The following is a 1,023,983-nucleotide window of genomic DNA, read 5'->3' as shown; positions in this document are numbered from 1 at the left end:
TTCTATGTGAATTTATGATAATGAAAAGTCTTTAGCATAACTCACTGAGAGTAATACTTCTGTTCGTAACATCGAAGATGAAATCCGAAAGAGTGACAACTCAGCCTAGCTCGGTCGACTGTGTCTCAGTACCGCTACTGGGTTTTCTTCTAGCATGCCACAATAAGCCTTTTTAATAAGTCCTCTATATATATATACAGGTGGGTATGCAAGTATTTGAAGACGGTGTATATGTGGTTGAAAGGGTGCTTAGGGGTTTGTTTGTATGCCTAACAGAAAGATAACCATCTAGGTAATTGGTGTACTGCGGTGTTCAAATAACGCAATGACGCGTAAGAATGTGGAACAATGATGATGTTAGCAAAAAGTTCCCATCGCGGGAGAAGTAAATGGTGACCTTGAACTTAAAATCTGTCTGTCATTGTACATTACTCGCGATGGGGAGTTGGTGATTTGGGTAGAATTTTAAATTCTCGACAGTTACATTCCAGCGCAAGGACGTTTCGATTGACCAAGAAACCCTGTTCTGTCAGGCATTGGCGTGAAGCCAACTCCCATGTATGGAGGAGGGGGTCTGGGATCCCCCCCACCCAAAAAAAGAAGAAGTTAGAAGTCAAATTGTTCATTTGAGGCATATTTAGACTATAAAGTATACTTTTTTAGATACGGAAGGTTGTGCTAATAAAAAGTAATAAATTCAAACTTTCAGAACCTCCATGAACCTTTATGCGAAAGGCCAGAGGCGAATCAAGGAGTTTATATTGCAGGGGGTGTTGCCCTGGGGTCATTGAAGACGTCATTGTCAGGAGATGGGGTTCTCCCCCCCCCCCCCGGATTTTGTTTTTACGTAATATGGTGCATTCTGAGGTATATTTAGACTATACGTAAATGTCTATAGATGTTGCCCTAAAAGCAAGGCTTTGCTAATACTTTGTGTGAGGTTGAAACGGGTGGGGAGAAGGGAGGATCAACCATAGTAGTGGCCCGAGTCTTCCCCGACAGAATGCAAGAACCCTCCGACCGTGAACAACACCCTACCCCCCCCCCCACCTCCCCCAACTGACGATCAGAGGCACACGAATGCACTGCTGTCAGGTGGATTGTCGGAAATACCTGTCACACCCCATTCCCCTCCCCCGGTAATGGATTCGCTGCAACATCATGGGTTTAAAGCAGATTTTATAATGACTGCATGTGAACGGTTGGTTAGTGCTATGAAAAATAATAGTTGAAACAATAAGACAGTCTAAATTACTTTACAATGTCAGCCAGCTCAAGTTACGTCAATAAGGGACATTCTTTAGCGTACAGTTGGTACTAAGCTTACCCATCAGATAACAGTGTAACATAAGCCATATATATACTGACGCCATTGCCTTATGATTCAGATTATTAGGGAACTCTAGTCCTCCATTAATTTTAAGCGTTCATAACTTTTAGTTGTTTCAACATTATCTAAATTTTCTTGTTTCTTAACGATGCTCCCTATTTTGATGGCAGTCCATCGTCGTATACTTCTACTCATTCTTAACTGTTCAACGCGTTCCCATGTCATATATTTCTATCACGTTATGAAGCATATATTTATATATATATATATATATATATATATATATATATATATATATATATACCTTCACCTCACCTCCAATATCTTGAAAGTTCAGTGAACATTCATAATTGTTGGACTGACGATTGATAATGGAACTGAGTCTTCCTTCCTAGTCATAACTCTTGTTTTTCTTTTCATGAAATCGAGTAAAAAAAAATGAGTTCTTTGACCGATTGTAGGAGTATAGGCCTAACTATCGTAAGTTCACCATCCACACGGCAGCTTGTATATAACCCTCGTTACAAATCGGAAATGACAGTGAGCATGTAAACAGAGAGTATATCGAGGGAAACGATTTCCACGAACGGGTAAATCACGAGTGGTTATGTTCGACCATTATAATAAGGGCAATAGTAACTGACAATATATTGCATGTCACTGGGAACGTTCCCTAGGTTGAACATATGTTTGTCTGTAGTACTTCCGGTTGCGTACATATCCACTGTCATCGCCATGCAGCGATATATGCTTTCTGCAGTTCTGTAGAATGCTTATACACATTAATGAACACACGCCACCTGTCAACGCAAACAAGAAAAGTGACTATACATTACGTAATGTATAGGCGTTAGAAATATACCTCCTGTTTCTTCAGATGGACGCTCATATACTCACTCACACAGATAACCTCAGAATAATCCAGCTTTAGGCCTACCACGAAGTTAAAGAATCCCTACAAATACAATAAAACGTTAGAAAGGGTTGTAAGTTTATCGAATGAGATTAGATATACATTGTATGATTGTTGTCGCCATACGACGCAATGGCGCATGCATTTGGAAGTCGTTCCGGTGGGTTTTATGTCAGCCTAATAGCGGGAGACATGTGATCATCAAAACACTACCACAGAGCAAACTAGCCATAAATTCTTTAGCAACGATAAATTTATGGCGCCCTTTAAACCCCACATTGACATTAACAGTTAACTACCTACCTACCGTGGAAAATTTGAACTGGATAAAGATGTCGCCTGTTTAATCCCCGGCACCTGCAGAAGCGTTTACGCATAGTGATTTGTCTGTGTTTGACGACAATGAAACATGAATCGCCGAGTAATGCACGTATTCTTCATTGGTTTCAGGATATGAAATAGTTCGCAAGGTTGATTCTGGTTCAAGAACATTTCCGAAAATAAAACTCTTTGGACGTTTCCTTGGAGCCTGTTAATCCTACATTAGTTATCTATCGGATTAATATCACTGTAGTTTAGTTTAAACTTTCACTGAACTTGTTCCAAGCGTATATATGGCCTTCTTCGCCGGCTTATTAAGGTAGGTAGTTAACTGTTAATTAAGGTAGTTAACTGTTAATGTGTTCACAATTGCATGCTCAGACGAAGTCTTTCAAATCTTTAAAATAAAAAAAAATATGAATTTTTATAAAGTAATATTTCTGCAGGATGTATTTGACCCCGAAAGAAAAACGCACTGTTCTGCTTTAACTGATGTTCAACGCATAACGTATGAGTTTGACTTTGTTTCAAAGATTGCACCGGCAACCAAACGTTGCTATGAGAATTTCACCAGTAAAGAAAAAAATAGATCAATGCTGTAATTTATGTAGTCTACTGACATTGATGAAAGTCATAAGCCATACATTCTCAAATTTTGTTTGACCACAACAATTCAAACAGCGTCTTTTATTTATTTTTTGTTAATTTTTTTTTATGTAATGTCATCTCTATGACCTCGCACGTATACAGTCCTTGTAGGCCATCAGCTGAAGCTCAAAATGTGGCTGTAAAATCAGTTTCGTTCCAGCAACAACGGGTCTAGACTTTTAATGCATTTTTGGGTAGTTTAATGCATCACAAACATTATATCAAAAGTTCTCCAAAAAATTTCCTGCAGTATTTTTGTAAGAAACCCTTGAAATTGGGTATGTTATGTAGACATTACGTGCTACGATGCTATGTATTAGGAACACATGTGCTAACGTTAGATTTGGTACAGTGGTGCATACATACCACTCTTTTCTTATATGTTAAATTACGACTGATATATTTTTTTTTGTAAAATAGTTGGGTCAGGGTTACAAGAATGGTGGAAGAGGATTCTGGTCTAAGGGTCAGTGAGGGTTGTTTTCAGGCATTACAAGTTGTGCCCCCCCCCCTCCATTTTCGCCAAAATGGTAAAAAAATCACATTTTCAACTTTGAAATATGAAATACAATTTTTGCACATTATAACTTAAGGGTTTTAATTATAAAAATGTACAACTTTTAATAAACTCAGATATAATGCTTTGTAATAAATCAAATATTTTTAGATTTTCCCCCTATGTTATGAATGCATTTCGTCTGTGCATGTATGCGTAAATATACACATATAATGAAAAGTTCCTCTCCATAATTGTTACACTCCCCATCCAAACTGTTTTACAAATGCGACCCCCTCCCCCTCTACTTTACATGTAGCTAAATCCCTAGTTACAATGAGATGTACCAATGCCCCAAGACCAGTGAGCTATTTCTTTTGTATAAATCAATATATAAGTTGGCACACTAAGACGTCATGGCATATCGTAGATGTGAAATAAAGTTATAGTCGGTATATATCCGTTACCTTAGTACTCTTTCTACAGTCTTCTGCAAAACTAGGTACTTTCTCCTTGTTACTGAAACGACATGTTTATAATTCGTATTCCTGCAAAAAGAGTTTCCAAGGGAGTTAACGTATAAAAGAAAAGATCGACAAGGTTTCGAATGGTATTTTGAATAATAATAGTTCTATATTCTACAAATAATATGAATAATAAAGGTGAATGGTACAAATAAGTGAATAACAAAGACAGTTAACTTAAGCCCCAGATAGAAAGAAATAATGTATCTATTAAGACTGGGTCGATACACTCAATGGTGTAGTAGAGCTGGGCCTTTGCGATGATTCAAGATACAGGTTCTTCATCAAAAGGCGCGGCCGGAATTAATAAGTGATTAAAAGTTCATCCAAGGACAGTTGTACTAGTCTTAACAGTATCCACTCCAATTCACTGCATGGAAGTCAGATATGGTATGGAAAAGGGAAAGTCTATTCCGTAGTAGAGGTGAAGATAATTAGATGAAATAAAAGTCACTAAAGACTTGAATATCCTTCAGTCAAAACTTGAACAGATGCACAGAACATATTAACAATATGAATAAAACAGGTAACGAAATGTTACGGCAAACAATAAAGAACCGTGATATTGGAACAGGGTCAGAGGAAGGTTCCCCAACAACAGTATATAAACCTTTGACTGGTTTCAGGACGCGGTATTTGCGTCATCGTCATCAGTAAATGTAGTTGTGAATATGCAAGAGGTAAAGCATGCCCATAATACCCTCCTCCCCCCTCCCCTCCCCTCTCAAAAAAAAGTGTGATTTGAAGAAAATGTGGATATTTATCAAAGGTGTCTGGTAGGTAGGGTAATCTACGTAAAACTACTAATAGCTAAAATGAATATATGAATAAGATCATGTTTTCTGGTTCCTTTAAACTCTGGGGAACAAAATAATGACAACATGACTTTGAAAAAGTTAACCCTCTTCACAAACTTCAAACTTGATTAAAATTTCAGACTAAGATATCAAGATTTAACACCATCACAGTTCATCCTCCAAATCATCTTCCCCTGCATCAACAATCTCAACATCTTCTTGGAAGTTGCTGCAATTTCTATATTTACATAGGTCTGTACACGGTAGTTGTGCATTCATTCAGGAACATCTTCCTTTAAGACATTTGCCGACTCTACAGCTACTGCTGACACACTGAAGCAAAAAATCTGGGTCAGGTGGCTTCGTCATCCAAGTGATTATAAGGTCATCATTTTCAAGTTTCCATCCATGTCCCTCTGGTGAGAGTGCATCAATCCTTTGCTGCAATGCCCTACTGTGAATAGCAGCCTGGTTGGTGCAGCGCTTAACATGCTGGATCAGAGCATCTTTTGTTGGTGGTAAACTCTGCTCTGAGGAGGAGATGAACAGAACACCTTGTACCATGAAATTCGATATTTTTGAGTCTCACATTTTATGATGGGGTACCAATATAATTTCAATTCAGCTAGAAATATGTTGCAAATTACTTTAATAATTTCAATGGAAAGATTAACCTGATATTGCATCTCAAAGCGTTTAGAGAATTTTTTAATTTTCCTTGGGGGAGCACCCCCATATTCCAAAAGTCCTAGATCCACCCCTGAACACTCAATGAACCACACATTGGAGAGAGAGTACTTTACCTTTCAAGATCTGTATGTCTTCCTTGTCAAGAATTGTATCTAGTTTCTTCAACATAGAGAGTGGTACCTCACTTCAATGGCAACACGGTCTTTTCCTCTAATATTCATAAAATCTGGGCTCATCTTTTTTCCGCTCTGCTGCTTGTCGAAGCAATACCTTAATAACATGAAATAAAAAAAGCAAATTGTTTTGCATTTTCTGTTGATCAAAATGTAAGTTTGAACAAATAAGAACTAAGACAATTTTATTTATATACCATGTGATCTGCTCATCTTCTATGGACAAACAAAGACACATTCAAATTTTGCAAACCAGTGTCATGCAAAAAAAGAATTAAAACAGGCTTTTTTTGACAAACAGTACATTATCTCTTAATGTTATCCATTATAGATGGTTTAAATTATACAATGGTAGATTATATCTGTTACTAATAATAAAGGAGACAGATACTTGTTCATTTTGGTAAAGCTAGACAGGCTGACCATAAGACCTTGCAAACCTAACCTTATTGCACCTTTGTTACACTTATTTTTCTAACTAATATAATATCTCTATCATTCAAATAAAGGGCCACAGTAAGAAAACTATGAAGCCTGTATTTAACACTTAGGCTAGTGCCCAGATGGAGAATTTGAAACAAATTTCCGTTCCTACCACCATATAACAAAACAAATCAGATGCCCATGCCACTAATTATATTATGTTCAGGTCCAACACTGTGCCCTTTGACTTGGATTATATCCCTTAAGAGCTACTGATCTTGCATTATGCAACTTCTCTTAACACTTCAACTATGCCACAGAAGTACAAGTAGAGTCGTGTAGTATGCTTAGGCTTACCTCCATCGAAAGTCTCTGCCTGCTGCAGCTTGTCCCGTTTGCAACGCCTAGTAATGTATTGTTTCTTTTCCCACATATAATAAATTGAACAGGCAATACACCAGAGCTTCTGCTTGGTTTCCTCGATCTTTTCCGTCAATTCTTCGTTTAAAATCATATGGGGTCTCCTCTGGAACTGTCCGTTTTCTTGCAGCAATGTGCTTGCTATCAATGAACCGCCTGTAACACTTATCGTGGAACCCCATCATACTATGCTGTTGAACACACGCTTGATCGTAGTAGGCCATGGAGTAATCAGTAGTACGGCGATATCACTGTCTCCGCCGCTGAGATTAAGCCAATCTTTAGCGCAGGAAGTAACTTTAGTCCATCGTTTATTCGTCAGTGCCTTGAATGCTTCAAATTTTACAGATTCAATGTGCACTGAGCACTGTAGATTTCCGTGTGTCGGAGACTGACTGGTGCCCGAGGGAGCCGCCATGTTTGTTGTTTTCTACAAAGATTGCACACAGAACTCATGGCTCATTGGACAATTCATATCACATGGTACAGATATCTCACTGGCGCACAACTTTTGAACGTAAAACGGCAAGTTTCTTAACATACGCAATAAAAAATATAGTTCGATCTTTCGAGCGGAATTGCAAAAAAACTGCAGGAAAGTACATGGAGAACTTTTGGATCATTAATCTTAATTAATTTATGTATTCAATGCTGTAGAGAAATTTTAGACCCGCAGTTGCTGGAACGAAACAAGCGAATTTCGACCTTCAGCTGATGGCCTATTGACCCTATAATTTGATGTGCCGCATATAGTGTTATGATACAGATAAAACATGGAATTGATACTTCTATGGATAAAATATCATATTATTGGACGTTGTGGATCCAGCCACATATCCTGCGTTATAGCCTTGACCACGTGTCATGCGTTATGCAAATCGCGTAATCTGAATACCTGTGAAAATAGTCCATGCACGAGTTTCTGCTCGTTGCAATGAGGATGGACAAAGACGAATATCAGGACTGTATTAAAGGCATTGAAGACTCGCCCCAAACCGCGTGCCACCCTCTGAAAAAAAGTTAACTTTCCGTTGTTTAGGCTACAAGTGAAGTTTTCTTCTTGTCGCTACAAAATGCAGAGAGTAATGAAATGTGATACCTTGTTATCTTTATCTAGACCTGAAATGTCCATCGCTGCTATGTACACTGTGTTGTGGGTATTGACCGTAGCTGCATGTACTATTGACTGTACACTACATGGGCGTCAGCAGGTTTCAGAAAGTGGGGGGGGACACTATACTATCTAAGCGGAGCGCCACCATTGGTTGGCGCGTAGCGTACCAGAAAATTTTGGGTACATAAGACCCCCTAGATCGCAGGAGACGGCCTTCCTGAGTCGTTTTTAGTTACATCAGAACCAGATCTGTGAGGAGAAATTTTGTCTCACAAAACTAAATTCCGACAGAAAGTACTGGTAGAAAGATGCCGTTCTGACACCAAGGGAAACGAATTACACAGCGTCCATCTCAAACGAAATATTTTCGGTAGTTTGGTATCATATAATACCCTGCATACAGGCAGAATACTGTCTGTAGGGCCTAAAATATATGATATTACCTTCCTGGTGGGGTCTTCGACTTGTTTTCAAGTTGAAATGCGTCGTTTTCTCTGATTCACAGTGTAGGGCAAGGGGAATTCCATTTCTGGCGAGAAGGGGTGCTTCCACAAAACACTCTAAAACATCGTTCAAACATCGCACAAACTTTTATCAGAGGTCTCGGACGAAGCGGGGAGGGTGAATATCGGAGGAAGGGGGATAAAGGGCCAAGCACTGTTCTAATTTCCAGTGCAATTTATTGATAATGATTCTTAAGTTAGATTCTACTTGAATCAGCTCAGCAATTGTGATAGAAAATCGCGCATATGCATGTGATTTTTTTAATAACTGCTCTGAAAAGTGGGGGGGACAAATGATATGATATCCCCTCCACTTTTGAAAGTGGGGGGGACATGTCCCCCCCGTCCCCCACCTGTTGACGCCCATGGTACACTAGTGTCTAATTACCGACGGTAGCAAGCTGTGTGTGTATTTTCTGGGATCGATGGTGGTGTCTAACACTTCTGTTACATCTCATTCGAAACTAGGTCAGATTACCGGCATCAGACGTTTTTTTGTGCGCGAGTCTTCACTCCCGTTAAAAACAGGCTATACGTACCTTGATGAAATGCCTGGTTGGTTATTCTATACTTATACCTCATTCCATTTGAAAAGTGACGAAACCTGCCCATGCTTTATAAATAACTATAAAATGCTGCATTAAATAAATACACTAATGAATAAACAAACGTGACTTCAGACAATACAATATTCTTCCTCAAATAACCATTTCAATTATAGGCCTACAATAAAAGGACAATGGACGATAAGAACTGAGGTGTACATTAAGGAATTCTCACGAACTCATCATATCTATAGTTCTGCGAACAATTAATGAATTAGTCTGTACTTACATATACATATATTGTACAAACATTTGCATAGACCATGTGTATTATGTCTGTAAGTCACCCATCCTGTTCTTGTGACAAACAGGACGCGAGCAAAGCTTGTCAAAGTTGCGCTACAATGAAGATTGACACATGTTACATCATAAAGACGTGCTGAGTGAAAATTTAAAGGTAACTTCTAGCGACAAACAACGTAAAACTTATGTTGAATATATACGTTGCACACTGCTAGTTTAAAACCCCATCTCAATATCTTGGCCCTATATATCTCGAGAAACGTTTGATTGAATGTAACCTAAATTTAACTGGCTAAACATTCAGCTATTCCAGGAAGTTGGATCACAGTATAGGGGGTCTGTGATGTCATCTGGGCTCTTCCAAACGCTTTACTTACAGGCTACTATAATATTCGCGTTGATTTTTCCATGAAATCTTATTTGCTGAGCTATCAATTCTCTCTGTTAGGATGTCATAAAAAATGCATCCTTTTCGTATAACATATTCCTTTCCTCTGTGGGTAAATGGCAAATGCAAGAAAAACAATGACTTTTTCAGAGTCCTGATGACACCATTCAGTCTGCTGTTGGCAGATACAAAATTTACAAAAATATCATAAATCTTCACGATACAAAACGCTATTAATGATGAGGTTTTCGCTTTAAAGATGACGAAGATGTTAAGCAATACTTTCTGAACAATCAACTTCAGCTAGCGGAAGATTCCTGTAATCGGGAGAAAAGGCTTGCATAAGTGATCTTGGCAGCGTGAAACTTAAGAATTGAACCTTATTACCATTAGCTCATTCCGATTGACCCAGGGAATACTGTCCCACCATGTTCTGTGCCACGCCCCCTCCCCTCGGAAATACAAAGAAACACACAGACAAAAGGTGTAGGCCGCTAGTACACAACCACTCATTTGTAATGCAGTGTGTCCCCTCATCGCACCCCTGTCACATTTTCGATTCCACTGTTCATAATTTTCATTAGACTACGTTACTAAAGTGAATTTGAGAGCAATTATTTAGCTAGGACATGTGCATGTGATTCGTCACAGTGACTTTAGGATATGTAATCATGTGCTCTATACCAACTGATCTATCCAGCCCGCAGTAGAGCACAGGATGTTTAATCCTGTGCTCTAACTAACTGCTCTATCCAGCCCGCAGTAGATGGCGTGCCCTATATACTACCCTTGTCTTATGCTGGAGTATATGCCACAGTATACTTTGCATATCCGAAAGCGACAGGTGAGGGATGTGCTCAATGCATTCCGGCTTTAATGAACATGCATAAAGAGCGAATCGGAAACAGACAACAAATTGGAATAACTGTAAACAATTTCAAATAGTAGATTGGTTTAGAGCGGGATTCTAACCAGCAGTATAGCATTACGGTAAGAAACGATCTTCGGTGACTGAACACTACATGGATTAAACTCCGTGAAATGGCTTTCTTTGGCCTTCAAATAACGGACAAAATGAGTGCTACATGTCGTGCAATTGTCTGCCTCGATTCTGTCAGGCTTTCCAATCTATATGTCTCACGCAGTTCCGATCATCCAGCCAGCAATCTTCAATTGGAATACACAGGTTGCCACTTGACGGGCAACTTACATTTATCGAGCGCGTCACAGTATAGTAGGAAGAAAGGAAGGGAGGGACCTGACGGTCTCTTGAAGCAGTGATTGTTTCCCTGTGTTTATGAGATGGCTTTACTGTCTGACACGAAACCTTTAAAGAGATGATTTAAAATAAAGTGACTGACTGATTGATTTGAAATGAAGTTGCGTGTTCGGTTATCTCCATCATGCCGAAAGGGGTGATAAGCAGATCGCATGCAAACCGTCGCGATGTCCTTGCCACTGCCAACAAGCAGGTCTCAATGACATCTGATTGAACATTGCACAGCGGTTGATAGGAGAAAAGAAGGCTGTGTTGGGGGAAGTGAAAGATAATGTCATATCCCAGATTGTATCGTTGTATTTGGCAGGTGCGGGAGGTTGTGCAGCTGTCTCCCGATACCTTGATGCTAATTGTTCGTGACTGAAGCGCGTTGCTTTGCACAGAGGCAAAGTCAAAACACTAAGTTGCACTGATAATTTCCAGTGGTATTTCGTTCCTGTATACATGGTTTAATGTCGCTATCATTGGGTGTTGTCTTGAGAATGTCTTCATTACCCAATGTTAGCCTCTACCTTTAATTTCATCTCAATCTAAAACAAAAGAGGCGACAATTCTTATTGTGATGGGCAGTCGGCCATCGCTATTAAATATCAATTATTGGTAATGAAAAAAAAGAAATAAGAAAAATAGTTGAACATATATTTACCCCATGCATAACTCATTTCCAACAAAACTAGTAACGGTTACATCTCCGCTCCACGTCTCCATGGTTACAATAACTGGTAAGCCATGGGGAGCCAAATCACATGATGTAGTCATAATGTGTGAATTGCCACCAAATGTCTAAACTTCCAAGAAATTCTCAGCCTCAATCTGCACCAAGGTGCACATTTACAGATGTTCACCAATTCATGTTCATATACTTGTGTTTACTATATATGTACGTGCCCGAATGTAAGTCTCCTTGACAACGAGTGATATCATCATGAATGGTGTTTCAAACATCATCATTGCCAGTCACGTGACACTCATTGTTTTGTGAAGATTAAACTGGGCACAAGAAATACGAAGACGAAAAGGAGAGGTTCCCTCATCATAATACTACCGAAAGACTACGCTAACATACAAGTTAACAAGGACGGTAATTTGTTGAGGCATAGTCCTATATACTTCCAGTTAACCGTGCCAAGCCTTCCCCTAGTGCTGAGGCCCAAATTGAATGCAAAAATTCACCAACTGAACGTCTGACGCCCCCTCCCCTCCCATTTGTGCACGCCACTGTATAATCAATGTCTTCTTTGGGGGGGGGGGGTAACTTCCTAAGAACGCGAAGCTATAAATAATAATTAAATGAGTAATGTTATAATATGAGATAGCATCATCATAGCCTGTGACATGATGTCAGGATAATACTAGAATATTATTATCAGAAATAATTGGTATAGTTCTTCAACTGCTGTCGAAAAGAAACAAACCAGGGCTAATATGATTCCAGAAAACCCGATTGTTGTAACTTCCGGTAAAAGTGATGAAATGACCTAAAATGTGATGAAGGTCATTGGCAATATTAATCTAGGTTGTATCATACATACACGTATACGTATGACAATTATTGTAACACTGCTCTCGGAGAAATTCATTGGGTTTTAGAAGTTTCTCTTGATTTATAAAGCTAGAAATTACGGATGTGCTAATCAAGATAATTACCAATGTACACAAGTACTAGTTACTTGACGTAACATCTGATGAGTTTTGCCTGGCAGTCGTGTTTGGAAAATCAAAACATATTCTGCTTCTTATTCAACAAATCAGATGAAATTGAAAAGCGTCAGGAATGAGTAATGTTTTTAGTTTTTACCGAAGTTTGAAAGTTGTAAGTTGGCCTTGATAAATACATCTACACATACCTAATAGAGAGTAATAAATTAGCATCGGCGTCACATGACAATTTGTATCTTTATATTGACACAATGTTGTTTATAGTCTTCATGTTTACACTGTTCACTTATCTTTTGACAGTCACACATATCAAGGCAGCAAACTCTATAATGATATGTTAACGTTTATAAATCAATACACAGATAACAGTGCTTCAGCTAGCTCTTCAAGTTCCTTAAATTTATAACGTCAAAAGAAGTAGCTGGATTTGTTGTAAATTATTGATCCCAAATTTTCACTGTCATAAGCTAAGCCGCAGTATGAGGAGCTGAGAAGGACTATTTCAATGCGAGTGATGGAGTTGGGGGGGGGGAGGTCCTCTTGTTAGATGGATGGGAATAGTTGGGGGGGGGGGTTAGAGCCGTCTATATTGCCTTCAAGTGGCTTGCTCTAATCATGTAGTAGTATATGGGGCTTCAAGTTTAAATCTGAGCCTACACGCGTTTCTGAAAGCCGACCGGCTTTTCTAGTTTTTATAGACCTTTCCTATAACACAAGACATGTATCAACTTGGGTTTGATGCCGCATTACCCTTTCATTCAAACTTGACATTCACATAATGCATGTAATACATTGGTAGGTGGGATTCGCTGACATACATCTCAATGCCTGACTTAATTCAAGCCATTCAAAGTCAGCTTTGTGAAAACCTCACGTTTTGTCATTTTCTTTATTGGAGGAAATGAAAATAACCTTGGGCCAACCATTCAACTGTTTTTGATCTCACTTCTGTTTCTTGACCTCTCTGTGTATATTGAAGAAAATGTTTTTTTTTTTTTGTCCTGCCATATCGACGAGATGCGTTTTACTAGGTATTGCTATCCTCACTCAAGCGGATTTCGAACCAAAGTTTCATTAATTTGCAAGCAAGTAGTTCAAAGCCCCCCCCCCTACCCCACACACATCTTTTCCCCTCACCTTATATCCATAGGCTAATACACTACTTTGTGCCCAAATTACAGAACTCTTAAATTGCGATAAGTTTTTTAAAAGTACCTCTTGATCAAAATGATAAATTGTACATATTCCCATAAAGAAGCACCCACGGTTGGTGACGATGCCATAAGAAGTTGTTGCTTTTTTTACGTCGCTCTTGGGCAAGTACGCTAATGTACACCGTGTCCATACCTGGGAGAGGACTGTTGACCTCATTAATGCAAACACACCCAAGCATGCAGGTACCCCCTCCCCACCCCCAGCCTAGCTAGATCCCGAGACTAGTGTCCAGGGAGTTAACCGCTTTACAGATTGTTTATGTGCTATAAGATGTGTCTGTAGATATTAATATGTCCATTTCAACATCGCTTTGGGCATAAATAACTAAATAACAGATACACTACGTTATAACATTTAAATGTTTCAACTAAGAGATGCGACGTGAGACTTGGTTGGGATTGCCATGTTGAGAGGGAGATTGGGACTGCACATACATACAAAGCGTAAGAGAAAGGTGACCGGAAGGGACAAGGGGAGGGGGCGGAGGGCTTCGAGAGGATTCGCGCGGCGGCGTGGTTTATACTGTGGGACTCGCGCCGCATGAACGAGGGTTAACTGAAATACTATGGACAAGTTAGTAATACATTAAGTGAAGAAGTTTGTTTTACGGTTTGCAAAATAAGAAGGAAACGCTCCTACCTTTCCCTCACGTCGCTGTTTGGACATGTAAAGCACGTTTAAACAGTCGTTTTCGAATATTGAATTTTCGATCGTGACAGTAATCTTCTTCTTCTTTGCAAGGCTGGACGGTCTGTCACCATGGCGACACCTTGAGATGAGCTCAGTCATTTTGTTCATTCTGTCCTTTGTGTATCGTAAAATTGTTAGTTGTTGTTTCCTTCTACGCAGAGGTTGCACTGGCCCGATTCTTGTTTGTGCGTGTTCGATTCCTTTATTATCTCTCAGCTTATACTGTGGCTAATTCCCCCTCCTTTTCAGGTTCCATAAGTACTTTCACAGTTCTGTTTCTTTTCAGTACTTTTCGTGCTCCAGCGAGTTTGTGTGGTTGTTGAATCGCTGATTAAAGGGTCCTACTGAAATACCGATGTAGGACTTAGATTATGTGTCTGATGTGACTTGGGCCTTTGCATGTATATATATATATATATATATATATATATATACCTACATATATATATATATATATATATATATATATATTATATATATATATATATATATATATATATATATATATATATATATATATATATATATATATATATATATATAGGCTATACATATATATATATATATATATATAGGCTATACATATGAAGGTTATAAATATTTATATATATATATATAGGCTATACATATAAAGGTTATAAATATTTTTATATATACAGGTGCATAACGTAAATACAAAATTCACCAAGACCTGGATGCGATTTCAGCTTCTGACAATGCACACATGGAGGTGTGACAATTGACAAATTGTAACTGAAATGAAGCCTAAACAGAACTCAACTCTTGAAACCTGCATTTCAAGGCTATGTATGCTTGAATAATGAATTATAATGCGAGGTGTTTGCACAGCAGGGTGTTGGTATCCTATCAGTTGCTCCACTATACCATGTAGTCTATAAATTGATGAGAAGAAGAACTTGTGAAACCTTTGACGTGCACCTTTATATAAATTTGTAGTGATCCTGCAACAAACCATTAATAGGTTATTCTTTTCTCAGTAGTCAAGTTCGCACAACTGACACGCAATATTGTTGATGATCATATCGGGGATTGAATAACAATATATACTCGCAGGAAACCACATTCGATACGTTTACAAAACACCATCGATTGTTTGTTGGGAGGAAGTTAAAACAGGAACACCTGCTTTCACATTTATGAAGATATAACTCAACTTTTGTGGACCTGCACTTTTAAGTTTGTTCTACTTTGTTGGACATTTAAGTCAGTCCAGTCTCACCATGCCGGAGCAACCGCCCGCAGTCAACACATACCGGTACTACTACTTTGGGTAAGGACAAATTACTGTATTTCACGAAAAAAACAAATGTTTCTCCATGGTATTAGAAACACAATAGCACCAATCAACATAACATGAATGTTAGAACTTAAAAGGGGGATAAGACGTTTTTGTCTTATGAAGTCAAACTTTTCCATAGTACACGTTGGTTATATCATTATGACTGTATGGTATTATAGTTTGCTGAAATTGTGTTGCAAGAAATCAAACTATATAGACAATACTTGTTCGATCTTGCGGTCTCTATTAATGTTAAACACATGCTTTGACGTTTCCTGGTGTGTTTCAGTGAAACAATTGAGAGTGTAAAGTTCACAAGTCCACGGAATGTTGTTAATGCTCTCAATACTTATTTGGTTAACCTTGGTCCTTCCTTAGCATGATCAGACTTATATGTATCTGTAGACAGTCGGAATTGGTAATCTATTTTTTCTCACATGTGTCCGAATTTGAAGTTCGAAGTTTCTAGGGTAACCTTTTCATAACCTATTCATCTCTCAGCTTTGCAAACTGGTTCTGATTAGCTCCGCCCTACTATATTCAAGCAAGTTATACATAATGAAACCTTGGACTGGCATATTTAACATGCCTAATACTGGAGTTTCTCCGGATCGCCTTCAATGTGCGTGCCAAGGGTGTATATCATTCTTCCAAAAGGGTAACAAAAGTTTAAGTACCAATTATCGTCCTATCTATATCTTGCAATAGTCGACGCATTGACAACACTTTACAAGGAATTCGATGTTATTGAAATTTAAGCAATTAACTTGAGGATTCTAAGGCTTTAAATGCAATGGTTCATCATGTGTCCCTGACTTCCCCCATTGTAGTATATTAGAGGAAAAACACGGAAGTAATACCCAATCTATCACCTATATACTTCCTAGTAAGTGCAGGCTATCACAATATTCTATACTGGGAACCACTTTTATTGAGTATTTACACAAATGACATTTGTCACATGTCTGATATACACATGTTCGCTTGTTTTTGTTTTTTGTGGGTCGATGTTACCAGCATATACCATTTTAAGAGACGGTTATCTTTGGATTCTGGAATGTCACTGAGGTATCAAATGTCTCTGGGCTACTGAACTTAATTTTGAGAGTGGTTTGCTGCAAATAAACAATATCTATCCCTAATATCTCGGCAAAGCAGAGTACTGGCTTTTCGTTACTTTTAAATACAACTTTTGGGTATGAACAGGGAGTTGTTCCATAAACAACTCCCTGGTATGGAGATGTCAGTTTGAATGTTACTTTACTACGGAAATTTCATAAATGCACGTTGTATCTACATATATGCGTCGTTATTGATTCCCAACTATCATGCCGGGACGGACCATATCAATCATGCAAACTAAATAGGTTTCTAAAGGCATTGGAATCTTATCTAAACTGAGGAATGTTTTCCCTAAAAAATGTATTAAGAACAGTTTTTACTAATCTCATTCTTCATCATTCGTACTGCTGTTCACTCTAGTTTGGGATTTCGAAAGAGTGCTTAGATCAGCTTTTGTACCGCCAATAAGACAGCGGTATATACAAGGCACTCCACTTCCTCGTATAGCAACACAAGTCATTTATTCTCTGGTTTGTTATGATTATTCACTCTTATATACTCCTTACGTATATAATATGTACTGTCTGTGTCGTCTTCAGGGACTGATCTTTATACTTGTAAAACCCACTAGAGTTTTTAGTTCACTCAATACACTTATATAGACACTTCATATTATTATGGTATTCTGTTTGATATTTAATACGTTGGGAAAAAAGGGGTAATAAACGCAACTGAACCGAACATATACGTACGTTTATTCTTGGTTGCATTCACAGAGCAACGAAGTACGACGTGCATCAATAACTTATATAAATAGTAAAAGTACCCTTTGGTATGTAGGATTTCTTTTGTGTAGATGTGTTTTTTTAGGGGTTTTTGTAAAGATTATTTCTTACGCAAGTCTCGTCCCAAGATGTAGGCCTACTGTACATATGTACTTAGTATATGCCATACCTGAGCGAAGTAACAATTGTAGGCTAAGAGAAATATATATCAAGGCATCGCTGTGTTTAACAAGAAGTTCGAAAGAGTCCACTCATGACAGGCATCATTGTAGTGATTACACGTATACGGTAGCCTACAAAGGACATTAATTGTTATTGTGTGGAACCTTTATATACCATCGTCGCAGCATTGATTGGATTGTCTTTTACTGACTCTTGTAAATTGGGCGGGTGGGGGAGGGGGTGGGGAGAGGGGATGTGGGGAAGGTTTTGGCTTGATTACAGGGCGATGCCGCCTTTGATTATAATGTTGGTCACACGAGATAATATATACAGTTACCCATGATAGGCTATACTTTTCGTAATGTTTAGAGCAGTTACCTAGATACATTGTTTGTCACAACACACAGTTCTCCCATATGCAATGTATCTATTTTAGCCTTGATACATCACCTCCGCTGATTGTATTTCCGTCAAGGGACACTTTTCGCTCAAATCTATTTTAATATCAGCTTGAAAATACTAAACAGGCTGTACACTGTACAAGTGTAGCACGTCATTGATGTTGCTCTGCGGAAGTTCTCAGAAGTACACTTGGGGATCACCGTATACTAGAAATGTAGGGCCACCATGTTTGGGTGTGTGTGTATATATATATATATATATGTGTGTAAGTGTTAGAGAGTCTGGATGTGTGTGGTTTGAAGATCGATTGCCTGTTAGATAGTTCGTGGATAACTTAAAAGTGTTTTAACAACTTACTGAAAGGATAATTATCAAGTGATTTCATCAATATTGAACAATTATTTCTACTGTGAAGGGGTCAGTGTGAAGGGGTCAGTGTGAAGGGGTCAGTGTGAAGGGGTCAGTAATTGTGTCAGTGAAAACAGTACAAAACAAAGACAGCTTGATAATTTTTTCGTGGTTGACATCACAGATGACCGTACTGAGGTGTTATAATGAACACCTAGTGTATTTATCCAAATAAAATGAAGAAATTTGAAAACGTGTATCTCAGCAAAGGTGCAACTTTACTATCGAGATAGGGGTTGGTACATTTCGTTTCATTTAACAAAAAATTTTCCAAACCTTCTCTGGTTTACTGCTAGAAAGAAGGATTGAAGGGGCGGGGGGGCGGAGGGGGGGGGTGTACATTCGTTCCATCACAATCTAACACTCATATATCGCACATTTGTTCACATGTATGTATTATGTAACTATTTCGAAAGACCTAACATGACTCCTCGATTAATTTCAAATATAATCCAAAACATCTCAAACAACAGCTCAAAAAGTATGAGATGATTTGATATCATACTTGGTGTGTAGATTCATCTTAGTAGGTTCAATAGTCTCAATGTCCTTCAGAGAGGGCAAGGGTCAACTTTGATCACTAGAGGTCAAAATCTGAAGCCTTGTTAACATGGTGAGTCCATACGTATAGCATGGATGAACATCCTACATATAGCATGTAGCTGTTACAGGCTCTTGGGGGTCAAGGGTCATTTGAGATCAACAGAGGTCAAAGTCTGAAAACTTTGTAAATACCGTGAATGCACCTCATCCAGCACAAGGAATAGATTCCGTAAAGGTCAATAGAGGTCAACCGCTGAAAATTTTGTAATTACGTAGGATAATATCAGAAGTAAAGTTTGGATAAACACCATACTTTGATATGTGGATTCACCTTCTTGAGTAAAATAATGCTCATGTCTCTGTGGAGGTCAAAGGTCATTCAAAGTTGAAAAACGTCAAATTTATCAAACTTTGTTAATGGAATAATTCCCAAATTAAAATTTCATATTTTGTACGTAAAGCTGTCTTATTCAGGGCAAGAACCGCCGTGCGTACACTGTTTACATAAGTTGTACTCTTATAAAATGTGGTAAGGACTTTGCCTGTAACTATCGCTTTAAATAGTATCCCTTAATTGAATAGTAATAGTTCCTTGTCTCACTAACAGATTAAAGCAGCTTACCGAGTTTTGACATAAGTTGTACTCTTATAAAATGTGGCAAGGTTTTTGGCTGTAACTATCGCCTTATTAAATAGTATCCTTTAACTGAATAGTAATAGTTCCTTGTCTCACTAATAGATTGAAGCAGCTTACCGAGTTTGTCGGTATGTTGTAATTGTAACATGATTGGTATTGAGCAAAACAGGCAATTCCCTATGATTAATTTTGACAACATTTGCGGCCGACACATTTCGTTCACGTTATACACAATCTCGGGAAAAACGCGGTATAAATCCTGAAAACGCTTATTTCTCTTAAGTTTACTTGACCAAAGTTTCATACAAGTCAATGTTGTGTTTCTTCTTTGCCCAACGTTTCAGTTGATACATAGCCTCAACAGTTGATGGCAATAATACCCTTCAGCCCAGATTCTTATATGCAAAGTAGGCTAGGCTGTATACCTGCATTGCTATGAAAGTGTGGCTGTTCTAGAGTATAGGCTTAGTGTTTTTGAAACGACACATAACGTCTCTATGTTGTAAACACCTGATACAAGTTAACACTAACTCACTCTTCTCACTAAATATATTGACGAGCGAAAAGAAAGTTTACTGCATGCGGCGAGGCCGTCTACTTTAGAACGGTACTTGACCAGCAATGTTAGTACATTGCATTTATAATGAAATTAAAACCTGGAAAAATTTTAGTGTGCATCTCATCATTCCGTTTAATCGGTCAATATGTTTTATATACATTTCTATGTTCTATCTGGGAGGTTTTCGGTTGGTGGAAACTGCGCATGTCTGTTGGTTTGCTGGTGATTGTTTCACATTACAGAGACAATCAGAGCGTGTTTTTTACTTTTTTATTTGCTCCAGTTCATGAAAGATAATTTGATAATTTTTCTCGCGGTAAACTAAAGGGAAGAGCCCATCTATAGTTTTGTTACAGTAGAGAAGTAATCTTATTTGAAACAGCCGGCGTGGCTATTCATAATGTTACGTGTGTGTCATAAGTGTGGCTGTGCGTTTCTCTATTAGGCAGGAAAAACATATGCTGAACATGCAAAGTCGTATTAACCAAAAGTCACCAAAACGTTTTCTTCGACAAAGAAACTCGACCAAAAAATTGTATGTATGGTTTTTATTTTTTTTTTATTGTATGATTGGACATGACCATAAAGCCGTGCACTCAATCCGTCAACTATATGTGGAAATATTCTGATGAATAAGAAAATCAATAGATTTCCTTAGTGTGTTCTTCAGTTTCAAGTGGCAATACTCTCAGCCCAGAAATGGTGAACTTCCATAAAACCAGCAAATTTGTTAGCGGGGGAGATTTACGGTTTGTTCTCTGCGGTAGTTATTACGGCAAGACACTTCAAATAATCTAATCTGGGCAATTTAAATATTTGCAAAAAATCGTGGGGACTTCACACCTGTTGTCAGTTGCTGTCATAAATTATCCTATACAGTCATTCAAGTCACGCGAAGTTTGGAGTGTATCACTTCAAAAGTGTGATAATGGCTGTAAATCTCAAAGGATGTAGCGACACACTCATGGACGTAGTATTATCCTGTCCAAGGTATAATACCTCCCTGTCTTTGACATCCTCCACGAGTACTTCTCAAAACGACAAACGAACTTCCTCTAAAAGTTTTCATGATACTGATATCTGTATCGCTAATTTCATAATAGAATGTTCAATGAAAGGTGACAGGCAGAAGATGTTTACTGCCCCCATTTAAGATGTATCTTTCAATGACAATAGTATTGTTCTTTCAGTAATAAATACAACTGGTTTTGCTCTGCAATACGTGTAAGCAACTCCATGTGTGACCACTAACCCATGCATATGGCAGACGTATACTGCGTATAGCAACTCTTTGCCTTGGCCTTGCTAAAAATATATATTTATATATATAAAAAAAACAATTCCGATGCAACTCGGTAGTAAAACTCCGAAACATTAGATTTTCCAATATGTTTCTTTACATGTAGAAAAAATCGTCTGTACGAAGAAAGTTGATATCCCAACGGAATCATCAAGTAGGCTCCCTTATTAATCTTCATTTGGCGTAAAACAAAATAATGCAAAGGTCTTATGTTGATCGATATCAGTCTTATATTTAATTATTCTTGTCATGTGTTGGTAAATTGCTGACCAACCACAAGACAGCTCTTTGATAAAATTGATAACGCCACTCACTTTGTGTGGTGGAAGAGAACTATTATAAGTGATAAACGCTTAAATCATTGCGTAATATAGCCTACATCGCTTATAAACTCATGTTCTACTTCAAAATGGCTACCATTTGATCCACTGTTTGATGCCAGTATAATTTGAATAATACTGTGGATACGTCATATATAGACTATTTGAAGTTGTGTATAAAGGGACCTGCATTTTGAAACACCCTCTCTTTTTTGTTCGCATTTTCTTGTTTGTTTCTTTCTTTCTTTGCAGTTCCCCGCCTATTGCGATTTGTCCAATGTACCACTCAGGGCTAATCAAAGGCGATCTTTTATAGGTTTTCAACCAACTAAAGATTAATGAAAGAGTTGTTTATGATTTCATTCGGTTCTCAACATTTTGGCCATCCGGACTGTATGCACTCTTGTCGTGTTAGGCTACTATAGTCACAAGTATAGGCTAAACCGACATTCGACAAATGGTATGACAATTTGACTAAACTAAAAGCTATCGATGATCTAAAGAGGTCCGCTTATTGACAGGTCAAACTAATAGAACGTATCGCTTTCATTTGACATGCCAAGCATATCAAAGCAATTGCCGCTTATGTTTTTAATGATGTCGTTTCGGTCATAATACAATAACGATTAATTCCTTATGGAAAACACATCATGAAAAATATTCTAAAAACCCAATAAAATATATTTCATCAAGTCTGGCATACCTGCCTCATATCTTTCAATTTGTCTGCATTATTCATCAATTCTAAATGTAATAGCATGGTAAAGACATTTTATAGCCACTTATGCCTTATTAATAGTGGTAATATCATTACTTAGAAAGATATTAAACTTTTTCTGAACCGTTCTGCTTGTCACAAAACAAGACAAGCATTTCAGAGAGAGAGAGAGAGGGAGCAATTATTCTTGCAAAAGAAGAAGAAACTTCGCACTATCTAACATGTCCTGGTATTCTTCCTTAACTTAAGAATAGAACGAATTCGGTACTCTGATAAAAGGGCTACAAATATACAATTATATAAAGTGCATATATATATATATATATATATATATATATATATATATATATATATATATATATATATATATATATATATATATATATATATATATATATATATATATATATATATTCACCTGTTGCATTCCACGACTACTATGCGCATTCCAACACGTCGACGTGAATCCCCCTGGTTCTTGTGTTGTCACCCCATACGAAGAAATTATCTCTTCACACTCCGAGAAGGATTAATCGCTAAACTTGCACCCAAATTTGGTATTCGTACCACATCCAACCCCTCTTCTGTTTAGAACTTTGCAACGTCTTATTCCCCGTTTATCGCCAATGGGACCTATAACCTAATTCAGGGCAGGGAGGTGAACCTCAGGAACAATTCCGAGTTTTCTGTTGGGCGCATGCGTACGGCCTTACATGAAAAGATAAACACTATTTTGGTGTCACTCCGTCAAGTAGAAATACTTTTCTATGTTTTCCATAACTTGAAATGAACAATTGCATGCATGGTCCATTTATTCTGTTGGGTGTAGTTCAATGTATCTCTCCCTATGTACATGTTTCTCTCCCTATGTACATGTTTCTATCCCTATGTACATGTTTCTATCCCTATGTACATGTTTCTCTAACTATGTACATGCTCTATTCCTACGTACATGTTTCTTTCCCTATGTACATGTTTCTATCATGATGTACATGTTTCTATCCCTATGTACATGTTTCTATCCCTATGTACATGTTTCTATCCCTATGTACATGTTTCTATCCCTATGTACATGTTTATATCCCTATGTATAGATTTCTATTTCTATGTACATGTTTCTATCCCTATGTACATTTTCCTATCCCTATGTACACGTTTCTCTCCCTATGTACATGTTTCTATCCCTATGTACATTTTCCTCTCCCTATGTAAATGTGTCTCTCCCTATGTTAAATGTGCAGATATGTTGGTACAGCGAGATACCATACGTCAACTACCCGCTGATATGCAGAGGATCGCACCAGTTCTCAAATGTTTTGGAATATATGCCCTCATGAATACACGAGGTATAATACTGATTCCAGAGAGCTGCTACTTTAAAATCTCGCTGATTATTCTCTATTTCTGGAATCGTGTCTGATAACTGCAGTTGACGTTTGACAGCAAACCCAACAGATCCTCGGTAAAACCCCGTGATGCCTTATTCTTCTGGCAGGATTTGTCAGGAAGGTCGCCTTCGTTAGACCTTGATTTATGAATCACTAGGCGGATCGTAAAATCTCGGAATTATTAGAGAATTGGAAGGCTTTTTAGGTCTATTTATTCTCCATTAACATATTTTCACGTAGTACTTTCCATCTGCCGGGAACGATCACTTTTTACCTCAAGTTTACAGTCTGGCCTTTCGTCGCCAGGAGTCAGTGATCTGAAATCTGTATTTAGCCTGCATTGCTGCCAACCACTTCACATGTTCACAATTCCCTTCAGTTCTTCGTCGCTGTAGGAATGTAGCAATCCTTCTCGCGTGCTAAGACGTAGGAGGATTCTACGTAGACATTAAGTACTCAAAATATATTAACATGTAATATCTCCAAACGAATTAAGACTTTAATGACTTCACCAAGAGACCCTGATTACTATCTCGCACGTTTACTCTTCTGTTGAATTGTTATGTTGTAATAACTTCCATACATAATGTGAAGTTGAGTTTAATCTTTTGCAGCATTTGCTCATGTTTACCTCAAGTGAAGTTCAGATAAGACAGCTGCCAGATCAGAATGATTAAAGACATCACCTTCGACCAAACTGTAATACATGGAGTAGTTTACTGACAACAACTGAGGTTTTTGGTGAAGTTTCAAATGTTCAACGTTTTCTTTGACCTTGACGCTACATTACTGCTTCATGAAGTTAGACAAATAAGCGAATGGTTTTTGGGTCATGTTTACAGCCCATACATGTAACCAACGCACATAAGCAAATTTGTGTATGTGTGTCTGTGAAACGAATCGAAACAAAACGACTAAAGTACATCATGATTGAACTTCAGACTTGCTATTGCGATTTGTCTCATTGAGTACAAGAAGTCTATGGTTTTTGAGTAGGTCAAAGGTAATTTGAGGTTAATAGGTCAAAGTCTAAAAATCGTGTAAACACGATAACTCAAAAGATACATTTTGGTATGTTTATCCCTTTGGTAAGTGCAACAACCCTTGGTTTGTTTTGTATGGAGGTCAAAAGTCATCTGAGGTCAAAACCGTGCCAATACAATAACTCCAGACGTAAAGCTTGAGTAACTTTGCTCATGGTATGTACATTCACCTCAGTGAGTACAAAGACCGTGCCATTTTATGTAGAGGTCAAAGGTCATCTGAAGTCAACAGAGGTCTAAGTCTGAAAACGTTGTGAAAATAATAAGCAAAGGAAATTCAATCTGGATACTTGTGGGCCATTTAAATGGGAGGGGGCGGGGGGGGGGGGTTACTAGGCAGAAAACCTAGATCAAAGTGTTCTCTAACTTCAATCCAATCAGTCCAATGACATTAATATTTGAGCCTCTACACTATATCTGTGCTTGAATATTAAAGTGGTTGTCTAATTATCCAAAAATGTAGTTATTATTGTCCGTTTGACTGACTCAGACTTTGAATGTATATTGTCCGGGTTTGTATTCTGGAATAGGCCGACGTCATTAAAGGATGTGAATACTCGCGCACAAAGAAACGTCCGATGCCGGTAATCTGACCTAGTTTCGAATGAGGTGTAACAGAAGTGTTAGACACAACCATCGATCTCAGGAAATACACACACAGCTTGCCACCGTCGGTAATTAGACACTAGTGTACAGTCAATACATACAGCTACGGTCAATACCCACAACACAGTGTATATAGCAGCGATGGACATCTCAGGTCTAGATAAAAGATAACAAGGTATCATGTTCATTACTGTCTGCATTTTGTAGCGACAAGAACAAAAAACTTCACTTGCAAGCAACGGAAAGTTAACTTTTTCAGAGGGCGGCACGCGGTTTGGGGCGAGTCTTCAATGCCTTTAACCAGTGACCTGAACATGTCGCATTCCATGTAGCCTACTTTATACCTCAAAACAATAGAAAGCTCCCATTACAATCTGTAACGTCGTAATCGAAAAGTTAGTTTTGAGAATCTCTGTCATATTCAATATTTAGGTTTATTTTGGAGACCAGCACGCCTACACATTTCTCAGAATTAAAGCATTTCGCCGGCATTCCTGGTCTAACAATAGTGCTACAGACCAAGATGGAAATAAATTGAACCAAATCCGAAATCATACAAACAGTGTGTTTCGTACAAAGTTTCAGTTCAGAGGCGTGTAACTAGCAGGGAGTCCTGTCCACCTTTCACCTACAAATCTTTTTACTCCCTTCCCTTTATACCTTGTTTTTTTTTCCTTTTCTGAACAATAATTCAATATTATTAAATTTCGTGTCAAAATACGTAGAATAAATGGCGGAGCGAGGACGCATTCAAAACACCCATTGAGGCTTCCCAGTCCTCGCAGGAAGTTTGTATCGGATTAAGTTGGTTACGGCCACTGTTACATTGACCTTTTCTCTGAAGTATAATTTATTGATACCATTTTTATCGACTTCAAAGAAATACTATGGCTGTTTCTGCATACAATGAAACTTATGGGATCCAAACGATTGTCTATATGTTAAAGAATTTTAAGAAGTGAAAGTTAAGAAAGGTTCTAACGGTCGGGTGATAAGAAGAATGGAGGCAAATGTCTAAATAGGGCGGCGACATATAGTAATAAGCAACTTCAAAATATGATTATGACTAGAGATTAAGTTACTCTTTGTCTATTTTTTTATTTTTTTTATTTTTAATTTTATTTTAGGTCATGCTAAGCCCTCGTATCTGATTAAAATATTTCTGTTGCAATTTCGGTATTTATTAAATCACTTGCGAAGGTGATATTAATTTCCACCTTTTGACAAATTGGCAGCGATTTAGATCTCACTATTTGGAAGAGGAACACCTGGGGTTTAATTTAGGGTCAAACATAGAAACATTCCGTGTTCGAAGTTTGGGCATATATGTCATGAAGGCTGTGGTATACTTTAAAGCGAGTCTCCCTTAACATAAGTCGTTTTGTTGTATCCACATACCTTAAAGACTGACTTTATCGGCAGCACTAGTCTGATATGTCATAGTTCACCGAAAAAGGGCAATGAATGCTAGTAACGTATCTATATATCTGCTCTGGTTTTCAAGATGCTTAGAAAATATGCTAAATGACTTGAATTTTCCGTAATATGTATGCTATATATATATATATGTATATATATATATATATATATATATATATATATATATATATATATGTGTTTATATAAATATATATATATGTTTATATAAATATATATATATATATATATATATATATATATATATATAAATATATATATAGATATAGATATATTTTCATGAATAACCATTATTTCAGATAGCCTATAGGCCTACTTATCATTCTACTAGTACTACTGTGGCATTTCGCCAAGTCTCAAGTGACGCATGCGTGTAGTTTCACTGTTCGAACACAGGGAGCTGAAACCTGCAATAATTCACCAAAATACCGCTCTGCATTTATCAACAATTCATGTCTATAGTCCACCATTCCTTGAAGTTTTTGGAATTCCACGTTTATTTTTCTGTTTGGTAAATCTTACACCCGGAAAGATATCTTTTCCAATGAAAATATCAGAGGACTATAAATATTAATGTAATCGAAGGTTAAACAGTCAACGGTCAAAATCGTTTGTTTTCCTTTCACGGTAATCTTTCTTATAAGTTTTAACAACTATTCTTATACAAGTAAAGATATGATTTGAATAGGTCCGTCCTTGATATGGAACAGCTCCCACATATGGATTTAAGCATTTGAGTAATACAATTCTATAAATAAAAGATAAACGAAAACAGGCATAATCTAACCATCACATACCGTAAACGTTCATGGGGTATGTTGTCTATAGGTGGGAATATTTTGAAAGAGCGATCAAAGATATAAGTTCGTCCGACAGAGCAGCGCCCAATATAGTCATGTGCTTCATGTATATATACTTAGAGGCAAAAGAACCCTCCCTTCATATTACGGGTAATCAGACAAAATTAACGTTGTTTGTTTGTATAGGCCTGTTTACATACAATGGCAATTCATATATTCTTGCGCTATTTTATGTCTGAAACGTTCGCCGTTTTAGAGGGTCACGGAGTTTTGCTGATATGATTTATGATTTAATACGAGCTATACGTGATGTTTATATGAAACACCTCTTTGATTATGCTCATTTTTATGCAAAATAAAGTGTATAACTGGAGATAAAAAAGTTTATTAAATAACTTCCTTCCGAGGAGAACAATGACAAAAACATCCTTCAACCGGATAAGATGTGTTTACTGGCAGACTTGCAAACTGTCAAAACTCGCTGATTTGAAATTCCCAGGGTATAAGCTCTCATATTAAAAGTTTGTAGTATCGGAGTAAACCATGGGCATGATGGTCAAATGATACAAACCAATAACTAAACAATATGACACGATGGCGCGCCTAGATTAACTATGGCAAGTTTCAGTTATTATCCATACTTTATAATGAGCTGATTGCGTCGGGTGAGACTTGCATTAGTGCTGAGGGATCTCAGCAGAGGTCGTCTAGGGACTAAGGGAAAGCCGTCTCAAAAAGACGGATAGATGGCAAGTAAACGATTCTCTGGGCAAAGGACCTCCGCTAAGTTAGATGAAAATTAAAATAATATGTCCATAAAAGGCACATTAAGAAATCAATCAGGGTTGGCGGACCACCGAAGTTAGCCCTCTGTACTATAGGCATACCCATATACAGGCGCGTAGCCAGGAATTTGCCAAGGGAGGGGCGAACCTGTAGACAAACTATCAGAGCCGTATATATGGCTCTGCAAACTATCTAAGCGTAGCGCCACCATGATGTTGGCGCGACAAGAAAATTTTGGCCGAAAATGCCTCCCAGATCGCTGGAAATGGCACTTCCCAGGCCTTGTAAGTTACATCTAAGCATTTTCTATTTTGAAAGTACTAGCGATATCATTAAAACATACAAAAAATATATGCTCAAGGGGGGGGGGGCGGTCTCCCCCTTCGCCCCCCCCCCCGGCTACGCGCCTGCCCATATATGCTGCTGCAATGATGTTAGTACCGGGCTGTTGAAAGCTGGAGGACCGTGGGAAACTTAGGCTATATGAAAAAGCAAATGACCTTTATGTTATCGCCAGTTTGCTTGCCACAGCATTATTTACATATACGTCTAATTCCGAAGGTCTTGAATAACGAACGTATTATGTGCTTTACGCGCTCATGTAAGTTAAATCGGTCTACTGAATGTCAATCCTGGGCCTCACGGTTCTTGCCTATAAGGGCAACCTCAAAGATGCTTTTTTATTCATTATATACATCTCTCAAACAAGTCTGCAAACAATACAGTGAAGAGTGCTTTGTCGGACATCATGTCCGGCGGAGTGTAGGCGGAGTGTATAGCCTAGTGGTTAACGCCGGCGTCTCCCAGTCATGAGATCCCCGGTTCGATTCCCCGCCGACAGCAAGGTGTGTCGTCTGGCAAGGGTGTTGTTCAATAACAACTTCCCGACATGGACGTTAAATGGATGTGTGCCGAGAGATTGGCTTCGGTCAGCTTGCGAGTCTATAAGCCTCCATGGCTTCTTTCGCGAGTTCCTGCTTGCGGGAAGATCACATATACATACATACATACATGTCCGTAATTTGTGCTATACTCTATGTAGATGTACGAGCGTCAACCCAGTTTCTGTACTGTAATTTAAATTCATCTTTATCTTAGCACTCAAGGCGTAAGATAACATAAGACGGTGCTTTGATATTTTTTGTTGGTATAGAGTCATGTGAGGAATGAGATTAAACGAAATTTCTCAGTTACGGTATGCTTCCATCATTGCATGGGACGCCAACCATGTAAAAGACTGTAATAGTTACCCGCAGGTATAGTACCTCATTTATGAACAGATCTTCTCTTGCTGTTGAGTTCCTTTGCAAAAAGGGGGCAACAAAACGTGCAAAAGGCCATATATTTAGTGGCGTTCACATGATTTCAAAGTTTGGGAGGGGAGGGGGGGTGGGTGGGGTGGCAAATTCAAAATTTCATCCGACTGATTAATGTAGAGGGGCTGACCTTTTGTGGACGGGCCAGAGGAAAGTGAAAGATTTTATTAATGATGAGGATTTCACTGGGTCATTGAGGCCGACTCCTATGTAGGGGGTATGGAAATCTTCCACCAGAAAAAACTTAAAACGTCAAATGGTGGATTCTGAGGCATATGTCTAATTGAGGTCTACATAATTAGCTCTAAACGGAAGGTTGTGTTAATACATTATAAAGTCAATTCGAAACTTCCCCACGCAGACTGGTCTGGGTATAGTGACTTGAATCTTTATGGGAGGGCCAGATGCGATTAAAGTATTTTACAAAAGGGGGTGGGTGGGCTGGGCTGGGGGTGGGCTGGGGCTGTCATGTCGTCATTCTACCCGTCTCCTTCGTACGAGGTAACGTCTTAAATGATCGTCTTCTCTATAGCACGACCCTTCTCTCATGTGAATGCATGTCTAATATGTTCATGAAAAGGTTCCCTTATAACCTCTCCCCCTTTCTCTGCCCAACCTCCTTCACCACCCCGCCCTACCCCACCCACCCCACCCCACCACCACCCCACCCTCGGCCCCTGCCGTTGATTAAGATCTTATTTGCCCCACCCCTATCATTAAAGATAAATATCCCAACTGATTCGGCATTAGCTTCACACCAGGTTTGCAAATGAAGGGGAAACATCTATAAGAAAGAGTTTCTTTATATTTAATATATACGCATGGCTTACATTATAGGCCGTGTAACCCATTTAAAGATTGAAACCCACTATCAACCTGTTTTTAGCATTGTTACACATAATTCTAAGTTGACCCAGCCCTGAACCTTGCCAACACGCTATGGTAATTCATTCCACAAACCTAATTATCTCCAGATGGCTGATTGCTTTACAAAATTAAAGGAAACACAATTCAGAAGTATATTTCATCATTGTTTCATGACCTTAGATTCGTATAAACGCATCCGCTCATTTCTCGGTTTGTAATTATCTTGTATTGACTTCCAGGAACTAGGCTAAAGAGTGTAACATTTATTGCAAAATCAATATTGCGGAAACTCTGCCTTTTTCCTCGAAGTTCAGCCTTTGTTTAAAGGTGTGAATGATTGTCTCAAATCGTTATGGATAGTTTTGTTATTTATAATGTTCACGGCCTTTTTCGTGATCCTCGTTTCCGAGGGTGGTTGACTGTATATGAGCTATAACAGTTAGTTTCAGCGAAATGTTCATATGGTTTCTCCTGATTTCATTAGTAGTGTACAAACTCAAAAAGAACACATGGTTTAATTTAAGCGCTCATCACCTACCATGCACGATCGCGGATGCGATGACCGTGCGTTTGTTTCGGTTTTCACGAGTTTTGTTAGAATATCAATAAACTTAACATGCGTGAACAGTGTAGCAGTCTATAATGTGAAACTACGATTCATAAATATAATTATTACGTAATATATTTTATGTAGGTGCTATCGGTTTCCTTGTTAGCCCCTATATCAGTGCCCCAGTGTTTTAACTAAGAATATTGAGGCACAGTCCCCTACATGGCCCACTCACTCAGTTCATTTGGGCACCCCATTATAGGTCCCTTTTTGACATGTAAACCAAATAATGATAACACAAACCTAATAATTAATTTACTCCTAACTTCCCCATATGGCTTCCCCTCAGCATATATAGGCTACGGCTATCATCAGAATGCCATAGCGAGCTTTTATATCTTCAATTACCTGTGTAAAACAATGTATAAAACGGAGCTATATAAAATAACGTAAAGCCCTAATATTCCCCTACAAAGGGATTTTACCGAATAATTTTGTTGGGAGTTAAATTTCTAAAAAATGAGATCTTAAAATAAAAATTGATTAGATGCTAACTAACAATGTATTGGAAGTGCCATTTCCGGCAGTCTGTGAGGCATTTTGAAAAATAAAAAACTATTGCGACGCCACCAGAAAGGACCTCCCCCCTTATTGCCCACTTGTAGATAGCCTCCAGAATCTAACTTCCTTGCATGGACCAAACAATAACCGTTCTTCGTCGCACTTCGTCATTACCTACATGGACAACGTAGGTCCCTGAAATATCGGTAATAGACCACATATGGCTGATATTAGTCCTTAATATTGGACGTTATACTTTATGCAGTTGTTATACGTGACGTGGTATATGCTATACCTTCATGGAGTTATTTCATATATTAGCTTCATACTTATAGGCCCTATATATAACATGCACTGTAGTAATAAATAATAAATAAATATCCATTAAAGCGTGCAATCAGAAAACACTGAAAAAGTAAGTATAACCGACTTATTCTTTAAATAAGCCGATACATCGGTGAGGTCACTAGGTCAAGGTTCGCATTCTTCTCAAGTCACTGGCTTTCTTTCTTTCGTTGTTTACAACTTGTCTAAACAATTTCCTCCGAAAATATACCTTTATGGATCCTTCATAATTTGTCATTTTGGTATTTCTTTCCATGTATAAACAACAATTTTCTTTGAATTCATTGGATTCGTATTATTACCTTACGTGTATACAAATCTACTGAAAAAAATGTCGCCAGCATTTACAAAATTCGAAATCGAAGAAAATGTCGAATCTATCATCTCGATAGGAAACAATACTGACCAGTTTTGATATCTATATACCAAATGGAAACAGTAATAAGCTTTAGAATATCGATATCGATTGAGTGACTTAACAATTAGAAACTTCCTTCATAATTGTATCCGATTCAGGTCCCTCTTTCTGTTTACAAAATTTGCAAATAATCTTTAACCTCTGACCTCTTCGAAAAAATTCGGAAAACAATCATTCACGCCAAGTCGACATAGGGTATGAATATTCACAAGATTCTTTCATGAGCAGTCGCAGTCAATTGGTTGTTACTTATCCTTTGACGTGAGTCCGCTGGACTTACGTATTATTTGACTTGAGTTGGCGGACGTCACATACCCTTTGACTTGGGTTTGCTTTAGTAACAAGCGAGGGCCACATGAACCCGTATACACACCTACTAACATATAGTTACTTGCTTTAAGACCGATGCAACTTGCAACTTGTGTACTATGTGTTTACCAATGATAGTATAGGTCTAACCCGAGTCTGCGACTTGGTCGGACTGGGACTCGGACTAGCTGGACTTATGATTGTACTCAACTAACGAACGACCTGATAGTAATATGAAAAGCCAGGAGCTTTGCAGTTTCACCATCTCTCTGAGCTCTCTGGTCCAGAATGATGTTAACCTGTTTGTCGGCCTTTTGGCTAAGATCATGTGTAGTATCTGTTCCCTTTCGGGGGGAATGGTGATGCACACCCGACGATGATCACACAGTCACAGTCTCGATGCAAGGGGACTGGGCTTGAGAGCGGATCAGTGGTTCGGTAGTTGGGTTTTTGTGCCCAGGTTCTTTCCTGGGCGACTTTTTCATAAAAAGTACCTGTTTGTCTGTTCCAGATTGGGCAGGTGTGCAGCTGATATCACACATAGTCATACCACTACGCCAAGCCACCGATTGTATTTGTTAGTTCGTGTGGGGTCGCATGGTGACGGTAACTAAGGAGTTTTTATCAGTTAATATCGTAAATGTTTGGTTCCATGTTGGTATGTCGAAAACTCTCTGTTCCGAGGCGCGGTCATCACCTTTGTCGTGTGATCAAGGACGCTCTTAACATTTGACAATTTAATTTTCGAGTCGCTTCCTATTGTTGCGCTTACACCCACTCGAAATATGATAACACGCATGTTCGTTTATCTGTGACTTTATGAGGTATAATACTAACATTCAAATACGATCGTGTTTTCTTAAGGTATGGTTATAATCGGATGTACCAAATCAACCGTGCTGTTGAATGTATATATAAGGTTTGCTAATCATATATAGTGTTGGTTCCATGTGGCTTTCTGAAGAAAAGTGCAAAGGAAAAGTCAATCTCAGCTTATTGCAACCCACCCAGTATACAATGAGAATAACAGCACCAAAAATGATTTGGTAGAATTTTGACCCGAAAGACCATTCCAATTGGCCATCTGGAGTTTGCCTATGTCTATCATAATATACCCTATTCGCATGTAGATCCATACCATGCATTTCTTAATTTTGTTACAGCTGTATGTAGCAATGACATATATGTTTCGCTATGTAGCTTACAGTGGAGTCTCTATGTAGACATACAAGAACTCTATAGCTTGGCAGGAATGACACACCTTGTCCACGGAGAAACAACATGCATGGCACCCTTTGCGTACCGAGGTTCTATATCTTGTGTCACTTTTCTTCAAAAGTGCATCGTTGGCAGACTGTGTATGCATGCAATGGCTGTATATGCTGAGCACATATTTTCTAGATCATTTTGTTCTTATAAGAGGTACCGGTCGAATTGTTGTATAGTGTGGGCTGCTTTTACATACGCTATCCATGATCATTATAACATTGCATTAACGACCCGATCATTGTAAGTCACCTTGAATGCTATAGTTACCGTGTGTATTTCATACGCTTTTCCCTGGAGAGGCGTTCAACATTTTACACATTTTCCATATCAGATTTTAATCGATTCTTGATCTTGTTACAATAATCCAGGTAGTAAAAGACCTATCATTTCTTGCCGTGGCTTCCAATCTGCTACGTAAAGCAACGAGTATTGACATAACAGTAAAGTCAACATAGTGGTCTCGTCATTCTGGGTGCAGACGACTCTCACTTATTTCAGAACTGGAGATCGATCGAGCCTCTAGCGATCCTTTCACGCGGGAAACGTTGATCGTCTTAAATCCAGCCGATTGAAAATGAATAACACGGGACAATGGTAATTCTAATTGGGGAGTTATGAAGACGTGTCATTAACCGATAGTTCAAGCCACTGCCTCTTTTACTGACTGCCGGAAGCCTTGTTACTATAGGCCTAGGTGAAGAACTTATGGTGTGTGTATAGGTATATATAGTGCCAACACACACATCTCTTATAAGGCAATAGGTCCAAATGTTAACTGCAGTTAACACAGTAATAATTACAGTAAAATATAGGTTAGCTCACCTAAATTGAAAACACCAAAGAAATGGTGGAAAGTAATACCATACTGATAAAACGCGCGTTCATTTTCATGTTGATCTGTATAGAAAAATGCATGGATGCTTGAATCCTTGCTCAAAGAATTGTACTACTAGTGGTTTAAGACACGGGATAAAATACTTCCCTGGTTTCGACTATTACACTATTACATTGTATATCTTGCCTCAATGTAAGCTATGAAAATCACATCTGCGAGTTCCCGTGATGTTGGAACACTGATATCCAAAATGTTTTCATAACACACATTACAAAAGAGAATAGATAAATTGCTTATGAAGCATCAATTATGAGTAAATATTTCCTAAGTTAAAATTTAATCTATCCCACAAAGCGGGCGTTGCCTTTTCTCTTTGAAGAACCAAGCATGTGGGACTGTCAATAGATGCATGTAAACTAGAAAGGGTAATCGTGCCTCTTCAATTAAAACGCCTGGGGTGCTAAGGTGATACATTTTTTGGAAGTTAGTTTTCACGTTGTCTGTTTTAAAGAGATAAGCCGATGGCGATATAATCCAAGAACAAATGAAAGTCGGTGTAAATACAACTCTGACTGTGTTTGTGTTAGTGTAAAACAAAAACAAAAAACGTTCTGTGCTTGCAACCGTTCAGTTTTTACCAGTTATATTTTTTAAACCGTTTGCTCAAAGCTATATGTACATATGCTCTGTAGTTACGTTACTAGGCCTTTCAGAGGGCAGAATTGCAGAAAGGTTGGAAAGCTTGGTCACCGAGTTTGTAGCATGACATTGGTGGAAGGAGATGGTACATTTTACTGGCGATTCTGAGAAGAATGTCTTCATCTTACTTGGATGAATACATGCGTCTTCAGTTCTGTATTCTTTTCTGTTCGTAGATATCAGACTTGTAGTTAGTCCGTGTGCTTACTCGTATATTAGCGTAGTAACCTGTATGAGTACTGACTCGTATCTTAGCGTAGTAACCTGTACGAGTACTATACTCGTATGTTAACGTTGCAACCTGTACTCATACTCACACACGTATATTAACGTAGTAACTTATACTCACACTCGTATGTTAACGTAATAACATATACGAGTACTCATAATCGTATGTTAACGTAGTAAACTGTACGAATACTCATATACTCGCGGATTTGTAATCATACTATGGTAGTATATGTACTAGTACAAAACATGTACTCCTAAACACGTAGATCCTTGTACTAGTACTAATATCAAGACTCACACTGCTATACTCCTACACTATCATTTTACACTATAATTTATTTATTATACTTTAACATACTTTAACATTCCAGAATACATACTCAAACACATAGTCTATTTGACACTTTCAATGGTAACTTCAGCGTGAACGATAATACAAAAACAGGTTGGTACCGATGAGGACATAGGTATTGATTAGGTATTAAATAGTCAGAAATCTGTCCATTGAGCAGGGATTAAAAGATCATCACTGTAGCTTTAATTGTCTGTTGAAGGGTCATACTCTTCTACACAGTGTCGAATTCACCTTGTGAGACAGTCACAATGCGCCGGCTCGTATCACTTTCAAGTAATTTATCATTTTGTTTCTCGCGCCCCCGTAAGTCAGTAATCGATCGCTTAGTACGAATTGTTAATTTTTGTTTAAGCTAACCTCTTGCAGTAAAGCGATGGCAAATCTTTGAGGCGCGTTTGTTTCGAAGCTGTCACCTTGTCGGTCTTCCAGAGTTATCAATGAAGGTTACCCCCGTCATTTAAGAATATAATCCTATATTTGCTTCTGTAAGTATACAAAGTTATACAGTTTTTATTTACCTTTTATATCATGATTAAGTTAACTTTAAGTTAACGATAAGCTTTGTGTATCCGTTCTGCTGCAGTGTGTCACGTAAATGCTATATGCTCAAAGTTGACTTTTCTAAGCAGACGATAAGGTTTGAACAGTGACGTCTATCATGCTTAACTAGAGCTTTGGTGTTGTTGTTGCATGTTCGGTGCTTTGTCATCAAGTCCATAAAGAATTTTTGCGAAATCCCATGCTGATTATTTTAATATAATATAATATTTTAATATAAATCAGTGTGTCCATACATGTAATGAACTGCATATTAAATGACGTCAAACAAATTGAAGTTAAACACCGGTTGCAATTCTCTCCTGCATTACTGCAGGAATTTTAACCTTTGAGAAGCCAAAAGGCAACTCCCACCAGACCTAATTAGTTTAATCGTTGCAATCAGAGTATTCTAAAGATAATCTAAAAATAAATCATACAAAGCTGGAGTTTGTCTTGTAAATATTCTAATCAACCCCTCCATGAACATTTTAATGTTATGTGAAGAGATATACGTCACACTCTCGAATTGGTAATGGTATCAGATATCATGACGCAATAACAGTCCTTCTTTCGTTTTATACGTCAACTTGAGCTGTAGGTTATACCAAATCATAAGCCTTGATAAAATTGAGCGGCAAGGGAGGAGACGGGGGGGGGGGAGCAGGATGAACTTCATCCCACTAAAGGCGTTATTGCTGTTGAGGGAATGTTGGTTAACAACTTACTATCAAAGAGGTGTTGTCTCATGGAGTTACTCATAAATTTCAGGGAATTTTTGAAAGATAAATTATTACTAGAATATTTAATGGTTGTAACAATTATAGTCTGGTGTACCCCCCCCCCCCCCCCCCCATCTGATGTACTCTGTCTGACGGAAGTTGTACCTTCTTGTGACTCATGTCTCATAATGAATAATGAGTTTTTGCCGAATTCCAAACAATATTTTGGCTGATCGAACTAAACATATACAAGATCCCTTGTGTGAGAACGCGGAACGTTTTGACATGTATATATGGGCCCCTATACCTCAGGTATAAGAAACATAGCTCTGAAGATTCGCCTTCCTTTGAGGGAACAAGCTTGAGAGACGTCGGTCTCATGTTCCGCCCGAAGAGCTAATGGTCAACAATATACCGTATTAGGTATTACGGTATGACCAGCACAGATCCTCACACAATTCTACTGGCGTATCACTTGATAATCGCGCTTACCCTATGGAAGTTCTATATTTTATTTCTATTTTTAATATGGTTTGCGTTGTTCAAATTTGATGGTATTATACATACGAATATCGATTATAAAAACACCAACGATGTGTACATAAGACTGCAGTTTAAAACAACACGCTACCCAAAAATGGTTGGACAAATTTCGGATTTAAATATCACATTGCTAGTTTTCACTGACTGACACTGACTCAATACGAAAGCCATTTTGTGCCAATCAAATTATTCTCTTATTAGAACAAATTATACAGTTGTTATGACCATTTTTTTCATAGCAAATTATTAGTTTGTTATTACAACATAAGGTACCAAAATCCGACTAGGTTGTGATACCTGTCCTATCCTATATGCTCACTGTACGAACACGTTTAAAATATTGCAGTTTCGCAGTGGCAATAGTGTGGCGTTAGATGCAATGACCTGCTTTAGCTGCATGATATATGTATATGATGTTAGCATGGTTTTAACGTTGGGAGCCTCCGTGGTCGGGTAGTGAAATATCGCGATTGCAAATATCTTTCATAAATACACGATTGCATCACTAACTGCCTAAGACGGGAAAAAATACCTGTGACTGATATAACTTATAACACTACGGTATAATTATAATGTACCGTATGTCACAAACGGCGGGCCATAAAGTATATCCATATCACGTGATCAACTTAATAACTTGCAGTAACAACTTCAGAGTTTGTAACAACAAAGTAATCATTTGTGCCAATTAATAATTTCTATCAAAGAAAGAAAGATAAGTTTACAGTTGTACTAATAAAGCATATCACCTTCCATTAGGTCATTCAGTCTGGCACGTATTACTATTATATAAGTCTACAATAACCTCCTATTTATCAGTGACATTATTAGAGAATTGTTATGTTTTAGCCATTCAAAAATGATAAACCATATGTATATGTTCATATATTATACAGTGACACCAATCGTTCGGTCAATCAGTTCGACGCCTATGTTGCATGAAGGTACTATAAAACACGTCAGTGCTTAAGCGTACGTGCAAACTGGAACGATTGTATTGATATCGTATTCCTTAAATAAACCGAGCAAGTGGCTAAGTAAATATATTCTGCATGTGTAACTTAGCGGTCTCTTGGTTTTCACCATTCCTACCATTAAATCTTTCGGAACACGACGTACTCTTTGCATTTCAGGTAAGCTGAACATGTTTAGTTGGACAAACTTGACTTTTTTCTTTCCGGGGGGGGGGGGGGGGGGAGGTATGGGAGAACACTTCTATTTAACACAAGTTTTGATCGATAAGGCGTAATCAAGGGTCTCTTTCTATTGAACATCTTTAATTTAATTAAATGGTAGTTGACGTCATTGACAATGTACAAGGGCGTAATGATACCGTGACTGTAGGTAGGTAGGTAGGACTATACACACATTCCATTTGAAACTTGTGCAAGAGAGCACATTGTTGTAACGATCATGGTTTATGCAGTGGTAAGCAGTTAGAAGTCTGTTGGCGTTTCAACGTGTGTGTGTGGGGGGGGGGGTATTTAGGGGTGGTGGTTGGGGAGGGTTACCGAGGAATGGTAGATTCCATATGTAATATATATTCAATTCAGGGTATTTGGGGGCAAAACATACCTCAAAGCATTTGGTTCTTACAATTTTAACTTTCCATAACTGGTACCGGTAGTCTGTTCATTCTTTCGACAGTTTAACACAATTAGGTTCTGGACGTACTTGGTGTATCCTAAAGCATTGTGTAAGGGTCATTGTCTGTTGTAGGCAAATATAACCTGCACCCGGACGGGATGCAGGTGTGTGCATCGAAAATAAAAAACAGTTTTTAACATTATTTTAGCTGTAGAGAAGTTTCAAGTATATCATTTAATGACCATTAATCTCACAGCGATAACAGAGTCTGAAATTTTAATGTATAAGGTATAATACAAAACCTGTAAAACGAAGTTGCACATTGATCTAACTACTAACATTCATAGATTGTTCCGTTGTTGAGAATATGGCAATTGATTTGCTATGTATGGATGAGTGATGGCTTAGTAATCTATAATGATATGCAGTGTTACACAAACAACCGTTGTATGTTTTAAACAGTGATTTCCATTCTGACGGAGTCCTAATGCAGCAGTTCAAACTAAAAGACAGTGTAATGTGGTGTCCATGCATATAGGAGGCATCTTCGAAAACCTAAATTCCTTTGACAAACCCGGGTTTTATCCGAGTTGTTACTCTGTCTTAACTTATAGTCAATGCTGAATATGTGATCGCTCCGGCTCTACGAGTCAATCAAAAAATAGACAAATAGTATAGTTTGATCAGCCTGCAGCATTTACGAAGTAAACTATAAGCTGATAAACTGACTGCGTAATCGCTTGGCTGCGGTTCAAGATACGGACGAACGGCCTCATCATTGGTTCCCAGTCTTGTTCGCGATCTTAAATGCTGCCACCATTTAATGTGTACCCACATTTCCGGGGCCTCACACGTTTGGACACCGCGATCATGATGTCATAGAAAACATGATACGTGCTAAGCTGTGACAGAACTGATTGGATATAGTTTACTAGTGTCGTAAGAAGAAAACAAATGGTGTCTAAAGGTGGGTTTGGGTAGAGCAAAGATATGATGCAGTTAAAAAACAGTTCATAAAACTTGACTAATTTGTGCTATATAAACAACATCCCACTGTGCCGGGTGCTGCCCTAGTTATTTGGTCATATCATTGTATTAGTCTATTAAATATTATCTGTGTCATGATGTCTCAGCTGATTACAGGTAACCTGATGTAAACAACACTGAACCATCTAATTAATACGCTACTACACCTTCCAACGGGAAGAAACAGTTAAAGGCACTTCCTAAATCTCACCAGGTGATCTTCTATGCATTGGCACTCATGACTCTACTAGATGCCAACACTCGGTCTCACATCACAATCTCGTGACGTAATCTTACATCCCGATTATGACCGTTCTACAATTTCTTTTATTCTGGACCAAATTCAATGTATTCTTACAAAGGATATATTCTGGAAGGATCAGCAAATCGAAGACGCTTTATGAAAAATACATTCATTTGATAGTAATGGCTTTCAATATCGAAGTGTTCGTCCTTTGTGAGAGGTGGATGAATATAGGCCTACGTTGCGTGAAAAACTCTTTTCGTAGTTACGTTAATGTTATGCATGACTTTATAACTTCATACCGTAAAACAAAATGAATCAAAACACATTTATAAACAAATGCATCGGTTGAAAACAAACAACCAAACATATTATATGAACCGGCCAAACTAATTTACCAGTCAGCGATTTGAATTGCCTGCGTAGCTGGGCTCTGTGTCAACAGCTTGCTCTCCAACCCAACAAGAAATAAATCAAGTATGCTCTGCGCGATACTCTGCGCTGAAACCATTCGCTAGCTTGAAGATCCAATTCATTGTGCAATTCCTGGCGTTTACTTTGCACTGTGATGTACATGTTAATCTTTAGTTGCGTCGGAATCATGCAATCTTTTGGTTCTTGTGACCTTGACACCGAAATACACCATGGGAACACGACCCGAATACCTCTAAGCTATTGAAATTGCCCAATTTAAAAGTCGATTTACGGCATTTATTAAGATATGCAATTAATCAAAACTTCCTTAAAATAATATAGAAATAATTGTAACTTGATGTTTTCACCAGATGAAATTTGAAGAGCAATTATTTAATGGATTAAAGTGCGTCGATCCTCAACCATGTGTCGCCCATACACTTTCATAACAATTTTTAATCACATGATAAGAAACAAGTTAAAAATTCCTTCTTTTATTATTTTACTCTTATTGCATTTCACTAAATCAAACTTGAATAGTCTAGCTAATAACCAGTATTGTAATTGGATGCTAGTATTGAAGAGCATTGATATTAATTTTAAAAGTCAAGTCAAACTGTTGCTTTTTAGAACAGCAACAGGCGTAACCAGTTGTTGTTTAGTTAATAACAAATACAATAAGTACATGCGCTATAAGAGCTGCAAACATTCCAGTATTGTTTATAGTTAACAAGAAACATAGTAATACATCATGTAGATAAACCATATGAATTTCAGTATCAATTTAATCTATAGTGTAGTTAACAACAAACACAATAAGTACATGCTCTATATGAGCTGCAAACATTCCAGTATTGTTTATAGTTAACAAGAAACATAGTAATACATCATGTAGATAAACCATATGAATTTCAGTATCAATTTAATCTATAGTGTAGTTAACAACAAACATAATAAGTACATGCTCTAGATGAGCTGCAAACATTCCAGTATTGTTTATAGTTAACAAGAAACATAGTAATACATCATGTAGATAAACCATATGAATTTCAGTATAAATTTAATCTATAGTGTAGTTAACAACAAACACAATAAGTACATGCTCTATATGAGCTGCAAACATTCCAGTATTGTTTATAGTTAACAAGAAACATAGTAATACATCATGTAGATAAACCATATGAATTTCAAGTATAAAATATAATTTAGAATAGTTAACAACAAACACAATAAGAACCTGCTCTATAGATGAACTTTCTTAATTTCATTATTGTTTACCACATGTGACCCACACGACGAATATTCCCACCACTCCTGATTCGAATCATCACTTTTACACCAATCAACTTGTCACGATCGTACATAATAACTTCCGTATAAACTGGAGGCGAGCATGTGTTTTTTCTGTTTCTCCATGTACAGTACGGGATGTCTTTATTGCTTATATTGTAAATAAACTAATTGAGCATATGCACTCTGCTTTCCGGAGTAAATGTTTGAATAAACTCATTATAATACGATTGGTTACTTGGTAATGGTATTTAGCGACTTAACATCGATTGAGGTCAGCTGTTATTTGTATACATTACAAAATGGTATACCCTGCTTGTAAAAATGACATGAAAAATGTGAGCTGTCGTCTTTTGTGATTTGTTGGCTGATGTTCATGTAAAAAACCTCCTTTTGTGTCACTCTCATGACATGTTTCGGGTCTTAGTTAGACAATGTGGGAGCACACATAGTTTTTGACATGGTGTATGATATAGATCACGATGTTGAATTTGATGTAAGATATTCCCACAGTGTGAAGGCGATCTAGAGCAAATCCATTGAGATATATATTCTGCTTTATGTTTACCCACCTTGAACACCTATATGTTTGAAATAACTCATGATAGATTACAATGTTTATTTTTTTATTTTTTATGATATGCCTATACCGACAGTGTGAAGTGTTTGTCGTTAACAAATACAAAGCTCAATATCCCACGTACATGTCGCTTACTTCCACTGATCCAGTGGTGTGTTTACCTGTCATAGCTGTTATCATTTGAAATATGTTTTTTTTTCCGTATTCTTCTCTTTCCAGCGGTGGAGCTTTGAAACAAATGTGGCAATCCATTGTTAACGTAATCGGCGGTTTCTTCGGAACCGGTAGGTACCGTTCTTATTTTGTACTCTGTGCGCAATGTATCCAATAAGCATGTATACGGATAGTTATCACAACCCCCCCCCCCCCCTTTACTTGTTGGGAAAGGTCAAATGTCACTTAAGGTCACTACTGGTCAAAACATATGGAAAAATATTGTAAGCAATATTGTACGAAACAAGTACAGTATACTTGTGAATTTCATAGGTCGGAGGTGTATAGGTTCACCGAGCTAATGTGAACTCGCCTTCTAGAGATTTGATACAGGTCAAAGGTCATTTGAGGTCATGAGTAGTCAAACTCTTAATCATCCCTGAAACATTACTGGTCACGTAAATTGCAAACAAGAGTGGATTCCGAGTGACAGAGATTATGCCCCACCTTAAATACCCAAAAATCAAAGAAATTTGACTAAACATTCATCCGTTTATCCTAGTTTGCGTTAGTTGGGTACCGCTTTCAGCTAAATATTCTTTTTCAGTTCAAATTATTACCTTCTGTGACTTGTAAAGTGTGTTACATCGTGGTCGTAGCTATAAATGGTTACGGTAAGCTATATTCGGTTGATACTCGGTCTTATGTTATTGGCCAAGTCCTTTGCCGGAAAGGGTCAATAAACCCTTTGGGTATGATGTCTTTACGTCCTGTTATTTTTCATAATGAAATATGAGATTGTTAACAAACACCCGGTCTCATATTTCCTGAGACATCCTTTTTATGCTAAGAATGATTATCCCCTTTTCTTACCAGCCTTGTTGTTTATGTTATAACTGTAATTTCCGTCCTCTGCCGTTAGTCAAAAGACCATACCTAATGAAAATTGACAGGTTTAGCTTGATTCAGTGTTAGACCATTTGATTCACAATGGGTTATTGGTCACTGCACTTAACTTATGTCAACAAGGTGGAACGGATTTAAAAGTTCAATGTGAATTTTATTTCGGAACCAATCTGCTTATTACAACCAATTTGATACAATGTACTATAGTTAGTATTATATAAGTACGATGTTATCTTACCCGCTTTAAACACCTTCTGGGCTACCCACCGTTCATTGTGTACATTGTAATGCCTTGTACCATATATGAGGGAAAGCCCCCCTAAAGCTATACGTTTAGACCAGTGTATTCGCAGCTAACTCATATCTCCCATCAGAGAGTTAAAATATACGTAATATCTCTAAAGTTAAAAAAAAATCACTTCTATAACGTCTATAGCGTACAAGCCTTTAATCGATTAAATTTTAAATATCGCTGCCGCTTTTGGAGAATTTTTGATGAGCATTTGAGACGATGATTGTTGGGGCCGTGATCAAAATTTAAGGTTCTTAAGAATTTCTGATCAAGACATCTCATCGTTTAAAAATGTATGCATAAATATGTCAATGAGTGACCGTTTGGTGTGTTTATTAAGGGACTTATAGGTTAAGTAGTTTAAATACGTTATGGCATATGAACTGTTGAATATATATATTAGGTCAAATGACGAACACAATACATATAGGTTACCTATTTGTGCAACTGATTGATTGGGTTTCAGGGTGTTAACATTTTACATATCACGTTCATAACCGTAATTCCAAAGTCAATGGGTTTTTATTTCAACGACTATATAGTCTACTAGTAGACCTATGAATTAATCGATGTTTAAGCCATGGGCAGACTTGCTGGTCTGAGTGGTATAAGAAAAGAAGCAATATTAGGTGTTACGTGTGACGGTCGGTATACAGTTAAAAGTTGAATTTAGACACAAAATTAATTTTGTTGAATAGGGTGATAACCCCCCCCCCCCCATCCCACACTAATATCAGTCCATATTGTGTTTCTAATATTTTGAGAAATAACCTTTGAACAGCTGCAGCGATTCATCAATTAAGTAACTGGACTGTGTAATCTTTAGGATTCCAATTCAGGAAATACAAAACTGAATTGTGACTATAGAATTCAAATACAGGACAAATACAACAAAGCAACATGTTACCCTTTTGTCCATTTTTTTCTTACGACGGAGACACGATTTTTGCAACATTGTTGATTCATATACATTATGTATACCACTATATATATATACATGGTTCATTCTTTTCACTATTGGTATGCACATAGAATGCCCTTCATAGCGGTCATGTATATAATATTGACGATTTCGTCGTAGTAAAGGTATTTTTGAATTCAATCTGCGTAATTCCATTTCTCCGATGATTAAATCGAGTTATCTCGGTCAGACTACTGCACACCTGAGGTTTGTGTCGTGACGTAGACGACAAGTTTGACATGCTGCGTGCGTTACTGACTGCGCAAACAAATAGTTTTGGAAAATTATTTCCGTCAATTCTCAATTCCCGGGAATAATGTCAACGAACATAACATCTCGGTATAAACTAATGACATATATAGGCATACCTATCCGGCACATATGGAGAAAGGTATTTTAATATACGTACGTATATACACGGTAATGGCGTTATTCAATGTGTTAGAGTGTTTGCTGGTCGTCGATACAACCGTGTGTCGGTGTCAGCAAGGTGTCGAGTTGCTATAGGAAATGAGAAGCAGTTCTATATTAATAATAAGATGTGAAACGTCATCGAGAAAAGTACCGTTTTATGTCACAAACATTTTCATCGCTTTGGCAACAATCTAGTTTGGAAACATTGATCCTGGCCAATGTATAGTAAACTTAGATATAAAGGTAGAGATGTGTAGCCTATATGTTAAGTGGATTATTACAAAATATATTGGAGGGTGCACGTACCCACATCCCCACCCCCCCCCCCCGCCCCTCAAATGTTCAGGTTCGATGTCAAGGAAAAACATAGGGTGCTTTTACACTATGGACCCGGATCTGATTTCCTGACCTTAATTAGAGATCGTATTACCAGTGAACCATAACATGTTCTTGATCCTCTTAACTAGAGATCGCATTACAAGTGAACCATAACATGCATTTTGATACTCTTAACTAGAGATCGAATTAACAGTGAACCATAACATGCATTGCCAAGATTCAAATCGGAGGATCAGATCCGGATCTGATCTGTATTAACACTACAACCTTGATCTCGAGCACAGGAACTGATCCTAAGCAGGAGATCAGATCCGGATCTAATGTAAAGCTCTCTTAGACAGGAAGACACAACTTTTTGACGTCCACTAACTATAATGTATGTTTGGTGATTTGAAGCTGATATAATGTATGGGAATGATGACAACTGCAAGTGTTGGGGGGTCCCCTGACCCCCTCGAGGGCTCTATGGCGGCCATCGACTCCACGCCAACATTGCTTCACGCTCCACGCTCGCACTGGCGCCTCTGGCGCCAAATTTGCATCAACCTTATTATGTATCCCCCAACCCCCCCCTCCCCCTCATACAAAATGTAGCTCTCAGTGTGCCCACCACCACCACTCTCAAATGTCTAACGATGCCACTGCTCCCAACAAGGGGATAACAACTCCCTGCTCCCCAATGGCGATAAATTCTTATCATTAAGTAAGTGAGATATAGTTGCATAAAATATATAATATTGTCAGATCTATCAACTCCACAGAGAAATCGAATGACCAGATCAAATTAGTACGGTAATAGATTGGGAGATAAACAACAATGAGAACACTTCCTACTGCGGCGCTTAGAGCAAGTATTTCATCTCGAATTTGTCATTTGGATTAGCACCAACAGTTCAACAATATTCTCTTTGATAAGAAACAGCGACAGTGCGACTCACTAAATAATCACGTTGCAAAGTTTTCATACTTTTGGCGCTTTTCTCTACCACCGTGCAGTTTTCATTTTTTTCGAACGATCATTTGATAGCTTCTATAGTTTACAGATTGTCCCCAAAGGCTATACTTGGTGTCCAATAAATACAGAAATATCCCACCTGTGAAATAAATATTTTAAATTATACTGGATACAAACCGTATGGTCACTGCTTTTGTATTCCCAAGCCCGTTGATTTATAGCTTACCTTGTTACCTCTTTTTAATGCTACGTTCCATCAGTTGCATACACGCTTTCAAAGGTAGGGGACATATTATAAAGTCTCCCCCCCCCCCCCCCCAATGATCTAGGTAGAGGCAGAAACATTTACGGATAGGACAGAGGCAGATGCAGGGTTTGATGAAGGAGGTGGTGAGGCGGTGTGGTACTGGGATCGTTGAAGCTGTCCCCTCTCATGTTCTGTGAGTCCTTCCTTAGCAAAAAGTTAAACTGTAGGCATATCATATGGTAACATTCTGATGTATGTTAAGACTACAAATTAGGTCTATTATAAAATCTTAATACCAGGAGGTCTAATTCTTCTTAAAGCTTAAAGTGTTATAGACATGCAAAGTGGACTGGCAACAGTGCTCTTTGTCTACAACATATCAACATTAATTGTACATTGTTCTGTGTTTTGTTGTTGATCGTAACGAATGATGAAGGTACAGAGTTACGACAAGGCGTATGTATAATACTGTTGGCATCGGCGTGCCTTACATTTACTCAATCAAGCAACCTCGTTCCGTTTAACATATACAAATTGTGAACAATTATCAAACGAATTACTAAAACTTCATCCGCTGATCATCTGCAAGGTCCCTTCCCGTTTGATATGTTCCAATTTGCTCATGTATACTACCCGTTGAGCTATAATAAATGTCTTCATAAGAAAAATATCCTCTCTCTACAGTTTTCATTATCACGACTCATTGTATAGGGGTGTCTATAATTACCAGCACGTTATACATTTTCATATGTAAAGAACATTGCACTTGTTACATCTGGAAGTATAGAATATGATCTGTAGCTTTTACTAAAGGCAAAATAGCCAACTATTTTATAGGTATGATTCTAAGAGAGATGATCAATTACATTTCATGTGATACTTGTAAAGTTCGTTCAGTTCGTATATATGTCAGAAGTCCCATGCATATTTTGCCCACTTCAGTTTAAAATTCAGTGCTTAAATTTTCTCCAATCCGCCGCGGAATAATTCACACTTTTTGGAAAATTATGCAAAATCTCTTTACAAAATAAGTCATGCCTGATATGTAACATGTCCATCCATTCCTTGGAGTACCTGTCAACTAGATTTTAGTAACGATTCTCAAGCCCTTAGGCAAGTGATGTTGTCAAAATTATGCGACGATATTGTGTATAGGTTGAAGAGTTAAAGGCATGTTATTGCGTTAGTAATATACCTCTTGTGTAAACACAATTTAACGCGGTGTATAGATTTCAACTTATGTGAATATCGATAGTAATGACTTTACGAATGTTAAAAGTGATCCAAATATATGGTTGCCGACAGTGAAAATAATGAAAAATGGTTATTGGCTTTTTTTAGTGGTTTAAGCAATCTGAAGCTAACAGAATCAGGAACCTAAAAGCGGCCACGATGGCGTGTGTGAACGTATTTTCATATGTGTGTATATTTGCATATGTACGTGAGTTATAACGCTTAGCTTGTAAACACGATATCCCAGGAAATATACATTGGATTCCTGCCATATATGCAGGTGCACTGATAGCCATTGACCTGCAGATGTGCACTCGTGGTTTTGTTTCTCTCGAAGTAATAGCATGCACATTATTGAGTGGGCTGAGTATAAATGTAAATATGTTGAAAATAACCATATTTATACGTATTTATTTCCTTTCATACATGTCATGTTATCAAGTGTGTAATATCGATAGCTGCAATGGCCCGGGGCTCGAACTATCTCATGCATAGGGTACTGACTTATTCTTGGATACTGTAATTCAGTTTCTCTATCAGACAAGTTTAATTGAGTGAAACATTTATGACAAGTAATCACAAAGCCTCCCGGCTTTTTGGTTTGAAATGTTGGTGAAAAGAATGATATGTTGAGCGTAGATCATCTGCCTGGCAAACCAGACACAAAACCGATCCGACAGGTTACTTCCAATTCAATTTTCGACAGAGACGCAACTGACATGAAAATAGACAAATTCAAGGAAATGAAATACGAAGCGCTGTCAAAATATGATGGAGGACCTAAAAATAGGTCAACGAATCCCGTCGTACGAGCAAAGGAACAGATATACATAAACATAGGTTATAAAAAGTTAGTTACATATTGCACGTGCGGGTATCTGACAGTAATGTACAGACCTACCTTCAAACGCTGTTGTGGCTACAATTTCTGAAAACAATATTGTAATAATTTAAACATGAACAGAATTATCAAGCTCCTTATGTATGCATGGTTACCGACATCTTTGTTTCAAAAACGGCGTCCCAACGCGAACGTCTGGTTTGATTTCAAGAGAGTAAAACTATTACGTGAAATAATTCTCAATAAGATTGACCCCAAAGTGCTAGAAAGTCAATTATGGTTGACTCACGTCCAACTTCAATGAACATTTTACTGCCAAACCAAAACATGTGTCCTAGGTGAGACATCTTATCGTCTCATTAAAATACACCCCAATGCCTGGAAATAATATTGGGCACATGTCGAATTTCTGTTATATGAGTGATTGGGGTCGACTGTCGGCACTCAGGGCCGAGGAAGTATGTATGTATGTACTTTAGATCCCCCTGCAAGCAGGAACTCGCAAAGAAGCCATCATTGGCTTATCAAAGCCGCAAGCTGACCGAAGTCAGTCTCTTAGATTCATATTTAACGTCCATGATTATGAATTGGCAACAACTCTGTAACTTGGACGACATACATTAATCTTAATTGGAGTGACTCGAACCGGGGACCTTATGATTGGAAGGCACCGGCGTTAACCACTGAGCTAACACTCCGTGTCTAACACATGTCAAATGACGTCTTCGCAAATACTTCAAGAACATACTTGCTACAGTAGGAAGAATAGCCGTACAGTCTATTATTTAACACAATCTGGTCAGTTGACTGCAAGTAGCATATCAACACATTTATGACAACGAGAGGATAACTGTTTATAATGACATTTATCACAACAATTATTAGTCACAACCAGCATCGTAACTGAAAACATATAGCTATGTTGCAAGATCTATTTGTTTCCCTAAGAATAGACCAATGGCGGGCGATAAGTCCTAGATTTACGACGACAACTTTTTATTAACAAATCTGAGAACCAATACCATCAAGACGAGTAAAATAAATAACCTCAGAACCAGAGGAAAAAAGGAACGTGCTGAATCTAAAGGATCAAAACAGGGGAACATCATTAAAATCAAAGACAAAGCAATATTAATGCGATAAAAGATTTCATACTCCAGTTTATACTGTACGAACATAGTGAAGAATTTCTAATTACTGACTATTTATCGTTCATTTGTTTACGATGACCAAGCAGACTGTCTTCGATTGATACATTCCAGTGCTCTGTGTCCGCAACATGGTATGCTTCCAAACAGAGGCTTATACATATACGTGCTGCTGCGACCCGCGTATTGGGTACAGCATTTCACTTTCATGGCGCTCACACGATCAATTAATTTACCCCTCCCCTCCGATTAAGTATCCCTTCTGGGGCGGGGAGGGGGTACCATTTTTTTTGGTTATTCCTTGCCGGAGGCAAAATGAATCTATGCGATGGTGATGACGCCGTGTGTATGTATGTATCACAATTGCTTGTAAACACTATAACTCAAAAATTGTAATGGTGGATTAATTTCACAATTGGTATGCGGATCCATCTTATTGAGTACAAGAACCATATTGTTTTCTTTGAACTTATATATCATTTGGGGTCAACAGAGGTCAAAGTCTGAAAACTTTGTGAACACGATAACTCAAAAAGTACATCTTTGTTGAACATCATACATGGTATGCAGTTGCAGCTTGTTGAGTAAAACACTGGTGGAGGTCAAAGGTCATTTGCGGTCAACATTTAAGTCAAAGTCTGAAAATCTTGTAAACACGATAATACAAGAAATACATCAGTTTCTTGAACTTCATATTTAGTATGTAGATCCAGCTTGGTGAGTGCAAGAACCCTTCTGAAATTGATAGAGGTCAAAGGTCACATGATGTCAACAGGTGTCAAAGTCTGAAACCCTTTAAAACATGATAACTCAAAAACTAAAGCTACAATTAATCTATGAATTCTCCAATGCTAGGATGTTTTTTTGGTGAACATAGTTTTGTCAAATTCAGTTCAGTTTAGTTCTGTGAAGGCGCTCTATAGGTCTTCAATGAAACATACCTGGCATCCAGGTAATAAAATCTGGCTTTAAATGTGCCCTTAAATCACTAATCAGTTGTAAACCTCTGAGCTTCAAGGGGTCAACAGGTTATCTCAAATGTGCAAACACTGGCTTAAGGGGTCAACGGGTTATATCAAATGGTGGAAACCTTGGCCATTTTCTAAACTATTTCACAGTGTATAAACAATGTCATGTAACTCTCAACAACTATTAAAGGTATTTGCTCGCTCAAAATTGGTAAAATATATTTATATTTCATATAGAAAGACTGTTCTAGTTTCTGGATATTGAAACATTTTGGTTGATTTCTATATACTAATTTGATGGGTTTGAGGGATTTCTACAAACCTTTGTGGTTCTCACTTAATTCTTGGACAAATTTTACTCACTTGCTCTACATTAATCAGATATATATTTTGAATGGCAAGGAATCACAAAATTTAACCGGTATCTGGTTCGGTTGATGTAATGGACTCAAAATTGGACTTATATCATCAGTCGTAGCATGTTTACGACAATCAGCTGTTTGATTATCTATATAGGCCTATAGTTCATTTAAACCATCCGGCTGTCAGTCTGAAGAGAAAGACTGCTTTACTGCCCGATTTCCTAAAGGAAAGCCACACTTATGTATAATGCTCCAAATAATTGTTATTTCTATAACATGTCATATGAAAGTGACATATAAATTCTAGAGTCTAATTTAGGATCATTTCGAATACAGAAAGACTAGGGCATCCGTTTCACCCCGTCGTTGATTTTGTTAATGAAGTGTTTTTCTCTTAATTTTACAAGTTGTTTACCTTGTTTTCCAATCCGGAACGACAACTTGGCGGTTAGATTGCCTTGAGCAATTATTACATAGCATGATTAGCACTTGTAAATGACAACGATTGGAATCTACGCCGGCGTTAAATATGCAATTAGCATTACGATCTATTTCTCAATGGCATTTAAAGATATTCAAGACTATAGTAGCACCATAAATATAGTTTCATCCAGGGAGGTAGGACTCTTCCAAAAATGGGGGAGGGGCAAAACCTCAGAGGGGAACTTTCTCATTCCACAACCACTACTCGTTATGCTATAAACCGATACACACCGGCCATATCAGGTTGAATATATATGTTGTGTTAGTATGCTATCAATACTATTATGGTGCACGTGAATAATTAAAATAAACTATTAAAATTAACAAAGGGTTAAGATATCCAAAAGACAGTTCTTCATCAAAGGGGCACATTTTATTGTCAGTAGGGCACATTTGCTATTTTGGAAAAATTGGGGGGGGGGGCACGTGCAATACCCCCTGGTTTCATCCATACACTGTCTGCAATTGCGACAAGTTATTTCTCTAGATTCATTCGGGGAATTTTTGATATTCAGTCAATGGCTGAGGATAAGACCATTTCAATAAAGGTTTGTAACCCTACCTAAATCAGGGGGATTTAGAACCCCCCTCCCCCAACACCTTTGAAATACTGGGGACATTACTGCCTTCTCTGCATTTCATATATCTTCCGTGAAATTGTCGTATATCGTTTTCTTCTCCATTTCTACAACGTGTACATGTACAGGAGTTACATTATTTACACACTGATATATCATTATCGATTTATTGTCAGTGTAGGTCGTTGTTATATATATAGATGCATGGTGAGTCCACTATAAGTGGGAGACATGACCTATTTAAACTTGTTATATAACGATTTAATTATAACAGCTTCGTCACGAGACAATTACGTGGGCCTTTGTTTCACGTTTGGCATTAATTGTAACTGTGCATTCGGTATATGATGGTTGGACAAAGATCTGTAGAAAGTTTCCCTCAAAAAATACAAACAACTTTTGATAATACATTGTGAAGTTCTTTAGACAGTTTTTCGTCATGACCCTTTTCATCAACCAGTTCCCCCCCCCTGCTCCTCCCCCTGTAGTTCAGGACATATATTTATCGACAATCACCCCTTTTAGACGGATATGGTCCGTGCAGTCTTGTCAATCCACTGAGAGGTTAAGTTTCCGTATGTCTTTGATATGTTCAAGCCAGCAAGTCGAGACCTGATGAAGTCCAAGGGGAGAGTCGAGAGCCATATAGTGTCAATCAACGTAAACCCTTTTGGACATTTATTTTACACTTTTACTCCATGAGTTGATTTCGATACCAATATGATAGTTCTTTTTCCGCAGATCAAAATGATATTGATGAAACGACAGGTTTATCGGTTTACGAGAAAAACCTTGTTAGGTCGTCATGGGAACAAGCCATGAAAAACAAAAAGAAGTTCTCTGTTGACATTTTCATGAGGTGAGTTAGTTTTTGGAATGAATTGATGAACGCTTAATACTAAAATCATAATATCATGTTGCAATGTGTGTCAGGGAACTGTTTCATATCCACTTATCACTGATATGCTACAATTACTACTATGTTTAATGATATGAACTGAATATCATCAATTGTATAAATACATAAAAAATGATAAAGACAAAAAAAAAAAAAAAAATTCTCCGAAACCTCATTTCTGTAAAGAGCCTCGCTAAGAACATACGTTTTAGGTGGAATATTCTTCTGTGCGGGATAATATAGTTCCAATGATAGGCTGCCTATATGATAGGCTGTCTCTCTCTCTCTATCTATCTGTGCTATACTGCTGCCAGACAGTGTAAGGATGTCTGGAAGATAAAGATTCCGTCTGCTGCAGTGTCGATACATACATCGTCGCCTCACCACGCATTCCTTGCTCTGGTGTCAGAGATTGGTAGGGTGTCAAGGGCACTTGGACGAAAATAACTGCAATAGTTCAAGTTCATGTTTCGTTTCTGTGGTTGTCCGACTTTCGCTTTATTTCTCCTTTGATAACACCTGTCATAACCGACAGGTGAGTTGATGGGACGTCTGACATCAATACGGCTCATATTAAATCGATTCATCGCGGCCACAGACAACGGAGCTCTGTAAAACGACAACATCGAAATGGCAAATAATAACCATCATCCGCCACCTGTACAGGGGAAACACATATTTCGTTAAATTGGTTCTTCTTGCCACACATCAGTGTAACAGTCACGCTATATATTCATTAAATCAACGTTGTGTTAGAACTATAACTCTAGATGATATGTAACTAGGCTAGACTAGGCCTACTGTGCTTACCTGCTATGTAGATGTACCGTGGCGTGCATGATCTACTTTTGATACCTTGCTGAAAGCAAATGCAATCATTGCGGTCATGACGCTGCGTGTGCGTGTGTGTGTATGTGACACTTGCTTGAAAACACCTTTCCTCAAAAGCTTTAATGGTGCTTCTTACCGGTATGTGGATCCATCTTATTGAGCACAAGAATCTTATTCTTTCCTGTGAAGTTCAATGGTCATTTGGGGTCAACAGAGGTCAAATTCTGAAAACTTTGTTAACACGATAACTCAAAAGATATATCTTTGTGTTGAACTTCATACAGGTATGCAGAATCAGCTTGTTGAGTAACCCTATTGAAAATGGTGTAGGTCAAAGGTCATTTACGGTCAACATTTAAGTCAAAGTCTGAAAATCTTGTAAGCACGATAACACAAGAAGTACATCTTGATTGAACTTTATGTGTAGTATATAGATCCAGCTTGGTGAGAATTCTATTCAAGAATTCTATTGAAATTGGTAGAGGTCAATGGTCACATGAGGTCAACAGGTGTCAAGGTCTGAAAACCTTTGAAATATGATAACTCCGAAATTAAAGCTACAATTAATCTATGAATTCTCCAATGCTGTGATTTCTATTGGTGAAAATAGTTTGGTCAAATTCAGTTCAGTTATAGTTTTGTGAAAGGGCTCTCTGAATAGGTCTTCAACGAAACATACAGTCATTCAGGAAATGAGCTTCAACGGGTCAACAGATGATCTCAAACGGTGCCCAAAAAAATTGGCCAAAAGCGATCCAACAGCTTATTATATGAAATGGTCTGAAAATTTGACACTTTTCTGTGATTTTATACTAGATGACTATTACTTTGCAGTAAGTTGTGAAAGTATTTCACAGTGCATACACAATTTCATGTAGAGCCTTCACTCATTAATAACAAGTATTAAAGGGATTGGTGGAGACAGAGCTGAAAAAATGGCAAATGTCCTCATATTCATAGTACACTGATGTGTCTGGAAAACTGTTCTTTCTGGATAGTGAAACATTTTAGAATAAAAATTCTACACTGTAAAATCCTAACTAGCGGAGTTAAAGGGCTGAAAATCTGAGCTCTTTTCTTGGTCTCATTCTTGGACAAATTTAACTCCCGTGGCCCACCTTAGTCAGATAGTTCATTTTGTACGTATGAAAGGAGGGCACTAAAACACCATACAAGACGCAGGCTATACAAAAACAGACGTGTTTATAGTCTTCCCATTGATTATCATAAGATAAGGTTCTTAGGCATTTCATGTTATAGGATGGTGTGTCGTGCAGTGAAACTATATGCGGTAGTTTACAGAGGGTCAGTGCAAAGTGTATTGGTGTCGTTTTGTATGTACGAATGTATGTATCTATGTATTTTAGATCCTCCTGCAAGCAGGAACTCGCGAAGAAGCCATCATTGGTTTATCAAAGCCGCAAGCTGACCGAAGTCAGTCTCTTACATTCATATTTAACGTCCATGATTATGAATTGTCAATTGTCAACAACTCTGTAACTGGACGACATACATTAATCTTGGAGTGACTCGAACCGGGGACCTTATAGATTGGAAGGCACCGGCGTTAACCACTGAGCTAACACTCCACTCCACCATACCAAATTTCCCAAGTTGAATTTAAAATGTTACCCAATACATTTGGGAACTGACATGTAATATAAAAGTCACTTATTTAATAACAAGTAGGCCTATTATCAAAGTAACATAGCGACTGCTAAGAGAGAGAGAGAGAGATAGATGGGGGGGGGGGGGCGGGGGACGGCCTTGTTAAAAGTACATGTGCCCTGTCTCCTGCGGATGTGGACTTAGTCTGCGGAATTGATTTCTCACGTAGACATGTAGTATAATGTATATATACAGGAAGGAAATCAAGAACCAGGGCACGTTATCATGTATTTATGATATTCATGTCATCAGTAATTCTGATCAGCATTTTAGCAAGACGGTCTACTGGAAATAGTTTTCGCTTTGAAATAACAAAATAAAACAATAAAGACAGTTGGAAACTTAATTGTCTTCATGTGATTCATTAGAAAAGGGTCTGAAGAATGAACTTTCATTTAGTTTAATCAATTACCGTCTTGTTTTGAGCAATATTAGCCAGGGATTGTCAAGAGGGTTCAAACATCGGCGACGAAACATTAAAATTGCTGTAAAAGGTAATCGAAGACTCGAGAAGAATTACTCAGCTTCTTGCTTAAATATAATATGAATATGTTTTTGTTGTCTACGATCCTATTCTTCTTTGCGTGTAGATTGTTCACACAAGATCCGCCTTCCCAAGACCTCTTCGATCAGCTCCGAGGGATCCCATTGGACGAACTAGCAGCAAATCGTAAGATGAAAGCACATGCCTTTAGAGTGGCTGCCTCTCTGAACACGTTAGTAGAGGGCTTGGATGACATCGAAGTACTAATTGAAATGCTAAATAACGTAGCCAGAACACACTTCAGTCACCAGGTCACCAAACAACATTACGACGTACGTTAATTCACCTTCACTCTATAAAGGATAAACGTATACCTTTCATCCATATATATATATATATATATATATATATATATACTTTCTCAGGATTCCTTTGCCCCCAAATCGATACATCTGCGGAGGCCCTATAGACAAATCACTATTTGACTAATGCTATTTTGTAATAAGTATCACTGACTCTATTTGCATCGAATGTGCGTAGTGGCTCCTAGGCATACAGCGACGTGTTATCCTGCTTCATGAATACCTTGAAGTATAGCTTTTTGTTTCTCACTTTTGTAAATTTTTATATTATTCTGCGTACACTGAAATTTCACCACAATGTAGTTTATTAGTTTGAATAGTCAATTTTCATTGAAAATAATAAAGAAAAACTCAAGACAGAGCATGGGAAAGATGATGATATGCATTTCTGCTCTTTTGGTGATCTATTAATAGAGCAAAATCAGTTCGAGTGGTGGTCTCCTGCCACACAATACAATGCAATGTATTTATAAGCACGCGATAGGTTACAGTAATTGCAGGGCAAATTAAAAAAAGAAAGACAACACGTGATCTACCTAGGTGTTGCTTAGGCCTATCACAAGATTGAAAATGGAGAGATATGATATGATGTGATGTGGTGTTGGAATGTGATGTGATGTAACGTGACGTACGCGACGCGACGTGACGTGACGTGATGTGACGTGACGTGACGTGACGTGACGTGATGTGATGTGATATGATATGATATGATATGATATGATATGATAAGATATGAGATGATATGATATGATATGATATGATAAGATATGATATGATATGATATGATATGATATGATATGATATGAGATGAGATGAGATGAGATGATATGATATGATATGATATGATATGATATGATATGATATGATATGATATGATATGATATGATATGATATGATATGATATGATATGATATGATATGATATGAGATGAGATGAGATGAGATGAGATGAGATGAGATGAGATGATATGAGATGAGATGATATGATATGATATGATATGATATGATATGATATGATATGATATGATATGATATGATATGATATGATATGATATGATATGATATGATATGATATGATATGATATGATATGATATGATATGATATGATATGATATGATATGATATGATATGATATGATATGATATGATATGATATGATATGATATGATATGATATGATATGATATGATATGATATGATATGATATGATATGATATGATATGATATGATATGATATGATAAGATATGATATGATATGATATGATATGATATGATATGATATGATATGATATGATATGATATGATATGATATGATATGATATGATAGATATGATATGATATGATATGAGGCTTGAAAACTGGAGACAATGAAATTTAGTGAGTTGATGATTTTTTTTTTAAACTTTCATTTTCAGTTATAAGTCCATCGATATTGTAAAGTTTTGATATTTGACATTGATATGCCACACCCATTGTCACATAACATATCACCTCGCGTAACATTATCGCATTCAACATAATGACGTGATATGTGCCTTTCAACCTTGACCTAATCTGTTTTATTACATTCAGCTCCTTGGAAAGGTTTTGATGGAGGCTTTTGAAGATGAGCTGAAGGATAAATTCAACCAAAGGACAAAAGATGCTTGGTTGAAAGCATACGGAGTCATGGAAAAGGTCATGTTGGGTGAATACATTGAGCTTGCAAAAACTGCGAACAAGTCCATTCCTGACAGCGACAAACATAGAGGTGAGACGATTGAATGAGGTGGCGGAGAACTAAATTTTCACAAGCACGTCCATGTGTGCGACGGCTGTCCTTTGATAGCCTGGGTGTTTTTAACCATGAACTGTTGGTGTGTATATTATGATTAATATAATTATTATTCTTATTATTGCTTGCATACACTGTGCCCATGGCTCTGACTGGCTATCAATGGATTGCCAAACTGAGTACTTCTTGCAACTTCTTTGCATGTTTTTCCATTTTTGCTCACTACTTTGTGTTTATTAATCAGATTTTTCCTACAAAATCCGTTCACAAAATTAATTAGCATATTATATTTTTGAGGTTAATAGTATATGCAAATTGGATAATCGAGTACCTTGATGACCCCGGCCTAATAGACAACCATTCACATTTGTACATGCACGTGTATCTTTACTATGCCTTAGATTCCATTAACAAGCAACAGTGTTTATTAGCACAACAGCAAAGCCCAGTTTGAACATTTTATCAGCAATATACCTTACTCTTGGACTGTTAAGTGAAGAAATGAAAAATTCCAATATTCAGCCAGAACAGATTTGCTGATTTTGTCACCATGACAATTAAGACTGTTGAAAAACTATGATTACCATGGTAATTGATGATCCAAAACATGACTGGTATAAATGCTCAAACATGGATTATTAAGTTTTGAGATTTTATGGCTATTTCAAAATAAAATGTCACATTCTTTGTGTCACTTTACAGTCCTTTTAAAATGCTTCATGGCGCGAAAATTTAAACAAATAACTGCAGAACCATGTTCGCTGGTTTTTCTGCGAAATGAAGTGCCACGAAAACGCCGTACTACTTACAGGCTTAAATTCAGGCAGGATCATATATTTCTGCGCATGCGCATCTCATTCCTTCGCATTCCTTTATCAGTTTTATAATGATGGTACTTAATTTTTATACTTTTTTTTACATACTAGCCCAATGCCCGTATTAACTTTACCGTGAATTTAGTAAGTTGGGAGCCTTATCTCAAAAAGGCCTAGCTATGGCAATACTGTGGTGTGTATCCATTTAGCGAAATTAAGATTATTCAGCCGGAAAGTGAAAACATTATTGGGTAAAATTCCTGTTGATGAGACAATATCTTCAATAAATAAGATCCTGATAAGATACTCAATAACATTTCATTTTTTTTTATACTCTTTCAAGATATTTTAAGCTATAAGGTTTGTATTAATCTTTGTATTGAGATAAAACTGTACAAAAAACGATCAGATTTGAAGTAGTTATCACTACCTATTTAACAGTAGATATATGCTATGTATGTATGCGATTGCAATTTTATATACTCATGCCTGTAAACTGTAAAAGATTTCAATGCACTTTCTTGACAAACGACTGTACTTTCTTTGTAACATTTTGTTCATTTTGCCATTATCTTTGCTGTGAAAATGAATTGATGTTATCCCTGTCGTGTGAATTTTTTTCTCGTAATTTTACTAAAGTTTGATAGCCACATGTGTACAGAAAATATTGAAATAGGCTGTAGATTTTCACTTGTTAGTACGTTTAGCCTATATGGACTTTAAGCCCTGACCGATTACCCAATTTAACACATAGACTTGACTAACATTATTGCTGAATGCATGTACTAGTTCTGTGTTCCTGTCTTCATAACATAGATAATGTTGTATGTTATTCTTCACATCTATGATCATGTAACCACATCATAGCCTAAAACAGAAACGTTGACCGCCAATCAAATAAACATTCCCTATTACGTGGATAGCTGTTGTTTATTTGCACCAGTATCGGCAATAATCATTACCCTAGGAGGGGAAGGGGGTGACACACTATTATAATAAATAATTTTAATAAAATAATATTTTAAAAGAATGTCGCAAATTGTGACAATAAGGTGTCGTAGCCTTGGGGGTGGTAGGGGGGGGGGGAGACAGTGGTTCCACTATTACTATAGCCTGAATGGTTAATGGTGTTATTTGATAAGCAATTGGAGTTATGGGCACTTTACTTCCAGCTATCAAATCTAAACTTCCTCAAAGTTGACTTTGACTATGTTTCTTGAGGTATAACAATATGTCAATTTACACAGATGAGAATATGTAGATTACATTTTATTTAAATTCAAAGCATACGTTGACGTAGATCGAGGTTTATTAATTGCTATAAAAACTTGGCGATTCATGAAATTCCTTCTAACGAATCACTTCATGAGTATCATGTCGTAGAAATTGCGGCCATCAATAATTTCTTACTAATATTTTAAAAGTTGTACTTTCTATTCTTTTAACATGGCTATATGGTAAGTATTTTGTTGTTTAGTCCTACTGTGGGCCTTCATTTGACCTCATTTAACAATTGTGACTGTTATGTTTGTAAAACAAAATGTTGTTTTACTAACTGCTGGAGGTCATGAGAGGTCAACGTATGAAAACTTTGAAAACACGATGGCTCTAAACTAAAGTTTGAATGAACTTCATACTTGCAATTGGAATGCGCATTTTCCTTTAGTTAGTCTAAGACTCCTCTGAATAATTATAGAGGTCAAAGGTCTTTTTAGGACACCAGAGATCAACGTACGAAAATCTTCCAACAACCTTAATTCCAAAAGCAAAGTTTGGATGTACTTCGTTCTTAATTATGTGGATCCAATTTAGAAAGTTCAAAAATCCTATCGGTTGATGTAGAGGTCAGAGGTCATGTGTGATCGCCAGAGGATAAGGTCTGAAACACTTGTAAACATAATTAGTTTAATAGGTTAAGCTTACTAGATTAATTTCATTCTTGGTATGTCGATCCACTTTATACCAGAATCATTGATAGTTCAAGTTACACAAGTACAATAATTCTTTAGAGTTCAAAGGTCATTTGAAGGCACCAGCGGTCAAACATTTTAAACACAAATAACTCATAGAGTAGCACTTTTCATGACCTGCGTACTTAATATGTAGATCCACCTCAGAAGTCACAGCTGTTGTTGCAGAGTTCATAGGTCATGTTTATAGATCACCGGAGGTCAAAGTAAGAACACCTTGTTAAGCATGTTAACTCCTAAATGAAGCTTGGATGAACTTTGTACTTGGCATGCAGATCTGCATATAAGTACAATGATTTCCAGTGTTTGTTGCTATGGAAGTCAATGTCGTCTGAGGTCAGAGGGAAGGAAGCTTGTAAACAGGTTTCCATGATTACAACGACCTTGCTGATCAAGTGAATTCAGCAGTAATCAAACAACTTCAAATTTCATTGGCTGCAGTGTCACAGTGAATGATCTCATATGACACGTGGCGGAGAAAATAAGGAAGCCATTTTGTCTTTCTTGTTTACGGTATCCGTCTCATTCAGTTAAAAAAAAAACTAATGGAGGTCTGTTCTAGTTAACCCGCAAGTCAGAGGATTTAATTACCGATAAGAAATTGTAGGAAGATTTGTTACAGTCTGCATCATATTAATTTATAGCAACTTATATATATATAAATATAAATACTTAACGCATGTATGAAGAGAGAGATGAAATAAACAAATGAAACGAAAACACACAGTCTCACGGTCCTTTATCCACGCCCAAATGAGAAACAGGGGTCATGTAGCAGGAATTGAGACAGAACGGGCTGTTTATTGAGAAGTATTTTGTATAGTGAAGTCAATGTCTCTAGAAGGCATATGGCTGACGAATTCGCTTGCAGAATTTGAGTCTTTATAGGACTCCATTCGTTCCTGGCTGCGTATACTGAGCTAGTCGTGTTATTTTACTGGAGACGATTGATATAGTGCATTAGTAATGTCAAGTTTACAAATAGCGATATACCTAAAGCAAACGCCCACAAACTGTTGACTGCAATTCTAACTATTGCTGATGAAAGTATATGTAAAAGGGGTTATCAAAGGGAAGGGAAGGTGGGAGGCCGGGAGGGGGGAGGGGCGGGGGTGTTGAATTTACAGCACTTTATGAGACGCATTTCTAACTGAGTGTGTGAGAAACCATGTTATTTGACAATAGGCATGAACGTCGCTATACGTTTAGACTATGCGGTAAGTTTCATTTGCGGTGAATCTTGTGGTAAATGTTTAACTTTCAATGTATCACTCGTAATGTGTCGTAAAAGGTCATATCACAGGTCATCCAAGTACCCATTACCTGTCACTCTATAAGCAATGCTTTTCAGATGTTACCTGAACCCCACCCAAAACCGTCACCATGTCTCGTCCCATCAAACTTCACTAACTAGTAGGGATGTTGTGAAACGACTGGCCGCATCTCCGTTGATTACGGCGTTCCTTAACAGACCGGGAAAACAGTACTAACGTTTGAACCATATTTCAGGGCTCCCATCATCTCAGCAAATCCTCACGATTGTCCCAAGATTTCATCATCACATTTTAAAGATTTTCGCACCTACCGTAAGTCAAACGAGAATCCACCAATTTTCTTAACCAATTTCGCTCATATTAAAAGTTTTAACTTTCCTAAACGGGCATATGCCTGAGGGATTCAGGGAAATAGGTAATAATCTTCCTCGTTGTTGTGGTAAGTTCGTTTACCTGATTCAGAACCAGATATACTAAGCTACAAGCCTCGTACCTTTCTGTCTATTGCAATACTATGACTTATTCATTTTGTAGACCCCTCATGTTGCCTTTGAATACCCATCTATTCATATATACAGTGGCGTAGCTAGGATTTTTTGAGTGGGGGGGCCATGGGGGGGCTGTTCTTTCTAGTGGGGGGGGCCGGAGGTTACTATCTAAGCGGAGCGCCACCATGGTTGGCGCGGAGCGTACAGAGAAAATTTGAGATTTTCAGCACCCCCCAGATCGCAGGAGATGGCACCTGTGAGGCAAAATAGCAACCAAAAAAGATGTGCAACTTTGGTGACAGAAATGCAAAAAAAGTTTTTTCTCTTTCATGCTGACTGGCCTTGCCAACTCAACCAGACTTTTAACTTGAGGGAAGTTGGCATCATTTGCAGGAATTTCAGAATTCCCAATATTTTATATCTCTACCAGTAGTGGAAAATCCTGTTTCGACAGTTTCGTGGCCATAAAAAAGTTGTTTTGTGGAATATTCAATGACATATATTCATTTGACTCGAGGCAATATATGAATACCTGCACGGGCGGCGATCTGTTTCAAATATTAAGGGGGGGGGGGGGGACATCTTCTTGGATGTAGGCGAATTACTGTCAAAGCGGAGCGCCACCATTGGTTGGCGCGCAGCGTACAAGAAAATTTCTGGTTTTGATAGCCCCCCAGATGACCGGAAATGGCACTTCTCGGGCTTGAAAATGACCAACCAGATGTACACTTTTGCCTGAGAACCAAGTTTTTCCTAATAGTTTTTTTTTTCATTCATAACCTTTTGTTAAGATTGTCACCAGTCACACATCATGTTCGACCTCATTGCATTTGTAGGTAATTCTACGTAACGCCCCACAATACCCGTCAGCCCCACTTTTCAAGGTTTTAAGCCCATTATTTGTTCAGAATTTGAATAATAAATTCACTTCAAAACATACCCATAATGTTGCACTAAATTTCATCTATGGACAACCAATATAGAAACCCCCCCCCCCCCTCAACCACTAACAGACCGGTCAAAATTGTACGAGTGTAGAGGGAAGTATACTATGATGAAGAATGTTGGTCAAGGAATTTTCGAATTTCAGACACAGTTAAATTATTGGTGTACAAATATTAAAACCTCTTATAACGGCTACTATAAAACTTCGATATCATAGAAAATATCAAAAAAAAATATGCTCCATGGGGAGGGCGGTCTCCACCCTTCATCCCCCCCTCCCTTGGCTACGCACCTGCAGTTAGAAATCTCGTAGGAAACAGGCCAAATGGAAACCCAGTGAACCCATATCGATGTGGATCCTATGTATGATTGTACGTACTTACACTCATACACAAGATGCAAACCAAATTTCATTACGGATGCGGTCCGTCTAGCTATTCATTTCGAGAGAAAAAAAGTAAAAACTACTTTCGGTCATATATAGTAACAAATTGTGACACGGTTAGACAGGCGCTTTGCGAGGAATTTGCCAAGGGAGGGGCAAAGCTTGTACCCAGACTTTCTAAACGTAGCGCCACCATGAGTTGGCGCGAAGCGCAAAAGAAAATTTTGGCCGAAAATGCCTCCCAGATCGCTGGAAATGGCACTTCCCAGGCCTTGTAAGTTGCATCTAAGCATTTTCTATTTTGAAATTACTAGCGATATCATAAAAAATACAAAACATATGCTTAAAAAAAAACTATGCCACCAAATATTGGGGGGGGATATAAGATACTATATCCCCCACCTGAAATATTGGGGGGACATGTCCCCCCCCGTCCCCCCCCCATGATCGCCACCCATGAATACCTGATACCTCGGCTCAGAACAAACGGAGCCAATCTTTTGATAGATTGTTGCGCTAGGTGGAAGCACTGAACATATTTTCAGCAGATATCGCTATCACGCAGCACAACAAGGTTCGTGGTGTATGGTCGCAATCGTCGCATCGACCATTGCCATGCCATGCTGTGTGACCATTCTCATGATTACTACAGATATTGTATTATTCTTATTCTGCCAGGTGCAGACGAGAAAATTGTGTAACTCTATTTCCCAAATTATTGAACAAAAAATATTAGCGAATCGCACTGATGAGTGTTTTTTTTTTACCCCATTCCCAGTGGGGGGGGCCAGTGGGGGGGCCAGCCGATTTCATGGGGGGGCCTCGGCCCCCCAGGCCCCCCCGTAGCTACGCCACTGCATATATATTCATACAGCAATGCTTTATGTGAGAACAACTAATTGAACATACACTCAAGGAAGACAACATGCAGAAGTAAAAAATATCAAAACGAACAAACGATGAAGTCTGGTGAAAGAGCACGGATAACAACTCGTATCCATGACAACCTTGCAGTATAAACGTGTCATTTGCGACTTTAAAATGCAATGTATTGCTCATGACTTTTTGACTTATTTGACTTAAAATGTAATGAAAATAAATGAGAGCGAAATGATTTTTTGACTTAAAATAATGTAAAAATTATAAGCAATAGCTGCCCTCTATATCCTCTTCATTATCCAAATAGCTTGCCATATGAATATATATATATATATATATATATATATATATATATATATATATATATATATATATATATATATATATATATATATATATATATATAAATATATATATATATATATATATATATATAAATATATATATATATACATAAATATTTATATAATTAAACATAATTATATAAATAATTATACATAATTATATAAATATTAATATCGTAGACAGACAGTGTTGGGTTACGGTGAGAGTTCTTCTACCAGACTTCATTATCTCGTCCATATGTATCTTACAGTTTTCACAAGATTCACCTTATCATTACGTCAAATGGCTGAAACGTTCCCTTAATACCAAAAACCAAACTTGATACCAACTATACCCCCCCCCCCCACACCCACCCAGATGATGACGGATTCGTTAATCCAGGCCTCTAATGCTTATGCTGATCCAGATCCAATGTTTTGCAAAGTCTAATAACTCTGTCGAAACGTATTCTATTTAACATTCCTAAAACAAACGAATACGTGACATGTTCAGCTATGAAATGTAATCGGACGTTCTGTTACTTCTGATAACCTCACCAAATGTTTTTTTTTTTAAGTTTTAGACTAGCGTAATTAAATAATGAGCTTCTGATGTGTTTATTATCTTTTCTTTAAGAAAAGGGGCAGTGTTATATAGACATATTAACCTGTTAGGTATTGAATTTACTTGTAATGGTTAGTACCATATCTAATACGTTCTGTTTCTTAACTTATCCATTGAGAATGTTGTCGTGACTCAATAAAATTATCTAAAAGAAGTTAAACCGTTATGGATTAAAAATTGACCTACAGAAGAGAATCGTTGAAGTATTCACAAACAATACTGTATAGGTGTTTCATGAATTGGTTACATTCGTGCCAATGAGTAAACTATTAACCAAAAACAAAACCCCAACTGTGATTCTGTATATATACTTACTGCAGACGTTTTCTATAATGAGTACAACTCTTAGATGAATATGAACTTTTAATTGACGTGTCCTAAATATACCCGTGATCTTACATAGATAAAATCTGGAATAGACCAACCTCGAAGACATCGACATCTTCATAAGGTAATAAAGAGATCAAGGTCTAAAGTCTTCGTGCGGTAATCACTCAAGATTAGACTCAAAAGATTACTTTATAAAGAAATTTAGTCTGAAATACCAAGTTACAAGAAAAGGAAAGAAAAAAGGTTAGTGCTTGTAATGTTTCTACACAGCTATTCCTGTTTGAAAGGTTTTCAACATAGGCACATGCTTACACTCTGGAATGCTCGTCAGTTTAAGGCTAAATCGAATGTGACCTCGCCTCCCCATCAGTGCATCCTGTGTGAATGTTAATCATTTGTTTTACAATTTCTAATTACTCAACCAAAACCAATCTTCCAACTTTATATAAACAACAGAGCATATGCAACACAATTCGTCTTTGATACATGTGCAATGCATTGTAAACTTGTTATACTTAAGTTCATTCTATGTCTTGTGTTTTTTATCGCATCTGAAGAACTGACTTACTGCATCGGTGTATTAGACTAAGTTGCCCACGGTCAGGTATACAAAGTGCAATTTCTCAAATGTTCTTAAAAGTGGTATTGAAATTCAACCTGGGTCTCATAACAATGTTTTGAAGGGTCTATGACATTAATGTCGCGTGCAACCACTTTATGACCGACACCGTTATACTAATCCTCAATCATGTTAACATGCCTCCGTTACAGGCATAAATCATGGGTTTAATACACATTCAATTGGGCTGGATAGTCAACTCTGATATTGCTCGTTGCTATAAGCCATTACACCTGGACGCCATGTTGATTCATGTGAACTGTATTAGGCCTACATATATCAAACTCATTTACATCCATCTCCGCGTCCCAACAGTGACTATTTAAAACAGTCAATAACCCATGCATGATTTAAAGTATAAAATTGTCGGATGTTTTTGTTGACCATTACAGAAATATACGAGGTCGAGGAGGGTCAAACTAATTGAGAATTCTGACGAGATTCGGGAAACGAGGCCAAATTTGGCAATCTTCGCTGGGAGCATGTTAACCATTACAGAACAAAAACGAATGATGATCCTGTAAATGTTGCGATTACCGTAAAACTAATAACTAATTAACTAATAGGTACATGACGATCATGTGTATATTTACATCTTTCATCCTTAAAGATGCCTGAAACAAAGGACAGCTCCTATACACTCATAAGAGGAGAGAGAATTGCTGCTTCACGATTTATAAGTAACAGGAGCATGACGCGATTTTCTAGGTCAAAAATTATGGTAAAACGCTTTACGGCCGGTCAGCCTGCAGTCAAAATATAAAAAAACTCCTTTCTTTTTAATAATCATCATCTTTACAAGCGCAAACTTCCTTTTGATGATTTCCCTCGTTAGCCAAGCAATGCTCTCGGGAGCCAGTGAGTATTAGTTGGATAACTTGACAAGTCCAATAGAGATACTACGTGATTTGTCAACCAAGCTGTGCCTACTTTGAGTGACGTGTATAATACGCAGCCCAGATACATATATATCTATATAGTATTATAGACCTAGTGCAAGTTAGCAGTCAAAATGTCGTTTCGCTTCACTTCCTTCAAGCTGTTGGCTGGCCATATTTATTGTTTCAACAACCAGTGTTAGAGTCATATTTTTCGACGTTCTGTTGTTGGTGGAAGAAAGTTTAGCGGGTGTGTTTTCTACTGGGTATATTAACTCTGTGACAGTTTTTCATTTCAAAGGCGTGGAAAGTAGTAACAAACCAACCATAATGGGGGCGTCGGAAACAAAGCCGCAGAAAAGTAAGGATATATTTGAAATTGGACACATTAAGTTAAGATATTTATTAAGTTTTGATAATAACATAAAGATTAGCATACTTAAACGTTATTTACATTATTTTTTGTTATTTCATGTCATTCAGGAAATCACGTTGAAGGCCGTTTTAAGTGTTGGTAATTTTCAAATTCAGTGTTGTAACTGAAGGCAAGCTAGAGAATTTCTCATGATGTCATATGAGAAATTCATCATTTTCGACAAAGTTTCCGCTGTTTAATTTAAGTTGTTTTGAACGACCGTATGAAACGTATCTGGGTACATTACATTTTTTCATTAGTGCAGCGTATACAATCAAGTACCTTTGTACAATAGTGTGGTCGAGTTTGGATGGCGCTCGGACAAAAAGGGAAAATAAGTGCACGATTTTGCATGGGTGTGCGGTATTCTACTAATCTACGGAAAAATATTTCCGACTTTTGGGTTAATTCAATGAGGCAATTAACGTCCCCCGTCGGCTATAATTAAGGTAGTCTATTTGCCTTTAGCAACTCTTTTATATTCAGTTTCAAACTCGTGGGCATTTAACTATATGTTAACCTATATAGATTTGAAAGCGTATATGATATCAGTTACGTATGACAGTCCAACAATGCATGATCAAATTACCGTATTGCTCTTTAATTGTTGAATTATCACGATGTTCGAAATATGTGTTTATCTATAAACAGGAAGTAAATAAGGATGTAAATAATTATAAATTAATTTAACTTAAATAACTATTGAAAATTGAACTTTGGTGTGCATTCCAGTGTTATGAATAAGAGCTGAAATTAATCTCCTCATGGGAAAATCGTAAAATAATCGTACTATACTACCCCAAACCATCGTTAATGGATTTAATATGTAATTAATTATAGGTTATTATGTAGGCTACGATACCCTTCTAATTTCAACCAAATATTTAGCTGTGTTAGATTTTAATGAGCTAATACATTGTTATTAGGTATCATAACTGAGTCAAAAGCAGACCGTTTTTGGTACTTCAGAAAATTAATAAACGTTGCAAATATGGAACTGTGGTGTGTGTTATCCACTATGCAGATAACGTGTAGATACGGGATACATAAATTTGAAGCTTGATTCTGAAAGACACGTAATAAAACATTCTTTGATTAACTCATCCCCAGGCAGGTTTGACAAGAATATATGACATTCTAAACAGTTTTGAGTGGTTTTCCTCCCCTCCATGCCACTCAAACATACTTAAAGAAATGAATCTATACGAAGGAATTCTGTAAGACAACAACGTAAGTGTAGTTAGCGACTCCTGGTGTTAAGTGGCCTTCACACATAGGATTTTTGCTCCGTGGGAAACATTTAGTGTAACGACGCACCCTTCTGTTAATATATATAGTGTAATAGCCAGACTCAACTAGTAATATTATTTAAACATGTGTGCCAGTAACTGTAGATATTAATTAATATCAATAATTCAATATGGTATACGGAGCCTGAGGGCAACTCGTTTTACTCCTCCGAAAACCCCCTGCAGCTGTGTCCACCTGTAGGGAAACCTGTGGTGTCGTTGTAAAGTTTTCTTATTTGCATAACAATGGCAGACATGTACAAATTGAGTATATCCGCCATTCATTCATAACATTTATACATAACGGTTCATATGTGGACCTGTCTCTTGCTTATATGGCTTCGTGATACGATTTAATATTGGAGGTATTCTGATATATAGTTTTACAATTTTCACTAACACGAGTCTAGCTGAAGCTCCACAATCGTGTTGTTCGGTGATCATGGACCAATCAGATATGTAAGGTATACCACACGTGAATCTCTATCGAAAAACAATGCACTTATGCCTTTACAGAAATACAAGGTCCGTGAAGTAACTATACCCGTGGAGGAATAATTAGAAATAACTATAGTCAAGGGCCCGGTTCCAGGAACTTGCCGACGGCCCGGGCCATTGTTCTGAATTATTTTGGTGCACTCAAAGTTAGCTGTAAACATAATGTTTTGCTCACTGAAACAATAAATTATTTATCTTAGGAAATTTTAGCACGCTTCGCGCGCGAACATTCCTTCGTTTTTTTTACCAATGTTTCTTATGCACCGCTATTTCAATAGTAATTAAAAATGTTTACAGACATTTTCCTGCCGATCCACCACGTTATCTGGTCATAAAAATGTGTAATTAATGAATTTCTTTTGTCTATATTTCTTATTCAATTTATACTGGAAAACAATACAGTCGATACTATATACAATTGTATTTTACACGTTAAATGAATGTATGATATGTTGTATAAAGTGGTGCAAAGAGTTTATTTCTTATCACTCTTCTGATGATGTTTTTGCAAGTTTAATTTGACTATTCTCTTTCGTCAGCAGGTTCTAGTGATGTTTGTAAAGTGACTGGTCTAAGTACAGTGGAAAAAGACCATATTCGAAAAAGTTGGGCTGCTTTGATGAAGAACAAAAATGAAAATGCAACGTTACTTATTGTCAAGTAAGTATATGATCAGTTGTAACTTAGTGTTTCTATCTTCACAGTGTTAGCCAAGTTGTTAGCATAACTTGTTTAAGCCTCTCGGGCTTTTAATAATAACTTTAGGCACTATAATTTTATTTTGATGTTATTTTGGACCCGGGGTTCATCAATTCAAGTGATCGAACTACGTTATTTACAGACCTTTATAGGTCAGTGCCTCAGACGCAGCACAAAACTCAATGGGAAAACAAAACAGTTTTATGGCCTCAAATGACAGCTTTAAACAATATGTTACAAAAACTTTCATGGACAAATGGACATGTTCAATGTCTGACATGGATCCTTTGTTGTTCATATGAAGGCTTTTTAGGTTGAATTATTAAAATTGATCAAAGAATGGATAATATTAAGATGTAGGCCTAACGAACCGACGTCAATATATATATATAGCCTATATATATAGCCTATATATATAGCCTATATATATAGCCTATATATATAGCCTATATATATATAGAGCCTATGTATATTTATATATATAGCATATATATATATATAATTATATATATAGTCCTATATAAATATATATTAATATATATATATCTATATATATATATATATATATTTATATATATAGGCTATATATATAGGCTATATATATATAGGATATATACATTTCAAAAGTGAATACATTGAAAACCGGAGTAGCTTTAATTAATATTACTCGCACACATCCTTTTATCATGAGATGTTGTTATTAAAATTATGCCTAAACTTACGGTTTATCGAAGTTGTTAATCTGGACAACCATTTTCTGTTGAAGAATTACTGCAGCACTACGTATCAATTTCAACAAAAGATCGAGTGGGAGGGAATCGCGAAGTTGTTTACAGGGGTAACAGAAAATTAATTAATTCGATTGTAAGCTCGTTGAAGGGTGTCAGGACCATTGATCAAAATCTGTTCATGCTTAGCCACACACCACTTATTGCGGTAACTATTTGGAATTGGTCGCATTCTTGCTTATTGTTGTTAACGGACTTGTATTGAATCCGTCTCCTGCATTTTGGGGGGCTGTTTGCACAGTTTTAGAAGTAGGCTATATACAAACCTCTTTTTCAATAAACTTAAAAAAAGAGGCATAAATAAACGGAAGCAGGGTTTTCCACTATTAAATTATATAAGAATTTCTATTCGACGTTAAATCTATTATAACTTTAACCTTTTACTTCTACCTTGGATATTTTATTTTATTCAAACCTTTTACAAGTGCAGCCAAAAACCTTTTTTTTTTCTTTCTTCAGTCAAGCATGTTAGCTTCTCAATGATGATAAGTATAGGTACACCTCTGCTTTAATGGCTAATAAATTGGTGAAATTGCAAAATCAACTTTGCGACAGGGAATCCATTTGTACAAATACTAATATATCTGAGACGGTAAATCAAAGTTCCCAATATTTGTCAGGTTCACAATGATTCATTCAAGTTGATAAACAGATAAAATTCAGAGCAATATAACATTTAAGTACACAAAGTGCGCAAGCTGAGCTTAAACCAACAGTAAGAGGACAGGCACCGTGTTAACGCCCTTGGCAATGTCATTGACTATTGCCTATTGGTATACTTCCAAAAATATGTTTTCTATTTGATACGGTACCGTGTACAATTACACTGAATAAAACACAATAAACGCTATATGCTAGCTTAAACATCGTCTTTCACTTCCCTTGTCATCTTAGCTATTGTATTTCAGGACAGTTCTTCCTGTTTGTTGTAATATTATCTTTGACTCTTATTACATAACCTACACCGTATAGCAGTTCATAACCTATACCATATAGCTGTTTGATATAAATATAGCCTACATATCCATTCCTGCAAGTTGTACGAGATATTGTAGTATTTTCGCGCCAATTGAACTCAGACACAAATTCTTATGCAGTTGTTGATGCAATTGTTGTTTTCAGCGAATCTATATAGAGCTCTCCCGTGAAGTTGATGTTGTTGTTTGGTTGCTTGTTTTGTTTTGTTTTCTGTATTAATATACTTGAAACAAAACTTAAGGCACATTTTTAACTTAAAAGCAATTTTTAGGTCTTGTGAATTATTGTTAATTGATATTCAGTCGTTGTACTCGTCCATTAGTCACTATCTACTTGGAGCTAGTTTCATGTTCAAAGAAAGAATTTATTCATGACGAACTTAGGGAAGAAAACAGTCCTTCATTCTCTATTACTCTTCTGAACACAGCATAGGGTGCTCTACAACTTCGGGTTTTAATCCTAGACTGCAGTTATAGCATGCATTCAACGTTGCCTTAACGACACGGCAAAACAAAAAACTCACCAAGTTTGGTCAACTAGATAAAACATTAAAAAGTAGAAATGCCTTAATGGATGTACCCCCAGCCGCGTAGTAAGTATTGGTAATACATGTTTGACATGCCTATCTCGATTGGATTGGACGCAATGTTATCATGTATAAAGGGGGGAAAAGTCAAAAAGTGATGGCCAAATTCTCAAGAATGTTGATAAATCAGACAAAATAATGGTGTTGGCCAAACATGAATGATTAACTCAGACAGATGGGGACAAAGATGTTGCGAGGGTTGTGCAAACTGAGTTGACACTGCAGCCCAGTGGGAGCTTTACCACTGGCTATCCTATAGACCTCTATATATATATGTACGTAGCAGCGGTATACGTGATCGGAAATTCCTCAGTGACAACAACAAACAAGGTTTTGTTGTGAGAGTATCATAAGGACATATATTGTCTTGCGTCATAGCACACTTCTTGCTTTGGAATGTAGACTGAAAGCCTAAGGTAAAGCCAACCACCGAGTAGGCATAGCCTAACCATGGTCACAGAAAATTGCATTTCTGTATAATCGTGATCTAACGATCTTTTTCGATTATGTAAACATTTAACGGATGAAAATTCATATTTAAGGATTGTGGTGGGCTTTATACGCGCTGTGTTAATGTTTTAATATTTGCTCGCCAGTGCGCCCTTGGAGGTATTGTCGATAGCTATTTCATACCTTAAGTGATCATAAATAATCCCCTCACGGTCTAGGTCACGACCTTAATCATTCTACAAATTGGAAACCAAAGGGATCTATCAACAACACGCCAAGGTATGAAAAGGAAATATCTTTTCGGTCATATTTCCTTTAATTGGTTCGAATTTGTTTTGGAGATTTGTAAACATTGGCCACTAGTAACCGCAGTCGACCACCCACAGGCATATTGTGACGTTTTTAGAGTGGTCTTACATGTCGTAAGTGTTCAACACCTGTTGGTAACTTCTTTTTTTTTTGGATCGAGTGAAGCAGACTACAAATGCAGGCTTCAATCGGGCTTACAGAAGAGGGAGCTGGAAGTCCGACGGTCTCTGTATCGTAAAAAACAAAACAAAAACAACAACAACAACAAGAAAACAGGTTTCTCGTCAACATCCACTCCATTTTCCTCTTCCTTTAATCATTTTCGAATTATTGTTTACTGTAATTTTTCTGCAACCCTCCGGAAATTTTAATTAATTTAGTTGTGGGTCAGACCTAAAACAATAATTGTCCGGAGTGTGATTGAGTAAATGCCAACCTGTTGAAGTCATAGATTAGCGGTATCCGATTGTGTATGGACATGTGCGTAGACCTCTATTTCTGACGGTTTTCATGGTGAAAATGAAACAGTCTTACAAACCAACGCAAATGTAATGAGATTTAATGGGATATATAACAATTGCCATTTGCAACCATTAATTTGTATAAAGTTTTTCAGTATGTCAATTTTTTTCCGCAGAAAATATTGTTTGTCCTGCAATATCGATTATAAACTTTGATCACTCCTTAAATACTTTCATCCGACTGTATTTAAATCACCTAGTAGAACAATCCTTTAGTTGATAATCGGAAGCTATTTAACAAATCCGCGGAAGAAGATGGGCTGACATTATACTGAGTTATGTCTGTAAATCTGAAATAGCTTATAGAAGGATCAACTGAACCTACATATGTAACACGCGTCATAAGGACGCCTATATCATGGTCATTTGAGACTTGATGAATCTAGCATCTTATGTAAGTAGGCCAGTTTCTTACATAGTGCAACATTGTTTAAGATGTATACGTCATTTTAGCGCAGCATTACTTTATTATTATATTAAGTTGTACAGCATTTCCCAAAATTGTCGTATGGACGCACTGCTCATTAGCCTGCCAGAAAGGAACTTATATAACATACAGCACCATCATGGCGTAATGAGTCAATGACTGAGGTCACCAGGGTCGAACACTCCCTGTACCCCTGATGTAGGCCTATCTGCTAGTTTATATATATGGAGATTGCCAATACACAGGGTCAGTTCGAACTAATAGAATCATGATAATATCCCACAGGTTTACTGACAAATTTCCTGGCATATGCTCTCAAATTGCTGACAAATCCTCCTGACATAAGCTACCCCTCCCAAACGGTGGTATTATTACATAGGGCTGTCCGCAGCTAACCCTCTTCACAGATGATATTATTACAGAGGGCTGTCTGCAGCTAACCCTCTTCACAGATGATATTATTACAGAGGGCTGTCTGCAGCTAACCCTCTTCACGGATGATATTATTACAGTGGGCTGTCTGCAGCTAACCCTCTTCACAGATGATATTATTACAGTGGGCTGTCTGCAGCTAACCCTCTTCACGGATGATATTATTACAGTGGGCTGTCTGCAGCTAACCCTCTTCACAGATGATATTATTACAGAGGGCTGTCTGCAGCTAACCCTCTTCACGGATGATATTAATACAGTGGGCTGTCTGCAGCTAACCCTCTTCACGGATGATATTAATACAGTGGGCTGTCTGCAGCTAACCCTCTTCACAGATGATATTATTACAGAGGGCTGTCTGCAGCTAACCCTCCCCACAGATGATATTATTACAGAGGGCTGTCTGCAAATACCCCTCCCCACAGATAATATTATTACAGAGGGCTGTCTGCATCTAACCCTCCCCACAGATGATATTATTACAGAGGGCTGTCTGCAGCTAACCCTCTTCACAGATGATATTATTACAGAGGGTCGGCTGCAGCTGATGTAAGTCGATTTGATCGGTGGTGTCTGCTGATAAATCGAGGTATATGTCTGTGTCATGTCAGAGTACTTGTTAAACAACTAGAATAATCCATAAATCTATGTCATTGCCATTTCTTAAGTGTCTGTAAGATGAATTTAAATCCCCAAAGTTCAAACTGAGTTCTTTCATCTAAGACAGGCAGGACCAACCGAGAGCTTGAAGTCAGCCGTCGATGCAGGTTCTTGACGAGAACTTTCTTTAAATGCATTGAACTCCAGAAATCCCAAGAGATATGTCTTATTTGAAATTAAATTTGCAACGAAATGCATGTGTTTTACTCAGGAAAGACTTTTTCTTTTGTCGGGCCTTGTAGAAAGGAGTTTTACTGCCCTTCGGAGGACACTTACACGTTTTGACAGGCATAATGGAAAGCCTTATGAAACAATTTTATTTTTCAAGACGCTCCACGGGATTATGATTATTTCGGATATCACGCCAATGTTACAAGAGATGTCATTGCGACAAAAACATCCACATATTACCTGCACGCTATGATTTGATTTACGTTGGATTTGAGCTTTGTTTTTCTGTTTTTATCACGCAAACAAAAAGTATATGAAACGGAAAAGATTTGACTGTTGAGCTTTTATTTTACGTAACAATCAGTTTAATGGCAGGTTTCACTAGTGACGTGTACCCACTTGTCAATATGGCAGTTAAACTTAACTCACTGTTGCTCCCTAAATAGGCCTATGCTAGAATGTCCAAATAATGGGCAAAATATGATCGAAACTTCCATTTCGCTCCCTTCCCTTAAAAGGAATTGTTCTTTTGTCCAACTGAACAATCCTAAAATTTTGTGAATGATGATAAGGTCAGTCAAAATGTACTCTTCTATATTCTTTTGCGATCGTTCTGCGAAGTAGGTAGGCAATGGGGTGTAACCACGACAATTTTGCAAAGGTTGGTGTTCCACCCCTCCCCCCGCCCCTCCTCCATCTAACTAGCCCTCTTCACCGGCACCCTCGACAGGTTGGACGTCTGCTCAGTACCATTTCATCCACAAAAACATTTTGAAATAACCAGTTTGCTGATTTATTCCAATTGCTATATGACGGTTTCTTTGTGCAACCAAACTTCAGAACCTTTGCGAGGTCAGCTAAGCTTTCCAAATTGTTTTAACCTTTATTATCTCTGGAATGTCCCAAAAGCGCGGAACATTAACTGTCGGCATCTATCTAAGATTTCATCAATGTTGTTGAGATAAAAGTCTGATGTGCATTTCATATCCAATTTATTTTGATCTGTCGATTCGGATACAAATTTCAAGACATGGTTCTCGTCAACATTATTATCACCATTGGGATTGGGTAAAATAGAAACTAATATAACTAACTCTTATTTCCCAAATGGTTAGAAATTTATTCTTACTATTAAAAAAAAACCAGTCAGTCTAGAAAAATATTACCGGAGAAGATGAAATTTAAATTTTTGCCTGAGGCAAAGGGCAAGGCAGTAAGAATGACCAACGGTGTGTCAAAGTACGCTGGTACCAGCGAGCATCGCATATTTAATTTATGAGTGTTTTATGTCTGTTCTTCTTGAGATTCAAAGCATAAAGTACTTCTGTGACTTTGTTGAATCACAAATCGTTCCCTATGTGTTTCGTATCAAAACGATTGCAACTACCTACATTTGTATCTGCTGGGTATTTTTATCTTCACACCAACCAATGTTCTCCACTCCTTCCCTCCGTGGCAGAACGTGACAGGAACCCTTCAATTGTTTGCAGGAAAGTTTGCAAAAGTACGCTCAAGAGTGTTTTTCTTTTTCCAAAACACGTGACACAAATTTTTGCCAACAAACTAACAAAAGTGTCTAGCAAAATTGAATGTTATTTAAGTTAGGAGTCATCTGAGACACGTTGTGAAATAAATTTGGTTTGGGTTCTGAGATTGACGAAAATAATGAAACAAAACAGATGAAAAAATATCCATGTTCATTCATACCTTAATATTCCTTCTTTGTGTTTTTTATCATATTTTTTTTTACAGCCTTTTCAAAATGAGTGAAGGGGCACAAGATGTATTCCCGAAGTTCAAAGGCAAGAATCCTGACGAGTTAAAGAAGAGCATCGGGGTGCGATCGCATGGACTAAGGGTGTTAGCGGCTCTCAACTCAGTGGTAGAGAATTTGGATGATATCGAGTGCCTCGTTGATATGTTGCAACATATTGCTCATTCCCACCATCCACGTGGAACTAGCAGAAAACATTTCGAGGTAAATGTGATCCACATTAAAGGGGCGGGGTGGGGTGGCGAGAAGGAAGTTCATGCACCATCGAAGACCATGGGTACATTTAGGAGTGGGAGGAACAGGGTGACGGAAACCTTTTCATTTTTTGCTTTTTACAAGGTCAGTAGTAATACTAACTCCGTTGGCGGAAAAGAATGCTTGACAGCAGTTTTTGGTCCCTAACCAAGGGCGGCGGAACCGGCGGGCACAGGGGGCACGTGCCCCCCCCCACTTTTCCTCAGGTTAAAAATGTGCCCTTTTCCTACATAAAAATTGAGGTGTCTCAAGTTAGCAAGAGGCTAGGGAACCAGAATGAACACTCGGGAAGTTTCCGCCATCTGAGGGGTTTGTAAAACCAAAAATTTTCTTGTACGCTCCGCGCAAACGATGGTGGCGCTCCGTTCAGATAGTCGTGCATACAACTTTGCAAATCTTTGCTACGCCCCTGACTTTTAATGAATTTCTGTGGGTCAAACTCAAAGCTATTTCGAATGGAAAAAAATTGTTAAGATATAAACAAGAAATAATGTCTAATTCGGAAGGTTCCTACACTAGCAACAGGCATGATATCACCTCATTTTGTCTCAAAAGAAAACTTGTTTCCCAATTTGCACATTGGATATTGCAGTACTAGTATGCATATTTCTTTGAGGGGGGGGCCTTGATGGAGTGATGTGTATACGCATATAAGATAATACAATAAGAGTTATAAAGGGTACTAAATATAAGGCTGCATCAGTGCAATCGAATTTCTGCAAAGTGCCCTTTAATGTCGGTGCCCCCCCCCCCAGATTAGAAGTGCTTCCTCCGCCCTTGTCTCTAACACTTTGTAATCGAAGCATACTGTTCTGGGTTCATATGATAGTAGACTGCTTGAGATAAAGCGATGTACAACTGACCACACCCCACCGACTTGCATCATCAGTTGGGAAATTGTAACGATCAATCGGTAAGAATTACACCTTTCTTCTGGACCTAACGCAGTATGGGTAAAGTTTTCTCTCTTTTTCCTCCCTTGACAGGATTTAGGTGGCGTCGTCATCGCTACTTTCGAGGAGGCCTTGGGAAAGAAGTTCACGGATGACGCCAAAAACGCTTGGGCTAAAGCATACGGCGTTATCCTGGGTGTGATCAAAAGTGAATATGAAAACATCGAAGGTAATGCAAACGAGGAGAAAGCCGAAGACGCAGAACTCGCAAAAGAAGAAGCACAAACAAATGGAGAGGTTGCAAAAGAAGCAGAGGCACAGAAGGAAGGGACGGAGGAATAAGAAAGATCGACGGCGTGTTGTTTTTTTTTTGTGGATCAGGTGTACAGGTTGCACGCGCACGGTGGAGGAACAACAAAAGAACCTATTAAAAAGGAAACTACCTGTCGTCTTATCTCTATATATAGCGAACTTGAAGTAACGTGTTCGCTTCGACAGGGCAATTGGATATTTTGATTCTACGAAAACTTTGTTACAAACCTTCATCGGCGCTCTATCAAATACAAATCGGCGCTCTGTCAAATATCCCAGCGTTCTATCAAATACATAGTAATAATTATAATAATAATCGGGGCCGCCAAGAACAGAAAGCTTCCATTTCATCACGTGATTCGTCAGCCATTCCATTTTCTTTCATTTGACCTCCGATAATATTCGTTTAAGTGAGCCCAGTCCTCAGGGTGAAGTAAACCAACGGCAAGGCAACAATACCTAGGAGCCGACTTATTGCGTCAACAAGCTCATTATACACAACGATGCTATTCGCTTTACAGCAGACACGGTTTTCGTAGCAGGTTTGAACTGTGAAACACAATCCTGCGTACGCGTCATCAAAACTGAAACGCACTGGCTTTTAGCATGCCATTTGAGATGACTTTAACTGTAAAGCGCGTTGCTGGATTTGGAGCTTCCTGCAGTTTTAATGTAGCTGTGTGTATCGCGGGAGGGATTCATCTTTAATTATGTGTCTATAGCAACGGATGCGACTTTCCCGTTTATACTGAATATTGGCTACTCTCCAACTCGGTCAATCCTTCAAAGGAACTTAAACACTGAAAAAATTGATTATTTCATCTTTGAGTAATGCTATGGAAAGCTTTAGCAAACTTGTCTTCAAGATACTAACAAATGCCTGATACATCTGGCTACTCTTTAAATGACAGTGAACAGTTATTTTGCCGAGAATTTTACGGGCAGGGGAAATTGTAGTTCACACTATCGTATACAATTTTTGCATTTAAATGATAATTCTACAGCATAAGTGTCATATCATACACATTGAAGGATCACGTAGTTTCTACTTTCACGAAGTGTAAAATAAGCCCAGACTACCGTTGCAGGTTTGTAACAAACACTTCCCTGGTTAATTTCATGTTTAATTATACTTTCTATTACTATACATTATATTTAATCTAAATGTATATATAAGAACACACCAAAGCATTACTTTAATGGTGTATTCTGGCATTCGTACATTCTCCTATATATCTCAAATTGTCACCTTTTTAAATCACTTTGGACTATGGGAAGTACTCTGCCCTATCTATTATTACTAAATATAGCTCGTTTGTTTCCCGTTGCTTTTATGCATGTTTTACCAGCTGGGGTACTTACTACATTGAAAACCGATAAAGCAGCTTGTGGCTGTTTACATTTGCAGGAAAAAGCTACAAGTGTTACATTCGATAGGAAGTGGGTAAAAGCCATCATAAGATAGGTGCTATATAATGACATCCTGTCTAGTACAACCTTCTTCTAGTCACGAGGCCAAAGGTAACAAACTTGGAAATGGGAAAACATATGTTATTAATCAGAGAATCATGTGTCAAACATTTGGGTAACTAGTATTTCAGGTTTCATTGGCTCCAAACGTCTTTCAGTGACTGGGTTGTAATTACGCTACAGTAAACCACTGGGATCAAATGGGAAACTATCAAAATGATGATTGAATCTATCTTAACTTATCTGGCCACCAGGTGTGAGAATGTTTATTCTTGCCCTGATGGGCTCTGACAGGATTCATACGTATGTATAAGCAGTGACTATACAAACCACCACGCAATGACATCAAATGCTTCCTCTGGAAAATTTATTATCCAACTGATAGCAATACAAATATTTACATCATTTTCCTTATTTTTTGGTAGCTGGATTTTCCTTTGTAATGGATGAGAACAATTATTACATGTACAGTACATATTAAAATGTTCTATCTCCTTCTTTTCTTGTCTTTTCCTTTGTTCGAGTTCCAGCAAGTTAAAGACTACTATCAATAAAACTTAGACACTGTTCTCCTTAAGAGTGCAAACAAATAGTTACTTCATAAGCCCAATCAATTCAAAAGTACCAGGTACACCGATAACATAAATTTGGTGCACAATAAAAAATACAGACGTTGAAGTATTTATCGAATTATAAACTCTTGACCAATTGGCATGCTCATATTTTTGCAGCTGATTCATGAAGTTATCATCTTGGTATATAAAGACATTATAAATACACACTCACAAAAAGATGATGATTATTCCCAAGCAAGAACACCGACTTAAAATATGATGCCATTTTACAGTCCAATGTAACTAGCAAGATTTTGTGAAGTGATGCAATTAAAAATGATCGTTTTCAGTGAAACTAACACAACTAAAACATAGATCTACTCTGTCATTTTGACCTCAAAGGGAGTGTTTCGATAGGAAGGTGTTATGCCGCCCTTCAAAACAATTTTGGAAGAAACAAATACATATAAATGAAGCCATAACTGTGTCCTTGAATAGTTATGGCAAGTTTATCCATAACTGTTGCCATACACGATTGGTAGAGGGACCATTTAAATACACACTGTTACACGCTGTTGACATACGGTATATCTGATATACCTGCATCTTGTGCTGGAATATTCATGTTACCACACAGTTCTACTGTCCCATAGATACACACAATCCAGCTGTTCTATCTGTGATGTAACAAAATCCATACAGTTTTTCAAGGTTGATGTAACAAAAGATATCCACATTTCAGCTTATTATATGTGACACAAAAATAAAGGTATCCTTGGTTTCCATCTCACTGGACAGGATCAAATTTAAAACTGGATAGCATATTTACAATTCTCTGTTACTGCAATGGAATTAACTATTTGCAAAATGCATACCATCATGAAAACAACAAAGCCCATATACTTGGTCACCTCTGAAAGAAGGTCACCCAAAAGAGAAAAATAGAAGGATGAATTAACAGATATGAGGTTGAGTAGTAAAATTAATACATTAGTAGTAATGAAGGAATCTATCCAACCATCCAGTGTTTAATGTAATGACATGGGTACATCTCTGTATGGCAAACCAACCCCACTTGATATGTCCCCTAGTAAGTTATTTACTATTCATGGTTCATACTTGGTTTAAAATGTACAGTTTTAACAGTAACAAATCTTTAATCAAAAAGCATTTCAAAACCATCACTTCTCAGGACTAGGTTCTTCCTCTGGGGGTGGGACTCCCTCTTCTTCCTCCTGTGCCTGCTGCTGCTGCTCCTCCTGCTCCTCATGTTTGGGACTTCTTGAAGCAGCAGCTTCATTGGTCTCTTCCTCCTCATGTTCTCTGTCTCTACTCTTCCTCTCATCTGATGGAGACTGACGTCGTGAATGAGAGTGGGAACCTGACCTTCTCCTTCTCCTATCACGGGAGCGTGATCGTCTCCGTCTGTCTCTTGAACGTGAACGGCGTTTCCTGCTTCTTGACCTGGAACGAGATCTGCCAGAGAAAAGGACACAGAATTTGAATCTGGAGAGGAATCTTGTCAAATATTTGAAAGATAACATTTTATTGGTTAATCAATCACCTTGAGGGTCTACAACAGGTATGTTCATTTGGCAAAATAACTTCTCAAACCACACAGGTTAAATTTACATGTGAGAAAACAAGCGTGAAATGCAGTAGAAGTTTGTTGTGTAAATCTACTGTAACTCTATCTATCTACGGTAACTACTGTATCCATCTATCTACTGTATCCATCTATCTATTGTAAATCTACTGTAACTGCATCTATCTACTGTAAATCTACTGTAACTCCATTTATATACTGTATCCATCTATCTACTGTAACTCAATCTATCTACTGTATCCATCTATCTACTGTATCCATCTACCTACTGTAAATCTACTGTAACTCCATTTATATACTGTATCCATCTATCTATTGTAACTCAATCTATCTACTGTATCCATCTATCTACTGTATCCATCTACCTACTGTAAATCTACTGCATCCATCTCTCTACTGCATCCATCTATCTACTGTATCCATCTATCTACTGTAAATCTACTGCATCCATCTCTCTACTGTATCCATCTATCTACTGTAAATCTACTGCATCCATCTATCTACTGTATCCATCTATCTACTGTAAATCTACTGTTACTCCATCTGTCTACTGTAACTCTATCTATATACTGTAACTACTGTATCCATCTATCTACTGTATTCATCTATCTACCGTTACTCCATCTGTCTACTGTAACTCTATCTATCTACTGTAAATCTACTGCATCCATCTATCTACTGTATCCATCTATCTACTGTAAATCTACTGTTACTCCATCTGTCTACTGTAACTCTATCTATATACTGTAACTACTGTATTCATCTATCTACTGTATCCATCTATCTACTGTTACTCCATATGTCTACTGTAACTCTATCTATCTACGGTAACTACTGCATTCATCTATCTACTGTATCCATCTATCTACTGTAAATCTACTGTTACTCCATCTGTCTACTGTAACTCTATCTATATACTGTAACTACTGTATCCATCTATCTACTGTATCCATCTATCTACTATTACTCCATCTGTCTACTGTAACTCTATATACTGTAACTACTGTATCCATCTATCTACTGTATCCATCTATCTACTGTAAATCTACTGTTACTCCATCTGTCTACTGTAACTCTATCTATATACTGTAACTACTGTATCCATCTATCTACTGTATCCATCTATCTACTGTTACTCCATCTGTCTACTGTAACTCTATCTATATACTGTAACTACTGCATCCAACTATCTACTGTATCCATCTATCTACTGTAAATCTACTGTTACTCCATCTGTCTACTGTAACTCTATCTATATACTGTAACTACTGTATCCATCTATCTACTGTATCCATCTATCTACTGTTACTCCATCTGTCTACTGTAACTCTATCTATATACTGTAACTACTGTATCCATCTATCTACTGTATCCATCAATCTACTGTATCCATCTATCTCATATTACTCCATCTGTCTACTGTAACTCTATCTATATACTGTAACTACTGTATCCATCTATCTACTGTATCCATCTATCTACTGTAAATCTTCTGTAACTCAAACCATTTTAAAATCTTTGGTCTCATGATTTGGTGTCATTAGCTAGGTTGCATCTCCTGTTACCATGTACAGTAAGTGCTATATCATACATACTGTATACCATACAGTAGCCTGTATGAAATGTTGTGGGAATGATGTACTGTGTGGACAAGGAAGCAATAGACCATTCAAAGTAGGATAGTATGGAATTTGTAAAGGTCTCAGATGAGTAGAATAGAAAATGGAGGTCATTAGCTGTATAACATAAATAACTGAACTGGTTTTAATAGCCTAGCAGTAGCGAGAAAATATAGAAACATGAATGTTGTCCTGGGAAATGTTTTTGCTTTCATGTTGTCTTTTGTCACTGTACTGGCATGCTACCAGGGACAATGGTTCCATGACATTGAGATCTGACACAACACACTCAAGTTTGAACCACTGTTTAACTCAATTTGCTCAACTAGGCTCTTGCACAAATGAAAGTCGACCTACACACCAAGTATGATATGTTTGTGAGCTCTCAAATTTACAACGCAATTGGCACTGAAACTCTCTTCACCTCAAATGATAAGAAGTTCACATCCACAGAGATGACCCCTTCTACTGGGGCTTTACGAGTTTGGACAACTTGCCAAAAATCATTCAAGCGTGCAGAGAGCTATTACATTTAGAATGTTTCTGACCTCAAAATACTTGTTAACCTGAAATTAAGCAGCTGGTCAGCAATGTGGTTATCATTAAAATGGAAGAGCTCAATGTAACACGTTACCTCCTTCGATGGCTTCTTGATTTAGACCGGCTACGAGACCTGCTCCTCCTTCTGCGATGTCTCGATTTAGATTTAGAACGGGAACGCGATCTGCGCCTATTCAAGGACAATCGGAACAGATCGTGACTTTAGGACAGTTTACAATAAGTGTAAGTGACACACAAACTCACAAAGTAAACCAACAGACCTTCACGGTTCATTTCTCCAGCAGTAAATAGCAAACACTGAAACTGTTTACAAATACCCTTGCAGAAATAACAAGGCAAGAAATTTATTGGTGAGAAAAAGACACCTTTCAATAGAAATGACCTCTGGTGTGAATTTTCTTTCAAATAAAACCCTCCTGCATTGGTAAACTACCCAAAATACTGAGCAACAATAAATGGCTAAAGTGTTGTTTATATGAGATTGTTCACACTTGGTAATGGCTAACAGAAACTGTAGCTTATCACAAAATAGTGAAGTGTCTATTTCCTTCCAAGCAGCGTTTTAAAGGCACATAAAGGAATACACATGCCAATGAGACCCCTTGAGTTTTGGCCAATCAAGAAAAGGAAAAAATAGCTTGGGAAACTAATAAATATAGAATAAGTTCAATAAAGACATTATTCAAGAGAGCACTACAAACAGAAATAACATGAATAATGGACAGGTCTGTAGGAAGGTGGTTCCTATGCCCTAACATATTCATAGTGTGGTAAAGCCATACATGTTGATATTAAAATCTATGCTCACCAAAATTAAGATGGTGAAAAAATAATCTGTTGACTAATGCAGCAACATATAAAGGAAGGTATCAGGAATCAGTTGTCATGTTGACAAAGTCTATTTAGTGAAATAGTAGTTTGTGATTCCTGGCCATACAATGTGCTCAAAATTCAAAATAACTATCTGACTAATATAGAGTAAGTGAGTTATATAGACACCAAATGTATGCATAAAAGGACATTTTCTTTTACCAAGTTTGAGCTAGCAAATCAGCTCTGCTATCAACCATCCCTTTAGTAATTGTTATTCATTCATACTTAGTAAAGATTCCTAAATCCTATTGGTCCATTCAGGTCAGCTGACCGTGGTTAATCCTGTGAGTAACGCACGGTAAAATTACGGGGCATCACTTTAATAAATCTTTGGTTATATGTAACCAAAAATGTTTTGTTTTATGATTTTTCCCCCACACAAATGGTAGTATATGAATGAACGGGGTTAATCAACGGTCTAGCGTGCGTTACTCACATGATTAATGCACTCCGGGTGTTAATGCTATCGCTGGATGCACTCGGGCTCCGCCCTCGTGCATCGCTTGCATTATCCCCCGATCGTGCATTAATCCTGTGAGTAACGCACGCTAGACCGTTGATTAACCCCTTATTAATGATTGAGAGTTACTTGACATAGTTTATACACTGTGAAAATATTTTCACAACCTACTGCCTAAGCAAAACTCATCCAGTATAAATCACTGAGGAAACTGCCAATTTTGAGACCATTTAAGATAAGCTGTTGATCCCCTGAGCCATTTTTTCCGCACCAATTGAGATAACCTGTTGAACGTTCGAAGCTCTGAGGGTGAAAACTGATTAGAGCAGTTTAAGTGCACATTTAAAGCAAGACGATCAACTCTCTGAAGCAATGTTCATTCCTGGATGACTCTATGTTTTGTTGAAGTCCTATAGAGCCCCTTCATAAAACTAAACTGAATTTGACCAAATTATGTTCACCAAAGAAAATCATAGCATTGGAGAATTCACAGATAAATTGCAGCCTTTTAAGTTTGGAGTTCAAGGTTTTCAGACTTTTACACCTGTTGACCACATGTGACCTTTCACCTGTACCAATTTCAATAAATTTGACAGAAGTTGACTTGTTGATAATGACATTGTCAAACATTTTGTGTGGAGACTAATTGGTAGGCTTTCCTATAACAACTGCCTAGTCATTGGAATCAGAGTGTCTTAATATGACGTACTGCTCGTTTCCACGATCTAATTACCTTTTCTTTTCTCTCTCCTCTCGCTCTTTCTCCCGCTCTTCTCGTTCCTTCTCTCTTTCCTTCTCACGTTCTGCTCTTTCCGTCTCCCTTTCCACAGCTTTCTTGGCAACGAGAGCCTAACAAGACCATAAACAACAACACATGTATTGGCATTATTAGTACAGTGTTATCTAGTATACTGAATAACAAATTGACTCATTTTATTTGTATTTTATCCATATTCATGCTTTTTAAACGACAAAATTTTTAGCAATTAATTCTGTACTGTCACAAGGCTTTCACACAACCTCCACCAATCCCTTTCCATTGGTGTTGCATTTGTTAAACGTTTGAAGCTCAACTTAACCATCTTAAAAGACAATTTTAGCTGTGCAGGCTTATTACCACCTGTACACTACAAGGATTTAACTGTAACATGTTGTTATGGAATTCTTCCACAAAAATGCCACTCCTTTCATAGGTTAACAGAGGTCTATCCTTCATATATTGCTAGTCTCCGTAGCTTAACTACTACCCTCAACTCACTAGCAACAACACTAGCTTTAATTCTATATTGGCTATTTATCTGAAATAAAGCTGCTAAGTATGTCACAGTTCTGTTACCTATTTTAACCAGCTGCTTGTATCTCTATGCATATGAAGTAGATTCCAAAATGTTGATTTCAATGTGCATTAATATATAGACTTTCGTATTTCATATAAGAAACTTAAACATCGCTATGAGACTTTTGGAACGTGCTGTCATAATGACATAAAATTCCATATATTCTTATTGTGCTTGTGTTATACAGGTTTACACGATAAACTTTCATGACTTTCATGACCTTTGTCCAAACAGATAGTTACACACAGCTTAATGTAAAGTTCACAAGAAGAAATCTTGAGAAGTTTACCAAAGTTACACAGCAATCAAGGATGTGTTAGACTTATATCCATTAACCAGATGCAGGCATGACTCTGAGGTGCAGTGTGCAAAATTTCCTAAAATGTGGTATTAATTTCATAGCCAAAATCAGTTCAATGATGGCAATTGAAATAAAGCTAGGACTACCATCATCACATACTACAACAGCAACAAATTTAACTGAAGTATAAACAATGTCAGGTAACAGTGTTCGTACACGTAGTTGAATTTTCTAACGTACTAGAACTATGACAGGTGTCATAGTGCATTGTCTAGTATGTGTGAGCTGCTCAGCTTGCTGTCTTAAATATGTGGTGTTAATGTGGACATAAACTTCACCTTGAACCACTTTCATAAGGTAACCTTCCAATACACATCCCTGCACAATACACGGATGCTTCTCATATATATAATATTGATTAATTAGCACCTTTTTTCATATTTTATTGCTCTGGTCTCTGTGCTAACCCACCTGAAGTTTCTCGTGCTTCTCTCGAATTTCAATGAAGCCCAGATGTAACTTGCCACCAAAGTGATCTGCCAGTCGTCTGTCGTTATCTTGTAATCCGAGGTATGCACCGCATACTTCGCAAACTCTCAGCTTTTGCTGCTGGTATGTGGATGCTGGCATGGAGTTCCTCAACTCCTCCTGTTAGTGTTAGGAGAAAATCACATAATTAACAAACTGAGCACATATTGCTTTAGACTGATATTCTGATATGACTCCAGTGTCTAAAGTATGATCAAACAATGAATAACCTTCTGTTGTCCTGAGATGCAGACTTAAACACACAACTTCACAACAATTTGTTTATTTTATCAAGGTCCCCAAAACTTACTGGAATTCATATATATATCTTGACAAAATTTGCCAAAATTGTTAAGTTGTGCGTTTAACTAAAATACAATCAACAGAATAATGCATCCATTGTACTGATTCCTTACCAAGTTCAGGAATGATGCTAAGCATTGCTTAGGGTCCTTGGGTAATCTGAGATTACTAATTTCTTGTTGGACAACCAAAGGTTTGTTTGATGTTGTCCAAGGAGCCATTGAGCATCCAGGAAAGAATGAATTGAGTGAATTTGTTTACATCATGATTTTTTTATATTGGCCAAGAAACACATCTGTTTATATCTTCATCCTAACATGTCCTTTAATATGCAGTAATAGTATTTCAATGAGTCATTACTGAGTGATAGTTTTAAAATGTTATCTTAGGGAATCCATTGGATAATGTTGATAAATACCCAACATGACAAACATAAAACTGTCATATTTGCAGTACCACTCTTTAACAAATGTGATCCAATGTGATACAATAGATGAAGCTGATAGTAAGACTGTGAGAATATAACAGTGTTTCAACAAGTTTGTGTCCTGAATGAATCTTCCACACTATCGGGGCAAGAAATAAAGCTCAGTAACAAGGCTACTCGACAACTGTTTTTGTTCTTTTAAAAATTTTTGATCAATAGCCTACTGCCATTATAGCGTGAGGCCGGTTGTTTACTGTTTCTTATGATTAACCCACAACTTGACCTGACAGGTAAGCAGACACTGTTCAGAACAACATTAACCTGTTTGTGATACGCTAATGGAAGACAGAGGGAATAAGCTTACGAAAGCAAATATCTTGTGCTTGACCTGTAATAGATCCAGTTGTTAGTTTTATACTATGATATATACCACGTACATATCATATATATCTATATCTATCTATCTCTTTCTCTCTCTATATATATATATATATATATGTGTATAGCTTATATATATATTAGCTTTTGATACAACTGCACGTCATCAACATCAAGTCAACGAGAAAAAATGACTGTTTTGGATTTTTGCCGTCATTTTAAATTGTAGATTTGTATTTGTAGACTGTCCAGATGTTGTATACTGTAGTTGTTCCAAGTGAAACTGATGGCATTAAGGGGAGTGTCATTGCTGCATTTTCTTCATCCAATTTCCCATAGGGACTTTAACTGTCAGCATTATTAACGTTTTTGAAACAGGTCTGAGTAAATGTCCTATAAACATTATGATCTGCACATGTAGACATTTCATGTGCGAGCTGATTTTCACAACCTGATTGCTATATATCTAGGCAATAAGTTTAAATAATTTTAAGCTAGAGTAAAGCACTGATATGATGGCTCTTTCTTAAAATGAGTACAGACCAAACAAATCATCAAAACATATCAGTTGCATAATGAGCAAATCACTGATTTTACCAGTTATTGTAATCAGATCAGTGCAGCTGCAATGAGAAAATACTAGATACACACATTAGTTTAATGCCTTGAGTATACCTGCACTAGTAATTTATCACTGGTAGGATGAAATCCAATTCCTTCCACTTACTTCACAGCAGGAATACTACTGTATTGTACTGTAATGTAAATATGGTTGTAATGCATCAACCATATTATGTCATGTTCTTCTAAAATTGACTTAAGAAATGTAGGTGAAACCAGACTAGATTTGTCAAATGTGACTGTAGAAAACATTATATATACACAGTATACCATGGGCAAATGGTATATTATTGCATGAGCATGACTTTTACACAAATTTCTGAGGCAAAATAGATCCTCTTTCAATTAAGTTGATAACTACTGGATTCAAATTTTAAACAGTAAGCAAATGTAATGGGCAGGATATCCAGCTTACAGCCAGACAACACTGTACATACTCACTGTATTAAACATAGTTACCATACAGACAGTTGAAGCCAGACACAAGATTAGCTTAATTATAAACATTCAGTTTATGACATCCTCTTCTGCAATGAAGTGACTCTAATATTCATCTCCTCTTTTATGTTTAGAGGGTTAGACAAGTAGGGTAATATCACGACCAGGTTTCTATGAATTAACACTGCATCAGTGAAGCTGATGTAATACAATATGCTTAATCACAGGTGTCAATTGATCGATCACATTTTAGGGAAATCATGTGACCTTTCAACTGAAAAGGAAACGTACTGTAACATACATGCTTAGCTATGGATAATTGGAGTTCAATTGCAAATGAGTGGTTCCATATCAAATCATCAGATTTAGCTTACCACCCTCTTTAGGTGATAAGAGCACCATGAATTAAGCATACTGTGAAAATATCAGTTGCATTGCCTCAAAATTGTCTGGTTTATGACCGTTTCAAATTTTGCAGTTTACAGGCCAAGTGATATTTTGTTGATTTTTGAGGTGCTTTTTCTCAGCAACTGAACATCCCACTACCCTCCTATTGCAGAATAACCAACTACTATAACTTTCTCCTCCTTAGTAACATTTAAGTTTACTCTAACCCTACTACTAACAATTCTTTCTCGAAACACCAGTTGGGTAACATCTGCAATTACATTTTCCTTTACCTGAGGTTTCAAATCATAAACAAATTCAAAACTGCTTCAGTAACAGTACGGCTTGAATATGCCAAACACTGTACATGGGGAAAACCTCTTGAAAATATCGCTCCCATTAATATTCTTTATGTATAGTAACTTTGTTAAATAGGTTCCCATTGATGACAAATATGATTTGAAAAAGAGGGTCATTGACCACACCTTTTCTCCATTATTGAGGCATGGGTTTTGAAGGGTTCTTAAAAAGAAACATTCTCTCTTAATTGCATTCAACCCTAGGAAACATTAAAAGTTCATTCCTGAGACACATAACAATTGCCAATTCCTGCACGGAAGTGATATGTTGATAAGAATAGCCTTGGGTTAAACTTTCAATGAGTGCTTCTTCAAAGTACATATGAGAGTTTTCATTCAGGCTGCCACTCAATATGTAGGGCACGCTATGAAGGAGGCTGCCTTTAATTTAGGTCATAGTCTGACATGATCAGAGACTGCCAATGGCAATCTATCTTTGTCAATCAAGATAACCAATTCACTGCATTGGTCCAATAAGAACCAGAAAGCCAAGCTTAGTGATTCCTTGCCACATTTACAGTACTGTATATATATGAGAACATTTACTTTACTCTGCACAGACAGTTCTTATAGAATACAGTCATAAACTGGATCCACATACCAAGTGTGAAGGTTTACTTTGGAGCTAATATTGTGAACTCGAGTGATATTCAAGTACTCACTTAAGTAGACCAAGATACCACTTATAAAGTTCAGCCAAGGTACCTTCTTGAGCCATCAGGCATACAAGATTTTCAGACTTTGACCTCTGCTTATCTCAGATAACCTCCACAGACAACAATATGGCATTTGTACTTACTATGGTAGATCTACATGCCAAAAAACGAAGTTCATCCAAACTTTACTATTGGACTTACTGAATTTACGAGGTTTTCAAAATTCGACCTCTGTTTGCCTCAAATGACGTTTGACTTCCACACGAAAGTATAGGATACTTGTACCCCCTAAGGTGGATCCACATACTGAGTAGGGTTGCCACTGTTAAACGAATGAATGTACCGTTTAACATTGACAGAAATCATGTTTCCGTTAAAAGGGCCAATCAGGTCTGTCACCTAACATTTGTAGCATTTTGTTAAGAACAACTCTTCTGTGATATGTTCCAAACATGAATTTGCCATTTAAACACAGCAGTTCAATTGGCACAAGTACATACTGTAATGGCCACTTGGCCCACTTTGGTTGTAAATGCAAAAAAGTATCACGAACATCCCTATTATGTCATGTAGTACCCTAGACTGTAATGTGTGTCGGCAGTTAACATTCACTTCATAACCTAATTAGTATTTGGACCCACCTTAGTGGGTATAAGTATCCTATACTTTTGTGTGGAAGTCAAATGTCATTTGAGGCAAACAGAGGTCAAATTCTGAACCCTTGTAAGAAGATTTGATCAAATGCATTGGTTGCCATAGTATGTGTATACTGTGCTGTGGCCTATGTAATCTTCTCATATTAGATGCTCACATGCTTTGTTGCAATAAACATGACCTATTACTCTAAGCAACTCAGCATAGTAAAATCCGGCTACATCTTATTTTTAGCTAACAATCCTGACCAGAGCTGTACATAAATATGAGACGCATTAAAGAATCAAGCAACAAGTGATTGTTCCATTATCACACAACAGACAGACATCCCAATTTAATCAGGCGTGATTGAAAATGTTTCCACAAACATTCAAGTTGTCAAACTAAATAGCCACAAGCCTCTGAAGCACTAGCCATAGTGCACAGCAAAATGCTAAAAGGATAAGTTACAGTCATTTAGGCATACATATCACCAGAGTGATCTTGAGGTTTATGTTCAATGTGTAATGAACAAGTCCTTGGGAACCGGAACGAAATTAGCCAATGGGTATCCACGAGAAAATCTCGCCATTAGTTCTGTTGCTAGCGCTACGACCTCAACACACCTCGATCAGCACTGAACACAAATGAGTTTTGAATCAATCAGTTTACTGAGTTAACAGTTTTTATCCTTCTGCAGTGAAGATTTTCAATGCGCATCATAGTCGCTAACTTATTTATCACTCCCTGTATCTTATGTCTTACATGTTCTGAATTCTGTTTCATTGACTTAGCGCTCTGTTTATCGTACAAGTATACATTATATGGTTCATGCCGTACATATTTCTTATCATTCGTACTTTTTTACATCGTTATTTTTATCGCAATGTTTTTATACCATTGTCGATAGCCTACCGGTATTTATTACTCATGCAATATCACTTTTATATGTTTTTCATCGTTATGCGTTTTCAATTTCATGTCTGTTTTAGAGCTCTTTGAACAATTTCCATTGTATTTTTATGCATGTGGCTGAATAAATCATCTATCTATCTATCTACTGTATCTATCTATCTATCTATCTATCTATCTATTATAAATCAGTGCCTCTTTTGGGTTTGTGATTCAAAACTATCTAGACATTAGTTTCAGATACTAACAAACTTTCTTCATAACAAGTAAATAATGTTTGCTGATTGAAAAATATAGCATTTTGCTGTATTTTGGTGGCTTACTGTGCATCATGGTGAGGCCTCAGGAGCCAATTTTGAAAGCGAGTGTATTAAGTCAAACAGGAAGCGGACTGAAGAATGTAAATTGTCTTTGATCCCTGCCATCGTTATTCCTTCAACTTGCAATCACATTACTTCTAAGGATTAATTTTCAAGCATAAATTTAACTAACACTTTCAATGTTTATGGCATTGGTGCCCTGCCACAAAAAAAATGTTTTTGGCCTTGGTGCCTGTGTAAATGGCCTTGACCCTTTAAACTTAGGTGCACACCAAGACCAAACAGCCATGCCCTACAGCTGACTTATTTTCTAGGCATGTTCTTCAATAAGAACTCAACAATGGATTTGTTTCAAAGTTTCTGTTTCGACACAATTTGCTGTTTCACTATGAAAAGTGATGAAACATATCATCAACTTGCCTCCAGATCAATATCCATATTAACTAAGCAATCTCAAAGTGAAGCAATTTTGTAAGTTACCTCTGCTGATATTTTCTCCTTCTTGAGATCCTCGACTTCTGCCATCTTTTTCATCGACTCCTCGACAAAGCCATCGTTGCCAAGTTTTTCCGCCTCCGCCAGCTTCTTACCGATGTGCTCCGCAAATTCGTGGACCTTTTCAGCCTGGAGGGAGAACAGACAAACCAACTGCTAAGTATCAACCCTGTGTGAGTCACCTACCATTGCAAGATGGACATGCAAGAGGTAAGGAATGGTGGGCTGGCGATGGCTACTTCCTGCAGCTCAATACTGGGAGTGTCACATCAAAACAGGAATGATCAGGACCTTAACACAACCCCCATCACTGATCTCTCTCACAGTCTTATGGGATATGCACAAGTCACTTTGTAAAACTCTCAAAGAAATCCTTTATTTTATCTTTCCATCTGGAAATTTGATTTTTTTTTGTGTTCACAACAAGAAGGCAGTACAGAACAAATGTACAGGCAAGTTGTAAAATGACAGCATTTCCTTGCAATCAGTGCAGTGAATACCCTGAGGTTTTTTTACTTTGTCATCCAATTAACCATTAGTAGCATGGGAGGTGAGCTTTTCATTTTCCAGTGAAAGAGATCAGTGAAAGTGTGTTAGGTTGGTGAGACTGGTAAGATAGAAGTGGCCATACTTACATTTGACTCATGTAGGGCCCTCTACTGAACCATTACCTCCTTGTGGGGGAAGGAGAGGGTGCCCAGTGTGGTGAAGACACTTATATCGAGAAGATCAAACAGAAAAAATTCAATTTCATTTTCTTCAAACTTTTTTCTTTAATTGGTGAAAAGCCTTCCATTTGGGGGTCGAAAGTTTTTTTCAGAATCTCAAACTGTTTGTGATTGAGAATTTTAAATCACTTTTCATTGTTGTAAAGTAATGTATTATTCCTTTTTAAGTAAATAAAGGATGTCTGAAGACTCAAACTAATTCCTCCTCCCCTACGGCTAAATAAGAGACACCCCACAATTGTTTAAATTCTTGGAAATTGCTAAACACACCTCTTCTCTTTCAATTTGACTCATTCTGATTGAATGCAGTCGTACTCTGTGTACTACATGGATGGCATTATAAATCGCCTAAATTGTTTCCAAATGCATTATTAACGTTTTTTGAGTGTAACATCAGTACGTAGAGGGACATTTATTACAAAATTACAGGGCACCTTTAACATCATGAGACATTATATAGTTATCATGTAGTACTGTTCCTATTATTCTCAATGCAACTTACAAACTCCTTATAATATGTAAGACATTCGCAGCAATCATGTAGGCGTCAAGAGGCTGACAATCTGTCCAGGAAAAGAATGATGAACACAATCAAATAGGCTGAACAGCACTCAACCTGCAACCACAGTACACCTTACCTTGTACTGATAGTTGCTCCTAAATAATACACATGGACAGTTTGCTCATAGTAAACATTGAAACGGATCACCCATTCTTTTGTCAGCCACACAAAGTCACTTGACCCGCACAATTACTACAGCCAGGTTGAAAGCCAAAAAGCAACTGATATGGTTTTGCTTGAAGAGCAGCTTTCCAGCTTTAATTGTACCACTGTGGACGATAGATCTCCCTAAATTATGACATCAAACAAGGGACTTATTCTGTTGACCACAACAGGAAGTGGATTTTAACACATTCAACATTGCTGAAGCTGTCATAAGAGAACTATTCAAAGGGTGGAGAATTAAGAATAATAACAGGGACAAATACACGCTCCATGCTGACTTTACTTCAAGGAACAAATACACGCCCTATGCTGAATTTACTTCCAGGAACAAATACACGCCCTATGCTGAATTTACTTCCAGGCAACTTCTTAACTGATGATCCAAAGAAAGTTGTATATAAGCAGAAATCAAATCTATTATTTCACTAACTAGTTCCAAACACAAACTCATTAGCAGAGTCTGCTTGTCTCTCTCTTTTATTTCTGTATTTTTCTTTCTTTGCTTTATTAGACTTTAATACTTTGTTGTGTTCTCCAAAGCTGCAAATTTAATTTATCAATGATCAATTCAGAACAATTCCAACCTGCAATGGTAGCAGGTTGATGTATTAGTTGTTGCCTACAAATGAATTTTTATTCCCTTTTAGTCCAGAAACAAAGACAAAAACAAATTGTGCTTGGAAAACAAATTTCAGTTTCCGCTGATAAACATAGGAGCAAGTAAATTTTGAGTGCTGGTAAAGTAAGCAATCTTGATATCCAAATACAGTATTCCATATAATCAGCAGGCACCACAATTGGAGAAAAACCCTGCGTAAAGTTTTACTTGAAAATAGATTAAAATTAATACAAGAACTATTAAGTTTTCACGATATTTATTTGACAATAAATGGTTCAATCTCAGGCAAATTGTTCAGTAATTTATGTTTTACTCAAGAAATTAATGAAGAAGGCATAAAAACATAAAAGGATAACACAAAGTGACAATAATAATATGTAAGACTACTCAACTATCTAGGGCTCACTCAGGCCATGTGTGTCATTTCACACAGAAATGTATAAACAATCTAAAACTATACAAACTTGGTAATTAAAGCCCTATTACTTTTCTTGTCATTTCAAAAGACTATATGTGGAATCTATGTATCTTATGCTATTTGTCTTATTCATCTATCCCACCCCCCCCTCCCCTTACCTAACCTTGTCCTGTGTTGAACAGCTAAAATACAATTCATATCACAATGCTCACACATTTGAATATGTTCAAACCTATTACTTGTTATGGTAGAGAGTATCCTAATGGCAGTATATTGCTACTAACAGTGCTGTTTTTGGGTGTGTAATATGTATCCTGAACAATGAGCTTGTTTGTTATGTCATAACACAGTTTATGAATGAAAAGTTCACATCAAAAATGAATTTACCTTAGCATTCACTTCGGCACTCAGACTTTCCTGGGTCTCAGCTAGTCGCTTCTTTGAGACCTCGGTCCTTCTGTCTATGTCAGCAAGGAAAGCATTAAGTTGGGCAAGAGACTGAAATATAACATAAAGAAAGGTAGATTCTGTTTAAAACATCTCGCACACATTCCAAATCTGTGCATTACAACCAAAGGCCAGCACAAAGTTCTTCTAGAAATGACTAGCCTTTGTGAGTTAATTACCCTCAATTCTAGGGTGTCTACACATTCAAGCATATGCTGAAGTCAATACCAACCAGAAAGCCAAATGGCTTAGTAATTCCTTGCCACATTCCATATGGTCATACTTCATATGACACTGCTGGTAAGATGAATTTTACACTGGGCATGTCGAGCCACAATTAGTAAATACAAGAACCCAATCTATTGGATGAACTTCGGTCTTGATAAGTAGAGTTGTTTAAGTATTTACAATAATTCCATTGTTTTCTGTGAATGTCTCGGACTCATTCTGATTCTGTTGACAACAAATGACCTTCAACATTGACAGAAAACAATAGAATTATACCCCTAAAACTTCATGAATAGCAACTGCCTTAATGACCTGCACAGTGGTTTTAACATGCACTGATGATGTAAGTTATATCCTTGACCCATGTGGGATAATTCTGACATTGAATGACTTATTTCCCAATCCAATTAAAAACTTTGTGAAAGGAAGTTTTATGGTTTTCATCTCCTTAGTGACAAATTGGGGTTTTAACATTCCAAGCACATAGATATTCTATAGAAGCTATCATTCAAAGGCATCTCAAAATGATTTGTGTGGAACACAAAACATCAGATCCAACAGTGTCTTCAATTCATTCCTTGTGTTTATTACTCAAAATATCAAAGGACCTCTCATATAATGTGCAACATAGCAACCTTTCTGCAGTAAAAATAAAAATTCCATTAAAAATTGCATGTATACTCACATCATCCTCATATCCATGTTCCCTCAATTTTGAAGCCATCTCATAGTCAGCTCTGAGTGCTGGATCGTGGAACTTTGTACAATCACCCAAATCTGCCCTCTACAAAAGATGAAGAAAACAGAAACAGGTTAATCATTTCAGATTTTGTGTTTGCTTCATTTTGTTGGTCTACAATGTTGTTCTACAGTAGGAGCCAGAGCATAACTGCAAACAGGGAAGGCTACAGTATGAGTTACGGACAGAAGTTACCTGTAAATACACTAATTATGTACAGGTTGAAAAACAAACAATCCGGTTAGTAATCCAGCATCACTGTTGTCTTCATTACATGTACAGCAGGTTATTTTTGGAACAAGTTACATTATACAATGGAGATGTTGATCCAGTGGGACAGTGTGTTTCTTTTCACTTTGAAGTGTTCAATACCACTTTGTCAAGTTATTTTGATAATAAGAAGACCTGAAATGATCTTTGGCATTTGCTATAGTACATGCAATTATTGTCCTCACATGGAGGTACTGTACTTAAAACACATTATAGTACCTACAGTACAGTAAGTAACACATTTTCTTGTCACAAAATATAACATGCACAATTATACTACAAGAAGAACAAAAGAACACCTGGTCATTTACACTTAATTCTCCACAAATTGAAACCTCGCCGTCCTCTATAACCACTCCCTGTAAAAAAGCACTGTACGACCAAGAAATATATTACTGTAGGTTGTTATGATATAATTTATGATGTTAAGTGTCGAATAGATAGTGACAAATCAATGTTTGGAACTACAAACTGTTTGTAGAAGCCATCAAAGAAGCTCTGCAGTTGCATGAATGAGTGCCCCCTTAACAAAGTAATGTGACTAAGACCAGGAAAACTGCTCTGAAATAACAAATGTTGGGGGGTAATACTTACTGTGCTTGCTAGTATATCATGTGGACAACAGTTTAGCAAGAATGCTCTGCACACTTTGGCATCAGTAAATCGAGGGCGAGCTGCTCCTTCTTCGATGCCTATAGTGTTACAAAAAATCAAGAAATTTCAGTACATATACATACTGTATGGTAAGTATGAAATTTGAGCTTATTCAACCAACAGAAAGTGATGAACAATGTAAAACATGTTACAAAATCACTAATATGATGACTGCACCTACAGTATTTTACCGGAAACAATTTGGCCACCGTTCGCCTGACATGAAAATGTCACTGTATATCACAGTAAAGCCCATACCACCCTGGCAGTTGAATGCTTTGACAGTGAGAATATTTTTATCAAAAGAGCAAACAATCGTGAATTATGATTTGACTTTCATCATATCAGCTCTAAGAGGTCCTGGTACCATTGACATAGGTATCATAATTGGAAGTAATTACTGTAAGAGCGCTTAAATATGTAAGCATAGCAGGCCATTTCCACATGTTCATTAGAAGTAGACTACTTTGGCCACAAGTAATATGCTCTAATGGAAATTTTAGAGATTACATTCGCATAGCCAAGACGTTATATGGGAGTACAATCAATTTTTGCAATAAGTGTAGAAATAAATAAATGTAGCCAGCATTGAGGTCTACTGTACTGCCTTCACCAAATATTGGCCCAGGCTAGTGTTGTTTTCAAATAGCTCCCAACTTTGACTTTGAATGCAAAAACCAATACGAGGTCAACAAGTTGCACATTGTTCACCAATTATAGGCCTAGGCTGGCGTCATTCTCAAAATGGCAGTTCCACTTTGAATTTGTATCTGCGGAGGCACTTTGAGGTATTGAAGCTGGACATAAATTTAAAAGTATTTATTTGCCTCTCAAAGTGGCCGTCCCACTTTGACATCAAATCCACAGAGCCACTCCAAGGCTGGTTGGATTTAGAAATTTTATCAAAGATTGCCTATGTACATTATCCACTAACAGTGGACAACAGTGAAGCCATACTTTTTATAAAGGAAATAACCAGGCATTCTGCAACTCCAATCCAGATGCTACTGTAGCCTAGGCCTACAGCCTGGTCCACTATTGTTAAATGTTATGTTAGGCCTCGGCTACTCAGCAACGAAAATCAGCAACATACATGAACATAACACGCGAATGATATGAACATGTGAACTGCAAAGGTGTGATCAGTTTGGCCTAATTCTACAATAGTTAAGGCTACTCTCACAAAACTAAAAAAAGCATCCATCGAGGTACATGCTGGGGCAGTTCTCATTATAGGGGTATATGCCTAACTGTGGTAGGCTAAAACTTAGGCTGCTGTATTACAGTGGCGCCTATATTATTAGCCTAACGCCAGACTACGCGATTATCGAAAGAAGGAATTAACAGTAATGCGGTATTTCACAGACACCTCTGTAACTTACCATTTCTCGTCGTTCCCATCAGCTCATCGAGCATCTTTCGCATCTGCTCTTGGGCAGACATGATATTTTTCTTATTTTCTACTGTTTGTAATTTATGATATATCAACCGGTATCAACAAATAATCTTTCTAGAGATCTAACATAAGGTCGCGTACCGCGTACGGTACCTGTCACATATATAAGGCAGTCAGTCATATTTATAGAACGCGAAAACGGCAAATTTTATGTGACTATGCTGTCTTGCAGTGATCATGCCAAATAGCGTAATGACGATATGAACATATCTTGTGATGATGTAAAAATAGGGTGTGATAACAAAAACGTCTCTTGTCACAAGAGATGCAATATCGGGTCCAGTGTCAATAAGGGAAACAGGAGGACCTTTTGAGACGTCTTGGAAATTATTGGATAGAGAATACCACCCACCCCCTACCAAAATTCGAAATTGTAACAGCGGGTAGAGCCATGCAAATGAATGGTGTCTTAGAAATAAATTCATTTTTTTTAATCACAGTCGTACGCGAAGTTTGCGTACACATTCCTGTTTATTGTATCAAGGCCATGCTTAGAGTGAGATCTGATCGATTCTGACCAATGTGCCACACTGACGTCACGTCTCGAAGTAAGTCAGTGTTATATCGAATTTCCTGGCAGGGACGGGCCAACATTTCAAGCACTATCACAGAAACTAAATTCATCACATGGCAAGGTTTAGGGCGATACAAAGACAAAAAATAATATGACCGGAAGGACTGAATCCCATTCTTCACTAAAAAAAATCCACTCTGAACTCTAAAAATGTGGACGAAACTTTGGCTTTTCCCCTTTGGCACACCAAGAAGGCAGGCTACACTGATATTTTATCTCAAGACTTTCGGGCCGGACGTTTGAATTTGGAAATGTTGACGTTCTTTCCAAACAATTGTTACATATACCAGTGAATTGCGACATTATAGATCGAAATGTCGTGGGTTTACCTGAGAATTTGAAGTTTCCTATCGAAATTTCAACGTTTCATCTCTAAGTTGTCGACATTTCAAAGATTCACCTATAACTTTTCACTATAACGTTTCGACATTTTAACTCATTAATAATATCACGAAGTTCATCCTATCACTAAATAAATATTCACTGTTTCTAATGATTTTGTGATATCATATAGGCCATTTTTTTTATCGCTAAAGAAATGGTTTCATGATATAATGTATGAATTTGTTGGTTCCACTAATTTGATGAATTTAAATGAATAATTTAGTGACAGCTTAAATTTATTTTCATCAGGCACTGCGCTGGTAACTGATTTTGGAAGCATTTTCAGAAGATCTGATACCCTAATATCTGGGCTCGTGTCGATATTTCGTCAGCACCGCTACAACACTAATTTACTACGTAAATACATACCCGCAGTTATTGTCTTCTTCGCAATATCTCCTAAATTTCAGAGTTGTAAGCAAAAAATTTGGTAAGTAACAAATACTTGGTTCGATGTCATTTTTATTTTATTAGTAATGCTAAATTTTCTTCGGATTTGAAAGTATTGATTTGTTTCCTTGTTGAAACAGTAGCCTACTTAATAATAGTGGTTTGGTACTTAGCCCAGGCCTAACTTATATCATATTACGGTAATACTAACACAGTACCAGAACCCTGGTGGTAGTATCAGTAGACATAACTTTAATTGGAGCTCCCAATGTATGCGACACGGTATTTATATGTAAAGCTCTCAAATGCAATCAGCTTGCATGTCGTAAGTTACGGTTTTCAAAAACATAAATATTTTTTAGCACTTTTTTAATAAACGCTATGAAAATGGTGTCTTAGCAATCTCATTCAGAGTCAGACATTGTATAGTTGTTGTGATTTTTTGTGAAATTTTCCATGTTTTGTTTTCCAAACAAATGATGTTGTGATATATCATACTTCAAGGCAAACCCATCCCCCCCCACTCTACAAAATCCAATCAAAGTGGGGGCTTCTAGCCAAACTACTTGGAGAATCTGATCAGCTTCTTTGCAAACAATCATGTATCAACTTAGGACACCAAACATCTTTCAAGACTCCTTAAATTTTGGCACATTATGGGAAGTACAACATATATATCATGTAGAAAATGCCAATAATGAATCAATCAGGTAATAATGGCTGCATCTTACTAAGTATTCATCTGGAATGAAGCTTGTTTCCTTAGTATTGCATGTCAACACTCTACTGTTAATGTATGTCAAAATGAAACCAAACCACCTCCCAGTAACATGAGCTCTACGTGTTTGAAAATGTTTTTACCAAAATGGCAAATAACCATGGGCTATGGACTGCATCCATAAAATATCAACCTTGAACTGCTTCTACTGTACCAAGTTGTTGAAATATGTAACCAAAACCCAGAATATAACATGCACAGACAGGTGTAAGGTTTCTCTTATAGAGAGTTTACTTTGGAGGCCAAGGTGTACTTGTTGTACTGGGACTTAGAACTTTGAATAAAGCAGCAGTGTGATGCATTATGTTTAGGCTAGTAATAGAAACTGTTAGTAATCTTTTCGGGATGAGGGAGTGTGGAGGACTTCCTATATGTGCTGCCAGCTAATAATTTGTAAAGGTGAACTTAAGTTAAAGGCAAGAGGTAGAACCAGAAAGCACCTTGGGTTTTTTCCAGATAACAGGTTATAGTGAATGTTTTGCAAACGAAACTGTATTATCCTTGGCTACAGGTTGTACATCCTAGGCATATATACTTTCGTATTCAACCATATCAAGTGAGAGAGCTTTAAGAATTGTTATCATCATTCCATAATTGAACAAGAAAGCATATAATTTAGGTAGTTTTATCTCACATACAAGATGTGAACAAAGTATGCTGTATAAAATCACAAATTTTTACTTTGCATTTATATTACACTGGAAACAATTGCTATACATAGTTGGCCTACCATCCTTTTAGTCATTAGTGATATGTGAATCACCTTGTTAACTGTCTAGGTTTCTTATCTCATCGTATTGAATGATGGAGTCAGGATTCACACTTGGAGTTGCAAATCCTAGGGCCATGCACACCTTAGATTGATATGTGTACGGTATATATATTGCCAATATCGGAATATCACAACCAAATTAATCTATAAGTTAATTGAGAATTAGGTAAATTCAGAGTGGATATTGTACCTTTTTGGACTGAAGCTAGGATTTATAAAGGTCTTTTGGTTTTTGCATCGCAATGATTAGTGCATTTTCTTTAGTTGTTGCATGATTAGGAGGACTTAAACTTATGACTGTAAAGAATGCCCTTTTGTTTCTACTTTGCACAATAAAATCCACTGGGAATATTAAAAAACTATTGTACAACAGTTGTAGCTTGTTTAAAAACTGATAGATTGAACATGCCATGTAAAAGTAGGACTTTCTATAGACCATTCAAGCAGATCACATCAAGCAGGTCTTAATACAATGTAAGTGATGCAATGATGTTGTTTTGCCTTTCAAGCAGATTTGTTGTGAGTGTACAGTACACAACCATGAGTTCAAGGGATATATATATCTTAAGTACAAGTACAAAGCCAAAATACCAAGGCCTTGGTTTTTACTTTCTCTGAGTACAGGTACAATTACAAAAGCATGAATTTGAAACTATATGTAGTGATAAAGATAGAATTCAAAATAAAATAAAATAAAACTGTTAGCAAACTGCTTATCCACTAGAGAGCCTGTGTAAGAGAATGTGTAATAGTAAGTTGGCCTGACGTTTCGATCCTAGCAGGGCCTTTGAAGTACTGTAGATCCTGCTAGGATCGAAACGTCAGGCCAACTTACTTTTACAAAAAGATGGAATTCGAATAAAAAACAAAGTTTTCTGTTTACTTATATCCTTTGTTAATAAGACGTCCCTCCTTGCACAATCATCAATATTGCTAAATAATGTCCCCTAATTATCATACTACTGTATAGTTGGCATGTCACATGCTGATCCGTGATGTATTATCCACTAGCACATCACTACTTGAAGGTAGAATACCAAACTAGTGCTTTAAAAATGCTGTAATAAATACACAGAGAAGAAAGTTTGCGTTACATGTACTGCAAGCTTCAAAATTTGGTTATGCTTCGCCTGGCCTTAAACAAGTTCAAACTGGTCTTAAATTTGTGTATACTTATTGAATAACCCACAGCAAGAAATCGTAATTCAAGCTAGTAGCTGAAAGATTCTCCAAATAATTATTTGAGTTTTATTTTGCATGGATAGTGTGTATATTAAAGAATCAATTGCACCCAAAATCAATATCGATATCACTGACCATTAACAACTACTACTGTAGTGTGCTTGCCCAGGGGACATTTCAATACCACCTTTAATCTTGGGGACAATTTGACTCTTTAATGGAAATGGCTGAGTCATGTATGTAGATTAGTTTCAATACTGTATGCACACATCCCATTAGCTTGGCTCACAATTAATGTTCCCTAAAAGCAGGAGGCGTGGAGTGTTAGCTCAGTGGTTAACGCTGGTGCCCTTCAATCATAAGGTCCTAAGTTGGAGTCACTCCAAGAATAATGTATGTCATCCAGTTACAGAGTTGTGGAAAATTGACAATTCATAATCATGGACGTTAAATATGCATCTAAGAGACTGACTTCGGTCAGCTTGCAGCTTTGATAAGCCAATGATGGCTTCTTCGCGAGTTCCTGCACTAAATACATACATTCCAAGGAAATTCAAAAGATAAAAACTTGCTGGTATGGAATACAGTACATGTTTCTACTATGCTTGGCAAATTTGTGACAGACATATGAGGATTGACGTCATCATTATACAATTTCAAAATAGATATGGAGATAGGATATATATTCAAGTTGGCAATTTCCCATTGATGTGCAGGTCTTCAATTTACATAGAGGGTTTCCCATGATACACGGTTTAATATGTTTGACAATGAATAATTTGAAAATTTTGCAAATGAAGTAGGCTTAGATGGTATTTATGGTGCTAACTTTCTCCTATTCTGGCACTCAATTCTGTGCCTAGTATTCACTTAAATTTTTGGTAATGGTAAAATTTGTTAAAGTAATCTTTGAAAAAAGTGTCGGGCAGAAAAGTTTAAAATACTGTTTGTGCTGGGCGGCATTCAGAACTGCCCGGCGTGAGCACATCCATGTGTTAGTGTGGATATGACTCTCTGTAACATTAGTGCTTGAGTTTGGACAACTAATCTAATTGTATCTTGTTGTTATGGCCATCCATCATGCAGCTGTGCTATACAGTATAAAGTGGTAAACTAAGTACACACTGTTCAGTGCACACATTGATCTCATGGTGCTTTTCACAGAGGCTCTGTGTATTTAGATAGCACAGTGCAGTGTTGCAGTGTATATATAACTGGCAGAACAGTCAACTAATTTGAATACAATCGAACTGTATCCAAGTCTATTGATGCTAGGTTTCCACACGTGTACATTGTTGTTAGCGACCTTGTGAACTTGATTGCAACAGGTGATGGCAGTGTTACTGTGCACCATAGTATCTTGTAGGTTAAGTTAATTACCAGTTGGGACAACTGATGAGGCTTTGCTTGCTACTTACCAATGGGAAAATAGTACAGGATGTCAAACCCAGCAACAGTTGTCACCAGATTTACATTGAGAAGTAGTGCAATGTTCTAAACAAGTGTTTTTGTCTCCAAAATGGTGCAGCACTAATAGTTATTTGTATCCATTCAAGTGCAAGGCAGAAACAACTCCACACAGATTCATAGAAATAGTCAATGTTGCATCCCTTTATTTTTGTGATAAGTGAGATTGATTCTAATGATGTGTTGAATATGAATATAGTAATAATAATAAATAATATTTATATAGCACCTAAGACAAAACTTTCTAAGTGCTTACATTTATATCAATAAGGTAGTTTTAGCCTATCCCACCCACCCAACCTCCTCCCCCCCCCACTCCCATCTCCCACCAAGTACAGTATTGCATTGTACACATATTATTCAAAGCAAGTACTTTCCTTGATTTTTACATTTATGTTCACCAGTCAAAGTAAAGGAAAACACTTCCCATAAATTAAGTTGTCATATTTATATTTTTCCTCTCTCTCTATCTCTCTGTCTGCATCAACCAGCCTATATAATAATTTTGACCTGTCACAACTAATATTCCAGCTACTTAACTACTCTCTAGTTGTTACAGTTCACACATGTAGTGTATAATTAACAGTTGTGTTCATCTCATTTGACAGCAAAATGCCAGAAGACAACGTGGAGTCTGAGGGCAGCTACAGTCCAATACCGGAGGAGAAGATGGAGACCAAGGAGGAGAAGACGGAGACCAAGTATCTCTCGGTAGATACAAAGATAGACGAGCAGAAGGGAGAGAAATATCTTGCTCTTGAAGCAGAAGAGGAGAAGACATGGTGGGATAACCAGACCAATAGGACAATTGTCGCAGTCTTCATTTCCATTGCCTTCATTGCCCTGATTGCAGCATTGGTCTTTCTGTTACCATGCACCGAGGATAACTCTGAATTGACAACGAATGAACCGAACACAACCGTCTTCACAGAAATCCTGACCGGCTATGAAGAATGACCTGGCAAGCAGCCAATCCTACCCACCCAGGCGTATATGCAAACTCGCAGGCAGCCGATCCTACTACCCAGGTGTATGCAAACTCGTATCGTTTGGAAAAGTGGAAAACGAGGGGAGTTAAGTGCCAGTACAGAAAACTTTTACAACTGGTGAAAGGAAGCAAACTTTAAATAACTAAACAATATCATGGTTCATGCAAAATGCATGTCTATGTTATAAGATTTGTTTAACTTTTTTTTTCTTACAGTAGGTGGGGGTTGATTTCTTTTTGTGGTGACTTTTGATACTACTATCAGCATGTTGCTTATCTTTTATATAGTCTGTTGCTTGGTCAGTGGTTTTCAAGTTTTAAAATGCCCTCTGCATGTCTCTATGCATTCTGAATAGCTTTCACAATACACCGGAAGGCTTATACTTGTAACAGGTCTTTATAACTATGAATGTTTGAGCGACTGAAACATGTAACCAAACCACCACTTCTACTTGTAGAGGCTCTTGTATCGCAAGTCTAGACAGTAAGCATTATCAGTTTAAATATTTTATTGCTACTAAGTATGTGATGGATTTGCCTGCTCCATGAAGGACAATGCATGTTGAACACCACATTACCGTTAAGTACACGCCATTGAATTGGTCATAGGCTGCAACCTTTGCTCTTAGCAATATTGACAGATATCAAGTGTTAGCAATTGCAAAACATGATTTGATGAACCAAAGTATATGATTGTCTTAGTCTCCAGAGAGTTAATATAAGAGGGTGTCCAACTTCCAGTTACCCTCAAAGTGTTGATCAGTTTTTGATTCCTTGCTGAAGGCAGAACTGGTTTGGGGTTGTTGTTGGTATTGGTCATAAATTGTTAGTGCAATAACTGTGAAAGTATAGTTTTGGATGGACTTCATATTTCTTACATGTATATTTACCTTAGTAACTGACTGCAAGACCCAGTGAATGTCAAAGGTATTTGAGGTCAGTCTAGGTTGAAAGAACTTGTAGATATGTAAGCTTACATAGAAAGTGACACATGGATCAACTTCTTATTTGGTATGTGATCCACCTTAGAGAGTAAAAATCTAGGAACCCCTAGTATATTCTGTTATAAACGTTAAAAGAGATCAAAGTCTGATATCCTTGTGAACAGGATAACCTCAAAAGAAGCTGGGACTTTACCCTTGATGAAGAAGTTCCAGACTGATGCAAGAAACTTGCCGTCAACAGTGATCAAAACTTGAAAAGTTTACGTGCAGTGAACACTTTTGTTTGTTGTTATGAAACACTTTGAATTTTAATGACCACATATGTTCCAGTTTTATGAGCTGATTAACATCTTGACTGGTTAGAGAAATTTCTCAGTGAGTGGGTGGTGGACCTACAGCATAACTTTTAATAATGTGATACTTTATAAATAGTCTTCCAGTTTGAAAAGTGGTAAATACAAATGTTTTTCAGTGAATTTGCATTTTATTATCATTGAATCTTTCTTGGAACGGATGGAAATTTCTCATAAAATTTTGTGTTCAGTGCCATTTTGTTTCCTGGTCTTAGTGTAGCTGGTCCCTCAAACGTTGCAATGAAATAGAACAGACCATGCAATAATAATTTGAATTCAGAAAATGAAAGTTTAGGTTGATCAGTGTATCAATGCCAATACTAATATTTCAGATATACAATATATACCATAAAATCGAAACAGCTATGTAAGTATTACTTATCCAGGAAGACTTACTGAAAATTTGTTTTCAAGGATCACAATGTTTATCGAACTTCTAGCCAATTGAATGTGTAAGCTGCTAGTTACTTTCTGTTTAGTCCTGTTGGTTGATCATTTCATTTTGAAGAACAATGCATTAATTTTTATTAAAACATAAAGACTGAAATGCTTTGTCTTGATTCTCATTTCTTCAACGTGTATACTTTGAACCTTGACTGGGGGGGGGGGGGGCACGTAAACAAACAGGCAGCAAGTTCTCCCTTTTATGAATTAATCCAAGCTTCACAATTCAGGTTTAATTTTTCCAGTCATTTACCTCTATTGACCCCAAATGACCTGTGGTCTCCAGAAAAACAGCATGGTTCTTCAACTATTTCAGATTAATTCAAGTACAATGTTTTTTTAAGGTTTAATATTAAAATTATGACCCCTTCTAAACCCAAACCTAATGGCTTCTTGTATTCAATATGGTGGTTCCATATGCAAAGTAGGAACTTTCAAAGATATTGTGCTGACAAGTTATAGCATCACACAGAAATGCACATGACCACCATCATATAGATTTCCATTGTTTTCAGCAAGGAATCATTGCACTGTATTAGATACCTCCTTCAGTACTGTGGGACATCAAGTACATGCATTCGAGAGGGCAGTTTCAAATAGCATTTAAAGTAAGATTACATTCAAAGAATTACACAAGGAAACTCCCTTGAACATTCATTATTCAATGGTTATGTGGAAGACAAAATCATATAAAGAACAAAACAAAGAATGGAAGTCATTTTCAATTTTTTTTATTTCTTTACATATAAAAATATAGCAAGGACTATGTGGTGAGTATGAAAGTTAACATTCTGTGATTCTACACTTCATTGTGTGTGCAACTTGGTTCAATTTAATTGACAGACTATAAATGTTGAGATAAAATTGATAGTTTGAGCACAAAACAGAATCAACAACAAACAAACTGACTGGGGCATCACAAGCTTACCCACAGCTAGTCTAGCAATTACAACAAACATATTTAACTTGGGTAAAGAAAAGTTCATAACCTTATTAAGTTTGTAAACCTATTGTAACTAACATGTAATGTATTCACTATGTCCTCTATCTGAAAAATGTGTACAGCAGTCCATAAGACAAGATATCTACACCACTACATAATAATACAAGTATTTGTAAAATATTGCAGCATCCTACACCATCAATTCATATGAAGTAATTAAATAGCACAAATATGGACTAGTGGGCAAACATACAGGTGTAGAGTTCTATGCAATAATGTTCAAGGGAATCTGAATCTGTCTTACAACTACGTTCCTAGTAATAAAGGAATATGACTTTCTTCCTTAGCAGAAGTGGAACAGATTAACACAATGCTACATGAACATATAGAGCAAAGTTTGGAAAGCCCAAGTGATGTTACTGTACTCAAACCAAATGAAAATGACCACCAAGCTACTACTTGTATGAAACTTCTTACAGAAGTATGCTCTCTGTTTGTAATCTACATAAATGAAATGGCAGTAGTCAATATCCAAAATAGTTTACAGGAAGACTTATACTGAACACAAGATAGAGCTCGTGTGGTGTTAAAGGTGTCATGAACAGTTCAACTACTACATAATGTATTATTCACTCTCCAATCAATATTACTTTTCCATCCTCTCCAGTCTCAGATGAGTAAGGAATGTTTGATCAGTGGAAACACAAGATGAAATTAAACATCTCAAATGTTTCATTCACAACATTTGTAGCATCATTGACAGGGATGGTTAGCAATATTACTCCTTGTAAATAGCATAGAGAGAGAGGAAGAACCTAACTCACTTCCATGCTAGCAATGAACCACTAATATACACAAAACAACAATAAGTACAATACCTTGAAAGATTGTTGACTTTGGGTACAGCTTGTTATAGGATATAGCTAGTAAGGTTTAAAGTAGCCAAGCAACATACAGAAGGATAGCAGCACTTGTTGCATTAATGTTTAGATGATGATGTATGATACATCAGCAAGACAGCCCAACTATGCTCTTCTGATACCTACTCGGAAGTCAAACTAAGTCTGCTCTTCCAACACTACATGGTACCCTGCAATGACATATGGTAAATGACTTTGCTATCACAACTAGAAGATATATCATGTTGGCAAACATAAGTTATAATTGACTGTTAGCTGGTAGTCAAGTCAACTAGACATTCTTGTGTGATTCTTCTCAACCATGTACATGACCTAGGTCCCAAAAGTTACTTCCAAGCTCTGCAATGTCTGCCTAAATCATAATACCATCAGGATTCTTGAAAACCTTCAGGATAAAAAAGAAATCATAAAAGACATTAGCAAACTGCTTCACTCATTGACAAGAAAACTTAACAAGTCTAGCTCATCTGTGTGTAAACCCATTTTTCTTACTGATTTATAATTCCTGCTGGGATCAAAACATCCATCTATAATAGCCTTACAGGTACACAGTTTCCTTGCTTAGTGGAATATGAAAGTGTTGTATGCCATCACCAAATATCATAATATTTATGCCAACATTTACCAGCTGTATTCCAAGTTTTTATATAATCTGATTTAAGGTTGTGGAGTCATGCAATTTAAATTTTGGTCCCTCCCCCTACAAAAGTTGGGCCCAGCAAAATTATGTGCCCACATGGTCCCCAAAGATTGTGTCCCAAGATGTATTTGAGGTGAAAATAAAATCTGGGCCCGAATGGCCTATATGTACCAGCTATTAATCAACAACTGTATACCAAGTTTGGCTACAATCCGACTTGCAGAGTTATTTCACCTTAAAGGAAACGTGGGCCCAAATGGCCCTGAACATATTTGGCTCCACAGATTCGGGCCCACAGAATGTGTCCCAAAATGTATTTGAGGTGGTAATAAAAATGGGCCATGCCTTTTTTGGGGTCTAGATAATCCCCAAAAAGGTTAGTTCTATATGTCCTAGCTATTAACCAACAACTATACAACTTAAGGTTGTGGAGTTATTGCAATGTAATTTTTTTTACATTTGACCCTATAATCCCATTAAATACCAGTCCAGCGCTAAAATCGATAGGGCACACTTCACTATATGTAGATTCATGGCAAGTATGACAAATATCCATCACTCTATTTTTTAATTAACTAGGAACCAAGCAAGTGTCACAGACGCACACCACAACCCGACTGCATAGGTTCTCTTACTTCCAGCAAGGAATCTAAAACCTTGGATCAGATATTTTTACAATTCATAAAATAATAAGTGAAAAGCCATCAAGGGAACTCATTTCAATGTATTTCAAATAATGGTTCTAAACCTTCAAAATTCCTATCATAAACATAGGATGGAAACTATCATAATTTTCTGTGAAGTTCTAGCACTGCTTCAATATGATACATCCTGTTTGTTTTCATATCCAGGATTATCATTTGCATCACATGCTTCTTCGTCAGCTTGACCTAAGGACACACCATTCTTATTGAAGGTGACCCTGTAGCCAAAATAAACATATATATGCACGTCCATATTTATTCAGATTAAGGCTTAGAGCATAACTGTGTGCTTAAATTCACTATGCTATCACAAAAGTCTATTTATGACTAAATCTGGCTCAGAAAGTTGGAAGTCATCAAGGGTATTTATGACAGGGATAACTAAAATCATCATAGCCAGAAGACTATAATCTTCTAATATGACATTTGCAAAATGAACATGACTATATATAATGTTACATAGATGTACACAGTTAAACATTCAATTTACCAGAGTTTAAGAAGAGAACTGCTGGTGAGCACCCCGCTGAGCGTGGTTTATTCTTCCAATTAATTCTTCATCGATTCTGAAAGGAAAGCATGCTTCATTAAATACCATTTAATAATCCTTGCAGGCTTACAAGCGTATCCTCTTATACATCAAATATAAAGAACAGGAGACTGGTTCTCTGCACATATTAATTCATGTAGAAACTTATAACATTGGATAGCAGTAATGTTACACATTCCCTTTCCACTATCACACAGCTGGTAACAAGTCAGCTGAAGTTGACAAATAGATGGCTTGAGATATGAAATATTTTCAGTATCATCGATCAATATCAATACTTCCTGCCAGATTGCAGTTTATGTTTGATACCGTAAGTGATATCAACTTCAGCCATTTATTCAAAAAGTAATTAAAGGAAAAGCTGTAGGTCATTTAACAACAAGTTGTTAAGCCACAAGTAGGAAACACAGTTAACAATTTGCAGATGCATAGAGGCCAGAAGTCTGGAAATGAAAAGGTAATTGGATAAAAGAAGCGTATTTTTATACTATAGTTTACTATAGTTAGGTCCTGCAGGGCCACCACCAAACCTTGCATACATCAACACTGCAGTGCACACTGAAGTAACAATAATGTAGAACCGTGCATTTCACTATAGTCAAATACACAAAAAGCACAGAGCTTGTGAAAACAAGAGAGGGAGCACTCTACCTGTTCATTGCACTACAAAACCAAATGTTGTACATTTGAACACAGAGACAGACTTTCAAGCAGTTACACATTGTTTGCTCACACAGCTGGTAACGAGTCAGATAAGTGATTTCAAAGGGTTATAATCACTCACAATCATTGCCCAGTGCTTATCATCATTCAAGCCACACAGCTGACAATGACACTGCATAAAGCCTAACATCACTCAAAATATAGACTTACTCATTGGTCTTCTCATCTCTGGAATATCTTCATGCTGGAAGGAACAAAGAAATAATACATGTTATCATTTTATGCACATAACAGTACACAAGAAGGTATTGTAGGTACAAAAGGACAATGTCACATACATTGTATTTTCCCCTCCAGCTTGGCTAACCCTATATATAATCTCTCAAGGTCCACCTGTTTAGACTATCTGATGAATATATTCCTTGTGTGCTGTAGATAGCACCTCAGTATTGATTTCAATTATGTAACCTGCCATACCTACTTAGTGTAACACTTGTTCAATGCCTGTTGTGGATCCTTGAAGTGAAAACTTAAGGTGGGGTTTCACTTGACACAAATGTGTATACATTATGATGACCCTATTCAACATATTACATCATGATATGATATATAACAACTCATGGAATCTTAAGCATTCAGATATCAAAAATGGCTCTTTCAAATTCTTAATAAATGTATTAAACATGGAACATCCAAAAATCTAGTACTGATAATAAGTGTGAATTGGGATTGCAATCATCATTGGGAGATTTTGCTGCAGAATACTACTACAACAACAATTACTTGCTCACGTCTGGCTCAGAAAGTTAAGTCATCAAATATATTATGACAGGGATAACTTTAATCATCACTGCCAGCTTACAATCACAAATTAAACTTGGGACAGTTGAAGTGGTGAACTATACAATTATGTAAGACCAGACAAAGATTTCTGGACACAAATTACCAACTTGTAATTTCACAGTGAAGTTAATTGAAAGCAAATATACTGAGATACTAACCAAGAGTTGAGCACACTACAATAAGTGTGCCACTGGTTACTGCATTGAGCTTCATCTTCAAATGAATTCTGAAGAGAAAACAATATTAATAGCATATTATTTTATTAACTTAGCAAGTTCACAGGCAAATTGTCATAGTTCTTCTGTATCTTTTATAAATTCCTAGAACACCATAACAAACAATTGTTCAGGTTTGAACCATTGTATGAATAGAGTGTGTTGCTAAGACATTTTAATAATGTCACAGAAAGCAAACATGAAAAGCGGATATTACTGAAATTAATATCATCTGGTACAGCTGGTAACGAGTCAGATAAGTGATTTCAAAGGGATATAATCACTGACAATCATTGCCCAGTGCTTATCATCATTCAAGCCACACAGCTGACAATGACATTGCATAAAGCCTAACATCACTCAAAATATAGACTTACTCATTGGTCTTCTGTCTCTGGAATGTATTCAATCTGGAAGGAACAAAGAAATAATACATGTTATTATTTTATGCACATAACAGTACACAAGAAGGTATTGTAGGTTCATAAGGACAATGTCACATACATTGTATTTTCCCCTCCAGCTTGGCTAACCCTATATATATACTCTCAAGGTTCACCTGTTTAGACTATCTGATAAATATGTTCCTTGGTGCTGTAGATAGCACCTCAGTATTGATTTCCAGTATTAAACCTGCCATACCTACTTTGTGTAACACTTGTTTAACACCTGTTTTGGATCATTTAAGTGATAACTTAAGGTGGGGTTTCACTTGACATAAATGTGTATACATTATGATGATCCTAGTCAACATATTACATCATGATATGATATATAACAACTCATGGAATCTTAGGCTTCAGATATCAGAAATAACTAAGTTCCACCAGTGGCTCTTTCAAATCTTAATAAATGTCTTAAATAATAATAATAATAATAATTGCTCACATCTGGCTCAGAAAGTTAAGTCATCAAATATATTATGACAGGGATAACTTCAATCATCACTGCCAGAATTTAGTGACAAATACACATTTGATTAAACTGTCAACACTGCTTCCAATCACAAATTAAACTTGGACAGTTGAAGTGGTGAAACTATACAATTATGTAAGACCAGACAAAGATTCCTGGACTCAAATTACCAACTTGTAATTTCACAGTTGAGTTAATTGAAAGCAAAAATACTGGGATACTAACCTAGAGTTGAGCACATTACAATAAGTGTGCCACTGGTTACTGCATTGAGCTTCATCTTCAAATGAATTCTGAAGAGAAAACAATATTAATAGCATATTATTTTATTAACTTAGCAAGTTCACAGGCAAATTGTCATAGTTCTTCTGTATCTTTTATAAATTCCTAGAACACCATAACAAACAATTGTTCAGGTTCGAACCATTGTATGAATAGAGTGTGTTGCTAAGAAATGTTAATGTCACGAAAAGCAAACATGAAAAGCGGATATTACTGAAATTAATATCATCTGGTACAGCTGGTAACGAGTCAGATAAGTGATTTCAAAGGATTATAATCACTGACAATCATTGCCCAGTGCTTATCATCATTCAAGCCACACAGCTGACAATGACATTGCATAAAGCCTAACATCACTCAAAATATAGACTTACTCATTGGTCCTCTCCTCTCTGGAATTATTTCATTCCTGAAAGGAACAAAGAAATAATAAACGTTATACACACTGATCACATTTCATGCACCTGTGTGTAACAAATAACACATATAGTAAGGTAACATTTTTTTTCTCATCTGTCGTGGTCCTCCTGTTTGCACTACGATTCCATTTAATCTCTTAAGGTCATTCTGATTGAACAGCAGCCATACCCCACTATCAAACCATATGATACTTTATTGACAGGTACTGTACTGTGGCTTCTTGAAGTGATCAAGTATGGTGGGGTTCCACAAGATATACACAGATGTTTACATTATGAAGGGCCGATTCAACATAAAAGAACAGGTTGATAGAAACTGACATTTTTGTTACCACCGATACCGACCAATACAATACAGAACCATGTTGCTCAGGAAATCTGAAACCCTTCAGATATCAGGAATAAGTATGTTTCTGTCAGTGGCACTTTCAAATTCTTGAACCAACAAAAATTCTATAGATAATAAAGGGTGCTTTGGAACATCGATCATAGCTGGAAGATTTCCATGCAAAACAACAATTTCTGATAAATAATTGGCTCAGACAAGTTACTCATCAAATATATTATGACAGGGGAACTTTAATCATCACTGCCAGAATAGTTACTAGAATACTATATTTCTAGGACTGTCAACACTGTTTACAATTATATGAATTCATTAAAACTATAAGACAATATGCATAGGGCAATAAATGACAATGTTGAGACTGGGACAATTATCACAGCCAGTTAAATAGTTTTCAAATGATTGCATCTTTGTTTCCAAAGACTGCAAAGATGCCAATGAACACCTTTAAAAACATTATCGAATAGGCATATACAATGGTTACACTTTGACAATGCTGAAAATGTTTGAGTATTTTGCACAGAGCCAGCATGACAGACAAAAGTAATGGAATACTAACCCACACAGTAAATGGGATACCAGACAGCCTCAAGACAGAATTAACAAGATATCTTCCACCCTGTATAATCATCTGCAACAAGAAAGGTTCGGAGATCAAATGTCATTAACTTAATTTTATTTAATGGTTTCACTTATTCTTTACATTGAACTTAATGAAATCTTGCTTAAGATCCACATATTTTCTGAGTCAAAATTCCACCAAATATTTCATGGACTGCATTTATCAGCTCAGTGAGCCCACAATGTCTGAAATTAGTTCAGATCGTGTGGTTATCATCATTGCTGACATAGGGAGCAGGGTTGGGCAATATGGAAACAAATATATTTATGTATTGGTGCAAGCATGTGCACCTATGGTAACAATTGGTATACTGTCAATTACATCTTACCACTGTATATCTTAAAATAGTACTGAATGGATTATGAGATTTTACAGCATTTTAATTAAAAGAGCTAAGTTTGTGTTCCTATATGCTCAGTAACTTGATTTGTTGAGTCAAGACTTTTTTGCTCCAAGTTTTTCTCTCCACTCATTTCACTGCAAGGTAATGCAGCCACAATGAAGTATAATGTACAATAACCAGCCATTCTTAGAGCATGTCAATCTTCATGTAAACAAGCTTGACAAAACATCAGCAGCTACATGCTTATTGTATTGAACTGTTTTACTGTAGTCTGGATTTAAATATTATCACATCAGCCCTGGATATAACCAGAAGCTGCAACATCCAAGTTATAACTTGTAAAAGTTACACGATTTGCAGTTATTTTACACTACGTTGCCTATTGAGCACAGCAGCCTACAATATTGACTATTTCCATACTGAAGACTTCCAATTCTAACATCAATATTAGCTAGTGGACAAAGCACTTCAGGAAACAAATCTAACTAAACTTACTTAACTTGTGAAGATTTTATGCCTCATATAACACGTACTGACATGACAAGCTAAAAGTGTAACTCTTACTGAGAATCCTTGATCAGAATGTAACTGCACCACATTAATTGTTGCATGATGTAGCATTATTGTCAGATAAGTGATAAGATGCATCGGGCTATTAAATGAACTGTAGCGATGGACTGTTGTTGCTACAGCAAGCAAGACAATGTTTTATTATATCTCACCATTAAAACAAGTGTAGGGAAACCTTTCACAGCACACATGGAGCTTTTGTACTGAAAGAAAACAAAAATCAAAGCATAAACAACACAATTGCATAACAATTTTAGTCAATGGTTGTCATTTGCTTAGATTTATACCATCATACATTGCTTCATCACATCTCACATGGGTCCACACCAAGTTTTAAGCTAGCTAAGAAGATTTTGTAGGCAGCAGCGATCATGTGATGCCAGCCAAGCTAAAGCTATGACAACCAATTCAAAAAGTTTTGAGTCATCTGATATTTGTACCAGTATACCAGTTTTTGTTTTATGATCAGCAGCACAAATCCTGCCTATTTTTTGTTTATTAGATTCCACACAACCATTTCCAATATATCACCCAAGTTCACCACTTTCAAGATGCCAAACAATTGAAATACACCAATACTGTAAACTCCTGACAATCCATTGACACTCCAAAGTCACAGTCTGTTCAGTGAGATGTTATTTAACTGACCACACTGGAGCAAAACCTATTCTTTTTAACTACTAAGAATTTTTTTTTATATTCAATGATGTGTGACCAAAGGTACACTACATTTAAGGAATATAGCAGAGGCTACTATCCAACTACACCCACGTAGAAAGAGTGGTGCTGGTGAAAAACCTTGCTTTAATTTAGCACCTAAATGATCTCCAGAACCTTAGAGGAGACAGGCCGAAGATTAACGAAGGTGCAGACATGTGAACAAGACAGATATTCTTACACATTGTGGCACTACTATCAGTCTAGTGCTTACCAAATGCTCTTTTAACACCAACTGGGTTATCTTCTGGTGGTTACTTTGAGGTGAACTAGCATTCCAAAGAACAGTAAGATGCTGACCATCCTATACCTGTCAATTCAATGTCTGTCATTCCTGGAAGAAACCAAAAAGTTGAGACATTTTCAATAGCTATATAAGTACTTGGTGCTCCTCCTTATTGCCAACATAATGGATACTGACATGGTGTTCAAAAAATGTTCAAAATTTGTTGCCTGACATGTTAGCACGAGCTGCAACAGCTCAGTGGGCCCAAGATTCAGACAAACATTACAGATTGCAACCTGACTTAGTGGTACTGTGGTGACTTAGTTTTCCATAATCATCAAGACCCATACACTTACTACTGACCCCACATGACGGACTGGCGCACACTGAACAGCTGTTTTCTGTAGAAGAATACTTGTGTAGGTCACATGCAAATTATTTCCCTATGACCGATTACATTTATTGAAATGGTAATTGTTAGCCACCACACCTGTTCACTGACAGTCAGGAAAATACTACATGTGGGGTTTCCCCTTAGCTGGAGCCAACACAATCCGAAACTGCCTAAATCTTGATTAGTCATAGTTGATAGCACAACACAGTCAAGCTATCCACAATATTATGATGGTAGAGTTGATCCAGGTTGCTTCAGTTGGCTTAATGCCACAAAGTTGCTCAATAGATGATTTATCTAATCCTAGGACACATGGCTCAGAAACAGAACAATGAAATTTTCATCACAAGTGATCAAAAATAATTCAGTTTCATCATTGACATGTCACAATTCAAGACAAATTCAAAGTGAACTATGTCTATTTTGTTGTAAGGAAGCGTAATGGGAAAGCAATCACACTGTGCCCCAATCATCATTTACAATATCCTAAAATGAAAAACTTAAAAAGTAGGACACCTGTCCTTATGGTACTCACTTTCCTGCCACATATCCTTGCTATCCTGGAAATAGTTGATGAGCATTCATCATTGCTGAAAGTGAGAAAAGGCACATCAAACTTTAAATTCTTCAGCAAATCTCAAGGAGTAATTCATTAAGTTAATACAAGAAAAGTTTTTAGTGTCTAACATTCATTTATCTTTTAAGCTGTAAACTGTTACATCCGCATCCTAATTATTCTTGTTTCTGTCTGCAGTTATTCCTGGTGGAAAATGCTGATAAATATTTACTCAAATGTTTGCAAGGAGATATGGAGGGGTATGGGGAAATCTCAACATCCTCAGACAAATGCCTCGAAAACTATCAAAATCATATGCAGATAGTAACTAGCTCCTGAAAGATTAAACATGATCAGTTGTAAAACACAAAAGACCAAAATCTTCCAGGTGTTAGCTCTTATCCTCTGACTCGTCATCTGTTCATCACAGGATGTTGAGAGGTTGAAACCTTCACACTTTAAAATCTACTGCTGCTTTCATTTGATTGGACAATTCTTTTAGTAGCTTATTGGCCGTCCAGTAGGTGAACAAAGATGTCCCACTCTCAAAAAATAATTTCATTTAAGAATAAATGAAGTTTCTTATTTGCTGTCTGTACCAACTGTAATGGTTAGCATATTATAATACACAGCCTGCACACAAATTGTTTTCATCCCGCAAGCTTTTCAAAACTCTCTATTAATGCAGTATCATCAGTTCACAAATTTGATATTTTCATAATACAATATAATAATGCGAAAGAGATTTAAGTACATACAATGCATCTTAAATTAAATAGCATTGCCTAGACAAACCTGAGTGCAGTGAATAGTCATCCATCCTCAGAGAAACCAGCTAGTTCTATCTAGTTCCTGTACTATCGACAATCCATATCTGTGGCAATACCTCGACTGGGTGCTTAGGTGTACAGTTATTTCCCATCTTCCAGTTCCACCTTTATCATCAAAGCGTTGAAATCAGATCATGCAGATGACTCTTGTACTGAACATGCATTGTCCTGTCCAAACTGTGAGAAACAGTGGATATAAACACAACAATCTGCATGGGAAAAAAGAAAACAAAAAGTTGGTACACACATTCCCAGTACCAATTTATTCAAGCTGTTCTTTACCTTCATAGACCTTGAACCTTCATAGACAAAATAGAGTTCTTGTTCTTAGATTGTTAAATCTACATACCATCACATCTAACAAGCTTGTCATTTAAGCTTACTTTTGGAGTTATTATGTTGCAATGTTTGCAGACTTTCAACTCTGGTTACTTTAACTGAAACATCAACCTCTACCTAAAAAATATATTAGGGTTCTTGTAATCAAATTGATGGCTGCCATTTATAACATTCATCCAAGCTTTGCTTGCAAAGTTATCATATTAACAAGCTTTTCAGACTTGAATTGATACATTTACAAGCCAGGGTGTCTCACACACAAACACACATTTTGCCTTCCATAAGGAACCAAAGACCATGATCCAGGTGATAATATTAACTGAAACAATGACATAGCAACTACATGAGGTGTTAGAAATACAGAAATGTCACAAAAGAAAAAAAGGCAACATATTTATTCACAATTTTGAAGGAGGTAAGTTCAGGGATGGGGAATGGGGAACATCCTCAGACAAATGCCTCGAAAACTATCAAAATCATATGCAGATAGTAACTAGCTCCTGAAAGATTAAAAATGATCAGTTGTAAAACACAAAAGACCAAAATCTTCCAGGTGTTAGCTCTTATCCTCTGACTCGTCATCTGTTCATCACAGGATGTCATGGGGTTTTAAAGGCTTAAGTTGCTTAAGAACAAACAGGTTTAAACTACTCATGTTAAAACTTTAACTCTAAGCCCCACCCACTCATTAATATTCATAAGATGGGAACCAAAACCATAGGACAAATCTACTAAACATAAGACATCATTCAATTGCCAGTTACTTCATGAAATATACTGTATCTCTTGTTTATCATTTGGTGTCGTTTACATATTTGTTAACTGTGGCAGTAATAATACTGTGGGTTCACATGTATTGTACAATCAAACAATGTTGCTATTACATCATCAACCATTACCTCTTGACTGTTGAACCATCTGATTACATTGACAAGCTGTGATGTTACTTCTTCTCTGTAACCCACTTTTCTGACCGATGTCACAAGCGGGATGAAATCCAGATAAGGAGAAAGCTACTTTGATAAACAGATGCAAGGGGCAACATTACTGAACCCAATAGTTTGAAATATTCAAACTGACAGTCATGGTCTAAAGAAGAGGGAAATGATTACCTTGACAGGTTTATTGTTGACTGTCATCACTGCTGATTTCATAGCGTTCATTTCGGAATATAGCGTACTCCCCTATTGTCAGAAGTCTGTGAAACCTGCAAAAGATAGCGTATTTCTAGTATTAGGGCTGTTAACAGATTTAGTACACTGTGAATGCAGCTGAAATCCTGTTCTGCCACAAGAGGTCTATTCAGTACTCAGACATTTCAAACATATCTTCAAAACTGTTGACAATTGGTCACGACTACATGACTGATACCAATTGATGAAATCTCTGACGTCCTCAGACAAATGCCTCGATCAATAATCAAAATCATATGCAGATAGTAACTAGCTCCTTTAAGACTACAATGATCAGTTGTAAAACACAAAAGACCAAAATCTTCCAGGTGTTAGCTCTTATCCTCTGACTCGTCATCTGTTCATCACTGTACCTCACAGATTTCATCATCATGATTTGTATAGCTCTACAAATTTTATGACATTAAAATGATCTTTTGAAACCTCCTCAAGAATTTACATGCCTGTGAAGAACATTTCTGACAGCCCTCTACAACAAGGAACTCTGAAGAGCATTTCTTCAGGAATAAAGATGCTCCATGTTAAATATTTATACAGCTTGGTCAAGTCACAATTTAGCTGTCAATTGTGCCACATTACAGTAGGATAAACCTGGTCACAGCAGAATAACTATAATATTCAGATTAGCACAGAATGTTAAGCAATGCTGTGTATTGAAGGTTTGCAACTGATATTATTTTTAATTAGCCACTACTTGTAATATTACTACAACTAGCCGCATTAAGGCCTAGGCTACCTTGTTTTTATTAATGTAATGAGCTAGGCCTAGGGGAACTATTCTCTTCCAAACATTAATCGGGCACATGGCAATTGAACACATGGCAATTGAATGGACTAGTCAGCCTAAGTTAGGCCTACCCTATGTTAGGCCTAGTGTAATATGTGGCAAATATCACCGCAAAATTGATGAATAATTTATTTATAGAGTGAATTAGGAAATAGACCTCGCATGTATCCAAGATTGAGTCTAAATTGGCTAACGTAGGCCTAGGCTAATCAATCCGAATGACATGATTCTTATTCTTATTCTAGTAATCATCAGCCAACTCCTTTGGGGTTCTTAAAATCAAACAATGGAAGAAAAGAAACCTTTAAACAAGCCTGAAACTAATAGCAGCATTTACATTGAAGAAACAGGAAGGATTGGTGCCAAAGCGAAAGATTTTTGATGATGTTTCCCTATTCTCTCCGGCTGCTCTCTCAGGCTGGATTACACCGTGACTTCCCAATCGCCGCAGTACCGTGAAATGACAGGATAAGCATGCAGCAAGCTAAAATGAATGCCGCGCGTGAACCGGACCATGCTTTACAGATCGTAGAATGCATGGCTTCGGATGGAGTAGTGCCGTGTGTTTATGCCACGTGGTAAATATAAAATGTATTGCCCAATCAATGCACACCCTGTGGCCCAGTAACACGAAAACTACAAGCTAGAGCACATTCCATTTTTCCCTCCAAATTTGGGTGTAGTTCTATTTTGTGACATTTAATTGTGCTGGGAAAAAAACATCAAAATATTATATATTGCTCGGTTGCTATAGAGGAAGGCGTTTTGCCATTAAGTAAAGTGACAAATCGCCCGCTATAGCTAGGCCACAGGGAAGTGAGCATGAATTGCAAATGTACATGAAGTCAAATTCAGAGATTCTTGCATCTGTGTGAAGAACGAACTACACCTGACACACATACGAAAAGAGAACTTGTGAAAAGTTTGTTTTGATGGTTTGGTCTCGCAAAGGCTTGGTTCCGGGCAGTGGCGTAGCTAGGGGGTAGGGCACGTGCCAGGGCGCCGAATATGGGGGCACTGGAATGGGAGAATGAGCAGAGCCGTATATAGAGAATGAGTGTAAAAAAAAAAAAAACACTTTGTAGATCAACATGACGAAATTGATGTATGTCGTCAGGCATGAATATTTACTAGTTACTAATAAGAATCTGAATATAGTTGTTTTTATTGACTAATTTACAGATTGTGATTCTTTTCAGTCCATTTCGACCGTTTTTTTTAAAAATCCTGTTCTGTAATGACAGGTGCGTATCCAGGGGGGCGTTGGGGGCGCGCGCCCCCCGGGTAAGAAAAAGAGCAGAGAAAAAAAAGAGAAGAAAAAAGGAAAAAAATAGGGGAAAAAGAGGAGGAGGAGAGGAAGGAAGGGAAAAGAAAAAGAAGAAAGAGAGAAGAAGGAGAAAAGGAGGGAGTAAAAGAAAAACGCGAAGACACCGGGAAGAGAAAGAGGAACAGTGACATCATTACAGCCCTGAAGGGTAGCCAGTGACGGATCAATGATTTCGTAAAAGTGTGCCTTACCCTACCCCTTACACCGACAACTCCATTTTTTGACGTTTCCATTTTCCTCTCTCACTAATGATCTATATAAATACTATATATGGTCTATCATAACGCGTGTGTAGAATTGTGCTATGAAACCAACTGTGGCTGGTCTCGAACTCGACCGTGTCGTCGGGGAACATGACGCATTTTGGAATGGGGGCGACCGCCCCCTCCCCCCATTCAGCATTTTTTTAAATGATATCGCTAAGTAATTTCAAAATAGAAAGTGCTTAGAAGCAACTTACAAGGCCTGGGAAGTGTCATTTCCAGCGAAGTGGGAGACATTTTCGGCCAAAATTTTCTTGTACACTTCGCGCTAACAAATGGTCCTGGGTAGTGCCATTTCCAGCGATCTGGGAGGCATTTTCGGCCAAAATTTTCTTGTTCGCTTCGCGCCAACCTATGGTGGCGCTACGCTTAGATAATTTGCCTACAGGCTTCGCCCCTCCCTTGGCAAATTCCTCGCTACGCGCCTGTTCGAATTTGTAACGCAAACAGCAGATATCACATCATATCAGTGAGAATGAAAATAGCGTTCCAGGATGAAAATCCTCAAAACTGTCCGACTTGCCTGAAAAAATAACCAAAAATTTTCGCGCGCGTTCAACGTGTCAATGTCAATATCATATAAGCAAGCATCGGTTATTACATCGCATGCCATCATGTACCGTACGGTCCGTTAAAATTGCGCAGTATACCGCGGGATGCTAATGTAAACAACGACATGTCTCATGTAGATGTATAAAAAGCATGGAGGTCCAATTATGTCAAAACTCTCTTTTACATTAGTAATGGCGAATTAGGGGCTGCACCCCGGCTGCGCAGTGGCGGAGCGTCCATACGGTCAGGGGGCGGATGCGCCCCCTGACGGACTCAAATGGACTGCTGGCGCCTTTTTCAGCTCTTTACCACTTTTTACTTATTCTAGATTATTGACTTTTTTATTGCGCTCTCATCTACTTATTGACATTTGACACATTTTGTTGGTGTAATTTGGCGATGACACCCTATTCTTCGTTTATCTGCAAATTAGCCAGGCCCTGAAAGGGTCATTTCCGGCGATCTAGGGAGTATCTTTACTCAAAATTTGTCTGTGCTCTACGCGCCAACCAGTGGTGGCGCTCCGCTTAGATAGTGTCGAAAGCGCCCCTACAGACCATTCTCGCCCCTCCTGACCAATACCCCTAGCTCCGCCACTGCCGCCGCGCCTCCTACGCCTATGTGTGTAGTGTTCAGTTTCGGAAATATCTGCTATTTTTTCATTTCCTTCAACCAAGTTTTATAATAGCCGTTATAAGAGGTTTAATATTTGTACACCAATAAATTAACTGTCTGAATTTTCGAAAATTTCTGACCAACATTCTGCATCACACTTCCCTCTACTCGTGCAATTTTGACCGGTCTGTTAGGGGTTGAAGGTAGTTTTTCTATATTGGTTGTCCATAGATGAAATTTTGTACAACATTATGGGTATGTTTTGAAGTGAGTTTATTCACGAGAAATGTGAATTTTCAAATTCTGAACAAATTTGGGGCTTAAAACCTTGAAAAGTGGGGCTGACGGGTATTGTGGGCCGCGACGTAGAATCACCTACAAAAGCAAAGACCCACAGGACATGCGATCAGGTCGAACATGACGTGTGCCGGGTTGACAATCTTCAAAAAGGTTATGGATGGAAAAAAAAAACTATTAGGAAATACTTGGTTCTCAGGCCAAAAGTGTACATCTGGTTGGTCATTTCAAGCCCGAGAAGTGCCGTTTCCGGTGATCTGGGGGGGGGGGGGGGGCTATCAAAACCAGAAATTTTCTTGTACGCTGCGCGCCAACCGATGGTGGCGCTCCGCTTAGATAGTAATTCGCGCCCCCCGGGTTAGAAAATCCTGGATACGCGCCTGAATGACTACATGTCACAGAAATTTCGGGTATTTCAGTATACAGTTCCAAAGGCACTAGGGGAGTGTATACTACGACGTCGAGCGAGACTATCTGCTTTGGCACTCCTTAGTATTGAGCGCGATGAAGCAGACAACATTAATTAACAGCCTTTGATCATTACATGTATTTGCTGATACAAAAGCACGCAAAATGCAGTTGCGTGTTTAAACAATGTTACAAATTCAGCAACTTACAAGACGCTATACTATAAGATAAATTAGAGAATAAGAATACTTAGCTGTATGCGATAAATACAAGAGCCTTACAACTTAGGATAATAGTAAAGTTGTATATACAACTTTACATAGGTTCTCTCTTACTATTGAAACTGACAACTTTATATATATAAAGTTGTCAGTTTCAATAGTAAGAGAGAACCTATGTAGCTATAGCTACTATATCTATGAGAGAATAATAATAGTTATTCGGGTTTAAATAATGTTATTTAGACACTTTATCTATTTTTACAGTGCATGGTACGGTACGGATATGCTTAAAGCCTATACAACCAATATCAATTTATTTCACAATATCATAATTATAATTGGGGGGGGGGCGCAATTTTCTATACTCTTGCACCCGGGCGCCAAAAGGCTCTAGCTACGCCACTGGTTCCGGGACCAAACGTTCTAGACAAGTGACGTACAAAAAGTAAGGCCCGGCTGAGCCTAGGCCCATTTGTGGGGTTGGAGGTATTTCCCAGAAGAATTTTAGTTTTGTCACATGACTATGGCTGTTGGTGCTTAGGCCACTACGTAAGAAAAGCGTTCCATCGATCGTTGTTCGTTGTGACGTGTTATCATTTCTACTCCGACTAATCGGAATTCATCAAATAAAATATATCGATATTCCATCCCGAGAAGACATATCCAACAGCAGAATGCAGATGCATGCACGGGTGGTCCAAACTGGGATGTTGGAAGTGTCAACTTTTATCTCCGAATTTCCCCTAATTCCTTATAGTCTGAGCAGGGAGTTGATATGGAATAACAACTCCCTGGTCTGAGTTCAAGTAGTCAGTTACATTTTATCCTCAGGTTTCGAAAGTTTTCTCAAAATTAGGACCATCATCATTTGCCAACTCTTTGTGTCAAGTTTCTTCCATTTGCTATCAAAATTTCATTAACTCAATATTCTACATAATCATTCTTCATGGCTTTTTCTCGAAAATTTATCGTTGTACGAATGAGTCCAATTAGGCCTATATAGGCTCTACGTAGTACTATAGTAACAAGCAGTGACGTAGGAAGGTACTTTTGTGTGGGGGGGGGGGGCTGAAGACTGATGGCCGGCCTGGGGGGGGGGGTCTAAGGGGAGGGGGTGTCCCCCTCCCCTTTGGAATTTTTTGCATTTCCAGGTGGCCTTAGATGCAATTTGGTGCAATATAGCACACTTCAACACCCACTCCATTTTGTAAACTTAATTTGGCATTTTCACCTGGCCTTAGATGCAATTTGGTGCTCCAAATGAGATTTTTTTTCTCATTTGGAAATGAAAAAGGGGTTTTCTGACTTGCGAACCGGGGGGCGGAATGATACTTCCGCCCCTCCACATTTTTCACTGGGGGGCTGGCGCCCCAGCCCCCCGGTTCCTACGCCCTTGGTAACAAGTCACCGATAAAGTTCGACATTTCGGTTCGAAAATTCCACTGTTTCTTCTAGAAATGTATATTGCATATGTTGCATCAAACTTTCTAGTATATTTACAATTATTTTTCTCAGTCCAATGGCTCTGATACCCCCACCCCCCCCCGCCCCTCAAAAAAGAAAGTAATCAGTCATATTTCAGAAATGTGTTTTTGTGTAAAATCGCTAGTGGAAAATACAAGTTTTGTAACATTCAGTGTGTACACACAGTTCAACTTACTTATGTGGTACTTAATCCATGAACAATTTCTCGAAATTTCGAATTTATTTTGCCTTATTATTTTGGAATAATTCGTCTAAATTTACATTTTCCTTTGCGTTTTATCTCCAAAATATAGCTTTCATCACAAAATTCGTTGGTTTATCTCAAACTTTCAAAAATGTGGCCTTTTTAAGTTCACAAGATGCCACCATTTGCCATGTCATAAAATATTCTGACTCTTTTATCTCATAATTTGTATCTCACACAAGTTTATATTGATATTCTAATAATAGGCAAAGCAGTATTTAAACGTAACTTAATTTGACTTGGCTTGACCACATCTAACCTTGTATTTACCTGTGTACACATTTGTGAAGCTAATAACCTGGGGCAATAACTTACACAACTTTCTTGAGAAATTTGACTAGGGTTGTTCACAATAGCATTAGAACTGATGTTGTCATTCAGACAGATACTGATAGATGGACACATATTGCTTTGACATAAGCTCCATTGTCTACGCTAATTAGTTAAACACAGAACTGTAAGGCATAATGACCTTTGACCTGAAATGACCTTTTACGTCCACCATAAACAATAGGCATATTGAACTCACTCTATAGGGTATCCGCATACCTACTATGAGTTATCAAATATTCCTCTCTTGAGGTATCATGTTCACAAATTTCAAAATTTAACCCCCATTTAGCTTTGACCTTCAGTGCAACTATGTAGGGTTCATCTACTCACTATTAAGCATCCACATACTAAATATGAAATTCATCAATGATTCCATTCTTGAGATATCATGTTTACATGATTTCCACATTTTCAACTCTGCTGACCTGTCAAATAACCTTTGACCTCCAACATAAACATCAGGCTTCCACATAGCATGTTTACAAGCAAGGCATCACACACAAACCATCATTATTACATTAAAAAACAAAATGGACCCCTTGGTTAATTGTTCATACCCCTGGGTCAGCTTTCATGAAGCTTGAACTAGGAGTTCAATTCAAGACTTTGTCAGGGCAGAGAGATTTTGTCAGGCAAAATGCCCACCTCCCCCACAAACCCATGCTTAGTGATCCAGTGAGAGGGGATCATACGAAATGTATTATTATTTTGGGTTGTGAAGCTGTACTTGTATTCAATACTGTAAACAAGATTAGCTGGCTCCTAAACTGCTTTGTTAACCATATTAATTCAGTTTCCATATTAAATTCCACCATTGGTGAAATACGGTGCAACTTGAACTGCTATATGGTGGAGAATATGAATAACATTTCTCTGCAAATTCAATTTTGTAACCATTTGCAAACTCCAAGAAAGTGGTATCTGGAGTTAGTAGCTACATGTTAATTATTTCCAGACTTTGACATCTCTTGACCTCAAATGATCGTTGACATCCACAAAAATCAAAAGGCAGCTAGAGTTCTTGTCCTCACTATGGTGGCTGCTCATGTCCAGTATAAAAGTTCACTCAAGCTTCACTTGAGCAGTTACAGTCCTAACAAGGTGTTTAAAATTTATTAATGGTTGACCTCAAAAGGCATTTGACCGCCACAATGAAAAGTAGGAATCTTGAACTAATGTGTACCCACTACTACTAAGTACGTGAGTTAAACCTGCATGTACTTTTCGAGTTATCATGCTTAAAAATCAAGGTTTCACACACACATCATAATTACCATCACACTGATTCCATTCGCATGTATGCGATCTCAGAACTTGTGTGAGGCAACTACATTTTCAATGTAACCTCCATTGGTATTTCAGGGATGCACAGGAAATACTGCATATCCTTAAATACTTGCAATATATTTATCTGATATTTTTCTTTTTATACAGTTAGTCTCAATGTAGTGCACTAGTTCATCAATAAATACACAAAAATTTTCTTTAACGCAGAAGTATATTAAGGAAATAGAAGGACAACTTTTTTTTTCATAAGAATACCTCAAGTATTTATTCAATCGATTCACTTCAGCTTGACATAATTAATAGAATTATCCACAACTCATTAAATCTCCCAAGTAAAAAATCAAACAAATCAAAATCACAGCAAACAGTCTAGCAAGATCCTACACTCACAAGTAGACCATATTTTCATGTGTTAATAACTCTTAATGTCAGAGTTGGCACTCACAACAATACTCTGATGATTGACATCTGTTACTTTGCCTAAGTTACCTTCTTTTCTTTTTGTTGGGAAGGAGGGCCTGATATTGCCTAATCTTGGGATATTTATAGAAAACAGCCAGGCACTATGGATAGGAAGGAACATAATGTTCTGCAGTTGTGATCCAAGCAACATATGCATCACTAAATCAGCAATACATGACGATGTTAACACAGATTTCTCAGACACTGCTGGACGTGTAATATTTACGTGATGGTGGTAAGCTTCAGTGATCCTTTGAACAACTTTGTATCATCCTATGTGAAGATTTACTGTATCAGGAAACTTAAATAAATAATTACACTGCCATCAAAGACACTAGGGTGTTATAACTGTAACTAGCTACAACTACTTGTACTTTAATAGGCTATAGCTGCTACCTTACAGTTCAGTTGCATACAGATAGGACTGTACATACACTAAATCTTACCATACTGGCAGCACTGTTGAGACCTTGTTGGTTGTCTCTTATGCTTATATTTGTATATAAGTGCAGCACCCTTCTACAGATATTCCATACTTAATATCACTTAGATGTGCAAAAGCAACAGCTGTGATCGATGTAGTAACAACAAGACCTCTTCTATGTAAGAAAAAACAACAGAATCAAACATAGTCAAATCACAATGCAAATGAAACAACAACATTATTACCATCTTAAAGGAAAGAAAATAGCTGTCAAAATTTCACATCTGACAGAAAGTGTTTCCATTTGTGCTGTTCCTGTCTTTCTCAAGATATTTGCAGCCTCTTGGTGTGCTGGAGCAACTCATCGCAGTAGATGAGGCTACGATGCTTCTGTCTGACTGCTTCCACCTCTCTCTCCAGCAGTGGAGGATGAATCACTGCTGCTTGCTTCAAGACATCTAGGGTTGGAGAAGTGGAATAAATGGTAAGGAGTATCATCCACGTATATGATCATTAGTTTACTGTAACTGAGAGATTGAACAAGCTTTAAGGCGTTCCTAACATGTATTTCAGTTTTGTATTAAGACAATATCCTATAAATTGAAAACAAACAAAATTAAATGTAATTAGGCAACATATGTGGACATATTCCTCAACTTGAAGGATCCGATGTAACTGATAGTTAACATTTATTTAGTTACTGGAAAAAAGCAGCATAACTACACATCACAGTCACACTCTGCAAATACACAATACCTTCTTGTCTTGATAATACTAAGACGTATAATGCTCCAATTTATCCAGGTGTAAAATAGTTGACATGTTGTCTTGATAAAACATAGTGTTTTAGCTCAGATACTAGTATTACTGTCAAGGCACCTCTTTTGTACTATTCATATTTGAATATACAGCAAATATACAGCATACAATATACAGCAAGTAATTCTAAACTTGAAAGCTAAAATCAAAATAAAATAAAACTGTTAGCAAACTGCTTATCCACTAGAGAGCCTGTGTAATAGAATGTTTTTTTTTTTTTTTTTAGCCTCTGAAGAAGATCTTGCTATGATCGAAACGTCAGGCCAACTTACTTTTACACAAACTTGAAAGCTGTAAGAGATACCAAGAGATAACACAAGGGCTTCAACCCTTTAATTTCAAGTATAACAATCGTTATGCAATTGTGACGTTGGAAACACTGCCTTTCATAGATCGCTTGTAAACATAGTAAATGGCTTTACCTAGGACAGCTTGTTGTATGTCTGTATCTGTATCATCCATGTGCACCAGTAGCCCTCTGTAGAGAGTTTCAATGTGTGCCTTGTAAAGTACAACATCGTATTCTTTTTGAAAGCATCTGAAGAAAGTCATAAACGTCTTGGTGACGGACAATCTGATCTCGTCGCTGCTGTCGTCGAGTCGTTTGAGGAGTTCCATGTACATGGTATGTAGTGTGTCTGGGTGCAGCCTCGTACCACAAATCTCCAGGATACGTTGCAAGACACGACATGTGATCAGTCGAGTCGTTCGAACGTCATCCTCCAGAAGACTAGTGGCTTGCGGAAGAAGGACGGACATCATCTCCAGCAACTATGAAAGAACACAATTAAATAATGCATCGTTTGGTTTTGAGGACATACCATTTGGAAGATTGGTCCATTTCTGTTTATTTATCACACCTGTAAATGATAGTCATTTATGGGAAAGATGGTTTTTATTTCCTCTTCTTTCCTTTCCTTAATCTTGAATAATCCATACAAAATAAACTGGATGAGCTAAAGGTATGTACTAGATACATTAATGAATACCAGGAGGCCAGCTTTATGTGTTACGATTACAGGTGCCCCATACTAAAACGTCCAGGTTCCGTAATTCTTTCTTACCTTAGGCAATATACTAGTTTATCTCGCGTGCAAAGCAGTCTGGCCACAGTGTGTGATCTGTCACTTGCAGCTCTCTGTGCTGCTTCTGTTACTGTTTTGGTTCTGCTTATTTAGTTTTATTCTCGTAGTTGTTCACTAATACCTTGTTTAGTGTATGGTTTTGTTTGTATTCACTACTGTTTTATGTTTAATGTCGATGGGAAATAATTTTCCGTTTTTGTTTTCTGAAATGGACAATAAAGTTTTCTATCTATCTTTAAGGAAAGAGGTAGGTCTTACCTGATCAGCAGATATTAAACCACTCTTTAGCAAGGCCCACAGGCAGGACACAGCGGTGGTACGTACTGCAGCAGCCGTCCTCCCTCCACACCAGACACAGTTTGGTAAGATCATTTCAAGTACCACCACTGGTACTAAAGCATTGAATCGGTGTTGTGAGTCTAACGTCTCACTAGCATTGACTAACAGTTGCGCGAGCAGAGAGAATAACTTAAGTCGAAGTTCCGGATCCTTCTCGGGATTAAGGTTTGTCAATAGCACAGGCATGATGTCGTCCAGAAGTGACCCTGCAACTGGACCTAGAAAGAAAAACAAATGCATAAGTTTAGAGTGTACTGGAAATGTAATTCAAATGACTGCACTTGCTACCAATAAATGACATAGCTGTGAAACAAATCAAACCATGTTACTCTTCACATATTTCTATTCTATATTCTCATGATAACATGAGTTACTAGTGATATAACCTCACGTACTATCCAGAGGACACAATGATAACAAACTGACAAGACATGTTGTCAACTTCATACCAAATAATTCTCCCTGCATTTTGTATACAAACTATGGGAACAAACAGGTAACTTTTCACACCCAAATCTTCCATTGAAACTTAAATCCCATAAGTGCTTCTAATCAATGCCAATTATGTCTAAACTAGAATGCTTTTCATAACATGGAGACAATAGCCATTTCCTTTTTATAACCCAATTAATAAGTCATCCAAATTGGCTCTACTTCAGTAAGTTTGTGTAGTAGGTTTACATGTAATACTGAGAAAGTATGTAACATGAAAACAAATTTCAAACTTTGCTGCTGAGAGACAAATATCTGTTTATATCTAGCAGCCATGTTACAAGCAATTGCTGTTATAAATTCTAGGCAAAATCAATATCAGTTCCTCAACATATTCCTCAGAACACTTGTACCTTAAAACATATACACAGAGAAACCTGCTTAAAGTCTTACTTCTCTGTATTCTCAATATCATGTGTTATGACTAGAAAACACCTTTCTCCTCCCGAGTGTCTAGTGTTGTGAACAGCTTAATTGGCTTACTGTTTTACTACATGTTGGGAGAACAAACATTGTTTTAAAGAAATAGAATGAAAATAATGCAAGAATATTGTCACTGTTATAAGTCTATGTTTGGTCTATGTTAGCTTAAATTCAGTTGATGATAGATAAGACAGATTGACTAGTCGTGGTTAATTTGTGAAGGCCTGTAGGCTACTAATATTTACCAATTAACTTTTGCGCATAATTTAGTTAGCAATGGAGAGGAAGGATGTACATTAAACAGCCATTATTGGATCACTTGATTTACAACCAGAAAGGATTCCTTGCCACATTTTACACTTTATGAGAACATTTCATGTAAACTGTGCAAAAACAGTTTTTACTACCTGATAAGGGGCATCCCCATGTGTGAAAAATTAGTCGTGTGAAGTGAAAATAAATAGAATCTTGCAACACTATTTGTAAATGATGACTTCTACAGGAAATTTAGCCAGAAAACATATCTAATTGCTAAATAAAATGAAAAAGAAGGCACCCTTACCGGCCTCAAGTAAAACAGTATCAAAAATTGCTCTTTCCACAGAAAAACTGGCCCAATTGGTGTAGTTTCCCTTCAGTTTACTGATCATCTGTTTGGCATGGGCAGTGAAGATGTCACTGTCACTCTCCATTGATTGCAGAACAGCTAAACGATGCAGGCTGTCTTTGATCTAGACAAATCGTGAAAAAATTTAAATCAAATTTTACATACATGTCTTCAAAGATGATTCAAATATTCTGAAAGATTTTAAATCTGTCATCAATATTTAACGAGAGTGAGAAGCTTGAGTAGGGAGATATCTTGTAAATTACTCTTAACATGGTTTGCCCCATCACAAATAGCATAACCCCAGGCATGAAATACATAATTGATGGCTACAGCAATATGTTTGTTATGGTATTCTTGTTTGTTACAATATATGGTTTGCCATTACCCACTTAGCATAACCCCTGTCATGAAGTGAACAGTTGATGGCTAAAGCATTAAATGTTTCCACTTAATACCAAAAATGGTCCATGAAATTTCTAACAATTAATTAGGGTTGAAAATAAGCATGGTTTATTTAGCAGCTAAATACTGTAACAATAACTCCACATTTTTCAGTGAACATGAATTGGTTCTCTGAAGAATAAATTCACTAATTGTTGCCACGTGAAGCCAAGGTGATTTGAAGGACATATTGTTGTATCCCTGTACTGTCTATGTACCTAAATAATATGGCAATCAAATCTGTCTTCCAAATTTATTTTTAACACTTCTCATTTCTCTTTCTGAACTTTATTTTGCAAGATAAAGATTATAAACACTTTATTTTCTATTAGATATCTTAATAAGATAGAGGTGAAGAGATAAGTGCTTTGCCGATACCTTCCGCTTCAGTGGTTCCTCTTTTGTCTGGGCCAAGAGGGAGATTAGAATAAAGAAGAGTTGAAAGCTGACTATTTCACATCCATCACCGCAGCAAGTCATGATAGCATCAACGCATGCTAGTAGCTGTACCTGGTACATCATCTGCATAAACAAAAAATAAGGTGCATTTAATGGCAATTACCAGTGGCAATGCAATGTGACATGTTTATAGCAGTATGTAAGATCCATTACGTGCACAACACTTGAGTTGTCCTGTTTGAAATTAGATCAGTTTGTTCTATAAACCTTTAGTTAATCCTCTAACATTATAATCACTTTTTTTGTGTAAACTTTTTCTTTGTGAAGGAAATGCACAGAGCTTATTGCTCATCTGCCATCACTCACTTTCCTGTTGTAAGATTAATTAATAGAAGTTAAAGTTAACCGGGAAACCCAGTGACTTTGTGATGCAACGGCGAGCTGTTGGAACTAACCTGATCACTGCAGTATACGTCAGATTGTGTCAGCGTATTGCAGATCTCGGTGACGAAATTTTGCAGCCGTGCTTTCGAAGTACCTTCCAAGATGGCGCTGAAAGTCCTTAATACTCCCCATGATGGATTGGAGACTATGTAAGGCAGCACCAGCATGCAATAGACATCAGGTCCAATGAAGAAACCTACCAACTTGGCTGACTCAATTGCCTGTCAACATATGAAATGTTAGAATTATTCAAATATGATAGAAGTACAAATTTCATGCTCTTCAACAAAACAGAAATTGGTTACGGAAAGAATCTCCCAACTAAAAGGGCTATCAATGATAATATATAGATAATGCATAATACTTACTGTGCTTTTGCTTTACCAGCAGGTTTAGACATAATGAGAGATGATTGTTTACAAGTAATTCCAACCGTACCTGGTGTTTATAAAATGTCCACTTTTGTATTGCTGTAACATCTTTTGTACATGCCTGGATGTACATGTGATGCATGCATACAGGGTAAGTATTGCATTGTACATTCTGCATGTGTAGAGCACAATAGTTATGTTGAACCACAGCTATGTCCATACCAATGTCTAAATCAGATCAGCTGTTAAAACTTTGACAAGAAAACACTATCACCTTAGCCTTAAATATTTCATCATCAGTAAACCCAAGTACTGTTCTAATGTTGTACCATTTATACATGAATTCTTCTTTGATAACGTTTGGACTATGAGAATCTTTTTTTAATTTTTTATCTCCACCACAAACAGACAAGAATTCTTGTCGGGACATTGGTGTAAAAGATAATTTCATATATTGATGTAAATTTTTACCAAATTTTGATTGGATAACAAACTAAAGAAAGTTTACAACCTCTTTAAGTTTGAACAATTTTGATACCTGCAAGCATACAATTGTCATTCCAGATGTGATGTAATTTAACAGTAACTTAGTTTTAAACTTTTGAGAAAGCTGACTGTACACAATCTGTTAACATCACACCAATGCATTGTAAACTTACATACAATACCTGTTGCTTCTGACAGGTTTCATTTTCAGCCATCCATGAACTAAGAGTCATGATGGGTTCTTACCTGGGTCGCAACCTCTTCTTCTTCATCAGTGACAGCTCTGTAAAGACCAGGGAGAAGCTTGGCTATGTGTTGAGTAGTGTGATCTTCTGCATTCAACAGAAGCACTCTCAATAGTCTCGCAGCCATAATGCGATTCATCACAGCCCAGTCTGCCAAGTCATTAAGCAGACCTGGTAAGATCTTTGAAAGGTTCCGGTATATAAGGGTTCGACAGCCAAGGTTCGTTCTCTGCACTGCAAGACCTGTGGAAGAGTTTGAGGAATAAAGTTACACATCATATCTACAATAAGGGTTGCGCAAGGCTCTTATTTACTGCTTAATACAACTTTCTTTTAAATGTTGATTTCATTCGGTTTATAAACAACTAAACATTGGTAATTACCACTAAGGGAGTGTTAGCTCAGTGGTTAACGTTGGTGCCTTTCAATCACTGGATAAGGTCCTGAGGTTGAGTCACTCCAAGATTAATGTATGTCATCCAGTTAGAGAGTTGTTGACAATTGACAATTCATAATCATTGACGTTAAAATATGAATCTAAGAGACTGACTTTGGTCAGCTTGCGGCTTTGATAAGCCAATGATGGCTTCTTCGCAAGTTCCTGCTTGCAGGAGGATCTAAAATACATACATACAATTACAGGTCATTACATAAATGAGTATATTAAGCAGAACGAAACATAATTTTAAGCAATATTATCATTAAACTTGGTAGCAATTGAAACCATCAAGGCATATCCTACCTTCTCCCATGCTGTGCATATCTCCTTTATCATCATAATGCAATTCATCTTTCAGCTCCTCTTTATTTTCCTTCACGTACTTTTGTCCAACACTGTCCCACAGTTCATTTGCCTGTTAATTTAGAAGAAATATACCTTAAAACCAAAATGTATACAACCATCAAAGGCTGCTAAACTAAAGGTAATAAAAGTGAACCTTCCCAGTGCCTGAAAATTAAGGAACAGAGATGAATTTACCCACTACCCATGCCAAACAGAGACAAGTTGAAGTTGGTAATTATAGAGGCACTATACCACCTACATATGAGTGAATAAATGAATGCACTTAAAATTATTATTCAAACATTGCAGGGCTGTTTGCAGCACAATTACATATGGGGACGCCTTAACAACACTGTCTAATAATTCCTAGTTTTGTAAACTCCATGACTGTTTCTACAAACATTGTATGAACCCTTATTTATAGTACCATCATGTCTTCTGTAAGCAAGCTAGCTTTCATTTCCAGAGTTCTTTTGTTTTTATTACTTTCATACATCTAATTATGGTTATAAAAGCTGATCATTTACCAAATTGGAAGCTTTGCTCTTATATGTTTTTTCACATACAGGACTTTAACACACAGATCGCAGGTAATTCAGCTTTGATAGAGATTGATCTGATGTAAATTTACATCTCAATTATGATCTAATATTTTAATTATATTTCTAATCATTGAAATTGGAACACTCGTAACGATCTGGTATCCGTATTGTGAAGTATTATTAACTTCCTACAATGTGAAAAAAATACATTAAGGTTCATTCTAACACCTGAAGAATAATGCTGCTGAATTGAATGAACAAAAGTAACTGTCAATGACCAGTTCTAATAGAATTATTTTAGTTTCAAGTACTTACCCTTGCAGCAATTTGTGGAATTTCATCTGATTGGCTTGTGAGAAGGAGAGGAATTAACTTGTGGTGATAAGAGTATCTGTCAATGTAATCTAGCAGCCAGTTACCGACGACCTCAGTTACAGCTCGACGGACAACGGGAGAGTCATCAAACAATCTTTGCGCAAGATGTGATATAACCTGCAGATGGTCGGAAACAATTTATGTAACTTTTTATGTAAGTAAAGTTGAAAGGTAGAAAACTTTCAATTTTGGTTTTTCAAAAAGATTTGTTGAAGTGCACTAACCATGGTTCATTATAAACAATTGTTATCCTAAAACTAACTGCTAAGGAATGCAGTCCAAATATTCATATTTCTTGAAGGAAGGCTCCAAGCTAATGGAGACCACTTTCGCTCAAGGATCTAAAACTGACCATGGAATTATAAATGAATTAAATTAGGGATCGCCATCAACCTAAGTTATGGATAGCTTGTGATTGAGGGGACAAAATTTTCTGAGGTTATTGATTCCAATTTAATTTCGATCATAATTCTTTGCTTTCTTAATACATGTTGCTATTTAGATAGCATTTGTATTACTTGCAGATACATGCCATTGTTTACAAACTGAATGCCATAAAGAGAAAACAAAATTACAGAAATTAGATAGATGTCCTTCATGTTTTCAGGTTCATTGCCTAAAACTTTGATATACATGTAATGATATATAAGGTGGTGAGTAATAATATCACTTTTAGCTAGACAGGCCTGTGTGATTGAGATATATGGTACAGTCAACATTTCAACTCTTAAACCAATCCAAATCTTGCAAAATTAAATGCTCAGACTTCTTGTAGACAAGACTTGGTTGGCTGTCTTCAATTGTTGCAGTAATGTTTCCTTACAAGTGCCTTATCATCCACCAAATGACTAAATTACCCTCTGTATTTTTTTCACTCTTAATAATGACCTTTTCTCAATTGCAAATTATAGAGCAATTCATGGTTAATTAAATACTAAAACAATTATTGCTATTATATTTGGCACAATCTCCTATTACGTAAATTTGCATAGCTAACTCTCTGCAGGTTCAAATATGACTTAAGTAAATTTAGTATTTTTTTTTATACTAAGATTAGGCCTATGTCTACTTCTTGTTTAAATTTTCTTCTGGTGTGTTTTCCCTTGTGGACACTACCTTGATAACTTGACCTTGGTACTTGTGGTGCTTGCCTTTTATGAGCTCTATACTGTGTGGTATACATTGGGTGCCCCAGTGCTTAGCAACTGCATGCATTGGTGGGTCTTACTTCAAGCACACTTTTGTCATGAATACTTACTTTTTCCATGGGTTTGGGGTTACCAAACTGTAAAACATCCCCAATAGTGTAGATGCAATCAGCTCTTACTTTGGAATGTTGGTGACTGCTGGACTTCAACAAAGGATTAATGAGGGCCTCTGATTGTAAATGAAAGTGTTGCGGAATATTCCTAGCAACTTTGCATACACACTGACAACTTTGCTTTCTGACATCTGGAAATGGATCTACAAGTGTTTGTTGAAATATGTTGACTAAGTCATTGACATACAGTCCAAGATCTTCACCCCACTTTTCTATCACTTTAAAAATTGTTTCGACCAGTAGCAACCTTATTTCTTCCGCACCTTCTGTGATCTCTTTTTGACCAAGGCGTTGAACCGCACAAGGAATGAGATATGGAAGTAAATTGCCCGGCGTACTCAAAATGTCGATGAATTCGTTCACAAGCTCAATGCTCAATTCCCTACACTTGTCAACAGGGTCACTAAAACACCGTAACAACGGTTTTCGTAGGTCGCTGCAGAAGATTTCTTCCAAAACATCGGTATCGATGGATTGTTTCTTGTTAATTGTGTTTTTCCGTATGAATTCTAAAGCCCTTCGTTTTGCGCTGCGGCTGCCATCACCTAAACAGCTGATTTGTCGGGAAATTGACTGCCTAATATCGGCGGATGTCGAGTTCTCTGCTGCTATGGAGGTCGCCATGTTGTTTCCTAGACGCTCACTGTATACAAACTCATAGAAAGTAAAAAAATACTTTATGATATTTGTACAGTTGCAAATTAATTTACCCTTTAGGCAATCATAATATCTTAAGTAATTGTTTTTTACCTTATTTATGATTTTTGGGTTGTTAATTGTGATGTTTTTGTAATTGTACCAACTTAATGGTGCTAGCATTTTATTGCACCTGGCGTGATATGTGATAGTCCAGTGGCGCTATTAATCTTTACATGAATGCATTAATTAATCTTAATTTTGAGTAATCATGCTGCACCAGCTATAGTATAAATTGAGTGTATGTATGTATGTATGTATGTATGTATATTAGATCCTCCTGCAAGCAGGAACTCGCGAAGAAGCCTAATTGGCTTATCAAAGCCGCAAGCTGACCGAAGTCAGTCTCTCACATTCATATTTAACGTCCATGATTATGAATTGTTAATTGTCAACAACTCTGTAACTGGACGACATACATTAATTTGGGAGTGACTCGAACCGGGGACCTTATGATTGAAAGGCACCGGTGTTAACCACTGAGCTAACACTCCGTGATTTTGTGTGATTTTTTTGCATTACCTTGAGATGAGGATTCACATTTTTGTGACATCGATCCTGTGCAAACATATACACTGCTAGAAACATACCGTAACGTGATGATTCTTACCTATACGTGCGCTAATTTCCGATGGTTTACGCGATATTCTTAGTATCGTAACTAGTAGTCAGGATCTCTACCTTAGTTTGAATTAGTTTTTACAATTAAATCATCTTTTACGATAAGGAGTCCAAGTCCGTAGCCAGGCGCGCATCCCGGGATGTGTCCCTCGCTCTGTGAACCCCCCCCCCCACCCCCTTCAACATGGTTACGTACATGGCGTCCCATCTTTGTGCCACCACCGTACCGTAACTTCCACAAGTCTCAGAACACTTACATGTACATAAAATCCTATGATAACAAATGATACAATATGTGTATATTTTTTTTATATATTGTTTATTGTTTAGAAACTCTTCTGTATTTCTTTTTACAAGTTTTCGCCGTGTTTGAGCGTAATATAAAAGTTGGGAGGTTGGTTGTGCGATCATTTCCGTAAAGAGCGCGCGTATGGAAAGCCATTTTAACATTTAATCGGGAATTTTAGATATCTGAAATTGTTTCTTATTTCAGATATCTGAAATTGAATTCGAGATATCTTAAATAGATTTCGAGATATCTGAAATTCTAATTCAGATATCTGAAATTGAATTCGAGATATCTAAAATAGATTTCGAGATATCTGAAATTCTAATTCAGATATCTGAAATTGAATTCGAGATATCTGAAATTGAATTCGAGATATCCGAAATTGAATTCGAGATATCTGAAATTCTATTTCAGATATCTGAAATTTAATTCGAGATATCTGAAATTGAATTCGAGATATCTGAAATTGAATTCAAGATATCTGCAATTCTAATTCGAGATATCTGAAATTGAATTCGAGATATCTGCAATTGAATTCGAGATATCTGAAATGCATATGCATAAATTTCCGATTAAATGTTAAAATGGCACATATGGAAAGTCATTTTAACATTTAATCGGGAAATTTCAGATATCTGTAATTGAATTCGAGATATCTGAAATTGAATTCGAGATATCCGAAATTCTATTTCAGATATCTGAAATTGAATTCGAGATATCTGAAATTGAATTCGAGATATCTGAAAATGAATTCGAGATATCTGAAATTTTATTTCAGATATCTGAAATTGAATTCGAGATATCTGAAATTGAATTCGAGATATCTGAAATTCTATTTCAGATATCTGAAATTGAATTCGAGATATCCGAAATTGAATTCGAGATATCTGAAATTGAATTCGAGATATCTCGAATTCAATTTCAGATATCTGAAATTCCCTGGTATTTCGAGATATCTGAAATTGATTTTAAGATATCTGCAATTATTTGTAGATATCTTAAATAAATTGGAGATATCTGTAATTTAATTTGAGATATCTGAAATTATTTCGAGATATCTGAAATTCCTTATTAAATGTTAAAACGGCTTTCCATACGCGCGTGACGATGACGAATTGTAATTTCTGTGAATAACTTCTGTGCTGTGATTGCGCAAGTCTGTAAATTTTTTTTTTCATTACGTCATTGAGCGGAACTTCAGTTCGACGATTGATATAACGCATCAAACCAGGGAACTACCAAACACAAGTTATGGCCATCAACACCGCACACAGTGGTGCAGGGATAATTCTTTTTGGAGGAGAGCAGTAAGTCAATCATAACAATATCCCTGAAAAGAAAACCTGATCACATTCTAAAGTATATTGAACATAAACGCTTCATCCATATAATTAAAGCATAGGGTTAATGTGTGAAGTAGTTCCACGACTTCGTTACATACAATTATAAATTTCCGGGGGCGGTTTGGACATAAATTCTTAACCCATTCTTATTGTTTTCAGGAACCCACATTCCTTTTTAATGTAAAGTATAGTTTCATAACACTCAAAACTTTGAAAAATGATGTAGGCATTTTTTATGTCCTTTATTTTGCAAAATTTTGGCCCATTTGCAGAGATTTGAGCGAATAAAAGTATTTATTAAAACCAAAACATGGTGTCTGGTCTTTGGTAGCTGTGTGTTTTAGTAGCTGTGAAACATGAGTCGGAGATATGAGCGGTCAGATATATTGATCTTTACTTTCACAAATATACTTTAACTGTACTGGCATAGATAAGTATTTTATGCAATCACCATGCCTACGAACGCAAAGTAATGTCTCTCTCTTTGTCAACGTTCGTGCAACAGAGAGAGAGAGAGAGAGACATTCGAAGGACACACTACACACAACACTCATATCTAGTTATTAGTTACTTTCTTGCATGTAAGTTTTTTTTTCTGCCAGGTAAATGTTTTAGTACACAAATAGAGATGTGTTTGAACTTTTCATCTGCTCAATCTCTACTAATGTGCCAAAAGTTTACCAAAAAAGTACCTTGTTATGATTGTGTGATGATGTAGATCTCTTATAGTCTCCTAAACTGACCAAACTTAACGATAGTATCAACGCTTGAATAGGGTGGAAGTCAGTGTTTAATGCCACAAAAACCAGATGGTTACAATTCCTTGTGGATAACATTCCATTTTATCCTTCCATGTTCAACAATTATTTTAGTTCATGTACAGCTTTAAAGAGAGCAAACATAAAACCTTAGTCCTTCTTTCAATCTTATTTTGTTTTATGTTGGTGATATCTTTAATAGTTCCACTGAACTTTAAACCTGGATAGTTGAGTTGGATGAATGTTTGCATTAACTGATGAGTACTTTTAATGTTTTTTACTTATGCAGACTCTTACGGAAGGAGGACAATGTGGAACTTTCCTTTGAGAATGCTCCAAAGATTGACCACTTAAAAGGAACGAAAAAGGGAGACATTTATCTTACCAATCAGAGAGTAGGTTCAAATTTATCTGATACCAAGTGTGTGTGTGTGTTAGATTAGGAGTGAAGTATTCGTTAATATAATGAAATGAAAATTAAGTTTTATGACAATTTCTAGTTTGTTTATTTGGTACATACATGGAAATTTTGGGGTTAAACTAGAATTGCACTCAAGACTACAATCCTTGTTCCCCTATCTGGTTTACACAGCTTTTAATTTCGATTATAATCATAACCTATGTATGTAGTCATGCAGAGTGTGAGTGTGTGTGTGTGTGTGACGCCTTGTTTGTAATCACTATATCTCGAGAAGGGAAGCTTGGACCAATCTCGTGGTTAGTATGTAGTTGTAACACGTTAAGAACAAAAGCCTATTGTTTTTTGTGGAGGTCAAAGGTCATTTGGAGTCACCACAGATCAATTTGTGGAAACCTTGTTTTATAATCTATCGTATTTCCCACCGTCCACCCTATTAGATAACGTGTGTTACAACTCATAAGAGTAGGAGGGACTGTTGGCAATTTGAAAGTAGCTAATGGGCATCTGTAGATAGTTTCAGCAAACCTGCAAACCAATTTTCATTGAATTAACTGTGTCGCATCTGCACTCCGTACATGCATGTGAATAAAGGTTCATGTATGGCTTGTACATACAACGGTAAAGTGAAATCGAGTTCGTTAACGCAAAAGCGTGAAGGAAAAAATGTTTCGTGTCAGAATACCAATACACTTATGGTGGCTAGATTTTTAGTTTAGGTCGCCAAATGGTAGAAATCATGGATACTTTTCATACATGGTATATGGATTTGCCATGTTGAGTACAAGAACCCTGTTGCTTGTGATGTCAAATCTCATTTGAGGTTAGGGATGACTACAATTCCTTGTTCCAGTACCTGGTGCACACAGCTTGTTGTTAGTAGTGGTTAGGGATGACTACAATTCCTTGTTCCCCTACCTGGTGCACACAGCTTCTTGTTGGTAGTGGTTAGGGATGATTACATTCCTTGTTCCTGTACCTGGTGCACATACTGTAGCTTGTTGTTGGTAGTGGTTAGGGATGACTACATTCCTTTCCTGTACCTGGTGCACATAGCTTGTTGTTGGTAGTGGTTAGGGATGACTACATTTCCTTGTTCCCCTACCTGATGCACACAGCTTGTTGTTGGTAGTGGTTAGGGATGACTACAATTCCTTGTTCTAGTACTTGGTGCACACAGCTTCTTGTTGGTAGTGGTTAGGGATGACTACAATTCTTTGTTCACCTACCTGGTGCACACAGCTTGTTGTTGGTAGTGGTGAGGGATGACTACATTCCTTGTTCCTGTACCTGGTGCACATACTGTAGCTTCTTGTTGGTAGTGGTTAGGGATGACTACATTTCCTTGTTCCCCTACCTGGTGCACACAGCTTCTTGTTGGTAGTGTTTAGGGATGACTACATTCCTTGTTCCTGTACCTGGTGCACATACTGTAGCTTCTTGTTGGTAGTGGTTTAAAGGGATGACTACATTCCTAGTTCCTGTACCTGGTGCACATAGCTTGTTGTTGGTAGTGGTTAGGGATGACTACATTTCCTTGTTCCCCTACCTGGTGCACACAGCTTGTTGTTGGTAGTGGTGAGGGATGTCTACATTCCTTGTTCCTGTACCTGGTGCACATATTGTAGCTTCTTGTTGGTAGTGGTTAGGGATGACTACATTCCTCGGACCTCTACCTGGTGCACATACTGTAGCTTGTTGTTGGTAGCAGGGCTCGAATTTCGTAATTTCTAGGGCAGGCCAACTGGCCTTGGAATACATGTTTTTGGGGAGGGCATCAAGGCCAACGCTGAAATTGTGAGTAGGGCACCAAGGCCACTTTGAAAAATGACGCGAAGAATGTCTCAATTTGTAACCTGTTTTATTTTCCTCAGCAAAAATTACTTATCGCAGAGAATTTCAGTTTAACACCAGTTTATCACCTGCATTTAACACCATGGGAAAGCCTGTTCACTCCACTACTCAGAGGAGTCTGAAACACTGTCACTGAGGGGATCTTCCTCGATCAGGGGCAAGTCCCTCGGCTTACGGGATCTCATATATGGCCTTCTGACAGCCAATCCACCTGACCACCACCTCTGCACCGCATCCTTGAAACAGATGGTGCCTGGTGCAGGTCTCTCGCTGCACACCCTCAGCAGGTCTTCCACGGTCTGGCGGCCCAGGCTCAGACGGCCGTCACCCTGAAATCTCTTGATGAAGGAGAACTGTCTTTCCACCTGTGCCGTGGACACAGGCATCACCAGGATGATGCGCACCAGGTGCAGCAAGTTGGGATATTTGTCTGCCTTATCCTGCAGCATCTTCTGGAACAGGGGGATGAATTTGTCTTTTCTGTGATGCCTGCCAATGTCCACTTTCATCCTGGCCCACTCCACTTTTTTCCCATTGGCGCCTTGCACTTAGCCCCACTCGATTTTACAGAAGTTTATAACAATCCAATATCACAGGCGATATCACCCGTACCACCGGGAATGATTTTTTTCCGAATACACGCAGGCCCCCTCCCCCCCCAAAAAAAAAACATCGGGGAATATATGCTCGAACTTTCATGATCATAACCGAACCCGCTACAGTTTGGGTCCTCAAACCGCCGCGTAACACTCCTTCATGAAACAGCATTATTATTATGAAATTCATACACAACGCCGAAACACTGTCGATAATACAACTTAACTGCATATGCTTCCAGTGTACAACTCTCCACTTCATAATTATTCGTTCTTCCGACTCCCGCCTGAAATTGGCTGTACTTGTAATTGCCAATAGTGACACACCCTCCCGAAATAATCCTGTGTAACTTGACTCTACTGGGAATTTCCCAGATTCTACCAATCACCTCGCATTCATGTAGTTGTTAAGCCAATAAGCGAGCACGATTCTGTGACGTCAATCAGCCAAAGCTGTATAATGGTACTACTTTGTGCAGGTGTGGTTTGACCGTAGCTGCTACTGGTTGTAAACTTTTGTGAACTTTCTTTCAACGTGAATGATATGGTTAGGAAGCTAAACATGTTCTCTCTCGGAATATGATGATTTTGTTCACATTGTTGTCCCTGGAATAATTTCTTCGCGATTTTAGAAACACTGTATTGCATTACGACTGAATTTCCCACTGAACTACGTTACGAAAATGCAATGATAGCCCGCGGAGCAGTCGTATATTAATCAGTTGGATAGGCTCACATTCTTGTACCGTTAGAATGCGGTACGTTTTCACACCAACTACCAAGGTCAGTACTGTGATGATGTTCAATTTTCGATCACAGTTTGTTATTCACGTCCTGTGACCGCGATACGCTAGCATGCTCTTCATCATTTTCTGCGAATAATAGCCACGCTTTTTCGGAACATATGATTCGTTTTTTTTGTCATTCTCAAAGTCGCATTTGTCCAATGCCTATTCCTGCAAAAGGCACGGAGGCCAATGGGTAAAAAGGGCAAGGCCAGTACTGGCCTTGATAGTAGTAATTTTCCCTTGGGCATCGCGGCCAGTGGCGAGGGCACCCGCTGCCATGGCCGCACTGGCCGCCGCTTATTTCGAGCCCTGGTTGGTAGTGGTTAGGGATGACTACATTCCTTGTTCCTGTTCCTGGTGCACATACTGTAGCTTGTTGTAGGTAGTGGTTAGGGATGACTACAATTCCTTGATCCAGTACCTGGTGCACATAGCTTGTTGTTGGTAGTGGTTAGGGATTACTTTCAAAAGTCCATACTCTATTATATCTCTTTTCACTTTTGGAATTAAGAAACTTTGTCTTGAATCATATAAATCTGGTAGAGGGAGGAACATTTTCAATGATTCAGTGTTATTACAAATTGTTTGTTTATTATATTATAGTTGGTGGTTTAATAGCGTTGTCAATTTTGTTTCAAATCTTGCCCCAGCTTATTTTCAAGTCATCTGCTAACGATCTGCTTCAGTCATTTTCTATGCCGTTCTACTACATGAAAGATTTTGAAATCAAACAGCCGACCTTTGGAGCAAATTATCTCGGTGGGAGGATACTGGCTCAACCTGGAGGTAATGATGACACTGTATTTTATGAAAATAAAAATAAAATAAAACTGTTAGCAAACTGCTTATCCACCAGAGAGCCTGTGTAGGAGAATGTGAGGGTGTCATTTAGCCTTTGAAGAAGATCCTGCTAGGATCGAAACGTCAGGCCAACTTACTTTAACACTGTATTTTATGAGTGGTTTTTTTGAGACAGTATTCGCTTGCGAGGTATTTTCTTTTGAGAGTCTGCTTGTACAGATATCAATTGATTTGGTTTAATGCAAGTTATAGTGCTCTTCTGTTTTCAGTGTAGTCTGATGAGTGATGGAGGCTTTCATGGCTTAAAATGAAACAATAGAATAACTGACAATAACTTATTGTTTTTCATGAATACACTTCCTTAATTGTGTGCGTTTTTGGTAATGTTTGCTGTATCTCTAAGCATACATATCGATATTTGAAAGTTATACACATAATCTTATGCAACATTGCAAGTGGAAAGTTGACCATTTATCGAATGAGAATGAACAATGCATAGTTGGATGGCATGGATATCCATAAATTTGAAACCAGATTCATTGAAGTTAGGATAGTAACAGAAATAGTAAGTTGAAAGGCATGGATATCAATAACTTTGAAACCAATTTCATTGAAGTTTGGATAGAAACAGACATAGCAAGTTGGAAGGCACGGATATCAATAACTTTGAAACTACATTCATTGAAGTCTGGGTAGGAACAGACATAGCAATTCAAAGCAAAGATTTATTAGCATTCCTTTGTATTATATATGTTGATTTGATAATACATGTTAATGATCCTTTCTTTAGGTGATTGGCAAGGAGAGGCCAGATTCAAATTAACCTTTAAATCAGGAGGAGCAGTAACTGTTGGTCAGGCACTCATCAAAATTGCGAAACAAGGTTAGTAGATTGTATGTACAGCATCTCAATCGTTGTGCCTTCATGATACTTTTCTATGAAAGATTATATAGGTGAAATTCTGTTTAGTGATGGTGATAACTATGTAAAACAAAATACCATGATTTAGTGTGGTAACAATGATAATACTAAAACCCTAATAGAGTCACTCTTTGCAGATGCCCATGTGGATTGAAGCCCATAATGTTTTAAGTGAAATCCATATATTGAAATCATTTGTCCAGTCAATCTTTCACACTTGTACAATCAAGTCTGATTCTAATGTATCGATTAGGATTCTTGGTATCATATAGGTCCCAAATGTTTCCCTTCCTCTCTTCCTCATGTTAAAATACACAAGTTTTAAGTCAGTCTGATTAAATTCTCATTAATACCCTAATTGTAATGAGAATTAAAATGATAGAGTTGTGTTGGATGTGATAGCTTTCATGATAAAAAGTGTATGGAAGTTAGTGGGGAGAAAAGAATTTCAGATTGTTGTAAGTAATTAAGCATTGATGTAGTCTAGATCTAGGATACTTAATAAAGTTACAAATTTGATTAAATTAGAAGATATTAAATCCTGGATGAACATCTTTTGATACACACCAACACCACCATTGACTTTCCTCTACAGCACCAACACAACCACCACCTCATCCAAAGGCGCAAGGAACAGCACCACAACCTGCTGCCCAGCCATATCCACAACCAGTTCCACAAGCATATCCACAGGGATATCCCCAAGGGTATCCTCAACAACAACCATATCCTGCATACTATCCTCCCCAGGGCCAGGTACCACCCCAGGGATATGCATACCCCACACAACCCTACTATCCTCCTCAACAAACAGCACCTCCAGGTAAGTTTGATGCAAACTGGTTTCTTTTGCCTTGGGCAATATCTGATGAAGATTGCGGTGAATGTAAAATTCAGCAACAAACGTCTTTAATATTGTTTTGTTAATGAAACAGGAACATTTATCCTAAGCATCCAAGTGGAAATTACAATTCCTACAAGTTTAGCATTTTTAAGACATTTGCAAATTGAAATTGTCACAGTTTGTACAATAAGTGAACTTGAAGCAAACAGGACTGATGCCATAGTTTGCATTCTAACAGCAAAGTGTTTTGTTTGTGGTATTTTTTTCTATAATGTTTCAACCATTGATTGGATAGGTTCCAATTTGACCTTAAGGGAATGAGAAGTTCACAGTATACCAATTATATAATGTATTCATATTGAGATGCATTCCAATTTGAAGTGGAAACTTGGATGTAAATGTTTTTTTTTAAATTGACTATATGGTCAGTGTGCTTCTTTGACATCACATCTGGTTGCTTTGAGTTCACGCTTGGTACAAAACGTACCAACTTAAAATGCTGTTTACTTAAAACCAATTCATTGGAATTGAATGAAAAACTCACCAGGATGCTTAGAATTTGTTTCTCTTTCTTACCTCAAAAATAGATTTGCACCTGGACGATCCTTTTAAATTTGGGCCAAATTGTGCCCGTCTAATTAGTTCATTATTATTAATGGGATTTCAGAGTTGGCCTCATGACAGTAAATATTTAGTTTTGCAATTAAATCATAAGGAATGTTGATTAGCAGGAAGAGATTGCTTGTCCATGCTGTAGTTCTCAAGTTTAATCTTGTAGGATTGTTCAATTTCATTGCTAACTTTCATCAGGATTGCATTACATGTTTTCTGTATCTTTGTTAAACCATTTTGCAAATTATACAGGAGCCCAAAGTATGGTTATAGTATTTCATTAATGTTACAACAACTCATTCACATTTTGAGAATGTATGTTACATGTCAATACAACCATCAGAATTATCCATTGGCCATGATTACACTTTCGATAACTTATAGACCCACACTCCCAGAGTAGACGTCTATACTAGACAGAAACACTACATGTGTAGCATTTGAATCAAATTTGTATTGAAATAGTTAGTTTCTTGACTGAATCTGTTGGTGAGTGGAACGTGAATATGTTGGTGCATGTTTTTACTATAATGCATTTTTTTGGATGTCCAGTGCTTTGTAATCTTGAACTGGAGGCAAAGAGTCTTGGAGTACTAAGACTGTAACTATATAGCAATAGTGTTCATCTGTGCAATGAAAGGTGTGTTTAATGTGTTGACAAACGAGTAGATCAAAACTCATTTTTTGTTGAAGGTTAAAAAGGTGGTTCTTTTCATTAAATGAATAACTGTGTATTCTTTTATGAACCGCAAAAAAACATTTAATGTTAACATACTCATGTATTCATGACAAATATAACATGGGATTATAAAACAACAAAACTAATTTTAAGTACCAAAATTTGATATTCATCAAATTAATCCCATTTTTTTTTTTTAAATAAAAGAATTGCCAACCCAGATTTTAGTCAATATTGCTTGACTACTATGCAACCTGTATGTAACCACAAAAACATTTAAAGTTAACATACTTATGTTCTCATGACAAATATTACATAGAATTTTAAGAAACAACATTTAAGTACAAAAACAAATCTTATTTAAATCAATGTGATTTTTGTATTTCAAGAAAGAAAGCAAAATAGGGGAATAAAAGGAATCCTCAGAGCTACTTTATTTATCCTTACACACCTCCATCTATATATGAATTTCTTCTCTCCATGATCACTTTAACATCATATCCTATAATGTGTGCCATTTATTTTGTTTTACTTTGCTGCAGTTCCACCAGGTGAACTGCCTCCACCCTATGAGTATGCTGTAGGTAATGGAATGCCCCAAACAGGTATGCACATAGTACATGAAATGCAAGATGATAGAGATATATATGTTGAAATATTTGTAACTTTTTTATTTCTCAAGAACTTTACCGTATAATCGCTATATGTTTGTATGCTTGTTTGTTGTTATAAGTTCAAGGTCGGTGTGAGCTGAACCATTATCCGGCATTTCAGAATTGGTGTTAAATAACAAGCTGGGAAGCAGGGACTGCATTTCTCATCGAAACACATCATTTGTCTCCTGGAACGAAACACATTTTGCCTGTAATATTTCAGCCAGCTGTTAGTTTCACTAATATCCTGCTTTGCATGTTTAATGATGATTGTAATCAATTGTTTCCTCTGAACCTAAGTTTCATTTTATGTTGTAGTTTTAATTGTACGTTCATGTGTATAACATTAAATGAACTGTCTGAAGGCCATCTAAGACTTACAGCAGCTTTCAGTAGTGCTGTAAAGGTTCTGTGTGTAGACATAGCTGGATATAGAGACATCTTCCTCTGAAGTTATAAACACAGTTAAAACATTGTTTAAATAACTTTATATTTCAGATAAAGTTAAATTTGTATATATTAGTGTTGGGAGAATTGTTTTGGCAATCACCTGTAATGGAAGTTTGCATTATTTATTTCTCCATGTAATCACTATTGAATAGCAAAGATGTTCAGCCTGGATGGTATTTATTTGGCCTGGTTTTGGCTTTAATCCCAAATTTCTCACTTCTCAATTTCTTCACTTCAAGTCTCTGTGACAAAATTGCAGGTTGTGTCTGTTGGAAAAGGTCAAACTGACCAAGAATGCAGTCTACATTGGTCCTAAAAGGAAATTGAATTTGCTAAGTTTGTATTTGAAGTATACTATTTGATTCAAGTACTAGTTTGGGTATAAAATACCAAGTCTGAAGTTTGCAATAAAACATCATGTTGAAGATTATTCCATGTATTGGGGTCACCAATGTATTTCATTCACAATGAAGATATAATTCTGTGCAATGATTTCACTAAGTAAGCGATCAGGGTCGTCATGTATCTATTCTTTATGTTTACACCAGGCAATGCCTACTACACACCAACAAATCCTGGACAGGTCTATGTTCCTCAACCACCGACTGCTACCCTCCCAGTGAGTGCTTTTCCATTTATATCTTGGCTTTGTTTTGTCAAGGTTGTTGTAGTGGTTATCTGTCCTAGATTGTGTACATCACATTTTGATGGGATAGAATGAAAGCCGATTTTATTGACCACCAGTGACCATTGACTATCTCTCTACCTAATGCCAGTCTCTGCTATGAGTGAATAAGACTAATATGCCACCCACTCACACAAGTATGTGGCTCCACACCAGCTTTAAATTTCACTGTAAGGACACTATAGGGAATTAAGTAAGTCTTGTTTTGTTTTAAGGAATACCAAAAGTGGAGTGACAACATTTATAATCAATTGAGTTACTACAAAGCTTAGTTGTTTAATTTGAGTATGTGAAGCAAGCAACTAGCTGAGGTATATACTCATCATCATCATCATATATTCATCTCTAGATCTGTTTACACATCACCAACGCTGTGTCTTTACTTTTAAGTCTCTTAATTGACATGTTGTGCCAAGTTCTATTGAAGGTATGCCTTATACATAGCATCCAACATGTTTTGTTTCAGTTTGCTGGATATCCCTAAAACATTAATTTTAATTTTTTAACTCAATACATAAAATACATATTGAGATGTTGTTATGCTGGACGGGGTTGCCGTTTGACGTCAAGGTTTTTCTTTCAGTGTCAGAAATGATTCATAAAATGTTGCGAAAGTTTGTCAGGAAATGACAATTGAAAGTAACTCATTTTGACAGTGATGATCAGTCAGGAAGACACCTTTTATGTGCAGATATGTTTTTAATCTCTTTTCTAAAATGCTGGTTACTAGCGTCACTGGCAGTACTGCTCCATGACACACAACAACTCCTAAGAGACGAGTACATTTCAAACGACTGTCTTATTACTTATTTGAAATCTATCCTCTTGAGTACAATCTGCATGTTTCTCTACAGAATCTGCATTCATTCATATCTGGAGCATGCATGCAATTATACTTGATTGGCTAAATTGTTAAGATCAGATGTAATTTTCGGTATTTCACCACTAACTGTATCAAATCAAACAGGCATATTTATCTAGGTCTGACCCACTGCAGCCAACTCTTCCATACTGGCATATATCAAAGATTATAGACAGGGTTTATCTGTGTATAGGGTCCTGTCAAGATTGTGACAGCAAACTATAGCCCCTTGTCCAACGTTAGTTCTATATTCAAATTAGATTTGGCCTTTGTTTTTGAAGTTCATAGTTGTCTCGGCATTCCTGTATGCCATGAATTGGAAAGTATTTGCATAGGATATATGGTGGGTCTGGACTGCTTATTAGTGCATTAGTCAAAGCTACATCAAATTTGGAAGATGGCATGAATGTCACAATGTACAGTATATGTACAGTATATTGTACAGTACAATGTGCAGTATATGTGTCATTATGTACAGTGTATGTACAGTATAATGTACAGTATAATGTACAGTATATGTACAGTATAATGTACAGTATATGTACAGTATAATGTACAGTATATGTACAGTATAATGTACAGTATATGTACAGTATATGTGTCACTATGTACAGTATATGTGTCACTATGTACTGTATATGTACAGTGTAATGTACAGTATATGTACTGTATAATGATCAGTATATGTGTCACTATGTACAGTGTAATGTACAGTATCTGTACAGTTTAATGTTCAGTATATATGTAAAGTATATGTACAGTATAATGTACAGTATATATACAGTATAATGTAAAGTATAATGTACAGTATATGAACAGTACATATACAGTATATTGGACAGTATAATGTACAGTATAATGTACAGTATATGTACAGTATAATGTACAGTATATGTATGACTATGTACAGTATATGTATGACTATGTTGAGTATATGTACAGTGTAATGTACAGCATAATGTACAGTATAATGTACAGTAAATGTACAGTATAATGTACAGTATATGTGTCACTATGTGGTCTTACATGGAACTACAATGTACTGTTATAAGAGTACTGAGATTCAGCAGTATTGCTGCTCTAGTTTGAGTGAACTTCCCCAAATAGCTAAGAACAAATTTATTCCATTTTAGAGATATCAATGATTTATAAAGGTTCTTCACAAGGCTGAAGACTTGATCAAGTCTAAATATGACATCATCAAGCCTCATGTGCATAATTTAAAAAATAAAATGTTTTTGACAATTTTTATTTTCTGTAATGGACATGGGTTTTGCCAATGCTTATGCTAAAACATTGCTCCTCTTATCATGGCCTAATGATGGCATTAGTTTCAGTTTCAACAGTGTTAAAATTCTGTCTTGAAAATATGAAAGAAAACCAAGGAGAAACGTTTCAGATCCTAGTGTCACTAACATCACAGGTTTACAAATTGACAGCTCCCAGACACTACTTTAAATCTAGCGTATCTTTCAAACGGAACAAGAATTTCTTGGCTGTTTGAAAGACTTGTTCTGCACAAGGACCTCTGTCACATCAGCCATGATGATGGTTGGGTCGGGGTTCCATTAAATAGATGCAATATGAGTGGTAAGACTTTTTAAAGGGAGTGTCAATTGTCAGAGGTTGTTGTTTACTCATTTTCATGATGACTCTGTATAGTTTACATGAGAATGTGTTTCCTGTTCCACATAACACAGAGCTTGTAAAACAATGGACGTCCATTGGTCCAAACATCCAACTCCCATCTTCATAAGTTGTTCTGTTGTCAAGGACTTGAGGTATAAAAGGTTGAAATTTATTCATTTCATTTGGAAGTGTGTACACTGATTTATGCTATAATCTGTGATGTCACACACGGATGACACCATCCGTTATTTTTCAGAAGTGAAATGTTTGTATAACCTTAGAAATAAATAGAACCATGTGAAATGATTGAAATTAAATGCTAGCGTAATCTATGAATGAGTTGGATAACTGTGTTCCTATTTACTTGCCCTGTGTAGTACATTGAGCCTCAATCATACTTGTATCTGAAAGCTTTGAGTTGCTTGAGATAAGGTTGTCAGTCTTAGATTTATCTTGTTTACCCTTCTATGTTTCTCTACATTGCAGACGGCGCCACCCGCAGATGAATACCAGAAACAAAAGTTTGAATAATTAGCCGAGGGCTCTCATACCTGTGATTGATGTGGAAAGTCATCATGAAAAAATTACTTACCAATCTTGCTCAGAGTCTAATACTTGAAATTCATTACTGTTGAACATTGACTGATAAATGCTGCCTGTTACAATATCTACTTTTACTTCCCAGTGCATGAATATGTTACATATAGGTTGCTATAGGTTAATGTTTCATCAGGTTTAATGGATGTATCTATGAATGGCAATTAGTATAATGTCCTGGTAGTTGTTGCATGACAGTGACAAACTAACCTTTATTGTACATAGTTTGTAATTCACAAGTGTTTTCAATAATCTTCCTGGCATAAAGCATACGATGTTAGCAGCTTCTTATGTCTAATACAGTGCTTGTAACTGAACCTAATGTCAGTAGTTGTAGACAAGGGCGGCGAAACCGGGGGGGCACAGGGGGCACGTGGCCCCCCACTTTTCCTCAGGTTAAAAATGTGCCCTTTTTCTACATAAAAATTGAGGTGTCTCAAGTAAGCAGCCAGGGAACCAGAATGAACACTCGGGAAGGGCCGTTTCCGGCCATCTGAGGGGTTTGTAAAACCACAAATTTTCTTGTACGCTCCGCGCCAACCGATGGTGGCGCTCCGCTCAGATAGTCGTGCATACAACTTTGCAAATCCTGGCTACGCCCCTGACTTTTAATGAATTTCTGTGGGTCAAACTCAAAGCTATTTCGAATGGAAAAAATTTGTTAAGATATTAACAAGAATAAAGTATAATTCGGAAGATTCCTACTTTAGCAACTAGCATGATTTCACCTCGTTTTGTCTCAAAAGAAAACTTGTTCCTTGTTTCCCATTTTGCACATTTGATATTGCAGTGCTAGTATGCATATTTACCTTGAAGGGGGGGGGGGCGTTGATGGAGTAATGTGTATACGCAAATGAGAGTTATAAAGGGTACTAAATATAAGGCTGCATCAGTCCAATCGAATTTCTGCAAAGTGCCCTTTGATGTCGCCGCCCTTGGTTGTAGACATACCTTCATGGAGTTGATTTTTGAAAGAAAACAAATTATCTATCTTATTTTAGAGTTTTTACATGTTGTATATCACAAATATTAGAGCTGATAGTATGGTATCGGAAGTTATTAACAGCTAGAGCAGTCTTCTATTAATTGTAATCTATTGAAGTAAAATTTATACTACATGTAAATAAGAGTTTAACGTTATTATGCTGTGTAGGATGTTTGGTATATTGGTGGGTATGGACAAACCCATTCAGTTTATTCTGTGGTGGGTTGACGGGCCGGAGAAGGGGGGGGCGGAGTGTGAGGGGGGTTCAATGTGAATTTGTGGTGGTGGTGGTAGCATGTTTTACCCAGCTTTCCTTCAAGGTTAATTTAAGAACAATTAGGAGAGCATTCACACAGGGTAAGGATTTATTAGTTTAGTTATATTTCATCTAACAAACAGGATTGACATATTAAACTTCATGATTAAATGATAACATCACTGTCTTCTACTATCATGTATGTGCTTTACAACTCTCTTTGGCTTCAACAGTGAATTCTACGTTTGACATTTTTCTGTCCAGTCCACAGGTGGAATGTCTGGGACGTATATGGTGGCATAACCCTTGGGGGGCAGGGAGTGGGAGCCCCAGTCAAATGTCTTGCCCTCCACTTACCCCCCCCCCCCCCCCCGAAATGACATTAGTGGCCCCCAAAAATTACAAAATGCATATTAAGGTTCATTTAAACCAGGGTTGTCCAACCTACGGCCCGCGGGCCACAGTCCGGCCCGCCGCAGGGTTGCGTCCGGCCCGCCGGAGATGCTCTACGGTGTGAAATTTAGTGAGCAGATTTATTGATGACAATTTGAAGCTTTATAATCAATCATTAGAACCTTCTGGGTCCAAAAATCTGAATACAGGTCAGTTTGTGTGACACTCTCTCAGCAGAGGGGAGGGGGGGGGCTGGACTTTATTCATCTGTTTTATCAGGAAGGAAAATATATCAGTGCGCTCCGCGCGCAGTGCTCACATTTTGTTGCCTTAGGCTTCGCGCAAAAAAGAAATCGAAAAATCGAGCGTAGGGTTCATGCGGGCCCCGCCTTCATCATAATCATTCCATGTGGCCCTCCTCTGCAAAAGGTTGGACAAGCCTGATTTAAACCAATTCGCGGTTGACGTTTATCCGTAATTGACAGGCATGCTCAAATCAATACCAGCAAATTCATCTTTAAGTTAATGATCATCCTATCATTATGCTTTCTGTCATTGCTACAAGGCCCCCCCCCCATCTACCTCCCTTTGCCACCCACGCTACCCAATGAGATAACCTACTACCATGCTTGTTATATCATATGTATGTTGATAACTTTATACCATGGTTATAAAGACCGTCCAAAGTTAATCGGATGGACTGTTACTTGGAAGGTGCAACAAGATTTATTACGTAATTTCAACATCACACATATGAACTCACCCCAGGGACGTAGCCAGGGGGGGAGCAGGGGGAGCGACCGCTCCCCCCCCCCCTTTCAGTGTCGATTTTTTTTTTAAACTGTTGTTTTTTAGCATGGTATTTTGTCAGTGCTCTTTTGATCTTGAATACTCGTCAGCTCCGTTAACTCGATTATAATCGTAGTAACATTCACGCCTACTGATTCAACTACTAACTTAGTTTGGCAGATGCAATTAGCTAAATTTAGCCTATAGCCTATTACAAGCCTACAGTTGGCTACTGCGTAATAAAATACATATTGCCTACATAACCGCACTCTATGGAATGTCACGAACCGTATGCACAACAACGTCGACAACGTTCGTTCTCATCCTTTCTATGATTCGTCCTAAGTTGTGCACGAACAGCATGTTATGAAGCTAAGCTATAGCAATCGTACGTGATACGCACTTCCTTTAAATAATGATTACACTGTTAACGATAACGATATTTGTTTTTAGGCCACTGCATATCTGGCTATATTACAAAATATGAAAGTTTATATTGTCCATCAGTTAAGTTCGTCAAATGTATTAAAGTCCAGACATTGGACAATAAACAAGAATCATCCTACTGGAAAAATTGTAAAAGAGCACTATGTTTGTCTTTCTGATATATTATGTAAAGAACATGTAGAAGAATTCAAACAGGAAACAAAATCTGCTGATAATATGATATCCGTGATCAGGGGCGTAGCCAGTATACGTAGCACTGTAGACCCGGGCCTACACACTTGTTTTGGCCAAGTTATCTATTTTAAAAACATCCATATTTCAAATCCATAAGGTTGCCGGACGAGTTTAAGAGTCCAGACAGGAATAACTATTGAAATGAACGTAGCAAGAATATGGCTAAATTAGGTGACCTAGTCTTCTAATTTAGGCTGTCATTTCTATCGCGTGCCGTTTCATTCAACACTCTACCCGCCGAAAATCTAGAATCCGATCTTGTCAGTTTTTTTAACATCTAGTTAAGAACCCGTTTACGCAGAAAATATTTCAGTTGAGAAAACAGTTGAGAAATTTGCATCAGATGGCAATCGCCGGATAGCTCTCGCCTTCTCTAATATTAGGCTAACTTAAACATTTACAGTTGTATCAAAGACAATTACTGGCTATAGTTGTATCAAAGACATTTCTGGCCTATCTATATATGTATCTACAAGTATCAGCAGTTGAAAAGTAAGACTACGCTGTACATGTACTTTGCTAATTTTAAATACCGAACATTATGTAGTATTGAATTACGTACTATTTTAACTCGTTTGTTTTTTGGTTTAAAAGTGATATTGAATGAGGTGTCTCGAGTTAGCAAGAGGCCATGGAACCAGAATGAACACTCGGGAAGGGCCGTTTCCGGCCATCTGGGGGGTTTGTAAAACCAAAAATTTTCTTGTACGCTCCGCGCCAACCGATGGTGGCGCTCCGCTCAGATAGTCGTGCCTACAATTTTGAAAATCCATATCAGTCGCAAAAAGTGCTCCCCCCTTTCAAATTCCTGGCTACGTCGCTGACTCACCCAGACTGATCATTGCATTATCACATCTATAGATACATAAAAAATAATAAATAAAATATATGTAAGTTTCTGTAAGTGATAAGAAACAGATTTGATTGATAAGCTGAGTGTCATTTTACAGATTCGCTGATTTGTTATGTTTTATAGATAAGCATGGTTAACTCTCAAAGGGAATATCTGGCTGGCAGAAAATGTGACAGCTGGAGGCTAAAGGAGAATAAAGTATCCCAGCATTTTGACTTAACTTTTGATATGGTTGTTTGCTTGTGTGGTTGGGTGTGCGTGTATGCGTGTGTGTGTGCGTGCATATACAACACCTTGGTTGCTATACATTATTTTGACACCATAATGAGTGCTACACTGTGTATGAGGTCAAAGGCCAGTTGAAGTCAACAGGCGGAAAATTAGCTCAATAATTCTAGCTTTATGAATCTCTAACTTGGTATGTCGATGCACCTTAGTAAGTTCTCGGCTGCTTTTGCGTTATTGAGCAGACAGAAGTTTGATGATATTAGTGGCCCCCAAAAATTACAAAATGCATAGTTTGATGATATATGAAATTCATTAATAGTTCTAAATTAGGATTAGATCTCTTACTGAAATATCGCTGACCTAATAAGGTGATCAAAAGTACAATTTTTATGTAGAAAAAGGGCACATTTTTAACCTGAGGAAAAGTGGGGGCACGTGCCCCTGTGTCACCCCGGTTCCGCCGCCCTTGTTGATAAGATATTATCTTGTTATCTAAACAATTTACTGCAAAATGTTGACTTATTGTGGCAAAGTTTCCTTATGTTGATGGCACTTTTAAGCTTCCGGCCTTCTACGTAGACAACTACGTAAGCACACAATTAGCAAGAAATAACTCGATAGAATTGGGGTATTTTTGGTTTCGACTAGTTTAATTCATTGATTTCAACTTCATGTTTAAGGGTACTGGAAGAAGATAAAGGCGAACAAAGCTTTTGATCGTTGCAAACTTTACAACCCAATATATCTCTCACAGTATAAAGAGTTTCTTTTTCGATGAAACACCGAGATTTCAAGCTACAGCAGTTTATGATTAAATTGTAGAAACTACAATATAAAAAACAAACCGTAATAGAAAATCTGTTAGAAGATAATAAGTCGAAAGTTTGAGATCAATTGCCTCTCAAATTTTGGTCCTATAACTTTCGAATAATATAAAAACAAATGCAAGTAGTAGATGCTGTAATTTGGGAAGCATTTTAGGAAGCACTTTATGAAAATCAAAATGTTGTACCCATTTGTAGTAAATATGAACGGTGGTTGAAATTAGAGTACTGCATCTATAACTAAGCTGGAATACCAGACTGTCACTCTACAACGATATCGGATCCGAATCCGATTTGCCGAAAAAATCGGAAGAGTGGGTTTCCTATTAGGACGGTCACACTACAACGATATCGGTCCGGATAGTCTTCCGATAAAGTAGTCCGAACCGATTTATATATTATGATTGGTCAGCAGGGCGATTTTTATCGGACGTCTGTCCGATTTTGTCCAATCAGCGTTCAGTTTTGCTGAGTTTTATCCAATCAGCGCCTTTGTTTATATATGACGTCACAACTTTGTAAGGCCCTAACTAGTTACCGATCATTATGGCGGGCGAGGAAAATGAGAAATTGATTGAATTTGTGAGGTTGAATCCCTCACTATATGACAAAACTGACAAGAATTTTAAGGATTCTACCCGGAAGAGAGACACATGGGACTCAATTGGGAGACACGTCGGTATGAGTGGTTTTCGTGATTTGAAAACCCCGCATATGAACTCGCATATTATGCATTTTAGTGTAGTCTGATATTTTGTTATACCTAGGAATATAGGCTTTATTGTATTGTATTGCGATAGCTATGCTATTAAATTAATTAGTACTATATACTTTATGACCTTCATCCTCGGGCCGACCAACAACATTGCGTCTGTTTGCTGCTGCGCAGTAAAATTCGACATAAACTTGCAACCTTTCATGAAGTAATCATTCTAAGCTTGTGGTTATGGCAGGCAAAGTCACTGTTTTATTGAGGGAATCGTGAAAAGTTGTTTTCCAATTTACGCAGCCTAGGACTAGCCGAGTCAAACTCGAAGTGAAGTTTGTTGCTTTTCGTGGAATTTGCTCTCTGTACATGTTTAAACTGTATATTTTACTTTCGCTAAGACCAGGGTAGGCCTATCGAACATTACACTTTTTGAGTATAATGTCATCAAACACTCCCGAAAAACTTGACAAGTCAAGCCTTGAAATGGCGGAGATATTGTAGAAGTTAGGCCTAGTGAAGGAATGTTTAATAATGTTTTACACAGTGTTGATAGAACGAAGTTGTGCTAGTAGTAGTACTGTAGTAGTACTAAGGGATTTTGTTCCAAATATGATGGAGGTATGGTTTAATTGGGACTCGAAAAAGTGAGGGTAACACTATGTCAAGCCATGTTTGCAAGAGAGTGAAAATGAACAGGAAGATGGCCTTAGTATCTACTGCCACATTGGCAATCATATGTTGATTTTTAAGAATAATTAATCTGCAGTGAAATTCTTTGAGCAGGACAGAGGAAAGAATGAGTAAGCATCCAAAATGTGTAATCATTTTAATATCTATTGACAGAATTGTGTGAATCTAGTGCCAAGAGAGTGAAAATGAACAGGAAGATGGCCTTAGTATCTACTGCCACATTGGCAATCATATGTTGATTTTTATGAATAATTAATCTGCAGTGTAATTCTTTGAGCACGACAGAGGAAAGAATGAGTAAGCATCCAAAATGTGTAATCATTTTAATATCTATTGACAGAATTGTGAATCTAGTGCCACTGTCACCCTCAAGAAAGAAAAGGAAAGAAAAAATAGAAAGATAAACTGTTCTTTCCCATCTCACCACACCTTCCTTCAATAAAGGATAAAGTTAACTTTGTAAATGGTGATATATGACAGTGAAAATTACTCAATTTTAACAGTACTTGTATTTTAAACGTTGCCAAAGCATGATGACCTCTGCCATCATACTGTACAGAACCAGCTTCTGAATTAAAATAATGCTGGAACTTCTCTCTTGTATTTATAGCCTCATGGCTAGCATGGCAACCTTTCATTTGCATGTCTTGCAAACTGACTGCACTCTCCTGAGCGTTTACAATCTCATTTGTTGGGTCATCTGTGCGGACTGTGAAGTTTTCTGTAGAAAGTTGTGCAAGGCACAAGTAGCTTTAATAAGTCTATCCACATTGTGTGGTTGCAGCTGAATCCTCCTCTGGTAGATCCGCCAACGGGCTGCAAGGATTCCAAAGGCATTCTCTACGACCCTCCTGACCCGTCAAAGGCGATAATTGTATATTCTCTTCCCTTTACAAAGGTGTTGTCCAGGATAAAGCCTCATTAATTTAATTTTCAATGGGAAATCTTCATCACCGACAACCACAAAAAGGTAGCTTTCCTATTTCAGGAGCTCCAGGGAGCTGTTGGCTTGGAGGTACATTCAGCTCATTGCTGTCCATTTGCTATCCTATTTGGCTCCTGGCAAAAATCCCTCCATCACTACATGATCCAAAAGCACCAACATCGATGACAGTTAAACAGTACATGTGGTTAACTATAGCCATGAGAACTACAGAAAAAGTGTGTTTGTAGTTTGCCGGTTTGTAGGTGCCTGGATAACCACATGCTTGCCATCAATTGCACCAATGCAGTTTGGAAATTGCCATCTATTGAGGAATCCTTCCGCTGTTGTCTCCCAATCCTTTCTCTTAGTTTGGAACCGGCATGTACAGTGATTGTAACTTCCTCCAGAGTATTCGCACGTCTCTGGAACTATGCCAACTATGGTGGATTTTCCAACCCTGTAACTGAATCCAAACGACTTGTACAAGTCTCCTGTAGCCAAAAACCTACCAATTGAAAGACAACAATACAAAAATTCATTGTTCTAATTATGTTACTTTGAAGTAAAATATCTATTTATTCTTTTTAAATGGGGAGGCAGCGCAGAAAAGGTGGATGAACTTCTGTAATTCCTTCAATAACTAAAATAAAAAAATGAAGGGCCACAAGTCTGGGGACAAATGCAGGAAAATAAAAAAAATTCAGATACGCTAATGTCCTGCAGTTCCTATTGCCTTTCCTTAAACAACAAGAATAAATCATTGCAACGCATTATCAAAGAGAAGAGCAATAATGATTATTGACTTACTATTACCCAACATGAGATGAATTTTAATTACCAGTTAACATTGAAACAAGTGTTTGCAGTTCTCATCTTGTATTGGATTCATGGAAATCTGCAAAGTATTTTATTTATTTTTTTTTCCATTCAGAACTTGTGGAAGATGATAGATCTGTGGAACATCTTACATTTCACATGCAATCCACTACTGCAGGACTGGATATGGTCTTAGAGGAAGCATGTGGGAGTAATTCACCAGGCCAATCACCCTGCATTCCATCTCCCAAGGTACCTATCCGCACAAAGAAGAAGCAAAATCAGGAGACAGATTCTTTTATCCTGGAATATTTTAAAGAGAAAAGGCAACATCTGACTAAGGAAGATGATATCGATCACTTCTTCAATCAATGGCATGCACAGTGCGTAAGTTCCCTGTGCACCTCCAATCAGAAATTAAATTTGAAATTCATCAGATCATTCACAGAGTAGAAATCAAAATGTTAGATTAACCCCCAGAGCCTTGAATATGAGCATTCATTTCCATTAATTGTATAAAAAATATCAGCAGATCAATTTGAAGAAGCGGATCGGTATCATATTTCTTATAATGCTGATATTATTTATTCCATTTCTGTCATTCTTATATTTCTATTAAATATGTGTTAGTGTCTTCTCTCGAGTCCATGTATTCAGTAAAATATACAGTAGATATACCACAGACTTAGCAAGGTCTGACACAGTGCCATATTAACTTTTTATACTGGCAGATCACATTTATTTTAAACGAGGTCGGCCAATTTACCTTGTTTTAGGGGTAGACTCTGAGTTTGAATGCAGATCTCCAGCCCTCCATGTTACACTGTTCAATCTCTCGTCTTTTAAGACTTAGGCTTACTTCCCAGATATCGTTTGATAATATTACGCAATGGCGAAGATAGTTCTCAAAGCAGCAAGTTTTGCCTTAAGTAGACTTCATTACATCAATATCAACGCTTGCTTACCTTAAACAAATCGACAATCTTTGAAGAGCAGAAATTTGTTTTCAGAGCTGCATCACCTGATTTTGAGATCAACTTGTACTAGCATAGGTCCAAATTGTGGTTAACTGGTCCTGGTTCATTCTAAAGTCTTGGTCTTGGTGTGATACTGCACAAATCGCCCCTGATGTGGCTGTTGACGTGCAGTCCTCCAAGCTGGCTAATGGTGCTGCTGACTTCCCAGCATTAACTTGAAGGAGGCGGTGTTTGGTGCTGAAAGTAGTTGTAGAACTTGTCCTTGTGACTAGACAGTTCTCTTACCAGACTGTGGTACTTGCCAAGCTCCTCCACCATTTCATTCATTTCAAATGATTTTCATGTTCCCACAATCTGGGACATCTTTCACGTTTCCTCCTCCATTATTGATAGAGGATCATCTCTTCGTCCATTTCATCGACTGCCATGTTTCCCACTTAATAACTGAGTTGCATTGACGTACGTACAGTCGTAGGCGCGCACACATGTTGCTACCTAGAATGCACACTGCGTTTAAATTTCGCTGTAGTGTGACTTATTCCCCGAATCCGATTTACAGGAGCGGTTTTATGTCGGATCAGTTTCTGGTCAGATATCGCTGTAGTATGACCCCGGCTTACCAGACGGCTGATGATGAATGGCAAAATAACGATCTATAGTTGCACTTGCAACCGTTCCTTTTATAGACAGAATTCGACAAATTGATGTCTGTTTGAACATTTTGGGACGAAACAACAACTAGTCAACTATGCGTACGCATGTCGCCTAAGAAAACACGAGTACTGACCATAACTGTACACAATAATGTGTCAACAAAATTCGGTCAGTGTTTAACTAGCATGTCATGTTGTGACTTTCACGGTGCCGGTGAGATACAGGTTAACTATTTTGTGTGTGCCCGCGACCGCGCTGTTGAAATAATTAAATTGTAATGCAATCACTTTCACGAGATAAATGCTTCACCTACGGATTTCTTACTTCAACGTTACCTAGGATCAAACCTATTCAAGTTCCTTTTCTGGTTCCCATGTTTTAATGATGCTTTGCCTTAAAATGATAAGGTCGGATGGTTTGCGGTTGTGCCATCTCCTATACCTGAACCAAATTTCAAAGTGTTAGTACCATTTCCACGAAATATTTTCTGCGTTATTCCATCTCAAATAAGATCAGGACGGGTTAGACTATAACGTTGAGAGTAAGAGTTATTTTACTTTCATGTGACAATATTCGTCCCTGTGTATTCACTGACGCAACTCAAGCTGTAGCAGGCCGTTAAATCATGCGACGGTAACCCAGTAGTTTAAAGATTGCATGCCATAACTAAAGGTTAGGGCTTAGGCTAGCCCAGAATAATTTAATGCTACACAGCTAGGGCCTAGGCTTAAGTTAGATTAGAGCTAGCACTACCTCTCGAACATCAGGAAGACTTACATAAACAGGTACAGATTAATTTTAGTAACAATACTAAGGAAAGTTTGAAACACATTCCCATTACCACTTGCCCGTGTTGCTGAACTGTCTTACAACTGTAAGTAACTGTCACATGTGACGATCATACCAGGCATTGCGTATCGCTAACATAAACTGTCACTTCAACTTCAAGGTACTGCTTTTCATAGTCATACTGTTGTTGTTTCTTCTGTCAAAATTTGCATAGAAATACTTCGATTAAACCTGTGGGGAAATATTAAAACAAAATTTCTTCAAATGTGGTGTAAGACAGACTTAATACAAAGTCACCATTTTCAAAAAGTTGCCCTGACAGTAGCAGTCATAAAGATGCCACTACACAATATTGCATAGAATAAGCTATAGCTTAGGTCTGTGAATTATGTATGGAGAACATTTTATGTTAGCTGCCATCATAAAGTTACCACCCTACAGTATATAAAACTGTGATTACTATGTTTATCATTGATTTTCTTATATATTATACTGTACCACATGTGGTAACTGCAGTTACATAAGTAGTTAGTTAGAATATAGCTTCAGGAATGCCCCAGTAAATCACAAGTTAAGAATTCATATTTTCAAAAGTCTGGAGAACTTGGCTAAAATGATTTCTTTCACATTTCTTGGTCCAAGCAAAGAACTTGAAATCCCTTTTTTTTAGGTTTACTAGTGCATTGTTTTAGTGGACAAACTTTTTTGTCAGATAGATATATTTGGGAAGAAATATACTCTATTCTGGTATTTCATGTGAAGGATATAGAGCTGTATGATAGGTGTTTTCGACCTTCTTTGAAGTTCTTTCGTACAACTTTCAAAGTTAAACTGAATACAGCTTGTTCTTGGAACAATTCATGTTGAAATTACACAAATTCTGCTAAACACAACATTTTATTGATGCAAGATCATTGCAACATGATTTGATGGAAGTAGAAGTTATTGGGGGGGGGGGGAGGGGGAGATGGGGCAGGGATAGTAACTTTAGATATTTATAATCCCTGCACATTCATCTGGAGTATACCATTCACACCACTATCCCTCTGTTAACTATTGCTGAATGTCATGAATAATTATAACAGTTCTATTGAACTTGCCTTAAAAAACTAAAATATGACTCCTAACATGTTATTCCATGCTTGTGCAACAGCCAGTCTTATAATGATTGCTTGATTCCATAGCCATATGGCTGCCTGGTGAATAGGACTGACCATAAAAAGGCAAGACTACAGTACCTTACCCCCTAATCCCAAACTGTCAATATTGAATGTCAGTAAATACACACATTCTCTACTTGAAACTGACAATTTAGAGATTTAATTGATATATTATCAGTATACATAAGATCTGCTAACCTAAACATTTACAAATTTCATATTTACTGTCGATTTGACTGTCAATTTGAAGTTAATGCATACTGTAAAGTTACAAGTCTAATAAACTTAATGTCCAATTATTCTTAGTCTTCAAGTACTGATTAATCAACAAAGCACTTCATTCTGATACCACACATGTACACAATTTACAAATATCCTTAGCCATTGGTGAAGTGTCTACTAGTACTGTGGCATGTAGGCCCAGCAGAGTTCCCAGAAAAGCCAACTTAACATGCTAGTGAAATATGTATGATATCAATTAGCAGTGTAAAAGGCAGTGGAAGACCACATACATTTGCAGTGTTGACTTTACAGAGTACAACAACATGATTTAAAAATTCAGTTCAAGGTGTTAGCCAATAAGAGGCTTGTTTACTGGCTTGCATGCTAAGTGAGTGGCCAAAATAAGGCTTATCATTTCCACCATGTTGAATTGCTAGATGTTATTCTGTTTACAAGAAAGTTTTAATTCCTATTGTTAAGAGGGTGAACTTGGGAAGAGGGGACTATTGGTTGATTACAAAGAATTTGTGAAGTCGGAGGATTTGAAAACGAGCTGATGCTGTAACCAGATAGCATATATTCAATATAGGCAGTATATTTATGGGACTTTATTTTGATGGTTGTTGGAATAACAATGGAAGGAAGTGTACGTGGAAGTCAAAATGTGGAGGGGAGAGAAGGGGGGGGGTGGATAGGGATGGAATAGGAGGGGTATGAGAGGGCCTGAATATGAGAATTAAATTGGCAGTACTGTATGATTTACGGGGCTTGAAACTATTAGGGATGGTAGGAGGAATGGGGCTTTACAGAGAGCCTAAAGAAGGGAAAGGGGGTGGGGAACGAAGAAAAAGAAAGAAAAATAGGGAGAAAGGGAATAGAGGAGAGCATATGTGACAGATGAGAAAGAGTGTATACAGTAAGTCAATGTTGTTTAAAAGAGCTTGATGTAAATGAGAAATTGATGACAAGACAAGAGGGATTGAAAGTGTAATGAATGGGAAGGGGGAGGGTTGAAAAAGGTTCAGTTTAAAATTATTTAAACAGTTATAAATGTGTGGGAGGGGGAAAGAGCCTTGCTAGTCACGCTGGGATCCTTAATTCTGATTTTTTTCCAAATTTTGTGCATTTTCAGTGAATGACTGTAAGTCTCCAAGGGGAGAAAGGATTAATGAACATACTAATATCAATTTAGTTGATTGGTAAACATTTGATAAAAAAAATTCTATTCAAGGATAACAAATTTAATAATTTTATTTATGAACCCCCACCCCCCCCCAAGAAAAGAAAGAAAAATAATTGGAAGTACTAATTTGCATGCTTCCTTCTCAGCTTGTTAACTCACAATGTATGCCCCTTACATATGCAGTTTGTAAGCTTACTTCTCCCTTTGCACACTCGTAACTTTAAATGTGAAGGCATTCAAGACGAGAATTTCTGCACAAGACTGGAGATAAAGCATGAAAGTTGCACACAGTGCAGTACTTAAATTAATCATTCACTAAGGTAATCAATGGTGACAAGGTGGGTAAACCTTAAATGTTGAGATGTGGGGAAGGGAAAAGTGAGGGAATGGGGGTTACTGTATAGAAGGAGGAAGACTGTTCTAGTTAAATCTGGTGTATTGCGCCAGTAATGAATTTACACAAGATTTCTGTTTAGTCTGTTAATTTATCTCTTCACATCACCAATTAGTGGCAAATTCTGTAGATGTAATTCTTGTTATTTCTACAGCTTCTGTAATGCATAAGTCCTTACACAAATGTCAATGGAGAAAACCAACTGGACATGTCCGATTCCTTTCATCTCAGCAAGACAGCAGCTTCCGTGTTTGTGTTGTTGGTAGTGGTCCAGCTGGATTTTACACTGCACAATCACTATTAAAGGTAAGACTGTACACATGAAATCATTTGTTCACCAAAAGTGGTTTCATTGATCAAGGCTTAAAGTTAAAAAACAGATAGTCCAGTTAATGGCATTTCCTTTTCTGTATGCAATAATGCAGCTATATCATTTTGTGCATCCCCTACTAACTACCTGCGTTATCTTTGCTATGATGATTATATTTGAAATGAGAAGAAAAAAAGCGTCATGTTTGTTGGCCATAGAATTTGAAGGTCTTGTTTACGTCTCCCCCCCCCCCCCCTCTTTCTCAACATAAAACAAATAAAGAATAAAACAATGTTGCAAAAACCCACACATTGCTTTTATGGTTGCGACTTTACTGAATGGGAAACAAACTGACTATCCATGACAATCTATTTGTTTTTTAATATTTATGTATTTCATCACAACTTTACCATCAGGCCTACAAATACCAAGGTAGAATCAGAAAGATTGTGTAAACACTGCCTCATGTATATACTTTTCTTTTTGAATATATTCGATTTTAAATCCACCCGAGTGGAACTCCATTCTGTGGTCCTCTGTCAAGTATTATCAAAACACCCATTCATTGAAGGATGACTTATGCATCAAAACAATCTTGATTTGTAAATCAGTGCACTACATTTAAACAGCCTGGTTCAGGTTTGTCCTTTATATCAACAAACCTCTGAGTTCAGCACACAGACCATTAGGTCAACTCCTGACAAGAAAGACAAAATCAATACTGAAAATGTTATGGTCCCAAGAAATGACTAAGCAACTTGTTACATTCTTTGTCAAGGACGAAATGATGGTGAAATTTATCCATTAACTATTTTGTTTTCATGCTGTGTAAATGCTTGATAGAGCTAGCAGACGGTTCTCTACATTGTATCATTTTTGTAGGAGAAACATATACCAACACTTAAAAACTCTTGAGTCATTCTGTTATCTTATGTATGTGGATAATTTTGAACCATTCAATTGAAATCAAGTTTGTTGAGTAAATTTAAAACTTAAAATTTAAAGTAAACTGTTGATTGTATTTGCATAACAATTATCTCTTTTACTGGGAATGTTTTTCATTGTAGAATAATCCAAATGTTACAGTGGATATCTTAGAGAAGTTACCTGTTCCATTTGGGCTCGTGAGGTACGGTGTTGCACCAGACCATCCTGAAGTCAAGGTATCAGTTTGTCTTTGAATAGATTCTATTGCAGTATAGCAGTATGAAGTGTTATTTGGTTTTCATCTCTTTTTATGTTTAAAGTGATATTTAAATTTGGAACCCTGTAGAGCTTTATGGTACCATCTTTTTTAAATTCAAACGAAACATTGGCTGTTAAAAGTGTTTGTACAGAGAAAATTCATGAACATAGACTGTCAAGCTAGAAGCAGTTAATTTGTTCCTTATTTCTTGGTGGATCTAATATAACCTTCAGTACTTTCAAAGTACCAATACTCAAGGAATACATGTTTCTATGTCAGCTTTCTTTGAATGTTAGGCATTTAAAAAGTTAGCAAACACTTTGCTTGGTGCATAAACCACCCAAGTGCTCATTTAAGTTAGTGTACAAATGCAGGCTGTCGACATTTTCAGCTGTGTTTCAAAACCTTCGAACTTACAAGAGATTACAAGTTTCTGTTGGTGTATTTCATTCTCCATCTGTAAAATTGAAGCAGAGACCTCATTCCATTTCATTGTGTGCTTGAATTGGTCTATGCCTGTCTCAGTCATGTACAACATAGCATTATAAACCATAATTAGAAGTTTAAAATTCATGACATGTAGGGTAACAACCCTCGCAACTCAACAGAGTGATACTTAATCTAAGCCCAGGGGCAAAATTGTCTCAAAAATAGCCTCAGAGACTGCAATAATAAAATGGGGAAAGTTTTATGTTAGTTTGAGCAGAACTTACACTCTCCCCTCTTGTTTCTCAACCAGTGGTTAATTCAATTATGCTCCTAAATATGAAGATGAATTGGAACAGAAAAATATTTTGAGTGGGAGATTTGATGATCTGAATATCAATTTTAAGGTCTTCTGCTCTCTCCTTAAAGCTGTGGACTTTGTTAACCCTTACCTGCCTGCTGGAGGATAGTAACTGATCTGTGTTACTAATACCTACTCCACAATATTGGTTTATCAATAGCTCACACCTAAAAACATTAATACAAGTGAATTTGTGCTTTGTCAAGTGCCAATCACGACAACATAGGAACTGAAAAAGATCCTGAACAGATCGGCAGAATTGATCATGCAAAACCGTCTTAGAGTAAAAAAAAAATGATATTCTGCGAAACTTAACCGTAGATTAAGTGCATGTGGAGAGTGATTGAGATGAAGCAACCAAAGGGGTGAATAACCTTATATTGAGTTCTCCATGTTAACCATTGAAACAGATGCACACAGACTGTACTTTACAGCACCATGCAATCATATTTATGCTGTAATTTGTGCATAAATAGTTTGCTCAAGCAGAAGTATTATTATATAAAATTCATAAGAAGCTGTCTCCAAGAATGTTTTAACAATTTTTTTTTTAACTCAATGTAGCTTTGAATCAAAATCTTCATTTTACCAGAAAGACTTTGCATTAAGCTCAACACTCGATAGATCATACAACATTGGAATTTGGAAATTCTGTATAGAGTACTTTTGCACATTGCAAAATTTATAACATGTTCAGTGTGTATGGTAATCATATGGTTTTCCAAATACATTTGGATATTCCTTCAGCCTACGAGTGTTTTGTTGTTATGAGTTGCACAAGCCTTCACTGCCAGAATTGTGGATCTCATGTACATATTCAGCTCTATTTGTGTAGATAAACAATGTATCCAAATACTCTGTGGTTGATCACTGCAGAGGAGATGGGAACAACCAGTTGAGGTGTATGTCTGTGTCATGTTGTTAGTATTGTTTCTTTTCTTTTCTTACAATTTTCTATCAGATCTTTAAACTAGAAATATAACATTGTTTTTGGTGATGTCTTTTTACTATTTAAGCATTTGTCTCATTTACGAACATTCTTTTTCACATTTCATTTTCAACTCAGAATGTTGTCAACCAATTTACAAATCTAGCTCAAAGTGGTCGCTGCAATTTCCTGGGTAATATAAACATTGGAACAGATGTCACTGTTAAAGAACTGCTTAATGGCTATAGTGCTGTTGTATTGGTAAGTTATTGCTGATCTGAGCCAAATATGTGTCAACTGGCATGAATTTATTAATTGAATCATTGCATAAGACACCTATTTGTTTATATGTACCACAAATTTGGCCAGCACTCAAATACTCTTTAACCTCATGTACATTTTTAGCTTGCTGTTTTAATTGATAACTTTGGAGAGTCTGTTACTTCGAATTCAAACTTTAACATTTAGCCTAGGCCTGTGTTGTGCACTTTCAGATCAGACAGACCCAGCCATGCTTACTTTCAAGCATCAAGGAGGTTGATACTGCTATCAATAAATGTTAAGTTATTGTTTCTTAGGCAAGACTTAGCAGTGGATAGCATGTTAATGTATCATAGCAGTAGTTATTTGGAGTGAGTATATGTTGTGGGATATGGTTAATATGTTAGTAATGAAGCCTTATCAGCTATTTCTACATAGACATGACTGCTGATGGGAATTGTCATTTGAAGTGTTGAAGAGACGTACATGACTAGTCAATGTTTTCTAAAAGCTCAAATGTTTGACAGGATAGATCAGTAACCAAAGTTTACATATTATCGACCATTGGCAGGCTGCTTTGGTAGGTTTTCCAGTGTTGGCTTACTTAAAGGGTATAATTATAGATTTTGTCCTAATCAGTGGAGGGGAGCTTACAAGCCCACTAACACTGGATTCTGCACTGGAGGTGACAGATGAAACATATTTTAAGCACATGATACATAGGTTGTCAATTCTAGTAGTTTCTGATGATTCATAATACTGCTAGGCTAGACTGATTTCTTTAGTTTATGGCCTGGTTGTCTTTCAAGAGGAAGATTGCTGGCTGTTATGACTTTTAAATAAGAATCTATTTGTCAATAACCTCAGGAAACAGATACTATAATATATTATTTAGAATGGAAATATTCCTACCTTAGGAGAGATATGAGGTTGCATGCTCAAGTTCTTACTAAAAGTAAATTTGAAAACTTTTGAGGTTTTCAGTGCTTGTAGCTTATCATGATCTCTGTTTTTCATATTTCTGTTCTAGGCATATGGTGCAGCAAGTGACAGGAGGCTTGACATTCCTGGTGAAGACTCAGAGGGCGTCATATCAGCAAGAAATTTTGTTGGCTGGTACAATGGACTTCCCCAAGATAGCGAGGTGACTACTTAAAAAATTAAAAACTTTTTATGATCTTTTCATAAAACCGATGGCAATTAATTACATTAATATCAAATATCAATTTCTGTCTGCGGATTTGAATTTATAGATTCTACAATGATGATTGATAATGAGATGGGTAAAGAGTACCCATATCTCTCTGGTTGTGGTTGATTTGTGGTTTCCTGCCTAAGGGGTACATGACTCTCTATCTTAGAGAGAGTATTGTAGCTCAGTTAATCAAACTTGTCAAATTTTAGAAATCCAGGACTTAAAGTTCTCCATAAATTGACGGATGCCTTGAAGGCAGATTACAAACCTGCAAAGAAAACAAAAGATGTGGATTGTAAAACATATTTCATAACTAGTTTACCCATGCTCGCATCGTGCAGCAAGATCGTGCATACTTTGCTTGAGAATATTGCACATGTATATTGTTCATCATACAATTAGTTGCTTAAAATCCTTCCATTCACTAGAAAACAAGGAAGATTTTTAAACTGTAATTGTTTGGTACAAGAATATGCAGCTGTTGATCATCCATGCGTTTAGGGGTATTATATTACTTTTCTGCTTTAGTAAAGAGCCCCTCCAATAAAAGCACAGAAAGAATTTAAGGGGTGCTTCCTATTTTGTGGATTGACCTCCTATTTACCATTCCTGTGTTACTTTTTATGCTAACCAGTCTTTGACAAACATTGTAAACTGTTTTCCAGGTTAATACTAAAATGTTTTGTGGCCTTCATAAGTAGCATCCATTCTTTCCTCATCATTGTTACTATCAGTTCTAACTAGTTCAGTAAAACTAAAAGGGAACTTTCTGAAAAGTTAATGCAAAAGGAGAAGAAAATATAGTGTATAAATTTCAGCCATAAACAATCCAAAATATATAACCTTACACACATTTTGTCAAAGCTATGCTTGACTCTCAAGTTTATTTAGTTGTGATCAAGCATTCGTGTATTTTATGTTGTTTTTTGAAGCAAAGGAATGTTATAGAAATGATGGTATTCAGATAAACTGTAAGTTTTTATCAAAACATTTCATACTTGCTACTATGCTGTTATATATATTTTTGCAAAATCTGTTGGTTTACAATTTTTATGTTGAAATTGCTATAATTAACAGACACTTTTTTTTTTCATGATAGGCATTGTATTATCGTGTAGTCAAATAAAGGTACTGTTAAACTGAAACTTTACCAGCCCTTGGGTGACACAACGTTAGTTCCAATGTTACAAATTTTCTGGAAGCGTGGGCATTAAGCATTATCTTTGGCATGATGCTAACTCAAGCTGGAAGGGTGGGCATTAAGGAAGGGTGGGCATTAAGTAGGATTATCATCATCCAGCTCACCCGAAGACATGACACTGGACCTTTCCTCTGAATTAGTTTTATTTAAAGGCGCATGTGTTAGGAACACTCTCAGTCTAAATTTGTTTAATGCAAGGTCTCCCTAATTTTACTATGATTTGTTTCAGTTGAAACCGAATTTGAATACAGACACAGCTGTGGTTATTGGACAAGGAAATGTAGCTCTAGATGTAGCTAGGATACTCTTAACACCGATTGAAATACTTCAGGTGAGTTGAATGTTATGTTTTCAAAAGGATAATCCAAACGAAAGTTTATTTCCTGACAAATGAAAAGGAGAATAGGTACTAAGCATCCTGGTGTAGTTTGCATGCAATTCCTACGTAAAGATTACAAGATATTTTCAGTTGGAATTGTCACAGTTTGTATCATAAGTGAACTTGAAGCAAACAGGTGTGATGTCAAAGTTGCACACTGACAGCAAAAAGTTTTTGTCTAAGTTCTTTACATCTTCTGTTTAATGTTTTGCCTCTGGATTGGATAGATTTTCTCTTTCATCAACCGAGAATAAATTTTCACCTGGACTATCCACTTAATTGCTTGTTTTCTTTGCCTGAACCTCTCCATATAGTTAACCTGTTCAGTCTTTATGTTAGGTTAGTACTTCTGTAAGGTACAGTGTTAGTCCCATCGTTATATTACATGAATGGGCTCATGTAGTCGTTGGCTAAGAAGTCCGTCACATGGTTGGGAATATTTATGCCTCTTAGTTGATACAAATCATGGACAGCACAACCCTTGTGGCTTCACAGCTAGATAATATACAAATGAGCTTATGTCAACATTCACCTAAAAGCTTCTACAGAGACTGTAGCAAAACAAAACACAGTCTGGAGGAACAGACACCCCGTCTTGGGGAACAAATAAACAATCAATCAGAGAATATGTGCAGGGCAAAATGTTGTGCCCCCTTTTCCAGGTTCTTCCTTGGACAACCATGTCTTACTCTTTGGTTGTCCCAACAGCATATTTGGTTGTCCCAAAAATGTAGCAAAATAATATAGAGTGATCATTATGTACAAAGTGGAGAGTCGTGTAGATTTGGTGAACAGAAAATCAGCTTCGGTCCAGTTAAACTCCTCCTCGGGTGGATCATAGGCCTGCCACTACCTTTGTTTTGTTTCAGTATCTCCAAGGGTGGTGGAAGTTGAAATCAATTTATCATTTTACCTATCTGGGTAGCCTCTTCAGTTAATAGCTAAGTTTGTTTGTTTGAGACCATCAGACGATCATTAAACATTTGCCCTGATGTGAGTGCATCCACCCTGTGATGTATCTTGGACTCTTCTCTGAAAAATGATTTCTGAATTACAGGCAAGATGGCAAGGCCACTTCAGAAGATGTGTGTTTTGTGCCCTCTATATTGTCCTTTATCAAAAGTTGGTTATAACTTGAAAGTTAATTTGTTGGGTGGCCACTGCAGGGAAACCATCTGCTATCCTTCCTGAATTTCTGCAGTTCAATACAATACAAAACATCACAGATTGAGTGTTTTTGTTGTAAATGTAGTATTTGGTGTCACTGCCCATTTTAGAGAAGGGAGGTGAGGTTGCAGCAGAGGGAGCATTTAATTGTTGCAGGTTTAGCATATATTATGTCATAGTTATTAGCTATTTTTTTGTTCATAAGAAGTCAGGAATTACACTGGCGTCACTTCGGTTTGTGAAAGATTAACTTGCATGGAAGTTTTGATTCCTTGCAGAGTACAGATAACCTCCATTAGTTGACACGAAGCATGAAGAGAAAAGGAAAATTCATTTTTCCCCCCACATTTTCCTTAGGCCAGTGATGGCCCAACTATTTTGTTGTACAATGGAACACAGATAAGTTATCTCTCCCAGCCAGTGATCACAAGCTAGCCCATATATGAGGGAATGCCACATTGGTTTGCTTTGAGATATTTAATAGATAAGTTATCACTCCCAGCCAGTGATCACAAGCTAGCCCATATATGAGGGAATGCCATTTTGGTTTGCTTTGAGGTATTTAATAGATAAGTTATCACTCCCAGCCAGTGATCACAAGCTAGCCCATATATGAGGGAATGCCATTTTGGTTTGCTTTGAGGTATTTAATAGATAAGTTATCACTCCCAGCCAGTGATCACAAGCTAGCCCGTATGTTGAGGGAATGTCATTTTTGTTTTCTTTGAGGTATTAAATAGATGAGTTATCTCTCCCAACCAGTGGTCACATGCTAGCCCGTATATGAGGGAATGCCATTCTGGTTTGCTTTGAGGTATTAAATAGCAACATTTTGAGGAAGTCTTGTTTGGAATTATTTTAGTTGTCTCCTCCTCTTATTAAGTCTTTTGTTAAGTCAAAGTAGTGTGTGTCATATATGTGTGCCTCTTATAATATGATTGAAGCTAAATTAGATCCTGACCAATGTATTTGCCTTTCTGATTCATTTTAAGTATTACCGATTTTAATTCTCCTTCCATGACTGGTGGTCAATCCATTGTGCAAACCAACAATTCCCTTTCATTGTCTTTTGTTAACAGTTTGTTTACCTCTCTTGCTTGTGAAGTGAATAACTTAGTATCAAGATATTATTAAGAACAGTTTTAAGTTCATAGCAAGCAAAAGAAGAAGCCTGCAACTTTCTGTTTCTTTCTCTGTAGATATTTTCATTTGTTAGTTCCACCTGCCTTTCTTCAGAGCAACGAAACCAATTTATGTCTATCTGTCCAAAACTAGCTGCCATCTGTTATCGAGATTACTGTCTATAAGTATCCTCATCAAGGCTAGGTTATGTTTATCTAGTATTAGTCGCGATACAGTTCAGTGTGTATTTGTATTCAATGCATCTTTTAATTTGCATTCTAATCGCTTGGTAATGGTAATTGGTCACAGTATTGTGGTTGAAACAATAAACTGGTTTTTCAATTCTTGTGACAGTAATGTTCCTTTCGGTATATTACCTACTGTAGACAACTATGACAGATGTTGTTATGTGTACAGTGGGAGTAAATAGCTCACGATTGAGTCAAATGGTTGAGCAGGAAACCCTGCTACGAGTCAAAAATATCCAAATAGGTCACGACCTGTAGCTCTGATGAATATAAGATCATCATCAATCTGAGCCCATTAAATGAAGGGAACTGTAATCAGCAGTAGGTAGTGTTGGTTATCGTTATGGAAGGAGGTTGTGGTGGAGGGACGGGGAGGCTTAATTTGACAGGTTAGTTTTCATCAGAGTTCTTTAAACAATTCTCATGTATGCAGATTTAAAGCAAGATGTTATTTTACATTGTTGTCAGACACAGCAAACTAACAAACATGTTTTATGAGTGATTACTTTGAAAAGGATACAAAAATACTTGATTCAAATGCTTTAGTTAAAATACCATTTTGTCTTATATTTTTACACTGTTTCAGCTTTGTCACTAATGAACTATATAATGCTCTTACAAATCTCACTACAAGTCTCTTTTACCCAAAAATTGGAGATAAAGTTTTCCTACCAATATTTGTTTCTAAATGATAGCAGAAAAAAAAATAATAACCATGGTTATGATTGGAGAAATATATTCTTGCCTTATATTTTTGCCTGGCTTGCATCTTAGATTACGTTACCTATGTACATAATACTTTTTGGACGTATGTAGCACAAGACTGTAATCTTGTAAAGGTGATGACAAAACTTATATTTGTTGTTTCTGTTGTTGCCCTCACAATGTTTGGCTGCCCTGTATCATATCATAGAGGTCACTTCCGGTTAACTTTAAGTTTTACTTAATATTAGGTACTTTAAGTTACTGGGCATGTCTATCCAAGGATCCTATTAACCAGTTCCTGGCTGGGATCGCTGAGCCACAGTTATTAAACACTGTGTTTTAAAAATTAGTATAAACCCAAGTATAACCACTTTCAATCAATGCAACCCAGAAAGTGCAGGTGAAGGATTTCAAGAGCAATTGACATACATGAAAACAATTCGACAGACAAATATGTTCAGGATTGTAAATAATGATTTAAGAATTACAAGTTCTTGTGGATCTACCAAAGCAGCTTTAGGTTGGTGCATTTCAGTTTGATTTAGGAGTTATAACATTTGAGACATACTTGTTAATGAACAAAAACATATTTGGCTAGAAGGAGATTGTAACCAGTGGCCTCATGGGTTAATATTAGGACTATGCAATCTTTCCTTGGAACTAACTGAGATATAGTACTTGTAGTAATAACGAACGCTGTGCGTACTGTGTAGTATGCTAATGTCAGCTTTTGATCCCTTCAAGTGTTACTTAACTGCTTGCATATATTTCTTGTTTTACCTGAATGAATCTATGAAAGCGTTGTATCTTCAAAGGAGTTTTTGTGTGTTACACATTAACAAACAGGGGTTTAGACAGCCAGTTGTCCAGCCGTCTTTTGCACCGCCGGTTACGCAAATTGGCTGCCTAATTTTCAAGGCATTGCTTGCAAAGTATATATGAAGCCATGTAAATTTCTCACAAGTTTTCTCAGGTTGATGTCTATAGCTAGTAATGCAAACTGGTATGCTAGTAGTAGCCTAATGTTAAGGCATCCGTTGTTAGGATAGTGGCAGTGGTGAATTGAATAGAGTCAATTACATGCTTCAAGTTTACATTGAATATCATGTGCGAGCGAATCCTGATCGATCATCATTTGAACACTTTTATACGGTCAACGACCCTTCTCCATTGACTTAACTACATGCGGGAGAATTCACACACTAAAGTTCCATTGACTTTGTCGCGCATGTCGCTGGAAATCTATCTTGCTGTGGTCAGTTGAGGATTAGGAGCTTAGTGACTGCTGTATCATATTACGAACTTGAGGCAGAATGTTACTACAAAATACCTTACCAGAAGTAGTAACTTCCAATTAAGAAAAAATGTAACTGTACAGCTAGCGGAACAAAATCGTAAAGTATTGTTTCCCATGGCACATACCACTAAGGCAAAGGGGTTACTTAAGCACATACGTACATGCCGTTAGGACTTTGAAAAAAAAGAAGTTGTGTCAGGTTTTGGGCAAAATGTGCCTGAGGGTGTTTGCATGCATTACAAAATACTGCTGTGCCACAGAACTACTGAGAAGTGTTGCCTAACTGGTCACATTTTTAGGGCTTTTTAGGTGCTTTTGGCCCCTTGATTTGATCATGTTGTCCCAAGAAGGTAGGACATCAACTTTAAAAATTTGGACACCCACATCTACCATTTTTACCTCAACCCCTGCCAACAAATGTCTGACAGATGCTCCTTTCCATCTGTCATGGATGTGGTTTGTTATTGATACACTTAATATGCAGATCTATTTTTTACATTATTATTGCCCTAATTTCATGACCAGTAGATAGTCCATTCACTGTTCTACATTTAATGTAAAGCACAACTAGATTTCAGCAAGCTCTAGCAGTAAAATTTAATTTGCTTGTAATTCTGAAAACATCTTCCATGTTTTGAAACCAATTAGATGTTCTTTCCTCGGTGGATAGGTCAATAAAGATGGGCTCTACTAATTCATAAGTATTACTAGAGTATTGTAAGGAGAGTACCATCTGAAGGTTTCCTTCATTCGCTGCTGCGCTAACCAAGTTCATGCTTATTTGTATAGACTGTTTCCTGAGGAGAGTTGCAAAGATTGTTTATCACCACTGGTAACCATGGCAATGAAATGGTTGTCCCAACTAAATGGCTTCAAACTTGCACTTTTTTTATGAGATATTAATAAAACATTTGACATCATGTTGTTGTTCAACTGTGAAGCAATTTCACTCCCTGAGTTGATTTAATGTGTGCCATAGTGCTGTTCGTTTTGATGAGCTTAAAGCAGCATTTTGCGTTTGGTCGCCGTTTTCTACTTTTTTGACATGTCCATCAAGTTTTTTACATATATAAATCACAAAACAGCAAACTGAGATATCAGCCAAGTTTTTCCCTGCCAACATCGTTAATTGGCGAATAATTAAGGATATTTGCAGATAATGAGAAAAGTATCCATGACAAAATTCCACATTTAAAATTAATCGCATACAGTTCCCCCAAACCCACTAGTTTGAATTCAACCAATCAGAGATCCAGGTTAAGTTATGAGCCGTTGCTAAAAATAGATTCAAGACTTTGCGTTGGTACAACCAGGGAGTTGTTATGGAACTCCCTGGTACAACTGCCATTTAGACTGTGCACAAATCAAGCTTGGTGTTGTATTACGTATTGGTCAATGACGTTCGTAGGGTTTAAATATTCATATTATGGGCGAGGTTTATTGGGATCCCAACGGAAAATATCTTGGAGAAAAACAGTGGAAAGTTGCAAATTTTTCGACTTTTATGCCATCATTTGAAGTAAGATTTAAATAGATAAGTTAGTTATGTATGTCGTTATGGTATAGTGGAGTCAGTGAGGTTGAGAAATATCATAGAAAAGGACGCAAAATGCTGCTTTAAACATGTTCAATGTTCCAACCTTTGTCATCAAGTTGGTCAACGTTTAATGTTTCCAGTACCTGCATCTCAATTAGATCCTAGTAATCAGTTTGAACCCTGCTGCTCTGCTCTGAACCACTGCTTCAGTTTGTAGTCAAGCTTATTATTTCTTCAAATTTGTCTCTTATTTGATTGAAGAACTCTCATAGAGACCTTTTTTAGGTTTAATTTGGATTGGGGCGTGAAAGGCTTTACAGTCATTTCCATATCTATATAGTTTTTTATTTAACATCTCAAAGCCATATTTGTTTGTAAATATAAATCGTGAAACGGCCCCTTGCTGTGTTTATTACTACCTTAATACCCAGTCTTATTGATGTAACTTACGTTTGATAACATTGTCAAATCCTAATCAGAAATTGATTTGAGAGATTAGGCTTTCATTTTGAGCCATTCCAAAGTATCCAGAATCAAGAAGATGCAAATCTAAGTGAAGTTTCTATGTGGAGGAATTTCATAACTTTGTTTTGAATTTCATCTGTGCATGGGTTATTCTTTTTATCATTACTCGCATATTTCTCTGATCTGGGCGGTATAATCTGCAACGCAAATTGAGCATCAAGATTGTAATCAATCTTCCATTTTTTGTAGTCACTTTCCAGAGTGTGAAGGTACAAGAACACAAGTACTCTGCATTTACATAGCAAGCAGCTAGTAAATACTGTGATTTAAGATGAGACAGATTTAGTAATAAGGTTGTGTCAGCTGGATGCCTGTTTGATCATATCAGCCTGTTACAGCTATTATTTCTTTAGAAGTTTTGTTGTACCAATGTTTGTTTTTAAACTTCTTCACTAGATGAATAATGAATGCAGATTATATGTTTGTAAATTCGCTCGTCCTAGAGCGAGACACCAACCTTTAATAAATTACTCAAAAATTCTGCAGTTTGTGGCAACAAAATTACACTGCTGCAAATTATTGGCAAAGTTAATATGGATCTAACTAGCAAACAAGTAAAAGATAAAACCTATACTAAATCACAGCAATTGAATAAAACTGTTTGTGATAATTGCCTTTCTTAAGTTAAGTTCGAAAGTTTTCAAAACTGGTTCTTAAATGATTTTTTTAGTGGCAGTATATAAAAAAAGTCCATACTTTTTTTATCGCCACAGTCCTAGGGGATTTTTGATCCTATGGTTCAGGAGAAGTCAATTTTTTAACCTCGCGCCAACTTATTCTAATATATTTTGAACAGTGGGGAAAGACGAGTGACTGTGACATCATCGCAGCACTTCGTTTCAGGGGCTGTGGGGACGCTATCATTAGCAAGCTACACTGTAGTGAGGAAAGTTCAAATTTCTGAAAGTGAAATAGCAATTGTAGATGGAAAATTCTGGGTGAAGTTGCAAATTAGCAATCTTTTGGAGATTTAAATGCGTTCCAGAATTCCCTAACTAGGTTTTCTTCATAATATGTTGTTCTGGTATTTGTAATTGAGAGATTTTCTTAATCACAGCCGTACACGAAGTCTGTACACATTCCTGTGTATTGTATCAAGGCCATGCTTAGAGTGAGATCTGATCGATTCTGAACAATTTGTTGCACTGACGTCACGTCTCGATGTAAGTCAGTGTGAGATTCAAATTTTCTGGCAGGGCGGGCCAACATTTCAAGCACTCTAACACGGGAACTACAAAGGGCAGGCATAGGGCAATAAAAAGACAAAATATGATATGACCGGAAGGACTGGATCCCATTTATCACTAAAAAATTCCTTTAAGTCAGGTGTACATATAGTACTCACCACTCTGGCCGCCATAATATGTTGCAGTTGTGAAAAGGTCTGTGAAGATGTACAAATGATCTGACTTTTTGCCATACAATGCAAAGCGCCCTCACTTTTTTCAAGGCTTCACTGTGGGTCATCAGTCATGAGTGATGATTTAGTTGCTCATGTGTATACATGTTCACTACTGTGATGGTGCTAGTTTGGATGCAAAGAGGGAACTTTGCCAGTGATGTGTAGCAACTATTCATTCTAACAGTCACATACATATCAGCATTTAGCTGAACAGGCTTGCCTCATTAGAAACATTAAAATCTAGTTATTCTATGGAGAATATGATGCAGCTCCTTGTCCAAAAGGTGATCTTAAAGTTTGTTTCATCATGACAAAGTGATATTTTCATGTATATGTTAGGCTACTTGTTGTTCTCTCTGTTGAGTGGGTCCTCCAGTAATCAAATCAAGTGCTAGAGTTTCTGGCCTCAGCTATTGGAAACCAACTTGTAGTTTTCCTTATAAGTAGATATGACTGGTGCATATTCTGTCTTTGGTTGGCCATAGACACATTAGTTCCTCCTTTAGTTTCTATTTTTTCCATTTTCAACAAGTTACAAGTACTCTTACTCAGATATTGAGCCCTGTTGCTTGTGTCATGCTTGAGATGTTGACTGAAAAAAAATCCCTGTTTTGTGCATCGCTGGTGTTTATCGATTCCTTGAAAAGTGGTAATTTTACTCAAATATCGCATATATTGTGCATTATGAGTCAAGTGCGAGAAAGGAGAAGGTTGGTAAATTTAAACTTTAACTATAGTCAAGAGTTTGTGGTTGATGTTATGTGTTGTAAGAGAGGCTAGTACATGTGGATGTTTTATATATGAACAAAGTCCCAATTGTCAGACTTTAAAAAAAATATAGATAACTTCAGTCACATATTCTTGGCTTAACGGTCAGTTATAAATAACAAGAGTTTTTTGGATTGATTTTGGTATTTAGTTATTTTAGTTAGATTCTCTTCCATTTGTTAGCACAGCATCACTTTCATTGTCTCAACTATTCAGGTTTCTCTTGACATAATAAAAGAAAATGTTCAAAAGTTTGCCAATTTGTGATTTGCCTGTAGTATGTTGTTAATACTATATTATTCACAAGTATCCGTTTTTTCCCCTTTTTTGTTGTTGATGAAATATAGTGTGTTTGTCAGGAGTGATAAAAGTAGTACATGACAAAGACATAGTACTACTGTTGTGGTTTTGTTTTGCAAGTCAATTAAATTGACAAGTTTGACATGGAACCGAAGGTTTAGCTGAAATGATTCAACTACCATGTGGTGGAAATGTAAACATGGATAATAGTTTAATAACAAATGCATATGTATAAGTACTGCTAGGCCATTAATTTCATATAAAGCTTTTTCTGTTGTATTTAAATGCTTCTTTCTATCTTCCTGTAAAGTGAAGTGGCACACAGTATTATGAACAGTGGCACACAGTAGTATGGACAGTGGCACACAGTAGTATGAACAGGGGCACACAGTTGGTATGAACAGTCGCACACAGCTTTAGTATGAGCAGTGGCACAAAGTGTGAACAGTGGCACACAGTAGTATGAACAGTATCACATAGTAGTATGAACTGTGGCATACAATAGTATGGACAGTGTCACACACTAGTATGAATATTGGCACACAGTAGTATGAACAGTGGCACACAGTAGTATGAACAGTGGCACACAGTAGTATGAATAGTGGCACACAGTAGTATGAACAGTGGCACACAGTAGTATGAACAGTGGCACACAGTAGTATGGACAGCTGCACATATTAGTATGAACATTGTCATACAGTATTATGAACAGTGGCACACATTAGTATGAACAGTGGCATAAAGTAGTATGGACAGTGTCACACACTAGTATGAACATTGGCACACAGTAGTATGAACAGTGGTACACAGTAGTATGAAAGTGTCACACACTAGTATGAACATTGGCACACAGTAGTATGAACAATATCACATAGTAGCATTCACGAACTGTGACACACAGTAGTATGAGCAGTATCACATAGTAATATGAACAGAGGCACACAGTAGTACGGACAGTGGCACACAGTAGTATGAACAGTGTCACACAGTAGTATGAACAGTATCACATAGTAGTATGAACTGTGGCACACAGTAGTATGGACAGTGGCACACAGAATATATCAAATGGTGGAGTGCTGAGGGTTAGGAAATATTTTGGCCAGGAACACAATGAGCTGGAAAGAATACTTAAACAAAGGATCATGATTTACCATGTGAATACAGAGGAAAGCATAACACACAGTACAATAGGAAAATTGCAAAATATGTAGGACACTAGAAAACAGAAATACTGTTAATGCTGTTAGTGACCGTAAAAATAATAATATTGTACAAACATTATAAAAACATTCCTGATAACTTAATATTTTTTCTAATTTTAACGAAATTATAAAGTGTTAGAATGAAGGTGAGAGATGAAAATTAACAACTTTGCTGCTTGAACACCATCAGATCTAAGTAGATTATACATACTAAGTTTTTTATTCACCTCAGCGGCTTTTGACAAGCAGTACTCAGGACATGCAGATTACTCCTAAGCACTGTGATGGTCGAAATATGACAAATGATTGAGTTGAGTGATGCATTAAGCCAATAACCAACTCAATAGTGTATACATGTTGCATAAGATGATGTTAAAACTGTTGTTGAAAACAAGCTGAAAAGTTTTAATATCAATATATTGCTTATAATCATCCTAATCTTTGATTGCTAGGAAGGTAGCTCTGCTTGTTTTGATTAATCAAGACACGCTAATACGGAAATTTAATTTCAGGAAATAGCTTTCTTGTAGTGTAGTGGTTGTTTTAATTACTTACTATTTCAAGTTTGAGCCATTCTTAATGATTCTTTTTTTCGCCTGTGGATAAAATCACTCAACACACCGAAAACGAAAATATTATACTGGTGAAAACTACTCAAAATTGATACCTTCAATCCATTGCAAAAGCAATAGTGTACTTAAAATACTACATTCCCTCTTCAAAACATAGCTCACATACCTTCAAACAATTGCCGATTTCCATTTAATTGAAAGTTGTAATCAAGGCTACGCAGTGTTTTTTTTTCTTTCTGCAAACCGATGGTAGGCAAGATTTCCCATTGACTTAGTGTGGTGTTAGTCTAAACATCCGATCAAGTCAATGAAATCTCTCATTAAAGGTGTCAAAATAAAAAACTACTTTGGCCTTCTAAAGAATGAATACTGTAGCACTTAAATAGTTCAATTAGATGTTTTATCTCGGACAGCAAAGGAAATTGCAATCATCATGTCCACCACCTCTTTGCTTTGATGTTTATTTACATTTTAGGGTTCTCAATGTCTTTAAAACCTTGTTTTTCTTAGCACTGTCATCTGTCATAACTCTCTGGGGCTTGTAGTTTGGAAATTCCATGTTGTTTAGAGCCTGTTTGCTAATTTATAAGTAAAGTGCACTGCAGAGAGTTCTGTATTGAAGGTCCTCTGCAGAAACTTTGTGCTAAGTAATCTGGTAGAATGTAGAGTCAGGTATTGCATACCACATCCCAGTGTTGTGTCCACTAAACACAAGATCTCACGAAGGGTACGTAGCTTTGACGAATCTCATATTTCGTGTGTAAGAGAACCACTTTTAGGATCAAAAGCCTAATGCTTTTTGTGGAGGTCAAAGGTCATTTGAGGTCACTAGGGTTCAAATTGTGAAAACCTTGTAAAAACTCTGTGATTGTATTTGTGCTAACAAAGGAATTCTATCCTACCATTGGTAGTGTAATTAAGGTGCAATGAAGCCTAACCACTTTGACAATTACATGCTCTGTGGTTGACATTTTATGACTAAAGTGGTAAATAATTGTGGAATGTGGCTTGATTCATTATCATTCCAGTCCCCAAAAGCTTTGGTGCCACTCATTCATAGATATTAAGCGGCCAAAATTTGTGACATCAGGTTGCAACTTGGTAAAACATTACGTGATTGTAGTGTTTCATGTTATTATTTTTTTGGGTACAGTATATATCAGAATTTTGTGTTTTCATCATAAGTAGGCTTTTTGTCTACTGAAAAAACATTTGATATTTATCTTATGGCAACTAAAGGGCAATGAAACCTTTGCAAACAACACTGGTGTATTCTTATATTACAGGCTGTAGGGTCATATGTACTGATTAATTCAAACTTATTTGAAAGTTTTATAACACATGTGAAAAGTATGGTGTATGAAGTCACAAAAATTTGACAGTTAAGTAATTTATTTATAACATTCGATAGCACTGATAGGTCTAGCCTTGAGACATTTACGGTGTGTCTATGTGACATGTGTGAAGTTTCATGAAATGTACACGCATATTGCATTGACAAATGTCCTTTGGCCAGCAAAGATAGTGCAAGAGAAGTGTCTTATCAAAATCTTGGATCATTACTCTGCCCTCATTTTCAAAACTAATATGGTTGACTGTTATCAATTATAGAAATCTATAACACTTGGCGAATCGGAAGTACTGTTGATGTGACAAGTACACAACGTAATATAAACATTGGATAGATTTGCTACGATTAGTTGATCTTTCTGCAGTAGTCAGTATAGGCCCCAAATGATAGCACACTATAATTGCTAGAAGTTTTAGAGGCAATTTACTCTCCAAATTGTTCCCCGGCCTTTTTAAGGAATACACAAGATGACTGAATGTCCCAGTGAGGAAAATTTCCTCAAAGGTTGTAATAAAAACAGTTTAAGAATTTTGACCAAAGGTGACCATATTTGAATATCTAGCATATTTGGGGCCAATACAGCATACCTTTAACTTGTGATGATGGCATATGCACTATGGGGATTCCCCTACATTAAGTTATGCGGGAATCCAGCAATTATGCACCTTCATGCGAACACTGATTTAAGGAACTTTTGTCTTACAACAAAAAGTACCTGCATGAGGAAGGGTTTCTCTGTGTTTCCCACTAGACTACAAAACCTGTTGAAAATGCTCAAATGATGTTTAGCTCATGTAAGCACGCATCACAGGTACTTTTTACTCCATATGTCATTCATGGTAGTTTAAATTGATTGTTTAATTGGAATCTTACATGAAATTTGCCTGTTTTGTTTTCTCTAATAATTGAAAACCCATTTAGCCGGTTATCTGCAAGATCACTGACATTCTTTGCTGTGTCCCCTGGTAATCAGATCAATATGCACTACTATGACTCTCATCTTTCAGATGATTGGTTAAGTAAGCATTGCACAGGGCTTATTTTTTCTGGCAATCGTTTAAATAAGCAATCTCAATGTCATCCTTATTTCAATGATGATCAGATACTTCAGCTGTACTGCAAAGCTTAGTTAACCCTTATTTGTGTGATTATTTGTGTGATTATGGTGTAAATGGACACCGTCCTTTAATTTATGCCTAACTTTAGGTTGTGGAGGTTGAGTTTGTCAGTCTTCCCAACAGTAGTAGTACTCTATTAACCATGGTTTTGAGGTAGTGTTTGATGTGAACTGATGTATTCCTGTATTCAGAATAATTTGTTTCTGTTAATACCATGGAAGTTTTCTCGGACCGACATCTTTATGGAACCACTAATCCTTTGTGCCATGATGCAAGAAGTTGGCATAACTGCTCCTGACCTTTGTTTCATACATTCCTAATACCTGAGATGCTCGAAATTGTTGTCTAAATGACTTCAAGCATAGAGTCAGATAACAGACTGAGAATGAGTCTTTCATGCATGGAAAGTATAGACATGGTATGCACTCTTCTGGAGCATTTCATTTGTTTATTGTTACTAAAGAACTGCAAAGGTCAGCTTTGGACAGAACTTTACAAGAGCAAAAATCTATACATGTGTTTCTTTTAGTTTGTGAAGAAAACTGCAGGAATACCTACCTGCATAGATATTGAAAGGAGGAGGAATTAAGCCTTTCAGCAAGATCAATTAATTCCCTACATCAAAATCTTTTGGCATTTAAATATTGACAAGCAGGTGACTTTTCAAGTTTCTATTGGTGTGAATGATTAACATCTGGTGGCATCTTGTGATTATATTGTTCGAAGAAATTCATCACACATGCTGTTACCAATTTTGTTTGGTGCAAATCTTCCGGTCAGAGATTCAAGGCAGCTATTGAAAATGACCAAAATGTCAGTTAAATCAGGTTTTGAATGATGCTATCAGCATCATAGCTGGTCTTGATGTTTTTGAAGAACTGTGTCGTTTGCAGACTTCCCCATAGAAAATCCAGCAAAGACAGACAAAAGTTGAGCATGCTACAGTGTATAAACCAAACATATACAATAGTAATCATTGTAGATATGTAACAGTGTAGGAACCAAACACAATAGTAATCATTGTAGATATGTAACAGTGTAGGAACCAAACATTCTCACCACTAGTCATCACTTTAGACAATAACTTGAGCTTGCTACAGTGTATAAACCAAATATTTACACAAGCAATCATTGTAGATATGTAACAGTGTAGGAACCAAACATTTCCACTAGTAATTATTGTAGATATGTAACAGCGTATGAACCAAACATTCTCACCACTAGTCATCACTTTAGAAAATAACTTGAGCTTGCTACAGTGTATAAACCAAATATTTCCACAAGCAATCATTGTAGATATGTAACAGTGTAGGAACCAAACATTTCCACTAGTAAACATTGAAGATATGTAACAGTGAGTGTATGAACCAAACATTTCCACTAATTATCATTGTAGATATGTAACAGTGTAGGAACCAAACATTCCAACTAGTTATCATTATAGACATGCTACGGTGTAAAAACCCAAAATTCCCACTAGTTATCGTTCTAGACAATAAAGTGAGCATGCTGCAGCAAACACATGTACCACCAAACATTCCATATGAAGGATGACCGGGAGTTTGGACAGGTTCTTCTGAACTTGACTGTTTTCATCTCAGGGTACCTTGGGCAGTGCACCTGGCTTTCATCAATTCCCTCAAAAATATGTTAAAAACACCATCCCAGAGCTTGCTTTAAGATGTGCTCAATTATCTGTATTGTGTTGTCAGTGGCACACGTCCTTAGCTTAAATGCCTTGTTTCAAGCATAAATTGACCACAGAGCTACTATTTGGGTCCCTGGCATGACAAAAGCCCTGACAGGCATATTCGATTGCTCTGCTGCCTTGTTCTTGGTGCATAGTAGAATTTAATGAAGTGTAGTGTGAAAGTTGCCTTGTTGGAATGGCTCCTTAGTGAGATAAGTTAACTTTGTAACTAAATCACAAAAGATGACTATACAACCTAAACATTTCTTTGATCATTGATTTGTACTTTCTGTCAGTCTTACCAGTAATTTCCTGGTCATGGTTCTCTTCAGCAGTTTCCTTTCATTATACTAAACTTTATCATTACGTCAATATTGCATCATCAGATCCACTGTGTTCGATCGGCCGATCTATTTTACAGCACACTTGTGCGACCTTGGCAATAACATGACCAGAATGTAAATACCTGGAGTTTCTATAGAGAAACAAGTCAAAAATGTATGTAACTCAAAATACAGTTTAATACACTTGAAGGCAATTGAATAGATCTACAATATACGTAATGGCAAATAGTTGGGAGACTACTGAATATTCAGTGATTATTTTAGTTTTGGACCAACTAGAATTTGGATTCCCTTGAGGCTGTTTATGTCTTACATTGATCCATGTGCATAAACTGTTTTTATGTAGTAAAGGTTTACAAACTTTCAGATGCAAAAGATTTCACTCATTTTGAAACTATTTTATTTTGGAAGAGCAAAAAGTTAATTATAAAAGAGGAGTCAACCCGATGAACTCAGGACTGTGTTTTCTTACGTTTGAATTTGTATTGTACTTGTTAGATCAAATAGCAGTGCAAAACATGTTAAAAGAATATATGCTAACGAAGCAGTTTGTTGCTGTTAGAGTCCTTGGCAATTGTTTCAAAACAATCAATTTGGCAAGAATGACTAAAATTATACAAGATGTGAGCTCCTGTCCTAAAAATTACATTTCTAATACAGTTCTTGAGACAATACCCCTCCTCAAAGGACCATTTGTAATATAGTTCTTGAGACAACTTTCTCTCCTCATAGGACCATTTTTAATATAGTTATTGAGACAACTCCTCTCCTCATAGGACCATTTGTAATATAGTTCTTGAGATAACCCTCCTCCTTTAAGGATCATTCCAAATAATTTGATATAGTTCTTGAGACAAATCGCTTCCTCAAAGGTATATCATTGAAAGGAAATAATATCAAATTGTAAAACTTTTGGGTATATCATGTGTAATTTTCATACATCATTTTAACAACCCTAAAACTAGGAAGGTTTAGCTCAGCTTCAGTTTTGTGAGGATATGTATAAAGCAGACTCTGGAACTCCTAATCCCTGAGGCACAAGAATCATGTCTGAATCAAAATGGTTGTTGAAGATCTCTTAACTGCAGAGGGCACTTACGGTTCCTTTCTTGGAGGTCATTATTTGTGAATTTTGACCATTATGTCAATTTCCACACTTGCAACAAACATTTTTAAGTGGGCATGAGCAGGTATTTACCATCATTAGCACCTACAATAAACATCCTGTGAAAATCTATTCAAAATTTGTCTTGCTAGATCCAACTGTATACATAAGATAAGACATCTCTAGCAGTTCATATTTTGCATGGTATAATGAAATATTTCCAAAATTTCTTAAACCTCCTGAAAGTCAGCAATGCTTAAAAAATTGGTTGGATACTTTATAGGTTTAATACCTACAAACTAGAAATGACTTAGTCGACTGGCATGGCTGTAAACCCCCAGTATCTTCCAGCTGTAGTCTGCCATTTTTTTTCAACCAAACTATTAATATTCCTCCAAGAATGTAAAACCAGTCATTATTCAGAAGAAGAAATCCTTTCACAAAAATGCACCTGTTGGACTCCTGAATGAGAACTTTGAAATGGAGAGTGCAATGACCCTGGTCATTGGGAGCACAGTGCAATGAATATTGCCAGTTCTTAGGCCAGGGTAGATCGGAGTGCGTACATGGAGACAGGTAAGAAATGTCCTTCATAAATACCCAAACTAGTTTTGCGATAATTAAGTATGAATAATATGACATACTACACATACGGAATGCTCAGTTTGACCCTCTTTAGCATTAGAGTGAATTAACTCTATAACCAGTTCGGTTAATGTGTTTATGGGTTTGTGTTGATTACATCAGTTTACTGAGTCCTATCAACCTGGTCAAGTTTAGTACTACTGCATTGCAGCATTATTGTGGTAAATCACTACCATATGCTAAAGCCAGACTTCAATGATAGCAAATAATTGCCTTGAATGGTGATGATTGCAAGGTGGCATCTGAGGCCCTTGCCTTCTATATGCCCTCACTTGATTAATGCTGACAGACAGGAAGACCCCCTTCTCCAAACTCAAATATAATCCACATGTGAATTGTTCAAGAAACTGAGATGTGAAATTTGAGTATATTTAATTGGTAAATACAGGCAGAGAATGATCAACAGGAGTAACACCGGACAGTTTTCTCGCTTTTTGGAGAGTGAGAAATTTAATTACACGCACCATTCCTACCCAAGATACGAAAACTTACCAAAAAACTGTAAACATTTGCATTTAGTATCCTATTAGGATTCAAAACTATCTGAAAGTTGTGAAATCGTCGACGTAATTCTGCCTTCCTGGACATAACCAGCTTACTGTGAATATGTTAAAAGTGTCGCTTTGAGTTTAAAGCAGCATTTTGCGTTGGGCCGCTTTTTTCCACCTTTTTAACATGTGTATCGATTTTTTTAGATGTATCAATCATAAAACAGCAAACTAAGATACCATCCAAGTTTCACCCTGCCAAGAGCGTTAATTAGCGAGTAATTAACGATTTATGTCGACAACGAGTAAAAGTGTCCTCGACAAAGTTTTCATATCTCCAAATCCACTAGTTTGAATTCCACCAATCAGTGAATAGTATGTTTATTCATGAGCATTTTGCGTTTGGTCGCCGTTTTCTACTTTTTTGACATGTCCATCGAGTTTTTTACATACATCAAATCACAAAACAGCAAATTAAGATATTAGCCAAGTTTTTCCCTGCCAAAAACGTTAATTGGCGAGTATTGCACATGCAAAATTAATCGCATTCAGTTCCCAAACCCACTAGTTTGAATTCAACCAATCAGAGATGTAGGTTTAGTTATGAGCCGTTGCTAAAAATAGATTCAACACTTTGCGTTGGTACAACCAGTGAGTTGTTATGCAACTCTGCCATATAGACTGTACACAAATCAAGCGTGGTGTTATATTACGTATCTGTCAATGACGTTCGTAGTGTTTAAATATTCATATTATGGGCGAGGTTTATTGGGTTCCCAACGGAAAATATCTTGGAGAACAACAAAGTTGAAAGTTGCAATTTTTTCGACTTTTATGCCACCATTTGAAGTAAAATATAAATAGATAAGCTAGTTATGTATGACGTTATGGCATAGTGGAGTCAGTGAGGCTGACAAAAATCATAGAAAAGGACGCAAAATGCTGCTTTAAGATGTGTGAGCTTGCTAAAAGTGGATATGAAGCATCTTAAAATAATGTTTAGGATAAAGTTATAGCAACTAATCCACAACATATGTGTAGGTTTGATCGGTTACTGATACAATCAGTTTCATAGGTAAACTATTGGTAGCAGTTAACTGTTCATTGTAAAAGTAGTAGATTTTCTTTTTATGACATATGTGAACATAATAAATTGCAACTCAGTCTTGATATACTCATGCAAATGTATAATTTTACAGCAGAACTGTGCATACAACTTGATCTGATATTGATAAAATATCAAATAAATACAGGCCTACCAATGTGCAGAAGCTGAGAAGCAGGTAGTTCCTAATGTTTATTGAACCAATGAGGCACTCACTGGGATCTCACTTCGTTTTCAATGTTATTTAAAGTAAATTCAGATTTGAAACAGATACTAAGTTTTATTGCCAAAAAAAAAAAAACAGAAAAATGAAAAAGGTTCTTTATGGCATTCTGTGATTCTGCGATCATGAAAGTGTGTAGTAGTAGTATAGATAATATTGATCTACAGTATACTAACGTAACATTAAACTGATGACAAATAATTGTTATTGCAACGCTAGCAAATCCAGTCTTGAGCAGTAGGCAAACGACTGGTTTGTTGATTTCATAAACAACTATTCTTGATGATGTCATTCATTATGTTAAATTAATTGTTTTTATCATATGATGCATTCCATGGGTTATGCCGCCTTGAAGTAGTGTATGATGACTACCAATGTAAATCATCACAGGTAATAATACAAGATGTATCTTGTTCAGTGCGGTATGCAGTATCTTGTCTGTTTTATATGGAGTTAATGGTCTATGAATGCCTCGTTAATTAGAATATGTAAAACAAATGAAGAGCATATAAGCAGTAGTAACTCAGATAGTCGTCATGTATGGCCTTAATGGCACATCCAGGAAAATTTTTAAAAGTGAATATTGTGAAAACCAGACGGGAGATTTGTTAATTGGGCTATGACCTTCAAAGACTAATGATGTGTCATCATTTGAAAGTATCATTGTGATGTTGGATAGGAAATTATACTGTTTTTAGTATCACTTTAAAATCCCAAGGCTTAATTTTGTGTGGAAGTATGCATAAATCATACATATTATCTTTGAGAATATTTTGCACCTGAGGGAAAACTGGCTGACCCCAATAACTGTGATGAATGGAACATCCTAGCTACTCATAAAATGGTTCAAGTGTCCTTGCAAGGCTGAATATTAAACGAAGTATATCCAAGGCACTGTAACTTTATTTTCTTTATATCATATATAGAGCTGCTATATATTTATTGAATCCATGGCACAGTTACTGTATTCTTTATACTATATAGACTTACAATGCTAAATCGGTACATTTTAGTATTATTTACGGACTGATCTTGCGCAAAGCGCGCCATATCATCCAGAATGCAAAATTCATTGATGTTTCGATGACGTCATTGCACTAGACTTCTGCTTGTTAACCAGAAATAGCTGTCACAATATAAATGGCCCGAACAACTATTTTGATGTACAAGTAAGCTATGGCATGAAAAACGCAGGTCAGTCTACTGTACGTTGCAATACACACCTCCACCAAAAGCAATAGGATGGTCTTGTAAACAATGTGATGCATCCACACACTAAGTATGAGAAGTATCCACAATTCCCATCGTTAGATATCGTGTAAAAGGGTTTTCAGAGTTTGTCCTCTGGTGACCTCAATGAGATTTGACCTCTCAAGCAACAGGTCCTTGTACTCAATATGGCAAATCTATATTGTATGAAAAGTATCCATGATTTCTACTATGAGAAATTATGGTTTTCAGGTTTTAAGGCCTCGTCACTGAAATATTTATAAAAGTACTCGCTATTTTGCGACCGTGACCAAAATGCAAAATTCAGCGCAAAATTTAGCTCTACACAACTTACAAATATATAACATGAAAGCATTGTAATCCTTATTTTGAATTGTTTGACCTGGACAAAATAACATAATAATGTACAGAGTACATTAGTGCTAGGTGTAAACATTGTCACTCATTGTCCTTATCCAAAAAGATCCTAACCAAACCAAACCCTTATTTAAGTACCTTCAAATGGTGTAAGTGCATCCATCATAGAAACAGCTTGAGACGATGCTACATGCAATGGCGCTTGTATTTTGAGTAGTACGCAAGGCTAACCGTTCTTTGCAAAATGAATCTGAAGCTTTTGTTGTGAAAGTCGTTCCTGTTTCCCACCTTCCTCAATTTATGAATGGGTTAAAAACAATTGAAAGGTTTAATCTGACACCTGTGTATCTGGTACTTTTGTTAATGTTTAACAATTTGAACTGTAAGATAAGTGGATACATTTACATTAGGGTTGTCCAACCTACGGCCCGCGGGCCACAGTCCGGCCCGCAGCAGGGTTGCGTCCGGCCCGCCGCAGGGTTGCGTCCGGCTCGCCAGAGATGCTCTACGGTGCGAAATTTTAGTGAGCAAATTTATTGATAACAATTTGAAGCTATATAATCAATCAGTCGAACCTTCTGGGTCCAAAATCTGCATACAGGTCAGTTTGTGTGACACTTTCTCAGCGGAGGGGGCGGCTGCACTGTATTCACCTGTTTTATCAGGAAGGAAAATAATTCAGTGCGCTCCACGTGCAGTGCTCACATGGTGTTGCCTTGGGCTTCGGGCAAAACATCGAAAAATCGAGCGTAGGGTTCATGCGGCCCCCTCCTTCATCATAATCATTCCATGTGGCCCTCCTCTGCAAAAGGTTGGACAACCCTGATTTACATCTACTGTATTGATTACAGTACCCCAGTAAACCCATCTCAGCAATCAAGTGAACATGGAGAAAACATGTAATCAATGTTGGGTTGTACATTGTGTGGTTCATATACAATTTTGTGTAAAGTTGTTTTTTTTTGTATACTGTACTTTGAAGTGTTTCACAAGTGTATGTATGCGTGTATGTATTTTAGATCCTCTTGCAAGCAGGAACCTCGCGAAGAAGCCATCATTGGCTTATCAAAGCCGCAAGCTGACCGAAGTCAGTCTCTTAGATTCATATTTAACGTCCATGATTATGAATTGTAAATTGTCAACAACTCTGTAACTGGACGACGTACATTAATCTTGGAGTGACTCTAACTCAAGACCTTATGATTGAAAGGCACCAGCAATAACCACTGAGCTAACACTCCCTTATGTATTTGCACATTTGAATTAAAAATACTTTGATATACAAAGATATAAAATCATAATAATGTTTTGCACATTTGAATTAATAATACTCTCTCTACATGTACATGTATTGATTGGCATTCATTTAACAGTAAGGTCTTTTAATTACATTAATTAAACCAGAAACAGACAGCACATTGCAAATAATATTTTGTGTATATGATGCCATTGAAATCTGTACAGTATTGAATTGAATGACTTATATAAAGTAAAATATCCAGGCTGTACTTTGAAGTGTTTCTAACATGTTTTGCACATATGTGAATTAATAATACATTCTGTTCTTGTATACATAATTGACACCAATTTATCATTAAAATCTTTTAATTAAGTGAATTAAATTAGAACCATACAGTACATTGCAAATACCATTTTGTTTTATATGACATTGAAATCTGCACAGTATTGAATTAAATTTGACCTTTAAGTACAATAACCAGGCTCAAAAACATGAGGAATACCAGAAACAGGCCAATTTTTTTTTTAAAATCCCAAACTGTGAGGATTTTCATTCAAAATTCAGGCTAAATACCCTACTGATATTTGTTGGAAAATGGGGTGGTACTATATTTCTTCTAGAAAAAGTTATCAAATTTTCCAATGTGACACGTTTTGAGTTATTGACTGCCAAAGACGGAATGACCCTATGATATCCATAGCACAATTACTATATATTATATTCTTTATAGTATATAGAGCTGGATAAATTTAATATATCCATGGCACAGTTACTGCATATTCTTTATACTATATAGAGCTGGATATATTTATTTTATCCATGGCACAGTTACTGCATATTCTTTATACTATATATAGAACTGGATATATGTACTATATCCATAGCATAGTTACTATACACACTGATAAATAATGTTTTGTTTTCCTTTAAATTTTACGTCTAATTTTATACTCCACAATTGGACATCCATGATGTGAATGTACTGTAATGCGCCGTCCTCGGTGGTGAGCGCAAAGAAGAGTGGAAATGCAGGAACACAGGAATGAGGCTGTCGACAGGAGATATTAAAGTTTCCCGTTTATTTATGATCTATATACATGTCAAGATGGTGCTCAGTGGTCGTGCATTACAGAGGCAATTATTAAATATGAAAGCAAGTTTTAACACATGCTCAGAGGTCGGTGAAGTTAAATACAACACAGTACATTACTAATGGCAGGTCTCGACACGGAGGGCAGAACAATAGACTTCGGCGCTGAAGATTGGGCTATGGTAAACAGCGGCGCAGTTGGCGGATTGATGAACTGCGGCGCAGTTGGCGGAATGGTGAACAGCGGCGCAGTCGGAGGAATGGTAAACAGCGGCGCAGTTGGCGGAATCGTGAACAGCGGCGCAGTCGGCGGAATGGTGAACTGCGGCGCGGTCGGCGGATTGGTGAACTGCGGCGCGGATTGGTGATCGGCGGCGCAGTTGGCGGATTGCTGAACTGCGGCGCGGATTGGTGATCGGCAGCGCAGATTGGTGAACTGCAGCGCAGTCGGCGGATTGGTGAACTGCGGCGCGGATCGGTGATCGGCGGCGCAGTCGGCGGATTGGTGAACTGCGGCGCAGTCGAACCGAAGTGTTGAACCTGGTCTTCTAGGTTATTTTACTCGTCGTCCGATCCGACTTCCTGGGCTGTTCCACCACTGTTTTTGCCAATAGATGACTCGTTCGTCTCCTAACTCATGGTCAGAATCGTTCTACCCCTCCTATTCCGAGCCGGGAACCGCCCCTCGTCCGAGCCCGCAGTTGCTTTTAAACAGAAACTACTTCCTATACCTACAACGTGTGAACCTACACTTAACCCTACTTGTAACAAAAACCACGCCCAGTCTACAACCATCAACCAATAAAACATGATTAAATACGACATGCGTGCTGGTTAAGATTTACCCAGACCTAACATTTTTGGCCCCGCGGAACGTAAACTAGACGTCCTACTCAGTAACCTCCAAAATCGGTCAACAAGAGAGAGTTTCCCCTTAACAGTTGTTCATAAATCAAGCAAGTGACACCCCTTATAAGATTTTATCTAACAAACAATTCCCGTAAAGCGTCTAATAATGTAAAGAATCAACCCAAGTTAAAACAATTGATTGGAGAAAATACTTGTTAACGCTAACGACAAACAATGAGCTTTGACTTGTCGTTACAGTACCATAGGTATTGGTATTTTATAAACTTTAAATCCCTTTTACATAAACTAGTTACCATATCCAATCCAAGATCAAATCAATAGACTGGAAAATAAAGAAAATACAAAACATTATTTGTCAGTGTCCAGCTATGACATCACACCTGTTTGCTTCAAGTTCACTTTTGGTAATGTTTAATAATATCACATAACCCTATAGCTTGTTGAGATTTTGGTATAAATGGGTTTGATACTCCTTGACCTTAAAATCGAATAAAAACCCATCAACTTTGAGACTTGTCAAGCTGCAATGTAAGTAATGTACTAAAAGTGGAACATGTTTTAAATTTTTCAATATACATTTCACATGTGATTGATACTAAAATGAAAGATGTCTGTTGAAAGATGTTGAGAATATGAATTGCATCAAATTCATAACTTACTCATTTCATGTAAAAGTCTAGGAAGGTACAGTATCTCAGATCAGTTTGATCAATAGCACTGTCAACTTGAATAATACTCTAGGTTTTATTACAACTACAACCCAAGGTCAAGGAGCTCTTTGCTTCAAGTCTGCTTATATGGTAGATGCTTATAAGAGTATATTCATGAATCACCAGTAATAAATAACTTTTGTGTCTAAGAATTCCCTCTCAATGTGGATTCGTTGCTGGGCATACAGGAAATAGTTTCCCTTTCACAGATGTCAGTGGATATTCACCATTTTGCTGAGTAGCAAATTGTTTTGGGAATTTGGGACTAGAAGGTCAGTGGTCATCTTATGGGTGACTTAGCCATTGTTTGAATATACACAAAACATTTCTACCCAAATGCATTGACCAATGAATGTTGCTTGTTGGAATGCCTATGGATGCAAATGGCTAATTAACAACATTAACAATTGGCATCTAAATTATTCCAGACTGTTTTAAACCTCAATAAGCCGGTATTGGCTTTTTCCTGGTATTTGTTGCCTGCATGTTGAACTTAGAAGAGAAGTCAATGTTTTGAAGGTAGTTTGGAGTTGTGTTTATTAACCTTTCTGTGATATGGCAGGTTGAAATGTAACATGAGCGAGTCTGACGGTGTCATCCCGCCCACCTGCTCTTTATGGACAAGAAATCAATAGCAAAGAGTTCGATAGAGTCTCAATTATTCTCAACATATCTAAATATATCAACAGAGAAAACTGCACAGTTGTCCATCAATAGCTATATCTCATATCCTTGTGCAATGCAAATAAGGGGTAAATTCTTTTTAATAAAGAAAGGTATTTAGTTGTCATTGATTGTAACTAGAATTTGAGATTTAAATGCTGGCAACTGGTAATAACATCCACTGCAGACTAGATGCATGTATGTATGTAGTATAATAATACAAAGTCTTTTGTTCAGTTGTGTTAAGTTTCTTGATGGGGAGATACAGGTATCATTCCTGATTTGGCCTCATTTACTGAGACAGCTGTCAATGGACTCAAACAGAACATGCATGTGACATTCAACGATGCTTGTTGATGACATTCAATGATGCTCGTTGAGGTCTGATTGAATCTCAAGAGAGATCATTGTATGATCTGTTACTCTCTAATTTGACTGCTTGTCTTTCAGTCTTCTTCTTCTGTCTTAGTTGATAAGTGTTTAATTTCCCTCTTCTTTGTTTTTCTTCCTCACAATTCCCTTTTTCAAGTGCATTAACAAAGGTTCTCTTTCTTTATGAGGGTGACGAAATTTGTTATGATGTAACAAGATGGCAAGTATCTTACATGTATGCCACTGGGTTTTCAACTTTTCACTATATTAGGCCAAGTAGTTTTTGTGAAGTATTCAAGCAATCATATTTGTGGGTTTATTCAGACTTGGTCAGGATACACTTTGTTGATATTACATAATTACTCTTGTCAAACACTTTCCACACTTTGAAAGTTTAAGACATTTTTCGGATTAAAGACAATAACAGAGAAAATGTGACTGTAATTTCAAAGAGCTCAGTCGGTACAGTATGCTACATGAATTTTAATTGTATAAAAATGAAGTAAAATTTGTGATATGTGCTGTATTGGGGAGTATATATGTTTGAAAGAATATAATTTCTGGACAAGCACTTTTGTATAGCATGTTCCTGCTTAGTAGAGTTGGTACTGACTTTAAATTCTTGAGGAGAGACATTCTTACTTCAAAATATGCTAAAGCATTTTTATAGAGAGGTGCATGAGACATTTACAATACCCATGTACACCAAATGTACCAAAAATCAGTATGTAAAATTAGACTCACAATTTCAAGATTGTGATGGCATGTCAAGCATGGCTCCAAGGTATGCTTCTGCATTGGAATTATTTGGTAAAATGCCTGATGTTTATTAATTCTCCTTTAAACATGGTCTTGTGTGTGTGCTTTTCCTTAAAACACAAATTAACAGTTTTTGTATTTGTTGCGATGCATGATGATACATAAGAAGGTTAAGTTCAACTTGTGGTGATTATAGTAGCTTATAGTAAACTATGCAGTAAAACATGGATTAACTGAACCTGTATGTTTTTTATAATATCCTACTGATATTTATACTAAGGCTTAACACACAACTCCCACTTTCATCAATATGATTGTTTTAGCAATGCAACAACAACCAGATCTTTTGTATAGGTATTTTGTACCTACAGTGTCACAATGGAATGCTCCTTTAAGTAGCTGATTTGGGTATTCATCATTCTAATATTCTGAAATCCTTTAAACATCAACTAACGTCAAATATCATGTTTAGTCACATTCATATTTTGTCTTTTCAAATAGTGAACATACATTTTGAAAATGTGCATGCGATGATTAATGCCATGATGAGAACTTGTTTGTGTCTATAATTCTATGGAATGATTAATTACCCAATACTTGATTCAGCAAATTATCTAGGTTGGTGTCTCAGTTTGATCAATTTTCATCTAATTTTGACCCTGTAAGTAGGGTGAAACTGGCGACACTTTGTCACTTCAAAGATGACAAATTAATCCGTAATAGAGGGAAAGGTTTTCAACTTTGAACAGGACACAATGTAAATTTGTTATATAACTGATACTGTTCATTCTGTTGAACATGAAACAGATAGCTAGAAGTCATAAAGATTTGATAGCAGATGTTGAAAATTGTGAAATTCCTTCAGTAAAAATTGGTCCATACTCAGTATTATCAAGCATTATTTTAAGTTGCAGAATACTTTTCTGGCTCAGGTACTACATAAATAGAATAATGGTGCATTCCCCTGTGACTCGTGCTGCTGCTTCCCTTTTAAAAAAGATTTTCAGCGCCCTTGTTGTTGTAAAGCAAACATGTGGTTACTTATTATTATACATAGTGCACAAGAAAAGATATTCTTGAAATTTCAGGGAAATATTTTTTTTCTGACTAGTTGCTTAACAGATGTTATTAGAATATTATTCTGTAGTATGTGTTCATTGCCAAACCCCAAGGCTGTCATTTTCTTTAAATGATTTCAAATGAACTATCCTCTAAAAAAATAAATGGCCTAATAAACTCAAGATTTTTTAAGTTTATTATGTCAAAAACAATTTTTTCCTTTCAATTTAAGAAAAATCTCAAACATTGTTCTTACCAAATTGGTCTGCAATTTTAGTTAACTTGCTATAAGGATAACCTTTCCATGATAATTATGCTGTACACTTTCCTACATTTTTGTATAAAGTGATTAAATTTAACTTTATAATGTTGGAAATGGAATCAATGCAATAGTATAGTGGTGTGTATTTGGCGTGTGTGGTACACCTTGACGAAGTGTGCATTAAATAGCTGGAGAAGTATGGTAGTTATAACATCATACTTGGTATATTGCACAACCTAAAAGTGAATACAAGAGCCCTATTGTTTTTTTTGTGTGCTGAGTACTGGTGACCTGAGTACTGGTGACCTGAGTACTGGTGTGCTGAGCACTGGTATGCTGAGCACTGGTGTGCTGAGTACTGGTGTGCTGAGTACTGGTGTGCTGAGTACTGGTGTCCTGAGCACTGGTGTGCTGAGCACTGGTGTGCTGAGCACTGGTGTGCTGAGCACTGGTGTGCTGAGCACTGGTGTGCTGAGCACTGGTGTGCTGAGCACTGGTGTCCTGAGCACTGGTGTGCTGAGTACTGGTGTGCTGAGTACTGGTGTGCTGAGTACTGGTGTGCTGAGTACTGGTGTCCTGAGCACTGGTGTGCTGAGCACTGGTGTGCTGAGCATTGGTGTGCTGAGCATTGGTGTGCTGAGTACTGATGTCCTGAGTACTGGTGTCCTGAGTACTGGTGTGCTGAGCACTGGTGTGCTGAGTACTGGTGTGCTGAGCACTGGTGTCCTGAGTACTGGTGTCCTGAGTACTGGTGTCCTGAGTACTGGTGTGCTGAGCACTGGTGTGCTGAGCACTGGAGTGCTGAGCACTGGTGTGCTGAGTACTGGTGTGCTGAGTACTGGTGTGCTGAGTACTGGTGTGCTGAGTACTGGTGTGCTGAGCACTGGTGTCCTGAGCATTGGTGTGCTGAGCATTGGTGTGCTGAGTACTGGTGTCCTGAGTACTGGTGTGCTGAGTACTGGTGTGCTGAGTACTGGTGTCCTGAGTACTGGTGTGCTGAGCACTGGTGTGCTGAGGACTGGTGTGCTGAGCCAGCAGTTATAGCAGTTGTCTCTTCCCTGAACAGATGGTTCTTTTTCTGCTGGTAACATTACACAGCAGCTTGTGTAGATTAGGTTTTAAGGTTACATCTCTATGTTCCGACGTCTCTATGTTTCGACGTCTCTATCCAGTTCCGACATCTCTATGTTCCGACGTCTCTATGTTCCGACAATTTTTTCGGACTCAATTTGTTTTGGACCAAAATTGTTGACCAACATGTTTTCAGACCAACTTTTTCGGACCAAAATTATTTTAGACCAATATATTTTTATGACCAAATTTTTTTTGGACCAAAATTTTTGACACCAACATGTTTTCGGACCAACTTTTTTCGGACCCAAATTTTTTTGACCAAACTGATTTTGGTCCCAAAAAATTTGAGTACAAACAATTAAATTTCGGGTCACAAGCATTTTTCGGTCACAAGCACTATTTGGGTCATAACAAACTTTGGGCCCTTTTTTTCCTGAAAAAAATTTGGTGCGTCCAAAAAATTTGTGTCCCCCAAAAAGGTAGGTCAGAAAAAATGTTGGTCCAAAAAAATTGAGTCCCCCCAAAAAAAATGGGTCCCAAAAAATTTGGGGCCCAAAAAATTAAGTCCCCCCAAAAAATTTGGTCCGAAAAATGGGGGACCAAAAAGATTTGAGTCTCCAAAAAAAAATTGGGTCCGAAAAAATTTTGGTCAAAAACAATTGAGTCCAAACAATTTGTCGGAACATAGAGACGTCGGAACATAGAGACGTCGGAACATAGGGATGTCACCGGTTTTACAAGTCACTGTGGCCATGTAATTGTTTTTCTCATGTCGCAACTTTATCTGTACTTGATTACCAAAACATTTCGTAGCTGAACCATCATTGTTTTTTTTATGGCTTGTGAGACTTTTATTTGCTACTTTTTTTTTTTATATTATTCTTATGTACTTCTTTAGTCCAATGGTTATCCATATGGAAAAGAAGACAAAACAAAACAACATTAGCAGAGTGTCCCAGACAATTGAATTTATCAAGCAGAGTTTTTGTTCTAATCCAGTAAAGCAAGTTTCATCCTTTCCTCTCTTGTCATATGCCAAGTGTCTCTTTATGCCTTGCTAACTGAAAATTAACAGAAATGTCTTCCAGTGGTATATCCATACCCAAGGGTGTTGCTCTGTGATAACAAGATTACTCAACATGGTCTTTTTCATTTTAAGAGCAGATTTTAGCTTCCAGAAAGAAAACAAGGGTGATTTATATTTCATTATCACGTGGCCATGACATGGCATGACTCAAACTCAGTTTGGTTCATTAGATGCACTTGCACAGTAAATTGTATTATCTTCCTGCCTAAATTTTGGAGACCGTCTTTTTATCGACCTTATTGCCATACTTCTTTAGGGTTGATCTACAGGTGTTCAAACATGACCGCATTTTGTTAGTTGTATTCATTTGCAGGTCAAAGGGCTGGATGTATCTGGTGAAACCAAAAATACTTTTTTCTTTTCTTCACCAACTTAATTTTTTTGCTTTACAAGGGGAAGCTTTCTTCAGATATACAGTTAAAGTTGATTAGACTGTGGCTTGTAGAGCACTTGCTGTCTCAAGTGACTGAAATACTTTTCATCATCTTTTCAAGAAATTATTATTATTTGGTTGGAGAAAAAAAAAATCTATGAAGATAAAACCATTTACATTATCCCAATAGTGTTTTGATTGGTATTTTGAAATGTTGCATGGAATTGAATTTCCTTTTAGTTTTTAATGGCTTGCTGAAGGCAATGGAATATTTGCAATGGGTGATGGTGTGTGTGGGTGCCTGTGGGTGTGTGTTTGACGCTTTGGCTTGTAAACATGATAACTAAAACTATAAACTTGATATTTTGTATGCAGATGCACCTTAATGCCTTAATGCCTATTGAAATTGGTGGAGGTCAAAGGTCATTTGAGGTCAATAGCTGCCAAAGTCTAGAAACCTTGTAAACACCATAACTCAATAAGGGAAGCTTTGATGAGCTTCATACTTGGTGTGACGATGTACCCTGTTAGGTACAAGGCATGGTATGGAAATTGATGGAGTTTAAAGTTCATTTGAGGTCAACATAGATCAATGTTTGAAAACCTTGTTAACACTGTGATTCACAAAGTGAAGCTTGGATGAACTTCATACAACCTCCTTGGTATGACTAAGCCTGCAGTAGTGAATACAATTTCCACATAGTGTGTGGATCCACCTTATTGAATACATGAACCCTATTGTTTTCTGAAGGGGTCACAGTTCATTTAGTTCAACAGAGGTAAAAACTTGAAAATCTTTTAATGCAATGTGCTTGAAATCATATTATTATATCTATTATTATTATAATATTATCATATAACTACATGAAGGTTCCTCATAGAGAGAACACCATTCCCTTTAGGAAACCACTTTTATCCACTACAAGGATATTTCCCTCCCATTGAAAGGTGTTTTTACTGATCCTAAGAGACAGGGGACAGGGTTATCACTCCTGTTTGACAAACAAGTGTTACAGTGGCCAAGGGGCCCACTTAAAATGAATGGATACATAGCTTATAGTTTTATCATACATACTGTATCTTTGTGATAAAGAACTTCCTCATACAAGGCAGGACACCCATCAAAACAGTATTGAAATTTCAGTCATTATTAAATTTAAAGGGATTGTCTATTAGCAGATTGGATCTTATTCAGACCATATTTTCAAACTTCATTTTCAGATCTTAAAGGTTTTTGTATAGATTCCCCATGAAGTTTGGCATACTGGTTCCATAGACATGGCATCATCCCTGCAGTGCTTGCATTGTTTTTTGTTCTGTGTGTTTGCGTGCATGTGTGTGTGTAACAGATGATGACAATCCAAAATGAATTCCAAAATGCTCTGTTTGCATAATCTGTAATTTGTTGCACTTTGATAATAACTACTTCTTGAAACCAAAATGGAAAAGCTCTGCTCAGCTCATGAGAGAGACCATTAGATGCATTCATAGTTAAGCGTAGTTAAGCTGGAAACTTTCAGATACTGTCATTCATTGTATAATGGTGCTACTGTGATCTTGTAGTTACTAGTAACTGCAATTTGTGATTGAACTTAAACACACACACACCAAAAAATAGAGAAATGGCCTTGAAACTAGAAGAATGTAGATGATTGAAAGCATACATTGAAAACGTCTATGCTATGTTCGGGCAAGTGCGTATAAATGTATTCCTCACAGAAACGTTGACAGGGAATGTTTATAATACAGTCTCAATCCCACCAATAGTGTACAGTATATATGTAATAATAAGTAATTTCAATTTTTCTGGCGGTACAGAAATTTATTACTGTAATTTTAAATATATGTATCTACCAGGACAAATAGAACAGTGTATGTGTCTTGTTATCACAAGACTTTGCCTAATACAAAAAGATCCACTTACCAAAAGATAAACAGAACTGAAGTATGAATTATGAGTTGTTTTGCAAGTAACCACATGTTATGATAGATAAAGCTTGATTTATGAAAGTTCAGTGAATCTCTGAATATTATTTTAATTTTTCAGAGTAGTTTCTGTGTGTGGCTTATTAGGCTACTTCTAATTGATTAGATGAGGTTTAGAATATACGCTCGACATGATTCCTATGATGGTATTTTATCATTCCCTGATTCTTCATGGCTATGCATGACTGTTTGCTCAATCATGTGAACTTGATACAAACCTGCAGGTTGATTTTATTGCTCACTTAAATAATGATTCCAACAGATTTAAGCTGTACTTTATGTTCTACGCACTAATGAGTAGACCTTGAGAAGATGATTTCTCTGGTAGCAAGTTACCTGCTATCATGTAATGCTTCATCAATCAAACCGGTCACTCAAAGTGTGAAAAACTCTAATGATGTGATACATCTTTTTTCTTATCAATCTTGACATCGTAGCTCATAATTAATGCAGTATGTGGTAAGGTGGGCATAAACTATTTAAAGTCTTTTAGCAAAATAAATAATCTTGTACCTGATTTGGTCCTTATCTCACTCTTTTATTCACTTCATATCTACCCTCACTTATTTAACATTGGTATGGGGTTAATAACCCATACAACATCCATTCACAGGCTCTTTACTCTACAGAAGAAGAAAGCCATCTCTATTCTCTGACTACTCACCACACATTCATCTTATTTTGCAATATTTTAAAATTCTAGAATTGAAAGATGGGAATCTTCCCCTCTGCAGAGTTTGGAAATTTTAGGTTACCCAAACATTAGCCCTTGTTGTCCTGTAAAGTTGTTACCTGTCTGAGACTGTTTTGATCAATTTAACATATATGCACACTGTTCTACCTAACTTACAGAATGTGGTTACTTGTTAGCACCATGCACCCCGCTTCTGCTTCTCACCCCCCTCCCCCCACACACACACACCTCCCACCCCCACGTGGTACCATTTATCATTTACAAAGTTTATAAACAGATATTCTTGACATGATTTTCATCTTCTGTTTCATCTACTGGTATCGTATTGGTCATACATTTTCCATTGTGTTTATGATTGTACAAACACAGAGCCTAAATGCCTATGCACAGTCACATGTTCAAGAAACATTTATACTGATACCTAGGGGAATGACCCAAATTGGGAAGTGTGAAATTTTGGTACAGGTTTTTAAATGTGTTTTTTTTATAGTATGCATGCCTTATGGCATTCCTTACTATACATTAATGCATATAGGCAGACATCACAACTTTATCAGCATATGAAAACAAAGTTAAACTGTCATCTCAAGAACACATTTCTTAATATGTTCCCAAACTGCCTTTGAAAAGTAGTAGACAGGTGAATACATATTTATAACTTTGCCCCAAATATATTTTATTACATGTAAAGTTTTGGTTTATCAGACAAAGTAGATCACAGAAGACCCTAAGTTCTTTAAATTTGTCCTGTTCAGGGCAACTTTTTGTTTAAATGCTTATGTGTATACCTACCAATGCTACCATATGTAATCATCAACACACTTATTCATAGTGTTCGACCAATTATATGACAATCGGTTTTACCGATTAATTCCTGTGACAATCGGATGATGCGGATTACCGATTACTGATTATTTCATCATTTTCATGGAACTGGCCTAAAGTATGATTTAGTGTAATGCATGATTACCAACTTCTAGGCCAATACAATCAAAGATGTAAATGAACGACTTAACGTTTCACAGTTAAGATTAATGGAGTAAGTAAAGAACACTGTAATACTACTAAAGAGAAGTTGCGACAGGTACACAGGCTGTTCCAGATGATGAGCACAAAAGGTGAGAAGAAGTAGTTTATACTGAATTCTGTAGCTTATAGGGAGCCAATGAAGTTCCTTCTGAAGTGGAGTCATCTCGAGCCCAACTATTTCGTGTTAGGGGTTAAATATTTCTTTTGGGTAAAGTGTGCAAACATTTTTCCTCCAGAGTTGTTGGAACAAGTACGCACACAAAGTCGGAATCTCTGCTAGAATAATACTATTATTGTTATGTTTTCCATTTTATTTGCTTTCAGTTTGGAAACTATGAATGATTTTTTTACTTGAAGGATTTGTTTACGTAAGCCCGCTACAAGTCGTACCACCCAAAATATTGCTTTCCAGACAGATCAATGATTTCCTTGCGCAATGCATTGACTTTTTCAAAGCTGGTAAACGTCGGCTGTATCGGGAAAGTCCTGGTAGAAAATAGTACATGTGCACTGCTTTGGATGATGTATGCACATGCCAAAAACACTCACTGCCTAGCTGTCAATCGCTGCTCGTAGAAAATAGTAGGTGTGCGCTGCTTGGATAATGTATGCACATGCCGAACAGACTCTCTGCCTAGCTGTCGATCGCTGCTCGTATTTTCTGATGGAATAATCTGTTACAATTGTGTAACTATATTCTCTGCAAGATCGTGGATTTGCCGCGATTTTTTAGCTTCGTCCAGACTGTCTTACATTGAACATTTTCGCCGAACACGTAGTCATACAAATACAGTAAATGCCTAATCCTTTGCCCACACTTGCAATCATTAAACTGGTAGTTGAAATAAGTTTTTTTTTTTCCGACAGAAATCGGATGCTATGCTGATCACATTGAATACCCCCTTAAAACTATGCCCTTATAATGAACAGAAGAACAGTGCCTATAAAGTGATACTGAGAATATGTTCAGTATAAAATAGCGATATATTTCCCGTGAACCTGATTTGGACGTTTCCCAAGGTTTCCCAATCATGCAGCTATGCCTTGAGTTAACTTGTTGAAATGCAGGTTTAAATTGCAGGGCTTATCTGCAGTTTTAATTTTAGCTCTACCTATGCATGCTTGAAGCAAGTCCGCATTCGTGGGAACGGTCTAATAGTTTACATCTATAGCAATATGAGCTACTGAAGAGGTTTTGGGAAGAAACTTGAAATAAAATAATGAATAGCTAGCTATATTTGCTGCACTGGCAACAACCAAGGATAAAAGGTGAAGATGAGGTTATTTCTGTATCTCAGAGACTCAGGGAATACTAAAAAAATCGTCTGTGTGCAGGGCTCTTGCATAGATGCAGCATGTTACGGGTAGCTAATTAGAGTGTTAATCAGGAGCTATATAAAGACAAGTGCATTTGTGCAGGTCCCTGCTGAGAATACTGTCACACAAACACGCGGACTAACACAAGCATTTTTGAACCAGATGTACTATTACCTGATTGCTCCTATAGGGAGTGATGAGATATTGTTGTCTGTTGGTTATAGGAAACTATTATGACTGTTTCAGCACCATAGCAACAGATGCCATGGTAACAAATAATAATCATGATCCCAAGGATGTGGGCGAGGGGGGAGAGGCGGAGGTGGAGGGGGTGTTGTGGGATTCACCCATGGTACAGTAACTGTGGACAACAGGAATTCCATACCTAGGAGAGCTAGGGTTAAACAGCTGTCTGTGTGTGTTGTAGGATGTGTGTGTGTTAGGTGTGTTTGTTGTATGTACAGTTTTGTGTCAATATTCTTTCTGAATGGCTGGGCCAATTTTCTTCTTGGTAGGAAGCTGCCTCATATGTCCTATGGAACTTTAGATCAAAACCTCTAAGGTCACATATAAAGGCAAAAAGTAACTCTTTGCTATATCTCCCAAAGGGAAGCAAACTTATTCAGTTTGTTCCACTTCTAATTGGTGAAGAACAGCCAGTAGTCATCATCGTTCATTGTGGAACTAACAACATTATTATGCATAACACCAGCGAGATCATCAATCTTCTTTCAGAACTTGATTCTACCATTAAATCCCTTGTCGTGGAGTGAGAGTGGCTTTTTTCAGGTCTGACTGGCAACAGAAACTGACTGTTTCCACACTGATGTTCAGATATGCCACATTAATGACAACACTAAGCAATTTTGTCATGAACACAATTCTTCATTTATAAATAGACAATTCCAGTTTAAAATGATCACATATTTCACGTGATGGCATACATCTGAACAGGAGGGGCATCTTGCAACTACCCATGAATTTTATTGCTTACCTAAGCTCAACTGTTAGAGAAGATACGTGTAAATCACCAAATTCACAGCGCGTACTCCCTCACCTCATATAACCTATGCATTACCGTATTAACCTCGCTCTAGCATCTGGCAATTGTCTGTATGTGAGTGTGGCCATCTCCCTTCCGTAATTGCCAGCCTTTTGCGCAAGTATCGCTCTTTCATTGCTCTTAATAAAGCTTAAGATTTCAATCACTTCGTATAATATTATCATTGTTTTTGTAGTTCTTTTTCATCTGTTCAACGTCCTGCACGTTTGAACTGCTTCTTGTCTTTTAAAACGTTTTATTTTTCGTGATTTTCGAACGTTTTTGATTGCCTCGTGAACGTGGTTCACGTAGAGTGGCTAGGCCCGCACTTTAGTGTAGCGTTGTCCTAGCGTTTGTTTACTTTCACGTACAGCAGTCGTGTACGTTGTCACACTTACAGTCAAGTAACTGCTTTGTTTAGTTCTTTCGTACTGTTCACGTACAGCAATCGTGTACGTTATCATTTTGCAGTCAAGTAACTGCCTTGTTTATTCTTTCATACTGGTCTAGATACGAATTTCATTAGGTTTCCGTGCTGTTTCTATTTTAGTTTCACAGCTTCGAGTTTCGTGGATTTCTCAAAAATTTTCCAAAAAAAAAATTGTTCGAGATTTTTCCGAGGATGGAAAACTGCCGTTCCTGCAAGCAGTTCCGTCCGTTCAAGGCATGGGACAAACACGATCTGTGTCCGAAGTGACGCCCATGCGGGAGCAAACAGACTTGCTCCATTTGCCAGGACTGGATCCAGGAGCGCTGGGATTTGATCGGTACCTGGCTGGCGAATAAAGCCGAGGAGAAAAGAAAGAAGGCGGCTTCCTCAAAGCAGGGAAAGAAGAAACCGCCGGCGAAGGAACCCCAGGCGGCCATTCGAGATTGCATAAGCCCTAAACATGGGGAACATGGGGGAACAGAGGGCGCCATACGAGATGGCCCAAGCCCACCCCAAGAACGGGTATCCATACGAGATGGAGCTAATTCCCGTGCGGCGTCGGCACAGCCACGGCCGCGGCCCCAAGAGGGTCCGTCCACATCAGGTCATGTGGAGTCCAGAAGCCCCCGCAGGCAGGCGGTGGCGGACTTATTTACGTCTACTCCGGGGTCATGGGACCACAACCGGAGAGATTTCTCGGGATTTTCCCCGGAAAGTACGGAACGGCGCCGAAGCCGAAGTAGGAGCTGTACCCACAGCCGCAGTCGCGGTAGGAGCCGGGAAAGACACCGGCGACCTAGACACAGGTCGAGGTCTGGCTCGTCGCCCTCGTCCTCGAGTGGACATTCTTCTGGGCGGCACAGAGCCAAGAAACGCCATAGGAGACAGTCCCCAGACTCGGGACAGGCTCTCCTTTCCCAGGTCAAAGACCTCCTGGGACAATTACTACAAAAGCCGAGTCAACAGGACCCGGAACAGCAGGTGGCACCGTCCATTCCACTACAACCGGCGCCACCGCCAGCACCGGTTATGGACGATCACGCCCCTGAGGAGGCCCAGGTGGATCCCTGGGACGACGCCTCCTCCAGAACTGACGACGCTCTGTCGATTGTAGCTAGTGCCCGCCTCCTCAGTGGAGATTCCGAGGCGGACGACGAGGAACCCCTACGGGGTACAGAAATTTCGGCGGAAGCCTTTGAGAAGGCAACGGCAGTCCTCCGCAGAGTCCTCGGCTTCGAGGAAAAGGTGGATGCACGTGCCCAGGAGGGGCCGGCATCCAAACTCACATTGAACGCTGCCGCCCAAAAGCCTCGAGCCTCCATCCCGGTGGATGTGGAATGTAGAGAGCGGTTCGAGGCGGTGGCACAGGCGAAACGCTGGACAGCCTTCCAGCGATCAGCCCATCGCACTTTCCATGTAGGCGATGAAGACTGGGAAAGTCTTTTTACACCGCCCCAAATCCCGCCTCAGGTGAAGGAGAGACTTCGGTCGGCGGGTGCTTTGGATGGCAAAGACAAGTTCAGGGAGAAGGGTGCACAGACCCTAGAATCCTCCCTGTTTGACGTAGATAGGGCCTCCCGTGCGGGGATGAAGTACTCGTCGGCCTTATTGCTTGTCGCCGAGCTGTTGAACAGATCGTTCCAACAAGCCCAGGAATCGGGTATCTCCCGTAAAGATACCGCCGCCATCATTGCCCTCCTGGGACCCATTTCCAGGATGGTATTAGACCAGTTTGCCCGCGTCTCGGTTAAGGCCACCTTGACACGCCAGGACCTGGTTTTGAACTCCCTGAATTGGTCGTCCAGATCCACGGCGGACGGGTTCCGCAACTTACCAATCCTGGGCAGTGACCTCTTCGGTGGCAAGTTCGATGAGAAACTCCGGGAGGAGGCAGAGAGAATGAAGTCTCTGAGGGAGGCAGACAAGCACATGTCCCGCTCGGCCTCATCCTCGCGCCCACGATATGACTCACGACAAAGTAGCCGCTTTAAGCAACCGAGATCCAGCTTCAGTCAGAGTCGGGGCGCCCCGCGAACACAGCAACAATCTGCTCCTTCGCGGCCCGAACACAGGCCGTACCGCCCGCAATACCGCGGAAGCCACAGCCGCGGTAAACGGCCCTAGGGATGCCCACCCCATGGCCAAGGTGGGGGGCGATTAAGAGTTTTTGGGGCTCACTGGGAGGAAATCGACCCAGGAGCCTGGGTACTGGACGTGGTAAAACGGAGCTACAAGATGGCCTCTTAACAACCACGCCAGTACCCGAGATATTCGAAAAGCGGGCCGCCCTAGAGGACGAGATCAACAGTCTCCTCACAAAAGGCGCCATTATGCGGGTCACCGCCGCAGATGCGGACGGCCCCCTCTTCCGGTCCTCGTTCTTCCTCACGCCGAAGAAGAACGGGACCTGGAGGCCCATCCTAAACCTCAGACCTCTCAACAGGAGGTTCGTCCGACCGGAGAGGTTCAGGATGGAGACCCTCACATCAATCCTTCACCTGCTGAGCCCAGGGATGTGGGCATCCTCCGTCGATCTAAAGGATGCCTACCTACATATTCCCATCCGACGCGAGGACCAGCGATTCCTCGCGTTCAGGTACAAAGCGATAGATTACCGCTTCACAGCGCTACCATTTGGCCTCTCCACGGCACCCAGGGTTTTCACCAGGGTAACGACGGCGGTCCTGGCTCACCTCCGTCGAAACGGGATAATGGTGTTCGCCTTCCTAGACGATTGGATAGTACTCGGCAACTCCCAGCAGGGAGCACTCGCCAGTACAAACGCCACCGTCTCCCTCCTGACGAGACTGGGCTGGTTAATCAACGTCGAGAAATCCAGCCTCGTGCCCGCTCAATCGATCATATACTTAGGGGCCCGTCTCGACCTCGTCCGCGGCATGGTCTACCCGACGGCCGAAAGAACGGCGAGCCTAGTTGCCACGGTCAGAGAAATATTAGGCAAACGGAATACCCCAGCGCTCACGTGGCAGCGCCTGTTGGGGAAGATGGCGAGCTTCATAGACCTTCTGGACCTGTGCAGACTCAGAATGCAGCCGCTCCAGCGGCACCTCCTCAAACACTATGCCCTGGACCGATCGTCTGCGGCAACGCCAATCCCACTTTTCACGGTGGATGGCCGACCTAATACGTGCCCACACGCAGCCTGAGGAACCCGTCCGGGCGCACGACATCCGAGGCCACGCCACGTCCAGGGCGTGGTTCCCCAGGAAGATATTATGAAGGCGGCGGCCTGGAAGACTCCGTCCTCCTTTGTCACCTGCTATCTCACAAACACCCCTGCCACAGAAGGGGATTTTGCCTGAGCGGCCCTAGGTCCGCCGCCCGCGAGATCCTCCAGGGCTCCTGTGTCACAAATGCATAGGTTATATGAGGTGAGGGAGTACGCGCTGTGAACTCCCCAAACCTTACCTGGTTTGTGAATTAACGAGCGACGTACTCACCTCATATAACATCCCGGCCCGCCTCCCCACTATGGGGGACCTCGCGGACGGAACCATACAACCACGTCGGATACCCTCCTCGGATACCAGGGGAGCTGGCCGCACAGATATGACCACGTGACGGCCTTTCCTCCCAGGAATTTTCGAGGGATGTCGTGGGGGTCCGCCTACACCCACGACGACCCACTCAGGACCCACTCCAGGCCCACTCAGGACCCACCTGTCACCCACCACAGCCCACCAAGGGCTCTTCAGGTGAGAATGATTTTTTTGGATGTATCCTCGGGGTTTCCGCCCCTTGGTCGGTCCTCTCCCCCTTCTCCGTTCGGTGCCGCACCAGTGCGGCCTGGAAATTACGGAAGGGAGATGGCCACACTCACATACAGACAATTGCCAGATGCTAGAGCGAGGTTTATACGGTAATGCATAGGTTATATGAGGTGAGTACGTCGCTCGTTAATTCACAAACCAGGTAAGGTTTGGGAAATTTTTGGAAGGAACATTATTACCAACATGCGAGAACTCATGTCCAGAATTAACTAATCATCCAATTCCTGTTTATATTACTATTGGCAGGAGAAAGCATGTTAATACTATGGTCCAAAGTAATACAAATAAGCTGATTGAATGCCTATCTGTTCCTGTATTTCACAATTTGAATTTCTCATTCCTAAATGCTCGGTCAGAATGCCAAAAGACATCCACAATATTGGACTTTGTTCATAAATACCAGCTGGACCTATTTGCCATTACTTAGACCTGGTTGGCTCGAACTGGTGATGACGTGTTAATTCGTGCCCTTACACCACCTAACTTTGAGTTTATCCATGTGCCACGTGGATCACGTGGAGGTGGTGTCGGCTTCCTCTCCAAGAAATCGTTTAGTTTTAGTATGATTTCTTCAGTTACATATCATTCTTTTGAAAGTCTCGAAGTTTTTAGTGCACTAGCAACTCTGAGAGTTGTGGTTCTCTACCGTCCACCTGCTTCTACTACCAATAGATTCACAGGTAATTTCTTTCTGGAAGAATTTACTGATTATGTACAGTTTCTCAACACGACTCCTGGAAAATTACTCATAGTTGGTGACTTCAATTTTCATATGGATAACTCTGAATCTCTTGACGTTAAAAAGTTTACATCCCTTCTTTACTCGGGAAACTTGTGCCAACATGTTACTACACCAACACAGAAACATGGTCACATTCTTGACTTAGTTATTTCTTGTGTCATGGAGCAAGTTATTAATGACATTTCTGTATTTGATCCTCATGTATCTGATCATATGATTATTACCGGTAACATTAACTGTGCAAAGATCGCTGTTGTGAAAAAACCAGTCATATGTTATCGTAGGACACAAGATATTGACTTGGTTCAGTTTAGATCTGATATTAATGACAGCCCAATTTGCAGGGTTGATCAAAAGGGTTCACTCCCTGAACTTGTGTCTACTTATGACTCATTGAGTATTATCTCGATAAACATGCCCCTGTTATTAGGAAGGTCGTCAATTTCGTCAAACCTGACAAGAAAACTGAACCATGGTTTAGTCTGGATATTGTCCAAGCTAAAAATGTTAGGAGACAGCATGAGCGTCAGTGGCGCAAAACAGGGTTATCTGTCCATAGAGAACTTTTTAAGGAACATTGTAAAGTTGTGCTGAACAAAATTCATATTGCAAGGAAAATTATTATGCTACTATTATTGCTGATACATCATCTCCTAAAGATCTTTTCAAGACTGTTGATTTTCTTTCAAATAAACAGAAGTGTGCCATCCTGCTGAACTATTCCTGCCATACTGAGTTATCTGAGAGATTCTCCCTTTATTTTTCCAAGAAGATCTTGGAACTATGTACTATGTTATATCATCAAAGCCTTCATCTATCTGCAAATTGTTTGACTGAGCCATTGCCTGCATCTTTGTTTGACAGTTTCTCTGAAGCTACTGAAGATGAAATACTTAAAATTATCACAAACTCTCAATCAAAATCGTGTATGCTTGATCCGCTTCCAACATGGTTAGCTAAAGGTTGTTCAACAGAACTCATTCTTCTCATCACGAATATTGTCAATACTTCCATGTCAACAGGAACTGTACCTGATTCCTTTAAGGTTGCTCATGTGACTCCTGTACTTAAAAAGACCAGCTTAGATAGAAACTGTTTAAAAAATTATCTCCCTATTTCGAACTTGAGTTTCGTTTCAAAGGTTTTGGAAAAGACAATTTTATCTCGCTTAATCGATTATCTTACACAGGAGAATCTTCTTGAACCATACCAGTCAGCTTATAAGTCCGGTCACACTACGGAAACTGCGCCCAATGCAGTTCATAATTTTAATACAACCCAGCTTGATGAAGACTGCTTTGTCCTTTTAGTTCTTTTAGACTTATCATCAGCTTTTGATACAGTTAATCATTCCATATAGTTAAAAAGACTGCAGTCAAAGTATAGATTATGTGGTACTGTTCTATCCTGGTTCAATTCTTATATTACTGAGCGTTATCAACAGGTGAAAATTGATGATGTTCTTTCGTCTCCTCGTCCAATAGCTGGTGTTCCACAGGGATCTGTACTTGGACCTGTTCTTTTTTTTTTCTTTGTATCTTGCGGAGTTAAGTGATATTATTCGGCACCATGGTGTTCATTTCCATCATTATGCGGATGATACTCAATACTACTTGCTTTCGATAAGAATGATGTGCCCAATGCTTTTATAAACTGGAAACCTATATAAGTGCTGTAAATACTTTGCTTACAACTAATCAGTTCAAACTTAACTGTGATTAAACAGAGTTTATCATTTTTCGATCACGTTTCTCTGAAGTTACGCTTAATTTTCCACCACTCTCTGTTGGTAAAGACTATTAATATCTCCTCGACTGTTAGAAACCTTGGTGCATATTTTGACCAGACCATGTCACTCAAAAATCATGTTACTAATCTCTGTCGTTCTGCTAATTGGCAACTGATGAAAATCAGTCTGATGAGGAATTATCTCGATAATAAGACTTGCGAGATACTGGTCCATGCGTTTGTAACATCAAAGCTTGACTTTCTAAATTCACTTTCATTCGGCCTTCCTGATTCGACCATCCAGAAACTTCAAAAGATCCAAAACACCGCTGCCCGTATTGTGAAAAGGAAGGGAAGAAAGGCCGAACCACTCCACTTCTGAAGGAACTTCATTGGCTCCCTATCAGCTACAGAATTCAGTATAAACTACTCCTTCTCACCTTTTGTGCTCATCATCTGGAACAGCCTGTGTACCTGTCGCAACTTCTCTTGCCATATACTCCAACTCGCACACTTCGTTCCTCCAACAAACTGTATTTAACTGTTCCTAAATCACGCTTGAAGACCTATGGTTACAGAAGCTTCGAATAATCTGGCTCTTATCTCTGGAACAATTAAGTTACCAGATCACATTCGAACATGCTCTAAACTTTCTACATTCAAAAGTCTACTTAAGACCCATCTTTTCACTTGTTCTTTTGTAAATTAATCTGCTTTCTCTGTAAAGCACCTTGAGCAGTGACTTTTGTCTACTGATTTTGGCGCTATATAAGTCTCATTTATTATCATTATTAATATTGAATTAACTTGCAATTTTCACATGTATAATGACTACATGAAGTATACACAAAATATGTGATTGCCATGGAAGCTGAGGTCAAAGGTCAACCAAGAGTCAAAAGTTAAATTTTTAGCAAAAGAGACTTTTTGTTATACCCAAGGGGAAAAGCGTTGAATTGACTTACAATCTTCAATACTGTCAGAATATGGAGGTACCATGGAAGCTGGTCGATGGTAAAAGGTTAGAGGGTCAAAGATCAAAAGAATAATTTCAGTTCAAATTTGTGTATAAAAGTATATTATGACATTTTTCTTCAAATTTGATTGGAAGGTGCCCCATGATGAGATTTTGTGTCTTGCAGATCTTAGATTAGATGGTTAATTGTAATGCTTATATAAAAACTGATTAACCACGCAACCAATAACCTTCAGATGTCGTAGAAAGATGCCCCATGATAGCGACTTATGTCTTGAGAACCTTTAGAATGAAAGCGCAGAGGTCAGAGGTTGCATGAAGTGAAAAGTGAAACTTTTTTGCTATTAGTTTAATTAAGGGACAGACTTTCAATATATGTGCAACATTGCAAAAGTTATGCATTATCAAGCTATATAGTTACAATGGAAACTGAGGTATAATGTCAAGGGGTGCAAGAAGTTTATAAATAAGCAGTGTGAATTTTAATCGTGCTATTATGTAGCCCATATTAGTTAAGCAATTATTAATCGAGGATGTTTGCGATATATGCAACTTTGTGGATTGCCCTGTTGTTTTGATAAGTTGTGATTTGTCTGCCGTTTTTTGAGAGTATAGTTCTAACATGATTCAATATCATGTGTCTTGCATTGATTAGTCCTCGCAGGCTTAGCCTTGATTCAAGTTATTCTTTTACATCCATATAGGCAACAGTGAACAATTTTAGGCTTCAGCTAGCGGCTATTAAATTTAAATTTGAGCTATTTCCCAGTTTCTTAAAGTTTACGAAATGAATTTAACTTATATAATGAATAACAAATGCCATATGGGAATTTCGTTAATACTTGTACGGTGTAAAAAACCCATTTCTTACATTTTAGCTATGTACTTGATGACAAGTCCGTTCATTTATCAAAGCTCCCACTCATATACAGTACAGGGTTACTCAAGGGGCTAGGCTTAAGTTACCTGTAACATGGAATATTTAATCATGGAAGTATTACCCTGAGAACTTTCAGATTGGCACAATCTCTCATCAATACTGTAGCTGTCTATGTATTGCCTACGATGACACACACAAACAGTATGCAAAATGGGGAGATGCTGTTTGAGGAAGAAGCAAGACATGCCATAACAACTTTCATTCTTAGGAAAGAAAATATGCCGAGAATCATGCATAATGCAATAATCCTTCAGGATTATCAGCACGCAAGGACGTTTTTTCCAAGACCTTAAGCAGCCTACATAGATACCTTTGGGAAATGCCAAAGGTTGTAGCTAACACTTTATGTTAGTTGGCAATTCAATTAGCTAGTTTATCTCACTTTGGATTTGTTTTGTTTATGGGGAAATTGAATTGTTTCTGTAGAATAAAACCCAACCTTTCTTTGACTGGCTTGGGCTTGAGCCCAGTGTCACTGTCTTTAACCACTCGACCATGCACAGAATTGAGTGTTTGCCTTGAATAACCTCCAGAGAGCTACTTCAACTGCTCTTTCAAAGTAAGAGCCATTAAAGTGTGTATCTACTTAATGGACTTTGGCCCCTGTCAGTGTGGTCTTCTTTCCTTTAACTTTTAAAATGTTAGTTGGTTATTGATTGTGTATGTTTACGCCTTCCAATGCCTCTTGTTTACACTGTGTTAAGCAAGATACGATGTCATAAAGTGCTTCATGCATAGTTTGATGTGTCTGGTCATTTAAATGAGGTACACAATGCAACACACTTAACTTTACCTCTGCTCATCTATATACTTACAAAAGAGGAACGTTAAAACACGTCTTCTTATGAACCAAAGCAGAGAGTATACATGTTACAGTATCTGCTACCATCTGTTACCAGTCATTAATTGTCAGAGAAACCCTCAAAGGATATAAAGTTTAAGCCAATTCAGGGAAGGTGTAAAGAGCAGCTATACCTTGAAAGATATGCGGTTTAGCCAATGCAGGGAATGTTTGTATAGCAGCTATACTGTGAAAGATATGAAGTATAGGCAATTCAGGGTTTCAAAGTAGAGCATCTTTACTGTGAAAGATATGAGATTTAGGCAATTCAGGGATTGTAATAGAGCAGCTATACCTTGAAGGATACGCAGTTAAGCTAATGCAGGGAATGTGTGTATAGCAGCTATAATGTGAAAGATATGAGGTTTAGGCAATTCAGGGATTCAAAGTAGAGCAGCTGTACCTTGAAGGATACGAGGTTAAGCTAATGCAGGGAATGTGTGTATATTGCAGCTATACTGTGAAACATATGAGGTTTAGCCAATGCAGGGATTCTATGTAGAGCAGCTATACCTTGAAGGATATAAAGTAAGGTTACAATTTGATGTTTAAACATGGCAACAACATTGTCTATCAAAGCAGTTACAGATGTAGATAACACAGGGCAGGGACTCAGGGTACATGCGATATTACAGTATACAAACATACTATGCATTGGCTCAAGAGTATGATTGTCTATGTGATGACAAATATTATGAAAAATGCAATCTTGAAATTTTCCATCTCCATTTTGTAATTTCTGTGTTGATGTGGATGAGGAAAGGAATTGTGGTTACCACTTATTCCTAAACATGCTAACTGATCTTGCACTGATCTGATCTATGTTGAGTTATAAGTTAAACAACCAATGACATCTAGGTACAGTCTCAGGCTCAGAACTAATTTGCCCACCCTCCTATGAGTGGGCCATATTCATCTGACCTTTGTTATACATTCTCACAGCCAACTCATAGGACTTTCGATGTACTTGGTATTTATGAAAGTTGATATAGTGAACATAAGTGGGTGAAAATGACACAATATGTAGTTGAAGTTTAAAATGGTAACAACTTACAAACAACTCAGAATCTTTATTCTACAAATATTCATGATATGATTGACACAAAACTTATATTTAGGAAGTCATTATGATCCCTAATTAATGTTAAAACTTGTCTCTGAAGTTTCATTGCATAATTCTTAGTTTCAGGTTATTGAATCAGCAGTTAGTGACCTGTTTTTGTTCAGATCATAAAGGGAATACCAAGTAGTTTTGCAGTTTGTAGTATATGCTTCGGTTGAGTAACTTTCACCCTTTCTCATTTTAAATGACCAGTTGTGAAGTCAGTGAAGTGGATTCTTAATTAGCATGATTTATACTCCATGGGTGACCTTCTGTCCTCAGAGACTAATCTTGAAATGTCCTATAAATGCAAACCCATTGTTCGGTGGGGAATACAAGCTGGGAATCTATAAATGCGTGGTAATTTTATGACATAAATTTGTCTGCATCTGATATTTATTGGTTCTTGAAATCGGAAAGTTTGATCAATAAGCTATTAGTGAGCATCTTCACATAGGTTGCGGTTGTTTGATCATTGAAGTGAGGTATAAATGTGTCAGATTTCATATAGATGGTTTTTTTTTAACTATCCAGGAAAAACATTGACCTAACTTTACAGAAATAATTTTTACTTTTGTTTAAGTGAAAAATAAATTTAACGGTGAACCAGTTGTGCTAATTTAGCTAAGTAGCAATTGCATCAAATTTTATTCAGTAGATTTCTGACATAGGTTCTCAACAAATAAAGATTAATTAGTGTGTTTCAGTTAAAGATGACATGTTTTTGAATGATTTCAAAATGGTGAATAGCTAATGATCAAGATCAAATTACCAATAATACTTTAATTTTCGGTAATTTGATTAACAATTTTGTAGGTTGAATGGATAGTCAACAGTTTTAATTGATTGGATTGTTATTTTCAGTTATGCCTAGGGTTTTTGTACCTCCACTGATTTCAAAGTGCCCCCAACCCCCCTCCCCCCACAAAAAAAACTTGGTAATATAAAGACATCATGACATGTCCAGGTAAGCACTTGACCAAACTATAGCTGGAATGGTGAGAAACTTGCAGATAAAGATAAATACAAATTATGATTGGAAGACAATTTAGTCAGTTCCACAAGGGTGTCAAAGATACCAGACCATGGATAAGTAAACACTTCCTTTGGAAGAATGTTAATGGAAGCCCTATAAATAAGGGGTAGCTAGTTTTAGGTGACCATATTTTTTCTAGGAAACCTGGGAACATGTTGATGTTGGCCCTCTGATGCTTACATCAACTATAGTACCTAACTTGTACATTAAGAGGAGGGGTGCAATTTTGAGGGCCAGTGTTTTGGTGGTTCTAAGCCAGAAAGAACCTTCGTGGTTCTCTTTTTTAAATGATGAAGGCCAAATGGCTAAGGTTAGAACATCTTGTCCAGAAACAACTATTTTGTCAGAGATAAAATATCCAATTCCAAAATATGAAATGTGTTTTATGTCAGTTATGAAATCCAGGATATGAAATTATTGAATGATCTGTGAGTCTTAACATTTACAATTGTGGATGATCACAAATTGTCCAAGCTGTTTCTATGAAGGGAAGGCCAATCAGTTTAAATTGATATTCAGTACCTTTTCACAAATTGTGGGAGATTATCAGGACAGTACATTAATCTGGGGACATTTCAGAGGACATGTTAAACCCAGCCTGGACAGTACAGGAAATCCAGAGACTATCCTTGAAAATAGGTGACATCTGGTCACCTTGTTCTAATATAATTTGGTGAAACATTATTTTTTTCCGTTAATAATGTTTCATTAAATGTCTAATATGTTTCATTGAGATCATGGAGGTTTCTGAAACTAAAATGAGTACCATTGAGTTAGAGTCACTTACAATTAGCAAGAAAAAGATCAGTCATATTCTGTTTAACAAGATTTAGTCACTTTAAGAGTTTTAAGAGATGTACTCCTGACAATTTGACATTACTTGAGCTAGTTTCTGCTTTAATTAAGCAAGTTTCTCCTGATTAGGTTTCAAGAAAATGAAACCAACTTGATTTCTATGCGAATCTGGTAGTCATTATTCATGAGAAACAGAGATTTAGGTTCAAACGTTGGCACAGAAATGTCCCGCTGCTGCTTTTAAGATATTTTATCCCGTGTTTATTATGTTCATATTTTGAGACATATGTATCTCATAGGGATTACACTTCTGATGACATGACAAGTACTAGCTTGTCATCTGTGGTTCAACATTTAGTAATGTCTTCTCTATGTCAGAGAAGAAGGACGCTTTATGGAGGTCACCAAGTGCTGTAAATTGTTTCTTTGGAACTTTGCTTGAGAAGCAGCTAGGGGTTTGTTGTAATTGGCAAGGGAATCGTTCAATTATAAAGGAATTGAAATTGATCTACACATAGTTTTAAATAAATATTTTCTTTGATAGGAAACACTGGTTACAGGCCTTGAAGTTTTGGTTTTCGGACATATCACTGTGTATTATTTGTAATTTAAAGAATGAAGCAGTTGATGAATTGCCTGCAAGCGATAGGAGAAAGTTTATACAGGTAAACCTGTCAACTCTTCTTGACATTAACAGCAATGTATACATTATATAATGTACCTGGAGGGAACATTGTGCCAGCTCATATATACATCCATGTAACTTAGATTTCATTTTGGAAAAAAAAAGGAGGTGGGGTAGACCATAGAGAAGGGGGGGGGGGAGGAGCAGGAAGGAACTTATTGAGATAATGGTTTGTAGCTGTATTGTAAATAAACTGCATCCTCTAACCGTCTCCTCTCAACATACAGTATGTATTCCAAACTGACTAGTCTCATGAGAAACTGCAGAAACCTGTTAACTCTGCATCCGAATTGAACAATTTCTGATTTATTGCCAATAATAATAATAATAATAATAATAATACATTTGATGGAATGCACATAATATTCAGGTATGTTTGTACAGTATTAATACTAAATTACAACAGTGTACATGATCATCATAGTTTACAGCTATTGCATGCAAGAACACAGAGCAATGCCCAAATACAGTATTAATATTACAAGTCAGATGGTTTGTGCTATAAATGATTCAAGTCTGCAGTATATGGGCAGCTTGTACCTGTTATACTGACTGTTAAATACACAGAGATATTTACTGAATTAAACATGAACTTGAAAGATGTTATCAACAATTTCTATGAAATATCAAGTGTAACACATTATTAGTTTCTTATGAGGCTACATGTTTTTTTGAGTGGGTTGGGGAGGGGGGGGGGGGAATGAGGGGAGATTAAGTTTTTCTCATGTCATGACAAATTTGAAGCTGTGATGATTGTTAAATTGTTGTTTTAAATTTTTAAGTTTTTTTTGCAATAGTTGTCACTCTTTACTTTTGTATTTTTTAATAAAAAGTACTTGGATAACATATACTGTTTTAACAGTAGATATATATCAAAGAGCAATTATCATTTCCCTGGATTATCATATTTGTTTCTCAGTGGAAGGCATATATTGTTTACTATTATACATATAAATATCTCCTGCTTCAGATCAAATTCAACACTGTTGATACTGAAAGAGTTACTAATAAGCACACTCAAACTCTTTCCTGGCAGCAGTCCTTCCCCGAGGGTGCAAATATTGAATTAAAGATGTATAGAATCAGTCTTCTTTATGTAATTTATATTTGCCTGCAGAGTGTAACATAAACACTTCTGATTGGAATGTTAGTAGCTTTATAAAGAAGCTTGCTACTCTGACCCATGAGAGCTCTCAAAGTAACAAATTTAATTCTTGGAAATTTCTTCCTCTAACTGTTTGTCAAGGAGAGACACAGATATGTGCTGCCTGAAGTTAACCCAGCATAGATTTGATGAATTGTGAAGTTGTAGTAGCTGGAGACACCTGTGGAGTTGTTTGTCGGTAGTGTACAGCTAAAGCATTGGTTTGTTAAAGTGTAGAGGATACCTACTAATAGACCTCCCAATGAAAGTTATTTATATTCCTCCGAGAAGCAAGATGAAAATGACTTCTACTCAAGTAGTGGCGTCATCTGTCCTTTTGAGTTGTCATGGAGAACGATCACTTTCAAGGAAGTACCATGATTTATCTCTAAAACTTTCATTTGGCATAAAAAAGATTGAAGTACTGGGGAAAACCTTATTTAATACGGTTCAAAGGACATTTGAGAATTTCATTCCCAGATCAAATTACAGGTAGGTAGAAACAGGGGAAAGACAATTGATCTGAGATGAAGCATTTGATATGACTTAGAGAGGTGTTTGGACATAAAACCTCTGGGACTGTTGAGATGTGACTACCTCAGACATGAAAATAGCCAAAACTTTGGCCCACTAGTGACATTTGATGCAACTAGAAGAGCAAGCAGCTAATGTCAGTGAACCCCTTAAACTAAAGACAAAGGGCCTCATGTCCCAGATCAGAAAGAGCACTCAACTGAGTCACTGACATAATATCTGAATGACTGATAGAGAGCCAGTGTTTGTCACCAGAGAAATCAGTTGAGAATTATAGTAGTTAGCAGATACTAAAAAGTCATGCATAATTGAATAGTCACGGTCATAGCGTCGTTATGTCATTTGAATTCACACGTAATGTTGATGGCAGTCATACACACGAGTACGGCATATAAACCAAATTTTGATAGTTACGGTTTGAAGTAGCACTGTATCAAGAACCTCCTGTTTCCATGTGGTCAATGAAGTGTTATACCGATTTTGTTGTTTGAAGGCTAAACCTAAGAATGCATGTATATAGTCAAGTTACATGGTATTCTGAAAATAAGTTGCAGTTAACTATTACAATTTAAAGTGGTTGTGTAGATATCACTTAGCTTCCTTTTTTCTTAATTATTTGGTGAAAGTTATTTGATAAATGCAGACACTAGATCTTTAGTTATCTAGCTGTTTTCATTTCACTAAATTATATTAGAACTGTACAATGTAGTTGTGTGCAGATAAACTCAAAGTAAACCCAATCAGTGCTTTCATCAATATGTTTTAATATGCACCATCAAGATCTCCATTAGTATCTCAAAATATGTTATTTTAAAGATTAGTTCTGCATTGAGGTTATTATTCCTTGGAACTTTGTTTGTTACATGCACCTTGTTAAACAGCTCAATAAACAGATCAAAATAATTAGGTAAGAGGTCATATTTTCATGTTCATGTTAAAAATATGAAACCTGTTTAATGCACACATGTTTATCCCTAAGAGGAGAAAAAATAATATATATATATATATTTTTTTTTAGGCTGCCCGAATTTTTCAGGACTTTTGCCCGAATTTCTTGTCATCTGGAATATAAATATGCAGTAGCTTGCCCGAAACTTTTTCAAATTTTTGCCCGACAATTCCATGATTTTCTTTATTCAGCATCATTATGCCCGAATATTTCCGTGTAACACCATCGTAAGCGCAGTTCATCTGGGCTACCACGCTTTTTGCAAGATCAATTTTTTTCTAACTAGTCAATTGTTTACCTGGACCAAGGGCGGCGGAACCGGGGGGCACAGGGGCACGTGCCCCCCACTTTTCCTCAGGTTAAAAATGTGCCTTTTTTCTATATAAAAATTGAGGTTCCTCAAGTTAGCAAGAGGCCAGGGAACCATAATGAACACTCGGGAAGGGCCGTTTCCGGCCATCTGAGGGGTTTGTAAAACCAAAAATTTGTATAGTACGCTCCGCGCCAACCGATGGTGGCGCTCCGCTCAGATAGTCGTGCATACAACTTTGCAAATCCTGGCTAAGCCCGTGACTTTTAATGAATTTCTGTGGGTCAAACTTAAAACTATTTCGAATGGAAAATTTGTTAAGATATTAACAAGAAAAAAAACAGTCTAAATCGGAAGATTCCTACATTAGCAACTAGCATGATTTCACCTCATTTTGTCTCAAGAGAAAACTTGTTCCTTGTTTCCCAATTTGCGTATTGGATATTGCAGTGCTAGTATGCATATTTTCCTTTAGGGGGGGGGGGGCGTTGATGGAGTGATGTGTATACACAAATAAGATAATACAATAAGAGTTATAAAGGGTACTAAATATAGGGCTGCATCAGTCCAATCGAAATTCTGCAAAGTGCCCTTTGATGTAGGTGCCCCCCCAGATTAAAAGTGCTTCCGCCGCCCTTGACCTGGATATCCCCAACATGAGTGTATATAGAAGAAACATTTTCTTTTTCATGGATGGTGGGGGGGGGGGTGCCTACAAGCATAGAAGTACGGATTTATCATATTCTTTGTTATATTTTATACATTTTTGTGAGACAAATTGCAGTCTCACCCGACACAGCGACATTATCCCGCTTACGTGTCGTTGAACAATGGTTGTTTTTCTGGAGGTAGCTGAGTACTGTGTTAAAATAATAAATAAGGTAACTAAATAGGAGCTTAAAAAATATACTGTCCCATTTTTCCCCTTCAAAGTGATGTTACCATTTTTTCTTCTTCTAATATACCAAATTTTTGGGGAAGTGTAAATTTCTAAAACGTGAGATTATAAAATAAAGAATGTTTAGATGCAACTTGCAAGGCCCCAGGCCCCCAGAAGTGCCGTTTCCGGCAATCTGAGAGGCATTGTGTGCCCAAAATTTTCTTGTACGCTACGCGCCAACCGATGGTGGCGCTCCGCTTAGATAGTGTCACGGGAACTTTCGGGCAAAAAAAGTTCTGCCACCCCCACACTGAAATGGTCACGTACGCCTATGTCTGGCAGTGTACACTTATAGTCTGGGACTAACTATGATTGAGCACTACAAACTGTTTGAGATCGATCACTTACTAGAGAAAAAATTAATGTTAACTGAAGTGATTAGACTTGTTGGTATAGTTGGGAGTTCAAGTCACACAAACAAGTAGATCAAGTTGATCCTATGGGCATTCATGTTTATAATCTCACTGAAATGCTGGTCAAAGTTGGCCATCCACTTCACAGATGGTATACTATAGTTCAAAGGAGTGCTTAAGAGGAAAGCCATTGGGATGTTCTCCTTCGGTGGATCCCATCAGATTCTGATAATCATTACTGTGTTGTCAAGAACAGCAGTAACTCATGATGGGATTGCCTAATTTATGTATCTGGTACACGCAAATGAATTTTTTTCCCTCTTTATTTGTGAAAGCAATAAATATGATACCAGACACTGGGTTCATAATTTCCTGTGTGTTACTTTTGCAATTTGCTAGTCACTATAGCTACAACATTATCTTTACTGTTATTAATATGCCTTCTGGTACTGGGCAAATCATGCTCTTCTAGCATGGTTATATTTAATACTTTCATGTTGTAGGAGTGTCACATTTAAAGACTTGCTTACCATTTAACCTTGCTGACAAATCTGTTCAGCAGTAACAACATTAACAGGAAGGAAGTTGAAACTTATTTGAATAATTCACATGTACTTAAAGACTGCAGAGAGTTAATTTTGGAAATTGTGAAATTGAGTATCTGTAAAGGCCAGGCTGTGTTTCTTAAAAAAGATGGATATGTCTAAATTATCATACAAATGTCACCAAAGTGCACTGAATTAGACCAGATTTTATGGTTTGTGCACATTGGCCTGAACCTTAAAACGTTGATGGAGAACCGTTCCTTTTGATCTGTTTGAAATAATTTTGCTTATTACTTGTTGAAGTCATTTTTAGTCAGGACAAGTCTGTGTTGCCCTTGTTTATTAAAATTTGTATTCATGTTTGCTGAAATTTCTACAATTTGTATGGACAGAACTTGCTTCTCTTAAATCATTCCACTAGACCATTCTTAATTTGTAATTTGCCTGAAATCAATTTACTACAGTTTTGCTAGAAAATGAGCATTCATTAGATTGTGATGAATCTATAAGAAAACTTTGCATGCATGTAAAAAATGAAACCAAACATAGCTTTCCAGTTGTGTACATACTGTTTAATAGTCATTTTTCCAGCTGGTTAATTTAAATAGATAATATGTTATATAGCAACCATTCCAATTGAGAATGTGCTCAGAGAAATCAAATAAGGAAGAGTAAAACCTTGCATTGTCTCTGTGATAAGACTGATAACTGAAGGATTTAGCATCAGATAGCTAGCTGTTTACAAAAAAAAAGAATTGATTCTATGAGTGAAAGCTACTTTCTGATAGCATGCTTTGCTGTGTAAAAGTAAGTTGGCCTGACATTTCGATCCTAGCAGGATCTTCTCCAGAGGCTAAAAAAAAGAAGGATCCTGAAGAAGATCCTGCTAGGATCGAAACGTCAGGCCCACTTACTTTTACACATTCTCTTACTCAGGCTCTCTAGTGGATAAACAGTTTGCTAACAGTTTTATTTTACTTTGAGCATGCTTTGTTGGGTAAATAGGAATGTTTATGTGTATATCTGGCAACAGAAGAGTGTGTATCTTCAGGATGCCAACTGAATTACACAATATTGCTGTTTTACTTTCCTTGTTAAACCATTAATCCACAGAGGAGAGATATATATTCTTGCAATATTTACATATGTATGCTAGTAACTAAAAGCAGAAACTGACTGGGAAAGTCAATTCAAATTATGAATGTTTTGAATGAATTTGGTGATTACTAAGGGTTTTGTGACTTTGTACTCACAGCTTAATAGTGAACACTGCCATCATTTAGGATCCTGATGTATCTAATTTTTAAGCTCATTCAAGTCAAGGATTTCTTTCTCTCTCAAATAAATCTACATTTTGAGAGTCATAAGCATACTACATTTCAAGGAAAAACTAAAATATGAGAGAGAGAGAGATGTCCCTTTCAATCACGGCATCTAGTTAGTCCCTGTGCAACATGCAAGCTACTTGTAACATTTTCAATGCGTTTAGCATAGGACACATTTGTTCACTGTGATTTATCATTTAAAGTCTTGATTCAATTTTTAGAGGTTAAGGTATGACAGAAGAACAAACCTGTTTCGTCTTAAATGTACTAAAAATTCCTGTGCATAAATTTTCTAAAGTGGCTACAGATGTGAACATAGGTAGTTACGCACTTTCAAGTCCAAAACCATATCTCAAATCACCGTAAATACTTCACTCAAGTGCTGCTTGATTAGTCCTCCATTTCTCAAGTCACAGTAAATACTTCACCCAAGTGCTGCTGGATTAGTCCTCCATATCTCAAATCACTTAAGTCATTTCTATTTCACCTAAGTTGTTTCTATTTCCATGTAGGTTTTGGAAAAGAAAACATGTTTCTGTAGGATCTTGAATCCTGCTTTAGGTAACTTGGTCACTACTAATAATTGCACCATATCAAATAAATTAATCCTGTTGATTGCATGCAGTATGTAATGTGTACAAAGACCGTTGTTTCATGGAACCTGTATGAGGCCTTGTCTATCAATGGGCAGTGACAATTTAAGATAGATTTGTGCCAAAAATAACTATGACTAGCCAGCCTTTCACAGTCAAATATCATCAATTGATAGGCATCACATCTTGCATCAAAACTAAGGTTTCTGGAGTCATAAATATGTCAATTGTTATTTTTCAAAAAGGAACAGAAATTTTAACTATCCCTCTGGTTTAGAGTAAGAGACCATCCAAGGTAGTTCCATTTTCCACATTTTCCAGGAGTCATATCAAGTTTTGCTATGCATTGCATTTCATGGCCTACTACAAAATGGAACAGTGCAGCCATCTTGGCACAGGAAGGTCCACAGAGATTTCAGTTATTAAAGAGATATTACTCATTTACCTGCTCACATGGGTCAATTTATTGAGGCTTTTTTACATGTTAGGGATGCAGGAATTGATATGTTTTCAGTTTGATTTTGATTTGTAAACTTCCAGTAACACTGTGTTTTCATCACAGCATGGTTCTATGCTGTCATACTCTTTGTTTGTTGTGTTATCCTGCCTCCCCCCCCCCTTTCCCTCCCCTTTCCCTCCCCTTTCCCATCAAACATACTACAAAAATAAAAGACTTATGACAACATATAAAGGATCTTAAGGGGTCAAGGCAACTGTATTAGTGCAAGATAATAATTGGGTTTGATTTTCATTGAAATTGCAGGCACCACAGCAGTTTGTCAACTTTCAAATGGGCATAACAACAGTATCCATAATTAGAAAGTGCACTTTTCCAAAGTGAGAAAAAATGTTTAGAAATGTCAGAAAACAGGAACAAATTATGAGATGGTTTGTGAACTGTATATCTTGATCTAGATGTTACTTCCTGCTGCTTATTAGCTGTTATTTAGGCACTTATATCAGGGCCAGGGTTTCAGACAACTTTTGCACCCTGAATGGAGATAATCATGATAATGGCCCCTACGGCAACTTCATTTATTAAAATGGGTACTGTAGATGATTTTTAAGGGTATTACAGCAAGTTGTTGGAGTACCGAATGTAATCCGTCTGTTAATTCAACCCTTGGTCTTTGTGTTTCACATTAACTATGCCTTTTATTATGAGACCATTGCCATTTTACATGTTGAATTTTGACCTATAGACTCACCATTGAACTTAAAACAATTTCATCTTTTTTTAATTAAGTGTAAGTTTAACTCCATTTCATGCAATGTATGTATATTTACAGTTTTGCATGATCCTACAAGTAAGATTTCTTCATTGGTTTAGGAACAAGAGTTCCTAATTGGTTATTTACACACCAAGCCCAAAAAGCAAAGTGGATTCCAGAGAAGATGTTCATGTCTTATACACCAGTCTGTGCTGTAAATAGGAGCCCATTGTTTCCTCATGGATATTAAAATATTTTCATTGCTGTAAATATGAACCCAGTGATTCCTCATGGATGTTAAAATACATTCATTGCTGTAAATAGGAGCCCAGTGTTTTCACATGGATGTTAAGATACGTTCATTGCTGTAAATAGGAGCCTAGTGTTTCCTCATGGATATTAAAATACATTCGTTGGTGCTTTGGCAATTTTCAAGTATTTTTGTCAATTTCTAATTATAGAAAGGCATGTTAGTGTAGTGTTAATGCAATATGCTTTCATCATAAACATCACCATAATAGTAACAATTTCATTTCATTTCATTTAAACTACAGTCTAGATGTATTCCTGTTACCATTTAAGTTCATTCTGGTCAATTTACAACGAAAAAAACATCTACCTGTCAAGTTGCTAATATGTTACCTATTTTTAATTCCACAGAAAACTGATATTTCAGAAAATGCTATCAGTGCTCTGAGAAGAAGTAAAGTGAAACAGGTATACTTGGTTGGCCGACGAGGTCCTCTAGAAGTTTCTTTCACCATCAAGGAATTGCGGGAAATGGTCAAGTTACCTGGAACTAAGCCTATTTTAGACAGGTCGGACTTTGAAGGGATTGACAAACTCATTCCAGGTTAGACACCTTTTTCCTAAAATTTTGCAGTTGATTTCTGTTATCATATGAAACAAGAATGAAGTAAGTTTTCCAATAGTCAAACAAGTTCATTTTTTTGCACTCTTAGTATTAGTCAGTAAGTCAGTGGAATGGCCTGACGTTAGCTGTCGTGAGGCCATCAGAAGTAGGAAACTACTAGAGTCATTTGTGATCCAACTTTTGATATTGAGGAACATTCGTAGGGGAATGTTATGGTTTAGATGAGTCACCAGTGGTAGTGACTGCTCCTTCAAAATATCAATCTCATAATTATCGAAGAACATTTCCCATTGCATCTAAGAAGAAACAAGGTTTAATTTGTGGTTCTCGCAGGACACATTCACCTACATACACACACAAATAAAAATAAATAAAAGAAAGGGAAAGGTATTAAAAGAAAATCGAGAAAGATAAGCATAGTGTTCTACTTTCCATTTTATTGTAAAATACCCTTTCTGGTATGATTTTAACCTTTGTCCGATAATCCAGCACTCATTGAAGTTGTACAGGGCCAACTGTGGTACAGCTCAATGGAATCATCAAGGCTTTGGCCAGTCAAAATAGATTACATTCAATCAACCATCTTGGGTTAGGAGCAAGATATTATGTTGGGGTGTTTTTCTACTAACAGTGTCGAATATTTTTCTCAGATTACGGTATGTGTCAGCCTGTCTGCCACCAGAGAATCCCTTTAATGTGGTAAATGTGAGTTTGTTAGAATGTTACTTCACTTTCACTCAGTTAAAGCTTTCTTTAGAAATTAATTCTGAGTGATATGATTGAACAACATTGATGTGGATAGGAGGAAGCATGGAATATGTGGCCAAAGTTCAAGCGTCAAGCAGCAGTTTCAAGTTCATCAGACCCTCACCCACTACTCTAGTTTCCTGTTGTGTATCATATAAGTGTGTTAAAGATATATTGTTTTCATCATGCTCAACAAATTTAATAATTTATCGTATTTCAGATTTGAAAATGATCTGCCTTCCTTTAGTGTATCATGAGTCATTTCTTGTCATCTAATACTCAGTGATATTCATTACCGAAACAAGACAGTACTTTAGCCACATAATTTCTATAGAACTTGCACTATTTTGATTCCATGCTGGATGCAGGAGGAAGCTATGCATGGTTACGGCTTGTATGTGGGTGTGTGTGTGTGTGTGACACTTGCTTGTAAACATGGTAACTCTAAATGTTCATTGTGGATTAACTTCATACTTGGTATGTGTATCCGTCTAATAGAGTACAGGAATCCTGTTTTCTGTGAAGTTCAGTGGTCATTTGGAATCAAGAGAGGTCAAGATCTGAAAACTTTGTAGACATGATAACTCAAAAAGTACATCTTTGTTGAACTTCATACACATACATGGTGTGCAGATCCAGATTGATGAGTGAAAGAACCCAATTAAAATTGGTGTAGGTCCAAAGGTCATTGCGGTCAACTTTGAAGTCAATGTCTGGAAATGTTGTCAACACGATAACTCAAGAAGTATATCTTTCTTGACCTTCATACTTAGTATGTAGGATTCACAGCGCGTACTCCCTCACCTCATATAACCTTATGCATTACCGTCTTTAACTCGCTCTAGCATCTGGCAATTCTTTGTATGCGTGTATGTCCATCTCCCTTCCGTAATTGCCATCCTCTAGGTACAGCATCACACTTTTACCGCTCGTGATAATCTTCATCAATCCTTCTCATCTTACATCCCGCTTGATGAGTGCAAGAACCCTAGAAGTAGAGGTCATAGGTTGCATGAGTTCAACAGGTGTCAAAGTAAAAAAAGTTACAATCATGATAAATTCAAATTACAGCTACTATTAAGTATTCATACAATAATCTTTGACATCTATAAAGCTGTGCGTGGTCAGATGTTTATATTATTTCTGCACAAGATTTGGAGAGTAAATTCAAGAAAATGTAATTAATGTTAACACCCAAGGCACTTGATGCTAATATGTAGTATGGAAACTGTTTATTGTAAACGAGAGTACCTGCTTAACTGGTTTTTTTAAGCTTCAAGTACAAGTCATTATACTGGGCGAAATGACTTTCACAGATTCTTTAATCTTTATTCAATTCATAGCTTTGATTTAAATTTAGCCTTGAGATACATTTAGATTGTAAGATGATATTTTCTCTGCTTTATACTTATACCTCCATTTGCATTTATTTACACTAAAGTCAGGTTTATATAGGTAGTTTATTTATTTATGGGTGATATATCACCGCACGTGGTCAACAAGAGGTACTAAACGTGGAGGAAAAAATTATTTTTAAGTAAATGACAATGACATAATATGCCAGACGTATGTGAAATGTCATGATCTTTATTCTTGTTATTCCTTACCAATGGTAAAATGTATCTCTGCAATATTGAAGACATGCGTGTGTATAGGTTTGTGGCACCTAGGTAACATGTAAAATGAGTTTTAAAGGATTGGTTCAGGTGTTTGACATGTCTATTTTGTATGAAAGAGCACAAAAAGACAAAAAGAACAGTGAAGAAACTACCATGATAGCATGCTCTGTTAAGGAGATATGACACTTTGAAGATATCAAAATTTCTTTGAAAACGACTGGTGTAGAAAGACTTACTGTGAGGGTGTGACGTCACATCCTCACTTCCTTAACATTGTGAATATATTTATTTAAAAATTATTTACATTTGAAAATAATATAATCAAAAATTCTTCAGATGTTTAATCTCAAATACTTCCTTTGACAAATATGAGATCTCCTGACATATCTTTTGATTGAAAGTCATGAAATCTCACAAAATATTTAGAGAAAAAAACAAAGACTTTTCAGGAATGTGAGGATGTGACATCACAGCTAGTCAGATTTCAGCAGTTTCTACACAATCTGATAAAACTTAACACTTGAATATCTCTTTAACCGAAAAAGATATTTGAACAGTTTTTTTTTCACCATTGTGTTTCTTTTATTGTCCTCTTTCATATAACATAAACATGTATGACAACTGAACCAATCCTTTAACTTATTGAGTTGTCACTTTCCAAAGAGTGATTTAGAATTATCATAACAGAATGCACAATCTTCCTTAAGCTTTGGAGTGACACAAATTTGATTTACATTTATGAAAATCTTACAGTATCACAACATCTCTGACAGAAGCCAAGATGTAGAAAAAGTTCACACAAGTAACATACTTAACTTTTCATCTGTAAGACCTTTATATATTAAACATTAAGTGGTATTAAATGCAAGTGTCACGCTGTGTGCAGGCGAAGCTCTAATACAGAATATGGAGTGAACATAATTTGAGCATACACTGTTTTGAAAGATTGGATAATTGTGAATTGAAATTACCTTAAAGGATGACTTTAGGCACATGTTTTGATATATTATAGACCATTTAAACCACAATGCTATTAGTCCGAGTTGTGTTTTAAGTTTTGAGAAATGACCCTTTCTACAAGTGATGCTCATCACTTAATGTGATTGGACAATTTAGTCTAATACACAGACCATCCGGTCAGTTCCTCTCAAATGGAAAAACATCCGACTTTTTATGGCCTCGATGACATATCGACACTGTATTGCAAAGTTATCAAGAACACATATATGTGTTGAATGTCATCTCAGGGTGCCTTGTTATTTATGTCAAGTTTGAAAAAGAACATGTTTGGTTTCAGTTTCAAGTAGAATTTATAAAACAATGGATTAAGGGCACCATCTCGTTGGCTTGAAAGGAGAATTTCAGAGATTAGCATACATGTTTTAAACATTAACAATTGAAAACCAGCAACATTTAACAACGTTCAAATTTTCCAACAATTTCCAATTGTGGTATTCTACAAATCATTTGCTGTGGAAGCACTGTTCCATTGGGATGAAAGTGTTTTTAAAATGTTCAAACTATCATTTTTTTAGAATTGCAAATATATTCTAGGTTTTGCTTTGTTCTTCTGTTCATGAATCCCAGAAAAACTTTCACTCGTTGTTTTGATTTTAATCAGCAATGGTCATAAGTTAAAAACATGGTGTCCAACATTTGCTTACTTTATTACAATGTTGATCAGTTATGTGCTAATGAAACAATTAATGAACTGCAATACCACCAGGAGATAATCACCAGAGCATAGGTACCAGCTTGCCTGAAACTTTATTATCCTTCACAGCTTTTCACTTGAGATTTAAAAAGCAGCAGCTTGTTTGTTTGGTGTTAGTACCAGAAAACTACCTTCTTACCAACTCAACCACTTACCACGTTTGCTTGCATTTAAAGGAATTGTCTGGTGGAAGATTTTGATACATTGTCCTTGTAGTTATTATTTTTCTCTTTCTAACCATGTAAAAATTGTCCCCATTCGACATTTTCTTCTTGTAGAAATCTGGTTTTCAAATTCACCAGTTTCTCACCAAAAGTACCGTTTGTTCGAGCGCTTCAATATGGTGTTTGACGTAGTGCTTGCAGATAGGCAAAACAGGCGACTTGAAGTTAGCACTCCCAATTCCGCAGCAAATTAACTCACGTGTAAGCACATTGAATTGCCTCATATATATATAACGTACATACTCGCGAACGTATATACTACGATGCTCAGTTGGTGTACTTGTATAGCGTTACACATTGTACACTCACACTCAAACCACAGTTCATTAACTGTTCTTCGAACTCGCTGAAATAAAATTCACGGATCAAATTAACAGTAAAAGGAAACTTATAAAGTATTCGTTAAACCGAAAGATGAAACTTGGCGGGATCGATGTCATCGCAGAACTGTCCGATTGTAAACGTTAGATAGAGTAGCCTATACACGCGAACATTCTTCGCGCTGGTGCTGGATACCGCGATGTATAAACAACGAAGAGCCTGCTGTTAAAACTTATCTTGTGTTACACAATGACCACGAAACCACCGATCTACTAAATATATTGCGGCTTAAGGAGTTTTTTTAAATCATATCTAATTTATAAGAAATTTCACCGGAAATTATTGAAGAAATTGATCGAATCGTTGTCAGAGCAGAATATAGCGCTGAATAGCTTAGGCTTCGCAGAACTGTCCGATTGTCAACGTTTGAGTACAGCCTACATGCGAACATTTTTCGCGTTGGAGCTGGATAGCGCGATGTATAGCCTGAACAACTCAGAGTCTGCTGTTAAAATTTACCTTGTGTTACACAAAGACCACGGAACCACCGCTCAAGTACATGGTGGCTTAAGGAGTTTTTGAAAACATATCTAATTTTTAAGAAATTTCACCGGAAATTAAGGAAGAAATTTATCTGTATACACACGCTGTTTTTGTTGTGATTACCGTATAGGTACTGTGCGGAGGGTGGGTTATGACGCAATCTGCTATGGCAGAGCTGACGTCACGTATTGTACTGTTCAAATCATATTTGAAATGTCTATCCATAACGGTTAAAAAATCGTTTCTCTGTCAAACGCAACATTAGCGTTCTCATACTTTGACAACATGTTTGGAAAATTATTTACTATTTTTTGAGGTAACTTCTTTGGGCCACCAGACAATCCTTTTAAGGCATGTTGAGAAACATCTAGCATACCTCTACTATGCCGTACTTAAGTTTACAGTGAGCTGTGGTGTAATTCATTGCGATCTACCTGTTAGTGATTGTAATGACAGCACCTCACAAGGAGCTCAGCCATTAAAACTTAGGAAACAAGTAATGTTTAATAGAGTTTATCAGTCGTTGGTAATTAGTATAGGTCAGCGATCTTGACGTGATGAAACCTGACATTACCCATTTACTGACTGCCGTTCATAAAGAGCAGCGGGTGAAATATTGTGACAGGAAGATGAAAGAGAGCCACTCTGAAAATAAGCATCACGAGCAGCATTGAGTACTGTTACTTGAGATACAATTACTCTTGTGGAGAATTAAGATATATGATAGCCTAAATGGATCTGTCGTGGGTACTTATTTTCAAAGTAGGGCATTGCTTGCAATCAAAACAAGTTAATAGGGGACATGTTTCCTGTAAGTTAATGAGCGAAGCTGTAAGTATATATCTGAATGATGAATAAATATCAAAGACTGTAATGGATACATTTATCAACATGGCTCTCCTTGTGCATCAGTATGGAGAGAGATATCTTCAGATATATCTGCTTCTTTATTCTATGAATGTTAGTTACTTAATGGGTGACAGACATTTGTTTCATTTAGGTGGAAAATTGAAAATTGTTTATTAGGGTCATATTTTCTAGCAACAAATATTCATTAGTCTTTAAGTTCTTCATTGTTGATGTTTAGTGTGATTTATGAGGCCATTGCAGTAGTAGTAGGTGATGCATTGGGAGTGGCCACCTTTTGGCAATGTATATATGTATAGCTTCCATACTATTTGGTTTGGCCAACCAACTGCCTCCTGATTCAAGGCTCATATCAAAGTTTTGGCCTGTATAAACTAACATCATGGTTGGTAATTTCTGCAACATTGTGAGGCAATGTCCACTAAGATTTTGGAGTTTACGCTGACCACATTAGTCAGTTGGCATTGGTTCAAATATAATTGACTTCAAATGCCCTGTCTCATAAGAACATATACCATTTACTACAGTAAAATGCCTTGCATAAGATTTAAAAGTAGTGATGTGTTAGCTGACTTGGTCTGTAATTTGAAGTTTTGCCTTCTATTATATCATAACCAATCCCCATAATAGTTATGAGTATATGATTATTGCACAGATTAATCAAGAAATTCATGGGTTTGCATTTCATCAATGCATTTGCTGGTACTGGTAGTGTACATATGCAGAAATATATATACGCTGACCACATTAGTTTTGAAGTTTTGTCTTCTATTATATCATAACCAATCCCCATAAGTGTTATGAGTATATGATTATTGCACAGATTAATCAAGAAATTCATCGGTTTGCATTTCATCAATGCATTTGCTGGTACTGGTAGTGTACATGCAGAAATATATATGTATTAATTTTCAGCCAAATGAAATATTTGCACCCATGTGTAGTCACGTTTTGCATGATTAAATTAATAGCTTTCGTAGTAATTGTGTACCACACATGTGTCGCATTTGGCTGGAATAAAGTAGGAATACATTTTAAGTGCTACATTATTTCCCCTTCTGTATTCACTTACGCATCAAACAGGAAGATCTATGGCGATATGAAAATTCTTATACAAACAAGAGGCAAAGGAAACTACCCTTCGCTTCATTCATAGGTACATTTTAATGTTAGCATTAAAAATGATTTGACCATTGGTTCTTGCTTTTGATTCAAACCTGGGAGGGTCATGAATATCCTATTGAGAGATGTAAAAAGTAATGATCATTAAATGTATTTAATTGAGGCCACAGCCATAATGAAAGTGTTAAGTATTGTCATTCGACATGTATTTTGTGTCTGGTATTTCTTGTGTGACTGAAGTTGTAGTTCATACACAAACTTTTAATACCCATGGATGTTTACCGCAGAACCGATTAATAAGCCAATGATATTACTGTGTAGAAATCTCACAGGTACTTCAGTATCTTCGTGAACATGAACACGTTAAATCATAGGCGTAGGAGGCGGGGGGCTGCAGCCCCCCCAACCAAACTTTTTTTGTGAAAATTTGGGCAATATGCTGAGAATTTTTCGGGCACCTACTGAAAGAAGAATAATTTGCAATGTGTTTTTTAATGGTTAAACTTATATTATTATTATAATTATTATTGTAACGACTTCCCCAATAATGTTACCAATATGGATGGGTTACACGGAAAATTATTGTATGTTATTGGCATGTGATGTAATAACCAATGAAGGCCTATATGATACGCACATTAACATGTTGAGCGTGCTCGAAAAATGTTGGTTATATTTTTCGGGCAAGTCGTTACAGCTCCCCCAAATCAAATTAGGCTCCTACGCCTATGCGTTTAATGTTGGAACTTATTTACTGGAGCCTCAATTACTGGAAGCTGAAAATATTTTGCATAGGAGACCTCATCAACAAAAAGTTTGTCATCTTTCATGAATAGCAGTGTTGACTCAAATGTGAGTTTAGTGTCTGACCGATAGCCATCCTTGTATGTCATCCTTAAGAAAAGTAATGAGATAATCTTCTCAACATTCTCACATTAAACCACAGATATAAAATCCCTGCATCATCTTTGCAGCAACCTTTTTTTGAGTTGATTGTAGAAAAGCGTTTTGCTGGTTTAATTTCAGATACAATTGTCCCTTTACACTGCAGCTAGCTTTAATTAGCTTCATTAGTCGTTTAATTTCATATCATACAGGGGAAGTCAAATTGCTTAAAACTGGACACAAAACTTTCCAGAACAGATTGTATGTCATTTGGTTACATTAACCCTCCAAATGGGAAACAAATTGAAGTAGATTATCTTTGTTTGATCAATAACATCCATATTAGTGTTGAGTAATACTTAGTAATGTTTCATCAAATTGTTGAACAAAACTCAAAATCCTGCTTGAAGAGATGAAGCAATAAAAAAAAGCTTTTAAGTGTGAAATCAAGAAAACAGAGGGTTTTTTGCAGACTTTGTTTTCTGTTGAGGTAGAATTTAATTACTTCCTCTAAGCTGTGATTCTACAGGTAAAGATTGGTACAGATCCATCTCCAGCAGTAAGTGAATGTTTCATTTGAAGGATTTAACCCCAGTAGGGCTGATGACCATCCTGTGCTATTGTAATTTGATATAAGGAGTTCTTGTGCAGGGATTGATTGATATGAGGCCTTGACTCAATCAGATGCTGGGCAGAAAAGAAACATCAGAGGGGTTAATATTTATCTCCATGCTTCAAGGCAGTAGTTCCTATATAGATAGCAACTTTGCATGAGACCTTGTAGGAATATATATCAACTTTAGAGTGTGAGTCAAATCCTGTAGAACTATCATTACCTGTTTGTAACTGTTTGTGTAAATCTAATCAATGTGAGCATTTGTATAGAAAAACTGGATTTGAGTGTGGAATATATATTCTTGAAATATGTATGGCATTCTTCATGAAGATGAACTGCCCTACTTGGAAAGAGACACTTTTAATACTTAAATAAATGTCGTCAATGTGTGGATTAAGTCTAACATTACAGCACATAGGAGAATAGCTCAGAACAGTCAAATGGGAATGGGTTACAAACAGGTGGGGCATAGCTTCAATAGGTTATAAACAGGTGGGGCATAGCCTCAATGGGTTACAAACAGGTGGGGCATAGCTTCAACGGGTTACAAACAGGTGGGGCATAGCTTCAACGTGTTGCAAAACAGGTGAGGCATAGCTTTAACAGTTACAAACAGGTGGGGCATAGCTCCAATGGGTTACAAACAGGTGGGGCATAGCTTCAACGGGTTGCAAACAGGTGAGGCATAGCTTTAACAGTTTCAAACAGGTGGGGCATAGCTCCAATGGGTTACAAACAGGTGGGGCATAGCTTCAACGGGTTACAAACAGGTGGGGCATAGCTTCAACGGGTTGCAAACAGGTGGGGCATAGCTTCAAAGGGTTACAAACAGGTGGGGCATAGCTTCAATGGGTTACAAACAGGTGGGGCATAGCTTCAACAGGTTGCAAACAGGTGAGGCATAGCTTAAAGGGTTACAAACAGGTGGGGCATAGCTTCAATGGGTTACAAACAGGTGGGGCTTAGCTCCAACAGATTACAAACAGGTGGGGCATAGCTTCAACAGGTTACAAACAGGTGGGGCATAGCTTCAACGGGTTGCAAACAGGTGAGGCATAGCTTTATGGGTTACAAATAGGTGGGGCATAGCTTCAACGGGTTACAAACAGGTGGGGAATTGCTTCAACGGGTTGCAAACAGGTGGGGCATAGCTTCAACAGGTTACAAACAGGTGAGGCATGGCTTTAAGGGTTACAAACAGGTGGGGCATAGCTTCAACAGGTTACAAACAGGTGGGGCATAGCTTCAACAGGTTGCAAACAGGTGAGGCATAGCTTTAAGGGTTACAAACAGGTGGGGCATAGCTTCAACTGGTTACAAACAGGTGGGTCATTGCTTCAATGGGTTACATACAGGTGGGGCATACCTCTAAAGGGTTGCAAACAGGTGAGGCATAGCTTTAACGGTTACAAACTGGTGGGGCATAGGCTAAATGGGTTACAAACAGGTGGGGCGTAGCTTCAACAGGTTGCAAAAAGGTGAGGCATAGCTTTAAGGGTTACAAACAGGTGGGGCATAGCTTCATCAGGTTACAAACAGGTGGGGCTTAGCTTCAACAGATTCAAAACAGGTGGGGCTTAGCTCCAACAGATTACAAACAGGTGGGGCATAGCTTCAACAGGTTATAAACAGGTGAGGCATAGCTTTAAGGGTTACAAACAGGTGGGGCATAGCTTCAATCGGTTACAATCAGGTGGGGCTTAGCTCCAACAGATTACAAACAGGTGGGGCATAGCTTCAACAGGTTACAAACAGGTGGGGCATAGCTTCAACCGGTTGCAAACAGGTGAGGCATAGCTTTAAGGGTTACAAACAGGTGGGGCCTAGCTTCAATGGGTTACAAACAGGTGGGGCTTAGCTCCAATGTTGATTACAAACAGGTGGGGCATAGCTTCAACAGGTTATAAACAAGTTGGGCATAGCTTTAAGGGTTACAAACAGGTGGGGCATAGCTTCAATGGGTTACAAACAGGTGAGGCTTGGCTCCAACAGATTACAAACAGGTGGGGCATAGCTTCAGCAGGTTACAAACAGGTGGGGCATAGCTTCAACCGGTTGCAAACAGGTGGGGCATAGGTTCAATGGGTTACAAACAGGTGGGACATTGCTTCAATGGGTTACATACAGGTGGAACATAGCTTCAACAGGTTACAAACAGGTGGGGCATAGCTTCAACATATTTGAAGACTTGTTGATCTGTATATCATGCCAACTTGGGGTTGGTAGCAGTTATAGCCTAAAGTACAGATATATCTAGTCACAGTTACACATGTATAATCACTTTATATTGCCTTTCATCCTTGCAGAGTGACCAATGAAAACAGGGCAAGCCGTTAATTACTACTCTTAATTTAGCAATGCTAGAAGCCATGCATAAGTATACATTAGCAGCAACTTGGTTGACTTCTCTGGCAGGCAATTTGTTATCAATCCCTGGTGGAGTGGAGGCTGGACAAGGCTCAATGCACTGATGGTGTAAACAGAATCATAAACAGAATCATAAATAACATTTATTACCTATATTTTGTTTCCATTTGCTTGGTCAATGGAGGCAAAAGGGAAAGGAATGTCACGCTTGATTGGATGGTCTGACATTTTCTAAACTAGGTTCAGAAGATCATTGAATAATGGCATGATCAAATCAAATGAGAGTCACACAAACAAGGTTCTGCTAGGAAGAAGAAAGCCGAATGGTTTAGAGAAGATGTACGTGTTCCAGCCGTGTATCTTGTACTGTTGTAAAGAGAGCTTAAGCAGGTCTACTGACATTGAATCATGATATTCTGTATAAATTATTGTTGTATATATTTAATTATAATAGTCAAGGATGGCATTGTTTTCCAGGTATATACATGTTATGTTCAAGGTATACTGCTTTGGTAATCATTTAAATTAAGTTGCTTTTTTTTTCTCTCTTGGAATTAGCAAGTGTTGTTTTTTGAATATAACATGAGCCAGGGATCAACCAATATTGGTGATGTGGTAAACAGGGCTAATGTTTTATGTTCTAGAAATGGACAAACATGTTTGCCTGATCATATGTATGATCAAAACCCTCAGTAATATGAAACCAAGTTTCATGTGTCGTAAACCTGGGTTATGAATCATAAAGCAGGTCCGATATACCTGTATTTTTAGACTTGTTCACCTGGGTTATGTAACAAATTTGGAATACCACACAGAAACCAAGTTTCTCAAAATAAACTTGGTATTACAGTTGATAATCATGGTTTATTGATAACAATCCTGGATTATCAACTGATAAATCAGACCCTTTCTGTTTGGCAAAGGCGGATGACCAGACAAAGCGATGAATAACACTGAATATATTATTTAAAAAAAACAAAGATTTTTCACCAATAAACCTGGATTATCAGTTGATATATGGAGTTGTTTTCACAAGCCTATTTTTTTCAAGTGACAAGCCAAACTCATTGGATGATAATCCTGGTGAACAAAACAACTTGGTTAATTGCAGAGTAATCTGTAATTTAAAAGTATTAAACCAAATATTTCAGAAGTTAAGCTGGCTAATCATGTGATATCAAGGTTTTATAAGTCAAAAATCCTGGTTAAAGCAAGCTCTGATTATAAACAGGGTGTGTTGACCAATGACGCCGGTCTATCATTTGATTCATACAGGTGTCTCAGTCAACACACCTAGCATATGGATTGATACAACCAGTTGAATCTAATTAATGAGCGACTTTTTATGAGTTCATGGATGCTCTTATATGAACAATGTATTGTTGAGCTGATTGCTAAATAATTCAACTCATCAGCTTGGAGCAGATTAACCTTTCTTTACCATGAAGATTATCTGTTTATATACTGAATCATTTAGATATGTTCCCAGCACTATTCCTGTCTGGATATTTTAGGTTACAAGTTGTTAATTTAGTTACTGTTTCAGTGACTGCATGTTGTCAAGTTTCTCTTGGACTGATCTACTCAGGCCAGATGAAATCCAACTAGATTTTCTGTGAGTTTTGACTAAATCTAATTCTGGACTGATCCAGAGGTTTGAATCCTGTGCATTCTACTGGTATCTTTAGCTCAAGAAAATAACAGAAATTAGACTGATGCATCAATTTATAATTAATTTGATCTTAAAATTGTTATTCAAAGAAGCAACAGTCACTCAGGTCTGGGGGTTATCTTACAGAGAAACTCTCGAAGTCATGTTGTATGTTGACGTCAAATCCTCTTAATTTACATTTTTTACCCTTAATAATTCAATGTTGCCTGAATGTGCGTGTGCACTTAAATTAACAGCTGAAAGGCTCCATAACTTCTTTCCTAGAGCGATCTAGCTCTCAAAATTAATCTTAGGCAGTAAATTGGTTTAATTCAATAATAGTGTTTTTATAATGATAAAACTCCAAGGGTGTTCCTAATTAGAGAAGCTTTTGCATAAAACTTACAAGATTAAGTATTTTAGTAAAAACATATTGCTTTAGGTAATCTAATGACTCTTTCAAGAATGCTGTAAGCTCAAATGCTGGGAACAGTAGGCCCTATAACGAGGAAAAGCAGCAGTATCTCTTGTCCTTGACAGAGTTTGGTAATGTTTATTCTGCCTTACTACACTTAAACTAGAGGCAAAGAAGTGTCTATGCAAGAGCTACTTCTGATTCAGGATTCTTGGTTTTCATCTACAGTATTCTGGCTATTTGCTTTCTTTTCAGCACTGAATGGCCAATTACTGACAAGATTATAAAGTACAATGTTATAGGCATGTGTAATAACTCAGTCTTTTACTGTGTTAAGAAGCTATCATAGCTGAAATGCAATGTTAATACTGCTGACATTGTAATATCTGTGAAACAAAAAAGGAAAGTTTCCTCGGTTATCTGTTTCTGTAATAACTCAGTCTTTTACTCTGTTAAGAAGCTATCATAGCTGAAATGCAATGTTAATACTGCTGACATTGTAATATCTGTGAAACAAAAAAGGAAAGTTTCCTCGGTTATCTGTTTCTGTCATTATCAATGTTCATTCAATAGCTGATGGTATTGCAGCAACATCAGCTAGTATAAAATAAACAACAAATAAAGAAAAATGGAGCATAATTCAAACACTTACATACATTGCAAGGCCAGCATATAGTCTTGAATATGAAGATGTTCCAAACCTTGATATTTCCGTAGTAGTATTAGCTGGATTTGTTTAGCTGCTTGAACAAGTGTATAATAAGGAGTTAACTTAATTGCCTTGATGTAGGATCACCTTTGTTTAAGTGTTAATTATGAATCATCATTGTAGGTGATCAATAGTAAACATGCATGTGAGCTATGATCTAACATTAATTTATCATATCAAAGACCAAAGAATACCCAGGAGATTGTTTTTAATGCTTTTCAGTCAGACATGTTTCAAATGGCATGTATTGCTCATAGTTGGTTCAGTGATTTGTGAAACCATTGGGTCCTGTTGCCATATGTTATTACCAGACTATCAATGTAACAAGAGGATGTCACAGATGTTATATTCTTAATACACAGTGTCAACATTCCTTGTCCATGTACTGTGGTATTAATGTTTTCTACTGTAAACAGATATCATGTACTAATGGACTCTGATATTCTGCTCATAATTTAGAGTCATATAGACATTGTCTATTAAAGTATTTGTTACTTGCCCCACTTGGTGCAACCAAAAGTTAACTGTGCTCAACTTTTAAACCTATGTACAATGGATTTAATGAAACACGCTGTTAACATTAGACATAAACCTATATACCTGTTTCCTCTGTCTTAAAATCTCCAAAAGATGTAACAGAATCGAAGAGAAAAGTTCACTTGCTTCGAAACAATTCTCACCATGTTAATGTCAGTCAAGGCGCTCCTCTATATGCACTTGTTAACTTTATGTGTGCGTAATGTGAACTCAATTTAATCAACTTTCCAACTTCTAAAAGACCTGTCAAAGTCTTTCATTACAGTATGTGATAACTTCTGCAATTTACATTTATCATCGGAAAATAACTGTTACATTAAATCTCTCTTTGTCTACTTTTATTAGATTAAATGTTTCCTCCTCTGTTATTTGTCTCTACAAATCAACAATCACTCTGAAGCTTAAACAGCTTTTCAGTGTTTATAATCTTAATGTAGTATGTTTGTTTGTTTCTGTGTATTGATTTGATCAGAGCAAGCAAGACACATTGGGAGGATATAGAATGGATGGTCATGTTGTGAATAGGTATTCTAGAAGTAGTTTAAGATATAATGTACATGCTACTACCACAGTATACCATCAATTGTCAGTGTTGATCCATGCATGGAGCCACATCTGTTGCCTGGATTACATTTGTTCTAATATTAAATTCAAGGAGAAAGGTCTACTGTTGGTGTCATTACATGGGCATACTGTGCCTGTTTTCTATCTTATGAAATAGTTTGAATAGAATCTTCTATGAATATGGCTTTAATAGCCATAGCTATGTTACCTGGTTTGAAAAGTATAGTTGTGTGCCATTCCCAGGTTAGCAGAGAGGGTGCTCAGTATATCTGACTTAAAGATGGAAGTGCTTTGCATACATCTGTTTGCTTCAACCTTATTATCTTAGCAGACGAGTTTGCTCTTTGAATATAACTTACAAATATAAGCACCTTATTGAGTGCAAAACCCTATCAAAATTGATGGAGGTTAAAGCCCAACACCTTGTAAACACGATAACTCACAAAGTGAAGCTTGGATATGAAGTTTATACTCGGGATGTAGATCTTGGTGAGTACAAGAACATTTCAAAATTGATGGAAGTCAAATGTCACTTTAGGTCAACAGAGGTCAAAGTCTGAAAACTTTGTAAAATGATAACTGCAAAAGTTGGATGAACTTCATACTTCATAAGTGGATCCAACCTATTTGATTACATGTTCATTTCTGTGGACATCAGACTGTAATTTTAGGTCAACAGGTCACAGTGTGAAACCTTGTAGACATGATAACTCTGAAAGTCAAGCTTGGATGAGCATCACACAGTTTGTTATGTAAATCCATCTTAATGAGCACAAGATTCATTTGTAGTCTGAGGGGTCAAAGGTCATTTGTGTTGACAGAGGTCTGAAAACCTTGTATATAAGATTACTTCAAAGAAAAGGTTGGATGAATTTATATTCGTTAGTGGATTTGCCTGGTTAGTCCAAGGCACACATTGTTCTCTGACGGTCAAAGGTCATTTGAGGTGAGGTCAACACAGGTCAGAGTTTGAAAACATAAACTTCAAAAGTTAAAACGTGGATGAAGTTCATACTTGATATATGGATTCACAGTAGTTATTACAAAAATGTTTGTTTTTTTGTTGATTTCAAAGGTCATTTGAGGTCAGCAAAGATTTAAGTCCAAAAGCTTTTAAGTATAATACCTTTACTACAATAAAGTTTAGATGAACTTCATAGGTGATCTTTGGATCAACCTTATTGAGTACAATAACTCTATTGTTTTTGTGGAAGTAAAAAGTCAGCTGATGTCATCAGAGCTCTTAAGTCAGTGTTTTAAACAGGATAACTCCAAAAGAAAAGCTTGAATGAACCTTGTGTGTACATTTCACATTAAATCCTTTCATATGAAATTAAAAGGCCTCTTTGTTTCTTGTTATAGTTTTAATCAGCTTTGAAAGAAATTATAAATGCATAATGTTCTTAGCTATGGACATGTGTACTTGACATGATATTACGAGTGTACCACAGAACCAAAAAGAAAGCTTTCAAAGATTTCTAATAATTTCCTTAATTGACTTGAAGGTAGGGTTGAACATTGTTATCATTTAGTGACAGTCAGTGCCAAGTCATGAAATGAAAATCAGGAAAATTGTTTACAACACATCTGCAATTTTTTGCTACATAAAACGTCGTTCAGAGTTTTACAACGTAATCAAAGTGACTTTACTAATTAAAGACTTTGCTCCACACAATCTGCAGCTGCCACTAGTTTTAATCTTGAAGAATCAAAGACCCAGTCATCATGCTTCAGCACGTAAAAAGTTGTCAGAATAAGGATTATTCCAAACAGATGTTAATTATAGTACACTAACCTTGATACTCTGCTACGGATCTGATTACTTCAACATGTCTAACATTGATATGAAAGGGAATCTTGTTCTTAACTTTTATTATCTATTTATTGATTATTTTAGCTGTCATTGTTTTCAGTGCTTTCACATTGCTATCTAGAGTTGGAATGACTACACGATTACTACCAATACAGAGTATTACCATATTTGTCTTTGCAGCATTTTTCCTCACAATAATGTTCTCTGCATAAGGTGTTGTGTTGTTGGTGTTGGTATGTAGGGGAAGCACTGAGACTGCTCCTAGATTCCATTAATCTATATTTGATAGTGTAAAGGTGTTTTCATTACACAGATTTTTTTTATCTTTGCCCATTGAAGGTTTACTCACTGCATGTCATGACATTTATTGCTAGTAAGTTGCTAGATCTATGTTATATGGTTCCATTGTCTTTCAATCTGCTATTCAAATTCAGTACACCATTGTTGAACTCACCCCTGTAAGGCACCTCCCTTCCCTTTATGCTTTTGTCTTCTCAGCACAATTGTTACTTTATTCCAAAACCCATCACCCGTTTTGAACATTCAAAGTATGGTCTGCAGATGCATTCACAGCCTCTTGCAAGTAGAATGCCAAACACAACAAATGAATAACTAATGTTCATGCAAATCAGGGTAAAATCTAAATTCTATTTTATGGGGGCTGTTCCCCCCCCCCAAATATTGCCCTTGTGACAATTTGGGGGGAGCTATTTTGAGGGCAGCGACTATTTTATGAGTTACATGTTTGACACTTTTTATACGGAAAACTATCGTAAAAATGTATGAATGTGTTCTTTAAATCACAAACTGATTTATTGATGTAAAATTTGACAGAAAATAGCTGGTTGTCCTTTCGTTTTCAAACCAGCCAATCCTTCTTCTACTGTTTCATAGTGGCCTCTTTAAAAACAACTTTCCATATTTTTTTTCTACATTCGGGCATCTTTTTTTCATTTGTTATTGTTTTTGCTGGGGTGGGCCCTGTGGGGAATTAGAAATCTCTCCGTTTTACCGCCATACATTCAGGCTGAGAGCCAAGGCTATGTTTGATCGATCGTACGTACATATAGCGCTTACATAACATAGTGTAGGCCATCACGAAAAATGTTAAAACAATTATCGGTGGGAATTGCTGAAACTTAATGAGTATGTGTATAATTATGTCCTAAAATGGCCATAGGCTAGACAAACTGGCCATGTGCATCAATAGAAATCACAAGGCAACGTATGCTAGTAGCACATAACACATGTTAATATGCACACTAAAATTGCCGCAATGACTCAATTACCGCACCAATGAAAATGTCGTGGAATGGCTGCATCGAAAATATCAACTTTTTTGGGACTCAAAATTGTTCTATTCAAACAAAAATAATCCAATGACTCATTTGTTTGATACTGTCTCTGAAATTAGTAATGACATATCATAGTGACATTTTACTGGGGGCGATTTTGCTCCTAGTTCTAAGTTTTCACCCTCGCGATGTTTTTCGGAAGCTGTAGTGACAAAATATTGGACAAATCGCCCGTCACCTCCGTGTATTTTCGATACTGTGCAGAATATTTATATCCCATATGATGTAATATTTTCATTTTATTCATGGGATTAAGAACATCCTTAAAGGTAATAGTTCTGAGGTTTTTCATATTTATCTTACACAACCAGGAAAAAATGCACTTGCTATTTATACTGTAAGGTCTACCTCGTTTGACAAAGTTGAAGTGACTCATTGCTCAGATTTATGCCACATCTCAATGATAAGTTACCACATTAGGTAACACAACTTCTCCACCGAAACAGATACATAGAGCTCTATAAGGGCCAGGGTAACTCTTCTGATGGATTTTTAATTTGAGGCGTTTCTTCTACCACTCACCCATAGTGATCCCAGGTAACTGTAAACCGTGAAATCACACATAGTGATCCCAGTCAACTGTAAACCTTGAAATCACACATAGTGATCCTAGGTTACTAGAAGGTAAACCTGGAAATCCCACATAATGATCCCAGGTAACTAGAAGGTAAACCTTAAACTGACACATAGTGATCCCTGGTAACTAGAAGGTAAACCTTGAAAACACACATAGTGATCCCAGGTTACTAGAAGGTAAACCTTGAAATCACACATAGTGATCCCAGGTAACTAGAATGTAAACCTTGAAATCACACATAGTGATCCCAGGTTACTAGAAGGTAAACCTTGAAATCACACATAGTGATCCCATGTAACTGGAAGCCTTGAAATCACACATAGTGATCCCAGGTTACTAGAATGTAAACCTTGAAATCACACATAGTGATCCCATGTAACTGGAAGGTAAACCTTGAAATCACACATAGTGATCCCATGTAACTGTAAGCCTTGAAATCACACATAGTGATCCCAGGTAAGTAGAATGTAAACCTTGAAATCACACATAGTGATCCCAGGTTACTAGAAGGTAAACCTTGAAATCACATATAGTGATCCCATGTAACTGTAAGCCTTGAAATCACACATAGTGATCCCAGGTAAGTAGAATGTAAACCTTTAAATCACACATAGTGATCCCAGGTTACTAGAAGGTAAACCTTGAAATCACACATAGTGATCCCATGTAACTGGAAGCCTTGAAATCACACATAGTGATCCCAGGTTACTAGCAGGTAAACCTTGAAATCACACATAGTGATCCCATGTAACTGTAAGCCTTGAAATCACACATAGTGATCCCAGGTAAGTAGAATGTAAACCTTGAAATCACACATAGTGATGCCAGGTTACTAGAAGGTAAACCTTGAAAACACACATAGTGATCCCATGTAACTGTAAGTCTTGAAATCACACATAGTGATCCCAGGTAAGTAGAATGTAAACCTTTAAATCACACATAGTGATCCCATGTAACTGGAAGCCTTGAAATCACACATAGTGATCCAAGGTAAGTAGAATGTAAACCTTGAAATCACACATAGTGATCCCAGGTTACTAGAAGGTAAACCTTGAAATCACACATAGTGATCCCAGGTAGCTGTAAACATTGAATGCACTCATTGTGTGACCCAGGTAACTAAAAGGTAAACCTTGAAATCACACATATTGAAATATGGATGGAAATATGGATGGAAACGTGAATTTGAAATTCAATTACTTCCATCAGCATTAACAGAAGCTAACCAGTGTCCAAACAGAGATTCATATGTTATTGCAATATTGGCATAATTTGCATAAGATATGAAGACTGTCTTCAATTTTGTATGAAGATATCACTACCTTGGTAGCCTCTACATATTCCTTGCCTTCTAGGTAAACAACTCTATCCTGCTGCTGGTAATGTATATGCTTTATTCTCACAAGTTTGAGTATTTCTATTGTAGCTTTCTTGTATTGGTTGATCATTTCACCAACCCCACAGACTATTGCTCAAAATAATGTAACTTAATATCAAGTGAAAATACCTTTCTTGACTTTTCACCGAGTGAATTTTGTTGGTGAGTAGTAAATACATGATCTAACTGGATCCTCAGCACATTCATCGTTGTATGTTAGTATTTATCACAGATGAAAACAAACTGTATATTTCAATATATATATTAAGTATAATTAATTACATTGTTGTGGGATGGTCAGTATCCATCAGCATCAAAACAGGCTGGTTTAAATATAGGATGTGAGTCTAGTTATATAGCTTGCAACAAGTCAACAGCCAAATGCTTTCCTGAACTGACAAGGATTCTGTGAAGAAGAAAATAAAGTTTGGTTATAAGACCTGAAGGTCAGAGAATCTATGTAGTCTATGTATTAAACAAACATCCTATAAACTACAAATTGTCCAAGGTTGGAACATAATACATGTGATCATTGACATATCATTTGCAGTGTTGTAGTTGAATTCAGCACATCTGACTTCAAGTCCAACTCTGATACCTTGGCATCCGAGTCCAAGTACTTGTATATCAAGTACCAAGTTACTAGTTACCAAGTATTTTTGTTTTGTCATAACCAGGGTTCAAATAATAATAATAATGTTTATTTATATAGTGCATTATTCCGACAGTCTCAATGCACTTTACAAGACTCAAAATTAGTACAAAACTACAGCATATTAGAACAAAAACTTAACGATACACGAAAGGATAAAAAACTTACAAGGTTCAATAAGGGTAGCACATGCATAAGTGAGCTTTTAAGATGCTTTTAAAAATTGTCTATGGTAGGGGCATTCCGATTGTGGATGGGGAGAGTGTTACCAGAGTTTGAGGGCAGCAAATTGAAAAGAATGCTCACCGTACGTCTTTAGTTTTAATTTTTGGTGGCTTTAGGAGAAATAGCATTGTTAGATCTGAGTGAGCGAGTTGGCATTTGTATGGTGAGTAAGTTAGAAATATAGTTTGGGGGAAAACCATGGATGGCTTTGTAAGAAAGGATGAGAAGTTTGTACTTTATTCTTTCAGAAACAGGGAGCCAATGCAATTGGTCGAGAATTGGTTTAATGTGTGATCTGTTATCTGTGAGGGTAACTAATCTGGCGGAGGTGTTTTGAATGCGCTGAACTTAGAGATTTGGTAAGCAGGAAGTCCAAATAAAAGGCTGTTATGTTACAAGAGTCAAGTCCGGATGATACATAAGCATGGATATAAAGTGTCTCAGTCGACTTGTGATCAAGATATTGTGAATTTGGCTAATTTTTCTGATAGCGTGTGAAGTAGAGCGCAGATATTATTTACAAGAGGCACCAATGTGAGTGTATCATCGAAATAACACTCAGATCTTAAACAGGGGAAAGGGAGATAAACAAGAATAGCTTATGTTAAACAGAAGTTACAGGGGTGACAAATAGTGGCTGAATCATGCCTTAGGGTGCTTTGACACAGATCGGGATCAGATCTCGATGTCAGGATCTGATCCGGACATCGAGATCACGTTTAATTGAGGGGAACCACATTATGCAAAATGGATATATTGCTGAACTTGTTTCTATCCAAGTCCTGACTGTCCAAGTCCTTCACATCTGAGTCCTTCATATCTGAGTCCTTCACATCTGAGCCCTTCATATCTGAGTCCTTCATATTTTAGTCCTTTACACTGAGTCCTTCATATCTGAGTCCTTCACATCTGCGTCCTTCATATCTGAGTCCTTCACATCTGCGTCCTTCATATCTGAGTCCTTCACATCTGAGTCCTTCATATCTGAGTCCTTCATATCTGAGTCCTTCACATCTGCGTCCTTCATGTCTGAGTCCTTCACATCTGAGTCCTTCACATCTGAGGTCTTCACATATGAGTCCTTCATATCTGAGTCCTTCACATCTGCGTCCTTCATGTCTGAGTCCTTCACATCTGAGTCCTTGATATCTGAGTCCTTCACATCTGAGTCCTTCACATCTGCGTCCTTCATGTCTGAGTCCTTCACATCTGAGTCCTTCATATCTGAGTCCTTCACATCTGAGTCCTTCATGTCTGAGTCCTTCACGCCTTCACATCTGAGTATCTGAGTCCTTCATATCTGAGTCCTTCATGTCTGAGTCCTTCACGCCTTCACATCTGAGTATCTGAGTCCTTCACATCTGAGGTCTTCACATCTGAGTTCTTCACATCTGAGTCCTTCACGCCTTCACATCTGAGTATTTGAGTCCTTCACATCTGCGGTCTTCACATCGGAGTCCTTGACATCGGAGTCCTTCACATCTGAGGTCTTCATATCCGAGTGCAGGTTCTTCACAGCCAAGTCGCAGTCAGAAACTGAGTACTTGAAAAATGGTTCCGAGTCCTACGACACTGGTCATCTGTGCCCATGACATAATAGTCCCTGTAGTATTACTGTAAGATTTCCTTGATTAACATGAAGTAATGGAGAGCATAATGCCATGACCAACTCTGTTAGATTCAAGCAAAGCTTGTATCTTGTGCTTGGGTATAGCATGATACGTTGTCTTAGGTAGTAGTGCAATAGCATATAGTTTTGTATTGACATGATTGATCCCTGTAGAGTAACGTACATGAGATTCTTTGTTTTTGCCTTACCTGATCATTGTTTGTGACCTATAATCGAATACCATCATCTCGATTGATAAATTACTCCAGCAAATGCTTTGTTCAGCACTGAGTAGCAGTGTGTTTTCCAGGAGCCTACCACATGAGTAGTTACCAGGTTGGATGCCACTCATACGTGAAGTCATTACTCACTGCCAGATAGCTGAAGACAGATGTGCTTACTTCCTGTGATCAATAGGGCAGAAGCTAATAGGTTAATTTCGAGCAGCAGCTGACTTGGTTGTTTGGCTTCAAGTAAGAGTGTCATCTAGAGAACATGTTTACTACAGTTCAAGAAGTCATCTCCCCCACCCCACCCCCCCCCCCCCCCCCGTTGAGCTTAATCGATGTGAAAGCCATACAAGACTGCAATCGGTAAAACAGAGTAACATGGAAGATTCTACTTGTACTGCTTTCATAACACCCTATCTTTAGTCTGATTCTCTTCCACCTTAAAGACTATTTTTACTTTGCACCTGTAACCGGCTCTAGGAGTTGGATTCATTAAAGATACCCTGCAGTTATTGATGCTGTAACCCTTTGAGTAGTATGTATTATTACAGTCATGGATGGTATCCACATCATCTTATTGCTCCAGTCAGTGTCATTTCAGGAAGTCAAATCTTCAATATGTCTCTTACTTTCTGTTGATATGTTCATTAAAATGAATGTATGATGGTCCAATATTGGTCTCTGGATCAAGCAAGCATTATTTATACAAGATTTGACACTGTGTGACTGGCGCACAATGTTTATGTGTTGACTAATCTACACAGTGTGACCTACTCAGTATCATCTGCATATCACGCAATATATGCCTCAACTGGATCACTTTACATAGTTATCATCCTTGGAATTAATATGCACCATTAAACTTTTCTTAAACAAGGAAATGATACACCATTATTTATTGAAATATGATAATCTTCCAATTTTTTCTTGTTTACGTTACTTTATTTGATAGATACCATAGTATACTCTCATGTTATATAATATTAATGAAAAGCTAAAGGAGTTTGTTACAAAATTATTTTTTGGAAATAATGTTGGTAATTTGTTGAAAGTAGTCCTTTAATTCCAAAATTCCATCAAAATGCAATTAATGGATTGACCAGTCAGCTTTGTTTCTAATAATACAAAGAACAAAAAATTCATAATGCGATGAAATTTTTATGTATGCTTAAGTTTTGCTATTCTCATACTACTATGCACAAGTGTCTGGTGACAAAATGTTAAGTACTGAATGGATCTTAATTACTTCCTAATTAGTGTTCATTTCATGGAGAATGTAGGAAGATGTCTCATTTTGATCATATCTTAGTTACTTCTATTGCATTCTTTTATGGTGACTTACTAATGGAGAGTGGGCTGGGATGATAATTGCATTGTGAATCATTTTGTGCACATGCAATTAGTGCCAGGCTTGGTCAAAATTAGTTTCTAAATTGTAGAACTTTGATTTCTTATATGTAGAAGCAAATAAACATTAACACTAAAACTGACGAGGAATTGAATACAAAAAGGGGAAAAAAGAAAGTTTAGTAATGATTGTACCAGACTTCAGAGAGAAGTTCTGTAAACAATCAAAGTATCAACTATTTATTTGCTTGATATAATGCTATGGCATATTGAACTGAACAGAACTATAACAGTGGAGTTTGAGCCCACCCACATGTATTAACCTCCCACTGCTTCAACATGTTATCATCTGTGCTTTGGTAGGGTAAGTTTGTTTGTTTGTATGAAGAACTTGTTGTTTAGGTTCTTTCTGACATTCAACAAAATATGCCTTCTTTATATATATAGGTCATGCATCAGCAACTTGTGACTTACAATTCAGCTGGAATTAAACTCTCTGAAAACTGCCAGCTGATCCTATACTTGCAAGTCATTAAGTTCATCTCAGTAATTATTTTCCTTGAAACCTTACTATAACTCAACGATGTCATAAATTATCAAGTATTTCCATCCCTTCACATTTCTTCCTGAGTAAGTGTCCTACTTCAAATAAGCAACTCTAAACCTAAGTGAGATGGTGGCATCTGATAACACGGTTATATATCTACTAATCAGTATAAGACTGAGTTATACAAAAGCACTCACAACTGGTTAAATCACTACTGCACTGTCGAAAAAATAATGATAGAATATAAAGTAGGAATAGTTAAATCACTACTGCACCATGGATAAATAATGATAGAATATAAAGTAGGAATAGTTAAATCACTACTGCACGATGGAAAATAATGATAGAATATAAAGTAGGAATAGTTAAATCACCACTGCACCATGGATAAATAATGATAGAATATAAAGTAGGAATAGTTAAATCACCACTGCACGATGGATAAATAATGATGGAATATAAAGTAGGAATAGTTAAATCACCACTGCACCATGGAAATATAATGATAGAATATAAAGTAGGAATAGTTAAATCACCACTGCACCATGGAAAAATACTGATAGAATATAAAGTAGGAATAGTTAAATCACCACTGCACCATGGAAATATAATGATAGAATATAAAGTAGGAATAGTTAAATCACCACTGCACCATGGAAATATAATGATAGAATATAAAGTAGGAATAGTTAAATCACCACTGCACCATGGATAAATAATGATAGAATATAAAGTAGGAATAGTTAAATCACCACTGCACCATGAAATATAATGATAGAATATAAAGTAGGAATAGTTAAATCACCACTGCACCATGGAAAATAATGATAGAATATAAAGTAGGAATAGTTAAATCACTACTGCACTGTCGAAAAAATAATGATAGAATATAAAGTAGGAATAGTTAAATCACTACTGCACCATGGAAAATAATGATAGAATATAAAGTAGGAATAGTTAAATCACCACTGCACCATGGATAAATAATGATAGAATATAAAGTAGGAATAGTTAAATCACCACTGCACCATGGAAAAATAATGATAGAATATAAAGTAGGAATAGTTAAATCACCACTGCACCATGGAAAAATAATGATAGAATATAAAGTAGGAATAGTTAAATCACCACTGCACCATGAAATATAATGATAGAATATAAAGTAGGAATAGTTAAATCACCACTGCACCATGGAAAATAATGATAGAATATAAAGTAGGAATAGTTAAATCACTACTGCACTGTCGAAAAAATAATGATAGAATATAAAGTAGGAATAGTTAAATCACCACTGCACCATGAAAATATAATGATAGAATATAAAGTAGGAATAGTTAAATCACCACTGCACCATGGAAAATAATGATAGAATATAAAGTAGGAATAGTTAAATCACCACTGCACCATGGAAAATAATGATAGAATATAAAGTAGGAATAGTTAAATCACCACTGCACCATGGATAAATAATGATAGAATATAAAGTAGGAATAGTTAAATCACCACTGCACCATGGAAATATAATGATAGAATATAAAGTAGGAATAGTTAAATCACCACTGTACGATGGAAATATAATGATAGAATATAAAGTAGGAATAGTTAAATCACCACTGCACCATGGAAAAATACTGATAGAATATAAAGTAGGAATAGTTAAATCACCACTGCGCCATGGAAAAATAATGATAGAATATAAAGTAGGAATAGTTAAATCACCACTGCACCATGGATAAATACTGATAGAATATAAAGTAGGAATAGTTAAATCACCACTGCACCATGGAAATATAATGATAGAATATAAAGTAGGAATAGTTAAATCACCACTGCACGATGGAAATATAATGATAGAATATAAAGTAGGAATAGTTAAATCACCACTGCACCATGGAAAAATACTGATAGAATATAAAGTAGGAATAGTTAAATCACCACTGCACCATGGAAAATAATGATAGAATATAAAGTAGGAATAGTTAAATCACCACTGCACCATGGAAAAATAATGATAGAATATAAAGTAGGAATAGTTAAATCACCACTGCACCATGGAAAAATAATGATAGAATATAAAGTAGGAATAGTTAAATCACCACTGCACCATGAAATATAATGATAGAATATAAAGTAGGAATAGTTAAATCACCACTGCACCATGGAAAATAATGATAGAATATAAAGTAGGAATAGTTAAATCACTACTGCACTGTCGAAAAAATAATGATAGAATATAAAGTAGGAATAGTTAAATCACTACTGCACCATGGAAAATAATGATAGAATATAAAGTAGGAATAGTTAAATCACCACTGCACCATGGATAAATAATGATAGAATATAAAGTAGGAATAGTTAAATCACCACTGCACCATGGAAAAATAATGATAGAATATAAAGTAGGAATAGTTAAATCACCACTGCACCATGGAAAAATAATGATAGAATATAAAGTAGGAATAGTTAAATCACCACTGCACCATGAAATATAATGATAGAATATAAAGTAGGAATAGTTAAATCACCACTGCACCATGGAAAATAATGATAGAATATAAAGTAGGAATAGTTAAATCACTACTGCACTGTCGAAAAAATAATGATAGAATATAAAGTAGGAATAGTTAAATCACCACTGCACCATGAAAATATAATGATAGAATATAAAGTAGGAATAGTTAAATCACCACTGCACCATGGAAAATAATGATAGAATATAAAGTAGGAATAGTTAAATCACCACTGCACCATGGATAAATAATGATAGAATATAAAGTAGGAATAGTTAAATCACCACTGCACCATGGAAATATAATGATAGAATATAAAGTAGGAATAGTTAAATCACCACTGCACCATGGATAAATAATGATAGAATATAAAGTAGGAATAGTTAAATCACCACTGCACCATGGATAAATAATGATAGAATATAAAGTAGGAATAGTTAAATCACCACTGCACCATGGAAATATAATGATAGAATATAAAGTAGGAATAGTTAAATCACCACTGCACCATGGAAAAATAATGATAGAATATAAAGTAGGAATAGTTAAATCACCACTGCACCATGGAATATAATGATAGAATATAAAGTAGGAATAGTTAAATCACCACTGCACCATGGATAAATAATGATAGAATATAAAGTAGGAATAGTTAAATCACTACTGCACCATGGAAAATAATGATAGAATATAAAGTAGGAATAGTTAAATCACCACTGCACCATGGAAAATAATGATAGAATATAAAGTAGGAATAGTTAAATCACTACTGCACTGTCGAAAAAATAATGATAGAATATAAAGTAGGAATAGTTAAATCACTACTGCACCATGGAATATAATGATAGAATATAAAGTAGGAATAGTTAAATCACCACTGCACCATGGAAAATAATGATAGAATATAAAGTAGGAATAGTTAAATCACCACTGCACCATGGAAATATAATGATAGAATATAAAGTAGGAATAGTTAAATCACCACTGCACCATGGATAAATAATGATAGAATATAAAGTAGGAATAGTTAAATCACTACTGCACCATGGAAAATAATGATAGAATATAAAGTAGGAATAGTTAAATCACCACTGCACCATGGAAAAATAATGATAGAATATAAAGTAGGAATAGTTAAATCACCACTGCACCATGAAATATAATGATAGAATATAAAGTAGGAATAGTTAAATCACCACTGCACCATGGAAAAATAATGATAGAATATAAAGTAGGAATAGTTAAATCACCACTGCACCATGGAAAATAATGATAGAATATAAAGTAGGAATAGTTAAATCACTACTGCACCATGGAAATATAATGATAGAATATAAAGTAGGAATAGTTAAATCACCACTGCACCATGGAAAAATAATGATAGAATATAAAGTAGGAATAGTTAAATCACCACTGCACCATGGAAAAATAATGATAGAATATAAAGTAGGAATAGTTAAATCACCACTGCACCATGGATAAATAATGATAGAATATAAAGTAGGAATAGTTAAATCACCACTGCACCATGGAAATATAATGATAGAATATAAAGTAGGAATAGTTAAATCACCACTGCACCATGGAAAAATAATGATAGAATATAAACTAGGAATAGTTAAATCACCACTGCACCATGGATAAATAATGATAGAATATAAAGTAGGAATAGTTAAATCACCACTGCACCATGGATAAATAATGATAGAATATAAAGTAGGAATAGTTAAATCACCACTGCACCATGGAAAAATAATGAAAGAATATAAAGTAGGAATAGTTAAATCACCACTGCACCATGGATAAATAATGATAGAATATAAAGTAGGAATAGTTAAATCACTACTGCACGATGGAAATATAATGATAGAATATAAAGTAGGAATAGTTAAATCACCACTGCACCATGGAAAAATAATGATAGAATATAAAGTAGGAATAGTTAAATCACCACTGCACCATGGAAAATAATGATAGAATATAAAGTAGGAATAGTTAAATCACCACTGCACCATGGAAAATAATGATAGAATATAAAGTAGGAATAGTTAAATCACTACTGCACCATGGATAAATAATGATAGAATATAAAGTAGGAATAGTTAAATCACCACTGCACCATGGATAAATAATGATAGAATATAAAGTAGGAATAGTTAAATCACTACTACACCATGGATAAATAATGATAGAATATAAAGTAGGAATAGTTAAATCACCACTGCACCATGGATAAATAATGATAGAATATAAAGTAGGAATAGTTAAATCACTACTGCACGATGGAAATATAATGATAGAATATAAAGTAGGAATAGTTAAATCACCACTGCACCATGGATAAATAATGATAGAATATAAAGTAGGAATAGTTAAATCACCACTGCACCATGGAAAAATAATGATAGAATATAAAGTAGGAATAGTTAAATCACCACTGCACCATGGATAAATAATGATAGAATATAAAGTAGGAATAGTTAAATCACTACTGTACGATGGAAATATAATGATAGAATATAAAGTAGGAATAGTTAAATCACCACTGCACCATGGAAATATAATGATAGAATATAAAGTAGGAATAGTTAAATCACCACTGCACCATGGAAAAATAATGATAGAATATAAAGTAGGAATAGTTAAATCACTACTGCACCATGGATAAATAATGATAGAATATAAAGTAGGAATAGTTAAATCACCACTGCACCATGGATAAATAATGATAGAATATAAAGTAGGAATAGTTAAATCACTACTGCACGATGGAAATATAATGATAGAATATAAAGTAGGAATAGTTAAATCACTACTGCACCATGGATAAATAATGATAGAATATAAAGTAGGAATAGTTAAATCACCACTGCACCATGGAAATATAATGATAGAATATAAAGTAGGAATAGTTAAATCACTACTGCACCATGGAAATATAATGATAGAATATAAAGTAGGAATAGTTAAATCACCACTGCACCATGGATAAATAATGATAGAATATAAAGTAGGAATAGTTAAATCACTACTGCACGATGGAAATATAATGATAGAATATAAAGTAGGAATAGTTAAATCACCACTGCACCATGGAAATATAATGATAGAATATAAAGTAGGAATAGTTAAATCACCACTGCACCATGGAAAATAATGATAGAATATAAAGTAGGAATAGTTAAATCACTACTGCACGATGGAAGTATAATGATAGAATATAAAGTAGGAATAGTTAAATCACTACTGCACCATGGAAATATAATGATAGAATATAAAGTAGGAATAGTTAAATCACCACTGCACCATGGAAATATAATGATAGAATATAAAGTAGGAATAGTTAAATCACCACTGCACCATGGATAAATAATGATAGAATATAAAGTAGGAATAGTTAAATCACTACTGCACCATGGAAATATAATGATAGAATATAAAGTAGGAATAGTTAAATCACTACTGCACCATGGAAATATAATGATAGAATATAAAGTAGGAATAGTTAAATCACACTGCACCATGGATAAATAATGATAGAATATAAAGTAGGAATAGTTAAATCACCACTGCACCATGGAAAATAATGATAGAATATAAAGTAGGAATAGTTAAATCACTACTGCATGATGGAAATATAATGATAGAATATAAAGTAGGAATAGTTAAATCACTACTGCACCATGGAAATATAATGATAGAATATAAAGTAGGAATAGTTAAATCACCACTGCACCATGAAATATAATGATAGAATATAAAGTAGGAATAGTTAAATCACTACTGCACCATGGAATATAATGATAGAATATAAAGTAGGAATAGTTAAATCACCACTGCACCATGAAATATAATGATAGAATATAAAGTAGGAATAGTTAAATCACTACTGCACCATGGAAAATAATGATAGAATATAAAGTAGGAATAGTTAAATCACCACTGCACCATGGAAATATAATGATAGAATATAAAGTAGGAATAGTTAAATCACTACTGCACCATGGAAAATAATGATAGAATATAAAGTAGGAATAGTTAAATCACCACTGCACCATGGAAATATAATGATAGAATATAAAGTAGGAATAGTTAAATCACTACTGCACCATGGAAAATAATGATAGAATATAAAGTAGGAATAGTTAAATCACCACTGCACCATGGAAATATAATGATAGAATATAAAGTAGGAATAGTTAAATCACTACTGCACCATGGAATATAATGATAGAATATAAAGTAGGAATAGTTAAATCACCACTGCACCATGAAATATAATGATAGAATATAAAGTAGGAATAGTTAAATCACTACTGCACCATGGAAAATAATGATAGAATATAAAGTAGGAATAGTTAAATCACCACTGCACCATGGAAATATAATGATAGAATATAAAGTAGGAATAGTTAAATCACTACTGCACCATGGAAAATAATGATAGAATATAAAGTAGGAATAGTTAAATCACCACTGCACCATGGAAATATAATGATAGAATATAAAGTAGGAATAGTTAAATCACCACTGCACCATGGATAAATAATGATAGAATATAAAGTAGGAATAGTTAAATCACCACTGCACCATGGAAATATAATGATAGAATATAAAGTAGGAATAGTTAAATCACCACTGCACCATGGATAAATAATGATAGAATATAAAGTAGGAATAGTTAAATCACTACTGCACCATGGAAAATAATGATAGAATATAAAGTAGGAATAGTTAAATCACCACTGCACCATGGAAAAATAATGATAGAATATAAAGTAGGAATAGTTAAATCACCACTGCACCATGAAATATAATGATAGAATATAAAGTAGGAATAGTTAAACCACCACTGCACCATGGAAAAATAATGATAGAATATAAAGTAGGAATAGTTAAATCACCACTGCACCATGGAAAATAATGATAGAATATAAAGTAGGAATAGTTAAATCACTACTGCACCATGGAAATATAATGATAGAATATAAAGTAGGAATAGTTAAATCACCACTGCACCATGGAAAAATAAAGATAGAATATAAAGTAGGAATAGTTAAATCACCACTGCACCATGGAAAAATAATGATAGAATATAAAGTAGGAATAGTTAAATCACCACTGCACCATGGATAAATAATGATAGAATATAAAGTAGGAATAGTTAAATCACCACTGCACCATGGAAATATAATGATAGAATATAAAGTAGGAATAGTTAAATCACCACTGCACCATGGAAAAATAATGATAGAATATAAAGTAGGAATAGTTAAATCACCACTGCACCATGGATAAATAATGATAGAATATAAAGTAGGAATAGTTAAATCACCACTGCACCATGGATAAATAATGATAGAATATAAAGTAGGAATAGTTAAATCACCACTGCACCATGGAAAAATAATGATAGAATATAAAGTAGGAATAGTTAAATCACCACTGCACCATGGATAAATAATGATAGAATATAAAGTAGGAATAGTTAAATCACTACTGCACGATGGAAATATAATGATAGAATATAAAGTAGGAATAGTTAAATCACCACTGCACCATGGAAAAATAATGATAGAATATAAAGTAGGAATAGTTAAATCACCACTGCACCATGGAAAATAATGATAGAATATAAAGTAGGAATAGTTAAATCACCACTGCACCATGGAAAATAATGATAGAATATAAAGTAGGAATAGTTAAATCACTACTGCACCATGGATAAATAATGATAGAATATAAAGTAGGAATAGTTAAATCACCACTGCACCATGGATAAATAATGATAGAATATAAAGTAGGAATAGTTAAATCACTACTGCACCATGGATAAATAATGATAGAATATAAAGTAGGAATAGTTAAATCACCACTGCACCATGGATAAATAATGATAGAATATAAAGTAGGAATAGTTAAATCACTACTGCACGATGGAAATATAATGATAGAATATAAAGTAGGAATAGTTAAATCACCACTGCACCATGGATAAATAATGATAGAATATAAAGTAGGAATAGTTAAATCACCACTGCACCATGGAAAAATAATGATAGAATATAAAGTAGGAATAGTTAAATCACCACTGCACCATGGATAAATAATGATAGAATATAAAGTAGGAATAGTTAAATCACTACTGTACGATGGAAATATAATGATAGAATATAAAGTAGGAATAGTTAAATCACCACTGCACCATGGAAATATAATGATAGAATATAAAGTAGGAATAGTTAAATCACCACTGCACCATGGAAAAATAATGATAGAATATAAAGTAGGAATAGTTAAATCACCACTGCACCATGGATAAATAATGATAGAATATAAAGTAGGAATAGTTAAATCACCACTGCACCATGGAAATATAATGATAGAATATAAAGTAGGAATAGTTAAATCACTACTGCACCATGGAAATATAATGATAGAATATAAAGTAGGAATAGTTAAATCACCACTGCACCATGGATAAATAATGATAGAATATAAAGTAGGAATAGTTAAATCACTACTGCACGATGGAAATATAATGATAGAATATAAAGTAGGAATAGTTAAATCACCACTGCACCATGGAAATATAATGATAGAATATAAAGTAGGAATAGTTAAATCACTACTGCACCATGGAAATATAATGATAGAATATAAAGTAGGAATAGTTAAATCACCACTGCACCATGGATAAATAATGATAGAATATAAAGTAGGAATAGTTAAATCACTACTGCACGATGGAAATATAATGATAGAATATAAAGTAGGAATAGTTAAATCACTACTGCACCATGGAAATATAATGATAGAATATAAAGTAGGAATAGTTAAATCACACTGCACCATGGATAAATAATGATAGAATATAAAGTAGGAATAGTTAAATCACCACTGCACCATGGAAAATAATGATAGAATATAAAGTAGGAATAGTTAAATCACTACTGCACGATGGAAATATAATGATAGAATATAAAGTAGGAATAGTTAAATCACTACTGCACCATGGAAATATAATGATAGAATATAAAGTAGGAATAGTTAAATCACCACTGCACCATGAAATATAATGATAGAATATAAAGTAGGAATAGTTAAATCACTACTGCACCATGGAATATAATGATAGAATATAAAGTAGGAATAGTTAAATCACCACTGCACCATGGATAAATAATGATAGAATATAAAGTAGGAATAGTTAAATCACTACTGCACCATGGAAATATAATGATAGAATATAAAGTAGGAATAGTTAAATCACTACTGCACCATGGAAAATAATGATAGAATATAAAGTAGGAATAGTTAAATCACCACTGCACCATGAAATATAATGATAGAATATAAAGTAGGAATAGTTAAATCACTACTGCACCATGGAAAATAATGATAGAATATAAAGTAGGAATAGTTAAATCACCACTGCACCATGGAAATATAATGATAGAATATAAAGTAGGAATAGTTAAATCACCACTGCACCATGGAAATATAATGATAGAATATAAAGTAGGAATAGTTAAATCACCACTGCACCATGGAAATATAATGATAGAATATAAAGTAGGAATAGTTAAATCACCACTGCACCATGGAAATATAATGATAGAATATAAAGTAGGAATAGTTAAATCACCACTGCACCATGGAAAATAATGATAGAATATAAAGTAGGAATAGTTAAATCACCACTGCACCATGGAAATATAATGATAGAATATAAAGTAGGAATAGTTAAATCACCACTGCACCATGGAAATATAATGATAGAATATAAAGTAGGAATAGTTAAATCACCACTGCACCATGGAAATATAATGATAGAATATAAAGTAGGAATAGTTAAATCACCACTGCACCATGGAAAAATAATGATAGAATATAAAGTAGGAATAGTTAAATCACTACTGCACCATGGATAAATAATGATAGAATATAAAGTAGGAATAGTTAAATCACCACTGCACCATGGATAAATAATGATAGAATATAAAGTAGGAATAGTTAAATCACCACTGCACCATGGATAAATAATGATAGAATATAAAGTAGGAATAGTTAAATCACCACTGCACCATGGAAAAATAAAGATAGAATAGGTAGGAATATTGGCAGTACTCTTGTTAATATTGAAATGCTGTATTATACGTGTAAGCTAGAAAATAGAATATATAAATTAAATTTGTTTCAAGTGAAAATGTTGAGGGTACTTAACTGTACTCTGAGTTGTGTAGTTATTCTCTATGTGATATTATCATTCTATTCTGTTACAGTAACTTGATTAGATAATTTCATAAATTGAAACAAGGTTATATATGATACAATATTCTACTCCCACTAAATTTGCTCATATATTAACTTGTATCATGTTCTAAGTCATTGTTATGAGGATCATTCTTGAATTTATCTAAAATATAAGCTTTGCAAAGTATTGCTAATAGCATCTTCTACTCCAACAACTGAAAACAGGCTAGGTCTTAGTACATGTAGTACTAAATAAAATAAGAAAGGCTTAGACTCAATGGTTAATGTGATTCCTTTGAAAAATAGATGCCCTCAATATTTCAAGATTAATTAGCATTATTCATGTATTTATTTATTCATTTTATTGGGGAACGAACCTACCATGGCTGGCTAAACAACACCTTGCTCTGGGGAGTGAAACCTGTCTCAGTTTACCTTTAAAAGAAGAACATTTTGGCTCTATCTTGTATCCAGATAATCACTTACCAGTGTTTCATCACAATGTCTCAGAAAAGACCAAGAGGCCTGACCACCATTATCTGGTCAATCTTTGTTATCTCATTCTCATGCCCCATGTGCCCAAGGCGGTCTATTGGGTTACACAATGGACGATCCTGAGCACATAAATGACCAAAGTAAAGTAGATATAGAAGGAAGCTGGTAACCCTGCAATTGAAGACTTTCAACAAGATGTTGAGCATGCGTTGGAAAATCTGCAGACCTCCATGTCGAGACTAGAAAAAGAACTTGGTAAATCCATCGAATTTCAATCAAAATGCATCGACACTTTAGAATCTAAGATGGCAGCCAAGGAAAAGGGAATAAGAAGATCTTTCTCGTAAAATAAATGGTATGGAACAGTGGCGTTTACAAACAGGAACAAATGTCGAGTGTAAATTCCTTCGACAGAGGCCAAAGAATGAAGCTATTGTTAAGACAAAGGTAACTTCTTTGTTTCCGGAGATCTCAAACATAGTGCTTGAGCCCTTCATATTCTAATATGGTGTCTTTCATACAAGGACGATTTTTTATGATTGATAATTTGACGACAATTGATCTTACAGGGAAGAAGAAGAAATGGGCCGCAAAAGTCACCAAAAAAGGGAGGGCATGAAATTTTTTGGAGGAAAATGGAGAGATATTTTCAGGGAATCCACGTTATCTTACTCACATAGTTTACTCGGAACTGTATTTCTCCGACCTTTGTTCTGACACCTCCATGTTAACTTAGATCCTAAAATTTCAAAGGAAACTACTTAGAGGTCCAGGCTTCTGGAAATTCAGTAACTCTACTTCAAGGGAGTGAAGACTCGCACACAAAGAAACGTCTGATGCCAGTTATCTAACCTAGTTTTGAATGAGGTGTAACAGAAGTGTTAGACACCACCATCGATCCCAGAAAATACACACACAGCTTGCTAGTCTGTCGGTAATTAGACACTAGTGTACAGTCAATACATGTAGCTACGGTCAATACCCACAACACAGTAAACATAGCAGCGATGGACATCTCAGGTCCAGATAAAAGATAACAAGGTATCATGTTTCATTACTGTCTGGATTTTGTAGCGACAAGAGGAAAACTTCACTTGCAGGCAACGGAAAGTTAACTTTTTATCAGAGGGCGGCACACGGTTTGGGGCGAGTCTTCAATGCCTTTAACAACCCAGAACACAATAGACTTATGTATGACATAGTGTCAGCTGACTACCAGGGAATGCCTGTTACAATCCCTCACTTCAGCTGGAATTGGTTAAATTCTCCATTAGAAGTACAGCCTTAGAACATGACTATGCATCTTCCAACTCTGTCAACACTTTTAGAAAACTTAAAAAAGCCAGGAATAACCTTCAAACATTATATTACTTTAAAATACAAGCTATTGTTATTCATTTGAGAGCCAGGTGGGTCAAAACAAGGCAAGAAATATACTGCTTATTTCCTAAACTTTGAAAAACGCAGTAGAAACAACAGTATTATACAAAAACCTAAATGTCAAAACGGTATTTAGGTGGCAGATGATCCGGTAGTTTTAAGCGAATAAACTAACTTTGATAAACATTTATATACCAGTGACAGTTGCAACCGATCACTTCCTTTTAGTTACATTTATTATGATGTACGCCTCACTGATAATACAATCACTAAGTAAGTAAAACTTTATTGCTACATAAAATCGTAAATTTTGATACTCGCACATTATAAGAAATACAAAAATATATATAAAGCTATATTCATATTACAATTAATAACTAAAGAACATAAGATCAAGTTAAATAGTAAAAGACAGAGAGCCTACCCATCCAAGGACTAGGCAACCACCTAACGACTCAAATTGCTGTTGTAAAGTTTTCTTGCACGAGGGATAAATGAATTGTGGTGCTGGTTAGTCTTAAGTTGAGGAAGTCTTAGTCTAGCATGTGAGGGTAGCCTCTCAAACCTTGAATATAAATCTGCTCTCTCGTCATTGAGTAACGGTAAAAGCCCGGGAAGCGATGTACTTACTGCAGATTTATATAAGCCCAACAAAGACCACTATTTGGTTAAAATTACCACCCCATATCTTTACTAAATGTTGATTTAAAAAATTAGTGCAAAAGCCTTGGCCCTTAGGATTGATAATTCAATTCCTTCTTTAATCAATGGTAATCAAACTGGTTTCATTAAAGATGGATTTATTGGGGAAAACATCTGCTTGATTCTTGACTCGATTGATTTCTGCAAAGACTACAAAATCCTGGTTCTCTTCTTCTGGTAGATTTCGAAACAGCTTTCGAAGGGTTAATATGGGAATTCATATCTAATTGCCTTAATTTTTAAAACTTCAATGCCAGTTTTATTGGCTGGACTTGCACTTTGTACTGTAATGGTTCGGCTTGTGTTTGCAATAATGGTTACTCTTTTATTAAAATTTTCAGAGTGGCCAGACAAGGTTGTACTTCAAGCCCTTACATGTTCATTATCTGTGCCAAAATCCTGGCGTTAAAAGCTAACGCAGTTAATTAAAGGTATTACTATTTGTGGTAAGGAAACTGAAATTGTACAGTATGCCTTCTGTTATTTGTAGTCTTAAGTGTTATTGGACAGTGATGCCTTCTTCTGTTCTTATTTTTGAGTGTAATTGGACAGTGATGCCTTCTTGTATTAGTAGTCTTAAGTGTAATTGGACAGTGATGTCTTCTTCTATTAGCAGTCTTAAGTGTAATTGGACAGTGATGCCTTCTTCTATTCATAGTCTTAAGTGTAATTGGACAGTGATGCCTTCTTCTATTCATAGTCTTAAGTGTAATTGGACAGTGATGCCTTCTTCTATTCATAGTCTTATGTGTAATTGGACAGTGATGCCTTATTCTATTCATAGTCTTATGTGTAATTGGACAGTGATGCCTTCTTCTATTCATAGTCTTAAGTGTAATTGGACAGTGATGCCTTCTTCTATTCGTAGTCTTAAGTGTAATTGGACAGTGATGCCTGCTTCTATTCAGGAGGTATCTCATAGGTAGTGACTCCTCTTGGAATCATTGTTTGACTTCATCTTTCAAAGTATGGTAAATCATCATTCAGGCTTCTGACACGAGCTTATTTGGGAAAATTCTGATATAAAAGTTAATAACAGAATTGTCTATTATACATTGGTTCGAGAAAAGTGTTATTTATGAAAAAATATATTTTAGACAATAACAACATGCCACTTTCCTGTTACTCTTTTAAGTTGAAGTAATCTATTACCTGTCCATTCACTAATTACAGTATTACGGGATCATTACTCAATTGTCTGTCCTTTCACTATTTATTATGGGATCATTACTCAATTGCCTGTCCTTTCACTAATTATTATGGGATCATTACTGTATTGCCTGTCCTTTCCCTATTTATTATGGGATCATTACTGTATTGCCTGTCCTTTCACTATTTATTACGGGATCATTACTCTATTGCCTATCCTTTCACTGTTTATTAAGGGATCATTACTCAATTACCTGCGGGATCAATACTCTATTGTCTGTCCTTTCACTATTTATAACGGGATCATTACTCTATTGCCTGTCCTTTCACTAATTATTATGGGATCATTACTGTATTGCCTGTTCTAATAGTGGCAATACTCTTGTTAGTATTGAAATGCTACAGTATTTAGTTTGCTAGAAATAGAGTATTTTAAAATTTTTACTATTAAAAACACTTTAGGGTACGTAATGTTTGTTGATTTGATACTGTGGCCAGTATGACTGTGGACACTATGTCCTGAATACTGCTCAAGAGCATATTACTTATTAAACTCTTGTTGTTAAAATAACAGAAATTGATTTAATGTCAGTATCCCCCCAGATTATGATATTAGTTTCCTAAACTCATTAACTAAAATTAGGCTTCAACTCTGCTCATAGCAAACTACAATAAAAACTACTTTAAAAGCCCTTTTTTTTAAGCTTCATTTTTGGTTGCTTATCTGCTCATGTTGTCACTATTATTGCCTGTTGCTCTGAACATGTTCGTGATACTTATTTACTTTCCCTGCTGCTACTTTGTTGATTTTTTACCTGCCTGGTTTTCATCAGAATGTATTTATGTACTATGGATTGATACAATGCTATGTAAGTGGAACCAGAGCTTGCTTGCATATTAAAAGCAGTAATGGTCGATATGAATTATGAGTGTTGATACCAGCCTTCACCTGTTTTAGCCTTGTTTGGCATGAATTCCTCAAACCTGAAGGAAAGGACCTGTTTAGTGTTTATTGTATGAAATTGATTTTGAGGATGCCTTGAAGTTCATAAAATTCGAGAGTAACAGGCAATTTAAAGAAATCTGGAAATCAGGAAAAAGTGTATGTGAAACTGTTGTGGTAAAAGTAAATGAGGGAACGGGAAGTATATTTTAAATTAGTCTCCATACTCTGGGGAAACTTCAACTGGTACTTGAGATGCTCTAGCAGGTTTTTGTGTTTCTTACACGTTTTGTGTGTCAAAGTTACAAGGCCTAACATTTCAATAATTAAAAGGATCTCCCACACAGACAAACTAGTCAGGAAAACAGCACATGATGGGGATAAAATGGAGTTTGGGAGAAATACATAGAAAAAGCATATAGTCATTATTTGACAATTATACCATGAGGATGGATAATGGGGCAAAGTTACTGTATCAGTGTTACCCTCCTGGGGGGGTGGTGTCAGTTGTTGTCGTGCACGACAAATCGTGAGGAAAATCCTGTCGTGTAAATGCGCCTTTAGATGGCACACATGGTGATGGGACACTGAGCTGATAAACCATTCTAACAGTATGTTTGTTAAATGAAGATAGCAACTGTACATTAGTCTGTACCACCCTGCATTCACTGTCTCATATTGAAGCTGGAAATATGTATGCTTATTCATTATCTTAATTAAAAAGTTATCGTTAATATATTCCCAAGAGCAATTAAGTTACACATGAGAACTAAAAGATGTAGAATATTTCTGCATTTACTAAAAATGTAATGACAATACCTGTGATATTGTTTACTCTTTGTAACGATTGTCAACCATCATCAAAGTTTAGAATTATTTTATACCCTGAAGGCTTTCTTAATTAATTAATTTGTCACTAATCAATATACTCTTTCAATACATTCTTTCTCAATACAAATTGAAGCAGTTATCTAACACTATTAACTGAGTGTAATCAGACAGGGTTCCTTGTTGAAGGTACTATGTCAGAAGCTGATTGAAATTTGCGGAGTTTGAAGGAAACAGATTTTCATCAAATATGGAAAACTTGTGTGGAACAACTGTTGTACAGTAACACATGGTACCTTCCATAGAAAGTGTGTACATTACAGAGAGTTGTGTACAATACCCTTTCAAGACAATCGTGTATGTACCAGTTGTAAACTGTTCTACAATTTACTCTCCTCTTATATTATCTGTTACCAATGTTTTAGCCAATAGTAATTATACCTAGCTGCTTCCCTCACATTTATCTTTATAAAATGAAATATATTCTGTGTATTTCTTCTTGATTATCAAAACCAAGGTTTGTTATGTTATTGCTAGTCAAAAAAACAACTTGCAAATGGCCAACTTCATGACAAGAGTTGCCTCTTTCAAGTGCCTGTTAATAGCTTGTGCATGGAGGAATTCCAACTGAGAAGAGGCTGGTTTTGGTACACTGCATAAACTTGCCCATGGGGTTATATGCTAAGTTACTCACTTTTGCGACTTTTTAGAGGCGGACAGTTTGTGTTCCTATAATTCACGTATTCACAAACACAGAATACTTTCTCATTCGACTGATACAGCATTTCTGCTGGTTTTGAAACTGATGTAAGACAAGTCTTTTGCCAGAGTTAGCAGTGGGATGTTTGGTGTTATTGCAGGGCAAGGTAATTTAATTTAATTCTCATGGAAATGAGTTAAATTAGAACTGGTGCTCAAGTCTGATCCAAGAACAATGAGGAGGAGGGGCAGGAGGAGGGGAGGAGGAGATCCTGCTAGTAATTAAACACTGTAGAGTTTGATCATCATCTGTTTGTGATTAATCACACCAGTCAGTGTAATTAGTAGGGATTATTTCAATGTGTTGTAATTTGACCCCTGGCCATACCTACTATGCCTCAGTATGCTACTATATACATGCCTGGTTACGTCTGTGTAGACGTCCCTATCAATTCCTTTTATTAGCTCTCTATTGCTTCATCATAAAGACCGAGCTTCTACTTTTTGTCGATTTACTACTAAGACTGACTTGCTAGAAATGGAAAACATTTATTAAGGAGTTATATTACAATGATAAACTCCATCCACACTCAAATGGTGTTTACAACCAAGCTGGGGGGGGTGAGGGGGAAGGGGGGACAAGGGTCCTTGGTAACAGGAAAAGACTCATATCCATTAAGTAGACTTATTAATATGCAGAATGAGCTATGTATATGGTAACCCACATGTAACACCAACAGTCAGAATGTCTATCCATGCTATGAATATTTACTGTTTTAAACACAGGTAGGGTTAAAGGTAAACTGTTGTAGAGCCCCTTAAGCAGTGCCCATAATTCAAATATATATCTACAATCAGGAGGATACCATTTAAAATTATTAAAACTCCATATCTATGGAAACACAATTTTTTTTTAAATCCCATCCACACTCTCTGCAAGTTGCCATGTTTTTGTGAAATTACCCACGATGCAACGTTTTCATGACGTGACACATGCACCTCCACAGAGTCAGACTTGCCGCTATGCAGATTCCCTCGTAGTACCGCTGCACACAAAACAATGCTTGAGTACGGTATATGCTGAAACTACTTCACTATCACAGATTTTCAAATTACTACATAGGTTGAATTGGACATTATTATCCAGAATTGTAAAGAATAATATCTTAAGTCATCATAGAGACATCTTGTGGACCAACTGCATTGATTTTGAGTTATGTATACATACAGACAAGATATACCCTATGCCTAAATATTCTATCGTTCAATGTCCATCACAACCGTAGTACCGGTCACAAGTAGTTACTATATATCTTAGTAATAGTAACACTGCTCGACATACAGTGACTGTGAGCATCACTTCGTCGAAATAAAGTAACGTTCATACGAGCAATTCAACATGACTTAGGCACACATTAACCCAGATGACTATTGCGTAGAACTCACCTCGACATAAGGTGCGAGGAAAAATTGTAATATTCAGAGGAAAGTGATTGAGCCGTAGTCCAGAATTCGGATGTAAACAATTTAATGTGCGTCTGTGTTGACAGTCAGTTTGGTAAATACCGATTTACGCAAATTCAATGTATAAACCACATTTAGCGTACGTATGCATCTATCATTCAAATGGGATAAATATTTTACATTTACTTGAATTTTGAAGGCATTTAAGATTTTATAATAAATATTCCAAAGTGTGACAAGTTGCAAGTATGACGTCGTAAACACCTGACTGTCTGCCTCCCTCTCCTCCAATATGGCGACACGCAACGGGATAAGGGCGGGGAATTTGAATGTATTTATATATATATATATATATATATATATACTGAAAGTATGTGAAGGATCAAGCAGGCAGTACTGCTCCCCTTTAATGAAAGTCAATGCAACTGACAAAGTTATCTCTTAGAGCAAGCAATAAAATACTAAAGATATCTTTGCCATGGTCTCATATAAAATATGAAAACTGATTTTTTATTTTTTTACTTTTTTAGCTGTAATATAACAGTTCTTTATAGTTTGTAAAATTGTTTTATAATTGTTTTGCTTTATCACACCTGATTGGATGGTTGTGGTACACTGGTAAGACAAAGCAATAGTAATTTAATACACTAAACACAAATGGCTATTAAGTATGACAAACTAGCTACAACCACAGTAACCACAATAAGTTTTAACAAATGCATTGAAAATTATAAAGTAAGAATTAACTAGGAGGAGTTATTTGTTTGTTTATCTGGACCAATGTTCCCTATAGTGTCAGTAGATATTGTACAAGGACTTGCTGCAGCCTTGTATTCTTAATTATCTCAACTATTCATTCATAGTCGACTGTCTGAAGCAGTCAAGATTCCTCAGAAAACATCTTTTTCGTAGAAGCTTCATGACCAAAATAGAAATGCATATTGAATAAGGAATTTTGAGAAATACATTACAGATAATAAGAGACACCCATGTCACTCTTCTACACGCACGAAGGAGAAAAGTCCTCCAGAGACAACTTATGTTCCAAAAGTAGCTGAAAGGCCGGAAGCATCACTACTCTACATTTCATGCTACTCATAAGGCTCTCATTTTATTACACACTCAAGGATATCTGTCTTGTCATAGATTCCAATAGCCTGCCTTAAGAACGTCACAGACTTTTCCCTTTAGTATGTATAAAGAACTTACACTCATGGTAAAGATCTACAGTCAAGCAGGGTGCTTGTCTGCCATTTCTCTTATCTGTCAGTCCCTTCCCCCCCCCCCCTCCCCACCTCCTCTCCTTCCAAGCTACACACTTGTCAACTTTTGAGAGAGGCATATTAATATCACAGCAGATGCTGTGGTGAATGAATATGGTGATAGTGCACATTTCCTGTTCCAGTAAATTCTGTGCTTATGCTCCTTAATGACCTGAACCTATATTCAAGTGGCTACCTTGGAGGGATTCCCCACATTTTGAACATCGGTGTACAACTGTTTTCAGGCAACAGTAACCTTAAGTGATACTTGAAGGGAGTGAAGGAGTCAATCATGAATGGTTGGTGAATTTTCACTTCCAATTGGATGCCTCCAGTTGATTGTCAGCGTTCTAGGAACTTGCAATATCAGCCAGCCTTCTGCAACTAATGGTGTTAATGTAATTGCAACAACAGTATACCACCAGTCAGTTGGAAAGTAATAAACTCCTCCGTGACACTACTAATTAATATTCTTGATGCCATTTATTAGTGGTTAACTCAATCATATCCAATTTAGTGTGGTACATGAGGATAAATTAAAAGTTTAATGCCCTTATAAACAATTTATTACTTGACAGGATATTAATTGAATATCAGTCTGCTGAACCAAATCTGAGCAAGATAAAACATTGATTGGAACATGGATCCTTTATCTGCACTATGAATGGACTTTCCATTAGCCATGGCAGGAAAACATTACAAGCTGCTGTCATTTATGAAGCATTGTTCATAGCAGATAGTATATCTGTCATATATGTCCATTACTAGTTTTCACTACTGGTCACTTAATATATTTGTACTTCCTTGCTCACACACTCGCAGTTACATGTCTAGAGGATTCGGTCTGGTATCCATTTTACCACAATCCTTCTCTCGAGTCCAGCCTGTTCCAGACGACCACCCTCTTCTCAATATTCCACGCCAAGTGTCTGAAAGTGTTTGTTATGCATTAGACCCATACCACCACTCTGTGCAAATCAGCAGCATGGAATTGCTGTAGGGCTATTTGCCTAGTTCCATGATATATACTTTACATGGTGTTCTCTATGGCCTTCTGTCATATTTCACTGTTTCTACTTCATGCTATAAGTTTGTCAGGCCGTTTCACATTATTTTCATATACTGCATGTATTTATAGTCACAAAGTGCAGTTTCAAAGGAGCTAGTCTGTCCCCGTCTCTTGAAGATAATTAACATCCAAATACATTATTTAAAAGTCTTTGTGGAGGAGGAGGATATACATGTATACCTTTTCATTTTCCCATCATTTCCTGTAATACATCATTTGGATTTCTGATTTTCTCTAAGCATTTACCAGCTGCTGTTTAGAAGTGCATGTCCTCCTTGATCTCTGCCACCTCCCCTACTATCCCATCTCATTCCTCCTACCTCCCCCATCTCCCCCGTCCCCCACCTCCACTGCTCTATTACATGATTGACAATCTTTTCTGAGTAGATGCATACTCCTTCAGGTTAATATTACCTCCGTCAGTCTGGTAGCCCCACTCTTTAATTATTTATGCAGTCATCAAAGTATGTTGTACACTTCAATATACTTTTCTTGACCTGTGGCTTAAAAAGGACTTAAATACAGTAGATCTGTGGACCCAATTAAGCAGCAATGCCTGCAGACTGATGCATTGTCAAATTAATGTACATGGAAGAAACTAAATCAATAACTCTCTATTTAATAGCATTCCCGATTTGATCTACTAGGATTTAGATCATTAAAGCAAAAAGCCAATTAAATGATTAACTTTTTTGTTAAGTGGAAATAATCAACTTAAATTTCTGGTGATATCTTAGTTGATTTTGAAAGTTCAACCCTGCAGTGTACCAGTACATATCGATATAGATTATATTAGGCTGTCCCTGCAGCTTATATCTCTGCTAGTCGGATACTCCTCAATCAAATTATTATTATCTCTCATTCCTAAAACAGTGGACTTGTTTTTGTGTATAAAGCAGGAATCAGGGTATGTCACTTGACTGTGACCGTTTATCTGACAAAACTTGATATGACGAAAATTAAAAAGAAGAGTTCATTTTCGATGTCAATCCTGAACAACCAGAAGAGTTTATCATTTCAGAAAGTTTATGATTTGAAATAGGCCTCAAGAACCAAGTAGCAAAGCAGCCTAATAAATGTTGCTGGTACATCTGACTTTTAAACCAGGCTGGAGATGAACCTAAACTTTCAAATACTGCAGCTGTATGTGGCACTTGGCAATAATGTATTTCCTTCAGAAAATGTCTGCAATAGTTTAATTTATCTTATAAAGCATGTAACCACCGGGTGGGTTATCTCTCTGCTTTGTTGCTGTACTAGCTTGCTACCTGTTATGGAAGCTGAAGTTTGCTCCCTGGAGACGACCAATAAATACAAAGCTTGAAGCTAGTATTACTTGGACAGCACTCAATCATAGAGTGCAATGTCTGCTTCAGTTTTATGTGGGGTGTCGTAGACATGGTGAATATTTTCTTTAAGTTGTAGCAAGGAAAACTGTTTTTTGTGGTATATTGGTCCTTCCTTCATGCCAAATGCAACAGGAATCTATTGGATGTGGATGCATGATGTGTTTGTGTATGTGACACCTGGGTGTGTAATCTGTAAACGTGAGAAACACAATAACTCCATGCTTAGTAAGGTACATGAATTCTCCTTTATGAGAGTAAAAATCATGTTGTTCTCTAAGAAGTTCAAGCTGTGCAAACTTATACAAACTCCAAAAGTAGAGCTTGAATAAACTTTATATTTGATATGTGGTTTCACCTCCTCCAGTACCAAACACTATTGTTTTCTATGTTCAAAGATCATTTGAGATGGACAGATCAGAGTCTAAAACCTTGCAATCACAATAGCTCCTGAATGAGCTTTATTACTAGTAAATACCAGAATTTGTTGTGAACAATTTACATTAAATCTTCCCATTTGAAATGTGGTAAGGACTCGTACAGCTATGTGGCTCTTTCCTTAATTTATTTAGCTTGATTTACTACACATACAGCATAGCAGAAAGACAGTCGAGTTAGAGATCAAAATATACATACCACTGTAACATCTATCAACTTGAAGAGCATCAATAGTTTGCACCTTTAACTAATTGATAATTGGCAGCAGCACAGATACCACTAGGATGTATGGAAACATTTAACAGTATCAATATATATTAATAGTCCCCTTTATTGCACTAATTCTGAAAGAAGAGAAAAGCTTAATTGTGCACTTGTTCTAAGATCCTACATATCTCTGTATATATATCGACAAATTATTTTGCCATTTATTTGCAGTTTTGAATCTGTTAACAAAAATTCCCCAATTTTACTTCAAAACTCTGATGTGGAAAGTACCAAAAAAAAAAATACACTGTCATTTATTTTATTTTTGACAACCCTGCTGACATGAAGATCTCATTTCTGAGAATACTGAAAATGTCCACGTAGAGCCGTGACCTAATACTTGGTAAATTTTTGATGGCAGTGTAATTACCAATGAAGGACTGCAATTAGTACTTAACAAAAAATAAAATGAAATAAACACATTTTTTATTGCATTTAGGTAGGATAATTTAGAACTCAAGTATGATTAGATATTTTCTTAATTTTAAATTTTAGAAAACGTATACTAAGTGTGAAGATGCCTTTGCCTAGTGTTGACCATACATGTCATGAAGTTTTAGTAGGGTAAAGAGCAGAAGGTGCATAATTTGCTCTTAGTAATGCATTCATTGACTGTGAGCAACAATTTACAAAAGGCTTACAGCTTTTCCAAGGTACTTTGTAATGGAATGATGCTTGAAATGTCAACTTGATCAAACGTGGAAAAGAAAATGATATAATACGGACTGTCACTCAAAACTTAATTCTGGGAAAAATGTGATTTGGGCCCAAACTCAATAATGGACAACATTTTAACACGATTAGTGCATTGATTTAAAAATCTCAATTAGTAGGGATATCTTGTTATACTGAATACATAATTGCTCATACTACTTTAAACTACAATTATATACATCTGCAGTATGCTGATCAATCATAATACCTTGGTTATGCAGTCTACTGGCTTTCCATGTCACTTATATCACGTTATGTGCGAGAGCTGGAATAATGTTTGGAGTAACTTGATTAATTATTTGAAAATGCAACTCAGTCCCAACGAATGGTTGCAATCAAAGTTTGATTAGTGTGGTCTCATGAACATTTTTAATGTGGCTGGATGCATATTTGTAAGTGATGGCACCAACTGCACATTGCAAGAGATTATGTAGAAGGTGAGCACTATTAATACATTACCTTTGGGCAACCGCTATCGCAAATAGAAGGGGGAAGGGAGGGGCTGTTTATTTCAAGAGATGTTGACATCACCTACATATCCACCATTAAATATTGTTGTCTTTCTACTTTCAAGAGATGTTGATATCACCTACATATCCACCATTATGTATTGTTGTCCTTCTGATTTCAAGAGTAGTAGTGACATCACCTACATATCCACCATTAAATATTGTTGGCCTTCTGCTTTCAAGAGATGTTGATATCACCTACATATCCACCATTAAATATTGTTGGCCTTCTGCTTTCAAGAGATGTTGATATCACCTACATATCCACCATTAAATATTGTTGGCCTTCTGCTTTCAAGAGATGTTGATATCACCTACACATCCACCATTAAATATTGTTGGCCTTCTCCTTTCAAAAGATGTTCATATCACCTACATATCCACCATTAAATATTGTTGTCCTTCTGATTTCAAGAGATGTTGACATCACCTACATATCCACCATTAAATATATGTTGTCCTACTTTCAAGAGATGTTGATATCATCTGCATATCCACCATTAAATATTGTTGGCCTTCTGATTTCAAGAGATGTTGACATCACCTGCATATCCACCATTAAATATTGTTGGCCTTCTCCTTTCAAAAGATGTTGATATCACCTGCATATCCACCATTAAATATTGTTGTCCTTCTCCTTTCAAGAGATGTTGACATCACCTACATATCCACCATTAAATATTGTTGTCCTTCTGATTTCAAGAGATGTTGACATCACCTACATATCCACCATTAAATATTGTTGTCCTTCTCCTTTCGAGAGATGTTGACATCACCTACATATCCACCATTAAATATTGTTGTCCTTCTGATTTCAAGAGATGTTGACATCACCTACATATCCACCGTTAAATATTGTTGTCCTTCTCCTTTCAAGAGATGTTGACATCACCTACATATCCACCATTAAATATTGTTTTCAAGAGTAGTTGACATCACCTACATATCCACCATTAAATATTGTTGGCCTTCTGCTTTCAAGAGTAGTTGACATCACCTACATATCCACCATTAAATATTGTTGGCCTACTGCTCTCAAGAGATGTTGACATCACCTACATATCCACCATTAAATATTGTTGGCCTGCTTTCAAGAGTAGTTGACATCACATACTTATCCACCATTAAATATTGTTGGCCTTCTGCTTTCAAGAGATGTTGATATCACCTACATATCCACCATTAAATATTGTTGGCCTTCTACATTCAAGAGATGTTGATATCACCTACATATCCACCATTAAATATTGTTGGCCTTCTGCTTTCAAGAGTAGTTGACATCACCTACTTATCCACCATTAAATATTGTTGGCCTTCTGCTTTCAAGAAATGTTGATATCACCTACATATCCACCATTAAATATTGTTGGCCTTCTGCTTTCAAGAGATGTTGACATCACCTACATATCCACCATTAAATATTGTTGGCCTTCTGCTTTCAAGAGATGTTGACATCACCTACATATCCACCATTAAATATTGTTGGCCTTCTGCTTTCAAGAGATGTTGATATCACCTACATATCCACCATTAAATATTGTTGGCCTTCTGCTTTCAAGAGATGTTGATATCACCTACATATCCACCATTAAATATTGTTGGCCTTCTCCTTTCAAAAGATGTTGATATCACCTACATATCCACCATTAAATATTGTTGTCCTTCTGATTTCAAGAGATGTTGACATCACCTACATATCCACCATTAAATATATGTTGTCCTACTTTCAAGAGATGTTGATATCATCTGCATATCCACCATTAAATATTGTTGGCCTTCTAAATTCAAGAGATGTTGACATCACCTACATATCCACCATTAAATATTGTTGGCCTTCTCCTTTCAAAAGATGTTGATATCACCTGCATATCCACCATTAAATATTGTTGTCCTTCTCCTTTCAAGAGATGTTGACATCACCTACATATCCACCATTAAATATTGTTGTCCTTCTGATTTCAAGAGATGTTGACATCACCTACATATCCACCATTAAATATTGTTGTCCTCCTTTCGAGAGATGTTGACATCACCTACATATCCACCATTAAATATTGTTGTCCTTCTGATTTCAAGAGATGTTGACATCACCTACATATCCACCGTTAAATATTGTTGTCCTTCTCCTTTCAAGAGATGTTGACATCACCTACATATCCACCATTAAATATTGTTGGCCTTCTGCTTTCAAGAGTAGTTGACATCACCTACATATCCACCATTAAACATTGTGGGCCTTCTGCTTTCAAGAGTAGTTGACATCACCTACATATCCACCATGAAATATTGTTGGCCTACTGCTCTCAAGAGATGTTGACATCACCTACATATCCACCATTAAATATTGTTGGCCTGCTTTCAAGAGTAGTTGACATCACATACTTATCCACCATTAAATATTGTTGGCCTTCTGCTTTCAAGAGATGTTGATATCACCTACATATCCACCATTAAATATTGTTGGCCTTCTGCTTGCAAGAGATGTTGATATCACCTACATATCCACCATTAAATATTGTTGGCCTTCTACATTCAAGAGATGTTGACATCACCTACATATCCACCATTAAATATTGTTGGCCTTCTGCTTTCAAGAGATGTTGACATCACCTACATATCCACCATTAAATATTGTTGGCCTTCTGCTTTCAAGAGTAGTTGACATCACCTACATATCCACCATTAAACATTGTGGGCCTTCTGCTTTCAAGAGTAGTTGACATCACCTACATATCCACCATTAAATATTGTTGGCCTACTGCTCTCAAGAGATGTTGACATCACCTACATATCCACCATTAAATATTGTTGGCCTGCTTTCAAGAGTAGTTGACATCACATACTTATCCACCATTAAATATTGTTGGCCTTCTGCTTTCAAGAGATGTTGATATCACCTACATATCCACCATTAAATATTGTTGGCCTTCTGCTTGCAAGAGATGTTGATATCACCTACATATCCACCATTAAATATTGTTGGCCTTCTACATTCAAGAGATGTTGATATCACCTACATATCCACCATTAAATATTGTTGGCCTTCTGCTTTCAAGAGTAGTTGACATCACCTACTTATCCACCATTAAATATTGTTGGCCTTCTGCTTTCAAGAAATGTTGATATCACCTACATATCCACCATTAAATATTGTTGGCCTTCTGCTTTCAAGAGATGCTGACATCACCTACATATCCACCATTAAATATTGTTGGCCTTCTGCTTTCAAGAGATGTTGATATCACCTACATATCCACCATTAAATATTGTTGGCCTTCTGCTTTCAAGAGATGTTGATATCACCTACACATCCACCATTAAATATTGTTGGCCTTCTGCTTTCAAGAGATGTTGATATCACCTACAAATCCACCATTAAATATTGTTGTCCTTCTGATTTCAAGAGATGTTGACATCACCTACATATCCACCATTAAATATTGTTGTCCTTCTCCTTTCGAGAGATGTTGACATCACCTACATATCCACCATTAAATATTGTTGTCCTTCTGATTTCAAGAGATGTTGACATCACCTACATATCCACCGTTAAATATTGTTGTCCTTCTCCTTTCAAGAGATGTTGACATCACCTACATATCCGACATTAAATATTGTTGGCCTTCTGATTTCAAGAGATGTTGACATCACCTACATATCCACCGTTAAATATTGTTGTCCTTCTCCTTTTAAGAGATGTTGACATCACCTACATATCCGACATTAAATATTGTTGTCCTTCTGATTTCAAGAGACCTACATATCCACCATTAAATATTGTTGGCCTTCTGCTTTCAAGAGATGCTGACATCACCTACATATCCACCATTAAATATTGTTGGCCTTCTGCTTTCAAGAGATGTTGATATCACCTACATATCCACCATTAAATATTGTTGGCCTTCTGCTTTCAAGAGATGTTGATATCACCTACACATCCACCATTAAATATTGTTGGCCTTCTGCTTTCAAGAGATGTTGATATCACCTACAAATCCACCATTAAATATTGTTGTCCTTCTGATTTCAAGAGATGTTGACATCACCTACATATCCACCATTAAATATTGTTGTCCTTCTCCTTTCGAGAGATGTTGACATCACCTACATATCCACCATTAAATATTGTTGTCCTTCTGATTTCAAGAGATGTTGACATCACCTACATATCCACCGTTAAATATTGTTGTCCTTCTCCTTTCAAGAGATGTTGACATCACCTACATATCCGACATTAAATATTGTTGGCCTTCTGATTTCAAGAGATGTTGACATCACCTACATATCCACCGTTAAATATTGTTGTCCTTCTCCTTTTAAGAGATGTTGACATCACCTACATATCCGACATTAAATATTGTTGTCCTTCTGATTTCAAGAGATGTTGACATCACCTACATATCCACCATTAAATATTGTTGGCCTTCTGCTTTCAAGAGTAGTTGACATCACCTACATATCCACCATTAAATATTGTTGGCCTTCTGCTTTCAAGAGTAGTTGACATCACCTACATATCCACCATTAAATATTGTTGGCCTACTGCTCTCAAGAGATGTTTACATCACCTACATATCCACCATTAAATATTGTTGGCCTGCTTTCAAGAGTAGTTGACATCACCTACTTATCCACCATTAAATATTGTTGGCCTTCTGCTTTCAAGAGATGTTGATATCACCTACATATCCACCATTAAGTATTGTTGGCCTTCTGCTTGCAAGAGATGTTGATATCACCTACATATCCACCATTAAATATTGTTGTCCTTCTGCTTTCAAGAGATGTTGACATCACCTACATATCCACCATTAAATATTGTTGTCCTTCTGATTTCAAGAGATGTTGACATCACCTACATATCCACCATTAAATATTGTTGGCCTTCTGCTTTCAAGAGATGTTGACATCACCTACATATCCACCATTAAATATTGTTGGCCTTCTGATTTCAAGAGATGTTGACATCACCTACACATCCACCATTAAATATTGTTGGCCTTCTGCTTTCAAGAGATGTTGACATCACCTACATATCCACCATTAAATATTGTTGGCCTTCTGCTTTCAAGAGTAGTTGACATCACCTACATATCCACCATTAAATATTGTTGGCCTACTGCTCTCAAGAGATGTTTACATCACCTACATATCCACCATTAAATATTGTTGGCCTGCTTTCAAGAGTAGTTGACATCACCTACTTATCCACCATTAAATATTGTTGGCCTTCTGCTTTCAAGAGATGTTGATATCACCTACATATCCACCATTAAATATTGTTGGCCTTCTGCTTGCAAGAGATGTTGATATCACCTACATATCCACCATTAAATATTGTTGTCCTTCTGCTTTCAAGAGATGTTGACATCACCTACATATCCACCATTAAATATTGTTGTCCTGATTTCAAGAGATGTTGACATCACCTACATATCCACCATTAAATATTGTTGGCCTTCTGCTTTCAAGAGATGTTGACATCACCTACATATCCACCATTAAATATTGTTGGCCTTCTGCTTTCAAGAGATGTTGACATCACCTACACATCCACCATTAAATATTGTTGGCCTTCTGCTTTCAAGAGATGTTGATATCACCTACACATCCACCATTAAATATTGTTGGCCTTCTGCTTTCAAGAGATGTTCACATCACCTACATATCCACCATTAAATATTGTTGGCCTTCTGCTTTCAAGAGATATTGATATCACCTACATATCCACCATTAAATATTGTTGGCCTTCTGCTTTCAAGAGATGTTGATATCACCTACATATCCACCATTAAATATTGTTGGCCTTCTGCTTTCAAGAGATGTTGATATCACCTACATATCCACCATTAAATATTGTTGGCCTTCTGCTTTCAAGAGATGTTGATATCACCTACATATCCACCATTAAATATTGTTGGCCTTCTGCTTTCAAGAGATGTTGATATCACCTACATATCCACCATTAAATATTGTTGGCCTTCTGCTTTCAAGAGATGTTGATATCACCTACATATCCACCATTAAATATTGTTGTCCTTCTGCTTTCAAGAGATGTTGACATCACCTACATATCCACCATTAAATATTGTTGTCCTTCTGATTTCAAGAGATGTTGACATCACCTACATATCCACCATTAAACATTGTTGGCCTTCTGCTTTCAAGAGATGTTGATATCACCTACATATCCACCATTAAATATTGTTGGCCTTCTACATTCAAGAGATGTTGATATGACCTACATATCCACCATCAGGTATTTTTGCATCTTGTTCATATCTTCTTTTTTTCTTCTTATGCCTTTTGTATCTCAGCTTTAAATGTGTAATTTATAGGTAGTTACCCTTTCACTGTTATTTCCCGGCAAAGTTTTGATTGATAAATACTTTCAATTGACCTAAGACACAAAAGTCAGTTCTTACATTTGGCAGCAAATTACTTGAGGCCTTGATATTAATTCTACATCACAGGATCTTATCATTCTTTGAGTGATCTAGTAATCTAATCAACTTAATAAAGCAAAAAAGGTATACATGCACTTTCCAAATGAACCTTTCAAGAGAAACTTGTTTATTATACTTACATGGTTACTTTACTTAGTTTGGTGCCTGCTGTATCAGTGTAGTTAATTAACTGTGAATTTAGTACAATGAGCAATAACAAGTAACTATTAATGTTGCAAAACATTAATATATCTACAATGTGATAACAACAAGAACAGTAGTGTTTTTATAATTGAGAGTAGGAAACTTTTGTCATCCTTCCTGCAAATGTATTCTACCCCAGGAGACAGAGAGATGTGATCAAATATATCCAATAGGAAATGAAGTATCCTTACATTATATTCTGGTATTTCTAAAGAGGATTGTTTCATGTCTTGTTGTCTGTTGCTGCTGACTCTTTGCTTTCTACGTCACAAGAGTATGATAAATGTGAATGAGTCCATTGCGAGGCTATATGCTTTTAAGGATGAGTTTTTATTTAATCAACGTTAGATGATGCATTCAGTGATTAAACATCTGAGGTGCAGGTAGAAAGAAAGGAAATGTCAAGTGACTTATTACAATTGATGCTTGTCAGAGCTGTATCTGAGCACTGGCAATGTCACGGCATCCATCATGTGTGTGCTCCTCTATGGTTGCTGGCATAATAAATAGTAGGACCCGCAGGCGGATGAGAAATAAAATTAGTATCTTGATGGGGCAAAGAGATGCATCAAACATGTTCCTAGCCTCCGCAGCATCATCTCACAATCAATCAATTTCTAAATTATTGTGGTAACAGAGGGAACAGTTTTGTAATCGTTACTTCATTTGTGTGTGTGAGCTGCACTGTCTTTGAGTTTCATATAAATATTCATATTTTTTCCTTCCCAAGTGGGTAACATTTAGGGACTAATATTTCATATCTATGCAGCTTAGAAGAATACAGGATGATGGTGGGGGAGGCTAAAGTGGTTGAAATGAGTTCAATCAAACTTATTATACTAAGTTTTCTACTTAACAGTTCATAATATCTGACAACCTTACCATCAAGCCATTGACATTTCAAGATATAAGACCTCATCTTGTTAATCTCTTATCCTTAAGATATGAATTATTAAGATACAAGCTATTTATAGCTGAATATTTTAAAATAATATTTTCAGAAATATCTAAACATTTGAACATAAAGAATTTTCAACATTGAGATCTATAAGATTGTATCTAAATTTTTAAATATTAAGATATAGAGTTACTCAGATGAACTTTCCTAATATCTCACAAAAAAAAATATCTTGCACTCAAATCTTGAGGTTTTAAGATCTTATATATCTGAATAAATTAATATCTTGGTTAAATACTTTATAATATTTTATAATATGTTAATACACAAATATTTAGATATTGTATTTCAATATTTCAATTTCTTAATGTCAAGATGTTCGGAAAAAGAGACAATTTTCCCAATTATTGCAATAGGTAGCCATAAAAGTATTCAGCAATTTATGTAGTGGTGATGTATTGCAGTAGGGTACTTCATCCTGTAGTAAATACTATGAATGGTGAGGTGAACTAGGTAATATGTATGGTGAGGTTAACTATGTAACATGTACAGTGAGGTGAACTACATACTATGTATGGTGAGGTGAACTAGGTAATATGTATGGTGAGGTTAACTATGTAACATGTACAGTGAGGTGAACTACATAATATGTATGGTGGAGTGAATTACGTACTATGTATGGTGAGGTGAACTACGTACTAGGAATGTTGAGGTGAACTACATAATATGTATGGTGAGGTGAACTATGTACTAGGAATGTTGAGGTGAACTACGTACTATGTATGGAGAGGTGAACTACATAATATGTTTGGTGAGGTGAACTACAGAATGTGTATGGTGAGGTGAACTACGTACTATGTATGGTGAGGTGAACTACATAATATGTATGGTGAGGTGAACTACATAATCTGTATGGTGGGGTGAACTACATAGTATGTATGGTGAGGTGAACTATGTACTATGTATGGAGAGGTGAACTACGTAATATGTATGGTGGAGTGAACTACATACTATGTATGGTGAGGTGAACTACGTACTATGTATGGAGGTGAACTACATAATATGTATGGTGCGGTGAATTACATACTATGTATGGTGAGGTGAACTACAGAATGTGTATGGTGGGGTGAACTACATAATGTGTATGGTGGGGTGAACTACATAGTATGTATGGTGAGGTGAACTACAGAATGTGTTTGGTGAGGTGAACTACATAATGTGTATGGTGGGGTGAACTACATAGTATGTATGGTGAGGTGAACTATGTACTATGTATGGAGAGGTGAACTACATAATATGTATGGTGGGGTGAACTACATACTATGTATGGTGAGGTGAACTACGTACTATGTATGGAGAGGTGAACTACATAATATGCATGGTGGGGTGAATTGTATACTATGTATGGTGAGGTGAACTACAGAATGTGTATGGTGAGGTGAACTACGTACTATGTATGGTGGGGTGAACTACGTAAGTACTATGTATAGTGAAGTGAACTACGTAATATGTATGGTGAGGTTAAGTATGAAATATGTACACTGAGGTGAACTTCATAATATGTATGGTGGGATGAACTACACACTATGTATGGTGAGATGAACTTCATAATATGTATGGTGAGGTGAACTGCATAATATGTATGGAGAGGTGAAGTACATAATATATATGGTGAGGTAAACTACATACCGTATATGGTGAGGTGAACTACGTACCATATATGGTGAGGTGAACTTCATATGTACGGGTTTAGTCTGTGGGTCATTGGTTGTTACAGGATAGGATAAGGACCTCTGTATGAAGTTTCATTTATGCCATCAAACCCTAGAACTTTCCTTATATATGGAGATGTTAGAATGATAAGCTCTTCACAATAATTTGTAAGGTATCTGTTTGCCTAACTTTTCTCCTCTCTCTCTCTCTCTCGCTAATGTTGAGAAACAACAAAGGTACGTGTTGATGTGATAAAATCTCTCATTTTAAGAGACAACTGTGGGAGCCCTCCAGACATTTTTAAAATCCCAACGGATATATTTAACCAGAGTATAGCAAGTTTCCGGAGTTGCATTGTGAATAATGGAACTGTTAATGTGGCTAATTAGGGTTTCTCTCTACAGTGCTGTTTTAATTAAATTATTGGCAATATTTAAAAGCCTCTGTTTGGGTAATATACAAGAAGGCTTTAAACTAGTAGATATCTTGCCTATGCATTGTTATTGAGAAGATGCCAATGGTATTATTAGCCACGATGGTTCCAAAGGGATGACTATTTTTTAGTTATTTGATAGTTCACTTACCACTCCCCTCATGTAACTTCATTGTAGGTTCTCAGGAAGCAAGTCAGTAATATAGCGAATCATGAGGAGACTTTCATGAGATTGGTGATGATAGGTGGAGCATCTAATACCTGTTAAAATCAACCAATTCATCTACTGTAGAAAGGGTTTGGCTGTACTATTGGTATAATTTGTTTATGTGACTAGCTTTTAACGCTATTATTTATATGTCAAAATAAAATGAAACTGTTAGCAAACTGCTTATCCACTAGAGAGCCTGTGTAATAGAATGTGTTAAAGTAAGTTGGCCTGACGTTTCGATCCTAGCAGGATCTTCTTCTAAATGACTTACACATAATTTATATGTGATATATATATGCACTCAGGCAGAACTGATGCAGGTAGTAAAAAGCAGGTAAGACAGCAAAGAGGATGTTAAAGTTTACATACCATCTGGCTATAGTGAAAATATATACTGTCAGTTTACATACCATCTGGCTATAGTGAAAGTATATACTGTCAGTTTACATACTATCTGGCTGTAGTGAAAGTATATACTGTCAGTTTACATACTATCTGGCTATAGTGAAAGTATATACTGTCAGTTTACATACTATCTGGCAGTAGTGAAAGTATATACTGTCAGTTTACATACTATCTTGCTATAGTGAAAGTATATACTGTCAGTTTACATACTATCTGGCTGTAGTGAAAGTATATACTGTCAGTTTACATACTATCTGGCTATAGTGAAAGTATATACTGTCAGTTTACATACTATCTGGCTATAGTGAAAGTATATACTGTCAGTTTACATACTATCTGGCTGTAGGGAAAGTATATACTGTCAGTTTACATACTATCTGGCTATAGTGAAAGTATATACTGTCAGTTTACATACTATCTGGCTATAGTGAAAGTATATACTGTCAGTTTACATACTATCTGGCTATAGTGAAAGTATATACTGTCAGTTTACCTACTATCTGGCTATAGTGAAAGTATATACTGCCAGTTTACATACTATCTGGCTATAGTGAAAGTATATACTGTCAGTTTACATACTATCTGGCTATAGTGAAAGTATATACTGTCAGTTTACATACTATCTGGCTATAGTAAAAGTATATACTGTCAGTTTACATACTATCTGGCTATAGTGAAAGTATATACTGTCAGTTTACATACTATCTGGCTGTAGTGAAAGTATATACTGTCAGTTTACATACTATCTGGCTATAGTGAAAGTATATACTGTCAGTTTACCTACTATCTGGCTATAGTGAAAGTATATACTGTCAGTTTACCTACTATCTGGCTATGGTGAAAGTATATACTGTCAGTTTACATACTATCTGGCAGTAGTGAAAGTATATACAGTCAGTTTACCTACTATCTAGCTATAGTGAAAGTATATGCTGTCAGTTTACATACTATCTGGCTGTAGTGAAAGTATATACTGTCAGTTTACATACTATCTGGCTCTAGTGAAAGTATATACTGTCAGTTTACATACTATCTGGCTATAGTGAAAGTATATACTGTCAGTTTACCTACTATCTGGCTATAGTGAAAGTATATACTGTCAGTTTACATACTATCTGGCTATAGTGAAAGTATATACTGTCAGTTTACCTACTATCTGGCTATAGTGAAAGTATATACTGTCAGTTTACATACTATCTGGCTATAGTGAAAGTATATACTGTCAGTTTACATACTATCTGGCTGTAATGAAAGTATATACTGTCAGTTTACATACTATCTGGCTATAGTGAAAGTATATACTGTCAGTTTACCTACTATCTGGCTATAGTGAAAGTATATACTGTCAGTTTACATACTATCTGGCTATAGTGAAAGTATATACTGTCAGTTTACATACTATCTGGCAGTAGTGAAAGTATATACTGTCAGTTTACATACTATCTGGCTATAGTGAAAGTATATACTGTCAGTTTACATACTATCTGGCTATAGTGAAAGTATATACTGTCAGTTTACATACTATCTGGCTGTAGTGAAAGTATATACTGTCAGTTTACATACTATCTGGCTATAGTGAAAGTATATGCTGTCAGTTTACATACTATCTGGCAGTAGTGAAAGTATATACTGTCAGTTTACATACTATCTGGCTGTAGTGAAAGTATATACTGTCAGTTTACATACTATCTGGCTATAGTGAAAGTATATACTGTCAGTTTACATACTATCTGGCTATAGTGAAAGTATATACTGTCAGTTTACATACTATCTGGCTGTAGTGAAAGTATATACTGTCAGTTTACATACTATCTGGCTATAGTGAAAGTATATACTGTCAGTTTACATACTATCTGGCTATAGTGAAAGTATATACTGTCAGTTTACATACTATCTGGCTATAGTGAAAGTATATACTGTCAGTTTACATACTATCTGGCTGTAGTGAAAGTATATACTGTCAGTTTACATACTATCTGGCTATAGTGAAAGTATATACTGTCAGTTTACCTACTATCTGGCTATAGTGAAAGTATATACTGTCAGTTTACATACTATCTGGCTATAGTGAAAGTATATACTGTCAGTTTACATACTATCTGGCAGTAGTGAAAGTATATACTGTCAGTTTACATACAGTACTATCTGGCTAAAGTGAAAGTATATACTGTCAGTTTACATACTATCTGGCTATAGTGAAAGTATATACTGTCAGTTTACATACTATCTGGCTATAGTGAAAGTATATACTGTCAGTTACTATCTGGCTATAGTGAAAGTATATACTGTCAGTTTACATACTATCTGGCTGTAGTGAAAGTATATGCTGTCAGTTTACATACTATCTGGCTATAGTGAAAGTATATACTGTCAGTTTACATACTATCTGGCTATAGTGAAAGTATATACTGTCAGTTACTATCTGGCTATAGTGAAAGTATATACTGTCAGTTTACATACCATCTGGCTATAGTGAAAGTATATGCTGTCAGTTTACATACTATCTGGCTATAGTGAAAGTATATACTGTCAGTTTACATACTATCTGGCTATAGTGAAAGTATATACTGTCAGTTTACCTACTATCTGGCTATAGTGAAAGTATATACTGTCAGTTTACATACTATCTGGCTATAGTGAAAGTATATACTGTCAGTTTACCTACTATCTGGCTATAGTGAAAGTATATACTGTCAGTTTACATACTATCTGGCTATAGTGAAAGTATATACTGTCAGTTTACATACTATCTGGCTGTAGTGAAAGTATATACTGTCAGTTTACATACTATCACTTTAAGTAGATAGATTCTTACCTGTTGAATTACAAGGCTTTATCCTTTAAGTATGAATATCAGTTGATAGTGGGATGACATGCAACCAGCACAACACAACATTGATCTTATTATGCTGATTGTTATCCTGCTTAATAGCTCGATCTCATATTGTTGTACCTGCTATGTCTTTAAAACAATATTAAGAACAAACTTAAGGTAAATTTCACAAGTTGTTGTCGTGTATAGTATTGTTGGAAGAACTTCCAAGGATACTGAAGACAGACCCTTCAGAACACATTTTAGGTGGTCATTCTGTAGGTGTAACATATATACAGAAGCAACATCCTCCTCTTTAGGGTTGGTAGTTCTTAGGTAGAAAACATTGAAGAACTTACATCTTGAATAATGACAAGGGAATGAAAAACATAACAGCAAACTTTTGGCTGCATCCTTACAAGGATGCTGTTGGTTTATTTATCTCTGCAGTATTTATATCTACATACTTTCCTTGTAAGTATTTTAAATGGGCTTTAAATCTTAGGTGCCTCTCATTAGCGTGTAGAGCTACAGTAGGATTCTCGGCCCCTTTTCACCTACTGTTTAATTTATGTAGTAAGCAGATTTCAAGCAAGTGGTTTTAATTTTGCATTTCAAAGTGTCACCACAAAAGTGATGAAACCTTCCTATATTTGATCTTGTTCTCTTGCGAATTTGTGAAACGGTTAATACCGGATAGGTTAAGCACAGCAGGAGCTGTTTCGGCTTAAGTCTTCTAGCTTGATGGTTTGAGTTGAATATTTTACCATTTAATAAAATTCAGCTGATTTTCATACATAGTTCCTATTTCATATACAATTTGTAGGTAAAATAATAAAATTTCAAGACTTGAAAGCAGCTGTTTTGCTTTGTTAACAAATTCCTGCAAAAATTTAACCAACCGGTTACCAAATTTACCAAATTTATAACTAATGAGTACTGGATACTATGAAGAAAATTTCAATTGATCAAGCAAACACTCATTCCTAGACTTAATATGGATTAAGGATAACTCCATTTACCACTTTAAATACTTATATGTAATGGATTAAGGATAATTCCATTTACTCCTGTAAATACTTTATATGTAATAAATTAAGGATAATTCCATTTACTCCTGTAAATACTTATATGTAATGGACTAAGGATAATTTCATTTACTCCTTAAATACTTTATATGTAATAGATTAAGGATAATCCATTAACTCTGTAAATACTTATATGTAATGGATTAAGGATAATCCATTTACTCCTTGAAATACTTATATGTAATGGACTAAGCTAAGGATAATTCCATTTACTCCTGTAAATACTTTATATGTAATAGATTAAGGATAATCCATTAACTCCTATAAATACTTATATGTAATGGATTAAGGATAATCCATTAACTTCTGTAAATACTTCATATGCAATGGATTAAGGATAATTCCATTTACTCCTGTACTGTAAATACTTCATATGTAATGGATTAAGGATTATTCCATCTACTCAGGACTGTAAAATACTTCATATGCAATGGACTAAGGATACTTCAATTTACTCCTGTAAATATTTCATATGTAATGGATTAAGGATAATTCCATGTACTCAGACTGTATATAAGTGTAAGTAAGTTAATTGTATGTATGATTATACCCATCAGTTTCCTGAAAGGGAGAACTATGGAGTCAGTCTTACCGACCTTGCATAGTTGGCAATGACTATAATGCAGATCACAAAGTCGGTAATTACTATTACAGTTAGATTTGTCCAACACAGTAATTGTACTCAAAGCCGAAGACTTCGTTGGTACAAATCATTTCGCTAGCAACAGACCGTCATTTCTCAGAACGGTTGCATGAGTCAAATTGTAGGGTCTGCACTGTTTATGAATATTAGAAAACACATTCAACAATCAAAATTGTACTTGGTTTACTAAATAAGTAAATGGTTGATAATATTAATGTGTAGTTAACATGTCTTTAAATTTTAAAATATGTTGTGTTTGACACAGAAATTGAAAATCCCATATACAATAGTCCATGTACCTGAAACTTTGTAGGTTAGTCCATTATATTGATAGGGGACATAAGTTGGCTTCATTTAAAAAACAAAAACAAATGGAAATATATCTATAATGAGAACAAATGCTTGTACTGCAGATGACAAATAGGGAACACATTTATTTGTTTATGTCTATCTGAAATAACGTTCTCATTTGACTACTCAAAATGAATCCATGACAACGAGTAGAACCCCTCAGACAAACCTTACGTGATACAGGTCATCTTGCAATGTTATCTGCGAATTAATCAGGTCACACCTCTCGAGTCTATGCATGCTAAGTGCTTCAATGCCGCCCTAATTACCAAGAAATATTTCATACCTTAGTTTTGACTCAACTAAGTTACATTGTTAATCTGTTATTCTTTCCTTACCAAAATACAGGTTTACCAAGAGGCCGAAAGAGGTTAATTGAATTGTTGTATAAAACAGCTCTTCAGTCAAGTAATTCTCAAGATGAAAGGCTTGAAACATCTCAGGCTGCATGGGGCTTGAAGTTTCTTCGATCTCCTCTAGAAATTATTCAAGATCAGGTAGATCAACAAGTGAAAGGTGTCAGATTTGCAGTTAATACCTTGCAGGTAAGCTTGGCATGGTTGGCTGTACATTATTGTAATTAAGTGGTATTAGTGAAATGACAATTTCATTGCTCATTGGATTATGATATTTGAGGATAATTGGTTTGCTAATAAACAAAGTTCTGTGTTTATTAAGTGCATCCTAGTAAATACAAATAGCGATAGTTGTGTAGGTACAACAGACTGCTTAATGGTAAATTAACCTTGTTATAATATATGGAAACGTTGCAGCATTTGCTATTCCATACTATCCTGGGATCCTTAATTTCAGGGTTCAATGTGTGCTATTCCATGCTATCCTGGGATCCTTAAGTTCAGGGTTCAGTGTGTGCTATTCCATACTATCCTGGGATCCTTAATTTCAAGGTTCAATGTGTGCTATTCCATACTATCCTGGGATCCTTAAGTTCAGGGTTCAGTGTGTGCTATTCCATACTATCCTGGGATCCTTAAGTTCAGGGTTCAATGTGTGCTATTCCATACTATCCTGGGATCCTTAAGTTCAGGGTTCAATGTGTGCTATTCCATACTATCCTGGGGTCCTTAAGTTCAGGGTTCAATGTGTGCTATTCCATCCTATCCTGGGATCCTTAAGTTCATGGTTCAATGTGTGCTATTCCATACTATCCTGGGATCCTTAAGTTCAGGGTTCAATGTGTGCTATTCCATGCTATCCTGGGATCCTTAAGTTCAGGGTTCAATGTGTGCTATTCCATGCTATCCTGGGATCCCTAAGTTCAGGGTTCAGTGTGTGCTAATTCACAGCGCGTACTCCCTCACCTCATATAACCTATGCATTACCGTATTAACCTCGCTCTAGCATCTGGCAATTTGTCTGTATGTAAGTGTGGCCATCTCCCTTCCGTAATTGCCAGCTGTTACGCAAGTATCGCTCTCTTATTGCTCTCACTAAATCCTAAGATTTCAATTACTTCGTCTAAAGTTTATCGTTGTTTTTGTAATTCTTTTTCATCTATTCAACGTCCTGCACGTTTGAACTGCTTTTTGTCTTTGAAACGTTTTTTTCTTTCGTGATTTTCGAACGTTTTTTTGGTTTACCTCGTGAACGTGGTTCACGTAGCGTGGCTAGGCCCGCACCTTAGTGTAGCGTTCTCCTAGCGTTTATTTACTTCCACGTACAGCAGTCGTGTACGTGGGCTTACTTGCAGTTAAGTAACTGCTTTGTTTAGTTCTTCATACTGTTTTCGTACAGCAGTCGTGTACGTTTTCCCTTTGCAGTAAAGTAACTGCCTTGTTTATTTTTCGTACTGGTTTAGATACGAATTTCTTACTGTTCACGTACAGCAGCCGTGTACGTTTTCATTCTGCAGTAAAGTAACTGTTTTTAATTTAGTTTTCACAGCTTCAGGTCTCGGAGATTTCTCAAAAAAAATTTTTCGGAGATTTCTCGAAAAAAAAAAAAAAAAAAAAAAGGATGGAAAACTGCCGTTCTTGTAAGCAGTTCCGTCCGTTCAAAGCATGGGATAAGCATGATTTATGCCCAAAGTGTCGCCCATGCGGGAGTAAGCAGACCTGCTCCATTTGCCAGGACTGGACCCAGGAGCGCTGGGATTTGATCGGTACCTGGCTGGCGGATAAAGCCGCAGAAAAAAGAAAGAAGGCGGCTTCCTCAAAGCAGGGGAAAAAGAAGCCGCCGGCGAAGGAACCCCAGGCGGCCATAAGAGATGGCATAAGCCCTAAACATGGGGGAACGGAGGGCGCCATACGAGATGGCTCAAACCCTCCTCAGGAACGGGTATCCATACGAGATGGAGCTAATTCCCGTGCGGCGTCAGCTCAGCCACGGCCGCGACCCCAGGAGGGTCCGTCCACTTCAGGCCACGTGGAGTCCAGAAGCCCCCGAAGACAAGCGGTGGCGGACTTATTTACTTCAACTCCGGGGTCGTGGGACCACAACCGGAGAGATTTCTCGGGGTTCTCCCCGGAGAGTACGGAACGGCGCCAAAGCCGAAGCAGAAGCCGTACCCACAGCCGTAGCCGCGGTAGGAGCCGGGAAAGACACCGGCGACCTCGACGCAGGTCGAGGTCTGGCTCGTCGCCCTCGTCCTCGAGCGGACATTCTTCTGGGCGACACAGGGCCAAGAAACGAAAGAGGAGACAATCCCCAGATCCGGGGCAGGCTCTCCTTTCCCAGGTTAAAGACCTCCTGGGACAATTGCTACAAAAGCCGAGTCAACAGGACCCGGAACAACAAGGGGCTCCGTCAATTCCACCACAACCGGCGCCACCGCCAGCACCGGTTACGGACGATCTCGCCCCTGAGGAGGCCCAGGCAGATCCCTGGGACGACGTCTCCTCCAGAGCTGATGATGCGCTGTCAATCGCAGCTAGTGCCCGCCTCCTCAGTGGAGACTCCGAGGCGGAGGATGAAGAACCCTTACGGGGTACAGAAATTTCGGCGGAAGCCTTTGAGAAGGCGACGGCAGTACTCCGCAGAGTCCTCGGCTTCGAGGAAAGGGTGGATGCGCGGGCCCACGAGGGGCCGGCATCCAAACTCACTTTGAACGCGGCCACCCAAAAGCCTCGAGCCTCCATCCCGGTGGATGTGGAATGTAGAGAGCGGTTCGAGGCGGTGGCACAGGCGAAACGCTGGACAGCCTTCCAGCGATCAGCCCATCGCACTTTCCACGTGGGCGACGAAGACTGGGAAAGTCTTTTCACGCCACCCCAAATCCCGCCTCAAGTGAAGGAGAGACTTCGGTCGGCGGGTGCCTTAGACGGCAAAGACAAGTTCAGGGAGAAGGGTGCACAGACCCTAGAATCCTCCCTGTTCGACGTAGATAGGGCCTCCCGCGCAGGGATGAAGTACTCGTCAGCCCTATTACTTTTCGCCGAGCTATTGAACAGATCGTTCCAACAGGCCCAGGCATCGGGTATCTCCCGCAAAGATACCGCCGCCATCATTGCCCTCCTGGGACCCGTTTCCAGGATGGTATTAGACCAGTTCGCCCGCGTCTCGGTTAAGGCTACCTTGACACGTCGGGACCTGGTTCTGAACTCCCTGAATTGGTCGTCCAGATCCACGGCGGACGCGTTCCGCAACTTACCGATCCTGGGCAGCGACCTCTTCGGCGGCAAGTTCGATGACAAACTCCGGGAGGAGGCAGAGAGAATGAAATCTCTGAGGGAGGCGGATGAGCACATGTCCCGCCCGACCTCATCCTCGCGCCCACGTTTTGACTCAAGACAAGGTAGCCGCTCAAGATCCAGCTACAGTCAGAGTCGGGGCGCTCCGCGAACGCAACAACAATCCGCTCCTTCGCGGCCCGAACACAGGCCGTACCGCCCGCAATACCGCGGAAGCCGCGGAAGCCGCGGGCGCGGTAAACGGCCCTAGGGATGCCCACCCCACCGTAGCGGCCAAGGCCAAGGTGGGGGGGCGACTAAGAGTTTTCTGGGCTCACTGGGAGAAAATCGACCCAGGAGCCTGGGTACTGGACGTGGTAAAAAGGGGCTACGAGATAGAGTTCTCGTCTACCCCACCCCAATATGGCCTCTTCGCAACCACGCCAGTACCCGAGATACCGGAAAAGCGGGCCGCCCTCGAAGACGAGATCAACAGTCTTCTCAAAAAAGGCGCCATTACGCGGGTCACCACCGCAAACGCGGACGGCCCCCCTCTTCCGGTCCTCGTTCTTCCTCACGCCGAAGAAGAACGGGACTTGGAGGCCCATCCTGAACCTCAGACCTCTCAACAGGAGGTTCATCCGACCGGAGAGGTTCAGGATGGAGACTCTCACATCAATCCTCCACCTACTGCGCCCAGGGATGTGGGCATCCTCCGTCGATCTAAAGGATGCCTACCTACATATCCCCATCCGACTCGAGGACCAGCGGTTCCTCGCGTTCAGGTACAAGGCCATAGATTACCGCTTCACAGCGCTACCATTTGGCCTCTCCACGGCACCCAGGGTTTTCACCAGGGTAACAAGGGCGGTCCTGGCTCACCTCCGCCGAAACGGGGTAATGGTGTTCGCCTACCTAGACGATTGGTTAGTACTCGGCAACTCCCAACAAGGGGCTCTCGCCAGTACAAACGCCACCGTCTCCCTCCTGACGAAACTGGGGTGGTTAATCAATGTCGAGAAATCCAACCTCGTGCCCACTCAATCGATCATATACTTAGGGGCCCGTCTCGACCTCGCCAGCGGCATGGTCTACCCGACGGCCGAAAGAACGGCAAGCCTAGTGGCCACGGCCAGAAAAATACTAGGCAATCGGAATACCCCAGCGCTCACGTGGCAGCGCCTATTGGGGAAGATGGCGAGCTTCACAGACCTTCTAGACCTGTGCAGACTCAGAATGAGGCCGCTCCAGCGGCACCTCCTCAAACACTATGCCCCGGATCGGTCGTCGGCGGCAACGCCAATCCCACTTCCAACGGGGCTTCGCCCGTTTCTCACGTGGTGGGCAGAGTCGGACAGGATCGCGGCAGGGCGACCTTTCCGGAACCCAGCCCCTACAACGTCGATCACGACGGATGCCTCCCTCAGCGGCTGGGGAGCGGTATGGGGCACACACACAGTTGCCGGCGAATGGGCGGAGCCCGAGAGGGGTCTCCATATCAATATTTTAGAGACGGAAGCGGTCCTGAGGGCCGTACGTCACTGGGCAACCCACCTAACGGGCCACACTGTCACGGTCCGGTCAGACAACACCACGACCGTGGCGTATATCAACCGTCAAGGGGGCACTCGATCCCTGGCCCTCCTACGCAGGACATGGGACCTGCTCGTCCTCTGCGACTCCCTTCGGATCGGCCTACGGGCGTCCCACCTAGCAGGGAAAGACAATATACTGGCAGACGCACTGTCCAGGGGGTATCTAGACAATGGGGAATGGGAGCTCTCCCGAACGTGGTCCGACCACATATTCCACCTGTTCGGCAGGCCGTCCGTCGACATGTTCGCGACGGCCAAGAACGCCAAACTCCCGACGTTCTGCTCCAGATACCACGACCCGCAGGCCTGGAAGACCGACGCCCTAGTCGTCTCATGGGCGGGCCTCTCCATGTACGCCTTTCCCCCACTGGGATTACTCCGCAGAATTCTCACGATGCTTCGGGACGTGGAAGCGGACATGCTTTTGATCGCACCTTGCTGGCCCAATCAAGCATGGTTCCCACTCATCATCGAAATGCTGGTGGACCTACCATACAAATTCCCACCGGCCGCCAAGCTCCTCTCCCAACGGAGCGGCCACATAACCCACCCCGACATCACGAGCCTCCATCTAGCTGCGTGGAAACTCTCCGGCTCTCGCTCCAGACAGCGGGGTTTCCACCGGAGGTTGCGGACATTGCAGTGGATGCCCGCCGGCAGTCCACGGTTAAAACATACGATTCTAGACTGCACCGATACTATGTTTGGGCCGGGGACAACGCTGCTGATCCCGTGGAGGCCTCAGTAGACCAGGTGGCGGCCTTCCTACTCGAACTCTTCCGAGAAGGGAAGCAAATAAGTACAATTAGAAATTACCGCTCCGCAATAGCAGCGGTTCACAGCGGATTCTCGGATGGCTCCTCAGTAGGAACCAACCCGGTCCTCCGCCAGGTCTTAAGGGGCATGTTCCACAGACGCCCTCCCAGGCGCCGCCTGGCCCCGTCATGGGCCCTCCACGAGGTCCTGACGACCCTTGCGGGCTCTCCGTACGAGCCGTTACACAATGCTCCATTGGACAAACTAACACACAAAACTCTGTTTCTGATCGCGGCCGCCTCTGCCAGGCGCAGAAGCTGTCTCCACGCGCTCACCCTCCAACGGGGGTTCACGAGGTTCGAACCAGGAGGAGTCAGATTACTACCTGACCCTCACTTCCTCCCAAAGAACCAATCAGTAACCTTTACCCCGAACGAGATCTTCCTACCGAGTCTGTCACAAGCCTCGTCAATCGCGGAAGACAAGCGCTGGTGCCCTGTCCGAGCCCTTAAGTGGTACATAGAGAGGACCAAACAGCTACGTACCTCGGACAGGCTCTTCATTTTACCGCGGTCGCCCTACACCCCGGCCTCAAAGGACACCATTTCACGGTGGATGGCCGACTTAATTCGTGCCCACACCCAGCCTGGGGAACCCGTCCGGGCGCACGACGTCCGAGGCCACGCCACGTCCAGGGCGTGGTTCCGGGGGGTTCCCCTGGAAGATATTATGAAGGCGGCGGCCTGGAAGACCCCGTCTTCCTTTGTCGCCTGTTATCTCACAAACACCCCTGCCACGGAAGGGGATTTTGCCCGAGCGGCCCTAGGTCCGCCGCCCGCGAGATCCTCGACCCACCGCCAGGGCTCCTGTGTCACAAATGCATAGGTTATATGAGGTGAGGGAGTACGCGCTGTGAATTCCCCAAACCTTAACCGGTTTGTGAATTAACGAGCGACGTACTCACCTCATATAACATCCCGACCCGCCTCCCCACTATGGGGGACCTCGCGGACGGAACCATACAACCACGTCGGATACCCTCCTCGGATACTAGGGGAACTGGCCACACAGATATGACCATGTGACGGCCTTTCCCCCCAGGAATTTTCGAGGGATGTCGTGGGGTCCCGCCTACACCCACCGACGACCCACTCTGGACCCACTTCGGGCCCACTCAGGACCCACCTGTCACCCACACCAGCCCACCTAGGGCCTCTTCAGGTGAGAATGTTTTTGGTTGTATCCTCGGGGTTTCCGCCCCTTGGTCGATCCTCTCCCCCTTCTCCGTCCGGTGCCGCACCATTGCGGCCTGGAAATTACGGAAGGGAGATGGCCACACTTACATACAGACAAATTGCCAGATGCTAGAGCGAGGTTAATACGGTAATGCATAGGTTATATGAGGTGAGTACGTCGCTCGTTAATTCACAAACCGGTTAACGTTTGGGGATTCCATGCTATCCTGGGATCCTTAAGTTCAGGGTTCAATGTGTGCTATTCCATACTATCCTGGGATCCCTAAGTTCAGGGTTCAGTGTGTGCTATTCCATGCTATCCTGGGATCCTTAAGTTCAGGGTTCAATGTGTGCTATTCCATACTATCCTGGGGCCCTTTAATTTCAAGGTTCAATGTGTGCTATTCCATACTATCCTGGGATCCTTAAGTTCAGGGTTCAATGTGTGCTATTCCATGCTATCCTGGGATCCTTAAGTTCAGGGTTCAATGTGTGCTATTCCATACTATCCTGGGATCCTTAACTTCAGGGTTCAATGTGTGCTATTCCATACTATCATGGGATCCTTAATTTCAGGGTTCAATGTGTGCTATTCCATGCTATCCTGGGATCCTTAAGTTCAGGGTTCAATGTGTGCTATTCCATGCTATCCTGGGATCCTTAAGTTCAGGGTTTAGTGTGTGCTATTCCATACTCTCCTGGGATCCTTAACTTCAGGGTTCAATGTGTGCTATTCCATGCTATCCTGGGATCCTTAAGTTCAGGGTTCAGTGTGTGCTATTCCATGCTATCCTGGGATCCTTAAGTTCAGGGTTTAGTGTGTGCTATTCCATACTCTCCTGGGATCCTTAACTTCAGGGTTCAATGTGTGCTATTCCATACTATCCTGGGATCCTTAAGTTCAGGGTTCAATGTGTGCTATTCCATACTATCCTGGGATCCTTAAGTTCAGGGTTCAATGTGTGCTATTCCATACTATCCTGGGGTCCTTAAGTTCAGGGTTCAATGTGTGCTATTCCATCCTATCCTGGGATCCTTAAGTTCATGGTTCAATGTGTGCTATTCCATACTATCCTGGGATCCTTAAGTTCAGGGTTCAATGTGTGCTATTCCATGCTATCCTGGGATCCTTAAGTTCAGGGTTCAATGTGTGCTATTCCATGCTATCCTGGGATCCCTAAGTTCAGGGTTCAGTGTGTGCTATTCCATGCTATCCTGGGATCCTTAAGTTCAGGGTTCAATGTGTGCTATTCCATACTATCCTGGGATCCCTAAGTTCAGGGTTCAGTGTGTGCTATTCCATGCTATCCTGGGATCCTTAAGTTCAGGGTTCAATGTGTGCTATTCCATACTATCCTGGGGCCCTTAATTTCAAGGTTCAATGTGTGCTATTCCATACTATCCTGGGATCCTTAAGTTCAGGGTTCAATGTGTGCTATTCCATGCTATCCTGGGATCCTTAAGTTCAGGGTTCAATGTGTGCTATTCCATGCTATCCTGGGATCCTTAACTTCAGGGTTCAATGTGTGCTATTCCATACTATCCTGGGATCCTTAATTTCAGGGTTCAATGTGTGCTATTCCATGCTATCCTGGGATCCTTAAGTTCAGGGTTCAATGTGTGCTATTCCATGCTATCCTGGGATCCCTAAGTTCAGGGTTCAGTGTGTGCTATTCCATGCTATCCTGGGATCCTTAAGTTCAGGGTTTAGTGTGTGCTATTCCATACTCTCCTGGGATCCTTAACTTCAGGGTTCAATGTGTGCTATTCCATACTATCCTGGGATCCTTAAGTTCAGGGTTCAGTGTGTGCTATTCCATACTATCCTGGGATCCTTAAGTTCAGGGTTCAATGTGTGCTATTCCATACTCTCCTGGGATCCTTAAGTTCAGGGTTCAATGTGTGCTATTCCATATCTATCCTGGGATCCTTAAGTTCAGGGTTCACTGTGTGCCTTACCATTGAAAAAAGTGCTATCAAAAAAGTATAACGCATGGTTCTATCATCATAGCGTGCAATAGAGCGGATTTTGCATGCAATTGACCAATCAAATGGCCGGAATATAATTAGGTGTTGTATAATGTGTGCTATTCCATACTACCCTGGGGTACTTAATTTCAGGGTTCAATGTGTGCTATTCCATACTATCCTGGGGTCCTTAAGTTCAGGGTTCAATGTGTGCTATTCCATACTATCCTGGGATCCTTAAAGTAGAACGATAGTGACAGAAAAAAAATCTCTCATTTTCATATATTATGTAGTTTATATGTTACCAAGCAACATATATTTTTAATTTTCCAAATAGCACACCGGAAAGTTATAAAAAAGGGAATTAAAACATCGTTTTTTCGCCTCCGTAATTTAGGAATTTTCAAACACTGCAACGACCTTGAACAGCCCTCAGGTCAGTGAATGACGTCACTGTGATGATCTTTTCTGTTGTGAACTGTTTAGTACGGAGCTGTGCGTGCATTTCGTGTCAGCATAACTGTTATTTTCCGGCGTAATGTTCAAGACATAAATAGATAATGAATATCATAGTGTTTCTTGATTTCTTCACCACGTGTTTACAAGTTTTTTTTTACGAAATTTGCGGCGATTTCGCAACGATTTCCCAATATCTGAAGAGGTAACTCGCAAGCTGACCCAAAGTAACGTAAATCTCAAGATCACGTTTTTGGCGGCTTTTATACAGAGTGATGTATGAATGTGCTCACTTACCAGTTAAACTGGCACAATAACAATAGTGATGATAGTCTCAAACGTAGATTAGTATAACATCCGAAAGAAAATCCAAAGTTCTAAACAAAGTAGATTCGCTTGTATGCACTAGGCCTACTGTAAAACATAAACGTTCCTTGTTCCGTGCGTCATTAAATCCAACAGAAAGGTTTCATTGAGCTTGAAATACAACCGCATTTGAACTCAATCGAGTTGTTAGTCTAGCTCGAACAATTTTCTCACTACATGCAATGCCTATTGCGTTTATTCACATGCATGCCTCGTGGTTTGGGCTTCAGGAGAAATCGTATTCTAGCCCAACTTCACGTAGGTCCGCAAACGGTACTTTCACACTGTGCAAACATAAGTGACAGTGTGCGCTACCGTAAGTAATACTTAACCGATGTTTTGTTTCGCTCACACATTTCCTATTCGTATTACATTTAAAGTGGTTTGGAGGGTATGAACACATCTCTGCCCCCAAAAACTCTGCCTAAGCGACGTCCATGCCCCAATTGAAATTTGCACGTGGATTCCCTCCTCACATAGTCATTAGGTTGTTCACGTCTGACATGTCTTCCAGTTCCAACACTTACTGTTGCATTTATCGGGATATATATAAATAATGCGGCATAAAAGCATCAATCTTTCAAACTTGTATTACTTTAGTGACCTTGCCACACGCAAATTTCAATTGGGCCCGAGAATCATCTTCTGTGAAGTGGGCAGAACAAACTTTCACATTCTTGCCATGAGAAACTCCTGGTGCGATGAAGTCTTTCCTGGTTCTCCTCACAAATCGTATCCAGAGTTTCCGATATCTCTCACTACTTTTTCCGCTTGGAAAATTGAAAAAAACTTTTTTGTAGAGTCCACATTCGTTCTGTTGCATCCCCCTACAACGCAATTTCTTGGATTTTGCTAGTGGTTTACGTTGTTTGTCGAGTCCAATATAGAGTAGGTTGCAACTAAACTTACACACTAAGTGCACACTGCTGAAGTACACTCACGTTGTTATCATCATAATGACGTCACATGTCACTGTAGATCACGTGATCATCATATCGCTTTTCGCGAAAAGCCCATTTTTTGTTTAAAAAATCAACGAGTTTAGGAATTTTTTTTAAGCCTTTCCCAACATCGGATTAACTTGAATTTTCACATGTGTAAAATGGAAACCAACTAGAATACTCTTGAATAAAATCGTATTTTTTCGTCGATGGTGAAAAATCACTATCGTTCATCTTTAAGTTCAGGGTTCAATGTGTGCTATTCCATACTATCCTGGGATCCTTAAGTTCAGGGTTCAATGTGTGCTATACCATACTATCCTGGGATCCCTAAGTTCAGGGTTCAGTATACAAATAATAAATGGTTATGATTGCAATAGTGCAAATATTTCATGAGTTGAAAGATGGAATGTTTCATTCAACGAGGCGCAGCTGAGTTGAATGGAACAAATTACATCGTTCAACGAATGAAATATTTGCACTATTGCACAAATGGAAACCACTTATTATTTGTTTTATACAACACCTTCAAATTTGGATATAATTGGATGTAAAATGCACTCATGCAACAGATTATTTTGAACAGACAGGCTTCTCTGCTGTCTTACCATTGAAAAAAGTGCTATCAAAAAAGTATAACGCATGGTTCTATCATCATAGCGTGCAATAGAGCGGATTTTGCATGCAATCGACGAGCAATTGACCAATCAAATGGCCGGAATATAATTAGGTGTTGTATAATGTGTGCTATTCCATACTACCCTGGGGTACTTAATTTCAGGGTTCAATGTGTGCTATTCCATACTATCCTGGGGTCCTTAAGTTCAGGGTTCAGTGTGTGCTATTCCATGCTATCCTGGGATCCTTAAGTTCCAGGAATCAGGATATTGATCCTCTCCTGCAATTACAGTGATTATTCTATCATCCAGTTTCTGTAAACTTTTCTATCTATCCAGCAACACTAAAAACATGAACTTTCATTTGGTTTTCTTGTCAGACTGAGGGATTGAAAAATAAGAAATAATGTTGTTTGTCAACGCAGAATATACTCTGCCCATTGGTTCAGTAATTGAATGCTCAACAAGTTCAATTTCTTATGTTACAATGTAACACAGCTTTATATATTCATTGAGTTCCACAGCTATGTATAGAACATCTTGCAGGCTCTGTTACTTTAATAAAGCAAACCAATATATAGATTCCTACGGAGGCTCTAAAAAACTCTCATGTCATGTGACTTAAAATGGCTCCAATGGGTGATGTGACTTTTAACATATCCGGTAGTTCAATAGAGCTATCATGAGTGATGTGACTTTAATGTCTTCTGTAGGCCTATATACAGAGCTATCATGAGGGATGTGACTTGAATGTCTTCTGTAGGCCTATATACAGAGCTATCATGAGTGATGTGACTTCAATGTCTTCTGTAGGCCTATATACAGAGCTATCATGAGTGATGTGACTTGAATGTCTTCTGTAGGCCTATATACAGAGCTATCATGAGGGATGTGACTTGAATGTCTTCTGTAGGCCTATATACAGAGCTATCATGAGGGATGTGACTTTAATGTCTTCTGTAGGCCTATATACAGAGCTATCATGAGTGATGTGACTTCAATGTCTTCTGTAGGCCTATATACAGAGCTATCATGAGTGATGTGACTTTAATGTCTTCTGTAGGCCTATATACAGAGCTATCATGAGTGATGTGACTTTAATGTCTTCTGTAGGCCTATATACAGAGCTATCATGAGTGATGTGACTTTAATGTCTTCTGTAGGCCTATATACAGAGCTATCATGAGGGATGTGACTTGAATGTCTTCTGTAGGCCTATATACAGAGCTATCATGAGTGATGTGACTTTAATGGAGAAATAAACTCTGGATTTTGCAGTGTACATGCGGTAGGAGATAATTTTCTAATTCTACTTGTTAAATAACTAAGCAAAATAAAGTTTCCCTGAATTTTACGCGAATTTCCCAATTATTCTTTTTACCCATTTGAACAAGGGCCATTTTGTTACTTTGAGAATTAAGGGCGCTTCAAAAGTGACGTTGGCGAGCCGCTTCGTAACTTCATAAAAATGAAGCTTTGCATACGAGTATAGTCTATTCACGCTATGTTCGAGCATCTCGCTTAGCTTATTTCGCCGGCTAAAATGCCTGAATGCCAAGCCTTGGTTGTGTTAACCGAAGAGGGGAAGAGGGAGCAGGAAAAGGAAAAAGATATTTCGTTATTCCAGATGGAATCAATTATCCGGAAAAGAGGGAACTTTCACTGAGGTGGCTGAACAATATCTCCTTCTCACTTTACAATGGCAAACAGAGCGCACACAGACACCATTCTTCGTAGTGGCTCGCGGAACTGGTACTCGTATCAGCAACGGAATTCGAGCCAACATCACCAACAGTCGAGGACTGTGATTCTTTGCACAACTCCTCCTCTCGATGTCTCAGTTCTTCCTCTGAATATTCTGGTTCGAAAAGATACGATTCCAATCCAAATGCTTTCATTTTCTCTTTTCAAGATATTTGCTTGACAGTAAATGATTTAACTTTTGGAGTGCAATGATGGATGTAAGTAACGCTATTGCTGGGACTGAGTATGCGGTGAAAGCAATCTCAAACACAGTAAAATCAAATCGTTGAAAAGATCCCAAAATTTATATTTCCACTGATACTTGTTACAATAATAAATTCTACACACTTTTTAAGCATTTTTTACAGATCAATAAAGACAAAAGATATATTTTGATCGATATTTTATTCATTAAATATTGTTGAAAGTACAATTCTAATTATTTTAGGGATTGGCAACTATTTTTTCTTGAAACACGCCAAGTGGCTCGTTTTTGTCACGGTACATCCGGGAACTGGCTCAATTCACAACATGAACTACATTCAAATTGTTTTTACATCTCAAAGAAGGGATTTTTATGCTTTTCTTTTGCTTATACTGGAAAGACCATCTGTCAAAACGTAAGAATGGATGCAAAAAAAGCTAAGGTTTATTTCTCCTTTAATGTATCCCACATGTCCACAAAGCTCTCTTTGCAGACTTGAAAGTTGATCTTAATCCATTGTTTTATGAATTGTACAATGTCTCAACCCAGACATACTGTTTTAACTACAGACAAAACAAAAAAGCACTCTTGCATGATATTAACCACCATTTGTTTTTGATAAAACGTATAAATTACGTTTGTAAACATGTTATGTGGAGCCATAACTTACATGTATATTCTTTTCCTTTTGAATGTTGTGTTACTTTTCTTGGAAATAAACTTAAGGCATCTTTCCGAACAAACTGAATCTTAAGATTGGCACGTATACACACTAAGACCCATAATTCATCAGTAGTATGGATAATGTGTGTGCAGCTATATGCTAGATCCTTGATTGCTGAATCTGTACTAATCTTCAAGTCATGTGTTGCTGCAGTCCTACATGCATGTTATGTAGTCACAATGATGCAGCGGGTCTAATTTTCTCTATCATCAACAGTCTCTACACTTTACGTATTTGCCCGAGTAACAGGAACAGATGGATAACACAGTTATAGAATAACTTCTAAAATATGTAAATTTTTCAACATAAAATATGAGAACTATGCGTATGATGTAGCACTTAAAGTTAAATCAGAACCTCAATGCATATTTAATTTCTTCTTTAGATTTATTTTGTTTTCAAATTGTGAATCCTTCAAGTCTTAGCAAATGAAAGATATTTTTGAACGATGTACCCAACTGACAGTATTGGAATAATTTCCAAATCAAATAGATATATTGATTTTTGATCCTTTCAAAAACAATTACTATGGATTGGAGTAAGTAAGTGTATGGAGCATCATTTGTTGGTTCTTTTACCTGCACAGTGACTGACCAGCAAATCTGAGTATAAAAATTTGGGATTTCACCCAAAACCAGTACTTTGGTATTTAGTGCTATGTTTTATATGTGAACAATGCACAAAACCCTACCACCCTAAGAGACAATGGTGCTCGGTTATATCTGATTGAATCAAGATAGTCACAGAAGACCAAACGCAACTTGTGCTAGTCATCCCATATCTTTAACTATTGCAAACCTGAGACAAATATTTGACAAAAATATTCCATACTGCCCAGTTTCCTCAGATGTCATTTTGGCATATTGTCCTTGAAATCTGTGACTTTCCTTTCGTAAATTTTAAACTTGGTGGTTGGAAAGCAACTCGGTTTATAAAACTGGTGATTAAAGTTTAAAGTCGTGTGAGAAGGCCTTGGCCTGGAACAAGAAGTCCTGTGAACCTTCAACTTAAAACTTATAAAGTTCTACAGTACCTAAAAACCACCGGGTCTTTACTGGCTTAATTGAATGAACTACTTGAGAGTTCCAAGAACATGATTTCTGAATGAAGATATATATTCTACAATTATTATTAATTTGGGTTTAGAGAAAGTCACCCAACATCGGTTGTTGGAACCTAGCTGTTAACACTATTGGTTCATGCCTAAGAGTTGGCAACAATGTACTAGGTTTGTACCTAGAATGCACAGAAGCATTCAACACAGTGCAACATGGCATTTCCTTGAGGAAGCCTCAACATAAGGCAAAGCCCACGACTAATACTTTCCAGCTTCTTGTTTAACAGGGGAAAAAATGTATTGATGTATTCTGAATATATACTCAAAATACTATTTCTTTCTCTAGTTGGTGACTTAAATTATGAAGCTGCAGATGTTTCTTTTTATTTCTTGGCTGATGAACCATACATTTCCATTTCCGAAGGATTTGTGATCAATTAATTAAAAGGTAAAGCTCTAAGGTGATGAAATGTTGGTAAAATAAACTTTTATATTCTAATCACTTACTCTTGTCACCAAAGCTTTGTTTGGGAGAGTATAGACATTCATTAGACTTAGAGTACAATATACTTATTCCTCACTGTTGGCCAACAGTTGTCATGGAAACATGTAAATGTTTTATGTGATTCCCTAGATAGTATTTTCTATCACATTTGGGATAATCCTCCAAATGATACTGCTAATCTAGCATTTGGTCTTTCTCATATTCTGTGCTTGTATCAGTGATTCAGGCAGCATGTTGTACAGCCATATATTAACTATTTAGAGCCACTCCAAACTATGCAAAATCCCTGGCTGAGACGTATCCACATCAGACCGCACCCTGCATGGACTTTTGTATATACACACATAAGAAAGTATAATTGAATTAAATAATACTTAGTGTTACAACAAATACCTCAGTGTAGCTTATCTATTGAAAGATTGCTTCTCCCTTAATAGCTATTATTGTGTACTGAATAATGGTCACCATCAGGATCCAACCATCGTTTCCTTTAGCTCAAAGCAAAACTTGATTTCAGTCTTTCACTTAAACATCAACAACTCTGATGAATATGTTTTGCTTCTACATTGGCCTCTAAATTTGCAGTTGGGTACCTTCTGAAACAACAATTCCATTTTTTTTTTATGTGAATCAAGTCTGTCCATCTATCTTTCTTTCTGTTATCAATGGTTGAAGGGCTACTGAATTTTCAACATATAAGGAGGGTAACAATTCTATCAACAAAAAGTAGAGGAAAAGGTAATTTAGGCTCATAAGGGTCAAATAGTGAACCATACAAACTACTTCTCCTTCCTTGACTAAGGAAGATGTTTTATTTCCATATGAAACTAACTGGCCGTAGTGATGAGTGGCAAATGACATTATAATAGCAAGAAATCTGAAATAGTAACAGAAGTAGTCTCAGCCATTGACAGATCAGCCAGAAATTGTTACTCTAAGGAACATACTAAAAAGCCAGACATTTTTTACTTTGTGACTTGATATTTTCAGTCTTGTAAGAAGGGTTACACTTGTACATTCTTGGTATGATGATATGTATAGGCAATATGCTGCTTTAAAACGCAGAGAATCAGATTTCACATTCTAATTTGTAAGTTCTCGTTCATGTGACATTGATCTAGGTCATCAATATTATCTCCAAATATGTTAGAAAGTCAGAAAATTAAAATTATCATATACCAGCACTTTTTAGCATGATAAAATTTAGGGTCAAGTAACGCTGATGACCTTTAGAGAAAATAGCTTGATGTCATCAAAGTGGAAGCCATATTGAATACCGAATTTGAAGTTTCTAGAGGCATAAGACTCCATGAGTCAAGCAAAATGGATAATAAGTATTGTACAGAAGGTACATGTACCATCTCTTTCAGTTGGTGACATAACTGTAGATCCCTAGAAGTATTTGACATGGCTTAATACTAGCATTGGGTATAAATCATACAGGGAAGCGTAGTGGCAATGTTGCCTAGCTTGCCACTCAATTCCTAGTCCCTCCTCCCTATTGCTGGTGTCTCTCTTCCGTGGTATATTCCAGTGGAGGCAGAAGTTCAACCTAAATTTAATTAAAGCCAACCGTCAGCTGTAGATCTAGGTTTTGTATCTCATCAATGTCTTCTTTTGGGACTTGGTTGTCATAGCTAGATATCTCATCCTGCAAAGGGACCACAATAATTGACCAATTGAGCTGTTACTTTTGACTCATGGCTACCAACAAAGTTTACAAGCCAACTTAAATGCCTGCCAAAGTCTTATGTGTCATAGCATTCCCTTTAGACTTCAGCTACGCCTGTGGTGGTACCCCACAGATATGCATGCCAATATTGATAATAAATTATTGGTCAGAAAAGTGACATTTCTACTAATTTAATCCTTTGTTGGGTCTTTTTGTCAAAGAATCACTCTATAATCACCTCTGAAGTCTCATTACAACAGAGCTGTCATGACCACACAAACTAGTGGTAAAAACTAAACACTTTTAGGAAACTTTATACTACTGATGAACGCTGCTATGCACATGCATGATAGATATTTCAAACTGCATTTAACATGAACTTGCAGTAGGAATACTGGACATGTCTGTTCTGTTTTGTGTCATTGGCTGGCATTCATTTAATGATTCTTAGGTAGGGGGGGTAGGGGGGTTCTGACAGTACTTTGAAGCCCTGGGAAAAGATTGCAATGGGGTGTAGTCTTCATTGAATGTAGCCATTATGAAGAAGCTCCTGGTTTTAATTTCTGACTAAATGACTGTTTGCCTGATCAAAGTTATCAAGCTTTGTTAGAAATATTAGAAGTATGAGGATATGTGCATGCATTCCAGGAACTCATTGCATATTTAATGGTAGGTATCCTGGGCAAACTCAGTAGTACCCATTTCTCAAAATGTTAGTTGTGGTCCTGAAATCAACTACAATTTATCAATTTTTCTTCATTAGAGTCAAGATGGTCAGACAACTGCAGTACCGACAGGAGAAGAAGAGTTTATGGAATGTGGTCTTGTTCTCAAATCTGTCGGGTACAAAAGCATCAGATTGGATCCCATTGTTCCATTTGATCATATGAAAGGAATCATCAGGAATACTAAAGGCAAGGTTGATGGCATACAAGGTATGGAAAAATACAAACAGTTTGTTCATTCATTGCTTTATATATTCATGAAATAATGATCAGAATCTGCAAGAAATGAACAGTTGCTTCAATGTTTTGGAAAGAAAGTAGGGAAACACTATTGTAAACTTTCTTAAAAACTGCGTAGCTACTGAAACCAGGTAAATCTACAAGAGACTCTTGAAAGTTGTTTTAACGTTACCTTCTTTTCCAACATATTTCTTGAACTACCTGCAGATCCAATGTAATTTAATACAGTTATTGCTACGTTGAAGCATCTGCAAGTCATTTCTGCACATTTGTTCTGTGAGAAGGAACTTCAGACTTTGTAAACATTGAGAGGAAGAAGCCAGATTGTATAGTCTTAATCTTCCATTCTATTTTGAGATAATAATTCAGTAACCTAACAGAATGATATTTTGTTGTTGATCAAGTGTATTTATCTATCATCCTGTAATGGTTCCTCAAAATAATTTGTTTGTCATTCAGCAAAGATCTTTTCGAAAGTTCTTTCTTAGTATTCACAAAAACTTTGTTCCGGTTATAATATGTGAAAGTGGTCCCCAATAGACTCAAGTGCACTTTACTATTTCAGTGGATTCAACACTATAAAACAAATGCAATATTTATTGGCAGATAAGAAGCAGATTTATTCTATGTTATATGGCCATCCTTGAGCACAAAGTGGGGGTGTTTTCAGTAATATTCCTCTTGCTTTCATATACTCTTGAACAGTCAGTGGTGGAGCGTCCATACAGTCAGAGGGGGCGGATGCCCCCCTGACGGACTCAAATGGACTGCTGGCGCCCTTTTCAGCTTTTTACCACTTTTTACTTATTTGCGATTATTGACTTTTTCATTGCGCTCTCAAATACGTATTGACATTTGTCACATTTTGTTGGTGTAATTTTCTGACAAAATGGCAATGACACCTATTTATTCTTCGTTTATCTGCAAATTAGCAAGGCCCGGAAAGGGTAATTTCTGGCGATCTAGGGAGTATCTTTACTCACAAAATTATGTACACTCCGTACCATTGGTGATGGCGCTCAGGTTAGATGGTGTCGAAAGCGCCCCTACATACCATTCTTGCCCCCCTGACCAATACCCCTACCTCCGCCACTGTGAACAGTTGACATTTTATGATGATTAAAAGATATCAAAAGTCTTTTGCTATGCAGAGCATCCATCAATATTAGAAGGAGCAGAGAGCAGAGGTTCCTAGCCTAACCTTCATATGTAAGAATCAAGGCCCAGTTGTTATTATTGGGGTTTACAGGTTGTAGCTATTTAGCTAACTGCACATGCACCAAAACTTCATAGAAAATTGGTGATGTAACTTGAGTGACTCAAGTAAGAAAGTAAAGTTTGGTTACGAAAGACAACCAGCAACATCAAGTAGGTTGGCTGTGTAAAGCTACTGTAAAGTCATCATAGAACCCTTGGACATTAAAGGAAGATCGCTTAATGTTTGAAGGGTTTATGTTAGTGTAATTCATCGAAGTATTATCACAAATCTGCAGACTTGACTGGTAAGATTAAAATGAACTTGTTATGCACAATTCAGAAGTTCTGTGCTGTTTTGAGATTCAAAACAGAATACCCACTTCAATGCATGTGGACCTTATTTCCTACTGAGAGTTTAGTTGTCAGTTTTATAAAGCATATTGTAATATATGTGTCAGTTTCTAGTTAATCTGATATAATATGTAGCATATTTAGATCAGCTAGTAACTTTGTGTAAAAGTAAGTTGGCCTGACGTTTCGATCCTAGCAGGATCTTCTTCAAAGGCTAAAAAAAAAAAAACTTTGGTTAGAAAAAATATTAACTTTGGTTAGATCAAACATTGTGATAATGTCTCAGATATCATCTTCATAACCCACATGCCAATCACCTTCTGTTTTATGTAATGATGAAGTCATCTGCATGGAAATTATTCAGATTCATCATGTTTTACTTTGTAATTTCTGTGTACAATGCAGAATCTTTGTCTTGTGTTGTGTTATATCTCTGCCGGTAGAGCTAACAGCAAAAGGCAGTTAATTCCTGACATTTCAGATCACAGGGAAAGATCATGTACACTGCTTGAAAAAAACTGACATGGATCAACATTGTGTCATTTACAGCTGAGACCCTCCACAGAACAACAGTCAACCACTTCATTAGCAAAGTAATGTGCATTTGACGGTTTCTTTCTGTTTGCATGTTCTGAAAGATGATAAAAGATTCACAAGTTCCCCGAAAAATGAAGATCAAAGCATTCACGAAAAATCAGAAAAATTACTTCTTTTATAAGTAGTAATAAAAAAATTGTTTATCTGCCAGCTTTTAGAAAGGTAGTAAATGACGGTGATTATGTACAAGAAAAAGGTTAAGTTTTGACGAGAGCATGTTTGATGGTGCAGGTGCTTGTGTGAATATATAGAGACTGATTTAGTCACGATTTGCTGCTACATTTGACTTAACAATAAGTGAAATAAAAAGAATGTCTGTAGTATTCATACTAGATATATCCATGATAAACTTAGATATCCTATAGGCAATTAAACTAGTCAAAAGATATTTGATATCTGACATACTTTTTGTTCACAGTTGTTTGTCATTGAACGCAGAAAGAGATTTGTGTTTGACAAAGGAACAAGTTGAACTAACATTATGTAACCTGTTGTGTAATCCAGCCCTTACTGCTGGTACACTAGATCCCTGGTAGTCTAAGTTGAGGTCACGACCCTAAATTCTGGAGATTTGCACACAAAAAGTGGAAAAACAAATTCTATATTTGTTGTAAAACAGGGTAGGATCGTTAACATATATATACTGACTTGAAAAATTGCAAAATGTCACCATTTTGCATCTAACAACCCTTAATCATAAAAAAACTAAATTCTCAGAGGGAAGGGGAATACCTCCTCTCCATAGAATCCTTCACCCTGGTTACAGTTTCTGTAACTTGAGAGTTCTCAAGACCATGAAGGTGTACATACCAGTACACTTAGATTGACTTACACATAGATTGACACACTATATCTTATGGATGAGTTACAAACCTGTGTTATTGTTTTACTTGTACAGCTGCAAAGTATGCATTTTGCCTGATGGTCTCAGACGTTAAAAGGACATCATGTAGCATTAAATAGCACCTCAGTCTAAACTTGGCTTTAAAAAGATGTTCTGTGTTTCAATGTTCGTCTTTTAAAGTTGAAGAATAAATATGAATTTAAGGGTGTTATTGGTAATTATAGGTGATCAAGTGGTATAAATAAACTCAGATGGCTTGCAATATCAAAACTAAAAGCTCTCGTTCTAGTCATATGAGCTAACATTATCGCATCAGGCCAACCAAGGATAACTCTTCATTTATTTTGATAGGTTATGATCTGTGAACCCTACTAAAGTGTAGTACTTTTTTAAATTTATTATCATTAATATAACATTAAAGACAAATTCTCTGTTACTAGTCATTCCTAAATATCATCAATTGATAAGGTCAAGTGACAATTTTTGTGTGTTTTTGTGTGAAATATGCTAGGTGTCAAACTTCACACTTAATGGCTTGTGAAGTTACCACAGGTGTGGCCCCACAGTGAGTAGACTTTGGTGTTTGATGTCTTGAATATTAATAGAGGAATGAGGCCAGGTGAAAATTTCTTTATGGTTTTATATATTTTTTTAGTCAGCACTAATTCTGTTATGTGGGAAACATAATTTTTTTCTTCCCCTCCACTTTGGTTTGTCGCAATGCTGTGCATATCTATTTAAAAGTAGGAAAAGAAGAGGATGCCAGTTAAAGTTGAGTTCAGTGATCCATTTTAACAGGAGACTATATTTACTCATTCATCGTTTTTTTCTCTCTGATCTGTGTTGGGGAAATCTAACACAATTTTGCCTTAATATCTAGTTGCAAACTTTTATGATCATGATGTATGGAGCATCATAGTGTTGATTAATGCTATTTCAAACCATCTTTTTGAAAACAAAATTTCACATTAAAATCTTTTGAAATGGTAATCAACCCAATTGTAATGTTACTAGGGTGGCATTAATAGGGTTTGGAAACCTTTTGTTTGATACAGAAAAATTTGCTCATAGGCCGCACTTGGCTGACCTCAAATAAAATATGATCACATGTATGAAAACTTAACTCACACAAACCACAAGAAGTGAATCCTCTCCCTCCAGAACAATACCATCAAGAACAGTATTAGTAAGTAACCATGCAAGTAACCATGCAGAAGTTCATGATGTTTGGCACATTTTGATATGCTTTAGTGTTAGTTTGGCACATTTTGATATGCTTTAGTGTTAGTTTGGCACATTTTGATATGCTTTAGTGTTAGTTTGGCACATTTTGATATGCTTTGGTGTTAGTTTGGCTGATTTTGATATGCTTTAGTGTTAGTTTGGCACATTTTGATATGCTTTAGTGTTAGTTTGACACATTTTGATATGCTTTAGTGTTAGTTTGGCACATTTTGATATGCTTTAGTGTTAGTTTTGGCACATTTTGATATGCTTTAGTGTTAGTTTGGCACATTTTGATATGCTTTAGTGTTAGTTTGGCACATTTTGATATGCCTTAGTGTTAGTTTGGCACATTTTGATATGCTTTAGTGTTAGTTTGGCACATTTTGATATGCTTTAGTGTTAGAAACAACTTCTATCAGTTCAGGGTATATGGGAAGAATTTAATTTCAAAGTTTAACACACAACCTCATGAATCAACACAAAAGCCATAACATCTAGAACAGATAACACTTTCCTCATATACCAATGTGCACAAAACAAGTAATGGTGGACTAGTTGGTATATGTGTACACAATCATGGATTTTGTCCTGTCTTGCTATTAAGAACTGTGTAAATAGTTAGAATTTATCTCAATATGTAGGTATAGGTGAAACACAGTGCCCCTTAGGGGCATGAGCAGGCGCTGATGGCTTCAATTTAAATCCAATGAATATTGTGTTATAGCTGAGGGCAGTAATTAGTATACATATTTGCTAGTCCTGTTTACATTCAGAGGTTGTACCAGGTCATGGACACTCACTCACATTTTAACTTCCCCGCAAAACACTAAGGCAAGCTGGCGATCTGCATAACTAAGAAACCCTTCAGGTTCCTTCTGTCACAGCTTACTTTGCTATCCATATTAATGCAGCGTTTGAAGTATTTTAGAGATGCTGAACCAGCAGGCATATTTTACAGCAGTTTTACTCCAAGGTGGTTGCCATTTAAAATCTTCAGATGGGAAAATCAAATAATACCCTTCATGAATTATGTGCATATCAGTAAAATTTTCTTTTCTGCTGTTGGTGTGTAGTTTCAAGATCATCCAAACTCTTCATGTCCTTTTGTTAAGGATTTTTGGGATTTTTATGTTTGTTGCCTGGTAATTAGTTTGTAAGGAGTTGGTTAACATTGGTTGGTAGATGGAGGTTAGCTGCTCCTTTGTTTAGGATATTATTTTGCTACAGACTTCTCTTGTTCATTTTGTGCAAACCTAAATTGTTAATTTTGAAATCTTTCAAAACGTATGTATCCAATTCTTTCCGTATAATAATGCAATCTTTACCACCTATGTGAATGTCTTAGTGCAAGGTGAAATAAAGTAGTAACTATGCTAGTTAACATTCATAATTACAATGTGTCAGATATTGTACTCTTTAGCATTAATTGACTTTGATCAATCTTAGATACTGTCTGATACTCTAATCCCATCACCATGGATACCATCAGAGAGACAAGTCATGTTTCACCTCAAAAGAATGAAGAAATGAGAGAAACTGTAATATTTCTAATATGATTCTATGATATTTGTACACTATATATAGTTTCTGGCTAGTGGAATTTTAATTTTAGTAAAATGAAATCAATCGGTGAGCAGGCACACTCATATTAACAGCAGATTTGGTGAATAAACAGTCTATATTAGATACAGTGCATGGTTGCACCAAAGAATACATTCAGTCATTTGTCTCATTTTAACAAAAAAACTTTACAAATTGACATAAAGATAACACCATGTAAGGATAGCTATAATACCTTAGGGAAAATGCCATGGAAGTAAAACATCCAAAATATGAAGTAAAGTGGTAGTGTTGTGTTTGCAACTTATTTTAGTAACTACATCATTGGTACTTGGTCAAAGTAATTATGGCTCTGTACCATTAGAGATAATAATGTCAGCCCACTTCAGACCATGTGTTTCAATTCAAAACTGCACTGTACAACATTTGTAAATAACTGAACTTTTCATTTATGGCCTACAATTGCATCTCTTGATTCATGTCATTGTGATCATCATGGAATTGGAAGAAAAAACGTAAAACACACTGCCTGGGAAAACAGTGCAAGTAGAAAGTGGGTTGGGCTTGCAGAAATTGATGGAAGGTGAAAGAACAGCTTTAGAAAATAATTAAGAAAAGAGAAACTGGGCTGAATGAGATGTGTCATAGGCTGGTACTTGGAAAACAATTAAAGGGCTACTGTTGCAGCACTTCCACACCACTGAATTGTGAAGTATATGCAAGGTCTTTTCTATTTATCTTGCATTGCAGAACATGGGTCACTTGCATGGTAGATTTATATTGCATTGGCACAGTGCAGTAGCATAGGAACATGTATTGTCAGGAATGGTCACATGATGCGACATCAGCCAATCAGAGGCAAGAATGAAAATAACAGATAGAGGTTATAGAATATGTTTTATCAGATGTCATAAATCTTTTGAAACAAACATCAGTACCTAGTTAAGACCTACCACAGTGTCATAATGGAGGTACCTAGCCTATTCGGTCTACTTTTGAATAGCATTTGCACCAATATTGTTGTAGTATTACCTGAATCAATCTGATGTGAAGTGCAAAATGGTTGATTGCAATAAGCAGCATTGCAGAATTGTAATATGTAACAAGCAGCATTCCAGTAGCAAAATTCATACCAAAATCTGTTGTTTTCCTACCTGTATTAAAGAGGCATGGAGACAGAGTAAGCGACAGTTAGTGTATTTTGTTATCTCCATCTTGTATTTGTTATCTCCATCTTGTATTTTGTTATCTCCATCTTGTATTTTGTTATCTCCATCTTGTATTTGTTATCTCCATCTTGTATTTTGTTATCTCCATCTTGTATTTTGTTATCTCCATCTTGTATTTTGTTATCTCCATCTTGTATTTTGTTATCTCCATCTTGTATTTGTTTTCTCCATCTTGTATTTGTTTTCTCCATCTTGTATTTTGTTATCTCCATCTTGTATTTTGTTATCTCCATCGTGTATTTTGTTATCTCCTGCAACACAGAATAGTGTGGAGGTTTTCTTGATCTGAAACATCATAAAGGAAAGAAGACCTTGAACTGTACACTTATTATTACCTATCTGGCATACTGTAACTAGATTAGTATACCATCGTTTACAATGCGAAGCAATCAACATATGTTGAGGAAGTTACTACATGAATAGGCAGTGTTGTCATCTTGTAATGTCTAAGAGTAGAAAGTACTTGGGCTGAGACAGTTTATGACCCTTCAATTGCATTCACATCTGTTGGCAGAAGGATGGACAGTCTTAGCATGGAATAGTCCTAAAGTTGTGAAGTATGACATCTGCTGGATTTTTTACAATTCTCCTGAATCGTTGATGATTGATTAAGGAAGTAAGTTCTTGTTTGTAAAGATCGGGTGCAAACCAACAACAGATTTTTGTTTGGTTGTATAATGTTAAAGTTCTCTTGAACCTACATGTTGCACTTTAAAATTTGTATCCCATCAGTGGGGTCACACAAGGAGTTAATACAACAGAACTTGAGCAGGCATTTCAGTTAGTTGGGATTTTCAGTACAGTAGTTTTTTCCCCTTTGATAGTTGTTGCATTGCTTCAATATATGACTTATGTTGGTATTTAATTCTTAGTAAATGATAAACTGCTCTGTCTCTTAACTTGATACAAACATTTAAAACATTGAGAATATATTTTTGATATTCTCAATCCTAGTTAGGTGTCCTAGGTGGGACATCTAGTGCCTTAAAATGTATTCCATTTCACTCAAATAATCCTCTCTGAAACAGTCAAATTGCATCAAGTAATAAAAGTTTATTTTAGTTGGAAAAGAATTGGAAAAGATTTTGTGTCAGTCAAGGCTGCATAATTTAGATCATCAGTTCCAGTGATGCTCCTATTTGTGACTGTTTAACTTCATTTTTTGAGCCACACTTCACCTTAAGATGATGTTACCATAGTGAAAGAGAATACGGAAAGATAATATATTATCTTTTCCCTTAGTGCACCAAAATGGTACCAGTATTGATGAAACTAGGAAAAAATGGTAAAAATTTGACAGTGATAACATGAAGGCATTTCATTACATGTGTGAGTCGCAAAGATATTTGTAATGGGTCGATCTATTTCTCAAAGTATGAGCAGCCAAATAAGCCATATAAGAAGGAACCTTATGCCCACAGATGACTGAATGTATATGTTAAGCCAAAATAACTATGGATCATTTATTGCATCAGTGTACTGGTCACTGTGTTATCACTGGTTCCTGATCAACTAGTCTTGCACCGCTACTTGGTTTATCACAAAACCATCATCAGTTCTTTACTTCTTACTTTTGGAAAAATGTGGTTTAGAGCTGTCCACCATTTTAGTACATGCAGAAGAGGAGATGGACTTCATAGATTACAAAAGCTGCAGCAGAAAAACAAAGATACATTACCATACAACTCATCTATAGACAAACACCTATGTAGGTGTTGAAGCTGGTCTGACCCGATAGAATGGAAGACATGCTAAATGAATGCATATCTATTAACTAAGATCTTTGGTGATTATGACTGACAATTGATTAGTTTTTAACAATTCATCCACGTTCAAAGAATTTGTTGTACGAGCTATAGCTGGGAGAACACAGAGGTCAATGAGACATTATTGTACAGCATCAAAGCTGATGTGTTCCTCATTTGGCTTGGGAATGATGGTTGAATGCAGTCCACGTTTGTCTCAAAGTATTATGAAGACTTTCAAATCTTTTTGTTTCAACAAGAAAATTTGTAGATCAAAATTCATCTGTCATGTTATATGGACATAACAACAGGAAATGGTGGCATAGCTCTTTGCTTATTTAATATTCAGGCACAGAATAAATAGACGCACTCACTCAGCTATCTCTGAAGCAAGGCTCTTCATCTCAAGTAAGCCTTTGAGAGATTCTAAAAGTAACATTTGTGTTGACTTTTTTAGAAGATGCAAGACTTGGAGTGAGAATTAAGACTTAACATCAGCATGCATGTGTTTATTACATTAACATCATAGTGACAGGAATCAGCTACTAGTTGCTTAACAATTGCAGGCAATGCGCTTTAATTATAGAAGATTGACTTTTGTATGTTGATAAATTACGTTTGTTCACTTTTTTGAAAGCATGCCCTAATTCTATGAGAGGTGGGTTCAGATAGACCTGAATATCCTGACTTCGATTTAGCTCTGAATGAAATAGCTTAATACCAGACATTGTTTGTTGTAATCTTTGTTTCTTTAATAAGCAACTGAATCTGTCCTCATTCTACTAGCCCTAGGCTGGCAAGTACTTGTAGAGTGTGTAGTCAAGTTGGCAAGTGTGTATGTCTGTGGTGCATAACTTGATCGAATCTCAACATAGCTTAAGTCTGTCAGTTTCATATTTGACCCTTAGCGTACTTAATATGAGTCAAGAATCTCAATTGGGAGGGGGGGTGAAGATATAAGGTCATATGAGGTCAACATTTGGTTAAGATATGAAAGTATTAAGTACTATATCTCATGAATAATGTAAAAGAATAACTTTATTATAACAATGGTAGGTTGCCTCTTGATGTGAGAAAAGTCTACAACATTTGATATTGTTTGAAGGTCAGTTGAGGTCAAGAAGAAATACCCATTCAGTAGAATTTCACCGATAATTGGCATGCATTTTCCTTATCGCCCGATATCGTTCTAATATCGGTATCATAAAAAATTTGCATCTTTTACCGTCAGTTCACAACCAGTATTGATTCTTCTAAAACAAGCATGCTTTGGTTTTGAGTTAAGTTGAAAATATTTAGGTCTAGAAACCAATTCTAGGTCATTTCATTGTGATCTGATCTCAATTTGGCACTCTAATATCCTAGTAAATCTTGTGGTACAAACATTTGGAAGTTCTGTGTTCTTGACCATAGCCCAATCTAACAGAAGCCAGTTCAATCACCCATAACTGCCACACAACATGCAATAAAATCATTTTGTGCAAACCATACCCGTTAGGAATAGATTACCGTCCACAGTAAATCACTATAAATAATGTATGATTACTACTGCACTAATGAATACAACAATGAGCCAGGCCCATGTTATTTTTTTGGCAATATGCTCATCAACAGTTACTTACACACAGATGTTATAAGATAAACTTTGTTTGGCCTTTGAACTGCTGAACAATTTTTTTCTGCTGAAAGCAGCCACATCACCCATTCTCCCTCAATACACTTATACGGGCATTTTAAATAGTTTGAGCAGAACCATCATGCTGGAAGCAGCCACAGCACCCATTCCCCTGCAATAGTTTATATGGGCATGTTAAATAGTTTGAGCGGGACCATCCTGCTGGAAGCAGCCACAGCACCCATTCTCCCGCAATACACTTATACGGCATGTTTAATAGTTTGAGTGGGACCATCATGTTGGAAGCAGCCACAGCACCCCAGTGTTGGAAAACCTTGTTCAATTTCCCGCGAACACACTTCCGATTTCCCGCCGGTGTTCGTGCAGCGAACACGCCGAGCACGCGTAGCGTGCGAGCATAAAGGCGTGGGGTTCAGGGGCCCGCCCTAGGGCCCTGGTGGGGTCAAGGGGTGGAACCCCTTGTGGGGGTCCATGGGGCAAAGACCCCAGGAATTTTGGTATTTTTGCGGGTCTGGCGATAAAAAATTCGCAGTTGAGGATGCAAAATACTGAAAACATTTTTTAATTTAAATTGTCACGAAGCTGTTGAAAATTTTCAAATGACAAGTTAGAGTAGCTATATTACGTTATAAAATGAAAAGAGATTTAATATGTCTTACAATCTTTAAACAGTTTAACTTAAAGAACTTACGATATTATGAAACAAACAGCTGCGTTCGGCAAAGCCCCGTTTATAGACTGCCTAACAATGAATAGCACACACAATACGCAACTGCAGTACGGTTTACCCTACTTAAATACACGGTAGGATACTGTACATGTGCTGCGAATTTTCCCAGGTAACTTACCAAACAACTGCGCGCTCATCCCGTCTAACCTGTCTAACACCTGTTTGTTAACATTTTTGGCAAGTTTCCAAGAAACGTTTCATGTAGTATTCCCCATGATACACGAGGTACAGTCAATACCTATACACGCAGCACATCGAGGCCCCACTAGCTATGGCCATCTTTACGAAAGTAAACCTTGTAATAAAACATGTTTTAGGCCACTTGGCATTATAAACTAAATGCTTAATATTATTTCCATGTTCTTGTAGAAAACGTCAAGCTCACAAAATACAATTAATTGTGTTTTTCTAGTAACGTGAGATCCGCAACCGACGAGGTGGTTAGGCTATTTGCTATGCACTTAACTATGGTAGGATATTATGTTTTCCGTATTTTTGGAAATTCTAGAAAATACTTTCTTTTCCCCCAGCTTAACACCAGATGTGGTCTTACAGATTTTTCTTAAATGGGTGTACTAGAGCCTTGTTTACATGACATTAGTTGCATTTAGCACAATATGCCAGTTTCGCGTGAATTTTTCGAAATTGTTTTGCTGGATCTTTCAGAGTTTTTTCTCTGTCAAGTGAATACGTTGTGCATTGAGTATAAACTTATCGCGAATGCAAGAAAACGATGCGGGGATTTCTAGCAGACAAATGTTTTCTTTGCGGGATTACTGAGTCAGTTGAAGGGAATCCCGCACTTTTGAGGGAACACTGAATTGAAGTCAAATTCATACGAAAGAAAACGTTTACTAAAATACAATATAAGTATTAAACAAATGTGGAATGGCAATATTGTTCAAAACATTTCCCGCAAGGCTGATTTATTACAGCAAGCTTCCCGCGCTGGGCCGTGTGTGTCCGTGTGACATTGCCCTTGTGAGTGGGTTGGGGACACATCATTACTCATTATAGGCTATTGTGACTAAAATTGCGAGCACGCTCTCTGGACATTTTTCTTTTGTTTCTGAAACTTTTCTTCTGAAATTTTCCTTATTATTTTACAGATGTACTTTTTTGCTCCTTCGTGTTTTTTTTAAGTTTCGTCCCGTTTTTTTTCCCCGATTTTTTTTTCTCCAGCAACGCTGGATTTCCCGAGAGCATCGCGGATTTCCCGCGAACCTGGTTCGGAAGGTTCGCAAGGTTTTCCAGCCCTGCAGCACCCATTCTCCCGCAATACACTTATACGGGCATGTTAAATAGTTTGAGTGGGACCATCATGCTGGAAGCAGCCACAGCACCCATTCCCCCCACAATACACTTATACGGGCATGTTAAATAGTTTGAGTGGGACCATCATAGTTATTTGTATACTACTTCTTGTAGGCCTGTAATTTAATGTGTGTGCAGTACAGTACCTGTATCTTCTAAACTCATAATTGGATGCACTTGCACAAAATGTTCTGAAATCATTGTATAGCAACACCCTAATCTAACAACTGATGTATCGGTTATACAGATTGAGTCTGCTTTTTTTCTCATATAACCATGCTATAGGTTAGGATGCTGTCATTGTTAAGTGTATAGTAAACACACTTTAGTTTAGTGAAATGCAAACTTACTTGAAATATATTATTTCATGATAATTTATCATCATGAAATAATTTATTTCAAGTTAGACTGATATATAGCATGTTTGAGGATAAATAACATTTAAATTTACATTCTCATTCATCACCACAGCATAAGAACAATTTATAACTAAGGGAAAAGGTGCGTATGACATGTTCAACATGTACAGTAGGCTATAACAATATACTTGTAAAGAAGATTACCTCAAAAACAATAGCCTGCCAGACCTCACCCTTAACATATCCTTCATTCCTCTTGATGAGCTCAACAAGCCTCTTGTTTGTGGATGAGGTCTTAGATCATCTGTTGTCATTAGAGACCGATTTGTTCAATTTGTCTTAATTCATATTAAATCTCATGAATGCTGTCATGAGCAGAGTTTATTATTTCAAAGATGGTTGCTATGTAATAGATACAAGGAGTACAGTGTAGGCATCGTGTAGGCATCATGTGGGAAGTTGCATGGTCAGTTAGGCCAATGTAGGAAATCCTAATATAAAGCATTGATATCTCAAGAACGAAAAGGATGCCAGACCTCAAAGTAAAAGCAATTTACATATTAGGTTTTGTTCTCAATTCTTAGGCTAGTATCAAACCATACAAGCTCTTTTCCAACCTTAACATTACAACTGCTATAAGCTTTGCAAATTCTTTCAGTGTGTGGCCCACCATTAAGTTAAACTAACAAGTGATAAATTAGTATTGTTTTTGCTTCTAAATAGTTTGTCCTACAGTATAATCAAAGCTACATATGAATGTATTAAAACCATTCTCTATTTTGTTGTTCAATTTGTGAATATGTTTGATTGCTACACTTGACAGTTAATGTGCTTTTATTCTTTCATTTTAAAGCCCAAACCATACGTAAGATTCACATTGTATCGGATATGATGACTATGTCAAGCTTCATTTTTTTATTTTATCTACTTTCCTATTTGGAGATGTTTCTAGAAGATTTCTTAGCTTTGATATCATTGGTTCCTGACCAGCTCAAGTACTTGTAAACAAAGTTTTCTTTATTCTCTCCCTCCCATGCAACTCCTACCAATAATTAGTGTCATTAGTAGAATTTTGCTTTCATTCACATCCTCAATTCCCACCTCCCCCTTCCACTGAAAGTTAGTAAAATGTGAATAAAAGGCTCTTCAAATGATCTGTTACTCTTTTAGCAATTTTGGAAAGTAGGACATTTTGACTACCTTTTGCAATTTATCATCTTATCCAAACTCTATTACACAAGCAGTAAACCAGAATAAATCCATGTAAATGTTGCATTTTTATCAGCCTAATGCCTTAACAGTCAATTTGCATTGCAAACTGTATTATTTGAAAGCATCATGGAATTGTACCTTCACCCACATCTCTGAATCTTCTCATACCCAAGGATATTATATAATACCTGATTCATGATTGTGGAAATTTAGGATGTATTAAATTTACAATCAGCTTGAGGTCTTTCAATGCCAGCACAAGATACATCACAGAATCTTACCTGATTAAGATGCAAATACCAGCTGTGTTTTGAGCTCAATGAAAGTAAATTCTCTATGAAATGTTTCTTCTGACTATATATATTTGTAGTATGGGAGTTATTCTTACCACTAGACTTGCATTACTAGTACAACAGCATGAGTACAAATACAATTCCACAATGTTTGTATCGGTACATGAATGGAATCACACAATCTGTAGAATGTTTTCCTTTCAGTTTTGAAGTACAAGTAATAAACTAATAATGGTAGTTATATTTATTCCAGCCAAACCCAGACCGGTTAGGGTTCTGCATCTAGGAGCCACACTACTAAAAACAACCAATGTGAACTAGAGAAAGACATCAACTACAAAAGTTGTATGTCTCACTGATTACTCAAGCAAAACCTGTTCTTTCAACTACATATGAAACACAGAACACCCATGGATCACAATCAACACCATTTATTCTTGATCATTTTGAGATGCATCACTATAAACATGTTATTTGATGCCGTAGAAGACTCTTATTTTCCTACTTGTTACTACATCTGAGTCACTGACCTGATGGTTTTTGTGTTAGGCTTAGTCATCCAGTCACTTCATTTGATGAGTCTCGGACGTTTATTAAAGGATCATTTGTCAAAAACTATTTATGTGTTATATACAAATACAGCCTGGACTGAATGCAGTGTTTCTTAGCAGTCTACAACATATCCAAAATAATGTTATCCCTGAATTCATCTTTTAAAGCATCACAACTCTCTCTCTCTCTCCATATCCACCCTATCATATATCTCCTTCAAACTTAGACAAACCTGGCCCTCTGCATTTTTTTAAATTCATTTATTTGTTTTATCGCCAATTGTGTACAATGGGAAAAGAAGTCTCCTATAAAGTCTTAAAAAGACTCAACAAAATAGGAGACTCCCTGGAAGAAAAGAAAAAGAAAATAATACAAATATAAATAATACAGTGTATACATACAGTAAGGATTAAATATACAGTAATAATATCCTAATGATGCTGAGATGGATACGTGAATAGATTATATAATACTAGTACGAGATAATCAATTCCTTTTTCAAATGTCTGGTGAATGGGGGTTTTTTGCAGGTAAAGACTTCAACTTTTTTGATAGATCATTCCAAATTTGTATTGCTCTATTACGAAGACCGAATTTCCCTATGACACATTTTCACGTTTTGACACATTTTCTTACACAGGCAATAAGATGAGCAGTGTGTTAAGTTTTACCTCTCTCTCTCTCTCTCCCTCTCTCTTTGATTGGTTAAAATTATGTAGACTATCCGTCCCCAAGTTGAAAGGCATTTCTCTAATTCTACTACTGTCCAAACATCTAGCCACTGTTCCTTGTTTTTCCTTTTATTTGAAAAAAGCTTTTTAAATTGAACCTTCAAATCTCCTTGCGTGTGTAAAAAAACTTTCTGATTGATAATATCATCATCAAAGCAGTTAACTTTTGGCTATATTTTTTCTTTACTTGTTTTAACTGATATTGGAACAATGGCCATTCCCAATATTCTTCAGAGATTTAGCAACAAAATAAAAATAAATGAAAAAGTCTTTGGGGAATATGTAGTAGTGTAAAACTATTGCAGTGGTAATATCAATCACTTCTTTTCCATGACAGGAGCAAAAAACACAAACTTTAAGATGAAATTGCCATAAATCCAACGTAAAATTTTGTCCTGGCAAATTGGTTATAAGGAAGAATGAAACCAAGCAAAAATATTATGATTGCAAAAGAAGTATTAATCAGCAATATATTTGAACCAACATTCCAAAACAACACTTGCCTTCCCATGTAGACTAATCAAAGCTCATCTACTAATTTATAATTCCAAAATTGCTATTTTTTTATCAGATATTTAATTAATGAGTTATAAAATGCCAACTGTGTCACAAAGTAACCGAAAAATAAAGAAATAAAAAAACTATCAGAATGCTGGGGAAGTTGTCAGCATGTTCCAAGTTAACATCAGTATGCCAATATTAATATCAATATGTTGTGCTTCCACATTAATATGTTGATGTATGGTAACTCCCTTAATAACTTGGCACACTGTGTTATATATGTAGCTGCACTGATAGACTAGTGGTAGCATTCATCAGTCAAATTTTAACCTCAATTTTAATCTATGAAGCCTTTATGATACAGCCAACATTGGTAAAGTGAAACAAGGAAACATTATTTTCTAGTTTGAGACCCTTTCAGGGATTATTCCACCCAATCAGTGGAATTTACAGGGAATTTCAATGCATAGGTGAAGTTAGGTAAAGTTTTGCTTGCTTGGAGCAGTTTGACTCTCAACCTTTACAAGCATATTTCTTTCTGTTTCTGTCGGAATTTGATCAAACCATAGTTGAAACCATATAACCATATAGTATAGCCGAAGGATAGAATAGATGAAACCATATAATATAGCTGAAGGATTGAATAGATGAAACCATATAATATAGCTGAAGGATTGAATAGATGAAACCACATAATATAGCTGAAGGATTGAATAGATGAAACCATATAATATAGCTGTGGGATATAGAATAGATGAAACCATATAATATAGCTGAAGGCTAGAATAGACAAAACCATATAATATAGCTGAAGGATAGAATAGATGAAACCAAATAATATAGCTGAAGGATAGAATTGATAAAACCACATAATATAGCTGAAGGATAGAATAGACAAAACCATATAATATAGCTGAAGGATAGAATAGATGAAACCATATAATATAGCTGTGGGATATAGAATAGATGAAACCATATAATATAGCTGAAGGATTGAATAGATGAAACCACATAATATAGCTGAAGGATTGAATAGATGAAACCACATAATATAGCTGAAGGATAGAATAGACAAAACCATATAATATAGCTGAAGGATAGAATAGATGAAACCATATAATATAGCTGTGGGATATAGAATAGATGAAACCACATAATATAGCTGAAGGATTGAATAGATGAAACCACATAATATAGCTGAAGGATAGAATAGACAAAACCATATAATATAGCTGAAGGATAGAATAGATGAAACCATATAATATAGCTGAAGGATTGAATAGATGAAACCATATAATATAGCTGTGGGATATAGAATAGATGAAACCATATAATATAGCTGAAGGCTAGAATAGACAAAACCATATAATATAGCTGAAGGATAGAATAGATGAAACCAAATAATATAGCTGAAGGATAGAATTGATAAAACCACATAATATAGCTGAAGGATAGAATAGACAAAACCATATAATATAGCTGAAGGATAGAATAGATGAAACCATATAATATAGCTGTGGGATATAGAATAGATGAAACCATATAATATAGCTGAAGGATTGAATAGATGAAACCACATAATATAGCTGAAGGATTGAATAGATGAAACCACATAATATAGCTGAAGGATAGAATAGACAAAACCATATAATATAGCTGAAGGATAGAATAGATGAAACCAAATAATATAGCTGAAGGATAGAATTGATAAAACCACATAATATAGCTGAAGGATAGAATAGACAAAACCATATAATATAGCTGAAGGATAGAATAGATGAAACCATAACATATAGCCGAAGGATAGAATAGAAGAAACCATATAATATAGGCTGAAGGATGGAATATAGGAAGCCATATAATATAGTGAAGAATAGAATAGATAAAACCATATAATATAGCTGAAGGATAGAATAGATGAAACCAAAGCTGTGGGATATAGAATAGATAAAACCATATAATATAGGCTGAAGGATAGAATATAGGAAGCCATATAATATAGTGAAGAATAGAATAGATAAAACCATATAATATAGCTGAAGGATAGAATAGATGAAACCATATAATATAGCTGAAGGATAGAACAGATGAAACCATATAATATAGCTGAAGAATAGAATAGATGAAACCATATAACATGTAGCCGAAGGATAGAATAGATGAAACCATATAATATAGCTGTGGGATATAGAATAGTCGAAACCATATAATATTGGCTGAAGGATAGAATAGATGAAACCATATAATATAGGCTGAAGGATAGAATAGATGAAGCCATATAATATAGGCTGAAGGATAGAATAGATGAAATCATATAATATAGCTGAAAGATAGAATAGATGAAACCATATAACATATAGCCGAAGGATAGAATAGATGAAACCATATAATATAGCTGAAAGATAGAATAGATGAAACCATATAACATATAGCCGAAGGATAGAATAGATGAAACCATATCATATAGCTGTGGGATATAGAATAGATGAAACCATATAATATTGGCTGAAGGATAGAATAGATGAAACCATATAATATAGGCTGAAGGATAGAATAGATGAAACCATATAATATAGGCTGAAGGATAGAATAGATGAAATCATATAATATAGCTGAAGGATAGAATAGATGAAACCATATAATATAGCTGAAGGATACTATAGATGAAACCATATAATATAGCTGAAGGATAGAACAGATGAAACCATATAATATAGCTGAAGAATAGAATAGATGAAACCATATAACATGTAGCCGAAGGATAGAATAGATGAAACCATATAATATAGCTGTGGGATATAGAATAGTCGAAACCATATAATATTGGCTGAAGGATAGAATAGATGAAACCATATAATATAGGCTGAAGGATAGAATAGATGAAGCCATATAATATAGGCTGAAGGATAGAATAGATGAAATCATATAATATAGCTGAAAGATAGAATAGATGAAACCATATAACATATAGCCGAAGGATAGAATAGATGAAACCATATAATATAGCTGAAAGATAGAATAGATGAAACCATATAACATATAGCCGAAGGATAGAATAGATGAAACCATATCATATAGCTGTGGGATATAGAATAGATGAAACCATATAATATTGGCTGAAGGATAGAATAGATGAAACCATATAATATAGGCTGAAGGATAGAATAGATGAAACCATATAATATAGGCTGAAGGATAGAATAGATGAAATCATATAATATAGCTGAAGGATAGAATAGATGAAACCATATAATATAGCTGAAGGATACTATAGATGAAACCATATAATATATGCTGAAGGATAGAATAGATGAAACCATATAATATAGGCTGAAGGGTAGAATAGATGAAATCATATAATATAGCTGAAAGATAGAATAGATGAAACCATATAACATATAGCCGAAGGATAGAATAGATGAAACCATATAATATAGCTGAAAGATAGAATAGATGAAACCATATAACATATAGCCGAAGGATAGAATAGATGAAACCATATCATATAGCTGTGGGATATAGAATAGATGAAACCATATAATATTGGCTGAAGGATAGAATAGATGAAACCATATAATATAGGCTGAAGGATAGAATAGATGAAACCATATAATATAGGCTGAAGGATAGAATAGATGAAATCATATAATATAGCTGAAGGATAGAATAGATGAAACCATATAATATAGCTGAAGGATACTATAGATGAAACCATATAATATATGCTGAAGGATAGAATAGATGAAACCATATAATATAGGCTGAAGGGTAGAATAGATGAAACCATATAATATAGCTGAAGGATAGAATAGATGAAACCATATAATATAGCTGAAGGATACTATAGATGAAACCATATAATATAGCTGAAGGATACTATAGATGAAACCATATAATATAGCTGAAGGATAGAATAGATGAAACCATATAATATAGGCTGAAGGATAGAATAGATGAAACCATATAATATAGGCTGAAGGATAGAATAGATGAAATCATATAATATAGCTGAAGGATAGAATAGATGAAACCATATAATATAGCTGAAGGATACTATAGATGAAACCATATAATATAGCTGAAGGATAGAATAGATGAAACCATATAATATAGCTGAAGGATAGAATAGATGAAACCATATAATATAGCTGAAGGGTAGAATTAAACCACTGAGCAAACTCAATGAGATCACCTTAACCGCTTTTCCTTAACAGGAAGATTAATGCCCAATTAACTATAGCGCAGGTATAGCGTACCATCATATGTCAGAAATAAAGTTATTAAATGTCAATGTCAGGAGGTATGTCAACTTGAGGACAGTTGGTCATTGGTTTGAACCTATCAGTATTAACTGTTTGTTCAAAAGTTAGAAATTTTATTAACATTTTATGGTTGGTATGCTATACAACTTTACATCAGCATGCCACAATTTTTATTAATATTTTCCACTTAAAATGCATAGCTGGAGGCGAAAACAATTTTCTCTTTATTGGCTAATACTTAAGTATTTTAGTACACAAACAATACTGTAGTTCCCGTTTAGTTGAAAGAGACACTAATTTAGAGAAATTTGATGTCAAAGTTAGCAGATTCTTGCTGACCAGAAACGTGACGCGTAAAAGCTCATGAACGTACGTCAGGTCACCATGTGATATTAATGAAAAGAGTGTACCACGAAACAATAACAATGGACTTTCCACCTACTTCTCGTTAGATTCACTCTTCTAATAAACAGGCAGCTACAAGAGAAAGAAATTGTTGTTAGAATTGTTCACAGATTTGTTAAATCATTTTTGGTAGCAATTCTTCCATTAAAAGTAAATTATGGTTAAAAGACTGCCTAAACGTCTGGTCAAATTTTTTAAGATTAGTTGCTGTTATAGGTCAGTATACATACTGATAGGATAGGATATCGAGGTCTTGCCTCAATTAAAATGCCTAACTTGTGATATATGTCGACATCTCAGGTATTTCTTCATTTGTTGTTGCAATTAATCTTGTTTGCAGTTTAATAGTTTCCAGTCAGTATATGCAATATTAAACGAAGCCACGAATGTAGAGCTTTGGGTGTGTCATAAAGTAAGGCTTTCAGAAAGTCACAACTCCACGAGAGCAGATACACAAGTGAAGGGAACACCACGGTAAAAAAAGCGCCTGACAGATTCCATATTCCATGTACTATTTTCAAAAGTTAAAAAGTGCGAAATCTTTTACCGTCTCAGTACAATATATACATGCCTACAATGCATATCTTCCGTATGTCTTACTGTATGTAGTGTGTGTATGTATGTATTTTAAATCCTCCTGCAAGCAGGAACTCGCAAAGAAGCCATCAATGGCTTATATCAAAGCCTCAAGCTGACCAAAGTCAGTCTCTTAGATTCATATTTAACATCTTTGATTATGAATTGTCAATTGTCAACAACTCTGTAACTGGACGACATACATTAATCTTGGAGTGACTCAAACTCGGGACCTTATGATTGAAAGGCACCGGCGTTATAACCCACTGAGCTAACACTCCTAGAGTGTCATGTCATGCGTAGTGTCATGTCGCTGGTTCTGCTAAAGAGAACTAAGTCACGCAGGACCAATCATGTCGCAGTGTACAACCTCTCTTTTATAACATGATTTTTTTTCCTGCACCTATGGGGTAAATCATGGCTGAAGATAAACAATTGTGTATGCTCATTAGAATAACAGGGCAATTGTGGCTAATGTGTTTAGGCATATATATAAAAAAAAAATTAGGGAGACTACCTTCAGAGGGCCTCTGTGTAGACTATACTGCCTATACGTGTTTGCCTGCAGATAGTTGGAAACCCCTCACAAAATGAACCCAAAACCTGTGACGTTTTTCATCGGTTTGATGACTGGGAAACGTTAAAGACTTAAATTTAGGTTTTCTGAAGTGTTTTGCAACCTCCTACTACACAATTTGTTGGCATTTTGTTAATAACAGTATGATATAGTATCTTATCCGCCTAGTGTTAGTGCTTAAGTGAATAGCTTGATCGAAAGTTTTCCTATAACGACTCAACATCTCTGGGTGACCTGCAGTCACCTACTCAGGAATTTTTGCGAAAAGAGCAAATTCTTTGTCCGAAAGTGCTAGGTTTGATCAAGTTTTACCGAGTCCCATAAGAAAATAATACAATGTGCCATACATGAATGGAAAGGTACAGGTATAAAGATTCAATATAGCATAGATTTGCAAGGATGAGAGAAGGTCAAAAAACCACCAGCGATTCATTTTAAGTATCAGTGAGTCAGAAAATAAGAGTATATTATGTATCTTCTATGTAAACTGTTATAAGTATTAGTTTGATTTGCTTCCTTTTCAAACATATTTATCATGATACTGGTACCATTCATTTTCACCAAGGAAAATATGTTAGCAAGAAAAATATGTTAATTAACAAATCCTTGGAAGACAGTTGCCATGGTAATCAAAGAGGCTAGCACTGTAGACAATTGGAAAAACATGGTGCACACACACAGTTTATATATATACAGACAAAACTTAGAAAGCAATATTGAACCCCAGAGTTTTTTAAGTGACTGTTGATTAGTGAGATTCTTTTATGACTTTGAACAGGATGAAGAGTAAGTGGTTTATTTCCAGGACGTTATTGCATGATTAGATCTTCTCTGTGAATGTACAGTAGGGGCTTGTTATTAAGTTGACCTTCTTCCTATCCCTGTTCTCTGCTGTTGCATCCAGTATTAACACACCTTGGTGGGGTCACACTAGTAGTATACCGTGCCAGGGATTGTGGAAAGAATCCAATAGGCACAAGGTTTGAGGGGCAATGGGGATATGTAAATTTTGATTTGTTGGGGGCAAACTGCAAAGTGACATTTTCATAATCCTACCTTCATCAGGATTTTGTATACTGTCAAGTCATTTACTCAAACTTGCTAAATTGAAAGAGTTATAGCTGAAGATGATTTGCTAATAATATTCAATGAGATTTGTATTTGAATTTCAGCACTAATCAATTTTACTTTAAAAGGAATGTTTTAGTGGCAGTTTAACTATTGGATGTATGAAAATAAACTCCTTCATGTTTTAATTGCCACAGTCCTAGTTCAGGGATTTTTCATCCTATGATTCAGGAGAAGTGAATTTTTGAACCTCGCACGTACTTAATCGAATATACTTTGAACAGTGGGAAACGATGAGCGACTAGCTGAGACATCATCGCGGCACTTCATTTCGGGGCTGTAGGGACGCTATCATTAGCAAGCTACACTGTAGCGAGGAAAGTTCAAATTTCTGAAACTAAAATAGTGATGTAGATGGAAATTTCCAGTTTAACTTGTAAGTTAGCAATCTTTTTGAGAGTTAAAATGATCCAGAATCCCATAACTAGTTCTTCTTCATAATAATGTTGTTCAGATATTGTTATTTGAGAGATTTATTAATCACAGCCATAGTCTGTACACATTCCTGTGTATTGTATCAAGGCCAAGCTTAGAGTGAGATTGGATTGATTCTGACCAATGTGCCGCACTGACGTCACGTCTCGACGTGGCGTCAGTGTGTATATGGACAGTGTGTATATGACGTCAGTGTGTACATGGACACTCACCGTTCTATGGATCAGCAAGTTAACCACATATATAAGTCGACAATGTTTCATATTAGGCGGGTAGGGCAACTTAGGAAATATCTCAATAGGCCTGCTACTGAGAAACTTATTCATGCTGTAATCTCCAGGGTCAACAGGTTTACCCCCATCACTCCTTTACTGGAAGAACTACACTGGTTACCAATAAGACTCAGTATTGACTACAAATCCTCATTCTAGCTTTTCATATCATTAAAACTGGTACCCCAACCTACTTTAATGTTCTCTTACAGCAGCAAGCTAAAAAATGTAGACCAGTACGTTCGCATTATCAACTTCAACTTCAGGTTCCAATGTCACGTACAAGATCTTTCGGTGACCGTAGCTTTCTGAATTGTGCAACATGTTTATGGAACTCCCTCCTGGGTGAACTTTGTTCTTTGGATTCTATTACTCAATTCAGGCACTGTCTTTAAACTTTTCTTTTCTCTCAACTCTGTTAAGTTTTGTACCTTCGGTACCCGCGTAAAGCTTTGTTGGAGTCTGTGCTATATAAGACTAGTTATTACTCTTCTTGTTGTTAACACTTAACCTATACATACCATCTAAACCTCGGCCTATTGTTACAGCAACAATATCCACAATGATCTGGAATAGCAAATGTATTCAAGAAATGCAGGTTTCAAGGAACAGGAAACATCATTTTCCAAAAGAAAGTCAATGTTTCAAGTCCTGGTTATTACATATCTCCATCTAATCAAATACCTTTTCATGTCAGTGCACTGTGCTGCTGTCCTGACATGAACACGGTCATGTTGCTATCACAACCGTAGGTGACGCATGCTCTATGTCAGATCCTCCTGGTTCCTGTGTAGTGTTGTTCAATTTACTACATACGTAGCCTATTACTGTCATTCTTTTGATTTTATTTACATCGTTTTGAGACTTTTAACAAATATAAACGTCAAGAACCTCAGCTTTCTGTTTTAAACTGTAGGTTATTTCCCTTTTATTGTTTATATCAAGTTATAACATTTTATTTCTGACATGAGAATTGATGTTGATAGTTAGTGGTTTGTATGAATGAACAGTCTACCATGTATTTGTTACAGAATAATGCCCAGCTAATGCAATAATAGTATTGCTTGAAGCACTCGGCCTACAGCCTCATGCATCACCCGGTTATACCCCAGTTTGAGCATCATCCTGCGTTAAATGCACTGTAGACCATTGTTTATCACCTCATTATTTTCCCGATACTATCTGTACAAAAAGTTTTCAACAATACTGTATTAGTGCAATCTGGAAGACTAACACTCCCATAGCACCACACATGCACACAGAGTGTCTGTAGCACGTACGTGCCATATATTTATAGGTTATAGCTTTTATGTAATCACAATTAACAGTGCAGATTTATCACTTAAGTGATCTAAGTATCCAATCATATATGACTTTCATAATTTGGCATTGACTTACCAAGTTATTACATTGGATTGACATTGAATAAGATAACCTCTGGGTTCAAGTGAAAAGGTGACTCATGTTTTGCTGAAAACTGCTTTATGAGAAAGATTTATTTTTGTTGACATTCTTGATTAGAGATGCTCTCTTCAATCCCCATGAAATTGTTCATAGAAACAAATAGTAACACATAGTAAAGTACTCAAGGTTATAAATTGGTGGCCACTCAAGGTTATAAATTGGTGGCCCGCCCTCAGTAGATAAAGTCTCAATACATGTTTGCCAAATTTAAAACTTCAACTTTTCCAGCTTACTGCACTAAAAGTTCAGTGAAAATGACACAGTTCTATGCAATTTTCAGGTCAATCTTCATTATTTTTATTTAGTTATCTGTCGTTCAAAATCTTGTGCTGAATAAACTTCGCCGGATTTATTAACGAGTCTGTAGCATCTACAAACTTCAATCAAAATTTGCAAGCACTGCCCCAACAGACCATTTCTTTCTTTTTTGTTATGACCGTTAGGCCTAGGCTTAATTTTACTTTCATGGCTAGCCTGTCTTAGGTCCCTGCTCTTGCATCTTTCTCTCCATCTTACCGACGTAGCTTGCAAAATTGTGTCATTTCCCTCCATTGAAATGAATGAAAGGTGTTTTCAAATGATACCTCCTTGGAATTGTAGAAAGTGGATGATACAAGTATAGGCCCGTTGCTATTGTTGCACTGGGGTCTTGATACTCTTTGCTACCCCACTGGGTGAAAACCTTAATTATAAACTTACCTTGTGGTCAACAGGTTGTAATATTATACCTGAAGTCTGTACTAATTCATCACTTTACCTCTCATCAGTGTTGTCTTAATGTTGGCTGATCTGATGGAGCACCCTCACCTGGAACAGGAGACACATTATAGGAAACATGCATATGGTCATCTTAACCTTAACCTTCTTTATCCCTTTATACAACAAAGTTACTGAAAAATGGGAGATGTCACAGGGCACTATGAGGTGATTAATTATCACTCTTCATGGAATGCATTTTCATTGAAGATATGAGGAACAGTTTGGGTTTCTGTTGAAGATCATTCATCTGCAGAATGACTGAAGTATGTGAGTGTGACCAGTAAGTTGATTTGAGGGTAAATCAGAATATCTCACGAGGATGTAAACTGTCACCTGGTGGTTAATTGCATTCAGCTAGTACCCATGAGATTGAGGATCTAGAAGGTAAACTCTGGATTTGATCTAAAGCAGCTGAATTGTCCTTAAATATCAAAGGACCTTCTTACAAATGTGAAACTTACAGTATCTTTGTAAGGTTCCATAGTGGTTTTTGCAGATACAAGTTGTAATGTAACATGGGATGTACCGTATGCCCTTCAAATTCAGTAAAGAAGCACATTTAATGGAGGTGTGAGGTACAATTTGTTTCGACCCTCATATAGCCAGGAATCACAGGCACCTGTAATATGTTTGGGTTGCCTTTGCACTTCATAATCAGCACAGGAGGTAAGTTAACCTGGGTGCTTCATAATCAGCCATGAATCACAGGCAGCTATAATGTGAAGTAAGGTTACCTTGGAATCATGTGCAGTTGTAGCCCTCTCTGATCTGCAAATATGACCGTATTAAATATACACTTTCTGACAGGGCTGGAAAACCTTGCTTACCAAACCAGGTTCACAGGAAATGCACGATGCTTGCGGGAAATCCACCCAGGCTGAAGGAAAAAAAACTGGGGGGGAAAAAAGAGCGAAAAGTGAAAAAAGGGTGAAACCAAAGTAAGATTTTACATGAAAAGTTTCAGAAACTAAAGGAATTTAATCAGAAAGCAGTGCTCTCAATTTTAATGGCAATTACAACGAGTATGGTAATGATGCATTCCCAGCCTACTCACAAGGGCAATGTCAATGGCTACTTTCACACACTTCAAGGTAGACATGACACACGGACAGCCACTGACCAGCGCGAGAAGATGGCTGTTATATTGACTTCTATAATCAGCTTCATGGGAAATGTTTTGAACAATTTATTGCATTTTACATTTTTTTCTATTTTTGTGTATGCTAGTACACGAAGACTGAGTAAGCGTTTTCTTTTGTATGAGTTTGACTTCATTTCGAAAGATTTTGTTTTCTAAATTTCCCCAGTGTTCCATTTGTTCGATGATTTGGCCATCACACATATATTGTAATTTCTATACAACTTTCTCTGTGCAAAGTTTTAAGTATCGCCGCTCTCGGCCGAAAGATCGCAGAGCAAACTTACACTAGTTGACCTTTGTACCTTGTTACTTATACATGTACACATAGCAGCAGTGGTCTTGTCGAACATGCACCTGTGAGAAACTTTTCTGGAATCATGCCAAGATTTTCATAGCCCAAACGCGCAGCAAGTGTTCTGTAGTCTTTTATGGTCACAGCCCAACATAACACCTCTGCACTGCAGTTGTTATATGCGTATCGTACACGCTATTCAGTGTGTGGCAGTCGAGAAATGGAGTATTGCCGATGGATGTTTGTTTCATAATATCGGGAGTTTCATAAGTTAAACTTATAAAAGATTCTAAGGAAGACAAATTATCTTTTCATTTGATAACATTTCAACATAATGTAGCTACTCTATCTTGTCGTTTTCAAGTTTTTCATCAGTTTCGTGACAATGTAACTTCGAAATGTTGTCAGCATTTCCCTTCCGCACCTGCAAAATTTTTTATCGCCAGACACGCAAATATACCAAAATTGCACCCCTTCAACCCGCAGGGCCCTGGGGCAGGCCCCTGGACCCCACGCCAAATTTTGAGTACGCTTCCTGAAGTTCCGGTGCTCGGTGTGTTTGCTGTGCAAACATCAACGGGAAATCAGCAGTTGTTTAATTGTGTTCACGGGAAATCCAACAAGGTCTGCCAAAACTGCACTTTCCTACTTTTGTTTTTATCTTCAAACTAGGTTTATACTGCAGTGGTTGGGTAAAGAGAGGAGCTGTTGGTGTCATCCTATCATCTTTGAATGACAGTATAGAGACTGCCAAAACAATCTCCGAGGACTTTACTACTGGTCACATACAGCACAATAACGAAGGGAAGGACTATCTGATGAAATTACTCAACAACCGAGGTAAGCATTGTAGGATACAATAAAGAGAGCCACAAAGTAAAGCTTGCATGTACTTGACAAGAAGATCTCCTTGGTGAGTTCAAGAACCCTGTTGATTTTGGTGCAGGTCAAAGGTCATTTGAGGTCAAAAGTCATTTGAGGTCAAAGTATGAAAAAGTTGTGCTGTGGAACATGTAAATTGTTCTCATATGAAATTTTAGCAGGCAGTAATTATTGAACAGTTTGTAGTTTGAGGTCATGTAAAAGTGTTGTAGAAGTGTATTGATGGTACAAAGTCTTGACCAGACAACTCTGATCAAATGATCTTGTGGCATTGAAACCATAAACTAACGACCACTTTTTGTGTGTATTTGTACACGTTGCTAGCGTATATATTTCACCCATAGACGCATCCTATCTCCCCTTCCTATCTCCCACTCCTTTTTTACGAACTCACTAATGGGGAGGGGCCATGTTGTACTATTGTACAATGCCAGGGAATGGTCAGGGGTGGATGCAGTACTTTAGATATGAGGGATGTTATCTTATGGTAGTTGAAGGAGAAAAAGCAGGATAAAAAAATTAAAATTTTAGGTGTCCAAATGCTGTGATCCAAGTCATATATTGGTTTATAATTAAGACTTACTGTGTTAATAAGTAATTTTTATACAATTTTGCAGACCATAATTTAATTGTTGAAATCTGAAGATAACAGGTCTACATCATAAAATCAAAATATCCATGAACAAGTTGAAATTTCACTATGAAAAGCCAGAGATTGGAGACGAAATTTGATATAAACAGTAATTTTGTCCTTCTTACCCAACTGGAAGTTCAACAAAGAAGATGGAATTGTAAGAAAATACTTGAAATTCAGAGATAAAAGTTTGTCATTGCCAACGTCCGCATTTGGGCTACCAAGGCAACTAAGAAACTTAAACTTCTACTCTGAAATACCCACAAACACCACCTGTTTTCTGCCACCACAATTACTCTACTGCTATGGCATTTTGGACCCCATTGAACCAAGGGAGTGACAAAGACCAAACCATATTTAAGCATAAAAATATGACGGTAGGCTTTTTATGAGTGTTGTCCCAAAACAGTTCTGACAAGAAAAGTTTTCACAGATTTGCTTTCAATATCTATATAAGGTTTGAGAATTTCATATTTCTGATCTACTTCACATTTTTGATGCAACAATCTCTGAACTGATGTAATATCAAGTAAATGTGCCAAGTTTGTGGCTCTATGTTGATCTCAGGAGAGATAATTTGGGAGCAATATTTTATATAGGATTTTCAGATTTTCCACAAACACAGCAAATGTTGGGTAAAAATATGGCACAATGAGAAAATTTGAACCTAGTTTTGCCAATATGTCAGAATTATTCATGTTAGAATCAAAATTAAATCTATCCTTTGAGGGACAAGACAGTGCATGGTTCCAAATTGTTCCACTTGTAGGCCTTCCCAACCCCTCCTCCCAACCCTCCCTCCCAACCCTCCCTCCCGGCCCCATTGACAAACAGAATATTACTACAAAAAGATAGTGTAGTGCACACATGTATGTATAGCCTAAGCAGTTGCAAATAGTCTGCAAAATATTGCACCCATCCATTTAACCAAACTTTCTCAAAAGGGACTGAGACCCCCATATACTCCACTGTCACTAAGATAAAAGACTAGGTATTACTGTTGAGCTTGGCTATGCTCAGCTTCCCTGCAGGAGTCATGAGATTCAAGTTTATAAGTTTTAATTAATGAATAAATGAGGAATTAACAGATTATTTGTACTGAGAAATGAAATTTGAGTACCGAATATGATATTTGTGTGAAACTGAGACTGCTTGACAGGTGTGATACCATTAACTCTTTCTTGTGGGTATGGATGGCTATATAGAGGTAGAGATGGCAGTCTCCCTGCAAGGGTAGCACATTAACCTGAAGCAGTACATAATGCATTGTCTTTATGTCACATATTTGTGTTTTGGGACTAATACGTAACAAGGGATAGATGGTTGAAGTAAAACTGTATTCAATGCAATTTGTACATAATAATCATAATAAATATCAGATGGTATAATTTGTAAGTTTGATAGGAAGTATTGTGGTGTTCAATGCAGGCTACTTTGGAGTTTATGGACCCTAAAAATTTAAACTGGTGTTTTGACAAAGATGTGTATTGAATATTTAGAGCTTTATCTTGCAATTAGGCTTAGTATATTAGTAGTTTATTCTACATCAATGCTCATCTCTTACAGGACTTAGCTTTCCTACCAATGTATTTGTACTATTCTTATCCACATTTGAAGAAAGAAGGGAATTTACACAAGGTGCTTGAAAATGATCTGTTATTTAGGACTAAAACTTATTGCAGTGTTATGGAAACCTCAGCTGTTCACAAGCATGTTCATTGCCCCTACATCTGCTGGTGTATGACCAATTCTTAACAAATACTGCAAAAGTGAAACAGATTACATTACATCATCCATGTAGAGTTGTAGAGTTAAAGCCCTTCCCCGGCAACAAATATATGTTCGTTTGACAAATATGTACCAATCATATTTTCTACCATAACCACACATTACAACATTGTTACATTTATTATGGTTAATATGTACTAATCATATTTTCTACCATAAATACACATTACAGCATTGTTCTGCTATAGTTAATATGTACTGATTTCTACCATAACTATAAATTACAGCATTGCTATGGGTAAAGCTCAGGAACAAGTAGACAAACTTAAGTTTTCAGATTTCCCAATTTTTTTTTTTTTCATAGGGCATTTCGTACATTATTTTAGGTATGACTTCTCGGTGAAATGTAATTTCATAGACAGACATCTATGTATCCACATAGAACATGTAACCCACTTAAAAGAATTTTGCTATGGATTCTTGTTGATTTTCTACTGTTTTTCAGTTATTCAGTAAAACACAATAAAACTGTAAACATAAAGAGCTTATTTAAAAGCTTATCTAATGGAAACCACACAATACCTTCAGTTTTCCTTCCAAAGAATTTTTAAACATGTTTGGCAAAAGCATAATTCTATCCTAACAGTAGAAAATATATTGTATCATCTTGTACAAGTTTGCATGATATGTAATTGAATTTGATTTTTGTTTTTATATGCTCCCTGTGGCCATTACAAGTTTATTCTTATTACTTTTGTAGTTCATAAACCTTTGAAGTGGTGTTTGGCATTTATGAATGTGCTTCACTCTTATGATGTCATCTTACATTTACACACGTACATGCAACTTTGGTAGACCAAACATACAGAGTATTCATGGACCTTGACTATATATGCTAAGGTATAGATTACTACTACTACCAGGTTGTGAAGTCTTTAATATCAAATGCAGTTGTAGTATTAATTGTGAAGAATGCTAAACTTGGAGGAGAGTTACCAATCAGCCTCTGCTATTTTCATTCAATCTAAAATTATGATGTTATAGCAAGATTTACAAAAATTGCTCCAAAGAAACCATTTTGACTGTTGTTGATGGGCTGAATACTTTATGCATCAATTGAAGTCAGGTAAACTTAAATAACCCCCTCACTTGAGGAAGTAAAACTCTCCTAATGCATACCCACTATTACCTACTGCAGAGGTACATGGATATTGTCTGTGCATGAAAAACAAATGTAGAGGTACATGGATACTGTCTGTATATTTTTTTGTATTTATTTATTTATTTGTTTTTCCACAAAAGTACAAAGTGGAGGGAAGTCTTTCATATAAGCTTAAAAGCTTAACAATGTGGAAGACTCCCTGAAATAGTAGTACAGATAGAAAGAAAGAAGTATACAAACAAACAAAGTGCTCGTCTTTCAAATGACAGTTATACCCTTTTATTGGATTTTGCCTGACTCATTAAAACTTTAACTTAACCCAAATATTTACATGTTGGAGACTATCTTGTTATAGCTTACACATGGTTGAGGATAGAACTAACTTGCAAAGAAGCCTCATTGGCTTATCAAAGCCGCAAGCTGACCAAAGTCAGTCTCTTAGATTCATATTAATTGTCAACAACTCTGTAACTGGACGACATAAATTAATCTTGGAGTGACTCGAACTGGGGACCTTATGATTGGAAGGCACTGGTGTTAACCACTGAGCTATCAATGACGGCTATCAGTTTGAAATTCCTCTTTGAAATTGTATTGGTCAAAATAAAGTCTTGAGCTCTACTGAATGTATGCATATAAACATTATAGACGCCTTGTATGTTATATATGGAATCTATATGTTAGATGTCAAATATTCCATATGACATGTTTATGAAAATGCACTTTACAGGGAAGGGGGGGGGATGGTAGTGAACAGTATACAAAACCACAGAAATTCAAATAGATAATTCTGTTCAGAGATTATTATCACTTTACTCAAATATATATATTGTAGAATATACAGTATATTGTAGGTACTTGGTGAAGGGAAAATTATTTTGACTGTGAAACTATGGACATGGAGGTTTGTGATGGTATCATATTTTAAGGCTGACAGCATATGCACCCCATCAGCATGTGACATGGTACCACGTAATGCCCTGTTGACTTTAAAAACACCCCATTCTACGTAACTCATCTAAGTAATGTGGTCTCTTAGTGAGAGCGTTGTGGACTAAGATTTGCAGGATCGAGTCCTGGCCAGATCATTACGTTGTGTCCTTGGGCAAGGTACTTTATCTCCATTGCCTCTCTTCAACCAGTTGTATAAAAGGGACCTGTGAGATAAACTGTCGGTTGGGCGCTGTTTAGCTGCTGCCATGTGTAGGGATTGTCTCTATGTTTGACAGGTTATATTTGACCAGGGTAATATTGTGATGCGCCTTGAGCACCATTATCGGTATGTCTGCGCTTTATGAATTCTCAATATTCATATTCCTTGTAGCAGTTCCCACTAGCTAACCTCTGACAAGTTGGCACATACAATTTTCTGTTTCATGACCGTGAAGAGGTTTTGCTATGAGAGTCTTAATTTTTTTGTCACTTGTAAAGAAACCTCTTTACTCACCAGAAAGCAATTTCATTATGCTGCTCTTGGCTCAGGCCTAAAGTGGTGTAAATCTGCCTCAATTGACCCAATTTTTCAAAATTTCCAATTGTGCAGCCTGACATCCAAGCCACACCAAAAAAGAAATAAGATGCTCTTTGATAACATACCAAGAAAGATGTTCTGCTTTTGATTTTCTGTACTTTTCCTGAAGACTGGGGCAGATTGATATCAATTCTATACACAGATTAGGTCACCATGTGAATTTATAAAGACACAAGCTCCTAGAAATTAAATTTGTAGTCCATTGTTTTATTTTAGTTGTCAACTTGATACAAAATAATGTAGAAGACACATTATGAGACCACATCAGTATTATGATTTCCTACTGTTTATTTTGTGTTACTTGTGGTGGCACACTCTATTAGAGACTATATGATCCCATGTGATTGTAAACAAACCTCTTCACTCAGTAGTAAACAATTGTCTGCTCCTGGGAGGCCTGGTGTATGGATTTGGCATATTGAGTTCAAGAATCCTGTTGCTTGTAAGGTCAAACTCTGAGAACCCTTTTACATGAAATCTAAGAATGGGAATTGTTGATACTTCTCATACTTGATGTGTGGATGCATCACATTGAGTACAAGACTGTCCTATTGTTTTGGTGGAGGTGTGTATTGCCCGGTACAGTAGACTGACCTGTGTTTATCATGCCATAGTGTAATTGTACATCAAAATAATGGTTTGGGCCATTTTATTGTAACAGCTATTTCTGGTTAACTTCAGCAGAAGTCTAGTCTAATGAAGCCATCAAAACCTCAATGCGTTTTGCATTCTGGTTTTATTTAATCGTCTCAATATAAAGGACAAAAGTTCTATGCAATTACCATTTTAGGTCCGTTAAAGATGTATTTTCGGAGTTTTCAGTATGCACAGTGCACAGTGTTTAATACACATGTGGGCTATACTGTGTACGCAGTAACCAGGTCTACGTCTGCAATAACACTGCCAATCACCAGTTTTGATAAGCTGCACCATATTGGGTGCATGAATGATTCTTCCAGGGTTTATCGGTATTCCTGATCACAGTCCACTTGGTCTGGCTGGTCCTCGGTACCTGCAACAACAATATCCAGAGAAGAGTCAGCGGGATGGGTTTTTTTCATCTCTGGCTCTGAAAAGTGATGAAAAGTACTTTTGTCTAGCTCAGCTGATTCCTCCCAATTTGACCTACAGGACATACCCCAATGTATTCCTGAACTGTTTGGAACATGTTAAATTGATATTGCATGTACATCCTGTTAACTTGCTAAGACAAAAAGAAGAGAATTGAAGGGTTTTTTTGCCAAAAGTTGTCTCATCAGGATTTGTAAACCACAGCCTCATTGTAACAGTTTATACAATAGTCTAAAAGAAAGCTTTAAAAGACTTGTGTGGTAGCCCTTAGAAGTTGCCTTAAAAAACAGTAAATCATTTTCCAAACGTGTTTTCCAAATATGGAAACGCTAATTATGCGTTTGACAGAGAAACAATATTTTAATCGTTTAGGGTAGATTTCAAATATACTTTAAACAGTAGAGAACGTGACATCATCTTCGCAAATAGAGTGCGACATAACCCATGCTCCAAACAGTTCCTATATAGTAATCACAAAATCATGTTTGAATACAGATTAATTTCTTCCTCAATTTTTGTGAAATTTTTTATAAATTATATATGTTTTAAAAAAATTGTTGAGCCGTCATATATGTAGTGCAGCGGTGATTTCATGATTTTTGTGTAACATGAGATAAGTTTGAACAGCAAACCCTTCGTTGTTTAAACATCGCGCTGTCCAGCTCCAATGCGAAGAATGTTCGCATGTAGGCTACTGTAACGTTTACAATAGGACAGTTCTGAGAAGCCTAAGCTTCTCGGTATTACATTCTGCTCTGACATCGATTCCGCCAAGTTTCATCTTTCGATGTTCCAAATACTTTGCAAGCTTTCTTTTACTGAAAAGTTAATCAGTGAAATTCATTTCAGAGATTTCAAAGAACGGTTTATGAACTGTGGTTTGAGTGTGAAAGTGTATTACGTGCAACACTATACATACCAACTGGGCATGGTAGACTAGGCTGTATATGTACGTTCACGATGTGTACGTAATATATAGTAGGCAATCACATGTGCGTGTACAGGCGAGAGTGTATTTGCTGCGGAAATGGGAGTGCTAACTTCAAGTCACTCGTTTTGCCTATTTGCCTGCACTACATCATTCCCCAAATTGATGCATTCGAACAACGGTTAAAATGAAAAATTTCAGATTTTTACTTACAGGGCTATTGAAATGATAGGTAGTCTAGTCACTTTTATTGATGAGGTACTGTAAGAGGTACTGTAAACCTGCTCATAGAGTAGTTATTGTTAATGATCATTTAGATATTGAAAATCAATTTTCTGGCCAAATTATCCTTTCATCCTTAGCACTATCTAGGTAGGTAAATTGAAATGATCATTTTGAGATCTTTGCATTAAAGTTGAAAGGTATCCTGTTTATAATAGTAGCATTTCTTGAATAGTAAGAAGACGCTTGTGGAAGAGAATAGAATATGTATTCTTTCCCCCCCCCAGGTCCTCCTTCCCCTCCCCTTTCAACAAAATTTTCAGTGTAATATTACATGGTTCTACAGTGTACCATACAAGTTATGTGACATGTGATATTTATGGAAACTATCAATTTAGAATGTCATCTGTGCTATATGACTGCGGCTATGCAAGTATTATTCATCAAATATTACCATGTTGTACATAGGACTGGTGCTTGTATATTTTGTCCATACACTTACTTGTGCTCCTTGCAATGTGCATTCATTCTCATAAACAATTAAAGTCAAGTACCTCTTTGTACTTGTACTCAAGATGTTATACTCAATTTCATATGCTTGATTTTGTACTTACACAAAAAGACATATTTGAAGTTCAAGAAGGTTGGCAATTCCGTGGTGACTCGCGTGACATTTTTACAACAATTCCTCTCTATTTGATATCATTAAACAAATAAAGTAATTACCTGGGAGAAAAGCATTTATGTAGTCAGTGATGGTACGCCTTAATGCTTACAACAGTAGAGAAAAAATATTTATACCTCAAGTATTGGGGGTGAAATTGGCGAAAAACTAAACGTGACTCGCGTGACAGTTACTATTAGCAAAAATCAGAATGCACACACAAATTTTCGATTTCTTATGTCTTATTAAAATGTTTCCAATAACTTTTTATAATCATACCAAAGTTGAAAAACACCTCTACCTCAATTGCTATTCAACTTGGAAAAGATGTTGTAACGCATGAAAATAACGATGAAGATGTATTGTGACTCGCGTGACAAGAAAACGTGACTTGCGTGACGAGTTCACTTTTCGGATAGTTCTAGACCAAATGCAGTAGTGAATCGAAGGTTTAGATCTTGCATAGTGAAATAAAACATTCATTGGTCTAGAAAGTGTCCAAATGGTACTTCCCTTGGGAATTTCCAGATGATATTAATGTCCCCGGGTTACCGTCATGACTGCAGAAAGTAGGTAATATACTGTACGGGTAGTACAGTTGTTCAGGCAATATATCTTGTCAATTCATATTTATAACAATATTTAGTCTGTTGAAGTCACTCATTTGAAAGTTATAAAAGAAACATCTATCAGAATGTGATTCAAATTACCATTCTCATTTGTCATATTTGAATAAACCAAAAGTGTAATATTTGAGAAGATACATTCGCTCATAGGATTTTGGGAATGATTGAGCAGTTAAACCTTAAGGTTGGCAATGCCATAGCACATGATGTGTTGTTCCATAAGACACATTCTGTAGGTTGATTTAACCACTTAGCTTTAAACTCTTCACTATCATGGAAGGGATGATGTGTTGTTCCACAAGACACATTCTGTAGGTTGATGTAAACACGTAGCTTTAACTCTTAACTAATATGGAAGGAATGATGTGTTGTTCCATAAGACACACTCTGTAGGTTGATTTAACCACTTAGCTTTAACTGTTAACTAATGTGGAAGGAATGATGTGTTGTTCCATAAGACACATTCTGTAGGTTGATTTAACCACTTAGCTTTAAACTCTTCACTATCATGGAAGGGATGATGTGTTGTTCCATAAGACACATTCTGTAGGTTGATGTAAACACGTAGCTTTAACTCTTAACTAATGTGGAAGGAATGATGTGTTGTTCCATAAGACACATTCTGTAGGTTGATTTAACCACTTAGCTTTAAACTCTTCACTATCATGGAAGGGATGATGTGTTGTTCCATAAGACACATTCTGTAGGTTGATGTAAACACGTAGCTTTAACTCTTCACTAATATGGAAGGAATGATGTGTTGTTCCGTAAGACACATTCTGTAGGTTGATTTAACCACGTAGCTTTAACTCTTAACTAATATGGAAGGAATGATGTGTTGTTCTGTAAGACACATTCTGTAGGTTGATTTAACCACTTAGCTTTAACTCTTAACTAATATGGAAGGAATGATGTTTTGTTCCATAAGACACATTCTGCATTTACATTAATGTTTCAATGCAATGTGTGTTGTTAGACAGTAAATGAATGAACATGCCAGTCGTGGACAAGAAATACTGCTGACAGATGCTTCAATGTCACAGGTCCTATTCTGTAACAGAAACACAAAAGTTTCAATTCAATTGGCATTATTGTTTACTTAAGTCAATGTTAAAGCCTATATGTGGACAAACGTAACTCTTCCAAGCACTGTTGTGACATGCCTATTCAGATTCAACTCTTAAAGGTTTAAACTGCAAACTTTCACATTTCTTTAGGAATTCTGGCACAAAATACATGAAGTGACTTAAATTATGTAACATTGATGTTCTGGTAACTCAGTGTGGTAATTTATAAAAAACGATTTCATTAATGCTGATCAACAAATTTGTCCACTCAGAACCATCAGTTAAGATGTAGGTTAATAATTATCTAATTTAAAGACATATTTGAAGATATGAGTTTCATGTATGGATGTGTATCTGTGTAATGAACCACTCATGCTTCTACCATGCAGGCTTCCATTTGCTGTGTACTTGACATGATAAATGCCTTTAATTGCCTGACAGTTTGTTTAGATAGCCAATGATAGAATAATGCATGCAATGATTCTTGTTGAAACATCAGAAACTGGATGCTGGTTTTAAAGATCAATATTTATACATTAAAAATTCTAGACAGTACAACTGGTCTTAACCAAGGATATTCCAAATCAAGGAAAATTGGTTATAAGCATTGGTAGCAAAATACATAGTGAACAAATGGCTTTGATACCTGCATTTTAGTTGATGTAACTCATACCACACAGATTGGCAATTCAAGGAGAACAGTGTGTACCAGCATGAGTCAACTGAAGTTACATCAGGAAAGATCAATTCTGCAATTGAAATTTCAAGAACCTTGCTGATCACTCTGCAAGCCGTTAGAGTTAACAGTTTGCAATTGTTCTCATATAACATGTGGCAAGGAACCACAAAATTTTGTTAGGTTTTTTTTTGTGTCTTTATGAGCCATGATTTGCCATGTGAAATCATAGCAAATTTGTAGAAAGTATGCATGTATGTTGCATGTATGTATGCATGTATGTTGTACATCATATATGATGTATCATATATGATGTATTATGTATGATGTATTATGTATGATGTATTATGTATGATGTACATGTATGATGTACATGTATGATGTATTATGTATGAAGTACATGTATGATGTACATGTATGAAGTATCATGTATGATGTACATGTATGATGTATGATGTACATGTATGATGTACATGTATGAAGTATCATGTATGATGTATGAATGAAGTACGTTTATAGTGTACATGTATATGGCAAGCCATGTGGGGCAAACACCGCATAATATATCAGCATATTAATTTGAATATATACGCGTATTAATTCGAATATATATGTGTTGTACATGTGTAAAGTTTCGCTTTATGAAGCGATTTTGCGAGCCCGCCAAAACATTTATCGTTGGTAAATGTACACAGCAAGAGCGGTAATGTGTTTTCGTGTAAATTCTAATTAATCTGTGAATATATTGGATTTAATCCCCATATGTGTTCTATTTAATACGTGTATATATTCGAATTAATATGTGTATATATTCGAATTAATACGTGTATATATTCGAATTAATACGCGGATATATTTGGGCCATATGATTGGCTAATAATACATACGCGTATATATTCCAATTAATACGCATATAAATTATGATTAATACGCTGATATATTATGCAGTGTTTGTCCCACATGGCTTGCCATACATGTATGATGTACATGTATGATGTATGATATATGATGTACATGTATGAAGTACATTTATTATGTATGAAGTACATGTATGATGTTGTGTATAATGTACAGTACGATGTACATTTATGAAGTACATGTATGATGTTCATGTACATGTATGGTGTACAGGTATAATGTACATGTATGATGTATGATTTACATGTATGATGTAATAAGTTTATGTATGATGTACATGTATAATGTACATGTATGATGTATGATTTACATGTATGATATATGAAGTACATGTATGATGCACATGTATAATGTAGATGTATGATGTACATGTATGAAGTACATGTATGATGTAATAAGTACATGTATGATGTACATGTATAATGTAGATGTATGATCTATGAAGTACATGTATGATGTACAATATACCACAAACTGAACCTTCATGAGGAGGAGGATGTATCATCCACAAAGTGATTTCCTATCAATGAAATCAATAAAAAGTGTATACCTGTGCCCAACAGGATTTTACAGTAGATTCACATATATGCAGGCTGGTATACTCAATAGGAATTTACAGTAGATTCTCACATGCAAATTGGTATATTCAAGGTACAATAGATTCTCACATGCAGGCTGGTATATTCAATAGGAATTTTACTGCTCTCTCGACATGGGAAGTTTGGCTGAGAGGTCATTTTGAAGATACTCTTTTTATACAAAAAATGAACCTATGTACATGCTAATACTCCATTGACATGTGTGCAATTAATGCATTAAGCCAGTCTATGGCAAAATGGAGCACCCCTTCTAGTTTGCTGTAACACAACTGAGCAAGCTTAGTGGGGGAAATTCCCCTGAGAGTTTTCAGTTATAGCGAAACAAAGTAGGACTTGCAGTTTTGGACGAGCTGCAGTAAAAGTAGCGTGAATAATAATAATAAGTGTGAATTACAGCTACTTTCAGTTTCCCTTAGTATCATGTTGTGTTTCATGCGGTATCATTAAGTATTCACATCTCAAGCTAAATGAAAGTACTAAGAAAGTATTATGAAGTGTGCACAGACCTTAATGTAACAGGGAGTCACTCACATATCACATCTTTAACTGTGTGATGAAAACTTGGATTCTTCCCACTAATGACAACCATATAAACTACAACAAAGCTACAGTAGAGCCTTCCCAGATGCTTCTTTAAACATGAGCAATCATTAGCTGCTCATCTGTAGTAACCAAAACAGCTTGATGCTAGTTACAGATTGACAGTCCAACTAGCAAATTATGAAAACTTGTCAGAGTGCTTAATTTGAAACTACAGAATATATAAACTTATATTTCTTCTACTAGTTGTTTACCACTTGTTGCAGTAATTCACATGCATTGACAGCTCAAATGTTATTATATTTCAACTTGAAAATTAGAGATGACATTGACAAGTAAGGATTATCACAGAGAAAATACTGGAAACAAGCTTGTATCGTTCTTCGGATATTATTAACAAACTTCCACTAATTGCCTGCTAACGTGATTGCACCTCTTTCTTGTAGTGTGAGGAATGTTTCTATATGAAAAGTTTGTTGTACCTCACATGTTCGTCTGTCCCATGGTGTCCATGGTTACGATGGGTTTCCAATGCTCTTATTTCTCATGGAGAGTCCCTGTAGTAGCTAAACTATCAATTTTTCATTATTAAATAAAGTAATTGTTGATAATTGGAATCTATTTTGGCAAGTGATGTCATCATTTGTCCCTCAAGGCTATTCTTTGGTAAGGATGATATACAAACATAACAAGATAGTTTTACGTCTATGCGTATAGTTTTACGTTCATCAACTGAATTATTTTTGTCTTGTATTATGTTTGAGTAATTTGTAATATTTTTCAGTGAATCTTTGAGTTTCTAAGTGTGCAGTTATAGTAACATACAATTTAGTATTGGCTGTGCTGTAGATATATGTAAGGCATCAGCTGTAGGTATATGTAGTATCATCTTTGTCAAGATGTTAAATAGGAGCTGGTGACATTAACCTGAGGCTAAAAATTGACATCAGAAGTTAAAATTGAGGCTTTCTTTTGTTTGCCACTCTGCTTTGTTTTAACTGATTGAAAAGCTACAACTGCCTTAAATAGCTTTATGATGAGTTGGTACCCCTGTGAACTTCACTATCAATATCGGTCTCTTTCTTCTGTCTCGCTGATGAAAGGGCGAGTGAAATGGGAAACCAAAGACTTCGCTTCCTTGCACCACTATGGAATCCCACATAGGACAAAATGACTGTCCTATCAGTTACCAGATGGAGCAAGGCTTTAGGTTTAATATGCACAACTTCCTTTCCTTTTATCTGGATGAGGGAGGGGGATGATTGGTGCAGGTGGTTGGTGGGGTGGTTGGGAGCACACACTATGGTAAGGATCTTTCTCACATGCTGTCTCACTTGTTGAGCAACGTTCAGCAGATTAATTATTCCTTGCTGACAACTCTCGAACGATTTTATGCACTGTGAATCCATCTGACATTGCCATATATGTAAATGTTCTTTCTTTACATTGGTTACAAATCTGTTGTACTCAGTTACCCAAAAATATTAACATTGCCCTTGATGATCATAGTATGCAATTCCTTAAAAGGATTGTCTGGTGGCCCAAAGAAGTTACCTTAAAAAATAGTAAATAATTTTCCAAACATGTTGTCAAAGTATGAGAACGCTAATGTTGCGTTTGACGGAGAAACGATTTTTTAATCGTTATGGATAGACAATTCAAATATGATTTGAACAGTACAATACGTGACGTCAGCTCTGCCATAGCAGATTGCGTCATAACCCACCCTCCGCACAGTACCTATACGGTAATCACAACAAAAACAGCGTTTGTATACAGATAAATTTCTTCCATAATTTCTGGTGAAATTTCTTAAAAATTAGATATGTTTTCAAAAACTCCATAAGCCGCCATGTACTTGAGCGGTGGTTCCGTGGTCTTTGAGTAACAGAAGGTAAATTTTAACAGCTGACTCTGAGTTGTTCAGGCTATACATCGCGCTATCCAGCGCCAACGCGAAAAATGTTCGCATGTAGGCTATACTCAAATGTTGACAATCGGACAGTTCTGCGAAGCCTAAGCTTCTCAGTGCTATATTCTGCTCTGACAACGATTCGATCAATTTCTTCAATAATTTCCGGTGAAATTTCTTATAAATTAGATATGATTTAAAAAACTCCTTAAGCCGCAATATATGTAGTAGATCGGTGGTTTCGTGGTCTTTGTGTAACACAAGATAAGTTTTAACAGCAGGCTCTTCGTTGTTTATACATCGCGGTATCCAGCTCCAGCGCGATGAATGTCCGCGTGTATAGGCTACACTAACGTTTACAATCGGACAGTTCTGCGATGACATCGATCCCGCCAAGTTTCATCTTTCGGTTTAACGAATACTTTACAAGTTTCCTTTTACTGTTAATTTGATCCGTGAATTTTATTTCAGCGATTTCAAAGAACAGTTAATGAACTGTGGTTTGAGTGTGAGTGTACTATGTGTAACGCTATACAAGTACACCAACTGAGCATCGTAGTATATACGTTCGCGAGTATGTACGTTATATATATGAGGCAATCCAATGTGCTTACACGTGAGTTAATTTGCTGTGGAATTGGGAGTGCTAACTTCAAGTCGCCTGTTTTGCCTATCTGCAAGCACTACGTCAATCACCATATTGAAGCGTTCGAACAAACGGTACTTTTGGTGAGAAACTGGTGAATTTGAAAACCAGATTTCTACAAGAAGAAAATGTCGAATGGGGACAATTTTTACATGGTTAGAAAGAGAAAAATAATAATTACAAGTACAATGTATCGAAATCTTCCACCAGACAATTCCTTTAAGTAATGCTTGACTTATGACTACAGCTGATATAAACTCATAGGTTTTGATCCCTTAACTTGAAGGAAAGGAGGAAATTCCTTGTTTGTTTGTGGGGGGGGGGTTGGCTTTATTTTTTAATCTCTAGTGCATGTCATGGCAAGATGCTGTAGAAATTTATGCAGCACACCAACATTTTTTACCTGGCTCTTAGCAGACAGGTGTTTGAAGTGGGGGCAGACAATGACAACTCTTATTTGAGAAACTGTTAGTTGAAAACCCATCTCAATATTGTGTCCCTAACTCAAGGTTTGGTTGATTGAATGAAACATATTTTGACTGGCTAAGTAGGTGGTCTGTGGTGCCATAATGGCAAATATCATTCAAAAGCATTGCTTTGCTTTTATAATATTCTTGTTGATCTCTTCAAGCCTGATACATATTTTAAAGAATTGTTCATATTGTAAAGAATTGTAAAGAATGATAATGAAATGAATAAAACAAAACCATTTCAGCTGTGAAGTACTGTGAGGACATCATTCAGTACTGTGAGGACATCATTCAGTACTGTGAGGACATCATTCAGTAGTCTGTTGACAGATGCATTCATAAACTACCACCAAATTTGACAAATTCATATCTTCCCCCATTCAAATGCTATAAGAGTGAAGCAAATTTTCCAGCATTTTTATTAAGCAATCAACTTCAGCCACTAGAATTTCCCTTCCAAAATAGATTCATGGAACATTTAATCTCAAAATACTGGTAACAATTTAGTTGAAATTTAAAGTCTAAAGAGCTAGTGCCTTTCATGTACTATGCTTTAAGCCTTCAATAATAAGATTCTGGTCATTTGATGTAATAACTTTACAAGCATACTACTTCACTGTTCATTGAAACTTTCCTGACTCACTGCTTTGATCCTGAAGACCTTTCATTTTACTCTTAGCTGAAATTATACTGTAATTACATGCAGCAGCAGGATCTTGTTTCTAGAAGAGAACAGTCAACAAATCAGATCACATCTCATATTCAATTAACTTTCCAGGATGTTTTTTTTTTTTTTCTGTCTATAATATGTCATGTTTTTCTCTTTTTCTCCTTCTTCAACCTTGTGAACTAAGTGCTTGGTTGGTTTTTCCTCTCAACCTCTATAAATTACTTTCTTAAAGTTTGTGTTAGGAAATGTTAGACTGTAATAGGTGTGTGGTGAATGCAAATGATATGAACATAATACTCTGAGATGAGCTCCCAGCAAGTTGCAGCAATATGCTAAAGTTGAACTGTGTCGAGGAATATTTTGTCACATATAAAAACCGGCAAGAAGGAATTATACTTTAAGGAAGTAGCAGAGTGTTGCAGTGATGTGTTATGTTTGTCACTAAGAAGTTGTATGTGTGAACAGCTAGACAGGTGATGTACCTTGTAAACTGGCATAATTAGCTGGCAAAACAGAAACACTTGATTATTGCAACTACGTAACATTATCCTTTGCATAAACATTGACATATTCAGGTTACATGGTATTCACTTGACTGATTAATACTTACCTATATCTACAAAACTGTCCTTCTCATCTATCATGTGATTAAATGTGGAAATAATGGATATAATGTGGAATAATGTGGAAATTCAAAAACAAATGTGAAAATAATAGGAGTGTTAGCTCAGTGGTTAACACCGGTGCCTTTCAATCTTAAGGTCCCGAGTGTGAGTCACACCAAGATTAATGTATGTCGTCCAGTTACAGAGTTATTGACAATTTCATAATCATGGACGTTAAAAAAGGTGGAAGAGACAATACATCATTAATATTTAGGCTGACAGTAGGATCCCTTTGGTAAACAAATTGCTATAAGGTAACATGTCATGAAGAAGAATAATCTGTTAGCTAGTCCTTTTTAAAATGTAAGCAAAATCCCAACAGGTAGATATTCCTTGAAGTAAGTAAACGGAGAGGTCTTTATAACTCTATCACCATCAACCGCCCTATGTTATGCAACTCCACCTTTTCATTAAATCGTATTAATATGTTTTGAGAACAAAAATACTGTTTCACATGATCAATGTATAATCTACATTACTGAATTAGCTAACATTTTCATGTTACAACAACAATATTTCAAAACACTACTTCTATCAATTAAAATAGTCAAATGAAGCTAGGTAAGTAAAAAAAAAGGGGGGGGGGAAATCAGCTCTGTGATATCCATTTTAGATTTGTTCAGTTCAATGTCCTTCATATCTTCCCTATACCTGTCAGATATTCTTGTCTGTTTGTTTGATAGATTAGTATGCAACATGAAAGAACTTTCAACTAGTTCCTTTGGTTTAAGTAAGAGGTGTATTAGTTTACATAGATGAACTCCTACTCAGTGAAATATTGTCTCTCTATGAGGGTTACTAGATCTACTAGTGGTTTTTCTTTTTCCTTCAAGCACGGTGGTTGGACTATGTATATACAATAAATGTTTATGGATGTAAAACCTATGCTGATTGTAGTAATGAGAAAGGTACAGTATCTTAGTGTGCTGGTATTCTGGATCAGTACAATGTCTCACCATTATGTGCCAAACCTACATCTATTAAAACTCAATATTTTAGTAATTGGCAATCTTCCAAGCAACAAAATTTACATGGGCCTATAGATGTCTGCAATTCCTGCTTAGTACATTTTTAAGCTTTTGATCATTTGCTTTCCGGGCATAATGACTTATAAGTTAAACATAATATTAGATCCTTTTGTAGCAGGATGCTCACTTTCTACCTTTCTTGTTACAAAAAGTTGAATATATTATGTAGTTTATTCAATAGGCCTGAATTAATTAGAAAAATAAGTCCATTTCTAGGCCAAAGTGTTTCTACTGTTTGAGTGGTAAATAGGTAAAGAAATACAGGTTGTGAAGAACATAAATCCACCATTATTGAAAACTTAATTGCTATGCTCAATCTGTCTACACGTTCTCTATTCCATTGGTATGAATGGAACAGCCTGTGATTATTCATTGAGCAGTCCTTGGTGAAGATTGCTTTTAGTTGGAATGGGAAAATTACAGAGTTTTCAAACTGTGAATGTTGAGTTTACCTCAATTAAGTAGCTCGAGAAAATCGATTAATTGCACTTGACGGTCAAAGGCAAGTCATATTTGATAAATTATTAGCTCTCTGAGTTAATATAAGTCCTGCACAAGCTTGGTGTGGGTTATAACGTTGTCCTTGTTGCCAAGGTAGACTTAGAGACTGTTGTCGTTGGCAACCAATGTTCAAGATATGAAGCTGTCTATAAAGCAAGTGCAAGAAAAGAAGGATATCCTATGACGACATTGCTCACATGAGAGAAGTGAAACAAACTGTTTCTGTCAGCCTAATATTTTACACTAGTGGTTGTTTTCCTATCAGAAGAAAATCATGGAAGAATCCAAACAGTTTTTAAATTTCTAATTAGTGTCAGCTAGCACAAATTACAGAGAACTGATTTGAGGTGGTTGATGTGACAACATTTTAGTAATATTGCCTTTATTTGTCTAATGTCTTATATGGTATTAGAAGGTTGTGAGATGCAAATTGGCTCTGATAATCCTAGATTGGAGAATTGCCCTTCATAATGGGGATCTTCAGTAATGCTCTAAATCGACACTGTCATGTGGGTCAAACTTGACAAGCTGCAGTCTCTGAAATCACTGAAATTCCTTGAGAAATCTCTGACGGAAACCTTTGGGCAAACTACCTGGACATTCCCTTCACACATAGCATGAGCATGATATATTTGAGCTAACATACCTTTTTACCACTCATAACTAGCAATTTTTAGCTACAAAATGTTACCACCATTCAGTTGGCAAATACTTATCACATGTCTGGTCATCAACCAATCAGAAAGCTGCTTTGAGGTATTTCCAATCACATCCGCTAAAGTTTAAAGCTTTGAGCGTCAGTAAAAATGTATCCAGGTCTTTGAAATGGAATATACCTGCAATTCTTCTTGTAATTATTGAAGACCAGATCTTTTGAAATATATTTTCACAACTAGAACATAGATTGAGGTTTGGGTTTTTCTCGCATAAAAAACTTGAAAAACTGTGTAATACTATTTCAGTTTCAACAAAATACTCACTTTCCATGCAATAGCAAGCTGTGATCATGTTTGTTATTCATAGATTTCCACAAGGCGGTTTAGAACACATATTCATAATATAAGAGTATAAGAATGCAAAAAGTGTATTGTATACATTAAGAAGCATAACAAGATGTGAAAAATGATTATTACAAACTCAATGAACTAGAAGCATTAAATCCCACTTTTGTAGCAAACATAAAAATTGTAATTATATTTGCTGATAAAGCTGAAAATCCTGTTCCTACAAGTCCCAATGTACCAGTGAAGGCTTAATGTAAGAATGCAATCAGAACCAATGAATTCACAGATGCACCAAAGAATTCCCAGATGTACCAATGAAGTCCCATATGTACCAAGGCAGTCAGCACCAAAGAAGTCTCAAATGTACCATGGTAGTCCCAATGTACCAATGCAGTTCAGATATATCAATGCAGTCCTTAAGTTCCAATGCAGTGCCTTACAGGTGTTGCACAACTCTCCTTGCTCTTCACAATTATCTCTACACTTTCTTAGCTATGTACTATTTATATCAAAATCATCTTGACAGTTTTCAATTTAACATTTTCATCGATTTTTCTTGGCCTTTTAGTTATGGAAGGAAATGTGACAAATGTATTGATTTGAGAGACTGTTCTGGCTGCAAGCAAATGACTTTGCAAATGAAATGGATTATCTTTGCTGTTGTTTTCATGACGACCTTACCCTTCACATCTACTCAGGATGAATCAACAACCAGGTACAAATCCAGTAGATGAAATGCGGCTAACTTTGATTACCATTTATTTTTAGCTTTTCTATTGTGAAATTAGTTGTCCTACTTATGTCAGTGGATAATGGTCAGATCATTCCTTGCAGCTACTTCCGGCAGCCTAGATGTCATAATTTGATCAAAACATACCTTAATCTGACATCTGTATTTTTTTTAATGTGCTGGCTTCTATAGCTCTTGGGCTTCACCAATGTATATTGAAGCAACTGTCAGATGTAGGACAGGTAACTAGCTGAAATAACTGAATTCGGTTGGAATACAAGATTGACTAAGGCAAAACATTAATCTGATATATAAGAAACCATGACAGCAACCTCTACCAGTAAAATTAGATTTATTTCTACATAAAGTTTCCAGGTTGAGAATAGGTATATAGAATAATCCATAGAAAGGCTATTAAAGCAATGTTCACATGTTCATCCAATGGTGTGTATGCAAGAGTATAATAGAGTGTGCAGATAATTTCTTCATACATTGTGCAAGAATTAGCCGCTGTGTATTAGTTAAGGGTTATCAGGATCTATCTGTTTTCACTGGAACGTGGTCACTATTGAGAAGAGAGTATGACGAATAGCAGAGTATGATGCAAGTACAAAATGGTAATGATTAGTGGAAAATTGGAAGGGCAAAATGACATTAACCCTTCCCCATCCTCCCCTCTCCCTCGCCCATTGTTTATGTATGAATTATGACTGATTTTTTTCCGCATTTTTCTGAGAAAAGGACTGCTATTTCTGTTTTAGTATACTGTTTAATATAGTCACAAGACATTGTTATCAAATTGATCACTTTCTGTGCTAAAGAGATAAAAGATGGTAGAGATGCTTTACATAAGGTCCTAAATAAATGCTTATTGTATAAAAGCAGCATTTTACTAAATACCCTAAATATGAACCACATTTTCTTAAAGGGGAGGCAATATCCCATTAGAATATTAGGGCCCCCTTTCCTTAGATTGCTGATGTCCTCCAGCACATGTACACCTACCAACCTATCAAAACATCCAAGGTGCTATTATAATTATTTACAAATCTGTTGTTCCTACATTGTCATTAATTATGCAGTAATGCCAGATGAGTCATACAGTGTGTACTTTTTTTAGTCACTACTACTTTTTAGTAACTATTATGCATTTCCTTGCTACAGAATAATATCAAATAATTGACCATTGGCATATGTCCCACTATGGCTGTAACAACAGGTGCCGATTACACCAAACATTTGCCTGATTGTTGGAGAACACATGTATCTCCTTTCTGTGTACTATAGCCCATGTTGTTTGTATAGTAACTTTGGACAGCATTTGTTGAACAGTGACAAAGAGCTGCATACGTTGAATACCAAGGTTCATTCTTTCACCCGTGAAATAGTAACAACATTTCTGGTGAAGTAGGTCTCCTGAAATTGTTGCCATAAGTTTGCCAAGCAGCTTTCTTTCTTTGTAGATTACTTAAGTAAGATGTATCTCATCTGTGTCAAATTATAGACTAATACTTCCGTAACCCCGTCTTTCGTCTAAAGATAGTGCCTTGTCGATTAAGGCATCTGACATAATTCTGTTTGAACTGTTCATAATTTGCCGAGAAGTGGATTATGCATGACACTTCTTGAAGGGCTTTAAGGGGGTAATCACATTTTCTGACATAATTCAGCAGTCAAATTGTCAAATAATGTACCACTTATTCAACAACAAAATTTTGTGATTACTTTAGTACATGATTTCTTCAATTTCAGCTGTGATTGTCAATTACAACTGGTTATATAAAATAAAGGTATAACTTAATGTGACAAACCATAAGAAACAACATTAAACTGAGTGCAGGTTGTATTTCAATACCATGTTTGCTTATAACAGGAATTACCTTGTAAATGTGTGGGCACACTTGTCAGAGTGGCTAGAAATAACTTACCACCTCGAACAATTTGTCAGCTGCTCAGAGAGATGTAGAATGAATATGAAAAGGAAGTCAAAGGAGTTGTCAGAACAAACCAAAAAATGTTGACTATGTGGTTAATATTATGTGTCAAAGTAAGTTGGCCTGACGTTTTGATCCTGGCAGAATCTTCTTCAGAGGCTGAATGACAAGTAACAGTAGCAGAAGGGACAAATACAAGCACAAGCATCCTTATCATCTTCTACCTAATTTATGGGAAGCACTCCAGACATCATTATACTTTTGAATGTCATAATTCTTGAAGACAAAAGCAGATGAGAAGATAAAAGAGAAGATATATATTTGGGTGGTTTATTTAACAGGGTAATCTGAGGGGGTGGCTGTCAAGGACCTGATTAGCAAAACTCAAACTGAACTCAAAATTACTGACAGTTTTCTGCACCATTTTTTGTCAAAACTGCAATTTGTATGGTGAAGGATGCATTTAGCAACAGCAGAGTGCATGATGTCTTCAGTGCAATTAAACTGAAAATTTCTTAATTTTCATGATTAACATTTAATGATGGATCCACAGACAAAAGTAATTTCTTCAAAAGGATCTCATTTTGATGGATTTAAAGTTCTAACTACAGGAACATTGAGCGGTAAGCGAGCATTGTAAATGTATCAGGATTAAAGGATAAATCAAAAGAAGATTAAAATAACCTAAGAAAGCATTTAGAGAATATTTGCATACAACTGTGAACTGACTTGACTGCATAAAGGGGTATTTGGGGGAGGCCAGGAGCTAATATTGTTATTGGAAAGTAGGCAAAAGTAGGCTAGCACTACAAGTGTTACTAATAGGCAAGAGAACTGCTGTTGTTAACGCTGAGTAACTTCAAACTGATTCCATAAAGAAGTATGCGCAACACATGTGATTAGAACTCTCTCCATCAATAGGTGCACCAATTGGAATATTAGGTTAAGTCTAACACCAATTTCTTAAGTTACTGGTGCATATTAGGCACAGTATAGTCATGTTAAATCCCCTCCATAGATGCATCATGTTTAGTTGCATGTTTGACAGAATTTGCTCACCAACAATTAAAGAAAATGTGTTCCTCAATGTTCTTATCATAACAAGGTCTCTTTCAGTTTTGTTGGGGCATTGTGAATAATAAGACATGATTGTACAACAACGAGGCAATTTGTAAAACTTAGTATTAGAAAAAGACAGCTGATGATCCTGTGCAAATAGTATGTAAATTGTATTGATTTGGGCTGACAAAGTTAGACACATAAATGAACAATGAAAACATTTTGGTTGCACACTATACTTCTTTGCATATTGATAAGCATTTCAGTTAAGTTTCCAACACTCTTACCAATGAGTCCAACTAATTAAGACTAGTTTATTGATATTGAATTTCAAGTAGTGAGTTATTAATACCATTTTTGCATTTCAAAAGACCTCAAGAATATCAATAGTAATCATGTACAACAAATGCAGCAGTTGAAAAACATAAATTATTTCACTAGTTTCATTGTTTGAAGTGAAACTTTACTATCTAATGAAAGTTTAGTTATGGAATATCAGTCAGGGGTAGAAATTACCCAAAAGTAAATGTTAACAATGATATGTTCATCTGCATATTGAATGAATTATGTTTGGGTTTTGTCTTTAAATCCTTCTGCTTGAAGTGTATGGTTTTAATAGCTTTGTTAAACAAATTATGCAGCTTGTACCAGAGCAAGGTAATTGATTACGTTTACAAATGACTACACTAAACAACCCCTCTTCATCACATTTGTACATCGTGCTGCCTCTTTTTGTGTTTCTGTGATGTAAATTCATATTCTCACTATTGAACTGAATGTTTCCAGCACATTTAACAATTGATCAAGAAGAAGATTATGATCCTTGTGGTAGCCTTCAGAGCTGGCTTGGTGTGGATGAAACAAGGCAGGCAGTCTGCATCATCTATCTAGAGCTAGCTTTTAACTGAAATATTCTGTAGGTTCTCCCCAAAGCAATACTAGGGAAAGAAATGTAGTTACAAAGTTACCAGTTGCAGTTGATTGATCATGTCACAGATGTACACTGTTGCAGTCTCTACATCATATGTCTTAGTCTCATCATCCTATGTTAAAGTCTCATCATCCTATGTTAAAGTCTCATCATCCTATGTTAAAGTCTCATCATCCTATGTTAAAGTCTCATCATCCTATGTTCTGGTCTCATCCTCCTATGTTCTGGTCTCATGCATCATCCTATGTTAAATTTTCATCATCCTATGTTAATGTCCCATTATGCTATGTCCTAGTCTCGCCCTCCTATGTTACAGTCTCATCCTCCTATGTTCTGGTCGTCTCATCCTATGTTAAAGTCTCATCATCCAAAGTCATCCAAAGATATTATGACCTTCCTTACTGGTTACGAACCTCTGGACATACAATCAGCGTCCATAGCCGACTTGGTTAGGGTGTCCGTATCTAAAGCAGGAGGCCTGGGTTCGAATCCCGGTGGAAGCTGGAAGTTTCACTGTACTGGATTTTCCAACTGACTACAATTTCAATTATATATATATTTATATATATATGTATATATATGTATGTTTACATATATATATATATGTATTGTACCATATGCAATGCTTTTATTTTTCTTGCTGTATATCAGGTTTTCTTGTGTGCCACCAGAGTTTTCCATTAAAGTTGACTGAAATAAATTTGATAGCAGGTTTGCACACTAGCTAGGTCCAAACCTGCTTTTTATCATAGCTTGTTCATCTGCAAGCGATGGAGATGTAGCTATCTAGATGAGGTTTGTTTTATATCCTGGAGGCATCAACTCTGGCATTGGTCATTCTGAGCCTGCACCCTTCATGAAGCTCAACCATAAGGGTTCTCTCTTAAGGAAACTTCAGATGAAGTATCTGTGACAATCGCCTAAAGCCATTTGAAATGAGTGCAAATGTACAACTCAAGAACCTTCTTGATATTGCTCTCCAACCTTTTGGCACAATGATATGCAAAATATTTCACGTTTTTCCATATTAGAAAATAATCACTCCAAATAGTGACGTAAGTGAGCAAGTTTGCTAATATTCGTCCTTTTTTTAGAATCAGGAGCTTTCACTATGGCCTCTTAAGATATCTGTATGATCTTCTTTTATAAACATCCATATCATATTCTTGATAACAAAAGGAAGATTCTGTCTGACAAATAGTTGTACTTGGCCAGATGTTCTCACCTTCAAAGTTTGGAGATGCTGAAATGAAGTAATCCCTATGGCATTGTTACCACACTCTCGCTTGCCATTAATTTTGTTTCTCAATTAACTTGCAAGATTGAGGTATATCTGCTTGTTGCAATGTACTTTCATCAGAGTTTAAAGACTACTATTATTGTTGAAGTGTTGATCGTGAGAAGATAATTGCAGCTGATAGCATATAACCTGATAACTCAGCAGTGTGGTATAATATTTGTGTTACATTTCATATTATGGTACTAATCTTCAAATGGAGGTTGAATGTATTTGTAGTATGTGGTGTTGGAGGACTAACCATATATCGTTATGGGTTATTTGTAATGATCCTTATTTATTATGAGTCTTAAATTCTCACTGAATACACCAGGGATGCAATATCAAGATCATCACATCATATTGAGTGCACAAGAGACCTAGTGATCAAACATCCGTATATTTTTCCCCACTGCTTTGCCTTGTTCAGTTTGTTGTGCTTGTGTTCATATTTGTGTGGTTTTTTGTCTCATATTTTTATCTGGCAGAGAGCGAAAGAGGCAGTTGATAGGACATTGTAATACTAACACTATAATGATGAGGTAAACCCCTAACGTGTAGTACATAGATACTTTGTGCGCACACATAGTCTGTTTCCTATTTTATGCAGGTTTTTGTTCCATCTACAGTAGTAATCATACTTCCTGCGAGCTCTACTTTCCGTTGGTAGACCAGGTGCAGGCGTCATACTGAGGTTTATTATGTTCAGTAGATGAGAGACATGACAATATCCATTGTTTACATTGTCAGTGTCCCTATGAATTAGGAATGTTCAAAAATACTATTTATGCACATCATTAATTATTTTGTATCACTGATTCCTTGAAGGTCTGGACCCAACCACAAAAGCTACAAATAAGAACTGGCATAGGAGGGACTTTATTGATAGCAATAATCAATAATGAACACAAACATGTTGGGAAAGTTGGCTTTGTTGTAGAATACACTTCGTGCCATTAGTGGCTTCATATCCAATTCACAGGGATACTTTACATGTGTTGAGTCAGAATTCAACTTCCTATGTTGTCTGTGTTGTCTGAAGTGTTATAGCCATGAATGGAACCTATAAAGGGAAACATGTAAAGCCAGCAACTTCAGAGAATCTTCATTTTCCTTTTTCATGTTAGTTGGTCTCACTATTACTCATAGGCGTACGAGCCCAATTTGATTTGGGGGGGGGGGGGGCTGTAACGACTTGCCCAAAAAATATAACCAAACTTTTTTGCGCGCTATGCGCGCGTTCGACATCTTAATGCGCATATAATATATGCATGCTTCGGTTATTACATCACATGCCAATTACATACAATCGTTTGCCAAGTTATTACTCTTCAATATTGGTTAGAACTTTGGGCAAGTCATTACAATAATGATGATAATAACACTATCCGATTGAAACCATTGAAAAACACATGGCAACTTATTTTTCTTTCAGTAGGTGCCTGAAACCTCAGCATAGTTCCCGAATTTTCACAAATATATTTGGCTGGGGGCTGCAGCCTCCCCCCCCCCCCGCCTCCTACGCGTATGCTCATCAGCAAGATTATGATACCTTCATGCATAATCAACACTTTTTCATGACATTTGAAACACTATGAAACTATCAAACAGCAACAGCATCTTATACTACTGGTGTGACTGCTGGAAGAATATTACTATTAGACAAAGTCAGGTTTCACTTTATTTATTCTTTGCCAAAGGCAAAAGGAATTTATGCAATGATAGTGGCATATATATGTGATGCCTTGACTTACAAACACTATAAACTCAAAAAATAAAGCTTGGATGATGTTCATAGTGTGTTTGTCAGTCCATGCTACTGAGTACAATAACCCTACAGTCTGTGAAGGCCAAACATGATTTGAGGTCAACATTGGTCAAAGTCGGAAACCGGTTGCACTCTTGATCATTTGTTTGTATAATATATGTGTGTAATGCCTCACTTGTAATCTGAAAAGGGTAGCTTGCATGGATCCCAAACTTGTATGTAAACACCCCATGAATTCAAGAAGCCCATGGTTTATGGTGGTGGATAGAGGTCATTTTAGGTCAGCATCAGTCAAATGTGAAACCTTGTAAACACAATATCTCAAGAAGGGAAACTTTGATGGAGCTGAAACTGGATGTTCCATATTGAGTTCAACATTCTTTGTTTTTAATAGGTGTGTCATATGTTGTTTGAGGTCAACATCCATTAAACCTTTTAAACACAGTATCTCAAGAACGAAATATATGGTTGAGTCTGTATTTAACATGTAGGTGTTCCACATTGTGTATTAAAATGAACCATGTTTCTTTCATTGTCGACCCAAAGCTCTTTCGAGATCATCAAGTCTGCAACCCTTCAAACAGGCAACAGTTTGTGGAAACCTTGTTAGCACAATATTCTCACAAAGGGAATCTTGAGATATCATACTCGATGAAGGATGCAACCAATTATATCATCAAAACCACAATGCATATTTGCATTCCTGGGAATATACTTCACACATTTATTCCCATTCTTCAATTTCTGAGAATGGTCAAATTCAGTTGTTCTTTTATTGTAATGGGGATTGCTTTCTTTTCTGTTTTGTTCAGATAGGATGCATTTACCTGGTCAGAGTATGTAAAAACAACCCGTTTGCAAACAGCATGCAGACAGTTTCCTTGTTTATGCAATAGTCCATCTCGTGCTCATATTCCTTCTTTCCTTCTCTTCTCAGGTGTTAAGACTGTGACATTTACGGACTGGCTGAACATTGATGAAGAAGAACGACAGCGTGGCCAGTTGCAATCTAAACCCAGGGAAAAGATCTCAGACATAACAGAGATGCTGAAAATTGCATTCAGACCTCAACATGAAAAATAGCTTTGTTTATTCAGCCAGTTGCCTGCAGGACAGTGCTGTGTATTCATGGATTACACATTCAGATGTGTAAGAGCGAAATAATTAGAAACCATGGTATCACTAGTGTGATATTAATATAGAGACTGGATAGCTCATCATCCCCAGAATTGTAATAATAATATCATCTCAAAATCTGTTTGTAATCGAGTCGCCTGTGAAGGAGAGACCAGTTTATATAAGTGACAAATGTTTTCTTAAATGGATTAATAAAGAAGAGAATAAACAGACACAGAATTTCAGGAGTTTATGTTTTGTGCAATGCATGATGAATAAAGATGTTAAAATTGACAAATGAGATCTTGAAATTAACAAACTGTTGGGGCATCATTGCAAATGGTAGAATTATCAATGGACTCAATGGTTTATGTTTTTAGCTGTTTGCTGTCATGAAAAATCACTTAATACAACAGTGTGGTGATTGTGTCAGCATCATCATCAGAGAGCTCTGTGGGAGAATTAGTGATGTCATCCTTCAAGCTCAAGATATAATATCTTGTGAGAGAAGTTTACTTTACTCTGTGTGATTTGTGAGCCTCGTCACTGACAAAGTGACGGTTATATTATGTTAATTAAAGTACATAGATATGCAAGTATGATTAATTATGATCCCTTGCTGTTACATGATCCACAGCTCTTTCCCATTAAAATCATATCTATGCATTTGGCCATATGGGGATAATATTGTCGAATCATAAAAGTAAGAATATTAGGTGACAGTGTAAACTCCAAGGTTTAAGTTTCATCTTTATTTTTTTGGTGATAGAATAATATAGCAGGTTCTTTGGTAGAGTTCTAGTTTGGGATTAAGGTGATTATTAAATACTGATTCATGACATTTTGGCATGTACTTATGTTACAATGATAGTTACTGGCAAAATATAGTGTTTCAAAATTGTGTGGCTTACTTCACAGCAAATATTTGGTGAGGAAGGTTGTGGCATCAGATTCATAACATGAGCATTTATCTTTTAAAGCAAGTTGGTGATGAGGTCTCAGGGATTTATGTCATATAATGTCATTCTAGTTTGTATAGTAGCAGGATGCAACTTTTAGCCAGTTTTACTTTCTGCCAAGCTCACTGAAAATGATTATGCAATGATCGATGTATGAAGATGTAAAAACATTTTCCTTCTTGTCCGAAAAGGTGCAATAAACTGACAATTTTCTTCAGATAGTAATCACTTCATTACTGGTTCTTTTGTAGGCTAGGCTAAGTACATCCACTCTTAACAGTGGTGTGGAGAAGTAGACTTAAATCTATTGTTGCTATTGTGATATTTATGCAACATGCTAAAAATGTAGTTTTTTTAAAAATACTTTGGACACCTAGCCAATTTGCCTCATATTCAGTACATTTGTTGTGTGTGTTAAATCTCATTCAAAATCTGTTGACATTTTGTGGAAACTTTCTTCATTTCCAGGATATACTGTACACAATTGAAAGTTTAGATAAATCTGGGGAAACTCAGAATATGTGCAAACTATGACGTGGAATGTTGCCTTAACAACATTTCTTAGTTTTGCCCTTTAATAAGTTAATCCCTAATTACAAGCCCATATATATCATTTGGATAATGTGATGTTCCTCTTTTCAAAGAAGACAATAAAATATTTTAAAAGAGCACTTTAAGCCCATTAACTGTATTCAGTGTCCTTGAATGTAGGTTGTGAAAACAAAGGAATGACTTAACAGACAATTAGGCAGTCACTCCCTATACAACATCAATGTGCATAATCATATAATGTTTATTCATAAATAAAACTAGAATTGTGAAAAGACTTGTACAAATGGTCAATCTTTGGTGGATTTTGATGTTTTCTAATGCTCATTAGTGTGATTAGGACAATGTTGTTCATGGACCTTTAGGTGTCCATAGACCTTTAACTTTACTTCATGGTGGGAAGAAAATATAACATTCAAGTGGAAGTTGAACGGTTTATCACCTGTTTGGATATTCAGTTTAGTCAAATAAAAAGTTATGTAGGAAAAGATGATATTGTTCATTTAATGCACATTAGTAAGCTTGATGCTTGCACATGCTGTATGTATTACACATGTTTACACATGCTTTATGTATTACACATGTTGTATGTATTACCAGGGATGTGCCCACGCTGGGCGGCACTGGGCAACCCCGCCCAGCACTAAAGATTGCCGCCCAGCACTGTCTAAAAAATCGTGAATCCCGCCCAGCACTATTTTCATCTAAAATCCCGACATTCCTAACAATATATTCAACATAAATTGGGCCTAGCCTATGCCAAAATCATACAGACTATAATGCATCAGTTACACATGCGAGAAACATTACTTACGGCTCTCAATCGGTCCCTTGTAAAATCTCTTTGAAACAAACTAATAACTTTTATCAGGTACGTAATATATTTCACTAAAAAAACATTCAAAAAGTGTAAATTGTTAGCAAAACTAGCACTTGTGTATGTGCTTAAAAAGCTATACAAGTGCCAGCATTTGGCATTTGAGCACCTTCCCCAGGACGGCGATCAGTATACCCGGCACTCAGGAAATACTGGGCACATACCTGATTACACATTACCAGGAACATGATGTCTGGTGTCGTACGTGTTGGAATGGTTTACCAGCCGGTAAAGCTTGATTTCGTATCATGAGAGGAGACCGTCTTGGCATTAACAAACGTTGTATATTAGGAGTGGTTACCTTTACACACCTCTGTTTGATTCTGAACATAAAGACAGCCAATCAAGCAAGAATTGCTTGTGGATGAGAATTTTTGTTTGCTTGATGTGAAGTTATGAACATTTGTGATATCCTACAATTTGCATATTATAGAATTGGGGCTGAAGTTGCTTTTGTCCTGAATTATCACAGCTAATAACATTTTTAATGCAACTTTTCAAAGAAGGAAAAAGTGATAATGCAGTCTACTGAATATTAGCTACTATAGAAAATAGACAAAGTCATTGAAGAAAGATGAACATGAACTTAAGCACTAGTGGAGCTGTGATGTAATCTTTAGAGGCTTGCACTACTCTTCACACTAATATATGAAGAAGGAACATTCCAACTGTAATATGTCCTCAAGGCAGTTGTTCATCATATGAACCCTTTATCAGAACAGTTATTGATGACAAAGACTGCAATGACAATGATGATTGCGTTGCTTAATTGATGAAACAATCATTTTGCAGTTAAGAAGATGGATATTTTTTTCCATCATTCAAAATCTGCATGGTGTCATTGCATGTTAGGTCATGAGATAAAAAAACAACCATTTATCACATTTTCTTGAGTGGAAAGATTCAACTCGATAAGTATGACATTATAGCCAGCTAGCTCACCTAGGATGTCCTGAAAATACCTTACAATTAACAGTTTTACGACAAATTTAATCACATCAGTATCAAGTTGAATTGTGAACACAGTTTATCTTCACTCAAAGATTTCATGATGATGTAGTGAGCGTTATTACTTGGCAACTAAACTTTCTCAATTTCTAGTTTTGCGACTGTTATTGGCTAGCATTATGGCAAGTCAAGGAATCTATGGCACTGGTTTGTTTAGTCAGATGTTTTCACATGAACAGCAATGAACTTGACAATTTCTTCTCTTCTTTGAACCACATGATCTAATACTCAGTGGGGGCTTGTGTTGCTGTCTATCACAGTATTGATGTGTGTCTCGTTGCCTAAGATGTTACTAACACTCTTATTGCCTCCTAGGCTTAAACATAAGCACTAATTGCCACAAGTTTATTGAGTAGCTTTCTAGTTATGTCTGGAAGGTCAGTCCCCTTGCATGTCTCTATTATAAAACTATATAATGCTATAAATACCAGGAATCTGGTACTTGAAAGGTATTATTTAATTATTAGAAGTTTCTGATTCACTACTAAGTCACAACTACTAAATCAACTAATTGTTCGATTCTAATTAGTCAGTGCAAATCTGTATTTTGTGTCGTCACATAGCATGTATGATAAATTGCTGTTACAGTTTCAGAATATTACAAATGTCTGAATTTGAGTCAATATGAAGTGGCCCATTGCTATTAATTAATGTTCATCTAACTCTAGATGATGTTACAAAGAAGATAGAAATATTATTACTTGCCTGTAAAGTCGTAGAATGAAAGATTAGTGATATCGATACTATATTCACACTGTTAGTCACAGACAGATGTGCAAGGTATTGTATATCTGCTTACCGTGTAGTTGTACTTACCTATCATGCTCAATAAGGAAATGGATTTAAACAATACTATATTCACACTGTTAGTCACAGACAGATGTGCAAGGCATTGTATATCTGCTTACCGTGTAGTTGTACTTACCTATCATGCTCAATAAGGAAATGGATTTAAACAACAGGAGGCAGACGATGAAGTGAAAATGCAACTCTTCCTGGGGCTGCTACCAATACTATAAACTTACTAGGTATTATGTATTTGTTAACATAATTTATCATTTCAATAGATCCAATCTAGGTGTATTGCCACATATAGCTTGTGCATTTGATATCTCACGAAGAATCATTATTTAACTGTAATTTTAATTGAGAAGATCGTTTGTTTAACTTTCAAAGTGAGTACATCCTGGTGATTCTGTGATAAATTCTTAGGATCGATCTCTGTTATCATTTTATCATACAACTATGTCACTGGTATATCGACTTCCATTGCATCAATCATGAGAGACAATCAAATGTAAAACGAATGTTTATTTCAATATTATAACATTGGAAGTATCTTTACTGCTGGGATATGATTCAATTCAACAGGATAAAATTAACAACTTTAAATCATTGGCTGCGTGGATTGCAATTGACAAATATCATACTGGCATTCATGCAGCAGGCTGAAACATTAGCCTGGGGATGATACCTCTTAAACTTCAGCACCATGTACTTTCTCTGTAAGAAAAACAGGCATAAGATAATTAGAATTCCAAGTTCAACTCAACGATAAATGGTTTCTACTATTTGGAGTCGTGCGATGGGATATTCTGTAAAGATTACTATAAGCCGTCCATCATAGAATTCGTAGTTTAATGGTTGAGGTCTGATAAGATCTTTCCCTAGTGTCAGTGCTCCAAAACAAATACAGATCAAATTATATACGAAATAGGAAAACAGGTTGATAGCTATGTTCCATGATTACCTGCAACTATGGCCACCTGCTATGCGTTAGTTTGTGGAGAGTCGGCCGTCTCCAACGTTGATGTGCACCTGCTCTTGAAGTATCCAAAGTAGTCGACCGACAATTTATAACTACATGCGCAGATATGGTAAAATGATGTTTTAAGGTTTTAACCTGTTCTTATAGTCAATAAGTTCATTTACCCTTCTTTAAATCTGTATTTTTCTGTATTTTTCGATGCTAGTTGGTATCTACATCCCATGTTATTTTAAAATGTATTCCATAAATATTAAATGACAATATTCTTCCAAATCAAACTTTTATATCGGTCATGATAATCTTGTTAGGAAGCTGACCTTGCGGAGAAAATAACGTTAGAGAAGAGACAATCATTATCTAACGTATGGATTTTGATTCCTTGACAAGGCCAAAGGAATTATATGCGATGGTGTGTGTTAATTTGTGAGTAGTTATGTGCTTATGTTTTTGACGCCTTAATGGACTCGTAAACACTATTTCTCATATCTAAAACATTGCAGTTCAACTTCACTCATGGTATGTGAATATGCCCAGCCTGAATGGTCAACAAATGTTGTAAAAAGGATAGCTTAAAAAAGTTTTTATAAAGTTCAGTTTGGTAGATGGGTCAATTTGTTTAAGTATAAGTATCCTACAATTTGCAGAGGTGAAATGCCATTGATGGTCGCCAAAGGTCAAGTCTGGCAACCTTGTAAATTTGATAACCCGATTGTCATGGCTTTTACAGTTTAAACTGGTACAGTTGAGTACCATGCGTTAATCAGATAAAACTGATATGTGTTATATTTATGACCAGTTAATACTTAGGACTGACAAACAGAAAACACTAAACACACAATCCTATGCATAAGGATTGACTGGACTAACCAGAATATTCTAAAGGTTTCGCCAATAATTTCGCACACATTTTAACAGAAAGTGGATGACACTTTACTGCAAAACGCTTAAAATCTGCAATTTGAAACATCTTTACAAGGTATATTTACTAGTCAAATATAGGGACAGTTGTTAAGACTCGTGTTGTTATTAGTTGAAACAGCCTTTGAGTAATGAATTCGTCTGTTAGTCATATCCACAGTAGCATCTGCTGACAGGTCTAACACGTGTTACGGTGTTATAACACACTTCAGTTTATATTGATTAACGGTTTTCTCTTATTCACAGATACAAACTGATCAAAGCCATGTACATTGGGTGCACAGTAGCATCTGCTGACAGGTCTAACACGTGTTACGGTGTTATAACACACTTCAGTTTATACTGATTAACGGTTTTCTCTTATTCACAGATACAAAGTGATCAAAGCCATGTACATTGGGTGCACAGTAGCATCTGCTGACAGGTCTAACACGTGTTACGGTGTTATAACACACTTCAGTATACACTGATTAACGGTTTTCTCTTATTTACAGTACAAACTGATCAAAGCCATGTACGTTGGGTGCTTCATAAGCAAAGCTCGATGAATGATAATATTTGGTGTATGAAAGCACCTAAGTAAAACAACCCTACTGTTTTGCGTAAAGACAAGGTCATTTGAGCATAATTACCATATTGCATTAAGGAGGTCAAAGTTCATTTGGAACCTTTTTGAGTTCAAAGTCTGAAAACCTTGTAAACACGATAACTCCAAAAGTAGATCTTAGTAAACTTCACATGTACTAGTTCGGTCCACCCTAGTGAGTACAACAACTCTACTACACTTCAAGGTTCTTATAAGGTCAAACTTCTTATAAGGTCAAAGTTCGCAAACCTTCATACTCCCCAAAGACAGGGTTGGCATTTTCCCGGGAAAAACCTGTTTTTCCCACTAAGCGGTAAAAACCAGGTAAAAACCGGGAAAAACTGGTAAATACCGGTAAAAACCGCCTCCGTCTCGAAAACTAGTATTAATTGTCCGTAAAATGCAGGGTCATCAGTAGGCACGATATTGTTTCATGACAGGCATATTTTATTGAATATGGGAGTTTCTTAGCTTCATTTTGAGCTATTTTATCACATTCTTATTCTACTTTTTGTGGGAAAAAGAGTATTTTTCGTATTGCACATGTGTAGTTATTCTGTCACGATCTCTTTAGCAGTAAAAAAAAAAGCATTGCCTATTGCCCAAACCATTATAGGTCTACACTGGGACATTCACCCCTCCTAAATTCTTCAGGCCTATTATGTGGCATGAACAGCGGAGGATAGAACGAAGTGGCGAACCATGGCATCCAAAGCCTCAAAGGGACAAGGAACCATATAATAATATAATATTATGTGCTCAGACAGTTCATTCCATTCCATTAATACAGTAGGCAACAGTCTATTGAGGTGAACTTCAATCCAGGGGGCTCAATAGAAACTGCTTTGAAACTTTGTAAGGCACATGGGCCCAATTAAAGTATTAAACGCACAATGGCCCTATGGAGCCATTCACACAACCAAACTGTTTACCTTGATGCAAACATGGTCCAATTATTATACAACTTCATGCATGAGTGATTAAACACTTTGAGGTGGACAGGTGAGGTGATACTGGGCACTTCCTGTGTATAGGCTAACTGAAGAGGTAGGAGTATCAACAACACAAGTAACTGTTCCAATTGTTACTTATTCTCAAATTAGTTGATGTCACAACAGTCACTTAGTACAGTGTCTATAAGCAATATAAGCATAGTACAGTGCCTAGTGCGAAGTGTGAACAGAGTACAATTTATCGCAGACATGAAGTGATCGTTCTTGGATGTGAATCATCATTTGGATCTGAGCGGACTTATGTGGCATGTATAATTTGACGAACCATAGCCCTAGGAGGCACCAACAGTTTGATACAAGTCCATTCTCTAGATAATGGAATTATGCATCTCGATAGGAAAATAAAGTTGGTTGATTTGAGCATCCAATATATTATTTATTTGAATTATTTATAATAGTCTAATCGGTAAACTCACAAGTTATAGATCATAGCTGTTCTTTGGATGTAACCCAACCCCCTACCATAAGATGCCATTTTCTTGTAGATTCTATGCTCCTCCACAAGTTCCACATGAGTTTTTAGGAATTCTATATAATTTGAGGTTTTTCCCAGTTTTTCCCACTTATAGGTGGGAAAAACCTCCCGGTAAAAAGCTTGTTTTTCCCGGGGCGGTAAAAACCGCCCGGTAAAAACCGGCCAACCCTGCCCAAAGAACATCTTGATTAAACTGATATTTTGTACGTCATTGTGACATTTTTTTTTTATTGTTTTCTTTTTGACGGACATAACAAGGCATATAAGTTACAGTTTTGAAGATTTTCTAAACACTATAGAACTAATGAAGTACCAGTTGCATCCTTTTCAAAGTGGCCTAACATACTTTAAATTCTTTGCACTTCAAGACGTATCACGTTATGCCAAAACGATCGCTTCCCCTATGTATCAATTGTGTCACATATGTGAACTGCAAGGTCATGTGGATATTGCATATACTCTCCATATAGTCTAAACAATGTTGCACAATTTCACTCATTGACAATTGAAAGGGAATTTTTTTCAGCAGAATTGATCATTTTCACAATTTAACGTTTCTCTTGGGCTTCAGCAAAATTTTAATTCATATACATGTGCCCAAAACGCAGCAGAACCGATCCAATACAGGGCTTGCATACTGGTTATCAAATGTTTATACAATTTCATTGGTGTCCTCTGATGTATATTATGATACATATATCATACTTTCATCTCACAAACGAGACCCGATCGATTTGGGAAAAAGACTCTGCGGAATATGATGACATCTTTGGAGAGGATCACTGCTCAACGTTCACTACATGTACCTCCGCTACTCTTTTCACATGTTTGCTGGTGTAACCTCTTCTCCGATCAGATGGCTGCTGTGTCAATATTACAATTTTACACTGGTGACATTCACAATGAGTATACAATTGTTCTGCACGTAAGGTGTCTATGCATCTCTTATATAACATATGGCTGCGAAAACAACGTGTCTTATTCTTTCAGGCTAGTTAGTGACTGTAGCAGATGATCACAGTAAAAAGGATTGATTTAGATACTGATACAAACACAACCTTCCATGGCAAATACTTCTCTCCTTATTCATCAGCTAGTTTGACTAACTTCTCTGAGTGTAAGGGCAACCCTACATGCTACGCCGTATATATCCCGCAAACTTTTGGCTTCGGGGCCTTAATGGAGGATCCCTACAAGAACTTCCCCTCTCATTAAGTGTTTTAATCGATCATTTGCACCGCAACACACACAATTAAAAAGCACTAACATCACATTGCTTTATTCAATTTCTGCAATACTTGGTTAGCCTCTGTTAGATAACTATCCGTAGGCCGGTATATTTATTTTATCCTCGAATACCGTGTTTTAGCCAAACATTTGGATATAGTAGATTAAATCATCTCATTTTGAATCTGTAACAACAAGTTCTTGCCTTTATCTGCTTTTAGTTTTAAAAAAAAAATGAAGACATTATGTAAGTTTTCCTTAAAACGAATCATACGTGTTATCGCATATCAGGACCAATTAATTTGGTATTTCAAAAAGTAACTCTTTGTTACTATAAAACAAAACAGTTATAAGATACTGACCTAAAACATCGATGAAAATTTTGCTTTTCGAAGTTCTTGGAGGTTCATATGAAGTTACCGAAGGAAATAAAAACCATAGCACCAATTTGCATCTTGGCATACCTTAATTAAAGAATAAAAACCTGAAAGAGGAGGCGCACACAACCCACCCCGTCCCTCCCTTATAGCCTAAGGTGACAATCATGCTGTGGACCACAGTGAAATTTTGTTGTCAACCCGCGTGCTGGAACACCAAGAGTGTTCCTGTGACAAACATAGAAATTTGAAATTATGTAGGAAGTTAAACATTAGGCCTACTGTTTTACAATGACGTTTTGTTAATATCTTTCGATAAAATATCCCATCACAATATATCATAAAAATCATAATCACGACTATGGCGGACTATCTGCATCAGATCGAGGGAAATCGACATATATAAGCTACCAATTTAATGTCAATTTAATGGAATTATAACAGTTTAATTCGACATCTACTAGTTTCAAATTGACTTATTTACAAGCTTTAGTTGGCATGTAGCGATTTAAATCGCATTATACCAATTTAATTCGGTATGTCATCGATGTACCTCATTAGTATATTCGATATCAACGATTTTGAGAACAATTGACAACGATGCAGTTTCTCAATGTCGAACTACATTTCCGGTGAACATAAAAACCCACATAACTTTCTTTTTCTATTTAACGGGAACTTCAAATACACCAGAGCTGTCAATCAATCCTGAAATCGTGGAAAACAAACCTACCAATGCGATAAGTCGATGATATGTCGATTAAAAACTAGTATTAATCCATTTAAATCGGTATATGTCTATTTAAAGTGGCTATACCGATTTATCTTGGCAAATACCGATTTTACACATTCTGATTGAAATTGGTATACGTCGATTTAAATTGACATGTACCGATTTCAATTGACATATATTTCATTTTCATTTCTTTATTCCAGTATAAATTTACAGAGAAATTTATAAATAAGATAAAAATATAACAATATACAGAACATCAAAAAATACAGGTTAAGATATAAAAGTTTATGAGATTAAGATAATAATGAACAATAAAAAGCGTTACAAAAGTTAATAAAAAGCTACAACAAAGGATCTAAGAAGCTGTCTTTACCAGTTTACAAAAGAAGGGGCTACTCTGTAAATAAAACGAGTTCCTAAAGAGTAAAAATTTTCAAACATTATCAAAAAGCTGCAATAAAGGATCTAAGGAGCCGTTTTGTACAAAAAGGGCTACTCTATAAATAAACGAGTTCTATTTGGATTTCTCAAATTATAATTTGTTTTATTGCACAGAGAATTGAGCTTGGAATGTAGAGGATGTTCGTTAGTAGTTTGGATATTTTTGACAAGTCTGTCAAATTCATTCCTAGCAGATTCGTTGACTCTATACAAGATAAATATATACTGATTTAAATCGACATATTCCGATCGATATTGGTACAAGCTATGTCGATTTTGATCGGTACAAACAGCAAGAAATGCTAAGCAGTTTGCGGTTTCTTTAACTAATAAAAAATCTTTTTAAAAGTAGTTTTGCTCTCTATCTTTGTCCTTATCTCAATCAATCAATTGACCAGATTTATAAGCAGTAAAATTCATCTTAGGAGACTTAAAGTGCGTCATAAGCATTTTCCGGCGCTTTAGCCACAATTTAAAACAAGTCGACGCCCATGGAATTACCTGTTGGGTCTCTGCAGGATATTGGTATCCGGTAACGTAGAATGCAGTATTATTAATGTGTGGCTGTCGAAAAGACTTGACGGAAGGTTGCAGTTTTCATTTGCCGTCACCTTACAATTGGCAGTGCTAGCAGCACAATGCCTGTAGTTTGTTTCAAGTCCTTCTTAATTTCTGTAGTGATAAGTCTCATTGACAGTGGCAATGTGAAGAAAGTCTAGCCAGTTATTATATTGTATATCAAGTTATATCATTCAACGACCTTTCGACACTTTACTGAAACTGCAGTATTTTGTATTTACCAAACAACTCCACAACGTGTTTGGACACCTATATGAAATATTAAGTTCTTATGATCACCGATTTTCCGTTCCACTTGCAGATTGTGATGCCCCTATAGCATACACTGGTGGCCAATGAACTAGACTAATAGTGGCGCAAAATATGATCTTCCATCATCATCCCACAAAATTCCTGCCGATTGCCGACCAAATACTGGGCACTTCATGGTCTTACTTAGCCGCTGATATATAGAGAAGCTTGGTTCTTACATCAATTCATTGCACTTCCTACATGGCATACATGGTGTAAGTTAACAGCGCTTGTACGGAAATTTTAATTGGAAACTTTTATACCCTTAGTGATGGATCATACAAGCTTCCGTATTTTTTTTCAAGTGAACGTTAGAAATGATGGGACAAGGCTTGTGTTTTGAGCACACAGTCTGGCATTCTATCTTATAATTGCGCTGCCTTTTTACGTTTATCCATTCAGTTTTTGGACTGGGAATAAACTATACTACAGTACTTTTTTTTGTCATTCATAAAGGAGTTTCAATCGGATATCTGGGTAAGTTCTATTTATTTTTATTTTTATTTTCTTTCGTTTTTGTTTTGTTTTTGCGATTATAAAATACGAGGTGAAGCACCAGACACATTTTAAATTCTTTCTAAAATGATAACGGCAATGGTTTCATTTTTCGGTTTCTTCTGAGTCTATTTATGGCAAACAACTAAAAGTTTTACCTGTGGTTTGGCTTCTAACACGTTGCTTTTATTTTTTGCGTATTTCTAATTCAATCACACTCAGTGTGTTCGTTTATTTAATTTTGCCTATATATTTATTTTTATTTATTGTTGTGTGTTCTTTTATTTTATTTATTTTTGTTTATTTACTTTTATTAGTTTGAGCTGACAGAAACTAATATACTCGAAGTGATACAAGCTCATTTTTCAATATCTACGGAGTACGCACTAGTCAAGCACCATTCTGTCAATAAATATGCCTACAGTCCAGCTACTGCTAACAGTAGGTGTGGTGTACCTGTGTGCTGGATTGGCAGGGCCTCTCTACTATGAACAAATTTCAGCAAGTTAATACGTTTTTGTGTGAAATCGTCTTGAGCCAAAAAAATATTATTTCACATTCTGTCGTATAGTCTCTTGTTTGTCTAATAAGGAAGGAAACATCATTTCCTATTATTTCCTGAAAGGACTACAGCCCTAGTCGAATAGGCTTTGAACCCATGAGAAACGGAAGGACATCAAAACCTTTTGCGATTGTTAGTTAACGGATACCGGTGGAATATTTATATGTTTGTGGTGATATGAAAGACGTATACACACTTACGAAAGACCATTGACCACCTCAACCTGTTGTTCCATGAGAAAATTCGCTTTGGACAGCATTTACAAGATCCAGTGTGTATAAATTCGATGCACATTTTTTGGTTAAAAACCAAGTTAATCGGTCAACTATGGGCGCATAGTGCAAATGGTGCTATCGTCTGATAATACATATAAACACGATCAAATGGGAAAGGTTATGAACAGTAAATTGTGACTGTTATTTTTGAAGATATAATCCTGGCATTCCTTTCGTGTTGTGAGTTGCTGTTCAGTGTATGGCCATATAGACATAGCTATACTTCGTGCTATGGACTGGTTTTGTAACGGTATTGATTAACTGTGTAAATTACGTTGTTTTATAACTGCTGATATATATATGTAAACTAAACCTTCAAGTAAGTTCCTACCTTGATTATTTTACACTTAATATTGTCGTGCAATCAAATGCAAGTTATTCCATGAAATGAAACGTTAGCCTCAAGTTTCAGGTAGCCAGCTGCTCGATCAGACAACAGTTTTCTATGGTCACTTTCAACGTGATTCAATTGTTTGTTCCATGAATAGGCCTACTAACATATAGAAACTTTAACAACTTGAACACGGCATTGGCATTCGAAGCTTGTTTCATCGTGTTCACGGAATGTTCATATTTGTCGCTATTCTTGACCGCCGTATAAATAGGGGTAATGGGAGTCGGACGAACCCAGTCCCTCTCCCCTCCCTAACCCCTCCGCCCACCCCTTCCCCCCCCCCTCCCCAATACAAATGATACGAAATCACCAACCTCCGTGCTTATAAATTTTGATCGTTCAAATAACTTTAAATTTAAGTTTGGGTAACTTCTTCCACTCTTTGTTCAGCAGCTGTGGAGCACTTCAAGAAGCTACTTAATGTACAATAACTTGTAGAGATTTCTAGAATAATTCTGCGTGATTTCGTCGCATATTTAGTTGGTTACACCGAAATTGTTTACACTGAAGGATAAAAACTGTACAATAAATTAATGCAATTTTCAGTTAGGTATATATACTACGAAGTTCCACTTGTTTTTTCAAATTATCAAATGAGTTTTAAAGACATGAATGCTGCATTAAGTTAAGTTAAGAAAGTAACATAACTAACGAAAACTTCAGATATCAGCGAATTAAGAACTTTGAAAAGTCACCTGAAACAATTACGAAAATTAGCCTTACTGGTTTGGGAATTTATGAGCAATACACTGACAGTTCTGCCTCAACGTGTGCTCTTTAACTAGCACGAGATTAGCATTAAGAGAACAATTGTAACAGTATAATGCACCCCTCCCCCATCCACATCATGCAGATTATAATATAGGCTAGTCGATGTTTAAGTAATGAAATTTGTAAACTTTTATCTCTAAAGCTGAATTGTTTTCAACAAAGTTAAGCAAATATTTGTAGGCTCTTTTTTTTCTGTAAGTCGCAAAAGATCGGGCTATAAGTTCGTATATAAACATCCTTTTAATTTAATATAAAACTTGCATGAACTTTAAGGTAGTGCAATTCTGTACAGTCGTTTGAAAATAACAATCTGTTACGTTCTATAGTCTACAGGCCGTAAACATGAAAATTTAGTCTTGAAATAATTACCATTACAGGAAAATTATGTCTTAGATTCAACTCGCTTGGTTACTTAAGAGGTTATACTTTTCAAGTGCCACATAACCGCATAAATCTCTCCATGCCTTATATAAAGAGGTGCGCAATTATATGTGAATATTTCTAATTTTAACCACATTATACCACTGTGTATCTGTGACTTAAATTTGGAAATTTATGCCATCAATAATTGATAGTTACTGTAAAGAGTGAGCGCTTTACATTTCACAGAAGAAAACTTTCGCTTGAACTTTAATTACTTAGTATTGTACTATTTGTAGGCGTACGACTCAAATGAGGGCGTTATTCCTGAACGATACGGAAGCCATATTGGCTTTGAAGAACATTCCAAGTTACAATAAAATTGCAATGACTGTAGAGACTTCTATTGATAATAGCCCACCGTCATGGAATACCAAAATCAACTGGAGAAGTAAAACAGTTTCTTCTGAAACATACTGAGGTTCCTTTGACATCATCAAATCACATTTGGTTAGAGGTGAGAAACTAAAACTGCCCAGCTGTACGACAAAGTTGTCACGCGGAAACGAAAAAATTAAAGTAACGATCCTTGTGTAGCGATGATGATGATGATGATGATGATGATGATGATGATGATGATGATGATGATGATGATGATGATGATGATGATGATGATGATGATGATGGTGATAGTGATGGTGATGGTAATGGTGATGATGATGTTGATGATGATGTTGATGATGATGACGATGACGACGACGATGGTGTTGATGATGGTGTTGATGATGATGATGATGATGGTGGTGATGATGATGATGATGATGGTGATGGTGATGATGATGATGATGTTGATGATGATGTTGATGATGATGACGATGACGATGACGACAACGACGACGACGACGATGATGGTGTTGATGATGATGATGATGGTGTTGATGATGATGATGATGATGATGATGATGATGATGATGATGATGATGATGATGATGATGATGATGATGATGTTGATGATGATAGTGTTGATGATGATGAAGATGATGATGATGATGATGATGATGATGATGATGATGATGATGATGATGATGATGATGATGATGATGATGATGATGATGATGATGATGATGATGATGATGATGATGATGATGATGATGATGATGATGATGATGATGAAGATGATGGTGATGATGATGATGATGATGATGATGATGATGATGATGATGATGATGATGATGATGATGATGATGATGATGATGATGATGATGATGATGATGATGATGATGATGATGATGATGATGATGATGATGATGATGATGGTGGTGGTGGTGTTGATGGCATATGATCTGGGTTGCAAACAATGTAATTCAATCACGTCCCCTTTGTTTTCACGTCGAGCTAAAACGGATTGGGTCTCAGATAAGCTACTGCAAGGCTTCCTGATCATTGGGTCTCTAAACTAAACTGAACTAAACTAAAATAAACTACATAAACATGGTCTGTATAGGATTACGTTACTGATTAGAACGTCATTGTTTTCTTCGACGATCAAAGGTCATAAATGCTATCATGTCACCTTAGAGTCATATTTAGACTAGTTCAAGGCCTCAGGTTTGTGTATGAAGGCTTAACTGTGAAACTTAACTGTGAAATATCTCAAATGGAATCACTTTCCTTAGCTGTTTGGGGAAATTGTTACACCATTAGTATCTCTATCATACAGACCAATTATGATGGTTTGGTGAAGTTATTTTCTCAGCTTCAGATTTATTGCCCGTAAAGTATTACTTACAAGTGGCATGAAAGGTTTTCTCGAAAGAACCTGTAAAGCGTACGGTACCATACATGTCCAACAACTTCTGCTTCAACAATTAATTATCTCTTTTTCTTTTTAGACTAAATGGGTCGGATACAATTCCCCGTCTTTACCTTGTTTATTGTGATGTCAATATTTGCTATGCCTTCCTGGTGTGTCAACAATGCACCAGCAAAAACCGCATGTCCCAATGAAGATGGCACCATTGAACTTGGCTATTTAGTAGCGTTTGAAAACAAGGACGAATCTGCAGATTCTACAGCATATGATTTAATAGGACGAGTAATCTCGGGTGCAATGACTTTGGCCATAGACACGATTAACAATGATTCCAGCCTTCTTCCGGGTCACCACCTCATGTTCCATTTTTGGAACACGCGTAGCGAGGAAGATGACGTGTTGCGTGGAGTAACCAATTTATGGAAAGAGGGCGTCGATGGCTTCATCGGGCCGGATGTGACGTGCACCATAGGAGCGAGACTAGCACATGCTTGGAATTTACCGATGATAGCTTACGTGAGTATATAGGTCGACAATGATAATGATATGAGGCTTGCCTGTTCTTATATACATGAGTATTCATGTCTGCAATGTTAATGATAAGGAGTTTCATGTTTTCAAGCAATGTCATTTATCTTGATGTTACCATTCTTTGTATACATACTTTTCGTTGTCAATGGTTTTGACGTTATTTGGTTGAATATTCCCAAATATTTTGAAGCCGCTGTCTAATTCTGTCCCTTTGTTCCATAACCAATAGTACTCTCAGAATAATTCATGTATTTCACATCCTATAACACCGTAACTATGTGGGCAGTGATAATCTTAATAGGTCATTATATAGTACTAGTCCCAAATCTTACCTCCCATGTAGAGTTCTCCCGATCGTTCCCACACACTGAAGAGTGGTAACTTAATGTCTCAGAAGGAAAATGCTCTGAGGGTATGGCAGCACAGGCATAGGAGGCGGGGGGGGGGCTGGGGGGCTGCAGCTCCCCAACCAATTATTTTGGTGAAAATTTGGGCAATATGCTGAGAATTTTTCGAGCACCTAGTAAAAGACGAATAATTTGCAATGTATTTTTCAATTTTTTGGGTGAAAATTCGGCAATATGGTGAGATTTTTTCGGGCATCTACTGAGAGAAAAATAATTTGCAATGTATTTTTGAAATTTTTTGGTGACAATTTGGGCAATATGCTGAGTGGCGGAGCGTCCATACAGTCAAAGGGGGACGGATGCCCCCCTGACGGACTCAAATGGACTGCTGGCGCCCTTTTCACCTTTTTACCACTTTTTACTTAGTCGCGATTATTGACTTTTTTATTGCGCTCTCAAATACCTATTGACATTTGACTTTCGACTTTATCCAAGCGGAGCGCCACCACAGGTTGGCACGGAGCGTAGAGAAATTTTTTGAGTAAAGATGCTCCCTAGATCGCCCGAAATGACCCTTTCCGGGCCTTGCTAATTTGCAGATAAACGAAGAATAAATAGGTGTCATCGCCAACAAAATGTGACAAATGTCAATAAATAGATGAGAGGGCAATAAAAAGTCAATAATCGCGAATAAGTAAAAAGTGGTAAATAGCTGAAAAGGGCGCCAGCAGTCCATTTGAGTCCGTCAGGGGGGGGGGGGGGGGCATCCGCCCCCTGACGCTCTGCCACTGTCAATACATCGTGCAAGTTTTAAGTGATAGTACTACGATATAAGCCAATGGGTACTAAACATTGGCTATACCGTCTCATAATTTTTCCTTCTTATATATGGGTGTTTACAACACAGGTTATCTGTCATTCGTCATTTCAGCTAACGAGGCAGCATAGAATGATCCTTTTTAGTTAACGAGGGAGCATTGAATGATCCTTTTCAGTTAACGAGAGAGCATTGAATGCTCCCTTTCAGTTAACGAGGGAGCATTGAATGATCCTTTACAGTTTATAGAGGGAGCATTGAATGATCCTTTTCAGTTAACGAGGGAGCATTGAATGATCCTTTTTAGTTAACGAGGGAGCATTGAATGATCCTTTTCAGTTAACGAGGGAGCATTGAATGATCCTTTAAAGTTTATAGAGGGAGCATTGAATGCTCCCTCTCAGTTAACGAGGGAGCATTGAATGATCCTTTACAGTTAACGAGGGAGTATTGAATGATCCTTTTCAGTTAACGAGGGAGCATTGAATGATCCTTTTTAGTTAACGAGGGAGCATTGAATGATCCTTTTCAGTTATCAACTTTCCCTCGCTCATATACTTTTCACATTAGTGATAATCGCACACGAAACGTATGTTAACAAAAAACATCGACTTTCACTTCATTGTATGAAAAACTTGTAAAGTCTAGGAAGTTGCTGAGGTATTTTAATGTCGTCTAGCATAGGAAAATTAATCAAAAGCAACTCAAAGAACTGTTTTACATTTTGTGCCAAAATTGCTTTCCATGAAGTATACCTGCATGTAGCAGCTTGAAATGATTTCATAAGGTTTGAAAAATATAATTATATATTTCATTCATTTTGAACATAATCGCTCTGTGCTATAACACAACTCAGTACTTTTGAGAAACTCTGCAGCAACAGCTGTATTTTCTATATATCCTATATATTTTGAAATATATATATTACATTTTTAACGTGTGAAAACTGATTACATATTCACCTTGTAATTCATTCTCAATTGTAATTCGAATTATGTTAAACTCCAAAAATGTAAACAAATATGTCAAAAACTACAGATAATGTACAAATAAAATATGATCAAAGAGTTGTAAAAAGGCATTAAAGAAGCTTTTATTCTTCTTCATTGTAACCACAGCTCGTGGACACGTACAAATGCACCCCGTCTTTAATTTTAATTTCACTTCCCCAACTCCTTTCTTCTTTTAATTTCTTTGCAAAAATGTCTTTTATCAGCCTTGAACTTTGAAAGTCTGAGAGATTTGGTGAGGCTCTGCAGTGTTAAAGGGCCTCCACAGTACATTAGGGATCATTCCCGCACATTAAGGAAAGATAAATGAACGACCCAGATAATGATTGCCTTTGGCATTCCAAATCATTACGCTCCAGATACTAAAACTATAATTGAGCCACTATAGCATAAGTACCGTAGCTTTGAGTCTACGCTGCTAGACGCAACATTAAATTCGTTGAGATGTTTCAAAAAGAATTTCCTTGATAATCGTGAAGTAAAAGTGAGGTCATTTGACCGATTCTGATCTAATCAAGACGTTTTTCCCGAGAGAAGTTGTTAAATTGAAGTGGCCTTTCCAATTTTCTTCTTGTGAAGCCAAACGTAACAATCAATATACTCAGCGTACACCGTGTTCATCCATTGTGTGAGACGTACGATCCGAAATAATGTTAACACTCTGTTAAAATAAAGCAATATCTAAATCTATGGATTTAAGAAACTTACTGCAGAGAATGTATGCTGCACATCATGTATGCACATCATGTATGCACATCATGTATGCACATCATGAATGCACATCATCTATACACATCATGTATGCACATCATGAATGCACATCATCTATTCACATCATCTATGCACATCATGTATGCACATCATCTATACACATCATGTATGCACATCATGAATGCACATCATCTATACACATCATCTATGCACATCATGTATGCACATCATGAATGCACATCATCTATTCACATCATCTATACACATCATGTATGCACATCATGTATGCACATCATGTATGCACATCATGAATGCACATCATCTATTCACATCATCTATACACATCATGTATGCACATCATGAATGCACATCATCTATACACATCATCTATGCACATCATGTATGCACATCATGAATGCACATCATCTATGCACATCATCTATGCACATCATGTATGCACATCATGAATGCACATCATCTATTCACATCATCTATACACATCATGTATGCACATCATGAATGCACATCATCTATGCACATCATCTATGCACATCATGTATGCACATCATCTATTCACATCATCTATGCACATCATGTATGCACATCATGAATGCACATCATCTATACACATCATGTATGCACATCATGAATGCACATCATCTATTCACATCATCTATGCACATCATGTATGCACATCATGAATGCACATCATCTATACACATCATGTATGCACATCATGAATGCACATCATCTATGCACATCATCTATGCACATCATGTATGCACATCATGAATGCACATCATCTATGCACATCATCTATGCACATCATGTATGCACATCATGAATGCACATCATCTATTCACATCATCTATACACATCATGTATGCATCTCATATCTAAGAAAATTGTTTATCCCTTGTGCATTTTTCATCTAACCGAGCAAAATGTGTCTCTTCGTAAAGGACTTGTTGTCGATATCAAGGGTTGTTGATGTTACTGTTTACATATGGGATATAAAATATGGTAACATTTATAGGCTCGTTGTATGTAACGAAATCAGTTACCTTGCAAAACTGCCCACACAATTGCTCCTTGGTTAGGTTCAGACATGTATGTATATTCCATTATATAGTAAAGATTCGTGGTTGGAATGGTCACGTGAAATAGCCTACATATGGTTACCAAATAAGTGCCTGGTCATTTTTCGTTTTCTTCAAACAGCAATGTTATGACCCAGAAGTAAATAACAAGGACTTGTACTCAACATTTGCTCGAACTTCCCCCACTGCACGGAAAAGCATACGATCTGTGATAGCTCTGTTGAAGAACTTTAAATGGTTTAACGTTACTATTGTCTCGTCAAATCGCAACTCTCATCGGACCGTGACAAAAGTATTGATAGAAGACCTTCCTGAAGACGGAGTCGATGTGCAAACTTCTCGTACGTTTGAGCCTGTTCCTATACTACCCCAGCCTGAAGACAATCCTTTTCCAAGTATCATCGAGAGCACATATAAAAAGACACGAAGTAAGTACTACATATAGATTTAGTCTGTAATATATCATTGTATGTAGTATAAAGGAAATATAGTGGACTTATTCAGTTGCGGCACCGATATGATATCTCTATTGTTGTTGTATGATCTCATCGTTCCCATAGTTACGATGGGATATTGAATTTCTTTGGTCAGTTGTGCCTATTGCGGCAATCTAGGTTGTCATGGCGACGGATGTCACGGTAAAAGTTTGTGTTACATAGCAGTGAGTCTCGGGGAGGGGTGGTCTCGGGGTCTGTCCGTGTGTGTATCTGTCTGTTACTGCTATCAATTGAATAGACTTGTAACCTTAGTTACAGTGATGACTGAGGTCAATAGTTTTGCTGTTTGTTCAGTTAAAATGCCTGAAAGTTTCGCCTACGTTGACGTTACGCATATCTTCTACGGTAGCAAATGCATTGTTAAATATGCCTACTAAATCTCTTTTGGCGCACTCATCAAAATGAACTACATTACAGCTTCATAGCTTGGTAGTTATTGGTAAAGTTAGCATGGGAAACCTACACCCATTATGTTTCAAACTCTAACAATATGACAGTCAATGGTGAGATGACAAACATCTAATTTTAACGAATTACAAACAAATCAATTTATATTGATATAATTGATAACGAATTTGCGCTGAGATAAAGTAAATGGTTTGAGTTCCATCATACAAATGAACGTTGAATAAATCCTATCTTCTTATACAAATTCAGGGCGGATCCAGGGGGTGGGGTGTACCCCCACTCTCACCCTCACAACAATACGTGTAGAACTATAGCCTACATGTCCTACATATCACCATTGCACGTCAAACAATTCTTCTTCTGGGGAGGACCAGTAGACCGCTACAAGTGAGGTTTTTTATGCGACCCTCCTTGTAAAATCCTTATTTCATGCTAAGGTGCACTAGTTCAACAGGACTTCAATTTACCAGAATACTAATCATTCCATGGAGTCCTCGAAGACAACAGCTCCTCGTGTTGTAGTTATTCTTATTTATAAATCGACTATCACGGGACATAGCTAAACTTACAGCGGATTGATTTTATCCAATTGTAGCTCTCGCAGTTACCTGTAGAACCCTGGAATTATGGAATGTTTCGATGTATCTTGACTGACTATTCTGTAATCTCGACATTTAGACGTTCATCAAATGTAGATTGTAAAGCTGCGAAAACTCCTGTAAATCGATATTGTCGTTTCTCTCACAAATGAAATTTAGGCGAGAGCTGGAGCAAGAGCTTCTTCGTGGTAGCGCTCCGTTATGGATAGCGCCCCCTTTAAAAGTGCTTTTCTTTGGCAATGTATGTTATGGAACGATGTCCCAGCTGTCTTTCATTGGAAGACCATTTATATACTAGGAAGAGCTTTGAAATACCACGTTTAGGCTGAAACGGCAAGAACGGGAAAGATTAAATAAAAATGAGATAAGGGTAACATCTTGTCAAAACAGTTCATGTGCAACATTCAAATTACCTTTTGATTATTCTTGTTGTGTATTTTACTCGTGTTTGCTTTTCAGTTTACTTGTTCCTTGGAGAAGAGTGGGAATGGATGGGGTTCATGCAAGCTGCGGAAACTCAAGGACTTCTGGATAAAGGAGAGTATCTTGTAGTAGCTTTAAACTTCGTCACCTTTAAAGACAAATGGGCTAAAGATGGGTTGCTTTGTAAGTATACGACTAGGAAAAGGGGGCAGAGTGGGCAGGCCGACAGGGGGAAACTGTTTAAGGCAGGGATACATTCCACGGCACTGCTAGATCATTTGAAGTAACAAAATGAGCTTCGTCGAATTTGCAATCAAGATGTTGCGTGTGTATGTGTTTGCATGTGTGTGTTTGTATGTGACGCACCCTTTAAAGTTTTTGCATGTGTGTGTGTTTAATTCCACTGTAGGCGTTTGTCACCTGTATCGAAAAATACTAGTTCTGTTTTGGTGACATACTTGCTTTACTCTAGAGATTCAAACATAATGCTAACCAACTCGAGATTATTTGTGATTCCTAAAGCCGGATCTCGGAAGAGATACTTTGAAACAGACTCATGTTCATTGAAATGAAGGTAAACGACAAAGGCAAATGAATATATATAAATTGTATATAGCCTATATATATAGTCTATATATAGCCTATATATAGCCTATATATATAGCCTATATATAGCCTATATATAACCTATATATATAGCCTATATATATAGCCTATATATAGCCTATATATATAGATATAGATATAGATATATATATATATATATATATATATATATATATATAGATAGAAATATTGATAGATATATTGATAGATATACTTGAGAACATTTTATTTATTTTCGTTGACAGGGTTCTATTTGGCACCCGACGAGGCTAAGTCGTATATGCGTCACACACTGTGGTTATTTAATACAGAAGTCATTAATCCAAATTACGATGAATTTACCGATAAAGCGACAGAGCTTGTACAAAACCAGCCTTTCAATGTTAGTTTTGGAGGATTGGATCTAGACGTAAGTAGATGTCTCATGCAATAGCAAAAATGAATGCGATATTGTGTAATCATGGCATGTCGTACTACGGTACTACTGCAGTCATTTTGTGCAAGTTTCCGTCTGCCGATGCGCATCATCACGGCAAGTAAACTCGCTTCGAATGTAGCCAGGTCAACTGAAAATTTGACACTATTACGCAATGCTGCAAAAACGCCTCGAAAAATCGATCATTGGCTTAGTTTCTTTGCCTTTAACCTGCCCAACATTCTTTAACATGATGGTTTGCGTTACAGTCTGCACAGAACGAGTCAAAATCGTAAGGTACTTCTATGTTTTCATTCTTAGTTGTGATACAATAGGCCTGTCCTACTACCCAGTTATTAAAAAAAAGTGCAACAACCTTTCTAAAAAACAAAGCACCACAGAGTGCGTCGGTTATTAGAATATGAAACAAACTTTAACACAAAATGCGTCCGTTATTAAAATCTGTCTCCTTTGGTACAACGTTCCGCAGTACAAACTCTTATACAAGAAGACAAAGGTTCAGAATATGAAATAGTGACAAACTCTAGTATCTTGGCAGTTCATGAATGGAACTCGAAAAATAGTAAAGAAGCGTTAACCCATATAGTGCTATAGTCAGCAGTTAAAATTTAATTCTCCTTGTAAGATGAAGTTGACAGTCCATGTAAAACAAATATGTTACTGTGAGGTCATATTCTGCCCCCCCCCCCCGTACAGTGTAAACAGAACTAGTCAAAGTTAACATAAGAAATAATGGATCGTCTAGATATATAAACACATTTCTATGGAGGTAAAATATGTGCCCTTAAAGACCAACTATGGAGACAATTTTTTAGGGGGGATTTTCCATCAATTTGGGAGTTTACATACCCATAATCAACATGTGTAAAAAATAATCTTCGAAAACCTACTATAACCCATCACAAAACGACCAAGAAAATGGACATTTTGGGTAGTCACGTGACATGAACCTCTGGAATGTCTGAAAACAGAGATTGACCCAAAGGAGCCTCTGGTCACCGTGTGACGTCATTGTTTGTATACCGCGAAAATCAAACGCTGATATAGGCACCGTTTATACACAGATAGCGAACAATTGTACTGTATTTGACTTCCAATTTCGAGCGTTTGAAAAGCTGTTAGCTTAAAACAAGAACACATGAAGGTAAAAAAATAGTTTTAAGACAATTTTAAGAAGAAAATTTAGTTAAATTGGTTATTTTATTAGCAAAATTTCCACTCAAATGGAAGCATCTTTTACATAGCGGAGCGTCAATAAGTCCGTACGGTACAATATACTGTACAGTAGAACATGCAAGCAGCTTGGCGATTCCGTAATACAATTTGATCGCAAGATACCGTAAACTGAACAGAAGAATAGACCTAAAAGATGCCTCATGCGTGATATGTGACGGAAAATGGCTTACGTTACTGTCAACAAATTACCAAAAAGACACTAAACATAATCGAACAACTACGAGAAGACGCTGACCCGAATCGACCAGGGTAGCATATACATGACTAAGCTTCAGCTGAACATAGTACTTACTCGTTTTAATATCCAAAAGTACAAACTCAGAAAAAGTATCCTTTCAATAAACAAAATTTAGCAGTGAATATCCAAATCCACGTTTCTCGTTCAATCCTGGGCGAAGAACTACCGTGACTCTGTGTAATTCCATAGAGTTAGGTCTAGTTGAAACAGGCCTTGACCAGTTACATCCCACGATCACAAGACAGTCACTAACGAAATAAAACGTCCGATCGCTCCATAGAACCGTTTTTATTCAACTCCTTGGACCATGCAGATGCCGGAATAAACATAACGGACAATATAACACAATGTATCACGAACTCACGATACTGGAATACAACAAAGGAAATAGATAAATGCGATGAAATCCTAACATGACTATTTACACATGCTGTGAGCCAACTCACTACATGTACTAACAATGCTACCCTATAGGCACGGTATATGCACGGTCATCTCTTACAGTAGATATTATACTGTCAATTGCGTGATATAATGTTACATGTAAGGACGTCCAGGGCTTGTTTACGGTCAATTTCACATTAGCTATGTCCGACCATGGTCCGACACAGCTATCGACAGTATATAATTTTCGCAGAACCTGCAACCTCCAACAACACAGAATTGTGGCATTTCGGGGGAAAAGGAGTAATATCGTTGATGTTTTTGGCAGCTCAAGTATACAACTTTACACACTAAAAGTATTGTTGTGAGTGAGGTATACAAACAGTGACGTCACAGGGTCACCTGATGTCTTCGGAATGTTTCAGGAATGTCTGAAATAGGTTTCATAAAAAGCTGACTTTTCTTCCCATTTTTCACGTATTTAACGTCCGAAATTGGTAAAGTTAATTACAGCAATGTAATTGGAGTGAGTTAAGGATTACATACATGCAAAATGGTGGGATTTTATGTTCATTGAAAAGTCTCCATAGTTGGTCTAAAGCCTTCTTATCGTGTTTTGGGGAGCAAAATGTAACCAAATGTGGAAGAAACCATTGGAGGTGAACATAAATCAAACTACTAGGAATCTAAAGAAACTGATATTGTTGTGATACGACATCTGGTACATGCAGGGACGGGCTTGCCGTGGTAGTTGATTAAAAGCTGGACTAACAAGCCTTAAGTAATAACTTTCCGTTCTGGAAATAAAATATTAAATGGTTCAAGTTAAGTCTGCGATGATTTATTTTTAAAGGAGCAGGCGTATAAGTGAAATATAATCCATACTATTTCAAATGAATAACATCAGATAACATTACAATAACACACTTTGTGTACAGTATAAGTGTGTAATGTTGTAACTATCTCGAGTCGTTGTGTAATATTAATCTAACAGATATACCATGCAAATATAGATGTATCATGGAGGTGGGAATGCCCTTCTCCAAAGGCTGTTTAACAAGTTCAGCCTCTTCAAGAGTTTTCATTGCCGTTGGTTTAAGTGTTTTTGTTCTTGTTTAGAGAGAGAGAGAGAGAGAGGTGGAGAGGGAGAGGGGTGGTGGGGGGGGGGGGTGGAGAGAGGTGGTACTCCTGTATTTACCTGTGACAGTGTCGGTTGTTTTACTCCACATGATTCCAAACATTGTCTTCAAACTTCTTTTTTTTGAGAGCGCTAGATGTGATATATATGGCTTTTAATCCTATCTTTTCTCAGGTACCGATTGAGGCTGCATTTCTCTATGACGCTGTCATGTTGTATGCGCTCGCTCTCAACACGACGCTCAGTGATGGTGAATGTGCAAGGAATGGAACAGCTGTGATGAATAACATGTTCAATCGGACTTATGAGAGTAAGTTTATCCAACAACTATAAGAAAAACGTCTCTCTATGCACATTTAGTGGCAACAGGTTCAGTTTTAACTGTCTAACCAAATTCTTCTACTGAGAATATATGTTATCATCGATACTTCAAGACCTGAATTCAAAGGTTATTTGATTGTTATGAATGATTAAATACTGTGCTGGAAATGTACCTAATCTGTCTAATAATTTGGCAATCAATGCAGTATCATCTCCAACTCAGTATAACTTAGTATTGGATTATCATTTCAGTCTCAGTTGCATCTTTTTCCTCGTTACATTTGGCAAGAAGTAACATTCCAGATCAGTTTATTTTCCTCTCATTATCTTCCGAGGAGGTATGAGAGCCAAATTACAAACTAATTATTACAAAGTATATGCAGTTAACTTCTGTACATAATTAAAGGAAGGAAAAAAAGGAGAACAAGGTAAGAGATCAATTGTGGGCCAAACCCTAGTACACACACACAACTAATGCGAAATGCGTTCACAATTTTACTAGAAATTAATCTTAACTGAACTTAAGATGTTCTGGGATTTTCCTGCAGTATGGCTTAATATGAACATTTCCATTTTTGGTTACTTGCCGGGAGAGGCGAGTAACCTATGCAGTCAAGTTGGCATGTGTATATGCGTATGCGTGTGGGTGCGTGTGCGCTGCGTGCGCGTGTGTCTGTGACGCCCTGCTTTTACTGAAACACAAAATCTTGAGAGAGGTATACCTACAGCAGATCTCATATTTGGCATGTGGCTTCACCATATTTAGTACAAAACCCTATTGTCAGAGGTCAAAACATGGAAATCTCAAAAGTCCTAAATCTCCAGAACCCAATGATCAAGGAAGCTTATAATTTGCATGGCAAAATGGTGAAATACTATGTACAATTTTTTGACTAAGCTGGAGAAGGTCAAATGTTTTTTTTTTTAGGTCAGCAGAGGGCATAGCTTGAAAACACAATATTTCAAGAGACCTACTTTGTTATGACATTAACAGTAACAGATAATGCCATCACTTCTCCAATGAGCTATTCAATGTTCTGTGATATCATGTTTAAATTGACCTATCGTTACTGTAGCCATTGCTTGTTATAGTTTTGTCACAGACCTATTAAAAGGTTATATTTCTTAGCCACTCTTTAACAATCATGCATCATTTTCCTTTACAAGCAAAATGTCCAAGTAAGTGGATAATTTACACTCCCCTGGGAATTATATATTGCATAGCACTTACAGGGAAGGTCGGTAGTTGTGTAAATATCCTGCCACAGGTGGGTCAGTTTTTGGTGTAGTTGCAGATGGATGGGACCTGTAACATGTCTCTTGAGGGATGACTGACTCTGTTTAGATTTATACTGCAGCATGAACTTCAGCCAGGGTTAGCTTACAAAATACTATTATGCTGCATATGTAATGTATTTAAAGGCAAGTAGCCACTGGGTTTCCCTCTGGTTCTAAAAGCTCAAAATAAATAATGGAATTCATCAACCACTTTCTCACTAATGCAAATTTCAAGAACCGTATATGTCGGTTTGAGTTGATAGGTGGTACAATGATACCCCATGACCAACCCAATTGTCTCTTTTGATTTTTGTTTCAGTATCAACGTATTCCCAACATTCCCTCCGAATATCAGAGACTGAACTGTGTTACAAAAACATAATATGAGTGATAAAATATGACTTACAGAAGTAATAAAGAAATTGGTAACAGTGACATTGTACTTGGCTATATGCAGCCTAAGTTCTCGGATACCATACCAAACCTTTCACATCAATATTGATGCCTTGTAGTAGGCTATATGCAGCCTAAGTTCTTGGATACCATACCAAAACTTTCACAACAAAATTGATGCCTTATAGTAGGCTATATGCAAACATGTTCTCGGAGGGGGAATTCCGCGAGACCGAAGGTCCGCGAGACCGAAGGTCCGCGAGAGCGAAATCAAAAAAGGTCCCCGAGAGCGAAATTAAAAAAAGGTCCACAAGACCGAAATTAAAAAAGGTCCACGAGACCGAAATTAAGAAAGGTCCGCGAGACCGAAATTAAAAAAGGTCCGCGAGACCGAAATTAAAAAAGGTCCGCGAGACCGAAATTAAAAAAGATCCGCGAGACCGAAATTAAAAAAGGTCCGCGAGACCGAAATTATAAAAGGTCCGCGAGACCGAAATTAAAAAAAGGTCCGCGAGACCGAAATTAAAAAAGGTCCGCGACACCGAAGGTCCGCGAGACCGAAGAGGAGAGTAGTGGGGAGAGTAGTGGTGTATACAGGGTCTTGAGACATGGTGGGGGTAGGAGGGGGGACTCATAAGCCTACGGGAGAATTTCATTTTAGGAAGGGGGCATGACGTTCTTTGCCCAAAATTTCCAAAACCTTGCCCGAAAATTGAAAGCGCCACCATAGGTTGACGCTACGGGGATTTCTTGAAAAATGCCTGTCACATTGCCGAAAACCAGAAACATTTTTGTGTGTTTGTGCTACAAAATGTACAAATTTTCGGAAGTAATATAGACGTTTGGTTTATTATGAGGAAATTGTGTCAACTGTTACGGGCTAGAGGTTAAAAGTCGACCCCTAATTAACTTCGCTCTATAGCGGAACTTCGGTCTCGCGGACTTTTTTTTTTTAAATTTCGGTCTCGCGGATCTTTTCTTAATTTCGGTCTCGCGGACCTTTTTTTAATTTCGGTCTCGCGGACCTTTTTTTTTAATTTCGGTCTCGCGGACCTTTTTTTAATTTCGGTCTCGCGGACCTTTTTTATTTTCGGTCTCGCGGACCTTCGGTGTCGCGGACCTTTTTTAATTTCGGTCTCGCGGACCTTCGGTCTCGCGGACCTTTTTTAATTTCGGTCTCGCGGACCTTCGGTGTCGCGGACCTTTTTTATTTTCGGTCTCGCGGACCTTCGGTCTCGACGACCTTCGGTCTCGCGGACCTTTTTTTATTTCGGTCTCGCGGACCTTCGGTGTCGCGGACCTCTTTTAATTTCGGTCTCGCGGATCTTCGGTCTCGTGGCCTGTAACCGTTCTCGGATACCATACCAAACCTTTCACATCAATATTGAGCTTATCTATACACGCGTAAAAGTAATACAATCTTGATACTTGATTCGCGCTTGATACTGCAGCGAATGAAAATATCGTGGTATACATGTCAATTTCTGTATGTAATTTGATATCTAGAGGCAGCTAAGGTCATTCAGAAAAAGCCAATTTTAAATTGAATTTCTACGTTTTATAAAAGGTATAAAACCAGTAATCTTCTTCTGTTTTAATTAACTGTTCTAGATTACCCTTAATGGTTTCATTATTCAGGCTTTTAATATTATAAGACTGAATAATGAAACCATTATCATGTCAGTTAAGTCCAATACTATGTACTGGAAATGAGTAACTTTTTCGTTGATTCTTAACTAATTTGCAGGCATAACTGGTCTTCAGCGCCACATCGATATAAACGGAGATTCAAGTGCCAGCGTTAGCGTGTATGGAATATTTCAGGAAAACCTGTTAGAACGAATCGGGACGTTCCACGATGATGAGGTACTGTCACAGAAATGTACACATAGAAGCCATAACCCACCTGCCGACTACAATATGCATTGCCCAAAATATTAAAGGGGGACAATACCCACGTGCTGTTATATACTTGTGAAGTTTTTGTTCAAATGATGTTGGGTCAAATTGTGGTTATAGGGGAGGGGGGAGACCACTAGTTTGAAAGTGGAGGGGCTGCCCCAGCCTGGCTACCGGACGGCTGAGGAGGGGTTCATATTCAAATACTTCAAATGGGGCCATGTAGCCACCATGCATAGACAAATGCTCAGCTAATGAATGATAAAGACTGATATACACTGCAAAGTCATGTTGAGGTGAAACATCTTCTTGAATATTGTGATGACAATTAAGTCTTCAACAGCTGAATTCGGTGGAAAAGATCTTCAAAAAGTTGCTGCATTTGTTTTTGTTAACTGAAAGGTACCCCACAACAATGGAACAACCAAGGCGCCGTTTATGCTGTGTCTATAAGTTGATGATGCAGGTGCTTGGAAAATAGGTCAAAACCCACTCGTATCACCTCCGCAAAAAGGAATTTTGGATATTACATAATATATATTTCTCTTTACTTTCTGTCTATTTTCAATGGACTTATCAGATTGTCCAAGTAGAAACATTTATATATATTCATACTTTCATGATAAAAGTCAAGATGGAAGACGAAATCGATCACCTCTCTAAAATTGTCCAACCCCCCCCCCCCCCCCGCCGATAAAATGGTTATAGGCTCTCTTTTCTTTAAATATGACATTTAACAATGATTGACATGCTTTTTCTCATATTTTACAATGTACATGCCTTTATAGAAGAATATTACAATTACAATGCAAGCCTTCAAACGTGTATGGCTGCATTTGTAGCAGTCTGCGATCGTAAAATGTTGTCTACTTACAAGTAGTGTCTTCCTTCTGTAATATTATATAATTTTCATTTTATAACTTATAATCTCCATATTGTAACCCTCAGATGTTTACGGTGATGCATGCTTACTTCAGGTTGTCATGAAATACAATTCATAACTTTATAACCCCAAACAGGATGCATGCATTTACCTCAACATTTAATCTTCGTTTTGCAAAAAAAAAACAGAATACATAAAGAAAGATATATTACTTATAAGTCATCTGCCGTGCAAGCAGTTATTTTCGTTATAGATATATTGCCAGGTTTGTTTTTATTTAAAAGCCAACTAACGTTACCCTTATTAACACAATGGGCTAACCTAGAAAGCCTCAGTAATTTGGACTAGAGTACAGGGGGTTAACAAGTTCTGTTACAAACACAACATATTTTATTATTTAAAGACACATTAACTACATAATATTATCAAAATTTACTAATTTAATAATACTAAGTACAATTTGAATGTTCCTTTGATATTTTATTCTACCTGTGTATTCTAACATTGGCAACAGTGCACACCCTACGATTTAGTAAAAACCTTTCAGAGAAATGACGGTCTAGCCGTCGCAGGTCAAATAACGAGTCCTTCGGCTTTGAGTACAGCGTTTCTGTATGTTGCCGTGGTGGACATATCTAACGGTAATAGTAATTACCTACTTTGAGACCCGAGTTAAAGTCATGCCCGACATTGTAATCCGAGGTTCCCCTTACAATTGTTGAGAGATCTATCAAAGTAACGCCCTAGTTTTCCCTTTTCGGAAAACCAAATTGTGTACATATGCCAACAGAGTTGAATATTTTCACGATTACATGTTAACATCATCACAGTCCTCGATGTAGATGCATTCGATAAGAAATGTCACAACCGAATTACATGAAGCGAATCTTTTCGCAACTGTTATGTTCTTTAAAGTAAGCTTGATGTTTTATTCGTTGCAGACATTTGAAACGCTTCCGAGTAAGCATATTACGTGGTTCGGTGGTAGTGAACCACCACTAGCTGTGCCGGAGTGTGGTTTTGATAACGAATTTTGTCAAAGGAATTGGATTCCTATTTACATAGGATTAACGGTCTTCTTTCTCGTTCTCATCGCCGTGCTATGTCTTAGTCTCACATACTACAGGTAACATTCAAATATCTTCTCTTTTCATTAATAATCATGTCACCGTACCATGCATAGCGGTTTGTATATCATTGGGAGTCGCAGCAGCTGGGATTGTTAGCATGCGTCAGTAGACATATATGTAATGTCTCTGAGATCGGTTCCTGCCATGCACTATAGACTAAACGACCAGATTCCCAGGACAATGATTACGTCGTAGATTTGGATGAACAAACCTATGAATATACTTGTCGCACACTTGTTCTTATATGTTAAATGAACAACTATTTAAGCAGCGAGACGTTATTCAGTAATGTTAGAGATATCAACCGTTAATTATCCTATATTGATCACATACTTACAAATACTTCAGAAGAGGTGAACCTTAGTTCGTAATCAGATAACAACTGGAAATGTAATTTTTTATTAAACGTTTTGGTTTTCTTTGATAGGAATTGGAAATATGAAATGGAATTGTCAAGTTTACTTTGGAAGGTAGAATACGATGACATCGACTTTCAGGAAAGAAATCTCTTTGGCAGTAGAATGAGCATGGTAACGTCATAAGCTGATGAAGTATTTCCTATTCCCCCCTCCCTCCCTCCCTCCCTCCCTCCCTCCCTCCCTCCCTCCCTCCCTCCCTCCCTCCCTCCCTCCCTCCCTCCCTCCCTCCCTCCCTCCCTCCCTCCCTCCCTCCCTCCCTCCCTCCCTCCCTCCCTCCCTCCCTCCCTCCCTCCCTCCCTCCCTCCCTCCCTCCCTCCCTCCCTCCCTCCCTCCCTCCCTCCCTCCCTCCCTCCCTCCCTCCCTCCCTCCCTCCCTCCCTCCCTCCCTCCCTCCCTCCCTCCCTCCCTCCCTCCCTCCCTCCCTCCCTCCCTCCCTCCCTCCCTCCCTCCCTCCCTCCCTCCCTCCCTCCCTCCCTCCCTCCCTCCCTCCCTCCCTCCCTCCCTCCCTCCCTCCCTCCCTCCCTCCCTCCCTCCCTCCCTCCCTCCCTCCCTCCCTCCCTCCCTCCCTCCCTCCCTCCCTCCCTCCCTCCCTCCCCCACCCACCCATCCACCCATCCATCCATCCATCCATCAATCCATGCAACCATCGATCCATCCAACCATGCCTGCATGCATCCATCCATTCACCCATCCATCCATGGGATTTCTTCCAATCAGAACGCTAGAAAACAACATGTGACACTGTTCGTCCAATGTCAGTTTAGTCATGCAGTATTTGCAAAGTTTTCCAAGGCTTAATCAAATGCATAAACCATCTTATATTTAATGTATCACATTGTCATTATTTCACCTTTCAATGATAACTAACCGCATAAACAGAGTAGTGAGTCAGCAGTTCCATCCTCTCTACTTTATATATATATATATATATATATATATATATATATATATATATATATATATATATATATATATATATAAGCACAATATTTACCCAGTACGTGACCGTGAAAAGAACGGAAAGTTACATGTTTTCTGGCAGTGGTGTAATAGGCTTTTCTTAAAATATCATTGCTGCTAATTCCTGAATCAATATTTTTTAAAGAGGCCATGACACGAAAAATCCAACTCATCGAGAGTAACTTCCTCTGAATCTATGAGAAAATCTATGTTCAAAACTATCCTCAACACCTTGAAAACCTCAAGGACTAATTAGTAATTAACGTTTTAATAATCGCATCCGAAAATAGATACCTGAGAATGCGATTTCACAACAAGACAATGATGACGTCATGTTAGGAACACACGTGCAAAGCTCAGGCATGTATCGGATGCGCGACGATCATATCGTTCCATATACAGTACACGCACATTTACACTGAGAGAACAACCACTGTATTACGCTATATCGTTAGAAATTTCAAGTTTGTTTTACAACTGTTGTAAACTATCCGAGAGAAATGCCGGTCCGTTGTGTTGTTGGGGCTGCATAAATATCATTACCCATGCAATTAGCCTTCATCCATGGCTGAAGGACGAAAAAAAACACGGCGATTATGACCAAGTTAGTGCACAACACCAGCGCCGATTTCACTGGGCCTAGCCAGTATGCAGTTCGAATGAAGCGAACACTTCACGGAAGCATACTACGATCCCTCCTTTTTGTTATGAAATAAAACAAATGGACTTTAACGGTTCGACATAAAAGAGTCATTCTTCTGTCAAGTAATCCACAAAAAACTACTCTGAAGACCAGATCGGGGAACAGGAAACCTCCAATGGGGCAAGTGGCGATCCTTAGGAGGTAGCGCGCCGAGCACTAGTAGTACTATAGTATGGTTCCCCTATAGTATTAGCGTTACTACACTGAAGTCGCAATAGACGAAGAGATTTTACTGTATCATCTAAATTAACACCCCCTTCATTGCTCTATTGTATACTAATAAGCTATGAGGTTAGCTTCAGAGGCGATGGGTTACATCTTCTTGTGAACAAATCTCAGTGCCCCAATTTATTTCTGGAATATGCTGGATCAGTTAATTATAGCAATAATTTCTTATGCCTATTCCAGGAAAACCATTTATTATGTTGTGGAGGGAGTGGGGGTAATGGGGATGGGTCAAAATAGGTAGGTAAAAAGATTTTATTCCAAAGGTTGTTTAATTAAATCTCAAAGCGATTTATTTTAAAGTCACAGAGCCAAAAATTCACACAACATAGTTCAAGTGTTAAATCATTGAACAAAATTTATTCAATATCAGTTCTAGACAGTCATTCTGGACAATCTGAACTAACATTAACAACAATCATTGTATTATATGACATAAAAGTAAAACTGTACTTTCCATAAACATTATCATTCTTAAATTACACTAATGTAATTTGTGACATCAAAGGAGGTTAAAAGAAAACAACTTACATGATTTTTTTTGCTTTAAGCCTACAAAGCAGTTGCATGTCCATCGCTATCAATCGTTGTTGTGACAAATTAATTAGAATAATCCAGAAGCAAATACAATACAGGGTTATTTAAACCAAGAAACACTGCACGACGCAACTCACATGCAAAAATGTTACCCACGCACGACGACACGTACAACACTGATGGGCAATGTGAAACACAGCATCACACGCATTAAAACAATCGAAGACCATTAACAGGGTGTACTGCTGAGTTTTTGAAGAAAGACTACAAAACAAACCAACTGCTGCTGAAGAAACAGTCTAAACATTCAAGAGTTCTGCTGCCTCCATTGGTCTTTATTATGACTTTTCTGTCAAATATCATTGGTGATATGGTTATTTTGGCTTCCAGATTAAAGGTACGAATCAAACGAGGTAAATGCCCCTAAAAAGGTCAATGCCCGTTCCCTTATGCACATATTATATGACATCACGGTCATGCCAATACTTGTGTCCAAATGCTTCAAAACATGCCTTTTCTTTTATTGTTGATGTTGGGTCTGGAAAATAACCTTTTCATCCTGAATTAAAAGTCTTGAATTTCAATATATCAACACTGAGGGAACCCTGACGGATTGATAATCCAACACAATCGTAGTTTAGAAAGGCTTCCTATACAATGAGTTTTCTCCTGGCAACTTGAATCCAGTGTAATGACCATTGGCTGGAAAATCACTTCTGATCTTTTGGACTGCACATGATGGTAGCACAACCCTGACGTGTCTTGCTAGGAACCCCAAGTATCATTGAACCTGTTGACCGTAGGCTATGTATCTGTACTGCCTGGGAAAAAATTTATGAAAGTTCAAAATGTATTAATGTTGGCCATGATGTCCACAATAACAAGCAGGCACACAATGTACAGTTATGGTTACATTTGTTGTGATTTTACACCTTCCATGTATCATGAAACATTCTTTTGTTTCAGAAAATTGATTTGCAAAACTCCAGGCCAAAGTACTAGCCAAGTAATAATGAGTATGAAATAACACATATGCCTACCTAGCATGGCTGCATAATGCAACTTACATCCCCGAGCCAAACTTTCAGTATGCAACCAACCCTACTAGTACTACACACTCTACATATGGGTTGTAAGTTACCGTAACACAACGCACAATACGGTTTAGGGTGTTCCGCGAATTCCAACAACACATGCACAAAATGGACTGGATTTTGTTTTTAAATGCTTCGTTAATAAATTCTTACCACGTTGTATGTTCCTTGCAATGGTTTCGAACGGATTTCTTCTTCGATATGTTGTGGAGCTTCAATTTCGGCTCGTTTAACAGGCTCGAACTGATACGGTTCTAACACCTCCGCTCCACCCTCAGCGTTCGGTTCAATATTGGAATGATCATCGCCTTCACTCTCTGCTTCGAATATGAGAAAGGGCACTCTAATTATAGCCCAATTTCACTGCCTAGTGAAGAACCATTATCACTTTGAACTTCGGTTGCCGCATTTGGCTCTGGATCCGCCATTTCACAGGAAATTTTGATTTGATATCGCACTTGTGATCGGTGTTTTGTTTAGTAACTACTAGTGGTATGTGTACTTGTCTACTGTGTACGTGAATGGTACCGTAGCAGCGACAACAAATGTGTTCAAAACGTGACGTCACATGACGTCATGCGAATCGGAAAATTTTCGAGTAAACAAAGTTTCAAACGCCGAAAAGGGTAAATTCATTCTCAATTTTCGACTTGAAAAATCAAGTTTTAAACTGGCAGATTGGTTGATACATGTTTTAGAGAACATTCTTTGATGGATCCCAAAAATATAGGACTTTGAAATTTTCGTGTCATGGCCACTTTAAATGTAACTGGAATGCCAAATGGATGACGGTCAGGAGCAACGATTGCTTCTATTTAAATTAGGTTGATGACGTGCTCCCAAATGCACCCGCCGTCCTGGTAAATTAGTTTAAAGACTTACATAGTCCCGCTCCAGCTTATGGAATTAAAATGCTCTCATGTTAGCCATCGCTGTCAGTATTTCAACTATTGCTTCTGCGCCGTAGTTGCCAAGGTATGCTTTTAGTTATATGGGACACATGTAAAGGTTATTTAATTTGAATTCCAGATAATGATGTTGCCAGTTAAAACCACTTAGATCCACTTGACGATTTACTTTACAGATTAGTGGAGTTTCTCAAGAAAGCAGAGGTCCTAACGCTGGACAGTCGAGTCGTGTTCAACTGTTCACTCGGGTTGGAGTAGTCAAGGATATTAAAGTTGCCGTTAAGCCCATCAACAAAACCCACGTGGAGGTGACCAGGGAGCTGAGGAAGGAACTAAAACTCATGCGTGACTTGAGTCATCAAAATCTGTGCCCGTTTATTGGAGCTGTGGTAGAGAACCCCAATGTGTGCATATTGACAGAGTATTGTCCAAGAGGAAGCTTACAAGACATTCTCGAAAATGAAGAAATCAAACTAGATGATATGTTTATTGCATCGATGGCGTCTGATGTTGTCAAAGTAAGTCTGTCCGGAGGTATTATGATGGTGAGAATCACATTTAGTGTAATTTACATAGTGCAAAGATGACTGATGACTTTACACTTTGAATTTTTTAGAAGCATGCTGTCGAAGGCGGTAGTTCATCTAAAATCCTAAATATATACCGGTGCTGTGGCCGAGTGGATAAAGTTGGTGGTATTTGAAGCAATGAGGCTTCCAGGTTCGATACACGGTCGGGTATTAGTAAGGTGGGTTTTTCATCCAAGAGCAATCTACGATTTTCCCTATATGAAATGACTTTGTAAATTGAAAAGATTCCAAATTTGAGTTAAAATGTTACATTGGAAGCCACCCGACGTGAAAGTTGTAATCCATAAGCCCTTTCGGGACTTCCCACATATTTGTGATCGCTAAAGCATCGTAAATATAGCTGCTGATTATTATTATTATGATTGTTATTATTATTATGTTACCGTGCTGTTACATAAACCAACGAGAAACAAAGGTTACCGAAGCAGTTTACGTTTTAGGCACTATACTAATGAAAGCAATAGAAGGCTAACAATTCTCTAGACTTGAGTTGATCATCAATGGATCATTTCCTATTATAGAGTGGTAATTAGAACTATAGTTTCCTTCACTGTCCATAAATACACCCAAATATTCCTATATATGGCACCTGATTGGAGCTATTACTAATACTGGTATCCAAGTTCGATCCTTGTTTTTTCATTACAAAGTTTACCAGTTAACTACGAAATATTGTTCACTGTACCGGCCGAGTCATATACCAAGGCACCTAAATATTGGGCTCAAACCTTCTTGCCTGACGCTCAGCACAGCGGTTTGAACTACTTGTATTGGGCATGATATATTTGCCTGCCTATAATTGCTTGTGTAGCCAGCTTGAAAGTATGGTTTAGTAAGGAGCACTGATATTAAACCCATTAATTTATATAGAATAAAGCATTAACAAATATAGATAAAAGAATAAGACCGGCCAGCAGATCTCTCTCAATATGACTTTTCAATAGCAATTTATGATACCGACTTATTCATTAAGGTTCGGACATGATGTAATGAAGCAAACACTGATATATATGTATATATATATATATATATATATATATATATATATATATATATATATATATATATATATGCGTAGTGTCATTAGCAGCGGAATGGAGCAACTTGTCCCATTTTCTCAAGTTTTGTGTCAGAAAAGATATTTCTGTCTCTTCCAAACGCTCCTAACTAGAACTTCACTACAACGTGGAATGCTTGACGAGAGTGTGTCGCGGGGCTACATCCCCTGGCCCAGGATCAATATCAGGCCAGGGAACATCTGGTATAAGCATAAGCAATAGTACACTCTCATTCTCATAACATTAAGAAACCTTCGATGTCATTTTCTCCGGGATCCGACCTGGCTGTCGACTTAATATCAATCTGTTGAATGCTTTAAATTGGAAAATGAGAACCAGGCCTTAAGCTGATCAATTTTATCAGTTTAAAACACCTCATGAAAACGACAAAGGCGATTGGTTTAAATTCACATGAAACCTAAAAACGTATTAAAGATTGGTTAAATTATTAATTTCCTGTTGGGCACCGATAGAATTCCTACTTGAAGGGTTCGAAACCAGCTCGCTTTCTGCTCCGTCACTTTTGTAAGCTACATATACCACGGAATAAGAAACAGCCGCATTCGCCAATATTATTCGTTAATTTATATACAAAGAAGAAGTAAACGAGCATTGCAAACAATCGAAATTATCAACCTGGTCAAATTCCCAATTCATTTTAAGTTTCAATTACAATATGACCCTACTAGTGCAACACAAATGAGCAGAGATTATGGCAACATTGCCAACATGGCAATAGTGGCAACATTGCCAAGGAGAAAAAAGAACCACGTCTCCTATATAAAGTTGTCACTTGGACATAATAATTAGTTGCAAAAGTTACATCCTATCTTTGGGAAATACAGTATGCTGATGTATGCATGCCTACCTCTAGTCTTGGCCAAGTCGTTTGTAATACTCTTTTTTTGTTGTTGGAAAACTGTACATGCCTCAGAGCAGTTGTTATGGAAGCTCAGAGTCCGTTTCTGCCTACCACGAACGTGCTTGCCCACTGTATTTTACATGCCCGAGGATATGTCCGATACAAACCCTATAGTATCAAGCTAATGCGCTGTCGTGTTCGTTCTCTTGGCAGTACAGCAAATAGATACGGGAAAATAGCTTTGTGTAAAAGAAAGGTACACTAGGCTGTGCATACTAGGATCTTAACAAGACTAGCCTTCCTCCTGTCCCCATTATCCCCTCACTGTGGAGATGCTTGTAATGTCACTACATATACGGCTGATATATAGATTGATTTTTTTATTGCGTGAACCGCCCACGTAACGTCGCTGAGAACTCAAACAAGTCCGCACAGAAAAGAACAACCTTAGCAACAAACATCTCCACATTGCCAACCTCTCCCGCACAATCCAATCGTCTGATCTGCTCTGACATTGGGACATAGGCGTACGGGACCATTTCAGTTTGGGGGGTAGAAACTTTTGTGCCCGAATGTTCCCATGACACCATGGCTCTAAGCGGAGCGCCACCATCGGTTGGCGCGTAGCGTACAATAAATTTTTTGGCAAAAAATGACTCTCAGTTGCCGGAAATGGCACTTCTGAGGCCTTGCAAGTTGCATCTAAACATTCTTTATTTTAAAATCTCAAGTTTTAGAAATTTACACTTCCCCAAAAATTTGGTAAATTAGAAGAAGAAAAAATGGTAAAATCACTTTGAAGGGGAAAAATAGGACAGGATATTTTTTAAGCTCCTATTTAGTTACCGTATTTATTATTTTAACACAGTACTCAGCTACTGCCAGAAAAACATACATTGTTCAAGGATACGTAGGCGGGATAATGTCGCTGTGTCGGCTGAGACTGCAATTTGTCTCACAAAAAAGTATAACAAATAACATAGAATATGATAAACCTGTACTTCTAGGCTTGTAGGCACCCCCCCCCCCCCCTCACCATCCATGAACAAGAAAACGTTTCTTATATACTCGTGTCGGGGATGTCCAGGTATACAGTTGACTAGTTAGAAAAAAAATTGATAGTGCAAAAAGCGTGGTAGCCCAGATGAGCTGCGATTACGGTGGTGTTATACACGGAAATATTCGGGCAACATGATGCTATATAAAGAAAATCATTATGCCTATATTCATATTAATGTCATATATATATATATATATATATATATATATATATATATATATATATATATATATATATATATATATATATATATATTTTCCCTATTAGGCTGCCCGAATATTTCGGGACTTTTGCCCGAATTTCTTGCCTTCTGGAAATTTGGGGGGCAGTCTGCCCCTAGCCCCCCGCCTCGTACGCCTATGCATTGGGACATAACTGTTTTCAAACGGAACTGCCAACAAATAAGATTAATTTGTTTCTACGATCTTTCTTTTATCACTACAAATTAGGGCATGGTCTACCTTCACAGTTCAGCTATGGTGTCGCACGGTAAACTGAGATCAAGTAACTGCTTGGTTGACACAAGATGGGTGGTTAAACTTGGAGACTTTGGGCTACATCTCTTTAAGAGCGGACAGAGGGATGACGATGTCGGAGAGTTTGCCAGATACCATAGTGAGATATTTGATATTTACACGGAGCAAGTACCGTTATAATACATCATCGGTAGTAAGAGTCATCTAATATGTTTTGGGACCTTTCTATATGGATATGAATATGATATTATGTTTTTGATAGGGTGCACACAACTCTATTCCAGTTCCTTGCTTTGATGAAAGGTTAACTTGGCTATACATGACAATTGCTATGTTGCATAATAATACGTGCTATCTCCAGTTCATCTGCATGCTTTTGCCAATGCATTTTTGCTATGTCATTTATCAGCCATGTCAACTGTTCTAATTATCTGAGATGGAATATGCGCACCGTACCCTGTTTTATGTTTTGTGCAAATATTTCATCTCTACTGGGCTATTTTCAGGTGTTTACAGTTAACTTGACCAGTTTGACCATTATAGTATTAACCGAGGAAGCAGATACCACTGACAGGAATGTTTCGCCACACAGGAAACGGTATAATAGTAAATGTATAACCTATTTGGGGTCGGGTGCTGAAGTCATTCTCGTCCCTCGGATTTGAATGTTATGTGACGGTCCCGGCAGCAGGAATTGTTGCCTCAAAATTCTCTAAACATATTGATGAAAGCCGGTGTTCATCCATGGATTTCATATGAATAGGGTTTGATATGAGCTTCGGTTGGATTTCCGATTCATGGAACATACTAAACTAACCTAGTATAGCTAACCCAGTATACCTATACTGAATGTTTATGGCGTATATACTAATCAGCAAATACATGTTTTTACTATTTGTATAGCCGCTATACGGCTACGGGTCTGTGCTAAATCAGCATTAGATAAGTGTCAGTTTATACGAAAACTGCGAAAGACTTACGTACCTCTGGTCTGACTCTATAAGTGATTTAGAAACAAATTTACTTTGACTTTTCAGAACTTCTTTGGACAGCTCCTGAGCTGCTCAGAATGTCACACTATCCACAAGGAACCCAAAAGGGAGACGTCTATTCGTTTGGTATTATTCTTTTTGAAATGGCGCTAAGAAACGGTCCGTATGGGAACTGTACGTTAAGTCCAATGGGTGAGTTAAGTGTTGTAATTGGTTACACTGCATAGGTCTACCGAGAAAAGGAGCGTTCGCCCTACAGATATGGTGAAGAATTGATTCATTAGATGTTTTAATATTGGTTGTTGTGAAGTAAAATGGTGTCTTTACCTTTGGATATGCCTGCAATTCACAGCTTGGTAAGCGTCTCTACTAGTATAATGTAGTTGATGAGCAGTACTCTGATTGAGCATGAGTTTTAAACAAATGCATTTCAATCTTATTGTTGAAGGTATACCCGCCGTAAACTGGCAGACTGTGAATAACTTGATAAAATGTTATGACACGATTTTCAATTTAAAAGTAAATAACAATTTAAGGTTAAGTCATAGCGACTGGGGTGAAATAAGTAGGATACTTGCCTTGTCCCCCACCCCCTCCCCCTTATATTGCCCTTAAATATTGCGAATCAGTAATATTTTTCTTACTACGCTTTCAGCACGCATATATAGAAGTGATCAAATTCTCTATGCGAAGATCGCGATAGGCCTATAAGAATGCATTTAATTATATGCAAGAATTGCAACTCTAAACTAGTTATGCTTTGTTAGTTTTTGTATCCCATATTTTGGCTCATGTTATTTATGAATCAATGCATACGTGAGGCTTGGGGCAAGTTTTGGACTATTAAAAACCCATGTGCCAATATTTTGCATACATACTTATGGATGCTATTTGCTAAAACTCAGTTTTGGACCGTGTTCTTGTATATAGACGTGCAATTCACTCTATACACCATGTTTTCACTCCACCAACATTATGTAATGCAGATGTTACAGGAAATGACGTGTGTGCGACCAACAAACAAAAATCCCCACCTGCGAGACTTCGTGCGAGAATGCCGTTGTAAAGGTGGACGGAAAGACAAAAATGTCATAGGTCAAACATAAGGCAAAAGCAACATTTTGCTACAACTCCATGGCAAAGTATTGAATTGACACCCAGTCTTAAAAGAGTGCAATATAGGTATGTCAAATACTATCACAATATGCGGTTAAAACGGTAACCGAGGTCAATGGTCAGAGGTCAAATAAGTTCTGTTGATTTGGACGATGGCCGGCTTGGTTGTATTTGATTTTGTGATGAGATATCGTGTAACTTCGTAGATGGCCCTCTTGTTTGTTTTAGATTTTAGTATACAAATTTGTACGTTGTGTTGAATTGAAAATCGGCTAACTTAAAAATCGAATATTAGATAGTTTTGAGGTTACTGAATAATATAAATTGCAGTGGCGTAGGAAGGTACTTTTCAGTGGGGGGGCTGAAGACTGATGGCCGGCCTGTGGGAAGGGTGTAAGGGGAGGGGTGTCCCCAAAAGGGCCCCTAAAAATGCATTTGATCAAACGAACGAGGTACCACTTGAAACCAATGTCAACTTAATGCATGAATGCCACAAAGTACTGAATGGCCCATGCCAGACAAATTTTCTGCTGCTAAGGGCCCGCCAGACGCCCCCAAATATGCATTTTAGGGGCCCTTTTGGGGCGTCTGGCGGGCCCTTTGTAGCTGAAAATTTGTCTGGCATGATGATTTCCATAGTCTGTAAGATCAACCCGAACATTCCAAACCGGTTTTGAGTGGTACCTTGCATATTTACTCTGGGTCAATGCTACGATAATGGGCATTTGGGCCATATTTGGGGGCATCTGGCGGGCCATTAGCAGCAGAAAATTTGTCTGGCATGGGCCATTCAGTACTTTGTGGCATTCATGCATTAAGTTGACATTGGTTTCAAGTGGTACCTCGTTCGTTTGATCAAATGCATTTTTATGGGCCCTTTTGGGGCGTCTGGCGGGCCCTTTGTAGCTGAAAATTTGTTTGGCATGATGATTTCCATAGTCTGTAAGATCAACCCGAACATTCCAAACCGGTTTTGAGGGGTACCTTGCATATTTAATCTGGGTCAATGCTACGCTAATGGGCATTTGGGCCATATTTGGGGGCGTCTGGCGGGCCCTTAGCAGCAGAAAATTTGTCTGGCATAGGCCATTCAGTACTTTGTGGCATTCATGCATTAAGTTGACATTGGTTTCAAGTGGTACCTCGTTCGTTTGATCAGATGCATTTTTTTAAGGGGCCCTTTTTGGGCGTCTGGCGGGCCCTTTGCAGCAGAAAATTTGTCTGGCATTGGCCATTCAGTACTATGTGGCATTCATGCATTAAGTTGACATTGGTTTCAAGTGGTACCTCGTTCGTTTGATCAGATGCATTTTTGGGCCCCCTTTAACCGGCCCCAGGGGCCACATGCAGCAGAGGGACCACGGCAGACATCCACTTTTGGATATACTGGGTTTTTCCACAAATGTTCCAATACTCAGATATTGGTACCTCGTTCGTTTGATCAAAGGGCACTGGGCTGCCGGGCTATTTGTTTATTATGTACATGAATGATATCATCTCATCATCTAAGATGTTACATTTTAAACTGTCCCTGGTGATGCAACTTTCTGTATATGAACATGCAGACCGAGAAGAAAGGGTAAAGTTGGTGAACTATGAAGTGTTCTGTTTATGCAGACACAATTATCAAACAAGGAACTCTGCCATATAATCAAAAAGGTTATACCACCTAGAACCGAGCAGAGTAGGAAATGCAGATACTTTTCTAGCGCTGATCTGTGGAATTCTTTGCATATTTAATTCAAAATTCTCCTACTCAACTTGGATGAACTTCATACGTGGCATGTGGATCCATCTTAGCAAGTAAAAACTCGTATTGTTTTTAGTACAAGTAAAAGGTTCTTTTGAAGTTACACCGGAAGTAAACGTCTATAAACCTTGTTACCTCGATGACTTCAAATGTAACTTAGCCTCTAACTTGACATGTGGATTCACCATTAGTAAGTACAAGAACCAAATTGTCTTCCGTGGAGGTCGAGGATAAGTTTAGGTTAACAGCTAAAAAGTCTGAAACACTTGTAAACACGATACCTCCAAAGTAAAGCTTAGACAAGTTTCATATTTGGAATGTGGGTTACACTTTAGTTTAAAGTATAAATCCCTGTTGTTTTGTGTAGAGGTCGAAGGTCATTTTTTAAGATCACCAGACTAGTCTGTACATACGAAAGAGTCTAGCTTGGATAAAGTCCATACATTCTGTGTAGCTTCACCTTAGTGAGTACCAAAACTATTCTGTTATTATCTGTGGAGCCTGACAACTATCATTTTGATGTCAAAACTTAAATTGTTGTGTGCAGTGTTACATTATAAGCGTCATGTTAAATTTGGCAAGGAATCACTAAGGATGTTGGCTTTTCTGGTTTCATTTTTCAAAGCAATTGTAGAAAAGGTGAAATATCCCCAAGATCCGAAGAATCCTTTCCGGCCAAATGTGATGGAATTGGAAGATTCTCCACAGGATTTTATAGGTGTTATGCAAGAATGCTGGGCTGAAGATCATCTGAGACGACCCGACTTTAAGTCACTTCGAGGGAAACTTCGACTATTAAACAAAGGCCTGTAAGTTTTTCGCAACTTTTCTGATAACCTAATCCTACAAACAGGAAGCCATAAGAAAACAAAACGAAAGCAATTATTGCTTTAGTTTGGATATTCTTGCTCCACACTTGGCTTGTTTTGTATATAAGAAACAGTTGAAAACCAGTGGCCAACAAAATGTGTTATTATACCAGGTAATTATCAATATAAATTGTGCAAGATCTAATTTGCCTTCATGAATCTCTCTGACCGTATACTTAGCACATGCTGGTTTAGCTGACTCTGCATTATTTCCTGTGATTATTTTACCCATCTAAACTAACACTATATACTTACGTCTATGGTTGGGCCGGTAAGAAATCAACGAGGCAAACCTTACTCATATGCATAAGGGTAGTAAACATCGAGTCTAAACGAAGAAATGGGGCCAAGTGATAAGTGTCTATTCCTTGATTACACGATATTTGATAATGGAGGAATTTTCTTGATGACAGCATTGCTCCAATTTTACCTTTTAATAATTTATCACAAACATGGGAAAAATCAACAAACGCTATTAATCCACACCACTTTCATCCTAATTATCAATCCAGAGTATTTGATTTTAACTCTGATTTTAATGATTTGCATGATTCCCTTCATGGAGCTGACTAGAGGATGATACGAAGGAACATTCACCCAAAATGATTGTTGCTTTCAATGTAAATCGCACCCTTTTGCAATATGTGTGACGCCTTGCTTATGAACACTATATCTCAAAAAGGGAAGCGTGTATAGATCTCAAACATTGCCCGTAGATGCCCCAATTTAAATTTAAGATGTCTCTTACTTGTTAATAATGGGGGAAGGCAGACGTGGAAATATGATTCAGTAGCCTGCATGCTGCATCTTAATTTGATGAACCGTATATTGTTTTTATTCAAAAGATCATTTTGAGATCAGAAGTGATCAACTTTATGTAAAACTTTTAAATACGATATCTAAAGAATGTAATCTTGGATGAATGTCATTTGCATATATTACGTAGCAAACAATACCGTTTCTACAATTATTAGGAGTATAGTAGTTATAATAAATGTAAATATTATAAAGCGCCATTATCCAGAAACAGTTATCCTGCTCGAGGCGCTGTACAAAGTAAAACAAACTGGAGCTACTAGTGTAGTGACTGAAACAGAGATCCATGGAAACCTTGATATCATGATATTTCAAGAAGGGAACCTTCCGACATCAGATTCCCAAGAGATTCAGCATATTTCGTCATTGAAACCTGCAATTCATTATTGCATTTTCTGTTAAATTGTTCTTGTAGCCGTTGGATTTATAGCAAATATTGAGTTGAATTATTTTCAAGTCATATTTCAGCTATCTGTGACCCGTGATGTATGATAGGAATCAGGAGGAAGAGGCCGAGGAATAGTTTGCTCATGAAGTCACTCAATTATTCAGTGTTAGTAGTATACATTTATGACAGCTTCTTTTCCAATACCATAGGAAATCGAACATATTAGACAACATGATGGACATGATGGAGAAGTATGCCAACAATCTGGAGGAGATAGTAGAAGAAAGAACAGAACAGCTATTAGAGGAGAAAAAGAAGACGGATAATCTCCTGCATCGAATGCTTCCTAAGTAAGTCGTCTATAGGATCAGCTAATTTACATTTACGACATTCATCGTATCTCTAAGATTAGTCGTTTCTCTAAAATTGTGCTATTCACTTTTATATTCGTTGGTATCATTGAAACGCTTCTGCTTCAACTCTTTACAAGAATTCAATATCTATTCTTTTTAATTGCTTTAACATGGCATTTATCGTCAAAGAAATCCACAACGTACTATACTATAGTGTAAACACAGTATAAAGTAGCCTGCGTAATGCATTCTAATCCAAAAGACCGTTTTTGTTAGTTCTTAAACTATAGTTTATGTACAACAATGTTGCTATAAGTCACATTTTACAGTGAGTTCATTTGACCCTAGTCTGTACCCAAACTGACCGAAATAGACTTGACTTCAGTCGGCAACGCAAATGACTTGGGCAAGTTGACTCGAGTTACACCTACCAATTCTAGACTTGGCTCGAGTCACCACTGAAAATGACGTGACTTAACTCGTCACTTGACTCGAAGCATGGTAAAAATGGCAAGCAACTCGAGCGCTCTATTTGGATGAAACCGTTTCTGCCGCTACGAACTCAACACCGAATGTTCAAAACAAGTGGAAGCACACTGTACCTACACCTACACCTATACTTACACCTATACTTACACCTACACTAATACAACATACACCTTCACTGATAACTACACCTACACTAATAACTAAACCTACACTTAAGTCTGGGTCACATATATGCGATTCAACACGCGATTCAACTCGCAATACAATTGAAGGTTGAATCGCGTAGTTAGACACGGGTATCAACTTGTTGCACAATAAAAGTTGCGGCGTCGATTGGGGTTGATTTGCAATAGAGCAATGTCCCAATCAGCGCAACTTCTCAGATGCAACTTTTCTGATTCGACCAATCAGAAGCCTTCCTCGTGTAGTTTGGCAGGCGGTAGAATTGCATTTGAGCCGAACGACACCATGGCCGCCAGAAATACAATTAATTTATTTGACTTAATCGAGAGTTACAGGGAAAAAAGAGTGTATGTGGAGAAATGAAAAAAGGAAGTATGTTAACGAACTGATCATGCGTCATACGCATATACCTACGATAACTGTGGGCATCCTTATCCCTCAACTCCGGTAAAATATTTGAAAATTGGCTAAATTGGGCCCTTTTTTCTATCCACGATCGCTTCCAGCATGATCTCTTGCTTCTGCCCTTGTCTTTGCGAGCTTTTAAAAGACTAGCGACAACCACTGCGGCCGCAAACCTCCGTTTTTCTTCGCCCGACAAGTTACGTCGACTATTAATATAAGATGCCATTTCGCAATTGTTTTCATAATCGATTCTGTAGTTGTTTGAACAGTCGCGCGTATGTCACCACAAAGTTGATTTCGAAGTTGAATCGAAAATCGCGTGATTTTAGTTGCGAGTTGAATCTCGTGTTGAATCGCGCAGATGTGACCCGGCCTTTATACCTACACCTCCACAGATTGGGCAATACTATTTGTACTGAGTAATGGCTAACACGTTGAGACAGTTAAGTTAACAGACAGACATTACACTAAAAGTTTCGTTTGGAATCTGAAATCATATGAACAGTGTCTTGGTTAGGACTAGAGTGACAACGACAGTATAAGAAGCCTATACTCAGGGGATTACATATATTTTTTATCACTCTGAACTTGTAACTCTTGTTTCCTACTGACTACTGATTGAGTTGGCTCGGGCGGGATTTTACTTCGTTTGAAGTTGACTTCAATAAAGTGCTGACTTGTATCTGACATGATTTTGGCAAATTGGTGACTGGCTTGGCTTAACTTGGGTCGGTGACTCTATATATCACAGTTAAGCTGCTTTTACTTGACTGGACGTACAACTCAGCCCAAAGGTCAAACGTACAACGAACTCTCACTAATCCAAAGAAATCAAACTTGGGTCCAAAAGTGGATGCTTCATCATATATAGTCATGAGTATTGATTGTCTGCATACAGAGTGATACAATGAACTATTTCTGCGAAGTCACTTCCTGGAAAAGATAGAACATGATTTAAATAAATTAGACATTTCAAGTCGGTATTCATGTGGTTAATTCACCTTCATACCGTACTTTATCTTTGTTTGCTCTTCGATTGCATTATAGACCGGTAGCTAACCAACTAAAGAGAGGGATGCAGGTCGTTCCAGAAAGTTTCGAGTGCGTGACAATATATTTCAGTGACATCGTTGGTTTTACATCGCTCTCCTCTGAAAGTACACCATTTCAGGTTATTAATTAAATACTCTCACTTGCCCGGCATCAATGTTTGAAATGAAACCTCAGATACTAGATACAGCATTTATATCCTCTTCAGTTTGAAAGTTAAATATTCATACACAGCTGTGTGCAATTGATATGGCAAGCAATAGGTCAACCATTCATTAATGATAGCGTTGGTTGATATTCATTGCTATTGCATATTATTTTGATCGGGATACAACTCATGTGACCACTGGCTCAATGTTGGGTTTGCAAAATTGATGAAATAATAATGGAAGATTACCTGTTGGAACTATGGGTCACCATTTCTGATGAAAAATATGATTAGATACTGCAAAAACCTGTGTAGGGTTCACGTCCGACGTAAGGCCCTCTAACTGTTCAATACATTTGAAATATTAAGTGACACTCTCTGATTAAAGCCTAAATATATATATATATATATATATATATATATATATATATATATATATAGATATATATATAGATATATATATATATATAGATATATATATATATATATATATATATATATATATATATATATATATATCTTGCTATGCTGCTAAGTGAGGAACAGAATAATATATATATTTTCAAAAGTTTTTGGCACTGAAAAAATGAGTACAGAGCCTTTTACATGTCTAGAAATTACAAGAATATGTTATACTATGTTTTGGAGAGCTATTCCTTAGCGTCCATAGACACCTTCGTTGTTTTCATATTCATACTGTCAATCAGTTTTGAATACAATCAATACCCTGATTTAGACAGCGCCAGCCTTATCAAAGTGACCACTGTACTAACTTTTATATGCCATCGCGATCTTGCATCATGGTTGTAGTAATGCGAACAGTAGTTGTAGAACGGTGACCTTAGCAACATATGTTGCATGTACTGAAAAGGTCGATGCCTGTACATTAAAAGTACTGTTAAGTCCGGTATACGTTTTACAATATTTTTTTGGCAGGTGGTTGATCTATTGAATGATCTGTATTCCCTCTTCGACACAATCATTGGTTTCTACGACGTTTACAAAGTCGAAACCATTGGAGACGCGTACATGATAGTATCAGGATTACCACTACGGAATGGCATTAGACATGCGGGTGAGATTGCGTCGACGTCACTTCATCTTCTGGATGCTGTTAGCAAGTTTAGAATCCGCCATAAACCTGACCATATTCTTAAGTTGAGAATAGGAATACATTCAGGTAAGAGATTCTTTCTCATTTTTTTTTCAGGTTCTGTATTCAAGTAAGCCATTCACTGGCAGCTCTAAGTTGGCTACTGTTTTATTTATTTATTGATATTAATGTTTTTGTACAATTTCCAAACACAGGTTATTTCTGATTGTTTTAAAACTAAGTATTGTTGCATAATTGGGTTGAGTTGCAATTCTCGCAAACAAAGGCAGCACTGCATACGCAGACAATTGACATTTTCAAGATTACCTTTCAGCTATTTGGCTGCTTCGCCCATCATGTTTATCCTACCAGGGAGTTGTATCCATAACAACTCCCTGATCCTACTAATTCGCTACATCTCTATGGGCAGATGGGGGGGGGGGGGCGGGGGCCTCCATTTCTGTAGATATCAATCATGATGCTATCTAACTCGAAGTCGGAGCCGGGTAAGATACTGTAAACAGAACTGTAAATGCAATGGAAAATTAATCATCAACAGGGGATCGTTAGAAAGCTCGCCTGCCATGTAGAGGGATTTCAGGCGTGAAATGGTGCATTATTTGGAATATTTAGGGAAACACTGTTTTTCGACTCATTATTCTGGTAATACAAAATAATTATTTACCGTATTTGCCAGGATAAATAATGTTCGAATTGACTTTAATTTATGAAAGAGTGATAAAATGTTCAAAAAGGTGTTTCTGAAACTCGGAAGGCTCGTGTACCTTACATGAGATTACAGTAGTTATTTTACCACATTTTTTGGATGTGGTTTGTGACTCCATAGATTGCTGACTTGTGTCTTGTAATTCCTCCATACACTCCGCAAATTATGACATGAAATACACGATGACATAAAAGAATTTGCCTCAGCAAGTTCATTGTACAAGAATTATCTCTGGGGCATGCTGTTGAACTAATTATCTAGAGCAGGCCTCAAGAAATCACACAGTTCTTCCCTAGAGCTATGAAACCCCCTTAAGGTATCATATGTTTGATGAGCCGTTGTACGATATGTGTAAAACTGCTAAACCAGAAACTTGAGTTTAGATGTTAATTGAATAGGAAACACTCACTTTTAGTTTGTAGCAGAACTAATTGAAGTTTATGAATACACAAAAGAACAAAGAAAAAATGTGTTCTTTTTAGACAACCTGAAAGCCAGTTGGCCGAGGCTTTGTGATTCCTTGCCATAAAACAAATAACAATCCGACTAACGTAGAGCAAGTGAGTTAAGTTTGTCCAAGAATTAAGTGAGAACCAGAAAAGATGAGAGATTTCCAGCTCTTTTTTGAAGCACTTGTAGTGACGCAATACTATAACGATAGTTTTTGCTACTTCTATAGTACGCCCTAATTTTTTCGTAGTTCTTAAGGTGTACCCCCCTGAGTCATGAAGAACCTGGCCTTTGTTTGAGGATTTCGGAGCAAGTTAAGTCATTACCACATTTCCACGTGGCTCCGCGAGATATAGAGGTTTATTTAAAATCATCTCGTCTTTGCTTTACATCTTACTGGAAATACGCATTTTTCCTTGGAACTTTCACTCGCCACATATTTCTTCTTTACTGGAAAGTCACGACCATCATACTTGCTTTCATCATTTATATATTTCGTTTTTATTATTTATTTCGTGCTGGACCCCTTTTCATGATTGGACTTCGGAAGATCTGCTGTAAATAGTCGAGAACCCGTCTAATTGAAGTTTGATGGGTTGCAGAGTAATGACTAAGTATTATGATAATTTCCCCCACAATACCTACTCCTCATATCCAGGGACGTCGCTAGAGGGTGTGTGTGTGTGTGGGGGGGGGGTGTCTCTCCCCCAATCTTGGTAAACCTGACGATAGTTGGAAAATTGAGTGCGACAGTCGGAATTTTCGACTGTCGCACTCTAATTTTCATATATTCTTGTAATTTGTGAGTGACCTACAATTTTTGGTCAAAATTGACCTTTAATCAATCATATTTACCACGTTTTCCTTGTCACATTGGGAAATTGTTTCTCGCGATCCTTATACTCCACCATACAAAACTTCGTATGATTTTGCATACTCTAAAAAAACATGCCTAATAAAACTACTGTAAAACGTATACAATTAAAACGCTCAATGCTAATCTACGGAAGCTTAAAAGTGCCATCAACATAAGAAAAACTTTGCCCCATAAGGTGAAATTTATTAGTAAATTGTTTAGATAACAAGATAAAATATTATCCAAAAAAAAAATAGAAAATGTTGGATTGCTTAGTTGCTTTAACTGAGCAATTGAACAATTTTCTGAAAAATGTTTAATTGACAACTTATCATATCTCGTGAATTGGACATTTTGCTGCAAAATGTTCAATTGTTCACTTCATTCCATCTGAGCAATTGAAAATTTTTCTGCAAATGTTTAATTGACAACTTATCTTATCTTGTCATTTGGACATTTTTTGGCAAAATGTTCAATTGTTCACTTCATTCCGATTGAGCAATTGAAAAATTTTCTGCAAAATGTTTAATTGACAACTTATCGTATCTCGTCAACCCATCATTTTTCTGCAAAATGTTTAATTGTTCACTTCATTCCAAATGCTCACTTGGACTGAAGTGAACCCAAGGAAAATAATATTAAGTGCGCTAGGAAAAAGCACTGTATTTTTGGGTAATTCACTATGTCGTCGAATATAATTTGTTGAAAAAAAAAGTTTGCCCCTTTGTTACATTAACATAGCTTTTGTAGTTAGTAGTCTATGTAGCCTATCAAGCAGATAAGTTATACTCAGTTGCTTACTCGCTTAACCAGAGTGATTAATAAGTTTGTGAAGTGAGGGCCAGTGGTACAAGTGTACCGAAAAAAGTTCGGAACAAAAGTGCAGTCGCGAAAGATAGAGTGTCTGACTGACACTGACCGTATCGTTGACGAGTATAGCGGGGGGGGGGGGGGGGTACAAGGCAGCAGTCGGAATTTCTGGCTCCAAAACCCATCCAGTTGGAATTTCAGCCACTACACCCCCCAATCATCAGGCCTTAGCTACGTCCCTGCTCATATCACTAAGCACTCCCTAGTGGGCATCAACCAATTCCTTCACTGGTAAGGATTTACAGTATAGAAGTTTCATTCTTAATGTTTCTCTATCCTGATAGAACAGCTTCCTATGTGAAATATACACACATAGGAAGCTGTATGAATAAAATTTCCTTCTACCAATTTTGAGCAGGCAAATCAGCTCTGCACCTAGCAACCATCTCTTTTCCCACCATTTGAGGGTGAAAACAAGAGGGTGGTATGCCCCCCCCCCCCCGAGTGTCTTACAGTAAGTGCATGTTAAAGATTGATCTTTGAAGTATATTTCATTTCCTGGATTACTGTACGCTTTGTTGAAGACCTATCAAACCTCTTCAAAAAACTAAAATGAACTGAATTTTACCAAACTAAGTTCACCAAAGAAAATCATAGCATTGGAGAATTCACAGGTTAATTGTAGCTATCATTTTGGAGTTATCATTTTTAAAATGTTTTCAGACTGTGACACATGTTGACCTCATTTGACCTTTGACCGATACCAATTTCAGGGTTCCAAAGAAGTTACCTTTAAAAAATGATAAATAATTTTCCAAACATGTTGTCAAAGTATGAGAACGCTAATGTTGCGTTTGACAAAGAAACGATTTTTAATCGTTAAGGATGGACATTTCCAATATGATTTGAACAGTACAGAACGTGACGTCATCTACACTAATGCAGATTGCGACATAACCCACGCTCCGTACAATACCTACAGTAATCACAACAAAAACCGCGTTTGTATACAGATTAATTTCTTCCTTAATTTTCGGTGAAATTTCTTATAAATTAGATATGTTTTCAAAAACTCCTTAAGCCGCCATATATGTAGTAGATCGGTGGTTTCGTGTTCTTTTTGTAACACAAGATAAGTTTTAACAGCAAACTCTTTGTTGTTTATACATCGCGCTATCCAGCTCCAACGCGAGAAATGTTTGCATGTAAGCTACTCTAACGTTTACAATCAGACGGTTCTGCGATGCCTAAGCTTCTCGTACTACATTCTGCTCTGACATCGATTCCGCAAGGTTTCATCTTTCGGTGTTCCGAATACTTTTCAAGTTTCCTTTTACTGTTAATTTGATCCGTGAATTTTATTTCAGCGATTTAGAAGTCGCCTGTTTTGCCTATTTGCCAGCGCTACGTCAATCACCATATTAATGCGTTCGAACAAACCGTACTTTTGGTGAGAAACTGGTGAATTTGAAAACCAGATTTCTACAAGAAGAAAACGTCGAATGGGGACAATTTTTACATGGTTAGAAAGAGAGTAATAACTACAAGGACATTGTATCAAAATCTTCCACCAGACAACGGGCGACCTAGTATGACCTTTGTCCCCCCCCCCCAAAAAAAACAGCAGAGAACTCAATAAAGTGCATGTACATTCCAAGTTTCAAGTACATCCAACATGAGAATATTGCGTTACCATGTTTACAATCACATACACATACACACACACAATCATGACCGCAATTATTGGTTTCGATGAAATCGAAACATTTGAAGTCATTCAGGCGGATAAGTGTGTTTGCGTGTGTGTGACACGATATATCAAGAAGGGAAGCTTGGACCAAGCTCATGTTTGATGTGTAGGAGTACCATGTTGAGTAGAAGAGTGGGGTCACATGGGGTCAAATTGTGAAAACTTTGTAAACACGATATCTCAATAATGGGAGCTTGGAGCAAACCCATATTTAGTTTGTAGTTGTGACACGTTAAGAACAAGAAGCATATTGCTTTTATTTAGGTCAAATGTCATTTGGGGTCACCAGGGGTCAAATTGTGAAAACCTTGTGAAAAAGGTTTTTCAAGAAGGGAATATTGGACCAATCACATATTTAGTTTGTAGTTGTAACACATTAAGTACAAGAAGCCTATTGTTTTTTGTGGATCTCAAAGGTCATTTAGGGTCACTAGTGGTCAAATTGTGAAAACCTTGTAAACACGATATTTCAAGAAGGGAAGCTTGGACCAATCTCATAGATAGTATGTAGTTGTGACACATTAAGTTCAATAAGCCTATTGTTTTCTGTGGAGGTCAAAAGGCCATTTGGATACACCAGAGGCCAAATTGTTGAAACCTTGTTTTGTAATCTACCGTATCTCCCACCGACCAGCCTATAATAGATAACATGTGCGTTACGATAAGCACATGAGGCTGTTGGCAATTGGAAATTTGCCTATGGACATCCGTAGAATCGAATCAACACTCACGAACAATTCTCCATAGGCTTCGGTGTGTCGAGAACTGAAAACCTTTGAAACATGATTTCTCGAGTAGTATGGTATGTGGTTTTCACGCCCTTTTTGTGGTGGGTTAATGTGGTGGGTGAACTGAAAGTTAATAGCGCCCCTATTCGGGCAGTCATTGGCAAAACGTACATATTACATAGTGTAAAAGTATATATATATATGTATTTATATATATTCATAAAGGTATATATAGGCCTAGGTATTTATATATTTATAAAAGTATATATATAGGCCATGTCTTTAAGTAAGTATTATACAACTAATAGCAGGCCTTACCAGACAATAAGTAAAACAATGTTACTCAGAAGAGAAAAGAAAAGAAGGAATGAACGAACGACAAAGGCGAATACCAACAATGAACTAGATAGGAAACTAAGATTTAGGGAATTTTATTGGAATAGGGAGCTTCTACAGAGACACGAATTTGGTTTTAACCTGTCCACAGATCACCCGGGTAAGGCTCAGGTTGGATATTATACGTCGGGTATTTCTGTGACTTCCAAGCGTTTTGAAATGCAACAATACGAAAAATGGTTGTATAAGTCTAGTCTGGTCGGTTTTTACTAATATATAAACATTGATGCATCTGTGCGTGTTTGGAAGTAAAACCCTCTACAGAATATTCAGGAAGTTATAGTTCTAGACACAAATGACTTTCACGATGTTTGTATTTCACGACGACACGACGCGTATTCACAAAACGCTCCTTATCATCAAAGGCGTACGGGACCATTTCAGTTTGGGGGGGGGGGCAGAAACTTTTGTGCCCGAAAGTTCCCGTGACACTATCTAAGCGGAGCGCCACCATCGGTTGGCGTGTAGCGTACAAGAAATTTTTGGGCTAAAAGTGCCTCTCAGATTGCCGGAAATGGCACTTCTGAGGCCTTGCAAGTTGCATGTAAACATTCTTTATTTTATAATCTCACGTTTTAGAAATTTACACTTCCCCAAAAATTTGGTAAATTAGAAGAAGAAGAAAAAATGGTAACATCAGTTTGAAGGGGAAAGACAAAACGCTCTCCACGGAATTTTGGGGCAAAAATTAAAAAAAGATTCGGGCAAGCTACTGCATATTTATATATATTTATTAAATTTTTTCTCCTCTTAGGCTGCCCGAATTTTTCAGGACTTTTGCCCGAATTTCTTGTTCTCTGGAAAAAAAATGGGGGGGGGGGGCAGTCTGCCCCCTGCCCCCCCCCCCGCCTCGTACGCCTATGCTTACCTTTGCTTACCTTTGCTTACCATTCACACTGTCAGTGTCATCCTCGCTGTCAGTTACTATCCACGCCTTTTGACAATTCACGTGAATGACGGACTCGTGTCGACGAAGATTGATATGACGGTTAAATCCTTTGTTGCATATTCTACAACGAAATCTCATCTTGAGAGTGCGTACTTCTTTGAGTCATTCGGTGAAATGAGAGCTTTTTGAGAACATTTGAATGATATTCTGTTTAATATATTAATATGAACACGCGCTCTCTTGCATTTTGAGTCCGACTCATTTTATGCTCGCGTGCTCATCATTTTGCTCACGGTGTAGTTTTTTGCTCTTTTATGTAATTTATATATATTAGTAGAATCTTATTTTCCTATCTATTCATTGTTGGTATCCACCTTGGTCGTTCATTCCTTCTTCTCTTTTTTACTCTCCTGAGTAACATTGCTTTACTTATTGCCTGGTAAAGCCTGCTATACGTTGTTTGATTATAAATATATAAGTAACTATGCCTATATATACTTTTACAAGTATACTTTTATAAATATATAAAAACATAGGCCTATTTATAACTTTATCAATATATATATAAATACATATATATACTATGTAGTATTCTACACATTGTCAATGACTGCCCGAATGGGGGCGCTATTAGCTTTCAGTTCACCCACCACACTAAGTTACCCACCGCATTTACCCACCACAAAAAGGGTTAAAAAACGACATACTAAACTAATTTCTCGTAGTAGAAATCATGGATACTTTCATACATGGAATATGGATTTGCCATATTGAGTGCAAAAATCCTGTTGCCTGTGAGGTCAAATCTCACTTGAGGTGCCCAGAGGTCAAACTCTGAAAACCCTTTTACATGATATCTAACGATAGAAATCGTTGATACATCTCATACTTGGTTTGTGGATGCATCACATATTGGTGGGCCATCACTGCCAGAGTCCGCCCCCCCCCCCTTATTAACCTAGGTGAGCTTATGGTGTAACCAATTGAAAACTACTGGAAAATGATAAGTGTGACTCAAGATTATAGGAGAGTCATTTCCGGTAATTTCCACTGGTGGGGTACCCCTGTCCGTTTTCCCAACATCTCCAACCACTGTCTCACATTAGATTATAGCTCACACCCTAAGAATCCCCGAAACACCCCAGATACAGTGTAACCACTCATAGGTGGCCTCAAATGACTGAATACAACCTGTGTGGTTATTCAGGAAGTATGTTCTAGACAGTCAACGTTCATTACATTCAGCAGTGTCAAGTGGCCTGTTCAAGTTACCGTAGCTTTACTAATGACCTCTCGATTGTTTTATCTATTGTTTTATTGTTTTTCACAAAAAAATGTCCCCATGCTAGAAGAAATTGATATGGCAACAAAAATCACAAACAGTGAATCGTTCACCAGATTAACATATTTTTCCTTGACCCCTGGAAACAGGCTGGTGCCACTGGTATGGACCACATGTTTCAATCAGACATTCACATTGGCATTAGTAAAGCAACGGTAACTTGAACAGGCCACTTGAGAACTGCTGAATGTAATGAACGTTGACTGTCACTGTTGTACCCCACTAATAGAAATTACTGGAAATGCCTATCCCTTACATATGAAGTGATACCTATCATTTACCAGTTTGTTTCAACTGGTTACCTCTTGAGCTGACCTAGGTCAATGTGGGGATGGGCATTTTGGGGGTCCACTGGCAGGGGTACCCCACTATTAGAAATTACTGGAAATGCTCATCCCTTACATATGAAGTGATACCTATCATTTTCGAGTAGGTTTCAACTGGTTACCTCATGAGCTGACCTAGGTCATGGAGGGGATGGGCATTTTTGGGGTCCACTGCCAGGGGTACCCCACTAATAGAAATTACTGGAAATGCCCATCCCTTACATATAGAGTCCTGCCTATCATTTTCCAGTAGGTTTCAAGTGGTTACCTCATGAGCTGACCTAGGTAATCCGTGAGGGGTCAATTATTGATGACTGGCGAAGCTACCCCACCACCAATAATCACTGGCGATGGCCATTTGTTGCTCTTGGGGCCATACCTGACGCAGTGTACTCACTTTGATGGGGTTACCAATGAAAGCTGATCTAGTTTAGCTTTTAGGTGAATTTAAAATTGCCCTCCCAGCCACACCCACCACAGCAGGTTTGCCAGTCGTCTGGTTCATATACAGGTATGCACTGTGAACATTGTAATGTACAAGGCAATTGGTTACCTTCCCAGCTAACCAAACCCTCTGGACTCCCGCTCTATAATAATTGTCCACTTTTTGAAAGTCCTGTAGGATATAATCTATAGTGAATAGACTACTATGGTATAGCCACTCGCATTGGTGGAGATAAGTAGGAGTTAAAAGGGCAATATTGCGTTGAAAATCTGTTTAGTAAGCATAACTTACCGGATTTCCAGTTCGAAATTTAACGCTTTAAATGTGAAATGTAACTTAACTTTACAAAATTTGAAATATAAACGAAGAAACTATGACCAGAACCATCAAGTTAACGGAAACCTAGTACTTAACGTGGTGTCAATCACTAATTACGTATGTTTCGGACGTGACAGAGAATACACAGTCCTGAAAAATTGAACAATATTCATTGTGTGCAATACCAGTACACAGTAATGTATACAAATAATGAATGGTTATGAGTGTAATAGTGCAAATATTTCATGAGTTGAAAGATGGAATGTTCCATTCAACTCGGCTGCGCCTCGTTGAGTGGAACAAATTACATATTTTAACGAATGAAATATTTGCACTATTGCACGAATGGAAACCATTCATTATTTGTTTTATACAACATATTATATTAAGATGGGTAAAATGCACTCATGCAACAGATTGTTTTGAACAGACAGGTTTCTCTGCTCTCTTACCATTGAATGAAGTGCTACCAAAAAAATATAACCCATGGTTCTATTTCATAGAGTGGAATAGAGCGGATTTTGCATGCAATCAACGAGCAATTGACCAATCAAATGACCAGAATACTAGTAGGTGTTGTATAATACAGTATATTGTATAGGCTGTATGCATGGTTCAGTTACATGTAGTAGTATAGTACATCAATGTACGTATTCTGAGCGAAACAGGAGCACTTGTTATTGACTGACGTCACGTTATAGAGATGATTTGATTGGTTTGCATACATAACTGTTTGGGCGAACAAAAATGTCAATTTTTACGAAAAGGCTAATTACTCGTTAATTGGGTCAGCCTAGTACAGCTTCTATCACAGTAATCTCTCACCAATCGCAATTTGCTGATATCTGAGTGACAATGGTAAGATCAATGCATTATTACCCTTTTATCAACGGTCAATCGTTCGTTTATCGCAGGATATTTCAAGAATGTGTGAGAGGGTATAACCTAAGCGATAAACGAGGCCGTAGGCTGAGTGCATCCAGCAATAGGTTTATACCCCCGTGAGTACACTAACATTTCATCTCAGAATGTTACAACATAATTAATGGGGTGTCCCGTTTTCATTACTTTTATTATAGTTAAAGGTCTCCAAACAAATGTGCAATAAAATAACAAGAATGCCAATAAAATGTGGGTTATACAATGAACCCACACTCCGTTGTACAACATAACGATTATCATAAAAGTATAGTAATTAAAGCACGGTTAATTAAGCAGAAAGACGCAGACACAGTGTTGTATGTTATGAATATATATATTTTCAACTCTAAGCCCGTAATGCAAATATAATGCTCTAACATAGACACATTTTATTTTACAAGAATAACTGAAAATACCCCAATGCCGGTCAGTAAGCATAAACAAAGTAGGAAGGGTCTTGATCTTCTATAGATAAACTGTTTACATAAAAGTAGTATGGTCAGACTTAACAAATAGCTGTGAACCAGGGCATGAAACATTACTTTCTTTGGAGAAAGACGTTTACTGTTCCTTGAAACGTGTATTTCTTGAATACATGTTGCTGCTGTATCCCAGATCAGTAACGACTAACGGTACACCTATAAGCCTATCAGTTAGACCTTACGTAAGTATTAGTATCAACGATGTTCTAACATTGACTAGACAACTTTGATGAATAACTGTCTTTTATTGGTTCGATTCCTGCCCTCAAGACATTGGAACATTGGCAATTTGGTTTATTTGAAGCCTTCAATACCTTCTGACACTGTAACTAACCTTAGGCCTATGTTTAGATGACCGCTTAACGCACTAATATTAACATGAATGCCAACATTGCAGAATGAGGTTATCGTTGTTGCTCGCACCATTATGGTAAATATACTTCAGGCTGAAAGCTAGCTTTCTCGAAAATTTTAGTCACCAGTTTGCCAAGGGGTGTTTACACCGATGGGCATGTTGCCATACCATACTTGCTAATTCATTTGCTTTGAATAATCTTAGGCAGCTAGCTAGGATCTGGGTACTCCTTTTCTAAGTTATATAAACGTATGAATAAACTTTCGTTAAGCTGTGTCTAACCAAGGTTCTAATGTTCCCAATAATGGCAGAGGCACAGTATTAGAGGATGTGCTATGTTATGTCATTTGAATGAGTTAGGTGCGATACGATATGTTTTGTAATAAGCTGTTTCCGCCGTAAGGCGCTTCAGCGGGTCAGGGGCGCTATGGTTTGAGATCTGAAAATTTGGGATTGTGTATATATAACTTTCAGGGCAGGGTCGGAGAGAAACGTGGCTGCACGATGGTAGGAAAGTAGCATGTTTTTAGCAAGGCGATGAGTGGTGGCTGGCTTTGAAGACTGGATTTGGCGATCTGAGCCATAAAGGGACTCGGAGGATGGCAGCTTCCGTGTTCATGCCGGTGGGGAGGGGTGGGGGGGGGGGAGTGATTCCATGATGAAGGCCGATCTCTTAAGTTGAGTTGTTATAAACTGATGAAGATGATGTGTTGGTGATGTACACTTGTCGAGGAACTTGTCCCTTATAGTTGTTGAATCTTTTCATCTAATGATGTTGAGTTTTTCTGTTTGTGCTGATATATGTTATGAGCTGAATTTTCGAAAAGTGGCCTGATCATCATATTGTAAATCTTCATTGTTGTGAGTGGTGATGCTCTGGGGTTTTCTGATGATCCAGCTATTCTTCGTAGTATATTCACGGGTTGTCCTGACTCTCTTGAGGGTGTTTTTATGGTGTTGTCCGAGGATGAGCTGTTTATCGATGGTTAATCCCAGGAAGCGAACTTGATTGGCGACTGGTATATGACGATGTTGTTGAGTGTAAGATGTTGTTTTCTCCTTAATCTGTTGTGTTTGGCGATATAGAGTATCTGTGACTTGGTTGGGTTGAGTTCCATTCTCCAATCGTTGCAACACTTGTGTATTCGGCTGATGTAGCGTTGCAGGTATTCCTCTGCTCTGTGTGGCTGGTTGTGGCTGCTATATTTAGAATGTAGGTGTCCCATATTGAGTCGTAAAACTCTATTGTTTATTATTTGAGGTCACACGTGATCTCCAAAATAGACTCTTGAATGTATTTCAATTTGAGAATGTCTCTAATGCTATACGTATCAAATAGATGATTCTCGTATTTTTTTGGAGGTCGTACGTCTTTTGGCGGTGAACAACTTTATGTTGGTTACACTGAAAACTTAAATTGGTTCACCGACTAACATAACGTTAGTCCATCTGGTGCCTCTCCCGACTAACATAGCCTTAGTCAGTTGCTATACCGACTAATTTATTCCTTAGTCAGTTGGATTTCTTAGTGGGTCATCTTAGTCCGTCAACTTAGTCGATCAACAATTTCTTAGTCGGTAAATGTATATTAGTCAGTTACATTAGTTGGTGACATTAGTCGGTCTTTACCGACTACTTTATATGAGCCACCGACTAGTTTATAGCAGGTTTTACATTAGTCAGGATGGTGCCTCTCCCGACTAACCTTTCTTAGTCGGTATCGACTGACTAGTTGCACTGACTAGAATCACTGAAAGAATTAAACCCGACTAGTTTCACTGACTAGCATCACTGAAAGAAAAGAGAGCAGAAGAAACACAAATAATGTGTACGTTGGCAGTATTTATTTCTGATAAAACTTCTGATGTCTACAAAGGCTGACTTTCGACAGATAGGGAAGAAATCACTGTAAACAAAAATCTGAAAATATGATTTTATTCCAACAAAGTTAAGACAAGTAAATGGATCAAACATGAATCGCAAAAGTATAGCACTGCACAATAATGCAAAGTTGAATCTTGGGCAAGGGTTCCTCATGACTTTCGTTTTAAAGTGGTACCCCAAATCGACACCAGTTAAGTCTTCACGAACAAAGAGTGTTTCTCCTAACTACAAATGGCCTCCCACTTGTCTTCAGGAAGCCAAAATCTGCACCATAATTGACCTGTGAACAGAAAATATGATATACGTGTAAGCACAGATACAGATATAGCACATGATAACTCACATTATCATAAACATACATTTACATTAAAATTTTATAACATATTGGGAAGTATACATTTAAATCTAGGTCCCTCAAATTATAAGCCAGGAATAGCAGCTTTACCAAATTATTATTAGCTTTGCACAGCATAACACCAAGTTATTTCTCAAAGCTTAATAATTATGTTAATCATGTTAATAATGATCCCAATAGACCGGGATCCCAGAGGGTTTGGTTAGCTGGGAAGGTAACCAATTGCCTTGTACATCACAATGTTCACAGTGCATTCCTGTATATGAAACCAGACGACTTGCAAACCGACTGTGGTGGGTGTGGCTGGGAGAGCAATTTTAAAGTCACCTGATAGCTAACCTAGATCAGTTTTCATGGTAACACATCAAAGTAAGTACAATGTGTCAGGTATGGCCCCAAGAGCAACAAATGGCCATTGCCAGTAATTATTGGTGGTGGGGTACCCCTGCCAGTGATCTATAATTGACCCCTCAAGGCTGACCTAGGTCAGCTCATGAGGAAACCACTTGAAACCTACTGGAAAATGTTGGTTAGGACTTCAGATACAACTGATGGGCATTGCCAGTAATTTTTATTGGTGGGGTACCCCTGCCAGTAGACCCCCAAAATGCCCATCCCCCATTGACCTAGATGAGCTCATGATGTAATCAGTTGAAAACTACTGGAAAATGGTATCACTTCATATGTAAGGGATGGGCATTTCCAGTATTTTATATTAGTGGGGTACCCCTGCCAGTAGACCCCCAAAATGCCCCCCCCCCCATTGATCTAGGTCAGCTCATGATTTAACCAGTTGAAAACTACTGGAAAATGATTGACAGGATTCTATATGTAAGGGATGGGCAGACTCTGGCAGTGGTGGCCCACCAATATAAAATACTGGAAATGCCCATCCTTACATATGAAGTGATACCTATCATTTTCCTGTAGGTTTCAACTGGTCAAATCATGAGCTCACCTAGGTCAATGAGGGGATGGGCATATTGGGGGTCTACTGGCAGGGGTACCCCACCAATAAAAATTACTGGCAATGCCCATCCCTTGTATCTGAAGTCCTAACCAACATTTTCCAGTAGGTTTCAAGTGGTTACCTCATGAGCTGACCTAGGTCAGCCGTGAGTGGTCAATTGTTGATCACTGGCAGGGGTACCCCACCACCAATAATTACTGGCGATGGCCATTTGTTGCTCTTGGGGCCATACCTGACACATTGTTCTTACTTTGATGTGGTTACCATGAAAACTGATCTAGGTTAGCTGTGAGGTGACTTTAAAATTGCTCTCCCAGCCACATCCACCACAGTCGGTTTGCCAGTCGTCAGGTTTCATATACAGGAATGCATTGTGAACATTGTGATGTACCAGGCAATTGGTTACCTTCCCAGCTAACCAAACCCTCTGGACTCCCACTCTACAGATCAGTGAAAATTTGACCAAACTTATGAAGCTTGCACGTAAATGATATACTAGACTGTTTTTTTTTTAAAACAGGTTATGAAAAGTATCTTTAATATCATTAAACAGTTGGGTACAATAGTTAAACTCACTCTTCCATCTTTTTTCTCTATGGTACTTGTTCCTTTGCTTTTTGGACTCTTGGATAAACTCTTTTGTTCTGCGAAGGGTACCAATATATCATCTTAAAACATGTCTTTAAGCCATATATAACACAGTTCTCCTCTTCTGTTGTTGCCTCCACACTGGTGTCGTACATCACAGGAAACCTCACCCTTGACTTAGATATTTGGCTTTTCAATTCCTGCTGGAAAAAAGAAACAGCAAAGTATTCATCATTTGGAAAAATAAATAAATAAAGTTGTCACCACAAAGTTATGTGAGATTTGCTTCCACTATAGTCTCAAAAAACAATCCCAAAGTTTGAAGCAGACTGTATAAAGCTGAAAATTTGAACAAGAGTGTCATCACCATTGCAACCAGAATCAAATGCCCAGAATACAGAGATAATAAAACATGGGCTAAATCTTTGTTTGTTTTTATGATCTTTAAAAATATAAAATTTTAGAAACAGAAATGCACTGAGCCAACTTATTTATAGGCCTAATCGTTTTTAGTTGTTATTTTGCTTGCTCACATAACAAGCCTGTTTAGACCTAGGCTAGAGGAGAATCAATACTTTGTTACACTAAGTTTGTCTTTCGGTCATTTTGATTTAGTCTTACTAGTAGTACTAAAGTATATAATGGACCGGCGAAGACTAGAGAATACCCAGAGTTTTAGCAACTGCGTTAAACTGTATCATCTGATCTATTATTTACGTCAATGAGTTTCATTCAATCTAGGATCAAAAAGAGAAAACTAATTAATCTTAACCTTTAAACTTTGCTACTAAACAGATATGCTTGAATTACAAATAAATGTCAAAAAACATCATAATCTACGAATCGATGCATATACATATACATAAACAGAATAATTTGAATTCGCGCAAATGAACCCTGCACTACATTGGACAGAAAAAAAACGTGCAATTATAGACCAAACTAAACATACTAAATTTTCCGTTACTTCTACATAAAATATCAATACAAATACAACAACTTACTCTTTTGGCAGTATACTAAAAGCACATGTTATAATAACTTCAGACTATCAAGCTTTCCTGAGAAAAAACGGTTAATACTTCTTACAGTAAACAAGTCGACCGTGAAGGAATGTACGCAATTGTTTCATGAGCGTGACCGGAAATTAAATACTAAAAAATGATAAATGAAAAGGTTAAATAGAACTGAAGCGTGCATCCTGACTGCTCGCAACATATAATACCGTTGACTAGCCAACATAATTTGTTCAGCCTACTGTGACTGTACGTTTGAAGGTCTAGCCTTGCTTATTCAATATCACAAAGCCTACCCATTTAGATTCACATGGGATATTACAGGAAATCTTTACCAAATGAGTGTAGACTTCAAATAAACTATTGAGACTTATAGTTCCAGCATTTGTTTGGGAATAAATTAGAAGATTATGTGCCACTGTTCAGTCTAGCCCAATACACACATAACACATTTTTAATTGGTGTTTAGAATGCACACTTTAGTGTTGAGAATGCACTGCAGTACCCAGTAGAAGCCTATAGGCTACTCACTGTCATTGCACTTGTGTTTTGCGAAAAGCCAGCGTGACAACGGTAGCGTTACACTAACCATAATACATGAGTACTAGTGCCAGTGGCCTAACAATTAACTTTAATTTTACCTTCAAGTTAAAGGAATAACAGGTAGGCCGATGATGGCAGTTAATACCTCCATTCTTCTAAAGACCTTCTTGGGTGATTTACGGTTGAAAGTTGCTTAGAGTGATCGTATGAAACTATGCCAAGTCCAGCAAGCTGCCGTTGCCTCTCGGTTTCCAAATTGAAGTGAATCGAATTGGGTTAAAATACATTAGTCCGTCGACCGACCGACTAAGCTACGATTATGGCGTAAATCGGGTGTCCGTATCGTTCTTAGTCCATGGGTTAAAATACCTTAGTCCGTCGCCATCGACTAAGCTGCGATTATATTTTCCTTAGTCAGTGTAAACTGACTAAGAAGCAGCGATGAAACGAAGATTTTTGCTAGTTCGTGTGCATTGACTAACGTTACAAACTAATTTAACGTTAGTCCGTGGCAATATTGACTAGTTTATTTTTTCAGTGTAGGCAATGGATCTTAACGGTTAACTGGCTAGAGACGACTCTCTCAACCGAGTTTCTGTTTACTTTTTGCAGAACTTTATTCTCATGAAATTACAGGCATACAACTGTTCTCAGCAGTATAAGGTATAACACACACCGCTTAGACAGCAAAGTATGTATCAATAGTCAGTTCATTAACACATTTCCATTTCAATTACTTAATGAAAAATTTAACAATATTGTCTCATTAAAATACTATGAACTCCATGTGTATACTATGAGTTCATGTGTAGGATCTGTTCCATTTGAAGGTGCTCGTGATACCTCACTCTATATAACACCGTCTTCTTCACACGGTCTCCATGTAAGGGCATGGGGGACTGGGATTGAGAGTGGATCTACTTGACTGCTTTTCTTAAAACTAAAAGTACAAGGCAAACTAAAACTGTTTAAACTTGTCCATCTCAAATTATACTAGTAACTTCTACAAATGATTTTTTCCTTCATATTAATAGGTCCTGTTGTGTCAGGTGTTGTGGGAGTAACCATGCCGCGATATTGCCTTTTTGGAGACACCGTGAATACGTCATCACGGATGGAATCCAATGGAGAAGGTAATGAATTTCTCTCTTCTCTTGAATAAATTATTCAAATCGAACCAAAAAGGTTACAATGAGTAAAAATGAGTGTATCTAGCTGGTTAGTCTATATGTGTCTATCTAGTTTCTGTAAGAGTCCTTTAGATGGCGCTAATCGTAAATAGAATAGGTGCGATGACATACTGTAACCCTCTCTGAGCTTTTGTGACCTGTTTTGATCTAGTTTTATGAATTTAATGAATCTCCAAACAGCCTAATTCGTCTCTGCTTTCGCGTCATGATACCTAAGATACGTAAGTAAGCATGGTAGTGTTGATTAAAAGCAACAATAAGTTATCAAGCAATCAATGAATTACATAACGGTGACGATTGGATTCAGTTAAAACATAAACTACGAACATTCGAGAATTTCATCTACCGGAATACATGCCGAAAGCTGGCAGTTACTAATAATGGGCCTTGATTTTCATCCATTTTTGTTGCCAGTCACGTGATATTGTTACATGTGACATATTCCGCCCAAGGGTGTGTACAGGCTACTAATGAGAGGCCTGGACGTGTTCAGGTATGACTTCAATCCAGAATTGCTATCACTGATGACCGATGCGTTTATCACACATCTTTATGAAGAATATCACAATTAGACCATATAAAGTTACGCCCGGTGGTGCATTAAATTGTTGCATTTGAAGCTACGGGTTCGAGGTTCACTTTCGCAACTTCTTTAATTATCTTTCAAATACACTCTTGCAGATTGGAGAGTGTTAAAATAAATATGCCTAAAATGCCTAAAATAGTGAAGGTTGTACATTAAGGCAGGATTCATTACTATTTCTAAATGATTAGGGCTCTACTACCACAAAGATATTCCCGCAATAAAAATTAAAAATTAAAAAGTTATAAACATGAGTTCCAATGAACTTAGTGATTTCTTGTACAGTTGAGCTACCTTCATTTTGTATTATCTATTGATAATTTCATTATATGTTACCAACAGCACTGAAAATACATTGCAGCAAACCGTGTAATGATCTATTACGCAAGATAGGGGGATACAAGTCTGAGGAACGCGGATACGTGTCAATGAAAGGAAAAGGCGAACTATTAACATTCTGGGTTGTTGACCAAGACCCTAGTTACAGGAGGATGACGCAATTTAATGAGAAACAAGATGCTGTTTCGCCTCTCGTAATGCAGATCGGAGCACACACACGGAACTCTTGCTTGCCGAATCGTCCTGCACATTCAGAGCTCTCTGAAGACGCATATACTGTACTGAACCCAGAGGAGAATGATTATATATTAACCAGAGTTGGATGTAACCAAAGCCTTACTTTAAACCCTGATGATGAACAGATAGTTACTGATAAAGAAGATGATCAAAATGAACTGGCACCAATGCTTACTGCCATATCGGCTTCAGAACTTCGTGACTCGCAAAACCGCGACGGACATGTGTGCATCAACGTAGAATATCCGGGTAAAATCACACAGGAGAACGAGCCCGCAAATCGCTTTCATAGCGAGAATTTCAAAAGTATCGGAATGGACGAGTCAGTGATATAACCTTAACTATCATAAAAAGAAGCAGTGCGACATTCCTGTGTTAATATTAGCGTGTTTGCTCTTCCATATTTAGGGAATTTATTATGCAAGAAACAGGGCAAATGTGGAACTTGTAAAGTAAGGGTCAATGAGATTTACACTTGGTGAAGGCTATGTACTAGAATTTCTCGATTTTATATCACCAGATGTAACAAAATCATGTTTTAATTTGAAATAGATACTAGTACTGAGTGAAGACCATATCTTATCGCAACCGAATCGTGGTTTTATTTCCTGACTACTGCAATGATAGGCAAAGGACAAAAATGCATATCACCTATGGCTAGTGGAGAGAAACTCGTGATTAAATTTGGCAACAATTATATATAGATGTGAGCAAGACAATACAATTTAATATTTTATTGATATGAAATGCAATACTTTTATTATTCCAACGTAACTTGTGCGCGGATGTTGACAACATTCTTGAAGCCTCTTGGCAAACAACTACAGTTTGGCTTGGGTGCTCTCAAGAAGTTGTTGAATACTGTCACTTTCAATATGTGCTTAGTTACAGATTTTACAAACTTAGCGTAGATGAATACTGAAATTTCGCGAGCAGTCGTTTGAAGAGATGATATTGTACCTATATTGGAAAGTCAGAAATGTACCATTTCTTAAAGTGGACTTAAAGAGAACACTCAAATCACAAATTGCAGTTAATGTAAACACATGTCCCAGTCAAACAACTGATTTCGTTGCTGAGATATGAAATGCCGAATGTATTTATTTTGGGAAAGGACGTTGTGCAATATGTGACCAACACATCAACAAACCAACACATCAACAAACCAACACATCAACAAACCAACACATCAACAAACCAACACATCAACAAACCAACACATCAACAAACCAACACATCAACAAACCAACACATCAACTTGCCTCTGTCTTTCCTTCATTTCGATGCAATTCGAATTCGTTAAATTAGTAATTAGTGTTTATATAGACTTCAGATTTTCAATACCTTTAAAAGAAGGATAGTATAAATTAGGGGGAAAAGAGCAATATTCATAAGTATCCTGATGAAAGTTGTATTCAATTCCTGTGTATACCATTTTCGAGATAACAGCATTTGAATTTAACGCATTTCGTACCCAAAATGAGCTTGAAGCAAGCATGTGTCATCTCCCAGAGGTACACTGACAATTTCCTACTTAAAGGACGGGGAGGCATCTACATATATGAACACACCGCAGTTGAAATCCTATTCAATCCAAGGTCAAAACATTATATTGTCAGTGTGCAACTATGACGTCACACCTGTTTGCTTCAATCTGTAACACTTTCCTGATGAATGTCTCGCTAATATTATGTAGGAATTGCATGCAAATTTCCCCCTCGATGGGTATAGAATATGTTCCTCTTTCATGAGTAAAGTATATATTTTCCGTTGGACTATCCTGTCAAGGTATAGCATTCTTGTAGGTTGAGCATACCTGCAACTATGTTTTCATGTTTAAGTGTTATTGTCGATTAGAAAAGTGTAATACAAAAAATAATATCTTTCTATGTAATATTATACCCTTAAGAAAGACTTTTCATGTAGAAACGAGCATGAAGTGCAATAACACATTTGTAGGATTATCTTCGACGTCTGTTTACCTCGTTGAGTGCAGGGCATATAAATAGCCGCATGTTATGGGTGGGTCATGCGTACTTTCTGGAAAGGTCATATATAGATGGAGGTACAGTTAGATATGTTTATGCAGAAGACATAAAGAGGATGCTAGTACCATGCAGTTATTATATTTACATGCAACTGTTAGCTAAGATACTAAAGGTGGAAACATATGGTTATACTCTCTCCGAAAATTGCAATCATGAACTATTCGACAAGCGACATATGTAGTTTCTTGTATATTGATCAGAATTAATTGTTTAATCACTTCTAGTAAGTTATTAAGTAGATTAATAAATGAAAACAAATAAAGTAGAACAACAGATAAAATTCCTTCTTGTTCTTTTCCTCTGTTTCATTTGTTTTTTCTTCGATGTATAATTCATGGTACTTCAGGAATTAAATTCACACTATATAAATATATATATATATATATATATATATATATAAATGAAAATCGTAATGAGTTGGAAAATCAAGAACAGTGAAAAAACTTGCAGCGTCCACCGGGATTCGAACCACGGGCCTCCCGCTCTGTACGCGGACGCCCTAACCACTAGGCTATGGATATATATATATATATATATATATATATATATATAAATATAAATATATATATAAATATATAAATAAAAATATATATAAATATAAATATATAAATATAAATATATATATATATATATATATATATATATATTCGTTTTCTTTTATTATTACAATGCTTGTTTTCTGTAATGGGGAAGGGTTTTGAAAATACTGAATCTAAAATATTTGAAATTAATATATTAGCTTGAAAACATTGAAAGAAAAACAACAAGATGGTAGTTTCACATCCTACTAGCACTTAACATCACCTATTTACATTTAAGCTAGGATATCGCCCAGAAAAGATGATTTTCTCGTTTGTGTCTGCTTTTACTCCTCAGAAGTGCTATATAGCCTATAGCACTATCCTTTACCACTATAAGCTATCCAACGCTATGTTGGTGGCAATCGCTGATTAACTATTTCTTTGCTTTGGAATACTATACAGATGTTCACGGTACTTTGAACACCATGCAACAAGGGATGACATAAAGTTAAATCAAAAAACAGAAAACTGACTAGAAACGTATGCTACACACTTGACATCTACAATATGGGTATAACCCTCTAACAGGGACATAACATTAACATATACATTACGTATATCCTGCCAATACAGGAGAGAAGAAATCAAACTTGGATAAATTCTGCAAAGAAATACGTCAAAGTCCCAAAGCCGAATTACTTTAAACTTGGTTAGATGTATTCCTGTGTGTGATGTTGTGCCATGGATAGTTGATGACTAATAGTACATTGCAATATGTTTTGGGATTACTTATTGAGATGAACTATCGATAATCTCAGTTCTAACAACAATGAACGCAATAATATCTTGACAAGGTCGCAACACGTTGGCCAAAACAGCTTAAGACCAACGTAGGGAGTGCATCAACTACATACATACTGTGGGACTCCCAAGTTAATATCACTATGGTAACTGGATGATTCATACATAATTCGTTGAAGACCTGTGTAATTAACAGTTCAAAAACAGAAAGGTAACAGCACACTATAACAATGTCAATATTTATAGTAATGTTTGAATAAGAAACCAGAAGCGAAAGCCGAAGAGGTGGTTTTCTGCACCTTATAATAATTGTGACCCGATTCAACATCTTCATGCCACTTCGAGACAGTTTTGCTTGAAGCTAATATGGATAGCTGGCAAATAAGCAAACCATTTCTTTCTTGTCATAAGTGTTTTTTTGAATGGGTATGGCTGTTTATCTGTCTTCGAAAGGTGATACTGATTAGCTGCAGCAAACACAAAACGTTATCATAACCTTTTTAAAAGAGCCTCTAAAATATGTTTTTATAACGTTAAATGTGGTGTTATAAAAACGATAGACATTATGACATTATTCACTGATTCTTCTTTTGTTGTTGCAAGTTATAGTTTATATCTACGGCTCTGTGACACACCATGTATAAGCCCGGAATCACATCTACAGCCAATGTCTGGTAAGGTACGTAAAGCGCAGCAGTGTCAACAAATTAGGTGCTGTAGGCCTAGCCTATACTAGTAGTACTACTAAAGCCGATTAGCACAGTAGGATAGTAGTATCGTCAATGCACACGTTTTCGCGCAGACTACCAAGTTACTAACGTTTAGTGATAGTGCAGTGATGATATTCCCCAGTAGCATGACATTAGAAATAATTACACAGGTAGTAGTAGTTGGCTGAATTCAAATAGTTATTCTGCAGGTAACACCCCCATAAGGGCTAGGCTAGGCTATAGCATTATACATGACGTCATTTATGGAATTCCAGGCTTAACAGAGCCGTAGTCTATACGGCTCTGGGTCATAATGCCCGTGCTCTATCCTTTTAACAGATTTCCAAAGATTTTGTACATCACTGTAACATATCTCAATATATGTGCCAGTTGTGAAAATATTTTCCCCATTATTAACGAATTAGCCAACCATAGTGGTACAGTCCTGCCTCAACACACCCTAAAGTGCGCGATAACGTTAAAATCTGCATACAATTCTTTGTCTGTCAGCTTAACTAAGCCCAAGCTATTCGTTCATTTGCATCATTTGGAATGTCATTGACGGCAGTCAGGTTATCTTCCGTTGACAAAAACGTATAATAGTAAACATCAAATCAAAAGTGAACGAATACGAACAACCATGACTGATTCATTCTTCTGTTTTATCACCATGACAACACTTCGATGAAGTTAATGTGACATCCGATCCTGAAGCAATGCTGTTGTCATAAATGTTAATACGAACAATGCCTACTTTCCAGTACAAACAAACCAGAAATTTACTTCATTGATTGAGTGAATGGGAAGTTAACATCAATATTTCATGGTAAAAATATGGCCGTTCCGTCCTTCATCCAGTCAGTGAAGGTTAATGGCTATAGCAAGTAATTAACGGTTGTATTCGATTGTCAATATTTCTTCGCCCATGTCCACTTTCATATTAGTATGAATCATATGCATATAAACGTTATTTAATTCTTTGACTCTGAAATGGACTGTTATATGACTTTAATATCGAATTGCAACGGAAAGATATATGAACCAGATGCAAAATGCATTGAGGTTTCGATGACTTCATTGCACTAGACGTCTGCTGGATAGTAACCAGAACTAGCTGTTACAAAATTAATGGCCCGAACCACCATTTTGATACAATTACACTATGGCATGATACACACAAGTCAGTCTACTGTACCTGGCTATACACACCTCTACAAATAACATTAGGGGTCGTGTACTCAATGTTATGAATCCACAACAAGTATGAGAAATAGCCACGATTCCCATTGAATTGACCTCAAAAGAGATTTGACATCACAAGCAACAGGATTCTTGTACTCAATATGGAAAATCTATATACTATGTATGAAAAGTATCCATGAATCCTACTATGAGAAATCATGTTTTCAAGGTTTTCAGGCCTCGACAAATATTTTTAAAAGTACTCGCTATTTGGCGACCGTGAATAAAAATCTACTCGCCACTAGGCTTATGATTGTTGTTCAAGTCTCCATATAGTACAGATCTGCAACATCAATATTTTCTATGAACAAAGGTTAGGCAGTTAGGCAGATACAAGGTGCAACTTAATTGCACATTGGAAAATTATGTTTCTGTGCAGTATGAAATTTAAACTTTTTTCCACCAAAAGTGAGTGTTGAGTAAACATGTCGCAGAATCATAAATAAGCAGCTAGGCCTACTGTAATGTTTCACACAAGTAAAAATAAAACATCTGCAAAAATACCCACGAAGGTAGCTTGGCTTCTGTTACATTAGGGCTCCAATAGTACTAGGCGTATACTTTACAGTAGCTAGGTGTGTGCGAGTCCTAAGCCTATACGTTACCTCACTGCTACTTTGAACCGCTTCTCGATTAGCGCGACAAAGTCCCGTATTTGTCGTTAGCGTTAGCAGGTATTTCCCCCTAATTAACTGTCGTACTTGGGTTGATTCTCCAACATATTAGACGCTTAACGGAATTTGTTTAGATAAATTCGGATGAGGGGGTTGTCACTTCCTTGATTTATGAACTGACCGGTTTTAGAGGTCACTGAGTAACATATATAGTTAGACATTTTAGGTCTGGGTGAATCTTACCGGCACGTATTATCGTAGTAAATCGCATTTGATTGGTTGGTGATTGTAGACTGAACGTGGCTTATGTTCCTAATAGGGTTAATTGTTGTTTCACACGTTGAAGGTATAGGGAGTAGTTTCTGTTGAAAAGTAAGTAAGGGCTCGTAGTTAGGGCTATTGAGTCTCTGACCACTCTTAGGGAGCCACAGTGCAAACGGCGGTGGACCAGCCCAGGAAATTGGAAAGAACACGAAGTAATCTAAGAAACCAGGTTCATCACACAGGCAACTGCGCCGCCGTTCACTATTCCGCCAACTGCGCCGCCAATTTGTATTCCGCCATCTGCACCGCCGTTCAAATATCACACCTGCGCCGAGTGTCAACATTCCAGCAACCGCGCCGAGGATTAACATTAACGCCATTCGCGCCGAGACCCAATCTCCCATCTTCAGCGCCGAGACCCGTCATTAATGCTTTCTTGTGTTGTATTGTAGTTTTAATCGGTTCCTAAGCATGTGTTCAAGCATCTTTCTCGTAAGTTAATAGTTGTCTCTGTAATGCACGACCACTGTGTACCACCTTTACGTGTATGTAGAACGTGAATAAACGTTTTAAACTTTAATATCTCCTGTCGACAGTCTTATTCCTGTACTCATCCATTTCTACTCTTCCTTGCGCAACCACTGAGGACGGCGCGTTACAGTCCATTTTCCCAATTATTTATCTTGTCTTTTAGCTGAAGATTGAGAGAAAAAATATCGCTAATACTCCATAACACTGCCTAAATCAGAGCGATCTTTTACGCAATGAACATCTGAGGTTGAAAGAGCATCTAACCTTCCAAAAAATCCTAGCAGCAACAACAGCAAACTTGTCTCCTAACTCATTAAATTGTTCTAGACCTTGCGAATTATGACTGATAGCCAGTGGAAAAGTGCCTTAAGAAATAAGTTATATATAATATCTTAAGTTTATTGGTGTTCTTACTGGTATTCTTTACGTTGTTGTGTTAACGAACCCAACTTTACACACCGTTGCTGGCCTAGACCACATACAATTGCTCATAGGCCTAGGCAGGTTTGTTCGAGTTGTCCAATGATCATAAACGTGACGAAAGACGAACGTTACTTGTAAGGCCTAGCTATGCTGAAACCGGTGGAAGAGACTACTAATCTACCATGCTAATATGGATACTCCGGTTCTAGACATTACAAATGTTTTCACAATTTCAAACTTTCAGCTCTGCTGGCCCTTAGTGACCATTGACCTCGGTCAACACCAATAGGGACCTTGCACTCAATTCACGGAAGCCACATGCTTCATACGAGATATACTGTTGTTATTTTTCTTGAAATATCTTGTTTGCAAGGTTTTCAAGATTTGACCTCTGCTGACCAAAATGACCTTTGACCTTCTCCAGAATAGTGTAAAAATGTTACATATCATTACACTAAACTACCATGCAAATTTAACCATCTGGATGCTTAATAACATCAAATAAAACTGGACTTGTCAATGATAAGTTAATGATCTACATTAACTTGTTTAAGTGTAAGAAAGAGACCAATACCTTGGTATCACCTGAGAATGTGGCCCTTCCCCTGCACCCCCCCCCCCTCCGAACCAAAAAGTATCCCTGCGCCTTCCAAAGAGCAAGCAACGCTTAAGAGATCTTCAATTAACCTCACCTAAAGTCGCGCACTCCACCCAAACATTTTGGTACTAATTAGCATGCACACTGACATGTCACTGCCGTCGCAACTGAATTTCACTCTGGAGTTTAGATTAGTGATCCCAAGAAATTTGTAGCTTCATTTTTAATATTGTTAATTGTGATAAATCGGACCACAATAGATTAATAACATCAAATTTAATTTCCTTGAAAGGCAACAGTGTATATCGCCAATGATCTATCACGCATTATAAAACGATATCGTATATCGTCAACAACACTTGCATTTCTCATGATTCTTAATGTGTTTGGTTGAAACAAAGGATACATGCGTCATAGTACAAACATTCCTGGTACATGAAACTGCGAATCGCATCGATATATGGTGAAGAGCGACTGTCATTATATAGTAAATCTCAAACCGTTGTGTACAGTGCTGACGAGCACACTATATGCTACACACACATAGCTGTAAATGAGTAACGTTATCCGGCTGACCAGCAACTTTATCCAACGTTGTGATTAAACAAACACGCATTGCATGCATGGCAAAACCACGTAAACAACCGGCTCATTTTGAAATAGTTGAGATTGTCTAAACATGAAATCCGAGAGAAGATAGCGGGTGTAATTAGTGTCCTAAGAATATCGCTAACAACTGTGCGTTTTCTACGATCATTCGTATACAGTGCTATGATCCCAGATATTACAACACTGCCGGACGGTAAGTTTGTTGTTAAATAATTAAAGTGCATGTCATATTACACATCGCGAAATGGCAGTCCAAATTTACATACGGCCTCTTTGTAAGAAAAGGGCTCTAATTTTGACTAAAAGCGACAAACTCTTAGCATTAATGTTATTCCCGAAATTCTATCTTCTGTTTACGTCTCAATAATTATGGAAATTATATTGATATTACTCTCTCTTTGTTGAAGTCATTCTACCCGATGTAAACTGTGAAGTTGATGAGGAAGGATTGTTTATCCTATCGAGTACCAGCACACAAACTATACACAAATGAATAAAGATACTCCATAGAGTAGACGGTGTTATATATCAATAGGATATCCAGTTGTGGACGCAAATGACGGATCTTTGTTATTAACCGTATTTCGGCAGTGATACAAAGTTGTTCATCACACCGATGTAATCTCATTACAATCCTGAATACAAAATAGGTTTCAAGAAACGTCTGTATACTAACAGATTATTTATTGCAAAACGTTTGTTTGTCGTTCAAATGCATGCGTGATTAAACTGGGAAAGGATTCATACCGTATTCAATGTTGGCCAGGGAAAAGTTCTTTTCACGATCATATCACAAAAACTTCTCGGATAACAAGTTCTGTTGCGAAGCAACTGATAGTTGTACTCAACTTCAAGGCTTCCTGTGGATAAAAATGATCTTGATGACTGATTGAATTTATAGAAAAGACGTGAAACAGGTCCACTAGCTACAGCCAAACAAACACGCCCATCATCTACCACTTCAACAAAATACCCCAGATTGTAGATTTACAATACACCGTACTATTGTGCTTATCGTAGATGTTTTCAACTTTGTAAAGTCGAATCATGCGTGTCCCTGAAATGCCCTACCCGACTTTATACATGCCTGTATTTGGCTCCTCATTTGAGGTTCCCACTCCTCTGTTACCGTCCGACACAGAAAGATATAGAATTAACAGTGTACAATAGCAAATAGGGAGAAGTTCGAATTGCTTAACCAGCGTTTTGTTTAAAAAAGAACATTCAATCGCCTTAACAGGAACATTGTGTCTTGTTAAGGAACGGACGTGGCTTTTAGGCATGATCAGTTTGCACGTGCTATCCAATATTTACCAATACATTGCGGTTGTAATGGTATTTGTAAGTGCTTTAGGAACGACTCTAGACCTGTGAAAACTCAGCTTAGGCTACCACACCTGCATTGTAACGTTATTAATCACTACCATATCCTATATTGATGACTTCAGCTACTCTCTGCTATTGCCAACAACTCTACTGTTTATTGTTTGTAGTTCGTGGCTTTTAGCGGTTGCCTAGGTTCGATTTTTTTTAGTACAGTCTTATAGTCCTTTTATATTCGAGGCAGGTGGTAATTTTAATGTAATAATACTAATTGCTTTTAGCCAACAAAGGTGAATGGTAAACAGAATTACGTTTTCAAAATACGAGTTTTTCTCATACAACCAATGACGACAGGATAAATTATTCAAACCATGTTTCGATTCATTATCCAAAAATCACAAGTTATAGCAAAAACCTCATGAAAGGATAATATAAAACAATTTCAACATGAATTCTGAGCATAGGCTATCTCTGTAGAATTCGATACTTATCGTAGCTGCAGCGGACACATTCGTTTAGTTTTAACGGACTTGCGTAAAATATCGGTTAAAGCTATATAGCACGAAGGGAGGGAAGATATACCTTTTCTAGATCACCTATATTAGTGATGAGGAGGCTTGTAAAGACCTACCCGCTAAATTGTTGATTTTACTCAATTAAAGTATGCGCCCGTCGATTGCGGGGAAAAGAACGTCGAAATTTGCTATCAGCTACACCTTCCAGCGTTCACTCGCACCCATCACGAAGGTGTAAATAATCGCCTTAGATATGTGTGGACCTACTGGCACTTTACGGAATGTCCTGTTAGTACAATCTTCTTACAGCAGTGAGAACTGCCGCGCAAGTCCACACGTCTCAATCTTTGCGACTAATCTACTTTAGTAACGTTTGCAATAGCTGCCCAATGACTCTTTTCGTTCCTTCTCGTGATTTGAGTAACCATTAGTTCTTAAATATCGCAAGGGGAGGTTTGATGACGTGGCTCAATCTAATACCAATAAATGCGAGGAGTGCAAACAAACCCTTACATTTTATAGCCTACTCAATATTGACAAGTCTGGATCGTTCATGTAAAACATATCATTAACTGAGCAAACTACTTCCAGACAAATCGCATTCTATATATTAATTTTAAAAATTAGAAAGGTCCGTTTGCTTTCTTGTTCCGTTTCCCGCTCATTCACATATTCATATTGTCGTGTTTTTATCGCGTAAATTAAAAATTATATATATTCTCTATCCCAGTTCAATATCAGTTTGAACACTATTAATATTGTCATTGATCAAACCTTGTGGCGCAATGCAGTGAATGTACTATGATACTGGTTATTTCTGTTGTTAAGCATATTGAGTAGGCCTACCTAACAATCCAAAAATTATGTCAGTGTTTCTTCATGCTCGTTTTTGCAACATTGCTACAGTGTCATCTATATACTGTTTTGCTTGTGGCGACGCTGCGAGCGTTCAATGATTCCCCGTCGTCCAGATCTCACTTTCGTGAGGCCATGAAGGGTTTATTTTAGCAACATTGGCACTCTTTGTACATGATCGTTAAAGGTGAATGAACGAAAAATTGCGTTGCTTCAATAGAGGTATTCTTCCTTAAAGCACGTTCACTGTGAGAAGCGGCACTGCTTGCTATAGATTAGCACCGACTAGCACTTATGGTATAAAAGCAATTAAGATGATTGGCTAGGCCGCTAGGTATACATGTACATGTAAATCCATACAATAGACATTATATCTCGCTTGAACGGGTCTTGATCATAATCCAAATCCCGGATATTATCATGCATACTTAAGCGAAAGTCACCAGGCACATACTTACTTAGAAGACAAGAATACATACTTCTTCCTCTTGTGAATTTGCATTGTTGCTGAATGTTCCTATATCCAGTGGCGGCACCAGCGAATTCCACACTGCGGTGGGGGGGGGGGGGGCGGGCGGGGGGGGGGGGCGGGGGCAAGCAAACAGTTTGATGAAGCCCCCGTAACTTGTTGGATTTGATATTTTTGTGTGCGTTCTCTAGTAGCGACTTCAGAGACAAAAGCACATGCCAGAAAGAGGAATTTCATATCCATAAGAGGTATTTCCAAACCCGCATTCTTGGTTGATGGGTCACACCCCCCCCCCCCCCCGGCGCCGCCAGTGCTTATACATCCCAGTTATTCTCATCATTTTGTAATTTTCCGTCTTATTATAGAGTAGCCGGAAGTTAATAGTATTCTCTGCGTTATGCAATGGAAATGCCATGTTATAGTATGATATAAATATGACAATTTACAAATGAGCGCGTCATAATTTGATATTGGCATGCCTAAGATCAAAAAGAAATAAACATTGGATTTGAACATAATTATAGGCCTGCTTAAACATGCTGTTTGCTTCATAAATGTCGAAAATCGCATCAGCATGTCAAAAGCAATATGAACGTATCAAAATTAATTTCAGGATACCAAAAGATGAAATCTAGTGTGCGTAATAAGAGTCAGACTCTAACTATGGAAACATCGTAAAATTCCTATAAAATATGCACACGATGTGAAGCACATCATTTTGAAAGTGCGGTTTGAATGAAATGTGAGTATTCGACCATTGTCGCTTGAGTTGTGCGATAGATACAGAAAAATAGGGATCGGTGCGCTTTAAACAATGGTTATAAAGTTCTTAATTCATGGTTAATTTATTGTGGGAATCATTCATTACATAATTCATTAGGTTTTTTATTTTTTTCAATCAATGAATCAGGTCTAAGTTTGACCATGTTCAGATCTAACTCAATCTGGAGGGTTAGGTCTCTAGACCATGAAAGGATGCCAAGGGAAGGGTTCGGAGGCTATACATTGGAAAATGTAGCCTTGCATTAGAATTAACTTATTATTGAGATATTTCTGCATTACCAGTTTATTAACTTATTCATCAAGTTGTAGTCTGTATCAAGCTTGCTCATACGTAACGACACGACCTAACTCATTTTCTGGGAAAACACATTTCATATTGTAATATATACTGGTATATATACGCTCCTATGTAACTCGTCATATACTTATATAATTCTATAACATGCTGATATACATCGTCGGAATCCTCATATATCTTACCTGATATCTCATTTTAATTTTCGATATTTATGAAAATACAGTCGTTGCTAGGGTCGTGTGATGGGGGGGGGGGTGTATAATCAGAATTGTCCAAAAACTAGAATCATAATTTTTCAACTGGGTGGATTCGTAGCATAAGACTGACTGATAAACATCTTCTTTCCTGTATTAGTAAAGGAGGCCTATACCGTTGTAGGTTACATTGTAGCCATACCTATACTTGCGAAAAAGACACCGTGAACACGTTCAAAATGCCCTGTTGAAATCCCAATTTCGATATTTTCAGCAGCATAACGCAAACGGTTGTCAATTCTTTGTACCTTAAACAGAATACCGGGTACTTGGTAATATGCTAAGGTGCTAAAACGAGTTAGTTGCTAAAATAATTAATGTATGGATGCCAAATTGTGATTAAGCTTGTCCAAATACTATGACTGATGGCGTTAATGGCATCATACATCCACATTTGAATTACTTATATATATATACACAGGTCGAGAGATGATGCAACTTGAAGGGAGGCATGAAAAATGGTAAACGCCAAAACAAAAGTTTATAAACTATTTAATGTCCAATACCAAGAACCATTGCACCATGGGTTACATTTTCCCTACACTTGCGGAGTCTTTGGCAAAGAAAAAGCAGATTCTGAATAAAGTCTTATTGGTCTACCATATGCTTTTTAAGTACGAATGTTTCATTTGTTGACGAGACACCGGTATCCTTTAAACAATGATATGGAGAAAACCACCTTTTGCTGCCCTCACTTCCGATATGTGTTTCCTAACCTGAATATGACATCCTCCAACTCACCACATTAGTTTGGGTGTCAGGCCGCAGACTAATAGGAGCAACTAAGCGAAGACGATATCATACAGATGTTCCTGTGAACAAATAGTACGAGTATATACTCTGTATAGCTTTATGGAACTGAAATCAGGCGGAACACTGAAACTAGCATACAACAAGAAGTCAGGCGAATCCGTTCATTTATTTCCCTTGAGGATAAAAGAGTAAGATTTCATCTGCCCATAGCTTAGTTCCTTAGCTTGACACGTCGTTTGGTCTCCTGAGAGACGGTCTCATAAAATACATATACACTACATTCTCTTCTATCGAGTTTTTTAAGTTTCTACTTTGGCTACAGTTTTCACACTTAGTATATGAACTGGCTGTCTAAATGTCTACTATACGGAGGCTGAGGTGAACCGTTGTGAACTATATAGAATGAATGAAAAGCATTCTGGCGGGATCGAAACTAAATACTAAGTATAATTAAAGATAAGCCTCTACTACCTGTATCATTACAGTTACATGCCAGTTTGTTTGCTTACATCTGCAATGATTCAAACGAAGACGGGCAGAACACGCTACCACAGGAATCGAATGGCTGTTCTGTTTTCGTAATTTATTCTTTACTATATAGGCGAGCTTTAACCTGTACATCTACAGAATGTCACTCGTTCGAGTCTCTAGGAGTATATATCATCACACACAAAACAAGCAAGCCCTTACAACCGATGGCGTCGAGAGCCAGCACTGGCCCCTCTTTTTGAAGTCTTTATTCTTCCTTATGGTGGTTCCAAATGGACAGGCGACATATATAAACCAATCGTATTAGTTTACACAACGATTGGTCCAACATGTGATGTTTGTCGAGTTGACAAGATATATTATCGTAACATGTCAACTCGACGAAAATCGAAACGCTTACGTGTTGTCAGGATAAGTAAAACGCATGCAACTCGACAATTGACAACTTTTTCCAAATTTATAATATTATCGTAACTTATCAACTTGACAAATATTCTTGGTGTTTTGTCAAGTTATGTACACATTTGGTGATTTTCGTCATGATGTAACGTTAGCGTAACTTGTCAACTCGATAATTGGTCACTTTCGTCAAGATGTAACGAAGTTTAACATGTCAAACCGACAATAGAAAATACAAATGTGTCGTGCTGTCGTGTCATGCTAATGTGTACAACTCGCTTGTCGCTTCAGAACCAAGGTACTTCCTTTTACACTGTTGTATCATGAAACCGAGAATACATGATTTCATCCAAGTTTACCCAGACCCCCCCCCCCATTGTCACCCCTGAACCATTTGTCGTCAGGCCTGCGCCCAACGGCGGTTTAAGAGCTGTTTGCAACATAGGGCAAACAAGAGTTGTAGGACATTCTTTGTCATACCAACAATCTTTTATATAAATACTGCAGGAAACTTTTGTGTACGATGTCTATCTGTTTGTTTCATGTTATTTGCTGATGCATATGAATGAGGTAGGTCAATATTGGCGGGACACTTTGTTTTACCACTGCTATGAATGATCAAAGTCAAATGTCACATTTTAACATCACCAAATGACGCCACACACAGAATAAACCCTGACATCAGTTTTTGTGAGATCTTAAACTAGTTCTCTAGTGATGAAGGGTACATTCAAAGAACCACGAATCTCATACCTGACAATGCAGAAAACTTAACTGTTTATAACTTTTTAACGATAATATGATTGTCGCAATGGCGAAGAAAACGGGTGTTTTCAAAAATATATTTATCGGGGAACATATTAAGTATATGAGACATCATAATGTGTACAACAATCTTAATGAGATTATTCTACGGATTAGGGTATCCCAGGTGCTATCTTCCTGACCGATTTCAAGAAAGCTGAGATTGAATTTAATCTCTTTGTCTTATTTCAAGTTTGAGTTCAGTCTGAATCATTGGGTTACGGTTTTGGTTTCGATGATAATAGTATAACCTATGCAGTCACGCAGACGGATGTGTGTGTATGTGTGTGTGGATGCGTGCGTGTGTTTGCGTGTGTGACGCCTCGCTTGTAAACACGATATCCCAAGAAAGGAAGCTCTATGGGACCAATCTCATATTTCGTGTGTAAGAGAACCGTCCATGTAGAGAAAAAGCCTATTGTTTTTTAGGATGGTCAAAGATAATTTGGAGTCACCAGGGGTCAAATTGTGGATACCTTGTTTCATAATCTACCGTATCTCCCACCGACCAGCCTAGTGAAAAACACGTGCGTTAAGGCCCGGTCACACTATACCGATATTTTATCGGAATACTATCCGATTTTCCCAGAGGAATCGAAACAGACAGTTTTTCGTTCGGGTCTTCTAGCCACAGTGATAAAGGACCTGATTTGCTATCTGTTGAGCCATTCCGATGTGGAATAGCCCTCTCCTAACTTTTGATATTGACTCCGTTTCCTTTTATCGGTTAGCTATCCGATTTCTCTTCCGATTTTTATCGCTTTTCGATGTGACGTCACTTCAGAATGTAGTCAGTTCTAGAACCCCTCAGATTTGAAGTAGGTATTCGAATATTCTACTGCATTCATTACATTCACTACCACAAACCTCACTCTTCGGCCTTAAATCGGAAAAATCGGACCGTATTTCGATAAAATATCGCTGTAGTGTGACCGGGCCTTTACGCCTCATAAGAATAGGAGGCAGCTGTTGGCAATTAGAAATGATGTTATTGGCCTTACTTTGTTCAACACTTACTTTTGATGGAAGAAAGTTTAAAATTTGTACTGCACAGAAATATGATTTTCCAATGTGCAATTACGTAGCACCATGTATCTGCCCAAGTGCCTAACCTTTGTTCACATAAAGCATTAATGTCGTAGATCTGTACTATGGAGACTTGAACTGCAATCATAGTGCCGAGTGAATTTTGCATTTTCGCGAGTATATTTTTAGTCACGGTTCCCAAATAGCGAGTTTACTTTTTCAAATATTTGTCTAGGCTTGAGCAGAAGCAGGTTGTCTTTGGTAGAGATCAGTCTGTATACCGAATACAAGAAAAATATGTATCTCGGGTAAAAGCTGCCAATGTGAATATTTATTGTCATATCTCAATGCATTTTACTGGACCACTTTGAAGTATGTTGTTCATCCTGGCTATACTCTACAGCCTAGTGTGTCACATTCATATAAGATCATTCATGTAGCATCATCGAAACCACACTGCAGTTTTGCTATCTGGTTACTACTGATAACTAGCACATGTTAGCAACAAAATGTTGCCAACGTTCATTTGGCAGTTACACACGTCTGGTCGTAAACCAGTCAGAAAGCTTTTAGGTATTTTGATGTGTCTGCTAGACAGTTTAATTATGAGCGTCAGTAAAAATGGAAATCTGTAACAGGATAGAACACGCGCATTAGGACCCAGAACCGTATCTACGGCTCTGTTAGGAACGATATGAAGGCGCCCTCTGGTAAAACGCCTAAGATCCCCATTGGACACCATAAAATCTAAGCACACTTTGTGTTGATGAAGCAGTCTTTTTAAATCTTCAGAGCCTGGCCATCAATACTAAGGTTTGCGGTTGGCACGGGTGAAGCAATAATGTTCTTAAAGTGCAATATGACAAGTATCTGGAGCAAGAGAAAGTAAAAACTTTACAGATCACTGAATCCGTAAATGAACCAGAATGCGAAACGCATTGAGGTTTCGATGGCTTCATTGAACTAGACTTCTGCTTGTAAACCAGAAATAGCTGTTACAATGTAAATTGCCCGAACCACTATGTTGCGGTGCAATTACACTATGGCATGGTTACTACAGGTCAGTCTACTACATGTACGTGGCAATATACACCTCCACCAAAAGCATAGGGGTCTTTTACTCAATGTGATGCATCCACACACCAAGTATTAGAGGTATCAACGATTCACATTGTCAGTCAGTCACCAGCGGTGCGAAAAGGGGTTTCTTTTCTTGTTGATATGCACAGGGTTTCTTGACGTCACTCCTCATTAATATTTAATTAGGTAAAACTTATCATTTTCAAAGCTGGATTTCTCAGTCATTAGCCAATTTATATGTCTGGTAATTGCTGAATTTGATGAAGGAAAGGTGTTTAATCCAATCATTATTGACAAAAGACACAAAAAAGGAGTAGAAAGGGAATTTATGCCGTAATTTCCGAACGTAAGTTAACCACTTTCGAACTGTTTAGAAAAAAGATTTTTTTGGCATGAATATCATCATTTCCAATTTTGAGAACTAGTATATATGCTAAAAAAAACTCCTTTACCACAAATTAATATCCATTTCTCTTCATATCATCCTGTAACGAAGTCAAGTTCACTGCAAATATATACAGGTTACGAATACAGGTTACGAGTAAAGTGGTAACTGTCCCGTTCCACGTTGGCACGTATTGCGTGAATGCTATAACTATAAGCGTAATAAAACTAATGTAATTGAATTGCTTATATCATGGAACTCCATGCATATATCGAATGATAAGAGGGCCTATTCATGGCAGTGAAATGACTTTTCTGTGTGGATAGGGGCATAAGGTAGCCCGGAGATCATGAAATACTCACTGCCAATACATCGATTTGGTACATCCGGTATCCACACATAACAATACATGCAAGCAATGCCATATCGTAACAATCGCTACTTTTAGTACTACTCGCTGAAATCAGACACTCAACACTGGATTGCATTTATCACCAGCAACAATTCTATTTAGAGACTCTTAAGAAGTTGGACCCATGCTGGTGCTCCTCCAAGTACAAGCCCTGCCACTGCAAAGACTACAAGCCCTGCAAGTGCCCCTTCAAATTCACCCTCCTGAAATTGTACACGGGGTTGCTAGTAATCAGCCGTTGGAGCCTTGATTTCATCAGGAGACAGGGTCCTTTGTTACTGGGTATGTTTTCAAGCATAACTAGTTTTGTGGAAACATGTAGTTTATACAACAGGCAATTAAATATGACACATGAGAGGGCATTATGGCTTAAAAATTACCAGACAAAGCTCTACTTCACGCACTAAAAGAAATTGGTAGCCATTCTGACACCACGATGAGGTCAGCTTTGACGGACTTTTCGTCAGAGAACTTTCCTTTTTAAGAAATGACAACAATTTTTTTTTGGTCTCTTCATTTCTCGTTCATGTAACATAGAACTTTGAGACGTAAAACTGTTAGAAAATAGTAACAAGACAACAAAACGTAGCTTTTAAACACTATGAAAAGACTTGAGGTAAAGCAGTAGGACGGCAAGTCCAGGAATGGCAGGAAAATTTGGTCAAACAGTTAAAAAGTACATGCATACAATAATGTATCACCTATATAGGATATAAGATTTTTTTTATATATGCTCCCAGCAAAAAAATGTACCCTAGTCTTACAGCGGTAAACTATGGTTAAATTGGTATAACACATTTTAAATTTGCCACAGTAGCCCTATAGAATAAAATTATGGCACATACTTATTTTACTTGAAAAAACTGTACATAACATATACTGTAAAACTGTTTACCCTTTATATTGTTGTCATGCATGTTTGACTGCAGCAAATCTGGTGCATATAAAATCTGGTGCATATAAAACAGTATGCTATAATATACATAAGACATCATGACATACAGTATGAGTTGCTTTGTTGTATGTTTCAACTAGCCCAATTATGATACAATCCACCAATGGGTGAAATTTAAGGTAATTTGTGGTGTACTGATTATAAATAAGACATGTAGGGAAAACTGTTGTGCAATTGGGATACAACTCTGGTAAATTTAGGGTAAAACAGTGACAGTGACAGTTACGTTTCGTAAACTACATCGAAACCTGAAGTTTTTATTTGGCAGTGAATCTCGACAATTGCGAAATCCGACGGAAATTTTCCAATAGTACCACTGAATGTACAAAGAGTACACCTTTTTGCATGCTCCGGAGCGACGCGCTGAAGGCTATGGGGTACGGTATTTTCTGCGAGTATTGTTTGGATTCTACGGATGCCCATAAGCTTATTTCCAATTGTCAACAGCCTCATATACTTAGGCGAGGCGTAACGCACGTGTTATTACCTAGGCTGGTCTGTGGGAAATACGGTAGATTAGGAAACAAGGTTCCACAATTTGGCCTCTAGTGACTCCAAATGATATTTCACCTCTTCAAAAAACAATAGGCTTTTCTACTCAATCCGCTCCAAGCTCCCCATTATTTAGAAATATTGTTTACAAAGTTTTCGTAATTTGACCCCTGGTGACCCCAAATGACCTTTAACATCCTACACACCAAATATGAGCTTGGTCCAAGCTTCCCTTATTTGAGATATCAAGCAAGGCGTCACACACATACACATACATACACCCACACTCATCCGCCTGCATGACTACGATTCGAATCCAAATTCGACCTTGAGTGCTAGTGACGTTTCTATAGCAATACTAGGTGTTCTGCCAACATATATGTGAGAACCTGTGTCTGCCAATATGCAAGTGAGAACTTATGTCTGCCAACATATATGTGAGAACTTATGTCTGCCAACATATATGTGAGAACTTATGTCTGCCAACATATATGTGAGAACCTATGTCTGCCAACATATATGTGAGAATCGATGTCTGCCAACATATTTGAGGGAACCTGTGTCTGCCAACATATATGTGAGAACTTATGTCTGCCATCTTATATGTGAGAACTTATGTCTGCCAACATATATGTGAGAACTTATGTCTGCCAACATATATGTGAGAACTTATGTCTGCCAACATATATGTGAGAACTTATGTCTGCCAACATATATGTGAGAACTTATGTCTGCCAACATATATGTGAGAACCTATGTCTGCCAACATATATGTGAGAACCGATGTCTGCCAACATATTTGAGGGAACCTGTGTCTGCCAACATATATGTGAGAACCTGTGTCTGCCAATATGCAAGTGAGAATTTATGTTTGCCAACATTCATGTAAGGACCTATATCTGCCAACATATATGTGAGAACTAATGTCTGCCAACATATATGTGAGAAATTATGTCTGCCAACATATATGTGAGGACCTTTGTCTGCCATCTTATATGTGACAATTTATGTCTGCCAACATAAATGTGAGATGTCCTTCAACATATTTGAGAAGCTGCAGTGTTTGCTAACATGCATGTGAGGACAGCTGTTCCTTGTCCGAGCACGGTGCACCCACATGTGGTAAATAATCTGGTAAATAATAATGTGTAAATTGACCTTATTTCCGCGTTCAAAGGTATGTGTAGCCGATCACTCTTTGGTACAAACAACTGGTGCTTATAGTCTGGAACATGACCGTGATATATGTTCGAAACATTCGCTCATCTTATAGGCAGAAATCACACTTTCCAATCAACATTGTTATTTTCCGTACAGTATGTATTATTTGAGTTTAGAGAAATGTAAATTTAAACACGAGAGACGCACCAATCAAAGTTAATTGGACGATATACAATCTTTAGCATACAGGTTAAAGTCAGCTGATAAGAAGCAACGCCTACTGAATAAGAGAAAGATAAGACTCTAGTGATCTAAGGTAACATGGTCGCCATATTTTGGCCAGGGCTGAGGGCGCTTAGCTTTCATAGGCATATGCGTCCAATCAATAGAGGCTTTATCAAGTTAGAATCATGAGCTATGCATGCTCCGTTACGCAATTGACAATTAATGGAAATAGGCCCATTAATAAGTTGAGATTGAACAACTAACAATCAGTAAAATCATAATAGCAAGTTTGTAATGTCACATTTTGGTTACGTTAAGGCAGTTGTGACACTGTTCACGTTTGTTTAGATTTTTAGAACATTTTTTTGGTTACAACGTCAACTGGTTTAAATATCATTTGCTTAGCTATGGATATATAATACGGAATAAATGGATTCAACGCAACAAGCTTTATAGAATTATATAGTTAATATTTTTATTGGAATTACATGGTGATGTTCTCAGTTTTAATATAGGCCCACAGCTATTAACTATTGATAATTTCTTACTTTCCGTCACACATATATGGTATCATTCATGTATTGAATATTTTACACCATTTTCACGTATTGACAACAACTTTTGATATTTTCTCATATTTTCTGCAGGTATAACATTATGTTAGTTGTAGAATAGTGAGCTGAGCAATGTACTGGTTGAGCTTTCAATGTATACAGCAAGGAGAATGTTGTTGCTCGGCCTCCCCTTGGATAGGATAAATCATACTGTTCAAAGTATGTTGGCTACAAATATATCACCACAGAAGCTTTCTAGTTTTCCTTTTAATCAGTTAACAAATTTTGTTTTTTACTATAGTGGGTGAGAAAAAACCTGAAGGTTGCCTACAGTTAACAGTAATCAATTACTGTCACACTGCAGCCAGAAATTGTGGTAAAATCCTCAGGCAATTTAAATCAAGCAATTTAACAATGATATATTAATGGATCAATTAATCAATTACTATCACAGTGCAGCCAAAACTGTGGTAAAAACATCAAGATATATTAATGGATCAATTAATTAAATACTATCACACTGCAGCCAAACTGTGGTTATAACACCAAACAATTTAACTCAAGCAATTTAACAATGATATATTAATGGATCAATTAATCAATTACTATCACAGTGCAGCCAAAACTGTGGTAAAAACATCAAGATATATTAATGGATCAATTAATTAAATACTATCACACTGCAGCCAAACTGTGGTTATAACACCAAACAATTTAACTCAAGCAATTTTAACGATAATATATTAATAATTTATAGAGATTAATATTGATAGTAAACTTTCATGCATGCATGGTGACCATATATTACAAAAGTTTGCGCCCAGCGTCGCAAGTGGTGTAAGAATTTTAGCGAAGCTAAAACATTTCCTCCCCCAGAATATACCAGAATGCTTTATCAAACCTTAATAGCATCAAATTAAAGTATACTGCTTGATTATTTGGTCTGGTACAAGCAGTTCACATTTAAGCCACATCAAGATACTACAAGATACTACGTCATAAATCTCACGCAGCACCGCTTGGATATACAAGCGCACTTTTTAAGAAACTCAATTTATTGAAACTAGATGATATTATTATTGCGACATTAACATACAAGGCTTGGAATGGATTATTACCAAACAGTATTCGACATTTATAAATAGTAACTGAGAGTTCCATAATCATAATACAAGAACGTATACCGACGCACATTATAACTCATATTATACACGCACCGTGCAACCAAAACACGGAACTCACTATCAAATGCTTTAAAAACTAAGAAAACAAGCTCCATATGCATGTAGAAAATGCCGTATTAATAAATTCTTACTTCTTATTAATTATGATTTAGTGTTAACTGAAACATATACATATTATTATCGTTTTTGTTCCCTTGTTTGCTCTTCTTCTACTTTGGGAGTCTTCTGTGTTGTTTAGCCAGTATAGGCTTTACAAAAGCCTTCCCTTCACATTGTAAATATTTATGTGAAAAACAAAAAACAAAGAAACTCGAAATCGATTCCTGCATAGTGTGAGTGATTTTACAGTACTGTGCAGTATAGCTGTAGTTTAGATTGGTTGATTCGGCATATAAGTAAAATTTTAGGGAGAATGATTTGTGGTAAAAAAGGCCGGGTATAACAAAGGCCTAGGTATAACAAAGGCCGTGATATAACAATGGCCGGGGTATAACAAAGGCCGGGGTATGACAAATGCCGGGATATAACAATGGCCGGGGTATAACAAAACCGGGGTATAACAAAGGCTGCCGGGGTATAACAAAGGCTGCCGGGGTATAACAAAGGCTTCAGGGGTATAATGACTAACACAACTGGCGATTGACGATTGGTATAATTGATTCGTCAGAAAATAACCAAGGCATGTAAAAGTGTTCTAGTCTTTCTATATAGTTTATGCCAAGTAAACTCTGTGTCGTTCTATAAGCAATTGCAGTTTACAATTAATAAATTTAAAGGAAACATTAGTCTAGAACTGAAAAGACAAGAGGACTAGACTCGTCGAGTACACTTTAAAGCAATGTGTAGTATTTTCTTCATTCATCTCTAACACTATAAAGTGTATCAGCTTGACTACATATATAGATGGCACATTGTTAGATGTATATTTGCAAAGGACATGCTCAATGTTTAACAACATGAATTAAGAGAAAGGCTCACTGTTGCAATTCAAATACTATTCCTTTATCTTTAAAAGCAATGTTGTAAGTAAGTAATGCTATAAATATACTTGAAGCACGGGTTTCCTGACGAAATCGTGACGAACTCGGCTTCGCGACATTATCATGAGTCTTGCTGTCTGAAACCGAGATCAAGACAGAGCCGTTTGATGCCAAAATGAGGACAAAAATCCAAAACCCAACAATGCATGGAACTGAGGGGGCATATATAGGAAGTGTATTCACCCACTCCTCTATAACTTGAAAGAAGGGAGTGGAGAGGAGATACATTCCAAATAAAATTCACAGTAATTCCTCTTCCTGACATGTCTACTTTTGGGCTGTAAATCACCCCTGGACACCATATTGGTGCATCCTACACCCCAGTCAATAAACGTGTACCACATAATCACAAATACTCTCTTACCTCTCTTAGACCGGTCTCGATTTTGCAACACAGTATGCGTTTTAGCTAACAGCCGTCGTTGTGTCTGCGTATGTATAGTGTTTGCTGATTGGATAAAAGAACGTTTACTCCATCAAAAAAAAAATTATAAAGTGTATTCACCGCCTGAAAGCCCATATTGATGATGTATATCAAATTTCATTTCATTCATCGTGATAGTCGCTGCATTTGAAGGAGACACCAACCCCTGCACCATACCATCACTGGTCTATGTGATAGATATATCTGTAATGCCTCGACCCCTGCATCACTAACACTGGTCTATGCGATAGAGGTATATGTAATACACCAACCCCTGCACCACCATCACTGGTCTATGTGATAGATATATATGTAATGCCTCGACCCCTGCATCACTAACACTGGTCTATGCGATAGAGGTATATGTAATACACCAACCCCTGCACCACCATCACTGGTCTATGTGATAGATATATCTGTAATGCCTCGACCCCTGCATCACTAACACTGGTCTATGCGATAGAGGTATATATAATACACCAACCCCTGCACCACCATCACTGGTCTATGTGATAGATATATATGTAATGCCTCGACCCCTGCATCACTAACACTGGTCTATGCGATAGAGGTATATGTAATACACCAACCCCTGCACCACCATCACTGGTCTATGTGATAGATATATCTGTAATGCCTCGACCCATGCATCACTAACACTGGTCTATGCGATAGAGGTATATGTAATACACCAACCCCTGCACTACCATCACTGGTCTATGTGATAGATATATATGTAATGCCTCGACCCCTGCATCACTAACACTGGTCTATGCGATAGAGGTATATGTAATACACCAACGCCTGCACCACCATCACTGGTCTATGTGATAGATATATCTGTAATGCATCAACCCCTGCATCACTAACACTGGTCTATGCGATAGAGGTATATGTAATGCCTCACCCCTGCATCACTAACACTGGTCTATGCAATAGATGTATATGTAATGCATCGACCCCTGCACGACCATCACTGGTCTATGTGATAGATATATCTGTAATGCATGAACCCCTGCATCACTAACACTGGTCTATACAATAGAGATATATGTAATACACCAACCCCTGCACCACCATCACTGGTCTATGTGATAGATATATCTGTAATGCCTCGACCCCTGCATCACTAACACTGGTCTATGCGATAGAGGTATATGTAATACACCAACCCCTGCACCACCATCACTGGTCTATGTGATAGATATATCTGTAATGCATCAACCCCTGCATCACTAACACTGGTCTATGCGATAGAGGTATATGTAATGCCTCATCCCTGCATCACTAACACTGGTCTATGCAATAGAGGTATATGTAATACACCAACCCCTGCACGACCATCACTGGTCTATGTGATAGATATATCTGTAATGCCTCGACCCCTGCATCACTAACACTGGTCTATGCGATAGATATATATGTAATGCCTCGACCTTTGCACTACCATCACTGGTCTATGTGATAGATATATATGTAATGCCTCGACCCCTGCATCACTAACACTTGTCTATGCGATAGAGGTATATGTAATACACCAACCCCTGCACCACCATCACTGGATATATGTGATAGATATATATGTAATGCCTCGACCCCTGCATCACTAACACTGGTCTATACAATAGAGATATATGTAATACACCAACCCCTGCACCACCATCACTGGTCTATGTGATAGATATATATGTAATACACCAACGCCTGCACCACCATCACTGGTCTATGTGATAGATATATCTGTAATGCATCAACCCCTGCATCACTAACACTGGTCTATGCGATAGAGGTATATGTAATGCCTCACCCCTGCATCACTAACACTGGTCTATGCAATAGATGTATATGTAATGCATCGACCCCTGCACGACCATCACTGGTCTATGTGATAGATATATATGTAATGCATGAACCCCTGCATCACTAACACTGGTCTATACAATAGAGATATATGTAATACACCAACCCCTGCACCACCATCACTGGTCTATGTGATAGATATATCTGTAATGCCTCGACCCCTGCATCACTAACACTGGTCTATGCGATAGAGGTATATGTAATACACCAACCCCTGCACCACCATCACTGGTCTATGTGATAGATATATATGTAATGCCTCGACCCCTGCATCACTAACACTGGTCTATGCGATAGAGGTATATGTAATGCATCGACCCCTGCATCACCATCACTGGTCTATGTGATAGATATATATGTAATACACCAACGCCTGCACCACCATCACTGGTCTATGTGATAGATATATATGTAATACACCAACGCCTGCACCACCATCACTGGTCTATGTGATAGATATATATGTAATACACCAACGCCTGCACCACCATCACTGGTCTATGTGATAGATATATCTGTAATGCATCAACCCCTGCATCACTAACACTGGTCTATGCGATAGAGGTATATGTAATGCCTCACCCCTGCATCACTAACACTGGTCTATGCAATAGATGTATATGTAATGCATCGACCCCTGCACGACCATCACTGGTCTATGTGATAGATATATATGTAATGCATAAACCCCTGCATCACTAACACTGGTCTATACAATAGAGATATATGTAATACACCAACCCCTGCACCACCATCACTGGTCTATGTGATAGATATATCTGTAATGCCTCGACCCCTGCATCACTAACACTGGTCTATGCGATAGAGGTATATGTAATACACCAACCCCTGCACCACCATCACTGGTCTATGTGATGGATATATATATGTAATGCCTCGACCCCTGCATCACTAACACTGGTCTATGCGATAGAGGTATATGTAATACACCAACCCCTGCACCACCAACACTGGTCTATGTGATAGATATATATGTAATGCCTCGACCCTTGCACCACCATCACTGGTCTATGCGATAGAGGTATATGTAATGCATCGACCCCTGCATCACTAACACTGGTCTATGTGATAGATATATATGTAATGCCTCAACCCCTGCACCACCATCACTGGTCTATGCAATAGAGATATATGTAATGCCTCGACCCTGCATCAGTAACACTGGTCTATGTGATAGATATATATGTAATGCCTCAACCCCTGCACCACCATCACTGGTCTATGCAATAGAGATATATGTAATGCCTCGACCCTGCATCAGTAACACTGGTCTATGTGATAGATATATATGTAATGCCTCGACCCTGCATCACTAACACTGGTCTATGCGATAAAGATACATGTAATGTACAACTTTGCCACACAGCAGACATAAATCTAATACCATCTAAAGAATATCAAAGATTTAATGTTCATTCACACACAAGGTTGAAGTCGTGAGCCAGTCTGAATAAAACATTTATGTAAAAGGGAGGTTTTACAAATACCTAGACAAATACAATGAAGCTCTTTGCATGACTTAATGATGGCAGTGGTTTAAATGTTAATTTTGTTCCGATTCCAGAGACACTTTAACGTTAAAGAACGTCCTCAAACCTATAAACTCCTAAAAGGAGCAAGATTATATATATATATATATATATATATATATATATATATATATATATATATATATATATATATATATATATATATATATATATATATATATATATATATATATAGTGCTTGTTAGTCAATGTTCCTATTTTTGAGCAATATTATAGCCTGTTATTTTACTTCAAGGATTTTCCTTATGTAATGTTTAAACTTGGGTTTGTAGGGTAAATTATTAGCCCCAAGTGTGAATAAAACATTTATGTAAAAGGGAGGTTTTACAAATACCTAGACAAATACAATGAAGCTCTTTGCATGACTTAATGATGGCAGTGGTTTAAATGTTAATTTTGTTCCGATTCCAGAGACACTTTAACGTTAAAGAACGTCCTCAAACCTATAAACTCCTAAAAGGAGCAAGATTTATATATATATATATATATATATATATATATATATATATATATAGTGCTTGTTAGTCAATGTTCCTATTTTTGAGCAATATTATAGCCTGTTATTTTACTTCAAGGATTTTCCTTATGTAATGTTTAAACTTGGGTTTGTAGGGTAAATTATTAGCCCCAAGTGTGATTGCATATCTTAAAGTAGGAATGACACGTTAACATGACTTTGTGATTGGACACACAACAGTTTCAGAAGTTGTTACAACAAATTGATTATTTCTTTATTTGGATCTCAGGTATCGGAACAACCATAGAACCATACAAGATAGGTTATAGCACTGGGGTAACTATTTGATGGCATCACTGTTGCATTGTATCTGCCACGACCCTGAAGAACGTTGGCGGAGAGCTGATGTTTAGGGCTCTCGTTTATAGAAGGCTTTTCTATCATTTTAATGATTGAAAATTATTGCGGTGCATATCAAGAACCTTTAAAAACATTTGTAATCCTAACTAGTATTCCTTGTGTAATTGTTGCCATATTAACATATGGTCTTTAATCTATGAGTGAGGTGAAGAACGCCATCATAACCAAAGAAATTTTTGTTTTGTGTTAGTTATTTTTTCTTAAATTAATATTTTATTCCACGTGGTTTGGATTTGCAGGGCCATAGTATGCAACCCGTTAACCGCTACTACATGTTCGTGCCTATTTGGGTCAGTACATTGTGCACAATACTTGAGACTCTTAAATTTATCCTGTTTTATCAGCCTCCCAGGCATTACACACACGATATGATGTAAGCCGTAGCAAATATAATACACTATAAATGCAAAAGGTACAACAGTTATCAGTATTTTCAGAAAATTTGAACTTGAAATAAACACAGTACGTATATACTATAGTAATAAGTAGGATACCACCCACCAGTCTGCAGTCAACCGACATCTTACCTATGAAAATACTCAAGTTACACAAGAGTTTTAGCTTTGTATATAGGTGAATATTCAAGATGTACACCGTTAGTCTACATGTCTTATCAATGCTGCACGTATAACATCCATATTATATCATGCATCACACTACACGCTATCACTGTGCTTTATGATGCTCAGTAACAATCAAACAAACCTGTGCTTCCAAAATAACATATTGAAACAAGAGAACTAATAATGAAAAATAACAATTAACGAATGTATCCTTCAACTGTCCTTAACATGGGGCATAGTGTCCTTGGCGGCATCACCTACTGTAAGTTAGTTATCAACCAAACTGAGCTTTATGCCAATGTCGCGGCAGCGGGCAAATTGTTTCTACGGGCATATGACAATACAATCTCATTGATTGTCTGACAGCGTGAAAGGCTTCGTACATGCGTAGCTCACAAGATCTAACTAATTATGCAGAAGTAAATTATATACTTGTTGACTTGAGGGGTTCTTGTCCTACATGCGTCATAATCGCTGAATCACATCATTAGCTATATCTAGTGAGTGTTCATCAATATGCTTTTGTTTTCCTTAAATGATGATAGTTTTAAGTTTTTGTGTTGATGCATTGAAATAAGATTTTAGGCAATTCGAGAGTTGCAGGTATTACAATAAACAGACATATGTTCTTGCTTTCTGTGCTATAAACAGGTTTACTTTATACTGTCAAAAAGTTGCGTCAGGGTTTAATTATGTGGTAACGTAAGTTTGTCAAGCAGATAGTTTAAATTAAATGAAAAAAAAAACAGATTTCAACACATATTTTTTTGAAATGACCTTTTCAAATTACCCTTGATTTATTATAGTATACTCGATGCAAACGTTTCAAAGTGATACTCTTAATCTATAAACATCTTTTAAGTCAATCGTGAACATGAAGTCATTTGGATCTGGGAAACTGGTGAAAGAAACAACAAGAAAAATGCACTTAAAGCAAGTCTCTTCTATTTAGAACACTTAACCTTTCGGTGTAATTCCACAACCGTTCCAGACTGACAAAACCAGATCTATCTTTATTCAGAAAAACGTTAAGCTTTTGAAAATTGGAAGCGGCATGACTTTTAAAATCAGAACTATTAGTCACACATGCTGATCAATACGTATGCGAATGAGTAAACACGGGCATGTAGTTCTCATCACTGAGGAATACAGATTTATATGTACATTGTATACCATTCTTACACAAGACAACCCACTGCGAACGATCTATTTATACACAATCGTCTACAGCATGGATTTTACTTCGAATAAAATCTGCGGTGCTATACTTTTTGAGACAAATCGCGCTCCATTAACAGTAAAGAAAGGCATAAATCATAGGGTTTGAAAATGGTAAAGAAATGAAACCCTACATGTCTGAGACTGATCACTAAGGATCCGAACTCTGAATTAATCTTATCCACTTCGATCTGACTATACTTATATACCTATAACATGATCTTAGTACTTGCCGGTCTTTCATGGCTTCGTCTCTTACAACAAGGGAACACTTATAGGACAAACCATTGCCACAAAATGAAGACAGAACAACATGCGCTCACCAACTATGATGGTAATCAAGGGTCGAAATTAACTTATTTTCAATTAACACAGTCAGACGTTACTTCAGAGTCGACGATTCACTTCATTACTTATTCATTAAACTCAAGCCATAACAAGGCGAGTGTCACTAAACCCACTTTGATTGAAACCAGTAATATTGCTGATAGATATATATTCTTACCTAAAACGTGCAACATTTCTGCAGTATTGCATATAGTGAAGTTTATGTTAAGCACTTCACAATTCGGGATCCTCTTTGGGTATATAGAGAGTAAATTGGTACCGATAGGTAATAAGAGAAATTTGTCCGGTTTGTACAATTAATAGAATTACACCACATTTTCTTTCTTCTGTGACAAGAGTGTTTTCCATGCCTGAATTTAAATATTCTTTTACCAAGTTTCCAGTTAAAAAGCTAAAATTGCAGAAGTCAATTGAAAATCCATTTCCACCAATTTTATTTTGCCATTAAGAAATGCCGACAATCTACATTTGACGATGTCCCTCAAATAAGCCAATTAATCGATAATATAGAGTAAATTGTATGCAAAGATTTGTTTCAGAATATGAATTTTCCCTAATATGAACATAGTAACCTAAAATGTTGTAGTCATATACTCAGAAGTATACATATATTATTCACATTTCACGATATTATAACAGCACACGCAGAAATAGATGTGTTTTAGCTGTCTGAGTTGACTATATACATCAACATTACATCCTCTTCTCAATAGTTAGTCAATACTATAATGGCTTTGAATCCAGTCTTATTCTGCAGTGGTGTTATTATATATACTGTTAGTCTTACAAAACCGGCAACCAAGTTGAGAATGAATAACATCAATGATTGTGTTAACATCAATTTCCTATTTGATGACTATACAGATAATATGTTCATATTATTAACTCGACAAACAAAGAAGATATGGATTATCATAATGTACACAGGTTATATGTAAATGATGGGTTTGAAACAGTTTATAGAACCTTCAAATAAACGTGCCAAGGCTTGTTTTGCTAACTACCAGTATATTTAGTGTGGGGCCTTCATTAAGTAATTGGAATAACATTATTAAGACATATAGTAATAATCCAGTGCATCTTATATCCAAATTGTAGCGTTCTTACTGCAGAAGTTATCAATCATTACTGTGTACACCTGCCTTTAAATAATGAATCGCCGAATTATATTGTTAGCGCTTCAAGAATGTATGCAGTTTGGTCACCGCTTTAAATCAAGGGCAGATTTATACATCTTAAGAGCATACATATTCAAACGTATGCTTATAATGTGGACAAAATCAACCATTTTCACACTCTGTTCTCCCTCATTCCCCGTCTGTCTATGAAGCGCTCGTAATTTTAATAGGTTGATTTTGCGCATGTCCGTTTATTATCTTTCGAACGACAACAAGAATCTTCGCTTCATTTAAATTGTCAGCATCGCCGAAAGAGGCAGCTTTTAGATTTGTGTGTGCTTCAGCTGTTTACTAGCACGAAATCTTGCAGTGTGCTATATGTGTGAGATCATTTTAATGTTGGCTGATTAATAATTTTGAATTTCAAAACGGCTTGAGTTGAACGTAGTTTCCGCATTAGCTGTGGAAATCGTGTGTTCGATGCTTGAAGCAGCATACGTGCAACTCAAAGGAGAAAGGAATTTTTGAAATTTCAATCACAGATAGTATCAAGCTTTTAACACGTATATCTGTTGTGTTTTACCAAACAGTTTTCTTCGTTTCTCTCACAACCGACATAGGCTAAGAAATCGACAACTATCTTCTCGCCTTTGGCAAGATGTTCAGATTGAAGATGATTGGAAGCTATTTCGTTATACTTGATAGTCTGATGTTGTTGGTAATGGTTGGAGCACAGTACATAACCACGGCACCAAACTATGTCTACGAGGAAGAAGAAAGCATTCCGTACCTGGAATATCAACCTGTTGCGAACATACGACAGCTGGAGTTATTGGAACAGAAAGAGATACGCTTGGGGTATATTGCAACAGGTCAGGTCGAGGTTGATCGCATTGCTGTACAGATCAGCGGTGCCATGACACTAGCCGTCAAAGATATCAACGAAAATCCTGACATTTTACCGGAATATAACGTCTCATTTTACTTTGGAAATACCACAGGTGAAGAAAAGGATAGCCTGCTTAAAATGGCGCAGCTCCACAGAGAGGGCGTGTTAGCATTTTTTGGACCAGATCTCACCTGCGACATAGAAGCCAGATTTGCTGCAGCTGTTAACTTACCAATTATTTCATACGTGAGTATAATATTTGCATTCCTAAGTAAGTTACAAAATGTTTTGCAATACATCTGCCAGTTTGTTGACAGTATTACAATACTCTGTAATAGATATAAGCTGCAAGTTTGAATAAAGACGGAGTTAATCTAGGCCTATAGATGAAATATTTCAATGAATAACATTTGCAAAATGACAGAGTGGGGCTCCAATTGTTTACAAGTCAAAATTGTTTATCAAATATGATCGGACATGATGAGTAGGCCCAATTCACTTCTTGGGGTTGCGGACCTTGTCCGCTTTATTGTACAGTAATCTGGATCTTTCTGCAAAACGCGCCTTGCCTTATGAAAGGATATATTCTAGCCATAGGCCTACTAAGTATCAGGATTTATTGTGTGTCAGGCCAATCTATCCAGCATAAGTTTAAGCAGCACAGAAAGCGGCTCTCCCTTATTGGCCAAATTCTATTTCATATTCAGTATGTATTAATGTGTATAAAAGAGGTTCACGTGCTCACCAATCAATTTGACGATTTTATTAAATGCGGGAATTTAATTTATAAGGGTCATTGCAATGCTCTGTTAACCTTGTTATTTCTTAAACGGATGAATTCAGTAAACAACTTTTCGATTTGTCACGCTGTTGACATGTAGATCTCTCGGAGTGGCCGCTATTCATCTTTGCTCACTGACTCACTATAAACTTATAATATATTTGCCAATGTATTTGTGCCGATATAACGTGTGTACTGTAACTTTATATATAAATGGCAATGATGCTTTCACCGTTTAACCTTTCCAATAAATCCTTACTGCATGCAGCGTTAAGCCTTCTTCATTACACACATTAAACTACTGTTGTATATACACTTTGGCTGGTAAAAGCAAATTCTAGTGAACCTGCAGATGTTTATTGTGTAATGCAGTGTATTGCGTTATGCACAGAGACGAACAAACGTGAGATTCGTGCTGAAGTAATGACCCGAATTTATTAACCGAGAGGCAAAGGGTAAGCTATTTAGCTAAGCTGAGAGTGTATCCAAGGTAACGTCTGCAGAAATTCTCGTGGTACGTGAGGTAATGAGGCGCCCCTTCCCAAATTAAAAAGCGAAAATTTGAAAACCAAAGACCGAGCTACATCATACCAAACAATATATAACCTCTTAAAACCAACCTGTAGTTGCAGATATGTTCAGGTGGTTGAAGTTGATTGCTGTATGAACATGCTGACATTTGGCTGCATCTTTAGATAAAGCTACATCCTCCTGGCATTTTGTATTGCGAAGATATGATTTATTAAAATTTATTGATATCTTGTCAATACATCTGGCAACAGTAAAGTGAATGATGTCATCGTGACAAAGGAATTCATCGATTAACACAACTTACTGCAAATTGTCCAGCGTACCCCCATGGATCATAAATGACTACAGAAATTTGCTGTAATAAGTTACTGCTATTATACCAGAATCCCCAAACGGCCAACCGCCCTTTCCCAGTCGCTGAACTCAAATAAACCTTGACCTTCACTAAAGCAGGCAAGCATAATCTTATGTGTATAGGGCTTCCACTGACTAAATCCGTGATTAAGTCAAGTAACCCACAATATTTCAAATATTGCATAAATTTTGAACTCTGCCGACCTTTGATATCCACCAAAAACAATAGGTTTCTTGACATTTAAATATATGGATCATCCGCACACAAAGTTTGCGATTCCGAAAGGTTTCTCGTCTGAGATATCTTGTTTACAACATCGCATACATTTATACACGCACTATATCGCACGCCAAATCTTACACGTCAACGTCATACTTGCCAAGGTGATGATTTACATTGAACTAATGAAAACCAGTTTTAAAGATGATAACAGAAAGTTGCAGGTTCAGGTTCTTGAATAATTAAATGAATAGCGCTACTCCAACATTACTCGTACTTTGTACTCAGATTCCAAATAATGTTACACTATAGTACTGGGTACTGGGATCTCAACAAGTTGTACATGGACTTGTGGTAATGTGCGAGGGATGTTAACTACTCAGAAGCACTAGGGACTCGACTTCAAATAGGTAAATTGTAATAATACAGCTGGTTATCAAACCGCATTGTTACTGTGGGTCACCCGTGATCTGATTTTATCCGGGGGGATATTATAGTTTAGTTTAAAACATCCTACCGGATAAAATAACTCCGTTGTATAATATCCCCTATACTCAGTGTACAGAGCATGTGATCAATGCGGTTCAAGTACGCTAAACGGACAGAGGGAAATTTAGACTTAATAGGCTTCTTCAATACAACGCCTAATAAGATTTCTGGTGTGATGACTGTGCAAAGTGTGTACATTTTACAATCAATTCGTACAAAAACACCAAACAATATAGGACGATATATACACAAACAAACTGCATGCGGTAAATTGAAAGACCAAGTTATAGCACATCCATGGTTCAAAGCAAGGATGCGCTGGGCTAATTCAGGAGAACCATTTGTTGAGGGCTACACTGGTACCTGATTCCACTAATGAACAAAGTGTTTTTCCTTATTTGTGCGTATTCTTTCAGTTTGTTACAAAGGATGTTATTTTATTATAATAATGCGGACAGGAGGAAAAGAGACTATCAATGCGTAAACACAGCAGTGGCTTGTTTAGGATTTCGATCGTGGAGGCCAAAGTTCACAATTTTCCCGACTGATTTAGTAAGGATTATGTAAGGACCAGCGGGGAATCAATGCTTTTATAAAGGAAGGGGAGGGGGGAGGGGGGAGGGTGCTGATCCGGGGATATTGTAATCGACTCCTATGTAAAGACAAGTTTGCACTGATGAATAATACTAAATGAAACAATTTCACCGACTGATTTAGGGCCTGATGCAAATCAATGATTATGTAAAGGACGAGGTAGGCTACTCCACTGGGCCACAGAAGCCAACTCCCATACAGGGGTATGAGGGGTCCTCCCACAGAAAAATAAACATTTAGTCCTAAAATGGTGTATTTGTTGTGCACATATTTAGACTAAAAATTATGTGTACGGATATAAAAAGAGGGGATTTCAAGGTCAAATTCTTCCCTACTGATTATAAATAATTCCCGACTGAACCGTGGCCCTCCCCCACCCACTTGTGCCCGCTACTAGGCAGTATATATACGTAGAAGCTCCCCTCCAGTGTTTCAAATGAGTCCAGTTTGAAAATGAAGGATCCTTCTATGAAATATAAATCTTCTCTAAAGTCCAAGTCCTCAGCTACTCTCATATATGCACACTGAGGGAGGGGGGGGGGGTCCTTCTTTTATCGATCAATAAAATGGAAAAGAGTATATTTCACCAAACGAAGCACTTACTTTATATCAAAAGTGACCCTTAGGGTTTTTTTTTACTGAGGGGCAATGGTACGAGCAAAGGGTGCTGGGCCATGCCCTCACCTCTGGTCGTCAGTCGGAGTAAAATAGTTCAGACGGGCGACTTTCTGCATTAAGCCTGAGAAGCAAGGGACCACTACCACCCCTTCTTATTACTTTTAACCTCATACAAAAATGTAAGCAAATAACGTTTCGGGCTACTTATTTGCAAAATACGTTTAGGGCTTCTTACATGCAAAATATGTTTAAGGCTACTTATATGGTTATAATTTATATTCTATGCCTCAGAAAAGGCACCCTTTGACCTGTTACTTATCTCTGGTGGAGGACCCCATACACCCCTCCCCCTCCTCGAGGAAATGATTTCAATAACCCCAATGCAGCAACCCTTCCTTTACAAAATGCTTCGTTCAATTCTAGCAATCCCAGGCAACAAGCTAAATCAGTCTTGAAATTTTAAGTTCTTATTATGTCTTTAGCACTACTTTCCTTTCAGAGCTACTTAAATATGCACAATGTTACTTCTAAGTTCCTTTCATTCTGGTAGTGGGGAGGAGGATTGGGAAAACCGGCCCCTATGTAACAACTATCGATTAACTCATGTAACACCCATGTAAGGGGTCAGGGCCCCTTCCAACCCCCCCCCCCGCCTTTTCCAAAGAGAAAGCAAGAAAAACACAACGTTAGTGATGCATTCTGAGGCCTACTTAGACTATCAATATAGAAGTAGCCCTAACAGCAAGGTTGTACTAATAAAAAAAAAGAGAGTAAAAACGGGGGGATATAGGCCCGTCTAACACTTCCCTGGCTAAATGCAAGGAATCCCCCGACTGAACCATCTCCCGCTCCCGGCTGAATCCCCCCCCCCCCCCCCCCCCCCGACTGGCGACGTGTGGTAGGGTGCACGGTCCCCGCCCCCCTTGGCACACGCCACTGAGTATCACCTGTTCCACTACCGTAAAGACACAATATTTGTCATTGGGGGAAAAAATCATTTCTACTCTTAAAATTGTTGTTACATGAATCTTTTCATGATACCTGAACGTTTACCATTCAGTTCTTTTTTGAATAGGATAGACCATCACTAATCTGATTGGACATTTTACTTTGTAAATTCCTTAACTGTGTTAGCTCAATTAAATAGATGAACAGTGAATATATGCCCTGCATAAACCAGTTACGTGCATATGGGTGGGAGGGAGAGAGATTGCATAGTTCATAGAGTGACTTCGAACATTTTCTCTTGGTGTCCCGCTCTCTATACCTGATCTCAGACTCGGCCTGCTTTCGACTAGCATATGGACCGGACGTGAATTTATCTTTCCAAAACAGGTTTGCAATTGCGTGTAAATACTCGCTCATGATTGGTCGGAAAAGTTACGTCATCACAATAGAAAACTTCACTTCGAGGTTACCAAAATGCCTGCATCCATTCGTTGCAACGAAGATATATTCGTTCAAAATTACCCGAACCTTTTCGTAAATATATGTAGATGTGTTTGGAATTGGAATTGGTTTAGACATATTGGGCACACTAGCATTGTATGATCTAATTTTATCGAAGTTTTCTGTGAAGGCATCAATCGATAACATCGCACAGTGAAAGTTTCGTACACGGTACATCGCACATGCGCTGTAGACCTATATGTATTATAACCGTGTACACAGTGCAGTGACGGAAAAATGTCATACTGTACACTATACTGTTGTACGAATATTCATTCAAGACTCGTGAACTCGCGTTGAGAAGTTAATTTTAGTGTAGGCCTACCCATTCCACGAAACGAATTCCGATTGCAATAGAACGTCTCACGAATCTTGGATAACGTATATGGTAGGCCATACGGGAAATAATTGCTGATTTAATGTCCGTACGAAATAATTCTCAGCCAATCACCATGCAGCTTCATATGCCGGTATTAAATATAATTAATACTGACATTAAATAGAATTAATACGGGCATTAAATAGAATTAATACGGGCATTAAATAGAAATTAATACGGGTATTAAATATAATTAATACGTGCATTAAATAGAATTAATACGGGCATTAATAAAATTAATACGCGCATTAAATAGAATTAATACGGGTATTAAATAGAATTAATACGCGCATTAAATAGAATTAATACGGGCAGTAAATAGACCAATCACATCAGCAGGATTCTCACTTGGTCATCTGATCTGATCGCCGCGCCAACCTACAACTTACATTCTTCGAAGAATAACAAGACGGTTCAAAGCATTGCGAACTGATAAAACATCGGACAGGGGGATTGAGGGTCAACATTTGTCAATTGCCTACAAGTATCGTTCGCTTCTCGACGAAAATCATGCAAAAATTGTTCTTTGTCTGTCATGCGTGCCATGCGTTGTATGTTGTACCTTGATTGCTAGCTACAACTACACTGCTCTCACGCTGGGGGATTAACACTAGCTCAGACTGAGCATGGTAACAAAATTCGCTGATGTGATTGGTCTATTTAATACCCGTATTAATTCTATTTAATGCGCGTATTAATTCTATTTAATGCCCGTATTAATTCTATTTACGTGGTAGAAAAATTCGCTGATGTGATTGGTCTATTTAATACCCGTATTAATTCTATTTAATGCCCGTATAAATTCTATTTAATGCCCGTATTAATTCTATTTAATACCCGTATTAATTCTATTTAATACCCGTATTACTTATATTTAATACCGGCATATGAAGCTGCATGGTGATTGGCTGAAAATTAATGCCGGTATTAAATAGAATTAATACCGGTAATAATTTTAATTCGTACGGACATTAAATCAGCAATTATTTCCCGTATGGCCTACCATAAATGTAAACACGAACCCACTAGAATGTAGCCGTAGCGTATGTATCATAAGTAAGCTCAACATGTGATCCAAGCATTAAAAGTAAAGTTAGGTCTTTTGAAGGGTAACCCCGTAAACTAGACTTAATTAAGCGTCAGTGTTTAACTCAGTGTATGTCTTCATACTTCCAAGCGATGGTCATTATTGATGCTGACGTCACAAGCAATCTCATTGGCTGAAAACTCCGTAATTGCAAACCTGTTTGGGAAAATAAAATTCGCGGTACGGACTGGCTGAATTTCAAACTAGACTCGGACTCGGATCTGTACCGGTACTGCAGTTATGCATTTTGAAAAGAAACTATTGAAGTGCTTTTTGTAACAAATGGTTAGGGCTATATCACGGAGATATTAATTCACACACCAGCTCAGCAATACGATTGGAGTGTTACCACACACCAAAATGTGCACCTGAGGCACTAGTACAGTGAACCACATCTACGTGTCCCCTGGGACTTCCCACTATAGGGTGCAGCCACATACCGGAACATACCGGAGAGAATAATGAGCCATTGTAAGAAAGTAAAGAATGAATTACTCCATCACATTAACTCACATGGGACCAGAGCCGATGGAAGTGGGTTCAATCTGGGGGAGGGGAGGGGGGGGGAGAACTAAGTTCGAAGGCAGTGGGACATGTGACTTTGACTTCCCGATGTTTTCAAAGAGAATACCATTAAACGCTTAATCCTGAAAACTATGTTTCTCATCATGATCAAATGTCATATGAGGTCACCTTAAAAGCTTGCAAAACTATAACTTAAACAGTACATAGTATAGTACTTGACTATACAAGAACCTTATTATATATGTATATGATAGGTCATTCAAGGTAAAGGACCACGGGGAAACCCTTGCAAGCACGAAAACTCCAAGAACAAAGCTGGAAGGACTTCATCCTTAGGGGTACAAACTCTGTGGAGGTCAACATCTTTTGAGGTCGTAAGAGATCAAATAAGAAAACCTAAACAACATACCTGTAACATAACCCATGCCATGTTTTACTTTTGAAATTTTGCTGAGCTGGGAATGTTCTCGTTATTTACAATTTCGTAAAAATGCAATTGTTTAGGAATACTATTTTCTTCCGTGAATAACTAATTTATTATAAAAAAATAACAAAAATTTGCTTCATTGCCATGACAACATCATACTGTGGCCAAATGCATATATATATATATATCAAAAATACACAGCATATATCAAAAGTATTGACTAAATTATCTTTGCCATGCAAAGTGCAGAGTAATCAGCATTTTTGTTTTGCAGTATATTTCAGCGACTGCATAGAACATCCTTTCACTGTGAAAATATTGAGATTCTGCAGCATTGCTAGTGTACGTTTAAGGGACTTAAGGCACATTTTGCCGTTATGCATTATAATGCAATTACACTATAACATGAATGTGCTGTGTAACATAATTACTATTACATTTATAGAATTTCCATAAACCATTCAGTGTAGGTTTGGTTTCACCATTTCTTTACAATTGTAACATATACATGTACATGTACATTAAACACGATATTTATAATGCCAAAGGTGGAAGCTTAAGAAATCAAATTACGTTTGTATAAATTATGTGAAACAATTTAAATATGGTATGAATTTATAGATTGACAATATATCGGATACGTGACCGTATTCTACCCTGGAGACGCATGATCATCACACAAATCTTGTCGAAATGATAACATTCGGCGAAAATGTTGTGCCGTGCAAACTGTAGTCCTTAGGGGCATTTTTTCCCCGTCTGATTTCAGATTTGTATGACTAGCATTAAATGAATGCATCCACTATAAGCCATAGCAAAATTACGTCAAGTTTCAGCATAATTATTGAGCTGCATATAGCCATGAAGTTTCATCGACGAGCAATAATGCGATTGATATTACGGCCTTGCATGCGAATACGTAATTGTTACTTTGTATAATTGCTATTTTGTGGGTGGCTTTTTTTCCAGCAGACCGTTAGAATTCATCAACAATAAGCATTCATGTGAGTAATTGCAGCAGATCAGATACTCTCATGTTTGTTCGCTTTTCTCATTTCATCGCGATAATTGACGATGTGTGCTAATCCAACCAATGTTGTTAAAGCTTGTCAAGAACAAATGGCATACGGTCAAAACAAAACAAAATTGCATTATCTGCGTGCATTTGTTGTCGATATTAATTCGTATAATGTTGCAAAGAAAAATGGAAATTCACTGTGTCCGTGAGATTTTCAGGATAACATCCCTGTTTCGAATATGGTTGTTAGTTAAAAAACTCAGTACGTCCAGATTTCGTGAAAATGGTATTTGTAGTGGTAAATGTCTGGAGAATTTCCCTCTAATTGACTGATTTGTAAGACTTTCCATGTTTATCTCTGTTAATGGATCGGTTATTAACTTAGAAAATGCTCGATCAATAAAGTTACACTTCATTATATTTATCACTTTAGTGATGAAGATTATAACAAAGTATTCAGACATCTTTGACATGTTCAGTCGTTGGTTTGTGAACACTACTGGTTTTGTATCACGTGATCATGAAATGCATGATGAGCAAATATGGCATGGAACGATGTCACCGGAAGTAGAGACACAGATATATCACTTCTTTGACTGATCTCAACCATTGTAGTGTTCGTGGATTGCTGAATGAACTAACGTTAATGCTCATGCTGTCATAGCGGTTGAAATGTCAACACGTTTGTATTATTACAGTAGTGGAACAAACCGGTTGCTTTTGTGCCACTCATTGTCACAGTTATGTATCGTTACTAGGACTTTTGTCCACATGTTAAAGATGTTTGCGTCCGCTCAAAAAAAAATTGCGTCCCTGCATGAGTTCTCCATGAAAACATGCACTATAAATACCTCTACAGGAGCACATAGTACTTAGTAATAATGACCCCTGACAACATATTGACTTGTGGGCAACGGAAGCGTATATTGATTGTACTATAATGTGCACGAAAAAAAGACGAAACCTTTAGCTAATATATATTTCCTTGTTCCCCATCCACTATACTCCTAACTTCGACCAGTTCCGACCCCTATCCCATTACAGTATGTACATATCATTGTACGCAATGTTGACTCAGACCTCTGGTGATGTATGAAGAAGCTTACGTACGAACGTTGCCAAAAAACACCAAAAGGGCGATCCATGGAGTTGTAGATCTCATATCCTCCATGACGGGAGTGATTGATCTCAATTGACTTTTGTCCTCGACCCTCAACATCTAAATCTGCATGATTTTAAACTTCGTCTCATCATTCTCTACACGTTGACAAGCAGAAAATGGCTAAAACCCCATTTTCAGGTTTCTTGGCTTTGACATCTGACCGTTGACCTTGACGTCATCAATCACGCAGGCACGAGTTTACATGGTCAGGCACCTACCCACCAAGTTTGAACTTCATCGAACTTGGAGGAGTGCGCGACACGCTCTTTGGCTCACTCACTCACACACACAACCCACCCACTCACATACTTCTTCACATTTCTGAGTGGGGTGAAGTACACTATCTCATATCCCGTTACATTACATCTATGGAGATGAGATAATAATAAGATAATAACAACTGAAGCACGTGGTGAAAGGGTCCGCGAAAATTTACAGTTTGCAAGGAACTGCAACTTCGTACAATGTCGAAACTTGTTACAACAAGGCCTAATGTTATGATACTTGAGTGCACATATGATAGCACAAACTTAGCTATCTCTGCACAGGTAGTAAAAGCAACGGTACAAGTAGTTACAGATGAACAGCATACATACCCTGTGTGTGTTCATTGAGTACTGAGGACGCAAGAATGTCTGCAAACAAAGGGTAAGGGACTATTAGCCAATCAAATCACGGGAAATTTGGAAAAGCCCCATTAACTATGTTTAGCATGAAAATCTCAGTAATGGAAATGTTGTTAGCGCTGTACTGAAGCATCACAACTTGCGGTTGATTGTTATGATTTTGTTTTTTTTAAAGACAATTTTGGTTCCTTTGAAAAGATGTGTGGTTTTTATAAAGAAAAGATGTTCATTCAATAAAAATGTGTTTACATGGGTCTAGTGGTGAGTGTGTGTACTTGGTTCCCGTCGGACGCAAGCAGTTGCAAAATTTGCGTCGCTGGCTTAAACCTTGCGTCCTGCACGCAGAATCATGCGTTCGTGACGCTCATAAATTGATCTGAGTGATCATTAGAGACTGGGTTCGAAAGTTGTTTGGTTTCCTGCTTTACGCTCTCTCTTTGGCGACTTTTCTTCAAATGAAATTGTCTCATTACTATGTAAGATATGTGAATTTTTGTTTCTAATGAACTTTGACTGCAATTAATACTACTAATATCATTGGAGCTCATTAAATAAGGCTTTTTGTACACGTCTTCAATATGGTCTCACGGGAACATTCCATAATTAGATAGATGTTCCTTGTGTCGAGAGGATTTTCCCTTAGGAAAAGCTCGAAAATTTCATTTTGGAATGAAGTTGCAATCCAGGTGGATTTATGCCATTTCTAAATTACTGTAAGTATAAACGAAATGCACGGATGGTTTGCAAACTGTTCATCGTAGAAGTAATAGGCTTTAAACCATTTTAATATTCGGCAAAGAAAGTGGAATATCTGCTTTTGGTTACAGGTAAGCAGATAAGGCAGTGAGCTGAATCTAACCAAACATGTAACGATTCAGGCAGTATGCTTATTGAAGCACCATAGCGCGCAAATGCACAGCATAGGTTTCCTTGACTGAGGTACGTTGGAATGCTGGAGTGTTATCGGAAGACATGCGCAAGTGTTGTACGCAAGTGTTGTACTCATGTCGTTCTACTCATGAGAGTGTTATTATGATAGGCAAAAGAGTGCAAATATATAAATGACATATGTACAAACAGTACTGTAACGTCACCCCCGCTACTTAGCGAGGTCGCTCTTATCTTTGTGGTACCTCGGATTAATCTGCTCGTTGTGGAGAGAGGATTTATGGCAGGGGATGTGGGAGGAGATGCTTAATACTTAACTTCTTACTGAAAGAGTAAAAAAAAAAAGCTGTTTGGTTTCGATGAAATCGTAACCTGTGTAGTCATGCAGGCGGATGAGTGTTTGTATGCGTATATGTGCGCGAATGCGTGTGCGTGTATACATGTGTGTATGTGTGCGGTGTGACGCCTTGTTGTAAACACGATATCTCAAGAAGGGAAGCTTAGAACAAGCTCATATTTGGTGTGTAGGAGTGCCACATTGAGTAAAAGAAGCCAATTGTTTTTTGGGAATGTCAAATGGCATTTGGGGTCAAATTGTGAAAACTTTGTAAACACGATATCTCAGGAAGGGAATCTTGGACCAATCTCATATTTAGTTTGTAGTTGCGAAACGTTAAGTTCAAGAAGAATATGTTTTTGTGGAGGTCAAAGGTTACTTGGGGTCACTAGTGGTCAAATCGTGTGCAAAAAGGTGTACTCTTTGTACACACAGCGTTGCTATTGGAACGAACGATATCACTGAATTATCGGTATTATATATTTGCTTTCGTTGTTGAAGTTTGCCATCGTATTTCGCAAATCGTCGAGATTCAGTGCCAAATGAAAACTGCAGGTTTGAATGTATAGTTACGTTGGTGAAATAGCTAGGCGCCGTTATGGAAATAAACTGTCGCCTAGTAACAGTTTTATCAATGACCAATCTCAATGCGAATGAACTGTGTAAAATGGTTCACTATCTGCACGTGCATTATGTACGGGAAGTTTTCATGTGCGGAGATTTTTCACAACCTTCTTGGAGCATTTACAAACATAAAGCAAAAGTATCATTTAAAATCTAAAATAACTATTTATTAGAGGGAACGGTTTGAGCTTACGAAGAACCTTACCGTATGTGTTTTAATTGCATTCATAAGTATGTTGTGTTCATATATTAATTTCTCAACCAATTACCAAAAATATGTTAATCGTCGATATCACGACGGCCTGGTTATGCGCAGGCAGCCCCTGTACAGTAGAGTATATGCAGGTAGACTTCTAACAATACCGTAAGCATTGTTTAAAATGTTTCGTGTTAGAATACCAATACACTTAAAGTGGCCAAACATCTCCTATATTATTTCTTAAGGCACTTCCTACATACCATCAGTCATAATTTGCAAAACATACAACAATTTAAGGAGTTTTTAGACAAGTTTGTTTTTATTGCTGCTAGGATTTTTTGCCAAGATTTTTACACAACACAAGTTGCGAGTGGAAGATAGATGCTCTTTCAACCTTAGATTTACATTGCGTAAAAGATCGCTTTGATTTAGGCAGTGTAATGGATTAATAGAAATATTTTTCGCCCACCAATCTGCAGCTCAAAGACAAGGTTAATAATTGGGAAATGTACTTAGTCGCGCTAATCGACTGAGTAGCGGTTCAAAGTAGCAATGAGGTACAGTATAGGCTTAGGAGTCTCGCTTAATATACTACTGTATGGTATATGCGTAGAACAATATGAGCCCTAATGTAACAGAAGCTAAGCTATCTTCGTAAGTATTTTTGCAGATGTTTTATTTTTAATTGTTTGAAACACTACAATAGGCTACGCTGCTTATTTATGATTCTGCGACATGTTTTACTATGTTCAACACTTACTTTTGGTGGAATAAGTATAAATTTCATACTGCACAGAAATTTCCAATGTGCAATTACGTAGCACCATGTATCTGCCCAAGTGCTTAACCTTGGTTCACAGAAAGTATTGATGTTTTAGATCTGTACTGTGAAGACTTGAAGAGCAATCATCGTGCGCGAGTGAGTTTTACGTTTTCGCGAGTATATTTTTAGTCACGGTCCCCAAATAGTGCGTACTTTAGAAAAATATTTGTCTAGGCTTGAGACCGGAGCTTGTTGTCTTTGGTAGAGATCAACTTGTTTGCTGAATACAAGAAAAGTGTCCATCTCGGTTATCAGCTGCCAATGTGAATATTGCTTCGCATATCTCAATACTTTTTACTGGTCTACTTTGATGTATGTTGTTCATCCTGGCTATACGCTACATCCTAGTGTGTCACATTCATATAAGATTATTCATTTAGCATCATCGAAACCACACTGTCTGGTTTGTAGTGTACGCCGTCGTGTTCAAATACCTTGACGTGGCCACAAAAAATCGATGATTTTAGAGACAGTTTTGACAACGTGAATACCTTAGAACCAACGTTTTTGGTATGCTCTAATTGTTTTCTTCTGTCCACAATATAACCTCAAATAGTTGTCATATGATTTTCATCAATTAGAAATTGATTGGGAAAAACAAGTCAGGACTTTTTTTTTAAATTTTCACATTTTGAATATTCATTCGCTGGCCAGAGGTATCTCATATCTAATTTTTCAGCTTTCCCAATGTGCAGTTATCTTTGAGATGTTCATCTTGGATTCACCATTTTGACTCCTTTGCAAACGCCAAAGATTCCGTCTCAGTGTCCTTGAAAATTTGGTCGTTTTGATATGAAAATTTATATTCTGAGATAAGACGACACCAAAACGCTCGAGAAGAAGTAAAACACTTTATATAAAAAGTTGAATTTTGAGAAACAGCGCAAATTTCGATATCTGTATAATAGATATTTCCCAAAAAACGGGGAAGGTTGGAAAATGTAGGTAAAAGTTTAATATAAATAAATGTGGGCCGAAAATGTTGGGCCCACAAATTCGGGCCCAAAGACTGTGACACAAAATGCATTTGAGGTGGAAATAAAATGATGGGCTCAAGAACTTAGGCCTATCCATGTACAAAATATTAAACAACAACTTTTTTTCCAAGGTTGGATATAATCCGATTTATGGTTGGCAGTTTAAAAGGTATTGGCCTTCCAAAAAGTTGGCCCAATAAAATTCTGCGCCTAAATAGGCCCAAAAATATTTGGCGCAAAACAAACTGACTCAAAAATATATTTACCCCAAAAATTAACCCCCAAGAAACGTAGGTCCAAATGGTCCCAAAACTTTGGGCCCACCAGGCTCAAGAATGTGCCCGGGAATTTTTGGGGCCCAGATGGTCCCAAAAAAATGTAGGCCTAACTGTTGTTGTAAAGATCATGTATTTATTATGTAGTAACATCCCTATACCAAATATAAAATAAATCGGACATACGGTTGCAGAGATATTGACATGTTGAAAGTTGTATGTTAAGCCCCGAGTCCACTCATTAATAATATTCTAGAGATAGGACATCTATCTACCAAGTATGACATTGATTCAATTGTGTTTGTTGAGATATCGTGTTTACAAGCCGTTTCGTCGATTTCCCATTAAGCCCCGCCCACATATTAACAAGGATTTTTGTGTGTGCAAAGAACATGTACTTACTATAGAGTTACAGCACCATACCAAGTATAAACTAAACTGATCGGACATACGGTTGAAGCGATATTTATATTTTAAGAAATTTATGTTAAGCCCGCCCACTCATTAATATTCATGAATGGGAACTGGAAACATAAGGGCACATCTACACATGAGATATCCTGTTTACATGCCGTTTTCCACGATTTCCCATTAAGCACTACCCACCCATGCATACTAATGAGGTAAAACTTGTTGTTGCAAAGAACATGTACATACAAAGTACTTACATCACCATACCAAGTATGAACTAAATCTGATATTGACATTTTAAGAATTTTTCGTTAAGCCCCGCCCACTCATTACTATGCACAAACAATAGGGATCATCTACTAACTCTGAAGTATGACAGAAAATCACATTCCCTTTTAATCCAACTACACATGAACACGTGCTGCCTGCTGCGTTCCTCCCTTCAAATGCATTAATGGCATGCCGGTTCCTCGTACATCACAACGTTGCATGGTTTTAGAGTTCATTGTCAATGCGCTATATGCTCTTAGCTGCAACCACAACGATGTAAAAAATCAGTATAGAAAACCCTATCAGAAGATGTTTTCGACGATCACAAACCTAGCCCGTAATAACGCAGTAATTTGTTTTGTCTTATTGTTGACTTCTCTTGTATGTCTGTTTGATGGTCAGGTATTGCGCATGAGTATCTTTGAAAAATGAATGCTCCGCTCATATCGCTAACTGATAAATAGGTGGTGATAATTTAAACAGCTTTCTCAAAACTTCTAAGGCATGCTGTCAGGTCTATTGGTTTCTGTATATATGTTGACAGCTTACTACTTATGTGTGCCCCTTAAAATATAACCTTCACAAGTCGAGTCCACGTTCTCGTCATTAAAGTCATATAATTCCGGTAGATAAAATTTATGCGATACTTATCAAGCGAAAAGCTAGACAGAGTGGCCCGTTCATCATAAATATTACGCGTATCGTATAAAACAAAACCCATTTCAAGACTGGTGCAGTTTTCCTTAAATGTCATTGGGTATCTATAGCGTAGAATTTTAGTACAAGAAGAATCGAGGCAGATGCAACGTTGTTATTCCCGTGTATGGTAGGCCACATGGGACAAATATACCATATTATATACGCGTATTAATTCGAAAATGAACTCGTAATAAATCGAATATATGCACGTATACATTATTAGCAGCCAGTTAGAAGGCCGGTTTACACACAGAACACAATGTGTAAAATAATGTTATGTAAAATCATGGGTTGTAAAAATGCATGGCATTTTGTAAATATTACACAACATTCAGTCAAATTATACGTATGCACACGATAGAGGATTTCCGAAAATTATAATAAAAGTCTACTTAGTCATCTTTACATGATTACAAGTAACTTTCGCCAAAGCGTTAATCAACGGATGCAGAGTTAGATAATGCAACCTAACTTGTACAAGTTTGTAAAGTAAAGTCATTTATCGTTACTAATTATACTATAGTAATCCACCGTCATACACGCGCAAGCCACATACAGTTCGCGACCACACGAGCTACAATGGCCTGGAAAATCACGTTAAAGGACTGGCCCAGGAAGAGTTGATTGACAAATTCGTAGGTAAGTTTAGTTATTCTGTAAGTGAACGTGACAATACTGAGAAATGCTTCTAGACTCACGACTAAATTAAATAGAAGACTGATTTTGATTCACTTGCGTTACGTAGACCTAACGTTAAATGTATACATTAAGTTATACAATAGGCTAGCTGCTGTTTGTCATGGTCAACTCATACTTGTCAGAGAATCACGGATGAACGGCTGATTTATACTGTTACTTAGTGTATTCTATTTGTAAGTTTAGTTACGCCTAATCCTATAACTTAGTGTATCCTGCTAGTCCTTTTTTACATAGTAGGGCTTATACTTAGGCTATGCTAGGCAGTACATTTCAAAATGGCCTTGAGCATTGGCTATCGTAACGCTGTTACCATTTTTTTAGAGTAAGCATATTCATGTAATGCAATTTATAATTACTGGTTTGCCATTTTAGCAGGTAGCAAGTATGCCAAAGCTGATGTGGATTGTTGATACTGATATACCTAACTAAGGCTCTATAATCTGGTAGTGATCTAGCCCTTAACATAGCAGTGTACAGGTATGCAATTGCAAAAAGTTGGAGTGAGCATTTTTAAAGCATTGTATCTTCCCAATACTTCATCCTGCATTCTTTGTTTAACTAAGTACCAAAATGATGCCCAGAGAACGATCTTACCAATGATGTATATATATATTTTTTTTTTTTGGGGGGGGAGGTTATATTGAACACCTTTCCAAACAATTCAATTGAAAGTTTGTTTACGTTTAAAATTATTGGAAATTTGACCTTTGACCTGGTGATGTCCTGTGTGTGAGATGTCTGCTTGTATACCTGATATCTCAAGAATCCTAGATTAACTTGAGTTGATACATGGCAGAATGGTGTACCCTGTTGTTTTCAGTGAAGATATCTTGTATAGGAATTAGGGGGGCAGAGGGGGGGGGGGCTTAATGTGAAAAACTTAAAAAGGCAATTTCCAAGTAGCTATACATGACATTTATTTAATATTTGGTGTGGAGCGTTAATCCATCATCGCTATGTTTTCACTGCCATTTTGGGCTTGCTTATTAAATATTGATGATGGGCGGGGCCAAATGAGAATTTTTTTCTGAAATTAGCATGTAAACACAAAATCTATTACATGTTTGAGTTAATAGTAGGTATAATTATAACCAATAACCCAAGGATGGTCCCTGATGTTTTTGGTGCAGATATCATGCATAGTAATAAGTGGACAGGGTTTAATGTACCACAGGTCTTTTTTGTTATTATGACAGACATTACAAAATAGAACAGCTTGAGAGTATCTCTGTTGAAGGTCCTTGCTCGATAATTAATTTTTCTTACCACTTGAATCACTAAACGTTTATTATTTTCGGATGCAGATGTCACGTTTTTGTGAGTGATACATGCCAATAAACGCCTTTGAACCATTTAGGTTTTTACACAGCCTTATTATGATTGGAATGTATTTATCTTTTCTTTCTTAGGAAAGCACCAACTTGCAGTTATTTGCTAAATATTTCAGAAAAGCCTCAGCCATATGTGTTACTTCTCGGAGAAAGCAAAATACATCCTCAGCAGTTATTTGTGATCAAGGAGAGACATGCCCTACCTCAGAGGACATTTATGAAGGCCATTGATGTGTGCTTCATGCAAATCATTATATGTGTTTAATCTGGAATACCAAAAGGCATGTCTTGGTGCATGGGAATTTTTCCAAAAAGTTGTTTATAAGTTGCCTGAACTGGCAGTGTGAAGTGCAACCAGATTCAAGACTTTCGTGCTGACCGTGCCACCAACAAAGACAAGGTCACTGCAGTGTAGCAGTCGTCATAGTCAGCATTCCACATTATTTCACATCTCAAAGTTCACTTTGATGTATATTTTCCAATTTGTGTTAAAAATATTATATTCTTTCATTTCGCCACTACTTGCTTTGATTGGTGTGCGGGCTAATTCAAATTAAACTAATAATGAACAAATCACTGTGTATCTAAAGTTGTTGCTTGTTTTAAATTAACTTCAGGAAGAGTTGTTTCTTTGTCATTACATTTTCAGACCCGTCACATCGGATGACTTGAGGGATTGTTGTTATTGTAAGAGTGTTTAGATTCTTTGTGCTTAATAATAGCAGTACAATAATAAATCCAATCATTGTGATGATTGTGTGTTAACATGGTGAATGTAACATTCATTACCCAAACAGTAACATGAAATTGATATACTGTCATAGCATTCAGTGTCCCAAGAATGCTAATGGTCAGTTTAATGCAAATATGTTTCATGTCACAAAGTTCACTATTGTTCCATTTTCTTTCAAGAAGATTAGATCGGTTCATTTCATTCTTCATTCTTTATTTGGTACTGGTTGATTGGTGACTCTTAATTGAAATTAAACTATTATCTCTGCAGCAGATTATGAAAATACTGCTTATATATGGGTGACTATAGGATAAGTTTTATCTTTGTCATTTTCGTCATGGCCGACAGTTGATTATGATTTAAGTTAAGCTTTAAAATGATATTTACTATAAACGTTGCAAGAGGTGGGGTATTTATGTGAATAATTTCAGTGTCAACTGGCTACCACCAAATATTCAAGATCCTTCACTCTTACTTGGGGATGTATAAGTATTGGTCCATTGTGCTTAATAGTATCAAATCATAATCCTGTCCAGGGGCGTATCCAGGATTTTCCAATAGGGGGGGGGGGGCGTCAGGCATGAATGATCGCCGTCCTGGCGGATGGGTCTAAGAGGAGGGGTGGACAATTTTTCTTTCGAAGAAGGGCTGAAATGCAAAATGGTGCCATATGCATTGGCGGCGATCCGTACTTCCGAGTTGGGGGGGGGGGGGATATGACCTTGTTGACTATCTAAGCGTAGCGCCACCATGAGTTGGCGCGAAGCGTACAAGAAAATTTTGGGATTAACAAACCCTCTAGATGGCCGGAAACGGCACTTCCCGAGGTTTCCAAGCGGCATATACCCAACTTTAAAATAGGGATGTCATGTCCGAAATATCTCATAATCAGGATCCAAAATACCTTTTTTTAAATTTCGGGTATTATTTTGGGAAAATTGCCCCTGTCAATCTTGTTTCAGGCGCAACGTAAGAAAGTTCGAGAGCTCTTTTATATTATTCGATGAAGAAAATGGCCTCATGCAGGCTATTATAGGCCTATACACATGCAATACACAATTACACATAGTTACATTCCTAGGTACCGATTGCTAGGGCATCCAGGTGAAACGTGTATTAAGCATTACCCTGGTAACATGAGATTCTCAGCTGTTCGAGGGAACATGTACGTGTGTAGGCCTACTATAGGGCCTATATGAATACTATGAGGGTGCATATATGTACTATATCAATACCGTGGGCGCAATAATACATTTTGTTGTTATAGGGCCAATGAAGCCTACACTCAACTATTCTTGCTTTATAAAGACGCTTTATCTGAAAAGATCGCACTGCGTTTATGGTAGGCGAGAAATGAAGCTAAAAAAGAGCCGTACATTTACGATGATGCATAAATGTAGGCATGAAAATATTCTTATCCCTGGCATTTGGGGGGGGGGATATGGTGTATTACATCCCCTCCACCCATTTTCATGGGGGGGGGATATATCCCCCCTTCCCCCCCCCCCCATGATCGCCGCCCATGGCCATATGTGATCCATTTTCCGACCTTAATAATAAGCAACATTTCCAGTAAATATGGACACAAAATGCACAATTTCTTAGTGTTTATAGTGATAATACAAACACAATTACCATCTATGTTTCTAAAACTATTATGCCGCCGAACTTCGCCAGAACCTTTTTTTGGCAAACAAAAAATAAAACATACGGGAGGGGGTGGGGGTTTGAGCGATCACCGACATCTCACTTAAAGGTCGTCATCAATTTTTTATTTTTTTTTGTTAAACTTTTTTTTTTTTGGTGACGGCCAATAGGGGGGGCGCGCCTGTTGCCCCCCTGGATACGCCCCTGCTGTCAAAGAGCTGATAGTAAGTTTAATTTGTTGGAACAGAACTACAGTGCTCAATTATATACCAGCATGTTTAAGTTGCAAAGCTCCCATGACATATAAGATTGTTTTTTTGGAGAGCTCATGGGTTGGTGATTTGTAATTGAGCCTAAAGTAACTACGAACAGATGATTTTATGTATCTTTGCCTGAAATGTTAGCTAATGCTGCAGGTAGAGTTGTATCTTTGTCAAATTTTGCAATCAGACAGTTGATTATGTTAATTTTGGTGAGCTTTCAAATATCTTACTACATGTCGAGGGAGTTGGTTGAAAATTCGACCAAATGTTTTTTGTACATGCATCTAAGACACTAAAAAAATAAATCATTTAAATTTTCGTAAGCATGCACCTTTAAGAGATAGTACCTCTTGTTCATGTTTTTGTTATTACCTTTTGTTTATGTTTTTGTTTTTTTTATTTTTTTCTATTATAGGTAAAAGTGGGACTTACATTGCTGAAAGATTTCAACCGTTTGAAAGTATGCTATCAATGTAGTTACGACCGCCTATTGTCTAATGTATCTGATTCAAACTGTCATCCATAACTGGACACAAAAGTTAAAATATCATGGATGTAGTTCACTATTCATGCATGATTGTAGATGTACGGGATATACGGTACCCTCTTCAGTCTTGAAATAAAAGGTTGAATTCATCAAATATTCTGAATTATTTGTGTTGTCATTCCTTTTTGTTGTCTCTTAAATGTGCCTTTCTGTTGTGATCGATGAAATGACAAAAAGAGTGCATCAAGCTGCTTTTAATAATTAACCTAAAACATGTGTAAAACGCTTACTGAACGGGTGCTATGTAGAAATCGCTGGCAAAATATTACATAATAATTTTGTAGTTGCGTTACATGCTGATCATGTAAAAATTTACCAAACAGCAGTTAAGTAAATTTTACTGAAATGTTTTAGTGTTCTTATTTGACATGAAAATCAATTAAAATTTGACTAAACCTGTGTAAAAAAAATCTGAGTGTATATGGTTGTATTTAATCGAACATATACTCGTATTCATTCGAACATATACACGTATTAGTTCGAATATTTATATATATATATATATATATATATATATATATATATATATATATATATATATATATACTATGGTATATTTGTCCCACATTTTGACCTCTGGTCTCAAATTATTTTTGACCCCCAAAAACCAAACAATGTTCTTTGACGTAATATGGCACTTCTATAGCACTGATACGTAACCCTACAATATTTAAAGAGAAGACAGTACAACCGCATTGTTTTATTTATTTCATAAAGATGCTTACGATGATTACGCCGTACTCTTTTGGATGTATCATATTTGAAATATAAGACTCCACACATCAGCTATAGTACAACAGAACCATGCACTATAGTTGTAGTATACAGTAAGTTGGATGTGAAGACATTAAACAGAAGACTAGGCCTGTTTAGACAGTGTGTGTGTATAAACCGTTGGGGAATATTACCATTATTAAGTAAGTTTTCGAAAATTGTTGTGGAATTCTATTTTCTATACACTATTTCCTCTTCTCTGAAAACTCCAATCACTGAAGACAGTTTATTTAGAGAAATTACCCTGACTTCCGGATATGTTCACAAAGTCAATACGAAAATGTCAGTTTGAAATCCGGGGAAAGCTATTTTTCCTCCAGTATCTTTACTGCACCCACTTTAACAAGTCATTGCACGAAATTCTCTAAACTGCTCCAGGAAATAGGCTCTAAATTTATTAAATTAGGATCAATTGAAAACAAATTCGGCTGGAATAAGTTAATGACTAGCCCTTTGTAGTCCGCATGACGTAAGTGTGATTACACAAACATTTACAATGAAGTTGGAGTTAAGTTTAAGTAGTTCGTGACGCGTATATACTGGCGGTGAAAATCGCTATGATTTTGCAATTGTACTATATTGCTTTTACATGTCCCATAATGGACACCTTTACAACAAGTTTCAATGCAATATGAGTGCATTACATTAAGGAGAGATGTCCGAATGCATAATTTCTCGTCAATCTATCAACAAATGGTCTAGCATTAGAAGCATTAAATGTAATTTGCCTTCAACCTTTGTTATATCTTATAGTCCGTACCTGTCCAATCATATGTATTCAATTTCCTTTACAAGGCATGATAGTAGGAACACTATATAGAAGCGAAAGTCTTCACAGGAATTGTCAAAAAATAATAGAAGAATGTTTGGTTATCTTTCATAAAGACAAAAAAATGTTAATATGAGTGTAAATAATTATACCATAGGAGGCATAACTTTTCCCATTTATCCCCAGTCATATTGGTTGAAAGAATATATTTGTGCAGCAAAAAATAATCTTTCAGAAAATAATTGATGTTATTGACTGAAGGATGTGTCTTCTTAATTTTGGAAAGAAAGATGAAATATTTTACCAAAATTATAATAAGGTTAAAGATTTTATCAAACTTCCCACCAAATAAAATCGATTTAGGATTTAAGACCAAAATATTGATATTTCTTTCTTCAAGAATGCTTTTAAGATAGGTCCAGAGAGGCTTAACAAAATCACAGCTCAAAACTAAATTTGGGATTGATTCGCTATGGGATTCACAAAAGGAACAAGGTCATGATCAATGATATTCTTTTTATGGGGAAGGACGTTTGTAGGGAAGAAAACGGCGAAGAATTTTGTAATGAAACCATTTTAATTTTGATATCATTTGTGCAAAGAAAAGGAACTGCACAATAGAATCTCAAATACTCAGATACTCAGATAGAACAATCTGCAACTCAGTTCCCCATTTTGCACAAGCCTTGCTTGAGTGATTGATGGAACGAACTAACTTTGAATTAAATGCCCTTCCATCTAAATCGCCGAGTGCATTCATCATATTATACACATTATTAACTGGACTGCAAAGTTTCCCCTTGTCTGTACCCACAAAAGAGACCCCCATGAAAATGTAATTGAGTTTACAATACTTTGATACTCTAAGAAGGTTGTCTTAACATTGAAAGTTTGCACAAAGTTTTCATAGGGGGAAAAAAATTGCCATTTGCATCCAGTAAATCATTACGTTTATAGACGACAGGGATATTACCAATTTGAATGAAACTATTATTTCAGACAGGTTGGCTAATTATCAATTTAAGATCATTACCATTATTATCAAAGTTAATCAAGTAATAGTGAAAATTTTTTAAAAACATGCATCTTTCCAAAACCTATTTAAAGTGCAAGTTAACAACAGTTTAGATATCACCATGCATTGGCATTTTACTTTAGATCAAAACCACATCACCTGGATAAATAACCCGGTTTATTATTATCTTTATAATATTTATACGCCTCAGACATGTTACTATTAAAGAAATTGCATACTAAAAAATATCTATAATCTTAAGACCACCTTCCGAATAACTTCCGAATAATCTGTCGTCTACCCACTCGGTTCGGTTTTGCCATTCCAAATAAATTTGAAAACATTGAATTAAATTTAGCTCGAATTTCATCACTTGGAGAAGGTAGAGCAAGCAGAGGATAATTCAAATGCGTAATAATAATAATAATAATAATAATAATAATAATAATAATAATAATAATAATAATAATAATACTAATAATACTAATACTAATAATAATAATAATAATAATAATAATAATAATAATAATAATAATAATAATAATAATAATAATAATAATAATAATAATAATACTAATAATAATAATAATAATAAGAGACTTAAACACTGTTATTCTGCCCATTGTAGTTACGTAACATTTAGACCAACAATGAATGAATTTGTCAATTTTTGAAAGGGTATTTCTGTAGTTAATCGTGGTCATTTCAACAAGACTTTCATTAAAGGACATACCAAGCAGCACAAAGTTTTCTCCCTTTTATTCCACGTAATTCCAAAATGATCAGAAAAGAAAAAGACATTGTACATTTTTTAAGACTACCTATTCCTACAATTTTACCCAAAATGAACTTTAAAAAATCGACTGTGAATCCATCCGGACACAGAGATGTGTATACTTCGGAATCGTGAGTGGGCTCTCTAAACTTTGGGCTCCTGCATTGACAAAACAGATGGTTTATCAAGAACATCTTCGTTAAAATCTACGTCATCAAGTTCATTGTCATGGAAACAATACAACTTACTATACAAATCATAAACTTCCCTCCTTTAACTCCAGGAGAGTCATATATATCGTTATTTACAATCGGTTTTAAATGGGAAATCAATTTATCTACGTATTTACGCTTTTCAAGGTTTAGAAAATACTTGGAGGGTTTTCCCCCTTCCTCACCATATTGAGCACGAGAGCGTATTAAGAGCTTATCATGTTTAATGTTTTGTAACTCTTCCTGAAGACCACTAATGTTATTCAATTTCCAGGCATTACCAGATAAGTTATACTCCATCAAGTCTATTTCATTTTGCATTCTGGTTTTCAAATAAGCGTTAAGACCAATTTGATACTTTGACTTTGGTATTCATTTTGATATTTTGCAGCTAAATCGGAAATATATCTTCGAATTACCGGCCAGGATTAGCATTTCAAGACCCCCCCCCCCCACCGTCCACCTTACGCGTGCGCTTGCTCACCGAACTTTAGTTCCACTTTCCTGAAAAAGCACAGCCCACCCCTCACCTCCCCCAGACTCAGACCAGCCTAAGCCATTGCCTCCAACAAAGAGATCCTAGGAAGGGTCTTCTTCCTCCCTCCCCACCCCCATTAATCAATCTTGGGACAAGCTACATATACACACACCCAAATGCCACCAGGGGCAGAATTTCCTCAAGAAGTTACCAGTGAGTCGCCACAGATATGTAAGGGATTACAAAGGGAAACAAAGCATTCTCTCACTACATTGGCATAATTAAGATTGTAACTTTAATGCACGGGCAAGGGCAATACCCACAGTAAACTCACCAACCGCACCAACAAACATTAATATTTTCTCATTGTTCTTCCTAATTCTAACAGGCTTGTGAGGATTACAGATTGAGCGACAAGGAGATATACCCTACATTCGCCAGAACCACGCCCACTGATAAACAAACGGTGTCAGCAGTTTTCCACATTCTTAGACACTTTAATTGGAGTATAGTGTCTATCATATCTGCGGATGAGGCACAGCGAAAGACGGTTGTGTCCGGCCTGGAGGAAACTCTACGTGCTGCTAACATTACAATCCAGAGAACTATCTTCTATAAACATCCGTGTTTTGCTGTCTTCTATGGAGGAGACGACGCCTCCTGCAAATTTGGTGACATTCTCGATGAAACAGCACCAATTACTAGAAGCAAGTATATGTATATATTGTTACTATGAAGACCATTAACCATACTGCTACATATGGCAGTCATATCATACTTATACATCTTTAACTTATGCTGTTACTTGTGCTTCTCACCCTTACGTTGTAAAGAACATAATGCTACATTGTGGATCACACTAAAGGTTTGTGTTTTGGAGTACTGATTACCTCCAATGTTTGGTTGATGCAAAGTACATGATTTATTTAGATCACCGATTGTAATCGGTAATTATTATTATTATTTTCTTATTAGCTAAACTAATTCGAAAGAACAATTATTTAACATGGGACTGTTCGATATATATATATATATATATATATATATATATATATATATATATATATATGTATCAGTGTTTGCAAACTATACGAAGTTAAAACTGGTGTATCATGAAATGTCAATTCTTCGATGATTCTTTTTCAGTCTACATATTCCTCGGCGAGCTTTTTGAAATTTATGATTTCTTGAATGAGTTTTGGTCCAAAGGTTTACTTGAAAACGGGGAGTACATAATTTTGTACGTCAACGTTGAAGAATACAGCGATCTAAGGGTACAACAGCTTTATGGAGGTAATCGTTCGGGACCTTTCTCCTTTTTAATTTATTTTAATTTGTTACAATTGTCTCTGAGAGTAGTGGTCAAAAATGAGTTCCAACGGCGTTTGTCAACGTAACAATGCATTCTGAATTCTGAGTAAATTACATGTGCTTTAAGAACACTGTTATCTCTACACTTACCTGTCATGTACCTTAGGCCTAAGTTTCAACAAGTTCACGAAATGACTATATTGCATGTTAAGTGCTGCCACCTATATATTCCTCCTAATTTTGTTCATTATTTATTTAGATCCATACGAAAGGAAGCCTTCATTAGCAAGTGCTCATGGCTACAGATCAGTACTGCAAATCTATCCGTCACCGGTGTCAGGGGATGCTTGGATAGCATTCCGTAAGAAAGTGTTGAAGTATCTCCAGTTGGAACCATTTAATTCGATGGTACCAGACAATGTAGGCACCTCTGACATCGTTGTAAGTCTGATCGAAAGTTCGCACCTATACAATAAGAAACACAACAAAATGGAACTAGCTGGGTGTTTGTTCTTGATATATCGTTCCTGTTTCTCAGGTGATTTCGAGATGCTGGTGAAATCAAAGACATATACTGATACGGTTACATTTGGAATACTTTAGATTGCAGTGCATGGTCAGTAACTAGGATGGCTTTCAGTTTTTCTTTTTTCAAATTCAGGTGTCTCCAGTTCTGGCTGGTACTCGAGTTTAATGAAGAACCTACTTTCGCACAGTTTATAGGTAGCCATATGCGATTATTTAGAGATTAAGCTCTGTATGTACTGGAAGTGTATCCAATAGTATGAGTATAAAGACCAGTATACATGCATTTGTGGCTGTTTAATAGTTTCCGCTGTAATTTCTGCAGCGTCGATAACCGCAACGATTTTCAGCCTTTCATAAGAAAAACTCAACTTTAGATATGAGAGCTATTCAAGAACATACATTATATACCTGAAAAATCAAACATCAGAAGTTATGCATTTGGATATCTGAAATTCCTATTTAAATATCTGAAGTAATTCTTAGTTTCAGATTCAATTTGAAGAGTTCTGTGAATGAGGTTTTTTCCCCCCATATATACATATAGGGTCGAGTCAATTAACTCCCTATATATGTAAGATGTATAACCTATAATCAAAGAAAGTACTTCCCGTCGGTATTTATACCTGCTCATTTCATATCATATACTTACCTTAAATGATGTTTTCAAGATCTTACTTGAGATTGTTGGTATCAAAATGACTTTGAGAAACAACAAGCTGTGCGAGGTCACTCTTACCCATTAAACAGATGAGGATAGTAGGCATACCTCTATACATGGAATGAAGAGATCACATTAGGCCAATTAAACATTCTTTCATGCAAACTTTGTTGATTGTTAACATACAATGGTTCTTGTATAGAGTTGTGTGCCGCCTTTTTGTTATGTGGGTTTATATTGTCCTTCGAAATACGGACTCGTTCACTCTCATTGCATAGCTATTTTGGATACAATATTAACGTTGTTCGGTCGCTCTATTTTATCTCCATATAGGTTCCGGTTAATACAACATTAACGTTGTTCAGTCGCTTTATTTTATCTCCATACATGTTCCGGTTAATACAACATTAACGTTGTTCGGTCGCTTTATTTTATCTCCATATAGGTTCCGGTTAATACAACATTAACGTTGTTCATTAGCTCTATTTTATCTCCATATAGGTTCCGGCCAATGCTGCTTATTTGTATGATGCAGTTTACAATTTGTATATACCTGTGCTGAATGATATCATCAACAACAACAACAGCAATAAATCCATCTTTGAAAGGGCGATTGATGGAACTGAAATTATGCAGATGATCGTCAACCGAACATATGACAGTAAGGTTATCATATATGTATTCCTGTCATTTTCTACTGTAATCCATGTAGGCATACAATGCCTACTCTCTCCGGATTAGAATTTCGCTTTTTATAGAGAACCACAATGTAATTTGTACCTTTGTGGGGTTTTGTGTGTTTAAATTGAAGTATTTTTTAAAGGTGGACACTAAGACGCGTGATTTGGTACTAGCATATTCAAAGATAAATGGGTTTGTATATATATATATATATATATATATATATATATATATATATCTCCCCTCTCGGAGACGGTTATTCTACGATATTATTTGTCATTCTAACTCACAGGTGTTGCTGGAAACATTGGTTACATCGATGAACATGGTGATGCATTTGTAGATTTCGTTGTTGTTGGTGCAGCTCTTAACAATTCCAACACATATGGGTACAATATCCAGAAATTGGCATATTTGAGAATAAATGAAACCACGCGAAAAATGGTAAGTTCTTGATGTTTAACATGGCGTGATGCCTGACATCTTTGCTATAGCACATGGATTATATTTGTATTGCTTGTATAGAGTTTTCACTATATATCACTCAGATTTCGAGACTGAGGCCTATTATAAAGTTTCACTTATACAGTCTTTGATTTCTTTGATTACTCTTGAACTGACCTGACCTATCGAGTAGACCAAACATTTTTACCACCTTTTCACTCTAATACATAAATGGGATTATTGGTTACACTTTTCTCTTTCCAGACCTATGTTTCAGTTCCTGGTGTAAGCATCCCGTGGGTAAGTGGACAACCTCTCGACAGGCCAGAGTGTGGATTCTACTGGGAACTATGCCAAACTCAAAAGACGCACGCCATTATTCTTGCATCTATATTTGCCTTCCTACTTCTCAGCGTGCTAGTAACGATTATTGTTAAATACAGGTAAGATCCCAACTCGAATTTGAATAGTCTATACCTTTGGTCCTTGAGAAATATGAAAGAATTACACTATGTAATCGGATTTAGCCAGGCTTGGAGTTCCAGGCAGCACTAGGTTTACAGCACCAGTCACACTATTGAGACTAGAATGGCTATCACACAGTATACATTTTTGACAAGAGCTAGAGTGTACAGTTTGCTATCCATTGATTGTAATGACAGATTCCTATATAAACCCCATTGAAAGTCCCAAAATTGTATTTCTGTTAACAAGTTTGTTTACACCAACGTAGTAACACAGGTATAGTTGCCAGGAAATATTTATTTCTATAGTCATCAAAATATTTAATGAAATATTAACTTTTTGATAGCACCTGAGTGTCATCTGGGACATTTATTGTTTGCGTGTGTAATCAAATAGCTGAATAGCACAGCTGAAGGACAATGTTTATCAACCCCTATCTACTAACACATCAATAGTGTTAAAGGTGCTATTATATCTATGGCTTTGGAAAGGGAATGATGCGTGTGAGGGAGGGATAGTTCCGAGTAGTGGATGGAAAGGGGTTCACTGGTGGAAATTGAGATAGGTTGCATAATTGATAACATGGACTCGGACTTACATGGACTGGGAATGTCCTGGACTGAGACTTGTATCGGTCCCAGTCTGCTTTGGACTCCGATCTGACTCGGGCTGGTTGGACTCGAGCTTGAATCGGATTCACTGGACATTAAAGCAGGCCTAGTTCTTGACTGGCTCTCTTTCTCGATTGCTGAATCAAAGAGCATGTAGATGGTATCTTTTCATAGCACCGCAAATATTTTTTGATTGGTCGTTGTTTCCCTAAGGCTGATTAATCTGCATACAGTGCTTTTGTAAAATCTTACAAAAAAAGTATGTTCAGATAATAGGAATGAATTACTACTTTCTGTCAGAAAAGGTTTGCCCTGCTACACTAATGTATTTGAACGACATAGTGCAAACTCCTTGCTTTTGACATGCTTCTCTATCAAGTTTCTCTTTCAACTTGTTGAGAAACTCATCTTCTTTATCCCTATAAACCTCGCTTGCGCGCGACCTCCGCCACACCTCCCTCTATCCTCTACTACGTTCTCGCCTTCGCTTCTTGCTAGTTCCCTCTCTATGATAACGTTTTTGATAACCCCGGTCACTCTCCCAGATATGATCCCCCTCAAAAGGGTCGAAACAAGGTTAATCATATTGTCTTTGTACATATAGTAACGAATATACGATTGCGTGTTAAACCGGTTCAAAACCGCATGTATCTCTTCCAAACAGTATTGCATGCTGCCGAAATGCGATCATGTTATTTCATAGGCGGGAAGGGATATAGCCTACACTGCGCTATACATGCCTGTATGCACTAATATAACTGTTCTTAGAAAAACAGTTAGGAATTTTCTTTCAATGCTATCTCGTTGATGTTTATTCAAAACGAAACATGTAAGGTCTAAAATGTCATATACAGTTTCTGTTTTAGTACATAATATGGTACATATATGGTTTATGGTTTTTAGTATGGGCCTACATGAGGGCTTCGCTGATTAAGCAGGTCCTATACGAGAAACATTAATACTACAACTATCAAATAATTTAGGTAAGAAGTGTATTCATCTAGTCCAGATACCCTGAAATAATTCAACTCCGAAATTTGGATTAACCGAAAGATGACTTATAAACGACTTATAATATTGACTAGTGAACATGCGTAAAATGTACAACGTGTTCTTAAAGAAGACGTACAATGTACGCGTGGGTGCTATCTAGGATTTTATCGAATAGAACGTCATGTATGTCTAAAGGATCATAGTCAAACGTACCCTCTGAAACTGACCCTTACACTGTAAAAACACTTGGGTCATTTTTTGACCCAGATTTGACCCAGCAACTTAGTGGAATCTCCACCAGCCCAGGTTTGGGTCAATTTGACCAAGGATCTGTGTCATTTGACATCTGACCTAAAACTGGGTTATTTTGACCCATACGCTACTTTGACCCATATGCTACTTTGACCCAGCTTTTGACCCAGTGGTTAGTGCAATCTCCACCAGCCCAGCAGATTGGGTCAAAAAAAATTTACCACGTAAATGGGTCAAAGCTGAATTTACATTTGCAGTTGCAGGAAGTCAATAAAAGAAATGACATAGACTTCGATTCCTAATGATAAATTAATTTATTCAAATCACAAAGTGGTGTTACAATAAAGCATGCAATTTCTTCTATTTCACATATAATTATCGATATTCATTTTGTTTTATTCCAACTAGAACATCATAGTAACAGTAAAAATCAGAGTAATGTGATACCCATAAAACTAAACAAACAATGAACACAAGAACATAGGCTAAGGCTAATGTACCAATTGAGAATCATTGGAAACTAAGCAATGTTCCTTAAAATCCTGACATACTAAACTAAAACAACTGATCATTTATTCATGTGCACAAACTTTAGTTCACTGAGGAATATGTTCTGTATTACTTGAAAGACTTTAATTGTTGATCTCACAGCTAGGTTTGCTGCAGTGTTTGTAATATTAAGTTAATCAAGACTGGAGCATGCACTCACTCTCTACTTGTATCCTTAGTAACTGTAGTAATTTGAATATTAGCTAGCATTTCTAATTGTTTTTAAAGAATATAAATAAACAACATTCCATAGTTATCAATTGTATAAAATGTTAGGTATACAAAGAAGACATGTAGTACATCAATGGTGGCTGTAAGAAATCAAATATTTTGGAAAGCTCAATGTTTGGTGGGGGCTTTGTCATGGTCAAAAGTCAAAGACAATATCAAACATATTTTGCAGTGGGTTGGTGGGGCAAGACAAACCCTATGGCCAGCTGCCAATTAATAAAATCTTGCAAGCATATCCCAAAAGTGATAATTTCCTCAGTAGTTCTTGTACCAAAACAGCATTAGATTTGAATGAGGAAAAGCTGTTTATAACATACAGTACAAGACTTATAATCACTGAAAAGTCATCAATAAATGGAAACACTGTGAATAAATATTTTTGCACCACCAACATGTTACAATATGTATTAAATTTTCAGTTGCTCAGGCAAAAAATGTACATCAGTCATGCTTTAGGCTAGTTGTGCATGTATGATGTATGGAAGAACACTAGTTTTGCACCACTGTTTGTGAGGCAGTTCTGCTTCTTTAGTCCCTCTAAACTTAACAATAACAAATACCAATGAAACTTAAACCTTGTTCAAGGTAATATAACATGCAAACATAAATAGCAAACAACTTTGTCACATTATGTAAATTAAAAACCTCATGTAATCATCCCATCATGTTAATGACCATGAACTAAGTGTTAACCTAATGTTGCACTGCCCAAGGTTTACAGGAGATATGTTCATATCCCTTATATGTGTTTTGAGAAAATTATACGATAAAAGGTTACAATGTATAAAAAAAAACAAATAAATCATATTAAACACTACTTTTGACAAAGTTGTTTACATACCTTTTTTCTCTTACTGACTACTTAAAAAAGCACGTAGGCTTCTTACTGAAGGGGATGTCGAAACCTTTCCTTTCCCTTCACTAACCTTAATGAGGAATTTGTGTATAAATTCCCAGGTTGTTTGACACTGGCAGGGGTAGGCTATGTCAAACAAGTACAATGATTTGAAAGAAATATCAAAAGCTGCAATTAAATCTGTTGCTGGCAGAGCAACCCCTTTGATGATCACAAATGACTGAGTCGGATACCTTCTATCACCAAATGCAAGGACGAATGGCTGCTTTCGAGTTCTATCTTGCTTAAGCTCATCTTCCATGAATTGAGGAAGATTGGTCCCAACCTTTGGAAGAAAGAAAATAAATTGCTGCTTTCAGTGCACACTTAATTCTGTTGTCACTAATTTAAATAATTAGCAAATCTTTTCACTTGAATCATTACCATAGCAGATTAAAGATTCTGTTGACCTCAAATGATCTTGGACCTCCATGAAAAATATAGGGATCATCTACTCACAAAGGGCTACCTACCTACATACTAAGTTTAAGGTTCAAGCAACTTAACTTGGCACCTGACTGTTATAAGTGAAAAATCATCATGACATTTTATGCGATTTAATTATATACCAGTAGGAATGACTGAGGATGTAGGAATATCAGTTACTTAGCCTACACAGTTAAAAGAAATTGACCCATATCCCTCACTGAGTATAGTGTATGTAGACTGTTCAAGATAATGGTATTAGTACCTTTTGGATCTGTTTTTATGTTGAACTTTACAGGTGTAGGCTTCTTTACTTCTTTCGGTGTTGCTTCTTGTTTCCTAAAGGCATGGGATCGTTTTCGGGCAATCTTTCGTCAAGATAGTCTGTAGCATAGCCTGTAGCAGGATGTTTCCCATGGGCTTTTGGGTACCATGCTACCTATAGTTCACAGATAAAAATAGGACATATATAGTTAACTTCAATTGTTCAATTACACCGACTAGTATTCTTGGCAAAGACTGTTTGTTGGAGAATATCATATTTTACTGCAGTGGCATAACCAGTAGGGGAAAAGCCCCCAATTGGTCACCCCCATCCCCCCCTCCCAATTGACATACAAGTAAATTAGTAAGATAGAAATGATGAACCATTTTACATCTTGTCCACCCCTTAAATACAAGAATTTTATCCCTCCCCTTACACCCCTTCCCCATGTCTTGTCCCCCTCCCCTTGCACAGATTCTTTGCTACCCTTCAGCTCTCCCCCACCCCCACTAAAAAGTCTTATTATACTACTGTTTTACTACATTTAATAGCACACTGTTAACTCTCTGTTCAGCAAGATAGCTATTAACAAGTAACATTATACTAGTCTTAGCCTCTAACGTTATATTTAGTTAAACTTACGTAGTGAGGTTAGGCCTATGCTTTATCAAAGACCAAACGTTAGGTCTTACATTACAGCTATCTATGTATCACTATCAGTATCACTATCACTGTATCAGGGTAATTATGGGCTTTTCTGAACCACGGCGCTCGCAGCACTAATAACATGTTACTTAGGCCTAGCCTATCATCATATCTACAATGGCATACTATAATATAGTATTTAACTAATTAACGTTGCGAGCGCCTGTGGCCTGAACTAGTCAGCATACTTTGGCGTATATTTACCTTTGAATATTGGTATTTACATTGGCAAACCCCAGTCATCAAGGATGGAACTAACAAACGTGTCCATTTTCAGAGCCCATCAAAGTTTTTGATTCAACTTAGACTGCCTTCTTGGTCCTGAATTTACGTATGGTTTGTAGATTTGTGTGACGGTGTTCAGCTGTCGCCTACGAAAGGCGTCATGCAAAAACGCTGATAGTGGTCACATGACATAACTTATCCAATGAGAAAAGTCTTTGAGAATGACCCAGTGCAAAAAGTCAAACTTTCATCGAGCTATTTCACAATTTCAAACAATCTTGCGTAATAACTCAACCAATACGACCCATTTCTGGGTACAGTATGGCTGACTCAGCAGATGGGTCACACAAAATGACCCAGGTGTTTTACAGTGTAACTGCTGTACAAGTTAGCACCATACTATAACTAAATGTGACTGTTATTCAATGTTTCACGAAATAATGAGGGCATTGACCAACGTGACCACGTTTAACGACTTAGTAGTACATAATAGTGGTCGTATATTGTGGGATACAGCCAATATGAACGAACTTTTGCTATCTTCTCACACAGAAGCACACAATGCACATATTCTCACAAGTCGTTCTAGTCTGTCGCTGATTGTGACTTTACAGTTTGGCTTATATAGCCTCCGCCATAATTTTACTTCAGTATGAACAACACGTATAAATATCAGTCACGACGTTATCAAGAAAAATGAAGCGCTGTCATCCGTGTCAAGTCGTTCATAATGTAACAGAGAGTGAAGGAGGAAACTTTCTGTTGCTCGCCCTGTGTAGTAATATAATGAGTAAAGAAAAGTATAATAAACTAACTGTACAATATTTCATCAATGGAATATAGGAGTATATGAGTAGAGGAGTGTTTTGGATTCCTTGCGAAGTACGAAATGAAACTCGCATGGTTATTATGGCGTGTGTGAAACTGACACATGGTTTGTATACTCGATAACTCAAGAAATACGTCTGGTTTAAAATTTATGGCGTGTGCGATAGTGACGCGTGGTTTGTATACTCGATAGCTCAAGAAATACGTCTGGATTAAAATTCATACTTGAGTGAAAGTGACGCGTGGTTTGTATACTCGATAACTCAAGAAATACGTGTGGATTAAAATTCATACTTGTGTGAAAGTGACGCGTGGTTTGTATACTCGATAACTCAAGAAATACGTCTGGATTAAAATCCATACTTGTGTGAAAGTGACGCGTGGTTTGTATACTCGATGACTCAAGAAGTACGTCTGGATTAAAATCCATACTTTTGTGAAAGTGACGCGTGGTTTGTATACTCGATGACTCAAGAAATACGTGTGGATTAAAATCCATACTTGAGTGAAAGTGACGCGTGGTTTGTATACTCGATGACTCAAGAAGTACGTCTGGTGTAAAATTTATGGCGTGTGTGAAAGTGACGCGTGGTTTGTATACTCGATAACTCAAGAAATACGTCTGGATTAAAATTCATACTTGAGTGAAAGTGACGCGTGGTTTGTATACTCGATAACTCAAGAAATACGTGTGGATTAAAATTCATACTTGTGTGAAAGTGACGCGTGGTTTGTATACTCGATAACTCAAGAAATACGTCTGGATTAAAATCCATACTTGAGTGAAAGTGACGCGTGGTTTGTATACTCGATGACTCAAGAAATACGTCTGGATTAAAATCCATACTTGTGTGAAAGTGACGCGTGGTTTGTATACTCGATGACTCAAGAAATACGTGTGGATTAAAATCCATACTTGAGTGAAAGTGACGCGTGGTTTGTATACTCGATGACTCAAGAAGTACGTCTGGATTAAAATTCATACTTGTGTGAAAGTGACGCGTGGTTTGTATACTCGATGACTCAAGAAATACGTCTGGATTAAAATTCATACTTGTGTGAAAGTGACGCGTGGTTTGTATACTCGATAACTCAAGAAATACGTCTGGATTAAAATTCATACTTGAGTGAAAGTGACGCGTGGTTTGTATACTCGATAACTCAAGAAATACGTGTGGATTAAAATTCATACTTGTGTGAAAGTGACGCGTGGTTTGTATACTCGATAACTCAAGAAATACGTCTGGATTAAAATCCATACTTGAGTGAAAGTGACGCGTGGTTTGTATACTCGATGACTCAAGAAATACGTCTGGATTAAAATCCATACTTGTGTGAAAGTGACGCGTGGTTTGTATACTCGATGACTCAAGAAGTACGTGTGGATTAAAATTCATACTTGTGTGAAAGTGACGCGTGGTTTGTATACTCGATGACTCAAGAAGTACGTGTGGATTAAAATCCATACTTGAGTGAAAGTGACGCGTGGTTTGTATACTCGATGACTCAAGAAGTACGTGTGGATTAAAATTCATACTTGTGTGAAAGTGACGCGTGGTTTGTATACTCGATGACTCAAGAAATACGTCTGGATTAAAATTCATACTTGTGTGAAAGTGACGCGTGGTTTGTATACTCGATGACTCAAGAAATACGTGTGGATTAAAATCCATACTTGAGTGAAAGTGACGCGTGGTTTGTATACTCGATGACTCAAGAAGTACGTGTGGATTAAAATCCATACTTGAGTGAAAGTGACGCGTGGTTTGTATACTCGATGACTCAAGAAGTACGTCTGGATTAAAATTCATACTTGTGTGAAAGTGACGCGTGGTTTGTATACTCGATGACTCAAGAAATACGTCTGGATTAAAATTCATACTTGTGTGAAAGTGACGCGTGGTTTGTATACTCGATGACTCAAGAAATACGTGTGGATTAAAATCCATACTTGAGTGAAAGTGACGCGTGGTTTGTATACTCGATGACTCAAGAAGTACGTGTGGATTAAAATCCATACTTGAGTGAAAGTGACGCGTGGTTTGTATACTCGATGACTCAAGAAGTACGTCTGGATTAAAATTCATACTTGTGTGAAAGTGACGCGTGGTTTGTATACTCGATGACCCAAAAGTACGTCTGGATTAAAATTCATATTTGGTGACTTTATGGCCTTCGTGGTTACGTGACACTTTTGTTCTCGACGGATTGTCAATATCAAGTTGAATTTCAGTAAGGTTATCCTCTAAACCTCGCATCCGAAAAGGAGTTATTAGATTTTCTTTGGTTCAACCGTATATACGAAAAGGTATGAACTTTGCTCTTGGTACGCCGATAATTCCCCTTTGGTATAGCAAGATACTTCCTGTTTAGGATGCTACAGCTCACCAGTGACAGCCCTCGATCAATCTTTGGAAAACATTTGAACATGAGCCCGTGCAAAGTTGGTTCAATCTTCGTACCAGCTCGGCTTTAATTCATCCCACTCGGTAAGTCCAAGAAAATGTCCATTTGTTGTGACTCAAAGGTCAACCGAGGTCGAGATCAGCAGATCTTAGAATGAGAAAACCCTGTAAATGCGATAGTGCTCACGTTAATGCTTGGTTGTGTTTCATAACTACTATGTTTATCCTGCAAACAGTAAGCAAAATAAAGTCACTTTTGGTAGTTTAAGAACAGCATTTTCACTTCAATACATGTTCTGTTTATGAAGAGAGTGAACATTTTAGACGGTGATCTATCAAACACCTAACCCAGCTACGGCCCCATCCATTCGTAACCATTAGTGAAAACTATAGAGTCCTACTATTTATATGAGGGATTGATCCTTCGTTCTGTTTTGAGAGATGACCCAGGGCAGCGATGATCGATAACCATATATGCGAGGCCCATTACTGCTTGCGATGCAATTTAAATTTTAACATACCCTGTTATAACGTGATGTATATTACATACAAAGTAACCAAAAGGAGAACCTTACAACAAAGAGATAATGACATTGGAAAGGACCTCAGGAAAGTTGACAAACTTTTTTTGGTAGAGACTTTTCTGTTCGTATTATGAAGAACTACTGGTAATATTTACCTCAGTATGATAGTGGTTGTTGCAAAATTGTTTCATTTTGCTTTTCTCATTTTATAAAATGAAGCACAAGATATTTTCACATCATTTTAGCTGTTCTATTTGTTACTGGGTGGTTACCCTATAATACCATCGTAGATCGTCCAGTCTTGTGACGTTTAAGACGGATGTGTTGGAGCAGGAGCAGTTGCATCTAAACCCTCTTAACCAAGCACCCGTCCCGTTAGACCCCCTCCCCCCCCCCCCCCCGGATACGGAAAACGGCCAACATACGCCACTCGTCTTCCCCAATGACTCCAAGCTGGTCATAGAGACAATTGTATTGGGAAAAGCGAAAAGCTTAGTTATGAATGACCTTACTTCCATTCAATATTCCATAAAATAAGTATTCGGAGTATGATCATGTCTCTTGTTCACTCCGCCAGCCCAAAAATGATAACGGGTAAAATATTATCAAACTCTGGTACCTTAGTATCCGAGTTATCCAAATTGTTTGCAAAACATATTTTTCTTGTCACAGTAGGGTTCTTTTCAGCACGCTGGTACATCAGTAAAACAGTAGGTACTTGCTTATGTACTATAATTAGAACTGAGAGACATTATCATCTCACCTCTTAACTGTTAGTAACCCTAACAACCTTACGATGTTACTGATGGTGCTTCTGTGCGAAGTCGGTCTACTTTGGTCTAATAGCTAAACTAATATTCTTACCCATGCTTGTTTAACAACTTATATCTGTTTGACCAAGGAGGACCAAATTGTATAGTCTGACCTGAAAGCCAGCAGGCTTAGTGATTGCTTGCCTTATAAGTTTATACTGTATATGGAATCACCTGATTAATAGAGCAACTGTGGCAAATGTGTCCTAAAAGTCAAGTACCAGAACATCAGAAAAGATAACTTGATCATTGCAAAGGTATTACCCTTCTGAATGTTGAAGACATATTACAGTCATTAGTGAGAGTGGAAAGCCCTCTCAGGCACTTAAAAGAGGAAATGTCAAATCCTATGACAGTTAGTGACACAGGAAAGCCATTCATCATATAAATAATTGAATTTGTAAGCTTACAAGTTGTCTAGACTTTGACTTCTGTTGAATTTAAATGACCTTCCATAAGCACCATATTTGGGAAAATATTTAGACAATAACTGTCACTAAATGTACTTGTTGCAACAACAAGCACTCATAGGAGCAACTGTAATAGGTTAAGGGTTTTGTATCATATTAAATCCGGGAGGTCTTTAATATTGAGAATTCAGAGCAGTTTAAGATATTGTGCAGTATTTCTGATTAAACTTAGCTACAAATTACACCTTAAACAGCATCGTAAACCTGTCTCAATTACGTATGGTGAGAGTTTGGATGTATACCAAGACAGTGAGAGCAATGAAATATTACCCTGACATGTTTTAAACTTTCGGAAAATACTAATTAGTTTTCTTAAAATTACAAATCATTCTCAATGTCATAACAACAATATCAATTAAGGTATGACCAATTATGTGCTGTTCTGTACACCATGTCCTTGCACAAAACGTCATGCTGAAACCAAAAGGTTATTATTGACCACATCCCTTGCTAAGAAGAAGCACTGTAAACAATAGTTAGTCAATATGACTAAAAAAAAATAGTCACAACGATGTCTCTATCGACCAGTTTCTTCTAGTCATTTGACTATATAACATTAGTTTTGTGACTAATTAAATCGAGTTTTCTGACTAATTAAAATTAGTCCTACTACGATGCCTCTATCGACCAAAGCTTAGTCCAGTGACCAAAAATATTAGTCATTGTAACTGTGACTACTTATTTAGGTCACAAGACTAGTTTAAGATTAAGTACTAATTAGTTAAGAAATGAGATAGTGACACACATTGTAAGTTTCATGGAAATTTTTATTAACATTCAGTATTAATGCAAAATGTGGCAAATAAGCATTCCATTTAAAAGTCATCTCATAAAGAACAGTAACAAACACTAAAGGTTAAAGAACATTTAAAACTAAAATAAATATTTATGGGACAATTGGGAAAACTTATTTTTACAAAATTGTCAAAATCTTTTCCCACAAAACATCTTGTAAATACTTATGGGATTACTTTGAAACGCTCCTAAGCCATTAAGTTGGCAATGTTCAACAGTTTTCAAACAATCAGACCCCCTGATGACCTATACCTACAATTTCTTAAAGACCCTTATTGTCCACTGACCATGCATCATTATGGGCTCCATCAGTTTGATCAAAATAGCAGCATGGAACAGATATGGACAGACAGAAAAAGGGAAAAATTGCAAGTGCACAGCTCAAATATAAAAATAGAAGTTTAGCCAATTAAATTATCTTAATTAATATTTAAATATAAATATATATAACATATATTTAATATACACAAAATAATATATCATATTTATAACTTTATTTATAAAAATAATACCCCATGTCAAATCAAATGGTATAAAAAGGCCTTGAGTAGCTCTATATGACCTTAGCTGTTAAAAAGGGCCAGAAAATATCCCTATAATTATCATCTTGAATTAGGAACTTGGAAGTGATATTATTATGAGTTTCTGACCATGGATGTGATGGTACAATATTAATGCAGAACATGTAAGTTGAATATGTTATTATCCTTGAAGCAACATTAGGGTGGAACAGAAAACAAAGTAGTTAAAACATTTCTAGAAGTACTTTATCACAAACTATAAGCTATGTCTTGAATGGTAGAAACTTACCTTTGAAGTCAATTTTTGGGGTACATTTTAAATGAGGTCCCCACATTCAATCACACTAACCCCATTTAATGATTGTAATTTTTTCCAAGTACACTGAAGTTCAAATTAAAGACTTGCCCGATATCGAACATCATTTGCTGATAATTTGAACTTTGCTTGATCCCAAAGGTGTGCGCAAGTACACAAACAATGATCTTACACACTACACTTATGTGGGGCTTAGGCATGCACTATAGCATACTAGTAGTATGACCGGTGTGCATTATTGAATATAACCGGTGTGCGGTATTATGTGTACGTATATGCTACAATTTCTGCTGAGAAATTATTTGTCATAAGTTTGGTTTATGACTCACCACAGTTTTTCTATAAATCAATGCTGAATACTCAAGTGAACTACCTCTTTGCATTACACAAAAAAAATATCCTTCCTTTTTCACTTTTGACATACAGTGTGGTAAAGTAACAAAGGCCTAAAGACATTTGGTTAAGTATGTAACATAGCCACACTCTGTAAATGTAATGTAAATTAGCCATTTATATTGCAACATTGGTACAGTATTTACGTAACACTATCTATGGTCCTCGGTAATACATATCAGACATTATGCTCATTATGGTTAGCTACATCTACATGTTCACCTGGGGACATCCCATATCATTGCAGCCATAAAATTCAAATGCTATATTTTTTAATTACCTCCCAGGGTACCCTATACACCTGGGTAAAGAGAGGCAATTGAGATTACGTACCTGTCTTCATTAAAGATACATACGTATCGACCAGGTTGGTACATAAACCCACGATCATGGAATCCTGTGTTCAGTGCTCTAACCATTCCGCCACAACTTCTGAATGTCTTTACGTACTGTGGTTATTTCATTGATTGCATAATGCGCACTGTATATCACAGCTTGTTCCTTATATTTAAGGTAGCATACGCCCATTAAAAGCCCCATGGACTTACACACTAAATCACAAAAGTGATGTGGTCTCTTAGTCTAGATAGAAGTTTTCACTAGCTCAATGCTACCTATCACCGGATAGCTGACAAGTTGGCCTTTCATGGCACTATCAATTTTCTGTATCATGACCATGTAGATATTTTGCTATTCGAGTCGGAAGTTTTCGTCACTTGTAAACAAACCTCTTCACTCAGTGGTAACAGTTTTCCTATGCTACTCCTGGGAAGCTTAAAGGGGTCTAAAACTGCCTCAATTGACCCAATTTTCTCACCACATGTACTTCCATTCATGTTCTCCAACATGCAAGCCACAAAAACTAGATTATGATTGATAACAGGTCAAAAAAGATATTCTCCGCTGCTTTTTGGCACTTACCTAAAGGAAAACAATCGAGGGGATGGATATAGACTCTAATAGGAGTACGCCACCTCAATTGAGAGATGAATTTTTTTCATACCAAATTGATACTTTTTATAGTCGTCACATTATAAACCACAACAGAATTCTATGCAATTCTCATTTTTGGTCCATAAAGATGTCTTTTCAGAGATTTCAGTATGCACTGTGCAGTGTGTAAATACACATGATATGAGCAATACTGTGTAAGCACTAACCAGGTCTACGTCTGCAACAACATTTCCAGTCACCAATTTTGATAAGCTTGACCAAGTTGGGTGCATTTATGAATTCTTTCAGGTTTTATTGGTATCCGGGTCACAGTCCACTTGGTCTGGCTTGCCAAACCTGCAGAAACATCATCCAGAGAAGGGTCAGCGGGGAGGGCTTTTTCATCTCTGGCTCTGAAATGTGATGAAAACTACTTTTGTTTAGCTCCGCTGATTCCTCGATCCCAAACTGACCTACAGGTCCAGGACATACCCCAATGCATTCCTGAACTGTTTGGAACATGTTAAACTGATATTGCCTGTCACTCCAGTGCAACTGTTAAGTTACTTAGAATAAGAGAATTAACTTGAAGGTGTTCTTTGCCAAAACTGGATCATTGGGATTTGTAAACCACAGCCTAACTGTAACAGCATGTACAGTAGTCTAAAGGAAAGCTTACTGAAATGCTATCTATAGATATGTACACAGTTCACCTCAATAACATATCCAGTCCATTTAAAGGTGCGGCAAAGGTTGTTACAATATATTAAAGACAGGTATTGGGGACAAGAGGTAGATAGGGGGCATAATTTGTGATAAAACATTCAAATTTGTTGCTCGTCAAACTGAACAACAATGTCAAATTACCTTATTCTCCATGGGTGGCAAGCACTGGTTCCTATAGTTACTACAGTAGATCTCCCATGATGTATCAGGATATCTATTTCTGCTGTCAGAGTTGTTTGAAATTTGTTGTTACCTCATCTAACCAGTTGAGTCCATTGATACAACAACCATTCAAAGTATATAGCTGTGAATGCTGAGGACTTGGCACATTACCTTTCTCTGAAAATTGACAAACAACAGAAAATTAATGATAGGCTGAGTAGGCTCAAAACCCCTTGATGCACATATGCAGGAGCAGAAAATGCATACCATTGTGGATTATTTGCTAAATAAGACTCAAAACATTCTCTGTCCAGGGTATTAGCACTCAGCAGCCACTCCACTTAGGATACAGAACCCTACAACATTGTGCTACAGCTGGTGTAGACTTGGTCTAGGAAGTAGGATACTAACATAGCCACTTATGGCCACTATGAACCTGAGGCCTAGGCTAACAACATCATGGGTATTTCTATTTTCATGCATTGAAACTGAGTTTTTGTCCTTAGTTCAACACAAGGTACTTCCAACTTAAGCAAAAATAACCTAAAATATGAGTACCATGTACTTAAGCCTACAAGAGCAGAGGGTAAGTCCCACTATGAAGATCTTCAGTTCAGAGTGCACGAAATGCAGACCGGGTTGGTGGTCGACGAAGTGGTGTCTAGAAACTTGACGTAGGCTAGCCTAGTACACCACAGGCGCTCGTAACATTATAGAATATAGGCCTAGTGTACTAGCTAATAATACACATTTATATAAAATATGTCATATTAGTGTGTATTACTGCTACTAAAGTACTATTCATCTACGAGCGCATGTGGGCTACACTAGGAAGACTAAGCTCCTAGCCTAGCTTCGTCCTAGCGTTAGCAACAGTTTAGCTTACTAAGGCCTACCGTTATAATTTTACCCATACTTTCCAGCCAAACACATCGCGGATATTCAAACCTTCCTTGAACATTATGTCAATTGTGTCAATTATTATTTATTAGAATTTCAGTTGTGATTGAACTTACCTAACTGACGACAATTTGAAACTGCTTCTGACAATTTGTTAAATGATTAAGAATCTTCTTATTTTGTTGATAGCCCTGTTCTATCTGCAGTTAGGCAATGACCGCAATGTACGACGCACGACGTACCACGTACGTGCATACAGTATACATGTAATCGCCGGTCGTCGTCTGATTTTTTGATATCTGATCAGCTGAGCACACCGTATTCTACGGTACGATGATTGGATAAAAATAATGACGTCATTGGTCAAAGCTGAAGGTTAAAGAAAGTAAACAAACAGAAGACTAGAACATTCTCGTCAAGCTTACATACATGACATGCATAGTGAGTGTCAAAAAAGTTCGTACAAATTTATGTGACTAATTTATGTTAGTCGAACGACCATGCAAATTGGTCTGCAACTAACGAATTGGTAATGACTAGCTAACTCTAGTCACTGTGACTAGATTTTTGCCATTCGTGACTAACTAATGTTTACAGTGAGGGTTTTCAGGGATTGAATTCTGCTTACCTTAAACAACCATTGACTTGAAGCAAATAAGAAGCCTGAACTGGAAAACAAAATTTTCCAGCTACAGTGCTTTTAAGGTTTTAACACTTCCCCCTTGCTGACCTCAAATGAGCTTTGACCTTTACAACGAATTACTGGGCTCTTGCACCCATTATAGGAAAATCGCATGCCAATATGACATCTGATGCAACTGCCTATCTTATGATGTCATGTTTAAAATTTCCAGAGTGTAACCTCTGCTGACCCCATATGACCTGTATCCTCCACCAAAAGCAATAGGGTTCTTGTACTCATTATTGAGAAGCCATAGCCATAAATACCAGCTACTGCAGTTTTCTGGAAAATGCGTATTTACATAGTGTTCAAATTTTGCTAACCTTAAATGAACTCTGACCTACATACAATCTATACAAAACACAAGCCTATCATACCATGCATATATGAGCTCCGTTCATGTTCTGGTTCTGGAGATATAACACTTTTGATATATTCACATTTTGCCCTCTGCTGACCCGAAATGACCTTCGACCTCCACCCCAAAGAATAGGGTTCGCTGAATTAATTACAGGAAATCCACATGTCAAACATAAGAAAGTTCTGCATAGGCGACCTTCCTCGAGATATAATGTGTACAAGATTTCAACACCTCCTTTCCCTCTGTTGACCTCAATGACATTTGATGTTCATGAAAAACACAACAGATCATCGACTCACCCATGGCAAGCTACACACCAAGTCTGAACTTCCTGCAACTTCTATTTCTTTGAGATATTGTGTGAACAATGTTTTCAGAAATTGACCCGTGCTAATCTCAAATGACCTTTGATCAATAACAACAACAATCCCAAACCATTTATACCTAAAGGAAACCTACATACCAAATATGAAATGTACCCTACTTATCCTTCTGAAGTTAAAGCGTTTACGAGCAAGTGTCACATACACACAAACTCACATACATGCCAACCCCCATTGCATAGATTCTTACTGCCTTCGACAAGGAATAAAAAACGCCCAAGAAACCCAACTATTCGTTTCATATTATAAGCCACGAATGCTGATTTGGAGAATTTTCTAAATGGGTGTGCAGGTTTTGTACCTTATACAACTACATCCGATTGTGGTACCGGTTATGTACCCCAAACTTCAATTGCATGGTATAAAGCAATGCATTTTATCCAATGCAGTCGCCATCGGTCGCTACATTGTGAAATTCCCACTCTGAGATGCAGTATCGCTGTGTAGTAACCATGGAAACGGAACCAAAACACGTTATCAGATCACGAGAGTATTCGTTTGCATTTTTTGACACATCTGACACGCAATTGTGATATGACTCTTTGCCGAGCTCGTGATTATGATCACGAGTGCGTTCATATGGGTGTTTGGCATAGGCGTAGGAGGCGGGGGGGCTGGGGGGGCTGCAGCCCCCCCAACAATTTTTTGGGGTGAAAATTCGGGCAATATGCTGAGAATTTTTCGGGCACCTACTGGAAGAATAATAATATGCAATGTGTTTTTCTGGGGGTTTTTTGGTAAAAATTCGGCAATATGCTGAGAATTATTCGGGCATCTACTGAAAGAATAATAATTTGCAATGTGTTTTTCAATTTTTTGGTGAAAATTCGGGCAATTGGCCTATGCTGAGAAGTTTTCGAGCACCTACTGAAAGAAGAATAATTTGCAATGTGTTTTTCAAATATTTTGGTGAAAATTCGGGCAATATGCTGAGAATTTTTTCGGGCACCTACTGAAAGAATAATAATTTGCATTTTTTTTCAATTTTTTGGGTGAAAATTTGGGCAATATGCTGAGAATTTTTCGGGCACCTACCAGTGGCAGAGCGTCCATACAGTCAGAGGGGCGATGACCCCTGACGGACTCAAATGGACTGCTGGCGCCCTTTTCAGCTTTTTACCACTTTTTACTTATTCGCAATTATCGACTTTTTTATTGCGCTCTCAAATACCTACAGTATTGACATTTTTCACATTTTGTTGGTGCAATTTTCTGACAAATGGCGACGACACCTATTTATCCTTCATTTATCTGCAAATTAGCAAGGCCCGGAAAGGGTCATTTCCGGCGATCTAGGGAGTATCTTTACTCAAAAATGTCTGTACGCTCCGCGCCAACCTGTGGTGGCGCTCCGCTTAGATAGTGTCAAAAGCACCCCTACAGACCCATTCTCTCCCCCCCCCCCTGACACTGCGCCACTGGCACCTACTGAAAAAAGAAGAATAATTTGCAATGTGTTTTTCAATGGTTAAACTGATATAATTATCATTATTATTGTAAGGACTTCCCCAATAATTATAACCAATATAGAAGGGTAATAACACGAAAAATGATTTTATGTTATTGGCAGGTGATGTAGTAACTGATGGATGCCTATGTGATATGCACATTAACATGCAGAACGCGCGCGGAGCGCGCGAAAAAAATTTGGTTATATTTTTCGGGCAAGTCGTTACAGCCCCCCCAAATCAAATGAGGCTCCTACGCCTATGGTGTTTGGCCGGTGATCTGATGACGAGCACGTTATCCCATGTGAACACAGTGATAGTTTCACCAGTCACGTTTTGTCGGACTTTCACACCTTTCAAGGAATTTCAACTGCGGCCTTGCTGCACTTTGAGTCAGTACAAGTTGAGAATTTTATAATAAAAAGAGTTGCAGGTTTTTCCCCCAGATAGGAGCTCCAAAGTGAAGTCTTTACCGCCCTGATTTTTAGTACGGTTCGTCTCGCATATGAACGCCCTTATGGATAATCACCTATTTTGTTTTCTTAAAGACTCATTTAATTTCGTTAAAGGAATAACGAAGGCAGCGATCAAAGACAATTTATATTACAATTTATATTATTCAGTAACCTTAAAAACTCTCTAATATTCGATATTTAAGTGAACCGCTTCCCAGTTTAACTGAATACGTTCTTAGGCCTCACCACAGTACATAGTAAGCCGCCATTGATTATGTAATATGCTTGAAATTCCATATTGATGACGTGCGAAGTTGATGTATATATATATGTGAAAGAAAGTTTATGAGAAGATTTAAGAAGTCAAACTGGATATTGAAGAAGATGAAAGGCATATTTGGAAGTTTATGTGGATATTTACGACATTGCAGTAATTAGTCCACTGAAAAGCTTTATGAGGTTCATATCAATATTTAAGAAAGTTAATATGGATAATATAAGTTCAAAGGAATATTTAAGTAGTTCATTTGGATACTTTCAAAAGTCAAAGTAAACAAATAAAAATAGCAAATAAGGCACCATATGATTCAAATAATTCATAGTTGATATATTACTTTGATATGAAATTTTTATATTTTGCAGGAATTATAAATATGAGCAGGATCTAATGGGCTTGCTTTGGAAAATAGACTACGAAGAGTTGGATTTTCGTGTCAAAGGTGGATCTCAAAACACTCTCGGTAGCCGGGTATGTTCTTCATTTATTTTTCTGTTTAGTAACGTGTGAGATTCATTAAGATGAACAATATGTTTATCTAATCCATACTGCGTGGAGCTGATATTTTTAATTCTGATGCATTGAGACGGACAAAAGACCGTTTCAAACTTATTTAGGAGAGGGTGGGTGGGTGGATGGATGGAGAGGGTGGGTTGGTTGGTTCGGTGGGTTCGTGGGCGGGGTGGGGTGGCGGGGTGAGTGAGTGAGTCTCCTCAAAGACCCTTAGTCCTATCAAGTAAAATTTGGTTGGAAGGTGCCAGACAATGTAAACTCGTGCCTGCGTGATTGATGACGTCACATGTCAAAGTTCCAGGAACCTAAAAATTGGTATTAAGACATTTTCTGCTTGTCAACTTGTAGGAAAGAAGTCATAAACCACTGGATATGTAAAGAATGATGAGGTGAATCTTAAAATAGGACAGATTTTGGTGATTAGGTCGTGTTCATAGGTCAAATTGAGGTCAAAGGTTCAATTTGTCCTAAATGTTTTGAAAAAGTGTGTCGCAAACTCCTCCTATAACATAATTCAGATCAAGTTCAAACTTGATGGGTAGGTTCCTGACTAGGTAACGTTCTACCTACGTGATTGATGACGTAATATGTCTAACGTCAGACGTCAAAGTTCGAAAACCTAAAAAACTGGTGTTAAGCCATTTGCTGCTTGTCAATGTATAGGGAAAAGCAATTAAACCACACGAAATGTAGAGAATGATGAGAACAATCCTACAATATCTCTCTTTGAATGTTGACGGTTAGGTTGAAAGGAAAATGTTATTTAGAGGTGAAATTGACCCAAATGTGATGCTTTGCTTGAAACAACAATGACTATTAAGACTGATTATTATTACTAAACTTTAAGCTATAGATTATACGTTAAAAGCTGGATTCTTAACAACTTAGGTGATAACAGATGCATTCACAAGTAACCCAGCAATCACTTCCGTCGTCATGGAGATGAGATCGGCAACTCCATGGATTGCGCTCTTGTTTGTTTGTTGTTGTTGTTTTTATCTCCATTCGTCCTGATATGTATTGGGGAGTTTTCGGAAATGATCAAAAAATCTGATTAATGTTACACTATATGACGAAAACAGACATTTATGTATTTGTCAAGCGAGACTTGTTTGTCACTAAGCTGAACAGGTACAAACAAAACATACACAGTAGTTTTTTTTCAAGAATGCTTTGTACGAGCGTAATTTTATCTTGGATCATCTGTAGAGAATAGGAAGGGGTTTTCTGTACTTTTGTTTGAAAACTCCCTGGGTAGTTTGTCTTTGTCGAGGACAAGCTCACTACAAGTGCTTTGCCGTCTTAGACTGCTGTGTTTTTCAATGTCGGTCAATCCTGATCCAACTTAGTCGCCTGAATTGAATGACATTATTGTAGTTATAATAGAAACTAACTTTTCTATCTAGTAATGGGCGATATTGTGTACATTCCACCGTTACAGATCCGTTTAGTTTCGTTTAAGACTTAACGAGAAAGCGAAAACGTTCAGGGGTTCCGATGCCCAAACATATTGTAGCGGAAAGCTACGACTTTTCCTTAGTGAGATACGTTTCGCTCCCTCAGGGGTAACATCTGTTGCGCTCCGCGGAGGTAACGAGAGATGTTTATCCGGAACAGGAACTGATTACGTAATTTTGCTATATCGATGTATTCCCGTGACTGGCATAGGCAGGCACGGCGGTGGGTGTGTGAGTCGATCCCATTGGTCGCAACTCACCGTAGTTATATATACAAGTAGTCCCTGATTGGTCTAAGCCTTTTTTTACAGTTTATGTACGGACGTGTGTAAACGGGGGTTATTTCCGGGGTATTTAATGCAGGGTTCTTTCGTAAATAAGTGAGTCAGAGGGTCGGAGAGTCGGTCGAGTGCAAGACGAGGAACTTTCCTTCCGGCGGCTCGTGGTAAAGCCTTTGATATTTGCTAAGTCCAAACAAATGTGTTTAGGCATTTTAGAGTGCCCACATCTCTGTGCTGCCCGAGTCCAGCGGATTGCCCGACACCTGCGCTGCCCGAGTCCAGCGGATTGCCCGACACCTGCGCTGCCCGAGTCCAGCGGATTGCCCGACCCCTGCGCTGCCCGAGTCCAGCGGATTGCCCGACCCCTGCGCTGCCCGAGTCCAGCGGATTGCCCGACCCCTGCGCTGCCCGAGTCCAGCGGATTGCCCGACCCCTGCGCTGCCCGAGTCCAGCGGATTGCCCGACCCCTGCGCTGCCCGAGTCCAGCGGATTGCCCGACACCTGCGCTGCCCGAGTCAAGCGGAATGCCCGAAGCCTGTGCTGCCCGACACCGGTGGATTGCAGACGTCTAGACTGCCCGACCCTTGCGCAGCCCAGTCTAACTTAGCCATGTTTATCATTGGGTTGTGCCCGACCCCAGTGCGTTATATTGGGCAAATGTAAATATTGTATTATACGCTGTAGATGTAGAACGAGATGAGAAATTATACTTTTATTAATCTTACAACTCTGGTGTCTGCCTCCTGATTTAGAGTTAATCTGTACCCGTCCCCCATCTACCTCCCCTACTCTCCTCCAGTTGGTTTCGAGACAGGTTTTACACTACCAGACGTTGGCGGCGTTACAATATTCATATATTGCGGTAAGCCATACATGTTAATATTCATGAACTTGTGCACACCAAATGGAGAGGGATTATCAATTGCATAATGCGGCAACATATCTAAGGAAGGTATCAGGAATCAGTTATCATGTTGAAAAAGTATATTTAATGACAAAGTAAAACCAGCTTTGTTGGCTTTGTAATTCCTTGTCATAAAATGTGCTAAAATTTCAAAATAACTATCTGAATGATGTATAGCAAGTGGGTTAAATTTTCCAAGATTTCCTGCTCTTTTTTGTAGCACCCCCTTGTGGGCATCAACCATTTCATTCAGTGGTAAGGATTTTACAGTATGGAATTCTTATTCCAAAATGTTTCAATATCCACAAAGTATAGTCTTCCAATGAGAAACATAGACACATAGATGTATGAATAAATGGACAATTTCTTTTAACAATTTTGAGCTAATCAGCTCTGTTACCAACCATCTCTTTCATAATTGATATTAATGAATGATAGTTACATGTTTAAAGCAACAATATGAACTCTCTGAAGCAGATTTCACTTCCTGGATATACTGTATGTTTCGTTGAAGTCACATAGAGCCCCTTCACAAAAGTATACGGAATTGAATTTGACCAAACTATGCTCACCAAATGAAAATTATGGCATTGAAGAAATCACAGATTAATTGTAGCTTTAATTATCATGTTATGATAGCATGTTTAAATGATTTTCAGACTTTTGAAACCTGTCGACCTCATGTGACCTTTGACCTCAACCAATTTCAATAAGGTTCTTGCACTCACCAAGCTGGATCTATCTACCAAGTATGACATTGATTCAATACTGTGTTTGTTGAGATATCGTGTTTACAAACTGTTCTTTATTATTACAAATTAAACACACCCACTCATAAATATTTACGAGGTAAAAATTGTTGTTGCAAAGAGCACGAACTTATTATGTAGTTACATCACCTTACCATGTATGAACATATATGCGGTTGACATTTTACGTTAAGCCCCGTCCACTCATTCATATTGATGAAATGCAAAGCAAAAAAAAAAAAAGATAGAGCACATTTACATATCATGTGGAATCTACCTACCGAGTATGACATTGATCCCTATCCACTCCTGAATAATAATGAGGCAAAAAGTGTTGTTGCAAAGAACATGTAATTGCAGTGTAGTTACATTACCATACCAAGTATGAACTAAATCGCACATACAGTTGAAAAGATTTAAGACATTTTAAGAATATTGGGTTCAACCCCGACCACTCATTAACATTTATGAGATGAGAACCATTGCAAAGGTTACTGAGCCTTCCGCATCGTAACCAAAACATCGACTGCAAACTGAAGAGTTTCATCACGAATCTCACTAAATCTAGTGATTCAGAACCCAAATGATTGATTTACGCATCGCATTAAAGCGCAACATTTCAAACTGCATACAGGCATCATTGGATTGTGTTCCTGCGACAATTCTTTACGTCTAAATCATTTTGCCGGGCTATTAGTCTTCATCATAGGGTGCGATATATTACCCTTTCTACTGCCTCTTCTGTTGATGAGGTGACCATTCACATTGACGCCAAGGAGCACTTTTTAAGACTTCTTTTGACAAATTGTCGATAGACGCATCATCGTGGTTGCACAAACGACTGTTTTTCTTAGTCATGCATCAGTAGCAAAGCTCGAGAAACACCAAAACATCCATAACAACTTTAACTTGAGTTATGTAAGACATTTCAAATACAGGACTTTATTAGAAGGCGTGAAAGGCCGGTAGTGATCTGTAAACATTTTTTACCCGCATTTCATATGAGTTTATTCGTTTTGGGCAAGTTTTTCGAAAGCATTAACCACGACAATTTAAACTATAGCGAAGTTACTCTTCGTATGTCATCATTCCAGTTCCTTAATTGTGGCCACATGTGAGCGCGTGTGTTTGTGTACGTAAGCATAGTAATGTGCATAGTATATATATCTATATATATATATATATAGGCTATATATATATATATATATATATATATATATATATATATATATATATATATATATATATATACGCCTACAGTGGAATTACGATCTTCCTTACCGGTTTCGAACCTCTGGACATACAATCAGCGTCCATAGCCTAGTGGTTAGGGTGTCCGCGTACAGAGCGGGAGGCCCGTGGTTCGAATCCCGGTGGAGGCTGAAAGTTTTTTCACTGTTCTTGATTTTCCAACTCATTACGATTTTCATTTATATATATATATATATATATATAAATATATATATATAAATATATATATATAAAGTTGGTTGGCGTCTATTTTGGCGCAGAGTGCTCTATGCCCGGTGGACAGAGCGAAATATATGTTGAGACTAGTGGAACTCTGTGTAACAACTACTAGTGTTCCACTAGTCTCAACATATTTATATATATATATATATATATATATATATATATATATATATATATATATATATATATATATATATACCACGTAGAAGGACACGATGGTAATGTTCATTGTTTACAACAAATTATACAGATTATGAATAACATATTCTTTCATAACTTATATTTGAAATAAACTACACGTTCTGGTAAGCTCCAAATAAATTTCAAGTTATTAGTCACTTTTTTCTTGCCTATATTTATGACCTTAGAAACACAAGCTGTAACGTCTTCCATACTCATTTGAATTTTCAAAAGAACTTTAAAGGCTTAACAAAATGTGAGCGTACATTATGACAATCATAATCAGCCTTAACAAATAATTTCGAAGTCCAATGTAATATGCATATGCATAAACTACCACGTGTGAAAGAATTCGACATAGAATCCAAGTGACATCGGTCATTTACTTGCCCTCCCTTTGGTGGACTAAATGTCACATGTCAACGGATAACGCTCGTGATTAATAGAAACTGCTATATGTGAAAGAAATCGACTTATGTCGAATGATATCTACCAGTGTCGAAGATTGCGATGAACTGTCTGATACCAATTTAATTCGATACTTGTCGATATCTTTTCACATATGACAGTTTCTTCCAATCATGAGCGTTTAGCATCGACATGTGACAGAGTCTTCCAATTAGAATGCGAGAAACTGACAGATGTCGAATTCAGGATTTAAGGCACCCACCCAATAGGCGCACCATGCATGCACGAACGGTAGATGCACATATATTACAATATATATTTCTGGTACGTAGAACTGTATTTTATATATACATACTTACGCAATGAAAATGTGTAACTATGAAAGTCGATCGTGACATCTTATAGATAACATTGTTTACAATGAGGTATCTGCTGATGAAAATAATATATTGTAGGTGTCCTAGTAAACTTGAAGGTCCCTGTTGTGCATTGTTCTGACGCTGAGGCGATGTTTTAGGCAAAACCTATATGCCTATTAAGATTGTATATGAGGTTTAGCTTAATCCATGTAAAATGTTATTAAAATCATCAACTATGGTTCTGTCTATTATATTTGGACCTATGTGATGTAAAGTCTATTGCCTCTCCGGTCCGTGATTGAGGTACTACACTTTCTAATTTTTACTGTTTGGCGCACTTAGAACATCACGTCAAAAATGATAATTTTCAGATTGTTGGCGTTTTGTGAAGATAGTAGCAATTGTGTAAAACGGTAATTGTGAGATTTTTGCCTTTTTTTGTAATGTGTGCAAGTCGCCAATTTGCATGTCCCTTCTATGCTTCCGTATGGAAGGCCTACATATATATCTCAAACAAGAGCAATACCACAAGTATATCTAACTTATCGATAGGGCCTATAGTAGTAGTGTGCACGCGCACAATCATGCACTCAGTACATTCCTTTCGGCCATAGGCGTAGGAGGCGGGGGGGCTGGGGGGGCTGCAGCCCCCCCAACAATTTTTTGGGGTGAAAATTCGGGCAATATGCTGAGAATTTTTCGGGCACCTACTGGAAGAATAATAATATGCAATGTGTTTTTCTGGGGGTTTTTTGGTAAAAATTCGGCAATATGCTGAGAATTATTCGGGCATCTACTGAAAGAATAATAATTTGCAATGTGTTTTTCAATTTTTTGGTGAAAATTCGGGCAATTGGCCTATGCTGAGAAGTTTTCGAGCACCTACTGAAAGAAGAATAATTTGCAATGTGTTTTTCAAATATTTTGGTGAAAATTCGGGCAATATGCTGAGAATTTTTTCGGGCACCTACTGAAAGAATAATAATTTGCATTTTTTTTCAATTTTTTGGGTGAAAATTTGGGCAATATGCTGAGAATTTTTCGGGCACCTACCAGTGGCAGAGCGTCCATACAGTCAGAGGGGCGATGACCCCTGACGGACTCAAATGGACTGCTGGCGCCCTTTTCAGCTTTTTACCACTTTTTACTTATTCGCAATTATCGACTTTTTTATTGCGCTCTCAAATACCTACAGTATTGACATTTTTCACATTTTGTTGGTGCAATTTTCTGACAAATGGCGACGACACCTATTTATCCTTCATTTATCTGCAAATTAGCAAGGCCCGGAAAGGGTCATTTCCGGCGATCTAGGGAGTATCTTTACTCAAAAATGTCTGTACGCTCCGCGCCAACCTGTGGTGGCGCTCCGCTTAGATAGTGTCAAAAGCACCCCTACAGACCCATTCTCTCCCCCCCCCCCTGACACTGCGCCACTGGCACCTACTGAAAAAAGAAGAATAATTTGCAATGTGTTTTTCAATGGTTAAACTGATATAATTATCATTATTATTGTAAGGACTTCCCCAATAATTATAACCAATATAGAAGGGTAATAACACGAAAAATGATTTTATGTTATTGGCAGGTGATGTAGTAACTGATGGATGCCTATGTGATATGCACATTAACATGCAGAACGCGCGCGGAGCGCGCGAAAAAAATTTGGTTATATTTTTCGGGCAAGTCGTTACAGCCCCCCCAAATCAAATGAGGCTCCTACGCCTATGCTTTCGGCTGTGTACAAGTCTACCGATTCTATACACAACACACGGTGTGCTCACATGCTTCTGATATACTTCACATTTGAAATTAGGTTATTTAATAACCTTAAGTGTCTTCCTTGCGATATATTTATGTACCTAACGTACACGTGAAATTGCTATTATCATAATCCCATTAACAGCTCTTCAACACTGCCATGCTTTTAGTACTTCTCGCATGTCTCAGCTGAACGGCTCAGTGCAGCTCTGACAACAAGCTGTAAAGTCATTTACCGAATCGAAAGTTACAAATCCCTCCCATTTATGCAAACTACCCTATCGTCCTGAGAAAAAACTATGCGACGTGTCGATACCGCAATGATGTAAGGATAGTTATAACGCCGCACAGACCAGTAAAGTAATATTGAAATCATAAGAATAAGAAATAGTGTCTTCCTCTAGAAAAGGGACGGCTGTTTGTTTTTTTCTTTGGGTTTTGCTAAACTCTCTTCTCAAGACTTATTCATATATATGCATCGAAAGAATAGTGACAAATGCTTTCTTTTCCTGATTTTCGTTACAGGTGAGCCAAATGACGTCAGATAGTAGGCAATCAAATGATCCTTTCCGTGGACAAATTTTTACGGAGGTAGCGCGCTATAGGGGACAATGTGTTGCCATAAAAAAAATCTCCAAGCGGTCGTTGGATTTAAACAGAACCATCCGCAAGGAGCTGAAAATAGTAAGAACCTCTATAAATCAATTCCAATCATGTTGACAGGTTTATTTGTGATAACCAGCTCGCACGCCCTTTTCTCTAATGTCTTAGGGAAAGTTTGGTCACTTTAGCAGATTTCGTGTTTTAAACCTCGTGTCAAGGGCTGCCAGTTTGACAATGTGTGATGTCATAGTGCCATTAGGAGTTGAAACCTTTTACTTTTCCCTTTGCATATGTTTGCATAATTCCCAGGTGAAATATGGACAGCTTTGGCGCTGAAAGAAAGGTAAGCATTAGGTCCCTTTAAGAACAACGTTTTTGGTACAGTATTTGTTAATTCAGTCTCTATTACAGCAAATAAAACTATAACAAATAAAGAAAATCATTGGAATGAATGAATGTATGTAGGTTTGTATGTAGGTATGCATCTTAGTTGATGAAAGACATAACGCCGGTGGCGTCTTACTTTTCTGTTATTGGGCGATACGAGACAAGGAAGGAAAGACCGAGGAGCTACAAATGTGCGTCAACTGTACTAACGGACATGTGATACCCTCATCACATGCACCACTGGTATCCGTCAGTTTAACGTTGCTCAGATAAGTTGATATGAATGTTATTAAAGAAAAATATCAATTTGCCATTGACGGAGTAGTTGTTCAATGGGCTGAAGCATCATTACATTTTTATTGTTTCTCATGCCTGTTTTCTCCTTAGATAAGAGAAATTAAGTACGATAACCTCAATGGATTCCTCGGTGCATGTATTGAGCCATCACAAGTCTGCATTGTCAGTGAGTACTGTCGAAAAGGCAGTTTACAGGTAAGATAAATTATCGTTTAAGTGCAGTTTTCTTATCATTCGAATTATATGGGTGGATACATATTAAGTAGTACGTATGTATGTGTGCGTGTGTGCGGGTGCGTGCGTGTGTGTGTGGCAGTATGTATGTATGTAGCCTATGTGACAACAGGTCAATAAAGTTCAAATTGTGTAAATCTAGGTTAAGGCAAATATTGTATTACTTTTTGGATAATGATTTATTTAATAAACTGTACCGTGGCGACAAAAGAACTATATTACTTTACATTTACAAGCCTTATCGATTGAAAACATGATTGTTGTAATGGAATACAGCATTCCACATAAACTACACTGTTTTACTATAGATGACTCAGGAATACGAGAAAGATGTAAAACTCCAAAGTTCTCACCGTTAACTATGAGATTATCGTCATTTTAATTACATTCATCTTTTAAGATGATTAGTAATGCAGTGTGTCTTTTATCATTATTCAGGACATCCTGGAAAACGACGACGTGAAATTAGATCACCTTCTGATTGCTTCTATCATATCAGACATCGTTCGTGTAAGTATGTAGGCACAACTAGAATAGCGAAATACGCAACAAAATCAGCCAAATATCACACGACAGCCTGTCTAGTGTGTGAAACAAACAGCGAACCGAAAAACAATGTGAAGCTATATTGCCAAAATAGCACACAAATTTAATGTGAACATAAATCTTTAGTAAATGTGCAGCCACTACTTTTCATATTTTGCAGCCCCTTAAAGCATGTTTCAAAGATGCAACAACGTATATATGACCAAATGCAAAAACTATCGGTACAGCGTTTTTATTATCACCAATTATTTAGTGGTGTAAATTGTAAAGCTGTGGACAGCTTCGCAGTTATTGTTTCTTTAAATAGGAAGTAATTAAATGTCGCCCACTGCACAACCAATTCCCACCTTACATCTTCCCCACCAAAGAAATCCGAAGCAGGTCCTTATGGCTGTTGCAGTGTGAATCCAGTCTACACACTGAGTGCTGATTTGTATATAGTTCAATGCAGTCTACCGGTGCTTTAAGTTGAGCGTAAGATTCAGTGTTTCATATTCTAGCGTAACGTTCAATTATCTTTCTCTGAATAGCAAAGGGTCCCGTTAGGCGCGTATACCGTGTAGGCATATAGAATGTGCTGCATGTCGGGCCTACGCCAATAAGCTACTTTTGTTTCAGTTGTTTACAATTCCATTGCATGAAACATTTATAGATGACCTATATGCATAACTGACATACTTAAACAAAATAAAATAAAAGACGAAAACGACTAGAATTCTTTCAGTGCTTTACTTTCATGTACTGAAAAATTCACTTTTCAATGAACAATTGTTGTTCATGTTTATAAAACTTTAGAATAAATACAGTATTCACCGATTGATAGAACAAACATTTCAAGGACACAACACAGACTTAGTATGAAGCTTAATTATACTAGAAAATGAAGCTAGCCAAAGAAGCTAATATCACTCTGGATTATAGTAGCAGTTGTATATACTATTTATATTTACATACATCTCACCTTCAGAGCGAACTGATAAGACAGGTGCTACTCGGGGATGTACCTAGAGATACTCCATGATATTATTTCCAAGACTGATTTTCAACCACGTATTCTATTATTGATGTTCTATAAAATTTGCTTGAAACCTAACCTCTCAAGTACCCGATAAACCATTCCATGTTTTTTTTAACAGGTTTTGCCCGCATGATTCATTAATGTTCGTAGTGCAGCGAGGGAAGAAAATGAATTATTCATCAATATTGCACGCTTAAGCTTATGAATAATGGATGTTTTAAGCTGCACAAGGCACAAGCTCGAGCGCGTTCATTCGCAGAACCGGAATGCCCCGGTGACTATGGGCCTGCTCTGGTTACTGATTGGAATAAAGTAGTATGTATAGCCTATACAGACATCAATGTATATGTATAAAGTTCTGGGCAAGAAAGACATGAAACCTTGACTCTAATTTATGTATGATATTATAGTCCTTATAGTATATCTCACTGTCTAAAGAATTGAAACCATCTCTCTCACAATAAATGTTTGAAACATGTAGGCTGGTATATAATTCCCTACTGCACCATGCAGACACCAATAGGGATGGGAGTCCCATAAAGTATTTCAAATGATTTCTTCTTGGGATGATCTAATGTAAATATGGTGAGATAACTTCTTCACTGCCTGTAAATTGGTAAACTGGCCACCTCTGGCCGATCTCGATTCCTACACTGAGAAAAACATCTCCTTGTCAAACTTCACTTTTGAGGTTGCTGAAATCTTTATTTCTAATAATAAAGCCATCTCGATATATGCCCCCCCCCACTCTCTGATCCCTTCCGATATCCTCGTGATATCCTCTTCTCCTTACCCTTCCTTGCCCTATCCTTCCCTTTCCCAGCTTAATTCAAACCGGCAACACTGTGTTAATGACAGTAACTTCAATCGACTTCGATTGATAACCCTCACAGATTCAACTGTACTGAGTGAGAGATTAAGGCTGGTAAAATCTCATCAAATTTGCCATTGTTGAGTATATTATATACATGTATAGACATTTACACAGTGACACTTAAGTATACGCATTGCATGGCAGTAATTCTCTCACTTCGACTGCCACTATACAATGATGTAGCCTTAGTTACGTTATCTTCTGGTTACGTACTTCCACTGGTCGTGACTTGAGTGAAGCGACGCAAGGAAATATAAATAATTCATAATAGTTCCCTCGCTGTACTACGAAATAAATTCGCTAGACGTTTCTCTCGACCATATCTGTGTTAACTACTACCAATTTTCATGAACGTTTACGAAGACTGATCATACGTGTATACATGGATCATCCAACATTTTGTAGGTACAATAGAACCTATCACCTACCATGTTAAACACATTCATCATTAGTCTATGAGGCGATCTCCTTTTTCGTACAATTTCGTTGAAACCATTCAGTTACCAAGGTCTGAGAACATATTTGTATAGATGTACATATAGAAATCAAGATTTACGAATCAGTTTACAAAATGCGAGAAAAGACTTAAGATTGCATTAGTGGCTCCATTTATAGCACTCTATAGCTAGGAAAGTTTCGTGATTACGTAATCGACCTGCCACGGTCGTAAATCGACTTCGGGCTGTCCTGCATTGCTTCTTAACATCATTAGCCTATTTGTGTAAACACTGTGTGGAAATATGTTTATGTCTACAGTGTAGTTAATCATACAGCGTTCACACAAAAACCCTCATACAAGAAAAAATATGTGGCAGGCGTTGCAGACTAATTGGCAAAAAGAATTAATTATACGACCAAGGCAGGTCGATTACGTAATCTCAAGAAACTTTTACATGATAGCGTGCTATAGTTTGGGTCTATACAGCAGTAAGTATAGAGGATAAGGTGAGCAATTAGCAACAAGTTTGAGATTCTCAAGTGTTCAATGCCGTTTTCCAATGATGATTGAAGTGGCACATACTATAACCTAACATAGCCAACCAAACATTCACTTCTGTCTGTACGTAATTCATTGTTGGAACATAATCTATATTTAAGTCAAATATGGAATATCTGCTTATGGTTAGGCATAGATAACTGATAAACCTGCAATTCATGAATGTGGTACGATTCCGACAGTAATATTCAACTGTTGTTTTGTAAGACAACACAGATGTCCATGGAATCGTCAAGGGCTGTTCTAGGCACGAAAAGGCACTGCTATAATTAAAATGCATAGCTGGAGTATTTAACACAAACAATACCGTGGTTCCCGTTTAGTCGAAATGGACAGTAATTGAGAGAAAATTGATGTTAAAGTTAGCAGATTCTCACTGACCAGAAACGTGATGCGTAAAAGCTCATGGACGTATAAGTCACCGTGTGACGTCATTCTGCGGAGTGTACCGCGAACGCGAAACATAACAATGGACTTTCCACCTACATCACGTAAGAAAGTGAACCTTTTATTCACTTCTCTCTTCCAATAAACAGCAGATGCAAGAGAAAGAATTGTTTGTTTGTTTTGTTTTTACATTTGTTAACTAATTTTTGGTAGCAATCCTTCAATTACAAGTAAATTATGGTTAAAAATCTGCATTAAACGTCTGTCATATTTCAATCGTAAGATTCGCTGACATTGCAGGCCAGTATACACACTGTGCCGTACTCTATCATGGTCTCGCCGCGACTGAAATGCCTACCTTGTGAAATATGTCGATATATCGGGTATTTCTTCATTTGTTCTTGCAATTAATCGTGCTTGCAGATAGTTTCCAGTCAGTGGATGCAACATTAATCGAGTCCACCAAATATGAAGCTTTTGGTATGTCTCAGTTTCGCTTGAACAACTCCACAAAAAGCAGATACACAGGCGAAGTGAACACCACGGTAAAAAAAACGCATGATAGATTCATATTCCATATACGAGTTTCAAAAGTTCAAAAATGCAAATACTTTTATCGTCTCAGTGCAATATATACATACCTACAATACATATCGTCCGTACGTGTTAGCGTGCATCACTAAGTCTGCTCCGTGCGTAGTGTCGTGTCGTTGGTTCTGCTAAAGAGAACTAAGACACACAGGGCCTAATGTACAGTGCGATACGATATGTCTTGTATTATGCTGTTTCTGCCGAGAGGCGCTTCAGCGAGCCAGTAGCAAAAGCCCCTGGCCGGAAAAATAATACTCCCATTGTTTGAGATTTGAGAGTATGAAATATCTACTTTGAGGGCCGGTTCGGAAGACAGTGCTGAACGTGAGGTAGCATGTTTTGGGGGAGGCGTTGCGTGGTGGCTGATGATATGTCGGTGCGATGATAGGATCCGGAGGCCAGACGCAGAGACGGCAGAGCTATGGCTCAGGCGTTGGAAGGAGGGCCCGTCGGTGGATTTAGCAGGCACGATCGTAGATCTTGGATCAGTTGATGTTGGCGTTGTTGAAGATTCGGCCTGCTGCCATCTCGATCTCGTCTGCTTCTTGGTCGTTGAGGTTGAGTATTCGGAGTATCCGATTGGTCTCCTTCAGGAAACAGGAACCTGTTCACTGAAAGTCTGAATGGTATGGTTGAGTTTGGCTTTGGCTTCCTATTGGATACCCCTAACGATATTTGAGTAGATGACGGTGTTGGTCTAAACGGTGATGTTTGCCAGGGATGAAGTTGTTGCTACTGCGATGCTTTTGGTAGCTGGCATCGTGGTTATTTGTGTGGTCCAGGTTGCGTTGTCGGCTGTTTTTTTGTGTGGAGCTGGCTTTGGTGGTCTGTTCCTGGTGACTGTTTTATTGTGGTAGCTTTCTTCGCAGTGGTTGGCTTTGTCGATGAGGAACTTGTGTCAGAGGCTCCATGTTCACTGCGGGTCTTTCGGAGTTGGCGGTGGTACATCGGGCATCCTCTGTAGCTGGCGATGACCGTTCTTTGCAGTTGGCGCACTTTGACGCTTCTCAAGGAGAAAGGCAAAGGCTGAGCGGTAACGAAGACAATTCTTGTTACTAGTACAGGTGGCTGCTCTGTGGACAAAAGCTTGGCATTTGTGGCATTAGGTTGTTTCGAAGGTGTGGTGGATTCGCTGGACTTCAAACCGACAGCCGAAGTAGATACCTTTGGCTATGGCTTCGGACTTGGTACGATGGTTGTTGAAGGTAACAGCAACTTCCCTGATCGGAATTTGCGTACCTTTCACACGGAAGCGGCGGGCGTTGATAACTTTCGTTGACTGGCGGTTGAACCCTAGGACACTGGAGGCAGTTGAAAGGCTTGTAGGCACGTTGATGATGAGAGCTTCCATGTTGTGTCGTTGGGTTCCAGAAGAGGAATGTTTGATTGTGTTGTACAGTGTACTGTTTTGTAATATGATCTTTTTCTCCTGCACATATGGGGTAAAACACGGCTGAAGATAAACAATTGAGTATACACATTAGAATAACGGGGCAATTGTGGCTAATGAGTTTAGGTATATATCGAACTTAGGGAGAGGTTACCTTTAGAGGGCCTCTGCGTAGACAATACTGCCTATAATACGAGTTTGTGACGAAGTGCACTGAACATATATTCGCCTCCTGGCGATGGGAACCCTGGGAGCGAGAACGTCTTTGTGACTGCTAATTACAAAAGTAATACAAAGCCTGCAACGTTTTTCGTCGGTTTGATGACTGGCAAGAAATTGAAAAGAAACTTAAATTTCGGTTTTCAGAAGTGTTTTTGCAACCTCCTACTACACAATTAGCTGGCATTTTGATTTTAACAGTATGACAGAGTGTCGTATCGGCGTAGTGTAAGTGCTGAAGTGAATAGCTTGATCGAAATTTTTCCTCAACCGACTCCGCACATGTACGTCACAGGGTGACCTGTAGTCACGTGAGCGCGTAGTAAATATTGCAAAAAGAGCAAATTCCTTGTCAAAAGTGCTAGGTTTCACCGAGTCCCAAAAGAAAATAATACAATATGCCATACATCAATGGAAAGGTACAAGTGTAAATATTCAATGTGACATCAATTTGAACGGATAAGAGGATGTCAAAAAAAACCCACCAGTTCTGCCTTTTAAGTGACGGTGTCTTCTATGACGTGTTATTCGGTAACTTATCGTTAAGAAGATATCTGGAAACAAGATTTCTTTACGTTGAGGCATTTCCATAGATGTTGATCAGTAATATTCGCGCAGTGCAACAACAGAAGAAAAAGTTCAGCAAGTGTGTGTTGTGGGACATCAAGTTATTACGGTACACCACCAAAGTAGAAGGGATTCAAAGATGAATTTGAAGAATGAAGCCATCAATTATAAATTTATCGCTGTTCATGCATGTCTAGGAAAGTTATTGTGTAAAGCTTTTTATTTTCATGGTTGTTGTTGGGGTTGTTGGAGTTTTAAAAGACAAGCTTGGCATGCCAATGTTCATATGTACAAAATAAAATTGACTTTCATTTGGACTAATTAATGGTGTTTGCAATGGAACTTCTTACATTGATAGTTTATGATTATTCTTTCTCTATTCTCAGAGTAGAAGCACTTTCCTCTCCTACACATGCAATCTGTCTCTTTTCTTTTCTTTATTTTTACTATCATCCTAGTTTTTAAACAAGAATCAAAAATTTTACCTTTTAATAAAAGAACCAAGTAGTTTTTTTTAAAGTTTTTTATGTTCACTTAATGAAAATAAAGACTATAAGAGCTCAGAAAAATATATTATTAACTACCCGTCGTCCGTCTACACAACAAGGTGAATAAATCTGAGGAAAGTTTCCTAAATTATCATGGTGACTTGATAAAAAGGAATAAGGTGTTTACCATAGTTTACCACGTCAATGATCGATAGTGAAACTTTGGCACCATTTGGGCTCAATATTTGGGGGCCCAGTTTTGGATACTGCCAGTGTACTTGATACTATGCATATTCATGAGTAATGGTGTTATATTGTTTTAAGTAAAGTTCAATGGTATGATGATAATATTGGGTGATGATTTATGCAACACATTTATTTCCCACTGAGCAAGGAGTCATGGTGTCTATTGGGCTTTTGTTAATTGTAAAGTGTCCAATGATGCAAATTCTCCAACTAACATGACGGTGTGTGTTAAAGCACTGAAATAGCGTCAGGAAAGGCACAAAATTATAAACGTCACAATTTTGTTTGCAGAAAAAGCAGCACCTCCCCAATCTGCCATCAACGGTAAACACTGCAAAAGAACAACACCCGCCTGCCCCGCATTCCCCGCCCCTACCCACTTCCATAATCTAACCATCAAATATTGGTACTTAAAGGGTGCAACGAAAGTAAAATTTTCACCCCTGTTTGGTGCTCGCCTGATAGACTAATATAGCAGGTGTGTAAGACGTTTGAATTGAGCACATCGCTGTCGGATTGTCAGGTAGTTTGCAGTTGGTAACATCTGTCTCATTTCTGGTCAAAGAACCATTTGTATTTGTGAAATGTTGGGGGGGGGGGGTGTTGGTAATGATGTGTTATTATATCTGCAATGTATGTTTCTCAACTAGGCAACTGGACCACGGCGACACTCGAAAAGTATATTCAAGTCGACGTTACAAAAAAGAAAAAGAAAAAAAGGAGTTCTTCACAGCAGAAGAGCTATTTGAGATTTATAAGTATTGAATTTGGAGGCAACGCGTTAGGTTTCTTGTAACCACCCATGGCGGAATTAAAGCTGCTTTTTGTTGTGATCAATACAGCGGCTACCATTTTCTTCCTCTTTTTTGGGAAAGGCCAGATACCTGAAATTTACGTTAGTCGCACACAAATTACTGAATCATTAAATATGCTTGCAATGAAAAAGAACATTCAATGAATATGATACAATTTTTGTTGGCACAGCATTTTCAGTATTTAAACAGTTAAACGATGTCTTTGTGCACAAAATTAATTTTGATATGTTTAACCATTAAATCTTCGCTCTCAGTCCAAGTTGTATTTCTATACCAGAAATGACCGTTAAACAACTGAAGCTATAATCACTAAGTGGCTGTACCACTTAGTCTAACACACAAACTGTGAATATCAGATACAAAACTGCCAGAGGTTAGGCAATTTCTGCAATGGAAAATTGTGTGGCTGAAGCACGTCGCTGGTTTTTAACGAATACTCTTAAACTAAATGATACAAAAACTGAATTGCTTGTCATAGGTTCAAAGCAACAATTGGCTAAACTTCCTGATTATTCTTTTCAAGTGGGGGCGGCAACAATTCATTTAGTTGATAAGGTTCGTAATTTGGGTATTATTTTTGATAAAAATCTTTCACTTGACTAACATGTTGCAAATGTGTGTAGAAAAGCAAATTTTAGTATTCATAAGCTTTGGCATATTCGTAGTTACTTGGATGATACCTCATGTAAATCACTTGTTCATGCATTTTTTTTACGTCACACATAGATTACTGCAATTCATTGTACTGTAACTTACTTTCACATCTCATAGATAAACTTCAGAAAATCAAATATGCTGCTGCCAGACTTGTAGCGGGTACTTCCAAATATGATCATATAAAACCCGTCCTACATAACTTGCATTGGCTTCCAGTTAGAGAAAGAATATCTTATAAGATTTTATTACTCACTTTTGAATGTATTTACAATATTGCACCGCAGTACCTTTGTGATTTAATTTCTCTTTACACTCCCTCTAGACCGTTGCGTTCCTCGTCCCGTCTGCTTTTAACTGTCCCTAACATAAGAACTGCAAAAATTGGACCGAGATCTTTTAGCTATGCTTCGCCAGTTTTATGGAATTCACTCCTTGAGGTTTTAGGAAAAGTTAAAGTTTTACCCTTTTTAAATCCAAACTTAAGACTCATTTATACTGCAAAGCTTACAATATCTGAAATCTTTTTTTTTGTGTGTGTGTTATTATTTCTGTGGTTTGTCCATGGTTTTTTTTTCCGGCTCTTGCGATTATTTACATTTTCAGATTTTAATTTCCCAGGTTTATATATAACATTTTTTTCTAGTTAATATCATATTTTCTTATTTGCTTTATTTTATATTCACTTGATTTCTGATTCGTAAATTGTTTTCTAGCTTTATATTTGTTTTACTGTTTATCATGTAATTATTATATTTTTTATCCATTATTTTTATTAACTTAATTTAACTTGATTTGTTTTTCTTTAATTCTTTCTTATTATTGTTTTATTCTACATCATGTAAAGCGCATATGAATATATATATTTTATAGTGTTTGCGCTATATAGGGAACCATGATAACAATAATGATAATGAAAACTCGATAGCAAACACACGAGGCACAGAAACTGTGAAAGTAAGTCTATCAGAGGAAAACACTCGATAGCAAACACAACACTTTCATGATCTAAGACAACATGGTTCCAGTCTATTGCAAACTTGTCAAGGACTAATGGTGGTTGGATGAAATCTGCTGTATGTACCATCGCAGAAGAAAATGTTTTGGTTGAGGTATTAGAATTTATGAAGATATGGATTAACATCACTGAGGAGCCGACATCATCATCAAGTTAACCTTAAAGGTGCATCCCAGAGATTAAATATGAGGGGGATATCTTGAAAACCAAAATAGCTATAGAAACTTCAGAAGCGATTTTTTTCCCATTTTTATTGGTCTATGAAATCTTGTGAACTGTCGAGTTTCATTTAAAAACGGTTACTTGTTTTACTTGTTGGAATTTTTTTTTTTGGAACAGTCACACAGTCTTGGTGTTAAATTTTATTTTCACCAGGCAATCATTCTTAAAATGAAAAAAAAAAAAATTAATGTCGGCGTTTTATAGGTCACAAACTTTGCCTGTCAATATCGATTTCGTTCTTCTGAATTAGTTTTGCCACTGTTCATTGGATGAGTTTAGTTGGACGGCTTAATTTGAATACGAGAATCCATTATTTCTATCGAAATTAAAGCTGCAACAAAAAGAAATGTATGGAACGCCATTACTGTCGAGCGTTTGCATCCATGAACAGCGAGTTTGATTAAATAATTCACTGGCTGGCGACACTCTCCATCTTCATCTGCAGCAGATGTCTGCAGCAGCATATATCAGGGTCGTCAAAGCTATAGAACCTTCAGCATCTTAATTCCAATCAAACCAGGTAGCAATATGATAACAAGTATATCACGTTTATAAACTTTTATTTTGCAGGGCATGATATACCTACACAATAGTGAAATCCACTCACATGGATGTTTGAAGTCAAGTAACTGCCTTATTGACAGCAGGTGGGTCGTTCGAATTACAGACTATGGACTCTCCCATATGCGACAAGTAGACGAAAAGATTCAGTTCCAACAAGGGGAATATGCCTACTACCGACGTGAGTGCGACAGGGTCCAACCGAGTATACAGTCGGGCTGGGGAATGGGGCTTTAGCCACCACTGACAGACTACATTTTACACACAGACAAACTCTGTAGTGTACAATACTCTATAAATAAATAATATGTATGTGCGGTACAACCTGAACTGTCGTAATTTCTTCAACATTCTCTCAAAACTGGCACAGTATAGCTCTTATATAACTCTTTGCATCTATAAGACTCTCCATTTTACCAAACCTTCTCAAATGGGAGGGTTTCAGATGGACCACTGCTCTCTAAGATAAATCGTATATGCCCTCTCCCCTTCCCGGTACAAGAATGATAGTTGCGCCCCAGTCTCAAGGGAGCAAATTGATATGGAAATATCTATGGCAGTCACTGATGTTCACAATGTAATTTGGGGACATTTGTGTTTAGGTAATTGGATTCACTTTCTCTAATCGGGTTACCTGTTTCTTACTATTATTGTTTTTTAATATACTTGAGCATACATAGCCCTGTTAGAATGTATCTCATTTTAATACCTGACTTAAATTACATCCTATATGCTGCTATACATCAAAGTTTACATTTACATTTTGTAATACATCTCTCTCAGAACTTCTCTGGAGGGCTCCTGAGTTACTTCGCGACCCAAACCCACCGCTGGCAGGAACACAGAAAGGAGATGTATATTCGTTTGCTATAATTCTTTACGAGATAGCTTTACGAGACGGCCCGTACGGCAGCTGTGAGCTGAGTCCACAAGGTAACTTAGCTACCGCATACGTAATTAGAGCCGTACCTGTTGCTATGGGAACTGCTCGCATAGATTCACTCATGCCATTTATTGTGTGCTTAGTTCTTGTATTGAGTACATGTACTTCTTGACGACGAGTTCAATGAACAGGCAAATGTGGATGAATATCAAAGGTTGCGCTCCATTCAAATATAGTTCAATTTATACGTAATCGCATTAGACATGGAGGTGACTGCAGGGGTTGTAGATAACCACACAAGACTACAAATCGAGCATCAACCTCCTGTACTTAGAAAAGTGATTTCAATAGGAATCGGGTGGCAAACAATTCAATATCTGCAGGAAACATGCAATTAATTTCATACTTTCGATGCCGTAAAAACGTATCACGTACAGAAGTAATCTACAATTATCAGAAAAATATAAAATGCAATGTATAAAGTTTTCTAAGGAGTAGTAACGTATTATAAAGATTTCAGATATTTATTTTTTTATGGACAAACTCCAAATCTTGCAAGTTGCTGTCTGTTTTTCAGAGATTATCAAGAGGATTCAGTGTCCCGAAGATCCTACAATACCATTCAGACCTAATGTTATGGCAATCGAAAACTGTGATGTATGCGTGCTAAGCTGTATGCAGAAATGTTGGGAGGAAGATCCAGATAATAGGCCTGACTATAAGACAATACGTAATGATCTCAAGCCATTAAGACGTGGCATGTGAGTAGTCTGTGCATTATTTTATTTGGAATCTACTTAAAAAATACTTTTCCTATAACTGACTGATGGATTAGTATCCCTTGATGTAGCCTATTCCTCCATTTATTCGTTTCATTACTTTTTTACCTTTTTTTTTACTTTTGTTTTCATTACTTGTTCCAAAAACGAACTTGTTCAATTAACGCCAATTTACTGTCTTGGAACGTTTTATAATTAAAGGAAGCAAACCCAACCATTACTCTATGTGATAGAGATAACTGTTATGAGCAACTTCCCAAACAGCTAAGATAATGTTATTCCATTTAAGGGATATCACATATTTCCTGTTCATTCACACACAAGACTGATGAATTGATCAAGCCGAAATATGACATCATCGAGCCACAGTGTGCTTCAACGTTTCATGTTTTACGTTATTTGTTACAGTGTGTATTTTCCATAATGGAAATGGATTTTTCAAATACTGCATTTAAAATATTGAAACTATTGAACATGACGTAATGATGGTATTGGTTTCAGTCTCAACACTGTAAACATTTTGAAATTATGAAGAGAATAGAAAACCAAAAAGAAGTGAATGGGTTAAGAACCTATAGGGGCACTTTCAGATTTAATCACAGATTTAATAAATGACAGTCCCCAGACACGACTTTAAACTAGAATATCTTCCAAATTGACCAAGATTTTTCTTAGTTATTTTGGGAGCTATTATTTATAAGCATCTCTGTCACATGAGTCAAATATTATGGGTTTGTGTCATATTTACAAAATATTAAGCCATTAAACTATGGAGTATTGACAACTGTAAGAAATAGCATTATAGCAAAAACTAAATCAAAGCTAGCATTAAATCCAATTTATGTCTGCATCTAATTAATTTGAAGCAGACATAATGAACTGCAGCCTGATTGGCCCAGAATTAATGTGAGCATTGAATCGATCATATTAGCATTATTCCCGACTTTGTTCCCTGCGGCCAACCATACAATTCGATCTTAATCACATTATAGGTCTAAGTATCGCTTTGTCACGGTCCGTTTTTTGTTTATACTGCGTTATCATTTTCCCTTTCATATAGTTCAATTGTCGCGTTGAAAAAGGTGTCGTATGAAACAGTTTACGGCATGCATTGCAACAATAGGCAAAGTGCGTGGTTATTGGTATAGGGCATATGCAGTGTTTGCCTCAGTGTTAGTAGCACGGTTTCAATTACATATTGACAGTATTTGAACTTAGTAATACACATATTTCAGCTCCGTTGCATGTCACGTCACTGAGGATTGAGTTCTTCAGTTCCAAAGATAATTGCTGAAGCCACTAACATACGATACTTTTGCTGCATGAATATGCACCAACTATTAAAGAGCAACATTAGATACCGTAATTACAAGGTCGCATTTCTGCATCGCACAATGTAAACGTATGATCGAATAGAAAGTATTTTTATTCAGTTCAATGATGTCTGAAAATATTGAATATTTCACATATAATAAGTGAAAATGAGGCAAGCCGTGCAACTTCAATTAAATCCAATCAGGCTTATTCATATGTTCATAAATAATTTAAAATGTAATTAATATGTCCAAACACCGCAAAAACAACCTTGAGAGGCGCAGGCAAAGTTAGTGTTTTCCATAACTGGGGAACCATCCAATGGATCGATCCAATTAATCGCTTTTACCCCAAGAATTGACTGCTTCCGGTCAAGCATTCATTGACGTAGCAAGAAGCAACGGGAAGGAAAAGAAATGGACCCCCAAAACAGAATCCACATTCAACCAAGGTAACCGTGGTTTTTGGCTTCAGTGAGCATTCTTTATCTTTGGTACCTCTAGACAACCGGATGTGGCACTCTCGGGCTTCCTCTGCTGAGGAATAGATATCATTTGAATTCCCAGCTTGGTCTGTATAAGGAGACAACTTTAATTAAGGGCTGTAATGAACCGTATATAAGTATTCAAAGGATGCTATTTTGAGTGATACATAATAAGATCATTCGGAGGGCCTTAAACGGTAGATGGGGCCACGTACGATACTGGACCGGCCCGAACATTTTTCTTCGGTACTTATCCACAGACACCCCCCCCCCTCTCCCAACCATTACCTCGCGCGGCAGCATAAACCTAGTGAAGCCGCTTCAACCGTCACCATGCTGGGATTTGGCGTTCTTTCTCTAGAATATTTTAATATTGCATAAAGGTCAACCGGAATATCGACAAAGATATTATTATAAACAGGTTTCTTAAACGAAAATCTTACTAGTGCATAACGCTAAAGAAGTTCCCATCATCAGTACACTGTGAAGCCATTTGGCCGGGAATTTCTCCAAATTTAGCAATCTTGATACCCTTTGACGATCGCCTTAGAGCTGTGTGTAGATGCAGTGGCGTACATGTAAATCTCTTTCTCTTTTTTTGTCAGAGTTTATCTGAAATCCTGAAAACTTGGAATGTACTATTTATTCGCTACTTTGATTTTTCAAAGGAACCCCCCCCCCCCACACTCCCTTGCGGACGTCAATGCCTTTCACACGGATAGTTACGTTTGCTGTGATTTTGCCACAGAAATTGCGGATACTAATTTTACAACATGGCTACCTTCAGTTCATAATAACGTTTTCTTGTTGCAAATATTTAGTTACTCAAGTAGCGAAAAATAACAATATGTAGCACTCACTCAACAGTGTTGACAGTACTCAATGAATGAGATGTTGCAAGCGACAATATCCCAGTACAAGGCGAATGTGAATCACGCATTTCTGTTTTACATTATGTTCTTTGCAAATAGCCAGTATAACCTTATTTGACGCAAAGTACTGATTCATCTCTGCAGGAAGTCTAATATTCTGGACAATATGATTTCCATCCTGGAAAAGTACGCCGATAACTTGGAAGATATCGTTGAAAATCGAACACTGCAACTCCTCGAAGAAAAGAAAAAAACAGACAACCTACTTCATCAAATGTTACCACGGTAAGTAATTAACAATGTACCAAACAAGTCACAAGTAGTTTTGGTAAGGTTTTCGAAGTTCCTTGTGTGTAGTTTCCGTTCCATGATATAATGACATTGTTTAGGATATATGCGGTTGCGCTTACTTCCCACTGCCCTGAGAGAACGGTAGGATTTGAGGGTGTGAAGAGTTTTAGGTTTCTAGATGCCACCGTGCCCAGATAGGACAAGGAAAATTGCGACTCCAAATAGATTTGTACTTTCTGTTTCATATTTCGACATACTCTCTGTGGTAACTCAAACCAAGCGACTGATATAGCAAACCTAAATGTCGAAGAGGTCATATTTCACATTACATATCTCATTGATTTTCTTAACACTGTTACGCTACGAACCAAATAAGCTAGACGTATATCCCACACTGGCCTCGTTTTGTACTTTATTGATGTGTCTGCCCGTAGAGGAACCACGCAGGGTTACGACATTCTGGCGACGAGGGAATTGTTTGTAATTGTTTTTTTGTTTGTTTTTTGTGGTACTTCTACTACTAGTACCACTGATTGGTGGTATGTCGTGTTGTAGTCGTTCCCTTATCCTCAAAAGTGCCCTTCAGTGCATCAGCAACAGTTTGCAAGGATTGATTGACTGGCTGCATTTACCAAATGTCTAACGTTCAGACTCAGTGATAAACAAAGCTTTGCTTCATTTGCTAAGTATGATGTTATGTTCGTATATACACAACGAAAGCTGGATAAGTATCGCAGAATGGGGGAATGGCCGCAAATGGTTACGTAACTAGTACGTCTTGAACGTAACTCTATGGGTCTCGCATAAAAATTAATTGTTCCATTGACTTACACACTAAACTCATCACTTTCAAGACCTGCCAAAGCATAGATAGAAGTTTTCATCTGGATATCCTACCCACCACATGATAGCTGTGTTCTAGTGGCCTATCATGGCACTTGCAAACTTCCATATCATGACCGTTTAGATTTTGAGCTAGAAGAGGAGCAAGTTTATCACACTGAACCCTTCCATATGCTCGTTCGGAGTAATATCAACTTTTAACCAAAGATTTTTAAAATGGTTTATATCACCTTCGATCCTCCCTATTTTCACACTATCTGTACTTAAAATTATGCTCTTTCATATAAAGGCAGAAAAAACGATGAAAAAGGTACTTTTACCTCTTTTCTGACAATGGTAAACCTATTGAGCGGATGAACACGTGGTGAGGTACCTAAAATAGTATACAGAGTCGGACTTCGCGGCAAGTACAGTGACGCAATGAGTAGCATATACTGATTGACCAATCACATTTCACTTAAGCGTAATTCTATTTCACTTAAGTAAAATGCAATTTAGCTTAAGTGAAATTGAAAAGCCATTTTGCTTAAGTAGAATAGCATTTAACTTAAGTAGAATTGAATTTTACTTAAGCAGAATTGCATTTTACTGAAGTAGAATTGAATTTTACTTAAGCAGAATTGTATTTTACTTAAGTAGAATTGTATTTTACTTAAGTAAAATACGATGTAGACAAAAACCGTTTGAACTTAAGCTAATATGAATTCCACTTAAGTGGAATACAATTAAGCTTAAGTAAAATGCAATTCTACTTAAGTGCAATTCATTTCACTTAAGCTTAATTGTATTCTACTTAAGTGGAATTAATTCTACTTAAGTAGAATAGAGAGGTAAATGTTAAAACGGCTTGCCATAGGTACATGCGTAGTTCAAAACCTTATCGCATCTAATTAATATTCATGAGGGGCGGAGCCAAATGTAATTTCGTGGAAAATTGCTCGTAATCACTCTAAGTCAATGACGCAAGGTTTGGTCATTCCCATTCTTGGGTGGTGGATTACCCATAGTGAGTAGGTGGTCTCTATTGTTTGTGGTGCCAAACTCATTAATATTCATGAGTGGGCGGGCGGGCTTTACTCAATTTCTTTAAATGCTAATATCTCGGCAACCGTCTGTCCTATTTTGTTCAAACTTGTTTTGGTGGCATTGGTGGGAGGTGGGGTACATGTGTAGGTTTGAACTCTACTGCATCTTATTAATATTCATGAGGGGCGTGGCCAAATGCAATTTCGCTGAAAATTGCTCAGAACCACGTTTTGATTCCTTGCCAGAGGCAAAAGGAAGATGTACAAGCATGTGTGTATGTGTGTGTGTGTGACGCATGTTGTAACCACTCTTAGTGGATGACGCAAGTTCAAGGAAGTGTGCCTAGATGCAAACTGGTGCAATATTTTGCCTTTTTTTGTAGTCAATAATCTTCATTAATTAGCCAAATTTTTCGAGCAGGCCCCCCCCCCCTCCCTGCACACGCCCATAATGGTGCATTCAACAGTAACATACTTCTCTAAGTCATGGGCGTGAAAACTACTGATTGTGTTTTTTTTTTATTCAATAGTATCTGGAAGTCTATTATACTGTTTATCATCTTTGTGATATCTGTTTTACATGTAATTTGAAAGGATTGCCTAGCAAAGAACATGTGGTATATAGTTAGGGATGCAAGGGTGAAGGGGCTCCCAAATGTGGTTTGGGCCCATATAAACTGTTCTAAAAATGTTGACAGGGGGCGCCAAAAGCGAAGTTTGCCCCTCCCTGCCCCGATCGCCAATAATGCGCAATACGCTACTGCAAAGAATTGAAGTTTAACTACTTCGCGTTCTCAAAGTAAATCACTGAAGCTGCATAAAGAACTACCATACTACAGTTTATTAAAGCGGTAATGACAGAAAACATAATCGTGCGTAGCGCGATATTTTTTCAAATATGGATTTGACCATTGACCACACTAAATAGAAAATTATATCGTCTCTGAAAAGGGCACGAAGTATACTCAATATAGTCGCAATCAAAGTATACAGAGTAATTCATCAAATTCCAAATCCTCCTGTTATCGTTGTTGACACACCAACCATCTCTTAAAGATCATTGTTTAAAAATAAACGATGCCATAGAAAAATTGGACACAGAAAAATGTGCCATAGTTTGGGCGGAAAGGTGGTAAATGTAATTACTGCCTCTTAAAGCAACGAAGGCGCACCGAGGAAGACAAAACTGTCTATATGATTCGGATCACAGGGTAGAGAGTCATCGGAAATAACAATTTAGTTAGATGGTTGCGTGCTTCAAATAGAAGTTTATACCGGGCGACAGTGACCATTATTTCAGAGAAAACTTTCAAATGGTCAGAGACAATAAGGGTCACTTTAAAAACATGCACTGGTGCATTAGTAGATATTTGTGGTGAAGTTTAAGTTTAAGTGAATTTTGGAGTAATTGGTCGGAGGAAATTCGTATTTGACTGGAGTACCTAGGCGACAAGTTGATGAACAACTGAACAAACACGGAGAGCTGTTCAAAGAGGGACTTGGATTGCTGCAGTGAACTAGCGATAACATGTGTACAGCCAAAATTCCATAAAGGACAACCCAATCATACGCCATGCGCATAAAGTAGAAGAAGAGTTGGCACGATAGTAAAAAGAGGGAATAATAGGGCCATTAGAATTTGTGGCGACTATAAAGTCATGGTGAATAATGCCTCGAAATTGGATCAGTACCCAAAATAATGATATACGTTTACTATTAGGAGGTGGAAAAACATTTCTCAAACTGGATTTAAACCAAGAGTACCAACAATTGTAGTTCGACGAGCAATCAAGAAAGTATGTGGTAATCAATACACATAATGGATTATTTCAATACAACTGCTTATCATTCGGTATCTCATCGGCTCAGGGGATCTTCCAACGAATGATAGAGAGCAAACTAACGATGCTTTAAAGCCATATTCTCTCAAGCAAAACGAATTATCTGCGAAAGACCAATGTGTTGATGTGGTGTAACAGTGTTATTATACCGCCACAGGGCAGGAAGCATATAATGACAAATTTGCATGAGAGCATTTTTAAGCGTTGCGCATGAAATGTTTTGCGCTCAGATTTGTTTGGTGGCCTATCTTAAATACAGAAATTGAAAACTTGGTAACATTCTGTGGAGTTTGTCAGCAAAGCCGACTCAATCCACCAAAAGCACCCTTACAACAATGGTCAATTCCCCAAAGTCCATGGCTACGAATTCACATTGATTTCGCTGTAGTTATTGTCAATGCTTTTACTCTAATTGGACTGAAGTTCATGTAATGGATGATTTAACGAGCAAATCCACCATCCAAACTTAAGAAAAACAATTGCGCAATTTGGAATCCCAGAAATGATAGTAAGCGACAATAGCACATGCTTTACCAGTTCAGAATTCAAATTGTTCTGTGAAAGAAATGACATAGCCTAATGCATATGACAACGGCACCCTTCATCAATAGTATGGCTGAACGCGCAGTGCAAACCTTAAAGTAAGGCGTGAGGAGGATGCAAGGGGGTAATTTGGAGGATACAGTCTCTCGATTCCTATTTAAATATGACCCCAAAAACTACTACGGACGAATCACCGGCAACATTATTGATCGGTAGAGACGATCTCGAATGGATTTAATCCGTCCAAATGTCAAAAAAAAAAAAAAAAACTTCAAATGAAACCAGAAGAACAAAAGCGACAACACGATTGTCGCTGTTGTCAGTCGTATATTACTATTGGGAAATGTATGGGTTAATAATTTATCGGTGACACGATCAAAATGGTTAAAAGGGCAGGATCTGTATCATTTGAAATATAGTTAGGGGAATGACGGGATTGTCAGACGTCATCAAATAAGAGAGTGTTATTTAGACACACCCACAAAATCTGATCAGTGTCATGATAATGTTAGTACTGATCCGTGAGTAATCGACAATGATGGCCTAAATATGATGTGATCACGGACGATGGTCAAGATGTGGATGTACCTCCACAATGCGAACATGAGGTACAACCACAGGGTAATGACGATTGGACAAGCAAAAAGTTCATTTCCGAAAGGTCTATCCATGACATAATAGATACAAACATCATTACTATACACCTTGTTAACAAATGTTAACATCTAATATAGTCACCTGTACAAGGAACATAAGGATAATTAATACCATCATGGTTCAGACTTAGAGGGTTCGGCGGTGGGGTGGCTGGGGGGGGGACACACAAATCATATGACCATGTATACTTTTAACACGTGGACAAGAACGAAAGGTTATTGATAAATGTATATGCACACTTGAACTTATAAAAAACAGATTTTCAACAGGCATGTAGGGATATTTTGTTCCGTCAAAAAAATACCTATCGTTACAAAGGTCAAGTAATATCTCTCGTATTGTGAAAATATCATGAAGTCAAACGACTCACAATGTAAAACAATAAAACAGAATCGTAATGTGTGGAAATAATTAATAAACTAATGTCAGTTGTCTCGATTGTAAAAAAGTTAGAACTTCTAAACCGAACAAGCCCACTAGTTACCATGACCACTCTAGAGGAAATTCAATCTAACTGTTGGACCACCCAGATCTGTTATAGAAACTTCAAATAAGTAATACTCCCCCAAATTTAAAACAATTCGAGTTTATCCATATATACTGACTGCGACCTTCTAAAGATTTTTCATTTCTGGCTGTAAACTCACTTATCACTGACGTGGTTTCATTAAATACGAATCAGGGATGAATTTTTGCACTTCGCAATATCAGGCTAAAGGGTCCATTATAAGAACATCAATGTCTTTTAGTGAGTTTGGGAGAGTAGGCCTATACATCAGTGACAATCAAAAGTTGGTACATGAATGTGCGACACCCAATTCCACTAAAGTGATGTAATATTTGACTCGAGCTCGATATGAGGCAAACATGATACAAAACTAACAGATGTTGCACAAACACACACACGCATACCCCCACGCACGCACGCACAAAAAAACTCCATCTGCACGCGTATCGACTCATAATGGGAAGATGCCGGTTATAACGATACGACTGACTGTCGACATAGGACATCATAAGCTTATCACGAAATCTTGGAAAATGCTGCAGCAGTCTTGGTTGACTATATCAAAGGGCATGTAGATATAAGATGTTTGACAGAACAATCACTCGGCAGCACTGGTCCTATATCTTACTTTCCTGACTGCACCTGAAATTGTGAATAACGGTGATTTTTGTTAACGCTTACAGCAGTTACATCTGCGATTAGATTATATGTATGGGGAGATATATAAACTACTTAACAGTTACGAATACAATGGGACTATGTCAATCATTCTTTTGACCAACAGGAATGCGGTCACGACAGTGCAAAAATGGCATGAAGTAATTTAAAAAACGCAGAAAAGAATTCCGCATTTGTGAACATCGAATAGCTCTTGCAATACATCGAATAGGCCTACAATTAAAAGATAAAAGTTGCGTTGTAGCAACACAGTAAAACGTACTGTCTCCGATTGTATGACGATGCGTGGTGCCGTGATACAGAGTTTTGAGTTCCTTTATTTAGGATTTCATACATAAGGTACTTCGCACATTGAGATCAGCACATTAGAAACTGCCCTATTTTGTAAAAGATTATTTTACAAGCTTGTTGCATGTTGCTATAGTTCATAAAATTAAAACACTTTGGGTTTACTCCCCTCCCCCTCCCCTCCCATTTTTCTCCCTTGTCCGAATTTATGAACACTTCTATCATCATCCTCTCCCACGTTCTGTTATCTATACAAAAAGGACTAGATTTTCGTCTAAACTCTGATTCCTGCGTTATTATTATTTCTTTGCTTTACTCACAGGGCCGTTGCAAATCATCTCAAGAGAGGGATGCAAGTCGTTCCTGAATCATTTGATTGTGTTACAATATTTTTCAGTGACATAGTCGGCTTCACTACACTTTCATCCCAAAGTACTCCATTTCAAGTAAGTCATAATTGTTAATTTGAAGAAAGTTGAACTCCCATAAAGTATAATGTTTGTGACCCTTCAACATTCACGCATAACAGAGTGTTTTTTCCCCTTTTAGATGGAAGACTGCCATTTTTAGTAAAGAATGAAAGTTGTTATTCTCGAAAATATTTGTAAGGGCAACATGCGAATGTTTGTCGTGGCTGGGTAATTGTATTTTGTGTTATATGAGCGTTTTAGATTTATGTCATTTCAAATGACCTCTACACTATATAACGTTTATAAATTAATATGCGGGATCAGTGCTTTGCTCATGCAGGTGGTATAAGACTCGGGGTCTCTACTATCATAGTACAGTGGCTATTTCGAAAACAAACCAGTTTAGGAAATCAAAGAAGAATTTGTTAACTATGTACGGTCACATCAACATTGTAGTAACGATCTTTTAGTTCTTAGTTGACAAATTTGAATCTGCAGCATGTATGTCACGAGGGTAATTGTTTAAAAGGTAAAGAAGCAAAAACCCAACCATTCTCAGTAACAAATGTGATAGAGATATGCTTGTGATGAGTAATTTTATTTATCATTTCTAAGTTTTCCTTCATATACTATTATGGATATCTGAGCACACCTAACAAGAGTGGATAAGTACCCTTCCTGAACAATTGATTATGGGCTAAATAATTTAAAGATCATAACCTTCATTGTTAAATTTTTATCCGAATATTCAACTTAGTCGTAGGAATTGCATATCTACTTTGTGATAAAACTACATTTGTAAAGGTTGGACATTTATTCAACGTTTGTCATTTTAACAAAAATTTTCCTTTCATCGACCTCTGATCTTTCTTTCTAAAAAGGTCTTCAACACACAAATACCTGTCAAGGGACACCTAACTATGAATTTTGTAGAAGGGATTTTACACATATTGTTAAGGATGACAACAGAAAAAATAACTGACGTACCTAGATAGACAATAAATGGAAAGACAACGTCCTTTCATGTTTCGATCAAATATAATTCTCGTTTAATCACCTTCTTTTCACCGATCTTTACAATTCTAAATTTTAGGGTAATATTAATGACTGTTATTAACTTGACACTTGACATAAGTATAGGTACATGATACGATATATAAGTCAGAGTACCGTACTAAATACCAGGGTAGGGGTTGGTCTGTAGATCTTCTGGTAGCGCCTTGCGAACATCTGGGATCCTTGCTAGACGAGTTTCGATGCTGGCGAACCACAATCAGCGTGTCCAACTACAGTCATGAATATCCATCCATCCATCCATCCATCCATCCATCCATCCATCCATCCATCCATCCATCCATCCATCCATCCATCCATCCATCCATCCATCCATCCATCCATCCATCCATCCATCCATCCATCCATCCATCCATCCATCCATCCATCCATCCATCCATCCATCCATCCATCCATCCATCCATCCATCCATCCATCCATCCATCCATCCATCCATCCATCCATCCATCCATCCATCCATCCATCCATCCATCCATCCATCCATCCATCCATCCATCCATCCATCCATCCATCCGTAAAACCTAACAGCAAAACTGTATTCACAATATTCACATTGGCAGCTGATGACCGATATGGAAAATTGTCTTGTATTCAGCATACAGATTGATCTCTACCAAAGACAACAGGCTTCTTCTCAAGCCTCGAAAAATACGTTTAAAAGAACAGGTGCGTATCCAGGGGGGCGTTGGGGGCGCGCGCCCCCCGGGTAAGGAAAAGAGGAGAGAAAAAAGAGAAGAAAAAAGGGAAAAGGAGGGGGAAAAAGAAAAGGAGGAGAGGAAGGAAGGGAAAAGAAAAAGAAAAAGAGAGAAAAAGGAGAAAAGGAGGGAGTAGAAGATAGCCAAGACCTCGGGAAGAGAAAGAGGAACAGTCATTATTAAAGCGCTGATCCCTATTATATACACATGGTAGCCAGTGACAGATCGAGGATTACGGAAGGGGTTTGCGCCTCACCCTATCCCTTACACCGACAACTCCATTTTTGACGTTTCCATTTTTCCTCTCTCACTAATAATGTATCTATATAAATACTATATTTGGTCTATCATAACGCGTGTGTGTGTATGGACGCCTTAAACAATTGTACAATTGTACTATGGAACCAACCGTGGTTGGTCTTGAACTCGACCGAGTCGTCGGGGAACATGACGCATTTCGGGAAGGGGGCGACCGCCCCCCCCCCCCCCCCGAGCAAATTTTCTTTATGACATCGCTAGTAATTTCAAAATAGACAATGCTTAGATGCAACTTACAAGGCCTGGGAAGTGTCATTTCCAGCGATCTGGGAGTCATTTTCGGCCAAAATTTTTATTGAACGCTTCGCGCCAACATATGGTGGCGCTTCGCTTAGATAGTTTGCCTACAGGCTTCGCCCCTCTCTTGGCAATTACTCGCTACACGCCTGTTCGAATTTGTAAAGCAAAGAGCAGATATAACATCATATCAGTGAGCATTGAATGCATGTTCCACGATGAACAGCCTCAAAAACTGTCTTTGTGTGTAGTCAAAGGCGTAGGAGCCCAATTGGATTTGGGGGCTGTAATGACTTGCCCGAAAAAAAGCCAAAATTTTTCGCGCGCGAAGCGCGCGTTCAACATATCGATGCCAATATCATATAAGCAAGCATCGCTCATTACATTGCATGGCATCGTTTACCGTACGGTCCATGAAAGTTGCACAGTATACCGCCGGATGCTAATGTAAACAACCAAATGTCTTATGTAGATGGAGAAAAAGCATACAGGTCCATTTATGTCAAAACTCTCTTTTACAGTAGTAATGTCGGCCAAGCTTACAACTTTATTTTAATTACCAAGGAGATCATTTTTAAGCTATTCATTGCTATTTATTTTTCTTTCAGTAGGTGCCCGAAAAAATGGTTGCGGGGGGGGGGGGGCTGCAGCCCCGCCTCCTACGGGACCTACGCCTACGTGTGTAGTGTTCGGTTCGATATACCTGATATCGGAAATATCTGCTATTTTTCATTCCCTTCAACCAAGTTTTATAATAGCCATTATAAGAGGTTGCAATATTTCTACACCAATAAATTAACTGTGTCGGAATTTTCCAAAATTTCCTCACCAACATTCTTCATCATACTTTCCTCTACTCGTGCAATTTTGACCTGTCTGTTAGGGGTTCCAGGAGGTTTTTCTATATTGCTTGTCCATAGATTGAATTTTCTGCAACATTATGGGTATGTTTAAAAGTGATTTTATTCACGAGAAATGGGAATTTTCAAATTCTCAACAAATAATCGGCTTAAAACCTTGAAAAGTGCGGCTTTCGGATATTGTGGGCCGTGACGTAGAATTACCTACAAAAGCAATGATCCATAGGACATGCAATGAGGTCGAACATGATGTGTGACTGGTGACTATCTTCAAAAAGGTTATGGATGGAAAAAAACTTTTGGGAAATACTTGATTCTCAGGCAAAAGTGCACATCTGGTTGGTCATTTTCAAGCCCGAGAAGTGCCATTTCCGGTGATCTGGGGGGTATCAAAACCAGAAATTTTCTTGTACGCTCCGCGCCAACTGATGGTGGCGCTCCGCTTAGATAGTAATTCGCGCCCCCCGGGTTAGAAAATCCTGGATACGCGCCTGAAGAATTAACACAGTTTAGACACTTACGTAGATACACGGTGCTACGTAATTGCACATTGGAAAATTATGTTTCTGTGCAGTATGAAATTTAAACTTTTTCCACCAAAAGTAATAATTAACAGAGTAAAACATGTCGCAGTATAATAAATAAGCAGCGATGCGTATATTATAGTGTCTCAAACAATTAAAGATGATACATCTGCAAAAATACCTATACGAAGACAGCTTGGATTCTATTACATTAGGGCTCCTATATAGTACAAGGCATATACTATGCAGTAGCTAGGTGTGCGGGAGTCCTAAGCCTATTCAGTACCCCACTGCTACTTTGAACCGCTACTCAGTCGATAAGCGCGACTAACATTTTCCCAATTATTTATCTTGCCTTTTAGCTGCAGATTGGTGCGCGAAAAATATCGCTATTACTTCATTACACTGCGATCTTTTAAAAATCTAAGGTTGAAAAAGCATCTGTCTTTTCAAGAAATCCTAACAGCAAAAAAACAGCAAAGTTGTCTCAAAACTCCTTAAATAGTTGTATATTTTGCGAATTATGACTGATGGCATGTAGGAAACGCCTTAAGAAATAACTTAGGAGTGTTTGGCCATCTTAAGTATATTGGTATTCTGATACGAAACATTTCTTCCCTCACGTTGTTGTGTTAACGAACCCGATTTCATCCTACTGCTGTTAGTGTAAGGCACATTGTTAAGTCTAACCAACTCGGCAGTTCCATGCTTTGTCGTCGAAAATGTTTTAACAAAATTACCTATAATCGTGTATTGTGGATTTGTTGTTTTCTGCAGAACAAATCTCAAATGGTCTTGTGTCATGAATTTTAATATCCCGAAACTCGGATAAAGCGGTTAGCCTACAACTTGTTATAAAGTTTGTTTATTAGGTTGGTAATTTAATGCTCTCATATCTAAACTTCAGATGGGGATGTCCAATGTTTATTGTTAGTTGTCTACCTGGGTCGCTAGTACTGTGTATAGGATCTTGCCTGCGCATAGCCAAGTCGTCGTGATATCGATGTTAAATAAACTTTTTTTAATTGGTTCAGAAATTAATATATGAACACAACATATTAATGAATGCTTTAAGAACACATTACGTACTTCGTAGGCTCAAAACTTTCCCTGTAATACATTGCTATTTTAGATTTGAACTTATGTTATCGCTATATGTTATAAATGCTCCGTGAAGTATGTGAACAATTTCCGCACATGACAACTTCTCATACATAATGCACGTGCAGATAGAAAACCATTTACACAGTTAAATCGCATTGAGTTTGGTCATTGTTAAAAATCTAACTAGGCGACAGTCAATTTCGTTCGGCGCTTGGTCATTTCCCCAACGTAACTACATCCAAACCTGAAGTTTTTATTTGGCACTGAATCTCGAAAATTGCCAAATACGACGGAAAAATTCAACAACGGAAGCAAAGATATAATACCTATAATTGTATCGTTTATTCCAATAGCAACGTTGTATATACAAACAGCACACCTTTGTAATGCAACGACGTATGCAATTAGCGACACAGTTAAGCCAATGGCAATTTGTTCGACTTCTGAATTCGGATGCTACGGATGCCCATATGCTAATTTCCAATTGCCAACAGTCTCTCCTATTCTGATGAGGCGTAACGCACATGTTATCTAATAGAATGGTCCGTGGGAGGTACGGCAGATTATAAAACAAGGTTTCCACAATTTGATCTTTGGTGACTCAAAACGACATTTAACCTCCACAAAAAGCAATAAACTTCTTGTATTCAACGTATCACAACTACATACTCAATATGAGATTGATCCAAGTTCCCTTCTTGAGATATCGTGTTTACAAGGTTTTCACAATTTGATCCAAAGGGACCCAAACTGAAATTTGACCTCCCCAAAATACAATAGGGGTCTTTGAACTCAACGTTTCACAACTACATGCTAAATATGAGAATGGTCCAAGATTCCCTTCTTGAGATATTGTGTTTACAAGGTTTTCACTATTTGACCTCTGGTGACCACAAATGACCTCTGACCTCCTCTTAAAACAATGGGCTTTTTCTACTCAATGTGGTACTCCTACACACGAACCATGAGATTGGTCCAAGCTTCCTTTCTTGAGATATTGTGTTTACAAGCAAGGGTCACACAAACACACACACACACGCACGCGCATACACACACAGCCGCATGCATGACTACATAAGTTACGATTATCATCGAAACCAAAATTGATCTAGAAAGCCCAAAAGATGCTTTACTTCGTTTATAGAGCGACAGAGGACTGTTAATATGTTTGTGTCAATGGTAGCTGGTATCATGGAATACCTAACGCTAACATAATATTCTTTCATCTGTTATCTAGGTTGTTGATCTACTGAATGACCTCTACACTCTCTTTGATACGATTATCAGCTATTATGACGTCTATAAAGTGGAAACCATTGGAGATGCATACATGATAGTATCAGGATTACCACTACGGAATGGCATTAGACATGCTGGTGAGATTGGTTCGACGGCGCTCCACCTGTTAGATGCTGTTCAGCGATTCAGGATACGCCATAAACCGAACGAAACTTTAAAATTACGTATCGGTATACATTCAGGTACAGACTATGCTGTTTGTTTCAACTTTCTATCACATTGATAAGTAGAGACTTAGAACCAATACCACACAGAAGTGTAATGACATACAATTTTTTACTTCGAAGTAACTCACTTTTTTTTCATTTGATAGGTCCTGTGGTGGCAGGCGTTGTTGGTTCAACGATGCCAAGATATTGCCTGTTTGGTGATACTGTTAACACTGCTTCTCGAATGGAATCAAATGGTGAAGGTGAGTGTGCCACTTCTGACCGACAGAACTCGTTCCTTATATACAAGCCCATTGCTAACATTAACTTAAGTCAATCATTCTCATTCTTTCTGCCACAGCTTTGAAAATTCACTTGAGTACGGAATCCTATAGAATTCTAATGGAAATAACCGGTTATGTACTTGTGGAGCGCGGGTTTGTCGCAATGAAAGGTAAAGGGGAGCTGCTAACGTACTGGCTCACAGATCAAGATGCGTCATACCGTAGAAATGAGCCCCTGAAGTCAGATTCCGACGACCAATTGAGTAACTACGAATCTCGCAGTTCAAATACTTTGCTTCGTCGCTCGAAGCTTCTCTCGACACCGCCATCTTGTAGTGCCACTGCCCTTGGATCTAAAGACGGTGAAACAAAACTTTCCAATCAAGTGCTGAATGCATTGGGTCTAATCAGTGATCACGACGCTGAATCAAATGTTCAGAAATTACAACGGCCTCATTCAACTTGCGTTGATTCGTTCCCTCAGGTGGATACTCTGAATTCTGCAGGTCTGACCAACTCTTCCTCGCTCGATGGAGGGTACCAAGGCCCGGAAAATGGAACAACGCCTCTGGAAGACCATGCAAACGAGTCAACTTGCCTTTTAACCGACGAGAACAAGAAAATACGATTCAGCGATAGTGCCTTGACTTTCAAACTTCCTGTTAGCAAAGTGAACAATGAAATAACCGTTCCAAAGGATGTCGAGACTGCCGTCTAGATGTGTTTGTTCTAAAGAACCAAATGGTATTGCGTCGAGTTTCCATCATGTTATCGTATTGAAGGCCTACACAATAGACATCATTTAATACACTTATAAAGTTTCTCTCTTATATGGTCCCAAAAAAAGTGTTCAATTTCTTATCGTGACTAGCGTTCTCTGGAGCAAAATCTATCATCTAGTGGGATTTATCGTCCGAATGTATAAAATGCAATAGCTGATTACCTTTTGTAAACAGATTGAACATGAAGTATTGAACACTTTGAGAATATACCCATCAACATGAACACATACGATAAGATTTGAATGAGCAAGCCAACTAAGAGTTGCACTTGCTCTGAACATTACACTCAGGAACAAGAGCTTGAGATGTTTGCTTCTTTCTTTGTAATGTTTTACCTAGATAAGTTTTCAGTTACACTGCAAATGAGAAGCAGTGATGTCACATATGTGACACAAAATTATGGAATTTTCATGAAGCTATCTCGTTACATTTGAGAGACACCTACAAGTAAACAAGCATGACTCATGTTTATTCAAACTCATTTACATCAAAGCAATAATGACTCCGGTTTGAAAGCGTACACTGTAATCTTAAACAGTGTACTGGTATATTCGTGTTTGTTATGAATGTATCCTCTATATTAGTATAACTATGGGTGAAAATAGAAAAGCAGATTATAAGAAACTTCATATCATTTTGTAAAGTGCATTTGAATTTGGTACAATCATTGTCACTGCAAAACTGACATGCGAGTTCGGTTCAGTACTGGACATACATTAGATCGACTTTTTTGGTGTTCAAAGATGAGTTGCCAAGGTTTCTGTTAGGGGTTTTGAATGATAATAATTAGGCAAACCCATATACTCTATATTGTATCAGAGACTTGTTAGCTTGTAAGAGACTTATATATGCGGGAATCTGTAAATTTGTCATGTGTGAGCATGTTACCACGACACATCCAGCATGTACTTTACAACAACTGTCTACCAGAAAGACTTTCTTGTAGTAGGAATGAATCAATTTACTAAAGCTAGTAGGGTGTATATATATCTAAGAGTTGTTTCAGTATGGTACAGGCACGACCACCACCATCATCATCGACGTTCTTATATATGATCGTAAATTTTTATTACACTGCACATATTAAATACAATTGATATGCACAGTTGCAATGACGCATAATTGATACAGTATAAAGTTTCGGAAATATTCGAATCTTCGCAGCGTAGGCAGTTTACTGCTATGTTTTCGTAAGCACTAGTATTAGCACTAGCATTAGCCCTTGAATAGTAAATGGTCTGCTGAGACTTAGGACAGATGTAACGCTAAACAATAAGTTCACATTTCACATAAGTCACATTTTCTTTTACTTGTTGGTAAGTAAGGATAATTTATTGCACGTGTACAATGGGGCCTTAGGATGTGGTTCAAATATTTGCAGCTTTTAGATGTAATCCTCCGTGTAGAAATTATAATAGCGCATAACGTAATAACGTTATCAAATTGAGTCCACTTTTATACTTTATGTGCTGTAACCATTGCAATGTGTTTTTCTTGTACACTAGCTACACATATATCTTCGGCGAACTAATTTTGTTAGTATAACAATTATTCAAATGAATTATATATATATATTTACTAATTGAAACAATGGTGCATTTTTTTTTGTATAAATGAAATGTTCGTATACTTGATAAAACATGCTTTTTCTCATTTTTCTTAACGCTGGCGTTTTGTTCGCGTTATTGAAAGAAAAAACTGAATAGGCAGCGAGAACAGCAAGTAAAAAGAATATTTCAGGATCATTAGTCTACCTGTTTATATTGCTTGGAATTCCCAAAGCTTACCTGGTTTGGATATTAACGAGTGAAACCTGACCCCTCACAACTAACGCACTCTCGCTCAACATTGTCTACAGTACGTGACATGGTGTCCTGTTAATACTTTCTTCCTCCGATATCTATTTCGGAATACCGCCCTTCTCTTGAAACTATCCCTCACCCTTCCTATTGTCTTCTGACCGGTTACAACACTGGACCCCTCACACGTGGACAAATTTCAGAGAATCGTATGTCCGACACCTTTAGTCAAACTTTTAAGCGCCCAGATGTACACTGACTGACACTGTACTGGCAGGTTTGGTAGGGTGTGAATTAATCGTGCCGCGTAAGAGCAGTATGGGCAAGATTGGATACCGAATGAATGTAAGAACATGTGCCAACACAATCTAAAACCCAGCAGACGTTACTGAGAACTTTCAACCAGGTGTTGACGATGCTTCCGGATAACAAAACACATGAACACCGTACATGACAATACCTTAACGGCGACATCCGATATCAATATATAAAAACTTATGTCGCTATACATACTAGATCATTGTAACACAAGCAATACAAAAAACACAAGTATGAGTCGAACTTATGCAATTCTGCTCCATCGTCTATGCGATCGAGGAGACCTCAAAGGTGGCTTTGCTGAAGTCGGTGATGCGTCTAGTACAGTCCGATCCTCTGATCCTAGTAGATCACCATCATCGATATGGAAAGGGTGTCTTTGAAAGCATGACCGAAACGAGTTCTAGCTAAGATGAAATACCTATATGATTTACGGAATTGCTCTGTTCGCTTCATTTCGAAACGAATTCCTCATAGTCCCCATGCAGTTAATTAAGGCTTCTGATATCCGGGGGGAGAAGAGACCCCTTCATCTGTGAGAAGAGTTAAGATTGGCGGGTATCGACCTGGAATCCAGGGCCACCGAGGCCAACATGATCATTCTTTTGAACGATCTCACTTTCGTCTCAAATTGACGTACAGAGGGAGAGAAAGTATTAGTGTCAAGGTTGTTCGAGTTCGGGGTGCATATTTACAGACCTAATGGGACTCGCTATGAACTGACAATCAGTGTTTCTAAGCAGAAGAACGACAGACACAGCTTCCGTTGAAATTGGGGACCGGTAAGTGTAAGAATGTGTCCTGAAGGTCGACGCTTCCCACCAGCAACCCTTTCACAGAGGTACGATAAGAGAAAGTGTTTTCATGGTGGAGTGTTTTAGTTGGATAAACTTTCCGTTTATCAAGAGTGAAGACCGTTGCCTCTTCCGGTGTGACAGTACAGAGTGTCCCCCTGTACACAGTGTCAGCGGGGAGGCTCTGTACCAGCACATTTATATCGGTCGGACATTATCTGCTGAAAAGTGTGTCCCCCCTTCACAGAAAATATAGTCCGGCCGGCCGAAATGTCCTGTTACAAAATGTCCGCAAACACTGCATAGTTTATTTTGTCCCGCATGAAATTTTGGCAATTCGACATTCAAAAGGCAATTAAGTTCATATCATATCAATCATTAAAAGCAGATGCATACATAGTTAGATGTTACAGGAAATACATGAGACGTTGTGCGTTGCCACAAATAAAAAAGGGGAAAAAAGAAGAAAAATTAACAAGGCTTCCTTGTGTAAAAGATGTTAATCATGTTTTTGTTGTGATTGCTGCTATTTTATCCTTCGTATATGTTGCATGTTGTATTCGGACTCTGCATTACGTTCACAGTCATCTTTACAGAGGGAGAGATCGCATCAACCTAACTTCCTCCCAACGGAGGGCGGTTGCGGGATAGAGCAGGCAAAAGCTACAACAACAAATGATAATCGCAGAGGTAAAAGATGACGAACTTAAAGGAGTTCAAACTTCATTGTAACCGTATTTCCTCAACACACAGTGGGTAAGATTTGGCAATTGTGGTAACTGTACTTTATAGGTCTACGAGAGTTGCCTAGCCAATATGAAATTCATCCGTGCATAAAGCTCATTATAGGACGGTAACCGAGTGTGTTTTTCAAGTTACATCCTAAACGAAATCGACAATGGTGTATACAACACTCAGGCCCATACACAGTGCAAGGAGAGGAGGAGCTGGGATGGAAAGTTATCGATTTGTGTCCTGGGGAGGGGTTTTGTTAAGTCCGTGACCTACCTGTGATGAGCTCCAAAATATTTTGTTTGCTAATAACAACCCTGAAGTAGTTGGAAGACACTTCCCTGACCTTGCAAATTTCATCACTGCAGCCCAACCTTCTCAGTACGGGCCTGACACATGTTTCTTGACTTTCATTATCACATTATTGTATACTTTTTTTACACTTCCTTATTTTTCTCACTCAACCGCCGAGTCAAGGTTTTCTCTATTTGTAAAAGGTGGAGGGGCCATGTCCCCGCCCCCCCCCCGCCCCTAACCCCGTTGTGATGGCCATGCGTGAAAGCAAATATTTCTTTGTATAGACAAACTGGCATTTGAACCCAAGAAATTCCAGTGATAAATGTTCCTTGGTTCTAATTATGACATTTTCTAAATGGACAAAAAAATGTGGTTCAAATTAGAACAGATATGTGAATAAGGCTTCGGGCTCTACATCCCCATAAAAATGGCACTGTGTCAATAGCAATGATTTTCGTCAATGTTTGTCTCATCATGTTTCTCACACTTTAAATACGTCATTCTTGTAGAGATAAGTTTGTTTAAAGAAAGTTAATGAAGGAAAAATCAAAACATGAAATTGGATGATAGTCACAAACATAATATTCTGAATATATATCAGCCTGGGCATCAAGTGATTATACATGGGATAATTCATAAGGAAATTTAACTGGAATGGTGACTATCCCTTTATAGCTCCGAGGCAACTTAAGATAATCGATGCTTTCTAGAACATCCTTCAAGCAGGGAGGTGTTACTTAATTAGAATGAGATATTACTGTCACTCTTCTTCAAACAATATGTACTTGAAACTCTCATAATCCACATGAAGAACATCTTTTGGGAGTTTGGTAAAGACCTCAATTAAACCATGCAGAATTTACCCATATAATTCCCTCCTTGAACTGCTTTCCACACTCGGATAATCTTTAAACATTCGGATTACCTATATAATGCTTTAATGTGCAACTTGATACGGCCAAGAGTTTAATGTTGATTGTAAATTACAAATAAAATGGCTGATTCTCATGGGTCCAACGGGTTTGTCGTTAAGACTTATACAGGACTCCATAACACGAATAAAAAGTTACAACAGGATGCAGACCATGGTCGGTTATATGTTTTACTATGAGAACAATTATCAAGTTGAACACAATTTCCAGAACCAAAAAACACGCCTTCTCATTTGTTCTTTAATGAAATAATGAGGTGATAAAGAATTTCGAGCGTCAAATCGCGTCAGAAAGCAAAATATATGGATTCCCATCGAACGACTGGCAGTGTAAAGTCAATGGCCTGTCTTTGCTTAAACGTGTAGCAGCCAATGAAATTTTCTCTCATGATATGTTAAAGTGAAAGACAGGATTATTGAGGACCAATAAGATCAACACCAACATGTTAAGAAAGAAAGACAGCATTTTCGGTTATAATTTCAAAAACATTACAAGTTGTAGGCTTTGCCATGACTGTTGTTCTATTTCCATTGCTTCACTCTGTACACAGATCTAGATAAAAAAATAGTGGGATATCTGATCGAAACAGGGTGTTGGTGGATTTAGGCCAATTATTTTTACCTTGCATACATGAAAACGTAACTTTAACCATATTGTACCATATCTTTACAATCAAATAAACCACTAAACCAGAAAAGTGGTACGTCCACTTTTTCCAACTCTGCAGTTATCCCAAAGTGTGTCATAACTATGCTTTATTGGCCCTAAATATGCAAGATTTTCACTTTGGTCAAAACTCTTTACTACCCTGGAAGAAATTGACCTCACAGGGACATTCAATCATCTCGTGTCTTCATTTCTAATGTCGGAGCACAATTTGAAGGGTTAATGCCTCCAGGAAAGATACTTTTTGAAAACTTCTAACAATTATATAGTGGCCAGAATTTAGGCCTATACAGACTACCTTTAAACTTGTAATGTTTAATTTGTCCAGACAGAGTGACTTTAACTAAACTTGAACTTCACTGCATGCTGTGAACAACCTGTACTAAAACAGCTTGAGAATTTACCTGTTTCCATAATCCAGTTACAGGAATGATATGGTAACTTGTTCTACAGGACAATGACGCTTTGACCTCCTGTTGAACATACCTTGTTACATCAACGTTGATATTTTTCCAATAGAATCTAAACATAATATGTGTCTGGTTTATCTATGCGAAGATGAGCAACTTCAAAGAGATATGAACCCCCCCCCCCCCCCCTTAAAAAAACACAATGATATGAGCTGCAGAATTGGTAGTTTTAGCTGAAGTGCCACTAAAATTGAATTACAACTCTATATCAGTGTTTGAAATGGAATAATCCCATTATTGTACATATTGCATGGCCACTATTGTGGTCTAGATGTTTATTAAGTTTTCTTCTGCAGTGAGGTTTGGCATGTAGAGAATAAGGCACACCTACAAAAGTACTATCATGCCTTCAGTATCCCACCAGCCACAATGAACGTGAATTTGTTACAAACAGGATTAGTACCACATTCCTCTAGAAGTAGGCTGGCTATATGCTATAGTCCATTAATTCCATTTTTATATTGTCACATGCGTGCAAACAAGTCTATCTCTGTAAGCTTTAGTAATATGATTTGGTTATGCTTGTTAACTTCTATGATAGGCAGAGCCATAAAAGGTGGAAATTTATGAATTTGTTTCAATTTTTTATGACAATTGTCATCCCTAATTAGGGCTGTTGCTATGGCAATAGCCATGATTAAATTTGGACTTTGAGAAAAATATCATATAATATGCATATACCAAAAAATACAAACTAATGGTCCTTTTTACATTGATTTGTCGCTGCCCGGTTGATTGCAGTCAAGATCTGGATCATTTAAGGTCATTGTCATGTCTTAATAGGGCTGTTGCCATGGTAACACCATGATGATAAATTCAAATTATAGAACAAAATGTGAAATTACTTGTGTCTAACTGTATATTTGAGCAAAGACATGACATTTTCATCTCAAATTTGAATTATAATTCTGTCAGCATAGTGTTGCCATGACAATGGTCTTGATTGGGATTGAGCTTGATCTGCATGATAATGATCTTGATCTAATCTACCAGGCAGCCCTAAATCTGAAATCCCTAAGAAAAACATGATAGGGGTGAAATCCCTAAGAAAAACATGGTGGACGTAAAAATCCCTAAGGGATACGCTTTTCTTTCCTCTTTTCTTTATCATTTTTTTGGGGGGGGGGTGAGGGGGGTCTTTCGCTGTGTTGCCCTATTTCGTGCTTCTGCATCAGTCCTCGCTTTTGCTAGCGTCTTTTTAACACTCTCTTGTTCTCACGTTATTTTCTTGATGACAAGTTATATTTGCGCCAAACTGTATGAAGTGAGCGTGACGCATTTGCGAGTCACCCAATGGTAATACCAGTTCCTAATACAGGACGATACCATGGTTACGTACGGTTACCCAATTAACCTAGCTACGTTTATACCTTTCATGCTGAAACCTAAACTAATGCTTTATAATGATTTTAGCTGCTGATAGATCTGAGTAGACCATGTCAGAGTGTTGACTTGTATTGCACATAAAAAAGCTATATAAACATCCAAACCCCGTCCTCGTCACCGTCCCTTCCTCATTACCATTCAGTCTTTCAAAATGCAACAATTGTAAACAACGTTGGCTGATAATAGATAAAAATTTAATAGTTACAAAGATGATTCTACTATTTTGTATTATATATATATATATATATATATATACTAAATACACACTTCATATGTGTGTGGAACACAATCATTGGGGGGGGGGGGGGCTATACACGCAAATACCGCAGTTTCAGAGGATCAATAAACACATCTAATCAATTGCGGACTAAACAAAGTCTTGTAGTTGACGAATTCCCGATCCCCGTGTTTCCCAAAATTACTTGCATAAACTCAAAACCCTATGAATTATGTTTCGGGTTTCGAATTACTGTGCTATTTCCAGCCATTCCTATATAAGATAAGTCACATGTAGTTAACGTGTTTGACTTAATAAGTATTGTCCCTTCCTCAGTCAAAAAGGTCTTGAAATATGAATAGGCTTAATCCCAGTTCATGATCTTCTACATAGAATATAGTTGTAAAGGGAGACAACTTACAGCAAGAACTCTCTTGCGAGCATAATCTTAAGCAACCTCAGTTTGTGAATAAGATTTCACGGGATCCGCCTTTCTTTTACTGCTTGCTTCGAAGTCATCGATAGTATCGGGGCATAAGCCTATTGTACATTTACGTCTTGGAAGGAAACGACATTCTTACTGCTTGCTGCAATGTAAACAAAGACAAGCGTGAGCTTCTTGTAAATAAAGATATTCAGTTGCGTTGTTCTCATGAGAGTAAATCAGGATGAATAGAGATTTCGTTGAAGGCAGTGTCGTAGTGTCGTTCACTATTACCAATAGATTGTATCCAACCAACAATACCATTTTAAGCTCGTAGAAAGTTAACTCGTCAAATGGTTCATTGGGTAGAGCAGTGGACTGGTAACCTGATGAACTGAGTTCGACTCCATCAATGATTATACACGTTTAAAAATTATTTTTCTCTTTCAGCAGTCCACGTTGAAGTCTTGATATATTAATTCAACCATAGAATTTACTAGCTGATGTGATGGTCGATGCTATAAGAGGGTGACGAAAGACTCATTCCTCATCGGTCGTGTAAATCGTGGCTAGGGTTCAAGACAGGCCTCTGGCGATAATACCTCTGGCTGTGGCATGGCGCTTTTTTTGTGGCCTAGGATCCCGTACCATGTATCCCTTGTTGTCGCAAAAGAACCCGGGAGGATGCGCAGAGGGTCGGTCAAATCGACCAGAAGCGTTCTAGGTGGCGTGCGTGAATCCTTGCCTTTGGCCAGAGGTGGGGACACTCTCTGCGACCGGCATGCTTGCAGCCACCGTCCACTGAATACGTGGCCTGATGAGGCGCTATTCTCCTAAAAGTGAATCTACGGATGCCTTTAAGAGCCATATATTTATTTTATATTAAAAAACACCCTGTTTCAAACTAGCGCCCTCGAATTCCTTAAAAGCCGTTCTTTTTTCTTGTCACTCAATGAAGGTGGTATGAATTTTATTGTAATGGGTTATTTGTGGTAAGCCAACCAAAATATTCAAACAGTCATGCGGTCACGAGGGTTTGCAGGAACTTAATTAACTCATTGTTTGACATAAATGTGTTGGCAAAGATTTACACTACCTACACCCAAACAAGCATTATATTCGTTGCAATGCCAGAGACATAAAAGCCAGCAAGACCATGAGATAACATTTTAATATACATAGAATTCAATTTATATCACTTTTGCAAGAAAACCAAAGTAGACCAATGTCAATATGGTCCCATTATAAGCAACAGTGTTGTAGCAAATTCTTATACCGGATAGTAGGTATTTTCAAAAACTGAGTGATTCTTAAGAACTTTGTTTGAGATTCACATAAAAAATAAACCCCGTATTGTGTTTTGATAACTTCAGGAACCAAATTGACTTTGATATGCCGTGGACCGATAAAAACCACTGCTCTCGGTCTAGTTAGGGTTGTTATAGCACATTACTTTTTTGTTTGTTTTTTGGAATGACCCTTTAAACAGTTGAGGTTCACTAGTTAAAGTGACTGGACCTTTTAGTTTAGTACACAGCTCATCAGACTAGTTCCTCGGTTGCACTGCTAAACTCAATGGGAGAAATTAAGATTATATGGTTTCAAATGACATGTTTATAATTTATTACAAATTTGTTAAGGACAAATGATGTTAAATGCCATCCAAGCGTGCTCTGTTGCTTATATGAAGATTAACGAATATATTCTGGTTGACCTAAAAAACAACGGATTAACATTAACTATAAGAACTGCAGTGAGGAGCCGACGTCACCATCAAGTTAGCCTATACGAATATTCCAGAAATTAAGTATATTTAACGATACATATCTTGAAAAATACTGGAACAGCTACAGAAACATTATTGGACTCAAAGTTGTCTGTTTTCTTTGTATTTACATATCAAGACTAAAATTCTGTCTTATTCATTATTTAAGTGAGTTATTAAGTTACAGCAAAATTTATCTGTCGATATTTCTCCCATGATTGAATACCGGGGATACTTTTTAAAAAAAGTCACCCAGGAGAACCTGGGCACGAAAACGGCAAACTACCGAACATCTGATCCGCTCTCAACCCCAGTCCCCTTGCATCGAAACTGTGACTGTGTGATCATCGCCAGGGGTGTATCACCATTCCCCTCGAAAGGGAAACGATACTACACATGATCTTCGGAGATGTCTTTAACTCTTCGGTCTATCTGTTCGTTGTACACGTCTCAGGATAAAACTAGTTTGATCTCGGAAGAATGTTATCCGATTCCTTGTTCTTTATTCTATTTGTTTTACAAGTCAATGGACTACATTCTGATGAACAATGAACAGATGAAGATGAAGAACTGCCATTTCTGGAATACCAAGTAGTCCCCGTTATGTCCAACACGTAACACACTAATGGACTTTTATCGATACTCATTGACGAACCACATCTTCCTTATTCGAAACAAGTTTATAACAATATAGAGAGATAAATGCCATTCAAGCGGTGCGTTTGCTTTCTTATTACTGAAACTTGTACACTGAAAAAATAAACTAGTCAATATTGCCACGGACTAACGTTAACTTAGTCTGTAACGTTAGTCAATGCACACGGACTAGCAAAAATCTTCGTTTCATCGCTGCTTCTTAGTTAGTTTACACTGACTAAGGAAAATATAATCGCAGCTTAGTCGGTGGCGACGGACTAAGGTATTTTAACCCATGGACTAAGAACGATACGGACACCCGATTAACGCCATAATCGTAGCTTAGTCGGTGTCGACGGACTAATGTATTTTAACCCAATTCGATTCACTTCAACTTGGAAACCGAGAGGCAACGGCAGCTTGCTGGGCTTGGCATAGTTTCATACGATCACTCTAAGCAACTTTCAACCGTAAATCACCCAAGAAGGTCTTTAGAAGAATGGAGGTATTAACTGCATCATCGGCCTACCTGTTATTCCTTTAACTTGAAGGTAAAATTAAAGTTAATTGTTAGGCCACTGGCACTAGTACTGTATTATGGTTAGTGTAACGCTACCGTTGTCACGTTGGCGTTTCGCAATACACAAGTGCAATGACAGTGAGTAGCCTATAGGCTTCTACTGGGTACTGCAGTGCATTCTCAACACTAAAGTGTGCATTCTAAACACCAATTAACAATGTGTTATGTGTGTATTGGGCTAGATTGAACAGTGGCACATAATCTTCTAATTTATTCCCAAACAAATGATGGAACTATAAGGCTCAATAGTTTATTTGAAGTCTACACTCATTTGGTAAAGATTTCCTGTAATTTCCCATGTGAATCTAAATGGGTAGGCTTTGTGATATTGAATAAGCAAGGCTAGACCTTCAAACGTACAGTCACAGTAGTCTGAACAAATTATGTTGGCTAGTCAACGGTATTATATGTTGCGAGCAGTCAGGATGCACGCTTCAGTTCTATTTAACGTTTTCATTTATCATTTTTTAGTATTTAATTTCCGGTCACGCCTAGGAAACAATTGCGACATTCCTTCACGGTCGACTTGCTTACTGTAAGAAGTATTAACCGTTTTTTCTCAGGAAAGCTTGATAGTCTGAAGTTATTATAACATGTGCTTTTAGTATACTGCCAAAAGAGTAAGTTGTTGTATTTGTATTGATAGTTTATGTAGAAGTAACGGAAAATTTAGTATGTTTAGTTTGGTCAAATTGCACGTTTTTTTTCCTGTCCAATGTAGTGCAGGGTTCACTTGCGCGAATTCAAATTATTCTGTTTATGTATATGTATATGCATCGATTCTTAGATTATGATGTTTTTTGACATTTATTTGTAATTCAAGCATATCTGTTTAGTAGCAAAATTTAAAGGTTAAGATTAATTAGTTTTCTCTTTTTGATCCTAGATTGAATGAAACTCATTGGCGTAAATAATAGATCAGATGATACAGTTTAACGCAGTTGCTAAATCTCTGGGTATTCTCTAGTCTTCGCCGGTCCATTATATACTTTAGTACTACTAGTAAGACTAAATCAAAACGACCGAAGACAAACTTAGTGTAACAAAGTACTAATTCTCCTCTAGCCTAGGTCTAAACAGGCTTGTTATTTGAGCAAGCAAAATAACAACCAAAAACGATTAGGCCTATAAATAAGTTGGCTCAGTGCATTTCTGTTTCTAAAATTTTATATTTTTAAAGATCATAAAAACAAACAAAGATTTAGCCCATGTTTTATTATCTCTGTATTCTGGGCATTTGATTCTGGTTGCAATGGTGATGACACTCTCGTTCAAATTTTCAGCTTTATACAGTCTGCTTCAAACTTTGGGATTGTTTTTTGAGACTATAGTGGAAGCAAATCTCACATAACTTTGTGGTGACAACTTTATTTATTTTTTTTTTTCAAATGATGAATACTTTGCTGTTTCTTTTTTCCAGCAGGAATTGAAAAGCCAAATATCTAAGTCAAGGGTGACCTTTCCTGTGATGTACGACACCAGTGTGGAGGCAACAACAGAAGAGGAGAACTGTGTTCTATATGGCTTAAAGACATGTTTTAAGATGATATAATGGTACCCTTCACAGAACAAAAGAGTTTATCCAAGAGTCCAAAAAGCAAAGGAACAAGTACCATAGAGAAAAAAGATGGAAGAGTGAGTTTAACTATTGTACCCAACTGTTTAATGATATTTAAGATACTTTTCATAACCTGTTTTAAAAAAAAAACAGTCTAGTATATCATTTACGTGCAAGCTTCATAAGTTTGGTCAAATTTTCACTGATCTGTAGAGCGGGAGTCCAGAGGGTTTGGTTAGCTGGGAAGGTAACCAATTGCCTGGTACATCACAATGTTCACAATGCATTCCTGTATAGGAAACCTGACGACTGGCAAACCGACTGTGGTGGATGTGGCTGGGAGAGCAATTTTAAAGTCACCTAATAGCTAACCTAGAGCAGCTTTCATGGTAACCACATCAAAGTAAGAACAATGTGTAAGGTATAGCCCCAAGAGCAACAAATGGCCATCGCCAGTAATTATTGGTGGTGGGGTACCCCTGCCAGTGATCTATAAATGACCCCTCACGGCTGACCTAGGTCAGCTCATTAGGTAACCACTTGAAACCTACTGGAAAATGTTGGTTAGGACTTCAGATACAAGGGATGGGCATTGCCAGTAATTTTTATTGGTGGGGTACCCCTGCCAGTAGACCCCCAATATGCCCATCCCCTCATTGACCTAGGTGAGTTCATGATTTGACCAGTTGAAACCTACAGGAAAATGATAGGTACAGTATCACTTTATATGTAAGGATGGGCATTTCCAGTATTTTTTATTGGTGGGCCACCACTGCCAGAGTCCGCCCATCCCTTACATATAGAATCCTGTCAATAATTTTCCAGTAGTTTTCAACTGGTTAAATCATGAGCTGACCTAGATCAATGAGGGGGGGGGGGGGGCTTTTTGGGGGTCTACTGGCAGGGGTACCCCACTAATATAAATTACTGGAAATGCCCATCCCTTACATATATATAGAGTCCTGCCAATCATTTTACAGTAGTTTTCAACTGGTTACCTCATGAGCTAATCTAGGTCAATGGGGATGGGCATTTTGGGGGTCTACTGGCAGGGTTACCCCACCAATGTAAATGACTGGAAATGCCCATCCCTTACATATGAAGTGATACCTATCATTTTCCAGTAATTTTTCAACTGGTTATCTCATGAGCTGACCTAGGTCAATGAGGGAATGGGCATTTTGGGGGTCTACTGGCAGGGGTACCCCCCCCAATATAAATTACTGGAAATTCCCATCCCTTACATATGAAGTGATACCATTTTCCAGTAGTTTGCAACTGGTTACATCATGAGCTCATCTAGGTCAATGGGGGATGGGCATTTTGGGGGTCTACTGGCAGGGGTACCCCACCAATAAAAAATACTGGCAATGCCCGTCAGTTGTATCTGAAGCCCTAACCAACATTTTCCAGTAGGTTTCAAGTGGTTACCTCATGAGCTGACCTAGGTCAGCCTTGAGGGGTCAATTATAGATCACTGGCAGGGGTACCCCACCACCAATTATTACTGGCAATGGCCATTTGTTGCTCTTGGGGCCATACCTGACATATTGTACTTACTTTGATGTGTTACCATGAAAACTGATCTAGGTTAGCTATTAGGTGACTTTAAAATTGCTCTCCCAGCCACACCCACCACAGTCCGTTTGCCAGTCGTCTGGTTTCATATACAGGAATGCACTGTGAACATTGTGATGTACAAGGCAATTGGTTACCTTCCCAGCTAACCAAACCCTCTGGGCTCCCGGTCTATTGGGATCATTATTAACATGATTAACATAATTATTAAGCTTTGAAAAATAACTTGGTGTTATGCTGTGCAAAGCTAATAATTATTTGGTAAAGCTGCTATTCCTGGCTTATAATTTGAGGGACCTAGATTTAAATGTATACCTCCCAATATGTTATAAAATTTTAATGTAAATGTATGTTTATGATAATGTGAGTTATCATGTGCTATATCTGTATCTGTGCTTACACGTATATCATATTTTCTGTTCACAGGTCAATAATGGTGCAGATTTTGGCTTCCTGAAGACAAGTGGGAGGCCATTTGTAGTTAAGAGAAACACTCTTTGTTCGTGAAGACTTAACTGGTGTCGATTTGGGGTACCACTTTAAAACGAAAGTCATGAGGAACCCTTGCCCAAGATTCAACTTTGCATTATTGTGCAGTGCTATACTTTTGCGATTCATGTTTGATCCATTAACTTGTCTTAACTTTGTTGGAATAAAATCATATTTTCAGATTTTTGTTTACAGTGATTTCTTCTCTATCTGTCGAAAGTCAGCCTTTGTAGACATCAGAAGTTTTATCAGAAATAAATACTGCCAACGTACACATTATTTGTGTTTCTTATGCTCTCTTTTCTTTCAGTGATGCTAGTCAGTGAAACTAGTCGGGTTTAATTCTTTCAGTGATTCTAGTCAGTGCAACTAGTCAGTCGATACCGACTAAGAAAGGTTAGTCGGGAGAGGCACCATCCTGACTAATGTAAAACCTGCTATAAACTAGTCGGTGGCTCATATAAATTAGTCGGTAAAGACCGACTAATGTCACCAACTAATGTAACTGACTAATATACATTTAACGACTAAGAAATTGTTGATCGACTAAGCTGACGGACTAAGATGACCGACTAAGAAATCCAACTGACTAAGGAATAAATTAGTCGGTATAGCAACTGACTAAGGCTATGTTAGTCGGGAGAGGCACCAGATGGACTAAGGTTATGTTAGTCTGTGAACCAATTTAAGTTTTCAGTGTACGACAAGATGTTTACGCAAAGAAAAGAAATTAAGCACATGGACATTAATATCCTCCTACCTGAGATACGTATGTGATACACATTTGCATCCATTATTATCATTTGCTGTAAAATAAACTTTGCTATTTTTTCGCAATCTGGGAAATCAAACTTGACCACTTCGAGGAAACTTAAGGTCCCTGGAAATGCACCGTGTAATGGTATCTCCTCGGTAGGACCAGGGACGATTATATAAGAAAACCCCTTTCATGGGTTTCAAATGAGAAAAAATAGAAGACTATAAATTAAATTCGTTGACAATTCGTTAATTGTTAGTGGATAGATCCAGTTATGTTTTGTATTACGTTTGTTTGGTAAAAGTAACGCAAACCCGGTCACGATGTGGTTCCAAGCGATACCATTATCTGGCAACAGCACTAAAAGCCAATGGCGTGCGCAAGGGAGTGCGGGAATGCCCCCTGCTTCACAAGATCCTTCATTCGCATATGGCTGTTCCATAAAATTTTAGCCTCCTATACCTTATTCGCCGCTGCTACCGGCATCTGTTAATGCTTGTATACAATATAATTCTCTTATGATATCTGTACATACCCTTCTTAGAAGAGTCTTACTTAAGGTAGCAAAACCACATCCAACCATCATCAGGTGTCTATGTGATACATATAAACAACATACCCCCTATAAGGTAAGAACATATTTATTCCACCCTGCAGGGGAATATCAACTTAAAAGTTCTCTGACAGACAAAGGTGATAGCTTGAACAAATCAAAATATTACAGACCGATTCTCATTTGCATTGATTTTTATAGACTTATTATTTATTGCAGTACCTACTTTCCGTTATAAAGTTGGGCTTCCCAAAATAATGGTGGATCGAACATGTTGACTTTCTGAGCATGAGCCTAATAAGATATGCTTTCAATTTTTTCAGTGTCAAGGTGTAAATTCAGCTTGAAAATGGAAAAAAAGGGGGAAAAAAAAGAAGAAAGAAGAATAATTGAGGGACAAGCCATGTTTTCACCTCCTGGCAACACTTTGTCATCATGACCTGACAAAATGACACAATCATGACACAAACTTCAATCCTGATATCTCCCAAATATTTCGATTTATTCCTTGAAATTGTAACGTTTTTAAAAGTTCAACAGACTATTTAAATCTCAAAATATTAACTTTCTTGTAACCTCGGGATAATGATATAATTAGGTGGTACTCAATAAAGTAGGAGAGTGTATGAGGTATAACGAAAGGTCCAAATAAACTGTTGATGGATTTTGGTGTTTTCCTCAAACTTTCGACCTTTTATAGAAAGTTTTAAGGAAAATGCCAAAATTTCCAAGGACTTTGGTAGGCCTATGACAAAACACAAAATGATAATTTGACGGTTAGCTAGCTGTCAATTTCCTCGTAGAAATGAAACCGGGCATTGCTTTTACGTCGGTATACCAATGTGCTATGTAGTCACATATACTTGTTATGTTGACTCGAATTTTCGATGATTACAGCAGCCTGGGATATTATTACACATGTTTAGACATGGCAAAAAAAATTGACGGATAAATCCACACCTCAGCTCCCTTCTCCGTCGGTCCTGTAGAAGGTGAATAACCGGCCCAGCGATTATAGTAGGCTATATATAGAATTGTTCAAATGGGTGCAGAAAAGTGTGATGCAAAGTCATTCAATTAAACGGAAATGCTTCGAAAGCTTGAGCTTTTGTGATGAATGTTAGGTTTTCATGTAACGTTGAACCTTCGTGGTTCACGATCCACACGCTTATGGTTGTCTGAATAATTCTTGCGCCACAGTTGGTTCATTCTCCTCCTTTAGTTTCGACCTCTTACGACTGTGTTTAGTACTTGCAGTGACTTTATATAGGCCTATACCTTGCACACACATGCCTCATCGATGATAGATGATTTTATCCCCGATGATTCGAGTAAACAGCACGTAGGCGGTGTCTGTCTGTAACGTTAACACCCGCCTCACCAGCCCTCATGTTTATAAACTTAACCCCCAAAAATAAAAAAAAACGCCGAGCTATTAGTTGATCTAATTTCCATTGTATCTGTAAGACAGACTTCTAGCTGAAGTTAAAGATTAAAGATCAGGTTGTAAAAGCTGACAACATTTGCCTAAACAAAATCCCGCAAAGCATGGTTATATTAAAATTTAGACGAGTATTTCGTACAAACCAAGGAAATGTGGAGGCTCCGGCACTATTCCGCAAATCTCAAAAACCTGCAGATGATTTTCGAATCAGTTTGATATAATACAGAGGTTAAAGACACTGGCTGCTGACACAATTGACCAATCATGGTGTGCTTTCCTCCATACTGCCAGTAACATGTGTTAATGGTGTGCTTTCCTCCCTAGTACAGCCAGTAACATGTGTTAATGGTGTGCTTTCCTCCCTAGTACAGCCAGTAACATGTGTTAATGGTGTGCTTTCCTCCTTACTGCCAGTAACATGTGTTAATAGTGTGCTTTCCTCCTTACTGCCAGTTACATGTGTTAATGGTGTGGTGTGCTGTCCCCCTTACTCCCAGTAACATGTGTTAATAGTGTGTTTCCTCCTCACTGCCAGTAACATGTGTTAATGGTGTGCTGTCCTCCTTACTGCCAGTAACATGTGTTAATGGTGTACACGTGCTTTCCTCCTTACTGCCAGTTACATGTGTTAATGGTGTGCTGTCCTCTTTACTGCCAGTAACCTGTGTTCATGGTGTGCTTTCCTCCTTACTGCCAGTATCATGTGTTAATGTTGTGCTTTCCTCCTTACTGCCAGTACATGTGTTAACGGTGTGCTGTCCTCCTTACTGCCAGTAACATGTGTTAATGGTGTGCTTTCCTCCTTACAGCCAGTAACATGTGTTAATGGTGTGCTTTCCTCCTTACTGCCAGTACATGTGTTAATGGTGTGCTTTCCTCCTTACTGCCAGTAACATGTGTTAATGGTGTGCTGTCCTCTTTACTGTCAGTAACATGTGTTAATGGTGTGCTTTCCTCCTTACTGCCAGTACATGTGTTAACGGTGTGCTGTCCTCCTTACTGCCAGTAACATGTGTTAATGGTGTGCTTTCCTCCTTACAGCCAGTAACATGTGTTAATGGTGTGCTTTCTTCCTTACTGCCAGTAACATGTGTTAATGGTGTGCTGTCCTCCTTACTGCCAGTAACATGTGTTAATAGTGTGCTTTCCTCCTTAATGCCAGTCACATGTGTTAATGGTGTGCTGTCCTCCTTACTGCCAGTAACATGTGTTAATAGTGTGCTTTCCTCCTTAATGCCAGTAACATGTGTTAATGGTGTGCTTTCCTCCTTACTGCCAGTAACATGTGTTAATGGTGTGCTTTCCTCCTTACTGCCAGTAACATATTGTTCATGGTGTGCTTTCCTCCTTACTGCCAGTAACACGTGTTAATGAAGTGCTTTCCTCCTTACTGCCAGTAACATGTGTTAATGGTGTGCTTTCCTCCTTACTGCCAGTAACATGTGTTAATGGTGTGCTTTCCTCCTTACTGCCAGTAACATGTGTTAATGGTGTGCTGTCCTCTTTACTGCCAGTAACATGTGCTAATGGTGTGCTTTTCTCTTTACTGGCAGTAACATGTGGGACGCCACAGGGGTCAATTCTGGGCCTGTTACTCTTTATTTTGTTTATTAATAACATGGGTCAAAGTATTAATCATTGCTTGGCAGATATGTATGCAGATAAATGAACATTTCATATGATAGGCAAGTCTGTAGATGATTTAAATACCAAAATTAATCAGGATATGGATGTTTGCAAATGGGGCAAGAAAATTAAAATGTTTATAAATAGTAATAAAACCCAAAAACATGTTGATTGGTTCAAGACAAAGGCTGAAATATATTCCAAATAACAGATTTAATACTACCATCGAAGATTGTTTAATTGAAAGTGTATGCTGTGAAAAGAGTTCATATTCCTATTCACTATAGAAGTTAATTATATACATATGAAGGAGACATTTTGAGTTTCGCTGGTAAAGTCAATCTAAACACATCCTACATTTACAAATTTCAGGAAGATGTGAAAGAATATTTCTCTAATCACTGCATTTAGGCTGCTACATTGCCACAGCATAACAGTTCCAGAAATAATATCATACTATAAGGAAATCAAATCCATATTTTCCCCCATGGTATCAGTCTGTGATAGTTGTAATCTGGGATAATTTTGGCAAAGTTTGAAACTTTTGTGCCACAAAATGTCTACCAACAAGTCCCACATTTTGCACTCTCTTTGCCTCTTTACTAGGCATGATAGGAACACCTTATAACATATTTCACTTACAAAATTAAAAAAATAAAGAGTCCAGACAGCCATTTAATCTAGCTGAATCCTAATATGAATCTTACTCTTACTAGAAATGTGACACTACAACAAAACTTGGATGATACTTTCTCAAAGTACAACCTTTTTCTTCAGACGAAGCTCCATGTACCAGAGCACTTTTCCACTTCTTGAAAATAGATGCTTCGCCCAGTTATAAAATGACTCTGAAGAACTTAAGTAACATATTGTCTGTTTTCCTTACATCATAATTTTCTGTTTCCTTTGGAAGCTGACCAGTAAGAAACTATGGAGGAATTCCAAATAACTGCAAACCAAATATCTGTAAATTTCCAGTGAAGATTTTGCAACTACTTTTCAGACAGCTTACCTTTATGTCTTCAAAGTGTAAAATATTGGTTTGTTATAACATGACACTTCTGTCTTGTAACACCAATTCCTCTCATTAATGCAAATCCATGTACTTCCTGTATGATGACAGATATATTAAATGATGACATGAAGGCATGATGACAGATATATTAAAGTAACACCCGGTGCAGGAACAAAGCTAGCACTGGAACCAGGATCAATCCTTTTCCTGGCAACAAGTTGTTAGAACACCAAATAATCTGCCTTACTGTTGGCACTGACAGAGAATACTTCCTTCCGTCCAATCTACCATCAGTGTTGTTGCAGATGGAAACCTCTACAAATTGTCAGTTTGTCAGCCTATTTTAAGTCCAGCCCTTTACACCTTAACTGTCAGTTTTTCTGCCTATTTTAAGTCCAGCCCTTTACACCTTAACTGTCAGTTTTTCTGCCTATTTTAAGTCCAGCCCTTTACACCTTTCTTTACTCTTTACATATTAATTTCCATCCTATTTCTCACTATAAAAGTTATGGTCTTCACTCCTTTGTAGATGCACAGAATGAATTCCTTCCACTGAGGTTCATCTTCTTGTGTTACAAGAATCATTTTCTCTGTAATGGTTAGGAATCACATATGTGCCGATGGTCACAGAGGGGTCATGACTGTCAGTGGCCGAAACACAACGATGCCATCCTTTGGGTCTGCAGTGTAAAGAAGAAAACATGCATACATTAGAAGAAAGAACACAAATATATTTTGATGCTTTAATTGATTTATAAAGATAGAAATGGATAAACTAACATTCCTTTGCAAGGACAAGTAAGTGAACAGAAAACAGAAATTAGAAGGAAAGAAGGAAAGAAGGAGAAATGAGGAAACAAGTCAGTTTTCAAATTACAATTGCTTAATTTGTACGTAGGTGGTGGAAACATCAGAGAATTATCTGAAGAGAATATGACCCAAACTTTTCTATAATTTATCCCTGATGCTATTTCTTGCTATGTTAACAAATATTAATCAAAGACTAGTTACCTTAACAAACCTGTGCCATTCTATCCAAAATGAATTAAAAACCAACAAATTTTACCACACATTTTTAAATATGCATTTCTTTCAAATAACAAAAAGCTGTTGAGAAGGAACAGTCACTTGTATACAGTATTTTAATAAGGAGTAAGGTAACCTGATAGGGTAACTAGAGAACATATAAATATTACTTGCCAATAGTTAAGAAATCTATGTGATCATAGATTGTATGTAGAATAAAGATAATAAATACAAATGTATGTATGTTACAGTCATTCCAAACTCCCACACCATTCTTGTTTTGATACATTTGAAAAGTCATCTGCAGTTAAACATCAGTCAATGAATCACTAGATTATGTCTTGTTTGAACTCACTTCTCAGTGACATTGCATTTATCCATTTAGGAAAGTGATTGGTCTTTTGAAGTCACAAAAAAAAACAAAAAAAAAACAGACTGTACTGCTTAAAATACTTGAATGAGCCTCTCACATTATTTATAGATCCTGTAAATGCCTAAACATGTTAAGCTTAACCAGTTCAAATATCCAAAAATGCAACATTCTTATTATGTAAGTAACAGATTTTTCTTAGTTGTGCTGTATAAATGCTTTACGTGTATGGCAAGCCATGTGGGACAAACACCCCATAATATATCTGCGTATTAATTTGAATATATTTAGCATATTCATTCAAATATATGCGTATATATTATTAGCCAATCATAAGGCTTAAATATATTCCTGTATTAATTCCAATATAAACATGTATTAATTCGAAAATATACATGTATTAATTCAAATATATACACGTTTTAATTCGAATTTATACACGTATTAAATCATGCTGTTGTCTAGATCAAGAACGTTTGGCCTCGGGTGTTTATAGTCAATAGAGACTTACTTTGCAATCTCACATTTATTGCACTGGCGAAGCTACAATGTGATAACTCTCGAAACTGTCAATATGTACAGCGTATACGTTTGAAATTAATACGCATATAAATTTGTATCGTATTAATACAAGGATATATTTTGCGATGTTTGTCCCATATGGCTCGCCGCAGATGTGTGCGCACAAATTCACAGGTATTCGGAACTTGTGTGATTCTCCCATTTCAGTACAATCCCCTAGTCCCACCTCCATGCCCACTGAGTGTTCAGTTGTGACACTGTAACATGATGGGAATCAATCAACACAGTATGTATGCTAGTACCTTACACACTGAATTGAGTGGCTGCAAAATTGTATGCAGGCAGATAGCTCCACAGCACTGTGTGGGCCGGGAATAAAACTGTTTAGCAGATATAGTCAAACTAGAATCACTTTTCCTTGTATGTCAGAAGCGTGCAGTTAGAAGAAATCAATGGTATAACGAAGCTAACAAGGTTGGTTATATCAATATTATGGAACTACTGACAATCTTTGCTTGATGTGACTGTTCACATAAATGGTCAGTTCTAGAACCAAATGATTTGGAAATAATAAGGGTAATACTCCAAATTATTGCATCCAAGTTAAACTCAACGGTCACATATCAGCAAAGAATTGCTAGGCCATTGAATTTCTGGTTGGTATCATTATATCATGACCAGAATTGTTCTTGTCATTAATTTATTCCTTTTACTATGAACAGTTGTGCTGTTTTTAGCTCACATGATTAATTGATAACAGAAATATTAACAGACAAGACAAATCTCAGGTATCTCCTAGCTTGCGAGACTAGAGACTATTCGGTACAGGGTATTTTAATGGTTTGTAAAGTATTTCAAAGACATGAGCATCCCAAAAAGATCACATCATTGACTACAGACCTGACTTCACATCATGATGATTTGCCAAACGTTGGTGCATTTACGTTATTGTCGTTTTGTGGAAAGTTGAGTATAGGCTCATCTCCCTCCTCCAAGGGCTGGTAACATTTAGGCCTTACAAAAAATAAAAGAAAAACAAAAGATAGAAAACTAAAGAGTATCATCACTGTAGAATTACAACCAAATATGAATCATAAAAATTGTCACCTGGGCTAAATGCTCTAATTGTGAATTCATGGTTACTGTCGAATTATACTGTTTGGGGATCTATGTGGGATAGCAATAGGAACTGTGTTTGCTATTATATGCAGGATGATCAAGGAAAGATATACTGTTATCTTCACATTATCTGACTGATGATACTGTAACTTCAATGTGACAACCTCAGAAAAGGAAAATTATAATAGGTGAAACATGTTTACTGTAAGGTGAGGAAATTGTGGATAAAGATGATCAAGTAAGAGTAGCTAATGGATAAGGTTTTAATGATGGGAGAGGAGAGTTGATGGATAAAGGTTATAGGGTGGTGAAGCAGCTGGTGAGTAAACAATGATGGCGTACAGGGAGGAGGAGAGGGTGGTCAATCAAGGATACTTGCTAGTTGCTACTGGATACAAAGTTTGTATTGAATATAAAGTTTGTACATATCTGAGAAAGTGTGCTGTTGCTGTTTAATGCTTTAACAAGTGGAGGTATAACACCAGAAAACAAAAACATTTAGTGGATCCGATGCCTAAACATCTTCAGGTGTGGTAAGCCATTCATGTTAACATTCATGAACTTGTGCACACAAATAAAGGGGGTTATCATGTTGACGAAGTCTATTTAGTGACGTAGAATAAAAAAAGATTCATGAATATTATTAATGAGGTCAAATTTTGTGATCTCATAAGCATGTATCTGTATACTTACATTGTATTATCCAAGTACATTTATAAAGCTAAACCCAGAGATATCTGATTAAGAATTTTATGTTCATTGAGTAATAGTCATGATATGCAAACAAAAAACAACATGGTTGGTTGTATGAATGTAGTGTGACAAACCTAATATGCCAAGGATGAAAATCATGGAACATTTGGTTCTTGTTTTATGTTTAAAGGCCATTTCTTTCAATTTAATGAATATTAATGGCATAAAATTGGAGACGTATGTACCAACATCACCATACCAGTATGACATGATGACCAGTATGAATAGGGCACATCTACTCGCTATCTATCTCCCAAGTATCAGATTGATGCAACTTGTGGTTTTTGAGATATCATGTTTACAAGCAGGTTGTGACAATTTCCCATTATGCCTCACCCATCCATTAATATGAATGAGGTGAAATTGTTGTTGCAAAGAACATGTACATACTATGTAGTTACATCACCATACCACATATAAATAAATGGTTGAAGAGATATTGACAATTTTAGGGTAAGGCCTATCCACTCATTAATATTCATAAGATGGGAACCAAAATAATAGGGCACATCTACTCATCGTAGAGCATCTACCTACCAAGTATCACATTAATTCAATTTGTGCATGTTGAGATACCGGGTTTACAATCTGTTTTCGATCATTTTCCATTAAGCCTAGTCTACTACTCATGAATATTAATGATGAACAAGTTGTGTTGGAAAGAACATGTACTTAGCAGGCGCGTATCCAGGATTTTCAAACCCAGGGGGCGCGAATTACTATCTAAGCGGAGCGCCACCATCGGTTGGCGCGCAGCGTACAAGAAAATTTCTTGTTTTGAAACCCCCCAGATCACCGGAAACGGCACTTCTCGGGCTTGAAATGACCAACCAGATGTACACTTTTTGCCTGAGAACCAAGTATTTCCTAATAGTTTTTTTTTTCCATCCATAACCTTTTTGAAGATTGTCAACCCGGCACACATCATGTTCGACCTGATCGCATCTCCTGTGGGTCTTTGCTTTTGTAGGTGATTCTACGTCGTGGCCCACAATACCCGTCAGCCCAACTTTTCAAGGTTTTAAGCCCCATATTTGTTCAGAATTTGAAAATTCACATTTCTCGCGAATAAACTCACTTCAAAACATACCCATAATGTTGTACAAAATTTCATCTATGGACAACCAATATAGAAAAACGTTCTTCAACCCCTAACAGACCGGTCAAAATTGCACGAGTAGAGGGAAGTGTGATGCAAAATGTTGGTCATAAATTTTCTAAAATTCAGACACAGTTAATTTATTGGTGTACAAATATTAAAACCTCTTATAACGGCTATTATAAAACTTGGTTGAAGGAAATGAAAAAATAGCAGATATTTCCGAAACCGAACACTACACACATAGGCGTAGGAGGCGCGGCGACAGTGGCGGAGCTAGGGGTATTGGTCAGGAGTGGCGAGAATGGTATGTAGGGGCGCTTTCGACACTATCTAAGCGGAGCGCCACCACTGGTTGGCGCGTAGCGTACAGAAATTTTTTGAGTAAAGATACTCCCTAGATCGTCGGAAATGACCCTTTCCGGGCCTGGCTTATTTGCAGATAAACGAAGAATAAATAGGTGTCATCGCCAAATTACACCAAGAAAATGTGACAAATGTCAATAAGTAGATGAGAGCGCAATAAAAAAGTCAATAATCTAGAATAAGTAAAGAGTGGTAAAGAGCTGAAAAAGGCACCAGCAGTCCATTTGAGACCGTCAGGGGGGGGGGGGGATCCGCCCCTGACCGTATGGACGCTCCGCCACTGCGCGGCGGGGGTGCAGCCCCTAATTCGCCATTACTAATGTAAAAGAGAGTTTTGACATAATTGGACCTCCATGCTTTTTATACATCTACATGAGACATGTCGTTGTTTACATTAGCATCCCGCGGTATACTGCGCAATTTTAACGGACCGTACGGTACATGATGGCATGCGATGTAATAACCGATGCTTGCTTATATGATATTGACATTAACACGTTGTACGCGCGAAAATTTTTGGTTATTTTTTCAGGCAAGTCGGACAGTTTTGAGGCTTTTCATCCTGGAACTCCATTTTCATGCTCACTGATATGATGTGATATCTGCTGTTTACGTTACAAATTCGAACAGGCGCGCAGCGAGGAATTTGCCAAGGGAGGGGCGAAGCCTGTAGGCAAATTATCTAAGCGTAGCGCCACCATAGGTTGGCGCGAAGCGTACAAGAAAATTTTGGCCGAAAATGCCTCCCAGATCGCTGGAAATGGCACTACCCAGGACCATTTGTTAGCGCGAAGCGTACAAGCAAATTTTGGCCGAAAATGTCTCCCAGATCGCTGGAAATGACACTTCCCAGGCCTTGTAAGTTGCCTCTAAGCACTTTCTATTTTGAAATTACTTAGCGATATCATTTAAAAAAATGCTGAATGGGTGGGGGGGGGGCGGGCGATCGCCCCCATCCCAAAATGCGTCATGTTCCCCGACGACACGGTCGAGTTCGAGACCAGCCACAGTTGGTTTCATAGCACAATTCTACACACGCGTTATGATAGACCATATAGTATATATATATAGATCATTAGTGAGAGAGGAAAATGGAAACGTCAAAAATGGAGTTGTCGGTGTAAGGGGTAGGGTGAGTCACACTTTTACGAAATCATTGATCCGTCACTGGCTACCCTTCAGCGCTGTAATGATGTCACTGTTCCTCTTTCTCTTCCCGGTGTCTTCGCGTTTTTTTTTTACTCCCTCCTTTTCTCCTTTTTCTCTCTTTCTTTTCCCTTCCTTCCTCTCCTCCTTCTCTTTTTTCCCCTCTTTTTTCCTTTTTTCTTCTCTTTTTTTCTCTCCTCTTTTTTTTACCCGGGGGGCACGCCCCCCCAATGCCCCCCCCCCTGGATACGCACCTGCTTAGTACCTAGTTACATCACCATACCAAGTTTGAACTCAATTGGACACATGGTTGAAGAGATATTGCCATTTTAAGAAATGTATGCTAAGGCCTGCCCATTCATTAATATTCATGAGGTGGGATCGAAGCACAAACAATAGGGCACATTTACACATCCTGGGGCATCTAACTACCAAGCATGACATTGACCCAAGTTGTGGTTCCTGAGATTTCCTGTTTACAAGCTAGCCGTCATATACACATACACGATCGATCGCAAAGATTCCCAGAGGGGTGTCTCCTCTCCGAGAGCACCCCGTGCATTCTCGACCAAATTTCACAATACATGACTGCTTATTAGTATTATGGTGTTTACGATATGCAACTCTCATCTATATATCCATGCAAAGAATTCTACTCAATGTATCATCTTTTTTCCAAATCTCAAAATATGTCTTTTGCTAGGTTTCAAACTTTCACTCAGATGTTTCTTTGCATTAAAGTAAACTGGAATTACCAAGACTAATAGAGAATATATGGTGTATGCATGTGTTTTGCCAAGATACTGTTGTGAAGAAGTGTTGCATACAAAGAAAATGAAAGGTGAATATAAACATATATATTACTGATCATATGATAAATCAATTTCAGCTTTAACTCAGTAAATAAAGGAGTCAAAAGTGGGCTTGTCATTGTTAGATTGTGTAGGCCTAAGCTACTAATACTTTGTGATTGTAGTAAACATTCAGAAAGAATAAATGGACAGAGTTGGATCCCACCATTGATCAAAACGTCTGAGAATATAAAGCAAGTTAAGATGATGCATCCTCAGTATTGGTTAGGTGTGCTAATGTACATTTAGAATCATTTAAGAAGAAAAAATATCATTCTCTTATCAACTTATCAAGATTAGCAAAACATGAAGATTCTATGTCTGGATTTCTCATTTAGAATAAAACTGAAGGTGAGGTAAAAAGCAACTCAATCTGAGCCAATGTGTAGAATACAAAGTTCTAATCGTCAAGAAAAATTATAAGCATGTATAAAAGGAGGTACAAGATTATTCCTTAAAAATTGTTATGTTGTTAGGTTATTAGTGATCAATATCTCTGAGAGATATATTTAATCATATGTAGTAAGATCATTACTGTAGTTGCAAAATGCTGTCCTAACTTTATAAATTAGAAAAGCAAAGCAAAGACTGAGAAATGCAGAGAAATGAGTAACCTATGATACAAAACTCCTTACAGCTAAAGAAACCTATACTACTGTAGTTGACTCTGTTGAGCACTACATTTGATACAATCAAGGATTCAAAGTTACCTAAGAAACGTTGTTCTCTAACCTATACAACACTCCTTACAGCTGAAGAAACCTATACTAGTTGACTCTGTTGAGCACTACATTTGATACAATCAAGGATTCAAAGTTACCTAAGAAACGTTGTTCTGTAACCAATACAACACTCCTTACAGCTAAAGAAACCTATACTACTTGACTCGGTTGCTATATTTGATACAATCAAGGTTTTAAAGTTACCTAAGAAACGTTGCTAGTAACAACGGATCTACTTCCTTGTATCTCTCATCAGGTATCAATCGTCGGATTATTTCACTTGTAATAATGCCAATGATGATGGTTGTGAGACTGGATGCTGTACTGTACCACATGAAAGATATCTGAAGAGACAAAAGAGATGGAGGTAAGATCTTCAGCGCAAATCATCCCATTAAAGGAAGATTCAACTCAACTGTAATGTACTACTTGCTGATCCTCAATTCATCTCATCAAGATAAAATCAACTCAACTGTAATGTCCTACTTACTGATCCTCAATTCATCTCATCAAATAATGATTCAACTCAACTGTAATGTCCTACTTACTGATCCTCAATTCATCTCATCAAGACAAAGTCAACTCAACTGTAATGTCCTACTTACTGATCCTTAATTCATCTCATCAAGACAAAGTCAACTCAACTGTAATGTCCTACTTACTGATCCTCAATTCATCTCATCAAATAATGATTCAACTCAACTCTAATGTCCTACTTACTGATCCTCAATTCATCTCATCAAGACAAAGTCAACTCAACTGTAATGTCCTACTTACTGATCGAGTTGACAAGTATTTTCACTTACATGAATTGCTCTACAGAGCAAAATTGCACTCGCCATAACAAGATATTACCTAAAGTGATATACTGTACTTTTAAAAATGACTTTACTGGACCAACATTAAAACTATTCATGCTATTTCAAATACCTTAATTAATGGGATATGTATCACTTAAAGGAAATCACAGAAACAATCCCCCTTTGATCTAACTTGATCTCCATTGTCTATTATTCCCAGAAATTATCAACACCCAAATGAACTTTGTCCAATAAGTCTAATTTAAGAAGGCAAAATTCAGCATTTGAAATGCTTCCACAATTGCCAGCCAGTAAAAACTGAGCAGACTTCAAGACCTTGTGGCTATTGTGTGCAAACAAGTGTTGTCTATGTAACATTAAACCTGACCCAACAGACTTATGTGGACTACACTGAAGACATACCCAGAAGGAGACTTGCTCAATTGCCATGCATGACACATGCTAATTGAGTGTTCATGGGACATGAGCATTCTACCTCCTAATGGACTAAAACATATAGCTGCTAGCACAATATTTCCCCTCATTTCTCCAAGTTTTGGATAAAATTCTTATAAACTTCCTCAGCAGTTTAAACCAGCTGGTTGTGTTTGTAGTTGACACAGACTGTATTGGTAGTGAGCTGCATTAATATCACAACAAATCAGCTCATTTCAACACCAGAAAGCCAGTTAGCTTTGTGATTCCTTGCCATATAGTTTCAAATAACTATCTGACTAATGTAGAGCAAGTGAGTTAAATTTGTCCAAGAATTAAGTGACCACCAGAAAAGATCAGTGATTTCTAGCTCTGCTCTTGTTTGTAGCACTCCCTTGAGGGCATCGACCATTTCATTCACTGATATTGATTTTAAAGTACTATAGTGTTTATTGTAAAATGTATCAATATCCAGAAAGAACAGTCTTCCTCTGTGAACTATATACACAGCTGTATTAATAAAGTTAGCTCTGTTACCTTACAATCAGCCCTTAGTAATTTTTATTAATGAGAGCTCTACATGAAATGGTTTATACACTGTGAAATATTTTCACATCTAAGACAAAGCAAAAGTCATCTAGTACAAATCATAGAGAAAATGGCTAATTTTGAGTCCATGTGAGATAACCTGTTGACCTCTTGATGAAGCTCAGAGGGTGAAACTGATAAGGGACTGCTGAGTGTCTTAAAGTGAGTGTGTTAAAGATTATCAACAGATTCATTTCCTCGATGACTGTACGTTTGGTTGAAGACTTACAGAGCCCCTTCACAAAACTAAACTGAACTTGAATTCACCAGTTAATTGTAACTTTAATTTTGTAATCATGTTTAAAAGCTTTTCAGACTATGAAAATCTGCAGGGTTCTATTACTCACTAAGTTGGATCCATACACCAAGTATGAAGTTCTTACAGGCATTTGCTGTGGAAATTATAGTGTACAAGGTTTTCATACTGTGAACTCTGGTGAACTCAAATTACCTTACACCTCTAAGTAAAAGTGTTCTTCTACTTTAAAATCCAAACTCTGCATTTGAAGTAAGAGAATTTGTTTTCAGACTCTGACTTCAAATGACTCTTGACCTCTTTGAACCAGAAAGCCAGTTAGCTTTGTGATTCCTTGCCATACAATTTCCTCAAAATTCAAAATAAGTATCTGACTAATGTAGAGCAAATGAGTTAACTTTGTCCAAGAATGAAGTGACAACCAGAAAAGGTTGTATCAATCCCTCGTGAGCATCGAACATGTCATTCTCTGGTAAGGATGTTACAGCTTAGAATTTTAAATGATGTTTCAATGTCCAGAAGGAACAGTCCTACTATGTGAAATATATTTCATTTTACCAATTTTGAGCTGGCAATCCCTTTAATAATTGTTGAGAGCTACATGACATTGTTATACATTGTGAATATTTCCACCATTTGAGATAACCTTTTGACCCCTTGAGCCAGTTTGTGCCCATTTAAGGTAACTTGTTGACTTCTTGAGGCTCAGAGGGGAAAACTCATAGGTTAAGTACAGTTTAATGAACTCTGAAACAGATATCATTACCTGGATGACTGTATGCCTTGTTAAAGCCTAATAGAGCCCCTTCACTAAACTCAAATGAACTGAATTAAACCAAACTATGTTCACCAAAAGAAAATTATAGCATTGGAGAATTCACAAATTGAAGCTTAATTTTGGAGTTATCATGTTTTAAATGGTTTTCAGACTTTGATGCCTGTTGACCTCATGTGGCCTTTGACCTCTCCCAGTTTCCATAGGATTCTTCCACTCATTCCTTCCTTCAGAAAGGAATGAATAATGAACTTAACACTGGTAAACAAGATAACACAGAGATTCAAATACCACTTCCCCACTCCTATAAAATAATTGTTCAGAGTTTCTGAGCTTCCACTGGCACTATCCATATAAATGGTGCAGATCACCTCAATAAACTACATTGACACCAATGTCTCATTGACACCAATGTCCCATTGGCAAAAATGGAAAATGATAGCAAAATACTGAAACAAGGGGAAGCTGAATGAATTCACATTGGGGGTATGAAATTCCAGAGGGATACTGAAACATTAACTGAAGTTGTTAAAGTTGGGTAAATGAATCTGCACTGAAATTGTGTAATTTTAAAAGGAACTTCTGAAAACTATGGCAACAAAACTAAGCACAACATGATGCTGTATTTTGCTGTCATCAGATGGCTCTCAAGAGGCAAGTCTATAAGGTACTTGTATGAGCTTCCAGACACTATGAAGACTTTTCTAGAGAAAAATATGTTATACCTGGCATAGTCTATTGATAAACCCAAATTGTTGCAATCCTTTCCTATAACAGATGTAGTTGGTAATTTTGGTTATGTGAACAACTAAAGTACATCATTACATGGTCATGGTAAAGGGATCCTAGGCATAATGGACAACTGTGAAGCTTGTTGGATGAAGGGGCACAGTCAACAGAGAAGAGACTAACATGTTTAATCTCCTTCATTAGTGCATCACCTAAATCAATGAGACTGACATCACAGGATAATTTGCAAACATTTAGGAAAGTGACAATTTGATGACTACATCCCTGTTGCTGAGATAAGAGGGCAATTTATGTGTGGGTTCCAACTTGCTCCTCATTTACTGAAGATCCAATGAGCATGAACTTCATGAGGATCTCCAGCCACACCCTAAATCTACGGAGGGTGCTGCCATGTGGGTCCTTTCTAGTTCCCTGAAACTTGACACGTTGCATCCTGGAAAACAATGAGTTTTCCTTTGATGAATCTTTGATGAATCTCTGACATGCATTTCTGGGCAAAGTACCTGCACTTTCCATAATTCACACATAGTATGACATCTTTGTGTTGACACAGTTTTACCACTCTTTGTCATACCCTTGCAAATTTTAGCAAAGAAATGTTGCATAAAATTTGTTTGGCAACTGTACATCTGGTCTTCATCCAATCAGGAAGCTTCTTTGAAGCACTACTGATCTTGTCCATTAGACTGAGTTTAAGCTTTGAGCGTCAGTAAAACTGTATCCCAGTCTCCGAAATGACTTATACCTGCAATTCTTCTTGTAGTTATTGAAGTAAGGTCTTTTCAAACATAGTTTAACAACCAGCACATAGATTGAGATATGTAACAGTGCTATACAAACTCTCTGGAGATCTGTAAACAGTATAGATCATGTGCACCAGGACACAGAACAGTAGATCAAACTTCCAAGCTACCTTAGTGAGGAGTGAGAGTCTGGTAGGCATGGTGCAACCCTCATGGAAGCTACCTAGTCTCCACCTAAAAGTTTGCTGAACGATGATTTAAATGATACGTTCCTTGAAAGGTACCAGAAATCCTGTACTTTCAAGGAACTAAATACTTCACTATGCTTTGCATACTAAAAACACAAACTCGATACTACTTGGTATTGCAGAATCACTTAATTTTTTTCTTCATTCATATAGATAGGATTCCTGCTTACAAGAGACCTGGTGCAAGATGCTTACATGTACCTGGGAAGAACCTAGCTCAATCTTCACATTTTAGAGTTTTTTAAAGTTCTTTAATCAGGGTTCTGTAATCACACACAACAATGGTATGGAATACTTCTCCAGGGTTCCAAGGATGAGCATTTTCTGGTCCCTGGTCCATACTTCTTTACCTATAACTATCCTTTTATAAAAATTTTCATATTTTTCAAATGTATTAGTCCTTAACAACACTTGCCATGTAAGCAGGGCCCATTGTACTCCATTGTAGAAAGAAAGAAAGAAATACAACTATTGTAATATATGTAATTGATACTCACTCTGTACAACCAAAAGGCATTCTCCTCAACTTCACCATTCACAGTGTTAACCAAGGCACCTACACTAATCCAAAAGCCAACATATGCACCTGCCATTAACCCAATGATTGCACCACTGAAATCAAACAGAGTTTTATATAAAGAAAGTGTTGACATAAAAACAAAATATACAGAAAAATCAGTACATTCAATAATCGGGAAATATTGACAAATACATTGCAAACAATTCTCAGTTTGGTTTTCCTTTACTTGAGAGCAATTTTGGGCTATATTGTCACCAACCTTTAACCTTGTTTAATCTTAAAGCAGCATTTAGTGTGAATCTAAACATGTTTTGATCACAAAATTAAAAAGCAGTCCATTGTCTTAAAAGTTCAAGTTCCTTTTAAGTGTTCCAAATAATTGCTTGTTTATCTTTCAATACTCATTGGGCTTCCTTGTGATTATTCATAAGATGGTACTGTAAAGTGATGGGATAATAGTTTTGTCAGAATTCAAATGAAGTCATGAATTATTGCCCAATAGTGACTTTAAAGTGAGAAAAGCTTAGCAATCATACTTTGATCAACACTTGGTACATTTGCAATGAATGACAAATATGATCTTAATGATAAATTGCTGTTGGCCAGGTAGTCATAATGAGTAGCTAAGAAAAATACAGTAGAAAGAGCTGATCTAACAAAAACAAATATATAAATCACAATGTCCTTTGCTTCTGTATACAATCATACCATACCACTGTCACATGCACTCATATCCCACACAAATGATCCTCCACCAAACTGGCAGCAGTCTCTGTGTTAGTGTAACATTTCACACATGGTATACAATCATATAGTTAAAAGAGAATTGATAATTACCCTAATAGTGTAACTTTTCACAAATGGTAGACAATCATATAGTTAAAGAGAATTGATAATTACCCTGAGTTTGCTCTCCTGTAGAGTACACCAAGAGTGAAAACACCTAACAGCGGTCCTCCTATGGAACCAAAGACTGTGTTGGCCATTTGAACTAGAGTTCCCATATACTTTGCAACAAAAGCTAATGCAAGTGTGAGAATACCATATCCCAATGCTGCAAGATTAGGAAAAACATTCTATTAGTTAAATGTTTACTGTATCTAACTTGAAGATAGATGAAATACATTTGATATGGTGATGATTCACAAGCTCGAACATCAAAATAGTAAAGTATTGTGCCAGCTGGTTCTCTCTAACTTGAATTAAAGCAAACAAATCAGTGAGATGAACATATATAAAAATATGCGCTAAACAATCACATGTACATGTGGGAGAAGCCGAATAGCTTATTACTCACACTTCACCTAGTGTAGCTGTCCAATTTACAGTTTTAGTTTACTTTGAATGTTTTCAAATTTGGAAGAACAATGGGCAAACATGGATTTCTCCTTGATGAAAACCCACCTATACTTTGGTAGGCCAGGGATTGCACCCACTACCTTCAAATTGCCACCATAGCACTGGTATTACATTTACAAATGCTTTCTTCCCTTGTTTTCAAATGGAAAGTTGGCAAAGGTTTAATAGAAGTGAACGTTTGCACCTGAAAATGGTTTTATCCACTGTTGAAGAATTTGATACACAAAATCATGAATTTTTCATATGAACAAATTTAGTGCACATTTACAACATAGCCAGTGGAGCAAGACATGGCATTTGAGTTAGTTATTCACTGTAGTTGAAGGATGTCATTAAAATTCCAAAACTTACTGGTTTGGATATTTACTTCCCTCCTCGCTTACCTGTCTCCCCACAACCTTAGCACCTCCTTCTACCGTGCCTAGAATGAACTGGTAACCTTTTAACACTGTGCGCCCTATATGACCTGCTAGTACTGCTCGCAGTACCACAGTACCACTGATGACCCATTTAACAATTCAGAACCTCATTAGTTATCAACCAGTTTGCAAACAGAAAAAGTCTTTGAAGAAAAAAGAATGAACTGATGATGTAGGCCTAAACTCTACACTGCAGTGAGGTTTAACGGGGGTCCTTTCCATGATAAATATTATTAATAAATAATATTGAGGATTGATAAAGCGCAGACCTATGCACCGATAATAGTGGTCAAGCATAACAATATTCCCTGGTCAATGATAACCTGTCAAACATAGATCCCTCCACATGGCAGCAGCTAAACAGTGCCAAACTGACAGTTTATCTCAGAGGCACCCATTTATACACCTGGATGAAGAGAGGCAATGGAGACAAAGTGCCTTGCCCAAGCTAGGACACAACATAATGATCTGGCCAGGACTCAAACCTGCAAGCCTTAGATCAGAGGTTCACTGCCTTCAACATTTGACCAAAATGCTCTCATAAAAGAGTACTGCATGGATAGTTAGCTTCATCAGAAAACTCATCTAAACAAACTCCCAACAGAGACAGTGTAGATGGTGAAGGGGTGGGTTTGCAGAAATTTATCTCATAAATCACCAGCTGCTTACGGAGCTCTGGGAGTAATCTGTTACTTCTCAAATCTCTTCATGTAGGGATGAGAAATAATTGTTGAACTGCTTTTCTTTATTTTTTTTTATGTCACTTTCATAGCTCAGTAAAAGTTTCCAACTTTCTATTGAAATCACAGAGCGCACCGCCACGACCAGACCATCAGGTACCACGATATGCAACTCTGCTTAAAATATCGAGAATATCAAACATTATTCATAAAACGCATATACTGTACTGTATTTTCGGAGCATGTTAGCATGTGTAAGGTTTTTTCCTGTGATATGTTCACAGATTTGGCACCTATTGATCCTATTGCCCAGTAACCTCAAAACGAGTGAGCTTGTGCATTAGAAGGGTTATAAAGAAAAGAAAAGAAAACGAAAGATCAGCATTTCTTGATTTTAAAGTGTGAATGTTAGTCATCTGGCATCCTTTTGAATAATCATGAGATAGTTGCAGGTACATACTAAATAGTTTTGAGAGTACAGTATCGTGATAGTCCAGTCTCTTAGCAGCCTCTTCTTCACTAGCTTGGTCTATCGCTGGAAACGTTGTTATTGTTTGTCTTCCATTTCTATATGCTTTCACTATGTCTATCAGAGTAACTGCTGCCAGAGCGTTCAGACCAGATGCAACAGTGCTGAAGAGGAAAAAGGAGTAAAACGATATATATGGTTATATATATACAACAGGGATAATTAAGTCAAACACTTGAGCAATACAGAATACCTGCGCTAGGCCTATCCAACCTGCTCATTTATTGCCAAGCACTTAAATCTAGTGTTCCAGGAGGTCCTGGCTATTTATAGAGTAGTTGGAAAGTCTCTAGAAACTACTGTACATTAGTCAACCCTTTTTGTTAAATGGTAATGTCCATTGTGTAATTATGGTCCAATTATGTGTTACTTGATTCTTTAAAGCAAGGAAAAGTTCTGTTCACCTTTTGTGGGACCGCTCCACAAACTCCAACACGGAGTGATCCACTTATGGGCTGCCCAAGTGTACAAAGGTCAAGTTTATTGCTTTGCATGCAAGCAAGCTTGCAATGTAGAGAGATTGATTACCAAATTTGTTTGGTCTGTCTCCAAGGTTTCCATTACTAATAATTTGCAATATTGCTGGTTCAAACCACAATAAAATCAGCATTAGTCCATGTGTTTTTTTTCACCTTGATGGGTTTATATACAGAACATATCTACAATGGACTATAGATTTTCAGGCATGGCAGGTCAGACTAAAGCCATTTGGCTTGATACTTACACTGTCATGTAAAAGTTTGGGATACGTTAGATTTACTTACTATGTTCAAGTTCCATTAAGTCACTTAGAGTAAGAGGAAACTCCCCAATTCCACATTCCTTAATAGAGAACATGTTAAGAAATTGTTTTGAATATGTTTTAACATGAACCCTTCCAGAACAATGAGATTTTATATGCCAAATTTTTGTTTTCTGGACAGGACATATATTGAAATAACTTACTTGAAAACTTCCATTTTAATTGTCAATGAAACCACCTGCTCATTAAAAAGTGTGTTAAGGGCAGTGTTTACATTCCACCAATTATCACACTACAAATAGCATCGCATAATAAACGTCTCCTTCAAGCTGCAGGGCTACTTTTTCCAGTCAACAGAGAATTTGGTCAGATCTGAGTTAGTACACAATATCAGGTCTAGTAATCAAGCCACATTGTACCTTGCACTATATATTATAAACACACCCTAAACTAGTGTTGCGCCGATATTACCAATATCGGTTTTGGCCGATATCCGATATTATCATCCCAATATCGGTCCGATACCGATACCGATATTTTTTAACAGACAAAATAAAGGCAAAATCGTACTTTTAGTCATGCATACATTCACAAATAAATCTTCAAGTAAACAACAAAATATGGTGTTTTGTTTTCCTTTTGTCCTAAGTTGAAAAGAATGACTTTTTTCCTGATTTTGAAAAAGAGAATTATAATTGAAATCCAACCAGAATCTTTTTCACTGCAGCGCTGCACGCGATAATAAAATGGACGCAGTAAATGTGAGCCTTAACATCGTAAAGACTTACAAGTAGCTATAGTGTTAACGTATGCTTGCAAAATTGCATCTTAATTAGGTTACGAACTGTCGATCACAATGTAAAAATGATAATTTATTGAGTTTATACTCAATGTACAACTTATTCACTTGACCGTATAGAGAAGAAAAAAACTGAAAATCAGTAGAGAAATGACCAATTGTGTACGGAAAGTAAGGTGGTACACCTTTCAAATATTACGAAAGATCGAACAAAACACTTTCGAAAAATTCACGCAAAACTGGCATATCGTACTAAATGCAACTAATGTCATGTAAACAAGGCTCTAGTGCATCCATTTATGAATATACCGTAAGACCACATCTGTTTTTAAGCGGGGGAAAAAAGAAAGTATTTTCTAGAATTTCCAAAAATACGGAAAAAATAATATCCTACCATAGTTAATTGTATAGCAAATAGCCTAACCACCTCGGCGGTTACGGATCTCACGTAACTGAAAAGTTCCCTGGCAACTTGCCAAAAAATGTTAACAAACAGGTGTTACACAGGGGATGAGCTTACAGTGTGTTTGGGAAGGTACCTGGGAAAATTCGCAGCACATGTACGGCGGTAGTTGGGTATAGGGTTAAACACCGCAGTTGTAAAAATGTACGCATTGTGCACGCTATTCATTGTTAGGCAGTCTAGAGACAGGGCTTTGCTGAACGTTGTTTGTTTCATAATATCGGAAGTTTTGTAAGTTGCACTTTTTAAAGATTGAAAGACAGATTAAATCTCTTTTCATTTTATAACATAATATAGCTACTCTAACTTGTCATTTTAAAATTTTCATCTGTTTCGTGACAATTTAAATAAGAAAATTATTTTGCATACTCAACTGCGATTTTTTTTTTTATCGCCAGACACGCAAAAAAAAGCCAATTTTTTCGGGGCTTTATCCCCCAGGATCCCCACAAGGGGTTCTACCCCATGACCCCACCAAGGCCCTAAGGCGGGCCCCTGGACACTACGCCTTTATGCTCGCGTGCTCGGCGTGTTCGCTGGGCGAACACCGGCGGGAAATCGGCAGTGTGTTCGCGGAAAATTAAAAGTGCAGTTATGCATCATGTTCAAGGTTTTCACGGAGGCCTTTGAGAAAATGAATGGTTAGTACAGTACAGTGTATACATGCTGCACTAATGCTATGTGTAGGCCAAGGTTCACGAAGGTCATTGGTTATATTCGCGCGCCGTAGACGTGTTTTAGAGGTTACGGAGGGTCAGGTTTCCATGGATATTAATCGAAAATGAATAAGAGTTTAACTGACGCTAAAGAAATGGATCGTCTTGGGCAGATTAACAAATTATTGCAAGTATAAATAAGTAGCTCTGCTGTGAAAAAAAAGTTCAATATCGGCTTGCTGTTATCGGCAATTAGGCAAAATTTTACCGATACCGATATGCTGCCGAAAGTGCAAATATCGGCCGATACCGATATTGAAAACGATTATCGGCGCAACACTACCCTAAACCGATACCTATAGATCTCCATGGTCCAAACAATGTTTTTGTATATGTGTGCCAATTATCTGATATATGCAATCTCAAATAACTGACTAGTTATTTCAAAGTTAACAGCAGTTACATTATATATAAGGCTGCAATATGAAAAACTGGTGGAAATTTGAGCAAACTGACGCATTTGAAATGGATTACCTTAGTGTTCCAGCAAATAGACATGCAATGAACAATCCTTGTAATTGATCAAGGTTTCCACTGACGAAGTAGATTAAAATCTGTAATAGAAAATGGAATATAAAGTTTTTCCTTATTTATGTGGAAACAATGTTAAGTGACAAAGAATGAAGAAATAAAGATAACTTTTCATTGAATTTGCTTCCTACATCACCCAAGTGTTTTCAAACTTTCGTTTCACTTCCCTGTAATTTTTCCATAGTTCATTCGTTAGTTTATGAATCAATTAATACATACTGCAATTATTATGAAGTAGTCCCTCCTTCCAACAGAAGGTACAACCAATTGGAAACATCCTTTTATCACCTACTGTATAATCATATGTGTAAAGAATGCTGAGTCTACCATATGCTACAAAGGGGATGTGAGTTTAAGCTTAAGAAAACAGACTTGTAAACTATATCCATATTACAAAAAGCAACAAAATTATTGGCTAGAAGGAGATTCACCCCAGTGACCTCTCCTGCTGGGGTTATACAGCCCTAACTCTCCTGCTGGGTTATACAGCCCTACCTCTCCTGCTGGGCTAACTCTCCTGCTGGGTTAAACAGCCCTAACTCTCCTGCTGGGTTATACAGCCCTAAGTTCATGGTGATGACTTTAAAGCATTTCTTTGCTAAGGTAAAGTTTAACCTTCTGATAAAAGAATTGACTTTCTAGAGGCATTAAGCATCTACTGTGACATTAATGCAACATTCTATTCTTCACTCAATATGTGTAGCCAGAGATGTCATATTTGAAATGATAACTCTTTTCAATTAAGATCTCACCTGATCATTTGTGGTCATATGTGGTGCATCTCCTGTTGAGAAAAAGGAGTTAACATCCATTACAAGAGAAACCACTCCAAATAAGATTTGAAGTTTCATCACTTTGTGTCTAATTAAGCAATTTCAAAGGAAAATGTTGCAACCAACTACCAGCCTGCTACTTCCATCCAAAACAAAGTCCTTTAACTACTATATTCCACAGTCACCTGCTTACTTCTTCCACCAAACTGTATTCCCATAACTAGTTTATAATATGCTATCAACAACTGAGAGTATAAGCTTATGCCACAATTACACATCACATTCTTCCAACAAAAGGAATGAATTTGCTAATGGGTTTCAACAGTTATTTGCCCATGACTATGTCTATGCTTGACTTAACCCTCTCGGAATCAAGGCCTTGTCATCTATGTCTATTTACTGACAGACACTCCTACTTGAGATATGACAGCTTCCACCCAGAACATTTGAAAAACTACCTTGTGTATAGCCAGGCACTACACGTTAGGTGCATCACCTCAATTGATTCTGAGTTTTTCTTTCAGTTGATGGAATTAGTGACTAGACATTTTGAACAAGATTATCCACTTTCCATCATAGTGCATCAGTTCACCAAGGTTTAAGGAATGGCAGTGATGTTGATCCCACCCAAGATAGAAGGATAAGAAAGATAACACACACCTCCTCCCTTATACCTTTCAAAACACATAAAGCATTCTTGGCTAACCATTACTGGTTCAAGAATTTTCATTACTCACTCCCATCTGTGCACAAGACATCCCCCTAATCTCGGATCCATTTTTAGTATGCAACAAATTATTTTCTGATGTGACTGAGTGGAATACCACTTGCAGCAAACCACTTGGCCAGCTTGTAAACATATATCATATCACAGAAACATATCACCCTTCCTCACCATACTTTCTGTCATAGTAGCTTTAACTGTGACTCTGAGAATATTATTTAGGTTTGTTGTGATTTGAATGTTCTGAATGTATATATGTTAAAAGAGACAGGCAACAAATTTAGATTTGATAACCATAAGTACAGCTCATAATTCAGAATTTTCTATAGTTTTCCATTTATTCACATTTTAATAAACATTATAATCCTTATAAACCTTATATTCATTGGAGGGGAACTTCAGCAGAATGACAGAACTTAGTCAGCTACATAAATGGACTCAATAAGGACATATCACACATTTCTGATAACACCTTTACACAGGATTGGACATGATTGTGAGTGATTTAAGGAAAGTCTGCTACTTCACTTTTCTAGCTAAATGTTGTAAGCTGAAACGAATGTAATTTTACAAAAACTATTACTTGTTGTTCATTCTACAGTTCGTTCTGTAATATTCTGTGAAAAATTGGATTTGAATCCTCATCTGTTTTATTCTGTATAATTTGTTGATACAGTATGATACATTTATGTTTATTCCAAATATAATGTATTGAGTCATGAGATATCCATTACCTTTATAATATGCAAAGAGGACTAAACCAATAAGTGACACAATGGTCATCATGATGACATTCCCAGGCAAGTTGTACCAGACTGACCTAGTAAGGAACAAACAATACTGTTTCTGTTAAACTTTGATTATTCAGTACATTGGTATTGTTATGATGTCCACCAAGTACAAGAGGGGTCTGATAGTTGCTAAGGTGGACCCAAATGCTACAGAAGTTACATCCAAGCTTCACTGTTCTTTGCAATCTGTAATCTCTACTGAAATCATATCAATTCCAATGAGACCACAAGCAGTAAGGTTGTTGTGCTAAGATGGAACTCCATGTTAACTGCATACTGTAGGCCAACAAAAAGCACATTAAGTTTTAAATTTTCTCTGCCTCTCTTTTCAGCAGATGCATCATTACATTTCTTGAGAATATTCATCACATCCACTTTTCATGTTTCTTCTTCCTATTCCTTGATCCACTCGTAGAAGTATAATTCTGATACACATGTGAGAGACAACCTGTTTCTCTCGCAGGTACATTATACTTGTTATTAGTTGCCCACGGAAGGGTTTATAAATGGTTGTTGATGTAGAGGAAGCAATGAAAATTACAAACGTAAAACAACTAAAATGTATGGAATCACTTGCAGCAGAAAAACCAACATGCAATAGTAACCTGTAACATCTGCTGAATTCAATCAGAGAGTTGTTCTGGAGGAGATACAATGTTCATAAACCCTTTGAAGTAGCTGTGTTTCTAACTAGGTTAAAACAAACACATATCATAAACACTTTGAAGTAGCTGTGTTTCTAACTAGGTTAAAACAAACACATATCATAAACACTTTGAAGTGGCTATGTTTTTAACTATGTTAAAACAAACACATACCATCATAAAACTGTCTGGGGCTCAGCAGGAGATTGTGTAATGAAGTCTAACGGTTGCATAATAACTTTCGCCAAGGTAGTGCTAATATCCGCATATGGAAAGTCAACAAACATACTGCAGCCATAGCACAAGCAGTGGAGAAAATACCAAACAGGCCTATGGTATTTGTGTACAGTAACTTGCATGTCCCTTTAGTTAGCTTCCTGTGTTAGCTAAAATGATAGATACCGTAGCTGTCATGTTTGAAAGTCAAATTGTAATGACTTTTTATAACCCAATCTTAATCAACACAGCCACCATGGAATTAGTATTAATAAGACTAACAGTCTGCGGTTCCATAATATTCATTATACTTACTTGAAGACATACCCATGTGGCAATCATGACCTATACACAAGATAAAATCAGCAAATCACATCCCATCTAAACAGTCTTCTTTTGTGTTGTGTATTGTATAAAACGGGACCAAAAACATACCCAAAGAAACTTAAGAAAGAATTTGTCAAATATACTGGTGAGTACCTGGAGGGGGGGTTGAAAAGTTGATCAAATGAATAATTGGTTAGAACTGAGATGAGGAATATGCCGGGGCACTATCTGCTTTTTACATTGGGAATATTTTTTGATTATGACAAGAGCAGGGTGCGGGTACATCAAACAGGATACTCAGGTGTTTCAGGTGTGACTCATTACTGAGCTGTTACCAAGGGTAGCAACAATCACACAGCAATGATCTAAGAGTGTCCATGTGTGGCTTCCTTTGTTTTTGTATGGTGTTTTTAGCTTCTAAGGCATCACATCACATATACACACACACCACTGCATGGATTCAGTTTGCCTTTGGCAAGAAATCAAATAGTATCATTTGTTTTTCTTAGTCAAAGATCTGAAGATGTTATAAAAAGACTCAATATACTACTTTTGAGATCCATCAGAATACCCATTTTGATACATGTTTATGAAGAAGCCATCACAACACACATTTGTCCACACACAGCCATAATTTTCATTGGCAATAAAACATTTTCTTTTTGGCCAGTCCAAATTTTATAACATACATAAAGTGCAGAGCAATTGGGGCATTAAAACTGAAAACCTTACTTCTGAGCTTCTTTTAGAGTCCTGGCAGTGAGAAACCTCTGAACGGCAGTCTGACTGACAGCCCAGATAGGCAGGGCGTTGAAGGCACCACCAAAAATCAATGACCAGAGGGATAAGCGCTCTGTTGGGTCTGGGTTCAATCTATATGTGGAGTGATAAGGAAAACAAACTTTGGCAAAATAGTTCATTAATGAAAGAAGCTCTTTGTAAAAATACATAAAATTAACTTGAAATGACTGTTACTTACTTAGCCATACCAACAAACCTCTAAACATTGATCAGAGAGTATTTTGTCTACTCTGTAGCATGCATAGAAGGGAGTGGGCTTCATACCTTTTGTACTGCAGCACAGAACAGACTGTATACATCTTCTAGTGAAATCAATTCTACTCTGTTAGCACTGCATATGGTAAGTCATGACCAGAATTATCAACTTTGTGTAAATTTTTTTATACCTGGAATGATGGTCTAATCCACACTATCAAATGAAATATATGTGTTGAAAACTTCACAGTGTTTGTATGAAAATATCCTACTTAGGACAGGGTGAAGGGTTACAATTAAATAATGACTTTGTCCACTATACTCTGGTAAACACTGTCATGCTTCTGTGAACTGGTACATACTGTTCTGGGTATATATCAATACCGGAAGTATTCATACGGCGCAGTATTAGACAGAGTATTTCTCTGTTACCATACAGATTCTGCATGAGTGCTTGACTAACCACCTGTACATTGGTTTGAAGAGGGACTCTAGTTCAATTCTTTGTTTTTCAGTACCCTGGGGATATTGGAAGTGAGCTCTGCTAGTTGCACCTATGAGATGTCATTGGGGCCTGCAACATGGAACCTTGATAAAATAGCACTGTTTGGAAATGACAATCCATAGTAGGCTAGTTTATTGGTTTGAGTGGTGAGATTGGTGTGATCTCTGGGCATATGACATCATACTTCACAGACGCACAACACCCTCTTCCCAGGCACATACCCAGCAAGTCCATTGGCCTTACAGTTTAGGAAGAGTTTACATCATAGAGTTCGCACAAATTTGACCAAGCTTGACATTCTACCACACAACTTTAGCCTTTAATGTATATTAATTAATGCTCTGTAAATTGCAATTTGGTATCCCACATGGGTTGAAGATTTCCGCCACTTTGGTATGTACTCCAATGCAAAAATGTGTTTTTTTTGTGCTTGACCACTGCCCTCTGACCCATTGACATCACACATCATACAGCTACTTCATCACATGACCAGAGATATACCCACCAAGCTTGCAGTCCATTGGCATTATAGTGTAGTAGTTTGTGACACACTTTTTTGCACAAATTGACCATCTTTGACTTTTGACCTCTTTTGATCATGTGTCCGTTGGCGTATTTATTTATGTGATGTAAACTTCCAGAGTATCATATCCCATATTGTTTTGGGCATAAAAACTAAAATGCTGTGTATAATCTGTATTCATAGACATGCAACTGGACAGCCTTGCTCCTTGAACTGTGTATGAAAGTAACACAAACTGTGAAGTCTTGCTGGATGACATAAATTATGCATAACAGCCATGTTAAGCTAAATTCCTCTGATCAAAACATATTTGAAGATGGTATTTTGCACATGTAATGCATTTCTTTTGAGAAATTTGTGTTTCTACTTGGAATGTTATTTATACAAAGACCTAGAATTAGATAGTTACATTGATTTTCCTTTATCAATGCATTAGAGTGCATGCTGATAACTACTGGGAATACAGAAAGGTCATCAGCTTGCTTCTAACTTGCATTAGTTAAATATTTGATCAAAATAACAAATATTAACACATTACACTACACTTGATAATTTGTTATCATGACTTTTGCACAATTATGGTTTAACAATTGAATTATGATAACTCCCATCTAACAACTGACAAGAAATTAATGACATGTGAACAAACAATGTAGTGATACTGAAAGGTAACTGGTAAACTTTGAAATTTGTAAAAACTCTTCCAATTTTTTTAACTGGCAGCATGCATCTTCTTTGGAATTAACCTCAAATATATATCAAGTGAGTATTAAACAGATTGATTCTGACAATTACTTTTTAATAGCCTTTCCTGAAGCAAAATGTTTTGACAATTACTATCCCCTTCAAAAATAAATTTCCACATAATTGGGAGACAAATCTCAGAGATTTGACCCCTGGTTTGATTTATTGATGGACAATCCTGCAAGAAGTTATCATTCTCATTGACTTTCTGCTCTTCTTGTGGTCCAAACTGATCAACACAGAGGGTGGGTGCAAGGACTGCATAAGAGAAATACAGTAGCTGTATAATGCAAGTCTGCACCAACATCATTCTGTGATCTCTATTGACCAGAAATTACCCTTGTCGGCCATAAAAAACAATAGCATTCTTATACTCATAAAGATGAATCTACATTTGAACTTCATCAAAGTTCACTTTGTGAGTTATCATGTTTACAAGGTTTTGCTACTTTGACCTCTGTTGACCTCATGCAACCTTTGACCTCCACAAAACACAACAGAGTTCCTGTACTCTCTAAGGGTGGATCCACATACCCAATATAAAGTCCATCCAGGGTTCGCTTTTTGAGTTATCATGTTTACATAGATTTTCACTTATGTTGACTTCAAGTGACCTTCGACCACCACCAATATCAGTAGAGTTCTTAACTTCTTGTATTCACCAAGGAAAGCTACATACCAAATATGAAGTTCAACCAAGTGGTCCTTTTTGAGTTATCATATTTAAATGATTCTCAGACTTTGACCTTTGCTCTCCACCAATTTCAATCAGGTTCTTACACTCACTAGGGTAAACCCATACATTCATTATCTAGTTCAGCCACCATCTTGTTTAAATGCAGTGTCATATACACACATGCCATCGCAACTGCACAGATTCCTTCTGCTCCTGGCAAGGCAACAAGTAAGTCAATAAATACCTTCTTAATGAGATGAAATAAAACATGACAAGTAATTATCAGTGACAAGAAACCTTGTTTGGTCTCATCAATTATTGCCAGTGGTTGTGTACTATCCAGCAAACCATAAGATTTTTAGTCACTCCTTTTGATACGAATGTTTCAAGGAGTGGGTAGAAAGATATTTAGTGTAGTTCCAGGATGTCACAATTGTTGGAGTCTAGTAAATTTAATGTCAATATTTGTTAACTTACACAAAGAAATTTAACTTGGAATGATTCTTGTTGTAATTCCAAACATTGCTAGGTCCACCAGCTTCTTTGGTACCAAATATTAGAACGGCTATCAATGATCCAAATAAGACAAGGAACTGAAATACATCGGTCCAAATCACAGCTTTAATACCTCCCTGTGAAAGTAAAGAAAGATATAGCCAAATGAAAATTGCACTCCAGAATATATAAACCATCTATCATTTATTTCTCCTCCCTGATACCTCACACTATCCTCACCCCAACATACTTAGCTAGGTACAACAGATGGAAGTTTGTGTGAAACAACTGAAGGACATTTTGGCTGCTAAGATACAGCAATGAACAGACTATCAATTTTGTTGAGCGACTGATACAATGGCAGAGAAATTATTACAGAGTATGTATGAGTGTTTTTCTGAATACTAATTAACTTGTGTGACCGTACAAGATGATTTGTAGACCAGCTACTGATGGTTGCAATACATAGATTGATTTGTTATTTGAAAGTGATTAAAAGGTTAGCAAAGTGGTACTGAACTCCCAAGACTTAGATGCAGTGGGATGCACAAAATCAAAAAGTATATTTAGCACAACCTTGTGCTTAGGACTAATTATACAGTACACCTACTTTTATAATCTAAATATGCCTCAGACAATGTACCATTTGTTATCTAAACTTTGAATTTTTCTGGAGGACACCCAGACCCTGATACAAAGGAACTACATTGAATGACTCCACAGCTGCACCCCTTATTTGCAAATATTTTGACCCACTTAAATCCCTTGCATATACAAATTTTCATTCCCCTTCCAAAATCAGTCAGGGTGAATTTGAAATTTGCCACCCTTCCCCCACCCCTTTGACATCCTGTGCATGTCACTGCTTTGATGTAGCTTATTGCCAGTAATTGCAGTCGCAGGAAAGTATTTCTCCACTAAACCAAGTGGTGGTAGGATAAGAAAGCTTAGAGTAATCAAGAAAGACAACAAAACGAAAACGTTTAGTGTTCCAAAGATCAATCATATTCATAGTGTGGTAAGCCATACATGTTAATAGTTATGAATTTGATATTTATCACACTTAAAACATGCTTTTTAGGTTTTGAAGAGCAGTAGGCCATGTGGCTGTTTCAGGGCTGCCACTTCCTGAATATGAACATATATACCCTACATGACCATTAAACCCCTGTATTAACCCCAAATGACCTTTTACTTCCACCAAAATCATTAGGCTTCTTTTACTCAATGTTTTACACCTTCATCTTAAGTATGAGATCTGCCCAAGCTTCGAATGTTGAGATATGTTGTTTACAAGGTTTTCACAGTTTGACCTCTGATGACCCCAAATGACATTTGACCTCCACAAAAAACAATAGACTTCTTGTACGCAATGTGGTACTTTTACACACTATATATGAGGTCTGCCCAAGCTCCCTTCTTGAGATATCTTGTTTACAAGGTTTTCACAATTTGACCCTGGTGACCCCAAATATCCTTTGATCTGCACAAAATGTACTTCTACACACCAAATATGAAATTGGTCCGACTTCATTTCTTCAGATATCGTGTTTACAAGCTGGGCTTCACGCACACACTTACACTCACACACGCACAAATACATACGCCATCATCAGGTGCGTATCCAGGGGGGGGCATTGGGGGGGCGTGCCCCCCGGGTAAAAAAAAGAGGAGAGAAAAAAAGAGAAGAAAAAAGGAAAAAAGAGGGGAAAAAAGAGAAGGAGGAGAGGAAGGAAGGGAAAAGAAAGAGAGAAAAAGGAGAAAAGGAGGGAGTACAAAAAAAACGCGAAGACACTGGGAAGAGAAAGAGGAACAGTGACATCATTACAGCGCTGAAGGGTAGCCAGTGACGGATCAATGATTTCGTAAAAGTGTGACTCACCCTACCCCTTACACCGACAACTCCATTTTTGACGTTTCCATTTTCCTCTCTCACTAATGATCTATATATATATACTATATGGTCTATCATAACGCGTGTGTAGAATTGTGCTATGAAACCAACTGTGGCTGGTCTCGAACTCGACCGTGTCGTCGGGGAACATGACGCATTTTGGGATGGGGGCGATCGCCCGCCCCCCCCCACCCATTCAGCATTTTTTTAAATGATATCGCTAAGTAATTTCAAAATAGAAAGTGCTTAGAGGCAACTTACAAGGCCTGGGAAGTGTCATTTCCAGCGATCTGGGAGACATTTTCGGCCAAAATTTGCTTGTACGCTTCGCGCTAACAAATGGTCCTGGGTAGTGCCATTTCCAGCGATCTGGGAGGCATTTTCGGCCAAAATTTTCTTGTACGCTTCGCGCCAACCTATGGTGGCGCTACGCTTAGATAATTTGCCTACAGGCTTCGCCCCTCCCTTGGCAAATTCCTCGCTGCGCGCCTGTTCGAATTTGTAACGTAAACAGCAGATATCACATCATATCAGTGAGCATGAAAATGGAGTTCCAGGATGAAAAGCCTCAAAACTGTCCGACTTGCCTGAAAAAATAACCAAAAATTTTCGCGCGTTCAACGTGTTTATGTCAATATCATATAAGCAAGCATCGGTTATTACATCGCATGCCATAATGTACCGTACGGTCCTTTAAAATTGCGCAGTATACCGTGGGATGCTAATGTAAACAACGACATGTCTCATGTAGATGTATAAAAAGCATGGAGGTCCAATTATGTCAAAACTCTTTTACATTAGTAATGGCGAATTAGGGCCTGCACCCCCGCCGCGCAGTGGCGGAGCGTCCATACGGTCAGGGGGCGGATGCCCCCCCCCCCCAGATGACGGACTCAAATGGACTGCTGGCGCCTTTTTCCGCTCTTTACCACTTTTTAATTATTCTAGATTATTGACTTTTTTATTGCGCTCTCATCTACTTATTGACATTTGTCACATTTTGTTGGTGTAATTTGGCGATGACACCTTATTCTTCATTTATCTGCAAATTAGCCAGGCCCGGAAGCGAAATTATTTTTCCCACTTCGACGCGGCCATATTAGCATAATGGGCGTGGACTATCGGTCGTTGTTACGGTTTATTGGTCTACGTCACAGACTATGCAGTGATATCTCTCGGGTGTTTGTTTGGGTGCTGAAAGTTCTCAATTAAGTTACATGTCAGGGATTCTAGTACACGTACCAGTATAATAAATAGTATAGTACCGAGGGACATTGCTATTTAGGCATAGTTATAGCAGGGAGCTGCTACTCTAACAGTAACAGCTCCCTGGTTATAGTTAATACAGACGCAAGTGACAACTGTTTAATAAAATGGGTAGAATATTTCAAGTCCGTAACAATACCCAGTAGCGTACGTAAACTAATGATGAAAGCACGTAGGCTCCTTACTGCCGTTTAAAAGGGGGTTCATTTATAAATGAACAAATAATTTAGAATGATGGATAAAACAATATTGGGCACAATACAATACATGTATCTTTGTAGGTTTTTAGCATTGAAAGGTCAGTGGGCCTACCTGGTGTAATATGAAGTGTAATAATCAATACCACGGGAGGTTCATTTATAACTTTTCCAGACCCTGCTGTCACGGAAGGTTCTTTTCCAAACTTTTCCAGACACGGGAGGTTCATAACACATCTAATAAACAAACACAGTTTGATTTTGTGATGGAATTTACCTCAAGAGCTCCATAAGACCCGATTGACTGGGAGGAGCAGTCGCACATCATCATGGATCTCATGAAGTCATGTCTTAGGCCTGAGTATATTAGGCCTGAGTATATTAGCTGAGTATATTATTAAAGAGCTATACGTTAGAGCTCGAAGTCGAAGTCACAAACTTGCCGGCCTGTGACGTATTTCATAAGCCACGCCCATGTGGCCGCGTCAAAGTGGGAAAAATAATTTCGTGGCCCGGAAAGGGTCATTTCCTGCGATCAAGGGAGTATCTTTACTCAAAAATTTTCTGTACGCTACTCGCCAACCAGTGGTGGCGCTCCGCTTAGATAGTGTCGAAAGCGCCCCTTCAGACCATTCTCGCCACTCCTGACCAATACCCCTAGCTCCGCCACTGCCGCCGCGCCTCCTACGCCTATGTGTGTAGTGTTCGGTTTCGGAAATATCTGCTATTTTTTCATTTCCTTCAACCAAGTTTTATAATAGCCGTTATAACAGGTTTTAATATTTGTACACCAATAAATTAACTGTATCTGAATTTTCGAAAATTTCTGACCAACATTCTACATCACACTTCCCTCTACTCGTGCAATTTTGACCGGTCTGCTAGGGGTTGAAGGAAGTTTTTTTCTATATTGGTTGTCCATAGATGAAATTTTGTACAAGATTATGGGTATGTTTTGAAGTGAGTTTATTCACGAGAAATGTGAATTTTCAAATTCTGAACAAATATGGGGCTTAAAACCTTGAAAAGTGGGGCTGACGGGTATTGTGGGCCGCGACGTAGAATCACCTACAAAAGCAAAGACCCACAGGAGATGCGATCAGGTCGAACATGATGTGTGCTGGGTTGACAATCTTCAAAAAGGTTATGGATGGAAAAAAAACTATAATGAAATACTTGGTTCTCAGGCAAAAAGTGTACATCTGGTTGGTCATTTCAAGCCCGAGAAGTGCCGTTTCCGGTGATCTGGGGGGTTTCAAAACAAGAATTTTTCTTGTACGCTGCGCGCCAACCGATGGTGGCGCTCCGCTTAGATAGTAATTCGCGCCCCCCTGGTTAGAAAATCCTGGATACGCGCCTGATCATGAATGCAAAGTTTACGATTATCATCAAAACTAAAAACTGATATGGAATGAGATTTTCATTTGCTTATTTAGTGAGTTTATTTATAATATCAAGAAGTGCCAGTTCTGGAGCATGATCGAGACAAATACCAAATCGACAATTGATCATGTATCAAATTGATTCAAAAATCATGATCAACTTATTTCTTTGGATTTATACACTTAAATGCAGTTGTGATAAAAGAACTTAATATTAAAAGCATCACAAGTTTTTACTACTACATTATATACAGTATGTACTTACCAAGGCAGTGTAAAAAGAGCAGATTAACCCTGTTCCAATGATGGTCACCCAGAGTGGTATGTTTGTAACTGATAATGAAAAAGTGCTAAAAGGTAACTGCATTTTACTGTTGTTCTTGATGATGTAACTAACTGGAGTGTGTAACAGAATTTTCTGAGCACTCTTTTCTTCTGCTGTTCTTCTTTCCAGTAACTTCTTTTTCATTGTTACCACAGAATGATTTCAAGTAGCCTTACAGGGGAAGTACTTCTTCCCAAAAATGGTGGTTCCACCTTGATGTAAGCTAATTCCCACACCATTTGCCAGCACACATACAGTAGATGCTTTTCTGTGTTTCACACATTATGGCACAGTGGGGAAACATTTGATCTGCTACAAAACTGGATACCTACAATCCTCTGCTATAATTATCATGTATCTAGGAATGAATAATACAAACATTTCAATACACATATTTTGCAACTTTATCTTAATTAATACACATTATGGTTATTCATAGTTTGGGTGATTATTTTGACAATAGAACCTTAATATTGTTGAAGGGGTTAGGCTACCCTATGAATAGAGTGTATGGTGGTACGCTACAAAACTACAGTAGGCAACTTCTGGTGAATGTTCTCTTTTTGTACAAAACCAAGCATTGTATGTAGAGATATACAAGTACTTCTGTATCAACAGCGCATTTTATTTCTAAACAACTAAAATAGTCAAGAATTCTGTCTCATTCAAAAACCCACCTCTCAATTTCTGTTATTTGCAATTTAAACATAAACCTGTAAAAGGCTTGTAGCACCTCCCCCCCCCCCCCCAATTTGTAGATAAATTAGGATGCACTAAGACTTTGATTCCCCCTCCCTGCGATAGGTTCCCTGGCATCCCCTACCATTATTGGTGCTCATGGAGTCAGGGCATGTCACTTCATTGCAGGAACTTTGTGTATGAACTCATTCTCTGGGACTACCTCATTAACTTGTTACACCTGGTGTCTTAGTGGTTATTGAGTAGTGGTGGTGTTTTCTGATAACGAGTAAGCCGATGAGCTGGTTCATTTATCTCTTTATTTGGGCTGGGCAGGAAGTTATATTGTTCTAGGGGACTTTCCCCTGGCTCTATAATTAGGCCACTTTATCAGTGATCTGTGCCACTCACTTGATAGCTCTCAGCCGTCAATAGGACATTGGAGACTAGAAATTACCCAATTATTTCTATACAGGTGTGAATTACCTTATATTTCCAGAAGTACTGTAAACTTCTTAGTTAAATTATGTTCTATAGTTAGTCTGTGTAGCTCCAAGAACACAGAGATGTTTTGTGTTTAATTTAAAGTCATACCATAGATACAGTAGCTGTACTTTACACAATCCATTGTGTAATTTAGCAACTAAAGTATGTGTTCCATCGATAATGACATAGCCAGTGTTGTTTATCATGTTAGAATTATTTCTGTATTGTGTACTCTGTAGGTTACACTAAGCCTATATGCCACATGTATATCTTTATGTGGAATCCTTATTAGCTGATATATGTTCTTTGGTTCCCTTGGTGACAGTTCTTGTCAGAGGTTGACTGTAAATAGTTTTGCTGTTTGGTGGTACCTATGCTATGTTATGAGAGACTTATCATATAGGATATATATATATGGTGTTATATTATTTTAGTATTTATGCATTTAGTTGTCTATTAGGAACATGCTAGTAATTGGGTATAGGGCAATTAGCACCTGACTGAGACTTACTGCATGGTGCCCATCATTGACTGCCACATCGGCTAGATGTGACCCTTATTAAGCATAAATGCTATTTACTGGAAACATGTTTCATTTATATTTAGCCATAATGATTAGAATGTAGGTCTATCGTAGATTTTTCTCATGTTGTAGTTGCTATTGAACATTTGATATATAAATTAGGCCACTCACTTGATAGCCCGCAGCCCTCAAGAGGATGTCAGAGAAATCATCACTAGAATTTACTCCATAATTTTTAAACAGGTTCTTTGGGTTTGGGTGGTCATGACTAATGCCCTGATCGTAGGATTCCCCCTCCCCACCCTACCAGGCCATGATGTGTCTTGGAACGAACAGACAGCGGAGCGGAGCTAAAGAAGGAGTGAGCCCCCTACCCCCTACTAGTGTAACATGTGGACATGAATGGTATTGTGCTTTTATAGTTTTATACTGTTGACGATGACTAGTAACAGTTTTCTGTTCTTTATTGCTGTACCTAAACATTGCATAGCTATATACATGCTTTTTGCATTACTCTTTTTGTTTGTGTGTTGCCAGTAGGTACTGTAGTAATGTACAGTAGGTCACAAGGCACATACAGTATATGTGCCTAAAGACCGGGTATCTCGGTGCAGGTGGTTGACCCCATTACAGCTGAAGAACCCCCAATCCCCTGAAGGATCATGTCCCATGGGTGGGAGTGCTGAACCGGGTTACAGGCTTATTCTGTATTCTATAAGAGAGATGTACAAATCATAGTCTATCATGACAAAGTCTATAATAATATTGTGATTGTAGGACTATTATGATACACATCGGTTTGTGTGAGTTTATAAAACAGGTTTACTGTAGCAATCTATGTTTCTCTCACAAATATCTGCATTCAATATTAAAGTATGCAAGGAAGATCTCCCACAAATATACCTCTCCCACATTATCTTTCTGTCATTGAAGGAACAATGAATATTAATGTACTTTCACTTTGCAAATGATTCCAAGACATTCCTCTTCTATTTTTTGTAACACACTCTCCCATCTCAGTTCCACCCTGGATGCAAGAATTTTTTCATCCTTTACTTATCGTCTCTTAGAGCTATCACTAGGTGCTGAAATCTCCCTCTGGTCATGCCTTTTATGCAATGTCGATTAAAAAATAAACCATGTCTTCTTATACAAATGTTGGACAAAACAACTTGCCAAGTTGTTGCAATATGAACTGTTCAAACTCATAACATTTGTGGAAAGTGCAATTATTTAGAAAGTTCCTGAAACAATCCAACAGTTACTGTTATTATCATAAATAACGTAACTCTTTGCACTGCAAATGTTTCAACTTTGGCTTAATGCCATACCTTGTGCATAATAAATATTGTATAAGCTGCAGGGCAAACAAACCTAACCTGTACAGAAAATGGAACATTTACAGAAACCAAAATTAGTAATGAGCTGTGTGCATGACCTACAACAATTACAAGACTGTGTGCAGACAACTGGCTGCAGAATATCAGCCAATCAAATCATCAGAAATTATCACATCAAAGCCATATTCATACATTTCAAATTTTGAGAAGTTAGGTAACTTTTACATGTCATTTTCTCTCAATATTTGAATTAGATAAGTAATTTACAATATCTGATATGTCTTACCAGCCTCAAGAGCAATGGCGGGAGCAAAGAGAACAATAGCCATATAAAAGAGCGTCTGAATGATAAAGAGCACTGATCCTGCATACTGGACAGCTGGACTAAATCTTTTACGCAGGTACTGCAGAAGAAAAGAAGGATCCATTATAACAATTAACCAAAGGGTAACTGTTCAATCATATCTATTACATCAAACGGAATCTGTCAAGTTTCGCTTTGAAAACTTTTACAAGCAGTTGCTTTTAGCACACTTCAAGCAAATTCAGAAAGATTAGTGTTTTCAAAGAATGGTCTGCAAGGAAAACATTTTCACAGAATAAGTAGCCTACAGTACTTACCTACAATACCAGCATATTTTATGCAGTAATGCCTATCCCAACTTCCCCCACTTATTTGTCCACTGCTATCGCATGAACCATCATATTTCCTGTGCAACCCTGGTTTTTGTCAGGAAATGATATTTGAGATTTTAAGAAATAATAAATGATATATTTACCTCATATGCAGTTGTTACACCAAGACCATGGAAGACAGGGATGAAAACCAAAGCTGTAATTGGAATGACTAAGAGGAAAGACCACGCAACCATCCAGTATTGGACACCATGGTAATAAACCTCTGAAGGGAAACCCAAGACAGTTATAGCTGACAAATATGATGCTAAGACTGATATCGCCACTGGCAAGCTGAACATACTCCTTTCAGCCATCAAGAATCTAATAAGAAACAGAAATAAAGCAAATTTGCAGGTCTTACAAACTTAAAGTTCAGGAGTTATTAAAAGGTTGACTCCTGCAGAATTTTATATCTTTATCTTATTTTATATCTAGTCTTGATATGCTCTAGTCCAAGACAAAGAACAATTTTGAGTGCCAGCAATGCTATTAGAGTTTTGAAGATATTCACCTTAAAATAAGTCTCTGGATTGCTCCTCAAACGCTCCTCAGTGCAGGCCTTAAAGGAGGATACGCCCTGCCAACCAGGAAGCCAGCAGGCTTTTTGATTTCTTACCTTATGAGTTTATACTGTATATGGAATCACCTGATTGATAGAGCAAATGAGGAAAATGTGTCCTAAAGTCAAGTACCAGAACATCAGAAAAGATAACTTGACCATTCAAACTAAGAGAGGATTGAGAAGCTCTTTGACATTACATAGTACATACACTGTGGCTTACACAGAGCAACCCTTCTTGTCATATCAAATCAAATCATCATTGGGTAGCTGTTGAGACAAAAACATAAGGTGGACTTTTGGACAAGAAATTCTAATAGAAATGCTTGTAAAGATTCTTGGAGACTGGCACCTCAGCTTAAAAACACCCAAAACTGAAAACCTCCTGAGAATCTGTACAGAGGGACCCAAGCCCATCGATTTCAACCCAAGGAAGGCAGTGTAGAGATGCTAAAGGAGACCTGGACAAAAACACACCAAAGAGGATGCAACATATACTGATGAATCAGAGGAGGAAGACATTGAGTGAAAAGATATATGTATGTGTTCTGTATATTCTAAAAAGTGTTGTGTTACAGAGTTAAAAGTTAATACATGATTAGTAAATAAACGACATAGTGCGAAGTGCTTCGGCTTCATGTTTATATTATTTAATTCATAAAGTATAAATGATTTATTAAATGTTTAATGTTAACAACACTTTTTCATTTTGGCCTTGGTGCCCTTAATTTGGAAATTACCAAGGCAAAATGGCCTAGCCCTCATGAAACCTTATTCCAGCCCTGGGTACTGCTTTTTAATATCAATCTGTAAAATGTTTGAAGTGATAGTCTTGCTAATATGGGTTTGACAAGTCCATGAGTCACTCGCCAAAATGTTGATCGTAGCTCATTTTCTTATCACAAAAGCTCAAATTCTACTGGCCAATTGCTTGTTGGCGACCGTATTTTTCAAGGCCTGATGGAGTACAAAATCTCATCTCCAGTACACTATTTGTAGTGATGAGAGATTAATTGGGAGAAAAGCTCATGTGTCAAATTGACACAGCTACAAAAACAGAATATGAACCCTTGTTTTGCAGGGTCACAACAAGAGCGTAAAACTCTAAGGTAGTGTCATAAAGAGAATATATGTCCATTTACCTGGATGTTGTCCTTTGGCCCCCACCTGCAAAAGCATGGTACAGCCCTGTTCCAGCTGATACTAACAGCATGGCAGACACAATGCAATAATCATACCACTTGAAATCATTGTTCTTGTTTGGTTCCTTCGTTGTCTGGGTGAAGTCAAACCGATTTTCTCTTAAAGAAAAGCCAGGAAATTTGGAATCTTTGGCTACAAAAAGAAGAGAAGAAATTAAGAATACATTAGTATTGTCAAACACTAGCTGTGATTGGTTCAAGTATATATTTTGTGTGTCAAGCGGTAACAGTGGAACATTTGTCCGTATTCCTTACACATTTTGTCACTCTTTGCATTAGTTTGGGGGAGTATTTTGCAATCTCTTGTGTGGTTATCTAGACAGGTACAGTAGTTACTTGCTTCATACCCATCAATTTAATTCTTGTGGCTGTTACTGTAGGAAACATATGGCATGACAAACATCACGGTAACGGAGGGACACCAAATTAACATGTGTTTTCACACTTTTTTGAAGATGTCAGATTCACTGTTCTTAAGTTGCACTGACCATGTTACCATACTGTATATCATGTGTAGGATGGTACATTGCTTCACATACACCAAGGGAAAATTAGATGAACAGGCATCAACTATCAAATCTACATTTAATCTTCTACAGTAACGGAGGGACAATTCCGATGGTAACGGAGGGACACAAAATGTTCAGTGTTGTTTAGTGGAGCCTTTTGCCTGTTTTTGCTGAGCTACAGATTCAATATTTTTATTGCTGTTGGACTAACATCAGTTATATTACTGAGCGAAACAAGGATAAGAACATTAAACCAACAGCTTCATTCACCAAAACATTAGCAATTACAGTGGTTAATAAAAAATGTAAGAAACAAAAATAGTAAGAAATTGATTTAAAGAAGAAGTTTAAACAGTACATTCTTCATCATTTAGCTCTCTCTAACTGCATTATTAGCAATGGTTGGGAGGGGGGGGGGGGAGGGCTGGTGGCTAGTGCAGTTCGAAGCAAGTCAGTACTGTAAATCACATATTTACAGTAGACAGTTCACAGGTGCTGTAATGTACCATGTGCAGAAAGTAAATTTCATTACAGTAGTATGCCAGTCACATTTTGTCTTCCAAATATATACTACAGTACTTTGCAGATCTAAACCAATTGGTGCAGTAATTGATACTGGGCTAAAAAGTGAAATACTGAGGCAACTTCTAACTTTAATGATGAAACCATACTGTAATAATGATGTGGTATTAAAACAATTTAACAACTATCAACAATAATAATACCAAAAAAATTTGAGACATAACACGATACAGTTACAATAGCTACTGTTAATGCAGAAAAGTTCAGTATGCCTGGATGTAATTTGTGGATTAGAAACTATACTGTAGTTGAATTAACTTCCTGCGATATTTATTTAATCAAAACAAAACATAAATATCATAAAAATAAAAAAAATATAAAAATAAAAATATTCCAATCACAACTAGGCTTTGAACATGTCTGCAAACTTTCCTTGTACTTTCTTATGTATCTTGATCAACAGGCTTTGCTCCTGCTGAAGGAAAGGGCTTTGGGGGCTCTTGCAAATGGAAGATAATGTCCTTGATGCTCACAGCTGAAATATTGCTCAGTTTTGAACTGGTTGGCATCAGCAGAAATCTTGTGTATAAATGAAAACCCTGTACCTTCCATCTGGTGTTTGTGGTGTGGTTTTTTTCTAACTCAAAATTAGCTTTTCTTGACTTCTATGACTTCTCATTCTGAGGAATATATTAATGCTAGTCAAGCTGTTGTTCTCTTCACATAAACTAGAAGTCAAGAATTCCATACTTAGAATGCAACAAGTAGCAAGTAAACTCCCAGGAATCTGTGCACAAGAGCAGTAAACAATTGTCCCTCCTTTACTGGTAACGGAGGGACACTAGTTCACTTGTTCGTTACTTTAGCATAAAAAGTAGCTAACACCTTGGTTTTACATTTCTTGAGTGGTTAATCCTAAGAAAGTGTTTTATACCTAATTATGAAATTTTTCCAGCATTGAATGACAAAGAAATAAAAAAAATAAAAATGTGTTTGGTAAAGAAGGGACAGGTATAGGAGGGACAAATCAGGTAATTAGCAATTACTGCTAATTGACAAGTTACAGACATTGAAGGGGAAGTATTCCTGTAGTATGCATAATATTGACCATGTCTACAGTACTACTGTAGGTTGTGTAAGTCATCTTTCTAAGTCCTCTTTGTACTAGGAAAAATTTGGTTCTAAAAATATCCCCAGAAGTCGATAATTTTTGCAAATTGGCATGTGATATATATGTCTATAACGTTTCATTAAATTATTATATTTTTATTCTGCAAGCACAGTGGTAAAAAAACTCTTTAACTATCTAGCCATACCACATTTGACCATGTTCTGTACATTTCCAATTTCAACCCAAATGTTACATTTCCCTTCTCCCTGCCCGGTTACGAATTTTACCGATAAGGTACTGTACAACAAGTATGATACAGGCTGGCAAATTTTTGAAACATGACAACACATGGAACAAGACATGGAAAAGACATGGAATTCATCGAAATGCACCCCAAAATTTCGGACAATGGAGACAGGTTTGACATGAGTGATACTGACTCTGAAATTGTTACGATGTTTGTTTGATCCTTTCTGCCATCCACATGAATATTATCAATGAATTACAGTCAGCAAGAGTAAGCTACAAGCTAAAGCAACAAAAAGGTGTTGGCCTTCCTGTATGAGTTTAATCACTAAGGCCAAGGTCAAACAACCAAGCAAGGAAATGAAAACTTCTGAATGTAGAGTATAATGGCCTAAGAAAGAATATTCCTGACTCTGAAAAGACAGAGCTAAAGCTGCATCTTCAACGGAACAGCATGGCCTAGCCTGGCTAGTCTAACATGTCTAAACACTTGCCACAAACACATATAAGAAATACAGAAGTTAATGCGCATGAATGGATGTCAACTCCCTGATGTCCACCCAGACCCTAAGCCAAATCTCACGTGGAGCAATGATGTCTAGGCCGACTATTCTAACAAACATGGTCAATACTGAAGCCTTATGAAGGAACGAGGCTACAGTCTACTAAACTAAAAAACAAAAGATGTAATGAGATAACATGAGTCAACATGAGATAACATGAGACACAAAAGTGCAATGGGAAGAAAAACAAGGGAACAAAATGTTAAAGCAGAGGGCACGTCTTATACCAAGCTGTCAGACCAAACATGAGATAAAAATATGAACAGTTTTGTACACACTATCTAAGCAAACTATGATGTGAACAAAGCACTGAAAAACCAAGGATACTTAGACAATGCTTCATGACAGTGTAGTTCTAAATTTACCAAGATGAAAAACCAGGACTAATGCCAAGTCCATGGAAAAAGTGATTGACTTCTGAACAGAAGATTTGGAAGGAAGAGAGAGTTGGCAGAGCCGTATGTGGGCTCGGTGTGAAATGTTACCAAGTTTAGTAGGTTTAGTAGATAAAGTGCAAATTTAGACTGGTGACAGGTAGGAGTTGAGCAAAGCAAATCTTCATATTTCTACACATTTCAACTACCTAAGGTACAGTACTGTAATTATAACTATTTGTGCACATAAACCTTGCACATCTTAGTTTTCTTTGCTCAATGAAACTGATCGGAAATTCCTCATAATATTTAGATTGGGACTCTATTTAAAATTTTCAAATTTGGTGTTGTCACTAGGCTTTTTAAACTTTGAACAGAGGAGAAATTCAACAAAAATACAACATAACACCTCCTATAAATAACAATGGGTCCATAGTAACCGATCACATCATTCACAGTTCCTTTGTTAAATGTTCTCTAAACGTTTTTAGGGAAACAGGGAAAACAAAATATCGTGCAAATAAAAACAAGATGAAAGAAATACACAATAAAAAATAGAAACACTGCCCCATCCTGGTCATTAGTCCGGTACACACAGCGAATAACCTGCATCCAACTGCCCTCCTCAAACCTACTGTACCCACCTTACGTCTCTGGAAGTAAGTAAATAAAGGAAAAGAAGAACTGTAATGCAAAAATGCATTGCGGTTTCAATGATGTAACATGAGCAGTTTTCTTCATGAATCTGACGTAATGTATAGTGAGGGTGTAAATGTTTACATGGGTTCAGGATTTGACCTCTGATGACCTAAATGACATCTGACCTCCACCAAAAACAATAGGCTTCTTTAACTCAATGTGGTACTTCTACACACTAAATAAGAGGTTGGCTCAAGCTTCCAGTATATCGTGATTTCAAGGTTTTCACAATTTGACCCCTGGTGACCTCAAATGACCTTTGCCCTCCACCAAAAGCAATAGGCTTCTCGGACTTAATATGGTACTTCTACACATTAAATATGAGGTCCTCCCAAAGCTTTTCTTCTTGAGATATCGTGTTTACAAGGTTTTCACACTTTGACCCCTGTTGACCCCAAATGACCTTTGACCTCCACCAGAAGCCTTATTGTACTCAATATGGTACTTCTACACACTCAATATGAGGTCCTCACAAGCTTTTCTTCTTGAGATATCGTGTTTACAAGGTTTTCACACTTTGACCCCTGGTGACCCCAAATGACCTGTGACCTCCACCAAAAACAATATGCTTCTTGTAATCAATGTGGTACTTCTACACACTAAATATGGAATTGGTCTGACCTTCCCTTCTTGAGATATCGTGTTTACAAGGTTTTCACAATTTGACTCCTGGTGACCCCAAATGACCTTTGACCTCCACAAAACAATAGGCTTCTTGTTCTCAATGTGGTACTTCTACACACTAAATATGGAATTGGTCTGACCTTCCCTTCTTGAGATATAGAGTTTACAAGCTGGGCGTCACAAACGCACTCATGCACACACACATACAACGCCATGCATACAGTATGCATAGAGTAGGTTACGATTATCATTGAAACCTAAAATGTCATAGACATGTCTCATTTGTGTTATTGACAATATTTCAGTTAAAGTGGAAAGAACCAAATGTTTTGGTCCTTGATAAAACACTAAATGAGCTAATCTTTGGCTTTTCCAGCTTCAGGTTATGCATCCATATTCTCAACTTACTTGTCTATCTTTTCCGACTTATGTGTGTATCAGCCACTAATTATTTATTATATCAGCCACTAATTATTTATTATATCAGCCACTAATTATTTATTATATCAGCCACTAATTATTTATTATATCAGCCACTAATTATTTATTATATCAGCCACTAATTATTTATTATATCAGCCACTAATTATTTATTATATCAGCCACTAATTATTTATTATATCAGCCACTAATTATTTATTATATCAGCCACTAATTATTTATTATATCAGCCACTAATTATTTATTATATCAGCCACTAATTATTTATTATATCAGCCACTAATTATTTATTATATCAGCCACTAATTATTTATTATATCAGCCACTAATTATTTATTATATCAGCCACTAATTATTTATTATATCAGCCACTAATTATTTATTATATCAGCCACTAATTATTTATTATATCAGCCACTAATTATTTATTATATCAGCCACTAATTATTTATTATATCAGCCACTGAGCCACTAATTATTTATTATATCAGCCACTAATTATTTATTATATCAGCCACTAATTATTTATTATATCAGCCACTAATTATTTATTATATCAGCCACTGAGCCACTAATTATTTATTATATCAGCCACTGAGCCACTAATTATTTATTATATCAGCCACTAATTATTTATTATATCAGCCACTAATTATTTATTATATCAGCCACTAATTATTTATTATATCAGCCACTAATTATTTATTATATCAGCCACTAATTATTTATTATATCAGCCACTAATTATTTATTATATCAGCCACTAATTATTTATTATATCAGCCACTGAGCCACTAATTATTTATTATATCAGCCACTAATTATTTATTATATCAGCCACTAATTATTTATTATATCAGCCACTAATTATTTATTATATCAGCCACTAATTATTTATTATATCAGCCACTAATTATTTTTACTGTGCAGGTAATTTTTGTTTGTTCATTCAAGGTCCTTTAAATCACTTTTTGAAAGTTAAAGTTCGAAATACCGGAACAGGTACTGTAGTTTCCCAAAAACTTACTGGTTTGGGGCTTTACGAACGAGGATACTTACCTGTCACCATTCTACTTATGCACTTAATCTACCTAGTCTACAACAGTTGGTAACAATTTAGCACTGCGCCCCCACATAACACCTACTACCTCTTCCTTCCTAATCTACCCACAGTCCTACAGATGCGTTCATAGGGCAAAAGCAGGGTGGGTGGAGGGCATATGCTTGAGTAGCATACCTCTTCAGTAAAATAGACAACAAGAGCCCAAGGGCACTGTGGTTCCTTGCTTGGGGTATATGACAATACACATAATATTATCAAGTAAGATTGGGCTGAAATAGTCCAAGTAATTGTGGTCCTACATGTTCCCATAAAGTAACCAACACTATAGCCAACACTTTTGTGATCACAAAATGTGATCGGATTTTTTATCAAAAGGCACTTTTGAGATCTAAATATGGCGTCGAAAATGTAAGAAATATAAGAGACCTACAAGCGTGTCAACAGATATGATAACAATGGTGACCTCAGATGACATGACCTGTAAGTTTCAAAATGTTCCACCACCCCATTCACAACTTGTCCCAAAATATCAACCATGTCACACCTTGGCATTGAGATTTAATTGCATTAAATGTCAAAAAATTAACTTTGAACTTGTATGTAACTTCACACACAAAGGTCACCCGGAGGTCAACCAATTGACATTTTTGATCGGTGAGACCTAAATAGAGCATGACTGTAAAAATTCAAACATTATTTCTTTGCCCATTTTCTCCCCCCATAATACTACTTTTTTAACATTAGCTGACCTTTGGTAACCTTGGATCACATGACCGTTAAGTTTGAAAATATTCCCCTACACCATTTGCAACTTGTCCAAAAAAATCAACCTTGTCACACCTTGGCACTGGGAGTTATTGCATTAAATGTGTGAAAATTAACTTTGACCTCATATAACTTCGCACACAAAGGTCAAATGGGGTTCAACCCATTGACATTTATGATCAGAAGGTACCTTTAACATCTGAAAATAGCATCGAAACTGTAAAAATCCACAAAACACGAAAAGGTCACCAGAGGTCAAATTGAGGTCAAGGGTCACCCAGATGCGGGTCGACAATTGGATTACATTGAAGCAACTCCCAACCCTAACGGACAATTTGTTCTCAAGTTATCGCAAAAATACTAGTTTTTTATCATTAATTGACCTTTGGTGACCTTGTATCACATGACCGTTAAGTTTGAAAATATTCCCCTATACCATTTGCAACTACTCCAAAAATATCAACCTTGTCACACCTTGGAACTGAGAGTTATTGCATTAAATGTCTGAAAATTAACTTTGACCTCATATAACTTCGCACACGAAGGTCACACAGGGGTCAACCCATTGACATTTATGATCAGAAGGTACCTTTAACATCTGAAAATAGCATCGAAACTGTAAAAATCCACAAAACACTAAAGAGGTCACCAGAGGTCAAATTGAGGTCAAGGGTCACCCAGATGCGGGTCGACAATTGGATTACATTGAAGCAACTCCCAACCCTAACGGACAATTTGTTCTCAAGTTATTGCAAAAATACTAGTTTTTTATCATTAATTGACCTTTGGTGACCTCGGATCACATGACCGTTAAGCTTGAAAATATTCCCCTACACCATTTGCAACTTGTCTCAAAATATCAACTGTGTAACACCTTGGCACTGGGAGTTATTACACTAAATGTCTGAAAATTAACTTTGACCTCATATAACTTAACATACAAAGGTCACCTTGGGTCAACTTATTGACATTTTTGATTGATGAGACCTAAATTAGAGCATCAAACTATAAAAAATCAAACATTTTTTTCTTTGCCCATTTTCTACCCCCAAAATACTAGTTTTTTGACATTAATTGACCTTTGGTGACCTCGGATCACATGACCGTTAAGTTTGAAAATATTCCCCTATACCATTTGCAACTTGTCCAAAAATATCAACCATGTCACACCTTGGAACTGGGAGTTGTTGCATTAAATGTCTGAAAATTAACTTTGACCTCATATAACTTAACATACAAAGGTCACCTTGGGTCAACTTATTGACATTTTTGATTGATGAGACCTAAATTAGAGCATCAAACTATAAAAAATCAAACATTTTTTTCTTTGCCCATTTTCTACCCCCAAAATACTAGTTTTTTGACATTAATTGACCTTTGGTGACCTCGGATCACATGACCGTTAAGTTTGAAAATATTCCCCTATACCATTTGCAACTTGTCCAAAAATATCAACCATGTCACACCTTGGAACTGGGAGTTGTTGCATTAAATGTCTGAAAATTAACTTTGACCTTGTATAACTTCGCACACGAAGGTCACATGGGTGTCAACCCATTGACATTTTTGATCGGAAGGTACCTTTGATATCCAAATCTAGCATCAAAACCAAACATTTTCTTTTTTGCTCGTTTCCTCCCAAAATAAGCACATTTTTTCTAATGTGACCTTTGACCTTTTGACCTTGGTTTCAGATGTAGTTTAATCTCCTGATTCCAAAAAACAAAACGAAAAGTCTGTACAACCATCCTAACTCCGACCAAAAAACTTTGACCCCATATAACTTCGCACATAAAGGTCACACGGGGTCAACCTATTGACATTTATGATCAGAAGGTACCTTTGACATCTGAAAATAGCATCGAAACTGTAAAAATCCCAAAAACACGAAAAGGTCACCAGAGGTCAAATTGAGGTCAAGGGTCACCCAGATGCGGGTTGACAATTGGATTACATTGAGGCAACTCCCAACCCTAACAGACATTTCGTTCTCAAGTTATTGCAAAAATACTAGTTTTTTATCATTAATTGACCTTTGGTGACCTCGGATCACATGACCGTTAAGTTTGAAAATGCTCCCCTAACCAGTTCACAACTTGTCCCAAAATATCAATCTTGACGCACATTGGCACTGGGAGTTATTGCAGTTTTAATATTTTCGGTTTTTGGACCATAACTGACCTTTGGTGACCTTTGTGGGCACCAAAAACAATAGGGCACACTTTCTCCATATGGCGGATCTATAGTCCAAGTTTGGCCTCAATCCAACATTCCCTTATTGAGATAGAGCGTACCCAAGCAAGTGTCACAGATGCACACACACACACACACACGCACACACACATACACACATACACACACACATACGCCAACCTGACTGCATAGGTTCCTTTTGCTAAAGCAAGGAACCAAAAACCATTGCTGTTCATCTGGAAAAAATGAGAAAACTCATCTGGAAAAACTTGACAAAAGTTACAAACATGAGCTGTGTAATAACTAATCAAAAACCTAATGCAGTCATACCACCTGAAAGGTGAAAAAATGTTTCTAACAACACATTAAAGGTATGTGGGATGTGCGAGACTTCAAGAAGCTAAGAGACAGGAATAGTCTCACCACCAGATGCAACTAGGTGCAATGGGTGAATAAGATGCTGAAAAAGACTAACAAGGTTAAAAATCAACAAATGAACAACCATGTTAGGTGAAACAAAATGTTATCCATTAGAAATGAGGAAGACGAAAGGTCCCATACTTGCCGGAGGGAGGTGGGAGAGACAGGTAAGTGTCATCGTTCCTTAATACCCAAACCAGTCAATTTTGGGGAATTTACTTCACCCCTCTCTTACCTGTCTCAATTCTACTTATGCACAGAGTGGCACAGTTAATGAAGTGGGGAGGCTCAACGGATGAGACCTTCCACAGTTACTGTACCAACACAACTAACGACTAACTCTGTCACAAGTTTTTATACTTGAAAGTGCCGGCAAGTATGGGCTCTACAGTAAACACTGACAGAACACATGGACACATATGGACAAATGACCTGTAGTTACCACCTGAATAACATAGCATTCAAGGTTCTCAAGTGAGAAATTTCCAGGAGGTGCCTAAAACTTTGAAAATGCAGAATATTGTTGGGTTTAGGTTATACTAATTTTATCTATTAGTAGCCTCTGTGCAAGCTAGCTATAGAGCCAAAAAATATCTCAACATGAGTGCTTTGACTGGTGGGGTATGAAATGAATAATCAAATTTATCAGTTCAAATGGTTTTCATCCTCTCCACAGTAGGTGCCAGCAACAGGCATTAGGATCAGGAGTATGGGCTTTGATGTCACAGAAAGTCCACCTCTAAAGATGAAGTGTCATGTCTACAGACCAGTGAATTCCTTGGACAATTTAACATCAAAGGACCTACAAGATGGTCCCCCTAGAATTCTTTACTCAGTAATTGATTACCCTTCCTTGCATGAAACATGACCAGAAGTGGGAACAAAAGCTACCTGCTAAACCACACAAGAAGAGTGTGGAGGAGCCTGTACAAAACTCTGGTAATTGCTGCCACTTACTGCAATGAGTAACAGTGTTTCTGATCCCCTTGTGGGTGGGGTTTAGAAGTCCCATGTGTGGAACTCCATGATCAAGCATCAGCAACATGGAGCCTGCTCTTTACACCATGAGCAACCCTCGAAGAGCTGTGGAATGTTGTATAAATGTAAGGTAAGGTTACAATCACTGTACCATAACTAAGATTTTAAGCCCATTTGTTGGTCTATAGGATCAAGTGTTTGAAAAGGCCATAAGAAAGAGCTACGAGACGTGAAAAGTGAATCCCTGCTTCGACCAGAAGAAGCCACTGATGTACGTCTTCCAAAATATTCTACTACTGCTCACAATCACGTTTACTGAGCTACAAATGAGAACATTGCAAATTTCTCCCAAGCATCAAATCAACTCAATAGATTGGGGCGCAAGGAAAAGTCACCTCAGAAGACTATACTGTAGCTTCTTGTGTTTTTACTAGATGAATATTGGAACATGCCATGGCTGCTTGCTATTTGTTGACTGTGGTAAATGTGAAGCCATGTTGATGGATCTTCTGCAACCCTATTCTACAACAGTGAATCCACAGCGCTTCACTACGGTAAGCTCATCGACGAATGTGTCAATTTAGAGGTATGAAAGAAATTGACACGGCAGACATTTTGTGTTCATATGCTGCTCAATAGTATGTTAAGAAGGCACAGAACAATATATATTTGAGATCATTACATTTCTGAGGAATTACACATTTGAAAAACGCATGCAGTTGAGTGATTTGGACTTTTCGTTGATAGACATCGTTAATCAAATACTTAAGTGCGTTGATTATGAGCCCACTATGCTACTACAACTACTACTAGTACAAGTAGTAGTAGGCTAGGCTTACCATATCCTTGTCTTGGCCGAAGTCGCTGGTGATACTCTTTATTGCAAACTGTACATGCCTCAGAGTCCGTTTCTGCCTACCACGAATGTGCTTGCCCACTGTATTTCACATGTACGAGGATCTATCCCATACAAACCTCCTTCCCCCTCACCCCAAAGAGGGGCATGAACTTATGCAAACCAACAAATTTTATTCATATTATTGTTATGAAATTGCTTGTCATGTGAGATCAGGTGTCTTCCACAGCAATTAGCGACCGTCTTGCAGTGTACAAACCAATCTAAGGCCAAGTGATTGTTCACTGCGGGAGGCAGGGCTTGAATAAACATTTTGGGGAAGTGGACCCAATTGGCAAACCTGATTGGCTTCTTCGCTTTTCCGAAGCAAAACTACCAAATTAAAGGGAACCATAACATAGCTCGGGAGAAATGTACAAGACCCTAGTATAAATCTAAAGCGTTGCCGCGGGCGTTCTCTGGGCAGTACAGCAAATAGATACGGTAAAATAGCTTTGTGAAAAAGAAAGGTACAGTACACTAGGCTGTACATACTAGGAACTAACCGTAACCCTGAAGAAAGAATACTGTGTTGTAGGCCTAGGCTAGGGCACACAACTTAATTGTCCAAACTATTAAGATGACTAACCTGACAAGAAAGGGAGGAACTCAATAACTGAAAGGGAAAAAATAATGATGAGAGACGCAAAAACAAAGCATCTTCTGCTGTCCATTTTGCACGTAATACGGTCCGGCCTTGTTGAACGTTGTTTACATGTCACATGAGTACGTCTACTACGTACTAGTACTAGATCTAAAGTTGGTCACTCTACCTATTATGGGCGGCCATTTGGGCAAAAAAATACAACGATGAAACACATAAATAAGAAAGAAAATTGAAAATTGAAAAAGAAGAAATATGCAAAATGAAACAAACATATCAGGTGCGTATCCAGGGGGGGGGCGTTGGGGGCGCGCGCCCCCCGGGTAAGAAAAAGAGAAGAAAAAAGGAAAAAAGAGGGGAAAAAGAGGAGGAGGAGAGGAAGGAAGGGAAAAGAAAAAGAAGAAAGAGAGAAGAAGGAGAAAAGGAGGGAGTAAAAGAAAAACGCGAAGACACCGGGAAGAGAAAGAGGCACAGTAACATCATTACAGCGCTGAAGGGTAGCCAGTGACGGATCAATGATTTCGTAAAAGTGTGCCTCACCCTACCCCTTACACCGACAACTCCATTTTTTGACGTTTCCATTTTCCTCTCTCACTAATGATCTATATATATATATATATACTATATATGGTCTATCATAACGCGTGTGTAGAATTGTGCTATGAAACCAACTGTGGCTGGTCTCGAACTCGACCGTGTCGTCGGGGAACATGACGCATTTTGGGATGGGGGCGATCGCCCCCCCCCCCCCATTCAGCATTTTTTAAATGATATCGCTAAGTAATTTCAAAATAGAAAGTGCTTAGATGCAACTTACAAGGCCTGGGAAGTGTCATTTCCAGCGATCTGGGAGGCATTTTCGGCCAAAATTTGCTTGTACGCTTCGCGCTAACAAATGGTCCTGGGTAGTGCCATTTCCAGCGATCTGGGAGGCATTTTCGGCCAAAATTTTCTTGTACGCTTCGCGCCAATCTATGGTGGCGCTACGCTTAGATAATTTGCCTACAGGCTTCGCCCCTCCCATGGCAAATTCCTCGCTACGCGCCTGTTCGAATTTGTAACGCAAACAGCAGATATCACATCATATCAGTGAGCATGAAAATGGCGTTCCAGGATGAAAAGCCTCAAAACTGTCCGACTTGCCTGAAAAAATAACCAAAAATTTTCGCGCGCTAAGCGCGCGTTCAACGTGTCAATGTCAATATCATATAAGCAAGCATCGGTTATTACATCGCATGCCATCATGTACCGTACGGTCCGTTCAAATTGCGCAGTATACCGCGGGATGCTAATGTAAACAACGACATGTCTCATGTATATATATGTATAAAAAGCATGGAGGTCCAATTATGTCAAAACTCTCTTTTACATTAGTAATGGAGAATTAGGGGCTGCACCCCCGCCGCGCAGCCTCAGTGGCGGAGCGTCCATACGGTCAGGGGGCGGATGCGCCCCCTGACGGACTCAAATGGACTGCTGGCGCCTTTTTCAGCTCTTTACCACTTTTTACTTATTCGTGATTATTGACTTTTTTATTGCGCTCTCATCTACTTATTGACATTTCTCACATTTTGTTGGTGTAATTTGGCGATGACACCCTATTCTTCGTTTATCTGCAAATTAGCCAGGCCCTGAAAGGGTCATTTCCGTCGATCTAGGGAGTATCTTTACTCAAAATTTGTCTGTGCGCTACGCGCCAACCAGTGGTGGCGCTCCGCTTAGATAGTGTCGAAAGCGCCCCTACAGACCATTCTCGCCCCTCCTGACCAATACCCCTAGCTCCGTCACTGCCGCCGCGCCTCCCACGCCTATGTGTGTAGTGTTCGCTCTCGGAAATATCTGCTATTTTTTCATTTCCTTCAACCAAGTTTTATAATAGCCGTTATAAGAGGTTTAATATTTGTACACCAATAAATTAACTGTGTCGGAATTTTCGAAAATTTCTGACCAACATTCTGCATCACACTTCCCTCTACTCGTGCAATTTTGACCGGTCTGTTAGGGTTTGAAGGTAGTTTTTCTATATTGGTTGTCCATAGATGAAATTTTGTACAACATTATGGGTATGTTTTGAAGTGAGTTTATTCACGAGAAATGTGAATTTTCAAATTCGGAACAAATTTGGGGCTTAAAACCTTGAAAAGTGGGGCTGACGGGTATTGTGGGCCGCGACGTAGAATCACCTACAAAAGCAAAGACCCACAGGACATTCGATCACGTTGAACATGACGTGTGCCGGGTTGACAATCTTCAAAAAGGTTATGGATGGAAAAAAAAAACTATTAGGAAATACTTGGTTCTCAGGCCAAAAGTGTACATCTGGTTGGTCATTTCAAGCCCGAGAAGTGCCGTTTCCGGTGATCTGGGGGGGGATATCAAAACCAGAAATTTTCTTGTACGCTGCGCGCCAACCGATGGTGGCGCTCCGCTTAGATAGTAATTCGCGCCCCCCGGGTTAGAAAATCCTGGATACGCGCCTGCATATGTAATAGTGACAGTAATACCCAAGGGCGGCGGAACCGGGGGGCACAGGGGGCACGTGCCCCCCACTTTTCCTCAGGGTTAAAAATGTGCCCTTTTTCTACATAAAAATTGAGGTGTCTCAAGTTAGCAAGAGGCCAGGGAACCAGAATGAACCCTCGGGAAGGGCCGTTTCCGGCCATCTGAGGGGTTTGTAAAACCAACATTTTTCTTGTACGCTCCGCGCCAACCGATGGTGGCGCTCCGCTCAGATAGTCGTGCATACAACTTTGCAAATCCTGGCTACGCCCCTGACTTTTAATGAATTTATGTGGGTCAAACTCAAAGCTATTTCGAATGGAAACAATTTGTTAAGATATTAACAAGAAATAAACTCTAATTTGGAAGATTCCTACATTAGCAACTAGCATGATTTCACCTCATTTGTCTCAATAGAAAACGTGTTCCTTGTTTCCCAATTTGCACATTGGATATTGCAGTGCTAGTATGCATATTTTCCTTGAGGGGGGGGGGGGGGGGGCGCGTTGATGGAGTGATGTGTATACGCAAATAAGATAATACAATAAGAGGTATAAAGGGTACCGTAAATATCAGGCTACATCAGTCCAATCGAATTTCTGCAAAGTGCCCTTTGATGTCGGTGCCCCCCAGATTAAAAGTGCTTCCGCCGCCCTTGGTAATACCAATGCAAACAATTGTGAAAGGCACACTTAAAAAGAGAAAAATAAAAGGACGAACATGTAGCGAAACATATCAAACACATGCAAATGAAGGATGAACAAGGAGCACCAGGAAGTCAAAATTGATCCACTTGTCAGAACAAAACGATCAATCACCACCATAAAAACGAAGATGTATTGTAAGCAAAAGAACAATCGCACGAAATTAAAACGAACGGTCACAAGTGCTCAGTACAAAATGAATGTTTAGAAGGTTTCATCTCTAAATCCTTTCAGTCTATCTGTAGTGCTCTATATTATTATTATTGTTCCTTTTCATCTTTGTTCTTGTCTGTTTGTCTCTTGTTTGATCTTTGTATATTTTGCCCAAATGGCCGCCCATAACATATTGGCTCTGTTGAAATGTTGAGTCCTGATCATTCAGACCTGGGTGACGGCTACTGGGCCGCACCCACAGTAAATAATACATAGCGGCATGTACATTATTTTGTGATAAACAACCTCCTAAACCTGAACTTCTTAGATCCCATCCTTAGATTTTTGTGTTCAGGAGACTGAAGTTGGAAATGAAGCAGGGAAGTGATATTTAGTCCTCCCTGAATGGAGGCCCCGGGGGTTTCATGACCCCACAATGAGGAACTATAGTCACGGGCTATTGGGTGTGGGGCATGGTTTGAGGACATGTGTCCCCTCCCATACATCCAAATGGCTTATATTTTGTAACGTATGCAGGCAAGTCAGTTGTATACTACAAAATGATTTGAAGTGATAGCATTTTTTATAGCATGAGTAGATTAAGCATCATTCCAATATTTTCTGGATGTCCTTCTTCTCTCCTATTTGGGACCCTATCCTATATGGCAACAGTCTTTTCACTTTCTAGAGGGCCGGGTACATATATGAGAAAATGTGTGTATGTTAGGACATATAGTTAGGCAAAGTACGCCATTATGTGTTTCCACGGGGTGCACTGTACATTTTAGGTTTATATGGGGCAATTCGGGGGGGGGGGGCCTTGGAAAAGTCTAATAAGTGAAACAGGGCACCAGGGACTGTTAACAGAAAGAAACTTCCCTAAGGACATATTTACCAGATGATTGAAAACAAATGCTTCATTTCAAAACAACTGGGTATTTTCCTAAAATATGGTTTCAAGAACTCAATCCTATCTGCTGAAAAAGAAGGATAACAGAAAAATGTGATGAAATTCGTTTCCTAAAATATTTCGGTCACATAAGTCACACAATCTTTCATGAAAACCAATGTGTGTTAAGCTTCCTTTTACCGTAAGATAGGGAGCATACTATTTACACAGCGGAATTTACTAAAGTTTACTCTGTTGTGGAAATTTAAGTTTTAACTTTCTCTTTGTACATTCTGTAGACTTTGCATTGAGAGTTATTTTTAGCATAGCCTAGGCCAGTCTTGTTCGTAAATATCACTTAGTCGTTGATCGACAGGCGCTTTGAGCCAAGACTTAGGTATAATAGGGTATTATCTGTGAGGGTTAGCAATGAGACCTTCATCAGGGATATTCCAAACATAGCACATTTCACTTTTATCTAAAATATTTTTTTAACTTTAACTAGCCAGGATGAACTGTACGCACCGTTATCATGAAAAGATCTTATAAGCTGAGGTATATGAGAAAGTTTGTGCTCACTATAGTGTTCACTAATTCACACCAAATTGTAACCACCTTAATTTCTTTAGCTTTACTTATTTTATGACGGCCTAATTCTCAATAGGCCATGCAGTTGGGAGTGGTCTTAGATAACTTGAGAACATGTTTATAAACTTAACATGAAACGCTTCGATCTGAGGGAAGTCCCCAAATCCCCAAATTTCACAGCAATATAAAAGAGTGGGTAGGACAGTTTGGTCAAATAATTAGATCTTCAAATCCAGGGGCAACAACAGATCACATGTTTTGCTCATTAAACCAAAAAGGGAATGCGTTGCAAAATTACTTTGCTTATTTACAGCTGGGGTAAATTTGTTGTTTTAATTGGATGATACTCCAAGGTAGGCATAACCGTCAACTACTTCAACAGTATCATCACCGAAAGGGAAAGTATGTTTATCCTTATACTCTTACCCCTTGAAAAAATGACAAATTTAGTCTAATTTGCATTTACATACATATTTCAAGTATTACAATAATTTGTCACACAATTTAATGCACTTTGCAGATCATTCGCGTTTTCAGCAAGGATAATTATATCATCTGCATACAAAAGAGTAAATAGTGTAAAGAACACTTCAAAATCATCGTTACTCAACTCACTTTGCATCGAAGATGACAACTCCCTTAAACCTTTGTAAGAATTATTGATGAACCTTCCAAAATCTCACCTTGCCTGACTCCAACATTGCAATCAAAATAGTCTGACTTCAAATCATCCTTCATAACATACGATTTGGCATTTTTGTACAAATTATATATAGCATTAAGCACTTTGCCTTTAAAGTTGTTAGCAATAAGTTTTGACCAAAGAATCGATCTGTCGACCATGTCAAATGCTTTTTGTAGTCTATGAAAGCACAAAACACACGTTTTTTCCTTATTAAATAAAACTCTATAGCAGAATGAAGGACAAAACAAAATCCAAGTTCCAGAATGACCGCTCCTGAACCCTGCCTGTTCATCTCCAATTAGACCTGTACAGTTAAGATAATCTTTGATACGATCATTCAAGATTGCTATAAACAGCTTTCCCATGCCAACTTAGGAGAGTATTTCCCATATAGTTGTCTACAACATCTTTGAGCCCCTTCCTTTATATATGTTTGATATGTCCAATAGTCCAACTCGATTGCACTACACTACTTGATAGAACACAATTGAAAAGTTTTGTAATTAACAATACTACTGCAGGGATACAGTTTTTCAAAAATTAATTAAAATATAATTTCATCAACCCCAGACGATTTATTACTTTTCAATTTATTAATTTGTTGGATAACTTCCTGGTCATAAAGTGCTCTATCCAGAACGTCGTTATTTGAAGACATAAATGACTGAAGGATCAAAGGACTGACCATCATCTCCCCGAGGCCCTGAAATACAAAAGCAAAAGTAGAATCAAAATAAACATTTGTAGTTTTATGCATGTATAATGAAATCTTCAGGCCCTTAGGATGGGATCTAAGTCTTTCCAGACGTTTAGGTTGCTGTCTTACACAAATGTAGGCGTGGGTAAACGCCTCTTTTAATTTGAGTGATTATATTGGATAGTGGATTATGTTGGATATTGGATAGTGGTACCTGTGTCACACAGGTGTTGTCACTCATGACATGAGGATTCAACATTTAGAAACAGCTAGCTTGAAGCAACGAGTCTAATCAATCTGGAGGATTCATGTCAATTGGGCGCGCGTATAATGCATGGAGGGTCATGTGATGTGTTCCAGGGTGGTACTAAACTGATATTTCTCTGTAGCAGTTCGAGAATAGTGTAAGTGACTTCGTGAAAGATTTGCACCAAGACGGATCGGACATGGGAACTAACGGCGTAAGAAGGTACTTTAGCCTTTCTCCAATCTCTTTTATTGTCACAGCAACCGACTGCGCAACATTTCAACGGCATTTTTAGTGAATAATTAAGTTGAGAGTGTCGTCTGGAACATCGTTAAGTAGTTCCACGGTTGTCAAAGGTGAGCGTTTGGTGCTGTGGGGAAATGTTTAGTTCAGTGCAACCACGGAATTCTCCATGGAACAGAGCCTAATGCTGCTCGACGGGAATATAGCTATCACGTTAGGCTACAGACACGGTTATTGCTAGGTAACGGTGTCGTCTGCTGCTCTAAGCACGCATACACATTTACGTACTAGTTGGGTGAAATCATAAAACCCCAGGTTGTGACAAGGTCACAGCCGAACATCTCAAATATGCCCCATGCACACACAAACACATAGCAAATATCTTAAATAGTATAGCCGAATCAAGAGATTTCCTAATTGAAATTAAACAAGGAATCCTAACTCCTATCCAAAAACCGGGAAAGACTAAAGGTCCACCAGAAAACTTAAGACCAGTCATTTTATTACCACTGAGGAAAATTCTTGCGGTTTGTGTGGCCAGGAGGATTCGTCCGTCAATTAATGAGCATATCCTCCCCATTACCCAAACTGCCTACATTTCAGGACGTTGCACAGCTGAACTTGTCTTCGCTTTTAAAGTGCTAGCAGAAAAAGCTATAACATCCATAGGTTACACTATAAATCTATTGATGCTAGATATATGAGCAAGGCGTTCGACACAATTCACAGAGGATCCTTACTAACTGACCTAGAACAGGTTCTTGACAACGACGAACTTCACCTGATATCACTACTAATCGATAACGTCTCCTACACCGTCAAATTAGAGGGCAAACTCGGATTTCCTTTTAACACTAACATTGGTTCACCACAAGGAGATAGGGCAAGTGCACTATTTTTTATAACTTATCTAGCCAACTCTTTGAAATCAGATGATAATGATATCGATACAGTTATCCTGCCATCTCAGTTAGTTGATCATGATTACAGCACTACCACCACTAATTCTTTTTTCACAGTAGACCAACAATACGCTGATGATATCTCTTGGACATCATATACTGCAAGATATCGAAAAACGAGTTTCTGACAAACTGGCAGGAAGGAATCTGAAAATCAATTGCACAAAAACTGAGAAATTTTCAATCACAAGAAAAGCGAAATGAAAGTTGGAAGAAGTGTAAATATGTTGGTAGCTTGCTGGGGACCGAAGAAGACATTAACCGAAGAATTGGTATAACCAACCAGGCGCGTATCCAGGATTTTCAAACCCGGGGGGCGCGAATTACTATCTAAGCGGAGCGCCACCATCGGTTGGCGCGCAGCGTACAAGAAAATTTCTTGTTTTGAAACCCCCCCAGATCACCGGAAACGGCACTTCTCGGGCTTGAAATGACCAACCAGATGTACACTTTTTGCCTGAGAACCAGGTATTTCCTAATAGTTTTTTTTCCATCCATAACCTTTTTGAAGTTTGTCAACCCGGCACACATCATGATCGACCTGATGGCATCTCCTGTGGGTCTTTGCTTTTGTAGGTGATTCTACGTCGCGGCCCACAATACCCGTCAGCCCCACTTTTCAAGGTTTTAAGCCCCATATTTGTTCAGAATTTGAAAATTCACATTTCTCGTGAATAAACTCACTTCAAAACATACCCATAATGTTGTGCAAAATTTCATCTATGGACAACCAATATAGAAAAACTTCCTTCAACCCCTAACAGACCGGTCAAAATTGCACGAGTAGAGGGAAGTGTGATGCAGAATGTTGGTCAGAAATTTTCGAAAATTCCGACACAGTTAATTTATTGGTGTACAAACATTAAAACCTCTTATAACGGCTATTATAAAACTTGGTTGAAGGAAATGAAAAAATAGCAGATATTTCCGAAAGCGAACACTACACACATAGGCGTAGGAGGCGCGGCGGCAGTGGCGGAGCTAGGGGTATTGGTCAGGAGTGGCGAGAATGGTCTGTAGGAGCGCTTTCGACACTATCTAAGCGGAGCGCCACCACTGGTTGGCGCGTAGCGTACAGAAATTTTTTGAATAAAGATACTCCCTAGATCGCCGGAAATGACCCTTTCCGGGCCTGGGTAATTTGCAGATAAACGAAGAATAAGGTGTCATCGCCAAATTACGCCAACAAAATGTGAGAAATGTCAATAAGTAGATGAGAGCGCAATAAAAAAGTCAATAATCACGAATAAGTAAAAAGTGGTAAAGAGCTGAAAAAGGCGCCAGCAGTCCATTTGAGTCCGTCAGGGGGCGCATCCGCCCCCTGACCGTATGGACGCTCCGCCACTGAGGCTGCGCGGCGGGGGTGCAGCCCCTAATTCTCCATTACTAATGTAAAAGAGAGTTTTGACATAATTGGACCTCCATGCTTTTTATACATATATATACATGAGACATGTCGTTGTTTACATTAGCATCCCGCGGTATACTGCGCAATTTGAACGGACCGTACGGTACATGATGGCATGCGATGTAATAACCGATGCTTGCTAATATGATATTGACATGAACACGTTGAACGCGCGCTTCGCGGGCGAAAATTTTTGGTTATTTTTTCCGGCAAGTCGGACAGTTTTGAGGCTTTTCATCCTGGAACGCCATTTTCATGCTCACTGATATGATGTGATATCTGCTGTTTGCGTTACAAATTCGAACAGGCGCGTAGCGAGGAATTTGCCAAGGGAGGGGCGAAGCCTGTAGGCAAATTATCTAAGCGTAGCGCCACCATAGGTTGGCGCGAAGCGTACAAGAAAATTTTGGCCGAAAATGCCTCCCAGATCGCTGGAAATGGCACTACCCAAGACCATTTGTTAGCGCGAAGCGTACAAGCAAATTTTGGCCGAAAATGTCTCCAAGATCGCTGGAAATGACACTTCCCAGGCCTTGTAAGTTGCCTCTAAGCACTTTCTATTTTGAAATTACTTAGCGATATCATTTAAAAAAAATGCTGAATGGGGGGGGGGCGGGCGATCGCCCCCATCCCAAAATGCGTCATGTTCCCGACGACACGGTCGAGTTCGAGACCAGCCACAGTTGGTTTCATAGCACAATTCTACACACGCGTTATGATAGACCATATATAGTACATATATAGATCATTAGTGAGAGAGGAAAATGGAAACGTCAAAAAATGGAGTTGTCGGTGTAAGGGGTAGGGTGAGTCACACTTTTACGAAATCATTGATCCGTCACTGGCTACCCTTCAGCGCTGTAATGATGTCACTGTTCCTCTTTCTCTCCCCGGTGTCTTCGCGTTTTTCTTTTACTCCCTCCTTTTCTCCTTTTTCTCTCTTTCTTCTTTTTCTTTTCCCTTCCTTCCTCTCCTTCCTTTTCTCCTTTTTCTCTCTTTCTTCTTTTTCTTTTCCCTTCCTTCCTCTCCTCCTCCTCTTTTTTCCCCTCTTTTTTTCTTTTTCTCTCCTCTTTTTCTTACCCGGGGGGCGCGCGCCCCCAACGCCCCCCCCCTGGATACGCACCTGCCAACGGTGCTTTCAACACACTGTCAAGCATTTTCAAAAGCAAAAACATAAGCCGGAACATTAAGCTTAGGATTTTTGAGACTTTATTAAAGAGTATTTTTTTGTACAATTGCGAACTGTGGGGCACAACGAAGGATCTTGATCGCAAAATTGACACTTTTCAAAGGAGACTACTTCGAAATATTCTCAACATTAGATGGACCAATAACAATTGGTATCAAATGATGAGCTCTACAACGAAATCAACCAAACACCTTGGCCATCCATAGTCGCACATAGAAGATTGAGATTTTTCGGTCATGTAGCAAGACTCCAGGAGGACGCTCCAGCAAAGGTTGCTTTAAGAGAAGCACTGAGACATACTGCTAAACCAGTAGGAAGGCCCGTGACTACCTTGCTTGGAAAATAAAGTCGCAATTTAAGGAAATTAATATTAACAATTTCGAGGAAGCAATAAACCTTGCGCAAGATCGTGATACGCGGCGGAGGTTAATCACTGAGCATTTCGGATAGACGAGACTCAACTTACTACTACTGGGTGAAATCATCATGCGTAATGGGGAGAGTAATATATTAGTACCACCCTGGAACACATCACATGACCATCCATGCATGGTACGCGCGTACGTATGGCAAGCCGTTTTACTTTTTTTTCGATATTTGATGATCATCAAATATTTGGTGATATCAGCAAATAATGGTTGATATCATCAAATCATTTGATGATATCATCAAATAATTGCTGATATCAACAATTATTTGTTGATATCAGCAATTCATTTGCTGATATCACCAATTCATTTGCTGATATCACCAATTCATTTGTTGATATCATCAAATAATTGCTGATATCAACAAATAATTGCTGATATCAACAAATATTTGCAGATATCAGCAATTATTTGGTGATATCAGCAAATGAATTGGTGATATCAGCAAATCATTTGATGATATCAGCAAATCATTTGATGATATCAACAATTATTTGCTGATATCATCAAATAATTGGTGATATCAGCAAATCATTTGATGATATCAACAATTCCAACATATCACTTATTCATTTGCTGATATCAACAAATCAATTGGTGATATCAGTAATTGATTTAATGATATCAGCAAATGAACCGTACATATCACTAATGCATGCTTTTGTTGATATCACCAGTTCATTTGATGATATCAACAAATCATTTGCTGATATCAGTAATTCAACCGTGACAGCCCGTCTTACAAGCATGCGCACACGATGTCAGTGTACTGTGCAGTACATGCAAATGACAGTGACGAGACAACAGGGTACGGGTAGCGTTACTTTCACCTTGGCGATTGCGGTAAACTTGATGAAGCACAGATCGTTTTTGACAGAAGTTCTCGGATTTTGGGCGAAGTAGAGAGGCTCTTAACTGGCAATGAGAATGCTTCTGAAGCGAAAGAACGTCTTCTCCAAAGCAAAGAGAAATTTAGAACGGATTACGCGAGCATCGATGAGCACAGGTTCAATTCAATAGCAGCTGTGCACGATCAGCTCCTTTCCATCGCAGACGCACAGGCACAGCCAGACGGAACGTTGCAGCCATGAGCGGCGATCATGGGGGGGGGAACATATTTTAGGTGGGGGATATAGTATCTAATATCCCCCCAATATTTGGTGGCATAGTGTTTTTGTGTGGCTATAAATAGAAAATAATGCATGAGATTATTTATCCAAATCCTATTTGGCGGTGGCTAAAACTTCATCCAACACATGCGCTATGAGGTAAATGACTCTTCGTCGTCGTTTCTGTGACCTGTGACCGTATAGCATGTTGTCACTCATGATTATTATCATAATGTCTGTACATCTCTTGTGTATGAGTGTAAGTACGTACAATCATATATATGATCCACATCGATATGGGTTCACTGGGTTTCCATTTGGCATGTTTCCTACAAGATTTCTAACCGCAGGCACGTAGCCAAGTAGGGGAGGGGGGGGGGGGGTGGGCGAAGATATTTTTTGTCTTTTTTCACGATATCGAAGTTTTATATTTATAATATTTGTACACAATAAATTAACTGTGTCTGAATTTTCGAAAATTCCCTGCTCAACATTCTTCATCATACTTCCCTCTACTCGTGCCATTTTGACCGGTCTGTTAGGGGTTGAAGGTTTTTTTTCTATATTGGTTGACCATAGATGAAATTTTGTGCAACATTTATGGATATGTTTTGAAGTGAATTTATAATTCAAATTCTGAACAAATAATGGGCTTCAAACCTTGAAAAGTGGGGTTGACGGGTATTGTATAGGCCGTTACGTAGTATTACCTTCCAAAGCAATGATCCACAGGAGAAGCGATGAGGTCGAACATGATGTGTGACTGGTGACAATCTTGAGAAAGGTTATGGATGGAAAAAAACTATTGGTTCTCTTGATTCTCAGGCCAAAGTGTACAACTTGTTGATCATTTTCAAGCCCGAGAAGTGCCATTTCCTGTGATCTGGGGGGCTATCAAAACCAGAAATTTTCTGTGGCGCTTCCGCTTAGATAGTAATTCGATCGCGCCCCCGGGTTAGAAAATCCTGGATACACGCCTGTATTTATATATATATATATATATATCAGGCGCGTATCCAGGATTTTCTAACCCGGGGGGCGCGAATTACTATCTAAGCGGAGCGCCACCATCGGTTGGCGCGGAGCGTACAAGAAAATTTCTGGTTTTGATACCCCCCAGATCACCGGAAATGGCACTTCTCGGGCTTGAAAATGACCAACCAGATGTACACTTTTGCCTGAGAACCAAGTATTTCCCAAAAGTTTTTTTTTTTTTCCATCCATAACCTTTTTGAAGATTGTCATCAGTCACACATCATGTTCGACCTCATTGCATGTCCTATGGATCATTGCTTTTGTAGGTGATTCTACGTCACGGCCCACAATATCCGAAAGCCCCACTTTTCAAGGTTTTAAGCTCATTATTTGTTGAGAATTCACATTTCTCGTGAATAAAAATCACTTCAAAACATACCCATAATGTTGCACAAAATTCTATCTATGGACAACCAATATAGAAAAACCTCCTTGAACCCCTAATAGACAGGTCAAAATTGCACGAGTAGAGGAAAGTATGATGAAGAATGTTGGTGAGGAAATTTTGGAAAATTCCGACACAGTTAATTTATTGGTGTATAAATATTAAAACCTCTTATAATGGCTATTATAAAACTTGGTTGAAGGAAATGACAAATAGCAGATATTTCCGATATGAGGTATATCGAAACCGAACACTACACACGTAGGCGTAGGTCCCGTAGGAGGCAGGGATGCAGCCCCCCCCCCCTTTCCCGCAACCAAATTTTTCCCATTTTTTTCGGGCACCTATACTGAAAGAAAAATAAATAGCAATGAATAGCTTAAAAATGATCTCCTTGGTAATTAAAATAAAGTTGTAAGCTTGGCCGACATTACTACTGTAAAAGAGAGTTTTGACATAAATGGATCTGTATGCTTTTTCTCCATCTACATAAGACATTTGGTTGTTTACATTAGCATCCGGCGGTATACTGTGCAACTTTCACGGATCTTAAGGCACACGATGCCATGCAATGTAATGAGCGATGCTTGCTTATATGATATTGGCATCGATATGTTGAACGCGCGCTTCGCGCGCGAAAAATTTTGGCTTTTTTTTCGGGCAAGTCGTTACAGCCCCAAATCCAATTTGGCTCCTACGCCTTTGACTACACACATAGACAGTTTTTGAGGCTGTTCATCGTGGAACATGCATTTCAATGCTCACTGATATGATGTTATATCTGCTCTTTGCTTTACAAATTCGAACAGGCGTGTAGCGAGTAATTGCCAAGGGAGGGGCGAAGCCTGTAGGCAAACTATCTAAGCGAAGCGCCACCATGTGTTGGCGCGAAGCGTACAAGAAAAATTTTGGCCGAAAATGCCTCCTAGATTGCTGGAAATGACACTTCCCAGGCCTTGTAAGTTGCATCTAAGCATTGTCTATTTTGAAATTACTAGCGATTTCGTAAAGAAAATTTGCTCGGGGGGGGGGGGCGGTCGCCCCCTTCCCGAAATGCGTCATGTTCCCCGACGACTCGGTCGAGTTCAAGACCAGCCACAGTTGGTTCCATATAGCACAATTGTACAATTGTTAAGGCGTCCATACACACACACGCGTTATGATAGACCATATATAGTATTTATATAGATACATTAGTGAGAGAGGAAAAATGGAAACGTCAAAAATGGAGTTGTCGGTGTAAGGGGTAGGGTGAGGCGCACACCCCCTCCGTAATCCTTGATCTGTCACTGGCTACCCTGTGTATATAATTGGGATCAGCGCTTTAACTATGACTGTTCCTCTTTCTCTTCCCGAGGTCTTGGCTATCTTCTACTCTCTCCTTTTCTCCTTTTTCTCTCTTTTTTCTTTTTCTTTTCCCTTCCTTTCTCTCCTCCTTTTCTTTTTCCCCTCCTTTTCCCTTTTTTCTTCTCTTTTTTTCTCTCCTCTTTTTCTTACCCGGGGGGCGCGCGCCCCCAACGCCCCCCCTGGATACGCACCTGTATATATATATATATATATATATATATATATATATATATATATATATATATATATATATATACAAAATAACGAAGTGCGCGAACAATTTTGATTTGGGGGTGGGGGAATTGTTACGCGTCTGCACCCAAGTTAAAGTTGCCCACCCCCAATATTTGAAACAAATCGCCGCCACTGGTTGCAGCCACCATCGGGGAGCCAGTCTAATGGACACAGTTCCCAGCCTGTTTCTGTCGCCCGCCGACCAGGGTATACATTTTACATTTTGGTATTTCATATTGAGCTACTTAACCACCCCGATATTATTTTTCATAGGTTTATAGGCCTGGCCTACTCGGTGCTTGCCCAATGTTTGTCCTCCCTGTCACAAGTGCATGAGTAGCCACGGTACCTCTCCCAGTGGCAGTAGTGGTACTGTGTAACTTAGTCCCCTTTCCCCTCACGTTGATCGCTATAACCAAGGCTGAAATTAACCGCGCACCAGGCGCCTTTCTGTGCCCGCTACCAGCCAAACAGCGCCCTTAAGACCCAAAAAGAATGCCTGTTGATGGCGCTCGTTTCTAATTCCTTTTTGTAGACGTTGGTTCGATACGCTTGAATTACTGATATCAGCAAATGAATTGGTGATATCAGCAAATGAATTGTTGATATCAGCAATTCCAACATATCGCCAATTCAATTGCTGATATCAGCAAATCTTTTAATGATATCACCAAATCATTTCATGATATCAGCAATTCGGTTCCTCATATCACTAATTAATTAGTGATATGTCGGAATTGTTGATATCAGCAAATGATTTGCTGATATCATCAATTCAATTGCTGATATCACCAATTCATTTGCTGATATCAGCATATATTTGTTGATATCAGCTATTATTTATTGATATCAGCAATTATTTGGTGATATCACCAAATGCATTGGTGATATCAGCAAATGAATTGGTGATATCAGCAAATGAATTGCTGATATCAACAATTATTTGCTTATATCACCAAATAATTGTTGATATCAGCAATTATTTGATGATATCATCAAATGATTTGGTGATATCAACAATTATTTGCTGATATCACCAAATATTTGATGATATCATCAAATATCGAATAAAAAGTAAAACGGCTTGCCATACGTACGCGCGTATTTAATATGTGATGGTTTCTCCAAGATTTATTAAACTCGATGGCTTGAAGAGCATGGGACTGTTATAATCATAATGTTTGTCGATGGCTGACGGAATAAGGATGTCAGTCCCAGTCGTTCAGAGGTATTTCACATGGCTTTTTGGACAAAATACAGGTATCTGCATTCCTACCCATAAAGCTTGAAATGCTTTATAATCCAATCAACTTGTGCTACCGTTAAGGTTTAGGCTAGAAAGTAGAAGAGGTTTTAAAATAACGTTAATAATTTGCCGTTACGTTTCTCATCTATGAACCCTTTTCGCGAAGCACTTTTACATCTGCAAATACAGTACGTTGTAAGTGGCTAGTGTTGGTCGAGCATATAAGCTCGACAGCCGGACGAATAAGGACTAAGGCCCACACAATTTATCCATCTTCCGGGCAAATATTTATTACGTGTCACATTTACACCAACAGAATTAGGAGTAGGAGTGTTAGACTTGGGGCCTAGCCTAGGCCTAACAATGTTAGTAACAACTAACATGTATGTCATTAGAATAGACCTAGCCTAGCCCAAGTAAGACAGGCCCCAAGACATACCCTTAAGGCCCGGTCACACTACAGCGATATTTTATCGGAATACGGTCCGATCTTTCCGATTTTAGGCCGAAGAGTGAGGTTTGTGGTAGTGAATGTAATGAATGCAGTGGAATATTCGAATACCTACTCCAAATCTGAGGGGTTCTGGAACCGACCTCATTCTGAAGTGACGTCACATCGAGAAACGATAAAAATCGGAAGAGAAATCGGATAGCTATCCGATAAAAGGAAACGGAGTTAATATCAAAAGTTAGGAGAGGGCTATTCCACATCGGAATGGCTCAACAGATAGCAAATCAGGTCCTTTATCACTGTGGCTAGAAGACCCGAACGAAAAACAGGCTGTTTCGATTCCTCCGGGAAAATCGGATAGCATTCCGATAAAAAATCGGTATAGTGTGACCCGGCCTTAACTCCTTAGCCAACAGAAGTAGAATAGGTAGAGCAAGTCAAAATAGATATTGGCAAATAATAATGGCAGATGCTCAATGCCAATTGGAATTGTGTCTATGTTTGGCTAGATATTCAACACATTTTTCTCATTTTGAACCTATGCTAAATTGTGATGGCATTGTGTGAGCATATGTGTGTATACATGTAGCCTATGAGTATGTGACACTTGCTTGTAAACACTGGAACTCAAAAATTTCGGTTCTAATTTAGAATCCGTACCATTCGACCCTACTTCCTAACCCCTAACCCTACTTCCTAACCCTAATTCCTAACCCTACTCCCAAACCCTACTTCCTAACCCCTAACCTTATTCTGCCGATTCGAAGTAAGCTTTCCCATTCATATGGTACAGATTCTCAAGTTAGGCCAAAAGTTCATTGTGCATTACTTCATACTTGATCTATCTTATCAGCTTGTAAATCCATTGTGAGCACTTTATATTTTGTTTCCATATCAGGCTAGTAAGAGTAACATCATGAAAAGGTAGAAGAAAATGAAGGATGAATATATGTAAAAATTATTGAAAGAATGCATTAACTCCCTTAAAAAAAAAAAACCACACTTGCCTCAAAAGCTGCTTTCTCATAAAGCTTTGGTTTTGTTTTCAAAGAACACATGTTATAGCAGATTTGTCATGAAAGAAACACTGGTTCTTGAATACCTCTATGGAGATGTTAATGATTTCCTAGTACAAATCCAACTACTACAGAATTCATGTAATTGGAATATGGTGACTTTTTTTTCTTATTGCTGTGTAATTGAAGTAGCCTACAAGATGTTATATTTACATAAAGTTACAGTATGTGACACGAGACAGCATTTTTAGGCTTTCACATTTTAACTTCTTTGACACGAACCAAAAACAATAGGGTTACTGTACATATCTAACAAGTTTCCGAATCGTTATACACCATGTTTTACATGTAGAATATGACATACATACAAAGATAAATTCATACAAACATACCTTTCATATGGGAATATATTATCAGGAAAACCATGAACAGCATTGCATTCATGTTACTTGCTGCCAATTGCACATAACCACAATGGTTAATAGAACATGAGAATGTTAATAGCGCCAGGTGACACACCCATATCATCAAGATATGCCGAGGACTGCCGACTAACAGAAATTGTCCAGAATTTGCCTAGTCAAGATCCTTTATACTAAAAAATCTGACATAATCATTGATAAGCTTATACTGTTACTTGGTAGTAGTACTATCCTAGTAGCACCACTGGGTAACAATTTTGTAATTTTCCACCCCCACCCCCAGGCACTACAGTAGTTCCCACCCTCACTTTCTGCTGCTAAATATCTTGGAAATTTGGGGCAGAACACTCAGCTATTGACATGAAGTAAGATATACTTGAGTCTGTATCATAAATGTTTTGTTATTGTGTCAATATAAGATTTAAAACACAGCTAATGGTTCACACCGAAAAATTTCAGTTTAGGCTTGGTTACTCCAACCAAATCTAATGTTATTGATGTGTAGGGAGCTAGAGGTTGGCCTAACCCTGGTTTTGCCATATACACATGCGTGTGCTCAACTAGTAGTAGTATTAGCCTAAGTACATCACTATAGTTACACATGCACTTGCATGATGCAAAATCGATGTAAAATCAAAGTTCGATTGCAATATTTTGTACTTCATGAACAAGAATGAAACTTTCAAATCATGTATAATAATTCGTTCCCTAGAAAGATACAATTTACTACTGTAGATTATATGTTCTAATACACAAGTATCACAGTTCCAAAATTCCCCAACACTCACCGCGATCCGTCTCCAACGTTTTCGACAGAGGCATGATATACCGTGTCAGTTAATAATTCATGTCCATCGTTTGCAATTCTGACATAGTTCGATGTAGAGTATACATATTTGGTTTTGTCATTGCTTAATTTGGAATGATTTTGAATATGCATTCATGCATATTTTGGTGACATAATGTTGAGGAAACAATTCACAGACTTGGACGTCTATTTTCGCGGAGTTTCTGTAACAAGCACGGTCACAGAGCTCTTGTCAAATATTTTACAATAACGGTCATACAGTACCTGTAGGGAGGTCAGACTCCCAACTGTTATTGAGTGCAACAACCCTATTCTGTGTAGTTCAATGGTCATTTAGGGTCAACAGAATTCAAAGTCTGAATATTTTGTAAACAGGAATATATTCAAGAGGTGTATATATATAATACGGTATTCAGATCTAGCTTGATGAGTACAAGCCTCCTATTACTAGGTCCAAGCTTCAACTACTTTCTCCTTTACTTTTCTTGACAAGAACTTTTAAAAGGCTAAAATAGGCTAGGATAAACCATTGATACTAGTGTTTCCTGTACTAGTAGTAAGAGGCCTATACAGCTGTAAAATAGACTACTGAACATGTGGTCACAGTGGTGAAAGTAGGGGAAAATCCGTGGGCCCCTGTGACGATGTTATTCAATACAGTATTATATGAGCATCGTTTGACATCCCTTCTTTCAGTTTCTGGCAGAAACCCTGTCACCATAGCCCCAGAATTACTGAGCATGTTAGTGATAGGCTGTAGAGTTTTTACCAAACACTTTTCAATGTCACAAGGTTATTCTTAAGTTGTGGGTGACTGTCATGTTTTGAAGTTCCGAATATGAGATATTTACAAATTCTGATCGTGTAAAAAGTTTCTTGCATACTTGCCAAGAATTTTTGCAAGTGCAAGACAGGTGTCAGCAAGGTACAGTACATGTTCAAGTGTAATTTGCTTTGTGCACTTGTACAATACACGCTGGACTAGTGAAATTTACTTTACAGCACAGTGAAGTAAGTTGGCCAATTGAATGTTGCGCCCTGAAACACAAATTGGGGGCATATTTTGGGCAGTAATGAGATGAAAATCTGCTCCTGATGATCCTTTGAATCTATTCGATCATTCATTTGTCCTTCTATTTTGCGCTTGCAAATTAGTAAAAAGTTTGCTTCATTATGCTGTGATGTCTTGTGTTAGTGGGCAGTGACGGCATCAGACGGGACCCCTGCCTAGTATGTACAGAGTTTTTCGCAAATCCAGTGGCAAGAGATAGACAGGTGGCTCAAGGGGGGCAGAGAACCAAATAACAAGAACAGTTGGCACGGTTACCCAACCAAAATGGCTCCCCAATAGTAGGGAAAGGAGAGACAGGGAAAGTGAGAAAGGAAGGAGAGGAAGTTCGGGAATAGAGGAGAGAGAGGAGAGTAGTGGGGAAGGAGAGAGAGGAAGGGAAAGAGGGAATAGAAAGAAAGAGAGGGAGGTGGAGAGAGAAAGGTGGAGAGAGAGATTGCCTCCTCCACAAGTGAGTGTTATAAATTACTCTGCACTGGTCGAGGGAGTTTAGAACTCTCTGATGATGAAGTTCTACAGTAACTTTATATTTCGACAAATATTAACTCCTTACACTTTCAATGAGGTACTTACGGTAAGTAGTACATTTTAATGATTTTATAGCAAGGAATCACAGAGTCTGAATTTCTGGTTTCTTGTATTGTAATGTTTCAAATATCAACTGTAGCCCGGTAGAGATGGTAGTATCTTTTGTCCCTGTGAGAAAATTATTGGTAGGTTATTTCGGAAGCCTACTGTAGCTCCAAGAAGCTCCACTCAAGTAATTGATTACAGCATCCTGTTGATGTCAAGATTATTTATTCTCTCCGTGATACAATTAAAAGTTCAATTAAATGCTGTAAAATTACTTCAAGATACTGATAGGAAACAATAAATACATAGGTATAAATTCTTTGGCCATGGATGACAATGATCGTATATGCCTCGTATGAACTCATATGCCTCTATAAATACTGCTCAGAAGTTGCAAAGCTTGGGGTCACACGTAATGGGGCATCTTGAATCATGATTGGTTCAATTTTACTTCGGAACACCATTAATACTCAGTCATCAAATCTATCACTGAATGAACCAATCAGTGTGAAAAAGAAACAACATGTGGCCCTAATTTTTGATTTTCTTTGTCTGAAACTACAGGCTCTTACACTAGAAATCTGTAAATGTAAGGAACAATTTCTAATGTATTTCCTCATTCAGGAACCATGGAAATTAACAAGGGGAAACTTGAAGGTCAAAAGTGCAAAGGATTAAGACCTTGCAGGAGTTTGATAGGCACTTAAAGGGGGTATAATATCACTTCAGGACATTATGATTTATTATTGACCAGTGCAGAATACCACAGAGATCATGACAAACATATTTTGCCAGTCAAAATGAACCATGCTACATTTGACTTTTAGATCTTTACTTTATACCTCAGGCAGGATCCAAAAGGTCTTACATGATGAGTACATTTCATGATTCCTATCTAGATGATGGCAAATGAAAAATACCTGCCTGAGATTAATAACGTCAATCAAATCTGTTATTTGAACTTCATTTGTTTACATTTTGTTCAGTACAGATATACTGCTACATTGTTGAATTGTGAAAACTCTTTAATGTATGTTTTACCCAACAGCTGTCCTATCCAGTCATCTTGGTCCCTTACAATCTGGTTCAGGGACATGCATAGTGAGGTGGGCTTCTAAAAAGGCTGGTAGCTCAAGTAGAAACAGGGGTGGTAAAGCACCTGGTCAGAGACTTGGAAAGAAGGTGAAGGAAGGTGAGCTTTGATTTCTGTAGTTTGTTGACAGTGGATTTTACTCCATACAGTATATTCCATCTTTTTAAGCCCTATATACTGTAGGCCTAAAGCCTTCCACACACTGCCAGACTAATCACAACCCATCTCAACTGAACCATTGTTACATAGACATTAGTGGATTGTCATGCAATGTCATGTGTGCTGAAGACTATGACCAATTAAGAATTTGCCAGATTTAAGACTTCAGTCAGGAGAACTGAACAGTTCATTTTCACGACTGGCAGATGGCGGGCTGTGCATAGGTTCACAACTTAGGCTGAACAGTCTTAACAAATGTAACCAGTTAGGGGAAAGCAAATTACATATGACCTAAACAAACACCAACCACTATGAAAACAGTCATTTTGTAGCTCATTCAGTTTTCCGAAGCTTTATTACTACGGTATGTACAGTAGTTAAAAGTTTACTGTGAAGTTTAAGTCATCATAATTCGTTTCGAAAACTAGTTCAAAATAGCTGCAAAAGCAAGATTTCAATATAATGAATGCATAATTGCCAGCTGAAAAGAAGTCCCAAGGTTCAATGGTAATTAAATGCATGTTGTGGTCTGATTTGTGTCATTTTTCTTCTTTTATCAGGTGAATATGTTCGAGCCAATCAAATACTTGTAAGACAGAAATTCAGCTTTCGATGGCTTCCAGGGCAATTTGTAAGTTAAAAAATAAGACCCTTTTTTCTCAATTGGTTTTGCTGATAAGAAGCAATACTGTACTTTTTTCCTAACCTTACTTTTTGATAACTTGCCAATTTCCTTACTTTACTTTTTGGTTATGATGCCAAAGGTTCAGTAACTTTTGCAATCGTGCTGGCGTGTGTGCGTTTGTTTTTCTATCTGACCGAGGACTCAAACAAAAGAATTCCAGGTCCTCGGTTGTGATTTCTAAAGAATCACCATGTCCTTGGAAGAATTCTATTGTATGGGGTATTGTAAAGGTTAGGGTACGTGGATTTGAACAATGGAAAATACAATGGGGTCCTCGGTTGGAATGAAATACTGTACAAACATGCGTGTGTGTGTGATGGCTAGCTTGTAAACACAATATTTACTTCCCTTACCTGTCTCCCCAACAACTTAGTACTCACATTCTACCGTGCCTAGAGCAAACTGGTAACATTTTAACACAGTGCTCCCTCTATGTCCAGACCTCTCCGGTCAATGTCCTTCCTTCTCATTATGCCACCTAAAGTGCCTTGACATCCTTTTTGTGTGTGGATTCAATTTGTATGTTGAAGCCTTCTTCACCTAATTAGAATAAGGAGTTTCAACGCTAGTTTTCCCGCCTTTCCAGTCCATAGTATATATGTATATTATATATGGGTCATGTGTACGGTATATATACTGTATGTTACTTTCGCACTTCCATCACTTTTTCTGTTTCCCTACTCTAGTTATTAAATACATTTTTCTAGTGAGTTTTCTACCTCTCTTTTCCCCACATTGGCCTTCAATGTAGTTTTTTTTAATATTCTGACCACATGTTGTTCCTCTTGTAAGCCTCTTGCTTCTAGCTTAGTTGATGCATATTGCTAAGTTACTTTTCATTAATTACTAGGCCTCCTTTGTTAGATTCTATTCCTTCCTCCTTTGTAACCCCTTTTGTCATTCTAATACCTTAATTCAATATCTCAGTATGTTATCTTGAAGGTAATTTAAATGAATTAATTGTTCATTTTTTTGTCCCGGAAGAGCTTTGGACAATCATGAGTTATGTCTAAAGTTCAGTACATGCACCAGACTGGCTTGGAGCAGCTCTCTCCCAGAGGAATGGAAGAAGCGGAATTCAGAGTGGTACGGGGGATCGATAACCAGAAGAGCCAGCCCCCTGATCTGGCCTGTCTGTCCAACCTGGAGTCCACAGGGGAGAACACCACAAAACAGAGGACAATGATGCCTATGGACATGTCCTGCTGTAATAGGTTGGAAGCCATAACTAATAAAAAGAGATGGACTGCCTTTCTAGCAAAGGCTGACAGGGCTATAAGGGTCCCTGAAGATACCTGGAAGAGCCTGTTTAGGTGCCCACTAATGCACCAAGAGGCAAAACAAAAGTTATGAGCGGAACATGGATTGTCATCGTCCCAGAGTTTAGAGATTTAGGCCAGAAGAGATTGGAAGGGATCCTGATAGACATGGATGTTACGGCTAGGTCAGGCATGAAATTTGTCATCAGTGATGATGTTGGTAGTGGAGGTCCTGATGAGGTACCATTAGAAAATGCCAGGAGATGATGCCTAGGAACGAGGTGGGTCAACAATTATTGCTCTTGGGACCCTTGACAAGACTGACCTATGATCAATTTGCTAGGGTGGCCGCAAGGTCTTTGACCTAGAGAAGAGGGAACGTGGTGTCCTCCATAAGATGGCCTTCAGTTGAAGCGAAGGCAAAAGTTAACAATCTACCATCATTAAGGGAAGACCTGTTTGCAGGATGTTTCCAGAAGAAACTTCAGGAAGAAGTGTCAAGGAGGGAGACCCTGGCGAAGTCAGAGTTCAGGACATTAGCTGAAGGCAGACCCCATCCATATAGACCAAGGGAGAACAGACCATTTAGGGGTGGTCAAGTAGCTCCACAGAGAAACATCCAGAGAGGGTCACTCTGCAACAGAGCTAAAGGTAGATTTAGTAGTGCCTCTAGACCAGGGTTTGATTCCAGAGGGGCCAGCAACAGTAGAGGGAACCCTACATCAATGACTTTCCCACAAGACTTTACAGTGGCCGCTCCTCCAACATTAGCTGCTCAGCCCTAGGCACCTGAACTCAGCAAACCAGACGTGGGGGGGGGGGGACTTAGATTTTATGCTCATCAGTAGATAGTTATGGGCACTGATCAGTGGGCGTAAAGTCGGATGATAAATAATATAATTTACCTCTGGTCCACCTTTCAGGAATGGGTAATTGTAACACTAACACCCACCGACCAGGTCTACAGATTAGCTCTAGAGGGGAAATTCTGGCACAGATACATAAAACTGCAGATATAGAGGTTTCGGGAGATTGGGGACCACTCTTCTGGTCCTCATCTTTGCTAAGAAAAAAGAGGGACGAATCTTGGCGTTCCATTGTAAATCTGACACCCCTCAACTGAAACTTCGTAAGACCAAAATGTTGCCGTATGGAAACTCTAACAGTTAAAATTCCACTTTTCAGGAAGGGCATGTGGATGGCGAGCGCAGATGCTTACCTTCTGTACATACCAATCCACAAGGAACAGTGACGTTTTCTAGCCTTCAGGTACGAGGGGAGAGATTATCAATTCCAGGCACTACCATTGGCCTATCTACATCTCCCCGAGTGTTAACAAGAATGGCGGGAAGAGTAGTCTCCTTTCACAGAAAAAGAGGGTGACACTCCTTGTCTATCCCAACTGGTTTATAGTGAGAGAATACGAGAAACAACGTCAAAACTTTGCAGACCCTACAAGAACTATGGTTGATTGTCAATGAGATGAAGTCACACCCCCATCCTGACACACACAAACCAGTTCTTGGTTTCCAAGAGGAATAGTATTTGCTTCAGAAGCTACTGGCATGGTAGGAGTCCCCAACTGTGGATTGGTTAAGGGCCCTGGGACTTATGGCCAGTCTGGTTGATGTGGTCCAGCTGTGCATATGAGACCATTACAACTCCACCTTTGGGGGTCATAGCCCCAAAAAAGTTGGACAAACAACTACTAGTTCCTCGTCAGGAGGAGATCATCCCACACCTGTAGTGGGCAAAGAGAACATTATGGCAGACGCATTGTCAAAAGGACACTTAGACCCACTAGCCCAACGGACGTGCAACAGAATATTCAACTTGTTGGGCAAGCCATTCATAGACTTGTTTTGGACTACACAGAATGCCATACCTTAAGTGTTCTACTATAATTTGTTTTATACTGGTATGGTGATGTTAATTTTAATAATCAGCAGTTATTTTTACGGGGCTTAAGCAACCACATATGTGGGAAAAACCTGGTGGCTACCAATACAACATTTAACTCAAATTTGGAATATTTTCAAAGTCATTTCAGATGGGAAAGTTGCTAGATTGGTATATTGCTCTTGGATGTAAAAGCCACCCTTAATATGACTAGGCCAGGAATCAAACCTGGAACCTCCCGATTGCTAAGCCTAATTGCTTCAAATGCCACCGCTTTTATCCACTCCGCCTCAGCACTGGTACATAATAAGCACATTTTTATGACGCTCCAACTTTGTGTCATTAATATTCGGCAAATTGCAGGAAATGGCATTAAAACACAAGACAGGAACCAAATGTTCGATGGTTTCATCCTTGGCATATTAGGTTTATTACAATACATCCATACAAAAACCATGTTCTTTTTTATGTGCATATCGTGAGTATTAATCAGTGAACATGAATTCTTAATAAGATATCTCTGAAATAGTATGTCTATTAATTTTATACATGTACGTGATTAATACAATATAAGTTTATAGATACTTGCTGATGAGATCATGAAATTTGACCTCATTAATATTCATGCATGCATCTGTTTGTGATTCCTTGCTGGAAGCAAAGGAACCTATGCAGTCAGGTTGGTGTGTACATGTGTGTGTTTGCGTCTGTGACACTTGCTTACACTTATGTGATGCGATAGCACAACAAGGGAGTGATGGATATTTGTCATACTTGCTTTATACATGTATTTTAGTGAGAATGTGTGCCCTATTGTTGTTTGGAACGGACCTTATGAATGTTAACGAGCTAATGGGGTTAAATGTAGAAATCTTTACATTGCAATAACTCCGCAACCTTAAGTCAGATTGTAATCAAACTTGGTATAGAACTGTTGGTTAATACACAAATACACAACAGTATACTTTTTGGCTGTGTGGGCCAGAAAGTTAATTGCATTTTTGGACACATTCTTTGTACCAGAATTTGTGGGGCACAATATTTTTGCCACCATTTGGTCCAACGTTTTCTTCACATTGAAATAACTCCTCAACCTCAAGTTGGATTGTAGCCAAACTTTGTATGCAGTTGTTGGTTAATGGTACATGCAGGCATTAATATTTGGGAACATCTGGGTCCAAAAGATTGAGGGTCCATTTTTTGCAATGGTTGGGTTCAAATTTTATTTCCATATTTTGCACTTTTACAAAACCGGCTCTCATTATACAGTACAGTAAGTGTTAGACTCTGCCTAGTTGTGAGTTAAGTAATCAATATGCAACATTAAACAGCAAAGGTGTCACCAGTGTAACAAATGCACACTATTCAATTTAAGTTTTAGATTCCAAATTTGAGTTAAATGGTTGAATTCGAAGTAAGAGAGAGAGACTGTGAAGATGTTCGATGGTCTGTGATACCAAGTGTAGTATTATGTGTGACCATAGGTTAGGTTTTGTACACTATATTACTGTTATCACTGAGTCTGCTATAGTCGCATCGATGATCAGCTGTTCTTTGAGCAAGGGAAGCTTTATTGGTACTGAAAATGCATTACAATGCGTTCTTTCATTGACTTGTGTAAATCAAGAGGCATGGCAAAACAGAATACATTCATGAATGAATTCTGTCATGGATAAATTTGTTGATACTTTCAATCATTTATTCCTTAATAATGAACCATTTTTGGCATAATTTTGCATGGTGAAACCTCATTTGACATGGTTTGTCAGATAGGCAGCTTAAATGAAGTGCCTTTTTTTGAAAATGAACAATTTTATGTATTACCTTATTGAAACACATGGAATCAAACTTGGCATACAGTTGGTTAATAGCTGCTAAATGTGGGCATAAATATTATGATTTTGGGTAATGACATCCAACATTTCAATATTCCAATACTGTAAGCAAGGAACCATAGTGCTGTTGGGTTCTTGTTATACTATGTCACTAAATAGACTTTATCAACATGATTAATGATTCCTGCTACTTATCTAATCCTCAAGTATAAATTCATTCTGTTAATCTACTCTCCATGTCTTTTCTGTTATCTTGTTTCATTTTTAGGTCCTAGCTGGGTACAGAAGAACTTTAAATGCTCAAGTAGATGGCCAGGTTTACTTCACAAAACAGAAATGGCAGCCAGCTCCAGAGGATGATTGGTCTAAGAATGTTGCCCCAATGTTGCCAGATGAAAGGATGGAGAAGAAGTTTGTCAATGTAAGACCTGCCCCACAGATTGGCAAATTCAGACTTGTTACACAGATTTGAGAAAACTCCCCTTTATCCTGAACTGTGAAAGGATTACTACTACTGAGATGGATGATGGAATGGTGCAAATTAATTCTGAAAAGAATTGGAGGACTTTTATCAGCTATATAAATACTATGCTTTGGTTGAGAAATATTCAAAGTAGCTGTGTTTGCAATGCATTTGTCTTAAGTGCTATGTAAAGAAACTTCATTGAGTCATTTAGTGTTTGTTCTTTTAGTTTAGTCATAAGAGATATTCACAAAATTTCTTTTAATGCTTAAAGAGAAAACTGCAGAGACAGGACTCAGTTGTAGCTTACTCTTCTTGTCATAAATATTGTACAAAAGTCAAGTAATTATTGTCATTAATGGAGACAGTGGAAGAAAGTTTCAATGGGTATCTGTTATTAATATTTCACTTTTTACTTGTATCTGATGGTACATTAGAAAGGGCAATCAGCTTCATTAAAATGCAAAATTGTTAGATTCACAAGACTGATAAACATAAAGAATGGTATGAGGAAAACAAAACCAGTATATAATAAGCCAAGTGATAACCTATCAACCTCTTTGTAGAGGATACAGTAGTAGAACTGAAAACCTGTCAACCTTTTCTTGACTCTGTGGGTCAGCAATGGAAACCTACCAGGAGTGTGAATAATAAATAGAAGGATGGATTTCTTTAAAGGAGACCTTCAGTTGCACACAGTTATCAATTTAATCTTTCCATGTACAATAATGTGCCATTGCACAACATGTCAGTAGCACACTAGTAAGTTAGTAAACTTACTAGTTTACAACATGTTGTGCAATTGCACAGTATGGGTTCAGGGCGTTGAGTTTGGTTTTTATATTAGCTGTTTAAGGAAATATTGGCTTGTTCAACATCATCATAATGCAACACTTAGGCCTTATTCAAACTTAAGAACGCACTGGTACTTCAAGTCCGCAAGGGCGATTAATTCCCTTAGTGTGAATGACTTACTTCAAAACTTACTTGCTCTTAAATGTGAACGGATCTTGTTCTTAATTCATAATCCTCCTCCCGGACTTAAGATCAATAATCGCCTGTGCATTCTTAAATGTGAACAAGGCCTAGGGAAATTAATCACCCATGCCGGCTTGAAGTACGGGTGTGTTCTGAAGTGTGAACAAGGATGGTTTCGTACTTGATCAAGATATGCGAGTGGTTATAAAACCCTTGTAACCCTGCCTTCACTTCCCTACAGAAACAAATCTGTTTATAGGGACTTAAGCATTTGTCTTTGCATTATAGTAGTGTTGTGCTAAAAGAAATTTGTACAAAGAATTATCCTCCATCAAATGTTCCGTTGTGTCCCGGATCTCCCAAAAGGAAACTAATGTGAATACAGGGATGTACAATTAGACAATAGAGGGAAAAAATTATTTTTAAGGATATATTCCTCTATTAAATCACAACCTTCTCAAAGATCTCAAACACACCAAGCGTAGCTCAATGTAAACTCCAAGACTTTCATCATATTGAGATTTACATATGCTTTTATTGTTATTACTGACTAACTTTACTCCTTTACCGTTTCCGAAGATTTCCAAGTAGACTATGCAGTAAGCAACTCAGTCTCGGAATGTCACATGTTTAAACTCCGAAACCACTGTTTGGCGTTTGGAATAATCGCCATGGCATGTGAGAGACCTTTCTGGAAATGACAACCGGAAATGAATCTGTTTGCCCATAACATAAGTACATAAATTTGGTTTCAACACAGATAACATCCCATGAAGCTCTCTTTGTTCAACAATTTTGCTGGTATCTTTGGTCAACGATAGTGGAGTTGTCCTATATCCTAGAGCAACCTTTCATTTCTTTTCGTTTGAATTTGACCACTTAATTTTCTTTCACTGCTCGAACGTTCATACAAATCTCCCTACCTCACCGTTAGAAGCAGGAAGCTTAACAGCACTTCTAATATGATGGAAGCCGTTTTGTTTGCAAAACTTGAAACTCTTCTGCTATAATTAGATACAATTTCTTTTGGCAACTTGGCATATCTTGCAAACAAAGTTCTTAACCCAATGATAGTGTTGGATAAAGTTGTAGACTACGTCTGGCAATTGAAGCGAGCATCAACTACTATAAAATACATATCACATCGGCAAGGAACAAGAAATTATCATAAATACAGTGCATTATTGTTGACCATTGCGAAGGTTTACAAAGGGTTTTGACAAGCTTGACACGATTCTACTATTTGTTCAATCTGCTACTCTAAACCTGACCAATATGCATGCGTAACCATATACAATAGCTAAAACCTCTTTCAATTTGTGGATAATTTTGCTCAGCTAGTAAGTTTTCTGGAAGCATATGCAATTGGTTTTTTAACCTTTCTAAGTTGCATGTGAAAAGACTGCACCAATATCATATGGAAAAGCATCAACAGCTAAAATGATATCTTTTGAAAGATAAAAATATGCAAGCACTTTTGCAGGAATAAGAATTTGTTTCACCGCATCAAAATACATTTGACAATCACAAGACCCCAAGTGAAATCTTTGCCAATCTTAAGAACTGATGTCATAGGTATCAGAATAGACGATAAATTTGGTATAGATGTTCTATAATAATTTATCATACCAATGAGCGATGGTAATGTAACTTCCTAGCATGATCGACCACAAAACCCAGGTATTCAACAGAGTTACTAGAAGAATGAACACTGATTCTCTTCATTTCAAGCCAACTTGTCTAGTCTGACTTGATCTAAACATCCAACCCCATTCCACCCATTTAATATTTGGTCCATACATTACTGGAAAATTGATGGTGCAGAAGCTACACCAAATGGCAATCTAGAACAACGGATCCTAAATGTACATTAATCGTAACATACTTCCTTGACTCAGAATCTAGAACAATCTGTAAATGCGCATTTGATAAATCAAGTCAAAATCGTTTGACCACCATTTACTTGCGCAAGTAACTCAAAAGATATTATTGTTGATACATTACAGGGTTGATTGTAATCTTATAGTCATCACACACCCTAACATTACCATCCCCTTTCCTCACTGGGACAATAGGAGCGGCACAATATGGAAAGTTTACTCTTTGTTTAACAATGCCTTCCTTTACCAATCTATTTAGATCATCAGACACCTTATCTTTGGTAGCTAGCGGTAAAGATCTTAACTTATAAAATGCTGCCTTCGTACATGCTTTAATCGGAAATCTATCATGAACAACCCTTGCCAGCTCATAACTTCTTCTCTAAAACATTACTTTTCTTCCAACTTTAACCTCAACCGGGTATACATGCCCGAACGGTTCTAACATAGTAAATAGCAACATTATCATCACTCCTAATCAAATCTAAGCTTCGTTTCTCACTTCCTTAGTCTTGGAACTTCATTTACTTTTCCTAGAAACGATAGCTTTACTTTTATTACAATTAGGCTAAACTACATTTAAATGGTTTCTACAAGCACCTTAAAAATGTCTTACACGATTACAAATATGACAGTTAAAAATCCTTAAAACATGTTTCCTTTGTATTATTTGTTCGTCACTTGCAGAACACTGGTATAGGGGACCCCTCCTTCACTAATCGATGCACTTTTTGCAGCCGGCTCCACGTTAAGAGAAATTTTTAAGGCGCATTCCAAAGTTAGCGAATCATGCAAACGAATCTATCACGTAATGAATCATTCAAGAACGTTCGAAAATTACAGGTGCTGGAAAGCCTATTTAGCTCGGCTAGAAAATCGGTAACTGAAACCGTTTTGATTCTAAGTTGCCCGAGAGCTCAAGGAATCTATGCGATGGTGATTGCGTGTGTTTGTCTGTGTGTGTGTCGGTGGGTTAGGGTAAATATGTCGGTGATTTGGAACATCCAAGTGACCGTATGCAGGTGCGTATCCAGGGGGGGGGGCGTTGGGGGCGCGCGCCCCCCGGGTAATGAAAAGAGGAGAGAAAAAAGAGAAGAAAAAAGGGAAAAGGAGGGGGAAAAAAAGAAAAGGAGGAGAGGAAGGAAGGGAAAAGAAAAAAGAGAGAAAAAGGAAAAAAGGAGGGAGTAGAAGATAGCCAAGACCTCGGGAAGAGAAAGAGGAACAGTCATAGTTAAAGCGCTGATCCCTATAATATACACAGGGTATAGCCAGTGACAGATCAAGGATTACGGAGGGGGTGTGCGCCTCACCCTTCCCCTTACACCGACAACTCCATTTTTGACGTTTCCATTTTTCCTCTCTCACTAATGTATCTATATAAATACTATATATGGTCTGTCATAACGCGCGCGTGTGTGTGTATGGACGCCTTAAACAATTGTACAATTGTGCTATATGGAACCAACTGTGGCTGGTCTTGAACTCGACCGAGTCGTCGGGGTACATGACGCATTTCGGGAAGGGGGCGACCGCCCCCCCCCCCGAGCAAATTTTCTTTATGACATCGCTGGTAATTTCAAAATAGACAATGCTTAGATGCAACTTACATGGCCTGGGAAGTGTCATTTCCAGCGATCTGGGAGGCATTTTCGGCCAAAATTTTTCTTGTACGCTTCGCGCCAACTCATAGTGGCGCTTCGCTTAGATAGTTTGCCTACAGGCTTCTTCGCCCCTTCCTTGGCAATTACTCGCTACACGCCTGTTCGAATTTGTAAAGCAAAGAGCAGATATAACATCATATCAGTGAGCATTGAAATGCATGTTCCACGATGAACAGCCTCAAAAACTGTCTATGTGTGTAGTTAAAGGCGTAGGAGCCCAATTGGATTTGGGGGCTGTAATGACTTGCCCGAAAAAAAAGCCAAAATTTTTCGCGCGCGAAGCGCGCGTTCAACATATCAATGCCAATATCATATAAGCAAGCATCGGTCATTACAGTGCATGGCATCGTGTGCCTTACGGTCCGTGAAAGTTGCACAGTATACCGCTGGATGCTATGTAAAGAACCAAATGTCTTATGTAGATGGAGAAAAATCATACAGATCCATTTATGTCAAAACTCTCTTTTACAGTAGTAATGTCGGCCAAGCTTACAACTTTATTTTAATTACAAGGAGATCATTTTTAAGCTATTCATTGCTATTTATTTTTCTTTCAGTAGGTTCCCGAAAAAGATGGGCAAACATTTGGTTGCGGGGGGGGGGGGGGGCTGCAGCCACCGCCTCCTACGGGACCTACGCCTATGTGTGTAGTGTTCGGTTTCGATATACCTCATATCAGAAATATCTGCTATTTTTCATTTCCTTCAACCAAGTTTTATAATAGCCATTATAGAGGTTGCAATATTTCTACACCAATAAATTAACTGTGTCGGAATTTTAGAAAATTTCCTCACCAACATTCTTCATCATACTTTCCTCTACTCGTGCAACTTTGACCTGTCTGTTAGGGGTTCAAGGAGGTTTTTCTATATTGCTTGTCCATAGATTGAATTTTCTGCAACATTATGGGTATGTTTTCAAGTGATTTTATTCACGAGAAATGGGAATTTTCAAATTCTTAACAAATAATCGGCTTAAAACCTTGAAAAGTGGGGCTTTCGGATATTGTGGGCCGTGACGTAGAATCACCCACAAAAGCAATGATCCATAGGACATGCAATCAGGTCGAACATGATGTGTGACTGGTGACAATCTTCAAGAAGGTTATGGATGGAAAAAACTTTTGGGAAATACTTGGTTCTCAGGCAAAAGTGTACATCTGGTTGGTCATTTTCAAGCCCGGGAAGTGCTATTTCCGGTGATCTGGGGGGTATCAAAACCAGAAATTTCCTTGTACGCTGCGCGCCAACCGATGGTGGCGCTCCACTTAGATAGTAATTCGCGCCCCCCGGGTTAGAAAATCCTGGATACGCGCCTGGTATGAACATAGATCACTATTTTTTATCAAGCTTGTAAGCTAAAAAGTTACGATTTTTTTCTAGCGGGATCATGTCTTTCATGCAACGTATAGTACTATCTGCTAAATTTTCGTTTGTAATCTTACTTAGAGAATTCTCTATTTCTTTGTCAATTAATTTGGAACAATAGTACCATTCAAGCTAATAAAAAACCAATAATTGCTTATCATGCATTGGATTAGTTACGGAATTTATTCTATCAATGACTTGTTTGACAATGGTGGTGCCTTTTTACTTATTTGGTCAGTTTATTGAGAATTTTTCGTTAATCACTCTTTTCTGATATCTACTTGGAATAAGGTGATTAAATAAACTTGATTCATGTTTGTATAATCCCAGTAATCGTTTGTATAATATGTAACTGATTGATTGATATTTGACATGTAAGTTCACACCAATTTGGTTGAAACTGTTGTAGCCCGAGTAAATCTCATTTCAAATGGTGGTGAGAGTTATAATCTTTTAAGAGATACATCAGGGGTTATAGTTAAAATGACTAGACTATACCTAGACTAACACACAGACAATTAGGTCAGTTTCTCCCGATGCAACACAAAACTTCATTGGAATCTAACAATTTATTTTGACATTACATAACATGTAAACAATGCATCAAACACAAATTGTGTTGAATATCATCTATATTTATTTATTTATTTATTCGCATTTTTATCCAGGGTTGCTTATTCAGCAAAAGCTGGTTTCCAATAAGGCCCTGCTTTTTACATTAAACGTTATAAATAAAAAAGTAAAACACAATTAAAAATACAGATACAACATAATTAAAGCTGTAAAGTGGAGACAACTACAAAATAGATAAAAATGGAAACTAAAAGAATTATCAAAAATATAAGAATAATCTAAAATATAAGTATTACCAAAATATAGAAATTATTTAAAAAATAAGAATTAGCAAAAGGTGTCAAATATTAAAAAGATAAAACATTATAACAATAAAACACAAGCTAAATAAAAAGAGAATAAAAGTTATAAGAGACTAAATGAAATAAAGAAAAACAATATAAGAAATCACTATAGTACATATTATAATAGGGCAAGACTAATGTCATTTTAAGCAGCATCGAGACGTTTTAATTTGTGTTTGAAAATGGCAAGACTTTTTTCCCCTGTATTTCAACAGGTAGCATATTCCAGAGTTTTGCTCCCGTGTAGGAAAAGGACTTTTTGTACGCTTCCGTTACACATAAAGGGACAATGATAGAGTTCTCAGAGTATCTTGTATGGTATGCATGGTTTACGGGGTTTTTAATCGACTTTGAGAGATACTCTGGCGTAAGATCATTCCAACATTTAAACATCATTATGCGCTTTTTGGTGTGATTTTTGTACAAATCATATAAAAAGTCCCAATTCAGTGATTTCAATTGATCTTGTGTTCGGATATCATATGACGAACCAGTTATATTACGGGCACACCTGCCTTGTAATTTACATAATTTCTGCATATCATTTACGTAATGTTCAGACCATACAGTGGATACATATAAAAAATGTGGTAGAATCATGCTCTTGTATATAATATCAAGTTGATCTAAAGAAAGGAATGATTTATTTTTGCGTAAGAAACCTTGCATTATATGTCAAATACAGCATCTGTGTATTCTATATCGAAAGCATGATAAGAATCGTGTCTTGGAGCGACCCTTCCACCAATTGTAGCAAAGTATATACATTAAACTCTTCTGCAATGCCCGATAAATTATCAATATTAGCATCATTGAGTGTCAAACAGGAGGGAAGTACTGGTTCTGCCCTTGGGCTGATACCTTTAAAAACCTTCCAAAATGCCCCCTGGGCATTACTGTTTTCTTTAAGTTTGTTTTGAATATAACTTAAATTTGCTTCTGAGCACGAATACTGTTTGTCATTTGATTACGTAATTGCTTATTAACATCCCAATCATTTCATTTTTACTTTTCCTTGCTTTCGTTAGGAAATAATCTCTTTCATTCATTAAACACATATTTTCTCCTGTTAACCATGGGCATGTTTTGGATCTAACACGTTTTTCTTTTTAAGGAGCATGTCTTTCTACAACATCAAGGACTAATTCTAACCATAAATTCCATGCTTGATCTACATCATGATTTTATGTAACTGACTGAAAGTCCTGTTTTGATAAGTCACGCCTGAATGACAATATATCAAAATCACGAAACGATCGGTACTTAACATGCTTACACCCCTCATTGAGGTGACTTTTTGCTGAGTTCACTGGCGGATCCAAGGGGGGGCCAAGGGGGGCCATGCCCCCCCCCCCAAAGGTGAGCCAAAAAGTGTTTCCGAACATCCGCTAATCATATGATTGGAAATTTAAAAAATCGAGAGGAATAGCAGTGGTAGACTACTCTAAACCTTTTCGTTTTCTGGTTTAAAATTAAATGCAATTCGCGGGAATTAGACCCGCATTCTAACACCCAAACCCGCTGACCCGCACAAGCGTCCGAAAAAAAACCGCATTGTAATTGTCAAGTATACATAAAAAAATTTGCATCAAATTTTGACTTAGCAACCATCATTTCTTTAGCATTTAGCATAATAGAGCATAAAACCTCCTTTACAGCATCATTTGAACCTCAAATTAGCCTATATTTCTTTTCATTGGGGCGAGCAGCGAACATTTTCATGCCACGGGAAAGAATGAATTATCACCTACTATTCAATTTATTGATATTACACACAAAAAAATGCATATTTCTCAGAAAATTTTGGGTGACAAAAGCCTTTCTAAGTGCCACCATTTTACATGTAGGCATCACCAGGATTCCAAAAAAATTCCAAAAGGGGAGGGGGACACCCCCTCCCCTTATACCCCTCCCCCAGGACGGCGATTCGTTGCATGGACCAGCATTTGCCTTCTCAAGAGTTGGGAGCTATGTAAATGTATGAGCATGAGGAATTACAGTTTAACACCATTTTGCAGTTACATGCTGGTTGTAAGAAATTTATAACCTATGAGAAATAAAATTTCTTGAGAAAGATGATCCCAACTTTGTTTTATAAATATTTTAGAAAATTACACCTATGGTCACTTACTGACGTAGCTATACTACACCAGTTTTACAATGTATATCTACATTTGAAGTGTATATATGGTCAATTAATGTTGACGTTGAATCTGTGATCCTTGTTGGTTTTTTTGACAAGTTGGGAAATTTGTAAGAGATTCGCAATTTCCGTGAGTTTTCTCATATTTACACATGGAGTATTGCTCAATAAGTCACAATTAAAATCACCTAAAATGAAAACTTCGTTGTCGGATGAAATAGCCTTTTCAATCATAGATGTAAAGTATTCAAAAAATGATACATCAGCATTTGGCGGTCTGTACACAGCACCAACCAAGAGTGATTTACTTTTAGTCCTTTTAATTTCGACCCAAACCACTTCAAGTTGTTCAAATTCCAAATCATGTCTTCGGATGTGATTAATACCACTATTTATATAAACTACAATACCGCCACCATTTCTATTTCTATCTTTCCGATGAGAAATAAAAATTTGGCATATTTATCACTTCATCGCATATTGTATCATCACAAAAACTTTCTGAGATACAAACTACATCAAAAGGGTTATTTCTCAGAATATGACGTAATTCCTCTATTTTACTGGGCAAACTTCTTATATTTTGATGGGCGAGTTTTAATCCCTTTTCTTTAAACGTTGGAATTGCACCATTATAAAGTTCAACGTATTCTTCAAGTGACACATTATATTCCGGGTGGTTATTTCCATGTTCTAGCTTAGAATGAGCATCAGTTTGACTTGATAGTATAGAAATGGAAATCGTACATGTTTGGTGCTGTCTTTAGCTAGGCTTTGTTGATTTTGACTTTTGATTGATACCTCGGTAATTCTGTGCGTCAGAGAAAGAACTACCATTTATACCAATTCTGATATATCTACTAAAGAACATTCATCATCTAAAATACTATAACGATTTTGACTAAGTATGGTGGAATCAGATGTATGAATAAGCATATGGTCAATAGCACCATTTACCAAGTGCTTGGGACTATCGTCTTTACCATGTTCTTGAATATTATCTCTGCTGGACCTTAGTTCAATGACGGCCAGACCTTCTTGGCCACACACCTAGTATGAGTAGCAATTAGTTGCTTTGTGGCCGTACCTATTGCACTGAAAACATTTTATCTTATTGTCATATCTACATACCGCTACACTGTGGTTTCTTTCCCCACAGTTGCAGCATCCACTGAATCTGGAGATGTCAGAGTTCGTGACTTGCCTTTGGGATCGGTTGTCATAATGCCTGTGGTGCGACTCATCTCTCCTGTAATTGGTGTACGTGGGTGAAAAGTTAGCACGCCTTCTCGTATTCACAGATGAGTTCTGATGAAGAGGGCGTCTTACATTGATATTAGAACTTTGATGAGAGGACTGGTTGTAGCGGCGCTGTCCTATGTTGTAAAGTTGAGGGCGTCTTTCATTGATGGTTGCAATTTGATTGGAGAGCTGGTTTGAACGGCGCTGTCCTGTATTGTGTTGCACCCTCTTGTAATTGCTTGGTATGTCAGTGAATCTATCGATGAGTCGGTTGGAGCCCTTTTTGTTTAGGTGGGCATCATCGTAGAACATTGCCATCGGCGTACATGAATGACGTAAGGTTATTCAGGTACTTGCATTCAAGTTTCCTCATTAATTCCTCCAATCGGGAGTCAAGCTCTGTGACATTGGTCATTTTTGGTCTATGCATTTGGGGCATGGGACTGAGATAGTCAGGTTGGGTCGGTGGGGGGAAATTGTTTGAATATTGGTCACCGTATTTTCAAATTTCTGCACGATTTCCTCGGTACTTATTCCATTGGCAATATCATTGGTTCCGATGTGGATTATCAAGTTATCAATATATTCCATATCGATGTTCTCTGTTGTTAATATGAAGCTAAAAGAACGTGTTTTGGTTGAGTTATTAGAATGGATAAACAATGGATTAACATTAACATTTAGACCTACTCAGCGCACACGATGTGATCATCCAAATTAGCCTCAAAGGATCATTGTAGCCTCGAAATATTACTTAAAATGTACCATTTGACTTCCTTAACTTTGATTTTGTTTTCTGGGCAGTCCGTTCATTAAAGGTTCATGCTCCTACCAAAATCAATGGCGAATGTGAACCGCCCACCCCCCCCCCCCTTTCCTCTCCGTCAACCTTTGAAATTCTGTGCCCGTCACAGGTGGTTTATGTATACCATTGGTACTCTAGTATTTAATTGTAGAACAACTGTTTCGTGTTCAGAACCAGCCGAATAATTTGAACTTGCTTAAAAATTACAAAATACTAGATGGTAATAAACATGTGGCACTTTAAGACATTTTGTTTGATTTTTGCTTTCTTTCTGCTGACCTACGATAGACGATTGCTTATGTCAATAGGGATGTATCATCGCCAATAGCAATAAACGTAAATGGTTGTATGACTTATCGCTGGAGTTTGAAAGTTGAGTTGCTTGAAGGGATTTTATTTTCTCTTTTATGTCTTCTTCTGCTTTCATTTCAATAAATAAGCAAAATTTATGTGACGACGGTGACTTTGTTGTTATTACAACGATGAAGTTGGTTGCTAAACAAACAAGCCTGAATTTGTATATTTTATAGTCAAAACCCACATTCTCGCATAGCATTTTTGGTGAGATTGGAAGATGATAGTGTGTGAATGCATCTAGCAACAGTATGCTGAATGATGTCATCACATCAAATTGATGTTTTGTTATTCTTTATAACATTTCATTCAGTTATCCACAGTGGAAAATAATATTAATAACAAACCAACAAAAAAAGTTTCACTTCAATGAAATGATAAATACAGAGAACTTTGCTTGTAGCTAAGCGAAGGTTCTAAAATATGTATCAGATTACAAGGATAACTCAACAATATTATCAAAAATATCATAATACGAAAGTAAAATATTTAAAGACGCATTTGTCGTGATGGCATCGCAGATTAATAACTGTGATTTACTCCCCGGAAGACTAGAAGGTTTGACAGTCAAAACAGATTACAGGGGACAAGGTGTTTTTGAAATGATGTTGTTTCCAACTAAGACGGTGTGGAATATTTATCTCTTTTAAGAAATGTCTTACACTGTCCATCTGAACGGAATGTAAAACAAAAGGAAATGATTAGCACAAAAACAAGAAGAATAACCAAAAGTTTAGTTGTTGAATCGTTGGGGATGGGGGTATTTGTTAGTCTTCATCATTTAAATCATTTTATTTTCAGTACTCCGTTGGACTGTATCTGCCAAACATGGCAGAGACAGTTTGGTCACTACATTGGAAGCTAAGATCATCAACTTCTGATCTGCCATTGTCATAAAATTTGTCATCTCATCCATTGTCTAGGGAAAACAATGCATCAGAAAAAAATGTTATGGTCGAATGTTTTATGCCCTTTTGTGGCAAAATCGAAAGAGCTAGCGACGAAAAATTGTGTTTTAAAGATTCCAAACATTTTGGCCCCAGAGCCAAATTGAAATTGACCGAATGTGGTGTTGAAGAGACTATCAAAGGAAAGTTAAAGCAACCTGTACATTTCTTGACCTTGAAAGGGGACAAAAGTCGTTTAGGGGCATGTTTTTCAGAGGGACTGAGAAAAATCATTTGAAGCAAATATAAATATAAGCAGCACGAATTTCATTTTGTGGGCAGTATAGCCTACCACATCGAATGAAATGTAAATGTCTATCCTAAGCTCAGCAACATAGAAATATTTCTCAATATTGTAGTACATACCATACACAGATATTCCCCTTGAGAGCTTGGTGTACCATATTGTTTATGGTTCATGCGGTAGGAAAATTAAAATAGGAATAGGTGATCAGACGTGTCCAGTTACATCATGTAGCACCTACTGGTTAATAGCAATGCTCCAGCGATATCATGTCCCGGATTTCCTGCAAAAATATGGTCACACTGCAATAGGGCCAGTTCTTCGAGTAGCAGATATGCATATTGGGAGAGATTCCTGGTGTGCTGAAGTAGTCCCTGCCCATAGGGTTTCGTAACTCGAGAGTGGGGACGGGGGGGGGGGGGGTTGCTAAATCACTTGCCGTGGATACCATAACGTGCTCAGGTAACTTCATGCATGAGTTCAACACAGATGTATACCTTTTTTATTAAAGTGAGTAACCTACATTTGTTGTTTCATGTTAACATATTTTGTTGTAAAAGATACAAAAGAATACAGCCAACTCAGATAGCATCCCCTTCTGCCTTTTTCGTTTTCTTTTGATCTAATGACCAAGAAATTAAGCATAAAAAACCAGACGGACTTTAAAAAGTAAATTTTACACTAAATGTGTAACAGGTCGGCATATATAGGATTTAACAAAAGATATGGCAAACTACCTGTCTGGAGACCCCATGCGGCATCCTACCGGGACTTAACACATGGTTGTGCTAATAAATACATTTGTTTTTGGTTTCGATCATAATCGTAAACTTTGCATTCACGATGGCGTATGTGTGGGTGTATATGTGTGTGTATGTGACGCCTCGCTTGTAAACACGATATCTCAAGTAGGGAAGCTTGGACCAATCTAATATTTGGTGTATATGAGTACCACATTGAGTAGATGTGCCATATTGTTTTTGGTGCCTGTGAAGGTCACAAAAGGTCAGTTAGAGGCCAAAAACCAAAATATTAAAACAAGCAATAACTCCCATTGACAGGGTCCGACATGGTTGATATTTTGGGAGTAGTTGTGGATGGGGTAAGGGATCGTTTCCAAACATGACGGTCATGTGATCCAAGGTAAACAAAGGTCAATCAGGGGTCAAAAACTAGTATTTTTGCAATAACCTGAGAACAAAATGTCCGTCAAGGTTGGGAGTTACACCATTGTAATCAAGTAGTGGCCCTGCATCTAGGTGACTTTTGACCTCAGGTTGACCTCCGGTGACCTGTATTAGATATTTGGTTATTTGAATTTTCGTGGCCATAATCGGATCTCAGAGGTAATTTCCGATCAAAAGTGTCCATGGTTTGACCCCTGTGCGACCTTCGTAAGTACAGTTAGGATGGTCGTACAGACTTGTCATGTTGCTTTTGGGAATCAGCGTGTCAAACTACATCTGACCGCGAGGTCAAAAGGTCAAAGGTCAAATTTTGAAAATATGCTCATTTTAGTAGATACCGGGCAAAACAAAAACAGTTTGTCAACATTTTGATATATGATAGAGCTCTTTGTGCTATATAGAGGAAACCAACTCCTGCTTCAATCGGACACCCCGCAGTTTTCAAGTTATGAGGGGCCAAAGGTTGGTTTTGATACCTTTCTAGCAATAACATTATGTGTGTACATTGTAGCCAAAAATTTTGTAGGACAGAGTGCACATCATCAACGGGAACATTTTTGATAAGTCGACCTGCATTTGGGTGACCTTTGACCTCCAGTGCCATGATATGTAACGATGGAAATCGTGGATACCTCTACCACTTGGTGTTTGGATTCATAACATTGAGTACAAGACCCCTCTAGGTTTTTATGGAGGTGTGTATAGCCACGTACATTAGACTGACCTGTGTTATCATGCTAGTGTTATTGTAACAGCTAGTTCTGGATATACTAACAAGCAGAAGTCTAGTGCGTTGAAGTCATCGACACCTCAATGCATTTTGCAGTCTGGTTTTATTGGTAAACGAGGCTACCCATAATAAAATAAGGTTGAGGGGGAGTGTCCCAATCGGGGAGATGGCATTGAGAACTAGAATAAATATCAGCTCGTTGGTTCAAGAGACTGATTCTGTATTCGACAGACCTGCCAACTTTTGTGGGTATATGCGGGATATGTCGTATCAAGGTCGTTGTACTGCTGAACACTAATAAATCCCGAAGTTCCAGGCTTGGATCTAGTTTTCGCCGCTCCCCCCCCCCCACCCCCACCCCAAAAACGGTCAAATTTACATTCTCTGTCGCTGTACTATACAACAGCCAAAAAAAAAATGTTCAGGAAAAAGTCCTATCAATATGACTGGTAATTGAGGACTATATAACTGGTAGGTGTGATATATATATATATATATATATATATATATATATATATATTTAAATATATATATATATATTTATATATATATATATATATATATATATATATATATATATATATATATATCCGAACAACGTCGACTATTGGCTGTTAAGACACCACACTGAGAGATCATTCGTCGAACGAAGAATTATAGATTATGATTGGTTAAACGAGTGCGCATACACGTTGTGCTAAATTAAGATCGAATTACCACATGAAAATGAATGATGACATCAGCCATGTTCCGAGCAGTGCCGTCCAGCAGTTCCTGTATTTCTTGTCGTACAAGTCAGTCACATTGCATCGTAAGTTGAACGTACAAATTACCAGAATAACTTCGCCGAATTAAGAAAACACCCTATTTTGATTATTCGAATGAAGAAACACCTTAGCAACATTACAGTTTTAATCATCGTTCGATATCCGGATCGTCACCCAACGAAGATACTTCCGTAGTGTGTATCATTACGGGGGCATAATATCATCCTTTTAGGCTTGAACGTTTCATTTTTAATGAATTTTAATGGATGCACTCGGATTTTCCTAATGTTGGCCATATTGCCAGATATATACATGATCATAATTACTGGCTAGCATAGATTCCGAAATTGCAGAGTGGTCACATTGCATAATTGTGCACGATACTATAACAATATGGAACGCCAAAAGGACCACGACATATATAATTGTATATAAAGTTTAAGTTGTCGTACTGAAACCATACGTCGCTATAACAAAAGAATATGTCGCTCTACCTAAAATAAACATCGTTGTTTCTACAGTAGATCTCGCTGTGCTGAAAACATAGGTAGCTGATGTTAACATTAATGATGTTCTATTACGAAGGTCAGTATCAAAGGTGCTCATATGCGTGTCTGGCCCAAGGGCGGCGGAAGCACTTTTATTCTGGGGGGGCACCGACATCAAAGGGCACTTTGCAGAAATTCGATTGGACTGATACAGCCATATAATTAGTACCCTTTATAACTCTTATTGTATAATCTTATTTGCGTATACACTACTCCATCAACGCCCCCCCCCCCCCCCTCCCCTCAAGGAAAATATGCATATATACTAGCACTGCAATATCCAATGTGCAAATTGGGAAACAAGGATTACGTTAATATCTTAACAAATTTTTCCCATTCGAAATAGCTTTGAGTTTGACCCACAGAAATTCATTGAAAGTCAGGGCGTAGCCAGGATTTGCAAAGTTGTATGCACGACTATCTGAGCGGAGCGCCACCATCGGTTGGCGCGGAGCGTACAAGAAAATTTTTGGTTTTACAAACCCCTCAGATGGCCGGAAACGGCCCTTCCCGAGTGTTCATTCTGGTTCCCTGGCCTCATGCTAACTTGAGACACCTCAATTTTTATGTAGAAAAAGGGCACATTTTTAACTTGAGGAAAAGTGGGGGGGCACGTGCCCCCTGTGCCCCCCCGGTTCCGCCGCCCTTGGTCTGGCCATGCACAAATGGCATGTCATTTCGAGCGGCTTCACACGGCGTCGAACCGGTCGTATACGGTATACCGTACATACGTGTATACCGTACGTACGTGTTTATCGTACCGTACACCCCCCCCCCCCCACACCGCCATGTGCGGTGATATTCTAGCATATTCACAATGGTCGATATAATACTCTTGCACTTCACGAACGCCAGTGAAGTGAAAGAATCCTTGATACGAGAAGGGGTAAGGAACGAAACTTTCAAGTGTTTATTGTGCTTCCGGTCGCGTATTTTTAGGCATACGACCTAATATTTTGACGCTTTGTGAAATGACTAATTACAAATTTGGTAAAGCTATAAACTGAAACGTGATCGGATTACTGTAGAGTATTGGATTGAGTATTGAGTATCCATACTCAGAGTATTGGATTGCCATGCAACACTTGTTATGCGTATCGAAAGGCATACCCCTACCTATGTACGTGTATGCCCTGTCATTGATAACCATCGATGCGCAAGGCCGGTGCCATAGCGTCTGTCTCTCGCGCGAGGAAGAGTTGCAGTTACCCGCAGATTTGATTGACTATGCGTGTTAGGGTCAGAATTCCTGAAGTAATGAAATTATAGCTAACTCACTTCACTTCCATTGGTGTGATGGCTGTGGCTTAGCTATATGACTGATATGAGTGTTACTACACAAAGGTGGTGATAATCAACACGTACATCTTGTATTTTCATATAAATGTAAGTAAAGTCACCGCACTTTGAATTAGAATACCCAGTATCCTAATTCGTGTATGGCTCTTTCTAATCATGTGACAAAATGTTTGTTACCGATTCGCTAAATTCATGCTGGATAACTTATTGGTTTCCCTTTAATATGCGAAGTTTATGTTCTGAAACATCACGAAAGATACTTGCACGGGAAATAAGAGGAGATTAAATTGTAAGACTTAGCTGATGTTTCAAAATTAGGTTTGTGGCGACTGCTTATTCCTAATGCTAGCAAAATTAGCACTCGTGGTCGAACAGTGGTCTAACTTGCAGACTGTGCAGGTCTTCTCCGCGAGCTAGTGGTCAACATTTCAGCCATATCGTGATTGGCGAGAAACCCAGTGTCAATTAGAACTGCATTTGCCTGCAATTACGCAGTATTGTAGTACGCGTGAAGTCCTTTCAGTATTAGGAAGAACCTTTTCGGTTGTTCATGGTATTATTTTCCAGTCATGTAGGTATCGTTCACTTGACCAGTAATACACTACAATAACATGCTGTTGTAATATTTCGTCTATTTCGAAGGACGTCATTTCTCGAGCTTTAAATACACCGACATGCACGAGACGTAGAGTACTGCTAACGGACACTGATACTGACCCGACTCAGTTGTAGTACTGTTGCTTGATTTTGCCAATGTGCGCGTTACATGTACGGTAGTCAAGGGCGTAGGAACCGGGGGGGCTGGGGGCGCCAGCCCCCCCAGTGAAAAATGTGGAGGGGCGGAAGTATCATTCCGCCCCCCGCTTCGCAAGTCAGAAAACCCCTTTTTCATTTCCAAATGAGAAAAAAAAATCTCATTTGGAGCACCAAATTGCATCTAAGGCCTGGTGAAAATACAAAATTAAGTTTACAAAATGGAGTGGGTGTTGAAGTGTGCTATATTGCACCAAATTGCATCTGAGGCTATCTGGAAATGCAAAAAACTCCAAAGGGGGAGGGGGGCACCCTTAGACCCCTCCCCCAGGCCGGCCATCAGTCTTCAGCCCCCCACTCAAAAGTACCTTCCTACGCCACTGACTGGCATGCCATCGGTGCATCCAGATACGCCTGAAACTCTTCCTCATTTGCATATGAGTACCTTAGATATTGGCTTTAGCAAATCCACCATCATTTCTGTTGACACCAGCGACGTATGTTTTCAGTACGGTTACATCTAACAACAACGTATAATTTATGTACATCGACATAAAGTTTAGGTACGACGAAATATATCGAGGCCTTTTTCTCGTTCCATACAACAAAAATGTTTCTTGGTGTATACTTATCTTGATTGCCAGATGCCAGGAAATCGCATCGAACAGTTTTGAAATTCAAACACATGCAGTACCTCCCCGTTAATCAAGCTAACCAATCTTCAACTATTTATAAATTATTTATTTATATATATATATATTTATATATATAGATATATATAGTTATATATACATAGATATATATATATATATATATATATATAGATATATTTATATTTATATATATAGATATATATATATATACATAGATATATATAGATATATATATATATGCATATGAATATGAATATGAATATTTATATGCACGGATTTCATTGCATAATTATTTAGGCACAAAATTGGTGGATCGGATCTTGCTACATAAAGTTTCATATATATATATATATATATATATATATATATATATATATATATATATATATATATATATATATATATATATATATATATATATATATACATATATACATATATATATATATATATATATATATATATATATATATATATATATATATATATATATATGAATATGAATATATATATATGCATATGAATATGAATATGAATATTTATATGCACGGATTTCATTGCATAATTATTTAGGCATAAGTTTTAAGGGTATATCCTACGGAAAGAGCATGAAGTAAAACGAAACGTGTTCTTTCGCAAAATTATTATTTGACAAACAAAAACTTTTTATGGATATTTGCTGGCAAAAAGTGTGGACCATTATGTGTCGTTCGCGGAATAGGAATATCGTACGTTATGGGAATAACTTAATGCACTTGCGTAGTGCCTATATATGTAGGGATATGTATTACTTTATTGCATTTTCGGCCCTCCAGAAGAAAGAAAAACGGCCACAATGTGTGGCGAGGACCATTCACAAAGTCACGTGGTTCGCACACGAAGTCTTGGTAACTTGTAAATATAGTTGCGTGCGCCGGTTTGTGGCTGCACCCTATGGGAAGTCCCCCGGGGGACACGTGGTGGTGGTGGTGCCCCAGGAGAGATTGATTGAATTGTGCACACTTTGGTGTGTGGGTGTGACAAGTTACCAATGACCAGGGGTTAAGTTGTAAAGTCGTGTGAGGAGGCATTAGCCTCATACAAGACTGTAAACCTTCAACTTTTAACTTTATAATTTATAAGCTTCCAAAAATCTATATTTTCTATTAACTTTCCCTGCTGACGTTTTTTTGACCAGTTAAGTTAGTTCCCACGTTTCAAACATTTCAGGTTCTAGCGTGTGTTGTATTGTATCATTTACCTGCTACTATAGCTCTCGTGCGTATTTGTTAAAGTGGCTCAAAGAGAACAAAATGAGTGTTGTCATTTCTATATATATACAGGGGTGTATCCAGGATTTTCTAACCCGGGGGCGCGAATTACTATCTAAGCGGAGCGCCACCATCGGTCGGCGCGGAGCGTACAAGAAAATTTCTGGTTTTGATACCCCCCAGATCACCGGAAATGGCACTTCTCATTTTTTTTCCATTCATAACCTTTTTGAAGATTGTCACCAGTCACACATCATGTTGGACCTGATTGCATGTCCTGTGGATCATTGCTTTTGTAGGTGATTCTACGTTACGGCCCACAATATCCGAAAGCCCCACTTTTCAAGGTTTAAAGCCCATTATTTGTTGAGAATTTAAAAATTCCCATTTCTCGTGAATAAACTCACTTGAAAACATACCCATAATGTTGCAGAAAATTCAATCTATGGACAAGCAATATATAAAAAACCTCCTTGAACCCCTTACAGACAGGTCAAAATTGCACGGGTAGAGGGAAGTATGACGAAGAATGTTGGTCAGCCTGAGGAAATATTCGAAAATTCCGACACAGTTAATTTATAGGTGTACAAATATTGCAACCTGTTATAACGGCTATTATAAAACTTGGTTGAAGGAAATGAAAAATAGCAGATATTTCCGATATTAGATATTTCGAAACCGAATACTACACACATAGGCGTAGGAGGCGGGGCTGCAGCCCCCCCCCCAACCCAATTTTCCCCCTGAAAATTCGAGCAATATGCTGAGAATTTTTCGGGCACCTACTGAAAGAAAAATAAATAGCAAGGATGTGTCTTAAGGAAATGAATACTTTAAAAGTTATCTCCTTGGTAATTAAAATAAAGTTCTAAGCTTCTAAACATTTCGCCGTTGTTTACATTAGCATCCCGTGGTATACTGCGCAACTTTCACGGACCGTACGGTACACGATGCCATGCGATGTAACAACCGATGCTTGCTTATATGATATTGACTAGTTGAACGCGCGCGAAGCGCGCGAAAAATTTTGGTTATAATTTTCGGGCAAGTCGTTACCGCCCCAAAATCCAATTGGGCTCCTACGCCTTTGACTACACACAAAGACAGTTTTGAGGCTATTCATCCTGGAACATGCATTTTATGCTCACTGATATGATGTGATATCTGCTCTTTGCTTTACAAATTCGAACAGGCGTATAGCGAGTGATTTGCCAAGGGAGGAGCGAAGCCTGTAGGCAAACTATCTAAGCGTAGCGCCACCATGGGTTGGCGCGAAGCGTATAAGAAAATTTTGGCCGAAAATGCCTCCCATATCGCTGGAAATGACACTTCCCATGCCTTGTAAGTTCTAAGCATGTCTATTTTGAAATTACTAGCGATATCATAAAAAAAATTGCTCGGGGGGGGGGGCGGTCGCCCCCATCCCGAAATGCGTCATGTTCCCCGACGACTCGGTCGAGTTCAAGACCAGCCACAGTTGGTTCCATAGCACAATTTTACAATTGTTTAAGGTGTCCATACACGCACACGCGTTATGATAGACCATATATAGTATATATATATTGAAAGTTTTTGCACTGTTCTTGATTTTCCAACTCATTACGATTTTCATTTATATGTATATATATACATTCTACATTCTACATTACGTCGACAATTTCGTGTCTACGTATTGTTTGAGCAATATTTGCGACCACTTGTAGGTACATATCACACAATGTAAATACTGTTCCTTATTCCGGAGAGCGCCATCAATTTTGTGTTTCATTCCTGGATGTGTAACATGTGGTCTACAACCATTAACCACGTGTTGAAGTTCAATGACGTATATGTTAGCGATTTCAAATTGGGTTAAAAAGAGGATTTCATGTTTTTCGTGTTTTACGGAAAAGTTTGATAGGTATATCTTCATTGCAAAGCTGTCAATAGTTGTATTTTAAGACTACTTGTATCATACGCTAGTGAAACAGTTGACACAAACACTAATAAAACATATATATGAGATATACTAATACAGTTACCAAATTTTAGATGCAAGGACCCGAGGCATGCGCATGCCATATGTACAAAAGGTATATGTTCCAACGTTTTGGCATATGTACAGTGTAGCGCTAGCGGTAACTAACTGTGTATACCACACACACCGACGAGAATCGAATGGTCGGTATGTACTATAAACTGTAGCATCCCTGAAGACGTAATTTGACAAAAAATAAGGTACGTGGATTCAGTTAGTTTATAAATTTAAGAAGTACACTTTTATAAAGATGGCTGAGCTGCGTTGAACAGTGGTGGGCTTACACAATTTATCGAGCATTCAAGTTCGCATCATCAATGTAGGCTATCAGCGTAATATAGAAGCAGGATGGTGCGCTGTAACTTGTAAGGTTAGGCCCAAAATAACCTAGCCCATCCCAGCTTAGGAATGAGTAGTTTAGTTTAGTTTAGTAGAAAAAAGGATCAGGAGGGACACTTAAGTCCCCATCAAGGACCCTATAAAGAGAGGGAAAAAAACTGAAGACACAAACACTCAGACCCGATTACAATGCTTAAAGTGCTTTTCCAAAGCATTCTTAAACCCATTGACACTACTTGCAAGTACAACTTTCTCAGGTAAACTATTCCACTCATTCACAACCCTATATTAGAAAAAAAGTTATGCCGAATATTAATCCTACTATGCGACTTTTGAAGTTTAAGACAATGACCTCTAGTACAACTACTGTTTGCAAACATGAAAAAGTCGGTAAAGGATAAATTGTCGAACCATACACAATCTTGAAAACCTGGATCAAGTCCCCACGTAACCTCCTAAGCTCCAGTGTGGTGAGATTCAACAGTTGTAACCGCCTATAATAAGGAACCCTCTTTAAGGAACTAATCATCCTAGTAGCCCTCCTCTGGACCTTTTCAAGTACTTCCTTATCCTTAGCAAAATAAGGGTTCCAAGCCTGCACAGCATACTCCAGACGAGGCCTAACCAACTGCTTATAAAGCCTAACTACGATGTCCTCTTTCAGAAAACTGAAGTTCCTCTTGATCATACCTAAAACCCTATTACCTCTTTTAGCAGCTTCAAGACAATGTTTGGAAGGTTGCAGAGACGAGTCAATGTAGATACCTAGGTCTCTTTCAACAGAGACCTCCTGTAACTCCACACCATTTAGATTGTATGTAAACTTTTGGTTACTACTACCAATGTGCATTACCTTACATATATCAATATTAAAAAGCATTTGCCACCCCTGAGACCAGGAAAAAATCTTATCTAAATCCGCTTGAAATTTCTCAGAATCGCTTTTGGAAGAGACCTCAGAATACAATTTGGTGTCATCAGCAAACTTCTTAGCTGTACACAAAATATCTCCGTCGATGTCATTTATATAGGCAACAAACAACAGGGGACCTAATACAGACCCTTGTGGAACCCCACTAGTAACGTTCTGCCAAGAAGAAGCACAGCCATTAATTACCACCCTCTGTTCCCTATTACCAAGCCAATTCCCGACCCAAGACAGTAATTTCCCTATGACACCCATTCTCTTCAGCCTAAGTAAAAGACGCTGGTGGGGAACTTTATCAAAGGCCTTCTGGAAATCCAGGAACACAACATCTACAGACCTCTGCCTATTTAGTGAGCTTGTTACATCTTCCATAAACTCAAGGATATTAGTGAGACAAGACCTTTTTTGACAAAAGCCATGCTGAGACTCTCTGATCAAAGACTGACTGCTGAAGTGACAGACCAAAGACTTTTTAACAATAGACTCCATGACCTTACAAACTACACTAGTGAGACTAACGGGCCTATAATTACAGGGCTTAGTCTTATCACCCTTCTTGAAAATTGGGGTAATATTAGCACATCTCCAGTCCCTAGGAACATAACCTTGATCCATAAATTTACTAAAAATCAACGAGAGACTGTGGAACTCAGAAATAGTGTGCAAAAGTCTTCAACAAATACGGATGGATTGCATCCGTATAGGAAGAGTAGGAAGCAACATGCATGTATATTTCTAGGCTATCGTTCTGTAGGTAATGATGGGTGAATTATTTCGCCCAAATTATTTTCAACCAAACATTTTTTACTCAGCTTCACATTTATTGGGTACACTAGCTTTGCAACTTCTGTAGCATTTGTAAGCTACATTTACATCAGTAGGCTACATTAGCCTGCATGATTTTATTACATTCAGTGAAGTCTGATCGCAATGCAATTACTACAGTACTACTACTGGTACTTAGTAGTAGTAATAGTAGAATCCTAGATACTAGAACTAGATACTAGTACTAGAAGTACAAGACTAGTTAATTTCTTGTCTATGATCTAGGCTAGGCCTAGATAACATTGGCATTGGCAGTAGCTAAACACTACTCTATGAAAATATCTTTTTTTTTAATTTGTGATCTCAATTTATAAGCAATACTAATAGAAACAAAATTATTCATGTACACTTACATTATTTCTTTTATCTTTGTTTGGCTGAAGGTTCAGAGGTGTTTGCAACTTAGGATTTTCAAAAACCGAGAAAGCATATGTTAATTTTGTGGGGAACTTCCTATTCTTCTTTCGGAAACAAAAATGGTAAGTGAATATTTCTCTAAAACATTGCCATACGTCCGTTAGGTTTTATTATGTTTCCTGATTGGTGTTCCGCATAAACTATGCTGACATGTGAATTACTGGAACATAATGTATTGTGATGTATAGTCCTATATAAACATACTCTTCAAGTTTCACCAAGTTGGGGTCAATAATTTTCGACATGCTTTTATTCACTATGGCACCTACTTGTACAGTCCTGGTTAAATTGACCAGGATTTCTGGTCAACTTTGTACCATAAATGCTGGTCTTATTTCTGTATTTTTTTTAACGATTAGAAATGCCAGTAAATAGTTTATGCATTGGTTCTATAGTTATTTTCACAAAATCCAACTAGGTTGTCAAATTTTAAAAATTACTTTAAAATCTTAGTAACAATACTACATTTGACCAAAGTGCTGGGTCAAATCCCTTCTTGTATCTTGATAAATACGAGACAAACTTTAAACACGCACTTGAGTATTTGGAAAGAACTTAAGCACCCAGTTAATACTGAGATTAATTTGGAACTAAGACACAAATAGTAATTAGAGATGTTGTAAACTTCAATAAGAACAAAAACAGTGCTTGTACTCTGGACTTCAGAAAAGAGACCTTGACAAGTATCATAATATTTAATACTGGAGAGGCTCGATGGGGGGGGGGGGGGAGGTGGGTGTTTAGTCTCCTATCCAACCTCTTTAATTTTTGTAAAGGATGTTGATCATTCTAACACATTTTAAAGGTAAACTAAGTTTGCTCCATTTCCTTTTCGCAATGTTTGCTTTTGAACCCACCACTTATAACAAGTGACCAGCAAGTCCAAACAATGTAAGCACATGATCGATGTACAAAGCACATGGTGGGGTTCTACAGTCCCTTCTTCATACTTTTTTTTATTTAATTAGAGGGTTGTTATTGCCATTCTGGGCCACTTCCAGAACAAACATAGTATCATGGTACAAAGCCGGACATGAATGTTTAATATAGTGTACTCTTGACCATAGTATCTAAACTCAATTTTTATGACTTTGTTTGTTGACAGGAGTAGACCAAGTCATTGATTTCGCAGGGTGGAATAAATCCCTTCAGATGTAGCAACAATTGCAATGTTTGGCTGCAACAGCAATGATACCTTAGAAAAATTTTGTGCACAAGAATCTCAAAGGGTCAGGCTGGGAACTAGATAACCCACTTACTGTCCATCGCATTGTAATAATGAGGCCGCCTCTCTGCAAAACTAATTTTAAGCTCTTCCAATATGCTTTGTTACACTCACAAGTTATTTGAAGACCTCTGGGTGGTGCACAGAATGTAGCTATATATGCCAATAGTCCAGTGATTGTCAAACCAGAACAAAAATTATTTATCTGCTGTTCAGTTCTTTTTTATAAGCTCAACTTACGCCTGAATACAGGGCACAGGCACACAACAGAGGCACAGCATTATTATGATAATTTGTATACCTTTTTTATCTCTTTTAAAGGAGATATTTGGAGAGGTTTTAGGCAATCATAAATGGGACTGAGCATGTACTTTTCAAAATAATTTTTAAAATGCATCGCATGCTTACAGCCATGAACATGCAGGCCCACATGCAGTATAAGTTGAATTTCACCGAAGGGAAATGTACTGTATGCCTTAGTACCTTACCCCTGCCAACCCGGTTAACTAATCAAACTCATTGGATTATGTTATAGAGGTATATATTGCTATGGTATATGGGAGTGATCTCATTAAATAGGGGTATGTGATTCATGTGTGGGGTATTGATGTTGCATACTTAAGAGCCTGGACTCAAAATCTGTCATGGACTCAGAATGCTATGGACTGATTTTTCTAGAACTATCATCCTGCTTTGGACTTATCTTTGACTCCAATTAGCTCTTTGTTCAATTTTCTCCAACTTTTCACCCACAGTGTAGATCTATATATTAATCATTGGAGTGGTGCAAAAAACACCAAGAAAGATAATTATCTTTCGAAGACCATACCTAATTCTCTATGACAATTGATATAGCCTGTTGGATTAAGGCATAGGAATTATTGTTATATGTGTATGTAATGTATGCATACTTTCACACTTGTTAGTATTAAACATGATTACTCAAAAAGTAGAGCCATGGCCTTCAATCTTTGTTTGTAGATCCCATTGAACCAAGATATATACCAGGCTCCATCAGCACTTATGGAGGTCTTCAAAGGTGGACAATCTCTGAACAGGATAGATGGTGAGTAATTGCTATTATTCTTTCTATGCAATCTAAAAACAAAATATCACTAATCATTGGTTATATCTTGGCACTTTAAATTCATTTTTTTTACAGTACCTTTAAGTGTACCATATTTAATTAGAGTGGAAGTTCAGGGAAAATACTTAAAATGACTAATATCCAAATACTAAATTGATTCTCCTATATTGTCTTTTTGAATTTGCTTTAGATACTTCAGGTTCATTTGCAGGTGTCCTGACCTGTGAAGCTGATACAACATCCAACAGTAAAATCAGAAGCCAGTTCAAGGGGCAGCATAACTCATGTGAGTAGTATCTATCTGAGACCTACCAATTGTGCATCTCGGTGCAGTATAAATAGTTGTTTTAATCTATGGGTTTCAAAAGCATATTACAAATTCCTTCCCCAATACAGTGAACCTATCTTGGGACGTTATAATTCGACCTAAGTCTTGTATACATGTGTGCAATACAACTAGCTGTAGTAGGCTATGATAGCTACCACTCAACATAAGGTTTTTGCAAAGTGGATCAAAACCCTTTATAAATCTCTCCCAACTTTTGCTATAAGCCGTATCATCACCTGTCCTCCTGCATTTCCACCCACTGCCTTCCCCCCTCTTCTACCAGCAACACTATGCAAGGGGACACAACATTAATAATAAAGACATTAAGAAAAGCATGAAATGTTAGTTATGTCCTCCTTTCTAGCCACCACTGATTAATGGAGCTTATAATCATATTCCTTCTCTCTGTAAGTTGTTTCAGATACAGAAGATGATGACCCAAGCTGTCAAACAGGAACTCAGAGCAGTAAGAAATTCAAACCTGGTAAGCAAATTATGTCTGTTTAACTGCAAATATAGATTGGTGTATGTAGCAGGCTGTATAGATGACTTCAAGGCACATGTATAATGGAGCTGATTGCTAGGTTTTATTGCAAATTGGTGTAGTGATAACTACGCTACAAAATAAGTATAAATTATATCTCTAGATATACTGTCCACATAATGTTACTCTCTGCAAGAGGACACATAGATATATTACTTTTATTTCACTTTTTTTCAGTGGTAACCTAAGAAAAGAATGGGTAATTCTGACTTAATTTATATTTTGTATGTTAGATGATATGATTCCTGACAGATTGGTTTAGTGATAGCTTATAACCTATATGATAAGTATGGATGATGTGCATTTAGATATAATGTCTATCTAAGGTTACCATTTGTAAGAGGGCACTCAAATGTACTTTTTGAAGGCATTAAGTTTCATTTAACTTTCATGCCCCCCACCCCTCCTCTCCCACACCTCCCTCCCAGCCTTTGCCTTCTCCCATTGACAAACTAATTGGAAATGGGATAATTCAAACTTAATATAAGTTTTGTATGGAATTTTATATTTATCCTTACAAAATGGTTCAGTGATATTGACTGTACATAATATGTATAGATAATATGCATATCTAGATATACTGTCCACGTAATGTTACTCTCTGTAAGTCGTATTACTCACCTAAGGCATTAAGTTTCATATACCTTTTCTTCTACCAACCACCCTTGCCTACACCTTCTCCCACCTTTGCCTTTTCCCATTGGCAACCAAAGAGGAAAATGGATAAGATCTAACATTACATAACGTTACTCTCTGTTAGAGGACACCTGGTTATATTTCTTATTGAAGGCATTTAGTTTCATTTCACTTTTCGTCCACCAACCTCCCTTGCCTAGGCCTTCTCCCATCCTTTGCCTCTTTCCCTTTGGCAACCTAAAAGGAAAAGGAATAATAGATCTAAAGTAATATACTAGTTTTGTAGGTAGATGATAACATTCCTTACATATCGGTTTATTGTTAACTGCCCTACATTTTAGGTATGGATGATTTACACTCAGAGTTTCATTTAATTGTTCTACCCCCCTCTCCCTCCCCCTCCCTACACACCACCTCCTTCCCAGCCTTTGCCTTCTCCCATTGACAACCTAAATGGGGGAAAGTATAATTGAAACAAAATATAAGTTTTGTATGGAAGTTTATATTGTTCCATACAAAGTGGTTTAGTAATGTTGACCGTACATAATATGTATAGATAATAAGCATATATCTACATATACTGTCCACATAATGTTACTCCCTGTTAGAGGACAGCTGGTTATATTTTTCGTTGAAGGCATTAAGTTTCATTTCATTTTTCTTCTACCAACCTCCCTTGCCGTTTCCACTAGTTCTCCTGTGACCCTTAAACAACTATCTACTGGAATTAACTGGAATTAACGACTGATATAGATTGTATTTTATTGTATATTATAGATCGTCTGTAAAGCACACAGATGCATCGTTCCTAGTGCGCTATACAAGAATATATTTACATTACATTACATGTATCCTAATATGCAGTGAAGGTGTTTACACTGCTCAACAGACTCTGTGGGCCTGTATTTCCTTTGTATTTTATCAAATCTAATGGAAAGTACTGTATGGCTTCCATGTTCCTCCTAGTGTTCCATCGGTATATGGACACACAGTTATGATTGGACCATTAAGAAAGTATTCAGCATTCAGCAACGTATTCAGTATATTTTTCCTCAAACCCTCAACCTCTTGTCTGCCTTACATTGGCATCTTCCTAAGAGAAGGGATAAAGCTTTCACCTATGTATCTGTATAATTTGATGATGACAGCTTTTTCAAAGTCATTGCACTGACTTAGATATTATTACATGTATAAAACATTCAGGTTTGAATCATGTGCAGATATACTGTCCACATAATGCTGCATAAAGAAATAAGAAAAATATATATATATATTTTTTAAATTTTCCTCCCACCTAATGTCCTACCCCTCCCCCTCTTGCCTTCTCATAGTTGCTTCCTCCTAAGAGAAGAAGTGATAATCATTTGAATCAGATATGTAGAATTGATTATCATCCACCCTATCCAAAGTCATACTAACTTTCATAGCTACTACTGTATATTATACAGGTATGGGTGATGTACAGATACACTGACCACCTAATGTAATGAAAGTGGACATATTAATTATTGATCTCAAATTTACAGAAAGCAGCATGTGTCATTAAACTTCCTTCAGCTAACATGTTTGATAGGCCATTGCATCCCATTTCTCTTCATGATATGGTTTTTCTTCTTCTGGTTATTTTATTAGCTCTGGAACCTTTTTGTTGTTATACAGTAGTTGAAATCTCCATTCTTGTGGTTCTGGATAGGGATCAACTAGGTCTGGCTTGCTTTGAGTAATTGGAATCTATTACCTGTGGTCTTGTTGGAATTGATCTGTGAATATGGTTACCATTTAACAAATATATTCTTGCTTTAATTTGTATTCCCATTTCCATTTCAGCTTGCCAGAACTTCAAGACTTCCAGAAAAGGAACAAAATGAGCCATGATTAGTTAGCAATTAAAGCAAAGTGTGTAACAAACGAAACAAACTCAAGAGCCTATGCCAAGTAAGTCGCTCAGCTGAGATGAACATGTATTAGCCCAACAACCAGTGTTTTCATTATCTTTAAGCAATAGCATGCTTCCAGTTCCCAAGCAAATTTCAATCTTCAAAAAGGTACTAACATAAATTTAACTTAAAAGATATGATACACTGTTCAACATATCCTTTCCTTTTCTACATAAGTTTTGGATTCATATTATTTTTATCATGTTTTGCAGAGCTGATTCTAAGCAATACTATGTTGATGAATGTTCATGATATCCCTGTTTTGGTTGTATTTAGTGTTAAGGATTTTGTGATAGTTTACACTGACACTTGTGTTGACTTTTCAAACTTGTAAATTGTCATTCATAATGAAGTGTGATCTATGTCATATTTAATAGCACCAGTAAACTTATGATTTTACTTTGCTGGGTTCTAACAAATTTATCTTGGGATCAAACAAAAGATACCTAACACTCATATATAAGTAATGCAACAAAAAGTAAATACTGCTTAATAGTGAATGTATTGAAGAGACCAAGCAACAGTTACAACTTCGAGGTTCATTAGTTTTCACCTTAGTGCCATTAAGAAGGTAAAGTACACATGGTTTGCAAACTATCACAGAATAATTTTACTAGGCAGCACTTTTACCTCTCTGTTAAAGTACTTGATGTTTTGTGAAATATCCCTTTCACCTTTGTATACATGTTATCAAAAAGTTAAACATACAAGTACATTACGTATTGACTAAAAAACTACAACTAACATTTTGAGGACTGTTAGTATAACTCTGAGTACCGCAGCAGTCCCTGTAGTATAAATCAAACTGAAAACATGGTTTGTCTCTGCCTGTCTGTTACTCTAAGGGGCTAACAGATGATAAATCCCTCATGAATGCTCAGCTTTTGAGTTGCATCCGTTGCATCTGTAGAAGGTGTACAAATATTTAATACGTATTTAACATAGGTATTTTAACCTATTCTTACACCTTAATTTGTCAAGCACAAGCATAATATACATTCCTGTTCATCACAAAATAACTTTCCATAGTTTCACATATTTTTATGTTAAAAGATTCACATATATTTTATTCCTGTAGCTTTTGTAGGTTTATAACTAGACGGTCAGATCAGAGTATATTGCTTGCTTGGTACCGGCCACAGTTCAGTGACTGAAAGATAGCACACCTTCAGTCAAAACTATCAAAGGTGAAAAGAGTTTTTCAGTTTTCACATGTTGTGATTATTTTGGCATATCTCTCATTTTAGAGCTCATATAGTTCCTGTAAACCATCTGCAGTTCTGAGCTGAAGTAGAAACGCAGTTATATATTTGATCTCAATCATTCATTAAAGCCTAACGTATTATTAGCACTACTGTTAAGCTAGTTCATCAAGGAAGCTAGGCTAAGGCAAGGCTATAGCCTAATGTTTTCATCCTCTGCTGACAAGATGTATGCAGCATCGTATGTGCCACTTTTTAACCTTTGTTTCATAGCTTTGGTACACGCAAAAAAATGGAGTGTTAAATTTGTACACTTTCGAGGTGTAACTGTTCACCCTACACCTGACGGGTTACTCTGACCCTGAGTAGGGTTACATAATTTATGTAGCGTGGATTTTTAACACCTGCAGAAAGTGTACTTTCAGTTCGAGCATTCCGATTGGTCAAACTTCCCGCCAGCTGGATTCTTAGTGCAAGTTAAGTGTTTAAACGGTACCACCGTTACGTACCGTGAACACCCATTGTACCGTACCTAGCATGTAACTTACGTAATACGTATGTAACGCGGATATGCATACACGTGCCGTCTGTCAAGCTGTGTGGCTAATGGCCTAAAGGTGAGTTTCATTCTGTCGTTTTGCCTGCTCCTTCGTATACACATGGCTCTATAGAAATGGGGCCTAAAAAATAAAAATGTTGTAAGTTGCAATTGCTAGCAACAAATAGGCTGGCGTCCACCCTAACTTTACGTTAGGTCCTAGGCCTAAAATTAGGCTAAGCTCTATAGGCTTGATGCTCAGTTATACCGGCCTAGCATCGGGCTTTAGCCTGTGTGATAGTACTGTTGCTCCATGTAGCCTAACGTTATTGTTGGAAAATTGTACAGCTGCAGAAGTAAACAGCCCATTACCATCACTATTTTAGTGCCTTGTTCTTATTGCTTCTCTTGCAGAACAGGTTGCATCACTGATCACCATAGTTGATCAGTAGGTATTAGGGTCCTAGGGCTAGGATATTAATTAATTAGGCCTGTATTGATATACTAGGCCCTGTGCAGTAGCCGTAGGCCCATAGCCATAAATGACATTCATGAAGAAATTCATGAAGAAATTCATGAAAGGCCAAATGGTTTAAAGTGTTCTTGTTCTTCAAATCTTCTTGATCATGTTTGTTAATGTTCTTTCCACAACACAGCTAGTATGCTTCAGGGTAGGCCTATGCTAGTCCATGATCAGGACCTAGTAATTACGGTATGTTAGTTGTTACACAAACCTTAGTATAACAAGGTCCTTGAAACATGTACAAAAACTTTCTACTCAATAAGATATTAAGTGACCAACCAAAATTCTAACATTATTTTATATAACTGATATACCTTTACATATAGGCCTATCACAATTCTTTTCATGCAAATACAATTAAAACCTCTTGGCTACTGATTATTTCCATACAACCTTCAAATGTTGACGATTTTGATAAAATGATGTGTATATGTTGTGTCGCCATAACAAACTCAACGTGAAACTGGCTACATACAACATTAGGAGTAAACTTTGCCCTGATTTTTCTCCTAATTTAAGGTATGTGGCTTTAAATAGGTTTTTGTCACAGGTGTATCATGTGGTGAAGAATTAAGGGAGTTAATTTCATGAGTATTAACATTTGGGCATGTGAGGGATCGCGGTACAATCTGCACCGCTTATAGAGGGAAATTTTATGTACACGTTTCAAGGACCTAGGTTTGTGTAATGTACCGTAATTACTGGGTTCTGATCATGGACTAGCCTATGCTTGCCCTAGGTGCTCCCTCTACCTGTATTGGCTGCACTGGCTCCTGAGCGCGGTCATTAGTTACACTGGGCGGAAGGGATGGAAAGAGTTACAAAAATATTTAACATGAACTTCTACTGAGATTTGAGAACATGAAATCAATGTTTCAAGAGTCAAACAGTTATACATTATGGCCACATGGCATATGCCCATATTTTGGTGTGGTGACTGTTGCCAATTTTTCACTATCGTTGTAATAACTCTCCCAGGTCCTGCAAAACCTGACAAAAATCTGTTAAAAAAAAATTGTACAATAATTACTAGCTGTAGTTTAGACATGCAATTTATTATCCATTAGATTTTCCATTTTCTAAAACACTAAGTCCCCCAAGACCCCCCCTTCACTCCTTCCCCTTCTTCAATTCTGGTGTTGCACATATGCATTCCATACACAGGGTTCCCGCAGCCTGGAAAATTCAAGGAATTTTATTTTCACTTTCCATGCCTGGATGAGTCATGGAATTCTGTAAAAATGTCAGAAGTCATGTAAATCATGAAATTTTGGGAGAACCCAAACTCCCGCTTCTTGGTCTAGCTTAATATATTCCCCAGATTTAATCAGTGATGTTTCCGACATGAACCAGAAAAATAGCACGGCAAACTACAATTATGATATAAATACGAGGGTGTAATTAGGCCATAAAGATGCCATTTTCCGATGTACTGTAATGTTTAATATATTTATGCTTGCTTTTTAGAAAAAATATCGAAATGTGTAACAGCAGTAAATATCGGTTGTGTAGAGCTTGAATAAAACGTGATTCTACTTTCCTGAACTATCTGAAAAATGAGCCTTTGTACCCTCCATCTCATATATAAACAACGTGATTAATTGGTGTTAAACAAATCACTGCTTTGTTTCAATTACCCTAATTTGTCACTTACTTTGATTTAGTTCATTGTACGTCGAAATGGTTCTAAGACTACCATTGTTTTCATGGAATATTAGCCATCCCTCATTACATACGGTCATTGATAAACAATGCTCTAAAGAAATGTGAGTTCTTTTTACAGAAATAAAACACGATTAAGTAGTTGTCTTGTCTTTTTTAACAATCTTAGATAGACAGAAGTTTATGACTCAGAGAAGTTAAGTATTTGAACTTCTTGACAGATTTAATCAAACTTGGGCCAAATGAGTAGATAATTCCCTTCTTGCGGTAAAGTTTTCCCCACCAATACCTTTGGGAGCAGCCCGCCACTATCGGTTTATCCTCACAATTTGCTAACTTTATCATTTGCTTTGTACCTTACACTTCTGTTACCGTCTACTTCTTGAGCGTTTATCTTCAGCTCTGTTGTAACCAGCTCATGCAGAAACACCTGTTTATGGTATTTTGTCTTATTCGTTGTTTCGAATGGCAACCGTTTTTCCTCGCCGCGACACGTAAGTTCTTGGAAAATTGTTTTGCCATATGCAATGACCCAATTAGCACTCCCCCCCCCCTAATCTAAAATGGTATTACCTAAAATGGTATTACATCATACCTGAACAGCAATTTCGTATTATATCTTAAACGTCGCACAGCTGCGTGTTCGACTAGACCACTGCTGACATGTGTACATTTATAAGTAACAATCGGTACAAAGGTCAACTAACTTGTGTAGGTTTGCTCAGCGGTCTTTCGGCTGAGAGTGGCGAGCCGCGTTACTTAACACTTTGCACTGAGAAGTTGTGTAGAAATAATATTTGTTTTATCCGAATCATCAAACAAATGAAACATTGGGGAATGTAGAAAAGAAAGTTGTTCGAACTGAAGTCAAACTCCTATGACAGAAACGCTTGTCAGTCTGGGCATACTAACATTCAAAAAATGTGGAATAAAATAAATTGTTCAAAACATTTCCCGCGAGGCTGATTACAAAAGTCAACATAACAGAGCTCTTCCCGTGCTGGGCTGTGGCTGTCCGTGTGACACTTATATACTGTACCTTGTAGTGTGTAAAAGCAGGGAGTTGTTATGAACTCCCTGGTGAAAGTAGCCAGGGACATTTGCCTTGTTTGTAGGATGGGAATGCATCATTACAGTACTTGTTGAAATTGAGAGCACTGATTTCTCATTAATTTCCTTTAGTTAAGGAACTTTTTAATGAAAACTTTATTTTGCTTTTACCCTCTTTTTCTTTTTGAACCTTTTTTTCTTCTTCTTGTTCTTTTTTTCCCTCTTTCCCCCCCCCCCCCCGATTTTTTTTTCTTCCAGCCTGGTTTTTCCGCGAGCATCGCGCATTTCCTGAGAAACTGGTTCGAAAGGTTTTCCAGCCCTATAAATTTGTGGAACTGGTATTTACATTACATGAAAAAAGCCATTGCTTCCAAGGTGCTTGACCCCCACCAGGGGCCTCAATCGTATAGGGCTTTGCACTCGCACTGTACCACAGTAACAAGTGAGACGTCCAATTTTAAAATCCTGGCCAAGGCCCTACCTCTGCCTTATTAGTAATCAGTGGTACATATGGGGTGTCCATGATTTCTGGTCAAAGGTCATCTAGGGGGTCATTTCTATCCCAAACAGACATTTTGGGGTCAAGCACTCAAATTCTTTTACATATTGAATTGAATAGTTAGGTCTATGACTTTAAATGTATGTCTGTATTGCCAAAAACCAATATCGGTGTACTGTCCAGCTGCATACCAGTAATACCAAGTTAATTTTAACCATCAGACTGTACTGACCTCCATTAATTAGTACCTGATTATGATTTATTCTGTTCATTTCAGATACAAGTGCCCATAACACTCGTGGATTGAGTGTGGAAGTACAGTACTGTTTCGTGGACTAGTATTATCTGGCATACCCTTCTGCAGGTACAGTAGGCACTATAGGGTACTCAATGAGAAAATGGCATATTCTTGCTTCCTTTGCCATGTTATTATAGCTGGGGCTGCTTCACAATTGCTACAACATTTACATTCTGCGCATGCCTTGTATGATGGGAAAGGTCTGCTTCTTCATTGTGATCAGGGTGGATGCCCTGCCACATTTAGCACATTCAATTCCTTCCGAAAACATTTAGTCCGGTTACATCAACAGCAAGGAATGGGTTACCCGAATCAGCCTCAGAATGCAGTATTTGTTAATGTTGAAAATGATTTTCCAGTCGATGTTGCCGAGCCAGGGCAAGACAATTTTGAAATTGATCAAGAAGAAATTAATGATGACAACAATACATTTCTGGAAATTATGAAAATGCAAGCTGCCATGTTCATTGGCACCATGCTTTCTGATAGAAATATGACTCATGCATCCATTCAGAGAGTAGTGAATGCTGTCACAGATTTAACATCGAACACATTAACACTCTTGAAAACCAGGATGCATTCAGTGCTTACAGGATTTGATGTTGATTTATCGACTCCACAGTGTGAAAGGCTTTTTTCATTGTTTGAGGCAGTTGAGAATCCCTTTCTTGGGCTGGAAACCCGCTACAAGCAGGAGAAATATTTTGAAGAAAACTTCAGGATTGTTAAACCAAAAACAGTTGCCCTTGGAATTCGGTATGATACAATAACTGATAGTGATACAGGCCAGGTTCGCCAGATAATAGTTAAGGACACATTTCAGTACGTTTCTGTCATAAAAACTTTGGAAATGATTTTAGAACAGCCGCTTGTAAGAGAATTTTGTGAGATGGGGCATGTTTCAAAAGATGTGATTCTTAGAGACTATTGTGATGGTAAGCAGTTTAAAAATAAACCACTTACTATTTATGGTTGATGCTAAAGCATTACAGCTGTGCCTTTACTTTGATGAAGTGGAGGTCGTCAATCCACTTGGGTCAAGGAGGGGCGTCCACAAGCTTGGGGTTTTGTATTTCACTCTGAAGAACCTTCCACCAGAATACAATTCAGCCCTTGATAACATCCACTTGGTAGCAGTATTCACTTGTATAGACCTAAAGAAATATGGTTTCTCCAACATACTGGCACCCTTCATGGAGGAACTGAAGCTCTTAGAGTCAGATCATGGTGTTGAATTTCAAACAAAGAGGGGTTTTCTTTCGAAGCGTGGAACAATAGTCCAAGTTACTGGTGATAACTTAGGACAACATGCAATTTGTGGATTTGTAGAAAGTTTTTCTGCAAATCACCCATGTCGCTTTTGCCTTTGTTCTAAACAGGAAATACAGTATGTGTTCTCTGAAAGTGGTTTTCAGTTACGTACAGTGGAAAATTATAAAGAACACTTGCAGATGGTACTTGAAAATCCCCTCATGGTTTCTCGTACAGGTGTAAAAATGCCATCACCACTAAATGAATCTCGGTACTTCCATGTGACAGCCAACCTTAGCGCTGATATCATGCATGACATATTAGAAGGAGTTGCACCAATGGAAGTGAAGCTTCTACTAAGTCAACTGATACTCCAGGAACAGTTATTTGAACTTGGTGTACTGAACATGAGACTCTCAAATTATGACTACGGGTTTGTTGATAAAGGAAACAAACCATCAGAAATCACACTGGCTACACTGAAGAGCTCAGATCATGGACTGAAACAGAAGGCATCTCAGATGTGGTGTCTCACTAGAGTATTGCCTGGTTTGGTAGGAGATTTGATACCAGTAGACCATAAACATTGGCATGTTTACTTACTGCTGAGACAAATAATGGATATAATCTTTGCAAAGTGCATTACTGAAGGAATGTGTCATCAGTTGTCATATCTTATAGAAGAGCACCACCAACTAATGCGCGAGTGCTATCCAAATGTCAATCTAACCCCAAAACATCACTTCATGGTGCACTACCCCCGTCTGCTCTTGGAGTCATGGCCATTAGTTAATACATGGTCTATGAGATTTGAAGCCAAACACATGTTTGCAAAGAGATTAGCTAATGTAGTGTGCTGTTTTAAAGACATTTGTTTCACAGTAGCAACCAGGCATCAGGTGGATCATTGCATTAGGTGGCGAGCAGGCAGCTGTTTTCATGCTGAACTAGAAACTGGCAACAGACACCTGAAAGCAACTGAGGTTTCCAGCATTAATGACTATCATGTCCTCCTGCAGAAAGTGCCTGGTTTGTCACTGCACGATGAAGTTTACACTACACAAACTGTAACAACATCTGGAACATGCTACCGGAAGTCCATGTTTGTTGTAATTGACACTGACAAAACATCACAGGATCCAGTATTTGGACAAATTGAAGACATAATTTTGATTGGGGAAAATGTGTTCCTACATGGGGTAGTGTGGTGTGCTCAGTTTTTTTGTCAGCATCATTTTGCTTTTAAAGTTGAAAGTACTGGCACCCCTTTCTTTTGCAACCTTACAGAACTTAGAGATGTTTATCCTCTACATAAGACCAAAAGTGCCACTGATCAAGATTTTATTTCGTTGAAGTATGCATTGTGTTGAAACTATAGAACATTTGCAAGAAAATTATTATCAGAGAACATACTGCATGATGCATGTAAAACATCTATTTTTTTTTTAGTTCAGAACCGTACAGCGATTCTGTGAAAACTGGGGGCGAATTGCCCGTCGCCCCCGCTTAAATCCGACCCTGGAACCGTAGTTCATATTTTTTCATTCATTTTCTCCAATTCAGAATGGAGATGAAAAGGATTTGTGTTACATATGGAGAGAAAACAAAACTTGTGTTAGTTGACCCCACCAGTGTAAATGACACATTGGAAATCATCAGAAAGAAGTTTTCAATACATGAAGACTTCAAGCTCCTAGCCAAGTATGATGGCATTACCAAGTTTGTTGATATCGATCCAGATGATGAAGATGATGTTTATGTCTTCGAACAAAGTACAGAGCTCCTAGTTCATACCACCAGTCAGGAGAATTTTTCATCCTGCAGCAGCGGCTCGGCTGACACCATTCTAGTGGATTCGGAGGGCTCATTTTTAGATGAAGATGGATGTTCCCCCCCACCAAGCAAGCGCTCGTGTAGGGTGAGTGCATATTTTCATCTTTCAAGTTTGCAACATGAAAACCACTGGAATCAACTCTGCATAGTTGTCATGTAAACCTTCATATTTGTGAGGAGTGTACATGTACACAATTTGCCCATATTCAACAAGATGTCTGATGTTTGTTTGTTATTCAAGATATGTATATACTACTGTATACCGTCCATTGTAAAGCCCATCCCCAGCTTGTTGGTTATTGACTCATTGCTGAAGAAGCATTTTCTTATATTGATTCAAACTTGTCAACCAATTCTAAGTTATAATTGGGAGAAATTGACAGTTTAGATTGGATTGATTGCTAATTGCTTTCTTTTACAGTTTTACTAGTTTTTGGGAAGTCCACTTCACAAAATATCATGGGTAGCTTGCATTCTGTTCCTGGGACTTCCATTTACCAGTATTTCATGCATGAGTGAATTGGAAAAATTTGTAAAAAATACAATTTATTGTTATAATTTGTATTTTATTTTTGTAAATTAGATTATTGATATCAACAATCTACTGAAAGAAAACTACAAAGGGTCATCCATCCTTGCAGAGTACCAGAAGAACAACACTCTAACTCCACAGTCCAGAAGGATTCTTGTAAACGTAGTAACAGCTGGTTTGGTGAAAGTATGTGAAACCCCTTAGTAAGTCTTCATCAATTTTACTACAATTCACTGGTGCATAGACAGCTGGAGTGTATTTTAACACCTGCTGACATGGTAACCAGATCATTTGGGAAAACTGGGCAGTATGGAGTTTTTATTCATCAGACCTATGTCAAATTTGATTTCCTGAGACATTTTTGCTACCTTTAAAAAGTTCAGCTCTATATAACAAAGCTTGCAGCATTGAGCTACTAAGGGCAGGAAAATAATTAAAATGTTGCAACAGTGCTGATCATGAGTGCCTGATATACAGCCAGTCTTCATATCTCATATCGGTCTGCAGTGGGAACCACAAAACCTTACAGGTATTCTTCATGTATTATCAGCCCATACTATGTAAGCACATACAGTGTAATGATGTGCTACATATCTGGCCAGACACCCAAGTGGTTATTTTGGTCTAATAGGGGTAAATTTTAATCATCTAGGGAAACTTCTATAAATATAACCAATAGCTACAACATAATTGATGCACTTGTTTCTGAATTTACAGCTATCCAACTGCAAAGGAGAAAACAGAGTGTGCAAAGGCGATTATAGAGAGATTTCCATCTTTGAAGAACAGGTATTCCAAGCATGGTTATGTAAGTACTATTGTCATGATTCAAGTTTAATATATGTAACACTTATCAATACCTTACTGAAGACAAAAGGAATCTATAGATGGAATCTTGGTTGTGTGTAAGCATTGGTTAAACTTACGCTCATATTTGGTAGAAGTTTCACAACTTGCTTAATTTGTGATCATCAATTCTTCGGGCATATGGCAAACCTTTCAGCAGGTAAGCCATGCACCAGGACTTCTCCACATATAATTTGTGTTTGGGTGGGGTATACACCAGGGATGACTATATCTCTTGGCTTGCACAGGTTATAGTGGGTACCATGCTGAGTCCTGGTCCCTTGCTCAGGGTGGCCTAGTGTTTGGAGGTGGAAGGTGGGTGCCACAAAGTACCCCCCTGGCATGTTCAAGTACAGCTATATGTCCTTGGTATTTCAGTAACAGAATGTGTTTTCACTGAAATACATAGCATATTTCATCAGAACGTTCATTAGAGAACTCAAGCACTCTAAGAGGAAACTGGTGTGTTAATTCAATATTGAATAATAAACACAAGAAAGCTTTTCAGATGATTTCAAGATAATGGCAGCATCTGCTATATCACTTAGCAGTATCTCACTTTTCCTGTTCAATGTTTCCTATTTTTTACAGAATTTACTCTGTGCAGGAAGGCATATTGAAATGATCCAAAGTAATTGCAAGTTAATAACATCAACTATCACCAGCAGCCTTTGCATTAAAGTGTCCAAAACCCAGAGATAGTACACTAATTTCAGCAGATATAACATATTAACATTCCAATTTTTCACAGGAACACTTCTTCTGTGCAGAGGGAAAACAGACCGGCTTCATCCAGGATCGGCTGAAAAACATCAGAAGACACATTCCAGAAGAGTCAAAGAAACGACCATTCTCACAAAACTCAACATCCCCAAGCTGCCCTGCATCTTCCAAGTCACAAAAGTCCAGTGAGTGCAGTGACCCTACACCAATTTCAGAAGAAGAAGCTGACCAGTTGGTCTCCTTCTGCAGGAGGGCAACATCCGACCTCAAAAAAGACATCACAGATGCAATGAAGAAGACTTATGGGAATCGCATGCTGTGGATAACCAATGAAAGCCCCACCCTTGCTGAGATACTTCAAAAGTACCCCCGCTATATAGATGCAGAAGGCTTGGTAAGCTTATAAGATGTTTGAAGAAATAGGTTTGGGAGGAAGCAGTCACAGCACAAAAAACAAAACTGGTTACACGCTGGTTAAACATGCACATCAGTTCATGATTGTTGGTGTGTTCTGAACACTCACAAAGAGAGTGTTGTGGTAAGTACATGTTTAGGATGGCTTTTTATGGGATCACAGTTTGTTAAATAGGAACACTGCTACAGTAAGTGCCCCATATACTAGACTGGAGCTCTCTTACAAATCTATACTCCTCTGAATGTACTACAGTGGCAAGAGATCCCTGATTCAATCCCATGTTGGTTCATGGGTCTTCAAAAGCTGTACTGCAGTTGGCTGGTTTTGTATGTTGTGGATTGTGGATGTAGCTTTGGTTGGCCAGGCCTATTATTGGGTTAGTTGTTTGTTTGTTGAATTTGGAACCTACACCATTTCTTTTTTTGGAAGAGGCTATAAGCTGGTGTGTGACATCATTGGTAAAGATTCACAACTCCCATGGCTGCAAATTAGGAGGTTGCCCAAGCCCCATTATTGTTGTGTGGATTATTTTTCCCAGGTCAATCAAGATTTCCAGATGAAATTTGGAGATGAGGTGTCAAGGCAGCTCCTGATGAAATGGGACAGCTCAATCGCTCCTGTCATACTGAAGCTCGCCGAGCAAACAAGTACAACGGCCATCAGAGAACTATTCATGGAGTTCAATGAAAATAAAGACTCCTCCAGCTATGGTAATTTATTTTGCATTCCCTATCTATAAAAGCCCTAGGCATTTATTTGGATACCACATTGGGTGTTAGTGTGGCATAGTGGCAGGCGTGAGAGATCCTGGGGCTCGTTCCCACTATACCCGTTTTGTTAAAAGCTGTTCTACAGTTTTGATGGTTTTTTATCCTTTCCTGTGATGTGGGGATCGGAACAACTGTGTTGTTTGGTTTTTTTTAGTATTTGCCATCTGGTTATGATTTTACACTGCTGCATTGCCATAGTGATAACCAGGTTGCTATCTCCCATTCCCTTCCCCCCTCTGAGGAAAGTAATTAAAAGTCTGGAGAACATTAATTGTGGGAGCAAGATGAGAATAAAAGTTGCACCCCTGCTACAATTGTTCCAACCATTTATCTGTCTATTCACCTCACTCCTTACCCTTGATTGCTCTCAACAGTGCTCCCAGGTCACCATAGAAATGCTAGTGCCTACCCACATTACCTCCTGCACACCCACAAACGCTGTCTTCTTTCTACGGCTCATTCCTTAATCTTACGGGCCCTTAAATCAGTCACTTACAATTAGATAATCTGGTATCTTTCTTGCACAATAAATCTGTACACCATCAGCAAACATTTGCCATGGAACAGTCTATTTTTTTACTTCATGGTGTATTTGATGCATAATAATACTCTCATATTGGCTGTTTTATTCATTTTCCAGATTGCCTTGGGATGTATGCCTTACTAATTTGTGTGTTGATGCTCCCTTCCCATGCCAGGAGCAAAGGAATGCGCAAACAGTCGTTGAGCATGCTCATCGACTTCAGGCCAGTAAGTTTTATCTTCATATATTGTTTTCTTTCTGGCTGTAGCAGGAATCCATGTTGCCTCAGTTGTGTCACATTTATTTCATCATTTCGTATACATTTTACTTGTTGGCAAAAGTAAAGTCATGCAGCACCAGTATCTCAAGTGCAGTTGATTCGGCAATTGTGTGTGACTAAAATTCTTGATAACATTGAAGACCATATCTTCAAGACTTGATCAGAATATGACGCTAATCGGAGACCACCAGAGATCAAGCTACTGAAAATTAAGTAGCAGTGCCTGCATGAATCAATGCCACTCTTTGCAGTAGTTATTAATGTGAAATTAAAGACCAGAGTTCTGTTATTAAAGTTAACGCTGCGAAGCACTCTGCGAGATACAGCATTTATTATGAACATGAAACACCATTCTACAGTTGCATTTTGTGCATGGTCATTAAAGGGAATTATTTGAAAAGAGATGCTGCATTATTGCTCAGGTAAAAAAAAATCACTGAACTGTCAAATGAGTGAAGTGAATCATGTGTCGTATTCCTACATTATAAGAATAATTCATTGTTTAATAGAATGGATGTTCAGTTAATTTCAAGCGGTGTGTTGATATTGAATCAGTATACTGCTTAAACTTGGAAAGACTCATGTCCTATCAGGATGGTGTTGAGAATGTGTGGCAGATCAGTCAACAAGCACAGTGAAGTGCTAATCTGTTTTGTATATCTACTGTGTAAAAATAATCTAACTAGTTTTGATTACTTGTGATAAAAAACAACCCTGCAAAGTGATGTCAGGGGAGCATATTTATCTATATTGAAGTGCCCAGTAGCTTAAAATCAGAAACTAAATGTTGCTGTTTTTCTCCTAGATCGGGACAGTACTAGAGGAATACCTGACCCAAGACAGGCCGAACAGGCAACCATATCTCCTCTGTTTGGGCACCAGGAGTGCCCCCACCCAGTTCTTCATCATTGGAGATCGGCAAGCAATAAAGTGCGAAGATAACATCCATAGGCGTAGGAGCCTCATTTGATTTGGGGGGGCTGTAACGACTTGCCCGAAAAATATAACCAAATTTTTTTCGCGCGCTCCGCGCGCGTTCTGCATGTTAATGTGCATATCACATAGGCATCCATCAGTTACTACATCACCTGCCAATAACATAAAATCATTTTTCGTGTTATTACCCTTCTATATTGGTTATAATTATTGGGGAAGTCCTTACAATAATAATGATAATTATATCAGTTTAACCATTGAAAAACACATTGCAAATTATTCTTCTTTTTTCAGTAGGTGCCAGTGGCGCAGTGTCAGGGGGGGGGGGGAGAGAATGGGTCTGTAGGGGTGCTTTTGACACTATCTAAGCGGAGCGCCACCACAGGTTGGCGCGGAGCGTACAGACATTTTTGAGTAAAGATACTCCCTAGATCGCCGGAAATGACCCTTTCCGGGCCTTGCTAATTTGCAGATAAATGAAGGATAAATAGGTGTCGTCGCCATTTGTCAGAAAATTGCACCAACAAAATGTGAAAAATGTCAATACTGTAGGTATTTGAGAGCGCAATAAAAAAGTCGATAATTGCGAATAAGTAAAAAGTGGTAAAAAGCTGAAAAGGGCGCCAGCAGTCCATTTGAGTCCGTCAGGGGTCATCGCCCCTCTGACTGTATGGACGCTCTGCCACTGGTAGGTGCCCGAAAAATTCTCAGCATATTGCCCAAATTTTCACCCAAAAAATTGAAAAAAAATGCAAATTATTATTCTTTCAGTAGGTGCCCGAAAAAATTCTCAGCATATTGCCCGAATTTTCACCAAAATATTTGAAAAACACATTGCAAATTATTCTTCTTTCAGTAGGTGCTCGAAAACTTCTCAGCATAGGCCAATTGCCCGAATTTTCACCAAAAAATTGAAAAACACATTGCAAATTATTATTCTTTCAGTAGATGCCCGAATAATTCTCAGCATATTGCCGAATTTTTACCAAAAAACCCCCAGAAAAACACATTGCATATTATTATTCTTCCAGTAGGTGCCCGAAAAATTCTCAGCATATTGCCCGAATTTTCACCCCAAAAAATTGTTGGGGGGGCTGCAGCCCCCCCAGCCCCCCCGCCTCCTACGCCTATGATAACATCGTTGCCGCTGTTGACAAGTTGTTTAAACTCCATTTTGTTTTTAATTTGGAGTATGCTGCCGAGCTAAAGTTGTTCTACAAGTTCATTGAAACATTTGTTTTCAAGTTATCACCTCTGGGCCAACTACCCAACAAAATAGTGGAGATAGTTGCTGCCATAGAGTCCTGTTCGTCTTTTTAAAATTGTCGTCTTCTTATACCACTATAGGTGCCTTAGTTACACTAGTGGATTCTTTTAAGCTCAAACAGTTGTATATCTTTTCAGCCAATTCTGTTTGCGTATATAGGTGACCCAGCAAGGAGTTGAATGTGATAATGACATTTTTGCTGTTGTTAAAAAGTTATGTTTTGTTGTCACGTTTTGTTGTTATGTTTTGTTGTTATGTTTTGTTGTCATCTTGAGGCAAGTGCATTTGAAGTTCTTTGGGTAGCTGCTGCACTAAATGCAATGTTACCACATACTCCTTTCATTTTTGTTTTAATTTTGACCCAATTTTTTCATTTGTGATCCCTATAAAATAGATATCTTGGGTCTTAACTCATGTGGATGGCAACCAGACACTGCACATGTTTATGAAGTTCCTTCCCCCCCCCCCCCCACACTTTTTGCATCAAGGTTTTCATTAGAGTAGGTTGTGTTATTATTAATATACTAGTATTTTATTTAGAAGAGAGATTTTTTAAAGGGACAAAAAAACAAGTCACAGGTTTTGCCCTCTAAATCATATACATGTTTCCCAAGAAAATAATCAGATTTCAATTTAATTTCTATCAAGATGTACCAATCAAGATGTATCAAAACCTGCAACTGAACACACTTACGATTCACAGGGGAAAATAATTTCTACCTTAAGGACCATGAATGTTTCCCCAAAATTTAGAGATTGTTTTCCCTGGAAAGTGTGAGTGTTCATATTGCTCTGTATGTAGTTGTGTGTAAAAACTTGTATACCCCCCCCCCCCCAAATTGACCAGAAGGACAGGTTTATGTCTAAATATCTCACTTTTCATGGAATTTTCATTACATGAGAATTTAGTTTTTCCACAAAAACATCCACATCATGTTCATTCCGACTTCCATCAGATTTTTTTCCAATACCAAAGAGTGGTATGTTGTCAAAATTTGAAAATGACATGTTTTGGGGTTATATTTCCATATTTGTGGGTAGATGGAGGATAAAATTTGGAATCAAGACTTTGTTTGTTGCATTTACATTCACTGTAGTGAATTTAAGAATTTTTTTTCAAGCAAGAATTTTACTCTTCTTAAGCAGTGAGGCAAGTTACCAATAAAGTTTGTTGATAAATATGAATAGTGTGTTCTTCCTACACATTTTGAGTAAGCTTTGAGGTTTAAAAGTGCTAATTTGAGACTCCTTGATTCAGATTCCTACAGTGCCAAAGGAAGTGTTATTTCAACACTCTAATATGCTGGGTGGTTAACACCTAAGTGTTACATTTAGGGGATAAGGGTTCGCAATTTCACCTGCAAGTGTCAATTGAACATCAGTAAGGTGTTGGCTATATTCAACACGCACAAAGTGTTAGAATAGCCAGACATGTGGCGTTACTTCAGCGCGCCCATCAACTCAGTAATAAACACCTTTGAAGTGCTAAATTTAGGGGACTGGGTGTGACAATGACACCTGCAAGTGTTGATAAATTTAACACCAGCGAGGTGTTAGATTTTCAACACTCGGAAAGTGTAAAATTAGCAAGGAGGGTGTTGTCCCTGTACGAGCTAGGCTGAAGTGTTTGATATGACACTTATCGATTACATTTTAACACTCCATTTTTTTGAGTGTAATGGCTTTGTGCTTGCTTATTTTAAGAAGAGTCACAAAACTCAAAGTCATTCAGGATCAATGGCTAAACTATAGAAAACACAGTAGAACCTCCAGTTGTCGGTGCAAGTCATATTCCACCTCCAGAGCAACAGGGTACTGTTACTTGTGATAGGCATATTTCTCCATATAGACCAATGACTACTAGGTCACATGACAATCGTACAAGACGGAACTTTAGCCCTAAAGCTAGTAGTAGTCGATTTATTCAACCTTCAGACCGATTTGTCCACAAAATACAATAGACCAAGACACCCTCTGGATAATGTCACAACTAGATCAACTGTAGATGGTACCTTGGTGACTATGACAATGACTATGAAATGTTTAAATTACCATATAAGCTAAATATTTGTGTTGTTGCCAACATTTCCTGGTCATAATTACTAAAATGTTTGTTTACTTACCCCCACTAAACTGCAAGAGGCATAGTAGCTAGAGGTAAAGGGGTTTAGTTGGAATGTGGGCATAGTTGAAACAGGGAGTTGTTTCCATAACAACTCCCTGGTTGAAACACTGCATGTTACTCTTACATAAATGAATTTTTGTTGTTAAAATACTATTGGTACATATATGGCTAGGTGCTATAAGCAGCCATTTGCAATATTGTTTTTAAGCCTCAAACTATTACCCTGCATGTGGGAATGAGAACTGGAGGAAAGTGTATGACATTTTGAGTAAATCCATCATCAACTATAAATTTTGCTATGACATTGATGCATATGGATTAAGGATATACATTGGGAGGGGGGGGGGGGGGCTTTGTGCATGGACCTTTTACCAGATTGGGCACTTTGGCGTACGCCCCTGTTCCCATCTAAGTAGGGTTGAACTTAGTTGAAATAATAACAGCTACTCGTTGCCATTCCTCACCATTGGAGAGTTTTTAACTGCCATATATTGTTGTAGCACTGTGCTGAAGTAGCTAGGCTTGTTAACTGAACTAAGAAATATATTCCTCCCTCGGTTCAAGCTCACTGAGATCAAGATGTATTCACACTCATGTTATGTTGACTTAAGAACCTGGAGGTATTTTTCTGTGGGTATTTCAAACTTCAACCTCCTTGAATTGCTTATCATGATTTTTGTTTTGTTGTTTCTAAAAAGTAAACAAGTTGTTTGTATGGTTTGTCTGCCTTCCATATTTTACTTTTACATGGTATGCTTGCTTGTTGTTTAGAGGAAGTAATACAATTTTCTTTGCATTGACAGAACCTACTTTAATGTTTGGTTTCTTTTGTTTTATGTGTGTATGGTTTTTATAATTTTGTATCGTTTCATGAGCCCAATATTGCGCAAAGCAGTCTTCGCGTAGTTTTAGTGAATCAACCCCCGCCACTTTGGGAAATTTTCGCCACATCGAAAAATTTACTCTCCATTTACGACATAGGAGAAATTGCCAAAACGTGCATGCTGATATCGCTCTATATTCCTGCAATCCTGAATACCATAAACCATGATCATTGCATTCAAAGCCTATCATTTGTCTTTAGATTGCCTTGGAATGAACGCAGTGAAGTTATGTTTATGTCGAAAAAAGTGTGTAATCCATTATCAGGTCCAGGGAAACAGTATTTGCAATATCCCTGTAATCTCAGTTAGAACCGAACCACCACCATTGCTAACATCGCAATTACGACTGAACAGGTCACTCTTCACAGGCTGAAGTTTGGAACATTAGGAATATATAAAAAGAAAATACCAAAACACGTTTAGCATCCTTATGCTTCAAATAAAAAAAAACTATAAAAAAAAACATCATCCGTCTAATTGAGTTTGTCATTTTGATAACAAGCAACGTACGAAGACTGTCGTTCACTAATGCTAGCCAAACTAGTGAAAGAAGTTTTTTTGCGGAACTGATACATAGGAATCACTACAAGTTTATTTTCGGAAAATTTCTGCCTTAGCTAACAGTCTGCTACAACCGTTTGTACATTAATAGGAGGGCTGAGGAGGGGTTACACAGGTCGCGTTCGGTGGTGCGTATCATACAAGAATTCGATCATGTATACGGTATCACAGAAGAAGTTTATAAATACATATGAACGTGTTGTCATCAATCAATTAGGATAAGTTATCATCTCAGTTCTACCCTCTGGATCAACGGTCCAGATTTTTTCAGATGTCGGCCCTAGCACCATATCTACTATACCGCAAGCCACAACCTAAAACACACTTGAAATTCCCCGTTCCGTCGTCCTCTCTCGACCCTCCGGAAGCATGTCAATGTTGTCTTAGTAAACAATTCTAACCAAGATCTGAACATTAAGGATTTTAGACATTAAACAATTCATGTTAGATTTGAACTACTAAATGCACTTTCAGCACACCATTTGTGGTGAGGTGATTTAATTTCGTGTGGTAGAAGTCCAACACAAGGTATTCAATCAAAGGGTCAATGATTAACCCTTAATGTCCAGATCTTGGTTAGAATTAGTCAAATCTCTCTACAACCATAGCTTTATGAAGATATACGTTTGTCCACTCAAAATGAGGGTTTTAAGTAGACATATACTGTCCCTTAGAAATGACTCAATGTAGACATATACGATGTCCCCCTATCATACACATTGTATATAAAAAACGCTAAGTGGACACCAATCAAGGCCCAAAAAGTGTATATCTCTAACCGACTACGTAGTAAAAAAATAAAGGTGAAGGAATGGCAAAGGGGTCCCATAGAAATGTGCCAAGGCATTTATTAACTCAATTACAAGTGTCATCACAAATATATATCGATATACAACTTTTGTCCACCAAATGTTAACTTTTCACAGATGTCGACCAAAGTTAGGATTTTGTGTGTATATATATATATATATACCATGTACTAAGTTTAATACAATAACCACGACTTGATCAGTTTATATATAGCTTTTAATGAACTCCTCCATTTGGAACTTTGACAGAGCCCCAACTTTTGTAGCGACTAACTCGCCCATTTTGAAGATCATGAGCGTCGGTATCCCGCGGAGGCCATAAGAGACTGGAATCACCTAGAAAAAGAAAACATTTACAGTAGTTCTCTTTATTGACAATATAAATAATTATTTCCTCGTTCTAACACTTCGTCTAATTAAATACATGCCCAACTTTGTATGTTTGATCTCTCCTTATTTCGTATGGTTACATTTCTATCATGTATATCGTGTTTACAGTTGCTGACATTTCTTACGTATTGCAATGAACCTACTTGATTTTGGTCGACATTCATCTTGTAGATCTTTATTTCCCCATCATACTCTTCTGCAAAGTGGTCAACAATGGGGTCAATCATTTTACTCGGACCATTCCTTTAAAAGAAAAAAAAAGCTTATCGTTAGGAATTTATTTATATGTTACAACGAATATCGGACATATTAAACTTTCATGTATTTTGTCCTGCGCATCTTTCGCTCGAAAGCCCCGGCCCTTTATCAAGCATTGAGTCAATGTAAGTATTATGGTGATATTGGTATTCATAATTCATATCCAATGTCCGTTGTCCATTGTCTCCGTGATGGTGATTACGACGATGACGATGATCCTGATGACAATGGTGATGATGACGATGATCATTATTATCAGGGTCATCATCTTCATCACTATCATCATTATTTTTATCAGGGCATAGAAGGAGACAAATTAGTTTGCGACAGACGTCTGATTACAGCTATCATACTGATCCCAGACCAAGAATTACACCCTTGGAGCCCGACGGCACCATAGACTTGCCCCGCCGGCTTTGTTAAGATTTCTCAGTCACGACCTGAAAATGAAAATTTGGTATGTGTCTTGCCTGGAAGGGCTTTACTTAGAACTGGACACCTTGACTGTGGTGCCCCTTCACCGTGGGCCCATTGACCGCGCCGCACCTTGACCGTTATTATCAGGATCATCATCTTCATCACCATCATTATTATTATTATTATCATCAGGGCATAGAAGGAGACAAATTACAGTAAGATTGAGTTACTGATTACCGCTATCATACTGATCCCAGACCAAGAATTACACCCTTGGAGCCCGACGGCACCATAGACTTGCCCCGCCGGCTTTGTTACGATTTATCAGCCCACGACCTGAAAATGAAAAGTTGGTATGTGTCTTGCATGGAAGTGCTTTACTTAAAACTGGACCCCTTGACCGTGAGGCACCTTGACTGTGGTGCCCCTTCACCGTGGGCCCTTTGACCACACCGCACCTTGATCGTAGCGCATCTTGACCATGGGGCACCTTGACCGTGGGGCACCTTGACCGTGTTCCCTTGACCAAACTTGCCATTTTCTGCCTATTGGATAACCATGCACTGTATGGACCGTTTTATATCATGTTCCATATTTAGAAGGGTTAGTATTATTCTATTTTCAGTTGGTTATCTTTATACACAGGACTACAATCACTGTCTCTACATACATTCCGACTATCGTTTCGAAGTTTGTCATTGTTATCTGGTTGCCTATAATTTTAGAAGCATTTTTTGGGAACCATGATACTCCTTACCATTCAGCCCAGAAAAAAACCATCATAATGTCTTCCTTTTCCAGCTCGGTTTGAAAAGTGGCGTCGGTAACAGTTATTGGTGCTGAGGCATTTGTGAAGCCTGCTGAAAGAAATCAGTAAATTCATATTCTGTGCTCGATATTCATAGCATTTGTGGGACCGTTTGTGATTTCCGGTCTAAGTACTGGCCATGTTTAATGCAATACATAATAGCTTTATAGCAAATTTTTCATACATAGACCAACAATAAAAACTCAATTCGGAAAAGCAAAGTCCCTCTTGACAATGCTGGATTCTTAGTATTCTAAATGATGTTATTGAATAAGTTTCGTTAGTATTTTCTAGATATAATATAAGTTAAATTGGCGGCGATTGTATTACACAATTGCCCTGGATCCTTGTCTCGATAGCAAGACATCCCACCTCTCCGTCAATTCCATTTCGTCCCATGTAAACTACCTGTCCTAGTCCCAGATCCTTCTAAACCATTGCAAACAGACACGCCCTGCCACAATTTAGTTTGATTTATTGTTGAGTATAGAGCTGGTTAAGAGAAATATGCGGGCAACTGAACCCAGTTTGTTGTATATCCATACATGTAACGGAATTAACTGTAAAATATGACTGCTGTAAGAGAATGCACAGGCCTGCTATCACAGTAAGGGTGTGTTGATTTATGAAATGATCAAAACAGTTAAATGAATATAGACGGTGATCATTTTGTCCTATCTAATAAAAGATGGTCAAACGCACTTGTCAATGACCATAGGGGTAGGAGGGGGGGTGGGAGCTGCAGCCCCAACCAAATATTTTCGTGAAAATTCGGGCAATATACTGAGAATTTTCGGGCACATACTGAAAGAAAAAAATTGCAATGTGTTTTATTAGTTAAACTTATATTATTATTACCATTATTATTGTAACGACTTACCCAATAATGATAACCAATATGGAAGGGTAATAACACGGAAAATGAATTTATGTCATTGGCATGCGATGTAATAACTAACCGATGCATGCCACTATATGATATGCACATTAAGATGTTGAACGCGCGAAAAAATTCGTTTATATATTTCGGGCAAATCGTTACAGCCCCCCCCCCCCTCCCCCCCCCAATCAAATTTGGCTCCTACGCCTATGCCAATGGCTGGACATCAAGTGACGGTAGAGCCAAATCGATTTAGTTTTGACTGTAGTCAAAGTTATTTGGGGTGTGGTCTCGAGTCAACTCGCCAGAAATTGTGACTTGACTTGTTAGGGTATTGATATCCGGTAATCAGTTGTAATTATAGAAAGTGGTATCTTAAATTATGTATTGGCAACGTGTATTTAAACACACGTAAAGCCAACACGCCATTAAATCACATCATTATTTATCTTTGTGAAAATATCTATACACAAACCACAAAGTTACTGAGACAGAAGATACAAGGGTCTCTAGTGGGATTAGGAACTTTAACCAAAAGATGTTTGGAACGAAAACTACTACTACAGATAAATAACATTGCATTACACGTTGAGCATAGGCGCAGGAGCCCAATTTGATTTGGGGGGAGGGGGCTGTAACGACTTGCCCGAAAAATTTAACCAAACTTTTTCGCAAGCTACGCGCGCATTCAACATGTTCATGTAAATATCATATAGGCTTTTACATTAGTAATGGCGAATCAGTCGGGCAAGCTTAAAACTTTGTTTTCATTACCAGGGAGATCTTTTATACTATTCTTTTCCTTTAGCTACATCATTACAATATATTTTCTTTCAGTATAGGTGCCCGAAAGTTCTCAGAATATTGCCCGAATTTTCAACAAAAACTTTGGTTGGAGGGGGGCTGAAGCTCCCCCAGCCCCCGTCTCCTACGCCTATGACGCTGAGGCAAACCAAGGACCCTTTAATTTACACAAATTGTTGGCGAAGGTTATGCCCAAGCCTATGCATTAACTTAACATTAACCAATGATCTTAGCGAAGGGATTAATAATGCACTTCAATGCAGAGGGATGTAGAAGAAAGGAAAGGGATTAAGGATAGAGGGTTCTCTTACCGTTTGGCTAAGATCGTGTGTAGTATATCTGTTCCCTTCCTATGGGCCTATAGTGATACTTAGCTTGATATAACGTCGTGATAATAACATAGTTACTACACTCTTCATGTCAAGGGAGTGGGTCTGAAAGTGTGTAACGTTGCCAACGCTCTATCATGGGTGATTTTTATTAAAAAGTATTAGATCTAAATGTAGAATAAAAACTTACCACAAATTAAAACAGCTAAAGGCATATGACTGCTGCTGGTAACTTCATCATCGGTTGACTTCAGGACACGACTTTTCGACGAAAACTCTTTAGACGGTTAATGTCTTAGGGTGAAGTAATAAATATAAGTAAACTGAAACGAGTGTTCACTTTTATACAAATCGGGTGTTTTCATCTTGTCTTTGTTGCTGGTGCCATCATATACCAGAAGCACCTCCGTATCCATTGATATCAGTACTGAAAAGTTACTACTGTTATGTAACCCACTTATTCATCTACCCTATTACGTAACATAAGTTACCATTCAAGTCTCTGAGTCTTCTTCCAATTGTTACGATCCCAGGTGCGCTCATGCATTCTACATAACTGGAACTCGCCAACAAAGTGTTTCGCAGATTTCGTGAATATGCATAGCCTACTAGAACATTCCTTTACACTCCTGGTATAAAAGCCGCAGACGCCCGATTGAGCGCCCTCTCCGTTTTCTCCGTTCGTTCCGTTAAGAGGTTGTCGCCACACCTCTGATGGTTCCTTGGCTTTGATTACTGTGCCCATATTAAACACAGTATATATATTTACTTTTGTCGCTCTATCTGAACTTTCTCTACATCCAGCCGAACTACTTCTAAAGCAAACCTGGACACTATCCGCCTAGCACTAAGGTAACTCCAGAAACTAAGCAGAAACTCTCCCCTCGGCTCTCCCAGGTCCAGAAAGACGTTCATTGAATTAAGAAACTGTAGTTATGTATTATGTTCATATTTATTCTTTGTTCTGCGATGTAAATAGCTTATTAAATGCTCTAAACTTACTTTCATCCTTGTGTTCTCCTTTTTATGCCACGTGATCTGTTCTCCACATTGAGTATGAGAACGGTCACGTAACACTACTATCTGTCTCGCCACCAATTGTCAGTGTTTTATGATAGTAGTTGTGAGTCAGTTATTTTATAACATTACCTTACGGTGGTATTATTGTCTTGAATCATGTGAAGTATTTGTTCCCAGAGAATCGTGATACACACCTGAAGATGATTACATAGTCACAGTCACAATGCCAGGTGATTGGGGTTGAGAGCCCCCGGTTCCTTCTTGGGTGACTTTCTTCAAAAAGTATCATTGAAGTACTGCTCTGCTTGTATCAGACTTTGTATTTAATGTAGTAGTTATTAATACAATACATTAGCAAGTAAGAGTAGTAGCAGAAGTACGTTTTCCTGAAAGGAACATGATTGGTGCACAGTTTGACATATATAGACATACAAACGACTTCGTAAGTATAATTGTAGAATAACTGACGGTACGTACAAGCATGCATAACTGCTTTTAGGTTTATAATTCTTCAATAAGTCACAGCATAAATCTTATTACAAGCAGGCATAATGTTGTGGAACGCCGATAAGGAAATATATTATGTTGTTTACTTTGATGTTGTCTGCCGTTTTATGTTGTTGTCTCCTTGGATGCCGTTGTCTCATTTGATGGTTATTTTGATGTTGTCTCCTTCAATGATGTTGCTGTCTACTTTGATGCTGTTGTATCCTTTGAAACTGATGGCGCTATTCACTTTTATGACTTCAAAATACGGATACAAACTAGAACTGCATTTTTGTACGGTGCTCGTGGAGTGCTTGCAGTGGTCACCCAAAAGTAGCAAGTGCCAATGTGACACATTCGCCTAGCAGCTATCCAAAAATAAATATGCAATGTGAGAAAATACTCCAACCAAATAATGACACAGAACAAGTTTAATAAATTCAACTTCTTAATTGGCCATGTATTCATTTAGGAGAAACTTTCTCCTTTAAAGAAAATAAAAATTACAGCTGCAATATTGCTTCTTTACATTACTGCATAAGAACACATATAACTTTGAATACTTTGATACGACGTATTGCTTTGGAGCAATCTTTACCCGATGATGAAAAAAAATCTAAATTTAATCTAACTCCTGAAAAAAGGTTTAGACTTTCCAATGTTGTAATATATCTCTGGATCTTTTTCGATTGTAAGAGAACAAACTGGTACGTACCAATTCATCTTTCAATCTATATAATTACCAGATTTTCTTTCCTCTACAATAGAGTGAAGTTAAATCTTCTAGTCTGAAGAACTTTTCCACCTTTAAATCATGGAATTCTAATTTAATATTTATCTTTTAACAAACAAATTCTGGATTGTCCATATGACGAACATTGTCACTAAATGGTGTTGACAATACGTGATTATACACGTGGTCGCTGACATTATGTTGTGGTAGACGTTACGAAGCAGTCGCATAAATATCCCCAAACAGAACTTCAAGTCTTCAACTCAACGTTAGGAAAAGTGGCAAATGGTGCCAGTTATTAAATTGCGAACTCCGCAATACAGCCAATAATTTGTCCGGTCAGGTGGTATACCTCCAGCCCAACTCCGCCGACAAGCTGCCCAACCAGAACATTATATATGAATCTGGAGTCTCCAGGAAATAATTGTGTTTTCAGTTCTCACAGTTAAATGCCAGTCATAATTCATAGTATACTAGCCCAGGCTTCAATACAGGTATCATTTAGGATCTTGTGCCCCATGATATGAAAATCACAAAAATACAGCTCCGCCTTTTTAAGCTAAGAAACATAGAATGACTCGATCCGATGGTAGTATTTTGGAGAATGAATAATAAGCCTCTCCAACACTCACTTCACTGGCTGGATGTGATATCTCGCATAATTACTAGTGCAACAATTGGCACCACCTGGCAATACACTACATTGTCATCTTGACTATGCCCTGATCTGATGGTGTTCCTTTTGTGTACATTATAGCTACCTCAAGAATATGCTATACCCTGTTCCTTTGTATAGTGAATAGAGGGATTAGGGTTTGTCTAAATCGTCCTACATCTCTGGACATTAATCTCCATCATCAACAACCAGGGTTGACTAAAAGTAAAAGTTACTTGTCAAACTTTCTAAAAAATAAACAGTTGACAGATTGACTTATTCTGTCATAATTACAAAGTAATTAAATTCTACCATTCTAATGTGACAGCAGTAAAATAGGAAGAACCTCTTCATTTGTTAATGGTGTTAGTTTTGATTGGACAACACACCGGAGTGTAGTCATGTTGGAACCCATACAAAGTGGAGGCGCTTGTGAGCGCCGTGACAGACTCAGAATAGTTGGCTACGCAGCTAGCCTCTAAAAATGTACAGAGACTATTTGACACTTTTAGTTTCAACGTCCAGTCATGTAGGTATCGTTCACTTGGCCAGTAATACCAATATTGTAGCGCGCACGCGCACTACAATAAATAGAACTGCATTTACCTGCAAATACGCAGTACTGTAGTGCGCGTGGGGTGCTTGCAGTAGTAGGAAGAACTTAACGGCTGCTCATTTTCTGGGGCGGACGACGTAATATGCTCATCATTTGATGGACCAATAACAATCGGTTATCAAACGATGAGCTCTACAATGAAACGAACCAAACACCTTGGTCATCCATATAGTCGCACATAGAAGATTGAGATGTTTCGGTCATGTAGCAAGACTCCAGGAGGACGCTCCAGCAAAGGTTGCTTTAAGAGAAGCATCGAGTCATACTGCTAAACCAGTAGGAAGGCCCGTGACTACCTTGCTTGGAAAACTAAAGTCGCAATTTAAGGACGTTAAAATTAACAATTTCGAGGAAGCAATAAACCTTGCGCAAGATCGTGATACGTGGCGGAGGTTAATCACTGAGCATGTCGGATAGACGAGACTCAACTTACTACTACTACTACTACTACTACTACTACTACTACTACTACTACTACTACTACTACTACTACTACTACTACTACTACTACTACTTCTACTATACTATTACTACTACTACTACTACTTCTACTATACTACTACTACTACTACTACTACTACTACTACGACACACCAGTGAGTTTAGTCATGTAGGTACCCTCAAAGTGAGGGCGCTTGTGGGCGCCGTGACAGGCTCAGAATAACTTGCATATTGCATACGCAGCTAGCCTCTGTAACTGCAAATGAACAAAGACTATATAAAACGTGAAGTTTCAACGTCCAGTCATGTAGGTATCTTTCACTTGGAAAGTAATCCAATATTGTAGCACGCATGCACACTACAATAATCAAAGCGGTGAGCCTAAAGTTATGGTCGAAGATTGGTGCTTTCCTTATTTTTACCCATACAATGACGTCATATAGCCTGTAGTTTTGATCCATGCAATGCGGTAAACTGGTTATACTAACGTTAGGCTAGGTCCGAACCTGTAACTTTACCACATTTATCTTTTTTTTCTTAGGTTCAAAGACTTTCGTAGGTTCTTCGCCGATTTTACAGATTTCCATCATTTCTGTAATCATTTTCAGGCGCGTATCCAGGATTTTCTAACCCGGGGGGCGCGAATTACTATCTAAGCGGAGCGCCACCATCGGTTGGCGCGCAGCGTACAAGAAAATTTCTGGTTCTGATACCCCCCAGATCACCGGAAACGGCACTTCTCGGGCTTGAAATGACCAACCAGATGTACACTTTTGGCCTGAGAACCAAGTATTTCCTAATATTTTTATTCCATCTATAACCTTTTTGAAGATTGTCAACCCGGCACACGTCATGTTCGACCTGATCGCATGTCCTGTGGGTCTTTGCTTTTGTAGGTGATTCTACGTCGCGGCCCACAATACCCGTCAGCCCCACTTTTCAAGGTTTTAAGCCCCAAATTTGTTCAGAATTTGAAAATTCACATTTCTCGTGAATAAACTCACTTCAAAACATACCCATAATGTTGTACAAAATTTCATCTATTAAACCTCTTATAACGGCTATTATAAAACTTGGTTGAAGGAAATGGAAAAATAGCAGATATTTCCGAAACCGAACACTACACACATAGGCGTAGGAGGCGCGGCGGCAGTGGCGGAGCTAGGGGTATTGGTCAGGAGGGGCGAGAATGGTCTGTAGGGGCGCTTTCGACACTATCTAAGAGGAGCGCCACCACTGGTTGGCGCGTAGCGCACAGACAATTTTTGAGTAAAGATACTCCGTAGATCGCCGGAAATGACCCTTTCAGGGCCTGGCTAATTTGCAGATAAACGAAGAATAGGGTGTCATCGCCAAATGACACCAAGAAAATGTGAGAAATGTCAATAAGTAGATGAGAGCGCAATAAAAAAGTCAATAATCTAGAATAAGTAAAAAGTGGTAAAGAGCTGAAAAGGCCAGCAGTCCATTTGAGTTCGTCAGGGGGGCATCCGCCCCTGACCGTATGGACGCTACGCCACTGCGCGGCGGGGGTGCAGCCCCTAATTCGCCATTACTAATGTAAAAGAAACTTTTGACATAATTGGACCTCCATGCTTTTTATACATCTACATGAGACATGTCGTTGTTTACATTAGCATCCCGCGGTATACTGCGCAATTTGAACGGACCGTACGGTACATGATGGATGCTTGCTTATATGATATTGACATTGACAAGTTGAACGCGCGCTTGGCGCGCGAAAATTTTTGGTTATTTTTTCAGGCAAGTCGGACAGTTTTGAGGATTTTCATCCTGGAACGCCATTTTCATGCTCACTGATATGATGTGATATCTGCTGTTTGCGTTACAAATTCGAACAGGCGTAGCGAGGAATTTGCCAAGGGAGGGGCGAAACCTGTAGGCAAATTATCTAAGCGTAGCGCCACCATAGGTTGGCGCGAAGCGTACAAGAAAATTTTGGCCGAAAATGCCTCCCAGATCGCTAGAAATGGCACTACCCAGGACCATTTGTTAGCGCGAAGCGTACAAGCAAATTTTGGCCGAAAATGTCTCCCAGATCGCTGGAAATGACACTTCCCAGGCCTTGTAAGTTGCATCTAAGCACTTTCTATTTTGAAATTACTTAGCGATATCATTTAAAAAAATGCTGAATGGGGTGGCGGTCGCCCCCATCCCAAAATGCGTCATGTTCCCCGACGACACGGTCGAGTTCGAGACCAGCCACAGTTGGTTTCATAGCACAATTCTACACACGCGTTATGATAGACCATGTATAGTATATATATAGATTATTAGTGAGAGAGGAAAATGGAAACGTCAAAAAATGGAGTTGTCGGTGTAAGCACTGAAAACTTAAATTGGTTCACCGACTAACATAACGTTAGTCCATCTGGTGCCTCTCCCGACTAACATAGCCTTAGTCAGTTGCTACACCGACTAATTTATTCCTTAGTCAGTTGGATTTCTTAGTCGGTCATCTTAGTCCGTCAGCTTAGTCGATCAACAATTTCTTAGTCGGTAAATGTATATTAGTCAGTTACATTTGTTGGTGACATTAGTCGGTCTTAACCGACTAATTTATATGAGCCACCGACTAGTTTATAGCAGGTTTTACATTAGTCAGGATGGTGCCTCTCCCGACTAACCTTTCTTAGTCGGTATCGACTGACTAGTTGCACTGACTAGAATCACTGAAAGAATTAAACCCGACTAGTTCACTGACTAGCATCACTGAAAGAAAAGAGAGCAGAAGAAACACAAATAATGTGTACGTTGGCAGTATTTATTTCTGATAAAACTTCTGATGTCTACAAAGGCTGACTTTCGACAGATAGAGAAGAAATCACTTTAAACAAAAATCTGAAAATATGATTTTATTCCAACAAAGTTAAGACAAGTTAATGGATCAAACATGAATCGCAAAAGTATAGCACTGCACAATAATGCAAAGTTGAATCTTGGGCAAGGGTTCCTCATGACTTTCGTTTTAAAGTGGTACCCCAAATCGACACCAGTTAAGTCTTCACGAACAAAGAGTGTTTCTCTTAACTACAAATGGCCTCCCACTTGTCTTCAGGAAGCCAAAATCTGCACCATTATTGACCTGTGAACAGAAAATATGATATACGTGTAAGCACAGATACAGATATAGCATATGATAGCTCACATTATCATAAACATACATTTACATTAAAATTTTATAACATATTGGGAGGTATACATTTAAATCTAGGTCCCTCAAATTATAAGCCAGGAATAGCAGCTTTACCAAATAATTATTAGCTTTGCACGGCATAACACCAAGTTATTTTTCAAAGCGTAATAATTATGTTAATCATGTTAATAATGATCCCAATAGACCGGGAGCCCAGAGGGTTTGGTTAGCTGGGAAGGTAACCAATTGCCTTGTACATCACAATGTTCACAGTGCATTCCTGTATATGAAACCAGACGACTGGCAAACCGACTGTGGTGGGTGTGGCTGGGAGAGCAATTTTAAAAGTCACCTGATAGCTAACCTAGATCAGTTTTCATGGTAACACATCAAAGTAAGTACAATGTGTCAGGTATGGCCCCAAGAGCAACAAATGGCCATTGCCAGTAATTATTGGTGGTGGGGTACCCCTGCCAGTGATCTTTAATTGACCCCTCAAGGCTGACCTAGGTCAGCTCATGAGGTAACCACTTGAAACCTACTGGAAAATGTTGGTTAGGACTTCAGATACAACTGATGGGCATTGCCAGTAATTTTTATTGGTGGGGTACCCCTGCCAGTAGACCCCCAAAATGCCCCCCCCCCCCCTCATTGATTTAGGTCAGCTCATGATTTAACCAGTTGAAAACTACTGGAAAATGATTGGCAGGATTCTATATGTAAGGGATGGGCGGACTCTGGCAGTGGTGGCCCACCAATATAAAATACTGGAAATGCCCATCCTTACATATGAAATGACACCTATCATTTTCTTGTAGGTTTCAACTGGTCAAATCATGAGCTCACCTAGGTCAATGAGGGGATGGGCATATTGGGGGTCTTCTGGCAGGGGTACCCCACCAATAAAAATTACTGGCAATGCCCATCAGTTGTATCTGAAGTCCTAACCAACATTTTCCAGTAGGTTTCAAGTGGTTACCTCATGAGCTGACCTAGGTCAGCCATGAGGGGTCAATTGTTGATCACTGGCAGGGGTACCCCACCACCAATAATTACTGGCAATGGCCATTTGTTGCTCTTGGGGCCATACCTGACACATTGTTCTTACTTTGATGTGGTTACCATGAAAGCTGATCTAGGTTAGCTATCAGGTGACTTTAAAATTGCTCTGCCAGCCACATCCACCACAGTCGGTTTGCCAGTCGTCAGGTTTCATATACTGGAATGCATTGTGAACATTTTGATGTACCAGGCAATTGGTTACCTTCCCAGCTAACCAAACCCTCTGGACTCCCGCTCTACAGATCAGTGAAACTTTGACCAAACTTATGAAGCTTGCACGTAAATGATATACTAGACTGTTTTTTTTTTTTAAACAGGTTATGAAAAGTATCTTTAATATCATTAAACAGTTGGGTACAATAGTTAAACTCACTCTTCCATCTTTTTTCTCTATGGTACTTGTTCCTTTGCTTTTTGGACTCTTGGATAAACTCCTTTGTTCTGCGAAGGGTACCAATATATCATCTTAAAACATGTCTTTAAGCATATAACACAGTTCTCCTCTTCTGTTGTTGTCTCCACACTGGTGTCGTACATCACAGGAAACCTCACCCTTGACTTAAATATTTGGCTTTTCAATTCCTGCTGGAAAAAAGAAACAGCAAAGTATTCATCATTTGAACAAAAAATTAAATAAAGTTGTCACCACAAAGTTATGTGAGATTTGCTTCCACTATAGTTTCAAAAAACAATCCCAAAGTTTGAAGCAGACTGTATAAAGCTGAAAATTTGAACGAGAGTGTCATCACCATTGCAACCAGAATCAAATGCCCAGAATACAGAGATAATAAAACATGGGCTAAATCTTTGTTTGTTTTTATGATCTTTAAAAATATAAAATTTTAGAAACAGAAGTGCCCTGAGCCAACTTACTTATAGGCCTAATCGTTTTTAGTTGTTATTTTGCTTGCTCACATAACAAGCCTGTTTAGACCTAGGCTAGAGAAGAAGCAGTACTTTGTTACACTAAGTTTGTCTTTCGGTCGTTTTGATTTAGTCTTACTAGTAGAACTAAAGTATATAATGGACCGGCGAAGACTAGAGAATACCCAGAGTTTTAGCAACTGCGTTAAACTGTATCATCTTCATCTGATCTATTATTTACGTCAATGAGTTTCATTCAATCTAGGATCAAAAAGAGAAAACTAATTAATCTTAACCTTTAAACTTGGCTACTAAACAGATATGCTTGAATTACAAATAAATGTCAAAAAAACATACAGTAATCTACGAATCGATGCATATACATATACATAAACAGAATAATTTGAATTCGCGCAAGTGAACCCTGCACTACATTGGACAGAAAAAAACGTGCAATTAGACCAAACTAAACATACTAAATTTTCCGTTACTTCTACATAAAATATCGATACAAATACAACAACTTACTCTTTTGGCAGTGTACTAAAAGCACATGTTATAATAACTTCAGACTATCAAGCTTTCCTGAGAAACGGTTAATACTTCTTACAGTAAACAAGTCGACCGTGAAGGAATGTCGCAATTGTTTCCTAGGCGTGACCGGAAATTAAATACTAAAAAATGATAAATGAAAAGGTTAAATAGAACTGAAGCGTGCATCCTGACTGCTCGCAACATATATTACCGTTGACTAGCCAACATAATTTGTTCAGCCTACTGTGACTGTACGTTTGAAGGTCTAGCCTTGCTTATTCAATATCACAAAGCCTACCCATTTAGATTCACATGGGAAATTACAGGAAATCTTTACCAAATGAGTGTAGACTTCAAATAAACTATTGAGACTTATAGTTCCAGCATTTGTTTGGGAATAAATTAGAAGATTATGTGCCACTGTTCAATCTAGCCCAATACACACATAACACATTGTTAATTTGTGTTTAGAATGCACACTTTAGTGTTGAGAATGCACTGCAGTACCCAGTAGAAGCCTATAGGCTACTCACTGTCATTGCACTTGTGTATTGCGAAAGGCCAGCGTGACAACGGTTAGCGTTACACTAACCATAATACCGTACTAGTGCCAGTGGCCTAACAATTAACTTTAATTTTACCTTCAAGTTAAAGGAATAACAGGTAGGCCGATGATGGCAGTTCAATACCTCCATTCTTCTAAAGACCTTCTTGGGTGATTTTCGGTTGAAAGTTGCTTAGAGTGATCGTATGAAACTATGCCAAGTCCAGCAAGCTGCCGTTGCCTCTCGGTTTCCAAATTGAAGTGAATCGAATTGGGTTAAAATACATTAGTCCGTCGACACCGACTAAGCTACGCTTATGGCGTAAATCGGGTGTCCGTATCGTTCTTAGTCCATGGGTTAATATACCTTAGTCCGTCGCCACCGACTAAGCTGCGATTATATTTTCCTTAGTCAGTGTAAACTGACTAAGAAGCAGCGATGAAACGAAGATTTTTGCAAGTCCGTTTGCATTGACTAACGTTACAGACTATTTTAACGTTAGTCCGTGGCAATATTGACTAGTTTATTTTTTCAGTGAGGGGTAGGGTGAGGCCAAGGGCGGCGGAAGCACTTTTAATCTGGGGGGGCACCGACGTCGAAGGGCACTTTGCAGAAATTCGATTGGACTGATGCAGCCTGATATTTAGTACCCTTTAACTCTTATTGTATTATCTTATTTGCGTAGGCCTATACACATCACTCCATCAACGCCCCCCCCCCCCCTTTAAGGAAAAATGCATACTAGCACTGCAATATGTGCAAATTGGGAAACAAGGAACAAGTTTTCTTTCGAGACAAAATGAGGTGAAATCATTATAAAGTCCAAATCCCTGCACACGTACGCGATCGATACATGCATGAAAGCAAATGAACTATGTCAAAATACGAAAGGATGGGGTAGGTTATGGGATTAAAACTATACTCATTATTCATAGTAGGCTATAAATGGCTTGTGCTTATTACAAAGTCACAATGTAATATAGCAATGCATTTTTGGAAATGCATTAGGATTTTTTTGGCAAATTGAATATGCATAATGGCAACATAGGCGTAGGAGGCGGGGGTGGGGCTGGGGGGGTCTGCAGCCCCCAATCAAAAATGTTTGTGAATATTCGGGCAATATGCTGAGAATTTTTCGGGCACCTACTGAAAGAAAAATAATTTGCAATGATATTATTATTATCATTACTATTGTAACGACTTCCCCAATAATGATAACCAATATGGAAGGGTAATAACACGGGCAAACGATTGTATGTTATTGGCACGCGATGTGATAACCGATGCATGCCTATACGTTATTCACATTAACATGTTAAACGCGCGCGGAGCGCGCGAAAAATTTTGGCTATATTTTCCGGGCAAGCCCCCCCCCCACCCCCCAAATCAAACTGGGCCCTACGCCTTTGAATGGCACTCACCAGAATGTTAGAAACCTTGTGGTAGTAAACATTTGAGCTTGACCCACAGAAATTTATAATACTTCTAAATTAGGATTAGATCTGTTACTGAAATATCGCTGACCTAATAAGGTGATCAAGAGTACAATTTTTATGTAGAAAAAAAGGGCACATTTTTAACCTGAGGAAAAGTGGGGGGGCACGTGCCCCCTGTGCCCCCCCCCGGTTCCGCCGCCCTTGGGTGAGGCACACTTTTACGAAATCATTGATCCGTCACTGGCTACCCTTCAGCGCTGTAATGATGTCACTGTTCCTCTTTCTCTTCCCGGTGTCTTCGCGTTTTTTCTTTTACTCCCTCCTTTTCTCCTTCTTCTCTCTTTCTTCTTTTTCTTTTCCCTTCCTTCCTCTCCTCCTCTTCTTTTCCCCCTCTTTTTTCCTTTTTTCTTCTCTTTTTTTTCTCTCCTCTTTTTCTTACCCGGGGGGCGCGCGCCCCCAACGCCCCCCCCCTGGATACGCACCTGATTTTGTTCGCATAACCTAGCCCTACAAGATTGGCTAGTCGGTCCCTCTTGGACATTTGAATAGTTCTGAAGCACTTAATTCTTTGAATTAGTATACGTATTTTGACGCCATAAAAGTGAACAGCGCCATCAGCTCAAAAGAAGACAACAACATCAAAGGAGACAACAACATCAAAGAAGACACAACGTTAAAGTAAACAACAACATCGAAGGAAACAACTACATTGAAGGAGACAACAAAATCAAAAGAGACAACAACATGAAAACAGACAGCATAGAAGTAAACAGCATAATACATTTCCCTTTCAGCGTTCCATATTTTTCAGATGCTTTATTCGAATATGGCTCACGAAGAACTTGACCACTCTGAAGAGTCTGGCTAATGTTACGCAGTCCGAGCCGTTTCCTGCGGGTGTCAATCCAGATATTTCTCGATTTACTAATAGGAGCCATTCTTGGGACAATTCCAGAGAAGTCAAAATGCAGTAAAGAACATCATTATTCAGGTAGAGATAAATTTAGCTCGTCGGGAGCTAATTAAAGCCTGACTCAAACAGAGATTTCAGCACTTGTGCACACAATGGTTTGGTGATGACTGGTGTCTAAATGTGTTAAAGACATATGCGAAAAGCACGAGAATGAGTTTCACGGTGTCTCGTGGGGCGGTTCACGTCACAGGCCCTATCGAATTATGCATTATAGAGGGGCAGAGGCAGAGGATAACGGTCTCGGACTTTTTCAGTTTGAGGCAGGGATTAGAATCACAAACCAAAATTTCAAAAGGAAAGGGAAGAACCTTATAATCACGCAGGCGAGGTACGTTTTATGCCTCTTGTCATGTTAACTTTGTGCACAATGATAGAAATAAATACATAAATGATATAAGTGGTCGTTTGAAACATTCTTATCCATGCTTGGGCTCAAATCATTTCTGGCAGAGAGACATTGCAGACAGTTTGTGACCTACAAAAAGTGAGTTTTCCAATAATTGGCCTCACAAAGTTCACTTCTTTTGGTGATAACAATGTCATTGAGTGTCCTCACTATGACTTAGAAAACAGGTAAACCGTTGACCAAAGGTGCCATTTTTGGTTTCGATGATAATCGTAACCTATGCATTCATGCAGGCGGAGAGTGGGTGTATGTGTGCGTGCGTGTGTATGTCTGTGCGAATGTTTCGAATGTTTCTATGTTAGTTTGTGTGTATAATTTCTGCCCCCCCCCCCTTACCTGTGACTGCGGATTGATGCCCCTGCCCAGAGTTATAGTACGGGATACATTCTCTAAAGACCAGATCCTCCTCCTTGTCATATATCCTCCAACAGTCTCCTCTCGCCCCAATCATACCCCACCTCACCTCATATCATAATTCTATTCCAAGTACTTCATGAGTATCTACCGCCCCCTTCCTTCCGTTACCTTACTTGAACAGTCTTCCTGTAGCAGCTAGAAAATTATTTAAGTCGGTAAATACTTCGATGTTTTCAAGATCGCTCGCGGTTGAATCCGCTTATCTTCAAACGACGTTACAAAACAATAAAGACAAAAACAATTCAACTTCACATAGACTTTTGATTTATTTTTTTGCAGACGAACATTAAATACAATACAAGACAAAACTGACAAAGCGTTAAAAATGGGCTTTGAAAGAAGAAAATGATTTTTTCCACTCCTTTTCATTAATAAGGACAGCCTGATTTCTTTGACCAACGGCTTTTCTTTTTACGCTTTTTAGGTTGTTTGGCCCGGTTCGCTTGCTCGGCCTTTTCTTTCCTTCGATCTCATCAGCAAGTCTACAGGCCCTCTCCCGTCTGAGCTGATAATCTGGTGTAGCTTCCTCTACCAGTAAGGTCCTGAAGCAGACAAGAAACGAATTTCATATAAGTATCGTCAAACATAAGGGCGGGTAATAATACATACTGTAAATTAAATATTTCCTTTTAAATTATTCAAAATTCAAGAACAGTACTGATCGAATAGAAAGTTAATGAATTGAAGAGAAACTACATAAGGTCCGTAGAAGTATCATACATTGCAGCTAGCCTCTGTAACTGCAAATGAACAGGGACTATATAAAACGTGAAGTTTCAACGTCCAGTCATGTAGGTATCTTTCACTTGGAAAGTAATCCAATATTGTAGCACGCATGCACACTACAATAATCAAAGCGGTGAGCCTAAAGTTATGGTCGAAGATTGGTGCTTTCCTTATTTTTACCCATACAATGACGTCATATAGCCTGTAGTTTTGATCCATGCAATGCGGTAAACTGGTTATACTACCGTTAGGCTAGGTCCGAACCTGTAACTTTACCACATTTATCTTTTTTTTTCTTAGGTTCAAAGACTTTCGTAGGTTCTTCGCCGATTTTACAGATTTCCATCATTTCTGTAATCATTTTGTTCGCATAACCTAGCCCTACAAGATGGGCTAGTCGGTCCCTCTTGGACATTTGAATAGTTCTGAAGCACTTAATTCTTTGAATTAGTATACGTATTTTGACGCCATAAAAGTGAACAGCGCCATCAGCTCAAAAGAAGACAACAACATCAAAGGAGACAACAACATCAAAGAAGACACAACGTTAAAGTAAACAACAACATCGAAGGAAACAACTACATGGAAGGAGACAACAACATCAAAAGAGACAACAACATGAAAACAGACAGCATAGAAGTAAACAGCATAATACATTTCCCTTTCAGCGTTCCATATTTTTCAGATGCTTTATTCGAATATGGCTCACGAAGAACTTGACCACTCTGAAGAGTCTGGCTAATGTTACGCAGTCCGAGCCGTTTCCTGCGGGTGTCAATCCAGATATTTCTCGATTTATTAATAGGAGCCATTCTTGGGACAATTCCAGAGAAGTCAAAATGCAGTAAAGAACATCATCATTCAGGTAGAGATAAATTTAGCTCGTCGGGAGCTAATTAAAGCCTGACTCAAACAGAGATTTCAGCACTTGTGCACACAATGGTTTGGTGATGACTGGTGTCTAAATGTGTTAAAGACATATGCGAAAAGCACGAGAATGAGTTTCACGGTGTCTCGTGGGGCGGTTCACGTCACAGGCCCTATCGAATTATGCATTATAGAGGGGCAGAGGCAGAGGATAACGGTCTCGGACTTTTTCAGTTTGAGGCAGGGATTAGAATCACAAACCAAAATTTCAAAAGGAAAGGGAAGAACCTTATAATCACGCAGGCGAGGTACGTTTTATGCCTCTTGTCATGTTAACTTTGTGCACAATGATAGAAATAAATACATAAATGATATAAGTGGTCGTTTGAAACATTCTTATCCATGCTTGGGCTCAAATCATTTCTGGCAGAGAGACATTGCAGACAGTTTGTGACCTACAAAAAGTGAGTTTTCCAATAATTGGCCTCACAAAGTTCACTTCTTTTGGTGATAACAATGTCATTGAGTGTCCTCACTATGACTTAGAAAACAGGTAAACCGTTGACCAAAGGTGCCATTTTTGGTTTCGATGATAATCGTTACCTATGCATTCATGCAGGCGGAGAGTGGGTGTATGTGTGCGTGCGTGTGTATGTCTGTGCGAATGTTTCTATGTTAGTTTGTGTGTATAATTTCTGCCCCCCCCCCTTACCTGTGACTGCGGATTGATGCCCCTGCCCAGAGTTATAGTACGGGATACATTCTCTAAAGACCAGATCCTCCTCCTTGTCATATATCCTCCAACAGTCTCCTCTCGCCCCAATCATACCCCACCTCACCTCATATCATAATTCTATTCCAAGTACTTCATGAGTATATCTACCGCCCCCTTCCTTCCGTTACCTTACTTGAACAGTCTTCCTGTAGCAGCTAGAAAATTATTTAAGTCGGTAAATACTTCGATGTTTTCAAGATCGCTCGCGGTTGAATCCGCTTATCTTCAAACGACGTTACAAAACAATAAAGACAAAAACAATTCAACTTCACATAGACTTTTGATTTATTTTTTTGCAGACGAACATTAAATACAATACAAGACAAAACTGACAAAGCGTTAAAAATGGGCTTTGAAAGAAGAAAATGATTTTTTCCACTCCTTTTCATTAATAAGGACAGCCTGATTTCTTTGACCAACGGCTTTTCTTTTTACGCTTTTTAGGTTGTTTGGCCCGGTTCGCTTGCTCGGCCTTTTCTTTCCTTCGATCTCATCAGCAAGTCTACAGGCCCTCTCCCGTCTGAGCTGATAATCTGGTGTAGCTCCCTCTACCAGTAAGGTCCTGAAGCAGACAAGAAACGAATTTCATATAAGTATCGTCAAACATAAGGGCGGGTAATAATACATACTGTAAACTAAATATTTCCTTTTCAATTATTCAAAATTCAAGAACAGTACTGATCGAATAGAAAGTTAATGAATTGAAGAGAAACTACATAAGGTCCGTAGAAGTATCATACATTGAACCGAGTCCGCTTTTGAAATCTTTTCTCCATTTTCTGCGACGAAGCGGAGCAAACGTTTTTCCACGATTATGTTTGAATAGCATATCCGACGTAAAACCACTTACGTGTACTCCGACAAGGTTTCATCGAAGGTTGACTTGAAGCCAAAGTTTGCCTCGTTTGTAGTAAACTTATCGTTGACGTCACAGCCTTCAACGTGCTGATTCCATAAACTTTTACTTTCAACTTTTTGAGAAACATTTCAATTGCAAAGTATTAATTTATCAGTTCGCAAATATCATATAATAACATTTCATAAATTCAACTGTATTCATAAGTATTCAAAAAGTCATCATTTTTAACTGCAATATAAAATGTGCGCAAATAGAAGAAAAATTATAAAAATAATCATAATACTGAAAATATGAAATGTATTCATAACCATCGAATTTCCTCACCACTATATGATTAGAAGAACACAAATTTCCCTTTTATTTTCTGATTAATTAATTTAATAGATTCGCGTTACCTCTTACCATCATAAAAAATATTTTGTACAAGTATTGTCGGAGAAAACTACAAAACAAAATGTTTTCGAATAATGGTAGAGTTTTTCTCGTCTATAATTGTGATCTTAATCTATGGTCAGTTACGTCACTAAGCTCCTCCCACTTGACCAGTTGTTGCGGTTTCATTGGTTCGACGCAAGGGAGTTTGGCAATATCTTCGTCAAAAAGTAAGCTGTTGTGCCAAACTTTTGTCTCATTATAAAGTAATGAATATTTATTAGAGATGTGAAGAACGTAACGTAGGTTGGTGACGGTTCCATACCTGAAAATAAGCTCATTTTCTTGTAAATTTCCTTTCTCGGGAATTTGTTTTGTCATTCCTGTTTAATGTCTTTAAAACATTATGCATTATGCAAGATAGAATGCAACAATATCGGAAACATACAAAGCAATTGACATGAATTATAGTGACGTATAACCATACGAAATAAATTATTTAAGCTTACCGTGCGAACCTTCTTTCCAACGTCTCTTTCATGGGAATTGTCCAGTCCAGTAGTGACGTTAGTCTGCTATAAGGTTTTAGCTATAAAGTTCACAAAATAAAGAAATGAAATTAATTATTATTAACGTCGCTATGATAATTAGAGGGCGCTAGCCATGTTTGATCCTTTTCAGAAGGATTTATTTTCCCACTATCTACTTCTTCGATTAAATAGTAAAACATGCAACGATTAAAGTCTCAATGTGTGTTTTGCCAAATTTTAACTATGACCTTCTAGCTTACTGCCCTCAAAGCTCAGTGAAAATAACACCATTCTATGCGATTTTTATATTAATAATCATTATTTTTATTGAATTATCTGTCGTTAAAAATTTTGAGCAGAATAAAATTCGCCAGATTTTTTAACGTGTCCATGGATTCTACAAACTTCAATTAACATTTGCAAGCCCCGCCCAACAGATCTTGCGCCAATCAAATATCTCTGTTTTGTTTACGACCGGTGGCTAGCCTGTGTTAGGTCAATTCTCTTGAACAGTATCTTTCTTTCGGTCTTACCGATGTAGCTTGCGAAATTGTGTCATTTCTTTCCATTGCAAGGATTAAATAGATGTTTTCAGACGTTTCCTCCATGGAATTGTAAAAAGTGGACGATACGAATATAGGACTGTGTTAAAATCTTGATCGGGCTGCATGTGTAGACTATATTGTTTACAGTTGTGTAATGGACATGCAGATATGGGCGGTCGCAGTGATTTCACGGTAAATCGTTCGCACCATAAGGGCAACAGAAAATCAAATTCTTTCTTTCGATTGCGGCAGCTTTTCTCTATTTAACCCACCTGATCAGAGTGCATTTAAAATGAAAAACATCGAATCTACTTCGGAAGTTTGTTTCCGAAATTCATCAGCAAATAGGTATTGAGACTTTAAACGAACAACTAATATTTCAAATATATCCTCACTTGTGTTTTAACACCATCATTGCCATCAATAATCTCTGCATGGATGTTGAGAACTATAAGTTTGCTGTAATCTACGTAAATGAGGGCAGCAGATGGAGACTGGAACACCCGGGCAATGTCACAGGCAACTAATTACAACTATAGAAGTTACATTATGGTCTGATTTACAACAATAATTTACTAAGTTTACATTGTGTTGGTGTAATGTCTTACAAACTGACGTCTGCGGAATTCAAGAATTCCTATTAACTTGAAAGGATGTTCCCTCACCTGTGAGGTCAAGGGTCAATCGATGAAAGAAGCGGCGATGTCTATTAATCAAAACTTCCAGTCCTTCCAGAATTTAAGAATATATCATAATATAAAGTCATCTTGAGGGTTTTTGTCTCACCAGAACAGCAAAAAAAACAGTCAGATTTGATCAATTAAATTTTATCATATTATAATTGGAAGCATACTTCAAATTTGAGGAATAACTGATGATTTTTGAAAATATCAGCGAGGATCAACGATGTTTGAATTTCTATCCAACTTTCGCCCAATCTCTCCCGTAACCCAAACTCCACCCCTTCCCCCCCCCCCCACGTTGTACTCTCCCATGGGCAACATTCAAACATAATAGGACAACTCACCGGTAACATCAACCCGAAGGTTCAGCAAACTGACCGGTGGTAGATAAGGAACAAGTTCCATTCCGGTCTTTAATTTATCGATATATACAACAAAATAAAACATACATGATTAATGCATGGCTTAGGTAAGGAAGTTCGATATAGCAGAACAGTATATGAATTGTTATGAAGGATGCAAATGCCAGTTGAAAGTACTCACGTGGTCAAGGTCATTCCAATGTCAGTGGTTGATTGAGAAATATCAAAGAGGCAGATGAGGACATTCCTTGGTCCTGTCCAAGAGGAAAATACAATAGTGAACATCTTCAACTATTATATCAGACAATCCATTTCATGACTTAACTTCATGTAACTGCATGTTACTAACAAATTTACCGACATGACGAGTGAGGGTTCAATGGGTACAGCCTCGGGTCCCGGGGTCAATTATACCCCGTTCCCACGAACGCGGGCTTGCTTTAAGCATGATATAGGTAGGGGGTAGAGCTAAAACTGTAACCGCAGATAAGCCCTGCAATTTGAACCCGCGTTTCAACGAGTTAACTCCGGGCATTAGCGGCAGGCTTGGAAAACCTTGGAAAACGTCCGAACCAGGTTATTGCAATAGAGAATACGAGCAGCGATCGACAGCTGTGCAGTGAGTCTTTTCGACACGTGCAATATATCATCCAAGCAGCGCACACACTCTACTTTCTTCCGGGGCTTTCCCGATACGGCCAACGTTTACCACCTTGGAAAAGGTCAATGCACTGGGCAGGGAAATCATTGTTCGTATCTGATATTTTGAGTAGTACGACTTTTCGCGGGGGTTAAGTTAAAAAAATCTTACATAGTTTCCAAAATGAAAACAAATAAAACGGAAAACCTAAATATAATCATATAATTCTACCAGATATGCCGACTTTGTGTGCGTTCAATTGTTGCAACACCTCTTTTCCAAAAAACTGTTTGCACACTTTACCCAAAAGAAATATTTAACCCCTAACACAAAATGGTTGGGTTGGGCTCGAGACATGCTGAAAATGGTTTTGTTGGAAATAGATGTCCGCACCTGTTTTATACTGTACCATTGGACTTGACATAGATGTAAAAACAAATTCTTGGCAAGTTGCCAACAAGAAATTCCACTGCAGTGTTTTGGTAGTATTGCATCAAAGAAGTTATGGGGTGTAGACTAAGCGCTTTACGGTGGCACATTTCCTGTTATTATTTTCTAATACAAGTTCGCAGTACTCGTAGTGAACGTATTGGTTTTGGTGTGCTTTTACGAACATTCGGCTTATCGACTAGACTTTGTAGGTCTAGAACACTCCACCTTTGTTACTAGATCAATTCATGCTGGCTAAATATACATTCATTTCACCTGGTAGGCCTACGCATAACTATTTGAAGAAAAAGTAGTTTGTACATCCCCTTATGGTCACATGTAAGATAATGTGGTACAATCAGGGGCGGGATTTGAGTTGTGAAAGTGGGGGGGGGGAGGGGGGCAAACCTGCCAGCAAGACTATCTAAGCGGAGCGCCACCATCGGTTGGCGCGGAACGTACAAGAAATTTTTTGGCTTTACAAACCCTCCAGATGGCCGGAAACGGCACTTCCCGAGTGCTCTAAGCTGCATGTACCCATCCTTGAAATATGGATCTCATGTCTGCAATTGTATCTAGATAGTTAATTATCGTTTAAAAATTTGAAAGAGGATTGATAGTAGAACATATGGTCAGATGGTGATGTACAACTTTTGTTATACGTCACTATCTAAGCGGAGGGCCATCATCGGTTGGCAAGGAGCGTCGAAATTTTCGATGAAAGGTACCTTAGATCGGTAAAATTAACACTCATATAGGCTTTAAATTGCAACTAAGCAATTAATGAACATGTGTAAATTTAGGAAGGACGGATAGAAGAACTTATATGGTGATGTACAACTGAAGCTTATACGTCACTATTTAGGCGGCGCATCACCATCAGTTGGCGCGGCGCGTAGAAATTTAAGCAAAAAGGAAATCCTAGATCAGCAAAAATGACACCTCTGGTAACAATAAATCGTATCTAGACAGTTCTTTCCCCCTAAAATTATTAGTATATTGTGCATTGGACCGATCATGAATATGATCAGCACCCACTTCGAAATTCTCCCCGCGGTCACCACTTATTGGAGCACTTGGCAAATATTTGGGGCTGAACATACCTTTACCCCCCCCCCCCCACACTTTTATGCAAAACCAAACGTAAGTGTTTTATTCATCATCGAGAATAGATCCGAAAACGGAACTCATAGCCACACAAATTTTATTTTTTATTTTTTGGTGGTTGTCTTGGAGTTAGGGGATGGGTTTACTTCAACGGAATTTGGACGTTGCCTTTTTCTGCTGTTTTGAACAGGGATCCAGTCATTGATGTCTAAGTCAAAATCAAAGAGGTTTATGTTTTCGGCTAGGGGGTCAGTTATAGGTGGGTTAGGGGTTGCCATATTGGCACAACAGCCCCTCCCTACGGGTTCTAAATGTTATTTAATTACGAATAGTCCTATAGGTTTGATTTTTTTACTTTCCTTTATATTTTGCAATGGTGTATATAGTCGTAGAATAGTAAGTGGTTACTTATTGCGGTTGATTGGAACTAAGCTTTGAATGGAAAAGTTTGTTATTTAATTACAAATAGTCCTATAGGTTTGATTTTTTTTTACTTTCCTTTATATTTTGCAATGGTGTATATAGTCGTAGAATAGTAAGTGGTTACTTATTGCGGTTGATTGGAACTAAGCTTTGAATGGAAAAGTTTGTTATTTACTTACGAATAGTCCGATAGGTTTGATTTTTTTACTTTCCTTTATATTTTGCAATGGTGTATATAGTCGTAGAATAGTAAGTGGTTACTTATTGCGGTTGATTGGAACTAAGCTTTGAATGGAAAAGTTTGTTATTTAATTACGAATAGTCCTATAGGTTTGATTTTTTTTTTACTTTCCTTTATATTTTGCAATGGTGTATATAGTCGTAGAATAGTAAGTGGTTACTTATTGCGGTTGATTGGAACTAAGCTTTGAATGGAAAAGTTTGTTATTTAATTACGAATAGTCCTATAGGTTTGATTTTTTTTTACTTTCCTTTATATTTTGCAATGGTGTATATAGTCGTAGAATAGTAAGTGGTTACTTATTGCGGTTGATTGGAACTAAGCTTTGAATGGAAAAGTTTGTTATTTAATTACGAATAGTCCGATAGGTTTGATTTTTTTACTTTCCTTTATATTTTGCAATGGTGTATATAGTCGTAGAATAGTAAGTGGTTACTTATTGCGGTTGATTGGAACTAAGCTTTGAATGGAAAAGTTTGTTATTTAATTACGAATAGTCCGATAGGTTTGATTTTTTTACTTTCCTTTATATTTTGCAATGGTGTATATAGTCGTAGAATAGTAAGTGGTTACTTATTGCGGTTGATTGGAACTAAGCTTTGAATGGAAAAGTTTGTTATTTAATTACGAATAGTCCTATAGGTTTGATTTTTTTACTTTCCTTTATATTTTGCAATGGTGTATATAGTCGTAGAATAGTAAGTGGTTACTTATTGCGGTTGATTGGAACTAAGCTTTGAATGGAAAAGTTTGTTATTTAATTACGAATAGTCCTATAGGTTTGATTTTTTTACTTTCCTTTATATTTTGCAATGGTGTATATAGTCGTAGAATAGTAAGTGGTTACTTATTGCGGTTGATTGGAACTAAGCTTTGAATGGAAAAGTTTGTTATTTAATTACGAATAGTCCTATAGGTTTGATTTTTTTACTTTCCTTTATATTTTGCAATGGTGTATATAGTCGTAGAATAGTAAGTGGTTACTTATTGCGGTTGATTGGAACTAAGCTTTGAATGGAAAAGTTTGTTATTTAATTACGAATAGTCCTATAGGTTTGATTTTTTTACTTTCCTTTATATTTTGCAATGGTGTATATAGTCGTAGAATAGTAAGTGGTTTTCTTTGAAAGTGGAAATAAAAATGGAATAATGAATGATACCAGAAGTACATATAATATAGGGTGTGATTGTTTTACATAGCACTGGTCCTTCTTCTCCATTGACTGGATTGAAGGTTACCACAATATATGACTTAAGCATATCCTTTCTACTATTTTCTACTTTTCTATTTCTACTATCTTGGTTAGTCACCGGGTGATTCAACTTTTATGGTACATCTATTTCATCACGGTTGTCGATACACCTAACGGGAGGTGATAGCAAGGTGTGATAAGGAAGGGTTGGGGTTAGGGTGGGGTTAGGGTGGGGTTAGGGTGGGGTAGGGGTGGGGGTGGGAGAGGATGATGACGCCCTTTAATTCTTACCACCTCTCTGATTTTTTACGTCTGTACATCTCTATCTCACGGTCATTAATTTGACTTGCTTCAAAGTTGAAATATTGACCAACGTGAAGAAAAAATGTGACCTGCTTGAAAGTGGGACAGGGAAGGGGTTTGGAATTTGGGGTGGGGGAGGGGAGGGGATGGGATGGAAATGACCACTGCATTTTGTGCTCGATCACTTTCTCCGATTGCAGTTTTTTGCTGTTAGTTACAGTGTCTGTCGAACTAGTTATGAATCAAAGTTCCTATAAACCACGCCAAAGTAAATAGGTAAAGTGAGAAACTATCCAATTTACAGGTGAGTCAAAACAGTAAAGAAGCCGAAGCGTTTTGTTATCAATGCGCAACTGCATGTTATGATACAAACCGAGACAATTTCAATTTTTATTATCTCGAGAGAAAAAAAACTACAGGCAAATTACACTGGATGCATATAGTATATGTTCCTTATTCAAAATTAATTTGCCCCTGATTTATCCTGTCATATATTTGAGCAGCTGATATGTGTAGGCTATATATATATATATATATATATGGATGGGGTTTAGAGCACGGGACGTGTAGGAGGGTATGGGTGGGGTGGGGTGGGGTAGGGTGGTAGGTCGGGGTCGTTATACTGTTTAAAGGTATAATTTAAAATTGCTTGGTATTCGGTTTCGGATTGAACTAATATCATTAGCTTCATAATGAATAATCCAAGGCGATCCTTAATTTATTCGTAATCACTATATTGTAGGCTACACTGATTAAAGCGAGTCATTTCCGATTATAAGAAACTGTTCAATTAATTAAAATGATTAATTGTACGTCACTTTAAAGTCACAAGTGCTAGCTCGTATGGGCCGACAATTGTGACGTCATTAATGTGACGTCCAAACTTGGAGGACATGGAATCGAGAGGGGTGTTAGCCGGAACCGAACTGCAATGGTTGTGACCTGGTTAAAATTTAAATAATGACAATAAAAAAGACGTCACTGTCAGTAATCCGTTCGATTTATATTCAGTGACTATATAAGAAGAGATTTACATGTCGAAGCTATGTACATAGGAAACGACACATAATTATACTAGACGATATAACAGGAACCTCAAAAACCCGTGTGCTTGTCCTTGAAAAACTTAATCTAATGTAAGATCTATTTGACACATTTCTAGATTTGACAGGGAAAAACAAACATGATTGCGCATGCGCACTAACAATGACGTCAGTCAGTTTTGTTTGCTTGAGTAATAAATTGTGGACTTCTTGCAGGGGTTTGTATCTTCTTTCTCCATGCAATGTCTGTGTTATTAATTATAATAGTGACATGATATATGCTTAACGGTAAAGTGTTACCGTCTCAAACAATCTGCAACTCTTTATTAATGCCTACTGAACCGGAGTTACCATGGTAACCGTAGTTTTGGACAAGAAAAGAGAAAGAAAACAAACGTTCTATATTTTTATGAGTGGCACACTCTAAAAACACTTGGGTTAAAATTGACCCAAATTGGGTCACTTTTTGACCCAAATGAAAGTCAGGAGGGAACCTAACACATTTGGGTCAAACTGACCCAGAAAATAAGGTCAGAATAAGCTTAGTGTATGGTACAACCCAAATTGGGTTATAAGACCATCGACCCTGCGTTTGGGTCATGAATATGACCCAGGTGTTTTAAGAGTGTAGTACTGCGATTATGCTACTAACGGTTCCGTACGATATCAATGATATTTACATCATCTTCGAACATTATTAAACTACATATATATAAATATGGTACACATACTGCTGGAAATTATGGGATATTGTTTTAAAGAGTACAAAAGGGGACCTGGGACAAAATAATTTATAACTATTCATAACTAATACCATTTCACGTTCCATGTTATTCCAATGTGGGAATCTGACAAAACCATCACATATGTCACACTCTGTTATACACATTCCGTCATCACATTGAGCAAGATCAAAGGGTTTGACATTATTTGCTTTCACGTCATTCGCCACATATCTCTGAAGAAATAAACCAAATACGAACCAGAATGCAAAATGCATTGAGGTTCGATGACTTCAACGCACTAGACTTCTGCTTGTTAGTATAACCAGAACTAGCTGCTACAATAACACTATGGCATAATAAACACAGGTCAGTCTACTCTACGTGGCTATACACACCTCCACCAAAAACATTAGGGGTGTTGTACTCAATGTTATGAATCCTCACACCAAGTATTAGAGGTATCCACAATTTCCAACGTTAGATATCATGTAAAGGTTTGTCAGAGTTTGACCTCTGGTGACCTATAGGAGATTTGACCACACAAGCAATAGGATTCTTGTTGTCAATATGGCAAATCCATATACCATGTATGAAAAGTATCCATGATTTCTACCATGAGAAATCATGTTTTCAAGGTTTCAGGCCTCGACAAATATTTTTAAAAGTACTCGCTATTTGGCGACCGTGACTAAAAATCTACTCGCCAAATTTCACTCGCCAGTAGGCCTATGATTGTTGCTCAAGTCTCCAAAGTACAGATCTGCGACATCAATACTTTCTATGAACAAAGGTTAGGCAGTTAGGCCGATACATGGTGCTACGTAATTGCGCATTGCAAAGTCATGTTTCTTTGCAGTATGAAAATTAAACTTTTTCCACCAAACGTAAGTGTTGAATAAAATAAAACATGCCGCAGAATCAGAAATAAGCAGCTAGGCCTACTGTAATGTCTTAAATAATTAGAAGTAACATAATGGCTCCTATATTAATAGGTATAAAATATATACAATAGCTAGGTGCGCGCGAGTCATATGCCTATGCAGTACCTTACTGCTACTTTGAACCGCTCCTCGATTAGCGCGACTTCGTACATTGGCCCTGTTATTTATCTTGTCTTTAGCTGCAGATTGATGCGCGAAAAATATCCCTATTGCTCCATTACACTGCCTACATCAAAGCGATCTTTTACGCAATGAAATCTGAGGTTGTAAGAGCATCTATCTTCCAAAACTCCTATCAGCAACAACAGCAAACTTGTCTAACAAGTCCTTGATTTGTTCTATAGTTTGAGAATTATGACTGATAGCCAGTAGGAAAATGCCCTAAGAAATAATTAAGGAGAAGTTTTGCCATCTTTAGTGTATTGGTATTCTGACTGGTATTCATCACGTTGTTGTGTTAACGAACACTCTTCTACCCAACTGTTGCTACGACGGAAAACGTACAATAGAACCGCTGTACTACAAAGTACACCTTTTTGCACGCAAAGTAAGGCTTCCGAGCGGCACGTTGAAGCCAATGCAAATATGTTCGAGCTTTCAGTTTGAGTTTTAGATTCTACGGATGCCCGTAAGCTCATTTCCAATTGCCAATAGCCTCCTATTTGTATGAGGCGTAACGCACTTGTTAACTGATAGGCTGGTCTGTGGGAGATGCGGTAGCTTATAAAACAAGCTTTCCATAATTTGGCGTCTGATGACTCCAACTGACCTTTCACCTAAAGAAAATCTTGTACTGAGGGTGTACTAACTACATACTAAATATGAGATTCGTCCAACCTTCCCTTCTTGAGTTATCGTGTTTACAAGGTTTTCACAATTTGACCTCTAGTGACCCCAATTGGACTTAGACCTCCACTAAAAACAATAGGGATATTGGACTCAATGTGGTACTTCTTCACACGAAATGCAAGATTGATCCAAGCTTTTCTCCTTTGAATTATCGTGTTTACAAGGTTTACACAATTTGACCCCTTGTGACCCCAAATGACCTTCGATCTCCACACAAACTAAAGGCTTTTGCTCCTAAATGTGGTCCTTCCTACTCAAGAAGTATAAGATTGGTCCAAGTTTACCTCCTTGAGATATCGTGTTTACAAGGTTTTCACTATTTGGCCCTGGTGACCCCTTTGACCACCTCCCCACAAAGCAATAGGGTTCTTTTACTCAATGTGTTACTCATATACACCAAATATTAGATTGGTCCAAGCTTAACTTCTTGAGATATCGTGTTTACAAGCGAGGCGTCACACATACACACACACGCATACACACATACATATAATATATGCATGACTTAGAGCTCCCCTATAAAATATGTTACAGAAAGATGCTACTGGGTATTATATTAACTTAATTGCTTTCTACCCACAATGTTTTATTCTCTACTCTATTCCACCTCATTAATATATATATATATATATATATATATATATATATATATATATATATATATATAAGACCCACATTAAGATTGACACCGGCAGATCCTGGCTAGACACAAGTTTTGAATATGGTGCAACCTTGTCACAATTATATGTCAGTGTTGACTTTGAGATTTCAATAGTATCTGCAAACACTTCATCTGTCGAGCAACGTATTCAACCTAAGATGAGACTGTTGTACTGATCGATAATAATATTTAAGAAAATTTGCTATCGCGTGTGTATCTCATATGGCCATATAGTCTTACAGATAATACTGGGAAAATATTGAATAATGTAGCCGCTCAAAACATTTCTCGGGCCACGTATTCAAGAAACTGATCTAGGCTGGTAGAAGTTTTGTATAGTATCTAATCACATTGTGACATTTGTAAAAGTTTTCGTACTTTATGCTATCTGCTATCAGAGATCAAAAGGCACTTGGTCATTGAAATATTAGATATACTCCGTTCAGTTTTCATGTTTCATTTTGTAGATAAATGAAATACAATATATTACTATATTACTTTTTCCAAGAGATTTGGATCGAAAAATTGTCCGGCCCAAAGAACCACAAACTAAGGTTCAATCCGGTTTATCCAACCCAGTAAACAAAATTAATAACCAGTGCCGTACAGAAGGGAAAAAATAGTAGCCATTGGCTCCTAAATGATATCCAGAATGCAAAAATGCAACGTGTTTCGAGGACGTAACATGAGCAAGTTTTTTTTTTCATCTGACATAATGGATAGTGAGGGTGTACAACATACTTGATCTTAGTAATACAGTGAAAAGCAGTGTGATGTGACAAACAATAAATTCAAAGTGACACAGGCTGTCCTGAAATGACCATTGACCTCAACAACAGGCTTCTTGTACTAAATGTGATTCAACAACATACTAAATATGACATCTGTCCTTGTTGAAATATTGTGTAATACATGGTTTTCATAATTTGACCCCTGGTGAACTAAAACAACCATTGACCTCCGCCCAAATTAGGCTTCTTTAACTCAATGTGGTACAATTACATACCAAATATGCCATCTGTCCAAGCTTCCCTTGCGGTATTATGTTGAGGAAGGTGCGTTAGTGTAGAGAGACAGATAAGAGGGGATTGAAGTATATACTTGGCGTTTGATGACTTCAAATGACATTTGAGAAGTATAGGCTCCTTAAATTTGATATGGTACATCTACGAACCAAATTTGAATTCTGTCCAAGGTTTTCTTCTTGCAATTTCAGGTTTACAAGGCTTAAATTTGACATGTTGACCCAAAATGACCTTTGACCTCCACCAAAATCAATAGGCTTCTTTTACTCAATTTTATACACCTTCAACCAAGTATGAGCTCTGTCCAAGCTCCAATATTGAGATATCATGTTTACAAGGTTTGCACAATTTGACTCCAAATGACCTTTGAAATCCTACAAAACCTATAGGCTTCTTGTACTCAATGCGGTTCATAAATGTTATAAATATGAGATCTGTCCAAGTTTACCTTCTTGAGATACCTTGTTTACAAGATTTTCACAATTTTACATCTGGTAACCCCAAATGATCTCCACAAAACACAATAGGCTTCTTGTACTCAATGTGGTTCTTATACACACCAAATATGAAACTGGTCCAGCCTCCCTTCTTCAGATATCTTGTTTACAATCTGGGCGTCACAAACGCACACACACATACGCCATCATGAAAGCAAAGGTTACGATTATCATCAAGGGCGGCGGAAGCACTTTAAATCTGGGGGGCACCAACGTCGAAGGGCACTTTGCAGAAATTCGATTGGACTGATGCAGCCTGATATTTAGTACCCTTTATAACTCTTATTGTATTATCTTATTTGCGTATACACATCACTCCATCAACGCCCCCCCCCCCCCCCCTCAAGGAAACAATGCATACTAGCACTACAATATCTAATGTGCAAATTGGGAAACAAGGAGAAAGACAAAATGAGGTGAAATCATTATAAAGTCCAAGTCCCTGCACACGCGATCGATACATGCATGAAAGCAAATGAAATATGTCAAGATACTGAAAGAAAAATAATTTTCTATGTGTTTTTCAATGGTTAAACTGATATTATGATAATTACTATTGTAACGACTTTCCCAATAATTATAACCAATTTGGAAGGGTTATAACACGGCAAATGATTGTATGTTATTGGCATGCGATGTAATAACCAACGCATGCCTATATGATATGCACATTTGCATGTTGAACGCGCGCGTAGCGCGCGAAAAGTTTTGTAATATTTTTCGGGCAAGTCGTTACAGCCCCCCCCCCCCCCAATCAAATTGGGCTCCTACGCCTGTGGTAGTAAACATTTAAAACTTCCCGAAATATTTCATTCGACGTGGGTTTCGCTTTGTAAACTCTTTTTTTATTTAGACATTTCTACGTAGAAAAAGGGCACATTTTTAACCTGAGGAAAAGTGGGGGGGGCACGTGCCCCCTGTGCCCCCCGGTTCCGCCTCCCTTGATTATCATCGATACCAAAACGTTACAACTGATAACCATTATCAGTGTTGCAACTCAACTTAACATCTTAAATGAGGTGAAAAGTAGACCGTCAGGAAATGAAATATTCGTAATATCGTAATCTGATATCAAACATAAAACAATGTCGGTTCACGAACCAGTGTTTTACTAGGATTTTTTTACTATAGGGACGCATCTGCTCGACAATGTTTGAATGCAACAGATAAAAACTTGCTTCCGCTCATGCACTTCTGTGATAAAGTCTCAAGCCAAAGAGCTGTTAATGTATTTTTGAAGTCAATTAGAACATTACCTGATCCCATTGCTGTCACTTAAAGACTAATTAGTATGGTAGAGGTCTATATACACGCAGACAATGAATTTAAAAAAATAGCTGTAGTATAAACTTATAAATTACAATGTTCACCAAAGCTGATGTTTATCCTGTTCTGGTAGGCTTGGCCTAAGCTCAGTGTATAAAATGCACTGAATTATTTTTCAATGTACCGTAGGCCAAAACAGCTATACTCCGAGTCTGATTGGCTGATCAGATAGGGCTCAGAAATAGCAGTTTCCATCCCTAAAACACACTTTCTGACCCTCAAGACACATCTATAGTCGCATTTGCAATTAGACGATCGTGATGATTTTCTGTAATATTTACAGATTAATAGACGCAATTTGAAAACAAAAGATTACTTTTGATGTGATCCCAAAGCTAGTAAATTTCCCAACATTTCGGCCCATACAGCCGGTGCACAGTTCTCGGTTAACCGGTTTCAATAACGTGAGCGGATGAAAGCCATTCAAAGACGTTTCTAAATATACGGAAAGGCAGATAGGACGCCAGCCAATAGATTTACTCCCCATCATGCAGGATCCGTCGTTAATGCATATTTTCACAGTCATTTTGAAATCACGTTTGCATAGCCACCGATACCGGGGTTGGCGATTTTCAAAGCAATGATTTCCAAATAGTCTTTTTATAACATGTAAAGGTGGTGAATTTTTACAACTCTTGGCCTCGAGCTGTCTTGCCCCCCTCCCCCTCCCTTCCCCCCTGCAATAAGAAACACGTGTCGGTGCTCTGCTTAAGCAAATTAAAGGAGGAATGTAAAAATATATTTCTTTAACGTATGAAGCGATACAGGAACTATGACAATAATCTAATTTTATTTTTCTGTGTATTAGGAATCAATCTTTGAAACAAATGGAATTGTACGGTGGATCAATAGGGTCATAGGAAAGAAACAAAGTGTCTTCTATTAGGCCTATCACAATTTTGACTTCTTATCTTGTGTAAAACTAAGTTGGCCTGACGTTTCTGTGTATAGGAATCAATCTTTGAAACAAATGGAAATGTACGGTGGAGCAATAGGGACATAGGAAAGAAACAAAGTGTCTTCAATTATCACAATTTCGACTTCTTATCTTGTGTAAAAGTAAGTTGGCCTGGCGTTTCGAACCTGGCAGGATCTTCTTCAGATGCTGCATGACAAGTAACAGTGACAGCATGGACAAAATCACGTACAGAATAGACAGGATAATGAGCAAGGAGAACACAATAGAGATAGATGTAAGAGGATTAGTAGACAAGGGATGGAGAGAAGGAAAAACCAACATGGAGCCGGAGTCAGGCCAACTTACTTTTACACATTCTCTTACACAGGCTCTCTAGTGGATAAGCAGTGTGCTTACAGTTTTATTTATTTTGATTTCAGTTACAGAGTTGTCGACAATTGACAATTGATAATCATTTACGTTAAATATGAATCTAAGAGACTGACTTCGGTCAGCTTGCGGCTTTGATAAGCCAATGATGGCTTCTTCGCGATTTCCTGCTTGCAGGAGGATCTAAAATCTTATCTAATCTACTAATCTACCGTATCTCCCACCGACCAGCCTTTTCGATAACATGTGCGTAACGCCTCATAAGAATAGAGGGATGTTGGCAATTGCAAATAGCTCATGGGCATCCGTAAAATCGAATAAAAAAATCGCGAACAAAGTTCCGTAAGCCTCAGTGTGTCACTTCGCTGCATATTTTCACTACATACATTGTGTGAAAAAATGTGTACTCTTTGTACATACAGCGTGCTATTGAAAGGTTTCCGTCGTATTTCGAGATTCAATGCCAAATAAAAACCTTCAGGTTTGGATGTAATTGCGTTAGTGTAATGGCTAAGCGCCGTTTGCGAAAATTAACTATCGCCTAGTTAGATTTTTATTAGTGACTGATCTAAATGCAAAATGGTTCGCTATCTGCACGTTCATTATGTGCGGGAACTTTTCATGTGCGGAGATAGTTCACAAACTTCATGGACCATTTACAAACATACAACGAAAGCATCACTGAAAATCTAAAATAAAAATTTATTAGAGGGAACGGTTCGAGCGTACAAAGTACGTAATGTGCTTTAAAGGCATTCATAAATATGTTGTGTCCATATATTAATTTCTCAACTAATTAAAAACAGGATTAAACGTCGGTATCACGACGGCTTGTTTATGCACAGGCAACCCCTGCACAGTAGAGTATATGAAGGTAGACTACTAACAATAAGCATTGTTAAAAATGTTTCTTGTCAGAATACCAATTCACTTAAAGTGGCCAATCATCTCCTAAATATTTCTTAAGGCATTTCCTACATGCCATCAGTCGTAACAAAATATACAAAAATTTAAGGAATTTTGAGACAAGTTTGTTGTTATTACTGCTAGGATTTTATGCTAGTTGCAAGTGGAAGATAGATGCTCTTTCAACCTTAGATTCTCATTCCGTAACATATCGCTTTGATTTAGGCAATGTAATGGAGAAATAGCAGTATTTTTCGCGCACCAATGTGCAGCTAAAAGAAAAGGTTAATGATTGGGGGAAATCCCTAAAAGGTTTAGCATTTTGGTACCATAATCCTTAATTATTTGTACTATATTTGGGAGTGGGGAACAACTGGGGAAAAGCATCTTGTTTTGGGACCAATTTTCACCTCCATGCTCCCTGACACCACCACTGCTTCGAAACCCTCAAGTAAACCAAGTCTATTTCAAATCCTTTCACATAAATATTCAAAACTAAAAGAGAGTGTCTGTGAACTCTTGCAGTTACAATCCAATGTTGTTTTTAATTACCCAAGTACAAAAACTGGTGCAAATACTTTAATAAATCTAGAAAGAGGGAGGTTAAATGGGTGGGATAGGAAATAAGTCATCTATGGAGAATATAAATTACACAAAATACTAAACAAACCATGGCTGCACAAGAAACAGGATATCATTGTTTTGTGTGAACAAAACAATGACATTCAAGGAACTTTACATGTTTTTGTATAAAAGTCTTTAGTTATTATTGCTTTATTCTTTGCTTATTACATTAATTTCCCTACATTTTCCAGGGATAAAATTAAATGTGTTCCATCCACAAGAATGACTACAAGCAAAGTCCTTGATGTATTTATTGGCATTTTTTTTCCATCAATGACATGAAGGTACATATACAAAAGAATGAATTCACTTGTTTCCATCAAGCGCCCCTCAAATAAGTTCATTTAATTTTACTTGTTTCTTGATTATGGCAAGAGTCCATGCATTAGAATACACATATTAAGAATTTTTCATTATATAACTCATTTAATAGTTATAATTTTACACGAAGTACCTTGTACTTACTTAAATTGTTACAAATAAAATTCATGGAAGCCTTTCCTTTGGTGGTATTGTGTTTACAAAGTTGTCACACTGTGACTTATAATGATCTTTAATCTCTACAGATAACTATAGGATCTTTTACTCACTTGGCTGGCTCAACATGCAAAATATGAAATTTCATCGAAGTTTTGCTTTGAAGTTACTGTATCTCACTTATAAGGTTTCAAAATAATTTGAGCCTAGCTTTACTTTTTTATATCCCTTTGGTACCTTAAATAACCTTTAAACATCCTCAAAATATGATAAGCATGAAGTGTGAAATTCATTTAGGATTTGCTAATGAAATCTTTCATATTGTTCCACCATTTGGTCGGGGAGGGGGGTCAGGGGGGATTTCTTCTGATCTTACTAAACTAACAGTCTTACAAAAGCGAGCTTTTAGACATATTGGGAATGCACCTCAGCGTGCGAACACCAATAAGTTACTTTCTTCACTAAATCTTCCTAAGTTATCAAAGCTAATCCACTTGAATCTTGCTACTTTTGCTTTTAAAGTAACACACAGGCATGTACTTCATTCAACAGTTTCTCTTGAACGTAATTATCAGGTGCACAGCCACAGAACCAGACAAAACACAAACATACATTGTTATCCCTGCAAAACAACCATTGCCCTATTAAATGTACGAATCCATTCAATAACTGTTAGGAATTCCCTATCAGATGATTTGAAATCTATAAGCTCACTTCTAAACAACTATTGATATTTTGTTATAATGTCATGTACCTTTAACAGGCAAAAGTTTCAACAGATGTTGGGTGAGGGTAGGGATGGGAGGTTTTTGGGTGGGTGGGTTTTTAGATGGGAGTGATGGGTGGGTGAAGGTGGGAAAGTCATGGCAGGGGTCTCTTCGTTTTTGTTTGGTTCTTGTGCAGAGCGTTATTTTTGTATATTTTCATTGTTGAGTATAGGGAGTGCTGTACTCGATAAGCCATAAAGGTTTTTTAGAGCACTTCCTTTCACAACTCTTTGTATTCTCGTTCCTTTATATGTGCTTATTATTATCACCTAAATGTTGTGAGAAACAAATAAATAAATGAAATGAATTGCTAAGACTTTTATATCTGTTTACTTCATATGGCAATTGACCTCCCAAGAAAACAATTAAGTTCCTTTACTCAGTAACCTTGATCCACAGACCAAGTGAAATGTTGAACCACCCATATTTTTTGAGTTTACAAGCCAAGGCATTGCACACATAAATGGTTACACCCATAATACATCAGCAACTCACAGGTTCCTTTCACCTTCTGCAAGTAATCAACAATAAGGTTGCTGTGCTAACAAAGGTGGATGTACATTGTTTTTAGAAATTCTAGACTTTGACCTGTTGATCTAAGTGAACTTTTGACTTCAACAAATTTATTAGGCTTTTTGTACTCACGAAGGGGGATCTACATACCAAATATGAAGTTGAACAGATAAGACTTAGGGTTTTGGTATTTTCAAGCAGTATATCACATACACACCCCACAGGCCATCACCAATGCCTCTTGGAAAGAATAAAAAAGAACAATTCCAAACACATGAACCTTTGAGAATTGTTGGGCAGTGAAAAATCATCACAAACAATCTCCAATATGGACTCTTGATGAACAGCTCAAATAGGAGGATAAGAATCACATGGTCATGGCAACAGTCCTGCTGAAGATGTGGGTAGGCTGAGATTTATGTGATCAGGTACATCATTAGTTGGTGATAGTTCTTTATTTATTGTGAGTTGGGTGAAAATTCAATTAATTTTCTATATTAACGAAACAAATGAATAGAAATATATATTCTGTGGATGGGAATGTGGGTTCCAAACACCACTGGCAGTTATGTCAATCTCTAGAGAACATCATTTGCCAACATGTGGTGATGTCATTTATAAGAAAGGCCTGTTCCCTAAAAGATCTAATTTGAGATCCTGGACATTGCTAAAATCCTTTGCAATATTTCACCCAATAAGTTGCAAAATCTTATACTGATATGGCCCAAGGTGGTTTTAGTGAATGACTAGCTGCCAAATTAAGCCACCTCACTAATACTTAAAAAACAAACAAAAAACACCATAACTGTAGATCATTCAGATGAATACAAATTTTGAGGTGTGACGGTCTTTAAGTAAAGTAGTAACAATCAAAATATCTCTTCAATAAATAGATACATTTTCACATCTCTAAGAATTGTTATCACAACACAATGTCCTGCAACCTGAGTTTGTCATCACTGAATGAAGAAAATATTTATATAAGATTCAAGTTAAAATTGTCCAAAGAAATGCCTACATTAAGCAGAGTAATGTAACCAGAGATGACACTGTGATTACTTGCCTTGACAGTATATGCTGAACAAGCTTTCAAATAGTTTACTTATGCTGGTATATTCTATATATGTCTTGCAGACTGTTATATTAGGGAACTGCTATTTGTGAACTCTTCATAAATTCTTCTACTTAAATCATCTTTAGGTAAGGATTATAAACACACAACTGTCAACAAGTAAATTATCAGTGACCCAATTGCTCTAAATTAACCAGTTTATTCCCTAGAGATAATAGTGGTTTTGTCAAATTTGTCAGAATTGGCTAACACATGAAGTCTGCCACCAGAATGGACTCCCATTTCTACCAGTACGAAAGTATTGTGACAATTTCTGGCACTACATCTATAGGTGATTAGATAATACAGTAGTTGACATGTTGTTAAGTCAAGTGGTGAAAATTGATAAACTGACTTCAGCTTACTGTCTGTACTTAAAAGAATTGTCTGGTAGCCCTTAGAAGTTACCTCAAAAACGATAAATAATTTTCCAAACATGTTTTCAAAATATGAGAACGCTAATGATGCGTTTGACAGAGAAACAATTTTTTAATTGTTTAGGATGGATATTTCAAATATACTTTGACCAGTAGAGAACGTAATGTCATATTCGCAAATGCAGGTTGCAACACAGCACACGCTCCATACAGTTCCTACAGTATTCATAAATAAAAAACGCTTTTGAATACAGATTAATTTCTTCCTTAATTTCGGTGAAATTCCTTATAAAATAGTTGAGTCATTTCTAGGAAACTTTGAATGACCTTCTATTAATTTTTTCCCCACTACCAAGTGAAAAAAAGTTGCCAGCACTGATCAAGAGCAAACATGTAGCACACATGATGAAGATTAATTTCAAAATGGTTACAAAAAAATATTTAACAATGTGAACCCTTATAACCTTGGTGTGACATATGACTGTCAATATTTCCTTTTTGAGATACCATGTTTACAATGTTTGCAGTCAACATCTCTGTTGACTTCATATGACGTTTGACCTACATAAAAATATATATACATTTTGCCCACCATAAGAGTAATCTTCCATGCACAAACAAACCTTGACCAATTTTGGTCTTTGAGAAATACATATAGTTTGCACATTTTGGCAACTGCTGACCTTAAATAACCTTTGACCTCCACCATTAACATAAGGGATCTTGTACTCATGAAAGGACAATATGAGATCTTGTGAAGTTTCCTATCTTGATATATTTTGCTTAAAGGGTTTTCAAGGTTCAGTTTGACCTCTTATGACCTTTGGCCTACACCAAATTGTGTAAATTCTATACACTACATAAGGCAGTTATACCATGCATATAATGTATGAGCTCCTTTCTTGTGCAGGGTCTGGAGACAAAGCATTTTGAGATTTTCACATTTGCTCTCTGCTGACCCCAAATGACCTTTGAACTCTATGCAAAACACTACAGTTCTTGTACTAATTATGGGGAAGCCACACCCCACATAGGAGAACTGCAGATGTTACCTATCTTAAGATATCATGTTTACAAGCTAGGGCGCCACACATGCACATACACGCACATATAGACACACACCAACTTGACTGCATAGGTTACTTGCCTGCCTACCGCAAGTAACCAATAATTGTTAGAAAAGATTTTTCCATAATCTACGGCAAAATAAAATCAAATAAAGTCCTTCTTTCTTTGTCACCATTAAGTGAGCTCAAGGTGAGAAGTGGAAGTGGGTAGTTACAAACTATGACATCAACCAAATGCCCCAGTTGTTCAAATAAAGCTTGTCAATTACATTCACAATCACGTCAAATCCACATCCAGTGGAGAGTTGGGATTGTCAACAACATAAGATCTTAAAACAAAATGCATAAGCTGAAAATCTAGACTACTATGTACAATAAGAGAAGCATTGTTGAATATGAAGAATATATAATTTACCACTTGGCTCAATAGAATAATATCCCATAAAAAAAAGGAAAAATACACAGCAAAAATTTCTTATTTTAAGGCACAATCCAGGTACATTAGTATTATAAGTAAAATAAATAAACAGCTATAAAAACTTGATACTACTAAAGTTTAGTGAAGATTTCCTTAGTGTTACTTGATGATGAGAGTATTCTCACCACACATACTGAATAGCTAGTGATAGGTAAAGGCCCTGCATATGACTATGAATATTACTGCTAAATAATACTATTAGTTATAGTGATATTAATACTGATGAAACAGTTGGTAACCTTTTTTAATTCCCTTTTACTTTCCTTGATCATACAAAAATGCATAACTCCATGACTGACTACATCTTCAGCGAATCCAGGTCAATCTTTCCACTCTCAATCATATCAGACACAAACTTGAATTTCTGGAGAGCTCTACTGATATCTGCAGATGTAATATGGTAATGTGTAACAGCTCTCATTACTGATGGTCCTACTGGGAAAATCTTGATGTGTACTTTTGATCCAATCACGTCACTCTCGTTAGCATAGAGTTTCATTAGAGACTTCACCACTGCCATCAAATTTAATTCTTCCTTTACTCGGATCCAGACCATGTTTGAATCAGTGGCCACAGGGTCAGCTGTAAAGATTGAACTACCCATGTCCTTCAGTCCTGGTCAACAGAGAAAACAGTAAATGTTACATGAAATGAACAAGCTACCTACAGTACTTTGCCACTGCCATTGAATTTAAAGTAACTATAATGCAAAAATATAATTCTTCAAAGTTTCTTCTCAAATTTAGATACAATACTATAGTGTCATGAAATAGTATGGAATGTATTAAATTTACTATGTAAGACCCTTATAGTTTCTTTAATACAGCTACCATGTCGATAGTCCCTAGATGTAAAGGCAATGCTGGGATATACGGTATGGACTTGATAACAAAGAACATGCTAAACAAGTAAGCAATCCATTGAGTTACAGATCTCACCTCAAATTTGGGTATATGGCCACCAAGTTTGAAGTATATCGGCGCTAAATGTTACTGACCCAATGATATTGAAAGAGGTCATCACAAATTGGTACATGTAAAAGTTTGCAAAGTTAGACCTTTTGACTTCCCATGATCAAGTTACCTTTGGCATTATAAATTAAGTGATACACTGAAGACATGAAGAATCTGATATCCTACATGGCTTGCACGCTGCTGTGGATAAAGGCAAAAAATGCTTTTTCTTGTTATCTACCCTATGATGTCATTAGCATATTGAATCTCATGTGCAGGCACATACCATCAGCCTCATGGTTAAAGGAGGGTAAAGAGTTGCCAAAAACAAGCAGTTAACAAATAATGCAAATATTTATCTTAGTTTCATTCTGTTTAGCTCCAAACTTGAGTCATATTGTATTTGGTTGTTGGTAGGGATATTTCACAAGTGAACTGTCCACAATACTTTGAAATTTAACAACCAGATAACAAGGATTTTTAGTGGTGTGATGCCAAAACATATTCATAGTGTGGTATGCCATACATGTTGATATTCATGAACTTTTGCACACCAAAATGAATATTATCTATTGACTAAAGCGGCAACATATAAAGGAAGATATCAGGAATCAGTTTTCATGTTGACAAAGTCTAATTAGTGACATAGTATAACAAGAAAGCCAGTTTCCTTTGTGATTCCTTCCCATACAATGTGCTCAAACTTCCACATAACTATGTGAATAATGTAGAGGAAGTGACTTAAATTTGCCCATGAAATAAATGAGAACCAGAAAGATCAGAGATGCATGTCCAGATCTTATGTGTATCACTCCCTTGTGCTACCAAGCATGACCTTGATTCAACTTGTGGTTGATGAGATAATGGTTTTACAAGTTTTTTGGACAATCTCCCATTATGCCCCATCAACTCATGAATATTAATGAGGGCAAAGTTGTTGTTGTTGTTAAGAGCATATACTTACTATGTAGTTACATCACAATAACAAGTATAAACTAAATCGAACACACTGTTGAAGAGATATTAACATTTTAAGAATTTTATGTTAAGCCCCACACACTCATACTTCTTTACAATACCATAGCCTATGTGTTATATGTGGCATATTCCAATGTTCAGACTAGTGTAAATATCTACACTATACAAGTTCATACATTTAGTGCACAATGTAATTCATATTTGCCAACCTTTGACATTCTGCAACAACACATATTTAAAACAAAGTGAAAGGCCTACAGGCATATGTGAATATTATTGTGTTGTCCAAAAGTTAAGGAAAATTCGCATAAAATATAAAGTTTAGACTGATGTATGATTTTTCTGTCAAAATTTCATCACCAGGGGCAGTTTTTCATGGGAATTTGCCAGAAGGAATGTGAACAGCAGATTTGCTAATAAAATTTAAAGAAAATTTAGTACAGTAGTTTTACACAACACCCTACTCTCCTTCTAAGGAGAAGTTTGCAATTGACCTTGTGGCCTGTGACCTCCAGTTTACATTAATTAATTAATGTACTGTAAGGATGCAGAATCTCATACCCCACATGGTTTTGATTATTTTGTCAATTTCATATGCACTTGATGGCCAAAATGATGTTTTGGTTTATTTGACCTTTCAAGTATTGGGTCACAGAGGCACTACATCCTAGAAACTCACCAAATTTGATGTCCTTCAAGCCTTACAGTTGGGATTTTGTGACATATATTTTCACACAAATTTATCCAAATTTGACCTCTACATACTATGTGGCCATGGGCATTTTGAAGTTACTAATATGTTTAAATTGGCAGTTTGGTATCCCACATGGGCTTGGGATCACAGGTGACAACATCCCACACCCATGCACACTCTCACCAAGTTTGAACACAACCAGCCTTATACAGTTTGCATGGTGTTGGTAACAGTTTTTTTAAGAGACACACATGCTCACACATATTTCTTTTTTATCCCTAACTTAAGAATGTTAAGTCAATCCCATGTTATTGCTTTACTTACTTTCTTTGCCAGCTTTCAATTTTTACATGCAGTTCATCTCTTTTTGCCATTGATTATTCCCCATTAATTTCATCAGGGATCAAGAAGAGAATGAATCATCACAAAATCACTTGAACTTCCAGTGATTATCATTGTAATTGATAGTTTTCATAACCTAAGTCCAAAGAACCAACTCCCAGGGCACGATGCGTACCCTCTTTCTGACACTTACAGGATATCCATCCCGTAAATTTGACAATAGTAGCTCCCATTCCAATCTTTATCAGTTAATGATTAATGACAAAGGAATACAATACACAGAATAAACCGGCAAACTCTGAGGCCTTAATAATATTTAATAGTTTCCTGACTTAAGGGCCTGCCATATATTCCTCATCACCAAAACTCCCATCCCAAAAGAAGTGTTGCATGCATACTAAGCTTATGTTTTATTTATATAAACCATGATGTATCTTAGACAATATTTCAGTGCACAAAATCTCAAGAAACTGGAACATAGCCTTTTTTAAGAGCCCAGACACACTTCCAATTAGCAAAGCTTCATGTTTCTTAAGATGTGTTGTCCCATAAAAACTGTTCTGGTATCAGTAATTGGTATTCAGGATACACAACTCACCTCAAAATTCCAAAACTTACTGTACTGGTTTGGTTTTTGTGACAAGCTTACCTGTCTCTTAAACTATTTCAGTTCAAAGAATTGAACTCATCGCAAAAACTGTAGAAAGCCACCTAAGTCGTCGTAGTGATCGTCTCTGTAATGGGCCTTCATAACCCTTGTTATGAACCAGACACTTGATCCTGCAAATATCTTTATATATATAGTCCATAGTTTGTCATGATCGCTCCGTGTCCTACCACCCTCCGAGGAATGGAGACAGGTAAGCTTGTCACTCATAAATAACCAAACCTGTAATTTTGGAATATTTACTTCGCTCATTGCTTACCTGTATAAACACAACCTTAGCACTGAGTGGGACTGCCTGATGGTGGGAGGCCCAAGGGGTGGGACCTAGTACCCGCCGGACCACACATCACCGTGCTACCAAATGGCGACTCGGCTTGTAAATTGTTAGATAAGTAACAAGCTACAAATATTGTCAGCATTCTCCAGACTGCTGCTTTAAGTATGTCCTCTACTGGCACGCTTGCAACAAGTGCTGTTGGGGCTTCTATCCCTCTTTTACCATGAGCCCTTGTTCTCGAGGAGTCGATAGCAAAAGGTCTAATCACCTCTGAGATCCACCTGGACAGGGTGTCCTGCTGCCGAAAACTGTGATCTTGGTAAGATAAAATGATTTTGTAGTAGTGTCCATAAGACTCTCTGTCCTCTCCAAGTACCATTTGAAAGCCCTGATTGGGCACCAAAGCTTATCCACAGTGACGGACATCGTTATGATCTCCGGGATAAAATATGTCCCCTGGCAAGAAGGATAAAGCCTGGTTCTTAGCAATGAAAGCTGGGTCTGTAACCATTCTAACCCCATGATTCTCAAGTCTAATATGATTATTCTTAATAAATAAAGCATGAATACAGCACCTCCTTCTTTGTCAGGGTTGCTAAAGAGGCGGAAGACATCAGTTCGGACAGTGACTTTGTCAAGGATTGAAGCACCGGGGATAAGCTCCATGACAGCGCCAATCGTCTGACCCTAGGTCTCCTGTTGGCCATTCAGCTGAGATGTTCAATAATTATTGGTACCCAGAGTGGAACCATCTGCAAACCCATCTTGAATAGCCGCAATCGCTGATCTTTAATATTTGACCTGGCTACCTGCTTCCATTCCTCACAGAGTCTTTTAGGAACTCACTCTTCTGTGACTGAAATCTTGCCTGGAAGCACTTGTCTATTACGGCACACCACAGCGAATCTTAAGTCGCCACTGTGGATCTCCTTCTAGCATCTGCTGACATGAAAGCAACTGCCTCTGAAAAATCTTTTTGTCTGAGAGAAGACCTGACAACTTCCAGAAAACTAATTTGAGTCCCTTGATATCCAGGTGCAAGAAAGTTCCTCTCCTCTGTGATAGAAGATGAGGGGTATCTTGCAGTTTCACCGGAATGTACATTAGTAACTGAAGTAGGTCCCCGAACAATGGTCTGCGGAGCCAGAATGGTGCAACTGATATTTCTCTCCCTTTGGATTGTCTGACCTTCCATATGACCTGACTGACTAGACACAGGGGTGGGAAGGCGTAAGCTTCTATGTAGTCTCATGGAAATGCCTGGTGCAAGACACTTAAAGCTTGGCGTTTAGTAGAGTTGCCAACAGGTCTATGAACCGCTTGCCCAGTAAGTGGAATATTCTGTCCACGTCCCTGGGCTAGTGACCACTGTTCAGGTCTAAGTGTCCATGGGACAAAGTGCCTGCCATAATGTTTTTTTTCCCTGCAATGTGGGGGAAGGCTTGTATGGTTAGATTAAAGTCCTTGCAGAACATCAGTAACCCCAGGTCAGCTGGCACAGCTTCTTGGAGCGTGTGCCCCCTTACCGGTTGACATAGGCCACCACTATGGTATTGTCCTTGAAGACAGTCACCCTGGAGTTCCTCATTTGTGGTTGAAAAGATTCCAACGTCCTTCTGACAGCCAAGGTCTTTAAAATATTTATATAAGATCTTCTCCACCAGGGACCACATCCTCCATGCCCATGCTGTTCTGCCAGTGGGCTCCCCATCCTATTTGTGAGGGGTCTATAGTAGCTGACATCATTGGGAGCTCTAGTCTGAAGGGGACTCCCTAATTCCAATTCTCTATGGCAGACCACCACTGCAGGTGTGGGATGACCTCCTCCAGATGAGGAACTAGCAGCTGTTTTCCCAACTTGTTTGGATCGAGGACCCCCAAAAGGTGAACTTGTAATGGTCTCATTTGCAGTCTGCACAGCTAGACTGCATCGACCAGGCTGGCCATCAGCCCCATGACCCTTAACCAAGCCCCGGCTGGAGACTCCTGTAATGCCAGTAGCTGCTCTACTACTGTCTTTACTGACCTTAATCTGTCTTCCGAGAAAGTACTATTCCTCTTTGGAAATCCAGTATCGCCCCCAGGAACTGGTTTGTCTGTGTCAGGTCGGGGTGTGACTTCATCTCATTGACAATCCACCCAAGTTCTTGTAGGGTCTGCAAAGTTTTGTTGACGTTGTTTCTCGTATTCTTGTCAGACTCTCTCACTATATAAAGCCAGTCATCGGGATAGACAAAGAGTGTCACCCCCTTTTTCTGTGAAAGGAGACTACTGTTCCCATCACTCTTGTTAACACTCGGGGAGATGAAGATAGGCCAATGGTAGTGCCTGGAATTTATAATCTCTCCCCTCGTACCTGAAGGCTAGATAACGTCAGTGTTCCTTGTGGATTGGTATATGTGGGTATTAGTGTCCTTTAAGTCTACGCTCACCACCCACTTGCCCTTCCTGAGAAGTGGATTAATAATTGTTAAGAGTTTCCATACAGAAAGGTTTTAGTCTTACAAAATTTTCATTGAGGGATTTTAGATTTAGAATGGGATGCCAAAATCTGTCCCTTTTTTATGTTAGCAAAATTGAGGACCGGAAGAGTGGTCCCAACTCTTCCAAAACCTCTATATCTGATCGTTTTTGTAACAGTGCCATAATTTCCCCCTCTAGAGCTAATCTTTAGACCGGGTTGGTGGGTGTCGGTCTTATTCTTCCCACGTCCCTAGAAAGCGGAGATAAATTCTATTTTGTATCCTTCCGATACTGTTCTCAACACCCACTGATCCGCACCTAGCCCTGGTCTAGAGCCAGGACTAAATCTACCTCTAGCTGTGTTGTGGAGTGACCCGTTGTGGACATTTTTGTGCAGAGCTACTTGACCACCCCTAGATGGTCTGTTCTCCCTTGGTCTATATGGTCAGGGTACCTCTAGCTAATGCCCTGAACTTTGACTTTGCCAGGGTCTCCCTCCTTGACACTTCTTCCTGAAGTTTCTTCTGGAAGCATCCTGCAAACAGGTCTTCCCCTAAGAATGGCAGGTTGGTCATCCTTCCCTTCACCTCGAATGAAGGCCATCTTATGGAGGACACCACATTCTATTTTCTTGAGGTCAAAGACCTTGTGTACACCCTAGCACTTCATCATAAGCCTGTCTCTTCAAAGGTTCCAAGAACAGCAACAGCTGACCAACTTTGTTCCTAGAGACCTGGGCATCATTTCCCTGGCAGTTTCTGATGATACCTCATCAGAACTTCTGCTAGCAACATTATCAATGATGTAAAGTTCATGCCCGACGAGGCTGCAAAATACAAATCCATCAGGATTTCTTCCAATCTCTTGTGGGCTGGATCACCATTAAAATATGGGACAGATCCATGTTCCACCGGTAACTTGCTTCTTAGGGGATCAATGGGCATCAGGAACTCTTATAGCTCTGTCAGCCTTTGCTGGAAAAGCAGTCCATCTCTTTTTGTTGGTGATGGCTTCAAAACTACAGAAGCAGGACGCATCCACAGGGATCTTTGTCCTTGGTTTTGTGCTGCTCTCCGCTAGACACACGGGCCTGATAAGTGACCTACTCTTCCCGTTCATTGAACCCCTAAAACTTTCTGCTGCCCTTGCAGCCAGTTCCGGAGGCACCATTGTCCCCCAATACGTGGGGGGGGGGTGGTGGTCCTCCTCTTCTGCTGGGAGTGAACTGTTTCTCCAGTTCGTCTTCCAGACTTGAAAGTGTCACGGAAGCGCTGCAGTCCAAAAAATCTCTTCCTGCCCCGAGTACAATCTTTCTGGTTCCATGACCGCGGCAGATGTGGATGCTATTGTTCCTGCGCCTATCATCTGGATTCTTAATGGGAGAGCTTCTTTCTTGCTCCCTTTCCAGTAACAGCTTTAGGAGGCCTGTTAACTGCACCAAACAGGTTGGTTCCTCCTCGTGTCTACACCTTCAGGATTGATATCTGCTCTTTGTCATTTGATATCCATCGTCACAGGAGTCCGCTGACATGTCGGACTTAGGACACCATCTCCTCCTCTTCCTGCGACCTCGGGACCATGATCGGGATCTACTGTAACAGTGTGCTTGACCTCCTTCTTGGATGACCTTCTCTCAGCGACCCTCTGGTCGCGTCTGACTCTCTCCGTGGTCCTGTGGCGGGCAGACCACTGTCTTGCTCCTTGCTGGGACGGATTCTCCCCTTTTCTGCGACCCTGTTGTCGCTCCTCTCTGCGACCATTGATTCTATCTGCATCCCATTACAACGCTGCCTCTTTCTGCAACCCTGAGGACACTACTTCCTTCTGTGACCAAGCTTTGTCTGCAGTCGCTCAGTAACTTTCTTTTTCCTCTTCAAAGGCACAGGACTTTCTCTTAGGTATCATGGGCTTCTGCATTGGTGCCTTGCCATTTCAATTGCCCTTCCCTTTGGTCATGTTCAATCTGGACGTAGCCAAGACCGCATGAGATTCTCTCTCTCTCTCTCTCTCTCTTTCTTTCCCCCCTTTCCTCCCCTTCTCTCCTTCTTCCCACTACTTCATTTATTGGAGAGGTCTCGACATAGAGGGCACACAGTGTTAAAAAGTTACCAGTTGGTTGTAGGCTTGGTAGAATGAGAGTGCTAAGGTTGTGGGGAGACAGGTAAGGGAGCATAGCCAAATCTAGTCTGCGCCTGGTGCCGCGCTTATCTCCTGCCCATTGTGCTGCTACTGAATATTCTTCACGGCCCAGTGACCACAGTACTTCACTTGGCAAGTTAATGAGGCAGCAATAGGTTGGGTGTACGAACACGTAACAATAGGCTTTCTTAGCAACAAGATAGAGTGACAGAAATTTATGAATAGGAGCTTACTTACACAGTCCGTCATAAATTATCAATGGTCTATTGTTCGCATTCATTGTTACTTGGTTTATTGCCGTACAATTGGTCTCGATATCATTTCCCCTTCCACAATACTGATATCCCATGATTGCGTGTAGCCTAACCACACTGAAGTCAATGGAAAAATCTAGCCTAACTATAGTGCACAGGCTTTGTGAATGTAAAAGTGTCATTCACGGTAAATGATGAGCGTTCCTAACTCCCAACCTACTCACAAGGGTAATGTCAATGACTACTCTCGCACACTACAAGGTGTCACACGGTCCAGCGCGGTAAAATCGCTGTTGTATTGAGTTTTATAATCAGCATCACAGGAAATGTTTTGAACCACTTACTGTATTTCCACATTTATTTCTATTTTTTGTTGTTGTATATAACGTTCGTAAACGCAGACTGTGTAAGTGTCTTCTTTCGTATGAGTTTGATTCAGTTCGAACGATTTCTTTTCTGCTATCACACATATTCTATATAACTTTTCTGTGCAAAGTTTTAAGAATCGCCACTCTCAACGAAAGCCCGCAGAGCAAACTTACACGAGTTGACCTTTGTACTGATTGTTACTTGTACACATGATAGTAGTGGTCTAGTCAAGGATGCACCTGTGCTACGTATAACTATATGGGTTATAAGGACGCAACCAATTCATAGTGGGTGTTGTCAAGAGAAACTTTTCTGGAAACTTGCCAAGGTTTTCGTACAAGAAACTTTTTTGGAAACTTGCCAAGATTTTTGTATACCAAAACACGCAGCACTTGTACCGTATTGTACACGTTGAATATTTCAAAATATCAAAAGTTCAACTTTTAAAAGATTGTAAGAAAGATATAATATCTTTTCATTTTTATAACATAACATCATAATGTAGCTACTTTAACTATTATCTGTCGAACAAGAAATTTACCATCGAATGTTTTGCTCTCAACATTACTTTTTTTTGTTCTTCTTTCTTTTTCTATTAGTCATAGCCTTTTACCTGTCGTACTTTGTTTGTATGTGGTCATGTTAGTAAATTTTTAAGTTACGTACATCGTATACCCACTGCACGATAACTTTTTCTAAGTGGCCTAGCTTTTACTTCTGCGTATATTTGTTACAAATAGGATGCATCTCAAAGCTGTTCGATAAAAAAGTCATTGAAAATTCGAATTCTTCATACACATAGCCCAAGTATATCGGGAATATTATTGTCCAATCAAATAACGCGACCAGCAACACTGCCGCGCCGCTAAATATCTATGGGAAATTAGTACTGAGTCTCACATACAGTTAAGTCTATTGCGCATTTCTGTTGAAGTACTGTATAAACTCATAAATTTTGTCTTCAGCTAGCTGACACGTAACTATCGCAAAACTGGTCCCAGAGCACAGTCTGGCATTTTTGAACGAATTTTGTTTAAGACAATGTTAATAAAACAAATGGAATTTACAGTATAAACTTGGTAGTAATGTATCATAAGGTCGATATTGCAAATGTATATTTTCTATTCCTTCTTCTTTCCTTTTTGTTTTCTTTGTGAGTGCGACTGGGGTGGAAGTTTGTTCCGTTTCAGTATAATTTACATGTGAACATGAAAATAAGATGATCGAAATGAAACAAAACAATTTTCTCATTATTAGTCTGTGTTTAAACACTGGAAAGGTAACCATTTGCGCAAAGATAAACTATACAAAAGATCGGCACACTTTTGCTACGATAAAGTGTATTGTCTGCAGAACAAAAGAACGTAGCAACGCTGGTGCCATGATCGTCCAAGTTGCATCGGAGAGTTACTCATGAATATCTTTAAGCTCCTCCCATTCTGCATAGGACTTCTGCAGGGCTAGTGAGCTCATTTTACGGTGTGTGCACAAAGTGTAAAGGGGTCATTGTGCAGTTGTGGCTCCACCAGGCGCAGACTAGATTTGGCTACGCTCCCTAAGCGAGGAGCGAAGTGAATCTTGTAAAACTTGTTATTGTTAATATTGGCATAAACTTTTTAATGTAATCTGGAAAATCTGTTGATGACTATAAAATAACCCAAAAAAATGAATTGATGTGCTTTTCTTGTGTAATAGGATGAAAAGTAGGTCCTCAGAGCTATGTATGGAGGTACTATGCATTCTTCATTCACTGCTTATAAAGTACAGACACTCACCTTGAGCTAATTGCTTTGCATTGTCATGATCTTCCTGTAGCCTGGGAACAGATTTATCCAGTGCTACCAAGGCACATGCTGCTAGAACACCAGCTTGTCTCATACCACCACCAAGTCCTTTGCGGATTCTTCTTGCTCTAATATTGATCAAAACAGATAAGAATTAGGAATTGCATATTTACTGTTTTTCAATGCAGAGTTTAAAATGACAATTTTTACACGATGAAAGAAACTAAATCCATAGATAATGGAAAAATTAAATTTTTTAAGTGATACATATTTATGGAATTTAAACCTTATTATAAGAAGATGATGTAAGTTGGTCACTTGCTTTACTTTGGGATAATATTTAGAAAACCTGATAATGCATGTTATAAACATTTGGCACCTACAAATCTCTTCAGTAGGCAGCAGTAATGACTGGTATGCACTTTTGGTAATGCATTGTCATCTTTTAAAGTTTACTATGGAAGTATGTACTGATTGGTAAGTTCTTTGTTGCTATAGATGTCTTATAAACAAGAGTATGTGTACTAGTAAAAGATACACATGAACTAGATCTACACAGATGCTTACCGATAAATGAAGTCATGAGAACCAATGACAACGGATCCTACAGGAGCAGCAAGTCCCTGTAAATGAAAGGTGACTTTACCTCTTATTAGCCAGTAAACGTTTCACTTTATGAATAATCCTGCTGTTATGAGTACCTGGGTCATATAGACCAAATATCTCTAGTACCATTTTGTAAATGATTATATGCAGAAAATTTCTAAGCATACTTGGACAACAATTGGCATTTAAGTTTACAGCCTTGAAAGTATCCTTGGGACAAACTTTTGGGAATACAGTTAATAGTCCTTATTAATGCTAACATTGAGAATTTGTGATAGTTCACACAAGTTTCTCCCCAAGGAGCGATACAGACTGAACAAACTTTGAGGTATGAAATATTCAAATAAAACACAATAATATGCAAAACTTGCTGTAAGCTTCAACAGTTCAACTACTAAATATTGGTTTGTTTCTAATGTAAGTTTCATGAACAAGTTACTACTGCAATATAAGCTTACAAATTAACACCGTACTTTTGAAAAGTTTGTAAAATACCTTAAAGAAACTCATACAATGCGATAAACATTATGAGAGGGTAAGAGTGACAAAATTACTTAATGATGTGCACATCTTGAACGGGAAATGATGACATGTCAACATCATGAGAGGGAGGATGATAAAACATTACATGATTTTAACATTACAAAAATGTAGAATAAATGACTACTTGATATCAAGAATTGAAGTTCATGAAAGGGGAAAGACATATATCACAAAATGTTGTCAACACAAGAAGGAATGACAAAAATCAGGTCATACCTAAATGCAGAATGTTCTTAATGACAAGTGAATTAAGTGGTAAGACAACCATTATGACAGTTTGGTACTGCAAGACACACCAATTTAGCAGAGATAGGTTCAATTATTTACCTTTGAGAAACACATGGAAATGGAATGACAGTACTGTCCAAGTTCCTCTGGATCAACTTGTAAGGCACAGACAGCATTCATCACTCTAGCACCATCCAAATGAATCTGTACCCCGTGCTTATCAGCAAGTTCACGTACCTGGAATTGAATGGACAAAAAGAAAATGATTACCGACAATACAAATTTTCATTACGGCATATTCTCTTTTTCTATTACAACCCCTAACTGTACTCTTGTGGGTTGCAAATTTAGTTATTGTAATCTTTTCAGATGAAAGTGGTACAATAATGTAGCTATTCAAACCTTGTTCTTTTTGCTTCAGTGTTTTTCCTGATTAAATCTTTTTGTTTCAGTGTTTTGCCTGATTAAATTGGGATTCTCATACAATGATAGATAGGTTAGAGGTATGGTAATACTTGAGGAGTAAGTTCAATTACGATTGTTGAACTTGATTTGGATTTTGGAAGATTATTTACCTGACCTATCCACAAGATCAAATGTTTTTACTGTGTGTCTCACAATGTAAATATGCACAAAACTTGCCTGGCAACAGTTTTGACTCTATAATTAGAGAAACAACACAAATATGCCATCCATAAATTCCTTCTATTAGGTACATGTCTCCATTTTCAAAACAGGCTCTCATACCTCTTTCATAAAAGAGAGAGGCACCACTTTTCCACCCTTGTTATTATGGGTGTTTTCTATGCAGATTACTCTTGTTGTTGGGAAATGGTCATCCTGTTTTCTGATTTTGGCTTCCACCTCTCTGAGATCTAAGCTTCCATCTGCTAGGTTCTTGACAGTTCTTGTGTGGACACCTCCAATCTATGGAAGATGAAATATCGACATGATACTGTAAGTGCCTTGATGTGTGGTGATCATGATTGGACCAATAGTATATAGATTTGTATACAGTGTCAGTACAACACAACACACTATCTAGCATAATTGCACCCCTTTGTTTGGTTACACAATTACAGTTTAATGTTGACCAGTGCTCTGCTGCTTGCAACCAAACATATGAAATAAGAGCAGTAATGTTTCAGAAGCCCATGCTGAGCAAGATATATGGCATGTGTGTTAACAAACATTTTCATGCACAGAGCATAAGATTTAAATTTCAAAAGTTACACCAAGCAAAACGCAATCACTTCAGGACAAATTTGGCACAAGAATGGTTTACCTTGAAAGTCACGACTGTACGAAACAAAATAAAAATAGCAGAATCATAAATTAATATTCCATTTCATCTGTAAGAAAATGAAATATTTGCAGTTATTTGTTGCAAAATGATATATATTCTGGAGAAATTGCCTTTTTTTGTTTCCCCTTGAGTCTCACCAACACATCATTATGCATGTAATCTAGCTACAGCAAGATGAACATGAAAATCACTGTGTCATGCGATATCGTTGTGCCAAGGAAAAACTTAAACTGTAAAGCTTTTATTGAGATTTCATGTTTATGCTGATTTTAGACAAAATCGTATTTGGCCAAGCCCCTAATTAATATATTCAACCAAACCAAAATGGCAGTGAACATGTTGACAAAGATCTATTAGTGTTTAACATTTTTGGCTTTATTTCATGTGCTTGGGAAAGGGAAATCTTGTGAGGGCTAAGGTTAAGCTATTGAGAACTTCTACAAGGACTTAAAAAGCCACATTAGTTTACAATTTATTGTGTAGGTCAAGGGGAAATGATATGGATGCCCTCAGCTTGGTCAGCTTGAATATAATGTGCACCAAGCTACTTGAACTTGTTACTAGCCTACATTTTAGCACTACACAAATTCATGATGTCTTTTAGACTTATTGAACAGTATGCTAGCTCAGGATAGAACTGTTGTAAATTGAGGGTGTGCTAAGCACACTGTGCTTTTAAGGTAGAAACAGACAGTTATTACATCCAGAATATGTTCAGATTTCAACTTCACACTAAATAAGCCCAATGTCCTCTTACTATTTTGTACATGATATCAATGTTGCATTGTGATAAACACTGTGAGAGTTATGGTGACCATGTATGAGTCAGTAGGCAGAGATTGTTTCGATTCTGTAGCATTTGTGGCACACACATACATAGTTTATATTGCAAGCTATAATTTTTTTAATGTGTTTCTGATTAATTTGATGGAAGACTTCAACATTCAGTTGTATTCATTTTTTTCTTCACAAATAGACCGAATGAATCACTATAATGCTTCAGTTTTTTGTATTCTTCTTATTAGCCAGAGTAGTAACCACCACCACCACAGTACATTAGTGTCAAACTTTTAATGTTATCCTCAAAAGACTTCTGTGACTATAATATTGCCAGTGTCAATTAAAAACTCATGATGTCTATAAATAATGTTCTTTATTGCCTATCAATATTGTGTACTAACAAAATGCATGTATGCCCATATATCCATTAATATTTGTAACCTTGGATTTACAACTATGACTCACCGTGGCCAAAGATCCTTGCTCATAGAGAATGATATGGCTCTCATCACCTAAGATGACCTCCTCAGCCCTGCCCTGACAGTGTGACATTACTGTAAAACCAGAAAGCAAAGTTACTTGGTGATACCTTGCCATGTTTCATACGAGAATATTTATTGTGATACTGCAGACAAGATACTGACTCGTGCTGACTTCCAAGTTATGAACAAGGTTCTTGCAACGATGCAAACCTGCTCAAACAGATTTGTACTTGAATTTTGATATTTCACTTACTTTTGACACCAAATAAGCTTTGATCTTCACAGAAAACAAAAGCATTGTTGTACTAAAGTTTATACAGCCAGTACATAGTTAATCCTTCCTTTACTGCTGTATTATCGCAGTAACAAGATACTCATGCTTTGAACTTTCTGACCAGCGATGACAATTTAGTTCTATACTTGGATTCTTATTCATACTTCATACTACATGCAAAGTATGAAGTAGGGTGCATCGGTATGAGCAAAACCAGATATCGGTTTAACCACTGACGAATACCCGGTATCACCGGATATACCGGAAAATTTCGCTGAACTGCTACTTCCAGTGTTAACTGTACAATCAATCACTAGCATGAACCTATGGACACTAGCCTAGCCTACAAATGTATTTGCGGTTTAACTAAGACTTTCCATCTCTTGTTTTTCCTTTAGCAGCAACTTATTTAAAGATTTGATTAAAATGAAAATAAAAAGTACAAAATATCAGTGTCTTTCATTTCAACGCAAACGTACAAGTTAAGTACCCTCCTCTACGGGGCGTAGTACAACCACAAACAGCACAGTACTGTAGCATTCGGTAAAATCGGTATGGGAATTCCCATACCGATTAAGTATTTGCTTAGAACAGGTAGAATATACGTACTATGCAGGTGAATCGGTATCAGAACAGGTATGAACACACGTAATGCACAGAATCAGTATTAGAACAGGTATGAATATATGTGATGCGCAGAATTGGTATAATAACGACACACCAAGTAAAGTTATAATGTTCAAGGGTTGAGCGTAGAATCAGTATTCATATTGTAGAAGACACTCAGAGAGTGCCACTACTACTAACATAAAGGTGAATGAGTATACAGTACGTTTTGCGCAGAATCAGATTCTTCCTAAAATAACTTCTTAGAGCATTTGACAAACAATGTGTGTGAAAAGGAACTTGTGAGAGCCATTTGGCGGGGAAACTGTACTTGTGAGTATGGCAGAACTATGCTGAAGGTTTTTAAGCAATTAGCCGTAGTAAAGTGTGGGTATTATTATACAACTTGACTAGGAATGACTTTAATTTGTCGAGAAGCGGTCTGTAAAAAAGAACTTTAGGGGTTTCATTTCTTTGAAATGGTACTCTCAAATGTGACATCTTAGAACCACTATTTCTAGCATTGTGAAAGGAGTGAGCATGAAAATCTCTGTAATAGAGTGTTCTTAACCCTGTACCTTGTGGTTGATTGTTATACTATATATATATTGATTTTCAAACAAATTCAATGAACTGTAGGGTTGGAAGAAAGTTGGGTTCTTTTCAGAAGAAGTTGTTTTGTTTTTTTAAAGAAAAAGTGTTTGTATTTGGCGTAATTTTCAGGTTGTAAAAATAAGATTTAACTCATTGGTAATTGCTTTATGTTGATCCTTTGGTACTTAAACATTTAAACAATTGGAAGATAATTCTAAACGTTTAAACTGAGTTTTGTTGTTAAACATTTACACGTGTGGCACAGCCATATGAGATAGAGACCAGATTATCCCTTCAAGCTCTAAGCTCTCTGACAGTAGGTACAGAGAACTGGGCATGCAAAAATTGTCGGTATTTTACTTGCGTGTCTTACACCTACTTCAAGAACATAATTACCGTCACAGGTTTCTCTTATTTAGACTGCATTGCATCGCTAACAGAAACTACAGATTCCTTGATAGACAAAAAGGTATTAATGAACACACACATGCCATCCAATCCCTTTTCCTTGTGTACCTTACACATGTTTCAAACAGGTGTACAGTATTGCTGTATTCTGTGAAATGTTTCATCTTGAGATGAGTTTGAGGGGAAATCATTTCAGGACCTCTTACTGAATTTCATTGACCAACTCCAAAATGTTCCATTCTTTCATTAATAATTAAGGAAACTGTCCATGGTTATTTCCAGATAAGAGTGCAACAGTAGATTTTCACATATTCACAGCCTACTTAACATATGTCTTTCAACCTGCACCAACAAAAAAGATTCTGCTTAATAACAAGGAATCTGCTAAATATTGACTTTGGTAGACCCTGAGACTTCCCAACATATTAATGGAAACTTCTTCCATCTTAAAAAGCAGCTTATTTTTGACACAATACAGTACACACTGTTCCCGATGTCATTACAGACCTTTCGTCTTCATGCCTGTAGAGTTCTTGCACTCATAATAGATAAGCCACCTATCATATATGATATCAGCAAATGTTAGCTACCATGAGATTTACAAGCCAGTGGCTATTTAAAAGACAAGCAACCAACGACTTTATTTGAAGATAATAAAATTTCTGACTGGATGAAAAATGTTCCTACCTGATATAAGGTTTGCCATCGTACCCGATGGTACCAGTAAAGCAGCCTCCTTCCCAAACATAGTGGCTACTCTTTCTTGGAGTTCTTGACAAAAAGAAACAGCATCATAGTTAACTTGACAAAAGGGGAAGATGTGAGCAGATAAGGCAAAGAGTAGCCATGCATCCAAATCCCAATGCTGTTGTAAGCTCTACCTTTGATCTGCTATGCTGACTGACAAATATCAGTATATATATATAATGAAAATGACATGGATATTACTAGAATCAGTGTTTCTTTTAGGCATAGGTCTACATGATGTTTCAGTTGTCTGCAATAAGCACCAAAATCAACCCAAAGTACAATTAGGAACAAGACAGTAGATGGGAACTTTCAAATAGCGGTGTCAAGCACATTCATCTATAATAAGTAATCAAGAAACACAAGCTAAATTACATGCTACATCACAAACATCAATCAAGTTATCAGATCACAAGGATTTAACCACACTGTTATGTAATCAGACTGATAAAGAGTGATTGAACACTATATTATTGGTTAGTGACATTCTAACATGCTCAATTCCAAAGTTGTTTTGCGAGGTATTTTACGTACTTCTCTGCAAATACATGGCAAATTCTTTCCAAAGAGTATGTTACAGAACAAAAACAAAAATTGATATGAAGCAAGTAAGGAAAACAACCAAACTGTTAAAAATCTGTAGATGAGGATTATAAAAAAAGAAAGACAAGAGGCTTAGTAGTACTGTAATTCATAGCCACATTTCATAAGAGAAGGTTCTTTGTAAAGCTTTGAAGCTGAGCTAATTGACTGCAAGTCACATTTGAACTCACAAGGAAACAACAGGCTACTGTACTCAATAAAGCTTGGGTCCAAAACTCAGCTGAGATGTTCATCTAAGCTTTACAGTTATCATGTGACCGAAACTTTCAGACTTATATCTCTGTTGCCTTCAAATCACCTTTGACATCTACAAACCATTTTGAAGTTCAATCCAGCATTACTCAAGGTTTTCAGACCAGTGACCTTTGAAAATCAGCACAATTAGTTTACTCATTAAGTTCCAAGCTTCGCTGTGGAAATTATACACAAGGTTTTCATATTTTGACCTCTGTTGACCTCAAAGGACCTTTGAACTTTGTGAAAAACAACAGGGTTCTTCTACTTAGAAATGTTGGATCAATACACTAACTATGAGGTTCATCCAAGCTTTGCTTGTGAAGTTATAGGGCTTACAAGGTTTTCAGAATTTGACCTAGAGCTGATAACCTCAAATGACCTTTGACTGCCATAGACAAAAATAGGATTGTTCTGCATCCACATAACAAGTATGAAGTTCAATCACCATGTCCTTTTTGAGTTAGAAAGTTTACAAGCCTAGTCATACACCAGGGGCGGATCCAGGATTTTGAGAAAGGGGGGGCAGACATCCCGATGGTAGCACTTTGATAGTGATCTCCGTCCTGGGGGAGGGGTCTAGGGGTCTAGGGGGAGGGGGGTGTGAGTGCTTAGATGCAAAATGGTGAAACATTTCGCCAAAAACTAGAAAAACCAGAAAAGTTGCAGACACGCTTTTTTGTGCACATATTTTTTCTCGATAGACACATATTTAACAACGCTCAACAGTGCATGTACAATGGATACACTATTATTGCGTCGATTCGTTTTTTCTTTTGCGCGAAAATTATGACACCAGATTCACCCCAAGAAAAAACATAAAACAAGATATATTCAATGAGATAATTATGATATACTTATTAATGAAAGGGGGGTGTAGGAGGTTTTACACTATCTAATGCAACGTAGTCGCCAAGAACCTGAAGTATTTTTAAGGGAGGGCCCCATATAAGCGGAAACGGATCACCGACCGAAAAAATATCGGAATTTGTGGACTATTTCTTGCTTCCTATTGTATTAAAACAAAGCACCTATGTGAAAGACACAAATCACATTCTGAAAATTGTGGAAGCCACCCCGTTACCAAAAGCAGTAGTACTTGCTACACTCGATGTCGTCGCCATGTATACCAATACTCCCCAAGAGGAGGCATTAGATATATGTCAAGAAGTCTATGAAAAGGCGGGAAAAAAGCGAATATGGAATAAATAAAATATCTTCCATATCCATGCGCAAACTAATTGAACTTATTTTTAACAAGAAACTGTTTCGAGTTCAATAACCAATTCTATCTACAAAAGATCGGTTGTGCCATGGGTAGCCAAGCCTCTCCGGAAATCTGTGATATCGTCATGCATAGACTGGAAAACCAGATTTTACCGACAGATAATAAAATCTTAAAATGGCTCCGCTATAGAGATGAAATTCTATTGCTTTACAACGGTTCACCTCAGGAACTTGAACAACTAGTAAACAGGTTGAATGAAATTCACTGCTTCTTAAAGTTTATGGTAGAAATATTACACACCGAGGTAACATACCTAGATTTGAAAATCTTCAAAGGTCCAAGGTTTGAAACCAATGGGTTATTAGACACCAAAGTCTACACCAAACCCACGGAAACCTTCTAATATCTCGACAGAAACTCTGCACACCCACTTGCCACTTTTAAAGGCTTCATTAAAGGGGAAGTCTTACGATACGCACGTCTATGTAACAATGAGACTGATTTCTTACAGAAAAAGAATGCATTCACAGAGAAACTGTTACTCCGTAACTATAAGAAAGAGGAAATTGCCTCGGCCACGAAAGGCATAAAATTTGAAAACCGTGGGCAATACCTCACTACCAAACCTAAACAAAAGGAACCACCAATGGTGTTCAAGCTTACCTATACACCCCATATCAAAACCACGCATTTGAAAAATGTACTTTTGAAACATTGGCACTTAATCTCGCAACACGTGGACAGGGGCGTAGCGAAGGTTTTTTTGTTGGGGGGTGTGGAGGATTTGATTTGCCGACGGATCTGGAAGTGGTGACTGAAATGGGGGAGGGGTCTAAGGGGAGGGGGTGAAAATTTTTAGTTTTGAAACGTCCTTAGATGCAATCTGGTGCATATTTTAAGTCAAATTTGGCACCGTAGAATTTCCATTTCGATATTATTTTTATGGCAGTCGGCAGAAGAAGAATTAATTGGGACCAATTATCGAACTGTGTTTTCTCTTTCACTGATCGTTGAAATAGTGAAGCTTCGTGATGAAAATGTTCAGAAAACTTTCCGGTAATGAGAAATAACAACATTCATTGATATACAAGCGAGAAACGTTAAAAATTGTGTACAATTCGTGAGCCGTGTCCTTAAGTTTTCCACAGAGAACGAATGACATCTGCGATGACGTCATTCTGAACAGAGGATAATAACAACACGTTGTCACACGATAGCACGACTCCTGGGCTGCGGCCTATACGGAAGCCTTTAATTCCATTTCTTTCACTGAGTTGCCGGCGATTCTGGCACTCGTCTAGCTGAGCCTGGCTACAGTAGCTATACTGACGGCCGTGACATTATCAGTTATTTGCCGAGAGGTTTTTAACTTGCAGGTGTTGGGTGATTGGATTGGTGAATGAGTTTATCAGATGAAGAACTGGAAAATCGAAATAACCGATAAAGAAGCTCCCGTTCTCCTTTTCTCTATTCAGCTTTCCTTCTTTCTTCCCCTTCCGCTCTCTTCAGCATTTCTCCTTTTGCCGACAGACCCAAAATTTGCCGACAGCGACCAAATTATTGGGGGGTGTGACACCCCCCACCCCGCTCGCTACGCCCCTGCACGCGGAATTATCCAAACTGTTTCCAAAAGAACCGATTCTAGCATACAAAAGGGCCCAAAATCTCAAAGATTTACTTGTTAACTCAAGGTTTCATACTAATTAAGAATCAGCTGACTCTCAAGGTTCACACGAAGCTCTTTTAGATGCTCTTATAGCTGCACTATGAGTCCATAAAAACTTGTGCACAGAAAATAGATGCATTTTGAGAACGAGACGCCCAGGCCAAATATAAAATATTCAAAGGCTACTACTGATGAAGCTCCTCCTATAAAGTTTGAGAGCAGAAACCGGTCTAGTTGGTCATAAGAACCTACACTAGTCTCTCCTACTATTAACAGTACACTCAATTCACCTAATAGGTGCAATTATGTTTCACCACGAGGAGCATGCTATAAGTTCATGTTCCTCGGGCCCTCCCTTAAAAATACTTCAGGTTCTTGGCGACTACGTTGCGTTAGATAGTGTAAAACCGCCTACACCCCCTTTCATTCAGATAATTATGATATACTTGCTAACTGTGCATTGATTTTCCCTGACAGTAATAGTCAGCACTATAGTACTGAGCCGTATCTAATTAATACCTGTACGTGATGTCGCGTAGGCCTGATAATTGCCTTAGTTTCAAATTTGGAATAAAAACGATCACGTTTCAGGGAAGAGCAGCTGGATATATATATTAGGCTTTTCTTTCACCAAGTTATGCCTATTAGGAATTTGAAGTACTCCCACATAAAAAAAAAACGCAACTGATTTCCAAAAAGGGGGGGCCGGGGCCGGGTCGGCCCCCCCTGGATCCGCCCCTGTACACCTTAGGCAAGGAATCAATAGGGATGAAAGATTCTATTATTAGAACTAATATAGGGTGAAACAAGCTTTTTATGACTCATTTGATTTTGTATATGAGAATGTTTAATTCAAACTGTACATTGAATATATATCTCATTCCCAGTACTATATTTTTAGGGATGTGATCATAAACCATTGAAAGAACAAGTGTTCACATGTTGCCCTGAAATCTTTTGACCAAAAACGACCTTTAACCGTAAAACTAGTACAGCTTTTATGAACAACCATCTGTTGATCACTGTGACCAAGATTGATTAATAGATAAAATTAAACATCACGAAAACCTGAAGGATTTGTGATTCCTTGTCGTATACTTTGCTCAAATTTCCTTGGCATATATATATTTGAAAAAATGTTCACTTAACTATCTGATTGATGTAGAGCAAGTGAGCGAAATGTGTCCAAGACTTAAGTGAGAACAAGAAGATCAGGTATTTCCAGCTCTTATTTGTAGCACTCACTTGTGGGCATCAATCTTTCATTCACTGGTAATGATTTTTCGATATAAAATTTTATGCTGCAATGTTTCAAGATCCAGAAAGAGCAGTCTTCCAATGTGAAATAAATATGTTCAAAGTATTATGCAAATGGATATTTTCTTTTACCATTTTTGAGCTAGAAAACTAGAGCATCAATGGTGCAGAAGCTCATACCTTTTCGAGCTTAAAAATGTAGGGCCCACAAAACTTTATGGTCCACCAAATTTCAGGCCATTTTTCAGATTCCACCAATTTTGGGCCCATGAGGGATAACCCCCCCCCCCTCCGTTAGCAGAACCCTGGCCACACCACTGGCTATAATTCCTATTTTCCCCCTTTAAATCCTATTTTACCCACTCTCTCAAACAATACCACTGACCTACCCTATAAAACTTTCTCCCCTCTACCAGAGCAGACCTGAAGCACTCCTTGCCAAAATTTTGGCTGGCTGCCTACATACCTCAGGCTCAAAGACTTCTAAGAATCAGCAAGTGCTGATTGGCTATAGGGCTCTCATGCTTACAGTTCAACAGTTAATAACAACTCCCAGTCCTGCTTTAATTCTACTAACAGCCTCTGCAGAGCTTAACCACAAATGTAAACAAACACTGCAGAGACTGGGAGACAAATTAAAGAAGCTTTGGCAAAAGGTGAAGGCTCAGATTTTTTTAAACAATGGGGATTAATTGTAATTAATTAACTTTTGACCAATAATTATTAGGCATCACCTTATTCATACACAATCCAACAATCATCAGTTCAACTTTGAATATGATTCATCAAAATCTTGAGGAGATTGAGATATTTGAAAATATTACAAAGAATGACCCCCGATGACCCCCTAAATGACATTTGACCTCAATTTTCCGAACACCCCTCGTAACTCTCATCCCGAGGAACATTGTGACTAAGTTTCATTATAACTGGCCATACACTGTACGAACAGGAGCAATTTGAAAATATAGGGCCGCGGCCCGGGCCACAAATGACCCCTAGTTGATCTTTCATCTCAAATTCATGAACACCCTGAAGGTAAAACTTCCATAGTACTATCGTGACAAACCCTCAACATTGTACCATGGAATCTGTAGGAGAAGAAGCATTTTGCGTATTTCCACAAAATGGCCCATTACGGCCCACAGGTGATCTTTGACCCCAAATTTTGGACCATTTCTGGTGGCCCTATACCCAATGGTCCTTGTGTCCAAGTTTCATGAAATTCCATCAAACACTGTGCGAGTGGGAGCGGTTTTACCAATTGTTGACGGATAGAGTGATAGACGCTGCACTGTAACAATAGCTCACACCAGCATGCTGGTATGAGCTAAAAATCAGCTCTGCCACCAACCACCCCTTTAATAATTGTTATTAATGAATGAAAGTTACATCACATTCACTGTGAGAAATTTATAAATTGTTGAAGATTATTTCAGACATACTGTTTATTGAGCCCATTCACAAACTAGTTATGCACTGTGCGCTTAGTGAAGTATCATGTTACCAGCCAGGGTGTCACATACACACGCGTACACATCCCAACACCATCATACATATTCCTTTTGCCATCTTAAGGAATCAATCAACCCTAAGAGTGGGCTTTTGCATGATTGAAATCTTTGACTTTTCTTGCCTGAAAATGACCTACTAACTGTTTGTGAAATTGTTATCCTAATGTGTCACAATCACCACTTCTGGTAATTAAACGAAAGAGCCAGAGAACAGTACGCTTTTCACTCATTTTTGACAGACAGACAGACAGATGGACAGACAAATGCACAGACAGCCAAATTGCCATGACAATACATTGATCTCTATAAGTTTGTTAATATAACAGTCAGTTTGATCATAGTGATGGAATATTCTTTGTACAAGCTACAAAAATATCCCCCACTCCCCTATACTAGGTTGTGCTACAAAGATGGCTGGTACCATTGTCAACTGCATAAAGATGGTTTAGAAACTTTCTAAAAAGGCAACATCATTGCTGTCTTTTGCAATATAATACCAGAACATGTAAACTTATGACCAGCTAACAATTCAGAACCACTGAATATAAAATCAGTTGTCGTTCTTCTCAGTGATGATAGTATCAGTTTCTTGTAAAACACAAACTTCAGGAGTCAAATTCAGACATTCCAAAATGTAAATCACAAGGCAAATTAGCAACCTTAGCATCCACTGAGCCCTGAAAAGACTCAAACTATAGCAAACAAAGTACTCTTCACAATACATGAAAATAACATGACACATTTGAACAGATTTATTTTAACGACTGTGTTATCATTGAAAGCAAAATGCCTCAACTTGTTGCGAAAACCTCATTTATAGAGCCTGTCATTAATACTTGTCAAGACTACTCACTGTTAATGGTGGGATCTTCTGACATCACATCATCACCAACTTCTGCTTCAAACATGGCTTGCCTCATCTCAGGCATCGGTTTGGTGACAGTATCACTCCTGAAGTCTACTGCATGATCTGCCTGCCTCTACAAAATTTGATTAAGAACATCATAACTTCATAAGCATGAACCCCGATGTAAATTTTGATCACAGAGTGAAAAAACGTCATAAAAAAATTAAATAATAGTTGCTTGAGGAAAAGACTGCTTCCAAATGTACACTTTAAATATTGTAAGACAAAGTATACCCAACAATAGAGTAGCAAAAGGAAAGAAAGTTTTACCTTCAATAAGCAAAACTTTTCATGAATGGTAAGATGCAATGGCAGACAAAGATATAAAAATTAACATTGGACAATAACATAAATATCACTGTCCAATAATCAAACAGTTATGCTGTACCTCACACAATGTTCAAGATATAAGAGAAATTTATGTCAATATTCACTCATTAAACAGATCAGTCATTTATTTATATTTATAAATTATCTCCAGATACCAATGGCTATTGCTTAGATGTTTACAACTTATAAATTACTGTAACTACAGTTTCAGTACTTCATAGTTATAACACAATGATGCATTTAATGCATGTATATTAATGCATGCAATGATCCATGTATATTATTCCATGTGAGACTCTACTACACAATGATCACTCTTCACTATTGCATACTCTATTCCTGATCTCAAAAGCCATCACCACATAAAGACACTTTGGAAACATGATATGCAGATGTATGTAAACGGAAGAACAATTTGTAAATTTATAAAGCATGCAAAATGATAGACAAATCTTGTGTTAATATGAACATGTTGACAAGTAAACTATTGCAACATCCAAAGACAAGTTAGGCAAACAAGCTTGGCAAACTAGAAGGCCAACCTACTTAGTGATTTCTTCCCAAAGCTTATATGATAACATTTAATGTAAACTGCACACCAGATTCTTGCACTAAATAAGGTTTATCAGATGTCAAGCATGAAGTGCATGTGTGCATCCAAGTTTTACTTTTAGAGTTATTCTGAAACAATAGGATACTTGTTCTCAATAAGTTGAATCCATGAACAAGGTTTACAGCAAATTCAAGCTTCACTTGAGGTTAGTTAGACTTTAGGCCTCTGTTGACCTAAACTGACCATTGACATTCACACAAGGGGGGGGGGTGGTGCATCTTCAAGAAGTTTGCAGTTATGTTTTCAAGGTTTTCAGACTTTTGACATCCAATTATTTCACTAGGGGTCTTCTATACATCAAGGGGATCTCCATAACAAGCATGAACTTCATCCAAGCTCACATTGTGAGTTATTGTGTATACAAAGTTTTCAGAACACGATCTCTGTTGGCCTTTGACTGACATTAATTTCCTTAGGGTTCTTTCACTCATCAAGGGGATCTATATACCAAGCATGAACTTCATCCAAGCTTCACTTTGTAAATTATTGTGAAATTAAGGTTTTCAGACTTCTGTTGACCTCTGTTGACCTTACGTGCCTTTTAACCTTTATCAATTGCAACAGCATTCTTTTTACTCTATAAGGTGCATTGACATACAACATTTTGAAGCTCATCAGAGCTTTACTGTTGCAGTAATGTGTAATTGGTTCTAAAATTTGACCAATGTTGACCTTTCCCCTTGACAAATACAGTGTATCACTGTGGATCTTGTACTCACGAAGGACTGTAATGTCAATTATAAACTACTGTACATGCAACCTTCATTATGTGAGTTATTGTACACAATTTTCATACTTTGATGTCTGTTGACCTACACCAATTTCAAAAAAAGGCCTTGTTACTGAAAAAGGGATTTCTATACCAAATATGAAGTTCACTGTTCGCCCAAGCTTAACTTTTGCAATTTTTGTGTTTACAAAGCTTTCAGGCATGAAAGTTTCAAACATGTGTGAGTTATTGTGCATACAAATTTGTCAAACTTTGACACATTAAACTCAAATGACCTTTGTTCTGTTTAAGACTTATAAAGCCCTTCACAAAACTCAACTGAAAAGAATTTGACCAAAATATGTTCACCAAAAGAAAACCATAGCATTGGAGAATTCACACATTAATTGAAGCTTTAATTTTGGAGTTATCATGTTCAAAACATTTTCAGACTTAGACACCTGTTGAGTTCTTTTGACCTCTACCAATTTCAATGATGTGGCATCTATCTACCAAGTATGACATTGGTTCAACTTTGGTTGATAAGACATCACTTTTACAAGCTGTTTTTGACTATTTCCCTTTAAGCCTCACCAACTCATGAATATTATTGAGAACAATGTTGGTTTACAACAGCATATACTTACTTTGTAGTTACATCACCATACCAAGTATGAACTAAATCATACTGTTGAAGAGATATTGACAATTTAAGAATATATGTTAAGCCTCATTAATTTTCTTGAGATGTGCACCCCAAACAATAGGGCACTTCTTCACATCATGGGGCATCTACCTTCACAGTATGACATTGATTCAACTTGTTGGTCTTAAGATATCCTGTTTACAAGGTTTTCACTGTGATAACATTAGCACCATGCCCATTCATGAATAATATTGAGAATGAATGATGAATGAATAATGTGAATGAATTTATTGATTATATGACCATGTACCTACAGTATCATCAACTGACAGCACCATACCAAGTATGAACTAAATGGCACATATGGTTGAAGATATATTGCCAATTATACGAATTACGTGAAGCCTCACTCACTCATCAATATGCAGGAAATTGGAACCACAAACAATAGGGCACATCTACACATCAGTGGCATCTGCCTAGCGAGCAAGACATTGACTCATCCGAAAACCAAAAGCTCCACTCTCCAGTATTAATGAACAGAATAAATGTATTACCTGAACGAGCTGTTAGTAAGTATGTTAACATACAATGTATATCTCAATGATTGGTTGCTGGTTATTTACCCTCTTTTGTGTACTTCCCTATTCTTAGTGATTGCAGTGGCGGAGCGCCCATACAGTCGGGAGGGGGGGCGGACTCAAATGGACTGCTGGCGCCCTTTTCAGCTTTTTACCACTTTTTACTTATTAGCGATTATTGACTTTTATATTGCGCTCTCATCTACCTATTGACATTTGTCACATTTTGTTGGTATCATTTTCTGACATAATGCTCTAATGGCGGTCTTTAATTTATCGGCACTTCCGTTGTACGAAACTATTTCCAAGCGCATGTATTTTCAACACCCATATAAACTTCCGAGTTGTCACAAATTGCGATGACACCTATTTATTCTTCGTATCTGCAAATTAGCAAGGCCCGGAAAGGGTCATTTCCGGCGATCTAGGGAGTATCTTTATTCAAAACATTTCTGTACTCTCCGCGCCAACCTGTGGTAGCGTCCGCTTTGATAGTGTCAAAGCGCCCCTACAGACCATTCTTGCCCCCCTGATCAATACCCCTAGCTCCGCCACTGAGTGATTGATGCGCAACTTGCAGAATATTATATCTTTAGCCTGAAACAGATGTAGTTCTGTACGGCTAGGCTAAGTACCAGAATTGAAAACTACAATTTTAGGGGAGATAAAGTGCTTCTTATAATTCATATGGAGCCAGTAGTACAGTACAGTAGTTCCATGATTAAATTTGTTGGAAAATGGCAATAATCAGAAATGAAACCAGCCAAGGATAGAATATAAGTTGTTTAGAATCAGACATGCACTATGAATTATGAACGTAACTAAATGTACTGGAATGTTGCAATTGTTCTTTCCAATTTGGAATAATGATGACAAATTCTCATTTTGACAAGCTTACTCAAAAGGAGTGCAAAGGAGTACCAACCTTGTTTCGTTTTATTGAAGTAAAGTAGTTTCTTCTGAGTCTTGTATTAAAACTGAACCTGTGAAGCTTATTATAAGCAAGGCAAGTCAAATGACCATGAACCCACGCTTGAAGCCCAGCTGACTGAAGTGACTGCAGGGGCATTTTCTGATATTGAAATGATTTAAAAGGATACCTGATGAGTTAAAATTACAATTCTGGGGGCTCCAAATTCACTTTCTTGTCACATCTATTTTCTTGTCACACATCTATTTTCTTGTCACACTTTCTTGTCACATCTTGTGGAGTGTTAGCTCAGTGGTTAACACCGGTGCCTTTCAATCATAAGGTCCCCGGTTCGAGTCACTCCCAGATTAATGTATGTCGTCCAGTTACAGAGTTGTTGACAATTAACAATTCATAATCATGGACGTTAAATATGAATGTGAGAGACTGACTTCGGTCAGCTTGCGGCTTTGATAAGCCAATTAGGCTTCTTCGCGAGTTCCTGCTTGCAGGAGGATCTAATATACATACATCTACATCATACAATTACATCTCAAATGTTTGCAACAACTTTCACAACACTGAAGCAGTGATATTCAAGACACAGCACCGATGACATTTACAAGGGAATGTCAACCGTTTAAAATCCTTTGACAGAAGTCCTACCTGGTCATAGAGCATTAAACAAAATGATCCATGCTATCTTTGCAATTGGTGTCAATTTGATACACAGCTTGCAACCATGTAACAAGAACTTCTTTACTTCTTCAACAATTCAACATGTCATGAGATTTACTCCTAAGTCAGGATAAAAGATTGCCTGGAACAATTTATTTGGCAAAACACAATACCAATTGGCAAAGTTGCTAGATTTACCAGTAATTGCACATACAACATTAGTAATTTCTGTATAATTTAAAGATAATCTACATATGACCTACTGTACACTTAAAATTGAGCAATGCTAAAGCTGCAAGTAATAAGCAAACAGAACTCGAACGTGCATAGAACCTACAAATAACAGACAGTTGAACATTTTACATGCTGTACTTTGCTGTACATGGCTCAAATTAGAGTTGTCAGTAGGCAAGCTAGAAAAGGGTTTAAAAAATGAGTTAGTCAGGCAAATATTAAGGTTTCTTCATACACACACCCATACAGACACATAAATAAATCATAACATAATTATCCACATATACCACAGTTACAATAATCATGGAATAGCATGGAAATGGAAGTTGTGAAGAGAACTCATAAGATTGAAATTTGTCATGTGTTTCATTTCTTGAGTTCACTGAGCTCTTGTAAATTACAATATAAAAATACCTACCATCAAATTCAAGCTCATCTTGTTCAATGCATGCATGATGAATATGAAGCAACAGCTTGTGTCTAATATACTCTTGGTCTGTCAAATGGGTTAAACAAAAATGTAAAATGTTATAATAAAAAAAAAGGTGGTGACAATTTGACTTGCAAACATGTCAGCTAGTGTCTATCACTATCAGTGCAGCTCTACATATATGATGACGACACCTTGTAAAGTTACCAGATGTCCAGCCGGACAGTCTGGCAATTCTGTGCACTGTCATCTAGTGGGCACTGCATCTTGCCAAACACATTAATTATGTATGTCCATCACTTCTAATGAAAAACAATTGGAGTAAGGTTAAACAATCTGTTTGATATTTCCAACAACTGGATATTTCTAAAAATATCTCATGTGGATAGACCTACTGTCATTTGGGAGTCAATCAGTTCAAAGAAAAGCAAATATGAGTAACTCTGTGATGTGTTGAAGTTTACTGCGTAATTCCGGTAAATGCTTGAAGTAATCCAGGAAAGTGTTTGAAAATACAAAATTGATGTTTCCTCCTTTCACCATGACAATTTTGGCCGTTTTTGTTAAGGATTTGTAGATTACATAACAATAGGCCTACATAACAGTGCTTATCTACGGGAGCGTAATGCAGGGTTAACATTTCAAGGTGCCAAGAAATTGAAATGAGCCTTAACTGAACAATATACAACTCGTAGGATGTAACCAAAGTTTCTTTGATTAGTACCGTATTAGATTACTGCTAGACTGCGTCTTTTCTTTGGCATTCACTGGCAGTAACACTGACAGGGATGGCTTGCCAAAACCTAGCTACAAGTTAACTAGTACTAGTAGCAACTAATATAACTTAAGTTATCATTGTATGAAAGGTACAGTAATAACTAGGCCATAGATGCTATATCCAAATGCTAGGATAGGAAAGTAGAATAGTGTTCTCCCACCCCCACAATTTGTCCCACTACCATATGAACAAAAACTTCACAAGTAACAGCACATGACTGAGTATTATGCCCCTCCTTTAATTATTGGTGCCCATCCATAAATAGTTGTTGCTGTTGGTGCCCCCGATAGTCCTTAAAGGCATTGAAGACTCGCCCCAGACCGTGTGCGGCAATCTGAAAAAGTTAACTTTCTGTTGCTTGCAAGTGACGTTCTGTTGGTGTCGCTACTAAATGCAGACAGTAATGAAACGTGATACCTTGGTATTTTAAGCTGGACCTGAGATGTCCATCGCTGTATCGTTTGTTCACTGTGCTGTGGGTATTGACCACAGCTGTATGTACTTAACGTACACTAACGTCTAATTACCGATGGTAGCAAGCTGTGTGTGTGTTTTCTGGATCGATGGTGGTGTCTAACACTTCTGTTACACCTCATTCGAAACTAGGTCAGATTACTGGCATTGGACGTTTCTCTTTGCACGAGTCTTCACACCCTTTTAGAGTAACTTAAGAGTACCTGCTCTCCAGGGGCCCAATTTTAAACATTTTTGCAAAACCATCTCCCCTACAGTTTGGTATTATCAAAATAAGCATGGTGAATAATATACTGTACACGACTGGCTTTGTGCCCTATGATTCTAGTTTAGGGCCTACGATAAGATTGTACACATTTTGGAACATGTTAGTCTAGGATGTATTTTTGTTTTTCCAAAAGTAAGAACTGAGTAGGCAGCAGCTAAATAGGCCTGCCCCGTGACTGAGTTGTAATTCATTTAACCTATTTCCCCCCACAAAAATCGAAATAACCTGTGGTGTATAAAGTGTTTCTACATGTGAAAATAAAAGATATTTTGACAATAAACCCTGGATGTCCCCAAAACCTCGTTATATAACGAAGGCACCGATCAATTGAGTCATTGTTTTGGGTTTACCAAGTGACCTTCAATCGCTGCAAAGCATAATGTTGACAGCAGGTGCGATATGGCGTATAATATAAGTTATGTGCGTAAACTTCTGTATTAGGCCTAGCCTAAAGTACGAACAAAGCAAACTACTTTTGCGTCTTGCGCAACTTGGGGCATCTAGCCGAATACAATTGATTAGGCCTCGGTTATTGTTGTTCTAGATACGAATACAAAAGTTACATTATGAGCGACACCTTAGTTGTGCAAGTGATTTGACACCAGATCTAGCACACGGTTTTCAGCACGGTTGAGCCTATTTAGGTTAATCCATCAGGTGGCATACTCCTATTATAGTATATATCCATCCGCCCGAATGTTCTCATATGTATTCGTGTATGGGTGTATGTATGTATGTATATGTGATCTTCCCGCAAGCAGGAAAAGTGCCAAAAAGCAGCAGGAGAACATCGTTTTTGACCTGTTATCAATCATTATCTAGTTTTTCTGTGGCTCGCATGTTGAAGAGCATGAATGGAAGTACATGTGATGAAAATTGGGTCAATTGAGGCAATTGTAGACCCTTTAGGCTTCCCAGGAGCAGCGTACGAAAATTGTTTACTGAGTGAAGAGGTTTGTTTACAGAGTGGCGAAAAATTCCGGCTTCGATAGCAAAAATTCTGCGCGGTTATGGTAAGGAAAATTGATGGTACCGTCAGCTATCCGGTGATGGGTAGCGTTTAGCTAGTGAAAACTTCTATCTAGACTTAGAGACCACATTATTTTTGTGATTTAGTGTGTAAGTCAATGGGGCTACCATCAAGGAAGCCGTTCGTTTGCTGGGGGATGGTGTGACAGTGTAATTTCGACCCCCTGTCACTGTATACTGCACTGGTACATATTGTCCTAGTATAGGACATTTTTTCCTGGATTTTCAGTATGTTTGGTCCATAGAAATAAAGAGCTATAGTTTTTTGGTTTGGTCTCCCTTGACCTCTATCTATGGGCGGCCATTTGGGCAAAAAAAAAAATACAATGACGAAACAAGAGACAATCAGACAAGAACAAAGATGAAAGATGAAAGGAACAATGCACCAAAGGAAACTGACTAAACAACCAAATTAAACCACACCATAGGCGTACGAGGCGGGGGGGGGGGCAGACTGCCCCCAAATTTCCAGAGGACAAGAAATTCGGGCAAACGTCCTGAAAATTCGGGCAGCCTAAGAGGAGAACAAAATATTTATATAGATATATATGTATATATATATATATATGTAATGGGTGAACTATTTAGTAGACCCCACAAAATTTTGATTGTCGTAATAGAGGGCGCAAGGACAGTTTCTGTTACAACTCGTTGCTGTCCGATCAATCAAACGATCAACTTTCTTGTCTCTCTTCCCCTCCTTTATAGCCGGATGAGCCGCCTGGCCCCCTCATCACCCCAGCCCCACCTAACACCTCTGGGCATGTAACATTTTGGCGACCCTGCCAGGACGTCTCCTAGAACGGCAATATGGCTAGCCAAGAAGACGATGAGGACAACAACATGGTTATGGAGGCCATCAAAGAGTGCGAACGTAAAATGAAAGAACTGAAGTCTAAGCTGCCAGAGGAAGAAATACCACCAGATTCCAAGATGTCAACCCCAACCATACCATATAGAAAGGACTTTAAAATCCAGGGACAGATAGGGGAACCTGGACAGAAGGATAAACTTAGCTTTATGTCTCTTATGCACCAAGTGGAGAGTGCCTCCCATAAAGGCGTTCCAGAAAAAGAGATAGTCGAGGGAATAATTAAGTCAATCACCCCAGGACTGCAGTTCAGGATCTACCTAGAAGGTAGGGACAACCTCGATTTACCCACACTGAGACGACTTTTGCGGGCTCATTTTCAGGAGAGAGGAGCTACAGACCTCTATCAAAAGTTATGCAATGTTTCTCAGGGCGCACGTGAGTCTCCCCAGAGTTTTCTTCTGCGAGCATTGGCATTGAAACAGAAGGTCCTCTTTGCTTCCAAAGAATCAGATGCCATGTTTAAGTATGACAAGCCCCTTGTAAATGCCATGTTCGCCCATGCTGTTTCTACTGGACTCCTCGATGCCGATATAAGACATGACATGAAGCCCTACCTGACAGATGGTAATCTCACCGATGAGGAACTCATGGAGAAACTTAATTTGGTGACATGCAGAGAGAAAGAGAGAGTGAAAAAGATGCAGCAGAGACGTCCTTTAGCTGCAATGATTGATGTAAAGGAAAGTTCAAATCCAGAGAAAATACAACCTGATGGACAAAAAGATAAAGGAAAGAGTTTGTATGATGAAGTGCAAGCACTAAAGGCACAAGTGGCGGAGATACACAGGGTGTTAACAACAGCAGAACCCGGTCATCAGTCACTACCGAAGAGACGCAGAGGATGCCCTCAGTGTCAGCAGACAAACAAGGGAAATAGTTGTCAACACTGCTACAAATGCGGCAATCTAGGTCATTTTGCACGGTTTTGTCGACAGCCGGGAAACGATCAGGGGTCCCTCCTGAGGGACGAGGAGCATCCCACAAAGGTCTAATGTCCCAGGATATGCCTAAAGATTCAAAGTACAGAAGTGATGTTGTCTACCCAGTTGCAAATAGAAGAATGGTAAAATTGGTTGGTGAGTCTTGTGCAGTGGAGTGTCAGATAGAAGGTGTTCAGACGAAGGTTCTGTGGGACACAGGGGCACAGGTTTCTATTTTACCCGAGAGATGGTTAAGGGATCACCTAGTAGACAAGTCACCCCGACCTGTTGGCGAGTTATTAGACGGCTTGACGTTGGACTTAAAAGGGGCAAATGATCTTGATGTCCCATACAGTGGTTGGGTGGAGGTCAGCTTAAAGTTAGGAACGAAAGATTCTGGACTCCAGCCACTTACAGTACCGATGCTTGTTTGTCCTGGTGAACGTGAGATGCCTATCCTGGGTACAAATGTCATCCGTCATGTCATTGAGGATACAGAGGAAGAGAAGACTTTGGTTAACTCTCTGCAGAAACTGCTGCCTGGTAGAAGAGAAGGGGCCATTCGGTCTCTAATTGAAGCAGTCTTAGAAGGTGACCAAGTTTCAGCCCGATGTAGGACATGAAGAAAGGACATCTGTGTTAAGAAAGGTCAGATGGAATTAGTCTCATGTAGAGTCCATTTTGGTTCAGAACAGAATACTTTGTCTGCTTTCTTCCATCCTAATCCAGAACAAGGGTGGCCTGATGGGCTGGAAATTCCAGAGACGGTGGTCCCTGTTAACAAGGGATCTTCCTGCAGAGTTCAGATTCCAGTAATGAACACCAGTAACAGAGATTTGTGGCTCAGAAAACGCACCATGCTGGGTTGTGTGGAACCAATCAAATCTTGTCTCCACTTACCCTGTGATGACGAAGATGAAGAGATGACTTTACGGGTACAAGCAATTGTTAATGCTTGTGAAGGAGGTTCTGAGGTGGGCAAAGACATACATGAAAGTGCTATTCCTGAAGCCAAAGAAAGTGCCAGTGAACAGAAGGAACAATGGTGCCCTCCCGTGGATCTCTCAGGTTTAACTGTGAAACAGAGGGAAGTTGTCACACGAATGCTGAAAGAAGAAAATGCTGCATTCTCAAGAGATGATTTTGACCAAGGTTGTGTTCCTGATCTTCAAATGAGAATCCATGTAAGTGATCCAAGACCAGTGCAGAAAAACTATGCCAGCATTCCTCGCCCCCTGTACAAAGAAGTTAAAGACTACCTTCAAGATCTCTTCAACCGAGGCTGGGTCACAAGGTCCAAATCCAACTATTCTTCTCCAGTGGTATGCGTACGCAAACGAGATGGTACGCTGAGACTCTGTATCGACTATCGAGAGTTAAACAGGAAAACTATCGATGACCGCCAACCGATCCCAAAAATACAGGATATTTTAGATGGCTTGGCAGGTAATTCATGGTTCTCTACCTTGGACCAAGGGAAGGCTTACCACCAGGGGTTTATGGCGGAAGAAAGCCAACATCTGACAGCCTTCATTACACCACGGGGCCTACATGAGTGGAGAAGAATCCCTTTTGGTCTAAAGAATGCACCAGCCGAGTTCCAGAGGGCCATGGAGAACTGTTTAGATGGGTACAACAATCAAATCTGTGTTATATACTTGGATGACATTCTTGTGTTTGCCCCAACTTTTGACCAGCATGTCGAAAATCTCCGGAAAGTCCTCAAACGGTTACAGCTACATGGTGTTAAACTCAAGCCATCGAAATGTAAACTGTTCCAAAGGCAGGTTAGATACCTGGGTAGAGTAGTATCGGAAGAGGGCTATAAGATGGACCCTGCAGAGATACAACCTGTCCTGGCTCTGAAGGAGAGAACGCCTACAACTGTTGGTGAGCTTAGACAAATACTTGGTTTTTTGGGCTACTACCGAAGTTATGTTGCAAATTTTTCCATTAGAGCCAGACCACTGTATGACCTCCTTGGAAAATCAACAAAGACCAATGACAAAACGCCATCGAAGGGGAAAAAGAAGAAGAAGACTATTAAAAACAGCCCAAATTCGAGGGAACAGATAAATTGGACACAAGAACACCAAAGTATTGTCGATGGTCTAATTGATCAGATTACCCAACAACCGGTGATGGCATACCCAGACTTTAAATTGCCATTTATCCTCCACACAGATGCATCGAACCAAGGCCTTGCATCAGTCTTGTACCAACGACAAGAAGGAAAGTTGCGAGCCATTGCTTTTGCATCCAGGACGTTGTCACCCGCAGAAAAGAACTATCATTCTAACAAATTAGAGTTTTTGGCTCTAAAGTGGTCAATTACAGACCGTTTCCGTGATTATCTGCAGTATGCTGTTAACTTCAGCGTCTTCACTGATAACAATCCACTCACCTATGTGTTGACAACTGCCCGTCTTAATGCCACTGGCCAACGGTGGGTTTCTGAACTTGCAAGTTTTCGGTTCAACATTAAGTACAGACCTGGCAAGAGGAATAATGATGCCGACACGTTATCACGAATGCCTATTAACATTGATAACATGGAAGAATTGGTCAATGATTGTGTTATAGAAATACCTGATGGTGTCATAGCAGCAGCAAAGGAGTATCTACAGGCGATTGACAAAGGCGATATTAGCTGCATTGATGCTGTACCTTGCAGTTTGGATGCGATTGAGACTGTTACGGCTGCAGCACGACCAACCCTTGGCTCTATAGATGTTGACACCCTAAAAGCTGCTCAAGAGAATGATGATACTATTGGAAAGGTGCTTGAATACAAACGTCAGGGGCACCTTCCAAAACAAACAGAGAGGAGACAAGAATCAAAGGGGTGCAAATCTTACTTGGAAAATGGAAGGAGATTGAAATAGATGACAGGGGACTATTACAGAGGAGAACCATAAACAGAAAGCAGCTCCTCCTTCCAGAGAAGTATAGGAAGTTGGTGTTGAAGGCATTACACAATGACATGGGTCATGTAGGAGTCGATAGAACCCTGGAGTTGACAAGACAGAGGTTTTTCTGGCCATATATGGCTAAGCAGGTTGAACACTATGTTACAAAGGAATGCGAATGCCTGAAAAGAAAGAAGCCTGCAAGACACACAGTTGCACCCATGGTCCCTATACAAACAACTGAGCCATTTGAAGTTGTTTCCATAGATTTCTTGCACCTGGAGAGATGTAAGGGATATGAGTATATATTGGTAGTAATGGATCACTACACTCGGTTCTGTCAAGCCTACCCCACGAGAAAAAAGTCTGCAGCTGCCGCAGCTGACAAATTGTTCAATGACTACTTCATGAAGTTCGGGTTTCCAAGGAAACTCCATCACGATCAGGGACGTGAATTTGAAAACAAACTTTTTTCAAAACTTCAGGAGCATGCTGGTATCAAACACTCCAGAACAACACCCTACCATCCACAGGGAAACGGACAAGTTGAAAGGATGAACAGACCCCTGTTAAGTGCTGCGTTCTCAATCAGAAAAACACAGAAAGAATTGGACTGATTCACTCCAACAGTGTGTGCATGCCTACAACTGCACCAGATGTGAGTCCACTGGGTATGCACCCTACTTCATGATGTTCGGGAGATCTCCAAAACTCCCTGTAGACCTACTGTTTGACCTAGCTGAGAAGTCCGAAGGAAGTGGAGATCCTGCAGACTATGCAGAAAGGTGGAAGAGGAGAATGCAGGAAGCTTATGCTCTTGCATCGAGAAATGCAATGAGGGCGTCAAAGAAAGCAAAAGACAGATATGACAAGAGAGTTCATTGCACCTTTCTATCACCAGGAGACCGAGTGCTTGTGAAGAATATGCCCCCCCATGAAGGCCCTGCTAAATTACGGCCTTATTGGGAGGAACACATCTATGTTGTGGTCAAACAACTTCTACCCGATGTCCCTGTGTACGAACTGACTCCAGAGAGGGGAAAAGGAAGGAAGAGGACGCTTCACAGGAACCTCTTGTTGCCATGTGACTCCTTGCCATTGGAGGAGCCACAGCCAGTGAGTCGTAAGACTAAGAAGGTGAAACCCAAGAAGTCCCAAAACCTGACTGAATCCGAGGGAGAATCTAGTGACAGTGACTGGGATGTTCCTATATATGTAGCCAGTCAAATGCCAGCTGATAATATTCCTGGAGGAGAGATGTCACTGCCTGATGATGATGGTGGTAATGTACAACAACTGGAACCGGACACTCTGACAGAGGAAGGGGGTAACTTGGAAAGAGTAATCCCATCAGATGAACCAGTACCTGAGAATGATCCAGAGGTGCAGCCTGAACAGGATGTGAGGACGTCTAGAATTAGAGTACCTAAGACTGTTTTTACCTATAACCAACTCGGTGTACCAACATATCAGCAGCATCACCCACAAGTTAACACTGTATCTGGTACCCCACCTATTGCTCCATATGATGTCTGGTATCCTATGGCACCCCTGCAGCATCAGTGGTTTCAACAGCCGGGCTATCCACCTTCATCGGCCATGAGGTATCCTAGGCCTGTAGCAATGTTTTAGGGAATATTGGTTTTAAGTGACTGTAGTATATGTTAAAAAAAAACAAAAACAAAAAAACAAACAATTAAAACAATTATGTTGAGTTTGGACCATATTCATGGTTAGACACATTTAGAGACTGGAAAGGCTGTTGATGCTTGTTTTACATGTAGTAGATGCTACCAATATGCATGCGGTCTTTATTGAAATCTTCATATGTGATATGGGCATTCATATTTTTTCATGTACTTAGTGATTATTGATCTTGTACACCAGTATTTCTCATTTGGGATTACGCGTTACCAAAGAGTTTATAACTTCAGTCCTTCCCAGGCTCTACACAAGGGTTATGTGGTAGTATTATTGCTCTGCACAAGTGGGTTGCGTTGTAGTCAATTTAGGTTAATGCCTAGGGGAAGTCATACATGCAGTTAGTATAAAGGTACAGAATAATTTGATAGGGTATTGGTCCAGGATGTCTGAGGTATTGGAGTTCATAGGGTGTAACCCTAGAAACAGTCTATTGTACAGTTGTTTTGTTTACTTTTAGCCTTTATTGTATATAACATGTTAAAGTTCTAAGTGTTCATCAGAAGGAATTAGTTTGATGATATTGTTATTAGTTTTATGGGGTAAGGCAGAGTGTATTTTGCCATGACAATATTTATTTCCATGTCGGGACGACATCTTATAAAGAAGGGGAGAGTGTAATGGGTGAACTATTTAGTAGACCCCACAAAATTTTGATTGTCGTAATAGAGGGCGCAAGGACAGTTTCTGTTACAACTCGTTGCTGTCCGATCAATCAAACGATCAACTTTCTTGTCTCTCTTCCCCTCCTTTATAGCCGGATGAGCCGCCTGGCCCCCTCATCACCCCAGCCCCACCTAACACCTCTGGGCATGTAACATATATATATATATATAAATATGCAGTAGCTTGCCCGAATCTTTTTCAAATTTTTGCCCGACTGTAGCGTCGTTGTTGGTTAATAGCGCCACCAAAATTGTTCTGCTAAAGAAAAGTGCTAACTTTACGATCGATTGCGATCACGGTGTAAATTAATTGAAATTCTGCCCTAGTTGGATATAGTTGTAAACCTCTCGACCAGTTGAAATAGTCTACGATCCTATGTTGGAGAAAGAGAGAGTTGCAACAACAACATGAGCGCAGAAACACAACGAACCACGTGTTTTGTACATTTCTTTATGTCTTGAGTCTACATAAAAGGTTTACAACTGCAACGGTGCAGGTATGGCTGAGTCAGAACCAAAGCCGGTTGAAGATAGCGGTGTGAGTGACGTTACAACGTTGAAGAGATCCTGTAGTGGATATGTGGGTCTATTAGCCAGGTATTACAAAGAGCTGGAGGCGCTTTTAACAGACCCCATGAATTATGAACTGGCCTCTAAGAAATACGCTGTGCTGAATAAAATATTTGAGTCTTACGTGACAAGGTATAATGAGTACGCCAGTAAGCTGGAAGAGAAGGAGGCAGATGTAGCCTCTGAGCAGTTTGAAGTTAACAGTGTAAACAAAGTTGAGTTTGACAAACGAATAACAGAATGGTTCCAGGAAGTCCAGAAGGTCCCAGACAAAGATGATAGGCCAACGAGATGCGACACAGAAGTAGAATCCGTTAGAAGCTATCGGTCAAAGGGTAGTGCGCTAAGCGACACTTCATCAATCAGACTGAAGGAGGCTAAGGCAAAGAAGGCATTGGCAGATCTGAAGAGGCAGCAGTTTTTCAAAATGCAGAAACTGAGAGAACAGCAATTTCAGTTAGAACAGGAACTTGCTCGGGCTGAAGTAGAGAACGACATTGCTAGTGCTGAAGCCGAACTACACATATGGCAAGAAGAAATACGTACTGAAGATGGCCGAGGTGAAGAACCTAAAGGAACTGAGGATACTGGGAAGGTTGGTGACAAGCCTAGGGAAGTTAAAGGTCCATGTGTTACACTAAATCCTAATGCACCAGAATTCATTAATAATGTAGAGACTGGTTATGATTCTATGGGCAAGGGAAATTTGTGAAATGAATGAAAGTAATCTGTCACAGTTAATCATTGTGCAGGCCATTAATTTGTCTGTTCACATGCCCAAACCAGAGTTAGAGGTGTTTACTGGTAATCCAGTAGAATACTGGAGCTTTATTAATAATTTTGAGGCAAGCATTGCCAGTAAGGTGAGTGACGACAGAGTTAAATTAACTTACTTGTTGCAGTTCTGTGAGAATGAGGTAAAGGACAGCATAAGTTGTTGTGTGCTCATGGAGCCTACAGAAGGCTACCAGCGTGCCAGGGACATTTTAGCAAAACAGTATGGGCAACCGCATGTGGTCGCACATGCTCTGATTGAACAAGTGTTAAATAGAGCCCAGCTTAAAGGTGGGCTCGCTCGTAAATTCCTCGTAAATTTGTGTCCTTCACACCACCCGATTCAAAAATGACATAAATACTACCCTCTACCGGTTCGTCGCTGTTGTCTCGTAATTTCTTAGCAATCCCGTATTTACGGCTAATAAGCAATAAACGGGTTTGGCTACCTGAAGCGGTGGCCTTGACGAAATTCCTGCATAGTTTCTTGTCTATGGCAGTGTCAGTAGTATGCGGTAAATTATTACACCGCGTTTTCGTGTGTGTTGTGTGATACAAAACTCTGCAGTAGTTTGTTTATACGTTCAGAACTGTTCAAGACTAGTGGGCTGTACAGTTATGGTCGAGTTTTGCATCAGGCGTAGGCTGTAGTTTGACCAGGGAGCTGCTACTCTAGCAGCTCCCTGGTTTGACTATTTTTATGCCTACATGGTGAGCAGTCGAAGTCCGACCGGTTTGGGTGCCCTGGTTTCGTAGTTGATTCACCCATTAGGAAAGCTGTGCATGCTTTATCGAATATCAAAAGTTTAGCCTATAGAAGTACAGTAACCTAATGCTATTTTACTGTAAAAACCAGTGTATTTCAAACTTTTACAGATGCGCCAGTCTTGTACTAACCTGAGTAAAGTATTTGAAATATTGTAACCGAAGTCGCGAGTCGACATTTTGTTACAGCTCAAGAAACTAATAGTGAATATAAGTCCGATACACACTGACTCGTGTCACAAAACTAAAAACGCAAATACAAAGTGAAAAATTTTTCTGAAGTGATTACAAGATTGGGTATCAAACGTATGGTCAAGTCCGTCATTTGTGAACAATTGGTATTTCATTCAATTTAGGTATGAATTATATATAGACACAGTCTGTATTTTTTTTATTTTATATATGCATTTTAGTTCTATAGCTTGTTTAGCTTGGGACTATAGAATTGTCAACCTTGTGAACATATATTTTTGGGGGGATGGGGGGGGGGGAGTCGGCAAATTAAAAAATACAGGGAAAACAGAGGGAAGGAAATACATCAGTGCATGAGAGGAGGTGAGAGACAGGACTGATTGATCGTGTCGATAGTTTTTTTTTATATACATGTGATACACGAAGATAGACGTAAAATGTAGCATCGTTTCGACACTACAAAGGGGACCCTCCTCCGCCCCCACCCCCACACGCACCCTCCCCACGTTCAATATCATATCCCCCTTGCCAACGGAAATAAACACAAGTATAAATAAACCGATACAGACATTTGTACCCGCTGTTAATCCGCAACTATTCCGGCTTGTTAAATCGTGTAGATTGACGGCTTCGCCGTCCTTTACTGCTTGTAGGCCTATATACAATAATACAAAGCTGAATGTTTCTCCTTGATCGAACATCCCCAACCTTGCCCACCTTGAATTAGAGGGTGGCCAAGCGACTGCTTCACAGTCATAGCTACTATCGAACAAAATGGACGAATCAATTGATCTGTAGATGCAGATGTATCAATAGCTGCAGATCCAACGGATTGTGAATGTCGCACGACCTGTTAACGAAAGTCTGGGAAAAGTGCTTGCCCCTGTCGTATGTATGATCTCTTTTGTTCAGATACGTTCTTTTACTTTCTCCGGAATACGCCTCCATGTTTAGCAACCTTTCGTGCGTCAAATTACAATCTCGATACTGTGTTAATGCAAACTGGCTGTATTCAAAATACGTACGAAAACACTGTGCTAACTACCTATCAACTTGAATATCCACAACACTGACCAACGTACAGTAAACCATGGAGGTAAAAACACCTCCATGAGTAAACAAACGCACATCACCCGCGGCCATAGCTTGCAACACGATACCGTTCACAGCCAGGTACAGCTACGATCAGGTGACCACTCAGAAAAGTCATGTGAGTAAAGGGTGACACGCAAAACCACTGAAATCAAAGCCCCCTATTTCTAAAAGTATACGAGCGCCCCCACCTTTAAGCCTAACGATGCCAAAGAGTTGTCTGACCTTGCAAGAAGTATGAGAAAATGTGAGATAAGGTTGAGTCAAACAGGGTACTCGGCAGACCTGCATTCTAGTGACACCTTGCTGAAGGTCCAAAAATTGTTGCCCATGTATATGCAATCAGATTGGGCGAAAAGAGCAAAGTCTAACATGCTAAGGGGCATTGTTCCTAATTTCAGGCATATCACGGAGTTTGTGGAAGAGTATGTGCAGGTAGCAAACAGTATCTATGGGAGAAATATGGGCACACAAGTAAAGGAAACTAAGCAACTTCCTAGGGGAGTAAAGTACCCCATGAACGGTGAGAGAAGGTTGACTACATTAACCACGCAGAGTTCCCAAAGGGAAACCTATATAAACAAGGTAGCATGGAAATGTCCATGTTGTTCTCAGAGGCATAACCTTGACGTATGTAAAGATTTTCAGAGAAAGTCACAAAGAGATAGGTTTAAGTTGACTCGTAAACTGAGGTTATGTGATAATTGCTTTAAGCCTAGGCATATCGCAAGTGATTGCAGGTTACAACCTGGATGTCAGGTAGAAGGATGCAATAGGAGACATCATACTCTTTTGCATATTTACCCTACTGAACGTAACAGCGAGAGTCCCCAGACAGGTTCCGGGGAGGTGGACAAATCAAATGAGAGAACTCAAGGAGTTAGTCTCTCGACAGTAAAGTCTCCAAGAGTATGTCTCAGAGTATTGCCTGTTAAAGTAAGAGGTAATGGTAGAGAAGTTACTACCCTCGCATTACTTGATCAGGGCAGTGATACATCTCTTTGTGAAAATGAGCTAGTCAGAGAACTAGGAATAGTGGGAGAAAGTGCAGTATATGAACTAAGTACTGTTAATTCCCCTGCCACTGTGACAAAGGGTGTAGAAATAGGTCTTGAGGTCGCAGGCCTGCAAGGCAACGAGAATATTGAGTTGCTAAATGTATGGTCAGTCGAAAGTCTCCCCGTAACAAAGCGTAGTATTCCTACCCAAGATCAGGTGAACAAATGGCCACACTTAAGGGACATAGAGTTCCAGACTATGGATAGTGAGAAGGTTCAACTTCTTATAGGGAGTGATAACCCTGAGGCATTTTGGGTCCTCGAAGAGAGAAGGGGAAAAAGAAAGGAACCGTATGCAGTGAGAACACCTTTAGGTTGGACGGTAATGGGCCCCCTAGCTGGTTCATGTGGGTCACCCAGGTCGTTTTTAGTGAATCATGTTGCCCATGAAAGGCTCGAAGAACAGGTAAAGCGCTTCTGGGAGCTGGACCATGGGTTTGGGGGATCTGCAGATGAAAGAGTATGCGACTCTATTAATGATCAAAGGGCTCGCAAGATCATGGAAGACAGCGTCGTTCTCAAAGACGGACACTATCAGATGAGGTTGCCATGGCGCCATTATCCACCTTCCTTGCCAAATAATAGGACAATGGTTGAGTCAAGACTTGGGAGCTTGAGGAAGCGGCTCCTCAAGGATGAGGATCTCCATCAGCGGTATAAGGCTGTTATGGAAGACTATCTGAGAAAGGGATATGCACGCAAGGTAGACGTGAGCGGAGATGTCTGTAAGCGAGGCGAGATCTGGTACCTTCCACATCATCCTGTGATTAATCCCAATAAGCCAAATAAATTGCGAATCGTTTTTTACTGTGCGGCGCAATACCAAGGATTATCCCTGAACAGTCAGCTCCTGCAGGGGCCGGACAATACCTATAGCTTGATTGGGGTGTTAACTCGATTCCGAGAAGAGAAGATTGAGTGGCACCAAGGGATCTTGATGCTCTGCGGTTCTTGTGGTGGGATGAAGGCGATCTCACAACGTCACCACAAGAATTTCAAATGTGTGTACACCTTTTTGGTGCCACATCATCGCCGAGCTGCGCGGGGTTCGCCTTGCGCAGAACTGCAGATGACAATCAAGACAGCTTTGATGAGGAAGTTAGGCAAACAGTGTATGACAACTTCTATGTTGACGACTGCTTAAGGTCAGTACGAACAACGGAAGTTGGAAGGAGATTAATCCCCCAACTGCGAGATATGTTGAGCTTGGGTGGATTTCGTCTTACCAAATGGGTAAGCAATGATAGAGAAGTACTATCAATGGTCCCTCCTGCTGAAAGAGCGTCATCGGTGGTAGACTTGGACTTTACTCATCTTCCACTAGAAAGAACACTAGGGGTACTGTGGGACATGGAGTCTGATCGGTTTAAGTTCAAGGTTGCTGTCAAAGACGTCCCAAACACTCGAAGAGGTATTCTGTCAGCAACGAGCTCACTTTATGACCCCTTGGGACTTGTTGCCCCATTTACCCTGGAAGGGAAGGTTCTGCTACAAGACTTATGTGCGCAAGGCCTGAGTTGGGATGAACCAGTGAAGGATGAAGAACTTCGACGTTGGCAGAACTGGTTAGAGGAATTACCAGATTTAGAGTCTGCTGAGATCAGTAGGTGCATCAAACCACCATACTTCGACGATGTGAGTTACGATGTTCACATATTCGGGGATGCATCAGAACGAGGCTATGCCGTCAGTGCCTATGTGAGGACAAAGGATTCCGGAGGGAAGGTTCATTGTACACTGTTGATGGGCAAGGCCAGAGTATGTCCCATTAAGAAAGTAACCGTGCCAAGATTAGAATTAACAGCAGCGACTTTGGCTGTCAAGGTCGGCCAGGTTCTGCAGTCGGAGTTGAGCATCCCACTGAAGAGTACAACTTACTGGACGGACTCCACAACAGTCCTGTTGTATGTCCGCAATGAGGGTCGCAGGTTTAAGACATTTGTCGCAAACAGAGTGGCTGCCATCCGAGAAGCTAGTACCGTAGACCAGTGGAGGTATGTCGACACTCATCAGAACCCTGCTGACGATGGTTCGCGCGGACTACATGCTAGAGACCTAACGAGTACATGCAGGTGGCTGAATGGGCCTGCATTTCTGTGGGATGCCGAGGAGAATTGGCCAGAGATTCCTTCTGGGATAGAAAACCTAGAGGGGAGGGAATTACCTGAGGATATCCAGGATGAATATAAGGTGAAAAAGCAAACTTACCTTAACACGACCAATGGTGTGGTTGCCAGACTGCTGGAGAAATACTCATCATGGACTCGGTTGAAAAGAGGGGTTGCTTGGATTCTTCGGTATAAGGAATACCTTGTAGCACGATACAGGGGTAAACAACCGTGTAAGGAGACTGTCTTGTCCTTGCAAGAACTGAAAGAAGCTGAATTAGCCGTAATCAAGTACGTCCAACAGAAGGCCTTTCATGAAGAACTACATCTTCTCAGGCAGAAGAAGGTCAGTAAGCTGTGGAGTAACAATGCCTTCAACAAGATTAACCCGGTATTACATGACGGGGTCCTACGGATTGGTGGGAGGTTGAGAAATGCTCCTGTTACATATGACGAAATGCATCCCATCATACTACCATCCAATGACCGAGTGACATCTCTGATCATTATCCATCACCATCTCCTTGTAGGTCACTCAGGGTCGGGCATGACCTGGAGCTCCCTCAGAAACAAATTCTGGATACTGAAGGGAGGAGCAGCAGTAAGGAAGGTAATGGGAAAGTGCTTCGACTGCAAGCGAAGAAATGCCCCACGCGGTTCCCAGTTTATGTCAGAGTTGCCATCAGTCAGAGTGACACCGGACAACCCACCATTTACCTTTGTAGGTGTTGACTACTTCGGGCCACTGTGGGTGAAGCAGGGTCGAAGCCAAGTCAAGAGATGGGGATGTGTTTTTACTTGCATGACCATGCGAGCAGTTCACATAGAGTTGGCCGATAACCTGGACACCGACTCCTTCTTGAATGCTTTGAGAAGATTTATAAGCAGGCGCGGGACTCCAGCGAAAATTCTGAGTGACAACGGCAGCAACTTTAAGGGAGGAGAAAGAGAACTGCGAGAAGCGGTGCAGTCACTGAACAACGCAAAAACCGAAAATTTCCTGCTAAATAAGGAAATTGAGTGGCAATTTAATCCTCCAGCAGCAAGCCATATGGGTGGCATATGGGAGAGAATCATCAGGTCTGTGAGACGCATTCTGAAGGCGTTAGTGAAGGAGCAGCTCATCAATCAAGAGGTATTGACCACATTGCTGACCGAAGTAGAGGCTATCCTCAATGCCAGGCCACTAACACAGATCAGTTTGGATCCAAGAGATAACCAACCATTGACGCCAAATCACCTGCTCCTCTTGAAAGGAAATCCAAATATTGCTCCAGGAGAGTTTGTTAAGACCGATGGATATGGACGTCGCCGATGGCGCCAGTGCCAGTACTTGGCAAATCAGTTCTGGAGGCGCTGGATAAGGGAATACCTGCCATTATTGCAGACGCGTCAGAAGTGGAACAAGGAAAAGAGAAGCCTCAGAGTCGGCGACCTGGTTCTCATGGTTAATGAGAGCCTACCCAGGGGGAAGTGGTCCGTTGGAAGGGTGGAACAGGTGTTCCCAGATAGGTTCGGTCGGGTGAGGCGGGTAGAAATAAGAGTGGGTTCCCAATATTACAAGCGCCCAATTGTGAAACTGTGCCTATGGAGGAGGCTGATAGTGAGTAATTGACTGCACGTCAAGTTATAGGTCTTGTTAGTTTACGTTCAGCAAAGACATGTATTCAAGTGGTATTGGTCCTTATGTTCTGCATATAGTTGCAGTATGTTAAATGTTTACATCCATTTCAGTTCTTGTATGTTCAGTTAATGCTTTATATCTGTAAGTAATCTTTTAAGTGTATTTAGTTCGTTGGGAAATTGGGAGCAGTGTTGACAACGTCGCAAGAAATTAAAGGGAATGAGTAACCCCAAGTTAGCTCATTGGGGCTGGGAATGTAGCGTCGTTGTTGGTTAATAGCGCCACCAAATTTGGAGAAAGAGAGAGTTGCAACAACAATATGAGCGCAGAAACACAACGAGCCACGTGTTTTGTACATTTCTTTATGTCTTGAGTCTACACGACAATTCAATGATTTTCTTTATTTAGCATCATGATGCTCGAATATTAGACCAACTGACATGTCCAGCATTGGTTTTAACTGTATGCAAAAATTATTATTTCCATACTTGACGCAGGCCATCGTATCACACGGTGATAAAAATCAGTTTGCCTACAAAAAAGGCGTGTCCTGCACGGATGCTATACTCAAGCTCGTACGTTGTGTTCTTTCTGGTTTAAATCAGAGTGACACAACAGTCACTAAAGTTTTATTTTTAGATTTTTCAAGTGCTTTTAATACGGTTTTACCAAATCGGTTAATCCAAGGTTTGTGTAGTTTTGTCGACGAGCCATGGCTTATACATTGGTTGGCTCATTTTTTACAAGGTTGGTTCCGACATGTCAAGCTACAGAAAGGTTACTCAGAGGAATCAAATATTTCAGTGGGAGTCCCCTAGGGAGGTCCTCAATCTGCGTTACTTTTTACAATATACACAGATGATATACGTTCTTCTCTGGGGTGCATGTAATTAAGTACGCTGAAGATACAGCTATATCCCGTAACATTTCAATGTGGACACACCTTGAAAATCAAAATGACTATAAATCATGTATTGATAGTTTGGTCAATTTGTGTGAGCAGAAGAACCTCTTACTTAATCCTAAGAAATCTAAAGAAATAATTTTTGAAAACATTAACATTAAACATCAAGGTCTCATTCAGACCAGGGATCAGAAAACTTATGTCCAAGGCTCCATTGTTCAGCGGGTATCTCATACTATGTACTTAGGAGTTGATATTGACGCCAAGTTAACCTTTACTAAACATATATCTAAAACGATGTCTAAGGTGTATTATATTGTATCAACGTTGGCATACATTACTCCTTATTTTCATTCTAATGTAAGAGATAAGGTTCTCAACTCATCAATTCTGCCAGTGATTGTGTATGCAGTTCCTGTCTGGTATCACCTTCTACTTGAAAAGGACAAGAAAAGAATCAGAAGTTTCTTGAAATACTGCTCTAATATATTTAATCTCGACTACGAAAGCCTTGTTGGTAAAGTAAACACTGCTGCTCAAAATGAATTCATAAGACTAGCTAAGAATATACATAGTTTTAAAGATCGCCCACTTCATTCCGAGTTGATCTCTCTGTGCAATAGAACCAACAAGTACAATCTACGTAATCCTACTATCTTGCCATCTTTTAGAATATGCTTTTTAAGAACTCATTTATCTACATAGCAGCCATTTATATTCAAAATGGGTTCTTAGAATCTCTGTTAAAATCCTTTTAATCTTTAAAACTTCTAATCATCCATCTTATTGCTTTTATTTGTTCATGCTTTCATGTTTGTACATGTTTACGTCTTTTATGTATCATTTCTATGTGTCCTATTTATAAATTTTATAATTTATACTGGAATTGAGAAATTGAAATTAAACATTCGATTGGTCGGTACGGAACATTCGATTGATCGGTACGGAACATTCGATTGTTCGGTACCGCACATTCGATTGATCGGTACCGCGCATTCTATTGATCGGTACCGCACAATCGATTAGAATTTTAGATTGATCGGTGCCGAACATTCGTTCGATCGGTACTGCACATTCGATTGGTCGGTACCGCAAATTCCATCGATCGGTATCACACATGCGATTGGTCGATACCGCACATTCGATTGATCAGTATCGCACATTCGGATGTTCGGTACCGCATATTCGATAGATCCGTACCTCATATTCAATTGATGGGTACCGCATATTCGATTGATATATACCGCTCATTCGATTGATCGGTACGGAACATGCGATTGATCGGTACCGCACATTCGATCGATCGGTGTCGCACATTCGATTACTCGGTACGGAACATTCTATTTTTCGTTACGGAACATTCTATTGATCGGTACAGAACATTCGATTGATCGGTACCGCACATTCGACTGATCGGTACCGCACATTCGATCGATCGGTACCGCAAATTCTATTGATCGGTACCGCACATTCGATTGATCGGTATCGCACATTCGTTTGTTCGGCACAGCACAATCCAGTGATCGGTACGGAACATTCGATTGATCGGTACGTAACATTCTATTGATCGGTACCGCACAATCGATTGATCGGTACCGCACATTCGATTGATCGGTACGCACATTTGATTGATCGGTACCGCACTTTCGATACTTCGGCACAGCACATTCGATTTATCGGTATCGCACATTCTAATTATCGGTATCGCACATTCTATTTATCGGTTCCGCACACTCGATTGATCGGTACCGCACACTCCATCGGTACCGCACATTCGATTGATCGGTATCGCACATTCGATTGATCGGTACCGCACATTTGATTGATCGGTACCGCACATTTGATTGATTGGAACCGAACAATTGATTGATCGGTAACGAATATCGATTGATCGGAACCGCACATTGGATTGATCGGTACCAAACATTTGTTTGATCGGTACCGAACATTCGACTGATCGGTATCGCACATTCGATTGATCGGTACGTAACATTCTATTGATCGGTACCGCACAATCGATTGATCGGTACCGCACATTCGATTGATCGGTACGCACATTTGATTGATCGGTACCGCACTTTCGATACTTCGGCACAGCACATTCGATTTATCGGTATCGCACATTCTAATTATCGGTATCGCACATTCTATTTATCGGTTCCGCACACTCGATTGATCGGTACCGCACACTCCATCGGTACCGCACATTCGATTGATCGGTATCGCACATTCGATTGATCGGTACCGCACATTTGATTGATCGGTACCGCACTTTCGATACTTCGGCACAGCACATTCGATTTATCGGTATCGCACATTCTAATTATCGGTATCGCACATTCTATTTATCGGTTCCGCACACTCGATTGATCGGTACCGCACACTTCATCGGTACCGCACATTCGATTGATCGGTATCGCACATTCGATTGATCGGTACCGCACATTTGATTGATCGGTATCGCACATTCGATTGATTGGAACCGAACAATTGATTGATCGGTAACGAATATCGATTGATCGGAACCGCACATTGGATTGATCGGTACCAAACATTTGTTTGATCGGTACCGAACATTCGACTGATCGGTATCGCACATTCGATCGATCGGTACCGCAAATTCTATTGATCGGTATCGCACATTCGATTGATCGGTATCGCACATTCGTTTGTTCGGCACCGCACAATCTAGTGATCGGTACGGAACATTCGATTGATCGGTACGTAACATTCTATTGATCGGTACCGCACAATCGATTGATCGGTACCGCACATTCGATTGATCGGTACGCACATTTGATTGATCGGTACCGCACTTTCGATACTTCGGCACAGCACAATCGATTGATCGGTACCGCACATTCGATTGATCGGTACGCACATTTGATTGATCGGTACCGCACTTTCGATACTTCGGCACAGCACATTCGATTTATCGGTATCGCACATTCTAATTATCGGTATCGCACATTCTATTTATCGGTTCCGCACACTCGATTGATCGGTACCACACACTCCATCGGTACCACACATTCGATTGATCGGTATCGCACATTCGATTGATCGGTACCGCACATTTGATTGATCGGTACCGCACATTTGATTGATTGGAACCGAACAATTGATTGATCGGTAACGAATATCGATTGATCGGAACCGCACATTGGATTGATCGGTACCAAACATTTGTTTGATCGGTACCGAACATTCGACTGATCGGTACCGAACATTCGACTGATCGGTATCGCACATTCGATTACTCGGTACTGCACATTCGATTGATCGGTACTGCACATTCGATTGGTCGGTACCGCAAATTCCATCGATCGGTATCACACATGCGATTGGTCGATACCGCACATTCCATTGATCATTATCGCATATTCGGATGTTCGGTACCGCATATTCGATAGATCCGTACCGCATATTCAATTGATGGGTACCGCATATTCGAATGATATATACCGCTCATTCGATTGATCGGTGTACGGAACATGCGATTGATCGGTACCGCACATTCGATCGATCGGTGTCGCACATTCGATTACTCGGTACGGAACATTCTATTTTTCGTTACGGAACATTCTATTGATCGGTACAGAATATTCGATTGATCGGTAGCGCACATTCGACTGATCGGTACCGCACATTCGATCGATCGGTATCGAACATTTGTTTGTTCGGCTCAGCACAATCTAGTAATCGGTACGGAACATTCGATTGATCGGTACGTAACATTCTATTGATCGGTACCGCACAATCGATTGATCGATACCGCACATTCGATTGATCGGTACGCACATTTGATTGATCGGTACCGCACTTTCGATACTTCGGTACGCACATTTGATTGATCGGTACCGCACTTTCGATACTTCGGCACAGCACATTCTATTTATCGGTATCGCACATTCTAATTATCGGTATCGCACATTCTATTTATCGGTTCCGCACACTCGATTGATCGGTACCGCACACTCCATCGGTACCGCACATTCGATTGATCGGTATCGCACATTCGATTGATCGGTACCGCACATTCGATTGATCGGTACGAACAATCGATTGATCGGTACTGCACATTTGTTTGATCGGTACCGAACATTCGATTGATCGGTATTGCATATTCGATCACTCGGTACTGCACATTCGATTGATCGGTACCGCACATTCGATTGATCGGTACAGCACATTCGATTGATCGGTATCGCACATTCGTTTGATCGGTATCGCACATTCGATTGATCGGCACCGCACATTTGATTGATCGGTATCGCACATTTGATTGATTGGTACCGCTCATTCGATCGATCATTACGGAACATGCGATTGATCGTTACCGCATATTCTATTGATCGGTACCGCACATTCGATCGATCGGTACCACACATTCGATTGATCGGCACCGCACATTCGATTGATCGGTATCGCACATTCGATTGATCGGTACCGCACATTCGATTGATCGGTACCGCACATTCGATTGATCAGTTTGCCGCACTCGATTAATCAGTACGGAACATTCGATTGATCGATACTGCACATTCGATTGATCGGTATCGCACATTCGATTGATCGGTACCCAACATTCGATTGATCGTAACGGAACATTCGATTGATCGGTTATCCACATTCGATTGATTGGTAGGGAACATTTGATTGATCGGTACCGCATATTGGATTGATCGGTACCGGACATTCGATTGATCTGTTTTTCACATTCGATTGATCGGTACGCACATTTGATTGATCGATACCGAACATTCGATTGATTGGTACGGCACATTTGATTGATCGGTACGGAACATTCTATTGATCGGAACGGAACATTCTATTGTTCGGTACCGCACATTCGATTGATCGGTACTGTAGAATTGATTAATCGGTACCGCACATGCGATTGATCGGTACGCACATTCGATCGATCGGTACCGTACATTCGATTGATCGGCACCGCACATTCGATTGATCGGTATCGCACATTCGATTGATCGGTACCGCACATTCGATTGATCGGTACCGCACATTCGATAGATCAGTTTGCCGCACTCGATTAATCAGTACGGAACATTCGATTGATCGGTACGGAACATTCGATTGTTCGGTACCGCACATTCGATTGTTCGGTACCGAACATTCGTTTGTTCGGTACCGAACATTCGATCGTTCGGTACCGCACAATCGATTGATCGGTACCGCATATTCGATTGATCGGTACCGCACATTAAATTGATCGGAACGGAACATTCGATGATCGGTACCGAACATTCGTTTGATTGGTACCGCACATTCGATTGATCAGTTTTCCGCACTCGATTAATCAGTACGGAACATTCGATTGATCGGTACGGAACATTCGATTGTTCGGTACCGCACATTCGATTGTTCGGTACCGAACATTCGTTTGTTCGGTACCGAACATTCGATCGTTCGGTACCGCACAATCGATTGATCGGTACCGCATATTCGATTGATCGGTACCGCACATTAAATTGATCGGAACGGAACATTCGATGATCGGTATCGCACATTCTATTTATCGGTTCCGCACACTCGATTGATCGGTACCGCACACTCCATCGGTACCGCACATTCGATTGATCGGTATCGCACATTCGATTGATCGGTACCGCACATTCGATTGATCGGTACGAACAATCGATTGATCGGTACTGCACATTTGTTTGATCGGTACCGAACATTCGATTGATCGGTATTGCATATTCGATCACTCGGTACTGCACATTCGATTGATCGGTACCGCACATTCGATTGATCGGTACAGCACATTCGATTGATCGGTATCGCACATTCGTTTGATCGGTATCGCACATTCGATTGATCGGCACCGCACATTTGATTGATCGGTATCGCACATTTGATTGATTGGTACCGCTCATTCGATCGATCATTACGGAACATGCGATTGATCGTTACCGCATATTCTATTGATCGGTACCGCACATTCGATCGATCGGTACCACACATTCGATTGATCGGCACGGCACATTCGATTGATCGGTATCGCACATTCGATTGATCGGTACCGCACATTCGATTGATCGGTACCGCACATTCGATTGATCAGTTTGCCGCACTCGATTAATCAGTACGGAACATTCGATTGATCGATACTGCACATTCGATTGATCGGTATCGCACATTCGATTGATCGGTACCCAACATTCGATTGATCGTAACGGAACATTCGATTGATCGGTTATCCACATTCGATTGATTGGTAGGGAACATTTGATTGATCGGTACCGCATATTGGATTGATCGGTACCGGACATTCGATTGATCTGTTTTTCACATTCGATTGATCGGTACGCACATTTGATTGATCGATACCGAACATTCGATTGATTGGTACGGCACATTTGATTGATCGGTACGGAACATTCTATTGATCGGAACGGAACATTCTATTGTTCGGTACCGCACATTCGATTGATCGGTACTGTAGAATTGATTAATCGGTACCGCACATGCGATTGATCGGTACGCACATTCGATCGATCGGTACCGTACATTCGATTGATCGGCACCGCACATTCGATTGATCGGTATCGCACATTCGATTGATCGGTACCGCACATTCGATTGATCGGTACCGCACATTCGATTGATCAGTTTGCCGCACTCGATTAATCAGTACGGAACATTCGATTGATCGGTACGGAACATTCGATTGTTCGGTACCGCACATTCGATTGTTCGGTACCGAACATTCGTTTGTTCGGTACCGAACATTCGATCGTTCGGTACCGCACAATCGATTGATCGGTACCGCATATTCGATTGATCGGTACCGCACATTAAATTGATCGGAACGGAACATTCGATGATCGGTTCCGAACATTCGTTTGATTGGTACCGCACATTCGATTGATCAGTTTTCCGCACTCGATTAATCAGTACGGAACATTCGATTGATCGGTACGGAACATTCGATTGTTCGGTACCGCACATTCGATTGTTCGGTACCGAACATTCGTTTGTTCGGTACCGAACATTCGATCGTTCGGTACCGCACAATCGATTGATCGGTACCGCATATTCGATTGATCGGTACCGCACATTAAATTGATCGGAACGGAACATTCGATGATCGGTACCGAACATTCGTTTGATTGGTACCGCACATTCGATTGATCAGTTTTCCGCACTCGATTAATCAGTACGGAACATTCTATTGATCGGTATGGAACATTCGATTGTTCCGTGCCGCACATTCGATTGATCGGTACCGCACATTAAATTGATCGGAACGGAACATTCGATGATCGGTACGGAACATTCGATTTATCGGTACGGAACATTCTATTAATCGGTACCACACATTCGATCGATCGGTACCACACATTCGATTGATCGGTACCGAACATTCGTTTGGTCGGTACCGAACTTTCGATTGATCGGTACCGAACATTCGATCGTTCGGTACCGCACAATCGATTGATCGGTACCGCATATTCGATTGATCGGTATAGCACATTTGATCGATCGGGACCACACATTCGATTGATTGGTACCGAACATTCGTTTGGTCGGTACCGAACATTCGATTGATCGGTCCCGAACATTCGATCGTTCGGTACCGCACAATCGATTGATCGGTACCGCATATTCGATTGATCGGTATAGCACATTCGATTGATCGGTATAGCACATTCGATTGATCGGTACCGAACATTCGTTTGGTCGGTACCGAACATTCAAATGATCTTTACCGCTTATTCGATTGATCAGGAGAGAACAATCGATTGATCGGTATCAAAAATTCAATTAATAGGTACCGCACATTTGATTGATCGGTACCGAACATTCGATTGATTGGTTTTCCACATTCGATTGATCGGTGCTTCACCTTCGATTGATCGGTACTGCACATTTATATGATCGGTACTGCACATTCGATTGATAGGTACCGAACAATCGATTGATCGGTACTGCACATTCGTTTGATCGATACTGCACATTCGATTGATCGGTATCGCACATTCGATTGATCGGTACCCAACATTCGATTGATCGTAACGGAACATTCGATTGATCGGTTATCCACATTCGATTGATTGGTAGGGAACATTTGATTGATCGGTACCGCATATTGGATTGATCGGTACCGGACATTCGATTGATCTGTTTTTCACATTCGATTGATCGGTACTGTAGAATTGATTAATCGATACCGAACATTCGATTGATTGGTACGGCACATTTGATTGATCGGTACTACACATTCAAATGATCGGTACCGCACAATCGATTGATCGGTACCGCTCATTCGAATGATCGGAACGCACATGAGAATGATCGGTACCGACTATTCGATTAATCGGTACCGCACATTCGATTAAACGTTACCGCACAGTCTATTCAGCGGTACAGATTAATCGAATGTGCGATACCGATCAATCGCATGTTCCTTAACGATCGATCGAATTTGCGGTACCAATCAATCGAATGTTCGATACTTGTTCGGTACCGTTAAATCAAATGTGCTGTACCGATCAATCGAATACCGATCAATCGAATGTGCTGCGTACGGATCGAATTTGCGATTGCGATCAGTCGAATGTTCGATACAGATAAATCGAATGGGCGGTACCGATCAATTGAATGTGCTGTACCGATTAAACGAATGTGCGGTACCGATCAATCGATTGTTCCGGACCGATCGATCGAATGTGCGGTACCGATCAATAAAATGTTCCGTACCGATTAATCAAACGTGCGGTACCGATTAATTGAATATGCTGTACCGTTCAATAGAATGTGCGGTACCGATCAATCGAATGTGCGGTTCCAATCAATCAAATGTTTGATAGAGATCAATCGAATGTGCGATACAGATCAATCCAATGTTTGATACAGATCAATCGAATGTTTCGTACCGATCAATCGAATGTGCGATACCGATCAATCGATTGTTTGATACAGATCGATCGAATGTTCCGTACCGATCAATCGAATAATTGATACAGATCAATCGAATATTCCGTACCGATCAATCGAATGTGCGGTACCGAATAATCGAATGTGCGGTACCGATCAATCGAATATGCGGTACTGAATAATCGAATGTGCGGTACCGACAATCGACTATTCGGTACCGATCAATCGAATGTTCCGTACCGATCGATCGAATGTGCGGTGCCGATCAATAGAATTGTCCTTGCCGATCAATCGAATGTGCGATATCGATCTATCGAATGTGCCGTACCGATCAATCGAATGTGCGGTACCGATCAATCGAATGTGCGGTACCGATCAATAGAATGTGCGGTACTGATCAATAGAATGTGCGTTACCGATCAATCGAATGTTCCGTACCGATCAATCGAATGTGCGGTACCGATCAATCGAATGTGCGGTACCGATTAGCCGAATGTGCGGTACCGTTTAATCGAATGTTCCATACTAATCGATCGAATGAGCGGTACCGATCAAGTGAATGTTCCGTACCGATCAATCGAATGTGCCGTACCGATCAATCGTATGTGCGATACAGATCAATCGAATGTGCGCTACCGATCAATCGAAAGTTCGGTAACGATTAATCGAATATGCGATACCGTTTAATCGAATGTGCGGTACCTATTTATCGAATGTACGGTTCCGATCAATCGACTGTTCCATACCAATCGATCAAAGAGCGATACCGATCAATCGAATGTTCCGTTCCGATCGATCAAATCTGCGGTTCCTACTAATCGAAAGTGCTGTACCGATCAATCGTATGTGCTGTTCCGATCGATCGCTTGTTCCGTACCGATCGATCGAATGTTCGATACAGATCAATCGAATGATCCGTACCGATCAATCGAATGTGCGGTATCGATTAGTCGAACATGCGGTACCATTTAATCGAATGTTCCATACTAATCGATCAAATGAGCGGTACCGATCAATGGAATGTTCCGTAACGATCAATCGAATGTGCGATACAGATCAGTCGAATGTTTCCTGCTGATCAATCGAATGTGCGATACCGATCAATCGAATGTGCGGTACAGATTATTCGAATGTGCGAAACCGATCGATCGAATGTTCCATACCGATCGATGGAATGTGCGGTACCGATCAATCGAATGTGCTCTACCGATTACTCGAATGTGCGGAACCGATCAATCGCATGTTCCGTACCGATCGATCGAATGTGCGGGACCGATTATTAGAATGGTTCATACCGATCGATGGAATGTGTGGTACCGATCAATCGAATGATCCGTACCGATCAATCGAATGTGCGGTAAAGATCAATCGAATGTGCGGTACAGATCAATCGAATGTTTCGTACCGATTTATCAAATGTTCGGTACCGATCAATCGAATGTTCCGTACCGATCAATCGAATGTGCGGTAAAGATCAATCGAATGTGCGGTACAGATCAATCGAATGTTTCGTACCGATTTATCAAATGTTCGGTACCGATCAATCGAATGTTCCGTACTGATCAATGGAATGTGCGGTACCGATCAATCGAATGTGCGGTACCGATCAATCTAATATTCCATACCGATCGATCGAATATCAATCGAATGTTCCGTACCGATCGATCGAATGTGCGTTACCGATCAATAGAAAGTTCCGTACCGATCGATCGAATCTGCGTTACCGATTAATAGAATGTTCGGTACCATTCAATGGAATGTGCGGTACCGATGAATCGAATGTGCGGTACCGATCAATCGAATGTTCCGTACCGATCAATCTAATATTCCATACCGATCGATCGAATATCAATCGAATGTTCCGTACCGATCGATCGAATGTGCGTTACCGATCAATAGAAAGTTCCGTACCGATCGATCGAATCTGCGTTACCGATTAATAGAATGTTCGGTACCATTCAATGGAATGTGCGGTACCGATGAATCGAATGTGCGGTACCGATCAATCGAATGTTCCGTACCGATCGATCAAGTCTGCGGTACCGATCAATAGAAAGTGCGGTACCGATTAATCGAATGTGCGGTTCCGATCAATCGAATGTTCCATAACGATCAATCGAATGTGTGGTACCGATCAATCGAATGTTCCGTACCGATCAATTGAATGTGGAATACCGATCAATCGTAAGTGCGATACAGATCAATCGAACGTGCGCTACCGATCAATTGGATGTGCTGTACCGATCAATCGAATGTGCCGTACCGATCGATCGAATGTTACATACCGATCGATGGAATGTGTGGTACCGATCAATCGATTGATCCGTACCGATGAATCGATTGTGCAGTACCGATCAATCGATTGTGCGATACAGATCAATCGAATGTTTCGTACCGATCATTCGAATGTACGGTACCGATCAATCGAATGTGCGGTTCCGATCAATCGAATGTTCCATACCGATCAATCGAATGTGCGGTACCGAATACGCGAATCATCCGTAGCTATCGATCGAATGTGCAATACCGATCAATCGAATGTTCCGTACCGATCAATCGAATGTGCGATACAGATCAATCGAATGTTTCGTACCGATCAATCGAATGTGCGGTATCGATTAGTCGAACATGCGGTACCATTTAATCGAATGTTCCATACTAATCTATCAAATGAGCGGTACCGATCAATGGAATGTTCCGTAACGATCAATCGAATGTGCGATACAGATCAGTCGAATGTTTCCTGCTGATCAATCGAATGTGCGATACCGATCAATCGAATGTGCGGTACAGATTATTCGAATGTGCGAAACCGATCGATCGAATGTTCCATACCGATCGATGGAATGTGCGGTTCCGATCGATCGCTTGTTCCGTACCGATCGATCGAATGTTCGATACAGATCAATCGAATGATCCGTACCGATCAATCGAATGTGCGGTATCGATTAGTCGAACATGCGGTACCATTTAATCGAATGTTCCATACTAATCGATCAAATGAGCGGTACCGATCAATGGAATGTTCCGTAACGATCAATCGAATGTGCGATACAGATCAGTCGAATGTTTCCTGCTGATCAATCGAATGTGCGATACCGATCAATCGAATGTGCGGTACAGATTATTCGAATGTGCGAAACCGATCGATCGAATGTTCCATACCGATCGATGGAATGTGCGGTACCGATCAATCGAATGTGCTCTACCGATTACTCGAATGTGCGGTATCGATTAGTCGAACATGCGGTACCATTTAATCGAATGTTCCATACTAATCGATCAAATGAGCGGTACCGATCAATGGAATGTTCCGTAACGATCAATCGAATGTGCGATACAGATCAGTCGAATGTTTCCTGCTGATCAATCGAATGTGCGATACCGATCAATCGAATGTGCGGTACAGATTATTCGAATGTGCGAAACCGATCGATCGAATGTTCCATACCGATCGATGGAATGTGCGGTACCGATCAATCGAATGTGCTCTACCGATTACTCGAATGTGCGGAACCGATCAATCGCATGTTCCGTACCGATCGATCGAATGTGCGTGACCGATCAATCGAATGTTCCGTACCGATCAGTCAAATGTGCGGGACCGATTATTAGAATGGTTCATACCGATCGATGGAATGTGTGGTACCGATCAATCGAATGATCCGTACCGATCAATCGAATGTGCGGTAAAGATCAATCGAATGTGCGGTACAGATCAATCGAATGTTTCGTACCGATTTATCAAATGTTCGGTACCGATCAATCGAATGTTCCGTACCGATCAATCGAATGTGCGGTAAAGATCAATCGAATGTGCGGTACAGATCAATCGAATGTTTCGTACCGATTTATCAAATTTTCGGTACCGATCAATCGAATGTTCCGTACTGATCAATGGAATGTGCGGTACCGATCAATCGAATGTGCGGTACCGATCAATCTAATATTCCATACCGATCGATCGAATATCAATCGAATGTTCCGTACCGATCGATCGAATGTGCGTTACCGATCAATAGAAAGTTCCGTACCGATCGATCGAATCTGCGTTACCGATTAATAGAATGTTCGGTACCATTCAATGGAATGTGCGGTACCGATGAATCGAATGTGCGGTACCGATCAATCGAATGTTCCGTACCGATCGATCAAGTCTGCGGTACCGATCAATAGAAAGTGCGGTACCGATTAATCGAATGTGCGGTTCCGATCAATCGAATGTTCCATAACGATCAATCGAATGTGTGGTACCGATCAATCGAATGTTCCGTACCGATCAATTGAATGTGGAATACCGATCAATCGTAAGTGCGATACAGATCAATCGAACGTGCGCTACCGATCAATTGGATGTGCTGTACCGATCAATCGAATGTGCCGTACCGATCGATCGAATGTTACATACCGATCGATGGAATGTGTGGTACCGATCAATCGATTGATCCGTACCGATGAATCGATTGTGCAGTACCGATCAATCGAATGTGCGATACAGATCAATCGAATGTTTCGTACCGATCATTCGAATGTACGGTACCGATCAATCGAATGTGCGGTTCCGATCAATCGAATGTTCCATACCGATCAATCGAATGTGCGGTACCGAATACGCGAATCATCCGTAGCTATCGATCGAATGTGCAATACCGATCAATCGAATGTTCCGTACCGATCAATCGAATGTGCGATACAGATGTTTCGTACCGATCAATCGAATGTGCGGTATCGATTAGTCGAACATGCGGTACCATTTAATCGAATGTTCCATACTAATCTATCAAATGAGCGGTACCGATCAATGGAATGTTCCGTAACGATCAATCGAATGTGCGATACAGATCAGTCGAATGTTTCCTGCTGATCAATCGAATGTGCGATACCGATCAATCGAATGTGCGGTACAGATTATTCGAATGTGCGAAACCGATCGATCGAATGTTCCATACCGATCGATGGAATGTGCGGTTCCGATCGATCGCTTGTTCCGTACCGATCGATCGAATGTTCGATACAGATCAATCGAATGATCCGTACCGATCAATCGAATGTGCGGTATCGATTAGTCGAACATGCGGTACCATTTAATCGAATGTTCCATACTAATCGATCAAATGAGCGGTACCGATTGATCGCTTGTTCCGTACCGATCGATCGAATGTTCGATACAGATCAATCGAATGTTCCGTAACGATCAATCGAATGTGCGATACAGATCAGTCGAATGTTTCCTGCTGATCAATCGAATGTGCGATACCGATCAATCGAATGTGCGGTACAGATTATTCGAATGTGCGAAACCGATCGATCGAATGTTCCATACCGATCGATGGAATGTGCGGTACCGATCAATCGAATGTGCTCTACCGATTACTCGAATGTGCGGTACCGATCAATCGCATGTTCCGTACCGATCGATGGAATGTGCGGTACCGATGAATCGAATGTTTCGTACCGATTTATCAAATGTTCGGTACCGATCAATCGAATGTTCCGTACTGATCAATGGAATGTGCGGTACCGATCAATCGAATGTGCGGTACCGATCAATCTAATATTCCATACCGATCGATCGAATATCAATCGAATGTTCCGTGCCGATCGATCGAATGTGCGTTACCGATCAATAGAAAGTTCCGTACCGATCGATCGAATCTGCGTTACCGATTAATAGAATGTTCGGTACCATTCAATGGAATGTGCGGTACCGATGAATCGAATGTGCGGTACCGATCAATCGAATGTTCCGTACCGATCGATCAAGTCTGCGGTACCGATCAATAGAAAGTGCGGTACCGATTAATCGAATGTGCGGTTCCGATCAATCGAATGTTCCATAACGATCAATCGAATGTGTGGTACCGATCAATCGAATGTTCCGTACCGATCAATTGAATGTGGAATACCGATCAATCGTAAGTGCGATACAGATCAATCGAACGTGCGCTACCGATCAATTGGATGTGCTGTACCGATCAATCGAATGTGCCGTACCGATCGATCGAATGTTACATACCGATCGATGGAATGTGTGGTACCGATCAATCGATTGATCCGTACCGATGAATCGATTGTGCAGTACCGATCAATCGAATGTGCGATACAGATCAATCGAATGTTTCGTACCGATCATTCGAATGTACGGTACCGATCAATCGAATGTGCGGTTCCGATCAATCGAATGTTCCATACCGATCAATCGAATGTGCGGTACCGAATACGCGAATCATCCGTAGCTATCGATCGAATGTGCAATACCGATCAATCGAATGTTCCGTACCGATCGATCGAATGTGCGATACAGATCAATCGAATGTTTCGTACCGATCAATCGAATGTGCGGTATCGATTAGTCGAACATGCGGTACCATTTAATCGAATGTTCCATACTAATCTATCAAATGAGCGGTACCGATCAATGGAATGTTCCGTAACGATCAATCGAATGTGCGATACAGATCAGTCGAATGTTTCCTGCTGATCAATCGAATGTGCGATACCGATCAATCGAATGTGCGGTACAGATTATTCGAATGTGCGAAACCGATCGATCGAATGTTCCATACCGATCGATGGAATGTGCGGTTCCGATCGATCGCTTGTTCCGTACCGATCGATCGAATGTTCGATACAGATCAATCGAATGATCCGTACCGATCAATCGAATGTGCGGTATCGATTAGTCGAACATGCGGTACCATTTAATCGAATGTTCCATACTAATCTATCAAATGAGCGGTACCGATCAATGGAATGTTCCGTAACGATCAATCGAATGTGCGATACAGATCAGTCGAATGTTTCCTGCTGATCAATCGAATGTGAGATACCGATCAATCGAATGTGCGGTACAGATTATTCGAATGTGCGAAACCGATCGATCGAATGTTCCATACCGATCAATGGAATGTGCGGTACCGATCAATCGAATGTGCTCTACCGATTACTCGAATGTGCGGTACCGATCAATCGCATGTTCCGTACCGATCGATGGAATGTGCGGTACCGATGAATCGAATGTTCCTAACCGATCAATAGAATGTGCGGTAAAGATCAATCGAATGTGCGATACAGATCAATCGAATGTGCGGTGCCTATCAATCGAATGTGGGGTACTGATCTATCTGATGTGCGGTACCGATCAATCGAATGTGCAGTACCGATCAATCGAATGTGCGGTGCCTATCAATCGAATGTGGGGTACTGATCAATCTGATGTGCGGTACCGATCAAACGAATGTGTGGTACCTATCGATCGAATGTGCGGTGCCGATCAATCGAATGTGTGGTACCTATCGATCGAATATGCGGTACCGATCGATCGATTGTGCGGTACCTATTAATCGAATGTTCGGTACTGATAAATAGAAAGACGTTGCCGATAAATCGAATGTGCGGTGCCGATCAATCGAATGTTCGGTACCTATCAATCAATTGTGCGATACCGATCAATCGAATGTTCGATACCGATCAATCGAATGTGCGGTACCTATTAATCGGATGTGTGGTACCTATCGATCGAATGTGCGGTATTGATAATTCGAATGTGCGATACCGATCAATCGAATGTGCGGTACCGATCAATCGAATGTGCGGTATCGATAAATCGAATGTGCGGTACCGATCAATTGAATGTGCGGTACAGATTATTCGAATGTGCGCTACCGATCAATCGAATGTGCGGTACCGATCAATGGAATGTGCGGTGCCGATCGATCGAATGCTCGGTACCGATCGATCGAATGTGCGGTGCTGATCAATCGAATGTGTGATACCTATCGATCGAACGTGCGGAACATATTAATCAAATGTGCGGTACCGATCAATCGAATGTGCGGTGCCGATCAATCGAATATGCGGTACCGATTAATCGAATGTGCGGTACCGATCAATCAAATGTTCAATACCGATCAGTCGAATGTGCGGTATCGATCAATCGAATGAGCGGTGCCAATCAATCGATTGCTCGGTATCGATCAATCGAATGTGCGGTGCCGATCAATCGAATGTGCGGAACAGATAAATCAAATGTGCGGTACCGATCAATCGAATGCTTGGTACCGATCAATCGAATGTGCGGTACAGATTATTCGATGTGCGGTGCCGATCAATCGAATGTGCGGTGCCGATCAATAGAATATGCGGTACCGATTAATCGAATGTGCGGTACCGATCAATCGAATGTTCAATACCGATCAATCGAATGTGCGGCATCGATCAATCGAATGTGCGGTGCCTATCTATCAAATTTGGGGTACTGATCAATCTGATTTGCGGTACCGATCAATCGAATGTGCGGTACCGATCAATCGAATGTGCGGTGCCGATCAATCGAATATGCGGTACCGATCGATCGATTGTGCTGTTCCTATTAATCGAATGTGCGGTGCCAATTAATCGAATGTTCGGTACCTATCAATCAATTGTTCGATACCGATCAATCGAATGTGTGATACCGATCATCGAATGTGCGGTACCTATTAATCGAATGTGCGGTACCGATCAATCGAATGTGTGGTTCCTATCGATCGAATGTGTGGTACCTATCGATCGAATGTGCGGTACATATTAATCGAATGTGTGGTTCCGATCAATCAAATGTGCGGTGCCGATCAATCGAATATGCGGTACCGATCGATCGATTGTGTGGTACCTATCGATCGAATGTGTGGTACCTATCGATCGAATGTGCGGTACATATTAATCGAATGTGCGGTTCCGATCAATCGAATGTGCGGTGCCGATCAATCGAATATGCGGTACCTATTAATCGAATGTGCGGTACCGATCAATCGAATGTTCAATACCGATCAATCGAATGTTCGGTACTGATAAATAGAAAGTGCGTTGCCGATAAATCGAATGTGCGGTGCCGATCAATCGAATGTTCGGTACCTATCCATCAATTGTGCGATACCGATCAATCGAAGGTTCGATACCGATCAATCGAATGTGCGGTACCTATTAATCGAATGTCCGGTACCGATCAATCGAATGTGTGGTACCTATCGATCGAATGTGCGGTATTGATAAATCGAATGTGCGGTGCCGATCAATCGAATGTGCTGTTCCTATTAATCGAATGTGCAGTGCCAATCAATCGAATGTTCGGTACCTATCAATCAATTGTTCGATACCGATCAATCGAAAGTGTGATACCGATCAATCGAATGTGCGGTACCTATTAATCGAATGTTCGGTACCTATCAATCAATTGTTCGATACCTATCAATCGAATGTGTGATACCGATCAATCGAATGTGCGGTACCTATTAATCGAATGTGCGGTACCGATCAATCGAATGTGTGGTACCTATCGATCGAATGTGCGGTACATATTAATCCAATGTGCGGTTCCGATTAATCGAATGTGCGGTGCCGATCAATCGAATATGCGGTACCGATCGATCGATTTTGCTGTTCCTATTAATCGAATGTGCGGTGCCATTCAATCGAATGTTCGGTATCTATCAATCAATTGTTCGATACCGATCAATCGAATGTGCGATACCGATCAATCGAATGTGCGGTACCTATTAATCGAATGTGCGGTACCGATCAATCGAATGTGTGGTACCGATCAATCGAATGTGCGGTATCGATAAATCGAATGTGCGGTACCGATCAATTGAATGTGCAGTACAGATTATTCGAATGTGCGCTACCGATCAATCGAATGTGCGGTGCCGATCAATCGAATATGCGGTGCCGATCAATCAATTGTTCGATACCGATCAATCGAATGTGTGATACCGATCAATCGAATGTGCGGTACCTATTAATCGAATGTGCGGTACCGATCAATCGAATGTGTGGTACCTATCGATCGCATGTGTGGTACCTATCGATCGAATGTGCGGTACATATTAATCGAATGTGCGGTTCCGATCAATCGAATGTGCGGTGCCGATCAATCGAATATGCGGTACCGATCGATCGATTGTGCGGTACCTATTAATCGAATGTGCGGTACCGATAAATCGAATGTGTGGTACCTATCGATCGAATTCGCATTACCGATCAATCGAATGTGCGGTACCGATCAATCGATTGCTCGGTATCGAGCAATCGAATGTGCGGTACCGATCAATCGAATGTGCGGTGCCGATCAATCGAATGTGTGATACCTATCGATCGAACGTGCGGAACATATTAATCAAATGTGCGGTACCGATGAATCGAATGTGCGGTACCGATCAATCGAATGTTCAATACCGATCAATCGAATGTGAGGTACCTATCGATCGAATGTGCGGTACATATTAATCGAATGTGCTGTTCCGATCAATCGAATATGCGGTACCGATCGATCGATTGTGCTGTTCCTATTAATCGAATGTGCGGTGCCAATCAATGGAATGTTCGATACCTATCAATCAATTGTTCGATACCGATCAATCGAATGTGTGATACCGATCAATCGAATGTGCGGAACCTATTAATCGAATGTGCGGTACCGATCAATCGAATGTGTGGTAGCTATCGATCGAATGTGTGGTACCTAGCGATCGAATGTGCGGTACATATTAATCGAATGTGCGGTTCCGATCAATCGAATGTGCGGTGCCGATCAATCGAATGTTCGGTACCTATCAATCAATTGTGCGATACCGATCAATCGAATGTTCGATACCGATCAATCGAATGTGCGGTACCTATTAATCGATTGTGCGATACCGATCAATCGAATGTTCGATACCGATCAATCGATTGTGCGGTACCTATTAATCGAATGTGAGGTACCGATCAATCGAATGTGTGGTACCTATCGATCGAATTCGCATTACCGATCAATCGAATGTGCGGTACCGATCAATCGATTGCTCGGTATTGATCAATCGAATGTACGGTACCGATCAATCGAATGTGCGGTGCCGATCAATCGAATGTGTGATACCTATCGATCGAACGTGCGGAACATCATAATCAAATGTGCGGTACCGATGAATCGAATGTGCGGTACCGATCAATCGAATGTTCAATACCGATCAATCGAATGTGAGGTACCTATCGATCGAATGTGCGGTACATATTAATCGAATGTGCGGTACCTATTAATCGAATGTGCGGTACCGATCAATCGAATGTGTGGTACCTATCGATCGAATGTGCGGTATTGATAAATCGAATGTGCGGTACCGATCAATCGAATGTTCGGTACCTATCAATCAATTGTGCGATACCTATCAATCAATTGTGCGATACCGATCAATCGAATGTTCGATACCGATCAATCGAATGTGCGGTACCTATCGATCGAATGCGCACTACCGATCAATCGAATGTGCGGTACCAATCAATCGATTGCTCGGTATCGATCAATCGAATGTGCGGTGCCGATCAATCGAATGTGCGGTGCCGATCAATCGAATGCTCGGTACCGATCAATCGAATGTGCGGTACCGATCAATCGAATGTACCGTGCTGATCAATCAAATATTCGATACCGATCAATCGAATGTGCGTTACAGATCATTCTATTGTTCGGTACCGATCAATCGAATTTGCGGTACCGATCAAATCGAATGTTCGATACCGATCAGTCGAATGCTCGGTACCGATCAATCAATTGTGCGATACCAATCAATCGAATGTTCAATACCGATCAATCGAATGTGCGGTATCGATCAATCGAATGTGCGGTACCGAACAAATCAAATGTGCGGTACCGATCAATCGAATGTACGGTGACAATCAATGGAATGTTCAATAACGATCAATCGAATGTGCGGTATCGATCAATCGAATGTGCGGTGCCTATCAATCAATTGTGCGATACCGATCAATCGAATGTTCGATACCGATCAATCGAATGTGCGGTACCTATTAATCGAATGTGCGGTACCGATCAAACGAATGTGTGGTACCTATCGATCGAATGTGCGGTACATATTAATCGAATGTGCGGTACCGATAAATCGAATGTGTGGTACCTATCGATCGAATTCGCATTACCGATCAATCGAATGTGCGGTACCGATCAATCGATTGCTCGGTATCGAGCAATCGAATGTGCGGTGCCGATCAATCGAATGTGTGATACCTATCGATCGAACGTGCGGAACATATTAATCAAATGTGCGGTACCGATGAATCGAATGTGCGGTACCGATCAATCGAATGTTCAATACCGATCAATCGAATGTGAGGTACCTATCGATCGAATGTGCGGTACATATTAATCGAATGTGCTGTTCCGATCAATCGAATATGCGGTACCGATCGATCGATTGTGCTGTTCCTATTAATCGAATGTGCGGTGCCAATCAATGGAATGTTTGATACCTATCAATCAATTGTTCGATACCGATCAATCGAATGTGTGATACCGATCAATCGAATGTGCGGAACCTATTAATCGAATGTGCGGTATCGATCAATCGAATGTGCGGTACCGAACAAATCAAATGTGCGGTACCGATCAATCGAATGTACGGTGACAATCAATGGAATGTTCAATAACGATCAATCGAATGTGCGGTATCGATCAATTGAATGTGCGGTGCCTATCAATCGAATGTGCGGTACTGATCAATCTGTTGTGCGGTACCGATCAATCGAATGTGCGGTACCGATCAATCGAATGTGCGTTGCCGATCAATCGAATGTGTGGTACCTATCGATCGAATGTGCGGTACATATTAATCGAATGTGCGGTACAGATCAATCGAATATGCGGTACTGATCGATCGATTGTGCGGTACCTATTAATCGAATGTGCGGTACCGATAAATAGAAAGTGCGGTGCCTATCAATCGAATGTACGGGGTGCTGATCAATCGAATTTTCGATACCGATCAAACGAATTTGCCGTACCGATCAATCGAATGTGTGGTAACTATTAATCGAATGTGCGGTACCGATACCGATAAATGGAAAGTGCGGTGCCGATCAATTGAATGTTCGGTACCTATTAATCAATTGTGCGATACCGATCAATCGAAGGTGCGATACCGATTAATCGAATGTGCGGTTCCTATCAATAGTATGTTCCATCCCAATCAATCGAAGGTGCGGTGCCGATCAATCGAATGTTCGGTACCTATTAATCAATTGTGCGATACCGATCAATCGAAGGTGCGATACCGATCAATCGAATGTGCGGTTACTTTCAATCGAATGTGCGGTACCGATTAATCGAATGTGCGGAACAGATCAATCAAATGTGCGGTGCCGATCCTTCTAATGTGTTGTACCGTTAAATCGAATGTGCTGTGCCTATCAATCAAATGTGCGGTGCTGATCAATCGGATGTTCGATACCGATCAATCGAATGTGCGGTACAGATCATTCGATTGTCCGATACCGATCAATCGAATGTGCGGTACCGATCAAATCGAATGTGCGGTACCGATCAATTGAATGTGCCATAATGATCAATCGAATGTTCGAAACCGATCAATCGAATGTGCGGTACCGATCAATCGAATGTGCGGTGCCGATCAATCGAATGTGCGGTACCGATCAATCTGATGTGCGGTACCGATGAAACGAAAGTACGGTACCGATAAATCGAATGTGCGGTAACGATCAATCTCATGTGCGGTACCGATAAATCGAATGTGCGGTGCCTATCAATCGAATGTACGGTGCTGATCAATCGAATGTTCGATACCGGTCAAACGAATGTGCCGTACCGATCAATCGAATGTGTGGTAACTATTAATCGAATGTGCGGTACCGATACCGATAAATGGAAAGTGCGGTGCCGATAAATAGAATGTGCGGTGCCGATCAATCGAATGTTCGGTACCTATTAATCAATTGTGCGATACCGATCAATCGAAGGTGCGATACCGATCAATCGAATGTGCGGTTACTTTCAATCGAAGGTGCGGTACCGATAAATAGAAAGTGCGGTGCCGATCAATCGAATGTGCGGTACCGATAAATCAAATGTTCGATACCGATCAATCGAATGTGCGGTACATATCATTCGATTGTTCGATACCGATCAATCGAATGTGCGGTACCTATTAATCGAATGTGCGGTACCGATCAATCGAATGTGTGGTACCTTTCGATCGAATGTGCGGTATTGATAATTCGAATGTGCGATACCGGTCAATCGAATGTGCGGTACCGATCAATCGAATGTGCGGTATCGATAAATCGAATGTGCCGTACCGATCAATTGAATGTGCGGTACAGATTATTCGAATGTGCGCTACCGATCAATCGAATGTGCGGTACCGATCAATCGATTGCTCGGTATCGATCAATCGAATGGGTGGTACCTATCAATCGAATGTGTGATACCGATCAATCGAATGCTCGGTACCGATCGATCGAATGTGCGGTACCAATCGATCGAATGCGCATTGCCGATTAATCGAATGTGAGGTACCGATAAATCAAATGTGCATTACCGATCAATCGAATAAGCGGTACCGATCGATCGATTTTGCGGTATCTATTAATCGAATGTTCGGTACCGAACAATCGAATGTTCAATACCGATCAATCGAATGTGTGATACCTATCGATCGAACGTGCGGAACATATTTATCAAATGTGCGGTACCGATCAATCGAATGTGCGGTGCCGATCAAACGAATATGCGGTACCGATTAATCGAATGTGTGGTACCTATCGATCGAATGTGCGGTACATATGAATCGAATGTGCTGTTCCGATCAATCGAATGTGCGGTACCGATCAATCGATTGCTCGGTATCGATCAATCGAATGGGTGGTACCTATCAATCGAATGTGTGATACCGATCAATCGAATGCTCGGTACCGATCGATCGAATGTGCGGTACCAATCGATCGAATGCGCATTGCCGATTAATCGAATGTGAGGTACCGATAAATCAAATGTGCATTACCGATCAATCGAATAAGCGGTACCGATCGATCGATTTTGCGGTATCTATTAATCGAATGTTCGGTACCGAACAATCAAATGTTCAATACCGATCAATCGAATGTGTGATACCTATCGATCGAACGTGCGGAACATATTTATCAAATGTGCGGTACCGATCAATCGAATGTGCGGTGCCGATCAATCGAATATGCGGTACCGATTAATCGAATGTGCGGTACCGATCAATCGAATGTGCGGTACCGATCAATCGAATGTGCGGTGCCGATCAATCGAATGTGTGGTACCTATCGATCGAATGTGCGGTACATATTAATCGAATGTGCTGTTCCGATCAATCGAATGTGCGGTGCCGATCAATCGAATATGCGGTACCGATCGATCGATTGTGCTGTTCCTATTAATCGAATCTGCGGTGCCAATCAATCGAATGTTCGGTACCTATCAATCAATTGTGCGGTACCTATTAATCGAATGTTCGGTACTGATAAATAGAAAGTGCGTTGCCGATAAATCAAATGTGCGGTGCCGATCAATCGAATGCTCGGTACCGATCAATCGAATATGCGGTACCGATCAATCGAATGTGCGGTGCCGATCAATCGAATGTGTGATACCTATCGATCGAACGTGCGGAACATATTTATCAAATGTGCGGTGCCGATCAATCGAATGTGCGGTACCGATTAATCGAATGTGCGGTACCGATCAATCGAATGTTCAATACCGATCAATCGAATATGCGGTATCGATCAATCGAATGTGCGGTGCCTATCAATCGAATGTGGGGTAGTGATCAATCTGATGTGCGGTACCGATCAATCGAATGTGCGGTACCGATCAATCGAATGTGCGGTGCCGATCAATCGAATGTGTGGTACCTATCGATCGAATGTGCGGTACATATTAATCGAATGTGCTGTTCCGATCAATCGAATGTGCGGTGCCGATCAATCGAATATGCGGTACCGATCGATCGATTGTGCTGTTCCTATTAATCGAATCTGCGGTGCCAATCAATCGAATGTTCGGTACCTATCAATCAATTGTGCGGTACCTATTAATCGAATGTTCGATATTGATAAATAGAAAGTGCGTTGCCGATAAATCGAATGTGCGGTGCCGATCAATCGAATGTTCGGTACCTATCAATCAATTGTGCGGTACCTATTAATCGAATGTTCGGTATTGATAAATAGAAAGTGCGTTGCCGATAAATCGAATGTGCGGTGACAATCAATGGAATGTTCAATAACGATCAATCGAATGTGCGGTATCGATCAATTGAATGTGCGGTGCCTATCAATCGAATGTGCGGTACTGATCAATCTGTTGTGCGGTACCGATCAATCGAATGTGCGGTACCGATCAATCGAATGTGCGTTGCCGATCAATCGAATGTGTGGTACCTATCGATCGAATGTGCGGTACATATTAATCGAATGTGCGGTACAGATCAATCGAATATGCGGTACTGATCGATCGATTGTGCGGTACCTATTAATCGAATGTGCGGTACCGATAAATAGAAAGTGCGGTGCCTATCAATCGAATGTACGGGGTGCTGATCAATCGAATTTTCGATACCGATCAAACGAATTTGCCGTACCGATCAATCGAATGTGTGGTAACTATTAATCGAATGTGCGGTACCGATACCGATAAATGGAAAGTGCGGTGCCGATCAATTGAATGTTCGGTACCTATTAATCAATTGTGCGATACCGATCAATCGAAGGTGCGATACCGATTAATCGAATGTGCGGTTCCTATCAATAGTATGTTCCATCCCAATCAATCGAAGGTGCGGTGCCGATCAATCGAATGTTCGGTACCTATTAATCAATTGTGCGATACCGATCAATCGAAGGTGCGATACCGATCAATCGAATGTGCGGTTACTTTCAATCGAATGTGCGGTACCGATTAATCGAATGTGCGGAACAGATCAATCAAATGTGCGGTGCCGATCCTTCTAATGTGTTGTACCGTTAAATCGAATGTGCTGTGCCTATCAATCAAATGTGCGGTGCTGATCAATCGGATGTTCGATACCGATCAATCGAATGTGCGGTACAGATCATTCGATTGTCCGATACCGATCAATCGAATGTGCGGTACCGATCAAATCGAATGTGCGGTACCGATCAATTGAATGTGCCATAATGATCAATCGAATGTTCGAAACCGATCAATCGAATGTGCGGTACCGATCAATCGAATGTGCGGTGCCGATCAATCGAATGTGCGGTACCGATCAATCTGATGTGCGGTACCGATGAAACGAAAGTACGGTACCGATAAATCGAATGTGCGGTAACGATCAATCTCATGTGCGGTACCGATAAATCGAATGTGCGGTGCCTATCAATCGAATGTACGGTGCTGATCAATCGAATGTTCGATACCGGTCAAACGAATGTGCCGTACCGATCAATCGAATGTGTGGTAACTATTAATCGAATGTGCGGTACCGATACCGATAAATGGAAAGTGCGGTGCCGATAAATAGAATGTGCGGTGCCGATCAATCGAATGTTCGGTACCTATTAATCAATTGTGCGATACCGATCAATCGAAGGTGCGATACCGATCAATCGAATGTGCGGTTACTTTCAATCGAAGGTGCGGTACCGATAAATAGAAAGTGCGGTGCCGATCAATCGAATGTGCGGTACCGATAAATCAAATGTTCGATACCGATCAATCGAATGTGCGGTACATATCATTCGATTGTTCGATACCGATCAATCGAATGTGCGGTACCTATTAATCGAATGTGCGGTACCGATCAATCGAATGTGTGGTACCTTTCGATCGAATGTGCGGTATTGATAATTCGAATGTGCGATACCGGTCAATCGAATGTGCGGTACCGATCAATCGAATGTGCGGTATCGATAAATCGAATGTGCGGTACCGATCAATTGAATGTGCGGTACAGATTATTCGAATGTGCGCTACCGATCAATCGAATGTGCGGTACCGATCAATCGATTGCTCGGTATCGATCAATCGAATGGGTGGTACCTATCAATCGAATGTGTGATACCGATCAATCGAATGCTCGGTACCGATCGATCGAATGTGCGGTACCAATCGATCGAATGCGCATTGCCGATTAATCGAATGTGAGGTACCGATAAATCAAATGTGCATTACCGATCAATCGAATAAGCGGTACCGATCGATCGATTTTGCGGTATCTATTAATCGAATGTTCGGTACCGAACAATCGAATGTTCAATACCGATCAATCGAATGTGTGATACCTATCGATCGAACGTGCGGAACATATTTATCAAATGTGCGGTACCGATCAATCGAATGTGCGGTGCCGATCAATCGAATATGCGGTACCGATTAATCGAATGTGTGGTACCTATCGATCGAATGTGCGGTACATATGAATCGAATGTGCTGTTCCGATCAATCGAATGTGCGGTACCGATCAATCGATTGCTCGGTATCGATCAATCGAATGGGTGGTACCTATCAATCGAATGTGTGATACCGATCAATCGAATGCTCGGTACCGATCGATCGAATGTGCGGTACCAATCGATCGAATGCGCATTGCCGATTAATCGAATGTGAGGTACCGATAAATCAAATGTGCATTACCGATCAATCGAATAAGCGGTACCGATCGATCGATTTTGCGGTATCTATTAATCGAATGTTCGGTACCGAACAATCAAATGTTCAATACCGATCAATCGAATGTGTGATACCTATCGATCGAACGTGCGGAACATATTTATCAAATGCGCGGTACCGATCAATCGAATGTGCGGTGCCGATCAATCGAATATGCGGTACCGATTAATCGAATGTGCGGTACCGATCAATCGAATGTGCGGTACCGATCAATCGAATGTGCGGTGCCGATCAATCGAATGTGTGGTACCTATCGATCGAATGTGCGGTACATATTAATCGAATGTGCTGTTCCGATCAATCGAATGTGCGGTGCCGATCAATCGAATATGCGGTACCGATCGATCGATTGTGCTGTTCCTATTAATCGAATCTGCGGTGCCAATCAATCGAATGTTCGGTACCTATCAATCAATTGTGCGGTACCTATTAATCGAATGTTCGGTACTGATAAATAGAAAGTGCGTTGCCGATAAATCAAATGTGCGGTGCCGATCAATCGAATGCTCGGTACCGATCAATCGAATATGCGGTACCGATCAATCGAATGTGCGGTGCCGATCAATCGAATGTGTGATACCTATCGATCGAACGTGCGGAACATATTTATCAAATGTGCGGTGCCGATCAATCGAATGTGCGGTACCGATTAATCGAATGTGCGGTACCGATCAATCGAATGTTCAATACCGATCAATCGAATATGCGGTATCGATCAATCGAATGTGCGGTGCCTATCAATCGAATGTGGGGTAGTGATCAATCTGATGTGCGGTACCGATCAATCGAATGTGCGGTACCGATCAATCGAATGTGCGGTGCCGATCAATCGAATGTGTGGTACCTATCGATCGAATGTGCGGTACATATTAATCGAATGTGCTGTTCCGATCAATCGAATGTGCGGTGCCGATCAATCGAATATGCGGTACCGATCGATCGATTGTGCTGTTCCTATTAATCGAATCTGCGGTGCCAATCAATCGAATGTTCGGTACCTATCAATCAATAATGCGGTACCTATTAATCGAATGTTCGATATTGATAAATAGAAAGTGCGTTGCCGATAAATCGAATGTGCGGTGCCGATCAATCGAATGTTCGGTACCTATCAATCAATTGTGCGGTACCTATTAATCGAATGTTCGGTATTGATAAATAGAAAGTGCGTTGCCGATAAATCGAATGTGCGGTACCGATCAATCGAATGTGTGGTACCTATTGATCGAATGTGTGGTACCTATCGATCGAATGTGCGGTACATATTAATCGAATGTGCGGTATTGATAAATCGAATGTGCGGTGCCGATCAATCGAATGTTCGGTACCTATCAATCAATTGTGCGATACCGATCAATCGAATGTTCGACACCGATCAATCGAATATGCAGCACCGATCAATCGCATATGCGGCACTGATCGATCGAGTGTTCGACACCGATCAATCTAATGTGCGACACAGATTAATCGAATGTGCGACACCCATGAATCGAATGTTCGACACCGATCATTCGAATGTGCAGCATTGATCAAACGAAATTTCGACACCGATCAATCGAATGTGCGACACCGATCAATCGAATGTGCGACACCTATTAATGGAATGTTCGGCACCGATCAATCGAATATGCAGCACCGATCAATCGAATGTGCGGCACCGATCAATGAAATGTTCGACATTGATCAATCGAATGTTCGACACCGATCAATCGAATGTTCGACACCGATCAATCAAATGTGCGACACCCATCAATCGAATGTGCGGCACCGATCAATCGAATGAGCGACACCGATCATTCGAATGTGCGACACCATCAATCGAATGTTTGACACCGATCAATCGTATGTTAGGCACCGATCAATCGAATGTACTGCACCGATTAATCGAATGTTCGACATTGATCAATCGAATGTGCGGCACCGATCAATCGAATGTGCGGTACCGATCAATCGAATGTGCGGTAACGATCAATCGAATGTTCGACACCCATCAATCGAATGTTCGACACCGATTAAATCGAATGTGCGGCACCGATCAATCGAATGTGCGACACCCATTAATCGAATCTTCGACACCCATCAATCGTATGTTCGGCATCGATTGATCGAATGTAATGTTCGTCACGGATCAATCGAATGTTCGACACCGATCATTCGAATGTTCGACACCGATCAATCGAATGTTCGACACCGATAAATCGAATGTGCGACACCGCTCAATCGAATGTTCGGCACCGATAAATCGAATGTGCGACACCTATCAATGGAATGTGCAGCACCGACCAATCAAATGTGCGGCACCGATCAATCGAATGTGCGACACCAATCATTCGAATGTGCGACACCCATCAATCGAATGCTCGACATTGATCATTCGAATGTGCGACACCCATCAATCGAATGCTCGACACCGATCAATCGAATGTTCGACACCGATCCATCGAATGTGCGACAACGATCAATCGAATGTGCGACACCGATCAATCGAATGTCGACACCCATCAATCGAATGTGCAGCACCGATCAATCGAATGAGCGGCACTGATCGATCGAATGTTCGACACACAGATCAATCGAATGTTCGACACCGATCAATCGAATGTTCGGCACCGATCAATCGAATGTGCGACAACGATCAATCGAATGTGCGACACCTATCAATCGAATGATCGACACCGATTAATCTGATGTACGACACCGATCAATGGAATGTGCGGCAAACATCAATCGAATATTCCACACCGATCAATCGAATGTTCGACACCGATCAATCAAATGTGCGACACCCATCAATCGAATGTGCGGCACCGATCAATCGAATGAGCGACACCGATCATTCGAATGTGCGACACCATCAATCGAATGTTTGACACCGATCAATCGTATGTTAGGCACCGATCAATCGAATGTACTGCACCGATTAATCGAATGTGCGACACCCATCAATCGAATGTGCGGCACCGATCAATCGAATGAGCGACACCGATCATTCGAATGTGCGACACCATCAATCGAATGTTTGACACCGATCAATCGTATGTTAGGCACCGATCAATCGAATGTACTGCACCGATTAATCGAATGTTCGACATTGATCAATCGAATGTGCGGCACCGATCAATCGAATGTGCGGTACCGATCAATCGAATGTGCGGTAACGATCAATCGAATGTTCGACACCCATCAATCGAATGTTCGACACCGATTAAATCGAATGTGCGGCACCGATCAATCGAATGTGCGACACCCATTAATCGAATCTTCGACACCCATCAATCGTATGTTCGGCATCGATTGATCGAATGTAATGTTCGTCACGGATCAATCGAATGTTCGACACCGATCATTCGAATGTTCGACACCGATCAATCGAATGTTCGACACCGATAAATCGAATGTGCGACACCGCTCAATCGAATGTTCGGCACCGATAAATCGAATGTGCGACACCTATCAATGGAATGTGCAGCACCGACCAATCAAATGTGCGGCACCGATCAATCGAATGTGCGACACCAATCATTCGAATGTGCGACACCCATCAATCGAATGCTCGACATTGATCATTCGAATGTGCGACACCCATCAATCGAATGCTCGACACCGATCAATCGAATGTTCGACACCGATCCATCGAATGTGCGACAACGATCAATCGAATGTGCGACACCGATCAATCGAATGTCGACACCCATCAATCGAATGTGCAGCACCGATCAATCGAATGAGCGGCACTGATCGATCGAATGTTCGACACACAGATCAATCGAATGTTCGACACCGATCAATCGAATGTTCGGCACCGATCAATCGAATGTGCGACAACGATCAATCGAATGTGCGACACCTATCAATCGAATGATCGACACCGATTAATCTGATGTACGACACCGATCAATGGAATGTGCGGCAAACATCAATCGAATATTCCACACCGATCAATCGAATGTTCGACACCGATCAATCAAATGTGCGACACCCATCAATCGAATGTGCGGCACCGATCAATCGAATGAGCGACACCGATCATTCGAATGTGCGACACCATCAATCGAATGTTTGACACCGATCAATCGTATGTTAGGCACCGATCAATCGAATGTACTGCACCGATTAATCGAATGTTCGACATTGATCAATCGAATGTGCGGCACCGATCAATCGAATGTGCGGTACCGATCAATCGAATGTGCGGTAACGATCAATCGAATGTTCGACACCCATCAATCGAATGTTCGACACCGATTAAATCGAATGTGCGGCACCGATCAATCGAATGTGCGACACCCATTAATCGAATCTTCGACACCCATCAATCGTATGTTCGGCATCGATTGATCGAATGTAATGTTCGCCACGGATCAATCGAATGTTCGACACCGATCATTCGAATGTTCGACACCGATCAATCGAATGTTCGACACCGATAAATCGAATGTGCGACACCGCTCAATCGAATGTTCGGCACCGATAAATCGAATGTGCGACACCTATCAATGGAATGTGCAGCACCGACCAATCAAATGTGCGGCACCGATCAATCGAATGTGCGACACCAATCATTCGAATGTGCGACACCCATCAATCGAATGCTCGACATTGATCATTCGAATGTGCGACACCCATCAATCGAATGCTCGACACCGATCAATCGAATGTTCGACACCGATCCATCGAATGTGCGACAACGATCAATCGAATGTGCGACACCGATCAATCGAATGTCGACACCCATCAATCGAATGTGCAGCACCGATCAATCGAATGAGCGGCACTGATCGATCGAATGTTCGACACACAGATCAATCGAATGTTCGACACCGATCAATCGAATGTTCGGCACCGATCAATCGAATGTGCGACAACGATCAATCGAATGTGCGACACCTATCAATCGAATGATCGACACCGATTAATCTGATGTACGACACCGATCAATGGAATGTGCGGCAAACATCAATCGAATATTCCACACCGATCAATCGAATGTGCAGCACCGATCAATCGAATGTCGACACCCATCAATCGAATGTGCAGCACCGATCAATCGAATGTGCGGCACTGATCGATCGAATGTTCGACACACAGATCAATCGAATGTTCGACACCGATCAATCGAATGTTCGGCACCGATCAATCGAATGATCGACACCTATTAATCGAATGTGCGACACCGATTAATCGAATGTGCGACACCCATCAATCCAATGTTCGAAACCGATCAATATAATGTACGACACCGATCAATCGAATGTTCGACACCGATCAATCGAATGTGCGACACCGATCAATGGAATGTGCGGCACCCATCAATCGAATGTTCGACACCTATTAATCGAATATTCAACACCGATTAATCAAATGTTCGACATTGATCAATCGAATGTGCGGCACCGATCAATCGAATGTTCGACACCCATCAATCTTTTGTTCTTCATCGATTGATCGAAAGTGCGGCACCGATCAATCGAATGTTCGCCATTGATCAATCGAATGTTCGAAACCGATCATTCGAATGTTCGACACCGATCAATCGAATGTTCGGCACCGATCAATCGAATATGCAGCACCGATCAATCGAATGTTCGACACCGATCAATCTAATGTGCGAAACCGATCAATCGAATGTGCGACACCGATCAATCGAATGTTCGACACCATCAATCGAATGTTCGACACCGATCAGTCGAATATTCGACAACGACTAATCGAATGTGCGACACCCATCAATCGAATGTTCGACACCGATCAATCGAATGTTCGACACCATCAATCGAATGTTCGACACCGATCAATCGAATATTCGACACCGACTAATTGAATGTGCGACACCCATCAATCGAATGTGCGACACCGATCATTCGAATGTTCGGCACCGATCAATCGAATATGCAGCACCGATCAATCGAATGTTCGACATTGATCAATCGAATGTTCGACACCGATCATTCGAATGTTCGACACCGATCATTCGAATGTGCGACACCCATCAATCGAATGTCCGACACCTATTATTTGAAATTTCGACACCGATTAAACGAATGTGCGACACCGATCAATCGAATATGCAGCACCGATCAATCGAATGTTCGACACCGATTAATCTAATGTGCGACACCGATCAATCGAATGTGCGACACCCATCAATCGAATGTTCGACACCCATCAATCGAATGTTCGACACCGATCAATCGAATGTTCGACACCGATCAATCGAATATTCGACACCGACTAATCGAATGTTCGACACCGATCAATCGAATGTACGACACCTATCAATGGAATGTGCGGCACTCATCAATCGAATGTTCGACACCGATTAATCGAATGTTCGACACCGATCAATGGAATGTGCGGCAAACATCAATCGAATATTCCACACCGATCAATCGAATGTGCAGCACCGATCAATCGAATGTCGACACCCATCAATCGAATGTGCAGCACCGATCAATCGAATGTGCGGCACTGATCGATCAAATGTTCGACACACAGATCAATCGAATGTTCGACACCGATCAATCGAATGTTCGGCACCGATCAATCGAATGATCGACACCTATTAATCGAATGTGCGACACCGATTAATCGAATGTGCGACACCCATCAATCCAATGTTCGAAACCGATCAATCGAATGTACGACACCGATCAATCGAATGTTCGACACCGATCAATCGAATGTGCGACACCGATCAATGGAATGTGCGGCACCCATCAATCGAATGTTCGACACCTATTAATCGAATATTCAACACCGATTAATCGAATGTTCGACATTGATCAATCGAATGTGCGGCACCGATCAATCGAATGTTCGACACCCATCAATCTTTTGTTCTTCATCGAATGATCGAAAGTGCGGCACCGATCAATCGAATGTTCGCCATTGATCAATCGAATGTTCGAAACCGATCAATCGAATGTTCGACACCGATCAATCGAATGTTCGGCACCGATCAATCGAATATGCAGCACCGATCAATCGAATGTTCGACACCGATCAATCTAATGTGCGAAACCGATCAATCGAATGTGCGACACCCATCAATCGAATGTTCGACACCATCAATCGAATGTTCGACACCGATCAGTCGAATATTCGACACCGAATAATCGAATGTGCGACACCCATCAATCGAATGTTCGACACCGATCAATCGAATATGCAGCACCGATCAATCGCATATGCGGCACTGATCGATCGAGTGTTCGACACCGATCAATCTAATGTGCGACACAGATCAATCGAATGTGCGACACCCATGAATCGAATGTTCGACACCGATCATTCGAATGTGCAGCATTGATCAAACGAAATTTCGACACCGATCAATCGAATGTGCGACACCGATCAATCGAATGTTCGACACCGATCAATCGAATGTGCGACACTTATTAATGGAATGTTCGGCACCGATCAATCGAATATGCAGCACCGATCAATCGAATGTGCGGCACCGATCAATCAAATGTTCGACATTGATCAATCGAATGTTCGACACCGATCAATCGAATGTTCGACACCGATCAATCGAATGTGCGGTACCGATCAATCGAATGTTCGAAACCCATCAATCGAATGTTCGACACCGATTAAATCGAATTTGCGGCACCGATCAATCGAATGTGCGACACCCATCAATCGAATCTTCGACACCCATCAATCGTATGTTCAGCATCGATTGATCGAATGTAATGTTCGACACCGATCAATTTAATGTTCGACACCGATCAATCTAATGTGCGCCACCGATCAATCGAATGTGCGGCACCGATCAATCGAATGTGCGACACCAATCATTCGAATGTGCGACACCCATCAATCGAATGCTCGACATTGATCATTCGAATGTGCGACACCCATCAATCGAATGCTCGACACCGATCAATCGAATGTTCGACACCGATCCATCGAATGTGCGACAACGATCAATCGAATGTGCGACACCGATCAATCGAATGTCGACACCCATCAATCGAATGTGCAGCACCGATCAATCGAATGAGCGGCACTGATCGATCGAATGTTCGACACACAGATCAATCGAATGTTCGACACCGATCAATCGAATGTTCGGCACCGATCAATCGAATGTGCGACAACGATCAATCGAATGTGCGACACCTATCAATCGAATGATCGACACCGATTAATCTGATGTACGACACCGATCAATGGAATGTGCGGCAAACATCAATCGAATATTCCACACCGATCAATCGAATGTGCAGCACCGATCAATCGAATGTCGACACCCATTAATCGAATGTGCAGCACCGATCAATCGAACGTGCGGCACTGATCGATCGAATGTTCGACACACAGATCAATCGAATGTTCGACACCGATCAATCGAATGTTCGGCACCGATCAATCGAATGATCGACACCTATTAATCGAATGTGCGACACCGATTAATCGAATGTGCGACACCCATCAATCCAATGTTCGAAACCGATCAATATAATGTACGACACCGATCAATCGAATGTTCGACACCGATCAATCGAATGTGCGACACCGATCAATGGAATGTGCGGCACCCATCAATCGAATGTTCGACACCTATTAATCGAATATTCAACACCGATTAATCAAATGTTCGACATTGATCAATCGAATGTGCGGCACCGATCAATCGAATGTTCGACACCCATCAATCTTTTGTTCTTCATCGATTGATCGAAAGTGCGGCACCGATCAATCGAATGTTCGCCATTGATCAATCGAATGTTCGAAACCGATCATTCGAATGTTCGACACCGATCAATCGAATGTTCGGCACCGATCAATCGAATATGCAGCACCGATCAATCGAATGTTCGACACCGATCAATCTAATGTGCGAAACCGATCAATCGAATGTGCGACACCGATCAATCGAATGTTCGACACCATCAATCGAATGTTCGACACCGATCAGTCGAATATTCGACAACGACTAATCGAATGTGCGACACCCATCAATCGAATGTTCGACACCGATCAATCGAATGTTCGACACCATCAATCGAATGTTCGACACCGATCAATCGAATATTCGACACCGACTAATCGAATGTGCGACACCCATCAATCGAATGTGCGACACCGATCATTCGAATGTTCGGCACCGATCAATCGAATATGCAGCACCGATCAATCGAATGTTCGACATTGATCAATCGAATGTTCGACACCGATCATTCGAATGTTCGACACCGATCATTCGAATGTGCGACACCCATCAATCGAATGTCCGACACCTATTATTTGAAATTTCGACACCGATTAAACGAATGTGCGACACCGATCAATCGAATATGCAGCACCGATCAATCGAATGTTCGACACCGATTAATCTAATGTGCGACACCGATCAATCGAATGTGCGACACCCATCAATCGAATGTTCGACACCCATCAATCGAATGTTCGACACCGATCAATCGAATGTTCGACACCGATCAATCGAATATTCGACACCGACTAATCGAATGTTCGACACCGATCAATCGAATGTACGACACCTATCAATGGAATGTGCGGCACTCATCAATCGAATGTTCGACACCGATTAATCGAATGTTCGACACCGATCAATGGAATGTGCGGCAAACATCAATCGAATATTCCACACCGATCAATCGAATGTGCAGCACCGATCAATCGAATGTCGACACCCATCAATCGAATGTGCAGCACCGATCAATCGAATGTGCGGCACTGATCGATCAAATGTTCGACACACAGATCAATCGAATGTTCGACACCGATCAATCGAATGTTCGGCACCGATCAATCGAATGATCGACACCTATTAATCGAATGTGCGACACCGATTAATCGAATGTGCGACACCCATCAATCCAATGTTCGAAACCGATCAATCGAATGTACGACACCGATCAATCGAATGTTCGACACCGATCAATCGAATGTGCGACACCGATCAATGGAATGTGCGGCACCCATCAATCGAATGTTCGACACCTATTAATCGAATATTCAACACCGATTAATCGAATGTTCGACATTGATCAATCGAATGTGCGGCACCGATCAATCGAATGTTCGACACCCATCAATCTTTTGTTCTTCATCGAATGATCGAAAGTGCGGCACCGATCAATCGAATGTTCGCCATTGATCAATCGAATGTTCGAAACCGATCAATCGAATGTTCGACACCGATCAATCGAATGTTCGGCACCGATCAATCGAATATGCAGCACCGATCAATCGAATGTTCGACACCGATCAATCTAATGTGCGAAACCGATCAATCGAATGTGCGACACCCATCAATCGAATGTTCGACACCATCAATCGAATGTTCGACACCGATCAGTCGAATATTCGACACCGAATAATCGAATGTGCGACACCCATCAATCGAATGTTCGACACCGATCAATCGAATATGCAGCACCGATCAATCGCATATGCGGCACTGATCGATCGAGTGTTCGACACCGATCAATCTAATGTGCGACACAGATCAATCGAATGTGCGACACCCATGAATCGAATGTTCGACACCGATCATTCGAATGTGCAGCATTGATCAAACGAAATTTCGACACCGATCAATCGAATGTGCGACACCGATCAATCGAATGTTCGACACCGATCAATCGAATGTGCGACACTTATTAATGGAATGTTCGGCACCGATCAATCGAATATGCAGCACCGATCAATCGAATGTGCGGCACCGATCAATCAAATGTTCGACATTGATCAATCGAATGTTCGACACCGATCAATCGAATGTTCGACACCGATCAATCGAATGTGCGGTACCGATCAATCGAATGTTCGAAACCCATCAATCGAATGTTCGACACCGATTAAATCGAATTTGCGGCACCGATCAATCGAATGTGCGACACCCATCAATCGAATCTTCGACACCCATCAATCGTATGTTCAGCATCGATTGATCGAATGTAATGTTCGCCACCGATCAATTTAATGTTCGACACCGATCAATCTAATGTGCGCCACCGATCAATCGAATGTGCGACACCCATCAATCGAATGTTCGACACCGATCAATCGAATATTTGACACCGACCAATCGAATGTGCGACACCGATCATTCGAATGTTCGACACCGATCAATCGAATGTGCAGTACCGACCAATCAAATGTGCGGCACCGATCAATCGAATGTTCGGCACCGATCAATCGAATATGCAGCACCGATCAATCGAATGTTCGACACCGATCAATCGAATATTCGACACCGACTAATCGAATGTGCGACACCCATCAATCGAATGTTCGACACCGATCAATCGAATGTGCAGTACCGATCAATCAAATGTGCGGCACCGATCAATCGAATGTGCGGCACCGATCAATCGAATGAGCGACACCGATCATTCGAATGTGCGACACCATCAATCGAATGTTTGACACCGATCAATCGTATGTTCGGCACCGATCAATCGAATGTACTGCACCGATTAATCGAATGTTCGACATTGATCAATCGAATGTGCGGCACAAATCAATCGAATGTTCGACACCGATCAATCGAATGTGCGGCACCGATCAATCAAATGTTCGACACCGATCAATCGAATGTGCGGCACCGATCAATCGAATGTGCGACACCGGTCAATCAAATGTTCGACATTGATCAATCGAATGTTCGACACCGATCAATCGAATGTTCGACGCCGATCAATCAAATGTGCGACACCGATCAATCAAATGTTCGACATTGATCAATCGAATGTTCGACACCGATCAATCGAATGTTCGACGCCGATCAATCAAATGTGCGACACCCATCAATCGAATGTGCGGCACCGATCAATCGAATGACCGACACCGATCATTCGAATGTGCGACACCATCAATCGAATTTTTGACACCGATCAATCGTATGTTCGGCACCGATCAATCGAATGTACTGCACCGATTAATCGAATGTTCGACATTGATCAATCGAATGTGCGGCACCCATCAATCGAATGTTCGACACCCATCAATCGAATGTTCCACACCGATTAAACCGAATGTGCGACACCGGTCAATCAAATGTTCGACATTGATCAATCGAATGTTCGACACCGATCAATCGAATGTTCGACGCCGATCAATCAAATGTGCGACACCGATCAATCGAATGTTCGACGCCGATCAATCAAATGTGCGACACCGATCAATCAAATGTTCGACATTGATCAATCGAATGTTCGACACCGATCAATCGAATGTTCGACGCCGATCAATCAAATGTGCGACACCCATCAATCGAATGTGCGGCACCGATCAATCGAATGAGCGACACCGATCATTCGAATGTGCGACACCATCAATCGAATTTTTGACACCGATCAATCGTATGTTCGGCACCGATCAATCGAATGTACTGCACCGATTAATCGAATGTTCGACATTGATCAATCGAATGTGCGGCACCCATCAATCGAATGTTCGACACCGATCAATCGAATGTTCGACACCCATCAATCGAATGTTCGACACCCATCAATCGAATGTTCGACACCGATTAAACCGAATGTGCGGCACCGATCAATCGAATGTTCGACATTGATCAATCGAATGTTAGACACCCATCAATCGAATGTTCGACAACGATCAATCGAATATTCGATACCGATTAATGGAATGTTCGACACTGAAATCCATCAATCGAATGTTCGACACCCATCAATCGAATGTGCAGTACCGATCAATCGAATGTGCGGTACTGATCGATCGAATGTTCGACACACCGATCAATGGAATGTTCGGCACCGATTAATTCAATATTCGACACCGACTAATCGAATGTGCGACACCCATCAATCGAATATTCGACACCGAACAATCGAATGTGCAGCACCGATCAATCGAATGTACGACACCTATCAATGGAATTTGCGGCACTCATCAATCGAATGTTCGGCATCGATTGATCGAATGTAATGTTCGCCACGGATCAATCGAATGTTCGACACCGATCATTCGAATGTTCGACACCGATCAATCGAATGTTCGACACCGATAAATCGAATGTGCGACACCGCTCAATCGAATGTTCGGCACCGATAAATCGAATGTGCGACACCTATCAATGGAATGTGCAGCACCGACCAATCAAATGTGCGGCACCGATCAATCGAATGTGCGACACCAATCATTCGAATGTGCGACACCCATCAATCGAATGCTCGACATTGATCATTCGAATGTGCGACACCCATCAATCGAATGCTCGACACCGATCAATCGAATGTTCGACACCGATCCATCGAATGTGCGACAACGATCAATCGAATGTGCGACACCGATCAATCGAATGTCGACACCCATCAATCGAATGTGCAGCACCGATCAATCGAATGAGCGGCACTGATCGATCGAATGTTCGACACACAGATCAATCGAATGTTCGACACCGATCAATCGAATGTTCGGCACCGATCAATCGAATGTGCGACAACGATCAATCGAATGTGCGACACCTATCAATCGAATGATCGACACCGATTAATCTGATGTACGACACCGATCAATGGAATGTGCGGCAAACATCAATCGAATATTCCACACCGATCAATCGAATGTGCAGCACCGATCAATCGAATGTCGACACCCATCAATCGAATGTGCAGCACCGATCAATCGAATGTGCGGCACTGATCGATCGAATGTTCGACACACAGATCAATCGAATGTTCGACACCGATCAATCGAATGTTCGGCACCGATCAATCGAATGATCGACACCTATTAATCGAATGTGCGACACCGATTAATCGAATGTGCGACACCCATCAATCCAATGTTCGAAACCGATCAATATAATGTACGACACCGATCAATAGAATGTTCGACACCGATCAATCGAATGTGCGACACCGATCAATGGAATGTGCGGCACCCATCAATCGAATGTTCGACACCTATTAATCGAATATTCAACACCGATTAATCAAATGTTCGACATTGATCAATCGAATGTGCGGCACCGATCAATCGAATGTTCGACACCCATCAATCTTTTGTTCTTCATCGATTGATCGAAAGTGCGGCACCGATCAATCGAATGTTCGCCATTGATCAATCGAATGTTCGAAACCGATCATTCGAATGTTCGACACCGATCAATCGAATGTTCGGCACCGATCAATCGAATATGCAGCACCGATCAATCGAATGTTCGACACCGATCAATCTAATGTGCGAAACCGATCAATCGAATGTGCGACACCGATCAATCGAATGTTCGACACCATCAATCGAATGTTCGACACCGATCAGTCGAATATTCGACAACGACTAATCGAATGTGCGACACCCATCAATCGAATGTTCGACACCGATCAATCGAATGTTCGACACCATCAATCGAATGTTCGACACCGATCAATCGAATATTCGACACCGACTAATCGAATGTGCGACACCCATCAATCGAATGTGCGACACCGATCATTCGAATGTTCGGCACCGATCAATCGAATATGCAGCACCGATCAATCGAATGTTCGACATTGATCAATCGAATGTTCGACACCGATCATTCGAATGTTCGACACCGATCATTCGAATGTGCGACACCCATCAATCGAATGTCCGACACCTATTATTTGAAATTTCGACACCGATTAAACGAATGTGCGACACCGATCAATCGAATATGCAGCACCGATCAATCGAATGTTCGACACCGATTAATCTAATGTGCGACACCGATCAATCGAATGTGCGACACCCATCAATCGAATGTTCGACACCCATCAATCGAATGTTCGACACCGATCAATCGAATGTTCGACACCGATCAATCGAATATTCGACACCGACTAATCGAATGTTCGACACCGATCAATCGAATGTACGACACCTATCAATGGAATGTGCGGCACTCATCAATCGAATGTTCGACACCGATTAATCGAATGTTCGACACCGATCAATGGAATGTGCGGCAAACATCAATCGAATATTCCACACCGATCAATCGAATGTGCAGCACCGATCAATCGAATGTTCGACACCCATCAATCGAATGTGCAGCACCGATCAATCGAATGTGCGGCACTGATCGATCAAATGTTCGACACACAGATCAATCGAATGTTCGACACCGATCAATCGAATGTTCGGCACCGATCAATCGAATGATCGACACCTATTAATCGAATGTGCGACACCGATTAATCGAATGTGCGACACCCATCAATCCAATGTTCGAAACCGATCAATCGAATGTACGACACCGATCAATCGAATGTTCGACACCGATCAATCGAATGTGCGACACCGATCAATGGAATGTGCGGCACCCATCAATCGAATGTTCGACACCTATTAATCGAATATTCAACACCGATTAATCGAATGTTCGACATTGATCAATCGAATGTGCGGCACCGATCAACCGAATGTTCGACACCCATCAATCTTTTGTTCTTCATCGAATGATCGAAAGTGCGGCACCGATCAATCGAATGTTCGCCATTGATCAATCGAATGTTCGAAACCGATCAATCGAATGTTCGACACCGATCAATCGAATGTTCGGCACCGATCAATCGAATATGCAGCACCGATCAATCGAATGTTCGACACCGATCAATCTAATGTGCGAAACCGATCAATCGAATGTGCGACACCGATCAATCGAATGTTCGACACCATCAATCGAATGTTCGACACCGATCAGTCGAATATTCGACACCGAATAATCGAATGTGCGACACCCATCAATCGAATGTTCGACACCGATCAATCGAATATGCAGCACCGATCAATCGCATATGCGGCACTGATCGATCGAGTGTTCGACACCGATCAATCTAATGTGCGACACAGATCAATCGAATGTGCGACACCCATGAATCGAATGTTCGACACCGATCATTCGAATGTGCAGCATTGATCAAACGAAATTTCGACACCGATCAATCGAATGTGCGACACCGATCAATCGAATGTTCGACACCTATCAATCGAATGTGCGACACTTATTAATGGAATGTTCGGCACCGATCAATCGAATATGCAGCACCGATCAATCGAATGTGCGGCACCGATCAATCAAATGTTCGACATTGATCAATCGAATGTTCGACACCGATCAATCGAATGTTCGACACCGATCAATCGAATGTGCGGTACCGATCAATCGAATGTTCGAAACCCATCAATCGAATGTTCGACACCGATTAAATCGAATTTGCGGCACCGATCAATCGAATGTGCGACACCCATCAATCGAATCTTCGACACCCATCAATCGTATGTTCAGCATCGATTGATCGAATGTAATGTTCGCCACCGATCAATTTAATGTTCGACACCGATCAATCTAATGTGCGCCACCGATCAATCGAATGTGCGACACCCATCAATCGAATGTTCGACACCGATCAATCGAATATTTGACACCGACCAATCGAATGTGCGACACCGATCATTCGAATGTTCGACACCGATCAATCGAATGTGCAGTACCGACCAATCAAATGTGCGGCACCGATCAATCGAATGTTCGGCACCGATCAATCGAATATGCAGCACCGATCAATCGAATGTTCGACACCGATCAATCGAATATTCGACACCGACTAATCGAATGTGCGACACCCATCAATCGAATGTTCGACACCGATCAATCGAATGTGCAGTACCGATCAATCAAATGTGCGGCACCGATCAATCGAATGTGCGGCACCGATCAATCGAATGAGCGACACCGATCATTCGAATGTGCGACACCATCAATCGAATGTTTGACACCGATCAATCGTATGTTCGGCACCGATCAATCGAATGTACTGCACCGATTAATCGAATGTTCGACATTGATCAATCGAATGTGCGGCACCCATCAATCGAATGTTCGACACCGATCAATCGAATGTTCGACACCCATCAATCGAATGTTCGACACCCATCAATCGAATGTTCGACACCGATTAAACCGAATGTGCGGCACCGATCAATCGAATGTTCGACATTGATCAATCGAATGTTAGACACCCATCAATCGAATGTTCGACAACGATCAATCGAATATTCGATACCGATTAATGGAATGTTCGACACTGAAATCCATCAATCGAATGTTCGACACCCATCAATCGAATGTGCAGTACCGATCAATCGAATGTGCGGTACTGATCGATCGAATGTTCGACACACCGATCAATGGAATGTTCGGCACCGATTAATTCAATATTCGACACCGACTAATCGAATGTGCGACACCCATCAATCGAATATTCGACACCGAACAATCGAATGTGCAGCACCGATCAATCGAATGTACGACACCTATCAATGGAATTTGCGGCACTCATCAATCGAATGTTCGGCATCGATTGATCGAATGTAATGTTCGCCACGGATCAATCGAATGTTCGACACCGATCATTCGAATGTTCGACACCGATCAATCGAATGTTCGACACCGATAAATCGAATGTGCGACACCGCTCAATCGAATGTTCGGCACCGATAAATCGAATGTGCGACACCTATCAATGGAATGTGCAGCACCGACCAATCAAATGTGCGGCACCGATCAATCGAATGTGCGACACCAATCATTCGAATGTGCGACACCCATCAATCGAATGCTCGACATTGATCATTCGAATGTGCGACACCCATCAATCGAATGCTCGACACCGATCAATCGAATGTTCGACACCGATCCATCGAATGTGCGACAACGATCAATCGAATGTGCGACACCGATCAATCGAATGTCGACACCCATCAATCGAATGTGCAGCACCGATCAATCGAATGAGCGGCACTGATCGATCGAATGTTCGACACACAGATCAATCGAATGTTCGACACCGATCAATCGAATGTTCGGCACCGATCAATCGAATGTGCGACAACGATCAATCGAATGTGCGACACCTATCAATCGAATGATCGACACCGATTAATCTGATGTACGACACCGATCAATGGAATGTGCGGCACTCATCAATCGAATGTTCGACACCGATTAATCGAATGTTCGACACCGATCAATGGAATGTGCGGCAAACATCAATCGAATATTCCACACCGATCAATCGAATGTGCAGCACCGATCAATCGAATGTTCGACACCCATCAATCGAATGTGCAGCACCGATCAATCGAATGTGCGGCACTGATCGATCAAATGTTCGACACACAGATCAATCGAATGTTCGACACCGATCAATCGAATGTTCGGCACCGATCAATCGAATGATCGACACCTATTAATCGAATGTGCGACACCGATTAATCGAATGTGCGACACCCATCAATCCAATGTTCGAAACCGATCAATCGAATGTACGACACCGATCAATCGAATGTTCGACACCGATCAATCGAATGTGCGACACCGATCAATGGAATGTGCGGCACCCATCAATCGAATGTTCGACACCTATTAATCGAATATTCAACACCGATTAATCGAATGTTCGACATTGATCAATCGAATGTGCGGCACCGATCAACCGAATGTTCGACACCCATCAATCTTTTGTTCTTCATCGAATGATCGAAAGTGCGGCACCGATCAATCGAATGTTCGCCATTGATCAATCGAATGTTCGAAACCGATCAATCGAATGTTCGACACCGATCAATCGAATGTTCGGCACCGATCAATCGAATATGCAGCACCGATCAATCGAATGTTCGACACCGATCAATCTAATGTGCGAAACCGATCAATCGAATGTGCGACACCGATCAATCGAATGTTCGACACCATCAATCGAATGTTCGACACCGATCAGTCGAATATTCGACACCGAATAATCGAATGTGCGACACCCATCAATCGAATGTTCGACACCGATCAATCGAATATGCAGCACCGATCAATCGCATATGCGGCACTGATCGATCGAGTGTTCGACACCGATCAATCTAATGTGCGACACAGATCAATCGAATGTGCGACACCCATGAATCGAATGTTCGACACCGATCATTCGAATGTGCAGCATTGATCAAACGAAATTTCGACACCGATCAATCGAATGTGCGACACCGATCAATCGAATGTTCGACACCTATCAATCGAATGTGCGACACTTATTAATGGAATGTTCGGCACCGATCAATCGAATATGCAGCACCGATCAATCGAATGTGCGGCACCGATCAATCAAATGTTCGACATTGATCAATCGAATGTTCGACACCGATCAATCGAATGTTCGACACCGATCAATCGAATGTGCGGTACCGATCAATCGAATGTTCGAAACCCATCAATCGAATGTTCGACACCGATTAAATCGAATTTGCGGCACCGATCAATCGAATGTGCGACACCCATCAATCGAATCTTCGACACCCATCAATCGTATGTTCAGCATCGATTGATCGAATGTAATGTTCGCCACCGATCAATTTAATGTTCGACACCGATCAATCTAATGTGCGCCACCGATCAATCGAATGTGCGACACCCATCAATCGAATGTTCGACACCGATCAATCGAATATTTGACACCGACCAATCGAATGTGCGACACCGATCATTCGAATGTTCGACACCGATCAATCGAATGTGCAGTACCGACCAATCAAATGTGCGGCACCGATCAATCGAATGTTCGGCACCGATCAATCGAATATGCAGCACCGATCAATCGAATGTTCGACACCGATCAATCGAATATTCGACACCGACTAATCGAATGTGCGACACCCATCAATCGAATGTTCGACACCGATCAATCGAATGTGCAGTACCGATCAATCAAATGTGCGGCACCGATCAATCGAATGTGCGGCACCGATCAATCGAATGAGCGACACCGATCATTCGAATGTGCGACACCATCAATCGAATGTTTGACACCGATCAATCGTATGTTCGGCACCGATCAATCGAATGTACTGCACCGATTAATCGAATGTTCGACATTGATCAATCGAATGTGCGGCACCCATCAATCGAATGTTCGACACCGATCAATCGAATGTTCGACACCCATCAATCGAATGTTCGACACCCATCAATCGAATGTTCGACACCGATTAAACCGAATGTGCGGCACCGATCAATCGAATGTTCGACATTGATCAATCGAATGTTAGACACCCATCAATCGAATGTTCGACAACGATCAATCGAATATTCGATACCGATTAATGGAATGTTCGACACTGAAATCCATCAATCGAATGTTCGACACCCATCAATCGAATGTGCAGTACCGATCAATCGAATGTGCGGTACTGATCGATCGAATGTTCGACACACCGATCAATGGAATGTTCGGCACCGATTAATTCAATATTCGACACCGACTAATCGAATGTGCGACACCCATCAATCGAATATTCGACACCGAACAATCGAATGTGCAGCACCGATCAATCGAATGTACGACACCTATCAATGGAATTTGCGGCACTCATCAATCGAATGTTCGGCATCGATTGATCGAATGTAATGTTCGCCACGGATCAATCGAATGTTCGACACCGATCATTCGAATGTTCGACACCGATCAATCGAATGTTCGACACCGATAAATCGAATGTGCGACACCGCTCAATCGAATGTTCGGCACCGATAAATCGAATGTGCGACACCTATCAATGGAATGTGCAGCACCGACCAATCAAATGTGCGGCACCGATCAATCGAATGTGCGACACCAATCATTCGAATGTGCGACACCCATCAATCGAATGCTCGACATTGATCATTCGAATGTGCGACACCCATCAATCGAATGCTCGACACCGATCAATCGAATGTTCGACACCGATCCATCGAATGTGCGACAACGATCAATCGAATGTGCGACACCGATCAATCGAATGTCGACACCCATCAATCGAATGTGCAGCACCGATCAATCGAATGAGCGGCACTGATCGATCGAATGTTCGACACACAGATCAATCGAATGTTCGACACCGATCAATCGAATGTTCGGCACCGATCAATCGAATGTGCGACAACGATCAATCGAATGTGCGACACCTATCAATCGAATGATCGACACCGATTAATCTGATGTACGACACCGATCAATGGAATGTGCGGCAAACATCAATCGAATATTCCACACCGATCAATCGAATGTGCAGCACCGATCAATCGAATGTCGACACCCATCAATCGAATGTGCAGCACCGATCAATCGAATGTGCGGCACTGATCGATCGAATGTTCGACACACAGATCAATCGAATGTTCGACACCGATCAATCGAATGTTCGGCACCGATCAATCGAATGATCGACACCTATTAATCGAATGTGCGACACCGATTAATCGAATGTGCGACACCCATCAATCCAATGTTCGAAACCGATCAATATAATGTACGACACCGATCAATCGAATGTTCGACACCGATCAATCGAATGTGCGACACCGATCAATGGAATGTGCGGCACCCATCAATCGAATGTTCGACACCTATTAATCGAATATTCAACACCGATTAATCAAATGTTCGACATTGATCAATCGAATGTGCGGCACCGATCAATCGAATGTTCGACACCCATCAATCTTTTGTTCTTCATCGATTGATCGAAAGTGCGGCACCGATCAATCGAATGTTCGCCATTGATCAATCGAATGTTCGAAACCGATCATTCGAATGTTCGACACCGATCAATCGAATGTTCGGCACCGATCAATCGAATATGCAGCACCGATCAATCGAATGTTCGACACCGATCAATCTAATGTGCGAAACCGATCAATCGAATGTGCGACACCGATCAATCGAATGTTCGACACCATCAATCGAATGTTCGACACCGATCAGTCGAATATTCGACAACGACTAATCGAATGTGCGACACCCATCAATCGAATGTTCGACACCGATCAATCGAATGTTCGACACCATCAATCGAATGTTCGACACCGATCAATCGAATATTCGACACCGACTAATCGAATGTGCGACACCCATCAATCGAATGTGCGACACCGATCATTCGAATGTTCGGCACCGATCAATCGAATATGCAGCACCGATCAATCGAATGTTCGACATTGATCAATCGAATGTTCGACACCGATCATTCGAATGTTCGACACCGATCATTCGAATGTGCGACACCCATCAATCGAATGTCCGACACCTATTATTTGAAATTTCGACACCGATTAAACGAATGTGCGACACCGATCAATCGAATATGCAGCACCGATCAATCGAATGTTCGACACCGATTAATCTAATGTGCGACACCGATCAATCGAATGTGCGACACCCATCAATCGAATGTTCGACACCCATCAATCGAATGTTCGACACCGATCAATCGAATGTTCGACACCGATCAATCGAATATTCGACACCGACTAATCGAATGTTCGACACCGATCAATCGAATGTACGACACCTATCAATGGAATGTGCGGCACTCATCAATCGAATGTTCGACACCGATTAATCGAATGTTCGACACCGATCAATGGAATGTGCGGCAAACATCAATCGAATATTCCACACCGATCAATCGAATGTGCAGCACCGATCAATCGAATGTTCGACACCCATCAATCGAATGTGCAGCACCGATCAATCGAATGTGCGGCACTGATCGATCAAATGTTCGACACACAGATCAATCGAATGTTCGACACCGATCAATCGAATGTTCGGCACCGATCAATCGAATGATCGACACCTATTAATCGAATGTGCGACACCGATTAATCGAATGTGCGACACCCATCAATCCAATGTTCGAAACCGATCAATCGAATGTACGACACCGATCAATCGAATGTTCGACACCGATCAATCGAATGTGCGACACCGATCAATGGAATGTGCGGCACCCATCAATCGAATGTTCGACACCTATTAATCGAATATTCAACACCGATTAATCGAATGTTCGACATTGATCAATCGAATGTGCGGCACCGATCAACCGAATGTTCGACACCCATCAATCTTTTGTTCTTCATCGAATGATCGAAAGTGCGGCACCGATCAATCGAATGTTCGCCATTGATCAATCGAATGTTCGAAACCGATCAATCGAATGTTCGACACCGATCAATCGAATGTTCGGCACCGATCAATCGAATATGCAGCACCGATCAATCGAATGTTCGACACCGATCAATCTAATGTGCGAAACCGATCAATCGAATGTGCGACACCGATCAATCGAATGTTCGACACCATCAATCGAATGTTCGACACCGATCAGTCGAATATTCGACACCGAATAATCGAATGTGCGACACCCATCAATCGAATGTTCGACACCGATCAATCGAATATGCAGCACCGATCAATCGCATATGCGGCACTGATCGATCGAGTGTTCGACACCGATCAATCTAATGTGCGACACAGATCAATCGAATGTGCGACACCCATGAATCGAATGTTCGACACCGATCATTCGAATGTGCAGCATTGATCAAACGAAATTTCGACACCGATCAATCGAATGTGCGACACCGATCAATCGAATGTTCGACACCTATCAATCGAATGTGCGACACTTATTAATGGAATGTTCGGCACCGATCAATCGAATATGCAGCACCGATCAATCGAATGTGCGGCACCGATCAATCAAATGTTCGACATTGATCAATCGAATGTTCGACACCGATCAATCGAATGTTCGACACCGATCAATCGAATGTGCGGTACCGATCAATCGAATGTTCGAAACCCATCAATCGAATGTTCGACACCGATTAAATCGAATTTGCGGCACCGATCAATCGAATGTGCGACACCCATCAATCGAATCTTCGACACCCATCAATCGTATGTTCAGCATCGATTGATCGAATGTAATGTTCGCCACCGATCAATTTAATGTTCGACACCGATCAATCTAATGTGCGCCACCGATCAATCGAATGTGCGACACCCATCAATCGAATGTTCGACACCGATCAATCGAATATTTGACACCGACCAATCGAATGTGCGACACCGATCATTCGAATGTTCGACACCGATCAATCGAATGTGCAGTACCGACCAATCAAATGTGCGGCACCGATCAATCGAATGTTCGGCACCGATCAATCGAATATGCAGCACCGATCAATCGAATGTTCGACACCGATCAATCGAATATTCGACACCGACTAATCGAATGTGCGACACCCATCAATCGAATGTTCGACACCGATCAATCGAATGTGCAGTACCGATCAATCAAATGTGCGGCACCGATCAATCGAATGTGCGGCACCGATCAATCGAATGAGCGACACCGATCATTCGAATGTGCGACACCATCAATCGAATGTTTGACACCGATCAATCGTATGTTCGGCACCGATCAATCGAATGTACTGCACCGATTAATCGAATGTTCGACATTGATCAATCGAATGTGCGGCACAAATCAATCGAATGTTCGACACCGATCAATCGAATGTGCGGCACCGATCAATCAAATGTTCGACATTGATCAATCGAATGTTCGACGCCGATCAATCGAATGAGCGACACCGATCATTCGAATGTGCGACACCATCAATCGAATGTTTGACACCGATCAATCGTATGTTCGGCACCGATCAATCGAATGTACTGCACCGATTAATCGAATGTTCGACATTGATCAATCGAATGTGCGGCACAAATCAATCGAATGTTCGACACCGATCAATCGAATGTTCGACGCCGATCAATCAAATGTGCGACACCCATCAATCGAATGTGCGGCACCGATCAATCGAATGAGCGACACCGATCATTCGAATGTGCGACACCATCAATCGAATTTTTGACACCGATCAATCGTATGTTCGGCACCGATCAATCGAATGTACTGCACCGATTAATCGAATGTTCGACATTGATCAATCGAATGTGCGGCACCCATCAATCGAATGTTCGACACCCATCAATCGAATGTTCCACACCGATTAAACCGAATGTGCGACACCGGTCAATCAAATGTTCGACATTGATCAATCGAATGTTCGACACCGATCAATCGAATGTTCGACGCCGATCAATCAAATGTGCGACACCGATCAATCAAATGTTCGACATTGATCAATCGAATGTTCGACACCGATCAATCGAATGTTCGACGCCGATCAATCAAATGTGCGACACCCATCAATCGAATGTGCGGCACCGATCAATCGAATGAGCGACACCGATCATTCGAATGTGCGACACCATCAATCGAATTTTTGACACCGATCAATCGTATGTTCGGCACCGATCAATCGAATGTACTGCACCGATTAATCGAATGTTCGACATTGATCAATCGAATGTGCGGCACCCATCAATCGAATGTTCGACACCGATCAATCGAATGTTCGACACCCATCAATCGAATGTTCGACACCCATCAATCGAATGTTCGACACCGATTAAACCGAATGTGCGGCACCGATCAATCGAATGTTCGACATTGATCAATCGAATGTTAGACACCCATCAATCGAATGTTCGACAACGATCAATCGAATATTCGATACCGATTAATGGAATGTTCGACACTGAAATCCATCAATCGAATGTTCGACACCCATCAATCGAATGTGCAGTACCGATCAATCGAATGTGCGGTACTGATCGATCGAATGTTCGACACACCGATCAATGGAATGTTCGGCACCGATTAATTCAATATTCGACACCGACTAATCGAATGTGCGACACCCATCAATCGAATATTCGACACCGAACAATCGAATGTGCAGCACCGATCAATCGAATGTACGACACCTATCAATGGAATTTGCGGCACTCATCAATCGAATGTTCGGCATCGATTGATCGAATGTAATGTTCGCCACGGATCAATCGAATGTTCGACACCGATCATTCGAATGTTCGACACCGATCAATCGAATGTTCGACACCGATAAATCGAATGTGCGACACCGCTCAATCGAATGTTCGGCACCGATAAATCGAATGTGCGACACCTATCAATGGAATGTGCAGCACCGACCAATCAAATGTGCGGCACCGATCAATCGAATGTGCGACACCAATCATTCGAATGTGCGACACCCATCAATCGAATGCTCGACATTGATCATTCGAATGTGCGACACCCATCAATCGAATGCTCGACACCGATCAATCGAATGTTCGACACCGATCCATCGAATGTGCGACAACGATCAATCGAATGTGCGACACCGATCAATCGAATGTCGACACCCATCAATCGAATGTGCAGCACCGATCAATCGAATGAGCGGCACTGATCGATCGAATGTTCGACACACAGATCAATCGAATGTTCGACACCGATCAATCGAATGTTCGGCACCGATCAATCGAATGTGCGACAACGATCAATCGAATGTGCGACACCTATCAATCGAATGATCGACACCGATTAATCTGATGTACGACACCGATCAATGGAATGTGCGGCAAACATCAATCGAATATTCCACACCGATCAATCGAATGTGCAGCACCGATCAATCGAATGTCGACACCCATCAATCGAATGTGCAGCACCGATCAATCGAATGTGCGGCACTGATCGATCGAATGTTCGACACACAGATCAATCGAATGTTCGACACCGATCAATCGAATGTTCGGCACCGATCAATCGAATGATCGACACCTATTAATCGAATGTGCGACACCGATTAATCGAATGTGCGACACCCATCAATCCAATGTTCGAAACCGATCAATATAATGTACGACACCGATCAATCGAATGTTCGACACCGATCAATCGAATGTGCGACACCGATCAATGGAATGTGCGGCACCCATCAATCGAATGTTCGACACCTATTAATCGAATATTCAACACCGATTAATCAAATGTTCGACATTGATCAATCGAATGTGCGGCACCGATCAATCGAATGTTCGACACTCATCAATCTTTTGTTCTTCATCGATTGATCGAAAGTGCGGCACCGATCAATCGAATGTTCGCCATTGATCAATCGAATGTTCGAAACCGATCATTCGAATGTTCGACACCGATCAATCGAATGTTCGGCACCGATCAATCGAATATGCAGCACCGATCAATCGAATGTTCGACACCGATCAATCTAATGTGCGAAACCGATCAATCGAATGTGCGACACCGATCAATCGAATGTTCGACACCATCAATCGAATGTTCGACACCGATCAATCGAATATTCGACACCGACTAATCGAATGTGCGACACCCATCAATCGAATGTGCGACACCGATCATTCGAATGTTCGGCACCGATCAATCGAATATGCAGCACCGATCAATCGAATGTTCGACATTGATCAATCGAATGTTCGACACCGATCATTCGAATGTTCGACACCGATCATTCGAATGTGCGACACCCATCAATCGAATGTCCGACACCTATTATTTGAAATTTCGACACCGATTAAACGAATGTGCGACACCGATCAATCGAATATGCAGCACCGATCAATCGAATGTTCGACACCGATTAATCTAATGTGCGACACCGATCAATCGAATGTGCGACACCCATCAATCGAATGTTCGACACCCATCAATCGAATGTTCGACACCGATCAATCGAATGTTCGACACCGATCAATCGAATATTCGACACCGACTAATCGAATGTTCGACACCGATCAATCGAATGTACGACACCTATCAATGGAATGTGCGGCACTCATCAATCGAATGTTCGACACCGATTAATCGAATGTTCGACACCGATCAATGGAATGTGCGGCAAACATCAATCGAATATTCCACACCGATCAATCGAATGTGCAGCACCGATCAATCGAATGTCGACACCCATCAATCGAATGTGCAGCACCGATCAATCGAATGTGCGGCACTGATCGATCAAATGTTCGACACACAGATCAATCGAATGTTCGACACCGATCAATCGAATGTTCGGCACCGATCAATCGAATGATCGACACCTATTAATCGAATGTGCGACACCGATTAATCGAATGTGCGACACCCATCAATCCAATGTTCGAAACCGATCAATCGAATGTACGACACCGATCAATCGAATGTTCGACACCGATCAATCGAATGTGCGACACCGATCAATGGAATGTGCGGCACCCATCAATCGAATGTTCGACACCTATTAATCGAATATTCAACACCGATTAATCGAATGTTCGACATTGATCAATCGAATGTGCGGCACCGATCAATCGAATGTTCGACACCCATCAATCTTTTGTTCTTCATCGAATGATCGAAAGTGCGGCACCGATCAATCGAATGTTCGCCATTGATCAATCGAATGTTCGAAACCGATCAATCGAATGTTCGACACCGATCAATCGAATGTTCGGCACCGATCAATCGAATATGCAGCACCGATCAATCGAATGTTCGACACCGATCAATCTAATGTGCGAAACCGATCAATCGAATGTGCGACACCCATCAATCGAATGTTCGACACCATCAATCGAATGTTCGACACCGATCAGTCGAATATTCGACACCGAATAATCGAATGTGCGACACCCATCAATCGAATGTTCGACACCGATCAATCGAATATGCAGCACCGATCAATCGCATATGCGGCACTGATCGATCGAGTGTTCGACACCGATCAATCTAATGTGCGACACAGATCAATCGAATGTGCGACACCCATGAATCGAATGTTCGACACCGATCATTCGAATGTGCAGCATTGATCAAACGAAATTTCGACACCGATCAATCGAATGTGCGACACCGATCAATCAAATGTTCGACATTGATCAATCGAATGTTCGACACCGATCAATCGAATGTTCGACACCGATCAATCGAATGTGCGGTACCGATCAATCGAATGTTCGAAACCCATCAATCGAATGTTCGACACCGATTAAATCGAATTTGCGGCACCGATCAATCGAATGTGCGACACCCATCAATCGAATCTTCGACACCCATCAATCGTATGTTCAGCATCGATTGATCGAATGTAATGTTCGCCACCGATCAATTTAATGTTCGACACCGATCAATCTAATGTGCGCCACCGATCAATCGAATGTGCGACACCCATCAATCGAATGTTCGACACCGATCAATCGAATATTTGACACCGACCAATCGAATGTGCGACACCGATCATTCGAATGTTCGACACCGATCAATCGAATGTGCAGTACCGACCAATCAAATGTGCGGCACCGATCAATCGAATGTTCGGCACCGATCAATCGAATATGCAGCACCGATCAATCGAATGTTCGACACCGATCAATCGAATATTCGACACCGACTAATCGAATGTGCGACACCCATCAATCGAATGTTCGACACCGATCAATCGAATGTGCAGTACCGATCAATCAAATGTGCGGCACCGATCAATCGAATGTGCGGCACCGATCAATCGAATGAGCGACACCGATCATTCGAATGTGCGACACCATCAATCGAATGTTTGACACCGATCAATCGTATGTTCGGCACCGATCAATCGAATGTACTGCACCGATTAATCGAATGTTCGACATTGATCAATCGAATGTGCGGCACAAATCAATCGAATGTTCGACACCGATCAATCGAATGTGCGGCACCGATCAATCAAATGTTCGACATTGATCAATCGAATGTTCGACGCCGATCAATCGAATGTGCGACACCGGTCAATCAAATGTTCGACATTGATCAATCGAATGTTCGACACCGATCAATCGAATGTTCGACGCCGATCAATCAAATGTGCGACACCGATCAATCAAATGTTCGACATTGATCAATCGAATGTTCGACACCGATCAATCGAATGTTCGACGCCGATCAATCAAATGTGCGACACCCATCAATCGAATGTGCGGCACCGATCAATCGAATGAGCGACACCGATCATTCGAATGTGCGACACCATCAATCGAATTTTTGACACCGATCAATCGTATGTTCGGCACCGATCAATCGAATGTACTGCACCGATTAATCGAATGTTCGACATTGATCAATCGAATGTGCGGCACCCATCAATCGAATGTTCGACACCCATCAATCGAATGTTCCACACCGATTAAACCGAATGTGCGACACCGGTCAATCGAATGTTCGACAGTGATCAATCGAATGTTCGACACCGATCAATCGAATATTCGACGCCGATCAATCAAATGTGCGACACCGATCAATCAAATGTTCGACATTGATCAATCGAATGTTCGACACCGATCAATCGAATGTTCGACGCCGATCAATCAAATGTGCGACACCCATCAATCGAATGTGCGGCACCGATCAATCGAATGAGCGACACCGATCATTCGAATGTGCGACACCATCAATCGAATTTTTGACACCGATCAATCGTATGTTCGGCACCGATCAATCGAATGTACTGCACCGATTAATCGAATGTTCGACATTGATCAATCGAATGTGCGGCACCCATCAATCGAATGTTCGACACCGATCAATCGAATGTTCGACACCCATCAATCGAATGTTCGACACCCATCAATCGAATGTTCGACACCGATTAAACCGAATGTGCGGCACCGATCAATCGAATGTTCGACATTGATCAATCGAATGTTAGACACCCATCAATCGAATGTTCGACAACGATCAATCGAATATTCGATACCGATTAATGGAATGTTCGACACTGAAATCCATCAATCGAATGTTCGACACCCATCAATCGAATGTGCAGTACCGATCAATCGAATGTGCGGTACTGATCGATCGAATGTTCGACACACCGATCAATGGAATGTTCGGCACCGATTAATTCAATATTCGACACCGACTAATCGAATGTGCGACACCCATCAATCGAATATTCGACACCGAACAATCGAATGTGCAGCACCGATCAATCGAATGTACGACACCTATCAATGGAATTTGCGGCACTCATCAATCGAATGTTCGACACCGATTAAATCGAATGTGCGGCACCGATCAATCGAATGTTCGACACCCATCAATCGTATGTTCGGCATCGATTGATCGAATGTGCGGCACCGATCATTCGAATGTTCGACACCGATCAATCGAATGTTCGACACCGATCAATCGAATATGCGACACCGATCAATCGAATGTACTGCACCGATTAATCGAATGTTCGACCTTGATCAATCGAATTTGCGGCACCCATCAATCGAATGTTCGACACCTATCAATTGAATGTTCGACACCATCAATCGAATTTTTGACACCGATCAATCGTATGTTCGGCACCGATCAATCGAATGTACTGCACCGATTAATCAAATGTTCGACATTGATCAATCGAATGTGATGCACCCATCAATCGAATGTTCGACACCGATCAATCGAATGTTCGACACCCATCAATCGAATGTTCGACACCCATCAATCGAATGTTCGACAACGATTAAATCGAATGTGCGGCACCGATCAATCGAATGTTCGACATTGATCAATCGAATGTTAGACACCCATCAATCGAATGTTCGACAACGATCAATCGAATATTCGATACCGATTAATCGAATGTTCGACACCGAAACCCATCAATCGAATGTTCGACACCCATCAATCGAATTTGCAGTACCGATCAATCGAATGTGCGGCACTGATCGATCGAATGTTCGACACACCGATCAATCGAATATTCGACACCGACTAATCGAATGTGCGACACCCATCAATCGAATGTTCGACACCGAACAATCGAATTTTCGACACCGATCGATCGAATGTGCGACACCGATCAATCGAATGTTCGGCATCGATTGATCGAATGTGCGGCACCGATCATTCGAATGTTCGACACCGATCAATCTAATGTTCGACACCGATCAATCGAATGTGCGACACCCATCAATCGAATGTTCGACACCGATCAATCGAATATTTGACACCGACCAATCGAATGTGCGACACCGATCATTCGAATGTTCGACACCAATCAATCGAATGTGCAGTACCGACCAATCAAATGTACGGCACCGATCAATCGAATGTTCGGCACCGATCAATCGAATATGCAGCACCGATCAATCGAATGTTCGACACCGATCAATCGAATATTCGACACCGACTAATCGAATGTGCGACACCCATCAATCGAATGTTCGACACCGATCAATCGAATGTGCAGTACCGATCAATCAAATGTGCGGCACCGATCAATCGAATGTTCGACACCGACCATTCGAATTTTCGACACCTAATAATTTAAATTTCGACACCGATTAATCGAATGTTCTACACCGATTAATCAAATGTGCGACACCCATCAATCGAATGTGCGGCACCGATCAATCGAATGAGCGACACCGATCATTCGAATGTGCGACACCATCAATCGAATGTTTGACACCGATCAATCGTATGTTCGGCACCGATCAATCGAATGTACTGCACCGATTAATCGAATGTTCGACATTGATCAATCGAATGTGCGGCACAAATCAATCGAATGTTCGACACCGATCAATCGAATGTGCGGCACCGATCAATCAAATGTTCGACATTGATCAATCGAATGTTCGACGCCGATCAATCGAATGTGCGACACCGGTCAATCAAATGTTCGACATTGATCAATCGAATGTTCGACACCGATCAATCGAATGTTCGACGCCGATCAATCAAATGTGCGACACCGATCAATCAAATGTTCGACATTGATCAATCGAATGTTCGACACCGATCAATCGAATGTTCGACGCCGATCAATCAAATGTGCGACACCCATCAATCGAATGTGCGGCACCGATCAATCGAATGAGCGACACCGATCATTCGAATGTGCGACACCATCAATCGAATTTTTGACACCGATCAATCGTATGTTCGGCACCGATCAATCGAATGTACTGCACCGATTAATCGAATGTTCGACATTGATCAATCGAATGTGCGGCACCCATCAATCGAATGTTCGACACCCATCAATCGAATGTTCGACACCGATTAAACCGAATGTGCGACACCGGTCAATCAAATGTTCGACATTGATCAATCGAATGTTCGACACCGATCAATCGAATGTTCGACACCGATCAATCGAATGTTCGACACCGATCAATCAAATGTGCGACACCCATCAATCGAATGTGCGGCACCGATCAATCGAATGAGCGACACCGATCATTCGAATGTGCGACACCATCAATCGAATTTTTGACACCGATCAATCGTATGTTCGGCACCGATCAATCGAATGTACTGCACCGATTAATCGAATGTTCGACATTGATCAATCGAATGTGCGGCACCCATCAATCGAATGTTCGACACCGATCAATCGAATGTTCGACACCCATCAATCGAATGTTCGACACCCATCAATCGAATGTTCGACACCGATTAAACCGAATGTGCGGCACCGATCAATCGAATGTTCGACATTGATCAATCGAATGTTAGACACCCATCAATCGAATGTTCGACAACGATCAATCGAATATTCGATACCGATTAATGGAATGTTCGACACTGAAATCCATCAATCGAATGTTCGACACCCATCAATCGAATGTGCAGTACCGATCAATCGAATGTGCGGTACTGATCGATCGAATGTTCGACACACCGATCAATGGAATGTTCGGCACCGATTAATTCAATATTCGACACCGACTAATCGAATGTGCGACACCCATCAATCGAATATTCGACACCGAACAATCGAATGTGCATCACCGATCAATCGAATGTACGACACCTATCAATGGAATTTGCGGCACTCATCAATCGAATGTTCGACACCGATTAAATCGAATGTGCGGCACCGATCAATCGAATGTTCGACACCCATCAATCGTATGTTCGGCATCGATTGATCGAATGTGCGGCACCGATCATTCGAATGTTCGACACCGATCAATCGAATGTTCGACACCGATCAATCGAATATGCGACACCGATCAATCGAATGTACTGCACCGATTAATCGAATGTTCGACCTTGATCAATCGAATTTGCGGCACCCATCAATCGAATGTTCGACACCTATCAATTGAATGTTCGACACCATCAATCGAATTTTTGACACCGATCAATCGTATGTTCGGCACCGATCAATCGAATGTACTGCACCGATTAATCGAATGTTCGACATTGATCAATCGAATGTGATGCACCCATCAATCGAATGTTCGACACCGATCAATCGAATGTTCGACACCCATCAATCGAATGTTCGACACCCATCAATCGAATGTTCGACAACGATTAAATCGAATGTGCGGCACCGATCAATCGAATGTTCGACATTGATCAATCGAATGTTAGACACCCATCAATCGAATGTTCGACAACGATCAATCGAATATTCGATACCGATTAATCGAATGTTCGACACCGAAACCCATCAATCGAATGTTCGACACCCATCAATCGAATTTGCAGTACCGATCAATCGAATGTGCGGCACTGATCGATCGAATGTTCGACACACCGATCAATCGAATATTCGACACCGACTAATCGAATGTGCGACACCCATCAATCGAATGTTCGACACCGAACAATCGAATTTTCGACACCGATCGATCGAATGTGCGACACCGATCAATCGAATGTTCGGCATCGATTGATCGAATGTGCGGCACCGATCATTCGAATGTTCGACACCGATCAATCGAATGTTCGACACCGATCAATCGAATGTGCGACACCCATCAATCGAATGTTCGACACCGATCAATCGAATATTTGACACCGACCAATCGAATGTGCGACACCGATCATTCGAATGTTCGACACCAATCAATCGAATGTGCAGTACCGACCAATCAAATGTGCGGCACCGATCAATCGAATGTTCGGCACCGATCAATCGAATATGCAGCACCGATCAATCGAATGTTCGACACCGATCAATCGAATATTCGACACCGACTAATCGAATGTGCGACACCCATCAATCGAATGTTCGACACCGATCAATCGAATGTGCAGTACCGATCAATCAAATGTGCGGCACCGATCAATCGAATGTTCGACACCGACCATTCGAATTTTCGACACCTAATAATTGAAATTTCGACACCGATTAATCGAATGTTCTACACCGATTAATCAAATGTGCGACACCCATCAATCGAATGTGCGGCACCGATCAATCGAATGAGCGACACCGATCATTCGAATGTGCGACACCATCAATCGAATGTTTGACACCGATCAATCGTATGTTCGGCACCGATCAATCGAATGTACTGCACCGATTAATCGAATGTTCGACATTGATCAATCGAATGTGCGGCACAAATCAATCGAATGTTCGACACCGATCAATCGAATGTGCGGCACCGATCAATCAAATGTTCGACATTGATCAATCGAATGTTCGACGCCGATCAATCGAATGTGCGACACCGGTCAATCAAATGTTCGACATTGATCAATCGAATGTTCGACACCGATCAATCGAATGTTCGACGCCGATCAATCAAATGTGCGACACCGATCAATCAAATGTTCGACATTGATCAATCGAATGTTCGACACCGATCAATCGAATGTTCGACGCCGATCAATCAAATGTGCGACACCCATCAATCGAATGTGCGGCACCGATCAATCGAATGAGCGACACCGATCATTCGAATGTGCGACACCATCAATCGAATTTTTGACACCGATCAATCGTATGTTCGGCACCGATCAATCGAATGTACTGCACCGATTAATCGAATGTTCGACATTGATCAATCGAATGTGCGGCACCCATCAATCGAATGTTCGACACCCATCAATCGAATGTTCGACACCGATTAAACCGAATGTGCGACACCGGTCAATCAAATGTTCGACATTGATCAGTCGAATGTTCGACACCGATCAATCGAATGTTCGACACCGATCAATCGAATGTTCGACACCGATCAATCAAATGTGCGACACCCATCAATCGAATGTGCGGCACCGATCAATCGAATGAGCGACACCGATCATTCGAATGTGCGACACCATCAATCGAATTTTTGACACCGATCAATCGTATGTTCGGCACCGATCAATCGAATGTACTGCACCGATTAATCGAATGTTCGACATTGATCAATCGAATGTGCGGCACCCATCAATCGAATGTTCGACACCGATCAATCGAATGTTCGACACCCATCAATCGAATGTTCGACACCCATCAATCGAATGTTCGACACCGATTAAACCGAATGTGCGGCACCGATCAATCGAATGTTCGACATTGATCAATCGAATGTTAGACACCCATCAATCGAATGTTCGACAACGATCAATCGAATATTCGATACCGATTAATGGAATGTTCGACACTGAAATCCATCAATCGAATGTTCGACACCCATCAATCGAATGTGCAGTACCGATCAATCGAATGTGCGGTACTGATCGATCGAATGTTCGACACACCGATCAATGGAATGTTCGGCACCGATTAATTCAATATTCGACACCGACTAATCGAATGTGCGACACCCATCAATCGAATATTCGACACCGAACAATCGAATGAGCGGCACCGATCAATCGAATGTTCGACACCCATCAATCGTATGTTCGGCATCGATTGATCGAATGTGCGGCACCGATCATTCGAATGTTCGACACCGATCAATCGAATGTTCGACACCGATCAATCGAATATGCGACACCGATCAATCGAATGTACTGCACCGATTAATCGAATGTTCGACCTTGATCAATCGAATTTGCGGCACCCATCAATCGAATGTTCGACACCTATCAATTGAATGTTCGACACCATCAATCGAATTTTTGACACCGATCAATCGTATGTTCGGCACCGATCAATCGAATGTACTGCACCGATTAATCGAATGTTCGACATTGATCAATCGAATGTGATGCACCCATCAATCGAATGTTCGACACCGATCAATCGAATGTTCGACACCCATCAATCGAATGTTCGACACCCATCAATCGAATGTTCGACAACGATTAAATCGAATGTGCGGCACCGATCAATCGAATGTTCGACATTGATCAATCGAATGTTAGACACCCATCAATCGAATGTTCGACAACGATCAATCGAATATTCGATACCGATTAATCGAATGTTCGACACCGAAACCCATCAATCGAATGTTCGACACCCATCAATCGAATTTGCAGTACCGATCAATCGAATGTGCGGCACTGATCGATCGAATGTTCGACACACCGATCAATCGAATATTCGACACCGACTAATCGAATGTGCGACACCCATCAATCGAATGTTCGACACCGAACAATCGAATTTTCGACACCGATCGATCGAATGTGCGACACCGATCAATCGAATGTTCGGCATCGATTGATCGAATGTGCGGCACCGATCATTCGAATGTTCGACACCGATCAATCGAATGTTCGACACCGATCAATCGAATGTGCGACACCCATCAATCGAATGTTCGACACCGATCAATCGAATATTTGACACCGACCAATCGAATGTGCGACACCGATCATTCGAATGTTCGACACCAATCAATCGAATGTGCAGTACCGACCAATCAAATGTGCGGCACCGATCAATCGAATGTTCGGCACCGATCAATCGAATATGCAGCACCGATCAATCGAATGTTCGACACCGATCAATCGAATATTCGACACCGACTAATCGAATGTGCGACACCCATCAATCGAATGTTCGACACCGATCAATCGAATGTGCAGTACCGATCAATCAAATGTGCGGCACCGATCAATCGAATGTTCGACACCGACCATTCGAATTTTCGACACCTAATAATTGAAATTTCGACACCGATTAATCGAATGTTCTACACCGATTAATCAAATGTGCGACAACCATCAATCGAATGTGCGGCACCGATCAATCGAATGAGCGACACCGATCATTCGAATGTGCGACACCATCAATCGAATGTTTGACACCGATCAATCGTATGTTCGGCACCGATCAATCGAATGTACTGCACCGATTAATCGAATGTTCGACATTGATCAATCGAATGTGCGGCACAAATCAATCGAATGTTCGACACCGATCAATCGAATGTGCGGCACCGATCAATCAAATGTTCGACATTGATCAATCGAATGTTCGACGCCGATCAATCGAATGTGCGGCACCGGTCAATCAAATGTTCGACATTGATCAATCGAATGTTCGACACCGATCAATCGAATGTTCGACGCCGATCAATCAAATGTGCGACACCGATCAATCAAATGTTCGACATTGATCAATCGAATGTTCGACACCGATCAATCGAATGTTCGACGCCGATCAATCAAATGTGCGACACCCATCAATCGAATGTGCGGCACCGATCAATCGAATGAGCGACACCGATCATTCGAATGTGCGACACCATCAATCGAATTTTTGACACCGATCAATCGTATGTTCGGCACCGATCAATCGAATGTACTGCACCGATTAATCGAATGTTCGACATTGATCAATCGAATGTGCGGCACCCATCAATCGAATGTTCGACACCCATCAATCGAATGTTCGACACCGATTAAACCGAATGTGCGACACCGGTCAATCAAATGTTCGACATTGATCAATCGAATGTTCGACACCGATCAATCGAATGTTCGACGCCGATCAATCAAATGTGCGACACCGATCGATCAAATGTTCGACATTGATCAATCGAATGTTCGACACCGATTAAACCGAATGTGCGGCACCGATCAATCGAATGTTCGACATTGATCAATCGAATGTTAGACACCCATCAATCGAATGTTCGACAACGATCAATCGAATATTCGATACCGATTAATGGAATGTTCGACACTGAAATCCATCAATCGAATGTTCGACACCCATCAATCGAATGTGCAGTACCGATCAATCGAATGTGCGGTACTGATCGATCGAATGTTCGACACACCGATCAATGGAATGTTCGGCACCGATTAATTCAATATTCGACACCGACTAATCGAATGTGCGACACCCATCAATCGAATATTCGACACCGAACAATCGAATGTGCAGCACCGATCAATCGAATGTACGACACCTATCAATGGAATTTGCGGCACTCATCAATCGAATGTTCGACACCGATTAAATCGAATGTGCGGCACCGATCAATCGAATGTGCGACACCCATCAATCGAATGTTCGACACCGATCAATCGTATGTTCGGCATCGATTGATCGAATGTGCGGCACCGATCATTCGAATGTTCGACACCGATCAATCGAATGTTCGACACCGATCAATCGAATATGCGACACCGATCAATCGAATGTACTGCACCGATTAATCGAATGTTCGACCTTGATCAATCGAATTTGCGGCACCCATCAATCGAATGTTCGACACCTATCAATTGAATGTTCGACACCATCAATCGAATTTTTGACACCGATCAATCGTATGTTCGGCACCGATCAATCGAATGTACTGCACCGATTAATCGAATGTTCGACATTGATCAATCGAATGTGATGCACCCATCAATCGAATGTTCGACACCGATCAATCGAATGTTCGACACCCATCAATCGAATGTTCGACACCCATCAATCGAATGTTCGACACCTATTAAATCGAATGTGCGGCACCGATCAATCGAATGTTCGACATTGATCAATCGAATGTTAGACACCCATCAATCGAATGTTCGACAACGATCAATCGAATATTCGATACCGATTAATCGAATGTTCGACACCGAAACCCATCAATCGAATGTTCGACACCCATCAATCGAATGTGCAGTACCGATCAATCGAATGTGCAGCACTGATCGATCGAATGTTCGACACACCGATCAATCGAATATTCGACACCGACTAATCGAATGTGCGACACCCATCAATCGAATGTTCGACACCGAACAATCGAATTTTCGACACCGATCGATCGAATGTACGACACCGATCAATCGAATGTGCGACACCCATCAATCGAATGTTCGACACCCATCAATCGTATGTTCGGCATCGATTGATCGAATGTGCGGCACCGATCATTCGAATGTTCGACACCGATCAATCGAATGTTCGACACCGATCAATCGAATGTGCGACACCGATCAATCGAATGTTCGGCACCGATCAATCGAATATGCAGCACCGATCAATCGAATGTGCGACACCGATCAATCGAATGTTCGACATCCATCAATCGAATGTTCGACACCTATTAATCATTCGATTAATAGGTGTCGAACATTCGATTGATGGGTGTCGCAAATTCGATTGATCGGTGTCGCACATTCGATCGATCGGTGTCGAAAATTCGATTGATCAATGCTGCAAATTCGAATGATCGGTGTCGAACATTCGAATGATCGGTGTCGAACATTCGAATGATCGGTTTCGAACAATCGATGGATCGGTGCCGCACATGCGATTGATCTGTGCTGCATATTCGATTAATCGGTGCCGAACATTCGATTGATCGTTGTCGCACATTCGATTGATCTGTGTCGAACATTCGATTGATCGGTGTCGAACATTCGATCGATCAGTGCCGCACATGCGATTGATCTGGGCTGCATATTCGATTGATCGGTGCCGAACATTTAATTAATAGTTGTCGCACATTCGAATGATCGGTGTCGAACATTCGATTGATCAATGTCGATTATTCGATGGATCGGTTCCGCACATTCGATTGATCAGTGCCGAACATACGATTGATCGGTGTCGCACATTCGATTGATCGGTGTCGAACATTCGATCGATCGATGGCGAACATACGATTGATGGGTGTCGAACAGTCGATTGATGGGTGCGAACATTCCTTTGATCGGTGCCGCACATTCGATTAATCGGTGTCGAACATTCGATTGATGAGTGCCGCACAATCCATTGATAGGTGTCGTACATTCGATTGATCGATGCCGCACATTCGATTGATCGGTGTCGAACATTCGATTAGTCGGTGTCGAATATTCGATTGATCGGTGTCGAACATTCGATTGATCGGTGTCGAACATTCGATTGATGGGTGTCGAACATTCGATTGATGGGTGTCGCACATTCGATTGATCGGTGTCGCACATTAGATTGATCGGTGTCGAACATTCGATTGATCGGTGCTGCATATTCGATTGATCGGTGTCGAAATTTCAAATAATAGGTGTCGAACATTCGATTGATGGGTGTCGCACATTCGAATGATAGGTGTCGAACATTCGAATGATCGGTGTCGAACATTCGATTGATCAATGTCGAACATTCGATTGATCGGTGCCGCATATTCGATTGATCGGTGCCGAACATTCGAATGATCGGTGTCGCACATTCGATTGATGGGTGTCGCACATTCGATTAGTCGGTGTCGAATATTCGATTGATCGGTGTCGAACATTCGATTGATGGTGTCGAACATTTGATTGATCGGTGTCGAACATTCGATTGATGGGTGTCGCACATTCGATTAGTCGGTGTCGAATATTCGACTGATCGGTGTCGAACATTCGATTGATGGTGTCGAACATTCGATTGATGGGTGTCGCACATTCGATTGATCGGTTTCGCACATTAGATTGAACGGTGTCGAACATTCGATTGATCGGTGCTGCATATTCGATTGATCGGTGCCGAACATTCGATTGATCGGTGTCGAACATTCGAATGATCGGTGCTGCATATTCGATTGATCGGTGTCGCACATTCGTTTAATCGGTGTCGAAATTTCAAATAATAGGTGTCGAACATTCGATTGATGGGTGTCGCACATTCGAATGATCGGTGTCGAACATTCGAATGATCGGTGTCGAACATTCGATTGATCAATGTCGAACATTCGATTGATCGGTGCCGCATATTCGATTGATCGGTGCCGAACATTCGAATGATCGGTGTCGCACATTCGATTGATGGGTGTCGCACATTCGATTAGTCGGTGTCGAATATTCGATTGATCGGTGTCGAACATTCGATTGATGGTGTCGAACATTTGATTGATCGGTGTCGAACATTCGATTGATGGGTGTCGCACATTCGATTAGTCGGTGTCGAATATTCGACTGATCGGTGTCGAACATTCGATTGATGGTGTCGAACATTCGATTGATGGGTGTCGCACATTCGATTGATCGGTTTCGCACATTAGATTGATCGGTGTCGAACATTCGATTGATCGGTGCTGCATATTCGATTGATCGGTGCCGAACATTCGATTGATCGGTGTCGAACATTCGAATGATCGGTGCTGCATATTCGATTGATCGGTGTCGCACATTCGTTTAATCGGTGTCGAAATTTCAAATAATAGGTGTCGAACATTCGATTGATGGGTGTCGCACATTCGAATGATCGGTGTCGAACATTCGAATGATCGGTGTCGAACATTCGATTGATCAATGTCGAACATTCGATTGATCGGTGCCGCATATTCGATTGATCGGTGCCGAACATTCGAATGATCGGTGTCGCACATTCGATTGATGGGTGTCGCACATTCGATTAGTCGGTGTCGAATATTCGATTGATCGGTGTCGAACATTCGATTGATGGTGTCGAACATTTGATTGATCGGTGTCGAACATTCGATTGATGGGTGTCGCACATTCGATTAGTCGGTGTCGAATATTCGACTGATCGGTGTCGAACATTCGATTGATGGTGTCGAACATTCGATTGATGGGTGTCGCACATTCGATTGATCGGTTTCACACAATAGATTGATCGGTGTCGAACATTCGATTGATCGGTGCTGCATATTCGATTGATCGGTGCCGAACATTCGATTGATGGGTGTCGCACATTCGATTGATCGGTTTCGCACATTAGATTGATCGGTGTCGAACATTCGATTGATCGGTGCTGCATATTCGATTGATCGGTGCCGAACATTCGATTGATCGGTGTCGAACATTCGAATGATCGGTGCTGCATATTCGATTGATCGGTGTCGCACATTCGTTTAATCGGTGTCGAAATTTCAAATAATAGTTGTCGCACATTCGAATGATCGGTGTCGAACATTCGAATGATCGGTGTCGAACATTCGATTGATCAATGTCGAACATTCGATTGATCGGTGCCGCATATTCGATTGATCGGTGCCGAACATTCGAATGATCGGTGCCGCACATTCGATTGATGAGTGTCGCACATTCGATTAGTCGGTGTCGAATATTCGACTGATCGGTGTCGAACATTCGATTGATGGTGTCGAACATTCGATTGATGGGTGTCGCACATTCGATTGATCGGTTTCGCACATTAGATTGATCGGTGTCGAACATTCGATTGATCGGTGCTGCATATTCGATTGATCGGTGCCGAACATTCGATTGATCGGTGTCGAACATTCGAATGATCGGTGCTGCATATTCGATTGATCGGTGTCGCACATTCGTTTAATCGGTGTCGAAATTTCAAATAATAGGTGTCGAACATTCGATTGATGGGTGTCGCACATTCGAATGATCGGTGTCGAACATTCGAATGATCGGTGTCGAACATTCGATTGATCGGTGCCGAACATTCGAATGATCGGTGTCGCACATTCGATTGATGGGTGTCGCACATTCGATTAGTCGGTGTCGAATATTCGATTGATCGGTGTCGAACATTCGATTGATGGTGTCGAACATTTGATTGATCGGTGTCGAACATTCGATTGATGGGTGTCGCACATTCGATTAGTCGGTGTCGAATATTCGACTGATCGGTGTCGAACATTCGATTGATGGTGTCGAACATTCGATTGATGGGTGTCGCACATTCGATTGATCGGTTTCGCACATTAGATTGATCGGTGTCGAACATTCGATTGATCGGTGCTGCATATTCGATTGATCGGTGCCGAACATTCGATTGATCGGTGTCGAACATTCGAATGATCGGTTTCGAACCATCGATTGATCAATGGCGAACATTCGATTGATCGGTGCCGCACTTTCGATCAATCGATGAAGAACAAAAGATTGATGGGTGTCGAACATTCGATTGATCGGTGCCGCACATTTGATTGATCAATGTCGAACATTCGATTAATCGGTGTTGAATATTCGATTAATAGGTGTCGAACATTCGATTGATGGGTGCCGCACATTCCATTGATCGGTGTCGCACATTCGATTGATCGTTGTCGAACATTCGATTGATCGGTGTCGTACATTAGATTGATCGGTTTCGAACATTGGATTGATGGGTGTCGCACATTCGATTAATCGGTGTCGCACATTCGATTAATAGGTGTCGATCATTCGATTGATCGGTGCCGAACATTCGATTGATCGGTGTCGAACATTCGATTGATCTGTGTGTCGAACATTCGATCGATCAGTGCCGCACATTCGATTGATCGGTGCTGCACATTCGATTGATGGGTGTCGACATTCGATCGATCGGTGCCGTACATTCGATTGATCGGTGTCGAATATTCGATTGATGGGTGCCGCACATTCCATTGATCGGTGTCGTACATTCGATTGATCGGTGCCGCACATTCCATTGTTCGGTGTCGCACATTCGATTGATCGGTGCTGCACATTCGATTGATCGGTGTGGAATATTCGATTGATGTTTGCCGCACATTCGATTGATCGGTGTCGTACATCAGATTAATCGGTGTCGATCATTCCAGTTATAGGTGTCGCACATTCGATTGATCGTTGTCGCACATTCGATTGATCAGTGCCGAACATACGATTGATCGGTGTCGCACATTCGATTGATCGGTGTCGAACATTCGATCGATCGATGCCGAACATACGATTGATGGGTGTCGAACAGTCGATTGATGGGTGCGAACATTCCTTTGATCGGTGCCGCACATTCGATTAATCGGTGTCGAACATTCGATTGATGAGTAAGGCACATTCCATTGATAGGTGTCGTACATTCGATTGATCGATGCCGCACATTCGATTGATCGGTGTCGTACATCAGATTAATCGGTGTCGATCATTCGATTGATAGGTGTCGCACATTCGATTGATCGTTGTCGCACATTCGATGGATCGGTGTCGAACATTCGATTGATCGGTGTCGAGCATTCGATTGATGGGTGTCGCACATTCGAATGATCAATGTCGAGCATTCGATTGATGGGTGTCGCACATTCGAATTATCGGTGTCGCACATTCGATTGATCGGTGCCGCACATTTGATTGGTCGGTGCTGCACATTCCATTGATAGGTGTCGCACATTCGATTTATCCATGCCGAACATTCGATTGATCGGTGTCGCACATTCGATTTATCGGTGTCGAACATTCGATTGATCGGTGTCGAACATTCGAATGATCGGTGTCGAACATTCGATTGATCCGTGGCGAACATTACATTCGATCAATCGATGCCGAACATACGATTGATGTGTGTCGAAGATTCGATTAATGGGTGTCGCACATTCGATTGATCGGTGTCGAACATTCGATTGATCGGTACCGCACATTCGATTGATCGGTGTCGAACATTCGATTGATGGGTGCCGCACATTCGATTGATCAATGTCGAACATTCGATTAATCGGTGCAGTACATTCGATTGATCGGTGCCTAACATACGATTGATCGGTGTCAAACATTCGATTTATGGTGTCGCACATTCGAATGATCGGTGTCGCTCATTCGATTGATCGGTGCCGCACATTCGATTGATGGGTGTCGCACATTTGATTGATCGGTGTCGAACATTCGATTGATCGGTGTCGAACATTCGATTGATGGGTGTCGAACATTCGATTGATCGGTACCGCACATTCGATTGATCGGTGTCGAACATTCGATTGATGGGTGCCGCACATTCGATTGATCAATGTCGAACATTCGATTAATCGGTGCAGTACATTCGATTGATCGGTGCCTAACATACGATTGATCGGTGTCAAACATTCGATTGATGGTGTCGCACATTCGAATGATCGGTGTCGCTCATTCGATTGATCGGTGCCGCACATTCGATTGATGGGTGTCGCACATTTGATTGATCGGTGTCGAACATTCGATTGATCGGTGTCGAACATTCGATTGATCAATGTCGAACATTTGATTGATCGGTGCCGCACATTCGATTGATCGGTGCTGCATATTCGATTGATCGGTGCCGAACATTCCATTAATAGGTGTCGCACATTCGATTGATCGGTGTCGCACATTCGATTGATCGGTGTCGAAATTTCGTTTGATCAATGCTGCACATTCGAATGATCGGTGTCGAACATTCGATTCATGGGTGTCGCACATTCGATTGATCTGTGTCGCACATTAGATTGATCGGTGTCGAACACTCGATCGATCAGTGCCGCATATGCGATTGATCGGTGCTGCATATTCGATTGATCGGTGTCGAACATTCGATTGATCGGTGTCGCACATTCGATTGATGGGTGTCCGTGTCGAACATTCGATTAATCGGTGCCGCACATTTGATTGATCGGTGTCGAACATTCGATTAACCGGTGTCTTACATTCGATTGATCAATGTCGAACATTCGATTGATCGGTGCAGCACATTCGATTGATCGGTGCCGAACATACGATTGATCGGTGTCACACATTCGATTAATCGGTGTCGCTCATTCGATTGATGGGTGTCGCAAATTCGATTGATCGGTGTCGCACATTCGATCGATCGGTGTCGAAAATTCGATTGATCAATGCTGCAAATTCGAATGATCGGTGTCGAACATTCGAATGATCGGTGTCGAACATTCGATTGATCAATGTCGAACATTCGATGGATCGGTGCCGCACAGGCGATTGATCTGTGCTGCATATTCGATTGATCGGTGCCGAACATTTAATTAATAGTTGTCGCACATTCGAATGATCGGTGTCGAACATTCGAATGATCGGTTTCGAACAACCGAATGATCAATGTCGATTATTCGATGGATCGGTTCCGCACATTCGATTGATCAGTGCCGAACATACGATTGATCGGTGTCGCACATTCGATTGATCGGTGTCGAACATTCGATCGATCGATGCCGAACATACGATTGATGGGTGTCGAACAGTCGATTGATGGGTGCGAACATTCCTTTGATCGGTGCCGCACATTCGATTAATCGGTGTCGAACATTCGATTGATGAGTAAGGCACATTCCATTGATAGGTGTCGTACATTCGATTGATCGATGCCGCACATTCGATTGATCGGTGTCGTACATCAGATTAATCGGTGTCGATCATTCGATTGATAGGTGTCGCACATTCGATTGATCGTTGTCGCACATTCGATGGATCGGTGTCGAACATTCGATTGATCGGTGTCGAGCATTCGATTGATGGGTGTCGCACATTCGAATGATCAATGTCGAGCATTCGATTGATGGGTGTCGCACATTCGAATTATCGGTGTCGCACATTCGATTGATCGGTGCCGCACATTTGATTGGTCGGTGCTGCACATTCCATTGATAGGTGTCGCACATTCGATTTATCGGTGCCGAACATTCGATTGATCGGTGTCGCACATTCGATTTATCGGTGTCGAACATTCGATTGATCGGTGTCGTACATTAGATTGATCGGTTTCGAACATTGGATTGATGGGTGTCGCACATTCGATTAATCGGTGTCGCACATTCGATTAATAGGTGTCGATCATTCGATTGATCGGTGTCGAACATTCGATTGATCTGTGTGTCGAACATTCGATCGATCAGTGCCGCACATTCGATTGATCGGTGCTGCACATTCGATTGATGGGTGTCGACATTCGATCGATCGGTGCCGTACATTCGATTGATCGGTGTCGAATATTCGATTGATGGGTGCCGCACATTCCATTGATCGGTGTCGTACATTCGATTGATCGGTGGCGCACATTCCATTGATCGGTGTCGCACATTCGATTGATCGGTGCTGCACATTCGATTGATCGGTGTGGAATATTCGATTGATGTTTGCCGCACATTCGATTGATCGGTGTCGTACATCAGATTAATCGGTGTCGATCATTCGATTGATAGGTGTCGCACATTCGATTGATCGTTGTCGCACATTCGATGGATCGGTGTCGAACATTCGATTGATCGGTGTCGAGCATTCGATTGATGGGTGTCGCACATTCGAATGATCAATGTCGAGCATTCGATTGATGGGTATCGCACATTCGAATTATCGGTGTCGCACATTCGATTGATCGGTGCCGCACATTTGATTGGTCGGTGCTGCACATTCCATTGATAGGTGTCGCACATTCGATTTATCGGTGCCGAACATTCGATTGAGCGGTGTCGCACATTCGATTTATCGGTGTCGAACATTCGATTGATCGGTGTCGAACATTCGAATGATCGGTGTCGAACATTCGATTGATCCGTGGCGAACATTACATTCGATCAATCGATGCCGAACATACGATTGATGGGTGTCGAAGATTCGATTAATGGGTGACGCACATTCGATTGATCGGTGCCGAACATTCGATTTAATCGGTGTCGAACATTCGATTGATGGGTGTCGAACATTCGATTGATCGGTACCGCACATTCGATTGATCGGTGTCGAACATTCGATTGATGGGTGCCGCACATTCGATTGATCAATGTCGAACATTCGATTAATCGGTGCAGTACATTCGATTGATCGGTGCCTAACATACGATTGATCGGTGTCAAACATTCGATTGATGGTGTCGCACATTCGAATGATCGGTGTCGCTCATTCGATTGATCGGTGCCGCACATTCGATTGATGGGTGTCGCACATTTGATTGATCGGTGTCGAACATTCGATTGATCGGTGTCGAACATTCGATTGATCAATGTCGAACATTTGATTGATCGGTGCCGCACATTCGATTGATCGGTGCTGCATATTCGATTGATCGGTGCCGAACATTCCATTAATAGGTGTCGCACATTCGATTGATCGGTGTCGCACATTCGATTGATCGGTGTCGAAATTTCGTTTGATCAATGCTGCACATTCGAATGATCGGTGTCGAACATTCGATTCATGGGTGTCGCACATTCGATTGATCTGTGTCGCACATTCGATGGATCGGTGTCGAACATTCGATTGATCGGTGTCGAGCATTCGATTGATGGGTGTCGCACATTCGAATGATCAATGTCGAGCATTCGATTGATGGGTGTCGCACATTCGAATTATCGGTGTCGCACATTCGATTGATCGGTGCCGCACATTTGATTGGTCGGTGCTGCACATTCCATTGATAGGTGTCGCACATTCGATTTATCGGTGCCGAACATTCGATTGATCGGTGTCGCACATTCGATTTATCGGTGTCGAACATTCGATTGATCGGTGTCGAACATTCGAATGATCGGTGTCGAACATTCGATTGATCCGTGGCGAACATTACATTCGATCAATCGATGCCGAACATACGATTGATGGGTGTCGAAGATTCGATTAATGGGTGTCGCACATTCGATTGATCGGTGTCGAACATTCGATTGATCGGTACCGCACATTCGATTGATCGGTGTCGAACATTCGATTGATGGGTGCCGCACATTCGATTGATCAATGTCGAACATTCGATTAATCGGTGCAGTACATTCGATTGATCGGTGCCTAACATACGATTGATCGGTGTCAAACATTCGATTTATGGTGTCGCACATTCGAATGATCGGTGTCGCTCATTCGATTGATCGGTGCCGCACATTCGATTGATGGGTGTCGCACATTTGATTGATCGGTGTCGAACATTCGATTGATCGGTGTCGAACATTCGATTGATCAATGTCGAACATTTGATTGATCGGTGCCGCACATTCGATTGATCGGTGTCGAACATTCGATTGATGGGTGCCGCACATTCGATTGATCGGTGTCGAACATTCGATTAATCGGTGCAGTTCATTCGATTGATCGGTGCCTAACATACGATTGATCGGTGTCAAACATTCGATTGATGGTGTCGCACATTCGAATGATCGGTGTCGCTCATTCGATTGATCGGTGCCGCACATTCGATTGATGGGTGTCGCACATTTGATTGATCGGTGTCGAACATTCGATTGATCGGTGTCGAACATTCGATTGATCAATGTCGAACATTTGATTGATCGGTGCCGCACATTCGATTGATCGGTGCTGCATATTCGATTGATCGGTGCCGAACATTCCATTAATAGGTGTCGCACATTCGATTGATCGGTGTCGCACATTCGATTGATCGGTGTCGAAATTTCGTTTGATCAATGCTGCACATTCGAATGATCGGTGTCGAACATTCGATTCATGGGTGTCGCACATTCGATTGATCTGTGTCGCACATTAGATTGATTGGTGTCGAACACTCGATCGATCAGTGCCGCATATGCGATTGATCGGTGCTGCATATTCGATTGATCGGTGTCGAACATTCGATTGATCGGTGTCGCACATTCGATTGATGGGTGTCCGTGTCGAACATTCGATTAATCGGTGCCGCACATTTGATTGATCGGTGTCGAACATTCGATTAACCGGTGTCTTACATTCGATTGATCAATGTCGAACATTCGATTGATCGGTGCAGCACATTCGATTGATCGGTGCCGAACATACGATTGATCGGTGTCACACATTCGATTAATCGGTGTCGCTCATTCGATTGATGGGTGTCGCAAATTCGATTGATCGGTGTCGCACATTCGATCGATCGGTGTCGAAAATTCGATTGATCAATGCTGCAAATTCGAATGATCGGTGTCGAACATTCGAATGATCGGTGTCGAACATTCGATTGATCAATGTCGAACATTCGATGGATCGGTGCCGCACAGGCGATTGATCTGTGCTGCATATTCGATTGATCGGTGCCGAACATTTAATTAATAGTTGTCGCACATTCGAATGATCGGTGTCGAACATTCGAATGATCGGTTTCGAACAACCGAATGATCAATGTCGATTATTCGATGGATCGGTTCCGCACATTCGATTGATCAGTGCCGAACATACGATTGATCGGTGTCGCACATTCGATTGATCGGTGTCGAACATTCGATCGATCGATGCCGAACATACGATTGATGGGTGTCGAACAGTCGATTGATGGGTGCGAACATTCCTTTGATCGGTGCCGCACATTCGATTAATCGGTGTCGAACATTCGATTGATGAGTAAGGCACATTCCATTGATAGGTGTCGTACATTCGATTGATCGATGCCGCACATTCGATTGATCGGTGTCGTACATCAGATTAATCGGTGTCGATCATTCGATTGATAGGTGTCGCACATTCGATTGATCGTTGTCGCACATTCGATGGATCGGTGTCGAACATTCGATTGATCGGTGTCGAGCATTCGATTGATGGGTGTCGCACATTCGAATGATCAATGTCGAGCATTCGATTGATGGGTGTCGCACATTCGAATTATCGGTGTCGCACATTCGATTGATCGGTGCCGCACATTTGATTGGTCGGTGCTGCACATTCCATTGATAGGTGTCGCACATTCGATTTATCGGTGCCGAACATTCGATTGATCGGTGTCGCACATTCGATTTATCGGTGTCGAACATTCGATTGATCGGTGTCGAACATTCGAATGATCGGTGTCGAACATTCGATTGATCCGTGGCGAACATTACATTCGATCAATCGATGCCGAACATACGATTGATGGGTGTCGAAGATTCGATTAATGGGTGTCGCACATTCGATTGATCGGTGTCGAACATTCGATTGATCGGTACCGCACATTCGATTGATCGGTGTCGAACATTCGATTGATGGGTGCCGCACATTCGATTGATCAATGTCGAACATTCGATTAATCGGTGCAGTACATTCGATTGATCGGTGCCTAACATACGATTGATCGGTGTCAAACATTCGATTTATGGTGTCGCACATTCGAATGATCGGTGTCGCTCATTCGATTGATCGGTGCCGCACATTCGATTGATGGGTGTCGCACATTTGATTGATCGGTGTCGAACATTCGATTGATCGGTGTCGCACATTCGATTGATCGTTGTCGCACATTCGATGGATCGGTGTCGAACATTCGATTGATCGGTGTCGAGCATTCGATTGATGGGTGTCGCACATTCGAATGATCAATGTCGAGCATTCGATTGATGGGTGTCGCACATTCGAATTATCGGTGTCGCACATTCGATTGATCGGTGCCGCACATTTGATTGGTCGGTGCTGCACATTCCATTGATAGGTGTCGCACATTCGATTTATCGGTGCCGAACATTCGATTGATCGGTGTCGCACATTTGATTGATCGGTGTCGAACATTCGATTGATCGGTGTCGAACATTCGATTGATCAATGTCGAACATTTGATTGATCGGTGCCGCACATTCGATTGATCGGTGTCGAACATTCGATTGATGGGTGCCGCACATTCGATTGATCAATGTCGAACATTCGATTAATCGGTGCAGTACATTCGATTGATCGGTGCCTAACATACGATTGATCGGTGTCAAACATTCGATTGATGGTGTCGCACATTCGAATGATCGGTGTCGCTCATTCGATTGATCGGTGCCGCACATTCGATTGATGGGTGTCGCACATTTGATTGATCGGTGTCGAACATTCGATTGATCGGTGTCGAACATTCGATTGATCAATGTCGAACATTTGATTGATCGGTGCCGCACATTCGATTGATCGGTGCTGCATATTCGATTGATCGGTGCCGAACATTCCATTAATAGGTGTCGCACATTCGATTGATCGGTGTCGCACATTCGATTGATCGGTGTCGAAATTTCGTTTGATCAATGCTGCACATTCGAATGATCGGTGTCGAACATTCGATTCATGGGTGTCGCACATTCGATTGATCTGTGTCGCACATTAGATTGATCGGTGTCGAACACTCGATCGATCAGTGCCGCATATGCGATTGATCGGTGCTGCATATTCGATTGATCGGTGTCGAACATTCGATTGATCGGTGTCGCACATTCGATTGATGGGTGTCCGTGTCGAACATTCGATTAATCGGTGCCGCACATTTGATTGATCGGTGTCGAACATTCGATTAACCGGTGTCTTACATTCGATTGATCAATGTCGAACATTCGATTGATCGGTGCAGCACATTCGATTGATCGGTGCCGAACATACGATTGATCGGTGTCACACATTCGATTAATCGGTGTCGCTCATTCGATTGATGGGTGTCGCAAATTCGATTGATCGGTGTCGCACATTCGATCGATCGGTGTCGAAAATTCGATTGATCAATGCTGCAAATTCGAATGATCGGTGTCGAACATTCGAATGATCGGTGTCGAACATTCGATTGATCAATGTCGAACATTCGATGGATCGGTGCCGCACAGGCGATTGATCTGTGCTGCATATTCGATTGATCGGTGCCGAACATTTAATTAATAGTTGTCGCACATTCGAATGATCGGTGTCGAACATTCGAATGATTGGTTTCGAACAACCGAATGATCAATGTCGATTATTCGATGGATCGGTTCCGCACATTCGATTGATCAGTGCCGAACATACGATTGATCGGTGTCGCACATTCGATTGATCGGTGTCGAACATTCGATCGATCGATGCCGAACATACGATTGATGGGTGTCGAACAGTCGATTGATGGGTGCGAACATTCCTTTGATCGGTGCCGCACATTCGATTAATCGGTGTCGAACATTCGATTGATGAGTAAGGCACATTCCATTGATAGGTGTCGTACATTCGATTGATCGATGCCGCACATTCGATTGATCGGTGTCGTACATCAGATTAATCGGTGTCGATCATTCGATTGATAGGTGTCGCACATTCGATTGATCGTTGTCGCACATTCGATGGATCGGTGTCGAACATTCGATTGATCGGTGTCGAGCATTCGATTGATGGGTGTCGCACATTCGAATGATCAATGTCGAGCATTCGATTGATGGGTGTCGCACATTCGAATTATCGGTGTCGCACATTCGATTGATCGGTGCCGCACATTTGATTGGTCGGTGCTGCACATTCCATTGATAGGTGTCGCACATTCGATTTATCGGTGCCGAACATTCGATTGATCGGTGTCGCACATTCGATTTATCGGTGTCGAACATTCGATTGATCGGTGTCGAACATTCGAATGATCGGTGTCGAACATTCGATTGATCCGTGGCGAACATTACATTCGATCAATCGATGCCGAACATACGATTGATGGGTGTCGAAGATTCGATTAATGGGTGTCGCACATTCGATTGATCGGTGTCGAACATTCGATTTATCGGTACCGCACATTCGATTGATCGGTGTCGAACATTCGATTGATGGGTGCCGCACATTCGATTGATCGGTGTCGAACATTCGATTAATCGGTGCAGTACATTCGATTGATCGGTGCCTAACATACGATTGATCGGTGTCAAACATTCGATTGATGGTGTCGCACATTCGAATGATCGGTGTCGCTCATTCGATTGATCGGTGCCGCACATTCGATTGATGGGTGTCGCACATTTGATTGATCGGTGTCGAACATTCGATTGATCGGTGTCGAACATTCGATTGATCAATGTCGAACATTTGATTGATCGGTGCCGCACATTCGATTGATCGGTGCTGCATATTCGATTGATCGGTGCCGAACATTCCATTAATAGGTGTCGCACATTCGATTGATCGGTGTCGCACATTCGATTGATCGGTGTCGAAATTTCGTTTGATCAATGCTGCACATTCGAATGATCGGTGTCGAACATTCGATTCATGGGTGTCGCACATTCGATTGATCTGTGTCGCACATTAGATTGATCGGTGTCGAACACTCGATCGATCAGTGCCGCATATGCGATTGATCGGTGCTGCATATTCGATTGATCGGTGTCGAACATTCGATTGATCGGTGTCGCACATTCGATTGATGGGTGTCCGTGTCGAACATTCGATTAATCGGTGCCGCACATTTGATTGATCGGTGTCGAACATTCGATTAACCGGTGTCTTACATTCGATTGATCAATGTCGAACATTCGATTGATCGGTGCAGCACATTCGATTGATCGGTGCCGAACATACGATTGATCGGTGTCACACATTCGATTGATCGGTGTCGAAATTTCGTTTGATCAATGCTGCACATTCGAATGATCGGTGTCGAACATTCGATTCATGGGTGTCGCACATTCGATTGATCTGTGTCGCACATTAGATTGATCGGTGTCGAACACTCGATCGATCAGTGCCGCATATGCGATTGATCGGTGCTGCATATTCGATTGATCGGTGTCGAACATTCGATTGATCGGTGTCGCACATTCGATTGATGGGTGTCCGTGTCGAACATTCGATTAATCGGTGCCGCACATTTGATTGATCGGTGTCGAACATTCGATTAACCGGTGTCTTACATTCGATTGATCAATGTCGAACATTCGATTGATCGGTGCAGCACATTCGATTGATCGGTGCCGAACATACGATTGATCGGTGTCACACATTCGATTAATCGGTGTCGCTCATTCGATTGATGGGTGTCGCAAATTCGATTGATCGGTGTCGCACATTCGATCGATCGTTGTCGAAAATTCGATTGATCAATGCTGCAAATTCGAATGATCGGTGTCGAACATTCGAATGATCGGTGTCGAACATTCGATTGATCAATGTCGAACATTCGATGGATCGGTGCCGCACAGGCGATTGATCTGTGCTGCATATTCGATTGATCGGTGCCGAACATTTAATTAATAGTTGTCGCACATTCGAATGATCGGTGTCGAACATTCGAATGATCGGTTTCGAACAACCGAATGATCAATGTCGATTATTCGATGGATCGGTTCCGCACATTCGATTGATCAGTGCCGAACATACGATTGATCGGTGTCGCACATTCGATTGATCGGTGTCGAACATTCGATCGATCGATGCCGAACATACGATTGATGGGTGTCGAACAGTCGATTGATGGGTGCGAACATTCCTTTGATCGGTGCCGCACATTCGATTAATCGGTGTCGAACATTCGATTGATGAGTAAGGCACATTCCATTGATAGGTGTCGTACATTCGATTGATCGATGCCGCACATTCGATTGATCGGTGTCGTACATCAGATTAATCGGTGTCGATCATTCGATTGATAGGTGTCGCACATTCGATTGATCGTTGTCGCACATTCGATGGATCGGTGTCGAACATTCGAATGATCGGTGTCGAACATTCGATTGATCCGTGGCGAACATTACATTCGATCAATCGATGCCGATCATACGATTGATGGGTGTCGAAGATTCGATTAATGGGTGTCGCACATTCGATTGATCGGTGTCGAACATTCGATTGATCGGTACCGCACATTCGATTGATCGGTGTCGAACATTCGATTGATGGGTGCCGCACATTCGATTGATCAATGTCGAACATTCGATTAATCGGTGCAGTACATTCGATTGATCGGTGCCTAACATACGATTGATCGGTGTCAAACATTCGATTTATGGTGTCGCACATTCGAATGATCGGTGTCGCTCATTCGATTGATCGGTGCCGCACATTCGATTGATGGGTGTCGCACATTTGATTGATCGGTGTCGAACATTCGATTGATCGGTGTCGAACATTCGATTGATCAATGTCGAACATTCGATTGATCGGTGTCGAACATTCGATTGATCGGTGTCGAACATTTGATTGATCGGTGCCGCACATTCGATTGATCGGTGTCGAACATTCGATTAATCGGTGCAGTACATTCGATTGATCGGTGCCTAACATACGATTGATCGGTGTCAAACATTCGATTGATGGTGTCGCACATTCGAATGATCGGTGTCGCTCATTCGATTGATCGGTGCCGCACATTCGATTGATGGGTGTCGCACATTTGATTGATCGGTGTCGAACATTCGATTGATCGGTGTCGAACATTCGATTGATCAATGTCGAACATTTGATTGATCGGTGCCGCACATTCGATTGATCGGTGCTGCATATTCGATTGATCGGTGCCGAACATTCCATTAATAGGTGTCGCACATTCGATTGATCGGTGTCGCACATTCGATTGATCGGTGTCGAAATTTCGTTTGATCAATGCTGCACATTCGAATGATCGGTGTCGAACATTCGATTCATGGGTGTCGCACATTCGATTGATCTGTGTCGCACATTAGATTGATCGGTGTCGAACACTCGATCGATCAGTGCCGCATATGCGATTGATCGGTGCTGCATATTCGATTGATCGGTGTCGAACATTCGATTGATCGGTGTCGCACATTCGATTGATGGGTGTCCGTGTCGAACATTCGATTAATCGGTGCCGCACATTTGATTGATCGGTGTCGAACATTCGATTAACCGGTGTCTTACATTCGATTGATCAATGTCGAACATTCGATTGATCGGTGCAGCACATTCGATTGATCGGTGCCGAACATACGATTGATCGGTGTCACACATTCGATTAATCGGTGTCGCTCATTCGATTGATGGGTGTCGCAAATTCGATTGATCGGTGTCGCACATTCGATCGATCGGTGTCGAACATTCGATTGATGGGTGCCGCACATTCGATTGATCAATGTCGAACATTCGATTAATCGGTGCAGTACATTCGATTGATCGGTGCCTAACATACGATTGATCGGTGTCAAACATTCGATTGATGGTGTCGCACATTCGAATGATCGGTGTCGCTCATTCGATTGATCGGTGCCGCACATTCGATTGATGGGTGTCGCACATTTGATTGATCGGTGTCGAACATTCGATTGATCGGTGTCGAACATTCGATTGATCAATGTCGAACATTTGATTGATCGGTGCCGCACATTCGATTGATCGGTGCTGCATATTCGATTGATCGGTGCCGAACATTCCATTAATAGGTGTCGCACATTCGATTGATCGGTGTCGCACATTCGATTGATCGGTGTCGAAATTTCGTTTGATCAATGCTGCACATTCGAATGATCGGTGTCGAACATTCGATTCATGGGTGTCGCACATTCGATTGATCTGTGTCGCACATTAGATTGATCGGTGTCGAACACTCGATCGATCAGTGCCGCATATGCGATTGATCGGTGCTGCATATTCGATTGATCGGTGTCGAACATTCGATTGATCGGTGTCGCACATTCGATTGATGGGTGTCCGTGTCGAACATTCGATTAATCGGTGCCGCACATTTGATTGATCGGTGTCGAACATTCGATTAACCGGTGTCTTACATTCGATTGATCAATGTCGAACATTCGATTGATCGGTGCAGCACATTCGATTGATCGGTGCCGAACATACGATTGATCGGTGTCACACATTCGATTAATCGGTGTCGCTCATTCGATTGATGGGTGTCGCAAATTCGATTGATCGGTGTCGCACATTCGATCGATCGGTGTCGAAAATTCGATTGATCAATGCTGCAAATTCGAATGATCGGTGTCGAACATTCGAATGATCGGTGTCGAACATTCGATTGATCAATGTCGAACATTCGATGGATCGGTGCCGCACAGGCGATTGATCTGTGCTGCATATTCGATTGATCGGTGCCGAACATTTAATTAATAGTTGTCGCACATTCGAATGATCGGTGTCGAACATTCGAATGATCGGTTTCGAACAACCGAATGATCAATGTCGATTATTCGATGGATCGGTTCCGCACATTCGATTGATCAGTGCCGAACATACGATTGATCGGTGTCGCACATTCGATTGATCGGTGTCGAACATTCGATCGATCGATGCCGAACATACGATTGATGGGTGTCGAACAGTCGATTGATGGGTGCGAACATTCCTTTGATCGGTGCCGCACATTCGATTAATCGGTGTCGAACATTCGATTGATGAGTAAGGCACATTCCATTGATAGGTGTCGTACATTCGATTGATCGATGCCGCACATTCGATTGATCGGTGTCGTACATCAGATTAATCGGTGTCGATCATTCGATTGATAGGTGTCGCACATTCGATTGATCGTTGTCGCACATTCGATGGATCGGTGTCGAACATTCGATTGATCGGTGTCGAGCATTCGATTGATGGGTGTCGCACATTCGAATGATCAATGTCGAGCATTCGATTGATGGGTGTCGCACATTCGAATTATCGGTGTCGCACATTCGATTGATCGGTGCCGCACATTTGATTGGTCGGTGCTGCACATTCCATTGATAGGTGTCGCACATTCGATTTATCGGTGCCGAACATTCGATTGATCGGTGTCGCACATTCGATTTATCGGTGTCGAACATTCGATTGATCGGTGTCGAACATTCGAATGATCGGTGTCGAACATTCGATTGATCCGTGGCGAACATTACATTCGATCAATCGATGCCGAACATACGATTGATGGGTGTCGAAGATTCGATTAATGGGTGTCGCACATTCGATTGATCGGTGTCGAACATTCGATTGATCGGTACCGCACATTCGATTGATCGGTGTCGAACATTCGATTGATGGGTGCCGCACATTCGATTGATCAATGTCGAACATTCGATTAATCGGTGCAGTACATTCGATTGATCGGTGCCTAACATACGATTGATCGGTGTCAAACATTCGATTTATGGTGTCGCACATTCGAATGATCGGTGTCGCTCATTCGATTGATCGGTGCCGCACATTCGATTGATGGGTGTCGCACATTTGATTGATCGGTGTCGAACATTCGATTGATCAGTGTCGAACATTCGATTGATCAATGTCGAACATTTGATTGATCGGTGCCGCACATTCGATTGATCGGTGTCGAACATTCGATTGATGGGTGCCGCACATTCGATTGATCAATGTCGAACATTCGATTAATCGGTGCAGTACATTCGATTGATCGGTGCCTAACATACGATTGATCGGTGTCAAACATTCGATTGATGGTGTCGCACATTCGAATGATCGGTGTCGCTCATTCGATTGATCGGTGCCGCACATTCGATTGATGGGTGTCGCACATTTGATTGATCGGTGTCGAACATTCGATTGATCGGTGTCGAACATTCGATTGATCAATGTCGAACATTTGATTGATCGGTGCCGCACATTCGATTGATCGGTGCTGCATATTCGATTGATCGGTGCCGAACATTCCATTAATAGGTGTCGCACATTCGATTGATCGGTGTCGAAATTTCGTTTGATCAATGCTGCACATTCGAATGATCGGTGTCGAACATTCGATTCATGGGTGTCGCACATTCGATTGATCTGTGTCGCACATTAGATTGATCGGTGTCGAACACTCGATCGATCAGTGCCGCATATGCGATTGATCGGTGCTGCATATTCGATTGATCGGTGTCGAACATTCGATTGATCGGTGTCGCACATTCGATTGATGGGTGTCCGTGTCGAACATTCGATTAATCGGTGCCGCACATTTGATTGATCGGTGTCGAACATTCAATTAACCGGTGTCTTACATTCGATTGATCAATGTCGAACATTCGATTGATCGGTGCAGCACATTCGATTGATCGGTGCCGAACATACGATTGATCGGTGTCACACATTCGATTAATCGGTGTCGAACATTCGATCGATCAGTGCCGCACATTCGATTGATCGGTGCTGCACATTCGATTGATGGGTGTCGACATTCGATCGATCGGTGCCGTACATTCGATTGATCGGTGTCGAATATTCGATTGATGGGTGCCGCACATTCCATTGATCGGTGTCGTACATTCGATTGATCGGTGCCGCACATTCCATTGATCGGTGTCGCACATTCGATTGATCGGTGCTGCACATTCGATTGATCGGTGTGGAATATTCGATTGATGTTTGCCGCACATTCGATTGATCGGTGTCGTACATCAGATTAATCGGTGTCGATCATTCGATTGATAGGTGTCGCACATTCGATTGATCGTTGTCGCACATTCGATGGATCGGTGTCGAACATTCGATTGATCGGTGTCGAGCATTCGATTGATGGGTGTCGCACATTCGAATGATCAATGTCGAGCATTCGATTGATGGGTGTCGCACATTCGAATTATCGGTGTCGCACATTCGATTGATCGGTGCCGCACATTTGATTGGTCGGTGCTGCACATTCCATTGATAGGTGTCGCACATTCGATTTATCGGTGCCGAACATTCGATTGATCGGTGTCGCACATTCGATTTATCGGTGTCGAACACTCGATCGATCAGTGCCGCATATGCGATTGATCGGTGCTGCATATTCGATTGATCGGTGTCGAACATTCGATTGATCGGTGTCGCACATTCGATTGATGGGTGTCCGTGTCGAACATTCGATTAATCGGTGCCGCACATTTGATTGATCGGTGTCGAACATTCGATTAACCGGTGTCTTACATTCGATTGATCAATGTCGAACATTCGATTGATCGGTGCAGCACATTCGATTGATCGGTGCCGAACATACGATTGATCGGTGTCACACATTCGATTAATCGGTGTCGCTCATTCGATTGATGGGTGTCGCAAATTCGATTGATCGGTGTCGCACATTCGATCGATCGGTGTCGAAAATTCGATTGATCAATGCTGCAAATTCGAATGATCGGTGTCGAACATTCGAATGATCGGTGTCGAACATTCGATTGATCAATGTCGAACATTCGATGGATCGGTGCCGCACAGGCGATTGATCTGTGCTGCATATTCGATTGATCGGTGCCGAACATTTAATTAATAGTTGTCGCACATTCGAATGATCGGTGTCGAACATTCGAATGATCGGTTTCGAACAACCGAATGATCAATGTCGATTATTCGATGGATCGGTTCCGCACATTCGATTGATCAGTGCCGAACATACGATTGATCGGTGTCGCACATTCGATTGATCGGTGTCGAACATTCGATCGATCGATGCCGAACATACGATTGATGGGTGTCGAACAGTCGATTGATGGGTGCGAACATTCCTTTGATCGGTGCCGCACATTCGATTAATCGGTGTCGAACATTCGATTGATGAGTAAGGCACATTCCATTGATAGGTGTCGTACATTCGATTGATCGATGCCGCACATTCGATTGATCGGTGTCGTACATCAGATTAATCGGTGTCGATCATTCGATTGATAGGTGTCGCACATTTGATTGATCGTTGTCGCACATTCGATGGATCGGTGTCGAACATTCGATTGATCGGTGTCGAGCATTCGATTGATGGGTGTCGCACATTCGAATGATCAATGTCGAGCATTCGATTGATGGGTGTCGCACATTCGAATTATCGGTGTCGCACATTCGATTGATAGGTGTCGCACATTCGATTTATCGGTGCCGAACATTCGATTGATCGGTGTCGCACATTCGATTTATCGGTGTCGAACATTCGATTGATCGGTGTCGTACATTAGATTGATCGGTTTCGAACATTGGATTGATGGGTGTCGCACATTCGATTAATCGGTGTCGCACATTCGATTAATAGGTGTCGATCATTCGATTGATCGGTGTCGAACATTCGATTGATCTGTGTGTCGAACATTCGATCGATCAGTGCCGCACATTCGATTGATCGGTGCTGCACATTCGATTGATGGGTGTCGACATTCGATCGATCGGTGCCGTACATTCGATTGATCGGTGTCGAATATTCGATTGATGGGTGCCGCACATTCCATTGATCGGTGTCGTACATTCGATTGATCGGTGCCGCACATTCCATTGATCGGTGTCGCACATTCGATTGATCGGTGCTGCACATTCGATTGATCGGTGTGGAATATTCGATTGATGTTTGCCGCACATTCGATTGATCGGTGTCGTACATCAGATTAATCGGTGTCGATCATTCGATTGATAGGTGTCGCACATTCGATTGATCGTTGTCGCACATTCGATGGATCGGTGTCGAACATTCGATTGATCGGTGTCGAGCATTCGATTGATGGGTGTCGCACATTCGAATGATCAATGTCGAGCATTCGATTGATGGGTGTCGCACATTCGAATTATCGGTGTCGCACATTCGATTGATCGGTGCCGCACATTTGATTGGTCGGTGCTGCACATTCCATTGATAGGTGTCGCACATTCGATTTATCGGTGCCGAACATTCGATTGATCGGTGTCGCACATTCGATTTATCGGTGTCGAACATTCGATTGATCGGTGTCGAACATTCGAATGATCGGTGTCGAACATTCGATTGATCCGTGGCGAACATTACATTCGATCAATCGATGCCGAACATACGATTGATGGGTGTCGAAGATTCGATTAATGGGTGACGCACATTCGATTGATCGGTGCCGAACATTCGATTTAATCGGTGTCGAACATTCGATTGATGGGTGTCGAACATTCGATTGATCGGTACCGCACATTCGATTGATCGGTGTCGAACATTCGATTGATGGGTGCCGCACATTCGATTGATCAATGTCGAACATTCGATTAATCGGTGCAGTACATTCGATTGATCGGTGCCTAACATACGATTGATCGGTGTCAAACATTCGATTGATGGTGTCGCACATTCGAATGATCGGTGTCGCTCATTCGATTGATCGGTGCCGCACATTCGATTGATGGGTGTCGCACATTTGATTGATCGGTGTCGAACATTCGATTGATCGGTGTCGAACATTCGATTGATCAATGTCGAACATTTGATTGATCGGTGCCGCACATTCGATTGATCGGTGCTGCATATTCGATTGATCGGTGCCGAACATTCCATTAATAGGTGTCGCACATTCGATTGATCGGTGTCGCACATTCGATTGATCGGTGTCGAAATTTCGTTTGATCAATGCTGCACATTCGAATGATCGGTGTCGAACATTCGATTCATGGGTGTCGCACATTCGATTGATCTGTGTCGCACATTAGATTGATCGGTGTCGAACACTCGATCGATCAGTGCCGCATATGCGATTGATCGGTGCTGCATATTCGATTGATCGGTGTCGAACATTCGATTGATCGGTGTCGCACATTCGATTGATGGGTGTCCGTGTCAAACATTCGATTAATCGGTGCCGCACATTTGATTGATCGGTGTCGAACATTCGATTAACCGGTGTCTTACATTCGATTGATCAATGTCGAACATTCGATTGATCGGTGCAGCACATTCGATTGATCGGTGCCGAACATACGATTGATCGGTGTCACACATTCGATTAATCGGTGTCGCTCATTCGATTGATGGGTGTCGCAAATTCGATTGATCGGTGTCGCACATTCGATCGATCGGTGTCGAAAATTCGATTGATCAATGCTGCAAATTCGAATGATCGGTGTCGAACATTCGAATGATCGGTGTCGAACATTCGATTGATCAATGTCGAACATTCGATGGATCGGTGCCGCACAGGCAATTGATCTGTGCTGCATATTCGATTGATCGGTGCCGAACATTTAATTAATAGTTGTCGCACATTCGAATGATCGGTGTCGAACATTCGAATGATCGGTTTCGAACAACCGAATGATCAATGTCGATTATTCGATGGATCGGTTCCGCACATTCGATTGATCAGTGCCGAACATACGATTGATCGGTGTCGCACATTCGATTGATCGGTGTCGAACATTCGATCGATCGATGCCGAACATACGATTGATGGGTGTCGAACAGTCGATTGATGGGTGCGAACATTCCTTTGATCGGTGCCGCACATTCGATTAATCGGTGTCGAACATTCGATTGATGAGTAAGGCACATTCCATTGATAGGTGTCGTACATTCGATTGATCGATGCCGCACATTCGATTGATCGGTGTCGTACATCTGATTAATCGGTGTCGATCATTCGATTGATAGGTGTCGCACATTCGATTGATCGTTGTCGCACATTCGATGGATCGGTGTCGAACATTCGATTGATCGGTGTCGAGCATTCGATTGATGGGTGTCGCACATTCGAATGATCAATGTCGAGCATTCGATTGATGGGTGTCGCACATTCGAATTATCGGTGTCGCACATTCGATTGATCGGTGCCGCACATTTGATTGGTCGGTGCTGCACATTCCATTGATAGGTGTCGCACATTCGATTTATCGGTGCCGAACATTCGATTGATCGGTGTCGCACATTCGATTTATCGGTGTCGAACATTCGATTGATCGGTGTCGAACATTCGAATGATCGGTGTCGAACATTCGATTGATCCGTGGCGAACATTACATTCGATCAATCGATGCCGAACATACGATTGATGGGTGTCGAAGATTCGATTAATGGGTGTCGCACATTCGATTGATCGGTGTCGAACATTCGATTGATCGGTACCGCACATTCGATTGATCGGTGTCGAACATTCGATTGATGGGTGCCGCACATTCGATTGATCAATGTCGAACATTCGATTAATCGGTGCAGTACATTCGATTGATCGGTGCCTAACATACGATTGATCGGTGTCAAACATTCGATTTATGGTGTCGCACATTCGAATGATCGGTGTCGCTCATTCGATTGATCGGTGCCGCACATTCGATTGATGGGTGTCGCACATTTGATTGATCGGTGTCGAACATTCGATTGATCGGTGTCGAACATTCGATTGATCAATGTCGAACATTTGATTGATCGGTGCCGCACATTCGATTGATCGGTGTCGAACATTCGATTGATGGGTGCCGCACATTCGATTGATCGGTGTCGAACATTCGATTAATCGGTGCAGTACATTCGATTGATCGGTGCCTAACATACGATTGATCGGTGTCAAACATTCGATTGATGGTGTCGCACATTCGAATGATCGGTGTCGCTCATTCGATTGATCGGTGCCGCACATTCGATTGATGGGTGTCGCACATTTGATTGATCGGTGTCGAACATTCGATTGATCGGTGTCGAACATTCGATTGATCAATGTCGAACATTTGATTGATCGGTGCCGCACATTCGATTGATCGGTGCTGCATATTCGATTGATCGGTGCCGAACATTCCATTAATAGGTGTCGCACATTCGATTGATCGGTGTCGCACATTCGATTGATCGGTGTCGAAATTTCGTTTGATCAATGCTGCACATTCGAATGATCGGTGTCGAACATTCGATTCATGGGTGTCGCACATTCGATTGATCTGTGTCGCACATTAGATTGATCGGTGTCGAACACTCGATCGATCAGTGCCGCATATGCGATTGATCGGTGCTGCATATTCGATTGATCGGTGTCGAACATTCGATTGATCGGTGTCGCACATTCGATTGATGGGTGTCCGTGTCGAACATTCGATTAATCGGTGCCGCACATTTGATTGATCGGTGTCGAACATTCGATTAACCGGTGTCTTACATTCGATTGATCAATGTCGAACATTCGATTGATCGGTGCAGCACATTCGATTGATCGGTGCCGAACATACGATTGATCGGTGTCACACATTCGATTAATCGGTGTCGCTCATTCGATTGATGGGTGTCGCAAATTCGATTGATCGGTGTCGCACATTCGATCGATCGGTGTCGAAAATTCGATTGATCAATGCTGCAAATTCGAATGATCGGTGTCGAACATTCGAATGATCGGTGTCGAACATTCGATTGATCAATGTCGAACATTCGATGGATCGGTGCCGCACAGGCGATTGATCTGTGCTGCATATTCGATTGATCGGTGCCGAACATTTAATTAATAGTTGTCGCACATTCGAATGATCGGTGTCGAACATTCGAATGATCGGTTTCGAACAACCGAATGATCAATGTCGATTATTCGATGGATCGGTTCCGCACATTCGATTGATCAGTGCCGAACATACGATTGATCGGTGTCGCACATTCGATTGATCGGTGTCGAACATTCGATCGATCGATGCCGAACATACGATTGATGGGTGTCGAACAGTCGATTGATGGGTGCGAACATTCCTTTGATCGGTGCCGCACATTCGATTAATCGGTGTCGAACATTCGATTGATGAGTAAGGCACATTCCATTGATAGGTGTCGTACATTCGATTGATCGATGCCGCACATTCGATTGATCGGTGTCGTACATCAGATTAATCGGTGTCGATCATTCGATTGATAGGTGTCGCACATTCGATTGATCGTTGTCGCACATTCGATGGATCGGTGTCGAACATTCGATTGATCGGTGTCGAGCATTCGATTGATGGGTGTCGCACATTCGAATGATCAATGTCGAGCATTCGATTGATGGGTGTCGCACATTCGAATTATCGGTGTCGCACATTCGATTGATCGGTGCCGCACATTTGATTGGTCGGTGCTGCACATTCCATTGATAGGTGTCGCACATTCGATTTATCGGTGCCGAACATTCGATTGATCGGTGTCGCACATTCGATTTATCGGTGTCGAACATTCGATTGATCGGTGTCGAACATTCGAATGATCGGTGTCGAACATTCGATTGATCCGTGGCGAACATTACATTCGATCAATCGATGCCGAACATACGATTGATGGGTGTCGAAGATTCGATTAATGGGTGTCGCACATTCGATTGATCGGTGTCGAACATTCGATTGATCGGTACCGCACATTCGATTGATCGGTGTCGAACATTCGATTGATGGGTGCCGCACATTCGATTGATCAATGTCGAACATTCGATTAATCGGTGCAGTACATTCGATTGATCGGTGCCTAACATACGATTGATCGGTGTCAAACATTCGATTTATGGTGTCGCACATTCGAATGATCGGTGTCGCTCATTCGATTGATCGGTGCCGCACATTCGATTGATGGGTGTCGCACATTTGATTGATCGGTGTCGAACATTCGATTGATCGGTGTCGAACATTCGATTGATCAATGTCGAACATTTGATTGATCGGTGCCGCACATTCGATTGATCGGTGTCGAACATTCGATTGATGGGTGCCGCACATTCGATTGATCGGTGTCGAACATTCGATTAATCGGTGCAGTACATTCGATTGATCGGTGCCTAACATACGATTGATCGGTGTCAAACATTCGATTGATGGTGTCGCACATTCGAATGATCGGTGTCGCTCATTCGATTGATCGGTGCCGCACATTCGATTGATGGGTGTCGCACATTTGATTGATCGGTGTCGAACATTCGATTGATCGGTGTCGAACATTCGATTGATCAATGTCGAACATTTGATTGATCGGTGCCGCACATTCGATTGATCGGTGCTGCATATTCGATTGATCGGTGCCGAACATTCCATTAATAGGTGTCGCACATTCGATTGATCGGTGTCGCACATTCGATTGATCGGTGTCGAAATTTCGTTTGATCAATGCTGCACATTCGAATGATCGGTGTCGAACATTCGATTCATGGGTGTCGCACATTCGATTGATCTGTGTCGCACATTAGATTGATCGGTGTCGAACACTCGATCGATCAGTGCCGCATATGCGATTGATCGGTGCTGCATATTCGATTGATCGGTGTCGAACATTCGATTGATCGGTGTCGCACATTCGATTGATGGGTGTCCGTGTCGAACATTCGATTAATCGGTGCCGCACATTTGATTGATCGGTGTCGAACATTCGATTAACCGGTGTCTTACATTCGATTGATCAATGTCGAACATTCGATTGATCGGTGCAGCACATTCGATTGATCGGTGCCGAACATACGATTGATCGGTGTCACACATTCGATTAATCGGTGTCGCTCATTCGATTGATGGGTGTCGCAAATTCGATTGATCGGTGTCGCACATTCGATCGATCGGTGTCGAAAATTCGATTGATCAATGCTGCAAATTCGAATGATCGGTGTCGAACATTCGAATGATCGGTGTCGAACATTCGATTGATCAATGTCGAACATTCGATGGATCGGTGCCGCACAGGCGATTGATCTGTGCTGCATATTCGATTGATCGGTGCCGAACATTTAATTAATAGTTGTCGCACATTCGATTGATCGGTGTCGACCATTCGATTGATCAATGTCGAACATTTGATTGATCGGTGCCGCACATTCGATTGATCGGTGCTGCATATTCGATTGATCGGTGCCGAACATTCCATTAATAGGTGTCGCACATTCGATTGATCGGTGTCGCACATTCGATTGATCGGTGTCGAAATTTCGTTTGATCAATGCTGCACATTCGAATGATCGGTGTCGAACATTCGATTCATGGGTGTCGCACATTCGATTGATCTGTGTCGCACATTAGATTGATCGGTGTCGAACACTCGATCGATCAGTGCCGCATATGCGATTGATCGGTGCTGCATATTCGATTGATCGGTGTCGAACATTCGATTGATCGGTGTCGCACATTCGATTGATGGGTGTCCGTGTCGAACATTCGATTAATCGGTGCCGCACATTTGATTGATCGGTGTCGAACATTCGATTAACCGGTGTCTTACATTCGATTGATCAATGTCGAACATTCGATTGATCGGTGCAGCACATTCGATTGATCGGTGCCGAACATACGATTGATCGGTGTCACACATTCGATTAATCGGTGTCGCTCATTCGATTGATGGGTGTCGCAAATTCGATTGATCGGTGTCGCACATTCGATCGATCGGTGTCGAAAATTCGATTGATCAATGCTGCAAATTCGAATGATCGGTGTCGAACATTCGAATGATCGGTGTCGAACATTCGATTGATCAATGTCGAACATTCGATGGATCGGTGCCGCACAGGCGATTGATCTGTGCTGCATATTCGATTGATCGGTGCCGAACATTTAATTAATAGTTGTCGCACATTCGAATGATCGGTGTCGAACATTCGAATGATCGGTTTCGAACAACCGAATGATCAATGTCGATTATTCGATGGATCGGTTCCGCACATTCGATTGATCAGTGCCGAACATACGATTGATCGGTGTCGCACATTCGATTGATCGGTGTCGAACATTCGATCGATCGATGCCGAACATACGATTGATGGGTGTCGAACAGTCGATTGATGGGTGCGAACAATCCTTTGATCGGTGCCGCACATTCGATTAATCGGTGTCGAACATTCGATTGATGAGTAAGGCACATTCCATTGATAGGTGTCGTACATTCGATTGATCGATGCCGCACATTCGATTGATCGGTGTCGTACATCAGATTAATCGGTGTCGATCATTCGATTGATAGGTGTCGCACATTCGATTGATCGTTGTCGCACATTCGATGGATCGGTGTCGAACATTCGATTGATCGGTGTCGAGCATTCGATTGATGGGTGTCGCACATTCGAATGATCAATGTCGAGCATTCGATTGATGGGTGTCGCACATTCGAATTATCGGTGTCGCACATTCGATTGATCGGTGCCGCACATTTGATTGGTCGGTGCTGCACATTCCATTGATAGGTGTCGCACATTCGATTTATCGGTGCCGAACATTCGATTGATCGGTGTCGCACATTCGATTTATCGGTGTCGAACATTCGATTGATCGGTGTCGAACATTCGAATGATCGGTGTCGAACATTCGATTGATCCGTGGCGAACATTACATTCGATCAATCGATGCCGAACATACGATTGATGGGTATCGAAGATTCGATTAATGGGTGTCGCACATTCGATTGATCGGTGTCGAACATTCGATTGATCGGTACCGCACATTCGATTGATCGGTGTCGAACATTCGATTGATGGGTGCCGCACATTCGATTGATCAATGTCGAACATTCGATTAATCGGTGCAGTACATTCGATTGATCGGTGCCTAACATACGATTGATCGGTGTCAAACATTCGATTTATGGTGTCGCACATTCGAATGATCGGTGTCGCTCATTCGATTGATCGGTGCCGCACATTCGATTGATGGGTGTCGCACATTTGATTGATCGGTGTCGAACATTCGATTGATCGGTACCGCACATTCGATTGATCGGTGTCGAACATTCGATTGATGGGTGCCGCACATTCGATTGATCAATGTCGAACATTCGATTAATCGGTGCAGTACATTCGATTGATCGGTGCCTAACATACGATTGATCGGTGTCAAACATTCGATTTATGGTGTCGCACATTCGAATGATCGGTGTCGCTCATTCGATTGATCGGTGCCGCACATTCGATTGATGGGTGTCGCACATTTGATTGATCGGTGTCGAACATTCGATTGATCGGTGTCGAACATTCGATTGATCAATGTCGAACATTTGATTGATCGGTGCCGCACATTCGATTGATCGGTGTCGAACATTCGATTGATGGGTGCCGCACATTCGATTGATCAATGTCGAACATTCGATTAATCGGTGCAGTACATTCGATTGATCGGTGCCTAACATACGATTGATCGGTGTCAAACATTCGATTGATGGTGTCGCACATTCGAATGATCGGTGTCGCTCATTCGATTGATCGGTGCCGCACATTCGATTGATGGGTGTCGCACATTTGATTGATCGGTGTCGAACATTCGATTGATCGGTGTCGAACATTCGATTGATCAATGTCGAACATTTGATTGATCGGTGCCGCACATTCGATTGATCGGTGCTGCATATTCGATTGATCGGTGCCGAACATTCCATTAATAGGTGTCGCACATTCGATTGATCGGTGTCGCACATTCGATTGATCGGTGTCGAAATTTCGTTTGATCAATGCTGCACATTCGAATGATCGGTGTCGAACATTCGATTCATGGGTGTCGCACATTCGATTGATCTGTGTCGCACATTAGATTGATCGGTGTCGAACACTCGATCGATCAGTGCCGCATATGCGATTGATCGGTGCTGCATATTCGATTGATCGGTGTCGAACATTCGATTGATCGGTGTCGCACATTCGATTGATGGGTGTCCGTGTCGAACATTCGATTAATCGGTGCCGCACATTTGATTGATCGGTGTCGAACATTCGATTAACCGGTGTCTTACATTCGATTGATCAATGTCGAACATTCGATTGATCGGTGCAGCACATTCGATTGATCGGTGCCGAACATACGATTGATCGGTGTCACACATTCGATTAATCGGTGTCGCTCATTCGATTGATGGGTGTCGCAAATTCGATTGATCGGTGTCGCACATTCGATCGATCGGTGTCGAAAATTCGATTGATCAATGCTGCAAATTCGAATGATCGGTGTCGAACATTCGAATGATCGGTGTCGAACATTCGATTGATCAATGTCGAACATTCGATGGATCGGTGCCGCACAGGCGATTGATCTGTGCTGCATATTCGATTGATCGGTGCCGAACATTTAATTAATAGTTGTCGCACATTCGAATGATCGGTGTCGAACATTCGAATGATCGGTTTCGAACAACCGAATGATCAATGTCGATTATTCGATGGATCGGTTCCGCACATTCGATTGATCAGTGCCGAACATACGATTGATCGGTGTCGCACATTCGATTGATCGGTGTCGAACATTCGATCGATCGATGCCGAACATACGATTGATGGGTGTCGAACAGTCGATTGATGGGTGCGAACATTCCTTTGATCGGTGCCGCACATTCGATTAATCGGTGTCGAACATTCGATTGATGAGTAAGGCACATTCCATTGATAGGTGTCGTACATTCGATTGATCGATGCCGCACATTCGATTGATCGGTGTCGTACATCAGATTAATCGGTGTCGATCATTCGATTGATAGGTGTCGCACATTCGATTGATCGTTGTCGCACATTCGATGGATCGGTGTCGAACATTCGATTGATCGGTGTCGAGCATTCGATTGATGGGTGTCGCACATTCGAATGATCAATGTCGAGCATTCGATTGATGGGTGTCGCACATTCGAATTATCGGTGTCGCACATTCGATTGATCGGTGCCGCACATTTGATTGGTCGGTGCTGCACATTCCATTGATAGGTGTCGCACATTCGATTTATCGGTGCCGAACATTCGATTGATCGGTGTCGCACATTCGATTTATCGGTGTCGAACATTCGATTGATCGGTGTCGAACATTCGAATGATCGGTGTCGAACATTCGATTGATCCGTGGCGAACATTACATTCGATCAATCGATGCCGAACATACGATTGATGGGTGTCGAAGATTCGATTAATGGGTGTCGCACATTCGATTGATCGGTGTCGAACATTCGATTGATCGGTACCGCACATTCGATTGATCGGTGTCGAACATTCGATTGATGGGTGCCGCACATTCGATTGATCAATGTCGAACATTCGATTAATCGGTGCAGTACATTCGATTGATCGGTGCCTAACATACGATTGATCGGTGTCAAACATTCGATTTATGGTGTCGCACATTCGAATGATCGGTGTCGCTCATTCGATTGATCGGTGCCGCACATTCGATTGATGGGTGTCGCACATTTGATTGATCGGTGTCGAACATTCGATTGATCGGTGTCGAACATTCGATTGATCAATGTCGAACATTTGATTGATCGGTGCCGCACATTCGATTGATCGGTGTCGAACATTCGATTGATGGGTGCCGCACATTCGATTGATCGGTGTCGAACATTCGATTAATCGGTGCAGTACATTCGATTGATCGGTGCCTAACATACGATTGATCGGTGTCAAACATTCGATTGATGGTGTCGCACATTCGAATGATCGGTGTCGCTCATTCGATTGATCGGTGCCGCACATTCGATTGATGGGTGTCGCACATTTGATTGATCGGTGTCGAACATTCGATTGATCGGTGTCGAACATTCGATTGATCAATGTCGAACATTTGATTGATCGGTGCCGCACATTCGATTGATCGGTGCTGCATATTCGATTGATCGGTGCCGAACATTCCATTAATAGGTGTCGCACATTCGATTGATCGGTGTCGCACATTCGATTGATCGGTGTCGAAATTTCGTTTGATCAATGCTGCACATTCGAATGATCGGTGTCGAACATTCGATTCATGGGTGTCGCACATTCGATTGATCTGTGTCGCACATTAGATTGATCGGTGTCGAACACTCGATCGATCAGTGCCGCATATGCGATTGATCGGTGCTGCATATTCGATTGATCGGTGTCGAACATTCGATTGATCGGTGTCGCACATTCGATTGATGGGTGTCCGTGTCGAACATTCGATTAATCGGTGCCGCACATTTGATTGATCGGTGTCGAACATTCGATTAACCGGTGTCTTACATTCGATTGATCAATGTCGAACATTCGATTGATCGGTGCAGCACATTCGATTGATCGGTGCCGAACATACGATTGATCGGTGTCACACATTCGATTAATCGGTGTCGCTCATTCGATTGATGGGTGTCGCAAATTCGATTGATCGGTGTCGCACATTCGATCGATCGGTGTCGAAAATTCGATTGATCAATGCTGCAAATTCGAATGATCGGTGTCGAACATTCGAATGATCGGTGTCGAACATTCGATTGATCAATGTCGAACATTCGATGGATCGGTGCCGCACAGGCGATTGATCTGTGCTGCATATTCGATTGATCGGTGCCGAACATTTAATTAATAGTTGTCGCACATTCGATTGATCGGTGTCGAACATTCGATTGATCAATGTCGAACATTTGATTGATCGGTGCCGCACATTCGATTGATCGGTGCTGCATATTCGATTGATCGGTGCCGAACATTCCATTAATAGGTGTCGCACATTCGATTGATCGGTGTCGTACATCAGATTAATCGGTGTCGATCATTCGATTGATAGGTGTCGCACATTCGATTGATCGTTGTCGCACATTCGATGGATCGGTGTCGAACATTCGATTGATCGGTGTCGAGCATTCGATTGATGGGTGTCGCACATTCGAATGATCAATGTCGAGCATTCGATTGATGGGTGTCGCACATTCGAATTATCGGTGTCGCACATTCGATTGATCGGTGCCGCACATTTGATTGGTCGGTGCTGCACATTCCATTGATAGGTGTCGCACATTCGATTTATCGGTGCCGAACATTCGATTGATCGGTGTCGCACATTCGATTTATCGGTGTCGAACATTCGATTGATCGGTGTCGAACATTCGAATGATCGGTGTCGAACATTCGATTGATCCGTGGCGAACATTACATTCGATCAATCGATGCCGAACATACGATTGATGGGTATCGAAGATTCGATTAATGGGTGTCGCACATTCGATTGATCGGTGTCGAACATTCGATTGATCGGTACCGCACATTCGATTGATCGGTGTCGAACATTCGATTGATGGGTGCCGCACATTCGATTGATCAATGTCGAACATTCGATTAATCGGTGCAGTACATTCGATTGATCGGTGCCTAACATACGATTGATCGGTGTCAAACATTCGATTTATGGTGTCGCACATTCGAATGATCGGTGTCGCTCATTCGATTGATCGGTGCCGCACATTCGATTGATGGGTGTCGCACATTTGATTGATCGGTGTCGAACATTCGATTGATCGGTGTCGAACATTCGATTGATCAATGTCGAACATTTGATTGATCGGTGCCGCACATTCGATTGATCGGTGTCGAACATTCGATTGATGGGTGCCGCACATTCGATTGATCAATGTCGAACATTCGATTAATCGGTGCAGTACATTCGATTGATCGGTGCCTAACATACGATTGATCGGTGTCAAACATTCGATTGATGGTGTCGCACATTCGAATGATCGGTGTCGCTCATTCGATTGATCGGTGCCGCACATTCGATTGATGGGTGTCGCACATTTGATTGATCGGTGTCGAACATTCGATTGATCGGTGTCGAACATTCGATTGATCAATGTCGAACATTTGATTGATCGGTGCCGCACATTCGATTGATCGGTGCTGCATATTCGATTGATCGGTGCCGAACATTCCATTAATAGGTGTCGCACATTCGATTGATCGGTGTCGAAATTTCGTTTGATCAATGCTGCACATTCGAATGATCGGTGTCGAACATTCGATTCATGGGTGTCGCACATTCGATTGATCTGTGTCGCACATTAGATTGATCGGTGTCGAACACTCGATCGATCAGTGCCGCATATGCGATTGATCGGTGCTGCATATTCGATTGATCGGTGTCGAACATTCGATTGATCGGTGTCGCACATTCGATTGATGGGTGTCCGTGTCGAACATTCGATTAATCGGTGCCGCACATTTGATTGATCGGTGTCGAACATTCAATTAACCGGTGTCTTACATTCGATTGATCAATGTCGAACATTCGATTGATCGGTGCAGCACATTCGATTGATCGGTGCCGAACATACGATTGATCGGTGTCACACATTCGATTAATCGGTGTCGCTCATTCGATTGATGGGTGTCGCAAATTCGATTGATCGGTGTCGCACATTCGATCGATCGGTGTCGAAAATTCGATTGATCAATGCTGCAAATTCGAATGATCGGTGTCGAACATTCGAATGATCGGTGTCGAACATTCGATTGATCAATGTCGAACATTCGATGGATCGGTGCCGCACAGGCGATTGATCTGTGCTGCATATTCGATTGATCGGTGCCGAACATTTAATTAATAGTTGTCGCACATTCGAATGATCGGTGTCGAACATTCGAATGATCGGTTTCGAACAACCGAATGATCAATGTCGATTATTCGATGGATCGGTTCCGCACATTCGATTGATCAGTGCCGAACATACGATTGATCGGTGTCGCACATTCGATTGATCGGTGTCGAACATTCGATCGATCGATGCCGAACATACGATTGATGGGTGTCGAACAGTCGATTGATGGGTGCGAACATTCCTTTGATCGGTGCCGCACATTCGATTAATCGGTGTCGAACATTCGATTGATGAGTAAGGCACATTCCATTGATAGGTGTCGTACATTCGATTGATCGATGCCGCACATTCGATTGATCGGTGTCGTACATCAGATTAATCGGTGTCGATCATTCGATTGATAGGTGTCGCACATTCGATTGATCGTTGTCGCACATTCGATGGATCGGTGTCGAACATTCGATTGATCGGTGTCGAGCATTCGATTGATGGGTGTCGCACATTCGAATGATCAATGTCGAGCATTCGATTGATGGGTGTCGCACATTCGAATTATCGGTGTCGCACATTCGATTGATAGGTGTCGCACATTCGATTTATCGGTGCCGAACATTCGATTGATCGGTGTCGCATATTCGATTTATCGGTGTCGAACATTCGATTGATCGGTGTCGTACATTAGATTGATCGGTTTCGAACATTGGATTGATGGGTGTCGCACATTCGATTAATCGGTGTCGCACATTCGATTAATAGGTGTCGATCATTCGATTGATCGGTGTCGAACATTCGATTGATCTGTGTGTCGAACATTCGATCGATCAGTGCCGCACATTCGATTGATCGGTGCTGCACATTCGATTGATGGGTGTCGACATTCGATCGATCGGTGCCGTACATTCGATTGATCGGTGTCGAATATTCGATTGATGGGTGCCGCACATTCCATTGATCGGTGTCGTACATTCGATTGATCGGTGCCGCACATTCCATTGATCGGTGTCGCACATTCGATTGATCGGTGCTGCACATTCGATTGATCGGTGTGGAATATTCGATTGATGTTTGCCGCACATTCGATTGATCGGTGTCGTACATCAGATTAATCGGTGTCGATCATTCGATTGATAGGTGTCGCACATTCGATTGATCGTTGTCGCACATTCGATGGATCGGTGTCGAACATTCGATTGATCGGTGTCGAGCATTCGATTGATGGGTGTCGCACATTCGAATGATCAATGTCGAGCATTCGATTGATGGGTGTCGCACATTCGAATTATCGGTGTCGCACATTCGATTGATCGGTGCCGCACATTTGATTGGTCGGTGCTGCACATTCCATTGATAGGTGTCGCACATTCGATTTATCGGTGCCGAACATTCGATTGATCGGTGTCGCACATTCGATTTATCGGTGTCGAACATTCGATTGATCGGTGTCGAACATTCGAATGATCGGTGTCGAACATTCGATTGATCCGTGGCGAACATTACATTCGATCAATCGATGCCGAACATACGATTGATGGGTGTCGAAGATTCGATTAATGGGTGACGCACATTCGATTGATCGGTGCCGAACATTCGATTTAATCGGTGTCGAACATTCGATTGATGGGTGTCGAACATTCGATTGATCGGTACCGCACATTCGATTGATCGGTGTCGAACATTCGATTGATGGGTGCCGCACATTCGATTGATCAATGTCGAACATTCGATTAATCGGTGCAGTACATTCGATTGATCGGTGCCTAACATACGATTGATCGGTGTCAAACATTCGATTGATGGTGTCGCACATTCGAATGATCGGTGTCGCTCATTCGATTGATCGGTGCCGCACATTCGATTGATGGGTGTCGCACATTTGATTGATCGGTGTCGAACATTCGATTGATCGGTGTCGAACATTCGATTGATCAATGTCGAACATTTGATTGATCGGTGCCGCACATTCGATTGATCGGTGCTGCATATTCGATTGATCGGTGCCGAACATTCCATTAATAGGTGTCGCACATTCGATTGATCGGTGTCGCACATTCGATTGATCGGTGTCGAAATTTCGTTTGATCAATGCTGCACATTCGAATGATCGGTGTCGAACATTCGATTCATGGGTGTCGCACATTCGATTGATCTGTGTCGCACATTAGATTGATCGGTGTCGAACACTCGATCGATCAGTGCCGCATATGCGATTGATCGGTGCTGCATATTCGATTGATCGGTGTCGAACATTCGATTGATCGGTGTCGCACATTCGATTGATGGGTGTCCGTGTCAAACATTCGATTAATCGGTGCCGCACATTTGATTGATCGGTGTCGAACATTCGATTAACCGGTGTCTTACATTCGATTGATCAATGTCGAACATTCGATTGATCGGTGCAGCACATTCGATTGATCGGTGCCGAACATACGATTGATCGGTGTCACACATTCGATTAATCGGTGTCGCTCATTCGATTGATGGGTGTCGCAAATTCGATTGATCGGTGTCGCACATTCGATCGATCGGTGTCGAAAATTCGATTGATCAATGCTGCAAATTCGAATGATCGGTGTCGAACATTCGAATGATCGGTGTCGAACATTCGATTGATCAATGTCGAACATTCGATGGATCGGTGCCGCACAGGCAATTGATCTGTGCTGCATATTCGATTGATCGGTGCCGAACATTTAATTAATAGTTGTCGCACATTCGAATGATCGGTGTCGAACATTCGAATGATCGGTTTCGAACAACCGAATGATCAATGTCGATTATTCGATGGATCGGTTCCGCACATTCGATTGATCAGTGCCGAACATACGATTGATCGGTGTCGCACATTCGATTGATCGGTGTCGAACATTCGATCGATCGATGCCGAACATACGATTGATGGGTGTCGAACAGTCGATTGATGGGTGCGAACATTCCTTTGATCGGTGCCGCACATTCGATTAATCGGTGTCGAACATTCGATTGATGAGTAAGGCACATTCCATTGATAGGTGTCGTACATTCGATTGATCGATGCCGCACATTCGATTGATCGGTGTCGTACATCTGATTAATCGGTGTCGATCATTCGATTGATAGGTGTCGCACATTCGATTGATCGTTGTCGCACATTCGATGGATCGGTGTCGAACATTCGATTGATCGGTGTCGAGCATTCGATTGATGGGTGTCGCACATTCGAATGATCAATGTCGAGCATTCGATTGATGGGTGTCGCACATTCGAATTATCGGTGTCGCACATTCGATTGATCGGTGCCGCACATTTGATTGGTCGGTGCTGCACATTCCATTGATAGGTGTCGCACATTCGATTTATCGGTGCCGAACATTCGATTGATCGGTGTCGCACATTCGATTTATCGGTGTCGAACATTCGATTGATCGGTGTCGAACATTCGAATGATCGGTGTCGAACATTCGATTGATCCGTGGCGAACATTACATTCGATCAATCGATGCCGAACATACGATTGATGGGTGTCGAAGATTCGATTAATGGGTGTCGCACATTCGATTGATCGGTGTCGAACATTCGATTGATCGGTACCGCACATTCGATTGATCGGTGTCGAACATTCGATTGATGGGTGCCGCACATTCGATTGATCAATGTCGAACATTCGATTAATCGGTGCAGTACATTCGATTGATCGGTGCCTAACATACGATTGATCGGTGTCAAACATTCGATTTATGGTGTCGCACATTCGAATGATCGGTGTCGCTCATTCGATTGATCGGTGCCGCACATTCGATTGATGGGTGTCGCACATTTGATTGATCGGTGTCGAACATTCGATTGATCGGTGTCGAACATTCGATTGATCAATGTCGAACATTTGATTGATCGGTGCCGCACATTCGATTGATCGGTGTCGAACATTCGATTGATGGGTGCCGCACATTCGATTGATCGGTGTCGAACATTCGATTAATCGGTGCAGTACATTCGATTGATCGGTGCCTAACATACGATTGATCGGTGTCAAACATTCGATTGATGGTGTCGCACATTCGAATGATCGGTGTCGCTCATTCGATTGATCGGTGCCGCACATTCGATTGATGGGTGTCGCACATTTGATTGATCGGTGTCGAACATTCGATTGATCGGTGTCGAACATTCGATTGATCAATGTCGAACATTTGATTGATCGGTGCCGCACATTCGATTGATCGGTGCTGCATATTCGATTGATCGGTGCCGAACATTCCATTAATAGGTGTCGCACATTCGATTGATCGGTGTCGCACATTCGATTGATCGGTGTCGAAATTTCGTTTGATCAATGCTGCACATTCGAATGATCGGTGTCGAACATTCGATTCATGGGTGTCGCACATTCGATTGATCTGTGTCGCACATTAGATTGATCGGTGTCGAACACTCGATCGATCAGTGCCGCATATGCGATTGATCGGTGCTGCATATTCGATTGATCGGTGTCGAACATTCGATTGATCGGTGTCGCACATTCGATTGATGGGTGTCCGTGTCGAACATTCGATTAATCGGTGCCGCACATTTGATTGATCGGTGTCGAACATTCGATTAACCGGTGTCTTACATTCGATTGATCAATGTCGAACATTCGATTGATCGGTGCAGCACATTCGATTGATCGGTGCCGAACATACGATTGATCGGTGTCACACATTCGATTAATCGGTGTCGCTCATTCGATTGATGGGTGTCGCAAATTCGATTGATCGGTGTCGCACATTCGATCGATCGGTGTCGAAAATTCGATTGATCAATGCTGCAAATTCGAATGATCGGTGTCGAACATTCGAATGATCGGTGTCGAACATTCGATTGATCAATGTCGAACATTCGATGGATCGGTGCCGCACAGGCGATTGATCTGTGCTGCATATTCGATTGATCGGTGCCGAACATTTAATTAATAGTTGTCGCACATTCGAATGATCGGTGTCGAACATTCGAATGATCGGTTTCGAACAACCGAATGATCAATGTCGATTATTCGATGGATCGGTTCCGCACATTCGATTGATCAGTGCCGAACATACGATTGATCGGTGTCGCACATTCGATTGATCGGTGTCGAACATTCGATCGATCGATGCCGAACATACGATTGATGGGTGTCGAACAGTCGATTGATGGGTGCGAACATTCCTTTGATCGGTGCCGCACATTCGATTAATCGGTGTCGAACATTCGATTGATGAGTAAGGCACATTCCATTGATAGGTGTCGTACATTCGATTGATCGATGCCGCACATTCGATTGATCGGTGTCGTACATCAGATTAATCGGTGTCGATCATTCGATTGATAGGTGTCGCACATTCGATTGATCGTTGTCGCACATTCGATGGATCGGTGTCGAACATTCGATTGATCGGTGTCGAGCATTCGATTGATGGGTGTCGCACATTCGAATGATCAATGTCGAGCATTCGATTGATGGGTGTCGCACATTCGAATTATCGGTGTCGCACATTCGATTGATCGGTGCCGCACATTTGATTGGTCGGTGCTGCACATTCCATTGATAGGTGTCGCACATTCGATTTATCGGTGCCGAACATTCGATTGATCGGTGTCGCACATTCGATTTATCGGTGTCGAACATTCGATTGATCGGTGTCGAACATTCGAATGATCGGTGTCGAACATTCGATTGATCCGTGGCGAACATTACATTCGATCAATCGATGCCGAACATACGATTGATGGGTGTCGAAGATTCGATTAATGGGTGTCGCACATTCGATTGATCGGTGTCGAACATTCGATTGATCGGTACCGCACATTCGATTGATCGGTGTCGAACATTCGATTGATGGGTGCCGCACATTCGATTGATCAATGTCGAACATTCGATTAATCGGTGCAGTACATTCGATTGATCGGTGCCTAACATACGATTGATCGGTGTCAAACATTCGATTTATGGTGTCGCACATTCGAATGATCGGTGTCGCTCATTCGATTGATCGGTGCCGCACATTCGATTGATGGGTGTCGCACATTTGATTGATCGGTGTCGAACATTCGATTGATCGGTGTCGAACATTCGATTGATCAATGTCGAACATTTGATTGATCGGTGCCGCACATTCGATTGATCGGTGTCGAACATTCGATTGATGGGTGCCGCACATTCGATTGATCGGTGTCGAACATTCGATTAATCGGTGCAGTACATTCGATTGATCGGTGCCTAACATACGATTGATCGGTGTCAAACATTCGATTGATGGTGTTGCACATTCGAATGATCGGTGTCGCTCATTCGATTGATCGGTGCCGCACATTCGATTGATGGGTGTCGCACATTTGATTGATCGGTGTCGAACATTCGATTGATCGGTGTCGAACATTCGATTGATCAATGTCGAACATTTGATTGATCGGTGCCGCACATTCGATTGATCGGTGCTGCATATTCGATTGATCGGTGCCGAACATTCCATTAATAGGTGTCGCACATTCGATTGATCGGTGTCGCACATTCGATTGATCGGTGTCGAAATTTCGTTTGATCAATGCTGCACATTCGAATGATCGGTGTCGAACATTCGATTCATGGGTGTCGCACATTCGATTGATCTGTGTCGCACATTAGATTGATCGGTGTCGAACACTCGATCGATCAGTGCCGCATATGCGATTGATCGGTGCTGCATATTCGATTGATCGGTGTCGAACATTCGATTGATCGGTGTCGCACATTCGATTGATGGGTGTCCGTGTCGAACATTCGATTAATCGGTGCCGCACATTTGATTGATCGGTGTCGAACATTCGATTAACCGGTGTCTTACATTCGATTGATCAATGTCGAACATTCGATTGATCGGTGCAGCACATTCGATTGATCGGTGCCGAACATACGATTGATCGGTGTCACACATTCGATTAATCGGTGTCGCTCATTCGATTGATGGGTGTCGCAAATTCGATTGATCGGTGTCGCACATTCGATCGATCGGTGTCGAAAATTCGATTGATCAATGCTGCAAATTCGAATGATCGGTGTCGAACATTCGAATGATCGGTGTCGAACATTCGATTGATCAATGTCGAACATTCGATGGATCGGTGCCGCACAGGCGATTGATCTGTGCTGCATATTCGATTGATCGGTGCCGAACATTTAATTAATAGTTGTCGCACATTCGATTGATCGGTGTCGAACATTCGATTGATCAATGTCGAACATTTGATTGATCGGTGCCGCACATTCGATTGATCGGTGCTGCATATTCGATTGATCGGTGCCGAACATTCCATTAATAGGTGTCGCACATTCGATTGATCGGTGTCGCACATTCGATTGATCGGTGTCGAAATTTCGTTTGATCAATGCTGCACATTCGAATGATCGGTGTCGAACATTCGATTCATGGGTGTCGCACATTCGATTGATCTGTGTCGCACATTAGATTGATCGGTGTCGAACACTCGATCGATCAGTGCCGCATATGCGATTGATCGGTGCTGCATATTCGATTGATCGGTGTCGAACATTCGATTGATCGGTGTCGCACATTCGATTGATGGGTGTCCGTGTCGAACATTCGATTAATCGGTGCCGCACATTTGATTGATCGGTGTCGAACATTCGATTAACCGGTGTCTTACATTCGATTGATCAATGTCGAACATTCGATTGATCGGTGCAGCACATTCGATTGATCGGTGCCGAACATACGATTGATCGGTGTCACACATTCGATTAATCGGTGTCGCTCATTCGATTGATGGGTGTCGCAAATTCGATTGATCGGTGTCGCACATTCGATCGATCGGTGTCGAAAATTCGATTGATCAATGCTGCAAATTCGAATGATCGGTGTCGAACATTCGAATGATCGGTGTCGAACATTCGATTGATCAATGTCGAACATTCGATGGATCGGTGCCGCACAGGCGATTGATCTGTGCTGCATATTCGATTGATCGGTGCCGAACATTTAATTAATAGTTGTCGCACATTCGAATGATCGGTGTCGAACATTCGAATGATCGGTTTCGAACAACCGAATGATCAATGTCGATTATTCGATGGATCGGTTCCGCACATTCGATTGATCAGTGCCGAACATACGATTGATCGGTGTCGCACATTCGATTGATCGGTGTCGAACATTCGATCGATCGATGCCGAACATACGATTGATGGGTGTCGAACAGTCGATTGATGGGTGCGAACAATCCTTTGATCGGTGCCGCACATTCGATTAATCGGTGTCGAACATTCGATTGATGAGTAAGGCACATTCCATTGATAGGTGTCGTACATTCGATTGATCGATGCCGCACATTCGATTGATCGGTGTCGTACATCAGATTAATCGGTGTCGATCATTCGATTGATAGGTGTCGCACATTCGATTGATCGTTGTCGCACATTCGATGGATCGGTGTCGAACATTCGATTGATCGGTGTCGAGCATTCGATTGATGGGTGTCGCACATTCGAATGATCAATGTCGAGCATTCGATTGATGGGTGTCGCACATTCGAATTATCGGTGTCGCACATTCGATTGATCGGTGCCGCACATTTGATTGGTCGGTGCTGCACATTCCATTGATAGGTGTCGCACATTCGATTTATCGGTGCCGAACATTCGATTGATCGGTGTCGCACATTCGATTTATCGGTGTCGAACATTCGATTGATCGGTGTCGAACATTCGAATGATCGGTGTCGAACATTCGATTGATCCGTGGCGAACATTACATTCGATCAATCGATGCCGAACATACGATTGATGGGTATCGAAGATTCGATTAATGGGTGTCGCACATTCGATTGATCGGTGTCGAACATTCGATTGATCGGTACCGCACATTCGATTGATCGGTGTCGAACATTCGATTGATGGGTGCCGCACATTCGATTGATCAATGTCGAACATTCGATTAATCGGTGCAGTACATTCGATTGATCGGTGCCTAACATACGATTGATCGGTGTCAAACATTCGATTTATGGTGTCGCACATTCGAATGATCGGTGTCGCTCATTCGATTGATCGGTGCCGCACATTCGATTGATGGGTGTCGCACATTTGATTGATCGGTGTCGAACATTCGATTGATCGGTACCGCACATTCGATTGATCGGTGTCGAACATTCGATTGATGGGTGCCGCACATTCGATTGATCAATGTCGAACATTCGATTAATCGGTGCAGTACATTCGATTGATCGGTGCCTAACATACGATTGATCGGTGTCGCTCATTCGATTTATGGTGTCGCACATTCGAATGATCGGTGTCGCTCATTCGATTGATCGGTGCCGCACATTCGATTGATGGGTGTCGCACATTTGATTGATCGGTGTCGAACATTCGATTGATCGGTGTCGAACATTCGATTGATCAATGTCGAACATTTGATTGATCGGTGCCGCACATTCGATTGATCGGTGTCGAACATTCGATTGATGGGTGCCGCACATTCGATTGATCAATGTCGAACATTCGATTAATCGGTGCAGTACATTCGATTGATCGGTGCCTAACATACGATTGATCGGTGTCAAACATTCGATTGATGGTGTCGCACATTCGAATGATCGGTGTCGCTCATTCGATTGATCGGTGCCGCACATTCGATTGATGGGTGTCGCACATTTGATTGATCGGTGTCGAACATTCGATTGATCGGTGTCGAACATTCGATTGATCAATGTCGAACATTTGATTGATCGGTGCCGCACATTCGATTGATCGGTGCTGCATATTCGATTGATCGGTGCCGAACATTCCATTAATAGGTGTCGCACATTCGATTGATCGGTGTCGCACATTCGATTGATCGGTGTCGAAATTTCGTTTGATCAATGCTGCACATTCGAATGATCGGTGTCGAACATTCGATTCATGGGTGTCGCACATTCGATTGATCTGTGTCGCACATTAGATTGATCGGTGTCGAACACTCGATCGATCAGTGCCGCATATGCGATTGATCGGTGCTGCATATTCGATTGATCGGTGTCGAACATTCGATTGATCGGTGTCGCACATTCGATTGATGGGTGTCCGTGTCGAACATTCGATTAATCGGTGCCGCACATTTGATTGATCGGTGTCGAACATTCGATTAACCGGTGTCTTACATTCGATTGATCAATGTCGAACATTCGATTGATCGGTGCAGCACATTCGATTGATCGGTGCCGAACATACGATTGATCGGTGTCACACATTCGATTAATCGGTGTCGCTCATTCGATTGATGGGTGTCGCAAATTCGATTGATTGGTGTCGCACATTCGATCGATCGGTGTCGAAAATTCGATTGATCAATGCTGCAAATTCGAATGATCGGTGTCGAACATTCGAATGATCGGTGTCGAACATTCGATTGATCAATGTCGAACATTCGATGGATCGGTGCCGCACAGGCGATTGATCTGTGCTGCATATTCGATTGATCGGTGCCGAACATTTAATTAATAGTTGTCGCACATTCGAATGATCGGTGTCGAACATTCGAATGATCGGTTTCGAACAACCGAATGATCAATGTCGATTATTCGATGGATCGGTTCCGCACATTCGATTGATCAGTGCCGAACATACGATTGATCGGTGTCGCACATTCGATTGATCGGTGTCGAACATTCGATCGATCGATGCCGAACATACGATTGATGGGTGTCGAACAGTCGATTGATGGGTGCGAACATTCCTTTGATCGGTGCCGCACATTCGATTAATCGGTGTCGAACATTCGATTGATGAGTAAGGCACATTCCATTGATAGGTGTCGTACATTCGATTGATCGATGCCGCACATTCGATTGATCGGTGTCGTACATCAGATTAATCGGTGTCGATCATTCGATTGATAGGTGTCGCACATTCGATTGATCGTTGTCGCACATTCGATGGATCGGTGTCGAACATTCGATTGATCGGTGTCGAGCATTCGATTGATGGGTGTCGCACATTCGAATGATCAATGTCGAGCATTCGATTGATGGGTGTCGCACATTCGAATTATCGGTGTCGCACATTCGATTGATCGGTGCCGCACATTTGATTGGTCGGTGCTGCACATTCCATTGATAGGTGTCGCACATTCGATTTATCGGTGCCGAACATTCGATTGATCGGTGTCGCACATTCGATTTATCGGTGTCGAACATTCGATTGATCGGTGTCGAACATTCGAATGATCGGTGTCGAACATTCGATTGATCCGTGGCGAACATTACATTCGATCAATCGATGCCGAACATACGATTGATGGGTGTCGAAGATTCGATTAATGGGTGTCGCACATTCGATTGATCGGTGTCGAACATTCGATTGATCGGTACCGCACATTCGATTGATCGGTGTCGAACATTCGATTGATGGGTGCCGCACATTCGATTGATCAATGTCGAACATTCGATTAATCGGTGCAGTACATTCGATTGATCGGTGCCTAACATACGATTGATCGGTGTCAAACATTCGATTTATGGTGTCGCACATTCGAATGATCGGTGTCGCTCATTCGATTGATCGGTGCCGCACATTCGATTGATGGGTGTCGCACATTTGATTGATCGGTGTCGAACATTCGATTGATCGGTGTCGAACATTCGATTGATCAATGTCGAACATTTGATTGATCGGTGCCGCACATTCGATTGATCGGTGTCGAACATTCGATTGATGGGTGCCGCACATTCGATTGATCGGTGTCGAACATTCGATTAATCGGTGCAGTACATTCGATTGATCGGTGCCTAACATACGATTGATCGGTGTCAAACATTCGATTGATGGTGTCGCACATTCGAATGATCGGTGTCGCTCATTCGATTGATCGGTGCCGCACATTCGATTGATGGGTGTCGCACATTTGATTGATCGGTGTCGAACATTCGATTGATCGGTGTCGAACATTCGATTGATCAATGTCGAACATTTGATTGATCGGTGCCGCACATTCGATTGATCGGTGCTGCATATTCGATTGATCGGTGCCGAACATTCCATTAATAGGTGTCGCACATTCGATTGATCGGTGTCGCACATTCGATTGATCGGTGTCGAAATTTCGTTTGATCAATGCTGCACATTCGAATGATCGGTGTCGAACATTCGATTCATGGGTGTCGCACATTCGATTGATCTGTGTCGCACATTAGATTGATCGGTGTCGAACACTCGATCGATCAGTGCCGCATATGCGATTGATCGGTGCTGCATATTCGATTGATCGGTGTCGAACATTCGATTGATCGGTGTCGCACATTCGATTGATGGGTGTCCGTGTCGAACATTCGATTAATCGGTGCCGCACATTTGATTGATCGGTGTCGAACATTCGATTAACCGGTGTCTTACATTCGATTGATCAATGTCGAACATTCGATTGATCGGTGCAGCACATTCGATTGATCGGTGCCGAACATACGATTGATCGGTGTCACACATTCGATTAATCGGTGTCGCTCATTCGATTGATGGGTGTCGCAAATTCGATTGATCGGTGTCGCACATTCGATCGATCGGTGTCGAAAATTCGATTGATCAATGCTGCAAATTCGAATGATCGGTGTCGAACATTCGAATGATCGGTGTCGAACATTCGATTGATCAATGTCGAACATTCGATGGATCGGTGCCGCACAGGCGATTGATCTGTGCTGCATATTCGATTGATCGGTGCCGAACATTTAATTAATAGTTGTCGCACATTCGATTGATCGGTGTCGAACATTCGATTGATCAATGTCGAACATTTGATTGATCGGTGCCGCACATTCGATTGATCGGTGCTGCATATTCGATTGATCGGTGCCGAACATTCCATTAATAGGTGTCGCACATTCGATTGATCGGTGTCGTACATCAGATTAATCGGTGTCGATCATTCGATTGATAGGTGTCGCACATTCGATTGATCGTTGTCGCACATTCGATGGATCGGTGTCGAACATTCGATTGATCGGTGTCGAGCATTCGATTGATGGGTGTCGCACATTCGAATGATCAATGTCGAGCATTCGATTGATGGGTGTCGCACATTCGAATTATCGGTGTCGCACATTCGATTGATCGGTGCCGCACATTTGATTGGTCGGTGCTGCACATTCCATTGATAGGTGTCGCACATTCGATTTATCGGTGCCGAACATTCGATTGATCGGTGTCGCACATTCGATTTATCGGTGTCGAACATTCGATTGATCGGTGTCGAACATTCGAATGATCGGTGTCGAACATTCGATTGATCCGTGGCGAACATTACATTCGATCAATCGATGCCGAACATACGATTGATGGGTATCGAAGATTCGATTAATGGGTGTCGCACATTCGATTGATCGGTGTCGAACATTCGATTGATCGGTACCGCACATTCGATTGATCGGTGTCGAACATTCGATTGATGGGTGCCGCACATTCGATTGATCAATGTCGAACATTCGATTAATCGGTGCAGTACATTCGATTGATCGGTGCCTAACATACGATTGATCGGTGTCAAACATTCGATTTATGGTGTCGCACATTCGAATGATCGGTGTCGCTCATTCGATTGATCGGTGCCGCACATTCGATTGATGGGTGTCGCACATTTGATTGATCGGTGTCGAACATTCGATTGATCGGTGTCGAACATTCGATTGATCAATGTCGAACATTTGATTGATCGGTGCCGCACATTCGATTGATCGGTGTCGAACATTCGATTGATGGGTGCCGCACATTCGATTGATCAATGTCGAACATTCGATTAATCGGTGCAGTACATTCGATTGATCGGTGCCTAACATACGATTGATCGGTGTCAAACATTCGATTGATGGTGTCGCACATTCGAATGATCGGTGTCGCTCATTCGATTGATCGGTGCCGCACATTCGATTGATGGGTGTCGCACATTTGATTGATCGGTGTCGAACATTCGATTGATCGGTGTCGAACATTCGATTGATCAATGTCGAACATTTGATTGATCGGTGCCGCACATTCGATTGATCGGTGCTGCATATTCGATTGATCGGTGCCGAACATTCCATTAATAGGTGTCGCACATTCGATTGATCGGTGTCGCACATTCGATTGATCGGTGTCGAAATTTCGTTTGATCAATGCTGCACATTCGAATGATCGGTGTCGAACATTCGATTCATGGGTGTCGCACATTCGATTGATCTGTGTCGCACATTAGATTGATCGGTGTCGAACACTCGATCGATCAGTGCCGCATATGCGATTGATCGGTGCTGCATATTCGATTGATCGGTGTCGAACATTCGATTGATCGGTGTCGCACATTCGATTGATGGGTGTCCGTGTCGAACATTCGATTAATCGGTGCCGCACATTTGATTGATCGGTGTCGAACATTCGATTAACCGGTGTCTTACATTCGATTGATCAATGTCGAACATTCGATTGATCGGTGCAGCACATTCGATTGATCGGTGCCGAACATACGATTGATCGGTGTCACACATTCGATTAATCGGTGTCGCTCATTCGATTGATGGGTGTCGCAAATTCGATTGATCGGTGTCGCACATTCGATCGATCGGTGTCGAAAATTCGATTGATCAATGCTGCAAATTCGAATGATCGGTGTCGAACATTCGAATGATCGGTGTCGAACATTCGATTGATCAATGTCGAACATTCGATGGATCGGTGCCGCACAGGCGATTGATCTGTGCTGCATATTCGATTGATCGGTGCCGAACATTTAATTAATAGTTGTCGCACATTCGAATGATCGGTGTCGAACAACCGAATGATCAATGTCGATTATTCGATGGATCGGTTCCGCACATTCGATTGATCAGTGCCGAACATACGATTGATCGGTGTCGCACATTCGATTGATCGGTGTCGAACATTCGATCGATCGATGCCGAACATACGATTGATGGGTGTCGAACAGTCGATTGATGGGTGCGAACATTCCTTTGATCGGTGCCGCACATTCGATTAATCGGTGTCGAACATTCGATTGATGAGTAAGGCACATTCCATTGATAGGTGTCGTACATTCGATTGATCGATGCCGCACATTCGATTGATCGGTGTCGTACATCAGATTAATCGGTGTCGATCATTCGATTGATAGGTGTCGCACATTCGATTGATCGTTGTCGCACATTCGATGGATCGGTGTCGAACATTCGATTGATCGGTGTCGAGCATTCGATTGATGGGTGTCGCACATTCGAATGATCAATGTCGAGCATTCGATTGATGGGTGTCGCACATTCGAATTATCGGTGTCGCACATTCGATTGATCGGTGCCGCACATTTGATTGGTCGGTGCTGCACATTCCATTGATAGGTGTCGCACATTCGATTTATCGGTGCCGAACATTCGATTGATCGGTGTCGCACATTTGATTGATCGGTGTCGAACATTCGATTGATCGGTGTCGAACATTCGATTGATCAATGTCGAACATTTGATTGATCGGTGCCGCACATTCGATTGATCGGTGTCGAACATTCGATTGATGGGTGCCGCACATTCGATTGATCAATGTCGAACATTCGATTAATCGGTGCAGTACATTCGATTGATCGGTGCCTAACATACGATTGATCGGTGTCAAACATTCGATTGATGGTGTCGCACATTCGAATGATCGGTGTCGCTCATTCGATTGATCGGTGCCGCACATTCGATTGATGGGTGTCGCACATTTGATTGATCGGTGTCGAACATTCGATTGATCGGTGTCGAACATTCGATTGATCAATGTCGAACATTTGATTGATCGGTGCCGCACATTCGATTGATCGGTGCTGCATATTCGATTGATCGGTGCCGAACATTCCATTAATAGGTGTCGCACATTCGATTGATCGGTGTCGCACATTCGATTGATCGGTGTCGAAATTTCGTTTGATCAATGCTGCACATTCGAATGATCGGTGTCGAACATTCGATTCATGGGTGTCGCACATTCGATTGATCTGTGTCGCACATTAGATTGATCGGTGTCGAACACTCGATCGATCAGTGCCGCATATGCGATTGATCGGTGCTGCATATTCGATTGATCGGTGTCGAACATTCGATTGATCGGTGTCGCACATTCGATTGATGGGTGTCCGTGTCGAACATTCGATTAATCGGTGCCGCACATTTGATTGATCGGTGTCGAACATTCGATTAACCGGTGTCTTACATTCGATTGATCAATGTCGAACATTCGATTGATCGGTGCAGCACATTCGATTGATCGGTGCCGAACATACGATTGATCGGTGTCACACATTCGATTAATCGGTGTCGCTCATTCGATTGATGGGTGTCGCAAATTCGATTGATCGGTGTCGCACATTCGATCGATCGGTGTCGAAAATTCGATTGATCAATGCTGCAAATTCGAATGATCGGTGTCGAACATTCGAATGATCGGTGTCGAACATTCGATTGATCAATGTCGAACATTCGATGGATCGGTGCCGCACAGGCGATTGATCTGTGCTGCATATTCGATTGATCGGTGCCGAACATTTAATTAATAGTTGTCGCACATTCGAATGATCGGTGTCGAACATTCGATTGATCCGTGGCGAACATTACATTCGATCAATCGATGCCGAACATACGATTGATGGGTATCGAAGATTCGATTAATGGGTGTCGCACATTCGATTGATCGGTGTCGAACATTCGATTGATCGGTACCGCACATTCGATTGATCGGTGTCGAACATTCGATTGATGGGTGCCGCACATTCGATTGATCAATGTCGAACATTCGATTAATCGGTGCAGTACATTCGATTGATCGGTGCCTAACATACGATTGATCGGTGTCAAACATTCGATTGATGGGTGTCGCACATTCGAATTATCGGTGTCGCACATTCGATTGATCGGTGCCGCACATTTGATTGGTCGGTGCTGCACATTCCATTGATAGGTGTCGCACATTCGATTTATCGGTGCCGAACATTCGATTGATCGGTGTCGCACATTCGATTTATCGGTGTCGAACATTCGATTGATCGGTGTCGAACATTCGAATGATCGGTGTCGAACATTCGATTGATCCGTGGCGAACATTACATTCGATCAATCGATGCCGAACATACGATTGATGGGTATCGAAGATTCGATTAATGGGTGTCGCACATTCGATTGATCGGTGTCGAACATTCGATTGATCGGTACCGCACATTCGATTGATCGGTGTCGAACATTCGATTGATGGGTGCCGCACATTCGATTGATCAATGTCGAACATTCGATTAATCGGTGCAGTACATTCGATTGATCGGTGCCTAACATACGATTGATCGGTGTCAAACATTCGATTTATGGTGTCGCACATTCGAATGATCGGTGTCGCTCATTCGATTGATCGGTGCCGCACATTCGATTGATGGGTGTCGCACATTTGATTGATCGGTGTCGAACATTCGATTGATCGGTGTCGAACATTCGATTGATCAATGTCGAACATTTGATTGATCGGTGCCGCACATTCGATTGATCGGTGTCGAACATTCGATTGATGGGTGCCGCACATTCGATTGATCAATGTCGAACATTCGATTAATCGGTGCAGTACATTCGATTGATCGGTGCCTAACATACGATTGATCGGTGTCAAACATTCGATTGATGGTGTCGCACATTCGAATGATCGGTGTCGCTCATTCGATTGATCGGTGCCGCACATTCGATTGATGGGTGTCGCACATTTGATTGATCGGTGTCGAACATTCGATTGATCGGTGTCGAACATTCGATTGATCAATGTCGAACATTTGATTGATCGGTGCCGCACATTCGATTGATCGGTGCTGCATATTCGATTGATCGGTGCCGAACATTCCATTAATAGGTGTCGCACATTCGATTGATCGGTGTCGCACATTCGATTGATCGGTGTCGAAATTTCGTTTGATCAATGCTGCACATTCGAATGATCGGTGTCGAACATTCGATTCATGGGTGTCGCACATTCGATTGATCTGTGTCGCACATTAGATTGATCGGTGTCGAACACTCGATCGATCAGTGCCGCATATGCGATTGATCGGTGCTGCATATTCGATTGATCGGTGTCGAACATTCGATTGATCGGTGTCGCACATTCGATTGATGGGTGTCCGTGTCGAACATTCGATTAATCGGTGCCGCACATTTGATTGATCGGTGTCGAACATTCGATTAACCGGTGTCTTACATTCGATTGATCAATGTCGAACATTCGATTGATCGGTGCAGCACATTCGATTGATCGGTGCCGAACATACGATTGATCGGTGTCACACATTCGATTAATCGGTGTCGCTCATTCGATTGATGGGTGTCGCAAATTCGATTGATCGGTGTCGCACATTCGATCGATCGGTGTCGAAAATTCGATTGATCAATGCTGCAAATTCGAATGATCGGTGTCGAACATTCGAATGATCGGTGTCGAACATTCGATTGATCAATGTCGAACATTCGATGGATCGGTGCCGCACAGGCGATTGATCTGTGCTGCATATTCGATTGATCGGTGCCGAACATTTAATTAATAGTTGTCGCACATTCGAATGATCGGTGTCGAACATTCGAATGATCGGTTTCGAACAACCGAATGATCAATGTCGATTATTCGATGGATCGGTTCCGCACATTCGATTGATCAGTGCCGAACATACGATTGATCGGTGTCGCACATTCGATTGATCGGTGTCGAACATTCGATCGATCGATGCCGAACATACGATTGATGGGTGTCGAACAGTCGATTGATGGGTGCGAACATTCCTTTGATCGGTGCCGCACATTCGATTAATCGGTGTCGAACATTCGATTGATGAGTAAGGCACATTCCATTGATAGGTGTCGTACATTCGATTGATCGATGCCGCACATTCGATTGATCGGTGTCGTACATCAGATTAATCGGTGTCGATCATTCGATTGATAGGTGTCGCACATTCGATTGATCGTTGTCGCACATTCGATGGATCGGTGTCGAACATTCGATTGATCGGTGTCGAGCATTCGATTGATGGGTGTCGCACATTCGAATGATCAATGTCGAGCATTCGATTGATGGGTGTCGCACATTCGAATTATCGGTGTCGCACATTCGATTGATCGGTGCCGCACATTTGATTGGTCGGTGCTGCACATTCCATTGATAGGTGTCGCACATTCGATTTATCGGTGCCGAACATTCGATTGATCGGTGTCGCACATTCGATTTATCGGTGTCGAACATTCGATTGATCGGTGTCGAACATTCGAATGATCGGTGTCGAACATTCGATTGATCCGTGGCGAACATTACATTCGATCAATCGATGCCGAACATACGATTGATGGGTGTCGAAGATTCGATTAATCGGTGTCGAACATTCGATTGATCGGTGTCGAACATTCGATTGATCGGTACCGCACATTCGATTGATCGGTGTCGAACATTCGATTGATGGGTGCCGCACATTCGATTGATCAATGTCGAACATTCGATTAATCGGTGCAGTACATTCGATTGATCAATGCCTAACATACGATTGATCGGTGTCAAACATTCGATTTATGGTGTCGCACATTCGAATGATCGGTGTCGCTCATTCGATTGATCGGTGCCGCACATTCGATTGATGGGTGTCGCACATTTGATTGATCGGTGTCGAACATTCGATTGATCGGTGTCGAACATTCGATTGATCAATGTCGAACATTTGATTGATCGGTGCCGCACATTCGATTGATCGGTGCTGCATATTCGATTGATCGGTGCCGAACATTCCATTAATAGGTGTCGCACATTCGATTGATCGGTGTCGCACATTCGATTGATCGGTGTCGAAATTTCGTTTGATCAATGCTGCACATTCGAATGATCGGTGTCGAACATTCGATTCATGGGTGTCGCACATTCGATTGATCTGTGTCGCACATTAGATTGATCGGTGTCGAACACTCGATCGATCAGTGCCGCATATGCGATTGATCGGTGCTGCATATTCGATTGATCGGTGTCGAACATTCGATTGATCGGTGTCGCACATTCGATTGATGGGTGTCCGTGTCGAACATTCGATTAATCGGTGCCGCACATTTGATTGATCGGTGTCGAACATTCGATTAACCGGTGTCTTACATTCGATTGATCAATGTCGAACATTCGATTGATCGGTGCAGCACATTCGATTGATCGGTGCCGAACATACGATTGATCGGTGTCGCACATTCGATTAATCGGTGTCGCTCATTCGATTGATGGGTGTCGCAAATTCGATTGATCGGTGCTGCACATTCCATTGATAGGTGTCGCACATTCGATTTATCGGTGCCGAACATTCGATTGATCGGTGTCGCACATTCGATTTATCGGTGTCGAACATTCGATTGATCGGTGTCGAACATTCGAATGATCGGTGTCGAACATTCGATTGATCCGTGGCGAACATTACATTCGATCAATCGATGCCGAACATACGATTGATGGGTGTCGAAGATTCGATTAATGGGTGTCGCACATTCGATTGATCGGTGTCGAACATTCGATTGATCGGTACCGCACATTCGATTGATCGGTGTCGAACATTCGATTGATGGGTGCCGCACATTCGATTGATCAATGTCGAACATTCGATTAATCGGTGCAGTACATTCGATTGATCGGTGCCTAACATACGATTGATCGGTGTCAAACATTCGATTTATGGTGTCGCACATTCGAATGATCGATGTCGCTCATTCGATTGATCGGTGCCGCACATTCGATTGATGGGTGTCGCACATTTGATTGATCGGTGTCGAACATTCGATTGATCGGTGTCGAACATTCGATTGATCAATGTCGAACATTTGATTGATCGGTGCCGCACATTCGATTGATCGGTGCTGCATATTCGATTGATCGGTGCCGAACATTCCATTAATAGGTGTCGCACATTCGATTGATCGGTGTCGCACATTCGATTGATCGGTGTCGAAATTTCGTTTGATCAATGCTGCACATTCGAATGATCGGTGTCGAACATTCGATTCATGGGTGTCGCACATTCGATTGATCTGTGTCGCACATTAGATTGATCGGTGTCGAACACTCGATCGATCAGTGCCGCATATGCGATTGATCGGTGCTGCATATTCGATTGATCGGTGTCGAACATTCGATTGATCGGTGTCGCACATTCGATTGATGGGTGTCCGTGTCGAACATTCGATTAATCGGTGCCGCACATTTGATTGATCGGTGTCGAACATTCGATTAACCGGTGTCTTACATTCGATTGATCAATGTCGAACATTCGATTGATCGGTGCAGCACATTCGATTGATCGGTGCCGAACATACGATTGATCGGTGTCACACATTCGATTAATCGGTGTCGCTCATTCGATTGATGGGTGTCGCAAATTCGATTGATCGGTGTCGCACATTCGATCGATCGGTGTCGAAAATTCGATTGATCAATGCTGCAAATTCGAATGATCGGTGTCGAACATTCGAATGATCGGTGTCGAACATTCGATTGATCAATGTCGAACATTCGATGGATCGGTGCCGCACAGGCGATTGATCTGTGCTGCATATTCGATTGATCGGTGCCGAACATTTAATTAATAGTTGTCGCACATTCGAATGATCGGTGTCGAACATTCGAATGATCGGTTTCGAACAACCGAATGATCAATGTCGATTATTCGATGGATCGGTTCCGCACATTCGATTGATCAGTGCCGAACATACGATTGATCGGTGTCGCACATTCGATTGATCGGTGTCGAACATTCGATCGATCGATGCCGAACATACGATTGATGGGTGTCGAACAGTCGATTGATGGGTGCGAACATTCCTTTGATCGGTGCCGCACATTCGATTAATCGGTGTCGAACATTCGATTGATGAGTAAGGCACATTCCATTGATAGGTGTCGTACATTCGATTGATCGATGCCGCACATTCGATTGATCGGTGTCGTACATCAGATTAATCGGTGTCGATCATTCGATTGATAGGTGTCGCACATTCGATTGATCGTTGTCGCACATTCGATGGATCGGTGTCGAACATTCGATTGATCGGTGTCGAGCATTCGATTGATGGGTGTCGCACATTCGAATGATCAATGTCGAGCATTCGATTGATGGGTGTCGCACATTCGAATTATCGGTGTCGCACATTCGATTGATCGGTGCCGCACATTTGATTGGTCGGTGCTGCACATTCCATTGATAGGTGTCGCACATTCGATTTATCGGTGCCGAACATTCGATTGATCGGTGTCGCACATTTGATTGATCGGTGTCGAACATTCGATTGATCGGTGTCGAACATTCGATTGATCAATGTCGAACATTTGATTGATCGGTACCGCACATTCGATTGATCGGTGTCGAACATTCGATTGATGGGTGCCGCACATTCGATTGATCAATGTCGAACATTCGATTAATCGGTGCAGTACATTCGATTGATCGGTGCCTAACATACGATTGATCGGTGTCAAACATTCGATTGATGGTGTCGCACATTCGAATGATCGGTGTCGCTCATTCGATTGATCGGTGCCGCACATTCGATTGATGGGTGTCGCACATTTGATTGATCGGTGTCGAACATTCGATTGATCGGTGTCGAACATTCGATTGATCAATGTCGAACATTTGATTGATCGGTGCCGCACATTCGATTGATCGGTGCTGCATATTCGATTGATCGGTGCCGAACATTCCATTAATAGGTGTCGCACATTCGATTGATCGGTGTCGCACATTCGATTGATCGGTGTCGAAATTTCGTTTGATCAATGCTGCACATTCGAATGATCGGTGTCGAACATTCGATTCATGGGTGTCGCACATTCGATTGATCTGTGTCGCACATTAGATTGATCGGTGTCGAACACTCGATCGATCAGTGCCGCATATGCGATTGATCGGTGCTGCATATTCGATTGATCGGTGTCGAACATTCGATTGATCGGTGTCGCACATTCGATTGATGGGTGTCCGTGTCGAACATTCGATTAATCGGTGCCGCACATTTGATTGATCGGTGTCGAACATTCGATTAACCGGTGTCTTACATTCGATTGATCAATGTCGAACATTCGATTGATCGGTGCAGCACATTCGATTGATCGGTGCCGAACATACGATTGATCGGTGTCACACATTCGATTAATCGGTGTCGCTCATTCGATTGATGGGTGTCGCAAATTCGATTGATCGGTGTCGCACATTCGATCGATCGGTGTCGAAAATTCGATTGATCAATGCTGCAAATTCGAATGATCGGTGTCGAACATTCGAATGATCGGTGTCGAACATTCGATTGATCAATGTCGAACATTCGATGGATCGGTGCCGCACAGGCGATTGATCTGTGCTGCATATTCGATTGATCGGTGCCGAACATTTAATTAATAGTTGTCGCACATTCGAATGATCGGTGTCGAACATTCGAATGATCGGTTTCGAACAACCGAATGATCAATGTCGATTATTCGATGGATCGGTTCCGCACATTCGATTGATCAGTGCCGAACATACGATTGATCGGTGTCGCACATTCGATTGATCGGTGTCGAACATTCGATCGATCGATGCCGAACATACGATTGATGGGTGTCGAACAGTCGATTGATGGGTGCGAACATTCCTTTGATCGGTGCCGCACATTCGATTAATCGGTGTCGAACATTCGATTGATGAGTAAGGCACATTCCATTGATAGGTGTCGTACATTCGATTGATCGATGCCGCACATTCGATTGATCGGTGTCGTACATCAGATTAATCGGTGTCGATCATTCGATTGATAGGTGTCGCACATTCGATTGATCGTTGTCGCACATTCGATGGATCGGTGTCGAACATTCGATTGATCGGTGTCGAGCATTCGATTGATGGGTGTCGCACATTCGAATGATCAATGTCGAGCATTCGATTGATGGGTGTCGCACATTCGAATTATCGGTGTCGCACATTCGATTGATCGGTGCCGCACATTTGATTGGTCGGTGCTGCACATTCCATTGATAGGTGTCGCACATTCGATTTATCGGTGCCGAACATTCGATTGATCGGTGTCGCACATTTGATTGATCGGTGTCGAACATTCGATTGATCGGTGTCGAACATTCGATTGATCAATGTCGAACATTTGATTGATCGGTACCGCACATTCGATTGATCGGTGTCGAACATTCGATTGATGGGTGCCGCACATTCGATTGATCAATGTCGAACATTCGATTAATCGGTGCAGTACATTCGATTGATCGGTGCCTAACATACGATTGATCGGTGTCAAACATTCGATTGATGGTGTCGCACATTCGAATGATCGGTGTCGCTCATTCGATTGATCGGTGCCGCACATTCGATTGATGGGTGTCGCACATTTGATTGATCGGTGTCGAACATTCGATTGATCGGTGTCGAACATTCGATTGATCAATGTCGAACATTTGATTGATCGGTGCCGCACATTCGATTGATCGGTGCTGCATATTCGATTGATCGGTGCCGAACATTCCATTAATAGGTGTCGCACATTCGATTGATCGGTGTCGCACATTCGATTGATCGGTGTCGAAATTTCGTTTGATCAATGCTGCACATTCGAATGATCGGTGTCGAACATTCGATTCATGGGTGTCGCACATTCGATTGATCTGTGTCGCACATTAGATTGATCGGTGTCGAACACTCGATCGATCAGTGCCGCATATGCGATTGATCGGTGCTGCATATTCGATTGATCGGTGTCGAACATTCGATTGATCGGTGTCGCACATTCGATTGATGGGTGTCCGTGTCGAACATTCGATTAATCGGTGCCGCACATTTGATTGATCGGTGTCGAACATTCGATTAACCGGTGTCTTACATTCGATTGATCAATGTCGAACATTCGATTGATCGGTGCAGCACATTCGATTGATCGGTGCCGAACATACGATTGATCGGTGTCACACATTCGATTAATCGGTGTCGCTCATTCGATTGATGGGTGTCGCAAATTCGATTGATCGGTGTCGCACATTCGATCGATCGGTGTCGAAAATTCGATTGATCAATGCTGCAAATTCGAATGATCGGTGTCGAACATTCGAATGATCGGTGTCGAACATTCGATTGATCAATGTCGAACATTCGATGGATCGGTGCCGCACAGGCGATTGATCTGTGCTGCATATTCGATTGATCGGTGCCGAACATTTAATTAATAGTTGTCGCACATTCGAATGATCGGTGTCGAACATTCGAATGATCGGTTTCGAACAACCGAATGATCAATGTCGATTATTCGATGGATCGGTTCCGCACATTCGATTGATCAGTGCCGAACATACGATTGATCGGTGTCGCACATTCGATTGATCGGTGTCGAACATTCGATCGATCGATGCCGAACATACGATTGATGGGTGTCGAACAGTCGATTGATGGGTGCGAACATTCCTTTGATCGGTGCCGCTCATTCGATTAATCGGTGTCGAACATTCGATTGATGAGTAAGGCACATTCCATTGATAGGTGTCGTACATTCGATTGATCGATGCCGCACATTCGATTGATCGGTGTCGTACATCAGATTAATCGGTGTCGATCATTCGATTGATAGGTGTCGCACATTCGATTGATCGTTGTCGCACATTCGATGGATCGGTGTCGAACATTCGATTGATCGGTGTCGAGCATTCGATTGATGGGTGTCGCACATTCGAATGATCAATGTCGAGCATTCGATTGATGGGTGTCGCACATTCGAATTATCGGTGTCGCACATTCGATTGATCGGTGCCGCACATTTGATTGGTCGGTGCTGCACATTCCATTGATAGGTGTCGCACATTCGATTTATCGGTGCCGAACATTCGATTGATCGGTGTCGCACATTCGATTTATCGGTGTCGAACATTCGATTGATCGGTGTCGAACATTCGAATGATCGGTGTCGAACATTCGATTGATGGGTGTCGCACATTTGATTGATCGGGGCCGAACATACGAACAATGGGTGTCGAACATAAGATTGATGGGTGTCGCACATTCGATTGATGGGTGTCGCACATTCGATTGATGGGTGTCGAACATTCGATTAGTCGGTGTCGAATATTCGATTGATCGGTGTCGAACATTCGATTGATCGGTGTCGAACATAAGATTGATGGGTGTCGAACATTCGATTGATGGGTGTCGCACATTCGATTGATCGGTGTCGCACATTAGATTGATCGGTGTCGAACATTCGATTGATCGGTGCTGCATATTCGATTGATCGATGTCGCACATTCGATTAATCGGTGTGGAAATTTCAAATAATAGGTGTCGAACAATTGACTGATGGGTGTCGCACATTTGATTGATGGGTGTCGACATTCGATTGATCGGTGTCGCACATTCGAATGATCGGTGTCGAACATTCGAATGATCGGTGTCGAACATTCGATTGATCAATGTCGAACATTCGATTGATCGGTGCTGCATATTCGATTGATCGGTGCCGAAAATTCGATTGATCAATGCTGCAAATTCTAATGATCGGTGTCGAACATTCGAATGATCGGTGTCAAACATTGCATTGATCAATGTCGAACATTCGATGGATCGGTGCCGCACATTTGATTGATTGGTGAAGAACATACGATTGATCGTTGTCGCACATTCGATCGATCAGTGCCGCACATTCGATTGATCGGTGCTGCACATTCGATTGTTCGGTGCCGAACATTTGATTGATGGGTTTCGACATTCGATTGATCGGTGTCGCTCATTCGATTGATCGGTGCCGCACATTCGAATGATCGGTGTCGAACATTCGAATGATCGGTGTCGAACATTCGATTGATGGGTGCCGCACATTCGATTGATCGGTGTCGCAAAATTGATTCATCGGTGCAGCTCATTCGATTGATCGGTGTCGAACATTCGATTGATGGGTGTCGAACATTCGCTTGATGGGTGCCGCACTTTCCATTGATCGGTGTAGAATATTCGATTGATCGGTGCCGCACATTCGATTGATGGGTGTCGAACATTCGATTGATCGGTGTCGAACATTCGATTGATGGGTGTCGCACATTCGATTGATGGGTGTCGCACATTCGATTGATGGTGTCGCACATTCGATTGATCGGTGCCGCACATTCGATTATCCGGTGTCGAAATTTCAATAAAAGGTGTCGAATATTCGATTGATGGGTGCCGCACATTCCATTGATCGGTGTCGTACATTCGATTGATCTGTGCTGCACATTCGATTGATCGGTGTCGAACATTCGATCGATCGGTGTGAAAAATTCAATTGATCAATGCTGCACATTCGAATGATCGGTGTCGAACATTCGATGGATCGGTGCCGCACATTTGATTGATTGGTGCCGAACATACGATTGATCGGTGTCGCACATTCGATTGATCGGTGTCGAACATTCGATTGATCGGGGCCGAACATACGAACAATGGGTGTCGAACATAAGATTGATGGGTGTCGCACATTCGATTGATGGGTGTCGCACATTCGATTGATGGGTGTCGCACATTCGATTGATCGGTGTCGAACATTCGATTGATGGGTGTCGCACATTTGATTGATCGGTGCCGAACATTCCATTAATAGGTGTCGCACATTCGATTGATCGGTGCTGCATATTCGATTGATCGGTGCCGAAAATTCCATTAATAGGTGTCGCACATTCGATTGATCGGTGTCGAATACAAGATTGATAAGTGTTGCACATTCGATCGATCGGTGTGGAAAATTCAATTGATCAATGCTGCACATTCGAATGATGGGTGTCGCACATTCGATTGATCGGTGTCGAACATTCGATTGATCTGTGTGTCGAACATTCGATCGATCAGTGCCGCACATTCGATTGATCGGTGCTGCACATTCGATTGTTCGGTGCCGAACATTCGATTGATGGGTTTCGACATTCGATTGATCGGTGTCGCTCATTCGATTGATCGGTGCCGCACATTGGATTGATCGGTGTCGCACATTTGATTAATCGGTGTAGAACATTCGAATGATCGGTTTCGAACATTCGATTGATCGGTGCCGAACATTCGATTGATCAATGCCGCACATTCGATTGATCGGTGTCGAACATTCGATTGATCAATGTCGCTCATTCGATGGATCGGTGCTGCACATTCGATTGATCGGTGTCGAACATTCGATTGATGGGTGCCGCACATTCGATTATCCGTTGTCGAAATTTCAATAATAGGTGTCGAATATTCGATTGATGGGTGCCGCACATTCCATTGATCGGTGTCGTACATTCGATTGATCGGTGCTGCACATTCGATTGATCGGTTCGAACATTCCATTGATGGGTGCCGCACATTCCATTGATCGGTGTCGTACATTCCATTGAACAGTGCTGCACATTCGATTGATCTGTGTCAAACATTCGATTGATGGGTGTCGCACATTTGATTGATCGGTGTCGAGCATTCGATTGATCGGTGTCGCACATTCGATCGATCGGTGTCGAACATTCGATTGATGGGTGCCGCACATTCGATTATCCGGTGTCGAAATTTCAATAATAGGTGTCGAATATTCGATTGATGGGTGCCGCACATTCCATTGATCGGTGTCGTACATTCGATTGATCGGTGCTGCACATTCGATTGATCGGTTCGAACATTCGATTGATGGGTGCCGCACATTCCATTGATCGGTGTCGTACATTCGATTGAACGGTGCTGCACATTCGATTGATCGGTGTCGAACATGCGAATGATCGGTGTCGAACATTCGATTGATGGGTGTCGCACATTCGATTGATCGGTGTAGAATATTCGATTGATCGGTGTCGCACATTCGATTGATCGGTGTCGCACATTCGATTGATGGGTGTCGCACATTCGATTGATGGGTGTCGCACATTCGATTGATCGGTGTCGAACATTCGATTGATGGGTGTCGCACATTTGATTGATCGGTGCCGAACATTCCATTAATAGGTGTCGCACATTCGATTGAAAGGTGCTGCATATTCGATTGATCGGTGCCAAAAATTCCATTAATAGGTGTCGCACATTCGATTGATCGGTGTCGAATACAAGATTGATCGGTGTTGCACATTCGATCGATCGGTGTGGAAAATTCAATTGATCAATGCTGCACATTCGAATGATCGGTGTCGAACATTCGAATGATCAATGTCGAACATTCGATGGATCGGTGCCGCACATTTGATTGATGGGTGTCGCACATTCGATTGATCGGTGTCGAACTTTCGATTGATCTGTGTGTCGAACATTCGATCGATCAGTGCCGCACATTCGATTGATCGGTGCTGCACATTCGATTGTTCGATGCCGAACATTCGATTGATGGGTTTCGACATTCGATTGATCGGTGTCGCTCATTCGATTGATCGGTGCCGCACATTGGATTGATCGGTGTCGAACATTCGATTGATGGGTGTCGCACATTTGATTGATCGATGTCGAACATTCGAATGATCGGTTTCGAACATTCGATTGATCGGTGTCGCACATTTGATTGATCAATGTCGAACATTCGATTGATGGGTGCCGCACATTCGATTATCCGGTGTCGAAATTTTAATAATAGGTGTCGAATATTCGATTGATGGGTGCCGCACATTCCATTGATCGGTGTCGTACATTCGATTGATCGGTGCTGCACATTCGATTGATCGGTTCGAACATTCCATTGATGGGTGCCGCACATTCCATTGATCGGTGCCGTACATTCGATTGAACGGTGCTGCACATTCGATTGATCGGTGTCGAACATTCGATTGATCGGTGCCGAACATTCCATTGATCGGTGCCGAACATTCCATTGATCGGTGTCGCAAATTCGATTGATCGGTGTCGAACATTCGATTGATCGGTGTCGCACATTCGATTGATGGGTGTCGACATTCGATTGATCGGTGTCGTCCATTCGATTGATGGGTGTCGAACATTCGATTGATGGGTGTCGCGCATTCGATTGATCGGTGCTGCATATTCGATTGATCAATGTCGGACATTCGATTAATCGGTGCCGAACATACGATTGATCGGTGTCGCACATTCCATTGATGGGTGTCGCACATTCGATTAATCGGTGTCGAACATTCGATTGATGTGTGTCGCACATTCGATTGATGGGTGTGGAAAATTCAATTGATCAATGCTGCACATTCGAATGATCGGTGTCGAACATTCGAATGATCAATGTCGAACATTCGATGGATTGGTGTCGCACATTTGATTGATTGCTGCCGAACATACGATTGATCGGTGTCGCACATTACATTGATCGGTGTCGAATATTCGATTGATCTGTGTGTCGAACATTCGATTGATCGGTGTCGCTCATTCGATTGATCGGTGCCGTACATTTGATTGATCGGTGTCGAACATTCGATTGATGGGTGTCGCACATTCGATTGATGGGTGTCGCACATTCGATTGATCGGTGTCGAACATTCGATTGATCGGTGTCGAACATTCGATCGATCAGTGCCGCATATGCGATTGATCGGTGCTGCATATTCGATTGATCGGTGCCGAATATTCGATTGTTCGGTGCCGAACATTTGATTGATGGGTGTCGCACATTCGATTGATGGGTGTCGCACATTCGATTGATCGATGTCGCACATTTGATGGATCGGTGTAGAAAATTCGATTAATCGGTGTCGCACATTCGAATGATCGGTGTCGAACATTCGATTGATCGGTGTCGAACATTCGATTGATCGGTGTCGAACATTCGATTGATGGGTGTCGCACATTCGATTGATGGGTGTCGCACATTCGATTGATCGGTGTCGAACATTCGATTGATCGGTGTCGAACATTCGATCGATCAGTGCCGCATATGCGATTGATCGGTGCTGCATATTCGATTGATCGGTGCCGAACATTCGATTGTTCGGTGCCGAACATTCGATTGATCGATGTCGCACATTTGATGGATCGGTGTAGAAAATTCGATTAATCGGTGTCGCACATTCGAATGATCGGTGTCGAACATTCGATTGATCGGTGTCGAACATTCGAATGATCAATGTCGAATATTCGATTGATCGGTGTCGAACATTCGATTGATGGGTGTCGCACATTCGATCGATCGGTGTCGAAAATTCGAGTGATCAATGCTGCAAATTCGAATGATCGGTGTCGAACATTCGAATGATCGGTGTCTTACATTCGATTGATCAATGTCGAACATTCGATTAATCGGTGCAGCACATTCGATTGATCGGTGTCGAACATACGATTGATCGGTGTCACACATTCGATTAATCGGTGTCGCTCATTCGATTGATGGGTGTCGCAAATTCGATTGATCGGTGTCGCACATTCGATCGATCGGTGTCGAAAATTCGATTGATCAATGCTGCAAATTCGAATGATCGGTGTCGAACATTCGAATGATCGGTGTCGAACATTCGATTGATCAATGTCGAACATTCGATGGATCGGTGCCACACATGCGATTGATCTGTGCTGCATATTCGATTGATCGGTGCCGAACATTCGATTGATCGTTGTCGCACATTCGATTGATCAGTGTCGAACATTCGATTGATCGGTGTCGAACATTCGATCGATCAGTGCCGCACATTGGATTGATCGGTGCCGAACATACGATTGATCGGTGTCGAACATTCGATTGATCGGTGTCGAACATTCGAATGATCGGTGCCGAATATTCGATTGATCGGTGCCGCACGTTTGATTGGTCGGTACTGCACAATCGATTGATCGGTGTCAAACATTCGAATGATCGGTGTCGCACATTCGATTGGTCGGTGTCGAATATTCGATTGTTCGGTGTCGAACATTCGATTGATCGGTGTCGCACATTCGATTGATCGGTGGCGCACATTAGATTGATCGGTGTCGAACATTCGATTGATCGGTGGCGAACATTACATTCGATCAATCGATGCCGAACATACGATTGATCGGTGTCAAACATTCGATTGATGGTGTCGCACATTCGAATGATCGGTGTCGCTCATTCGATTGATCGGTGGCGCACATTCGATTGATGGGTGTCGCAATTTGATTGATCGGTGTCGAACATTCGATTGATCGGTGTCGAACATTCGATTGATCAATGTCGAACATTTGATTGATCGGTGCTGCATATTCGATTGATCGGTGCCGAACATTCCATTAATATGTGTCGCATATTCGATTGATCGGTGTCGCACATTCGATTGATCGGTGTCGAAATTTCGTTTGATCAATGCTGCACATTCGAATGATCGGTGTCGAACATTCGATTCATGGGTGTCGCACATTCGATTGATCTGTGTCGCACATTAGATTGATCGGTGTCGAACACTCGATCGATCAGTGCCGCATATGCGATTGATCGGTGCTGCATATTCGATTGATCGGTGTCGAACATTCGATTGATCGGTGTCGCACATTCGATTGATGGGTGTCCGTGTCGAACATTCGATTAATCGGTGTCGAATATTCGATTGATCGGTGTCGAACATTCGATTGATCAATGGCGAACATTCGATTGATCGGTGCCGCACTTTCGATCAATCGGTGCCTCTCATTGATTGATCGGTGCCGCACATTTGATTGATCGGTGTCTTACATTCGATTGATCAATGTCGAACATTCGATTGATCGGTGTCGCACATTCGATTGATCTGTGTGTCGAACATTCGATTGATCAGTGCCGCACATTCGATTGATCGGTGTCGCACATTCGATTGATCGGTGTCGAAAATTCGATTGATCAATGCTGCAAATTCGAATGATCGGTGTCGAACATTCGAATGATCGGTGTCGAACATTCGATTGACCAATGTCGAACATTCGATGGATCGGTGCCACACATGCGATTGATCTGTGCTGCATATTCGATTGATCGGTGCCGAACATTCGATTGATCGTTGTCGCACATTCGATTGATTAGTGTCGAACATTCGATTGATCGGTGTCGCACATTCGATCGATCTGTGCCGCACATGCGATTGATCTGGGCTGCATATTCGATTGATCGGTGCCGAACATTTAATTAATAGTTGTCGCACATTCGAATGATCGGTGTCGAACATTCGAATGATCGGTTTCGAACAATCGATTGATCAATGTCGATTATTCGATGGATCGGTTCCGCACATTCGATTGATCAGTGCCGAACATTCCATTGATCGGTGCCGAACATACGATTGATCGGTGTCACACATTCGATTAATCGGTGTCGCTCATTCGATTGATCGGTGTCGAAAATTCGATTGATCAATGCTGCAAATTCGAATGATCGGTGTCGAACATTCGAATGATCGGTGTCGCACATTCGATTGATCAATGTCGAACATTCGATGGATCGGTGCCACACATGCGATTGATCTGTGCTGCATATTCGATTGATCGGTGCCGAACATTCGATTGATCGTTGTCGCACATTCGATTGATCAGTGTCGAACATTCGATTGATCGGTGTCGAACATTCGATCGATCAGTGCCGCACATGCGATTGATCTGGGCTGCATATTCGATTGATCGGTGCCGAACATTTAATTAATAGTTGTCGCACATTCGAATGATCGGTGTGGAACATTCGAATGATCGGTTTCGAACAATCGATTGATTAATGTCGATTATTCGATGGATCGGTTCCGCACATTCGATTGATCAGTGCCGAACATACGATTGATCGGTGTCGCACATTCGATTGATCGGTGTCGCACATTCGATTGATCGGTGTCGCACATTAGATTGATCGGTGTCGAACATTCGATTGATCGGTGCTGCATATTCGATTGATCGGTGCCGCACATTCGAATGATCGGTGTAGAACACTCGATTGATGGGTGTCGCACATTCGATTGATGGGTGCCGAACATTCGAATGATCGGTGTCGCACATTCGATTGATCGGTTTCGAACATACGATTGATCGGTGTCGAACATTTGATTGATCGATGTCGAACATTCGATTGATCGGTGTCGAACATTCGATTGATCAATGTCGAACATTCGATTGATCGGTGTCGCTCATTCGATTGATCGGTGCCGTACATTTGATTGATCGGTGTCGAACATTCGATTAATGGGTGTGGCACATTCGATTAATCGGTGTCGAAATTTCAATTATTAGGTGTCGAACATTCGATTGATGGGTGCCGCTCATTCCATTGATCGGTGTCGTACATTCGATTGATCGGTGCTGCACATTCGATTGATCGGTGTCGATCATTCGATTGATGTGTCTCGCACATTTGATTGATGGGTGTCGACATTCGATTGATCGGTGTCGTCCATTCGATTGATGGGTGTCAAACATTCGATTGATGGGTGTCGCGCATTCGATTGATCGGTGTCGCACATTCGATTGATCGGTGTCGAGCATTCGATTGATCGGTGCTGCATATTCGATTGATCAATGTCGGACATTCGATTAATCGGTGCAGCTCATTCGATTGATCGGTGTCGAACATTCGATTGATGGGTGTCGAACATTCGATTGATCGGTGTCGAACATTCGATTGATGGGTGTCGCACATTCGATTGATGGGTGTCGCACATTCGATTGATGGTGTCGCACATTCGATTGATCGGTGCCGCACATTCGATTATCCGGTGTCGAAATTTCAATAAAAGGTGTCGAATATTCGATTGATGGTTGCCGCACATTCCATTGATCGGTGTCGCACATTCGATTGATCTGTGCTGCACATTCGATTGATCGGTGTCGAACATTCGATCGATCGGTGTGAAAAATTCAATTGATCAATGCTGCACATTCGAATGATCGGTGTCGAACATTCGATGGATCGGTGCCGCACATTTGATTGATTGGTGCCGAACATGCGATTGATCGGTGTCGCACATTCGATTGATCGGTGTCGAACATTCGATTGATCGGGGCCGAACATACGAACAATGGGTGTCGAACATAAGATTGATGGGTGTCGCACATTCGATTGATGGGTGTCGCACATTCGATTGATCGGTGTCGAACATTCGATTGATGGGTGTCGCACATTTGATTGATCGGTGTCGAACATTCGATCGATCGGTGTGAAAAATTCAATTGATCAATGCTGCACATTCGAATGATCGGTGTCGAACATTCGATGGATCGGTGCCGCACATTTGATTGATTGGTGCCGAACATGCGATTGATCGGTGTCGCACATTCGATTGATCGGTGTCGAACATTCGATTGATCGGGGCCGAACATACGAACAATGGGTGTCGAACATAAGATTGATGGGTGTCGCACATTCGATTGATGGGTGTCGCACATTCGATTGATCGGTGTCGAACATTCGATTGATGGGTGTCGCACATTTGATTGATCGGGGCCGAACATACGAACAATGGGTGTCGAACATAAGATTGATGGGTGTCGCACATTCGATTGATGGGTGTCGCACATTCGATTGATGGGTGTCGAACATTCGATTAGTCGGTGTCGAATATTCGATTGATCGGTGTCGAACATTCGATTGATCGGTGTCGAACATAAGATTGATGGGTGTCGAACATTCGATTGATGGGTGTCGCACATTCGATTGATCGGTGTCGCACATTAGATTGATCGGTGTCGAACATTCGATTGATCGGTGCTGCATATTCGATTGATCGATGTCGCACATTCGATTAATCGGTGTCGAAATTTCAAATAATAGGTGTCGAACAATTGATTGATGGGTGTCGCACATTTGATTGATGGGTGTCGACATTCGATTGATCGGTGTCGCTCATTCGAATGATCGGTGCCGCATATTTGATTGATCGGTGTCGAACATTCGATTGATGGGTGTCGCACATTCGAATGATCGGTGTCGAACATTCGAATGATCGGTGTCGAACATTCGATTGATCAATGTCGAACATTCGATTGATCGGTGCTGCATATTCGATTGATCGGTGCCGAAAATTCGATTGATCAATGCTGCAAAAACGAATGATCGGTGTCGAACATTCGAATGATCGGTGTCAAACATTGGATTGATCAATGTCGAACATTCGATGGATCGGTGCCGCACATTTGATTGATTGGTGCCGAACATACGATTGATCGGTGCCGAACATTTGATTGATGGCTTTCGACATTCGATTGATCGGTGTCGCTCATTCGATTGATCGGTGCCGCACATTCGAATGATCGGTGTCGAACATTCGAATGATCGGTGTCGAACATTCGATTGATGGGTGCCGCACATTCGATTGATCGGTGTCGCAAAATTGATTAATCGGTGTAGAACATTCGATTGATCGGTGCCGCACATTCGAATGATCGGTGTAGAACACTCGATTGATGGGTGTCGCACATTCGATTGATGGGTGCCGAACATTCGAATGATCGGTGTCGCACATTCGATTGATCGGTTTCGAACATTCGATTGATCGGTGTCGAACATTTGATTGATCGATGTCGAACATTCGATTGATCGGTGTCGAACATTCGATTGATCAATGTCGAACATTCGATTGATCGGTGTCGCTCATTTGATTGATCGGTGCCGTACAATTGATTGATCGGTGTCGAACATTCGATTAATGGGTGTGGCACATTCGATTAATCGTCGTCGAAATTTTAATTATTAGGTGTCGAACATTCGATTGATGGGTGCCGCTCATTCCATTGATCGGTGTCGTACATTCGATTGATCGGTGCTGCACATTCGATTGATCGGTGTCGATCATTCGATTGATGTGTCTCGCACATTCGATTGATGGGTGTCGACATTCGATTGATCGGTGTCGTCCATTCGATTAATGGGTGTCGAACATTCGATTGATGGGTGTCGCGCATTCGATTGATCGGTGTCGCACATTCGATTGATCGGTGTCGAGCATTCGATTGGTCGGTGCTGCATATTCGATTGATCAATGTCGGACATTCGATTCATCGGTGCAGCTCATTCGATTGATCGGTGTCGAACATTCGATTGATGGGTGTCGAACATTCGCTTGATGGGTGCCGCACTTTCCATTGATCGGTGTAGAACACTCGATTGATGGGTGTCGCACATTCGATTGATGGGTGCCGAACATTCGAATGATCGGTGTCGCACATTCGATTGATCGGTTTCGAACATTCGATTGATCGGTGTCGAACATTTGATTGATCGATGTCGAACATTCGATTGATCGGTGTCGAACATTCGATTGATCAATGTCGAACATTCGATTGATCGGTGTCGCTCATTCGATTGATCGGTGCCGTACAATTGATTGATCGGTGTCGAACATTCGATTAATGGGTGTGGCACATTCGATTAATCGTCGTCGAAATTTTAATTATTAGGTGTCGAACATTCGATTGATGGGTGCCGCTCATTCCATTGATCGGTGTCGTACATTCGATTGATCGGTGCTGCACATTCGATTGATCGGTGTCGATCATTCGATTGATGTGTCTCGCACATTCGATTGATGGGTGTCGACATTCGATTGATCGGTGTCGTCCATTCGATTAATGGGTGTCGAACATTCGATTGATGGGTGTCGCGCATTCGATTGATCGGTGTCGCACATTCGATTGATCGGTGTCGAGCATTCGATTGGTCGGTGCTGCATATTCGATTGATCAATGTCGGACATTCGATTCATCGGTGCAGCTCATTCGATTGATCGGTGTCGAACATTCGATTGATGGGTGTCGAACATTCGCTTGATGGGTGCCGCACTTTCCATTGATCGGTGTAGAATATTCGATTGATCGGTGCCGCACATTCGATTGATGGGTGTCGAACATTCGATTGATCGGTGTCGAACATTCGATTGATGGGTGTCGCACATTCGATTGATGGGTGTCGCACATTCGATTGATGGTGTCGCACATTCGATTGATCGGTGCCGCACATTCGATTATCCGGTGTCGAAATTTCAATAAAAGGTGTCGAATATTCGATTGATGGGTGCCGCACATTCCATTGATCGGTGTCGTACATTCGATTGATCTGTGCTGCACATTCGATTGATCGGTGTCGAACATTCGATCGATCGGTGTGAAAAATTCAATTGATCAATGCTGCACATTCGAATGATCGGTGTCGAACATTCGATGGATCGGTGCCGCACATTTGATTGATTGGTGCCGAACATACGATTGATCGGTGTCGCACATTCGATTGATCGGTGTCGAACATTCGATTGATCGGGGCCGAACATACGAACAATGGGTGTCGAACATAAGATTGATGGGTGTCGCACATTCGATTGATGGGTGTCGCACATTCGATTGATGGGTGTCGCACATTCGATTGATCGGTGTCGAACATTCGATTGATGGGTGTCGCACATTTGATTGATCGGTGCCGAACATTCCATTAATAGGTGTCGCACATTCGATTGATCGGTGCTGCATATTCGATTGATCGGTGCCGAAAATTCCATTAATAGGTGTCGCACATTCGATTGATCGGTGTCGAATACAAGATTGATCCGTGTTGCACATTCGATCGATCGGTGTGGAAAATTCAATTGATCAATGCTGCACATTCGAATGATCGGTGTCGAACATTCGAATGATCAATGTCGAACATTCGATGGATCGGTGCCGCACATTTGATTGATGGGTGTCGCACATTCGATTAATCGGTGTCGCACATTCGATTAATAGGTGTCGATCATTCGATTGATCGGTGCCGAACATTCGATTGATCGGTGTCGCACATTCGATTGATCTGTGTGTCGAACATTCGATTGATCAGTGCCGCACATTCGATTGATCGGTGTCGCACATTCGATTGATCGGTGTCGAAAATTCGATTGATCAATGCTGCAAATTCGAATGATCGGTGTCGAACATTCGAATGATCGGTGTCGAACATTCGATTGATCAATGTCGAACATTCGATGGATCGGTGCCACACATGCGATTGATCTGTGCTGCATATTCGATTGATCGGTGCCGAACATTCGATTGATCGTTGTCGCACATTCGATTGATTAGTGTCGAACATTCGATTGATCGGTGTCGCACATTCGATCGATCAGTGCCGCACATGCGATTGATCTGGGCTGCATATTCGATTGATCGGTGCCGAACATTTAATTAATAGTTGTCGCACATTCGAATGATCGGTGTCGAACATTCGAATGATCGGTTTCGAACAATCGATTGATCAATGTCGATTATTCGATGGATCGGTTCCGCACATTCGATTGATCAGTGCCGAACATTCAATTGATCGGTGCCGAACATACGATTGATCGGTGTCACACATTCGATTAATCGGTGTCGCTCATTCGATTGATCGGTGTCGAAAATTCGATTGATCAATGCTGCAAATTCGAATGATCGGTGTCGAACATTCGAATGATCGGTGTCGAACATTCGATTGATCAATGTCGAACATTCGATGGATCGGTGCCACACATGCGATTGATCTGTGCTGCATATTCGATTGATCGGTGCCGAACATTCGATTGATCGTTGTCGCACATTCGATTGATCAGTGTCGAACATTCGATTGATCGGTGTCGAACATTCGATCGATCAGTGCCGCACATGCGATTGATCTGGGCTGCATATTCGATTGATCGGTGCCGAACATTTAATTAATAGTTGTCGCACATTCGAATGATCGGTGTCGAACATTCGAATGATCGGTTTCGAACAATCGATTGATCAATGTCGATTATTCGATGGATCGGTTCCGCACATTCGATTGATCAGTGCCGAACATACGATTGATCGGTGTCGCACATTCGATTGATCGGTGTCGCACATTCGATTGATCGGTGTCGCACATTCGATTGATCGGTGTCGCACATTAGATTGATCGGTGTCGAACATTCGATTGATCGGTGCTGCATATTCGATTGATCGGTGCCGCACATTCGAATGATCGGTGTAGAACACTCGATTGATGGGTGTCGCACATTCGATTGATGGGTGCCGAACATTCGAATGATCGGTGTCGCACATTCGATTGATCGGTTTCGAACATACGATTGATCGGTGTCGAACATTTGATTGATCGATGTCGAACATTCGATTGATCGGTGTCGAACATTCGATTGATCAATGTCGAACATTCGATTGATCGGTGTCGCTCATTCGATTGATCGGTGCCGTACATTTGATTGATCGGTGTCGAACATTCGATTAATGGGTGTGGCACATTCGATTAATCGGTGTCGAAATTTCAATTATTAGGTGTCGAACATTCGATTGATGGGTGCCGCTCATTCCATTGATCGGTGTCGTACATTCGATTGATCGGTGCTGCACATTCGATTGATCGGTGTCGATCATTCGATTGATGTGTCTCGCACATTTGATTGATGGGTGTCGACATTCGATTGATCGGTGTCGTCCATTCGATTGATGGGTGTCAAACATTCGATTGATGGGTGTCGCGCATTCGATTGATCGGTGTCGCACATTCGATTGATCGGTGTCGAGCATTCGATTGATCGGTGCTGCATATTCGATTGATCAATGTCGGACATTCGATTAATCGGTGCAGCTCATTCGATTGATCGGTGTCGAACATTCGATTGATGGGTGTCGAACATTCGATTGATCGGTGTCGAACATTCGATTGATGGGTGTCGCACATTCGATTGATGGGTGTCGCACATTCGATTGATGGTGTCGCACATTCGATTGATCGGTGCCGCACATTCGATTATCCGGTGTCGAAATTTCAATAAAAGGTGTCGAATATTCGATTGATGGTTGCCGCACATTCCATTGATCGGTGTCGCACATTCGATTGATCTGTGCTGCACATTCGATTGATCGGTGTCGAACATTCGATCGATCGGTGTGAAAAATTCAATTGATCAATGCTGCACATGCGAATGATCGGTGTCGAACATTCGATGGATCGATGCCGCACATTTGATTGATTGGTGCCGAACATACGATTGATCGGTGTCGCACATTCGATTGATCGGTGTCGAACATTCGATTGATCGGGGCCGAACATACGAACAATGGGTGTCAAACATAAGATTGATGGGTGTCGCACATTCGATTGATGGGTGTCGCACATTCGATTGATCGGTGTCGAACATTCGATTGATGGGTGTCGCACATTTGATTGATCGGGGCCGAACATACGAACAATGGGTGTCGAACATAAGATTGATGGGTGTCGCACATTCGATTGATGGGTGTCGCACATTCGATTGATGGGTGTCGAACATTCGATTAGTCGGTGTCGAATATTCGATTGATCGGTGTCGAACATTCGATTGATCGGTGTCGAACATAAGATTGATGGGTGTCGAACATTCGATTGATGGGTGTCGCACATTCGATTGATCGGTGTCGCACATTAGATTGATCGGTGTCGAACATTCGATTGATCGGTGCTGCATATTCGATTGATCGATGTCGCACATTCGATTAATCGGTGTCGAAATTTCAAATAATAGGTGTCGAACAATTGATTGATGGGTGTCGCACATTTGATTGATGGGTGTCGACATTCGATTGATCGGTGTCGCTCATTCGAATGATCGGTGCCGCATATTTGATTGATCGGTGTCGAACATTCGATTGATCGGTGCTGCATATTCGATTGATCGGTGTCGCAAAATTGATTAATCGGTGTAGAACATTCGATTGATCGGTGCCGCACATTCGAATGATCGGTGTAGAACACTCGATTGATGGGTGTCGCACATTCGATTGATGGGTGCCGAACATTCGAATGATCGGTGTCGCACATTCGATTGATCGGTTTCGAACATTCGATTGATCGGTGTCGAACATTTGATTGATCGATGTCGAACATTCGATTGATCGGTGTCGAACATTCGATTGATCAATGTTGAACATTCGATTGATCGGTGTCGCTCATTCGATTGATCGGTGCCGTACAATTGATTGATCGGTGTCGAACATTCGATTAATGGGTGTGGCACATTCGATTAATCGTCGTCGAAATTTTAATTATTAGGTGTCGAACATTCGATTGATGGGTGCCGCTCATTCCATTGATCGGTGTCGTACATTCGATTGATCGGTGCTGCACATTCGATTGATCGGTGTCGATCATTCGATTGATGTGTCTCGCACATTCGATTGATGGGTGTCGACATTCGATTGATCGGTGTCGTCCATTCGATTAATGGGTGTCGAACATTCGATTGATGGGTGTCGCACATTCGATTGATGGTGTCGCACATTCGATTGATCGGTGCCGCACATTCGATTATCCGGTGTCGAAATTTCAATAAAAGGTGTCGAATATTCGATTGATGGGTGCCGCACATTCCATTGATCGGTGTCGTACATTCGATTGATCTGTGCTGCACATTCGATTGATCGGTGTCGAACATTCGATCGATCGGTGTGAAAAATTCAATTGATCAATGCTGCACATTCGAATGATCGGTGTCGAACATTCGATGGATCGGTGCCGCACATTTGATTGATTGGTGCCGAACATACGATTGATCGGTGTCGCACATTCGATTGATCGGTGTCGAACATTCGATTGATCGGGGCCGAACATACGAACAATGGGTGTCGAACATAAGATTGATGGGTGTCGCACATTCGATTGATGGGTGTCGCACATTCGATTGATGGGTGTCGCACATTCGATTGATCGGTGTCGAACATTCGATTGATGGGTGTCGCACATTTGATTGATCGGTGCCGAACATTCGATTGATGGGTGTCGCACATTCGATTGATCGGTGCTGCATATTCGATTGATCGGTGCCAAAAATTCCATTAATAGGTGTCGCACATTCGATTGATCGGTGTCGAATACAAGATTGATCCGTGTTGCACATTCGATCGATCGGTGTGGAAAATTCGATTGATCAATGCTGCACATTCGAATGATCGGTGTCGAACATTCGAATGATCAATGTCGAACATTCGATGGATCGGTGCCGCACATTTGATTGATGGGTGTCGCACATTCGATTGATCGGTGTCGAACATTCGATTGATCTGTGTGTCGAACATTCGATCGATCAGTGCCGCACATTCGATTGATCGGTGCTGCACATTCGATTGTTCGGTGCCGAACATTCGATTGATGGGTTTCGACATTCGATTGATCGGTGTCGCTCATTCGATTGATCGGTGCCGCACATTTGATTAATCGGTGTAGAACATTCGAATGATCGGTTTCGAACATTCGATTGATCGGTGCCGAACATTCGATTGATCAATGCCGCACATTCGATTGATCGGTGTCGAACATTCGATTGATCAATGTCGCTCATTCGATGGATCGGTGCCGCACATTCGATTGATCGGTGTCGAACATTCGATTGATGGGTGCCGCACATTCGATTATCCGTTGTCGAAATTTCAATAATAGGTGTCGAATATTCGATTGATGGGTGCCGCACATTCCATTGATAGGTGTCGTAAATTCGATTGATCGGTGCTGCACATTCGATTGATCGGTTCGAACATTCCATTGATGGGTGCCGCACATTCAATTGATCGGTGTCGTACATTCCATTGAACAGTGCTGCACATTCGATTGATCTGTGTCAAACATTCGATTGATGGGTGTCGCACATTTGATTGATCGGTGTCGAGCATTCGATTGATCGGTGTCGCACATTCGATCGATCGGTGTCGAACATTCGATTGATTGGTGCCGCACATTCGATTATCCGGTGTCGAAATTTCAATAATAGGTGTCGAATATTCGATTGATGGGTGCCGCACATTCCATTGATCGGTGTCGTACATTCGATTGATCGGTGCTGCACATTCGATTGATCGGTTCGAACATTCGATTGATGGGTGCCGCACATTCCATTGATCGGTGTCGTACATTCGATTGAACGGTGCTGCACATTCGATTGATCGGTGTCGAACATGCGAATGATCGGTGTCGAACATTCGATTGATGGGTGTCGCACATTCGATTGATCGGTGTAGAATATTCGATTGATCGGTGTCGCACATTCGATTGATCGGTGTCGCACATTCGATTGATGGGTGTCGCACATTCGATTGATGGGTGTCGCACATTCGATTGATCGGTGTCGAACATTCGATTGATGGGTGTCGCACATTTGATTGATCGGTGCCGAACATTCCATTAATAGGTGTCGCACATTCGATTGAAAGGTGCTGCATATTCGATTGATCGGTGCCAAAAATTCCATTAATATGTGTCGCACATTCGATTGATCGGTGTCGAATACAGGATTGATCGGTGTTGCACATTCGATCGATCGGTGTGGAAAATTCAATTGATCAATGCTGCACATTCGAATGATCGGTGTCGAACATTCGAATGATCAATGTCGAACATTCGATGGATCGGTGCCGCACATTTGATTGATGGGTGTCGCACATTCGATTGATCGGTGTCGAACATTCGATTGATCTGTGTGTCGAACATTCGATCGATCAGTGCCGCACATTCGATTGATCGGTGCTGCACATTCGATTGTTCGATGCCGAACATTCGATTGATGGGTTTCGACATTCGATTGATCGGTGTCGCTCATTCGATTGATCGGTGCCGCACATTGGATTGATCGGTGTCGAACATTCGATTGATGGGTGTCGCACATTTGATTGATCGATGTCGAACATTCGAATGATCGGTTTCGAACATTCGATTGATCGGTGTCGCACATTTGATTGATCAATGTCGAACATTCGATTGATGGGTGCCGCACATTCGATTATCCGGTGTCGAAATTTTAATAATAGGTGTCGAATATTCGATTGATGGGTGCCGCACATTCCATTGATCGGTGTCGTACATTCGATTGATCGGTGCTGCACATTCGATTGATCGGTTCGAACATTCGATTGATGGGTGCCGCACATTCCATTGATCGGTGTCGTACATTCGATTGAACGGTGCTGCACATTCGATTGATCGGTGTCGAACATGCGAATGATCGGTGTCGAACATTCGATTGATGGGTGTCGCACATTCGATTGATCGGTGTAGAATATTCGATTGATCGGTGTCGCACATTCGATTGATCGGTGTCGCACATTCGATTGATGGGTGTCGCACATTCGATTGATGGGTGTCGCACATTCGATTGATCGGTGTCGAACATTCGATTGATGGGTGTCGCACATTTGATTGATCGGTGCCGAACATTCCATTAATAGGTGTCGCACATTCGATTGAAAGGTGCTGCATATTCGATTGATCGGTGCCAAAAATTCCATTAATAGGTGTCGCACATTCGATTGATCGGTGTCGAATACAAGATTGATCGGTGTTGCACATTCGATCGATTCGTGTGGAAAATTCAATTGATCAATGCTGCACATTCGAATGATCGGTGTCGAACATTCGAATGATCAATGTCGAACATTCGATGGATCGGTGCCGCACATTTGATTGATGGGTGTCGCACATTCGATTGATCGGTGTCGAACATTCGATTGATCTGTGTGTCGAACATTCGATCGATCAGTGCCGCACATTCGATTGATCGGTGCTGCACATTCGATTGTTCGATGCCGAACATTCGATTGATGGGTTTCGACATTCGATTGATCGGTGTCGCTCATTCGATTGATCGGTGCCGCACATTGGATTGATCGGTGTCGAACATTCGATTGATGGGTGTCGCACATTTGATTGATCGATGTCGAACATTCGAATGATCGGTTTCGAACATTCGATTGATCGGTGTCGCACATTTGATTGATCAATGTCGAACATTCGATTGATGGGTGCCGCACATTCGATTATCCGGTGTCGAAATTTTAATAATAGGTGTCGAATATTCGATTGATGAGTGCCGCACATTCCATTGATCGGTGTCGTACATTCGATTGATCGGTGCTGCACATTCGATTGATCGGTTCGAACATTCCATTGATGGGTGCCGCACATTCCATTGATCGGTGTCGTACATTCGATTGAACAGTGCTGCACATTCGATTGATCGGTGTCGAACATTCGATTCATGGGTGTCGCACATTCGATTGATGGTGTCGCACATTCGATTGATCGGTGCCGCACATTCGATTATCCGGTGTCGAAATTTCAATAAAAGGTGTCGAATATTCGATTGATGGTTGCCGCACATTCCATTGATCGGTGTCGCACATTCGATTGATCTGTGCTGCACATTCGATTGATCGGTGTCGAACATTCGATCGATCGGTGTGAAAAATTCAATTGATCAATGCTGCACATTCGAATGATCGGTGTCGAACATTCGATGGATCGGTGCCGCACATTTGATTGATTGGTGCCGAACATGCGATTGATCGGTGTCGCACATTCGATTGATCGGTGTCGAACATTCGATTGATCGGGGCCGAACATACGAACAATGGGTGTCGAACATAAGATTGATGGGTGTCGCACATTCGATTGATGGGTGTCGCACATTCGATTGATCGGTGTCGAACATTCGATTGATGGGTGTCGCACATTTGATTGATCGGGGCCGAACATACGAACAATGGGTGTCGAACATAAGATTGATGGGTGTCGCACATTCGATTGATGGGTGTCGCACATTCGATTGATGGGTGTCGAACATTCGATTAGTCGGTGTCGAATATTCGATTGATCGGTGTCGAACATTCGATTGATCTGTGTGTCGAACATTCGATCGATCAGTGCCGCACATTCGATTGATCGGTGCTGCACATTCGATTGTTCGATGCCGAACATTCGATTGATGGGTTTCGACATTCGATTGATCGGTGTCGCTCATTCGATTGATCGGTGCCGCACATTGGATTGATCGGTGTCGAACATTCGATTGATGGGTGTCGCACATTTGATTGATCGATGTCGAACATTCGAATGATCGGTTTCGAACATTCGATTGATCGGTGTCGCACATTTGATTGATCAATGTCGAACATTCGATTGATGGGTGCCGCACATTCGATTATCCGGTGTCGAAATTTTAATAATAGGTGTCGAATATTCGATTGATGAGTGCCGCACATTCCATTGATCGGTGTCGTACATTCGATTGATCGGTGCTGCACATTCGATTGATCGGTTCGAACATTCCATTGATGGGTGCCGCACATTCCATTGATCGGTGTCGTACATTCGATTGAACAGTGCTGCACATTCGATTGATCGGTGTCGAACATTCGATTCATGGGTGTCGCACATTCGATTGATGGTGTCGCACATTCGATTGATCGGTGCCGCACATTCGATTATCCGGTGTCGAAATTTCAATAAAAGGTGTCGAATATTCGATTGATGGTTGCCGCACATTCCATTGATCGGTGTCGCACATTCGATTGATCTGTGCTGCACATTCGATTGATCGGTGTCGAACATTCGATCGATCGGTGTGAAAAATTCAATTGATCAATGCTGCACATTCGAATGATCGGTGTCGAACATTCGATGGATCGGTGCCGCACATTTGATTGATTGGTGCCGAACATGCGATTGATCGGTGTCGCACATTCGATTGATCGGTGTCGAACATTCGATTGATCGGGGCCGAACATACGAACAATGGGTGTCGAACATAAGATTGATGGGTGTCGCACATTCGATTGATGGGTGTCGCACATTCGATTGATCGGTGTCGAACATTCGATTGATGGGTGTCGCACATTTGATTGATCGGGGCCGAACATACGAACAATGGGTGTCGAACATAAGATTGATGGGTGTCGCACATTCGATTGATGGGTGTCGCACATTCGATTGATGGGTGTCGAACATTCGATTAGTCGGTGTCGAATATTCGATTGATCGGTGTCGAACATTCGATTGATCGGTGTCGAACATAAGATTGATGGGTGTCGAACATTCGATTGATGGGTGTCGCACATTCGATTGATCGGTGTCGCACATTAGATTGATCGGTGTCGAACATTCGATTGATCGGTGCTGCATATTCGATTGATCGATGTCGCACATTCGATTAATCGGTGTCGAAATTTCAAATAATAGGTGTCGAACAATTGATTGATGGGTGTCGCACATTTGATTGATGGGTGTCGACATTCGATTGATCGGTGTCGCTCATTCGAATGATCGGTGCCGCATATTTGATTGATCGGTGTCGAACATTCGATTGATGGGTGTCGCACATTCGAATGATCGGTGTCGAACATTCGAATGATCGGTGTCGAACATTCGATTGATCAATGTCGAACATTCGATTGATCGGTGCTGCATATTCGATTGATCGGTGCCGAAAATTCGATTGATCAATGCTGCAAATTCGAATGATCGGTGTCGAACATTCGAATGATCGGTGTCAAACATTGGATTGATCAATGTCGAACATTCGATGGATCGGTGCCGCACATTTGATTGATTGGTGCCGAACATACGATTGATCGGTGCCGAACATTTGATTGATGGGTTTCGACATTCGATTGATCGGTGTCGCTCATTCGATTGATCGGTGCCGCTCATTCGAATGATCGGTGTCGAACATTCGAATGATCGGTGTCGAACATTCGATTGATGGGTGCCGCACATTCGATTATCCGGTGTCGAAATTTCAATAATAGGTGTCGAACATTCGATTGATGGGTGCCGCACATTCCATTGATCGGTGTCGTACATTCGATTGAACGGTGCTGCACATTCGATTGATCGGTGTCGAACATTCGATTGATCGGTGCCGAACATTCCATTGATCGGTGCCGAACATTCCATTGATCGGTGTCGCAAATTCGATTGATCGGTGTCGAACATTCGATTGATCGGTGTCGCACATTCGATTGATGGGTGTCGACATTCGATTGATCGGTGTCGTCCATTCGATTGATGGGTGTCGAACATTCGATTGATGGGTGTCGCGCATTCGATTGATCGGTGCTGCATATTCGATTGATCAATGTCGGACATTCGATTAATCGGTGCCGAACATGCGATTGATCGGTGTCGCACATTCCATTGATGGGTGTCGCACATTCGATTAATCGGTGTCGAACATTCGATTGATGTGTGTCGCACATTCGATTGATGGGTGTGGAAAATTCAATTGATCAATGCTGCACATTCGAATGATCGGTGTCGAACATTCGAATGATCAATGTCGAACATTCGATGGATTGGTGTCGCACATTTGATTGATTGGTGCCGAACATACGATTGATCGGTGTCGCACATTACATTGATCGGTGTCGAATATTCGATTGATGTGTGTCGAACATTCGATTGATCGGTGTCGCTCATTCGATTGATCGGTGCCGTACATTTGATTGATCGGTGTCGAACATTCGATTGATGGGTGTCGCACATTCGATTGATGGGTGTCGCACATTCGATTGATCGGTGTCGAACATTCGATTGATCGGTGTCGAACATTCGATCGATCAGTGCCGCATATGCGATTGATCGGTGCTGCATATTCGATTGATCGGTGCCGAATATTCGATTGTTCGGTGCCGAACATTTGATTGATGGGTGTCGCACATTCGATTGATGGGTGTCGCACATTCGATTGATCGATGTCGCACATTTGATGGATCGGTGTAGAAAATTCGATTAATCGGTGTCGCACATTCGAATGATCGGTGTCGAACATTCGATTGATCGGTGTCGAACATTCGATTGATGGGTGTCGCACATTCGATTGATGGGTGTCGCACATTCGATCGATCGGTGTCGAAAATTCGAGTGATCAATGCTGCAAATTCGAATGATCGGTGTCGAACATTCGAATGATCGGTGTCTTACATTCGATTGATCAATGTCGAACATTCGATTAATCGGTGCAGCACATTCGATTGATCGGTGTCGAACATACGATTGATCGGTGTCACACATTCGATTAATCGGTGTCGCTCATTCGATTGATGGGTGTCGCAAATTCGATTGATCGGTGTCGCACATTCGATCGATCGGTGTCGAAAATTCGATTGATCAATGCTGCAAATTCGAATGATCGGTGTCGAACATTCGAATGATCGGTGTCGAACATTCGATTGATCAATGTCGAACATTCGATGGATCGGTGCCACACATGCGATTGATCTGTGCTGCATATTCGATTGATCGGTGCCGAACATTCGATTGATCGTTGTCGCACATTCGATTGATCAGTGTCGAACATTCGATTGATCGGTGTCGAACATTCGATCGATCAGTGCCGCACATTGGATTGATCGGTGCCGAACATACGATTGATCGGTGTCGAACATTCGATTGATCGGTGTCGAACATTCGATTGATCGGTGCCGAATATTCGATTGATCGGTGCCGCACATTTGATTGGTCGGTACTGCACAATCGATTGATCGGTGTCAAACATTCGAATGATCGGTGTCGCACATTCGACTGGTGGGTGTCGAATATTCGATTGTTCGGTGTCGAACATTCGATTGATCGGTGTCGCACATTCGATTGATCGGTGGCGCACATTAGATTGATCGGTGTCGAACATTCGATTGATCGGTGGCGAACATTACATTCGGTCAATCGATGCCGAACATACGATTGATCGGTGTCAAACATTCGATTGATGGTGTCACACATTCGAATGATCGGTGTCGCTCATTCGATTGATCGGTGCCGCACATTCGATTGATGGGTGTCGCACATTTGATTGATCGGTGTCGAACATTCGATTGATCGGTGTCGAACATTCGATTGATCAATGTCGAACATTTGATTGATCGGTGCCGCACATTCGATTGATCGGTGCTGCATATTCGATTGATCGGTGCCGAACATTCCATTAATATGTGTCGCATATTCGATTGATCGGTGTCGCACATTCGATTGATCGGTGTCGAAATTTCGTTTGATCAATGCTGCACATTCGAATGATCGGTATCGAACATTCGATTCATGGGTGTCGCACATTCGATTGATCTGTGTCGCACATTAGATTGATCGGTGTCGAACACTCGATCGATCAGTGCCGCATATGCGATTGATCGGTGCTGCATATTCGATTGATCGGTGTCGAACATTCGATTGATCGGTGTCGCACATTCGATTGATGGGTGTCCGTGTCGAACATTCGATTAATCGGTGTCGAATATTCGATTGATCGGTGTCGAACATTCGATTGATCAATGGCGAACATTCGATTGATCGGTGCCGCACTTTCGATCAATCGGTGCCTCTCATTGATTGATCAGTGCCGCACATTTGATTGATCGGTGTCTTACATTCGATTGATCAATGTCGAACATTCGATTAATCGGTGCAGCACATTCAATTGATCGGTGCCGAACATACGATTGATCGGTGTCGCACATTCGATTAATCGGTGTCGCTCATTCGATTGATGGGTGTCGCAAATTCGATTGATCGGTGTCGCACATTCGATCGATCGGTGTCGAAAATTCGATTGATCAATGCTGCAAATTCGAATAATCGGTGTCGAACATTCGAATGATCGGTGTCGAACATTCGATTGATCAATGTCGAACATTCGATGGATCGGTGCCACACATGCGATTGATCTGTGCTGCATATTCGATTGATCGGTGCCGAACATTTGATTGATCGTTGTCGCACATTCGATTGATCAGTGTCGAACATTCGATTGATCGGTGTCGAACATTCGATCGATCAGTGCCGCACATGCGATTGATCTGGGCTGCATATTCGATTGATCGGTGCCGAACATTTAATTAGTAGTTGTCGCACATTCGAATGATCGGTGTCGAACATTCGAATGATCGGTTTCGAACAATCGATTGATCAATGTCGATTATTCGATGGATCGGTTCCGCACATTCGATTGATCAGTGCCGAACATTCGATCGATCGATGCCGAACATACGATTGATGGGTGTCGAACAGTCTATTGATGGGTGCGAACATTCCTTTGATCGGTGCCGCACATTCGATTAATCGGTGTCGAACATTCGATTGATCAATGTCGAACATTCGATTGATCGGTGTCAAACATTCGATTGATGGTGTCGCACATTCGAATGTTCGGTGTCGCTCATTCGATTGATCGGTGCCGCACATTCGATTGATGGGTGTCGCACATTTGATTGATCTGTGTCGAACATTCGATTGATCGGTGTCTAACATTCGATTGATCAATGTCGAACATTTGATTGATCGGTGCCGCACATTCGATTGATCGGTGCTGCATATTCGATTGATCGGTGCCGAACATTCCATTAATAGGTGTCGCACATTCGAATGATCGGTGTCGCACATTCGATTGATCGGTGTGGAATATTCGATTGATCGGTGTCGAACATTCGATTGATGGGTGTCGAACATTCGATTGATGGTGTCGAACATTCGATTGATCGGTGAATCTCATTGATTGATCGGTGCCGCACATTTGATTGATCGGTGTCGAACATTCGATTAACCGGTGTCTTACATTCGATTGATCAATGTCGAACATTCGATTAGTCGGTGCAGCACATTCGATTGATCGGTGTCACACATTCGATTAATCGGTGTCGCTCATTCGATTGATGGGTGTCGCAAATTCGATTGATCGGTGTCGCACATTCGATCGATCGGTGTCGAAAATTCGATTGATCAATGCTGCAAATTCGATTGATCGGTGTCAAGCATTCGATTGATGGGTGTCGCACATTCGAATGATCAATGTCGCACATTCGAATGATCGGTGTCGCACATTCGATTGATCGGTGCCGCACATTCGATTAGTCGTTGTCGAATATTCGATTGATCGGTGTCGCACATTCGATTGATCGTTGTCGAACATTCGATTGATCGGTGCTACATATTCGATTTATCGGTGCCGAACATTCGATTGAGCGGTGTCGCACATTCGATTGATCGGTGTCGAACATTCGAAAGATCGGTTTCGAACAATCGATGGATCGGTGCCGCACAGGCGATTGATCTGTGCTGCATATTCGATTGATCGGTGCCGAACATTTAATTAATAGTTGTCGCACATTCGAATGATCGGTGTCGAATATTCGATTGAGCGGTGTCGCACATTCGAATGATCGGTGTCGAACATTCGAATGATCGGTTTCGAACAATCGATTGATGGGTGTCGAACATTCGATTGATGGGTGTCGCACATTCGATTGATCGGTGTCGAACATTCGATTGATCGGTGTCGAACATTCGATTGATGGGTGTCGAACATTCGATTGATGGGTGTCGCACATTCGATTGATCGGTGCCGCACATTTGATTGATCGGTGTCGAACATTCGATTAACCGGTGTCTTACATTCGATTGATCAATGTCGAACATTCGATTAGTCGGTGCAGCACATTCGATTGATCGGTGTCACACATTCGATTAATCGGTGTCGCTCATTCGATTGATGGGTGTCGCAAATTCGATTGATCGGTGTCGCACATTCGATCGATCGGTGTCGAAAATTCGATTGATCAATGCTGCAAATTCGATTGATCGGTGTCAAGCATTCGATTGATGGGTGTCGCACATTCGAATGATCAATGTCGCACATTCGAATGATCGGTGTCGCACATTCGATTGATCGGTGTCGCACATTCGATTGATCGTTGTCGAACATTCGATTGATCGGTGCTACATATTCGATTTATCGGTGCCGAACATTCGATTGAGCGGTGTCGCACATTCGATTGATCGGTGTCGAACATTCGAAAGATCGGTTTCGAACAATCGATGGATCGGTGCCGCACAGGCGATTGATCTGTGCTGCATATTCGATTGATCGGTGCCGAACATTTAATTAATAGTTGTCGCACATTCGAATGATCGGTTTCGAACAATCGATTGATCAATGTCGATTATTCGATGGATCGGTTTCGCACATTCGATTGATCAGTGCCGAACATACGATTGATCGGTGTCGCACATTTGATTGATCGGTGTCGAACATTCGATCGATCGATGCCGAACATACGATTGATGGGTGTCGAACAGTCGATTGATGGGTGCGAACATTCCTTTGATCGGTGCCGCACATTCGATTAATCGGTGTCGAACTTTCGATTGATCGATGCTGCACATTCGATTGATCGGTGTCGAACATTCGATTGGTCGGTGTCGAATATTCGATTGATCGGTGTCGAACATTCGATTGATCGGTGTCGAACATTCGATTGATGGGTGTCGAACATTCGATTGATGGGTGTCGCACATTCGATTGATCGGTGTCGCACATTAGATTGATCGGTGTCGAACATTCGATTGATCGGTGCTGCATATTCGATTGATCGGTGTCGCCTATTCGTTTAATCGGTGTCGAAATTTCAAATAATAGGTGTCGAACATTCGATTGATCGGAGTCGCACATTTGATTGATGGGTGTCGACATTCGATTGATCGGTGTCGCTCATTCGAATGATCGGTGCCGCATATTTGATTGATCGGTGTCGAACATTCGATTGATGGGTGTCGCACATTCGAATGATAGGTGTCGAACATTCGAATGATCGGTGTCGAACATTCGATTGATCAATGTCGAACATTCGATTGATCGGTGCTGCATATTCGATTGATCGGTGCCGCACATTCGATTGATCGGTGTCGCACATTCGATCGATAGGTGTCGAAAATTCGATTGATCAATGCTGCAAATTCGAATGATCGGTGTCGAACATTCGAATGATCGGTGTCGAACATTCGATTGATCAATGTCGAACATTCGACGGATCGGTGCCGCACATGCGATTGATCTGTGCTGCATATTCGATTGATCGGTGCCGAATATTCGATTGATCGTTGTCGCACATTCGATTGATCAGTGTGGAATATTCCATTGATGGTTGCCGCACATTCGATTGATCGGTGTCGTACATTAGATTAATCGATGTCGATCATTCGATTGATAGGTGTCGCACATTCGATTTATCGTTGTCGCACATTGGAATGATCGGTGTCGAACATTCGATTGATCGGTGTCGAGCATTCGATTGATGGGTGTCGCACATTCGAATGATCAATGTCGAACATTCGATTGATGGGTGTCGCACATTCGAATGATCGGTGTCGCACATTCGATTGATCGGTGCCGCACATTCGATTGGTCGGTGCTGCACATTCCATTGATCGGTGTCGAACATTCGATTGATGGGTGTCGCACATTCGATTAGTCGTTGTCGAATATTCGATTGATCGGTGTCGCACATTCGATTGATCGTTGTCGAACATTCGATTGATCGGTGCTGCATATTCGATTTATCGGTGCCGAACATTCGATTGAGCGGTGTCGCACATTCGATTGATCGGTGTCGAACATTCGAAAGATCGGTTTCGAACAATCGATTGATCAATGTCGAACATTCGATGGATCGGTGCCGCACAGGCGATTGATCTGTTCTGCATATTCGATTGATCGGTGCCGAACATTTAATTAATAGTTGTCGCACATTCGAATGATCGGTGTCGAATATTCGATTGAGCGGTGTCGCACATTCGAATGATCGGTGTCGAACATTCGAATGATCGGTTTCGAACAATCGATTGATCAATGTCGATTATTCGATGGATCGGTTTCGCACATTCGATTGATCAGTGCCGAACATACGATTGATCGGTGTCGCACATTTGATTGATCGGTGTCGAACATTCGATCGATCGATGCCGAACATACGATTGATGGGTGTCGAACAGTCGATTGATGGGTGCGAACATTCCTTTGATCGGTGCCGCACATTCGATTAATCGGTGTCGAACTTTCGATTGATCGATGCTGCACATTCGATTGATCGGTGTCGAACATTCGATTGATCGGTGCTGCATATTCGATTGATCGGTGTCGCCTATTCGTTTAATCGGTGTCGAAATTTCAAATAATAGGTGTCGAACATTCGATTGATCGGAGTCGCACATTTCATTGATGGGTGTCGACATTCGATTGATCGGTGTCGCTCATTCGAATGATCGGTGCCGCATATTTGATTGATCGGTGTCGAACATTCGATTGATGGGTGTCGCACATTCGAATGATAGGTGTCGAACATTCGAATGATCGGTGTCGAACATTCGATTGATCAATGTCGAACATTCGATTGATCGGTGCTGCATATTCGATTGATCGGTGCCGAACATTCGATTGATCGGTGTCGCACATTCGATCGATAGGTGTCGAAAATTCGATTGATCAATGCTGCAAATTCGAATGATCGGTGTCGAACATTCGAATGATCGGTGTCGAACATTCGATTGATCAATGTCGAACATTCGACGGATCGGTGCCGCACATGCGATTGATCTGTGCTGCATATTCGATTGATCGGTGCCGAATATTCGATTGATCGTTGTCGCACATTCGATTGATCAGTGTGGAATATTCCATTGACGGTTGCCGCACATTCGATTGATCGGTGTCGTACATTAGATTAATCGATGTCGATCATTCGATTGATAGGTGTCGCACATTCGATTTATCGTTGTCGCACATTGGAATGATCGGTGTCGAACATTCGATTGATCGGTGTCGAGCATTCGATTGATGGGTGTCGCACATTCGAATGATCAGTGTGGAATATTCCATTGATGGTTGCCGCACATTCGATTGATCGGTGTCGTACATTAGATTAATCGATGTCGATCATTCGATTGATAGGTGTCGCACATTCGATTTATCGTTGTCGCACATTGGAATGATCGGTGTCGAACATTCGATTGATCGGTGTCGAGCATTCGATTGATGGGTGTCGCACATTCGAATGATCAATGTCGAGCATTCGATTGATGGGTGTCGCACATTCGAATGATCGGTGTCCCACATTCGATTGATCGGTGCCGCACATTCGATTGGTCGGTGCTGCACATTCCATCGATCGGTGTCGAACATTCGATTGATGGGTGTCGCACATTCGATTAGTCGTTGTCGAATATTCGATTGATCGGTGTCGAACATTCGATTGATGGGTGTCGCACATTCGATTGATCGGTGTCGCACATTAGATTGATCGTTGTCGAACATTAGATTGATCGGTGCTGCATATTCGATTTATTGGTTCCGAACATTCGATTGAGCGGTGTCGCACATTCGATTGATCGGTGTCGAACATTCGATTGATCGGTGTCGAACATTCGAATGATCGGTGTCGAACATTCGATTGATCAGTGGCGAACATTACATTCGATCAATCGGTGCAGTACATTCGATTGATCGGTGCCGAACATACGATTGATCGGTGTCAAACATTCGATTGATGGTGTCGCACATTCGAATGTTCGGTGTCGCTCATTCGATTGATCGGTGCCGCACATTCGATTGATGGGTGTCGCACATTTGATTGATCTGTGTCGAACATTCGATTGATCGGTGTCTAACATTCGATTGATCAATGTCGAACATTTGATTGATCGGTGCCGCACATTCGATTGATCGGTGCTGCATATTCGATTGATCGGTGCCGAACATTCCATTAATAGGTGTCGCACATTCGAATGATCGGTGTCGCACATTCGATTGATCGGTGTGGAATATTCGATTGATCGGTGTCGAACATTCGATTGATGGGTGTCGAACATTCGATTGATGGTGTCGAACATTCGATTGATCGGTGCCTCTCATTGATTGATCGGTGCCGCACATTTGATTGATCGGTGTCGAACATTCGATTAACCGGTGTCTTACATTCGATTGATCAATGTCGAACATTCGATTAGTCGGTGCAGCACATTCGATTGATCGGTGCCGAACATACGATTGATCGGTGTCACACATTCGATTAATCGGTGTCGCTCATTCGATTGATGGGTGTCGCAAATTCGATTGATCGGTGTCGCACATTCGATCGATCGGTGTCGAAAATTCGATTGATCAATGCTGCAAATTCGAATGATCGGTGTCGAACATTCGAATGATCGGTGTCGAACATTCGATTGATCAATGTCGAACATTCGATGGATCGGTGCCGCACAGGCGATTGATCGGTGCTGCATATTCGATTGATCGGTGCCGAACATTTAATTAATAGTTGTCGCACATTCGAATGATCGGTGTCGAACATTCGAATGATCGGTTTCGAACAATCGATTGATCAATGTCGATTATTCGATGGATCGGTTCCGCACATTCGATTGATCAGTGCCGAACATACGATTGATCGGTGTCGCACATTCGATTGATCGGTGTCGAACATTCGATCGATCGATGCCGAACATACGATTGATGGTTGTCGAACAGTCGATTGATGGGTGCGAACATTCCTTTGATCGGTGCCGCACATTCGATTAATCGGTGTCGAACATTCGATTGATGAGTGCCGCACATTCCATTGATAGGTGTCGTACATTCGATTGATCGATGCTGCACATTCGATTGATCGGTGTCGAACATTCGATTAGTCGGTGTCGAATATTCGATTGATCGGTGTTGAACATTCGATTGATGAGTGTCGAACATTCGATTGATGGGTGTCGCACATTCGATTGATCGGTGTCGCACATTAGATTGATCGGTGTCGAACATTCGATTGATCGGTGCTGCATATTCGATTGATCGGTGCCGCACATTCGATTGATCGGTGTCGCACATTCGATTTAATCGGTGTCGAACATTCGATTGATCGGTGTCGCACATTCGATTGATCGGTGTCAAACATTCGATTGATGGGTGTCGCACATTCGAATGATCAATGTCGAACATTCGAATGATCGGTGTCGCACATTCGATTCATCGGTGCCGCACATTTGATTGGTCGGTGCTGCACATTCCATTGATCGGTGTCGAACATTCGATTGATGGGTGTCGCACATTCGATTAGTCGGTGTCGAATATTCGATTGATCGGTGTCGAACATTCGATTGCTCGTTGTCGCTCATTCGATTGATCGGTGTCGCACATTAGATTGATCGTTGTCGAACATTCGATTGATCGGTGTCGCACATTCGATTGATCGGTGTCGAACATTCGATTGATCAGTGTCGAATATTCGATTGATCAATGTCGAACATTTGATTTATCAGTGGCGAACATTACATTCGATCAATCGATGCCGAACATACGATTGATGGGTGCCGAACCTTCCATTAATAGGTGTCGCACATTCGATTGATCGGTGTCGCACATTCGATTGATCGGTGTCGAAATTTCGTTTGATCAATGCTGCACATTCGAATGATCGGTGTCGAACATTCGATTCATGGGTGTCGCACATTCGATTGATCTGTGTCGCACATTAGATTGATCGGTGTCGAACACTCGATCGATCAGTGCCGCATATGCGATTGATCGGTGCTGCATATTCGATTGATCGGTGTCGAACATTCGATTGATCGGTGTCGCACATTCGATTGATGGGTGTCCGTGTCGAACATTTGATTAATCGGTGTCTTACATTCGATTGATCAATGTCGAACATTCGATTGATCGGTGCCTCTCATTGATTGATCGGTGCCGCACATTTGATTGATCGGTGTCGAATATTCGATTAACCGGTGCAGCACATTCGATTGATCGGTGTCGAACATACGATTGATCGGTGTCACACATTCGATTAATCTATGTCGCTCATTCGATTGATGGGTGTCGCAAATTCGATTGATCGGTGTCGAACATTCGAATGATCGGTGTCGAACATTCGATTGATCAATGTCGAACATTCGATGGATCGGTGCCGCACAGGCGATTGATCTGTGCTGCATATTCGATTGATCGGTGCCGAACATTTAATTAATAGTTGTCGCACATTCGAATGATCGGTGTCGAACATTCGAATGATCGGTTTCGAACAATCGATTGATCAATGTCGATTATTCGATGGATCGGTTCCGCACATTCGATTGATCAGTGCCGAACATACGATTGATCGGTGTCGCACATTCGATCGATCGATGCCGAACATACGATTGATGGGTGTCGAACAGTCGATTGATGGGTGCGAACATTCGATTGATCGGTGTCGAACATTCGATTGATCGGTGTCGAACATTCGATTGATGGGTGTCGAACATTCGATTGATGGGTGTCGCACATTCGATTGATCGGTGTCGCACATTAGATTGATCGGTGTCGAACATTCGATTGATCGGTGCTGCATATTCGATTGATCGGTGCCGCACATTCGATTGATCGGTGTCGCACATTCGATTTCATCGGTGTCGAACATTCGATTGATCGGTGTCGCACATTCGATTGATCGGTGTCGCACATTCGATTGATCGGTGTCAAACATTCGATTGATGGGTGTCGCACATTCGAATGATCAATGTCGAACATTCGAATGATCGGTGTCGCACATTCGATTCATCGGTGCCGCACATTTGATTGGTCGGTGCTGCACATTCCATTGATCGGTGTCGAACATTCGATTGATGGGTGTCAAACATTCGATTGATGGGTGTCGCACATTCGAATGATCAATGTCGAACATTCGAATGATCGGTGTCGCACATTCGATTCATCGGTGCCGCACATTTGATTGGTCGGTGCTGCACATTCCATTGATCGGTGTCGAACATTCGATTGATGGGTGTCGCACATTCGATTAGTCGGTGTCGAATATTCGATTGATCGGTGTCGAACATTCGATTGCTCGTTGTCGCTCATTCGATTGATCGGTGTCGCACATTAGATTGATCGTTGTCGAACATTCGATTGATCGGTGCTGCTTATTCGATTTATCGGTGCCGAACATTCGATTGATCGGTGTCGCACATTCGATTGATCGGTGTCGAACATTCGATTGATCAGTGTCGAACATTCTATTGATCAATGTCGAACATTTGATTGATCAGTGGCGAACATTACATTCGATCAATCGATGCCGAACATACGATTGATGGGTGCTGAACCTTCCATTAATAGGTGTCGCACATTCGATTGATCGGTGTCGCACATTCGATTGATCGGTGTCGAAATTTCGTTTGATCAATGCTGCACATTCGAATGATCGGTGTCGAACATTCGATTCATGGGTGTCGCACATTCGATTGATCTGTGTCGCACATTAGATTGATCGGTGTCGAACACTCGATCGATCAGTGCCGCATATGCGATTGATCGGTGCTGCATATTCGATTGATCGGTGTCGAACATTCGATTGATCGGTGTCGCACATTCGATTGATGGGTGTCCGTGTCGAACATTTGATTAATCGGTGTCGAACATTCGATTGATGGGTGTCGAACATTCGATTGATCGGTGCCTCTCATTGATTGATCGGTGCCGCACATTTGATTGATCGGTGTCGAATATTCGATTAACCGGTGCAGCACATTCGATTGATCGGTGTCGAACATACGATTGATCGGTGTCACACATTCGATTAATCTATGTCGCTCATTCGATTGATGGGTGTCGCAAATTCGATTGATCGGTGTCGAACATTCGAATGATCGGTGTCGAACATTCGATTGATCAATGTCGAACATTCGATGGATCGGTGCCGCACAGGCGATTGATCTGTGCTGCATATTCGATTGATCGGTGCCGAACATTTAATTAATAATTGTCGCACATTCGAATGATCGGTGTCGAACATTCGAATGATCGGTTTCGAACAATCGATTGATCAATGTCGATTATTCGATGGATCGGTTCCGCACATTCGATTGATCAGTGCCGAACATACGATTGATCGGTGTCGCACATTCGATCGATCGATGCCGAACATACGATTGATGGGTGTCGAACAGTCGATTGATGGGTGCGAACATTCGATTGATCGGTGTCGAACATTCGATTGATCGGTGTCGAACATTCGATTGATGGGTGTCGAACATTCGATTGATGGGTGTCGCACATTCGATTGATCGGTGTCGCACATTAGATTGATCGGTGTCGAACATTAGATTGGTCGGTGCTGCATATTCGATTGATCGGTGCCGCACATTCGATTGATCGGTGTCGCACATTCGATTTAATCGGTGTCGAACATTCGATTGATCGGTGTCGCACATTCGATTGATCGGTGTCAAACATTCGATTGATGGGTGTCGCACATTCGAATGATCAATGTCGCACATTCGAATGATCGGTGTCGCACATTCGATTGATCGGTGCCGCACATTTGATTGGTCGGTGCTGCACATTCCATTGATCGGTGTCGAATATTCGATTGATCGGTGTCGCACATTCGATTGATCGTTGTCGAACATTCGATTGATCGGTGCTACATATTCGATTTATCGGTGCCGAAAATTCGATTGAGCGGTGTCGCACATTCGATTGATCGGTGTCGAACATTCGAAAGATCGGTTTCGAACAATCGATGGATCGGTGCCGCACAGGCGATTGATCTGTGCTGCATATTCGATTGATCGGTGCCGAACATTTAATTAATAGTTGTCGCACATTCGAATGATCGGTGTCGAATATTCGATTGAGCGGTGTCGCACATTCGAATGATCGGTGTCGAACATTCGAATGATCGGTTTCGAACAATCGATTGATCAATGTCGATTATTCGATGGATCGGTTTCGCACATTCGATTGATCAGTGCCGAACATACGATTGATCGGTGTCGCACATTTGATTGATCGGTGTCGAACATTCGATCGATCGATGCCGAACATACGATTGATGGGTGCGAACATTCCTTTGATCGGTGCCGCACATTCGATTAATCGGTGTCGAACTTTCGATTGATCGATGCTGCACATTCGATTGATCGGTGTCGAACATTCGATTGGTCGGTGTCGAATATTCGATTGATCGGTGTCGAACATTCGATTGATCGGTGTCGAACATTCGATTGATGGGTGTCGAACATTCGATTGATGGGTGTCGCACATTCGATTGATCGGTGTCGCACATTAGATTGATCGGTGTCGAACATTCGATTGATCGGTGCTGCATATTCGATTGATCGGTGTCGCCTATTCGTTTAATCGGTGTCGAAATTTCAAATAATAGGTGTCGAACATTCGATTGATCGGAGTCGCACATTTGATTGATGGGTGTCGACATTCGATTGATCGGTGTCGCTCATTCGAATGATCGGTGCCGCATATTTGATTGATCGGTGTCGAACATTCGATTGATGGGTGTCGCACATTCGAATGATAGGTGTCGAACATTCGAATGATCGGTGTCGAACATTCGATTGATCAATGTCGAACATTCGATTGATCGGTGCTGCATATTCGATTGATCGGTGCCGAACATTCGATTGATCGGTGTCGCACATTCGATCGATAGGTGTCGAAAATTCGATTGATCAATGCTGCAAATTCGAATGATCGGTGTCGAACATTCGAATGATCGGTGTCGAACATTCGATTGATCAATGTCGAACATTCGACGGATCGGTGCCGCACATGCGATTGATCTGTGCTGCATATTCGATTGATCGGTGCCGAATATTCGATTGATCGTTGTCGCACATTCGATTGATCAGTGTGGAATATTCCATTGATGGTTGCCGCACATTCGATTGATCGGTGTCGTACATTAGATTAATCGATGTCGATCATTCGATTGATAGGTGTCGCACATTCGATTTATCGTTGTCGCACATTGGAATGATCGGTGTCGAACATTCGATTGATCGGTGTCGAGCATTCGATTGATGGGTGTCGCACATTCGAATGATCAATGTCGAGCATTCGATTGATGGGTGTCGCACATTCGAATGATCGGTGTCGCACATTCGATTGATCGGTGCCGCACATTCGATTGGTCGGTGCTGCACATTCCATTGATCGGTGTCGAACATTCGATTGATGGGTGTCGCACATTCGATTAGTCGTTGTCGAATATTCGATTGATCGGTGTCGCACATTCGATTGATCGTTGTCGAACATTCGATTGATCGGTGCTGCATATTCGATTTATCGGTGCCGAACATTCGATTGAGCGGTGTCGCACATTCGATTGATCGGTGTCGAACATTCGAAAGATCGGTTTCGAACAATCGATTGATCAATGTCGAACATTCGATGGATCGGTGCCGCACAGGCGATTGATCTGTTCTGCATATTCGATTGATCGGTGCCGAACATTTAATTAATAGTTGTCGCACATTCGAATGATCGGTGTCGAATATTCGATTGAGCGGTGTCGCACATTCGAATGATCGGTGTCGAACATTCGAATGATCGGTTTCGAACAATCGATTGATCAATGTCGATTATTCGATGGATCGGTTTCGCACATTCGATTGATCAGTGCCGAACATACGATTGATCGGTGTCGCACATTTGATTGATCGGTGTCGAACATTCGATCGATCGATGCCGAACATACGATTGATGGGTGTCGAACAGTCGATTGATGGGTGCGAACATTCCTTTGATCGGTGCCGCACATTCGATTAATCGGTGTCGAACTTTCGATTGATCGATGCTGCACATTCGATTGATCGGTGTCGAACATTCGATTGGTCGGTGTCGAATATTCGATTGATCGGTGTCGAACATTCGATTGATCGGTGTCGAACATTCGATTGATGGGTGTCGAACATTCGATTGATGGGTGTCGCACATTCGATTGATCGGTGTCGCACATTAGATTGATCGGTGTCGAACATTCGATTGATCGGTGCTGCATATTCGATTGATCGGTGTCGCCTATTCGTTTAATCGGTGTCGAAATTTCAAATAATAGGTGTCGAACATTCGATTGATCGGTGTCGCACATTTCATTGATGGGTGTCGACATTCGATTGATCGGTGTCGCTCATTCGAATGATCGGTGCCGCATATTTGATTGATCGGTGTCGAACATTCGATTGATGGGTGTCGCACATTCGAATGATAGGTGTCGAACATTCGAATGATCGGTGTCGAACATTCGATTGATCAATGTCGAACATTCGATTGATCGGTGCTGCATATTCGATTGATCGGTGCCGAACATTCGATTGATCGGTGTCGCACATTCGATCGATAGGTGTCGAAAATTCGATTGATCAATGCTGCAAATTCGAATGATCGGTGTCGAACATTCGAATGATCGGTGTCGAACATTCGATTGATCAATGTCGAACATTCGACGGATCGGTGCCGCACATGCGATTGATCTGTGCTGCATATTCGATTGATCGGTGCCGAATATTCGATTGATCGTTGTCGCACATTCGATTGATCAGTGTGGAATATTCCATTGATGGTTGCCGCACATTCGATTGATCGGTGTCGTACATTAGATTAATCGATGTCGATCATTCGATTGATAGGTGTCGCACATTCGATTTATCGTTGTCGCACATTGGAATGATCGGTGTCGAACATTCGATTGATCGGTGTCGAGCATTCGATTGATGGGTGTCGCACATTCGAATGATCAATGTGGAATATTCCATTGATGGTTGCCGCACATTCGATTGATCGGTGTCGTACATTAGATTAATCGATGTCGATCATTCGATTGATAGGTGTCGCACATTCGATTTATCGTTGTCGCACATTGGAATGATCGGTGTCGAACATTCGATTGATCGGTGTCGAGCATTCGATTGATGGGTGTCGCACATTCGAATGATCAATGTCGAGCATTCGATTGATGGGTGTCGCACATTCGAATGATCGGTGTCGCACATTCGATTGATCGGTGCCGCACATTCGATTGGTCGGTGCTGCACATTCCATCGATCGGTGTCGAACATTCGATTGATGGGTGTCGCACATTCGATTAGTCGTTGTCGAATATTCGATTGATCGGTGTCGAACATTCGATTGATGGGTGTCGCACATTCGATTGATCGGTGTCGCACATTAGATTGATCGTTGTCGAACATTCGATTGATCGGTGCTGCATATTCGATTTATTGGTTCCGAACATTCGATTGAGCGGTGTCGCACATTCGATTGATCGGTGTCGAACATTCGATTGATCGGTGTCGAACATTCGAATGATCGGTGTCGAACATTCGATTGATCAGTGGCGAACATTACATTCGATCAATCGGTGCAGTACATTCGATTGATCGGTACCGAACATACGATTGATCGGTGTCAAACATTCGATTGATGGTGTCGCACATTCGAATGATCGGTGTCGCTCATTCGATTGATCGGTGCCGCACATTCGATTGATGGGTGTCGCACATTTGATTGATCTGTGTCGAACATTCGATTGATCGGTGTCTAACATTCGATTGATCAATGTCGAACATTTGATTGATCGGTGCCGCACATTCGATTGATCGGTGCTGCATATTCGATTGATCGGTGCCGAACATTCCATTAATAGGTGTCGCACATTCGAATGATCGGTGTCGCACATTCGATTGATCGGTGTGGAATATTCGATTGATCGGTGTCGAACATTCGATTGATGGTGTCGAACATTCGATTGATCGGTGCCTCTCATTGATTGATCGGTGCCGCACATTTGATTGATCGGTGTCGAACATTCGATTAACCGGTGTCTTACATTCGATTGATCAATGTCGAACATTCGATTAGTCGGTGCAGCACATTCGATTGATCGGTGCCGAACATACGATTGATCGGTGTCACACATTCGATTAATCGGTGTCGCTCATTCGATTGATGGGTGTCGCAAATTCCATTGATCGGTGTCGCACATTCGATCGATCGGTGTCGAAAATTCGATTGATCAATGCTGCAAATTCGAATGATCGGTGTCGAACATTCGAATGATCGGTGTCGAACATTCGATTGATCAATGTCGAACATTCGATGGATCGGTGCCGCACAGGCGATTGATCGGTGCTGCATATTCGATTGATCGGTGCCGAACATTTAATTAATAGTTGTCGCACATTCGAATGATCGGTGTCGAACATTCGAATGATCGGTTTCGAACAATCGATTGATCAATGTCGATTATTCGATGGATCGGTTCCACACATTCGATTGATCAGTGCCGAACATACGATTGATCGGTGTCGCACATTCGATTGATCGGTGTCGAACATTCGATCGATCGATGCCGAACATACGATTGATGGTTGTCGAACAGTCGATTGATGGGTGCGAACATTCCTTTGATCGGTGCCGCACATTCGATTAATCGGTGTCGAACATTCGATTGATGAGTGCCGCACATTCCATTGATAGGTGTCGTACATTCGATTGATCGATGCTGCACATTCGATTGATCGGTGTCGAACATTCGATTAGTCGGTGTCGAACATTCGAATGATCGGTGTCGAACATTCGATTGATCAATGTCGAACATTCGATGGATCGGTGCCGCACATGCGATTGATCTGTGCTGCATATTCGATTGATCAGTGTCGAACATTCGATTGATCGTTGTCGAACATTCGATCGATCAGTGCCGCACATGCGATTGATCTGGGCTGCATATTCGATTGATCGGTGCCGAACATTTAATTAATAGTTGTCGCACATTCGAATGATCGGTGTCGAACATTCGAATGATCGGTTTCGAACAATCGATTGATCAATGTCGATTATTCGATGGATCGGTTCCGCACATTCGATTGATCAGTGCCGAACATACGATTGATTGGTGCCGCACATTCGATTGATGTGTGTCGCACATTTAATTGATGGGTGTCGATATTCGATTGTTCGGTGCCGCACATTAGATTGATCGGTGTCGAACATTCGATTGATCGATGCTGCATATTCGATTGATCGGTGCCGAATATTCGATTGATCGGTGTAGAACATTCGATCGATCAGTGCCGCACATGCGATTGGTTGGTGCTGCACATTCGATTGATCGATGTCGCTCATTCGATTGATCGGTGCTGCACATTCGATAGATCGGTGTTGCATATTCGATTGATCGATGTCGAACATTCGATTGATCGGTGCTGCACATTCGATTGATCGGTGTCGCTCATTCGAATGATCGGTGTCGCACATTGTATTGATGGGTGTCGCACATTCGATTGATCGGTGCCGAACATACGATTGATCGGTGTCGAACATTCGATTGATGAGTGTCACACATTTGATTGATCGGTGTTGCACATTCGATTGATCGGTGTCGCACATTCGATTGATCGGTGTCGAAACTCGATTGATCGGTGTCGCACATTCGATTGATCGGTGTCGAAAATTTGATTGATCGATGCTGCAAATTCGAATGATCGGTGTCGAACATTCGAATGATCGGTGTCGAACATTCGATAGATCAATGTCGAACATTCGATAGATCGGTGCCGCACATTCGATTGATCGGTGTCGAACATTCGATTGATGGGTGCCGCACATTCCATTGATCGGTGTCGCACATTCGATTCATCGGTGTCGAACATTCGATTTATCGGTGTCGAACCTACGATTGATCAGTATCGCACATTCGAACAATGGGTGTCGAACATTCGATTGATGGGTGTCGCACATTCGATTGATGGGTGTCGCACATTCGATTGATCGGTGCCGAACATTCGATTGATCGGTGTCGCACATTCGATTGATCGGTGTCGAACATTCGATTGATCGGTGTCGAACATTCGATTGATCTGTGTGTCGAACACTCGATCGATCAGTGCCGCATATGCGATTGATCGGTGCTGCATATTCGATTGATCGTTGTCGAACATTCGATTGATCGGTGTCGCACATTCGATTGATGGGTGTCCGTGTCGAACATTCGATTGATCGGTGTCGAACATTCGATTGATCGGTGCCTCTCATTGATTGATCGGTGCCGCAAATTTGATTGATCGGTGTCGAACATTCGATTAACCGGTGTCTTACATTCGATTGATCAATGTCGAACATTCGATTAATCGGTGCAACACATTCGATTAATCGGTGTCGCTCATTCGATTGATGGGTGTCGCAAATTCGATTGATCGGTGTCGAAAATTCGATTGATCAATGCTGCAAATTCGAATGATCGGTGTCGAACATTCGAATGATCGGTGTCGAACATTCGATTGATCAATGTCGAACATTCAATGGATCGGTGCCGCACAGGCGATTGATCTGTGCTGCATATTCGATTGATCGGTGCCGAACATTCGATTGATCGTTGTCGCACATTCGATTGATCCGTGTCGAACATTCGATTGATCGGTGTCGAACATTCGATCGATCAGTGCCGCACATGCGATTGATCTGGGCTGCATATTCGATTTATCGGTGCCGAACATTTAATTAATAGTTGTCGCACATTCGAATGATCGGTGTCGAACATTCGATGGATCGGTTTCGCACATTCGATTGATCAGTGCCGAACATACGATTGATCGGTGTCGCACATTCGATTGATCGGTGTCGAACATTCGATCGATCGATGCCGAACATACGATTGATGGGTGTCGAACAGTCGATTGATGGGTGCGAACAATCCTTTGATCGGTGTCGCACATTCGATTAATCGGTGTCGAACATTCGATTGATGAGTGCCGCACATTCCATTGATAGGTGTCGTACATTCGATTGATCGATGCTGCACATTCGATTGATCGGTGTCGAACATTCGATTGACCGGTGTCTCTCATTCGAATGATCGGTGCCGAACATTCGATTCATGGGTGTCGCACATTCGATTGATCAGTGTTGCATATTGGATTGATCGGTGCCGAACATACGATTGATCGGTGTCGCACATTCGATTGATCGGTGTCGAACATTCGATCGATCGGTGCCGAACATACGAACAATGGGTGTCGAACATTCGATTGATGGGTGTCGCACATTCGATTGATAGGTGTCGTACATTCGATTGATCGATGCTGCACATTCGATTGATCGGTGTCGAACATTCGATTGACCGGTGTCTCTCATTCGATTGTTCGGTGCCGAACATTTGATTGATGGATGTATCGACATTCGATTGATAGGTGTCGCTCATTCGATTGATCGGTGCCGCACATTCGAATGATCGGTGTCGAACATTCGAATGATCGGTGTCGAACATTCGATTGATTGGTGCCGCACATTTGATAGATCGGTGTCGCACATTCGATTGATCGGTGTAGAACATTCGATTGATGGGTGTCGCACATTCGATTGATGGGTATCGCACATCCAATTGATCGGTGTTGCACATTCGATTCATCGGTGTCGAACATTCGATTGATGGGTGTCGCACATTCGATTCATCGGTGTCGAACATTCGATCGATCAGTGCCGCACATGCGATTGATCGGTGCTGCATATTCGATGGATCGGTGCCGAATATTCCATTTATAGGTGTCGCACATTCGTTTGATCGGTGTCGAACATTCGATTGATCGGTGTCGAAATTTCGATTGATCAGTGCTGCACATTCGAATGATCGGTGTCGAACATTCGAATGATCGGTATCGAACATTCGATGGATCGGTGCCGCACATTCGATTGATCGGTGCCGCACATTCGATTGATAGATGTGTCGACATTCGATTGATCGGTGTCGCTCATTCGATTGATCGGTGCCGCACATTCGAATGATCGGTGTCGAACATTCGATTGATCGGTGTAGAACATTCGATTGATGGGTGTCGCACATTCGATTGATGGGTATCGCACATTCGATTGATCGGTGTTGCACATTAGATTGATCGGTGTCGCACATTCGATTGATCGGTGTTGAACATTCGTTTGATCGGTGTCGAACATTCGATCGATCGGTGCCGAACATACGAACAATGGGTGTCGAACATTCGATTGATGGGTGTCGCACATTCGATTGATCGGTGCCGCACATTCGATTAATCGGTGTCGAATATTCGATTGATCGGTGTCGCACATTCCATTGATCGGTGTCGCACATTCGATTGATCGGTGTCGCACATTCGATTGATCGGTGTCGCACATTCCATTGATCGGTGTCGAACATTCCGATGATCTGTGTGTCGAACATTCGATCGATCAGTGCCGAACATTCGATTGATCGGTGTCGCACATTCGATTGTTCGGTGCCGCACATTTGATTGATGGATGTGTCGACATTCGATTGATCGGTGTGGCTCATTCGATTGATCGGTGCCGCACATTCGATGGATCGGTGTCGAACATTCGAATGATCGGTGTCGAACATTCGATTGATTGGTGCCGCACATTCGATCGATCAGTGCCGCACATTGGATTGATCGGTGTTGCACATTTGATTGTTCGGTGCCGCACATATTAATGATCGGTGTCGAACATTCGAATGATCGGTGTCGAACATTCGATTGATGGGTGTCGCACATTCGATTGATGGGTGTCGCACATGCGATTGATGGGTGTCGCACATTCGATTGATCGGTGTTGCACATTAGATTGATCGGTGTCGCACATTCGATTGATCGGTGTCGAACATTCGATTGATCGGTGTCGAACATTCGATCGATCAGTGCCGCACATGCGATTGATCGGTGCTGCATATTCGATGGATCGGTGCCGAATATTCCATTTATAGGTGTCGCACATTCGATTGATCGGTTTCGAACATTCGATTGATCGGTGTCGCACATTCGATCGATCGGTGTGGAAAATTCGATTGATCAATGCTGCACATTCGAATAATCGGTGTCGAACATTCGAATGATCGGTGTCGAACATTCGATGGATCGATGTCGAACATTCGATCGATCGGGACCGAACATACGAACAATGGGTGTCGAACATAAGATTGATGGGTGTCGCACATTCGATTGATGGGTGCCGCACATTCGATTGATCGGTGCCGCACATTCGATTAATCGGTGTCGAACATTCGATTGATCGGTGTCGAACATTCGATTGATCAATGCTGCACATTCGAATGATCGGTGTCGAACATTCGAATGATCGGTATCGAACATTCGATGGATCGGTGCCGCACATTGGATTGATCGGTGCCGAACATACGATTGATCGGTGTCGCACATTCGATTGATCGGTGTCGAACATTCGATCGATCGGTGCCGAACATACGAACAATGGGTGTCGAACATTCGATTGATGAGTGTCGCACATTCGATTGATCGGTGCCGCACATTCGATTAATCGGTGTCGAACATTCGATTGATCGGTGTCGCACATTCGATTGATCTGTGTAGCACATTCGATTGATCGGTGTCGCATATTCGATTGATCGGTGTCGGACATTCCATTGATCGGTGTCGAACATTCGATTGATCTGTGTGTCGAACATTCGATCGATCAGTGCCGCACATTCGATTGATCGGTGCGGCACATTCGATTTTTCGGTGCCGAACATTTGATTGATGGATGTGTCGACATTCGATTGATCGGTGCCGCACATTCGATTGATCGGTGTCGCACATTCGAATGACCGGTGTCGAACATTCGAATGATCGGTGTCGAACATTCGATTGATTGGTGCCGAACATTCGATGGATCGGTGTCGCGCATTTGATTAATCGGTGTAGAACATTCGATTGTTCGGTGCCGCACATTCGAATGATCGGTGTCGAACATTCGATTGATGGGTGTCGCACATTCGATTGATGGGTGTCGCACATTCGATTGATCGGTGTCGAACATTCGATTGATCGGTGTCGAACATTCGATCGATCAGTGCCGCATATGCGATTTATCGGTGCTGCATATTCGACTGATCGGTGCCGAACATTCGATTGTTCGGTGCCGAACATTTGATTGATGGATGTGTCGACATTCGATTGATCGGTGTCGCTCATTCGATTGATCGGTGCCGCACATTCGAATGATCGGTGGCGAACATTCGAATGATCGGTGTCGAACATTCGATTGATTGGTGCCGCACATTCGATGGATCGGTGTCGAACATTCGATTGATCGGTGTCGAACATTCGATTGATGGGTGTCGCACATTCGATTGATGGGTGTCGCACATTCGATTGATCGGTGTCGAACATTCGATCGATCAGTGCCGCATTTGCGAATGATCGGTGCTGCATATTCGATTGATCGGTGCCGAACATTCGATTGATCGGTGTCGCACATTCGATTGATCGGTGTCGAACATTCGATTGATCGGTGTCGAACATTCGATTGATGGGTGCCGCACATTCGATTGATCGGTGCCGCACATTCGATTAATCGGTGTCGAACATTCGATTGATCGGTGTCGAACATTCGATTGATCAATGCTGTACATTCGAATGATCGGTGTCGAACATTCGAATGATCGGTATCGAACATTCGATGGATCGGTGCCGCACATTGGATTGATCGGTGCCGAACATACGATTGATCGGTGTCGCACATTCGATTGATCGGTGTCGAACATTCGATCGATCGGTGCCGAACATACGAACAATGGGTGTCGAACATTCGATTGATGAGTGTCGCACATTCGATTGATCGGTGCCGCACATTCGATTAATCGGTGTCGAACATTCGATTGATCGGTGTCGCACATTCGATTGATCTGTGTCGCACATTCGATTGATCGGTGTCGCACATTCGATTGATCGGTGTCGGACATTCCATTGATCGGTGTCGAACATTCGATTGATCTGTGTGTCGAACATTCGATCGATCAGTGCCGCACATTCGATTGATCGGTGCGGCACATTCGATTTTTCGGTGCCGAACATTTGATTGATGGATGTGTCGACATTCGATTGATCGGTGCCGCACATTCGATTGATCGGTGTCGCACATTCGAATGACCGGTGTCGAACATTCGAATGATCGGTGTCGAACATTCGATTGATTGGTGCCGAACATTCGATGGATCGGTGTCGCGCATTTGATTAATCGGTGTAGAACATTCGATTGTTCGGTGCCGCACATTCGAATGATCGGTGTCGAACATTCGATTGATGGGTGTCGCACATTCGATTGATGGGTGTCGCACATTCGATTGATCGGTGTCGAACATTCGATTGATCGGTGTCGAACATTCGATCGATCAGTGCCGCATATGCGATTTATCGGTGCTGCATATTCGACTGATCGGTGCCGAACATTCGATTGTTCGGTGCCGAACATTTGATTGATGGATGTGTCGACATTCGATTGATCGGTGTCGCTCATTCGATTGATCGGTGCCGCACATTCGAATGATCGGTGGCGAACATTCGAATGATCGGTGTCGAACATTCGATTGATTGGTGCCGCACATTCGATGGATCGGTGTCGAACATTCGATTGATCGGTGTCGAACATTCGATTGATGGGTGTCGCACATTCGATTGATGGGTGTCGCACATTCGATTGATGGGTGTCGAACATTCGATCGATCAGTGCCGCATTTGCGAATGATCGGTGCTGCATATTCGATTGATCGGTGCCGAACATTCGATTGATCGGTGTCGCACATTCGATTGATCGGTGTCGAACATTCGATTGATCGGTGTCGAACATTCGATTGATCGGTGTCGAACATTCGATTGATGGGTGTCGCACATTCGATTGATGGGTATCGCACATTCGATTGATGGGTGTCGCACATTCGATTGATCGGTGTTGCACATTCGATTGATCGGTGCCGCACATTCGATTAATCGGTGTCGAACATTCGATTGATCGGTGTCGAACATTCGATCGATCAGTGCTGCACATTCGAATGATCGGTGTCGAACATTCGATTGATCGGTATCGAACATTCGATGGATCGGTGCCGCACATTGGATTGATCGGTGCCGAACATACGATTGATGGGTGTCGCACATGCGATTGATGGGTGTCGCACATTCGATTGATCGGTGTTGCACATTCGATTGATCGGTGCCGCACATTCGATTGATCGGTGTCGAACATTCGATCGATCAGTGCTGCACATTCGAATGATCGGTGTCGAACATTCGATTGATCGGTATCGAAAATTCGATGGATCGGTGCCGCACATTGGATTGATCGGTGCCGAACATACGATTGATCGGTGTCGCACATTCGATTGATCGGTGTCGCACATTCGATTGATCGGTGTCGCACATTCGATTGATCGGTGTCGCACATTCCATTGATCGGTGTCGAACATTCGATTGATCTGTGTGTCGAACATTCGATCGATCAGTGCCGCACATTCGATTGATCGGTGCCGCATATTTGATTGATCGTTGTCGACATTCGATTGATGGGTGTCGCAAATTCGAATGATCGGTGTCGAACATTCGAATGATCGGTGTCGAACATTCGATTGATCAATGTCGAACATTCGATTGATCGGTGCTGCATATTCGATTGATCGGTGCCGAACATTCGATTGATCGGTGTCGCACATTCGATTGATCGGTGTCGAACATTCGATTGATCGGTGTCGAACATTCGATTGATCTGTGTGTCGAACATTCGATCGATCAGTGCCGCATATTCGATTGATCGGTGCTGCACATTCGATTGTTCGGTGCCGCACATTTGATTGATGGGTGTCGACATTCGATTGATCGGTGTCGCTCATTCGATTGATCGGTGCCGCACATACGATTGATCGGTGTCGCACATTCGATTGATCGGTGTCGAACATTCGATCGATCGGTGCCGAACATACGAACAATGGGTGTCGAACATTCGATTGATTGGTGTCGCATATCGATTGATCGGTGCCGCACATTCGATTAATCGGTGTCGAACATTCGATTGATCGGTGTCGCACATTCGATTGATCGGTGTCGCACATTCGATTGATCGGTGTCGCACATTCCATTGATCGGTGTCGAACATTCGATTGATCTGTGTGTCGAACATTCGATCGATCAGTGCCGCACATTCGATTGATCGGTGCCGCATATTTGATTGATCGGTGTCAAACATTCGATTGATGGGTGTCGCACATTCGAATGATCGGTGTCGAACATTCGAATGATCGGTGTCGAACATTCGATTGATCAATGTCGAACATTCGATTGATCGGTGCTGCATATTCGATTGATCGGTGCCGAACATTCGATTGATCGGTGTCGCACATTCGATTGATCGGTGTCGAACATTCGATTGATCGGTGTAGAACATATGATTGATCGGTGTAGAACATTCGATTAATCGGTGCCGAACATTCGATTGATCTGTGTGTCGAACATTCGATTGATCGGTGTCGAACATTCGATTGATCGGTGTCGCACATTTGATTGATGGGTATCGTACATTCGATTGATCGGTGCCGCACATTCGATTCATCGGTGTCGCACATTTGATTGATCGGTGCTGCACATTCGATTGTTCGGTGCCGAACATTCGATTGATGGATGTGTAGACATTCGATGGATCGGTGTCGCACATTGGATTAATCGGTGTAGAACATTCGATTGTTCGGTGCCGCACATTCGAATGATCGGTGTCGAACATTCGAATGATCGGTGTCGAACATTCGAATGATCGGTGTCGAACATTCGATTGATGGGTGTCGCACATTCGATTGATCGGTGTCGCCCATTCGATTGATCGATGTCGCACATTTGATTGATCGGTGTAGAAAATTCGATTAATCGGTGCCGCACATTCAAATGATCGGTGTCGTTCATTCGATTGATCGGTGTCGAACATTCGATTGATGGGTGTCGCACATTCGAATGATCGGTGTCGAACATTCGAATGATCGGTGTCGAACATTCGATCGATCAGTGCCGCACATTCGATTGATCGGTGTCGCACATTCGATTGATCGGTGTAGAACATATGATTGATCGGTGTAGAACATTCGATTAATCGGTGCAGAACATACGATTGATGGGTGTCGAACATTCGATTGATCGGTGTCGAACATTCGATTGATCGGTGTCGCACATTTGATTGATGGGTATCGTACATTCGATTGATCGGTGTCGAACATTCGATTCATCTGTGTCGCACATTTGATTGATCGGTGCTGCACATTCGATTGTTCGGTGCCGAACATTTCATTGATGGATGTGTCGACATTCGATTGATCGGTGTCGCTCATTCGAATGATCGGTGCCGCACATTCGAATGATCGGTGTCGAACATTCGAATGATCGGTGTCGAACATTCGATTGATTGGTGCCGCACATTCGATGGATCGGTGTCGCACATTTGATTAATCGGTGTAGAACATTCGATTGTTCGGTGCCGCACATTCGAATGATCGGTGTCGAACAATCGAATGATCGGTGTCGAACATTCGATTGATGGGTGTCGCACATTCGATTGATAGGTGTCGCCCATTCGATTGATCGATGTCGCACATTTGATTGATCGGTGTAGAAAATTCGATTAATCGGTGCCGCACATTCGAATGATCTTTGTCGAACATTCGATTGATCGGTGTCGAACATTCGAATGATCAATGTCGAACATTCGAATGATCGGTGTCGAACATTCGATTGATCGGTGTCGAACATTCGATCGATCATTGCGGCATATGCGATTGCTCGGTGCTGCATATTCGATTGATCAGTGCCGAACATTCGATTGATCGGTGTAGAACATGCGATTAATCGGTGCAGAACATTCGATTGATGGGTGTCGAACATTCGATTGATCGGTGTCGAACATTCGATTGATCGGTGTCGCACATTCGATTGATGGGTATCGTACATTCGATTGATCGGTGTTGCACATTCGATTAATCGGTTCCGCACATTCGATTGACCGGTGTCGAACATTCGATTGATCGGTGTCGAACATTCGATTGATCGGTGTCGAACATTCGATTGATGGGTGTCGCACATTCGATTAATGGGTATCGCACATTCGATTGATCGGTGTTGCATATTCGATTCATCGGTGTCGAACATTCGATTGATGGGTGTCGCACATGCGATTGATGGGTGTCGCACATTCGATTGATCGGTGTCGAACATTCGAATGATCAATGTCGAACATTCGAATGATCGGTGTCGAACATTCGATTGATCGGTGTCGAACATTCGATTGATCGGTGTCGAACATTCGATCGATCAGTGCCGCATATGCGATTGATCGGTGCTGCATATTCGATTGATCGGTGCCGAACATTCGATCGATCAGTGCCGCATATGTGATTGATCGGTGCTGCATATTCGATTGATCGGTGCCGAACATTCGATTGTTTGGTGCCGAACATTTGATTGATGGATGTGTCGACATTCGATTGATCGTTGTCGCTCATTCGATTGATCGGTGCCGCACATTCGAATGATCGGTGTCGAACATTCGAATGATCGGTGTCCAACATTCGATTGATTGGTGCCGTACATTCGATGGATCGGTGTCGCACATTTGATTAATCGGTGTAGAACATTCGATTGTTCGGTGCCGCACATTCGAATGATCGGTGTCGAACATTCGAATGATCGGTGTCGAACATTCGATTGATGGTGTCGCACATTCGATTGATGGGTGTCGCACATTCGATTGATCGATGTCGCACATTTGATTGATCGGTGTAGAAAATTAGATTGATCGGTGTCGAACATTCGATTGATCGGTGTAGAACATTCGATTAATCGGTGCCGAACATTCGAATGATCGGTGTCGAACATTCGATTGATCGGTGTCGAACATTCGATTGATCGGTGTCGAACATTCGATTGATGGGTGTCGCACATTCGATTGATCGGTGTTGCACATTGGATTCATCGGTGTCGAACATTCGATTGATCGGTGCCGAATATTCCATTTATAGGTGTCGCACATTCGATTGATCGGTTTCGAACATTCGATTGATCGGTGTCGCACATTCGATTGATGGGTGTCGCACATGCGATTGATGGGTGTCGCACATTCGATTGATCGGTGTTGCACATTAGATTGATCGGTGCTGCATATTCGATGGATCGGTGCCGAATATTCCATTTATAGGTGTCGCACATTCGATTGATCGGTTTCGAACATTCGATTGATCGGTGTCGCACATTCGATCGATCGGTGTGGAAATTCGATTGATCAATGCTGCACATTCGAATATTCGGTGTCGAACATTCGAATGATCGGTGTCGAACATTCGATGGATCGGTATCGAACATTCGATTGATCGGTGCCGCACATTGGACTGATCGGTGTCGAACATACGATCGATCGGTGCCGAACATACGAACAATGGGTGTCGAACATTCGATTGATGGGTGTCGCACATTCGATTGATCGGTGCCGCACATTCGATTATTCGGTGTCGAACATTCGATTGATCGGTGTCGCACATTCGATTGATCGGTGTCGCACATTCGATTGATCGGTGTCGCACATTCGATTGATCGGTGTCGCACATTGGATTCATCGGTGTCGAACATTCGATTGATCGGTGTCGCACATTCGATTGATGGGTGTCGCACATTCGATTGATCGGTGTCGAACATTCGATTGATCGGTGTCGAACATTCGATCGATCAGTGCCGCATATGCGATTGATCGGTGCTGCATATTCGATTGATCGGTGCCGAACATTCGATTGATCGGTGTCGCACATTCGATTGATCGGTGTCGAACCATCGATTGATCGGTGTCGAACATTCGATTGATCTGTGTGTCGAACATTCGATCGATCAGTGCCGCACATTGGATTGATCGGTGCTGCACATTCGATTGTTCGGTGCCGCACATTCGAATGATCGGTGTCGAACATTCGAAAGATCGGTGTCGAACATTCGATTGATGGGTGTCGCACATTCGATTGATGGGTGTCGCACATGCGATTGATGGGTGTCGCACATTCGATTGATCGGTGTTGCACATTAGATTGATCGGTGTCGAACATTCGATTGATCGGTGTCGAACATTCGATTGATCGGTGTCGAACATTCGATCGATCAGTGCCGCACATGCGATTGATCGGTGCCGCACATTCGAATGATCGGTGTCGCACATTCGATTGATGGGTATCGCACATTCGATTGATCGGTGTTGCACATAGATTGATCGGTGTCGCACATTCGATTGATCGGTGTTGAACATTCGTTTGATCGATGTCGAACATTCGATCGATCGGTGCCGAACATACGAATAATGGGTGTCGAACATTCGATTGATGGTTGTCGCACATTCGATTGATCGGTGCCGCACATTCGATTAATCAGTGCCGCACATTCGATTGATCGGTGCTGCACATTCGATTGTTCGGTGCCGCACATTTGATTGATGGATGTGTCGACATTCGATTGATCGGTGTCGCTCATTCGATTGATCGGTGCCGCACATTCGATGGATCGGTGTCGAACATTCGAATGATCGGTGTCGAACATTCGATTGATTGGTGCCGCACATTCGATGGATCGGTGTCGCACATTTGATTAATCGGTGTAGAACATTCGATTGTTCGGTGCCGCACATTCGAATGATCGGTGTTGAACATTCGAATGATCGGTGTCGAACATTCGATTGATCGGTGCTGCACATTCGATTGTTCGGTGCCGAACATTTGATTGATGGATGTGTCGACATTCGATTGATCGGTGTCGCTCATTCGAATGATCGGTGCCGCACATTCGAATGATCGGTGTCGAACATTCGAATGATCGGTGTCGAACATTCGATTGATTGGTGTCGAACATTCGATTGATGGGTGTCGCACATTCGATTGATAGGTGTCGCCCATTCGATTGATCGATGTCGCACATTTGATTGATCGGTGTAGAAAATTCGATTAATCGGTGCCGCACATTCGATTGATGAGTGTCGCTCATTCGATTGATCGGTGCCGCACATTCGAATGATCGGTGTCGAACATTCGAATGATCGGTGTCGAACATTCGATTGATGGGTGTCGCACATTCGATTGATCGGTGTCGCACATTCGAATGATCGGTGTAGAAAATTCGATTAATCGGTTCCGCACATTCGAATGTTCGGTGTCGAACATTCGATTGATCGGTGTCGAACATTCGAATGATCGATGTCGAACATTCGATTGATAGATGTCGAACATTCGATTGATCGGTGCCGCACATTCGATTAATCGGTGCCGCACATTCGATTAATCGGTGTCAAACATTCGATTGATCGGTGTCGAAATTTCGATTGATCAATGCTGCACATTCGAATGATCGGTGTCGAACATTCGATTGATCGGTATCGAACATTCGATGAATCGGTGCCGCACATTGGATTGATCGGTGCCGAACATACGATTGATCGGTGTCGCACATTCGATCGATCGGTGTCGAACATTCGATCGATCGGTGCCGAACATACGAACAATGGGTGTCGAACATTTGATTGATGGGTGTCGCACATCGATTGATCGGTGCCGCACATTCGATTAATCGGTGTCGAACATTCGATTGATCGGTGTCGCACATTCGATTGATCGGTGTCGCACATTCGATTGATCGGTGTCGCACATTCCATTGATCGGTGTCGAACATTCGATTGATCTGTGTTTCGAACATTCGATCGATCAGTGCCGCAAATTCGATTGATCGGTGCCGCATATTTAATTGATCGGTGTCAAACATTCGATTGATGGGTGTCGCACATTCGAATGATCGGTGTCGAACATTCGAATGATCGGTGTCGAACATTCGATTGATCGGTGTCGCACATTTGATTGATGGTTATCGTACATTCGATTGATCGGTGTTGCACATTCGATTCATCGGTGTCGCACATTCGATTGATCGGTGCTGCACATTCGATTGTTCGGTGCCGAACATTTGATTGATGGATGTGTCGACATTCGATTGTTCGGTGCCGCACATTCGAATGATCGGTGTCGAACATTCGAATGATCGGTGTCGAACATTCGATTGATGGGTGTCGCACATTCGATTGATAGGTGTCGCCCATTCGATTGATCGATGTCGCACATTTGATTGATCGGTGTAGAAAATTCGATTAATCGGTGCCGCAAATTCGAATGATCGGTGTCGCTCATTCGATTGATCGGTGTCGAACATTCGATTGATGGGTGTCGCACATTCGATTGATAGGTGTCGCCCATTCGATTGATCGATGTCGCACATTTGATTGATCGGTGTAGAAAATTCGATTAATCGGTGCCGCACATTCGAATGATCGGTGTCGCTCATTCGATTGATCGGTGTAGAACATATGATTGATCGGTGTCGCTCATTCGATTGATGGGTGTCGCACATTCGATTGATCGGTGTCGAACATTCCATTGATCTGTGACGAACATTCGATCGATCAGTGCCGCATATGCGATTGATCGGTGCTGCATATTCGATTGATCGGTGCCGAACATTCGATTGATCGGTGTCGCACATTCGATGGATCGGTATCGAACATTCGATTGATCGGTGTCGAACATTCGATTGATCTGTGTGTCGAACATTCGATCGATCAGTGCCGCATATGCGATTGATCGGTGCTGCATATTCGATTGATCGGTGCCGAACATTCGATTGATCGGTGTCGCACATTCGATGGATCGGTATCGAACATTCGATTGATCGGTGTCGCACATTCGATTGATCGGTGTAGAACATTTGATTGATCGGTGTAGAACATTCGATTAATCGGTGCCGAACATTCGAATGATCGGTTCTCCACATTCGATTGATCGGTGTCGAACATTCGATTGATGGGTGTCGAACATTCGATTGATCGGTGTTGCACATTCGATTCATCGGTGTCGAACATTCGATTGATGGGTGTCGAACATTCGATTGATCGGTGTCGAACATTCGATTGATCGGTGTCGCACATTTGATTATTCGGTGTAGAACATTCGATTGTTCGGTGCCGCACATTCGATTGATGGGTGTCGAACATTCGAATGATCGGTGTCGAACATTCGATTGATGGGTGTCGTACATTCGATCGATCAGTGCCGCATATGCGATTGATCGGTGCTGCATATTCGATTGATCGGTGCCGAACATTCGATTAATCGGTGCCGCACATTCGAATGATCAATGTCGAACATTCGATTGTACGGTGTCGAACATTCGATTGATGGGTGTCGCACATTCGATTGATGGTTGTCGCACATTCGATTGATCGGTGTCTAACATTCCATTGATCTGTGTCGAACATTCGATCGATCAGTGCCGCATATGCGATTGATCGGTGCTGCATATTCGATTGATCGGTGCCGAACATTCGATTGATCGGTGTCGCACATTCGATTGATCGGTATCGAACATTCGATTGATCGGTGTCGAACATTCGATTGATCTGTGTGTCGAACATTCGATCGATCAGTGCCGCATATTCGATTGATCGGTGCTGCACATTCGATTGTTCGGTGCCGAACATTTGATTGATGGGTGTCGACATTCGATTGATCGGTGTCGCTCATTCGATTGATCGGTGCCGCACATTCTATTGATCGGTGTCGAACATTCGAATGATCGGTGTCGAACATGCGATTGATCGGTGTCGCACATTCGATCGATCGGTGTGGAAAATTCGAGTGATCAATGCTGCACATTCGATGGATCGGTGTCGAACATTCGAATGATCGGTGTCGAACATTCGATTGATCGGTGTCGAACATTCGATCGATCGGTGCCGAACATACGAACAATGGGTGTCGAACATTCGATTGATGGGTGTCGCAAATTCGAGTGATCGGTGCCGCACATTCGATTAATCGGTGTCGAACATTCGAATGATCGGTGTCGAACATTCGATGGATCGATGTCGAACATTCGATTGATCGGGGCCGAACATACGAACAATGTTTGTCGAACATAAGATTGATGGGTGTCGCACATTCGATTGATGGGTGCCGCACATTCCATTGATCGGTGAGGCACATTCGATTAATCGGTGTCGAACATTCGAATGATCGGTGTCGAAATTTCGATTGATCAATGCTGCACATTCGAATAATCGGTGTCGAACATTCGAATAATCGGTGTCGAACATTCGATGGATCGGTATCGAACATTCGATGGATCGGTGCCGCACATTGGATTGATCGGTGCCGAAAATTCGATTGATGGGTGTCGAACATTCGATTGATCGGTGTTGCACATTCGATTCATCGGTGTCGAACATTCGATTGATGGGTGTCGCACATTCGATTGATCGTTGTCGCACATTTGATTGATCGGTGTAGAACATTCGATTGATCGGTGCCGCACAATCGAATGATCGGTGTCGAACATTCGAATGACGGGTGTCGAACATTCGATTGATCAATGTCGAACATTCGATTGATGGGTGTCGCACATTCGATTGATCGGTGTTGCACATTAGATTGATCGGTGTCGAACATTCGATTGATCAATGCTGTACATTCGATCGATGGCTGTCGCACATTCGATTAATCGGTGTCGTACATTCGATTGATCGGTGCTGCACATTCGATTGATCGGTGTCGAACATTCTATTGATAAGTGTCGCACATTCGACTGATCGGTGTCGAATATTCGATTGATCTGTGTGTCGAACATTCGATCGACCAGTGCCGCACATTCGATTGATCGGTGCTGCACATTCGATTGATCGGTGCCGAACATTCGAATTATCGGTGTCGAACATTCGATCGATCAGTGCTGCACATTCGATTGATCGGTGCTGCACATTCGATTGATTGGTGCCGAACATTCGATTGATGGGTGTCGCACATTTGTTTGATGGTTGTCGAACATTCGATTGATCGCTGTCACTCAATCGATTGATGGGTGTCGCACATTCGAGTGATCGGTGTCGCACATTCGATTGATCGGTGTCGCACATTTGATTGATCGGTGTAGAACATTCGATTAATCGGTGCCGCACATTCGAATGATCGATGTCGAACATTCGATTGATCGGTGTCGAACATTCGATTGATCGGTGTCGAACATTCGATTGATGGGTGTCGCACATTCGATTGATGGGTATCGCACATTCGATTGATCGGTGTTGCACATTAGATTGATCAGTGTCGAACATTCGATTGATGGGTGTCGCACATTCGATGGATCGGTGCCGCACATTGGAATGATCGGTGCCGAACATACGATTGATCGGTGTCGCACATTCGATTGATCGGTGTCGAACATTCGATCGATCGGTGCCGAACATACGAACAATGGGTGTCGAACATTCGATTGATGGGTGTCGCACATTCGATTGATCGGTGCCGCACATTCGATTAATCGGTGTCGAACATTCGATTGATGGGTGTCGCACATTTGATTGATCGATGTCGAACACTCGAATGATCGGTTTCGAACATTCGAAGGATCGATGTCGAACATTCGATTGATCGGTGCCGAACATACGAACAATGGGTGTCGAATATAAGATTGATGGGTGTCGCACATTCGATTGATGGGTGCCGCACATTCGATTGATCGGTGCCGCACATTCGATTAGTCGGTGTCGAACATTCGATTGATCGGTGTCGAAATTTCGATTGATCAATGCTGCACATTCGAATGATCGGTGTCGAACATTCGAATGATCGGTATCGAACATTCGATGGATCGGTGCCGCACATTGGATTGATCGGTGCCGAACATACGATTGATCGGTGTCGCACATTCGATTGATCGGTGTCGAACATTCGATCGATCGGTGCCGAACATACGAACAATGGGTGTCGAACATTCGATTGATGGGTGTCGCACATTCGATTGATCGGTGCCGCACATTCGATTAATCGGTGTCGAACATTCGATTGATGGGTGTCGCACATTTGATTGATCGATGTCGAACACTCGAATGATCGGTTTCGAACATTCGATTGATCAATGGCGAACATTCGATTGATCGGTGCCGCACATTCGATTGATCGGTGCCGAACATAAGATTAATCGGGGTCGCACATTCGATTGATCGGTGTCGCTCATTCGATGGATCGGTGTCGCACATTCGATCGATCGGTGTGGAAAATTCGATTGATCAATGCTGCACATTCGAATAATCGGTGTTGAACATTTGATTGATCGGTGTCGAAAATTCGATTGATGGGTGTCGAACATTCGATTGATGGGTGTCGCACATTCTATTGATCGGTGTTGCCCATTAGATTGATCGGTGTCGAACATTTGATTGATGGGTGTCGCACATTCGATTAATGGGTGTCGAATATTCGATTGATCAATGCTGCACATTCGATTGATCGGTGTCGAACATTCGGATGATCAGTGCTGCACATTCGAATGATCGGTGTCGAACATTCGAATTATCGGTGTCGAACATTCGATCGATCAGTGCTGCACATTCGATTGATCGGTGTCGAACATTCGAATGATTGGTGCCGAACATACGATTGATCGGTGTCGCACATTCCATGGATCGGTGTCGAACATTCGATTGATCTGTGTGTCGCACATTCGATTGATCGGTGTAGAACATTCGATTGATGGGTGTCGCACATTCGATTGATCGGTGTCGCACATTAGATTGATCGGTGTCGAACATTCGATCGATCAGTGCCGCATATGCGATTGATCGGTGCTGCATATTCGATTGATCGGTGCCGAACATTCGATCGATCAGTGCCGCATATGTGATTGATCGGTGCTGCATATTCGATTGATCGGTGCCGAACATTCGATTGTTTGGTGCCGAACATTTGATTGATGGATGTGTCGACATTCGATTGATCGTTGTCGCTCATTCGATTGATCGGTGCCGCACATTCGAATGATCGGTGTCGAACATTCGAATGATCGGTGTCCAACATTCGATTGATTGGTGCCGTACATTCGATGGATCGGTGTCGCACATTTGATTAATCGGTGTAGAACATTCGATTGTTCGGTGCCGCACATTCGAATGATCGGTGTCGAACATTCGAATGATCGGTGTCGAACATTCGATTGATGGTGTCGCACATTCGATTGATGGGTGTCGCACATTCGATTGATCGATGTCGCACATTTGATTGATCGGTGTAGAAAATAAGATTGATCGGTGTCGAACATTCGATTGATCGGTGTAGAACATTCGATTAATCGGTGCCGAACATTCGAATGATCGGTGTCGAACATTCGATTGATCGGTGTCGAACATTCGATTGATCGGTGTCGAACATTCGATTGATGGGTGTCGCACATTCGATTGATCGGTGTTGCACATTGGATTCATCGGTGTCGAACATTCGATTGATCGGTGCCGAATATTCCATTTATAGGTGTCGCACATTCGATTGATCGGTTTCGAACATTCGATTGATCGGTGTCGCACATTCGATTGATGGGTGTCGCACATGCGATTGATGGGTGTCGCACATTCGATTGATCGGTGTTGCACATTAGATTGATCGGTGCTGCATATTCGATGGATCGGTGCCGAATATTCCATTTATAGGTGTCGCACATTCGATTGATCGGTTTCGAACATTCGATTGATCGGTGTCGCACATTCGATCGATCGGTGTGGAAATTCGATTGATCAATGCTGCACATTCGAATATTCGGTGTCGAACATTCGAATGATCGGTGTCGAACATTCGATGGATCGGTATCGAACATTCGATTGATCGGTGCCGCACATTGGACTGATCGGTGTCGAACATACGATCGATCGGTGCCGAACATACGAACAATGGGTGTCGAACATTCGATTGATGGGTGTCGCACATTCGATTGATCGGTGCCGCACATTCGATTATTCGGTGTCGAACATTCGATTGATCGGTGTCGCACATTCGATTGATCGGTGTCGCACATTCGATTGATCGGTGTCGCACATTCGATTGATCGGTGTCGCACATTGGATTCATCGGTGTCGAACATTCGATTGATCGGTGTCGCACATTCGATTGATGGGTGTCGCACATTCGATTGATCGGTGTCGAACATTCGATTGATCGGTGTCGAACATTCGATCGATCAGTGCCGCATATGCGATTGATCGGTGCTGCATATTCGATTGATCGGTGCCGAACATTCGATTGATCGGTGTCGCACATTCGATTGATCGGTGTCGAACCATCGATTGATCGGTGTCGAACATTCGATTGATCTGTGTGTCGAACATTCGATCGATCAGTGCCGCACATTGGATTGATCGGTGCTGCACATTCGATTGTTCGGTGCCGCACATTCGAATGATCGGTGTCGAACATTCGAAAGATCGGTGTCGAACATTCGATTGATGGGTGTCGCACATTCGATTGATGGGTGTCGCACATGCGATTGATGGGTGTCGCACATTCGATTGATCGGTGTTGCACATTAGATTGATCGGTGTCGAACATTCGATTGATCGGTGTCGAACATTCGATTGATCGGTGTCGAACATTCGATCGATCAGTGCCGCACATGCGATTGATCGGTGCCGCACATTCGAATGATCGGTGTCGCACATTCGATTGATGGGTATCGCACATTCGATTGATCGGTGTTGCACATAGATTGATCGGTGTCGCACATTCGATTGATCGGTGTTGAACATTCGTTTGATCGATGTCGAACATTCGATCGATCGGTGCCGAACATACGAATAATGGGTGTCGAACATTCGATTGATGGTTGTCGCACATTCGATTGATCGGTGCCGCACATTCGATTAATCAGTGCCGCACATTCGATTGATCGGTGCTGCACATTCGATTGTTCGGTGCCGCACATTTGATTGATGGATGTGTCGACATTCGATTGATCGGTGTCGCTCATTCGATTGATCGGTGCCGCACATTCGATGGATCGGTGTCGAACATTCGAATGATCGGTGTCGAACATTCGATTGATTGGTGCCGCACATTCGATGGATCGGTGTCGCACATTTGATTAATCGGTGTAGAACATTCGATTGTTCGGTGCCGCACATTCGAATGATCGGTGTTGAACATTCGAATGATCGGTGTCGAACATTCGATTGATCGGTGCTGCACATTCGATTGTTCGGTGCCGAACATTTGATTGATGGATGTGTCGACATTCGATTGATCGGTGTCGCTCATTCGAATGATCGGTGCCGCACATTCGAATGATCGGTGTCGAACATTCGAATGATCGGTGTCGAACATTCGATTGATTGGTGTCGAACATTCGATTGATGGGTGTCGCACATTCGATTGATAGGTGTCGCCCATTCGATTGATCGATGTCGCACATTTGATTGATCGGTGTAGAAAATTCGATTAATCGGTGCCGCACATTCGATTGATGAGTGTCGCTCATTCGATTGATCGGTGCCGCACATTCGAATGATCGGTGTCGAACATTCGAATGATCGGTGTCGAACATTCGATTGATGGGTGTCGCACATTCGATTGATCGGTGTCGCACATTCGAATGATCGGTGTAGAAAATTCGATTAATCGGTTCCGCACATTCGAATGTTCGGTGTCGAACATTCGATTGATCGGTGTCGAACATTCGAATGATCGATGTCGAACATTCGATTGATAGATGTCGAACATTCGATTGATCGGTGCCGCACATTCGATTAATCGGTGCCGCACATTCGATTAATCGGTGTCAAACATTCGATTGATCGGTGTCGAAATTTCGATTGATCAATGCTGCACATTCGAATGATCGGTGTCGAACATTCGATTGATCGGTATCGAACATTCGATGAATCGGTGCCGCACATTGGATTGATCGGTGCCGAACATACGATTGATCGGTGTCGCACATTCGATCGATCGGTGTCGAACATTCGATCGATCGGTGCCGAACATACGAACAATGGGTGTCGAACATTTGATTGATGGGTGTCGCACATCGATTGATCGGTGCCGCACATTCGATTAATCGGTGTCGAACATTCGATTGATCGGTGTCGCACATTCGATTGATCGGTGTCGCACATTCGATTGATCGGTGTCGCACATTCCATTGATCGGTGTCGAACATTCGATTGATCTGTGTTTCGAACATTCGATCGATCAGTGCCGCAAATTCGATTGATCGGTGCCGCATATTTAATTGATCGGTGTCAAACATTCGATTGATGGGTGTCGCACATTCGAATGATCGGTGTCGAACATTCGAATGATCGGTGTCGAACATTCGATTGATCGGTGTCGCACATTTGATTGATGGTTATCGTACATTCGATTGATCGGTGTTGCACATTCGATTCATCGGTGTCGCACATTCGATTGATCGGTGCTGCACATTCGATTGTTCGGTGCCGAACATTTGATTGATGGATGTGTCGACATTCGATTGTTCGGTGCCGCACATTCGAATGATCGGTGTCGAACATTCGAATGATCGGTGTCGAACATTCGATTGATGGGTGTCGCACATTCGATTGATAGGTGTCGCCCATTCGATTGATCGATGTCGCACATTTGATTGATCGGTGTAGAAAATTCGATTAATCGGTGCCGCAAATTCGAATGATCGGTGTCGCTCATTCGATTGATCGGTGTCGAACATTCGATTGATGGGTGTCGCACATTCGATTGATAGGTGTCGCCCATTCGATTGATCGATGTCGCACATTTGATTGATCGGTGTAGAAAATTCGATTAATCGGTGCCGCACATTCGAATGATCGGTGTCGCTCATTCGATTGATCGGTGTAGAACATATGATTGATCGGTGTCGCTCATTCGATTGATGGGTGTCGCACATTCGATTGATCGGTGTCGAACATTCCATTGATCTGTGACGAACATTCGATCGATCAGTGCCGCATATGCGATTGATCGGTGCTGCATATTCGATTGATCGGTGCCGAACATTCGATTGATCGGTGTCGCACATTCGATGGATCGGTATCGAACATTCGATTGATCGGTGTCGAACATTCGATTGATCTGTGTGTCGAACATTCGATCGATCAGTGCCGCATATGCGATTGATCGGTGCTGCATATTCGATTGATCGGTGCCGAACATTCGATTGATCGGTGTCGCACATTCGATGGATCGGTATCGAACATTCGATTGATCGGTGTCGCACATTCGATTGATCGGTGTAGAACATTTGATTGATCGGTGTAGAACATTCGATTAATCGGTGCCGAACATTCGAATGATCGGTTCTCCACATTCGATTGATCGGTGTCGAACATTCGATTGATGGGTGTCGAACATTCGATTGATCGGTGTTGCACATTCGATTCATCGGTGTCGAACATTCGATTGATGGGTGTCGAACATTCGATTGATCGGTGTCGAACATTCGATTGATCGGTGTCGCACATTTGATTATTCGGTGTAGAACATTCGATTGTTCGGTGCCGCACATTCGATTGATGGGTGTCGAACATTCGAATGATCGGTGTCGAACATTCGATTGATGGGTGTCGTACATTCGATCGATCAGTGCCGCATATGCGATTGATCGGTGCTGCATATTCGATTGATCGGTGCCGAACATTCGATTAATCGGTGCCGCACATTCGAATGATCAATGTCGAACATTCGATTGTACGGTGTCGAACATTCGATTGATGGGTGTCGCACATTCGATTGATGGTTGTCGCACATTCGATTGATCGGTGTCTAACATTCCATTGATCTGTGTCGAACATTCGATCGATCAGTGCCGCATATGCGATTGATCGGTGCTGCATATTCGATTGATCGGTGCCGAACATTCGATTGATCGGTGTCGCACATTCGATTGATCGGTATCGAACATTCGATTGATCGGTGTCGAACATTCGATTGATCTGTGTGTCGAACATTCGATCGATCAGTGCCGCATATTCGATTGATCGGTGCTGCACATTCGATTGTTCGGTGCCGAACATTTGATTGATGGGTGTCGACATTCGATTGATCGGTGTCGCTCATTCGATTGATCGGTGCCGCACATTCTATTGATCGGTGTCGAACATTCGAATGATCGGTGTCGAACATGCGATTGATCGGTGTCGCACATTCGATCGATCGGTGTGGAAAATTCGAGTGATCAATGCTGCACATTCGATGGATCGGTGTCGAACATTCGAATGATCGGTGTCGAACATTCGATTGATCGGTGTCGAACATTCGATCGATCGGTGCCGAACATACGAACAATGGGTGTCGAACATTCGATTGATGGGTGTCGCAAATTCGAGTGATCGGTGCCGCACATTCGATTAATCGGTGTCGAACATTCGAATGATCGGTGTCGAACATTCGATGGATCGATGTCGAACATTCGATTGATCGGGGCCGAACATACGAACAATGTTTGTCGAACATAAGATTGATGGGTGTCGCACATTCGATTGATGGGTGCCGCACATTCCATTGATCGGTGAGGCACATTCGATTAATCGGTGTCGAACATTCGAATGATCGGTGTCGAAATTTCGATTGATCAATGCTGCACATTCGAATAATCGGTGTCGAACATTCGAATAATCGGTGTCGAACATTCGATGGATCGGTATCGAACATTCGATGGATCGGTGCCGCACATTGGATTGATCGGTGCCGAAAATTCGATTGATGGGTGTCGAACATTCGATTGATCGGTGTTGCACATTCGATTCATCGGTGTCGAACATTCGATTGATGGGTGTCGCACATTCGATTGATCGTTGTCGCACATTTGATTGATCGGTGTAGAACATTCGATTGATCGGTGCCGCACAATCGAATGATCGGTGTCGAACATTCGAATGACGGGTGTCGAACATTCGATTGATCAATGTCGAACATTCGATTGATGGGTGTCGCACATTCGATTGATCGGTGTTGCACATTAGATTGATCGGTGTCGAACATTCGATTGATCAATGCTGTACATTCGATCGATGGCTGTCGCACATTCGATTAATCGGTGTCGTACATTCGATTGATCGGTGCTGCACATTCGATTGATCGGTGTCGAACATTCTATTGATAAGTGTCGCACATTCGACTGATCGGTGTCGAATATTCGATTGATCTGTGTGTCGAACATTCGATCGACCAGTGCCGCACATTCGATTGATCGGTGCTGCACATTCGATTGATCGGTGCCGAACATTCGAATTATCGGTGTCGAACATTCGATCGATCAGTGCTGCACATTCGATTGATCGGTGCTGCACATTCGATTGATTGGTGCCGAACATTCGATTGATGGGTGTCGCACATTTGTTTGATGGTTGTCGAACATTCGATTGATCGCTGTCACTCAATCGATTGATGGGTGTCGCACATTCGAGTGATCGGTGTCGCACATTCGATTGATCGGTGTCGCACATTTGATTGATCGGTGTAGAACATTCGATTAATCGGTGCCGCACATTCGAATGATCGATGTCGAACATTCGATTGATCGGTGTCGAACATTCGATTGATCGGTGTCGAACATTCGATTGATGGGTGTCGCACATTCGATTGATGGGTATCGCACATTCGATTGATCGGTGTTGCACATTAGATTGATCAGTGTCGAACATTCGATTGATGGGTGTCGCACATTCGATGGATCGGTGCCGCACATTGGAATGATCGGTGCCGAACATACGATTGATCGGTGTCGCACATTCGATTGATCGGTGTCGAACATTCGATCGATCGGTGCCGAACATACGAACAATGGGTGTCGAACATTCGATTGATGGGTGTCGCACATTCGATTGATCGGTGCCGCACATTCGATTAATCGGTGTCGAACATTCGATTGATGGGTGTCGCACATTTGATTGATCGATGTCGAACACTCGAATGATCGGTTTCGAACATTCGAAGGATCGATGTCGAACATTCGATTGATCGGTGCCGAACATACGAACAATGGGTGTCGAATATAAGATTGATGGGTGTCGCACATTCGATTGATGGGTGCCGCACATTCGATTGATCGGTGCCGCACATTCGATTAGTCGGTGTCGAACATTCGATTGATCGGTGTCGAAATTTCGATTGATCAATGCTGCACATTCGAATGATCGGTGTCGAACATTCGAATGATCGGTATCGAACATTCGATGGATCGGTGCCGCACATTCGATTGATCGGTGCCGAACATACGATTGATCGGTGTCGCACATTCGATTGATCGGTGTCGAACATTCGATCGATCGGTGCCGAACATACGAACAATGGGTGTCGAACATTCGATTGATGGGTGTCGCACATTCGATTGATCGGTGCCGCACATTCGATTAATCGGTGTCGAACATTCGATTGATGGGTGTCGCACATTTGATTGATCGATGTCGAACACTCGAATGATCGGTTTCGAACATTCGATTGATCAATGGCGAACATTCGATTGATCGGTGCCGCACATTCGATTGATCGGTGCCGAACATAAGATTAATCGGGGTCGCACATTCGATTGATCGGTGTCGCTCATTCGATGGATCGGTGTCGCACATTCGATCGATCGGTGTGGAAAATTCGATTGATCAATGCTGCACATTCGAATAATCGGTGTTGAACATTTGATTGATCGGTGTCGAAAATTCGATTGATGGGTGTCGAACATTCGATTGATGGGTGTCGCACATTCTATTGATCGGTGTTGCCCATTAGATTGATCGGTGTCGAACATTTGATTGATGGGTGTCGCACATTCGATTAATGGGTGTCGAATATTCGATTGATCAATGCTGCACATTCGATTGATCGGTGTCGAACATTCGGATGATCAGTGCTGCACATTCGAATGATCGGTGTCGAACATTCGAATTATCGGTGTCGAACATTCGATCGATCAGTGCTGCACATTCGATTGATCGGTGTCGAACATTCGAATGATTGGTGCCGAACATACGATTGATCGGTGTCGCACATTCCATGGATCGGTGTCGAACATTCGATTGATCTGTGTGTCGCACATTCGATTGATCGGTGTAGAACATTCGATTGATGGGTGTCGCACATTCGATTGATCGGTGTCGCACATTAGATTGATCGGTGTCGAACATTCGGATGATCAATGCTGCACATTCGAATGATCGGTGTCGAACATTCGAATTATCGGTGTCGAACATTCGATCGATCAGTGCTGAACATTCGATTGATCGGTGCTGCACATTCGATTGATCGGTGCCGAACATTCGATTGATGGGTGTCGAACATTTGAATGACCGGTGTCGCGCATTCGATTGATCGGTGTGGAAAATTTGATTGATCAATGCTGCACATTCGAATGATCGGTTTCGAACATTCGAATGATCGGTGTCGTACAATCGATTGATCGGTGTCGCACATTCGATTGATCGGTGTTGCACATTAGATTGATCGGTGTCGCACATTCGATTGATCGGTGTCGAACATTCGATTGATCGGTGTCGAACATTCGATCGATCAGTGCCGCACATGCGATTGATCGGTGCTGCATATTCGATGGATCGGTGCCGAATATTCCATTTATAGGTGTCGCACATTCGATTCATCGGTTTCGAACATTCGATTGATCGGTGTCGCACATTCGATCGATCGGTGTGGAAAATTCGATTGATCAATGCTGCACATTCGAATAATCGGTGTCGAACATTCGAATGATCGGTGTCGAACATTCGATGGATCGATGTCGAACATTCGATTGATCGGTGCCGAACATACGAACAATGGGTGTCGAATATAAGATTGATCGGTGTCGCACATTCGATTGATGGGTGCCGCACATTCGATTGATCGGTGCCGCACATTCGATTAATCGGTGTCGAACATTCGATTGATCGGTGTCGAAATTTCGATTGATCAATGCTGTACATTCGAATGATCGGTGTCGAACATTCGAATGATCGGTATCGAACATTCGATGGATCGGTGCCGCACATTGGATTGATCGGTGCCGAACATACGATTGATCGGTGTTGCACATTCGATTGATCGGTGTCGAACATTCGATCGATCGGTGCCGAACATACGAACAATGGGTGTCGAACATTCGATTGATGGGTGTCGCACATTCGATTGATCGGTGCCGCACATTCGATTGATTGGTGCCGAACATACGATTGATGGGTGTCGCACATTCGATTGATCGGTGTCGCACATTAGATTGATCGGTGTCGAACATTCGGATGATCAATGCTGCACATTCGAATGATCGGTGTCGAACATTCGAATTATCGGTGTCGAACATTCGATCGATCAGTGCTGCACATTCGATTGATCGGTGCTGCACATTCGATTGATCGGTGCCGAACATTTGATTGATCGATGTCGAACACTCGAATGATCGGTTTCGAACATTTGATTGATCAATGGCGAACATTCGATTGATCGGTGGCGCACATTCGATTGAACGGTGCCGAACATAAGATTAATCGGTGTCGCACATTCGATTGATCGGTGTCGCATATTCGATGGATCGGTGTCGCACATTCGATCGATCGGTGTGGAAAATTCGATTGGTCAATGCTGCACATTCGAATAATCGGTGTCGAACATTCGATTGATCGGTGTCGAACATTCGATTGATGGGTGTCGAACATTCGATTGATGGGTGTCGCACATTCGATTGATCGGTGTTGCCCATTAGATTGATCGGTGTCGAACATTTGATTGATGGGTGTCGCACATTCGATTAATGGGTGTCGAATATTCGATTGATCAATGCTGCACATTCGATTGATCGGTGTCGAACATTCGGATGATCAATGCTGCACATTCGAATGATCGGTGTCGAACATTCGAATTATCGGTGTCGAACATTCGAATTATCGGTGTCGAACATTCGATCGATCAGTGCTGAACATTCGATTGATCGGTGCTGCACATTCGATTGATCGGTGCCGAACATTCGATTGATGGATGTCGAACATTTGATTGACCGGTGTCGCGCATTCGATTGATCGGTGTGGAAAAATTGATTGATCAATGCTGCACATTCGAATGATCGGTTTCGAACATTCGATGGATCGATGTCGAACATTCGATTGATCGGTGCCGAACATACGAACAATGGGTGTCGAATATAAGATTGATCGGTGTCGCACATTCGATTGATGGGTGCCGCACATTCGATTGATCGGTGCCGCACATTCGATTAATCGGTGTCGAACATTCGATTGATCGGTGTCGAAATTTCGATTGATCAATGCTGTACATTCGAATGATCGGTGTCGAACATTCGAATGATCGGTATCGAACATTCGATGGATCGGTGCCGCACATTGGATTGATCGGTGCCGAACATACGATTGATCGGTGTTGCACATTCGATTGATCGGTGTCGAACATTCGATCGATCGGTGCCGAACATACGAACAATGGGTGTCGAACATTCGATTGATGGGTGTCGCACATTCGATTGATCGGTGCCGCACATTCGATTGATTGGTGCCGAACATACGATTGATGGGTGTCGCACATTCGATTGATCGGTGTCGCACATTAGATTGATCGGTGTCGAACATTCGGATGATCAATGCTGCACATTCGAATGATCGGTGTCGAACATTCGAATTATCGGTGTCGAACATTCGATCGATCAGTGCTGCACATTCGATTGATCGGTGCTGCACATTCGATTGATCGGTGCCGAACATTTGATTGATCGATGTCGAACACTCGAATGATCGGTTTCGAACATTTGATTGATCAATGGCGAACATTCGATTGATCGGTGCCGCACATTCGATTGATCGGTGCTGAACATAAGATTAATCGGTGTCGCACATTCGATTGATCGGTGTCGCTCATTCGATGGATCGGTGTCGCACATTCGATCGATCGGTGTGGAAAATTCGATTGGTCAATGCTGCACATTCGAATAATCGGTGTCGAACATTCGATTGATCGGTGTCGAAAATTCGATTGATGGGTGTCGAACATTCGATTGATGGGTGTCGCACATTCGATTGATCGGTGTTGCCCATTAGATTGATCGGTGTCGAACATTTGATTGATGGGTGTCGCACATTCGATTAATGGGTGTCGAATATTCGATTGATCAATGCTGCACATTCGAATGATCGGTGTCGAACATTCGAATGATCAATGTCGATCATTCGATGGATCGGTGCCGCACATTCGATTGATTGGTGCCGAACATACGATTGATCGGTGTCGCACATTCCATTGATCGGTGTCGAACATTCGATTGATCTGTGTGTCGCATATTCGATTGATCGGTGTAGAACATTCGATTGATGGGTGTCGCACATTCGATTGATCGGTGTCGCACATTAGATTGATCGGTGTCGAACATTCGGATGATCAATGCTGCACATTCGAATGATCGGTGTCGAACATTCGAATGATCGGTGTCGAACATTCGATCGATCAGTGCTGCACATTCGATTGATCGGTGCTGCACATTCGATTGATCGGTGCCGAACATTCGATTGATGGGTGTCGAACATTCGATCGATCAGTGCTGCACATTCGATTAATCGGTGTCGAACATTCGATTGATGGGTGTCGCACATTCGATTGATCGGTGTCGCTCATTCAATTGATCGGTGTCGAACAATCGGATGATCAGTGCTGCACATTTGAATGATCGGTGTCGAACATTCGAATTATCGGTGTCGAACATTCGATCGATCAGTGCTGCACATTCGAATGATCGGTGTCGAACATTCGAATGATTGGTGCCGAACATACGATTGATCGGTGTCGCACATTCCATGGATCGGTGTCGAACATTCGATTGATCTGTGTGTCGCACATTCGATTGATCGGTGTAGAACATTCGATTGATGGGTGTCGCACATTCGATTGATCGGTGTCGCACATTCGATTGATCGGTGTCGAACATTCGGATGATCAATGCTGCACATTCGAATGATCGGTGTCGAACATTCGAATTATCGGTGTCGAACATTCGATCGATCAGTGCTGAACATTCGATTGATCGGTGCTGCACATTCGATTGATCGGTGCCGAACATTCGATTGATGGGTGTCGAACATTTGAATGACCGGTGTCGCACATTCGATTGATCGGTGTGGAAAATTTGATTGATCAATGCTGCACATTCGAATGATCGGTTTCGAACATTCGAATGATCGGTGTCGTACAATCGATTGATCGGTGTCGCACATTCGATTGATCGGTGTTGCACATTAGATTGATCGGTGTCGCACATTCGATTGATCGGTGTCGAACATTCGATTGATCGGTGTCGAACATTCGATCGATCAGTGCCGCACATGCGATTGATCGGTGCTGCATATTCGATGGATCGGTGCCGAATATTCCATTTATAGGTGTCGCACATTCGATTCATCGGTTTCGAACATTCGATTGATCGGTGTCGCACATTCGATCGATCGGTGTGGAAAATTCGATTGATCAATGCTGCACATTCGAATAATCGGTGTCGAACATTCGAATGATCGGTGTCGAACATTCGATGGATCGATGTCGAACATTCGATTGATCGGTGCCGAACATACGAACAATGGGTGTCGAATATAAGATTGATCGGTGTCGCACATTCGATTGATGGGTGCCGCACATTCGATTGATCGGTGCTGCACATTCGATTAATCGGTGTCGAACATTCGATTGATCGGTGTCGAAATTTCGATTGATCAATGCTGTACATTCGAATGATCGGTGTCGAACATTCGAATGATCGGTATCGAACATTCGATGGATCGGTGCCGCACATTGGATTGATCGGTGCCGAACATACGATTGATCGGTGTTGCACATTCGATTGATCGGTGTCGAACATTCGATCGATCGGTGCCGAACATACGAACAATGGGTGTCGAACATTCGATTGATGGGTGTCGCACATTCGATTGATCGGTGCCGCACATTCGATTGATTGGTGCCGAACATACGATTGATGGGTGTCGCACATTCGATTGATCGGTGTCGCACATTAGATTGATCGGTGTCGAACATTCGGATGATCAATGCTGCACATTCGAATGATCGGTGTCGAACATTCGAATTATCGGTGTCGAACATTCGATCGATCAGTGCTGCACATTCGATTGATCGGTGCTGCACATTCGATTGATCGGTGCCGAACATTTGATTGATCGATGTCGAACACTCGAATGATCGGTTTCGAACATTTGATTGATCAATGGCGAACATTCGATTGATCGGTGGCGCACATTCGATTGATCGGTGCCGAACATAAGATTAATCGGTGTCGCACATTCGATTGATCGGTGTCGCTCATTCGATGGATCGGTGTCGCACATTCGATCGATCGGTGTGGAAAATTCGATTGGTCAATGCTGCACATTCGAATAATCGGTGTCGAACATTCGATTGATCGGTGTCGAACATTCGATTGATGGGTGTCGAACATTCGATTGATGGGTGTCGCACATTCGATTGATCGGTGTTGCATATTAGATTGATCGGTGTCGAACATTTGATTGATGGGTGTCGCACATTCGATTAATGGGTGTCGAATATTCGATTGATCAATGCTGCACATTCGATTGATCGGTGTCGAACATTCGGATGATCAATGCTGCACATTCGAATGATCGGTGTCGAACATTCGAATTATCGGTGTCGAACATTCGAATTATCGGTGTCGAACATTCGATCGATCAGTGCTGAACATTCGATTGATCGGTGCTGCACATTCGATTGATCGGTGCCGAAACTTCGATTGATGGATGTCGAACATTTGATTGACCGGTGTCGCGCATTCGATTGATCGGTGTGGAAAAATTGATTGATCAATGCTGCACATTCGAATGATCGGTTTCGAACATTCGATGGATCGATGTCGAACATTCGATTGATCGGTGCCGAACATACGAACAATGGGTGTCGAATATAAGATTGATCGGTGTCGCACATTCGATTGATGGGTGCCGCACATTCGATTGATCGGTGCCGCACATTCGATTAATCGGTGTCGAACATTCGATTGATCGGTGTCGAAATTTCGATTGATCAATGCTGTACATTCGAATGATCGGTGTCGAACATTCGAATGATCGGTATCGAACATTCGATGGATCGGTGCCGCACATTGGATTGATCGGTGTCGAACATTCGATCGATCAGTGCCGCATATGCGAGTGATCGGTGCTGCATATTCGATTGATCGGTGTCGAACATTCGATTGATGGGTGTCGCACATTCGATTGATGGGTGTCGAACATTTGATTGACCGGTGTCGCGCATTCGATTGATCGGTGTGGAAAATTTGATTGATCAATGCTGCACATTCGAATGATCGGTTTCGAACATTCGAATGATCGGTGTCGTACAATCGATTGATCGGTGTCGCACATTCGATTGATCGGTGTCGAAATTTCGTTTGATCAATGCTGCACATTCGAATGATCGGTGTCGAACATTCGAATGATCGGTGTCGAACATTCGATGGATCGGTGCCGCACATTCGATTGATCAGTTCCGAACATACGATTGATCGGTGTCGCACATTCGATTGATCGGTGTCGAACATTTGATCGATCGGTGCCGAACATACGAACAATGGGTGTCGAACATTCGATCGATCAGTGCTGCACATTCGATTAATCGGTGTCGAACATTCGATTGATGGGTGTCGCACATTCGATTGATCGGTGTCGCTCATTCAATTGATCGGTGTCGAACAATCGATTGATTGGTGTCGCACATTCGATTAACCGGTGTCGAAATTTCAAATAATAGGTGTCAAATATTCGATTGATGGGTGCCGCACATTCCATTGATCGGTGTCGTACATTCGGTTGATCGGTGCTGCACATTCGATTGATCGGTGGAGCAAATTCGAATGATCGGTGTCGCTCATTCGAATGATCGGTGTGGAACATTCGATTGATGGGTGCCGCACATTCGATTGATGGGTGTCGCACATTTGATTGATGGGTTTCGCACATTCGATTGATCGTTGTCGCACATTTGATTGATCTGTGTAGAACATTCGATTGATCGGTGCCGCACATTCGAATGATCGGTGTCGAACATTCGAATGATCGGTGTCGAACATTCGATTGATCAATGTCGAACATTCGATTGATGGGTGTCGCACATTCGATTGATCGGTGTTGCACATTAGATTGATCGGTGTCGAACATTCGATTGATCAATGCTGTACATTCGATTGATGGCTGTCGCACATTCGATTAATCGGTGTCGTACATTCGATTGATCGGTGCTGCACATTCGATTGATCGGTGTCGAACATTCTATTGATGGGTGTCTCACATTCGACTGATCGGTGTCGAATATTCGATTGATCTGTGTGTCGAACATTCGATCGACCAGTGCCGCACATTCGATTGATCGGTGCTGCACATTCGATTGATCGGTGCCGAACATTCGAATTATCGGTGTCGAACATTCGATCGATCAGTGCTGCACATTGGATTGATCGTTGCTGCACATTCGATTGATTGGTGCCGAACATTCGATTGATGGGTGTCGCACATTTGCTTGATGGTTGTCGAACATTCGATTGATCGCTGTCACTCAATCGATTGATGGGTGTCGCACATTCGAGTGATCGGTGTCGCACATTCGATTGATCGGTGTCGCACATTTGATTGATCGGTGTAGAACATTCGATTAATCGGTGCCGCACATTGGAATGATCGATGTCGAACATTCGATTGATCGGTGTCGAACATTCGATTGATCGGTGTCGAACATTCGATCGATCAGTGCCGCACATGCGATTGATCGGTGCTGCATATTCGATGAATCGGTGCCGAACATTCCATTTATAGGTGTCGCACATTCGATTCATCGGTTTCGAACATTCGATTGATCGGTGTCGCACATTCGATCGATCGGTGTGGAAAATTCGATTGATCAATGCTGCACATTCGAATAATCGGTGTCGAACATTCGAATGATCGGTGTCGAACATTCGATGGATCGATGTCGAACATTCGATTGATCGGTGCCGAACATACGAACAATGGGTGTCGAATATAAGATTGATCGGTGTCGCACATTCGATTGATGGGTGCCGCACATTCGATTGATCGGTGCCGCACATTCGATTAATCGGTGTCGAACATTCGATTGATCGGTGTCGAAATTTCGATTGATCAATGCTGTACATTCGAATGATCGGTGTCGAACATTCGAATGATCGGTATCGAACATTCGATGGATCGGTGCCGCACATTGGATTGATCGGTGCCGAACATACGATTGATCGGTGTTGCACATTCGATTGATCGGTGTCGAACATTCGATCGATCGGTGCCGAACATACGAACAATGGGTGTCGAACATTCGATTGATGGGTGTCGCACATTCGATTGATCGGTGCCGCACATTCGATTGATTGGTGCCGAACATACGATTAATGGGTGTCGAATATTCGATTGATCAATGCTGCACATTCGATTGATCGGTGTCGAACATTCGGATGATCAATGCTGCACATTCGAATGATCGGTGTCGAAATTTCGTTTGATCAATGCTGCACATTCGAATGATCGGTGTCGAACATTCGAATGATCGGTGTCGAACATTCGATGGATCGGTGCCGCACATTCGATTGATCAGTTCCGAACATACGATTGATCGGTGTCGCACATTCGATTGATCGGTGTCGAACATTTGATCGATCGGTGCCGAACATACGAACAATGGGTGTCGAACATTCGATCGATCAGTGCTGCACATTCGATTAATCGGTGTCGAACATTCGATTGATGGGTGTCGCACATTCGATTGATCGGTGTCGCTCATTCAATTGATCGGTGTCGAACAATCGATTGATTGGTGTCGCACATTCGATTAACCGGTGTCGAAATTTCAAATAATAGGTGTCAAATATTCGATTGATGGGTGCCGCACATTCCATTGATCGGTGTCGTACATTCGGTTGATCGGTGCTGCACATTCGATTGATCGGTGGAGCAAATTCGAATGATCGGTGTCGCTCATTCGAATGATCGGTGTGGAACATTCGATTGATGAGTGCCGCACATTCGATTGATGGGTGTCGCACATTTGATTGATGGGTTTCGCACATTCGATTGATCGTTGTCGCACATTTGATTGATCTGTGTAGAACATTCGATTGATCGGTGCCGCACATTCGAATGATCGGTGTCGAACATTCGAATGATCGGTGTCGAACATTCGATTGATCAATGTCGAACATTCGATTGATGGGTGTCGCACATTCGATTGATCGGTGTTGCACATTAGATTGATCGGTGTCGAACATTCGATTGATCAATGCTGTACATTCGATTGATGGCTGTCGCACATTCGATTAATCGGTGTCGTACATTCGATTGATCGGTGCTGCACATTCGATTGATCGGTGTCGAACATTCTATTGATGGGTGTCTCACATTCGACTGATCGGTGTCGAATATTCGATTGATCTGTGTGTCGAACATTCGATCGACCAGTGCCGCACATTCGATTGATCGGTGCTGCACATTCGATTGATCGGTGCCGAACATTCGAATTATCGGTGTCGAACATTCGATCGATCAGTGCTGCACATTGGATTGATCGTTGCTGCACATTCGATTGATTGGTGCCGAACATTCGATTGATGGGTGTCGCACATTTGCTTGATGGTTGTCGAACATTCGATTGATCGCTGTCACTCAATCGATTGATGGGTGTCGCACATTCGAGTGATCGGTGTCGCACATTCGATTGATCGGTGTCGCACATTTGATTGATCGGTGTAGAACATTCGATTAATCGGTGCCGCACATTGGAATGATCGATGTCGAACATTCGATTGATCGGTGTCGAACATTCGATTGATCGGTGTCGAACATTCGATCGATCAGTGCCGCACATGCGATTGATCGGTGCTGCATATTCGATGAATCGGTGCCGAACATTCCATTTATAGGTGTCGCACATTCGATTCATCGGTTTCGAACATTCGATTGATCGGTGTCGCACATTCGATCGATCGGTGTGGAAAATTCGATTGATCAATGCTGCACATTCGAATAATCGGTGTCGAACATTCGAATGATCGGTGTCGAACATTCGATGGATCGATGTCGAACATTCGATTGATCGGTGCCGAACATACGAACAATGGGTGTCGAATATAAGATTGATCGGTGTCGCACATTCGATTGATGGGTGCCGCACATTCGATTGATCGGTGCCGCACATTCGATTAATCGGTGTCGAACATTCGATTGATCGGTGTCGAAATTTCGATTGATCAATGCTGTACATTCGAATGATCGGTGTCGAACATTCGAATGATCGGTATCGAACATTCGATGGATCGGTGCCGCACATTGGATTGATCGGTGCCGAACATACGATTGATCGGTGTTGCACATTCGATTGATCGGTGTCGAACATTCGATCGATCGGTGCCGAACATACGAACAATGGGTGTCGAACATTCGATTGATGGGTGTCGCACATTCGATTGATCGGTGCCGCACATTCGATTGATTGGTGCCGAACATACGATTAATGGGTGTCGAATATTCGATTGATCAATGCTGCACATTCGATTGATCGGTGTCGAACATTCGGATGATCAATGCTGCACATTCGAATGATCGGTGTCGAACATTCGAATTATCGGTGTCGAACATTCGAATTATCGGTGTCGAACATTCGATCGATCAGTGCTGAACATTCGATTGATCGGTGCTGCACATTCGATTGATCGGTGCCGAAAATTCGATTGATGGATGTCGAACATTTGATTGACCGGTGTCGCGCATTCGATTGATCGGTGTGGAAAAATTGATTGATCAATGCTGCACATTCGAATGATCGGTTTCGAACATTCGATGGATCGATGTCGAACATTCGATTGATCGGTGCCGAACATACGAACAATGGGTGTCGAATATAAGATTGATCGGTGTCGCACATTCGATTGATGGGTGCCGCACATTCGATTGATCGGTGCCGCACATTCGATTAATCGGTGTCGAACATTCGATTGATCGGTGTCGAAATTTCGATTGATCAATGCTGTACATTCGAATGATCGGTGTCGAACATTCGAATGATCGGTATCGAACATTCGATGGATCGGTGCCGCACATTGGATTGATCGGTGTCGAACATTCGATCGATCAGTGCCGCATATGCGAGTGATCGGTGCTGCATATTCGATTGATCGGTGTCGAACATTCGATTGATGGGTGTCGCACATTCGATTGATGGGTGTCGAACATTTGATTGACCGGTGTCGCGCATTCGATTGATCGGTGTGGAAAATTTGATTGATCAATGCTGCACATTCGAATGATCGGTTTCGAACATTCGAATGATCGGTGTCGTACAATCGATTGATCGGTGTCGCACATTCGATTGATCGGTGTCGAAATTTCGTTTGATCAATGCTGCACATTCGAATGATCGGTGTCGAACATTCGAATGATCGGTGTCGAACATTCGATGGATCGGTGCCGCACATTCGATTGATCAGTTCCGAACATACGATTGATCGGTGTCGCACATTCGATTGATCGGTGTCGAACATTTGATCGATCGGTGCCGAACATACGAACAATGGGTGTCGAACATTCGATCGATCAGTGCTGCACATTCGATTAATCGGTGTCGAACATTCGATTGATGGGTGTCGCACATTCGATTGATCGGTGTCGCTCATTCAATTGATCGGTGTCGAACAATCGATTGATTGGTGTCGCACATTCGATTAACCGGTGTCGAAATTTCAAATAATAGGTGTCAAATATTCGATTGATGGGTGCCGCACATTCCATTGATCGGTGTCGTACATTCGGTTGATCGGTGCTGCACATTCGATTGATCGGTGGAGCAAATTCGAATGATCGGTGTCGCTCATTCGAATGATCGGTGTGGAACATTCGATTGATGGGTGCCGCACATTCGATTGATGGGTGTCGCACATTTGATTGATGGCTGTCGCACATTCGATTAATCGGTGTCGTACATTCGATTGATCGGTGCTGCACATTCGATTGATCGGTGTCGAACATTCTATTGATGGGTGTCTCACATTCGACTGATCGGTGTCGAATATTCGATTGATCTGTGTGTCGAACATTCGATCGACCAGTGCCGCACATTCGATTGATCGGTGCTGCACATTCGATTGATCGGTGCCGAACATTCGAATTATCGGTGTCGAACATTCGATCGATCAGTGCTGCACATTGGATTGATCGTTGCTGCACATTCGATTGATTGGTGCCGAACATTCGATTGATGGGTGTCGCACATTTGCTTGATGGTTGTCGAACATTCGATTGATCGCTGTCACTCAATCGATTGATGGGTGTCGCACATTCGAGTGATCGGTGTCGCACATTCCATTGATCGGTGTCGTACATCAGATTAATCGGTGTCGATCATTCGATTGATAGGTGTCGAACATTCGATTGATGGGTGTCGCACATTCGATTGATGGGTGTCGCACATTCGATTGATCGGTGTCGAACATTCGATTGATCGGTGTCGCACATTCGATTGATCGGTGTCGAACATTCGATTGATCGGTGTCGAACATTCGATCGATCAGTGCCGCACATGCGATTGATCGGTGCTGCATATTCGATGGATCGGTGCCGAATATTCCATTTATAGGTGTCGCACATTCGATTCATCGGTTTCGAACATTCGATTGATCGGTGTCGCACATTCGATCGATCGGTGTGGAAAATTCGATTGATCAATGCTGCACATTCGAATAATCGGTGTCGAACATTCGAATGATCGGTGTCGAACATTCGATGGATCGATGTCGAACATTCGATTGATCGGTGCCGAACATACGAACAATGGGTGTCGAATATAAGATTGATGGGTGTCGCACATTCGATTGATGGGTGCCGCACATTCGATTGATCGGTTTCGAACATTCGATTGATCGGTGTCGCACATTCGATTGATCGGTGTCGCACATTCGATTGATCGGTGTCGAACATTCGATTGATCGGTGTCGAACATTCGATCGATCAGTGCCGCACATGCGATTGATCGGTGCTGCATATTCGATGGATCGGTGCCGAATATTCCATTTATAGGTGTCGCACATTCGATTCATCGGTTTCGAACATTCGATTGATCAATGCTGTACATTCGATTGATGGCTGTCGCACATTCGATTAATCGGTGTCGTACATTCGATTGATCGGTGCTGCACATTCGATTGATCGGTGTCGAACATTCTATTGATGGGTGTCTCACATTCGACTGATCGGTGTCGAATATTCGATTGATCTGTGTGTCGAACATTCGATCGACCAGTGCCGCACATTCGATTGATCGGTGCTGCACATTCGATTGATCGGTGCCGAACATTCGAATTATCGGTGTCGAACATTCGATCGATCAGTGCTGCACATTGGATTGATCGTTGCTGCACATTCGATTGATTGGTGCCGAACATTCGATTGATGGGTGTCGCACATTTGCTTGATGGTTGTCGAACATTCGATTGATCGCTGTCACTCAATCGATTGATGGGTGTCGCACATTCGAGTGATCGGTGTCGCACATTCGATTGATCGGTGTCGCACATTTGATTGATCGGTGTAGAACATTCGATTAATCGGTGCCGCACATTGGAATGATCGATGTCGAACATTCGATTGATCGGTGTCGAACATTCGATTGATCGGTGTCGAACATTCGATTGATGGGTGTCGCACATTCGATTGATCGGTGTTGCACATTAGACTGATCAGTGTCGAACATTCGATTGATCGGTGTCGCACATTCGATTGATGGGTGTCGCACATTCGATTGATCGGTGTCGAACATTCGATTGATCGGTGTCGCACATTCGATTGATCGGTGTCGAACATTCGATTGATCGGTGTCGAACATTCGATCGATCAGTGCCGCACATGCGATTGATCGGTGCTGCATATTCGATGGATCGGTGCCGAATATTCCATTTATAGGTGTCGCACATTCGATTCATCGGTTTCGAACATTCGATTGATCGGTGTCGCACATTCGATCGATCGGTGTGGAAAATTCGATTGATCAATGCTGCACATTCGAATAATCGGTGTCGAACATTCGAATGATCGGTGTCGAACATTCGATGGATCGATGTCGAACATTCGATTGATCGGTGCCGAACATACGAACAATGGGTGTCGAATATAAGATTGATGGGTGTCGCACATTCGATTGATGGGTGCCGCACATTCGATTGATCGGTTTCGAACATTCGATTGATCGGTGTCGCACATTCGATTGATCGGTGTCGAACATTCGATTGATCGGTGTCGCACATTCGATTGATCGGTGTCGAACATTCGATTGATCGGTGTCGAACATTCGATCGATCAGTGCCGCACATGCGATTGATCGGTGCTGCATATTCGATGGATCGGTGCCGAATATTCCATTTATAGGTGTCGCACATTCGATTCATCGGTTTCGAACATTCGATTGATCGGTGTCGCACATTCGATCGATCGGTGTGGAAAATTCGATTGATCAATGCTGCACATTCGAATAATCGGTGTCGAACATTCGAATGATCGGTGTCGAACATTCGATGGATCGATGTCGAACATTCGATTGATCGGTGCCGAACATACGAACAATGGGTGTCGAATATAAGATTGATGGGTGTCGCACATTCGATTGATGGGTGCCGCACATTCGATTGATCGGTGCCGCACATTCGATTAATCGGTGTCGAACATTCGATTGATCGGTGTCGAAATTTCGATTGATCAATGCTGCACATTCGAATGATCGGTGTCGAACATTCGAATGATCGGTATCGAACATTCGATGGATCGGTGCCGCACATTGGATTGATCGGTGCCGAACATACGATTGATCGGTGTCGCACAATCGATTGATCGGTGTCGAACATTCGATCGATCGGTGCCGAACATACGAACAATGGGTGTCGAACATTCGATTGATGGGTGTCGCACATTCGATTGATCGGTGCCGCACATTCGATTAATCGGTGTCGCACATTCGATTGATGGGTGTCGCACATTTGATTGATCGATGTCGAACACTCGAATGATCGGTTTCGAACATTCGATTGATCAATGGCGAACATTCGATTGATCGGTGCCGCACATTCGATTGATCGGTGCCGAACATAAGATTAATCGGTGTCGCACATTCGATTGATCGGTGTCGCTCATTCGATGGATCGGTGTCGCATATTCGATTGATCGGTGTCGAACATTCGATTGATGGGTGTCGCACATTCGATTAACCGGAGTCGAAATTTCAAATAATAGCTGTCAAATATTCGATTGATGGGTGCCGCACATTCCATTGATCGGTGTCGTAAATTCGATTGATCGGTGCAGCACATTCGATTGATCGGTGTCGAACATTCGATTGATGGGTGTCGAACATATGATTAATCGGTGTCGAATATTCTATTGATCGGTGTCGAACATTCGATTGATGGGTGTCGAACATTCGATTGATGGGTGTCGCACATTCGATTCATCGGTGTCGCACATTCGATTCATCGGTGTCGAACATTCGATTCATCGGTGTCGAACATTCGAATGATCGGTTTCGAACATTCGATTGATCAATAGCGAGCATTCGATTGATCGGTGCCGCACATTCGATTGATCGGTGCCGAACATAAGATTCATCGGTGTCGCACATTCGATTGATGGGTGCTGCATATTCGATTGATCGGTGCCGCACATTACATTAATAGGTGTCGCACATTCGATTGATCGGTGTCGAACATACGATTGATCGGTGTCGCACATTCGATTGATGGGTGTCGAACATTCGATTGATGGGTGTCGCACATTCGATTGATCGGTGTTGCCCATTAGATTGATCGGTGTCGAACATTTGATTGATGGGTGTCGCACATTCGATTAATGGGTGTCGAATATTCGATTGATCAATGCTGCACATTCGATTGATCGGTGTCGAACATTCGGATGATCAGTGCTGCACATTCGAATGATCGGTGTCGAACATTCGAATTATCGGTGTCGAACATTCGATCGATCAGTGCTGCACATTCGAATGATCGGTGTCGAACATTCGAATGATTGGTGCCGAACATACGATTGATCGGTGTCGCACATTCCAGGGATCGGTGTCGAACATTCGATTGATCTGTGTGTCGCACATTCGATTGATCGTTGTAGAACATTCGATTGATGGGTGTCGCACATTCGATTGATCGGTGTCGCACATTAGATTGATCGGTGTCGAACATTCGGATGATCAATGCTGCACATTCGAATGATCGGTGTCGAACATTCGAATTATCGGTGTCGAACATTCGATCGATCAGTGCTGAACATTCGATTGATCGTGGTGCACATTCGATTGATCGGTGCCGAACATTCGATTGATGGGTGTCGAACATTTGATTGACCGGTGTCGCGCATTCGATTGATCGGTGTGGAAAATTTGATTGATCAATGCTGCACATTCGAATGATCGGTTTCGAACATTCGAATGATCGGTGTCGTACAATCGATTGATCGGTGTCGCACATTCGATTGATCGGTGTTGCACATTAGATTGATCGGTGTCGCACATTCGATTGATCGGTGTCGAACATTCGATTGATCGGTGTCGAACATTCGATCGATCAGTGCCGCACATTCGATTGATCGGTGCTGCATATTCGATGGATCGGTGCCGAATATTCCATTTATAGGTGTCGCACATTCGATTCATCGGTTTCGAACATTCGATTGATCGGTGTCGCACATTCGATCGATCGGTGTGGAAAATTCGATTGATCAATGCTGCACATTCGAATAATCGGTGTCGAACATTCGAATGATCGGTGTCGAACATTCGATGGATCGATGTCGAACATTCGATTGATCGGTGCCGAACATTCGATCGATCGGTGCCGAACATACGAACAATGGGTGTCGAACATTCGATTGATGGGTGTCGCACATTCGATTGATCGGTGCCGCACATTCGATTGATTGGTGCCGAACATACGATTGATGGGTGTCGCACATTCGATTGATCGGTGTCGCACATTAGATTGATCGGTGTCGAACATTCGGATGATCAATGCTGCACATTCGAATGATCGGTGTCGAACATTCGAATTATCGGTGTCGAACATTCGATCGATCAGTGTTGCACATTCGATTGATCGGTGCTGCACATTCGATTGATCGGTGCCGAACATTTGATTGATCGATGTCGAACACTCGAATGATCGGTTTCGAACATTTGATTGATCAATGGCGAACATTCGATTGATCGGTGCCGCACATTCGATTGATCGGTGCCGAACATAAGATTAATCGGTGTCGCACATTCGATTGATCGGTGTCGCTCATTCGATGGATCGGTGTCGCACATTCGATCGATCGGTGTGGAAAATTCGATTGGTCAATGCTGCACATTCGAATAATCGGTGTCGAACATTCGATTGATCGGTGTCGAACATTCGATTGATGGGTGTCGAACATTCGATTGATGGGTGTCGCACATTCGATTGATCGGTGTTGCCCATTAGATTGATCGGTGTCGAACATTTGATTGATAGGTGTCGCACATTCGATTAATGGGTGTCGAATATTCGATTGATCAATGCTGCACATTCGATTGATCGGTGTCGAACATTCGGATGATCAATGCTGCACATTCGAATGATCGGTGTCGAACATTCGAATTATCGGTGTCGAACATTCGAATTATCGGTGTCGAACATTCGATCGATCAGTGCTGAACATTCGATTGATCGGTGCTGCACATTCGATTGATCGGTGCCGAACATTCGATTGATGGGTGTCGAACATTTGATTGACCGGTGTCGCGCATTCGATTGATCGGTGTGGAAAATTTGATTGATCAATGCTGCACATTCGAATGATCGGTTTCGAACATTCGATGGATCGATGTCGAACATTCGATTGATCGGTGCCGAACATACGAACAATGGGTGTCGAATATAAGATTGATCGGTGTCGCACATTCGATTGATGGGTGCCGAACATACGATTGATCGGTGTCGCACATTCCATTGATCGGTGTCGAACATTCGATTGATCTGTGTGTCGCATATTCGATTCATCGGTGTAGAACATTCGATTGATGGGTGTCGCACATTCGATTGATCGGTGTCGCACATTAGATTGATCGGTGTCGAACATTCGGATGATCAATGCTGCACATTCGAATGATCGGTGTCGAACATTCGAATTATCGGTGTCGAACATTCGATCGATCAGTGCTGCACATTCGATTGATCGGTGCTGCACATTCGATTGATCGGTGCCGAACATTCGATTGATGGGTGTCGAACATTCGATCGATCAGTGCTGCACATTCGATTAATCGGTGTCGAACATTCGATTGATGGGTGTCGCACATTCGATTGATCGGTGTCGCTCATTCAATTGATCGGTGTCGAACAATCGATTGATTTGTGTCGCACATTCGATTAACCGGTGTCGAAATTTCAAATAATAGGTGTCAAATATTCGATTGATGGGTGCCGCACATTCCATTGATCGGTGTCGTACATTCGGTTGATCGGTGCTGCACATTCGATTGATCGGTGGGGCAAATTCGAATGATCGGTGTCTATAATTCGAATGATCGGTGTCGAACAGTTGATTGATGGGTGTCGCACATTCGATTGATCGGTGTAGAACATTCGATTGATCGGTGCCGAACATTCGAATTATCTGTGTCGAACATTCGATCGATCAGTGCTGCACATTCGATTGATCGGTGCTGCACATTCGATTGATTGGTGCCGAACATTCGATTGATGGGTGTCGCACATTTGTTTGATCGGTGTCGAACATTCGATTGATCTGTGTGTCGCACATTCGATTGATCGGTGTAGAACATTCGATTGATGGGTGTCGCACATTCGATTGATCGGTGTCGCACATTAGATTGATCGGTGTCGAATATTCGGATGATCAATGCTGCACATTCGAATGATCGGTGTCGAACATTCGAATTATCGGTGTCGAACATTCGATCGATCAGTGCTGCACATTCGATTGATCGGTGCTGCACATTCGATTGATCGGTGCCGAACATTCGATTGATGGGTGTCGCACATTCGATTGATCGGTGTAGAACATTCGATTGATCGGTGCCGAACATTCGAATTATCTGTGTCGAACATTCGATCGATCAGTGCTGCACATTCGATTGATCGGTGCTGCACATTCGATTGATTGGTGCCGAACATTCGATTGATGGGTGTCGCACATTTGTTTGATCGGTGTCGAACATTCGATTGATCTGTGTGTCGCACATTCGATTGATCGGTGTAGAACATTCGATTGATGGGTGTCGCACATTCGATTGATCGGTGTCGCACATTAGATTGATCGGTGTCGAATATTCGGATGATCAATGCTGCACATTCGAATGATCGGTGTCGAACATTCGAATTATCGGTGTCGAACATTCGATCGATCAGTGCTGCACATTCGATTGATCGGTGCTGCACATTCGATTGATCGGTGCCGAACATTCGATTGATGGGTGTCGAACATTCGATCGATCAGTGCTGCACATTCGATTAATCGGTGTCGAACATTCGATTGATGGGTGTCGCACATTCGATTGATCGGTGTCGCTCATTCAATTGATCGGTGTCGAACAATCGATTGATTGGTGTCGCACATTCGATTAACCGGTGTCGAAATTTCAAATAATAGGTGTCAAATATTCGATTGATGGGTGCCGCACATTCGATTGATCGGTGGGGCAAATTCGAATGATCGGTGTCTATAATTCGAATGATCGGTGTGGAACATTTGATTGATGGGTGTCGCACATTCGATTGATCGTTGTCGCACATTTGATTGATCGGTGTAGAACATTCGATTGATCGGTGCCGCACATTCGAATGATCGGTGTCGAACATTCGAATGACGGGTGTCGAACATTCGATTGATCAATGTCGAACATTCGATTGATGGGTGTCGCACATTCGATTGATCGGTGTTGCACATTAGATTGATCGGTGTCGAACATTCGATTGATCAATGCTGTACATTCGATTGATGGCTGTCGCACATTCGATTAATCGGTGTCGTACATTCGATTGATCGGTGCTGCACATTCGATTGATCGGTGTCGAACATTCTATTGATAAGTGTCGCACATTCGACTGATCGGTGTCGAATATTCGATTGATCTGTGTGTCGAACATTCGATCGACCAGTGCCGCACATTCGATTGATCGGTGCTGCACATTCGATTGATCGGTGCCGAACATTCGAATTATCGGTGTCGAACATTCGATCGATCAGTGCTGCACATTCGATTGATCGGTGCTGCACATTCGATTGATTGGTGCCGAACATTCGATTGATGGGTGTCGCACATTTGTTTGATGGTTGTCGAACATTCGATTGATCGCTGTCACTCAATCGATTGATGGGTGTCGCACATTCGAGTGATCGGTGTCGCACATTCGATTGATCTGTGTGTCGAACATTCGGATGATCAGTGCTGCACATTTGAACGATCGGTGTCGAACATTCGATTGATCGGTGCCGCACATTTGATTGATGGGTGTCGACATTCGATTTATCGGTGCCGCACATTCGAATGATCGGTGTCGAACATTCGATTGATGGGTGTCGCACATTCGATTGATCGGTGTCGCACATTACATTAATAGGTGTCGCACATTCGATTGATCGGTGTCGAACATACGATTGATCGGTGTCGCACATTCGATTGATCGTGGTGCAAAATTCGGATGATCAATGCTGCACATTCGATTGATCGGTGCCGAACATAAGATTGATCGGTGTCGCACATTCGATTGATGGGTGCTGCATATTCGATTGATCGGTGCCGCACATTACATTAATAGGTGTCGCACATTCGATTGATCGGTGTCGAACATACGATTGATCGGTGTCGCACATTCGATTGATCGTGGTGGAAAATTCGGATGATCAATGCTGCACATTCGAATGATCGGTGTCGAACATTTGAATGATCGGTGTCGAACAATCGATTGATCAATGCTGTACATTCGATCGATCGGTGCCGAACATACGAACAATGGGTGTCGAACATTCGATTGATGGGTGTCGAACATTCGATTGATCGGTGTTGCACATTCGATTCATCGGTGTCGAACATTCGATTGATGGGTGTCGCACATTCGATCGATCGGTGTGGAAAATTCGATTGATCAATGCTGCACATTCGAATAATCGGTGTCGAACATTCGAATGATCGGTGTCGAACAATCGATTGATGGGTGTCGCACATTCGATTAACCGGTGTCGAAATTTCAAATAATAGGTGTCAAATATTCGATTGATGGGTGCCGCACATTCCATTGATCGGTGTCGTACATTCGATTGATCGGTGCTGCACATTCGATTGATCGGTGTCGAACATTCGATTGATGGTTGTCGAACATTTGATTAATCGGTGTCGAATATTCTATTGATCGGTGTCGAACATTCGATTGATCGGTGTCGAACATTCGAATGATCAATGTCGAACATTCGATTGATCGGTGTCGAACATTCGATTGATGGGTGTCGCACATTCGATTGATGGGTGTCGCACATTCGATTGATCGGTGTCGAACATTCGATCGATCGGTGTCGAACATTCGATCGATCAGTGCCGCATATGCGATTAATCGGTGTCGAACATTCGATCGATCGGTGCCGAACAAACGAACAATGGGTGTCGAACATTCGATTGATGGGTGTCGCACATTCGATTGATCGGTGCCGCACATTCGATTAATCGGTGTCGAACATTCGATTGATGGGTGTCGCACATTCGATTGATGGGTGTCGCACATTCGATTGATCGGTGTCGAACATTCGATTGATCGGTGTCGAACATTCGATCGATCAGTGCCGCATATGCGATTGATCGGTGCTGCATATTCGATAGATCGGTGCCGAACATTCGATTGATCGGTGTCGCACATTCGATTGATCGGTGTCGAACATTCGATTGATCGGTGTCGAACATTCGATTGATCTGTGTGTCGAACATTCGATTGATCTGTGTCGAACATTCGAATGATCGGTTTCGAACATTCGATTGATCAATAGCGAGCATTCGATTGATCGGTGCCGCACATTCGATTGATCGGTGCCGAACATTCGATTGATCGGTGTCGCACATTCGATTGATGGGTGCTGCATATTCGATTGATCGGTGTCGCACATACGATTGATCGATGTCGAACATTCGATCGATCGGTGCCGAACATACGAACAATGGGTGTCGAACATTCGATTGATGGGTGTCGAACATTCGATTGATCGGTGTTGCACATTCGATTCATCGGTGTCGAACATTCGATTGATGGGTGTCGCACATTCGATTGATGGGTGTCGCACATTCGATTGATCGGTGTTGCACATTAGATTGATCGGTGTCGCACATTCGATTGATCGGTGTCGAACATTCGATTGATCGGTGTCGAACATTCGATCGATCAGTGCCGCACATGCGATTGATCGGTGCTGCATATTTGAAGGATCGGTGCCGAATATTCCATTTATAGGTGTCGCACATTCGATTGATCGGTTTCGAACATTCGATTGATCGGTGTCGCACATTCGATCGATCGGTGTGGAAAATTCGATTGATCAATGCTGCACATTCGAATAATCGGTGTCGAACATTCGAATGATCGGTGTCGAACAATCGATTGATGGGTGTCGCACATTCGATTAACCGGTGTCGAAATTTCAAATAATAGGTGTCAAATATTCGATTGATGGGTGCCGCACATTCCATTGATCGGTGTCGTACATTCGATTGATCGGTGCTGCACATTCGATTGATCGGTGTCGAACATTCGATTGATGGGTGTCGAACATTTGATTTATCGGTGTCGAATATTCTATTGATCGGTGTTGCACATTCGATTGATCGGTGTCGAACATTCGATCGATCGGTGCCGAACATACGAACAATAGGTGTCGAACATTCGATTGATGGGTGTGTCGAACATTCGATCGATCAGTGCCGCACATTCGATTGATCGGTGCTGCACATTCGATTAATCGGTGTCGAACATTCGATTGATGGGTGTCGCACATTCGATTGATGGGTGTCGAACATTCGATTGATCGGTGTCGAACATTCGATCAATCGGTGTCGAACATTCGATTGATGGGTGTCGCACATTCGATTGATGGGTGTCGCACATTCGATTGATCGGTGTCGCACATTCGATTGATCGGTGCCGAACATTCGATTGATCGGTGTCGCACATTCGATTGATCGGTGTCGAACATTCGATTGATCGGTGTCGAACATTCGATTGATCTGTGTGTCGAACATTCGATCGATCAGTGCCGCATATTCGATTGATCGGTGCTGCACATTCGATTGTTCGGTGCCGCACATTTGATTGATGGGTGTCGACCTTCGATTGATCGGTGACGAACATTCGTTTGATCGGTGTCGAACATTCGAATGATCGGTTTCGAACATTCGATTGATCAATTGCGAGCATTCGATTGAACGGTGCCGCACATTCGATTGATCGGTGCCGAACATAAGATTGATCGGTGTCGCACATTCGATTGATGGGTGCTGTATATTCGATTGATCGGTGCCGCACATTACATTAATAGGTGTCGCACATTCGATTGATCGGTGTCGAACATACGATTGATCGGTGTCGCACATTCGATAGATCGGTGTGGAAATTTCGGATGATCAATGCTGCACATTCGAATGATCGGTGTCGAACATTTGAATGATCGGTGTCGAACAATCGATTGATCAATGTCGAACATTCGATGGATCTGTGCCACACATACGATTGATCGGTGTCGCACATTCGATCGATCGGTGCCGATCATACGAACAATGGGTGTCGAACATTTGATTGATGGGTGTCGAACATTCGATTCATCGGTGTTGCACATTCGATTCATCGGTGTCGAACATTCGATTGATGGGTGTCGCACATTCGATTGATGGGTGTCGCACATTAGATTGATCGGTGTTGTACATTCGATTGATCGGTGTCGAACATTCGATTGATCGGTGTCGAACATTCGATTGATGGGTGTGTCGAACATTCGATCGATCAGTGCCGCACATTCGATTGATCGGTGCCGCACATTCGATTAATCGGTGTCGAACATTCGATTGATGGGTGTCGCACATTCGATTGATGGGTGTCGCACATTCGATTGATCGGTGTCGAACATTCGATTAATCGGTGTCGAACATTCGATTGATGGGTGTCGCACATTCGATTGATGGGTGTCGCGCATTCGATTGATCGGTGTCGAACATTCGATTGATCGGTGCCGAACATTCGATTGATCGGTGTCGCACATTCGAATGATCGGTGTCGAACATTCGATTGATCGGTGTCGAACATTCGATTGATCTGTGTGTCGAACATTCGATCGATCAGTGCCGCATATTCGATTGATCGGTGCTGCACATTCGATTGTTCGGTGCCGCACATTTGATTGATGGGTGTCGACCTTCGATTGATCGGTGTCGAACATTCGATTGATCGGTGTCGAACATTCGAATGATCGGTTTCGAACATTCGATTGATCAATAGCGAGTATTCGATTGATCGGTGCCGCACATTCGATTGATCGGTGCCGAACATAAGATTGATCGGTGTCGCACATTCGATTGATGGGTGCTGCATATTCGATTGATCGGTGCCGCACATTACATTAATAGGTGTCGCACATTCGAATGATCGGTGTCGAACATTTGAATGATCGGTGTCGCACATTCGATCGATCAATGTCGAACATTCGATGGATCGGTGCCACACATACGATTGATCGGTGTCGCACATTCGATCGATCGGTGCCGATCATACGAACAATGGGTGTCGAACATTTCATTGATGGGTGTCGAACATTCGATTCATCGGTGTTGCACATTTGATTCATCGGTGTCGAACATTCGATTGATGGGTGTCGCACATTCGATTGATGGGTGTCGCACATTAGATTGATCGGTGTTGTACATTCGATTGATCGGTGTCGAACATTCGATTGATCGGTGTCGAACATTCGATTGATCTGTGTGTCGAACATTCGATGGATCAGTGCCGCACATGTGATTGATCGGTGCTGCACATTCGATTGTTCGGTGAAGCACATTTGATTGATCGGTGCCGCACATTCGATTGATGGGTGTCGCACATTCGATTGATGGGTGTCGCACATTTGATTGATCGATGTCGAACATTCGAATGATGGGTGTCGAACATTCCATTGATCGGTGTCGTACATTCGATTGATCGGTGCAGCATATTCGATTGATCAGTGCCGCACATTCGATTGATCGGTGCTGCACATTCGATTGTTCGGTGCCGCACATTTGATTGATGGGTGTCGACATGCGATTGATCGGTGCCGCACATTCGAATGATCGGTGTCGAACATTCGAATGATCGGTGTCGAACATTCCATTGATGGGTGTCGCACATTCGATTGATGGGTGTCGCACATTCGATTGATCGGTGTCGCACATTTGATTGATCGGTGTAGAACATTCGATTAATCGGTGCCGCACATTCGAATGATCGGTGTCGAACATTCGATTGATCGGTGTCGAACATTCGATTGATGGGTGTCGCACATTCGATTGATGGGTATCGCACATTCGATTGATCGGTGTTGCACATTAGATTGATCGGTGTCGAACATTCGATTGATGGGTGTCGCACATTCGATTGATGGGTGTCGAACATTCGATTGATGGGTGTCGCACATTCGATTGATGGGTGTCGCACATTCGATTGATCGGTGTTGCACATTAGATTGTTCGGTGTCGCACATTCGATTGATCGGTGTCGAACATTCGATTGATCGGTGTCGAACATTCGATCGATCAGTGCCGCACATTCGATTGATCGGTGCTGCACATTCGATTGTTCGGTGCCGCACATTTGATTGATGGTGTCGACATTCGATTGATCGGTGCCGCACATTCGAATGATCGGTGTCGAACATTCGAATGATCGGTGTCGAACATTCGATTGATGGGTGTCGCACATTCGATTGATCGGTGTCGCACATTCGATTGATCGGTGTCGCACATTTGATTGATCGGTGTAGAACCTTCGATTTATCGGTGCCGCACATTCGAATGATCGGTGTCGAACATTCGATTGATCGGTGTCGAACATTCGATTGATCGGTGTCGAACATTCGATTGATGGGTGTCGCACATTCGATTCATCGGTGTTGCACATTCGATTCATCGGTGTCGAACATTCGATTCATCGGTGTCGAACATTCGATTGATGGGTGTCGCACATTCGATTGATGGGTGTCGAACATTCGATCGATCGGTGTCGCACATTAGATTGATCGGTGTCGAACATTCGATTGATCGGTGTCGAACATTCGATTGATCGGTGTCGAACATTCGATCGATTGGTGTTGCACATTAGATTGATCGGT

At 39.4% G+C, this 1,023,983-nt stretch overlaps 15 protein-coding genes, 14 long non-coding RNA genes, 3 other non-coding genes and 1 pseudogene across 53 annotated transcripts in view; 14 read left to right on the top strand and 19 right to left on the bottom strand.

The window, feature by feature from the left end:
• The window catches only part of LOC139960339 (uncharacterized), a 90,966-nt gene extending 8,732 nt beyond the window's left edge, over positions 1-82,234 (top strand). Inside the window, exons 1-8 of one of the 4 annotated variants that reach the window (XM_071958641.1) lie at positions 15,369-15,722; positions 43,605-43,669; positions 54,007-54,124; positions 57,253-57,478; positions 59,078-59,255; positions 71,552-71,672; positions 78,786-79,011; positions 80,049-82,234. In XM_071958641.1, coding sequence (XP_071814742.1) covers positions 15,673-15,722; positions 43,605-43,669; positions 54,007-54,124; positions 57,253-57,478; positions 59,078-59,255; positions 71,552-71,672; positions 78,786-79,011; positions 80,049-80,297 — 1,233 coding nt within the window. In that variant the 5' untranslated portion in view covers positions 15,369-15,672 and the 3' untranslated portion in view covers positions 80,298-82,234. Of the gene's footprint in view, positions 1-15,368; positions 15,723-39,193; positions 39,378-43,604; positions 43,670-54,006; positions 54,125-57,252; positions 57,479-59,077; positions 59,256-71,551; positions 71,673-78,785; positions 79,012-80,048 lie in introns of those variants that run through there. The other 3 variants (XM_071958642.1, XM_071958644.1, XM_071958643.1) reach the window with 3 other exon arrangements.
• Positions 3,924-7,154, bottom strand: LOC139960343 (uncharacterized). Of its 2 annotated transcripts, none has more exons than XR_011790477.1 (3): positions 6,673-7,154; positions 5,833-5,989; positions 3,924-5,559 (listed from the first exon to the last, which is right to left on the bottom strand). It is a non-coding gene; the product is annotated as an uncharacterized lncRNA (long non-coding RNA). The 2 variants fall into 2 exon arrangements; XR_011790478.1 differs by having other exon boundaries at positions 3,924-5,554.
• On the bottom strand, positions 82,083-101,897 carry LOC139960340 (putative RNA-binding protein Luc7-like 1). Its single transcript, XM_071958646.1, has 9 exons — positions 101,718-101,897; positions 100,276-100,373; positions 99,358-99,456; positions 98,385-98,495; positions 95,491-95,634; positions 89,520-89,696; positions 88,144-88,259; positions 86,151-86,246; positions 82,083-83,767 (listed from the first exon to the last, which is right to left on the bottom strand). Exons 1-9 carry the CDS (start codon positions 101,776-101,778, stop codon positions 83,473-83,475), a joined length of 1,197 nt encoding a protein of 398 aa, XP_071814747.1. The 5' UTR covers positions 101,779-101,897; the 3' UTR covers positions 82,083-83,472.
• A 399-nt stretch (positions 101,898-102,296) lies between these two features.
• LOC139960341 (uncharacterized) lies at positions 102,297-110,170 on the top strand. The gene is made up of 3 exons (XM_071958647.1): positions 102,297-102,339; positions 102,999-103,179; positions 107,947-110,170. The coding sequence occupies exons 1-3, from the start codon at positions 102,312-102,314 to the stop codon at positions 108,293-108,295; spliced, it is 558 nt and encodes a 185-aa protein (XP_071814748.1). The 5' UTR covers positions 102,297-102,311; the 3' UTR covers positions 108,296-110,170.
• Positions 110,171-110,782: 612 nt separating this feature from the next.
• Positions 110,783-124,596, bottom strand: LOC139960342 (uncharacterized). 4 transcript variants are annotated; one of them, XR_011790476.1, is made up of 14 exons: positions 124,422-124,596; positions 123,217-123,311; positions 121,731-121,942; positions 120,915-120,969; positions 119,974-120,093; positions 119,195-119,245; positions 118,067-118,138; positions 117,117-117,151; positions 116,686-116,753; positions 115,923-115,955; positions 115,489-115,556; positions 114,698-114,731; positions 113,765-113,840; positions 110,783-112,315 (listed from the first exon to the last, which is right to left on the bottom strand). It is a non-coding gene; the product is annotated as an uncharacterized lncRNA (long non-coding RNA). The 4 variants fall into 4 exon arrangements; XR_011790475.1 differs by having other exon boundaries at positions 121,731-121,974; positions 124,399-124,595; XR_011790473.1 differs by having other exon boundaries at positions 121,731-121,974; positions 124,422-124,586.
• LOC139960746 (small nucleolar RNA R38) lies at positions 113,606-113,676 on the bottom strand. The gene has a single exon (XR_011790591.1). It is a non-coding gene; the product is annotated as a small nucleolar RNA R38 (small nucleolar RNA).
• LOC139960748 (small nucleolar RNA R38) lies at positions 115,279-115,346 on the bottom strand. Its single transcript, XR_011790593.1, has one exon. It is a non-coding gene; the product is annotated as a small nucleolar RNA R38 (small nucleolar RNA).
• Positions 116,434-116,501, bottom strand: LOC139960747 (small nucleolar RNA R38). The gene has a single exon (XR_011790592.1). It is a non-coding gene; the product is annotated as a small nucleolar RNA R38 (small nucleolar RNA).
• A 6,755-nt stretch (positions 124,597-131,351) lies between the features above and the next one.
• On the bottom strand, positions 131,352-141,832 carry LOC139959869 (dynein axonemal assembly factor 5-like). The gene is made up of 10 exons (XM_071957776.1): positions 141,116-141,832; positions 139,798-139,974; positions 138,899-139,010; positions 138,158-138,399; positions 137,066-137,275; positions 136,590-136,733; positions 135,723-135,891; positions 134,165-134,463; positions 133,244-133,592; positions 131,352-132,460 (listed from the first exon to the last, which is right to left on the bottom strand). The coding sequence occupies exons 1-10, from the start codon at positions 141,800-141,802 to the stop codon at positions 132,327-132,329; spliced, it is 2,523 nt and encodes an 840-aa protein (XP_071813877.1). The 5' UTR covers positions 141,803-141,832; the 3' UTR covers positions 131,352-132,326.
• A 2,098-nt stretch (positions 141,833-143,930) lies between these two features.
• Positions 143,931-158,511, top strand: LOC139959870 (uncharacterized). Its single transcript, XM_071957777.1, has 8 exons — positions 143,931-144,091; positions 145,175-145,280; positions 149,192-149,327; positions 150,133-150,225; positions 150,860-151,087; positions 152,942-153,004; positions 154,051-154,121; positions 157,165-158,511. Exons 1-8 carry the CDS (start codon positions 144,036-144,038, stop codon positions 157,207-157,209), a joined length of 798 nt encoding a protein of 265 aa, XP_071813878.1. The 5' UTR covers positions 143,931-144,035; the 3' UTR covers positions 157,210-158,511.
• A 6,463-nt stretch (positions 158,512-164,974) lies between these two features.
• Positions 164,975-166,529, bottom strand: LOC139959483 (uncharacterized). Of its 2 annotated transcripts, none has more exons than XR_011790138.1 (3): positions 166,390-166,529; positions 165,577-165,680; positions 164,975-165,113 (listed from the first exon to the last, which is right to left on the bottom strand). It is a non-coding gene; the product is annotated as an uncharacterized lncRNA (long non-coding RNA). The 2 variants fall into 2 exon arrangements; XR_011790137.1 differs by having other exon boundaries at positions 165,577-165,727; positions 166,390-166,528.
• On the top strand, positions 165,656-374,856 carry LOC139959481 (NADPH:adrenodoxin oxidoreductase, mitochondrial-like). Of its 4 annotated transcripts, none has more exons than XM_071957140.1 (11): positions 165,656-165,676; positions 170,958-171,109; positions 172,181-172,276; positions 174,153-174,275; positions 175,306-175,419; positions 176,901-177,002; positions 234,809-235,001; positions 299,240-299,436; positions 317,124-317,295; positions 345,387-345,554; positions 373,494-374,856. In XM_071957140.1, the coding sequence occupies exons 2-11, from the start codon at positions 170,966-170,968 to the stop codon at positions 373,637-373,639; spliced, it is 1,455 nt and encodes a 484-aa protein (XP_071813241.1). In that variant the 5' UTR covers positions 165,656-165,676; positions 170,958-170,965; the 3' UTR covers positions 373,640-374,856. The 4 variants fall into 4 exon arrangements, with proteins under 4 accessions (XP_071813241.1, XP_071813240.1, XP_071813238.1 ...); XM_071957139.1 differs by lacking the exon at positions 165,656-165,676 and adding an exon at positions 167,084-167,223; XM_071957137.1 differs by lacking the exon at positions 165,656-165,676 and adding an exon at positions 167,226-167,268.
• Positions 213,882-215,839, top strand: LOC139959482 (uncharacterized; the record flags this gene model as incomplete). The annotated part of the gene is made up of 1 exon (XM_071957141.1): positions 213,882-215,839. A coding segment is annotated over one exon (1,851 nt), but the record flags the coding sequence as incomplete, so codon positions are not given.
• A 105-nt stretch (positions 374,857-374,961) lies between the features above and the next one.
• On the bottom strand, positions 374,962-382,728 carry LOC139959484 (uncharacterized). The gene is made up of 2 exons (XR_011790139.1): positions 377,991-382,728; positions 374,962-377,881 (listed from the first exon to the last, which is right to left on the bottom strand). It is a non-coding gene; the product is annotated as an uncharacterized lncRNA (long non-coding RNA).
• Positions 382,729-385,777: 3,049 nt separating this feature from the next.
• On the top strand, positions 385,778-445,902 carry LOC139959862 (speract receptor-like). 2 transcript variants are annotated; one of them, XM_071957767.1, is made up of 18 exons: positions 385,778-385,953; positions 390,226-390,662; positions 394,784-395,090; positions 396,626-396,772; positions 397,441-397,604; positions 400,802-400,937; positions 404,367-404,485; positions 406,343-406,527; positions 406,959-407,061; positions 411,553-411,894; positions 415,396-415,561; positions 416,460-416,606; positions 419,906-420,089; positions 421,563-421,703; positions 423,831-423,954; positions 424,918-425,161; positions 442,260-442,358; positions 443,341-445,902. In XM_071957767.1, exons 2-18 carry the CDS (start codon positions 390,231-390,233, stop codon positions 443,907-443,909), a joined length of 3,609 nt encoding a protein of 1,202 aa, XP_071813868.1. In that variant the 5' UTR covers positions 385,778-385,953; positions 390,226-390,230; the 3' UTR covers positions 443,910-445,902. The 2 variants fall into 2 exon arrangements, with proteins under 2 accessions (XP_071813868.1, XP_071813869.1); XM_071957768.1 differs by lacking the exon at positions 385,778-385,953 and adding an exon at positions 386,082-387,058.
• LOC139959864 (uncharacterized) lies at positions 409,178-411,234 on the bottom strand. Its single transcript, XR_011790245.1, has 2 exons — positions 410,622-411,234; positions 409,178-410,195 (listed from the first exon to the last, which is right to left on the bottom strand). It is a non-coding gene; the product is annotated as an uncharacterized lncRNA (long non-coding RNA).
• On the bottom strand, positions 431,182-441,682 carry LOC139959863 (uncharacterized). Of its 2 annotated transcripts, none has more exons than XR_011790244.1 (3): positions 441,324-441,682; positions 439,655-439,869; positions 431,182-438,033 (listed from the first exon to the last, which is right to left on the bottom strand). It is a non-coding gene; the product is annotated as an uncharacterized lncRNA (long non-coding RNA). The 2 variants fall into 2 exon arrangements; XR_011790243.1 differs by lacking the exon at positions 441,324-441,682 and adding an exon at positions 440,671-441,230.
• Positions 445,903-451,856: 5,954 nt separating the features above from the next.
• On the top strand, positions 451,857-564,414 carry LOC139959449 (guanylate cyclase 32E-like). The gene is made up of 20 exons (XM_071957087.1): positions 451,857-452,128; positions 475,991-476,505; positions 501,654-501,972; positions 502,412-502,558; positions 502,836-503,017; positions 504,264-504,423; positions 504,736-504,887; positions 505,152-505,330; positions 524,261-524,366; positions 532,506-532,664; positions 533,358-533,462; positions 533,940-534,011; positions 544,104-544,275; positions 544,878-545,027; positions 545,555-545,738; positions 548,571-548,711; positions 555,423-555,546; positions 561,560-561,803; positions 561,935-562,033; positions 562,132-564,414. The coding sequence occupies exons 2-20, from the start codon at positions 476,029-476,031 to the stop codon at positions 562,770-562,772; spliced, it is 3,813 nt and encodes a 1,270-aa protein (XP_071813188.1). The 5' UTR covers positions 451,857-452,128; positions 475,991-476,028; the 3' UTR covers positions 562,773-564,414.
• LOC139959452 (uncharacterized) lies at positions 507,508-510,859 on the bottom strand. Its single transcript, XR_011790122.1, has 3 exons — positions 510,484-510,859; positions 509,575-509,748; positions 507,508-509,169 (listed from the first exon to the last, which is right to left on the bottom strand). It is a non-coding gene; the product is annotated as an uncharacterized lncRNA (long non-coding RNA).
• Positions 516,005-520,918, bottom strand: LOC139959451 (uncharacterized). Its single transcript, XR_011790121.1, has 3 exons — positions 520,406-520,918; positions 519,369-519,566; positions 516,005-518,914 (listed from the first exon to the last, which is right to left on the bottom strand). It is a non-coding gene; the product is annotated as an uncharacterized lncRNA (long non-coding RNA).
• On the bottom strand, positions 522,442-523,424 carry LOC139959454 (uncharacterized). The gene is made up of 2 exons (XR_011790124.1): positions 522,747-523,424; positions 522,442-522,664 (listed from the first exon to the last, which is right to left on the bottom strand). It is a non-coding gene; the product is annotated as an uncharacterized lncRNA (long non-coding RNA).
• Positions 530,964-531,947, bottom strand: LOC139959453 (uncharacterized). The gene is made up of 2 exons (XR_011790123.1): positions 531,269-531,947; positions 530,964-531,186 (listed from the first exon to the last, which is right to left on the bottom strand). It is a non-coding gene; the product is annotated as an uncharacterized lncRNA (long non-coding RNA).
• A 7,510-nt stretch (positions 564,415-571,924) lies between the features above and the next one.
• LOC139959579 (uncharacterized) lies at positions 571,925-578,160 on the top strand. 2 transcript variants are annotated; one of them, XR_011790178.1, is made up of 3 exons: positions 571,925-574,472; positions 575,276-575,487; positions 577,415-578,160. It is a non-coding gene; the product is annotated as an uncharacterized lncRNA (long non-coding RNA). The 2 variants fall into 2 exon arrangements; XR_011790177.1 differs by having other exon boundaries at positions 571,926-574,472; positions 575,273-575,487.
• A 2,516-nt stretch (positions 578,161-580,676) lies between these two features.
• On the top strand, positions 580,677-583,425 carry LOC139959578 (uncharacterized). Its single transcript, XR_011790176.1, has 2 exons — positions 580,677-582,968; positions 583,004-583,425. It is a non-coding gene; the product is annotated as an uncharacterized lncRNA (long non-coding RNA).
• Positions 582,029-630,734, bottom strand: LOC139959577 (sodium-dependent multivitamin transporter-like; annotated as a pseudogene).
• A 17,327-nt stretch (positions 630,735-648,061) lies between these two features.
• On the top strand, positions 648,062-660,624 carry LOC139959450 (large ribosomal subunit protein bL27m-like). Its single transcript, XM_071957089.1, has 4 exons — positions 648,062-648,212; positions 653,586-653,729; positions 654,350-654,420; positions 659,736-660,624. Exons 1-4 carry the CDS (start codon positions 648,140-648,142, stop codon positions 659,937-659,939), a joined length of 492 nt encoding a protein of 163 aa, XP_071813190.1. The 5' UTR covers positions 648,062-648,139; the 3' UTR covers positions 659,940-660,624.
• A 35,210-nt stretch (positions 660,625-695,834) lies between these two features.
• LOC139960277 (uncharacterized) lies at positions 695,835-708,016 on the top strand. Its single transcript, XM_071958532.1, has 9 exons — positions 695,835-696,466; positions 698,525-698,879; positions 699,378-699,529; positions 700,044-700,134; positions 700,924-701,289; positions 701,849-702,020; positions 702,721-702,830; positions 703,689-703,829; positions 704,960-708,016. Exons 1-9 carry the CDS (start codon positions 696,009-696,011, stop codon positions 705,137-705,139), a joined length of 2,025 nt encoding a protein of 674 aa, XP_071814633.1. The 5' UTR covers positions 695,835-696,008; the 3' UTR covers positions 705,140-708,016.
• Positions 704,145-704,816, top strand: LOC139960279 (uncharacterized). Its single transcript, XR_011790460.1, has 2 exons — positions 704,145-704,511; positions 704,594-704,816. It is a non-coding gene; the product is annotated as an uncharacterized lncRNA (long non-coding RNA).
• A 132-nt stretch (positions 708,017-708,148) lies between the features above and the next one.
• On the bottom strand, positions 708,149-713,773 carry LOC139960278 (thioredoxin 1-like). 2 transcript variants are annotated; one of them, XM_071958533.1, is made up of 4 exons: positions 713,542-713,773; positions 711,288-711,390; positions 709,999-710,098; positions 708,149-709,801 (listed from the first exon to the last, which is right to left on the bottom strand). In XM_071958533.1, the coding sequence occupies exons 1-4, from the start codon at positions 713,564-713,566 to the stop codon at positions 709,670-709,672; spliced, it is 360 nt and encodes a 119-aa protein (XP_071814634.1). In that variant the 5' UTR covers positions 713,567-713,773; the 3' UTR covers positions 708,149-709,669. The 2 variants fall into 2 exon arrangements, with proteins under 2 accessions (XP_071814634.1, XP_071814635.1); XM_071958534.1 differs by having other exon boundaries at positions 711,288-711,387; positions 713,542-713,771.
• A 5,903-nt stretch (positions 713,774-719,676) lies between these two features.
• Positions 719,677-722,802, bottom strand: LOC139960383 (uncharacterized). The gene is made up of 3 exons (XR_011790499.1): positions 722,525-722,802; positions 721,895-722,106; positions 719,677-720,408 (listed from the first exon to the last, which is right to left on the bottom strand). It is a non-coding gene; the product is annotated as an uncharacterized lncRNA (long non-coding RNA).
• Positions 722,803-746,863: 24,061 nt separating this feature from the next.
• On the bottom strand, positions 746,864-783,712 carry LOC139959696 (uncharacterized). Of its 7 annotated transcripts, none has more exons than XM_071957495.1 (11): positions 783,558-783,712; positions 781,449-781,526; positions 780,134-780,280; positions 776,276-776,402; positions 768,861-768,944; positions 766,275-766,363; positions 764,471-764,650; positions 763,823-763,960; positions 762,914-762,969; positions 762,338-762,474; positions 746,864-752,041 (listed from the first exon to the last, which is right to left on the bottom strand). In XM_071957495.1, exons 2-11 carry the CDS (start codon positions 781,482-781,484, stop codon positions 751,725-751,727), a joined length of 1,311 nt encoding a protein of 436 aa, XP_071813596.1. In that variant the 5' UTR covers positions 781,485-781,526; positions 783,558-783,712; the 3' UTR covers positions 746,864-751,724. The 7 variants fall into 7 exon arrangements, with proteins under 7 accessions (XP_071813596.1, XP_071813597.1, XP_071813595.1 ...); XM_071957496.1 differs by having other exon boundaries at positions 783,544-783,665; XM_071957494.1 differs by lacking the exon at positions 783,558-783,712 and adding an exon at positions 783,454-783,495.
• An 11,131-nt stretch (positions 783,713-794,843) lies between these two features.
• Positions 794,844-796,673, top strand: LOC139959826 (uncharacterized). The gene has a single exon (XM_071957705.1). The coding sequence runs from the start codon at positions 794,844-794,846 to the stop codon at positions 796,671-796,673; it is 1,830 nt and encodes a 609-aa protein (XP_071813806.1).
• A 116-nt stretch (positions 796,674-796,789) lies between these two features.
• LOC139959825 (uncharacterized) lies at positions 796,790-799,252 on the top strand. Its single transcript, XM_071957704.1, has one exon. It carries the CDS (start codon positions 796,790-796,792, stop codon positions 799,250-799,252), a length of 2,463 nt encoding a protein of 820 aa, XP_071813805.1.
• Positions 799,253-1,023,983: the final 224,731 nt, after the last annotated feature.

Source organism: Apostichopus japonicus, chromosome 19 (assembly GCF_037975245.1).
Source record: "Apostichopus japonicus isolate 1M-3 chromosome 19, ASM3797524v1, whole genome shotgun sequence".
NCBI lineage: Eukaryota > Metazoa > Echinodermata > Holothuroidea > Aspidochirotida > Stichopodidae > Apostichopus > Apostichopus japonicus.
Note: the sequence above shows the minus strand (reverse complement) of the source record. Positions and strands in the feature narration are given on the sequence as shown.

Excerpts from the sequence above, each read along its gene's own strand:
- LOC139959449 (XM_071957087.1), top strand. The coding sequence starts at position 476,029 with ATGTTCAGATTGAAGATGATTGGAAGCTATTTCGTTATACTTGATAGT. Across the intron at positions 504,424-504,735 it reads CGTCAACCGAACATATGACA|GTGTTGCTGGAAACATTGGT; the intron begins GTAAGGTTATCA and ends TCTAACTCACAG. Across the intron at positions 534,012-544,103 it reads TCATATCAGACATCGTTCGT|GGCATGATATACCTACACAA; the intron begins GTAAGTATGTAG and ends TTTATTTTGCAG.
- LOC139959696 (XM_071957494.1), bottom strand. The coding sequence starts at position 783,480 with ATGCCCCAAGTTGCGCAAGACGCAAAA. Across the intron at positions 781,527-783,453 it reads AAGTTGCGCAAGACGCAAAA|ACCAAGAGTATATTAGACAC; the intron begins GTAGTTTGCTTT and ends CCCATTTGACAG. Across the intron at positions 768,945-776,275 it reads AGAAGATCCCACCATTAACA|AACTCCAAGAAAGAGTAGCC; the intron begins GTGAGTAGTCTT and ends CTTTTTGTCAAG.
- LOC139959870 (XM_071957777.1), top strand. The coding sequence starts at position 144,036 with ATGGCCATCAACACCGCACACAGTGGTGCAGGGATAATTCTTTTTGGA. Across the intron at positions 149,328-150,132 it reads GATACTGGCTCAACCTGGAG|GTGATTGGCAAGGAGAGGCC; the intron begins GTAATGATGACA and ends TCCTTTCTTTAG. Across the intron at positions 150,226-150,859 it reads CATCAAAATTGCGAAACAAG|CACCAACACAACCACCACCT; the intron begins GTTAGTAGATTG and ends TTTCCTCTACAG.
- LOC139959481 (XM_071957138.1), top strand. The coding sequence starts at position 167,437 with ATGATGCTTTGCCTTAAAATGATAAGGTCGGATGGTTTGCGGTTGTGC. Across the intron at positions 167,516-170,957 it reads CCTGAACCAAATTTCAAAGT|CTTCTGTAATGCATAAGTCC; the intron begins GTTAGTACCATT and ends TTATTTCTACAG. Across the intron at positions 317,296-345,386 it reads CAAGGTTGATGGCATACAAG|GTTTATACTGCAGTGGTTGG; the intron begins GTATGGAAAAAT and ends TCTTCAAACTAG.
- LOC139960340 (XM_071958646.1), bottom strand. The coding sequence starts at position 101,778 with ATGTCTGCCCAAGAGCAGATGCGAAAGATGCTCGATGAGCTGATGGGA. Across the intron at positions 99,457-100,275 it reads ATGATATACTAGCAAGCACA|AGGGCAGATTTGGGTGATTG; the intron begins GTAAGTATTACC and ends CATCTTTTGTAG. Across the intron at positions 95,635-98,384 it reads GTGCCGAAGTGAATGCTAAG|GCTGAAAAGGTCCACGAATT; the intron begins GTAAATTCATTT and ends TTCTCCCTCCAG.
- LOC139959862 (XM_071957767.1), top strand. The coding sequence starts at position 390,231 with ATGGGTCGGATACAATTCCCCGTCTTTACCTTGTTTATTGTGATGTCA. Across the intron at positions 415,562-416,459 it reads AGAGTTTGCCAGATACCATA|AACTTCTTTGGACAGCTCCT; the intron begins GTGAGATATTTG and ends TTGACTTTTCAG. Across the intron at positions 442,359-443,340 it reads GATGGAATCCAATGGAGAAG|CACTGAAAATACATTGCAGC; the intron begins GTAATGAATTTC and ends TGTTACCAACAG.
- LOC139960278 (XM_071958533.1), bottom strand. The coding sequence starts at position 713,566 with ATGCCTTTAGCTGTTTTAATTTGTG. Across the intron at positions 711,391-713,541 it reads TTTAGCTGTTTTAATTTGTG|CAGGCTTCACAAATGCCTCA; the intron begins GTAAGTTTTTAT and ends GATTTCTTTCAG. Across the intron at positions 709,802-709,998 it reads TGAATGTCGACCAAAATCAA|GTGATTCCAGTCTCTTATGG; the intron begins GTAGGTTCATTG and ends TTCTTTTTCTAG.
- LOC139960277 (XM_071958532.1), top strand. The coding sequence starts at position 696,009 with ATGGGTTACCCGAATCAGCCTCAGAATGCAGTATTTGTTAATGTTGAA. Across the intron at positions 696,467-698,524 it reads ACAGTTGCCCTTGGAATTCG|AATGGAGATGAAAAGGATTT; the intron begins GTATGATACAAT and ends TCTCCAATTCAG. Across the intron at positions 701,290-701,848 it reads ATATAGATGCAGAAGGCTTG|GTCAATCAAGATTTCCAGAT; the intron begins GTAAGCTTATAA and ends TATTTTTCCCAG.
- LOC139960341 (XM_071958647.1), top strand. The coding sequence starts at position 102,312 with ATGTGCCACACTGACGTCACGTCTCGAA. Across the intron at positions 102,340-102,998 it reads CACTGACGTCACGTCTCGAA|GCACTGCGCTGGTAACTGAT; the intron begins GTAAGTCAGTGT and ends TATTTTCATCAG. Across the intron at positions 103,180-107,946 it reads AGTTGTAAGCAAAAAATTTG|CAAAATGCCAGAAGACAACG; the intron begins GTAAGTAACAAA and ends CTCATTTGACAG.
- LOC139959869 (XM_071957776.1), bottom strand. The coding sequence starts at position 141,802 with ATGGCGACCTCCATAGCAGCAGAGAACTCGACATCCGCCGATATTAGG. Across the intron at positions 137,276-138,157 it reads AAGAAGAGGTTGCGACCCAG|GCAATTGAGTCAGCCAAGTT; the intron begins GTAAGAACCCAT and ends ATATGTTGACAG. Across the intron at positions 136,734-137,065 it reads ACGTATACTGCAGTGATCAG|ATGATGTACCAGGTACAGCT; the intron begins GTTAGTTCCAAC and ends TTGTTTATGCAG.
- LOC139959825 (XM_071957704.1), top strand. The coding sequence starts at position 796,790 with ATGGTCCCTCCTGCTGAAAGAGCGTCATCGGTGGTAGACTTGGACTTT.
- LOC139959826 (XM_071957705.1), top strand. The coding sequence starts at position 794,844 with ATGCTAAGGGGCATTGTTCCTAATTTCAGGCATATCACGGAGTTTGTG.
- LOC139959450 (XM_071957089.1), top strand. The coding sequence starts at position 648,140 with ATGGCTGACGGAATAAGGATGTCAGTCCCAGTCGTTCAGAGGTATTTC. Across the intron at positions 648,213-653,585 it reads GCTTTTTGGACAAAATACAG|CTGTCCTATCCAGTCATCTT; the intron begins GTATCTGCATTC and ends TTTACCCAACAG. Across the intron at positions 654,421-659,735 it reads GATGGCTTCCAGGGCAATTT|GTCCTAGCTGGGTACAGAAG; the intron begins GTAAGTTAAAAA and ends TTTCATTTTTAG.